The sequence below is a fragment of the Meriones unguiculatus genome, chromosome 6 (assembly GCF_030254825.1).
Source record: "Meriones unguiculatus strain TT.TT164.6M chromosome 6, Bangor_MerUng_6.1, whole genome shotgun sequence".
Lineage (NCBI taxonomy): Eukaryota > Metazoa > Chordata > Mammalia > Rodentia > Muridae > Meriones > Meriones unguiculatus.
The window spans coordinates 113,702,839-114,856,271 of record NC_083354.1 but is presented as its reverse complement, the minus strand read 5'-3'; the positions used below and the strand labels follow the sequence as shown (position 1 = coordinate 114,856,271).

The 1,153,433-nt window shown below is 39.5% G+C and overlaps 4 protein-coding genes and 2 pseudogenes across 11 annotated transcripts; 3 read left to right on the top strand and 3 right to left on the bottom strand.

Moving 5' to 3' along the window:
• Window positions 1-183,034: 183,034 nt before the first annotated feature.
• On the bottom strand, window positions 183,035-186,638 carry LOC110539831 (ATPase Get3-like; annotated as a pseudogene).
• Window positions 186,639-307,847: 121,209 nt separating this feature from the next.
• On the bottom strand, window positions 307,848-955,075 carry Sntg1 (syntrophin gamma 1). 3 transcript variants are annotated; one of them, XM_060385899.1, is made up of 20 exons: window positions 954,555-955,075; window positions 953,451-954,151; window positions 683,600-683,662; window positions 558,353-558,406; window positions 549,998-550,132; window positions 506,140-506,196; window positions 503,022-503,079; window positions 502,018-502,061; window positions 501,888-501,929; window positions 467,640-467,742; window positions 460,936-461,018; window positions 455,686-455,816; window positions 431,640-431,769; window positions 416,850-416,888; window positions 378,974-379,090; window positions 377,007-377,078; window positions 356,113-356,265; window positions 349,439-349,531; window positions 321,529-321,639; window positions 307,848-311,764 (listed from the first exon to the last, which is right to left on the bottom strand). In XM_060385899.1, the coding sequence occupies exons 4-20, from the start codon at window positions 558,377-558,379 to the stop codon at window positions 311,606-311,608; spliced, it is 1,554 nt and encodes a 517-aa protein (XP_060241882.1). In that variant the 5' UTR covers window positions 558,380-558,406; window positions 683,600-683,662; window positions 953,451-954,151; window positions 954,555-955,075; the 3' UTR covers window positions 307,848-311,605. The 3 variants fall into 3 exon arrangements, with proteins under 3 accessions (XP_060241882.1, XP_060241883.1, XP_060241884.1); XM_060385900.1 differs by lacking the exon at window positions 683,600-683,662 and having other exon boundaries at window positions 953,451-955,075; XM_060385901.1 differs by lacking the exons at window positions 683,600-683,662; window positions 953,451-954,151; window positions 954,555-955,075 and having other exon boundaries at window positions 550,018-550,132.
• Window positions 955,076-1,051,627: 96,552 nt separating this feature from the next.
• On the bottom strand, window positions 1,051,628-1,051,749 carry LOC132654992 (small nucleolar RNA SNORA17; annotated as a pseudogene).
• Window positions 1,051,750-1,072,042: 20,293 nt separating this feature from the next.
• On the top strand, window positions 1,072,043-1,074,158 carry Rrs1 (ribosome biogenesis regulator 1 homolog). The gene has a single exon (XM_021661383.2). It carries the CDS (start codon window positions 1,072,157-1,072,159, stop codon window positions 1,073,252-1,073,254), a length of 1,098 nt encoding a protein of 365 aa, XP_021517058.1. The 5' UTR covers window positions 1,072,043-1,072,156; the 3' UTR covers window positions 1,073,255-1,074,158.
• Window positions 1,074,159-1,074,723: 565 nt separating this feature from the next.
• Window positions 1,074,724-1,103,065, top strand: Adhfe1 (alcohol dehydrogenase iron containing 1). Of its 6 annotated transcripts, none has more exons than XM_060385894.1 (14): window positions 1,074,724-1,074,842; window positions 1,078,055-1,078,092; window positions 1,080,035-1,080,078; window positions 1,081,221-1,081,274; window positions 1,081,423-1,081,577; window positions 1,081,721-1,081,917; window positions 1,084,155-1,084,232; window positions 1,085,616-1,085,721; window positions 1,087,606-1,087,758; window positions 1,089,492-1,089,590; window positions 1,092,692-1,092,770; window positions 1,092,985-1,093,081; window positions 1,095,458-1,095,615; window positions 1,095,880-1,095,995. In XM_060385894.1, the coding sequence occupies exons 1-14, from the start codon at window positions 1,074,784-1,074,786 to the stop codon at window positions 1,095,991-1,095,993; spliced, it is 1,431 nt and encodes a 476-aa protein (XP_060241877.1). In that variant the 5' UTR covers window positions 1,074,724-1,074,783; the 3' UTR covers window positions 1,095,994-1,095,995. The 6 variants fall into 6 exon arrangements, with proteins under 6 accessions (XP_060241877.1, XP_021517064.1, XP_060241878.1 ...); XM_021661389.2 differs by lacking the exon at window positions 1,095,880-1,095,995 and adding an exon at window positions 1,102,570-1,103,065 and having other exon boundaries at window positions 1,074,731-1,074,842; XM_060385895.1 differs by lacking the exon at window positions 1,078,055-1,078,092 and having other exon boundaries at window positions 1,074,746-1,074,842.
• Window positions 1,103,066-1,127,379: 24,314 nt separating this feature from the next.
• On the top strand, window positions 1,127,380-1,152,294 carry Vxn (vexin). The gene is made up of 6 exons (XM_021661387.2): window positions 1,127,380-1,127,898; window positions 1,132,168-1,132,223; window positions 1,137,970-1,138,144; window positions 1,143,804-1,143,865; window positions 1,146,883-1,146,974; window positions 1,149,931-1,152,294. Exons 1-6 carry the CDS (start codon window positions 1,127,832-1,127,834, stop codon window positions 1,150,112-1,150,114), a joined length of 636 nt encoding a protein of 211 aa, XP_021517062.1. The 5' UTR covers window positions 1,127,380-1,127,831; the 3' UTR covers window positions 1,150,115-1,152,294.
• The last annotated feature ends 1,139 nt before the right edge of the window (window positions 1,152,295-1,153,433 follow it).

Below are 1,153,433 nucleotides of genomic sequence, written 5' to 3'. Positions count from 1 at the left end.
TTCCCATGACTTAAAATAAATCTTTAATTAAATATTTAACTAAATATTATATTAAGACAAACATATTAAGACAAATTGAATTTCCATACTGTGGGGATTATATTATAGTTTCATAATGCATCTGCTTCAAGATGTGTTTTAGACATTCAGACAAATGAATTGGAATCAAAGTTGGTATAACTGTTAAAAAGTTTTCATTTTAGACTGAAGAAAAACAGAATGTGGAACAGTGTTTTCACTATATTATTATTTGAAACTAAAACTAAACATTAACTTTAAAACTAATTCTATAAATATTTACAGTACAAAGTGTTGGAATATATAGATAAAGCTATTGTAAAATCAACCACAGAAGAAATGAACTGATAATGTGGATGGGAAGAAATACAAATAAAATTTATGCCAAAAATAAAAAAATAATCCAAATTGCTCTGAAAAGATTTCATCAGACTACAATAATTAATGTAAAAGTCTGATTATGCAAGTATATATATATATATATATATATATATATGTATTAGGAAATTTGATGCTTAAAGGCAGGCTTTTCAGGCCTGAAGTTGGGGTTTTTGTAAGCTGCTTTTTGGCTCCTTGTAGAGGAATTTTAATCCAGCGACATGGCTGCTCTGGCACACGATCACATATCACATCCAAAGAGCTTCTAGGTATATATGACCTGGCTGGAATGTAACACACCCTAGATTACAGAATGTAATACAGACATTCTCTTAGTGCACACTTCTAACACCAAATAATGAAGATAAAGTTAGTTTGTAGAAGGAAGCACCATGTTTGAGAGTGACAGCTAATTGAGGGGCAGACAAAGTGAAATAAGTCAGAGAAAGATTTGATGGAATAAGATACACTCAACTCTCCTGAGAACAGCACAGCGAAGAGGATTTTTAAGGGAGTTCAGGAGACTTGACAAGCTATGGGTAGTTGGTAGAGGAGGAGAACTCCCCCTTTCAGTGGAGTAGGGGAAAGGAATTGGGAGGAAGATCAAGGGAGGGTTGGACTGGGGGAGTTGAGGGAGGAGGTTTCAATTGGGATATATAATGAATAAATTGTAAAAAAAAAATAAAATAAAATAAAAAAGAGAGAGTACAGAGTTAGTTTGAGGCCAAGCAGAATAATTCAATTAGAAGTTAGAGAAGCCAGTCTGAATCAGTCAGCTTGGAGAGGAGTTTGAGCCAGAACAGCTAAGTTGAACCATACAGACAGAATTCAGAACAAGCCAGAAAGGGTGATTTGAACTGGATATGAACCAGTCATATACTTACCTGTTTTCACTGATTTTTAAAGTATATTTTTTAGCTTTGAAAATTAAGATATAATTATGTCATCTTCCCCTCCATTTCCTGTATTCATCCTCTTGCAAGTCCCCTTCTCTTGCTCCATTTAAAATTCATAGCTTATTTTTCTTTGTTATGGATGTACATTTAGATGCATATATTTGTGCATTAGTATATAAATATGATATGCTCATCCCATTTAGTGTTATTTGTATGTATATCATTATATATAAATGATTTTAGGGCTGGTAATTTGGTATTACATAATCAATTAGGAAGCTGATCCCTAGGGGCACATTATTTCTCTGTGTTCAGCACTACTTAGACTTCTACAGTTCTTTGAGTAGGGGTAGGAACCCATGAGATTTCCTCCTTCAACTTCAACATGTCTGTTGGTGTTGTCTTTGTTCAGCTATTGTTTAGGCAGCCATCTTGTTTTGGAATCATAGGTAAAGCTGTCATCTCTAGGAAACATAATTCCATTGTAGACTTCCTGTCCTATGGCTCTGAAAATTTTCTGCCCCCCTCTTTCTGGATGTTCCTTGCACCTTAGGTTCAGGAATTGTGTTGTAGGTGCATCCTTTGAGGCTGAGTACACAAATATAAGTTTTTAACCTGCATTTTGACTAGTTGTGTTTTTTTTTTTTTCTGTAAAGGTTCACATCTGTTGCAAAATAAATTTCTTTAATGAGGGTTTAAAGATACACTTATCTGAGGGAGTATGAACAAATACTTAGAATGTACTTAGGAATTATGTTGGTTTGGTAGTGGCAGCAGTAGATTCTCCTCTAAGTTACATGACCTCACTAGCCCCGTGGGTTCTAGTAGCAGGCATGACTTCCTCCTATTAATCAGCCTTAATTCTGGTTAAACAGCTCTGTGTTGCCACCAAGAGATGAGTACCACCACTGCACCCTTATGGGATATCTTCCCATGCTAGTCATTGTCATGGTTCATAGGTATCACAGCTAGGTAGGAATATTGGCTCCATTTCTCCTGTGAAATCTTGCATGTAGTCTCCCAGTACTGTGAAATCTACTCCTTATCAAGGAGTTTCAATTCACAACCAGCTCAGATCTTCTAAGTTTTGTGTCTTCCATAGTAAGGATTTATCTTCAACTTCTGGAGGCAACCAAAGGCAATGGCAATACTTTATATTATATTGGGAATCTCTTAGGCTTCTCTAACAAACAGGTTGAAGGAGGTTTTCTCTTGCCTGGTATTGGGGTTTTAGTTAGGTAGCCTGTGGTTATTGAGGGAAACATTGTTGCTCATAGGGGATAACTTCCTTTAAACTACATATGTATTTTCTTAACAGCTTTTTCAGACACCCTTAGTGCTATTTTCCCCTCTTTCCTTCACCCTCTGCTTTGACCTTTCTCCCTTTTTCCATAGTACCTGGAATGCATCCCGTCTCCTCTGATTTGGGAAGCTAAGCAGGATTGTGCTTGGTTAATACTTGGAAGGGAGAAACTTTTCCGACCTAAACTGCATAGTAGAATTCGCCAGAGAATCTATCTGTAGTTTGTTACAGAGAATTATTAGTTATTGTTTTGATTCTTAATCAGAATAGGCTTATTTAGATCTTCATTTTTTTAATTAATTACACTTTATTCATTTTGTATCCCCCCTATGGTTCTCTCCCTCCTTCTGTCCCAATCCATCCCTTCCTCCACCCTCTGCATGCATGTCCCTCCCCAAGTCCACTGATAGGGGAGGACTCCTTTTCCTTCTTTCTGATCCTAGTCAATTAGGTCTCATCAGGAGTGGCTTCATTGTCTACTTCTGTGGCCTGGTAATGCTGCTTCCCCCTCAGGGGGAGGTAATTAAAGAGCAGGCCAATCAGTTCATGTCAGAGAAAGTCCCTGTTCCTATTACAATGGAACCCACTTGGATACTGAACTGCCATGGGCTACATCTGTGCAGGGGTCTTAGGTTATCTCCATGCATAGTCCTTAGTTGGAGTATCAGTCTCAGGAAAGACCCTGCTAGATCTTCATTTTTAGAGATTATGTTCATCACAGAATTAGTACAATTCATCTGTTTCCGAATTTGTAATGATAGAGTTACCCATAGCATTCCTCATTGACACACTCAGTTTCCACTAAGGTCTGTTCAATATAGCAATGTGCCTTTGATACCTGAAGCTGGGAATCAGTGCTCAGAAATGTCCATTAAATGCACCCTTTCTCATAACTGAAATCAGTAGATAGTATTTTATTTCTGGCTTTTTTCTTCTTATTTTTCTAAGAAAGTGGCTTTATAAAGAATAAATTTCATCAGGAGTGGCTGCATTATCATTTTCTGTGTCCTGGTAAGGCTGCTCCCCTCTCAGGGGGAGGTGATCAAAGAGCAGGCTAATCAGTTCATGTCAGAGGCAGTCCCTGTTCCCATTTCTATGGAACCGATTTAGACACTGAACTGCCATGGGCTACATCTGTGCAGGGGTTCTAGGTTATCTCCATGCATGGTACTTGGTTGGAATATGAGTCTCTGGAAAGACCCCTGTTTTCAATTTTTTGGTTCTGTAGCTCTCCTTGTGGAGCTCCTGCAGCCACTCCTGATGAGACCTGATAGACTAGGATCAGAAGGAAAGAGAGGAAGACCTCCCCTATCAGCAGACTTGGGAAGGAGCATGCGTGGAGAAAGGTGATGGAAGGTGAGATTAGGAGGGGAGGAGGGAGGGAATTATGGGGGGGATAAAAAGTGAATAAAGTGTAATTAATAAAAATTAAAATAAAAAATAAAACAAAAGAGAGAGTTCAGAGAATACCAACTGATGAAATGATGATAAATAAGTAAGGACTGCGTTCACAAAGAGTTTACAAATGCCGGAGGATGAGATGAACTGGGAAATGCAGTCTGGCACATTGGAAAGAGCATTGAAATGGAACTCAGATACCCAGATGTGCTGTTCAACTGCAGGCACGAGTGTTACTACAGACAAATGAATGTCTGGAATAAAGGAAACTTAATATTGTTTCCATAATCAGAATTATAGGCCTTGAACAGCTTATGAGAGAATTGTTCAGATGTTAGTAGTGTCAATTACCTTTATAAGAATAGGCATAAATATGTTAGAATTCAAATATTGACCTGGTCTTACAAGTACTGAATAATTTTATATAAAATAAAAAATGTCATACACACAAGTTAAAAAAAAGAATAAATTTATTATTTTTTTACAAAGTATTACTTTATTTAATTAAATTTTCTATATTTATTTTCTATATAAATTATACATTTTTAAATTTTTATTACACCACATATTTTGTTTCCCTCTACTAGTTCTTTGATTTCTATTCTTTTAATATTTCTTATTTTTCTGGCTGGTTCTGATAAAATTTGAGGGTTTTTTTTTGTTTTGTTTTGTTTTGTTTTTTCACAATTCTCTAGAGTAGAAATTAGGGGATTGATTGGTGATACAGAATTCTAGCTTGCTTTTTTATTCAGTATGTTAAATATTTCACTCCACTTTCTTGTTTGTATGAATTTTAAGTAGATGTGATTTTAAATTATTTCTTTTTTTTTTCCTGTAGTAAAGGTGTGTTTTTTCCTGATCTCTTCTATAACCTTAATGTCAGACTCAGTCGTGCATACCCATAATCCCAGCATTTAGGAGGATGGACCAGGAGGATGGAGACTTCAAGGTCATCCAGCATTACATAGTGGGGCCTTGTTACAACAGAATAAGCAAAAACAGCAAGAAAAACAATGACAAATGCAACAACAACAATAATAACAAATCTATTCTGTATATTTAATTGTCTGTAACTTGTAATACATCTAAGGATAGGAGCTTTTTGTAGGGCTGATTCTATTTTGTGTATTGGTCCGTTGTTTTGCATTCTGCTTGGTAGTCTCAGAGTTTGTAAATTCTTGAATGTCTGAAGCTAGTTTCAATAACCTCCCAGTTATCAGTGTTTCAACTATTTTTCTTTTTTATATATTCTCTGTATCTTACATGGTTTATAGTTTCTACTGTTGACATTTCGTTTGGTTTTGATCCAATTTTCCCTTTGCTTTTTAGTTTTAGGGACTAAAACTATCTCTAAGCTCTATGCTCTATCTCTAGAGTCAGGAATCCTTCTCCCGGGCATGCCCAGTGGGGAAAACCAAACAAAGCCAAAAAGAAAATTCCCACAATAATTTGCTACAATGTTTTGACCTATAACACTGTTGCAGTTTATAGATTGCCAGTTATCTGCTCACCTGGCTAGCCTTGTATGCTGCCCATTTAACAACAGTGCCTTAACATTTACAAACTATATCTTATGATAAATAACATTCAATCCCTTATCTAGCCATAGCATACCTGCCATGTCAGTTCTCATACTTGATTTTTTTCAGTCTTTGTCTTTTTATTTATTTATTTTTTTAATTTTTTAATTAATTTATTCATTTTGTATCCCCCCATAAGCCCCTCTCTCCTCCCCTCCTGATCCCACCCTCCCTCCCCTTTCTGCATGCATGCCACTCTCCAAGTCCACTGATAGGGGAGGTTCTCTCCTTTCTGATCTTAGTCTATCAGTTCACATCAAAAGTGGCTGCATTGTCCTCTACTGTGGCCTGGAAAGGCTGCTCCCCCTAAGCAAGAGAGAGGACCCTAGCTAAAATGGTCAATCACCATCCTGAAAGGCAAAGAGGATGGACATCAGAAGAAGAAGAAAACAGGAAACAACCTAGGAACCTTCTACAGAGGGCTTCTGAAAGCCTCTGCCCTACAGACTGTCAAAGCAGATGCTGAACCTGATGGGCAACTCTTGGGCAGAGTGCATGGAATTTTATGTAAGAAGTGGGAAATATTAAGAGCTGGAGAGGATAGGGTCTCCACAAGGAGAGCAACAGAACAAGAAAATTTGAACACAGGGAACTTCCCAGAGACTCATACTCCAACCAAGGACTATTCATGGAGATAACCTAGAACCCCTGCACAGATGTAGCCAATGGCAGTTCAGTGTCCAAGTGGGTTACATAGTAATGGGAAGAGGGACTGCCTCTGACATAATCAGTCTTTGTCTTTTATTTCTTGGTGTCTTCATCTTTTCTCTCTTGGTATTCACATGCATTGTGATGAATAGAAGGTATGTCTGTAAACTGGCTTCAGTAGTGGGCAGCAAGGAGTCTAGGGAGCTGAGAAATACCATAGTCTTTGGCCTCTGCTCCTGTACAGTAGATCTCAGGTTAATCTTTCTCCTTCCTTCCTTCCTTCCTTCCTTCCTTCCTTCCTTCCTTCCTTCCTTCCTTCTTTCTTTTTTTCTTTCTTTTCCTACTGAGGAGGCAAGCATGGCTCGAGTTGGGTGTCTCTATTCTCTTTGGTTAGTGCTGATCTAGGAAAAGCCTCTCAGGTTAAACTCCAGTTAACTAGTTTCTGCTGAGAATGGAGCTTACTAAGAACATGATATCCAGCATATTTCAAATACTGGCTTCCCACTATTCCAGAGCTTGCTGAAATCACTCAGGTTTCTCTTCAGTTACTATAAAATGCAGGCACCTGTGACGGAACAACTTGCAGTTTCACTCTGTCAACAACCAGCCCAAGCAGTCTCTCTGTGGTTGCACCTTTTTGCTTCTGTTTTGCTGTCTTATCCTGTTACATGCTGAGGAAGCAGTTCCTTCCCTTGTGAAATATTTTTCTTAATAAATATGAACCTCACTTCCTATATTTTTTTCAGTTTTTTCTTGTTGTTAGAACAGATGGTAATTTTTAACTTCTTACATAGAACCTAACTGAATGAATTTTTATATGAATTAAAATTTTAATGTATCCAACCAGATTATTTCTGTTTAACCAAAACTGAACCTGATGGGCAACTCTTGGGCAGAGTGCATGGAATTTTATGTAAGAAGTGGGAAATATTAAGAGCTGGAGAGGATAGGGTCTCCACAAGGAGAGCAACAGAACAAGAAAATTTGAACACAGGGAACTTCCCAGAGACTCATACTCCAACCAAGAACTATTCATGGAGATAACCTAGAACCCCTGCACAGATGTAGCCAATGGCAGTTCAGTGTCCAAGTGGGGAGGCAAGCATGGCTCGAGTTGGGTGTCTCTATTCTCTTTGGTTAGTGCTGATCTAGGAAAAGCCTCTCAGGTTAAACTCCAGTTAACTAGTTTCTGCTGAGAATGGAGCTTACTAAGAACATGATATCCAGCATATTTCAAATACTGGCTTCCCACTATTCCAGAGCTTGCTGAAATCACTCAGGTTTCTCTGTGTACTATCCATGACAATAACAAAAAAATACTTGTTAAAATGATTCAATAATATCAGTATTCAGTGACTTTCTTATTCTTATATATATAATATTCAGGTATCACGAGCCACTCCCACAGATAAAATCTACTTAAGAAAAAGTGGTTTGGTACATTGAAAATGGAAGTTTTGTACATTAAATGTATAACACACCATATGTTTCTTTGAGATAGTATCTTGCCATAACCTTGATTAGCCTTGAACTTGCTGTCTTCCTGCTACAGTTGTCCAAGTAGTTGTCCAATAGGCACAAGGCATCATTCCAGCACCATTTTAAACTTAATTTAGCTAATTTCTATCTCAGACCACATGGTTATATGAAGTGCCTATAAAGGAAATATTCAATGTGTTGGAATGGATAAAGATAAAAGGCTGATTTATTATCATTTATCCAGTCATTTATAGAAGATAAATGAAGAGAAAAAGTAATTATAGGAGAATAAGTTTTTCATATTTGTTATAAAGTAAAATGGGTATTTCAATTGAGTATCTCAACACAAATGAAGCAAGAAAAATGTCTGGGTGACCAGAGCAGACTAACACTGATGCTTAGATTTTATAAAGTGTAATTAATAAAGCTTTCACCATAAAAGGTGAAAGCAAAGCTCTATCGATTGATAGGCATTCACATCTTCATTTCCCATTCCCTTGCGCTTTTTATTTTAGTAGTTATAATGGTAAAAGATAAAATGTTATTGCAACTAATAAAATACAGTTATAATCTTTCTGGCATTCATACGACACACTTTGTATTTGGAGCCAAATAAACATACAGTGTGGCAGAGCACTCTGCTGGGTAATGGGACTGCAATGGAGATGAAAGAGCAGAGGCAATCTCCAAATGGAGGCCAGAGAGGAAAACATCAGGACCAGCCAGAGTACAAATGGCATTAACACAACTCAGCAGCTGACATAAGCTAAAATTGAACCGGAACTCCTCTAGAGTAAAGATTTATATGCTCTTCGGGGTTAAATTTCTATCTGTTAGCTATTTCAGTGCTACTCTTATAGTAGATTTTAAGATTCAACATTTGAGTAAATACTATACTTACAAACAAAGTCTCTTGAAAGTACTGGATAAACATTGGCTATATTTCTCTCATGCAAATGTCTCTTTTATTGAATTCAGAATAAAATACTCATAATTCTGAATTCTATTCCTTTATTGGATTTCTCCAGAATAGTTTTGGCTTTATTCCCTGGCTCCAGTTAAGGTATCTGTTGTCATTGACCTTTTTTCTTTGTTTGTTTTTCACAATATCTAAATAGTCTTTAGTTTGTTTGGCATTACTATAATGAAATACATTGTATTTCATACTTTTCGTTGTTGTGATAAAATACCATGATCAAAAGCAAGCTGTGGACGAAGACATTTGTTTTAGCTTAAAGTCCCAGAGGCCTAGAGTCCTTGCTGATGAGGGAGACATGGCAGCAGGTTCCTGGATCAGGAACCTGAGAGCTACCATTGTCAACCACAAGCAGGAAGTAGAGAAATAACTGGAAGTGGGGTGAAACCATAAGCTCTCAAAGCTTGCTTATGATGATGGTGATGGCATACATTCTCCACCAAGGATGTCACCTACCCAAGCAGCACCACCAGCTGGGAACTAAGTGTTTAAATACCTGCATCTATAGGGGTTGTTTCTCATTCAAACCAGCATATGTACAAAGTTGAGCACTTTCATAAAGGAAAGGGCTTTATTTTTTTCAAATTTCTGGAGGTTTAAGGATCCAGATGTGGGAATGAAGGTTTAAATTTTCAGGTATTCAACACGGAGCATCATAGGGCAGGTGATACATAGAGCTCATGTGGAGGTTCTGTCCCCACATTTAATCAGGTCACTTCACTCTGATGACCTTGTCTAATCTTAATCAACTTCTCAAAGCCCCACCTTCTAAGCACCGGAGTTGGATTCATTTTTCTTCCTCAAGTACCTCATAATGGTGATTGCATTTTAGTACATTAACTTTTGGGAGATACATTCAAGCCACATCTCAGGCATATCATTCCCAAGTGAAAAGAATAATGGTAATTACCTGATTTGGATAAGAACTGAATAAATGGCAGGCATAAAAAATGTATATTGGCAATTACACTTCTGGATTAAACTAACAGTAAGTTTAGTCCTACTTTTACCAAGCAGCCGATTACTTGGTGAAAACTACTTGATTTTTTTTTACTTTTCTCTCTTTCTTTTCTTTCTGTTTTTCTTTCTTTCCCTTTTTTATTATTATCATTTATTACAATTTATTCAATTTATATCCTGGCTGTGGCCCCCTCCCTCATCTCCTTCCAAACCCATCCTCCCTTGCTCTTCTCCCCCCATGCCCCTCCCCTAGTCGACTGATAGGGGAGGTCCTCTTCCCCTTCTATTTGACCCTAGCCTATCAGGTCTCATCAGAACTGGTTGCACTGTCTTCCTCTAGCTTGGCAAGGCTGCATCACCCAGGGGGAGGTGATCAGAAAGCCTGCCACTGAGTTCATGCCAGAGAAAGTCCCTGCTCTCCTTACTAGGGACCCCACTTGGAGACTGAGTTTATGAGCTACATCTGAACTGGGATTTTAGGTCCTCTCCATGCATTGTCCTTGGTTGGGGTATCACTCTCTTCAGGGCTCCCAGGGTTCAGTTTTCCTGGCCCTGTTGGTCTCCTTGTGGAGCTTCTGTCCCCTCCAGGTCTTTCTATCACTCCCTTCTTTCATAAGATTCCCTGCACTTTGCCCAAAATTTGACTATGAGCTTCAGCCTCTGCTTTGATACCTTAACCAGTACGATCATTCAGAGGAAGTCTATGGTAGGCTCCTGTCTTATTCCCTGTCTTCTCCTGGTTCGGGTGTCTATTGCATTTGCCCTTCTGAATGAGGATTGAGCATCTTCCCTTGGGTCTTTCTTGTTGTTTAGCTTCTTTAGGAATATAGATTTTAGTATGTTTATCCTACATTATGTGGCTAATATCCACTTACGAGTGAGTATATACCATGTATGTCTTCTGCTTCAGGGTTACCTCACTCAAGATGATCTTTGGCTGACTATGAACACCTGACACTTCTGCCACACTCAGAGATGTGTGCCAACATACCTGGTTTCTAATTATTTTTTGGGTACATCAGAATCATAAGTCACATATAGCTAATTATTAGTTATTTACTACATATTTATGACATTCTTAATTCATTTCTTGCACCACTCAAGATATAATTTATGGCAATTATAGAACTATGTCCTAGCAAGTTTATTATATGTCAAAGCAATACAACTCATCAGGAAGTTAGAATTTAAACATGAATCTATCAAGTCTATGCTACTCTGTATAAGATTTTTATGCCTAAGAACAGTACGTTCTGAGCAGAAAAAAAAATAGAAGAATCTAATAATTCAATTTCAGGTAAAAATTAGTCAAATTCTAAGCAGAAATAGGAAAATAAAATTTTAAAATTAGGTACGTAGTTGAGAAAGCTAAATGCTTTTAGATTGTACAAAGCAGATGAAGACGTTGTTGAACTCTATATACCATTGCATTCACTGTCCAAAGTTATTGGTACATAAATTGTCGGAAATGATTGTATTAAACAAGAAAGTGAAGAAGCTAAACAAGTGTTAAGAACTAATTCCAAAAGACTAGGCTGGCTGTCTTCTGAGTGTGCTTGGTTGTAAGCAGGAGATCCACAGGCTATCATGGAAACAAGTTACTGTGGAATTTGGAACTTTAAACCAGTATTAAGCTGCTCTCACTTTGGAAGGTTCAAATCATGGTTTATTGTAAATGTGATTAAAAAGAAAAGCTAAGAGAGCAAAAGCGAAGATGACTATGTCAGGGTCTATGTCAATCACACAGGTAATGTTCCACAGGACTATACCCACATTACAAAGAAGCTCAAAAAGGGGATGAAGAGGGAAATTAACCTGCCCAGCATCCTCCAATGACCCTCTTCTGATTGACTGACTGATTGATTGTCATGTCCCATTGACAATGTCATACATGAAACTTATCCTATACTCAGATGTATATCTTATTCTGCCCAAAGAACGGAAAGAATACTTAGGGGCCACAAGGAACTTTAAACCCTCAGTGTATATTGTGTCCCCTTGGCAGGAAAAATAACAAAGTCACAAACACCTCTCTAGAGGTACTATCATATACACAATATCATAAGCCAGAATTAAAATGCCTGCCAATAAGTTGAGCATTAAATTAGTCTTTATGCTCTGAAGCTTCCCCAATCTGTTTCCTCTGCAACACAATGTGGGTGGCTTAAATTGTAGATTTATTCTCCTCAGCATTGGAGAGCAGAGAGCTATACTCCCTCTAAAGATCCTAGGGACGAATCTTTTCCTCTCTTATGTAACCCCAGCTATACTTGCCTTTTGACTATACAGCTCCAACTACTTACTACCTGTAAATTTTCATCTTCTTTCTTGTGCCTTTGCCTATCATTTCTATCTCCAAATACACCATTTTCTATGGGTGTATGTTCAGTCAATAATCTTGGGTCAACCCACTGTGAAATGAAAATATGGCTGATATTTTCATTTCCATTTGAATACACACTCAATATAACTAATCTATGAAGGCTGCTTATTTATATTCAGAATCTTTTGGCTAATAGAGATGTGGTTTGCTGCCATAGCCCACAAACAAGAAAAAGGGTTTAACACACATTGCTAACCTAGGACATAAAAATTCAAAACTCTAGGGATGACTCCAGTGGAGTCATCATCACAGCTACATTGGATAAATGAAATACCCAAAGAGATGGCACCAGTAGCTCTACAATGGTAGGGAGATTCATGGTATGCACTGCAAGCTTGTGATTAGTTAGTCTGTGCAAACCATTCACTCTCTCTGGAGCTCATGAAAAGAAGACGTTCTGCCCTGCAGACTATCCATGCAGATGCTGAGACTTATGAGCAACCTTTGGGCAGAGGACAGGGAATCTTAGGAAAAAGTGGGAAACAGTAAGATCTGGAGAGGACAGGAACTCCATAAGGAGAGCAACAAAACCAAAAAATCTGAGCACAGAGGTCTTTCCTGAGACTGCTATTCCAACCAAGGACTATGCATGGAGATAACCTAAGACCCCTGCACAGATGTAGCCCATGGCAGTTCAATATCCAAGTGGGTTCTATTGTAATAAGAACAGGGACTGCCTCTGACATGAACTGATTGGCCTGCTCTTTAATTACCTCCCCCTGAGGGGGAAGCAGCATTACCAGGCCACAGAAGAAGACAATGCAGCCAGTCCTGATGAGACCTAATTGACTAGGATCAGAAGAAAAGAAAAGAAGTCCTCCCTTATCAGTGGATTTGGGGAGGGGCTGGCATGCAGAGGGTGGAGGAAGGGAAGGATTGGGATGGAAGGAGGGAGGGAACCATGGGGGGGGGGGGAGAATACAAAGTGAATAAAGTGTAATTAATAAAGAAAAAAATTTAAAAAAAGAAGACACCTCTGACAATGAATTTGCATGTTAAAGAGGAATCCCAGCACTATACATAGCCCTACAGACAGAAGTTGATCAGTACCTGAAGAAAACACCTGGCAAGATCTGTGTGTGCCCACACACACTTAGGATGGATGGAAGAAGGGAATTAGAGGGATAGTTGAGGAAAAGAAAATGAGCAGTAGTGGAAACGGAGTAAAAGGAGGATCTCAGGACATTATATTGAGCTACAAAAAATATTGAAAGAACACAAAATAAATAAGAAAAACAAACAAAAACTTCAATAAAAAGGTGCTGAAGAGAACACTGCAGAAAATGCTGCCATATCCAATAGCAGTGGAATTTTTTGTTTGTTTGTTTGTTTTGCTTTTAAAGTGGAAACAGAAATCATTAAGTATTGTTGTTTTTAATATTAGATGAGCCAAGAGTTGCTGATTGTTAAAGTAGTTGTCATATGGCCAATTGGCATTGAAATTATTGTTTGTAGGTTTACTGTCATTGTATTTCGATTTGGGATCCAGGAGTTTTGCAGTTCATGATCACATTTCAAGCCAGGTTTGCTAGAAAGAAAAGCTCACAAGGATAGAAATATCTAGCTAGAAATATCACTGGTTTTTAACCTGTGGGTCATGACCCCTTTGGGGGTTGCATGTAAGATATCCTGCATATCAGGTATTTGCATTACAATTCATAACAATAACAGAACTACAGCTATGAAGTAGCAATTACATAATTTTATAGTTGGAAATCACCACAACATGAAGAACTGTATTAAAGGCTCACAGCACTGGGAAAGCTGAAAACCACCTATCTAGAACTATCCAGAAACAGAACAGTGGAATTTCTCTGTCACGTGACACACACACTGCAGGGAGACACACTCAGCCTTCTCCAGTGCTGCCCTAAGGGCTTATACATCCTGGGTATCAGGCCCGCTGTACCTGGGATGCAAGGCAGAGGGCTCCAAGTCGAGGAACTCATAAGCGTTTTGGGACAGACTGAAATTCAGAGAAACTGGAAAAGTGGTGACCCAGTTAGGATGCTATTTTCATAACTACTGAAAAGTCTGCTATTAAGTCAGAGCCACAGCTGTGAGGAAGAAAATGAAGGGTTTGGAAGCAACAGAATTTATAGAACTCCATAACTGATTATACATCAGAACTGAAGGTGAAGAGAGAAAGAGAAACAAGAAACTAGATAAGTGAGTGACTTAGAGAGGGAGGTATAAGAATACCAAATGTGAGTGAATTTAAAGGACATTAGTTTGCACACTACTGATGAACTTTGTTCTGGAGTTTGAGAGAGTTTTCTGCGTGCGATTTGACATTGCAGGAGTGGGTGGAGGCAAGATTTTCATGTTACCGTGGAAGTTTTCAGTGTGAACTTTGGTATTGGGATATGACTTCCTCTTTTTGGAGACCTCTTAAGCAAAGGATAGGTCCTGGTCTTAAGACTGTAGCACATGGAATTCCTTACTATTTAAAAGTGCCTTTCAAAGGAATGCAGGAATGCCTATCAAAAAAAAAAAAAAAAAAAAGCTATTTGGGCTTACATTGCCTCTCCTCTGCTGTGTTGAGCTTGTTTAGACCACGGGTCACTGTGCATGTGTATCTAAGAGTTAATGCCACTGCTATATCATGTCCATGAGACTGAGAGTATATATGAATTCCCTTAGAAGAATGCAAATTGTTAGCTTGATGCCCTGTTTGTCATATATATATGATTGAAAACTTGTCAGTAAAACCTTAATTGTTAAAACTGAAAAAAAATTATTCTTGAATAAATTAGAACAATATAGCAGTCTGTGGAAAGTACACAGACCCACATTCCTGGAATTTCTTCTCTTCCCCATGTTGGAGATAGACCTGTCAGATGAGGAAGTTGAACTCCAATTAGAGGAATGAGACACAGTTGCCACATATGTCAGGGACAGAAGCTTTCTTGGCCATATGTGCTCACTATCCCAGTTTGGATTTTGGAAAGCACAAATATTTTTGCAAAAAGAGGCTGCCTTGAGGAGGCACTTTCCCTTTGTGTGTGTGTGTGTGTGTGTTTTTTTGCAACACTGATAATTTTTTTCTAACAGTTATGGGTCCATCCTGTATTTCAAATTGATCCAGGAGAAAGTTCAAATCCCATGCTTTGTTAGAAACCTATTCTCTTGGTCTTTCAGTCCCTGGCTCTTTTCTTGTACCCCTTCTCTTGTCTTCTCTTGCTTTTCACAACTTCTCTCATGGCCCGGTTCAGTCTTTCCGCCCAGTCGGGTCTGTAGCCCAGTTCAGTCTGGATTCTTCCAGATGCTACTGGCTGAATTCTTCCTCATATCTACAAGAAACCTCCTCAACCAAAACTGCGAGCAGTCATGTCCTCAATTTTTCCTTCAGTTATACTAATGATTTTCTTCTTGATAAGAAAAATGATTGCCCTCGGGATTTTTCAAACAACTTTATCATCTTTTGTCCTGCTATCATCATTTAACCCTATTGTTCTTCCTCTACCTTTCACAGTTGCCCCCCCCATCCTCCATTTTTCTTATTCTCCTTTTGATGGTTTGAATTAAATGTTCCCCATAAATGTAGAACAATTTAATACTTGGTGCCCAGTTGGGGAGGATTAGGTGTGGCCTGGATGGAGAAAGTATGTCACTGGAGGAGGGCTTTGATGTACCGAAGGACTCATGCCTCCACAAGGAGAGCAACAGAACCATAAATCTGAACCCAAGGGTCTTTTCTCAGACTGACACTCCAACCAAGAACCATGCATGGATAAAACCTAAACCCCTGCATAGATGTAGCCCATGGCAGCTCAGTGTCCAAGTGGGTACCCTAGTAATGGGAACAAGGACTGTCTCTGACATGAACTCAGTGGCTGGCTCTCTGATCACCTCCCTCTGAGGGGGCAAGCAACCTTACCAGGCCACAGAAGAAACAGTGCATCCAGTCCTGGTGAGACCTGATAGTGTAGGGTCAGATGGAAGGGGAGTAAGACCTCCCCTATCAGTGAATAGGGGAAGGGGCATGGGAGGAGAAGAGGGAAGGAGGGTAGGATTGGGAGGGGCTAAGGGAGGGGGCTACAGCTGAGATAAAAAGGGAGTAAATTGTAATAAAAGATAAATAGGTTAAACACACACACACAATGACCCATGCCACTTTGAATTAGTGCTCTCCTTTCACAGGTTGAGATTCGAATTCTTAGCTATTGCTCCAGTTACCCGTCACCTGCTACCCCTGCAATCATGGATTCTAACACTCTGGAAGCATAATAAACAGTAAACAAACTCTTCCTTCTACAATGTTGTGTTGGTTATGGTGTTTCTCACAGCAGTAGAAAAGTGTAGTTACAACCCCTTCATAGCACCTGTGTTCTACTCTGATAATCACTAGAGCACCTTCCCTTTCCCACTTCACATTAATACATTGTTTTAAAAACCCAGTATTAGTATGACTTTTAAATGTGGATCATTTTGAAATCAATGTGAATAATCCTTGCCCTTGATCAGCAAATTTTATGTGCCTCTGTTATTTTTTCTAGTAAAATAAGATATACACTGTCTTTTGTCTTTAATTCTTTTGTAGTGGTGTTGCTGATACATTATGCTCTCTACTCTTGCTGTGGCTTGTTTCAAATTTAAAGACCATCCCCATTAAGGTAAACTAACTATCCCAGTTGGAAGAAAATAAGTGCTTTTGTAGTAGAAAAACTTGTTAAAAATGTAAGTAGGTACAGGATGTTCTTAGTTAGATTCAGTATTATCAAATAAAGTGTTTTTGACATGTTGTCTTAGTGTCTATTGAAGTTATTTAAAAAATAATCAGAAGCAGCTTGGGGAGTAAAGTGTAATCTCATCTTATGCTTCTTGGTAGAAGTCTATAAATGAGGGAATTCAGGGCAGGCACTCAATCAGGGCAGGAAACTGGAGGCGGGAGCTGATGCAGAAACCACGCAGAAACATGGCTTGTCACCCATGGATTTTTCAACCTGCTTTCTCATAGCACCTAGGTACTCCTTCCTGTCTAGTAGTGGCACATCCCACATGAGCTAGACGCTTCCATTCCATCAAATCATCAATCAAGAAAATGGTCCCAGGCATGTCTTTAGGCTAATATGTTGGGGGCATTTTCTCAATTGAGGGTTTTTTGGTTTTTTTCTCCGAAATAACTCTATTTTGTGTCAAGTTGACATAAAAGTAGCCATCATACACATAGGTAATAAAATTCTAAATATATCAAGGTTATTAAATATTTACTAGATAACCTAATATTTTCTGCCTTTGAAACTTTGATACTTTAGCTAGTATCATTCCTGATTATTTAGAAATCACTTTTTACATTGTTAGTGAACACTTTCAAGTATTGGTAGAGTGCTCGTGCTAATTGAAGTAGAGTTCTCCTTGTCTGGTTTGTTTTAAAACATACAATCCATGACTTAAGTCACACTTTGGTATCCAGGCAAAATTGATTCCCAGACTCCCGGAAGACCCAACTCTGTGGCTGCTCAGCTTTCCCCTTTATCATGCGGTGCAGTGTCTGTGCGGGACATATGCACATCCTCTAGTATGGTTCAAATCCCCTGTAGGTTGAGAACAGCACCCGAATGCAGCGTGATTCTCATCGGACAGTTCTTTTATTGTGTTTAGAAAACAGGGACAGGAAAGGTAGATTTATTCACCTCAGATGATGTTTTTAAATATTTTCTATTAGTGGTTGGTTGAACTGAAGTTTGTTAGTCCACTTTCTGTTATTTTGTAAAATACATGAAAGCAAAAAAAACATGAAAGCAAAATGTTTGTTTCATAGTTTCAGTCCATGGTTGCTTGTCCCTTCTTCTTTGTTCTATGTTCTACACTGGGGAAGGTAGTGGGTATTTTGATTGTCTCATCAAAACATATCTGTTTTCCTCTCTGCAGCAGATGTCAGCCTTGAAAAGTCAATCTTTACTCCCATGTTAGGAGGAACAATGTTTATCTTCTCTAACTCAGATTATTCCTCTTTCATTGTGCACACTTTTTGACGCTATGGAAAATGTTCTAATTTTCTTATTCAAAAGAATTAATTAGTTCAGGAGCAAGCCTAGCCATCCAAAAGGCAGTGAGACCCAGACCTGCAGGCTACTGGGGATTCATGTTGCTGACTTTTCACAGGGAGCTGAGCAGGGTGAATGTTGTGTACTCTGGGCATTGAACAAGTTAAAACCCTGAATAAAGCCAGCATCCAGAAAAGGGGAGAAGGAGAGACACTCCCATTCAAACTGGATCTGATTCCCCCGTATTTCTTCTACCTCTGTGGGGTTTGTATGCTTTTATTTCTTACTTTTTTTGTTTTGACACAGAATTTCACTAGGTAGTAAAGGCTGGCTCAGAACACCTGACCATCCTGTTCAGCTTCTAAAATGCAACTCTCTGAAGTGTGCATGTCCATTCTTGACTTTTGAAACCCTTTGAATTAAATTTTATAACTACTAGCTTAAGAAATTGTAAAGGTGAGAGAAATTTTATAGTTGAAGTGAGATTATATTAATGATTTATTACTGGTTCTGTGTAGAAAAGATACTACAAAGTGCAAATTTATATAGATGGAAAGAATGGATGTTTTAAATTTACCTCAATGGAAACAGTTTATATATCTTATATGATGTATTATTAATGCTGTGATAAGATATGCAATGTGTATTTTAATGTCCAGAGCAACACCTTAGAAGACTATGAAAAGCAAAAGTTTCAAGAACAACAAAAATAAATTAAAACACAATTCTAAAAAAAGTCAAATAATTCAATGAAGGACACCGCAAAAAAAAGAAAAATAAGACATGAAATATAAGCAAAAATCAAATACCATTAAAAAACAAATTCCTTCCATGTCAATAATTATAATTCATGGATATAATACAAACAACTAAATTAAGATATTGACAGCAAATAAAGCAAAGATGAATTTAATAAATATACTGTTCAAGAAATTTTTTCATATAGTAATTACACAGCAATGCTCATAGAAAATGAATTTTAAAACTAACTAGAAAAATACTGATTAAAATAAATAGATGGCTATGTTAATATCAGATAAAATGAACTTTAGATACAATTACCAGAGATAAAATGAGTATTTCTGTGTTAATGAAACTGTTAACCAGCAAAGCAGACATCCTTCTCTTAACATGTATGTCAGAGTTTTAAAAGAAACTGTTAAAGTGTGTGAACAAAATTTTTATGTAACTGAAAGGAAAAGTTGTCAAATTGGTAATTGCAACTTAGAACATCATTATCCCACTCAATGACTGAAGAAATGCATCACAGAGTATCAGGAAGAATATGAATGAGCTACATACTTCTACCAACAGGACCCCACAGGACCTATTTACATATAACTTCCTGCTTCCAGAATGAGAACACATGCTTTCAGCCAAGTACCATGGGACATTTATACAAACTGATACCATATTCTTATTCATAAGACCACTTCACAAACTTAAAATTGTCATTTAATCACATAGCATGTTGTTCACAGGCACTAATGGACTCATTATTCAGACAAACTAACTGCAGAAAGATGAAAGAGAGTCTCTAGTAATAGAAAATAAGCTATACTCTTATTAAATCATAGGCTAATGGGAATTTACAAGGATAGAAAGTAGTGCATAGAAATGAATGGAATTAATATAGACATCTGAGGAGGTAAGATTTGGCTGAAGCAAGGTGAAAGACAATCTACAGCCCTGAATGCTTACATTACTTTTTTTTTTTAATAAAAAAAACCCAGGGGGTTGGAGTAGGCTATCTACTTCTGTAAACTAGAAAGGAAAAAAAGAAAAGTAAATTCAAAGTAGACAAAATGAAATGTTAATGGTGAAAAAGGAGCCACTCTTTGAAGGAACACCAACGTAATTGACTAACTTCTAACAATAGCCATATGGACAGGTGAAAAAGAAAGAAAGAAGACAAATGTCACCAGTATGGAGACAAAAACATGAATGTCATGATGACGTCCAGTGACAAGAGAGATGGCAAAGAAACATAACAAAGAATATTGCCATGAATTTGCCAACTTATGACAAATTTTGGTCAGTTTATTAAAACCTACAAACTAGCAACACTCAAAAACAAACAAACAAACACATTATTTGAATTATAAAAGAAATTGGATTAGTAATTTAAGAATTCCAGAACTATTTATAGATAATATTTAATAGGGAGAATTGTAGCAAAATCTTATAGAATAATCCAAAGTTAACAAAAATGTCTTTCTCAAAATGGAAATAAAAAACTTACCAGCTCCATCTACAAGACTTGTATTATAATTAGCCATAACTGAAGACAGAACAATCTTTCTCAAGAATGTCGACACAAATGTCCTCAACAAATTTTTAGCAAATTAAATCAAGGAATTTGTTACTTCATTGTTTTATGTAGTCCTCAAAGCATCAATCATGTTGAAAGGGCTTGCCATCATCCTCAAACTGATGAAAAAATGGCCTAGAATGCAAAGGTAACTGTCTGTGTTCATATGGTTTCAATTTCAGAGCTTAGACTTCACCCTAGATTGTCTACTCCCCAAATCTGTGTTGTTAGCAATTGTAATAACACAGCTTTAATTTCCTTTCTTTTTTGGCTGGGACCTAAAAACAAACAAGCAAAAACCAACAAAACAAAACCGAAAACCACCACCAAAAAAAAAAAAAAAAAAAAAAAAAAAAAAAAAAAAAACCCTCTCTTTTGCTTCCTTGTCTTTCTTATTTTCTTTCTTTATTCTTTATTTTTTACAGTTCATTCATTTTATATACCAGTTGTAGCCCCTCCACCTAGTCCCATCCTCCTTCCCTCTTTATTCCTATCCCCTTCCCCTATTCCACTGAAAGGAGAAATTCTCCTCCCCTGCCATCTGATCCTAGATTGTCAAGTCTCATCAGGACTGCCTGGATTCTCTTCCTCTGTGACTTGGCAAGGCTGCACTGCCAGGAGGAAGTGATCAAAGAGCAGGAAACAGAGTTCATGTCAGAGTTCATGTCCACTTACTCAGGCACCTACATGGAGACTGAGCGACCTATGAGCTACATCTAAGCAGGGGGTCTATGTCCTCTCTATGCATGGTCCTTATTCAGTCTCTGCAGGCCCCCTGGGCCCAGATTTTCTGACTTTGTTGGTCTCCTTGAGAAGGTATTTTTCCCTCCAAGTCCTTCTATCCAATGCCCTGCCCCCCTCTGCTTCTTCCATAAGACTCTCTGTGCTCTGTCCAAAGTTTGGCTGTGAATCTCTGCAGCTGATTCAATCCCCTGAGGGTAAAGCCTTTCAGAGGACATCTGTGGTAGGCTCCCATCCTATTGCCTCTCTTATTCTGCTTCTGGTGTGTATCTGTTTGCCTTCTGAATGAGATTTAAGCATCTTCCTTAGGTTCCTCCTTGTTGTTTAGCTTCTTTAGGTCTGTAGACTTTAGTACGGTCATCCTATATTATATGGCTTATATCCACTTATAAGTGAGTATATACTATGCATGTCTTTCTGTTTCTGGGTTATTTCACTTAGGATGATCTTTTCTAGTTCCATCAATTTTCTTGAAATTTTATAACTCCCCTTGTTTATAACATTTCATTGTGTAAATGTGCCACAATTTCTGTATCCATTCATCGGTTGAGGGACATCTAGGTTGTTTCCAGATTCTGGCTATTATGAATAAAGCTGCTATAAACATAGCTGAGCAAATGTCCTTGTTGAAAGGCAGAGCATCCTTCCGGTATATGCCCAGTAGTGGCATAGCCAGATCTTGAGGTAGTACTATCCCCAATTTTCTGAGAAAGATCCAGATTGATTTCCAAAGTGTTTGTACAAGTTTGCACTCCCCCAGCAATTGAGGAGGGTTCCCCTTTCTCCACATCCTCTCCAGCATGTGTTGTCACTTGAGTTTTTGATCTTAGCCATTCTGATCAATGAAAGATGCATTTCTTTAAGTGTTTCTCTGCCATTCGATATTCCTCTGTTGAGAATTCAACAGAAGACATATCAACATGTGGACATATAGTTAGCCTAGCACCATTTGTTGAAGATGCTATCTTTCTTCCATTGTATGGTTTTGGCATCTTTGTCAAAAATCAGGTGTCCGTAGTTGTGTGGGTTTATTTCTGGGTCTTTGATTCCATTGTTCCACCAGTCAGTTCCTATGCCAGTACCATTCAGTTTTTTGGTTGTTATAGATCGTAACATTCCTGTATTACTATCCCACTGTCAGGCTTCACTGTTGCTTTAGAATGTGGCCCTTTACTTGCTGTTATTAAATGGCGTTTAAACAAAGCTAATCTGTGCAAGGTCAGCATGGGTGTTTAGTCTTGTTCTTTTTCTTCCTTTCTTTTTTTTCATTCCTGCAACACAGTGGGGTAACCCATGGGCTATGAAGTAAAGAGAGACAGGTTGCTGCATACTAAGAAGGGAAGAAGACAAATTTGGAGCCTGCTTCAAGGATGCAGCTGTGGAGTTTCTATATATGTTCCAAAATGGCATACATTTAAAATTTTTGTAGAAGAATGAAGAAGTAACTATTCTATGTAAGCCATGGTTACTGTGGGTTTTTATATAAGCAGTGTCTAAGTTAACATTAACCTTCTGATTAACTCCCATATGAACAATATAGCCAGTGTTATCTGATTAATATTCAGTTCTGTGAGGAGAAATGCAGACATGATCTTTTTGCAACCCATTAATGTCCAATTGGATATTTTTTACCTGTTTTATAAAGAATCATAAACTTGATTTCAGAAGTCTATTATTATTTCACACTATAATTTTTAAGGTTTGACATTAACAGATATTTTTAATTAAATTCTCTGGAATTGACTTGGAATAAATGCTTGACAGTCTTTAGACAAAAATGCTTCTTTCTTGAGGCGTCTCACAACTTATAGACTTCACCCATCAAGTGCCTCTGCTTGCAACCTGCTCCTGAAGACTGATTTGTGGCTGTCAGGACTTGGCACATAGAAAGAAAAACTGAACTCAGTGAAATATGTCTTGAGCTGATATGACTCTAGAGAAATAACAAAAGCCTTCACAACATGTTACACTGAATCTCTGCTACTTCATTAGCTTATTATTTTTGCAAAAGACTGGATTTTCATTGTTCTTTCTTTTAAAATATTATTTTTGTAAGGGAAAAAAGTACACGGTGTTTGTCTTAACATATTTTTCTGAAGTCCAGTGTTAAGAGTAGTTGGGTTAGGATAATTTAATGGATGTATTCTGTTAAAACCGAGTGAAACTTTCTAAGATGAATTGCATAGTGTAGTCAGAGGATTTGTTTTTTAATACAAAAAAAGTGACAGTAGTTTGTAAAGCAAGCAAATGAAAATAGAAAAACAGGAAAATGAGCCAAATGGATATATTTAGGACACAGTTATGTTTTGAAATGGTGACCTCAGACTAGCAAATTCTTTGATAATGCAGAGATTGAATACTGTAAATGTTCTGAAATGAAAGAGTGAGCACAACTGGGTTTCTTGGGTAATTTTATATACATTCTCTTACAATACATCCAATTCTTGTTGCCTATCTTCATTCCCTAAAAGACTAAGAAATCTTGATCCCAGTTCCTGGCTTGGAAGGACACTGGGCTTTGATCAGCCTGCTTTGTGCAGTTAGTGTGAGGCAGCCATTGCACAGGTCACCAGGGACAATGGGCAGAGATGACATATTCTTCTCACAACAGAAAAAGACATTGAGGTGATGAGAAATGACACTTGCCTCAGAAGGGAAGACAGCTTGAATTCAGCTGTGGGTAAAACTCCCAGGGGAAAACAATACAATGCTACCCTTTGAACTGGAGGGTGATAAATTGATATTGGCAGGGGTAAATATGTATCCTTTTTTATATCTTATAGCACAGAAAATACCAGAAAATAAAACTGAAAATTTTAAATAGTTAGTTTTCTATTTAACCTGAAACTCTTTCTTTTGTAGCACACTAAGAATCAAATCGACCAGCTAGCCAGGAGAAAAATCAAGACATTATCACATGAACTTACCATACACAAGTCACCTCACAGCCACCATCTTCTTGAACACTAGGAAGAGCAACTGACACAGGTGTTACACCGAAGAAATCAGAGAAGGGTCAAAGGGTGTCCTCAAGGTGCCAGGAGATGTATTATGTAGAAGTAGAAAAAAGTTTCTGTCTGGGGCAGAAGAGGTGAGAATAAAGGAGTGAGGAAAAGTGAGATTATGCAAATGCAGATTTCCTTCTTACAAAACGTTTCCTTCATTAAACTTACATATGACTACAGAAGTCATTGCAGCATTTGTGCTGCTGCACTTTCTAAGGGTACAGCTTCAGCCAATGTCACAATTTACGAATGATTGGGAGAGAAACTCCAGGAATAAGTGAAAAGATGGTGATGGCACTACCAGGCCAAATGCTGTGGCACTACTCAGGCCTAGAGCCAAGGAGAAATGATATCTCCTGCGGGTTATATGACAAAGGACTGTCCTCTAAATGAAGAGCCAACCAAGAGAGAAGATTGGTCATACAGACAAAGAAGAGCGATGGGGATCCAAGGGGACATCTTTCTCCCACAATCCCAAGTGATAGAACAACACATGAGTACATGAACTTAACCGTATTCAACTAATAGGTGGAAACATGAGTGTTCTAATCACAGTCCAATCTGTTGCCTTTAAATATTAGCACTCTCACATGGCTGTGTGCAGACTAAGAGGTTGTGTTTATGAGAGAAGTATGCAAGATCTATGCATTTCAGAACAGTGCGATGTCATTTCTATGTGACATGTGTCATGTCTAAATGATGTGGATTGTCGTTTGTTTATATGCTACCCACAGTTGGGGTTTATTATTATTTCTTCTTAATCTTCCATATATTTTCAAGCCTCCTGTTGCTGTTGTTTTTCTAATCTCTCTTTTACTGTTTGTATGTATGTGTGCGTTCAGGCCATAGATCAAAGTCATTTGTCTTCTTTGGTTGTCCTACCTTATGTTTGGAGACATGGCCTCTTTCTGAACTTGGAACTCTCAGGCTAGAATGCTGGCCAGTGTGATCCAGAAATTCTGTTTTCTGTTCTATTCTATTTTATTCTCTATCCTTCTCCAACTCTAAGATTTGAGGCACATACATCTTGCAAGACATATTGTTTTTTACATGGTGTTAGTGATTTCAACTCAGGTCCTCTTATATATCAGTACTTTACTGATGGAACCATTTCTACACTCTACTCTTTTTAATTAGTATTTTATATGATTCAAAATTTTCTTACTAGTTTTTCAATGAGGTTTCCCTTTTTGTTAATCTTTTTAGCAGATGCCCTAAGGTTTGCACTATTTATTTACACTAGAATCAAATACTCTTTCAAATATAATTACATCATTTAAGGTTGGTGTCAGAGTTTTCAAATCTTCCTTGTCACCTTTTAACAATCCTGTTAGTTACTTAATGTTCCCATAAGAATGAACTTTAGGGCTGGAGAGATGACTCAGAGGTTAAGAACACTGGCTGTTCTTCCAGAGGTCCTAAATTCAATTCCCAGCAACCACATGGTGGCTCACCACCATCTATAATGAGATCTGGTGCCCTCTTCTGGCCTGCTTGCACAGATGCAGGCAGAATACTGTATAAATAATAAAAGAATGAACTTTATGGCTTCTTTTAGAATATTATATATTATCTATTATAATTTGTCACTATTATTTTGTAGAAATTGTTATTTATTAGCTTAGTTGAAAATATAAAAACAAGTAGGTTTCACTCAACCTACTTTAATCCTTTCTCTTTCTTCTTTCATCCTGTGCATGAAGTGTTCATACCCATCAAAACTCTGTGTTGACATTTAATATTTCAGAGAATAGAATCCAGGTGGGACTTTGAGGAAAACGACTAAGACATAATGGTTGATCTTATGCATGAGATGCATGACCATATTAAAAACTCTGCCGTGTATGCATATAGGTTTTTCCCCATGGCCAGTCACTGCCAGAAGACATCATCAGTGATAAGATTTAATGTATACCCTGTCTCTTCCTTCTGAGTGCTGCATTGCAGGTGACAGTACCAAGCCAGGGTGGGCCTCTAATTTTTGTAGAGTTTCTTAATTGTCAAGTTGTATCAATTACTTTTCTGTTGTGATAAAACACAATGCCAAAAAGTGACTTATGTGAGAAAGAATTACTTGGGTTTATGGAATATAAAAGTCTGTCATGGAGGAAAGGCATAGAGGCAAGCAGCAGGAGTAGTAGCAAGAGCAGGAAGCTGAGAAGTCACACAGAGAAGGAGAACAGGAACTGAAAGAAAGCAAGGCTTTAAGCTCTTATATTTGAGCAACACTTCATCAAACAGTTCCACCAACTGAGGTCCACGGGTTCAAATACCTATGGAGGACATGTCTCATTCAAACCACCATGGCCGTTCTGCTGGGCATTGCCTGTCAATTTCTGCTTACTTTAAGAAATCCCATTTCCCCTCTGCTTTTTTATAAAAAAAGTATTCATTCATTTTACATCCTGATTTTGCTCCCCCTCCCCACCTCTCCTCCTAGGTTCCTTACCTCCTCATACCCACCCTTTCCTCCATTCTCCTCTCATCTCCTCAGAAAAGCTTCCCCAATGGATAACAACCCATCCTGGCACATTCGGTTGCTGTAGACTAAGTGCATCCCCTTCCACTGAGGCCTGACAAGGCAGCCCACTTAGGGGGAATGGGATTCAAAGGGTGGCATCAGAGTCAGGGAGGGCCCCTGCTCCAGATGTTGCGAGATCTACATGAATGCCATGCTGCATATCTGCCTACATATGTGCAGGGGCTCTAGGACCAGTGCATGGATGCTCTTTGGTTGGTGGTTCATTCTCTCTGAGCCTCCATGAGCCCAGGTTAGTTGACTCTGTGGGTCTTCTTATGGAGGCCTTGACCTCTCTGCCTTTCTCAATTGTTCCTCCAATGCTTTAATTGCTCTCTGAGGTCTAATGTTTGGCTGTGGCTCTCTGCATCTGTTTGCATCAGCTGCTGGGTGAAGCCTCTCAGAGGAGTTATGCTAGGCTCCTGTATGCAATCATAGCAGAGAAACATTAGTAGTGTCAAGGCTGGTTCTCTCCCGTAGGATGGGTCTCAAGTAGGGTCTCTTTGGCTGGGCATTGGTCTCAGTCTTTGCTCCATCTTTGTCCTTGCACAGCTTGTAGGCAGGGTGTTGTGGGTTATAAATATTTATTATTGGTTTATCTTTTAGTTAACTGGCAGTTATTCCTAAACCAGCTGTATACACAAATCACCACACAGAGACTAGGATTATTTTTAATTAACCTAGAGTACAATGCTGGGCAATAGTTAATCCAAGCCCGCATAGTTTTCTACCATTCAGATTTTACCCATTATACTTGCTTTTAGTCATATTGTAGGTCTGGTTCACCCCTCCTCATGGCTACAGAAGGTGGCCACCTCAGGCTTCATATCTCCCAATGCTAGGATCTCCTTTAGTTTTTTTTTTTTGTTAGATTATTTCAAAATATTTTTATCCTTTTCCTTTTTTTAATTAATTACAATTTATTCACTTTGTATCCCAGCTGTAGCCCCCTCCTTCATCCCTTCCCAATCCCACCCTACCTCTCTCTTGCCCTTTTCACAGTCAAATGATAGGGGCAGTCCTCCTCCCCTTCCATCCAACCCTAGCCCATTAGGTCTCATCAAGACTGGCTGCATTGTCTTCCTTTGTGGCCTCGTAAGGCTGTCCACCTTTGATCTCCTTTAGCTTTGACAACTACTTTTTGCAGGGCACCATCTTGGTGCTTTTCTTCTTTCTACAATTTAGTACTTCCTCTACTTGCTTCTTGCTTTCATGGTTTTGAAGACAAGTCAAGTGAAGCTTCATTCTTGCTCCACTGCAAGTAAAGTATCTTTATTTTCCCTGTTCTTTCGAAAGTCATTCTATGACTAATTTTTCAGCAGTCTGAATCTGCTGTTTCTAGATATAAGCTTTACTGTCTATAGGAAACCCCCAGCAATTTGTTGATTACAGTCAGGTTTTCCTATCTCTTCACTAGTCCCAGTAGCAGGTTTTCTCCTGGACTTCTGCGCTGACATGTTATTTTCTGTGTATACCTTTAAAATATTTTCTAAATTAAAACATAATTACATAATTTCCTCCATTTTCTCTCTTCCCTCTAAAGCCTCACCTCATGCTCATTAACTTTATTTTTTCTCAAGTATTAAATGGTTCTTTTTTCCTTAAATAAATACACACACAAATACATACGTATATCCTGCTGGGCTTTTACATTTTTATTAATTATTATTATTTGTTACAATTTATTCACTTTGTATCCTGGCTATGACCCCTCTCAACCACACCCTCCCTCCCTCTCTGATGGGCTTTTTTAATGCTGCTTGTATATATGTGATTTCAGGGTTGATGTGTTGGTATTGGATATCCAATCAGAGAGCTCATCCTTGGGGGAAAAACTACTTCTCCAGCTCTCATCATTCTTTACTTGCTCATAGCTATTTGTCTACGTGTAAAACTCTCTGAGATTTCCTCCTTCCAGGTTAGCATGTCTGGTAGTGTACTTATGTCCTATATAAGCAACTATATTATGAAAGCTAATCCTCAGAGCGGAGGCTTATAAGTCATTTCCAGCTGGATTTTCTGTGTCCTTATATCCAAAATAAATGGTGACTTTAAGCAATAGGGATTTACTTTTAATTTCTGGAAGGTAACCAAGGCCAAAAGCATAGATTGTATTGTTTTGATAATCTGGTTATCCCCCTTTACCAATAACGTGAAAGGAATTTTCTCATGTCTGTTATTGGGGATTTATTACATATTCTATAGCTCCTTTAGGGAACATTGTCAGCCAAAGTGATGTGTGTGTGTGTGTGTGTATGTGGGTTTGTGGTTTACACACACACACATATATATATATATACATACCCAATTCTCACTTATGTGTACTATATACAATTGTAGGTGATAATGAAGTAGGATGATTCCTTACACTTTTTTATCATTCCCAATAGACAGAAAAAGAGTTTTAAGTTTCAGCTTGATAACATTTATTTTCTCTCTGTCAGTAAAATTAGTGATTTTAAACATCTTTATGTGTCAGAAACCACTGCAAATCTCTGGTTCTATTTCACTTTGTGAGTCATAATTAGTTGCTTCAGAGTTGTGTATAAGGAAATTATTTTGAAGACTCAATTATACACAGGCTCGATAATACATTTCCCCAAATATTTCTTTGTGTTTTTTATATGTTTGTGTGTTTTATGTGAATGCACATAGGCAAATAAATTTATATGAACATGTATACATGTAAAGAATGCAGAAAAAAATGTATTGTGTTTTTCTCCTGTCTTTGTTGCTTTTCTTGCTGTTGTTTGTTGTTTTCATTTTTTGACTTTTTTTTGAGACAGGGTTTTTCTGTTTAAGCTTGGGTGCCCCAGCTCTCACACTGTAGACCAGGCTGATCTCAAACCCACAGAGGTCTGCCTCCTTCTGCCTCCCAAGTGCTGGTATTAAAAGGCATGCACCACCACTGCATGGCTTGCTTTATTTTTTTTCTAGACAAGATTCCTCACTGAATGTAGAGCCAGGCTGAGAGCCAGCAAGTGTCAGAAATCCTCTGCTACAACATTTTACCCCAAAGAGCTAGCATAGCAGGTGTATTCTTTAGTACTGATATCCAAATTTAAAAATCATCATATTGAAGTAGGTCACAGCAACCCAATATGATGAAGAGAGTCTCAAGAGCAGGCAAAGAGTCAGGGATACATAAGTTCTCATACTCAGGAGTCCCATAAAAACACTAAGCTAATAGCTGTAACATATACACAGAGAACCTGGTATAGACGAATGTAGGCCCTGTACTTCCTGCTTAATTCTCTGCAAGGTCATATATGCCTTGCTTAGCTGATTCTGAGAACTTTGTTCCCCTGGTGTCCTCCATGTTTTTGAATCTTACAGTCTTTCTATATCATCTTCAATCTGAGATCAATCTGAGATCAATCTGAGATCTGAGTAGAAGATTATGATGGAGCCCTGCAATGTGGCTTCCGTAAGTTCTATGGAATCATTGCTCTAGTGTATTTTAGAGGCAGGGCAGTTTGTAGGTTAACAGTTTTGTGACTGGGCTGATATCCACATTTCTATTTCTGTAGTTGGCAGAGTAACTTCCTGCACCAATGAGGCTAGAACATAGGAGTTAAGGCTCAATGTCCGTGTCAGCTCAATGAGTTTTGTGTGGATGTTGTCCTCAGCAATGAGGCCACATTGTTAGTTTGCAGAGAGCAACATTGTTTATTTGTCTTTTTATTAGCCTAGGTTATTTGGGAATTTCTATGGTACGGCAATGGCCAGCAACTCCATTGAATGCAACCAAGATCTACAACTGGTGCCTTTCTACAAGAGACGGCCAGTTGCAACTTTGTATCCCCCATTACTGAGTCCCCCTAAGGATGCAGAAAGTTTCCAGTGCTAGGTTTCCACACCACCCAGCAGATGCCCCTATTTCCGGCCATTTCTTCTGTATACTCTTTCTCCCTCCCATCTCCCCCTACACCTGATTCCTCCTGAGCCCATTCCGGCCCTGTAAAATATATTCCATTTTTCCTTGCAGGGAGATTCATGTTTTTCCCTACATCCCTCCTCTATATCTAACCTCTTTGGGTCTGCAGATTGTAGCTATGTTGTTATTTACTTAAAGGCTAAAATCCACTTATAAGTGAATACGTACCGTATTTGTCTTTCTGAGTCTAGGTTACCTAATCCAGGATGATTTTTTTTTCTAGTTCTATCCATTGTTTGCAAGTTTCATGACACATTTTTTAACAGCTGAGTAGTACTCCGTTGCGTAAGTGTACCACATTTTGTTTATTTTCATTGCCTTATACAAGGGTTTCAGTTTCATAAGGTTCCCTTTATTAATTGCTGATCTCAGTGCCTGGAGGTTTAGTATATCTACTTGAGGTCTTTGATTCACTTGAACTTGAGTTTTTTGCATGGAAATAGATATGTATCTATTTGTATTCTTCTACATGCAGACATCTATTTGATCAGAAACATTTGTTAAAGATACTGCATTTTTTCCAGTGTGTATTTCTTGTTTCAAAAATAAGATGTCTCTACATGTTTGGGTTTATGTCTGGGTCTTCAGTTTGATTCCATTGGTCAACATATCTGTTTTTATGCCAATACACGTGTTTTTTATTACTATAGCTCTGTAGTAAAACTTGAAATCAGGAATGGTGATAACTCCAGCTTTTTTTTTTTTTTTGTTCAGGGTTGTTTTAAATATTTATAGTTTTTTTTCCATATGAAGTTGAGAATTGTCCTTTCATGATCTGTAAAGAATAGTGTTGGAATTTTAGTGGGGATTGCACTGAATATGTAGATTGCTTTCAGTAGAAAGGGGACATGAAGGAGAGAGAAAGGCAAATAGGGAACTGGAGAGGGAGAGAGAGGGAGAAAGAGAGAGATGCAAAGGAGAGGGGACAAGCAGAGAGGGCAGAGAGGAAAGGGTGGTGGCTGGGGCCATTTTAATGCAGCATACATCTGGTGCTGGCAAATGATTACATAAACTGCTGCTTGGCCATTTAGGGCTGGCCAGTGGGATTGCTTGGTTACTAATAGTGGCTTGTGATGGAGGACTGGAGGATGACGTACCTGCTTTTGTGCTGGGATACAGTGATGGGGGCATAGAGGGGTTTAGAGTTGGGTGGTCTATAGGATACAGGAGATGTGGGCAGCAGGAAGAGAGGCTGCAGCTGGTGATCTGGAGACCTGCCTCTGGTTTTGTAATCCAGCCTATTAGTCTGGCTTATTTTATAGGTGAGTTGAGTCATTTGCATTTAAATGATAATTCAAAAAACTGTTATAATTTAAAAGGCTTACTATTTCTTAAGAATCATCATATGGTGTCCTCTTTTGTTGGAGTAGTGATGTTTATTTTCTTTCTCTTGTGTTTGTTTTAGGAAGTTGAGGGTTTGCTGTGTTAGACAGTTGTTTCTTTCCTCCCTCTGCTTTGTTCATCAGTTCCCTTCATGGAATGCATATTTTGATGTGTTCTTGTGAAATAAGCTTTTTTCTTTCTTCCAGCCACTTATTTGACCAGTGTGGCTTTCCAAATTAACCACCATCTACTGTGCAAAAAAGCTTATCTGATGAAGTCTGAGATCTTTAATAATCTATGGTTAGAGAATTATAAAAATTGGGACTGATAGGCACTGAGGTTTAGGAGGTCTAGTTCTAGTAATTTGCATTCTATAGGTACTCCAAATTAAACACAAAAATATAATGCTTTCATGCTAATATCAACATATGAGTGTGAACAGTTGATGTCTGCCATTTCCGGGTCAAGGTAGCCTCTTTTGGTTTATTTATTTATTTATTTATTTATTTATTTATTGGTGTTTAGTTTTTTGAGTTCCTTATGTATTATAGACAGTGGTTCTCTCTGGAATGAATATCTGGCATAATTTGTTTCCATTTTGTGGGTCACCTCTTAAGTTCATGAAGTTTCCTTTGCAATGCAAGGCTTTTTAGTTGAATGAAGTCACACTAGTTGATTGTTAATATTATTTACTGGGCAACTAGACTCTTATTTAAAAAGTAGTTACCTGAGCCCGTACCCTGAAGTGTATTCCCTGCTTTTTCTTCTAAATTTTCAATGTTTCAGTTCTAATATTGAGATTTTTTTGGATCCATTTTTGAATTGGTTTATATTCACGTGGGAAAGGACATCATGATCATTCTTTTAAATGTTGTCATCTAGTTTTTTCCTAACACTAATTGTTAAAGAGTCTATCTCTTTTTCAACACATATTTTTGTTATTTTCATAAACACTCAGGTGCCTGTAGGGATGCCGGATTATAAATGTGTCCTCAATTCTATTTCGGCGTTGTGCACATGTCTGTATTTGTGCCAATGCCATTTTGTTTTTACTACTGTGACTCTGACATATAACTTGAAATCAGGGATGGCGCTTTGCCTTTTCTGTTTTTAAATATATATTTTGGGACTTGTGAGCTGTCCAGTCTCCTTTGTGTTTTCATATGAATTTGAAGATTGTTTTTTCCTATTTCTGTGAAGAATTTCTTTAGAATTTTGATAGGGATTGTATTAGAACTGTAGGTTTTATTATTTTTTTTTCATATCATGGCCATCTTTACTTTTAGTTTTTAACTGCTTTTTTAAAAGTTAATTTCTTCTTGTTTTTGCAAAACTTTTTCAATAAGCCTTTAAATTAGAAAATACATTTTCATGTGGATTTCCTTAGCTTTCTGTGCACCGTTAGCGGAAGTTACTGCTTTTGTTGTAATTATTTTATTTACTTGTTTATTATTTTTATCTATTTTATAGACTTATCACATAAGGTTCTATTTTTTGAAAATTATAGGCTCAATGTCTTTTTTTTGATGTTTTATAAATACTTTATTATTTCAAATTTTCCACAACTCATAGTTTACAAGAATATTAGTCAAACACAAACGTAAATGCTCTTTCAAACATAAATGGGTATATTGGTTGCATAAATGCAATTATTTTTATTTTCTACAGAGTAATAAAAACAGTATGAACTGGAGTCTCTGTCAACATTACCTCATATTTTTCATGTATGAAATACATGATAATTTTACAGAATAATAATTTCCAAAATTAGATTCTAAAGAGAGCAATAATTAGTGCTTAAAACTCAGGTTATGATTAATTTGAGTTTATAAACATAATTTTCCATTTTCATAAAATTAAGAAAAACAGCATTGAAGCCCGATTAAAAACCTAGTATAATTATATTCATATTTTGCCTCATTATATGTATCTTATTTAGCTAAATCCTATTTTATGTACCTGTATGTTATTAATTAATATTTTAATAATACTGGAATTTTTTTTTCAATGCAGTTTATTCAGGAACCTTGAACAATCATCTGACCCTGGGGAAAGCCAGCCCACAGCTTAAATAGCCTCTGGGTAGCCAACCCAGGCATGCCACGGGGGCAATGCAGATAGGTCCACATACATGGAAGCAAGCCAGATCCTCAGCCTTAGCCAAATGTGGAATTGTTCGTGACAGAGAGCACTCACCATCGGAAGGTGGAAGGCGGAAACCAGCTCCATCTTTAAGGCACAGCATTCCGCAGCTCTCTACAGTTCCCCCTTTTTGTTTTAGATGCATCAGGCAAGAGTAGAGGTCTGATCTCTGATATTAGAAATAAATTGGGACTTTGTACTGATGTTCATTTAGGTGTCATCCACCCAAAGAGCATCAGACCCGTCTGATACCTTTTTCTCAGAGGCGGGACCTGGGGTATCAACCCGCATGCAATCAGACATGCTCTTCTCTGGGTCCAAAGCGGCTGACCCTGAGTGCAGTGCTTAGCCTCGCATCCTGAGCATAACATTTTAGCTTTTTATGGTATCCAACCATGCTTGGGGCGAATGTCCTGCTTCAATGGCTGTAAAGGCCTGAATGATCATGGCTGCATCACACTGTTGTGAGACTCTAATCTTGCATATATACCACAGGCAAACCAAGGAGACCAACACCAGAAGGTCTGCTAACGCTCCCATGCCCGCCCATTCCTTCAGATGATTCATGGCTGCAGCAATCCATGATGATAATCCTGTGGCTAGTCCTGTGTCCACTCTGGTAGAATTTACTGTGACAATGGCCACTCTCGATACTCCATCGTAGTATCGAATTCTCCAGTCCTCAATGTCTTATTCTTATTTTGAGCATATCGTGGGCACTGGAGAAACACTGCCTTCATATGAAACTTGTGTTTAATCTTGGAGTTAAAGCACAAAATGGTTACCATTAATAGACTCTGCTTTTTTTTTAAATTTATTTTTTCCCCTCAAATCAACACATACTTTAAAAAGTTCTTGGATTTTGTGCTAGTCTGAATTATTGCTACTTTTGCTGATAGTACTCAGGGATTTTGGTAATTCTCGAAACTATTTATAAATAAAAAATTGGAGAAATATTTCAAGATACATATCTCTGGAAAAAATATAACATGGTCAAATGTATACAATAAAAAAGAAATCAAATCAGATAGTTCTCACATTATCTGTAATTGAAATGAAAAAACTGAGATTAAATTTATTGTATTAAATGAAAGGGTAAATAAATTAAACTTCTCAAATAATTTATTAAGTTGAAGGAAAAATATCAATTTTATGGCTTTAGAGGTTATTTTGTCTTAGAAGATGAAAAGATTTAATTATTTTTATTCACAATGCTAATAATATTTGCAGCAAAAAGAGTAAACAAGAATTGAAGGCAACAGTCACATTGTGCTTGATGTGATGCTGCTCTATATCTTTGCTTACATATATTTTACTGAAAATATTTTTATACAGTATATTATCCTTGTCCAACTCCTCAAAAATCCTTTACATCTCCCCAATCATGCACCTTCACACCGTCTTTTTCTCTTCCTCTTTATCTTTTGAAAACAAACAAAACAAAAACAAACCAGAATACAAAAGCACAAGAACCACACAAGCATGAAGACAAATGCGCACAAACACACACACACACACACACATATACACACGCACACACACACACAAACACACACGCACACAGACACAAAATTATAAATCATAATATACAAGCGAAAGTCTAGTAGGACAAAAAAATCCCTTTCTCCTCCCAGCCTCCCAAATCTACAAGAATATTATTTAATTAGTGCTGTGTTGTCCATTTGCTCTAGACATGCGGGCCTGCTCTTGAGTCTGCTTAATATATCTAGTGAGACTCCATTGGAGAAAATTAGTGTTTCTTTGCAAGAGGTTTTCCACTGAAGACAGATTTTGATTACGGTTGGCAGCTTATGCCCACTTTCCCCTCTCAGTGCTGAGACTCCATGTGGCTTAAACCTGTGCAGGACTTGCATGTACGGCCTTAGACTCTGAGTCATATGTACAGCAGTCAGGTTGTTTCTGATGACAGTTTCTTTGGAGTCATCCATTACCTCTGGATGTAAGTGCTCTGGCATTTAGGAGCATTCTGTTTTCTCTTCCTCATGTATCTCTGGTCCTTGCGGAGAGGCCTTTGATCACTAACTGGATGGAAGGTCTTCATCAGTATGGGTCTCTGTGTTAGTTTTCTTTTACTGCGAAGAGAAGCCTCTCTTATAATGCTTCAGCAGGGCACTCACCTATAAGAATAGCAGAATGTTTTTAGGCGTCATTTTATTGCTAGATTCCTTGAGCAGAACAATAGAACTAAGTATAGAGTAAGGAACTAAGAGGAGGAGAAGTTCTGCCAATAAAGGGAAAATAGAGTATGTAGTGATGGAGAGCCAGAGGAGAGATTGTAGCAGCAGGATTAAATTGGGAGGGAATAAATAGACTGGTATTCAACATGGACCATGGCCTATCCAGTGGCAGATTCTTGGGCCCTCAAGCAGTGCCAGACATGGGTTTCATCTTGTTGACTGGGTCCTAAGTCCAGCAAGAGAATAGTTGTTTATTCTCATAACGTTTGTGACACTATTGCACCACCATATCTTGCTGATAAGCCATTATTTAGATCACAGGGAATGTAGATGGATTGATGTTTACCTTTCCCCGCTGATAGAATGCAGGGTACCCTCTAGAACCATGAACACTAGCCACTATGGTTGAAGGCTCTACTTAGGAACCAGCTGGACTTCCTCCCATTCAGTGGGGTATGTAGATGTTGTCTTCACAAACAGGGATTTACCATAAGTTTTTGGAGAGCCGCCAATAACATTGACAAGAGCCTGAATTTATTGGGGGTTTCCATGGAAACTGTTTGCTCCATAATTCAACCATATATAATTAATTCTTGGCACTGGAGGTTTAATTTGATGGCAAAAGATAGCTAATTGGGCATTCCCTTCACCATTATTTGGTGAGTCCATTTAGATTTCTTTCATATAGAAACATATATGTATGTACCTGTTAAAATGTTTCTACAGTAGTAGACCCTTGATGATACTGTTCCTTTCCTTTTTGCCACCGTTACCCCTCTATTCTATTCCTTCCCAGTTTAATCCTGCCGCTACAGTGTCTCCTCTATGTCTTTATAACTATACATTCTATTTGTCCTTCCTTGGGTGAGTCTACCCTCCTCCTAGTCCTTTATTCTCTACCTAACCTCTGTGGCTATTCAGATTGTAGCACATCTATCGAAGGCTTAAAAAGTGCCATCCATATGTAAGAGAATACATTCCATATTCGTATTTTTGAGTTGAGTTACTTTACTCAATATCCCTTTTTTTTTCTTTTTAGGCCGATTAATTTTAAAATTTATTTTTTAAACAGCTGAATAATACTTTTTGTATAAATGTACCACATTTTTAGTGTCCATTCATCAATTGTTGATGAACCTGTAGGCTAATTTCTGGCTATTCTGTATAGAACAGCCATGAATATGGATGACCAAATATCTCTGTAGTAGGATACAGAATCATTTAGGTATATGACCAAGAGTGGTAAAGCTAGATCCTGTGGTATATCTATTCCTAACTTCCTAGACTGCTTGGCAAAGAGTCTGAACCAGTTTGCATTCTCACTAGCAGTGAATAATCTGCACACCTTTATCAGCATAAACTGTCATTGATCTTGAACATTCTAACTGGTGTAAAATGAAATCTCAGTGTTGTTTTAATTTGCATTTTCCTGATGACAAATATGTTAAATATTGCTTGAAGTATTTCTCATCTATTTGTGTTTCATATTTTGAAATTTTTTTGGCTTAGTTCGGTGCCACAATTTTTAACTGGGACATTTGTTTCTTGATGTCCATGATTTTTAATTCTTTACATATTTTAGATATTAACCGTGCATTGGATATGTAATTGATAAAGATCTTTTTTCCATTTGGTAGCCTGCCACTTTGCCTGAAAGATGGTATTCCTTGTCATGCAGAAATGCAATACATTTTAGTTTCATGGGATATTTTTTATTAATTTTTGTTCTTACTGTCTGTGCTGTTGAGCTTCTGTTCAAAAATGTATTCCTTTGATCTCATATCTTAAAATAACTCATTTTTTATGTTTGATCTATGGGCATTCAGGTTTTTCATTAGCTTTACAAGTGTTTTCTGAATTTACTGGTTAATATATTCCCACAAGGAGCATTCATCTATGTCAGAGAAAAATATTAAGAGACAAGTTAGCTTGTAGCTAAGGCAATATGTAGTTTCAGAACATTCTAAATAGTTTAGGAATGCAATCACTCACATTTTATAATAAATGATGTTGCCATTCTCTCTTCATTTCTAAACTCACACTTTAGAAAAGATAAGGTGTCGTTAAGATGATTGGAGAATATTGCTAGTAGTTTAGAATATTTAGAAATAACTAAGATTCAACTTGAGTCAGAGTACCAGACTAAATATTAACCAAATAAACCTAGAAAACTTGTAATAAAAAAAGGAACAAACTTTTATCTCTGGTGTATTGCCATACTTTTCAACGTTACATCGTAAAAGTCTTTTACAATGGTAGGATTAAAATAAATGTGGCAATCTTATTAACATATATTTATTTATATATTTTGCCATAAAGAATTGCTAATGTGGGTCTATGTCACACATGTTTAATATTTCTTTTTGGTCCACTACTTCAAAGTCAAATATATTTACAATGAGAGGGTCTTAGACATAATGTCTGTCAATCATACTTTTGTTCAAGCAGAACAAAAATAACTAACAAAAGAACCCAACAACCATCCATAAAGGTTTGTAGCACCTCTTGGTCACATTTCTACTTGCTGACCTGAATCAGATATGTCCATCTTCTTTGTTTTTTAATGCCAGCATAGCAAATGTGGATAGATTATATTCTCATGCTGATGTATCTTTCCCTCATCAAGGAAACTCTCTGGGATGATTAGGAATTCCTGTGGCTCTTGTCTACAAATTTGTTTATATTTAGGGCATCTTAATCACATCGAAAGGCCATGTTAATTGCTCAGAGGAGCATTTCAGAAGCACAAATACCTTGTGTCAGAGGAGGGCTTTGCAGCCAGTCCTGAAGATACCTGATAAAACAGGATCAGATGAATGGGGAGGAGGTCCCCCCTATCAGTGGACTTGGAAAGGGGCACGTGGAGATGAGGGAGGGAGGGAGGGACTGGGAGGGAATGAGGGATCGGGACATGGCTGGGATACAGAGTTAATAAAATGTAACTGATAAAAAAAAAATACCTTGTGTCTTTCTAACTTGCTCCCAGGTGTTTTCCCTGTCAGCTTTACCCCTCCTCAGAGATGGGGAACAGACATGGATTGTAAGGATGGGGCTGCATCCTATTATCACAATGAACAACTGAGAAATCTTTATATTGTTCTTTCTTTCTTTGTAAAAGGAAGAAAGCTGATTGGTTCATTTTTTTGACACTAATTGCTTATGACTATATAATTATAAAAAGTGAATAAAAATAATTATTAATGAAAATGGCTAACATAAATTTTTTACTTAAAATATATACATAAGCTTTAAAATTTTAAATTATACTCAATTGTCATATAGAAAGAATGTAAGTGTCTTACTCAGGATTTTGTTCCACTTCCTGGTGCCCTTTAATACTTGAACCACACATTTTGTGTTTTTTCTTTCTCAGCTTGTTCCATTTCATCAAAATGTTCTTCATAAGAGTGAACTATAGGACAAGGTCTATGCTAGGCTGTTTTGAGCATCTTACTCTTTAGACAAGGGTACAAAGCAGCCACATAATATCACAAGAATGTTCTCTAAGCAAGATACTAAAATTCTTATCCTCTGAAATCTATTGAGTTAGGCCCCAACTGTTCAAGTCACCCTCAGCCCCACTGTCTTCCATGTTTCTCCTAGGATGGCCCATTAAGCTCTACTTAAAGCATTCCATTGCTCTCTGAATCCAAAGTTCCCCAAATCCACATTTCCTCAAGCAAAAGCATAGTCAGGCCTATCACAGCAATAACCCAGTTCATGGAACCAACTTCTGTCTTAGTTAGGATTTTATTGCTGTGGAGAAATATCATGACCCTGAGAAGCAACTCTTAAAAAGGAGAGCATTCAATTGGGGCTGGGTTACAGGTTCAGAGGTTTAGTCCGTTATCTTCATGGTGGGAAACAGTGTTGTGCAGGCAGACAAGGTGCTGGAGGAGGAGCCCAGAGTTCTACATCTTGATCCAAAGGCAGAAAGAGACTGCTCCTCACTGGGCGTAGCTTGAGCAGAGAAGACCACATAGCCTGCCCCCACAGTGACACACTTACTCAATTAATGCAGATTTGCTGGGTACAAACAAGTTTCTTAGAGGAAATGGGAATGTGTTTAAACTAGTTTTTAAAAAAAGGGCAGCCATATTTTATAAAAGAAAGCAATTGTCAATACCGTGAAGACTAGCTAATGTTAGTATAACATTAGTTATACTAACTAAAGTTTGCAATATAGAACATCACAGATAAATACTAAAAGTAAGCATTCTTAACTGTAGCTGCACATGTTTGCAATCTCAGCCCTCAGGGAGTCAGAAGCAGGGTGGATCTCTGAGTTTGAAACCAGCCTGATCTACAAAGGAAATCCAGGACAGCCCATCCTACATAGAGAAACCATGTCTTGAAACAAACAAACAAACAAACAAACAAACAGAAAAGTAATCATTCTTCAGATAATATAGGTGTAGTGGTATAGTTTTTTTCATGAAAAGATAGTATATCAGCAATATAATCTTCATAAGATTAACTCATGTACAATTTTAGCTTATGAATTGCTTACTATCCATAGTCATAGATTCTGAGAAGTATAATCAGACAGTAACAAGTTAAAGAAACTTTCATTATAATACTTAGTTTAGTTTGATTTCTGTTGCTATGATAAATACAAACAACAACAATAAAAAAAAACCTGACTAAAACCAACTTAGAGATGAAAGCATTTGTGGTAATATATATTCCATCAATATATATTACCACATATATTCCAGGTGTGACTGGAGCCCTGCTACTTGAAGTTGTAGTTCTCCTACTCTGGACAGCCATTCTGAGCTTGGCTTTAAAGTGAGGCCTCTCTCTCCCCAGGAGGGCCTCCTGCTCTTGGCCTCTGACACAGCTCCCTGCTAGCACTCCTCTCTAGGTGCCTATATGACAATTAGGTACTGTGTTTCCATTCCTAAAGTAGAAGTGTGCTGTTTAATGCAAATCAAGAATCCTTAAAGTGCCTAGTTCCAACCAATTATGTGCACCTACCCTTGGAGCCTTCGGTCTTTTCTTCCTATGCCCTTTCCCTAGTCCGCTGAGAGGGGAGGTCCTCCTTCCTTTCTATCTGACCCTAGCCTATCAGGTCTCATCAAGGCTGGCCTCATCATCTTCCTCTGTGGCCTGGCAAGGCTGCAGCATCCAGAAGGAGGTAATCAAAGAATCAGACTCTGAGTTCATGTCAGGGACAGCCCCTGCTCCCTTTTCTAGGGAACCCAGTTGGATACTGAGCAGCTTATGGGCTTCCTCCTAGCAGGGGGTCTAGGTCTTCTCCATGCATGGTCCATGGTTGGAGTATAAGTCTCTGTGGGTACCAAGGTTTATTTTGGCTCTATTGTTCTCCTTGTGAAGTGCCTGTCCCCTCCAAGTCTTTCTATCTCCCTCTTCTTCCATAAGGTTTCTGCACTCTGCCCAAAGTTTGGCAATCATGAAATTTGAGGCAAATGGTGGGGACTAGTAAAGATCATCCTGATGGAGGTAACCCAGAAGCAGAAAGACACACATGGTATCTACTCACTTATAAGTGGATATTAGCCATATAATGTAGGATAACCATACTAAAATCTATAGTCCTAAAAAAGCTAAACAACAAGGAGGACCCTAAAGAAGATGCAATAGATGGTACCATCCAAACTGGGCTAGGCCCTCCTACATCAATCATTAAGCAAAAGTTACTTCACAGATATGCCTATAGACTAATTTAATTAAGGCAATGTCTTAACTGAGGTTTCTTCTTCCCAGGTGACTGAAGCTGAAAATCAAATTTAGCCATCACAATGGAAATTATAATTTTTCTTCTCAGTCTTTATGAACTGGCTAACAAACTAGGTACTTCAAGAATAACTGCTTTGGAGCAAACACAAAAACTCCTGATGAAGTTTAAATTTTGTCACATCCTATTGTGCTCATCTTGGACAAGTGCCTTGATACTCTGGAGTCTTGGCTTTCACAACAACAAGAGAGCTGGAAACAGCAAGAATTATCCAGAAAGCAAATTCAGAAAATTACAAAACATCTCACCCAATTGAAACTACGTATTTTTCTAGGTGTATAAGCCTAGATGTAAACCAAGATCTAGGTATGCATATTGTCTTACATTGCCGAAAGACACCATTTCCAAGGAAAATTATAGAATAAATTGTTTAATTTGGGGGACTTCAAGTTATAGCAAGTCAGAATCAATGACCATCATGGTGGGAAGCATGGCAGCAGGCAAGCAGGCAGTCTCAAAACCGGAGCAGAAGCTGAGAACAAGCATCCTGATTCACAAGCAGAGGACAGAAAAAGAGATGCTGGAAATGGTGTAGGCTTTTGAAACCTCAAACCCATCATAGTGACACACCTCCTACACAAAGGCTACACCTCCCAACCCTTTCCAAACAGTTTAACAACAGGGAAACAAGTATTCAAACATATGGGCTTATGGGCCATTCTCATTTAAATCATAACATATACAGTTAAGAAGGGTTGATGCCTGGGTTGGCTACCCAGAGGCTATTTAAGCTGTGGGCTGGCTTTCCCCAGGGTCCCGAAGATTGTTCAAGGTTCCTGAATAAACTGCATTGAAAAAAAAAAAAAAAAAAGAAGAAGGTTTGATGCTCGAGTTTATGTGTTTGCATAGTATGCATTGAATACCTGAAGTATTATTAATGTTAATGATTAAAATCAAAGTAAGGGAGGTGCTGTTCTCATTCTCGTAGTGTTTACTATCAGAAAATGAAACAGACAATCAAAGACCATGAAACAAATTCAGTGTGAGACTTTGTAAGTTTTATAAATAAATTCATTAGCTAAATTATCAGTATAATCATACTCTTCATGATTATATCCATTACATACAAACATATATACATTCCGACAAACAAGAATATATTTTAAAAAGTCAAACTCATTTTATTTTATTTTATTAAATTTGTTATTTTGGCAATTTCCTATGTCTACCTTGTATATTCTGATTTTTGTCATTTCCATTCTCTGATTTCCCTTCACTCACATTTCCTCTTTGCCTCCCTATGAATTGTAAATACCATTTTGTTTTGTTTTGTTTTGTTATCCATTAGTCTGACCATTGGTCTCTGTGACAATGTTTCATATTATTCAGTGAAGAATTACAAACTCATCAGAATGTAAAAAACTGAAGATCATATTTGATATCTTCCAGAATCTCTCAGTAGCTACTAGTTTATTAGAAAAAGCAGAGCCACATGAATCTCTAGCTATGTACATTCAATACAAAGACACAAACATTTTATATATACATATATACATGTTTATAAACAATGAAAAAAAGGAAGAGAGGAAGACGCTAAAGTAATTAAGCTTTTTAATACAGAAAATTTTGAGGAGTCCCTTTGTCTTTTTGTCAAGGACTAGCCTAAGATACAAGAGATGCCAAACATAGCTAAATGTGCCAATAAATAGATGCTATATGTATATCTGCCTTATAAACACAGAAGCCAAACTTTGCAATCAGGACAAAGATAGTACGTGGCAGCAATTCTGTGAGCAGGCAGTGTCCCAAGACTATGGGGATTTATTTTTGCTCATTACTGTTCTAAGATTTCCAAATCTAGCCACGACCTTGAAGCCTGTACATGGAAAATCCCGCTGCTTCTATCACACATTTGATCAAATTCTGCAGTTAATACCCTAATCGCTGACACTGTGACTCCTCCCCAGGGGCTGCATGTTCTGCCTTTTGTTAGTTTGGTACATCAAAATAATTGATTTATTTTGTGATGAAGAGAAAGATATTTAAGAGAGAAGGAAAATAAATTTATAAAAATGTAATAAATGGGAAGGTGGAGGTAAAGCAAACCTTAAGAATATAAATCAGGTTAATGATTTTCAAGTGGTATAGAGAGAAGAAAAGCTCAACGCAAACACTATATCTTGTATCCTCTGTGCCACAGAAACACATTTAAGCTGTAGTGTTGCTCAGAAACATAAATAAGGCCAGGCAGTGGAAGGGAAAGAAACAACATTATTAATGGTTTTCTGAAAGCACATTCATGAAGTGGCTATCATATCCACTCTCTGATTAAGAGATAAACACATTGAATGGGTATCAAATAATGGTAACACATTCACACATAATTTCAACACCATGAGTGTCAAAGTAATTTAAGTAATTCTCTTCAGGCACTTATAAGTTGGTACCATTTTGGTCACAGTGCTTAGAATAAAAACATATATAATCCACTTATTTGATCATTTAAAGCACACTTTTGTAACATGTAAGCACAAATATAAAATAAAGCAAATGACTAAAATGTGCAGTAAAGTAAAGAAAGATAGTTGTTTATTTAGGACTGCTTGAAATGGGTCAAATTCACATTTATTGTTTTTAATCCCTCTGTGTGTGTGTGTGTGTGTGTGTGTGTGTGTGTGTGTGTACTCATGGGAGCTCTAAGAGGCCAGATATATTGAATCTTTTGGTACTGGAGTTATAGAAAGTTATGAACCCTGCATGTTGGTTGTTGAATAAAACATGGGTCCTCTGCAAGAGCTGTGCTTTCTTAATCAGTGAGTCATCTCTTACTGCTGTAAAATTTAGTTTTACATTACCACTTATCAACATATCTATATCAATCATCTGTTTATTCTATCTATCTATCTATCTACCTACCTACCTATGTATAATTATAGAAATCACTAAAGTATAAAGTTATTATGGTGGAAAAATACCAGAATTTCTGTTTGTAAGAAGCAGTTTGGTTGGTTGGCTTGAAATGATTTGTCTTCTTCATTTATTTTCTTAACAATCATTGATTAGTTAATCCACATTGCTGGTGAGGTAGTGAGAATTTAATGATAACAATAAAGGGGGGGAGGGTGGGACCAGGAGGGAAGGAGGGAAGGGCTTATGGGGGGATACAAAATGAATAAAGTGTAATTAATAAAAGTTAAATAAAAAATTTTAAAAAAAGAAACCTACAGGGCTGGAAAGATGGCTCAGAGGTTAAGAGCACTGGCTGTTCTTCCAAAGGTCCTGAATTCAATTCCCAACAACCACATGGTGGCTCACAACCGTCTATACTGTGATCTGGTGCCCTCTTTCTGGCTTACAGGCACACATGCAGGCAGAATACTATATACTATATAAATAATAAATAAATAAATATAAAAAAAGAAATCTACAGTTTTATGGCTTCAGCTTCTAAATGGGAACAAAAGTAAAATTATAATAATCACCACTGAATATCTATATTAAGTTATATATGAAGAAAGTCTGGGGATGAGATAAAAAAAAATAGGGGAAGGCAGAACACGTACACTATATATTATTTGGTGCACAATGTAGACCCATAAACCATACCAAATAAATTTAGGTTATGTATCAATAAGGACATTAATCAGAATAATTCAATGTTCTAGTTTTCAAATCAATAGATAGTCAAATAATGTTAATATAATGTTCTTGACCGCAAGGTGTAGTGTGAGGCTTTTCTTCTGGAGACACAGTGCAAATGTCTGTTTACCTCAGGAAGAGAACTCAAAGACAACAAAAGTAACAATTATAACGAAGTCCATTTTGCCAAACCAATGCCTTTATTGGGCTACTTAATTGAATGTGGGTGAGGTTTTACATAAAGGAGCAGGGACAATCAAAGATATCGCTGTCACTGAAAAGCTCTCCCTAAATGAATGATGAATCATGAAAGCTTCATTCCTAGAGCTCTATGCATAAATTACAGGCATCCAGACAGGTTGGAGTCTCTTCGAGATAACACTGCTAGTTCAGCTAGCCTACTCGCTCAGTTATTGTTTTCTGTTTCTATATTCCTGGAAGAAGACTTGTGAACCTTGCAAGTTTCAGTTCCATATAGCTTGTGAGTTTGTCAGTTCCCGAGTGTCAAGAGCTTCTCTCTAGTATGGAAGGGTTCAGCTGAGAGGAAATTGCTAGACAGACAGCACGTGGAGGTTTGAATGAAAATGGCTCCCTTAGTCTCATAGATGGTGGCACTATTAGAAGGTGTGGCCTTGTTGGAGAAATTGTGTGATTTATTGGGGGTTGGGCTGTGAGAATTCAGATGTCAAGCCAGATCCAGTCTCTCACTCTCTCTCCCTCACTCCCTTCCTCCCTCTCTCCCTCCCCCCTCTTTTTCTTTCTTTCCTTCCCTGCTGCCTGCAGATCCAGATGAAGAACTCTCAGCTGCTTCTCCAGATTCATGTCTGTGCACACATCACCACGCTTCCTGCCATGATGACAATGGACTAAACCTCTGAACTGTAAGCCAGCCCCAAATTAAATGTTTGCCTTCCAAAAGTTGCATTGGCCATGGTGTCTCGTTACAGCAATAGAAATCTTAAGACACAGCACAAAGCAAAAACACTTCAGGAGTTAATTAAGCTTGTTGAAGGCAGAGGCAGTATCCTTATCACACTGACTCAGCAAAAGGAAAGTTGCATTTGGGAGCAGGTTTCCACATTACTATTTGTCTTAGCTACAGTCTCTATTGCTGTGATAAATACCACGACCAACAACAACTTAAAGAAGAAAGTGTGTTTTTTTGCTTCTACAGTTCCTACTCCATCTCTTAGGGAAGTTAGGGCAAGGACTCAAGGCCAAAACCTGGAAGCAAGAACTAAAGAGGAGGCCATGGAGGAATGTTATTATTGGCTTATCCCTCATAGTGTGTTCAGCCTGCACTTATTCCATCCAGGACTGTGGCTTCCTGGGTGGCACTCCTTGCAATGTGCCAAACCAGTCATCAATTAAGAGAATGCAATGAAAGGCTTTTTCTTTTTTCTATAGGCTAATCTGATTAGGGCATTTTATCCACAGGAATTTCCTTTTCAAGTAAACAAAACTATAGTCCTGATAACACACATGATTTTAGCTGGGCAGAACCCGTGTTTCAATTAAACATGTTGGGTGAATGAAACATAAGATCATTGAGAAAAACAAACTTTGAAATATTTAAAATGTTAAAACCTGTCATGTTTCTACCGTAAAAGAGCCTTAAGGCAAACCAACGACAGAATTGAAACATAAACTATACCTAGAACTTTTAAATTCAGGTTTATAAATTTGATGATGCTCTCCTTTATTATATTTTGTATATCGATGGATTGGTTTCTTTGAATGAATTATTTTAATCATGCAACAATAATTTAAGGCAGTTTTGGGATTTGGCAATCTGAAGACAAATTGTGCCCATGTATGTGAGTCACTGAGAACTTTCTTCCTTAGTTTGAAGACCTGGTATTTCAAGCCTCTGATAGTTTGGGTTAAGTATTTCAAAGAACCTTGCCATAATTTTTTATGATTCACTACTTTATATATAGGTTTCCCTAGTTTTTGTTATAAATCAATCCCCTATACTTGTTTCTTGCCTCCACCATTACAGGAAACAACCAAGAGCTGAGACACCAAAGCTGAAAAGCAGTAAGTAGTGTTTCATTCCCACAACAGGCTTAGGGGTCATCAGCCTGAATACTAAGCCCCTGACTTCAGCTAAACGTTAGCTTTTTTAAAAATATTAATTACAGCTTATTCACTTTGTATCCCAGCTGTAGCCCCCTCCTTCATCCCCTCCCAACCCCACCCTCCTTCCCTTATCTCCTCCCATGCCCCTCTCCAAGTCTACTGATAGGGTAGGTCCTCCTCCCCTTCCATCTGACCATAGCCTATCAGTTCTTAGCAGGAATGGCTGCATTGTCTTCCTCTGTAGCCTGGTTAGGCTGTTCTCCCTTAGGGGTTGGTGATCAAAAAGCCCACCATCGAGTTCCTGTCAGAGAGAACCCCTGTTTCCCTTAATAGGGAACCTACTTGGATACTGAGCTGCCATGGGCTACATCTATGAAGGGGTTCTAGGTGATCTCCACACATCGTCCTTGGTTGGGGTATCAGTCTCAGAAACGATCCCTGTGCCCAAATTTCTTGGTTCTGTTGCTTTCCTTGTGGAGCTCCTGTCCCCTCCAGGTCTTTTATCTCTCCCTTCTTTCATAAGATTCCCTGCAGTCTGCCCAAAGTTTGGCTATGAGTCTCAGCATCTGCTTTGATATCCTGCTTGGTAGAATCTTTCATTATCCCTCTATGGTAGACTCCTGTCCTGTTCCCTGTTTTTTCCTCTTCCAATATCAATCCTATTTGCCTTTCTAAGTGAAGATTGATCATCTTACCCAGTCTTCCTTCTTGATTAGCTTCTTTAGGTATACAGATTTTAGTATGTTTATCCTATATTATATGTCTAATATCCACTCATAAGTCAGTATATACCGTGTGTGTATTTCTGCTTCTGGGATACCTCACTCAGGATGATCTTTTCTAGTTCCCACCTCTGTCTGCAAATTTCTCCATTGTGTAAATGTACCACAGTCTCTGTATCCATTCAACTTATACTTGATTTTTGACAAAGAAGCCAAAAACATACAATGGAAAAAAGATAGCATATTCAACAAATGGTGCTGGTCTAACTGGATGTCCACATGTAGAAAAACGCAAATACATCCATATTTATCACCCTGTACAAAACTAAAGTCCAAGTGGATCAAAGATCTCAACATAAAACCAGACACACGAAATCTGTTAGGAGAAAAAGTGGGGAAGAGCCTTGAACTCATTGACACAGGAGACAACTTCCTGAACAGAACACTAACAGCACAGGCTCTAAGATCAACAATCAATAAATGGGACCTCATGACACTGAAAATCTACTGTAAACAGCTTTTTATACCTCCCTTTGTCCACTTGTCAGGATGCATAGCAATATAAAGTGACAGATACTTTGATTTTCTATGTTAAGCTCACTTAATAGTTTTCTAAATTGCTCCATGAATAGATTTTTTTTCTAAGCAGCAAAATTAACACAATCCATTTATAGCACAGAAAAAAAGGGAGAAGGAAGGTTGAGTTTCACAAAAGACATGGTAGTGGGGAATTTTAAACCTCAAGGGGCTGACAATCCTATTGTCATAGATTGCTGCCACACCTCTCGCATTTCTTTAGAACATTGTTTTGCAAAACTGTCCCTGTTTCAGTTTCTCCTTTATCCCTGATTTTCTTTTGTTTTCAAAACATTTTATTATTTATACATGCATCAGCATTTTGCTTGCATGGGTATCTGTGCAGCATGTGTGTCCCTGGTGCCCATGGAGACCAGAAAAGGCACATGTGCTGGTACTTGAGCTACAGATGATTATGAGACATGGTGTTGATAATAGGAATCTAACCCAAGTCCTTTAGAAGAGCAGCTAGCATTCCTAAACCATAAGCTATTTCTCTAGCCCCCATCCCTGATTTTTATTTCTCCTTCACAAATAGAAAAATGTTAACCAGATCATAATCTTAGCAGTTAAAATACTGATGAATCATTCAAGCTTGATAGACTTAATTGTACAAGAGAAGTCCTTGAGTATCAAATTCCTGTTTCTTGTTTGTGTAGCTTGGCTCTCTATTGTGAAATCTAGCCCATGTTCTCATACTAAAGTTTCAATATCCAAGAGAAGAGTGCCTTAACTCGGGGTAACAAACTGTCATAACCAATGGACAACGATGAGAACTGCAGCTTTATCTTGGTAACTGTTTCTTGATAGTCAGATTATCTCTTCATGGTTAAAAATCCTGTAGTCACAAATAAATTGTTCATGCTATATAAAAATAATGTGGCTCAGAACTGGAGAGATAGTTCAGTGGATGAAATACTTCATGTGAAAACATGAAAATCCAAATGATCTTATACATGCACACATATAGACACACACACACAAAAACAAACAAACAAACAACAACAACAACAACAACAACAAAAGAACCTAAGGTACCACAGCAATTTTTTTTTCACACATTTGTGCTGACAAAAAGACTGCATTCTTAAAGGTCGTTGGCTTTCTAGACAGTATAGACATTTTTGTTTGGGTCCCCTATCCCCCTTCTTTGTGGAGTTTTCTAGAAGAACACAGAAAGAAGTACCTAAAAAAGAGATCTGCTCCATAATGATTTTGGAGGGTAAAAAGATTGCCTTCATTAAGAACATGCCATCTATCTCATAAAAACTCTCATAAAAACTCTGTAATATATATAACCCCCCCCCGTGCTTCTGTCTCTCTTTATTGGGCACAGCCCACTGCAGTCTATGTCTGAAGTGCTTACTTTCCTTCTCTTGACAAACTTCTGATTAACTGTCTGTTCTCTTGAAAATTTGTTCCCCCAGAAGACAGGAACTGAGAGATTCCTATAGTAGTTATGTGACCTCATTTACCTTGAAATGCACTAAACATTTTCTTTTTAGTGCAGAGTATAAAATATTTTTTAATAGGTAAAGCTTAGTTGGACATTTTTAACTCGGACTTCTATACATTTAGTGTGATAGCTGGTTTCATGTCAGCTTGACACAAACTAGAGTCATTTGGGAAAAGAGAACATCAGTTGAGAAATTTCCTGTATCAGATTGGCTCCTGAGGAAAGTCTAGGGTGCATTTTCATGATTGATGATTGATGTGGGAGGGTCCTTCTCACTTGGGTGATACCACTCCTGGGCATCTGGCCCTAAATATTTTATAAAAGCAGGTGGAGCAAGCCATGAGGCACAGGCCAGAAAGCAATACTCCTCTAAGGCCTGCCTTCAGCCTCCTGTTAACTGCTCTCCTTTAGTTTGTGGTCTGACTCCTGTCAGTGATGAACTGTTACCATGATATGTAAGAGGAATTAACCCTTTCACCAAATTGCCTTTTGTCATGATACATTATTGCAGCAATAGATAACTAACCAAGATAACAGGTTAGCAATAGATAACTAACCTGGAATTTGGTACCAGGTAATGGGTATTGCTGTGACAGACCTAACAGACCTACCCATGTGTCTTTGGGAAGATTGTGCTGATAGTGGAACTCTGGGGTGGAAAGCAGTTGAGTGTGTAGAGCTTGGGGTGCTTTTCTGTGCGAGCTCAGAAGACAAGAGTGCTGAGAGAAATGAACATAATGAAAGCCCTATTCCTGACATTTCAGAATGAAGTTATGAGAGTCCCATAAAGATTCTATTGGGGCCATTTGATATTCTGAATAATGAATATGTGCTTCTGGTGAGCTGGAACCAAATAACTGACTGTGATTAACAAGAGACCAGAAACACTAATGTCAAATCTTTGCTTTTGTGACAATTTATGTTGCCTCAATGAGAAATCACCAATTAAGAACTGACCATCATCAATGAGACAAAATCTGAGAAGTGTTTCCATGATCCAGAGGGACTTTGAACCAAACTTGGAAATGTGTGGTCCCTATGTGGTACTTGTCTTGGAGGTACAAAGGGGTCATGGAAAACAGCTGAGGTTTAGCACTGTGAAAGGTCAGGAATGTCCATTGGTGAAAGTGCAAGCTCAGTTGCTCTAGAAGCTCCAGGATGGAAAAAGTAATGGAGAGAGGTTGATACCTGGCACCATGCAACAGGGTCAGTCCCAGAAGAGAGCCCAGGAGAGGCTATGGGTGGAAGTGCAGCCCAATTGCAGTGGGAAACCCAACACTTTGAAGATATCAGTTTCATAGGACAACCATGAAGAACAGCAGCAGCTATGGCCTGTAGCCTGAGATGCATTATGTTGCTGTGGCAAGCTGTTTGGACTCTAGAAGATTGTATCAGAAGTTTGGCATTGAGCCTTACATTGTTGATCTTTGGCTTTTATTTGACGTGATTCCTCTCAAATTCCTTACTCTTAGAGAAGAAAGTGGGTATCTTATTTTTTTATTTTATAACAGCTCATAATTGACAATTTGAACTTTTAAAGACTCGTTAGATTTTTAGAGAAACTTTGAACACTAGAAAAGACATTGGATATTTGGAAGAAATTGACTCCAAATTATTCTTGTTCTGCTTGAGTTCCTGCTCCGACTTTCCTCAGTGATGGTATGTTACCTGGAAGTTTAAGTAAAATAAGCCTTCTTTCCCAACCTGCTTTTTGAAATGATGCTTTATCACAGCAATAGAAACTCACCTCAAACATCCAGTTGATATACTATTGAGTCATTCATTTATTTCTTTGAATCTGTTGAATCTACTCTATATAAGAGGTTTTCCAAGTCAAACACAATTTTTACTCATATATTTAAAATAGCAGTGTTCACATATTGACTCTCAAGTTCATTAACTCTTCCCCTTGGGAACTTTTCTTGAACCGTATCCTCCCTTTACTCAAATGTGCACGGTGAAGAAATAGAGGATGAAGTTCATCACTTGAGAATAAAGCTTTAAAATCTGAAAGACCCAAGTATGTCACGAACATGAAATACTACTAAGCATGTAAGCGATTATTTAAGACCAGTGCATTTTGTTTCAATGAGTAGAAGGAAGGTGGCGAAGGGCATAAAATCACTTGCATGTGGCACGTCAATTAAAAACTGTCTCTGGCTCAAAACTGCAGTGAGTTAGGGCTCTCCAGTTGTCGTTGTTTTCTGTTTTTGTTTGTTTGTTTTGTTTTGTTTTTCCTGTTGCAACAGGAAAAAGGCTCTTTGCTTCTTGGTTAAAAGTTTGGTGGATCCTGTATGGAGGCACACATTTGGAAGCCTTTTCACGGGGAATTAAATCGAATGTTCTTCTGACTGTCATAAGAGACAAACATAGTGTAAATGGCTTGAAAGGTTGCCCACAGTTGTCCCTGAGCCCAGATTTTATTTCCATTTCTAGCATCAAAAGCAAAACACATACTTAAAAAAATAAGTGAAAATGTAAAAAATAGAATCTTGCAAAAAACATCAGTTAAAACTGTCCTTGTGACTTTGCATAACATTGCTAGAGCTGTGGAGTCTTTTTCAGTCCAGGCTTAGAGCTTTTTACTTTTCATATTTCTCAATTGATTTTGTCTATTCTCTTCTTTATAAAAATAAAAATTTCTTGAAAACACATAGGTTTAGATTCTTTTCTGTGTAAACAATGATTCTAAAGGCCAAAAGTAAGGTGAGCATTTTAATTTTAGGATACGGTTTGCCAAGAATCAACTTCAAATAAAAAAAAATCCATTTGTGCTTAATTTCTTCAGAAACATGCCCTTTGGATTTTCACTTGCTTGTTTTATGACAGGTTCTTGCTACATTGTACAGGATGGCATCAAACCCAAGGTGACCTCACCTTAGGATTCTGACTCATCTGTAATCACAGCATCTCTGATCTCTGTTTTTAAGACATGTTTTTAGGTACCCAGATACCTACAAAATGAGGGAGATTATGAATATATCTTAAAAAATATTAGCAATACTGTGTGTGGTAGTCTCATGCCTTAGTCACTGTCCAAGCTTGCTTTTCTGTTGCTGTGACAAAGCATTGACCAAAAGCAACTTTGGGAGGAAAGGGGTTTTTGAGTTTACATGTCCTGATTCCAGTCCATCACTGGGAGGAGTCATTTTGGGAATTTAAGGATGAGCAGAGACAGAGAGGAAAGTTTAGGAACTTACTTTAATGGCCTTCTCACACTGTTTTCTTATAGAACCCAGAACCAGTTCTCTAGTGGTGAAGCTGCTCATAATAAGCTGGGCCTCCCCACACATTCATCATTCAAGAAAATATATCCCAGGCATGTTTATTTGTCAAACTGAGGGAGAAAATTCTTCAATTGAGGTTTCCTTTGGCAAGATGACTCTAGTTCTGGTTAGGTTGAATAACAACAACAACAAAAACAAACCTTCCCAAGTGGACTTCTTGTCAACCTGACACACAAACACATCACTAGTAAACCATAATGTTTTTTTCTTGTTAATTTTTAAGAACTAATGCTAATATTACAATATAAAACATAGTATTTATCTACTGTATACAGTATTTAAATATTAAAATATGTTTAAAAGTTTGAAGTCTTTTTTAAACATCTGAAGTGTCTACTTGTGGGTTCTTATTAAAACAAAACAAACAAACAAAAACAATCCAATATTGTTCTACTCTAAAAAGGAACTAGGGCATAGCTACAATCAAAGAGAAGCAAAACCAACATCCAAAGACACTGGGCAGTATCACTGTGTTAGCTCTGCCAACTGCAGCATACACATCTTTTTTCATAGGTTTAGGCATACTCTATTCCATACCTGCTTCTACCTTTGGTGGCTGTTTCATGATCCTGGTATGTCAAGTATGTTGGGGTAACCATGGCAACTGAGGATGAACCTTCACCAATGGTCTCTCCTATCCTCGTGCAGTGACAAGTTTCAGCTGATTCCCATGACTCTTTCATGTCATCACAAACAGAATCATGTGGGATATTCTTACTCATCATCAAGTTTGGCTCCCTTCTACTTCCTGACACATAGCTTCCATGTACTGACCCTCAGAAAATATTGCCCAAACAATTTCATTTCAATGAAAAAAAGAATCACAGCTGATTTTTTTCAGTCCTACATAACCAACACTGATTGTCCTAGGAGAGCAAAAATTTTATTTCAGTGGTTTCAGTCTCTTCTTAATCATAACTGATTTTTCAGCCCCAGATGACCAGAAAACAATGATTCTTAAAATATCGTACAAATAGATTCTATAGAGTCTTTTGAAGATTCTGAAACTTCCTTTTGGCCAGACCTCCATCATCTATATTTCTCAGCATTATCTGGTGACCTTTCTAGAATATGAGTCGGGGAAACCTTCTTACTTAGCTGGACAAGAATAGGCATTTTCACTACTTATGGTTTTTCACCAAAGTCTCCCTGATGAGTGGTTTGGGAATGCTTCATTACTCTTCTTCACTTATTCCTACTGACTTAAAAAATGTGGTAGGCTCATTATTACTGAGTAATGGTGAATGTTGCTTGTCTCTTCTGATACTATCCTAGCTCGGAGGAGAAGGAAGTCTACAGCTCTACTATGTGAAGAAGTCTGTTAACCCAGCCTTCCTCTATACCCCGTGGTGAGAAGGGGCATGATTAGTATCTTCTAAAGTCTCTTCGTTTTCTTCTTTTTATATTTCATTATTTTGCTACTGTTAATATCTATTTCAAGATCAGTGTGTTAAACCATTATACAGGCTTTTTTTTTCTAATAATTTACAAGATCAAAGGTATACAATCAAATTAGCAAGGCTGCTTTTCTTGCACAGGTTCAGGAAGATTATATTCTTGTTTCTTTTAAACTTTAGAGGCTCCTTGACTTCCCAATGATTCATGCCTCTAGTTACTTCAACCACATTTCTTTAACCATATCTCTTATAATTTGTTTTTACTTTTCCCCTTCTAATAATGTTTCTTGTTATAAAATTGCCCAGTGTGAGTAATTTAGGGTGAATTATTCAGCTCAAAGTTGTTTAATTGTACCTGAAAATTATTTTTAACATAAAAAGTAGTATTTCCAAGTTGCTAGGATAAAGGCATAGATGTTTTGCGCATTTGTTTTTAGCAACTAAATGCTTATATAACCATCATCAATTCTTACATTTTTCATGTATCCATGATTTCTATTACTCACTGTATTTCATGTTTTGTATTTTAACCTTCCAATAGTAATACATGTTATTTACTTTTACTATACTTTTATATATTTTTCATTTTTAATTCTCTAAAACTTTGTGTATGTATATAATGTATCTTGATAATAACTGCCAACGTTCTAGCTGCCCAGTACAAGCCCCAACACATCTCCTTCTCAAATTCTTGACTTTTTGAAATAAAAATCTCGTAAAGTTTAATTAGTTTTATTCACATATACATGAATGTGAGACCATCCATTGGGGCATGGGCAACCTCTCAGCGTTCGAAACTCCAAAGTCATATGGCTCTTCCATTATTAGCAGCCATCAGCTGAAAAAAATTTTGGTTAACCCACTTTCCTACCTCCTTCCTTCTCCCAACCTCTTGTCTCCATTCCCACATAAACTTTCAATCAATAGTATTCCTCTCCCTTACGTTATTCCATGTACTATGTTGTTAGTCATGCCAGCGTCGACTGCTTTGACTACGATATGAAGGGATTTTAAAGCAACAAGGGTTCTAAGTCACAGTGTAGGAGTCTACTTAACAAAAATGGGAGAACAGTAAACATTTAAAAGAATTATAGCAGTCTCTTGTTTCTGCATTGGGAGGGTACAAAGTGCACTTCCTCCCTAGATAATTGTGTATGAACTAGTTCATACTCACTGAGTGAAAACTTTTGCAGTGACACATTAAGAGGCAAAACTGGGAGGGAGTAGACATGATAAAACACCTAAGAAACTTGAATGAATCTTTGATAAGATGTTGAAATGAGGTGAGTGTAGAGAGATTAATTGACATTGAATTGCAACTACTAATAAGAACTAAGAATGATATACTTTTAAACCCAACTGGCCTTGATTGAGTTGTACCGACTAGGATGTAGTGATTTGAAAAATAATGGCTCTCAGAGGTTGCTATATTTAAATACTTAGACTTTAAAATAGTGTGGCACTTTTTGAAAGGATTAAGAGATGTGGACTTGTGGGAGTGTGACCTCATTGGAGGGAATGTGTCACTGAGAGTGGGTGTTGGTGGTTATTTTAGAAATGTGCTAATGTTTTCTCTCTTTAACAGGCTAACACCCAAATAATTGAGACTGGACTATGATATTTATTTGACAAGCATTACAGCACAAGAGCTGAACAATATTAATCTATTTTAACTCCTCAAGCTAATCTGGCTTCCTCCCAGAGTAAATCCCTGAGATACTTGCTTTTATGACTTTCTCTGCTCCAACTGTTCTCTCTGACATCTCCTGGACCTCTCCTCATGGCTGAATCCTCCCTCACCCTCTCTTTTTCTTTCTCCTCTTCCCCTGGATGGCAGGAAGTCCAGCCCTATTTTCTGCCTTGCTTAGTTATTGGCTGTCAAGAAACAATTTGGGAGCAAAGTTTAGTCAGGAGACGCTCAGAACAAGGATTGCAACCAAATACGGAGGGCACAGAAATCAGCATTTGAATCTTTACACAGTTCACAATAATATTGTGCCTACAAGTGGTCCTTGAGTTTCTAAGGACCCTGTCCAAGGCCAGCTGCTTTAACCCCTTTCCTGATGTCTGTGGATCCAGATACAGGACGTCTGCCATGCTCCCTACCATGATGAGAATGAGCCAAACCTGTGAAACTGTTAGCAATTAAATGGTTTCTTTTATAAGAGTTGCTGTGGCCATGGTGTCTCTTCACGGCAATAGAGCTGTAACTAAGACATAAAAAGTAACTGAAAGCGAGCAAAGGGGCACAAAGTATCTACTTAAATTATCGTACAGTCAATGAATGCAATAAAGCATGTAAAATATGCTAAAAACATGAGTTGTTTCTACAAGATTTTTGTACAAATCATAGTTATTAATAGCTTAGGGATGCCTATGTAGAGATGGTAGATCAATTAAATGCAATAAACAGGAAGAACTAAGAGTTACAAACTCATTATGGAATCTCATTCCATCCATCTGTCCAGGAATGTGAGAAACTTAAAAAGTCAGTGAAAAAAAAATAAATCATAGTAACATAGGACATGAAGATGAAAAGTGAGAAATGAGAGGAGTTGGACATAATTCATCCATTTAAAAATATTTTTTTAATTTGTATTATTATACTTTATTCACTTTGTATCCCTTCCGTAAACCCCTCCCTCCCTTTACCAATCCCAATTCATGCATTTTTTACAATGTTCTGTTTTAATTGCTACAAGTATTGTTTTCTTTAACAAGAAATAGTTTATATTACGTCTAGACAGTTTTCTGTGACCAGAATGGCCTTGGTTTTCATGACTTTTATCTTGAGATGAATCGCCACTTTTCTTACAAGATGACATGTTTTGAAATCAAAATATGAACTCTCGTGTCACAGAATGTTTGGAAATTGAAGTTCAAATCATTTTTCTAGCTGTACTACTAATAGTTCAAATATTATCATCATTCAGCTCATGTTGTTTAGAGCCCTGAGGTAAAACTTTGAGTTGCCCAAGAGAGAGAATTTCTTTTCATGTGTGCTTCTTATAAAATCCTAGTAACCTTCTAAGCCATTGAGAAGCATGTATGACAATCAATAAGGGCCTATAATCTGAATATTTGAAAAGTCTACTTTTGGATAAGTACCTATACAAAAATGTTATCAGACCTCTTCAATATTCAAAGTCATTTGCGAACAATGCTCTTCTGATTTACACATGCTTAACTGATCACCAGCATTAGCAGTGAGTCGTTTTGCCCTGCCAGAGACTTGCCTGATAGATTGTGACTAAAGTGTACACACCTAGGAACTTCCTAAATCCGTTTTTGCTGCAGGTCTTTTTACACAGAGAAAATAATTTGACTGTAGCTGGAGAAATATATTATTGTATTTAAAATAACATACATTTCCTGGACTGGAGGTACAGATGATTTTTTTGAGCCACTATGTAGATTCTGAGAAAGAAACCTGTGTCCGGTGAAAAAGCAATCAAAGCTCTTAGTCAGTTAAACTCCTCTACAGCCTCAAAAAAAAAAAAAAAAAAAAACAAAAAAACAACAAAAAAAAACCTTTTGACTTTAATGTTTTTTTTTAAATTTTTTATTTAACTTTTATTAATTACACTTTATTCCTTTTGTATCCCCCCATAAGCCCCTCCCTCCTCCCCTCCCTGTCCCACCCTCCCCCCCCTTTCTGCATGCATGCCTCTCCCCAAGTCTACTGATAGGGGAGGTCCTCCTCTCCTTCTTTCTGATCTTTTTTTTTTTTTTTTTTGTTCTTCTCAATGCAGTTTATTCAGGAACCTTGAACAATCTTCTGACCCTGGGAAAAGCCAGCCCACAGCTTAAATAGCCTCTGGGTAGCCAACCTCAGCGTGCCTCGTGGGCAATGCAGATAGGTCCACATACAAGGAAGCAAGCCAGATCCTCAGCCTTAGCCAAATGTGGAGTTGTTCGTGACAGAGAGCACTCACCATCGGGAAGGTGGAAGGCGGAAACCAGCTCCATCTTTAAGGCGCGGCATTATGCAGCTCTCTACAGTTCCCCCTTTTTGTTTTAGACGCATCAGGCAAGAATAGAGGTCTGATCTCTGATATTAGAAATAAATTGGGACTTTGTACTGATGTTCATTTAAGTGTCATCCACCCAAAGAGCATCAGACCCATCTGATACCTTTTTCTCAGAGGCGGGACCTGGGGTATCAACCCGCATGCAATCAGACATTAAAAAGAAAAAAAAAGCACAATTAATTACTCACAGAAAACCATATTGATTCACTCTAATATTCAGTCTTTTATAGTTTGATGTATAAATGTCATATATTATAGTTTACTTATAAGATGATTCATGTTATCTGATTGAAGAACATGTTTAATAACCACTTAAGTCTATTGAAATATTTTGTTCATAATAAGAATAAATTGCACAGCATGGTTTTTAATGAAGGTATATATTTAAAAGTAATAGTTATTACTATGAAAATAAGAGATAATTAAAAGCATAGGGCAGAAAGACTACACTGCCATACAATTGCTCACATCTCTATAGGTAAAGAGCAGAAAGGGAACCCATGCCAGGCCACAGAGGAAGACAGTGCAGCCAGTCCTGAGGAGACCTGATAGGCTAGGGTCAGAGGGAAGGGGAGGAGGACTTTCCCTATCAGTGGACTGGGGAAGGGGCATGGGAGGAGAAGAGGGAGGGAGGGCAGGTTTGGGAGGGGTTGATGGAGGAAGCTATAGCTGGAATACAAAGTGAATAAATTGTAATAAATAAAAAGTAAAAAAGAAGATATGAATAAAAAAAAGATGAAGGCTTCTGCTGATATGCTCTCTCTATACTCAGTCCAGGACTCCAGGCATGGAATGATGCAACTCACATACAGGACGGTTTTTCCAAAACAACCCAATCTAGAATTCTTCCTGAGGCACATCCCAGTGGTTTTTGTCCTAGGTGATCTAGTTCCTGTTGTGTTGACAGTTTAAATTAGCCATCACAACTTTATGTTGACAACTTGACAGTCAGATCCAGAAGTTTAAATCACAACATTCTACTCTTGGCCCACCAAATCTAATTTTCACCTCATCTTAAAATTCATTTAATCTCTAAAAGTACTGATAGTTTTTGACAGTCCCCACAATGTTCAAAATTAAAACTCTTTCTGAGACAATCTCTTACGCTCACACCTACAAAGCAAAATCTAATAATATACTTCCAACACATACTGCTACAGAATACAAATACTAGCATGGTTAAGATTCTGACACCCACAATATCACGTATCTGTTGTGTGTGCAGAGCAATAGGAGCTCATTTTCATTGACAATGCAATGCAAAATGCTACCAGTATTTTAGAAGGATGCTTATCAAGTTCTTACAAAGCTCAATGAAAACTTCCCAGAAGTCATTCCTAGATATTTGCTCAGTTCACATACAAGGATGCATTTAAACAAAAATCCTTCTACCTGTGTTCTAAGGAAATACATTCATAATTGCTTAAAACCCAAAGCAATCTAGACCACATTAAAGAAATGAGTGGATAGCCAAGCTCTGCCTCTCTCTCTCTCTCTCTCTCACACACACACACATACACACACAAACACACACATACAAGCATATGTGTGTGTGTGTATATATATATATATATATACATTCATATAAATTTATTCCATGGTAAAAATAGAAACCAGCCACAAAGCATTACAAAACAGTAATCTTAACACTGTCTTTCTAACTTCCTGGTGTTTTATTGTCAGTGTTCTGTTACTGTGAATAGACTATTGCTGTGAATAGACACCATGACCAAGGCAACTGTTACAAAGAACAGCATTTAATCGGGGCTGGCTACCACTTCAGATGTTTAGTATGTTCTCATTTTGTCAGGGAGCATGGTGGTATCCAGGCAGACATGGTTCTGGAGAAGCTGCAACTTCTACAACCTGATCCTCAGGCAACTGGAAGAGAGAAAGCCACTGGGCCTGGTTTAGGCTTCTGAAACCTCAAGGCCCACCCTTAGTGACACACCTCCACTAACAAAGCCACACCTCCAACAAAGCCATATGTTCTAATCTCTCTTACATGGTGCTACTCCCTCATGACTAAGCATGCAAATATATGAAACTACAGGAACCTTTCCTATTCAAACCCCCGAATTGTACTCGCTGACCCCCTTAGGCTTGTAGCCATATCATAATGCAAAAATGCATCCACTCTAACTTCAAAAGTCCCTATAGTCTATAACAGTCTCTACATTAAAGATCCAAAGTCTCTTCTGAGTCTCATGGCAATCTCTTAACTGTAATAATCCCCTAAAAACTCAAAATAAAAAGAGCAGATCCCATGCTTTTAACATACAGTGGCACAGTGGTTCAAACAGGAGAGAAGGGAGTATAGTGAGGAAATATTGAGCCAAAGCAAAACAAAAAACCAGCATGGTGAACCCTGAATTCTGCATCTTCATGTCTGATGGCAAAGTGCTCTTCAGATCTCCAATTTCTTTCATCCTTATTGATTGATACACACTTCTTTTTCTTGGGCTGGTTCATATCCCTTCTGCAGCTTTTCTCTATCATATGATTTTGGCATCTCCAAAATCTTGGGATCTCTAACACAATCTAGGCTTCACCTTCCTAATGGGCTCTTTGGGCCTCCATTCAGGGACACCCCTGATATAGGACTGGTCTCAGCAGCTTTCCTTAGTCATGGGGGAAATTGCATGACTCCTTGCTTGTATCCTGATTGTAAAGCCTGAACCACATAGCAGAAAGGCCAAGTTCTGTTGCTTGCTAGGGCTGGAATATGGCCTGCTCATTCAGTTATATCTGGGTTAGCTTTCTGTTTTCAATTCTTTCCTTCACTGCTTAAGTTTATCTTACTTTAGTTTCATGAGTTAGAAGCTTAGCTGGGTGGGATCTTTCCCTGAGGTCACCACTCTTCTTTTTTCCATTTAGCATCAGGCTTTAAAAAAAAAATCTGTTTATTTCCTTGAGCACAGGATATATAGCTCAATTACACTACCTAATACCCCTTTTTTCTTCCAACGGTATATTTTGTATTTTCCTTTGCTCAGCTTGTTCCTTTTCATTATAAATCTTCCTGAGACCGGCCACTAATAACTATATCACACAGTCAATAGTGAGCCATTTTGAAATCTCCTCTGCCAATGCCATTAATCCAAAACCCTTCAATTTAGTTTCAGGCAGAAGTTTTGGACAAGGGCAAATAGCAGCCACATTCTTCCTCCAAATATGATTTGGAATGATTTCTAAGCCATTTATTAATATTCTCCTTTGAGATCTCTGGAACCGAGCTCTCATAATCTACATTACTCTCAGTACCGCTATCGTCCATGCTCCTGTTGGTATGGTCCATTAAGCTCTGCTTAAAGGGTTCAACTGTTTTCCTAATCCACAGTCCCAACCTCTACCTTCTGCAAACAAGCAGCATGGTCAGGCCTGTCAATATACCTAATATCAACTAATATCACTCCCTAATATCAGCTTCCTATTCCAAACACCACACCCAGAAATTATTAGTTTCCACTATCTGGGGGTTACACCACACAAAATTTGCTCCATTCTAGTTCTACCTTAATACAGTCATTGACACCACCATTGCTCCAGTCTTGGTCATGCAATCACTTCTAGGACAGATTTTTCAAAGAAGACTTTGTGGTATTCTGGCTCTTGTAGTGTATTTTATCCATCTTCTGCGGGATTGATCCATAGATACAGGAGCTATGGTGTAGATGTACAAGTTTGTGCTCCCACCAGCAGTGGAGGAGGGTTCCTCTTTCTCCACACCCTCCACAGCATGTGCTGTCATTTGAGCTTTTGATCTTAGCCATTCTGGCAGGTGTGAGATGGGATTTTGATCTGCATTTCCCTAATGACTAAGGAAGTTGATCATTACTTTTTAAAAATTAATTTATTTTTTATTGATTACAGATTATTCACTTTATATCCCAGCTGTAACCTCCTCCTTCATTCCCTCCCTAGTCCACCCTTCCTCCCTCCTCTCCTAACATGCCTCTCCCCAAGTCCACTGGTAGGGTGGTTCTCCTCCCCTTCCCTCTGATCCTAGCCTATCAGATCTCATCAGGACTGGCTGCATTGCCTTCCTCTGTGGCCTGGTAAGGCTGCTTCCCCTCAGGAGAAGGTGATCAAAGAACCAGCCACTGAGTTCATGTCAGAGACAATCCCTGTTCCCATTACTAGGGAACCCACTTGGACACTGAACTACTGTGGGCTATATCTGAGTAGGGCTTCTGGGTTATCTTCATGCATGGTTGTTGGTTGGAGTATCAGTCTCAGAAAAGACCCCTGTGTCCAGATTTTTTGGTTCTGTTGCTCTCCTTGTGGAGATCCTGACCCTTCCAGGTCTTTCTGTCTCCCCCTTCTTCCATAACATTCCTTGCACTCTGCCCAAAGTTTGGCTATGAGTCTCAGCCTCTGCTTTGATATCTTGCTGGGTACAGTCTTTCAGAAGCCCTCTGTGGTAGGCTCCTGTCCTGTTCCTTGTTTTTTTCTCTCTTCCTATGGCCTTCCTGTTTGCCTTTCTGAGTGATCATTTCTCTAAGTGCTTCTCAGGCATTTGAGATTTCTTTGTCGAGAATTCTCTGTTTAGTTTTGTGCTCCATTTTTAAATTGGGTTATTTTGTTTATTGGTGGTTGATTTCTTGAGTTCATTCTATATTTTGGATATTAGCCTTTTGTGGGATGTGAAATTGGTGAAGAACTTTTCCCAATGTGTAAACTGTTGCTTCATTCTATTGACAGTATCCTTTGCCTTACAGGAGCTTTTCAGTTTCAAAAGGTCCCATTTATTTAACTGTTCTTAGAATCTGAGCTGTTGGTGTTGTATTCAGGAAGTTGTCTCCTGTGCAAATGAGTTTGAGGCTCTTCCCAACTTTCTCTTTTAATAGATTTAGTGTATCTGGTGTTATATTGAGGTCTTTGATCCACTTGGATTTGAGTTTTGTGCAGTGAGATAAATATGGATCTTTTTGCATTTTCTGCATGTAGACATCCAGTTAGAACAGTACCATTTGTCGAAGTTGCTGTCTTTTTCCATTGCATGGTTTTGGCTCCTTTGTCAAAAATCAAGTAACCATAGGTATGTGGGTTAATTTCTGGATCTTCAATTCAATTCCATTGATCAACCACTTTATTTCTATGCCAGTACCATGTCGTTTTTATTACTATCGCTACATGTTATAGCTTAAGATCAAGTGTGGAGATTCTGCTACAAGTTCTATTATTGTATAAGATTGTTTTAGCTATTCTGAGCTTTTTGTTTTTCTATATGAACTTTAGAAATGTTCTTTCAAGGTCTGTGAAAAAGTGTTGGTATTTTGATGGAGAGTGCATTAAATCTATGGATTGCTTTTGGTAAAATGATCATTTTTACTGTTAATCCTAACAATCCAAGAGCATAGGAGATCGTTCCATCTTCTGGTATCTTCTTCAGTTTCTTTCTTCAGAGACTTGAAGTTCTTGTCATACAGGTCTTTCACTTGCTTGGTAAGAGCTATGCCAAGATACTTTAAATTATTTGTGGCTATTGTGAAGAATGTACTTTCCCTAATTTATTTCTCAGCCTTTTGTTGTTTGTGTACAGCAGGGCTACTGAATTTTTTTTCTAATTAATCTTATATCCTGTTACTTTGCTAAAGCTGTTTATCAGCTGTAGTAGTTCTCTTGTGGAATTTTGGGTCACTTATGTACAGAATAATATAATCGCCAGTGATACTTTGACTTCTTCCTTACCAATTTGTATCCCTTTGATCTCCTTTGGTTGTCTGGTTGCTCTACCTAGAAATTCAAGTACTATATTGAAAAAGGAAGGAGTGGGCAGACTTTCCTTGTCCCTTATTTATGCAGAATTGTTTTGCTTTTCCATCTATTTAATTTGATATTGACAATTGGCTTGCTGAGGTATGAGCCTTGTATTCCTGATTGCTTCAAGATATTTATCATAAAGGAGTGTTGGATGTTGTGAAAGCTGTTTTCTGCAAGTAATGAGATGATCATGTGTTTATTTTGAGCTTGTTTATAATGAAGATTATATTGATGGATATTTGCATGTTGAACCATTCCTGCATTCCTGGGATGAAGCCGATTTGATCCTGGTGATGTATTTGGTGTATTCTTGGATTCAGTTTGCGAGTATTTTATTGAGTACTTTTGCATCAATGTTCATGAATGAAATTGATCTAAAATTCTCTCTTTGTTGAGTCTTTGTGTGGGTGACTGTGGCTTCATAGAATGAGTATGAGAATATTCTTCCAGTTTTAATTTCATGGAATACTTTGAGGCGTAATTGTATTAGCTCTTCTTTTAATGTCTGGTAGAATTCTGTGTCAAAACCATCTAGACCTGGGATATTTTTTTTTTTTTTAGTTTTGCAACTTTTGATGATGGCTTATATTTCTTTAGTGGACACAAGCCTGTTTAAACTATTTACCTGATCTTGATTTAGCTTTGGTAGGTGAATTCTTTCAAGAAAAATGAACCATTTCCTTTAGATTTTTCCAATTTTGTGGAATACAGGCTTTTGAAATAAAACCTATTGATTTTCTTTATTTCCTCAGTGTCTGTTGTTATGTCTCTCTCTTTTTTTTTTGTTTCTGATGCTGTTAATTTGGTTACTCTGCCTTTTAGTTAGTTTGGCTAAGGGTTTGTCTGTCTTGTTGATTTTATGTTGCTCTCTTTGTTTCCAATTTATTGATTCCAGCCCTGAGTTTGATTATTTCCTGTCCTCTACTCCTATTTGTTGTGTTTGCTTCCTTCTGCCCTAAAGCTCTCACTTGTTTTGCTAAGTTACTAGTGTGGGATCTCTCCAATTTCATTATGAAGGTACTGAGTGCTGTGAACTTTCCTCTTAACAGTGTTTTCATTATGTCTTGTAAGTTTGGATATGCTATGCCTTCCTTTTCACTGAATACTAGGAAGTCTTTAATTTCTTTATTTCTTCCCTAACCCAGAGGTTGTTGAATGAGGAGCTGTTCAGTTTTAATGGGTTTGTAGGCTTTCTGTTGTTTCTGTTGTTGTGTAGTTCCAGTTTATTCCATGGTGGTCTGATAATATGCAGGGGATTATTTCAAACTTCTTATAATTCTTAAGGCTTGCATTGTGCCCAAGTATACAGTCAATTTTGGAGAAGGTTCTAAGAGGTGCTGAGAAGAAGATATTTTCTCTTGTGTTTTGTTGAAATGTTCTGTAGATATATTAGGGCCATTTGATTTATGACATCTGTTAGTTTATTTCCCTATTTAGTCTCTTTTGATTAATTTTGGTTGAAAGTCTATTTCATTAGATACTAGAATGCTTACTCCAGATTGCTTCTTGGGGCTGTTTGCTTGGAAAACCTTTACCCTGAGGTAATATCTATCTTTGTTGCTGAGGTGTGTTTCTTGTATGCAGCAGAAAGATGGGTCCCATTTTTGTATTCATTCTGTTAATCTGTGTTTTTTTTTTTTTTTTTAATTGGGGAGTTGATTCCATTTATGTTGAGAGATATAAATTACCAGTTTTTTTTACTTCCTGTTATTGTGATTGGTGGTGGTGGGAAAGAGAGAGAGAGATTATGTATGAGAGAGAGAGAGAGAGAGAGAGGGAGAGAGAAAGAGAGAGAGAGAGAGAGAGAGAGAGAGAGAGAGAGAGAGAGAGAGAGAGATTTTCTTCTTTTGAACTTGCTGATGTGGGGTTATTTATTACCTGTATTTTTCTGGGTAGAGTTGCCCTCATTGGTTTGGAGTTTTTCTTCTAGTAACTTCTGTAGGGTTGGATTTGTGGGTAGTTACTGTTTAAAATTGTTTTTGTTGTGGAAGACCTTTTTTCTCCCTCTATGGTGATTACAAGTTTTGTTGGATATACTATTGGGGGCATCTGTGGTCTCTCCTGTCTGTAAGATAGTATTCAAGCCCTTTTGGCTTTTATTGTTTTTGATGAGAGGTCAGGTATAATTCTGATAGGTTTGCCTCTTTATGTGACTTGACCTTTTTTTCCTTGCAGCTTTTAATATTCTCTCTTTGTTCTGTTCATTTAGAATTCAGATTATTTATGTGGCTGGGTGATTTTCTTTTCTGGTCCAATTTGGTGTTCTGTAAGCTTCTTGTATGTTTATAGGCCTCTCTTTCTTTTTAGGTTGTGAACATTTTCTTCTATGATTTTGTTGAAAGTATTTTTTTGGATCTTGGAGCTGGGGGTCTTCTCCTTCTTATATTCCTATTATTCTTAGGTTTGGTCTTTTCATAGCATCCTATATTTATTGGTTGTTCTGTGTCAGGAGCTTTTAGTTTTAACATTTTCTTTTGACTAATTCATAGATTGCTTCAATCATGTTCTACCCTTGAGATTCTCTCTTCCATCTCTTATATTCTGTTGGTGATGCTTCTGTCCTCTTTTTCTTGTCCTCTTCCCAAGGTTTCCCATCTCTGGGACTGCCTCAAATTGTGTTTTCTTTATTGCTTCTAGTTCCATTTTTAGCTCTTAGACAGTTTCATTCATTTCCTTCTCCTTTTGAGTGCACTTTCCTGTATTTCTTTAATTTATTCAAGAGATTTTTTTCTTTCACCTGTTTGATTGTACTTTTCTGTGCTACTTCAAGAGCTTTATTTTCCTCCTTTAAGGACTCTATAGTTTTCATAGCCTCAGATTTAAAATCTTTTTCTTGTATTTTGGGTGTGATCATCTCTTCAAGGCTTTCTGTTGTAAGATCACTGGGTTCCAATAGTGTCATACGGTTCTGAGTTTTGTTTCTTGTGTTTTTACATTGGCCTCTATGCACAGGTTATCTCTAGTGTTAGCCACCTTGATGGGCCCTCCACTGGGCACTGTCTGTGATCCAGGTAGGCCAGGCAGATGGAGAGCAGGCAGAAAGTTCACCAAGCAGAAATCTGATGCTGTGCCAGCATCCCACAAAATTCCCTGGAATGGGGGACAACAGGGTTTGAGGCCCATGCCCAGTTTACTTCTATTGGGCTCTGACTCTGTGACTGAAGTGGGCCAGGCAGATGCAGAGCAGGCAGAAAGACCCATGATGGATTCTTCTTTTTTATGATTTTACTGTTCCTAAAATTTCTTCTTTAATTGTGTTGTTATATTAGTAAACAATCTGTTGTTGTTATGCTTAGGAAAAGATTCTGTGCTCTCTATTTTCTTCCCTAAAAAGTTCCATATTCAAATACCATTACAGTATATCCCTATATAACAACATGAAACAAAAGCAATCTCTTTCACTTAGATAAACTCAAGACAAAAGGTGATTTTAATGGTTAATGGACTAGTCCTTTTAACTTTGAAGTACCATGTTAAATATCCTGGGCTTAGAATATAATTTTGCTCAAAATATTTTCTGGCATGTTTAAAAATGTAAAATGGGGATGTGGCTTAATGCATAAAGTACTTGCTATGCAAGCAAGGGGGCTTGAATTTGGATCTCTAGAACCCGTATAAAAGCTAAGCATGGTGGCATTGGCTTATAACCACAATGCTACAAGGTATCAGGAGGGAAGTAGAGATAGGCATATCCTGGAAGTTTGCTTGTCCAACTAGCCCAGCCATAAGGGCCTGTGAATTTCAGGTTCAGGAGAGACTGTTCTTACAAAACAAGTTAAAGAAGCAAATTAGAAAAAGCATCCTGACTCTAACTCTGGCATCATATGCCCCAGCATGGTTAAGTATAGCTGGGAATATGTGTGAAAAAAATCTATTACACCCTTCTCTGTCTTGTTCTCTCTTTCTCTGACACACACTCCTTGTGAAGCAACTAATCATAAGTTCTAAATTTATGTTCTGACTTTCTTATACTAATGTCAAATTTTCTTGCAACAACCTAAGATGTTTATGACTTACAAGGAAATGAAATTGGTTAATATATTACATATGACATGTCTAGCATGAAGAAAAAGATAATGAAAAATTCAACATGACACAAAATACTATATTGCAAGTCTGGAGTGTTGTGGTCATTCTGTTCATTTCAGTAAATATTCAGAGCCATTCTGTTAAAGGAGATCATTAGGCATGCGACCTTTTTAGGAGGTATTATGGTGTTTTGCAAGGTCTGTACCATGATCCATCCCCAGAATTGCTTCCAGCCTCCAACACAATGTCAAGAGCCATTGATTTGTGGAAGTTCAATAGGTACGAGCTTTCCAAAAGGCAATCCAGTATTTTGCAAGGTCTGTACCATGATGCACCCTAGACAACCCCTGACAACCTGTCATTTGTGTACTGTTACATCTATCTAAAACATGGAATCTTGAGGCTGGGCAAGGTAATTCAATAGAAGGAAAGGAATCCCAAGAGCAGGAAAAAGAGTCAGAGACACAACGACTCCCACTATTAATAGTCCCACAAAACCATCAAGCTAACAGCCATAACATGTGTGCAGAGGACACATGTAGCTGCAGATCCATGTAGGCCCTGTGATTGCTGCTTCAGTCCCTGTGAGCCCATATGAGCCCTGCTTAGTTGATTCAGTGGGCCATGTTCCGGTGTCCTCCGTCTGCTCTGACAGACCACGGTTTTTGAGACACAGTGTCTTATAAGCCTGCTGTATTTTCTCCTCAGCGTGCTGTGTGGTTCTGCAGAAGTCACTTGGCCATCTTATACTTTTCCGTGTATAAGAGGAGGGTGTGAAGGCATCATTCTCATGGTGGGCTACCTGGTGCTAGTCATGGCTTCAGCCAGGCATGCTGTGCTGTCCCCATTCTAAGCCTCAGCAATCTGACAAGGGTAGCCTTTGGCCATTCACATGGGTGTGTGGCCCTAAAACATTGTTACTCATTGTCGTGGTAAATAAAACATATTACAAGTGTTGAGCTATAAAATGTTTATTATTAGCCCTAAGATTATCACACTGGTATTATTTAACTCACTATCACACCTGTTAGATTTATAATTGCCTTATTTACCTTGGGCCAGGCAGATATTTTCCTTACACTGTTTCAATATCCATTCAATGCCATCTACCTTAATCCTCCTCATCTGGTCTATGTGCCACCCACAATCCCATAGTGCTTGCTTCCTTTCTTCTGAGTCCTGTTTGACTCTCATCTCTTAGAGGCCTGCGCCTTCCTGAGGAGGAAACAAAGTGTGAGTGGATCTAGAGGAGGTGGGGAGAAGGATCTGGGAGGAGTGGAGGGAGAGAAAACTATGGTCACATTCAAGAGACGAATCTACTTTCAAGAAAAATAAAAAAGAATGTGGATTGTGAAAAAAAATATGGCAAAGAATGAACTGCTACTTCCTGGGTATTTACCCACTTTGATTTAAGAAACTTTCTATGGAGTCTTGTTGAAGTGAACTGCTTTTAAGATTAATTAAATCCTGATTAAGGAATTTCTGATTTGATTCAAACAATTTTTAAAGTTAAATTTCTTTAGAACTTCTGAAACAATTTTAGAAGTTATATGGCTGCAATAAATGCTTTGTGGACTTCTAGATGCCTCACTAGGAGACAGGCTGAGGCAGATTTGTGACTTCAGGTAAGCTCTCACTTTAGAAATGGCACCATGAATCCTGGTATACACCACAAATATAGGCAAGTTGGTTTACATTTCCCATGTAAATATAATGGGACTACCAAAAAATATCAAAATTAAGTTCAAATCTTGATGTCATTACATACAAACTCCTTTGTTGTAATTCCATATACCTTGTCAACTAATGGTATAAAATATTATCATTCTAAATTTACTTTGTTTCTTGGAATGAAAGACAAATAAAATTATTGTCCTGAAGTCATTATAAACTAAGGGGTAGCTAGAAAATGTGTACCCAGGTCAGTACTAATTGAAAAGACATACATTCTTGTAACTTTTGGACCCTGTTAACCTTTAGGCCTTGTCAATCTTTGTCACTCTGAAATCACTATGAACTTACATAATGGATACATAGACAAGAAATCTTTAGTTTTAAAACATATAACCTGTTCTATTTTAGAATTTATTTGTTTTGTGATTAATTGCCTTTTTGATTATGAGGTAATTGCTTTTCTGAGAGCTTTGTCTCTAAAGAATGAGACTGTGACCAGACAATAAATGTGAGCAGGAACCCTTGGGGTTGAAGCCCACTGAAATTCGCTTTATCCATGAGTTGTATATATGTAAATATGAATACACACACACACACACACACACACACACACATATATATATATTTGGATGTAAATATGCCCATCTGTCTGTTTTTGTACGTATGTTGTATGAGTATATGTCAGTTGTTTGCCTGTATGTAAGGAGTTCTTTTTGAATCATTCATTGAATATATGTATGAATATGTACAGGTCTATCTGTCTGATTGTTTGTCTATGTGTAAGTATGTGCTGATACTATGAAACTGGCAGCCTGAACTTGCTGCAATTTCTACAGAGGAGACACTAGCTGAATTCAACATCATCATCATATGTAAGCTTGTGGGTATTTGTTGAAGTTAAACTTTTTAACTTCGTCCACCCTTTTCCCTTGATCCTGTGTGCATGAATAGTCTTTGTTTATTTTCTCTTCTCTTTTCTTTTTCCTTTTTTATTGATTCACAAATATTTTAGTAGACTCAGGACATAACTATCAACCTTATAAAATAAGTAGGCCTAAGTTTAATTTAGCCTGTATAAGCCTCTGCAGAGGCCTGCTCCTGCACAGGAGCTAATCTCAGATCAAAGAGCCACCTTTTACAACTCTTTGCAGTTTTGGCTAGAAGCTGCTTTTTCTTTCTTTCCTTCTTTTTTTAATAAATTAATTCAATTTACATATCGGTCATCGACCTCTCTTTTACAGCCCTGGCTGCAGAGAAAAATAGGTGGTCAGTTTAAATTTTCCTCCTTAGCAACAGTGTAGCCAGTCCCTAGTCCTAGAGAAAGAATTTGGGGCTTCCTTCTCTACTTCTTTCAACCATCCATCCTAACTAGTTGTCAGAGCCATCAGCTTGGCAACCCAAGGGATAAAGCAAACGGGGATTCTACATCCTGTCCCAGAGCCTACTCTGAACCTTGCTTAAGCAAAGACAGGCTTTGTCAGGCTTGCTGGCTTGCCTCAGTGCGGTGCAATGATAAAGATCTGTTGGCCACACTCTATTTCTGAATTCTTCTGGCAGGGGCCAGGTGCACTTTAAATACAGCATCAATATCTCTCTGTCAGCATAGTTTGCGAAATGTGCATATGCAGTTAAAGACTGATTCTCAGAATCCTAGCAGCAAAGTAGCATTTTGAACAAGGGCATATTGGGGCAGTCTTCTCACCAGCAACTCACTTTTCTGAGGAAAAGGTGGATTTCTGTGTAGATTTAGTTTAAGCCAGTGAAATGTTTTGGATGCTGAAACAGTTCAACATAAGATGCCGGCAGAATTTGGCATGGTCTTCTTGCTTCCAATTGGCTCATATTTTTGAAGGTACTTCTGTTCAATATTTAACTCAAAAAGCAGTCATTTGGCCATCTAGAAAACAACTACCTCAAGCCAAGAGACAAAAACAATGTCAACTGAAGGAAAATACGAAGACATGTTCTGTGTTTTGACATTTGGGAAAGAATGTGTCTTTAAATATGTGATGTTAGCAGCAGGTGCAAAGGAAACTCCATTTCCCAAAATTCTAGGAAGAAGATGGGTCACATGGATCCTTGTGGTTCTGTGAGTGTACCAAAGCACATGTTGGCCTCCAAGCTTCCTCAGAATCACAAGAACCCCCTGGGTTCTTTCAAACTCCATCCTGGCTCTTCTCACCTTCTGCTCTACCACAAACTCCCTCCATCTCGGGAGCCTCCCTCCTGGGCAGCTATTTCTTGTAATCTTGGTATTCTACCTTTGTGTTCTTGGCCTCCCTCACACCTTTGTTGTTCTTCCTCTCTCCAATCCTTTTTGTCTTTCTCTCTTTCTCTCTTCTCTCTATATATCTCCTCTCTCCCTCTGCCTCCCATCTGCTTTGCTCCTCTACCTCTCTGCTCTGCTCTGCTCCTCTCATATCCAGATCCAGTCTACTGGCCATGTTCAGTCTACTCCTTTCTCTCTTTCCTAGATGCATAAGCAAATTCAGGAGATAATGTAGTTATTTCGTTTACTCATGTTGCCTTTTCAGAAACATTGTATTTTTATTTGCCATATTTGCTATTTTATTTTCTTCATATTCCCACTATCATACAAACATTCTGTGAGGAATATTGCGGTCTTTATGCCAAAAAGGGGATTGGATCTAAGCTGGGTTTTAAGTAAAGAAATTTTCAGCGCTGGGATGTGACCTGCAAACGCCATGTTGTTATTGGTTTTACTTTATTCTCTCATTAAACGATTTGGGCATTGAATTAAACAGACTGAGATTAAAAGAATACCCTTAGCTTTTATGAAGCATCTGATTTGTGACAGATCTGAGTTCCTCAAAACTCAGTTTCTTCAGAACTAAATCTAGTCAGTTTTTAATGTGGGACTCTTACCACACTTATTATAGTGCAATACATATAATATGTGTAATTTATATTCTTTTCATATCTGCAATAAAAACCTTCCACTGATCCATGCTGTGGAGCAGTCATGTTGTCACTTTATACAGTGAGTAAAGATTTCCAGAGCTCTTTGAAAAGAGGCATATCCTGCAGGCCGGAATTGGATGTGGGAAAAAGGATTGATTTAAGGAAAAGAAAGAACCCTAAACAATCAGCGAGAAAGTCTGAGTTGAGAGGATCCAGCTTTCCCTTTCCTGATTTAATTTCAAAACTCTTCTTTTGTTGTAAACAATGGCTTTGCTACAAGAACTTTCCCTCACATCCATCCAGCAGAAAGGAAGTGAAACAGGCAGGGTCAAATTTGGGCTGTTTCTGGAAAAGAAGACTTATTTATGAGTGAACATAGATCTCAAAGAAGACTGTGCAGTCAGCACTTTTGGGAGATTTTGAAAGGGACATAAAAAAAGGGTCCCTATTTAGCAATAGTTTTATGACAGGCATAAATCGTTTAAAGATGTATGGCAACTGAAGTTAGTCGTGTCTCCTTGGAAGATACAGTACTTGGTACAGTATAAGTGAGAATCTGCTCTGCTGCAAAGGCTGATACCCATTAAAACAAAACTGAGGGGATCAAAAACTCATGAACTGTCACAATCCTCAGGGTCATTTGCCGACAGATATTTCTTTCTGGTTATTTTTATCCATAGGATTTATTATGTATCACCAAGTTTTGTATTTGAAAAGCACTTTGTTATACCTTTCACATTCAGATACACACTCTGGGTGGGGTTGACTGCGTCTTCCATACAGAGTGGTTCTAAGAGTTTGTGTAGATATTTTTCTAAGTAAAAGAAAATGAGTGAATTAGTATAAATTGATACATAAATAAAGAATTATAGAGAATTTTTGGAAAGAAACACTAAGGATAAGAGCTATTAAAAGTGATTGTTTTAGAAACTAAGACTAATTATCAGGTGTGAAAAGGCAATGTTATATGCTTAATGTTGTATAGATAAGTAGACTAGAGGATGTTAAAATATCTCTCAACAAATCTCAAAAATCATTTTGTGTGGTGTCAGTGAAGACTGAGTTTGAAAATGAAAGAGTGTCTCAGAAAGCAAAGTTTGTCCTTGATCTTTTCCATTGTAGCTTAAAATATTAAAATTATAAATTATTTATTCTTGTGGAGAGTCATTATATCTCTCTACAATGCCACTTGGATTACCCTGAATAAAACCAGCATGATTCCAAGTAGTTAACCCCTCCCCCCCATAACCTGATACATAAAATACATGCTGTGCTCAGCCTGGGTAATAAAGCCTGGAGGAAGGCAGAGGATCCTTATAAGCCTCCCATGATTTCCAATAGACAAAACTAATTAAATCAAGTCCAGTTCAGGTTCGATTTGCTTACTTTATGTTTTAGTCTGCAACTGAGGGACTCTTCAGAACAAAGCTATAAACGCATGCTGGACCTGATAGGTTTTCAAAGCCAATAATTTAATGGTTCAAAGCATACCAGATTTTGTTCTTTACAATATTATTGGAAAATATAAAAGCATTTGGTGCAAAACAGATTAACACTTCTTTTTTTTTTTTTTATTCTATCAAGTAGGAAAGAGCAGAAGGGTTGAGTGACCTACCAATGACAGTTACATCATTGAGTACAGTATAATTAAAATATGTCTTATAAGGGAGGTTTGCAGCAAACTCAAGAATGGAAAATAGATACAAGTTAATGATTTCACAGCATTGAACAGACAGGTGTTCTGTCCTGCTTTTGAAATGGTGGAGCAGGTTAATATTGACTTTAAAATGAGTATTGTCATGCCACAAAGTGTGTCTTACTACTACCATTCAGTCAAAATCTACTATTTGTTTGATGGCATAAGGTCTCTTATTTCATGTAATGACAGTGAATTTTCAGTTGTGAATGTACATTTTCAATGATTGCGATGTAAATAAACAGAAATGTTCTCGGCTCCTATTTCTAGAAAGGGAGGATGGCTTCACTGATTTTACAAGAAGTGGCACAGTGATACCTAGTGGGGATAGAGGTCAGTTTTATGAGCAAGATCTTAGTGTGTGAGATGGTATCCAGCAATAAATGGAAAAATAAATAAAACACACATTAACACAGAAAAAAAAAATCTTATTCAAAATCTCCTTATCGCTAACTAGTGATTTAGGAAAGAATTCCTTTCTCTATAGGAGATTTCAGTGGGATTATCAGTTTGCTTTCTTTGGGAATGATTTCAACAAGCTATTGCCGTCAGAAGAAGCTGGCACCAGTACGTGCAATGCTTGTATTTCTCTGTGGTAGATAAATATCAGAAAAACATTTCATGCCTAAGTGATGAATAATCCTAATTCTGAGGATTAGGACTGCAGCTCAATGGTAGAACCTAGCATTTAAATGCCAGGCATTCCATCTCCAAAACAATAAAACATAGAGTGCTTTAATAAAACCCCAAGCTAGGCCAGACTCTGTGGCCTTTCTCCCTGTCATCTGCCTTTGAACATTAGTCAAAGGAGACTGGGACAGGAAGGTGGATAAATGGGTGAAGTCCTTCTCCCGCAAGCGTGCGAACTCAAGACCCATGCAAATCTATCTGATGAAGTAGTTCTGATTACTGATTCTAGTGATCATATGGCAAGACAGGAAGCAGAGTGAGAGAGTATTTAGAAGCTCACAGGGCACTACCCTGGAAAAGGTGACAATGAACATCAAGACATACTATGCTCATACAAGATACAAGGTGAAGACTGGCACCCAGGATTGCCATCTAACCTCCACAAACCCGCTCTGGCACCTGTATACCTGAACTTACACACATTACACAGATAACAGATACAGCCACAGGTGCAGATACAGACAGACAGACAGACAGACAGACACACACACACACACGCACACACACACACACACACACACACACACACACAGGCACACACACATTCAAGAAAGATGTGCCTTAGAAAACTACTCGGTCATTGCCTTAGTTAGGTTACTATAGTTAGGATAAAACACCATGACCAAAGCAACTGCGATGGAAAATGATTTATTTGGCTTATACTTCCACATCACTCTTTATCATCCAGTGAGGTAAAGAGAGAAACTCAAACAGGTCTGCACCCTAGAGCATGAACTGATGCAGCGGCCATTGAAGGGTGCTCACTGGTTGTTCATATAGCCTTCTCAGTCTGCTTTCTAATAGAACTCAAAACCACCAGCCCAGAGGTGGCCCCACCCGTAATGGATTGGACCCTGCCACATCAATCACTAATTTACAAAAGTCCCACAGGCTTGCCACAACCCATCTTATGGAAGCATTTTGTTTTTATTTTTGCTGTTACAAATCTACTACTTTTATTTATTGTTCCATTACTTTATTTATTTGCTTTACATCCTGCTCACAGCCGCCTCCCTACTCTCTTTCTAGTCTCAACTATGTACCCTCTTCCCCCATTTTCTCCTCCCCCCCATTTTCTCTGCAGAAGAGGGGAGGGCCCCATAGGTACCAAACTACCATGACTCATCAAATCACAGCAGAATTAAGTACATCCTCTCCCACTGAGGCCAGATAAGGCAGCCTAGCTAGGGAGAAACGATCCAAAGGCACACAACAGAAACAAAGATAGCCCCTGCTCCATTTTTTAAGGGACCCATTTGACGACCAAGCTGCAGATCTGGTACACATGGGTAGGGAGCCTAGGTCCAGCCCATGCATGCTCTTTGGTTGGTGATTCAATCACTGGCACTCTAAGGGCCCAGGTCAGTTTACTCTATAGTTCTTTTTATTACCAGTCATTGGTTGGCCACTTCCTCAATCTCTGCTCCATCTTTATCCCTACGTACTTTTTAGGTAGGACAAATTCAGGGTTGAAGGTTTTGTGGATGGGTTGGTGTCCCCTCCTTCTGTTGGGAGTCCCATCTGGCTACAGGAGGTGGCCACTTTGGGGTTCCATCTCTCTTGCTGCTAGGAGTTTCAGTAGGTTCATCCCTATAGACTCCGGGAGCCTCTCCCATCCCAGGCCTCTGGCTAGTCCCAGAAATGTTCCCTATCCCACTGGTGTCTGTTGTCTCTTTCAGCCCCCTCCCACCTGCTCTCCCCACATCTGATCCCCAGCACTGATCTCCTCCCTGCCCCCTCTCCCACTGGGCTACCTCCTTCCATCCACTTCAATTGTTCATTTTATTTGGAGCTTTCTTCTCTCTGATGACTCTAGCAGTCAAGATGCCATAAATCTGGCAGTTATTATACATTTCAAAATTTCAAGTGGGTTAGTAAAGAAGGTTCCTGGTAACCTTTTGGTCAGAATACTTTTCCTGAAAAACAAAGCTGATTCCAGGATAAGACATTGCCAGGAAGAGAATGTAATGCACATAAATTGATCTTACTGCAAACCCTTAGGGAATCCAAAGTGTCTGTCATTTGTAGTTTTTTTTTTTTTCTTTAAGTTGACAGTAGAGAAAATATAGTTATATTTTATGATATAAGAGAAATTTAAAAATATAACTATGATACACAAAGAAAAGAGTACAAGCATAATTATAATACAGAGAAAGGAATGTTCTTGTACTGCAAGTTCTGCAGTAGATAATTATTAGATTGTAATCTGAGGCTATCATATCACCATCCATGGAAGAGAAGTTAAGGATGCTGGTGGCAGAATTTTTAGACCAAAGGAAATGGTCTTGCATATCAGGAATATGAACTGGAAAATTAGTGGGGAATATGCTACAATGAGAACAGAAATGATAGCTGTAAGAGTAAAAAAACTGAAAAAAGATAATGTTAAACCATTCTTATTTGTAGACATATTCTGACTAATTTACCTGCATTTGGGTCCCTTTCCCCCCGATTAGGCTGCCTTGTCTGGCCTCAGTGGGAAAGGATGCATTTTGTCCTGCTGGAAATTGAGGTGCCATGGTGGGTTGGTACCCACTGGGTGCCTTTCCTACTCTGGAATGGGGAAGGAGTGTGAGGGTGGTATAGGAGGAGAAGAGGGTGGGAGCTCCCTCCCTTTGAGGGATCTGTAAAGTGGTTAATTAATTAAATTAATTAATAAAAACTTAATTAATTAATAAATGAAAAATCAGACTCAACAATCATTATCAGTGATGTTGAAGGATAAGAATCAATCAGACATTGTGTGTGTGTGTATCAATAAACACATGTTGAAATAGATATAAGGAAAAATGTACCACTCACTACAGCTTAAAAATATAAGAGGCATAGTAATATCAAAACCAACGAGGTGAAATACTAGTGCCAAGAAAACTATATGACACTGAAAGACACAAATGGAAAATGACAGTAGATGATGGAAAGGCTTTCCATTCTCCAAAATTCTAAGAATTAATACTTTAAAACTGAATGACCTATTGAAAGTAATAGTTAGATTCAATGAAACCCCCATTAAATTCTAATATTTTTATGGCAATAAAAATTTACCCTAAAAACAGAACAAAACAAAACCTTAACATTCATATGGGAACACTATAGGCTACACATACCTAAAGCAGATATAAGCAGAAAGAAAAAAATCCGCTGGAGATATTACAGCTTCTAAGTTCAAACCATACTGCAAAATCATAGTGATAAATAATATGGTACTGACAAAAAAAAAACAAAACAAAACAAAACAAAAAAAAAACAACAAACATATAGACCAACATATAACAGAGGACTAAGGAATAGCTCCACACAAACCATGGTTAACTCATTTTATTTATTTATTTATTTTTTTTCAATGCTGTTTATTCAGGAACATTGAACAATCCTCGGACCCCGGGGAAAGCCAGCCCACAGCTTAAATAGCCTCTGGGTAGCCAACCCAGGCATGCCACGGGGGCAATGCAGATAGGTCCACATACATGGAAGCAAGCCAGATCCTCGGCCTTAGCCAAATGTGGAGTTGTTCGTGACAGAGAGCACTCACCATCAGGAAGGTGGAAGGCAGAAACCAGCTCCATCTTTAAGGCATAGCATTCCGCAGCTCTCTACAGTTCCCCCTTTTTGTTTTAGACACATCAGGCAAGAGTAGAGGTCTGATCTCTGATATTAGAAATAAATTGGGACTTTGTACAGATGTTCATTTAGGTGTCATCCACCCAAAGAGCATCAGACCCGTCTGATACCTTTTTCTCAGAGGCGGGACCTGGGGCATCAACCCGCATGCAATCAGACATGCTCTTCTCTGGGTCCAAAGCGGCTGACCCTGAGTGCAGTGCTTAGCCTCGCATCCTGAGCGTAACATTTTAGCTTTTTATGGTAGCCAACCATGCTTGGGGAGAATGTCCTGCTTCAATGGCTGTAAAGGCCTGAATGATCATGGCTGTATCACACTGTTGTGAGACTCTAATCTTGCATATATACCACAGGCAAACCAAGGAGACCAACACCAGAAGGCCTGCTAACGCTCCCATGCCCACCCATTCCTTCAGATGATTCCTGGCTGCAGCAATCCATGATGATAATCCTGTGGCTAGTCCTGCGTCCACTCTGGTAGAATTTACTGTGACAATGGCCACTCTCAGCTGCTCCATCGTAGTATCGAATTCTCCAGTCCAATTACCTAAAATATAGCTCGACAATTGTTTAGACAGATTTGCAGCACAGGAAAAATTCTCATGTTGTATGCTAGTGACACAAAGTCCAGCATACTTTCATTGACAGCCAGGTTGAGCGATTTGCCATAGGGTATCTATTTGCTCCTGCAAGAGGTCAATCCTCTGATTGAACACCATCAAGCTTCCTTTTAGTTGAGCATTAATTCCTTTATGTACAACTAAGGCATGAGCTACATTGGCTAAATGATTATTCAGGGTCTGAGCAGTCTGCCCAGTATGACTCATGGCTAATGCCCTGGTGGTAGCTCCAACAGCCGTCAATGAGATGGTAGTAACAATGGTGGCTGTAGTTCCAAGATCCCTTTTCTGTCTGAAGAGAGTCATAGCGTGAGGGGCATCAATGGGCACAGGCACCCAGTGAGGCATGCGAGTAACCAGGGCATACCTAAATTTACTAGCATTCCAGCATTGGGCAAAAAAGCAAGTATCATTACCAATATTACTTGGCTCTATCTGGCTAATAATGAATAAAAATGGGGGATATAGACAAACAGGTGTGGGCTTATAGGAAATATTATGAGAAGCCTTAACCCCTCGTTGGAACATCCTGCATCAGTTCTAGAACTAGCAGTGGTGGTGTCCGAGGTCTGAGTAGGTTCAGGAGACCATTGCCCCCAGGGGTGAGACGTGCTCCATGCCAATTGACTAACTCCATGTTTTCCTCCAATTTTGAAAGTCATTTAAGGTTCTTAAATTATTTTTTTTCCCTTTTTTCTTAAATTTTTCATCAATGACACTTTATTCATTCTGCATCCCCCCATAAGCCCCTCCCTCCTCTCCTCCCAATCCCACCCTCCCTCCTCCCTCTGCTTGCATGCCACTCCCCAAGTCCACTAATAGGGGAGGTTCTCCTCTCCTTTCTGATCTCAGTCTGTCAGTTCACATCAAAAGTGGCTGTATTGTCCTCTACTGTGGCCTGGTAAGGCTGCTCCCCCCCCCCCCAGAGGGAGGTGATCAAAGAGCAGGCCAATCAGATTATGTCAGAGGCAGTCCCTCTTCACATTACTATGTAACCCAATTGGACTCTGAACTGCCCTGGGCTACATCTGTGCAGGGGTTCTAGGTTATCTCCATGAATAGTCCTTGGTTGGAGTATGAGTCTCTGGGAAGTTCCCTATGGAACCGAACAGAGGACCCAGAAATAAACCCACACACTTATGGACACCTGATCTTTGACAAAGACGCCAAAACCATACAATGGAAAAAAGATAGCATCTTCAACAAATGGTGCTGGTCTAACTGGATGTCTACATGTAGAAAAATGAAAATAGATCCATACTTGTCACCCTGCACAAAACTGAAGTCCAAGTGGATCAAAGACCTCAACATAAAACCAGACACATTAAATCGGCTTGAAAAAAAGTGGGAAATACCCTAGAACTCATTGGTACAGGGGAAAACTTCCTGAACAGAACACCAACAGCACAGGCTCTAAGAGCAACAACCAATAAATGGGACCTCATGAAACTGAAAAGCTTCTGTAAAGCAAAGGACACCGTCATCAAAACAAAGCGACCACCTACAGATTGGGAAAGAATCTTCACCAACCCTTTATCTGACAGAGGACTCATATCCAGTATATATAAAGAACTAAAGAAGCTGAAAAGCAGCAAACCAAGTAATCCACTTAAAAAATGGGGAACAGAGCTAAACAGAGAATTCTCTGTAGAGGAATACCGAATGGCAGAGAAGCACTTAAAGAAATGCTCAACCTCACTAGCCATTAGGGAAATGCAAATCAAAACAACCCTGATATTTCACCTTACACCCATGAGAATGGCCAAGATCAAAAACTCAAGTGACAACACATGCTGGAGAGGTTGTGGAGAAAGGGGAACCCTTCTCCACTGCTGGTGGGAATGTAAAGTTGTACAACCACTCTGGAAATCAATCTGGCGCTTTCTCAGACAACTAGGAATAGCACTTCCTCAAGATCCAGCCATACCACTACTGGGCATATATCCAAAAGAGGCTCAAGTACACAAAAAGGACATTTGCTCAACCATGTTTGTAGCAGCTTTATTTGTAATAGCCAGAAGCTGGAAACAACCCAGATGCCCCTCAACTGAAGAATGGATGCAGAAATTGTGGTACATCTACACAATGGAATATTACTCAGCAATGAAAAATAAGGAAATCATGAAATTTGCAAGTAAATGGTGGGATCTGGAAAGGATCATCCTGAGTGAGTTGTCCCAGAAGCAAAAAGACACACATGGTATATACTCACTCATATAGACATACAACATAGGTAACAAACCCACTAAAACCTGTGCATCTAAGGAAACTAAGCAAGAGAGAGGACCCTAACTAAAACGTCCAATCCCCATCCAGAAAGGCAAAGAGGATGGACATCAGAAGAAGAAGAAAACAGGAAACAACCTAGGAACCTACCACAGAGGGCCTCTGAAAGCCGCTGCCCTTCAGACTATCAAAGCAGATGCTGAGCCGGATGGGCAACTGTTTTTCAGGTGAACGGAATTTTAGGTAAGAACTGGGAAATAGTAAGAGCTGGAGAGGACAGGGTCTCCACAAGGAGAGCAACAGAACAAGAAAATTTGAACATAGGGTTAACTCATTTTAGACAGAAATATTAAAAAAAATTTGTGTGCTTGGAAAAACTACACCCTATACAACCAAAGGTGATGGCAAAACAGCATATTCACCTGCTGGAAATGAAAGTAAATCAACATCCCTCATTCTGCACAAAACAAACAAATCAAGGGGGATCAAAGATGATAACTGAAAACATGAAACACAAGACTTCTAGAGAAGAACATAGACAAACATATTAAAATAAAATAAGCAAGAACTTTATGAGTAAGAATCCCAGGATCGCAAGAAACAAATCTAAAACCTGACAAATGAGAGAAGTTAAATAATCTTTTTCATATAGCCACAGAAACTATCACTAGATTGGACAGACAGCCTAAAAAAATGGGAAAAAAACCTTTGCCAGATGCATTCTATACCAGAGTTAACACTTAGACATAAAGAAACACGCTCAGAAACATAGGCCTGTGCAGACAAACCATAAATAAATTGGTCAATAAACTGAACAGAGATATAAATGACCAATAAATATTTTTAAAGTATTTCATATATTTAGTCATACTGAAATGCAAATTCAAATCACTTTAACCATTTTGAGATTCCATCAAACCTCAACCAGAATGGTCCCCCAATGAGAAAATAAATGACAATGAATGATGGTGAAGATTTTAGGAAGTACAATTATACTCAGCTGTTAGGGTTCTGAACTGGCCCAGCCACTGAGGAAACCAGCATGTGGGATCCTCCAAAAGCTGCAATCTAAAATTAGATCCATCATTACAATTATGACTCTCACACTGGATTGTATAACCGTGTAGAGAGCTATGTGTACATTTATGTTTATTGATGCCCTTTTCACACTAACCAGAGATCAGAATCAGCCTGGGTATCTTATCATTGGATTTGAAAAACATAAACAATAGGATTTTATTCATCTGTGAAGAAAAATCAAATTTTCAGAAAAATAGAACTAAAAAATACCATTTTAAGCTCATACAAACCTTCTCCCTTATACGAGCATCCTACTTTGTAATTTTCAGTGTGTATCTTTGTGTGAGAGAGGGACAGATGGGAAGAGAAAAACCTTTTTGGGATGGGAGAAATGAAAAAAACAGGCTAAAAGAATACATGTGACATTAAAGTGCAAAGGTGAATAGTTGGAGCAGAAGGCCCTGATAGGTAGATTGCTGGAGAAACGGGGAGAGAACCAGCAATCAAAACATTTATAAAAGTTCTCTACGGAAACATGTCATTTGTAAGCTCATTAAAAAGTAAAACAACTTTTGGGGATCTAAAGCTGTATCTCAAAGGAGCATATATGACTCTTACAAACAGGCATTCATTTCCCTAGAAATCAATTTTCTTTATAAAGAAATAGCTCCAAGAAAATTTTACTCTTGCTAATAATCACAGCCAATAGGCAAATGTAGTCTTAGATGTGACTATACACAATGCTAGCTGGTTTGGCCATGCCAGTCTGACTACCCATGCCTCTACCGCTTTGGACCCAGAGAAGAGCATGTCTGATTGCATGCGGGTTGATGCCCCAGGTCCCGCCTCTGAGAAAAAGGTATCAGACGGGTCTGATGCTCTTTGGGTGGATGACACCTAAATGAACATCGGTACAAAGTCCCAATTTATTTCTAATATCAGAGATCAGACCTCTACTCTTGCCTGATGCGTCTAAAACAAAAAGGGGGAACTGTAGAGAGCTGCGGAATGCTGTGCCTTAAAGATGGAGCTGGTTTCCGCCTTCCACCTTCCTGATGGTGAGTGCTCTCTGTCACGAACAACTCCACATTTGGCTAAGGCCGAGGATCTGGCTTGCTTCCATGTATGTGGACCTATCTGCATTGCCCACGTGGCACGCCTGGGTTGGCTACCCAGAGGCTATTTAAGCTGTGGGCTGGCTTTCCCCAGGGTCAGATGATTGTTCAAGGTTCCTGAATAAACTGCATTGAAAAAAAAAAAAAAGAAAACTTCATTGTGGTTTTTCGGTCTATGTAATATCTCCTCTTGATGTTATTAGAAATTTTGGGGAATCCCAGTGAGGTTACCATATTACCTGGGAAATCAGAGTTCCTATGTGGAGATCTTTTTTAAATAAAACAACTTTTATTAATTACACTTTATTCACTTTGTATCCTCCCATAAACCCCTCTCCCCTCCCCTCCTAATCCCACCTTCTTTCCCCCTTCTTCACACATGCCCCTCCTCAAGTCCACTGATAGGGGAGGTCCTCCTCTCCTTCCTTCTGATCTTAGTCTATCAGATCTCATCAGGAGTGGCTGCACTGACATCTTCTGTGGCCTGGTTAAGGCTGCTCCCCCCTCAGGAAGAGGTGATCAAAGAGCAGGCCAATCAGTTTATGTCAGAGGCAGTCCCTCTTCCCATTACTATGTAACCCACTTGGACACTAAACTGCCATGGGCTACATCTGTGCAGGGGTTCTAGGTTATCTCCATGCATGGTACTTGGTTGGAGTATGAGTCCCTGTGTTCAAATTTCTGGTTCTGTTGCTCTCCTTGTGGAGTTCCTGTCCTCTCCAGATCTTACTATTTCCCGTTTCTTTCATAAGATTCCATGCATTCTGCCCAACAGTTGGCCATAAGTCTCAGCATCTGCTTTGATAGTCTGCAGGGCAGAGCCTTTCAGAGGCCCTCTGTGGCAGGTTCCTAACTTGTTTCCTGTTTTCTTCTTCTGATGTCCATCCTCTTTAATCCCAATATTTTCTGGATTTAAATATTTGCTCCTTAGAGCTATGCTTAAGTTTGCATCTTCCTGCTGGCCTGTGAATGTGATTGATGTGAAACACAATTTTATTTGTTATACTTACTTAGAATTGAGTGAGATTGAAAGATACCATCTCTTTGATTTGGGATAGTTTGTGTGTCTTTCTGGGTGTGGGTCTTGGCATTTCCACTTTTCATTTGAGAGAATGAATTGGCAATCCAGATGCCATCCAACAATGAGATCAGCAAACTCCAGGAAGTGCTGATGAGTTTCTAGGTGTGGTACTTCTTTACCAGGTCTTTCCTATCATATTTAACTTTCATGTCTTGTACCTCATATCTTTTAAACTTGTTCATTTCAGCAAAGCTGACAGGTGAACCAGGCAAAGAAAGACTCAGTCAATGTACTTCCTCAGTGGTAACTGTGGGTTCTTTGTTGTGTTGTATGAGAGATCCAAAGGATCGTCTTGGTGGCACATGGACCAGAGAGCATGAAAAACTGTCTTCTACCAGCATCATGGGATCTTAAAGTAGGACTTCAAGTCACAGGGGATCACAGCATGGCTGGAAGCCTGATGTAACCCAGGGATATCCTTGTTCAATAAACAGCTGAGCCATACCTAGGTTTATGACCTGCAAAAACTGTGATTAAATAAGTATGTGTGATTTGAAGCCTCAAAAAAAAAGTAAAACAAACAAAAAACCCAAGAAAATAGAGTTTCAACTAGGTGTCTTGCTAGAGATGTGAAATAAGAAGAAGATCCCAGCTGGGCCACCATAGAAATTCCCATTGTTATTGCAGAGCACATGTGACCAAAAATCTCAATGTGTCTGGAGTCCAAGAAGTGACTAGAAGCAGGTGGATCCAGGGTCTTTGAGGCTTGTGAGGTCATGGAACAATGATAGCCAGTGAACTGTAGACTACAATAAAGAAAATATCGTGTTTCTAAGCCTGTTGATGGACTTCAGAAAGGTTTGTGTCATATTCAGTTGGTTATTCGAATAACATTGTGCTCTAAAACTATTTTAAATAAGTCTTAATCATTTGCTTTGTAATTGACATAAGTGTTTAACACACATATCGAGCAAAAACACTTTATACGTACTCTTTTTTGTTGATGAAATGTCTGCATATTCATACAGTAGTCTAGCACAGAAATTCTATTTACTCCTTTAAGAGTTATATTATATCATTTCTGTATCTCTCATCTCTCTCTCTATCTATCTATCATCTGTCTGTCTTTCTGTCTGGCTATCTATGCATCATCTATCCTATTAACTCATTGTTTTATATGTAGATCTTAAAAGAAACATCATTTTAATTTCTCATTATACTATATAGAAAAAAAAAACAAAATACATAGGGAGATCTCTGGGAAAAGGGAAGAACTGAGAAAAAATTTCATAAAATTTTGCTTTGTAGTCCTGAAAATGATATGAGTTGGAGGATAAAGTAAAAAAAAAAAATCTAAGGAAGTTGTCATACATCACATTTCTATGTTTAAAACCATGCAAATATTTTGTTATATGTAGCTGTTTGAAGACTGCTTGGCTATTGTAAAGTATTCCTAATACCAACAGAATTTTTTTGCTTTTTGGGTTGATTCTTCACACAGAGAGTAGGACAATGGCTCTGACAGAATATTCCTCTTGTGACTTACGACAAAAATGGCTTAAATTTTTTTACAAGATAAATCAATATTACAACAGTATAAAGAAATATGTTAAAACATGCTACATTTGGGATTATTTATTTATTAATTAGAACTGTAGTTTTTCTTTTCCTTTAATTACTTGTTCCCACATAACACATAGTTTTAGCAGACATTTTTAAGTTAAGACAAGTAAATAAATAATTGTTCCTTCCAAGCACGTGTTAATTACTTTCTGGGAATTGCTTTCCTCAGGTGTGTGTGTGTGTTTGTGTGTGTATGTGTGTGTGTGTGTGTGTGTGTGTGTGTACTTTCATAGAACAAAAAAAACAAAGGAAGAGACAGTGAGGGAAGGATGCTATCACATGATATCCTTCAAGCTTAACTTTCCTGTACAAATGATGAGGAATGATAATCTAAAAAAGGAATTACTCTTTTAAGGCTTCTGATTGAGACTTATTTCTAGAAATTTAGCTAGTAACAATGAATTATGAATCAGTCTCAAAGAATCAGCAGTTGGCTGCAGTTTTCCACAAGTTGCTCTTCTCTCTTACACTTCTCCTGTCTGAGACTTAACCAGACAAATTTGGAAAAAAAAGAGTCTGACACACAGCACACACTGACAAAATCTCAGTTCCTTTTACTTTGATATTTTTATTATAACAGACATTTGCTTCTGCTTCAGAAGCTGCAAACACTAACAATGGCAGCTTATTTGAGATCCCTTCTAAGATCATGTCTTCTCTCTCAAAGAAACCTGAAAACTTTTCATTTTTCTCGTTTCAATTCATGTGTGTCAAAGGATAAAGTATTTTCTTTAGAAAAGTTAATTTGGCCTACAAAATAAGCCAAAGATGTTCTATTGACAAGAGAAAACTCTCCTTCATATATTGTAATCATATTACGTTTTTTTTTCTGTGCTGGTATCTGATAATATTAACCAAAGCATAATTTGGTTCTTGTTTGATTATTATTATTATTATTTTTACTTTTCCGCTCTGTATGTTGTTTATCTTCTTCTTGGTAACTAGTTAGGAACTGGAAGCAGATTCTCTGGATTCACATTGTTCTGTGAAACCTGGATATTAGTTATTACATGGGCCAGAAGTTTACCATGTGAATGTAGTGATAACAAACGATGTACAGTTTTTCTAAAATGTGAATGTTATTTTTCCACCTTTTATTAATTTCCCATACAATATATTCTGATAATATTTTCCCTCTTTTCAACTTCTCTTATATTCTCTCCACCTTCCTACTCATCAACCTCACATTCTTTATCTCTCTCTTTCATGTCTCTGACATGAACTCAGTGGCTGGCTCTTTGATCACCTCTCCCTGAGGGAGGTGCAGCCTTATGGGACCACAAAGAAAGAGAATGCAGCCAGTCCTGATGATACCTGATAGGCTAGGGTCAGAGGGAAGGGAAGGAAGACCTCCCCTTTCCTTGGACTAGGGGAGGGTCATGGGAGAGATGAGGGGGGAGAGGGGTTTGGGAAGGGAGGGAGAAGGGGGCTACAGCTGGGATACAAAGTAAATAAACTGTAATTAATAAAAAATACATTTTTAAAAAGAATAAAATATTTTAGAATAATATTTGATTCAAATATTGAATCATTTGCATGCTCAGTATAACTGATTGAGCTAACTAGGTGCTTAATAGATGCATTTTGTTTTATGTAATTGGACAGAGAACACTTTAAATCTCTCATAAAGAACTCCCTACATTGTTCACAAACCTTTTTTTAAAAAATTTCTTCTAACTTTGTAGAAAAAAATAAATAACTTAGTATTGTACAAAGAGATAGGATCATCATGTTTACCACTGTGGTGATGTAAAATAGAATTTATCTGTGCAAAGTGCAAGTAAACCATGAGGATGACAGAGGCACCCTGGGAGCATTCACTGCTGCAGACATCACAGAGCATCAGTAACATAGTCACTTGAAATTCACTTAGATGAGAGCAGCTTCCATTAGATAGAAGTAGATTTAAGTGACCAGACAAGACACTGTTAAGAAATATGGCTAAGTGACTAGGAACATGGTTCAGCTGATAAAGAGTTTGCTATGCAAGTAGGAGGACAGGAGTTTCAATCCTCAGCACCCACAGAACAAACCTAATGCTGCTGCAATGATCATTGCCCTATTTTCTCTTTGCTGTTGAGCTCTTTATGGTCATTATGAATCCCAATCATTAACTTATGATCAGATGTATGATTGAAAACATTTCTCCTGTACTATGGGTTGTCTCATAGTGTTAATTACTTTATTTACTTTATTTGCTATGTTAACAACTATATAATAGCTTTTTAGATTAATAATATTTTTGCTTTTCCTTCTGTGCTTTGAGAATCATACCCTAAAGTTATTCAATAATCCCAATGTCCTGAAATATTTTATGTTTTCCTCTAATGGCTTTTTGGTCTTATCTTCAAGTCTTTTATTCATTTTAATTGAACTGATTTTTGCGTATGTTGTGCAGTGGGGCTCTGGTTTCATTCTTCTGTAAATGGACAAATGTTTTTCTTATTACCATTTACTGACAGAATCCCTTTATCCACCTTTGTGTATGATATGTGGGTGTGCTCCCTACCATCAATTTCATTCCACTTGTTTATTATTTTTCTTCATGCAGCGTCATGCCTCATGAACTACTGCATCCTTGTAACATGCACTGAAGTCATACTTGCTCCTTCTGTTTGTTTGTTTGTTTGTATTTTTGTATAAAATTGCCTAGGGTAATTGACTTTTAATTTCTGCCACTTTGGTTTCTACAAGAACAGACAAACTTTATGACAGAATTTTCTAGATTTTGGTGAAGTGTGATTGCACGAACTTTGGAGAATATTTGCAGGAGCATGTACCTGCGAACAATATTGATTTTTCTAGTTTATTAGCACAGGGTCCCCCCCATTTCTTTGTAATTTTTGTATTATTTTTTTCCATATTCTATAAACTTCATTGTAGAGATTTGCCACATTTCTGATTATTTTGTTTTAAATTTTATAACTCTTAAAATGAGATTAGAGTTTTCACTTATTTTTAAAATACTCTGTTATGGTTGAATAATAGTCATTCTCCTTTGTGTGTTGAGTTTTGTGTGCACAGATTACAACATGTATTAATTCCAATGACTCTTTGGTGGTAACTTTGAGAGTTCATGCATGCAGTAGCACACCATTTCACAATGCTGGGGTGTGCTTTATTTTCTGTAATCAGTGCACATTTGGTCTTTATCTCACCTAACTGCTCAGGTTGTGTTGACCTCTGTGCTAATCGTGAACATCTTGGTCTTGTTCCAGACCTTAGAATGTCTTCCTTTACTGTGCTCTCCACCGTCGGGGATAGACTTTGTCATCATGGCCTTTATTGTGTCGTTAGGTTTTCAAATTTCCACCTCAGACTAATTCTCAGAGTGTCATCATGCTGGTGCGGCTGGCATAGTCCAATCTATGGCCCTCAGCAGTAGATTTTTATAAAACACATTTGACAGTCATTGTAAATTAAACATGTTTTCAATTATTTCCTGAGACAAAAATTCACAGGAAATATTCTCTGGTTATAAATGGTTTTTCTTTTAATGCAGAAAGAAGAGAAATTCTCAGTTATGTTCAGATGTCAAGGAGTCAATACTTTTGGCCAGACAAATATATTGAGAAGCTTGGTATGCATTAAACATACTTTTCTAACATTCTCATTATTTTATGTTCTTACGTAAGTTTCTAACATCTGATTATACGCTTACTCATCATTTTGATTGTTCTTAAGCAGATGAAAACCTAAATTTTACAGCGTATTATAGACCTGTTTTAAATAAAGTACATCAGTGATTAGCTCGCTCTTTGAGAAAATTGTCATATGCTTAAACATTAATTATGAAAATACAAATGATGTTTGTCAACAGCTTTGAAACTTTGATGATTACAGTGAAAATCATTTTTACATTTTTAAATTTACTTGTGGTGAGGCACAAATAGTATGAAGCTTTCTACAATGCTTCTCTATTACTAAGAATCTAGTAAACTGAAATGATAAATCGTTTTAAGCTGACCCACTTATTGGTTAAGTAATTTTGGGCAAGCCATTTAATTGCATGAGACTACACTCTCGCGATATTCGGAGACCATCAGACATGCCAAACAAGCTCATTTATTGTTTGGAGGCACATGCGAAAGCTGCAGAAAAGCCTCTGAAAGGTAGTTCATGAGTGACAATTTCATTTCTGACTGAGGTGGTTTCTGTTCGTTCTCTCAGCTACAACACTGGTGGTATATTGCATGACTGGGAGATAAGATAGGTGAGTTCTTTGTCATTCTAACGCCGTCTGGGATCTGCTACACAGAGGACTACCGAAATTCCAACTCCAAACTCTGAAACAGACATAGAATTTCCAAGAATATGCAAATAACTGACTAAAACTTCAGAAATTTGTCAAGACACAACAAAAGGCATAAAGTTAAATAATTCCATGTCAAAACAGCTCAAACTTCTGAAATGGCAGACAAAAAAACTTGAAATTAGCTGTGATTAAATATTAAGTTATTTATGTGGCAAAATAAGTGAAAGGTAATTATTCACATTAGCTCATGGAAGTCAGAGAAAGAATATATGTTTGCATACTAAAGTGAACCATATATCCTACACTTAATCAATTTTGTATTCAGTAAGTTATTGATATTTACAGACTAGAATTTTCACCTAGGAGACAGGGCAGTTAGGTGTCTGGCAAATCAGAACCTCACTTTTTCAGAGCCTTTTCTCCTTTGACCAGGTAGCACCAAATTTTTTAAAAACACAACTAAAGAAAAAAAAAAACAACACTATCTTGTGTATAATCCAGACACACAAGTGGATATTAGCCTTTCCCACCCTACAATAACATGTTCTATATATAATTCAAGGAAACCTAACCAGTTCCACATTCTGGCATTGCCTCTGGCCATCTTATAGGAGACATGCAGCCCATCCCAGGTCCTGATGCTTCAGTCAAAGCAACCTGCTAGCATGTTCACAGTCATAAGAGCATACATCATAATTTTCTGCTTATCCTTCCTAGACCATACATGAGTTGAATGTTACTAACCAAAATGTCCAAAATCTAAAATTATTCAAATTCCTAAACCTTACTAGCTGGGATATTGCTATAAGTAAAAAATTCCACATCTGACTGAATATGGCAAGCTGCAGTCCCAACATAACCTCACTAAAAGCTGAGTAAAGTTACCTTGAGGTGAGGGGTTTATGATATAAACCTATTTCCCTATCTGCATTCATACCATACTTACTTTTATACAGTTTATACTATACAAAGTGTTTATATTAATCCACAAAAGGTCTCACTTTTAATTTGAATATTGTTGAGCCTTGCAAAACAACAACAACAACAACAACAAAACAAAAACACGAAAGGACAACAGCAAACTCTGAAGTGTCTCTGCACAGATGTGTTTTGGCTAAATACTACCAAAATGTCACATGTCCAGATGTCCATTAACCGAGGAATAGATACAAAAACTGTGGTACTTTTACAACAATGGACTACTACTCAGCAATTAAAAACAAGGAAATCATGAAATTTGCAGGCAAATGGTGGGAACTAGAAAAGATCATCCTGAGTGAGGTATCCCAGAAGCAGAAAGACACACACGGTATACACTCACTTATAAGTGGGTAGTAGACCTATAAGATAGGATAAACATACTAAAATCTGTACACCTAAAGAAGATAAACAAGAAAGAGAACCCAGGGTAAGGCTGCCCCCGCCCCTTTGAGGGAAGTGTTCAAAGAGCCAGCCACTGAGTTCATGTCAGAGACAGCTTCTGTTCACCTTACTAGGGAACCTATTTGGACACTGAGCTGCCATGGGCTACATCTGTGTAGGGGTTCTAGGTTTTCTCCATGCATGGTCCTTGGTTGGAGTATCAGTCTCAGAAAAGATTCCTAGGCCCAGATTGTTTTGTTCTGTTGCTCTCCTTGTGGAGCTTCTGTTCCCTCCAGGTCTTTTATCTCTCCTGCTCTCATAAAATTCCCTGTACTCTGCCCAAAGTTTGGCTATGAGTCTCTGTATCTGCTTTGATACTCTGCTGGATAGAGTCTTTCAGAGACGACCTGTGGTAGGCTCCTGTCCTATTCTCTGTCTTCTCCCAGAAATTATGATACATTTACACAACAGAATACTTCTCAACAGCTAAAAACAAGGAAATCATGAAATTTACAGGCAAATGGTGAGAATTAGAAAAGATCATCCTGAGTGAGGTATCCCAAATGCAGAAAGACAAACATGGTATATACTCACTTATAAGTGGATATTAGACATATAATATAGGATAAACATACTAAAATCTGTATACCTAAGGAAGCTAATCCATAAGGAGAAGCCTGGGTAAGATGCTCAGTCCTTATTCAGAAAGACAAATGGGATAAATATCGGAAGTGGGAGAAGAAAGAATCAACTCTTTGTTTCATTAATTCATTGTATCGTTCTTCTGTTTCTTTTTTTATTAATTTCAGCCCTCAATTTGGTTATTTCCTGCCATCTGCTTCTCTTGGATGTGTTTGCTTTTTTTTTCTTCTAGAGCTTTCAGGTGTATTTTGTACTGTTAAATTACTAGTATAAGATATCTCCAATTTCTTTATGACGACACTTAGTACTATGAACTTTCCTCTTAACACTGTTTGCGTTGGGTCTCATAAATTTGGGTATTAATTTCTTTCTTTATTTCTACCTTGACCCAGCAGTCTTAAATATAGAGCTGTTCAGATTCCATGATGTTGTAGGATTTCTGTTTTTGTTTATCAAGCTTTAAGTCATGGAAGTCTGGTAAGATTTTTTGAGTTTTCTTTTTTATATTAGTCACAGTTTATTCAATTTCTATCTCAGCTGTAGCCCAGTTCCTCATTCCCTCCCAATTCCACCCTCCCTTCTTCATCTCCTTCCATGCCTCTCTCCAAATCCACTGATAGGAGAGGTCCTCCTCCCCTTCCCTCTGACCTTAGCCTATCAGATCTCATCAGGACTGGCTGCATGGTCTTCCTCTGTGGCCTGCTAAGGCTGCTTTTGAATTTTCTTATATCTGTTGATATTTGCTTTGTGACTGGGTATTTACTTTAATTTTAAAGGATGTTTTATGAGGTGCTTAGAATAAGGTGTATTTTTTTTGTCTTTGCCCGAAATGTTCCGTAGATATTTGTTAGGTTCACTTGGTTCATAACATCTGTTAGCTCCATTATTTCTCTGTTTAGTTTTTGTCCAAATGACCTGTTCATTGGAAACAATCTAGATGCTCCTTAACTGAAGAATGGATTTTAAAAAGGTGGTATATTTACATAATGAAGTATTACTCAACTGTTAGAAAAATGGCATCATGAGCTTTGTTGGCAAATGGATGGAACTAGAAAAAGTCACCACCACCCCCTCACCCCCAAAAAACATGGTATGTACTCACTATAAGTATACATTAGTTATAAAGTAAAGGATAACAATACTATAATCTGCAGACCCAGAGAGGCTAAGTAACAAGGAGAACCACACGGATCTCTCTGGGAAAAGGAAATAGAATTGATTTTATGGGTGAACTGAGAGTGGGTTGGCATGGGGACTGAAGGTATTGTGTGTGGGGAGAGAGAGAGGGAGAAAAAAACAAGAGAGACAACTGGAATTGGGGAGTATTTTGGGGGGGAAGTATTGTGTGAGTCGGTTCATGCTCATATATGTGTGAGTTAGTTTAGTTGATTCCACTCAGCACTGCACATTTAGGGAGAATATCAGTGTCCCCAGAGCACACTGTTTTGGCCAGTCTGGTTAGCCATCATGCTCTGGGGTGGTTCTGTCTCTGCCTTGTCTGTGCAGGGATTACAGGCAGTTCCTTACAGGCGCGTGGAGCTTATTCAGGCTGAGGGCATAGGAACTCCCCTCCTGGTGCTGCACTGCAAGTACTTTCCACACTGAGCCATCTGTTCAAATTCTCAAAAGACCATTTTTTTTATTTGTCAAAGATTTACTTATTTCATGTATGTGAATGCTTTTTCTGTACAATTGTATTTATACTGTGCTCTTAAACACTGAGCCTTTTCTCCAGGGCCTTCGAGGATACTTTCTGATACCATGCTCACTCTACTGAAATGACTGATGAATTCCAGCAGTAGACAAAACAACGGCATTTCTAATGTACCAAACCTGTACATTGTGATCGTCTCCTTGTCACCTATGCTTATAGGTTGTCATAGAGGAACAGAAAATCTATGAAAAAGGTAATTGGTGGCATGTTTTGATGTTGGTATTAAGGAGCGGATATTCTTGTTAAAAAGTCATGCTAGCTAATGTGCATTCCCCATATTAGGAGAAGTGCTGATAGTTTTAAAATTTTCTCCTATCTTTTTAAACCTCCAACACTGTGAAGAACAATAGTGGCACTTTAAAGCATTTAAAGGAAAATGCCCATGTGGCACACAGGCCACTGCAGGTGTCATCATCAAACAGCATTACTGTATAACTAAATAAAAGCTTGGTTTGAAAAACATGTAGCCTTGTAAAGGAAGAATCATCAACCCTCCTCTCTTTCTAGCTGAATAATGCCAGAAACCCAATAAGCTGAGTAGGTTGAGGGGAAAAAAACTGACAAACATCTGCAAAAGCTCAAGGTTCCACAGTGGGCTCTTACTCTAAGGAGCTCAGATGGTAATGTGGGTTTGCATGGCATTGCTTCATGTTGGTGAAAAAGAAAGATCTTCTGTCTTCCATTCTTGAAAATAGCCTCACAGAAATGTTGCAGGAATGCAATACATTGTTAAACCTCGCAATAAGAAGGTAACGACTCCAGCTCAGCATCACCAAGACAGAATAGAAATATTCTAGTCACTGACATGGGCCACAAATATTTTGACCAAATAACTGGGTCCCTGTGGATAAGTAACAATTACACAGATGACAGTTCAGAACTTTAAATCAATGCAGAGATGCCAGTTGGGAGTTAAGATACTGTGGCAATGCAGCAGGGCTTCTGGAAGTGTGCTGTCTAGATTTATGTCAGTGTTACACAAGCTAGAACAATTTTGGAAGCGGGAACTACAATTGAGAAAATGCGACCAATAGATTAGCATGTGGGGCTTCTTTGTTGTTGTTGTTGTTGTTTTGTCTTTTTTTATTCTTTTTTTTAATTTTTCATCAATTACACTTTATTCATTCTGCATCCCCCCATAAGCCCCTCCCTCCTCCCCTCCCAACCCCACCCTCCCTCCTCCCTCTGCATGCATGGCACTCCCCAAGTCCATTGATAGGGGAGGTTCTCCTCTCCTTTCTGAACTTAGTCTATCAGTTCACATCAAAAGTGGCTGCATTGTCCTCTACTATGGCCTGGTAAGGCTGCTCCCCCCCAGGAGGAGGTGATCAAAGAGCAGGCCAGTCAGATTATGTCAGAGGCAGTCCCTCTTCACATTACTATGTAACCCAATTAGACTCTGAACTGCCCTGGGCTACATCTGTGCAGGGGTTCTGGGTTATCTCTATGAATAGTCCTTGGTTGGAATATGAGTCTCTGGGAAGTTCCCTGTGTTCAAATTTTCTTGTTCTGTTGCCCTCCTTGTGGAGACCCTGTCCTCTCCAGCTCTTGCTATTTCCCACTTCTTACATAAAATTTCCTTCACTCTGCCCAACAGTTGCCCATCAGGCTCAGCATCTGCTTTGATAGTCTGTAGGGCAGAGGCTTTCAGAGGCCCTCTGTGGTAGGTTCCTAGGTTGTTTCCTGTTTTCTTCTTCTTCTGATGTCCATCCTTTTTGCCTTTCCGGATGGGGATTGGACATTTTAGTTAGGGTCCTCTCTCTTGCTTAGTTTCTTTAGATGCACAGGTTTTAGTGGGTTTGTCCTATGTTGTATGTCTATATGAGTGAGTATATACCATGTGTGTCTTTTTGCTTCTGGGACAACTCACTCAGGATGATCCTTTCCAGATCCCACCATTTACCTGCAAATTTCATGATTTCCTTATTTTTCATTGCTGAGTAATATTCCATTATGTAGATGTACCACAATTTCTGCATCCATTCTTAAGTTGAGGGGCATCTGGGTTGTTTCCAGCTTCTGGCTATTACAAATAAAGCTGCTAAAAACATGGTTGAGAAAATGTCCTTTTTGAGTACTTGAGCCTCTTTTGAATATATGCCCAGGAGTGGTATGGCTGGATCTTGAGGAAGTGCTATTCCTAGTTGTCTGAGAAAGCCCCAGATTGATTTCCAGAGTGGTTGTACAAGTTTACATTCCCACCAGCAGTCTCCACAACCTCTCCAGCATGTGTTGTCGCTTGAGTTTTTGATCTTGGCCATTCTCATGGGTGTAAGGTGAAATCTCAGGGTTGTTTTGATTTGCATTTCCCTAATGGCTAGTGAGGCTGAGCATTTCTTTAAGTGCTTCTCTGCCATTCGGTATTCCTCTACAGAGAATTCTCTGTTTAGCTCTGTTCCCCATTTTTTAAGTGGATTACTTAGTTTGCTGCTTTTCAGCTTCTTTAGTTCTTTATATATACTGGATATGAGTCCTCTGTCAGATAAAGGGCTGGTGAAGATTCTTTCCCAATCTGTAGGTGGTCGCTTTGTTTTGATGACGGTGTCCTTTGCTTTGCAGAAGCTTTTCAGTTTCATGAGGTCCCATTTATTGATTGTTGCTATTAGAGCCTGTGCTGTTGGTTTTCTGTTCAGGAGGTTTTCTCCTGTACCAATGAGTTCTAGGGTATTTCCCAGTTTTTTTTCAAGCTGATTTAATGTGTCTGGTTTTATGTTGAGGTCTTTGATCCACTTGGACTTCAGTTTTGTGCAGGGTGATAAGTATGGATCTATTTTCATTTTTCTACATGTAGACATCCAGTTGGACCAGCACCATTTGTTGAAGATGCGATCTTTTTATCTTTTTTTTCCATTGAATGGTTTTGGCGTCTTTGTCAAAGAAAACCGGATGTCCCTTAAGTGTGTGGGTTTATTTCTGGGTCCTCTGTTCGGTTTCATTGATCCACCATTCTGTTTCTATGCCAGTACCATGCAGTTTTTAAAACTGTTGCTCTATAGTACAACTTAAGATCAGGGATGGAGATACTTCAAGAAGATCTTTTATTGTAGAGGATTGTTTTAGCAATTCTGGGTTTCTTGTTATTCCATATGAAGTTGAGAATTTTTCTTTCCAGGTCTGTAAAGAATTGTGTTGGTAATTTGATGGGCATTGCATTGAATCTGTAGATTGCTTTTGGTAAGATGGCCATTTTTACTATGTTAATCTTGCCAAGCCATGAGCATGGGAGATCTTTCCATCTTCTCATATCTTCTTCTAATTCTTTCTTCAGAGATTTGAAATTTTTTTCATACAAGTCTTTGACTTCCTTGGTTAGGGTTACTCCGAGGTACCTTATGTCATTTGTGGCTATTGTGAAGGGTGTTGTTTCCCTAATTTCTTTCTCAGCCCTTTTGTCTTTTGTATACAGGAGGGACACTGATTTTTTTGAGTTAATTTTGTATCAGGCCACTTTGCTGAAGGTGTTTATCATCTGTAGGAGTTCCCTGGTAGAGTTTTTGGGGTCACTCACATATACTCTCATATCATCTGCAAATACTGATAATTTGACTTCTTCCTTTCCAATTTTTATCCCCTTGATCTCCTTCAACTGTCTTATTGCTCTAGCAAGGACTTCCAGCACTATGTTGAAGAGATATGGAGAGAGTGGGCAGCCTTGTCTTGTCCCTGATTTTAGTGGGATTGCTTTAAGTTTCTCTCTGTTCAGTTTGATGTTGGCTATAGGCTTGCTGTATATCTTTACTATGTTTAGATATGTGCCTTGTATCCCTGATCTCTCCAATACTTTAAACATGAATGGATGTTGGATTTTGTCAGATGCTTTTTCAGCATCTAGGGAGATTATCATGTGTTTTTTTTCTTTCAGTTTGTTAATATGGTGGATCACATTGATGGATTTCTGTATATTGAACCACCCCTGCATACCTGGGATGAAGCCTACTTGGTCATAGTGGATAATATCTTTGATGTGTTCTTGGATTCGGTTTGCAAGTATTTTATTAAGTATTTTTGCATCAATGTTCATAAGGGAGATTGGCCTGAAATTCTCTTTCTTTGTTGAGTCTTTGTGAGGTTTATGTACCAAGGTGACTGTGGCTTCATAGAATGAGTTTGGTAATGTTCCTTCTGTTTCTATTTTGTGGAATTGTTTGAAGAGAATTGGTGTTAGTTCTTCTTTGAAGGTCTGGTAGAATTCTGCGCTGAAGCCATCTGGTCCTGGGCTTTTTTTGGATGGGAGACTTTTTTTTTTTCAATGCAGTTTATTCAGGAACCTTGAACAATCCTCGTACCCTGGGGAAAGCCAGCCCACAGCTTAAATAGCCTCTGGGTAGCCAACCCCAGCATGCCACGTGGGCAATGCAGATAGGTCCACATACATGAATGCAAGCCAGATCCTCAGGCTTAGCCAAATGTGGAGTCGTTCGTGACAGAGAGCACTCACCATCGGGAAGGTGGAAGGCGGAAACCAGCTCCATCTTTAAGGCGCGGCATTACACAGCTCTCTACAGTTCCCCCTTTTTGTTTTAGACGCATCAGGCAAGAGTAGAGGTCTGATCTCTGATATTAGAAATAAATTGGGACTTTGTACCGATGTTCATTTAGGTGTCATCCACCCAAAGAGCATCAGACCGTCCGATACCTTTTTCTCAGAGGCGGGACCTGGGGCATCAACCCGCATGCAATCAGACATGCTCTTCTCTGGGCTGCAAATCTGTCTAAACAATTGTCTAGCTATATTTTAGGTAATTGGACTGGAGAATTCGATACTACGATGGAGCAGCTGAGAGTGGCCATTGTCACGGTAAATTCTACCAGAGTGGACGCAGGACTAGCCACAGGATTATCATCATGGATTGCTGCAGCCATGAATCATCTGAAGTAATGGGTGGGCATGGGAGCGTTAGCAGGCCTTCTGGTGTTGGTCTCCTTGGTTTGCCTGTGGTATATATGCAAGATTAGAGTCTCACAACAGCGTAATGCAGCCATGACCATTCAGGCCTTTACAGCCATTGAAGCAGGACAGTCTCCCCAAGCATGTTTGGCTACCATAAAAAGCTAAACTGTTACGCTCAGGATGCGAGGCTAAGCACTGCACTCAGGGTCAGCCGCTTTGGACCCAGAGAAGAGCATGTCTGGATGGGAGACTTTTGATGACCGCTTCTATTTCTTTGGGGGATATAGGACTATTTAGTTGATTTACCTGGTCCTGATTCAGCTTTCGTAAGTCAAATCGATCAAGAAAATTGTCCATTTCATTTAGATTTTCAAATTTTGTGGCATATAGACTTTTGAAGTAAGTCCTAATGATTGTTTGGATTTCCTCAGTGTCTGTAGTTATATCCCCCTTTTCATTTCTGATTTTGTTGATTTGGGTGGTGTCTCTCTGCCTTTTAGTTAGCTTGGCTAAGGGTTTGTCGATCTTGTTGATTTTCTCAAAAAACCAGCTCTTGGTTTCATTAATTCTTTGAGTTGTTGTTGTTTTATTGTTGATTGATCAAAAGGGCTTATACTGTAGGCAATGTCACTATTGGCTGGTGGTTTGTGTTGTACAAAAAAAGCATGTTGTTGAAAAGCTACAGTCAACAGACTAGTCTGTGATTGATGATTGATCAAAAAGGCCCGACTAACTGAAGGCAATGCCACTGTTTAGCTTGTGTTTCTAGACTGTGTAGAAAAAAGCACAGTGAGTAAGCCATGAGGAACAAGCTAATAAGAAGCAGTCCTCCATGGCATCTACACTTGTTCCTAGGGTTCCTGCTTTGAGTTTCATCTCTCAATTATGGAATACAAAATATAAGATGAAATAAAGTCTTTTTCCCCAACTAGTTTTGATCATTTTTGATCATAGTGTTGGATGATATATATCAATAGAAACCCTAACTAAGTCAGTAACCATGGGTTTCCAATAATGGACTCAAACAATTAGAAAATATTTTATTGAGTGAGGGAACACAGATACAAAAGGACAAAAAAATACATATTTTGTCTCATCTGTGGTTCCTACCTCCAAATCTTCAAATGTGTAACTTGGAGTACCCATAGAATCTACAAAAGTAAGAAGATATTAAGTGTTTTGTGGGACTGGAGAGAGGAATAGCAGTATATAAATGATATGATGAAGTAAACGAGAAAATAGTTGAAGAATCGTTAGTTAGGAGAGAGAAACAGAAGAGGAAAAACAGAGCACTAACGATATTAGGAACCCCCCATTAGATTATTCTTCGTTTCTTCAAATTACATATAAACATATGTTTATAAATGCATATATAGATTAAATTAAGTTATCCCTTTGGGGTTGGTAATTCTTCTTTGAAACCAGACTATCTAACAAAAATACCAATACCAGACAGAAGATACCATCTTTTAAGTTTTTGGTCAAAAGAAGCCAAGTATATTACTGTAGCCTTAATTTGCATTCCAGATGTTGAAGGTAAATCACATCCCAATGAAAGCTAAAAATAGCCATATAGCTTCTGGTTATACATCCAAAGATTCTAGATCATATCACAAAGATCAATAGTTGTACATATTTTTTCTGGTACTGTTCACATTATCAATGGCATGGAACCAACCTAAGGGTCCACCAATATATTAAATGAATAAACAAATATAAAACAAACAAACAAACAAACAGAAATGTGGTTCTGGGGCTGGGGAGAAAGGTCAGTCAATAAAGTAATGTGGTTGGCACAAAGGCATGAAGGCCTGAGTTCAATCCCCAGCACCTCTGTCGAAGTGAAGTGGGATATCCTGTGATTGCAATCCAGGGCTGAGGAGATAGTGACAGGAGAATTTCTAGGATTTTCTGACCAGACTTTCTAGCTATTTAGGCGAGCTCCAGGTTTAGTGAAATACAGTGCCTCAGAAAGGAAAATGGAGAATACTTGAAGAAAGCACCAGACATTGACCTCTGACCTTTACACACAGAAACATTCATTCATGTGCAGAGAAACACGTACACAATTGAACACACACTTATATACAATAAGAACGGAGAAAACCTGACACACATACACAGTAGAATTTTATTCAGACATAAAAATGAAATTTGACATTCTTAAAAATGTGGACACAACTGCAGATCAATATGCTAAACAAAATAATGTGTTGTCGCATTAGGCAAATACTAACATGTTGTTCCCTCAGATCTGGGACCTAGATTTTAATATGTGCACAAGCATGTATAGGTCATGAACTGGAAAGATTACCCTGACAAGGGAAGAGGTCTTAAGGGGAAGAACAACAAAAGAGCAATAGAGTACATGTAATACAAGAGACAAAGATGGCTATAATGGGATAGGAGGAGACCAGCAAGACGGGACAGTAGAAATAAAGAAGGAAAAGAGAAGATAAATATGAGTCAAGTGCATAGTCAAACACCACAATGGAATCTATGACCTTGTAATATATAATGGATTTGAAAGCATTACTGATTTTCAGTGACATTAGATTGGGAACTATTGGTGACAGATCAACTATTAGCAATGAAAAGCTGCATTAGACAGAGGCATGGATGACATCAGAAAAAAACCCAAAACCAAAAATAAAAATAAAAGTCTTTGAAAAGCATAAACTCAGGCAGAGTTCCATTATCTGATGACACAGACAGCAGAGTTGTAAGGAAGATAAAAGAAAAACAAGGAAAATTATTTATTTGCAGAAAAAAATCCCTAGAAGAACAAATATTTAATATAAACAAACTAAGCATCAATATAAGCACATGTCCTTTAAAAGTAAAGATAAATAATGTGGTTCTGTGCTGTAGTGAAAACATCTTGTGCCAAGAAAGCAAAGGCTCATTCTTTGTCAAAGTACTTTTCTATTTGAAAATCTATTTGCATTTTATTTTTATCCCCTTTTAAGATAGTGTCTTATTATGTAGCCGCCACTACTCTAGAGCCTGTGATCCTCCTGTTTCACTATTTTGAGGATCTGGGTTCTCAGGTGTGTGCTACTCTACCTGGTTTACCGCAGTCTTTATAAATTATTATAAATGAATATGAACTTTAGGTTGCTTGAGTATCATTTACTTTATGGCCAGTGAAAAACACTGGAACCTCACTCACCAATGCCACATGCCCTTGAAGTCAGTGTGCCGGCTAACCAGAGTGCTTCTCAGTGGAGATGGGCAGGTTGCCATTTTGTCTGCTTTGATGCCACAGGCAAGCATGGTGGCTCTAGTTGCTACAAAGAAACACACACACTCACATGGAGAGAGAGAGCAGAGTCCAGACACACATGAGAAGGTGAGAAAGAAAAGCTATCTATCCTTCCTCTTCTGAGAGCACCCTCTCTCTAAACCCTGTCCATATTATCTGAGTCAACAAAGCATTTATTTTAAACAAAAACAACAAAATTCATAGTGTGCTCTTAAGAATCCATAAATGAGTGAATAATGTCATATCATCAGTGCCAAAATTTTAAGAGTACTTGAAAGATGATATGAGGCTTTAAACAACCGGGGTGGAAGGAGAAAGGCATCCTTAAATATGGTGCAGCCACAACACTGAACATGAACAGCATGTTTCTAGGCTCATCAGCTTGATATTTCTTCATACAGTAGCCCAAATCACCAATAGTTCACCAATTTTCTAAGTCTGTGACTCTGGATAAGGTAAGACTCTAGTATTCGTAGGATTTGTGTTCATTGCTTTTTATGGAATTCATAGCTTTTCGAGGGCATAGTCCTTTTAGGGGCTCATGAATGTTCTCCCATCTCTTCCGACTCCTAGCTGAGTATAATCTTCTTCCCCATCTCCCCTTTCTTCCTCTGATAAAGCTTGAACCCATGGTGGCAAAAGTCTGAAGCAAGTGCTATGCAGGATGTTCCCAAGAAAAGTGCCTCCCTTGGTGGCAGTCCACTCGAGAAGGAGCTTAGCAGCTTTCCCAGAATCTCAGCACCATGAGTAGAACAAAACTGATATTTCCTGATTTGCTTACTTTCCTCAGTGTTGTGGTGAGTCCTGGGTAGGAAATGAACAGAAATGAAAGCTGTACTGACAACTTTCTCTTTCCAGAACACTTGGAGTCAACCTGCTCAGCCAATGGGACTTAGAGGGGTTCTTTGAAATGAGTTTAAAGAGAAACCTCCCATATGCTGCAAAAAACAGGGTTTAGATTGAGTTTCTGTTTTCAAGTCAGAGTCTTTGATATTTTGGAAAAACAAACAAACAAAAACTAGGAAGAAGAAAAACCACACTAAAAAGCTATTTCTTGAATTATCTTCACTTTCACTTGAATTATTTTCAATGAAAATTGAACAGTTTCCATAATAACCACCCTCTGTTCAGAACAGTCCAGTGTTGCTGAGGCAGCATGCTTCCAGACAGCATGTGCTGGAAACAGAACCTGCTTTTTTTGTTACTGCTGAGCTCATCTGAGTAACAGCTCCAAGTCTCATTTTATTTTATTTTTTTAGTTTCTGTGTCATTCCTGTGAGTTATCAAAGGATAGATGAAGAAAAACCATCATCATAATTATGTAAAAAATAATAAAGTTTGTTTGATTTCTCTTTAGCTGTAACTCACATCACTGTAGGCTTTATTCATCTTGAGCTGCACATTGTCACTCTGCAAAGACTGCGTGAATGAGAGGCTTAAGTCTGCCCAGACACGCTGCTTAATGTGATATGAGAGACAGGCTTATTTTTTAGCAGTTAATTTGCAGTCTTTGTAGTGATGTGAAAAATAGGCTTTTTTTCCCTAAATACTTTCTTCAGTTATAGCAGCATCATTTACTGCTTCAGATCACAAAAGCAATCCTCCTCACGAGCCTTCACATGAGATTTTACTCACATCCCAAGTCCATTTTTCCCCTAGAATCTCCATTACTAGTGTAATTTAGTCCACAATCTGATTATTTACATGACTAATATGCTTTGCTACGTTCTGAGTACGGAGCATCTAGTTATTCTGATTTTGGAAGTTATGGATTTCTATTTATGAGGTTGTTAAAATAATATGCTTGCTCAGGTTACAGCTAGGCACTAACATGAAATCATTTAATGGGCATCTTTAATGCCCATTTTAATACCAGTAAACTGATATTAAAAGCATGGGTTTCGTCATTTTTTAGGCATTTGTACACCATAATTGTAAAACAAAGACAGTTCTATGAGCAGGGTTGTGCTGTTATGAATTTAGTGATGCTGGTGAAAGACTGACTTTGGTAGAAGCAGTCAGTGAGGGAGGCCTACAACTTGGATCTGTCTCCTAATTGAGAATCTTCATCTCCTTGAGATCTGAGGATGCAGAGGAATCTCCCTTCTCTACTGCACACACACACACAGTTCAAGTGAACTGGCTCACAAGACAAATGAGTAGGAGGCTGTGCATGGGAGGCTCAGCCCACACGCCAGTGAACCTGGTTGGAGGTTAGTAAGCCCTGACTAAACATACTAAGTAGGTAGCAGAGGAATGTTTGTTGGGGACTGGTGAGGTTAAAACTAAGAAATAGCACACTGCTTTATTTTCTTCTGTTCAAGTTTCTGTCTCATTAAATAGATCAATGTCTTCTTCCCACCTGGGGCTAAAGCACCCTACAGGACTGGTGTCAAATTATGAGGCTTATGAGAACTGAAAGAAGGTAGTAAAACCTCAGAATTACCTTGTAATTCAAAATTTCCAGGTGTAGTGTACCATCGGAGTCAATGAACTCAAAGTCAGGGCTTGCTCTTCCTTGTGTTGTGTAATTCTGATCTACAGCTTCATGGTGTTACAGGTATGACCCCATACAACAAAGCTGGGATTTATACAATGTGTACAATAAAGTGAGAACATTTATAAAGCTGTCTTCATTTTGTGAGCTTTCTGATAACTAAGATCATGATCTGCTTGAACAAACGCTTATGAGAGCAACACTGTTATGCAGACAGAAGCAACAGCCAATAGAGGTAGAGTGTTTCAAAAGTTTCAGTTTTCACTTTTGTACACATATAGATCTTTTAGGAAGCGATTCAAAAGAAATAGTGAACCACTGAGAGTTAGCTGCTCTTATTTTGCTTTTCAGTTATAGATTTGATAAACTTGCACTTATATTAAAAATGCACATACACAAGCAAAACCAAACCAAACAAAACAGACCATTCTTTCGCTTTCATAATGGATGAAACAAGTTAAGTAGGCCTAGTGGCACAGACCTCTAACTCTCAGTTGCATGGTAAGCTGAGGTAAATAAAAAAGTCTTGAGATCAAGTCCTGCATGTACTACAGCTTGAGTTCAAATCCAACCTGAAGTTACAAAAGACCGTGTCTCAATTTAAACATAACCAGCTATAAAAAAAAGAGTGTATAACTTCTCAGCAGTAAGGCGACAGGAGAAAGGCTTAAACAAAAACTTGGCGCCTGCATGACAGAGACAATAGCTTTCGGTTCATCCAGATTGAAACAGAGTCATGGCTGGTTCCCATTCTCTGTTCTCTTGACGCAAGGAGGGGCTCAGAGTAACTTAATTAGCAACCTCATTAAATTCCGGATACCACTGGCTTCTTCTAGCTTACTGATGTGCTTTCTTCTCTTTTATATGACTGACCTTATTTAAGACCTTTCATATTGTCATGTTTTCTATTTGTCTTGATGCTCTCATATTTTCCTATTTCTTGAAAAGAAAAAAGTGGTAATTTCTCTTACATTACATTAGAAGGTTCACTTTGTGCTGATGTGCTCTTTTGATTATAAAATATGCAATGTGCATTGTTAGTAGCTTATGTAATTTCCACCTGTAGCTCAGTAATATTCTATAAGGAAATAGAATTTCAGACTTAATTACGTTGGTCAAAATGGGTAGTGTGTAAGAAATTAGATTCTTTTATGCAAGTTCTCCCTTGGTAAACCTAGACCATATTAACCCAATCAAACACATATTAAAGGCTTTGGGCTGTGTTTTGTTCCAGAACAACTAATATTACAGAGTTATTGGCGCTACTTTTTAAACTATCTTAGTTTGGATTTCTTATGCCTCTTTTTCTCCCTGCTCTACTCCCTATCCTTTCTACCACCCCAACACCAAATAGGAGAGAAAGGAGATTAATGGGGAGATGGGGCATAGTTTTCCTTAGCTTCTTCCTGCTGGTTAGGATTGTTGGGGTCCTTGGGGAAAGTCTAATTTTTGTTTCAGGATATCTCCATCTTCTCCTCCAACTGTATCAACAACAACCAGGAGCAGAAGGGAGAAGCACGAGCAGGCTTCTTCCTTCTCTGAGTTCCTCCAACCCTCTCTGGGCTCTGGCCTTTACTCCCTTTCAGAATCCTAAGAATTAAAATAACTGCAACTGGCAAAGGGCCCCCCTCAGATCCAGTGCCAGGCAAATAGCTTGCTGCTGTGGACAACCTGTATCAGTCCCATACCCTACACCTGGGATCAAAACAAAAACACGTTTACATCCACAATGAAGAGGCAAGAAGAAAGGGGAGTGAAATCACCATTTCGTGACAACAATATATGTGCTCCACTTCCTGAGCACTCGTCTTTGACTGATGGTAATGAAGCATGATGGGAGGTACTCCTAGTTTTGGTTTAGAACCTGAACTCAGACAGATATACATAAGTAAGTAAATGAGGGATGTCTCCCACATATTGGGAGATGGTGAATTCTTCCAACAGTGGGTCCCAGAGGAAAGAATCAGGGAATCGGAATTGGCCTTGAGAAGTGCAGGGACCACAGCTTCTTCATGCCAGTCTTTGCCTCCTGGCCTCATGGCACAGGAACACCCTGTCTGTCACAGGTTCCTGCCTCAAAACACTATAGAGGCACATATCCACAGCCGTAGGGACAGAGTGAACAACCCAAGGCTGAATCCTCTGCAACATGGTCAGAGACAAGCCTTTCTCCTTCTGAGTTTCTCAAATATGTTCCTTCTCACAGTGATGGAATCTGAGGGACAAATACTTACTACATATTTCAAAGTTATGTGGCACTAAAGTAAGGCACTTGGTTCTATGTCTGATTTTTAAAGCATATTTCTTTTTTCACAATGATAGGTTAGTGAATTAAGAAGCAGCTTTTTCTTTTTGGAAATGGGGTCATTTTAGCTCCACCCCATCATGGACAAGATGTGGAAAACATGATTCCACAGCTTACTTGCCCTTCTGAATTCTGAAGTGTTAACTCTTCCTGCTTACTGAGAATTAGAGGCAATAACAGAAAACCACCTAGACAAAGTCTAGGCCCAGCAAACTGAGCGGTCCAGTGCATAATGTAACACATGCTATTCTTCTGCAGTGAAGTGATATTTACATTATGGTGTTCCTGGTGTCACGGAAAAGACACTCAGAGCCTGAGGTTCCAACAACCTTTCCTGGATAGGGCAGCAGGCAAATAAGTCACATTATCATACTCTCCACATTCAAGCTTTTTTTTCACTTGGAGCATTCTCTATTCCTGTCTACTAGATAACTGTTACAATATCAGCTTAATTGACAAAGCCCTGCATATATGATTCTTGGGTCCCAGTGCTGGGTATAGAGCATTGTTTTCAAGAAGTTTGGTGACAGATGCACACACTATACTTGTCAGAACACATCCAAGAAAGGAGTCCTTCTAAAATTCAGAGTGCTTTTAAGAATACTCCAAGAAACGAGACAAGGGATTTGAGACCTCAGTTTCTAGAAAACACAGAAGAGCTCTTGGAATGTCTTGTGCTTCTCCCAGGCATAGCAGATAGGAATGGGTTTACTTCAGCTGTTGTTATTCATGTGTCTCCATGGCAAAACATGTTTTTTTTTTTTTTCTACAGAGAGCTTGTCCTTGTGAATCTACACTTTACTCAGGTGACTCTTGTTAACCCTCAGAGTATGAACTGTCTGACGCTCTGAATAAAGTCAGCTATTGAACAAGACTGTAGTCTGCCTTATTTTTAGGTTCTGCTCCCCCAGGTTCACGGTGCCAACTGGAGTGGTAACCACACACCTACGAGAAAGAGTGTTAAGCCTGTTCTCGGACTATCCTTTCCACTGAGATCTGGGGTGGAAAGACAGGTTATGGATCAGACAAGGGTGTGGAACATTCTCAGCTCTGACATGGGACTCCCACTGTGGGACTCCAGTTCCTGCTGACATAACTTCACCTGCCAAGAAACGATCTAGACAGGCAAGAGGAGTGAAATGCAGTGGGCTGTGTGTGGGTTTCTGGAAATACTTCGCAGCGTGCATTTTCAGAATAAGAATTTTGAAAATCTAGGAATGAACCATCAACCACACTCTTAGGTACTCAAATAAGTCCCAGGATTGAGGATTGAAGAGTATGTGTGAGATTTACAATCCATAAAAATGCCACCTTTAACTTTGTTACATGCAGAACTCTTGAGAACCAGATCTATCAAGGCTTTTCTTTGATGACCTGACATATAAAGAAGGAATACAGCTTCTTCTCAAAACTGAGAACATGTTTGGCAGAGCCAGTCACGGCCTGAAGCCAAATCTGTGGTTTCAGATCCAACTCTGTCCGCCCTAATGAGACATGCTATCTTTGTGCTGAATCTGTAATGTTAATGAAACACTCTGTATTTCCTTCATGAGACATTCCTTGGCTAGCTTCTTGCTGACTTTATCCTATTGTATGATTGTATTTTGCTGACCTTGTCTCATTTTTCTGTTCATGAAAAACTAAATGTAAGATACTGTACTTCTTAATAAACTTCCTTGGCATAAAAAATTAGCTTGTGTAAGATTTCCTGACCCCCAACTTTCCTATCTTCTTCATCTTCTATTTTCTTTTTCTTTCTCATCACCTTGCTACTCCTAGCCCAAACTGTCAATGAAGAATGGCCTGCAGTACAAGCCAAGTAAGTTAACGCTGCTAGATTCAAGTTATGCTCGCATACTATGCATATAGATAGGGTGCCTGAAATTTCATTCTTTTCTACAAAAAGGCACTCAACTTCCCATTAGAGACAGTGGATCAGCATGTGGGGGAGGGGACCTAACAGGAAAAGAACAGCTTGCAGTCCTTTATTGCAGTGCCCCTGATGGAGGCACAGACAAGCAGGGCATATAATATCTCCCCATGATGGACAGCAATGAAAGACTTATTAATGTATAAGGATGCAAGAAACGGTAGAACATGTCAGCAACCAGGAGGCTGAAAACTGTAGGATTATTGCTAGAGTTCAGAAGGCTGGTTCTGAGACATAAGCATCAGCTAGGGTCTTTTTGAAATGGTAGAAAGGAGCCTGCAAAACCTTTGACAGCTTCTTGCAGCCAGAACAGATTTTGGCTTGTGGCAGTGTAACTCATTTTCATGAATTCTCTCTCTTTCTCTCTGTGTCATTTCTCTTTCTCCCTTCCTCCCCTGCTCTCTATGTGTGTGTGTGCTTGTGTGTGTGTGGGGGGGCGAGTAGCTGTGTCTGCTCCTCAACAAGGATACTAGTCATACAGCATTAGGGGGAAGGACTTGAATAGATCTTTTCCTCCAAGGACAACCTAGCATTTCAGGGCAGGCTATAGCTAGAGCCTTCTTAGTTTCCTAAGGGCTGACCTTTTCTTTCCCTCTGAGAAAAAGTGCTTTCAGCTACCATGTGAATGTCCTCATATAACATCAATGATGCCTTCTTTTCAAATGGTGGAGCCTAAGAGCAACAGGAACAAGAGAGACAGGCACATTGCTCAAGGCTGCAGTGGGAATTGAAAGTCCTCCTCGGCACCCTTGGAACCTGGAAGGCACTGTGCACATGTGATGAGAATTGGAAGCCTGGGCCATGAAGAAATACTGCTAAATATTTATTACGCCAGGGGAAATGGAAGCTTGAGTCTTGGTTCATTTGGTCATTTTTCATATGTGTTGTTTGTGCCCAGTTCTATCTGTGTAATTTTATATTCTTTGTTTGAAAGCAGATTATCCACCTTATAGAAACTTAGGTCATGGAGAAAGACCATCAGCTCTGGAGCTGATGAGCCTCCGTCTGCCTGTGAGCAACAGAGACAGTTCTTGTGGAGCAGCTGACTTCAGTGAGCACCTCAGTTTCGCCCTTTCCCATTGTGTGATGTCCCAGAATCCTCAGGCCAGTAGTACCTGGTATGTCAAGCACACGCTTGAAGTGGCAGTGTTCGAAGCCATCCACCACTTATGACCTGCCACCTAGGGGCTCCTCTTCCATATGACTGCAGCCAGAATAAAACTGGGGTCCAGAATATCACTCATGAGAAATATTTTCTGGATGTCATAGCATGGTATGGTCAGTCCTAAAATGTCCTATCTTGGTTCCCTATATGACTGAATCCCCAACTCATCTACTAACGATCCTAAGATCTTATAGCACATAAGACTTGCAAGAGAAGTTTTCTATGAAGAGGTTACATTTTGACCAACCTACACCTTCTAAGGAGTACATCGGCATGATGACACTATCATCAAATTCTGTGTGGCTGTGGGCATGTGTTTGTAGCGGGTGGGAGGCCCGAGGTCCACATTGGGTGTTTTTCTTATTCATTTTCTACCTCAATTATTGAGATAGAGTATCTCACTAGGCCCAATAATTATGCTAGACTGACTAGCCAGGAAGCTACAGGGATATTCCTGTCTTCACTCCCTTAGCACTGCGATTACAAATACATTCTACCATGTAGTGCTTTTTAAGTAGGTCCTTAGCTGGCATGGCAAGAGTTACTGAACCAACTTACCAACTCTTGCTCCTCCACATACTGTCTTTCTTTTGCTCGAGATTCATATAGGCCATTTCAGAAAAATTTCTAAGAGGGTACTCATTTTTCTTTCCCTTATCAAAGGTGTTTTTCTATAACAAAAATCATGGACTGCATTAAAAAGCCTTCTGCTCTAAAGTAAGTCCTTGAATTTATTCTTATTTCTTGTTGTGTGTGTGTGTATGTGTGTGTGTGTGTGTGTAGAGCTGCTTGTGCCGCGCCCTAAAGATGGCGCTGGTTTCTGCCTTCCGCCATCCTGACAGCGAGTGCTCTCGCGACAAACAACTCCTTATTGGCTGTGGTGTGTCTGATGATCTGCCGTCTACCTATCCGCACTTCCCACGTGGCTTTCTGGGATTGGTTGGCTCCAGGGTACTTATTACTGGGGAGGGATCTCCTGGGGGAAGAAGATTGCTCGAACTTCCTGAATAAACTACTTGGAGAAGAGTTCAAGTGCCGCCTTCCTTGCTGGTCGAGGTGGTCGCGACATGTGTGTGTGTGTGTGTGTGTGTGTGTGTATGTGTGTGTGTGTTGTGTATGAGTGTACATGTGCCATGGCATGCATGTGAAGGTCAAACTACAACCTGAGGGGCTTTGGTTCTTTCCTACCATGTGGGTTCTGGGGATGGAACTTCCACCATCAGGCTTGGTGGCAAGAGTCCATACCCACTGGTCATCTCAAGTTGTTCAAGTTCTTGCAGTTTATATTGAAGTTAGTTTCTTTGGTTTCTTTTCTCTGTATATGTCTGTACTACTCTTATGTATTTGGTGTTGTTATCAATTTGTCATCTCTGTCTGGGATTAATTCATCCATTTAAATATCACCTTGACTTCTTTCTAAAGGAGAATATGGCCACAAATCCAGCCATTTTTAAAGTCAAGTCTATGTTTTGATTGACGATGAAACATTATCTTATCACATATATTTTTGTGATTGACTTAAAACATTATCTGTATCATTATTTTAATGATACAGTAAAATATGTTTTTATTTTTTACTATAAATAGTACCTACTTAATTCAGATAACCAAGTATATATATAATGATAGAGAAAAATTATATTTCATATATCACATACTATATTATTTCATTAGATGATTATCAACTTGCCTTTAATCATACTATTTGAATAACTGGTGGCATAATTTCTATTGAAATATATTATAAATAATCTCTTTGTTTAGTGAGATTTGATTTTTGCTTTGTTTTGTTTTCTTTAGGAAAATAGATCCAGAAAATATTTACACACTATTTCAGAAACATTTAGAACATGATTATATTATCATTCTCCATGATGATGTTTAAGAAAAAATGCATATTAGAACTACTTTTCAGTAAATGGGTTAGTAAGGACCAAATACAAACCAAAAGGTATTCTGTGACAGTTATTATACATTAGTGGGACTGTGTCAAAAGAATAGAAAAAGGACCTCATCCAAAAAGAAAAGTCATGTGAAATGCTAATTTACCTACACTTTGCCCTGCTTGATACCTTGCTTTCCCTCCCCCACCAGGGTGCTTTCCTGAAAATGAAAGTGGGAGAGGGGAGGTTCATGGTTGTATAGGGGATTCTAGACAGTGTTGCACTGTTTGTATTGATCAGCCCAATGGCAGATCTTAAGTAACTCTTTGTCCCATCTCACTTTCCTTCCTGTCCTTCATCATCAGGTTTTATATATTATTTTTAATTAGATTTTTATTTTTTACTAATTATGGTTTATTTACTTTGTATCCCAGATGTAGCCCCCTCCCTCATTCCCAACCAATCCCACCCTCCTTCCCTCATTTCCTCCCTGCCCCTTTCCAAGTCCACTGATAAGGGAGGCCCTCCTCCCCTTCCATCTAACCCTAGCTTATCAGGTCTCATTGGGACTGGCTGCAATGTCCTCCTCTGGGGCCTAGAAAGGCTGCTCCTACCTCAGGGGCAGGGGGGAAGGTCAATGAGCCAGCCCCTGAGTTCATTTCAGAAATTGTCCCTGTTTCCCTTACTAGGGTACCCACTTGACTACTGGTTCTACGTTATATCCATGCATGGTCCTTGGTTGGAGAATCAGTCTCAAAAAAGACCCCTGTGCCCAGATATATTTGATTCTTGTGGAGCTCCTGTCTTCTCCAGGTCATACTAACTCCCTCTTCTTTCATATGATTCCCTGCACTCTGCCCAAGGTTTGGTTCTGAGTCTCAGAATCTGCTTTGATACACTGCTAGGTAGAGTCTTTCAGAGGCCCTCTATGGTAGGCTCCTGTTCTGTTTCTTGTTTTTTCTTACTTCCAGTGTCCATCCTGCTTTCTTTCTAAGTGAGGATTTGTCATCTTTCCCCTGGTCCTACTTCTGTTTAGCTTCTTTAGGTGTACAGATTTTAGTATGTTTATCCTATCTTATAGGTCTAGTATCCACTTATAAGTGAGTATATACCATGTATGTTTTTCTGCTTCTGGAATACCTCACTCAGGATGATTTTTTCTAGATCCTACCACTTGCCTGCAAATTTCATGATTTCCTCATTTTTAATTGCTGAGTAGTATTCCATTGTGTAAATGTACCATAATTTCTGTATCCATTCCTCCATTGATGGACAACCTGGGTTGTTTCCAAGTTCTAGCTATTACAAATAAAGCTGCTACGAACATGGTTGAACAAACATCCTTATCATCAGGTTTTAGATTCCCATTTCCCTCTGTGGCTCCTATGCCTAGTGTTCACTTCTGAGTGGTACATATTAGCTTTCAGAATTAGGTAACTGTAACTGCTTTGTAAGTATCAGTTACTGTAGCCTTTGATTTCTAGTGACCTCTTGCAACCCAGTATTGCTATTTAAATAGAAAATGTATTGGACTGAGAATTCATTTTTGTTTTTGTTAGAATTCACTAAACTCTTTTTAGACATTTATGATTAAAATATATGAGTGTAATAATATAAAATATCTTGGGGGTAACTCTAATCAAGGAAGTATATGATAAACTCTTCACGTCTTTAAGAAAGTATGCGAAGATAGAAAAATCTTCTATGTTCATGGATCAGTAAGATCAGCACAGTAAAAATGGCCTCCTACTAAAAAGAAATCTTCAGATTCAGTGCAATTCCCATCACAATTTAACACAATTATTTAAAGGTCTTGAGGAGACAGTTTTCAGATACAGATGGAAAACACACAAAAAACAAACAAAACCAGAGTAACTAAAATAATCCTGAACAAAAAGTACTCATGGAGGTCTCATCATTCAAGGTATAGCATGATATTGGTATAAACAGCATGTATAAAAACATACACATTAATCATCAGAATCTAATTAAAGAGTTACACATAAATCCACAGAGACACTTGATTTTTTTATTAAAAAAAAAAAAAGCTGGAACTAGGCACTGGAAACACGACAGCATCTTCACTAAATGTTTGAATGGAGAATAATGTAATATAAATAAGTTCAGACCTTTTGAATAGAACACAGACACCAAGAAATTTTATGGGTGGATTTGGGGGCAGGGTAAATTGGAATGGGAGCATCAGGTGGAAAGTTAGGGATAGGTTTGAAGGAGGGAATTATAGAAAGACAGCTTGAATTGAGGGGCCTTAGACATGTAGTATGGAACCCTAGCTGAGAAAACTTCCTGAAAGATAGGAGGTCAATCCTATTGAAGCCTCCAAATAATGAGGGAGACAGAGTCCCAACTGGCCATCTCTTATCACCAAACAAAGATTCCAGTAGTGGGACTGGGTTAAGTCAATTCAATTGTTGAGCAAAGGACTCCCATCAAAATCTCAAACAACCCTGGCTGTTGCTAACACAATGAATTATTCACTGCAACCTGACAGAAAGGCTCAATTGTAGAAGACAAGACCCACTCATCATCGAACATGGAGCCAACATGCTGGTGCCTACAGAGAACCATAACAACTATGCTCTAGTGTCCTTTAGTAGGGGAATATACTCTGCAGGTTACCAAGTGAGAAATATAAATACTAAACCAGGCACAAAACCTCTGATACCTGTCCTTCTTGCAAAATATGCTAGGTCAATGATGGTGGAAAGCTTGAGGGAATAACCAACCAATGTCTGATTTGACTTAAGGCTTACTCTAGGAGATGGAACCCATACCCAACACTGCTTGAATGACCAAGACTAGAGACCTAGTGTAAAACCAACTAGTACTGGTCTTACAAAAAAAGGAGTGACAACATTACTCTTGATGAATTTTCTTATACTAATAGGTCAGTGCCTTATCATCAGAAAAGCATTCTCCTGCAGAAGATGGAAACAAAATGAGAGACCCACAGCCAGGTACTATGCAGAGAGAGACCCCTTGAAATTGCCAGGAATAAATGAGATGTCTCTATGAAATCCCTCCCCTCATTGCTCAGAGAACCCTGCAAAAGAACACCAGGAAAGAGTTTAAGAGTCTGGGTGAATAGAGGATACTAAGAGAAAAAGGCTTGCTAAAATCAACTGAGCAAAGGTCATATGGATTCACAGAGACTAAAGCAGTCAGCACAGGGTTTACACAGGCCTGTACTTGGTCCTCTGTGTACATATTATGACTTCCAGTTCAGTACTTTTATGAAACTCATGAGTGTGTACATGATTCTGATTCTTCTGCCTTCTCTTGGGTCTCTTTACTTTCTGTTGTCTTTACTAACTTTGATGGTTTTATTTTATTATATTTTACATTGTTATGTTTTGTTGTTATGCCTTAGAAACCTTTTTTGTTGTTTATTTGTTTGTTTTTTTGTTTTGTTTTGTTTTGTTTTGTTTTCCTAATGAGAGACAGAAAGGAATTGGATCTGGATGAGAAAGGAGGTGGGGAGAAATTGGGAGGAGTACAGGAGGAGGAGCTCTAATCAGCATATAATATATGAGAAAAGAATATTTTTCTTTTTCTTTCTTTCTTTTTTCAAGACAGGGTTTCTCTGTGTAGCCTTGGCTGTTCTGGACTTACTTTGTGACCAGGTTTACCTCAAACTCATAGAGATCTGCCTGCCTCTGACTCCTTGAGTGCTGGGATTAAAGGAGTGCATCACCATGCCTGGCAAGAATCTATTCTTAAACCAGGGGAAAAAAGAGAAGAGAAAGAATGTCTCGCAACTTACTAGATAGACTTGCTGTTGGGTCTAGTGTTGGCATAGTAGACATAAGTTATTGCTAATTCACTAAAAACATACATAAATAAGTAATATGTGCTGTTTAGTGTTTTGTAAACTTCTCATAATTCAGAGTCATCTGGGAAAAGAGAATGTCAGTTGTGAAAATCCCCACAACAGACTAAACTGTGGTCAAATCTGAGGGTTTATTTTCTTGATTAATGATTGATGTGGGAGGTGCAAGCCCTGGGCAGCTCGTCTTGAGTTCTGTAATAAATCAGGCTGAGCAAGCTCTAAGGAGCAAACCAGGAGCAACAGCCATCTTTCATGGCCTCTTCACTTCTGAGCAGATGCCTTCAGTTTTCCCTTGAAACATGACCATTGCTGCTATCTGCTTGTATAGCATGTTCTGTTTGCTAAAGAAGAAATGGTTCTTTTTTTTTTTTTCAATGCAGTTTATTCAGGAACATTGAACAATCCTCAGACCCCGGGGAAAGCCAGCCCACAGCTTAAATAGCCTCTGGGTAGCCAACCCAGGCTGAGAAATGGTTCTTTTAAGAAACATGTAATTTCAAATTCTGTAAAATTTGTTTAATTCCAGAGAGAAGCTTTTCTGGTACAAGCATGAAAGTGTCACTCTAGGATGGACTTGGAGCAAAAGATTCTGACAATGCTGTCTGCTCTGTAAAAGCTATGGAATGTTTTTGGTCACTTCCAGGTAACCTTCAGAGACCACAACAGGTTTTGGTAGCACCTCTGCTATTTTTTTTCCCAATCTGTGGATGCTTGTAATCTTTTTGGCCTTCTTAAGTTCCTGCCTTGAGTTCCTGCCCTGACTTCATTCCATCATGGACTATACATTATAACCTGAAACAAACACTGTTTGAGTGCTATGCACATTTATTCTTCATTTTTTTTGTTTTGATTTTATTTGCTTATTGTGCCAATCCAAACTGGATTCAAATCTTCCATCTTGCTGTGTCCACCTGTCTATTGCTAGAATTTCAGGACTATACCAATATGGTCAGTGTATTCTTATTGTATAATGGCATTCATTGTTATCATTCAGTGTTATCATTTATGCATCATGGTCAAAATTCCAGTTCGGTAATGAGCGTGAAACTTTGCTGAATGTTTGCAGATTAACACATGAATGCTAGCTGTTTTATTTAGTTTTTGAGGGGCAGTATTTCTCTGTGTAGCCTTGGCTGTCCTGAACTCACTTTGTAGACCAGGATAGCCTCAAACTCACAGCAATCTGCCTGTCTGCCTCCCTGATTGCCGGGAGTAAAGGCATGTACCACCACACCTGGCTGGCCATTGATTTCATAAGTCCATATATGAATGAATTAGCCATCATCTTCAAGGTCTATAAAATGTTAAATACAGGATGGATTCAATGAAAACCTTTAGCATTAAATGCAACAGTTGGTCTTTTACTTCTGTTCTCACCCCAATACTATATCTGCCTTTGTATTTTGAAATTTTTACTTCTCAAAGGGCATTACATATTAATATGCAATGCTTTATTAAGATGCAAAAAAGCTTGGAAAGCTGATAAAAACTTTAAAACATCTATTATTTGATATTGTAAGGGTTAAGAGAGTGTGCAAGAATATTACCCTAGTCAACTGTGTGGAACATTTTGAAGCAGACATCATCATGCTAATTTGACAGATAGCCACTTATCACTTCTGTGAGTCTGTGCCACAATCAATGAAGCTGAAAAAAAAAAACTGAGCTCATCTTTCCTTAAATAGAAATAGAAATTTGCAGTATTGATTGCAAACCTCTGGGTTCCCTCTTTAACACTCTGAGTATATTCTATTCCTGTGGAAGAAGTATAACATTAAAATATAAACTCTTAATGAAACCAATGGGACATGAAAACACTGAAGAGGTCGTATAATCACCATTTCCTATTGCTGTGTCAAATGTTTACCAATGCAGCAAGGAAATCATGATGACAGAAGCTTGAGGTGGCTGCGCATACTGTATCAAGCAAGAAGCAGGAAGAAGGGAAGATCTGTGCTCAGCTCTTGATCTACGTTTTATTCAGTTTTGGACCCAAGTCCACAGAACACCATTCCTAATTTTTATGTTGAGTGCTTCCACCTTTAGTTGACCTAATCAAGATAATTCTGGGTTCCAAGATGGCAGCCACCAGTGCGTACCAAATCTAAGGGGCAGAAGATCAGAGACTGCGAAACCTGTGAGGAAACAGGCAGCTGAATCCAAAACACTGAATCTGGTCTTTCCCAGACTGGAAGGTACATTCAGGAGCTGGGGATGATCAGATCCAGGGCTTCCCGATAGCTCCTGGATCCAGGAGCCACTAACTCTGTGTGCTGAACTTTCTGCATAATTGAGTGAGTGCAGGCATCCAGTTCCAGGGATCCTCTGCTCCAGCAGCCAGAAATCAGACCTCCCCCTCCAAGGCCCTCCCTCTAAGAGCAGCTTCATGTCAGCCTACTAGTTAGGGGAGTGGGGGATATCTATGGATTATGTTGTCTGCTTTTTGATCACTTCCCCCTTGATGGGGCTTTCTTACCAGGCCACAGGGGATAAAGACAAACTCAGACATCATGTGACTAGATGAGCTGGTGTGTTCCGGTATGGAGGGCTCCTCTATTCTGAAGAATAAAGGAGAGGGGAAGTGGGAGAGAGGGTGGGACTATGAGGAGAAGAGGGACAAGCTTATGACCAAGAAGTGAATTGAATTAATTAATTAAAAAGTCAAGATAATTCCTCAGAGGTCTGGGCAGAAACTATCCTAATCAAAATAACTCTTCACAGGCATGCCTGGGAGACAGATTTGTCTCTGAGGTGATTCTTGATCCTACCAAACTGATAATCAATGTTAAGTATCACAGTGTAGTTCTTTTCCAATTGACACCCAAACATATCATTTTAAAACTATAACACCTGTTAAATACCTAGTTCCAAAGGCATGCTATCATGCAGGATGCTTTCAATCCAGTGATGACAGTCCCAATGGACATTAACAGTTACAGTACTGCTTTCAAGTTCACAGTTTCTCCTGAGATTCAGAGCAGTCTCTTACAAGGTATTAACCTTGAACTTTCAGAAAAACGGCTACACCCTTCTGACATTTGATGGCAAAACCGAAGCATCTACAATCCAAAGGTAAAGAAATAGCAGAGAATAACTGAACAATGTAAGGTAAAAATCCAGCGAAGAAAACATAAATCCTGAATTTCCATATCTGGATATGGGCCTGTGATGAAATATTTGGGCCTTCAAAATGCTTGGGTGTACCAACACTTTCATTTCTGCTGCCTGTAGCACACATAACCTCCCTCTTTAGTTCGCTCTGTTCCATGTATGTAGCCTTCCTTGGTGAATGTCTCACAATCCGGGCATCTCCATTATGCTGGTGACTCTTTGAATCTTAAACTTCACTTTCACAATTTATAACGGGCCTCCACTTAGGGCCTTCGTGTAGGGATAGTGACCCTGTGGCACATTGCCTGTCCTCAGTGCTCTTTGATGCTGTGAAACGAGTCATCAGGAGTCCATTTTTGCAACTTTAAGTACAGTAGATGACACTGACACGTTCTGCAACCCCCTGAAGCATAAAACCTACTTCCCAATGCCTACAGCTTTATCAGCTTCTGTGTGTGGACTTTGGAGAATAACTTTCCTAGGCAGATGTTCCGAGGAGTAAAAAACTCCTTCAATGGCATTCTTAGTTCAGGATCTCTCCTTTTAAATAAGTTTGTCATTTTCACAATTCAAAAGCTTTGAATGGATGGCGTCTTATCCCTAGTATCACTGACAAACGTTCCTAAAAACTCATGTGTGTATCATGATCTGACAGCCCTCAGACACAGCACTGGGAGATGATGATGTTCTATGCTGTGTCTAATCCTGAAGGAAATGTTCTCACCCACCAGGCTCCTGCTGATTGGTTGTTTTGTTCTTTACGTATTATTATTATTAATATAATATCTTAACTTTTCTAATATTTAATGGAAGTTATAGAAGCCCTTGTCAAATAATAATGAATCCGCATAACTCCCATGTGGGCAGCAGAGAAAAGCACAATAAAAACATTCCATAATGTAATGAAAATCAGAGGAACTGTGGGCCATGTAAAAGTGACCTTCAAAGAAATTAATTTTCTTTACTTTCAAACAAATGTCACTGATAATCTTTTTACAGGTATCCATTGTCATCCTGAAACTGTTAAGCCAAAATCTTACCTTTCTTGTTCATCCCCCAAATCATACATGAATAGCAACATTAGAATATAAACATTCCAAAATTTAGAGTCCCACAGTCTAAATATTCAATCTCAGTCTCTTAAATATTAATTCTCTTTTAAAATCCAAAGTCTTTGAAAAGTTCCAAATTTTCCCAGTCTGCAGGCTGTCAATTTGTTCTGATGACAGAGTCCTTTGCCCTACTGAAGCTTTTCAGTTTCATGAGGTCCCATTTATTGATTGTTGCTCTTAGAGCCTATGCTGTTGGTGTTTTGTTCAGGAAGTTGTCTCCTATTCCAATGAGTTCTAGGTTCTTCTCCACTCTTTCTTCTAACCTATTTAGTGTGTCTGGTTTTATGTTGAGGTCTTTGATCCACATGGATTTTAGTTTTGTGCAGGGTGAGAAATATGGATCTATTTGCATTTTCTGAATATAGCCATCCAGTTGGACCAGCACCATTTGTTGATGATGCTGTCTTTTTTCTATTCAATGGTTTTGGCTTCTTTGTCAAAAATCAAGTACCCATACTGTGTGGGTTCATTTCTGGGTCTTCTATTCGGTTCCATTGATCCACCATTCTGTTTCTATGTCAATACCATGCAGTTTTTATTACTGTTGCTCTGTAGTATAGCTTGAGATCATGGATGGAGATACCTCCAGATGATCTGTTGTTGTAAGGATCGTTTTGGAAATTCTGGGTTTTTTGTTTTTCCATATGAAGTTGAGAATTTTTCTTTCGTGGTCTGAAAGGAATTGTGTTGGTATTTTGGCAGCAATTGTATTGAATAGGAATTGTATTGAATCTGTAGATTGCTTTTGTCAGGATGGTCATTTTCACTATGTTAATCCTACCGATCCATGAGCATGGGAGATCTTTCCATCTTCTGATATCTTCTTCAATTTCTTTCTTCAGAGACTTCAAGTTTTTTTCAAACAGGTCTTTCACTTGCTTGGTTAGAGTCACCCCAACCTACTTCAAGTTGTTAGTGGCTATTGTGAAGGGTGTTATTTCCCTAATTTCTTTCTTGGCCCCTTTGTTTTTGGTAAATAGGGCTTCTGATTTTTTTTCTTTTTAGAGTTAATTTTGTATTTAGCTGCTTAAAATTTCAAAGTCCCTGTACAGTGGGTTCCTGGTGAAATGAGGTATAATACTTTAGATCAAGAGGGAAGAACTAGGGCACAGTCACAATCCAAACAAAGCAAAACCAGACTCAAAACGTGTACATAACTCAATTTCTGGGATATACTCAAGATATTCTGGGCTCCTCTATAGTGTTTGGTTCACTTTTCTGGCTTTGCTGACCTGTAGATTTTTATGCACTAGTTTACTGTTTGTATTCTGGGGTTGAACTTAGAGATCTTTCACTTTCTGCAACATCTCTATTTTCTGATGCATTATTCAAGAGGCATATACCTTCCGGGCACACTTCCACTGATTAACTTGGGTTTCTTACTTAAATCATATTTTAGCTCATGTCTGTGTTGAAGTCAAATATTTAGAATTAAAACTTTAAGTGCCTTAGGCAAGAACAGGTCGATTTATGCACAATAAAATGTCTCTCCTAAAAGTAAGATGTATGTTTGACAAAATACGAGGATGGGATGTGGGAGGGACAAACATTTTTGGAAGAACAAACATGTAGGATTCACACGCTTTTACATCATCATTTTTATTAAATACACTGGCTGTCACCATGAACATCTACTTACTCTTACAAAGGTTTATTTTTCCCCCACTCTGTGTGACAAGAGATTTATCAAAGCTGCTTGTAAAGATCCAAATAACATGAGTAGCATTACTGAATCTGTCATGTTATTGTGGACCTGCCCTGAGCATTTTGGAGATGACAGCTTACAGATAAAAATTTGAGATGTCATCTTTTAATACTATTTTGAATAAATAGATGCATCATGTTGATTTAAGATGATGTTTTCTAATCACTTTCATTAATTACATATAATACTAATAAAATATTGATTATATATAACGTTTGTATATATGTATGTGTGTATGTATATATGGTATGTATATGTATACATATGTATGTATTTTATTTATAAAATATGTATACATATGTATGTATGTACGTATATGTTATATTATAAATAAAATTTGTTTTAAACTCTTGTTCATTTGGGGGATTTGGCAATGAATCTCATTGCTTTTCACATGCTAGGCAAGTGCTGGGCTATTAATCCCAGCCTATATTTACTATAATTATAACTTTACTCAGTATATATGACAGAATTTTTGTTTTTTTAAAAATTAGATTTATTTATTTATTACAATTTATTCACTTTGTATCCCCTCTTCGGCCCCCTCCCTTGTCTCCTCGAAGTCCCATCAACACCCCCCTCTTCTCTCCATATGCTCTTTCCCTAGTCACCTGATAGGAGAGAACTCCTCACCTTCTAACTGAACCTAGCCTATCAGGCCTCACCAAGGCTGGCTGCATCATCTTCCTCTGTGGCCTTGCAAGGCTGCACCCACCAGGGGGTTGTGATCAAAGTGCCAGCCACTGAGTTCATGTCAGAGACAGCTCCTGTTTCCCTTATTAGGGAGCCCACTTGGAAACTGAGCAGCCTATGGGCTTCCTCTGAGCAGGGGTCTAGATCCTGTCCATGCATGGTTTTTGGTTGGAGTATTGGTCTCTGCAGGGCACCCTGGGTCCAGGTTTTTTTGGCTCTGTTGTTCTCTTTGTGGAGTTCCTGTCACCTCCAGGTCTTTCTATCTCCCTCTTCTTCCATAAGTTTTCCAGCACTCTGACCAAACAACCACTTTGGATATCTATCTGGCATTTCCTCATATAATCAGGAATAGTGCTACCTCAAGATCCAGCTATGTCACTCATAGGCATATACCCAAAAGTTGACCCACCATTCAATAAGGACATTTTCCCAACTATGTTCATAGCAGCTTTATTCATAATAGTCAGAATCTGGAAATAACCTTGATGTTACTCAACAGAGGAATGGATGCAGAAATCGTGGTACATTTACACAATGGAATACTACTCAGGAAGTAAAAACAAGGAAATCATGACATTTTCAGGTAAATGATAGGAACTAGAAAAGATCATCCTGAGAGAGATAACCCAGAAGGAGAAACACACACATGGTATATAATCACTTATAAGTGGATATTAGACATATATCATAGGATAAACATACTAAAATCTATTTGACACAGTTTTAAAGGAAATTATAAAAACACAAGATCTGTGTGTTTCTCCACAAGGAGAGCAACAGAACCAGAAAATTTGAACATAGGAGTCTTTCCAGAGACTCATGCCCCAACCAAGTGCCATGCATGGAGATAAAAAGAACCCCTGCACAGATGTAGCCCATGGCAGTTCAGTATCCAACTGGGTTCCATAGTAATGGGAAGAGGGACTGCCTCTGATATAATCTGATTGGCCTGCTCTTTGATCACCTCTCTCTAAGGGGGGAGAAGCCGTACCAGGCCACAAGAGATGACAATGCAGCCACTCCTGATGAGAGCTGATAGACTAAGATCAGAAGGAAGGAGAGGGGGACCTCCCTTATCAGTGGACTTGGGGAGGGGAATTTGTGAAGAAGGGGGAGAAAAGGGGAGATTAGGAGGGGAGGAGGGAAGGGTTTATGGGGGGATACAAAGTGAATAAATTGTAATTAATAAAAGTTAAAATAGATATAAAAATTAAAAGGTGAGATATCTTGGGCTTAACATGGATGAGAAGTTGTTATAGAAAAATAAATCTATATATTTATCTACAAAACACAACAAGATCTGTGTGTTTCAGTGGAAAATTCACGTGTATTTCTGATGAGGACTTGTTTCTAACACTGTGAAGAATTCTTAGGAATATTATTTTGTTCCATTAGAAAACACACACACACACATACAACACACACAGAGACAGAGAAAGACTGGGGACTGAGGTTTGATTTAAGCTGTTAAGAGATGATGCTCTTTGGGTGGATGACACCTAAATGAACATCTGTACAAAGTCCCAATTTATTTCTAATATCAGAGATCAGACCTCTACTCTTGCCTGATGCGTCTAAAACAAAAAGGGGGAACTGTAGAGAGCTGCGGAATGCTATGCCTTAAAGATGGAGCTGGTTTCCACCTTCCACCTTCCCGATGGTGAGTGCTCTCTGTCAGGAACAACTCCACATTTGGCTAAGGCCGAGGATCTGGCTTGCTTCCATGTATGTGGACCTATCTGCATTGCCCCCGTGACACGCCTGGGTTGGCTACCCAGAGGCTATTTAAGCTGTGGGCTGGCTTTCCCCGGGGTCCGAGGATTGTTCAAGGTTCCTGAATAAACTGCATTGAAAAAAAAAAAAAAAGAGATTCGTTGTTTTTGCAGAGAACATGAGTCACAGCACACATGCCTGATGGTTGACGGTTGGCAGTAACTCCAGTTTCAGGGGAACCATCACCCTCTTCTGGCCTCCATTGGTGCAAGACATGCATGTGGTGCACATATGTACATTCGAGTAAAATACTCACATATGTAAAAGAAAATGAATACATCTTAAAAACATAAACCTCACATGGCCTTTGCATATGTGTTAGGGATTCCTGTTTAGTGTCTTTTTCCTAATATTCCCGAGTTTGTGAATGAGTGGATCTCTGATTTTTGTCCTAATCTTGGGCTCTTTTCTTTTCTTTTTTTTTTTTTTTGTCTAATTTACATGTGTTGGTTTTGTTGGTTTTTTGTTTTATCTTATTTTGTATTTATTGTATTATATTCCCATAGAGGTATGTTTATTTTTTTAATGAGAGATTGAAAGGAGCTGGACCCAGGTGAGTGAGGATGTGGATAAAAGCTGGGCAGAGCAGATATAGAGCAAACAGTAATCAAAATGTATTATGTTATAAAAACATCTATTTTCAATAAAAAGACACTCAAAAGGGCTTTAAGTCTTTAATAATCCAACTTCAGCAATAGTGACAAAAGCATTCATTTTGTAATTATTTCTTTTTTAATTTATAACTTATAGTTTTTTTTTTGTTTTTTTTTTTTTGTTTTTTTTTTTTGTTTTTTGTTTTTTTTTTTTTTTAATTCTGTCTGTTCAGGAACCTAAAAATGATTGGTTTGTTTGTGCTTGTTTGTTTTTGAGCTTCTGCAGGGGAAACAGTTTTGTAACAGCTTGGGCATTTTAAACTTCAAAATGATGTTACAGAGTACAGGGCACATTCATTTGCTTTGTTGAAATCTGTATTTTTCCAAATATCCTCACTATGATTTTCTTGTTCACATGGATTCCTTTCACCAGAAGGAATTCCTTTCACACATGTACATCCTCTCCCTTCCCCACAGAGACAGACAGACAGACAGACAGACAGACAGACAGACAGACACACACACACACACAGACACACACACACACACACAAAGAGAGAGAGAGAGAGAGGTGAGGGAGAGAGAGAGAGGTGTGGGAGAGAGGTGGGGGAGAGAGAGATGTGGGAGAGAGAGGGAGAGAGAGATACTGTTCTGCAGAGCTGGTCACTGTGTGAACATGAACACTGTGGAGATTGTGTACAAGGAACACACACCCTAATTCTGATGACTGTCATCTAGCACTTATATTATGCTGGGAATTGAACTGTGTCTTCCATAGTGTTCATTTAATAAAAAAATAACCGAGTGCTGTTGTTGACTGTTTTATCAATGAGTATCACGAGGCTAACGCATGATGAAACTCTTGCTCAAGGGTATAGAAACTATTACTGGCGATCTTAGAATTGGAACACAAATATTGGTTTTTGTTTGCTGTGGTACAGTGAGTGCTGTGTTCCTGTTCCATTAATTCCATGGTGGTAACTAGTCCTCCCCCAATACAAGGGGAATTTCTGCCTCAACCGCAGGACACTGTTGGCTGTTGGGTAAAATTATTCCGAGCCAATGAGAAAATCAGCTTCTCTTGTACTCAATAATATCTTTTTCTCTTTTATCAAGTTTTAGAAATTAGTGCGCAAATTAATTTCTTTCATTTTGATACACACACACACACACATACACATACACACCAATACTTGGGTCATATTTGTTGGCTACTCTTTCTTGCCCCTTCTACCAATTCTTGCCCTTAAGTATTTCTTCTAAGGTTTTGTGCAGTGTGTGTGTGTGTATGTGTGTTGTGTTTGTGTGTCTGTGTATATCAAAATAGATATTTTCCTGAAAGAACCACTGTAGAGAAAAAATGGTTTATGTGTGTTGTTATGTCATCAGAAGTCTAGTCTTCAGTTCTAGCTGAGTATATAGACACTGAAGGCTGTCTACAACATAAACAAAGCAAAATTCAGCTTGGGTGCTTTCTAAGTACTGACGTGTCCTAAGAAAGTAATTCTACCTCATCATTAATGTTTGTGCCAATTGCCAAAGTACAATGACTGATACTGACTGTCACCTTCCTAACAGAAAGCACCGTGTTTCTCAAGGAGACATAGCTGGAGTTTGAAATATTTGTCTTTTTTCACAAGTCTGATTTAACAGCATAACACAAATCACTACACAGCATGCAATTATTTGGTAATGAGTTGTAATCATAAGTAATTTCCCAGAGAGTCAATTAAGTGTTCATTAAAGAATGTAATTACTATTGATTCTATTAATTACTTCAATTGAAACACAGGAAGAACATCCTTACATGGATCAGTATTATTTCCATCTTTGAAAATTTTCTCATTTTCTGACAAGTTTAAAAATAAAAATGAATGGGATACAATAGGTACGTATCTACACCTTGTATCTATAGTGTGATAAATCACTTTTTAGTATCTCCTTTTAAGTCAGTACTCGGGTGAAGTTGTACATAGAGCACATAAAATTGATCAGTATTTCTAGAATCAATTCACAGTACTTTTCTGCAGTGCTCAATATGAAAGATTTTGATATCTTAGAATCCAGTTCCTATATGGCAGTCAGCATTTTAATTTCCTCACTACCATGTCATGGCAAGGACTTTTATAATTTTATTCCAGTTACTTCATCATAGTTATTTTCATTGCTTATCTTGTGTTCTAGGAAATGGGGTTCTACAGAGGTAATAAATGCTTTTCTTCCTCCATCCTACTTCCTTCTTTTCCTATTGATTCACTAACCCATTCAATTACACTGAATTTTTCATATTATATTTTTGATTAATTTGAAATTCATATAATATTAAACTGACCACTAAACAAGAAACAATGAGACATGTAAGCAGGACAATGTTCAGCAACATCTGCATCTGTCTAATGTAAAAATGTTTACATCAGTACCAAAGGAATAAGCAATGGCTCTCCATGTGTTCCTCTTCTCACCCACGCTCTCCCTATGTGAATTTTCACTCTGCAGATTTACCTAAGCAGTATCAGCAACCACCGATGTCCTGTGTTTGTCATCTTTCACTTAGCAAAGCTTTTGGAAGTTTTTCAATTTATAGCCCTGAAGGTACTTGTCAGCATTATATTTGTATACCTGATTTCTTAAGTACTCATCCATTGATGGGCACTGAATGATTTCAGTTTTTTTTTTTTTTTTTTTTTTTTTTTTAGTTTTGCAAATCATGCTGTTAGCAGAGTGGATCTTAGGCTTCTCAGTAAGGTAACAGTCAGATATTTGTGACTGTTTCAAACAGAAAGTAGAACAAGACATAGAGTATTAGTAGTAGATAAAATGTGGGATTATGAATACTGAGAGTGAAAGCAGCAAATGCGCTCTGCAGTGTTGGCATAGAGTCCAGAAAGATTTGCAGTTCAAAAGTAGAGTAATTTCTCACTGCCTCCTCTTCTGAGTTCCAGAGGAGGAGGAGGTTGAAAGAAGTGAGGTGCTCAGGTTCATTCATTTTTGCTTGAAAAGCTTGGGATATTTAAGCTCTTTTCCATCAGATGACTCCTATCCCATGATGTATCTAATTTTAATATTATACATATTCAATCATTCATAGGCTTAATATGGTAAGTAGCTTTTTCTGGACCTTACAGCAAGGGTTAGTAATATAACCTTGAAATCACTTAAGACTTAAGACTGTTATTCTGCTTTGTACTCAGCCTGTTATCTGAACAGGCTTTTAAGATACATAACAATCAATCTTACTTTACTTAGATGTTTCATGTGATCAACTTTTTTCTTTCTTTCTTTCTTTTGTTTTTTTTACAGCATATGTTAACATATAGCTATGGTCTTAAGCTATGTACTCTTCCAAGCTTTTGACAGAGAACAATATTTGTGTATCATTTATTGAAAAAGCAAATATGGAGGTTGAAAACAATCTTCTAAAGTTGAGTTGGGAAGAGACAGGGGAGTAGAGCTCTGTGCTCTGTTGGGGATGGGGTCAGAGGAGAGGAAAACCGCAACAGTTATTCTATACACTGCCAGGGAGGAGACTCAGCAATTTTTCTCATTTTTGGATGAAGGTATTTTTCTTGTGATTACATTATAATTCTGTAATTTTGAATTACAGAATGTTGAGCACATGAAGAAGTCACTCCCCTTCTCTTACATTAGGTCAAAGAGAGAACACATAAAGGTGGTAGCTATTTGATTGGACTGTTACTTCCTGAGACAAGACAGGCAAACAAGCCACAAATCATCCTGTTTCCAAAGACAGAGCCTCCTTCGGTAGCCATAGCTGATATCACCTAATATGACAATGGGAGCCATCTTGTTGTAAAAGCCAAAGAAAAGTGTGGGTCAAATCATGGTGGCATAGAAACAGACTCAAATTGCAGTGTCTTGAAAGCTGTAACTATCCCCTCCAGTTTCTGTTGTGATATCCCCACCTCGGCGTGAAAACATGACCTCCCCAGCCACAGTGGCCACTTTCTCTTAGAGTCCACACTTGCATCCGTTCATGAAATATGCACTGATTTATAGTGTCTCCTCTTGATTGACTCTCTGGAAGCAATACAAAGCAAAATCATCTTTGGTCCTCTCCCCATTCCTAGCACTCTGATTCACTGAGTGTTTGAAGGAGCACCTGATGACTGATAACATTTTCATTGAAGGCCTTTTACTCCTTGTATATAAGAGAGTTGAAGTGATTGAAATATGATTTCTCCTGCCATTTGTTTGCTGCTACACACAGAGGTTTAAGCTTCAATCTGAGAGAAAAATCACGAAGTTTGTGATGGATCTAGACTGGCAGTTTTGCCTCTGCTTATTCTTGGCATCCCTTTCCAAAATAGCAGACTGTGTTTGGAATCATGCTAAAGTGACATAGCTCAAACTTTTTCTAGATTATTGAATATGAGATTTTTATTATGGATGACATCTTATTTTTTTCTGCTAAATTCATATATTTTGTAAATATATAGTCTACCTCAACACAGTGGGACACTATACACTGACCTGGTAAAGCAACATTAGTTAAAATTCCTTTACTTACTCATCTAAAGAGAAATAGAGTAAAGGATGGTCCATAGACAATTAAAAAAAATAAAGGTGTCATCATGAAATTGCTCTTTATCATTGAGAGTATCTGAGTCATCTATATATAATGTTTTTTTTTTCTCTCTACGGATGTCTTTACTCTTTGTACATTATCATTCTCCGTCACATTGAAGGAGATTTTACTTTCTTATTTTAATTGCTGAAAGATACAGACAAGCGTTACACAATTACACTTCACCTTACAACTGGTGTCACAATGTAGTGACAGCTGATATTCTGCTTCTAGTCTAAGGGAAGTTCCCTGGCAAGCCTTTCATGTAAGAATACGAAAATTAGATATGACATTTCCAGGAAAAGACAATTCATTAACTGTCAAGAATAAATTTAAACAAACTGGAAGATGGTCATGACATCACCTGATGACTTTTTGAACATTCATTTATTTGTGAATTACTAAACTCAGATTTTAAAATTCTGTACCAATACTGCAACAAAAATATCTGTCTCTACAAAATCGGAAGTTTTGTGAATGAAGGTTTATAGAGTTTGAAGACATTTTAAAGACAACGCTAAGAGGAAGTCAAAATTGCCATGTGATATTATATGCATTCATTAAAATGTAGAACCAACTGACAAACCTGATACTTGGAATTGTATATTTGTCAGCAAAACACACGCTTGTGAAATATTTTAAGAATGTTTTTACTTTCATAAATTTTCAGCACTTCAATGTAAAAAGCAAGTCTTGACAGTTTTATATTCAGACAGAATATGGGCTTTATTGGCTTCACTTATCACCGGAGTGTAAGATCCGTAGAAAGGGACAGTTCTGCATCCATGAGTTTGTGGCTGACACAGTGTGAATGGGAGCGGCTCACTGAGAGGAGTGGAGGCTGTAGTCCGTCACGTATTTGAAGAGAAGAAGAGCAGGAAGAAATAGAGTGGATGTGAAAGATAAAGGACAGATGGGGAAATAAGTATGAACTGACATGTGTACAGAAAAATATTTCAATTAAATAACATTGTTTCATTCTGACGGAAATGAGTTCTGTACACAACGGGCTTGTACATTAGCCGTTTCTAAGAGGTAGAGTTTCACCTTAGCATTGTGGACAAGCAGTTCTGGAGGAAGGGAAAATACCACAGATGTTTAATATGATGGCTGCCACTTAGTAAGGAGATGGCTACAGTCAGTAAGTGCCTGCAGAGATCAAATGAGGAGATATGGATGTCTGTTCGCAGTTCACTGGTGAGGGCATAATGATCTTTCTGATTTTCTTGGGAGACACAGAATGAATCAGGATTCTAGCTTTATGTTACCCTTCCAATTCTATTAAACATTAAACAGGAAAACCATCGTTTGAATTCCAGCAAGGAGAATATGCATTGTGATGTTTGTTGATTACAGACTTTATGTTTTATTTCAGAGCTTTAAGCTGTGCAAGCACCTCTCTGTAGGCAGAGAGTACAGTGCTAGAGCATACAGGGGCAATTTTGCAATATACACTTTTAAGAGTGTCCTTTCCTTTCATCTGGAATGCAATCAAACAAGATGATCATAGCTAAAGGTTTGCTTGTTAACCATTTTAGTTTTGTTTAAACAACAACAACAACAGTGGACTTGAGATCGGGATGTCTAAAATGTGTCTGTTTTCCCTTTTTAAATGATAAACTTAAGTTGAACAATGCTAAGGAATGCATTCACTCACAGCATATTCCCAGGAGTGTGCTCATTTCCGTCATGCTCTTCTACCTCAATAAGTTTCAATGACTTTTTGTTCGGGGAGATATGACTCCCATATTCTCCATGCCGGCTGCTGCTGCCTGCTGCTCTCTTTCTCCCTTCTTTCATGTATTGGCTGTGCTTGCTGGGCTTTGAACTCAGCATGACGCAAACCCATTACCTTCAGTTACACGTAGATTCTGCACAACAGAGTACAGCGGAGACACACATAGCTAGTGGCGGAGAACACCTAAGAATCAATGGGAAGTATGTTGCAGATGTGACTGTTGGTTATGCCTATGAACCTGGCAGTGAGTGAAGAGAATGTCACCTCTCTACAGAAAGAATGCTATGCCTGAGAAAACCATAATTGAAAATGCAGATGGCCCAGATCTCACAGAATGAATAGAATGGAGTCAAAATTGAATGAGAGATTAACCTCAAGACATTTTGACAAGTGAAACTAAAGAGCAGAACATGTTATTATAGAAAGAATTTCTTCCTTTAAAGGGGAACTTTATAGTCTCAAAAAAAAAATCGTATGCTTCACATGTGAAGGAAACCCATCAAAAGGCCTGAGACAGTTCTAAGTGAGTGGGGAGGAACTGCGGACTCCATTTTAAGAAGTTCACGTATAATAGCTGAAATCTGCAGGAAAACAGCCTGCTGGAGTTTATGGAACGTCTAAGGAAGGGATATGAGAATGCCAGTAACACTAAGAGTCTGGAACATAGGGAAAGCCATGAGCGCCATGCTCCTGAAAGTAGGCTGGTCCCTCTAACCACAATCGTCAGTTCCAACTTAGAGTCCACTCTCTTCCTCACCTTTGGGTAATCCTAGGTTTCTAAGCTGTCAATTTCAGAGAAACTGAGCATCCAGAGTGTGAGAGAAAGAGGATGAGCCAGCAGGAGATGCATGGCAGCCTTTTGCCTCCTTGAGGCTTGACCACTTTTAGTAGGCAAAGCTTTTTCCTCAAAGCTGCTGATTTGTATGTTTCTGGAACCCCAAATGTGTGCACACCCTTTCTCATATATACACAGAGCAATTGGGAAAGCAAGATAGAACTACCACTAAGGCATACCTGAATTTGACTGGGGACATATGTCCATATTAATTCATATTGAAACCCACTCTCTTTAAGGCAGCTCTAAGCCAATAATGCACTTAGCTGCAGAACAGAAAACATTAGCAAGTCAAAGCCTTTGCTTTCTTAGTAGGATACTTCTCTGGCTACTCAAAAGAAATATGCCTCCATGATGGAGCCTGTCAGCAGAGTCGAACAGTTCCTGAGTGGGGAGTGAGGATTGAAAGAAAATTTTTAAAAAGAAATAAATAGCACGCTACACACAAGATCTGTTCGAGAGGGCTGCCACTAAAAACTGTCTTTTGGTTTATTCCACAATTCCTTTTTATAGTCAGAGCGAAGCACCTCGATACAATGAAGGGGGGGTTCATCGAGAAGTCAGTCTTGTTTACCTCGATCACCTGTCTGTGTGATCTTCACACAAACAAAAGGGAAGAAACTTGGGAAAACATCCTGTCTCCAGGTGGAGGCCAGGATGAAAACATGCTTTTTCGGCTGAGAACTCAATAACAAAGCAGCTTTACAAGCAAGAAGCTCCTCACACTTCCACATGCTCAGAGACAAAGAACCATTTTCTGTGTATATATGTGAGATTTATCTTCAATTGCCTTTTTCTTATAAAACAAATGCAACACAAAATAGGGTGTGAAACATATTATAAGTAGAAATGTTAGTGTAGTAGTAGAATGTTCATTTGGGCCACACAGTGATGTTTTGGTCCATGTTACATGGCGTATACAATGGTACGCTTTAGTAATGCAACAGCCTTAAACATTCCATGGTCTCAAGTCCATGACTATGCATGGCTGATACTGGCACTGCCTGGCCAGTCCTGGGAAAGTTTAACAGCTATAATTTTGTATATTTGATAATACTTAATAATTATAAATTATCTGTTACTATTTTATATAGTTGCTATCTCTTTGTTATTAGTTTGGATTTTTTACCAATCCATTGTATCATTCATCATCATCATCCTCATTATTATTATTATTTTGCTTTTGTTCAGCATGATTCTAGAAATAGTAGGCTCCAGACATCTCTAGTTTCTTGTATTATGCCACAAGAATAATATTTGTGCAAGGCAAAATTTTAGGTGCAAGAAATATATTTGGGCCTGTCTGTGGCTAGCTGTTGGGGAAGCTTGACTGCAAAGACAGTGCGGTAATGGATTCTAGAGTTTCTGATTTTCTCTGTGTTGTGGTGAAGCTTAAATGACTATTGAGGTTCATGCGGATACAGAGCTAAAGTAGGTTAACTTTACTGCATAAAAAAATAATAAACCAAGAGAAGAGAAATAAGTGTCATATAGATAATGGCCAAATGAGAATTCTGTTTATATAAAAGTGAATAGATGACAGTGAATGCTGAACCACAAACCTGAGTATTAAAATTCCATAATGCCAATAACATTCTAAAGGGTCACTCAATGATTAGTAACACTTCTGACCTTCACACTTTTAATTCTGTGATTAGACACTATTCATACAACTATTCCCTGTGCATCTACAACACAGAGCTACAATCAGAGCAAACTCTGAACTAGCTAGGGGCACATTAATGACCTCAACAAATCAACATTTAAAAATGCTTTCAGAAAATTATTTTCAATACTTTTGTTGTTCAAATATGAAATGCCTCCCATGTTCTCAACCTGTTGGACTTACTCTCTTGCTGAGGGTGTGATTTTGGGAAATTATGGACCAACCTGGTTATTTTTTTTTTGTTAACTTGTTTTTTTGTTTGTTTGTTTTTTTTATTTTTTATTTTTGCTAACTTGACATACCAGGAGTTGTCTGGTAAAGAAACATTAATTGGGGGAAATAAAAGGCTTCCACAAGATTGGATTTAAAACTCTGGAGCATTTTCTTCATTAATGATTAATGTGTAGTGCCTTACCCCCTGAGGAAGTGGAATCACTATGCTGGTAGTCCCAGGAAGTATACAAAAAGAAGGAAAGTGAGCCTGAGGAGCAAAACAGTAAGCAGCTGTTGCTGATGGAATCTGTCTTACTGACTCCAGGTTTCTGCTTGAGTTCCTGACCTGACTTTCCTTTAGGACAAACTGGTTGGTCAAGGGAGCCTTTCCTCCCTGACTCGCTTTGGATCCTGGGGTTTTATCAGAGCAATAGAAAGCAAGCAAAGGTGTGGACTGAGCTGGAGAATGCAAGACATGGGGGTGTGTGTCTTGAAGTTTATACTCAATCCCTGGCCCTTCCTTCCTTTCTTCGTGTTCTCCATGACATGAGTTTTCTGTGCACCATGCTCCCACCATGATTTTCTACGTCACTGTGAGGCTAGAATCAATGAAACCAAGATCTATGAGTTGTTTTTTGTTTTTTTTTTTTCAATGCAGTTTATTCAGGAACCTTGAACAATCATCTGACTCTGGGTAAAGCCAGCCCACTTTAAATAGCCTCTGGGTAGCCAACCTCAGCATTCCACGGGGGCAATGCAGATAGGTCCACATACATGGAAGCAAGCCAGATCCTCGGCCTTAGCCAAATGTGGAGTTGTTCGTGACAGAGAGCACTCACCATCGGGAAGGTGGAAGGCGGAAACCAGCTCCATCTTTCAGGCGCGGCATTACGCAGCTCTCTACAGTTCCCCCTTTTTGTTTTAGACGCATCAGGCAAGAGTAGAGGTCTGATCTCTGATATTAGAAATAAATCGGGACTTTGTACTGATGTTCATTTAGGTGTCATCCACCCAAAGAGCATCAGACCCTTCCGATACCATTTTCTCAGAGGCGGGACCTGGGGCATCAACCTGCATGCAATCAGACATGCTCTTCTCTGGGTCCAAAGCGGCTGACCCTGAGTGCAGTGCTTAGCCTCGCATCCTGAGCGTAACATTTTGGCTTTTTATGGTAGCCAACCATGCTTGGGGAGACTGTCTTGCTTCAATGGCTGTAAAGGCCTGAATGGTCATGGCTGCATTACGCTGTTGTGAGATCTATGAGTTTTAATGTCTGAAAGTGAACCAGTATAAAACCTTTCTCCTTTTAATTTGCTATTTCAAATGTTTTGGTCACAGGTACACAAAAATAACTAATGCATTAAACAATAGTATTCACACAACCTCTTGTTTCTATCTATCCATCTATGGCAAGGCCAATAACTTTTTTGTGTGCATCAAATTCCAAATTATATTTGAAATGATTATCTTCTGATCAATCCTCACTTAGAAAGACAAATGGGATGTGCATTGAACGTATGACAGGACTCTACCGCAGAAGGCATCTGAAAGACTCTACCTAGCAGTGTTTCAAAGCAGATACTAAGACTCATAACTAAACCTTCGGCAGAGTACAGGGAATTATATGAAAGAAGGGGTCAGTATGACGTGGAAAGAATAGGAGCTCCATAAGGACCAAATATATCTGGGCACAGGATCTTTTCTGACTGACACTCAACCAAGGACCATGTATGGATATAACTTAGAGCCTCTGCTCAGATGTAGCCCGTGGTAGCTCAGTAACCAATTGGTTTCTCATAGTAAGGGGAACAAGGACTATTTCTAACAGGAGCTCAATGGCAGGCTCTTTGACCTCCCCACCCGCCAAGGGAAGAGCAGTCCTGTTAGGCCACAGAGGAGGACTTTGCAGCCAGTCCTAATGATATCTGATAAAACAGGGTCAGATGAAAGGGGAGGAGGTCCTCCCCAATCAGTGGACTTAGAAAAGGGCTGGGAGGAGATAAGGGAGGGAGGGTAGGATTGGGAGGGAATGAGGGAGCAGGATACAACTGGGATACAAAGTTAACAAAATGTAACTAATAATTAAAAAAAAGTAAAATTAAAAAAAGAAATTATTATCTTCTCAAAAGTTAATTTTATATACTTTTTATTTTATATATTTAGTTGGACACATAAATTCAGATCTTCATTAAGATAGCAAGTATATTTTAACTAACATTTATTGATTACACAAAGTAAGAAGTTTTGTTGTGATATTTTTGTAGATATATGTAAACTAACTTTCACCAGATTGACAGCTTATGTCAGTCTGTGCCTTCCTGACTTCTCCCTTTGGAACTCTTCCTCTCTCTTCTCTCCACCCTTTCTAGTTCATGCCTTTTACAAAGACAATCTCAGTTGTGTCTGTGAGGGAGGAAACATGCTATCTCTCTTTCTAAGTTCTGCTTACTCTAACAAGTTGAACTTTGCTTCCTTTTAGTTTCTTTTCTAAAATTTATTACAGTTTATCACTTTGTATCCCAGCTGTAGCCCCTCCCTCTTCTACTCCCAATCCCACCCTCCCTCCCTCACCTCTTCTCCTCCCATGTCCCTCCCCCAGTCCACTTATAGGGGAGGTCATCCTCCCCTTCCATCTGACCCTGGCTTATCAGGTCTCATCAGGACTGGCTGCATTGTCTTTCTCTATGGCTTGGTAAGGCTGCCCTGCCCCTCGGGTGGAAGTGATCAAAGAGCCAGCCACTGAGTTCATGTCAGGGACAGTCACTTGGACACTGAGCTGCCATGGGCTACATCTGTGCAGGGGTTCTAAGTTATCTTATGCATGGTCCTTGTTTGGAGTATCAGTATCAGAAAAGACCCTTGTGCCCAGAATTTTTTGTTCTGTTGCTCTCCTTATGGAGCTCCTGTCCCTGATTTAGTTCACTATGGCTGAATGGGAGCTTAATCCTACTGTGTGTATAAAGATTGCCCTTAATCACTTATTATTGGTAAGGACCTAAACTGATTCCAGAATCTGATTTTGGTGAATAGTGCTGAGGTAAATGGTTCTGTTGTGGAGTATCCACCAGAATAGGAGACTACTAAGACATGGGTGTAAACTGAAACAAAGTCATTATTAGCTGGCCAGCGCTTCACTGTGTGTTCAGGATTCCAGCGTAGCCCAAATTTTTTCTCAGGGTGGGCTTTTAAGAAACAAACAAACAAACAACCCCCCCCCAAATTAAAAAAAACAAACAAACAAGAAGTGAAAAACAGAAAACACAGCCTATGTTGACATAAGTGAGTTAATAACAACAATTAGGCAGAAGTATATAGAAGCCAAAAATCAAGGTTAGTACAGTTAGAGATTTTCCCAGAACTATGTGCTTGATAGATTATGTCTTTGCTCATTTTGGCAGGTGGTGAGGTCTGTGTGCTGAGTTTTATGACCTGACTGGTATTTCCATCATGGTCAGCTGTGCTAAAGTCTAGAGGGGACAGAGGTCTGGTATACTGTTACAATTTGACTTTTTAATGCTGTTAATCACTGAAGGTTTTTTTTTTTTCTGCTTGTTTTTTTCCCCACTTCTGATTAGTTTCACTTTAAGGCAATTGTGTAGAGAATTACTTATTGCTCTTAGTAATAGGTTTTGAATATGAATATGAGGTAAGTTTGTCCTCTATTATCATAAAGAAAAAATAAATTTATTATTTTATCCTTATTTACTTCCTCTAATTTACTTTAAAATTTAAATCCTGATTTTTTTACAAGTCACTATTTTATGTAATTTAGCTATTATCATAATCTCTATTAGCTTTACTCTCTGGATAATATTTAATTTAAGAGAAAATTTAGTAATTTATTTTTTTTTTGTTTTTATTTTTTAAATAGCATAAATGTGTTTGTGACCCTGGCAGCATGCATAATACATTAATGGAGTATCTGCCTTCATGACCTTGGGTTGATTTTGTACAAATGATGGATTCCCGCCTTTGAACTGAATACTCTGACTGGAGTTGGTGGTTAATCTGGTCATGTTGATAAGATTTCTAATCATCATGAAAATCTATCTGGTCACATTTATGAAGGGTTATCCACATTACATTAGGCAAGTTTGAAAGACCCACCCTAAACGCAGCCATTACCATTCTATAAACTAGGGTTCCAGACTGAATAAAAAGGAGAAAGTGAGCTGAGTCCCAGCATTATCGCTGTCTGCTTTACCTCTGGATTAAATGTGACCAGCTGCCTCAGATTCCCACTGTAGTGACTTTGTGCCTCACTGGACTGCACACTGGAAGTGTGAGGTGAAATAAACCTGAGGCTGCTTTTATCTCACACAACATCATGGCAATGAGCACTGTGTACAGTCTACACTAAGTACAGTTCACAGTGGAATCTGATGTGAATTGTAGGCTGCTCCTTGGAAAGCACACTGACTCTCCTATGATGGGATACTGAGATATTTCTTTTTTATCTTTTTTTCCTTTTTATATCTTTATTAATTACAGTTTACTCACTTTGTTTCCCAGCTGTAGCATCTTCCTTTTTCCCCCCTCCCAATCCCACTGTCCCTCCCTCATCTCCTCCCATGCACCCATCCAAGTCCAATGATAGGGGAGGTCCTCCTCCCCTTCCATCTGACCCTAGTCTATCAGGTCTCAATGACTGGTTGCATTGTCTTGCTTTGTGGCCTGGTAAGGTTGCTCTCCTCTCACGGGGAGGTGATCAAAGACCCAACCACTGAGTTCATGTCAGAGACAGCCCCTATTCCCCTTGCTCAGGAACCTACTTGGAGACTGAGCTGCCATGGGCTACATCTGTGCAGGGGTTCTAGGTTATCTCCTGAGTGAGGTATCCCTGAAGCAGAAAGATACACATGGTATACTTATAAGTGGATATTAGACATATACTATAGCATAAACATACTAAAATCTGTACACCTAAAGAAGCTAAGCAAGGAGAAGGACTCTGGGTAAGATGATCAATCCTCACTCAGAAAGACAAACAGTATAGACAACAGAAGGGAGAAAACAGAGAACAGGACAGGAGCCTGCCATAGAGGGCCTCTGAAAGACTCTACCAAGCAGGGTATCGAAGCAGATGCTGAGACTCAGCCAAACTTTGGGCAGGGTGCAGGGAATCTTATGACAGAAGGGGGAGATGAAAGACATGGATGAGATAGGAGCTCCACAAGGAGATCAACAGAACCAAGAAATCTGGGCTCAGGGGTCTTTCCTGAGACTGTTGCTCCAACCAAAGAACATGCATGGAAAGACAGAGACTTCAAAGGTTCATATAATCCTGGGGTCTGCCGTAATGTCCAGTAGCTGTTAGTCCACTTGCTGAACTAGTGCACTGCTTTACCAGTACTTTATCTTGTTCCATAATCTTCTGCAACTTTCTTTCTTAATCTTTCCAGACTTTGGGTATTTTCTTTTCCACCTAGGAGTTATGAGATGTCTATGAGGAAAACTGGTTCCACTGACTCCATCCTGTATCATAATGGATTGTGGTTCACAGGAGAAAGGCTGGAAAACATTCTACTATTCGGGTTTCCAGACTGCTGAGGTGTACTTCTTCTACCCCTGACAGTGTTCTTGATAACTGAGAACCTGACATCTAGGACCTGAACCAATATTTACACCCAGCAAGTCCGTGCTTGAGATGCAGACAGTTGAGGGAGAAGCATGTGGAGAGTACTCAATGCACATAGCAGCTTCCCTTTGAGTTTTCAAGCTGCTGGTCATGGATGACCCTCAACAGGATGGCTGTAATCTCTTTTGTGTGAGTGACCTTTTTTTTCCCCCAGAAATGAGACACGTCAGAGAGGGTAATGGAAAATACTTTCTGATGTTTTGCGCTTTGATTTCTTTCCCTCCTAAAGAACTGAAGCTTTCCTAAGAACCAAGTAGCATTGGATAAAAATAACGAAAGTAATGCCATTTCTCCTTGTAAATAAAATAGGGAAGTAAACAAAAAAGAATTTTTTTGTACTCCTTCACCATCTTTTTTTGACATATTTCTTTCCATCTTCTCAAACTATCTCAAAGTAAGAGAAAGGTTATAACCCCAAATTTAAACCTTCCACTCCTTCCCATTAATCCCTGCTGTGAGAAGCACCAGCATTTCCTTCCTCTGCTTCTTCTATGCAGCCTCCCCTACATTTGCCTCTCTGTAATGGCGTGTTTTTCCTTTCTCCTCTTCTTGGATCACTATGGCACATGCGATGAAAGAGAAACTACAGCTTGGGCACATGCATACCGACTGCAGCATCCCATAGCATGGCATTACTTTTGGAGATAGGTGCACCTAACTTGATTTTTTTTCAAACTGCTTTGTGCAATTGATGATGGCTTTCAATGGATTTTTCTCTCATGAGTGATGGTGATGGATCCTTGAAGGCTTTATTTGATTCCAGTCTACTTTTTGCTTTATTATGTGATTGTTTTATTAAGAATAAATGCACGATTATTCCAAATGCCATTTCAAGAATAAAAGTTAATAATGCATCCATTGCCTTTGCCATTTTTTTAATGAACTGCCTTAATAAATCGTGTCATTACAAATGACATGCTTTTTTGAAAGCGGCTCCATTGTGGGATACATTGCACTAATAAGGTGTCATTCTTGCTGGCATCATTTTCCCCATTGCTTTCATATTGGCACAAGTTAGCAGTTATGATTTCTCTCTTCTTCCTGTTAGTCTAGCAGTACAGTTGGTTATTCAATACATCATACAAGGCAGAATTTTGTTGACTAGAAGATAGTTAAAGACCCTGAGTAGAGCTCAGATGTCAAAAAAAAAAAAAAAAAACCAACATGTGAGTAAAGTTACAGCAAATGGAGGACTTTCAACTTATTTATACTTACAAGATAATAGGAAGGAAAACAGAGAATCTCAGTATTTATAGATCATCAAGGAAACCTGGGCTGTATCAGATGAAATACTTTTTAAATAAAAAACTATTAACTTAATTGAAGCCAAAGTTGCTGTTGCATATGTATGCATATATGGTCTGAATACATAGTTGTAACATGACATATATGTGAGCACCAGAATATCTATACCTCTCTCTCTCTCTCTCCCTCTCTCTCTCTCTCTCTGTGTGTGTGTGTGTGTACATGCATGTATATGTATAGACTGAAGCTGATGTCAAGAGTCTTCCTTGATGACTCTCAATCACATATAGCAAGACTGTATCTCTTATTTGAAGTCAGAGCTGGCCAATTCTATTATTCTAGGTAGTTTAACTTTCTATGGAGACTACCTGCTCCAGCTTCCTTTGAACTAAGATTACAGCCAGGCCTCTATGTATTTCTGGCATTTCCCTGAACTTCCCTGTCCTCACATTTACCTTCCAGGTGCTTGAAACACTGAATCATCTCTCCAGTCTCAAATCAAAGTTTTGTTTAACATTTACATGTAGGCAACAAAGTATTATGAGAATTGACAACAGTGTCATAGCTCAATAGGTAATGGAACTTGCTTCCAAGCCTGAAAATCTGAGGTCATGTGTCAGAATTTCCTAAGGTGGAAAGATAAATCCATCTACACAAGCTGTCCTCTATCCTTCATGTGCATGCACTTCTAAACACACATGCTCACACACCTACATACACACACAAACACAGAATCTCTATTATACATGTGTACAGAAAAAAGAAAATAAAATGGATGTAACTTTAAAAATATCATGAAGTCGTGTTTTACTACTTTTCTCCTTTATCTGATCCTTTTCTTTTTCCATGGGTATTAATTTTTTGACTTAATATAATTTTTTCTTATCATTTATTACAATTTATTCAATTTGTATCCTGGCTGTGGCCCCCTCCTTCATCTCCCAATCCTACCCTCTCTCCCTCTTCTCCCCCTATGCCACTCCCCTAGTCCACTGATATGGGAAGTCCTCCATCCCTTCCATCTGACCCTAGCCTATCAGGTCTCATCAGGACTGGCTGCATTGTCTTCCTCTGTGGACTGGCACAGCTGCACCCCACAGGGGAAGAGACTGCCACTGAGACCATGTCAGAGACAGTCCCTGTTCCTCTTACTAGAGAACCCACTTGGAGACTGAGTCTATGGGCTACATCTCATCAGGGATCTGGTACTTTTTTAAAAGATAAAATCCAAGATGTATTTCTATAGATTTTTGTCTTATCTTGAAAGAGAAAGATAACATAAAAACACCAGTGGGAAGTCAGAGAACTAGGATTGAATCTACACATATACATCATCAAAAGTGACTCACTGAGTATGTGTTTATTATGGACAAAGTTCTCTATTTGTTCAATTAGCAAGTTGTGTTCCTTATGTTTCCTAGAAAATCTTTGGTTATCTAATATTAGTTCAGTGACCCACAATTCAATGTAACATGATTATCTACAACCAGGATTAAACAAGTTTAATGCAACAGACTCATAAAATTGCCTGTATTTCAGGTGCCAAATGAACCAGACAACTACCACCAACTACAAACTTAGTTTCTACTAAAACCCTCTCAATACTTAGTGACATGTTAATATGATTTTCTGATCTGAGAAGAAATCTCTCTACTGCCATGGACTCATTATGCAGAATGCAGCTCAGTCCCCAGCCACATAAGAGGCACAGGGTGACTATGGAAGAAAGACTGAAGAGCTTCTGTGCCCCTGGATACTCCACTTTCTCAGGTTAGACTTGTTCTCACCAAATCAAAGGCTCTCCTACTCTATGTTCTAGACCCAAGACTCTAGCTTTACCCACAGAACTCTGCACCACAGTCTCCTCCCTCCCCCTTCAGAAGATAAAGGTAGAATCGTGCTCTTTGAACCATTCTCAGTCCTGAAACTAGAAAGAAGCCCTAAGCTCAGTTATCTTACTAGGATAGCAAAGATAATTATTTGTTTGTTTGTTTGTTTGCTTGCTTGTTTAGATGGTTTGATTCTCCTGGTGTCCTTTATCTCCTCTGTCTCTTACACTCTTTTCTTTTTTTTTATTTTATTTTATTTTTTTTCAATGCAGTTTATTCAGGAACCTTGAACAATCCTCGGACCCTGGGGAAAGCCAGCCCACAGCTTAAATAGCCTCTGGGTAGCCAACCCAGGCATGCCACGGGGGCAATGCAGATAGGTCCACATACATGGAAGCAAGCCAGATCCTCAGCCTTAGCCAAATGTGGAATTGTTCGTGACAGAGAGCACTCACCATCGGGAAGGTGGAAGGCAGAAACCAGCTCCATCTTTAAGGCATAGCATTCCGCAGCTCTCTACAGTTCCCCCTCTTTGTTTTAGACGCATCAGGCAAGAGTAGAGGTCTGATCTCTGATATTAGAAATAAATTGGGACTTTGTACTGATGTTCATTTAGGTGTCATCCACCCAAAGAACATCAGACCTGTCCGATACTTTTTTCTCAGAGGCGGGACCTGGGGCATCAACCATCTACACAATGGAATATTACTCAGCAATGAAAAATAAGGAAATCATGAAATTTGCAGGTAAATGGTGGGATCTGGAAAGGATCATCCTGAGTGAGTTGTCCCAGAAGCAAAAAGACACACATGGTATATACTCACTCATATAGACATACAACATAGGACAAACCCACTAAAACCTGTGCATCTAAAGAAACTAAGCAAGAGAGAGGACCCTAACTAAAATGTCCAATCCCCATCCGGAAAGGCAAAGAGGATGGACATTAGAAGAAGAAGAAAACAGGAAACAACCTAGGAACCTACCACAGAGGGCCTCTGAAAGCCTCTGCCCTTCTTACACTCTTTTCACCTCCATTTTCTTGAGGCTTCCTTGAAATCTGGGAGGAGAGATTTGATGGGAATATTCCATTTAGAGATATGTGTTCCAATGTCTCATTCTCTACATTCTGGCTCTAGTTCTTATTTGTTCCGACCTGCTGAGGAGAAAGATTCTCTAATGATGGCTAAACAAGGCCATCTATGAATAGAATAGAGTATTATCAGTAGGAGTCATTTGGTCTCTACTTTAAAAAAATACCTGTAGTATTTGGTTTTACCCTAGGTGTCTAGGCCATCTAGTCTCTAGTTCCGGGTTCCTCAAGAAGTGTCAGGTGTGGGTTTCATCTAATGGAGAGGCCCTTAAATTAAATCAGACAATGTTTGGTTATTACTACAAGCTTTTTGTTGTAGTTCTTGTTGTTGTGAATTTTTTTGAGACAGGGTTTCTCTGTGTAACTTTGGCTTTCTTGGTACTCCCGTTGTAGACCAGGCTGGCCTCAAACTCAAAGAGTTTGCCACTTGAGCACTGGGATTAAAGGCATGCATCATCACTGTCCAGCGTTCTACAAGCTTTGTGCCACTATTGCTCCAGCATACTTTTAGGCAAAACAGAGTGTAAATCAAAGGTTTTGTGTGGCTTGGTATTTTACTTTTTCTTTTGGTAGCCTCCAGTGTACCTTCCCATATAAAAGACACTAGAAGATGAAGGTTCGATCTGAGTGCCAGCTCAAACTCTCCATGTTCAGTCAGTTGGGTGTGTGTTGTCTTCATCGGTGGAGCTTTTCTGTCCATTTGTGGAGAGCAATGTACTATCTCAGTAACCAGCTAAGTTATCTGTGATTTCTATGGGACCATTTTAGCCAACAATTCTATTGGATGTAATACTCCTGAATGCTACATTTGGTGACAAGAGATAGTCAGTTAGGACTCTGTCTCCTTCATTATTTGGAGACTTCATTGGGATTGCCTTTATGTAATTTGAGAAGATTACACTGCATTAGGTTTACATACCTCATCAGTGCTTTTTAATTCTAAGTGTCTCTCCCTGCATACACTATTACAATCCCTTCTCCTCTTCTGGTACCCAGTAAACCCCTAAAACCCTATTCTATTTCCCCTTTCTAGGAAGATACAAGTGTCCTCCCTATTCCTTTTCTCTGTACCCGACTGATCTGTGACTATGGATTGAAGTTTGATTACCATTTATTTAAGGGTTAAAATTCACATACAAGCAAATTCACACTATAAATTTATCTTTCTGCATGTTTCTAATCTCATCCATTTGCCTGCAAATTTCATGATGCCATGGTTTGTTTGTTTGTTTGTTTTTCCATTCAAACAGAAACTGGAGGGCAATTTTAATAGAGTTTAAAAGAACAACCCCCCAAGATGGGCAAACTGTAAATCTCAGCAGCTGAAGAGAATACCAAGAGAAGGGAGGGAAAAGCTATTCTATTTATGTTAAGCTGGCTCGCATGGAAGTCAGCCACAGGATGGCAGGCAGCCATTCTGGTGAGGAGGATCAGAGTTTCAGACAAAGTAAGGAAGCCCAAAGTATCAGGAAAAAGAAAGAAAGAAAAGAAAGGAAGGAAGGAAGGAAGGAAGGAAGGAAGGAAGGAAGGAAGGAAGGAAGGAAGGAAAGAAGGAAAGAAATCATGTAAGCTCTGGCCAGCATCTAGGGGAAAAAAAGTTTTTTATCTTTGTCAGTTACAGAAGCCGACCCAGCTGAACACTGTTGCAGCCCTTAGGGACCTCGCTGGGGGTGGGAATTCTGGAAATGTACAGCATCTCATTAAAGGGATGATCATTTCACTTGTGTTCTGGCATCAGGCTGTAAAGTGGTTAAATAAATAAATGAAAAAATCATTTTATTGATACTTTTTTGTTTTTGACCAGAACTGTTTGATTTAACCCTAGCTCTCTGGGCTATCACTAGTCTCTGGTTCATGGTTATCTTAGCAGTGCCAGGTCTGTTTGACCAGAAGTGTTTGGTTTTATCCTAGGTCTCTGGATGGTCTAGGTTCCCGTTCTTGGTTACCCTAGCAGTGCTGGGATTGAGTTCCTTCTCCTGGAGTTGGCCTTAGGTCAAATCAGACATTTGTTGACTGCTGGCACAAGTTCTGTGCCACCACTGCCCTCACATATTTTGGAGGCAGGACAGATGGTATGTCAAAGATTTTGTGACTGGGTTGTTGTTCACATTTCTCTTTTGGAAGATTCCTCCACACTAGAAGTAGGAATAAAGGCTCCATGTAGGCCCTGGTTTGACTTTGCCATGCCCAATGAGTTTTATGGCTGTTGTCCTCAACAATAAGGCCCTAATGTCAGTTTGCAGAGAACAACCTATTGTCTTAGCAACAGCCTGGGTTGTTTGGGGAATTTCTATGGCATTCCCTTGGCCAAGAAGTCAATTGAATGCAATCTAGTCCTACCAGTGGTTACGTTTTCCTGGATTTCATTGAAGGATTTATTCATTTCCTTCCACTGTTTGCCCGTGTTCTTCTGGATTGCTTTAAGGGATTTATTCATTTCCTCTTTAAACAACTCTATCATCTTTATACAGAGTATTTTAAAGTGTTATTCCTAAGTTTCAGCTATGTTGTAATATTGAGGGTCTGCTGTACAGGTCTCTAAGTCAAAACATACTACTTTTGCTGATATTGTGGTTTTATGCTGGCTTCTACACATGTGTGATTGGAATAATTAAGGATCTAGGTACTGATTTTGGGTTTTGTCTTTGTTGGGTGAGTGTTCCTCTCTAGATTTTAGGAGGGTATCATACTATGTTTTACCTGTTAGGAAATTTTCTGTGATGTATGTAGTCATGGGTGTTCCAGGTAAAATGTATTTCTGGGTTTTGGGAGATGGCACTTAGAAATGAAGATAAGCTAGGTGTCTGAAGGGGCTCACAGGAGGATGGAGAGAAGAGCGTTCAACCAGAATCTATCTATTTACTCTCCATGCAATGGGAGTAGATAGTGATGGTAGGTCACCCCAGAAGATCTTCTGTTCTTATGGGGATGGGGAAGGATCTGTTTTTTGAGAGCTGTTCAACTTATATGTTTGTATAAAATGCTTGCTAGTGTTGGAGGCTGTGATAATGGGATGGATTGGGAGGAAGAAAGGTTTGAGAAAAAGATCTTTAAGATCCACAGGGGATGGCATCAGAGGGGAAGTGGAGACCACAGCAGTTGTTCTACTACATAGCTGGGCATGAGTGAGGTGACATTAGGACTGAAGGACCAGAAGGAGAAGTGAAGCTCTGCAGTCATTCTGGTTCTCTTGTAGGATTGGCGTTTGGATTGGCAGGAGGTACCTGCTTGAGTTAGGGCTAGTACTGCTTCTTAAACACAAGACATACAGCAACCACATTTATGAAATATTAACATTTAGAATAGAAATAAAAACAATGTTGTGTTGGTGGTGCAAGCCTTTATTCCCAGAGGTCAGTAGGCAGAAGCAGAAGCAGGTGAATTTCTGAGTTCAAGGCCAGCTGCTACAGAGAGAGTTCCAGGACAGCCAGGGCTACAAGGAGAAATCCTCTTACCTGTGACATATAGAGTCAGAAGTGTTATTTTCCTTCCTTCATCACTGCCGCTGATCCTAAGATCCCCCACACATGAAAGTACAAGCCAAACATTTTCAAACCCAGAGACTATGGGAGAGTTCTAATTACAGGTAGATGATGTCAAGCAGTCTTAGTTTCTACCATATCCATGAGCAGTTGTGGGTACTCAGGTCAGACTCACCTGTGGTAGTTTGTTTTTGTAAACTATTATCTCACCCACAGGCCAGCTATGTGTATGAGAAGCCAGTTCAGACAGCCCTTGAATCAGTCCCATCACTACAGCTTATGAAGAAAATTTACAGCTTGTTTGTTTTTCACTGAAAAGGAAACAGTTATATGAGGGAATTTCTTTTATAAGGGTGGAATTTTAATGCAGTTTTATGTAAGCAGAAAAAGAACACTGCAGGTACATGATGGGGCATAATGGATTCTAACATTAAGAGCACAGGGAAGCAAATGTCAGCAAGCTAGGCATAGGTACTGACTTTGCAAGAGCAAAAAATATGGATTATATGTCTCCTCAACATGAGAAACAGAGGTTGAGCTTGTGACAGTTTACAGATGATAATAATAAGATTTTCTAGGAGTCTGAAAGGAACTGTAAGATTTACTCAGTTGAAGTTAAGATTTCCATAGAAACAGGCACAAAAGAAACATTCTTTGATATAAAAAGCTAACTGTATTTTAGAAGACTACTTTTAAAATACACTAAAATGTTAGATTATAGTTGGTGGTAAAAGGCTAAACTATCTTAGTGTTTATTTCAATGAGTTGTAAGTAAGAGGGACATCTTAAGTCCTTTTTAATATTTTTAAATAATTAATTTTTAAATTTTTTACAATTTATTTATTATATATCCCTAATGTAGCCCCCTCCCTCATCTCCTCTCAGTCCCTCTCCCTCCCTCTTCCCTCCTATCCCCTTCCCCTAGTCCACTGAAAGGGGGAGTTCTCCTCCTCTGCCCTCTGACCCTAGTTTATCAGGTCTCATCAGGACTGCCTGGATCCTATTCGCCTGTGACCTGGCAAGGACATGTCACCAAGGACAACTGATCAAAGGGAAGATAACTGTGTTCATGACAGAGGTGGGCCTGCTCCCCTTACTCGGTGACCCACATGGAGACTGAGCTGCCTATCAGTTACATCTGAGCAGGGATCTAGGTCCTCTCCATGCCTGGTCTTTGGTTGGTGATTTCCTGGGCTCAGATTTTTTTTTTTTTGCTTTGTTTGTCTTCTTGTGGCGCTCCTATCCCATCTGTGTTCTTCTAAGACTCTCTGTGCTCTGCCCAAAGTTTGCTGGTGAGTCTCAACATCTGCTTTGATCTCCTGTTGGGTGGAGCCTTTTGTAGGCAAATGGACGGAACTGGAAAAGATCATTCTGAGTGAGATAATCCAGAAACAGAAAGACACATATACTCACTTGTATATACTCACTTGTAAGTATATACTCACTTGTAAGCAGATATTAGCTGTGTAATATAGGATAACCATACTAAAATCTGCAGACCTTAAGTTTTGTTCTTAAACACACAGAAATATAATGGTCACATTTAACACACATTTTAAAACATTTCCTGTGATTTGCAGTTTGAAATGTGTGAAACACATACTGAACTGAATATTAGATATTAGCAAACTCAAGACTTTCAGCAATAACAGTTATGAAACAAACATGTAAAGATGTACAGAAGTAGGAATGTTAAGTACACAATTTGCATGTAAAGCAAGCACAAATGGGCACTCCAAAGTATAGTTTCTTTTTTTTTTAAATAATAAAAATACAGTTATATTTTATTTTTAGGTGATTTTAAATATGAAGTTATTCTTACTTTATTTATGAAAAAAATGCCAAGGCTTAGAAAAATATAATAATTTTCTTAGGAGGACATCTAAGAGATAGTTGTATCTTAAATTGATATGACTTCCAATTAGCATGGCTGGAATTGCTACATATATAATAACATAACTGGAAAAATCACAGATTTATTGATATATATATATATGTTTTTTTATATAATTAAATTTCATGCTTTCATTAATTTTTAAGTTTTTGACACAGTCACTAAGCCTTTTATTTTCTCATTTGTCATAACAGCTGTAATTTTAAATATGTTTGACCTTAAATAGGACCATTAAACAATAATAGAATTAACCATTTCAGAAAATATGTTGGAGCTAGGCATGGCGGTGTATACCTTTAATCCCAGCACTCTGGGGAGCAGAGGCCCTTGGATTGCTGTGAGTTCAAGGCCAGCCTGTTCTACAAAGTGAGTCCTGGACATACAATGCTACACCATTGGGTGTAGCCATGTCTCAAAGACAAAAACAAAACCTAAAACAAACAAACAAACAAGACGAACTGTGTTGGTATAAAAATAAGCTCTCCTTGAATGAACTGAGAATTGCAGCAAATGCATAGTAAGTAACACTAAAACTTACATTTGCTTTCACACGTACAAATCCACTGTTAAGCTATGGAGACTGGACTTTCCACTAAAACAAACAAACAAATAGCTCTTGTGATACTGAAGGAAGATCACTTTCAAATTCCTTAAAAATGTATGTTGCGGGTTTGCAGTTTCCAGGATACTAGGTCTGCTTGGCCCACTTGTGACAAATTTCTTGCCAGAGCTGCAGAACTCTTGTTTCTACCATTAGGGGGTTAAAGAAGCAATTTTCTCCCTGTGCTGTTGAGAGACATTTTTTTCCCTAGGAGATCAGGAAAACACACCAGAAGAAGAGATTGTTCACACTTGGCCTACTGTTTGTTCCTCCTCTTGCTCCATTTAGCTGCTTCTGCTATTTTCTGATTATCAGAGAAGTGAGAGGAGTTTGCCTACCTACTGCCGTCCCGCCAGCACTTGGCTCATTCCCCCTCATTTTATTGAAAATAGACTTTATTTCTCAGAGAGTATATCCTCAATATGGGTTCCCCTTTGTCTACTCCTGCCAGTTCCTCCCTGCTTTCCTTCCTTTCCAGATCCTTTTTCTGTGTCTTACTAGAATAAAATAAAAGGCTTCTACAGGATAATAAAATACAATATGGTAAAACAAAAACGATCACATTGGAAATGGATAAGAAAAACGGAAGAGAAAGAGCCCCCAAAGGCACAAGGATCAGACATCCACTTGTTCACACATCCAAGGGCCTGATAAAATATTAAAATGAAAGCTGTAACATATGTGCAGAGCAATGTCAGCCCTGTGCATGCTGCCTTACTCTCAGTGAGCTCATATGAGCTGTGCTCATGTTGATATAGAGGGCCATGTTTAATTGCTGTTCCCCACCCACTCTGACCCTTACACTCTTTCCTCCTCAAAGGAAAGTGATTTGATGGAGACATCCCATTTAAGGCTGAGTGTTCCATGTACTTTTTACTCTGCATAATGTCCGGCTGTGGGTTGTCGTATTTGTTTCCATTTGCTACAGGAGGAAGCTCTGATAGTAGGTGAGTAAAGCACAGATATGTAAATACAACAGATTGTTATTGTTGGTCATTTTTATTGCTATTTTTGTTAATTTGTTTGTTTTTTTTTTGATTTTTCAGAACAATAAGTAATATTTGGTTTTACATGAGGTCCTTGGGTTATCTACTCTTAAATTCTTGGTCAACAAAGCTATGGTGGGTTTGGATATGAGTCTCCAGGGTTTTGGGGTTTTGCTATTTGTTTGTTTTGGTGTGAGTGTGTGTGTATGTGTTGTGTGTGTGTGTGTGTGGTGTGTGATTTTAGTTGAAAATTTCCTTTCAAGATGTGTAAATAACTGTGTTGGAACTTGGATGATATATTGCATTGAATCTGTAGATTGCTTTTGATAGGATGGCCATTTTTTAATAATTTTTATTTTTTTATATTAATCACAGGTTATTTACTTTGTATCCCAGCGGTAGCCCCTTCCTTCCTCCTGTCCTCCCTATCTCTTTCCAAGTCCACTCATAGAGGAGGTCCTCCTCCCCTTCCATCTAACCTTAGCTTATCAGGTATCTTCACGACTGGCTACAATGTCCTCCTCTGTGGCCTAGCAAGGCTGCTCCTCCCTTGGTGGGGGGAGGTCAAAGAGCCAGCCATTGAGTTCATGTTAGAAATAGTCCCTGTTCCCCTTACTAGGGAACCCATTTGGATACTGAGCTACCATGGGGATAGTCATTATTTTTTTTTTTTAACTAGGTTAATTTTACCAACCCATGAACACAGGAAATCTTCCCATCTTCTGATATCTTCTTAAATTTCCTTCTTTAATGACTTGAATATTTTATAATATAAGCCATTCATTTGCTTGGTTAGAGTTATCTATGATATTTCATGTTATTTGACACTATGGTGAAAATGTTATTTTTCTCTGATATCTTTCTGATATCATATTCAATCTGTTTATTATTGTAATATAGAAGGACTACTGATTTTTGTGAGTCAATTTTGTATCTAGCTACTTTGCTGAAAGTACTTATCAGTGGTAGGAGTTCCCCAGTAAAATATTTTAGGGTCCCCTAATGGATATTATCATATTATCATTTTGACTTCTTTCTTTCCATTTTGTAATCCCCTTGACATTCTTTAGTTTCTAACTAAGACTTCAAGTAATATTAAATACATATGAAGAGAGGGGAAAACCTGGTCTGTTCCTAATTTTAGTGGAAATTCTTTGCATATAGATTGATATTGACTGTGGGTCTGCTATAAATTGCCTTTATTAGTGTAAGGTATATCTCTTGTATCCTTAATCTCTCCAGGATTTTTATCATGATGGCATGTTGGATTTTGTCAAAGACTTTTACTGCATTTAATGTATCATGTGTTCTTTTGTTTTTCATTTGGCTTATATGGTTTATGTTTAACAATTTACATATGTTGAACTATTCCTGCATCTCTTGGATTACGCCTACTTCATCATAGTTTATGATCTTTTGGAAGTGCTCTTGATTTTGGTTTGCAAGCATTTCACTGAAAAATTTTGTGGAGGGAGATTTTACTAGGGAAACAGGTATGTTTAAATTGCTTCTCTTGATTTGATTTAACTTTGGTTGGTGGTCTGTCTTGAGAAAATTTTTCTTTTTTTTGTTGTTGTTGTTGTTGTTTCAAGTTTTCCAATTTGGTTGAGTGCAGGTTTTTAAAGTAGTGTCCTTGTGATTTTCTGGATTTCCTTGCTGTCTGTTGTTATGCTCCCCTTTGCTAACTTTGTTAATTTGGATATCAGCTATCAACCTTTTAGTTAATATGAATAAGGGTTTGTCAGTCTTATTAAAAACAATCAACTCATTGTTTCATTCATTGTATGTTTTTGTTTGTTTGTACTTTATTGTATTTTTCCTGGGTTTGACTTTTTTATTTATTATTCTAAAGCCTTTCAGGTAATTGTTAAATTGTCAGTGTTAATTCTCTCAGTTTTTTTTCCCATGTAGGCACTTAATGCAATAAATTGCCTCTTACAACATCATTCATTGTATTTCAAGGATTTGGGTATGTTGTGTATTAATTTTTATTCAATTCTAGAAAGTTTTAAATTCATCTCCAATTTTCTGTGTGGATTTCTTTTTTATTCAGTAAAGATTTTTTTTCAGGTTCTATGAATTTGTAAGCTTTCTGTGTTTCCTGTTGTTGTTGATACCTAGCTTTAATTGGTGATGGTCAGATAAGCTGCGGAGAGTTCGTTTTCATCTGTAGTCTATATGTTGAGACTTGCATGTTCTGTTCAGGAAGTTGTCTCCTGTGCCAATGAGATCTAGGCTGTTCCCCACATTTTCTTCTAACCGATTTAGAGTATCTGGTTTTATGTTGAGGTCTTTGATCCACTTGGACTTTACTTTTGTGCAGGGTGATAAATATGGATCTATTTTCATTTTTCTGCATGTAGAGATCCAGTTGGACCAGCACCATTTGTTGAAGATGCTATCTTTTTTCCATTGATGCTATCTTTTTTTTGGCTTCTTTGTCAAAAATCAAGTATTCATAGGTGTGTGGGTTTATTTCTGGGTCTTCTATTCGGTTCCCTTGATCCTCCTTTCTGTTTTTATGCCAATACTATGCAGTTTTTATTATTATTGCTCTGTAGTACAGCTTGAGATCAGGGATGGAGATACCTCCAGATGATCTGTTGTTGTACAGGATTGTTTTGGAGATTCTGGGTTTTTTGTTTCAGCAGCAAACCAAGTAATCCAATTAAAAAATGGGGAACAGAGCTAAACAGAGAATTCTCTGCAGAGGAACATCGAATGGCAGAGAAACACTTAAAGAAATGCTCAACCTTATTAGTCATCAGGGAAATGCAAATCAAAACGACCCTGAGATTTCACCTCACATCCATCAGAATGGCCAAGATAAAAAACTCAAGTGACAACACATGCTGGAAAGGTTGTGAAGAAAGGAGAACCCTCCTCCATTGCTGGTGGGAATGTAAACTGGTACAACCACTTTGGAAATCTATCTGGCACTTTCTCAGACAATTGGGAATAGTGCTTCCTCAAGACCCAGCTATACCACTGCTAGGTATATACCCAAAATTTGCTCAAGTACACAACAAGGACATTTGCTCAATCATGTTTGTAGCAGCTTTATTTGTAATAGCCAGAACCTGGAAACAACCCAGATGTCCTTCAACGGAGGAATGGATACAGAAATTGTGGTATTTTTGCACAATGGAATACTACTCAGCAATCAAAAAGGAGGAAATCATGAAATTTGCAGGCAAATGGTGGGATCCAGAAAAGATCATTCTGAGTGAAATATCCCAGAAGGAGAAAGAAAAACACAGTATATACTCGCTTATATAGACCTATGAGATATGATAAACATAATGAAATCTATACACCTAAAGAAGATAATCAAGAGAGCAGACATGGGGTAAGATGATCAATCCTCATTTAGAAAGACAGATGAGATGTGCATTGAACGTATGACAGGAGTCTACTGAAGGCATCTGAAAGACTCTAACTAGCAGTGTTTTCAAAGCAGATACAAAGACTCATAACCAAACCTTCGGCAGAGTACAGGGAATCATATGAAAGAAGGGGAGTTAGTCTGATGGGGAAAGGATAGGAGCTCCACAAGGACCAAATATATCTGGGCACAGGGTCTTTTCTGAGACTGACATTCAACCAAGGACCATGTATGGATATAACCTAGAACCTCCGCTCAGATGTAGCCTGTGGTAGCTCAGTAACCAATTGGTTTCCCATAGTAAGGGGATCAAGCACTATTTCTACCAGGAACTCAATGGCCGGCTCTTTGACCTCCCCATTCCCCAAGGGAGGAGCAGTCCTGTTAGGCCACAGATGAGGACTTTGCAGCCAGTCCTGAAGATACCTGATAAAACAGGATCAGATGAATGGGGAGGAGGTCCCCCCCTATCAGTGGACTTGGAAAGGGGCAAGGTGGAGATGAGAAAGGGAGGGTGGGATTGGGAAGGAATGAGGGAGTGGGACACGGCTGGGATACAGAGTTAATAAAATGTAACTGATATGAAAAAAATAAAATTAAAAAAACAAATTAAGATGCGCTCAGTAGACTCCTGTCATACGTTCGATGCACATCCCATCTGTCTTTCTAAATGAGGATTGATCATCTTACCCCATGTCCGCTCAATTGATTATCTTTTTTAGGTGTATAGATTTCATTATGTTTATCATATCTTATAGGTCTATATAAGTGAGTATATCCCATGTTTGTCTTTCTCCTTTTGGGATATTTCACTCAGAATGATCTTTTCTAGATCCCACCATTTGCCTGCAAATTTCATGATTTCCTCCTTTTTGATTGCTGAGTAGTATTCCATTGTATAAAAATACCACAATTTCTGTACCCATTCCACCGTTGATGGACATAACCTAGAACCTCCACTCAGATGTAGCCTGTGGTAGCTCAGTAACCAATTGGTTTCCCAAAGTGAGGGGAACAGGGACTATTTCTAACAGGAACTCGATGACTGGCTCTTTGGTCTCCCCACCCCCGAAGGGAGGAGCAGTCCTGTTAGGCCACAGAGGAGGGCTTTGCAGCCAGTCCTGAAGATACCTGATAAAACAGGATCAGATGAATGGGGAGGAGGTCCCCCCCATCAGTGGACTTGGAAAGGGGCACGGTGGAGATGAGGGAGGGAGGGAGGGAGGGACTGGGAGGGAATGAGGGATCGGGACACGGCTGGGATACAGAGTTAATAAAATGTAACTGATAAAAAAAAATAAAAAAAAAATAACATAAAAAAAAATAAAAAAACAAATTAAAAAAATTATTTGTTATGTCCATTTGTTTTATGTCGTCATGTAATTCCACCATTTCTCTGGTTAGATTAATTTGGATGGCTTGTCTACTTGTAAGAGTGGGATTTTAAGTCTACCACAGTCAGCATGTGAGGATAAACCTGTGACATAAGTTGTGGAAGTGTTTTCTTCATTAATTTGGGTGTCCTTGTGTTTTGTGCATAGATGTTAAGAATTGCAATGTCCTCTTTTTGGTTTTTCCTTTTAATGAGTGAGTATTCCATGTCCTTTCCTATCTCTTTTGATTAGTTTTGGCTTGAAGTCTACTTTGTTAGATATTAAAATGGCTGTACCATCTTATTTGTTAGATCCATTTGCTTGGAATGTTTTCCCCCATCCCTTTATCCCTGCGGTAATGTTTATTTTTGATGTTAAGATGTGTTCTTAGATGCATCAATAAAATGGACCCTGTTTTCCCATTCTTTGCCTCTTTTTGTTGAGGATTTGAGACCATTGGTGTTGAGAGATATTATTAAGGATTAATTGCTCATTCTTTTTATTTTGTTGCTTCTGAGGATGGTTGTGTGTGTGTTTTGGTGTATGTGTTTCACCTTTTATGTTGCTGGTCTGTGATTATTTATTTTCTTTGTTTTCTGGGTGTGTTTGCCTTTTTAGCTTGGAGTTTGTTTGCTTTTTTTCTAATACCTTCTGTAGGGCTCAATTCATAGATAGATTTTGCTTAAATTTGGCTTTATTGTGAAATAACTTATTGTTTTCACCTATAGAGATTGAACATTTTGGTGGATACAGGAGTCTTGATTGTCATCAATGGTCTCTTAGTCTTCAGCATATCTGGCCAGGCACTTCTGGCTGTTAGAGTCTCCATTGGGAAGTCAGTTGTAATCCTAATAGGTCTGCCTTTATATATGTGTTCCTTGAACTTTCCCTTTGCATCTTTTAATGGTTTTGCTTGTTGTTCTGTATATTTAATGTTGTGATTATTATGTAATGAGGAGACTTTTGTTTCTGGTCCAATATATTTGGTTTTCTTTATGTTTCTTATACTTTGCTAGACATCTCCTTCTTTAGGTTAGGCAAATTTTCTTTTATGTCTTTGTTGAAAATATATTCTAGGCCTTTGAGCTGAGAGTCTTCACTTTCCTATATTCCTTTATTATTCTTAGATTTGCCCTTTTCCTAGTGTCCCAAATTTCTTGAATTTATTTTGCCAGGAATATTTTAGATTTAATATTTTCTTCGATTGACATATCCATTTCTTCTGTCATGTCTGAGATTCTCTCTTGAATCTTTATTATTCTTTTGGGAAATCTTGCTTTTGTGGCTCCCTCCTGCTTGAGTTACTACATTTTTTATCTCCAGATTTCCTTCAGTATGGATTTTCTTAATGGAGTCTATTTTTACTTGCAGTCCTGAATGGTTTTATTCACTTCTTACCACGGCTTGCCTTTGTGTTCAGGCATTTCTTTAAAAGACTTACTTGTGTCTTCTTTAAGGACTTCTGTCAATATTCATAAAACCCATTTTAAGGTTTTTATTTTATGTTACTTTTTAAAATTGAAGACTCAACTATGGAGTAATACATAGGGCCTGCTTTGGAAAGGTTGCTGAGCTCTAGTGGACACATAATGCATTTTTATGCTGTCATCCAGACATCTGGGATCGGAAAGATGGTAATTCCAGCTACCTGTATCTGGTCTTATCTTTGTTGAATGGGTGTTTTGTTCCTTGGTTTCTGTTTCCTCTGGAATTCCAACACCAGGGGACATAACATCCTCTTCTGAATTCCTGGAGCACGTACTTCCCATATGTACATGCACGCTGAACACTCATCCGCACAATTAAAAAATACAAAAAGAAATTTTAAAGGAGAATATTATAAACACTTTTATGCGAAGATATTGAATATCCTAAAGGAAAGAATCAAATGTCTAGAAAAGCACTTCACAGAGAGGTAGAATCATAGAGTACAATATGATAAGAATTATAGTTAGTAAAGAGATAGAATAAGTATTCAAAATCCTGCCAAGAATCAGACACACGGGAGCTGTTAGCCTCACTGCAATTTCAACCATTGAAGTGAAATTAATTACAATGCTTCTAAAGTTCTTTCAGAACAGTGAAGAAAATAAATACTTCCAGTTCTCTCTATAAGGCCAGCATTATCTCAACATCAAGTTTAAATAAGGACAATACAAAAAAAAATGCAGGCCATTATTACCAAAAATTTATAGAGTTGAGAACTGTAAAACAATAAATAAAATTAATTCCTAAACAAATGGTTCCCTAGAAATGTTATTGCAACTGAGAAACCCCAGCAAACTTGACAATGACAAAGAGTGGCACAAGTGACAAATAATCAGGGTTACAGATACTGTAAGTACACCACACATGCATGCGCCCACAGATACAATATATATACATGTATATATATATATATATATATATATATATATATATATATATATTTCACAAATAAAATGAAAGGGATAATTCTGAAATGCAGTAACTACCCTAAGTCCCCTACATACAATGAATCATTTGACCAACTCTGTAGTAAAAAAAAAATGGAACTCACCAGATGAAACTTCAGTATCTGATGAACTTGTTAACGAGTTCTTTTAATGTTTCTTTAAAAACTAGAAAGAAAGGTAGCACTTCAATTCCATTCATTTCATTATGAAGTTTGTGCATGACTTTGATTTAAAAAAGAAAAAGGAATAAAAAGGACAGGAGCAAAAAGAACCAAACAGTTACACATCAATATGGATACACAGAGATTAAAACTGTTAAAGAGACACTTCCCTGGAAATAGCTGAGAATTAAACCAACAGAGCACACATATGCAATATCATGTTTATTAACGTTTGCTTCTGAGAATATGCGTCACGAATCTTTTGTGATAGTTAATAAAAAAAAAACAAAAAAACCTTTTAGAAGCTATTTAACTAAGTGGAACACTAGCTTCCACCAACCAGTGGGCTAAGAATGTCAAAACGTTAACCTATGAGGATAAACATAAAATGTAGAAAGCATTCCATGACATGTCCATTTAGAAAAATGACAATTTTAGTCCCCCCCCCCGAGAACCTCCCAAGCCTTGAGGTTTTAACCAGTTTTGCAGAACTAGACACGGATTTCCTCCCGTGCGGTAGATACCAGACCCAACCAGAAGCAGTTGATTAATCCTGCAAACATCTATTCCACTAAGGCCCAGTGAGCACATCTTGCCTGGTAGGTAAATATTGTAGCATTCAAGTTCTAGAAGTGATACAAGGTTTAGTTAATTGATGTGTTTTTTTGTTTGTTTGTTTGTTTGTTTCTGCCAGTGGCCTAAAAGGCAAATGTAGGATCTTTTGATCAAAACGGAGAAGGCCAACAGCCGTTTTATAGCTTTTCCTTTGATGAGACAGCCTGTTCAGCAAACCAGAAGAAATTACTGAGGTACAAATCTTATCTGCGCTGAGTTTGGAAAGCTAGCGCAGTAGACATAGTCCTGTGATTTCAGCCTTTTAAAATGGCATCTTAACCATGCAGCACATGACATGGCAGCCCTGTCCAAAGCAGCTCCCAGGAGGATTGGAAGGACTGATGGCTTCTGATACCCACTGACTTGAAAAGAAATTGCCTGAGGGCCCTTTGACATTCAAGGGAGACATGCTACAGAGTGTCCTTTCCCCTGAGAGTTTTGACCTGGGGATTTTTATCCCTTTGCATGCAATCTCTGCTCATGTTTGGCAGACATTTCACTGTGAACATGGGTTAGGCATTAGAAAGAACTGCTTTAGATGGAATACATGATGTTAAAGCAAGTGGAACTTATCCAGAGTCAATGCTAAAATTTAGGAAGGAATAAAAATACTTCTAATGGGAACATTGTGAGGCATATGCTATGTGTTGCACATTTTTCTATGCTAATTGTTAAATTAATAAGATACAATGTCCACAATATTACTTGCTTTTTGTTAACTGCCTTAAATGATGGTTTTTATTAGCTTTGATTATGAGCTGTTGTAAATATGAGCTAAAAGGTTGTCCTAGTCAATCATAGTCTCTTCAGTTTATTGTATTCAGACTGCAAATGCTGGCTGCCAACCTCCATTGGAAAAAGACACAACTTTCAGTTGACTGCGGTTCTTGAACTTCTGACCTGACTGACAACACTACCCACTAGATAAACAGTTTTTTATTACATATTTCCTATTATCATAACTATGACCTTCCACTCATGTAAACAAACCTGAATGTTGAATAAATCTTCACTCTCTCAGCACACTATCTTGTTCTTACAGAAAAATAAAATGTATCATGCTAAGCCCAAGGTATTATCCAGTGACAATTTTGAATTTGTGTCATCGTGTCTCTATCAATCACTCAATGTCTTATCGTGTGTTTGTTTTTGGAAAGCAGCAGGGTGTATGCAGAATTGACACTCAGTAGCCTTATTTCTTCTATTTTACTGTAAAGCAGGTAGAAAATGAAATAATGTCTTTATTTCAGACAGAATAACAATAAAGCAGCTCATCAGATATGATAACCATTTCTCCCTAAGACACACACACACACATACACTCACACACACAACCACACACTCACCCACTCATAGATGTGCACACAGGAACACACATATATGCGCGCGCACACACACACACACACACACACACAGGTAGAGAGAGAAAGAGCCCCTGCAATAAGCAAGGCTAATACAGATGCAAAGGTCCTTCTTGCATGTGTGTATCTCTGACCAGCTTCAGCTTAAGTGATGATAGCTCATAACCTCAATGACTTCCGGTCCTTCACTCACTGCAAATGCTGGCTTGGAGGGTGACCAGCAATGGGTCAACTGCATGTATTTGCATTTCTGAGTCTGCCTCATAGACAACCTAACTATAGAACTCTAGAAAGACCTTAAATAATAATTTAAAATGCTGTTGCATCTTAAAATATTTTTGTTATCCTTTTATTAAGTTAAATACAACTCTGTATAGAAACACAAGGATAAGCCACAAAAAAATTCTCTTCATTTGTTGAGTGAGGACAGTCTTTTTTCTGTAGCAATGTAAAATCAGTTTTTCATGGAAAATTGACAATGTCAAGTATTGAATATAAAACCATGTAATTTCCCATCGAGCATTCCAAAACTTCACATCATGGTTCATCTTTGACTTATGTGGTATGTCTTCTGGAAAATATTATCAGCTGACACTAGAAAAATCATGGAGAGGACATAATTTGAAAGAAAATTTAAATTTTTTTCACAAAACATCGTCTTTAGATAGAAAATCTCATTCAAAACTATCTGATCTATTAAAATGACAGAATTTATCATTTTTATTTTTATTCAAGACAATACATTTTGTGTTCTGTAACTGTCCACTAGCATGGCAGAAAAGTACAAGCCTGTAGGATCAATGAGGGATCCTGACTCACAGGCTAGAGATAAAATGCGTCTGTAAAAACCATCTGACGTCCTCCTCTCGTCTTTGCAGGTGTGTGCAATGGAAAACCACATGTGGATGTGTACACACATGTACACAACGCTCACACATTCTCTCTCTCTCCCTCAAATTCACACATGCACCCATACATACAGAGAGAGATGAAAAGTGAAACAGTTGAAAGGTAAAAGTAACAAGAACAAAACTATGACATTCTAAGAGAAGAAATTGAAGGTCCCAGCAATGTTTTTCAAGTTGGAATCACCAGAGGAGCTTTTCGAGATGAATGCAACAGTTAGAATTATCACTTCCATGCCACATGGGTGTAAAGTAATAAATATGATGCCACTTTGCTGCATAAAGAACTGAGCAATTAACCAAATTTATTACAGATGATGTGAACCAGTTTTTCACTGTTGGAATACAAATTTACTCATTAGCCAGGAGGAGAAGGTCGGGCCATTTGTAGTATAATGACCTAGACTTTGAGCTGTCAGAATGATTTCCTCTTTGATGTGATGCAGATTCTAATGTTTACCTGTAGAAATGCACATACACACTGTGAGTGCAGGCTTGTGTGTTCAAGTGTATTATTTTGCTCTGTTAGCTCTGAGAGCCCTTGAGGCCCAGTTGCCCGTATAGCAATCAGCATGTCTGCTCTACATGTCTTAGTTTCTTAGCAGCATAAACAAAATCATATAAAATAAAATCAGAATTTGAGGTTCTACAGAGAAAAGACAAAATTAACAAAAACTTATTTTCTCTAAGAAGAAGGTATGTTATAGAAGAAATATGCAAATAAACTAACATTTGAATGATTCATAGATCAAATATGTACTATTTTAATACATTCTAAAGTCAATATTACTCATACAGGAAAGCAATAGCCAAGATATTAAGATAATGGAGAGAAGGTGGCATTGAATAAGATACACAAGATGAAAATGAAGCACTCTGTGACTCTGGATATTAACAAAGTCTTGAAAAACAAACAAACACAGAATGATAGTGTAGCAAAGGGGCCCCAAAGATGATTAAAAAGAAAGTTTGTCAGAGACTGAAATGGAAGTAATTTGAAAATTAAACACATAAATTACAAATACATACACATCTACACAGATGTGAGTTAATGATTAAATAGATATGGTTTGAGAACAGACAAATATCCTTTGCTGAAAAAAATCCCAGTGGTGTAAGTAAATTTTCTACATCCAGGAGGAGGGGTATGTGTGGAGTAAGTACAGCAAGTTTCTTGTAAAATTCAACACAGAGAGAGTATAATTCTAAAGGAAAAAATAAGATGGCCTCTCCTTGCTAGTGGTCCGGCTCAACACTGGCTGTCAATTGTGCTGGCTGTACTGATCACTGTGATGTGTTGAAAATGACGTTAACCTGTGGTTTTCTTCAACAAAACTCATAAAATTAAGCTTCTGTGATTAATACCAGAAAAAATTCCCAGAGTAAAGACATTTTGTACATAATTGATTAGCGTATAATCTTCAAGCCAACAGTGCAATCTGAAACAGACTTGGGAAGCCATCACAGCTACGGTGCCAAAGACCAGCTTCAGAATGCAATGTTCTTGCAGGACACTGAAGGGTACAAGCATAAATGAATGAAGTATGGGCTATAGATAACAAAACATCTTTACTCAAACTTTGTGCAAACAAGTGTATAAGACTGATAAAAATGCTGAACTAAAAGGATATAGCACTCCAGATACATGGAAATTTCTGTGCTAGCTTTAACATTTACTGTAAATTTAAAAAGCACTATCTCTATTTTTTTTAAATACCTTTAAAGTGGAATCCACAAAACTTCCATAGCTTCTTATAAATTACTCACAAAATGAACACTCTATTTCCACCTGGCAAGCACAAACATATAATCTTCACAGCTCTAATAAAGAAATGAGAAGATAGATTGGTATAACTACCCCAGTGCAGTCAAAAAACCTCAGGAATGATATGTGTGGAGTTTCACAATCTCTATGTCTACCTAGAATGACTGAGTGAGATTAGGTATTATTATATTATATGGGTTTTAATAAACATATAACAATAAAGAGTTATCATTAGAATCCACACAAAATGTACAAAGACCCTTCTGTTGAGCACAGCTTTTCTATACGTCTGAAAATATGACTGTGTTAAAAAAATAAATTGCATACTGTGAAAATTTAACCACCCATGTAAAGCACTGAGTGTTTTGCATAATTCAAAAATAAATATGGTAAACCATGAAATAGAAACAGTAACAGAATTTTCTACTGGCTTTGATATTCATAGTTCATAATATCATTTGATGTTCATCAACTTAATTTCTGGAGAATAGTAGGACAGGAATAAAAATTAACTGTAATTAAGATGCAATGAGATGCTGAGACAAGCAGATATGTATGTAGGCTGCTTCTGGGAAAGATCATTTTGCACATGAGCATGTGGAGAATCTCATTTCATTCAATGTTTATTTTTATAATTATATTTTGCCATTTAAAGTACAAAATTCTGTGTGCTTACTTAGAAATTTCATGGCTGACAGACTCCTAAAGAATAGGTAGATGGATGACAGAGACAGGCATAGATGATAAAAAGAAGTCAAAGACAGAGAAATAGATAACAGAAAGAGATAGATGATAGACTGATATGTAGATGATAGATATTTCTCTCATACTATTCTTAGATGTTAATATAAATAAGAAATATTAGTAATAAATTTGGCAGGTTTCACATAAAAGAAAAAAACTGGGCAAGGTTGTATACCTCTAATCAGAGGACTCAAAAGCCTAAGGCAGAAGTTTGAGCTCAACTTGGGTAACAAAGAAACCTTTTGTCAAAAAAATAAATAAACATAAATTGATAAACAGATATGTTTATCAAATATGTTCATATTTGAACATAAAATTCTTTTTTTTCTGTAAATACTAAATCTAAGCATGCTTCGATTCTTTTCAAACTTCTGATCGTGGACAGTAAATTTCCACAAATACATATATTTGTATAGTGTATGCTTGCATCGATATTGTATGTACCTTTTGAATGTTTCTTAGAACCTGTTCTCCTCCTTTCCCAGGTGACAACTGTTATTTTTAGCTTTAGTATATGAGCTGCACGTCAGGTTTATTTTTTTCTTAATGATGGGTGAGAAGGGCATTTGCATCATAAATAAAATTGAAAGAGACTACAGGGAAATTCAGCTTTACCCTGTCGCCTGCCATCCTGTGCAGCCAGTTTGAACCATCATAAATAGGTTCTTCTGTGACTGTGAGGCAGCAGCTTTAACCTGGGACATACCCTTCAGGAGCTGGTCACACTGCATTCCACAGGGCTGGAAATTTATTCTTTTAGCTCTCCATGGGACCCAGTGGCAATAGCCTGTTTTATTTTCCGCTCATCTTTAAGGTTCAAATGATAACTGCTTCATTGTCTTCACAGGGATCTAGGAACACAACTGACTTTAAAGCATCTTTTTTAGAGAACAGATATCTTTTCATTCTATTCACACACGTCCTGTACAGCACCACAGGCAGCTTACAGTTAGTTGACCTTCTATGCCTGTCCACAGCAATATCCATCTTAACCACACAGATGCCAAATACTGGGACGTGGGGGAGCTGGAATCAGGCAGGTTGTACTCAAAATACATTTCTTTTATTGAAACAAGCAGATTTGTATTTTAATTATCTCTTCATTCACAAATACTTGTCAATGAAAACAGATGAGAAGGAGGAGGATTAGGAGCAAGGAGAGAAAGAAATAAAGGGAAAGAAGAGATCTGACAAACGGTAGCAAAGTTAGTCCTTTCTCTTCTCTAGTGAACAACAAAAAAATCTATTTCAAAGACAGTCTGGTTATCTGTAGTTGAGCACCTCATGTTATTAACATCAATTTCTTTGACTCACTTAAAAATGATAAATCATCACCATTTTAGCTGTATAAAAATTCACAAAACCATTTATCAGCACCTACTAGTCACTAAATTAACATACACAAGACCATCGCAATAGAAAACCAAACAAAAAGTCAGTGGGTACGGAAATGTATATTCCAGTTTGGTAACTTTAGAAACTCAGTGAAATGAAGCAATCTTTCATGCCTGTAATAAAATTTATTTTATCATATAAATAATTATTAGAGGAAGTAGATATTTACAGTTGATTGCTAGGGAGGCAATTAAGGCCCTTGCTTTTGCTGAAAGTTATATATATATAACTTTCATTATATATATATAATGAAACATATTCTATATAATATCTTATAAATAACATAATGTTATATATTATATAATACATTATATCAATATTATAATGTTATTATGTATTTATAGTATATAAATCATATATAAATACATATAAATTTATATAATACATAAATTGATATATATATCATTTTAAAGGATAAGTCTTTCGTATCATAAAGAAAAGCTTTTTGAAAGCATATTGTCCTTGATAGAGAGTATGTAATAACTGAAATATAGAACGCTATGTTTTTAGAAACTTCTACTTAGATTTTAATGAATTGCTGGGCCATCTAAATTTTTTGACTTGTCAGTTGTTGTCTAATGTGTTGAAATGTGTATGTGGGGGTAACAAATGCTAACAACAGGGAATTTGAAGAGGCCCCAAACAGATCTACAAAATACTGTACTATCATGCCGTGTCAATGTCAATGTCCCGGGCACAGCGTTTAAGTCAACAGCCTCTTTGAAAGCCTCTTTGACTTTTGTGTGGCACAGTGTTACAAGCTTTCTAATCCCACACCTTGGAAGGATAAAGCAGGGGGGTGAAAGGTTAAGGCCTGACATATATTATCGTCCTGTCTCAAATAAATGAATTAGTGAATAACAAACAAACATGGCCTTTTTGATGCATAAAAATATAATTTCATAAGTTTTAATCAAAGTTTTCTATCAAATTATGTATCCTATATACGGCATTTGTATTTTTCAGTGAGAAATTAATTATTGGATTTGTTCAAAGTAATTGTGATGTCGAATGAGGAGAGACAAGGGAGTATTGGTACTGATTTGAGTTATTTCCTAGCAAAATAGAAAACAAAACCTACTTGGATTACCAATATCCACCTCTTCATTACCACAGTCCATTTGAGGAAAGGCCATTGTCCATGGAAAAGCAGGCATCCGCTGCGTTCATTTGAGAACACGACTTTGTTCACAGACGGGCAGACCTTTCATGTGTTGCACGCTAGTCCTTCTGTCCTATTCAGGGATTCTAATAATGAGCCCAGATCTGTGTGGACAAAGGTGAAGAGAGTCAGGTCTTGCCAAAGAACCTCTCCTGAATGGGCATAAGCTGCTACCAGGGTCAGTGATGTGAAGTATGTGACGATGCACACAGTATCTGAACAGGTTAAACAGACAAACCTCAGCATGCAGAAGGCCAAGAGGATCATTTGTGAACATTTAGAACCTGGGCCCAAGAGAAGGTAGCTCTGAGGTGATCAGCTTTCTCTTTCATGCAGTGACACAGATGCTCCTTAACTGACACCCGTGAAAGAGCAGACAGAGCAGTTTCTCTTCATTGCTGTTTTTTGGCATGTCTGCAAGGGGCGTAGTACCACTGCAGCAGCTCTGATTTCATGTGCTGAGAAGAGGGGTCCAAAGGGCAAACCCACCATCACCAGGCTCAGGGAGCTGATATTAGCCGTAGCCTGTTTCCATAAATATGGACATTTTTTTTATCCTATTTTGGATTCCCACAACCCCATCTGCACCTTCAAGGACACTTTTCTTTATAATTAGAAGATTTATAAATAGAAGCTTGGTCATAATTAGTTCTTTTATTATTGTCATTCTCTCTCTCCAATCATCCTAACTTCTTTTGCAGGAGAAAAATAATTAATCTACCTGTTTTTCTATAAATTTAGCTAGAAATTTTTTTTAATTCAAATTTCTAATCTTTGCAGAGTCAATATAAAATTTACTGGCAATCTTTTTTTTTTACAAATGACTCACCAAGGTCTTCTGAAGGAACAACAATGGATTATTTTCTCTCATTAAATTGTCTGTATTCTAGCCTCTGACCTCGCCCACCAAACAACTCTTGAGAAATTGACCCTATCTTATGTATTCTTTTCTCATACATTCATTTCAACTGCAGCCTCCCCACCGCTCCCTCTTCTCAGTGACTCCCCTCCCCAAACCTACTACCTTCTTACCCAAACCCTTTGAAAAGTGCAGGCATCCCAGTGATAGCAATTAAGTGCAGCATAACAGGATGTAATAAGAATAGGCACAACCCTCATGACAAGGCTGGACAAGGCAACCCAGTAGGAGGAAAAAGGTCCCATGAGCAGGCAAAAGAGTCAGAAACAGCCCCGCTCCCATTGTTAGGAGTCTAACAAAAGTCCCAAGCTAAAGAACATCAGCACATAAGCAGAGGGCCTGGGATAGACCCATGCAGGCTCTGTGGTTATTGCTTCAGTCTCTGTAAGCCTCTGTGATCCCTCCTTAGTTGATTCTGTGGGCCATGTTCTCCTGGGGTTTTTGACTACTCTAGCTCCTACAATCCTTTGTCCCTTTCTTCTGTGAAGATCTCTGAGCTATCTCCGCTTAATGTCTGTCTGTGGGTATCTGCATCTTCTCCCATCAGCTGCTGGGGGAAGCCTATCTGATGGTGACTGGATAAAACACTGGTCCTATGAGTACAGCAGAATATCATTAGAAATCATTACATTGGCTTCCTTTTCTTCAGTCATGTTTGGCTCTACCTTAGGCCTCTAAGCCATCCAGCCTTTGGAACCTGGCCATCTAGGCAGTGTCAGGCATGTATCTCCTCTTTCACAGTGTGGGCCTCAGGTTAGACCAGTCATTGGTTGGCCATTCCTACAAGGTCTGAACCATCATTGCCCCAGTGAATTTGCAGGCAGAGCAGGTCATAGATTTTTTGGTGGGTTGGTGTTCCAGTCCCACCACTGGGAGCCTAGCCTGGTTACAGAAGATGGCTGGTGTGATATGGTTTAGGCTGCATATCCTCCATTGCTAGGATTCCAAGCAAACAGCTATTCACCTGGCAGAGGGGGAGATGGGAAGCTAGTATTAAAACACAAATCAGAATGAAAACTGTCAGTTGCCTCAATTTGTCCTCTAGTGGCAAAATTAAAGGAGAAAATGAGTTATGTGACAAGTTTTTGTAAAAACCATCAAAGGCAGTTTAGAAACTAGCCATGCTGAAATCAGCACCAGGAGCTGTACAGTTAGCTATATTCTCTAAGATGAACTTAGACAATCCTACAGTTAAAGACAAGCCTTGACACAGATGCAGGCAGAAAAAGCCCTCCATGCGTCAACTCTGGCCTACCTGGTTTTAAGTGAGGATATCCCACGGCTATCCCATGCCACACCAGAACAGAATTTCTCAGATGCACCTCCGATCTACATTGTGGCAACACTGTAGTTCATCAGTGGCTGCACTATGTTTGTCTTCTCTTCTTTTTGTGCCAGGATGCTCATGAATTACATGGAACCAGTCACAACAAAACCATCAGTATCCAGATATTCTGAGGCAGGTCACATAGTTGCCGATAACTTACTTTTCACATATCAAATTCAAGTCTCTCAAAAGGGAAGAGAGAATTTGGCTTATAGCCCATTGTTGGGATAAGTAATGTAGTAGACACAATATCATGCCTTCTTATTATTTTTTAGGAATAAATGACTAAAAAAGAAACTTTCTAGAAGGCCTTGCAAACAGTACCTGAGAACAGTGGCAAATCTCCATTATGCCCTTCTGTATAACCGTATGTTAAGGAAACAGGAAAAGAAATATCTTCATGGAAATGAGACAATTATCAAATAGCTCAGACCCATGTAGGTACTACTTCCCTTCTTCTTTCCCTATCTTGTATCCAGCTTTATTTATTTGATGACTATTTTCTTAATCACACACAGCTGTTATAAGGACATTTCCCTGGATTTGGGGAAAAGTATTAGTCAGTCTCTTTTTATTTATTTTTATCTATATATAAGAAAACAATTAAGCCTTTTCCTTACTTGATGGACATATTGACATCGATGGCCGGGATATCATTTCTCAGACATGTGATGTAAGATCAAATGCAGGCCAAGAAGCACTTATGAAAGGAGAGGCATAGGTAGGTAATGATGACTTCCTTCCATTTGTTTTAGAGATATTTTATGTGTGCCAATGAAATCAGCAAGTACAAAACATGGACATGGTTGAAATGCATCTTGTTGGGAAATTCTCCAATGGTAATGTGTATAAAGTAATAGAGGAAACAGCTAAAGCGGGGTGGGGGTGCCACTTCTACTCATTGTGTGGGACATTAGTGAGACTTGCCTTATGGGAACAAAAATTCTGATGATCTAATATTATCTGACAAGGTAAAGCTGGCAAAAATAGAATTGTCAAAGGGGCAATTTAAAATATGAAGCCATTTTCTTTGGAGGTGCTGATGAACCAGCAAGGAATCAATGTGCGGCCTTGCCTACACTTACTCTTTACCAGTATTCTGCAATCAAATATGTATTAACAGCATGCTTAAAATGAATTCACTGTAGTACCAGGCAATCAGAAAACTTAGCAATAGGGAATGTCATTTTTTTAGGTCACCTACTGTTTTGTTTTTCACCTGTCTGGGAGAAGCTACATTCAAGCCACCTAGTTTCTATTCAGCAGCAAAAAACAAGTTCATTGCACCAATGACAGAATATTCTCCTTGACAAGAGTTCCAAGATTGACACATCACTGTTTTCTGGAAATTATTGAAAAGTTCCGCTCAATCAAAGAGAACTTTATAGTAGGTAATCACACTAGAGCCAACAACTAGATTATGGCTTCCTGCTTCCAGCTGGGTCCTCTGTTTCAGCATCCTTAGACAAATTAATTAGATTTACACACTGGTCTGCTTCTATAGCCTTAGCTTTTATGTGAGGAATTTTATAGTAAATCCCATTTTTCTGTGCTTCAGATATAAAATTGTAAAGGAAATATGTAAATCTTTAGCCCCTACCTCCTAGTAAAGGGAGACAGCCACATAAAACACGTAAGTTTCAATAGTGAGCAATAGATTCTAAGACAGAAACAGCTATTACATTCAAGAAGCAAACAACTGAGTTAATATTAAAATGCGGGTTCCCTTATATAAAAACTATACATGGGTTTATTTAAGAAAAATATGGGATATTTCAAAACAAAAAACTCTTACGTAACAGCCAGTTGTCACTGGAATATTCGTTACTGTGGAGATGTTTGCAGAGGTGGTGATTTTAAAATGACTTCAGGTGAGCAGGTGCAGCTCAATAGAAAAACGTTTGTTTGCTTAGCAAGCAGCGGTCTTGGCTTTATCCCCAGCACCATAGAAAATAAAAAATAATTAAAAATACAAATTCCTTCTAGTTTAGCTGGAAAAGGTTCCCGAGAGATAATCTTGCTTGCTATCCGAGCTTCTGCTTTTTCAGGCTTTTTGTTTAACTTTAACTTCTGCACTAAATTCCCGGCTGCCCTTGAGATGCTTTCGTACATCACCTCATTACAACAAGCATTCCCTAGATCTTGGTATAAGCACCTTTCAGGTGAAGAACGTTCCATTCACAAACTCTTACCTCAGGGACATAAATCAGGGTGAGGTTATCTGTCTGTGTCTCTCTCTGTGTGTCTTTGTGTCTCTGTCTCTCTGTCTCTGTTGTCACCTCTCTCTCTTGCTCTCTCTTTCTGTTTCTCACCAGTACAAATAGGTGAAGAAAATATATCAGGAGCCTTCATAGCTACATACAGAAAAATTTAAAAGAATGACAGGAAGACCTCATCTCAAGACAGCATAAGAAGAAAACACACATAGGAAACTGGAGTAAAGCAGACAGACATGAAAGCTAAAACATGGTGAATTATGCATTCATTGAGGATGCAGGTCACAGGATTTGCAGTCAGGAAAGTTTGTTTTCTAATTTGTAGTTGTCTCAAAACTAACCGGGCCTCTGAGAAGTTTAACTAACTTCCTGGAATATCCCTTGTACTCATATCTGAAACAGTATTTTTATATGAAAATTAAGTCACAGGGAAATAATACCATCTTATTTTTCACATAGTTATTTTAGAGGAGTGACTGATGTTCAACAAGAAAGCTTACCGTGAATCAAACCTCCAGAGATTTTATTTTATTATATTTTATTTTCAATACAGTTTATTCAGGAACCTTGAACAATCCTCGGACCCTGGGGAAAGCCAGCCCACAGCTTAAATAACCTCTGGGTAGCCAACCCAGGCGCGCCACGTGGGCAATGCAGATAGGTCCACATACATGGAAGCAAGCCAGATCCTCAGCCTTAGCCAAATGTGGAATTGTTCGTGACAGAGAGCACTCACCATCGGAAGGTGGAAGGCGGAAACCAGCTCCATCTTTAAGGCATAGCATTCCGCAGCTCTCTACAGTTCCCCCTTTTTGTTTTAGATGCATCAGGCAAGAGTAGAGGTCTGATCTCTGATATTAGAAATAAATTGGGACTTTGTACCGATGTTCATTTAGGTGTCATCCACCCAAAGAGCATCAGACCCGTCTGATACCTTTTTCTCAGAGGCGGGACCTGGGGCATCAACCCTCATGCAATCAGACATGCTCTTCTCTGGGTCCAAAGCGGCTGACCCTGAGTGCAGTGCTTAGCCTCGCATCCTGAGCGTAACATTTTAGCTTTTTATGGTAGCCAACCATGCTTGGGGAGAATGTCCTGCTTCAATGGCTGTAAAGGCCTGAATGATCATGGCTGCATCACACTGTTGTGAGACTCTAATCTTGCATATATACCACAGGCAAACCAAGGAGACCAACACCAGAAGGCCTGCTAACGCTCCCATGCCCGCCCATTCCTTCAGATGATTCATGGCTGCAGCAATCCATGTTGATAATCCTGTGGCTAGTCCTGCGTCCACTCTGGTAGAATTTACTGTGACCATGGCCACTCTCAGCTGCTCCATCGTAGTATCGAATTCTCCAGTCCAATTACCTAAAATATAGCTCGACAATTGTTTAGACAGATTTGCAGCACAGGAAAAATTCTCATGTTATATGCTAGTGACTCAAAGTCCAGCATATTTTCATTGACAGCCAAGTTGAGCGATTTGCCATAGGGTATCAATTTGCTCCTGCACGAGGTCAATCCTCTGATTGAACGAGATTTTCTTAAAAGACACGTAGTATGTGTGGGGTCACACTTAAAAAATGATGGAAGGCATATAAAAAGCAAAGTTATCAAATGGCTTCAATAAGTAAATTATTACAGAAGAAATTGAAAATTCTCAAGTTTAGTATAAACCAATGTAAAATGAACACTTGAGCATAATGGGTAATGTTTCAGAGAAAACTTAAAGTAGATAAAGTTAAAATAAAAACTCTAACAGGAACTCGATGACTGGCTCTTTGGTCTCCCCACCCCCGAAGGGAGGAGCAGTCCTGTTAGGCCACAGAGGAGGGCTTTGCAGCCAGTCCTGAAGATACCTGATAAAACAGGATCAGATGAATGGGGAGGAGGTCCCCCCATCAGTGGACTTGGAAAGGGGCACGGTGGAGATGAGGGAGGGAGGGAGGGAGGGACTAGGAGGGAATGAGGGATCGGGACACGGCTGGGATACAGAGGTAATAAAATGTAACTGATAAAAAAAAAGGTAAATAAAAAATTAAAAAAAAAACTCTAAAGTAGTTGCTAAGTATGTTTCTGCATGTACGTGGTTCTCACGATTTTTCTGTTTTATTATTATTCCATTTTTTTCTTTTTCTTTTTTAATTTGCATGTTTGATTTCAAAAGAGAGAAAGAAAGAAGCATGATATGGGATAGATGAGAAGATAGGGAGGACATGGGAAGAGATGAGGGAGGGAAACTATCATCAGAATTATTAAAATATTAAAAATCAAAGCAAATAAGGAAGCAAAAAAAATGAGAAGCTCTTCTTTGCTTCCGTAGCAAGGTGAGTATAAATAAGAATAACATTATTTAAAAATGGAAGGGCAGGGCGGAAGCTACGACTGGGGAAGGATAAATGACACTAAAGTGCATATTGAAAAGGTCGTATGGAAACTTATTCTACATCCAAGCAGAGGTTCTAGGTTATATTCCTACATGGTCCTTGGTGGAGTGTCAGTCTCAGAAAAGATTCCTGTGCCCAGATATATTTGGTCCTGTAGAGCTCCTATCCTTTCCATGTCATAATAACTCCCCTTCTTTCATATGATTCCCTGTACTCTGCCGAAGGTTTGGTTATGAGTCTTAGGATCTGCTTTGATACACTGCTAGGTAGAGTCTTTCAGATGCCTTCTGTGATAGACTCCTGTCATACGTCCAATGCACATCCCATTTGTCTTTCTAAGTGAGGACTGATCATCTTATCCGTGTCTGCTTTCTTGTTTATCTTCTTTAAGTGTATAGATTTCATTATGTTTATCATATCTTGTAAGTCTATATAAGTGAGTATATACCATGTTTGTCTTTCTCCTTCTGGGATATTTCACTCAGAATGATCTTTTCTAGATTCCATTATTTGCCTGCAAATTTCATGATTTCCTCCTTTTTGATTGCTGAGTAGTATTCCATTGTGTAAAAATACCACAATTTCTGTATCCATTCCTCCGTTGAAGGACATCTGGGTTGTTTCCAGGTTCTGGCTATTACAAATAAAGCTGCTACAAACATGATTGAGCAAATGTCCTTGTTGTGTACTTGAGCAAATTTTGGGTATATACCTAGCAGTGGTATAGCTGGGTCTTGAGGAAGCACTATTCCCAATTGTCTGAGAAAACACCAGATTGACTTCCAAAGTGGTTGTACCAGTTTACATTCCCACCAGCAATAAAGGAGGGTTCTCCTTTCTCCACAACCTTTCCAGCATGTGTTGTCACTTGAGTTTTTTATCTTGGCCAGTCTTATGGGTGTGAGGTGAAAGCTCAGTGTCTTTTTGATTTGCATTTCCCTAATGGCTAATGAGGTTGAGTATTTCTTTAAGTGTTTCTCTGCAATTCAATATTCCTCTATCAAGAATTCTCTGTTTAGCTCTGTACCCCATTTTTTAATTGGATTACTCAGAGCAATAGTAATAAAAACTGAATGGTATTTGCATAGAAACAGAAAGGAGGATCAATGGAACTGCATAGAAGACCTAGAAATAAACCCACACAACTATGAATATTTGATTTTTGACAAAGAAGCCAAAACCATTTAATGGAAAAAAGAAGCATCTTCAGCAAATGGTGCTGGTCCAACTGGATGTCTACATGCAGGAAAATGAAAATAGATCCATATTTATCACCCTGCACAAAACTAAAGTCCAAGTGGATCAAAGACCTCAACATAAAACCAGATCCTCTAAATTGGTTAGAAGAAATAGTGGGGAAGAGGCTAGAACTCATTGGCACAGGAGACAACTTCCTGAACAGAACACCAACAGCACAGGCTCTAATAGCAACAATCAATAAATGGGACATCATGAAACTGAAAAGTCTCTGTAAAGTAAAGGACATGGTCATCAAAACAAAACGAATGCCTACAGATAGGGAAAGAATCTTCACCAACTCTTTATCTGACAGAGGGCTAATATCCAGAATATATAAAGAACTAAAGAAGCTGAAAAATAGTTATTGTACTTTTAATCAGCAACATGGTATGACTTGGCTAACTTTTATAGTGCTGGAAAATGCTATGCATTCTACTGAAAGGAAAAAAATCCATCATCAGTTTCTTTCACTCATGAATCCTGCAAACTACTATAATGACTGGGTTCATAAGGTATGCCCAATTGTACAATAGTGGAATGAATCTTATGGAAGTAACCAAACACCTTTTGATTAGATTGAGGGACTATTAGATTGAGGTATAAGATAGAATCTATACCTGTCACGAGTAAAAAGTTCAAGAACCCGTGGCCGTATAGGTCATAGGCCCTTATTATTGTTATTATTATTATTATTATTATTGTTGTTGTTGTTGTTGTCGTTGATGATCACCATATTACAATAACTCTATTGCTATACATCACAAAAATAAATAAGCTAAGGAGCTTCTAATTTTCAACAATATAAAATAAGCATCTGGGAATGAAGTACCGCTTTTCAGACATTAGACAAAAGATACAGCAGGAATGTGATCTCTTATAAGACCAGTCCGGCTGTAATTGCTGGCTCATCAGATTTTGGACTGAGCCTTTTGTGTGCAGTGCAGACACAGGAAGATTTCACAGAGGCTGGTGGAGACTGGAGTCCATGGGTAGAGAATGGGAGGAAAGGGTTACGGAGATGAGATTCCTAATTTCTAAACTCAGTGTAAAAGAGAGAAAAAAATATTTAAGGGTGGAGAAGGAGCCATCATGAATTGTTTTAATGCTGTATTTGTTTAGCAGAATAATAACATGAACTTTTCTGTACAGTCTATAACCTGTCTAGACATACATTGTTCTCAATACAAGTTCCAGGTATGAGTTTCATCTTGTGGAGTGGGTCTTAAATCCCATCAAAAATAGTTGGTTACTCTCTCTTAACATTTTTGCTGTTATTTCTCCAGCAGACATGTCTTTCCAGGTCAGGTATTACTGTAGCTATCAGAGTTCACGGCTGTCTAAGACTGATGATTACTTTTCTTTTTTCTTTTCTTTCTTTCTCTCTTTCTTTTTGGTTTCTGTCTTTGTTTCTTCATTTCTTTGTTTGCTTGTTTCTTTCTTTCTTTTTGCTGTGAATTGCACCTTCTAGCACTATGAAAGTTAGCCTGTAAAGATGAATTTCCAGCTTAATTTTTTATGTTCTCTGACTCAAGTATGCAGTGTCTTCAGCAATAGGATCTTAATATCAAGTTCTGGGATGTAACCAAAAGAGTTAACAATAGTCTACAGCTTTTGCAATTCTATGAGATTTTACTGACCAGTAAATCCTAAAGAAGTAACCCATTGATGGCACTGGCTTTTCATTGTTCGCCTATGGTGTCTAGAAGGGGAATTGTTATATATGTAATTTTAAATCTACTTGTTACCAAAATATTTCAAGAGTAACACCAAATTTAGTATAGTGAATATTTTATTTGTCCCCAATATATAATTTTGCTATTTTACAAATTAAAAAAACCCACAAAGCTTTATTTATAGCATTTTATAACCTTTGTTTTGCTTTGAATATTAAATTATTTCAATCATTCTCTATTTAGATCAGACACAATTCAAGTGCTCAGTAGGTATAATCACTAAATGGCTACCTAAGATTACACATCTTGTTTAATGTTAGGTATTACTTTATCCATGGCATAAACTGTTATTTCCTAAGATTATTTATGGTTAAATATATGAAGAATACTGTTAGATTGTCTTCAAGTTTGGTTGGTATATTTTGCTAAGCTTCTTGGTGCAAATTTTCTGCCCCAGGCACACAGCCTACGTTCCTTCTCATATCCTTTTCTCTCAGGGTAAATCTTGCCTGTAGTTTGCAATGAATGCTGAACAGAATGTATTAAAATCTGGTATTTGGGGAATGTGCAGAGACACCAGATACAGTGTGAGAATGAAAAACAATAGAGCGCTGACTTCTAAAATGCAATATGTATTTAGACAGAATGTATACCCTTACGATAAATGGCACAATTAAAAAAATGAGACTATGCTTTTTCTGATTAGAACTTGTGAGGTCTTTACTATTCACTACTTAAAGCATTTCAATCTCATAGTGACAAGAAGACAGAAGCAGCCATCATAGAAAACATTTTATAAAACAAGACAGATGAAGTGGGGGGAAATGCAGATAAATTAAATTATATTCAAGGACATTGTTTTTGCAAGGATATTATTCTTATTTTTAGGAAGAATGAAGATATTTAACTTCAACTGTACTAGAAGCAAAGCACTTTATTCTAGTTAAAAGAAACTGTCTTACAGTATGAAAGTTACAAATAAAAGCATTGCCCTGAGAGTTTGCAATTTATTTTCCCATATATGTGTATTCCCAAGGAAAGAGTAAATAGGTAATAATTTGAGTGCATCATTGGAAGGTGGCTTTTCTAAAGCATAAGGGATATTTAACTCCATTATCCTTCCCTTTGATTCAGGATTTAAGCCTCAGTCTAAGTGAGTAGATCGTGAAGTTGAATAGAATGGAAGGACTATGTGCCAGGGTATGTGGGCTCATGCCTGGTCAAGAGCGGATGTGTCAGAGTCACTCTTAAAGCTCTTAGGAACTCAGCATGACAGACATAGAGCAGTGGGGAACAAACTCACAGAGCCATTAAATTGAATATGTTATCATGATCCTTAAAACATGCATTCCTGATAGAAAATGGATAAAATGTGTATTTTTATATTTCTCTTTAAAGGACACGTTGCCTTGAATTTTCTATTTTCTTTTTAATAGGTGAAGGTTTACATCTTTTATGGTTTTTTTTGATCATCACAAATAGCAAGGATCACTCTAAAGTGCTGAATTTTTTTTTCATAATTCTTACCTCAATAATATATTCTTTTCTTTTTAAATAGTTCTACATTTATTGCCATTATCATTATTATTATTAGTTCACCTTTTATTAAAATAAATTATTGTTATTTCCCTTTTTATTAAAACAGGTACTTGTATAATACAATATATTCTGATTACAGTTTCCCCTTAACTCTACTTGTCCTATTTACTCCTCACATTTGAATCTACTCCCTTTCTGTCTCTTATTAGAACAGAGCAAGCTTCTAAGAGATAACAACTAAATATAACAAAATAAAATATAATAAGATAAAATAAAAACCATAACATCAAAGTTGGGCAAGGAAAACTAATGGAAGGAAAAGTTCCTCAAGAGAAGACACAAGAATCAGAGACTCACTTGTTCATAGAGTCCCACAAAATATTAAATTAAAAGCTATATAAAGAAGAGGACCCATGCTGTTTTTGTGCTTGCTGCTTCAGTCTCTGTAAGTACATATGAGCTTTTGCTGATGTTAATTTAGAGGGCTTTTCAATCCTGGTATCTTCTCTCTCCTGTGGATCTTATACTTTTTCTACCTACTGGTCTCCAGATACACTGTCCTCTGAGTGGGAGGGATTTGAAGCTCCTATCTTATTTAGAGCTGTGTAATCCAAGGTTTTACTCTCTGCCTATTGTCTGGTTGTGAATCTCTGTATTTGTTCCCATCTGTTGCAAACGGAAGTTTCTTTGATCTAAGGATATAGCATAATATCACCAGACATCATCTTATTTGTTATTTTCTTTTTCAAAGACAAGTAGTATTTGGTTTTGCCCTAGGTATCTATCTGGTCTATTCAGTCTCTGGTTCTGGTGTTGGGTATGGGTTCCATCTGGAGGAAAGGCACTGAAGCCGAATCAGATGTTGACTGGTTACTCCAGGAAAGTTTAGTATCACTTTTGTCCTAGCATATATTGCAAGCAACAGGGTATAGCTAAATTCGTGTTTATGTTCTGCTTTTGGTACCCTTCAGAGTACCTTCCCTACCAAAGGCACTAGTACACAGGAGAGAAGACTCTATGGAAGCACCAGACCTCCCTCTCTGTGTTCAATGAGTTGTGTGGGAGTTGTCTTCAGAAATCAGACTTTGCTTTCTGTGAAGCAACATATTATTTTGGCAACAGCCTGGGTTGTTTGAGGGATTTGCATAAAATCCCTTTGGCCAACAACTCAATTAGAAGTAACTCACCACCCGCAAATGTTCCTCAATTGTATCTGTTTCTTCCTGCATACCCTCCCTCACCCCTATCTCCCTTCTCTCTCCCCTGCCTGAGCCTCCTGTTTCTATTCTCTCCCCATGACCCTGATCACCCATAAAATCTGTTCTACTTACTCCTCTCAGGTTGTTCCATGTGCCTCCCCTACTTCACCAGTTAGGCCCTAACCTGTCTTTGTAGGTTGCTTAGCATTTATTTAATGACTAATATTTACATATTAGCAAATGCATCTCATATTTACCTTTCTGGGTTTGTGTGACCTTACTCAGGATGAATTTTTTTTCTAGTGCAATCCATTTGCCTGCAAATTCATGATGTCATTCTATTACAGATGAGTAATACTCCATTGCATAAACATACCAAATTTTCTCTATCCATTTTTCTGTTGAGAGACATCTAGATTGTTTCCAGTTTCTAGCTATTACAAATAGAGCAGCAGTGAATGTGGTTAAACAATTAATTGATCCTGTAGTAGGATAAACTGTTTCTTTGGTTATATTCCCAAGAGTGGTATATCTGGACCTTGAGGTAGATTGATTCCCAACTTTATGAAAAACCATCATACTGATTTCTATAGTAGCTGTACAAAATTTGCACTCCCACCAGCAATGGATGAACATTTCCCCTTTTCTACATTTTGCCATCATGAGATGTCACATTCTTATTTTTCTTAGACATTTAGACAGGTATAATATGGAATCTTAAAGTAGTTTTTATTTGCATATCCCTGATGGTTAAGGTTATTGAACATTTCCTTAACTGTTTCTCAGACAATTTGAGTTTCCTCTATTGAGAATTCTCTTTTTAGATATGTACCCAATTTGTAAATTGACTAATTTGGTTCTTTTAATATCTACTTTCTTGAAGTCTGTATATATTTTGGGTATTAGCCCTCTGTCAGATGTGGACTTGGTTAAAAACCTCTTCCCATTTTGTAGGTTGCCACTGTCTGAATGACAATGTCCTCTGCCTTATAGAAACTTTTCCTTGTCATGAGCTCTTATTTATTAATTGTTGATCTTCGTGTTTGCGATAATGGTGTTCTGTTCAGAAAGTCTTCACCTGTGCCAATGATTCAAGCATATTTCTTACTTTCTCTTCTACCAGGTTCAATGTATGGTTATTTCTTTCTTTCTTTTTTTTTAAACCCTTTGTTGATTCTTTGTGAGTTGACTTTATGCATCCCAGTGCCACTCCTCTCTGTGTCCCCTTGTTAGCCACCCTTTGCCCTTGCAACCTACCCCCCAAAAGAAAATAAAAATAATAAAAAAAAATAGACAAAACAAAACAAAGCATAGAAAATCTTGCCTTGGAGCTCTAATGTGTCACAGTGTGTCCCACAATATGTCGTCTGCCCACACTTGTTTCCTTCAAAAGTTCATTGGTATGAACCATTGATATGAATCATTGGTCTGCCTTGAGATCTCTGGCTTTTGTCACACTATCAGTATTAGACTCTTCCTGGTTATCCAGTACTTGCCTCATGTCATGGATATTCTTCAGCATTGGACGAGCAAGACTGGCCCTTTCATGTGTTCCACCAGTTTACAGATCTGGGTCTGAGTGTTAGCTGAGTTCATCAGCCTGCTGGCTCTCCTGGGCACAACCACACCACCAGGACAGGCTCTCCAGCACTGCTCTGGATGGGCCACCCAATACCACCATCAGCAGGAGGTGAGGTCAGTTCTCCTGTTCTCATGCCCTCGGGGCTGGCTAACCTGCACGAATACCTCCAGAGATTGTGCTGCCCACTCAAGGCTCAGGCCTCAATCTATCATGTGCTCCAGTTGGCTCGCCTGTGGCTTTTCACCAGGGACAGCTCCACTCTGTTGCCCCAGCAAGGTACAAGGCCTGCACTCCTGTGACAGATGGGGATGGGGCAACTCTCCTGCACTGCTCTCATGACTCCAGGGCCAGTTCCCCAACACACACCACCGGCTGCCTCAGATAGTAAGGGGTGAAGGGGAGGCAGAGGGCAACACCCCCATTCCAGGCCACCTCGTGGCAGAGGGGTGGGAGAGGCAATACTCCTAGGGTCATGCTCTCAGGGCTGGCAATCCTGTGACCTCCCCACCAGAGCCAGCTCTGCTGTGTTGTCCAGATGCAGGGCCTGCTATCACAATTCTGTCGCTTGTGAGAGATGGGGTCAGCTTTCCACAGTGCTGCAGCCAGTGAGGGGCAGGTTCAGTTCTGCACAGTCCCCAGGTGACTGTCAAGCCCAAGACAACCCCACGGTCTCTAGGGGCAATGTGAGCCATGGCCATCAACACCAATCCCTGAACATGGACCCAGACATAGCCATTCACTGCAGCATGGGCAGGGATTCCACCATGGCCTTAGGTGGTGGGACTGAGTCCTCATCATTCTCACTTCATCAATGTCATGTCTTTTCATAATGCTCAAATTATTTCACTTCTCAATTTCTCCCCTCTGTCCACCACACGCTTGCACATTAAAGTGGCTCTTGCTGCAGACAGGCCACAAGCTGGCAAGCCTCTCAGTGGCCTCTTCTGCTGACCAGCACTGTGTAGCACGTTAGCAGGCAGGTCTCTGTGTATCTGATTTATTGTTTATTTATTGTTTTTTGTTTTTGTATCTTTGAGCCATTTGGAGTTGAGCTTTGTATGGGTTGATAATTATGTGTCTATTTACATTTTTCTAGATGTAGACATCCACTTTGAACATCACAGTTTGTATAATATGCTATCTTTTATAGAGTGGGTATTTTGGGCTTCTTCTTTTAAAACCAAGTGTCCATATGTTTGCTAATTAATGGCTGGGTCTTCAATTTGATGCCATTGATCAACATGTCTGTTTTATGCCAATGCCATGCTGTTTTATTACTATGGATTTGTAGTAAACCTGCAATTGGGAATGGTGAGACCTCAAGAAGTTCTTTTATTGTTCCGGAATTTTTTGTTTGTTTTTCAGGTTTGTTATGTTTTGTTTTCCACATGAATCTGAGAATTCTCCTTTGGAGTTCTGTGAAGAATTGCATTGTCATTTTTATGGAGACTGCACTAAATGTGTAAATTGCTTTTGGGGTAATGCCCATTTTAACCATGTTAATTTTGCCAATCCATGAGTTTGGGGATATTTCCACCTTTTGATATCTTCTTCAATTTCTTTCTTTAAAGACTTGAAGTTTTCATCACACAAGTCTTCTCTAGTTTGGTTAGTGTTCTCCCAAGGTATTTTATATAGTTTGAGGCTAAAAGACACTGTTTCCCTGATTTCTTTCTCAGTCCATTTATTATTTTTATATGGGAGGGCTACTGTGTTTTGTGAGTAAACTTTGCATCCAGCTACATTGCTTAAGGTGTTTATCAACTGAAGGTGTTCCCTGGTGACATTCTTAGGGTTACTTTTTGTTGTTATTGTTTAAGATTGTTTTATTGAGTGAGAGGCAGGAAGGGGTGGGGGCATTGCAGCCTCCCCAGGCCCCACCAAGGGTAACAGACCCCCTTCCCACCCAAATGGCTCCCCTGTACTATGGGTGTCTTTGTGCAAACTCTGCCCCATGGGAAAGAGGAGAATGTGAAGTGGCAGCAGAAAGGATTGGGGTGCTACTGGGTGCTGGGGAGCTTGTAGGGCTCCCAGAGGAGGGCAGAGAAGGTGTTGACTTTTTCAACATCCCAAAACTCGTGGGGTAACAATGGCAGCTTCACAATGTGAAAGTCTTCATACAGGTCTTCCGTCTGGTCCAGGTATTGTGTCGAGACTCACACACCTTGCAGGGTTTTTCAGGGTCAGGGAAGACAAGCTGGTTGGCAATGATGTTGTGGGTGTCCATTTTGCACTTGGTCAGCTCCTGGATAAGTTGCACTGTCTCATAAAAGAACAAGAATTCAGCGATGCACACACAGATGTAGGTCGTCTGTTCAGGGTTCTTGAATTTTTCATGAACAGATCGGATGACAGGCAATGTCTCTTCCAGTTTGGTCAGCATTCATGTCGCCCAGGCCGGGCATGTTTCACATCTGGGAGACAGATGAAGGAGCTGATCCGGTTGTTGATCCGCATGAGGCAGCCCAGGCCCCGCTTCACGATGGTAGGGAAATGCAGGAGCCTGAGTGTGTGGCTGGTGGGTGATATGTCAAGCATGGCCACTGAGAAGCTCATGCGTTTCACCAGCCTCATGACCTCGGCATAGCTCCTGACCTCATCGATGCCGAGGAAGGCGCTCATGGCCTCCTGCATCATCTCCTTGCCTAGGCTCAGCATGTTGTCTTCTTCGAAGAAGCCATCAGGGAGTTCTGCCATGCCCAGGCTCGGGTCTATCTCCATAGCAAAGACGTTGTCATAGCCTTTGACTTGCCTCTCCAAGGCACCTTGGAGAGCTTCTGATCAAATGCATCTGAGATGCTGTGAATTGGGTCTGTGGAAATGATTAGAATACTCTCACGTTCCGTAGACAGCTGGACTGCCGGGCCGCAGCTGCATGTGGTCTTACCAAGGCCACCTTTGTCCCGCATGAAGACCCGCTTAAGGCTGCGCTGCTCAATGATATTGCTAAGCATAGGTTCCAGCGGTTCGCATCAGGCACATCCTCGAACTCCTCTGCTTCAACCAGGGTTACTTTTTTACTCCAGCATAACACCCTGCAACAAAGATACTTCGCCTTCTTTTGTTCTAATTTTTATCTCATTGATCTCCCTCAGTTATCTTAAGTCTCTAGCAAAGAGGAAAATGCTTGAGCATCTTTCTTTCATCTGTTGTATTTTGTTGGTAATGCTTGACTCTGTAGCTTATGTTCAAATTTCTCAATCTTTTTTTTTTTATAAATTTTTTTTCATTTTGAGTTTTCACTATTATTTCTATTTCCTTTTTTGGGTCTTAAACAGTTTTACTTATTTTCCTCCATTATTTCTTTGTATTTTATTGGATTTCTTTAAGGGATGGATTTTTTTTTTATTCTTACTTTGTGTTTGTGTTTTCCCGGATTTCTTCAGGAGACTTACTGATTTACACTTTAAGAACCTTCTATCATCTTCATACATGGTGCTTTAAGAAGAGCTGTATCTTCATACAGAGTGTTTTAAGGTCTTTTCCTTAGGGTTCAGTCATGTTATAATATTCCAGGCCTGCTGTACTAGGGTTGCTGGTCTCTAGTGGAGTCATATTGCCCTGCGTGATATTGATTGTATTTCCATGCTGGCCTCTAGCCATCTGGAATTGGGATGATTATATGTCTAGATGATGATTTCTGGTTTTGTCTTTATTGAGTGGGTTTTTTGTTTCTTGGTTTGTTTCTTCTCTTGATTTTTAAAAGAGTGTTATGGTTCTGTGTTATCTGCTAAAATTTCTATAGATCTGATAGCATGCTCTGGGGATTCCAGTTAAAATATGTTTCTGGGTCTTGGTAACTGACACTTTGAAATGGACATAGACTAGGTTCTTGAAAAGATGGAGAGCAGAGTGTTCAACAAAGTTCTTCTCACTTAGTCTTCTTGGACCAAGAGTAGGGAGTAAAGAGAGGTCACTCCAGAAAGTCTGCAGTAGCAATGGGGATGAGAATGGGAGATTGGATCTGTTTCCCTGGCCTGCTTATCTGCTGTGTTTGTAAAGCTAGTGCTTTAGGTTGAACAATGGGATGAATTGGGGGAAGGGAGGTTGGAGATATTTATGATTCCTTGGGAATGAGGTCAAAGGTTAAAGGAAGGCTACAGCAGTTGTTCTGATACACAGCTTGGGACCAGACTGGGAGGATTTGTACTGAAGAAACAGAAGGACCTTTGAAGCTCTGCAGTCAGACTAGCAGTTTCCCCGGCAGGACTGGCCTTTGGCTTAGCAAAGGGTGCCTGCTAGAGAGCGCTAGGGGCTGGAAAAAGCAACAAGCAGGGAGATGAAGGTTGGAAGGGGGAGAACTGTGGAATCCACAGGAGATGAGAATAGCGTTGGGAAAAAAAGCTGCATCAGCGTTGCATTTGCAGAGGTAGGGATGAGCTTGGGAGGTTGGATTTGGAGAAGAAGGTGGCCTGATCAGAGGGCATGTTCACAAAGAATGCCTGCTGGTGTTAGAGGCTGGGATAATGGGATGAGTTGGGGGAAGAAAAGTTGTCGTAGGTCTCTGTAATGTGTTGGATATAGCATGAGAAAGAAGAGAGAGGCTGCAGCAGTTGGTCTGCTAGAGAGCTGAGGGTGAGACTGGGGAATTGGGACCAATGGAACAAAAGGAGAGGTGAAAACCTAGAGGCTCTGTTTATCTGCTTCCCTGGAAGGAGTGCTTTGTTTTGTTTTGTTTTGTTTTGTTTTGTTTTTATTAGCAGCTGGTGTTGAGGGCTGGAAAAAAGCAACAAGTAGGGAAAAGGAGCTTACAAGGGTAAGATCTGTGGCATCCAAAGGAGATGGGAGCCTGTGGGCAGACAAGGCTGCACCAGGTGTTCTGTTGTTCTGTTGCAGAGCTCGGGTGAGACTGAGTCATTGGATCTAGAGGAAAAGAGAAAAATGATGTAGATATGCAGTCAGTCTATCTTATTCCCTGACAGAAACAATATGTTCTCTTTTCAGCACTCAAGAGGACTCCATTTTATAATCTAGTGATCAGCACCTAAAGTTTATTCACAGGTTAATGAACACATCCATTGGTTAATCCTTCAGTCTTCCTTCACATAACTTTACAGTTTTACAAGTACAAAAGTACCTGTTTTAGTCTTCACTTGCCATAATAGAATACCTGAGGGTGAGAAATTGCAAATACAAGTTTAATTTGGCACACAGTTTTGGAACCCCAAAAGCATAGCATAGCACAGAAAGCATTAACTGCAGCTTCTTGTTCCCTGATGTTTACGTCCTGATCCTGGTCCCTTTTAGAGACCTCCAAAAAAAAAAAAAAAAAAAAAAGAAAAAAAAAAGAAAGAAAAAAATTTCTAACCTCAGTATCTGTTTCAAGCCATTGCTTGGTGGAGCCTCTAAGAAGACAACTCTGGTAGCTCCTATCTGCGAGCATATCAGAGTATCCTTAATAGTAATACAGTCTGACTCTCTTCCATGGAGTGGGTCTCATGGTTGGCCCTGGCATTGGTTGGACCTTCCCTCAGTCTCTTCTCTACCTGTTTTATCTTTGTCCTCAAAGGTCTTGTAGATAGCATAAGTTTTGGATTGAGGTTTTTGCGGGTAGGCTGGTGATCTCCATCCACGAAGGGTCTTGTCTAAATAAAGGGTCTCCATGGCCCCGATACTAGGAGCCTCACCTAGAATCTCCTCACATACTCCCAGAGGCCCATGCTGACTTAGGTCTGCAGCTGTTGCAGTGAGGCCTCCCCTCCCCCCATCGTACTGAGACTCACAGTCAAACATTGAGGGAAGCACAAGGAGTCTACTGGGAAAGAGGGGGGATGGATAAATGGACCTAGAGGTGACAAAAGCTCCACAAGAAGACCATCAGAGCCAGTCACCCAGGGCCCAGAGGAGCCTATGGAGTCTGTCCTCTACTAATAAGTAGCGGATGGGAATCTCAGGCTTCATGTCAGCCTACTACTTAGGAGAATGGGGATATCTCTGACATGGACTATATTGCCTGCTTTTTGATGACTTCCTCCTGATGGGACTGCCCTACCAAGACACAGGGAAGGAAAATGACCTCAGTCATCATGTGAATTGATGAGCTGAGGTGTTTGTGTAGTGGGGGGGTCTCCCCTATTTTGAGGAATAGGGGAGGGAAATGAGGAAGGAAAGGTGGGACTGAGAGGAGAGGAAAGATATAAATTGATTAATTAATAAAAAAAGAGAAAAAGGACTCCTTAACCCCTCCTCCTGTGCTGTAAACAGTAAATGCGCAGAGATTCTGAGCTGTTGCAAAGGTAGCACATTGCCATCAGTTCATAAAAATTATTCAACACCATATTTTCTTTACATGTGTTTATCCTTTCTTCATTCTCTCTTTAGGTCATTTCAGGACCAAGCCATGGTAAAGGAGGCACAATGTCGCCTATCTCCTCTATCATCAGCATTGCTACAAAACCTGAAAAACTCAAACACATAGAAACTACAAAAAAAAAGCCTTCATACTCTTCATACTATTACTTCTAATTGCATGCTCTCCACAAGCACCTCTAACTCAAGAAATAGTTTCTATGTGAATTAGACATGCTGACTCTTTCCCAGACTGTCATCCTTTCACTGTTTAAAGGAAAACCTCCTGTGAGGTATTTGTTGTATGTTTGTTTCATGCACTGTGTGTGGTTTGGTTTTGCCATGTTCCAAGGCTTCCTTAGGCTCAGAATATCTTCAGTACAGAAACTTTCTGGGTCACCATTTCAAGAAAACTCCGGTTTTGTCTATCTAAAGAATCATTGCTTTTCCTACACACGAAGGAAACAATGCCCTGTACAATGATTAGTAACGTGGATATAAATATATAAGATTGGTATGAAGGCAGTTTATCTTTAGCCAGCTAGTTACCCAAATGACAACACAGGGAGGCCATGATTTATTTATACTTTAAGAGCACAGTAACTGGGGATTATAAATCTGTTCTATCCCTCCATTGCTTATTTAGCTTCCTCCCAGGCAAAATGCTCATAATAATTGCTTGCTGGAGGTATTTTATGAATCTCTAGCTTCAGATATGCCATTCTCATCCAAATTAAGCAAAAGTGGATTTCACCATAGATGAATAATCACAGAGTCAACTGCAGATACTGCCACTGTCCACACTAATATTTTTTTGGTAAGACAGTCAAAAAAGATATCTGAAGATAAATCTCTTGTTTATTATTTTTGTTTTTGTTTTGTTGTTGTTATCATTGTGAGATGCAAAGTCACAAGGAATTTCCCTGTGATATCTGAGTGTTGGGAAACCAGCATCTGCATGCATACTACTTTTATACTAAATGTGCATAGAGCCTAGCTTCACCCTTTTCTGTGATGACACACAGGCTTCTTAACACCATTTGTTTGAAAGGCTATTTTTCCACATTACATGCTCTTGGTAGAAAAAAAAATACAAGGAAAACAGTGATTGATTCACTGAGAGACCAGAAATATTTATCTTGATGGCCAGTTGAGTTTTATGAATACCAAGACCATTAACTACTTCCTATACAGAACCTCAACATTTGAGTATTTTTTAAAAACATGTGACAGTGTTCATCTTTCCTTTATCTTCAATAAAGCTGCTAACTAAATAGTTCACACCTCATCTGCTGTTTTCATCAAAACTCCAAAGCATAGAATTTCTATGGTAGTATGCCAGGAAATGTGTAACTATTTAGAAAAAATATTCTGTTTACGTTTCAAATTTGAGGATATAGCTGACCAAAACCACATGTTTTGGAAGTGAGAAACCTGATTCCAACTAACAAATTTTTAATGTCATCACTAAAAGTGAATTAAAATAGGTATGAATTATTTTAAAAAAATGTGACAAGCAAAGTAATTTGAATAGAGAATTTGGCCAGACACTTTTAATAGAAATGACCCCATGTAAACTAGAATTTAATTATCTTAATAGTGCTGATATTTCAAATTATGTAACATGTCAACAAAATGTGTTTGCAAATAGTGATGCACAAATATTCTTCCAGTTACTAGAGTCTTCTCCTTCACACTTGGATTAGTTTCCAGAAGCTACTACCATGTTTTTACCTCTGTTCAGTGAGCAATCAATGTTGTTGGAGTTTTCAGAATACCAATCATCCTACTGTTCCAGTCATGGCCAAGGAGGTATACTCACAGACTCAACGGTCTGTTTAAATGAGGCTAAAGACACAGAGGGATATTAATGGCAATAGGTTGTGTTGACGACAGGTTGGTATCTGAAAGTGATCCGATATGTGGGAGAGAGCTCTTGGAAGGAACATGTTTTAATGTGCCCTATTTTCCTTCACCCTATCAAGTTCAGCCTGCGAAGAACTTCTTTTGAGCCAAAGCAACCACAACAGATTGGATTAAGAATTTTCTCTGGTCTGGAGATATGGCTTAGGAGTTAAGAGGACTGTCTGTTCTTCCAGAGGTCCTGCTTTCTATTGCCAGCAACTACATGGTGGCTCACAACCATCTATACCAGCATCTGATGCCCTCTTTTGGCCTGCAGCTGTACATGCAGCTAGAGCGCTCAAACAAATAAATCTTAAAAAAAATAATTTTCTCTGTGACAAAGGCCACTATCCAGTTGGAAACAATGTTGGCAGACAATACAGATGCTTTATCTTTCGTTAGAGAAGTAAAGCCATGCCTTCCCTCTCTAGCCTCATTTATTATTTGGAAAGAAAAGGAGACAAATCTCCACCAATTAATAATCCAAGGAAATGCCTTGGACATTCTCCAGTGAAGAGGAAGGATATTGGTGTGAAGACGAAAGAAACATCTCAATTGGAGAAAACTAATAAATATCAAAGCCCCAAGATACAGGGGAGATGAAGCAGGGGGATTTGAGGAAAGTTAAAGAAAAGCTATTTCTAGGAATCTTACCATCACACCAACAGGTTTCCAGTGTAGTCATAACTGGAAGGATGCTGCCCGTAGACACATGTTTGTCCTGCTGGCTATTTTTCCTTCTCGTCACTTACATCTGCCAATTGGTTATTTTCTTGATGTTTTTCTATCTTGTTTATTCTCTCTGTCAATCTGTTGTTTATTCTCTGGTTTTCTGTCTATATTATCTGTATTGGCCATTTGCTGTGTTCCTGACTGTTGTCTATTCTGTGTCCATCTTGTGGTCTATTCTTTGTATGCCTATCTGTTAGCTATTTTGAGTGTTCCTGTTGCCTATTCTCTGTATATCTATCTTGATATCTATTCTCTGTATGTGTCTGTTCTATTGTCTTTCTGTTGACTCTTCTGTGTGTGCCTGTCTTTGGCTAATCTCTGCATGTCTAGCTTGTTGGCTATTCTGTGTGTGCCTGTCTGTTGGCTGTTCTCTGTAGGTATGTCCATCCACTTGCCTATTCTCTGTCCTCTTTCTATATGCTTCTCTGTTGACAGTTTTTTTGGTAAAGTTTGAGAAATTTATCTATTGAGGTCCACATTTGAGAGGGAAGACAAAAATAAGAGCATTAGAAATAGTTAATGCCTCTGGGATCTATGTCCCATACAGAAAACATCCAGCTCCTAGTTCAACTAACTTGAATACTGACAATCTTTTACTTACTTCAATTTCTATTACTTTACAATTTACATTAAAATGCATACAAAATTTTTCTCAGTACTCAGGATACTATACCAAAATCCCACAGGCTTGGTGATTCAGAAAAACAAAATTTTATTTTTCACAGTTCTTTTAGCTTGAAGAGCAAAACTGAAGTTCCAGCGGTCCCTATATATTAATAGGGCTTGATTTTATATGCATGGGATCTGCTTGCAGCTGTGTGCTCACATAAGAGAACAAATCAGAGCAGAAAACGTGACAGCTTTTGAAGCCCCTCTGATAGAAACATTAATTTACCCTTAAAGGTTTGGTCCAGGGGCCCCTCTTTTTTAAAACATCGCATTTAAAAACTGAATTTGGAGGAATAAACGCATTCAAACCATAGTAGCATCTAAGATTTAAGCAAAACTATAAATAGTGAGAGAAATTATTAAACCAGCCATATATTCTTATATACATTTATATGTGATTGTACATATATACATATATATTTATATATCTTCACAAATTGTTAGTGAGAAAGATTATGATGTAAAATATATTAGCTTCTGAAAAAAGTATTTGCTAATATAACAAAATGTCTATATCATATATGTCATAAAGCAGTCATCTCTCTCTCTCTCTATACAACTGTAGTAGAGGAAACGCTTCCAACAGACTGGACTGTAGGCAAGTCTGTGAGAACGTTGCCTTGTCTAATCACTGATGTGGAAAGTTGCAGTGGGCTGTAGGCAGTGCTACCCAAGAGAATGTGCTTCTCAATTGTATCAACTGTGAGTTGAGCAAGCCACAAGGAGACGGGCAGGAAGCAGCAATCTTTCGTGACCTCTGCTTCAGTTTCTTCTTCTAGGTCCTCACATCCCTCCACGATGAACTACTGTAAGCTAAATAAAACGGTTACCACCGAAATTGCTTGTTGTCCGGTGTTTATAACAGAAACAGAAAGCAAGCTAGGACAGTTACAACCTCCTCTGTGACTCTGGAAACATGTGACCTTCCTTATTTACATGAGTGAATGGCAAATTAACTTATTCACATAGCTTAATAGTCCTAGAAAATAGTTCGAAATTAAAAAAAATCAATAAAATATGATCAAGCAATCTTTTTAAAATAAATATTACAAAATAACATTTGCTATTCTAAGAGAAAAACTATTTTTAAAATCCATGAATAGCTCTTCTAGTGTACAATTTTTATATTTGTAGTTTAGGTGGCTAACGTGCACAGAAACGATTGTTAGTGTCATCAAACCTCAGTGAGATGCAAGCCAAACCACAGGTTTCTAGTTTATACCTCTTGGACAACTAGAGAAAAATATGCTGAATGCTGTAAATTAAGGCAAAACTGGAATTTTCACCAGTTGCTGGTGAGGAAAATTTTGGTATATAATATATTAGCCTATGAAAAATAGACTTGGCTAATACTAAAATATTTAAACAGTATTACCACATTATTTTATAATTTCATATTCACAATCATGGAAGGATTACTGATAACAGTAAGAATGTAGAAAGGGCCAAAATGCCCATAAACATATGAATGGGTTAACAAAATATTACCTAGAGTTGCAATGGCATAGAGTTAGAAAGAAACAAAACACATGCAAAAATTATTAAGAATATTGATTAAAAATCCTCAACTATTTTGTGATTCCATTTCCAAGGAAAAACCAGAGTACAGAAAACCACAAGAAATAAAAGCTGACAATTGGTTGCCAGGAGTCAGTGGAATAGAGCAGATGGAAGAGGTCATTACTTTTGAGTGCAGAAATATAACATTAGATGGAAATGATAATCACACACATGCAAATTTATGGTTGTCACTGGATTTTTAAAATTAAAAATGCAAATTATTTTGAAATAAAGAACAACTTGGAATTGTGCTGCTTGTGAGAGCAAAACTAGGAGAAACAGGAATGTAAAGGAGACAGATCTGTACCTAGAAATCCTTTATTCCAGGCAGTCTCCTGAGTGCCTCAGACATACTCAGTTGCTGTACTCCTGACGTTCTGACAGCGTCTGACACCTCCACATGGTAATGCCACCTGAGCCAGAAATGGGGAACAACTGCTGTGCATCAGCCTCTAGGCTTCCTTTGAAACAAATTCTTCTGTAAGATTTAGACTCTAAAACATGAAGTCAGATAAAGCCAATGAAGAAAATGTCTTTAAGCTTTAAAAGATAAATAGTAGTAAGAGGGTATGGTCATATCACTTAATGGAAATGGAACTATTTTAAAACGATAACTCTGTTAGCATAAATTCACAGGTCGCCTATTTTAAAACTATCATTAAAATCATCTAATGTGGTGTAATACTTAAAGCTGTTTTTAAGGCACCTACAAGCAGATAAAAATGAAAAATCAAGTTGAGTCACTGGTTGAACATTTTTTCCCCCACAGATAAAGTAATAAGCCCAGTTTTATCTCGCAACCCAGATATTGTCTCCTGACTCCTGCTGGTGAGGGAAAGCAGAGATCATTACTTCGGGACATAAAACTATTTTTTTCTGTTTCATAGCTTGAAATCAAAACACTATTTGACACTGTAGAACAGACTGTCTGAATGGAAACAGGAGAGGTGTTATCCATGGTCACAGAGATGGTGATGATATGTATCAGTCTCCTAACTAAGGAGTACACCATGAAGAAGGAACATGCCACAGCCACAAATCAAACAGCTCAGGCAAGTGTCATGTTACCACAGTGGTTTGACAGTAGAGTCCCTGCCTTTCTACGCTGATGTGACTTTCTTCCCCTCACCTGTATTCTTTGCTTTGGCAGTTCCTGTGACATCGGTGAACTCCCACGACTTTCCTCCTGTTCTTTTGCCTGGCGTAGTTAATAGGTTCAGTAGAGTAAATAGTAGCCTTGATTAATCTTTCCTTCATTGCCACCTTGTCCTCTGAATGTTCTTTCTAAAGGTATTTACTTAGATTAACATTCCCTGCCTGGAGTGGGTCTCTATCATTTGAGAAGATTAGTCTCTGTACTTATGGTTTTAATGCTATCTAGAAACTACAAAGATGGCTCACCTCTGAGGAACATTTGTTGTTCTTGCAGAAGACTGGAGTTTGATCCCCAGTACCCACAGGGAACCGCACAACTGCCTATTATTCCAGCTTAAAGGGACCTAACACCCTCTTTTATCCTTCACAGGAATCCTCACTCACAGATGGACAGAAACACACACACACACACGCACACAGACCTATAAGAAAGAATGAAAAGATACATTCTAATGCTCTAGTATGGAGTGTTGGTCCAGAATGGGAATTATAATGAGAGAAAACAGGTGGAAGAGTTTTGCGGGGAGAAACTCTCACTTTGGAATATTGTCCTTTGACACCAATAGGTGAAAGTTGTCCCAAGCTTCACAATGTTCTCCATTATGGCTTTGATGATAAAAAGAAACTCTTATTCAGGTAATCTACAAAATGTTCAAAACTGGGTCATATTTGATTACATGTGGAGAGAGATGAGAAAGAGTAGAACGATGTCTTGAAATCCCAAATATCAACTAGAGCAAATGCTTCAAGCTATCCTTTAGAGAGAGCTGAGTAGGATGAAATAAAAAAAAATGAAATCAGGGTAGAAGAGAGAGAGAAGGAGGGTGAGATTGGGAGGAGACAATGGAGGGACCACAAGCCGGGATACAAAGTAAATAAAGTGTAATAAATAATAATAATAATAACAACAATAATGAAATCAGTTGTCAATTTTCTGTTACTGTAACAAAATACTGGAAATATACAATTTACAAAGTGGACAGATTATCAGTTTGTTTTCAAATGTTTCAGACCCTGACCTGTTGGCTCCATTGTTTTGCATCTATTACAGGTCACAGAATCAGTGCAAAGCTGCTCACCTTAAGGTGTTCAGGAAGTTTGTGAGCATGCAAAACATATGCACATGTTTAAAAAGTGGGACAGGGAGGACAGGATTGACCAGTGTCCAAATATCACCTCAATGGCATGCCACTTCCCAATAGGGCCACAGACTGAGGTCTAAACACATCAGCCTCTGGGGAAACAAACTACAGCACTATTTTTTTTTTTTTTTTTTGTCATTGATGAGATTAGCATCATAAATAAAATCAATGCAAATTTCATTTCCTGGGAAAATAAAACATCTAGCAAAACAAAAGCTGCGGGGAAGATGTATTTTAGTTTCTTTTCGAACACACTTATGGACCAATAAGGTAAAGGAGCTCTGTTGCTTACAGGTAAATGGTCACTTCCCTGATTGATGCAATGGTGCATGAGTGCAGAGAGTGTGAGCGTGGGGTGGACAGAAACACGTGCAAACCCGAGAGCAGAGGAAGTTTTAGCATGTAAGTTAGCTGAATACAGTTCCTGGTGCTGACCAACCACAGAGCCACAACAAATACCTCCTTCTTACCTGTTTTATATCTCATGTACAGACATGCTTCCCTATTCCCAGTAGAGATGAACTCGGCTACTTAAATGCTATATACACATTTCCTTTTCTTATTTGAAAGTTTACTCTGTGGGAAGCTTCTCTGTTTGGCAAGAAGGTCCTACCTTGGTTGCCGCGGACCCACTCTAAGCAGGAAGCCTGATGAGGCAGGCTGTTCCAAGGCAGGTACATCTGTGATGTGCGTGGTGATCACAAGGGATTCCAGGAAGCTGGAGTCTCACGGTGGTTTGAAATGATCCCCAGAACACGTTTTCACTGCTGTTCTCTGTGCATCTGTTTTACCAGAAAGGACACATTTACTTGAAAGACAAAAACAATCAACAACTATCCAGCAGGACTGTACAAGTATCAGACTCATTAAGTCCCTCTTTAATTTCAATTTAACAAATCTACCTGAAAGGCCATTTCTAATTATTTTATGTTATCAAAGGAGAAAAATGTGTACTGAGAGGATTCTGCCATAAAGAAATTGCTTTGTTTAACATTTTTGCAGCAACATTTACAATGTGTAAAATACAAACAGAGAAATAAAAGCATTGTTATAGATTTTGAGGTAGTTTTAAACTTTTTCCCCGAGACAGTGCTTCTCTGTCTAGCCTTGGCTGTCTTGGGCTCGCTTTGTAGACCAGGCTAGCCACAAACTCACAAATATCTTCCTGCACCTTCTTCCCTGAGTGCTGGGATTACAGCGGTGTGTAAGCAAGCCATGCTGATTATAGTGCAGTTTTAAAAGTAAACGTCCCAGTAAGTTTAAGCACTACTGACCCAGAAGCAGCAAAGATTGGAGTCACTCTTGCTGTGCCTAGACACAGAAATGCAGTCACTAAGACTTTTTACACTGTATATGATTTTGATTTACTTATAACTTACTAGTTTTTCTACGACTTGCTTTTATTTTTATTTTACAAATTTATTTGTTTTTAATCATTTGTATGTGTGTTATGGGAGAGGCAGTTAGGTACACTTGAGCAGAGTGCCTAAAGCAGCCAGAAGAGGACAAGATATTCTTTTTTATTGTTTATTTATTTTTTTTTTACTTATAAAAGAAAGTATTTAATAGGGGCTTGCATACAGTTTCAGAGGTAGTCCATTACAATCATGCCAGGGAGCTTTGGAAGCATGTAGCCATGCATGGTTCTGTAGAAGTTGCTGAGTATTCAGGAAGCAGGTATCAGGAAGAGAGAGTCACTGGATTTGGCCTGAGCTTTGGAAAATCCAAGTTTTATGCTCAGTGTCATATATCCTTCATCAAGACCACACCTAATCCTACAAGACCAAACCAACTCCAAAAATAATGCATCTCCTAATCTTTACAAGTCACTCTACCCCTAGGGACCAAGCATTCAAACTTATGAGCATATAGGGAAATTTCTCACTTAAACCACTATGCTTGCATAACCCAAAGATCTGTGTCTAACAATCTTAAAGCTTGAAGTGTTAACCAATCTGAGCTGTTAAAAATTACCATTTGTAATGTACCGAGAAATTAAAGTATTTTTCCTATTTTAAAAACTTTTATAAATATAAAATTTAATGAGTAAGAATACCTTTTTCTTTTCATTTTTTTATGAAGTTGGTATGCTTCATCATTAGGGATTGTTACAAAACAGCATGATCTCATTCCTTCCTAGAGCAATAAGTACTAAAATTGTTAATGAATAATAAAATGTTTATTGTGCTATTCTCTGATTAATATAGATACTAAATTATTAAGTATACAGTGATGAAATTTTATTAGAGTTTGTTTGTGTGTTCTGTAGCAGATATGGAGCAGTGTGTGAGCTGTCCAGATGACCAGTATGCCAATGCAGAGCATACATACTGCTTGCAGAGGCAGGTCTCCTTTCTGGCTTATGAAGACCCATTGGGCATGGCTCTGGCTTGCATGTCCTTGTGTTTCTCTGTACTCACAGCTCTCATATTTGGTGCTTTTGTGAAGTACAAGGACACTCCCATTGTGAAAGTATAGTTTATTTTTTATTTATTACAGTTTATTCAGTTTGTATCCAATCTGTATCCTCCTCCCTCTTCCTCTCCCAAACCCACCCTCCCTCTGTCTTCTCCTCCCATGCCCCTCTCCAAGTCGACAGATCTGGGAGGTCCTCCTCCTCTTCCCTCTGACCCTAGCCTGTCAGGTCTCATCAGGACTGGCTGCATTGCCATCTTCTGTGACCTGGCAAGGCTGCTCCCCCCTCAGGGGGAAGTGATCAGAGAGCCACTTCACATCCTCTCTAAGATCAGCAGATGTCATTAACCACCGAGATACCTATCTGCCTCGATTTATTTTGTTTTGTTTTTTCAATTAGTATAAGTCATGCATTTTCACTGTGGTACTCTCAGGATACTTCACAAGAGACACTCTGAAGCATTTTACTCCTGCCATTTTAGTGACTCTCTGTCCCACGCACCAGGAACACTCATCTTGCTCCTGCTTCATAATATTCTTGCACATCTTTTCATCCCCTTGATGGAAACTTTCCCAACTTTTTATTCCCAAAATGTAAGCCTCTTCCTACATCCATATTCTGCTTCTCTGCAGTAACCCTACTTCCCATTACAACGGGTTTAGTCAAGACAACCAGTAATAGACAGTAACACCACTTACTCAAAAACTTGTCTTCCATATCGTCTGCACCTTCCCTTACTAGGAGGCCATGTGCTTGGTGGGACTTGGAATAGAGAGCCCATTCCCCATATTGTTTGCTGCATTGAGTGCACCTGTGCCATGGGGGCTGGGGTTGTGGAGCTAGAGTTGCTTACTAAGGGCATTTGAGCTAATCATCACACTTTCTGCAGGACAAATATTTTCATATCTCTTCCATTTTTTTTAAACTCTCTTACCTTTTTCAGTCTTTGCAAGATTATAGGTGTTTTTGGGACCATTGTGTTAGCTGAACACTATACAACTGTATTCAGCATTTTCTTTGGAAAAGCCTCCTTTCTCATTATACCTTATTCTAATCATGTTCCCAACAATCACAATTATGACATGTCACCTCTGTCCTTGTGATGACTCATAGGCCTTGTGATGACAAATGTTTTAGCTTGTCTGTTGGGCAGAGTAAAAAAATATTTGATTATTCCCCACAGCAAGGTCACCAGGCTCCTTGTCTCTACTTTTAGGATTTGGTACTGATTTTACATTTCACAGATGTTTGTAATACCTGTAATTCTGAAGAAGTCTGTCTTTTGTCTTTTAATCTGTAAGTGGCCTTGTTATTAATTTTACAAATTTTATAGAAAATGTCTTTTCATAGATATTAGATAAGTTATATAATATCTGCATTTGTTTAAAATTTGTTTGACGAAAATAATGATAGCACCTGAAGTGAGCATTGTCGATGCAAGAAACACAGTTCTAATTTCAACTGACATCATTTATAGAATACCTAAATATGTCATGCACTATGATAAATCTATCATATATTTATATTTATTTCAAAATATTTGAGTGTTTTATTCAACAGTCTTTGCCCACTTAAAGTCAAAACACACACACAAAAGAGTCTCAGGAGTTCATCCAGCTTGGAAGTACTAAGTCAACATAAAAATCTATGCTAAAGATAACAATGTATGCTAAACACTTAAAATTGGGTGTTTCCATAGGTCTGGGATTTGGCATCTGTTTTTATTTTGATCACTGAGAGAATAGGCTTTAGTCCTGTGTGTGCGTGTGTGTGTATACCACAGACATCAAATACACAGCCTTGTCTATCCTGGGCTTCTACTGTATTACTTAGCTCTTCACACCACATTTCTGATTTTCTAATGACTACCAAGGGATCCAAACACAATATTTTGGTGCCAAAACTAGGCTTTAGATTTCCCTAAGTGAGTATTTAAATAGGTAGCTATATTTTTGAGACCAGATGAATAGTGCACTTTGAATGGGTTCTCACTAAGTAGCAACAGTGGCCTCTAAGCTGAGATCCTGCTATCTACAATGTACTGGAATTACAGGCATCCATCACCAAGCTCATATTACCAACAGGGTACCAAAAACAGTTCACTGCTGTTCCTAAAATAGTGTTAACAAAAGAAAAAGGAAAAAATATGTGCTAACTATTCAAGAGAAAATTAGTTTGTATTCTTTTATACTTACAGTTCATATTTTCTTGGAACATACTTTATATATGTCTTTTCTTTATTTTTTAAAACTCCTTTATCTTTCTACAGCCATTGCAAGTTTGTATACATCCACAGGATGGTTGTATAAACTGGGTAATGAACTGTGTTCAGCATTCTCTGAGGGTTTTATTTTTTTTTTGGGGGGGGGGATTTGAGGATACCCTCATCTTTCCTGGTTCTAGTCTTGCTTCAAATAATCATTCACTGGCTTGTAGGCACTAGTGATTTATGGAACTTTTTCAATTCACCCAGATAATAAAATCACTTTAATGTAAGATCACTAAACTGTAATGAGTTTATTTGAGTGTAATCTGTAAGACACTTCTTTCTTCCATATCTCCTATTCTGTGGGATCAAGTATTTAGAGAGTAGGAAAAAATAAGACAAAATATAAGAGAGAAGACATCTGAACTGAGATCACCCCTTGTCAGAGGCAGGAGGGATTGTGAAAAACAAGTGATATTTTCAGATCAAGGAACTAGTAAATTTCATCATTGACTTGATTGTAAAGTATCTTGTGCTCTGTCATACATCCTGAAACTGTCCTGAGATCCAGTGTTTGGCCACAATTTTTTTTTCATCGGTCTTTCATTTTTTTCTGGGGGAGTGGGGGTTCAAGACAGGGTTTCTCTGTGTAGACTTGTCTGTCCTGGACTCACTTTGTAGACCAAGCTAGCTGCAAACTCACAGCGACCTGCCTGTCTCTGCCTCCCTTAGCGCTAGGATTAAAGGCATGCGCCACCATGCCCAGCTGAGCTTCTACAATTTTTAAATTGCAATTTATTAGTAACTTGTTTCTTCCTTACCTTTTCTCCCTCAAAAAACTCTCATATACCCATTTCTTCATTTGCGTGCCCTCTTTTCTCCCCTTAATTTTTATTGCATGGATATATGTATTGATATATATGTATATATTTCTAAAAATTCTGTTGAATCCACTGTTACTTATGTGTATGTTTTCAGGACCGACCACTTGACACTGGACAACCAGTAGGTGTGATTTTCTCTGGGGAAACTACTTCTCTGAGCTTTAGTCTGTTGCCTACAGTACTTCATGTGGGGCTGAGGCCTCATTGTCTTTTCCCCATGCCGTTTGGTGTCATTTTTGTCCTGCTTGTATTTGGGTAGTCATGGTGTTGAAACTATGGGTGTAGCTTCTAATGTTACTAGAAGACATAATCCCAGAACAAACTCATTGATTCCCTTGCTCTTATGATCCTTCTGCTCCTTCTTCCACAATGTTCCCTGAGCCTTAGTATTCTTTTAGATGTATCACCTGGGACTTGACGCTACAAGTCTTCATTTTGATTATTTGTGGTTTTCTGAAATGGTCTCCATCTGTTGGAAAGAGAAGCTTCCTTGATGAATGGTGAATAGTGCATTTACACATAGGTATAAAGACAAATGTGCATACATTATTGTTTTGTATTTTTCTGGTTTAGTAAATTGGTGGCTGCAGATTGTTCTCCAGTACCAGGCATGGCACTCCTCTTGTTGAGCAGGCCTCAGGTTCACTTAGAGACCTAAAAATTACTGCTGAGATATGTGTCTACTGTACCTATAGAATTTCCATGCAGTGTTAGATTTTGATGTGGTTCACAGGCTTCAAAGAATGGTAGGACTAATGGTTGCCTACTTCCTTTGGAAGTTTGCATGGTACCTTCTATATTATGAAAGCTAGTTTTCAGAGGGAGAGGGCATTCAGGTAATTTAAAGTTCCAGGGGCCTCTGGGTCTTGTATCTAGAGTGCATGGTGTCTTCAGAAATAGTGACTTATGTTCAATTTCTGGGTAATAAACAATGGCAACTACAATAGGCTTGTATGCATTTTTGGAGTCTCTTAGACAATACAGGCCAATTAATCAGAAAACAGGTTTCTCATGTCTGGTACTATTTTTGTTTTATTTTGGTTTGTTTTTGTATTTTTGCTGGTCCCATTTCTTGGATGGAGCACTGGTAGCCCAGATGAGAAAAGTGTATTCATACACTGAGTTACAGGCATTATAATTTTTAACAGTATAGTTCATTTCACCCATCCATATATTATTCTATTGACCTCATTCCTTCTCCTGTATGTGTTTTCCTCTTGCCTCCCCAAAGGCACCCCATTTTCCAAACTCCTTTATCAGATCACTTATGTCTACTTTCCTTTCCCATACTCCTACTTTATTCTATATTTCTGTCCCTCCATCTCCCTGAGAAGCCCCTCTTTTCAATGTCCTTGATCAGATTTCTTGTACCCTGCTATTTCCTTCCCTTTTGCTCCCAATCTCCTTATGTGATTGAAGTTCCTGTTTTATTTTCCTGGTTTCTATAGTTACCTGTAGGCTATTTGCTCACTCACATCAGAAGATTTGAAGCTAGGAACCTCGAGAAAACAATAGGCAACATTTTTCTTTCTGGGTATAAGTTATCTTGTTCAATATGACCTTTTCTAGATCTATACGTTTATCAGCAAAGATTATAATTTTATTTTTCATTTGTGAAAAGTAATGTTTATTATAAAGAAAAACATTTAATTGATGCTGGTTTATAGTTTCAGAGTCTCAGCCCATTATTTTCATGGCAAGAAGCACTACATCAAAGCAGGAAAACATGGTGTTGGAGGAGCTAAAAGATCTACATCTTGATCAGCAGGCATCAGGAGAATCCATGTCACACTCTATAGAGCTTGAGCTTAGGAGACCTCAAAGCATGCCTCCACAGTGACACACTTCCTGTAACAAAGCCACTCCTCCAATAATGACACACCTCTTAATACTGCTGCTGCCTATGACCAAGCATTCAAACACACGAGTCTATCGAAACCACACCTATTCAAACCACCACAGCAAACATCTTGCTTCTATTTTTCTTTCTCTAAGTGGAATTTCACCATTCAGTCATTGTGATTAAGTAAAAAGAAAACTAGTGACAGGATTCTTAAATCCATGACTGACCTGGCATTCAATCATTCCTGACACATTATGCTGAGGAAGTCATCCACAGATAGAAAAGAGAATGCGGCCTCTGTGCAATGCAGCTGCTCTTTGTCTGTATATTGGTGCCTCATTCTTGAGTAGCCCTGCTCATATTCATTTTCTGTCATGTGCTATTCTGTGTGAACGGGCAACAATGTTCACAAGGAGCTTGAAGAAGATTATAATCTGTAAAAGCGGATCTCAGAGAAAACAAAGCTATTAGAGTACAAAACAAGAAAAATAAGATTAGTGTCTTTAGATTTTAATGCTTTAAATATGTAAAGTTCTATAAAACAATTGCATAAAAATAATTAATTAGCAGAGACTCAAAAATTAAAGTCAAGAACATTAAAGATATGTATGTGTGTGTGTGTGTGTGTGTGTACAGATTAGGATATACATCAAAGGAACATTTAAATATGTAGTATTTAAAAGCAAGGGAAGTTTCATATGTTGAATTCTATGAAAAACAGAATATAAAAAATATTAGATTGTAATTATTAAAAATAAAAGACTTACATATATGTGGTTTTACTAAGCAGCTCTGGCAGGACAGGCTTACATGAATGTGTGCCCCTGATCCGTAAGTAATCATTTGCCTCAAGCAAGAAGACTGGATAAAGAAATTCATTTATAGAAAGAACGTGAGGGAAACTATGAAATAAGAGGTGGTTTTCCACTTATAGTAAAAGTGTGTCTTATACAAGAAAATAGCTATCCAAACAAAATCAACAAATCATTTCAGAGACACAAAACACCAAATTATGGAAACAGTCTAAGTTCTGTCAACAGGTGGATGGCTGTAGACATTTGGGCATATAAGCACAATGAAATTTATTAATTTGTAAAAAAGACTGAAATGGTTTCCTTCACAGGACATTAATGGATAGAACTGGAGATCCAAATAAGCCAGAGTACTTCAGACTCGGAAAGATGAACGTCACTTGTTTCTTCGCCACTTGGAAATCACATGTTCATATGCCATGTCATGAAAATAGAAGTTAAGTTGTCTGAGAAGATGGTGGGGCTATTGGAAGGGAGGTGGGGAGAGAAATCAGAGGCTAGAAAGCTGATCATAGTCAAAATAAATTTATAAGCAAATAGCTATGAAAGCCAATATTATGTACAATGAACACATAAAAGTAAAAGTTTACAAAATGTCACACACACACACACATGTCTGTGGTAGTTTGAATGGAAATGCCCCTCAGGTCCTCATAAGCTTATATATGTAAATACTTGTTCTGCAGTTGGTAGAAGTTCTTAGGAAGAATGAAGACATGTGTCCTTCTTAGAGGAGATATTTTGTGGAGTCTGGCTTTGAGGCTTTACAAGCCTTCCACTATGCTCAGTATGCTTCCTCTACTTCCTGTTTTTGGGTCAGGATGTCATCTATTAGCTGAAGCTCAAGAACCATGCCTGCCTACCAGCTGTCATGCTTCCCACCATGGCAGTAATAGACTCCTATTTTCTATTTCCGTCCCACATAAACCCTTCCATCTATAAGTTGCTTTGATTACCGAGTTTTATCACACCAACAGAGAGCCGCTAACCCACAACCTAAGCAGGATCCAAACTTATCCTCCCAATATATAGTGATATTTGTTTTGTATTTTAAAAGATAAATGATTATGTTCATCCTGCCAGGTCAGAATAAGGCTTCTACCACAATTTTAATCCAAAATTGAAGTGATCTTTAATTAAATATTGTCCAGGTTGGTGGACTGGCTACGTCCATTCCAAGGTTCCCAATAACTGGTGACATTTTGTAGGAGCATAAAAAGGAAAAAATGCAGGACCACCATATTTCTTATCAGGTCCAATCAGGGTCAGACATACACCCTGACATATGTCCTGCCCATCTACCTCCTCACCTACATGTAAATGAAAGCACATATGGTATAGTTGAGTCAAACAAAGTTACTTAGGGGAATGAAAACATGCAGCTTATTGTTTCCCATAAATAATATATTCTAAAATTTTAGGAAGCATCTGTACTTGGGCACAGAGCTTACAGGATAGAGGGATTTTTGTTTCATAAATCTCTTGGGCATGGTAATGAAAACCTAAAATGTAACTTTGGCTCTCACAATGCCATTCCTACCTTTTCTTAAACATACGGTCTTACCATTTATGACCAGGCTGACCTGAACGCACATGTGCACTGAGCTGTAACTTACTAAATAGACTAAGTTGGTCTAGAATTAACATATCTGCCTACATCTACCTTCCAAATGCTGCTATTAAATATATGTTCAATATGTACAAATATTTACAATAATAAAATAGAGGCTATAAAGCAGTAATTCTCAAACTTTCTAATGCTGTAACCTTTTAATACAACTTCTCATCTTGTACTGACTTCAGCCATACACTTTTTTAAAAGACAGGGTTTCTCTGTGTAGCCTTAATTGTCCTGGACTCGCTTTGTAGATTAGGCTGGCCATGAACTCATAGAGTTTGACCTGCCTCTGCCTGCAAGGTGCTGTGATAACAGTCATGTGCCACCATACAGTTATTTTTGTTGCTGCTTCATGATTGTAACTTTGCTAGTTATAAATTCTAATGTAAATAGTTTTGAAGGCATGCATTTGCCAAAGGGTTGTGACTCACAGATTAAGAACCAGTGCTATAAAGGATTTACTCATGAACTTGTTTAGGGAATATTGTTACACAAATAATTTAGCTAAAGAAGTACTGCCTCCAATTTGGCTGGCAGATAACATACTAATCAGCCTTGTTAGAAAAAAATAGGAAAAACAATTTTGTGCCATAATTGGATTTTAGGGTTGCTGAGAAAGTTCTACTAACATTTGTTCACCAAGATTGACCTCCAATTAGCCACCAATTCCACAAGAAAAGAACATAACCCTGTTTAAAAACCACCCATTTTTTACTCCTATCCCATATCAAATAACATGCCTCTAAGGGGCAGCTCACTGGGGCAGAGCAGGGTCATAGCCACCATTAAGTCCTGGTCTGCCGTTAAGTGCCTTGTCCACTTATCAAGAAAGACATAATTCTGCAAGATGAACCTGGTTAAAAACTATTAACAATGCTGATGTACTTAAAAATAATTCTGATAATACTTTTGCTCTGTAAATCTCACATCTGGCTAAGAGGCCAGACTTTTTGTTCTCCCATCTCTGATTAAAGTATTCAAAATATAACTTAGGGCTGGAAATTGAAAGGGATATAAGTATGATAGCATATTTAGAATATATACACCTAAAGATAATATAAACTCATTAAATATTCTATTTGAGGATCATTTTCTTTTTCCATTACATGACCCCAATCATACTCTATTACTCAGGAGTTTTTTTTTTTCTTTATTAATATTAATGTAGGAAGGCATTCTGCAGTGGGAAAGCACTTATTTAATAACATCGATACTACTGACTTTTTAATGTTAAATAAGATTTCCATTGGTGAAACAAATTTCAGGCAATCATAATGCATTGTTCTTTCAATACATCATATTTTGAGTGGTGTTAAAGATGGAGAAAATTTTTCCTCCATGTTCATAAGGAATATTTTAATTGGGAGGATGAATCTGTTCTTATTATTATGTATTTAGCTATAACATTCCCTTAGTTGTTTATTATTGAAATTTCTTCATAATCTAGAATCATGCATTTCTGATTCCTTATGTTATAAACATTGTCTTTAATATATGTGTGTTTTGGTAAATTTTTATGTATTCATAACAATTTTATGTATTCATAAAAAATACTTTTTCATTTCTATTTTAAGATTCTTGTTGTGATGTGTTTTGAGGTTGAGAACAACAACACTAACTTTTGATTTCTTCTTTGGTCATTTAGGAACCTATTGAACCTATTTAGGAACCTATTTAGGAAACTATTGAACTTTCTATGTACAAATTCTTTTATTGTATCACAGAAAAAATTATACACATATACCTACATATATATACATATATGTGTATGAATTTGCTTCTTCATTTATGTTAAAACATCAAACCATATCTCATTAAAAAATTTCATATGTATGAGTATTTTGTTTGCATGTATGTGAACAGGGCCAGAGGTCCTTTTGCTCTCTAGGGAAACCGGGAATGTTGACATGCAGGGAAAAGTCTCTTTAACGGAAGAGATGTGTAACTCGTTTTCCACACAAAAGGCTGAGAATAGAGGTTGTTACTAGCCTGGTGATTTCTGTGGTAGTTGTATGGTCAAGCCACTTCTAGATCCCCCAGACTCTTGTGTTTATCCCAATCATCCTCCCTAAACCCTTATTTTAAGCATTGCTTTTCAGTCAATACAACCCACTTTTTTTTTTTTTTTAATGGAAGAAGTCACATATACTTTGAACAGTTTCAATGGAATCATGTCTTAAGCTTTCTGGTACACAAGGGATTAAGTCAATTGTCACTAGGAAACATTTTTCCAAAATTGTGCTGTCCTTAATATGCCCAAAATAAACTCCTCTGTGTCAGACTCCCAAGGGTTGAACCAATACGAGCACTAAGTTGTGCTGAACATGACTCCATTCCTGTCTCACGCAGATTGTTCTTCTGCTGACCATCATGTTTCCATTATTTAGACCACAGTTATCCATTGCTGCACAGAATATCAGGTATCAATAAGTATTTTCAAGGGATAGCGATTGTGAGTGGTCTGCAAGGGCCTGCGGCAGAAATTTAGAAAAATATCTAAACATCTTACTTTCCTCTGGAATACTAATTTTACATACCAGTTAACACTGGTTTCTGTAAACTGTCATCATTCTCTAAATCAAAATGGCATAGTCCTGGCTAACTTTCTTGATTTTTTTATTTTTATTTTGAGAAAGAAGGGCTTGGTTATTATCAATTTTACAGTACTTTCATGCAGGACAATAATGGCCTTCTCATCAGAGGGACAGTCTGTGGTATCCAAAATTATGAACTAGAAGGCCATGAGATACGGTTTGTTTCTCTTGGACTCCCAAAACTGCTAATATCTATGTAGGTACCTAACATTCTCCCATCAAATTCTAAATTTCTATAATAAATTAGGATACAAACAATGAACCAACCTGACTGCTTCCAGCTGACACTGGATATAGTGGAACATAAGGTCTACACCCAGAGTGATTTTAGAGCAATGGAGGATGATCTCAGAGCTCAGATAACCAAAATTAGGTTGTGACAGGATTATGTGAGTCTATACTAAATGTAAATTAGAGTAGTGAGTAGATAAAATTAAAACAGCAATTGGTTATATTGGGTCCAAATGTCAACACTATTAAGATTGTATTTGACTGATTCTACTTTATTATGAAGATCAGAGATTGAGTTTCAAGTTGTCAGTTAATGAGATGACACTGTTTGATATGGTCTTGGTCCAATTTTATAAAGTTTGTGAAGCAAATGAGAAACAAGCAAATTATTAAAAAATATGCAAACAACAGTCTGCTTGTGGTTAGGAAATGCATGAGTATCTTTTAATTTCAGTACTGCTGTGATGGCTGGGAACACCCCACCACATGTATGTAAATCATACAGAGATCTGTAAGACCTGTCCATTGTTTGCTTTGTATAATACTATCACTTATTTGAATTGTTATACAGCCACATTGCAATGATAATTCCCATGGGTAAGATTCCGGATAGGTTATCTAATGCCAAGTGTTCAGCCTTAAATCACACTTACAAGCAATACAAAATGGTCCCAGCAGGTTATATTCATACATACAGATGTACGTATGTATGTGTATAAATGTATATGCGTAACAATATTAAAGATGTTATTGAGTAGGGTTTGGGGGCACAATAGTAGTTGGAAGAAGAAAGGGAGGTATAGAGATAATGTGAATACAAGTGCTCATGAGTGAAATTTTCAAAAACTTAAAATAGCATTTGATAGGCAGGGAGAAGCTAAGGGAGGGAGGGTGGGATTGGGAGGGAATAAGGGAGCGGGATACAGCTGGAATACAGAGTTAATAAAATGTAACTAATAATAATAAACAATAATAAAAGAATAGCAAAACAAAAAAGAAATATAAAAGAAAATGTTTATTAAATTATTTCACACATTGGCACATTGAGAATTAATTGGATGATCTTACAAATATAGTGATGAATCAAAAAAATACAAGATGCATTATCATAACTTAGGAGAGAAATGCAATGATTAGCTTTTATTAACCATCACAATTTTGTCATTTGCATTTGGCAAAGTTAGCATTTTCTGTCAAAGAAATGCAGTTGAAATAATTTCCTCATACTCTCCTAAGAAAAGGACCAAATGAGCATCTTCTTGAAACTTGGATAGGTCAGGTTGTAGTAAAGATGACCATCAAAAGGTGCTAAGAATAGGGACTTGTTTCAGTCCTTAAACAAATGACAATGTACGGAATAAAAATGTAAACTCTTTTCAAACTTCGCAAGGATATCTATATCTATTTTTGTATCTGTATCTGTATCTTTATCAGCCCTTTATCAATAGTTTTTCATCATTTCTGCGTGTGTGTGCGCTTGCTTGTTATGGAGGCAAGAAGAAAATATCAAAACTCCCAGAGATGACCTATAGGTGGCTGTGTGCCATCCAGTGCAAGTGCTGGAAACTGAACTTAGGTCTTCTACAAGAGCAGTGTCGAAATCGGACATTTTTATATGCCTTAATGCATAGCTCAAAATAAATACTATTTTTGAAAAAAAATGTGTAATTCTGAGGGACAGAGGTAAGGGAAGTCCCCAGTGTATTCACCATAGCTGTAGGGTAGGTGAAAATAGAGCTGCCTTATAGAAGGGAAGAGATTTATTGTCTGCCTTGATCTACAAGTCAAACCTCCCGGGGGAGGCATGGTGTGTTTATCTTTGGGGTATCCCTAAAAATAGGATGAGGGTAGTATTCCATTGTGTAAATGTACTACAGTTTCTGTAATCATTCCTCAGGTAACGGAAATCTGGTTGTTTCCATATTCTGGCTATTATGAATAGAGCTGCCACAAACATGGTTGAGCAAATGTCCTTGTTGTATACATGACCATCTTTTGGATATACACCTAGGAGTGGTATAGCTGGATCTTGAGAAAGCCCTATTCCTAATTGTCTGAGAAAGCAAGGTGCTAGGTTGATTTCCAAAGTGGTTGTGCAAGTTTACATTCCCACTGGCAATGGAGGAGGGTTCCCCTTTCTCTGCATCCTCTCCAACATGTATTGTCATTTGCGTTTTTCTTTTTTTTCCTAATATTTTTATATTAATCACATGTTATTTACTTTGTATCCCTCCTGTAGCCTCACTCCCTCCTAAGTTCACCCTCCCTCCCTCATCTCCTCCCTGCCCCTTTCCAAATCCACTGCTATAGGAGGTCCCTCTCCCCTTCCATCTGACTCTAGCTTATCAGGTATCTTCAGGACTGGCTACCATGTCCTCCTCTGCACCCTACAAAGACTGTTCCTCCCTTGGGGGAAGGAGGTGGGAAGTAAAGGAGCCAGTCTTTGAGTTCATGTCAGAAATAGTTCCTGTTCCCCTTACTAGGGTCCCTACTTAGTTGCCACGGACCAGCCCAGTCGGGTTCCCTGCATCGAGGGAGAATCAAGGTTTGGATATCAGGAAGGCACAGTTTCAGGTAAATTGACAAACAGAGACCACACCGAGATCACTTTGACTCTGCTGTAATTTTACTGAAGTCAGGCTAACAATTTTATAGTGATTTCATAAGGAAGCACTTTAAAGTTGGCATGCTTTCCAGAACATTCAAACTTTTACCAAGGATACGAAGTTTATGTTTTAACTCGAAAGTGTAGCCAAGAGTAAAGCAGTGCCCACAAGAAATCTCAGCCTAGAAACTTTCTGATCAACGCAAACAAAAAACAAAAACCTCCAGCTGTGGTTTCATTATCACTGACTAGTGAAGGGGAAAGTCAGAAGCTGCAATAGTCCTCCAAGCCAAGTCAAATACCTGCCAAAGTCTTTTTTCTACATTAAAGTCTAAATACACCTTGGTCAACCATCCTCCCATATGCCTTGCTAAAGATTTATAATCTTCCTTAGAAACAAGATGCTAAAAGGAGACATGCTCAAGCCTGCTGTACTTGCTTATGCTATTTTTTCCTAAGAAGGAGCCCATTATTTCTTTTTCTATTCTTATAATGCTTTCTGATACTAAATCTGAGTCATTACTTATTTTTCTTTTACTCTATTCTTGCTAAAGCTTTTAATAATCTATCAAAAATATATTTCCTTGAATAGTTAGTTGTGCTGTACCAGGAACCACAGAGAAAAATCAAAAGGCTCATTCAATCCTTCATCTGAAAAAGCAGGATTTTCAGAGTACATCTTTTTGGCGTAGATGGCCAGGGGGAACATCCAGGGATGTCCAGGAAGTGGATTCCTGTAGGAAACATGTCTCCTCGTCTTAGCAGCATAATTTAATGCTTATATAGCACATTTTTATGCTCACAAAGACGACTCTGGAGTTAGTGTGGCACTTAGTTACTGAGCTACCATGGGCTACATCTGAGCAGGGGTTCTAGGTTATATCCATACATGGTCCTTGGTTGGAGAAAGTCTCATAGAGGATCCCTGTGCCCTGATATAATTTGTCCTTGTGGAGCTCCTGTCCTCTCTAGGTCATACTAACTCCCCCTTCTTTCATATGATTCCCTGCACTCTGCCGAAGGTTTGGTCATGAGTTTCAGCACCTGCTTTGATACACTGCTATGTAGAGTCTTTCCGAGGCCCTCTGTGGCAGGCTCCTGTCCTGTTACTTGTTTTCTCCTACTTCCCCTCTCCATCCCATTTCTCTTTCTAAGTGAGGATTGATCATCTTACCCAGGGTCCTCTTTCTTCTTTATTTTCTTTAGGTGCACATATTTTAGTATGTCTAGCCTATCTTATACGTCTATATAATTGAGTATATACCATGATTGTCTTTCTGTTCTTGGGATACCTCACTCAGCATGCTCTTTTCTAGATCCCACCATTTGCCTACAAATTTTATGAATTCCTTGTTTTTAATTGCTGAGTAGTATTCCATTGTGAAAAAGTACCACAATTTCTGTATCCATTCCTCCATTGATGGACATCTGGTTTGTGTCCAGGTTCTGGGTATTACGAATAAAGCTGTTACAAACATGGTTGAGCAAATGTCCTTGTGCACTTGAGCATCTTTTGGATATATGCATAGAAGTAGTATAGCTGGATCTCGAGGAAGTGCTATTCCTAATTGTCTGAGAAAGTGCCAGATTGATTTCCAAAGTGGTTGTACAAGGTTGCATTCCCACCAGCAATGGAGGAGGGCTCCCCTTCTTCACATCCTCTCTAGCATGTATTGTCACTTGATTCAATACAATTCACATCAAAATACCAACACAATTCTTTACAGACCTTCAAAGAAAAATTCTCAATTTCATATGGAAGTTTCAGTTTCATGCGGTCCCATTTATTGATGTTCTTAGAGCCTGTGCTGTTGGTCTTCTGTTCAGGAAGTTGTCTCCTGTGCCAATGAGTTCTAGCCTCTTCCCCACTTTTTCTCCTAACAGATTTAGTGTGTGTGGTTTTATGTTGAGGTCTTTGATCCACTTGGACTTTAGTTTTGTGTGGGGTGAAAAATATTGATCTAATTGCATTTTTCTGCATGTAGACATTCAGTTAGACAAGTACCATTGTTGAAGATGCTGGTTTTTTGTTTGTTTGTTTGTTTGTTTTTCCATTGTATGGTTTTGTCTTCTTTTTCAAAAATCAAGTATCCATAGGTGTGTGGGTTTTTTCTGAATCCTCTATTCAATTGCATTGATCCATCATTCTGTTTCTATGTCAGTACCATGTGATTTTTATTGCGATTGCTCTTTACTACCGATTGAGATCAGGGATAGAGATACTTCCAGAAGATCTGTTTTTGTACAGGATTGGTGTTTATTTGTTTGTTTGTTTGTTTGTTTGTTTGTTTTGTGATTCTGGGGTTTTAGTGGGAACTAGAAAAGATCATCCTGAGTGAGGTATCCCAGAAACAAAAAGACACACATGGTATATACTCACTCATAAGTGGATACTAGACCTATAATATAGGATAAACATACTAAAATCTGTGCACTTAAACAAGGTAAGCAAGAAGGATCCTGAGTAAGAGGATAAATCCTCACTCAGAAAGACAAACAGGATGGACATTGGAAGAAGGAGAAAACATGAAACAGGACAGGAGCCTACCGCAGAGGGCCTCTAAAGACTCTCCCCAGTAGGGTATCAAAGCAGATGCTGAGGCTCATAGCCAAACCTTGGGCAGAGTGCAGGGAATCTCATGAAAGAAGGAGGAGAAGAGGTCTGGAGCCACCAAGTATGTCACCAAGTCTATGAGAATAAGAGAAGCAGTCAAAATACCAAGAGAGTATCTGACACAGCTATGCCTGGAGCAAGGCGTTTTCTCTGGGAGCAGAGTTTTGATAAGAAGAAAGTGGTTGCTCCGCAGACAGCTAGAGGAAGGAGGTTTTTCTGAGCTTTTTGGTAACAAGTTTTGAGAAAGAGTGTATCATTCATTGGGGAGTGAGGGAGAAGAACATGAACAGTCTAACTTAGAGGGAGAGAAGGTCTAGGATAGTAGTGGGAGGACTTTTGTGGTGAAGGAAAAGCTGAAAGGCTGAGGAGAATGGAGACCAGGGTAGAAGCTGAGTGAGACAGTGACTTGAGTGCAAGAAACCTCAGACCACATTTCAGTACCTAACTTTCACCCTCTGGCCAATGGTACTGTGGCGAGGTTATACTACAAGAGATAGGGTTTTGAAAAGACATGCCCCAAAGTCTCTAGACGGTTGATTACTGGCCCATGGGCTCTCTTTAGTAAGGAGAACTCAGCATGAAGACAGAGACATTTCTAATGTTCCTCTTGAGGGAAGCTCTCAGTTCTGTCTGGGAAGAAACTCCCCACCTAGTGGCCTCTAATTGTCTAATTATAGATTTTTAGTGTGTGATTTTCCCCCTTAACTGGCTACCTCTAAGATTTGTTTCTCTTTATTAGACTGAGCAGTTTGTTTATGGCCTGCCTATATTTTAATTTGATTTTATTTACTTCTTCTTGATAATGTGGGTCTTGATTTTCACAGATGCAGATGACTGTTAGGCACTTTCTCAAAATCTGGAATAGATTTTCCCCTCTGAGTTTGTGTTAATTCCTGAGAGAGCAATTATGCACATGTCAGAATGTTGTACCTGTCTACAGTACAATGAAGCATTGCTAATTCTTTTCTCCAGTAGTTTTTTTTTTTTTTCTGTTAAAATTCAGGTCAGCTTGTTTCTGTTGTAACTTCTTTTTATTCTGAAAACTTCTGTTTTATTTATGTCTACTTCATTAGCATTTGCTCATTTGTTTAAGCTTTGGTATTGCTTTTAGGCTCCAAAAGTACATTTTGGCATTGTTGTGTCATCAATCTTTTCTTCATGATGTTCCTAATTTTTCTGAAAATTTCAGTCCAAGAATAATAGTTACAAATGTATAAAATATATTCTCTACCAGATGCATCTTTGCACTTTTTTGAAATAATATTTTATTCTTTTAAAATTATATCTATATGTAGATGTACAGTATAGTTTGATCATGTCAACTTCCCATTCCCTCTACCAACACCACGAAGTGTCCCAATACATCACTCTAAAAGCTTCATTTTTTTTTCATAATTCACTGTTCACATTTAATGCTGTTCGTATGCAGAAAGGTCTGTGGCCATCCACTGAAGCTTGGGCAAACTGTGGGCAAACTGTGGCCATCCTTACAAAGAAGAATTTCACCATTTCCTAGGAGCCACCAATTTCCAGTAGCTACTCAGCTAGGAGTTGTACCTCACGAATCTATCCCCAACACATACTAGAATTCTAACTGTCTTGATCTTTTGCAAATAGCCAAAGCTGCTGAGGGTTCATGAGTACAACAGCCTCGTGATGTCCTGTCCACAAAAGCATTTTACAAAAATTTTCTCTGCCTTCTGAGTCTTTGTGGCCCTGCTTCTGCAGTGTTCCATGACCCGTGGAGAGAGAATAAGGTAGGTGTCCTGTTTAGGGCTGAGCACTTGCAGTCACTTATTCTTAGTGCTTTGACCAGTTTTGAGTCACTACCTTAATTCTCCCCACTACAAAAAGGAAAAAGAAAAAAAAAAAAACTCAGATCAAGGTTGAAAGCAGTAAAGATCTATAAGTATAAAGTTAAATATTTGAAAAGTGTTTTGACGATGTGGCCAAAGAACAGTAGTAAACATTGCTTAATGGGCACAGGACCACTAAAACCCCAGTTACTGTTACTGACCAGGTTTACAGTACCAGACGTGAATACTAACGTTTATTGCCTTAAATATAATCAGAAAATTGTTTGCTATGTTCATAATTTTCATGACACCATTGAACATTTTGGTATATCTGCTCAGACTGGTCTTGCAGCACTTGGGGTTCAAACTATGCAAGACTATTATTGATGATTTTTCTCCTCATGCTGTGCAGAGCACCTTCCGGCACCATGGAAACCAGCCAGGAGAGAAAAGGCTTCCTTGTCAGTTATAGGCTGATTTCTCTGTCTTGCAACCAAACTGTATGCTGTCTTGAGCAATAGGGTCTTACCACATAATTATGGTGGAGAATAAGCATCAATGGCAGTATCCTGCGTTGTTTGGGGAGCATGCAGAGCCTCCCGGACAAATACCTATAAATAGATATCTAAGGCCTTACTAGGATGCACATTAAACTCTGCTTACCTCACTCTACAGCTTTTCTAATTCAAAGTTCCATAGTCTTTCACAGACCTCCAAAATCAACGCAGTCGGGTTCTTTGGAGTCAGAGTTCACTCTCTGCTACAGTCTTCTCTATTAATTAATTTTCTATTGCAGTGATCAAAAATCATAATTAAGACAACTTACAGAATATATTATTTTGACTTAAATAATACACTATATCACTTACATTTCAATACATTAATATTAATGCATTAATATTAATATTACATATACTATATTACTTACATAAGTGTCTTATTCTGCTGAAACAAAACACTATATAAAATAGGTCACATGAAAAAATGGACACTCTGTAGATCTGGTAGATGGAAAGCCCAAGGTCAGTGTGGCTGCTCATTTTATTTGATATTTGTTACATTTTTAAAATGTTTCCAGATGGTATTGTTAACAAAGAGTGTATGCCAACCCCCAAATACAGAAAGAAAATGGCTTTTCTGATCCTTTTCTCTTACCTCCACTGATGCTGTTTCCATCTTCAGAACCTCTAGCAAACTTTTCTAAGACTAATGACCTCTCAGAACCCCTTGTTATTATGAAATTAAGGCCTCAGCTTAATATTTTTGTGTATTATAATTGACAACACAACAACATAGTATGTATGTTATACTCTTCAAAGAGTGAATTAACTTAGTAGACAAGTTTAATTTTATTCTATGGTCTCTCTCTTTGTTCTTTCTGCTCCAGACACCTTAGTTTTCTGTTTTTCTTAGAATGAATCAAGTACATGCTAGTTCCAGAGAAATATAGTAATTATTGCTTTTATTCCAAGTAGGATTTTTTCAGATAATTTTGTGGCATGCACCACTGCTTTTTCCAGTTTTCTGCCACTTGGCAATCACTATTTTGGACCTCTCTGGTTGTGATTAGCAACAATTTCTTTTTCTATTTTTAATTTATTTTTTTATTAATTACAATTTATTCACTTTGTATCCTCATTCCCTCCCAATCCTGCCCTCCCTCCCTCTTCTTCTCCCTTGCCCCTCTCCAAGATCACTGATAGGGGAGGTCATCCTCTCCTTCCATCTGATCCTAGCCCATCAGGTCTCATCAGGACTGGCTGCATTGTCTTCCTCTGTGACCTAATAAGGTTGCCCACCCACCTCAGGGGGAGGTGATCAAAGGGCCAGCCACTGTAATTAGCAGCATTTGCTTCTAGTTAATAAGTAAACACTATTTTTTTTCTTCAAAAATTTTATCGTGTCCTGGTATACATCTTTTTTTAATTTCCATTTGAGTAATTTTATTTTTTGCCTGCTTTTTAAAATTCTTTATTAATTATACTTTATTCACTTTCTATCCCCCCTGTAGTTCCCTCCCTCCTCCCCTCCCAACCCCTCCCTTCCTTCCCTTTCTGCACACATGCACCTCCCCAAGTCCACTGATGGGGGGGTCTTCTTTTCCTTCCTTCTGATCCTAGTCAATTAGGTCTCATCAGGAGTGGCTGCATTGTCTTCTTCTGTGGCCTGGTAAGGCTGCTCCCTACCTCAGGAGGAGGTGATTAAAGAGCAGGCCAATTAGTTCATGTCAGAGACAGTCCTTGTTCCCATTACTATGGAACCCACTTGGACACTGAACTGCCATGAGCTACACCTGTGCAGGAGTCCTAGGTTAAATTGATGAATGGCCCTTGGTTGGAGTATCAATCTCAGGAAAGAACTATGTGCTTAGATTTTTTGGTTCTGTTGCTCTCCTTGTGGAGTTCCTGTCCTCTTCAGATCCTACTATTTCCCACTTCTTTCATAAGATTCCATGCACTCTGCCCAAAGGTTGGACATAAGTCTCAGCATCTGCTTTGATAGTCTGCAGGGCAGAGCCTTTCAGAGGCCCTCTGTGTCCTGACTTGTTCCCTCTTTTCTCTTTCTTCTGATTAACATCCTCTTTGCCTTTCTGGATTTTGTTTTCTAGCTTACATATAAACAACAGCGTGTGGGAACCTTCACATTTCTGGTTAATTCACAAATGACTAGTCGTAGAAAAAAATATTATCAACACAACAGTAATGACAAAGATTCCAAACAGAGAGATATTAGATACAGACAGCAAAAATTCCAGAAATGTATTTATTCTTTAGCATTGTTGGTAAAGGAAGGATCATAAATAGGACAATTGTTCAAAGTTTAGGAATCTTGGTCCAAGATAAAGCTTGATATATGAATTTCAGAATGAGAATGTTTGTATCATTGGTTTCTCTATGTTTTTTTTTTTAATTTCATAATTTTAAAATTAGTTTCTTTTTTAAAAACTTAGGTTTTATTAACAGAAAGTTAAGATCCTTTCAGGTCAGCTTGATATTTCCAAGGCTGGTTTTCAAATTTGTTAGTGCTTGTGATTAATGCTATTATCCATTAGAATTTCTCAAAAATGTAAGAGGGAAGAAAACATCAAAGTTGCAACAACCAGTAATTCTCTCAAACATACAAATTTGTTTCTACTCTTACTCATATAATCTTAAATAATTTTCAATATCTCAAGTCTCATTTTTATAGTTAAAGAAATATATATTAATAAGATTTATTTTTTAACTCTTTTTTTTTCAATGCAGTTTATTCAGGAACCTTGAACAATCTTCTGACCCTGGGGAAAGCCAGCCCATAGCTTAAATAGCCTCTGGGTAGCCAACCCCAGCGTGCCACGTGGGCAATGCAGATAGGTCCACATACATGGAAGCAAGCCAGATCCTCGGCCTTAGCCAAATGTGGAGTTGTTTGTGACAGAGAGCACTCACCATCGGGAAGGTGGAAGGCGAAACCAGCTCCATCTTTAAGGCGCGGCATTACGCAGCTCTCTACAGTTCCCCCTTTTTGTTTTGGATGCATCAGGCAAGAGTAGAGGTCTGATCTCTGATATTAGAAATAAATTGGGACTTTGTACCAATGTTCATTTAGGTGTCATCCACCCAAAGAGCATCAGACCCGTCCAATACCTTTTTCTCAGAGGCGGGACCTGGGGCATCAACCCACATGCAATCAGACATGCTCTTCTCTGGGTCCAAAGTGGCTGACCCTGAGTGCAGTGCTTAGCCTCGCATCCTGAGCGTAACATTTTAGCTTTTTATGGTAGCCAACCATGCTTGGGGAGAATGTCCTGCTTCAATGGCTGTAAAGGCCTGAAGTCATGGCTGCATTACACTGTTGTGAGACTCTAATCTTGCATATATACCACAGGCAAACCAAGGAGACCAACACCAGAAGGCCTGCTAACGCTCCCATGCCCGCCCATTACTTCAGATGATTCATGGCTGCAGCAATCCATGATGATAATCCTGTGGCTAGTCCTGCATCCACTCTGGTAGAATTTACTGTGACAATGGCCACTCTCAGCTGCTCCATCGTAGTATCGAATTCTCCAGTCCAATTACCTAAAATATGGCTAGACAATTGTTTAGACAGATTTGCAGCACAGGGAAAATTCTCATGTTGTATGCTAGTGACTCAAAGTCCAGCATACTTTCATTGACAGCCAAGTTGAGTGATTTGCCATAGGGTATCAATTTGCTCCTGCACGAGGTCAATCTTTTGATTGAACACCATCAAGCCTCCTTTTAGTTGAGCATTAATTCCTTTTTGTACATCTAAGGCATGAGCTACATTGGCTAAAAGATTATTCAGGGTCTGAGCAGTCTGCACAGTATGACTCATGGCTAATGCCGTGGTGGTAGCTCCAACAGCCACCAATGAGATGGCAGTAACAATGGCGGCTGTAGTTTTTAATTGCTGAGTAGTATTCCATTGTGTAAGTGTACCACGATTTCTCTGTTTAGGGACATCTGGGTTGTTTCCATCTTCTTTCTCCCCAAAGTCATAGTTTTGTTTTCTAGATTTTTTTCCTGAAATTTGAATTTGAATTTTCTTACTTTACTTGTTGGTCTCAATTGGATAAGCTATTGGATTAATGTTGAGAGTTATAGGGCAGTCAAATGTTTCTGAATGGTCTTTTACATTGCTTACTTTTCAGCTTATGATTTTTGTTGCATTTCCTGTGTGTTATAATCAATTGCTCAGGTTTGGAGAACAGTTAAGTCTAATTTGTTAGAACGCTAAGCTGATGGAAGAGCCATGTTAAACTGAAAGACACTGTGCTACACTGGCTTCTGAATTCTGTTTCTGAACCATTTCATCATTTGCTAGAATGCTGACAGTGCAACCTTGACCTCAGAACTGTATTTAAATTTGTTTTATCATTATTACCAAAATGCAGTAGTTAGAAATTACACAGATGACTCCAGTCATTAAATAAGATACAGCATGTGTGCTATGAGTCACTTCCATATTCCACAGTAAGGCTGATATTAACATTTCAAAACTCGTTATGACCAGCGATGCCAAGTTAAAAAAAAAAAGATGCATAAAACTAGTAACTAATATAAAATGCCATGATTACTGAGGTGGGAGAGATTCTCACCAGTATGGAACCTAGGCTGCTCCTCTAAGTGACCCGAGTTTGATTCCCCTGCAGCCAAACGACAGTTCGCATCTGCTGTAACGCCAGTTCTCAGAGATCCAATGCCCTGTCTTAATTTTTAATGCCACTGGGAATGCACGTGGTATACATATATACACGTAGGGAAAACATGCACGTGCCTAAAATAAAACTAAATGAAGGGTTGTGTAAAATATAAAGCTTGTATAATAACATTATAAATAATGGCAAAACACTGGGTAGAGTAGATTAGAGAAAGAACACACGTACAAAGGTAAATATACAAGATAGTTGTCCAAAATAATTGATGATGTCATGAAATTATTCCGAAAGACTAAAAAAAAAAATTCATGCCCACATTACTTTATGGACAAATTAGTCAAAATTCTGGAAGAAATTAAAAGATTGAAAGCCACCGGATCAAACTCCAAGTGCTGGGAAGACTACATATGGTCTCACTGAGCACAGGAAATGGCTCCACCTTTTCTGGTGCTATTATTTTCCTCACACTATCCATTTTGTATTTGTCTTCCCTACTTGCTGCTTTGTCATTTCATTGTAGATCTGCACAAGAGTGACTACTAGTAAACCTTCAATAAGGTCTTAAAATAAGGTCATCTTAAAATCTCCTCTGCCAGTGCAACGAACCCAAAAAAAGTCTTCAGTGTGGAAGTGGGCCTAATTTTAGAACAAGAACAAAAATCTCTTCTGTCGAAAAGACAACCTAGTGTTTAACATTCCTGGTTTTCCTGGTGCGTATATGTGAGTGCAAAGACTTTCGTGCTCCTAACACTCTTTGAGTTGTTTCTTCACCTAAAAGATAAATCATATAGATTGAAATGTTTTATGGAAGGCTGGAGATACAGTTCAATATAAGCACTAATGTGAGGAATTGGGTTGTTTTCAACTTCCTTATAATAGACATGCACAATTAGAAAAATAAAGTAAAAATAAATGTATGTGTCCTAGTTTTCTTTTTTTATTTTTTATTTTTATTTTTATAAATTACAATTTATTCACTCTGTATCACCCCTGTTGCTCCCTCCCCCCTCCCCTCACAATTCCATCCTCCCTCCCCCTTCTCCACCCATGCCCCTCCCCCAGTCCACTTATAGGGGAGGTCTTCCTCGCCTTCCTTCTGATCCTAGTCTATCAGGTCTCATCAGGACTGGCTGCATTTTCTTCCTCTGTGTTCTGGTAAGGCTGCTTCCCCCCCTACCCCCGGCGGAAGTAATCCAAGAGTAGGCCAATCAATTCATGTCAGAGACAGTCCCTGTTCCCATTACTATGGAACCCACTTGGACACTGAACTGCAATGGGCTACATCTGTGCAGGGGTTCTAGGTTATCTCCATGAATGGTCCTTGGTTGGAGTATCAGTCTCAGAAAAGACCCCTGGGCCCAGATGTTTTGGTTCTGTTACTCCTGTCCTCTCCAGGTCTTATTATTTCCCACTTCTTTCATAAGATTCCCTGCACTCTGCCCAAAGGTTGGCCTTAAGTCTCCGCATCTGCCTCAATACCCTGCAAGGTAGAGCCTTTCAGAGGCCCTCTGTCGTAGGCTCCTGTCCTGTTCCCTGTTTTCTCCCTCTTCTGATGTCAATCCCCTTTGCCTTTCTGATGGGGATTGAACATCATAGCCAGAGTCCTCCTTCTTGATTAGTTTCTTTAGATGTACAGATTTTAGTATGTTTATCCTATATTATTTGTCTAATATCCACTTATGAGTGAGTATATACCCTGTGTGTCTTTCTGTTTCTGGGATACCTCACTCCTAGTTTTCAATTGCTATGATACAAAACTATGACTGTTGAAAGAATATTTATTTGGGGATTAGAGTTACAGAGGGTTAGAGTTCATGATCAATATTAAAAAGAGCATGACAGAATACATGCAGGAAGGTTGCAGGAGTGGTAGCGCAGAGTGTACATCTTGAGATACAACCATGAGGCAGGGAAAGAGCCCTGGGAACCTCAGATAGCAAAGACCTCCCCAGTGGCTCACCTACTCCAGCAAGGCTACACCAAGTTCTACAAACTTTCTATGAGCTAAGATCTAAATATTCAAGTACATGAGGTCAATATCATTTAAACCACCACACCTACAAGGAGTACTGTGTATCAAAACTGAAGAGGCACTTATGAAGGAATGAATTACAAAGAGTCGAGGCAATTCCAGTTGTAATACTGGGTAATATCCAGTATCTGTTTTCCTAGGGTTTCTGTTGCTGTGTTAAACCTCATGACCAAAAACAACTTGGGAAAGAAAGGGTTTATTTCACCTTACAAATCAAAGTAACAGTCCATCACTGAAGGAAGTCAGGACAGTGACTCAAGGAAGGTAGGAACCTGGCATCAGGACCTGAAGCAGAGGCCATGGACAAATGTTTCTTACCAGCTTGTTCTCCGTGGCTTCAGTCTGCTTTCTTATATATCCAGGGACATCCAACCCAAGAGTTATAATACCCAGAACTGGCTGTGCCATCCCACATCAATTAATAATTAAGAAAGTGTCCTACAGGGTGCCTTCAGGTCAATCATATGGACACTTTTCCTTAATTGAGGTTCCTTTCCCCAGATACCTCTAGCTTGTACCAAGTTGATAAAAATCCCAACTGAGACAATGACCCCTTTTTAATTTGACATAACAATATAACCCTATTAAACCAGCATCTTCCCTTTCTTTCTCATCCTCAAGTTTGATCTATGGAATCCTATGAAATAAAATTATATATATATATATATATATATGTGTGTGTATATATATATAATTATATATGTGTATATATAATATATACATATATAATATAATATATATTATTATATATACATAATATAAATATATATAATATAATTATTATAATATATATGTGTATATATATGTTTTTACTTCATATGTGTATATATACACATATGAAGTAAAAATTAAAAAAAAAAAGCAAGTTAAATACTTTCTTCATTAAAGAAGAACCAGGACAGAGTTCAAAGCAACAGAAAAAAAAAATGAGTCTCCTGATCTTGTGACCTCCAAAGGTTTTGAGCAGGTTTAGCATTCAACCTTTCACACAGTTGGCTTAGTCTGGTTCCACTCTCCAGTAGCTGCACTCTCTAGTGGTCATCACATGATGTTGACATCTCCAAATGCTGAGATTTCCACTGCAACTGATTTCCACCATTATCAATAGCCTCCCCTGACAGTGGCATTTCTCGCCTAAAGTTCCAGTGTCCTTCCAGAATTCTCCCCCAAACATAGGGCTTCTCACAGTAATATGGCATAAACCTGGTATCAATTTCTGTTAGTTTCTATTGTTGTGATAAAAGAACATGGCCAAAAGCAACATGGGAATAAAAGGGTTTATTTCAACTTAAAACTCACAGGTTCCATACAATCACTGTAGAAATTTAGGGCAGGGAAAATCAAGGCAAGAATCTATAGGCAGGATTGGAAGCAAGGATTTTTGCATTTATAACTGTCTTAATAATTTTTTCTAGCTGTATTGTGTTGAAGATAGAGTTGAGTTTTTATTCAGGAAAAAAAATATTCTCATAACCATTAAGGTGATCGTGAAGCATTGCTTCCCAAAGTTCTTGTCATTGTTTGAATGAAAATGAGCTTGAATGTTTGGACCAAGTTAGCGGAACTGTTTTGGAAGGATTAGGAGATGAGGCATTGTTGGAGGAAGTGCATTATGGAGGTGGGATTTAAGGTTTCAAACATCTCATACACTTTGCCTTCTGCTTGTAAATCAAATGCAAGCTCTCATCTACTGCTCCAGGAATATGCGTTCCTTCCTTTGGCACATTCCCCATCATGGTGATCACTCTTTGTAACCATAAGCAAGCCTCTAATTACTTGCTTCCTTTTATCAGTCACCTTGGTGATGACGTTTCTTCACAGCAATAGAAGAGTGAGAATGACAGCTCTCATGTTGTTAATATTAAAAAGATACCCAAAGAGTTTTTAGTGCCTGTATGCAAATATGGTCAACATGTCAATAGCTGTATGTGTATGTGTATGTGCATCTCTTGCATGTTTTCACACAAGTATTATGGGTAAAACTTCAGTTCAGAATAGCCTCTGAGGTCCAGTCGATTCATCTTTCTGTAACGTTCGCATCTTGTTTAAGACTATCATGTCCTGGAAGCATTTCCTCCTTGTGGTTTGTGTCTTTGAAAAAGGAATATGAGGAACAAATTAGAGACTAAGACCAGCTAAGCTCGGCAGGACTCAGCAAAGGTTAACTGATTCTAGTCTATAGAACTATATGAGAAATACACACATCCTAAAACATTGATTTCCCGAGATTGCTGTTGCTATGGTCATAGATGACAAACATAGTAAAAAGTGGCAAATATGGAATAGTCACCTATTTAAAGTGCTCAGTTGTAGGATGTATGATTGAGCATTTTATTTATTTTTGGTACAGTGGTTGTCATACGGAAATACTGGTTTTTCCCCTTATGTGAATATTGGTACCACAGGCTTGTAATAAAACACAACAAACAGGATATTTTAACACAACAAAAACGTAATATTACCTTAAGGTATTAGTTAATGCATGGGTAGGATGATGTCCTTGTTTTGCAACTCCCATGGTAATCTTTCACTGTAAATATCTGGGATCGCTAGTGGTTTTGGACCACTTATTCTGTTGGTGAATAACTATCTCTCTCTGCTCAAATCCTATGTTCTTTCCTGAGCATCTCTACAGAGTATTCCTTCAGTTCTACTCCAAACTGTGCCTAAACTTCTTCACCTTAATAAGGTCACCTGTTGTATTGTACTGGTGAAAACCGTGATGGCTTCATTTCATATTAATGAGGTCTGTTTTGCTCGTACCTTTATATAAGATACATTTTGAGAAAATACAATTTCACTTACGCAGTCTACTTTGAGGATTGACATTATTCAAAGTTTTTAGTTATTCTTTAAAGTAGTAGCAGCTGTTAATATTCTTTGCACTATATATCTCCAAATGTATAGGATATTAAAAATGCATGTCACATAATCATTCTGATCAAGGTTCCCATTCATTTTTTAAAGAGGCTATTAACTAGAGTTGGGACTCCACAAACTTTTCTGTTGGAATGAGCAGGCTGTATTTAGTTACATATCAATTAAAGAAAAAGGTAATAAATTTGAAAGAGAGCAAAGTGGGATGGATTGGAAAAAAGGAAATGAAAGAGGAGGCATAACAGCTATATATAATTTCAAAAGTATGAAAATATTATTTAAAGGGCAATTGATATAGTTCATCACAGATAAGTGGCCCTGTAAGACCCACTTATGCTAGAGGGATGCTTAACAATTAAGAGCAGTTGGGGGAGGGGTGACATTTTCTTCAATGGAGAAGCCACACTAGTACCATATTAAAACCAGTGTTCTACATACAAAAGTAAGAAACTACATTATGGGAGGATTTGTTGAAATGAGTTTCAGTGGGATGAGGAATGAAAGAGGAGGACAGAGGAATGACTAAAGTTCCATATATAAAAATGATTCAAATACAGGAAGTTACATCAAATACATGAAAATGGAGGGGCAAGATGGCGGCTCCGGGAGGACTCTCATTCTGAGCAGCAGCACAGCAGGATCAGCACAGTGACCAGCAATCAGAACTCTCGGGCATAAAACACAGTCATTGTGTTTCCCAGGTGAGAGGAAACCCCACGGTGGGGGATTCAATCAGCTTTTAACTCACCCGGCTAAACTGCGGAAGAGATCCTGGTTCCACCAGACGCTTGGCTGCCGGCCGCCAGCCCCAGCCCCAGCCCCAGCCCAGAGCCACAAGCCAGTGTCTCTGGTCACGGTCCCAGACTGAACCTTGGGCACCACACTATCAGAGACTGGAATTTTCAGTCGAGAGATAACCCCAGTGTACAGGAAACGATTGGGACCGGCCTTAGGTCACCCAGACATCCCCCGAAAAGACTCAGGCGGGTTCCACGGGCACCCCAGGAGCCAGCCCGGAGCCAGAGCCTGGGACTCAGGTTCCGGCACAGAGTCCTGCCTGCCTGCGCGCCTGATTCGCTGCCGGACATAGAAACGGCGGGTCGGATCTCAGAGCACTCAGCTCACCCCCAACTTGAAAAGGTCCCCGGAAAATTACCCAGCTTAGGGAGGCACTCAGGCTCCCAAAAGCCGCAAAGGCAGACACAGGCAGTTTCTGCGCACCAGACAGCTGGCAGAGACTGAGCCGCCATCACACAGCTGTGCTCCAGGCACAGGCAGTTTCTGCGGCCAGCCAGCTGGAGGACACTGAGCAGTGTGTACCAGGGCAAAAAAAGACACTGGGAGTCCGTGTCTCCAGAGAATCCACGGGAAAGGAAGGAAACTGTACTGACCTAAATCACCCAATCCTTCCCTAGAAAAAGTCTAGCTAGCAGTCTAGTGGGGCCGAGGCGCCAGCACTCAGCTGTGCTCCAGACACAGGCACAAACAGTTGAGGCGCACCTGATGTCCAACTGGGTCACAGCAGCTGATCATTAAATTTGAAACAAGAAACCCAGAAACAGGGCAGCTGCCCTCAGGACTTCCCTGGGTGAGAGGAGAACCCTCTCGACTAACAAAGACCACAGTTACCACTCAGGTCTATATCCCTGAGGTGAGCAACTCCTGAAAAAACACCAGCCATCCAGAGACTATACCCAAAAAGCAGAGAAGACATCCTTCAGGAAAAACCAGCTTTCTGCAAAGGGGATTCTCTCCACCAGAGGATCCCCAGGAACCACCAGAAAATAACCCCAAACACCTAAGATAACACAATGGGTAGAGGCCAGTGTAAAAGCTCAGGCAACAAAAGACAGAGCAATATGGCATCTCCAGAACCCACTTTCCCAGGGGCAAGTAGCCCTGGACACCCCACCATAACTGAAATCCAAGAAGATGACCTAACAAGTATGCTCATGAAGATGATAACAGAGGAAACAAATAAGATTTGTAAAGACATAGAGGAAGATAAACTCAAACAGAATATTGTCATCCGTAAAGAAATAGAGGAAGCTGCAGCCAAACAGTTTATGGCCTTTAGAAAGGAAATGCTTAAAACACTGAATGAAATGATAGAAACAGAGTTGAAGGAACTAAAAGAAAAAAAAGTACAATCAGTACAGGAAAGTACAATCAGACAGGTGAAGGAAGTAAACAAAACAACTCAAGACCTAAAGATAGAATTGGAAAAATTAAAGAAAACACAAATGGAAGAAATAATGGAAAGGAAGAATCTAGGGAAGAAAACAGGAACTACACAGATAAGCATAACCAACAGACTACAAGAGATGGAAGAAAGAATCTCAGGTGTAGAAGATACAATGGAAGAAATTGATGTATCTGTCAAAGAAAATGTTAAATCCGAAAAATTCCTGACACAGACCGTCCAAGAAATGCAAGACAATATGAAAAGACAAAACCTAAGAATAATAGGTATAGAGGAAAAAGAAGACTCCCTTCTCCAAGGCCCAGAAAATATTTTCAACAAAATCATTGAAGAAAATTTCCCCAAGCTAAAGGAGAGGCCAATTAGAATACATTAGGCCTACAGAACACCCAACAAATTTGACCAGAAAAGAAAATCCTCCTGTCACATAATAATCAAAACAGTAAGTATACAGAACAAAGAAAAAATACTAAAAGCTGCAAGGGAAAAAGGCCAAGTAACATATAATGGCAAACCCATTAGAATCACACCTGACTTTTCAACAGAGACTATGAAAGCCAGAAGGGCCTGGACGGATATCATGCAGACCCTAAGAGAACACAGATGTCAGCCAAGGCTACTATACCCCACAAAACTCTCAGTCCTCATAGATGGAGAAAACAAGATATTCAATGACAAAAACAAATTTCAACAATACCTACAAACAAATCCAGCATTACAGAAGACACTGGAAGGGAAAATACAACCCAAGAAAGCTAGCTACATTCAAGAAAACACAGGAAATAAATAACCTCACTTCAGTAAAACAAAAAGCAACCAAGCACACAACCGTATGACCACAGCCAACATCAAAATCAAGAGCTCTAACAGCCACTGGTTATTAATCTCTCTCAACATCAATGGACTCAACTCTCCAATAAAAAGACACAGATTAACAGAATGGATACGTAAACAAAACCCAGCAATCTGTTGCATACAAGAAACACACCTAAGACACAAAGATAGACATTACCTGAGGGTAAAGGGTTGGAAGACGACTTTCCAAGCAAACGGACCCAAGAAGCAAGCAGGAATAGCCATTCTAATATCTGATAAAATAGACTTTCAACCAAAATTAATCAAGAGAGATGGGGAAGGACACTTCATACTCATCAAGGGAAAATTCCACCAGGAAGACATCACAATCCTGAACATGTATGCCCCAAATACAAGGGCATCCACATTTGTGAAAGAAACATTGATAAAATTTAAAGCACATAGAGATCCCCACACATTAATAGTGGGAGACTTCAACACCCCACTCTCAACAAAGGACAGGTCAACAAAACAGAAATTAAACAAAGAAACAATGTCTCTGACAGAGGTCATGAATCAAATGGACCTAACAGACATTTACAGAACTTTACACCCAAACACAAAAGAATTTACCTTCTTCTCAGCACCTCATGGAACCTTCTCCAAAATAGACCACACAGTGGGTCACAAAGCAAGCCTCAACAGATACAAGAAGATTGAAATAATCCCATGTATCTTGTCTGATCACCATGGAATAAAGCTGGACCTCAACAATAACAGAAATAACGAAAAGCTTACACACACATGGAAACTGAACAACTTGTTACTAAATGACAGCTGGGTCAGGGAAGAAATAAAGAAAGAAATTAAAGTCTTTCTAGAAATCAATGAAAATGAAGACACAACATACCCGAACTTGTGGGAGACAATGAAAGCAGTGATAAGAGGAAAGTTCATAGCACTAAGTGCCTTCAAGAAGAAATTCGAGACAGCTCATTCAAGCACCCTAATGGCTGACTTAAAACCCTAGAAAAAGAAGAAGCAGACACACCAAGAAGGAGTAGACGGCTGGAAATAATCAAACTCAGGGCTGAAATCAATCAATTGGAAACAAATAAAACAATTCAAAGAATCAATGAAACCAAGAGCTGGTTCTTTGAGAAAATCAACAAGATCGACAAACCCTTAGCCAGGCTAACTAAAAGGCAGAGAGACACCACCCAAATCAACAAAATCAGAAACGAAAAGGGGGATATAACTACAGACACTGAGGAAATTCAAACAATCATTAGGACTTACTTCAAAAGTCTATATGCCACAAAATTTGAAAATCTAAATGAAATGGACAATTTTCTTGATTGATTTGACTTACCAAAGCTGAATCAGGACCAGGTAAATCAACTAAATAGTCCTATATCCCCCAAAGAAATAGAAGCGGTCATCAAAAGTCTCCCATCCAAAAAAAGCCCAGGACCAGATGGCTTCAGTGCAGAATTCTACCAGACCTTCAAAGAAGAGCTAACACCAATTCTCTTCAAACAATTCCACAAAATAGAAACAGAAGGAACATTACCAAACTCATTCTATGAAGCCACAGTCACCTTGGTACCTAAACCTCACAAAGACTCAACAAAGAAAGAGAATTTCCGGCCAATCTCCCTTATGAACATTGATGCAAAAATACTTAATAAAATAACTTGCAAACCGAATCCAAGAACACATCAAAGATATTATCCACTATGACCAAGTAGGCTTCATCCCAGGTATGCAGGGGTGGTTCAATATACGGAAATCCATCAATGTGATCCACCATATTAACAAACTGAAAGAAAAAAAACACATGATAATCTCCCTAGATGCTGAAAAAGCATTTGACAAAATCCAACATCCATTCAAGTTTAAAGTATTGGGGAGATCAGGGATACAAGGCACATATCTAAACATAGTAAAGGCGATATACAGCAAGCCTATAGCCAACATCAAACTGAACGGAGAGAAATTTAAATCAATCACACTGAAATCAGGGACAAGACAAGGCTGCCCACTCTCTCCATATCTCTTCAACATAGTGCTGGAAGTCCTTGCTAGAGCAATAAGACAGTTGAAGGAGATCAAGGGGATACAAATTGGAAAGGAAGAAGTCAAATTATCACTATTTGCAGATGATATGATAGTATATGTGAGTGACCCCAAAAACTCTACCAGGGAACTCCTACAGATGATAATCACCTTCAGCAAAGTGGCCTGATACAAAATTAACTCAAAAAAATCAGTGTCCCTCCTGTATACAAAAGACAAAAGGGCTGAGAAAGAAATTAGGGAAACAACACCCTTCACAATAGCCACAAATGACATAAGGTACCTCGGAGTAACCCTAACCAAGGAAGTCAAAGACTTGTATGAAAAAAATTTCAAAACCCTGAAGAAAGAATTAGAAGAAGATATGAGAAGATGGAAAGATCTCCCATGCTCATGGCTTGGCAAGATTAACATAGTAAAAATGGCCATCTTACCAAAAGCAATCTACAGATTCAATGCAATGCCCATCAAATTACCAATACAATTCTTTACAGACCTGGAAAGAAAAATTCTCAACTTCATCTGGAATAACAAGAAACCCAGAATTGCTAAAACAATCCTCTACAATAAAAGATCTTCCGGAGGTATCTCCATCCCTGATCTTAAGTTGTATTATAGAGCAACAGTTTTAAAAACTGCATGGTACTGGCATAGAAACAGAATGGTGGATCAATGGAACCGAACAGAGGACCCAGAAATAAACCCACACACTTATGGACACCTGATCTTTGACAAAGACGCCAAAACCATACAATGGAAAAAAGATAGCATCTTCAACAAATGGTGCTCGTCTAACTGGATGTCTACATGTAGAAAAATGAAAATAGATCCATACTTGTCACCCTGCACAAAACTGAAGTCCAAGTGGATCAAAGACCTCAAAATAAAACCAGACACATTAAATCGGCTTGAAAAAAAAGTGGGAAATACCCTAGAACTCATTGGTACAGGGGAAAACTTCCTGAACAGAACACCAACAGCACAGGCTCTAAGAGCAACAGTCAATAAATGGGACCTCATGAAACTGAAAAGCTTCTGCAAAGCAAAGGACACCGTCATCAAAACAAAGCGACCACCTACAGATTGGGAAAGAATCTTCACCAGCCCTTTATCTGACAGAGGACTCATATCCAGTATATATAAAGAACTAAAGAAGCTGAAAAGCAGCAAACCAAGTAATCCACTTAAAAAATGGGGAACAGAGCTAAACAGAGAATTCTCTGTAGAGGAATACCGAATGGCAGAGAAGCACTTAAAGAAATGCTCAACCTCACTAGCCATTAGGGAAATGCAAATCAAAACAACCCTGAGATTTCACCTTACACCCATGAGAATGGCCAAGATAAAAAACTCAAGTGACAACACATGCTGGAGAGGTTGTGGAGAAACGGGAACCCTTCTCCACTGCTGGTGGGAATGAAAACTTGTACAACCACTCTGGAAATCAATCTGGCGCTTTCTCAGACAACTAGGAATAGCGCTTCCTCAAGATCCAGCCATACCACTACTGGGCATATATCCAAAAGAGGCTCAAGTACACAAAAAGGACATTTGCTCAACCATGTTTGTAGCAGCTTTATTTGTAATAGCCAGAAGCTGGAAACAACCCAGATGCCCCTCAACTGAAGAATGGATGCAGAAACTGTGGTACATCTACACAATGGAAAATTACTCAGCAATGAAAAATAAGGAAATCATGAAATTTGCAGGTAAATGGTGGGATCTGGAAAAGATCATCCTGAGTGAGTTGTCCCAGAAGCAAAAAGACACACATGGTATATACTCACTCATATAGACATACAACATAGGACAAACCCACTAAAACCTGTGCATCTAAAGAAACTAAGCAAGAGAGAGGACCCTAACTAAAATGTCCAATCCCCATCCGGAAAGGCAAAGAGGATGGACATCAGAAGAAGAAGAAAACAGGAAACAACCTAGGAACCTACCACAGAGGGCCTCTGAAAGCCTCTGCCCTACAGACTATCAAAGCAGATGCTGAGCCTGATGGGCAACTGTTGGGCAGAGTGAATGGAATTTTAGGTAAGAACTGGGAAATAGTAAGAGCTGGAGAGGACAGGGTCTCCACAAGGAGAGCAACAGAACAAGAAAATTTGAACACAGGGAACTTCCCAGAGACTCATACTCCAACCAAGGACTATTCATGGAGATAACCCAGAACCCCTGCACAGATGTAGCCCAGGGCAGTTCAGAGTCCAATTGGGTTACATAGTAATGTGAAGAGGGACTGCCTCTGACATAATCTGATTGGCCTGCTCTTTGATCACCTCCCTCTGGGGGGGAGCAGCCTTACCAGGCCATAGTAGAGGACAGTGCAGCCACTTTTGATGTGAACTGACAGACTAAGATCAGAAAGGAGAGGAGAACCTCCCCTATTAGTGGACTTGGGGAGTGGCCTGCAAGCAGAGGGAGGAGGGAGGGTAGAATTGGGAGGGGAGGAGGGAGGAGCTTATGGGGGGATGCAGAATGAATAAAGTGTAATTGATGAAAAAATTTAAAAAAAAGGGAAAAAATAATTTAAGATCCTTAAATGACTTTCAAAAGTGGAGGAAAACATGGAGTTAGTCAATTGGCATGGAGCACGTCTCGCCCCTGGGGGCAATGGTCTCCTGAACTTACTCAGACCTCGGATACCACCACTGCTAGTTCTAGAACTGACGCAGGATGTTCCAACGAGGGGGTTAAGGCTTCTCATAATATTTCCTATAAGCCCACACCTGTTTGTCTATATCCCCCATTTTTATTCATTATTAGCCAGATAGAGCCAAGTAATTGTGGTAATGATACTTGCTTTTTTTGCCCAATGCTAGAATGCTAGTAAATTTAGGTATGCCCTGGTTACTCGCATGCCTCACTGGGTGCCTGTGCCCGTTGATGCCCCTCACGCTATGACTCTCTTCAGACAGAAAAGGGATCTTGGAACTACAGCCACCATTGTTACTACCATCTCATTGGTGGCTGTTGGAGCTACCACCGGGGCATTAGCCATGAGTCATACTGGGCAGACTGCTCAGACCCTGAACAATCATTTAGCCAATGTAGCTCATGCCTTAGTTGTACATAAAGGAATTAATGCTCAACTAAAAGGAAGCTTGATGGTGTTCAATCAGAGGATTGACCTCGTGCAGGAGCAAATTGATACCCTATGGCAAATCATTCAACTTGGCTGTCAATGAAAATATGCTGGACTTTGAGTCACTAGCAAATAACATGAGAATTTTTCCTGTGCTGCAAATCTGTCTAAACAATTGTCGAGCTATATTTTAGGTAATTGGACTGGAGAATTCGATACTACGATGGAGCAGCTGAGAGTGGCCATGGTCACAGTAAATTCTACCGGAGTGGACGCACGACTAGCCACAGGATTATCATCATGGATTGCTGCAGCCATGAATCATCTGAAGGAATGGGCGGGCATGGGAGCGTTAGCAGGCCTTCTGGTGTTGGTCTCCTTGGTTTGCCTGTGGTATATATGCAAGATTAGAGTCTCACAACAGTGTGATGCAGCCATGATCATTCAGGCCTTTACAGCCATTGAAGCAGGACATTCTCCCCAAGCATGGTTGGCTACCTTAAAAAGCTAAAATGTTATGCTCAGGATGCGAGGCTAAGCACTGCACTCAGGGTCAGCCGCTTTGGACCCAGAGAAGAGCATGTCTGGTTGCATACGGGTTGATGCCCCAGGTCCCGCCTCTGAGAAAAAGGTATCGGACGGGTCTGATGCTCTTTGGGTGTATGACACCTAAATGAACATCTGTACAAAGTTCCAATTTATTTCTAATATCAGAGATCAGACCTCTACTCTTGCCTGATGCGTCTAAAACAAAAAGGGGGAACTGTAGAGAGCTGCGTAATGCCGTGCCTTAAAGATGGAGCTGGTTTCGCCTTCCACCTTCCCGATGGTGAGTGCTCTCTGTCACGAACAATTCCACATTTGGGTAAGGCTGAGGATCTGGCTTGCTTCCATGTATGTGGACCTATCTGCATTGCCCACGTGGCACGCTGGGGTTGGCTACCCAGAGGCTATTTAAGCTGTGGGCTGGCTTTCCCCAGGGTCCGTGGATTGTTCAAGGTTCCTGAATAAACTGCATTGAAAAAAGAAAAGAATGTGGACTCATAAAAAAAATAGTTCCCTCATGTTGGCAATAGTTCCCTCATATCTTCAATGGGAACCACCTATTTCTATTTGGAAGTGACTTGCTGTGAGTTCCCATCACCCCTCTCTTCACCTTAATGGGATCATGAAAATGATGCAGCAGGAGAATGCAAAGAAGTGAGAATTTTCATGGAATTTGGTGATACAGAGACATGTTCCTAGCAACAACCCCTGTCAGTCTTCAGTGATGCCTTCTGGCAGATGGGCATGGATGATTTTTAAACATGAGGGATGCAGACATGGACAAATGCTGCGTGGCTTTTCTGTACCCTGTGTGCATGCTTCCTACAGTGCTGAGGTATGCACGAAAATCTTCAGAACTGAATATCTGGGAAATCCCTCTACCAGTCTTTTACTTGCAACTTTGATACACAGATCTCTATCAGCTTGCTCAGGTGACACACTGATGTTAAGATAACATTTTGATGGAGCAGCTGAGAGTGGCCATTGTTATGGCAAATTCTACCAGAGTGGTCGCAGGACTAGCCACAGGATTATCATCATGGATTGCTGCAGCCATGAATCATGTGAAGGAACGGGCGGGGATGGGAGCGTTAGCAGGCCTTCTGGTGTTGGTCTCCTTGGTTTGCCTGTGATGTATATGCAAGATTAGAGTCTCACAACAGCGTGATGCAGCCATGATCATTCAGGCCTTTACAGCCATTGAAGCAGGACATTCTCCCCAAACATGGTTGGCTACCATAAAAAGCTGAAATGTTACGCTCAGGATGCGAGGCTAAGCACTGCACTCAGGGTCAGCTGCATGCGGGTTGATGCCCCAGGTCCCGCCTCTGAGAAAAAGGTATCGGTCGGGTCTGATGCTCTTTGGGTGGATGACACCTAAATGAACATTGGTACAAAGTCCCAATTTATTTCTAATATCAGAGATCAGACCTCTACTCTTGCCTGATGCATCCAAAACAAAAAGGGGGAACTGTAGAGAGCTGCGTAATGCCGCGCCTTAAAGATGGAGCTGGTTTCCCGCCTTCCACCTTCCCGATGGTGAGTGCTCTATGTCACGAACAATTCCACATTTGGCTAAGGCTGAGGATCTGGCTTGCATTCATGTATGTGGACCTAACTGCATTGCCCACGAGGCATGCTGGGGTTGTCTACCTAGAGGCTATTTTTAGCTGTGGGCTGGCTTTCCCCAGGGTCAGAAGATTGTTCAAGGTTCCTGAATAAACTGCATTGAGAAGAACAACAACAACAAAAGAAAAGAAAGATCAGAAAGAAGGAGAGGAGGACCTCCCCTATCAGTGGACTTGGGGAGAGGCATGCATGCAGAAAGGGGGGGAGGGTGGGACTGGGAGGGGAGGAGGGAGGGGCTTATGGGGGGATACAAAAGGAATAAAGTGTAATTAATAAAAGTTAAATAAAAAATTTTAAAAAAAGATAAAAAAATACATGAAAATGTCAAGGAACTTAAATGCTGTTAATGTGCTTATACATTTCCATATTCTGATATATTATATATATATATATGTAGATAATAATAATTCTTCTCTAATTGTTACTAACATACATATAAGCAGTCTTCCACCATGCTAAACCTGCTATGTGGTGCTGCATTTGATGATCAATAGCTTATGTGGCCACTCATACACTGATATATTTATGTTTAAAGCATAGTATTATAAATGTGAGAAGAAAATTACAAATTTTAGTAGGTTTTATCAGGAGAACCATCTTGGCCATCGGTGAAATTGTATTAAATTTTTTCTTTGACTCATTTGCTTTGAGCCTTTCCTATCATTTGGCTTAAAATAAACCAGGTGATAGCATATCAGAATATATCAAGCAATTTTTGTTTTATTTCCCACTGTCTTACATGTACATCATTCATCAAACTGAGGCTACAGTTTGGTAATACCTGGAGTAAAGAGAGAATATGTTCCCTCCTCTGTTTCTTGTACCCATATTTTTACTCTCACATCCTCTCTCAACACATTTTGTGACAACACGATTACAGAGTTTACTCCTTCAGGGTAACAGCCATGAGGATGTCAAATAGACCTGGGAAGTGCATGCAACAAATAGGAAAGTGAGACTGCATGCCTTTAAGACTCTTCTGAATGTTGTTTGACTCCTGGGAAAAGTGCACTTAGAATGGAAGAAGATGATATTTCCTTGATGGCTGCAGGACGCAAAGATCCATGTAGCTTGCTGCCCATTAGTTGTCAATATAGTGATTGGCTTTACAGTGATGCATGTAATTCTTTGAAATGCCCAAATATCCACCCTATCAACCTAACCACTTTCAAGAGTTTCTCAAGAGAAATGCCCGATTGGTGCTGTGAGAGACAGAGATTTGGTAACTCTTCTTTGAGTGTCATTTTGTTGGTGGGATCTTTGAAAGGCATTTGGGCCACAATTAGCCCTTTTACCTAAAATATCTGAGTTTCAACTGAAACACAGACAAAGTCTTTAGAATTCATTCTCACAGAATTTTTCTGTACTTTCTGCTCTGAGATTTTAAAATCAAGGGAAATGATAACACTCCTCTTTTTAAAGTCCTCACAGCCCCCCTTGACCTATGAAATGTTTCTTGTGTTTCCACACAGCATTCAATAACCCTATAAACTATGAATTGAGCTCTGCATTACAGCTATATTTCTATACATTTTCTCTTCTTGTGTGCAATTATTACTAAACACCAGAATAGGGATGCTCCATCAATATGGTTCTAGACAGTCATATCCTGCCTCCAGTCACACTCTACATGCTGTGTGAAACCTTCCTCATTTTAACCAATTCTACCCAGATATTAAATTAATGTATAATCTTGACTTTTCTTATAAAATCTTAATTTTTCATTATAAGAATTAATTTACCTTAATTTTATTGAGTTTAAGATAAGCATCTCCCATGCCCGCCCATTCCTTCAGATGATTCATGGCTGCAGCAATCCATGTTGATAATCCTGTGGCTAGTCCTGCGTCCACTCCGGTAGAATTTACTGTGACAATGGCCACTCTCAGCTGCTCCATCGTAGTATCGAATTCTCCAGTCCAATTACCTAAAATATAGCTCGACAATTGTTTAGACAGATTTGCAGCGCAGGAAAAATTCTCATGTTGTATGCTAGTGACACAAAGTCCAGCATACTTTCATTGACAGCCAGGTTGAGCGATTTGCCATAGGGTATCAATTTGCTCCTGCAAGAGGTCAATCCTCTGATTGAACACCTTCAAGCTTCCTTTTAGTTGAGCATTAATTCCTTTATGTACAACTAAGGCATGAGCTACATTGGCTAAATGATTATTCAGGGTCTGAGCAGTCTGCCCAGTATGACTCATGGCTAATGGCCTCCTTGGTTTGCCTGTGGTATATATGCAAGATTAGAGTCTCACAACACTGTGATGCAGCCATGATCATTCAGGCCTTTACAGTCATTGAAGCAGGACATTCTCCCCAAGCATGGTTGGATACCATAAAAAGCTAAAATGATACGCTCAGGATGTGAGGCTAAGCACTGCACTCAGGGTCAGCCGCTTTGGACCCAGAGAAGAGCATGTCTGATTGCATGCGGGTTGATGCCCCAGGTCCCGCCTCTGAGAAAAAGGTATCGGACGGGTCCGATGCTCTTTGGGTGGATGACACCTAAATGAACATTTGTACAAAGTCCCAATTTATTTCTAATATCAGAGATCAGACCTCTACTCTTGCCTGATGCGTCTAAAACAAAAAGGGGGAACTGTAGAGAGCTGCGGAATGCTATGCCTTAAAGATGGAGCTGGTTTCCGCCTTCCACCTTCCCGATGGTGAGTGCTCTCTGTCACGAACAACTCCACATTTGGCTAAGGCCGAGGATCTGGCTTGCTTCCATGTATGTGGACCTATCTGCATTGCCCCCGTGGCACGCCTGGGTTGGCTACCCAGAGGCTATTTAAGCTGTGGGCTGGCTTTACCCGGGGTCCAAGGATTGTTCAATGTTCCTGAATAAACTGCATTGAAAAAAAAAAAAAAAAAAAAGATAAGCATCTCATTCCTATAGTTGTATTTTGCTTTGCTTAGCACTTCATATATATATATATATATATATATATATATATATATACTTTAAGAAACAGAATACTATAAGAATATAAGAAATCTTGGTCTCTTGTGCCAACTCCTTAACCTACCTAGAGAAAGTTTTATTTAGATCCTTAGTTCATTTCAGTTCAAGCAGAAGTTGAATTAATTACATCTGTTCTTTTTCTAGCTGTACCAGCCAGTGTTCCAGACACTGAGATTTCAAAGGAGCTTAAAACAAAGCAAAGATGTGTTAGCCAAAAAACCTGGAAAGTCCAGCTGGAAGGCTTCAAAGAAGTAAGGACTAATTGTTCTATCTGCGTTTCAATGACAGTTCTGATGGCCCTAACTATCTCTAAATACAGCTTTATTCTTAGGTTGTAGCAAGTCTGAAATGGTGCATAGATGTAGAATGTGCAGAGAAATAGAAAATATCTGTATGACAAAGCATCTAAGACATCACCATAAAATGAGGAAAGGTTTCTTTTGGCTCGAGGTTCAGAGGTATTGGTCTATGACCATTTTCTTCTGTTGATTGTTTAACCACTGGAGAGGTAGAACATCATGAATGGGAGAGAAGTTGGTGATTAAGAATCAATGAGATCAGACATGCTCTTCTCTGGGTCCAAAGCGGCTGACCCTGAGTGCAGTGCTTAGCCTCGCATCCTGAGCGTATCATTTTAGCTTTTTATGGTATCCAACCATGCTTGGGGAGAATGTCTTGCTTCAATGGCTGTAAAGGCCTGAATGATCATGGCTGCATCACACTGTTGTGAGACTCTAATCTTGCATATATACCACAGGCAAACCAAGGAGACCAACACCAGAAGGCCTGCTAACACTCCCATGCCCGCCCATTCCTTCAGATGATTCATGGCTGCAGCAATCCATATTGATAATCCTGTGGCTAGTCCTGCGTCCACTCCGGTAGAATTTACTGTGACAATGGCCACTCTCAGCTGCTCCATCGTAGTATCGAATTCTCCAGTCCAATTACCTAAAATATAGCTCGACAGTTGTTTAGACAGATTTGCAGCGCAGGAAAAATTCTCATGTTGTATGCTAGTGACACAAAATCCAGCATACTTTCATTGACAGCCAGGTTGAGCGATTTGCCATAGGGTATCAATTTGCTCCTGCAAGAGGTCAATCCTCTGATTGAACACCATCAAGCTTCCTTTTAGTTGAGCATTAATTCCTTTATGTACAACTAAGGCATGAGCTACATTGGCTAAATGATTATTCAGGGTCTGAGCAGTCTGCCCAGTATGACTCATGGCTAATGCCCTGGTGGTAGATCCAACAGCCGTCAATGAGATGGTAGTAACAATGGTGGCTGTAGTTCCAAGATCCCTTTTCTGTCTGAAGAGAGTCATAGCGTGAGGGGCATCAATGGGCATAGGCACCCAGTGAGGCATGCGAGTAACCAGGGCATACCTAACTTTACTAGCATTGGGGTTTAAAAAAAAGCGAGTATCATTACCACAATTACTTGTCCCGCCTCTGAGAAAAAGGTATCGGACGGGTCCGATGCTCTTTGGGTGGATGACACCTAAATGAACATCTCTACAAAGTCCCAATTTATTTCTAATATCAGAGATCAGACCTCTACTCTTGCCTGATGCGTCTAAAACAAAAAGGGGGAACTGTAGAGAGCTGCAGAATGCTATGCCTTAAAGATGGAGCTGGTTTCCGCCTTCCACCTTCCCGATGGTGAGTGCTCTCTGTCAGGAACAACTCCACATTTGGCTAAGGCTGAGGATCTGGCTTGCTTCCATGTATGTGGACCTATCTGCATTGCCCCCGTGGCACGCCTGGGTTGGCTACCCAGAGGCTATTTAAGCTGTGGTCTGGCTTTCCCCGGGGTCCGAGGATTGTTCAATGTTCCTGAATAAACTGCATTGAAAAAAAAAATAAAAATAAAAATAAAAAATACACACACACACACACACAAAAAGAAACAATGAGATCACCTCATTGTTACTGGGAAGCAAACAGGAAATGGACCAAACATCCCCTTCTGAAACATGTTCTCAACGATCTAACTTCTTTCTGGCTTAACCTCTTAAAAGTTTGATGAACTCACATTAGTGTTGGGAACCAAGACTTACCATGTAGACTTTTAGAAGATAAACCCTAACTGATATTTTTAGTAAGATTGACCCCCACAATTTTATTCCTAGAAGATTTTTTAATTTTTATTATTATCATTTATTACAATTTATTCAATTTGTATTCCTGCTGGGGCCCCACCCTCATCTCCTCCCAAACTCACCCTTTCTCCCTCATCTCTTCTGATGCCCCGATGCCCCCCCCCCCCAGTCCACGGATAAGGGAGGACCTCCTCCCCTTCAATTTGACCCTAGCCTATCAGGTCTCATCAGGACTGGCTGCATTGTTTTCCTCTGTGGCCTGGGAAAGCTGCACCCCCCAGGGGGAGGTGATCAGAGAGCGTGCCACCAAGTTCATGCCAGAGAAAGCCCTGTACCCCTTCCTAGGGACCCCACTTGGAGACTGAGTCTATGGACTACATCTGAGCTAGGGTTTTAGGTCCTCTCCATGTATTGTCCGTGGTTGGGGTATCATTCTCTTCAGAGCCCCCAGGGCTCAATTTTTTGGCTCTCTTGGTCTCCTTTTGGACTCCTGTCCCCTCCACATCTTTCTACCTCCCCCTTCTTTCATAAGATGCCCTGAACTCTGCCCAAAGTTTGATTATGAATCTCAGCATATGTTCTGATAACTTGCTGGGTAGAGTCTTTCAGAGGTCCTTTGTGATAGGCTTGCTTCTTATTCATTTTCTTTTATGCAATAGTGTGTTTTGACTCCATGTATATATGAACCACTTGCATGACTGGTACCTGCAGTGGTCAGAAGAGGTTGTCAGATCCAATGAAACTGGAGTTACAAATGACTCTGAGCCACTCAGTGGGTTCTGGAAACCAATCCTGAGTATTCTTGCAAAAGCAGCAAGTACTTTTTTTTTTTTTTCTGAGTCATCTTCAGCTTTTGTATAGTCACACTCTTGTATTTGGGTATTCTCTCTCTCCCTTTCTCTCTTTCTCTTATCTATATATCCATATATCTTGTATGCATGCCTATCTATCTATCTATCTATCTATCTATCTATCTATCTATCTATATCTCCTTCCCGTTATGAACTATTTGGCTTAGCTAACTTCTGTATTTTCTAACCATGATATTTGTCTTTGCTGTAAGATCTCAGACATGAGGAGAATTGGCTATGGATTAAAATCCCTAAAACTGGGATGCAAAATTAACCCTTCATTCTGTCAAATTGTTTTTCTGGAATTCAACCTGAGTGACATACATCAGATGCGGTGGTTGGCAACTGATTGCTAAATAAGAGGATGATGCTTGTACTTTGATTCATACTGTACAGATACAGGCTACCTCCAGCCTTACCACAATCTACAGCTAGAAGATCAAATGCTTATGCCCAGGTAAAGGTTTAGACTCTAATATTGTTTTCTTCCTGTATTGCTCAACTGATTCTCATTTGTACACTTCTCATGATGCCCACAAGTAGCCAGAATCATTTGCCAAAAGGTAAACGCAGCAAAACAGAGCAAGTTCACAATGGCACTGTTAAGATTCTGAAACAACTTTAAGGAGTATCATTATTTGGAATACTCTGTTTAATTCAGTGCATTTGTTTTTTTAATACCTATAGAATTATAATTAAATGGTATGGTAGGAAAGCAACGATTTTCACCTTGGCAGAGAGAAAGATATGTGAAGTTTACACATTAAGGAAACTAATTGGTTTGGAGATTGACAAGCTATAAAATGTCCAATTAAGAAGGTCACTAAGAATGCAAATCACATCAAAAAAACAACACAACTCTTTACAGAACATGAAAGAACAAGTCTCAATTTCATATGGAAAAACAAAAAAATTGCTAAAAACTATCCTGTACAACAGATTGCCTGGAGTTATCTCCATCCCTGATCTCAAGTTGTACTACAGAGCAATAGTAATAAAAACAGCATGGTACTGGCATAGAAAAAGAATGGTGGATGAATGGAATCGAACAGAAGACCTAGAAATAAACCCACACACCTACGGATACTTGACTTTTGAAAAAGAAGCCAAAACCATACAATGGAAAAAAGACAGCATCTTCAACAAATATTGCAGGTCTAACTGGATGTTTACATGTAGAAAAAAGCAAATAGATACTTATTTATCATACTGCATAAAACTAAAGTCCAAGCAGATCAAAGACCTCAACATAAAACCAAACACACTAACCCTGTTAGAAGAAAAAGTGGAGAAGAGCCAAGAACTCATTGGCACAGGAGACAACTCCCTGAACAGAACACCAACAGCACAGGCTCTAAGAGCAACAATCAATTAATGTGACTTCACGAAACTGAAAAGCTTCTGTAAATCAAAGGACACTGTTGTCAGAACAAAACAAGAACCTAATGACAGGGAAAGGATCATGACGAACCCTATATATATATGACAGAGGGCTAATTTCCAGAATATAGAAAGAAGAAAAAACTTTAAACACCAAAAAACAAGAATTCCAATTAAAAAATGGGCTACAGAGCTAAACAGAGAATTCTCAATAGAGGAATATCAAATGGCAGAAAAACACTTAAGGAAATGCTCAAGGTCCTTAGTCATCAGGGAAATGCAAATCAAAATGACCCTGAGATTACACCTCAAACCCACCAGAATGGCTAATATAAAAAACTCAAGTGACAATACATGCTGGAGAGGATGTGGAGAAAGGGGAACTCATGTCCATTGCTGGTGGGAATGTCAATTTATACGACCACTTTGGAAATCAATCTGGCACTTTCTCAGGCAATTAGGAATAGTGCCACCTCAAGATCCAGCTATCCCATTCCTAGGTATATATCCAAAATATGCTCAAGTATCCAACAAGGAACTTTGCTCAACCATGTTTGTAACAGCTCTATTTGTAATAGCCAGAAGCTGGAAATTAATAACCCAGATGTCCCTCAACAGAGGAATGGATGCAGAAACTGTGGTACATTTACACAATGGAATAGTATTCAGCAATTAAAAACAAGGAAATCGTGAAATTTGCAGGAAAATGGTAGGAACTAGAAAAGATCATCCTGAGTGAGGTATCCCAGAAGCAGGAAGCCACTCATGGCATATGCTCACTTAAAAGTGGATATTAGAAATATGATATAGGATAACATACTAAAATCTGTACACCTATAGAAGCTAAGCAACAAGGAGGACCCTGGGTAAGATGATCAGTCCTCACCCAGAAAGGCAAAAGGGACACACATGGGAAGATGTAGAAAACAGGGATCAGGACAGGAACCTGTCACAGAGGGCCTCTGAAAGACTCTAACCAGCAGGGTATTAAAGCAGATGCCGAGACTCATAGCCAAACTTTGGGCAGAGTGCCAAAGTTATGAAAGAAGGAGGCAATAAAAAGACCCAGAGAGTACAGGAGCTCCACAAGGAGAGCAAGATAAATAAAAAAATTCTGGGACCAGGCGTCTTTTCTAAGACTGATAATTCAACTAAAGACCATGCATGGAGATAACCTAGAACCACTGCACAGATGTATCCCATGGCAGCTCAGTCTCCAAGTGGTTACCAAAGTAAGGGGAATGGTGGCTGTCTCTGACATGAACTCAGTGGCTGGCTCTCTGATCACCTCCCACTGAGGGGCGAGCAGCCTTACCAGGCCACAGAGGAAGACAATGCAGACAGTCCTGATGAGACCTGATTGGCTAGGTTCAGAGACAAGGGGAGGAGAACTTCCCCATCAGTGGACTTGGGGAGGGGCATGGGAGGAAGAGGCAGAGGGCTATAGCTGTAATGCAAAATGAATAAATTGTAATCAATAAATATTAATTAATTTTTAAAAAGGTCACTGAGTTGTATAATAGAATTATTTAGGTATTTAGCATCTAAAGCCTTTTCTTACCTGAAAATTCCAGGAAATCATAACATTTCTGTGAAAGATTTAGGTGCTCACACTTTTTAAAAGTTTTTTTTTTCTATTCTAAAAATATTTCTATTCTAAAAGTATTTTTTTCTTTCTACTACTTCAAGAAAATAATTGCTTCTTAAGAATATATCAGCACTTTCTGCTTTCTTTGGATGGAACATAATCGACCCAGGGTCATTGGATCTTATCAAATATGGACAAGGGGGCAGGATTCCCCTCTACCCTAACATACACAGGCTATGATTTTGGGGGATAGAGCTGCATCCAGAGTCTAATGCAAGCCAGGGAAGCACTCTACAACTGAGTTAAGTATCTAGTTCTTCCATGCTAATTTGGGAACACTTTTATATAAAATCACTCCTCCGTTTTCAGCTTATTTTTCTCATGTGGTAATGGAATATGCTGTTCTTTTTCTTAGATGAACAAAGGAAAATCCATATTTAACCAGTTATATAGAGAATTCTGTGTCAGCTGCTGACTGCATCAAAAGAGGACCAGCTGTACCAAGGGCACTGAGGGACGTTGAAGGTGGAAGAACCAGGATCTTTATTCTCATTGAACCTCTATAAAGGAGAAGTCTCCCAGTTGCTCTGAGACAATATCAAGGTGGGTACAATGAACTTCCCCAGGGACCAGAGGGAGGGCCTAGTTTTTACAATAATATCTCCTTGTTCAGGGAGTCCTTCTGAAACACGTACTCTAACACCAATGAGAGTGAAAGACAGGAACTATTACTGGTGGACTGAGAGCAGGATAGCTCCTGAAAGGCCTTGGTCCAGGTGCAGTTTATATCCTCATTTTACACTCTAGAACCACAAGAAGGGGTGAGCAAGTAAACAAGATTTTCCAGAAGATTATATAGCACTCAACAGGTTGTTAATGGCTATGATTCATTATTTCAGCTGTGGCTCTGGGTCATCCTGTTTCAGGTATTGAGTAAAGTCATTCTTGGCAAATAAGCAATGTAAGCACTGCTTTAACTATATCAGTAAATAAAATCAATGAGTCGGTACCTAGTGATTGGTCTTTTTTATGTATACCTTATTCTATTTCACTTCTTGGGTATGGATGATACTATAATACATGATCTAGTTACATAGAGTATGTCCCTTCATGGTATTGGGAGTTTTACTATAATTCATTTTATCTTCTTCTGTCATCCTGGGTATATACAAGGAAATGTGAACTTTAGGGGTGTGTAGTTGTGTGTCCTTTATGATGGTATGCCTCTGTTTTCTCTTGTCATCCCTGCTGTCTTTAGGGGAATCTGGACTCAGTGTGCACATGTGTTTTTTGTATTGAAAGTTCCTTTCTTGCCCTGCTGAAAGACATTGCCAAGTGCCCTTTAGGGGAGATCTTGGAATGTTTTATAGGTGATACACTCCAAGCTTAAAGGAACTGACAGCCCCATGTCTTAACATAAAAAAATACACACACACACACATATATATATATACATACATATATACATATGTATACATATATATACATACATATATACATATGTATACATATATATATATATATATATATATATATATATATATATATATATATTCAAAGTCCCTCTTCCATTTAGGATTCATCTAAAATCAAAATGTGTGCTCCTGGTTGAACTCTATCCTAAAATAATTACACATTGCTTACCAACCACAATACTTTCAAGTTAGACAATCTGTAAGAATTTGAGGCACAACTCTTTCCACTCAGAGAATTGGGACTCCTTTGCTCTAGGAATAAAAACCCAGTGGAACCCACTAGGTGTGCTTGCCTGATTAATTTTTGGCTACACACCATTCCGCAGAAATAGCATTTTCCCCCCTGGAGTGCTTTGAATTGTACAGCATTTTTCCCCTTTATCCCAGAATAACCTCACACTTTCTATTTGAAAATTCTATTCACTCCATTTTCTTCAGAGAATAGGCCTCAAAATAGAGTTCAGAGACCCCAAAGGCTCCCTAAGACTTCCCAAAGACCCTTTAAAAAGATCCTATTGTCATTGTAAGGAAACATTAAAAATTAATTTTTTCAACCAAACAATGTAAAACTTTTGGTCTGAGTAAAATCTCTTTATGTCTCCTGTTTTGAAAGACTTTTATGCAAATGTCTCAGTCCTCTACACCAGGTTAAAATCTTTGTTTACACAATTTCCTGCTTATTCCTCAGAAACTAAGTAAATTACTTTACTGATCCTTTTTCCACTTTCCTATATTATCTTCATTTAATTTATTTGCTTGATTAGATTTTGTTTGTGGAAATTTAAATTTTTTGTGGCAAAATGTATCATATCATTTAGACTTAATTTACCAAAAATCACGTATGCTAATGAGAGCTACGCAATCTATTCATATGGAAGATTTCTTGACAAGGTTGGTAATGATTCTATGAAAATTACTTTTAAACATCTATTATCTGATTAATAAGAGCTACAGAAAATTGATGATCTCTGAAGGAAAAATATCAGTTTTCTCAGGGTTGAGCCCTTAATGTTATACAATCCCAAAATTCTAATTCAGTTCTAATATGAGCAACATTCATGAGCTCAACAGATTTTTCACTTTCTCACGCACAGAGATACACACACACATGGGGAGAGAGAGAGACTATAAATTTGAGAAGTGAGGGGGACACTAATGGACCTGAAGGGAGAAAGGGGAGAATAACACAAATACAGCATTCATGTGAAATTCTCATATAGGAAGGAGGGAGATATTACAGCACAGCACTTGGAGGCTATAAATGCCAAAGCACTCCTGCTCTTCATAGAGCTGTCTCCTGTGTGAGTTTTAAGGTGGGTACTCTAAATATGTCATATCAAAAAGGCAGTTACATAGTCCACATGTTTGAAAATGCAAGATACCTCATAAATTTGAATAATTCTTCGATTTAGCAACAAAATAGCTGCAAATGGGGGTATAAGTCCATAGTACAGTATTGCCTAGCTAGCTGTGGTCCTTGGATTTTATCATTAGTATAATAAATCAATACACACACACAAACACAAACACACCCACATACAAACACACACACACATGCATGCACAAAATAAACTTTCATTCTCCAGAAACAAAACATTGTTAGAGTAATTTGTTTTGGTATATACTTAGGCTAGAATAATAGGTTTTTGTTGTTGTTGTTTGGTTTTTTTAATTAAATTTTTATTTTTTACATTAATTACATTTTATTCACTTTGTATCCCAGCTGTAGCCCCCTCCCTCATTCCCTCCTAATCTCTCCCTCCCTCCCTCATCTCCTTCCATGGCCCTCTCCAATTCCACTGATGGGGGGGTCCTCCTCCCCTTCCATCTGAGGGTCTTTTCTGAAACTGATACTCCAACCAAAGTCCATTCATGGATATAGCTTAGAACTCCTGCTCAGCTGTAGTCCGTGGCAGCTCAATATCCAAGTGGGTCTCTAGTAAGGGGAAAAGGGATTGTCTCTGACATGAACTAAGTGGCAGACTCTTTGACCAATCCCCTACCCCTGAAGGAGGAGCAGCCTTGCCAGGCCACAGAAGAGGTCATTGCAGCCAGTCCTGATGAGACCTGATAAGAAAAGATTTTGTTACTACCCGCTATACCCGTTAGCATCTTTGAAAATCCATCGCTGCCGCTTTTCTCACTGTTGTTATGAAAATAGATTTAGTTCTTTAAAAATAATCCATATGTTTTCCCAGCACATACTAATCATATAAAGTATCAGGCCTTTTTAAAGTGCATTATTGTATTTACAAGATGTATTTTGATCACCTTCATTCATGATGCCCTCCTGTTCTCCTTCTACTCTTGCACTTCCCATCTGTTTCTCAATTTAGCTCATCTTCCACGTCTTCTTTGACCTTTGAGGAGAGGGTGGTTAGAATAATGCTAAAAGAACCACGATACGTGATTTCTTGTTACAGCACAGGGCAATAATATGTACAATTTTTAATTCTTAAAATATTTAACAGTAAATTATAAGATTATATTATTTTAAGAATTTAAACTTTTGCATTAGGTAATAGCTACAATACTCATCTTTAAAGTAAATTAACATAGTTTTGAATTCATTAGCTTGTATAAGAAATGTTGATATACAAATAGCTCAGATGTACACAACTGTTTTGGTGATGCAATAATTGTTACTTTGTGAGGTCCGTTTGAGTGAAAATGTTTCTCATAGACCCATATATGTGACTATTTGTTCCCGTGTTGCTAGAACTTTTGAGGAAAGATCAAGAGCCGTGGACTCAGTGGAAGAGGTGTGTCACTGAGAATTGACTTAAAGGTTTCAAGAGCTCCTCCCAGACGCAGGTAACTCTACCTAGTGCTTGTGGAACAAATGTGAACTGCTCCAGAGCCATGTCTCCTTGTCTGCCGCTGTGCTCCCACTCCAATGATCGCAGACTAACCCCTGCAGCTCCGAGCTCCAAACTAATCTTTCTCTTCTAAATTTACCTTGATCAGGGTGTTTTATTATAGCATATGAAAGAACCGAGACATATTATATTAGAATCTCTATGGAGCATCCACACAGAAGAAACATGATCTATTCTGTTCCTGAGCTTCTTATGCAATCAAATATTAATTAAAGTTGCTATGGATTAAATGTTGTCTCTAATATATATTATTATTTATATAATAATTACCCAAACTGAAATTTATTATGCAAATTTTAATGTTATATACTTTGTATATTTATATATAAAATATATTTCAAGTATGTATTTATAAAATAATATATATTAAATTTGTTTACATATTTATTTATTTACATATCATTTTTTATTATATATGTGATATATATCACATATCTTTGTGTGTATATGTATGTATATATGTGTGTGTTTGTGAGACATTTCCTGGAAAGACATGATACATATGCAAATTAACTCCAGATAGGAAATAGTGAAAGATGAAGTAATGATTCTTTCAAACTTCAACTTGTTGAACCAATGAGTTTATTGGGGTTAATTACTGGAGTGTATATGTGAAGGACTGTTCGCAAAAGTATGGATAACTAAAAACAATTGTATGTCCAAACACATACCCAAGTGCAGGTGATGACTTGAAAAAGCTGCAACCTTAGAGCTTTCTGTAAGGTTTTTAGACAGTTAAGCAGGTTGGGAGTCTCCTCTCTTCTACTGTCCTTACATCTTACATCAAATTGTTAAAAAAAAAAAAGATACTGTGAATCTGGTCAGTGTCAGGGACTTCCTGAGGCCTGTGACTTGCTTACTCCCTCATTTCACCAAGCCTCATTTCAGGATGGAATGTTTCAATTTAGAACTTCTTGAGCTTTAATGAGTCACATGCAACATAAGATGCTTTACGTCAAAGAAAATTGCTTCAGGACAATTTTGGTGAAAAAAAAAAAAAAAAAGCCAAGTGTCTCTTTCAATTCCTTTCTACTTTACTAGTGTCTCAGTGAATCTTTCCAGATTTAGCTAAACTTTCTGGCCACTCAGCATAAGTTTTATGCAGCTCTACCTCCCAGCACTTAAAGATGGTATCTGTTTTTTTATATGGGTGTTAGAAATCAGAACTTAGGCCTAGATGCTTGAGTATCATGTGCTTTACTAAGTGAGCCATCTCTCTTGTGCCTTGAATTTAATTGAGTGTATATACTGAAGTTCATCATACTGAATTTAATGCTTAAAAATACATTTTTTACTTGAACATAATACATTCATGTTTTCACATACACTTATTACTTTAATATATATCAGTTATATGTATTTACAGGCATTTGATTCATATGCATTTATTTATGAGTGAACTGTATTGAGAAAATTTGAAGGATAAAGATAAGAGTAAAATAAACAGGCATCCATTAAACCGTTCATTCACATTAATGATGAAAATACTGTTTAATTCACGTAAAACTATGTAAGGTACCAAAATGATAAAAATTGAAAATGATAAAAAGCACTTGCAATATTTTGCTCAATTAAGTAGCACGCCATTCAAGTAGTGTGATTAACTTTAAAGACAGTGAGAAATGTTTCAGCTGCATACAGCTTTAAAGCCATGTAATTACAATTTCCCATTGAATTGATGGCTGCTGAGCAAAGGAGAGTGACTTTTCTTTTGTGGTCTGACCCTTGCTGGATCGACCGTGCTCCATTGGATGCCAATACCCAGGAACAAATGGGTCACACTAATCATACTCAGTGAGTTATCAAAAGAGAAGAATCGGGGAGGATATGAAGTTGGGAGGGATACGTGTTGGAGGTTGGTCTAATGCTAATTAACGGCACTCAAGATCTGGTTACTGCCCACCGGAAACACCCATCCTTGTGTAAACCTGCCTGAAACATTATACCTGATTGGTTCATTAAATGGCCTATGCATGGGCAGGGCAGAACTGGGTAGGTGTGGCTCTATTCCCAGACTTTTGAGGATGGAAGAGAATCATGGGACAGACAGACAGGAAGACAGGAAGACGATGCCGTGATGGGTTAGCCTGTAGAAGAAACCATGTGGGGCCGGGAAGAACTCCAGTAATGATGAGAAAAAGGCCCAGAGAAGAATAAAAGCAATTATTTATAAGATTATGGATGGAAGATAGGGGGATTAAGGAAGATGGCATTGGGTGGGGGCTGGAAAATCAATGGTGAAGTGATTCATACAGTGTAGGTTGGTGTTTCTTCCCAACCCAACATAAATAAGACAATTATAAATCTAACAGGTGTCTGTGTCTTATTATTTGTGATAGCAAGTTAAATAATCCCACCGTGATAATCTTAGGGCTAATAATAAGTATTATATAGCCCAACATCCATTTTTTTATTTACTACAACAGCTATTGAGAGACCAAAGAATTAAAAATTAGTTTTTTGGGTTATTGAATTAAAGTTTAAAGCACAAGCCTGAACAAAGGCCAGACAGGTGGAGACATGTCCAGCCACCTGAGGGGAGGAACCAACCTTCTTGCATTCTTTTCCTGTCCACTAGAGATACAGTTGCTAGGAAACTGGCCCAGATTGCCCCTCTCCCCTAGGACAGCCAAACAAGGGAAGCCAGACCATTAACGGTTTTGGGACCTTCCTACAGCCAATCAGTTTAAAATTCAACATCCCCTTTTGTGTTCCAATCAGTAGACACTTGCCAGGCTGGAATTCCCTGGCTTTGGGTGAGCTGGAAGGGGCTGGGACCTTTAAATCACCCACCTACACTAAGCACCTGGCTCTACTCTCAACCTCTGCGTCGGTGAGGGTGTGAGCCCAAGCTCTAGCTTGTAATCAAAAGATCCTCAAGTGTTTTGTAATGCACTCAACCCCTGGTGCTCTTTTGGGGTCTTGTAAATTGGGCACAACAATATGTAAGGGAACCTGGGGGCCGGGGGTGAATAATATGAGTGCACATTATATCTACATATGAAATTCTCAAAAACCAAAACAACTGCACTTTAAAAGTGGGATACATGCTCATCAGTATCTCGAGAACCTGGTGCCTAAAATAAAATAAAATAAAATAAAATAAAATAAAATACACAGAAAGGTAGTAGGAGGACATTAGGAAAGCTCACACCTGAAGATCATAAAGCAACCTTCCCCTATCTAGTAGAAGGTATGTTGTCCCAGAAATTCTTACTTTGCTTCTTCTCTTTAAAGATGTCCAACAAAGGTCAATATGTCCATCTATTTTTCCAATTGCTTAGCCAGGATAACTTGGCTAAGCAATTGGCACAAAGGAACTAGCTTCCCCTATTTAACTGGATATAATGTGTTGATATTGATCAACACAGCATATAACTAATGGCTGACTTACTATTTTACATAAAAGAACAGACAACCTGCCTACTGAGATGGTGACCCCCAAATGTCCAGCTCCATTGCCAGTACCCCAGTCAGCTACACTCAAGATTAAAATCACCTCTTAAGAGACAGAGGTACGCTTGTTGTGATTTAGCAACTGTGGAGATAAGGGTGCAAAGGCAGCTCATTATGAGAGGAAATTCACTGAAGCCAAGTCTGTAGAGTTCTGGGAATCACACTGTGAAAAGAAAATTTCAAACAGAAAATCTCTTAAGTCCGTGGTGTCAAATCCATTTCTCTGCTATGGGATTTGTGAGGTTTCAACAGTTATTGCTTGAGAAGTGTGTGTGTGGGTACATAGTGCATAGCGTGTGTTTTGATGAAATCCATTTCCCAGTGCCCCCCTCCTACTCCTCCTATACACTCACAATATTTCTCACTCCCAACTTCAAGTACTCTTCTCCTAAACCCACTGAGTCTACTGGGTGATGGCAATATGCTTGTACATTTTTTTCTTTTCCTTCTGAAACTTTCTGAGATGATCATGCCCTCTTTAGCTGTTTTTCCAAATGAAGGAGAAATTCAGAAAAGACCTGAAGCCAACCTCAATCAGATCAGCAGACTGAAGCCCAGAGCCTGAAGACTTGGATCCAGCCCAGCTCAAATCATTTGCAACATGCCACAGATTACAAGGGAAAAATGCATACATATTAGCTTCAATACATACATATATGTAATGAAAAATGTAGTAGATTTACATCTTACATAATTATGCCAAACTTACAGTAACCATATTAATCTACATTGTCTTGCATTTTAATAAGAATTACTTTGCATTTATTATAAAACTTGTATCATTTTATGGGATGGATCCCTCTAAAACATTTGAAAAAGAATAATTGCACAGTGACACTAATAGAAATTTGGATGGCAGAGAAATTGTTCTTCTGTGAAGTGTAGCATTTCATGACATAGATTCTGTGACTCCTTTCCTTCTCATTTCTAATTCAGCTTCTCATTCTAATGTGGTTATTTTGACTGCATATTTACACCTTTAAAAATAGAATTGGAATGAATAATATAAAACAGAAAAGGGAAGTGATTTACAAATTGGAAAAATGAGGAGTTCATGATTGTGTGAAATTAGAAGAGATGGTGAAATTACTATAGCGAGGCTAAGAAATAATGCTGCCCATTAGCCTGTTCCAGTCACAAGGCATAACATGAGGTAGAGAGCTCCTGTGTTCCTATTCACAGTACAGAACAAGGACAAGTTTGTCATACATAGATAGATAGGTAGGTAGATAGGTAGATAGATAGATAGATAGATAGATAGATAGATAGATAATCAGGGACTTTTATATTTGAGCTATAAAGATGTTGAAAACTTGAACGAAATTATCAGAAGTTTTTGGCATATCCGCCAAATAATTCCATTGTATTAACTTCATCAAGAATAAACACAGTCAAGTAGGGCAAAGATGCCCAGAGCATTCAGAAGAGCACGCTTGCTCTATTCACCATGGCATTTAAACCCATTTTACTCAACATGTGCTCAGTGGAGAGAATATTCTAATCTGAAATATGAACTCTGGAAATAGCTTTCTGTGTAAATCTGGATTAACTAGACTGATATTTGGTCTAAAATGTTGCATAACTCTGAGTTTGGCTGGTTTTGTACGTAAAATACTGTTATCTTCAAAGAATGGTAGTTATTGGACATGTGCACACTAGAGCACAAAACTTGTGCACTGTGTGTGAGAAAGACTATGAAATCTACAAAGAAGTAAACTGATTTTAGAACTAATTTAATATTTGATTGAGTGGTGAATTCAATTAGAAAGACTCTACTATGTTGAAGAGATATGGAGAGAATGGGAAGCCTTGCCCTGTCCCTGATTTCAGTGGAATTGATTTAAGTTTCTCTCCATCAAGTTTGATGTTGGCTATAGGCTTGCTGTATATTGCCTTTACTATGTTTAGGTATATGCCTTGTATCCCTGATCTCTCCAGGACGTTAAACATGAATGGGGGTTGGATTTTGTCAAATGCTTTTTCAGAATCTAAAGAGATGATCATATGGTTTTTCTCCTTCAGTTTGTTTATATGGTAGAATACAGTGATTGATTTCCAGATATTGAACCACCCTTGCTTGCCTGGGATGAAGCCTACTTGGTCGTGGTAGATGATATCTTTTATGTGTTCTTGGATTCAGTTTGCAAGTATTTTATTCAGTATTTTTTGCATCAATGTTCATAAGAGAGATAGGTCTGAAGTTCTCTTTTTTTGTTGTTTGGTCTTTCTGTGTTTTACATATCAAGGTGACTGCGACCTCATATAATGAGTTTGGTAGTGTTCCTTCTGTTTCTATTTTGTGGAATAGTTAGAAGAGATTTGGAGTTAGCTCTTCTTTGAAGATGTGGTAAGACATTTGCTCAGCCATGTTCGTAGCAACTTTATTCATAATAGCCATAATCAGGAAACAAACCAGATGTCCCTCAACGGAGAAATAGATGCAAAAAATGTGGTACATTTACACAGTGGAATACTACTCAGCAATTAAAAACAAGGAAATCATGGGATTTTCAGAAAAATGGTGGGAACTAGAAAAGATCATCCTGAGTGAAGTATCGCAGAAGTAGAAAGTCACAAATGGTATATACTCACTTATGTGTGTATATTAGAAATATAATATAGGATAAACAGACTAAAATCTGTACACTTAAAGAAGCTAAGCAGGAAGGAGGGCCCTGGGTAAGATGATCAATCCTCATTTAAAAAGGCAAATTGGATGGACTTTGGAAGACAGAGAAAACAGGGAATAGGACAGGAGCCTACCAGAGAGGGTCCCTGAAAAACTCTACCCAGCGTGGTATCAAAGCAGATGCTGAGACTCATAGCCAAACTTTGGGCAGAGTGCAGGGAATCTTCTGAAAGAAGAGGGAGATGAAAGACCTGGAGGGTAAAGGAGTTCCACAAGGAGAGCAACAGAACCAAAAAATCTTGGCACAGGGGTCTTCTCTGAGACTGATACTCCAACCAAGGACCGTATATGGAGATAACCTAGAACCCCTGCACAGATGTTGCCCACAGTAGCTCAGTGTCCAAGTGGTCTCCCTAGTGAGGGAACAGGGATTGTCTCTGACATGAACTCAGTGGCAGGATCTTTGATCACCTCCCCCTGAAAGGGGAGCAGCCTTACCAGGCCACAGAGGAAGACAATGCAGCCACTCCTGATGAGACCTGATAGACTAGGGTCAGATAGAACAGGAGGAAGACCTGTTCAGGAGACTAGAGGATGATCATAGAGGGAGAAGAGGGAGGGAGGGCGGGCCCGAGAGAAGAAGAGTGAGGGGACTACAGCCAGGATACAAAGGGAATAAATTGTAATAAATAATAAATAAAAATTTAAAATATCAATTATTTACATTTGATGTATATTAAGCTATTATGGTAAATGTATGTTAACATGTTAGAGTGAGGTTTATGGTGTTTCTCTAATTTTGCAAAAACAGATTTAAGGGATTATTTTAACAGAAATTATATGATCCCTTTTGATTATAATAACTTTTCTCTCAGATATTTTGTACTTCTAAAATAAAATTCTATGCTTATTTGAATAAATTTTGGTTGAATGTACTGTTTTTATTCATACTAGTACTAAAAATATAGAAAGAGTAAAATAGTTAAGGGTAGAATTACCCTTGAAGGATAAATACAACTTTCATATAACTATGAGTCCTGCTTTAAATAATAAAAGAAATACAATTTTGAGTAAATAAAAGAACACACAGTTTCACACTTAAAGTATATATGCAATTGAGAAGTATGTCATTAACTATCATTTATTAAAATATTTGAGTAAAATCTTACTTTGTAATTTGAAATGCAGATATAAAAATGAGAAGACATATCTCAATGAAATGAATTTGGCAAATAGTTGTTTTTCCCATGATTTACTTTATTGTTTCTTCTGGCCAGTTGAAGCAGCAGGAGTAAAGTAGCCAGGATCTCAGTAAGAACATCATTACAATCAAGAAGAATGAGCGATGATACTTCATATCAGAATCACTCCATGATCTTCACAAGGATGACAAACAGGATTTGGCTGATGTTTGAAGTTACGATCTTGCTTTGGTTGTTAAAATACCTTACTGCAATTCTTGGGTTCAGAGGTTCAGAGGTTCATCTGACAGGGTTACAATTGACAAGGTCAAACTAATGCTCACAGTCTCACGCAGAAAGGTAATATCTTCACTGTTCTTGTTTGAGATTCTTAGAAAGTATCCTGGAAAGCAGTAAGGCCACACTGAAGGTCACACAAGCTTCGGCCATACTGCTTTATGATAAAATATGGAGATATTAAATGAACATCGCTTCTGTATAAGCAGTCCTCATGCAAATATAAATTGTCCTTGACTTTCAGCTGGTAAGAGGCTTCAACTAGACTGCAGAGAGAGTGTTCCCTCTTTCTTCCCATGTTCCCATGATCTTCTCTGTCTTTTTCTATTCTGCCTCAAAATCATGAGGCCATTCATACACCATTGGGAAAGTATCATCAGCTTCACAATGAATTTCCAGTCTAAAAGGGCAATAAGAGTGGTCCAAATTATATGTTATCCCTGGAAATGTCGTAAAAATAAGTTAAATGTACAAAGACTCAACCTGTGATTTTCATTCATCATTGTCACGTATTTTATTATGAGTGGATATTAACTCTTCATCTGAATTTCTGAATTCAAATGTAAATATTCTCAAAGCCTCCCACACTTAATTATCTCACCACTTGTTATCACATACAATCTTCAGTGGATAGCATATGTAACAGGAGTGAGTAATAAGTAATATCCATGCTTGGGCAACAAAATTAAGAAATTCCCTTTGACTTCCTCTTTGGAATCATGACTAGTAATCTCTTTAAAATCAAACTATTTTATTTATGTTTACTGGTGAACTAATTGAATATCGTAAACCTTTTTTTTTCCTCAGAATTTTAACTTGTTGACTCATCCTTCCAGTTTAAACAGTCTCAGTGAAGTATCTAGGATCTCAAAAGGGCATGGTTACATGAAATACACACACACATATAAAACATATGTGTATATATTTTATGTATTGCAAAACAGGTCGTATATACAAGTATACATAATAATATATATTATACATATGACATGCTTTGCAATTCTGTTTAATACCATCCTATTTAAAATGTGAACCTCATAAAACAACTCTAAATTTTATAGATTAATTTTTCTTTATATGATTCGTTTCTTAGTTAATGTCTAAACTAAAATGCATAAAAATTTCAAATCTGTTCATACTTCACTTTTAAATGCTTAAAGCAACCTGAAAACATAAGCATGGAGCTCCACTTAGCAAACCTTTCTCACAAAGCATTAAGCATAGCTGAAAATAAGATCACATATACTGGATTCTGACCTAGGATGTCCTCAGTATTGTTATATTGAGACCCAGAAGATCTATTTCATTGTATCTTGTTACTTATTTCAGTGAAAATTATTTAGCCCTTCTCATCTATAAAATTCTCTGTTTTATCTGTGAGTTTTAGTGACAGCGTCACACAACTACACACTCCATGGTTACATAACTGTACAAGAATGCTATCTATGATTTATATATGTATCTCTCTCACACATACTCACATAGTTAGAAAAGAATGCTATCTATCATTTATACATGTATCTCATGCACACACATATAGGATGCTGGCTTTGATAAATATAAATACAATGTCCTTATTATTCATGAACATGCAGGCATATCAGTATATTCTTAAGTAAAATTATATATATATATATGTATATATATTGAAAAAAAATATATTCAATAAATATATTGAAAAATAACAGGGCAGTGGATATGGATGCTACAATTATGTGCTTTAATATTTAAAGCCTTTGGCAGATTACTTGCTGTTTTCTGGATTATGTCTCTTAAGCCGTGGCAATGCTTCCCCTGTGGAAGAAACTAATGCTTGAGTTCTAGCTTTATGACTGGCATGATATTTTAATAAATGTGAAAAACATCAAACAAAAAAGAAACCATAAACATGAATTACATTTCAATCATGAGCTTCAGCACTGGTGTAATTTGAGAGAAGAAATTACACAGATTTTTATGTCAGGATCATCTGTGGATTCGTCATCTTGCTAGCTTTAAAAAACAGTGTTGTGGTGTGTGAGATTACTTTGAATTACTGCCAGTATAACTTTTTAGCGTTCATCAAAATTGCTGGGAATTGAGAAGCACTTTCTTTTACCCAAGTTCACCTGACTCCTTTTTTTAAAGTGAGGGAAGGATGTGAAGCTGTAGCTGAGATACTACAGTGCTTACTTTCCAAATATGGAGGATGTTTATTTGTAACTCTAACACACTGTAAACCATTGTGCCTGAGCTTGCTGTCCAGTTGACTGGCTTACTTGGCAAGTTCCAAGGCAGTGAGATATCATGCTTTTAAAAAAAACCCAGATAGATAGATAGATAGATAGATAACTGGATAGGTAAATGTGGATGACTGAAGTTACTGCTTATCCCGGAAAGCATAGATTGACAAACAAAATTTTTTAATACCAGAAGTGGGGTAACCTCTTCTCAAAATGTTAGTTGTGAAGCTCCAGAAATTGCCCAAACAATACTGCATATTATCATTTCCCTTAGCTTTCTACCAGAACTTGATGATAAGAGCCTGTGTCTGAAGACACACTTTCTTCGCTGGATATAGAGAAAACAAATAGGTACTGATGGGTCTCTTGCTCTCTCGTGGTTAGTTTTCACATCACCAGAAGTTTCCAGTCAAACTGTTGCAAGAGTAAAGTAATCAACAGTCTCATCTATCTGTCAACATTGTGAGTTATAATAATTTCCTGACAAGGAATGTCCTTTAGTGAAATAGTGGACTGAATATTATGAGTTTACTAATAAATTCTGACTGGGTTCAAGCCTGTACCACAGAAGGACACTCATGCCTCATATTGCAAAGCTGAGCTGGAAATTGTGCATGAGTCATCCACATACTCTAGATGAAAACCTTAACTAGGGTTTTGCTGAAGTTATAAAGTCATAGTAACAATAATTCAAAGCAATGATCTCATACACCCTTACTTTTTTTTTAGAGCAAAAGAGAATCCATGAGTGATCCTGATAGAGAAGGTAATTTCAGACTGCCTTCTCAGTGTTTACCTTTTTAGCCATCCATTAAGCCAGTTCTCAGTCCTCTCAGAGAAACTACTTTCTGAACTGGATGACAATACAGATTACTAACTTGTCAAAGTGCTGAGAATAAGCATTTGTCCAGAGTTCAGCACTAAGTAGGTCATCTACACCACACTCTGTACCCCCAAACCTCAGGGAACATTGAATAAGAGAAGCTGGAAAGATAATGAGAGCCAGAGCTTGGGGAGAATGGCTTTCAAGCGGTATCTTCTAGATATGGCTGTTGCACTCAGGAACTTACAGCAGTAGCAGTCACCTGCACAAAATCAGATCTAGATCAATATTGTAGTCTAGGGAGGGAGGGCTGCTGAGGTTCTACCCCTGGCACAACAGCTTTTGGCATTTGATAGCTTCTCGATAAAGAAGAATACCAGAAGATAGTTTCCAACCCATGAAAAATTATGTAGTACTAAGTTTGTACTTAATTATTAAAAATAAACAAAAACAAAAATAACAAACATCATTAAGTTGGAAAGAAAACATAGATGGGGTGTAGTAATTTCAGGAGGATTTGGACAGGGCTTATAGGGAGTAGATATGGTTAAAATATAAATTACACCTATATGAAAGTCCTAGAGGATAATAACATAAAAAGAACATGTTGTCTTAGGAATGACACCCAAAGATAGGATGGAATTTCCAGGGAACAAAAGTAATTTTCCTGTGGTTTGAAGCCTAGACATGCCTTCCATGAAGGCAGGAAGTGAGAAAGATCCTGAGACACATGTTCAAAGGTTGCAGCCTTATCCAGATGTTCACTTAAGATAAGAGCCTTAACAGATGCACCTTTTTAACATTTTTTATTAAATACACTTTATTCACTTTGTATCCCCCCTCTGGTTCCCTCCCTCCTCCCATCTCAATTCCTCCCTTCCTCCACCCTCTGCATGCATGCCCCTCCCCAAGTCCACTGATAGGGGAGGACTTCTTTTCCTTCCTTCTGATCCTAGTCAATTAAGTCTCATCAGGAGTGGCTGCATTGTCTTCTGTGGCCTGGTAATGCTGCTTCCCCCTCAGGGGGAGGTAATTAAAGAGCAGGCTAATCAGTTCATGTCAGAGACAGTCCCTGTTCCTATTACAATGGAACCCACTTGGATACTGAACTGCCATGGGCTACATCTGTGCAGGGGTCTTAGGTTATTTCCATGCATGGTCCTTGATTGGAGTATCAGTCTCAGGAAAGACCCCTGTGCTCAGATTTTTTGGTTCTGTTGCTCTCCTTGTGGAGTTCCTGCTTCTCCAGATCTTACTGTTTCCCACTTCTTTCATAAGATTTCCTGCACTCTGCCCAAAGGTTGCCCATAAGTCTCAGCATCTGCATTGATAGTCTGCAGGGCAGAGCTTTTCAGAGGTCCTCTGTGTCAGGCTCCTGACTTGTTCCCTCTTTTCTCCTTCTTCTCAAGGCTCTTCACCAACTCTATATCTGACAGAGGACTAATATCCGGTATATATAAAGAGCACAAGAATAAACAGCAACAAATCAAGTAATCCAATTAAAAAATGGAGAACGCTGAGACTATGGCCAACTGTTGGGCAGAGTGCATGGAATCTTATGTAAGAAGTGGGAAATAGTAAGATCTGGAGAAGACAGGAACTGCACAAGGAGAGCAACAGAACCAGAAATTCTGAACACAGGGGTCTTCCCAGAGACTCATACTCCAACCAAGTACCATGCATAGAGACAACCTAGAAACCCTGCACAGATGTAGCCCATGGCAATTTAGTGTTCAAGTGGGTTCCATAGTAAAGGGAAGAGGGACTGCCTCTGACATAATCTGATTGGCCTGTTCTTTGATCACCTCCTCCTGAGGGGGGAGCAGCCTTACCAGGCCACAGAAGATGACAGCCACTCCTGATGAGATATGATAGATTAAGATCAGAAGGAGAGGGGGACCTCCCCTAGCAGTAGACTTGGGGAGGGGCATGCATGAGGAAGGGGGAGGGAGGGTGGGATTGGGAGGGGAGGAGGGAGAAGCTTATGGGGGATACAAAGTGAATAAAGTGTAATTAATAAAAGCTAAAAAATGGAGTACAGAGCTAAACAGAGAATTCTCAATAGTGGAATATCGAATGACAGAGAAAAACTTAAAGAAATGTTCAACGTCCTTAGTCATAAGGGAAATGCAAATCAAAACAATCCCTAAGATTTCACCTTACACCCATCAGAATGGCTAAGATCAAAAACTCAAATGACAACACATGCTGGAGAGGTTGTGGAAAAAGGGGAACCCTCCTCCACTGCTGGTAGGAATGTAAACTTGACCACTCTGGAAATCAATCTGATGCTTCCTCGGACAACTAGGAACAGTGCTTCCTCAAGATCTAGCTATACCACTCCTAGGCATATACCCAAAGAGTCTCAAGTACATAATACAGACATTTGTTCAACCATGCTTGCAGCAGCCTTATTTTTAATAGCCAGAAGCTGGAAATGGCCCAGATGCCCTTCTGTGGAGGAATGGATACAGAAATTGTGGTACATCTACACAATGGAATATTACTCAGCAATGAAAAACAAGGAAATCATGAAATTCGCAGGTAAATGGTGGGATCTGGAAAAGATCATCCTGAGTGAGCTATCCCAGAAGCAGAAAGACGTACAGGGTATATACTCACTCATATAGACATAGAACATAGGATAAACCTACTAAAATCTGTATACCTAAAGAAACTAATCAAGAGGAAGGACTCTTGCTAAAATGCTCAATTCTTTCCAGAAAGACAAACAGATGCAACTTTCATCATGATTTTTGAATTTATATAATTACTCTTTATAATTCAGGGGAGTGATAATTTATTCATCATACAAATCGATTTTGGTATTTTATATATCACCAAGTTGGTGAATTAGTCAGTGTTCTCTGGAGTTGTGCCACAACTAAGTGCTAGCACCACTTAACTCATGCAGAGTCTGAGAAATGTGGATAATAAAAAGCAGAGATCGAAACACCCATTAAACAAAGATGAAACAAGGTATACATACCAAGAAACACTAGAAATAACCACACTCCGGGCTACATCACAAAACCACAAATAACATAGGATAAACCTACTAAAATCTGTACATCTAAAGAAACTAATCAAGAGGTATTGGTTGTTTGAATAAGAAATGTCCCTCATCATGTCAGGCACTTAAAAGTTGCTAGAAATATTTGCTTATTTGCTTCTTTACGCTCATTGCTGCTCTATTTACAATAGCCAGGAAATGGAAATAGATATCCATCAATTTATAAACATAATAACAGTGTGGTACATTTACCCAATGAAATAATATTCATTTGTTAAAAGTTGAAATTTTGATACCCCCTCCCTCCCTCTTTCTCCCTATACTCTTCCACTAGTCCACTGAAAGCGGACTCTTCTTCTGCCATCTGCCCGTAGCTTGTCAAGTCTTATCAGGACTGCATGGATCCTCTTTCTCTGTGGCCTGGCAAGACCACATCGCCAGGGACAAGTGATCAAAGAGCAGGCAACTGAGTTCATGATAGAGGCAGTCTCTGCTCCTCTTACTCAGAGATCCACATGGAGACTGAGCTGCCAAATGGCCATATCTGAGCAGAAGGTCTAGGTCCTCTCTGAGCTTGGTCCTTGGTTGGTACATCAATCTCTGCAGGACCCCCTGGGCTCAGATCCTTTAGCTTTGCTAGTCTCAGATGACTGAGGACTCACACATGGAAGCTTATGTCCTAAAAATGATTCAAAACTTGCACTTTATTTTATTTCATAATTTTTACCCTCCTAGTTGTTTATACTAATGAATGTCACAAACCCTCCATTGCATGATATTTCCTGGGAAGACACTAATAAAGGAGTATTAACCATGGATTGTATACCAGTAATAGACCAAAGCAATGATTCCATCCAAACCCAGATTTGTGAGCTAGTGAGTTGACTGGGTTTATTTAAAGGATCGTGACTGTTTAAAGAAGCATGATGACTCAAAAAATATCTGTATCAGTGTAAAGCGCACATCATGACAGCTGATTTAACCTTGTGAAAGCATAGCAAAGGCTTACATTCTAGGCAGAACAACGTAATCATCATTAAAAAACATAAGGAGACATACAATCATAAACAAAAATAATTCTGCAGAGACATAGGGCAAAAAGGTAAAAACAAAATTCCCCTATGAAATCAATCAGATATGTTCATAAGTTTCCTTAGGTAAACTTACAGCCTTTATATAATATCACAGAATCCCATGCAAGAATTGTATGACCTTCCCTCTTTCTTATAGAATGAAATATTAACAGTGCCATCATCATTGCTATATACTATGTGCTTTTGATTATTTAATTTTATGACTACTTGGCCAAGAACTGTGCAGGTCCTCACACCAACCTCTGTTCTGTGGTAGTTTATGGTTATGCCATACTCTTGGAAACTGCTTTTACCACAGGAGGCCTCTCCTGGCTGTGGTGGTCACACCATTTTAGAACACGTTTTTTGTTTTTTTTTTAATTTCAGTCTCTACTGTAAAGCATACAGTGGGTGAGAACACTATTCTTTATAGTTGCCTGGGCAGAGATACTTTATTTCTTTGCCATGATGTCAACAAATCTTTTAAAGATATATCTATTTGTATATTTAATTTTTTTATGTGTATTGCCTATATGTATGTTTGTGCATTGCATATATGCTTGAAGCCCTTAGGATCCAGAAGAGGGTGTTGAACCCTCTGGAACTGGAGTTACAGACTCTTGTGAGATATTGTGTGAGTACTGGGAACCAAACTTGGATCTTCTACAACACAAGAAAATGGTCTTAGCTGCTGGGCCGTACCTCTCCCCAACCTCACAACAGTTTTTATTGCTGGTGTGTTTATTGTAGTTTCACTATTTAAAACTATCTCAGTACCAAGTTATCTCAGTTTCATCTGGACACACAATTTTGTTCACAGTACACCATGCAATGGCTAGAATTGAATATGAAGATATTTTGATGCATCTCTGCATGAATATTTACATGGGTGTAATATGTTACATAATAAATAAAATATTGTAAAGGAAAAAATACTAAAAGGAATTTTCACCAAGGATGGAATTCTCAGAATTCGTTTCCTTTGTTCCCTTAGCTGTCTTTAGAGTATGGAAGGTACAGTGTACCCGAAGGGAAGAAGGGCAGGACTGAAGGTCATAGCTTTCTAGATAAAATTGTGATAATTTTACTCATTATGTCTAGATCTCTCTGAGAATTTGCTAATAGAGTGAGTAAAATCATTCAATCTAAACCCCCTTTCTGAGTTTTTTCCATTTCTTTTTCTCTCTCAATCTCATTCTTGTTTTATATTTCCTAATGTCCCATACAGTCCTTATCACTGTTTCCTATGTTCTCAGTGTAACAGCCATGATCAAGAACATATGCATTAGTGGCGTTCAGAAGGCCAATTGTCACAGTCAATAAAATACTTTTTTCAGATACACAAAGGATAAATAATTCTTTGAAATACGCTTCAAGGAGGTAGCATTAAAGTTTATACCTAGCAAGGCCATCATATTGATGAGAAGGCAAGTAAGTTTTCCTGCATTTGAAGGATAAGATGGTTGGCTTTATCTTTGTGGTATTTTTGTGTAAAGTTGAAAATGTAACAGCATATGATTTTGTTGTCTTAATACTGAACATTTATGTCCAAATTGCTGTGGACCATTAGGCTCTAACAATCTGTGAAAGAGGTTTAGGTAACTAGGTGTTCGGCTGTAAATGAACATATCTGATTGATTTCATAGGGGAATTTTGTTTTTACCTTTTTGCCCTTTGTCTCTGCAGAATTATTTTTGTTTATGATTATATGTCTCCTTATGTTTTTTAATGATGATTACTTTGTTCTGCCTAGAAATGTCATAGAAACTAGCACTGACAGCCAAACAGCCGCACAGCCACAGAGGATAAAAGCTGCCAAGTTGGGAGCTAACAAGCTAATGCTCTATTCACACCATTCGCACAGTTCCGGGGAGACCTACTTGATGCTATTTTGTAATTAATTCTTTTCAAGTACAGAATGAGTTTTAAATTATCCACTCTATCATTTTCCATGTTTTGATTAGGCAGCATTACTTAAGAGCTGCAGATCAACTCTAGTAAGCCTAGACCTAATGAAATCAGAAATGAATCATTTTGCCTGTTTTTCACCAAACATTTATGTCAGGAAATGAGCAACTGATGAAGTCTGTGACACTGTGATTTACTCCTAGATGTCTTTGCCAATACTTAGGACTTTCTCTGTTTGATTATTACATCACAAAACCCACAGGAATTCTTTCACTGCTTTATGTCGGTAATGCATAATTGAACAAAAGACTCTTCTGAACTTTGTATCATGAACAAATCTTTCTCTGAGCTTCAGAAATCCTGCTTTAAACTGAATTTCAGTTTCCCAAAAATGAGTAATTACAAATTTCTGAACTAACGATGAGGTAGGAATGTCTAAGGCGTGAGATGGAAAAGAGGCGGATTGAAGCTTTAAGGCAGATCACTATATCAGAAAGCTGCACAGAGAGTAGAGATTATAACAAATTCTTTAAAAAGTCACCCCAAAACAATAATTTATACACAGTGTTATCTAAATTATAGCTATTTATGCTATCATTTCACAGAGTACTTATATGGACATTATCACAGTTTACACTTTCTGTAAGTTCATACAGGTATGCAAAACTGAACCACCGTGATTAAAAATTTGTGAACTATGCCATTCTCCTTCCGATATTGTCCTGGGTAGCTGGGAATACTATTAATGACTACAATATTATTAATCACTACAAAGTTTGTTTCCTGGTTTACAACCTTCCTCTTGCCTCATTCAAGCTCATGTAGAAATCACATCTATTTATTACTATTTCCCTTCTACGTAGCAGAAAGCTAGGTCAGTCAACTTCAACTGTATGTAATCTTGCAGAATGCAGTATCGTTTGTGAAATTAAGCCTAAGGGAAGACAAATGAATTTGAGAAGGAAAGGTAACAGGGAGAAAGGATGACTATTGAAAATGAAAATATACTCAGATTGAAGCATTTTTGTTGTTGTTGTTAATGAATAGCACAGTATTGAGTAAAATAGTGCTCATCTTCCCTAAGTGGCTGCAGATTTCAGGGGAATTCTCCTTAATCTTCTCCTCAGAAGAACATGACTAAATATGAGAAGAGAGGCCATCAAGTAAGGTATCATGTTTGCCTCTCAACTCAGCCATTTATTTAACAGTAGCAGTGTACAGTAAAAGGAATCTCATTAACTTCAAAGTTGGCTGCAAGCTATTTCAAGGCTGCTCCTCCACATAATCAAATTCTTGTTTTTAATTTTCTCCCACCTAACTATGATCTCAGAAGACATTCTTTCACCTATGATAAAGATGCAGCAAATTTTAGATTTCTCTTGTGAGAGACTAATTTTCAGAGGCACTCAATAAAAGATACAGACACCTGTGTGCCAGGTATTGGATTGTAATTACTCCAGGAAAAGTCAAGCAAACTGGATCTCCAGGGATTACTGAAAAGTGGACCAAAGATATAAACATTGAAACTAAAGTTTGTGAGATTCTTATAGGAAATATTATTTAAGTATTTATGACATTGGATTTAACAACAAAACTGTAAGTTACAAAGCAAATATTCTCAAAACTGTAAGTTACAAAGCAAACATTTTTATTTCATTAAAATTAAAAGTAACTTTTTATTGTGTGAGTGTGTGCATGTGTTTGAGTGTGTGCATAGGTGTGCATAAATGTTTGCATATGTCAGTGTATGTGTATTTGTGTTTGTGTGTATCTGTGTGTCTACTAAAGAAACAAGACAAAAAAAGGAGAGCAATGGATTTGGAGAAAGTTATTGCAAATTTAAATATGAGTGTTAGGACACTGGCTTCCTCCTTTAGGTCAGACCTTACAGACTGAATCAGGCCACGCCTCCCTGCATAGCTCTCTCTTTGGAATCGGAGTCAATAAGTGGTCTATACTTTGAGTTGACTGTTGAAATCAGGCTGCAATGTACTCTAAGCTACTCTATATTGCATAAAACAGTGGCTTTTCAGGCTGTGCTTGGGCCTAGAGGACTTCATTTTAAGAAATCTCCTGACATTTCCTGCAGTCTTTTTAACCTGTGTTTATACTGAAACCAAATAAACATAGTATCTGAATGAATTATGTATCAGATTTCTTTCTGGAGAAATCATTGCTATTCTTCTTTCTTCATTCTTAATAAGTAAGGTCTCATATCCACAATATACTTGTATCTCAACACTATGCTGTGAGTTTGGCAAAAACATTGAAATCTCTTTACATTGAGACACAAGCAGTTGTGAAGCAGTTCAAAGATGCCCAGTGCTGTTATTTATTTATTTATCTCTATTGTCATTTCTATTAAAGATTTGTCAAGTTTTTATTATTTTATTGTTTATTATAAGATGAAATGATGTTTATCTTATATTATATATCAATACCCGATAATAAGTGAGTAGATACCATGTCTGTCTTTCTGCTTATGGGTTACCTCACTCAGTATGATCTTTTCCAGTTCCCACCATTTGCCTGCAAATTTCATGATTTCCTTGTTCTTAATTACAGAGTAGTATTCCATTGTGTAAATGTACCACAATTTCTGTATGCATTCCAGGCTTGAGGGACATCTGGGTTGTTATTTACCTTAACTAAGATTCTCCAATCACAGGCTGGAGAGATGGCAGGGGTTAAGAGCACTGGCTGCTCTTCCAGAGGTCCTGAATTCAAATCCCAGCAACCACATGGTGGATCACAGGCACCTATAATGGGATCTGGTGTCCTCTTCTGGCCTCAGGTGTACATGCAGGCAGAATATTATATAAATAATAAATAATAAAGATTCTCCAATCACAAATACATGACATCACAGAGGGGTTTGTTGGGTTGGCTTATGTGAAAAACCAACAAAGCCACTGCCATCAAAGAAGCAGAAATCTTGGTATTTGCACAGTTCAAGCACCCAGAAACCTCAAAAAAGGGGAAAGTTAGGCAGTTCAAATCTGGAAAGAAGATCCCTGGAGAGTGTCTCTGCAAAACGAGGCTGAACACAGAGATCTGTTCTGATAGTCAGGAGAGATGCTGAAGCAAAAGATGTATCTTTCTCCCTCCTCCCACATTATCGCTGGGGTCCCATCTGACCTAATCACTGCTTAAGGAGCACGAAGTTTCTTTGGGGGAGTGATGAACAACTTGTAGAAGTAGGTAATGGTGATTGATTTCCCAACTTTGGTTTTACTGAATATCACTAAGATTTGCAATGTAATATTTATAATGGTAAAGTTTATGATGCAAGGTAAAATTTCGTTAAAATTTAATTTTGTATAGATTTGAATATTTTTAGTGTATGTATCTAGAATTTTATTATTTTTAAAGATTTATTCATAGCTACATCTGCATATGCACATGGTTACACCTCGAGATGCAAACTTACTTTGATACTCAAAGAACTGAACATCTTAGGACAGTTTATGTGAGCTAATCAGCTTTATTCATTCTTTAATACAATTAACATGACTGAAAGCTAGACATGCATTCCATTTGCTAGAGAGCCTATCTGTCACACACCTGGCCTTGGGTTCTCAGCATTACATAAATTGAATACAATATTATATTCTTGCAGTCCTAGATTGAGGATATTAACTTCTCAATCTTTCTTAGTTCTATAAAGAGTTCAAGGCCTAATAGTTATGAGACACTGTTCTAAAACAAATGGTATTGTTGATGGAATACTATAAATATGCTTACTTTATGTTGAATGAGGAAGCAAATATTTCACACTGACAATGATATGAGATGTGGTTCTTTGATGTAAATCAGGTGCATATACATCTAGAATTCTTATATGCACCAAATAAATGGGCTGTGCTGTTTACAGTTCTGATGCTTTCGTGGTCAGTAATTAACTGTTATTATTAGTTCTTTGTAATAAGTTAGTTATTATTTCACCACTGCACTATGATGGAATCTTCACAAGTCTATATCATTTGTGTGATATAGAATAATAGCATTGAAACTACCAAGTTATACTCAACAAGGTGTGTGTATATATTTCTTTACTTGTTGCCATTAGTTATTTTCCACTCTTAAAGAAATTTTTCAATCTAAAGACAAAAAAAAATGTATATGTCCTTTTACAAATTGGGATTGTTTTATTTCTTTAACTATTACTAGAATTAAGCATGCCATTCTGACTTATAATAAGTCTTACTTTATTTTTTTTTGTTTTTTTTCATTTTTTTATTTTATTATTATTTTTTTTATCAGTTACATTTTATTAACTCTGTATCCCAGCCGTGTCCCGATCCCTCATTCCCTCCCTGTCCCTCCCTTCCTCCCTCATCTCCACCATGCCCCTTTCCAAGTCCACTGATAGGGGGGACCTCCTCCCCATTCATCTGATCCTGTTTTATCAGGTATCTTCAGGACTGGCTGCAAAGCCCTCCTCTGTGGCCTAGCAGGACTGCTCCTCCCTTCAGGGGTGGGGAGACCAAAGAGCCAGTCATTGAGTTCCTGTTAGAAATAGTCCTTGTTCCCCTCACTTTGGGAAACCAATTGGTTACTGAGCTACCACAGGCTACATCTGAGTGGAGGTTCTAGGTTATATCCATACATGGTCCTTGGTTGAATGTCAGTCTCAGAAAAGACCCTGTGCTCAGATATATTTGGTCCTTGTGGAGCTCCTATCCTTTCCCCATCAGACTAACTCCCCTTCTTTCTTATGATTCCCTGTACTCTGCCAAAGGTTTGGTCATGAGTCTTTGCTTTGAAAACACTGCTAGTTAGAGTCTTTCAGATGCCTTTAGTAGACTCCTGTCATACGTTCAATGCACATCCCATCTGTCTTTCTAAACGAGGATTGATCATCTTACCCCATGTCCGCTCAATTGATTATCATTTTTAGGTGTATAGATTTCATTATGTTTATCATATTTTATATGTCTATATAAGTGAGTATATCTCATGTTTGTCTTTCTCCTTCTGGGATATTTCACTCAGAATGATCTTTTCTAGATCCCACCATTTGCCTGCAAATTTCATGATTTCCTCCTTTTTGATTGCTGAGTAGTATTCCATTGTGTAAAAAAAACCACAATTTCTGTACCCATTCCTCCGTTGATGGACATCTGGGTTGTTTCCAGGTTCTGGCTATTACAAATAAAGCTGCTATAAACATGGTTGAGCAAGTATCTATTTTGTGTACTTGAACAAACTTTGGATATATACCTAGCAGTGATATAGCTGGGTCTTGAGGAAGCACTATTCCTAATTGTCTTAGAAAGCGCCAGATAGCTTTCCAGAGTGGTTGTACCAGTTTACATTCCCACCAGCAGTGGAGGAGGGTTCCCCTTTCTCCACAACCTCTCCAGCATGTGTTATCACTTGAGTTTTTCATCTTGGCCATTCTGATGGGTGTAAGGTGATATCTCAGGGTCATTTTGATTTGCATTTCTCTGATGGCTAATGAGGATGAGCATTTCTTTAAGTGTTTTTCTGCCATTCGATATTCCTCTGTCGAGAATTCTCTGTTTAGCTCTGTTCCCCATTTTTTAATTGGATTACTTGGTTTGCTGTTTTTCAGCTTCTTTAGTTCTTTGTATATACTGGATATTAGTCCTCTGTCAGATAAAGGGTTAGTGAAGATTCTTTCCCAATCTGTAGGCAGTCGTTTTATATTACCTTACACTGTGGTATCATCCCTTGAATATAATAATGGAGGAACCTTTTTATGAGAAAAGGGTCCTTGAGTAGATTCCCTAGGATTTCAGGGGCAATTTACATCTCATTATAAAACATGAGCAAAAATGAGTATGACTTCTCAGGGGTGAGAAAAATGGCTCAGACCAACACTTTATAGATATGAGTCACATAACATGCGGAAGTTAGGTAAAGTGTGACTGAAGAGATTGCTCGGTAGCTAAGAGCACTGGCTGCTCTCCCAGGGGCCTGAGGTTCCATTCCTAGCATCTAGACACATGTCAAAATTGACTGCAACTCCAGGTCTAGGAGATCTGATGTCCTCTGCTGACACCGATATGCACGTACTGCATAGACAACCCTACAGGCACCACCACCATATAGAATAAGTAAGATTAATAAATTAATTAATATTTTAAAACAAAATTAGGCAAAGCGTCTCCACACCTTATGAGAGGGTGCATAAATTGTAATGTCATTTTGTATCACCTCCTATTTATCTTGTGTCTCCAAGTTTCAGGACATCTCTAAGTTGCTTGCCAGAATACGCCTTTGCAGATGAAGCAAGGCCCGATGTCTTACAATTTTCTTCTCTTACTCCTTTTTCTGGCTGTCCTTTATCTAGTTTCTTTATGACGATCAATAGTTGTGAATAATCTGTCTTACTTTTCATTTATGATTGACACACTTTCTAGGAAAGACCACTAAAGCACTAACATTATAAACAAAATTTTCCTTTCATTTAAAGTATATTGCCTGCTTTGAAGAAGCCATTTTAGTTTATGGTCCAGCATTTATTATCTCTGGAGAAAAATAAGTTTTTGCCTGCCCTGATTAGCATCACTAAGGAACTAACCACACAGATGCTCTTCACTCTGCCTCTCAAAAACATGAGCACAGGGAAAATGACCTCTGAAAGACACTGTTCAGGGCCAGGATTCCAGCGAGAGTTATGGACATATATTTTCCATAAACTGAATAAATTTGTCCCACAGGGTAGTCCTTGAGGTCCTTGTGATAAGCTCGTCAATGCCACAGCAGGTTTAGCTGCTGGTTCTGTCAGAAACCTGGGGTTTCTCTAGATGAGGATCAATCATCTAACCCTTGGACCTCTTTCTTGTTTATCTTTTTTAGTTGTACATATTTTAGTATGTTTATCCTATCTTATAGGGTTATATAAGTGAGTATATGCCATGTGTGTCTTTCTGCTTTTGGGATACCTTACTCGGGATGTTTGTTTCTAGATCCCACCATTTGCCTGCAAAATTCATGATTTCCTTGTTTTTAATTGCTGAGTTGTATTCCATTGTGTAAAAGTACCACAATTTCTGTATCCATTCCTCCGTTGATGGACATCTGGGTTGTTGCCAGCTTCTGGCTATTACAAATAAAGCTGCTACAAACATGGTTGAGCAAATGTCCTTGTTGCATACTTGAGCATCTTTTGGATATATGCCTAGGAGTGGTGTAGCTGGATCTTGAAGTAGCACTATTCCTAATTGTCTGAGAAAGCACCAGATTGATTTCCATAGTGGTTGTACCAGACAAAGGGGATGGACATTGGAAATAGAAGAAAGTCCCTCTTCCCATTACTATGTAACCCACCCTCATATTAAGGCTGGATGAGGCAATCATGTAAAAGGAAAACAGTCTGAAAAGAGGCAAAAGAATTGGAGAAAGCACGGACCCGCACTGTTAGGAATACCATAAGAAGACCAAGCTATACAACCAAAACACACGTGGAGAGGACCTAAGTCAAAACCATGCAGTCTCCCTGATTGTCATCTCAGTCTCCGTGAAGCCCTATGAGTGCAGGTTTCTTTATTCTTTGGGGTTTCTGGTTGACCCTTCCAGCTCCTACAGTCATTCTGCCCCATCCTCCACAGGATTCCCCATGCTCTGTCTAATATTTGGCTGTGGGTCTCTGAATTTGTTCCCATCGGTTGCTGAATGACTGCTCCTGCACTTTGATACATCAGTCATTTTCTTCTATTCTCACTGCACATTATCTGCTTTGATCAGTCGGGGCTCATACATTTTACAAGGCAAAAGTGTTAACAGCATTCGATCACATCCCCACATGCTGTGCTTCTCACGTACTGATCAAACTTCTCTCCTGTACAGGTTTTTAGTTAAAATTTTTGTCAAGAAGAAGAATGTTTTTGGAAAACTGTTAATAAAATCAAATATATTTTAGCTAATGAGAAAAAAAAATCCATTTTAAGTTAGCATACTACCTACTACCACCGGAGTTTTTAAGGAGAGACCAGAGTCTTGGTAGTATCAACAAGCCAGACTAAGACACTGCTCAATTCAGAAAGAAGAAGAAGAAGAAGAAGAAGAAGAAGAAGAAGAAGAAGAAGAAGAACAACGAGAAGAAGAAAGAAAGAAAGAATGAAAGAAGGAAGGAAGGAAGGAAGGAAGGAAGAAAGAAAGAAAGAAAGAAAGAAAGAAAGAAAGAAAGAGAAAAAGAGAATTTTAGTGAGAAGTAGAAATGGGGAGTACATTCAATGTGTCCTCACTGAAATAGAAAACAACCAAAAAGGTCCAGTGGCATCCCAAGTCAATCTATTGTATCTTGGCTCCAAATAAGGACCAGGCATGGTGATAACCTAAGACCCCTGCACAGATGTAGCCCATGGCAGTTCAGTGTCCAAGTGGGTTCCATAGTAATGGGAACAAGGACTGTCTCTGACATGAACTGATTGGCCTGCTCTTTGATCATCTCCCCCTGAGGGGGGAACAGCCTTACCAGGCCACAGAGGGAGACAATGCAGCCACTCCTGATGAGACCTGATAGACTAGGATCAGAAGAAAGGGGAGGAGTACTTCCCCTATCAGTGGACTTGGGGAGGGACATGGATGGAGAGGGTGGGATTGGGACAGAAGGAGGGAAGGAGATACAGGGGGGATACAAAGTGAATAAAGTGTAATTAATAAAAATTAAAATAAAAATGGGAAAAATGAAGAACAAAGGAACAAAACTTGGATTTAAATAAAGGGCAAGAGATATGAATAATGAAGCAATTCTGGTCAAAATATGGTCCCACCTGACAGTGATCCACCACTGCTCTGCTCTGTGTGCAAAGAGATCTAAAAAGTTGCCAGAATTTTTTTTCAGTCTCTTTCCAGGAGATAAGCACCTTTTGTCTGTCATCAAAGGTTAAGTCTTTCCCATTTCCTAGCATGAAATTCCTGGAAAGGTTTTAATTCTTTGAGATCTGTCAGTTTAAATATGAGGTAGCTAACTGTAGGAACACGGTGACTGTTTTGTAATACCTTCTTTTAGACATTTCTGTACTCTGGAATGGAAGAAATAAAAATCGTATAAGAAAATTCTGTCTCAGAATAATATTCTCTCTTTTCATTTTATTTTTTATCTACTTGTATTTTGTGTGCTTTGCAAACATGGCCTAATTTGAGACTTGAAAATTTTGTCATACTATAAACAGACCAAAGAATAATTTAAAATGGTAAAACAGATAATACCTAGCAAAGGTCATATTTAAGCAAGTGATGGTGCTAGACCAGTCATTCCTTTTAATGTTATCAAACAGCTAACTTAATAAGTGGGTGATGAGATGCCTATTTAATAAACATTTGCTGAACTGAAATCAATCAGTTAGCTTGCCTTGAATATTTACTTTGTGAAATCCAATTATTTTCTTTGCAGTCGTTATATGTACTTAGTTCCATGGGTAAAAAAAGTAACATGTTGGGCCATGTAAATAGGGAAGGAATTATCTTCATCATTCCATTGAATTCTCTAAAGCTTGTGAGCATCAATTATCTCCTTCTGAGGATTAACTAAGCCAGAAATAGCTCAATAAGAATGGGGGCATTTCATAACCACTATGGTGTGTAAGACCAAGGACAAATAATTAAGCGATAACCTAGCTCATTCTGTACCACTTAATTTCACATCTAGTTGCTGACACCAGGACATTTGAGATTTATTTGTTCTCTGCAGTATAGAGTATAGTAATGACAAGGGCATTTTGGATATGTGAAATTAAAAAAAAAAAACATAAGGCAAACATTACAGTGTCTTTCAAGAAACTTTATTGCCTCGTTTGTGTCTAGAACAAAGAGAAATTATTAGGACAATGCCACATTTACAAAGGCAGTTATTACAGAGACTCACCAAGTACCCTGAAAACTGCTTATAAAAAAAACCCTTACTGTAAAGGCTGTGCTGGGAAATGGAAGTGAAAATGCATGGATATCACGAGTGACAGCATGAGATAGGATGGACTGAATTTTACATCACGTAGTTTCAAAAGCAAGTTCTATTCATTTTAGCAAGGGCAAGATCATTTGAAAAAGTAAAATTCATAATAATACGTCATTAAGAAAAATAATATGCTTTAGGACTATGTCTATAAAATCGTGTCATTTGTCACAGAATTCATAACATATGACATCATGCTTATATTAAGAGCTATGACACCTATTTGTGCACTATTAAAAATGAGGGTCGATATCAGACCTAGGCAGAGTAGAGACAGGAAGACAGGGGGCTTGCAGCGAGAAGAGAAACCTTGGGAAGGGACTTCTCTGTGACAAGCTGGAGACCTAGGTCAGGGTAGGCTGCTGGGAGGATCTGAGGGTGACTCTAGCTGAGACACCTAGTAACTGGGGTTGTGGAGACTGACGAGGCCACCCTCTAATAGACCGGACTCCTAATGAAGGAAGGGGAACAACAACCCATCCACAAAAACTTTGACCCAAAATCTACCCCGCCTACAAGATGCAGCGACAAAAATAAACCAGACATTGAGGGAATGACCAACCATTGACTGACCCAACCTGAGACTCACTCCGTGGGAGACAGCCAACCCCTGACATGATTAATGAAACTCTGCTATGCTTTCAAATGGGTGCTAAGTATAGCTGCCTTCTGAGTGGCTCCACCCAGCACCTGATGGAAACAGATGCAGAAAGCCACAAACAAACATTGGGTGGAGCACAGGAAGTCTTATGGAAGAGTAGCGGGAAGGATAGAATGACCCAGAGGTAACAGGAGCTCCACAAGAAGACCAATAGAGCTAACTAACAAGGGCCCAGGGGAACCTGTGGAGACTAAAGCACCATCCAAAAACCATGCATGGACTGGACCTAGGTCCCCTACATAGATGTAGCTGAAGGGCAGCTCGGTCCCCATAAGGGTTCCCTAGGAAGGAGAATGGGGCTGAATCTGACATAGACTCTTTTGCCTGTTTTTTGATCACTTTCTCCTTCCAGGCCATAGTGGAAGAGATTGCACTTGGTCCTGATGCAACTTGATAGGCTGGGGATGGGTGGGTAGGGGGGGGGCTCTCATTTTCTGCGGATTAGGGGGATAATAGGAATAGGGGAAATGGGGAAGGAAGGTGGGACTGGGGAGAGAGGAGGGAGGACACTGTGACCAGGATATAAAATGAGTTAAAATAATTTCTAATGTGAATACGTACTACTTTTTCCTCTCTGTTAATCTCCTGATGGATTTCTAGGTGGGTTCTCTTTCCTGGCTGTTGTGAACAGTGCAACATTAACACAGCTGTGCTAGTATCTCTATGCTGTATTGACTTGCCATTCTTGCACATACACTGGAGAGGTACAGCTGGGTCACACTGCAGCTCCGTATTCCACTTTATGGCACCACCACATTGATTTCCTCAGTGACTCTTGAGGTTTGCATTCACTCCTATCAGCTTTGAAGAAGCATTTTTTTTTCTTTTTGCCAGTCCTCAATAGAACTTGTCATTTGTTTTCTTGATACTGATTCTGATTATGGTGAGATAGTCTCAAAGCTGTTTTAATTTGCAAGTCTCTGATGGCTAGTGGTGAAAAATACTTGTCAATTATTTATTGGATACTAAAATGTCTCAGTTATTTAGTTTTTATTGTTTGACATTTTCATACATTTACAGGAATTTTATTATTTCCATGCCCTTATTTTCCCTGTCTTATCTTCTTCCCTCTACCACTGGAAACTTCCTTTTTGACAAGCATGCCTTTTACTTTCTCTCTCTCTCTCTCTCTCTCTCTCTCTCTCTCTCTCTCTCTCTCTCTGTGTGTGTGTGTGTGTGTGTGTGTGTACCCCAATGAGTTCACTGCAGGAGCAGAGGTGGAGCAAAGGGTCAGTGGCTACAGCAATGAAGAAAATGACAACCCTTTTCCAATAACTGTTAGTATTAGTCGACAATAGTCTCTAGAGGGAGGTGTAGCCTCACTGTACCTTCTTCTGTCCATGATAAAATGTCAACAGGCCCCATGTGGTACAAATACTATATATATAATGATATCTGAGAGGAATAACCTTGTCGCATCAAGAGGCATTTTCTGTGTGTCTCCCCATTCTGAGGCCCTTATATTATTTCTACACAATCTTCCCAAGTGTTTCTTATACTTTGGAGGGAGTGCTATAACTGCCTCATTAAATAAGGGTGTGACTGGGAGGAGAGGAGGGAGGGACCTAAGATGGGATGTAAAATAAATAAATTAAAATTATAAAAAAATTCCTAAACCATATTGTATATGACTGGGATTTTAATTTTGGCATAATAAAAAATCTTTCTCAGTATCTTAATGAAAAACTTTTTTTTTTTCCTGCTAGGCTTGCTGACTTATTATAGTCTTAACTTTGGAACAAATACTGGCAGACTTTTACAAGACAAAATAAAGGGGGTGGGGGAGCAAATCTTCCCTGCATCATTGAGGCATTGTACACTGGCTAAACCACAGCATATTCAATATCTCACAGCCCAGGAGTTCAAGTTCAAGTCTTTTTGTGGAAGGAGAGAGAGGGGGAAAGGGAGTGGCAGAGGGAGAGAAGGGGACAAAAAGAGAGAGACAGAGACAGAGAGACAGAGGGAGAAGAGGAACAAGGATGGGTAGGAGAGAAAGAGGACAGAAAGGACAGGTGGCATAGAAGAAGGATTGTAGGGAAGAAAAGAGGAGAGAAGTGACAGACACAGATACTCACCTGTAGTGAAAGTCTGGTTTCTTTTATGTGTTTGTTTGTTTTGGTCCCAAAAGTTTCCAGTGGTAGTTTTTAGTTCGTTTTAAGTTTAAAGAAAACTCAAGAGAGGACATAGGATCCTGGTCAGCTGAAAACAGACACATGAGAGGGCACATGGTGTTTTGCTGGAGGCTGTTTTATGCAAGGGGCATGACTTTCAAGCAGCCTTGTGTGGACTCTGGATAAATAGAAGGCCATGGACAAGAAGAAATTGCTTTTGCATTGATTCTTTCTGTGAGGTGCACATTGCTTCCCTGTTCTTCAATATTTTTTTTTAAATTTCTTTTTTCTTTTTAAAATATTTTTATTATTATCATTTATTACAATTTATTTCATTTGTATCCAGTCTGTGGCCCTCTCCCTCATCTCCTCCCAATCTCACTCTCCTTCCCTCTTCTCCCCCTATGCCCCTCCCCTAGTCCACTGATAGGGAAGATCCTCCTCTCCTTCCATCCCAGACCCTAGCCTCTCAGGTATCATCAGGACTGGCTGCATTGTCTTCCTCTGTGGTCTGGGGGAGGTGATCAAAGAGCCAGCCACTGAGTTCATGCCAGAGAAAGCCCCTGTGCCCCTTACTAAGGATCCCACTTGGATACTGAGTCTATGGGCTATATCTGAGCAGGGGGTTTTAGGTCCTCTCCATGCATCATTCTTGGTTGGGTATCATTCTCCTCAGGACACCCAGGGCTCACTGTTTTTGTTTTGTTTTGTTTGTTTGTTTGTTGTTTTTTGTTTGTTTGTTTGTTTGTTTTGGCCCTGTTAGTCTCCTTTCGGAGCTCCAGTTCCTTCCAGGTCTTCTCAGAGAGAAACACTACTGAGCAAAGAACTTCTTGCCACCCTCTAGCTGAGTCTTGCTGCTTCAGCTGACTCATTCCAGTTTGGTGGAGTTTACTGTTTGTGCTGAGTTGTGCCGCTGTTCTTGATTCATATTGCTGTTTGGTGTTGGCTATTTAACTGGACTGCTGGTATTCTGATAACAAAGAGTGGACTTGCCCCAAGGAGCTACGTGTGAAAAAGTCGACAACCTCTTTTTCCTAATAAACTTATTTCTACCTTACCTCTGGTCAGGGGGCTGGAAGGGAGGCAGAATGTTTAAGAACCCTGAATAAAGTTGGTTAATTAAGCTTACATTCACCAAATACAGCACAGTATTTTATAACATTTTTTTTCCTGTATGCATTTGTAAGCACAGTTGTCCCTTGAACTCAGGGCTTTGCATAAATTGAATGCTGAAGCAAGCAATTTACAGCTGAGCTATATACACTCTTTAGGCAGAAACTAATAATAATATCATAGACTGATAGTTTTACAAACAACTCTTATGGGATTGTAACTTACAAGTATAGCCTTACAATCAAATGTTATGTAATGCCGAATGCAAAGCTGAGTCAATATTTGAAAAATAAATTAGGTGCAATCACTGTATTGACAGACTAAACAAGGAAAATTAATTGCATACTCCAAAACGGAGAGAACATGTTAAAAATAGAACATTCATTTTTGACAGAAATGATGAGTAAATAAGTAAATCAAAACAATCGTGTGAATGTTTTCTTAATTTGCAAATGTGATGCCCAAACGGATTTAGAGTGAAAGGAAGGTATTTGTTTTTGAAGGGCTACCCAGCTATCCCTTAAGTTTAGAAATAAGCATGACTTTTCAAATCCTGTTCTCTTTTCACATATAATTTTGTCGCTCAAGGCTAGTCTCAAAAGGGCTGTACCTAAGGGCTGCTTTTAGAAACATGAATAGCTTTTGGAGTGACTAGAATCACAGGGAGATGTCCCTCCCAGACAGCTCAAGAGAGAAAATTGTAAGGTTGTGGATGACTGGCAGTGAACAATCATAATCAAGAAAGACCAAGCCAACAGAAATAAGAAAGACCCTCTTTTTGTTTTCATTAGGCTCTACTAAAAGAAGGCTCTGCTGACATAAGTGACTCCAAATTTCCCAACCATCCCCTACAAGAAAGATATCCCAGGCAATTTGGGACCATGCTTTTTGAGAAAAGAAAGTCAAAATTTTATTAGCTGTTGAGTGTCTGAGGATCTGTTTTAATCAGTGTTTGAGAAGGCAGCTGAGGGGCAACTCGGGAGGAATCTTGGAACCAATGTGTAAAATCTGCAACAGGATGGAGGAGGAACAAGAAAGAAGCCTCCAGTTAATGTGATGTCCATTCTTGGTTATCAACTTGACTATGTATGTAATTAACTAAAGCCTAACAATGGTTGGGCACACCTCTGGGGATTTTGGCTTATATCTTTTGAAGAGAGAAGATCTACTTCTAATATTGACATTTAAGGTGGGAAGACACACCTTTAATCCTATGTTTTGAGGTAAAAACACCCATCTCTACTCATTTGCCTCTTATGTCAGGGAGCCCCCTTTGACTTAGCATCTCATCCTCTTAGGTGGGACAATAGACAATATCCAGGTGTTCCCTTTGCCCATATTTCAGGGCAAGCACGAACAGAGAGCGAGGTATTTGTCAGTCCATCCCAGTGGTTAGCATAGCACAACCCATGTGGAGTCCTTATCATTGTGTCCATATCTTCTTGGAGATGTTAGGGTCACTGCTAGGAGCTGGGTTCTTTGTCATAGTAAGCGTTTTAGAGTTAAAAATTTAAATGCTATGTTCTACAGACTCTCTAACAGGTGGGAGGATCAAAGTCTATTAGTATAGCTGAACTAAATAAACTGTGTTTGTTTTTAGTTATGCACCCTAGGCTTAATTGTGAAATATAAAACAGGAGACTAGATAAAGCTTAATCTTGCAATTAACTGCATCAGTTCTTAGAATGAAATTATTATAAATATATTCCCGAACATATTAAAGAATCATCCATAAAATGACTCAACATCAACTTGCATTTCCTAATTATCCTCAACAGTTTGCAATAATTTAGTTACTTATTTTTGTTTAACATTGAAAACAAACATAGAGGTCAAATAAAGCCCATCGTGGCAATTAAATATGATGACATATTCACAGTCATGAATATGCCAAATAATACGATCATTCCTGGAGTATTGACAACTCATGTGCATGTCTCAATCATCTTTAACAGTCCACCATAAAATGACAATCATTGAGCTGAATTCCAGCTGAGAACCCCCATCCAAATGGACATTGTTTGCAACAAAGCTTTTACTTTTTACTTTCCCTGTGGCTGGTCTTCTGTCTTTTCCAGGCATTTACTTACTTGTCCACCTCACTGAACAAGCTATCACAATTGAATGAAATTATCATGAAATGGCTAATCTAATGAGGTGAATTCTAACCACATCATCAATGGAGAAATAGGACATGCTGTGGCTGCTGTACAGAGAAGACTGCGTTGGGTCAGCAAAGTGTCCCGAGAGGTGAGCTGCTTAATGACTCAAGAAAGTAGAAAGCCGCCAAAGACATGCGAGTGAACCCACAAATGTGTTGGGCAAGCTAATTACAACAAATCATTGCAATTATCACATAAAAAAAATCCACTGGATAGTAGGCTGAGCGGCGTGGGTCGCGGGGTAAAGAATTTTTTAGAATGCTATCTTGTGAACTCACTGAGCAGCTATTCCACTGTCCATTCTCTAGCAGTAAACCCCAAAGAAATCGTATTCATCACCAGGAAGTGTATAGTATAACAAGAATTAGACTTAGACTTTTGACTATTAAAGAGTGAGGGTGTTATGCATCTGCCCTAACTTCGCCATCAGCAGTTAGCCAGAGATTCGCAAATGGAAGTATTTTACTAGCAAGGAGCTTGAAGACCCAATCTGCATTGCCTGCTTCTATCACACACAGGCAGACTGTTCTTCTGAATCTATTTTTATGTCTGTAAAAATGAGGACTGATGCTACCAGCGTTGGTAGCATAAGGTTGCATGGGAAGAGAGTTCCCAGATGGGATTCTTACAGAATGGAAGATATATGGAGCACCTGTTCTAAGATCAATAGTTTTATTTAAATATTTAATAAGACAATAATGATGTCTCAAACCATTACTGATGGATCTATCAATTTAAATACAAAGGAGAGCAGCAGTTGCTGGTGAATTTAATACATCCCATGTTTGTGACACAACAGGACATTAGGCTGGATTAGCATATAATTTCTCAGAATACACAAGGAGAGATAAGGGAGTACTTCCAGAAGTCACCTGGCAATTCACAGTAGACTAGAAATGCAGCTGACTGACGATGATTCAGAAGCAAATGATTTTCTGTTTCCTTATATTTTCTGTGCGACTATAAAAACCATTTATTTGTTGTCTCTTGAGTTTTTGATCTTAGCTATTCCGATGGGTGTAAGGTGAAATCTTAAGGTCGTTTTGATTTTCATTTCCCTGATGGCTAATGAGATTGAGCATTTCTTTAAGTGTTTCTCTGCCATTCGATATTCTTCTATTGAGAATTCTCTGTTTAGCTCTGTACTCCAAAAGGCTCTGCCCTGCAGACTATCCATGCAGATGCTGAGACTTACGGGCAAACTTTGGGCAGAGTGCAGGGAATCTTAGGAAAGAAGTGGGAAACAGTAGGATCTGGAGAGAACAGGAAGTCCACAAGGAGAGCAACAGAACCAAAAAATCTGAACACAGGGGTCTTTCCTGAGACTGATACTCCAACCAAGGACTATGCATGGAGATAACCTAAGACCCTTGTACAGATGTAGCCCATGGCAGTTCAATATCCAAGGGGGTTCCATTGAAATAGGAACAGGGACTGTCTCTGACATGAACTGATTAGCCTGCTCTTTAATTACCTCCCCCTGAGGGGGAAGCAGCATTACCAGGCCACAGAAGAAGACAATGCAGCCACTCCTGATGAGACCTTAATGACTAGGGTCAGAAGGAAAGAAAAGAACACCTCCCCTATCAGTGGACTTGGGGAGGGGCATACATGCAAAGGGTGGAGGAAAGAAGAGATTGGGATGGGAGGAGGGAGGGAACCGCAGGGGGGATACAAAGTGAATAAGGTGTAATTAATAAATAATTTTTAAAAAACCATTTATTTGCATTTTGGTAAATGTTCGGGTTTTATGTTTTTAAGGGGGAAATGCCCAAGTATTAAGTAAATAGTATAACCTCATCTTAATACTATTTGAAGGATTGAAGGAAATAAATTTAGACTATGAGAATCCTACTTTGGAGTTTTGGTTTTTCTTTTGCTTATTTATTTAAAATAAAAATCAGTCACCATATAACAAAACTGTAGTGCGTGAAATTCCATTTTTAGTTACTTCTTAGGGACTGGTCTTCAGGGTATTATTTCTCATGTTATTGTGATTACTTTGGAGAGAAAGCTATTTCTTGGTTCTCTTTAATGATTAATAGACATTTCCTTAGTGTTACTCCAGGGGAACCTGCAGAACTGCAGAATATGATGAATATGATTAAACAAAATGGTAACAGTGCAGGGGAGTTGTTCAAATTAATTCCACTTAGAAAAATAAATATATTTGAAGGGAAAATATTCTTTTGCCCACAAGAAAATGGAAACTGCTTATTTTATTTTTATTTGAATATTAAACTTATGAAAGAATGTGACCACCTTATGAATAAAAATACAGTTATAATATATACTTGAAATTGTGATGTTGGATCTATTCTGATCACTTAAAATGGGATGTTATGAAGACTACAGGTACACTAGCTAACTTCTTGCTTTCATTTATATGTGTGCATTGGCCTGCAAGGAGGCATGTCTTGAAGTGGTAAGCACCACTCTCTGAAGAGTGATTGTTTCTTCATGGCTTTCAGGCAGACTCAGAGCTGCCACTGCATAATATCAGAGGAAGATGAGGCTACACAGTGATAGCCTTCCAGCAGAACAACAGTCAACCTTGGCACCACAGTTTTTACTGAACATATATCACTTTTGCACCACAGTAAACTTGACAAGCCATTACTCAAATGATTACATGTTGGGTATCATTGCATTGGGACGTGAGCTTAACAGGTTATTCATTTAAACTTTCTGTTGTTGAAAGGAGACTTTGTGACAAGAGTTACTGATGAAAACATTTCTACATAATGTCTACAGACAGAAATCAACATAAATTATAAGTGTCAGTAGTCTTACTGTCCAATACCATCCTTACACATAATTTTGTATTTGTTTGTTTCTCTCTCTCTCTCTCTGTGTGTGTGTGTGTGTGTGTGTGTGTGTGTACAAGTGAATGCAGATTCTCAAAGAGGCCCGAAAAGAATAAAGGATCTCCTGGAAATGGACTTCCAGGAAGTTGTGAGCTGTCTGATGTAGGTTTTGGGAGTTGAGCACAAGTTCTTTGTGAGGGCAGGTGTTGCTCTGAGTTAACTCTCTAGTTCTAACACCATCCTACTTAAATATAAATAAACAGATGCAAAAGAATTTCAATAATTACCCTTACACCTTGCATTATGATTGTTTTTTAAATATTTATTATATTATTATCATTTATTGCAATTCATTCAATTTGTAACCCACTGTGGCCTCTCCTCATCTTCCTTCCAAACCCATGCTCCCTCCCTCTTCTCCCTATACCCTTCCCCTAGTCCGCTGATAGGAAAGGACCTCCTCCCCTTCTAGCTGACCTAGCCTACCAGGTCTCATCAGCACTGACTGCATTGTCTTCCTCTGTGGCCTCGAGAGGCTGTGCCCTCCAGGGGAAGGTGATCAGAGAGCCAACCACTGAGTTCATCAGAGAACATGATTGTTAAGAACCGAACAAATGCAAAGTTTCTCGATATTAAAAGCAGTTGTAGCAAAGCAACAGCTTAGCAGTGGGACAGATTCACAAACCGTCACAGACCCATAACTGAATCACACTTACAGTTCCTGCAAAGTTATTTCATTGGCTTTTATTTGTTTATTTGTGCTTCATTACTTCTATCAATTATACCTATCATCAGAGGTTAAAGTTCCTACACAAGATAATGAAAAACAGAAAAGTTGGTTCACTTATTTTTATACAGAGCCCTAGCTAGATAGCCAAATGGTTTGTGGAGAGACTGGAGATTATAGAGTGATAAGATACTTAATGATCTGGATACTCAAGAACATGTAGCCATCATGTTTTCTTAAGAAAGACAAGCCTAAGAATCACAGAGGTTCATATTTGCTTACATAAAACTGGTGTGTAAGTTCGATCATAAAGTTTAATCAGACACAGCAAGTAGAAAATGAGATCAGAGTGCTGTGTTTCTTCATTTAAGCTTCATCAATTCTGAACACTAAAAATTGATAATATTTCTTTTTAGAATAAAACAGATCACTCAGTTTAAATACATTTTATAACAGTAAACACTAAGTGCATAGCAGCTTTGACTTAAGGAATTATTCAATTTTTGTGATTGATCAATTTCTTGCTATCATTCATGGTTAGTCACAGATTACTGTACGGTCTTGCCATGTATGTCTTGTACCAGTTAGATGTCTGTCTACTAACCATGTACTGGCCTCACTGCACTGTGCAGTGAGAGAAGAGAGGAATATTCTTGACCTTACACTGGGAAGCTCTGCATTTTCATAATATCTCTATTGGCTTTTATCTATTATCAGTTCAAACTCTATGATGATTTCACCACAGCTTCATTTCACAACGTGGTGATGAACTATCCAATGCATTGTTGTTTCCACTTGGATTTACCTATCCTGTTTCTTTAAAACTCAGTCACAAGATAAATCTCAGTTATAGTAGAAATTTTGAAATAGGAAATTCAAGAATAAATTTTAAGATCATAGACCTAATATTCATTAATAATTTTCAAAAAATTATATGAAGAATACATGAAGTACATTTTTAAATGTTTCAATAAGGAATATAATTGAAATTGAAAATATTTGTGACAGGGTCTCACAATAGAGAGTGGGAAGACATGGAACTTTTTATGTAGAACAGGCCAGCCTTGAATTCAAAGGGATCCACCTGACTCTGTCCCCAAGTACCAGAATTAAATATATTGTCACCATATCCAGCTAAGAAAATGCTCTTAAGAATAAAATTAAATATATTTTATGAAAACCTATATAAATATTTTACCAACTTCTCTTAGTTTTAAATTGATGAAGTAAATGAGAATATATTCCCATAAAGTCAATTTATATTAAGTATTTCAAACATTAAATTAGCTTTCTAATTAGGAATTTATTTTCATTTTACTTTTGCTGTTGTTTTAAAATATTCATATATTAGTCTACAGTACAATGTAAAGAAAATGAAAAATAGTAGAAATGAATCTGGCAACCAACATTGCATGTATTGTGATAACTTAGAAATGGATAGCAAGATATAAAGATACCAATTCTCACATAATAACTAGCTATATAATAATCAATAATTATTCTAAATGCCAATTTAATGACCTAGAGGGGATAATATCAAACCAATAAAAGTGAGAAAATTTTGTTAGCCATAATAACTAGAATAAACTTTATAGGAAACTTTAAAGCAAAATATTGTTCCCTGAATTGTTTTATAACAAATTGTTTGATTATTAAATGTATCACAACATGTATAAATAATATAAGTAATACAATTTTAAAACTAAAATAAAATTAATGAAGATTATAAACATAAAATAAGAATGATGAAAATGGATGACATATCTGATTCCTTATTCCTTAAAATTAATTTCATAATGTAGATAGAAACAATTGATTATAAATCTATAACGTTTCATAACACATGCAAAATCGTAACAAAGTATCAAATTTTTAATTGACAGGAAACAAATGTAAATGGATGACTACAATCATTATTTTAGTTTTCAAATGGCTATCACCAAACATTCTCACCTGTGGATCAATCAATCTCTCTCTCCTTCCCATCTCTCTCGCTCACTCTCTGTTTGAGACAGGATATGTTTAAGTAGCCCAGACTGACTTGGAACTCACTATGTAGTCCAAGCTCATCTTGGCCTCAAAGGAACCACCTGCCTTCACTGGAGTTAAAGGTGTGTACCTTCCACCTCTGGCTCCCACACTGTGAAATTTATACTTCAGACAAATGAGATAAAATTTCAAATAACTATCAAATGCAGTTGTGAGTTATTAGTGTCAAGCATGATGGGATTTTTTTCTTCTAAACAAATTCTATCCCTCTCGCAAAGATTGCAGAAATGTCTAAACACTTTCAGTATTTGAGATCACTCACAAATTTCCTGAGTAGGTATAGAAATGGCGTCCTGTGGGAACAGATCAACCCGGGCTAGTGTTTCCTCATCTGTTACTCTCCAGGATGAGAGTGCATTTCTCAGCCCTTTCACTCAGAATTGAGGTCTGAAAATTCCTTGCCTATTGACTTCCTGCGAGGCTCAGGGCACAGGAAGCTTCATATATGCAGATGTCTACCCTTCTGTAATCGGCTGTGACTCAGCTGTTTGTAATTATGTTTTGTTTTGAAAAGTACTTTTTTAGTCCACTTAAAAATTGAACTATTAAAAGAAAAGAAATTGAACTATTGTTTAAGGTCTTATAATTGACCAGAAGAAAATCACATGTACACACACACACACACACACACACACACCCCACACACACACCAGCTCAATCTCATAGTTATTGTCTATAAAGTCACTGAAAATAATGTAAATGTAGAACAATGGCTGGTACAGTTCTTTCAAGTCTCTGGCTATGTTTTGGTCAATCAACATACACAGCTTTATGTGTGCCTATTTTTAAATATCTCATTTAACTATTTCATGAACATTGACTGCATGACAACAGCACTGTCACTCATTCCTGAATAAAGCTCATTCCATGGACACATTTTCAACAGAAGGCATGTTACAGCCTTCTCTCATTTAGGAGTATTAACTCAGCCATAGACTTAGGGAGGTATAGAGAAAAGTAAATCCCAGGCCAAGAAGGATGTCCATGCTGGCAGCTCAGCTTTTAACTCCAGTTAAAAGAGGTCTTACACTAACCTCTTGTGACCTCTGTGATCCAAACTCTCTCTCTCACTCATACACACACACACAGTTAACTAATTCTGTTTTTGTTTAAGAACCAAGTATTTCCTGAGAACAGTAAGTTAGTATTAAATGAAATGAAATTGAGACCCTCAACTTAACACATTGATGTAGTGTGACTGCATCATGCCAGGTACTTCACAGGAACCATCTCATTTAACTATTATAAGAAGTCTGTAAATAAGTATAACCATCTAGTATTTTGTAGGAATTACATGGAAGCCAAGAGGTCATGTTGCTGCATTTCATGTAACATTTAAGTGTCAGAGGAAACTTGAACCTGAGAAGTCAGGTCTGGTTGCACCAGCTATGCCTTTTTTATTTCTTTTTGTGGTTACTTCAGATATCTACCATGGAAATGCTTGCACGAATTAAAATTTCAAAATAAGATTCATTAAATTATGTAGTATGGTATTCTCAGTATTCATGTTTTTAAAATGTTATCAGAAATTTCCTAAATGGGGCTGTGTATCTAATCTAGCTCAATGACAGAGAGCTTTGCTTAATATGAATAAGGCCTACCTTTCTGAATTATGAAGAACAGTACCACGCTTTGTGTCTCTGTTCTAAACATTTTTTCTCCATTAATTTGGCTTTCCACAGTGTTGTCTCTAAATCCCTTTCTCAACGATGTGGCTGCCTATCTGTCCTATGGCCAGCTGAATCCACACCAGCTTATTTCAACGGGCATCATCTTCCATAACCTCTTCTGGTCTACTTTTCAAGGAAACTTGAGATTTGGAAGGGTAGCTTGCCTACTCTTAGAATTACTCTTTTTAACTTGAGCTTGAAAAGCAAACAGTCTCAGCATTAAGAAAACATTTTGCATTAGAAACCTTCAACAGAAATGGGATCCATCTCTAAGTCAATTAGAGACATTGCTTGAAGAATAACCTGCATGTCAAATATATAAAACTATCAGATTTCACAATTTTTAGAATATGTAATGAATTGATAAGAATATTAATATTAATACCTATTTTATATTTAAAAGACAGTATGAAATAGACAAATAACAAATTACAAAAATTGTTGTAAGTACAATATTTTGATAATACTTTAATAATATATATTGGAAAAGAAACTTGTATTAATCAGTAATATTATATATATATAAGTTCTTTCCAATAAAATTTTCATGCTTTTGTATTTTGCTAAAATTTACATAAATTGATAAACTGTTATATCTACTAATTACTCTATGTTTATGTCTGTAATTTGGGATTGTAATAAACTCATCCATTTACCTGAAGAAAAGATTTTTGTTTTTTCTTGGGATCTGAGTCACTTCCATTTACATAGGATATTATAACCCTCATATTCTTATAAAAGGCAAAATACCAGAACTAGTTACCTTATGAGTTTCTCTGCAAGCTATTCTTTAGACTTTTCTGACCAATATAACAATCAATATAAGAATATAACAATGTAATTAATAGTACTGGACATAGTTTGGATCCTTGTTCTAGGTGGCAGAATATTACACCCAATACTTTCGCTGTTCTAGTATTGTTCATTATGCTTCAATTTTTCTTGCTTATAGAATTACACATACATTAGATGACGATTAGATTTACTACAACATCTCAAATCAAAACCACTCTGGATATCCTGCATTAAAAAAAGATGATACAAGTGGGAGATTTTGGAACACGGCCTAAAAATGGAATCATAAGAGGAAAATTCTGAGTGCTTATGAGAATACCCCCCAAAAAACTAAGACAAGTGTCTTGTGATCTCAGCTTCTTCAAAACATGGAATGGTTCTTGGAATTTGTTGTCATGCTTCTTCCACGTACAGCAGAAAGGAGTGAGTTTACTTCAGATGACTCATTGTTTCTTGCTGTTAGTTGATGTTTAAACTGTTTTATATGCTTGCATGAAAAAAATAAAACACGTTTTGCTGTTTTCAGCTTGGCCTTGTGATTGCACTCATGAGATACTTACTCATATGACCTTCCTTCCTTCCTTTTTTCTTCTTCTTCTTTCTCTTTCTTTCTTTCTTTCTTTTTTTCAATTTGTATCCCAGCTGTAGCCCCTTCCATCATCTATCTCATTCCCAACCACCCTCTCTCTTCTCCCTCTATTCCCCTTATCTAGTCCATTGTTAGGGGAGGACCTCTTACTCCCCTATCTGACCCTAGCCTACCAGTTCTCATCAGGACTGGCTGAATCACCTTCCTTGGTGCCCTGGCATGACTGCACGCCCCAGAGAGAAGTGATCAAAGAGCTGGCCACTGAATTCATGTCAGATAGAGTCTCTGATTTCCTTAGTAGGGAACCCACTTGAAAACTGAGCAGCCTATGGGCTTCTTCTGAGCAGGATGTCTAGGTCTTCTCCAGACATGGTCCTTAGTTGGAGTCTTGTTCTCTGCAAGCCCACTGGGCTCAGATTTTTTGGCTCTGTTGGTATCCAAGTGGAGCTCCTGTTCCCTCCAGGTCTTTCTACCTCTTTCTTCTTTCCATGAGGTTTCCTGCACTCTGCACAAAGTTTGGCTATGAGTCTCTCCTTCCATACCCTGATGGGTAGAGTCTTTCTAGGCTCCCTGTGGAAGGCTCCTGTCTGGTTCCTTGTCTTCTCCTACTTCTGATGTCTATCCTGTTTGCCCTCTGAGTGAGGTTTCACCCTCTCCCTGGGGTCCTCCTTGTTGTTTATCTTCTTTAGGACTATAGATTTTAGTATGTTTATCCTATATTATACAGCCATTATCCATTTATAAGTGGGTTTCTTTCTGCCTCTAGGTTACCTCACTCAAGATGATCTTTTCTACTTCCATCATTTTGGTTGCAAATTTCATGATTTCCTTGTTTTTAATTGCTGAGTAGTATTCCATTGTGTAAGTGCACCACAGGTTTGTATCCATTCCTTGTTGAGGGACATCTACGTTGTTTCCGGATTCTGGATATTACAAATAAATCTGCTATGAACATAGTTGAGCAAATATCCTATTTGTATGGTTTATCATTTTTTGGATATATTCCCAGGAGTGGTATAGCTGTATCTTGAGGTAGCACTATCTCTAATTTTCTGAGAAAGTGACAGATTGATTTCCAAAGTCATTGTACAATTTTACATTCCCACCAGCAATGGAAGAAGGTTCCTCTTCCTCCACAACCTCTCCAGCATGTGTCATCCCTTGAGTTTTTTTTTTTTTTTATCTTAGCCATTCTGATGAGTGTGCAGTAGAATCTCAGGGTTGTTTTGATTTGCATTTCTTGATAAATAAGGATGATGAGCATTTCTTTATGTGTTTCTTTGCAATTAGATATTCCTCTGTTGAGAATTTTCTGTTTAGCACTGTACCCCTTTTTTAAATTGGGTTACTTAGTTTATTGGTGTTTAACTTCTTGAGTTCTTTATATATTATGAATATTAGCCCTCTGTCAGTTGTAGGATTGGTGATTTTTTCCCAGTCTGTACGCTGTGATTTTTGTAAGACCCAACAAAGAAAGATAACTTCACACCAATCTCACTTATGAACATTGATGCAAAAATAATAAAATACTGACAAACTTAATCCAAGAACATATCAAAGATATCATCCACCACAACCAAGTAGGCTTCATTCCAGATATGCAGGAGTAGTTCCACATATGAAAATCATTCAATGTAATTTATCATATAAACAAACTGAAGGAAAAATACCATACGATCATCTCTTTAGATGAAAAAAGCATTTGACAAAATTCAACACCCATTCATGTTTAAAGTATTGGAGAGATCAGGGATACAAGGCACACACCTAACCATAGTAAAAGCAATACACAGTAAGCCTATAGCCAACTTCAAACTAAATGGAGAGAAACTTAAATCAATCCCACTGAAATCAGGGACAAAGCAAGGCTGCCCAGTCTCTCCTTATCTCTTCAAAATAAATAGTTCTTGAAGTCCTAGCTAGAGCAGTAAGATAACTAAAGGAGATCAAGGGGATGCAAATTGGAAAAGAAATCAAAGTATCACTATTCACAGTTGATATGCTAATATACATGAGTGACCATAAAAAAACGAATTCTACCAGGGAACTCCTACAGCTGGTAACCACATTCTGCAAAGTGGCTTGATACAAAATTAACTCAAAAAAAATCTTAAGCCCCTCTGTATAGAAGGCAAAAAGCATGAGAATGAAATTAGGAAAACAATACCCTTCACAATAGCCGCTAATAACATAAAGAACCTTGGTGTGACTCTAACCAAGCAAGTGAAAGACCTTTATGAAAAAACAAACAAACAAACAAAAAAAAAACACAAAACAAAACAAACAAAATACTTCAAGTGTCTGATGAAATTGAAGAAGATATTAGAAAATGGAAAGATCTGCCATGCCTATGGATTGGTAAGATTAACATAGTAAAAATGGCTATCTTACCAAAAGCAAACCACAGATTCAATGCAATTCTTCATAGAACTTGAAAGAACAGCTCTCAGTTTCATATTGAAAAACAAAACAAACAAAAAACCAGAATAGCTAAAACAATCCTGTACAATAAAAGGTCTTCTGGAGGTATCTTCATCCTTGATCACAAGCTGTGCTATAGAGCAAAAGTACAAAAAAAAAAATACTTGCATAGTATTGGCAGAGAAACAGACTGATAGCTCATTGGAATCAAACTGAAGACCCAGAAATAAACCCATTCACCTACAGATACATGATTTTTGACAAAGATGCCAAAACTATTCAATGAAAAAAGATAACATCTTCAACAAATTATGCTGGTCTAACTGGATGCCTACATGTAGAAAAATGCAAATAGACCCATATTTATCACCCTGCACAAAACTAAAATTCAAGTAGATCCAAGACCTCAACATAAAACCAGACACACTAAACCATTTAGAAGAAAAAGTGCAGTAGAGCCTTGAACTCGTTGGTAAAGGAGACAACTTCCTGAACAGAACACCAACAGCACAGGCTCTAAGATCAATAATCAATAAACAGGACCTCATGAAACTGAAAAGCTTCTGCAAATCAATGTGACCTTTCTTTTTTTTTTTTTTTTTTTTTTTCAATGCAGTTTATTCAGGAACATTGAACAATCCTCGGACCCCGGGGAAAGCCAGCCCACAGCTTAAATAGCCTCTGGGTAGCCAACCCAGGCGTGCCACGGGGGCAATGCAGATAGGTCCACATACATGGAAGCAAGCCAGATCCTCGGCCTTAGCCAAATGTGGAGTTGTTCCTGACAGAGAGCACTCACCATCGGGAAGGTGGAAGGCGGAAACCAGCTCTATCTTTAAGGCATAGCATTCTGCAGCTCTCTACAGTTCCCCCTTTTTGTTTTAGACGCATCAGGCAAGAGTAGAGGTCTGATCTCTGATATTAGAAATAAATTGGGACTTTGTACAGATGTTCATTTAGGTGTCATCCACCCAAAGAGCATCGGACCCGTCCGATACCTTTTTCTCAGAGGCGGGACCTGGGGCATCAACCCGCATGCAATCAGACATGCTCTTCTCTGGGTCCAAAGCGGCTGACCCTGAGTGCAGTGCTTAGCCTCGCATCCTGAGCGTATCATTTTAGCTTTTTATGGTATCCAACCATGCTTGGGGAGAATGTCTTGCTTCAATGGCTGTAAAGGCCTGAATGATCATGGCTGCATCACACTGTTGTGAGACTCTAATCTTGCATATATACCACAGGCAAACCAAGGAGACCAACACCAGAAGGCCTGCTAACACTCCCATGCCCGCCCATTCCTTCAGATGATTCATGGCTGCAGCAATCCATGTTGATAATCCTGTGGCTAGTCCTGCGTCCACTCCGGTAGAATTTACTGTGACAATGGCCACTCTCAGCTGCTCCATCGTAGTATCGAATTCTCCAGTCCAATTACCTAAAATATAGCTCGACAATTGTTTAGACAGATTTGCAGCGCAGGAAAAATTCTCATGTTGTATGCTAGTGACACAAAGTCCAGCATACTTTCATTGACAGCCAGGTTGAGCGATTTGCCATAGGGTATCAATTTGCTCCTGCAAGAGGTCAATCCTCTGATTGAACACCATCAAGCTTCCTTTTAGTTGAGCATTAATTCCTTTATGTACAACTAAGGCATGAGCTACATTGGCTAAATGATTATTCAGGGTCTGAGCAGTCTGCCCAGTATGATTCATGGCTAATGCCCTGGTGGTAGCTCCAACAGCCGTCAATGAGATGGTAGTAACAATGGTGGCTGTAGTTCCAAGATCCCTTTTCTGTCTGAAGAGAGTCATAGCGTGAGGGGCATCAATGGGCATAGGCACCCAGTGAGGCATGCGAGTAACCAGGGCATACCTAACGTTACTAGCATTGGGGTTTAAAAAAAAAGCGAGTATCATTACCACAATTACTTGGCTCTATCTGGCTAATAATGAATAAAAATGGGGGATATAGACAAACAGGTGTGGGCTTATAGGAAATATTATGAGAAGCCTTAACCCCTCGTTGGAACATCCTGCGTCAGTTCTAGAACTAGCAGTGGTAGTGTCCGAGGTCTGAGTAGGTTCAGGAGACCATTGCCCCCAGGGGCGAGACGTGCTCCATGCCAATTGACTAACTCCATGTTTTCCTCCACTTTTGAAAGTCATTTAAGGTTCTTAAATTATTTTTTCCCTTTTTTTTTAAATTTTTCATCAATTACACTTTATTCATTCTGCATCCCCCTATAAGCCCCTCCCTCCTCCCATCCCAATCCCACCCTCCCTCCTCCCTCTACTTGCATGCCACTCCCCAAGTCCACTAATAGGGGAGGTTCTCCTCTCCTTTCTGATCTTAGTCTGTCAGTTCACATCAAAAGTGGCTGTATTGTCCTCTACTGTGGCCTGGTAAGGCTGCACCCCCCCCCCCCAGAGGGAGGTGATCAAAGAGCAGGCCAATCAGATTATGTCAGAGGCAGTCCCTCTTCACATTACTATGTAACCCAATTGGACTCTGAACTGCCCTGGGCTACATCTGTGCAGGGGTTCTAGGTTATCTCCATGAATAGTCCTTGGTTGGAGTATGAGTCACTGGGAAGTTCCCTATGTTCAAATTTTCTTGTTCTGTTGCTCTCCTTGTGGAGACCCTGTCCTCTCCAGCTCTTACTATTTCCCAGTTCTTACCTAAAATTCCGTTCACTCTGCCCAACAGTTGCCCATCAGGCTCAGCATCTGCTTTGATAGTCTGAAGGGCAGAGGCTTTCAGAGGCCCTCTGTGGTAGGTTCCTAGGTTGTTTCCTTTCTTAATCGTTAGAATATAAATTATCCTAGGCTCAAAATACCTACTTTAAGGTTAACGATTGGATCCATCTCATTTATCTGCGTCATTCTCTCATGCCCCATGGCTCTAGAGCAGTGACGCTGACCAACATGCAGAACTATTTCAACCATCCCCCAAAGCTTTCACAAGGAGCCGGCTTCATAGGCTCTCTCACCTGCTGCTCTCTATCAGCCATCGCTATTGAAAAGAAGCAACTGCCTTGAGGAGTCCACGTAAATCTAAATGGAGCCACACAGAACATGACCCGTGAAGGTTAGCTTTCTTAAATTAGACCACGATGGCTGGTTCAATGTAAAGTACCGATTTTCCTTGCTTTTAAAACTAGTACAGAATAGCATGCTATGCTGTGCCTTAATGGTCTAAATGTACATTTTGTATTGGCTAGTGACACTGAATGCACCTCCATGAATTTATTTCCCATCTGGTTATTTCCGTCACTGAAAAATCTTCTGTCCAATTTTCTTCTAGAAAATTTTATATTGAGTTTTTAATTCTGTACACAACTTCAATGTTATGTTCTTTACTAGATGGGTTATTTGCAAAGGTCTTTGCCAGTTCACTGCTTGCTTTCATCTTGTCAATCATAGTTTTCATACAAGAAAAGACTTTCTGATGGGTATTTTGCAAGAGTCCAAAATCTTGCTATTCTTTCCACACATTAAGCTCTGGGAGTCATTTAAATCTCTACTGAGCCATATCTCCTAGATATTTCCCTAATGTTTTCATCTAAAAATTATAGGTTTTATTTTACATTGCAGTACTTGATACATTTGAGACTTATAAATTATCATTATTATTATATTTTAATTAATTGAATGCATGTTTTAAGAACTTTAGTTGGTTTGGGAATTATTATTTTTTACTAATATCATTTATTACAATTGGTTTGATTTGTATCCCTGCTGTGGCCCCCTCCCTTGTCTCTTCCTAACCTCACCCTTCCTCTTTCTTTTCCCCTTGATCCACTGATAGGAGATGTCCTCCTCTCCTTCTATCTGACCCTTGCCTGTCAGGTCTCATCAGGCCTGGTGACACTGTCTTCTTCTGTGGCCTGGCAAGGCTACAGCACCCATGGAGGAGGTGATCAGAGAGCCTGCCACTGAATTCATGCCAGAGAAAGTTCCTGCTCCCCTAACTAGGGAACCCACTTGGAGACTGAGTCTATGAGCTACATCTGAGCTGGGGTTTTAGGTCTTCTCCATGTATTGTCCTTGGTTGGGGTATCATTCTCTTCAGGGCCCTAGGGCTCAGTTTTGTTGTTGTTTGTTTGTTTTTGTTTTTTGTTTTGTTTTGTTTTGTTTGGCTCTGTTGGTCTTCTTGTGGACCTCCTGTCCTCTCCAGGTCTTTCTATCTCCCCTTTCTTTCATAAAATTCCATGTATTCTGCCCAAATTTTGGCTCTATGTCTCAGTCTCTGCTTTAATATCTCAATCATTACAGTCTTTCAGAAGCCCTCTGTGGTAGGCTCCTGTTCTGTTCCCTGTCTTCACCTGCTTTTGATGTCTATTGTGATTGTCCCTCTGAATGAGGATTGAGCATCTTCCCTAGGGTCTTCCTTGTTGTTTAGCTTCTTTATGAGTATACAGTTTAGTATGTCTATCTTATATGTCTAATAACCACTTATGAATGAGTATATACCATCTGTGTCTTTCTGTTTCTAGTTTACCTCACTCAGAATAATCTTTTCTTGTTCCTACTATATCCCTGCAAATTTCATGATTTCCTTGTTTTTAATTGCTGAGTAGTATTCCATTGTGTAAATGTACTACAATTTCTTTATCCATTTCTCTGTTGAAGGACATCTAGGTTGTTTCCAGATTCTGGTTATTATGATTAGGAACATAGCTGTGCAAATGTCCTTGTTGTATGGTTAAAAAAAAATGTTTTTTAGTAATTTTGTTCCAACCTCAGGCAGACTACAGTAAAGTCCTTCTCCAAATCTACCTGTGGATATTCACTGATTCTCACTGCTACAATACTGATGCTATAGCTATCCATTCCTGTTTTTCTGAGAATTCACATTTTGTGGGCATAGAATGTCCTGAGAACAAACTTTGAATCAGACCTGTTCACTATGTACAAGTTCCTCTGTTTATAGGGTTGCCAAAGATAAAATATTTAGAAACAGTTAAATTGTGTCATGTTCGTAGCAGAAGAGTGCAGACACAAAAATTAGTGGAACAAAGGACCAAAAGTATTTCCTGTCCAGAACAGTCAAATGATTTTTCACAAAGCTGAAAATACAATCCAATGAAAAATGACCAGCTTAAAACAAGTGTGTGTGGGATAATTGAATATCTTACACCTGGAGAAATGTTCCTTCCAGAAGCTGTAAGTTACCAAAGAAAAAACCTGGAGCCAGATGTGGTAAACCTCTCCTTGAGTCCTTGGTCATGCATGTCTTAGGGACTTCCAAAACAATGCAGGGTTTTCTCTGACTATTGGTTAGTTGGTTTAGCCTAGTAGTATTTGTTGGTCATATTTATGTTTTCAGAGAATCAACTCTTTGAATCTCTATAAATTTGGGGGGTTTGTTTCATTAATTTCTTCCCTGTTTTAATTATTTCTATATAGCCACTGATTTAGAATTTATGTTTCTACTGATATTACAAGGTCCTGCAGTGTATTATTAGGTTATTTATTTAGTATCTCTCTAATTGTTTAATGTAAGTACTTTTAGCTATAACCATGTCTCTTAGGACTGCATTTTATTTTATCTCATAGGTTTGGGTGTATTATGTTTTCATCTCCATAGAAATAATTTTATTTGCTTCTTGATTTACTCAATGACCTATCCATTATGAATGGTCTACTGTTTAATTCTCATGAGTTTGTATGTGTTCTTTAGTTTCATTTTGTATTGATTTTCATCTCAGTCCATTGTGGTCAGATAGAATACAGTAAATTATTTTAAATCTCCTGTATGTGTGAAGACTTGCTTTTTGTAGTATTATATCAGTTATTTTAGAGAAAACATGATCTACAGTTAAGTAGTATTATATTCTGTAGCATTTGAATGAATTGTTCTGTAAAATTCATTCAAATTCATTTACTCTATAATTCTATTAACTCAAATTTTGTTTGTTTTTTTTGTTTGTTTGTTTGTTTACTGAGATAATCTGACTACTGATGAGAGTGGAATTTTGAAGTTGCCCAGTATTATTTGGTTCAGTTTTTCTGTATTTTCATTCTAGTAACATTAGTTGTAAACAGGAGCCTAGCATAATTGTCTTCTGAGAGGCTTCATGTAGCAGCTGATGGAAACAGATGCAGACACCCATAGTCACACAATAGGTGAGCTTGGGGAGTTTTGTGAAAGAGTTTAAAGAGTTTAAAGAGTTTTGTGAAAGGGATTAAAGATACTACAAGAAAACCTACAGAGCAAACTAAGCTCAGCCTATGGGGGCATACAGAGATTGAGCTACCAACCAAACATTATTCATGGTTTGGACCTGAAGCCCCTACACATATGTAGCAGACAAGTAGCTTGGTCAACATATGGGTTCCTTTACAATAGGAGTAGGTGCTTCTTCTGATTCTCTTACCTGCCTCTGGATCCCTCTTCCCTAGTTGGGCTGCTTTGTCTGGTCTCAGTTTAAGAGGATGAACTTAGTCCTGCTGTGACTTGAGGTGCCAGGGAGGGTTGTTAACCCTTGGGGGATTTTCCTCTGTAAGAAGGAAAGAGGGCTGAGGGAGGAGGACATGAGGATAGGACTCTGAGGCTAAGAGAAAGAAGAACATAGGTCCAGCCCATGCACGGTACTTGGTTGATGCTCAGACTCCACAGGTCACTCTGGATCCTGGTTAGTTGGCTCCATTGGTCTTCTTGTGGAGCTCTTGTCACCTCTAGGTCTATTTATCTTTCCCATTTTTTTCCACTAGACTCCCTATGCTCTGCAAATGTTTGGCTATGAGCCTTAGTATCTTTTTGAACCATTGCAGGGTGGAGCTATTCAGAGAACTCTGAGAGGCTCCTGTCTGCAAGCATAGTAGAGTATCCTTAATAGTAATAGGCTTGGCTTTCTTCCATGGGGTTAGTCCAACCTTAAGGGAAGCCAAGGCAGCAACCTGGAAGCAGAAACTGAAGGAGAGACCATGAAGAAATGCAGTTTACTGGCTTGCTGAACCATTTTGCAGACCCATGAAACATAACCAAGAAATTCAAAGTCTGAGACAATTAGCCAACAGAACATCATTGCTTAGTTTTTGTCAACTTGACACAACTATTTCTGAAGATGGAACCTCAACAAGAGAATTGCCTCCATGACACTGGCTTCTGAGTATATCTGGGTGACATTTTCTTGACTGATGGTCGATGTAAGAAGGCCCATCTATTCACTGTGGATGGTAGAACCCCAGAGCAGGTGGTAGAAGAAAACAAGTGAAGAAAGCCATAGAGAGCACATGGACTAATTTTGATATGAAAGCTATCAACCTGAATCACTGTAGCAGCTGTCTAAGTTAAGGCTTTTTAATCATTAAGAATGTAAAGGACTTTATATTTTCCCCTGAACAGAAATTTAGAAATTAAAAAAAAATTACTTAAAGTGAAAATATGAATCCTAAATGTAGAGAGTTTATTATTTCATATTGCTAGAAATTTAGAAGAAATGAAATGGCATCTGCTCCAGAATATAGGAGTTGAATCTAAACCACAGAGATAAAGCTGAAATAGTAATATTTTTTCCAGACAAAACCGAATAACGACTGTCCACATAGTTACATAATAATTCTTTTTTAATTTTAATTTCTTTTTATTTATTTACTTTCTATTAAAATTTATTCATTTAAACTTTTCCCCTAATTGCTTTCATAATAGATTTTACATACTAAACTTTAGATTTGTATACAATGCTCAGTTAAATCATTAATTCACAGTAACGACAATTGTATGCTCAATTCTTGAAATAAGTCATGCATGAAAGATTCACTTTGAAATAGAGCTAGAGTGCTTCGTTCATAATATTGCTCTCTCTGGCATATACCACTTTTTAAAGAAGAAGAGTTTTCTGTATCCTCTTCTCACAGAATGTGGGTATCATGCTTTTTTTTTTCTGTTTTCCAAGAATCCTTGATCCCATAGCACTATTCATATGTGTTACAGAGATGTACCTCAGCAGAGTATCAGTCACCATGGAAATGAATGAATATCACCAAAATTAATACACTGATGAAACTTGTGACTGAAATAAACATTAAAGGTTTTTTCTTGTTTCTAAACTTTACATTATAATTGTCTAGTATAGTCTATTGCCAGTTACAATCAGCTTTGCTATCTCGCAGCATTGAGAAATTTGAGTACAGGAGTGTAAAATCTAATTAGAATATTGCTCAATCAAAGATTTCTCAAAGCTGGTTCACACTTGCTTGAGGTGCTCCTGTCTCATTAAATAGTTGCTTTCCTTGACAAGATTTAATGAATTGCCTGAAGCAAACATTTATCAAGCATCATGTATTGTATTTAAATGTTGCCGAAGATTTCTTCTTTGTAGTTTTTACATTTAGAATTGAATTGCAGTTGGTTGGTATTTAAAATGAAGAAATTATTTTCCACATTTTATTAAATTTTATGAAACAGAATTTACCATACTAAACAAAGGTAGTGGAGAACAGAGAGAGAGAACTGGGAGAGACAACTAGAATCAGGGGGAATCCTTGGAATGAACTAGAAACGTAGAACAATGGAAACGCCTGAGTCTATGGGGGTCACCTAGCTAAGAATCCCAGCAATGGAGTATATAGAGACTGAGCCAGCCTTCTACTGTAATCAGGAAAGACTCCTAATGGAGGGAGAGGGACACTAACCCAGCCATAAAAGAGGTGAGATATAATTTGTCTTGCCTACAAAATGTGTTATGGTAAAAGTGGCACAGAAATTGTAAGATTGGTCAACCAATGGCTGGTCCAGCTTGAGACCTATATGAGAGAGAACCCATCCTTGACACTGCTTAGAGGTCCAGGAGCCAGAGACTGAGTTGTCCAGAGAACTAGAATAGAACCAAATACAAATGGGGGGGGGAGGCAATGAAATGATTCCTAGTGATATTCTTCAATACTCAAAGATTGGTGCCTACCTAACTGTCAATGAGGATTCACCCAGCAAATAAATGCAGAAATGCCAAACATCAGGAAGAGATTGTGGAATCCTGCAGAAGAGAAGGTGGAATAATTATAGGAGCAACTATTAGATTTCACTCAAAGAGCAGAATCCATTGAACAGGTGAGAAAGGAAGTGCAGAGAGAATAGGGAGATTTGAGGAGGAGGGACAAAAAGCTTGAAGAGGGAAGAGAAACCATGGGCTGGAGCATCTCTGTGACAAGCTGCAGACCTACAACAGAGCAGGCTTCTGGAAGATATGGAGGTGATTCTAACACCCCCATATCTAGGGGTGAGTCCTAGCAGCAGGGACCATCAAAACTGAAGAGCCCACCCTCCAACTAGACAGGACTCTTAATGAAGGGAGGGGGGCCATTAAACCCACCCAGTAAAACTTTGACCCAAAATTTCCCCTGCCTACAAGATGTGCAGGAAATAAAATAGTGTAGAGATTGAGGAACTGTCCAACCAATTCCTGGACTAACCAGAGACCTTCTCCATGTGAGAGAGCCAACCCCTGACACTATTAACAATACTCTGCTATGCTTGCAGATGGGAGCGTAGCACAGCTGTTCTTTGAGCGACTCCAGGCAGCAGCAGATTGAAACATGCTAAGACTCACAGCCAAACATTAGGTTAAGCAAAGGGAGTATTATGGAAGAGTAGTTGGAAGGACAGAAGGACCCACAGGGAATAGGAGCTCCATAAGAAAACCAATAGAGCCTACTAACCAGGGCCCAGGGGTGCTTGCAGAGAAATCTGCCATCAGTTCTCTCTCTTTGGTAGCAAGGATGGAGTCAGTCTTTTAATCTCATCAAGACTCCAAATGATACAATGAAACAGTCACAGTTCAGTCACTACTGGTAGTTCACTAAATTCATCTAGAATATTTGTCTGAGCCAACCTGGAACTTTGACTATCACAGTGGTCTAGACAAGTTTATAAATATTTTGCCATCACAACAAAATTAAAAAAAAACATGATTTTTGTTGATGATTCCTATCTACTGATATGTTAAACATATAAAATATTTTATTTGTTCATTTAGTATGCTCATTATAAAGTTTATTTTTTTTAATGTTCTTAAATTATTTTTCCCTTTATTTCTTAATTTTTTCATCAATTACACTTTATTCATTCTGCATCCCCCCATAAGCCCCTCCCTCCCCCCCTCCCAATCCCACCCTCCCTCCTACCTCTGCATGCATGCCACTCCCCAAGTCAACTGATAGGGGAGGTTCTCCTCTCCTTTCTGATCTTAGTCCATCAGTTCACATCAAAAGTGGCTGCATTGTCCTCTACTATGGCCTGGTAAGGCTGCTCCCCACCAGAGGGAGGTGGTCAAAGAGCAGGCCAATCAGATTATGTCAGAGGCAGTCCCTCTTCACATTACTATGTAACCCAATTGGACTCTGAACTGCCCTGGGCTACATCTGTGCAGGGGTTCTGGGTTATCTCCATGAATAGTCCTTGGTTGGAGTATGAGTCTCTGGGAAGTTCCCTGTGTTCAAATTTTCTTGTTCTGTTGCTCTCCTAAGATCACACAATCATCTAAGATCCACTGGTTTTCTTGAGGAGAAGTATGTGGGAGCTTCTAAAATAATTACATTCAACAGAATCTTTATCTGGTATGTATGCAAGATAACATTTACTTTACATGACTCTGAACTGGACCTGGGCTGCATTCTCCTTTGGGTGTTTGTTAAAAAAGAACCACTTCGATTATTCTGCATTGCAGCTCTGTGAAGAAGAAAGAGCAAGTAATGCAAAAAAAAAAAAAAAAAAAAGAGAGAGAGAGAGAGAGAGAAGCAATCAGCTTCTCTTCTTCTTTTCAAAGACTTTGAAAAGTTGAGATGTATTGTCAGGTGCATGAGATGACCTGAAAATCCAGGTCCTCGTGTACATGGCTTGTGTTACCCACATGCCCCAGAGAAACATCAGCATAGGCAAATCTCTCAGCTTTAAGAAAGGCTTAGTGTCTGAGAAAGTCTGAAAGGACTGCTGAAGGCGGCATTGTCACATGCCTACTAAACTGTGAAATAAGTGTCTGTGCCTCCTCATACACAGTCCCTCGAAACAAAATGTCTAAAACCATCTGGCAAGGTGGTAGGAAAGCACTAGGGAATCACGGTCAGTGCAGACATTGCCTACCTGGGCTTGTGATCAATGGAGGAAAGTCAACAGACTGTAAAGTGCACAGGAGCAGCAAGAAAACATCCTAGAGAGCGTGTGTGTGGGAATGTATCCTGATGCCAAAACTATATGCATGTAGCAACAGAAAATGAAGCTTTAACAAACATCCTTTTCCCCATAAGCATTAATGTAATAGTCATTCACAAAATGCTAACAAGTTGAATCAGCAGCATGCTCTTGAAAGCAACCTTTCGTCAACCAATTACCCTTATTGGAGTTTATTTGAGAAAAGCAAGCAAAGCAAATGCATTTTCAAGAACAAACAGAAAAGAAAAGGTCAAACAACTCCCAAAGAAGATGGCTGCTCACCCACACAATAACAGCATTTATAAGACAGAAGTGCCGACATGAGCTATGGGAAAAGATTGGTGACAGCGTACTTGTCAATGAGTTGCATAGCCTCCTACAATAAACAATGTTCAGCTTTGCCTACTAACTCTACAGTTTTTGGTGTGTTAAGCACAGTGCAGGAACATCATCCATATTAATGACTTCCCAAAAAAATGTGTCTAAGTAATGGAAGAGTGATTCAGGATACTATGACTGCCTTGTCTCTCTGAGGCTCTGGTCACTCTAAGCAGCCAGAATCCATAGAATGAAGAAATCATGCCAGGTTGTCATGAACCTGTCTCTCTCAGGAACAGAAATAGGAAGCTGTGCTGTAGCTTCACCACCCTTACTTTCTGGCTTCTCCATGTCCCTTTGTCACATTGGTTATCCCAGATAGTATGGCACTCACTTAGACCTTCTACATGAAAATTAAAGCCAGATGTTTCTCTTTGTTCAGGCAAATTCTCTGAAGGCTCTACTTTGAGCCTCAAGTTGTGATCAAGTCTGTATGTCTATTTCTCGTTTATTTTAAGCCATCACAGTCTATGAAGCTCCTGTCCGGATTGTGTGTTGTCTTTTCTTAATATTATCCCACCTGAAGGCCCAGCTGTGGCTGCCGTGGTTGTAAGGCATTCTCTCCTCTTCTCTCCTAATAAAACTTGTTTCTGAAGAATGATTTTGTATCATCTTCTTACTGCACTAACCACAACCCATTATCAACAATTAATAAAGCATAAGTTCTACAATATCATCATAGAAACTCATTAATTTTGACAAGCCTGTAGACTTACAGAATTAAACATATTCACCTCATGAAAAATCAAGTAGAAGTTTCTCATTCCAATAAAATTCATCTATCAAAACTACATAAGATTGGCCCAGGCCGTTGGGAAGTGCACCTTTAATTACACAATTAAAACTGCAGAGAAAGACAGATAGATATCTGTGAGTTTGAGGCCGGCCTGATTTACAGAGTGAGTTCCAGTACAGCCAAGGCTACACTGAGAAACCCTGTCTTGAAAAAAACAAAACAAAATCAAAATTAAAAAGACAAACAAAACATAAGATATAGAACAGTGGAAATTTGAGTATATGCACATACACAGATATACACATGTATGATCATAGTGTAAGATCACATGAGAAATCCTGAAAAGTGGGATCAGCAAGATTTACATATACTTAATCACATTTAGTATAAATATGAATTATGATTTTATATCTAGAAATATTCTTGAAAAACGTTTAGAGATGTTATATATATATATATATATATCCTTTACATATATATATTTATATATGTAAAGGAGTTTAGTGATCCGCTTGAGAAGCTTAAGAGGGAAATATAAGTTCAAGGTTAGCCTAGGCTACATACTGAATTCCACCGCATCTGGGTTACATACTGAGACCCATTAGTCACAAACAGGCACTCCCTCTAAAACACAGCTCTTATCTTAAAGGGAATATGTTTCTTAGTTTATTCTGGAATCTAATATGAGTGACAATGGCCTGGCAATGCACATTTAGGTTACCTCAAGTTCCATGATCCATATGGTAAATTTCATGACAATTTTATAGGAATATAACATAGACATTCATAAATTAATACACATTTCAAGTTTTTTGGTGAAAGTATCAGGTATGTAGCTTTTTTCAAAGTGAGGAAATCTCAGATGCAAATCTCATATGACGTTTTTTAGTTGGTGGAATCTAGAGGTCTGTTTATACACTATAAAAGGTTTTACCAAAAGTTACAAGAAGGTTAGGTCACACAAATGTCCGGGGAATTGATAACTATTTGGGAGAATAAGACAGTCAGAAATAATTTGGCTCTCAACCTGCAATAAGGCATCTTCCACAAACTGTCAAATTTATAATTAGCCTAATTGGCTTGTAGAACATGGGTATGATTTTTTTGAGACCTGTGTCAATAATGTACATGCACACACATTCATTATGCAGACTCAACATGGAAAAAATGTTATGGACGTGTATCTGAAACCAAAGGGTAACTGTTGGGTTATCTGAGGGACACTTGAGGTAAACAGGTTCTTGAATCCCATAGCACGTGATATGTACTTATTTATAAGTGAATATTAGACATATAATATAGGATAAACATACTAAAATCTGTACACCTAAAGAAGCTAAACAAGAAGGAGGACCCTGGGTAAGAGGATCAAACCTCATTCAGAAAGGCAAATGGGAAGAATATTGGAAAAGGGAGAAAACAGGGAACAGGACAGGAGCCTACCACAAAGGGCCTCTAAAAGATAGCAGCACGTTATTACGGCAGATGCTGAGACTCATACCCAAACTTTGGGAAGAGTGCAAGGAATCTTATGAAAGAAAGGGGAGATGAAAGACCTGGAGGGGACAGGGGCTCCACAAGAAGAGCAACAGAATCAAAAAAAATCTGGGCCCAGGGTTTTTTTCTGAGACTGATACTCTAACCAAGGACCATGAATGGGGATAACCTAAAACCTCTGCACAGATGTAGCCTGTGGCAGTTCATTGTCCAAGTGTGTTCCCTAGTAATGAGAATAGGGACTGTCTCTGACATGAACTCAGTGGCTGGTTCTTTGATCACCTCCCGCTGAGGGGGCAGCAGCCTTACCAGGCCACACAGGAAGACAATGCAGCTAGTCCTGATGAGAACTGATAAGCTAGGGTCAGAGGGAATGGGAGGAGGACCTCCCCTATTAGTGGACTGGTGGAGGGGCAAGGTGGGGAAGAGGGAGAAAGGGTAGGATTGGGAGGAGAAGAGGGAGGGGGCTGCAGCTGTGGTACAAAAATGAATAAATTTTAATTAATAAAAAATAATTTTAAAAGATATAAATTGAGTTTTATATAAAAATGAAACAAGAAAGGGAAAATTATGAAAGATACTTCAGTAGCATAAGAATACATATTTAAGAGAATGGAAACCAAGGGGTACAGACTTGATTATTTATATAGTAGAGGACTTCCATCATGATTATAAGTTTTTGCATTCTCAAGAAGAAACCAATAGGTATTAGTCAATTGCTTATATGGAGTCAGCAGAAACTCTCTCCTGTTCTGAGCCTGGAACTTCCATCACTGTTTTACTTACCATAAGCTGTTTAATGTCCTGTGATCCACGGAGAATGTTTAATTTTATTTCTCATCAACTGTAACCCCTTTAGAAAGTCTGAGTCCATGGCCTTACAGTAGAAAGGGTCTGCTACCACCAAACAACAGGCAGACCACGGTCTGGGCTACTGCCTGGGGACATCCTGATGTCTATGGGCTGTGAAGAATTGGTCCCATGCCTCATCTGAGCATCTTGAGAAACATAGCTCTGGTGGCATGAGAGCAGGAGAGCTGATCCTACTCCTTGCCAGCCGCAGTACTCAGAGCAAACCCCATACATTGCAGGAGTCATGAGTGAGTGGCCCTGAGGATAACAGCATGGGAGAGCTGGCACCACAATGTGACTGACATGAAGCAGTGTGGGTGAAAGACAGAGAGAAACCTCCATAACCCTCACCCTTGCCACCTACAGCAAAGGGAAGAGCTACCATTGGGGTCATGAGAGCAGGAGTGCTGGCCCTGCCCTTCAACTCCTGAAGCACTCTGTAGATTGGGCCCTGCACCTCTCCTGGGCAGCACAGTAGAGCTGGCCCTGGATGGAGGGTTGTAGGTGAGCTGGTCCTGAGGGTACAAGTGCAGGAGAGATAGTACTACCTTTTGTGTTTTGGAGATGGGAGACCTGCCCACAGGGTCATGAACATGGGTGAACTGGCTTTGTCCCTCACCAGCTGCAACACTCTGGAGAGCCTGCCATGCACCTCGACCAGGGTATCAGGGTAGAGTCGACCCTGTTTGTAAGAGTTGCTGGTGAGCTAGTGGAGGGCATTAGAATGGGAGAGCCTGTGGGATGACTAGCCCAGATGCCTTTCAGGCCCAGATCCAGGGCTTTGAATTGGCCCACCCCATCTACCCCTTCCATGATCTGGGATCTCCAGATGGGGTACTTGCCCTGTGCCATAGAAATACCATAGTGGGGAAACTACAGGCTATCTAGAACAGTTCCAGTGAGGCTCAAATATTGACAAGTATCCCATAGTGGGTAGTTATGGCAGTTACAGGTTAGAGAAGCTGAAGCCAGAAGCCTCCTGCCAAACCAACAAGTCACTGCAGTGAACATTTGCAAGCAAAGGAGTGTGGACAAAGGGGTGCACTGTGACACTACAGCGTCCACAATGAGGTTTCTTTATTTTTTTGTTTTTTTTCTTTGTTGGTGGGGAAGGAGCTACAAGGGTGGAGGGTGAGATGAGTGTGATAAGGATGCACGGTGTGAAATTCAAAGAAGAATCAATAAAAAGTTAAAAAAAAAAAAAAAGACTTGTATCTTTTTTGCCCTTAGTATTCACTTCAGTGATGGGTAGTCACTATTTTTATCAAAGAAGGCCTAATTTTCTTTCTGTTTTCAATCTGATAAACAACAAGTCGGAGAAGTTTTAAAAGCCCATTTAGTACCAAGGACAACATGAATATCAGAAATGTGCTCTTATGACACTGACGTCACTCGAAAGACAATTGTAGTGTTGCGGATGGTGCATGATATACAGTAATGCCTCCTCGGTTGTTAGCGGCAAGACAATGTCCTTGACCTAGCTTCTTAATATAGATCCCATCCCTAATGGACCATTATATAGATACCAAAGTTACAGTGCTTTCAAAAGTTGTCACTCCTTCGTTGTTTAACTAATTTGACAAATAGTGCCTTTCTAAGGTCTGTCAGTCTTTCAGAGGTCAGAAATCAAACGTTCGTGAATATTAACGAGCCAGAGAAGACTGTGTTCCAGTTTATACTCCTTTGGGTATAGAAGTTAGATTTTCCCTTTTACGTTGGAGTTCATTCTGTCAGGATTGTAGTGTAAATTTGTATTAAGCTTACAAATCAAAACCGGACAAAGAAATAAAATAAACAAGTGTAGTAAAAGCTTTAATATTTATTTTCTAGTATGCTTCATTAAAAAAGTATTTATTTTAGTAATAGTACATTAATGAACTCAAAGACAGACTGGTTGTCACAGATCTCAATTTGTATTTTACAAATATCCACTAAAACATTTAAATATGAAATAAATATATTTACATTTTTATCTTTCTGTTTCACTACATCGTAGTATGTATAAAATATATAACATTTATATTTTATTCATCTTTAAAGGTAAGCTATTATGAAAAGTGATATGATTTTAATGCATTAAAGACTCAGAACAAAACACAAACAGCAATTTTTGAGATATGGATCAAGAGAGTCCTTCCGCCTATGAGCACATTCAGTATCAACAGGAGCAAAACGTTTTTCCTTAGGTTGGAACAGAGACACTTACCTTACAAAGTTAAGCACCATCTTGTCCTTGCACAGTAAAGCTTCTCCACACTGCAACTTTGAAACAGTGAAATGAAGTGATTGGTCGCATTTACTTTTCCTCATTGATAAGTCAAGCTTCACTTTAAGTTCAGCATTCGACTTGGGCTATACTATGAATAACCTCTGTCACCGTAAATAAGGGATATGTTGTCATTAACTAATTGCCTAGAGGTCAGCCATACTTCCTACATTGGAACTGATTTCTCTGCTTGTCAATACTGACCTGGCACTAATTTCTTTCCTCCTTGTTGAATGATAGTTGTATGAGCAAAGGCTTTAAAGGAGCAAGTCAGCTCATGCCTGAAACAGGAGTGAGAAATTACTACCTCATCCTGCTCTTTAAAAATAAGATCGGATGGGAAGCATTGGGTATTTATTATTTTAAATATTATATTAAGGTAATTTTGAATTGTACAATAGCAAATTCAAATGTCCCTGTTTTGGTATACTTCATTTCAGGTGATTTGTACTTTTCATCACAGAAAAGACATTCTCATCCTAGCATTGTAAAAGTCATTTTAAACTCCTGTCTCTAACTCACATAACTACATTTTCCATTAAGCTTGTACTCTGTGTACACCGTAATAACCCCTTTAATGGTCTATGCACACACACATGTATGTACATACACATCCATCAAGGCACTGGAGGGGTTAAAATATCATTAAGCATTCACATGTGCGTTTAATGCTCAAACTTGGAATTGTTGAAAAAAAAATCCCCTATATCTGAACCTAAGCTACTGAGAAATTAAAATCTGTGTTTTGATTAATTTCTAAATTTTCTCATTCATGTAGCCCAAGTCACAGAAAATGACTGGTTAATCTCACTATATAGAAAGCATTAAACATTAACTATTGAACTGATCAAAATCAGAACAGTACTTTCCTAATTGGTGCCTATGCCACTAATCATGTTAAATAGCAATTTCTGCATGGTGCTATTTTAACCAATTTATAAAAATTAAGAATAATAAGGTTGTTTTAATAGATTTTAATTCAAGGAACACGTTATAGCTGAATTCAAATTATGCTATACATGTCAGTGAAACATTTTCTTTCGGTATAATGAAGCTCAATATTTTATACCTGTCTTCCTCTCTATATATTCGTGTGTCTGTAAGTACACACAGTACCCAGGCTCCATACTGGAGAGCTTATCTCATACCCTTACTGTCTGCATGGAGCGAGCACTGGTAGAATATTTGATATAACAACAATAAAAAAGACTTGATTCATTTTTGTATATTTAGGTGGAATGTTGTAAATTCTACCTTTTAGACTTATTTTATGTGGTGTTTCTCCTGCATGTGCGTGCGTGCATCCCATGTGTGCCTGGTGCTGCTGAGTTCAGAAGAAGACATCACAGCTCCTGGAATGGTAAACCCGGATGGTTGTGAGTCACTCCAGATGGGTGCTGGGATCAAATTCAGGTCCCTCACAGGAGCAGTAATAACCCTTAACCGCTAAGCCATCTCTCCAGCCCCACAAGATTGTTTTTAACTGGTTAAAGAAAACCTTCTTTTAGTTTTAAATTCCAAGTTATCGCTAACTTATTTCACTTTTAGATACCATTCCCATTTCCCATGGCCCGCAGACAAGGTCCCCCACCATGGGGCTCCAGCACCGCTTGGTCACAGAGCTTTCAGAAGAGATAGTAAGCGCTGCCCCTCTCTACTCTCTCTCCTTTTCCTTAAAGAGACAGAACTCAGATTTTAGGGTTATTCAGAGTTTACCTTAGCCTTTGTGTTTGGTTGATATAATAAGCAGTAATCCCAAAATGACTCTTGTAGGTGTAGACTGATATTTTAAATATACGCCTTTACTTTCAAAATTTTCTGTTCTTTTGTCAAGGAATCTTAGACCCAAGTTAGCATTTTTTATATCTCATAACATTTCACTTAATCCACTGCAGAAATGAATTAACTTTTTTAATGGTTGTGAAATCTCTCACTATTTTCTGACTTTACTTTCATTGATAAGTGTTCCTTTGAGCAAATAATGTTATTTTTCTTATGAGTATTATGTGGGATTGTCTTTAATTTAAGGACGGAATATTGACCTGCATATTAAAAAAACTTGGTCATTTTAAAAGAGATCAAACAATGTCTAGCAAATGTGTACCAATAAAAAATGGGTTTTATTTTTACTTTTATTTTAAAGTAAACAGAAACAGAGCCTTAGGAAAGGATGAAAGATGCATCCTGCTTTGCATGACTAGTTAGCACTAGCTCTCGGCCGTGTGTACACACCACCACCCTGCCCACTTCTGTCTTTTTACCTTTCTAATCAGATATAAGTTGGCTACAGCAGCACAGATTATTTGACACTACTTAATCTCTCTCCATGGAGCTCTATGACATGCACTTTCATTGTGACTTTTGTTTTCAAATCTCACTTAATTTACTCATAAATATGCTCAAGTGAAAACATCACCAGCTCTCATAGGTTCTGCGGCTACTTCTCAGGGTCTTTTTAGTTCCTGACTAAACAGAAAACTTACGAAGACTTGTTTCTTTCACGTAATTTATTGATATCATTTTCTTTTCAAGATTTTTGGTTCATTTAACTTTATGAAGGTTTAGTTTGTTCATAAACCTTATAATAAAAGAAGAAGTGTTTTTAAATGAAGAACAGGAGAGTCCTGAGTGTTTTGACATTCATATCTAATACCATTTTCTAATAGAACCACATTTTAGTAACGGTCTCTGAAAAGGTAATGTTTAAGTTCTTACTGTGTTATCACAGGCCAATGTAATTGTCTTTATTTATGCTGAAGAATAATTTACAATCAGATAAACACAACTGGAGTTCTCATGTGGAATGGTGGGATGGGAATACAGGGAGTAACATGAGAAAAGTAAGATCCTTCTGTCTTTGAAGCCATTTGTTTGTTTTTTGTTGTTGTTGTTTGTTTGCTTTTTGCATGCTACTTGCCTTGCTCATATTTTTTTTAACTTCTTTACACTCATAATACAATGATAGGGTTCATGATGTGGCTCAATATACAAAATAATCTAAAATAGAGAAATAGCCATGTAATTAATATTTTTATTTATAGGTAGCTTACAATTTTTATACTATTTACATACTTTACACCAATCATTTCTTTGTCACCATGCATGGTGACAACCATGTCCTAATAGAGATATGTGGAGAAAGAATAGGCTGTTCTGCCCGTCCAGGGTCAGTCCCAGATGCGTGCCAGGGTAAAACCAGTGGCAGATGCCTCCTGACTTTTCTCCTGCTTCATTTGCAGTCTGACTCCACTGTTGACCTTGTGGTAGCATAGTCTATCCAAGTGACCCTGAGGACTGTCAGGCAGAGATCAGCACATCAAGCCATGTGTTTTGCTTTGCTTGTAGGAGCAGAGCTTGAAGCAGCGGAAGCAGCAGCCTGATTACCTAAAAACAGAGGGTCCAAACAGGCTACTTTGGCAGCAAAAAATGAATGAATACAGTGAAGAACAGCAAATAAATTTGAAAATTCCAACTCCTGAAAGGAAAGAGAAATAGATCAGGGGAGAAAATCAATTTTTCACAAAACTGTCAACAAGTGGTCATTTTTGTGTGTAATGAACATCTAGAATGAGGAATATGTAATTTATAAAAACATAATGCTCTCATGGATACACTATAATGAAAAGAAGATTGATGGCAGATTAATAGAATTACATGCTTAATGAGACTGATATGCAGCTTACTTTTTCATCGCTATGAGGGTAATTGATATGTAGTGAACCACTGAATTTAATGACACAATTTTTGTTATTTAATTATATGTTTGTGATGAACGATAATAACTACCACTGGCAGACCCTTTTTGATGTTTGCAATTTATACAATGATATCCAGCCTGCTAGAAGAGCTTATAAAACATCAGAGAGCTGCTTAAGAAAATGAATAGACTTCAGTGTATTTTCTTGGGCTTTGCTATAGGAACACGACAGCGTTCATCTGGTGTCTCAACAGTTGCCTTTCACCTTTTAATAGTCTACAGTCAGGCTACTATAGTGACATTTCTGAAAGTAGTAAAAAAATCATTCACTTGATTATTACGGTTCCCAAAAATGTTTCCACCAGAGAAGTCTTTTTAAAAATTCTGTTAGGTTATCTAAGGCTTTTTAAAATTCTAAATAAAAAATTAATTAAAGTGCAATCATATCATTTCCCCTTCTCTATTTTTTCCCTGTCTAATCCTCACCATGTCCTTTCCCTCTATTCCCTCCTTCCACTCAGCCCCATACCTCTTAAATTTATGACCTCATCTTCTCTGGTTTTACATATTTGTTTATATAGATAGATAGATAGATAGATAGATAGATGTACACATAATATATTTATTTATACACACACGTATGTGTGTGTGTGTGTGCGTGCACACACACGCGTACATTTATATGTTTCCTGATGAGTTTTGGAGAAGAATATTTGAGAGAATAATAATTTCAAATATCATTGACCACAAATATTAAAATATTTTTTCTCAAAAATGATCTTATTAAGTTGTTTATAACTTGCTTTTTAAGCTCTCCAAACACCTGAATATTTATGCATTTTAAGTAAGATTAAGCTTTATAATTATCCAACCCATTTTCTGCAGTATTTTACAAAAAAAAATTGATGTTGAGGGGACAGGAGCTCCAAAAGGAGACCAACAGAGCCAAAAATACTGAGCCCTGGGGGCCCTGAAGAGACTGATACCCCAATCAAGGACAATGTATGGAGAGGATCTAAACCCCTGGCTCAGATGTAGCCCATAGACTCAGTGTCCAAATGGAGTCCCTATTAAGGGGAACAGGGGCTTTCTCTGGCATGAACTCAGTGACAGGCTCTTTGATCACCTCCCCGTGAGGAAGGGGGGCAGCCTTGCCAGGCCAAAGAGGAAGACAAATGCAGCCAGTCCTGATCAGACCTGATAGGCTATGGTCAGAGGGAAGAGGAGGAGGACCTCCCTTATCAGTGGACTAAGGTAGGGGCACAGGGTGGAATGAGGGAGGGAGAGTGGGATTTGAAGAAGATGAAGGAGGGGCCTACAGCTGGGATACAAATTGAATAAATTGTAATATATGATAATAATAGGAAAACAAAAATTGATGTTGATTAAGACTTTAACATTTTTATATCTTTACAACTTTGATGTTTGTGCTGGTTTGCAGGAAAAAGCAGATAAGAAGTGATCACCTCCCCAGGTCTCTGTCTTAGCTCTTTCAGTCTCAGCCACCCTCAGGGATTCCTCGGTCACAACTGTATGAACTCACGAAGGATAGTCTCTTTTTTCACCTATTTCTTGTGTTTCTCAGTCTTTTATTTCCACACATACTTGGGCTTTGCATGCTGTTTTTTTTGCAACAGAACTTTTCTGACTTTTCCCCATGAATCTTATGAAATAAAATCTAATTTCAAATTTTAAGTATTTGGTCATTCAATAAATATATATCATGATCCTTCTTTGTTTTTGTTGTGTTAAAAACATGTATCAAAAAGCAAGATAAACAAGAAGGGGCTGATGTTCCTTCAGGAAATCTTTCTTCTGGTTATTATTTGAAAGGTATGTTTTTGTATCCTTCATCTTTTATACTAAAAGGAGGAGATGAGGGAGGGAGGGTGGGATTGGGAGGGAAAGAAGGAGCAGGTTACAGCAGGGATACAAAGTTAACAAACTGTAACTAATATTAAAAAAAATTTAAAAAATGGAGAAAGAAAAGAAAAGAAAGGACTTCATAAAGAAAAGTAGAAATATACTAAATTGTAGATCTAACATTAATGTATTTACTTTCAAAGTCTCCTACATACTCTGAGAACTTGGATGTAATTAGAATGTTATACATAGATAGTCACATTATTATTCACATGTTAATTGCTTACTAAGAACACTGTCAGCCAAAGTCTGGACACTGGTGTAAGTGCTATAGCTCTGAGGGGAGAGGCTTCCACAAGGGAAGTACAAGTGTTAGAGCTCTGAAGAAGAAGGTTTCCCCAGTGCAAGTGTTAAAGATCTTCTCCAGGGCGAAGGGAACCATTTCACCAATACAAGTGTTGCACAGCTCTGCTGGGGCTGTTTACAGTGTTACAGTTTTTAAAGGAATTGTATTCTGGCCATTGAGGGCCAAAGAATACCATAAAGTCACAGCACAGCACAAACCTCACCTAAGAGATTTATTGAAAGAGAAAAATCAAGGAGGGTGGCTCCTTCTGCTGGGGGGTGGAGGAGTTCCAGAGAACCGAGCAGAAGACAGGGTTTATATAGAGTTTCTTTGAGGAGGGGGAGCTTTCCACAGTGGAGATTTTCAGGGTGGGCACTGGTGGGATTTCAAGTACCAAGGTTGGGATTTTACTCTGTAGGGTGGAGCTTGGCTGCCTGAGTCTGTAGGGGCTGGATAAGGCCTTACAGCTGTTAGAGTGGTCTATGGGGGGGAGCCTGGCAGTTGGAGGCCTGTTCAGGAGTGGAGGCAGGCTACTCTAACAATTGAGGATCTTAAAACTGGAGAAGTAGGCATCACTGAAGAAGTTAAGGAAAGGATTTCAAGCATTTCAAGGCTTAAACTAAAAGAGCCAATGCTCTTGTATCATACAATTACTCTAAACCAAAATATGCACAATTTCTGTGTACTGCCATAGTACTGATCTAATTCACCATTTTTCTCAGGTTTATGTTCTTCTTACTTTCTCCATTTTGAAAATGCTTTCTTTGGTATTATATATACATTAATACCTTCTTTTTATTCTTTTTAATTTATTCATTTTACATCATGATTGTAGCTCCTCCCTTGTCTCCACAAGGTCCTACCCTCTCTCCCTTTTCCTCCCTATCCCCCTCTCTCAGAAAGAGGAGCTTTCTGCCTTTACCAAATGGCCAGAGACTATCAAGTCTCTTTGGGACTACCTGCATCTTCATTATAAGATTATCATACAGCACTCAAAACAACTACTTCTTTAAACACAAATCCTGATTTTTAAAGAAGTATTTATGCTGTTGTTGTTTGTTTTCAATTTTTAGAGACGGGGTCTTACTTTGTAGTCCTGGCTGACCTGGAACTTTCTACGTAGACCATGCTGGTCTAGAACTCACAGAAGTCTACTTGCCTCTGTTGAGAGAGTTCTGTGATTAAAGGCATGTGTCACCACATCTGGTACACAGCCCTTCTTAATGCAGCTTGTAGCTATCAGTGAATTAAAAAAAACAGCAACACTGACAACAACACAGAAATGATGTATAAATTTTATATAAAATAAGATCAATATCAAATTTTGGGTTCTAGTTTCTTTGTTTGTTTACTGTTCTATTAGTTTCCAGTAGGAAACAAATTACCAAGCACAGATGTAAGCTGTGCCTGCTGGTGAGTAATCAATGTATGCCTGAGTTTCAGAAACCTTTAGTTCTAGAAAGAGTCAGGCATTGAAAACAGCAGGCTAGAGAAGGAACTGTCCCTTAGAGATTCTGATCGCTAGATATTTGTCCAGCCTTTGAATATTATACAGACTTATTTATCAGCTATGAACTACTAGACAAGTTTCACATTGATTACTTCAGCACAACATGAATTCTGAGAGCCTGTCGTCTAGATCACAAACTCAGGACTTGTTTGCAGCACAGAAGAATTGTATGTACCACAAGTCATTAAGGTATGTACTTCTCTCCACAGTTTATAATAAGAAAATACAAATTGGTAGCAGTGAACTATCTTTAATTTCTGTTTTGAGTCTTACTTAATATATTTGAAAAATTCCTAAGAAAGATAATTATCTTAGAAGTACAGCATAACACTATTATTTTAGTGACTTGTTCTGCACTAATTGTAATAAAATCTATTTCTCACTGTGATGGGCAGGAACCTATAAAAAGTGATTAGGTTATGAGGCCTCAATATTATCTTGAGTTATTTTGTTAATAAAGAACAAATTTCCTGTATTGATGTCTGACCTTCACTATTTCTCTATTTCTAACACTTTCTCTTTTACCCTCCTCCATCCTTCCAAATCATACTTAATGTCCATGCCAGGATCTTGAACTTCCCAGACTTCAGAAGCAAACATCAAACATCAATATATTTTTGTTTATTATAAATAACTCAATCTCATATTCCCATGAAAACAGGATCTCCTATTCCTATATTATTATATTTATGTTCCAATTTTATTATATATGATGTATGTGTGTATGAGAGATCTATCTCTGCCTCTCTATGATTATCTCTATCTCTATTATCTCTATTTCTGTATTATCCAGTGGTTTGTAAATTATTTCTTGAAATAGTAGCATGGGGGATCTAGAGTTTTCATCATTAACTGCAACAATTTATCTCCTTGTTAAGGAAAATGCTTCCTGCTGTCTTGGTAACTGGGTTTTAAGTATGCAGAGATTTATTTTATGATGTATTCTGATGAAGATTTTGGTTAAATGATAACAAAAAGCTTAGCAAAAAAATATGCAAGTAAAAATTAATGGTATTGAAACAGAGGCTGAGACCTGGAAGGGACAGGAGCTCCAAAAGAAGACCAACAGCCCAAAAAAACTGGCCCTGGGAACCCTGCAGAGAATGATACCTCAACCAAGGACCATGCATGGAAAGGACCTGAAACCTTGGCTCAGATGTAAACCATAGACTCAGGCTCCAAATGGGTTTCCTAATAAGGGGAACAGGGGTGTCTCTGACATGGACTCAGTGACTGGCCCTCTGATCACCTTCCCCTAGGGAGGGTGCAGCTTTGCCAGGCCACAGAGGAAGAAAATGCAACCAGTCCTGATGAGACCTGATAGACTCATGTCACACAGAAGGGGAGGAGGACCTCTCCTATCAGTGGACTAGGGGAGAGGCATAGGGAGAGAGGAAGGAGGGTGGATGGGACTGGGAGGAGACAAGGGGTGGCTACAGCCAGGATACAAAGTGACTTATAGTAATAAATAAATAAATAAATAACTTTAAAAGGCTACTTCAAAGATCGGTGTGATGGCACATGTCTATAATCACAGCACTCACACAGAGGGTTCAGAAGCAGGCACATCACTATGAGTTTGAGGCCAGCTTGGTCTATAAACTCCAGGACAGCCAAAGCTACACAGAAAAACCTTGTCTCAAAAATCAAAACAAAACTAATAATAAATGAAATAAAAATAAGGAATTGGTCTGAAGCTGCTGGTCTAACTGGATGTCTACATGTGGAAAGATGCAAATACATCCATATTTATCACCCTGTACAAAACGAAAGTCCAAGTGGATCAAAGACCTCAACATAAAACCAGACACACCAAACCTGTTAGAAGAAAAAGTAGGGAAGAATCTTGACCTCATTGGCAAAGAAAACAACTTACTGAACAGAATACAAACAGCAGAGGCTCTAAGATCAACAATCAATAAATAGTACCTCATGAAATGAAAAAGCTTCTGTAAAGCAAAGGACACTGTCAACAGAAAAAAAAAAAAAAGACAGCCTGCAGACTGGGAAGAGATCCTCACCTACCCTACATTTGACAGAGGGGTAATATCCAGAATATATAAAGAATTCAAGAAGTTAGACACCAACAAACCCAAGTAATCCAGGTAAATGGTGGGACCTGGAAAGGATCATCCTGAGTGAGTTGTCCCAGAAGCAAAAAGACACACACGGTATATACTCACTCATATAAACATACAACATAGGATAAACCCACTAAAATCAGTACATCTAAACAAACTAAGCAAAAGAGAGGACCCTAACTAAAATGCTCAATCCCCATCCTGAAAGGCAAAGAGGATGGACATCAGAAGAAGAAGAAAACAGGAAACAACCTGGGAACCTGCTACAGAGGGCCTCTGAAAGTCAGAAGAAGAAAACAGGAAACAACCTAGGAACCTGCCACATAGGGCCTCTGAAAGCCTCTGCCCTGCAGACTATCAAAGCAGATGCTGAGCCTGATGGCCAACTGGCGGGCAGAGTGAATGGAATCTTACATAAAAAGTGGGAAATAGCAAGAACTGGAGAGGACAGGAACTCTACAAGGAGAGCAACAGAACAAGAAAATTTGAACACAGGGAACTTCCCAGAGACTCATACTCCAACCAAGGACTATTCATGGAGATAACCCAGAACCCCTGCACAGATGTAGCCCAGGGCAGTTCAGAGTCCAATTGGGTTACATAGTAATGGGAAGAGGGACTGCCTCTGACATAATCTGATTGGCCTGCTCTTTGATCACCTCCCCCTGAGGGGGGGAGCAGCCTTACCAGGCCACAGAAGATGACAATGCAGCCACTTCTGATGAGAACTGATAGTCTAAGATCAGAAAGAAGGAGAGGAAGACCTCCCCTATCAGTGGACTTGGGGAGGGGCATGCATGCAGAAAGAGGAGGAAGGGTGGGATTGGGAGGGGAGGTGGGAGAGGCTTATGGGGGGATACAAAATGAATAAAGTGTAATTAATAATAATAATAATAATAATAAAGAAGTAACCAAAAAAGAACCATACGCATTGCACAGAGGGGAAAAAATGGGGTAGAGAACTAAACAGAAAATTCTCAACAGAGGAATATTGAGTGGCAGAGAAACACTTAAAGAAATGCTCAATGCAATGCAGCCACTTTTGATGTGAACTGATAGACTAAGATCAGAAAGGAGAGGAGAACCTCCCCTATCAGTGGACTTGGGGAGTGGCATGCATGCAGAGGGAGGAGGGAGGGTGGGATTGGGAGGGGAGGAGGGAGGGGCTTATGGGGGGATGCATAATGAATAAAGTGTAATTGATGAAAAATTTAAAAAAAAGGGAAAAAATAATTTAAGAACCTTAAATGACTTTCAAAAGTGGAGGAAAACATGGAGTTAGTCAATTTACATGGAGCACGTCTCGCCCCTGGGGGCAATGGTCTCCTGAACCTACTCAGACCTCGGACACCACCACTGCTAGTTCTAGAACTGATGCAGGATGTTCCAACGAGGGGGTTAAGGCTTCTCATAATATTTCCTATAAGCCCACACCTGTTTGTTTATATCCCCCATTTCTATTCATTATTAGCCAGATAGAGCCAAGTAATAGTGGTAATGATACTTGCTTTTTTGCCCAATGCTGGAATGCTAGTAAATTTAGGTATGCCCTGGTTACTCGCATGCCTCGCTGGGTGCCTGTGCCCGTTGATGCCCGTCATGCTATGACTCTCTTCAGACAGAAAAGGGATCTTGGAATTACAGCCGCCATTGTTACTGCCATCTCATTGGCGGCTGTTGGAGCTACCACCGCAGCATTAGCCAGGCGTTATACTGTGCAGACTGCTCAGACCCTGAATAAGCTTTTAGCCAATGTAGCTCATGCCTTAGATGTACAAAAAGGAATTAATGCTCAACTAAAAGGAGGCTTAATGGTGTTCAATCAGAGGATTGACCTCGTGCAGGAGCAAATTGATACCCTATGGCAAATCGCTCAACTTGGCTGTCAATGAAAGTATGCTGGACTTTTAGTCACTAGCATACAACATGAGAATTTTCCCTGTGCTGCAAATCTGTCTAAACAATTGTCTAGCTATATTTTAGGTAATTGGACTGGAGAAGTCGATACTACGATGGAGCAGCTGAGAGTGGCCATTGTCATGGTAAATTCTACCAGAGTGGATGCAGGACTAGCCACAGGATTATTATCATGGATTGCTGCAGCCATGAATCATCTGAAGGAATGGGCGGGCATGGGAGCGTTAGCAGGCCTTCTGGTGTTGGTCTCCTTGGTTTGCCTGTGGTATATATGCAAGATTAGAGTCTCACAACAGCGTAATGGAGCCATGACCATTCAGGCCTTTACAGCCATTGAAGCAGGACAGTCTCCTCAAGCATGGTTGGCTACCATAAAAAGCTAAAATGTTACGCTCAGGATGCGAAGCTAAGCACTGCACTCAGGGTCAGCCGCTTTGGACCCAGAGAAGAGCATGTCTGGTTGCATTCAGGTTGATGGCCCAGGTCCTGCCTCTGAGAAAAAGGTATCGGACAGACAGGTCTGATGCTCTTTGGGTGGATGACACCTAAATGAACATCAGTACAAAGTCCCAATTTATTTCTAATATCAGAGATCAGACCTCTACTCTTGCCTGATGCGTCCAAAACAAAAAAGGGGAACTGTAGAGAGCTGCGTAATGCCACGCCTTAAAGATGGAGCTGGTTTCCGCCTTCCACCTTCCCAATGGTGAGTGCTCTCTGTCACGAACAACTCCACATTTGGCTAAGGCTGAGGATCTGGCTTGCTTCCATGTATGTGGACCTATCTGCATTGCCCACGTGGCATGCTGGGGTTGGCTACCCAGAGGCTATTTAAGCTGTGGGCTGGCTTTCCCCAGGGTCAGATGATTGTTCAAGGTTCCTGAATAAACTGCATTGAAAAAACAAAAACAAAAAAAAAGGTAATGCTCAATGTTCTTAGTCATCAGGGAAATGCAGAGAAACCCTGAGAGAAACCCTGAGATTTCACCTTCTACCCATCAGAATGGCTAAGATCAAGAACTCAGGTGCCAATAGGTGCTGGAGAGGATGTAGAGAAAGGGGAACCCTCCTCCACTCTTGGTGGGAATGTAAACTTGTACAACCACTTTGGAAATCAATCTGTCACTTTCTCAGACAATTAGGAATAGTGCTTCCTCAAGATCCAGCTATACCACTCCTGAGGAAAAGTAGCCTGATGATTTATTTAAACTCACAGTTTTACTGTAGATTTTATAATAGGGTAATAGAAATAAGTTAGAGTTTAAATTTTTGTAAGGACAAATACTTATAAGTGTTTAAATTTCCTATTGAATTAACAACATAGCTAATATATTCCAGAATACCAAAAATTAAATAAAACAATGTGAAAAAGCATTGACTAATTCATCTTCTTTCCCTCATAATTACATATCAATTACTCAAGATTTATTTAAAAACATTTTCTTTAGAAATTTGCAATAATATTTAAGGATTAAGGGATTACTATGAAGCAACTAGCTTTTTAAAAATAATAATTTTATGACTCTCTCAACTCTTAGCATGTTGTTTTAGTCCCATACAAATGTAGTTCATACAAGATTAAGAAAAAGAAGTTGAAGAAGTATCAGTAGATGGAATCAGTTCAATGTGTAATTTATCTGCAATGATGCTTTTCAGTGAAAATCTGTTGCTATAGCCTTAAAGTAAAAGTATTTGATAATCATTGGGCTATTTCAAAGTAAAAAGAGAACATTTGTGTTAATTGGTCCTAAACTTTCTCCTCATTGTGTCTTAGTGTCACTGATGAACTTGGAGATGTATTATGTGATGGGTTTCTTGTTTTTACCTTTGCTTCAATCTGCTTAGTATCTGGATTCTGAAACAAAAATTTGATTTTGCTTTTGCCGTCATCTGATGAGCCTTTAAGTTGAGAAAACTTATACCTCCAAAGTACAGCCTACAAGGAAAGAAAAACATGTAAGTCAAAAAAATTTAACCTTTGCATTCAAGTGAATAAATTATGTATTTTAAATATAAAAGTTAATCTTATTTAGTAATATGTCCCAATATCAACATATAAATTAAAATGTATTCATCACAGGCTATCTTTTATTATTCAGTGTATCCTTTAATATTTGTATTGGTGCCTCCAATATTTCCTAGTGATATAACTTGTTTAAGCAGATTCTTCTTCAGTGAGATAGTACTGTTCTCTCCTCAGCAAAGTATACTTGTACAGCCGCTAGGGAAATAAGTACGGCACTTGCTCAGAATGACAAAAATCAATCTCTCTCAATACACACCTATACCACTCTTGAGCATATACCAAAAGGTTGCTTCATTCCACCACAAGGACACTTGATAAAACATGGTCACTGTTACTCTATTCATAATAGCCAGAAAATGGAAGTAACCAAAATTCCTTAACAAAAGAATAGATAAGTGTCTAAGTGAGTTCCCTAGTAATGGAAACAGGGACTATCTCTGACATGAACTCAGTGGCTGGTTCTTTGATCACCTCCTCCTGAAAAGGTAGCAGCCACACCAGGCCACAGAGGAGACCTGATAGGCTAGGGTCAAATGGAAGGGGAGGAGGACTTCCCCTATCAGTGGTCTTGGGGAGGGGCATGGAAGGAGAACAGGGAGGGACGGTGGGATTGGGAGGGGATGGTGGAGGGGCTTTAGCTGGAATACAAAGTGAACACACTGTAATCAATAAAAAATAAATTAAATTTAAAGAAATGTAAATTTATATAACGGAGTATTACTAAGCTCTTCAAACAAATGACACTAAATTTTCAGGTAAATGGATGGAACTAGGGAAAATCATCTTTATTAAGGTAAACCAAACCCAGAATAACAAATGTGCTATGTATTCACTTATATGAATATTAGCTATTAAATCAATGATAACAAAGTTACAATCTGTAGACTCAGAAAAGTTAAAATAGAAGAAAGGAATAGGGAAGTGAGCACATAGATAGCCCTGGGAGGAGAAAGTACAATAGATTTTATGGGTGGACTGGAGCCAAGCATGGCATAGGAATGGAAGAATCACTTGTCGTTTTGGAGGGGAATTGTGGCTAGGTGAGGAAATCTGGGTAGAGGCAGCTAGAATTGAGGAGTATTTAAGGGGCAGTAGGAAATGTAGTGCAGTGAAAATATCCTGAAGTGCATGAAAGCAATCCTAATGAAATCTCCACATCATGAAGAAGAGAGAGTTTCAGTTGGCCATCTCTTGTCACCAGGTGAAGCTTCCAGCACTGTCACTAGGTTAAATCCAATTGAGTTGTTGGCCGAAGGACATTCGGCCAACATGAAGGGCATTCATGGCATTACTCAAACAACACAGGCTGTGGCTGAGTCAATAGATTGCTCTCCACAAACTGTCAGGAAGGCATCACTGTTGAAGACAACACCTACACAACTCATTGAATATTGAGAAATAGAGCTGGTGTCTAAGTAGAACTTTTTTTTTTTACATTTTTTTAAAATTCTTTATTAATTGCACTTTATTCATTTTATACCCCCCGTGGTTCCCTCCCTCCTCCCATCCCAATCCCTTCCTTTCTCCACGTTCTGCATGCTTGCCCCTCCCCAAGTCCACTGATAGGGGAGGTCTTCTTTTCCTTCCTTCTGATCCTAGTCAATTAGGTCTCATCAGGAGTGGCTACATTGTCTTCTGTGGCCTGGTAATACTGCTTCCCCCTCAGGGGGAGGTAATTAATAAGTAGGCCAATCAGTTCATGTCAGAGACTCCCTCTTCCTATTACAATGGAACCCACTTGAATACTGAGCTGCTATGGGCTACATCTGTGCAGGGGTCTTAGGTTATCTCCATGCATAGTCCTTGGTTGGAGTATCAGTCTCAGGAAAGATCCCTGTGCTCAGATTTTTTGGTTCTGTTGCTCTCCTTGTGGAGTTCCTGTCCTCTCTGGAACTTATTTTTTTTAAGTTATTACAATTTAGTCACTTTGTTTCCCAGCTCTAGCCCCTCCCTCATCCCCTCTTTTAATCCTATGTCCTTTTATCTTTTGGTATGGAGGTGGAAGAAATGTGGGAGCTAGAGTGTATGCAGGAGTACAGAACAAGACCCTCCAAATCAAACAAGAAAAGCTCCTATGAACTCACAGAGACTGAAACAGCAGGCATGGATCTTACATGGGTCTGCACCATATCCTCTGTGTGTATTTTATAACTTTAAGTTTAGTTATGGGAATCCTAAATTCATGAACGAGTGGGTCTGAATTTCTTGTCTGCCTTCTCTTGGAGCTTTTTTCCTTCTGTTGGTTTTTCTTTCCAACTTAAATGTGATTTTTTTTTAAAAAATCTCATTAAAATCTATTTTGTTTTTTAAAAAATAACATTACTGAGACAATAATAGGTAAAATCCTAGCTATTTATTTACAAAGAAAAGGGGCAATCATCTAAAATCAAGTTGCATTTGATTATTTACTGCTAAAAAGATAACTTCCTGACATGTACTCCTTTAATATCTCAGATTTCACTTAAAACACACAAGATCAATTGGGTCTTGTATGCATGCATAAAATTTTTATGACTCATATGTATTGGCCATGATGGCTCACATGGATAATGCCTTTTGTGGATCCTGTCCTCTTAGTATTATTAATAAGTATGTGGCTACCAATAATTGTTCATTGCATGCAAAATTTAGTGCTAAATCTAATTACACCTGTTTATACATATGGTTAGTTCTCTAACCTTCTGCAAAATAAAAAGGGGAACTCTAGGAGCCTGTGTAGGAAAGCTTTGAACTTATTTTGAACAGTGAATGGGTTAGCCTGCAGAATGCTCTTCCCGCAAGGTATCCTTCTGGAAATAATTGCGTAAACTATGACAAGCAAATGCACTTGAAAGGAATGTGCTGCCATAGCTACATGAACTCAGTGAGATGACAAGGGCCTGGGAAGAATACTCTTAGCTCTTTTCTCTTGATCAAATATTATGATAAGATATAACTTGAGCAGTTTCCAAGATGGTGCAGCCAGTGTATACCGTATCTAAGGGGCAGAAGATCAGACATGGGAAAATCAGTGAGTAAACAGGCAGCTGGATCCAAAACACCAACTTTGGTGCTCCCAGGACTGGAGAGGATATCCCAGGAATTGGGGATGATCAGATCCAGGAGCCCTTTCTGCAAGCCCGCATGGCCATCTCCTGGGCCCAGGGGTCACAAACTGTGAGCCCTGCCATTTTTGCATACTCAAGAGAGTGCAGGCAACAGGTTCAGGGACCATCCACTACAACAGCCAGACATTGGATTCCTCCCACACTTCTGAGGGCACCATCAGGATTCCTGAGACGGCATCCCAACCTCCAAATCATGGTTCTGCTGGTCTCACTGTGGAGACCAGGTGGACAATAAAATCATACAGATCCTAGATCTAAGAATGCAGAGCCCAGACAAATCTGAGTCCCAGGAGATCAAAGGAATCAAAACTGGAGACAGAGATGTTAAAGTATCACTATTTGCAGATGATATGATAGTATACATAAGCAACCCGGAAAATAACACCGGAGAACTCCTTTAGCTGATAAACTTCTTCAGCAAGATTAATTTAAAAAACATCAGGAACCCTCTTATATACAAATGATAAACAAGTTGAGAAAGAAATTAGGGAAACCACACCCTTCACAGCAGCCACAAAAAGTATAAAGTATCTAGGGGTAACTAACCAAGGAAGTGAAAGATGCATTACAAGAACTTCAAGTCTCTGAAGAAAGAACCTGAAGATGATACCAGAAGATGGAAAGAACTTCCATGCTCATGGATTGGTGGGATTAACATATTAAAAATGGGACAGGAACTCCACAAGGAGAGCAACAGAACAAGAAAATTTGAACACAGGGAACTTCCCAGAGACTCATACTCCAACCAAGGACTGTTCATGGAGATAACCCAGAACCCCTGCACAGATGTAGCCCATGACAGTTCAGTGTCCAAGTGGGTTACATAGTAATGGGAAGAGGGACTGCCTCTAACATAATCTGATTGGCCTGCTCTTTGATCACCTCCCCCTGAGGGGAGAGCAGCCTTACCAGGCCACAGAAGATGACAATGCAGGCACTTCTAATGAGAACTGATAGACTAAGATCAGAAAGAAGGAGAGGAAGACCTCCCCTATCAGTGGACTTGGGAAGGGGCATGCATGCAGAAAGGGGAGGGAGGGTGTGATTTGAAGGGGAGGAGGGAGGGGCTTATGGGAGGATACAAAATAAATAAAGTGTAATTAATAAATATTAAATAAAAAATTAAAAAAATGGGACTCTTACTAAAGGAAATCTACAGGTTCAAGGCAATGTCCATCAAAATACCAACACAATTTTTCACAGACCTTGCAATAGCAATTCTAAACTTCATATGGAAACAACAGAAAACAGAATAGTGAAAACCATCATATATAATGACAGAAATTTTGGAGATATCTCCATACCTGACCTCAAGCTAAACTACAGAGCAATAGTAATTAAAACTGCATGGAGCAGACATAGAAATAGGTTGGTGGATCAATGAAATCAAGTTGAAGACCAAGAAACAAACACACACACCAATGAACACCTGATTTTTGACAAAGGATCCAGAATCATAGAATGGAAAAAAGACAGCATCTTCAACAAATGGTACTGGTATAACTAGATGTCTACAAGTGAAAATGAAAATAGATCCATATTTATTGCCCTGCATAAAACTCAAGTCCAAGTAGATCAAAGATCACAACATAAAACCAGACACACTAAATCTGCTAGAGGAGAAAGTCTGTAAGAGCCATGAACTCATCAGCACAGGAGACATTTTCCTGAACAGCACAACAACTGCTCAGGCTCTAAGATCTACAATTAATAAATGGGACCTTTTGAAACTGAAAAGCTCTGTAAAGCAAAGTACAATATCAATAGAATGAAAGGGCAGTCTACTGATTAGGAAAAGATCTTCACCAATCCTACATCTGACAAAGGGCAAACATGTAGAATCTATAAAGAACTCAAGAAATTAAACAGCAGCAAAGCAAATTATCCAATTAAAAATGGTATCCAGGCAGACTGATGAGACTTAACAAGCTAAGGGCAGAGAACAGTGGTAGAGGACTCTCACTTTTAGTGAACTAGGGGAAGGGGATAGGGGAAAGAGGGACAGAGGGTGGCATGGGGGGGGGAATTGAAGGAGGGAGCTTCAATCAGGATATGCAATGAATAAATTGTGAAAAAAATAATAAAAATTAACATTAATAAAAAAGGAGAAAGCAAGCTGAGAACAACAACAACAACAAAAGGAATACAGAGCTAAACAGGGAATTCTCAACAGAGGAAATCCCTAATCACAGAGAAGTACTTAAAGAAATGCTCAAAGTCCATAGTCATCAGAGAAATGCAAATCAAAACTACTCTGAGATTCCATCTTACACCTGTCAGAGTGGCTGAGATCAAAAACTCAAATGACAACACATGCTGGAGAGGATGTGGAGAGAGAGGACCCTTCATCCACTGCTGGTGGGAGTACACACATGGACAATCATTTGGAATTCAATCTGGCACTTCTCAGAAAATTGGAAATAGTTCTACTTCAAGACCCAGCTATATCACTCCTGGCCATATATCGTAAAGATGCTCAGCTATACAACAAGGACATTTGCTCAACCGTGTTCATTGCAGCTTTATTCATAATAGCCAGAAACTGGCAACAACCCAGATGTCCCTCAACCAAAGAATTGGTAAAGAAACTGTGGTACGTTTACACAATAGAATACTACTCAGCCATTAAAAACAAGGACATCATGAAATTTTCAAGGAATTGGACTGAACATTAAAAGATCATCCTGAATGAGGTACCACAGACCCTCGAAGACACACATGGCATATACTCACTTATAAACTTATAGTCACATAGTTCAAGATAGACATACTACAATGCACAGCTACCAATAAGATAAGCCCTATGGGCATCTTAGGCCTCATGCAGGCCCTCTAGTTAGGGGAGTTGCAGACATCTCTGACACAGACTACGTTGTCTGCTGTTTTGATCACTTCCCCTGATGGAACTTTCCTACCATCTGAGCTGGAACATGAAAGTACATGTTAAGGATCCTACCAGGCCCCTGGGGAGGAAGATGAACTCAGTCCTCAAAAAATAGATGATCTGGGATGTCTGGGTAGGGGCTCCACTATTCTGAGGAATAGGGACAAGGGGATATGGGTAAGAGGGTGGGAATAGGAGAAGAGAAGGGAGGGGCCTATGACTGAGATGGGAAATGAATTAATTTATAAAAAATATAATGGGGGCTATATTTCCTTAATATAGTTATATTTGTTATGCCAACTGTATGTGTCGCATCATGCTGTGCCGTTTTTTAGTAATAAAAATGAAAAGTGTTTTGTTTGCACTCCTCTTGAGCTAAAAGGAGAAGAAAATCAAATCCAAAAGATCAGCTTACGATGAAACAGAATCTTAACTCCCAGTCAACTTCTACCTGCTTTAAACATGTGTTATAATAATATTTTTAAAATAAAAACACTAAAAAGATTTGTCAGGAAGTATCCCCTCCACTTCACCTCTCACAAACAAGATGTTCTGTTTTCATAATTCTCTCACAAGACCCTTAACCTTACAGCTGCTAGTTCTGAAACTGATTTTTGTGAGCATACAGTGTTCCAAATCATCAAACATTAACCCTAGGCCAGGGTCTGATCCAAAGCAGTATTTTCAGACATTAACAGCACCAAAGTAATCTGGAGAGCTTAATGAATTAATTTGCCGGACTCCAGTGTAAATTTGATGTAATTGTCCTAAAGGTGAACCTGAGATTGGGGGGGCCTGCAGGGACTGAAACTGCAACTAGGGACCATGCATGGAAAGGATCTAGACCCCCTGTTCAAAGGAAGCCCATTGATAGTTCAGTTTCTAAGTGGGTTCTCTAGTAAGAGTTACAGGGGCTGTCTCTGACATGAACTCAGTGGCCAGCTCTTTGATCATCTCCCCTCGTGGGTGCAGCCTTGCTACAACACAGAGGAAAATGATGCAGCCAGTCTTGATGAGACCTGGTAAGCTAGGGTCAGATAGGAGGAGAGGAGCTCCTCCCCTATCAGGGAACTAGGGAAAGGGTATAGTGGGAGAAAAGGGAGGGTGAGCAGCAGAGCTGGGAGGGGACAAGGGAGCAGGCTGCAGAGGGGATACAAAGTAAATAAATTGTAATAAATACATATATATAATTAAATAAAAAAGATATCTAACAAATGCAAAAATATTTCTGATGGTGCTGGCTAAAATTTACACCATACACCAGCTATTTAAAGTAAAAACTACCACACACAAGATTACCTGTAACTGTTCAATTTATAGTGTATAGGAAAATGAGCTTACATTGGAATGCATGTGTGAAAACACAGTCATAGACATGAGCATGAACATGAAAGAATGGGTGTAGCATGGTCCTAGAGGTTCCTAGACTTGAACATGAAATCAATTGGAAAAAAAAGTGGGGAAGAGCCTAGAACTCATTGGCACAGGAGACAACTTCCTGAACAGAACACCAACAGCACAGGCTCTAAGAGCAACAATCAATAAATGGGACCTCATGAAACTGAAAAGTTTCTGTAAAGCAAAGGATACCGTCATCAAAACAAAACGAATGCCTACAGATTGGGAAAGAATCTTCACTAACCTTCTATCTGACAGAGGACTAATATCCAGTATATACAAAGAACTAAAGAAGCTGAAAAGCAGCAAACCAAGTAATCCAATTAAAAAATGGGGAACAGAGCTAAACAAAATTCTCAACAGAGGAATATCGAATGGCAGAAAAACACTTAAAGAAATGCTCATCCTCATTAGCCATCAGGGAAATGCAAATCAAAACAACCCTGAGATATCACCTTACACCCATCAGAATGGCCAAGATGAAAAACTCAAGCGATAACACATGCTGGAGAGGTTGTGGAGAAAGGGGAACCCTCCTCCACTGCTGGTGGGAATGTAAACTGGTACAACCACTCTGGAAAGCTATCTGGCACTTTCTAAGACAATTAGGAATAGTGCTTCCTCAAGACCCAGCTATACCATTGCTAGGTATATACCCAAAGTTCGTTCAAGTACACAAAAGGGATACTTGCTCAACCATGTTTATAGCAGCTTTATTTGTAATAGCCAGAACCTGGAAACAACCCAGATGTCCATCAATGGAAGAATGGGTACAGATACTGTGGTATTTTTACACAATGGAATACTACTCAGCAATCAAAAAGAAGGAAATCATGAAATTTGCAGGCAAATGGTGGGATCTAGAAAAGATCATTCTGAATGAAATATCCCAGAAGGAGAAAGACAAACATGGGATATACTCACTTATATAGACCTATAAGATATGATAAACATAATGAAATCTATACACCTAAAAACGATAATCAATTGAGCGGACATGGGGTAAGATGATCAATCCTCGTTTAGAAAGACAGATGGGATGTGCATTGAACGCATGACAGGAGTCTACTGAGTGCATCTGAAGGACTCTAACTAGCAGTGTTTTCAAAGCAAAGACTCATGACCAAACCTTTGGCAGAGTACAGGGAATCATAAGAAAGAAGGGGAGTCAGTCTGATGGGGAAAGGATAGGAGCTCCACAAGGACCAAATATATTTGGGTACAGGGTCTTTTCTGAGACTGACATTCAATCAAGGACCATGTATGGATATAACCTAGAACCTCCACTCAGATGTAGCCTGTGGTAGCTCAGTAACCAATTGGTTTCCCAAAGTGAGGGGAACAGGGATTATTTCTAACAGGAACTCAATGACTGGCTCTTTGGTCTCCCCACCCCCGAAGGGAGGAACAGTCCTGTTAGGCCACAGAGGAGGGCTTTGCAGCCAGTCCTGAAGATACCTGATAAAACAGGATCAGATGAATGGGGAGGAGGTCGCCCCTATCAGTGGACTTGGAAAGGGGCATGGTGGAGATGAGGGAGGGAGGGAGGGACTGGGAGGGAATGAGGGATCAGGACACGGCTGGGATACAGAGTTAATAAAATGTAACTGATAAAAAAAATAAAAATAAATGGAAAAAAAAGAAAAAAAATTAATTTAAAAAATTGGTAGAATTCACCACTACAGTCATGTGATTTCAGAGATTTCTTTCTTTAGAGACTTATGACTAGAGTGTCAACATTCTTAATACTTACATTTATTTTTTCTTTTGTAGGTTATGTATTTTCTTCAACTTTCTTGAGGTCATTAAATTTTCTGAAAATCTATCATTATTTATATGAATTTTTTATATTCCATTTATTTTAGAAATATTGTGGAACTGCCCCTGAGGAGTAAAACCTAGCTTTCATAGTCGTGGAAGTTACCGTGTAAGTTGCCAGGGCAGAAAAGCAATCAGTAATCCTGCCAAGCTGTGAAGCCTACAAACTCCGATAATGATCAATATGACAAGACATCCCCAAGAATGCTCTAGTGGCTTGTACGCTGGGAGTAATCACAACCATCTTATTGGACCTAAGGGCTGCTCAATAGGAGGGAATTCATTTTTGGTTTCGTAAACATAGCGAAGCGTTCTTGGCTAGTGAGGTCATGATCTAGGGGAGATTGTGCAACTTCCACTTCCCTAAATCAGTATATTCCCCAAGCGCATCCTACAGACCTATAGCTGTATCCACAGATAAGTGCAGCTCTCACACCTCATCAAAGGACAGAAGTGGGCTTGAGTTGGCTTTTGTAAGTGCACATTTCGTAATGCAGGCCGCACTATGATGCTCCAGTGCAAGTACTCAGTCCAACACGACCGCTCTGCTCATTGAGGCTTGAGCGATCCACGGAAATCCCATGCAGTCTCCTTTCTGCGCCCAGTGTACATTTACAGTTTATAGATAACGTTATCAATTTTTTTTTCAAAAAACTTTTGACAGAATGCCGCTACGTGGTCCAGATTGCCTTGCGATTCTGATGCCCTGCCTCATCTCTCTGAGTGCTGAAATTACAGAAATTTTCACTGTATCTGGTGATCAAAATAAATCAAAAGTGAAGTATTGTTCAGCTCAAACAATGCTGAGAGCCATTTGATGAACTGCTAAATAATCATTTATTGTCGCATTTGAGACGGTAAATGTGACAACCAGCTTCCTATCTAAGTGGAGAGCCAATACTCCAGCAGAAGTTCAGGGAATCCGAAGGAGAGTGGCATGTTGAGAGAGAGGTGCCTGCTCCCTGCACTCCTCCCAAGCCCTCCTGGCACTTTGGTGCACACAGAAACTCAGTAATTTTGTTTTTTAACTTGGTGCATCTCTTGGTATTTTTTCCTAGTAAATCTGTGACATTTTTTTTTAAAAAAAGAGTGGCTTACTTTCTCAAGACAAGAAATATTAAAACAACTCTTCACAATGGAGGGAAAGGATAGAAATAGTGTGATTACCATGGGCCTGTGAAGGAAATTAGCTCAGTGTGCATAAAGCCTTTTAGATAAAAACACAGTAACATCATAGTGAGATTTTTAAAAGATTGCTTATAAATAAAAAGATCTGGAGAAAACTTGCTTGTGTACAAGGAATGGGCTTTGAGAGTGAACAGCTCAATGAGATTGTACTGTAGGCTGACCATACCCTAGTGTGTTTTTCACAATTATCATCCTCTTTTTACTTTGTACAATCACAGTGAGGTGCAGCTTTCATATTTCAGGTCTCATCAGGACTTTCTGGATCCTCTTTCTCTGTGGCCTACTTAGGCCACCTCACCAATGGGAGGAGATCAAAGAGCCAGCCACTGAATCTGTGCCAGAGACAGCCCTTGCTAGGGAACTCACAAGGAGATTGAGCTGCCCATGGGCTACATCTGAGCAGGGGGTCTAGGTCTTCTTCTTCTTCATACATGGTCCTTGGTTGATTCATAAGTATTTGCAGGCCCCCTGGCACCATATTTTTTGGCTCTGTTGGTCTTTTTGTGGAGCTCCTATACCCTCAGGTCTTTCTCTCTCCCTGTTCTTCCACAAGATTCCCTGCACTCTGCCCAAAGTTTGCCTATGAGTCTCAGCATCTGCTTCAATACCATGATATGTAGAGTCATTCAGAGGTTCCATGTGGAAGGGTCCTGTCCTGTTCCCTGTATTCTCCTATTTCCAATGTCTATCCTGTTTGTCCATCTGATTGAAGATGTAGCATCTTCCTGAGAGTCTTCCTTGTTGTTTAGCTTCTTTGAGAGTATAGATTTTAGTATTTTATCCTATATCGTATGGCTAATTTCCACTTATAAGTGAGTATATACCATGTGTGTCTTTCTTCTTCTGGATTACCTCACTTAGGATGATCTTGCCTAGTTCCCACCATTTTCCTGCCAATATCATGATTTCCTTGTTTTTACATGCTGAGCAGTATTCCATTGTGTGAATACAGAATGAATTTCTGTATTCATTCTTCAGTTGAAGGACATCTGGGTTGACACCAGATTATGGCTATTATGAATAAAGCTGCTATGAACATAGTTGAGGCAAATGCCCTTATTTTATGGTTGAGCATCTTTCAAATATATGCCCAGAAGTGGTAAAGCTGGATGTTGAGGTAGCACTCACTATTTCTAATTTTCTGAGAAAATACCAGATTGATTTCCAAAGTGGTTGTACAAGTTTACATTTCCACCAGCAATGGAGGTGTGTCCTTTCTCCACAACCTCTCCAGCATGTATTGTCCCTTGAGTTTTGGATCATAGCGATTCTGATGGATGTAAGGTGAAATCTCAGGGTCGTTTTGATTTTCACTTCCCAAATGTCTGAGGACGTTGAGAATTTCTTTAAGTGTTTCTCTGCCATTCGATATTCCTCTGATGAAAATTCTGTGTTTAGCTCTGTACCCCATTTTTCAATTAGATTACTTGGTTTGCTGTTTTTCAGCTTCTTTAGTTCTTTATATATACTGGATATTAGCTTCTGTCAGATGTAGAGTAGGTGAAGATATTTTCCCAGTCTGTAGCATGTCATTTTGCTCTGATGACAGTGTCCTTTGTTTTACAGAAGTTTTTCAGTTTCATGAGGTGCATTTACTGATTGTTGATCTTAGAGCTTGTGCTGTTGGTGTTCTGTTCAGGAAGTTGTCTCTTGTACCATGAGTTCAAGGCTCTTCCCCACTTTTGCTTCTAACTGATTTAGTGTGTCTGGTTTTATGTTGAGGTCTTTGATCCACTTAGAATTTATTTTTGTGCAGGGTGCTAAATATGAATCTAATTGCATTTTTCTACATGTAGACATACAGTTAGACCAGCATCATTTGTTAAAGATGTATCTTTTTTTTTCCATTTTATCGTACTGGCTTCTTTGTCAAAAGTCAAGTATCTGCAAGTTTATAGGTTTATTTCTGGATCTTTGATTCGATTACATTGATCCACCAGTCTGCTTCTATACCAGGACTGTGCTATTTGTATCACTGTTGCTCTATAGAACAGCTCAAGATCAGAGACGGAGATACCTGCAGAAGATCTGTTATTATACAGGATTGTTTTAGAAATTCTGGGTTTTTTTGTTTTACCATATGAAATTGAGAGTTGTTCTTTCAAGTTCTGTAAAGAATTGTGTTGGTGTTTTGATGGGAATTGCATTGAGTTTGTAGATTATTTTTGGTAGGATGACCATTTTCAATGTGTTGATTCTACTGATCCATGAGCATGGGAGATCTTTCAGTCTTCTGGTTTCTTCTTCAAATTCTTTCTTCAGAAAATTGAAGGTTTTGTTTTGTTTTGTTTCACACAGGTCTTTCACTTGCTTGGTTAGAGTCATCCCAAGTAATTTATATTATTTGTGGCTATTGTGAAGGGTGTCATTTCCCTAATTGCTTTCTCAGCTTTTTTTATGCACAGGATGGCTTCAATTCTTTGAGTTAATTTTGTATTCAGCCACTTTGCTGAAGGTGTTTATCAGCTGAAGGTGTTCTCTTTTGAGGTCACTTATGTACGCTATCATATTGTCTGTGATTAGTATACTTTGACTTCTTCCTTTCTGATTTGTATCTCCTTGATCTCCTTTTGTCCTTTTGCTCTAGCTAGGACTTCAGGACTATGTTGAAGAGATAAGGAGAGAGTGGGCAGCCTTGCCTTAATGGGCAATTCTTAAAAGAGGAAACTCATATGACTGAGAACTACTTAAACAAATGTTCAACAATCTTAGGCATTGGGGAAACATAAGTCAAAATTGTTTTGAGATTCCATCTGACAACTTCAGAATGGCTAATAATCAAAAACACGGGTGACATTGAGGTTGGTGAAGATGTAGAATAAGGCACATCCACTGGTGTGAGTAGAAACCTGCACAGCCACTATGGGAGTCAGTGTACTATTTCTTCAGGAGGATGCAAATTGATTTACCTCAAGACATAGCTATATCACTCCCAGCCATATACCCGAAGGTCAACTCATCCTACCACAGTGACAGTTGAACAAGCATGTTCATTGCTGTTCTCTTCATAAGAGCAAGTGTCTTTAAATAGCCCAGTTGTTTCTCAATATATAAATGAATAAAGAAAATGTGGTACATTAACAAAATTTATCATTACTCAGCCATTAAAAATAATAAAATCATGAAATTTGCAGATAAATAGATAGAACTAGAAAAAAATGATCCTGAATGAGGTATCCCAGGCCCCAAAATAGATAGATGGTGTGTTTTCACTTATATATTGATATTAGACATTATACCAATGATAACCAAAATACAGTCTTGGTTGGAACCAAGCTATAACTACAGAGGTTAGGTATTAAGTAAGGTACTTAAGGAAACATATAAACCTTGTTGAGAAATGGCAATAGAATAGATAATTGTGAGTGGTTGAAATGGTATGATATGATCAGTTAAGGAAGGGAAAGAGATAGTTAGACATGGGAGGAAATAAAGCAAGAGACAGCTTAAGTAAGACCATTTTTAGGGGTAGCATAGAAATTTAGTACATTAGAAGGTACCTAAAATAGAGACATATAGGAAAGCAATTTAAGTAAAATTGCCAAATAATGAGGAGACAGAGACACAACTGGACATCTCTTGTCATCAAATGAAGTTTTCAGTATCAGTACTGGGTTGTTGGTCAAGGGGTCCCACGGGAATTCCCAAATAACCAAGGCTGTTTCCAAGACTATTGGGTACTCCCTACAAACTGATCCAAGGATCCATTACTTATGACAACACCTACACTGAGCATGGACAAATTGAGCTGGTACCTATATAGAGCCTTCATCACTTCACTATGTTCAGTGCCTTTGATACAGGAAGATACTCTACATGATACCAAAAAAGGAAAATAAACATAAACCCAGCCACAAATATTTTGGTCTACAATGCTGTCTTGTCTGCAAAAATGCTAGGATTATCATGGCACAAAGCTTGTGGAAGTTATCAACCAACATTTGATTTTATTCAAGGCCTTCTCCATGAGACACAATCCATACCTAACACTATGTTTTTGACTAAGATTCTGAGACTAGATAGCACAAAGCTATAGAGTAAAATAAAATACTCTAATACTATTTTAAAAATAAAATGAATCAGTAAAATGACTCCTAATGGCATATACTATATTCTTAGATCAGTGCCTTGCTCAGCCACAATCAGAAGCTTACTTCTTGCAGCAAATGGGAATAGAGAAACACATAGACATTTGCAGAGATGGAGAGAGAGAGAGAGAAAGAGAGAGAGACTCTGGAACACTCAATCCTAAATGGGATGTCTACATCCATTCCCTCTCTTTAGGGGACAGGGAATCCTGCAGAAGAGGAGGCTGAAAAAGTGTAAGAGCAAGAAGATACAGAAGACACCAAAAAAAAACCCAAGGCTTTCTAAATCAACATGATCAAAGTTCATATGGACTCACAGAGACAGGCAGCATGCACAGGACCTGGACAGGTTGGTACCTGGTCCTCTGCGTATAGAATATGGCTTCCAGTTTAGTGTTCTCATGAGATTCCTGCATGTATGAACAAGTGGGCCTTTGATTCTTGTTCTTTTTCTTGGAATCTTTTCCTTATGTTTCCTTTTTCCAATTCAGATATATATGTTAGTTGTTGTTTTTTTTTTTTTTTTCAGTTATGGTCAGTGTTTTTTTTTTTTAATTTTTCATCAATTACACTTTATTCATTCTGCATCCCCCCATAAGCCCCTCCCTCCTCCCCTCCCAATCCCACCCTCCCTCCTCCCTCTGCTTTCATGCCACTCCCCAAGTCCACTAATAGGGGAGGTTCTCCTCTCCTTTCTGATCTTAGTCTGTCAGTTCACATCAAAAGTGGCTGCATTGTCCTCTACTATGGCCTGGTAAGGCTGCTCCCCCTCAGGGGGAGGTGATCAAAGAGCAGGCCAATCAGATTATGTCAGAGGCAGTCCCTCTTCACATTACTATGTAACCCAATTGGACTCTGAACTGCCCTGGGCTACATCTGTGCAGGGGTTCTGGGTTATCTCCATGAATAGTCCTTGGTTGGAGTATGAGTCTCTGGGAAGTTCCCTGTGTTCAAATTTTCTTGTTCTGTTGCTCTCCTTGTGGAGACCCTGTCCTCTCCAGCTCTTACTATTTCCCAGTTCTTACCTAAAATTCCATTCACTCTGCCCAACAGTTGCCCATCAGGCTCAGCATCTGCTTTGATAGTCTGAAGGGCAGAGGCTTTCAGAGGCCCTCTGTGGTAGGTTCCTAGATTGTTTCCTGTTAGTTTTTATTTTATCTTAATACATTATTGTTTTTTTTATTAACCCTTAAAAGCCCTTTTTTTTCTACTGAAAGACAAAATGGAAGTGGACCCAGATTTGAAGCAGGTGAGGGAACTAGCAGGTGTACAGAAGAAAAACTGTAATCGGGATATATCATGTGAGAAAAACATCTCTTCCGAATAAAATTTAAAAAAATAAAGAACTGGGCCAAAATATATAAAAATGAAACACTGTAAAATCTGTCTTTATAGTGTGTGTGATACACAATTGTGCCTCCAGGACTGTGGAAGACTGGCTGGCACTTTCTGTTTCCTCACAATAATGTAAAATTGAAACCCTGCTTATTCATTAAATATTTCTTGCTAAACATGGTAATCTTAATTTGTTGAATTTGGTGATTTTGAATTTGATTCTAAATTTCATCAGATTCTATATTTGATAAATTTGATGATGATTAAATCTAAAAACAAGAAAAATATAAACAAAAATAACATCAACGTGTGCAGAGCTTTCTGTGAGAAAAAATAAGTAATTAAAAATAAAAGGGTAAAAACAGACTGAATTTAGAAGTAGGATTAAATGTTTTATGTGATGTGAATACATAAGTAAGCAAGAATCCAAGGAGAACCAGGGAACACAGGGGCACACTTTTAGTATAGTAAAGGTTAATCCATGATGGTCAGTGGGAAAGTAGCAGACAGAATTGCACATACATTGACCAAACTCTGCTCATACTTGAAGATGCAGTAAAATAGGCATGAAAAACAATAGTCTCCTTAAGAATACTAGATGTTTTTAGTTTACATGTGCAAATAGATGAGCATTCTAAGAAACATGGCAACTGATGCTGTCAGAAGGATTTTAAATAAATTTTAGGAACTCTATACATAAGCCCATTCAGTAAATGACATGTTCCGTCTCTCCCACAGACATCTTCCATATCTCCATACCTCTCCAATTCGTGACTTTTTATTTCTTAATTATAAGTATGTCACACTACAAAGTGCATGTACATACATGTGTTTGTATGTATTATGTATATATTTATGCACACATGTATGTACATAAAACCTGTTAAGTCATGTTAGGCTTACTTGCATATGCATTGTTTTTGGATTGGATAATCTCAGCAGGAGCTTGTTCCTGTAAGCAAATGTTTCTTTCTCCCAGCAGTCATTATATCTCCATTGTCTAGGATTGTGGTCTTGTGGGATTTCCCTTACCTACATACATCAACTGCTTTTACTATTATACTGACCTTCTTCAATCAACCTTATTGTGGAGATTTCATAGCTGTATTTTCCTCGTCATGTCTAGGGGATGCTAACTAGCAGCAGGCGTTTTGGTCCTCTAGCTTTTAATAATCTTTCTGTCCACGCTTTTCAATTTTCCTCAAACCTTAGTAGTTACATTGTAGATGTATAAATTGGGGTTGGGCCCTCAGTGGTCAATTATTCTTTGCATTTTGACTAGTTGAGGTTTTCTTCAACTTCAGTTGAGTGCCAGTCTGCAGGAAAAAAAAGTGCTAACAGGTCAATTTCTGTTGTATTTTTCTAAGTCCTGTGTCTAAAATGTGCAGTGTCTTCAGGAGTAGGTCTTACCTTCAAGTTCTGGCAGTTCAAATTCAAAAGCCATGTATACAGCCTATATTGTTTCGCGAGTCTCCTCTGATCAACAGGTTTGGGGGAGGCTATTCATACCATAACTTTGTTGTTGTTGTTTGAGAGTATGTGGCTCATGAAGGAAAGACCATCACACGTGTATCATAATTTATATACTTGTTCACACATGCACACACATACATAATTGGCCCTTTAAATAAGTGTATAAAATAAATTTTTCATTACAAATTTTTAAAATTCCCTTATTATTTTTCTCTCACTCCCTATTTTCCTTCTTTCCCTTTCACCAATTAATATCTCCCCATTTTTTCCATTACCACCTTAGTAGCACTTGCCTCAGACCGTCTCCCTGTCTAAAATCCCTTCTGCCTCCTCCCACTATGGTCTCTTTCTACTTTTTGTCTTCATTGGCTACTTCAGGTCATATACATAAATCTACAGATACAGAGATAGGTTCCACAAACAGGGGGGAAGATGTAGTCATCATCTGTCTCTGAACAGGTTACCACACTCAGTATATTTTCCAGTTTCATCCATTTACCTACGAGTGACATGATTTCTTCCCTCTTTGTTTCTTAGCAGAATTTCATTGTGTAGATGTATCATATTTTCACTACCCCTTCATCATATGAATGCTATTTAGGTGTTTTTTATTTCTTTTTTATCTTTTTTATTGTTTATTATTATTAGTTACATTTTATTAACTCTGTATCCTGCTCCCGTATTCCCTCCCAATCCTACCCTCCCTCCCTCAGCTTCTCCCTGCCCCTTTCCAAGTCCACGGATTGGAGAGGACCTCCTCCCCTTTCGTCTAGCCCTGTTTTATCAGGTATCTTCAGGGCTGGCTGCAAAGTCCTCCTCTATGGCCTAACAGGACTGCTTCTTCCTTGGGGGGTGGGGAGGTCAAAGAGCCTGCCATTGAGTTCCTGTCAGAGATAGTCCCCGTTCCCCTTACTATGGGAATCCAATTGGTTACTGAGCTACCACAAGCTTCGTCCAAGTAAAGGTTCTAGGTGATATCCATACATGGTCCTTCGTTGGAGAAAGAGTTTCAGAAAAAAACCCTGTGCCCAGATATATTTGGTACTTGTGGGGCTCCTATCCTTTCCCTGTCATACTAACTCCCCTTCTGCTGAGGGTTTGGTTATGAGTCTTAGTATCTGTTTTGAAACGCTGCTTGGTAGGGTCTTTCAGATGCATTTTGTGGTAGACTCGTGTCAAACTATTGTGAATATGGCATCTTGGCATATAGCTGAATATGTATCTTTCTAGTAAATTATACATTCCAGTGCATATATATGTGTGTGTGTGTGTGTGTGTGTGTGTGTGTATGTGTGTGTATGTGTGTATGTGTGTATGTGTATATGTAGATATGTTCAGGAGTGGTACTGCTGAGTCATATAGAAGATTTGCTTTCAGCTCCTTGAGAATTTTACTCAATGATGTATTTTCTAAATTGCACCAGCTTGGAGTTTCAGCAACACTAAATGAGCACTTGTTGTCAGCTGTTTTCTTGATCCCAGCCCTTTAGTCTGGGATAAGACGAAAGGTTAGAGTAATTTTACTTCACACTTAATCTTATTCCTTCAGTGTGTAATTTTGACATCTTTATCAAATATTAAATGGCTATAATTTCATTTCCTCGTGCTTGAATACTTGATTTTGTTCTAGATGTTTGTTTTTGTGCCAGTATGATTCTCTTTTATTACTATAGCTCTGCAGTATAGCTTGAAATCTGGTATGGTAACCTCTTCTTTTATTTTTTTTAATCAGGATTTTGTTCATTACCCAGTATCTTTTGTGCTTCCATATGGATTTTTGGATGTTTTTCTATTTCTGTGATGATAGTCATGAGAATTTTGGTTAAGGCTGGTAGGACTGTCATTTTAGCAATGTTAATTCTATCATTCCATGAATATAAAGTCTTTTTATCTTCTAGCGTCTTACTCATGTCTTTATTCGGAGTTTTAAAGAAGCTAGTTTTAATCTAATATCAAAACTAATAAAGACAGAAATGAGTAAAATATTATAGCCCCAATGAATACGGGTACAAAACTTCTCAATAAAATACTAATATTTACAAACCAAATATAAGCATATAGGAAAAAATCATCATTGTCTAGTTGATTTTATCTCAGAGATGCATGGTTTCTTCAGTATAGATTAAGCCAATAAACTTTAAAAAAATTAAATGAACTTAAATACAAAAAGCATATAATCATCTTAGCAGATGCAGGAGAAATACATTTTTTTCAAGTTTTCCTAGACAGAACAGGACTGGAGGGGTTATTCCTCAACCTAGTAAAGGCTATATATGACAAACCTACATCAAACATCATCCTATATGGAGAGAAAATATATGCTACCAACTATAACATGGAATGAAATTGTGCTTTCCACTACCCCTACTCCTTTTTTATATAATGCCCAAAGTCTTAGCCAGAGCAATAAGAGGAAATTTAAGAAATACAAATAAGAAAAGAACTCACACTATACTTATTTGCAGATGATATACTATTATAGATAAAATATACTAAAAATTCCACCAGAAAACTTTTAGAATCAATACTTTAAACAATGACAAGATAAATAATAAATTACCAAATTTAGTTTCTTTCCTACATTCCAATCATAAGTATGCTGAGAAAGAGATCATTGAAACACTCTTATTCACAGTATTATATCTAGGATTAAACCTAAAAATTACAACTAAAAAAAATTAAATCCAAAATCATCTAGGATTAAGCCTAAAAAAAAGAGGTTAAAGACCTTCAGAATGAAAAGTGTTTAGAGTTTTAAGATTTTCTTCCTTAGGCCAGTATTCCAGTTTCAACGTTATCGCAAACAACAAAAAATGCATGTGTGAACAGAGATGAAATATCAGTTTGTGTGAAGAAATCGAGGAAAATGATACTGTATGCTTTCCTGGTGAAGACAAATTGCTTAACATGTGAGATTAAGATAGATCATAATTACTCATTAAACACTTCAATGAGCATACAGGAAGCATCCTGAAGTCCATCCTTGAACTTCTGTAGCACTGCCGTGGTGATTGATGGGAATGGGAATGATGTGCTGAGAGTTTGCAAACTGCAACTCCAATTCTTGCAAGAGAAATGTAATAGCTATAATTATTTCCATGGTGTACATGATATATTTAGAAACATCATTCTTCATATTTTACAGCTAAGAAGTAGGAATAAATCCTACTTCCCATTCTCTATGGCTATTATCTATGGCTATTATTTCTTTATATCTTCACTTGCTTTTTTACTGTAATTATTTCCTTAATAAAATATGAGCTGCCCACTAATTGGCTATTATCACAACTGAGTTTCCATTGTGAATAATTTCCTTCTCAGAGTCAGGATCGTCTTAGACTAAGACACCACAGCAGAAATCAATGTTCTCAGACACAGTGTCCTGAATCATTATTTCTTCGCAAGAATGCTGATGTTATTCTAAGCTTTGTTTCCTTTATTAGAAAATTAATAAAACCAGTTTCCATATAATTTTTCTTTGGATAATAAGCTCTATCATTAGAATTGGCTTGAATTTTTAAGTATCCTGTAATCTATAATACTGTAATAGAAAGGAGAATGAAAAAAACAAAGCCTAGAAAACTAGTTTTTCTTACATTTTAAAACAGATTTTTCTTGAAATCACATAAAACTTTGAATCGACAAAGAAGACTGTATGCATATATATACATGTGTGTATATATTCCTAATAATATAATATTATCATATTATTTGCTATTAAAAACAATAAATATTAATATTATACTAAAGAGTAGAGACCATAAATTTGAGAGAGAGCAACATGTGGATAAGAAGGGGAAGTGGGAGGAAAAGGAAGGAAAAAATGATTCAATTACCCTTAAATTTTTCTACAGATTCAGTAACCACAAATTGAGAATATTTTTTGGGGTTTTTGCCTGTGCTGAATAAACAGGGCATTTCGTGTCATTGTTTCTTGCATGGCATAGCATGATTACTCACATAGCATCCATAGTGTATCAGATATTGTACAAGATGAAGCAATTATTTAAAGGATGATGTCTCATGTTATATGCAGATGTGACGTGAATTTATAGAAGGGCTGTAAAATATGAAGTTCCTTCAAGAAGTTCCTAAGACAATTCCCTATAGGTATCGGGAAAAATGTTTAAGTCTTCCTATGCATTTTTTATATTGTTACTAATATTAGAGCATTAAGTATATGCAATGTGCTAACAAATACATTCATCTTATATTTAAACTTATTATTTAAACAAAGAAAAAGAATAAAAGTAGAAACTACAAATATCCTAGATTTAGATGAATGTATAATTCTTTCACTCCTTACCTTACTTGAAAGTATATTCACCCTCCTATTTTTTTAATTGAAGTAATTCTGCACTTGAACTATGCTCTAGTCTACAGGAAGTAATTTAAGTTTATAAATCTCCCAGGCTTTACTGTATACTAGTGTTATAGAAGTTGAAGGGACTCTAGCCAACCTGAGCAGGGCAACCGTGATTCCAACAGGCTTTGCCCTTCTCTCCCATTCATTCTGCCTTGATAAACAATATGTCAGATGCCCCTGTTTCCCTTTTCTCTTCAAGCCTTCTCACCTCCCTTCCCTTCTCTCCTCAATCTGGTTCTCCCCTCTAATACCTCTCATACCCTATCCTACCCAGTTACCTCTCCGCATCCATTTCTCCTGTCTATTCTATTTGCCCCTCTGAATGAGACTCAAGAATGGCCTCCCGTGGGCCCTCTTTGTTACTTAGCTTCTTTGGGTCTGTGAATTGTAATATGGTTATCCTGTACTATATGACTAACATCTGCTCATAAGTGAGTGATTCCATATGTGTCTTTGTGGGTCTGGGTTACCTCAGGATGATCCTTTCTAGTTCCATCCATTTGCCTGCATATTTTGTGATTTTCTTGTTTACTGAGATAAGCTGGAGACCTGCAACAGGGTAAGCTACAGGGAGGATATGGGAATGTCTCTAAGCTGAGCCTCCTAGCAGCGGGGAACATGGAAACTGAGGAGGCCACCTTCTAGCCAGGTAGGATATATAACGGCAGGAGGGGAACACCAATCCATCTATAACCTTCGATCTAAAATTTACCTTACATACAAGATGTACAGAGAAGAGTGGAGACTGGGGAAATGTCCTACCAACGCCTGGCCCAACCTGAGACCCACTTCACGCAAGAGAGCCAACCCCTGACACTATTAGTAATTCTCTGCTATGTTACAGACAAAGCCTTGCATAACTGTTCTCTGAGAGGTTCCACCCAGCTGTTGGTCGAAATCAGATGCCGAGACCCACAGCCAAGCATTAGGTGGAGCTCTGGGAGTCCTGCAGAAGAGTGAAGGGGAAAAATAAGAGGATTCTGAGGGGATAATAATGCCACAAGAATACCAAGAGAGTCAACTAACCCAGACACATGGAGGCATACAGGCATGGAAGCACTAACCAAAGAGCATGCAGGGACTGGAACTAGGCCCCTACACATATATGGGTAGTTTGATCTTCATGTGTGCTGTCTATGACATGGACTCTGTTTCTTGCTTTTGATCACTTCCCTCTGGTTGGGAGCCACAGAGAAAGAGGCTGCAGGCAGTCCTAATGAGACTTGAAAGGCTGGGGTCAGATGGTAGGGGAGGAGGCTCCTCCTTCCTGAGGACTAGGAGAGGGGACTATGATGTTATGATGGAAGAGAGAGGGTGGGACTGAGTGGAGAGGAGGGAGGGGGCATAATCAGGATGTGAATTGAATAAATTATTTTAAAAGTAAATTAAAAAAAAGACATGGAAAAGTAACCTTTACTCTTTGCTTGCTTACCCTTGCATGGCTAGCAAGTTCATTCCTTCATTGGCAGTAAAGCCTGCTTCTTTGGGATTCCATTGTATATGAAGACAAATTGAGACATCCAGCCTTATGTACTGAGCAAAGATGGGATTTTTGAACTTTCTCTTCACAGCTAGCTAGTGTTGGATTAGCTAAGCCTCAGCCTGTGAGTCATTCTAATGAATCTCTCTCTCTCTCTCTTTCTCTGTGTGTGAAGAAAGAAAGAAAGAAAGAAAGAAAGAAAGAAAGAAAGAAAGAAAGAAAGAAAGAAAGAAAGGGAGGTAGGGAGGGAGGAAGGGAGGGAGAAAGAGAGGAAGAAAGAAAGAGAGAAAGAGGGAGATTCATCCTATAAATTGTTATTTTAGAAAATCCTGTCTAATACAGACTTATAAATAATTTTGCCAACCCCTGTGTTGGACTTAGCATACCATGACTAAGAAAACAAAAAGAAAAAACAAGTAAACAATGGCTATTTTCCACCAATAAAGGGCTCAGGATTCTATCATAAAGCATCTGAGGCCTCCAGTTGAGTTATGTCTGCTTAGGGTAACTGATTTTCTAATGTTTACACCAATGTATTTCAAAAGTGTCTCGATAACTTATTTTGTTCTGTTACTATAATGACTATAACGACAAAGTCCGGACTAGATTTTAAGTTGTGCTTATTCAAATAAATTGGGACAATTTCCCATTTCAGCTACTTTACTGAAGAATCCCGCCTACTAAGAGTTGTGTTGGAAGCAGAAGCAAAGGCAATTGGTTACATGTGATTCCAGCTGGGGCAACACCCATGTTTGTTATCATAGCACTCACTACTATTCATGATAGCTAAGCCATATCATTATCAATATTAAGCTGGATGTACTTTAAAAAAAAAAACTAGTAGTTTATTTTAAGTCATTTAAGCTGGATGTACTTTAAAAAATAGTAGTTCATTTTAAGTAATGTATATTATAATTTTTATATTAGAAGAAAATTGATAAGGCCTGCCCCTTATATTCACATTAAACTAGGCAACTGTTCAGTAACTTCTACACAGGGAACTCTCATGAAACAGTTGAATAGATAGAATGTGAATCCAGCCCTCCAGTGTGGAACCTTTCCCTGCAAAGTCGTTGAGCTCAGAAATCTGAAGTTACACTTGATCCCATTTGGTTTGTCTGAGCTCTGTTGACCCCATGTCCCTAGGACTGTTCACCTCCTCACTGCCAGGCAAACCCCCAAGTCCCTCCATGAGCCATAAAATGCTAACAAGCTCCCCACAACATTGCAAGAGTGTCTGTAGAATGGACCTGTTATTTTGCGTTAAAACCATTAATACTTTTCAACGGTGAATCACTCCTAGTTGTCTTTTTCTGTCCTCGGACTTTCTGGGTGACACTTTGGAAGTGCAAATCTTCAGTTTTTCCCAAGGCCAGGAATAAAGTATGATTCCCTTTATGGCATTCTCTCTCCCGTCTTTACCGTCTATGAAAAGGAATATACCTAGGTTTTCTCCTACCTCCCATGAGGGCTTAAGGAAAGAGCCAGATAGACCTACCTCCTACATGCTTCAACAACTACATCAAACTGATGACTGAAAAGCAGCCCTGTTTAGAATCAACCATGAAGCCCTACAGGAGTGCTACATAATACCTTTCACTAGTAGAAAAAAGCGGGTATGTTGGTAACCAACGTAATGGCAGTACCGTGACCACAGCAAATTTATTCACAAGTCACATTGTAGTAAGTCTCCAGCTGCTGCCTACCACTTCCCCTTCTCGTTCTGCACCTAATGATGCCTCTTCCCATTACCCACACATACCAGGAATAGGAACTTCATACAATATCCCTCTCCGAGGTCCCTAATGAGCTGATTTGGGCCAAAGCCTCCGGTGAAAAGTAATTTTCTCCTTAAAATCTCTCGGGACCCTCCAGCCTATCTCATGCCCTTCCATGCTATCCTGAAATTGCATCAAGCTCTTAAACTGTGCACTGTAATTATTCTCTGTTGATTAACAAAACGACAAACACACACATTAAAGTGATACCCAAGAACTGTAATTTGGGAGTGGATGCGTCAATCTCATGAATCCTATAAATGACAGGACCTCTATGACATCTTGAGACTGGTGTGGCTCGTTCTCAAGCCCTGCTGTGATGAGAACTGCCAAGCTCTGTGGAGACCATGTAAGAAAAGCATCCAACTACTCAGAAAGGCTTGTTCTCTGCACTCACTATTCCACATTCCACACTCACTGTCAAAACTTCCAGCAACCCTGTGGGAATGAGACAGCTCACAAGTGCCTCTCAGAAGTGAAGATGAATGTGGTTCATTATGGCATTTGCACAAGCAGAAGCCCGGCCAGAACCATGTTTCAGAGGTAGGAGCAGCACAGTGCTGTCAGGGTAAATCCAAACGGGAAATGAACACAATGGACTCAGCTACAGTTTGGACAAGGGTCTTCCAAAGGCCAGGATGTTAAAGGTCCAACCCCCAAACCACACTACAAACATTGGCTGCGATGGTAAGAGGTGGGACATACTGGGGAAAAAGCGAGGTCATTAAGGCCATGATTACAAATGAGACAGCTGGACTCCATTTTTTTCTCTTCCTGGCCATGATATGCTGCCCCAGCACAGGCCCACAATAAAAGAACCACTGATTTGTTGAGTAGAACCTCTGAAACTGTGAGCCAGAAATCTCCTTTTCTCCCTTTAAGTTGATTATCTCAAGCAATTCACAGGAACAAAATGTCTTCTAACACAGATTCCTTGTCTAGTAGATATGAGCTAATTATGATCTTAAGATATAATCTTAACATAGTATCAGTTATGACTGGCTAATGCATATCTCATACAAAAGAAAATGGTTTAAGTAGCACATATTAGCATTATTCCATACCACAACTCAGCATGAAGCAGGTAGCAGCAAGAACAGTAGTGAAAGCCTAGCAGACGAAAGCAATGTTTGACATGGGAAGGATGCAAAGTGTAATCACTGATACATAGAAAGGTTCTTCCAGGAATGAGGAAAGAGGTCCAAAGTAGATTTGATGATAACATCATCATGCTGTGACTGTGTTTAAAACCACCAGCCTGGAAAAAAAAAAAAAAAAAAAAAAAAAAAACAAAAACAAAAAAAAAAAAAACCACTAGCCTGCACCAAAGGAATGGAGGGCTGTGTGTTGTATGTTTAAAAGGCTGTTACTTCTCACAACAGAAGCAATGTGTAAATTATCAACTTTGTCAAACATTTCTTTGAGACTAAGACATGCCTGTTGCGTATATGCATCACTTCACTTCAGATTAAATAAACATAAAAACTCCATTTTAGTCCACTGATGGGGGCTGGGGTCCTCCTCTCCTTCTATCTGGCCCTAGCATAGAAGGTCTCATCAGAACTGTCTGGATTCTCTTTCTTGTGGCCACCTTGCCAGGGGGAGGTGAACAAAGAGCAGGCCACTGAATCCATGTCAGAGACTGTCCCTACTCCCCTTACTAGGGAACGCACTTGGAGACTGAGCTGTCCATGGGCTATATCGGAGCAGAGGGTCTAGGTCCTCTCCATGCATGGTCTATGGTTGATTCATCAGTCTCTGCAGACTCCCCTGAGCCCAGATTTTTTTGGCTCTGTTGGTCTCCTTGTGGAGATCCTGTCCCCTCCATGTCTTTTTATTTCCCCCTATGTCCATAAGATTCCCTGCAAAGGGACATAGTGGGGAAAGAGGGAGGAAGAGGACTGGGAAGGACTGGGAAGAAATGGGGAAGGTAGCTACAGCCAGTAGTAGTATTTATTACAAAGTAAATAAATTGTAATAAATTATCTATCTTTTAAAAATACAGAAGCCATAATGTAAAGTTAAACACACATACACGCACACACACACACACATTTCTGGAAAAAAAAATGCCATTGAGTTTGTTTTCTGTTGGCCATCTACAGCTGAGCATGGAGCCTGCCCTTAAGAGTGGTTTGAACCCCCAGTGAAACTCTATTAAAGAAAATAACATAAACAGCACAGGCTATAAGATCAAAAGTAAATAAATGGAACTTCATGAAACTGAAAAGCTTCAGTAAAGCAAAGGACACTGTCTTCAAAGAACTAAACAACAGCCTACAGATTGAGAAAGGACATTCATCATCTAGATTTGAGTCAGAAAAATCACACTTTTAAAAATTACATGTAAAGGAAAAATATATATGAAGCTATATTTCTTAGAAATGAGACTAACTAAATCAGTATCTACCATTTTCATCTATCATCCATTTCTCTATTTTTTACCTGTGTTATCTTTCATCTATCTGTCATTTATTCATGTATTATCAATCATCTGTCTATACAGATATAATCTATCCTTCACCAATAATCTTTGTATTTGTATGCATATAGGGCTAGAGTGGCATGTATTTGCTTCAGAATATTAACTATTTGCATTAACAATGTTTTATTAAAGATTGAAACTCTGTTTGGGAAAACAAGACTAAATGTGACTTATTTCACATAAATGAAAATGAAGATCTTAAACCTAACACACAATTATTTTAAACATTTTAAGGAGTTCAAAGGCTTTTCTCTCATTCTTGATTTATAGTTTCGGCACGCTATCTCTCTGGCCACTTGGGACATATTACCTTTGTTGCTGCATCAAAGCAGATGAAGCCTGTGCTGAAGTCAATAGTGAGTCCCATTAGGTGACTCTCCAGCACACATGCATAAGTCTTGCACTGTAGGAAACAGAGAATAGCGTTAGTTTTCACATGGTTGATTGAACCTAAACATCAAGGCAGATACGACATGTCCTGTCTATTGATGGAACACTTAGTAGTTGACTGTGGTTTGCCTCAATAGTAGAATACATTCCTAACATGAATAAAACCCTGGATTTGATCACTAACATTATAATTTTACTTTTATATATTTTGGGAAGATGGATAAATACCGAAGTAGAAAAATAACATAAATCAGATATGAAATAAGGTGGGCCTTACATACAACACCACATACTGTTATATCTGCTTGTTTAGTTTTATTTGACTTTGTTCTAAACCACGTTGCTATATTGTAGCAATCAATGATATAAACTATATGACTCACACATGAGAGAGCTATTTTCTTCAGCAATTTTCAAATACAAGTGCTTATATTGCATCTGTCTTATTACATTTATATAAACTATATTGTTTATCAAAATAGTTATGAATGAGCATATCAAATTGCTTTTATTAGAATGTTATATTCATATGATTACAGCCTAATCTGCATTAAAAATTTATAACCATGACAAAATGTTTATTTGCAGTTAAAATAGTAGAGTAGAAGGCATACTTAATGGACCTTAAAACTCCATGTTTCTGGAGAATTGTATTAGCTTAATACATAGATATCTTAGATAGCTGTATTCGGCCACTAGTAATTTACGAAAATTACAATCAACTTTAAGGAGTGTTCAAGGTTACGTTGGTTGCATTTAGGCTTAATTGTTTGCTATTTCTGTGTACAACCATTAAAAAGAAGATTCCAGGTGAAAATGCATTTGTAATAGCGCATTCAAATTTTCTCATTAGGTTCAACATTACAAATTAAATTACATTGCCTCAATAATCATTAAATGGAAGCAAATAAATGGAATAAGTTGAAAGCCACTAAATTTTTATCCTTTAACTTACAATGTCAATAAATGTAATGAGTGTATTTAATATGTTTAAGTAATTAAATGTTTATTTTAATCACAATATTTGTGAAATAAAAAGTGAATTTTAGTGTGAAAAAAGTAATAGGCAAAATTATTGTTTCAAGAAAGCTCTAAAATGAGTCACTTGGCAACATTTTTGTATAATTATATATTATATAACATCCATAGGTAAATATATATAGGATAAATTTGTACCACCAGAAAAAAACAAGTATAGAATTAATTCAAAAATTTTTATTTAAGTGTAATAACATTTTGAAGTTAATACAGTCTCTAAAACATAATATTAAAAGAGATACTTGTTTATATATTTTTTAACAATTTATTCACTTTGTATCCCCACTGCTTTTCCTATTAAAAAAAAGAATCAACTGTTTGTAAAGTGAACATGAATAAATTTCAAAGGCATCATGCTTCATGAAAGAACTCAGTCTTAAAGGTTTATAAACATCCAACATCTGGAAGACACAAAACAATAGCCACCAGCATCGCTGTCCCAGGGGTGAGGAATGTATGACTAAATGGGACAGCGCAAGACAGTTTGGGAAAGAAGGAAGGCTCCCATATCCTGGTGCTTGTTCTTTGAATCCATATCGATCTTACCATTTAAGGAAGTGGACACCACAAAGGAAAAGTAAGTCATTTTACTTTACTTATGCTAATTTCAAAAGGAAAAAAAAGGAAGAAACTAAAAGTATCAGAGTGCAATGGAAACAAGACATGGAATGGCTATTCTGCAAGAACCCTATAACACTTCTTAAGAATGGACAGTCCATGCAGTTTTTATTACTATTGCTGTATAGTACAGCTTGAGATCAGGGATGGATTTACCTCCAGATCTTTTATTGTAGAGAATTGTTTTAGCAATTCTGGGTTTCTTGTTATTCCATATGAAGGTGAGAATTTTTATTTCAAGGTCTGTAAAGAATTGTGTTGGTAATTTGATGGGAATGGCATTGAATCTGTAGATTGCTTTTGGTAAGATGGCCATTTTTACTATGTTAATCCTGCCAAGCTATGAGAATGGGAGATCTTTCCATCTTCTGATATGTTATTCTAATTCTTTCTTCAGAGACTTGATTTTTTTTTCATACAAGTCTTTGACTTGCTTGGTTAGGGTTACACCAAGGTACTTTATGTCTTTTGTGGCTATTGTGAAGGGTGTTGTTTCCCTAATTTCTTTCTCAGCCCTTTTGTCTTTTGTATACAGGAGGGCTACTGTTTTTTGTTTTTTTAATTAATTTTGTATCCTGCCACTTTGCTGAAAGTGTTTATCAGCTGTAGGAGTTCCCTGGTAGAGTTTTTGGGGTCACTCATGTATACTATCATATCATCTGCAAATAGTGATAATTTGACTTCTTCCTTTCCAATTTGTATGCCCTTGATCTCCTTCAATTGTCTTATTGCTCTAGCAAGGACTTCCAGAACTATGTTGAAGAGATATGGAGAGAGTGGACAGCCTTGCCTTGTCCTGATTTCAGTGAGATTGCTTTAAGTTTCTTTCCATTTAGTGTGATGTTGGTTACAGGCTTGCTGTATAATGCCTTTACTATGTTTAGATATGTGCCTTGTATCGCTGATCTCTCCAATACTTTAAACATGAATGGATGTTGGATTTTGTCAAATGCTTTTTCAGCATCTAGGAGATTATCATGTGTTTTTTTTTTCTTTCAGTTTGTTAATATGGTGGATCACATGGATGGATTTCTGTTTATTGAACCATCCCTGCATACATGGATGAAGCCTATTTGGTCATAGTGGACGATATCTTTTATGTGTTCTTGTATTCAGTTTGCAAGTATTTTGTTGAGTATTTTGCATCAATGTTCATAAGGGGGATTGGCTTGAAATTCTCTTTCTTTGTTGGGTCTTTGTGAGGTTTAGGTACCAAGGTGACTGTGGCTTCATAGAATGAGTTTGGGACTGTTCCTTCCATTTCTATTTTGTGGAATAGTTTGAAGAGAATACTGGCATAGAAACAGAATGATGAATCAATGGAACTGAATAGAAAACCCAGAAATAAACCCACACACTTATGAACACCTGATCTTTGACAAAGATGCCAAAATCATACAATGGAAAAAAGATAGCATCTTCAACAAATTGTGGTGGTCTAACTAGATGTCTACATATAGAAAAATGTAAATAGATCCATACTTAATACCCTGCATAAAACTAAAGTCTAAGTGGATCAAAGACCTCAACATAAAACCAGTCACATTAAATCAGTTAGAAGAAAAAGTGGGGAAGGTCCTAGAACTCATTCGTACAGGAGACAATTTCCTGAACAGAACACCAACAGCACAGGCTCTAAGAGCAACAATCAATAAATGGTATTTCATGAAACTGAAAAGCAAAGGAAACTGTCAACAAAACAAAACGAATGCCTACAGATTGGGAAAGAATGTTCACCAACCCTTTATCTGACAGAGGGCTAATATCCAGTATATATAAAGAACTAAAGAAGTTGAAAAGCAGCAAATCAAGTAATCCAATTAAAAAATGGAGAACAGAGCTAAACAGAGAATTCTCGATAGAGGAATATAGAATGGCAGAGAAACACTTAAAGAAATGCTCAACGTCATTAGCCATCAGGGAAATACAAATCAAAACGACCCTGAGATTTCAATTACACCCATCAGAATGGCCAAGATGAAAAACTCAAGAAACAACACATGCTGGAGAGGCTGTGGAGAAAGGGGAACCCTCCTCCACTGCTGGTGGGAATGTAAACTTGTACAACCACTCTGGAAATCAATCTGGTGCTTTCTCAGACAACTAGGAATAGCGCTTCCTCAAGATACAGCTATACCACTTCTAGGCATATATCCAAAAGAGGCTCAAGTACACAATAAGGGCATTTGCTCAACCATGTTTGTAGCAGCTTTATTTATAATAGACAGAAGATGCCCCTCAACTGAAGAATGGATACAGAAATTGTAGTACATCTACACAATGGAATATTACTCAGCAATGAAAAACAAGGAAATCATAAAATTTTCAGGTAAATGGTGGGCTCTGGAAAGGATCATCCTGAGTGAGCTATTCCAGAAGCAGAAAGACACACATGGTATATACTCACTCATATAGACATATAATATAGGGTGGGCCTACTACAATCTGTACACCTAAAGAAACTAATCTAGAGGGAGGACTCTGGCTAAAATGCTCAATCCCTATTGCAAAAGGCAAAGAGGATGGAGACCAGAAGAAGAAGAAAACAGGAAACAAGTTAGGAGCCTCCCACAGAGGGCCTCTGAAAGGCTCTGCCCTGCAGACTATCAAAGCAGATGTTGAGATTTATGGCAAAACTTTGGGCAAAATGCAGGGAATCTTCTGAAAGAAGTGGGAAACAGTAAGATCTAGAGAAGAGAGGAGGTCTACAAGGGGAGCAACAGAACCAAAAAATTTGAACACAGGGGTCTTTCCTGAGACTCATACTCCAACCAAGTACCATGCATGGAGATAAGCTAGAATCCCTGCACAGATGTAGCCCATGGCAGTTCAGTATCCAAGTGGGTTCCATAATAATGAGAATAGGGACTGCTTCTGACATGAACTGATTGGCCTGCTCTTTGCTCACCTCCCCCTGAGGGGGGAGCAGCCTTACCAAACCTCAGAGGAAGGCAATGCAGCCACTCCTGATGAGACCTAAAGACTAGAATCAGATGGAAGAAAAAGAAACCCTCCCCTACCAGTGGACTTGGGGAGGGGCATTGTGGAGAAGGGGGAGGAAGGGAAGTATTGGGAGAGGAGGAGGGAGGGAACTAGAGGAGGGATACAAAATAAATAAAGTGTAATTAAAAGTAAAATGAAATTAAAAAGAATGGACAGCCCTACAAAGTACTACATAATCTTAAATTTGAAATTCTAAAATAAAAAAAAAACTTTATAAGAAACAACTATAAAAAAAGATAATTGTTGACCAGGATTAGTATACAGTTATGAAGCAAATGTGTCCTTTACTACTAAAATTCACTGACCTGGGAAAATTATAAAGTCAGTAAAGTTAGCTTAAGTAATTACACCTTGTATTATTTCCTTCAACTTTGGAAGTGTAACATTTTATTTACAGAAGTTGTGACTTCATGTTTCAATATTCACTAGACTTCTTAAAGTTTCATTGTAAATTAAATGACAATATGAAATGTCCTCAAGTATGTGTTTTTATGGATATGTCTTTCAAATAAATATACTAGTATTTATACTGCTTACCATAGGTTCAAAACAAAATATAAAATAGTAAATATATTTGAAAGCAGAAAACATCACTTTGTAGTCCTTATACTAAAAATCTATCTCAAAATAAAAAACAGTTGTATTTATGATTTCTTCAATAGTATTAATCAAGTTATAACTTTTCTTCTTTTTTGCTTATTTTTCATTAGGTCATGTTTTTCTATTTATTTCATTTTGTTATGTTGAGAGACGATCTCCTGTGGTACAGTCTGGACCAAAATTGCCTTATACTGCTTAGAATGACACTCAATTTCTTTCCCGGTCTTTATCTCCCAATTCCTGGGATGTAGGCATGCAATGCCAGGCCCATTTCTTTAATTTTAACCAATTTTAATGGAACCGATGTTTGTTATGTAAAATTTAAACAATATTATCCCTGTTAATATGCTCACATTTTCAAATATGAAAATGGAAATCCGAACATCTCAATAAATTTTAGCCCTTTCTAATGCAGTTAACAGGAAAAAAAAATTATGAAGTGTGAGACAAACCAAAAGTTGAAAAGAAACAAATGTTTTCCTTTCATATCATTCATCACATATTTTTTAACAAATGAGCACCCATGCATGTTGGTCCTTGATTTATGGATTTATTTCAAGGGACAAGAATTTAATTAACATCAAATTTTGCATTATCTTGCTCTGGGTCAACTACAGAACCAACTCTGTGAGGTGTTTCATTTCAAGTTCCCACATGTTCAAGAGGTGGAAAGCTCTATGAAGTCTGTTCAAGATATGGATTTCTACTTGTACAGTTCAATAAATACCCATCGGACACTTGTGATTTGCAAAATGTATTAGACTTCAACCCATACAGGAATAAAATAAGCACACTTCTAGCAACAAGTTTGTCCCATATTATTCTGTCAGCCATCCAAAGAAAATGATGAAGAAAAGTGATATTGTGTGCTACAGTGGGAAGAGACAAGTGTGAGCACAGTTGCTGTGGAAGGCATCTGGTAGGCGGCGTTTGAAATCAAGAGGATGCCCACGGATGAAGTGGCCATTGAGAGCCTCACATACTAGGCATGGTTTTGAAAGGCACAAATGAAGGGTAGATTTCTAGAACTTAGGTAGTCAAGTCTGCAGGATAGTTCACTGGTAAGTAACAAACTATGGCCACAGCATTTTCTACATAAGACTCAAATTATGCTAATATGTAATAGGAAGTAGTCTACATAAGGCAAAAGTATGAAAAGAACTTCAATGCTTATTCAGATATGCCTGGTTATTATTCCTCTCAATAATGGTTAAACACTGGCTGCATCTGAGATGGAGGGCACCCTCAGGAAACTGTGCTCCTAACCTCAGACACGTCCAATGAGTGGTTACATCTCCGCGGGTGTCACACATACTGTGCTCCACAGCCTCTCACCTGTATCCGCTCCACTTCCAGGAAGGTGGCTGTTTGGAAGGCTCGTTCCCATTGGGCAAGGTCACTCTCCAACTCCACAGAAAAGTAGAGGTCCTCCCCACACTCAGACTGCATAGTGAAGCAATGTTTCCGTCGATCCAGCAGATCACTGTCCTGATGAAAACCTGGAGTTACACAGGCTGGCATACATCAATTCATACTCAGCACAGCAAGTCTACCAACGCTGCTCGAAACAATGTGTAGATGCCACAATACAGATACAATGTATGACTGTCAGTAAGTCTCAGTTCAGAATTGTCACTGCAGCCAAGTTGCAGAGTCCACACCTAACATACCAGTTCCTTTTGTAACTACTGATGCCCATTCACCAAAAGGGACTCAACTTTCAGTTCTCAGCTCAGCACTGATCACACAAAATCTCTCTCTGATTGCAAAACGGCCTGATGCACAGCCCCCTGACTTCCTTACAAGACTGTATTAACATGGAAATGAGGATATTGCTATCATTCATAGGCAACAGAGATCTCTACTGAGATGATTTTAAAATTACTTAAAAATTATGAATCTATGGAAAATTTCAAAAACTCGAGTCTAATTTGCACCAATTACACTGTACTGTATTCTCCCCAAGGCAAATATTTTATTTATGTGTATAGTTTTATTTCATTATGTCAAAAGATTTTGCTCCTAAACATTTTTTGGCTTTGCTTCAAGTTTTTTTTTAATTAATTTTTTAAATTTTTTTAATATTAGTTACAGTTTATTAAATTTGTATCCTAGCTGTATCCCATTCCCTCATTCTCTCCTAATCCTATCCTTTCTCCCTCTTCTTCTCCCTGCCCCTTTCCAAGTCTACTGATAGGGGAGAAGAACCTCCTTCCCTTCCATCTCACCCTAGCTTATCAGGCATAATCAGGTCTGGCTGCAAAGTTCTCCTCTGTGGCCTAGCAGGGCTGCTCCTCCCTCAGGTGTTGGGGGGTAGAGGGAGGTCAAAGAGCCCACCATTGAATTCATGTCAGAAATAGTCCCTGTTCCCCTTACTAGGGTACCCACGTGGAAAGTGAGCTACCATGGGTTACTTCTGAGCAGGGGTTCTAGCTTATATCCATACATGGTCCTTGATTGGAGATACAATCTCACAAAAGACCCCTGTGCCCGGATATATTTGGTCCTTGTGGAGCTCCTGTCCTCTCCAGGTCATACTAACTCCCCCTTCTTTCATATGATTCCCTGTACTCTGCTGAAGGTTTGGTTATGAGTCTCAGTATCTGCTTTGATACACTGCTTGATAGAGACTTTCAAAGGCCCTCTGTGGTAGGTGTCTTTCCTGTTACTTGTTTTCTCCTATATCCAATATCCATCCCATTTGTCTTTCTAAGTGAGGGTTGATCATCTTACCCAGGGTCCTCTTTCTTGTTTATTTTCTTTAGGTGTACAGATTTCAGTATGTTTATCCTATCTTATAGGTCTAGTTCCCACTTATAAGTGAGTATATACCATGTGTGTCTTTCTCCTTCTGGGAAACCTCACTTAAGTTTTTCACTAAGGTTTTTACCTACCCCAACACATTTATATTCCAATGCACTTTCCAAATTCAGAGATGTAATATGTGAAAAAAGTACACTGACAAGGTTAAGTAACAGGACTACGGGCAGTACAGCTTTCTAAGAAACACAATTTGCAATATTTATTTAGTGTAGTGAAAATTGACAAAAGGCTAATCACTGGTATCATATTCTTTGATGATAGAATGTGTACAAATGTACCATCACTAAACAGTGAAAACAGATCAAATACTTGGCTTTGGCAATGGATTTCAAAGGAATATCTAACTTTCTTTCATCCCAATTTGATTCTTATAAGTATGTGCTGGAAGAGTAAAGGCAGTTACTTCGAGTTTTATTGTATCAGCTCTGATATGAACTGCCAGTAAATTCTCAGAGAGATGAAGAATCTTCTGAGAGAGTCTCAGAAGATGAAGAATGCTTTGTGAAGAGGGAAAACACTAAAGACACAATGTAAGTACAACACAAAGACAAATAGGTGGTAGAGAGTTTTTGGTTTTGGAGTAAATATTTCATCTAGGCAGTGTCTCATTTGAGAGATACTAAATAAGCAGCCAATATACTGCTTATTGTTATTATGAGTGCAAATATAAAACTGTAGGATATATTTGATCTTTATAGATTGGTAAATAATAAACATGAGTGGAATAGTGGCTGAAAATGAAATTAACATTGTTTTATTTATTTTTACTAATTACAGTTTATTCACTTGGTATCCCAGTTGTAGCCCCCTTCTCCCTCCCCTCCCAATTCCACCATCCCTCCCCCTTCTTCTCCATGCCCCTCCTTAAGTCCACTGATAGGGAAGTTCCTCCTCCGCTTCCATCTGACCCTAGTCTATCAGGTATCATCAGGACTGGCTGCATTGTCTTCCTCTGTGGCCTAGTAAGATGGCTCCCCACTTAGGGGCTGTCTCTGACAAGAACTCAGTGGCTGGCTCTTTGATCGCCTCCCTCTGAATGAGGAACAGCCTTACCAGGACACAGAGGAAGACAACAGCAGCTAGTCCTGATGAGACCTGATAAGCTAGGGTCAGATGGAAGGGGAGGAGGACCTCCCCTATCAGTGGACTTGGAGAGGGGCATGGGAGAAGATGAGAGAGGGGGGTGGGTTGGGAGGGAATGAGGGAGGGCTACAGTTGGGATACAAAACAAATAAAGTGTAATTAATATAAAAAATAATAGTAAGAGCTGGAGAGGACAGGAACTCCACAAAAAGAGCAACAGAACAAGAAAATTTGAACACAGGGAACTTCCCAGAGACTCATACTCCAACCAAGGACTATTCATGGAGATAACCTAGAACCCTGACAATGCAGCCACTTCTGATGAGAACTAATAGACTAAGATCAGAAAGAAGGAGAGGAGGACCTCCCCAATCAGTGGACATGGGGAGGGGCATGCATGCAGAAAGGGGGTGAGGGGGGACCAGGAGGGGAGGAGGGAGGGGCTTATGGGGGGATACAAAATGAATAAAGTGTAATTAATAAAAGTTAAAAAAATAAATAAAAATTTGATTAAAAAAACTCAAATGACAAAAAATGCTGGAGCAGATGTGGAGAAAGGGGAACCCACCTCCATTGTTGGTGGTAATGTAACCTTGTACAACCACTTTGGAAATCAATCTGGTGCTTTCACAGAAAATTAGGAATAGTGCTGTTCAAGATCCAGCTATACCACTCCTAGGCAAAATATGCTCAAGTATACAAGGACATTTGCTCTACCATGTTTGTAGCAGCTTTATTCATAATGACTAGGATTTGGAGATTAATATTTAATATAGTGTGTTCAGAAAGGGGAGAGTGGTAACAGAGAGCTGAAGCAGGTGAGGACTGGAACATCCAGAAACCAACAGGAAAGGCAGAGAAATAGTAAAAGCTCTCCAGTTAGGAGATGAAGTCACTGGTCGGATACTGATTTTGACCTTGAACCTAAATGAAACTTTAAGACACTCTATCAACAATGTCCTTTCTCAGTGCTGCATTGGACAGAGTGACAAAATCCTTAGGGAAGAAGAGAGAGATAGAAAGACATGGAGGGGACAGGATCTCCACAAGGAGAACAACAGAGCCAAAGTACCTGTGCCCAGCGGTCCTGCAGAGTCTGATACTCCTACCAAGGACCATGCATGGAAAGGACCTAGACCCCCTGTTCAAAGGAAGCCCATTGACAGCTCAGTTTCTGAGTTCTCTAGGAAGGGGTGCAGGGGCTGTCTCTGACATGAACTCAGTGGCTGGCGGCTCTTTGATCACCTCCCCTTGTGGGGTGCAGCCTTGCCAGGCCACAGAGGAAGATGATGCAGCCAGCCTTGATGAAACCTGATAGGCTAGGGTCAGATAGAAGGGGAGGAGATCCTCAGCTATCAGAGCACTAGGGAAAGGGCATAGAGAGAAAAGAGTGAGAGTGGGTGGGACCGGGAGGAGATGAAGGAGGGAGTTTCAGCAGGAATACAAAATGAATAAATTGTAATATATAAATATATAAATAACATTTAATTTAAAAATTAAAAAAAAAACTTTTTAAAAATAATAACCTTGGCACAAAATTGTAACTAAATATTTCAGTTTTCAGAATTTGTTGATTTTATTATTTATTACTTTGATCTTTAGCTCATTTTGGTTTGTGTGGGGGAGGGGTTGCTGGTGCATATGTGAGCATGGGTAGATGTAAACATTTAAATACATAAGGAGGCCAGATGGAAATCTTGGGCATTGTGACTTAAGAACTGCTAACCTCAATTTTTCTATTTTGTTTTAGTTTTTGAGACAAGGTCTACTATTGGCCTGAAACTCACACATTAGCTTAGACTGGAGGGCCAGCCAGCCTAGTGATCCTCCTGTATTTGTCTCTTCACTGCTGGAAAAACACATCTTTTTCCTGGATGCTAACATCCTTGCTTACACATTGTTTTCATGTTTGTGCAATAGGCATTTCACTGTCTCAGTTATCTTCCCAGATCCCACACTTCCTTTGTCCTCTACAACGCTCTCCGGGGGCGTTGCTATCCCGGCAATCTTTTCATTCTCATAATGAGAACACAATCTTAGCATGACTTTCATGGGCATATTTTATAGTCTCTTGATAAAACTTAACTATCTAACTTTTTCCAAACCACATAAAACAACATTTATTGCTGAGTATTGAGCTCTGTAGAAACTAGTCTTCTCTCATAAAGCCAGCAAACATCATTTCAGTGTTTCTGAGTAACTGCTGCTGTCATTTGTAAAACATCCCACACTTTGCACTTCCGTGGGCATGTAAGCATTAAGTACACAGGTGAAAATAGCAAAAACTTTGTAAGAGTGCTGTGAATGAAGAGTCAAGGGACGATGAGAAGGAATGCAAGAAAAGAGAGGGTTTTATCCTAAGAGGAACCTGTGGAACCACCAAGACCTACTGCATCACAGGCCTGGGAGTAGCTAGAATCATGCCAATAACCCTGTGCTGTGGCTGGAAAGCTACAGGGGCGACATGAAGAATGAGCAGAATGGCTGTTACAGGGAGCAGTGCACAGGACAGCAAGAAAGGAAGACATCTAGAAAGGCAGAAAACTGGGAATACCGTCAAACCACTGTCATGGAAGTGTCTGTAGTCCCCAAAGCATAGCTTTGTTCCAACAGCGATGACCTTCAGTACAGTACCTGCCCCTGCTCATTGCATTTCCATTTTTGCTCTCTATACCATTTCTTCTTCTCTTTGCAAACCTGCACTCGTTATCTAGGTGATGCAAACAATGATGCATCACTAATTATTTAAAGTTATTTATAATTTAACTTAATATTAGGTAGCCCTACTATCAATAAAACCTGTCTGTGGATTTAAACTTCTATAATTGGCCCTAAAGACACATTGCTCTGTGTATTGTCAGAATGTGACTTTTTATTCATTGTCAGTACAATTTAATCATGGTGACTGTAATAAAAGTACTAACCATATCATGAACACTAACATTCTGTCTCATGTGTGACTTCTCTTGCCGTAAGATACACTTCCAGTTCTTAAATTTTAATTGATTTAGTGGTACTCGCCTTGTGGCTAAATTCCTGATGCATAGTTGTTATTTGGAAACATGACTTATGCATACTAAGTCTTGTCTAATGTCTATAATACCATTGATGATTGCAATATTAACATCACAATTGACTTTTGTTAAGAACTAGATCAAATCTTAGACCTAAGCAGGCTCAGGACCAGCACTAACAGCACATGTAACCACCTACTTTTCTCCCTCTCTCTCTCTCTCTCTTTCTTTGTGTGTGTGTGTCCCTTTCTCTTCGTCTCTCCCTCTCTCTTTCTCACTGTCTTCTAATCTCATTTCTCTGTATGTATGAATGCTCTCATAGAGGACAAACTCAAACTCAAAATAGTTATATAAGTGCCAAAGCCTACTCCATATGGATATGTACCATTTCTCAGTAATATGCTTTCCTCTTTGAAGAATACCACTTATAATATGAAATGCTACAATGGGTATTTTCTATGTTATACCAATGTAAGTTAAGGTTTTGGAAGGCCATAATTATTATGTTAAAATGAGCAAGTCAGACACTAAATACAAGCTAAACATGGCCTCACCCATTCATGGAATATAAAGTCAATGATCTCTTAGAAATTGTCAGAAACATATTGATCCCAGATACATATTGATGCAAGATACAAACAAAAGTAGGGAGACACCTGAAAGTGCTAAGTGAGCACTGAGAGAGCATAAAAATGCTTGTGTGCTTTATATCAAAGGGGGAGAATGAGGACAGTGGTTATGTACTACATATTTCAGAAGTTTAAAAAAGGATTTTAAACATGCTCACACAAATGAGTATTTAGAAATTTCCTAAAAGCCCTTCAACTGATGAACAGATAATGAAAATGACCTTCACATACAAAACAACTGCCAAAAAAATCCCTCAAGTTGTGAAATTTGCACATAAATAGATAAAACTGAAAATATTATATTGAGTGATGAGAGATCCTGAAAGACAAATGCCCTAGTTTCTCTCTTATGGATCTTAGCCCTGAATCCTTAGATTTGAGCACTCAACCAAAGTAATCACAAAAGTCAGGCAAATAGGATGATCCCATGGTAGCTGGGGAAGAAGGACTTCTAAAGAGGGGACAGTAGGACACAGGGGAAAAAAAGGAAACAAGGAAAGGAAAAATGAAAGGAAGAAATGTTATCATACAGAGAGGGAGGCAAAAGAGACAAGTAACATTAAATATATTTGGGAAAGCCACAGGTAATCATTATTTTGTAATATATATTACATAAATTACAATATGTACATGGTACTATAGATATAGTATTTTATTTATATGAGGGGGAAGGTTATACTATACAAACTAAGAGTGTCTCCTTAAAAGAGCCATAGAATCCCTAACAGAAGCCCCTACCAGACACAAGAACCCTTCTTTTGAGGTGGTTGGAGGTTAGGGTCCAAATATCTCCCAAAGTAATATAGAGTTTTGTCACTGCACTTGGGTGACTTTGAGTACTTGAAGGTAAAACCTTAATGCAGAAGACATCACAGAGTTTGGACAAAGGACTGTGAGGAATCCAGCTGGAACTGGTCTTGAAGCCTCTTCCCTGGGGATAAATTTTCATACTATATAAAGGTATGCCAGCTTCCAGAAGAAAAACAAACAAATTGTAAAGCTACCAAGCTGTAAAACCTCTGAAGCACAATGACTGGCCCTGCAGAATATCCCAAAAATGTAGTAGTTGCGTCTTTATCCTTGTCTTAAACAACACTTGCCCAGTGGTCCTGAATACCTGCTCAACAGAAGGAATTCATTTCTTGTATTTTAAACCTAGCCAACTACTCATATATACATACTATATGTATATATACTGTATATATATATATATATATTATGAGTGAAACAATAAGTGTCAAAAAAAAGTCATGAAATTGAGAGACAGTAGGAGAAAACACACCAGGAGTTAGATGGGAATAAGAAGTGGTTAAAAAAATACGGAAACACAGTACTCATGTGTGACATTCTCAAAAAATAAAAAGAAAGAATTAAGGAGCTTACATTTTAAAAAATAAAGAGGTAGATGTTTACCCTGACTTAAATACAACCTAGAGTGTAGGTTTACTGAAGCATCTGCCAATGTGTTCATTTTTTTTTTTTTTTAGTATTTAGAGATCACTTGAAGCAATAAATAAGAAAATAAGCAACAAGTAAGGAAAGCATAACAAAGGAATGAAAGTTTTAGAGACTTGAATCTGTTATATGAAATAGTCAAGTACTTAAAAATATACAAGTACAATATATTTTTTATTTTTTAATTAATTTATTACAATTTATTCACTTTGTATCCCAGCTTCCACGTCCCCTCCCAATCACACCTCCTTTCTTCTTCTCCTCCCATGTCCCTCCCCGAGTCCATTGATAGGGGAGGTCCTCCTACCCTTCCATCTGACCCTAGCCTATCAAGTCACATCAGGACTGGCTGCATTGTCTTCCTCTGTGTCCTGATAAGGTAGCTCCCTCTCAGGGGGAGGTAATCAGAGAGCCAGCCACTGAGTTCATGTGAGAGACAGCCCCTGTTCACATTACTAGGAAACCAACCTGGAGACTGAGTGGCCATGGGCTACATCTGTGCAGGGATTCTAGGTTATCTTCAAGCATGGTCCTTGTTTGGAGTATGTCTCAGAAAAGACCCCTGGGCTCAGAATTTTTGGTTCTATTGCTCTCCTTGTGGAGCTCCTGTTCCCTCCAGGTCTTTCTATCTCCTTCTTCTTTCATAAGATTCCCTACACTCTGCCCAAAGTTTGCCCATGAGTTTTATAAGCTGCTTCGATATGCTGCTGGGTAGAGTCTTTCAGAGGCCTTCTGTGGTAGGCTCCTGTCCTGTTTCCTGTTTTCTTCTCTTCTTTTTTTTTTTTTAAATTTTTTTTTTATTTTTTATTTTTATTTTTTTTTATCAGTTACATTTTATTAACTCTGTATCCCAGCCATGTCCCGATCCCTCATTCCCTCCCAGTCCCTCCCTCCCTCCCTCATCTCCACCATGCCCCTTTCCAAGTCCACTGATATGGGGGACCTCCTCCCCATTCATCTGATCCTGTTTTATCAGGTATCTTCAGGACTGGCTGCAAAGCCCTCCTCTGTGGCCTAACAGGACTGCTCCTCCCTTCGGGGGTGGGGAGACCAAAGAGCCAGTCATTGAGTTCCTGTTAGAAATAGTCCCTGTTCCCCTCACTTTGGGAAACCAATTGGTTACTGAGCTACCACAGGCTACATCTGAGTGGAGGTTCTAGGTTATATCCATACATGGTCCTTGGTTGAATGTCAGTCTCAGAAAAGACCCTGTGCCCAGATCTATTTGGTCCTTGTGGAGCTCCTATCCTTTCCCCATCAGACTAACTCCCCTTCTTTCTTATGATTCCCTGTACTCTGCAAAAGGTTTGGTCATGAGTCTTTGCTTTGAAAACACTGCTAGTTAGTTGGTGGGATCTAGAAAAGATCATTCTGAGTGAAATATCCCAGAAGGAGAAAGACAAACATGGGATATACTCACTTATATAGACATATAAGATATGATAAACATAATGAAATCTATACACCTAAAAAAGATAATCAATTGAGTGGACATGGTGTAAGATGATCAATCCTCATTTAGAAAGACAGATGGGATGTGCATTGAACGTATGACAGGAGTCTACTGAGTGCATCTTCTCTTCTAATGTCTATCCCTTTAGCTTTTCTGAAGGAGGATTGATCATCTTCTCCAAGATCCTCCTTGCGTAGCTTCGGTAGGTATACATATTTTAGTGTGTTTATCCTATATTATATCTCTCTAATCCATTTATAAGTGAGTATATACCATGTGTGTCTTTCTGCTTTTGGGATTCCTCACTCAGGATGATCTTTTCTAGTTCCCACCGTTTGCCTGCAAATTTCATGATCTATTTTTAAAATGTAGTTAGCAGGAGCAGATTTTTCTCCTCATCAGAGTTGGAATTAATTGTCTAACTCCCCCAAGACTTCTCATTCAGAGGGCTCTAAATGTCATCATGACAGGTTACTAGAGGTTAGTGTATTAAATTATTATTTAAAGTAGGATGAAGGTTATTTTTCATTGCTACCATGTAAAATGACCCCACCAAATGCCTGTTTTTTCCTTGATGACTTTGTCTTTATGACATTGATAATTATGCCTTTGATAAGTGTCCCAGCACATAATACTTAAGCTCCTTTACTGAAAGAATGTCCTTGGCTGTACAGAAAATTGAAGCAAAGAAAATGAGAGTTTGTTAAAAATATCTACCTGATCAATGTGAGAATGTGCACTTCATATTCAGATGTAAAATATTTTACATGATATTTTCTTTAAGTAGAAACATAATGGAGAGAATTTTAAATGAAATATCATGTTGTTATAATTGAATTGTATTCTTGATTTTTTAAATTTAAGATGCTTTAGTCAGTTTTGTTATTTTTTGATTAATATAAAAAGGAATTTTCTGTAAGACTTTGCTAGAGGGAAACAGAAATGTTGCTGTCAAAATTATCATTGTTATAACTGAAAAAGCAAACAAATAAGGATAATGAAACAGTATGACTGATCGATGGCAGAATTATTAAACGAGATGACTTTCATATTTGCCTAATGAGGTATATCATTTTAAATTAGATCAAAGGCTCAACTATATATTTCAATTCTAATATTTTCCTTAAAGAACAATGGTATCTTAATAGGAAATAGCTAAAAAGGATATAGTTTTATATATTAACAAACGTGCAGAAATTCTGTATTACTTGAAAATGTGAATGGGGACACCACAGGGTAAAAGCAACAAAATTTCTATGTAGAAATTTGATCTTGTTCTGAAAACAATCTCACATTTTTAGAACATGTAAGACTAAAGAACAGAATTTCAGTTCTTAGTGTTTAATGCCTGGAGTGTGAGTTTTATTCTCCAATATTCTTATGTTCGTACCGTCGTGATAACTGTTTCTTACAAAGAAGCTTGTTTGAGTTTTCTTTTAATTACTTTTTACAAGTGTTTTGACTGAAGATGTCAGAAGATTACACGGATCACCTGGAACTGGAGTTACAGGTGGATGCGGACCACATTGCAGTGTTGGGAATCCAACCTGGGAAGAACAGTCAGTGCTCTTAACTGCTGAGATATCTTTTAAAAATATCAGGAAGCAGTCATATTCTTTGCCAAAATATCACAAGAACAGTCTATGCCATAAATGGGTTCTCAACCATTTACTAATAATCTTGCCCTCTGAAGCCTCTTGAGTCAGGCCTCTATACTACACACTGTCCTCAGCCCTTCTACCCTACATGTTCCTAACAGAAAACCCAGTAAACCCCACTAAAAGTATCCAACTGCTTTTCTAGCTCAGACTCTCAAAATCTGCCATATCCCTCCAGACAGCAGTATGGTCAGGCCTGTCACAGCAGTACCACACTGCTGAGACCTACTCTGTGAAGAAACATCGTGACCAAGTCAACTTTTATAACAGAAATCACTTAATTGGGTGCTTGCTTACAATTTTAGAGGGTTAATCTGTGATCATCATGGTGGAAAACAGACAGGCATAGTACTGGAGCAATACCTGAAAGGTTTACTTCCTGTTGCTCAGGAAGAAAGAGAGAGCGAGAGACTGGGCCTGGCCTGGGCTCTTGAAATGTCAAAGCCCACCGTAGGTACACGCCTCCCACCACAAGAACACAACTCCTAATCCTTAGCAACAATCCACCAGCTGGGAACCAAGCACTCAAATCTAAGAAGCTGTTTTCATTCCCACCACTATAAAAGCCCAGGTAGTCCTCTGTCCAAAATAAACTAATTTCTTCACAAAAGGTTGGTAAATTCCTTTCAAGTCCATAACTTGTATTATATAGCACTTTAAAAAAAATCACTAGATTTATTGATTTTACTTTTCTGTATCGTTTGTCTTTTAGTAAGATGGTTTTGTCCTCCACTTATTTGCAAGCATTCTTCCCAAAACAGAAATATGGGAGGAAAAGGAAAGAAAATGGAGTTTAATTTTGTATTTTTATTGCATTTTTCATTTGCAAATTACTGCCCTTTAGCGAATGACACTCCCACACACCATATTGGGGCTGTCTGGGAGTGTCAGTAGAGAGAAGAAACTGTCATCAGAGGACTTTTAGATGTATGAGTTAATGAGTCTCCTTGCTGGGTTCCGGGCTTGAGCTCAGGCCTCCTCAGTCTCTTTATTCTCATCTCTGTGCTGTAGTTCTGAGTTTTCTGTCACCAGGACACTGTACTTGTGGACCATTGTTTAACATGGGCTGATTAACAAAGGAAGATTAAAAGGGATAGGGCTTTAAGAGACTTTGACAAATGTGGCAGATAGAGGAACTGTCACCAGCAATTACCTATTAGCTTGAAGTATGTGGTCCTCATACATTCCTGTGAATTCCACTCTAAAGTCTCCCTCAGCAAAACAGAATCTTATAATAATGCCTAGAAACCACACTTCACAGCTCAATATGAAAAACAGAACAGCATAGTACTCCTAACTGATCTAATTCTGTGACATAATATAAAGAGCGGTGAATGTTTCTTGAATTATTGCTTTAATGGTTCAGTGTTTCCACTGATGTTACTCACCACATTCAGTGCCTGGGGGAAGAAGGTATCAACACTCGATGCCTGGCTTCCACCTCTGAATGGTGTTCAAGTTAGCAGATGCACAATCAAGTTAATGGGATTGCAAAGGACAGGGTCACCACTGTCTTAAGAAACCCTGACAAGAGCAAGCAACAAAGGAGATGTAGGTGGGGTTCTTTTCCCCACTTTGCTGTTGTCTCTGTGTCACAAAAAGATATCACCTGAGCTTCCCTATGCCCAAAACGAGGCATTTGCATGTGACCTCAAAACAGAATCCGATACTTACAAGGTCTGAGTAACAATGGGGCTTGTGGCACTAGGACCCTTTTATTTCTTTTTTCTTTTTTATTTTTTTTTTTATCAGTTACATTTTATTAACTCTGTATCCCAGCCGTGTCCCGATTCCTCATCCCCTCCCAGTCCCTCCCTCCCTCCCTCCCTCATCTCCACCGTGCCCCTTTCCAAGTCCACTGATAGGGGGGACCTCCTCCCCATTCATCTGAACCTGCGTTGGTGGTATAGTGGTGAGCATAGCTGCCTCCCCTTTTATTTCTTTTCTCTAACAAAGAGGCTGTAAAGGATTTGTCAGTCAGGAAAAAAAAAAAAGTCAAGAATTACAAAGACGGTTAATGTCACCCCCCAGGAAGAAATGGAAATCCAGTTGGATGGTAGTGTGCATGTCTTTAATCCCAGCACTCAGAAGACAGAGGCGGGCTGATCTTCAAGTCTGGAGCCACCCTGTTCTACACAGGAAATTCCAGGACAACCAGGGCTTCACAGAAAAATCCTGTCTCAGAATAAAAGGAAGAAAGACAGAGAGAAACTAAAAGAAATCCGTTCCCCTAACTTTAGCACTTTCTCAATAATCTGTTCTCTGAGTCAAAGGACAAAAGGACCAGCTAGTACAAATGCCTATCCATATCATAAAGGCACATCCAGATGTTTAAGCATAAACTGTTTCCTTAAGAAAATATGAATGGGGTTATGCTGGAGGAAGTGCATTTACAGAATACTTCGGCAATGCTTACAGCTTAACATTACCAGCATGAATATTGGGTACTGTAAGCACTCTGAGGAGGATTTTGAAGTGATGATAGTAAATATGCCAGTAAAATGATGTGGATGCCAGAATTCTAGCCCCTGTCACCTGACATTTTTACACGGCATTGCTGGGTCGCCAAGTTTTCTGTCCAATAGTTTTTGTCAAATCTGTACTAATCAAACATTAAGACTCAAAATAATATTTAGTATAAGATGAAAATGTGATGTCAATACACTAACAGAATAAAAATAAAGATCTTCTAGAAATACAAGGTCACCATAAATAGGTTGCTAAGAGTTATCAGCTTATATAAAGTCCATGGCTATTGTTGCGATTTGAGTAGGAGGAGTCCACACAGGGTCATATGTTTGAAGAATTGGTGGGATTATTTGGGAAGAATTAGGAAATACGACTTTATTGGAGAAGGTGTGTCACTGGTGTTGGACTTTGAAGTTTCAAAGCACCCAAGCCATTCCTTATGTGCTCTGTGCCTCCTGCTTGTGGATCAAGATTTAACCTCTCAGCTGTATCTGCTCCCATGCCTTTGCTCTGCCATCATGAACTCTAAAGCCATAAAACAAATTAAATTCTTCCCTTTACACATTGCCATGGTCATGTTGTTTTACCATAGCAATAGAAAAGTAACTAAGACAGCTGCTATTTAACAAACATAATGGCTTTCTAAATTTGTAAAGACTGTAAACTTAACATTATTCAATGGTTTGCTAAAATGTTTTTCTAAAATATTGTATTCAGTATCACAGAACAATTCCCCACATTTTTACACAACACACAAAGGGACACACAACACACATACAGAGTAAATTTTAGTCTGAAGGCTGGAAAACAGGATTGCTCATCAGCTGCATATTATCTTCCTAATGAGGCAAGAAGACTGAGTCCTGTGGTTACCATACTCCATTCCTGAGAAATGACTACAGCTGGGATACAAAGTGAATAAACTGTAATTAATTTAAATAAGGACTTTCTTTTGCTTTAGTAGATAAAGTTTTGGTAAACTTTCACTAGATATGAGATGAAGAATCAAGTATCAAAGGGGCTTGCAAGGCAGTACAAGTCAGTGAAACACAGTTTTTTTAAACAGTTTAATTAAGATCTTGGGGCTTCAGGGATGTCTTGGAAAAACAGAATGAAGTGTTCCACATAACAGATGGCAGATGTATGAAAGTCACTGTCCCAAGACACTGCATGCTATGAATGTTTATAAATCCAAACATGTAATACATTACACAAATAAAAATAAAACCTTGTTTCATTTTTCTATTATGAGCAATGATTAGGTTACTGTGTTGTATACTGATGTAAGCTGCATCTAAAGTTGCCTTGGTTGTCATTGTCTATGGAAAAGCTTTCCCAGTGATTAGTTCTCTTTTTCTTGCTTTGAGACAGGGTCAATCTATGTCGTTCAGGCTCTCCTGGAACTTCCTATAAAGCCCTGACTAATCCTCTATTCTGGACCTTTTTGCTTCAGGTTCTAGGTGCTGAGATGGCTGGTGCAATGCATCATACCCCTGCTTGATGTATTCCTTTAGGCTGTCAATCCTCAGGATAAATGAGCACCTAGCGCAGCCATGGTACCACTAAAATGTTGTGGCCTGAACAAGCTAATTACCAGGGAAACAGATGGGTATGGTCAGAGGGAAACAATTCTGAACCTTAGTATTTTAGGGACAGTTAAATATATTATGGCAATTTAATTACAAGGTTACATTTATAACTGAAAGCTGTTGTTAAGTATCTCAAGTGATTTAAACTGAAAAACAATTCACAAGCAATTCTTTCTTAGAAGACTGCTGTTTTATAAATAGCCGCTGATACAGATTTAGAATACTCAGAAGCATTTTTTCAAGGAGATGCTATAGTAATAAGAAAGACATTTCCACAAAGCAATACTTTGAGAATTATTGTGCAATCCTTCCAACTAGTAGTATCTATTTTGTCTTCCAAATGCCGGTACTGGTGATTAAAAAAATAGTAGATTTGGCTTTTCAAACATGGGACCCAGAAATATATTTTATCTCCTCTTTCTCTGTGTCTTTAAGATATGAGTCTTGCATTGTTTATTTTAATTTTAAATACAAAATGTTTTTCTCTGCTCATCTCTTTTCTTATTCTTCACCTTTCTTTATTTTTCTCTCCCTCGGTTTTCGAAATAGATCTCAGGGTCTCTAGCATCATTTGCAAATACTTGTATACACAACACACACGTACACACTTCCCTACATATACCTTCTATTGAAAGAGAGAAGAGGGAAGAGAGAGATACATAGGGATAGACATGGAGTATGAGACAGAGATAAACAGAAAAAATAAAGACAGAAATGAAAATAGATATAGAGAAAAAGATAGAAATATGGAAAGGAATACACTTCAAGATGAGATATATGTCTCTTCTTCAGCCTCCATCACCACCTACCCCTTCAGAATAACCATCTGCATATGCTTCTACTGTCTTTGGTTCTTACGAAAAAGACCCTATAGCCTGCCTCTGATTACTAACTCTATAGAAACTTGACAAGACACAGAGAGCACCTCAATCATAAAGACTCTGAAAAGAACAAATGTATAGATTACAAGCACGAGAAACATTTTAAAAGAATTATAACAGAAAATTTCCAACAATGAAGCAAAGAGATGTAAGTCCAGATACAGAGGGCATTTAGAAAATAAAACAGATAAGGCCAGGAAAGAAATCACTAAATACCCAAGACAAAGAAATTATATTCAAACTCACATTAAAGAATAACAAGAAAGAAACACACAGTCACATAAACACAAGCCCAATAGAATTACATCAGATAACTCAACTGGCACTTTTTAAATTAAATTTTTATTTTTATATTAATTACAGTTTATTCTCTTCATATCCCAGCTGTAGCTCCCCAGCTCATCCCCTCCCAATCCCACCCTCCCTCCTTCATCTCCTCCTATGCCCTTCTCCAAGTCCACGGATAGGGAAGGTCCTCCTCCCCTTCCATCTGACCCTAACTTATCCTGTTTCATCAGAACTGAGTCATTGTCTTCTTCTGTGGCCTGGCAAGGCTGCTCTCCCTTCAGGGGGAGGCAGTCAAAGAGCTAGCCACTGAGTTCATGTCATAGACAGTCCCTGTTTCCATTTAAAAATCAAAAGGGACTATGAAACTGAAGGGTTCCCTAATAAGGGGAACAAGGACTATTTCTGACATGAACTCAATGGCTGGATCTATGACTCCCCCACCCCCCAAGGGAGGAGCAGCCTTGCTAGGACAAAGAGGAGGACACTGCAGCCAGTCCTGAAGATATCTAGTAAGCTAAGAAGGGGAGGAGGACCTCCCCTATCAGTGGACTTGGAAAGGAGCAGGGAGGAGATGAGGGAGAGAGGGTGGGATTGAGAGGGAATGAGGGAGGGGGCTACAGCTGGGATACAAAGTAAATAACCTGTGATTAATATAAAAAAATAAAAATTATAAAAAATTTTAAAAAGTAAATAAAATTAAGGAAAAAAGTGAAAATACATAACCAAGCAAAGCCGATAAATGAAATCAACCTCTTTAATGAAAAAAAAAAGGAAAGAAAAGAAATTGAACAGAGAGTTCTCAAAAGAAGAACTATAAATAGCTAGTGAATATTTTTAAAATATTCAAGATCATTAGCCACCAAAGAAATACAAATGAAAACTATCTTGAGATTTTATCTCATACCAGATGGAACGGATATCTCTGAGAGATCAAATCTGGAAAAAGTTTTGGCAGGATATGTGAAAAGGGAAACTTGTATCTACCACTGATGGGTGTGTAAACTGGTATGGCTCCTATTGAAACTGGCGTTGAAGTTTCTCCAAATCTAGAAGAAAGTTCTACGCTGCCTAGCTATTCCACTGCTAGGGTCACACCCACACATAGGTTTTCATATCCCACCACAAAGCCATTTGAACACCCTTGTTCTTTACTAAATTATTTAAGATGACCATGTACTAAAAATAGCTTAGATGCCCACCAGTTGATGAAGGAATACTAAATGCATATATACACTGAGGTTTTCTTAAACTGTAGGGAAATGTTAAATAAAAATTTGCAAAGGATGGATGGAAATGAGAAATTATGTGAAACAGGCTCACTGGTCAAATGCTGCAAATTCTCTATCCTACATAAATCTAGTGGAAACTCAGACCTGAATAGCTGTTAATAGAGACGGAGAAGCACAAGAAGGAAGGGAACAGAAATGTAAGCAACACCAGAGTTCAGAGAAGAGGTTGGGAAATCTTTTAAGCTTTGCTATAGCACAGCAGGATGAGTCCTGCATAAAAGAGTCTACATAGTATTTCAAGAATCCTGATTTTTTTTTAATAGAGTCTCACTATATGACCCTGGATGATCTAGAGCTTGCTATGTAGACAAAACTGGCTTCAAATCCACAAAGATTCACCTGCCTCTCTCTCCTGTGTGCTGGGACTAGAGATGTGTGTGTGTGAGCACATCTAATATAGAATTTGAAAAAGAATTTAAACTCAACTCATATATTACTGTTGGATATACACAAAATACTCATAAATTAAAGATGGGAATACTTGTCTTTATTTGATAACTACACACATTTCACATGCATTTTGACAATGTACCCCAAAAAGATGTTTCTAAAAACCAAAATGAAAAAAAAGGTGTATCCTAATTCTGGCTATTATGAATATAGCTGCTATGAATATGGTTGAACAAATGTCCTTGTTGCATACTTGAGCATATTGAATGTATGCCTAGGAATGGTAGAGCTGGATCTTGAGATAGCTCTATTCCTAATTGTCTGAGAAAGAGCCAGATTGATTTCCAAAGTGGTTGTACAAGCTTACATTCCCACCAGCAATGGAGTAGGGTTCCCTTTTCTCCACATCCTCTCCAGCATGTGATATCATCTGAGTTTTGGTTTTAGCTTTCTGAAAGGTGTAAGGTGAAATCTCAGGGTAGTTTTGATTTGCATTTCTCTCATGACTAGGATGTTGAGCATTTCTTTAAGTGTTTCTCTGCCATTCAGTGTTCCTCTGTTGAGAATTCTCTGTTTAGCTCTGTACTCCATTTTTTAATTGAATTACTTGATTTGTGCTGTTTAACTTCTTGAGTTCTTTATACATTTTGGATATTAGCCCTCTGTCAGATATAGGGTTGGTGAAGATTCATTCCCACTCTGTAGGCTGTCACTTTGTTCTGACGATACTGTCCTTTGCTTCACAGAAATGTTTCAGTTTCATGAGGTCCCAATTACTGATTGTTGATGTTAGACCCTGTGCTGTTGGTGTTCTCTTCAGGAAGTTGTCTCCTGTGACATTGAGCTCAAGGCACTTCCCTATTTTTTCTTCTAACAGGTTTAGTGTGTCTGGTGTTATGTTGAGGTTTTTGATCCACATGGACTTTAGATTTATGCATGGTGATTAGTATGATTAGTATTTACATTTTTCTACATGTAGATGAAACAATCCAGATGTCCCTCAACTGAGGAATGGATACAGAAATTGTGGTACATTTACACAATGGAATATTACTCAGCAATTAAAAACAAGGAAATCATGAAATTTGCAGACAAATGGTGAAAACCAGAAAAGATCATCCTGAGTGAGGTATCCCAGAAGCAGAAAGACACATATGATATATACTCACTTATAAATGGATATTAGACATATAATATAGGATAATGATATTAAAAATCTGTACAGCTAAAGAAGTTATGAAAGAAGGAGGACCCTGGGTAAGATGCTTATTCTTCATTCAGAAAGAAAAATGGGTCAGACATCAGAAGAAGGTAAAAACAAGGAACAAGACAAGAGTCTACCAGAGAGGGCCTCTGAAAGACTCTACCCAGCAGGGTATTAACGCAAATGCTGAGACTCATAGCCAAACTTTGGGCAGAGTGTGGGGAATCTTATGAATTAAGAGGGAGAAAGAAAAACCTGGAAGGATCTCAAGCTCCACAAGAAAAGCAACAGAACCAAAAATTCTGAGCCCAGAGGTTGTTTCTGAGACTGATACTCCAAAGAAGGGCCATCCATGCAGATATCCTAGAACCGCTGCACAGAGGTATCCCGTGGCAGCTCAGTCTCCAAATGGGCTCCCTAGCAAGGGGAACAGGGCCTGTCTGTGACATGAACTCAGTGGCTGGCTCTCTGATCGCCTCCCCCTGAATGGGGAGCATCCTTACCAGGCCACAGAGGAAGACTGTGAAAGACAACCCTGATGAGACCTGATAGTCTAAGTCAGATAGAAGGGGAGGAGGTCCTTTACTATCAGTGGACTGGGGAAGGGACATGGGAGATGAGGGAAAAAGAAGGGGTGAGATTGGGAGGGAGAGAGGGTAGGGCTACAGCTGGGCTACAAAATGAATAAATTGTAATAAATAAAAATTTATATTAAAAATGTAAAATTCTCAATGAAATTTAAAATATAAGACAAAAGACATGAATAATCATTTCTCTAAAGAAGACAAAAACCTGGCCAACAGACACATAGCGTAATGATCAACATCACTAATCAGGGAAATTGACATCTAAACCACTTGGAGGTTATTACCTCCTACCAGGTAGCATGGCTGTTTTCAAAAGGGGGAAAGACAATAGCTGTTACTAAGGGTTGGGAAAAACAAACACTTAATTCAGCTGTGTAGAGAATTAGACCAGAATACCCATTGCAAGCTACAGTATGCAAATTGCTATGAGATTTAGAAATGAAACAGTAATACGACCCAGCCAGCATTTCTACTCTGGGCTTATACCAGAGGAAATCTAATCATTACTGGATGAAGACATTGGTAGCCAGGGTATGGAAGCTATGGTAGAGAGTGCTAAAAGACAAAATGATAAAGAAACTGCAGGACGTCAACAAAGTGGAATATTATTCAGCCCTAGCAGCCATCTATCATAACATGGATGAATAAAATGAGTTAGATCGAAGAATATACAAACGTCTTTAATTTTGGGACCTAACAAAAAATAAAAATCAAAAGTTCAACTTAAGTATACAGGAATGAAGAGCAGGGGAACAGGTGTGGTGGGGGAGGGAGGGAGAACCAGTCAGATGTAGATCAGTGGCTACAAAGTGTCAGATACGAAGGATGAGAAAATCTAGAAGAACAATATGGAATCTCACCTGTTCTTGACTCAAAGGGGAAAACAACTAACATGTGAAAGGAAGACTATGCAGGCTTACTTCTCGTTAGTGTCCTTTCATTCTGTATAACATATTAATATGATTCCCCACAGTGTCATGTTGTGGACATTAAATCTGTACAGTAATTTTTTTCAAAGAAAACATGCACTGATGTTTCTTTCAAATAACCCACTTTAGTTCTTACTATACTCTGTGTAAGCCATGCCAGTTTTTCAGAATTCCTGATGGCTTGGTGCTGTGAGAGTTCTGTGTCACACAGAAATTAACTCAACTGTGATACACAGTGATTGTCAGGTTCCCACGCAAAGCAAACAAGTTCTTTCTATATTTGATTTCATTTTTCTTATTTCAAAGACTTACTTTCTAAATATCTGTGCATATTTTTTTACTCCCAGTACCTCTCCCTTATTTTTTTATTTTACTGTTTTTCTTCATCTTCTATTCATGAGTTAGTTGTTTTCATGAGCTGTTCATGAGCTCAGATCCCCACTCTTTAGAAGACATTCCCTAGAAATGATCGTCTTTGCTGCACATACCTTGAGAACCTTGCACATGATCTCACACACGGAGAAGGTTCTCTCTGCTCGCGTCCAGTCCCAAGTGGTCACCTTTAAAAGACAGAAACTAACATATCATTTGTTCTAGTAAGGCTTTTGGCTTCGATCTGTTTCATCTGGAAAATGAGACTTTCACATAAGTGCTTCTTTAGTCTCTCCATCAATGAGGTAGTTCATAGAAAGTTCCTTCCATACCATTTGGGTTTATTAAAAAATTATCTGCATTTGCCTTCCTCTTTTCAGGAAAATTTTGTGTTGTCTGTAACAATTTCCATTTGTTAAAAATACTTTATGTGTTTCAAATGATTTTGTGCGTTCTCTAAACACAGATATTAAGTATGCATGTACTAAATACATGTTTTTCTTAGTAAGATCCAGAGAGGAACATAAGGCATTAACTTTGGTTTCTATTATAAAAAAATAAGTTATTGATATTTAAAAACCATTCTAAGATTGTTAAGATATTGTGAAGATGTCTACTCCACTGTGGAGAAGAAATTATTCAGTGTAGAAATATAACAAGATATACACACATTGTATTTTTTTCTTATTGGTTCTATGAATTTCGTGTAGGCATAAACATTAAAAATAGTAATGACACAGAGAACTCCCAGATCCTTTATATTATTAAACTTGGCAGTGATCAGCATGGCATTTTGTATTCATAGTCAATAAATATTTATTGGGTGTTCCTTCTCTGTAGGTTACATGTTTCCAAAGCAAGGCTTTCAAGAAAATAGTTGTGCAGTCATATTTAGTGTACATAGGTACACAATAGAATATATTACAAAGTAATTAATTCCAGAAGAACTGCAGAGTATGGAAATCCTTATTGGTGTAGAAGAGCTCAAATATTCTCACAGACCAGTGTACTGAATGATTGTCGCTGGTCTGCTCTCTTTTTTGACATGGCAGAACATTTAGAAGGTGGGCTATAATGCAAGGACGTTTAGGTCAGCAGGGGCATGAGCTTCCATGCAGTATTAATGTCCCAATTCCTTTGCTTTTCTCTACCTTCTCACTGCCATAAGCAGCATCCTCTCCTGGTATGTACTCTGACCATGCTGCATATGCTGCTCTAAGCCTGGACAACAGGGCCACATAGTCATGTGACACTGTTAGACAAGATAAATATATATATTTTTTTATCTAATGGAATATCTATCTATATACTTTTTATTGCAAGAAAAGCTAATGTAGCCTCCAGGAATATATTTCTCCTTTCTCCAAGAATAATATAAAAATAATTGTGGGATTTGTACACTTCCTGTTGTTTTGTTGTGTTATAGTAGTTTGTTTTGAGACATGGACTCACTTTTTACACATGGCTAGCCTTGGACACCTGGTTTTCTTGCCTCAATCTCCCAAACTCAGAGACTGCAGGCTTGTGCCATCACAACTGCTCTTCATTTTAAAGTTTTACCATCATAGAATTTGACTTAACATACCTACTCAATATCAACGGATTATTTTGAGTCAAAGTAGATTTAAATACAAGTTGAAAACTTAATGCTGATAATGAAATACTCCAAATACAGACTAAGAACTCTCAAAGGCTCCACAAATACAAAAGGAATGGGATGTCCATAAACAAAGAATAAAAATTTAAATCTCTTAGCCTATCTATCATCATTTCTTTACTTTTTCATCCAATTTACTAGATATATATTTGGGAACATTTAGTAAATCCTTTCCCACATCTTCATGGAATTTTTAACATTCTTATGATTTGCTCCATTTTCCAGGTTCTTAAGGAAAAACAGGATCTAATTTCTTCAAAGCTTTACATTTGGCAAAATATGTTAGATATGTTAGACCGATATTAACTATTTCCTAAATGTCCTGTGCCTTATTTTCAAGATGCATTGATAATCAGGTGTCGTTCAGGGGTTGTCGCTCTGCTATCAGCAGATCAGTGAGCTCAAACACTGGATACAAATACTTACTGGAGGTGACAGGAACCTGTAAAGACAGGAGCCCCTCAGGGCAAGAAACACGGGTGTATAAACTCTGTCTTGGAGGGATTCCTGCTCCCGGGCTTCACACCATCCCATGTAGATGATCTGTAAGGAAAGGCAGCGCTGTTAAATGCCAAACTACACTTTACATATTGTAGTCTGTTTGTGTGTCTTGTGCCGACAAAATTTCATGCAAAATGATCTAATTGGCTTATGCTAAAGTCCACTAAACTAGATTTCCAATCAGGAGTGGTTATGAATTACTCAGAGGAATTTGTCTCCATAACATTGTCAAGTGTTGCCTTATTTTAGTACGCATTGGCTACTTTCCCACTCACTCCCTTTTTCATTTTCTGCTCTTAAAAATATTTAAATATAACAGACTACTAACTCAACTGTTGTTTTCCCAATTAGTTATGCTTATTATGCCTGAATATGCTCATAATACAAAACATGCAAGCGAGCAATGAAAACATTTTCCTGCTAGTCTATCCACTAGAATGAATCCCCTCATCATCACAAGACTGGATGGTGAAGGTCCTCATTTTGAGCACTGACCTCAGGTGGTAAAGATATGCTATAGCATTTTTAAACTTTTTTAAAAATTGAGATTAATATTTTATACATCAAGTTGCAGTGACTGATAATAGTGTTGGGTCTTGTTGACCAAGAGAGACCAGTTTCTTTAGGAAAATCATATTCTGTGGCAAGTTCGACATGTTCCACCATTTAACTGTTATGAGACTCAAACCTACAAAAACATGTTAAATGATACTGTTTTGAAATATGATTCAAAAGACGTTTTGTTGATTCCATATGGAAAGACACTTCTTATCTTATCTCATGTGTTTTACTTTCTGTTTTCTGATTTTTCAGATACTGATTTCTCAGCCTTATTGTTTGCTATAATATTAATAAAATATAACACACATGACAAGGGTCAACTGGACTTAGCATCCTTTACACCCTCCATGTAATGATGAGAGTAGCAGAGGCCTTGGCACAGCCATCATGACATCCAGTTGCTAGTACCACACTCCTAGCTCATTGCAGGAGATGAGGTCCCTCTCATGTCCACCCTGGGTTTCAGCTTGTTTGTGTAGAGCATACCACAATAACAGCTGAAAAGTAACTACATCAGAATCTCCACAAATATTTCCCATTTACACACAGGTGACATTTCTTCCTATTTCATTATTTCTGCTGTACAATATAAATTGTGTTGTCCATTATCTTAATTTATATTATAATCCACTCCTTATATTTATAAAGTCTCTGATTTAACAACTTTAAAAATTGTGATTTATATATTCCCTCTGAACTATTGATGTATGTTTGGAAATTTAAACTGTAATAGAACTCTACATAAACTTTCCAGTGTTTAATGAAGTCATAAGAAGATCTAGGCACAATAAGTTACTTGGCTTTATTTTTGTATTATCAATGGTAATTAATAAAATTATATCAAACATTGAAAATGGTAAAGTCACTCTCCTAATAAATATATTTAATTATGTATAAATTTATACACACAAATATATAATATATACATATACACTATATATATAATTAACCAGGAACATATATATTAATATATAGTCATATACATATCCATGTATGTATTTATGTACATATATGAATATGAATATGCATATATGAAAAGCTTCTGTAAAGCAAAGTACACTGTCAACAAGACAAAATGACAGCCTACAAACTAGAGAAAATCTTCACCAACCTTATATCCAACAGAGGGCTAATATCCAAAATATATAAAGAACTCAAGAAATTATACCCCAACAAACCAAATAACCCAGTTTGAAAATGGGGTACAGAGCTAAACAGAGAATTCTCAGCGGAGGAATGCAGAATGGTAGAGAAACACTTAAAGAAATGCTCAACATCAAGAAAATGCAAATCAAAATGAATCTGAGATTCCTTCACCCCTCAGAATGGCTTAGATCAAAACAGACATTTCAATAAATGGAATCTAACTGAAGGCCAGAAATAAGTCCACACACCTACTGACACCTGATTTTTGAGAAAGAAGCCAAAATCATACATTGGAGAAAAAAAGCATGTTCAACAAATGGTGCTGGTCTAACTCCTGGTCTACAGATAGAAGAATACAAACAGGTCCATATTTATCACCCTGCACAAAACTCAAGCTCAAGTGGATCAAAGACCTCAACATTAAACCATATACACTAAATCAATTAGAAAAGAAAGTGGGGAAGAGCCTTGAACTCATTGGCAGAGGAGACAACTTCCTGAACAGAACACCAACAGCACAGGCACTAAGATCAACAATGAATAAATGGTACCTCTTGAAACTGAAAAGCTTCTGTAAGGCAAAAGACACTGTTAATTGAACAAAACAATAACCTACACACTGGGAAAAGATCTTCACCAACCCTACATCCAACAGAGGACTAATATATAAAATATATAAAGAACTTAAGAACTTCAATACCAAAAAGATAAATAAACAAAACAAATAATCCTTAAGTTTTAAAATGGGTTGCAGAGCTAAACACTGGTATCACTAGCTGAGAAACACTTAAAAAAATGCTCAATGACTTTCCGACATGAACTCAGTGGCCTACTCCTTGATCAACTCTCCCTGAGGGGGGAGCAGCCTTACCAGGCCACAGAGAAAGACAATGCAGACAGTCCTGATGAGATTTGATAGGCTAGGATAAGAAGGAAGAGGAGGAGGACCTTCCCTATCAGTGGACTTGGAGAGGGGCATGGGAGTAGATGAGGGAGGAAGGGTAGGGTTGAGAGGGAATGAGGGAGGGGGCTACAGCTGGGATATAAAGTGAATAAATTGTAAATAATATAAAAATAAATTTTAATAAAAAAGAAATGTTCAGTGTCCTTAGCCATCAGGGAAATGACTGAGATTCCATCTTAGATGTGTCACAATGGCTAAGATAAAAACCTCAAGTGACAGCACATGCTGTTGAAGATGTGGAGAAAGGGGAACATCTCTCCATTTCTGGTGGGAGTACAAACTTGTAAAACCACTTTGGAAATCAATCCTAGCACTTTTTCAGAAAACTGGAAACAGCTCTAACTCAAGACCCAGCAATACCTCTCCTAGGCATATACCCAAAAGATATGCCACCATAACACAAGGTCACCTCTTCAATTGTGTCCATAGCAGCTTTATTCATTATAGGCAGAAACTGGAAACAACCTAGATGTTCTACAACCGAAGAATGAATAGAAAAAATGCGGTACATTTACACAATGGAATACTACTCAGTTATTAGAAACAAAGACATCATGCAATTTGCCAGCAAATGGAAGGAACTAACTGGAAAATATCGTCTGGAGTGAGGTAACCCAGATCCAGAAAGACACACATGGTAGGTCCTCACTTAAAGTGTGTTGCCATTTTTTTATATTAATCTTGTCTATTTGACTTAGGTAAGATGATATCTCAAAGTAATTTAAAATATGCATTTCCCTGATGGCTAAGTATGTTGACATTTCTATGAGGATGTCTCAAACGTCTGTGTTGTATTTAAGAACTGTTTAGTTCTGTGCTTTATTTTTAATTGAGTTAATTATTTCTTGACATTTTAAAAATTCTTTATATATTCTAGATAATAACTATTATTAGATGTATAAGTGGTAATTTTTTTCCAATCTATAGGGTGCCACTTTGTCTGAATGATGGTTTTTATGGCCATGCAGAATCTTTTCAGCTTCTTGAAGTCTCATTTATTAGTTGCTACTCTTAGCTCCTGTGGTATTGGTGTCCTATTCAGAAAGCCTTTACTTATGCCAATGAGTCCAAGCCTATATGCTCCCTTTCTTTTCTACCATGTTAAAGGTCATATTGAGGTCCTTAATTCATTTGCAGTTGAATATGGATAAGGGTGACAAATATGGATCTAATTTCATTCTTCTGCAAGCTGCCAACTAGTTTGACCATTTTCTGACGATGTTGTCTTTTCTTCAGTGTGTACATTAAGCTTCTTCTTCTTGTTGTCTTTAAAATCAGGTGTGTGGAAGTATGTCTAAGTCTTTAATTCTGTATCTGTTTTTATTCCAATACTATGCTGTTTTAATTACTATAGGTCTGGAATAAAACTTGAAATCTAGGATGGTGAAATTCAGGATTGTTTTAGCTATCCTCCTTTGGTGTGTATCTGTGTGTTTGTGTGTGTATGTGTCTTCTGTGAAAAATTTTGTTGGAATTCTCATAGAGTCTACATTGATTCTTGATATTATTTTTGGTAGGATAGGTGTTTTCACAATAATGACAGTTATAATGAGAAAATTAATAGCACCACATGCCTACATTAAAAATAAAACTGGAGCTATCAAATATTTGTACCTTAATTAAGACACTTGAGAGCACTAAAAGAAGAAAAATTAATAGCAAAAAAAGAATAGATGAGTAGAAATAATCTAACTCAGGACTGAAATTAATGAAGTAGAAACAAACTAAAAACTAATACAAATAGTCAACCAAACCAAGAGTTGTTTCCTTGAAAAAAATAAATCAAAAACAGTGATAAATGCTTAACCAAATTAACCATAAGTTTGAAAGAAAATATTTAAATTTATAAAGCTAGAGATTAAAAAGGGAGACCTTACAACAGAGACTGGAGAAATTGAGAGTCAGAACACTGTTATCTCCGTGAATGGTCCTTGGTTGGAGTATCAGTCTCAGAAAAGGCCAAAGTGCCCAGATTTTTTTTTATTGCTGTTGCTCTTTTTGTGGAGCTCCTGTCCCCTCCAGGTCTTTCTATCACCACCTTCTTTCATATGATTCCCTGCACTCTGCCCAAAGTTTGGCTCTGAGTCTCAGCATCTGCTTTGATACCCTGCTGGGTAGAGTCTTTCAGAGTCCCTCTGTGGTAGGCTCCTGTCCTGTTCCATTTTCTCCCTCTTCCAGTGTCTATCCTGTTTGTCTTTCTGAATGAAGGCTAAGCATCTTACCCAGGGTCCTCCTTTTTTGCTTAGATTCTTTTGGGTATACAGATTTTAGTATGATTATCCTATATATTCCATGCATGTCTTTCTGCTTCTGAAATAACTCCTGCACAGATGTAGCCCATGGCAGCTCAGTCTCCAAGTGGGTTCCCTAGTAATGGGAGCAGGGACTGTCTATGACATGAACTCAATGGCTGGCTCTTTGATCACCTCCCCCTCAGGGAGGGGGAGCCTTACCAGGCCAAAGAGGTAGCCAATACAGCCAGTCCTGATGAGATCTGATAGGTTAGGGTCAGATGGAAAGGAAGGAGGACCTCCCCTATTGGTGAACTGGGGAAGGGGCATGGGAGGAGAAGAGGAAGGTTGGGTGGGATTGAGAGAGAAGGAGGGAGGGAGCTACAGCTGGGATACAAAGTGAATAAATTGTAATAAATTTAAAATTTTAAATAATTGAATACTTTTTTAAAAGGGGAAACTGTAAAAAATCTGAATTTCATGAAAACTGTAATAAACTGATTAATTTATTGGCGTATATAACCAGTCAATATTATATCAAAATAAAATAATTTAAAAACTCATAACATCTATCAAAATAAAAGCAGCATATAAAAGTCTCACAACAGTAAAATTACCAGAGCCAAATGTTTTAGTGTAGAATTTACCAGAACTTAAAAAAAAAAAAACTAATGTCAGTGCACCTCAAATTAATCGTCAGAACTAGAAACTGAAGAAAACTTTTGTAATTTTTTTAACAAAGTCATGCTTACCCTGACACCAAAACCAGATACATAACCAATAAAAAAGAAATTATGGACCAATATTTTTATGAAGATAGGTGCAAAAATCTTTAATAAAATACTTCTACACCAAATTCATTAAACATATCAACGAGGTTATTCATCACGACCAGGTTGGTTTAATTCAGAAATGCAGACATGCTTCAACCTATGTAAATCAATAAACATAATCCTCCCCACGTAGAGACAAGGGAGGGGGCTGCAGTGGGGAGACAGTGTGAATAGAATTGTAATAAATAAATATATAAATAAAATTAAATTTGAAAAAAAACAAAAAATTTAAAGTTAACAAATCATTCAGTCTAGAAGAAAAATCCAATTGGAAGGCTGTGGGTCTTATACAGCATAGCTGAGCCACTGCTGCACAGGGAGGCACTTACGCCTGGAGCTCTAAGCAGCATGCCTGGCCCAGTAGCCCACTATGGCACTATGAAAACTAACCAACGGGTCGGGGATTTCCAGTTCAGTCACAGCTTAATTTCTCAGTGCGCTGCAATCAAGGACTATAGTGTCTTCAGCAATAGTGTCTTGCCATTTATTTCTGGTACACAACCAATAGGAGTCGCAATAGACTTTATAGCTTTGGGGGTCTCAGAGCCTTCATTGCCCATAAGTCATAGGGAGATAACTCATCTCTGGCACTGGGCTTTTCACTCAATAACCTTAATTTCTGTGGGAATTTTCTTTCTACCTTTGTAGAAAACCAACCAACTTTTGGGTTTAGACTCTTTGGTTTTTGTTTTAGCTTTTTTTTTTTTTTTTTTTTTAATTAGCACAGGCCAGTATGGTTACAAATACCATTGGAGGCACTTGCTTTCAGCCCAGTTGTGTAAATCAATGTTGGTGAAATGGCTACCTCTGTCTATACTGATTCTTCATAGACACCCATGCATAACACTTAGTTGGATAAGATCCATCAGGGTAGTTTCTCCTGCTGCTTCCTTGCACAGAAATTCTTGTAAGAAGCCCGCAGCAGCGCACACACAGGTGAGGGATTATTTGCATCCCTCGGTGACAGGCATAGGCCCTATGTAGTCTACCTGCCAATTTCTCACAAGACAGGTTGATCTGTGTCCCATCAGAACATTCGTTTGTCAAGGTTGTAATCAGAAAAAGACTTTACATGTTTTAATAGCATCCAAATATGAGAATATGCTCAAGTACACAAGGACATTTGTTCAACCATGTTCATAGCAGCTTTATTCGTAATAGTCAGAACCTGGAAATAACCCAGATGTCCTTCAATGGAGGAATGGATAGAGAAACCATGGTACATTCACACAATGGAATACTACTCAGCAATTAAAAACAAGGAAATCATGAAATTTGCAGGCAAATGGTGGGATCTAGAAAAGATCATCCTGAGTGAGGTATCCCAAAAGCAGAAAGACACACACAGTATATACTCACTTATAAGTGGATACTAGACCTATAAGTTAGGATAAACATACTGAAATCTGTACACCTAAAGAAGATAAACAAGATGTCCCCAGGTAAGATGATCAATCCTCACTTAGAAAGACAAATGGGATGGACATTGGAAGTAGGAGAAAACAAGAAACAGGATAGGAGCCTACCATAGAGAGCCTCTGAAAGACTCAACCTAGCAGTGTATCAAAGCAGATACTAAGACTCATAACCAAACCTTGGGCAGAGTGCAGGGAATCATACAAAAGAAGGGGGATTTAGTAAGACCTAGAGAGGACAGGAGCTCCACAAGGACCAAATATATCTGGACACAGGGTTCTTTTCTGATACTGATTCTCCAACCAAGTACCATGCATGGATATAACCTAGAACCCCTGCTCAGACGTAGTCCAAGGCAGCTCAGTATCCAAGTGGGTACCCTAGTAAGGGGAACAGGGAGTGTCTCTGACATGAACTCAGTGGCCTACTCTTTGATCACCTCCCTTTGAGGGGGGTACAGCCTTACCAGACCACAGAGGAAGACAATGCAGCCAGTCCGGATGAAAACTGATAGACTAGGATCAGATGGAAGGGGAGGTGATCCTCTCCTATCACTAGACTGAGGGAGGGGCAGGGTAGGATTGGGAGATTTCTAGGGAGGGGGCTACAGCTGGGATACAAAGTGAATAAATTGTAATTAATATAAAAAAATAAAAATTTGGAAAAAATATGAGAATATTTCATAGGACTATTTTTCAATGTGTGTTGGTTCCCCAGTGGTAGTTTCAACAAAAATGGCACTCATTGGCTCATAGGGTGTGGCACTATTTGAAAGTATTAGGACATGTGTGTAGTGAGTATTGGATTTAAAAAAAAAAACAATTATGCTATCTAAACATGTTTTTGTTTAATCCTAAGTGTGGGATATGGGACTGCTTCAGACTCTGCAACAGAAAAATATTTGCCTACTGTGTTTGGTCTGGCAAGGGCATGATTCTACCAGCTGAAAACAGTTTAATTCTGAAGACTCTAGAGAGGGTATAAAAAGAACAGAAAACAAAGACAGGAAGTGGGGCTGTTTCTACTACTGGTTACTGCCCATGCTGCTGCTCTTGCTGGTGTGTCAAGTAGTTGAAAGAAAGAAACAAGAAGTTGGAGAGATCCTGACAAGAAAAAGATCGGACTTGCCCAAAGGAACTCAATGCTCCTAATCAGGAGGAAGTAGTATAAAATGAACTCAATGCCCCCTATCCCCACTGACCTTTGTCTCTCCTACCTGGTGTTGGGGTATTGGAAGGGATTGGAGTACAGAAAGGTAATTGATATAAGAACCCCTAAAATAGTTTTTTTTTAATTTTTTATTTTATTTTTATTAATTACACTTTACTCACTTTGTATCCCAGCTATAGCCCCCTCTCCTACCTCCTCTCAATCCTACCCTCCCTCCCTCTTCTTCTCCTATGCCCCTCCCCAAGTCCAATAAAAGGGGAGGACCTCCCCTTCCATCTGACCCTAGTCTATGAGGGCTTACCAGGACTGGCTGCATTGTCTTCCTCTGTGGCCTGGTAAGGCTGCCCTCCACTCAGGTGGAGCCAACCCATGAGTTCATGTCAGAGACGGTCCCTGTTCCTATTATTGGGAATCCTCTAGGACACTGAGCTGCCATGGGATACTTCTGTGCAGGGGTTCTAGGTTATCTCCATGCATAGTCCTTGTTTGGAATATCAGATATGCCTATACAAGTGGCCTTTTTGGAGTAGGTGTGACCTTGTTGGGTGAAGTGTGACTGCTGGTGGACTTTGGAGTTTCCAGTGCTCAAGCCAGGCCCAGTATCTTTCTCTCTCTTAAAGCTGCCTGCTAATCTGGGTGTAGAATCCACAGCTACTTATCCAGTACCATATTTCCCTGCATGCAACATGCCACCACCATGATGATAATGGACTAAACTCTGAAACAGTAAGCCAACCCAAATTAAATGTTTTTCTTTTCAAGTGTCTCTTCAAAGCAATTTTTTGACTAAGACACTTCCCTATGACCATGCTTTACTTGGATTCTGTGGGGAAACGGCCCATAGTTTATTAACAGCATCTTCTTTCTGATTTTCAGGAGGTACTTAGCATGGAAAACTATTAGAGATTCTGATGGCTATTGAACTCCCTATATATTTCTTTTTACATTTATTGACCCCACAGAGTCTATCCCTGTACTTGTCAGTGCTTTTTTTTCCCCACTGGACCATATGTAAACTGAGACCTCTAAATATAGCTCCAATCTGTCTCTAACTACAGATTATCATGGGCCAAGTCTCATGAGTTACCACATAACTCCTCTTAACTCATTCCGTTGGCTTGTTTTTCCTTGTCTCTTTTCCAGCTACATGGCCTCTGTTATTTTGAGTGCTGCAGCTAACCATTGTTGTTTGATATGTTTATAGAACTGAGCGGTATCCCTTCCAGTATTTTATCTAGATTAGCTGTTGGTCCAATTTCTGGGAGATGCTCAGTGGCTTTAGAAACTACTGGCCATAGGACAGCCAGTGTGGCATGAGTGATAGGGCTTGCAGACACCATGCCACCTTTGTAGAGCTTGATTCTCTGCCACACCAGAAAAAGATTTGGCCAGAAGGCCTTCAACATAGCCCTTTATTGGATAAGGCATTCTTTTAGTCACTGAAGTGGAAGAAGTTAGTGATTCCAGCTGTTGAACACTTTATTTGTCTCTAAGAATTGCTGTTCAAGTTATGTGAATAAAGCTTGTGATCCTTTCCATGAATGAGACCAAAACCTTTTTGGAAATGTTTCCTCAGGTTGCTTTTTCTACCGAATTCCTTCATCCTCTTGGGTTGTGCAGCCTTTGCCTTAAGGAAGGGATCGGGAATTACATTACTCTGTTTTCCTGATGCCACAGCAGTCAGAGTGACCACATCCACTCCCCCCTGCAAGTCCCACAGCCTCAAAGGCCAGGCTGAGACATGCTCTTTCATTACTTGTTTAAAACTCTTTCCCAATTCCAAAATCTTGGATACTGACTATTCTCTGATTGTTGTAGTTTCTTGTCCTGAACTAGTGTCCCCATCTGCATGCTTGATTCCAGGTTTTTCCTATTTTTTTCCTACTAAAGGTCACACTCTTTGGTAATCTATGGGTAATCAATGGTAATCAATCACACTCTATGGTAATCAATATTCTATGGGTATTTTTATTACTTCTCCCATATATCTTCCTCAGTCTCTAAATTCTCGCATGGGTACCAAATTCTAGGATCCCAGGAAGTGCTTCTTATCTTGAGTCTAACTTGTACTCATTTTTTTTCTATCCCTCAAGCCAATATCTCTATCTCATCCTCTTGTTTATCCAATTTACTTGAAAAATCATGGGCTAACAAAGAAAATGCTTGCCATATCTCCCTTTCTTGTTGCAATCCCTGATTTACACAAACAAGTTGTTGCTAAACAACTCAGGCTCAGATACATCTCTAACTATACACAATAAAGGCCAGGTGACCTCTGCTGGAATTTGCCAACAAGCCAGCCCTTGTGTACTAATCTCAAAGTCTGTAATATTTCCTCTAAACCTTTAACTGTTTTCAAGTCTTCACTCTCTTTCTGTGATGTCCCCATCATCAAACAGGCATGCCACCCCATACCACAGAGACTAAGACCGCCATAATAAGATTCCTCCCATAGATACTGCTAATCCAGGTGTCTCAAACTTAGATGCAAGCTTCACTAGCAACTAAGGAATAGAAGGAACTGCACAAGTGCTGTCAAAACCAATAAAGCACACTCAGATACACCACACAGGAATGTTGGCTATATCAGAGTTTCCGTCATTAATGCTTGCCCATCAGGTTGCTCAGCCTTACTTGCATGCCTTGCTACCCATAGCTAGGGCAATGCATTCATTCCTCCTCAGTTACCTTTGGCTCCATTGTGTCCCTGTTCAGATGCCAATTGTATTGTGTGACATGACATTTTCTGGGGAAACACAATGCATGTCTATTTATCCCAGATAGAGAAACCATGATAAACTAGGGAACCTATATCATCAAAATTCAGTTTGGTGAACTATGAATATTATTGGGATTATTTATAGGATTCTATGGTGAGGGGTTACTTAAAGGAACAAAAGGTGCTCAAAGACTGCAGCATCACTAAAAATCCCAACCCCAGCAGAGACGAAAGCTCTGGGAACCTAGAGCATACTGCACCAGCTTCAATCAGTTCAAAGGGTTTAAAATGTCTTTTTCAGGTGAGGAAGTTGGTTTGCACCTATTCCAAGCAGCTTGGATAGTCTCTGCTTCTTTACAGGTGGCTTGGCTGGTATTTGCTTCTCATTTGCAGCTTTATTTTTCTGAGAGTGACTATCAGCAGTCTTTATTGATTACTGATAGGAAGTAGGGTCCTAGTGAATCTGATTAGTTTCAGATACTTCCTGGAGCTATTTTGAATTGTTTATCTTCTGTCTTAAAGGGCTTCTCTGCAGGGTGGAATATCTTAATCACAGAGGACAACACTTCAAATCAGAGTAATCCTGCATTCTGAGCCAAATAATCACTTTTCACTTAAACTTTCCATGTTTCACTTTCACTAAAAACAAAAGAAATGAACTATTTTTGCCTCAGTAAACATCTGGAAAAGAATAAGATCTATTTTATTTTTCATAATTGCTCACACCTATGTGAAATAATTACATGGTTGAAGCAACAAGACATTCTCAGAAAATTCCTCCTATTGGTCACAGTAAAAAACAAATTAAAAGAGAAGCTGTTCCACTTAATCTTTAATGCTGTTTTATAAAACTTGAAAATATAGACAGACTATAAATGGGGTACACTGAAACAAGAATAATGAGAAGAAAGAGTTTTCCATATGCGGAAGCGAAAAGAGCTCGTAAGCATTACTTTTATTCAGGTGGTTTGGTCAGTTGCTATTGTGTTAGTTTCCTCAGGGATTGAAACATTCCATTCTGCAGCCAAAGGTCTTTAAATGAGAAGGTAAACTCAAGATAACTTCAGGAAGTCCCGGAAACTGACCAGATTCACCAGGCCAGAGTAAGCAATGAAAGCCAAGAATCCCCCTCAAAAGAGGAAGCTGAGCTTGCAAGAAGATTGAAACACTCTGAGCTACAAAGAAGACTCTGAGAGGAGAAAGGCTACAAAAACTAACACTGAGAACAAATCAACTGCCTGGAAGAAACAGAAACCGGATGAGCCGACTGTATGTAATACCACTAGAGTCCTTTGGAAATGACATCCTCAAACCTGTTAATCTACTTGTAGGCTGTGCAGCGTCCTCCAGATTTTTCAGCTTTTGTGAGTTGTCACCCATGCTGGGGTGGGCCTTAGTGATACAGCTGTCTTTGAGTCATTTCTGGTCCTGTAAGTAACCCCTCACCCATACTCCTGTAAATAAAACCAATAAAACTCATTGTCTCACTAAGTTGGAGTTTATTGGTGTCTTAGTTAGTATTCTATTTGAAAGGAACAGAATTAGCTCAGGACTCCCAAGGCCAAATTTTAGCACAAAGGAGATCAACTTGCTGCAGACTGACAGAAGGCAGGGAATAACAGACACAAATGGGAGATAGAGAATGAGGGAGAAGGGAAAGATAAGAAGGTAAAAGGAGGAAGGGTATTTGTCCTAGAGTACACAGGACTGCATCTGGACAAAGAGGAGACAGACATGGCACACTTGAAAATGGTTGTTTATAGAGATACAATGAGAAACCTCATGTTAGGATGAGGTGTTTAATTTTAATTTGGGCATGTTAATTATGTGAGCCAAAGGGACCTTTTGATTGCTAGACTTCAATACTTGGCTACCTGGACCTTGGTAGTCAGCCCCAGGAAGAGGAAGTGACCAAATAAGGAAAGAGACCTTGGTAGTTAGCTTTAAGAATATAATCTAAATGGTTTTAGCTAGGCAGAGGGAATGGAAGAGAAGAGCGTGGCCTGTGAGGGCCATGCTTGCCAAGCTTGAGCTGGCCAGAATCTCTTCAATATTGCTCTGAAGAGACAACATGGTCACAGTAACTGTTATAAAATAAAGCATTTAATTGGGGCTTTATTACAATTTCAGAGATTGTGTCCATTATCATTATGGTGGGGAGTGTGTGGCATGCAGGCAGACATGGTACTGGAGAAACAGCTGAGAGTTCTACATTGTCATCTGGAGGTAGCAGGAAGAGTAAGAAATACTGGACCTAGCCTGAGCTTTTGAAATCTCAAAGTTCACTCCTACTGCTGAATTTCTTCCAGTGAGATCACACCTACCCTAACAGGGCCATACCTCCTATTTTTTCTCAAGTAGTGCCACTGCCTGATGACTCAAAATTCAAAGGATCCTATGGGGCCATTCTTATTCAAACAACCAGAGTTGTTATCCATATTTTGGTCTGCCATGCATTCCCTACTTAAAATAAGTAGACATGTGTGCTGTATATCCACAAAGAAAGTTTTATCACACAACAGTTGCCAAATGTGTGGCACTTATACTGTACAAAACTATCGAGTTATTTCTTAATAGCTTTTTAAATTATTTGTCACATCTTTCTGTTTGAGTTTACATTATTATATTCCTTCTTTCCTCCCTCAATGCTTTCATCTCACTCTTTCACTCTTCCTCCTGCCTCAATAATTTTCTTTCTTTCCTTTCTTTATCCTATAGTTCTGGGAGTGAGCCAAGGCTATCACACAAACACTCTTCCATTCTGCTACACTCCCAGGTTTAATGTTCCATGCTTGAAGCTGTTATTCAGCAACACAACACTATAGGTTCACAGCAAAATTAAGAGTTCTCTCATAAAAGTGTGTTCTACCCCACTATGAACCTCTGCCAGAGAGAAGCTTGCTGTTCTCATTGCTGTGGCCAAAACCAAATTAATAGAATGATTTATTTTTGCTTGTGGCTTGAGAGTACAAAGCGTTTGGAAGTCCTATGGAAGCCTGTGGAGCTGGCTGCTTACAGCACAGTGGGACAAGAGTCAAAGGTAGGACAGAAAGGAGAGCGTGAACATACAGGTTATGTCTCCCTCTCTTCGGTGACCTACTTCCTTCATTTAAAGTTTCCACAGCCTCCCAGAATAGAACCTTGAACTGGTAACCAAATTTGCCAATATATGATCTGGGTGAGAGGTGGTACACATTCAAACTGTAACATTTGTTGCCTGCATTCGTTAAGTTCATGGCCATCGCACTACAAGATCTATTCAATACAAACTTCAAGTTTCCCCACAGATTTAATTGTATCAGTACTTTCTAAAGCTCAAATGCAAAATCTATTCTGATACTCAAGACAGCCTCTAAATTCTGAGCCTCTGTAAAATCAAAAACAACATGCATAATTTCAATATACAATTACAGAATAAAAATTTCCATTGCAAAAATAGTAGAATGTGAATATAGCAAAACAAAAGCCTTGCTGAATTCCATGTGAAGGATCTTGTACTATTTTGGAATTAGCTGATGCCCATGCCATTTCAGTCAGTCATCTCTCCATCTATGTTGCCTGCAACAATTGTTGGTCTATTTTGAGACTGTCTATATTGGCTAGTTATGACTTTCCTCGGGAGACAGTCAACATCTCTGGCATCTCCAATATCATGGATTCTCTCCTGCAACTTGGGCTTTAATATTAACAAATTTAGGCACAGTCTTCTCAAAAAGCTCATCACAGAGAATATGACCCTGGGTTACATTGCTTGCTTCTGCAGCTCAAACGTGGTTCAAGGTCCCATAATGTAATAACTTGCATTTTGAACATAGTTTGAAGGGATGGACTTTATAGTAATAGACAAGTCTCAGCTGTGGCTGCAGAAATTTGAGGCTGTTTGCTGACCCATGAGCAGATTAAGACACAAAGAGAAAGCCTTTCCCTTTTCCTGTTTTTGTTCAGTCTAGGCCTCCAGCCCATGAAAATGAGACACTCACTTTATGGTGTATGTTTCATCCTGGTCAATCTTTTCTCAAAGGTACTGATTCAGCCCAAGGCAAAGTAAGCTGATTATGAAAACTGGCAATCCCTGTTGCCATTTGTATTCTTTCCTGGAAGCTTCATTCTCTTAGTCTTTATCTTTATGTCTGTCTTTCTCTTTCTTTCTTTCTTTCTTTCTTTCTTTCTTTCTTTCTTTCTTTCTTTCTTTCTTTCTTTCTAGCAGGGTTTCTCTGTGTAGACCTGGCTATCCTGGAACTCACTCTGTAGACCAGACTGGCCTCAAACTAAGAGATCTGTCTGTCTCTGTGTCCCAAGTGCCGGGACTAAAGGCATATGCCACCACTGCATGGCTAGGAAGTTTCTTTCTTACTTTATGCTAATTTTTGGTTTCAAGGGTTCATGGCTTTTTTTTATGATAGTGATTCATTGGCTTTGTTTCAGAAATGCTTTCTCTAAGCTCATTGCTTATTATATCATTTTCCATAACGCCTTTCATTGTGGAGAACGTTACTCTCATTAAAGCCCTGTCTATCAACTATTGTACAGGTTATTCTTTTGCTGTTTTTTTTTTGTTGTTGTTGTTGTTGTTGCTTATCACCTCTTTTTCCTCCCCCTCCTCCTCCTGTGTTAGCCCTAATAAACCTGCATGTATATAATATAGTTTCATCTTGCCATTAGTTCATTCTGTTTTAGTCAATCATCAGGTGCTGTGACTTGTGGGAAGTTTGAGTCCCACCCAGCCTGGCAGGTCAGACATTTGGGGCCACTCCCTATACCTCATTGTTCTCTGTCAGCTCTAATCTGATCACTTTTTAAACCCCAGCAAATATGAGTACCAAGCCTGGTGACTTGGGACCATGTGGGGAACACATCTCTCATCCCACTTCCCTTTCCGCTTGATGCAACTTTACACTTGATGAGTGTGACCTGTCTGCCGGGTCATGAAGTCCCAGGTGCCTCTTCTGGGACCCCTTGAATTAGGCTCTGTAAAGCCATGGTCACTGGAGAGTGAGTCCTTCCGGAACAAGAAACTAGGCTTTTGTTCCGGGGGCTCCTGCAACTCAGAGACATCTGACCCGTAGGCTGCCTGCCTCCCAACACTGTCAGACTTTAGATTATTGAATTGGGATGTCACTTCCGTAATCTCGGGATTCTGATAAAGGTTGGAAAGAGAGTACACGCTGGATGTCTGTGAGAATGTTTCCAGACTTCATCTGCTCAGGTTTTGGGGATGAGCATGCTCGCTCAGACCCCTCCTGCTCCTCCACTTCCTGCAGCTGCTTTCTACACAGGAGGCTCCAAGTTCCCAACTACCCCTCCCTACTCTGTTACACCTCCTTATATCCATGCATGCTGTCCTCAACAGTGGCAGTGACTCCAGCACCTACATCTGTGGCACTTTTAAAATCGCCTGCTGCTAGTGGCTCAAAACGCATGGCCGATTACAGTGTTGATTTGGGGATAAAAGGAGTAGAACCATAGCTTCTTGACCTTCTTGACTCAGGGCAGTCACATGACTGGAGCCATCTTGGTTGTGGGAGAGCTCTGGCTTCACCACCATCTTTACTGAGGGCTGCCAACTGCAGTCAGTACCTTGCTGGTCACCAAGAACCACTTCTGCCTTTTAAGCTTTTGCTGTAATGAAGAAATCTGGTCGATTCTCTGGTCCGAGTCTCTCTATGAACTGTGTCTAATGACTGAAAGTTTTGCTTTGACACCAGTTCAGATATATATTTAAAGTCATGCTAAAAAGCAATTAAGCTTTACTGAGTCCCTTGTTTTATGTTTTCAAGGTTAAGCCTAGCATGGGTAACTGAAAGCAAGTTTGTTTGGCTTGGCTATACTTAATAGATCCTGGACCTCAAACCTGTCAGAGAAGCTGCAGAATAGTTCCTTTAGATACTTAATAATAATAATAAGCTTGACATGATAGAAACCCCAGCTTCTAGCGGTTACCCCAAAGCCTCCAAAAAGATTTGGGCACAAAGACAGATGACTCCACATAACTGCGCTACTGGGCAACCTTACCCCAAGTAGCCTGCCGCTACAGCCATGCCTAAATTGTGGACAAACATGAGACCTGGAGAGTTGACTGCCCTGTTTTGACTAAACAAAATAATGTCAGTCATTCTTCCAAATTCTTTCTCCTCAAAACATGCCTCTCAGATTTGCTGGGCCCAGAACCTGAAGACTGATTGTGTGATGCTGCCTGAGGACTTAAGCCCACAAAAGACCTTGACAGCATAGGAACCCGGTGGGAAGACCATCTGGATAATGGGTAAGCCTCTGTCATATTAATCAATACATAGACCATTTAGATTATGCTTCCTGCAGTAATTTATCTTTCCCAGGCCTCTGATGGTTTGAAGATAAGTTTAACAGCAGAAACCAAGGCTTCGGCTGGTTTCTCAGAAAGAAAAATGTAAAGTTTATGTAAGGTCTGAGGATCTAAGAAAATGTTTGAGGGTCTGAGAAAGTCTTTTAAGGTTGGTAAATGCAAATTATAAAGGTTGCAGGTGATGCTAACATAGCTAAAATGTTGGAGGTGATGCTAACATGTGTATGTATGTTCCAGGATCCTAGCAGGTGGGTCCTCAAGAGGTGCACCCAGAACTCAGATGGTCCAGCCTAAACTTCACAGACTGTTCTGGCTGGACCTGCAGTTTCCCAGCCACAGATGGCATTACAGATCCTGGACAGCAAATAGAAAGGCCAGCTAGTCCCACACTTAGCCAACTTTCTCACATTTTTGCCCCCCCCCCCCTTCAAATCAATGCCTTCAGTGTTTGCGGGAAGTAGCCAAAAAGGGTAGATTTCTTTGCCCATTATCCATTTATTATTAACAAAAGGCTGGGATGTTAGGTTCTCCCTGCCCCAGGATGTGACTGTCTTCTCCCTTTCAGAAATCCTACTCCAGACAATACGGTTCCTCTGGGCCTTTTTGCCCTTGCCCTTTCCTTTCTCTCCCTTCCCTTCCCTCTGCCTTTCTCCCTCTCTCTTCTGCTCTGCTCTCTCTCCTTCTGTGTCCCTCATCCTCTTCTCCCCTCTTTCTCTCCGTGTGTTTCTCCCTCCTTTCCCTCCCCCTTCTGCTGTGCCTAATAAAACTGTATTTATATAATATCACTTCTTTGCCCTTAGTTCATTCCATTTTAATTACTCAGTTTTATCATCTAAAGTCATCACTAATAACAATGGAGGTTATCTCTACTTTCTTTTTTGTTGTGTATTAGGAGTTTCACAGATCCACATTTTACACTTAGGTCATAGACCCATGTTGCAATTTCTGAATTTGTGTGTAGATTATTAAATATGAATATTCAGTATTTTTAACTCTATTTGTTAGAAGAACAATCTATTTTTTCTTGAAGTACCTTTATCTTTGTCAAAAGTTAGCTTTCTATCTTTTTGTGGCTCTCGATGAGTCTTTTAACATTCTCTATTTAGATGTCTGAATCCTCTTTGATGCCACTTTCTTTTTTTTCTAAGTTTGTTCTTATTCAGTATGTTACAGGGTAGTTTGAATCTTTTTGCCTTTTCATACAATCTTTAGAAGCAGTTCACAAAATTTGTAACATTATTTGCTAAAATTTTGATTAGCACTGACAAAATTTTATAAGGATCACATTTGTATATTTATTCCTAGATTTTGGTAAGCAAAGAGAGAAACAAACAAACATCTAATATCTTTGACAAAGCAGAATAACTACAGCCTGTAAAGCCATACTCAGATTAAAAAAACAATTAGGGTAAAAGCAAGAAAAGGTGAATTCTAGCAGAAAAACTAATTCAGTTCTTTAGCTGAAATAGTCCCATCAATCCGTCTTCTTAGCTAAAGTGAAGACAGAGCCATGGCACATCTTTTTGGCTTTCATCTTCCTTTTTGTGTGTGTGACCCTGGTCCTATATCATCTGGAAACTATGATGTAGAAATTACAGTCTGCCCCAAAGCTACTGAACTATGAAGAAATTGTTGCAGGTCATATCTCATTATTTTAACAAGACAATAGTGATGGTGTCTACTGCTCAATATGATATCTATACCTAAATCACAGAAAAGCTGTTATAATCATGTTATAATTCTAACAGTTGGTAGCTGGCTATTAACAAGACCATATTTGTATTTAAGCAAAAGAAACCATAGTGAGAGTGTTCTGGGACATGAAAGAGAACAACAAAAGCATGGTTTTGATGTCCAGAACATTTCCAAACAGAAAAGTGGAATACTCATTTATTGCAGACTAATTCTACACGAAGGAACTGAGAACAAAATGAACAGGTCAACATTTTAAACAGATGGTAAAATGTTTTAGAGAACATAATAATGTCACTAAGACAACAAAGACTTAAACATCTGAGAAAGCTCAAAAGTGAATCACTTCACTACCCATCTTCTTTTCCCATAATGCAGTTGGTTGTTTCTGGAATGTAAATCCCTACAGTCTCAAGATCCTAAAATTCAAATATTGGATGACAGGGGCCATAAAGGAAGGAAAAAACAAAAAACAAAACAAAACAGAACCAAGAGAGTCTGTAGAAAAGAAAATATAAATGACTAACAAGCTATGCCTCACACAGATGGTGCCAATGTGAAGTTGCTCAGACTTGATTGGGGTCAAATTGACATTGTCCACGACTTTATGTGGTTGGGTATAAGACCAATTATTTTTTTCAAAATAACACCATTTAACATCAAATTATTTTTACACATTTTATGGAAGGCCTATTCTTTAATTGATGTTTATGGAGCGCCAAAGTATAATTTAGAAAAATAAGAGCTGACAGTGGCAAACAGCGAAGCTCAGCCACAGGAGAGGAATACTGGGAGGATTCTGAAACAGGGCTTAAAATTACTATAGTCATATACCTAAAGGAAGCTAATCAAGGAGGAGGGTTCTGGCGAAGATGCTCAGTCCCCATTCAGAGAAGCGAAGAGGATGGACATCGGAAGAAGGAGAAAATAGGGAATAGGACAGGAGCCTGCCACAGAGGGCCTCTGAAAGGCTCTACCCTGCAGGGTATCAAGGTAGATGCTGAGACTCATAGCCAAACTTTTGGCAGAGTGCAGGGAATCTTATGAAAGAAGTGGGAGATAATAGACATGGAGAGGACAGAAGCTCCACAAGGGGAGCAACAGAACCAAAAAGTTTGGGCACAGGGGTCTTTTCTGAGACTGATACTCCAGCCAAGGACCACTCATGGAGATAACCTAGAACCCCTGCACAGATGTAGCCCATGGCAGTTCAGTGTCCAAGTGGGTTCCATAGTAATGGGGACAGGGACTGTCTCTGACATGAACTGATTGGCCTGCTCTTTGATCACCTCCCCCTGAGGGGGGAGCAGCCTTACCAGGCCACAAAGGAAGACAATGCAGCCACTCTTGATGAGACCTAATAGACTAGAATCAGAGGGAAGAGGAGGAGGACCTCCCTTATGTGGATTAGGAAAGGGGGCACGGGTGGAGAAAAGGGAAGAAGGGTTGGATTGGGAAAAGAGGAGGCAGGGAGCTAAAGGGGAACTACAAAGTGAATAACCTGTAATTAATAAAAATCAAAATAAATTTAAAAAATTACTACAGTCAAAAAATGAATAAGTAATTAAGTAACTATAGATATTTAAAAAGTATGCTTGATATATCAAGACTCTTAAAGCTGGTCATACAAAATCATAAAATAATAAAATAGACATCAAGTAATAAATTTATAAAAATTATAAACTTAACAGATCAATGGTTTTTTTTTGGATTATGTTACATATGTAGCCAAGAGTAAGACACAGAATTAAGCAATTGTAACAGTCCTTATGCATGAAATCAACCAAGAATTTTAAAACATTTATATTAATATTCTAGTATTTATTTATTGTTCCTTGGTATAGGTTAGCACAGCCTCTCACTGAAACTTAAATCTTATGGGCAGAAGCTATTCTCAATAAAAGCTGTTTTTTAGGCTGAGGTTATTGAAGATATATCTAGACTGCATTGGAGAACAGTTCTCTCACTATATGCTGGCTTGGTTATACTTTTTCTCCAAGATGCTGTTCCCTGCTAGAACTCCACATCTTTTCTTCAGTCTGACTCGGGGAAAGTCGGACATGGTTCCTCAAGATTGGTGTTCTCTTTACATCTCTGGTTGCTTATAATTGTGCAGCAAATGGAGTATCTCTCACAAATCCAGATGCCTGCTTTTGATAGTGTGTCTAGGGTGCTGGCAGAGCAGAGCCCATGCTGGTGACCTGGTGTGGCTTTACAGTCACCATTCATTCCCTTGATGCCTTTTCTTTATGTTCACTGTAACTTCCCCTTTCTAGGAAAGGCTGTGGAAGCACTGAAGGCTTACTAAGAGTTTGTAAATATTTTTATTTATATTTTGTTTATTAATATTGATGTGGATTTTTGTCCTCTGCCCACTGTGTCATGCAGTGGTAGCGTGTCTGGTGACTATTCAGCTCCAGGTCAGAGCCCAGCTCACATATAACCCAGGCTTTGATAGCATCTGATATTCAAGTTCTCCCTGCACTTCTGAAGCCTGCTCTCCCTTCTCATTATAAAAAATCAGACATCTCTCCCACACACACAAACACACACACACAGTCCCTTCCAGGAAACTTCTCCTTTCATTATACCCATTATCAGTTGACCATGATTAGAGTAATTTTTTTCTTGAGCAATTTTATTTTTCTGGGGTATTTCTAAGACCTTTCCTGTGTTAGTATTTCTATAAAAGCCATCTTAACAAAATGAACTTCACAGAGAACTGTCAATGGGAAAAATGTGTCAAGATGAGCTGAGCACACCATCAGTGCCTGGACTCTGAAAGACTATCTTCACGTTAGGAAAAAGAGCATAAGGTTGATTGTGAATTTGCAAATGAGCCTATTGTCATTTTTCTATCAGCTGTGGAAACCTTCTTTCCCTCCTACCAGCTGCTCCCTGAAAATCACTGCTGAGCAGCAATTACTACTTCCACACAAATCCCCTGAAATGGGGGCAAGAGCAATTACCCTGATCTGTCACTGTAAATGCTTAACTACAAAGGCTTCTTTTAAGGTACTGAAATTAGGTAGCTTGGAATAAGCCAGGGCAATTTGGACAGTAGCAACTGAGATAGAAAAGTCACACCAGTGTCCAAACAAAAAAATAAGGTAGACTAGTTAGTAGGCCAGAACACACTGACAGGAAATTAGAGACATATTTTCTGGGCATATACATTAGTGTTACCTTAAAAAACTGTTGTACATAGAATGTTTTTAACAACCAAAACATTTCAGGCCATCTAGTTCCATAATTGATTATTAAAGTCCAGGTTAGTTTTATCTTTTGGCCAAGAGAAATATCAGATATCATGAAATCCATTGCTTCAGCATATATGAATAACATTTTCAGGTGAACAAAAAATACAGTAATTTCACAAGCCTCTGTCATAAACACCAACTGGGTTATAGCAGTAAAAATGTGTTGGTGTGCATCCAATTCTGTTTTGGAAGAGTAAGAATGAAAATAAATACATATGTATTATGTTGAGCAAAGTATTAAAACAGTAACAAGAAAGTAAATGAATTATGGAAGGGAAAAGTATTGGGAATGGGTGGTAATTTTAGTTTTGATTGTCATTGGGGTCTCAGAAAAAAAAGCTGTTTATTACAAATTTGAAAAACTGAAAGATTTAGCCATATGAATACTTGGAAAGACAGTGTCAAAGCAACAAGAAAAATATGAGAGAAAGCCACAATGCAAATACTGTTTGGTGAGGTCATTTTCACTAACCAAAAAAAAAAAAAAAAAAAAAAAGATTTTCACATTTTCACTGAAGAATGGTTAGTAATTAGATAAAAATGGAATGTGCAATGTGCAATAAGAGTTTCTGAAAAGGAGAGAACTTGATTTGTATTTGGGCAGGATCCCTCTGCTGAGAAGGAAGACAAAAAGAGAATCAAAAAGATCCATTAAAAATGTTCTTCCAGAATCAGACACAGCCCCTGCTCCTGCTGTTAGAGTTCCCACATCAGGACCAAGCTGTGCATCTGTTATACTGTGGGATGGTGACTAGATCCATCCTGTCTGGTGGATATTGGTGGTTCAGAGGAAGTGGGGCAAAGGAGGAGGAGAAGAGAGGGAGGGACTGAGTGCAGAGGATGGAGGAGTCCCCATCAGAATGTAAAGTAAATAAATAAGTTGTTGAAAAAACAGCCTCATATTTCAACAAACGAAGGGATATTAGTCTTTCTTGTCTAGTTAACAATTCTGATTTTAACAGTGAAACAAAATAGAGGAAACCAAGAGAAACTGACCAAGTACTGCCAACCTATTATTCAAGGAGTCCGCATGGCAAAGCCTGACATGCACCCATATAAGAATGAAACTAGATTCATGTCTTTCATCCTGCACCAACTCAACTCCAAGTTAACCAAACATTTTGATTTAAAAACCTGTAACACTAAAACTGCTCTAGGAAAACACAGAGAATGCTTTCCCAGATACCGGTGTTAGAAAGAGCTCCCTGAGCAAAACTTAATAGTGCAGGAGCTAGCAAACATAATCAACAGATGGAATATATGAACTTAAATTATTTTCTGTTTAGAAAAATCAAACATAACTCACACAATGAGAAAAAAAAACCTTCACCAACAGTTATTTCAGAAATGGACCTAATATCCAAATTTAACAAAGAAATAAAAAAATCAGACACACACACACACACATACACACACACGAGGGGGGAAAAAACCTGCCAAATAACAAGTTGGCAAACGTAATGAATAGAGAGTTCTCAAAAGAAAAAAAATGCAAATGGCTAAAAACTCTTTTAAAAATATTCAGTCTCCTTAGTCAACAGGAAAATGCAAATTAAAACTTAATTGAGAATCCACCTCATCCAGGTCACAATGGCTACTAATGTGGTTTGAATGAGAACAGTCCCCACAGGCTCATATATTTGAACTCTTGGTCCCCAGCTGGTGGTGCTGTTTGAAAAGGACTGGGAAATGTGGCCTCGTTGGAGGTGGTGTGGCAAAAAGCTCACACAATTCCAAATTAGTGCTGCCTGTCTGCCTCATGCTTTTGGACTATAAGGTAAGCTCTCAGGTACTGCCATGACTGCCAGCCACCATGATGGCGATGGATTCACTCTCTGAAACTCTCATCCGTGGTGCATTATCACAGGAATAGAAAAGTAACTAATGCAACTATCATCAGGAAATCTAACAAGAAATGTTGGAGAGGATTTTAAGGAAAGCAGAACCCCTATTCATTGCTGGTGGGAGTAAAATTTAATACAGTCATTCTGCAAATCAGTGTGGTAGTTCCTAAAAATTAAAAGTACAACTTCATCATGACCTCCCCATATCATCACTGAGCATATATTCAAAGAACAGCATATATTCAAAGAACGAAGAGACCTACGTTTCCATGTTTATTGCTGCTGTATACAGGATATAAAAGAAACAGAAGCAGATTAGATCGCCCATCAAAAGAAGAATCGTTAATGAAAATGTAGTACAGCTATATGTAATATTATTGAACTATAAACAAACAAACAAACAAAAAAAAACCCGAAGCCATGGGATTTACAGGAATACAGATGCATCTGGAAAGTTTAATATTAAGTAAGATGGCCCAAACTCAGAAAGAAACAAAACCCACATTTTCCTCATAACCAGCGCCTTTTCTATGATAGATGCATGCATCTGTGTACCCAGGTGTAACTATGAATAAAGTGTAAGTATTTAGAAAATAGATGAAAAGAGTGACATAGCTGGTGATGAGGAAGACTCATTAATTTTTAACTCCATAGGTTTTATTTGTTGTTGTGTCTTTTTTGTTGTTTGTTTGTTTTTGTTTTGTTTTTTGCTTTCCCCTGGAGTGTGTGTGACTTCAACTTTCTATGTATTGAAGTACCAAGACCCATTTTTGTTATTTCATTGACAATCAGGCTTTCTCTTTAAGTCCAATGCCCATTGTGTAACAGCAGTCAGACATGATTAGTTACGGGGTATATTTATATGTTGACTCAATAAGAAAAAGGTTACATTAAATGAAGTTATTTTGTGAAAGTGATTTTTTTATCCTAAATTTTTACTCTTTTTTCTTCTATTTACAGTTATATCAAATAATGCTACTATAATGTTATTTAATATGTAAATTACATTGTTAAGCATAAAATAAAGCAATTTGAAAAATAAAAAAATGTTTCTTATAGTGAATCTAAATAAGAATATAGAGGCTTGAGGAGATTCACATCAAATGAGTAGCTAGGAAGTAGTTAGAATCTAGATATATTTTGAAAGTAACATTTTAACATGTGGCATGAAATAAAAAATTGAAATTAAAATGACATGTATATTTTGTTTCTTATCAACAGAAGAATGAAATGTACTACTGTGAAATTATACACATTATGTTGGAGGGAAAGCCAGAAATTTTATTTCATACATTCTAGTACTATGATAAAAATATAACCATGTAGGCATAGGAGGTACATTAAATGGGTATGTATATTAAACTAATAAAGAAGAAATCATGAATTTGAGAAGGAGTTGTATAGACACAGGAGGAGCTAGAGAGGGATATGGATGGGTAGAATTGTTGTAAATGCAGTACTCACATATAAAATTCAAAAAATCAAGCTAATTAGAAGAAATATAAAAATTAAATGTTTTCAACTATTCTGAGCTACTTTTTACTTTTTTGTGTGTAGTTTTAGCGAGAATGAATTACAATGTTTCTTTTTTCCCCCTTCAAAAACCTACCCATTCCTGTTCTCTTTCAAAGTCATGGACTGTCTTTTCATCAATTGTTATTGAAGGCATATAGGTTTTGTATATACATATATATTTCTGAATATAACCCCTTGGTTTCATTTAATGTTACTTGTATGTACATTTTTAGTAGTGGCCATTTGGCACAACCAGTTAGTTCTTTGTACTTTTCACTGGGAAGGACTAACTCTGCTGGTCCCAACTTTACTCAATTGACTATAGTTTTCTGAATAGGATTGAGGCCTAGTGGGAAATTCTCTATCGGGTTTGGCATGTTAATTGGAGTCATCCTTGTTCAGCTCATATTTGGGCAGTCATGTTGGTAAGGCTTTACAGTTAGAGTTTCTAATGTTACTAGGAGATAGAATCTCACAGCAAACTCCCTGAGCCTCTGGCTCTTACATGTTTCTCTCCGCTTCTGCCACAGAGTTCCCTAAGCCTTAGGTGCTGTGGTGGTCTGTAGATATTTCTGTTGGGACTAGTCTCCACAGTTCAGCGTCATGACTGGTTGTTGTTGTCTGTTGTAGTCTCAGTCTGTTACAAAGGGATATTTCTGTGATGCGCGGTGAAGACTACTGGATTTTAAGAGAACAGTCAACTCTTGTCATGTAGATTCTTGAGTCATCATTTCCAAACCATGAAACTAGAAACAAATGAACAAGGAAAATGTTCAAGGTCCTGGAAAGGCTGGTATGTGGAACAGGGGAGAAGACAGAGTACAGATAAGGAAGGAATGTACCAAAAGAGTGGCAGGGCTTCCTCCCCCATCAGTGGACTTAGAAAGGGGCATGGTAGGAGATGAGGGATGAAGGGTGCGATTGGAAGGGGACAAGGGAGGGAACTATAGCTGGGATACAAAGTGAGTAAACTGTAATTGATATTAAAAAATTATATTAAAAAAGAAAACAAAATAAATAAAAATGGTAACATGTAATAACCTTTAAGCAGATAATGATACCTTTTAAACCAACTTTAATCAGTACAGTCCACATCTACAGTGATATGCCTTCACAACAATATGGTATTAGCTATTGGTGGGGCAAAAAACACACATAAAACAAGGGCAGAAAACTTGCCACTGTTTTAGCATGTTTCACTGTAAACTTTATATTTAATTTTCAAACAAATACTCAATGAGATAAAAAGGGTCAAGATGACAAATCCTGTTTTCCTCTGCTGGAGACACATGGTGGACTCCTCTGAGTTTTTATTCATAGAACCCTGGGAAGTCTTATAAACAGCAAAGTTCGCAGGAGTAACTGTTGTTTGTCCTCATCAGAACATATGAGTATTTTGAAAGGCATTTTCCAATAAGACAATCACTAAGTGATCTTTTATTTTGCTCTTTGAATAGTCAGTACTATGGGGAAAATTATTGGTACTCCACTGCTCAAAAAGTACAGTAGAAAGGAATCAACAGTATTCTGTAATACTTTGAATATACACTAATTTATAGAGTTGCAAATCTCATTAACTTATAGTAGTATTGCCATTTTCCTAAACAAAACAATTTACCCTTCTTTTTCTTGAAGGCTTATAATCACTACAGTGATATACTTCAATGTCTAGTATGTACTATCTGTTACTATGTTTTATATATATATATGTACATATATACATATATATGTATTTATATGTGCATATATATTTATATTTAAATGAGCACAAAGTCTATAATGAGCTTGCTTTATATACTTCAGTGCCTGTATCCCTCAAACCCATATTTTAAATCCTGTTTTCAAAAGTGAGAACATTTTCAAGGACCTTTGGAAGGTAATAATGTCATAAAGCTAGAGTCTTCATGGAAGAGATTAAATACATTGGAGAACTCTCACAGACCTTCCACCGTTAAAGCAATAAGATGGTCATATGCCCACCAATATTCAGATCATTATGAAATACAGAATCTGTTAGTGTCTTGGACATTTTTTATTCCTGGGAAGTATAGAAATGAGGCCAGGAAGGGTGGGACATGCCTTTAATCCCAGCACTAATGAGGCAAAAGCACGTGGATATCTGTGAGTTCAAGGCCAGTCTGGTCTAAATAGAGTTCCAGGACAGCCAGGGTTCTTAGAGAGACCCGTTTTTCCTCTCTCTCTCTCTTTCTCTCTTTCTGGTTCTCTTTCTTTATTTATATAGATAGATAGATATAGATATAAAAATAGATACAGATAATTTTACTTTCCACCTGATATATTGTAGTTTGATATATCACCCCAAATGAACTGAGCTAAAAATCATGAACTTTTAGCAGATTTCTTTGGAACAACTCTTTGAAGAAAAAAAAATTGAACTTAAACCCTAACATAGTATCCAGTAGCTCACACCCTTGTATATTCAGTCACCATGAACATGAGAGGTAATGACTAGTTGGTAGATTCTTGTCCACGATTGTGTAAATTTCTACCAACATTCCAAAGACGGCAATGATGAAGAGATACTGAATACGCAGTCTTCAATGAACTGACTTTAATTTAATTAAAAGGAGCATTAGACTAGAGAAGACTATTCAGGAAAAGCATTTTAAGGAAATTAAATAGTAAGTACACAGGCTTATGGCCACAAAGAAGCAAACTGTCCGTTCTGGAAGCAAACTGTCTGTTCTATATTAGCAATTGGCAACAGCCTCAGAAATCCCAGTCTCTGTTCCTCTGTCTGGAGTGAGTCCTGGAAGAGGACTCCATGCTGTATATGAGAGATTCATCTAGCTCAAGCCTTATGTTATGAGACCCTGAGCCTTGGCTTCTCAGGGAGAATGATTTTGGTATAAGAAATGCATCTTCTTTAAAGTTGTTGTACTGAGAAAATGTGCTGCAGAAAACACAGGTTTAGAAGGCTATTTCTGCTGAAACAGATAAGATGTGGCAGCAGCTGGGAACTGGTCAGAGAGTGGAAACTAAAAAACATTTTGAAGACCATTGTGTTTGCACATGGAGAAAAGGTCATCTGGACATGATTTTTGTAACTTAAGTGATGATATTCTGGACTTTGAAATGATAAGGTTTAGAACTATATTTTCAGAGTCCTGAGAATTAGATCTGTAATTAAGGGTTCAGCGCACTACAGCATGCTCCAATAACAACCTTGGTGTCAATCTTCTCTCTCTAGCTTGTTTGAAAATGGTCTCGCATTTGATGCTGTGCATGCAAGAGTAGCTGGCCTGTGGGATCCTGGGAGTTAACTTTTCTTCTCGCAGTAGAAATGATGAAATGAGAGGAGCATGGTACTGTTTCCAGCTTTACAGGGATCTCTGGTTCCAAACTCAAATCTCCATAGTCTTTGGCAACCATGTCACCTGCTGAGATATTTCATAAGCTTGGGACTCAAATCTATAATGGTTAGAAGTATGCCTTTCTCTTGGTTCAGAAATCACTTCTCTATTCCCTTACTTGGAAAAAAAGGTAAAATACAAGAGACAGCCTCACTCTCCAACAACTTCTCTTAGTAACCAGACAGGGCCTGTTCACAGAATTAGAGCCGAATACTTCTTAAATGCCTAGTTACTTCATACAGCATGGGGTTTTCTTGGGATTAAGACTAGACTTTGTGGGGATAGTTTGAGAAGAGTGAAACCAACAGGGGAGAAAAAAAGGTCAAACTACTGAACATCTTATTTTAACAGCAGAAATACGTGAATAGTTAAGCAGAAGCACAGAGAGGTATAGGCAGGTATGCTGGAATAAGCCAAGAATGCAGAGCTCTCTGGCTGTGAACTGGTGCTCAACCTCACCATAAAGAATGAGAGTCATAAAATCTACATCCAGAGTAACCTGTGACACGGGTGTGGGCTTTCCGTACTCTACAGTACATTTACACATGCACTCCAAAGTCACGTATAAATGTATAAAGGACACACAAAGTCATGTGTCCCTTCATAGACAACATGCTACTTCTTGCACAGAAACATGAACCTCACACTCTTCCCTGTACAATGATGGGTGTGTGTTTCCATGGGTGAGCCTGTTTGTCTCTCTTTTATGTACAAAAAAATATCACTTGCTTTCTCTTTAGAACTAGTATGTCTGGCTTCTACTCTACTTGTGTCAAAGACCCACCAAACCCAGGGTGAAGAAGTGTCACAGTTCTACTCACGCTGAGTCATAAACTCTTACTTTCTTTCCCCTTTCTTCATTTTCAGCATAATTTCTTTTCTCCCATAGTTGGGGAAACTCGGGTCAGGGTTGATCTGGCTTGGGTATGCTCTGCTGCTCCTCTTGTGTGCCATTGTGGGTGGTTATGTACCACAGGTTCATTCTGCATCTATGGAACTAACAATCTCAGCCTTCCCTGGTCACATATCCATATATCCTCTTTTAGCCTGACAGCATTTTTCAGATTTCAAAATCCGAATTTATTTATGTTTTTATAGTATTTGGCTCACCACACTGCTTGATTTAGTGTTCTTACCTTTTTTCCCTGCAAGGAAATAGTTCACGAGATATATTTTAAGTTGATAAAAGGTGATAATAATAAAGCACATGGCATGATTAATATTGCATTATGTATTCATTCAATTCCCAACTCTCCATTCACCTCTACAGCTCAAGTATAACCATACGTATAAATATAGTTTAAGAGACACTTGTGAGTTTTTACCTGCTTTGTCCTTCAGTTAATAGCCTATGCCATGCTTCTGAAAATTTAACTGCTGTTGAAAACTGCAATTCCTAAACAGCAATGTGTTTCTGCTTCCCAAGAATTAATTTGAAAGTATTTCCTGGGACAGGTCTCTTAACGTATTAGTTATAAATTCTGAGTTATATTTTCATGCTTCAGGTACTGCTAAAACTAGATTAGAAAACACAAGCATTGTGTTAGTTCCTACGTGATGAAGAACTGGAAAAAACCTCCTGTCTCTCAGTCACATTTATAGCAGAAGCACTATGGAGTTTACAGTCACCCCATTAAACCACAAATGAATAAACGTGTCCTTGCAACCAAACATTGTTACTATGTGTGTCTTTAGTATTAATCACTTATGTTCCCCTATGTGTATCAAGGGAGATGGGTCATACAATTTGGACAACTAAATCATACTTAAAGAAATAAAAATGTAGACAGCAGCATGTGGCATGGGCTCACCTTACTTAAAATAAAAAATACATTCCTGTGTAGATCTTGTTGTGTTCTTTTCAAATTTGTCTATTTAACTGTAACTATTCCTTGGAAATCATTCTGTTATGGCATTTAGATTTGCTAGGATTAATTTCATGAACCCAGTGAAACGTTATAAGCTGTCCCAAAAAATATTGTTCAGGCAAGCACAGAATGGTGATACAACCAGGACCACTGGTCGTACTTACGAAGAGTGAATATTAATAATATAATGACCAGAATAATCATGCTGGCACCCGATTATAATCCAAGCATTCATGAGGCAGAGGCAAGAGGGAAAAAATAGTTCAAGGTCATCCTGCTATAAAAGGAGTTCCAGGTTGCCTTGGAGTATGTGAGGACTGGTCTCTAAATAAATGAACAAGAAAATAAACACATAGATAAATAAAATAACACAACAGTATGAAAACATTACCCACACATTTAAACTCTTTGTATCCATTTGTAGTCTGCAGAGAAGAAAAACACACTCTCTAGGCTTTCTCACACAAAGCTTCATTGTCCTGGATGCAGAAGATAAAAATGCTGTCACTTATTTCAACTAGAAATGTTTATATTTTCATAGTCCCTGAGAATTAGATCTGTAAGTATTTTTCTTATTAAATAATTTTATTTTCCATGCTAAAATCTATAGTCATAAAGAAGCTAAACAACAAGGAGGACCCTAGGGAAGAGGCTGAAACCTCACTCAGAAGGGCAAACAGGATAGACATCAGAAGTAGGAGAAGACAAGGAATAGGGCAGGAGCCTTCCACAGAGGACCTCTGAAAGACTCTACCCATCAGGGTATTGAAGGAGATATTGAGACTCATAGCCAAACTTTAGGCAGAGTGCTGGAAACCTTATGGAAGAAAAGGGAGATAGAAAGACCTGAAGGGGACAGGAGCACCACAAGGAGAACCAAAGACTAAAAAACCTGGGCCCAGGAAGTCCTACAGACACTGATACTCCAATTAAGGACCATGCATGGAGTGGACCTAGACCCTTGCTCAGAGGAAGCCAGTTTCCAAGAGGATTTTCTAGTAAGGGGAGCAAGGGCTATCTCTGACATGAACTCAATGTCTGGGTCTTTGATCACTCTCCTTCTGAGGGGTGCAACCTTGCCAGGCCACAGAGGAAAATGATGCAGCCAGCCATGATGAGACCTGATAGGCTAGGGGCAGATAGAAGGAGAGGAGGACCTCCTCTATCAGTGGACTGGGGGAGGGGTATAAAGGAAGAAGAGGGAGGGAAGGTAGGTCAGAGGAGACGAGGGGGGGCGATAGCTGGGATACAAAGTGAGTAAACTGTAATATAACAACAATGATAGTAATAATAGTAATAATAATAATAATAATAATAATAATTTGCTTTCAATAGAAAGGGTTCTAAAACTTCCCTTACCTGTAAAAGAAAAAACACCAACTCACTTACAAGGGCAAAAACACTACAATGCTATTTGATCTTCTAATTGGATCTACATTTTTATTCCAAATGCTGTTATTATTAGAAAATTTAGTTCATGGATCCTTCTCTTCTCTGTAGGTGGCTTGGCTTAGTTTATTTCCTACATGGTTTATGAGTTTGGCTGCAAAGCTCTGGGTGAGAATGGGATCCTGAAAACCTAGTTACTCTTGGCAATGGGAGAGCCCAGCAGGAAACAGCTGCTTTTCAACCTCCTGGGGGCTTTGATTTTTTCCTCTGTTTTTGTCTTTCTCTTTGAACTTCTCTGTTAAGTGGAAAGACATCTGAAAATCTCACAGGAAGCAGAGCGTTTCCAATTGTGGGTAACTTGAGTTACTTACTTTTCCTCATTTTATTCATATTATTAGTAGGGAGAAATTTAGGAATATGAGGAGGAATTTTAATCACATTTCTTGTGATAAGATTTTATGAACACACATGCATATATGTTGTGTTACAGTGAACCTATGCTTGAAAATTCACCAGAAATAACAAACATGGTCAAAGCTAATGATGAAATTCTGTGGAATGACATACATTTATTTCAGTTCCTCAAGTCACTCACATATTTATTTATTTATTATTTATTTATTTTACATCTTGATCACAGCCCCCTCCTCTCTTACAAGTCCCCCTCCCTTCACATGGACACACACATTTTCCCCTCTCCTTCTTTTCATTGAACAGGGAGGTCCCCCATGGTTACCAACCCACCTTGCACAAGACATCACTTCAGGATTGAGACCGGAAAAGGCAGCCCACATAGAGAAACAGGATCTAAAGGCAGGCAGGATCAGAGTCAGGGAGGCCCTCACTCCATTTGCTGGAGTACCCACATGAAGACCAAGTTGTACATCTGCAACATACGTGCAAGAGACCCAGGACCAATCCTTGAATGCTCTTTGTTTGGTGGTTCAGTCTCTTTGAGCCCCCAAGAACCCAAATTAGTTTATTCTGTAGGTCCTCTTGTAGAGTCTTTGATCCCTCTGACTCCCTCAGTCATCCCCCCAACTCTTCCATATGACTTCCTGAGCTCTGTCTAATGTTTGGCTGTGGGTCCCTGCATCTGTTTCCATCAGCTGCTGGGAGTTATGCTAGGGCTCCTGTCTACAAGCATAGCACAGTAACATTAACAGTGTCAGGGACTGATTCTCTCCCACGGGATGGGTCTCAAGTAGGACCAGCCTTTGATTGTGTATTCCATTAATCTTTGTTCCATCTTTGTCCCTGCACACCTTGTAGGCAGGAATAATTTTGGCTCTCATTTTATTAATCAGGAATTTCTTCTTTTCTCCTTAGTCTTTATTATTGGGAACTGCAACTTGCTGAAAATCCCAAATCTGTGGTAAAGATTCTGAAGGCTGACAGATTAGAGTTTCAGGGTTGTAGAGAGAGAGTTGTAATGTTGCTCGTACATAGGCAAATTACCTTCAGCAACCTTTAATTCTCTTCCTAGATATTTATCACACAGATCCGTATCTGATATAAGATCTAGCTGGAAGGTGAAGGGTGTGAAATGAATGAAATTATTGGACCAAGAGTTTCCATCACGGCAGAAGTTAAGAATTTCATCAGTAGTACCCGAGAACTTTGCCAGAGGCTTCCCTTATTTGCTGTAGCCTGCATTTGCCAGGGAACAATGGATCTGGCAATGTATGTATTGATGTATGTATTGATCTGGCAATGAATGTATTTATTTATTTATTTATATACATTTAGGACCCCTGGATCCATGTTTCTTTGAGTCCCAGTTTTCCCTCCCTGTTGTCACACTTCACAGGTGGAATTCCTATGAGCCTACAGAAAAGCAAGACTGCCCATTCCCTTCCTGATGTAAAAGCATCTGTCACCATATCAGGTAATCACAGAAACCCTCAACAGAGGCTGAGTCAATGGGATGTCAGGACTTAAAGCTGTGATCTACGTAAATCTCTTTTTATGCACTCCCTGACACATGGGTTTCTACTGAAAAGTAAACCAATACACACATTCACCCAAATCTGCAGCTGCCATCGAGGAATGCATGTGTGTAGCCTCCAACAGTCCTGATGTTTATCCTGTAAGGGACTGTATGTATGTGCATGTGCGCACCTGAATATAGGCCAGCAGTCAGACCTGGGGGTTGTTCCAACGGAGCTGCTTGTCTTGATTTTCCACCCAAGGTCTGCATTGCACAAGACAGTGTGCCCCAGGGAACTTCCATCTCCCCAGAGTTGAGATTAGAAGCCTGCACCATGATGCTCCAGTATTTTGTTTATTTTATATAAATTTTGTCCTTTTTCTTTAATTATCATCACATGTATGCATATATATATTCCTAGGTATGACCTTCTCTATTCCTATAATGCTGCCTGTATGCATTATGTATATGACCTCAGGTCTGACTAGTTGATATTGGACAACTAGTTGCAGGGAATCTTTCTAGGAAAACAAAAACAAAACAAAAAAATAAAAAACAAATACCCAATTCTTCCTCTATTAGAATTCCCCATTTGACATCACTTCGCTATCCTTTTCCTGTTAGCATGACCATTGGTGTTCTTCTGGCTAGTAAACTCATATATCTTGAAGGAGAATTTTCAACTGTCACTTCATTGAACCATAATAATTACTAGCTACACTCTAAATAGTTATACTTGTATCCACACATTAGTGTAATTTTTAGTCCTCTTTAAAGAGACATCTCTTTGCAACAGGCAAAGAACCTATTGACCACAACCTGTCAAAGTTCAGAGAACAAGAGATCCTGTGTTGTTCAGTCACAACCCAAGACCTCTACAACATGGTTTCTGGGTGTCAAGCTCAAAGACCATTGAGGAAGGAGTGGGCAGAAAGACTGTAAGAGCCAGAAAAGCAGATAGTTTGCTGTGAAATTATGTCTCCTATGAATGTCAGAGAAACTATACTCATGAAGCCTCACCAATATGGCTACCTATATAGACCTCAATAATGATACCAGTGGACATGCTAATACATGTTTTGTATTTAAATTTTAATGTGGGCTCTGGGGATTGAACCCAGGTCCTCATATTTGTGGCAACTACTTTATAGTCTGACTTATATCTCAAGTCCCTTGTATGTGATTCTTATTTAATTCACTCAGTATTACAGTAACTTGGATAGACACAGTGGCTACATGATGTTAATGTCTGGCTTTACAAGTGACCAAAAACCTTATTTGATTTAAATCCATGTGCATGAACCAATATGATCTACTCCCTATACATGCTTGTGTTAAAGAAAAACAAAACTTAACCAGTGTACTGGCTGGTTTTGTGGGTCAATTTGACACAAGTTAGAGTCATTAGATAGAAAGGAGCATTAATTGAGAAAATCCTTCCATGAGTTACAGCTGTAAGGCATTTTCTCAACTAGTCATCACTGGAGAAAGCCAAGCACACAGTGGGTAGCACTGTCCCTGGGCTGGAGGTCTTTGATTCTGAGCAAGCTGGGCAAGCCGTGGGAGCAAGTCAGCAAGTAACACCTGTCCATGGGTTCTACATCAGCACGTGCTTCCAGGTTCTAGCCCTACTTGACTTCCTGTCCTGACTTCACCCAATGATGGACTATGATCTGGAAGGGTCAGCCAAAGAAACCCCTTTTCTCTCCAACTTGCTTTTTGATGATGGTGTTTCATTACAGCAATAGAAATCCTAAGAAAACCAGTCAAATTGACCCAGAATGTCGTTATGTAAGTAGGGACTTACAATGAGATAGACCAAATAAAGCAACTTCAGTACTGTATGTAATCAAGCATTTCTCTCCATTTATCATTTTACCATATATAATTGTCCTCAACAATGTTTAAAAAAAAAACGCCAAATTCCTTTAGGATTTCCTCATTTATGAAATTTCTCATTCAGATGAATTGTTAAAAATTTCTCTTTTTCCTCATACTTTACCCTTAGCAGTAGTGTAAAACTGCATTTATGATTCTAAGTAAAAAAAATTGTGAGACTATTTGGTTTATAAAATGCAGTAAATCATCTTTCTAGATTCAGACTTACATGCTGATTCTAGAAAGAGGAAATCTGGGAGACCTCTAAAAGCCCTTCATGCATCAAAGAAATAGTATTGTTTTCATTTTTGTAAGTTACACAAAACCTTCAGATTTCCATTTTTATCTGTCTTACAACAAAAGAGATCCACCTATTGATGACTGTCTTGATTTTCTCCCATATCTGTTTCATTGTATTCAAATACTTTCTTATCAATGTCCGTTCTGCCTCCACAGTCCTATGGAATCATTGCTATGCCTTCTGAAGTTGTTCCTTGTGACCACCAGAACAAATTTCTGAAGATGATGGAGCCACACAGCATAACCTGAGCTATCCTTGAAAACTCAGGGATCAGAAACTTCCTGTTCTGGTATCTTCACTGAAATCAAGTGCTTCAAATATGTTAGAAAATGTGCTGACGTTTGCACCTTTTCACCCTCTGAATCTGCCCATTATCAAAAAGGCTCCCAAGTGTATGTCTGTGTAGGTAGACGAGTGAAATATGTAGATCCCAGAGCTTTGCTCCCATCTTTGTGCTCCAGAGCTCTGCTGTTTTCATACTGTCTCCTTTATAAACAGCTTTGTGAGCTAACCTTGGCCAGTACCATCACTGGTCTGAACTTTAAAAAATGCTGTTATTCATAGAACAATGTATGGCTACGATTTTAGCAATTCTAATGATAATAATGATAAAAACCGAAGATACATATTTATTATTAAATGTTCAAAATATACTTTAAGAAACTGTCTTTTTATACAAATGTTTCAGAGCAGAAGTTGAATATTTTCAAGTTTCACAAGTAAAAATATAGTTCAAACCTTTTAACATATTAAGAGGGGTGTGTGCTTAGACTGTGAGTGATGGCTGTAAGTCAAAGTTGATATTAAGAGAAAAGTTTGTTAACCTGTGGGATCAACCAGACATTCTTTTCATTCTAGGCAATAAGTTAAACTCACCTGGAATTCTGTTGATACATTAGGCACTGAGGTAAATTTAAAAGATAACACTAAAAAGTAGAACATACTAGCCACTGGAGAGAGGACTTAGTAGTTCCAGAGGACCAGGGATCAGTTCCCAGCACCTCACACCCATCTAAACTTCGAGGGTCCTGACATCCTCTTGTAGTCCTAAAGGTACAGCATGCACAAGCATATATGCAGGCAAAATACGCAAAATATTTTAATATAAGATATACCAATGCTATTTTATAGAAATACTATGCCGAGATCCTCAGCACTGTACACAAATCAATATAATCATTTTGGCCAAAGTGGTTTTGTTTCAGAATACATATCTTGAAAGTGTACTTTTCATATATTCAGTGAAGCTGATAGACTATTGTTCCCTGAAGATAGACTATAGTATCAATTATTTCTATATAAGAATCAGATGGCACCAAGACTCCCTTCTATAAAAGACATATTGAAAAAGAGTATGAATCAGTGTTTCAAGTATTACTTGATCTTACCTGCTGGTTTACAGGGAAATTTCTGTTGATTTTTTTGATCTGCAATGATAAATTAATCAATCAATCAGTGAGAATAAAAAGGATAATTAAAAAATGTCCCTGAATATTCTTGATGCTCTAGTTTTAAGAGTTATTTCATATGAGCCAGATGTGGTGATGGATGCCTTTAATCCCAGCAATTGATAGGCAGAGGAGGTTAATATCTGTTAGTTAAATGCCAGCCTTCTTTGCACAAGTTCCAGGGAAGCCAAAGCTACATAGTCTTTTAAAAATGGCTAGGAGTGGCTTATCCTATAGTAAAAAGGTACCTCATACTAAACTCATTGCATATAAACCAATTTAATTAGATGTCATGCACAGTTTCAAAGATAAAGATTTTGAAAAATTATTAATTTGTCATTAATAAGAAGTGAAAATTCTTCTATGTGATGTAAATGAACATCTGTCAAGAATTTTTTAAAAAGTAGGCTTTTGATTTAACTTCACACTATGACATCATAGAATAGCAAATGTAACAATATTCAAAACAACAAGAGAGATTGGAAAGCCAAACATTAAAGTATAACATATATATATATATATATATATATCAGACTCCAAACAGAATAATTTTTACTTTAAGAACATTTAAGGAATTACATTGCATAAGGATCTAAAATTCCCAGAAGCATGGTTTCTGAAGCAACTTAAGGAAATAAACTTGGAAAACCAAATGGAAGCAGATGACACAGATGAGCAGCTGTGCACTAGTAATGAAATCCATTATTCTCCATCAGATCCATAAATAAATATCAACACCAGGTTCATATGGTGTAAGTTTCGGGTCAAACTAAAAATACACATTCTTTATGTGAGAAATTATGTGATTGACGTGTGTTTTGCCTTTTTAAACTCCCCTTAACTATCCATTAAGTATGAAATGTGCAGTTAGCCGCCTATAAGCACAAAGTTAGATAATCAATAAACTCCTCTAACAGCACAAACTGACTTTCTAGGCATTTGCCCTATAAAACGTAAAACTGAAAGAAAATTTGCAGATGAGTATATTTTGAGCAAGTGTTGAGAAGTTTTATACAGAAACCCTGTTCTCCCTTCATTGTTACCATAATAGTAACCTAGTCCTGTTACCCTTTACCCCACACACTACGGTGTGTGTTTGCTACAGATCCCTAAGCTTCCTATTTCTTTCCCTACAATGATTACACTCTGTAACTGCAGACACAGCTGACTGCAAAACATCACATACTAATCAACCAGAAATCACATTTAGCAGCCAATAAAACCATACCTTTAATTGTTTGATTTTTAGAAATAATTATAGAAATGGTCTAATATTTTATGTGGGTTTGTTATCCTTAAGAGTGTACTATCGAGATCCATAACTTGACCTTTTAAATCTGGAAAATAGTTTGGGAGACCTTATTTGGAAACTTGAGTATTGACTATGTAGCCAGACTGTGCAGGGCAGGAAGCTGGGATTGTGTAGCATAGGCTGAATATAGGCAGGTTGCTGCAGCCCCTGACTCAGTTACACAATAGAGAATGTCTCTTCGAGATGCATCGTATTACAGGCTCCTGTAAACCTAGCCCCAAACACATACACACAGATAGATATCGAGAGAGCATATTTTCAACTTAACTGAAGGATTAAAAACTCATTTGATCAGATTCAACACCTATTTATGATAGAAGCACTCACAAGAGTAGTAATAAAAAGAAACTTCATAACCAATAAAGTGATAGATGAGAAAGTCATAATAAAACTTGATACAGAGTAGTGAAAGACTGAAGCTTTCTCCACAATGGGGAGTAAAACACTCTGGAAAGGTTAGTTAAAATGATTCTATTATAGTATCATAAAGACAAAGTACTTACAGAGTATCAGCAGAAAAAGAAAGGAAACATAAAATACAACTATTAAATGTCACCAAAGAAATTAAAGAAAATGTAAAGAAATATGACAACATTCTATAGTAGCATCTATGATTTTTTATAACTGCCTATTTCAGTATAATATTTTCCCAAAAGTTTCGCAGGTTCAATGAAACTCTTGATATATGTTTTTTCTACTTTTTGAGGAAATAGAGAAACCCTTTCTTAAGCTGGCTTTAGCTCAGAGATGTAGCAAATCCTACAGTGAAACCGAGCTTTGATCCTCTACACTGGAAAGAAAGACAGAAGATAAATGTTTTTTAATTAAGGGGATCTAAAAGAGCCACAATTACACAGGTGATTTGAAAGATTTATTAACGTTTTCTCTAAGTTCTTTCAGTGACGTTTGACAGCTTAACTTGCATTGTCTTTTTTTTTTTTTTTGATAAAGTACCCTCTAGTCATTGATGATGTAGGTGACATTGCTCTCCGTCTCACCTTTCCTGAACAATTCCACATACTGATTTCAAATTTTCTACACATCATCACCAAACTACTGGATATGGACCTACGATTGAGCCTGTGGATGCATGTCTAGCACACCCTCTGAAATCTGTGACGCAAGTGTTCTCAGCAAGGTGCCGAGTTCATTCATGCACATCGAAAACTGGATATCCATACTCCGAGGAATGAATCTGAATCATCCCTTTTATATGCAAAAATCAGCTCAAAGTGAATTCAAACTTTAAATATATCCCCCCAAGCAAGCAAATTCTTTTAGAACATATATATGTCTGAGATCCAACAGGAAAATGAAAAAATAATGGGAAACATGATGTTGCTGATAACTTCCCAAGTAGATAAACCTATTAATCCACAGAGGAAAGAGTAACTACACTGCAATTTCTATAGTGAAAGTATTGCTAACAACAGCGACATGGAGGACTTCGTGAACACAGAAGCTCCAAAGAAAGAAAACGGTGAGTGGTTTCTAATTCACTCATCTTTGAATTCCCATACTTTGTACAGAAGTCAAGTTGATGAATGGAGCTCCATGGTGTTTAGGTGGATAAAAAACGGCCCTTAGCAACAAGGGGTATTTACTCACAAACATTACCAACATGATCATTGAGGAGAAACATTACTCCAAATCTCATAAGCAGGTATGGACGATATTTCTTTAATTGAAATACAGTTACATCTCTTCCCCTTCCTTCTCATTTCATCTCTCCTCAGAATCGTGATCACCTATTCTTTATTATTGTCACGCACATCCACAAACACCCAACAACAACAAACCTGCTGAGTGTCTCTAGTGTCGCTTGTATGTGTACGCTTTTAGGAGGCTCATTTCTGGGGAAGACTAATTTTCTCTCTCTCTCAACAGTCAGTTTTCTGCCGGCTTCACTTCAATTGGTGCCATTATTTCAATGTTGATTAAGAAGCCATGTTGTCAAATTTTTATGGATGTGGCTTCTCTGTCATACTTAGGAGAAACAATCTCTTAGAACACTTCCTGTCCCTCCGGCTCTTACAGATCTTTCTACCTTCTTTTCCACAATATCGCCTGAGCCTTACAAGTAGGTGCTGTACTCTAAATGTAACAATTGGAGTTGGGGCCATGGTCAATTGTGGCTCCTTGTAGTGGTTTTCTGGTGTAGAAAACAGCTTCCAGGGTGTGGAGTCAGTCTTGTGAGGACGTGAAATAACATTGCTCCAGAGATAAACTGATCTGAAAATGAATTACATTAGTCTGTGGGCTCTTTCTGGTGTGTATCCATGCCACTGCTGCTGCTAATCCTCTGCTATTCACAAGCGAAGAGAAGAACAAACATCATCATCATCATCATCATCATCATTATTATTATTATTTATTTTGCTTTACAAGCCCACAGTTGAGCTTATTCATTTTCCAGTGATTTCTTAGGCAAAAAAATGAACAACAACAACAACAAAAAAAAAAAAACCCATAAAACTGCTCAGGACTGCATGAAGTGCAAGGGCCTGGCAAACATAAGAACTAACAGTAAACATATCTACATATATAGTGGTTTTCTTGTTGACCATTCATACATCTTATTTTTCTTAGTTCAGGAAATTTTTCAGTAGTATTTGTCTCACTTATCACATTCATGATTACTGCACACACAAACTGATAATGTGTGTGTGTAAGATCATACCTCACACCTATGCACACTCATATATATTCACAAACACTCCTGCATATACTCCCACATACACAAACACACACTCATACTGATGCACAGCACTGTGATTAATAGCCTAGAAGAAGGCTGCAACTATCCAAATAAGCCTTGTTCAAAAGTTCGCTTTTAAAGCAACTCGTCTTTGTTTGCTTCCACAACAGCAAGAATGCAGACATGCAGGATAATTGGGACTTATGCCGAAGATTTATTTTGCATAGTTTCCAAAATGCAATAAAAAAGTCCTAAATCTTAGGATAAAAGATTTTATACCAAGAACATATAAAAGAACTGAAGCAGAGACATGGCCCTTGTTATATGGTACACATGTATACTGCTGTCATAACGGGCACTAGATAATGCCATAAAAAGTTACCTGTTTGGTGATAATGAAATGGGAAACAGAATAACAGTTAGGAGGTTCCAACTAGAGAAAAGAGAGGAACATAAGGAGAAGGGACAAATAATATCAGTGATGTTTAATAAAGCCCCCATGGAATCATATTATTTTGTACTTACCTAAAATTATATACCACACACACACACACACACACACACACACACACACACACACATAGCTTAAAGAAAATTTAGCCTCTTGGGATGACAAAGTTTTCCATAGGCACCATGGACTAACAAAAACCTTAGCTATGCCTGTCACTGTATAGAATTCATATGGAGGTCACCTGTCCACATCCTGTTGACTATGTTTTGCTGAAGTCCATTCCTGCCATGTGGCCACACTATGAGGCATGTTAAGTGGGGCCCCAGGAATTAGGAGATTGCTATTGCCAGTGTAATATGGGAGGTCCCTGTATAGTGTTTATAACTTTGAGATGGATGAGCTGTGTGCAACTGGACAGACTCTGACCAGAAAGAGGCAAAGAGAGAAGTTAGGCCAACTGATCAAGGGTGCAATCTTCAGCAGACCTGTCAATTTCCCCTATTAAATATGCTTAAAAATAACAAAATTTTCTATGATCACCTCTCCCTGAGGGGGGAGCAGCCTTGCCAGGCCACAGAGGAAGACATTGCAGCCAGTCCTGATGAGGCCTGATAGGCTAGGGTCAGATGGAAAGGGTGTTTCTATTGGTGTTGGCTTTACTTGAGATAAGCTGGTCTGTCTTAATCAAACACCTCCTGACAAAGTTACCAAAATAAAGAATAAAAATATGATTGCCACCCTTTGCATACAATGTGCTACCTAACACACTCTTGCTTTTGCTCTGACTTAAGTGACTGTGTATAGTTATTTGATTTCACTTGACATAACCCAGATTTTTTAGCTGAAACCTACATATCTGACAATTGCATTTTTGTGTAGAGGGAAAATGATGCAGAGAACAACACATTATCTAGAAAGGCACATCTGAAGATTCCCAGTGACTTGATACCCTCTCCATGGGAGAGAGTGATCCCATCCCTATTAATGACATTCTGCTATGCTTGCAGAAAGGAGCCTATCATAACTGCCTTCTGAGAGGCGTTCATCCAGCCGCTGAGGGAAACAGACACAGAGACCCACAGCCAAAGAATAAGCCAAACTTGGCAAGTTTTGTGCAAGAGTGGTAGGATGGATAGAGTGAGCCAGAGGGCTCAAGGAAAAGACACGAAAACCTACAGAGTAAACTAACCTGGGCCCATGGGGGCTCACAGAGACTCAATCACCACCAAAGAGCATACATGGGCTGGACCTGGACCCCCTACACATATGTAGCAGGTGTGCAGCTTGCTCAACATGCAGATCCTCTAAGAATGGGAGTAGGTGCTGTCTCTAACTCTGCTGCCTGCCTTTGGATCCCTTTACTCTTGCTGGGCTACCTTGTCTGGCCTTAGTGAGAGAAGTTGTACTTAGTCCTGCTGCAACTTGAGGTTCCAAGGCGGGTTGTTACTCCTTGAGGGCCTCCCCTTCTCTGAGAAGAAAGAGAGAGGAAAGAGAGGCATGAGAGTAGGACTGGGGGGAGAGATGAGAGGGGACCGGGATCAGGCTGTGGATAGATAGAGAGATAGATAGATAGATAGACAGATAGATAGATAGATATAAGAAAAATATTTGAAATAAGTTTTATACAAAAAGAAGATTCAACATGTTTGTGGCTATGAAAAGGAAGAACTTAGACAACAGTCATGCCTGTTGGAATCTCATGCCGTAGACTCTGATCACGTAGTTAATCTTTAAGAAAACCTACTTTCTAAAAGACTTTATTCTACCATGACTTTCAATTCACCTACAAGGTTGTGACAAAAGACCTTCTATTTACTTATATGTTACCTTTTTACAACCAATATCTTTATGGAGAATAATGTTTTATTTTTCAAGCTTGTCCTTTTGTCCTAATATAGTAAACCCACTCAAAGGGGAGAAAAGGATACTTAACTCATTAAGCATAAAGACTATAGAAAGAAGCTGAAATTCCTACCAAATAAATCCAAATGTCTGATTAATACCCTCTACCTCTTTAGTGAATGGTAAAGGATCTGCCCATTCTTCTGAGGCATTATATTATCCATGGCTCCCTTAGCAGTGGCATGTTTTATGTACTAAACAAGGCGGTGGTTATTGACTCATTTTCAGCCACTATTCGGAAACTTTCCTCAGCTTACTTATCCCATCTTAAGTGCTAGTAGATTGGATACTAGCCCTTTTCCTGAACATCCAAGGATTTCCACTGAATTATATTCTAAGTAATGTGAAGTGAGTTTACGGAAATTTTCTTTTCCATTGATGAAATGGAGACAAATATGTTTGTCCTCACTTATCCATTTTTCTTTTGCCCTGACCACTGAAGTTCTGGTTTGACCTATTGGAGGCCAGCTGTGACATAACTATGAGGTAGCAAAGATGAGGCAGGGCAATAGTATAAAGATAGTGTAGAAAAACACTACCGACTCAAGACAAGCTTCTGAAGGCATCCCAGAACCAGGGACAATCAGGAACTATTATCATGTAGGAGCTTTGTCACACAGAAAGGAAAATGATAGCAAATCTCATGCTTTTCTACAACACAAGAATGCTTCTGAAAAGTCAGTAGCTGTATACTCTGGTGGGTAATGGGTGTTTTAAAGCTATACTGCTGCCAGATCTGACATTCTTGTAAGTATATGGCAGTAAGGGTTGTTACATCGCTTCCAAGTTCAATCAACAAATTATAGGCTCCCACTACCATACCATGCTGCAAACACTTGTTTTTCTATTAAAGTTCATGGATGTGCATGTGTAGCTACACTGAGCACACGCTAATGTTCACACTGTAAAGACACTATAAAACACTAGTTGTTAAATAGTTTCTACAGAAAACACTTATTTTCCTGAGATATGACCTCTTCCTAATGTTTAATATTCTATTAACAACAGTATCCTTTCCTCACATTCATTGGATTGAATGAATTAGTAATAATCCCAGAGTACCAAAATCCATCAGTGTTGTATTAAGGAAAATAAATTATAAGCAAATCCCCCTTGGAATTTTTTACCCAGAACAGACCCAGATTTAAATTCTGCACTTCTCTCTCCCTGAATCTCCCATTTCCCCTTCTCTCTATAATCTGAGTTATGAGTCTGAATAACACTTGAACGATGTCTATCCCTGTCCCTGTGTCTGTTCTTAACACAGTTCTTTCACTCTCTGTATAGAACAGCACCGAAAGCATTATATGGTGAAGGAAACTTCTTTACAGAAATCTTTAACAGAGTTTTACAAGGGATCATGTAAGTGGGTGCCTCCAACTGACCCAGATACCAAACAAGCAAATATTATCAAGTAATAGCAAAATGCTGCTTCCATAATTTATGGTGCATATTTACTACATAAAGTTGTTTTTCAACCTGTTTGTTGCTATCAGGGAATGACTACATTATTGTGAGCACATACACACATACATTGTTCTCTGGGTTTCAACATGAAAAAGTACATTACTTAATACTAAAGCATAGGTTGTAAAAGCTGATTACATGCGACATGGCGGGCAATTCGGTTTGATTGCTATGTTGTTCTCTTAAAGGCAAGTGAAACAAACAGGCTGAGTACACAGTAGGATAGCCGTCTAATGTCTTATGTGACCTGACGGTGTATTATTGACACTGGGTGTGAGGTTTAGCAAAAGTTCTACTGTCTTAGAATATAAACAACATTTTCAGAATATTGTACTCCCACACTCAAAGAACAGCATTCAGTGACTTGGTGCTAATACCATCAAGTATATTATTTACTCTGAGTAGAATCCAGACCTGCTAGGTTCTTGCCCAGAAGGTTTTAGTTTAATTAAATTTGCCTCTTTTGAGCATTAAAACCTTTAAAATCTATGCTACAGTTCATGTGTTGCCTTCTTTTACTAAACAAGAATACCAGCTAAATGAAAACTATGATGCTATTATTTCAAGAGGAAATATTTAATGCCACAAATCTAATAACATAATTTAAATAATATTCCTGCTGCTCTGTCCTTGCTCACTGACTACCTGTCACACACACTCACAGTTCACCTACCAGCGTATATTTCCTAACATCCTGAAGCTGCGACTCTCAGCCTCTCATAATCTGTCACTCCCATGACATGAAAATTTCAACCTCATTCGTGTACTTGACTCTTGTCTTCCTTCTTCATTTGGCTTCTTACACCATGAGAGCAGACTGACCTATTTTTTTTCTCAGTATTACATCCTAGTAATTAACATATTAATGTAGTGATCCCTTAAAAATAAAAATTAAAAAATACCATGAATGCATAAATGGGTAAAAATCTCATAAATCCATCAATGGTGTCAAAACATGTTAATGTCTTAATTAATGCACATATATACTTAAACAAAAATTTATCTTAAACATTATTAGTTTTATAGAAAAAAATTGCAATATGACAGAAAGAGTACTCACATACCACACAGTTTTCTTTATGACTGGAATGTCAGACATTTCTTTACTACAGACTGTTGAGTACAACAGTGAATCAATAGTAACATACTATTGTTGACTGAAATTTATATGCTAATTTCATTTATGTGAATTTTCCAAATACCTGTTTATTTTCCAGATCACTCCCAGGGAACACACATTGCCATGTCTCTCCCAGTTCTAGTTATTTAGCAAAACTCGAAATGGCTTTGTTACGGAAGAAATCTTAACTTTCTACTGGTTGTGGTTCTAGTAATTTCAGAATATTCATTAGTTAGGATCTATACAATGCTTTCTCATACAGAAACTGGGATCACAGATTTTGAGAGACATCCGTATAGGTAAAGTGTCACTGTTATCAGATCTTACGTGAACACAGTCACAACTCTTGCTGCTGCTTTCCTTGCTCACTTTCTTGACTACTGTCTGTGAAATTCCCAACTAGACACTGCTAGAGTTTCTTCTTTCCAACTTGTACATTGCAAAAGATCTCAGTATGTTCTAAGGAACTAAATAATGACAGAAAACACTCTTTTATTATCATAGAATGTTTATTATATATGCTAAGAACTATAACTGAATTATCTGCTGAATAACATTATCCTCAAGATGTGAGACAAATATTAGCTTCTTATAAATCTTAACAAATCACTGACTTTTACAAGCAATGCCTTCTGAACTGTGATGTTTGTCATTTACATAAAGCATCTTATTTAAATATCATCATGTCCTAGAAAGGAAGGCAAGAACAAAGCTGTTTCAGTCTTAAACAATCTGGACTTCTGGTGAATTGTTTAATGGTTGGCTTGCCTCACTGAGTGTTGCAACTGGTGTAACCAATAGTATAACCAGAATTTTTTAATTGAAAAGTTGGTGTGAATATGAGATACATAGTTAAACTTTAAAACATAACCCTCATTTAATCATTATGAAAAGGGAATGTCTTTGGAAGCGTTTCCTGTTTAATACTACAGGGGAATCATATACTCAGAAAATATAACAGAACCTGGAGAAGTCTCATAAGGTCTCACACCTAGATGAAGAGCTACCCGCAATTAACAGCTGTGCACACACAGAGAATCAGTCTTCTCCAAGGATGGGTTCCCTGACAAGCTATCCAGTCTGAAGTGGTCAGCCTTAAGTGCATATACATATGAAAACACTAAATGGATTCAACAGCTTGTATTTATGTAGTTATGTGTATATATGAAAAAATGTTGAACAAATAAGTGGCAATACATTTGGAAGTATGTGGGAGGGTATCAGAGTAGTAGAAAAGAGAAGGGGGGTGATGAAAACGCAGGACTCATATATGAAATTCTCAATAAATAAAATAAAAATCATAGAATATTTGAGCTGATGGGAATAACAAAACTTAAGTATATGACTCATACACTATTCATTCTAAGAAACTTCTATGTTCAGAGACAGGGAGCAGAACAAAGAAGCACAGAATGGCTTGGCAATAGGGGTAGGAAGCAGTCCATGATGGTTTATTGGAAGGAATCATATTTTAAGAAATTTAGTATTTGCCTCTACATTTCTGAGCAACTGCCAAATTGCTACCAAGTCAAAGAAAAAATAACATGTCTTTCCCAAGGCAGAATGAATATAAATGTATGAAAGTTACAAGGCTAGGATTTCTGTTGAGTGTGTAGAAGTATATCCTAATGTGGAGCTGCTGAAGGCTCCATTGCTGCTTGTGAAGTAGTGTGTTGGTCACTTAAGCCTCCCAGCTGAGAGCTATCTGAAGGTGTACAAATGATGCTAGAAACAGAGTACAAACGTCACACTTTATTAAATCCACAAACAGAAAACAGATCTGTCATTTTACAGTTCTGTAGGTTTTCAGTCCCAAGTAGGTCACACAGGGCCAAAACACTGGTGTCGGTAGAAGAGCATTTGTCAGTGGCAGCCCATAGCAAAGGCTGTCACTTCTCCACAGTCACCTTCTGTAAATGGAAGGCCTAGTGGTTACATTTCAATCCCTTGAATGATCTAGGTCAATCTCCAGATATTAAAGTCAGCTGCATGACTATGGGAATCAAAATTGTAACCTTCGTCTCATTTGCCACGGGAAGGAGTATAAGCACAAGATTTGGGACTAGCACAAAGATGGCTTCAGGAGGTCATTACTCTACCTGGCCTTCTGTTAGGCTCAGTGTTAAACTCTTGAAATCAAAGTCAATTGTTTCATTTGTGGTTGGTGAACAAAATAATGTGTTTAATCATGAGGTTTCCATATGTATACCATATAGCACTTTGCCTTTCACTTTCCCCATTACCTGCCACTCCTTCCTGGTCCCCTGCTTCCTCCTTTCTTCCTCTCTCTCTTCCCCCTCTCTTACACACACACACACACACACACACACACACACACACACGGGGGGAGGGAGGAGAGAGAGAGAATAACACTTTTCTGCCTATAAATAAAATATCTAAATCTATTTATCTGCCGGTGGGTATATTTTACTTGGTAAATCAGGCTGGTTCTACCTATCAGCTGCTACATAGCCATTACCCTGGTGTACAAGTTCCTATGTGGTGTGCAGCTACACATTCTTATGTGTATGTAATATACAGGTATATTTCTGGGAGTGGTATGTACCCAAATTACAGGGTAGTTATATTTTAGGCTTTTGGGGAAAATAAATTCTGAGATTTTCATTCATATTCATTTCTATAGTGATGGTATCAGTTTGCATCTTAGCAGTTAGTGTTTAAAAACTGATTTTTCTCCATATTTTCATCAAACATTCGTTCTCATTTTCTATTTTCTTCTTTCCTTCCTTCCCTCCCTTCTTCCCTCCCCCAGCCTTCCTTCTTTCTTTCCTTCCTTTGCTCCTTCCTTTCCTCCCTCCTTTTCTTTCTTTCTTATCTTTTCTTTCTTTCTTCTTTTCTTCCTTCCTTTCTTTTTTTGTCTCTTTATTTCTCTCTTTCCTCTTTGTTTCTTCCTGATCGACAGGGCCTTATTTTGTAGTCCTAACTGGCCACAATTTGCTTTGTAGACCAAGCTGTCTTGAATTTACAGAGTCTGTCTGCCCCTAGCTGTTGAGTTTTAGGATTAATGACATATGCCATCATACAATGCCCAATGTTTAGCAGACTTGAACTTATGATCCTTCTGCCTCTGCCTCTTCAGCCTATCCTATGGGTATGTGCACCAAAACCATCTCATTTGTTTTCTTTCTTTTTTATTTATTTATTTCAATTTCTTCACTTTGTATCCTCACTACAGCTCAGTCCCACCCACCCATCCTTTTCTGCCCCAATGCCCTTTCCCTAGTCCCCTGATAGGGGAGGACTTTCTCCTCTTCTATCTGACCTTAGTCTATCAGGTGGCTAGCTATATCATCTTCCTCTGTTGCCTGGCAAGGCTGCAGCCCCCAGTTGGAGGTGCTCAAAAGAGGCAGCCACTGAGTTCATGTCAGAGACAGGCCCTGTACCCCTTACTAGGGAACCCATTTGAAAACTGAGCAATGTATGGGCTTCCTCTGATCAGGAGTCTAGGGCTTCTCCATGCATGACCCCTAGTTGGAATATCTGTCTCTGCAGGCCCCACTGGGCCCGTGTATTTGGCTCTGTTTTTATCCCTGTGGAGTTCCTGTCCCCTCCAGGTCTTTCTATGTCCCTCTTCTCCCATAAGGTTTCCAGTACTCTGACCAAAGTTTGACTATGGGTCTTAATATCTCCTTTGATACCCTGGTGGGTAGTCTTTCAGAGGTCCTCTGTGGAAGGACCTCCTGTCCTATTCCTTGTCTATCCTACTCCTATGTCTATCCTGTTTGCCCTTCTGAGTGAGGTTTCATCCTCTTCCCGAGGGTCCTCCTTGTGTTTTTAGCTTCTTTAGGACTATAGATTTTAGTATGTTTATCCTATAATATATGGTTAATATCTACTTATAAGTGAGTATATCCATATGTGTCTTTCTGCTCCATTTGTTTTCTTGACACTAACCATTCTGATTGGAGTAACTTGGAATCTCAGAATAGTTTAAATTATAATTGTCTAAGTATGTAAAACACTTTGCAAAGTATTTATAGGCCATTTTTATTTTTCTTGTAAAAAGCTTTCTGTTCAATGCTTTTATCCACTTATTGATTGGATGATCAGTGGGGTTTTTTTTTGTATGTTTTGAAGTCATTATACATTTTAGTATTAATCCTTTGATATACATGAGTGGCATGTCTGTTGCTCATCCTGCAAGCTATTCATTCCGGTTATTGTGTCCTTAATTCACATGATTCCATTTGTCAGTTCTTTCAATTATTTCTCATGTTATTGGAGTGCATTTCAGAAAGCTAGTTCATGTTTATTTCTCCAAGGTTTTCTCCTTGTGTTTTCCTCCAGCTTGAGAAAGTTTCAGGTCTTATATTATAGGTTTTTGTTCACAATGATTTCATTTTTGTGTGTGTGTGTGTGAAGAATAAGAGGTCAAGGTCTAAATGTATTTTTCTGCATGTGGATCTGTATTTCCCAAAAGCATCTGTTAAAGATGTTAAAGAGATCTGTGAAAGATCCCTGCTCTTTCCCACTGTACGTTTTGGTACTATTGTCAGCCTTTAGCTGGTCATATCTGTGTGCATTTATTTCTGGATCCTCTAATATAATCACAGTGATCTTTCTGTCTGTTTGAACAACCTGCTGATTTTGTTATTATTTATTGTTCTTAGTGTAAAATGAGTTTAGATATGACACCTCATAACTTTACTTAGGTTCTGCTGACAGTTATGGGTGCTTTGTGCTTCCATATGCAAAAGGAATATGATTCTGTAATGAATACCATGGAGTTTTGCTGGGGGTTGTGTTCACCAAATTAACAAAGCTTGGCAGAAAGACAGAGCATCATTTTTGCTCAAGTTATGTGCCTTGATCAGGCTTATGGGTACTCAGGTTATTTGTATTTGTTCAGGCACAGCTTAAACCTTTCAAATGTCTGTAATGGCATCACAGTGTAACTCAGCTTCATGCATAATTTCACCCCCAAGATATTTAAAAAATAATGCAAATACTATATTGTTTGTTATAGCAGCCCTGTTGTATTTTGAATAAAGAGATGATAATATGTTCTAAGGTCTTTCCTCTTGCTTGGCTAGAAAACAGTCTAGTGCCCAATTTCTTTTTCCTGGTTTATTATTTTCAAACTTCATTAGAATAGTGGGAAATAGTACCGAGAATATAGAAATCATTTCGATGTAATGATGACGAGGACATGATGACCACAAAGACACACAGAAATTGAGGGAGAAGAAAGGCAGTGGGAAACTATTAGGTGAGAAGTGAATAGAAGTAAATAGGTGAGAAGCTATTTCTATTGACAGAGGCTGTACTGCACAGCTTTTTGCATTCCATAAGGATATCCACTCTTTAGCCTTGTGCCCACAGAGTCCCCTGGGAAAGCTTCATTGTCCATGTTGACACTTGCCTCAGAACCTTCTCACTCACACATTCTCAGCTTCAGTCCTAAGGTTGCTGAAGACAAATCAATACCATTTCCTTAAAATTCAGCAGCCTGTTTGCCTAGCATGCTCTTAAACATGCCATTTCCAAGCAATATTCTGTGTCATGTTTATTTAAGGCAGTTCCTTTTTGCCACCAGGCAAAGGAAACCTGTGAGTGTTTTCTTGCAGATCAGTTGTGCCTGTGCTTTCTCGGTGAGGCAATTTTTCTCTTTTGTTTCAGAGAAATCTCTGAGGAAGTAGAAGGAGGCTTATTCTTGGAATGGCACTAAGCAGATGAAGCAAAGTTAAATGCCACTGAATAGACCTACAACTACTGAAAGACTTTCTGACTAGATATGTATTCCTTGAATCTGTACTTACATTGTGCTTTGTGAGGTTTGAAATGTTGGCTGCTATTGCTTGGAGCCAATCCATGCAGTCTTCAGCAGAGAGGCACTGAAGAATTCCACTGCAGACTCCATCCACAGCAACAACCTGGAAAGCGTTCTGCCTAAGGGTGCATGAGAAGGGAACAGACCAAACACCATGTTAGTTAGCCATTTCTGGCTCAACACAGTAACTGTAGAAGAGTTCCACCTTCATACAACAGGGCAACGAGCTTCCAGATTCAAACTTGATTACCTCCTGTATAAACATAATTTTAAAACGAAGCAACAAAAAGGCCAAGTTATTATGTATTTGCATACGATTAGATGACATTCTTAAATTCAGGTAAATGAGGACAACCATTGATATACAATACAAAGTTTAGGCTGATATTGAACAGCCTCAACTGGGTGAGACTGGCCGGGGGGGAGGGGACTTCTTTTCCCCTTGGCCTAACATGCCCAGTCTTTGATTCTGTCTCTATCCTCTTGATATTAGTTCATCCATTTTCTGAGATATAGAGTAAAAATTGCAAGCACAAACAAATACTAAGCATTGCATGGCCTGAGAATTATTGTGTTGTGTGTTGTGGGGTGCTTAAGAAAATTCACAAGTCAGATTAAAATCTACCAATGATGAAGTGGTAGACAATTTCCATAGCTGAATATCCAAAACACAGCGCAAACTACAACTATTCACATATTCTTTCTAAATACTTACCTTTACCGGCTCTATTAGTCTCACAACTGGGCATTTGAGGATATTAGATATAATGCATTTCCTGAAACAAGGGGAAACCCAGAGAGCGCAGGTCTGGCTCAGGGTTATGGGTAGGCTTCTGTCCATTTCAGATTCAGTCTCTAACAGGAATACCTGATGATAGTTTTGGCAGCCAAAGCACTCTGCATTCAAATTGTTAACTATTTTTAGAGAAACCAGTTTTTACACCTGATACTTCATACTGAAGGCAGAAGAATGCTCAAACATATATCATTTATTTTCTGTTTAAAATGTTTGTTTGAAATGAAGTGACTTTAAACTTCTTATGAGAAAACTGTGCTTCATGCAAAATGTATATTCAAAATTCACCTGTACACTGAGCTTAATTCTTACTTGAGGTTGGAGAATGGCTCAGCAGTTAAAATCAATGAATCTCTTTTCAGACAGCCCAGGTTCTATTTCCGACACTCATATGGAATCTCACAACCATTTGTAAGCTACAGTTCCTTTTGGGGCTTCCAAGGGAACCAAGTACCCATGTGTTGCACAGAGATCCATGCATGCCAGACATTCTTACACATAAATAAATATTTCAAGTCCAGGCAGAAGCACAACCGTCTATGAAGAATGAGGACATTTTGACCATACCAATTTATATTTTTCCACTCTTCTTAAGCTACAATAAAAGCACGACAGCTGGATATTTTCAGCTGAGTAAAGTCAGTACATTAAGATCAATTCTGAAATCTACTTAATATATCTTGTATAATCTCAGATAGAATAAACCCGGAAGATTGATCTTCTGTAACCCAGACCTACATATTAATACAAAACAGTTTTTATACTCTGCATAATGAATTAAAATACATATATATCTTAAATTATCAAAGTTAATTGTTCTAGTTCAATTCATAATTGCTTCTATGTCATAAGTATTTTTTTACTTTTGAGGATTAGATAGAAGCGAGATAGAGAGTGATTTCTTTTAGAAACAAGGGTTTCAGAAGCTGAAATATACAGGGTTATTGTGACGTGGCTGCCTCTTCTATGAGCAAGAACCTGAGTATAGAATAGGCAGGCAAAATTAAGGAAGGCTCTGTGGGCTTTGCAAGCAATGAAAAGCTGGCATAGATTCATAATATGTATTTGTGTGGTTATCATGGATAGATAAGCAGTGAGGGTAGGCCTATTATGACATTAGGAAAAAAATCATGGAACTAGTGAAATTTTCTAAGGTGCATAAATGAATTAAGATACTTGAACAGATACAATTTAATAACTGTGGTTAAAAATAGAGAGTGGGAGACAACAAAACCAAAATTGTTCTAGAGTTTTGAACCTAAACAGCAGAACAGTTATGTTTTCTATGGTGGGGAAGACAAGGAAAAACATAAATCTTACCCAAAAATAAAGAAATCTAAAAATAAAAACTAGGGGCCTGAAAAACATGGTGTGTTTTGAGAGAGACAGGTTTCTGAATCCATTACAGTAGGCATCATCAGTGAGATGTTGATGTTAAGCTGGTGACTAACTTTATGTTTAAAAGTTTAATATTACTGTGCTTAATAGAACTATCAAGCAAAAATGGACTTCCAAATATTAAAGGCCATTAAGGATTAATTTCTGTAATTGCCTGGTCTTGTAAATTTTAACAAAACTGTTGTTTACTCCAGGTAATAGGACATAAGGTCACCTGCTGGTAGACCACTGGTTTTGGTCTTGGTTTTCTGTAAGCAAAAGCTTGTTGTGAATGAGAAGACCTTCTGTTTGCGGAAGAACAGAACGTAACTTTGTGTTCTTTGCCTTTATAAATCCCTAACTTTGGTGGCTGGGTGCTACATTCAAGAATCCTGAGACCCATAACATTTGAGAGCTTATTCAGGATTTGGACAGTCAGCTCCATCCATTGTTTTTTTAGCCAGCCTTAGGAGGCTGGGGGGCTCCAGGCATATTGGAAGCTGAGAGATAGGATAGGCCAGTGTTAGGAGGGAGCCAGGGGTCTTTAATGACAAAAAGACTTTACAAAAGAGCTGTAGTCCCTGAGTGTTTCCAGCATGCTGGGAACCAAGAAACTGGATCCGCCCAGCTCTTGGAAAGAGCTACTGGCGGATTCTCAACACTTCGATTGTGAAAAAAGAGGCACCAGAAAACCTCCAGAGGTTAGATAAGGATCCTGTTTGCCTGTAGCACAAAGCAAACTTTTGCAAAATTTTGCGGCACTCATGGAAAAGCTGGACACAGGAGTTTGCTGGCCTTGTTGAAAAAGCCAAGATGGAAATTGGCTACTGGGTATATGATAAAATGTCACTGCCAAATGTTTTTATCTAGATCCCCTCCCCCATCCCCGACTGTGTGAATATTCTGTCTTTTTAAGTCAGTGTTTGATGGATCTGTATTTTCTGGTGTGTTCATAACTTTGTTGCAGATGAGGGAGCCAGGAGACAGGTAGGAGGGAAAAGAGTAGGCACAGCTGAGGTGCATACAGGATGTTTAATAGCTGGGGCGTGTCTCAGCCCTTTCCTGCACTGTCCTCTGTCTAGATCCAGCAGGTTTTTTGTTGTTGTTGTTTTGTTTTTCCATATCTCTTAGCCTTCTTTGTTTTCAGCTTATTCTGGTTCCTCTGTCTAGGCACAGATTCCGTTTTACAGGGATTCAGGTGTCTTTTGGGTATGGATAATATTACAATGTTGTTTTATACTGTTCGACATGAGTGAGAAGCTAGCTCTAGAATTTGGCTATGTCTTCCACTCCTCTAGACTCAAACATGTTTGTTGAAATGTTTCCTACAAAATCTCTCTCTTGTATCAATCAGGCAGGCCACCTGACTATATGATGGAGAAAGGAGAGAAAAAATAAAAAAATAGACTATTCCTAATGGGAATTATTTCCACTCAGCTCGTACTTTCTTTTTTGTTTGTTTGTTTCATTTAACCCTCTAAAACTTTTGCTGAAATATGAAACTTATCTCAAAATTTGAAAGACTATTATATAAACTTTCTGTACCTGAAGATTTGTAAGTCTGTTGAGTATGGTTAAAGATGTAATAATTTTTAATCTTCATTCAAGGTAACATATTTGAAGTTTGTTTGCAGTGTTCAATAACTCTTTGCTCTTTTAAAAAATGATTAGATACCAGTTCTTCTAGATGTCAGCTTTATCTCAGAATGCTGGCATGGGATAAACCAAAATGTTTGTCTTTGAATGTTCTCAAATTTTATTGGGTCTGCAAGTATCAGTGGTGTGATATATGCAGAGATTCTTCTAGTAAATTTTCAAATACTAGTTTTCACTTTAAACAGAAGGATATGGAGATGTACATAACTGAGCTAACAGAATACACCATTTCAGGACCCAGGAGAGTAGGTCTGAGAAATCCATTTTAAAGTGTCAACACAGAAAATGCTGCCAGGACCTGAACAAAGTAAAAAAGCTTCAGAAAGGAAACTGTCTCAAAAAAGAAATTAGCCCAGGTCACTTCCTGTCTTTGGTTGCTTGTCTATCTGACCAGAATTTGATGCCAACGTGACAGTCACTATCAGGAGCTGGCATCCTTAGTTGGGTCTTTAAAATATTACTTAAAAGCAACAAACAGAGGTTTAATGTCATGAGATAGGATCTGGATATGGCTTTGAATAGACTAATTTAATAAAGATCTGTGTTATTCTAGATTAGGAATAACAGAGGCCCAAGAAACAGAGTGAATTAGGGGGCAAAGAGATAAAAGAAAAATTAAAATATGGGGAAAGAGATAAGCAGTTAAAGTGCTAGGACCACAGATATGAGCACCAAAACCTGAGCTATTGCTATCATTTTTTATTAAGTTATTTTTATTAATGAAAATTTATTCATTTTTGTATCCCAGCTGTAGCCCTTTCCCTTGTCCCCTCCTAATCCTACCCTTCCTCCCTCTTCTGCTCCCTCTTCCCTCCCCCAGTCCACTGATAGGGGATGTCCTCTTCCCCTTTCCTCTGACCTTGCCTTTCAGGTCTCATCAGGACTGGCTGCATTGTCTTCCTCTGTGGACTGGTAAGGCTGCACTCCCATCAGGGGAAGGTGATCAAAGAGCCAGCCACTGAGTTCATGTCTGAGACAGTCCCTGTTCTCCTTGCGAGGGAACCCACTTGGATACTGAGTCGCCATGGGCTACATCTGAGCAGGGGTTCTAGGTTATCTCCATGCATGGTCCTTAGTTGGAGTATCAGTCTCAGGAAAGACCCCTGGGTCCAGATTTCTTGGTTCTATTGCTCTCCTTGTGGAGCTCCTGTCACCTCCAGATCTTTCCATCTCCCCCCTCTTTCGTAGGATTGCCTGAACTCTGTCCAAAGTTTGGCTATGAGTCTCAGCATCTGCTTTAATACCCTGCTGGGTAGAGTCTTTCAGGGACCCTCTGTGGTAAGCTACTGTCCTGTTTCTTGTTTTCTCCCTCTTCCAACGTCCATCCTGTTTGTCTTTCTGAATGAGAATTAATCATCTTACCCTGGGTCCTCCTTCTTGCTTAGCTTCTGTAGGTGTGCAGATTTTAGGACGTTTATTCTATATTATATGTCTAATATCTGCTTATAAGTGAGTATATGCCATGTGTGTCTTTCTGATTCTGGGATACCTCACTCAGGATGATCTTTTCTAGTTTCCACCACTTGCCTGCAATTTTCATGATTTTCTTGTTTATGATGTAGGAAGACAATGACCTAAGCAGTTTTCCACAAGCCTATGGAATAGCTCTTCTTATCTAAGGTTTATTCAGAACAAAAGAAACTGACTTAAAAATGTGTATCTGGCCTCTTTTTTTTGAATAGTTTTGTAAACATTAGCTATTTGGATAAACAATCATATAAGAAACTGATATTCTATAATGATGCATCATGAAAAAAAATTTAAAAAGGAGATTCTCAGTTGCTCTATGGGCTTCATTTATGATTTGAAATTTTATTTCAGTATAAAAAGAGCTTCAATTTACAAATTATATTTTTAAAGCTATGAATAAATACAGATTAATATAAATAATTAATACAAATAAATGTAAATTAATAGTCACCTTATAGAAGGTCAAAATCTTTGAAATTCTCAGCACTATGTTTGTAGTCATGATAAAGAACAAATATAATTCATTGACAGGTATGAACTTTATTTAACCTTCTGTATATGTTTTCAAGGTTAATCCTATAACAAGTAACTAAAAACAAGTAAAGCTTATTTAAATTCAGATATGCTTAATAGATTGCCTTCAAAAACTTTTCCAAGATCTGCTGAATATGACATTTAAAGTATTTAATGAAAATATCTTTCTGTGATTGCCTAAACTGTCAGCTCCTAGCTGTAGTTTAAGGTACCCTCCAAAGAAGATGACTCCACCAAGACTGTGGTAAAACTAACCAATGGGCACAACTGCCACATACCTCACCCATATCAGGACCCCTATGAGCCTGTGGACAAGCAGGAGACTGGAGAATTGACTGCCTCTCTTAGCCTAATCAAGGTAGATCAGTCTCTCAATTTCTTCACACATGACATAAGAGTGTCTCTTGGATCTTTTGGATCTGGCAGCCAAAGGCTGATACTGCTCTGAGTAGCCATCAGAGAGACAATGCTAGACTGAAGCCATTGTGCCTCCATGGAGATTACTGTGGGTGCTGAGGAAAAGCCTGGGGTAACCAATCCAGGCAGCAGGTGAGCCCCTGTCATTTTGCTGATACAGAGGATGCTCAGTTTATACATCCTGGTCATATGTATCCTTCTCAGATGTCTTATGGTGTTGATGGAAAACTGTAGTTTTATCATAATACAGGTAGCTGAATCATCAATGCATTTCATATATAAAAAAGCAGAACTTGCTTTTGCTGGGGCTATTGGGTTTTCTGGTAAGAGAGTTAAAATTACAAAACAGGTTTTTCATGTAACATTTTACTTTCCCTCTATTTAAAAGAACTTTGTTTTGCAAAGACTGCTCTCAGTTTGTTACTTCAAACCACTTTAATCATGGTAAATGATTAAATGGAGAGAGGAAAAGGATTGAGATTTGTACAAGTTATTATGGCATAAGAAAATAATTTTAAAGAAATAATAAAACATAAGGACAATTATGGAGTTAAGACTTTAAATGTCCAAAGCTTTAATGTGTTAATCAATGGAGCCCTGATAAGCTATTAATCTGGCTACAATAAAGCACTGACAACTACTATAATAGTCATAAGCTCAAACTTTTAAATTTCTTCTTTTCATAGTAACAAAAAATTCGTCTCATCAGTGTGTGTGTGTGTGTGTGTGTGTGTGTGTATCCAAATTCTGGACAGAGGAAAGAATGTTAATGCTTTTAACCTTTTGGTTATATCATTATATCATTATCATCATTTGGGTCCTAAATCTTTTACTATGACTCAAAAGTATGAGTCAATTCCTTTTTCTACAATTTGAATTTTTGCACAGATTATAATGTCAATGAGAAAAACTATTTCTTCCTTTTGTAAGCTTTAAATTCATGTAAGCTTTAGGGAATCGTAACTTGGATTCACCTGTCTCTGGCCAAGTGGACTCCAGATAAGTACAACTAAAGGTTTTCTACCTACTACTTATTCCTGAGGGAGAAGTTCTAAATGTAAGATTTTGCTTTAAGTTCCCAACTTTAACCTCTTTCCCTAGTGTAAATCTGTCTCAGCAGATATTCACTGGAGTGACAGACATCATACAGGAATAAGCTGCAGACTATAAATTTCTCCAAAAGGCCCAGACTTCTGGACTTGCTGAAAAATGATGTAAACAAGTGCAGCCAACGTGATTGCCCTTGTATCTTCAGCAAGGTTAGGCAACCAGATAATCCTGATGAATGACTCCATGGCCTGAATCTCCTCCTAGCCTGACTAGCATTCCAGCCTCTCTAGGACCTGATAATGACATCCTAATTCCAGCTATGAAGCAGTTACAGAAGATAGTATGTCACCCTCATCCTCACAAACAGAATTTTTAGGTCTAAAGCAAACACATCTCATAAGCCTGATCATACTTCCTCCACCATTGCCAAAGAAGATACCCTCCATTCTGAGATACATAACACCCAGGTCAAACGTATCACAGGACAGCAACCAGGCTTCAAAGGAATGGAACATTCCAGAGACTTGTGAAGGTCCATTAAAAATAAGACTGATGTGGATTGTAGACTGATAATGTTGTTTTGTCCTAGCACATAGCCTTCTGCTCTTTCATGGGATATAAGTCTGGATCTTCCTTTAAAAGAAAATGCAAACTTGTCATAAAAATCTTACTGCTCCCCTATACCACTTTGTCAGGTGGAGATTCCTTATTTCACTTCCTAGTTACAACTGATTTGTTAGTAAGCTTTGATGGGTTGTGTTCTTATTTGCCTTTTTTGGCAGGTGCAGCAATCCTTGAAATTCTGTATCTTGATATCACTGGTTCCCTGGATGTTTGTTTATGATTGTCCAGTAGGGAGAAAACATATATGCAGGAATATAAGCCTTTCCAGCTTCCATGTTCATCAAAAAATGTGCAATACCCCTCCCCATAACACTCATGCTTAAGCATAGGTTGAGGAATAGCATGACCCTGTAGATACAATTTGGTTTTTAAAAAAAAAGAAAAGAAAAGAAACCACAGAAATATAAGAACATGTTTTTGTTTTAATCCCAGGTGCAAGAATAAGGGGCTGCTTCACTGTAGGTGACTGTGATTTGCCTCATGCTCCAGCAGAGGTATGATTTTGCCAGCTGAGAATAGTTTCTGCGATGGTATGATGTTTGGAATTCTGGGCATTTTTCAGAATACAGAGAAATGCTAGAACCCCAATAGGTAGAATGCTTGTCGATAGTTGGATGTTGTTGGCTATGGTTTGCTAGATATCCTGATGGCAAAGATCAAACTTGGCCCAAGAGGCTTGATGTCCCTAATCAGCAGGAGGTAGTCTAAGAATAAGGATGCCTCCCTTCTTATCCTTCTTTTTTCTCCATTCTAGTGTCAGCCATGGAAAAGGGTGGAAGAAAGAAGAACACACAAATTAGATAATAGTGGCTACAAGTGGTGCCCAGGTGAAGGGCTAGGCAGGATGAGAAACTTGATTTCAAATGCTATAAAAGAAATGGCAGAAGACAAAAGAATAGAATAAAAAAAAAACTGTTGTGGCTACTTCTGCTGGGAAATTGGGAAATGCCCCTACTTCCCCCTCCCACTTTGCTCCAAGAGAGAATTTTCTTCTCTCTCTCTCCTCTCTCTCTGCCTCTCTGTCTCTCTCTCTGTCTGTCTTTCTTTCTCTTTGTCCTTCCTATATCCTGCTTCATAAAAGATTGACAGAATGGCAACAGGAAAAGTTGCATGTGGAGGTGGAAGCAATTGAGAGGCAAGAAATGCTGGAAATGGGAGAAATGAAAGGCTCAAACCAAATGACTGAGCAAGAAAGTAGGAGTTTTCCTCAGGAGGACTTCAGAAAACTGCACACAGGCAGAACAAGACCCTACCTGGTGCCATGAACTTTTGGCTTACAGTTCCTTCAGCCCCTGGCTGCACAAGGAGCCAGGTGGGTAGCAGGAGGGTTTGGGGTGGGAGAGGAGAGGTCTCGAAAGGTGGTAAGGTCAGAAAGAAAAAGTCGAAAAAAACATGTTTTGAAAGAAATGGCTATTCTGGAACCCACTAGAGGAGGGTATTACCCAAGACTGGAAGGGACTGGTAACAGCTGACCAGATGCCAGTCCACACCTGCAATGGTTAGCAGAGTGGAGGAAAGAAGCCACGAATATTGAATAGTGAAACAGAGCGAGGGGGATGAACATAGTAGAAGATCATGGTACTTCTGATACACAAGAACAAATTCAATATGATGATGCTATTATAAAACACTGTTGCTTAGCTGCACCCATCAGAATGGCTAAGATCAAAAACCCAAGCAACAGCACATGATGGTAAGGAAGTGGAGCAAGGGGAACACACTCAATTGCTGGTGGGAGTGCAAACTTGTACAACCACTTTGGAAATCAGTCTGTTACTATTTTAGAAAATTGATAATAGTTCTACCTCAAGACCCAGCTATACATAAGAGGTGGTCCACCATTCAACAAGGACATTTGCTCAAGTATGTTCATAGCAGCTTTATTCGTAATAGCCAGAAACTGGAAACTCAAATGTCCCTTCACTGAAGAATTGATAAAGAAAATGTGGTACATTTACAAAATAATAAAACTCAGTTACTAAAAACAGGAAATCATGAAATTTGTAGGTAAATAGATGGAACTAGAAGAGATCATTCTGAGTGAGGTAACATAGACCCAGAAATACAAACACGGTATATGCTCACTTATGAGTGGATATTAGCCATATAATACAGGGTAACCATACTACAAGCCACAGACCCAAAGAAGCTAAGTAACAAGGAGGGCCGAAGGGAGAATTCTTGATTCCCACTCAGAAGGAGAAACAAAATAAACATCGGAAGTGGACTAAGTGTGGGAACTGGGTGGGAGAGGGTATGGAGAGGAGAATGAGGGTCGGGATCAGATGTGGGGAGAGCAGGAGTGAGAGATGAGAAGGATCAGAGAGAAAAAGGAAACCAAAGAGGGGACATATCTGAGACAAGATAGGTCCCTGAGAGGATATGGGGGTACTCTAGCTGAGACTCCTCACAGTGTCAGTAGCCAGGCAGCATTTCCAGTGGAGGGAGGGGGACACCAACCCATCAAGAAAACCTTTGACCCAAAATTTATCTTGCCTACAAGATGTGCAGGGATAAAGATGGAGCAGAAATTGAGGGAATGGCCAATTAATGTCTGGTCCAACCTAAGACCCACCCCATAGGAAAAGCCAACCCCTGACGCTATTAATAATACTCTCTTATGCTTTCAGACAGAGCCTAGCAAAACTGTCCTGAGAGGCCCCACCAAGCAGCAGATCAAAACAGATGCGGATTCATCTCTGGGTCTCTTATGTTTTTCAGCTCTTCTACTTAAAAAAAAAAAAAAGTTTGTTGAAACTCTTCCAAGTATTTATCTTCCCATGTCCTCCCCTAAGTCTAGCCTGATGTGTATGCAGACCTCTTCTTCCACACCTTTTCCTTAAGCTACAAGATTTAGCCTGGGTCACACAGCAGTGTAGCCTCAGCTGGCCTTTCCTACTTTTACTTGAGGCTTGAATCCATATCCTTCCTACTTATACACCACACAACAGGGCTCTCTCATGTAATATCCAAGCGTTACACTCAGAATTCTCTTCTCCCCCACTCCCACCTTGGAACAGGAAACATTCTGTAGTAAAAACCCAATTATACCCACCTGACTGTGTTCCACCCAAGCTACTTCTCATCTTTAGACCCAGTCTGCCCCACTTCCTTTCTTTTCCTCATCATTGTTCCATTTATAACAAACTTCATAGATAAAGAAAGTCAGCATTCCACATGTTAAGATTTCATCTCAGGAATGTTTATCAACAGTTTATCAAGCCAGTATTTTCTCTCCAAAATGTACCAGTCTTGTAAAGATGTTTGCCAATGAGAATTATCTACATGAACTCTAGGACACACAGAAATTAAATCATCATGACATCCTCAAAGACTTTAAGGAGTTTAAAGAAGACAAAAAGAAACATCTTAGTTAAATCAAAAAGAATACAGACATCTAAAGGTAACAATAAAAGAAATATTATAAAATAAAAGATCAGGCCAGAATAGTACAAAACAAACAACAAAACAAAAAGAACAAAAATAAGCATCAGAAACACATATATGCAAAGGTCCCATAATGTTTAAAAAAAAAAAAAGTCTGACAAAACTTTATAAGAAAAAGTACCTTCAACACTCCATTATCCAGTTAGTGCATTTTCTGTTGGCCACGTGCTACTAGCATGGGACCTGGCCATAAAAGGTGTTTGTATACCCAGTGAGACTCCACTGGTGAAACTAGCTTTTCACTTGTAAGTATTATCAATTGGATATAGATTCTGGGTTACAGATTGGAGCTTGTGTGTTCTTCCCCTTTCAGTGATGGCTCCTCATCCGGCCTAGACTTGTACAAGTCTTGTGTATGCTGCCAAGTCCCTAAGTTGATATGTGAGTCAGTCCAACTGTGTTTCTGAGAACTTGTTTCTTTGTTGTACACCATTCTCTTTGGCCTTCAGATATTTCTGCCTCCACTTCCATACCATTCCCTGCACCCTAAGGAGGGGGTTAAATGGAAAAGTCCCATTTAGTACTGACTGTTTTAAAGTCTCTCTTTCTCTGCACATTACCCAGCTGTGGGCCTTCGTATTTGTTCCCATCAGTGTCAAGAATAAGTTTTTCTGATTATGGCTGCCATGTCACTGATGTATGAGCACAGCAGAATACAGTGAGCAAAACACAAGTATTTGTTTGCCTGAAGCCTCTGGCCTTCCTAGTCTCTGTTTCATGGTCACCAAACCAGTGTTAGAGAGAGATTTCATCTCGTGGAATGGGCCTTAAATCCAATCATATGTTTCTTGCTTGCTCCCACATGCTTTGTGAACCTAGTGCACCAGTACATCTTGGAGGAAGGTCACCATTATAGATAAAATGTTTTATAACTGGGTTATGTTCACTTTTTTTTTCTTTTGGTAGCCTGCAGATTACCTGCCACTACCATGAATGCTATTCAGCAGGGCTGAAGTCTAGTCTTTTCCATGTTCAGTGAGTTGTGTTGGTGCAGGGGCCTTACCATCAGTTTGTGGAGAACAACCAATAATAGTCTTGGCAAAAATCTGAGTGATTTGGAACTTCCCAAGAGAACCTTTGGCCAAGAACTCAATGAGATGTAACCATTTCCTGAACTGGAGGCTTCATTTGTTGACTGGAGATGTTCAGTTAAGTCTTCAGCGCCCTCATTATTTGGTGACTTCATTTATTTATCTCCTTCATGTATATGTTTTAGGAAGTTTATACTGTATTAGGTTTTCATATAACCAGTCAAATCATCCTTAGTTTTAGGTGATTTTTGTTTGTTTGTTTTTCTGTTTGTTTTTGCTCCCCTTATTTCTCCTCTAATCCCATTTCATTCCCTCTCCCCACTTGATCCCATTCTATTTCCCTTTCTCCATCCATAACTAGCTGTTCTATTTCTTTTCCTACGAATATCCACCCTTCATCACTAGTCACTTACACCATACATAATCCCTGCAGATCTACGGATTATAGCTTTCTTATCAAAGGCTTAATAGCTAACATCCTCACATAAGCAAATGCAAATGAGGTCTGGATTACCTCATTCAAAGGGTTGGGGTTTTTTTGTTGTTTTTTGTTTGTTTGTTTGTTTGTCTCCACCTATTTACAAGCAAATTTCATGCTTTAATTTTTTAAACAACTAAATACTCTTCTGTGGTGTAAATGTCCACATTTTCTTCATCCATAGGTCGGTATCTAGTCTGTTCCGGTTTCTAGCTATTTTAATATTGCTGCTCTATTGCAACAATGAACTTGGTTGAGCAAATGACTCTCTGGTAGGATTAAGCAACCATGGGTAACTTCACATTGCATTTCTTAGTTAATATATACTAGTTGGCATTACCACAAGCAATGGGTAAGTAGTCCCCTTACTCCACATCCTCATAAACTGTCACTTCCTTTGTTGATCTTGGCCATTCTGATAGGTATAAGATGAAATAATAGTTTTGACTTGCATTTCCATGATGAGTAGGTATATTGAACATGTCTTTAGGAGCTCCTCCACCATTTGTGTTTACTCTTTTGATCTTTCTCTGTTTAGACCCGTACTTCCTTTTATATTGGGTTATTTGATCATTTTTTGATGCCCAGTTTTTGAGTTTCCCATGTATTTGAGATATTAGTCCTCTATTGAATGTATAGATGATAAAAATATATTTCCCAGTCTGTAGCTTGCTGCTTTGCTCAAATGATAGTGTTTTTTTTTCCCCGTGCAGAAGCTTTGCAGTTTCACGAGGTCCCACTTACTGATTGTTGTTCTTAGTGTCTGTGCTATTGGTGTTCTGTTCATAAAGTTTTTATCCTGTGCCAATGAGTTCAATGCATTCCCCGCTTTCTCTTCTATCAGAATCAGAGTTTCTGGCCTTACATTGAGATCTTTGACCTGTTCGAAGTTGGGTTTTCTGCAGGGTGATACATATATATCTATTTGCACTCTCCCATGTTTGGCCACCCAGTTTGAGAAGTAGCACTTTTCTGAGGGTGATGGCTTTGTAACACTGCGTGTTGCTGGTTTCCTTACCAAAAACATTAGGAGTCCACAGGTGTGTGGACTTTAATTCTTTAATCATGTCTGAGTCTTTCATTCGATCGTAATGATCAGCTTGTCTGGATTTCTGACACATCCACGCTACTCCCATTGCTTTAGTTATGCTTTAAAACTTTAAACTGGAGGTGGTAATACCTCCATTATTATTATTATTATTATTATTATTATTATTATTATTATTATTCAAGATTGCTTTAGCCATTTTGTTTTATTTAGGGGACTTTCCACATGAAGCTGAAAAATGTCCTTTCAATTTACGTGAAAAACTGTGTTGGAATTTTGATGCAGATTACATTGAATCTGTAGTTGATAAGCTTTGGTGGAATGGCTGTTTTCACTGTATTAACTCTGATTCTTGAGCATATTGTCTTTTAAAATTTCCTGATATCTTCTTCAATTTATTTTTCTTCAGTGTCTTAAACTTTGTGTTATACAAGTCTTTTACTTGTTTATCTGGTTTATTTTTTTGTTTTTGTTTTTGAGTCTATTTTGAAAGATATTATTTCCTGGAATTCTTTCTCAGTCTATTTGTCATTTTTATTTAGAAGGCTGATGGTTTATTTTTTGTGTGTGCTAATTTTGCATCCAGAACTATGCTAAATGTGTTCATTAGCCGTAGAAGTTTCCTGGTAGAATTTTTCGGGTGACTTATTGTGCTATCATATAATGTACAAATAGATACTTTGACGTCTTTCTTTCCAATTTGTCTCCCTTTGATCTCCAGTTGTTTTATTTCTCTAGCTTAGACTTGAAGCTCTATCTGTTTTGTAGAGAGTGGGCTGCCTTATATTGTTCTTTAAATAGTGAAATACTTAAGTTTATCTCCATTTAAATTATTGTTGGCTATGGTCTTCCATTAAATCATCTTTATTACATGGAGGCATATGTCCCTGTACCATTAGTCTCTCCAGGATTTTTAATATAAATGGATGTTGGAACTTGCCAAAGGCCTTTTCTGCATCTAATGAGATGATCATGTGGTTTGGTCTTTCAGCCTCTTTACATGATGTATTACATTTACTAATTTCTGTATCCCAGTATCCTTGGGATAAGGCCTATTTGATCACGGTTAATAATCCTTTGGATATGTTCTTCTGTTCAATCTGCCACTACTTTATTGAGAACTTCTGCATCTATGTTCATAATGGAAACTGCTATGTAATTCTCTTTTTTGTTGTTGTGTATTTAAGTGGATTAGATGCCAGGATTGAACCTGGGTTGAATGATCTGGTCCTGGGTAATTTTTGAAAGGAAGATTTAATTATTGTTTCTGTTTCACTATGGAATATAGGTCTGTTTAAATTGCTAATCTGATCTTGATTTAACTTTGGGAAGTGGTACCTATCAGAGTATGTGAGGATGAGAGAGTCCACAGGAGGGAGGATTGCAGGTCTGCCAAGAGAATCTGTGGACTCCCCGTGGAATGGAGGAAGAAAAGAAAGGGAGGCCCTAGCAGGTCACAAGTCATCTGCATCTGCAAGAGGGCAGGGTAGGAGACTGGAGAACTGCAATTGGTGAAAGAAAAGGAGAATGCAGACGGCCTATCTGTTTCCCTTGCTGGAGTGGCCAATGGATTTTCAAGGAGAGAATCCCTCAGGTGTTAATGACTGAGACAAAGGGATGGGGTCAGAGAAGAAGGCTATAGGAGAACACATACACAAACACTCTCCTGGGAATGGGGGCAAACAAGAAGGAGAGGCAGCATTAGTTGTCTGTGTCAAAGCTCTGAATAATGCAGGAAATTGGAATTTGAGGATGAGGAGGGTGAAGTCCACGTACCTGATTCTCTGGCATGCATGGCTGGCAATTTCCAAGGAGAGACAGTGCTCAAGAGTTTGTGGCTGAGACAAAGGGATGGGGTGAGTGAGGAGTGTATTTATGCACGAAACCATATTTTTTGTATTTTGTAATAGGATTATTGGTGAATCTCATTCAATATTCTTAACTTCCAGAGTTTAAATACAATAGAACAAATGATGTTCCTGCCAAATAATAAAGTAATCGATGGATTTCTGCTTGATTAAAACTCATCAAAATATGCTAATAACTAAGAGTACAGAGAAAAACACAGCCTGGAGACAGATATCAGTTGCCTGGCAGTTGTGAAACTCTGAGTGTGATTCTACATATGCTCCCAAAGAAATGGATGCTACAGTTTCAAATGCACATGATTTTGCATGTCTGAATTTTACATATAATGACAATAAGGATTAAACAGGGTAAAATACCATGGAACAACCCCATAACCTCTGCTTCTTACTGGAACACCCTCTGCATGTGATATTCTGACATGCTTCAGAGTTTTAAGATGGTACATCTTAATCAGGATCTTCAGAAGATAAGAAATAATAATAATCTCTGACAAAAATTAGACTGTGATGTGTTAGTCAACATAACAACAAATGACAGAGAAACACTTGATTTGCAATTAAATATGACAAGTATTACATCACTGATATGTGTGTGTGCGTGTGTGTGTGTGTGTGTGTGTGTGTGTGTGTGTGTGTTTAGGATGTCTTAGCTTTGTAGGCAGAACACCAAACATTTGTGTGTCACTGTGTGCAGCTATTTGTTTTCCTCCTCACAGAGGAGATGGACTTATGATTTCAGCAGCATAGTCTGTGAACTCCATGGAAGGAGGCTTTCAATTCGACTTCACTGGGAGAATAAGCAAACGGTAAATTAGCTCTTGGATCTGAATTGCTGTAAAAATCTATTATGAACAATGTTTTGTTTGTCATTGCTTGTAACTACTGTGTAAACAAGTCTAATTAATTCAGTAGCTAAAACTCATTGTGATGAGGAATCATGAAAATAAAATTATAGAGTCATTTGGACTCATATAATTCTTTTTGATAGAAATTATGTAATAGAAGTGATACAAACATTTATATAATATAACTGCCTATTTTTAAAAGAAAAGAACTAAATGAAGTAAATGTCCACTTAAAAAAAGCAGGTCTTAATGCAAATATTAGAAGAATACTGATAGCAGAAATTTCAGAGTCTAGTGAAGAATGAATAAAAATCAGATAGATTACTAGCAGGGCATATTTAAATAAACAGACTTATGAAAGCAGTAGTATATCTTTAGCAAACTGAAATATATATCACTAAAGTTTTACAAAATATTGAAAAGGCAAGAAAAGTTCAGACTTCAGTGTGCTAAAAATCTGCAATTTCTAAAAAAAGTAAAATTAATGTATTATATTACAATAAAAGCCATGCTAGTATGAAGTTCAGGACAAATAAAAATAAAACAAATAAAATCCCAAGATAGAAAAAAATAAGTATTATAAATAATTACTTATAAAATTAAGGGAAAATGAAATAGATTGTTACAGTTAATTTGTAGAGAGAAATAACTTTTCTTTAACCATATAAAGGCCTCACAGTTGTAAACAGTAAAAACAAACAACTTAGCAAATATAGGAATGGAGCAAAGACAAAAATCAGACATTTAATCAAAGTGGAATTTTCTGTTGACAAAGATGATCAAAAGGTGTTTAAGATCATTAGGATGTGCATATTGTGAGGCCTGTCATCACATCCACTGGAATGAAAAGGCATGAAAAAAGTCAAGTCTGGCAATGATGTTGAGAACCAGTGAATTCACTAACCTGACATGTGCACAGTGATGCTAGAAGGACTCACCAAAACCAGAGCTATTTTTTCCAAAGAAATTATCATTTATAAAATCTCACGTCACGATTCATACCATTTGCGTGTTTTACCATTAAGTTCATCAGAAAACGCAAGGTCTTAAAATTAATCATTACTGACAATAGAAACTCCAAGCAAACTATGAGGGTGACCCTAGCTAAGCCTCCTAGCAATGAGGGATATAGAACCTGAAATAGTTCTTTCCTGTAAACAGAACAGACTTCCAATGGAGGTGTTGGGACACCAATCCAACCACAAAACCTTCAGCCTATATTTTTCCTGACTACAAGATGTGCAGAAAAAAGGTAAAACAGAAATTGATGGGATGGCCAACCAATGACTGACCCATCTTGAGACCCATGCCATGAGCGAAAGCCCACCCGTGACACTATTAATGAGATTCTGCTATACTTGCAGACAGGTGCCTAGCATAACTGTCATCTGAGAGACCTCACCCAGCAACTGATGGAAACAAATGCAAAGAACCACAGCCAAACATTAGGCAGAGTTTGGGGGATCCTGTGGAAGAGGGGAATGAAGTATTAAAGAGTATGAGGGATTCAGGATACCACAAGGAAAACTACAGGTCAAATAACCGAGGCCCATTGGTGCCCATAGAGACTGAATCACCAACTAGGGAGAAACTATGGGACAGACCTAGGCACTCTGCCCATATGTAACAGTTGTGCAGCTTGGTCTTCATGTGGAACCCCTAACAACGGAAGCAGGACTGTCTATGACTCTGTTGCCTACCTTTGAATCCCTTTACCCTAACTGAACTGCCTTGTTCAGTCACAATAGGAATAGAGGCCCTAGTCCTACTACAACTTGATAGACCAAGACTGGTTGGTATCCATGGGAGGCCTTCCCTTTTCTGAGGAGGAAGGGAGGACTGGAGGATAGAGGAAGGGGAGAAGAGCTGGAGGGACTAGGAGGAGAGAAAGGAAGGGAAGCTGGGAGTGGGATGTTAAATAAATAAATAAATTAATTAATTAATTAGTAAAAGAGAGCTAAAATGAATAAGGTCATTATTTCAAAAACATAAAACTACTTTGAAAAGATAAAAAAAAATAAAGTATGCTGGACTTTGTGTCACTAGCATACAACATGAGAATTTTTCCTGTGCTACAAATCTGTCTAAACAATTGTCGAGCTATATTTTAGGTAATTGGACTGGAGAATTCGATACTACGATGGAGCAGCTGAGAGTGGCCATTGTCACAGTAAATTCTACCGGAGTGGACGCAGGACTAGCCACAGGATTATCAACATGGATTGCTGCAGCCATGAATCATCTGAAGGAATGGGCGGGCATGGGAGTGTTAGCAGGCCTTCTGGTGTTGGTCTCCTTGGTTTGCCTGTGGTATATATGCAAGATTAGAGTCTCACAACAGTGTGATGCAGCCATGATCATTCAGGCCTTTACAGCCATTGAAGCAGGACATTCTCCCCAAGCATGGTTGGATACCATAAAAAGCTAAAATGATACGCTCAGGATGCGAGGCTAAGCACTGCACTCAGGGTCAGCCGCTTTGGACCCAGCGAAGAGCATGTCTGATTGCATGCGGGTTGATGCCCCAGGTCCCGCCTCTGAGAAAAAGGTATTGGACGGGTCTGATGCTCTTTGGGTGGATGACACCTAAATGAACATCTGTACAAAGTCCCAATTTATTTCTAATATCAGAGATCAGACCTCTACTCTTGCCTGATGCGTCTAAAACAAAAAGGGGGAACTGTAGAGAGCTGCGGAATGCTATGCCTTAAAGATGGAGCTGGTTTCCGCCTTCCACCTTCCCGATGGTGAGTGCTCTCTGTCATGAACAATTCCACATTTGGCTAAGGCTGAGGATCTGGCTTGCTTCCATGTATGTGGACCTATCTGCATTGCCCCCGTGGCACGCCTGGGTTGGCTACCCAGAGGCTATTTAAGCTGTGGGCTGGCTTTCCCCGGGGTCCGAGGATTGTTCAATGTTCCTGAATAAACTGCATTGAAAAAAAAAAAAATAGAGGGAGTATTGAACAGTTGAAAAAGAAAGCTACCTTAACAAATCTCCTGTAAATTACATGAAGCAGCAGGTGATCCAATAAGGCTACATGGTAAATGAGTCTATTAACAGAATGTCATCCAAATGATGAAGTAATGGAGACAAAGAACAGATTTGCAGTTCTGGGACTTAGAAACAGCAAAGGTCGTAGGGCAAAGAACTGCAACAATGTTATGTAAGAAAACAGTGGTTTCATAGGGTAAAGATGTTTAATGTCTTGACTGTACATGTACATACAGAAATATGTACAGGAAACATTAAAACATATGCAACTATGGACAGACATTTTAGAAAACTAAGAATTATTGAAAGAAAGGAGAAATATATGGACATTTACCAGTGAATAGCAATCTGGTTATTAACATGAGTGAGATATAGATAAACTACATTTGAAGGAAAGAAAATAGACATAGAAGCTTTCCCAAAACTAAACAAGCAATTTTAAATTTTAATGTGTCCTATAACCTAACACTAAATATATAGAGCCAATTCATACAAACTAAAGATAGAAATACATAGATGAATCATCAAAATGAGGGGCTGTAACTCAGCCACTCCATATCTTACAATCCATAGTGCGAAATCGTCACAATGCAGAGGATCAGAATACTCATAAATGAATATGCTCAAGTTAAAATATGTAGAGCTTTGCAACAAAATGATAAAAGCCTCTGCTTTTATAAAAACATGTGGCTGGCTTCAGTGGCACACGCCTTTAGTCCCAGCACTGGAGGCAGAGGCAGGCAGCTCTTTGTCAGTTCAAGGCCAGCTTACTCTACAGAGAGTTCCAGGACAGCGAGGTCTACAAGGAAAAATCCCTGTTTCAAACAAACAACAAAAAATAAAAATAAAACAAAGCACTGCCAACAACAAAAATAGGTGGAGTATTTCTTCAAATAATGTACCTTCTGAGAAAACTTGCCTTCAACAAATATCACAGGATTAAAATTATTCAGCATGAAATCATACTAGAAAGCCAAATAAAAAAAATGCTTAAAATTTCTAAGTCCTTTGAAATCTTGAAGTACACCACTCTCTACCTACCTAACCTATGGTTTAAAAGTATCTAGCAGATGAAATGATTATCTATCCAAGTTAATTTTAAATACTGACAAGGAAAAAGTGGCTGCATTCTTCTAAGATTTCCTAAGTCAACTACAGATGCTTGGCATATGGCAATCACTACAAGGTGGACAGGAAAGCCCAATAAATCAAGGGATGTTGGCATTAAGCAATCACAAGATGGAAGTTCCCCTGGGTTTCCATATTGTACCCATCCTGCGGCAGGCCTAGAAAATGCCTCACACACTGGAATGCCACAAACTACATAAATAACATTTCTGAGCTTAATGACAGAAGGAGATATCAACCAACCATATGTCCATCTTTGGAGCCTGACTGACCCAGAGAGCAGCTACAAGCTGTGTGTGTCTGAGCTGATTATAGGCTTCAGCGGAAATAGATAGAAAGCCTTCTTTCCAGAGATGCTCCTCAGACCCTGAGTCATCTCTCTCTCTCTCTCTCTCTCTCTCTCACACACACACACACACACACACACACACAGGCACACAAAGCATAAGGCAAGATATCGAACCAAGAAACAAGTAAAATAAATCAAGGATAAAAAAGCAGAAACTTTTGATTTAAAATCTATGGAAAGAAGGCTTTTGACAAAGCCCCACTTGAGGATTTGATCTTAGCCATTCTGATGGGTGAAAGGAGAAATCTCAGGGTCCTCGTTTTGATTTGCATTTCCCAGATGACTAAGGATGTTAAGCATTTCTTTAAGTGTTTCTCTGCCATTCGATATTCCTCTGTTGGGAATTCTCTGTTTACCTCTGTACCCCATTTTCTTTAATTGGATTACTTGTTTGTTGATGTTTAACTTCTTGAGTTCTTTATATATTCTGGATATTAGCCCTCTGTCAGATATAGGTTTGATGAAGATTCTTTCCCAATCTGTAGGCTGTTTTTTAGTTATGAAGACACTGTCCTTTGCTTTACAGTTTCATGAGGTCCCATTTATTGATTGTTGATCTTAGAGCTTATGCTGTTGGTGTTCTGTTCAGGAAGCTGTCTCCTGTGCTAATGAGTTCAAGGCCCTTTGGCACTTTTTCTTCTAACCGATTTAGTGTGTCTGGTTTTTATGTTGAGGTCTTTGATCCACTTGGACTTTAGTTTCGTGCAGGTTGATAAGTATGGATCTATTTGCATTTTTCTACATGTAAACATCCAGTTAGACCAGCACCATTTGTTGAAGATGCTGTCTTTTTTCCATTGAATGGGAAAAAAATGGAAAAATGGCTTCTTTGTAAAAAATCAAGTATCTATAATTGTGGGGGTTTATTTCTGGGTCTTCTATTTGATTCCATTGATCCACTATTCTATTTCTATGCCAATACCATGCACGCTTTATTATTATTGCTCTGTAGTACAGCTTGGGATATGGGATGGAGTTACCTCAAGATGATCTGTTGTTATACAGGATTGTTTTAGCAATTATGGGTTTTTTGTTTTTCCATATGAAGTTGAGAATTGTTCTTTCAAGGTTTGTAAAGAATTGTGTTGGTATGTTGATGGGAATTGCACTGAATCGAGTGACAATACTTGCTAGAGAGGATGTGAAGAAAGAGGAACCCTCCTCCATTGTTGGTGGGAATGTAAACTTGTACAATCACTTTGGAAATCAATCTGTCACTTTCTCAGACAATTAGGAATAATGCTTCCTCAAGATCCAGCTATACCACTACTAGGAATATGTTCAAAAGATGCTCAAGTACACAACCAGGACATTTGCTCAACCATGTTCATAGGAGCTTTATTCATAATAGCCAGAACTGGAAACAACCTAGATGTCCCTCAAATGAGGAATGGATACAGAAATTGTGATACATTTGTACAATGGAATACTATTCAGCAATTAAAAACAAGAAAATCATGAAATTTGTAGGCAAACAGTGGGACCTAGAAAAGATCATCCTGAGTCAGGTGACCCAGAAGCAGAAAGACACATGTATATACTCACTTATAAGTGGATATTAGACATATAATATGGATAAATATACTAAAATCTGTACACCTAAAGAAGCTAAGCAACAAGAAGGACCGTGGGTAAGATGGGTCAGAAAGGCAAATGGGATGGACATCGGAAGAGGGAGAAAACTGGAAACAGGACAGGAGCCTACAACATAGGACCTCTGAAAGACTCTACCCAGCAGGGAGGGTATCAAAGCAGATGCTGTGACTCATAGCTGAACATTGGACAGAATGCAGGGAATCTTATGAAAGAAATGGGAGATTGAAAGACCTGGAAGGGACAGGAGCTCCACAAGGACAGCAACAGAATCAAAACTTCTGGGCACAGTAGTCTTTTCTGAGACTGATACTCCAACCAAGGACCATGCATGAAAATAACCTAGAACCACTGCACAGATGTAGCCCATGGCAGCTCTTTGTCCAAGTGGGTTCCCTAGTAAGGGGACCATAGGGGCTGTCTCTGACATGAACTCAGTGGCTGGCTCTTTGATCACCTCCCCCTGATGGGGGAGCAGCCTTACCAGGCCACAGAGGAAAACAATGTAGCCACTCCTGATGAGACCTGATAGGCTACGGTCAGATGGAAGGGGAGGAGGACCTCCCCTATCAATGAACTTGGAGAGGGGCATGGGAGGATATAAGTGAGGGAGGGTGGGATTGGGAGGGAGGGAGGGGGCTATAACTGGAATATAAAATGAATAATATGTCATTAATAAAAAAAAGTAAATTTAAAAGGACTTGGAAGGGGGCAGGGAGGAGCTGAGGGAGGGAGGGTGGGATTGGAAGGGAAAGAGGGAGGGAGTACAGCTGGGATACAAGTAAATGACCTGTGATTAAAATAAAAAAATAAAATAAAATAAAGCTAAAAAAGAAAGCCCTCAATCTGCTATTGAATTACAATTCATTCCACATCCCTATCAATACTGAGCATCATGAAAAGAGGCAAAGTAAACCCATTAGTCATTTAAGAAAATAATAATGTGAGCGTGGTAGATGAGGCTACAGACGTCTGCGGCGTTACTCAACGTCTTGTGTTAGATTCTTAACACCACCCAAAAGGATAAATGTGTATCCTGCACAACTACTTTGAAAATGCAACAAGTCATTAACATTAACTCAAGAAAAATATAGATTCCAATACAGTATTACACACACCAGATCCATTGCAATTGCTTATCAGGATTTCCACTGGTTTCGGTCCCCATATTTATCACATTCTACAGGTTCTACAGTGGGAGAGCGTTCCTTTTAAACTATCTTTCGTACTTTCAAAAACTTGCTAGGATAAGAACGGCACGGTTCATTATGACGAAAATTTGCACATTGGCCTCCCTTTTCCATCAGAGTTTAAAAGCTACAGACTCACCGGCTCAGGTCCGTCCCGGGCACGTACTGGGAGAAGCGGGCGTGCAGTAGGGGAAGGAGCCTGAGATCACACCACCGCTTCTCCCATCGCAGGCCTGGAGATGTGGGCCACGAGGAGCAGGAAAGCGTGTCCTGAAAAGAGCAACACGTTCAGGTTTGTGCTTCTCTGTATACGCAGACCTATCACTGGGGGGCGGGGGAGGGCTAATTTTTTTTCTGAATGTTTTGAATAGTATTGTAGGCCTAAGCAAAGCCCACTCTCCAGCCCAGGTCTCTACTTCAAAATTATTATTAGCAGAGCTCTGTGAAAAGGCTACAACAAACTCACCAAGCGAGCACGTGAAATTTATGGAGGAAGGGGAAGAAAAGCATGAGAGAGTAGAATCTGTCCATGAATGGAAGAAATGAGCAAAATTACCATAGCGGAGAAGCAACAAAAATCTCATGGAAATGAAGTGACTCGTCTAATAGACTAAGAGTTTTGCGTGCCTTCAGGGCTCCAATCACAATCATATTCGCAAATACATTTTAAAGGCCACACGTACATGTAGACGGAGCACGTTCCTTTTGAATCTTGTAAGTACTTCTCAATTAGCTAACGCTCCTGTAAGAATCTATAATGTCCTTCTGTGAGAAATCTTGATCACTGTTTTCATTTCAGTTTCAAAAAGTTTAGATTCCTTTATGTTGCTTTCATGTCATATCAAGGACATGAGTGCTGCTTTATAATTATAGGTGCTTCTGGATTAGTTAGAGATTAAAATACTTTCTGCTAATTTTTGAGATTATAATATAATTATAAAATTCTCCTCTTCCCTTCAAACTCTTCTGTGCACCCCATCCTTCACTTTCATAGTCTGATTAAATGCACAAAACTTTCCAATTAATCGTGTCAGTTCATCTACTGCCCTTCTGTAAGGAGTCATGGGTACATTGCCAAAGAATGGGTATGATTCTTTATTTTCTGTGCCATGGGTAATCAAGTACAGGATTCTGTGCACATGGACATTCCTAAGAAGTTCATTTGCTGAGTCATCCATTCCATGCAAACCAGTGACCACTGATTCATTCTGACTAATACATCCTTGATTCCACAGTAAACGTGTCTTTCACGGGACATTCAACACTTCAAAGCAGATGTAAAACAATGAAAATTGTTTCAGATTTTTTTTCATTGGTTATTTCATATTTTGCTCATATATTTTGGCAGGTTTTTTAACACTGATTTTCCATATTTTATGAATAGTAATCATTTCCTTTGGTTATCGTTTTCTATGAATAAACAAGATAGAAATCTGAAAGAATATTAAATAATTAACATACTGTGATATTGAGGATGATGATAGCCTGTAAGTGGGTATTAATTTATGTGACACTGTTAGGAGTCATAGATCTGAAAATATGTTAAATTTGCAATTTAATAATTCATAAATTAATATAGAAAAGGTAATTTTCTCATTATATACCTGTTTGTAAAAACTATGAAACACACCCAACATCAAGTTTTAAAATTATCAGACCTCTACTATAAATCATACTTACAGTTAAGTGTTTAATACCCTTTAAAATTAAGTTTTACTTATTTTAATTGTGAAAATACACATTTCATGTCTTCTTTTGCTAACAATTATCAATTATTTATGGTAATATATATAGTAGCCTAGAAAACAATAGTTATATGATTTTGAAAAGTACATTTCTTAGAAACTTACTCTATAAAAATAGTTTCCTAAAATATTAACTAAGTACATGTAACAGGCAGAGTTTATATACCGCATGCTTTACAAGAGATTTTTCTCCAACACTTAATATATGTCACATGATGGCTTTAAAAACAACCAAATTACCAAAATAGAACTGCATGTGTAGCAAAATGCTACTCCAGATATTTTTTTTTAAAGAAGTTGGCACAGAAAGTTGACTGAGGTTTAAGGTCGAGGAAAATGTTTTCAAATTTGTGTTCTATGACTATCTGAGTAAGCATATTTCCTTGGACTTGGAAGGAATTTCTTCACTTCACCTCCAAGGAAAGAAATTCAGCATCAGGGGCTTGGCTCAAGGAGACCCAGTCTCAGAAAATCAAGGGATATTTGTGTCCTTGAAATCAGTGACACTTTGTTCTTGAAGAAGTAGACGTTAAAGGGCAGTAAACTAAATTTCATATGTGAAGCTTGATTTCTCTGGGTTTTTAAGTGCCTTCAGAAAATACAGAAAGAATTTTTCAATAAAAATAATAATCAGTTATTCAAAAATTGCTTTAAAATAATACATAGCTATTTAAAATGCAGTTTGGTACCATCTCTGTTTTTAAACACTAGTTAACTATAAGTCTGTGAGTAGGGAGAGTTTCTGGTCTCTTCCTCCTATGTTGACGCTTAGTTACAAGCATGGATGGAAAATTGGATTGGGCCAGTGGCGCTCATGTCTGGTGGCAGAATCAGCATATGCCCCCAAGAGGAAGAGAGCCACATTTGTTTTGTAGCCGCCTGACTTTCAGACTTAGCTATCCCTGTGTTCAGAGAATCCACAGTCCTTTAGCTCTTTTTCTTTTTACACAAAAGGTGATTTTATGTATTAGCTTATAGCTCTGATTTTAAAATTCTGGGGGTCAGAAACCATAATTGGCATCTTTCCTGGAATACCCCAGAAAGTGCCTCTATAGAGGTCAGCAAAACTTTATTTAGTGGAAATACTCAGAAACTTTCTTATTATAAATGTGCTTTACTTGAATTTGAATGCTGATTCTTCTTTAGATCACCACTCTAAGCTTTCATTACTCTACAACGTATCCAGAAATATAGCAGTATTAATGCTAAAAATAGTAACACAATGTGAGTGAACAGTATGGAATGAGTGAGCAGTATGGAATGTTTTTGGCACGTGGTATTCAGAATTCTATACAACTGTCTATGCTGGAAACAGTCAGGCTGCAGAAAAAGAGAAGTGATTACTATGCTCTAATCATAGCTTTCCAAAGAATTACTTATTGTTATTTTCATATAAAGCAATGGAATGAGTTGAAAGCAAACTATCATGATTCCTTTCCTTCAACCTTTCATTCTGACTTCTCGACTTGCCATTAGAAGACATCAAGGACTTTAGACAAACTCTAGATTAAAAACAAACTTTAGATTAAGAACATGACCAAGCAGCTTTCTTCGGCTCTGAAATAGAGGTACTTCTTATAAACATAACTAACACAGAAATTCTACTGTAATTACAAGCAGCAAGGGACCTCTCAGAGGAAACCTGAAAGAGCAGAGAAAGCATATGACAGCTATGTGTTCCATTTCCTCTGTTGGCCATCCAGAGGAAGCCCATCTTAATCCTTCCCCTACCAAATCACACAGCATGCTTGGAGAGAAACTCAGGGACATGTGAATCTCAGACAAACACTTGAAAGGAGCTGTCAGCTATGAAAAGACACAGCTGGTCACATCACTAGCATCATAAAGGAAGAGAATGGGCATTAAGGAAAAAAGGAATTGAGGAAGCATTTATAAAATGGGGAGTGTGGATTAAACAAATGAGGACAGCGAAGCTCAGTGGAACATCACTTGCCTAAGGCCCTAGATCTATCCAAGCAAAACATGCACACACACACACACACACACACCAGACAGAGAAAGAGAGGAGTTGATGATTGGGCAAAGTAAGACACTTTTATAAAACAAAGAGTTGATTAGATCACTGCTCTCTGTGTGTGTGTGTGTGTGTGTGTGCGCCTGTGTGTGTGTGTTTCTCACTTGAAAACTAGGTTTTTAAATCACTCATATCTTTGTGACATCAGGAGATCAGTGTTTTGAGTTTTAATGATTACATAAGTTATTTTTTCTGGTAAATAAAATTAAAAAGAATACTTAATAAACTATACCCAGACACTGTTGATTTGATAAGAGCATTACATTTCCAGCAATAGCCAGAGCTCTTAAAAATGTTCTTCAAAATAGATGGATAGATAGAAAGACAGACAGATAGAGAGGGAGAGGGAGAGAGAGTGGGAGAGATATAGATAGATAGATAGATAGATAGATAGATAGATAGATAGATAAACAGACAGATGTAACCCACCTGAACATCTATGTTATCCAGCTGTGGAATAATATCAATATAATAAGGAGAAACAAATGTTGTTTGGACTTGCCAATGTTCAAAGGCAGTCTTTTGAAATAAACTTCCAAAATTAGGTCAGTAATTTCTTGTAGAGAAATTTATTGGAGATCAGAAAAATAAATTGTGCTACAGGTCAGCTCTGGTAATTTATACATAAATCTACATGTAATCAGAAAGAATAGTTTTCTTTTATTTAGAATGTTTTAAATGTTAAAATAAGAAATTTCAAAAATATTTAATAAAGATGACTAATTTACTCAACATCAATGGACTCAACTCACCAATAAAAAGACACAGACTAACAGAATGGGTGAGGAAACAAGATCCAACATTCTGCTGCATCCAAGAAACGCACCTCTGCAACAAAGATAAATACTACCTCACAGTAAAAGGCTGGAAAAATGTCTTTCAAGCAAACGGACCCAGAAAACAAGCTGGGGTAGTTATCCTAATATCTAATAAAATAGACTTTCAACCAAAATTAATCAAAAAAGATAAGGAGGGACACTACATTCTCATCAAAGGGAAAATCCACCAAGAGGACATCACAATTCAAAAATGATGTGCAAAATAAACACTAAAATGCAATTAAATTCACTAAAACTAATGTGTTAAATATGTTTTATTGAATATATATAATAGTTAACATTCTTTGTTATATCATATGCATATATGATATCATAATGTATAAATTAAATTGGCTCCCCCCTTGCACTAATTTCATGGTATACATAAAGATTGCAAAACATAACAAATGATGGTTATATTTAGCTAACTGGTATCAAAATAAAAGTGATAAAAATCATGTAGTTCATGAAACTCTGTATGGCATGAAATGCTCTGAAAGGATGCTTGATGCTATCACTCTGAGTATTCGCTCCTATTCCAAAGTCTCTGGCACTTACAGAGGATTTACTAAAGCGTGCCTGAGGGAAAGACTGTCATATGAAGCAACTGTCTGGTTGATTTTCCTTCTGGCTTGTCCTGTTACTTAAGTGGTAGTGAAGTAACCAAGACATCTGGCTTCATCAGTTAAATTAGACTCAGGAATTGTGCTAGCAAAACCACAACCACAGATACATTCTGCTCTTGGGCCATCCTCATTAGTCCCAACTGTGTCCCGACACAGCTGTCTTACTGTGTTGTTTGGATGGTAGTTGAGGTGCAAGCCACTGTCACAAAGAGGAGAGGAGGTACCACTGCTCTGGTCACTGGGAGCACCTGCAGGGGACAAAAGCATAACATCTTACAGGTTAAATCGTCACACTGTTACAGAAGGACTCTCTCCAGCTATATATTCTCTCCAATTAACTTGAGTTATACTACAGCTAGAGCTTGGCAAGTAAGTGATCATAGACCTTGGTACACTAAAGGAGACGATTTTGAATTTCCATGCCCCATGCCCAGAAAAGCCAGGGAGGTAGAAAAGATCCCCTAGAACTGCAGTTACACGCGGTTTTGAGCCACCCTGGGTTCTAGGATAGAACCTCTATTCTCTGGAGGAACAGCCGGCGTTCTTAACATCTAAGCTGCTTCTCTAATTGTTCTCTCCAGACTGTTAATAGTGAAATCTTCTCCCAGTCTGCAAAGTTCTATTTTATCTTTTGTTTAAAGAACTGACAAATGCTTTAAGTAGAAACTGCAGTTTTAAGTGTGTCCTCAGTATGTATTTATATATTCAAAAATCCTCATCAAACCTACTTAATTTTGTGACATTGCAAGGCACAAAATGTATTCAAGCCTTATGAGAAAGCTTGCCAAGTATATAGTTTTAAAATTGAAGAATCACAACTAAAGATTCACAGTTTTCAAAGATGACAGAGCATAAAAACTGTTAGAGTCATGGATTGATCACATGTTCCTTCACTTATGATTGTTCCCTGTGGCCAGACATTATTACTTCGGAGTTTCTAATGTAGCTGACCAACCATTATTTATTGAAAGGTCACAGTTGTGTATAAGCATCAGATTTCCTAGAAAGGCTTTAGTTGCAAACATGACATTCAGTACTTGTACTCTTCTTTATTACTAAAATTTCTACGTTTTATTTATTTATTTATTTATTTTTTTCAGCTAAGAAATCATTTGCCTGGGCTACATTTTTCTACTCTCCAAACGCAGTTTTGTAATCAGGGGACTAGAGTGATGGCTCAGTGGTGAAAAGCACATGTTCTTCTTGCGGAAGACCTGGGTTCAGTTCTCAGCACCCCCGTGGCCGCTCACGCCAGCTGTCCTTCCAGTTCCAGAGAAAATGACGACCTCTTACATACCCCAGCGTCAAGCTCATGGTGCACTTACATACATGTTCACAAATACACACACCCATAAAACAAAAATAAATAACAGAACTTTTTAAATATTCACACATTATTCTGTTACTTTATTTGAAGTTGAAATACATTTTTATTTTAGGACATAATTTAAAACACATATCCATTTTAATGTGAATATACTTACATATTTATATATGATGGTATCAAGTGATACTTGTTTTGTGAAAACATAAATGATCAAATTCTGTGCATGTATTTTAAATTATCATAGAGAAAAATATAAATGAATACGCAAAAAGAATATGGTGATAAATTCAATAAACTACACTTGTATCATAAAAATGTACCAGGAGCAGAATTTAAACAAGCAAATAATAAAACATAAAACAAAAGTAATAAAATTAATGTATAGCAAGAATTGCTTAGAAAAAAAGGAGAAAGTACAAATTAGCAGTATCAGAAGTAACAGAGAGGCCACTACAAAAGGCTAATAGATACTAAAGCAAATATTGAAAGAATATGATGAGTAAGTTATCATAAGGAAATCATTAACTTCATTGAAGTGGGGAGTAGCCGAAAATAATCTAGTCAATGTTTACAAAACAATGACTACAACTAATATTGTATTCATTCTAGAGACTAAGAAATGTAAAAGAATATTACAATTCCATTCTACAATTAATTTCTATTAAAGAATTAATAAAAATGTGGTGTATCATAGTGAATTTTCAGCACATAAAAATTAATATAATATCTGTGTTCACAATAGATAATTGGAAAATGATACTTAAAAATATATAAAATAAATTTTTAAAAACATACATAAAATGACACACAAATTTGTGACGCATTCCATATTATTGTTTGTTAGTAAATTAAAGATTTTAATCTAATAAAAGAAAAAAATGTATACATGAAATAGAATATAGATAAAACATCATCACTGAATTAAATCAAAATGCTGTTGAAATAAATAAAAAAATATAAGCAAAAGGAAAAGTAGAGCAGGTTAACTGAATACAAGAGTTATGTCTGTTATAGTGTAAAGTTCTCTAGTTGCCTATATATGTAATCTTCCATTGTTAAAAATTCCAATAAGCTTTTCCAACTAATTGATTAGGCATTACCAACTTATATTTTTGTGGTAGAAATGATTGAAGAATGCCAAATGATTTTTAAAAATTATAGTTGAGCAAGCTAATCAGAGTGAATTAAAGATACTCTAATGGCATAATAATCAGCACTGTGAGTTGGTGAAAACATACACATACAACAATGGTAGAAAAAAGCAAGGAACTGTTCAAAAAATAGGTCCAAACAACAGGGTTAAACAATGCACACACATGCACAAACACACACACACGTACATGCACACTGTGATAACTTGATCAGAAATTATTTAAGATATATTCTAAAATGAAACAGAAAAATAAAAACAATTAATTTTCACTGACCAAAGTAGGTAACTAACCTTAAAATCTCTAGGTTGCCAAATACTACTTATAGGATACTTTAATCAATGATCATACTTGACAAAAAAGCAGCAACAATGTATGTTAATAAAGTTATTTAAAAACAAAAAACAATACAATAACAAAACAACAAAACTTTACTCAAAAAGATATCCCCCCCAAAAAAAATACTGTCTTGTGAAGAGTAAGAATTGAGTAGGGTACAGTGGCAGACACCTATAATCCCAGCACTTGGCCAGAGATCTCCTGAGATCAGCCTGGTCTACAAAGCAAATTCAGGACAGCCAAAGATACACAGAGAAACCCATCCCACCTCCCCCCCACCCGCAAAAAAACAAAAGAATGGGAAGTTGTTACACATGACTCAATGAAAGGATCATGTACTGTTTTCAATGTAACAGTAAAAGAACATGTCAATAAAATATGGGAAAGGGACTTGAGCAGACATTTTATAAAATAAAATATAAAGATTGTCAACATGCATATTACTATTATAGCATATTATAATTATTATTGGTCACAACTCATAGTGAAATTAACATATTAAACAAATGCCTGGAAAACAATCTTCAGCCATTGTCTTAGTTAAGGTTATTTTTTATATGATGAAACACCATAAGCAAATGCAAGTTGAGAAGGAACGAGTTTATGTAACTTTCTCTTCTACATCACTGTTCATCATTGAAGGGCATCAGTACGGGAGCTCAAACAGTGGCAGAACTTGGAAGGAGGAGCTAACGTAAACACCCTGGATATGCTGCTTACTGGCCTGCTCATTATGGCTTGCTCATTCTGCTTTCTTATGGAATCCCAGAACCACAAGCTCAGGGATGATACCACCCAAAATGGGCTTGGCCACTTCCCACTGATTACTAATTAAGAAAAATTGTGTGCTTACAACTTGGATCTTCTGTAAACATTTGCTCATTCAAGCTCCGTTGTCTATGATGAATATATCTCTGTCAAACTGACATAAAACTGCCAGCATAAGCATTAAACACAAGGAAGATTATGTAGGACAGACAGTCTGCATCTTTCCCTAGAGTGTACAGGGGAAGGATCGCACAAATATACCATCTTTAAGATAGGTCAATAAGGTAGAAAGGAAGATATTGCTAACAAAGGAACAAAGTTGGTAACAATAGAAAGTCCAAATGCATTTATGAACATTTCAGAAATCAGTCAACTCCTGGTACCTCAAGCAAGCTTAAAGACAAGAATAGTCACAATGGAGTATGGAGAAAGCCATGACATTTCATGGGCAAGAGCTCACTCCTCAAGCTGACAGCTTGAAATGAAGTAATGGCCAAACTTTTATTTCTCTCTGAAAGGAAAAGAAAGAAAAGAGCATGTATCCAGCACTCCAGTTCAGGAGAAAGTTTCCATCTCATCTGACAATGTGTAGGTAATATCAGCGCTTAGAAACTTGGAGTGGCTGGGCAAAAAGAAAAGCTCAAATCCTTGTTATAGGAAGAGAAAGCACATTCCCAGAATGCAATGGAGATCTCTTCACCCAAGCTGATTGGTGCAAATCTTGCCTAGTATGCAACTGGTTTGAAAATGGGTAGAAATGACCTTTTCCAACAAACAAAATACACAGTGTGAACCATGATATAACAAAGAGTACAGATGAAAACATAAGCCATCGAAAAGAACAAAATGCATCAGCAGAATAAAAACTAAGTAATGGAAATCATCTAGCAAGGAATTCGAAATAATAATTTTGAAGGAGCTTGCTGTATTACAAGATAACAGGCAACTAAATGAAACCAGGAAAGAGAAATATCTTTCCCCTGATAGGGGAGGAGCCTTACCAGGCCACAGAGGAAGACAATGCAGCCAGTCCTGTTGAGACTTGATAGGCTAGGGTCAGATGGAAGGGGAAGAGGACCTCTCCTATCATTAGGGTACTTACTTAAACATAGAAACACAGACACCACATTTTTCCCCAAGTATTTAGATACATGGGTTTCAGTTGAATATCTACAGAAGTTAGGTATCTACTAAAAGAGCCTGGAAGGAAAAGGAGATCTCTCAAGAAAGTTTGGATAAAATAGAGTATTGTAAAGAGGTAAACGGAAAAAATTAGAACAGGAAGAAATAAATTGGTTGAAGGATGGGAAGAAATGGTAGAGAAGGGAATGGGAGATGGATAGCTAAACCTTCTGAGAAAGCCAACTAGAGGCCTAATTAAAAACATAGATACACACACATAAATAATAAATAGAGTTAAATAAAGTCACTCTACGATAGAAAACCAATGCGCAAGTTGGACACCATATGCTACCAAATAAAATGCCTGGTATAAAGAATGGGTTATATCTTTTTAGAATGTTAGCCAACGACATCTCAGAGACCCTCTCCCAAACATTTTAGGATGTTTCCAATGATACTGGTTACCACCCAGAACTTGATGATAAGGCGATTGCTGAAGACACCACTTTCTTATGTTATAGAACATGAAGAAATCTAGCTGATACTTTACTGGAAGCTTCATCCCTACTGGTTAGTCTTAATAGTACTTCAAGATAGTGTATATACTTTCAGAACATAAAAAAAAATCTCATGCAGCTATGAAACCTATGATAAAACTATGCACCCTTCAATAAGACTGCCCTGGCAATATATGTTGACTTGTGCAGTAATGGAATGGATGTTATGAGTGACCAACTACTTTCTTTTATTGTTAATAAGTCCTGCTCTATGAGATGAAACCCATCCCTGAGACTTCCAGTGAGTTCAGGAACCTATGGCTAGATATATCACATTCTCTTCGGTAAAACCTACTAAGATTCTGGTAAGTGGAGATAGCAGTAAAATGACTCGTAATTAATTATGGTTATACCCATAAACTAGTACGTTGCTCAGTCCTCATCATGGAAACTTTTCTCTGTGATAGATAAAAACTTACACAGAAGCCCACAACCGATCAGAGTACAGAGACTGTATAAAACAGCAGAATGCTCACTCATAAATGTGATGTCTATAGCAAATCATTCCCTTCAAGGTTCAGGAATATATGCAGAAAACAGGACAGAAAAATCATAAGGGCCAGATGTGGTAGATAACTTCAAAAAAGTTATGCTTTTTAGATACAACATGATAGAAACATATATGACTCACAGAAATTATCATAGTATTCACAAGACTTGAACAAGGTCAAGCCAGAAAATATCTTAGCAGGAAGAGTGACATCTAAGTAAAAATGAATACAAAGGAAAAACAAACAAATGTGTGCACAGATGCTGACCATCACTAGTGACTAGAGGAATTCAAGCCCAAGTCATAATATCACTGTATAATCATTCAGATAGCCAAGAGAAACAAAAAACAGCAAAAGAATAATAATAATTTCAGATGATTCAAAAAGTTCTGAGATGTTGACAATGCTGGCGAGAATGTGTAATGATGCTGTCCCATCAAAAGTACCACAGCTTGTATTCAAAACATAACACAGAGAAAACATGACCAGAAATCCAACTTCTGGGTGCACATAACAAACAATAGAAAGCATGATCTCTAAGTGATACACAAATACAAACTTATGACAATTGCAAAGCCTTGAAACCAACAAAATGTCTATTAACTGATAAAAGTTCAAATATGATTAAAGCCTTTGTAATAAAGGATTTATTATCCTAAGACAAAAGCTTAAATTCCACCATGCATTAAACACACACACCCACACACACGCACGCACCAAAAAAGAAAAGAAACTCAATAGAAACAAAACTTTTGAATAATTGAAAAATGAGCTGAATTTATCCCAAGATCAGTAAGAATAGTTAAGAAGCATATGAAGTATGGTAAAAAGTTGGGCAGAATAAAACTGCATGGGGAGAGAAGAGCTAGTGAAAATTAGGAGGCTGATTCCATAACCACTAGAAAGGAAGTATTTGAATGTTTTCAATATATATTATAAATTTTGACTTTCAGGAGAAGTGATTTCCGTGATTTGGTGACTGCATTCAGAATGCATGCATTAATATATCACACTGTATTCTATGAAGAAAATACCAACTACTGGTCGGAAAGAAATGGGGGACAGGGAGCAAATGCAATGTTCTGAGTATTGTTTTCACTCTACGAATGCTTACATGCACAGTCTTCATTCAGTGGGAGTTTGAGGAAAGCAGGTGCTCTTTTTAAAAATGACACTGTGAGCGTCACTTCCTCCCCAGCATTCCGAAGAACCTGAACCTGGAAACAGAAAAGATTAAGATAATGTAGCCATTGTTTGTAATACAGTTTCTAATAATTATAAATCTCAGGCACTATTGCATATTTTCTACTTTTTGGTTTTCTCTTGTGGCCAGAAACACTTTGTGAAAGATATAAGGATAACCTCCTTAACAGTTCCCAGCACTCTTCATACTTGTGCCCCTTTGCTGCAGTCTGATAGCATATACTGCAAACCTCTCAGTCATATCCACAGAACACCTCCTGAGCAATGGGGGTGACTCTAGGTGAGAATCCTGGTAGCAGGGGTTCTAGAGACTGAAGAGGACACCCTCTAACTAGACAGGATTCCTAGCTGATGAAGGGAATCACCGAACTACCGACAAAAGCTTTGATCCAAAATTTACCCTTGCCTACAAGATTTGCAGAGATAAAGATAGAACAGAGATTGAAGAAATGTCCAACCAATACTTGGCCAAACCTGAGAACCACCGCATGAGAGAAAGCCAGCCTCTGACACTATCAATGATATTCTGCTATTCTCACAGACATGAGCCTAGCATTGCTGTCTTCTGCGAGGCTCCACCCAGCAATGGATCGAAATAGATGCTGAGACCCATACCCAAAGTGTAGGGAGTTTTGTGAAGTGGGAGGAAGTATAGAAGGACCTGGAGTACCAGGAACTCCAGAAAAAGACCAACAGAGCCAACTAACCATGGCCCAAAGGGCTTTTCAGAGACTGAAGCACCAACCAAAGACCATGCATGGACTGAACCTAGTTCTCCTACACATATGTAGCAGATGAGCAGCTCAGGCTTCATAAGGGTTCCCAAGTAAGTGGAGCAGGGCCTGCCTCTGAGATGGACACTGTTGCCTGCTTTCTGATCACTCCGCCCTGGTGTGGCTGCCTTGCCAGACCACAGGGGAAAAGGATGCATTCAGTCCTGACTTAAAGAGCTGAGTTGGGTGGGTAGGGGCAACACCCCTTATCTGAGAGGAAAGGAAAGGGGGGAGAGGGAGGGATGGTTGGACCTAGAGGAGAGGAGAGAGGTGGCTAAGATTGGAATGTAAAGTGAATAAACACATTAATTAAAATAATAATTATTTATTAATAATAATTAATGGATACATTAACTAAAATAAAAAGAAGAGAAATAAAAAAGAAAGAAAAAGAAAAGAAAAATTATCTTGCAGGTACAGACCAAAGAAATAACTTCTTATAAAGAAAGGTGCATCAATTTATTCAAACCCTTCTTCAAAACACTACTAAATGTTTGCTTTCCCTGAGGAGCTGAGAAAATAAAGAAATTTGGTAGCAGCTATAATTCCCAGCAATTGAAATTATAGAATAGATACATCTAGTTTTACCTGCTAGAATAAACAGTTCTGATTTTCTTAAAAATCAAAGCAATAAAAAGCAACCAATGGAAAAAATCTATTTAAGAAAGAAACTAAAGGAAGGCTAAGAAACCAAGTGTGTATGTTATAATGTAGTTGTAGCAATCACACAAATATGGGCATGGTAATAAACTTTGATATAAACCATAGATAAACTTAAGAATCTTTAAGAAGTAGTTAAAGCCCTTCTGAATGATGATTAAGCATCTTCCCTACATACAGTCTCCAACTCAGCTCTGCCACAGAACACCTATGACAAATCATTCCATATACCCCTTCTTGCTCTCATTCAAATTCTTTCCCTCATCTTTCATTTATTGTTCTTATATGAACACACACATCTATCTATCTACCATCTATTTCTATCTATCTACTTATCTATTATCATTCTGCCTAATCTACTTATCTAATTATACAATAAGAAATATGTATATTCCTAAATACAAGATGTGCATTCTGTATAATAACTTAATAGGCCTCAACCCTACACAAAGGATTACAAGCAACTAAGGAATGCTGAGAGTAGGAGAAATAGTATCCCTTGAGGAAGAGCACACCATCTGCTTATCCAATACAAATAGGCAACCCTGAAAACCTACATGAAAGTAACATTACATAAATAATGTTTTATATGCATAGTATTTACAATACAGCAAATGGAGAATGAAAATGTGCTATAATTAAATGGGTTGGATTACAAAATAATCCCTAAATGTCAGAAATTCATTTTAACATGGTTTTATCAAGAAGTGAAATACAAAGAGAGAGGCACACAGAGACAGACACTGACACAGAAACAGACACACTTCTGTTAAAGTTTCAACAAGAACATTTCATCAGACTGAACACTTCCTAAAAGAACCCCAACTAGTATGCTGCCCTAATGTATGCCTAGAGAGCATCCGTCTCCTCCCAACCTTTTCTCAGCAATCATATTGTGGCCATAACCAACCTACTTCAAGCAGATCTTCCCATATCTTTGCCTTTGTTTAACTTGTCTGCATAACATGTGTCATCACCATTAGCAGCTTCTACCCCATTCTTGTTTTTATTAAATCCATTTCTTAAAATTTCCTCGCTTTATATCCCAATTGTAGCTCCCCTCCCTTGTTTCCTGCCAGTCCCACCTTCTCTCCCTCTTCCCTTCTGTCTTCTTCCCTTAGTCCTGGAAAGGGGGAGCCCTCCTCCCCTACCAACTGACTCCAGCCTAACAAGTCTCCTCAAAACTGCCTGCATCCTCTTTCTCTGTGGCCTGGAAAAGCCTCCCTACCAAGAGGAAGTGAACAAAGAGCGGGCAACAGAGTCCATGTCAGAGACAGTCTCTGCTCTCTTACTAGGGAGCCACATGGAGACTGAGCTGCCTATTGGCTACATATGAGCAGGTGGTCTAGGTCCTCTCCATGCATAGTTCTTAGTTGCTGCACCAGTTTCTGCAGGGCCCCATGGGCCCCAGTTTGTTGGCTTTGTTGTTCTCCTTGTGTAGCCTCTGTCCCCTCCGAGTCTGTCTATCCCCATCTTTTCCATAAACTCCCTAAACAGACCTGGTGACTCATACCTTTAATCCCAGCATTAGGGGAAGCAGAGGCAGGTAGATTGGATCATTGTAAGTTCATGGCAAGCCTGGTCTACAAAGGGAGTGCAAGACAGCCAAGGCTACACAGAGAAAGCCTGTCTCAAAAAACTAAGAAAAACTAAAGTTCCTTCTACCGCATCTTAACCTGTGCTTTTACTGCCATTTCCATACTTTCTGTGTGTGATTTTTCTATGTCATTCAACAAGATGTGTTGCATAGAAGCAGCCAGTTTCTTCTTGGCCACAGATAGATCTCAAAGCCAGTGTAGCATCTTCTCCTTAGAGAGGGCTCATCAAATATTTTAACATCAGTAAGTTTACCAAATGAATTTCAAATAGAATGTGGCAGTCTGTGTCCAGGTGGCTGTAGGACAATCGGATCTCACCCCACATTGCTTTCATCTATAACTCACTGAGATATGAGGTTCTTCAGTGGTGTACAATCAGAGAATACAATGACAGAGGTACAATATATATTTGAAATTTCTTGTGAAATTTCTAATGAAAATGTACTAAGTAAATCAATAAAGTAACATTTTCTACAGACAATTGGACTACATTTTCTGGCTGACAAGTTTTTTTTTATTTGGTTTGTTTCATTAAAAAGTCTTTCATTCAGTGCAATGTTTTATTACTCACATTTATTTAAAGGAATATCATTTCAAAATGCTGATTGTCATTAATGTTAAGGAATAAAAGTCATAAAAATTCAAATACAGTACTTAGAAATGTAAAATAATATCATCAATCAAAATTATTAGCTATAACTTACACATGAGAATTTGAAAACATTGAAAAGCAAAGTGATTTTCTAAGTTATAACATGTCCAGACTGATCCAAACCACAGTCAAAGTGATTCCTCACTTTCTACTGTGTTAATGAAAACAAAACATAATAAAAGTCAGTCATCTGAGCATTCTTCTCCTGTCCAACAAATCGGTTAGCTACTGATCAACACTTCTCTCTCTTCCTCCTTGGCCTCATTTAACCACCACCTTCCTCTCAGTTTCTATGAGGTAAACATTTGTGCATTTCATGTATGAACATGAAACAGCATTCTTGGAAAAATATCCCATCATACATAGAATCTTCACTAAGGCTGATTAACTGATGAAAATGTCAGTGATTATGAAGTGGTTGGGAAGTTGAGGGTCCACAGCTTACTTATAGTTCATCTTGAGCTATTGCTTTTCCCTTGGATAGACATTCCTTGCCCACCTCTATGTGTCATATAAACTGTACTTGCTGTCTATTTGGAATGCATTAACAAGCTACTAGTTTCTGCCAAGCAAAAAGCTGAGTCTCCTCAAATACCATCTGAGGCCTGTAGCTGAGGTTTATTTGTTTTGCTGTAACTCATCTACCTACATCTTCAAATATATTTGTAGAGTACTTTGATTTATTTATTCCCTTTATTGTTCTGCTACTAAAAAAAGTGTCATTAAACTCTTGCCATGTTGAAACAAAGAATTAGGAGTAACCTGAATCTGTGTTTCCAGTCCAGGATCATTTATATTTGGCTCCAGAATTAACTGTTTATCATGCATGTTGAGGATGGAGTTGTATTTTTGTGTTGAAAGTAGAATCATGTTCTACTTGTACTATTAGATACGCTTGTTTAAGATCACATAGCAATATAGGAATGAGCCACTCTACGATTGCAGGGTGGCACTTACAAGCAAGCAGTCCAGAAGAAAGGATAGTGAATGAAAACAGGTTTTACTGTAGTTAAACATTCCACAACACACACATGTACATCAGTACCCAGCTCAAATTTGTTTGTATCATAGTTAATAGACTACACAAAATTTGTTTTAAACTTCAATGAAATTTGCAGGCAGGTGAGAACTAGAAAAGATCATCCTGAGTGAGGTGACCCAGAAGCAGAAAGACACACATGGTATATGCTCACTTATAAGTGGATATTAGTCATATAATATAGAATAAACATACTAAAATCTATACTCCTAAAAAAAAGCAAAACTAGAAAGAGGACCCTAGGGAAGTTGCTGAATCCTCACTCAGAAAGCAAATAGGATAGAATTCAGAAACAGGAGAAAACAGGGAAAGGGCAGGAGCCTATCACAAAGGGCCTCTGAAAGACTCTACCCAACAGAGTATCAAAGCAGATGCTGAGACTCATAGACAAACTTTGGGCAGAGTGCAGAGGATCTTATGAAAGAAGGGGAAGATAAAAAGACCTGGACGGGTCAGGAGCTCCATGAGGAGAGCAACATAACCAAAAATTCTGGGCCCAAGGGTCTTTGCAAAGACTGAGGACCATGCATGGAGATAACTTAGACCTTTTGCTCAGATATAGCCCATGGCAACTCAGCCTCCAAGTGGGTATCCTGGTAAGGAGAGCAGGGGCTGTCTCTGACATGAGCTCAGTGGCTGGCTCTTTGATCACCTGCTCCTGAGATGCTTGCAGCTGTACCAGGCTGCAAGACAATGCAGAGGAAGGCAATGAAACCAGTCCTGATGAGACCTGATAGGCTAGGGTCAGATGGAAGGAGAATAGGATCTCCCCTATTAGTGGACTGAGGGAGGGGCATAGGAGTAGAAGAGGGAGGGAGGGTGGGATTGGTAGGGGTCTAGGAAGGGGGCTACAGCTGAGATACAAAGTAAATAAATTTTAATAATCAAAAATAAAAAATTAAATAATTAAAAAGTCAATGAAAGAATTTACGGAAATAACTTTTGATGTTACTAAGAGACACAATCTCACAGCAAACCCCATGACCCTCTTGCTTTCATAATCTTTATTCTCTTCTTCTGCAATATTTCCTGAGCATTAGTTGTGGCAAATGTTTATAGACTCATTAGGGTTTATGCTGGTAATGGTTGTAGCTTTTCCTCCAATAACCAAGATTTCATTAGCACTAACTAATTAACTAGGATTTCAGTGCCCCAAACATGACAGTCTGAATAAATGTGCGATGAACAGGGATGATGACACCCATAAACATGCCACATTGGGTGTGGAAAAGACCAGGAGACTTTAACCCATACAATGTTCTAGAGACAGCTGAGTAAAGCTGAGAGCACGTGAGGTATTTTATTCAGGGAAGAGCACACCAATCGGTTGCCCAGTGTCAGTAAGCTCTAAACATATGCATAAAAATAACATTTTATGAGCCCAATAGGTTATATTTAGGAACATATATATATATGATATACATGCATGAAATGACAACAAATGTAAAAAGAGACTGTTAATTTGAAAGACAATAGGGAAGGATCAGGGTTTGAAGGGAGGAAAGGGAAGAGACAAAGATTATGTAAAATATGATTTCAAAAATAAGTCCATGAGAAATCTTGAGAACTTTGCTTTAGAGGCATATTTTATTTTAACCCCTATTTCAAGATGATAATTTTCTCCTATTCGCCTCCATATAGCTCCTTATCTACAGAGTTCATCTCTACAACATCCCTTCACTACCCTGTTTCCGAGAAGGAGGTAAAATAGTCCTTTAGATACAAATCCTTTTAGATATAGAAAACAAAGCAAAGGGGTATTTCTTTCTGTATAGTTAATGCTGCCTTTGTATAACCCCAGGTATATTTTCTCTGAGGATCAATGAGTATAGACTTTGAAATATTCACATTCTTGCAGGGTGCTTCAATTCAAACGCTGTGTGCAGTAGCAGAAAGACCAGTGCTGGAAGAAGGATGGGACAAGCTTTCTGTTTTAACATCTCTTACACTCCTTTAAACTTCCTTTTCATATACTAAATAAGGAAGACATAAGTAAGAAAGGTCTTTGAGGAGTAAATTTCACTTGTTGAGCACTCAGACCAAAGTCTCTCAGCCTGGAAGTCATGCCCTCCTGTAGCCACCTGTGGCGAACATAGTTTAGTGTGCAGAACATGACACAAGCATGCAACAGCCTGTGGTATCCTGCTATTCCAAAGTGAATTTCCGGGAAACTTTTCTGTCAACTTCTACACTCCCTACAGGTCACACATCGGAAAACAAAGAGCTGGAAACGGGAAACAAATATGACTTTTTATGATCTAAAAAGACTGTAGATTATTTTTAATCATTTTTTTTTAAAAAGAGAATCAGTGTATTGTTATGTTGCATAGGCAGATCTAGAAATTCAAGATCTTCCTAACTCAGTCTCCCAGACTGATGGATTTCAGGCTTATGCCACCATGTTCAGCATTGTAACATATTTTTTTAATTCTTTCTTAATTACACTTTATTCACTTTGTATCCCCCCTGTGGTTCCCTCCCTCCTCCTATCCCAATCCCTCCCTTCCTCCACCCTCTGCATGCATGCCCCTCCCCAAGTCCACTGATAGGGGAGAATTTCTTTTCCTTCCTTCTAATCCTAGTCAATTAGGTCTCATCAGGAGTGGCTGCCTTGTCTTCTTCTGTGGCCTGGTAATGCTGCTTCCCCCTCAGGGGGAGGTAATTAAAGAGCAGGCCAATCAGTTCATGTCAGAGACAGTCCCTGTTACTATTACAATGGAACCCACTTGGATACTGAATTGCCATGGGCTACATCTGTGCAGGGGTCTTAGGTTATCTCCATGCATGGTACTTGATTGGAGTAGCAGTCTCAGGAAAGACCCCTGTGCTCAGATTTTTTGGTTCTGTTGCTCTCCTCCTGGAATTCCTGTCCTCTCCAGGTCTTACTGTTTCCAACTTCTTTCATAAGATTCCCTGCACTCTGCTCAAAGGTTGCCCATAAGTCTCAGCATCTGCATTGATAGTCTGCAGGGCAGAGCCTTTCAGAGGACCTCTGTGTCAGGCTCCTGACTTGTTCCCTCTTTTCTCCTTCTTCTGATGTCCAGCCTCTTTGCCTTTCTGGATAGGGATTGAGCATTTTAGCAAGAGTCCTCCCTCTTGATTAGTTTCTTTAGGTGTACAGATTTTAGTAGGTTTATCCTATGTTATTTGTCTATATGAGTGAGTATATACCGTGTGTGTCTTTCTGTTTCTGGGATAGCTCACTCAGGATGATCTTTTCCAGATCCCACCATTTACCTGCTAATTTCATGATTTCCTTGTTTTTTTATTGCTGAGTAATATTCCATTGTGTAGATGAACCACAATTTCTGTATCCATTCTTCCACTGAGGGGCATCTGGGCTGTTTCCAGCTTCTTGCTATTACAAATAAGGCTACTACAAACATGGTTGAGCGAATGTCCTTACCGTGTACTTGAGCCTCTTTTGGGTATATGCCTATGAGTGGTATAGCTGGATCTTGAGGAAGCACTATTCCTAGTTGTCTGAGGAAGTGCCAAAGAGATAGCCTCATGGCAGGTAAATAACTTATGTCTTTGTTATTTTCATGTTATTAAAATCTGTAACATGAAGGTCTTATACACATGATAACATATGATTCAGTCACATGGTGGCTATACATGTATTTACCTGCAAGTCACTATGCTAGCACTATGACTTAATAAATGCATCATTTTGTGATTTGCATAGTGGTTTTAAGTAAGTTCTTAGGAAAGAAAGAAACCAATATTTTCCTTATTTATGTGAATTCTGTATAAGATTATCTCAAGCCTATTGAACTGTCAGAACCCGAAAAACAAGAGCAAACACTATCATGCCCACGTCACATCTGCAATGGCAGAATATGGCTTCTCGATATTTGTTTATGTATGTTATCACAAAAGTGTTTGCACAACGTAGAACTGGGAAGTAAACATCTCAGAACTGTTCAGTCTGTTTTCACCTTCTGTATACCGTGTGAGTCGTCTGGATGGTATTTGGAACTCTGCTATTCTAAGCGCAGGCTGAAGACTGTGGTACCATGATACCATGGGTTGGTATGGGCCCCGCGAAGTGGCACTGTGCCCGCATTGGCTGCAGCTCCAGTCTGCACAAAGACCCTCATCATCAACTGTAGGATATAGTAGTGTCTGTGAAAGCACACAAATGTGTGGGGCTCAAATACAATGCTTTTTAACAGGATGGGCAAACTAGTCAGATTTGTCCTGTCAAGCACGTGAAGTTGTATTAATTCTCTCGCTCAGTAATTATTCTAGCCTTGACAAATACTTTATGATGCACATGAAATGTCAGACATATGGTCATTGTAAACAGTTAAGATGATTATTAAATTGTACACAGTACATAGATCTTATCAGATTCTCCAACAATTAATAAGTATTTAGAAGTCGTTTTGTGGCATACTAATAAAAATTACAGAGCAGGTTTATGTTCTGGCAGTATCACTTGTCTTGTCTTTCCCTTTATCTAGTCTACTCTTCTACTGCAAATCCACTACTTTATCAGGAGCATCTTGAAGGGCTCTTCATTTCACCTGGTTACTCGTTGTCCAAGGGCAGGAATTCCTCATGACCTTTAACATGTTCATGCTGTGGGCTTCAGGCTCATTGCTCAGGCCCATTCCAAATCTCTCCAAACCAAATGCATCATTATCTAACTCCCCTCCCCCCTCAAATATCTAAATAAGCCGCAAACACATCAGTGGTGCTGTGTTAAGCATAGGCACATATGTATGAAGAGTTGTAGTTAGACGTAAACAAAAATGAAATTATGACAGTCTCAGCATAGTAGATTGAACTAGAAATAAGCCAGATTTAGGTAATAAATACCAAATATTTTCTCTCATTTCTCAGATTCTAGATTTTTGTAGGATGGAAATTGGGAGTTCCATATATGTTTGTGTGTAATTGTGTGAGTGTGTGTGTAAATGTGTTTGGTTATGAGTCTCAGTATCTGCTTTGATACACTGCTAGGTAGAGTCTTTCAGAGGCCCTCTGAGGTAGGCTCCTGTCCTGTTACTTGTTTTCTTCTATGTCCAATGCCCATCCCATTTGTCTTTGTAAGTGAGGATTGATCATCTTGTTTATCTTCTTTAGGTGTACAGATTTCATTATGTTCATCCTATCTTATTGGTCTATATAAGAGAGTATATACTGTGTGTGTCTTTCTCCTTCTGGGATACCTCACTCAGAATCTCTTCAACATAGTACTTGAAGTCCTAGTGAAAGCAATGAAGTTTCACCAACGTGACAGCCAAAACATAAGCTGAATATGTATGACACCAATGACAGGCTGCTATGAGTCTTCAACTCCACACATGCTACAGATAACTGAGTAAAGCTAGGTATCAGGGAGGTTGTCCTTCCTGGGGAAGAGCACTAATTGTTAGCCATAAAAACATGTAAAATTAACATTCTATATTTCTAAATATACATATATATCATGCAATAACAATGGATAAAAATAGAGGTCATGAATTTGAATTTTGAGAGCAGGGAGAGATATTTAGAAGTGTTCAGAGGAAGACAAGGAGAAACAATTTCATTAAAACATAATTAAAAAAACCAAAAGGAAATAGTGAGACAAAGATATGGTGGAAGAACAAATGTTCAATAGGAGTATGTGAGCTTGGTGTTAACAATTTCAAAGGAAACCACTTTACCAGAATGTACTGAATCTAAAAAGTGACCTCAAGAACGCGGAAAACAAATGTCTCCGGACAGGGGAGGCTGTGTTCTTTGTCCATGACTAGCATAAAAGATAGAGGGCCTAGGTCTTTGGGATCCTTTTATTCTCCATCCATCTGATTTCTTCTTTTTTGAAGGTTTGGATGGGATGAGCTTTGCTTGTTTGTAATAGTAGGAGGAAAAAGGGACCATTTTTCATTCCTCATCAATTTTAAGTCTGGGTCTCTATGGCAACCTAGAGCAGCAACACCCACGCAAACGTCTACTGTACAAGGACAAGCTGATGTGAGGGAAGAGGAAGGCAGAGAAAGACAAACTGACCTCTTGCTTGGGACAACAATTAGTTAGATCACTGGACTGAGAAATCTGTGTAACTTTGCAGAGGCAATATTGACTCAACATCCCAAACCCGGGACTGAATAAATACTTCCAGAACCTGCTACATGCAGGGCTGAAAAATCTGGAGCCAGTGTGCTCTGTTCTCTGGTGTAACTGACAGTTTTAGCTCCATTACTGCGAAGAAATCACAACAAACACCACATTTAAAGAAAAACCATTAAGAGCAACAAAATGTGCCTCCTCTTTAACACCACTTTCTGTTAAAAAGAGAGAGAGAGAGAGAGAAAGAAAAGCAGTCCTGAATTTCTCACACAGCATACTAATTTTGGTGTGTGAATTTTGTGCATGAACACTTTGTAAAAGTGTTTATGAGATCTAAGAGTGTTGTGGTAACATTTTTAGAGTTTTCTACATCTATAGGATCTTATCCTCCACAGCAAGGGCTCTTCTTTATTTCTAACTTACATCCCTTTATTCATTTCCTTGTCCTCTTGAACTAGCAAATACTTCAAATTATATTGTTTTAGTAGAAATAATTTTCTATTTCCCACATTCAATAAATGCTGGCAACAGGTCTGCCCATATAGCATTTATTATAATGATATGTGTGCCTTTGTTTGTCCAAGGCTTCTATGTTAGATTGATCAAATGAATGCTAGATTTGATCAAAAAGCCTTTGCTGCCTCTATTGAGATGATCCTGTGATTTACAGCCATGTGTACATGTATGTGCTGAATTGTTTGGTTTTATCTGACATGTTGAAACATCCTTGGAACTCTGGAATGAAGCCAATTTCATCATAATTTTTGATTTTGGCATCCTAATTCATCAGAGACATTAATCCATAGTTTTCTTTTACTACAGTATCTTTACCTGGTTTTATATAATACTACCTTTATAAAAATAGTTTTGTGGTATCTCTTCCTTTTATATTTTATGGAATATGCTAAAAAAATTTGATATCAGTTCTCTGAAAGATGGTTATACTTCAAAGGTGATCAGGTCTAGCTGGGCCTTTGGGAATGTTTTTAAGTGTCAGTCTCATTGCTTATTTTATATGTGTGTTATACCTGATTCATGAGACCCTAAAAGTCTGCCAGGAGTCAAGTCTGTTGCAAAACACAGGAGGATCTTTTTATTAGAAGCTAGAGCTTGGTCTCACACTCTCAAGGAGGTAGCAGTTGAGAGTAGAGTCCTGTGCTGAGGGTAGGTGGGTGATTTAAAGGTCCCAATCCCTTGCAGGTGCCCAAAACAGGGGAATTCTTGCCTGACAAGTGTCTATTGGTTGAAGCACAAAAGGGGATGTTGCATTTTAAACTGATTGGCTGTAGGAAGGCTCTAAAACTTTTAATGGTCTGGTTTCCCTTGTTTGGTTGTCCTAGGGGAGGGGCCAATCTGGGCTGGTTTCCTAGCAACTGTGCCTCTAGTGGGCAGAAAAGAATGCAATAAGGCTGGTTCCTTCCCACAGGTGGCTGGACATGTCTCCACCTGTCTGGCCTTTGTTCAGGCTTGTGCTTTAAACTTTAATTCAATTATTTTTTCTCATATATATATATATATATATAATGTTTAAATATATATTAAACATATATATAATATGTTTAAATCATGTACATCATGCTGACTTAAGCTAGACAAGTCATATACATCTATACATTTATCTACATAGTCAGGCTTTCTAATTTACTATAATGTTTTTAAGGTATGCTATTTTTTTTTATTTTATTGACACGTATTTATCATTTTCATCTTTAATTCTTTGAAAAATTGGGTCTACTCTCTCTTCTTCTTGCTAAGGATTTGTCAGTCTTGCTTATGTTTATTATGAACTAAACTTGTTTAATTGATTATTTTTGTTACTTTTAATTTATTTCTACTAACTAATATCTTCCTATATCAATTATTGCTTTTTAATCTAATTATTCTAGATTTGGCTTTTTCTTGCCAACTTTTTTCTTGGCCTTAAACTACCTGGAGTTAGAGTGTTGTGATCAGCTTAAACTTTTACATAACCACAGTCCTTCCTTAAAGTCTGCTTTGGTTCTTGGCATTAGTGTAGCACTTCTGTTAAGGCCTAATGCTGCTTTTAGCATAACAGAGGCTTAGCATTTCGGAAGCCTTCCTGTTGTCCTCAGACAACAGAAGAGGGCATCAGGTCCCTTTGTACTAGAGTTATAGAAAGCTATGAACCACCATGTGGGTTTTAAAATTGAACCAGGGTTCTCCAGACCTTAGCCTATGCATTTATCTGCTGAGCTCTGTTGAATATATTTGAGGTGTAGCCAATCGGTGAACTGAAGGTGGAGCCATCTGTTCCAAAGGAAACTGTTCACCTCTAATCATGGGCCAGGTCCCAGACTACATTCCTATCTGTTAAAAAAAAAAAAAAATTCACAATAGGCAAATATGATGGAATTTTTTTAAATTAAGTTGAAGGTCCAAAATCAAAATGCTTTGTCTGTGTTGACCTGGTTGAATGTATGATAATTTCCTGAGTTATGCTTCATTGAAAGGTTTGAAATGCAAATTTAAAAAATCAGATACTACCTGTATCATATTCAATATATTTAATAATTATTAGCTTAGCTTAGCTAGGGTTGTTCTATCCTCATTTTGTTATTATTTTACTGTGATATAAATATCACAATAACGATGTCTTTCATGTTTCATCTTTCCTCATCTAAATTGTTGTCCTAATCAACATAAACTAGACTGTTAAAATAAAAAATAGAGCAGCAATCATTAGGAGCACAGGAAAATTTGTAATATAGAAAAACAACAGTAATTGTCAGAGTCTAATCAGAAGGTATCGGTTTGGGGACTACAAATGAGAAAATTTTATCAGCTGTCTTAGAAAAGTCTCAGGGGTATTGTGAGTCAGCAAACAGACTGGAAACAATAAGAGTGATCACAACTGGTAAGGGCTATATGAGGAGAATGTGCTAGTGAACCCAGGATCTCTAAATCTGACAGGCACTCAGGAGTCAGTAAGAGAGAGAGTTATCACAAAAACAAAACAAACTCAGTGAACTGTAACCAAATTCTATGCGGTACGTGGGTGCTAGGAATCCTGAGTAACGTGAAAATGAGAAAACAAATGAAGCCAGAAATTTCCACTCAGATGGGAAACAGGCAGAAACTAAGCAATGTGAATGCTCAGTGCATTAAATAAAAAGCGTTCTTTTTCTGAGTCCAGCAGAGTCCAAGCAGTTCACAACAACTCTTGACATTTGTACTGAAGGAGACTCATTCCAAGAAGAAAGCTGAACACTAACAAGGGTCCTTCACCGCAGAACAACCAGAAAGCAAGGAACCTTTATTCTCACTTCATTATCCAAACAGAGATTATATTTTAAAAACCATCCCCAATTTTGTTGCTCCAAATGGCAAGTCCTTCTAAAGCATGTACTTTGCATCCAATTCTACAACTTTCAATTGTGTTTCCATAATTTACCAGCTGCATTGCCCTAAGCAACTGATTGCATCTTCTCATCTTTGAGATGGTGGTAATAATCATTATCAACTTAACAGACTTGTGAAAATTACGTATTTGCTACCAGCAAGATACTTGTGAAGAGGTTAGTACTTCATGTTTACTGAAGAAATGTCTGCTTTCATTACGAGAAAGACCGCTCTGTTAATTGAGATGGGCAAGCAAGTAGTGTCGACCTTTCTGTCGGATCCTTGGGTATACACCCATCACTGATAAACGGAACAAGGCTACGTTTGGTATTTTCGCTTGTTTGACTGTTTTACTGTGAGGGACTCCACAGTTGTTTAACAGAGATGTACCCTCTTCCTTTCCCATGGTAGTGAATAAGGTTTAAGTTGTTTTAGCTATATAAAGTTTCTTGAGAAATCACACATGTCTTTATAGGATTTCCCCCATGTTTCATAAGCCACTGTTAGGATTTTTGCTAATTTTATATCATATCTGCATATAGCTTTGAGCAGCATTGACATCTTAACAAAGTTATGACTCTCAATCTATGGATATGAAATGAATTTTCATCTAGCTGTACGTTTTTTTATTTCTTTGAGCAATGTTTTGGGATTTTCTATGCGTAGATATTTTTCTATTCCTTTATGAAGTTTATTTATAAATGTTTTATTATTGACAGTACTATGAATTGATTCATTTTCTAGTATCTTTTCAGTGTTTTTATTGTTACTACATAAACTAGATTTGACTGTTTTTTCTGTCTCACTATTTTGTAGAATTCGTCTTATTTTTAAAACACTTTATGGAATCTGGGCTTATAATCCTTACAAGGATTAGTATGTTGTGAGGCTTTTTACATGCAAGTCTGTATAATCTGTGAAGTCAGTTAATTTTCTTTATTTCTTTCTCTTTCTCTTTCTTTACTTTTCTCTCTTTCTTTCTCTCTTTTCTGTTTGATTGTTCTTGCCACACCGTCTTTATTGTGTTCAATGTAAGCTGTAAAATCAGGGCTTAAAAAAAAAAAAAACTTATTCATAATCTAAGAAGACATTATTGTCTTTACAATTATCATGTAGTTTTGAATCTTTTGTAGATAACCATTTTTACAATGTAGTTTATTCTATGACTAAGTAAGTGTTTTATTTTGTAGATATTGAACAAACATGGTGATATGGAGCCCCAGAGCAAGCTGGTTAGTGCGCGCGCGCACACACACACACACACACACACACACACACACACACACACTCAAGCATATGCCCATCCTCACAAGTTTCCTGGATACATGAAAATATACAAAACACAGGAAAATATCTAAAAATGAGAGAAAAAAATTAAAAAACTCAGCTTTCTCTTAAACAGATTTTCTTATTTCTTGTTCAAAATTTGTTTTTTTCAAAGATACTTTATGGTTGTATCTGAAAAAAGAAATAGTATTGTATATAAAAAAGTATAAATCAGCAAATTCGTACATTATTTGGTTCCTGATTTATCCCATTTCTCAGCACCTCCTGAAAAGGTGATTAAACAAAAGAACAATTGTCTCAAATTCTGCTGGGTCTTCTCCAGGTACTTAAAATAACATAAATGGAAAAAATTTAAATGTTAATATTTTTATCTCCAGCTATGAAACTGATATACAAGCTTACCACATGATGCTTTGGGACAAATATAATGTATAGCCCAAAATTATAAGTTATACATATTTACACATAGATACTCCAGATTTCTGAACACGTGTTAATTTATTTTCATTATATAAGCTTTCCTTATTATACAACTGCTCACAGATGATTTACCACTCAAAGGTTACTGAGTAATTATGGAATACAAAAAATGAGAACTTGCTTGCTCAAAAATGATAACTGAGTTCAAGATCCCTGGGTTTTACATTTTGAATTTTCAGGAAATCTCCAAAAACAGTGCTGGTAAAATTGTAATGAGTGGTGCACCTGTTTGCTTTTGTCAGCTTGAAACAAGGTAGAGTCACCTGGGATTAGGGAACCTCAATGAGGAATTCTCCCCTTGGCCTGTGCACACACGTGTGTGTGTGTGTGTGTGTGTGTGTGTGTGTGTGTTGTTGTTGTTGTTGTATTAATGTGGGTTGTACCATGCTTTGGCAGCTGGTCTTTGGAGGTATGAGAAAGGAGGCTAAAAGGATACCGAGAGCAAGTTATCAAGCAGGCTTAGTCAATGGCCTCTGCTTCAGTGTTTGCCCTCAGGTTTCTTCCTAACATCCCCATGAGATGCAATGTGCAAGGTGAAATAAATCTTTTCCTCCCTAACTTGCTTTTGGTCAATGTTTTATCAAAGCAACAAAAAAGACATACTACAACAATGATTTCCAAATTAACAGTCAAACTTTAACACATTTTTTTGAGTTAAGAAAACTTACTATGTTTTGTTTCGTTTCAAAAGTCAATGAAAGAATAATAAAGCTTTCCACTGCTACCCACTAAGTTATGTGTCCACACTACACTAATTTTAAAACTCTCTAGAGTCCATGAATAAAAGCTGGTTTTATCACTATTGCTCTGTAGTACAGCTTGAGGTCAGGGATGGAGATACCTCCAGATGATCTGTTGTTGTACAGGATCATTTTGGAAATTCTGGGTTTTTTGCTTCTCCATATGAAGCTGAGAATCTTTCTTTCAAGGTCTGTAAAGAATTGTGTTGGTATTTTGATGGGAATTGCATTGAATCTGTAGATTGCTTTTGGCAGGATGGCCATTTTCACTATGTTAATCCTGCCAAACCATGAGCAAAGGAGATCTTTTCATCTTCTAATATCTTCTTCAATTTCTTTCTTCAGAGACTTGAAGTTTTTCTTAAACAGGTCTTCCACTTGTTTGGTTAGTGTCACCCCAAGGTACTTTATGTTATTAGTGGCTATTGTGAAGGGTGTTGTTTCCCTGATTTCTTTCTCAGCCCTTTTGTCTTTTGTGTACAGGAGGGCTTCTGATTTTTTTTGAGTTGATTTTGTATCCTGCCACTTTGCTGAAGGTGTTTATCAGCTGAAGGAGTTCTTTGGTTGAATTTTTGGGGTCACTCATGTATACTATCATATCATCTGAGAATAGTGAAACTTTGACCTCTTCCTTTCCAATTTGTATCCCCTTGATGTCTTTTAGTTGTCTTATTGCTCTGGCTAGTACTTCAAGTACTATGTTGAAGAGATATGGAGAGAGTGGGCAGCCTTGCCTTGTCCCTGATTTCAATGGGATTGATTTAAGTTTCTCTCCATTGAGTTTGATGTTGGCTATAGGCATGCTGTATATTGCCCTTACTATGTTTAGGTAAGTGCCTTGTATCCCTGATCTCTCCAAGACTTTAAACATGAATGGGTGGTGGATTTTGTCAAATGCTTTTTCCACATCTAAGGAGATGATTATGTGGTTTTTCTCCTTCAGTTTGTTTATGTGGTGGATTACGTTGATGGATTTCCATATGTTGAACCATCCTTGCATGCCTGGGATGAAGCCTACTTGGTCATGGTGGATGATATCTTTGATTTTGATGTGTTCTTAGATTCAGTTTGCAAGTATTTTATTTAGTATTTTTGCATCAATGTTCATAAGAGAGATAGGTCTGAAGTTCTTTTTTTTGTTGGGTCTTTGTGTTAGGTATCAAGGTGACTGTGGCTTCATAGAATGAGTTTGGTAATATTCCTTGTGTTTCTATATTGTGGAATAGTTTGAAGAGAATTGGAGTTAGCACTTCTTTGAAGGTCTGATAGAATTCTGCATTGAATCCATTTGGCCCCAGGGCTTTTTTTGGAAGGGAGACTGTTGATGACTGCTTCTATTTCCTTGGGGAATATAGGACTATTCAGTCTTTGTACCTGATCTTGACTTAATTTTGGTTGCTGGAATCTATCAAGAAAATTATCCATTTCTTTTAGATTTTCAAATTTTGTGGCATATAGGCATTTGTAGTATGACCTAATGATTGTTTGGATTCCTTGGTGTCTGTAGTTATGTCCCCCTTTTCATTTCTGATTTTGCTCATTTGGATAGTTTCTCTCTGCCTTTTAGTTAGTTTGGCTAAAGGTTTGTCTATCTTGCTGATTTTTCTCAAAGAACCAGCTCTTGGTTTCATTGACTCTTTGAATAGTTTTGTTTCTTATTGATTGATTTCAGCCCTGAGTTTGATTATTTCCAGCCATCTGCTCTTCTTGGGTGTATTTGCTTCTTTTGTTTTTTCCTAGGGCTTTCAGTTGGGCCATTAAGTTGCTTGTATGAGATGTCACAAATTTCTTCTTGAAGGCACTTAGTGCTATGAATTTTCCTCTGAGCACTGCTTTCATTGTGTCCCATAAATTAGGGTTTGTTGTACATTCATTTTCATTGAATTCTAGGAAGTCTTTAATTTCTTTCTTTATTTCTTCCTTAACCCAGCTGTCATTGAGCAGCAAGTTGTTCAGTTTCCATGTGGGTGTAGGATTTTGCTAATTCCATTGCTGAGGTCCAGCTTTAGTCCATGGTGGTCAGATAGAATACAGGAGATTATTTCAATCTTTTTGTATCTGTTGAGGCTTGCTTTGTGACCAACTATATGGTCTATTTTGGAGAAGGTTCCATGAGGTGCTAAAAAGAAGGTATACTATTTTGAGTTTGGGTGAAAAGTCCTGTAGACATCTATTAGGTCCATTTGAATTAGGACGCTTGTAAGTGCCTTTATTTCCCTATTTGGCTTCTGTCTACATGATCTGTCCCTTGGTGAAAGTGGGGTGTTGAAGTCTCCCACTATTAAAGTTGTTGGGATCGATGTGTGATTTAAGTTTTAATAATGTTTCATTTATGAATGTAGGTGCTCTTGTGTTTGGGGTATAGATGTTCAGAATTGTGATGTCCTCTTGGTGGATTTTTCCTTTGATGAGAATGTAGTGCCCCTCCTCATCTTTTTTGATTAGTTTTGGTTGAAAGTCTATTTTATTAATCATTAGGATAGCTACCCCAGCTTGTTTTCTGGGTCCATTTGCTTGAAAAACATTTTTTCCAGCCCTTTACTCTGAGGTAGTGTTTATCTTTGTTGCAGATGTGCGTTTTGTGGATGCATCAGAATGTTGGATCCTATTTCCGCACCCATTCTGTTAGTCTGTGTCTTTTTAATGGAGAGTTGAGTCCATTGATGTTGATAGATAATAGTGACCAATGAACATTAGTTACTTTTATTGTGGAGTTGGTGATTCATTGCTTGTTTTCTTTTAATTTTTGTTGGGATATTAAAAAAAAGTTGGTTTATCATATAATCATCTGGACTATGTCAACAAGTCACCTGTTTTACATTTTTAGCAATCTCTCATAGTATTAATGTTTACTTAATCACTGAATAATTTTTGTTGTAATTCAAAATGTTAAGCTATTATGGATAAAGCTGCTAAGCACATTTATGTGCAGTTTTTTTATGACCACGAAATTCCATTCCCTTGTTACATAACAAAATTTATGATTCCTCTCACATATATATATTTATAATATATATGTATATAAATATATTTTATATATTTATATATAAATATATAATATATTTTATATATTATATATATATATTTCTGAGAAAATTTGATAAATGTAAAGAACATTAGTTGTTGCCTAAAGGAGAGTGGGGGCACTTGGGAGGTAAGGCTACTTCCACAAAAGGGTTAAAATGGGGCACCCGTGCTGATCAGAGTATTCTCTGATATGCTATATTAACATCAATTAATATCCTGAATTTGATAGCTAATATTGCTGCCTAAGTAATATCCTTTGGAAGTCAAATAAAAGTGCATCTATCCTATAGTTAGGACAATCAGGTCAAATAATATCTGTAAATATCTGTAAATTTCCTATTCTTTTGTCAAAGAATAATGACACACAGTATTTTAGATGATTTATTCCAGGGAATTCTGAAGCTTAGGGAACTCATCTGGGCCTGGGGAAGGAAGCTAAAGCAAAGAACCTTTGCTTGCATTGGAGAAGACTCTGGGTTCCATGCCAGTGTGTGTGTGTGGTGTGTAAAATTATGTACATTACAGTAAAATCACCCACGTGATGAGTGTAAGATTCCAGATAGTGTTGTTTTTTTGGAAAGCTGTAATTAATGTTGAATACTTAGTAGAGCTTCATGTGGTGAGCTAAATTCTATTCCCTGGCATGTTAATGTTTGAAAGTCTGTTGCCTTTAAATAATTTATTAAAGTAAATAGTTAGAAGTAAAATATAATTTTTATATTTACCTTTTATTTTACTAGGGAAACTTAAATAAAAATCAATGGAAAATTAAAATGGTCTTTAAATAATATTCTAAAATCAAAAAGAAAAGCCAGTGAAAATAAATGCTGTTTTGAAAGATCAATAAACGGGTAATATTACTGAAGAACGACCAAGACATTGGGCATATTATTCTAATTGGTGTCCTGGACACTGAAATATTGATGAAGGCTCACCATGAACAACTCTGTGCCCAGAGTCTTGAAAATGTGCATAATGAAAGCCATTTACAATACTCACATCAGGAGAAATAGAGGGCCCGAAATGATCTTCCCCGCAAAATAACTGAACCAATAGTTAGAAAAACTAAGGTAAGAAAATTATAAATGCTGTACATTTCTCTAGTGAATTGGCCAGAATGTGTATGGTACTTATGCAAATACTCTACAGCATTTTGTTTCTGGAAAACAAAAAAAGAGGGAATGAGTTTTTACTTACTTTATGGTGCATTTACTATCCATCCAAAATAACTTAAATATTATAAAAGATATCAGGAAAAACATTTCCAAAGAATGTAGCTACCATACTATTACATAAAAATACTGCAAGTCACACTCAACAATTAATAAAAGAAATCCTACACCCCACCCCTCACGGCCCATGGAACTCTGTGGAAGAGGAGGCAGAATGATGGTAAGAGCTAGAGGAGATGGGTGGATATAAGGAAGCAATGCCTTCCAGGCACAAGAGTACAAACATACATGACCCCAGAGAGTGTGCCAGCCTTCACAGGGCCTACGTAGGTTCAAACCAGATGTAGAGACTGTCACTGAGATGGGGAGTAAGACATAAGCCCTAATCTTTAACCCAGAAGCTATCTCCAAAGGAAAAAAAAAAGTTTTTGCAAGGGAGGCTCACAGGGTAAAACAAACAACTTAAGGGCAGGCCCCAAGCCCAGCTATATATGACCAACACTGATGAACCCAAAGGCATTTTTGAATATTTTGTTTGTTTGTTTCATATTGCTTTGTTTTGGGCATTCTTTTTACCCTATTTGTCTTTTGCTTGTCTATTATGGTTCCTGATTTTGTGTGGGTTTGTGGTGTGTGTGTGTGTGTGTGTGTGTGTGTGTATGTGTTGCTCTTTCTTTGTTTCCATTTTTGTTTGTTCATTGTTTTAATCTTTATTTTTTTATATTTGTATTTGCTTTTTTTGTCTTCTTAGAAATAAAGAAAGAAGACCTGGAGTTCAAAGGGTTGGAAGGCAGGTAGGATCTGGGAGGAGATGAGAGAGGGGAAACTTTAATCAGAATATATTATATGGAAACAACTTTATTTTCAATAAAAATTAAAAAAAATCCAGTATACAAATGAATTTAAAAATCACCAAATAAGTAAAATATAAATTGGGAAAATAAATATATGAAGAAATACTAAAAATCATTTGTAATTAAGAGCTTATAAATAAAAAAATGAGGTTATCAGGTTGTAATTACAATTTGAACTATGAAAAACAACAACATTTTTTTTGGGTGGGGAGAAAAACAACAATAATAAACTTGATAACTCCAGAAGCTGGTGAGAAATGGCTACAACAATCTAACTAACCACTGGTAGGTACCAAAAATTGTACAGATAATCTGAAAAGCAATAAGCATGTTAAAATAAAGCTAAAAATAATCTATCCATTATTTAGCAACTATTCTAGATTATATTGATTTCAAACCACATATCTACATAAAAATCTATATGGGAATATCTATCCCAGCTTGATAAAAAATTAACAAATACTGCCAAGAACAATGTGAATCATTGAACAAGTTAAATAAGAGAATGGTCATAAAGGACAAAATTCACCTCTATCACAGAACATTATTCAGAAATCTTTTTATATAAACTTTCATGGAAGAATATTTCTAAAAGAGGATCAAGCATAAATGAGCATTGTTGAGTGGAAGAAGCCATTAATTGGTCAAAGATTCACAGAGAGTCACTGAGGATAATGTAGTAGAGATGAGATAAAACTTTTTTAGAACAATGAAATTAAATTTGTACCATTGTACCACATAATATGGTAATGATTAGTACATCCATTTTAAACTGCACTGAATCCATACAATGTGAATTGATGTATGAAAATCTTAAAAGAACATTTAAAAACATACATGCATGAGTTTGAGAGATACTACAACACGCAGACTGTAACAGGAGAGTCTATTTATACTACTTTTTATTGATAGTCTCATCCTAGGGAAGGTTAGAATATGAACAAAGTTTGTAAGTCTAAAGGATGAAAAGACTGTACAGAAACCTTCTACTGCATTTAACACTATTGTTTATCTTGATCAATGTTTCCACTGGTGAACAGGTTAATATGTGAATCTTTGATTAGAACAATTAAGAGAAATGGCAGTGGATGTTGTCATCTGATGGCAAATTTATAGATAAGCAAAGGGAAGAGGCCATAGTGGTACATAAAGTAATGAGTAGATGAAGAGATAGAGCATACTTGGATGAACTGTGTGCACACACAGCCAGGTTTGTCCATTCTTTGTCCTCACACAGCTTAAACTAGTTCAAATATACAATAGTCGATAAAAATACTTGCATATGCATACTGATAAATGAAAGAAAATAAAGACCAAAGAAAGGAGCTCCTATTAGGACATTTGCTATCAACAAAATTCCAAAATTCTCAAGGGAATTTAATGGGAAATAATCAAACTTCAACTGTTGGCCTTAGGATACTGGCTATCCATCCTCCTGTACCTCATACCATATACCAACTCTGACTTAACATTGACAACAAATGATAGAGTAAATTAAAACTATTAAATACCTTTGCATAAGTCGTAGTAACCAACGTACATGGCCAAACAAATAAATAGTCAAAATATACGATGTAACAACCAAAATCATTAAGCTTTAGAGGATGCCATGAGGAAAACGGAGATATAAGCCACAGGCTGGGGTAATTAATTTACAAATTTTAAGTCTGAATTGTAGACAAAATACAGAAGCTCTTAAAAATAAATGGGAAGTCAGCACAACTAGCACAACAGATGCAGGAACACCTGAAAACCACAAAAGATGCTTGGTCCCCCCAGGGAAGAGAAAGGGGAAGCAAAGCCTCGTCATGATGTGTCTCTCAAGCAGCCGTAGAGAAGCATTGTTTTAGTTTTCTTGTAGCTGGAATTGCTTATGTTTGAAAGGACGCGCTCCAAGCCCATGTACTTTTCTTGAATTAGTCCTTGATAATGACTTATTCTTTTACTTCATATTTTTCTTCTTTAAGTTTACTTATCTCGTATGAACGTTGCTTAATTTTACTCACGTTCAACTTCTTTCAGGCTGCCTGCTTATCGTGGCTCTTTTAATCATTTGGGAAATATTGAATTGTTTTATATTGCTGTCTTCTCTCTTATTTTCAATATTGCTGTCAAATTTAAGATCCACATACTCTTCCGGTTTCTCCCTTATATTCATTTTATACATAAAACTCTGGTGCCATTTTATTCATAAAATTATGTTGACATTCAGCTGTTTCTCCTATTTTTCTCTATATGCTTCCAACTCTGCCTTTGATGTGGACGATTTTCTTCACATGCGAATTTTCTTTGGTGTATTTAAGAGTGAAGCACCGAAGCAAAGATTGACAGCTAGGTGCAGGATATGGAGTTTATGTACAGCTGAGCGCCAGGGTCGTGTTCTTAGTGGGGAATCAATATGTGTTGGAAAGCCCAATGGACTGTTTGTGGGTTATTTCTCTGAGATTAGTTTTGCTCAAAAAAACTCTTCTGATGTCGACTCCTAATGAAAAGAGAAAGGTAAAGGCAATCTCGACTACTCTTCTGGAGGATAGAGCGAGCAGAGGCAGGGCAAAATGTGTGTTCTGGATGCACAACACACAACTCACTCATGCCCTTCACTGTGCCTCAGGGACCAAATTCTACTCCGTACTCTGCCATCTACCATCCCTCCTCAACTCTGGCTTTTAACACCCTGTCATCTCAAGCTCTGTGAAATCACCCCTGGGAGAGATTGCTGGAAGCTGGCTTTCCCCAGCTTTTACAGGCTCCGTGATAATCCCCACACATCTAACACTGTTTTCATATAAAATTGTCAGCAACTTTTACTCAACACCATCTCACATTTTTTCTTTAACTTTTAATTTAAAAATCATATATAGTATTAATTAATCTCTTTTAGGGAAAAGGTATATTAAAACATCTTACTAGTTTAAAGTATGCATTGATTTCTAAAAATGGTGCATTTACAGCAAGGCTGTAATTAGTTTGATAATTAATTTGTAAATGAGGATCACAAGGTGTGCTCATGGATGGGCCCGCTGAGAAGCTCAGTGGACATATCTCTAGCCCATTTCCCTAGAAATAGAATCACAGATGTCATAAAAAAAAAAGACAAAGAGAAAAATATAGGTGATACCACAGAAACTACTGTGTATTGAAGCTATCAGTGTTCCAATCTTTATATGGGTGATCACAGACACATGGAGTTCTAAAAGACCCTGAGGGTTTGGCTTCCCTTTATATTCCCACAGCTTTGATTCTGAAAATTGTGGCCAAAATTCTTCCTAAATTGCCTTTAACTCTAACTCACAACACCCTGAGGTATCTCAGAATGCTTCCAGAGGCCTTATAGCAAAACTTCCAGTAGAGCCCAGGGTTGGATGGTAGTTCTAGAGGGCTCTGTACTTGTTGAAGTCCATGTTGAAGTTCTTATAGTTTCAAGAATTTATGTTTTTTTTTTCTCATGAGTTACATTTTAGAGTGAAAGATAAGCATATGACCCTCCTCCAAGTTACCTTCCATTTTAAAATATACATATTTTTATATTTTCAATTACATGTATATACTTATATCTGTGAGTAGTTACGTGCATTTGAATAAAGGTTTCTTCAAAGTCTACAAGCATTGGATTCTCTGGAGTTGGAGTTACAGGAAGTTGTAATGTGGGAGTTGGCAATCAGCCTTCATGAAAGTGAGTTAAAGGGACACAGGCATGCTGGTGGATGGGAAATCAAAAGCAAGAACTCTAAGAGGTGAATATAACTACAAGGAAAAAGTGTTTGGTGGACACATCAGGGTACATGTGAACTCGTGGTGATTATAACAGCTAAGACAAGACAAGCTCAGGTCAAAGATAATCTCGCCATATGGGGGGGAAGAAGGCACAGACCCCATGGAGCTATTAGAATTAGCATGTTCTGAAGGAGAATCAGCTTTCTTTAAGGGTGTGTCTCTTGGTAGAACTAATATGTTTCCTTTCAAAGCACCATATTCAAACTTATATGGATAATATGTATTGTACTTGATGGGTTTTAAGAACACAAAAGAATAACACAAAATATGGTGGTCAGAGAAGGATTGTATCTTGGACAAGTTGGGGTGAAAATAAATATGATGAAAATATATTGAAGGAACTAATAAAAGTGAGAAAAAATACATTTAGTCCTCAGTGTTTCTGAACTAGTGCAAGTGCTTGTCACTTCTCTCCAGCGCCTTCTACTAAATTTTCTTACTCACTGATGACTTTGACCCACATTGCTGCTTATCCCGATACTGTGGCTAAGTTTGCACCACACCAATATCTCAGTGCACTACAGAAGGGAAATCAAAGAGGACCGAAAGACACTGTTTATAGAATGTCCATTAAATGCCGAGGTCTTAAACACGTTTTTCCTAAAGCATTGTCATTCGATTTTGTTTTGGTTCCTTTCATCCTCTCATATTCAGACATTTAAACATTGGTTTACATTAGACTATGAATGCCTGAAAGAGAGAAAAAAAAAAAAAAAAAACAGGAGAAAACGAAGATGAAGTCACAGAAGGAGGAAGAAGAGAGACAGATAGAAATCAAAGGATAATCATGATCAACATCCTCTGTGTTATTTCTTCCTTTTCATGAGTTTTGCATATTATTCTTTTCCTCCAAAGCATCATCATTGAGAACACAGGAGCTTCTCCAGTAAAAATCTTGATTTACTATGGTAAATTTAGTACAATTGATGAGCACATATAGATAAATAGTGGAACTCTTATATATGTTGGTGTGGGTTTAAACTGTGCAGCTACTGGAAAAAAAACTGTGAAGGTTCCTCAAAAGGCTAGAAATAGAACTATGATATAAGACACTGCATATACATATTCATTGCTGTTCTTTTCATAATATCAAAGAAATGAAGTCACCCTAGATATCCATCAACAAATGGGTAAATATTAAAAGTATTATATGTGTATAAAATAGCCTGTTCAAGTTGTAAGAAAAAAAAGGAATTATAAATATTCCAGGAAAACACATGGAGTTAGAGAAATTATATTGTGCGAGGTAACCTAGGTCTGGAAATTCAAATATGGCATAATGTTTCTCATAAGTGTGCCATAGATTTGAATGTTCAGATTGTTTATTTAAACCAGAGTGTCTGTAGAGACCTAGAAGCAAGACAAAACTAACAAAAAAAACAGGCCAGGAAGGATGACAGGGACTTTAAAGTGAGAAGAGATGGTAGAACACATATCCTATGAAAATAGAGAAAGAGAAAACTTGGGATGGCCAATTTTAAACAGGTCAGTATGGAGGTTGGAAGAGAAGTTGGAGTTCAAAAGCACGAATGAGCAAAGCTAAAGATATATGAACAAGTCATATGGGAATCTAATAATTTATAAGTCACTTAAACTGACTTTATACAGAGTTAGTATATATCAGGAACGGATAATGCTGATCCTGAAAGCTATGGATTATTAAATAAAAATTACAGTGCAAAGTATGAGACACCTCTGTAGGAGGTTCAATAGGTTCAATAAGGTTCACACCCTTTAAAAAACCCTATATAAGTTATGGCCATTTTTATTGGTTGTTACTTAGGACTGTGTGGTAAGAATCTATTACTGAAGCCACTATAAATCATGGTTGCAGAATTCAGAAATTATTCCAGAACTGATCTGGAAGCCTTTCTGCTGGCTAGACTTCATAGTGCCTTATAGGAAGCTAAGGAGAAAAGTCAGTAATCATCTTTCCAAGCTTTTATTTTTCATGCTATGATATCAGCTTGCAGAGCAAGGAGTTTTGGGCTGAATAATGGCACAACTGTCATAGAAGTAACCACATTATTTTTGTGGTTTCTAAACCATGCTTTGTAGTTCACACCAATTACTGAGTACCTGGTCAAAGGCATATGTCAAGAGGTTATAGACACTAGGAGAGACTCTACCTAGAAATTTATTTTGCTAAATGAACATATTGCCAACATCACTTAAATGTTTAGGTTTACAACCATAGACTAACAACTTTTTTTTTTTTATCAAAGAAGTATCTCTATGCAACACATGGTGGTTAATATAAAAACTCCTACCTGTAGTGAAAATTTCTTTAAAAACCCAGTTATACTATGTAAATATGTTTTTGTTTTAATCCCAAGTATGTGATATGGGGCTGCTTCAGAATGCCCATTATTGAACTATGATATTGAACTATGATTTGTCTCATGGTTTAGAAGAGGCCTGACTTTTGTCAGCTGCAAATAGTTTGTTTGGCATTCTGGGGACTCTTGATAGGGTCTATATGTGAAAGCCCTGAAAGGGCCTGTGGTGACTGCTGCTCCTTCTGCTGCTGCCCCTGCTGCTTTTAGTCCTTGTTGCTGCTAGTTTCTACTGCTGCTCTTCGTAATGCTTGATTGCTGGATTGCTGTTTGCTGGACTGCTGTTTACTAATTGGAGATATCCTAAAGAGAAAGAGGAAGACTGAACTTTCCCCAAGGAACTGGACACTCCTAAACAGTAGTAAGTAGTTTAAAGAGGTCTATGCCCCCTTTCCTCTTTAGCCATTTTTACCCACCTAATGTTGGTGGGTTGGAAGGGACTGAGGTGGGGAAGGGTGGTAGAAATAAGAACCAATAAGTAGCCAAAAAGCCCAGCTATACATATCTAGTTAAGGTGCTGAAAACAAGTGAATTTTCAGTGCTCAGCAGTAAGTGGATATCCATATCAGCATTCTGACAGCTAAGGAAACATTGTAGAAGAGGATGTGGAATGAATGTCAGAGCTGAATAATTGTAAAGATAGCCTTGAAATTCTGTCTTATGCCCTGAGGCCCTTACACCCAACATCTGCAGTAATCTATAAGGCCTGCATGAGACTGAGATAGTAAACATTCAGTCATAGGTGAGGGGATGTGTCAGGAGTCAGCTGGTGAAGGAGGAAAAGTCATTGTCTCCAGTGATGTAGCCACTTGCTGAATTACTCATACTCCAGTGGATAGCTTCACACCCATGCCTACACTGGTGGCTCTGGTTAAACCCAGTAGAACACAAAGTAAGAAAATATTTTTAGCATATGTTCTGGTTTGTACTGTCAACTTCACACAAACCAGAGTCATCTGGGAAGATAGAAAACCAATCAAGAAGATGCCTCATCAGACTGTCCTGGAAGCATGATGGTGGTGGCATTTTCTTGATTGATGACTGATGTTGAAGGACTCACCCAACTGTGGGCAGGTGGTTCTGATTTGTATAAGAAATTAATCTGAAAAAACTATGAGAAATACTCCAGGAAGTTTTTCTCCATGATCTCTGCTTCAGTTGTACCTTGAATTCCTTGAATTTCCACTTAGCCCTGTAAGTTTAATGAAATAAAACTTTCCTCCTCAAGTTAATTTTGTTGCTGTGTTTATTCATGCTAACATAGAAACAAACTAATACCGTGTAGTTGTTAACATGCGGAAGGAAGGGAAGGGGGAAGTCTTCGATGGAGTATGAGAAGGAAAAGGGAGGATGTGAGTATATACAAAATTGTCAAAGAACAAATTATCATAATACAAGAAATCGACAGTGTACATGATAATTTGTCAGGCTTGGATTTGCCCAAAATTTTAAAAAGTTGTAGTTTGAGACTTGTGGCTTATTGTTCATCTTTGCTCAAAAGACTAAGACTACAAATTAGAATTTAATGAAAATCATCAGCCAAGAGAACATTCACCCTTTAACATACAGTTGTGAGCTGCCATGTTAGAGCTAGGAATATGCCACTCTCCTTGGCTTCCACCAGCACCAGGCACATAAGTCATATAAGGAAACATATGCAGCTAAAACATCCATATCCATACAAACTAAAATAAAATTTACACATAAAATTAGATCCTTTCTAACAAACTAGCTCTTTTCTGATATTGATTCCTAGCTCATATTTGGTAATTAATTATTAATTATTCTGGAGCATTCTTGTTCATAATGAATAGTCCCCAATGCTTACACTATACAGATCACTATAAATCAACACTATTTTCACATTGCCTCTTCTGAACAATTTTACTCCAATATTTTGCATGCTTTCTTAGTTATTAAATTCTATGAAACAAAACAGAAACTGCTCACATATTTGTAAGGCTTTAGCCAGAGTTGTTCTCAGAATGGAAACACAGAGAACTCAGTGACAATAGTACCCACACACTGCCTCATAATGAAGTTTTGCTATGTGATCTTATCAAGAAAAGCTACATGTGAAAAGCTAGGTGTAAAGGTGGCAATGAGTTAATGTGGTCAGGGTTAATTGGCAAATAGCTAGGGGCAACTTTGGTTTTTATTCTTTGTTATTCCCCCTATTTTTATAAAAAAAAAAAGTGCTGTTTGAGGCAATTTTGTTATGTAGTCCAAGGCGGTCTGGAACTTGCTACATAGATCAAGCTGGCCTTGAACTTACAGAGATCCACCTGCCTCTAACTCCTAAGTACTTGGATTAAATGTATATACCACCATGCCTGGTTGGCAGCATAGTTTTAACATAGCTAGCAAGACAATAGATGCAGGTCTCTTTGAAAAAAACCTGTGATATTAGGAACTTTTGGTATTATGGGTCAAGACTTAAAGGAATAAATCATGTTTGCACCAGTGTGTGGAGAGAGTGAATGGGTGCTGTTGACATGGGCACAGATATCAGGAACCCCAGTTCTGCAGCCTCACCAGAGTGTCAAAGCCTCCACAGATTTGGACAAACCTGTTGAAAAGGCTTTTTCTGTCCTGAGTGTGAATCTTGACGGTGTGTGCAGAAAATGTCTACCATAGCTTTCTTTCTCTGGATATTTTCAACCTGAAGATCAGCTAAACCTGCCTCTCTGCTCATCTATGTATCAACAAATCCCCCTTCTTTGTTCAACTGTATATAATAAATGTACAAGGCTTCCAGGGTTCTGCAGCTTCTCTGCCAGAGAGCCCCATTCACCCAAACCCAGTTTTTCTGTCTTGTTAGTCTTTTCTTTATTCTCTTACTGCCTCAGTCAGGTGAACTCCTGCAGACATGAAGGAAGTGGCTCGTCAGACACAAAAAGGAAGAGGTGCCAAAATGAAAAAGAGAGCCTCCTTCTTCAAAAGGCCATGTCCTTCTTCTCATAAATGCTCGCATTGATTTCTGACTGGAATCAGTTGAAAGAGCAGGCATGTGCATGCATACATATGTGTGCATGCATGTGAGCATATGTGCGTTCATGTGTGGATGCACCAGTGTGAACATGCGTGCATGAATGTATGTGTGCATGTATGTGTTCATATATGTGTGCATGTGTGCATTCATACAAGTGTATATCTGTGTGTGCATATAAGTGTGCATATGTGAGTATGTGTGTGTGTGTAGCCAGAATTTGGGAAACATTATTTTCTGTGTGCAAATTTGGGTTAGGAGAGTCACATGTTGTAGCATTTAGGCCTCGTGGCAATAATCACGCACTCACTCTTGCTGGTGAGTGACAGCGGCACAGATGTGGTAAATTCCCTCAGCTGAATCTGCATCTCCAGCAAGCAGTCTGGCTGGATCTGGATAGAGATACTTCTGGGAGTTAGGGCCCAGTTTCCACACCATGTCACACTGGCCAAGTGGCACCACAAACTAGCTCTACCTTTCTAAATGAAAAAAAAAAAAAACTACTTCTTCAGCAGTCTCTCCACATCCCCACCCCAGGAGTCAAGTACAAAAGCAGGCCCTGGGCAACGGGAGATTCTCAGATCTGGCTTATTTAGGTATCATAAGAAACACAGAGGCTGGTGCTTCAGTGAGTTTACTCAGCTAGAAAATCCCTACTGGGTGACAGTGTAAGGCCCCTTTACACAGGCTCTGACCTGCAAGTCAAACACAGAAGCAGATCTGCCACCACAGCCTCCACAGGATGAAACTGATCCTCGTCAGCAGCGAAGTCAGTGAGTTCTAAGGGTGCCAGGGGTTAGCTGAAAAAGGCTTCTTCAAAGAAGCATGTTGCCACACCTGTTCAGTTCATTTTAGAAACTGGAATTCCAGAAAGAGTGTCTATATGAGCATGCTAATGCATAATTACTTATATCCTTTAAGCTTTTGTGCATTTTGGCCCATATACATTTGATTTTCAATATGAATTTAACACCTCCATTCCTCTGAGGTAGTGTATAACAAAGGCATTAAAACAGAGGGAAAACAATCTAATTGCTTTTGTAGAGTCAAAGATTAGAATTGAATAAAAACCTCAGTGCAGCTGGATGTGATGGGGCACAACTTTATTCCCAGCACTCAGGAGGCAGAGGTGGGTGGATCTCTGCGAGTTTGAAGCCACCTAGTCTACAAAATGAGTCAAGACAGCTGGGGCTGTGCAGAGAAACTCTGCCTCAAAAACAAAATAAACAAACAAACAAAACTGTAAAGGAATTTTAATCCAGCAATATGGCTGCTCTAATCACACCCAAATACCTTCTAGGTCTGAGATCTGTTTAGAGTACACACCTTTAACTCCTCTTTCTGGAATATAGACATTACCTAGTACACACCTTTAATCTCAAACAGTTCCCTTTAATTGAGGGATAGACAAAGTGCTGAATCAGAGAAAGATTTGACTGAATAGGACTTGCCCAACTCTCCGGAGAACAGCAAAGGAAAGAGAAACTATTTAAGAGAGCTTTGGGAGAGGCAGTAGTTCAGAGAGTGGGTTCATCCAGTCAGTTGGAAGTCAGCATAGAGTCAGTTCAGTAGAGCTGAGTTCAATCAAGTTCAATTGAATTCATTTGAGAGTTTGTGCAGCTCAGTGCAGGTCAGAGGAGGCAGTTTGTGAGACCTTTTTACAGAGACAGGTTGTAGAGAGAACAAGCTAGACACAGGTAAAAGCAGATGGGATAGAGAAGGAGAAGGAGGAAGAAAATTAGAACAGATTGCTAGAGTTAGTTTGAGGCCAAGCAGAGCAATTCAGTCAGAAGTGAAAGAAGCCAGTTTGAATCAGTCACTTTGGAGAGGCATTTGAGCCAGAACAGCCGAGTTGAACCAGCCATACAGAGTTTAGAAAGAGCTGGAAAGGGTGAGCTTATTCCTCCAGTAAGCCTCCAAGATGACAAATACATCAGGCTAATAAAAGTTACTTTTATAACAATTAAAAAGAAAAAAGTGGTAACTGTAATTCAAAGGTAATAGAATTAAGCTTCTCCAAGAGTGTGTTTATGGTGAATAACTATGTATAATTAGTAATACAATGTTTAGCAACTATCCTTAGGATCAGAATATATACCATCCTAAGTCAAGCTATTAATATTATTCTTCCTTGCCATGCTTATCTGTTTAATCAAAGCTCTAGCACAGTTGACTTAAGCAAGCTGCCTGCCTCTGAAGAGCAAACTGTAAGTATGATTCCAATTAACAGCATGTGGTTTGAAAAGAGAACATACTTTGGGTTTGCTTGTTTGCTTGCTTGGGTTTGTTTGTTGGATAATGACTTGTAGGACTGACCATCAGGTTTCCTTGCTTATGTGGGATCTACAGAACAGGCATTGTGCTTGTCTCTCATCTCGGCAAGTTGCCCTTTGAAATATTGCTTTGCTTCGCACAGAATCATAGGAAATCCAAGGCTTGCACAGGATTTTCAGCACACAGTGTCAAGAGGATAACCTGAGGATGCTGCTCAGACTACAAAGTCATTGGTAAACACCAGCAGACATAATTCCCAGCGCTCTGCAACAGTACTTGTGAAATGGAAGTTTTACACAGACGCTTGCAGCTTCCCATCTGAGAGTTTAAATGTATAAGTGCATCAAAATAAGTTCTTTTTGATCCTTGGGCACATTTTAAATGCATTTTTTAAAATCTCTTCCAGGAGGAGCTAGTACACGATTCAGTTAGCTCTCTATGATATTTAGTCAATGATGACCAATATGTCCCAAAATGTCTAACACTGTCCTTCAGTTTCATAATGCCACTTCATTATCTGCAATAGAGACTCTTGAACCCCTCCATTAAAGTATGGACTAGAAGAGAGCTACAGTTTAACCACTTATAGCGATCACTGAAAATCAGGTTCTATGTCTGAGCTGTCTAGAATACCTGCATCTGCCTCACACATCTAGAAACATTCAAGAAAACACCACAATAAAAATTTTAGTAAATCCTTCTTCTCTCCTTGTCAGTCTCTTGTTTTTACACCCTTCTGTTCACACAAGTACACACACTCACACACATGCATGCACATGCATGCTTACACACACATGCAGACATTTCCATTTGCTGTTAAAATTTACGAAATCATTTTTTTCCATAAACTTTTCAGCATTTGAGAACTTTAGATACATAAATCACCTCGAGATATACTTCATTGTGACAGTATTAACTGTATTTCTAAGAGCCAATCATGATTGGAAGACCTTTGACAGAGTAGTAGGATGCTATGTAATTTTGTACCTTCATAACTAACAAGATTATGGTTTTAGCAATTCATCAAGCCTGTACTTGCATTGGAAAAAATGATAGCATTAGAAATAAGTAAACTCACCACTTCTTCATGTCTGCATTTCCTCACATTAATTCCATTTATCTGCAATGACAGGAAATACTCAGTTTCCCATAGTATATTGTGAAGTGGTCTTTGTTTGCAACCACATAGATGACAATGAAATGTATACCTGGAGAATTGCATCGCCAATGAAAAGCAGTCCTGACAGCTCCGCTGTGAATGAGAACAGTAGAACACACCTTGGCATTTGTCAAACATAAAGATTTTTGTTTAATTAATGATGAAACTATAAACAACTTATAAATATTTTATATGGGTAGTATTTACAGGAGTATAAACTCAAATCAATTATATGATTCAGCTCTTTTCAATTACTGATATAGGCAGACATTTCCTTTGGGTTCTAGCACTTCTGATCTTACAGTCCTTAAAACACAGTCACCCCTTGCAACTTTCTGTCCTTTTTTCTTTTTTTTTTTTCTACAAGGTCAATTTATGCTGCCCAAATATTCTTGGATGTATGGCTTTCCCCTGTTATGGGGTCAGTTTCTCATTGTGAAGAATGATTGGATCTGGGAAAAGTTGGAGGAAGGAGTATGAATATGGTCAAAACATGTTGTACTCGATTCTCAAAGACACACACCCACATATATATAAGTGCATACATATGTATATGTGTGTGTGTATATCTATGCACATTTCTTAAAATTGATGATTCTTCTTAATGGCGACCAGTTCTCTTTAGGCATTTATAATATCTCTGTGCAAATACTTGAGCTGTAGATTTTCAATCTGTCATTTCCACACTTATTGGAAATACCGTGTGGCTTCGCTGATAATTGTCAATGAAAACGTGATTTGCATATTCATCATGTTTTGTAGATGGCCTCACAGGAAGTGACTAAAATTGAGAACGATTGTACCTGGATTGATCTGTGAAATGTGACTTGATTTTTGTGTCTTTATTGAACAGTTCAGAAGTTGCACTGTCCTCAATTCATCATCTATGCTCATTTGGACTATTAGAGTCCATCACTTTTCCCTTTCTGTTCTGTAGGGAGATCTGGAGAATCAGATTTAGCCTCTCCCTGCCTGAGCGGGAAATCCAGGGAAGCCATTCACATATCAATCAGTGAATCTCCTCTCATCTATAGAGTTAGATAAGCACATTACCTCTTTGCTCCTTGGAGATTTTGGAAATGACAACTGGAATGTTATGCTCTGCACCTCCCTAGAAAAAGAACATCATGTATCATACTTCTTAACCCTTCAATTGTCACCTTTTAGCCAAAAAATTAAAAAAAAAAAACGTAAGCTATAAATAGTGCATTAAGTGGACAACAAGCGGATTTTAAATGAATTTGTAGAATGTCTTTTAAGTAGGTAGCATTTCCATGAAGCATGACTATTTAGAAGTTTTGTGATGACATTTACTGATTAATACCAGTTGACTATAAAAATTTTATTTCTCAAATAAGATTGATAACATCAGTAGTGGTGTTCTCTTCAAAGTCCATTATGGGAATGCAAGACATCTTGACAGTTGTTACTTAGGATTCCAAGCATCTGATATTTATACATTTCAGTTCTCTGACTAATTTATTCCATTCTGCCAAGCAGGCACTCTTTCAGGCATACGTTCTGAATGCTAAATAGGCAGGAAGACTCGTTACCAGCACAAGTGGATAAACAAATTCTAAGCACGACTGGAACAGAACCATCTGTATTTCCTAGTTAGTATTAGACTCCCCCGAGTGAAAGCCCAGGATAACCAATTCTCGGCATAAAACACAACACCAAGAATCCTCCAGCAGCACTTGGTTACAGGCTCAGATATGGAAGTAAGAAAGTACAGTAAGGAATCACAGTTCTGATAAAGGAAACTAAAAGAAATTGTTAGGATAACTGCTAGAAAGTCCTGTTTCACCATTGCATTGTAAGAAGTTTGATTGGGGTAGTTAAAAACCAAGTCCACCTATGAATGAGTGAAGTATTGTGTGAAGAAGTACACATTCAGCGAGGAGGTTGAGGAGGCCATCCAAAGGCATGGGCACTGCTTGATTTAGAATAAATAACTCCCTAAGCTGCCATCAGCTTAAATACAGCATTTTAGGACATGTTCACGAATGAACATTCATTTCTATACTGAGTAGAATTAGATATGAGACAGAATATCACTTTACAAAAAAGCATTAATATTCAACTTAATTTTAAAACTTTTATATATTTTGTTTTTACTACTGAGAAAATAAAAATAAGACAACAGGACTATAATCTTATTTAAGTTGATCTTCAAAGCCACTGATTAGCTCATTCTTTTAAAATCTAACTGTTGGGCAGAGTGAATGGAATTTTATGTAAGAAGTGGGAAATAGTAAGAGCTGGAGAGGACAGGGTCTCCACAAGGAGAGCAACAGAACCAGAAAATTTGAACACAGGGAACTTCCCAGAGACTCATACTCCAACCAAGGACTATTCATAGAGATAACCCATAACCCCGGCACAGATGTAGCCCAGGGCAGTTCAGAGTCCAATTGGGTTACATAGTAATGGGAAGAGGGACTGCCTCTGACATAATCTGATTGGCCTGCTCTTTGATCACCTCCCCCGAGGGGGGAGCAGCCTTACCAGGCCACAGTAGAGGACAATGCAGCCACTTTTGATGAGAACTGATAGACTAAGATCAGAAAGGAGAGGAGAACCTCCCCTATCAGTGGACTTGGGGAGTGGCATGCATGCAGAAAGGGGAGGGAGGGTGGGATCGGGAGGGGAGGAGGGAAGGGCTTATGGGGGGATACAAAATGAATAAAGTGTAATTAATAAAATAAAAAAGAAAAGAAAAAAATCTAACATTTCCTACCAACCAGCCCTATGTGCATCTACCCCAGCCTCTACCAAATAGAGAAAGAGACGGTGTTATAAACTGACAGGGTGCTAGCCCAGGACCCGCTACTTAATGTGCATATGTAAACTGTCAATCCTGTCTAAGGTGCATCGGTGACTAAGTGTAGGAGGAGATACTGACAGTGGAGTGTTCTTGGCATCGTTGCTATTGAACTTTAAACACGGACTGCAAACGGTTGGCTGAAGAGATACCTGTGCATGCCATGCACGGTGGGGACCACCGCAGCAAGGTCTGAGGATTCATCCAGCCTTGCACCGTGGGCTCCACAGCAGGGAGGACTGAGAGTCCTCTGCACACAGCATGCTCTGGGGACTATGGCACGGAGGTCTGATGGGTAATTTGTACACGCACTACACTGTGGCCTCCATGGCAGCTTTCTGCCTCTCTTAGTTAAGACATTAAGTTTCCTTTGACAGGTCTCGCTATGCGTCCAGTGTTTGCCAATGTCAATTATAACTGGTGTAAGCAAGGAAAAGTGTTCCCATGTCCTAATTTACATAACATGTAGTTTATTCTGCACGTGTCCCTTGCCTGAGTTGATGATGAGTAAATACAAAGAGTATTTTATTACTGGTATTTTGAATATTGAGATTCTTATCACTACACACTGTCATTGGATTAAGTTATTTTGACGGTTCTCTAGAAATGAGAGTCACAAATTCAAAATATCCCATCCCGACACAAATAACAGGAGCTGTGTAAAATATCTTTAAATATGCACCACAGATAACATAATAAGTGAGTAAATGTGAACTGAAGAATTGTGATTAACGATTTTCATTTAGGTGTTTATATATAGTTAGGTTGATAAAAAAAATTAAGTCTTAAGTATTTACATGCAGTCCAATTTTCTCAATCATTTGAATAATGATAAATTACATGGGTGACACACCTTTACCATGCAACACTTTAAAGATTAAAAATCTCTTAAATATTCAAAACTTGAAATTAATAAGTGAAATTATCAGTCTCTTCAGCAAAGTGAAAATCAAGCAAAAGGATAGACTTGAGCCCATGCTTCACTTATTTTCAGTTCCCTCCATGTGAGACTTGATCTCACTCTATCCAGCAATTTCTAGGCTGCCAGAGGAGAAGGAAGAGCTCCTTGCCACCAGCATATTTTACATTTTATGGGAAGCCACATTAAAGCAAACTATCAAGTTTTACTTAACACTAGGTATGGTCCCACGTCCTTTCTTGTAATGTCTAAACCAGAAGATAATGGATACTCAGGTTTTGTAAGAATAAGAATCCTGGTATTACAACCCACTCTAAACATCACAAAAGCCATTTTGTCTAGTCATAAGTCACTAACATCGAAGTACACAAAAGTTAGCTTTTACAGGTCAGCCTTTGCAAAGACAGACAGACGGGAAAGGTGACTACCTTTATGCTTAATCCAAATCCTCCTACTGTCTGTCTTCTGATGGTCACCGTTCTTTCCTGAAAAACATGATATTTAGGAGTGGTCAGTGTTTCTTCACACTAATACCATTTAGTTGTTTTTTCCTATAGTTTTTGAAATTGCTGTTAAACATTTGGAGAAAAATATCTCAGCAAAGGATACGTTAATGATTGCTATTAGTGGCAAAATTTACAGTTTTAAATCAAAGGTCAATAATTTATTTGCCAACATAAATGTTATTTAATTAACAATCTCTGAAATATCTAAATCTTCTCAATGATATTTTGGGAACAATTTTAGAAAGTTATACTCTCGTTTACATATTGTACATTCTTAGGTAGACTAACTGTATCTCACTATCAGCAATATGCCTCCCTCATCTGCAGCCTTTTTGGCAATACCAAGTCATAGATTTGTGGTTTAAGAACTAAGCTGTGGGGCCTTCATAGCCCAGCCCTTGAGAATGTCATGTGATATCTGCGGACTACATTATTCAAATCCTTTACTTGTCTGGAAAAAGAACTTACTCAATAATCACAACAGTGTGATAGCTAAAGTCCACTGCTATCTTCCCACAGTAGAAGCAAGAACTCAGCTATAGAACTAGCGGTCCAGAGACCGTGGCATGAGCACACAGAACATGTTTGGATATATCCTAAAATTGTTTCCTGTTTGAAGGAAAATAGATCCTGCATTACACATATTTGTGAAGAAAGTCAAAGGGTGAGAAGTTGTATCTATATCCTCTGTCACTTACACAACCCATTTCCTAGCTGTCTGTGTTGTCCCCTATATGTAGAAGAGAATGCCTATGACATTGTGCCTGTATCACTCCAGTTTCCAGTTTATTTAGCTGTCATCTCATTTTCCAAATGAGAATATGGCTCTGTTAAGTCTACCGGAATCTTTTTCCTCCTTCCTATAAGAAGTCTAAAAATAAGAAAAAAATTATTTTACAAGTAACAGAATATTTAAGAATATGTATTTTCAGTCACTTTTACTATTCTTTAAAGGTCAGGATAATTGATGAGTAGTATTCCATTGTGTAAATTAAAAAAAGAAAATCATGAAATGGTGGGAACTAGAAAAGATCATCCTGTATGAGGTATCCCAGAAGCAGAAAGATACACATTGTATATACCCACTTATAAGTGGATATTAGACACATAATATAGGATAAATATACTAAAATCTGATTTCTACACTTAAAGCAGCTAAGCAAGGAGGAGGACCCTGGGTAAGATGCTCAAACCTCATTCAGAAAGACAAATGGGATAGATATCAGAAGAGAGCAAAAAGAGGGAACAGGACAAGAGCCTACCACAGAGGCCCTCTGGAAGACTATACCCAGCAGGGTACTGAAGCTCATAACCAGACTTTGGGCAGGGAATCTTATGAAATAGGGGAAAGAGAAAGACCTGGAGGGGACAGGAGCTCCACAAGGAGAGCAACAGAACCAAACAATCTAGGCCCATGGGTCTTTTCTGAGACTGATACTCCAACCAAGGACCTGGCAAGGAGATAACCTAGAGCCCCTGCTCAGATGTAACCCATGGAAGCTCAGTGTCCAAGTGGGTTCCCTAGTAATGGAACAGGGCTGTCTCTGACGTGAACTCAGTGGCTGGCTCTTTGATCACTTACCCTGGTGGGGCAGCCTTGACAGGCCATATAGGAAGACTATGAAAAACAGTCCTGATGAGACCTGATAGACTAGGGTCAGATGGAAGGGGAGGAGGACCTCCATTATCAATGGTCTGGGGAAGGGGCATGGGAGGAGATGAGGAAGGGAGGGTGGGATTGGGAGGGAATGAGGGAGGGGGCTACAGCTGGGATACAAAGTGAATAAATTGTAATAAATAAACAATGTTTTTAAAAGGTCAGGATAAAAACTCATCACTTTAGCCAAATTCTCAAATTCTTTTCACTTTTTACTCAAACACAGCTTTTCACAAATAAAAAATAATGGCTTAAGAACAAAATCATTACACTATAAATGAAAAATTATTAACTTTTATTTTGTTAATTTTGAAATACAAATCTTTTAATGAAGATTACTACGTATTAATTAAAATAATAAGAGCAAATAAATAGGATTGTGTAATATAAATTTTTTCTATGTTAAGCAATTTCATCCACTTAAAAATATTCATTTTTGCTAGGTGCAATGGCACACATCTATATTCCAAGCACTCTTGGAGGCAGAGGTAGGCAGATCTCTGTGAATTCAAGGCTACCTAGTCTACAAAGTGAGTCGAGGACAGCCCAGGCTACACAGAAAAACCCTCTTTCAAAAAAACCACACACCCCAACCCCCTCCCTCCCCAGCAAAACAAAACAAATGTATTTCAGTCTCATAACTTGTCTTTAGGTCATGTTTTCAAATATTTAAATATAATTATGTAAACATATGTATGTGTATCATGAGTATATGAACTAGAAATATAAAACATACTATACTATTTATTTTAATAACATTATAAACGCTATTATATAAATAAGCTTACTGCTATAGTCTTTGTCATCACAATAATTAGAGCATGAAGTGTCATATAATATACCTTGGAAATTCCTATAACATGACAATACAAACCAATAAAATTGAGTTGAACACATCATTATATATTCAAAATGTAATTAAAATAAACTAAATATTTATTAAAATTCCTCTTGAATAATTCAATATCAGTCTGTTAAAATCAATTAATATTTCATTATTTCTAATTAAAGTCTTCATTAGAGAGGAAGAACATTGAAAACAAGGTTGATAATGAATTTAGAGACTGTGTTCATGGTTCCAGTAGCCATGATTCCATGTTTAGCAAATTATTTAAGCCTATGAGTCACCATTTTCAAATGTGCACATAGGTCATTAGTTGGTAATACACAAGAACAATTTTGTTTTGACTCCTCCCCTAGTAAGGGGAACAGGGACTATCTCTGATATGAACTCAGTGCCTGCCTCTTTGATCACCCCCCCCCCCGAGGGGGTATGCAGCCTTGCCAGGCCACAGAGGAAGATGATGCAGCCAGTCCTGAAGAGACCTGATAGGCTAGGGTCAGATAGTAGGAGAGGAGGACCTCCGCTATCAGTGGACACTAAGGAGGAGTATAGGGGAAGTAGAGGATGGGTAGGTAGGACTGGGAGGAGATGAGGGAGGGGGCTGCAACAGGAATACAAAGTTAATAAATTGTAAAAATAAAAGAATAAATAAATAAAATAAAATTTAGAAAAAAGAATTAAAATTTAGAAATGATGTGGTAGAGATAGAAACTTGATGATTATTAAAACATACACATAACTCTGCAAAGGAAATCTATTTTTAATTTTTTTTATTTTATTAATTACACTTTATTCATTTTGTATCCCCCATAAGCCCCTCCCTCCTCCCCTCCCGATCCCACCCTCCCTCCCCTTTCTGCATGCATGCCACTCCCCAAGTCCACTGATAGGGGAGGTTCTCCTCTCCTTTCTGATCTTAGTCTATCAGTTCACATCAAAAGTGGCTGCATTGTCCTCTACTGTGGCCTGGTAAGGCTGCTCCCCCCTCAAGGGGAGGTGATCAAAGAGCAGGCCAATCTGCTGGGGGGAATGTAATTTTTATTTTTTAATATTAATTACAATTTATCCACTTTGTATCCCAGCTGTGTCCCACTCCCTCATTCTCTCCCAATCCTATGCACCCTCCCTTATTTCCTCCCTGTCCTTCTCTAAGTCCACTCATAGGGTGGTCTTCCTCCCCTTCCATCTGACCCTAGTTTATCAGGTCTCATCAGGGCTGGCTGCATTGTCTTCCTCTGTGGCCTAGCAAGGCTGTTCCTGCCTCAGGGGTGGGGGGAGGTCAAAGAGCCAGCCACTGAGTTCATGTCAGAGACAGTCCCTGTTCCCCTTACTAGGGAAACCCACTCAGATACTGAGCTGCCATGGGCTACATCTGAGCAGGGGTTCTATGTTATATCCATTCATGGTCCTTGGTTGGAGAGTAAACTTGTACAAACACTTTGGAAACCAATCTGGCACTTTCTCAGAAAATTAGGAATAGTGCTCCCTCAAGATCCAGCTATACCACTCCTAGGCATATATCTGAAAGATGCTCAAGTACACAAGGACATTTTTTCAACCATGTTCATAGCAGCTCTATTTGTAATAGCCAGAACCTGGAAACAATCCAGATGTCCCACAGTTGAGGAATAAATACAAAAATTGTGGTACATTTACACATTGGAATACTACTCAGCAATTAAAAACAAGGAAATGATGAAATTTGCAGGCAAATGGTGTGAAATAGAAAAGATCATCCTGAGTGAGGTATCTCAGAAGCACAAATGCACACATGGTATATACTTACTTATAAGTAGACACTAGACCTAAAAGATGGGATAAACATACTAAAATTTGTATATCTAAAGAAACTAAACAAGGAGGACCCTGGGTAAGATAATCAATCCTCACTTAGAAAGACAAATGGGATGGACATTGGAAGTAGGAGAAAACAAGAAACAGGGCAGGAGCCTACCATAGAGGGCCCCTGAAAGACTCTACCTAGCAGTGTATCAAAGCAGATGCTGAGACTCATAACCAAACCTTGGGCAGAGTTCAGAGAATCATGAAAGAATGGGGAGTTAGTAAGAGCTGGAGAGGACAGGAGCTCCACAAGGAGCAAATATATCTGGGCACAGGAAATCTTATAATTGACAGTAAATATTAAACTAATAATTATAAATTTTTACATTTAACTTCACACATAAAGAGTTCAACCATTACAGACCTGAGATAGTGATCAGTAATTTATAATATTTGTTCATCCAAGGCAGGTAGACAAATTGCTATTGAAAAACCAGCCATGAAACAAACTGAAGATCTTGAAGTTAGGAATAACTTGCTTAACTCATTTCAGAAAAAATTAAGTACGTGATTTCTCCCAAGTTACTGAAAAAAATCAGTAGTTCAGACAATGGTTATTAGCTATCTTAAAATTAAAATTCCCACCAGCGAAAATGTGTTTAAATAATTAAACGAATCACCTAATTTTCACAGACTTGATCTATAGCACAGGGTCATTTATGCAGTGACCTTTGCTCCTTTCATAGGAACATGAAGCAAATTGGGGTTTTTCTAATGCTGACCTTCAAGATCTAGTCACACCTACTCTCATTTGGTAAACATGCCTAAGTCATTACATCTGATTGGTTCATTAAACAGCCGATACCTGGCAGGGCATAATGGGGTAGATATGGTTAAGGTTTTAGGACTTCAGAGGGAATCATGGGAAACAGACAAAAGGGGAAGAGAGGAGGAAGGAGGACACCATGATGTGTTAGTGTGGAGAAAAACAACACATGGGCTGAGAGGAATGACTGCAATATGATAAAATGGTGTGAAGAGGCCCAGATGAAGAATACAAACAAGTACTATGGGTTTATGGATGAAAGGTAGACCAGATGAGGAGGACTAAGGTGGATGGCATTGTTGGGGGCTGGGAGATGGATGATGAGGATATTGAGATAGCATACGTGAAATATTGGACTGGCTCCAGGTAAATAAGGTAATTATAAAATCCAACAGTGTCTGTGTCACATTATTTGTGATCAGGGGTTAAATAATACCGCCATGATAACCTTAGGGCTAGTAACAAATATTACACAGCCCAACACCATTTTTAATTACATCTAGAAGTTCACCAGGCCAATTAAAAGTTTCTTGAGTGACACATGGTTTGTTCTCCAAGTCTGACTTCCTTTCTGTTTTGGTGAATATTTAGGATAAACTCAAATCATATGCAAACTTCTGACAAGAAGGGTAGTTTTGAGGGCACCATAAAGTGGTAGCAAGCGCTCCAACAACAGCACTTATTCGGATGCTTTTTAAAACATCAGCATCTATGCATACACACATACACACAGCCCACACCCATACACACACACACACACACACAGACACACACACACATACTCCAGCTGTTACTCCTCTATTGTGTCTCTTCAGTTACTGTTAAGAAAGGCAGGAGTTAGGAGAGCTAGGACAAGTAAATTACCTGCATTCTAAAGAGCACATTTAATTTGCTTACTTTAGGCATCAGGTAGGAAGCACAAAAGAGAAATATCTTCTTGCTTGGGTACACTGTAGATATTCATATTCCAAATTGCTCTCCCTGTAATTATGTCCCCCCCCCTTGCTCAGACCACAGGGCAGAGAACACACAGAATGTAGTTGAAAGCATGTTTATTCACATCATGCGTGTCACAGGTGCTGTGGCAAAGCTCTGTCACTGATCAACCAGGCAGTGTTGATTTCTCTATTTCTGCAACACAGAAGATATTCTTGTACTCCTGAACACACACACACTTATGTACCATATATATGTACGTAAATGTGTGTATAACATGTGAGTGGGTTTGAATTTTCTTTTTTTTAATTTAATTTTATTTTTTACTTATCAGTTACATTTTATTAACTCTGTATCCCAGCCGTGTCCTGATCCCTCATTCCCTCCCAGTCCCTCTCTCCCTCCCTCATCTCCATTGTGTCCCTTTGCAAGTCCACTGATGGGGGGGACCTCCTCCCCATTCATCTGATCCTGTTTTATCAGGTATCTTCAGGACTGGCTGCAAAGCCCTCCTCTGTGACCTAACAGGACTGCTCCTCCCTTGGGGGTGGGGAGGCCAAAGAGCCAGTCATTGAGTTCCTGTTAGAAATAGTCCTTGTTCCCCTCACTTTGAGAAACCAATTGGTTACTGAGCTACCACAGGCTACATCTGAGTGGAGGTTCTAGGTTATATCCATACATGGTCCTTGGTTGAATGTCAGTCTCAGAAAAGACCCTGTGCCCAGATATATTTCGTCCTTGTGGAGCTCCTATCCTTTCCCCATCAGACTAACTCCCCTTCTTTCTTATGATTCCCTGTACTCTGCCAAAGGTTTGGTCATGAGTCTTTGCTTTGAAAACACTGCTAGTTAGAGTCTTTCAGATGCGCTCAGTAGACTCCTGTCATACGTTCAATGCACATCCCATCTGTCTTTCTAAACGAGGATTGATCATCTTACCCCATGTCTGCTCTCTTGATTATCTTTTTTAGGTGTATAGATTTCATTATGTTTATCATATCTTATAGGTCTATATAAGTGAGTATATACCGTATTTTTCTTTTTCCTTCTGGGATATTTCACTCAGAATGATCTTTTCTAGATCCCACCATTTGCCTGCAAATTTCATGATTTCCTCCTTTTTGATTACTGAGTAGTATTCCATTGTGTAAAAATACCACAATTTCTGTACCCATTCCTCCACTGATGGACATCTGGGTTGTTTCCAGGTTCTGGCTATTACAAATAAAGCTGCTATAAACATGGTTGAACAAGTATCCCTTTTGTGTACTTGAGCAAACTTTGGGTATATACCTAGCAGTGGGATAGCTGGGTCTTGAGGAAACACTATTCCTAATTGTCTTAGAAAGCACCAGATAGATTTCCAGAGTGGTTGTACCAGTTTACATTCCCACCAGCAGTGGAGGAGGGTTCCCCTTCCTCCACAACCTCTTCAGCATGTGTTATCACTGAGTTTTTCATCTTGGCCATTCTGATTGGGTGTAAGGTGATATCTCAGGGTTGTTTCGATTTGCATTTCCCTGATGGCTAATGAGGATGAGCATTTCTTTAAGTGTTTTTCTGCCATTCGATATTCCTCTGTCGAGAATTCTCTGTTTAGCTCTGTTCCCCATTTTTTAGTTGGATTACTTGGATTGCTGCTTTTCAGCTTCTTTAGTTCTTTGTATATACTGGATATTAGTCCTCTGTCAGATAAAGGGTTAGTGAAGATTCTTTCCCAATCTGTAGGCAGTCATTTTGTTTTGATGACGGTATCCTTTGCTTTACAGAAACTTTTCAGTTTCATGAGGTCCCATTTATTGATTGTTGCTCTTAGAGCCTGTGCTGTTGGTGTTCTGTTCAGGAAGTTGTCTCCTGTGCCAATGAGTTCTAGGCTGTTCCCCACTTTTTTTTTCCAATTGATTTAGGGTATCTGGTTTTATGTTGAGGTCCTTGATCTACTTTGACTTTAGTTTTGTGCAGGGTGATAAATATGGATCTATTTCCATTTTTCTACATGTAGACATCCAGTTAGACCAGCATCATTTGTTGAAGATGCTGTCTTTTTTGAAGGAGAAAAAACACATGATCATGTCCTCAGATGCCAAAAACCATTTCACATAATCCAGCATCCATTTATGTTTAATGTCTTGGAGAGGTCAGGGATACAAGGCACATACCTCAATATAGTAAAGACGAGATACAGTAAGCCTGTAGCCATCATCAAACTAAACGTAGAAAAATTTAAATCAATCCCATTGAAATGAGGGACAAGGCAAGGCTGCCCACTTTCTCTGTTATTCTTCAACATAGAACTTGAAATCCTAGCTAGAGCAATAAGACAACTAAAGGAGATCAAGGGGATACAAATTGGACAGAAAGGAAGAAGTCAAAGTATCACAATTTGCAGATGATATGGTAGTATACATGAGCGACCCCAAATATTCTACCAGAGAACTCCTTCAGCTGATAAACACCTTCAGCAAAGTGGCTGGATACAAAATGAACTCAAAAAATTAAAATAAAAATAACTCAGAAGCCCTCCTATATACCAAAGACAAAAGGGCCAAGAAAGAAATTAGGGAAACAACAGTCTTCACAACAGCCACTAATAAAATAAAGTACCTCGGTGTGACTCTAACCAAGCAAGTGAAAGACCTGTTTGAGAAAAACTTCAAGTCTCTGATGAAAAAAATTGAAGAAGATATCAGAAGATGGAAAGATTTCCCGTGTTCATGGATCAGCAGGATTAACATATTAAAAATGGTTATTCTGCCAAAAGCAATCTACAGATTTAATGCAATTCCCACCAAAATACCAACACAATTCTTTACAAACCTTGAAAGAACAATTCTCTATATCACATGAAAAACAAATAACCCAGAATTGCCAAAACCATCCTGTGCAACAACAGATTGTCTGGAGGTATCTCCATCCCTGATCTCAAGCTGTCTACAGAACAATAGTAATAAATACTGCATGGTACTGGCATAGAAACAGAATGGTGGATCAATGGAACCAAGTAGAAGACCCAGAAATAAACCCACACACCTACGGATACTTGATTTTTGACAAAGATGCCAAAACCATAAAAATATTTTAATGAATGGAGGTCATTATGAGATGCAGAAAGGCTGCAAGGGAATTACCCATACGGGGCATTCAATCCATCCCAACCAGAGAGAGAAAGGTCTTCTGTAGGGCTAAGGGTCTGATAATTGTTCACTAGTCAAGAGGTTTAAGGAACCTCTTAGGGTTTAGGGAGGATTGCTCATGTAAGACTCAGATGAATGGTCTTCTCTGTTTGGAGATACGTTGTCACCCTGAACCTGGCTGGAAAAATGAAGTCGTTGTAGTAAGGGTAGAAAAATGAGATTCAGGCACAGTCCATACAGAATATTGTCAGAATGAATTAGGCATATGTTTACTGAAGAACAGCTAATATTGATAAACTACGTGTATTGGTCCGTAAGAAAGTCCGTGTCTACTGCAGGTTTTCCATTGTTTATGTATCCATTTTTTCTAAAGACCTGTGCTTAAGTTGTTTCTCCTCTTCAGTTTAATGAATGTTATGCTATGAGTGTGTGTATGAAATTTTGAATGTACATGTGCAATCATTTCTCTTTGCTACATACCAAAGTGCATGTTTGATAAATCAAACTGCTTCCCAAGGCAGTGAGGGACCAGCTTTCCCTTTAGAGTGTCAAAGACTGCATCTTCAGCACAGCCTTGTCCTTGCCATTGTCTAAAGTTCTCGTGGGAGCCACTGCAATAGAGCAAGGCAGCATCTGCCTTGGCTTCAGTTAATGTTTCCTGGATCACATCTTCTTACCTATATAACTTCTACTGAAAAAAGGTCATTACTATTATTTTTACCAATATCTGGTTGCCAGTTTTATTAGTTGGTTACAATAAGTCCTTATGTCTTCTGGACACAAGTCACATAGCAGGGCTAGTGACTGTATACTCACTGTGTGTATCATCTTTTCATTTGTTTTCAGTGTCCTTTGAAGCAAAACTCTTTTTCGATTTTGATGATGGACAATTTAACTATTTTTTCTCTGTTATGGCTAAGATTTAGTCTGAGAGTCATATAGACATTGTTGTTACATTTACAACTTAATTCAGTTTGAATAAAGTTTTCTAGATAGTGTGGAAGTAGGTGTTCAAGCTTTTTAATTTTACATGTCTGCCCAATTGTCCCAACACCGTTTGAGGAGGAAATGATTATTTCCCTATTTATCTCAGTGTTTTTGGTGAAAAGCAAATGATTGCCAGAGGGAGCTTATTGCATGACTCTTCATGTGCTTTATATGTATACTTGTCAGAAAGCCAGACTGTTGGGGCTAGCATGTAGCCATAGCAAGTTTTCAAGCAGGACACTGTAAATCTTCCCACTCCTTCTATTCATTTTATGCTAATTTTGGTTATTGTAAGTCTCATACATTTTATTATTTTTTTCTGAAAAACAGGATTTTAACATAAGTCGAAATGCACATAACCTAAAGAACACTGCTATTAAACAATATTTATATTTTTAACTTATAGAAGGAGCATATCCTTTAGTATTTTAGATCTCTGATCCAGTTTTTTAACTTTTAACTTGATTATTTTTAATTTTAGTTTTCAGAGTATAAATTTGAAGTTTTGTTAAATTATAATGGTCTTCGTGTGATTTTTGAGTGAACAATCTTATTTAGAACTGAGCCCTGGTTAAAAAAAAAAATAACATTCCTTCTAATAAAAGTAAGGCATTTAACTCAACTTCCCAGATAATTTAACAAAAATTCAGTCAGTAACAAGAATGTAATATAAAGATATGTCTTCACAGACAGGCTGCATTATTCCTTTTGGGTTCTTTCCTCAGAAAACTAGTAATCTATCATTTCATGCTAAAGCATAGCCTATTACATGAATCCCACAAATTCCCATATGCTGTAAGTTTTATTTTCATTCAACTTAATGAATTTTTTATAGCTGGAATTTTAGTGCCAGCCAATCTGTTTAAAGTTGTCTAGACCTTAAAAAACAAACCACATTGTCTTCAACCTCATCAATTATGCAGCAAAAGCAATACCATGTACATACTTCCAAATAATGATGTGAATAAATCTAAAATAATATCTCTTGACTCTCCTGTGAATTATACAATATTAAGCAAACTCAAGACATCATGGCATTTGAAATTCAAAATAATTAGATAAACCGAAAAATCATACATTAGGAAAAATATTAAAAGATGTAATCATATAAATCAGCCTGTCCCTTTGACCATGCCTCATGAGTCATGTTCTTTTAAATGCCTGAAATTCATATTTCTATTTCCACCTGCTACCCAGGGGACATAGTGGTTTTCTCTTCTATCCTGAAAGACCACATTAAACATATCTGGAAAAAAAGAAAATGTGTCTATCTGCAATACAAAATCTAATGCTGAAGTTTTCTATACGTGGTAGCCACAAACACGTTCTTAATAGAAATGAACATTCTTACTAAATGTTTCAATATTTGATGTATGAGGTCATCACGCTAGGAACATTTACATGAATCACATTGACCTTATTTTCACATTCTTCCCCTCTTGCAGTGGGACCTGTTCATCTCCAGAACAATACGGACTATAGGACATCATTCTTTATTTGTGTCATATAAACTTTTCATAATAAGACCTATGTCCTCCTTCCCCTACTCTATTTTTGGTCTCACTAGGATATCTCTGGTTCTTCCACCTCTGGCCTCAGCTCTCCTTCTCAGTCAGTCCCGTTTCACTGAAACTTCTGTATCATAAAGGATTGCTTTCTACCAGATGCCTCCCCTACAGCTTCCATTCACAGCACAGGCTCAGAAAGGCTACCAGCTCTTTCACTCCCTCATCCATTCTAATCTTCCTGTGCTGAGAGCCCTTCCATGCCACAGGCTTCACATATCTTTCTCAACACTTCTCCATTCCTTTGGGACTCACTGCTGATTTCAGCCATGTTTCCTGTCTGGGTTAATAGCCAACACATGTCACAGGAACACAGATAGGATACCTGCACTCTGACTTCTTTCTATACAACTTCAGCTGCCTGAGTCACATATGCAGGCCATGATGAAACATGGTACTCTGGGCTGAGATCTAGTCCAATCAATTCGCAGAAAATTTCTTGAACCCTGTTCTGCCTATACCCCTTCAAAACTTCAGACCTCCCTCAAAACAAAAAAATATGATTTTACAACATAAATCTCTGTTGCGCATTAAAAGCAGTCTTATAAAGAAAATTTAAAGCTCTAAGCTACTACATTAAAAAAAATACAAATAAGATAATGTTGCAAATTAAGGATGTGAGAAAAAAAGAACAAAACAGGTTGAAATCCAATTGACAACAACAAATAAAATCCAGAGCATAAGTTATAGAACTACAAACAAACAAACAAAAAAAAAAACAGTAGAAAAATAATCAAGTCTAAGTAGTTGTCCTTGCAATGACAGATAAACAAGGTGGACAGACGGACCCCTGGCACAACTAAACAAAAGAAGGAGAGGACCTAAAGTAACAGAATCAAAAGAGAATGAGAAAATATTATAACAAGCAGCACAGATATTTAGAATGTTATGTAGAAATAATTTTAAAATATTTACATTAAACTAGAAAATCTAAACTCATTGAATAAAACTTAAATTCATCCAAACCATCAATATTAAATGAAGAAAATGTCTACATAATTGGAAGTCAATCTGGCGCTTTCTCAGACAATTAGGAATAGCGCTTCCTCAAGACCCAGCTATACCACTGCTAGGCATATACCCAAAATTTGCTCAAGTACACAATAAGGACATTTGCTCAACCATGTTTGTAGCAGCTTTATTTGTAATAGCCAGAACCTGGAAACAACCCAGATGTCCATCAACGGAGGAATGGATACAGAAATTGTGGTATTTTTACACAATGGAATACTACTCAGCAATCAAAAAGGAGGAAATCATGAAATTTGCAGGCAAATGGTGGGATCTAGAAAAGATCATTCTGAGTGAAGTATCCCAGAAGGAGAAAGACAAACATGGAATATACTCGCTTATATAGACCTAAAAGATAGGATAAACATAATGAAATCTATACACCTAAAGAAGATAATCAAGAAAGCAGACATGGGGTATGATGATCTATCCTCATTTAGAAAGACAAATGGGATGTGCATTGAACGTATGACAGGAGTCTACCGCAGAAAGCATCTGAAAGAGTCTACCTAGCAGTGCTCCAAAATACATACTAAGACTCACAACCAAACCTTCGGCAGAGTGCAGGGAATCATATGAAAGAAGGGGAGTTTGATGTGGAAAGGATAGGAGCTCCACAAGGACCAAACGTATCTGGGCACAGGGTCTTGTCTGAGATGGACACTCAACCAAAGTCCATGAGAGGATAAAACCTAGAACCTCTGCTCGGATGTGACCGTGATAGCTCAGTAAGCAATTGGTTTCCCATAGTAAGGGGAACAAGGACTATTTCTAACATGAACTCAATGACTGGCTCTTTGACCTCCCCACCTCCCAAGGGAGGAGCAGTACTGTTAGGCCACAGAGGAGGACTTTGCAGCCAGTCCGGAAAATACCTAACAAAAGCGAGTCATATGAAAGGGGAGGAGGTCCTCCCCTATTAGTAGACTTGGAAAGGGGCAGGGAGGAGATGAGGGAGGGAGGGTGGGATTGGGGAGGGAATGAGGGATACATCTGGGATACAGAATTAACAAAATGTAACTAATGAGAAAAATAAAATTATGGAAAAAAATGAAATTAAAACAATATAAAAAATTTTCTCCCTAAAAAATTAAAGACATTGGAAAAAATGTATTCACAGGAGATTCTATCAGATTTTCAAAGAACTATAGCCAACAATTCTTAAATTATTTAAAATATAGAAACTGACACACTCCTTCTATGAAGACAATATTACTTTAATACTAAGGCCAGATAATCTCTGTGTGTATCTGTCTCTCTCATAATCACACACACACACACACACACAGAGAGAGAGAGAGAGAGAGAGACAGAGACAGAGAGACAGAGAGACAGAGAGACAGAGAGAAACTGACTATTGGTCAGTATTCCTACTGAATGTAAATAGATACAAAACCCCTCAATAAAACACTTGCAAACCAAGTATAGGTACATATAAAAAAAAATTCCTCCACCATAATCAAGTTGGATTTATCCAAGAGATACATGAATAATTCAACATACAAACATTAAGAAATATAATAAAGCATATAAACGAGCCTAAAGACAACAACCACATGACCATCTGAATATGCTGTTGTTGTTTTAATTTTATGTTTTGACAAACTTTAGCATACTTTCACAAAGAAGGTCTTAGGAAACACACCTCATCAGAATAAAGCCTATATGTGACCCTGTATTATCAACATTATAATAAATGGAGAAAATCTCAGAATAACCCTACTGAACTCAAGAATAAGACAGCTTGTCCATTATTTTCTCTATTTTTTAAATAAAATGCCTGAAACACAACCGGTTGCAAAAAAGACAGGAGAAAAAAAATTAAAGGAACAGGAAAAGAAAGTCACATAATCCGTATTTGCAAATTATATGATACCATATCTAAGAGATCCCCAAATTTTCACCAGAAAGAAAACATAAACAAATTGTCAAAGAATTAGGTAGAATATGCAATCAATTAAAAAAATGAGTGTTCACTCTATATCCCACAACAAACCTGCTGAGAAAAAGACCATGGTGATATTCCCACTCACAATGACCTCAAAATTTCATTCAGGAATAAGCCTAACAAAGGAGGTAAAAAGACCTCTATATCGCTGCTACATTCACAATAGCTAGGAATGGAAAAAACCTAAATAGTCTTCAACTGATGAATAGATAATGAAACTGTAATAGATATACACAATTGAATTCTATTCAGCTGGAAAGAACTAGGAACTATTTTATTGAGTGAGATACCAGAAACACAAGAATTCCATGTTGTCTGTTATAGGTGATTCTTTGCTCCAGTTCTAGAGACCATAAGCTTATAACTAAGAAACCAGAAAAGCTTCTTAGTAAGGGGGACAAAATTTAATACAGGGCAATGACAGAGGAGGAGTAAGTAACAATAAAGATGCATGAAAGGAATAAGGAATCAGTGTTATTTACCTAAAATTTCATGTACTACATAGAAGTTCATATATATTGCATAGTCCTAACAGACATGAGAAAAATCTCACAGGGCTCCTCCTCTGATGAAAAGATACAGGTAATTAACAATTCTAAGAGAGGAAGACATTGTCTTCCCAGGAGATATGTTCCTTGATTGATTATCAAATACCAAGTGGTCAGCCCTAAAAACATACACATGCAGTCTATTCTGAATGGACTCATCAACTGGCATATATATATATACATATATATATGTATATGTATATATATATTATTGTGTGTGTAACAACAATGGCAAAAAGAAAGGAGAACATCTGAACGTGGAGGTAGGCAGTACATAGGAGTGACTGGAGGTAACAGAAGGAAGGGAACAATTACGTGATTAAATTTTAAGTAAATAGATATTACAGATTAAAATTAATTTGTACACAAACAATGTGAAATATTTTAAGTGTGATCTGGGCAACATCCCTAGGCTTCTCCATGTTTTTTAGTGCCACATGTAGTTTGATTGCTGCACAATAATGATAAATCTTAATTGCATCTGAATGCACACTTATTCATTAACATTTCTCCAAGGTGATGTTTTTTGTGACTTCATTCAGTAAGACTAGTTATTCAGCTTAAAGAGTTCATCCAAGAGAAGCATTGAACAACTTAAGAGGTGAACCAAATCTACAGATCAATATTTAATTTGTTATGTTACAAAATATTTATAACCTCAAATGAGGTTGTAGAACTTAGAAGAGCAGAAGGATAGTTAAAACAATGGGATAGGGCAAAAAGAAGTCTCCTGTGGGAGTCATAAACGCAATGCAGTAGCATACTTTTGTCACAATCAACCAAGAATTTAGATGTGCTATCACCTTTTACTCGTTACAACCAAATTTAGAGGGCAATAATTCAGAGAAGGTCATAAATCTACCCTCTTCAGAGGCTGAAATTAGAGGGCAGTCTGCATCATTTCAAGGCTAATCGTTTGTTCTTTAAGAGTAGGTAGAATTAAAACTAAAGAGATGCCCCACTCAGTAAGGCACCTCCCACACATGCATAGTGATCTGAATTTGGATCCCAGACAGACACATAAGAAGTTGGGCTATTTCGGTAATCCGAACATTGAAGGAGTGATGAGAGGTGGGTTCCTAGATCTAGTAAATGACATGATCATCCATGTACAAAAGGCATACAGATGTCCAAATATATGGAGCAGACAGACACTTCTCCCAGTAAATTAGAGTTGAAAGATTAAAAACACCAATTATGAGCTCATGTCAGAGACAGTCCCTGTTCCCGTTTTTAGGAACCCTCTTGGACACTGATCTGCCATGGGCTACATCTGTGCAGGGGTTCTAGGTTATCTTCATCATGATCCTTGGTTGGAGTATCAGTCTCTCAAAAGATCCCTATGCCCAGATTTTTTGATTCTGTTGCTCTCCTGTGGAGCTCTTGTCCCCTCCAGGTCTTTCTATCTCCCCTTCTTTCATAAGATTCCCTGCATTCTGCCCAAAGTTTGGCTATGAGCCACAGCATATGTTTTGATACACTGCTGGGTAGAGTCTATCAGAGACCCTCTGTGGTAGGTTCCTGTCCTGTCCCGTTTTCTTCCTCTTCCGATGTCCGCCCCTTTTGCCTTTCTGAATGAAGATTGAGCATCTTACCCAGGGTCCTCCTTCTTGATTAGCTTCCTTAGGTGTACAGATTTTAGTATGTTTATCCTATATTATATGTCTAATATTCACTTACAAGTGAGTATATACCATGTGTGTCTTTCTGCTTCTGGGACACCTCACTCAGGATGATCTTTTCTAGTTCCCACCATTTGCCTGCAAATTTCATGATTTCCTTGTTTTTAATTGCTGAGTAGTATTCCATTGTGTAAATGTACCACAATTTCTATATCCATTCCTCAACTGAGGGACAGACTGACTCTTTGATCACCTCCACCTGACAAGGGACCCTTAACAGTTCACAGAGGAAGACAATGAAGCCAGTCCTGATGAAACCTGATAGACTAGGATCATATGGAAAGGGAGACATACCTCCCCTATCACTGGACTGGGAGAGAAACATAAGAGAAGAGGGAGGGAGGGTAGGATTGGGAGGGGATGGGAGAGGGGACTATAGCTGGGATACAAAGTAAATAAATTGTAATTAATAAAAATAAAATTAAATTAAAAAAACACAAACTAAAGAGGCTTGTTAAAAACATCAAAGGAAAAATACCAAAGTGTTTATAAAGTTAAGTCCATAAGAATAACAATGGTTATGGGTTAGAGATATTTTAAGCCAGAAAGATTTACTTCAAGTTTTTTTAACTAAATTTTTACTTTTTATAGATTTAATTACAGTTTATTCATTTTGTATCCCAGCTGCAGACCCCTCTCTAATTTCCTCCCCATCCCACTCTCTCTCATCTTTTCCCATGCCCCTCTCCAAGTCCACTAATAGGGGAGGTCTTCCTCCCCTTCCATCTGACCCTAGCTTATCAGGTCTCATCAGGATTGGCTGAATTGTCCTCTTCTATGGCCTGGAAAGGCTGCTCCCCACTCAGGGGGAGGTGATCAAAGAGCCATCCACTGAGTTCATGTCAGAGACAGTCCATGTTCTCCTTACTAGGGAACCCACTCAGATACTGAGTAGCCATGGGCTACATCTGAGCATGGGTTCTAGGTAATATCCATGAATGGTCCTTGGTTGGAGCACCAGTCTCAGAACAGACCCCTGTGTCCAGATATTTTTGGTTCTGTTGTTCTTCTTCTGGAGCTCCTGTCCTCTCCAGGTCTTACTAACTCCCCCTTCTTTCCTAAGATTCACAGTACTATGCCCAAAGTTTGGTCTTTGAGTCTCAGCATTTTTGAGTCTCAGCATTTTCTTTGATACACTGCTGGGTAGAGTCTTTCAGAGGTCCTCTGTGGTAGGCTCCTGTCCTGCTTCCTGTTTTCTCCTTCCTCCAATGTCCATCCTATTTGTCTTTCTGAGTGAGGATTGATCCTCCTACCCAGGGTCCTCCTACTTGCTCAGCTTCTTTAGGCGTACAGATTTTAGTATGTTTATCCTATATTGTATGTCTAATATCCACTTATAAGTGAGTATATACCATGTGTGTCTTTCTGCCTCTGGGATACTTTACTCAGGATGATCTTTTCTAGATCCCACCATTTGCCATTAAATTTTGATTTCCTTGTTTTTAATTAAAGTAGTATTCCATTGTGTAAATGTTCCACAATTTCTGTATCCATTCCTCAGTTGAGGGACCAAATGTTGTGTACTTGAGCATCTTTTAGATATATGCCTAGGAGTGGTATAGTTGGATCTTGAGGAAGCGCTGTTCCTAATTGTCTGAGAAAGAGCCAGATTGATTTCCAAAGTGGTTGTACAAGTTTACATTCCCACCAGCAATGGAGGAGGGTTCCCCTTTCTCTACAACCTCTCCAGCATGTGTTGTCACTTGAGGTTTTGATCTTAGCCATTCTGATGGGTGTAAGGTGAAATCTCAGGGTCATTTTGATTTGCATTTCCCTTATGACTAAGGAAGTTTAGCATTAAGTGTTTCTCTACCATTCTATATTCTTCTTTTGAGAATTCTCTGTTTAGCTCTGTACTCCATTTTTTTAATTGGAATAATTGATTTGTTGTTTTTTAACTTCTTGAGTTCTTTATATATTCTGGATATTAGCCCTCTGTTTGATATAGGGTTTATTTCAAGTTTTAAAAGACAAAAATCGATGATTTGTGTTGGCAGCAAGATTATTATAAACAACAAAACTATCCATTAAAATTTGTGGAGATACAAAAACTTCAAATAATAAAGTCCTTATTATATTATAAAATAGTAACAAAACAGGTTAAAGCAATTTATGACTACCATGCTAGCTCCACAGAAGATAATCAAAGAAATACTTTGTCAGGAGACATTATTTTAAAAAGAGCTCATTTATGAGGTGGGCTTTATGGAAGCTGATAAGGTATTTTGCTAGGTGTCTATTGTGATGTACCCCCAGAAATGCTTCCAGCCTCTGACATGATTTCAAGAGCCATTGTTTTCGGGGAATTCAGTAGGTATGAGAGCTCTCTGAAAGATAATCTGGTATATTACAATATTTGCACTGTGATTCACCCCAGGATTGCTTCCAACCTCTGACAACTCCATTATGTGTGCATGGCTGCATCTCTCTAAAATCTAACATGATGTGAAACTTCACTTTCTGAGCATTTACCCACTCCATTTGAACAAATTTCCTATGAGATCTTATTGAAGATGTACAGCTGTTCAGACGAATTAGTGTCTGTGTATCTAAATCCTGATTTGATTCAAACAATTTTAAAGTTAAATTGTTTTAGAACTTCTAAAACAATTTTAGAAAGTTTATGGCAATCAATACCTTTGTGGACCACCAGATGCCTCATAAAGGAGCCAGGCTCAAGGCAGATTTGTAACCTCAGATAGCCTTTACTCCAGATGATACCACAAATCCTGGTATATAACATAAATATAGGCACAGGAGCTAATCTCAGATTAAGAGCTCCCTTTACAACCTCCTGCAGTTTTGGCTGGAAGCCACCTTATCGAAGGAAAAAAGTGACCAATTTAAGTTTCCATCCTTAGCAACAGTGTAGCCAGTCCCTAGTCCTAGAGAAGGCTCCCCTCTCCTCTTCTTTCAGTCCTGATTAATTGCTGGATCCACCATTACACAACCCAAGAGATAAAGCGAACAAGGATTCCACATTCTGATCCTGAACCCCCAAATCCTGCCAAAGCAGAGAAATACATTGGCAGCGGACTTTAACAGACTTTGACAATATTTGGTCTGAAAACAAGGATAAAAACACTTAAATGGGCCAGGTGGTGGAGGTGCATGCCTTTAATTTCAGTACTCCAGGAGGCAGACGCAGATGGAACTCTGGGATTTTAAGACCAGCCTGGTATACATACTAAACTGTAGAAGAGCCAGGGCTGTTACCCAGAGAAATGGTGCCTCAAATAAACAAAAACAAAAACAAACAAAACAAAGACAAAGACAAAAACAAGACAAAACAAACAAACAAACAAAAAGCCTAAATGGTCAGAGAATAAATAAATTATTTTACAATGCTGAAACATATAATAGACAGAAGTCTGAGAAACCATCAACATCACAGAAACAAATGATTCAAATTAATATAAATTGTGTACTAATACCTCTTACTATCAAGTCAGAATTGCCCAATTTAAAAAAAAAAAAAAAAAAAAAAAAAAAAAAACAACTAAAGACCAAAAGATGGGGCCATCTTTTAGATGCCTCCAAAAGTAATACCACATCAAAAACTTCCACAACCTTAAGGTAAAAGTATGAAAAAAATTCAGAGAAAAGGAAACTAAGTAAGAAGAAGATATTATAGAAATATTTCAAAACCTAAAAAACAAATAAAACAAAATAAAAAAAAAAAACTGGTTGGAAGGGGTAAAAAGGGTCACTTTATACACACTGGATCAGTGGGTCTCGGGCTGTGGGTTGCCATGCCTTTGGATCCAATGACCCTTTCACATGAGTCACATACTGGATATCCTGCATATCGGGTAGGTTCATAATAGTAGCAAATTTTCAGCTACAAAGTAGTAATGAAAATAATTTTGTGGCTGGGGTCACCACGGTGAGGAACCGTATTAAAAGGTTGGAGCATTAGGAATCTTGAGGACCACCACATTAGGGGAAAAATCCACCAAGAGAATATTAAAGTTTTAAATATATACACAGCAAACACAGCACACTTGACTTTGTAAAAAACGTTAGATCTAAAACCACAAATTGGCTATAATACAGTAATACTGTTGTCTTCAATGACACTCTCATGAAAACAAATCATCTTAGTGAAATAACATCAATTAACTGAATATAACATATACAGCACATTATATACAGGCACTAAAACATTTATTTAATATCCCCTGAACTTCAAAATGGGTCACAAATTAGGACCAAAGCATGCCTCAACAGAAACATAAAAACTGAAATAATATTCTGCATTCTCTCAGAACACAACTGACTAAAACTGCATACTAACAATAGCAGGGACTACAGAGTGCACAAGCTTAACAATATCGCCTCATGACAAATTTGCACAATCTACAGATACATGAAACATATCTCAACATAATAAAGGCAATGGACAACAAGCCCACAGACATCCTAAACAGAGAAAAACTTGAAACATCTCCACCAAAATCAGCAACAAAAGAAGAATATCTACTCTCTTAACTTTTGTTCAATGTCATGCTTGAAGTCTTAGAGCGGTACTCAAGGAAAGGAAATAAGGGGAATACAAATAGGAAAAGAAAAAACCCAAAGTTTTATATATCTAAAACACCATAGAGATCACCAGGAATCTTCTAAAGTTGATAAACACATTTACCAATGTAGAAGGATAAAATATTAACATACAATAATCAGTAGCCTTCTTATATGCCAACATCAAACATACTAAGAAAGAAATCAAGAAAATATTTTTACTCACAATAACCCAAGGGAGAAAAATACTTGGATTTAATACGACCAAGGAAGTGAAAAACTTCTGCAGTAAAAATAGTAAAAGGAGAAAAATTCAAAAAGATACCAGAAGATGGAAAGACACATGCCTACTATGCGCATGGATTGGTAGTACTGATATCAGGGAGGTTGTCATCCAGTTAAGGTCAACCTACTGATTCAATGCAGCTCCAAGTGTCCAAGTGGGTTACATAGTAATGGGAAGAGGGACTTCCTCTGACATAATCTGATTGGCCTGCTCTTTGATCACCTCCCCCTGAGGGGGAAGCAGGCCACAGAAGAGGACAATGCAGCCACTCCTGATGTGATCTGAGGGAATAAGATCAGAAGGAAGGAGAGGAGGACCTCCCTTAGCAGTGGACTTGGGGAGGGGCATGCGTGAAGAAGGGGGAGGGAAGGTGGGACACGAGGGGAGGAAGGAGGGGCTTATGGGGGATACAAAATGAATAACGTGTAATTAATAAAATAAAATTAAATTAAAAAATTTACAACGAAATTCTTTATAATTAAAAAAAACCTTAAAACTTATGTTGAGAAACAAGATTCAGAAGAAACAAAATTACTCTGAACAATGGAATCACTGGACACCCTACTCCACAGGTACTTGCTCAGCCCTGTTTAATGTCACTTATAACCATGATGGCTAGGAAATTAAACCTGAACGTTCTTAAACTGACAAAGAGTTAAAGTATGTGTGTGTACTATATAATTTTATTCAACTGTGAAGAAAAGATAAATGTTTATAACTAGAAATTATTTTTAGTTGAGGTAACCAAACACAGAAAGACTACATGTTTCATTCTCATTTGAGATTCCTAGCTCCAAATCTGCAGATGTGAGTATCTAACTTGGAGTAACTACAGAAACGATGATGCTCAGGGGCAGGGTGGGAGATGGCAGCTCTCCAGAAAGGAATAACAGGTAGGTAAAGTGGAAAAGTGAGTGTTTGTATTTGAGAATAAGGAAGGAGATAGTAATACCGAAGAAGAAAAGGTTGAAAAGAATGTTAAGGATGTCTGAGAAAGTCATAATCATATTGTAGCTTTTTATCTATAATTGTACATAATGCTTATAAATAAATGTATGCACATATGTATATATGGTATAAAATATGCCACTTGAGCTGAGATTGCTACCCCAAAAGTCACAAGCTATCCAACAAATTCCCCAACAGCAGCCAGAGGTTGAAGGCAAGTTCTCATTGCTAATGACATCATGTGCTTCGGACATCATGTATGTTGGACTCAGAATAACTGAGCTAGATTTGACCTGGAAGCTGAGATTTCATAGTATTGAAAGAAGCTATGCAAGATTCCAAGGGAGAGAAGCAAATAATATGATCCTACTGGATGTGACACCTGTGAGACATAATGATAATTGGTATGGCAAGTCATCCCTAAAGGGTCAATAGTTATAATCAGACCTTGGTGGTAACACCAGCTCTCTAGTTAGAGTTATAGCCTTCTCAACAGGAGGGAGATCATAGGGCTAGTGAAGTCATGGATCTTAGAGATATTATCAGCACACCCCGTTTCAAGCTACGCTAGTGAAATCACATGGTGTTCACATGTGTTCTACCTGTTCATATATAAACAGGTAGAGTGATCAATGAAATAGAATCAAGGACGCAGAAAGAAGTTCAGTTGCCTACAACTAGCACAATGTTAACAAAGAAATGAAAACATACATTAGAGAAAAATCAACATCTTTAAAAAATACTGTTGGGAATACAGGATATCAAAATGTAGAATGAAACTTGATTCTGTGCACAATTAGGACTAGGTAAGTATTTTCTGAATAGGACTGGTTGCCACAGAAAGAATTAGCAAGTGAAAATTCATGAAATTAAAATGCTCTGTACTGTGAGAAAAAACTTTTAATCAATTGAAAAAGCAGGTAATAGAAGAGAAACAAAATATTTTCCAGGTGTACATCTGATGTCTGAAATACACAAAGAACTAAAAAATAAAGCCTACTGCCAAGAAATCAAGTGACCTTTTAAAAAATGGACTATGAGCAGAACAACATGTTCTCAAAAAAAAAAAATACAAATGGATAAGTAATAGTCTTAAAGTGTTCATTGTCTTAGTCATCAGGGAGCTTAGGATTTCCTTCCGTCAGACATAATGCACAAGATTAAGAAAACAAAAGACAACAGATGCTCGGGGAGGATGCAGAGAATGGGGAACACTTATGTACTGTTGGTGGGAATGCAAACTGGCACAGTTACTGTGGAAAACAGTGTATTGGCACCTCAGAAAAGTAAAAATATACTTCGAGTGGCGATGCACACCTGTAATTCCAGGACTCGAAGAGGCAGAAGCAGGTGGAGATCTGTGAGTTCGAGGCTAGCCTGGTCTACAAACTGAGTCCAGGACAGCCAAGACTACACGAAGAAACTCTGTCTAGAAAAACCAAGAAAAAGAAAGAAATGGGGGGGGGAGTAGAAATACCTCTACTATAATACATCAACTATACCACTTTTAAGCACATACCCAAAGAGTTCATATCCATGTTCATAGCTGTCCTATTCACAATAGCTAGTGCATGCAAACAGCTCAGATGTCTATTAATTTATAAATGGATAATGAAGTGGTGCAAATACAAAAATGGAATTTGTTCAAAAAAACTGAAAATTTAAAAATTTTAGGTAAATAGATGTAGCTAAAAATGGTATGGTAAGTAGGGTAATCCAGACCCAGAAAGAGAAACATAAAGTTTTCTCACTCATAGATGGATCTTAGCATCGAATCCTTAGAGTTGTGTGTTTGTTTTGTAATGCCTGTGGAATCAAGGAAACTAGAATGGGACAATTGGAGTAGAAAGTTTTGTTTTGTTTTGCTTTGTTTTAAAGACCTTAAAGGAGAACAGACAGATAATATATAGGGGTAAAAAGGAATAATTAGTAGGATCATTTAAGGAGGAAGCAGAATTGAAGAAGCAGAAAGACACTCATGGTACATACACACTTATAAGTGGATATTAGACATATAATATAGCATAAACATACTAAAATATGCACACCTAAAGAAGCTAAGCAAGGGGAACCCTAGAGAAGTTGCTCAAATCTCATTCGAAGAGGCAAATGGGATGGATATCTGAAGCAGGAGAAAACAGGGAACAGGACAGGAGCCTACCACATAGGACCTCTGAAAGACTCTACCCAGCAGGGTATTGAACCAGATGCTGAAACTCATAGCCAAATTTGGTCAGAGTGCAGGGAATCTTATGAAAGAAGGGAGAGATAGAAAGACCTGGAAGGGACAGGAGCTCCACAAGGAGAGTAACAGAACCAAAAAATCTGAGCCCAGGGGTTTTTGCAAAGACCAATACTCCAACCAAGGACCATGCATGGAATAACCTAGAACCCTGCTCAGATGTAGCCCATGGCAGGTCAGTGTCCAAGTGGGTCACCTAGTAATGGGAACAGGGGTTGTCTCTGACATGAACTCAGTGGATGGCTCTTTGATCACCTCCTCCTGGGGGAGAGGGATAGGTGGCCTTACCAGGCCACAGAGGAAGACAATGCAGCCAGTCCTGATGAGATCTGATAGACCAGGATCAGATAGAAGGGGAGGAGGACTGCCCCTACCAGTGGACAGGTGGGGGTGGGGAGGAGGGATAGGAAGAAAAGAGGGAGGGAGTGTGGGACTGGCAGGAGACAAGGGAGAGGGCTACAGCTGGGATATAAAGTGAATAAATGTTAATAAATAAATATACACACACACACACAAAGATTGGCCTGGGGAGGAATAACTAACTTTAAATATTTTTGAAATGGCCATATGGAATCTTACTATTTTGTAATCTTTCTGTGATGTTTTGAAGGAAAATGGTCCCCATAGTTCCATAAGGAGTAGAACTGTTAGTTTGTATGGCCTTGTTGGAGTAGGTGTGGCCTTGTTGGAGGAAGTATGTCACTGGGAGACAGAAGAAGGGTTTTGACATTTCAGAAGCTTAACCTGCTGAAAGATGCTATGTAGGCTGCTGCAGGGGGGGTGTCAACACTTTCACCCAAACACGAACTTCAGTCATGACCAGGATGGAAAGATATTATACCCATGTGTGCAATAAGGGAAAAATGTTGCTAGAGAAAAACCCGCTCCACAGGAATAAGCTTACCTGGTACTATAAAACCAGTGAAAATCACATGGTCAGTGAGCTCATAGGCTTATTATGGGGAGCATGAAGTTGTGGCTTAGGGAGGTAAGGGTGAAGCAGAGAGTAGTTAGTGGGGAATAATGGGAAGATGATCATAATCAAAATACATTGCCTGAAATTCTCAAAGGATAAAATATTTTTAAAAAGAAACAGTTCCCATGAGACTTTATCTCCTAGTTACATACATATATACGTGGATCAACAATCAATGAAAAGGCCATGAATTTGAAAGAGAACAAGAGGAGGTATATGGGAGGATTTGGAAAGAGAAAGAGAAGGGAAAATGATGTGATTATGTTATAATATCAAAGATAAAATGAAACAAAAATAAAGGAAAACTTCACCAAATATTCAAGCTAGATTAAAACAGTTTTGAACATTATAACTATAATTAAATATATTAAGATGATACATTTAAATATACAATTATACTTTAAGCTTTTAAGATATTTTTCAGTTTTGTTGGAGAGTTGCGGTGGATCGTCCTAAACTGGTATATCTGCAAACCAACTCTTGCATGTAAGCTCAGAGACTTTTGTGGGGAAAGCGTTGGAAGAACTGTAAGAGCCCGAGGATTGGGGAGTGTGCTGTCTGACTGTGCCTCCTGGAAATGTCAAAAGCTACACACATGAGTTTCACCAACATGGTTGTTTAAGTATGATCTGAACAAGCATGAAACAGGGAGACATGGTAATGTGAGTAGGAGAGTGCTCATGATGCCTCAACACTACATAAATAACTACAGATAACTAAGGAATGTTGATGGTAGAAGTAGTGTTCCCAGGAGCACACCAACTGATTACTTAATAACAAATGGTAAGCCATGAAAGCATATACAGAAGATTGAGTAGGCTGTAATTATATATTCAGGAATACAGACAGATGGACAGACAGATAGACACATACACACACACACACACACACACACAATTCAGATTCTGATTTCTGTGCCCTCAGATCTGGTTGCAATTCAGACATGGGCATTGTCATTTCTATGAAGAATCTCCAGTCTCAATGTCTAAAACTTGTTCTCCATCATCTCTGATTGTTAATAAAGAGCTGTTCAGCCTATAGCTGGGCAGAGAGGAAAAAAGGTAGGACTTCTGATCCTAGTCAGGGATCTCTGGTATGGACCAGAGAAGAAATAGAGAGAGGAGGTCTCCATGAGGAATCCACCATGAGGACAGACAGAGAGAAGCAGCCAAGGTGAGACTAGGATGGGAAAATTAACACAAGGTGGATGGCTGAGAAGTAGTCAGGCTAGTATAGACAGGTTAGAATAAAATAATATCTGCATAGCTATAGTGCAGATTAAAGCTTATTAATAAATGTAATAGGGCTCTGTGTCATTATGTGGGAGCTAAGGTGTAAAAAACATACTCTATATTTTTACATACACACAAACACACACACATGTGTAACAAAAATATAGTAAAAGAAGTCATGCATTTGAAAGAGAGAAGTGTTGAGGGTACATGGAGAGAGTACAGGGAGGAAAAGGAGGAAGAATGATAGCATTTTGTGGTAATCTAATACACGCACACATACACGCACATATGTGTATTAAAAAGGAAAATAATAAAAAGAATGCATCTGGTTTACTAGCATCTGTAGTCTCCTGGGAAAAGCAAAACCAGATTTTCTTGAAACACATTTGAGGGGTCCATGGAAATGAAGCCCTCCCTGAATGAGAGCCAAGTAAGCTGAACACAGTAACCAATATTAGGAAGACATAGAACCCAATGAAAAAGAAAAAGCAAGGCATCTATAGGGCAAAGGACACTGTCAATAGAACAAAATAGGAGCCTCCAGATTGGAAAAAGCTCTTAACCAAGTCTACATCAGAAGGCTAGTACCCAAAAAATAAAGAACTCAAGAAATTCAACACCAACAAACAAAATAATCCAATTAAAAATTTGAACTCAGTGGCTGGCTCTTTGATCACTTCCCCTGTGGTGTGTGGGGAGGGGGAGTGCAGCCTTGCCAGGGCACAGAGGAAGATGATGCAGCCAGCCTTGATGAGAAGTGATAGGCTAAGGTCAGATAGAAGGAGAGGAGGTCCTCCCCTATCAGGGGACTAGGAAAAGGGCATAGGGGGAGAAGAAAGAGTGTGGGTGGGACTGGGAGGACATGAAGGAAGGGGCTGTAGTGGTAATACAAAGTGAGTGAATTATAATAAATAAGTATATAAATAAAATTAAATTAAAAAATGGGGTAGAAAGCTAAGCAGCAAATTCTCAACAAAGGAATCTCTAATAGCCAAGAAGAGCTTAAAGAAATGGTTATATATTTTGGATATCAGCCCTCTGTCAAATATAGGGTTGGTGAAGATCCTTTCCCAGTCTGTAGGCTGTCATTTTGTTCTGACGACAGTGTCTTTTGCTTTACAGAGCTTTTCAGTTTCATGAGGTTCCATTTACTGATTGTTGCTCTTAGAGCCTGTGCTATTGGTGTTCTGTTCAGGAAGTTGTCTCCTGTGCCAATGAGTTCTAGGCTTTTCCCCACTTTTTCTTCTAACCGACTTAGTGTATCTGGTTTTATGTTGAGGTCTACCTAGCAGTGTATCAAAGCAGATACTGAGACTCATAACCAAACCTTAGGCAGAGTGCAGGGAACCATATGAAAGAAGGGGAAGTTAATATGACCTGGAGAGGACAGGAGCTCCACAAGCACCAAATATATCTGAGCACAGGGGTCTTTTATGAGACTGTTTCTCCAACCAAGGACCATTTATGGATATAACCTAGAGCCCCTGCTCAGATGTAGCCTATGGTAGCTCATTATCCAAGTGGGTATCCAAGTAAGGGGAACAGGAACTATTTCTGATATGAACTCAATGGCTGGTTCTTTGACCTCCCTACTCCTCCAAGGGAGGAACAGCCTTGCTAGGCCACAAAGTAGGACTTTTCAGCCAGTCCTGAAGATATGTGATAAGCTAGGGTCAGATGGAAGGGGAGGAGGACCTCCCCTATCAGTGGACTTGGAAAGGGGCTGGAAGGAGATGAGGGAGGGTGAGATTAGGAGGGAATGAGGGAGCAGGCTACAGCTGGGATACAAAGTTAACAAATTTAACTAATATTAAAAAAATAAAAATTTAATTAAAAAATGGTTAAAGTCCTTAATCATCAGGGAAATGCAAATCAAAATGACTCTGAAATTCCATCTTACACTCCTCAGAATGGCTAAGATCAAAATTTCAAGTGACAACACAAACTGGTAAGGATGTGGAGAAAGGTGAACCCTCTTCCATTGCTGTTGGGAGTGCAAACTTCCAATTTGATAATTAGTATGGTGCTTTCTCAGAAAATTGGGAATAGCTCTAATTCAAAACCTAGCTATACCATTCCTTGGCATATAACCAAAAGATGCTCTATCATACAACAAGGACACTTGTTCAACTATGTTCATAGAAGCCTTGTTCATAATAGCCAAAACCTGGAAACAACTTATATGCCCTTCAACTGAAGAATGGATACAGAAAATGTGGTACATTTACACAATGGAATACTACTCAGCTATTAAAAACAAGGACATCATAAATTTTACACGCAATGGATGGAACTAGAAAACATCACCGTGGTTAAATTTACAAAGACCCAGGAAGACAAACATGGTTGGAACTCACTCATAAATAGATATTACCCTTTTAATGCAGGACAACCATACTATAATCCACAGACCCAAAGAAGCTAAATTGCAAGGATAGCCCAGGGGAGGATGCTTGAATCTTACTCAAAAGGGGAGATAGAATAGAATGGACAGCAAAAGTGGCTGAAGAGAGAGAACAGAGTAGGAGAGGGATTGGGGAGGGAAATAGGGGTGAGGATCAGATGTGGGGAGAGCAGGGGAAGGAGGACAGAATGCTTGCAGAGTGAAGAGAAACCATGGGTGGGGCATCTCCATGACCAGCTGGAAGCCTATGACAGAGTTGGCTCCTGGGAGGATATGGGATGAGTCTAGCTGAAACTCCAGGTAGTAGAGGTCACAGAGACTAAAGAGGGCACCCTCTAACTAGATAGGACTCCTAGTGGAAGGAGGGAAAAACACCAAACCACCCACAAAATCTTTGATCCAAAATTCATTCTGCCTACGAGATGTACAGAAATAATAATAGAGCAGAGATTAAGGGAAGGTCCAACCAATGCCTAGCCCAACCTGAGACTCACTGCATAGGAGAAAGCCAACCCCTGACATTATTAAGGATACTTTGCTATGCTTACAGACAAGAGCCTAGCATAGATGTCCTCTGAAAGGCTCCACCAAGCAGCAGATCAAAACAGAAAATGAGATTTACAGACAAACATTAGGCAGAGCATGGGGAGCATTATGGAAGAGTGAAGGGAAGGATAAAGGACCCAGAAGGGCCAAGAACTCTACAAGATCAACAGAGTCAACTATCTTGGGTCCAGGAAGGCTTATGGAGACTGAAGCACCAACCAAGGACTTTTGCATGGGCTGGACCTAGGCTCCTACAAATTTGAAGCTGATAGGCAGATTAGGCTTCATGTGGTGGCCTACTAAGGAGAGCAGGATCTGTCTATGACATGGACTCTGTTGCTTGCTTTTCTCACTTCCCCCTGGTAGGGCTTCCCTGCTTGGACATCAATGGAAGAGGATGCACTCAGTCCTGATGACATTTGATGTGCTGGGGTGGGTTGGTAGAGAGCAAGGGGCTCCCTTTTTTCTGAGAAAAAGGGAAGTTTGGATAGGGGGAAGAGAGTGGAAGGGTAGGGCTAAGAGGAGAGGAGTGAAGGGGTTACAATCGGAAAGTAAAGTGAATAAATAAATAAACTTACAAAAATAGATCAAGGAAAATAGCAGATCCCAGGATCCAGATAAATCTAATAAATAGAAGTCGCTGTTTAATAGAAAGGAAAATATGTGAAGTACATGGTAGTAATGCAAAGAATTACAAGGTAAATATGAAAGAAGATGAAATGCAATGGGTATTAGAAATAGGCTGATGCAACTTCAGAGATATATTACATGAGGGGAACATGAAGACACAGACCACCACTAGCCCACTGGTGTCAATATGACCAACCGGAGGGCCGAGACTCTCCATTACTCTATCACAGTAGCATCTCCATTATATGAGCCATGCAAAACAGTCTGCTCACATCATGGAGGGTTGCAGGTCACATCAGGACACACCCAGATACCCCATTCAAGAACAAATGGGAAGAAACACTGATGGGAGAATCTGGACTGATTCCTGGAATTCAGTGTTCTCTATCTTAACTCTGAGTACACCTCCCACACTGAAGATTTCCTTTTAAAGAAGCTAGTCTACGTCCTATTCTGTGTCTATCAAGATGTAAAGCCTACACTCAATCCGTGAGTATGGTCTCACCTATATTTTTACTTTTTCTCGTCTCCAAACTCATTCTCCAGAGGTCATGAGGACCTGAAGACACTGCTGCCTGGACCTTTAAGGCTTCCCAAGCCTTAAGCCATCAATCAGTAGCATTATACAAGCATAAATCTCAAATAAATACCTGAAAATTCCATAAAACTTTATAAATCTGTATTCTTTTTTAAAAATCATCAGCTCAAGTCCTATCATTTCTGGTCAAAGACTATGAGAGGACATCTTTGGTTGCCATAGAATAAATGTGCACACTATAGGCGTTTGTTCTTTAATAAACAGATGTCTCAGAAAGATGTAGATTTCCTACAAAGAAAAACGGGAGGGAAGGATTAAGAATATAATAAAGCGAGGCACACATTCACAGTTTGTTTAAGAAAAAGGACAAAATAGCATATATAGACATGTACCTCTCTCTCTCCCTCTCTCCCTCTCTCCCTCTCTCTCTCTCCTTTCTCTTTCTATGTGTGCATATGTGTGTGTATCCACTAGAGATGATCTGATTGTATTTAATAAGCAGATAAGACAAGAGGATCATAAACATCCACACTCATTTCTCTCTGGAAGGTTGATTAACTTTAACAGATATCTATGGGTTATGGAGTTAAGCTAGTGACAGAAACATCGTTGTCTGTAATCTTTAAATTCAAATTTCATGTTACAAAGTTTCATTTCTACAAATATATCATTCGGTAGGAATATTATAGCTATAAATTACAAATATGAACAAATATAACAAATAAATAGATGTAACGAAGAGTTGTTTGAAAACAACAAAATCCACAGATAGGTTGTAAGAAAGATTCATAGGCACTGTAATAATCCTAATTCAAAATTAACAAGGTAGTTCTTACAGGCTGTTTGTTTTCTTTCTCATTGTAGAACTCGACAGAAATATTACTTCTGCCCAGCCATTTCTGAGGTGCATACATCATTTCAGTCCCCCTGAATATTTGAAGACGTTTATTTTACAAACTGAATATCCATGTGTATGCTCTACATCTCCATTGTCATTCTTATATTCTCTGCCATTCTTATTCACCAATATTGTCTAATGTATATATATATATTTTTTATTTCTAACTGAGATTCCAAAATATTCTGTGTATGTACTGTTTTGAATATGGGGTCTAGTTCAGTATACAGTCATCCTCCCATGGTTACATAATGAACAGCCATAGATAAAGACTACTTGAAAAATCATTTACACATGTACTGAAAACACTGCCTTTTTAATTCACTACACAGAAAGGCATATAAAATATTTAAGTATTTTTGCATTGTGCTTGATTTTCTTAGGTCACTAATGATGATTTGTAGCACATAGAAGGATATGTATGAGTCTCAGAGAAATATGGAAGTCCCTCAACTTTAGAAGGGACTACAGCCTGATGAAGCAATCCATTTGAAAGCATTTGTCAAAAGCATGTTTAATACACAGCCTGATAGCGAGGAAGACTGGAGAGGACAGGCTGTTTATCCTCATGCATTGTTCAACTGAAAGAGCTATGGCCCCTACTGGTGTGGCCCATCACTGGGAAAACATCAACCCACAGCGTGTGACAGTCCTGAGAAACAGTCAAAGTTGAAGTTTTCAGTTAATACTTGTTATATTCTGAAATTTTGTACAAGGGATGTCAGCGTTCTCAAGTCTCCAGAAAAATATCCATGGTGAATCTACAGCCCATTCTGATTCACGCATTGCACAATAGCTGTACTCTTCCTGCGTCTTATAGTCTCCTTCACCTTATCCCTTATTCACTTCAAATCCCAAAATTAGATTTACGTTCTATTATGGGCATACAGAATGCAAAAGAGCCGTGTCCTCCTCCCTTTTATTTTAACCCACTTTCGCTAGTTGGCTACTCTTAATCCACTCATGTCTGTGGTAGCATGGTGAAGACTATTGTTCTCTCTATAAACACCTGTGAGCTCTCCCTGTGGATGAGCACATGCGTGTTTCTCACCGCAGCCAGGTCTCAGATCTATTTCAGGCTAAACCCAAACAGAGCTCTACAATCAGACTGGCTCCTCACCAGTTCAAACCTTTCAAATGAACAAACATTTTCTCTGTCCAATCTAAACTCTTTCTTTGAGAGAATTCATTCCCTACAGTAAATCCCATCAAACACTTGTCACGGCTCCAGGCTGGAGAACTGAGAGCCTCTTGGATGACTCACACCATGACTCCTGCTCCCTAGGGTTTTCTGTTCTTTTGGTGAAAGGAAAACATATCAACAGTGAATATCACTAAATGCCATCAGAGGCATGAAAAGAAAATATGAAGGAGTTCACTGAAGAATCTGGCTGCTGTGATGGGTGAGGCCAGTGTTGGTTTCCTGCTTTGTTTTAAGTTCCAGAGCCATCTATCATCTCCTTGGGGTTATTTTGGAGGTGTTTTTATCAGTAGTTTTTGTTAAATATATCTCAGGTTAGCTTTCATCTGAAAATTCTCTGGTCCCATCCATTTTCCTGCAAATTTTATGATTTCCTTGTTTTTAATAGCTAAGTAGTATTCCATTGTGTAAATGTACAACTTCTGTATCCATTCATCAGTTGAGAGATACTAGGGTGTTTCCAGATTCTGGCTATTATCAATAAAACTGCTATGAACACAAATGTCCTTGTTGTATGGTTGAGCATATTTCAGATATATGCCCAGGAGTGGTGTAGCTGGACCTTGAGGTAGCACTATTCCTAATTGTCTGCGAAAGCGCCAGATTGATTTCCAAAGTGGTTGTTCATTGCCACCAGGAATGGAGGAGGGTTCATCTTTCTCCACAACCTCTCCAGCATGTGTCATCCTTTGAGTTTTTTATCTTAGCCATTCTGATTGGTGTGATGTAGAATCTCAGAGTCATTTGATTTGCATTTCCCTGATGACTAAGGACACCGAACATTTTTTTTTTTCGGCAGGTAGAGTCTTTTTATTTTTTTAGTGCATCCCTTCACAGTTTATCGCTATTAGAGATGAAATTAGAAGGTCTATAACTGATTTTTTTTGTTTCTTTTCTTTTTTATTTTTAATTTTTCATCAATTACACTTTATTCATTCTGCATCCCCCCATAAGCCCCTCCCTCCTCCCCTCCCAATCCCACCCTCCCTCCTCCCTCTGCATGCATGCCACTCCCCAAGTCCACTGATAGGGGAGGTTCTCCTCTCCTTTCTGATCTTAGTCTATCAGTTCTCATCAAAAGTGGCTGCATTGTCCTCTACTATGGCCTGGTAAGGCTGCTCCCCCCCAGGGGGAGGTGATCAAAGAGCAGGCCAATCAGATTATGTCAGAGGCAGTCCCTCTTCACATTACTATGTAACCCAATTGGACTCTGAACTGCCCTGGGCTACATCTGTGCAGAGGTTCTGGGTTATCTCCATGAATAGTCCTTGGTTGGAGTATGAGTCTCTGGGAAGTTCCCTGTGTTCAAATTTTCTGGTTCTGTTGCTCTCCTTGTGGAGACCCTGTCCTCTCCAGCTCTTACTATTTCCCAGTTCTTACCTAAAATTCCATTCACTCTGCCCAACTGTTGCCCATCAGGCTCAGCATCTGCATTGATAGTCTGTAGGGCAGAAGCTTTCAGAGGCCCTCTGTGGTAGGTTCCTAGGTTGTTTCCTGTTTTCTTCTTCTTCTGATGTCCATCCTTTTTGCCTTTCCAGATGGGGATTGGACATTTTAGTTAGGGTCCTCTCTCTTGCTTAGTTTCTTTAGATGCACAGGTTTTAGTGGGTTTGTCCTATGTTGTATGTCTATATGAGTGAGTATATTCTTCGGTTGAGAATTTTCTGTTTATCTCTGTTCCCCATTTTTTAAATTGGATTACTTTGTTTGTTGGTGTTTAACTTCTTGATTTCTTTACATATTCTGGGTATTAGCCCTCTGTCAGATTTAGGATTGGTGAAGTTCCTTTCCCAGTCTATAGGCTGTTGTTTTGTTCCAATGACAGTGTACTTTGCTTTACAGAAGCTTTTCACTTTCATGAGGTCCCATTTATTGATTGTGGAGAGCACCTAGACCCCCTGTTCAGATGATGCCACTAGACTTCTGTTTCCAAGTGGGTTCCATAGTAATGGGATCAGGGGCTGTCTCTGACATGAACTGGGTGGCCTGCTCTTTGATCATCTCACCCTGTGGAGTGCAACCTTGCCAGGCCACAAGGGAGATGATGCAGCCAGTCCTGATGAGACTGAATAGGCTAAGGTCTAATAGAAAAGGAGGAGGATTAGGTGTGGGACATAAGGGAAGAACAGGGAGGGTCTGTGGGACTGGGAGGAGACCAGGGAGGGGGCTACAGCCAGGATACAAAGTAAATAAATTGTAATAAATAATAAATAAATAAAAAGAGAAAATTCTCTGAAATTCATTTTCCTTATGTCTCCCTTCTATTTCCCTTCTACTGCCTACCCTTCCTAACAACCAGCCTTACTGTGTCCTATGAAAATTGAATACACTAGATTCACTAGATGATAATAGTTTTACATACACTTTTCTTTTTTTAATTCTTTTTTTACATTTTTAAGTTTTTTATATTAACTACAGTTTATTTACTTTGTATCCCAGCTGTAGCCCCCCTCCTTCATTCCCTCCCAATCCCACCCTCCCTCCCTCATCCCCTCCCTGCCCCTCTCTAAGTCCACTGATAGAGGAGGTCCTTCTCCCCTTCTGTCTGATCCTAGATTATCAGATCTCATCAGGACTGGCTGCAATGTCCTCCTCTGTGGCCTAGCAAGGTTGCTCCTTCCTTGGGGTTGGGGGAGGTCAAAGAGCCAGCCAATGAGTTCATGTCAGAGACAGTCCCTGTTACCCATACTTGGGAACCCACTTGGATACTGAGCTGCCATGGGCTACGTCTGAGCAGGAGTTCTAGGTTATATTCATGCATGATCCTTAGTTGGAGAATCAGTCTCAGAGAAGACCCCTGTGCCCAGATATATATAGTCTTTGTGGAGCTCCTGTCTACTCCAGGTCTTACTAACTCCCCATTCTTTCATAAGACTCCCTGCTCTCTGCCGAAGGTTTGGTTATGAGTCTCGGCATCTGCTTTGATACATTGCTAGATAGAGTCTCTCACTTATAAGTGGATACTAGACTTATAAGATAGGATAAACATACTAAAATCTGTACACCTAAAGAAGCTAAACAACAAGGAGGACCCCAGGGTAAGATGATCAATTCTCACTTAGAAAGACAAACGGGATGGACCTTGAAAGTAGGAGAAAACAAGAAACAGGACAGGAGGGCATACACTTTTCACCTGCTTGAAATGTCTTCCTAACACTTCAGTCATATAGTGTCTGGATTTTGTATTTGGGGAAGCAGTGTCCAATTTCAGCTAAAATTCCACTTGAGATCTTCCTGCCACAGCCTCTCAAATACTGAGATTACAGATGGTTCCCCCATCACTTCTAGCTGTTGCATATCTTTTATTTGTCACAGTTCAAAATGGTAACACACTTTTTTTGGTTTTGATATTTTTGTTTTTAAGAATTTCATACACATATACAATGTAACAAGTGATGAGATAATAGCTACAATTCTCATTATAACCGAAATCACCTCCCACTCCTGCCAAACTCTTCCTGCCAATCCCCTCCATCCAACTACTTACCTCCTAATATCATGGGTTTTTTTTATTTGTTTTTTGTTTTTGTTTTTTTTTAATGTAGGTCTTATGTAGGAGGCACAACTTTGTTAGTGGTTGCAGTGGCGACATCAGAACCAGAAGGCAGCAATTCATAATGTTCATTCCCTTCCCTGTGCTCTTACAAACTTCTTGTTCCTCTTCCAAAATATTCTCAGAGCTTCGGAATGGGCAATATTGCTGTCCTGCTTATACACAAACACTCCATTGTCACTTAGACCCAGATGTTGCTCTGTGATGGATCTCTGCATTGACTGTCACCCAGCAAAGAGAAGATTCTGTACCCTGTTTAGGTCAGTGGTTCTCAACTTTTCTAATGCTCTGACTCTTTAATACAGTTTCCCATGTTGTGGTGATCATAAAATTATAAAATTATTGCCATTGCTACTTCATAACTGTTACTGTTATGAATCACAGTGTAAACATCTGTGTTTACCGATGGTCTTAGGTGACCCCTGTGACAGGATTGACACTATAAGGGGTTTGTGACCCTGGTTGAGAACCACAGGGTGAGGACATTATAATCAATGAATATAAAATGTAAATATTTAGAAAGTAGTCTTACTACAGAATCATTCAGCAAAGTATCAGTAGCAGGTCCATCAAAACGTCTGGCACCTCCCTAGCAAATGAGCTTTGATTAGGTTTACAGTAACCAGCCATATATCTTCTCAGCCAAATATCTTATCTTATCACATATCTTACCCTTTTATCTTATCAGAAAAGTCTTTCCAGTAGACATATCTGGCCTGACCAGCTGGCATTATACCATTCAGGGTCCACATCTGGGTAAAACATAGAAAATTTTTCTCCCCCAGTAACCTGCCACAATGAATGCTAGTCAGGAAAGAGGGACATCCACTCACTTTCAATGTGATTTCTCTGAACCCAAAATGTGTGGTGTTTTCAGCAACAGAGACTTAGTCCTTTCTGGGGAGTAAGGAAGCTCTAGCAAATGTCTGAGAAACAGATGAGATCAGATCTTGTGTGAATATGATTCCTTAAACACAGGCATGTCTAGGACCCCAGGGCCACAACCTCATGGGAATGGAAAAGTCTTCCTTTTGCCTCTGCACAGATATTAACAATGTGGGCAGAAAGAAATGACAGAGATTTCTCCTCCTGGACATTTACAGTCTGGAGACTGTTCCCTTACAGAGACCTCTAATATAGACTATTTAAACCTGCCTCTTTGTTCAGCTGTATATAAGAACCCTTCCATCCAAGTGGGTTCCATTGTAATAGGAACAGGGACTGTCTCTGACATGAACTGATTGGCCTGCTCTTTAATTACCTCCCGCTGAGGGGAGAGCAGTCTTACCAGGCCACCGAGGAAGACAATGCAGCCACTCCTGATGAGATCCAACAGACTAGGATCAGAAGGAAGGAAAAGAAGACCTCCCCTATCAGTGGACTTGGAGAGGGGCATGCATGCAGAGGGTGTAGGAAGGGAGGGACTGGGACAAGAGGAGGGAGGGAACCACAGGAGGGATACAAAGTGAATAAAGTGTAATTAATAAAGAATAAAAAATCAAAACTCTATGTGTTAGCATATCACACAACCATTATAAGAAGAGTATAAAAATTGAATCAATAAGAAAAATTGTTCATAACTATGTAAAGCTTAAGTGTAAAATATGACTGCAGAACTGCATATAGAATTCAATATGTTTATTTGGAAGGTTAAATTTTCTTCACTTAAAAAAAAAGAACTTCCACTTCATTACACTGTACACAATAAGCCTGCCTCCTTGATTGAGATGTGTAAAATAAACATGATAAGGTCTCAGGATGCTACTTGCACATCTCCAATAGAGCACATGACATGAATTCCAGATTTTCTGTATTTGTGTCAGTCCTTTCTTCTTACCCTCACTACTCTACCTACATCAAAACCAAAGCCATGCAGCTCATGGCACCTCTAATTCTGTTGGGCAACCAAGAGGACCAGAAATATCTTAAACAACTCAGAGAAAGGTGTGCTGCACCTGATATTACTATTTCTGTTTGCAGACGTTTGGATTTTGAGAGCAGTGTTATCCACTGATAAAGTGTAGCTCTATTCAACTTAGAGATTACAAAGTAGTAGGTTTCCGTGTTTTTCATAAGCCCTTCATTTTGGTTGCCCCTTCCAATAACCCTCACCTTTTCCATATTCTTTTTCCCAATCTCTCCTAAGGCTTTCTATATTTTGTATATCCCTATCAATTTCATATCATATGTGTTTTACCATCTCCTACTAAATTCAGCTACACTCACCTCAAAACACACACACGCACACACACACACACACACACACACACACATCTCAAATGGTTCTTGGCTTGTTTCCTGTAGTTTATGGATACTCACTGTATCTTAAAAATACTTCTCTAAAGTTTTCAAAGTGATGGTCTACAAATGTGATAGAGGACATATGTTGTTGTTTCCCAAAATATTTCAGTCTTTTCAAAATTTATTTTTTATTAATTACAGTTTTATTCAGTTTCTATGCCAGATGTAACCCTCTCCCTAGAAACCTCCCAATCCTTCGCTCCCTCCCTCTTCTCTCATGCCCCTCCCTCAGTCCACTGATAGGGGAGGTTCACCTCCTCTTCTACCTGATCCTAGTCTATCAGTTCTCATCAGGACTGGCTGCATTGTCTTCCTATGTGGCCTGGTAAGGCTGCACCACCCCCCCCACCCACCCACCCCCGCTCAGAGGGAGGTGATCAGAGAGCCAGCCACTGAGTTCATGTCAGAGACAGTCCCTGCTCTCCTTACTAGGAAACCCACTTGGATAACTGAGCTGCCACAGGCTACATCTGTGCAGGGGTTCTAGGTTATCTCAATGAATGGTTATTGGTTGGAGTACCAGTCTCAAAAAAGACACCCGTGCTCAGATTTTTTTTTTCTCCTTGTGGAGCCCCTGTCCCCTCCAGATCTTTCTATCACTCCCTTCTTTCATAAGATTCCCTGCATTCTGCCCAAAGTTTGGCTATGAGTCTGAGCCTCTGCGTTGATACCTGCAGGGTAGAGTCTTTCAGAGGCCCTCTGTGGTAGGCTTCTGTCCTATTGCCTGTTTTCTCCCTATTCTTATGTCCATTCCTTTGGCCTTTCTGGATGAGGATTGAGCATCTTACCCAGAGTCCTCCTTCTTCCTTAGCTTTTTTAGATGTAGAGATTTTAGTATAATTATCCTATATTATATGTCTAGTATCCACTTATAAGTGAGTATATACCATATGTGTCTTTCTGCTTCTAGGATGCCTCACTCAGAATGATCTTTTCTAGTTCCTACCATTTGCCTGCAAATTTCATGATTTCTTTGTTGTTGTTGTTTTTTTTTCTTTTTTTTTTTAATTTTATTTTAGTTACATTTTGTTAACTCTGTGTCCCAGCTGTATCCCACTCCCTCATTCCCTCCCCAACCCCACACTCCCTCCCTGGTATCCTCCCTGCCCCTTTCCAAGTCCACTGATAGGGGAGGACCTCCTCCCCTTTCATTTGACCCTGTTTTATCAGGTATCTTCAGGGCTGGCTGCAAAGTCCTCCTCTGTGGCCTGACAGGATTGCTCCTCCCCTGGGGGGATGGGAAGGTCAAAGAGCCTGCCCTTGACAGGGTCTTTTCTGAGACTGACACTCTATCAAGGACCATCTATGGCTATAACCTAGAACTTCTGCTCAGATGTGGCCCATGGTAGCTCAGTAACCAAGTAGTTTTCCAAAGTAAGGTGAACAAGTATTTCCTTGTTTTTAAGTGCTGAGTGGTATTCCATTGTGTAAATGTACCACAATTTCTGCATTCATTCTTCAGTTGAGGGGCATCTGGGTTGTTTTCAGCTTCTGGCTATTACAAATAAACCTGCTACAAACATGGTTGAGCAAATGTCCTAGTTGTACTTGCATCTTTTGGATATATGCCTAGGAGTGGTATAGCTGGATAGAAGACCCAGAAATATACCCACACATTTATGGACACCTGATTTTTTTTTTAAAAAAGATGCCTAAACCATACAGTGGAAAAAAGATAGCATCTTCAATAAACGGTGCTGGTCTAACTGGATGTCTATATGTAGAAAAATGAAAATAGATCCATATTTATCACCCTGCAGAAAACTAAAGTCCAAGTGGATCAATGACCTCAACATAACACCAGACACACCAAACCAGTTAGAAGAAAAATTGGGGAAGAGCTTTGAACTCATTGGCATAAGAGACAACTTCCTGAACAGAATGCCAACAGCACAGGCTCTAAGATCAACAATCAATAAATGGGACCTCATGAAACTGAAAAGCTTCTATAAGACCAAGGCTACTGTTGTCAGAAAAAATAAACCAACCAAAAAAAAAAAAATGACAGCCTACAGATTGGGAAAGGATGTTCACCAAACCTATATCTGACAGAGGGCTAATATGCAGAATATATAAAGAACTCAAGAAGTTAAAAAGCAACAAATCAAGTAATCTAATTAAAAAATGGGGTACAGAGCTAAACAGAGAATTCTCTGTAGAGGAATATTGAATGGCAGAGAAACAAAAATGTTCAACATCCTTAGGTATGAGGGAAATGCAAGTCAAAACAACCCTGAGATTTCACCTTACACACATAAGAATGGCCAAGATCAAAAACCCAAGTGACAACACATGCTGGAGAGGCTGTAGAGAAAGGGAACCCTCCTCCACTGCTGGTGGGAATGTAACCTTGTACAACCACTTTGGAAATCAATCTGGCGCTTTCTCAGACAGTTAGGAATAGCGCATAGTTTAGTCTTAAATAGATATTTGTTGTGGTTAGTGGGCCATGTTCTTCACAACCTTGTATCAAAACATTGTTCTTCTTTTGCTGAAAGTGTTTCTAGCAGATGGTTGATGAATTTTGTCAAACATTTTGTTTTGCCTTTATTGGCAATGCTGTGAAAATTTTTCTCCTTCACTCTGAATTTTTTTTTTGTATTCTGTGCTTTCTATTGAAATTTACATGCAAAAGAGAGTGGATCTATGAGTGTTAGCTGTTTTAACTGCCAAATTTCAAATCAATCCTATCATTTCAGCATTAAAGTATTGAATTTTAGTAATTCAATAAAATTTTGCTAATTAAAAGAAATCATCTATGACCTCTAAGATATTTTTATCCCAGAGTTAAGAGAATCATGCTTCTTGTCTCAAAAAGAAAAGGAAAGAATGGGAATTAAGTACAGCTCTCTTAATAAGCAAGAGTGGAAAAGACCAAGCTCACAGGAACAGTTTAATCATCCTGGACATCGACCATGATTTAGAACGATTTAAATGGCCTGTGAAAAAAAGGATGGTTAACAGTTTGCAATATATCTCTTATCTGAAGTTAGCAAAAAACTACTGATTTCAGAATCTGTATGAGTCCTAAAAGGTATTGGTAAGAAAAGATATGAAGACTCCAAGTCATCAATGTTCACCACCCTCAGTACTCTGCAAAGGAAGTCAGTCCGCAAAACATAATTTTGATCTCCATGCCGAGTTGCTGCATGCTTTCTAAAAATCTCCCACTCCAATGAGTGGACATGTCAGTGCTATTGTCATAGTGTTCTTAGAGAATGATAGACTGTAAAACTTCTACTGTTTTATGATTAATATTTTACCTAATAAAATAAAATCTCACCTAAGGATGTCTTTCACAGTGTGATATGGTACTAAGAGGTATTCCAGTTAGTTTTATTAAACAATTTTTTCCCTGAGGCCAGAGTCAGAAGAGCACCACACATCTGCACATCTGTTAGAACAGTGAGTGTTCACTGTTCACTGCCCTTGTCGAATACTATCCTGATGGTCTGTGGACCCAGTTAGATACAGTCCCGGGGAAAATATTTCACCTTGGATTCAGTGAGCCTTACCTTTGAGTCTCTTTGTTCAAGGACGTTGGAAGATGATTTCTACCACCATACTCAACATCACTCCAGAAAGTGGTGTTATATGTACAAGACCAGGGCAGAGGGCATTGGTAAACATTGTTCTAAACCAGACTTGAACTCTCACATGGTAAGAAAATGCAGAAATCACTCACTGTCATATGGCAGCAAGAACTCGGTAGATAAAGTCTTTATAGTGTGTTGGGGCATAATCGGTGTTCTTAAAATGGGGACATGGAAATATTATGAGAAGCCTTAACCCCCTTGTTGGAACATCCTGCATCAGTTCTAGAACTAGCAGTGGTGGAGTCCAAGGTCTGAGTAGGTTCAGGAGACCATTGCCCCCAGGGGCGAGACGTGCTCCATGTAAATTGACTAACTCCATGTTTTCCTCCACTTTTGAAAGTCCTTTAAGGTTCTTAAATTATTTTTTTCCCTTTTTTTAAAAAATTTTCATCAATTACACTTTATTCATTCTGCATCCCCCCATAAGCCCCTCCCTCCTCCCCTCCCAATCCCACCCTCCCTCCTCCTTCTGCTTGCATGCCACTCCCCAAGTCCACTGATAGGGGAGGTTCTCCTCTCCTTTCTGATCTTAGTCTATCAGTTCACATCAAAAGTGGCTGCATTGTCCTCTACTATGGCCTGGTAAGGCTGCTCCCCTCCAGGGGGAGGTGATCAAAGAGCAGGCCAATCAGATTATGTCAGAGGCAGTCCCTCTTCACATTACTATGTAACCCAATCTGAGGATCTGGCTTGCTTCCATGTATGTGGACCTATCTGCATTGCCCACATGGCACGCTGGGGTTGGCTACCCAGAGGCTATTTAAGCTGTGGGCTGGCTTTCCCCAGGGTCAGATGATTGTTCAAGGTTCCTGAATAAACTGCATTGAAAAAAAAAAAAAATGGGGACATGGCTTACTGTGCAGTGTGAACAAAAATTACCTACAGGGCAGTTGACTAGAGAAAATGTGTTCTGAGTTTTTTGTGAACAAGTATGTTCATTACCAAAAAAGCAGAATAAAAAAAATGCCAATGGAAGAGCTACTTACACCAGAATAGAAAGGCTCACCAGACACACATAGCACATCCTGTTCCTGTAGCATCAGCAGATCTCTGGCGAGGTGAAGCCGAACTTTGAAAGGTTCCTGGTTACCATCTTGTAGCAAGCAAACCCCTGTCTTTGTCTTCAGATAAAAAGAGCAAGAAAGAGAAAAAAATTGTTCAATACACAGGTTATAATTCTCACAACTATTTACAGCAAAATGTGATGGGCAACACTTGAGACCTGAGAGCAATGCACTCATCATTTACACAAGAGTTCACAGAGACACTAAAGAATCAATAACCACTTCAAGGAAAGTGGAGGTTCAGGTAATGGAGACCATGCCAGAGAAACCACACTGAGACATGGGGGGAGACCGCATTACACTGAGAAATGATGAAACCATTGTTTAATATGTTAAATGTAAAGGTTATAGATACATCAAGATACATTTTACATTTCATAAAATTTAACCATTTAAGGTTTGTAACTTACAGTTTGGGGTATATATATTCAGGATACATATACTATGCACCACGTGTATAATCACTTTCAAATAACTGATTACTCCAAAAGGAACATAAGAAAAAGAACCATCCTGTACATCTGGTCTCCATTTCTCATCCTTGTCTCGGTAAGCATTAAGCCACTTTCTGTCTTTGACATAAAATTCAAAACTGAAACTATATGCTTAGGATTTATTTAGGTTTCCACTATCTTATCACTTCTAGTTGTGAGCACATATACATGAATGCATCTATATGCACACACACACACACACACACACACACACACAAACAGACTTTGTACCTATAAATGGATGAAGATGAGGGTTTTGATAACTACCTAAATGAAAAAATTAAAAACAGATTTTATTATAAGATAGAAAGGTGTTATTGTAAGCTCATGTTTTTGCTTATACATTTTTGGAAATTATGCAAACAGACTAAGGACTTCTGAATTTTTTTTTCCTGAATCTTAGTGTGAATCACAAAGTCAATAAAAACGATCACTACTTCAACGATGCTACTTCTCTTTAATAATCATTGAGCCATACTTGGCCTGATGGGTAAATGCACAGGATGTGTATCCAACTTATTTAAGGACAGTGTGTACTTAAATAAATAGTGCCAGGCTTGATTTGGCAATAACTATTCAAAGGCATCAGCTGAATTCTGTTTCCTTAGAATGTGCTATATTTAATGTTTACTATTAGTGCTTACAAGATCATTCTTTTGTGAGGAGGCAGAGTAATCAGATGAATGTGTTTATTTTTACACAAAAATTAAATCTCAGCTGAATATTTGGTAGTAAAGACACAGAGCAGCTTCAGGATTTTTTGTTTTGTTTGTTTTCACTATTCAAACAACCAACCCTAAGAACACCACAGGAAAACAAAATGACAAAACATTTATAAATATTTCAAAACAGTTAGAAATTTCGTTTTAATCTCAAGCTGACATTCATTCAATGTGTTCTGAAACTGAAGTCAGCAACCCAAATAGTAGGGTTTTAAAACCCATCATCCTGACACACAATCCAAAGAGGTATTAATTGTATCCATATATACTAAAGAATGGTAGTATAAAATATTAAAAAAGCTTCATTTCCTAAAATTAAGTCTTTATGTATCTATAGGATCAGATAGCTTTGTATGTACAATAAAAAGACTGCCTTCCATAGCATGATAGTCTGGAATGTGAGCTAAACTTTTCTCACTCGATGTGCACTGGTCTTGTGTGATGAGACAGCAAAGTATTCCTGCTATATGTTAGAGCCGATCTTCAGTAAAGTCTCACAAAGCAACCCCAAAACAGTCTACCAGAAACGCCTCGGATTGAGTATGCATTTGATGTGGAATTGATTTGTTTGTTTGTCAATTGTTCCCAAACCTCTTTTGTTTTCCTTTGAGTCGGGATCAGTATTTTGGATAATTAAACCATACTATTTTTATTGAAAATAATTTTTTTATCACACAGTATGTTCTGATTACAGCTTCCCCCTACCTCGTCTCCTCCCAGATCCTTCCCTCCTCCCCAGATGTCCAACTCTACACCTCCATACCTTCTTTCTCTCTCTCTTTAGAAAACAAACCAGAAAAAGTAATTTAAAAAGACAGAAACATACACATACAGACATAGACACACTTACACACACACACACCACATAAAAACACAGAATTATAAAACATAATGCACAACTAAAAGACCAATGAGATTTTGAAAAACCTCAAAGCAATATAAGATAAAAGAAAAGAAAGATATACAAAAGTGACATTGAGTTTGTTTGGTGTTGACCATTACTATTGGGCATGGGGCCAACCCTAGAGTGTGGTTTATATGCCCACTGAGACTCTATGGGTGACAACTAAATTTTATTTTGCAAGCAGTTGTCCATTGGAAATACCTTCTTAGGCATAGGAGCTCATGTCCATATCCCTCTCTCAGTTTCTGGGACACTATTAGGACACCTTGTGCAGAACCTATACATACTGTCAAGTTTTCTGTGAAGACTTATTTACATTAGTCATCTTATGTCTGGAAGTCCCTTTTTCCTTGCAGTCATCCATCTGACTTTTATAATCTTTCTTCATCCCTTTTCACATAGATCCATGATCCGTGAGAGGGAAGACTTGATGAAGACATCCCATTGAGGACTGTTTTATAGTTTCTCACTCTGTGCATTGTCCAGTTGTGGGTCTCTTTATTAGTTCTCATTTACTTTCAAGAGGAAGCTTCTCCAGTGATGGCTGGGTGAGGCACTGATCTATGGGTATAGCAGATATTTTAAGAGTTATTTTATTGATATTTTCCCTTAGCAGAACAACAGTATTTGGTTTCATCTAACACCGTGGGCTATCTTGTCTCTAGCAACTATCTAACCATTCAAGCATTGTTTGCCATGGGTTTCATCTTGTGGAGTGGACTGCAAATCCAATCAGAGAGTGGTTGTTTGCACCCACAACTTTTGTGGCACTATCACACCAGCTTATTGTGCAGGCAAGTCGACATTGTAGATTAAGAAGTTGTCAGTTAGTGCTTGGCTTTTTCCTCTGGTAGTGTGCAAAGTACCTTCCAGTTCCATGAACAATAGTCAGTAGTGGTGAAGGCTCTAGTTAAGCACCACCTGAACTTCTCTGAGTTCAATAAGATATATAAGGATTCTCTTCAGCAATAGGGCCGTACAATCAATTAATAGAAAACAACAAATAGCCTAGGCAATAGCCCTAGTTGTCATCTTTTGGGGTCTGGTCAACTTAATACATTTTTTTTGTTTATTTGATTGTTTTAATTTCATCAGTTTATCTACTATTTTATTTAAAATCCTGTTAAAATCAATTTATCATGATTTTATTTTTTAAATAGCCGAATAATATTCCATTGTGTAAATATACCACGTATTTATTGTCTGTTCATCTGTTGAAGTGCATCTAGGCTGTTACCAATACCTGGCTATTATGAGTAGAACAGGAATTATCATAGATGAGCAAGTAAGATTTATAGTCTTTTGGGCATATGCTCAAGTGGTAAATCTGGATCTTGAGGGAAATTATTCCTTGCTTCCTGAGGCACAGCCATAGTGATTTCCATAATAGCTGTACAAATTTTCACTCCCAGAAATAGAGAATAAATGTTTCCCTTTCGCCACATTCTTTTCAGCATGAATGTCATTTTTTTTATTGATCTTGGCCATTTTGACTAATGTATGACAAAAATTTACAGTAGTTTTGAGTTGCATTTCCTGAAAACCAAGGATATTGATGATTTTTTTTCATTTCTAAGTCATTTCATTTTCATCTATTCAGAATTCTGTTTAGTTCTGTATCCCATTGTTTAATTGGGTTATTTGTTTCTTGATGTCTAGTCTTCTTGGTTGCTTTTTGTTGCTGTTGTTGTTTATATATTTTAGCTGCTTACCGCCTGTCATCGATGAAATTGGTAAAGATCCTTTCACCTTTCATAGCTTCCTGCTTTGTCCAAATGATAATGTCCTCTGCCATACAGAAGCTTTTCAGTTTCAGGAGCTCCCATTCATGGCTTGTCCTGAGTGCCTTTCATATCCGTGTCTTGTTCAGAGAGTCATTTCCTGTGCCAATGAGTTCAAGACTATTCCCCACTTTCTCTTTTATTGTATTCAGTTTATCTGGCCTTATTTTGAAGTCCTTGGCCCATTGGAGTTGTATGCAGTCAAGTTTGACCAACGTCATTTGTTAAAGATGCCATCTGTTTTTCACTGTGTAGTTTTTGCTTCTTTTTGAACAACTAGGTATCCCGATGCACGCAGGCTTCTCTTTGTGTCTTTAGTTCAATTTCATTGATGAACATGCATGTTTTTGTTCTAATACCATGCTTCTTTCATTACTGTGGCTCTGTAGCGAATTGGGCATGATACCTCTAACAGTTCTCTTACTATTTGGGACTGTTTTCTCTGTTCCTGCTTTTTCTGGTTTCATATGAATTTTAAGACTGACCTTGCAATTTTTGTGAAGATTGTGCTGATATGTTGATGTGGATTGCATTGAATCTGTAGATTTCTTTTGGTATGGTGGTCATTTTTATTGTTCTATATGCTAAGAAGCACTTAAAAAAAACCTGTCACAAAGGATTGCTCTGATGTTGTAAAATAATTCTGCCATTTTTATGAAGAAACTTACTTAATTTCATTCCTTCTTCCTGTCTGGTAGCAATACTCCTAGCCTCTGCTTGCCAAATCTGCACTAATCTGTTCTACAATGTTATTGAAGTAGGAAGATCTACAGGGTACAACTGTTTCCACATTAGAATATTATTGTTTTTCTTAATATAAAGTAATTTTTCTAAAATTTCATATGAAAAAAAATCTCTCATGTTTACAGTTTAATCTTGGCCAGTTAATGCAAGGATAGTCTAAGGAAGGTGAGAGGACTTTGGATATAGAAGTATCAAAGCCAAGTGATCAAAATTGACCATATTTGATGATTTTTCCATGTATGTTTATTTTGTACCAAAATTCCCAGTTGTTTAAGAATACAGTTGGTAATCACAAATATTTGCATTTCAATTGGAGAAGGGCTTTTCCCAAAACACCCAGAAGTACACCATTATTTCACATATAAAGTTAAAGAAAGAGTCAGATAAAGTATGGGCAGCTCAGACCTGACAGGAGGGTTTCCAATCTTATTTCCAGTAAAGAATAGTAAGCATTGTAAGCATTATTTCAAGCCATGTTCAAAAAAATTATCTTAATTATTACATAGTTGACTGTTACAGAACACAGATATTGGGCACACTTTAACTTCAAAACATGTGAGGTTCAAAAATAAGTAAGTTGGGAAGCTATTTTATTAGATCAAAACACACACACCAATAAATAGCTGCTTGGGGAAACACACAAATATAAAGTGAGGATAAATTGACATTACAACACAGTCACAAAGGGTTATAGTGTCCTAACATTGAACCATGAGAATTCAGTTAGAAATGACAGCGCATTTGAGGTGGGTGTATACTTTATTCTTTGAAAACTATTTGCCTATGGCTTAATATGTGCTGAGAAAATAGTAGTCCACTTTACTCTCCACTCTAAGAGGTGGAGAACTCACACTGAGGTTGGACTGGGGGACAGATAGTTCTGTTTCCTAGTGCTTGCCTCTGTTTCCTTCAGGCAAAAATTATATAGGGATGACTCTTGACTCTCCATATATCTTACAGATAAGATCAGGTTATTGAAATCTCATTAGCCTGTACAAATCTCATAAACTATTATGAACTATTATTAAAATGACACCATCGTCTTAACCCAGATGTCCATCAAGTGTAAACACATTAGCCAATGAAGGAGAAACTCAGTAACAGATTTCTCTTTAAGTAGTGAATTATTTTCCCCTAAAGCTACACAACTGGAGGATTAAGATTCTCTATTACATGGAAAGGTTTGCTCCCCTTTTCTCCACGATTGCTTTGTTCAGCAGCCTCCAGAGACCCAAGATCCTAATTTCTTATGAATTAAAAATCCCAAAATATATTGATGGCTCACAATTTTAGTATATCCTTATGACATAAGTTTATCCTTGTTTTTCCTTATTGATATAAAATTGTTGGCAACCATGTATCTCCAAACAGTGAAGAAATTTCTTTTTTTTTCTTTTTTTCTTTTTTGTTAGTTAGTTAGTTAGTTAGTTAGTTAGTTAGTTAGTTAGGCTGGCTAGTTTTTCAAGACAGGATTTCTCTGTGTAGCATTGGTTGTCCTGGACTTGCTTTGTAGACCAGGCTGGCCTCAAACTCAATGATCCAACTGCCTCTGCCCACTGAGTGCTGGAATTAACGGCATGCACCACTATAACTAGCTAAAATTTATGTGACATGTACAGAAAAATTATTATAAATCTGGCTATTAAAGGAACATTTTATGGGGGTATTTCACAAATACATACATCAAACTTTTTCTATAGGGATAATTTTAATTGAAAATTTTTGTTTTCATATAATATATTCTAATTAAAATTTCCCATCTCCCAGCATCTCCTGATCCATCCCACCACCCTTACTCATGCAATCCTACACCCTTTTCTTCCCTCTTTCTTTAATAAAGAAATAAAAACTCTGCAAATGAACAGAAAAAGAAACTCAAACATATACAAGAATGCAAACTCAGAAACCAAACTATACTATAAAAGATCAATAAGAAAAATAAGTGCCCAAAGATATATGTGACAAAATTCTACTAGGTTGTTTCTGTTGTTTTTGTTTGTTTGTTTGTTGTATTGGCCCTCTGTGAGCTGCTACAATCTCTGTGAGTTCAGATGTGCATCAGTCCTGTTGTGTCTGAAGGGTACTTTTTCCTTGGAGACATCTATTCCCTCTGGGTCTAGCAATCTTTCCACTCTGTCTTCTTCATAGAACCATGAGCCCTGAGTGGAGGAGTATAATGAAGATGTACCATTTAATACCGAGTGGTCCAATACCTCTAACTCTGTTCACTGACCAGTGATAGGTCTCTGTTTTAGTTCCCATGTACTTCAAAAAGATAATGGCTGAGGGAGGCACTGCTCTATGGCTATAGATGTATGTACATAGTGATATATCACTAAAAATCAATTGATTGTTATGTTCCGTGGCAGAAAATAGTAACTTGTTTTCCCCTATGCCCATGACTTATCCATCTCAGGTTTTGGACCGCTGGATCAGCGTCACTCATGGATTCCATCCCATGGATTCTGTTTGTTAACCCAATCTGTTAGTCTCTGCCTCTTGATTGGGTAATTGAGACCATTAATATTGATGGTTATCAATGAGATGTGTTTGCTGATGCCTATTATTTGTCCTTATGGTGTGGGGCTTTCTCCTCCATGTGACTAATTGTACTAAGATTACTTCCCCTGGTGTTCTCTTAGGTATAGTTAACATCTTCAGGCTAGTGTCTTCTATATTGCTGGATTGGTAGATAGAACTTGATCAAATTGATTTTATTTTGGAATGTATCTCTTTAAAAGTAAATAAGAAATGAAGATTTTTTTTTTTACTTATTTTTTGTTTGATTTAAACACTAACACAGATACTAAGTTATAATTGTTCTGTTTTCCCTTGGGGTTGGGGTGAGCTCTTTTTGTAGAATAAAATACTTAAAATTCTTAGAAAAATGCAAAATATTTCCATTTTGCATGAAATTTTTTAAATAATGATTTGAATGAATCACAAAGGATGAAAAGAAAGGACAGTGTTTTTCTTTGCTAACACATAATGCTATATTTTTCAAGGCCCGAGTCCATGCATTATGGAAGCACACACTTGAATAGATTGCCACACCCTAGAAGGAGTATACATCACTTAATTTTGAGCTTTTGCTTTTAAACTTTTTATTCATTGGTTCTTTGTGAATTTCATATCACGCTTCCCAATTCTGCTAATCCCCCTCTCCCCTAATATCCACCCTTCACATCTGCAACCTCTCCCAACAGAGAAAAACAAAACAAAACAAAGCTCTTGCTGTTGAAGCTTTAGAGTGTCCCCGTGTGTCCCACTGTATACATCATGTCCCCGCATACCAAGTTTGAGAGCAGTGCTGCACAGAGTTCTAATTGTTAGAAATACTTACATAGGATTAGGATCACGAAACAGCACCTTTCAATATCTTCCATCTGCACCATCATGCCATGCACCACTTATGGAGAAGAGCAATTCAGTTATGCTCACATGCTCCAGAAAGAGTTAAGATGCATGGTTTCCCAAGTGAACTTGGGCTTCTACCTTTAAGGAATAAAATATATTTGGTGGTAAGGAGCCCTTCACTCATTTTCTCAGAAAAGCAGTGTTTCATATCTACAGAGTCTGGCCAGGTGTTTCATAGTTACAAACTATAACAAGTAGAAAATCTGTTGACTTACCTCCTCACAGGTAGTTCTGAAATCCATGTGCTGTGGCACTGTGAAGGATGTGGTCTGTAAATATAGAAAGAATAGGTTGTTACAAGCAGCATGGGGATTGACACTGAACTTAAGCATAGCATAATAAAACAAAATACTGCTGAGGGAAAACAGTATAGACAGCCCATGGAAAGAAACAAAATAATAGTGAAAGGCAGACATCAAAAATAATGTTCATTTCAAGGTTTGGGAAAGTATCTAGGGTAATGGAGAATATCCCAGGTCTCTGCATTTGCCTTTGTATAGGCTGATTGGCCTTGTGACTGGCCTCTTTCCTCAAGTTCTTCCTCAATTGTACCATTTGTCTTGAAACCTGACTTTGTGAAAAGGAGAACTCAAAGTTTAATTAAATGTTGCCATTCATCTTGTTATCTCTTGAATGAGAAGTTAAATAATCTTACACATTTTAATTGAAAACCTACATGCATGAATAATTCTCTCTGTAATCTAAATTTTTATTCACAAACATTATGATACAATAAAGCAAGTTACTCATCGGTTTGCATAAAAATAAGACAGTTGAAAATAGACATAATCAACAAACATTTTTACTTAGAGGTCACCATATAACAAAACAATGAATATAGACTTAAATGCATATAATGTTTCAAAATTTTTATTGTAGCATGTTGTTCATAATATATCTTAAACATAGAAAGCCAAACATTATAAAAAATGTATAAAAAATGTAAAAAAAAAAGCAGTGTCCAGCTGCGCATAGTGTTTACATAAGGAAAACTTCAGAGAATAAAATAGTCTTCAAAACAGGAGAATATGCTGCTCAATAATTACTCTGCCTTTGAAAGAGTAAAGCTCTGCCTCCTATGTCAGTTTGTTGTATGAGATCAAGGAATGCTTGGTCAATTAAGTGTAGAAAAACAGCATGGGAAATGCCTTAACTGTCACTGATTGTTGGGACACACAGAATTGAAATTGGCCCCTTTCAGTAGAAACTGAATATTTCATGTAACACATAAAGAATGCAGAATAAGTTTTTGGGATGGTCGACCTGATTTTATTTTACTAAAGTGCAGAAGATAATTAGTTGCCATTCACTTACACAACAAATCATTAGCAGGGTTACGGAAAAAAGATAGAAAATTTGTATTAATTTTAAAAACAGAAAGAGAATCATATAGATCCGACTTCAACCTATTACATACGTGTAAATGAAGAGAAGAAGAAAAGGAAGAGGTTTAAAGGAGACAGAAAAGAGGAGGAGAAGAAGGAATAAGAGGAGGAGGAGAAGAACAAGGACAAGGACAAGGACAAGACAATGAAATCGACAACAACAGCATTTCTTTCTAGCATTGGGAAGGGAGATGAGCAAGGCAAATCCCTGCCATGCATTAGCAAGTCATTCTAGCCAAATCAGTAAGATTTAATTTCAGACTGAGACCATGTCTCAAAAAAAAAATAAGCTAAAGAACAATGGAAAACATGGCTTGACCTCTAGTCTATATGCAAACATATACAGAAGTGCACCTGTGTAAACACACATATAAACACCCAATAAATAAATTAATTAATTAATTAATAGACACATCAAAATAAATGTCTTGCTGCTAGCAATTGACTTATGAAAATACACATGAAGATACTAAGCGATAAGGTAAACTAAACTTTGTATTTGGATTCACATACTGAATGTAACTTTAGCATATGCATTTTAATGTGTTATTTTAAAACAATATTACATTTAAACAAAGGATCTACCAATTTGCCTTACTATTTTATTACATCTTGCTTTTTATAGTACATGTTACTGTGTAAAACAAGTTTTAAAATTAAATATATATTGATTATATTCTCCCCCTTCCCCAAGTCCTGATGGATCCTCTCCCACTGACTACCTGTCCAAATTTAAGTTCATTCTCAAAAAACAAGCAAAAGCCAAATTTAAAAAAAAACACTCAAAAAAAAAAACAAGAAAACCAAATAAATCCTTACCCCCAAAAGAAAAAGAAAAAACAAATAAACAAGACACCTAACTCTCACTCAATAAACACACACACACAAAGAAACAGAGGAGTCTGTTACAGATTGATTAACTACTCCTGAACACTAGGACTGTCCTGGAGTAGTTGGCATTCTTATGTCACTATACTGGAGAAAATTGCTTTACCCTTTCGAAGAAAGTACAAGTTGAAGTTCAGTCATTAAATTTTGCTCTAGTGGCTAGGTATTCATTCATAGACAGATGATAGATTAGATAGACAGATAGTAGGATAGATAGATAAATGATAGATAGATGCATACATACATACATACATACATACATACATAAAAGATAGCAAAAACAAAAATATAAAAGTCTGGTAAGGCAAACCAACAGATGAAAAAGAGACAAAGAGAAGACAGAAATCAGAGGCCCACGTGTTTTCACACTCAGGAATCTCATAAAAACACTAAACTGGAATCCATAATATATATTCAAAGGACCTGGTACACCATTGTAGATAAAAATTTCGAAGCTAGCTTGGTGTTGACATTTCTCTTTTGGCAGCGGAAAGAATACCTTCTCATACTGAAGGTGCTGAGACAGGTGTGAATGCTCTGTTGAGTCACCACCACCTTGACAACCCCATGTTCCATACAGGAGCTGTCTTCAGCAATGGAGCTTTGCTGTAAGTTTCTAGAGAGTAATCTATAGCCTTGACAATAGCCTGGGTTGCTATTGTCCATTGGGGATTCCAATGGAGATCCACTGGTAAACATTTCAACGGTGTGTAACCAAATCCTGGAACTGGAAGCCTTTATTGGTGACAAAAGATGGCTAGTTGGGACTCCAGTATTTGGCAGTTTCACTTAGATTACCTTCATATGTATATATTAAAGTTTTTACTGTATTAGATTCCCAAATCACCCCTCAAATGGGCATTAATTTTAGCTGTTTTTCCCCTTATTCCATCCCAAACCATGACCTCTCCTTCTACTTGATCCTCTCATTTTAGCTCGCCATTCTATCCATGTATATAATTTTTATTTTCCTCTCCTATGAGATCTACCTATACTCCTTAGGACCTCATTCTAAACCTACCCTCTGTGTTCCATGAATTATGGCTTGGTTGCCATAGGCTTAATAGCTAATACCCACACATAAGTGAATGCATAACCGTATTTGGTTTGGGGTCTGAAATACTTAATTTAAAATGATGTTTTCTAGTTCCATCCATTTGCCTGAAAATTTCAGGTCATTTTAAAATAACTGAACAATCTTCCATTGAATAAATGTAGCACATTTTCTTTATCCATTCTTCTCTTGAGGGACATTTAGATTTCTTTATGAACAGAGCAGCAATGAACATGGTTGAGCAAGTTTCTCTGAGATAGGATGAAGCATCCTTTGTGTAAATTCTTAAAATTAATATAGCTGAACATTGAGATAGATTAAGTCCCATCTTCTTGAGAAACTACCACAAAGATTTCCATAAAACTTCACTAGCAATGTATCAGTGTTCCTCTTAGACTACATTCTATTCTGCATGAGATGGGTTTTGTTTGGTTTTGTTGTTGCGGTTTGTTGTTGACTGTAAGCTTTCTGACAGGCATTATAAATCTATACAAGTAGTTTCCATCTGTATTTCCCTAATAGCTAGGGATTTTATATACCTTTAAGTATTTAATAGCCTTTGGTAATTTATTTAAATCTGTACTCCATTTTTAAATTGGGTTATTTTTTCTTTTTTATATAGATTCTTGAGTACTTTATATATATATTGGGTATTAGTCCTCTATCTGATTTGGAGTTGGTAAAAATCTTTGCTCATTCTGTAAGCTACTGCACTGTCCTAATGACAGTATACTTTGCTTTACAGAAACTTTTCAGTTTCATGAAGTACCATTAATTAATTGTTCATCTTAGTGCCTGAGCTTATGGAGTTCTGTTCAGAAAGTTTTCTCTTACTCCAATGAGGTCAAATTTATTCTTCACATTCTGTTTATCAGGTTCAGTGTACATGTTTTTATGCTGATGCTTTTGATCCATTTGCACTGGAGTTTTGTTTAGGGCACTAGGTTTGCATCTATTTGTATTCTTCTACATGCAGACATGCAATTTGAACAGCACCATTTGTTGAAGATGCTGTCTTTATTCCATTGTATATTTATGGCTTCTTTATAAAAAAAAACAGATGTCCATAGGTGCCTGGACTTATGTCTAGGTTTTAATTCAATTCCACTGGACAGCATGTGTCAATGCTGTGTGTTTTTATCAACATAGCTTTCTAGTACAACATTAAATGGAATATTGATAACTCAAGTAGGTATTTTGTTGTTCGGGATTCTTTTAGCTATCTTTGGGTATCTTTTTGTTGTTGTTGTTTGTTTGTTTTATGATTCCTTATAAAACTAGATAATTGTCTTCACCATGTGGGTGAAAAATTGCGTTGGAATTTGAATGGAGATTACAGTGAATCTCTAGATACCTGTTGGTAAAATATCATGTTTACTATGACACTGTCACTGATCCAAGAACGTGAGATATCCTTCAGCTTTCTGATTTATTCTTCAGTTCTTTTTCTTCAGTCTCCTGAAGTTTTTATCATATTTCTTTTACTTGCTTGGTTAGAGTAATCTCAAGATAGTTCATATAATTTGAGGCTATTGTGAATGGTGTTGTTTCTATGATTTTTCTTAGACCATTCTTTGTTTGTTTATAGGACTGTTAATTTCTGTGAGTTAATTTTGTATCCAGCTACTTTTCTGAATTTATTCCTCAGCTGAAGGAGTTTCTCAGTGTAATTTTTAGGGTCATTTATGTTTACTATTATATCATTTGCAAATAAGAATACTTTGGTTTCTTCCCTTTCCAGTTTGTATCTTTTTATCTCCTTCAGCTGTATTATTGCTTTAACTAAGACTTCAAGTACTATAGTGAATACAGACTGAGAAAACGCACTGCCTTGTCCTGTTACTGATTTTAGTAGAACAGCTTTTAGTTTCTCTCCATTTAAGTTGATGCTGCCTATATGCTTTCTGTAAACTGCCTTTATTTTGTTTAGGTATGTCCCTTGTATTTCTTATCTCTATAGGACTTTTATGATGAAGTGTGTCGGATTTTGTCAAAAGCATTTTCTGCATATAATAAACTTTTCATGTTTTTTTCTTTCAGTTTTTTTTATATGGTGGATTACAATTTTTGACTTATGTGTGTTGAACTGATGAAGCCTATTATTGCAGGATATGTGATCACACTGGGAACCCCAAGATCATTATTTATTAGAAAAACCTGTTTTAGTTGTGCTTCGGCTGAGCCTTATTACAAACCTTTATTCCAAGAGCTTTCTGCTTGTATATTGTAAACAGGATTAGATAAAGTCAGCCATAGGTCAAGAGGTGGAGCAAGCAACAAGTTGACAAGAAGTGAACATTATTTTTTAAAACATTATTAAGAAAAAAAAAGTAGAGAGGAAGAGGAAGACAAGAGAATAGATAGAGAGATGCACAGGAAATAGAAGAGAAGAACATTAAGTTTGAAAAAGGTGGTTTGAGATGATGTGTGAGAAGTGAGATTCCTTCTGCTGAGGAAGAAGATCATTTGGGTGCTTTCTCTGCCTCTCTGAGAGAGTAGGTTTTCACCCTTGCACCTGACTCCAGAGTCTTTATTGGTAAAATCAAACAATTGAGGTTTTGTTAAAAACAACCTCCTACTCTCCCATGGTGCTGGTATTTTTTTATGTGTTCTTAGATTTGGTTTGCAAGTGTGTTTTGAGTGTTTTTACAACTGTGTTCATAAGAAAACTGGTACGATTCTGTGTTAAAGCCATCTGCTCCTGAGGTTTTGTTTTTTATTTGTTTTAAATTCAGAGGTTCTGATTACTGCTTCTATTTTACTATGGAAAACAGGTCTGCTTAAATTGCTTATCTAATGATTATTTAACTTTGGTAAGTGGCACCTGTCAAGAATATTATCTAGGGGACTGGAGAGATAGTTCAGCAGTTAAGAGCACTGACTGATCCAGAGGACCCAGGTTTAATTTGCAGGACCACATGGCAGCTCACAACTGTCTATAAATTCAGGATCAGACGCCCTCACACATACATGCAGGCAAAACACCAATACTCATCAAATAAAAAAAATAAATAATTTTAAAACGAACATTATCCAATTCTTTCAGATATTCGTATTTGGTATAGTACCATTTTTTGAAACTGGTTTTAATTTTTATTTTTTATATTAATTACAGTTTATTCATTTGCATCCCAGCTGTAGCCCCCTCCCTTATTTCCTCCCAACCTCAGCCTCCCTCCCTCATCTGCTCCCTGCTGCTCTCTAAGTCCATTGATAGGGGAGGTCCTCCTCCCCTTCCATCTGACCTTATCAGGTCTCATCAGGACTGACTGCAATGTCATCCTCTGTGGCCTAGCAAGGCTGCTCCTCCCTTGGAGGGCGGCCAGGGCAGGAGGAGGTCAAAAAGCCAGCCACTGAGTTCATATCAGAGACAGCTCCTGTTCCCTTTACTAAGATACCCACGTGGATACTGAGCTGCCATGGGCTAAGTCTGAGCAGGGGTTCTAGGTTATATCCATGCATGGTCCTTGGTTAAAAAACAATCTTGGAGAAGACCCCTGTGACCAGATATATTTGGTCCTTGTGAGGCCCCTGTCCTCTCTACATCTTACTAACTCCCTCTTCTTTCATATGGTTCTCTGCCCAAGGTTTGATTATGAGTCTCAGCATCTGCTTTGATGCACTGCTAGATAGAGTCTTTCAGAGGCCCTCTGTGGTAGGCTCCTGTCCTGTTTCTTGTTTTCTTCTACTTCCAATGTCCACAACAAGGATATTTGCTCAACCATGTTTGAAGCAGCTTTATTCATAATAACCAGAACCTTGAAACAACCCAGAAATCCATCAACAGAGGAATGGACACAGAATTATGGTACATTTACACAATGGAATATTACTCAGCAATTACAAACAAGGAAATCATGAAATTTTCAGGCAAGTGGTGGGATCATAGAAAAGATCATTCTGAGTGAGGTATCCCAGAAGTAGAAAGACAAAACATAGTATATATTCACTCATAAAAGGATACTAGACATAAAATATAGGATAAACATACTAAACCGTATACACCTAAAGAAGATAAAGAAGAAAGAGGACCCAGGGTTCTTAAGATGATCAATCCTCACTTACTACCATTTTCCTCAGTCTCTGTTATTAGCTCTACCTTTTCTTTTCTAAGTTTGTTAATCTTCTTCCTTCGTGTTTTAGTTAATTTGGATAAAAGTTTTAGATTTTTCTCAGAGAACCAACTATTTCTTTCATTGTTTCTTTGTATTGATCTGATAGATTTCAGCCTTGAGTTTGACTATTTCTTGCCATCTATTCCCTTTGTATGTGATCTCTCCTTTTTGTTCTAGAGCTTTCAGGTGTGCTGTTAACCTGCTTTTATGGGATCTCTCCAATATTTCTTTTTAATGTAGGGACTTAGTGCTATGAATATCCTCTAACAGCAGCTTTCATTGCACGTCATAACTTTGGGTATGTTGTGTATTAATTTTCATTCAATACTAGAAAAATTTTAATTCCTGCTTTGATTCATATTTTATTAGGTTTTTCCATTTTTTTCTGAGTCTGAAAAGTTTCTGTTGTTGATATCCAGCTTTAGTCTGTGGTGGTCAGAAAGAATGCATAATGATATTGAAGTTGAGAAATGCTTTGTGTCTGAGTAAGAGTTCAACTTGGAGAAAGTTCCATGAGGTACTGAGAATGCATATTCTTTTCTGTGTGCACAAACTGTAAATATCTCTTAGAACCACTTTATTTCTAACATCAGACAATTGCATTATTTCTCTGTTTAGAGAAATGAGCCAAAAGAGATGGGTCATTGAAGACCAGGGTATTGAAGTCTCCTACTATCCAGGTGTGAGTGTCAGTATGTGGTTTAAATGTTGAAGTGTTTCTTTTACATACTTGGCTTGTATGTAGAGCATAGACCTTACAATGCCCTTCTTATTGTTTTTTTTTCCCCTTTGGTGAGTATGCAATATTATTCCCTATATCACTTATTATGTTTTGGGCTAAAGGCTATTTTGTCAGACACTAAAATGACTACACCAGCTTGTTTCTCAGACCCATTTGCTTGGAATGGCTCTTTCCAAATCTTGACTCTGAGGTGATGCATAAAGGCTATTTTAAGTTCTTTTATTTGTGCTTCAATTATGTTGGGATATTCAGCGTCTCATGAAATGGGGTCCCTGGGCTCCAGTGGAGGCATAACATCCTGGCTGTAATTGATTGTGTTTTACCTTGATGTTTAGGTACTCTTGTTTGTGAAGTTTGTAATTCTGGCTGGTAATATCTGGTCTTCTCTTTGTTGGTTGGGTGTTTTTATTTATTTATTTATTTGGTTGGTTTTCTTAGTGTCTGTTTTCTCTCTAGTTATAAAAAAAAAAGAAAATGTTAAATTGAGAACTCTTAACATTTTATGGATTGGCACATTGTATTACTGCAAGAAACATTTGATTTTCAGCACAGTGCAAAAGTTCTTTAAAATGCATGTCTTTTTTTTCTAATTCCATTTGTTTAAAGCACATTTTAAATGTAGTTTTCTCATTTAGTAAAAGTTGTCTAATTGAAAAAAAAAAGATGTCTGGGTTTCAGGTTGAGGGATGGCAATCACATTTAAGATGTAGTTTATGGGTTCATTGTTCTTTTTTTAATTAAATTTTTAATTTTCATATTAAAAAAGAAAAAAGAAAAGTGTGGCAGTGTTTGCTGCCTGTAGGAACATCTTCTTTGTCATAATATGTTTGGGCACTGTGGGTTCCAGTTAAAAGGTGTTTCTGGGTATTGGGTCTTAAAACATAAGAACAGGCATGGGCTTTTGGAAGTTGAAGTGCTTCACAAGAGTGAGAATAACAGGGCATTGCACAAGCTTCTTCTTAGTTAATCCACTGGGAATGGCAGCAGGGACTGTGGAGAGATCATAACAGAAGGTCTGCTACAGAGCTGGCAGTGAGGCTGGAGGCTTGGACTTGGACAAACAAAGGAAGGCGTGAGCCTCTAAGCTAGCCCACTTGCTTTAATGGTCAGAGTGGCCTGTGGGTTACCAGGGAGGGCCTGCTGGGGGTGGAGGATGGGACAATGCAGTGAACTGGAAGAAGGAATTTTGGAGGGGAAGACTTGTGTGTTCTGCTGGAGATGGGTGCAGAACAGAAAGGAAGGCTGTAGCAGCTGTTCTGCTGCAGAGCTGGAATGAGACCGGGTGATTAACTCAGAGGAGAACAGGGAGAAGTGAAGATCTGCAGCTAACCTACCTGCTTCTCTGACAGAACTACACATCTTGCTTTTTAAAATTCAAGTCTCCCACCATATTTCATCAAAACACTAAATAATAATTTCAGTTGTTTGCTCGGAAAAGACGATTAGTGTGGGTTCCCAAACATTTAATTACTATGTAATCATATTATATTTGTAATAAAGCTATTTTTAGTGTTTATAGGTTTTAAAATGACTAAAATGCATTGAATCTTTTAAAAATTTTTCAATTTTATTACATAAACTTTAATGGTATGGCAAAAAAATTATAGGTTTTTAGAGAATATTTGAAATAAGCAGATTTCCTACTTAGGCAAATTGATTTTATATATATTATTAACAGCTTCCATAAGCACGACATATTTATATATTTTCTGAAACGGCTGATGTACTGATACCTAATTAAAATGTTATTAATACTTCCTTGGTTTCCCTTTGTGGTCTCCCTTAGTATCTGATTTTCATCCACGGCATTACACTGCATTCATTCCTCCTATCATCTTGCCTCCTCTTGGTTGAACCCTTTCTCACACTTTCCTTGGGCCTAAAGAAACTGACAATGCTAAGAATTACCCAGACACTTACCAGTGCAATTCCACTGAGAGGATTACTGAATGTTTTCATAATTAAATTACAGTTTTTGACTTCTGGGGATAAAGGCACAAAGTGGCACATCATTATTATCCCTTCCAATCAGAAACATCACTAATCACCTGCCAAGTGGCAAAGGTAATGTGCATAAATTTCTCCAATGTAAAGTTTTTCTTTCTCTAATTCTATGCCTTCTGCTCCTTGGAGAAACATCACAATGAGCAGGCCCATCTTTGAGGGGTGGGTGAGCTGTTTGTGTCATTAGAGTTATTCTCTAGAGCATGTATATCTGATCTTTCCTATATATTGACCACATTTTGCCTTAAGCCTATGCATCTGATAGTGTAAGATAATGTGTGTGTATATACATCTTTTTGTTCATAACCATCTGTAGCTCCATGTGACAAGCTAGTATTAGAGCCATTTCCTCTTCAATGCTAATACCCTTGTCTTTTTATCTGAGTTCTGATTCAACAATGAGAAACTGTAATTCATGTAGTCAGTTGCGTAATTCCATTTTTGGTAGCCAAATCCATATTGATGTCATGTCACAATATATAATGCAATTTTAGTAACTATAATACAGTTAATTTTGCCTTTAATCTTACAGGATAAAGAGCTCAAAAGTCCATGGCCTTCATTTGTGCTACAATACCTCAATGCCTTCTCCATGTGAGCATACCTGCAGTCTCATGAAGAATCCAATATAATGACATAAATGTAGGCCATATATATATATATATATATATATATATATATATATATATACTTGTTCCATAGACAGCCATCACATAAAAGTAGACAGCTGCAGCACTACCACCTATACCCAAGATATGCTTGTCAACAGTAAGGAGGGATTTTTATTCTAGTGAGAACTTCAAGGATGACCCTTAGCTTTCTCATTTATTTAGAGAAAGAAATTCTCAGCGATGTGAAGGGAAATCAGTAACAAGGAAACTTAGAAAATGTATGGAAGAAGAAGGAACAGAAGAAGAGAGAAGATGAGGAGAAGGGGGAGGAGAAGGAGAGTGAGAACTGAGTAGAGTTAGAGGAGGACAAGGAAGGTGATGTAAGCAGGTGAGATGAAGAGAGGAATGGAAAGAGGGAGAGAATTGTCTGTCCCCAAAGGATGAGCTGGAAACAGAAGAAACATTACTAAACTCTTTCTATGAGGCCACAGTCACCTTGATACCTAAACCACACAAAGACCCAATAAAGAAAGAGAATTTTAGACTTATTTTCCTATGAACATCGATGCAATAATATTCAATGAAATACTTGCAAACTGAATCCAAGAACACATCAAAGATATCATCTACCATGACCAAGTAGGATTCATCCCAGGCATACAGGGTTGTTCAGTATACAGAAATCCATCAATGTAATCCACCATATAAACAAACTGAAGGAGAAAACCCATATGATCATCTCCTTAGATGCCCGAAAAACATTTGACAAAATCCAACACACATTCATGTTTGAAGTCTTAGAGAGATCAGGGATACAAGGCACAAATCTAAATATAGTAAAGACAATATACAGCAAGCCTATAGCCAACATCAAACCCAATGGAGAAAAAATTAAATCAATCCTACTGAACTTAGGGACAAGGCAAGGCTGCCTACTCTCTCTGTAGCTCTTCAACATAGTACTTGAAGTACTAGCTAGATCAATAAGACAACTAAAGGAGATCAAGAGGATAAAAATCAAAAAGGAAGAAGTCAAAGTATCACTATTCATAGATGATATGATAGTATACATGAATGACTCCAATAATTCAACCAGAGAACTCCCACAGCTGATAAACAACTTCAGCAATGTGGTTGGATACAAAATTAACTCAAAAGAGTCAGTAGCCCTCCTGTATATTTGCTCAACCATGTTTGTAGCAGCTTTATTTGTAATAGCCAGAACCTGGAAACAACCCAGATGTCCATCAACGGAGGAATGGATACAGAAGTTGTGGTATTTTCACACAATGGAATACTATTCAGCAATCAAAAAGGAGGAAATCATGAAATTTGCAGGCAAATGGAGGAATCTAGAAAAGATCATTCTGAACGAGGTATCCCAGACGGGGAAAGACACACATGGTATATACTCACTCATATAGTCCTATAAGATATGATAAACATAATGAGATCTATACACCTAAAGAAGATAAACAAGAAAGAGGACCCAGGGTAAGATGATCAATCCTCACTTAGAAAGACAAATGGGAGGTCCATTGGACGTAGGAGAAAACAAGTAACTAGACAGGAGCCTACCGTAGAGGGCCTCTGAAAGACTCTACCTAGCAGTGTATCAAAGGAGCTACTAAGACTCATAACCAAAACTTCGGCAGAGTGCAGGGAACCATATGAGAGAAGGGGAAGTTAGTATGATGTGGAAAGGATAGTTGCTCCACAAGAACCAAATATATCTGGGCACAAGGTCTTTTCTGACACTGACACTCAACCAAGGACCATGTAGAGATATAACCTAGAACCTCTGCTCAGATATAGCCCGTGGTAGCTCAATAACCAATTGGTTTCCCATAGTAAGGGGAACAGGAACTATTTCTGTCAGGAACTCAATGGCTGGCTCTTTGACCTCCCCACCCCCCAAGGGAGGAGCAGTCCTGCTAGGCCACAGAGGAGGACTTTGCAGCCAGTCCTGAAGATACCTAATAAAACAGGGTCAGATGAAAGGGGAGGAGGTCCTCCCCAATCAGTGGATTTGGAAAGGGGCAGGGAGGAGATGAGGGAGGGAGAGAGGGTTTGGGAGGGAAGGAGAGAGCGGGATACAGCTGGGATACAGTTAATAAAATTTAACTAATAATAAATATATATATTAATATATATTAGTATATATTTGTATAATATATATTTTATAAATAAATATAAATATAAATATATATAAAAGTTAAACAGACTGAGAAAGAAATTAGGAAAACAAAACACCTTCACAATAGCTACAAATAACATAAAGTACCTTGGTGTAACTCAAACCAAGCAAGTGAAAGGCCTGTTTGAAACAAACTTCAAGTCTCTGAAAAATAAATTGAAAAAGATATCAGAAGATGGAAAGATCTCCTGTGCTCATGAATCAGTAGGATTAACAGTGAAAATGGCTATCTGCCAAAAGCACTCAACAGATTCAATGCAATTCCCATCAAAATACCATCACAACTCTTACAATCCTTGAAAGAACAATTCTCAACTTCATATGGAAAAACAAAAAACTCAGAATCACTAAAAAAAAATCCTGTGCAATAAAAGAGCTTCTGGAGGTATCTTCACCCCTGATCTCAAGCTGTACTATAAAGAAAAAAATAAAATAAAAACTGCATAGTACTGGCATAGAAACAGAATAGTAGAGCAATAGAATCAAATAGAAGACCCAGAAATAAACCTACACACCTATGGATACATAATTTTTGATGAAGAAGCCAAAACCATACAATGGAAAAAAGACAGCATCTTCAACAAATGGTCTAGTCTAACTGTATGTCTACATGTAGACAAATACAAATAGATCCATATCTGCCACCCTGTAAAAAACTAAAGTTCAAGTGGATCAAAAACCTTGACATAAAATCAAACATAATAAATCTGTTAGAAAAAAAAATGGGGAAGAGCTTTAAACACATTGGCACAGGAGACAACTTTCTGAACAGAATACCAAAAGCACAGGCTCTAAGATCAACAATTAATAAATGGGACCCCATGAAACTGAAAAGCTTCTGTAAAGCAATGGACACTGTCAATGAAATGAAACAGAGTACAGAGCTAAACAGAGAATTCTCAGAGGAACAATATCAAATGGAGGAGAAACGCCTAAAGAAATATTCAATGCCCTTAGTCATCTGGGAAATGCAAATGAAAACAAAGCTGAGATTCCATCTTACACTCATAAGAATGGCTAAGACTAAAATCTTCAGTAAAAACACATGCTGGAGATGTGGAAAAAGGGGAATCCTCCTCCATTGCTGGATGGAGTGCAAACTTGCACAACCTCTTTGGAAATCAATCTGGCACTTTGTCTGACAATTGGGAATAGTGCTACCTCAAGACCCAGCTATACAACTCCCTGGGTATATACCCAAATCTCAACCATTCAACAAGGACATGGCAGATTTATTCATAATAGCCAGAATATGGAAACAACCTATATGTCCCTCAACAGAAGAAGGGATACAGAAATTGCAGAACATTTGAGCAATGGAATACTACTCAGCTATTAAAAACAAATTAAATTTGCAGGCAAATTGGTCAAATCAGAAAAGATCATCCTGAGTGAAGTAACAAAGAACCAGAAAGACAAGCATGGTACATACTCACTTATAAGCAGATATTAGCCATATAATATAGGATAAACACACTACAAGCTACAAACCAAAAGAAGCTAAACAACAAGAAGGACCCCAGGGAGGATATTTAATTCTCATTCACAATGCCAAACAGGATAAACACAGAAGTGTTGAAAGAGAGGGAAGAGGACAGCAGCCTACCATAAATATCCTCTGAAAGGCTCCACCGTATTGAAGTAGCTGCAGAGACTCACAGCTAAACTTTGGGCAGAGGGCAGGAAGTCTTGAGGGAGAGTGGGGTGGATAGAAGGACCTGGACAGGACAAGAGCTCCAGAAGGAGACCAACAAAGCCAAAAAATCTGGGTCCAGGAGGGGCTTCAGAGACTAATGCACCAACCAATGCATTGGACAGGACCTAGACCCTACATACTCAGATGTATCCCATAGGCAGCTAGTCTCCATGTGGGTTCCTGAGTAAGGGGAGCAGGTCTGTCTCTGACATGAATTCAGTTGCCTACTCTTTGATCATTTCTCCCTGGCAGTGCAGCCTTGCCTGGCCACAGAGGAAAAGTATCTAGGCAGTCTTGATGAGACTTCATAGTCTACAGTCAGATAGCAAGGGAAGAGGCCTACCCCTTTCTCTGGACTATGGAAGGGGGATTGAGGGAACAGAGAGGAAGCAAGGAACTGGGAGGATATAAGGGAGGAGGTTACAATAGGGTTATAAAGAGAATAATTGCAAAAAAAAATAGAAACAAATTTAAAAATACTGAAAATCTGAAATTTATACTTAGTCCTATAAATCAAACATGGTTTTCAGGCTTTTCTCAAGCACTCTCTTCTTTGTGTATTTTTGTTCTTATTTACATCTGAAATTATTATGACTTTCTATATTTGACTGGATTTTTTTTGTTGGTGGTGGTGCTGTTGACTTTAGTTTGATCAGATTTTATTGATTTTTTTTCTATTACATTCACAGAGAGTCTCTGGCCACTTTCCCAGACAAAGTAAGCCTTGGGAAGCCTAAGAGGGACCTTTCCACTGCTTCTCTCTCTATGAGGAAGGAACTGGGGTGGGAGTTTGACAGTTAAGACAAGAGCATTTGACACGAGGCTGCTCAGAACAGCAACCCAATGATCATATTTTCAGAAGCTTGTCCTGGCTACTCTGGAATCTACATTTGCTGTTTAGAAAAATAATAATTTTTGGTGGGTTTTATATAAAAATAGACTTTTAGCAAAAAGACATTTTCATATAGTTACTATTTATTTTATTTTTATACAAGTTAGATAACATAGTGTAAAATGATACCATTTTCTTTTAAATGTTTGGTCATTCTCTAGTACAGGTTAGCAACCCTCCATTTTTAACCTAGGATTACAAACATAAACTGTCACACTGAGGTAAAAGTCTTGTTCAGAAACAGGTATTCAGTGGAAGGAAAAACGTGAACTCTGCAAATTCATGGTTATGTTGACTAATACTGCAACCTGTGAACTAGACAGGAAACAGATGTTATGCAGGTGTATGGGCAGAATGTGCCAGTGTGTAATGGCTTTGCTTTGCAAAATTTTCTCCTTCATGTGTACAAAAAGGATGAAACACTAGAAGTTAAATGCAAAACTTTATTTTTCTCATGTGCAGAGAACACGTATTAACATTCTTTCATCCCCTACAAGCTAGTTTTATTCATGAAGTTTTGGCTTCTCCGATCCCTAGATTTTGTAGCTTCAAAATGTCAGCCAAGCTTTTGTGTGTCCCATTCCCAATGCAATTCTCCTTCTGTCTTTCCATATGCACACTTCCAAAGGCATCAAGATGTTCCTTCTTTGAATGTGCTCTTTGTGCTTAGAGGACTCAGGAGCAGGACTTTGGGCTGTTATCTTGGTGTGGCCCTCTATTCAAGATCATGAGAGATCAGGAGCTTCAACCCAGTCCTGTTTCTCTAGCCACGTATTTCCATCTCTAGAAAACAGTTGTCTCATGTCTATGCTAGATGTCTCATGGTAGGACACTTAGGTCTTGTGTCTAGGCACAAAAAGATGCCATCTGCGATAATGAGAGGTTCAGGGAATAACACTAATTCTTTTAAAGTCAAATGTTTGTTTACTAAATTGGAGTCTCTCCTTCCACCCACATGCCTGGGCCATGAATTTTGGCCAGCTACATGACCTCTTCAGAAGTTTTGAGCAGAGCTTTGGGCTTTGAGCCCAGGGAAGTACAGAAAAAAGGCTCAGGCGAATCCATTAATGTAATTACAGGAGAAGAGGGAGATTAAGAGAATGGTAAGATAAGGCAAATTTCATTCCCAACACTTGGGGAAACACTATTTTCATTAAACATTTGTGAAATTGATAATAAGTTCTATGATTGGTGGAGGCAGACAGAATGTGCCCAATATATGAGAAGACATATAACATGGAGAGTGCTGGCTGAAAATGGAGAAGCCAGGTCCGTGTTAGTTGAATTATTCAGTAGCTGAATTGTGTATTTAAATGGGTCTTCATTTTGTCTCTTTAAAATATGTTTATTTTATGAGTTTCAGCATCTGCTTTGATACACTGCTGGGTAGAGTCTTTCAGAGGCCCACTGTGGTAATTTAAGTGTGTGTGTGAGTGTGTGTGTGTGTGTGTGTGTGTGTGTGTGTGTGTATAAACTATGCTTGTGCATGTTCATGACTGTGGGGCCAGAAGAATGCATCAGATCTTATGGAGCTGGAGGAACAGCAAGTTCTAAGCCACAGGATGAACTCTCTGCAAGAGAAGTACCCACTCCTGGCCGCTGAGCCATTTTTCTAGCCTTTATGACTTCGTTCTATCTAATGTTAGGAAAAAAAACTTTCACTGACATTTTTCAGAAGGATAATTTAAAACTAAGATACAATGAGTATTTTGAAAGAATGTATAAATTACTATAAATATTGTTAAAAGCCTACTAGCAATGTTCTGAATAATCGGAGAGGACTAGAAGCATGTTTTACCCATTCTAGGTGAAATAGCACTAATGCTCAATGACAATAAGTCTCAGTTTCAGGAATTGCTGGCTTGGTTACCACTATGAGTGCGGGAAATACATGGGAAAACAGTAAGTCTCTATAGACTTTGTAGGTAGCTGAACTGAACAAAAGTAAGCGCAATCACATGTAAAAAGCTCTCCGCTTTCTTCCATCTGCCAAATGCAACATTAACTTAATTTATAAAGCCAAAATGCATCCATCCCGCCTCTCTTTTCCTCAGAGACCTGCATTAAACCAGTTTGTTCTCTCTCTTTCTCTCTTTCTCTCTCTCTTCTCTCTCTCTCTCTCCTTCCCTCCCTCCCTCCTTCCTTGCTTATCTTTCTATCTCTCATCCTTTCTTTTTTTCTTAATATCCTATATAAGCTGGAACCTAAAACAACCCTGCAGCATGGTTCATTCTCTGTGTAGTTCTCTTATGCATCTGCATGTAAATACAGCACTTTATTTTCTGTTATTAATTCATCTCTTATCCCAAAGCATAGTACTACAAGAATCTGTGTGAGTGGCTTTGTTTACCAGAGCCTTATATTAATTTCTGATTGTCTGTCAAACTGTAAGATTGTTCAGAAAATAAGCTGTACATGGGAATAATGGCCTAAAACTCACTGGCCATAATTATGCCGTTGATTATCCTCTATTTATTACATGATTAAAGCAAAATGTTTTCTTTTCTTTGATTATTTGCCCTTAATGTTTCCCATGCTCAAGACCGGTTACTCTGCACTGCTCCTTCCCACCCAAGCTGCCTCCTGTGTGGCTGTCTGCATTAGTCTCTATCAGTCATTGATTCTGCACACTACTGTGGTGGGGATTAACACCACCAATCTTAAATAGGTGTGTACCGCACAAGCTACAGTAATGACCTGCCTGGCAAGACAAGCCTACTAGTTAAATACGGGTATGAACATCATTGGAGTAACTAACCACCTTCTGGTTAGATTTCAGTCATAGGTCCAGAAGCTACAATCCAAACCTGATACCAATATCACAACAGCCTATGACTAGTCGTGTCATATATCTTATTATTTTGCTAAATGAACATAGGATTAAACCAACTTCTAGTGAATTTATATTCACACCCAAATATTCGTATGTTTTTCAAACATTTCACAGACATTGCAGTCCCCCCTCTCAAGGGTCAGGGATCTTTGAGGAAAAGCATACAGAAAGAGTATAAAAGCCAGAGGAGGTGGATGGTTAAAAGGAAGCAGCTTTTGCCCCTAAACACAGCAAGGCAGTTCTGCTTTAAAACCAGCAGTGTTGCAATCGCACGCACAAGACCTGTACAAACCCTAGGCAGACCAAGTCTTAGCATGAAGACACCGAGTACCATGGAGCTGTTGGCAATTGATAGCTACTGGGAAGAGCATTAGCTTTCTCTAAGAGTATGGCCTCTGAGAGTCGACCGTGTTCCAACAGAAGCGCCTCTATCCAGAAATGCTTGGCAGCACAAATCAATATTGTTTTTAAGGACACAAGACTGGATGGGGCTAACGGCCTGGGACGAGTTAGTGGACAGTAGGCAAACATAATCAAAACAAGTATGAAAATTTCAACAAACTAATAAAATCATCTACTAAATATGCATAAAAGTGCTTGAATTATAAAATGTCTAGAATAGAAATCAACTCATCTTTTAGGGAAATGCAACTTAAACTTTATTATGAAAATAAATCTCCATGGAGTTATGTTAGGAGGCAGATTTTTAATTAGCTGTCCCTTCATAGGAAAGCAAGCTTCTGAGAAATTAAGGAAACACTACTCATTCTTTTATCACACTTATTACCCAGGCCTCAGATTATCCATTTTCTCATAAAAATTTATGTCAGTGGTGAAGACACACTGTGGCCTCTGCCCTGTGCTTGTGAAGCCTTTGTAGTTCAGTTACAGCCTGTGAGTTTGCAGTCTTTATCATATTACACATTTACATACGATTTTGAACTATTTCAATCACTTTGAATACATCACAGTGGGAACTGACTTTCAGTACAGAAACTCTTGAGGAACTGTCTCATTAATTAAAACCTAAAAGATATGAGAAAAGACACCAAAGCATAATTTCATGGTGACAGTGATTAAATCATGTTTGTACACATATTTATTACCACTAATTCCCTTAAGATAATTTTTATCTTAAGACTCCTTTAAAAAATGTCCTTGTTGTGTACTTGAGCAAATTTTTGATATATAACGATCAGTGATAGAGCTGGGTCTTGAAGAAGCACTATTCCTAATTGTCTAAGAAAGCACCAGATTGACTTCCAAAGTGGTTGTACCAGTTTACATTCCCACCAGCAATGGAGGAGGGTTCCCCTTTCTCCACAACCTCTCCAGCATGTGTTGTCAGTTGAGCTTTTCATCTTGGCCATTCTGATGAGTGTAAGGTGAAATCTCAGGGTCGTTTTGATTTGCATTTCCCTAATGGCTAATGACATTAAGCATTTCTTTAAGTGTTTCTCTGCCATTTAATATTCCTCTATCGAGAATTCTCTGTTTAGCTCTGTTCCCTATTTTTTTGATAGGATTACTTGGTTTGTTGCTTTTCAGCTTCTTTAGTTCTTAATATATACTGGATATTAGCCCTCTGTCAGATAAAGGGTTGGTGAAGATTTTTTCCAATCTGTAGGCAGTCATTTTGTTTTGATGACGGTGTCCTTTGCTTTACAGAAGATTTTCAGTTTCATGAGGTCCCATTTATTGATTGTTGCTCTTAGAGCCTGTGCTGTTGGTGTTCTGTTCAGGAAGTTGTCTCCTGTGCCAATGAGTTCTAGGCTGTTCCCCACTTTTTCTTCTAACCAATTTAGAGTATCTGGTTTTATGTTGAGGTTTTTGATCCACTTGGACTTTAGTTTTGTGCAAGGTGATAAATATGGATCTATTTTCATTTTTCTGTATGTAGACATCTAGTTGGCCCAGCACCATTTGTTGAAGATGCTGTCTTTTTTCCAATGAATGGTTTTGGCTCCTTTGTCAAAAATCAAGTATTCAGCTTTATTTATAATAGCCAGAACCTGGAAACAACCCAGATGTCCATCAACGGAGGAATGGATACAGAAATTGTGGTATTTTTACACAATGGAATACTACTCAGCAATCAAAAACGAGGAAATCATGAAATTTGCAGGCAAATGGTGGGATCTACAACAGATAATTCTGAGTGAAGTATCCCAGAAGGAGAAAGACAAACATGGTATATACTGGCTTATATAGACCTACAAGATATGATAAACATAATGAAATCTATACACCTAAAGAAGATAAATAAGAAAGCGGACATGGGAAGATGATCAATCCTCACTTAGAAAGACAAATGGGATGTGCATTGGACGTATGACAGGAGTCTGCTGCAGAAGGCATCTGAAAGACTCTACCTAACAGTGTTTCAAAACAGATACTAAGACTCATAACCAAACCTTCGGCAGAAGGGGAGTTAGTATGACTGGGAAAGGATAGGAGCTCCACAAGGACCAAATATATCTGAGCACAGGGGTCTTTTCTGAGACTGACACTCCATCAAGGACCATGTATGGATATTACCTAGAACCTTTGCTCATATGAAGCTCGTGATAGCTCAGTAACCAATTGGTTTCCCATAGTAAGGGGAACAGGGACTATTTCTGACAGGAACTCAATGGCAGGTTTTTGACCTCCCCACCCCCCAAGGGAGGAGCAGTCCTGCTAGGCCACGGAGGAGGACTTTGCAGCCAGTCCTGAAGATACCTGATAAAACAGGATCAGATGAAAGGGGAGGAGGTCCTCCTAAATCAGTGGAATTGGAAAGAGGCAGGGAGGAGATGAGGGAGGGAGGGTGGAATTGGGAGGGAAGGAGAGAGCTGGATACAGCTGGGATACAGAGTTAATAAAATGTAACTAATAATAAAAAATAAATAAAATTAAATTTAAAAAAGACTCCTTTAAGCACCCAATCAATAGATGATAAAAATGGTAAGATAAGCAGAGCTTCCAAAGTTATTTCGATTCAACCTTCTCTTACTAACAAAACTGAGAGATGTTGTTCATTTTCTAAATATGCCAAGGAATCTGCCTAAATTTAGAATATAACTATTTTTCAAACCTATGTAAATTATTGCTTTCATGGTCACGCAGATGTTTATTGAAAGGTTATTATGTTAAAGACTCAGGATAAGGTATAATGTGAAGTATACAAAAGAGACTTGTCATTGTCTCCAGTGGTTTTAAAAAAAAGTTTAAACTTGATATTAGAATGAAAGTACTATTGAGGGTGGATTTAGAGCACTTACTTTCTGTCTTTAAGGGACTGGAATCCTATTCATATAGTAGTCATTGTACCTATATCTTGAAGTGTGTACTCCATGTTTTCATCTAGGAGTTTCATTATTTCAGGTTAACAGTGAGGGCTTTGATCTGGAGTTTATTTTCATACTGAGTAAGAGTTCTACAGTGGAGCATGTTGCCAAGATGACTATGGCAAGCAAGACTCCTGAGGCAGCTAGACGCCATACCCTGCAACTCCAGGTGTCCCACATCAGGCCACAGTTGACAGTATGCTCTGGTGATATAGGACTTGGTGCATGGATGAGAGATGCTGCAGCCAAGCTGGTACCCCTCTGACATGGGCTATTTGTGTTCCCCACATTTTGGTAAATAGCATCATTAGCAACATTAAATCAAATCATTGCCAAGGGCCTACACAAGAAACAATTCACAAAACCAGTCTCTACAGTTTTTCATGAGAATGAATACTGGCGTTGTAATTCATATCAGTTCACATGAAACACCTTAATAAATCCCTATGACTGAGAATCAAACTACAGAAATAATTTATGCATCACGGTTTTGGAGCCCGGAAGCTAAGACGAGGAAAATAGCTTTGACTTTCATGAGATGTCTCTTTCTGGCTTACAGATGGCCTCCATCTCCCTCTCCCCACACAGGCTGAAGAGGAAACACTAAGTGATACTTTCCTCTCTCTTAAAGGTTACTACCATTGCCAAACTATGATTTCCCCCTTGCCACACCTAAGTAACTTTCAAAGTTTATAACTCATCCAGCATCAACTTTGATATCCAAAATTTCATCTATATTTCTGAAATTCAATATGTATGAGGCTTTCATACTTGTGCATAATGCAAATATATTTTCCAAATGTGAACCTGGGGCACCAGAAATATTACATGCTTCCAGACATCATACAGACCTTTTCACTGCAAAAGAAAAATACTGATGGATCGTTAACAAAAAAACAACAAAACAACTAGGAAGAAAGTTTTCATTATATGTTAAGGTTCATTGATAATGCTCTTTGTCTTCTTGTGCTGCTAGACAAAATGACCCCACTTTTGCCTAGTTAAAATACTTTATATTTTGGAACTAAAAGACAAATAATGCACCTTGCTTCTGTGGCAGCAAGTAGAAGCCCCCGGAACTTCTAAATCACATTGGATGTCATTCTTCCCTTTTCTTGAAAAATACTATAGATACTACATCTATTATCTGTCCCTGTATTTCTGAAGATACTAAGTCCAGAGACTTTCACTGAGATGTAGAGACTTTGGATCTATCTTTATTATTATCATCATCATTATCATTATTATTTATAAGTTCTTTACAACAGAGTTTTATATATAAACATGTATATGTGTATACATATGTATACATGATTTCTACTTTGATTAGAAGATGCAAACAAGGCCACGTGCAATATAAAGTGAAAATAAGGAACATCTGATTGGGAGTCTAGAAAAATACTTATCCTTGTGCAGCTCCTGGGTTAATAGAGGAACAAATTGCTAGTGACAAAATTATCAACGAGGCCATCAAAGATCTGTGATGTATGAAAGTCTTCCTTTTTTATTCATGTTTTCTCCACACCCTTTACTTTACCTGGCAGTGCATTTTTTCCCACTATAAAGCACTTCTTTATTGCTGGGCTCTACTGAGATTACTCCATGAAACCAAATATCACACTCTTTATGCCTAACCAAAGTCTGGATAGCTACAGTCTAGCAAACATTTCAGAACAATCTTCTCAAAACATAGCATTAGTAGAATAAGAACTTCTCAAATCTCTAAGTACTACATCCTTTTTGTTGAGCATATTTTTCTTTGAATTATCTTTTCTTGCAGGTTAATACAAACAGCAATGAAGAGTGAAGTCATTCTTTGAAGACTTAGTTTAGAAATGGCCTGTGCCATTTCTAACAAGTTCTCAACATGCTTTGCTTCTCTATTTTCAATAGCTGGAAAACAGAAACAGCCTAAATGTTCATCAACTGATGCACAGAAAATGAAAAAGCAATACATTTACACAACTAAATATTATTTAGCTATTAATAAAAAACATGGGATAAAATTTGTAGGTAAATGAGTTGGGATGGACACAACCAGAATGAGTGAGGTATCCCAGCCTTATAAGGACAAATATTGCATTTTTCTCAAAATACTCTTTCTCTCCATATATATTAGACATAAATAATTTAAATAATCTGTTTAATAATTAAAATAATTAATTTGAAATGAATGTACTTCGTATGTGCATATATATGAAAAGATAGCTATGTAGAGATATAGGTTAAGAGCGATTGCTTGATCCCTGCTCAACAGGAGGCCACTCCAGGCATGAGAACTCAGGTTGGCTGCCTGTCTGCAGATTTCTCCCACTCTCTTCTTGCTCTACTGCCCTCACCCTACACCCAGTGTCTCCCCAGCTTTCATCATTGTAACCCAGCCCCCAACTTGGGCAGAAATTCCTTGCTTGAAAAGAGGCTACAATAGCAACCAAGTCCAGGTAGCCCACCTACCTGTGAATTCCCCCAGTTTCTCAGTACCAGCTGTCCTATCTCTAATCCTCCCATGCCTTCTTGTCACTATGTCCCAGCACCCCACTAAGAGGGTAACGCTGGCCACCTGAAGCCCAGTTCCTAACTCATGTGGAGACCCTACTCAACCACAGGCCAAAACAGCCAGAGGACAAGAGAGAAAAACAGAAATCGAGAAACAAAACATCCTTCCAACAAAGACAAACTCAGAAATTGGCACCCACACCTAAACCCAGTACATAAATGCCAGCATAAGAACCCAATAAGAGCCAAACCAGTATGTCACCACTAGACCCTAGCTATCCTACTACAGCAAGCCACGAATACTACCACAGCTGAAGTACAAGAGAAATACCTTAAAAACAACTTAACAAAGCTCACAGAGGCCCTTAACAAAGACATGAATAAACCCAATAAAGAAATTCAGGAAAATACCGACAATTGGAGGAAATTAGTAAATCTTTTTTTTTAATTAGGATTATTTATTTAAATAAATATAATGGCCAGCCTTCTAATCAAAGTAAATAAAATCCACTATAAATTAGAGGACAATTTCTGACCCAGAATTTATTTTTTCACATCATATTTACATCACATGCCACTGGTTGGTTTGCTCACTCCAACATGATAATGGCCCTTTTCACTTTCACTCTGGCACATGACTGCACAGGCTCTTTCACTTCCTTCTAGAAAACTTTATGGCAAAACAATGCAGAAAGAAGCATGGCTATAACTTTCGCTTTATAACTAGTCACACAACATGGTTGGTATCCACACATTCTAATTCTGAAGTTTTAAACCTTCAGCAAGTGTTTTAGTTGCACAACTCTTTATATGGTTGGGTTACCAAAAGTCTCGGTTGTAGAATTTTTTTCCTTTTAGCTTTCTTGCTCTGATTTAGTTGTTGTAGTCCTTCTATTAGTTTAAATTGCACATACACTAAGTCGACAACATGTAGACTTTGCACATATGCCAAATATACCATCTTTTTTCATGCGTATGAAACACTAAACTTCCTCTTAATAGCCACTAGCCACTAGTCACCCCAGAGAACATCGTAAGTTTTGTCCTTCGATACCCATATCTGCAGATGTCAGGATGAGGAGTTGTCACTCTTAACTTCAATCTTAATGCCATCATTGTTTCCTGTTGAATTATGTTTTTCTCTGAGATTAAGACTTCCAGATCAGTGGGATAAATTCCAAGCAGAAGGAATCAAATGTTTTAGAGTATGTAGTGCTGAGTATCAGTGAATGGTGGTCTTCTCATGTTCACGCCATGGATGCAGAGCCTGCCAATGACATCCAAGAGGTAACATTGCACACTGAATATGCCTCCAAGGAAAATCGTCATAGCCCTGAAAACGTTTTCACATGCCTCATACTGTAGCTGTCTTTAAGAAGCTATTTCCCTCTTCTGTCAGGCCCGGGGCTACAGGACGTCAAAAAATGTTTAAAGATGAATGAATATGATCAATCTCTGTTGAATTCAAATGAACGAATCAAGTCCTTTGAGTAACTTCTTTTTCTACAAAGTGATATTCTTGTTTAAATGAAAGATTTTGTAGGACATCAACATGGTAGATCAGACAAATTTTAAGTCCATTGATGGTCCTTTTGATAGAAAATTATATGCAAAGAGACCAGATCACATCTCACATTTCCAGGAGAGCACTAGCCCACTGCATACGAACTGTCACTGAGAAAGTCTTGGAGAGCCCAAATTATTGGTGCCATATTGAGTATTCACTATCAATCTCTGTTTTGGTGAGAGTGCACATTCAGTGGTAAATAGAACAACACATCCTTGGTTGCTGGTGGTATAAGTATGGCCAAATCAGTGAGCAGCCTCCTTCTATGGCATGAAGTAACTTTTTTAATGGGTATTGTCATAGAACCAGGGAAAAAGAGGTATGTAGCCACAGACTGGATCATTCCTATCCATTCAAAGAGGATCATCTTGAGTGAGTTAACCCAGAAGTAGAAAGACACACGTGGTATATAGTCATTCATAAGTCGATGTTAACCATATAATATAGGATAAACATATTAAAATCTATATTCCTAAAGATCCTAAACAACAAGGAAGACCCTAGGGAAGATGCTCAATCCTCATTCAGAAGGACAATTGGGATAGACATTGGAAGCATGAAAATGCATGGAGAGGACTTAAATCCCCAGCTCAGATGTAGCGCATAGACTCAGTCTCCATGTGCAGTGCCTAGTAAGGGGAGCAGGAGCTTTCTCTTACATAAACTCAGTGACAGGCTCTCTGATAACCTTCCCCTGGTGGGTGCAGCCTTGCCAGGCCACAGAGGAAAACAATGTAACCAGTCTTGATGACATCTGATAGGCTAGGGTGAAATTGAAGGGAAGAAAGAACCCACCTATCAGTGGACTAGGGGAGGGGCATAGGGTAGAAGAGGGAGGGAGGGTGGGATTCGGGGGAGACTAGGGAGTGGTCCACAGCTGGGATACAATTGAATAAATCATAATAAATGATAATAAATGAATTAAAAAATAAAAAAATGTCCAAAAAAATTCACAATCTTTGTCGAGTCACTTAGCCAGTTGGTCAATTCACAGAAAGGAGCATCACTGAAAAAACAGTGACAAGTCACTATTTGGGTAATATGATTAAATCCTTTCTGATAGGCAAAAGATGTGAAGATGCTATGTAACTAGTAAGAATACTCATTAGAGGTGTCTGTCAAATCAACCTTTTTTTAAAAGCCAAGAAAAAACAAATAGTTGAAGAAAACAAATAAAACTCTTCAAAAAGATGTAAAAATGGACAGAGAAACAAAAAAGAAAACACGAACAGAAAATTCTGGAAATGAAAGACCTAGGTAAGCATACAAAAACTACAGAGTCAAGTTTCACCAAGAGAATGCAAGACATGGAAGAGAGAATCTCAGGCACTGAAGATATGATAGAAGAAATGGATACATTTGATACAAAGAAATGGATACAAAGAAAATGTTAAATATGAAAATTCTTGAAATAAAACATCCAGAACGTCAGGGACACTATGAAAAGAGCAAGCCTAAGAATAAGAGGAATAAAAAAGGGAAAGATTCCCTTTGAGCTGGGACAGCTCAAATGTTTTTAAGAATGTTTTTAACAATATCATAGAAGAAATACTAGAACCTTGCAGAACACCAAATAGATTGCACCAGAAAAGAAAGTTACTCTAATACCCAAACCACACAAAGACTCTACAAAAAAGAGAATTTCAGATCAATTATCTTCATTAGCATTGATGCAAAAAATACTCAATAAAATACTCTCAAACTGAGCTACCATGGGCTACATCCAAGCAGAGGTTCTAGGTTATATCTATACATGGTCCTTGGTTGGCAAAACAGTCTCATAAAAGACCCCTGTGCCCAGATATATTTGGTCCTTGTGGAGTTCCTGTCCTCTCCAGGTCATATTAACTACCCCTTCTTTCATATGATTCCCTGCACTCTGCCGAAGGTTTGGTTATGAGTTTCAGTATCTGCTTTGATACACTGCTGGGTAGAGTCTTTCAGAGGCCCTTGGCAGGCTCTTTGACCTCCCCACCCCACCCCAAAGGGAGGAGCAGCCCTGCGAGGCCACAGAGGAGGACTTTGCAGCCAGTCCTAAAGATACCTGATAAACCAGGGTCAGATGAAAGGGGAGGAGGTCCTCCCCTATCAGTAGACTTAAAAAGGGACAGGAAGGAGATGGGGGGGGGGCAGGTGGGATTGGGAGGGAATGAGGGAGCAGGATACAGCTGGGATATGAAGTTAATAAAATGTAACTAATATTTAAAAATAATAATAATAAAATTTTAAAAATACTCGCAAACTGAATCCAAGAACACATTAAATATATAATCCACCACAATCAAGTTGCCTTCATCCCAGGGATGCATGGATGGTTCAATATATGAAAATCCATCAATATAATCTATCAACTAAATAAACTCAAAGAATAAATTCCCATGTTCATCTCATTAGATGCAGAAAAAGCCTTCAACAAATTCCAATACCCCTTCATGATAAAAGTTTTGGGGAAATCAGGTAGACAAAGCTATTGAAGGCAGAGGACTGGAATCACCATTATAGGTATCTTAGAAGATACACAGTTAGCCAACTGGTCTTTGCATTAGATCAAACATCTGAATATCTTGTAGTAATGATGATTCTGTCTTGTGTGATTATGGATACATTTCTGAGTGGTTATACTACTTAAGGTTAATCACCATGTACTTTGAAACTCAAATTGTGTCAAACATTTGTTCCTTTATGAAAAGGCAGAGATTTCTAGGAAAATTGTCTTTTTATTTCATACAGAGATTTAAATGAACCATTTTAGTATCAGTGTAATCAGAAAAAAATCTGTAATAGTTCAGATGGAAAATGGAGGGAATTTAATCTTAAAAATGAAGTAAGTGAAAAAAGAGGAGAAACTGGTAGTTTAAATTTGGAATAAAGATTTAAAGAATCAGAGAAAGAAAGAAGAAACTGGAAATATACTGCAAACAGTAATTTTTAATTGGCCTTATGCTTTAAAATTACTTCTGTCACGTTGAAATGTGCTGAAGATGTGGCAGAACTTCGTAGGTCTCTTCAAATTTCTTCCACACATTTAATTTAGCATCCATTTTGTTATCACTGGCAAGACTAAAGCATGTTTTAGACATATTCATACAAACATTTTAAGGCTGAAGAAGATTATTCGTATGATTGATGCAAGACTCAGAACAGCGAGTTTTGAAGTAATTTTCACACTGGAAAGAAAAGAACACCATTGTGCAAAATCTGGAGGTAAACTATGATTGTGTTCCCTTTTATAAAGGATAAATACATTTACTAGTGATCATTTCCATTCCAGTAGTTTACAATGTTCCGACTCAGGTTGATTCTGTAGACTAATACATTATCCAGACTCAGCCCAGGTATCAAACACATGCTAGTGAGGGCATCTGAGTGTAAATTGAAATTTTACTTTGGGAGTATACAGAGCATGCATGCTGGGGGTGTATCAAATGGACACAGGTTTAATGATTGAAGGCAGTAGACTCAGAAACAGAATCAAAGGCATGACGATGTGGGGAAATTCGATGCTCATGGTCCCAAGAAAGCCTTGGTTATAAAAGCAAAGTAAAAGAATATCCTGCAAATGGAAGGCATGGAAATTCTGATTTCTTCAGACCTGGGGTGTATTTTGACAATGTGTTTATAGACCTTGGCAGGGTCCTTTGTTTATTTATTTATTTATTTATTTATTTATTTATTTGGAGATTACATAATATCTGTATTATTAGTTCTTAAAATATTAAGGCACAGAAACAAATGTGCTGTGACATTGTGTTTCCTAGGAATGAAGACTTTACAGAAGATCCCTCTGTAAAGTCTGACCAACATAGCTCCATAAACATGACTTGAACAAGACAGTAATAGATAACTAGTGTGGACAAGGGAAATGCCAGGAGGTCTCACCTCAACCCCACACAAAGTCCTACGGTCAATTAAAGAATACTGAGAGTGGGAGAAATTATCTTTCTTGGAGATAAGCGCATCAATTAGTCATCCAATTTCTAATTGCCAGCCCTGAAAACATATGTAACACAAGCTGACAAAGCTGTATTCTTGTATTTAGTGGGCATGCAACAGTGTGTGTGAGGTGGGGATGTAAGAAACATAAATTTGAAAGAGAACAAGGTGATACAAAGGAAAGTATCAAGCAGGAACATGTCAGTCTCGATGGTTTCAATGTGAATAATCTAAGCTTTGAAACATCACGAAACTAGGAGTTGTCCTTAGTATATGATTCTAGTTTATTGACAGAATTTGAAGCATGTTAACAATAACAGCATCAACCCCAGTACTAACAAAAGTAATTCTGCCTTCACCAATCATTTGTTAACTTAAAATTCTTGTAAATATAAAAATAATTAAGAATTTTAGAAGAATAAATTATTGTGAGAATTGACCATACAGAGTTATTGAATCAACTTTTCAATGGTATAAATAATTTCTAGTCCTTATCTTGAAATGAGAACTGGGTACCCAACTTTCTCTATTCCTCTTTATTTGATCCACACTTTCAGTGTAAATGTGCCAGTGTTTGTTTTGTAGTCCTTGAAACTCTTGAAGAAGTGTGCAGCTAAATGATGCGGCTTTTCCTTTTGTCCTCCACTCATTAATATTTACAAAATAACAACACAAACCTTACCCTGAACCAAGAGAGTGAGCATTCTTCAAAACAAAGAGTGATGGCCTGGAAAGAGCCTGTATGGCAAAACTATTTGACTTCACACTGACATTCAACTCTTCTCTAAAGTCCAATGTGTGTCTGAAAATAGCCCATGGACTCCCTTGAGTTTTGCTCCAGCTGCTCATCACATTATCTGTAACACTCCATCTGCAGCCAACCATACAATGTTGCACAGGAAATATTTGGAAGAGATCTTCTGTTATATCAAGGTAGCTGGAAACACTTTCATAGATAAGATGGGGCTTAGACTTTGAGAGTGAAATGGATGAAATGGAAAACACTGTCAGTTGCATGCACCCGCTGGTGTCTGCCAAGACATGGAAGGGAAATGAGGCCGTGCACCGCATCATTTATTTATGCTGGGCTCTGGAATTCATCACACATGTTCTCACTTGCTCACTAGGACCATTTCTTCATTTGTAAGCTACCTAAGTTAAAATTACTTTCTATTCACTAGAAACTAATCTATGTGACAAGGCGAAACTGCTCTGGCATACAGACAGATGTAAATGTCTGGACAAAGATAATGAATAGGTGGCAGCATAAAACCAGTTTCAGGATCATGGGGAGTCAATTTCCATTTCAGGCCATTTAGAAAATGATGTTAATACATTATATAATCTATCCATCTTGGTCATGAAAGGAGAAGTGATGATTGCCAAATGCCAACAGAACTTGTACTGATTTCAGAATGTAATTTTGAACTTACTTTGGAAAATGGCTGTGCTTGATGCTCTGAGAATTAGTATTACTTCCATGCCATAATGAAAGAATTCTCAAAAATCTGTCCAAATTTGCTTCTGTGGCTCTCCTTGTGGAGCTCCTGTCCCCTCCAGGTCCTTCTATTTCCTGCTTCTTTCTTAATATTCCCTGCACTCTGCCCAAACTTTGGCTATGAGTCTCATCCTCAGCCTTAATACCCTGATGGGCGGAGTCTTTCAGAGGCCCTCCGTGGTAGGCTTCTGTCCTGTTCTCTATTTTCTACCTCTTCTGATGTCCATTATATTTGTCTTTGTGAATGAGGATTGAGCATCTTACCCAGGGTCCTTCTTGCTTAGCTTCTTTAGGTGTACAGATTTTAGTATGTCTATGTTATATTATATGCTTAATATCCACTTATAAGACTATGTGTGTCTTTCTGCTTCTGGGATACCCCTCACTCAGGATGATCTTTTCTAGTTCCCACCATTTCCCTTCAAATTTCATGATTTCCTTGTTTTTAATTGCTAACAAGTATTACATTGTGTAAATGTACCACAGTTTCTGTATCCATTCCTTGGTTGAGAGATATCTGGGTTGTTTCCAGCTTCTGGCTATTACAAATAAAGCTGCTATGAACATGGTTGAGCAAATGTCCTTGTTATATACTTAAGCATCTTTTGGATATATGCCTTGGAGTGGTATAGCTGGATCTTGAGGTAGCACTATTCGAGGTAGCACTATTCCTAATTGTCTGAGAAAGTTCCAGATTGCTTTCCAAAGTAGTTTTACAAGTTTACATTTCCACCAGCACTAGAGGAGGGTTCCCCTTTCTCCACATCCTCTCCAGCTTGTATTGTCACTTGAGTTTTTGATCCTAGCCATTTGGATGGGTGTAAGGTAAAATTTTACAGGGTCATTTTGATTTGCATTTCCCTATGACCAAAAGGTCTGGGCATGGGGGTCTGTTCTGCGACTGATACTCCAACCAGGGACCATGAATATAGATAATTAAGAACCCCTGCACAGATGTAGTTCATGGCAGTTCAGTGTCCAAGTCAGTTCCCTAGTAATGTGAACAGGGACTGTCTCTTACATGAACTCAGTACCTGGCTCTTTGATCACCTAGCCCTTAGGGGAGTGTAGCCTTATCAGGCCACAGAGGAAGACAATGCAGCCAGTCCTGAGATCTGATAGGCTAGGTCAGAGGGAAAGGGAGGAGGACCTTCCCTATCAGTGGACTTGGAGATGAGGGAGGGAGGGTGGGATTGGGAGGAGCCAAGGGAGGGGGCTACAGCTGGGATACAAAGTAAATACACTGTAATTAATAAAAAAATAATTAATTTTTAAAAATCTGTCTAAGAATAATGCAAACTCAATAATTTCAATCCCACCTAGAGATGGATTACAGATATTAGGAGGCTGAGACTGTGCCCTATGGACACATTTGGACTGAGGTTACTGAGAGGAGCACATGTACAAGGCTGGGACACTCTGTCAGGGGACAGCAGCAAGAGGGTATCTCTTTGAGCTGATGTCAAATTGTGACGCACAGCCCACTTTTGTGGCCCTAGCAGCAATTTCAAATACAGTGCAGTGAGCAGGTCCTCACTTGTGCTTGCTCTGACCCAAGAAGCAGACCCAGCAACAACTCACAGAGTCGCTCGTTAACCTCACTATATTTAGCAGAGCAGACCTGAATCCAGCTTTGAGGACAGACTGTCTTGGTGATTTTCATTGAGAAGCATTATGATTAAGCAACAGACTTGGAAGCTTTTTGGTCTTGAAACTTGTTGCCCTATGTGATGGCATGCAAGAAGAGATTTATAGATGTCGCCTCGCTCAAAAATGAGATTGGGTACTTTGTAAAAACAGTGCTGGGCACAAAAAGTCCATCCCCTTTTCTCTTTCACTTTCTATGCAGCAAATAGGCCCTCTCCAATCCCCAGAAGACCTTGTGTTACACTTCTCAGCAGCAAGAACTCTGGGATCAAATGGCTCCTCTTGAGTTACCTAGTCTCTGAAATGAAAAAGACATCATTCCAGCATAATGCCACCTTCCATTGTCTCTGTGAAACTGAACGTTTCCTGTGGGTTGTAAATCATGGGTCCAGTCTACATGAACATTCCTATGCTTCTTAGACTCCTTCTCCACCAGGACACCCTTGTAGTGATGCTCAGGCCTGGGTTCCTGTGTGCTTCCTGAACAATACTTTCCCTTGAAAGCACAATGAAGTAGTCGGGCTCCAGATGACTTGAAGCAGTCCCGTCAAAATGGCAAATGAGCAACTGGGTTCGGTGGTGTACACCTTTAGTGGCAACATTTGAGAGGCTGAAACTGGAGAATGATGTACTTGAGGCCAGCACACCATTATATAAAGAAGACTGTGTCTTAAGAAATGAAAGAACCAGTCATTGAGTTCCTGTTAGAAATAGTCCCTGTTCCCCTCACTTTGGGAAACCAATTGGTTACTGAGCTACCACAGGCTACATCTGAGCGGAGGTTCTAGGTTATATCCATACATGGTCCTTGGTTGAATGTCAGTCTCAGAAAAGACCCTGTGCCTAGATATATTTGGTCCTTGTGGAGCTCCTATCCTTTCCCCAACAGACTAACTCCCCTTCTTTCTTATGATTCCCTGTACTCTGCCAAAGGTTTGTTCATGAGTCTTTGCTTTGAAAACACTGCTAGTTAGAGTCTTTCAGATGCGCTCAGTAGACTCCTGTCATACGTTCAATGCACATCCCATCTGTCTTTCTAAACGAGGATTGATCATCTTACCCCATGTCAGCTCAATTGATTATCTTTTTTAGGTGTATAGATTTCATTATGTTTATCCTATCTTATAGGTCTATATAAGTGAGTATATCCCATGTTTGTCTTTCTCCTTCTGGGATATTTCACTCAGAATGATCTTTTCTAGGAGCAGTCCTGTTAGGCCACAGAGGAGGGCTTTGCAGCCAGTTCTGAAGATACCTGATCAAACAGGATCAGATGAATGGGAAGGAGGTCCCCCCTATCAGTGGACTTGGAAAGGGGCACGGTGGAGATGAGGGAGGGAGGGAGGGACTGGGAGGGAATGAGGGATCGGGACACAGCTGGGATACAGAGTTAATAAAATGTAACTGATAAAAAAAATAAAAAATAATAAAAAAAAAGAAATGAAAGAACAAACCGCGCAAGGACTAGATTAAAATCCTGTGGATTTTACATGCAGACTAGAGGTGGCTGAGGAACTGGTTACAGCCACAATATTCCAAATTCTCCAGAAGATAAAAAGGCTTAAGGAGCTGGAAGACATTTGGCAAAAGTCCAACTGTGGCAAAATTGCATGGGCTCAGCCCTCTGACAAATTCATCATCTAAGTAGGTTTAGAAGTCAGACTAAACTCTGGGCAAATAATCAGAAGTTTCCTCAGCAGAAAAAATTAAATTATCCCTGTGACAATGAAGGCCAAAGATGAACCTATTATTATCTTACACCTCACAGCATAGGAATCTCACAGGCCTATTTCACTCCTCCCAGTTGATTCTTATGCCAATGTGAGCTGCTGAACATATGAAATGTATTTTCTGCAGTAGTTGGTGTAAGAGATTATGGAGCTTATCAGAGTACTGGGATAAATGGTTCTCATTCCAGAATGTCTGGAAGATGAACATCTTCCAGAGATGCTGTGGATGTTTTCCATAGTAAATCAAGTGAGGACACGATAAGGCCATAACCTAAAACCTACAGGTTAACCTAAAAATAATATAATTTTAAATTTTGGCAGGTAATGAGGAGATAATGTAAGGGAGCTAAATTTTTTATAGATAATGTATCATCATGCTTTATCATGAATTTGAAATGTGAACATATGTAGACTGAAGTCACAATCTTATTTATGTGAAAATCAATAAATGACCATGGGAAAACACCCACTTTTCAGTTTTCAAAATTGTGTCTCTTTAGGAATAAAATGTATCATTTGAATTATGCCCTTTGTGAGGCATGATTTTAATGAAAATAATGCAGGAGAGGAAAACAAACAGACATGCATTTAAATTCTACGACTTCCAGGCCTCAGGTGTCCTAGACTGAAATATGCCTCCATAATGCCATGTTTTTGTTGTTGTTGAGGATGATAAAAGGTACTTGCTTCTCATATCTCACTGTGTTCTCCTAGTCATTTAGCCTTCAGAAAACCAAAATCATGTTCCAGTTATTATCTATTTAAAAAATATTGGGTTTTGCTATTGAAGTTTCATATATGGATATATATATATATATATAACATATCTGTATAATACACATTATATATGAAGTATTATTTATCATATAAATGATATATACACAAAAAGCACTCATTTCTTAATTGTCTCTACATAGTTATAGTATCCTCTAGAAGGTAGGGCTTGCCATGGTAAAGAAATAATTATCTTTTTGGAAGTTTTCAAAGTGCTCATTCATAATGATATAAAATGAGCAGAAGAAAAAATGCCTTTTATAACTGCCTGCAAATTCTGTGCAGTAAAACAAGATATATGTTTTTGTGTCCTTCATGTAACAACAAAATTGTGACCACACAGATAGCAATTATGCTAATCTGGTATCTCTCCAGTCTGAGTGACTTGGATAAAGTGAGATTTGAAATCACTATGTTTGGGAAAGTAAATGCAATCTGAGACAAAATAGGCTGTCATGAAAAAACAATGTGTTCTGGAAAATGATAATGTATATGACAATTTTCTAGTGTAAAATACTGCATTTAACCTGGTAGTGAGTTCGAATATTGCAATGTCATGTATTGAGCTTCGTTACTTCATTTTCCTTGGGTAGGCAAAGACCAACCATGCACTCTTGTGTTTACTTAAACTCATTAACTCTCCTCCATTGATGGTGGGAATGTAAATTTGTACAACTACCTTGGAAATCAATCTGGTGCTTTCTCAGACAATTAGGAATAGCGCTTCCTCAAGATCCAGCCTATATACCACTCCTAGGCATATATCCAAAAGATGCTCAAGTATACAACAAGGACATTTGCTCAACCATGTTTGTAGCAGCTTTATTTGTAATAGCCAGATCCTGGAAACCACCCAGATGTCCAGAAATTGTGGCACATTTACACAATGGAATACTACTCAGCAAATAAAAACAAGGAAATCATGAAATTTTCAGGCAAATGGTGGGATCTAGAAAAGATCATCCTGAGTGAGGTATCCTAGGAGAAGAAAGACACACATGGTATATGCTCACTTATAAGTGGGTACTAGACCTATAAGATAGGATAAACATACTAAAATCTGTTCACCTAAAGAAAGAGGACACAGGGTAAGATGGTCAATCCTCACTTAGAAAGACAAATGAGATGGACACTGGAAGTAGGAGAAAACAAGTAACAGGACAGGAGCCTACCATAGAGGACCTCTGAAAGACTCTACCTAGCAGTGTATCAAAGCAGAAGCTGAGACTCATAACTAAACCTTTGGCAGAATGCAAAGAATCATATGAAAGAAGTGGGTGTTAGTATGACCTGGAGTGGACAGGGACTCCACAAGGACCAAATACAGCAGGGCACAGGTGTCTTTTATGAGACTGTTTTCCAACCAAGGACCATGTATGGATATAATGTAGAACCCTTGCTCAGATGTAGCCCATGGTAGCTCAGTATCCAAGTGGGTTTCCTAGTAAGGGGAACAGGGACTATTTCTCACATGAACTCAATGTCTGGCTCTATAACCTCCTCCTCTCCACCCCGCCCCCGAGGGAGGAGCAGCCTTGCTAGGCGACAGAGGAAGACATTGCAGCCAGTCCTGAAGATACCTGAGAAGCTAGGGTCAGATGGAAGGGGAGGAGGTCCTCCCCTATCAGTGGACTTGGAAAGGGGGCAGGGAGGAGATGAGGGAGGAAGGGTGGGATTGGGAGGGAATGAGGAAGGGGGCTATGGCTGGGATTGGAAAGGGGCACGGTGGAGATGAGGGAGGGAGGGACTGGGAGGGAATGAGGGATCGGGACACGGCTGGGATACAGAGTTAATAAAATGTAACTGATAAAAAAAATAATAATAAAATAAAAAAAACAAAGTAAATAACCTGTGATTAATATAAAAAATAAAAATTAATAAAAAAATTGTAAAAGTAAATACAGCGCTCTTCTTTTATGCAGAACATCTTCTTGAGAGAGGAAGGAATTTGAGGATAGAATTAAACAAGCTATTACATTACTTCTCAGATTCCATTAAACTCTCTCCCTCTTCCTTCTCCTCTCCCTCCTCCCCCTCTGCTGTCCCTCTCCTTCCTTCCTTTTTCTTCTCCCTCTCTCTCTTTGTGTGTGTGGGGGGGGGAGGCACTGAAGAACTACAAACCTGCATGAGGGGTAAGAGAACCCTAAGGTTAAGTCACAGCAGGATGCAACTCCTTAGTGTGGCCTCAGAGTCCAGATTTTGAGGTTTATCTCTGTCATTCACTTTCAGAAGATTCTCTGTTCAGATGTTTTCCTAACCTGCTGTTAGAAAATTCTAATTCTACTGTTCTAGCCCTCTTCAGTTCCTGTATCTGCCATATGATTTTTTAAAATAAACTGAGAAGTATTACTACAGTTTAGAATCGAGGCTTCTACTGCTCTCAATTTAATACTGGTTCATGAGAGAGCCCCATTTTGACTCCCTCAGTCAAAATCAGCTTGTCTTTCTCACAGACTTTTGCTACTGTGGGACTATGGGGAATCATCTCTATCCACTCCAGGAGGCTTATATCCAAAGCCACGGGGTGACTGAATCTGCCACAGAACACTGACATTTTAAAATGGTGTATGGGCAAAAGGGAAACTTTAAACTCTCTAGTCAGCCTGTAAACCTGTCCAACCACCGCACATACCAGTATGGAATTTTCTCAAAAAACTTACAGATCTGCCTGACGATTCAGCTCTGTGTATTGACCCAAACTTCCAAATTTACACATCAAACATATGACTGTGCATCCATGCTTACTGTAGCACCGTGTGTAAAAGTATACAAAAGCAGAGGGATGGATAAGAAAAGTGTGGTATGGATAGAGGATAAATGTTTTCAGCCATAGAAAGGACAAAGTCAGATCATTTGCAAGAACAAAGGATACAGGTGGAGATAATCACACCAAGAAAATTAAGGCAAACAGAGAAAGATAAAAAGTTGTTTCTTTTGTGATTTCTAGGGAGTTTTTGTTGTTGTTGTTGTTTTTGTTTTTTGGTTTTTGGGTTTTTTTTGGTATTTTTTTAGCTTCTTTAGGGCTATAGAAGTATGTTTACCCTGGATTACATGGCTAATATCCACTTATAAGTGAGTATATATCATATGTGTCTTTCTGTTTCTGGGTTCTCTCACTCAGGATGATCTTTTCTATATCCCACCAATTGACTGCAAATTTCATGATTTCCTTGTTTTTAATAGCTGAATAGTATTCCATTGTGTGAATGTACCACACTTTCTGTATCTATTTCTCCATTGAGGGATATCTAGGTTATATCCAGATTTTGGCTATTATGAATAGAGCTGCTTTGAACACAGTTGAGCAAATATCCTTATTGAATGTTGGAGCATCTTTTGGGTATATGCCTAAGAACTGGATCTTGAGATAGCACTATTCCTAAATTTCTGAAGAAGCACCAGATTGATTTCCAAGGTGGTTGTACAAGGTTACATTCCAACCAGCAATGGAGGAGGGTTCCCCTTTGTCCACATCCTTAAGCTTTACTATAGAGAAACAGTAATAAATACGGCATGGTACTGGCGTAGAAACAGACTGGTGGATCAATGGAATCAAATCAAAGACCCAGAAGAAAACATACACATCTATGGAAACTTAATTTTTGACAATGAAGTTACGATCATACAGTGGAAAAACACAGCATCTTCAACAAATGCTGCTGGTCTAACTGGTCTACGTACAGAAAAATTCAAATAGACCCACATTTATCACCCTGCACAAAGTTCAAGTCCAAGTGGATTAAAGACCTCAACATAAAACTAGACACACTAAATTTATTAGAAAAACTTTGGAAGAGTCTTGACCTCATTGGCACAGGAGACAACTTCCTGAACAGAACACCGACAGCACAGGCTCTAAGAACACCACCAAATAAATGGACTTCATGAAACTGAAAAGCTTCTGTAAAGCAAAGGACACTGTTGTCTGAGAACAAAACAACAGTCTACAGATTGGGAAAGGATCTTCACTAACCGTATATCTGACAGAGGGCTAATATCTAGAATATATAAAGAACTCAAGAAGTTAAACAACAACAACAACAAAAATCAAGTAATCCAATTAAAAAATAGAGAATTCTCAGTAGAGGAATATCGAATGGCAGAGAAATACTAAAGAAATGCTGAACATCCTCAGTCATTCCGGAAATGCAAATCAAAATGACCCAGAGATTTCACCTCACACCCATCAGAATGCTGGAAAGGGGCAGGGAGGAGATGAGGGAGGGAGGGTGGGAATTGGGGAGGGAATGAGGAAGCAGGATACAGCTGGGATACAGAGTTAACAAAATGTAACTAGTAAGAAAAATAAAATAAAATAAATCTAAAAAACTCAATGATATAGATTTTATTGATTTGGAGTAAGACACTTATATTTTATTACACAAATTCTAAAGTTCTTACAGTTTTTATATATTTTGTAAAAACCTTATAGAAGAAATTGTACCTGTTGGATTTTTTGTCTTTTATTTTTTTTTTGCTTGTTTTTTTTTTACAAAAAAAAATTTAGAATATACTATTAAGAATGAAGAACTTTATGTCCTGTTCCCTGTTTTCTCCTTCTTCCTATGTCTGTTCCATTTGCCTTTCTGAGTGAGGATTGACCATCTTACCCATAGTCCTCCAAGGACCATGCATGGAGATAACCTAGAAACTCTGCGTAGATATAGCCCATGGAGGCTCAGTCTCCAAGTGGGTTCTCTAGTAAGGAGAAGAGACACTATGTCTGACATGAACTCAGTGGCCTGCTCTTTGATCACCTCTTGCTGATGGGGGAAAAAGCTTTACCAGGCCACAGAGGAAGATGATCCTTATGAGACCTGATAGGTTAGGGTCAGATGGAAGTGGAGGAGGACCTCCCCTATTAGTGGACTTTGAGAGGGGCATGGGAGGAGATGAGGGAGTGAGGTTGGGATTGGGAGGGGCTCATGGAGGGGGCTACAGCTGGGATGCAAAGTGAAAAAAATATAATTAATATAAAAATAAAAATGAACAAAAGAATGAAGAAGTTCATACAATGAAAATGTTTTTCTTTAGTTGAATGACAAGGTGTGGTAATAAGTTAAACTATCCTCTATTTTCATATATAATTGAGATGAAAATCACAGTGCTTCTTAACTCAGATTTTTGGGAAGCAAATAGAAGACCTTATCTGGTTCTAAAGTGGTAACCGAGGCCAGCTTCTAGTTCCAGCTTTTTTTTCTATGTTGCATATTCACCTTACTAGTGAAATACAAAAATAACATTATAGTATTGAAAATTTTTAAATAAGCTAGATAAAATTCCATATTTTAGAACCACAAATTTAATATACACTACTCCATCTTCTAGAAAACAATAAAAATAATTTAGCAAAGATTATTGAAAAAAATGTTAAAATCTGTTAAGCTTTTTAGAAAAAAAAAACTGTTAAGCCACCTTACAAACCATTTTGAAACAATCATTAAATAAACTCTCTTTTGGAGAGAGAACTGGGTTTCACTTAAGTTTTTCACAGGAACACTGAGATCACAGATTGTACACATCGTCATAACTTAGTAATTTATATTGAATTAAATGTGCACATTTTCAAGATGTGAACACTGAAGCCAGATCGAGACTCTACATGGATTCGGTACCATGTGCATGACCATCCAGTTAGGATGGGGTCATTTTAAGATATGTTCTAGAAACACTGTTTTTATTTCCAGCTCTTGTTATCAGTGGGGATGACATATACTCCTCAGTGAGCTCAAGAGTACAAATGATGCACAGCAGCAAGAAATCAAGTTCAAAGTGTGGACTTGGTTGCCCTGGCAACCTACTTAATTGAACACATTACAATTCGGTAATTCAAAAGGCATAAGTGTATTTCAATGCATCTTCTATGGCATGTTTTTAAGCAATAACCTTAAGATGAAAAATTTCAATTCTTATCTACTTTTAAAGATGTTTTCCTTATAAATTCCATTAAGAGTTCTGTAAGGGGAATGGACTCAACTGCATGAACAGCAGTTTCAGACGATGAAGTGTGCTTTTAGGCTACCAAGGGCACCTGGACAAAATCATTAGTATTTTCCACTCTCAGTGTGCATATAAAAAGATACATTTTTTAAAGCATGACATTTAAAGAGGAAAGGTTATTTGTAATTCTAGGCAAGGGGCCTACACAGTGCTACTACTTGAAGGCCCCCTGTTAATAAAAAATTAAATTCACTTTCCTTCAAAAACCACATGCAAGCACACAGTGCACCTCAGTGTAATCATTAAAGCACTTGTCTCTCCATTAAAAATGAGGTTGGCAAGCCACTCAACAGCACGCTGCTGTCCACAATGGACCATAACCTTTGCTAAAGTGGCTTACCTCTTGAACTCCTGCCGTCCCTGATAATGAAGGTTCGCTTCTGGTACTTATTAACTTAGGTAAGGCTGCAGCCTAAGTCAGTGTCAGGGGAGTCAGGAAGTGACTCGGGGGTGGGGGACAGAGCATAAACCGTAGCTCTCCACTTCCAAAGCCAGAGAAGTCTATTGGCATTCACACAGTTTAGATGTGGCGAATACGAGTCCATGAACACTTCCTTTAGAAACGAAGCATTCTTTAAGAGAGTGTTGAATCACAGGTTACAGCAGTCTTAGCTCTGAGCCTTCAGTAAATATGATCTTGGAAAAGAATTTTTGGACGTGTTTTCGCTCTTGTGGAAAGGTAGAAGTTAACAATTAAGAGCGGAAATTGATTATTTGTAAGATTTTTCAGCTATTATGATCCACAATTAAATGGTGCGTATGTGTGAGAAAGTGCTGGGAGCCAAAGCTATTTACTGAAGCCAAAGCCAAATAGTGAGACAAGCTATTTACTGGAGACAAAGCTATCTACTGAAGCCAAAGCCTAATAGTGAGCAAAGGTCATTTGGTGGAAACCTAAAGCCAATTAGTGAAAGAGTTATCTAGGACCCTAAGTCATGGGTGATAGATTTGTGAGGACATCCGACTGTTAGTTTTAGAGCATCCATGAGACTTACGGTATCTTGCAGGTGCAATATTCAAGCCATGAAAGCACTCTTGCTATCTCCTGCAGCAGTAAATTAGCCTTCCCCCTTTCCTGCCTTCTCCCTATATCAGTTGGGTAAAATTTTCTAATAAACAAGGCTTTGAATGGACAAACAGACTTGGCCTCCTTCTTCACGTCTCTCTGTCCCACCATTCTCTTCACACACACACCCCTTTTAGGACCCCGTTGAACTCTCGAGGGCGGGGCATTCATACATACCACACACACCACAAAACAAGTACACATGCCACGTACAAACATAACGCGCACACATACACATACATCATATATACCACACACACACACATCACACTCAAATAGACATTACGCACCACACATATCTACATATCTATATCACATATGCAACACACACTCATTTTTACATGTATTTTACATTATATCACTAAGAAAACATTATCTAAATTATGCATTCTAGTTTATTAAATGAATTTCAAACATGTCACAATCCTGGATTATGAACAAAAATAACAGTTTGTGGGCAACCAATTTAAAATGCAAGGTATTGAATATTTAAAAGTTTTGCTACACATGGTATAAAATATTAAATTCCCTTGCCTCTGATCATCTAAAGATTCTGAGAAGATATTTGCTTAAGTGAGTTAGGTTCATAATTGCTTTAAATTCCCAGATCCTCTTTTATGAGCCTTCTTGATAATAGATTCTCAGTTACATGAGTAATGGGAAATGCTTGTTCCATATCTAATTGTCCCCCGCTAACTGAGTAGCTTGTTAAAATCTTATATCCCCTAAATTCTCAAAAATAAATTATTTTTTGAAATAAATGAATGTCGGAATTCTCCTTGAAATGCAAGTACCATGCTACACAGCTGACTTTGATTTCCTCTGCTACCCAACGGTACCTCTGCCCTGTCTGTCCCACATGAGCAAAAGAAGTGAAGAAAAAAAAAAAACCATATAGAGTTTCTCTTGTTGCAATCATAAATATAGTTGTACAGAACAGTTTCTTTTTCCACAAAAGAAAAAGAAAGCATAGACCATTCAACTTTTATAAGCTTTAAGAAATTAGTTAAGCTGTCCGTGGGCTACATCTGTGCAGGGGGTCTAGTTCCTCTCTATGCATGGTATTTGGTTGATTCATCAGCCTCTGCAGTCCACCCTGGGCCCAGCTTTTTTGGCTGTTAGTCTCCTTGTGGGGTTCCTGTTTCAGAGCTCTAAGTCCTTCTATCTCCCCCTTCTTCCATAAGACTACCTGAGCTCTGTCCAAAGTTTGGCTGTGAGTCTCTGCATCTACTTTGATCCCCTGCTGGGTGGAGTTTTTTAGAGTACCATAGTAATGAGAGCAGAGGCAGTTCTCTCCTGCTCCTTCATCATTTCTCCTTGGTTGGTGACTAATACAGCCCACAGAGGAAGAGGATCCAGGCAGTCCTGATGGGACCTGGCAGGCTAGGATCAGACAGTAGGAGAGGAGGAGTAGTGGACTAAAGGAGGGGAATAGGGAAGAAAGAGGGAGGGAGGAAGGCATCTGGAGGAGACGAGGGAAGGGGCTACATCTGGCATACAAAGTGAATAAATTGTAAAAAAATAATAATGATAAAAAATAGTAAAGAATGAACATGTTCTCCCTCCCACTATGGTGTACTGCTTGCTACAGTGTAGAGAGGCACACAGAAGGGCAAAAGCAGTTTAAATCTAAGGAACTTCCAAGCACATAACAATAACCAAAAGTATTTGTTTTTCTTCATCTCCTGAACTTGAATTTGATCAAACTCAGTAAAGGGCCGAAAATGTCACCCAGCAGTTTTAGAAAAAAAAAAAAAAAGAAGAAGAAGAAGAAGATATTTCTATTACTCTTTAGTACTAACTCTTTACAGATAACTATAACTGCAAAGGGTGGATAAATACACATTTGCTTCTTTCCATTCACCGTATACAAATTCTTTGATGCATATATTAAAACAATTGTTTTCTATTTATAAAGGACAAAAGTTTGGCTTATGAATAGATGCGCACATTAAAAAAATATCTACAAGGAGAGCAACAGAACCAAAAAATCTGAGCACAGGGGTCTTCCATGAGACTTATACTCCAACCAAGTACCATGCATGGAGATAACCCAGAAACCCTGCACAGATGTAGCCCATTACAGTTCAGTCTCCTAGTGGGTTCTATAGTAGTAGAAACAGGGACTGTCTCTGATATGACCTGATTTGGCCTACTCTTTGGTCACCTCCCCCTGAGGGGGAAGCAGCCTTACCAGGCCACCGGGGAAGATAATACAGCCACTCCTGATGAGACCTAACAGACTAGGATCAGAAGGAAGGAAAAGAAACCCTCCCCTACCAGTGGACATGGGGAGGGGCATGCATGGAGGAGGAGGAGTAAGGAAAAGATTGAGAGGGGAGGAAGGAGGCAACTACAGGGGAGATACAAAGTAAATAAAGTGTAATTAATAAAAAATAAAAATATCTAATTTAAATAAAAATTATCTAGTTTTGAAAACACATTTGCCCAGAACATGAGGGTAGAAATTCAGCAATAACAAAATAATTCATGTAAACTCCAACTCTAAGAGTGCAACAGTATCTATGGATGTTTAAGAAAGGATGGAAGTTTCTGCATTATGAGGCACTCCACAATGCATAAAAATGAGGCAGCATAAAATAATGAGAAAATTACCATTACATTTAAGAAATGGGTTCTAGAACAAGACAGAATGGCAGAGAAACACTTTAAGAAATGCTCAACATCCTTAGTTGTCAGGGAAACGCAAATCAAAACAACTCTGAGATTCCATCATACCTATCAGAATGGCTAAGATCAAAACCTCGAGTGACAACACATGTTGAAGAGGATGTGGAGACAAGGGAACCCTCCTCCATTGCTGGTGAGAATGCAAACTTATACAACCACTTTGGAAATTAATCTGAAACTTTCTCAGAAAATTGGGAATAATGCTACCTCAAGATTCAGCTATATCACTCCTAGGCATATATCCAAAAGATGCTCAAGTATACAACAAGGACATTTGCTCAACTATATTCAAAGCAGCTTCATTTGTAATAGCCAGAATCTGGAAACAACCTAGATGTCCCTCAATAGAGGAATGAATACAGAAATTGTGGTACATATACAGGATGGAATACTATTCAGCTATTTAAAACAAGGAAATTATAAAATTTGAAGGCAAACACATGGAACTAGAAGAGATCATCCTGAGTGAGGTAATCCAGAAACAGAAAGACAAGGCATGGTATACACTCACTTATAAGTGGATATTAGCCATATAATACAGGATAGCCACCTACAGACCTAAAGAAGCTAAACACTAAGGAGGACCCTAGGGAGGATGCTTAAATCTCATTCAGAATGGCAAACAGGATAGACACCAGAAGCGATGGAAGAGAGGAAACAGGATGGGAGCCTACAATAGAAGGTCCTCTGAAAGGATCCACCCAACAGGGAATCTAAGCAGATGCCAAACTTTGGGCAGAGCACAGGGAGTCTTATGGACGTAGAGAGGGGTGAGATAGAGGGACAGGGAGGGGACAGGAGACCCACAAGGAGAACAACAAAACTAAAAGATCTGAGCCCAGGGTATCTGCAGGGACAAATGCACCAATGGAGGAACATGCATGGAGAGGACCTAGAGCCCCTGCTCAAATGTGGCAGATTGGCAGCTCAGTCTCCATGTGGATTCCTGAGTGAGGAGAGCAGGGGCTGCCTCTATCATTAATTCAGTTGACTGCTCTTGGATCCTTGTCCCTGGTGATGCAGCCTTGCCAGGCCACAGAGGAAGAGGATCCAGGCAGTCCTGATGAGACTTAACAAGCTATGGGCAGACGGCAATAGCAGAGAACTCTCCCTTTCAGTGGACTAGGGGAAGGAGATGGGGAAAATGGAGGGAGGCCGGGACTGGGGGCAGATGAGGGAAAGGACTGGTCCTTCGGATGATACTGCCCACATGCGAGGTCGGTCTTCCTTTCTCTGTGAAACCTTCCAGCAACGCTCAGATATGTCCAGATGTGTGACCGCCAGGTAATTCCCAACACAGTTAAACTGTCAGTGACGATGAGAACCCTCGTGGCAGTAGCGCCAAAGCAGGATTTGTGACCTTAAAACCCCTCCCCGAGACTAAACTGAAAGGGATCTTCAACAAACATAGCATACGTTTATATTTATATTGTATTCGTATAAAATATATTATGTGTAATATAACATAAATGTATTATGATATCTAATATATATATGTATATATTGCATATACGTATAAGTGGGGAGCAGCCACCACCATGACAGCACGAAGGGGCATGAGACAGCCAGTCACAAATGTAAGAGAAAAGATATTAATGGAAGGAACAGAGAAGCAGACAAAGCTCCAGCAACAGTAAAAATAAGTTTGAAAAAATTTAAAAAGTAAGTAAGTAAATGAATAAATAAATTATAAAAGAGAAAGGCTAATGGCTAATGGGAGTTTTAGGAAATCAGAGTGAATAATTTGAGGTCAATAATGGAAAATTGAAGAAGTGAAAGTAAGTACAAGGGTTGATATTATGTCTGTACTGCTGGAACCACCTCAGTCCTGGACTACTACTCACAGGCCAGTCCACTACTACTCTCGGGAACCTCAGCAATGGTATTAAGACAGTAAGGACAAAGGAGAAGGACAGGACATCTCACTGGGCATCACCTCTGTGGCAGAAGTTTCTCTTTATCCAAGAAAATGAAAGAATAAAGTCACAAACTCTTTTTCCTGAAATGCATGAAAAGCTAAATCTCATCCAATATATGAGTAACAAAAACAAATTATATTTATATACAATAAAATGAAAACCTGTTACAAGAAAATGACAAGCAAACAATTAATGTTCAAGGGTGTGCCACAAGAATATAAAAATGATGGGTTAATATCTCAAAATTAACTAAAATAGCTTTACATTAGAAATCAAATCATATGGTAATTTATAAAACAAAAGAATTATAAATAAAATACATTGTGCTTTCAAAGTAGTGTCTAAGAAAACACTCAAATATAAATAAAAATTAATGGTTCTTTGAGACGAAAGAGAAGCTTGAAGGGTTGAAATATTTTTAACAAAAAATAAATGAAGAAAATACAAATTACAACAATAATTCAGTACTCTGTATAGTCAATAACAGTGACACAATCACAACATCATGAATAGACTTAATAACAGCTGAATGTGTATACTGGTTTATACAATGCTTTGGAAAATTATCAGTAACTTAACCTAGATGTACCCATACTCTTAGATACATTAATCCCATCTATACTTAGAGAAGCAAGACAGCACATTCATACAGCAACCAAGAGACAGGCAGGCATGTTAGTGGTTCAGGAAGATCCTATTCAAAAATCTTAAAAAGCCTAATTCTCAATTATGAGCACAGTAAACAGATAAATAAAGGCATCTTCACTCAAGAAGACACTACAGTGAAGGGAAAAAATTGGATAAGTACAATAAGGTGGTTTTAAGAAGATGGTATTATCTAAATAAAGAAAAACATGCTGTGAATACTGCTGTGTAATATTTAGAAGAAGTTATAATTTTAAAGTGGCTACTTTTCAGTAACATTAGTAATCAGACTGCAATAGATGGTTTCTCCAGGCACTGCACACTTCCTCGTAGGGATTAATTAGTGGGTAAAGCCATGTAGCATACAATCCTGATCCCACAGTAGGAGAGACTATACAGAGAAATCCTATCTTGGTGAACAGAAGAGTGAACCTAAAATTAACGGAAAATTAACAAATATCAAACTTGGGAAAAATTCCAAGTGACCAACATCATGACATATTCTTGTAAAAACTAGACTTTAGACAAAGAAAGTTTAAAAACCTATTTATTACATGAGGAAGAATTGAGGTCAATTATATGACAAAGAAAATTGAAATGCCCTTAGGTATTTCTTTCCAATTTCTGTTCTTTGTGTCAAAAGAAAATGGAGTATAGCATTTATGATCCTTTGAAAAATGTGATCTATGCAATTGCCTTTGAAGTACAAAGTCCAAAACACCTGAAATGAGCTTGTAAGAGCTGAGTGACATGTTCTGATGATGACTTCTTAGAAATGCTGGAAACAACACTTGAACTATGGAGGACCAGGGGTTAGAGGATATGGTGAGTGTCAACTGGGTCTTCTATACATTGCTATCAAATACTGCTAAAAGGGCTGCTTACATTAGAAAAGAACTGGACTCTGGCAAATACCCTCCTGAATGAAAACAACAGATACCTGAGAGCAGGACAAATGTTTCACTCATTTTAAGTACGAGTTCACTCTTAAATCTCATCAGGTACCATCAGGATTGAGTGTCTGGTCCCTCCTCCTCCTCCTCTTTTTATTTGCCTAGAATATTTTCCCTATATTTTTATTTCATATGTTTGACAGTCAATATTTTGCACAGCAAGTCAGCTTTACTACATAAAAATAGTTTTTGTTAATCCAAAGATTACCTCATTCATTGAAAAACATTATAATGTTATTAGAGAGATAGGCAAAGGGCAACTTTCAGGGTAAAAACACAACATATCTGTTTGGCAAAATTATATTGTCACTCAGTATCTCCCTTCATGTAGTAGTATAAAAACATTTGGACATTTTAAAAATGCCTCCTTTGTAAAATAAAACTGTGGGAGAAAATAGCTTAAGTATCAAAAATAAGAGTGCTGCTTTTGAAATTATAAATCTGAACTCTGAAATTGCTCCATTTCCTATGTATTCAAAGCGCATAGGAACATGAAGAAGGAAGTTACAGAATCTTTGCATTTGTTACAAAAGACAAATATATTTTAGAAAAAATAAAAAAAACTACATTTTAGATTTGGAAATTCTTTGAAAATACTTACAGCCATATATTTTGCAGATATAAGAAACATAATATTCCACAAAATTTATATTCTGTCTATAATTTATAATTCTATAAGTCTCACCACAGAATAATTTTGCCCTATCCTTAAATTTCATATTATTTTTGAACATTTGTCATTGATAAGTATAGCTTGCAAATTATAGTTATTTGCTTTGTAAGTGTGTCAAAACATTTTAAAGAGTTATTTTTATTTTATTTGCAGTTGTTTGCTTGTATGAATGTCTGTGCACTAGCTGTGTGCAGTGTTCACAGTGGGAAAGCAAGAATTTCCTGGAAATGGAGTTACAGAAAGTTGTGAATTAGCCACGTAGTTGCTAGAAATTGAACCTGTGTTTTCTGGAGAGCAGAAGGTGCTCTTAAACCCCAAGCTTTCCTTCAGGCCCCCCTGTCAAATTATCTTCTTTAGTTTTTGCTTAATTAATGTCTAACACTGAAAAAAAAACTAAATAAGTTGGGACATTTTAATTGCAAAGTTGAAAGACACCATTCTCAGAAAGTAATTTAATTTTGTACTTAACATTCAAAACTTGGAAAGTTGCTAACTTATAAACTGTTTTTGAAAGAACCTATAAAATACATGAGAGAACATTGTGGTGATAATAATATAAAGGCCATTTAAATACCTCTAATATATTAAACTTTCCATTTTAAAACGTGGTTTGTGCAAAGTGGTTTATAAGTAAATATATTATTTATGTTATTCAAATGTATTCACTATTCTGAAAATGTTAAGGGTCTCTGTGGACAGCTTTCAACTGAGAGAACATGGTGATTAGATTACCAAATGTGCTTATTTCAGGACACTATAGACCACAAAAAAAAAATCAAGAAAATTTATTTTATTCCAGAAAATGTCATGACACTTGTTGAGAACAGAGCAGCTCTCTCCTGTGTTCGTACTTTTAGCTTCACACTCTAGTGTGTGTTTTAAGGACTGAGCTTTCCAACTCAGTGGGGGTCGAAGATGCAGTAATTTTGTGCAATCAGGAAAGGAAAAAAAAATCAGTGAGTCTGAAGCAGAGCACTCAGGAATTCCCAGGGAGAGCCATGGATAAAACCACCACAGCACTCTCTGACTCAGTCAGATAGCTCCATCAAGACTGGACTTTCCTTCCTCTCAGCTTAAGGCTAGAGTGCACACTTCTGCAAGTGTGGGCCAGAGCTGGTTGTCTTTGCTGCAGAGACTAAAATCAAGCCAAACGTGCAGATGTTTCTCAATGGAATATACTCTCAACTCACTCATGAACTCAATGGCAAAGTCCCACAAAATAGCCAGGTAAACACACCCTCTGTGAAATTAAAGGCTGTTCACTAAGCAAGACTGATCCACAAGTAACCGATACACAGCCAGGACAAAAACAGGAAAAAAAAAAAGAAAAGAAAAATAGAATAACATTGACAAAAACAGCAGAAGAACTGTGCTTACAGAAAAGCTAACTGTATGTAATTAGTATATGTGATTCAGTAAAAAATTAAATGCTCAGAGTAAAAGAACAAAATCAGCAAATTGAAGGAACAGTATAAAAATCAAGGTTTACTGTATTCTATGAAGAATATATAGAAGTACACATGTACCTGAAAAGCAGCCAAGGAGAGGGAGATTAGAGCCCACAGAATTCCCGACTAGTACATGCTATACAGTAATGGTCAATCTCAAAAAAAAAAAAAAAAAAATAGGAAGCCAAAATTTCTAGAAATAAAAAATAAAATAGGCATGAGAATAAAAACAATGTTCCCCAAAGGGGGGGGGCACAATAAGCTATTAGACATTATCCCTGATAGTTAATGACTTTGGAACTTCCTATCTCAGACTGCAAATCACCTATGGTTACTTAAGTTTGAAACAATCTTCAAATGATTGAAGAAAGAATTGTAAGTTATACCAACTTCCAAATACAAAACAAGATACAGGCATCACTTAAAAAATAACCAAGTCACAGTCCCGCAGCCTCTTTGATAATGCTTGCGTAGCGAAATTATACATTGAATCTCCCGAGTAAAATAAAGCACTATGAAAATCAATTTTACCTACTCTTTAATTTTTAAATGTGATTCAGAAGCTTTTGGATGGTTCACATATTTCTCTCTGACACTGACCTGGGACTAGGCTAGCTTCTTCGTCTCTTCACCAAATTATCTGAGAGCTTCCTAAGGTTCTATAATGCCTGCCAAGTCCTACTTTGCACCATGTGCTCAATATAAGGATCATTTCCTTTCTTTTCCTCTCAAAAAAGGATAACAAGAACTGCAATGAGGAGGAAAAGTTAACATGAAGAAAAGAAAGCAGAGAAATAGTGAAAGCTGACGAAGAGGTGACAAGGAAATGCTAAGAACAAACTAGACCCCCCCTAACAAGCAGTCAGAGAAATGAACATGTTGCCTCTGTGCAAAGAAAATTCTTAATTTCTGTTGTTGGTTTTATTGTTTCAACCTTATGTTCAAAGTGCAGAGTAACCAATATCTAATGTTAGTGGGGCCACAATAAAGAAATTTTTAAGTTGTTATATTCATGTGAAAAGAATGCAGTTACTTGCCAAATAATGTTTGAGGTTTTTATTTACAAATTTAAAACAAAAACAGTGCCCTTACCCTATATGGTACCACATACAATGAATATACACAGGAAATTTTTTGAATAATTACAAGAGTATAGAAGACATTGGGATTTCTCTGAGTTACAGTACCTTTTATCTACTCACTGGATCTTAAAACTGACAGAATGAGAACTAGTTTTGGAGGAGAGAACAACTTAATTTTCATAATACTTAATATTAACAACTCTTTTGGAATTATACAATTTCATTTATCATTTACCATAAGAATTTTGAATGTCCCTACAAGAAGACCTACAGAATAAAGTAACATAGGTCCATAGGGGCTCACAGAGACTGAACCACCAACCAGAGAGCACACATGGACTAGAACTGGGGTCTCTGCACATGTGTAGCACATGTGCAGCTTGATCTTCCTGTGGACCCCGACAATTGGAGTAGGGGCTGTCCCTGACTCTGTTTCCTGCCTTTTGATCCCTTTCTAGCTGGGCTGCCTTGTCTGGCCTCAGTGGGAGAGAATGTGCTGAGTCCTGCTGTGACTTCATGTATCAGGGCAGGCTGGTATTCATGGGGGGGGGGGGACTCCCCTGAATGGGGAGAGGGGATTGTGAGGGTGGGACTGAGAGGATAAGAATGGGGACTGTAATTTGGATGTAAAATAAACAAACAAACAAATAAAATTAAGACCATAAAAACAATAAGAATTTTGAGTGTTTAAGTTCAAGGTATGTGACATTTCACTTTGAAAGATGCGTATTTAAATCCAGCTGGAAATCTTGACTTTCTGAAACATAAAATTCTATCAGTTCTTTGGATTAGGACTGTTGCTATGACTACAATGAAATTCCTCTTCCAGGCAAAGCAGAGCAACTGCACATATGAACTCATAGTAGTTGTAACAGCATGCAGAAGACCTGTGCAAACAAAACACAAAAATGGAGGGGGAAGGGGGCACTTGTAATACCTGAGATTAATGTCTCGGTCCCACCTGCAGGACCAGGCAACTTCCTGTAATGCTAGAAGTTGTAGTTCTTGAAAAATAACAAATATTCATTGGAATGTATGGTGGCCTATTGGGTTTTGTCCATAAAATTCTATGCAACACTTGTCTAGTTCAACTAGAACTTTCAGGAGTGGTCCTGACCAAAGTCCATCTTGGTCAGCATTTTACAACGCTTGCTCCAATTTTGGCTCAAAATTATAGAGTCTGTTTTCCTTTTGTGAATCTCAGGATGAACACACTAAGTCCCACCATTAACCAAGGAGCTATTCCCAGCTGATAGCTACTATGAGAGGGAGTCAGATTTCTCTAACAGTGTAGCTCCTGGTTATTTGACCACACTCCAGAGGAAGGCCACACATCCAGCAAGATATGGACACCACTAGTTTAACATGGTAAATATAAACTTTTAAAAAGGATACAATGTTGGGTGGTAGGGAGTGAAATGGCTTGAAAAGAACAGAAGAGGTGTGAATATGAAAAAACATATTTGAAATTCTCATATAACTAATACTTTTTTCACCTAATTTTAAAGGTTCTAAAGGTATCAACTAAACAGTGACGTTTTGTGGGGGCAGAGGGAGGGGAAACAGAGGTAGGGAAAGTGTCCCTGGATTCTTCAGAGATTTTGGAGAAATTCCTTACTTCTGGCACATAAATTTATCTCTATCTCTATCTCTATATGAAACCAGAAATCCTGCAGGTTAGGAGAGGTATCTGGTGATTAAGAGTACAAAACCCCTGAGTTTGTCTCCAGCCACCATGTTGCAGGACTCATACTTGCCTGTCACTCTAGCTCCAAGAAATCTGACCCTGTTTCTGGCTTATGCGGGCATCAACAGACAGCAAACACTCACATAGGCTCATAGGAACAAAAAAATAAAGAAAATCTAAATGAAAGAAAGAAAGAAAAAAACAAACAAACAAACAAACAAACAAAGAAACAAACAAAGAAAGAAAGACTTTGACATCATTCTCTCCAACACATCTCTTTCACATGCGGACAGCATGTGCAGCCATTTGTCCAGGTTACTTCTCTGACCAAAGAGAGTAATTAAAACTCATCTCCAGGGGTAGACAACTGGTTAAACAGTCAAAGCTCATCAAGTTATGCCCCCAAATATCACAGAACTAAAGCAGATGCTCCTTTAGGTGTTTATAATTTAAACAGGAAGGATGCGGAGAAATTTGGGAATATCTGTAAGTGGGAAGCATCCAAATAAATGCAGCTAAGTTGAGCCAAGTGTCAGAGTTAGGACTGAGGTTCAGTGTAACTCCAAAGAGTCCTTTAAGGGGGAGAAACTTTGTGAACACCACTGATTATTAGTTAGAAAAATGCTATGTGTCTGTGCTGCATGGGGCTCCCCTCCTCCACATCCCTTGTACTCATCGCCTAAGGGAAGGACTAAGCTGTGGCTGGCTGCCATCCTCATTTATGCTGTGGTTCATTCATCTTCCCTTATCCATGATTTTCTTTCGGGAATTTCAGCTACTCGTAGACAGTTCCAATTCAACATATTAAGTGACAATGTTCAGAAATCAAATAAAGACCCTATTTTATTAGCAATTGTTATTTATCTTAATATAACTAACTAGTAAATAAAGTTTAATTATGTATGTATGCATGTATGTATGTAAGTAAGTAAGTATGAATGTATGTATGTATGTATGTATGTGTGTATGTATGTATGTATAGAAAATGTATAGTCTTTGAGAGGGACTGCCGGAACATGTCTTCTGTGGATGAGAGTGATAAGGTTTCATGTAAGCAACCAAGACAAATTTAGTAAAACTGGACATTCCTCACCCTGTCAGTCTATTTTTTTTCAGCAAGTCACTTTCAATTACCACCATCTATTTCACAAATCTGTTCACTTTTACTCTGCAGTCTTGTAAATCTCTATATTTTTTGACAACTTAAGAGTCTACTGTTGCTCAACTCTGAAGTGGAAGTTTCTGGTTTCTTTGAAGATTCAGCTGAGTCATGTGATGTTTTGCTAGAAGCTGTCTTGTGAGGGTGATATGATGTTTTCCTAGAAGCTAGCTGTGAGAGGGCACTCAGTGTTTTGCTGGGAGCTCTCTTCTGTGAAGGGAGTGACTTTGGCCATCTGAGAATATCCATGGGTGGACATTAAAAAGAGGAGATCTATAGCAGACCACAGACAGAGAGACATTGCTTTTTGGATTGACATTGCTATGCCTATCTTCATGCTTCCACACTTGACTTGTCAGAGAGAAACATTCCAGAGACCTTCTCCAGGCAATCCAACTGAGTCTTGCAGCTTTGGCTGACTTGTCACCATCTTCGGAATCATGCTGACTACTGCTGCTCCTTGGTGTTGACATTTGGACTGCTGGTATCCGGACAACAAAGAGGGGAATCATAACAAAGAACTACTTTTAAAAATGGTCTATAACCCCCCTTATCTAATAACCTTCTTTCTCCCCTACCTCTGGTCAGTGGGCAGAAGGGAGGTAGAAGTACTTAGGAACCCAAACTAAAGTAGGTTTGGTGAAAAATCTAAGCATATTCAACTCTATGAACAAATATTGAAGGTGAACAAAAGCACAAAGAAAAACTAGAACACGTTCCTGTGAACACCTGCAACAATGATCTTTCCCAACAAAAGAGTCTGGGGTCTTTTTTCTTCACATTGAATCACTAGAGCTATCCCAGGTCACTTGGCTCTGAAATAACTTTATTATCCATGCTTTTGTGTTTTGTTTATGATAATCATTTTGTCTGGGCCACACTTCCTTGCTTATTTTTTAAAAAATTTCCACAACTCTAGTAAGTTTATTAATTTCAATCATATATGAGTATATAGTGGAGAGCAACTCAATGCAATTGATGCAAGGAAAACAAAATTTTCTTTTCTGTTTGTTTTGTTTTTGTTAATTTCACACAAGCTAAAATTGTCTGTGAATAGGGACCTCAATTGAGGAAGTGTCTTCATCATATTGCCTGTAAGAAAATCCGTAGGTCTCAGAATCTGCTTTAATACCCTGCTGGGTAGAGTCTTTCAGAGGCCCTCTGTGGCAAGCTCCTGTTCCCTGTTTCTCCTTCTTCTGATGTCTATCCCATTTACCTTTCTGAATGAAGATTGAGCTTCTTACCCAGGGTCCTCCTTCTTCTGAGCTTCTGAGCTTTAAGCGTACAGATTTTAGTATGTATATCCTATATTATATGTCTAATATTCAATTATAAGTGACTACATACCATGTGTGTCTTTCTGCTTCTGGGATACCTCACTCAGGATGATCTCTTCTAGATACGACCATTTGCCTGCAGAGACTCATAGCTAAACTTTGGACAGAGTGCAGAGTTCTTTCTTATGAAAGAAAGGGGAGATAGAAAGACCTGGAAGGGACTAGAGCTCCACAAGGAGAGCATCAGAACCAAAAAATCCTGGCCCAGGGGTCTTTTCTGAGACTGATACTCCAACCGATGATGCATGGAGAGAACCTAGAACCCCTGCACAGATGTAGCCAATGGCATCTCAGTTTCTAAGTGGGTTCCCTAGTAAGGGGAACAGGGGCTGTCTCTAACATGGACTCAGTGGCTGGCTCTTTGATCAGCTTCCCCCAAGGGGGAGGCAGCCTTACCAGGCCACAGATGAAGACAATGTAGCCAGATGATCATCAGTCCTGATGATACCTGATAGGCTAGGTTCAGGTGGAAGGGGAGGAGGTCCTCCCCTATTCGTGGACTGGGGAAGGGGAATGGGAAGAGAAGAGGAAGGGAGGGCATGCATAAGGGATGGGGCTACAACCAGGATACAAAGTGAATAAATTGTAATAAATATTTTTTAAAAGAAAAAAAAATGAAAACTAATAAAGTCTCAAAACAGCAGTGTAAAAAAAAAGGAAAATCATAGGGCGTTTTTTGATTAACAATTAATATGGGAAGGCTCAGACTACTATGAGTGATATTTATCCTGGGAGTGTCATCCTGAGTTGTATAAGAAAGCAGGCTAAGCAAACTATGAGGAGCAAGCCTACTATACTGCCTACATGACCTCTGCTTCATATCCTGCCTCCAGATTCCTGCCTTGAGTTCCTGAGTTAGCTTCCCTCAGTGCTCTATAACCAATGATATATAAGCCAAATGAACACTTTCCTCCCCATATTTCATTTGTCATAGTCTTTGTCACATAAATAGAAACCAAACTAAGACAGAAATTGAATCAGGATCATGGAGGATTTCTATGACAGACCTGGCAAGTGGGAGAGGACTATGGTGGCATTAGAACTTGGGCTAGAAAGTCCATTGGGTACTCAGCTCAGTAGGCTTTTCTGTAAAACCATACAATACAAAACTATTGAGAGCAGTGCACAAAATGGATTGCAGGCTTGTTAAATTTCCAAGGTATGCAAATACTGCACTGTGCCATTTGTGTGATATTTTGTATTAATATTCAGTGGTGACTGGTCAGCAGAATCTAAAGATTCAGTAACAAGAGATCAACATCACTAAAATAAAACGTTTGCTCTTCTGGAATGATTGATACTGGTTAACTGGAGTTGAGAATTTGGCAGTGATTAGAAAGAGACCAGCATCATTGAGGGGAATGATTTCTGGGAGTATTTTCTCAGGGTCAGCATGCCAAAACTGTGCTCCAATGGCCAAAGCTGTTTCTCATGGTGAACTTGGTAATATGTAGGAGTCACCCAGGTAGTACTGGTTTTGAAGACACAAAGGGATCATGGAAAATAAGTGAGGCTGGAAACTATATGACAGGGTTGTAGTCTGTGAGGAGAGGAAGAGGAAGACCATTGGTTGCATTGCAGACCCCCAGCGGAGACCACCAAGGACAGCTACAACAGCTGTGGAGTAGAACGGGCTTGAGCACGCCTGTGCTGTGGATGACATAACGGTGGAGCAGTCCAAGCCCTTTGAAGCCCACAAGATGATGAATCACCAACATCAAGCACTGACCTTTTTATATTGTTACATTGTCATTTGATTTGATTGTCACTGTGTCCTGGTTCTTTGCTTCTGCAGTAACAAAAAAATATTTAACTTATTTTATCCAGAGGAGTTCACAGTTAAAAGATTTGAATATTTAGGGACACTTTTAACTTTTAAAGTGTTGAAAATTTTAAGGGTTGTGGAATTATTAGAGTAACTTATATTTGATATTGTGATATTATTAATATGAGACCTGAAGGACAAACAAGAAAGGAAAGGTTACAGTTGAATAGTGATGTGTTTGTCTGGCACATTGATAAGGGGTCAATTGTCCTGGTTGATGATAACCTTCTGCCCTTTCTGTGGAATTTTTTAGAACCTTCTGTACAGGACTTCTGTCTTCTTGCTTCGTAATTGTTTTTCTAAGTCAATTGGATACCTTGTGTTTGTTTTCACTTTGCCTAGCTGAACGTCTCACATACTTGCTAACAGACACAACTAGCTATTTAAGTGATTGCTGCCAACATATACTATATATCATCCAGATCTCCTCTGAACAGCAGGCCACTTACCAATATACTAGTCTCATTCATGCAATGACTTGTTGGCTAAAAGTTTCCCCTTCTCAGCGCATCTGTCCTCATCTTAACAATGTTAATCTATGAAGTTAAAGACCCCCGTGGAGGACAAATAAATTCATGATGGCTAGAAGGACTCTGTTCTCGGGAAGCTGGAATCAATCTAATGAGCAGTCAGCGTGATGAAATAAGAGGGCACAGGAGAATGGGGACCCTTCTGCGGTTACTACTGTAGATGTGTGTTGCCGGATACTTGATCTTATTGTGGACCTCGATATTGTGAACTGTAAAAACCTGTTTCTTTTTTGGTGTGGTGCAGCCCTCACCCACATCATTAATCCAAGAACTTTCTATTCATTGTAAACAGGAAATTGAGCTGTGTATCTGCCCCAGCATACATTTTTAATCCAAGAGATTCGGGTACACGGGATTTAGTAGGTAAGCCTAGGTCAGGGGGGAAGCAAAAGACCAGCTGACAGGGATTAAATAGAGAAAAGGGGCACTGAGCTAAAGAGTATTTAAGACAGATGAAGAAGAGGGAGCCCTTTGGCCCTAACTTTTTGGGGTGGGTGCTTTCTTTGCCTCTGTGAGCTAGTTAAGTTTCACCACAGCATCTGGCTATTGAGTCTACATTGGTAAAGTCAAATATTGTTTTTGTGACAACAGAGGTGTAATGCCTTATTTCCAGAAACACAACATAAAGTCCTCAGAAGAAATGTTGTGGGCTTCTGTTTCTTTTTTTTTTAATATTTTTTTTATTAATTACACTTTATTTACTTTGTATCTCCCCTCTAGTTTCCTCCCTCCTTCCCTCCCAATCCTTCCTTTCCTCTCCTTCTCCATGCATGCCCCTCCCCAAGTCCACTGGTAGGGGAGGTCTTCTTTTCCTTCCTTCTGATCCTGGTCTGTTAGATCTCATCAGGAGTAGCTGCATTGTCTTCCTCTGTGGCCTGGTAATGCTGCTCCCCCCTCAGGGGGAGGTGATCAAAGAGCCGGACAATCAGTTTATGTCAGAGACAGGCCCTGTTCCTATTACTATGGAACCCACTTGGAGACTACACTGTCATGGGCTACATCTATGCTGGTGTTCTAGGTTATCTCCATGTATTATCTTTTCATTGTAACTGGCAGCTTCTACTTTCCATCCCTAGTCCTTTGTCCCTCAAGCAAGTTGCAGAATACAAGCTGAGTTGCATCAGACTACAAAACAAGTTGAGCTTTAAGTGTGCTGAGGTGTGACTTTCCCAGACTAGGACCTGAGATGAGCTCATGCACCACAGCTGCAGGATAGCTATGTTTCCACTCCAGATTTGTCAGTATTAAGAATCAAAGTCCTTGGAACGAAATTAGGTTCTCACTGGAGAACCTTGACCCAAACATATCTTTGAATTTTGATTTTATTTTCTACATGGGGACTCTCGTTTTTAAATCTCCCTTAAATTGCCATTTGAGCAGTTATGCAAATGCTAGCAATGATAATTAAAGAATTCTACAGCAATGAGAATAATTAACCTTCAGAAATGTTATTTGTCTACATCAGTACTCATTGGCAATCATGATTCCTCCTTTTAAACTCCCACAGAAAGCAGTAAACTGTGATTTGGAAAGACTGGTGACTCCAATCATGTCTATAACACCAGACAGGAAATGACTTCTTGTTCAAACAGCAGCAAGGACAGTCAGAAGCACACTGTTCAATTTAGATCAAATTATTCTTTTGAAAGAAAACATTTTTGTATTTTATAAAAGCATCAGAATAGGAGCTCCACAAGGAAAACAAAAGAACCAAAAAATCTGGGTACAGGGGTCTTTTCTGAGACTGATACTCCAACCAAGGACCATGCATGAAGAAAATCAAGATAACTTATCACTTATAAGTGGATATTAACCATGTAGTTTAGGAAGAACATACTAAAATCTATAGTCCTAAAGAAGCTAAGCAAGAAGGAGGACCTCCCCTATCAGTGGACTTGAGGAGGGGCATGAGAGGAGATGAGGGAGGGAGGGAGGGTGGGATTGGTAGGGGATGAGGAAGGGGGCTACAGCTAGAATACAAAGTGAATAAACTATAATTAATAAAATAAATTAATTAAAAAACACCTCCTTAACTCAAACAGTAAAATTAATCACTGATAGATATCTGTTTGTGGTAAGGAGGGGTGATGAGATCTTTGGAAATTTGAGATACAAAAATCACGTCCTTCGCCTCACTGTTTATTAAGGCTGCAGTTGCACAACCACCTACAGATGTACATGCCTAGAAAACACAATTATTACTTTTTATAATTATCATATTAAGAATTGAATCTAGATGTCTATCCTGTTTGCCCTTCTGAATGAAGTTTAAACATCTTCTAGGTCTAGGGTCCTCCTTCCTGCTTAGCTTCTTTAGGGCTATAGATTATAGTATGTTCATCCTATATTACATGGTTAATATTCCCTTATAAGTGAATATATACCATGTGTGTTTTTCTGCTTCTGGGTTACCTTCAATCAGTATGATCTTTTCTAGTTCCATCCATTTGCCTACAAATTTCACAATTTTTAATTGCTGGGTACTATTCCATTGTGTAAATATATCACAATTTCTGTATCCATTCCTTGGTTGAGGAACATCTAAGTTATTTCTAGATTCTGGTATAATAAATAAAGCAGCTATGAACATAGTTGAGCAAATGTCCTTGTATGGTTGAGCATCTTCCACATTGATGCCCAGGCTGATGACTTTAGGTCAGGCCACAGCTTGCAGTTCGCAAAGCTAAATAGTGTCTTCAGCATTGTTGGGCTCCACCAGAGTAGCAGATAAGCAGCCAGACCTATGTCACCAAGGGGCTGGGCTGCAGCCAATGTTTGGGTAGAGGAATGAGGCATCAGGATCACCCACAGATTGCACACAACTACAGAACACGTAGAGAAGTATTCCAATAAAACATCTTAGAAGCAGGAGAAGACAGGGAACAGGACAGGAGCCTACCACAGAGGGCCTTTGAAAGACTCTACCCAGCAGGGTATTGAAGCAGATGCTGAGACTCATAGCCAAACTTTGGGTAGAGTGTAGGAAATCTTATGGAAGAAGGGGGAGATAGAAAGACCTGGAGAGGACAGGAGCTCCACAAGGAGACCAACAGACTCAAAAAACTCTGGGCCCAGGAGAGCCTGCAGAGACTGATGAATCAACCAAGAACCATGCATGGAGAGTACCTAGAACCCCTGCTCAGATGTAGCCCATGCCGCAGCTCAGGCTCCAAGTGGGTTCCCTAGTTAGGGGAGCAGGGGCAGTCTTTGGCATGAACTCGGATGCCTGCTTTTTGATCACCCCTCCCTTGAGGGGTGACCTTTTACTAGGCCACAGAGAAAGAGGATCCAGACAGTCCTAATGAGACCTGATAGGTTAGAGTCAGATAGCAAGGGAGGAGGACCTCCCCTATTGGTGGACTAGGAGAGGAGGATGGGGGCGACAGAGAGGGAGGGTGGGACTAGGAGGAGATGAGGGAAAGGGCTTCAGCCAGGATACAAAGTGAATAAAAAGAATTGAAGTTAGAGTATGTCATATGCTCAACAGGGGTCCTATCACTGATACACATCTTCTCCCCAACTAATATAAGTTTTAATTGGTAGTCTTCAAAATTAGTTGCAAATATTTTTAATTTGAAAAATAATTTGGAGGTAGAGATTGCCTTAGCTATTCCTCTATCAGACAGTCCTACGTGTTTGTGAATGTATTTTGAGTCCGTGGTGCTCTGCTCTGGTGACTGGCTACATCTCCCTGCTGGTAACTCAGAACCAAGGAACCTAGCAGTCCTTAAGTAGTTCTCAGAACTCTCCTCAGGACTGTGGCTACATTGCCCTGCTCAGCATGTTAGCTACCTGACATTAAGACTGATTCGTGCAGAGAAGGTAAGGGAGAAACAGATTGCAATAATGGCTCAATTGATCCAGTTGGCTGGACCATGATGTTCAGATTTAGAGTAATGTATAAACTTGATTATGTTCTAGGAGGATGTTTTTAATGGAAATTAACATCGAACATGTGTATTTTAGCAAAGTTTGACTGCTTTCACAATGTGGTGATTCTCATTTAATCAGTTGAAGGCAAAAATGGGGATAAAGACTGACTTTTTTTATTCCTACATTTGTTAGTTAGCAGCCCTTGAACTTACAAAGCAGGGTTGCTCTTTTTTCAGTTCTCTGGACTGGTGACTTTAAGACAGAGTAGATGTGAGGCTTAGCTGCCTTTATTAGTACTTGATCCAAATCCTCCATCTCTTTCTACAGACATGAATCCTGTTTGTTTTGCACCTCTGCCAAACATTGTTTTCCTGAAGCATCCAGAGGAATCCTAGGCACTTTGTTTTATGTTATCTGTTGAGCCTAGACTAACACCACACATTCCTAAGTAAGCTCAGAATTAAAAGGTTCATGTTGGTCTCTGTGACATTCTTACATTTATGACACTTATGAAATAATCTTTAGTGTAATATATTTTTTCTTTAATGTAATATTAGTTAACAGTTTTTAAATAATCTTAAATGTAATGTTACATTAACATTTATTAAGATTTATTCTTAAATGTAATGTTACATTTTTCTTAGCTCTTATATTTTAAAGATTTACACTATTATCTTTTATTAATTGTTTCATGTGTTTGAGAGTGAAAGCATATGTTCACCTACCTACACAAACTCATCCAGTCTTCCATATTCTCAATAAAGTTCACATTGTTATATCATTATTGTTGAGGTCATAAGACTTAAATAGCATTTTCTGTAGTAACTTGGTAGCCATTAAAGGATATTTGTACTTCCTATAAACATAGGATCTATCAGCCTCGTGTGGTGGTACACTGCGCTAATCCCAACTCTGGCAAATGGACCTCTGTGAATTTGAAGTCAGTCTGGTCTACACCATACATTCCAGTCTCAGGAAACTGAACAAATCAACAAAAAACAAAACAACCAAAAACAAAACACAGACTATATGTAATGTGTGATCTCATGATTACAAGCTCAGTTCTTTTCCTCCAAATCTCACGGGTTTGAAATGTTCACCCTGTGTATCAAGGGAATATGACCACACCTTGAGGTCACAGAAATTAAGTTGAAACAAGGACATGTCAATGTGATGTAAAATAGAAGAGCAGGAAACTGACAGGTGCAATAGGAAGAGAATGTGAAGACAGGAACAAGCAATCTGTCCGCTTTAAGGCACCATGACGCAGAACCTCTTAGTCAACCTCCAAAATCAAAAAAAATATATAAATATTTTTATTGAAACCAGACTATAAAGCTTTATTAGCTTAAATTTTATTGAGTTGCCATTTACAAAAATTTTATTTTGGTGTTTTTCTTTTTGGTTTCTTAACAAGAAGCATAATAGACACATAAAACATTTAAAGGGCTTCGGTCCACATCTTCAGTGATTTCATTTTGTACTTTGGTTAGGTCTACTACTTTATAAAAAGTCAGTATTTCATAAGTAAAATCATCATCTTTTTTCACTCCCATTTTAATTTATCCAGGTGTTGATGCTTATTACCCTATGAAACCAGTGAAGTTTTAGGAAACACATACTGATTGGCTGTTTAGGAACATCTGAACTCTAGCTTTAATTAAATTATGCAGGTGCCTGAGGTCTCCATTTTGATTTTGTTTCAGTGATAGTACTGATCTTTAGAATGGCTTCCATAATGCCACACACATTTCTGGGACCTAGTACAACAGAAAATGGCAGTGAATAATGTTATATAATGTCCTCTTTAATCATAAAGTTTTTTTTAAAGTCAGCTTTAGATGATAAACATGAAAGACATGGTGGATAATGAAAAGAACTAGCAGCTATTTATTTCCCTAGAAACATAACTTTATTTGATTTAGTTTACAGTTCGAAAAATTCTACTTTTTTCTCATCTAGCTTTTTTCTTCATTTTATTTTCCACACAGAGGCCTTTTCACTTCATGCATGAGACTTTTTGATTTAGGGGTTATTACTTATTTCCCAGAACACTCAAATAATTGATAGAAAACTAAAATGGGACCCAGTGTTTGACAAATAAGTAGCTTATAACAGACTGAACATTTAAGCATGAGTCAATATGCATATATTTGTTTTTCTATATAAAACAAATATATAAAAGCCCTTGTTAATGGTTCACAATAAATTCACTCTCCGGAGGTCAGAAGATATTTCCATTTCAATTAAGCACAGCTCCTTGTAATATTGTTAGTGAAGGATAAAATATACTGCAAAGTCAAAGCCAAAAGAAAGAAGAAAATACAAAATGAGGAAAACAAAAGTTTTTTCATCTTCAAGGAGCTAAACACTAGAAATAACCCAGTGACATTTTGAGCTTCAGAATTGTTATCGTGAGCAATATCCTGAGAAAAGAGTATTTATTGGGTGGATTGGAATAATGCAAATCCTGAATGAGTGACTTCCACAATCATCAGTAAGACTGAAATATGCTAATTAAATCAATTAGTGGATATAAACAAACTTATTAAAATATTTTTGATATTTGTTTCAGTATCACCAATAAATACCAGTGAGATTCAGAGCAGGATGACATGTGAATAATGATATGCATACTCTTATGTTTAGTATACAACATAAAAACAGAACATTGCAAAATCTGTAAAATACTCAGTCCCCAGGCAAACATCTGTTTATAAAATAATTTGAATTGGACCAGCATCATTTGTTGAAGATGCTGTCTTTTTCCATTGAATGGTTTTGGCTTCTTTGTCAAAACTCAAGTATTCATAGGTGTGTGGGTTTATTTCGGGGTCTTCCATTTGGTAGCATTGATCCATCATTTTGTTTCTATGCCAATACCATGGGGTTTTTATTACTATTGCTCTATAGTACAGCTTGAGGTCAGGGATGAAGATAACTCCAGATGATCTGTTGTCATACAGGATCGTTTTGGAAGTTCTGGGGGTTTCTATATGAAGCTGAGAATTTTTCTTGCAAGGTCTGTAAAAAATTGTGTTGGTATTTTGATGGGAATTGTGTTGAATCTGTAGATTGCTTTTGGCAGGATGGCCATTTTCACTATGTTAATCCTGCTGATCCATGAGCACGGGAGGTCTTTTCATCTTCTGTTATGTTCTTCAGTTTCTTTCTTCAGGGACCAACTATATCTGGGCACAGGGGTCTTTTCTGAGACTGATTCTCCAACCAAGGACCATGTATGGATATAACCTAGAACCTCTCCTTGGATGTAGCCCATGGCAGCTCAGTATCCAAGTGTGTTTTCCTAGTAAGGGGAACAGGGACTATTTCTGATATGAACTCAATGGATGGCTCTTTGACCTTCTTCCCCCTCCCCGAGGGAGGAGCAGCCCTGCTGGGCCACAGAGGAGGACTTTGCAGCCAGTCCTGAAGAAACCTGATAAATGAAGGTCAGATGAAAGGGAGGAGGTCCTCCCCTATCAGTGGACCTGGAAAGGGGCAGGGAGGAGATGAGGGAGGGAGGGTGGAATTGGGAAGGAATGAGGGAGCAGATACAGCTGGATACAAAGTTAATGAACTGTAACTAATATTAAAAAAATAATAATAAATTTGAAAAAAAAATGAATTGAAGTGAGAAAAACATATTTGCTAAATCCTGACCCTTCCATGAGCTAAGACTGAGGTCAGCCTGCCCTTCAGTCATGTATGGTACTTATAGGAACATTTTCTTGCTAACCTGCAGGGCACTCTGCTTCCCAGCAAACATAGACACCACATCTGTCCCCATCAAATGTAAACACCGCGGTGACACAACTGTGCCCCCTTCTTATTAAGTTTTAATATCCTACCATTACAGCAGATAGCCACACCAACTACACCAATCAGAAGTGCTGAATGTGTGGGGTTTGTCTTTGTAAGACCCCGGCTTATTCAGCTTGGGGAACCTCTGCACTTGCAGTCACAGGGCAGGAGTGCCTAACTCCTTTGGGTCTGTGTGGCTCAATAAAAACTTCAGATTCACAAAGAGCTCATCCTAACCTCCTTCACTTGGGTGAGAGTCACATATAAAACAAGACCACATCTGTTCAAATCATTCTGTATACTATCGTCAAAGGGGGTTTGGATCCCATTCTGCAGCACCTATCAGCGATGTAGCTTCATTTTCAACAGTTAGGAAGACACTGTAATCTAGTAGGCCTGTTTCAATTTATATAATATATATACTGGTTGTGGTGGTTCATGCCGTTAGCTCCAGCAGTGGGAGGCAGAGGCAGAATTCTGATTTACAGAATTCCAGGACAACCAGTGAGGGAGAAAACCTGTCTCAGAAAAACAAAAACAAAAACAAACAAACAAAAATCTTCATCTAATCATTTACTGAAGGTTGCAAGATTATGCACAATTCTTCCATTTATCACAACATTTCTGTGTTCTAATAGAATCATAGCAAACTATGAAGTATAACATACTATTAGAATAAAACTGTAACTGGATTTACTAGTTAAGATATTTCTGGTTTAGACATTCCATGAAAACTCAAGGACAAATATTTTCAAATTTAAAGCAAATAATATACTATACAACTTTGTATATAAAATATTCTTGATGTTGACCACCTACTTCATATAGCCAGCTAAATGTACAAAAGAAACCTGTGTATTTTGTATTCTACAACACAGAAAGTAAAGCTCCACAGTGGAATTAAAAGGTAAGGACTGGTGAGTACATGGAGCTGAGGATAGTACCAATCTACAGACCGCAGAGATAACTGGTGTCTGAATACCGTCTTACGGCTTCCACACATACATTGTGGAATGCACATTCCTGTGCAACTGCATGTTGCAGTATCTTTTCCAATTATTCCTTGAAACTATAATTAATGGAAAATGAAAACAATTGCTGACTTTCTCCCATAAGGTTGGAATACTTTCCTTCTTGGTGAACTATGTAAAATAGTGTTAAAGCCTACTTTTATTAAGGATATAAGGGCCATGAACATATAAATGTGTTAAGAACTGTGACACACCTCACTGAACTCTTTTCTTTACTGAACCAGAGAGGTAGCTTTGCAACCTGGACCCTCTGAACCCTCACAGCTTTCTCTCTCATCCTCATTTTGTAAAGAGAATTCTCTCCAAAATGTCATTGGTACATAGGTATTACTATAATAAAAGAAAGATAATGGAAGAAGGGAAGGAATGAAGAAAAGAAGGAAGGAAGAGAAGGGGGAAATGTAAAAAGTAATTTACCAGGAAAAAATAAATAAAGAAGTCAAGTTACCGATGGCTCAGCACTTAAGGGAACACACTGTTCTTGGGAAGGATCAGAGTTCCATCCCTGCAACCCACATTCATCACCTTATAATGGCATGTAAATGCTGCTCCATGGGAATCCCAAATCCTGGATATTCTCTGCAGCCCTCCTTGGGCACCCGCAGTCACATGAACAGAACGAACACACACACACACACACACACACACACACACACAGTGAAAAACAAAAACATAACAAGTTCTTAGAGGCACTTCTGACCTCAGCACTAACATTTAGGACCTGTAAGACTGACAACTTCATTCTACCAAGGTCGTGCCTTAAAATGGGAAAATCAAATGGACAATTTTAAAGTCACATAAGAATGTCAAGCACGGGACATTATATGGCATCCCTATATAAGAAGAGATAACCAAACAAAAGGAATATTAGCCAAGATCAGTTCACGTGGCAAGGAACATGGTAGCCAATAGCTTGTAGGAATAAGTTGTAGCTTGTGTTGAAGCTTGCTTGTCAAAACAACTGTGTTCCCAGTAAGGGGCTACCCCGGAGATGTAGGTATGGCTGCTTAGGACTTCTGCAGGGCTTCTGGATATCCTCTTTCTCATATGAATTAATAAAAACCTTCCTCCCAAGCATGAAATGCTCAGTTCTGTGGCTTCTCTGCACCCTTGGTTTCACAAACCACTTAAAAAAGACCTTTTAGGGAAACCCTAAAACAAGAGAAAACAACAAGGACAACAACATTAGAAACATGAGAACTAGAAAACAAGGGACTCCTGGCTTCAGAAACTATTAAGCGTTTGACCACAACAAGCAAGAAAAGCAAACTCTCCAATTGTAAGCTGAAGTGCCTGCCCTCTTTCTTTCTGTCTTCTAAAAAAAATGTAGTCAGAAGTAGTCCCTCTTCCCATTACCATGGAACCCACTTGGACACTGAACTGCCATGGGCTACATCTGTTCAGGGGTTCTAGGTTATCTCCATGCATGGTCCTTGGTTGGAGTATGAGTCTCTGGAAAGTCCCCTGTGTTCAAATTTTCTGGTTCTGTTGTTCTCCTTATGGAGTTCCTGTCCTCTCCAGATCTTACTAGTTCCCACTTCTTTCATAAGATTCCATGCACTCTGCCCAACAGTTGGCCATAAGTCTCAGTGTCTGCTTTGATAGTCTTCAGGGCAGAGCCTTTCAGAGGCCCTCTGTGGCAAGTTCCTAACTTGCCTCTGACATAATCTGATTTGCCTACTCTCTGATCACGCCTTCTGTGGGGGGAGCAGCCTTACCAGGCCACAGAAGATGACAATGCAGCCACTCCTGATGAGATCTGATAGACTAAGATCAGAAGGAAGGAGGGGGGCTCCCCTATCAGTGGACTTGGGAGGGATATGCATGAAGAAGGGGGAGGGAGGGGAGGATTTAGGGGGGAGGAGGGAGGGGCTTGTGGGAGATACAAAGTGAATAAAGTGTAACTAATAAAAGTTAAAAAAAAAAAATGTGGTCTTTAAGTCTCAGACCCTGAAGCAAATAGGCTAAGGTACCTATTTAACATATCAAAGCAGTCCTGGCCACTAAGTTCTCCCAGCATCCCTTAGTCCCTACCTGTTATAGGGTCCTCTTAACTTGCATACTCTGCTCCTACCCTGAATTCTCCAGACCCCTTCCCTGTATAATTCAGCCATTTTTATCATTTGCCCTTTTTGTACCTTTGTCCTCTTGGCTGCTGCACCTGGTTGCCCTCTCTCCTCTCTCCTGTCCTGTCTTCCCTTTTATTCACATGGCTCAGGGTCATGACCACTCTGGATTTTCCCAAATATGTCTACTTCTAGCAATGCTTCCTTTTTATCTACAATAAATTTTCTCCTCCACTATACTGAGGAACAGTCTGTTCTTTTACTTTTTATTTCTTTTTTCTATCAGTGGTCATTTACAAATGTGTGTATAATAATCTCATAAATTTGGCAACCAAATTTATGCATCACAAGCGGTTACTTTAAATTTTATAAAGAATTTCTTGGTTATGTAACTTAGACTCTTCTTATTCAGCAAAATTAAAAATACTTTCATCTGAGAGTTTTTGGTGCACTTGGATCCTCCAAGGAGTGTAAAGTAGCATATTTTAAGAACTATTCATATATTTAAAGATCTTCTATTCTATTTTGGAAATTAATTCAAATCTAAACAATGTTCCACTGAACCTAAGAACTATTCATATATTTAAAGATCTATTCTATTTTGGAAATTAATTCAGATCTAAACAATGTTCCACTGAACCTACTGAAAAATAATCACTCTACTTAGAGAAGGGACCAGCAGCACACAAGTTATATGATCAGGGAAACGGGAAGGGGGGGTTCTTTAAGGAGTGTGAGGATTATAAGTACAGACATACCATATGAGAGAGGCGGTTAAAATAAGAGCACCGATGTCTGAAAAAACCACAAGGAATCATACTATTAAATATTTATCTAAAATAAACTTACTATACAAGCAATTTTGTGTGTAAGCAAGCATGCACAGTTTCAATGAAATATTCTCATTTCAGCTGGCAAAACTTGGAAGCTTTGACTCCTTGCAAGGGCCAGAGATCACTTAACAAAATCACCAATATATGCATGAGGAGTCCTCTCTTGAGTTTTTGGTCAGGGTTATCCAAGAGATTCCCAAAACATACAGCTTATTGCTATTGCTCTTGGGTGTTCCCCAGAGACAGCAATTAAGTCTCCATCAATGAAAAACAACTCATACACCAGGCAGAGGTCGCAGCTGTCCTTGAGCTGAATTGACCAGAATGCCTCTTCCTCGAAGCCCAGTTTTCATAATACAAGAAGAGACTTTGTAAGATTCCAAAGGACAGAATCAATGAACACTCCTATCCAGCTACAATGCCTGTGAACCACACAACTGCTATGGCAATAAACCCTAAGCATGCACTAGTGGCACACATGCCTCAACAGTAACCAACAGCTCTCTAATTGGATTTAAGACCAATTCAATAAGAGAAATACTGTGCTTGGTACTAGAAACCTAGCCAACTACTCAGGGCTGGTGAAATCAGGGATCTTGGAGAAAAACCTACCAACTCCTATGTTATTAAACTAGCATAATTTCTAACTACATTTCAAATATTTGTCCTTGTACTCACAGATGAGAAAACATTTCTCTGTAGGATAGAAAACTACAACCAAAGAAATGAAAGTCATAGAACCCAGTCCAAATAGATACTTCTACAGCACAATGCTGCCCCAAATGTTCAGGAAACATTGTGGAAGACAGGGGACAGAAAGATTGTAATAGCAAGAGGATCAAAGAGTTTGCTATGAAATTTTGTTTCCTATTAATGTCAAAAGCTACACCATTAAATTCTCATTAACATGATTACTAAATATGTGCTGAACAGGATGGCACCAACAGACATGCAAAGTAGACAGAAAAAGACCTAGGAGGTCTCAACCCTAGACAAAGAACTAACTACAGGCAACTAAGGAATGCTGAGAATGGAATGAGAGAAATAGTATAGTCTTCCCCAGAAATTGGTTACAAATTACCAAATATCCTTGAAAACACATATGAGTAATATTATACAGCATGAGCAGAGTATATAGAGATACCTTATCTATATGTATATATATACATATATATACATATACATATATAGAGAGGGGGGAGCATGGATTTGAAACAGCAAGGAGAAGTATATGGAAGGGTTCAGAGAGAGAAAACTGAAGGGAGAAATGATTTAATTATATTATAATCTAAAAAGAAAAAGAAAAGAAAAATGGAAAAATTCTATTCTACTCTTTTGGAAATTCACTGGGATCTAATCAGTGTTTTACTGAACCTAATTAAAAAATGAGCACTTAATTTATCCTAATGCCTGAATTTCTGCCTAATAACATTGTTCTCTATATCAGAAAGAAGCTATCCTCCCTAATTAGGGCCAAAGCTTTGGAGTCATAAACAGTAGATAGGCAAGGAGGGGCCTGCGTATGACCAGTCTAGGCCTGGGGCTCTGCATCCTGCACACAAGTCTCCAAATTTTTGCACACAATTACTATACAACAATGCTGTCAACACAAACAGTGGCTGGTTGCCTACAGTCATTCAGTGGGCACAGTGAAGATGGGGGTAAAACAGGCTGAGTGGAGCAATGAATTGGGAGCTGGGAAGATTGGGGACTGGCTATCCAGAACACCGAGTCTACTTTCAGAACCTCACAATGGTTGCAAATTAGGGCCCAGAAATCACAAGATAGCAAGGACACTGTCCACCAAGACAGCAAGAAATGTCGGAGGAATCTTCACCTGAGACAGTGGATATTATAACTGTTCACATTCCTCATGATTTCAGGAAGAGGAGGCACCATTGCTGGCAACTCCTGGACACAGACACTGACCACATTGGGCTGTGTGGGTCTCAGGGTTGCTACTGTTGTTTACAACTGTGAGTTTTATCGGGAAGGGCCTCAGACTACAGTAGCATTCAGTCTTGTGGAATTAAAATTTGGTATGATGTCTCTCAAGTGTAGCGTTTTAGATTAGCCTGCATCCGGGCTGGATGTTTTATACTTCAGAATGGAAATTTGAAACCCATGAATGGACTCAAAACAAAGGTAAAAACACAGGGGTCAATGTCCAGATGCTTAGACTATCCTCCAAGTATCCAAATGACTAAACATGCCTGAAAAGAAAAGAGGTGTCCAAATCTATATAATTCCAAGGTTAAGGAGCTGTGGAACTAAGATTAAAAAAAGATAATAATAACAAGTTCAGGTGTGGAGAAAGTGGAGCACTTATACATAGTTAATGGGAGCGCAAACTGGGACAGTCACTATGAAAATTCATGCGGAGGTTCTTCAAAAATCTAGAAATAGATTTGCCATATGATTCATCTATACTACACCTGGACATATGACCAATGAACTTTATATCATTCTGCACAGATTCTTGCTTATCTACAGTCTTTGCTGTTCCTTCAGAGTAGTCAGGAAATGAAAATGGCCTAAGCTTGCATCAATTTGTAACTGGGTAGTAACACATGACACATTTAGAGAATAAAATATTCACCTATTTAAAAATGAAATTTGGAGGTAAATGGATAGATCTGGAAATAATCATTCTGATTGAGGTAACCCACATTCAGAGAGACACATGCCATATCTCATGCTCTCTATCCTTGTGTGTGCTAGCATTGAATATTTAGATATATTGGCTTAAACTGGAGTACTGATAGGAGATGGGCTATCAGAGTAGCTTTCGACAAAAGGAAGCTAGAACTTAGGTGATATGGAAAGTAATATAGTAAGAAACATTAAATTAGGTGGAAAATGTGAGAGCAGGGTATTAGAAAGAGTTTACTGAGAGACGAGTACTAGGTAAGCTATGAAAAAGCTATATGAAAACCTGATACCATTAACACATTTTAAATTACATTCATACACATATATTACAGGAGTTTAAGGGTTTTTTTCTATAATGAGAATACAACACTTCTATACCATTGGCTATAAAATGGAGGTCTAGGTATCAGGAATGGGTTACCTCTTTTGGAGTTTTATAACTGGAGTCCTACAGACTTATCATCTAGAACTTGATGGCATGATCCTATAACTGAAGATAATTTATGCTCAAGTCATGGAATATTGAAAACAAATCTGGTAATCACTTCTAGATAGCTTTCATAGTTTTAAAAGATACCATGAATACTACCAGAAGAGAAAAGCAATCATCAGTTACTCTAATTGATGTAATCCTGGTACAAATGTCATGGGAATGGCCACCCACTTTCTGATTGGATTTAAGGCCTACTCCACAAGATGCAGCTCTTGTTTGGCTCTGTTATTGCAACCAAGAGTGCCTAGCTAAGTAGGTTATGGGACATAGTGAAGATACTGTTGCCATTATTTTCCTAATGGGACATAGTATTATACTTACCCCTAATGATGTCTCATAATACACATAGATTTGCATTTAATGAGTGCATCTCTCAAACATTACTAAATAGTATCTTCTTGCAATAGTTGGTGATAACACAGATACACACAACCAGTTAACACAAAGAAAAATAAAGACTGTGGAGTGATCATCCCAAAAAGAGGCAATATATATGCCTTCCTGAGTCTGAAGATCAGCACAGAAGAGTAAACAAAAAGTCAGTAAGTGCCATCTTTTGCATGGATAACTACAGGGAAATTGTGTTTCCCTGGCTCAACAGCATAGTTGAGTTGCAGATATGAACTCACAGTGTTTCTGACAGCATGCATAAGGCCCAACAATATTAAGCTGGACAAAAAAAACCAGTTTGGAGGAGGACAGCTATCATGCAGCACCAATCCTAGCTGTGGGTCTGTAGGAAACTGATTGCTGCTGGAAGAGTCAACATTTTTTCAAGGATGCAAGCCCTGAGAGGCTACATATGATCCAGTATATGCTCCTGCACCCATGAACATGTAGACATCACTATGTCACCACAGTGGACTGCAAAAATTAGGACGAAATAGTGGTGAGGGAGATAGAAGAAGAATTTGAGGGGAAGAACAGCAATAGGCAATGAACAAAACACATTGTATTAACATATTAAGTTATTGATAAAAGGATTGATAATCCAATTCCCAAAAGAATTGGGAACATAGGGAAAACAGAAAACAAAGAACAATTATAAAATAAATCCAAAATAAAGAAAAATAAATTACTTAGGACTTTCTAGACTCCAACCGAAATCTTGAAGATGAAGCCTCATAGCTATTTCTAGTAATCTTTGGATTTTGGAAAAAGTCTGATATTAATGTGAATTCTAAAAAATAAGCTGTGTGAGTATTGTTATTTATTTTTATCTGCTATTTTATTTGACAGTTTTTGTACACACTTATAACATGATCCCTGCTGCATGCACTACCGTCTCTCTGGAACTGTTGTTCTTCCCAACAAGACCCTTTCTCGACTTCATGTTTTCTTTTTGTGTGCGGCACGCAAGTTTAATTAAGTAGAGGTTTTGTCTCAGTTTGGATGAGAGGTTGTATCAGTGTCACATCACTGAGAAAAATTATACCATCTCTTCCAGCAGCCATCAAACACCAATAGTCTCTTAGGGACCCATGGGACCTCATCAGACATTCTCCCAACTGAAATGCTGACAGAACCAATCTTGAGCAGGTCTCACACAATAATCAAAACTTCAGTGAGTTTATGGGTGCTGTAGCTAAGCTGTGTCCATAAGATAGCTTGTTACTACACAGCTCTATTCTCTAGCTCATACAGCCTTTGCAATTTCTTTTTCAATGTACCCTGAGAAAGTGATATAGCCATCTCACTTAAGGCAGAGCACTGAACCATCTCTTACTTTTGTCAGCCGGGTTTCTGAACTAAACACAGCTTGCTGTAATAAAATGCCTCCCTTATAAAGGCTGAACACAGCACTAGTCATTGAATAGAAGCGTGAATATTAGAAAGCAGCTTGGCAACATAGCCAATTAAGATTGTAAATTAGTTGAAGTACACTTAGGAGCTTATATGCTTCAACCTCAGATCCAGTCTTAATCACGGGGCAAAATGAGGCAGGTTATTTATCCACATTATACTCTATTTTATTTGTACAATCAGAATAGACGTAGTAATTCAATTCATATGTGCATAGTCTATGGTAAGTTCCCAACAAACAGGAGGCATTACTAGCAACATGTAAAATCCATCAGCATCTTATTGTCATCTTCTTAACTTATTTTTTTCTCTCATGTGTGCCTGTTAATTGATTGCTTTGTGTCTATCACTGAAAGAAAAAAATGGGAAACAAATTCAGATATACACAGAGGAAAGATGATATGATGAGATGGGGAAATATAGAAATGATCAAGGCATAGAGGCTCCCTGAACAGTCTTTGGAAAGATGATATGATGAAATAGAGAAATGTAGAAATGATCAAGGCATAGAGGCTCCCTGAACAGTCTTTCCTCACAGAGCTCATAAAGTACCAGGCATGTCAGAGCTCAGACTTAACCATAGAACCATGAAGGTGTAAACGTCTGCTTTGTAAGCCAGTTTAGGATGTAGTCTTGCTTCATTCCTGATGAGTGAACACAGAGTTTGAAGTGTCCTGATATCATATTTCTTTCTGTTCTAGTAGTGGTACAATCAGTACAGTCAGCTTTATATTGCATATGTACATTAATTATTCAAATCAATTTTAATAAGCAGTATTTAATAATTTTTACTACTTTCATTTAATTGGTATGGGCCTTAGCAAGTTATTGTATCTGTCTGAGATAGTTGTTGCTAGCATGTTCCCTGACTGAGGACAAGTGACTAGTTTGTACACCTTTTAGAGTATACACAGCCTGTGCATGCACATTTATTATATGATGACAACCGGAAGAAGGGATTATGGGATTACTACCTTGGACCTTTAGCTTATAGGGATCTTGAAATGGTGCTAGGTCACACTGAGGACCTGGGAGTTTGTATCTAGTGTTCTGGTCTTCATGGTCTTCCTACCAATTAGTCTTAACATAAGTCTTAAGATTAAAGAAGCAGCAGCATGGCTGGGGTGCAGATCATGGAGAGTGTTTAGCCAGCCTGTAGGAGGCTCTCAGCTTGTTCCCTGACAAGAAGTGAGTGTGGCCCTGTGTTATAAATGAGGCAGTAGTAAGTCCATATGTCTGAGATCTCTAAAAAATGAGAAATTCTAGTTTGGATGTTCAAGTCACATAAATGAACATACTGGATTAGAGAACTGTCTCCATTTTTCTTGTTACTGCAAGACTAGAATTATCTTTTGTTTATGAAACTGGCAGGACTGTATGAAGTGATGCTCTTTCTGAGGGGAGGTATAAATTTTCCGTATATTTCAAGTCTGCAGATTATTCTGCAGATTAATAAAACAAGGTTATTCATTTTTCCTCGATATGTAGGTCCAGGCTGTCGTTGTCACCCCAGAGGTATTCACACTCTTTAGTCATCACTCTGCACTCCCCCAACATCTTTTAATTGTCAAATATTGTGCTTTAAGCAATTTCTTAAATGATGTAGGATTTTTTTTTAGTTTTATGAAATGTTAAAATAAAATGGGTGTTGATTTTTTTAGCATCTGTCATGGTTAATACTGTCCATTTGAGAAGATCTAGAATTACCAACGATACAGGCTTCAGTGCATGTCTGTGAGGAACTGTCTAGATAGGTCAGTTGAGGAGAGGTCCACGCTACCACGCTACACTAAGTGAACCTTTTTTATAGGCCAGGGCACCAGGCTACTTAAGAAGAGGACAAGATGCTCCTGATTGTAAGCACTCATTACTCTTGGGATGACTTGAAATTTGCCCAGCTGCTTCATCTTTCTGTTACAATGCTTTCACTTCCATGATGGACTAAATCCACTCAAACTGGAAGCTGAGGAAAACCATTCCTCTAGGTTGCCTTTGTCAACTATTTGGTTGCAATCATAAGTAAAGTAATTAATATAAGAATTGGCAGTGAGATGGAGGTTGTTGTTGTGATAAAACTTGCCCTGCCTAAGTCTTTGGAATCAATTGAAGAGAAGACTGTGAAAGTGTATAGAAGCTTGGACTGGATAAGCCCTTCAACTGAATGGGCCTATTCTGGTGGGAGTTTTTAAGACTAGAAGGCCAGAAGAAATGTAAATATGAAAGCCCTGATTCATGGGATTTCTGAGCAGAACAGGGATTCTATAGAGAAAAGGAAGGAAGGGTACTTGGGCTACATTCAGGCTGTATTCTATGTACTTAGTGAGAACTTACATTGAAGACTTTTAAAGTAATGAACTAATTTCATCATTAGAAGAAAGTTCAGGAGAAGATGCCTTTCAGGTCATGAAATGCTAATGATTGGTGTTTTTATTTTAAGCTATAGTGGGAGAGCAAAATAATGACCAAAACTGTGACATTTAGTTAGGGATGGAATATGAGTAAGCTTAAAGTTAGGGAGAGCTCAGATAACAAAGCTATTACAAAAAAAAAAAAAAAAAAGATCAGATATCAAAGAGATTAGCACCATTAAAAACACATCATTTTCTTCATATACATTAATGCACAGTGCCCTGAATACAAGATTTCATTTATTGAAACCTCTAGCTTATGAAAATGGAAACACATTCTAAAAGAGAGTTGCTGAAATGAGAAAGGCACTCAGAGGGCCTACCAAAACAACTGCCTCTGCAGAAGAAGCCATTCTGGCCTGAGGGAACCAAGGTGCATCTCATCTGGTAGTAGAACATGGCAAGATTGCCATGTGGTTCTGGTTTTACAGGCATAAAAAAAAAAAAAAAGTAAGAACGTGGATTATAATGGAGGCTTATGCCAAGGTTCCAGAATACGCTGAAACCAGAATACAGATGGCAATATTAGAAATTCTGGAAGGAAGTTTGAAGGAGTCATTACATAAAGCTGTAAAAGTGAACTCTAAGTTGAAATGCGCACTCTACACCATAAGGGGTCCAAGAAGAAAAGCTGCTAGTGTGACGTGGAGCCATCACAACGGAGGGATCGAGTGTGCTGCAGGCAGCGGAGTTGGAGGTGACTTTGGAGCACAGCTGAATCCATCACAAGCCCCAGACACATGCAGGAAGCTGCAGCTTCTCCTCATAGCCTTGCTGTTGTTTCTGCCTTGGTTCAACCAAGCTTGTGGATACATCATGTCTCTCCTTTTGGAAATGCTATTGTTTGTTGGAACTATGCAGCTTGATTTTTGTTTTATACTAGCTCATAGTTTAAGAGATTGTCATGACTTTCAAAAGAAACTTAGATTTAGGACAATCTTGGACCTGTTATAGACTCTGGAGACCTTTAAATTTAGACCAAATATATTTTGCATCATAAAATTTCCATAAGCCTATGTAGGCAAGAAGTGAGATGTCATGAGATGTCATGTGTTTAAAATGTTATGTCTGGGTGTCAAGTTGACAAAAAGTCATCTTTCATGGTTAAGGTTGCCATTCTTTTCGGGCTCTAGAATTACTAGAGTCAAGGCTCTTGCCATGTCTTCGAAGTATTTTCAAAATTAGACCAATTGGGATGAGGAGACCCCACCCTGAAAGTGAGGTCACCATTCAGTGGTCTGAATCCCAGACTGCATAATAAGGAGAAAGCAAGTTGAGCATTAATTTGTATCAAGATTCTTGACTAGAGCTGCACTGTGAACTGTTGTCTCATCTTCCTGTTGCTATTCCTTCCCTGCCATGATGGACCATGCCCTCTCAAAGTACGAGCCAAAATTAACTCCCCCTGTCTTAAGGTGCTTCTTTTCACACAAAAGGGAAAAGTGCTTAATACCTGATCGTCCTGAATATTACAGTTGTTAAGGTTTGTTGTTGATTTTCTAGTCTATAAACATTTCATTGTTTTACTTATTTTTAAATTGATCTTTCCTTGCCCTCATTTTATTGGGAGTGATGGTTACAGTGGAAAAGAATATAACAGACTTAGTTTATAGCCTGATCTAATGCTATTGACCTCTAGAGATGATTCCTGTGTGCTTTTGTTTACACATCTGTGGCCATGAACATGTTGGAACATTTTAACTAATTTTGACATTCAAGACCATTTTGGTGCTGAGCATTATTCCCTTGGGGACCTGTCCATACCAACTTACTGTTAACTGATATGTGACCTTTCAATATCCCAGTGCTTGGCAAGCCTTACCTGAAAGTGACTGTTCTCTAAAGTCTAACAATGATGTTGAATTCCTTCAAAGTTAGAAAATACAGAGAAAAATGCAGGCACAGATTCTCCTTGGCAGTGCTGAACCACGGAGATATGATTTGGGATGTACTAGTTCTCTCTTGATGCTAGGAAGTAAATGCATAATTGGTCATCTATCTGCCATGTGTGTGTGTGTGTGTGTATGTGTGTGTTTGGCTGTGCATATGACTGTAAAGCAGAAATGAAACCCTTTCACTAAATAACATTCATGATTTTTTTAAATCAAGTTGGCTTTCTTGATCTTTTCCTTAATGCCTCTGCCTTCGTAGAAACCCCATTATACACTCGCTTGCAATTTTAATTCATATTTTCATTGTTCTCTACTCTGCTACACGTTACAATTTATTCACTTTGTGTGCCAGCTGTAGCCCCCTCTCTCGTTCCCTCCCAATCCCACCCTCCGGCTGTCATCTCCTCCCATTCCCCTCCCCAAGTCCACTGATAGGGGAGGTTCTCCTCCCCTTCCATTTGACCCCAGCCTATGCATGGAAATAACCTAGAACCCCTGTACAGATGTAGCCCTTGGCAGCTCAGTATCCAAGTGAGTTCCTTAGTAAAGGGATCAGGGACTGTCTCTGACATAAACTCAGTGGCTGGCTCTTTGACCCCCTCCCTCTGAGGGAGGAACAGCCTTACCAGGCCACAGAGGAAGACAATACAGCCAATCCTGATGAGACCTGGTCTCCTTCTTTGCTTCCACGTGATGTCAATACCCACAAATGTTTTCGTATCTTGCTCATCAGAAACTCGCTTCATTTTATAAATTCATATTTTTGTTTAAAAAAATAACTTTTAGAGTTTGTTTTGTAAGGTTCTTATAATAACTTATGACCCAGTTAGAATGCAGAGGTTTGTTTTGTTTTGTTTTTCATATTGTTTACCTGGAGAAAACTTTGAAAATGACAATCTTATAGCAAACTCTTCCTTAACGCTTGAAGTCACTGTTTCTCCCTCTGGGGACTATCTCTTGCTCTTGGCAAATCTGCTCTCTACACAGGAGGTTGTTTGTGTCTCTGTAGCATGTGCCATGTCATAGCCATTGTCCAACTACTTTCTGCATGCAGGAGGTTGTTTTCATCTGCTTATCATGTCCCTTATGAAAGACATTACTCTGCTACCTGTGGCTGTTGGTTACCTTTCTCTCTGCATTCTGTATTATTCTTTTTAATTTGCAGAACTGGGACATTCTGTTATTCATGAGAAAATATTATTTCAAATATCTTAACGCTAATTTAATAAAAACCACAACTCAACCCTTTATTAGAATAAGCTGGTAGTGTCAAGAATTCTGTGAGTCCTAACATCTCTAGGAAGCTGCTCTTATACCTCTACAAACGCATAATGCCCATAATTATGGATGTTCGAGAAATGTGAATAACTTTCACAATGTGGTTATTCTTCTCTACTGAGCTGTAATGACAAATGGAAATGGCCCGATTGAAGCAGGAATAGTTGAAGGCTGTTCACGGGCAAAATAAAAATCTCAACCCTACCTGTGTTTACAGATCTATACCAGTCCTCCACAACTGTCCTTATACTGTTTACATTTCTTTTTTTTCTTTTTTTTATTTTTATTTTATTTTTTTATCAGTTACATTTTATTAACTCTGTATCCCAGCCATGTCCCGATCCCTCATTCCCTCCCAGTCCCTCCCTCCCTCCCTCATCTCCACCCTGCCCCTTTCCAAGTCCACTGATGGGGGGACCTCCTCCCCATTCATCTGATCCTGTTTTATCAGGTATCTTCAGGACTGGCTGCAAAGCCCTCCTCTGTGGCCTAACAGGACTGCTCCTCTCTTCGGGGGTGGGGAGGCCAAAGAGCCAGTCATCGAGTTCCTGTTAGAAATAGTCCTTGTTCCCCTCACTTTGGGAAACCAATTGGTTACTGAGCTACCACAGGCTACATCTGAGTGGAGGTTCTAGGTTATATCCATACATGGTCCTTGGTTGAATGTCAGTCTCAGAAAAGACCCTGTGCCCAGATATTTTTGGTCCTTGTGGAGCTCCTATCCTTTCCCCATCAGACTAACTCCCCTTCTTTCTTATGATTCCCTGTACTCTGCCAAAGGTTTGGTCATGAGTCTTTGCTTTGAAAACACTGCTAGTTAGAGTCTTTCAGATGCGCTCAGTAGACTCCTGTCATACGTTCAATGCACATCCCATCTGTCTTTCTAAACGAGGATTGATCATCTTACCCCATGTCCGCTCAATTGCTTATCTTTTTTAGGTGTATAGATTTCATTATGTTTATCATATCTTATAGGTCTATATAAGTGAGTATATCCCATGTTTGTCTTTCTCCTTCTGGGATATTTCACTCAGAATGATCTTTTCTAGATCCCACCATTTGCCTGCAAATTTCATGATTTCCTCCTTTTTGATTGCTGAGTAGTATTCCATTGTATAAAAATACCACAATTTCTGTACCCATTCCACCGTTGATGGACATCTGGGTTGTTTCCAGGTTCTGGCTATTACAAATAGAGCTGCTATAAACATGGTTGAGCAAGTGTCCTTTTTGTGTACTTGAACAAACTTTGGGTATATACCTAGCAGTGGTATAGCTGGGTCTGGAGGAAGCACTATTCCTATTTGTCTTAGAAAGCGCCAGATAGCTTTCCAGAGTGGTTGTACCAGTTTACATTCCCACCAGCAGTGGAGGAGGGTTCCCCTTTCTCCACAACCTCTCCAGCATGTGTTATTGCTTGAGTTTTTCATCTTGGCCATTCTGATGGGTGTAAGGTGATATCTCAGGGTCGTTTTGATTTGCATTTCCCTGATGGCTAATGAGGATGAGCATTTCTTTAAGTGTTTCTCTGCCATTCGATATTCCTCTGTCGAGAATTCTCTGTTTAGCTCTGTTCCCCATTTTTTAATTGGATTACTTGGATTGCTGCTTTTCAGCTTCTTTAGTTCTTTGTATATACTGGATATTAGTCCTCTGTCAGATAAAGGGTTAGTGAAGATTCTTTCCCAATCTGTAGGCAGACGTTTTGTTTTGATGACGGTATCCTTTGCTTTACAGAAACTTTTCAGTTTCATGAGGTCCCATTTATTGATTGTTGCTCTTAGAGCCTGTGCTGTTGGTGTTCTGTTCAGGAAGTTGTCTCCTGTGCCAATGAGTTCTAGGCTGTTCCCCACTTTTTTTTTCCAATTGATTTAGGGTATCTGGTTTTATGTTGAGGTCCTTGATCCACTTTGACTTTAGTTTTGTGCAGGGTGATAAATATGGATCTATTTTCATTTTTCTGCATGTAGACATCCAGGGGCTGTCCATTGTCCCCATACCTCTTCAACATAGTACTTGAAGTCCTAGCCAGAGCAATAAGACAACTAAAGGAGATCAAGGGGATACAAATCGGAAAGGAAGAGGTCAAAGTGTCACTATTTGCAGATGATATGATAGTATACATGAGCGACCCCAAAAATTCAACCAGAGAACTCCTTCAGCTGATAAACACCTTCAGCAAAGTGGCAGGATACAAAATCAACTCAAAAAAATCAGAAGCCCTCCTATATACCAAAGACAAAAAGGCTGAGAAATTAGGGAAACAACACCCTTCACAATAGCCACTAATAACATAAAGTACCTTAGTGTGACTCTAACCAAGCAAGTGAAAGACCTGTTTGAGAAAAACTTCAAGTCTCTGAAGAAAGGAATCGAAGAAGATATCAGAAGATGGAAAGATTTCCCGTGCTCATGGATTGGTAGGATTAACATTGTGAAAATGGCCATACTGCCAAAAGCAATCTACAGATTCAATGCAATTCCCATCAAAATACCAACTCAATTCTTTACAGACCTTGAAAAAAAGATTCTCAGCTTCATATGGAGAAACAAAAAACCCAGAATCTCCAAAACGATCCTGTACAACAACAGATCATCTGGAGGTATCTCCATTCCTGATCTCAAGCTGTACTACAGGGCAACAGTAATAAAAACTGCATGGTATTGGCATAGAAACAGAAAGGAGGATCAATGGAACCGCATAGAAGACCCAGAAATAAATCCACACACCTATGAATACTCGATATTTGACAAAGAAGCCAAATCCATTCAATAGAAAAAAGACAGCATCTTCAACAAATGGTGCTGGACCAACTGGATGTCTACTGTTTACATTTCTAAAAAAATGTTATTAAGTATGTATGCATGATAATCCGTGGAAAACACTGTTCTCATTTAATGCAGTGATATTCATGTAAAAAGAGCATTTTAAAATAAGATTAGGAAAATCTACAAAAGCCATATGTCCAGACTTTATGAAGAATTATCTCCTGCTGAAATAATGTTCCTAAGTTTGAGCACAGAAAAACTCCCATTTCGTGGTGTGAGGTACTCTGGAGTTTGTTATAGTTGATGTCACTCACAGAGTGGCAGTCAACAGCAGAGTCAGCACAGAGAATCTGAGTGCGCAAACTGGGCTCGCACATTCTTTTTGAAAAGCTCAGAAGGAAATCCTCTGCATTCTATTTTCTTTCCTTATCCTCACACCCGCTGGTTCTTTTTTTGGTTCAGTTATATAGTCACTGCTCAGAGATGGAGATCAGAGCGACCTCGGAGCCTCCCCCTCTCTTCTCATCCAAGGACTAGAAGTCAGTTGTCTTAGCCTCTGGATTGCTAGACCTGTCAGGGTGAGTATGTTTCACTGGAGGCAAGCAGGGAGTTGCTTAGGTTAAACTTAGGTTATCATGTGTCTATACTAGATCCTAGAGTTAAACCATAAACAGCATCAGCCCTGTGTGTTTCTACTGTTTTCTATTAAATCCATAATTAGCTCATATTCCTTATACGGACCAGACAAATGCTTCCCCCCATAGATCTGTGTGAGGCTGGAGATGAGAGCAAACTAGACAAACTGCTGGGTTTACAACAAATGTCAGGAAGCGATGATTTCAAAGTTAACTCTGACATATAACAAATATAATAACTTACCCTTTGGGCCTCTGTAGTGATTGGAAAACTGCTATCCCTTTGAACACTGCTGCTCAGGCTGATGTGGTTTTATTAGAACTTTGCTGCATATTGTTTTTCTCAGTGATGATGAAATGTTACAGAATATAGAAACGCACTGGCCATACTATAATTTATAACAAATATATCAATATGTGGTTTTATTTATATGATATTAATACATCTGCTAAATTGAATTATATATCAAAGATACAATTTATCTTTGGCACTAGTATAGTTATTGCTGTTTTATATCAGTACATTTAAAACATATATTTTCCTGCACTTGTCCTTGAGGTGACTTTCTTAACACTCAGTACTAAATTCTCTCCTCAGTGTGAGGAGGGACTCTGGGATTCTGATAAACCTGTGATGCCTGGCATCTTTGATGATAACTGGTCAATTGCTATACTGACATGCATTTGTGGATGGAAACCTATAACAGAAATTAAAGTTATCTATCCAGTAGTTTTCATTTTTGGGTCAGTTTTCATATACTCTTCTTTCATAAATTCTCCATGGCATGTTAAACTAAATTTTAGGACACTAAAATTTAGTGTTGTATAATCTATACATTCTAATATTATGGTTCCATCATTCCCATAAGTGTATGTGTTTGTATGTCTGTACATATGTGTGTTTAAACACTCATACATTTTCTAAATTTTCAAAAATAACATGAAATTATTAAATATTTGACCTAAAACATAGTTTTTAATCACCAGTTCTAATAACCACCACCCGAGTAAATATCTGTGAAACAGTCTTGGCTTAGTAATTTAAAGAGAACATACATGATAAATTATACGCCAGCATCTTTACCCGCTAGTCTTTTGCAACTCTTAAAAGTCGTAAGTCATTGACTTCATTTTTTCCTCAAAAAAAAAAAAAATTCTTTGGAAAAACAAAAGCCTAATAGGTAAGCTGTTGCACGTTTTCTAGAGCTGGGTGCATGCCTATGATCCATGCATTCTGCAGGTGGAGGCAGGGGCATCAGAAGCCCGAGATCATCCTCTAGCTCCACAGTTTAAGGCTATCCTGCATTGCATAAGATGTCTTAAAATCAGTTGGTCAAGCAAACAAGCAAAAGTGTAACCATCCAGAAGATGATTGTTGACAAAATGTGCAGTCTTCCTAGAAAGACACTAGGTCAATAAGGGGAAAGAAATGGTATATATAACAAAGACTTAAAAAAAATGAAAAGTATACCAAATATATCACCTTGGAGTATCTGAAGCTGTGTCTGTCTCTTGACAGCTATTTTCAATGCTTCACACGGAAAGGAAAGAAAGCGACCATCATTCCAGGAAGCTGAACCGCAAGCCCGTCTAAGCATCTACGGAAGCACCAGATGTCAGGTGTCTACGCATTGCTCAGCCAAAACCTAGACACTGATCTCAAGGTAAAATACTCACAAATCATGCTCTTGAAGGAGCACGGAAGTCTCAATAGCCCACAAAACTACATTCTTGATATTTCTATTACTAATATTAGTCAAGGGATGTTATCAGCCTGTTTTTCATTATAAATAACTGTAGCATACTTGAAATCAATCTGGCAAGCAGCTTTGAAGTTAAACTGGAATCTCACAGCAATTTTTACAACAATTCCTATTCCCTACACGGTATAAGTCTCATCTCCTTGGAATAATAAAATCCCTGTAAGATTTCTCTAGAGGGTTTTGCCAGTGTTGGTCCCTAAGTCTCAGAAGAGGCGGCAATGTCTGTCATTGTTTTCAAATCATGAGACCTTGGGTTCAACTAATGACTGATTTTTCAATAGTTAGTCTGAGTTGGTAATAATTTTTTACAGTGTTTTATAAATAAGCTTCATTTTTCATCTATGTTAGGACCCTCACTGATTCTTCTTATCTTGCATGTAATTTTTCTAAGCATTCCAAGATATTATAAACTAGTGTCAACCCTTAATGTATGCCTAATCACAGAATATACATTCATTAGGGAATATATTATAAGAATGTTACAACATATTGAATTGCTGCTCTTTCATAAAATCATTTCTTTTGGAGGGAGGTGTGGATCTAATATAATTACATCATTTTCCCCTTTCCTTTCTTCCTACCAAACCTTCCCAAATACCTAGTTTTGTTCTTTTAAATTCATGGCCTCTTTTTCATTAATTGTGTGTGCATGTGTATTTGTTGATATATAATAAGTAAATAAATATAATTGTTAATATAAATCCCAATATATGCTTATATATTTAGAAATATGTGTGTATATATACACACAACCTGTTCAGTCTAATGTTACATGTAAGTTTTTAGAGCTAACTATTTGGTATTGAATAACCAATTGGTTATGTTCTTCCCTAAGGAAGACTATTCCTTCCACTCTCAGCATTCCTCAGTTGAGTATAGTTCTTTGTGTAGGGCTCAGGCTCCTGGGCTTCCTCCAGCAACTCTAAAATTAGATTTAAGATCTCCACAAGAGAGAAGTCATGCCTGATGCTGGCAGCTTAAGCAATGACTCAGTGTTAGTAATGTCACAGAAACTGGAAGAGAACTCACAACTGCCGCTACTAAACCAGCACAATCCCTAACTACCTTCTGAAAAAATTGTCCCTGTAGCCACAGGTAAATTCAGTCCTCATGCCTCGTCATGAAAGTTTCTCTTCATAGCAAATAGAAAGCCCTACTACAGAAAACTACAACCAACAGTAATGGGGCAACAGAAGAGTTTCTATGTGTATAGATTGGGACCTAGAGAAAAATCCAAACAACTACATTCTGCTTTTCAGAAATAAAAATGGACCCAGAGACCTTTTCTTTCACCTATGAATCCAGAGGAAATGACACAAACAAGATAAACAGAGTTTGTTCTGGTTACAGCTTAAAGATTTGAGTGCATGGTTGGTTGTTCCTGCTGCTGTCAGTCCTGTGAGGAGGGGCTGACTGGGGCAGAAATATACAGTAGAGGAAGCCCTTCATATCATGGATGCATTAAGAAAGCAAAAAAAAAAAAAAAAAAAAAAAAAAAAAAAAGGAAAGGAAAAAGCAGAGGGTCCAGCAGAACCCTGGGTCTGGAATAACGTAACTTCCTCTAACCGTGCCTCCACCTCTTAACATTTCTACTATCTTGAAGGGCTTGGGACCAAGCATTAGAGGTCATTTAAAGTCTAAGCCATAGGAATTCTTCACCTTTGTCAGGTTTTAATAATAAGCCTACACCACCAGCAAAATGTTTATTATTTGCTATTCAAGTGTCAAATCCTACTGTAAACATCCTAAAGAGGTCCCCAAATCAAAATATAATTAGAGATAGAGTCATACTATTAAACTAGAACGGGAAAATCTTACTGTAAATATAATTCTGATGGAAATTTTAGAGACAGGAAACAGGAAGCAATAGAAGGATATATTCAAGGTCATCTCCAGACACCTAAAAAGAAAAAGACTCCTGCCCCTGTGTTCACAAACTGGTTATCATCCAGCCCAAGGTACAGGCCTAACTTCCTCATTCTTTCATATGAAGAGATAGTTCCTAATATCTGAAACAGTATACCAACACTACCGATATTCTCACTGAATTTGCTTTTTCTTGCTTGACAACTAATCTAAGAACATCACTCAGCAAGAAAAAATGTATTTGAAAAAAAATTACTACTTAGTTGTCAAGCTGTTAGAGCTTGTCTGTATGGCTAGTAGCTGTTTTCATACATGATATAGCTTCTGTGCAGAAGTAAGAATGTGAGGTATTGTTGACATCCTGTGACACAGACACTTTGATTGTGCAGGTGTTGCCTGTGCAAACCTCAAATGTAGGGCTGGACCATATAATCGCTGCAGCACAAAAATGAAAGGCACACCTATTTCTGATTAGAGCATGCTGAGGCATCACTGGAATGTTCTTTGCTGCCTGTCAGCGGTCTAAACTCCTGGGTGCTGCTGCCCACACACCCTTTGACAGAAATATTTGAGAATATTTCAGAGAAAGCCTCTATTCGATTTGGTCAGTCTGATTTTACCACACAGCTGTTGACAACAAGTGAATGTGCTTTTGAATCCTGACCAACTGAGCTGCCTCATTGACAAACTATCATCTGTTCCACCCAACATACTTTCAGAATTTGAAATTTTCTTGCCACAGAACACAGACAGACAGATGCAAGCACATATTCACGAGCACATATTCATATGCAGATTTTGGCAAATGCACTGTACACTAGACATATGAATGAACTATCTCACATCACTGTGGCTCACTGCAAAAGGAAAACAGAATATCTTTTGCTTTTATTATGGGGAATTATTATCTGCCTGTGTTTGGCTTGCTCTTCTTTTCCTCCTACTAGACCATGAATCTGTGGAAATCCTGAGTTGTGGGTCTTTCTGTTCGTATCACACATCATCTAAATGTTCGGTTCAGGAATGTTCGGTGTTCTAGGAGTGACAATTTCCCTGGATTCCTGCAATCCCATTTCACTCCCTGCCCTATGTTGTTCTACAGAGAGATTTCTTCTACAAATGCTCTTCATTCTTCAAATATGATAGGCTCCAGAGCATCCATTAGGGAACACAATCCACATGACTCTGTCTGGCTAAATGGACCCCTATCTGTAATGGGATGAACAGCGGGAGGAACTGTGTTACCGAGGCAACAAAGCTGCCTGGTTTGAGTGACTTTCCTGATTATTACAACAAAAGCTGACAAAGAAAACGTGCTAGGAAGTGTTTCGTTCATATTAAATTTGACAATTAAAGAATAATGGAAAATCCAATACTTTTGAATGAAAGTAGAATTTCTGACTGCTTTTAATATTGTCAAATTATAACCATCATACATTTACATTCATTGAAGTTATTGGAATTTCTAGAGAAACCAAGTAGTTATTACAGAGCACAGCCTGTCATTTTTTTACCTAGTTCATTATCTACTTCAGAAGCACACATATATGGAAAAAGCCTGTTGATTTTGTCCATAGATTTAAGTACTAATGTTGATCTTTCCCAGGGCTATATTTACTAAACTTCCAGGAAACAAAACAAAAATAGAACCATAAGACTGAATTTTTAAAGTTTATTTTGGAATAGGTCTTAATTAATATATAGCAACAGTTCTGAATTCTGTTCTGGCTTTGGGTATCTGCTGTGACTCAAATAGTTCAGTCAGCCTCACTGGTGACGTGCTGTAACCAGAACCCTGACCACACAGCATTGCTGTAGGAGTTAATGTGGTAGAAATCAGCCTAGTACAATGCCTGCTTCCAAGCCTTAAATATCAGATGAATATATGTTTTTATGTATATATGTAAATTCATATGTATATATATATATATGAATTTATGAAGAGAAAATGGAACTTACTCTGGCAACAGCAGTCTTATGAGAATGAATTCAAATGCCAATCAACACCTGTATAATAATAATAATAACAACAACAATAAAAGAAATGCGCAGGTTTTTATGCAAAGGCATCAGAATGGTTGGTTATGATTGGATTGGGATTAGTGGAGTGTGGTGTGTCTAGGTGTGGTGTGTCTTCCCCAGACAGGCTTCACTAAATAAATGAAGAACTGCCTTCAGTGTAGGTTGTCCGATAGAATGAGGTTTTAGTCTAAAATAATGAATAGAAGAGAGAAAGAAAGAAAGAGAGAAAGAAAGAAAGAAAGAAAGGAAGGAAGGAAGGAAGGAAGGAAGGAAAAGATGGAAAGAAAGGATGAACCAAGCCAGCCGAGAACCAACATTGCCCTTTCTCCCTGACTGCTATGACTTTTATTCTGTCATCCCACTCCCTGATGATATACAGAATCAGTCTAAAACGTTAGCTAATTTTTTTCCTCCTCTAAGTTGTCTATGGTATTTTTTTAATAAGGCAAGGAAAAGTAACTATTGTAGAACTTTATCTGAATTTTATTATAATTAACCATTTTGAAAACAAACTCTGATACACATGCCAGTAAATAGCACCATTGAAAATCAGTGAGTCACAAACAAACAAACAAACAAAGACATGAATGCAGAAAGAGGACTAGTCAGAAAGAGAGACCAAATGAAAATAATGAGGAGACAGGTATTATTAAAACACATTATGTATCATAATGAAACTTTTATTATTTGAAATTAACAAATGCTAATAAAACCTTAAAATCATATATAAAGGCTTTTATAATTTTTCATTAGGTCATTTTATGTGTTTTTAAAATAAATTTTATTACCATATCCTCTCACTTGACATTACAAATAATAGATTTTACAATATTAGGCTCATAAAATATGGACATAAACTGTCAGTGAGAAGCAACTTTTTTGTAGGAATGTTTCACAATGCCAGTCACATCTAGAAAAACTAATTTTGAACATGAGCAAATTCAACACTACATATGTACAACTTGGTTGCTAATCTGGTTTGATTTTTTACTCTGTCACTTATATTAATCAAAGCACCACAAAATTAATTTTGTTTTTAAACTGTGTTTGTAAAACCATATTACTCTCTGAGCTATTTGATAAAACTTTGGATTTTTACATATTTAGCTATGGAAATCTATCATTTACACATACTTTAGCTATATTTTAAAACTAACAATATCCTTAAAATTTTCTTCTTGATTTTACAAGTAGAAATAGTTTCCAACACTTGTTTTTATATTCATGCAATTTCTGTGTTAAAACTTTACAAAAAATATACTAGACATATAGGCCATTCATATCTACATGCTTAGAGAAACAAGGAAAAATAAATGCTACCAGAGTAATCCAGCACAGCAATGTGGAATTCAAACAATATAGTGTTCATTTGAGTTTATTTCAGAATTTTATTCATTAATAACAAAAGGCTATCTGTTACATGCCTACTGGAGAATATAACAGAATATAAAAATTACCATGTTCTCATTGAAAGAATAAGATCTTATCTGTAGACATTTACAGAGGATTTGGAAGGTTTATTGCTACTCCATCAGGTAACCTTAATTTAGGAAATCTAGACATCTGTGGCTTTTGCTTTAATGTATTAAAATATTGTTGGATTTAGCTTCAATGTTACATCTGTACATAAAATACAGCAGCTATGTTTTTCCAACACACTATCACTATAGTTTTCAAAGTTTTTTTTTAAACTGAAAGGTCACTAAAACAGGATTGACCTTTCTAGAGATCATCAATAACAACAAGCTTATTAGGTTGTAAAGTTATAAATTTGCTGCAAAATTGTATTGACATCATGTAGATATTTCCAGTCATCTTACTCCCTTTATAATTAATTTTAAAACTCAAAATGTTATGCCATTAATCACTAAAACTATTGTAAGATTTAATTATAAATATGAATTATACATATGCATACATTATAGAGATATGCCTATAGCAAATAAATATACAAATATATACCAGATAGCACGGCCAGGATAGTGCAAAGAATGAAACTTTTTTTTCTTTTGTTTAATTTTAATTTTATTTTTAATTACACTTTATTTACTTTGTATCTGCCCTCTACTTCCCTCCCTCCTCCCCTCCCAATCCCTCCCTTCCTCCCCTTTCTCCACACATGCCCCTTCCCATGTCCACTGGTAGGGGAGGGTTTCTTTTTCTTCCTTCTGATCTTAGACTGTTAGGTCTCATCAAGAGTGGCTGTATTGTGGGTTCCATTGTAATAGGAACAGGGACTGTCTCTGACATAAACTGATTGGCCTGCTCTATAATTACCTCCCCCTGAGGGGGAAGCAGGATTACCAGGCCACAGAAGAAGACAATGCAGCCACTCCTGATGACCTAATTGACTAGGATCAGAAGGAAGGAAAAGAAGACCTCCCCTATCAGTGGACTTGGGGAGGGGCATGCATGCAGAGTGTGGAGGAAGGGAGGGATTGGGATGGGAGGAGGGAGGGAACCACAGGGGAGATACAAAGGGAATAAAGTGTAATTAATAAAGAAAAAAATGTAAAAAATAAATAAATAATTTTAAAAAAAAGAGTGGCTGTATTGTCTTCCTGGTAAGGCTGCTCCTACCTCAGGGGGAGGTGATCAAAGAGCAGGCCAATCAGTTCATGTCAGAAGCAGTGTCTTTTCCCATTACTGTGGAACCCACTTGGACACTGAACTGTCATTTGCTACATCTGTGCAGGGGTTCTAAGTTATCTCCATGCAGGGTACATGGTTGGAATATGAGTCTCAGGAAAGATCCCTGTGTTCAAATTTTTTGGTTCTGTTGCTCTGCTTGTGGACTTCCTGTCCTCTCCAGATCTTACTATTTCCCACTTCTTTCATAAGATTCCCTCTTTTCTGCCCAAAGTTTGGCCATAAGTCTCAACATCTGCTTTGATAGTCTGCAGGGTAGAGCCTTTCAGAGGCCCTCTGTGGGAGGCTCCAAACTTGTTTCCTGCTTTCTTCTTCTTCTGATGTCCATCCTCTTTGCCTTTTCGGATGGGAATTGAGCAAAACACTTGAAGAAATGCTTAACGTCATTAGCCATCAGGGAAATGAAAATCAAAACGACTCTGAGATTTCACCTTATACCCATCAGAATGGCCAAGATCAAAAACTCAAGTGACAACACATGCTGTAGAAGTTGTGGAGAAAGGGGAACCCTCCTCCACTGCTGGTGGGAATGTAAACTTGTACAACCACTCTGGAAATCAATCTGGCGCTTTCTCAGACAACTAGGAATAGCACTTCCTCAAGATCCAGCCATACCACTCCTAGGCATATATCCAAAAGTGGCTTAAGTACACAATAAGACATTTGCTCAACCATATTTGTAGCAGCTTTATTTGTAATAGCCAGAAGCTGGAAACAACCCATATGCCCCTCAACTGAAGAAGGGATACAGAAATTGTGGTATATCTACACAATGGAATATTACTCAGCAATGAAAAACAAGGAAATCATGAAATTTGCAGGTAAATGGTGGAAACTGGAAAGGACCATTCTGAGTGAGCTATCCCAGAAGCAGAAAGACACACATGGTATATACTCACTCATATAGACATGTAATATAGGATAAACCTACTAAAATATGTACACCTAAAGAATGAAACCTTTAATTAACCCTAGGTGAATCCTTGGTTTCTGGTTCTAAGAACTAATAGAATATTGGCTGATATGTATGTATTTTGAATTTATAATGTTTATATGTTATAATGTTTACAGATAGCATGCATTCAGAAAAAGAAAAGTCTAAATGTTGCTATTAAAAATCATAGCCATGCCAGAAATAGTTCCTGTTCCCCTTACTAGGGAAAACCAATTGGTTACTGAGCTACCACGGGCTACATCTGAGCAGAGGTTCTAGGTTATATCCATACATGGTCCTTGGTGAAGTATCAGTCTCAGAAAAGACCCCTGTGCCCGGATATATTTGGTCCTTGTGGAGCTCCTAGCCTCTCCACATCATATAAACTTCCCCTTTTTTCATATGATTCCCTGCACTCTGCCGAAGGTTTGGTTATGAGTCTTAGTATCTGCTTTGATACACTGCTAGGTAGAGTCTTTCAGGGGCCCTCTGTGGTAGGCTCCTATCCTGCTACTTGTTTTCTTCTACATCCAATGCCCATCCCATTTGTCTTTCTAAGTGAGGATTGATCATCTTACCCAGGGTCTTCTTTTGTGTTTATCTTCTTTAGGTGTATAGGTTTCCTTACATTTATCATATCTTATAAGTCTAAATAACTGAGTATATACCATGTGTGTCTTTTTCCTTCTGGGATACCTCACTCAGGATGATCTTTCACACACACCCCCAAGGGAGGAGCAGTCCTGCTAGGTGACAGAGGAGGACTTTGGAGCCAGTCCTAAAGATACCTGATAAAACAGGGTCAGATGAAAGGGGAGGAAGTCCTCCCCAATCAGTGGACTTGGAAAGGGACAGGGAGGAGATAAGGGAGGGAAGGTGGGAATGGGAGGGAATGAGGAAACAGGATACAGTTGGGATACAGAGTTAATAAAATGTAACTAATAATAAAAAATTAATAATTTAAAAAAATCACAGCCATACTACTTCTTGGCATATACCCAAAGGACTCAACAGCCTATTCCACAGATACTGACACAGCAGTGTTCATTTTCGATCTATTCATAATAGCTAGGGGGAACAACCTAAGTTTCCTTAAACAGTTCAATGGATAATGAAAATGCGGCGCATGCACTCCACAGAATACTATTCAGCTGCAAAGAAAAGATTTATAAGTTTTGTGGGTAAATGGATAAAACTATGAAAGGTTATAGTGAGTGAGGTAATCCAGCTCCAGAAAGACAGATGTAGTTTGTCTCATAAGAGCCTACTAGATCCAAATTTCAGATGTATACACACAGTGAATGTACAAAGGGATTATTGCCAGGTACAGGTAGTGGGGAGCAATGGAGAGGGAAATGACAGGGTATAGGTGATCTAATCTGGGAACTATGAAAAGAAGGGGCCTTAATTAGGAAACAGAGTGGAAGGGAAATTCAGAAGAACAAAAGATCACTGAAGGAATCATACTATTGGGTATTTACCTAAAAACAACAACAGAAAAAAAAAAAAACTTTACAATATACCTAAGTCTGCATACATGAATAGCTTAAATGAACTTTTCTCATCTGGGCAGACAGTGCTTCCTCCCAAAGCTAAGGATCATGTAACAAAAACTCCAAACCAAGCATAAGAACCCCTCTTTTGTGTTGTTGATCATGGTTGTCAGAAAGACTTCAAAATCGTACATCCTATTGCTGTTGCCTGTGACTGACCCCAAGATGAGGAATATAATTTTCAGTGCAGCAGACACCATGCACATGACACGAGTCCCAGAGGACCTGAGCTAAAACCAACTGAATGCCTCCTTCCTGAGTGTTAGCTTCAAAAAGCACCGCACAAGTTTTCAAAAGAGGAAGACAATGAACAGTCCTACCTAGCTGTGATGTCTGTGAACCACACAAGAACCAACATGGGACCACTTGTTGGTCCTTAGGGGGCACTACTTGCATAAATACTACCTGGGTAGTAACCAGCAACTCTCTGGTTAAACTTAAGACCCATTCAACAAGATAGAAATCATATCTGGGCCCAAAAATCTAGCCAAATACATAGTTTAGTCAAAGGTCTTTGTGGAGAACCTACAGCTACCATTTTACTTAGCCAGCATAATCCCTGAGTACATTCTAAATATTTGTACTTATGCCCACAGATCAATGTAATCCTCATGCCTCATCAAGGAAACTTCTTTTTAAAGAGAATGGGGAACAGTATAGGAAACCACAACTAATCAAAATGCAGAGTTGAGCTCGGTCCCAATGAATATATCCACAAAGGACACCATTACCTTAGGCAGAGGGAACATTGCAGGAAGAGGGAAGAAAGATTTTAAAAGCCAAAAGAGCAGGGAATTTGCTGAGAGATTGTGTCTCCTAGTAATGTCAGAAACTACACTCATAAAGCCTCACCAACATGACTGTCTCAACATGAGCATAGTGAGAATGATGCCAATCGGCACACTGATGTCAACAGGAAAAGCTCAGGAGGCCTCCACCCTATGCAAGAAACCAAAGGCAACTATGAAATACTGAGAGCAAGAGAAGAGTCTTCCTAAGGGACAAACGTACCAATTAGTTATCCAATTCTAAATGGTCAACCCTGAAGATAAACATACAAGTAATGCAATTCAGACCGAGCAGGTTACATTTAGGAATGTGTATTTATATAAGGATACATATATGCATGTAACATTTTTGAAAGAATGAAGAGTATATAAGATGGGCTGGATGAAAACAGCTACCAAAAATGATATAATTATACTTTCAAAAATAAAATAAAAAATTAAAAAGTAACTAAATAACTAAAAAAACAAACAATTTTTAAAGGAGAGGAGAACCTCCCCTATCAGTGGACTTGGGGAGGGGCATGCATGCAGAAAGGGGAGGGAGGGTGGGATCAGGAGGGGAGGAGGGAGAGGCTTATGGGGGTATACAAAATGAATAAAGTGTAATTAATAAAAAATAAAAAAAGCCTTGTAAAGATCAGGGATACAAGGCACTACATAAACATAATAAAGGTAATATACAACAATCCAAATAATAATAATAATTATTATTATTATAATATTAAATAAAATAGACTCATCACTCAGAAAGTTGGCTCTGAACTCTTAAGCACCAATTGTGTCCCAATCTACTGAGCTGCTAGGATTATAGGCATGTGCCACCACACCTGGCCAACACCACTCCTGGCCATATACCCAAAAGATGCTCCACCATACCATGAGGACACTTGCTCAACTATGTTAAGAGCATTTTAATTTGTAATAGCCAGGAACTAGAAACAACCTAGATGTCCCTCAACTGAGGAAAGGGTAAAGAAACTGTAGTGTATTTATAAAATGAAATTCTACTTAGCAATTAAAAACAAGGACATCTTGAAATTTGTAGGAACATGTAAGGAACTAGAAAAGATCATCCTGACTGAGGTAACCAGAGCCTGAAAAGACATTCAGGGTATGTAGCCACTTATAAGTGGATATTAGCCTTAAAGTACAGGATAACCATGCTACAATCCACAGACCTGAAGAAGCTAAGTTACAGGGAGGGCACAAGGAGAGAGGGATGTTTGAAAGGGAAATAAAATAGGCATTGGAGATGGATGGTGGGAGGGAACTGGGTAGGAGAGGGGATGAGGAGGGGAACAGAGGTGGAAATTGAAAGTAGAAAGGGCCAAGTAAGAGAATGGAAATTAGATGTGCAGGGCATCTCTTGGATTTGCCAGAGACCTGGAATAGGGGAGGCCTCAGAAAGTCTATGGTGTCACCCAGCTGAGACTCCTAGCAGTGGGGAATATGGGACCTTAAGTGGCCACCTCTGTAGCCAGACAGGACTTCCAGTAGAAGAATAAGGCACCAACCCACCCAAAAAAGCTTCAACTCAAAATTCGTTTTGCCTACAAGATGTACAGGGACAAAATTTATTTCTAATATCAGAGATCAGACCTCTACTCTTGCCTGATGCGTCTAAAACAAAAAGGGGGAACTGTAGAGAGCTGCGTAATGCCGCGCCTTAAAGATGGAGCTGGTTTCTGCCTTCCACCTTCCCGATGGTGAGTGCTCTCTGTCACGAACAATTCCACATTTGGCTAAGGCTGAGGATCTGGCTTGCTTCCATGTATGTGGACCTATCTGCATTGCCCACGTGGCATGCCTGGGTTGGCTACCCAGAGGCTATTTAAGCTGTGGGCTGGCTTTCCCCAGGGTCCGAGGATTGTTCAAGGTTCCTGAATAAACTGCATTGAAAAAAAAAAAAAAAAAAAAAAAAATGGAACAAAGATTGAGGGAATGGCCAATCAAAGACTGGCACTAGTTGAAACCCATTCTCTGGGAGAGAACCAATGCTAACAATATTAATGTTACTCTTTTATGCTTGTAGACAGGAGCCTAGCATAACTGTTCTCTGAGAGGCTTCACCCAGCAGCTGATGGAAACATATGCAGAGACCCACTGACATTAGACAGCCAGGGAGTCCTATGGAAGAGGTGGGAGAATGATTGAGGGAGCTGAAACAGTCAAGGACATTACAAGAAGACCTACACAGTCAACTAACCTGGACCCATGGGGGCTCACAGAGACTGAAATACCAACAAAAGGGCATGTATGGACTGGTCCTAGGTCTCCTGCACATGTGTACCAGACACACAGCTTGGCCTTCATGTGGATCCTCCAACAACTGAAGCAGGACCCTCTCTGACTCTGATATCTCCCTTTGGATCCCATACCCCAAACTGGGCTGCCTTGTCTGGCCTCAGTGGAAGAGGATGCACCTAGTTCTGCAGGAACTCAATGTGCCAAGGTGGGTTGCTACCCATGGGGACCTCCCCCTTCACTGAGGGAAAGAAGAGAGGAGAATGGAGGGAGGGGTGTGCTAAGGGAGGATGGGGAGGAGGGGTAGCTGCAATCAGAATGTAGAGTGAATAAGTAAATTTTAAAAAAGTAAAAATACTGTTTCCCACTTCTTTCCTAAGATTCCCTGCACTCTGCCCAAAAGTTGCCCATAAGTCTCAGCATCTGCATTGATAGTCTGCAGGGCAGAGCTTTTCAGAGGTTCTCTGTGTCAGGCTCCTGACTTGTTCTCTCTTTTCTCCTTCTTCTGATGTCTAACCTTTTTGCCTTTCTGGATAGGAATTCAGCATTTTAGCAAGAGTCCTCCCTCTTGATTAGTTTCTTTAGTTGTACAGATTTTAGTAGGGTTATCTTATATTATATGTCTATATGAGTAAGTATATACCATGTGCATCTTTCTGCTTCTGGGATAGCTCACTCAGGATGATTTTTTTAAGATCTGGAGAGGACAGGAACTCCACAAGGAAAGGAACAGAACCAAAAAAACTGAGCACAGGTGTCTTTCCTGAGACTGCTATTCCAACCAAGGACTATGCATGGAGATAACCTAAGACCCCTGCACAGATGTAGCCCATGGCAGCTCAGTATCCAAGTGGGTTCCACTGTAATAGGAACAGGGACTTTCTCTGACATGAAATGATTGGCCTGCTCTTTAATTACCTCCCCCTGAGGGGGAAGCAGCATTACCAAGCCACAGAAGAAGACAATGCAGCCACTCCTGATGAGACCTAATTGACTAGGATCAGAAGGAAGGAAAAGAAGTCCTCCCCTATCAGTGGACTTGGGGAAGGGCATGCATGCAGAGTGTGGAGGAAGGGAGGGATTGGGACAGGAGAAGGGAGGAAACCATGGGGGAGGATACAAAGTGAGTAAAGTGTAATTAATAAAGAAAAAAAAGAAAAGAAGTAACTATTTTTAAAAAGTAAAAAAATAAGAATAATAATAATAATAATAAACTAATCACACTAGCAGTTGGATGTTTTGTCAGGTAGACTTTCACTTTAAATATCCCTAAATAAATAATTAATTAGAAATTCACAGCATTTTCCTAGCTCTGACAAGCATAATGTGTAGAGACCATTTAAAATTGAAGAACACTGGAATCAACGGCCCATTGAACAATCTCAGAAATGCCTTTCTAAGTCTGGAAAGACGAGCTGATGCAAAGAACAAGTAAGGTCAACCCAACTGGACTCAAGGCTGGGGACTCCTCTGAAGAAGCTGGACAGTATGGGAACACAGGGGGGCACTTGATGCACAGAACCAAACTTTAAGAAAGAATCAAAGGACATGACAGATCTTAAATCTGCAACACAAATTTGCCTGTGAGCACTTATCAGAAGCTTGTAGCTGAGAGAATGAGTGATTTTAAATAGGTAAAATGACCTGAAGCCAAATGTCTGTGAGTTGTTCAGTTAGTGGTGCACAGAACTACAATAGCACACACAACCAACATGGATTAAGACAAAAAAGAGAGAGAGAGACCAAATTTAGGCAGTATTTAAAATCTTACACAAAAGCTAAACAAAGGGAGGCTTGGAAAAAAAGCTGTGGGTGGGAAGGAGAGGAGGACCCTCATCATCAGGAACGAAGGTAAGATTTATGTTTTGTTTTTCACAAAAAAACTGTGCATGAATACTGACATCTGGCATATTTAGTTTTTTATCCAAAAAAAAAAGTGTAAAATGTGTGTCTTCATGGCATGGAAATTTTTCTGTCAAATGTGAGTGGAAGATGGACATATTGGTAGAAAGAGAAGGGGCAAAAAATCAAATCAGTAAAAGAAGAGACTGAACTGAGCGCTGCACCCCTGACTTGTGAAGTGTGTTATAAGAGGGTTATGTGTGAAAGAAACAAGACAAGGAAACAATGAGCCAAGTCAACATGGAGATGAACCACATTCCCTCTTACCCTTTCACCTACCCCAGTGCAATCCCAAGCAATGCCTTTAGAGATAACAGGCTATCAAGGAGTCAAATGAAGAAGAAGGATCTTGAGGGATGTGTGTGAGGAAGAGACATGTTTACCGCACAAGACATGAAAGTCAGTTGGTATTTCAACCTGTGAAATTGTTGCAAATGTAAATTAGAAACTCTAGCACATCAATTAAACTTTTGTGAACAATGAAAATCACTGACAAGCTAGGAAAGAGAGAAAAGTATAATCATTTTAAAAAACGTGTGTCAGAAAAATTTTAAAAAGGACATTAAGCAATGAATGACAAATCGCCATAAGAACAGTAGACATGACTAAAGGCATTCAATAATAATTTTATGTTTGAATGGTATAAATTTTTCAAGTAAAAAGCAGGCATGGAGAAAACGACATTCAGATAGCCAAACAAAAACTCAACTATAAATTATTTAAACTATCTCTTTACATAAATTAATATGATAGGCTGTCATTAGAAGTATAAATAAGAAACACAAAGGAAAGCTGACATAGAAGTTTAAATACTCATTAAAAGGAAAAATTATGAGAAAAAATAAAACAGGGTTTTTCCTAAGGTCATTTATTGGAGAACACCGTTGTTCTTCAAGATTAAATACTTGATATGAACATTTATGAAGTTTCAAAAAAAAAAAAAAACCTAACAGACAAATGAATTGCTTTCACAATCGCACCCTCTTTCCAGAACTAGAAATTTACAAGTTTGGCACAGAAAGGATGCCACTGACATTGATGGTCCTAGCATGAAATGCACCCACTCTATTTTAGTTTTTGTGGAACATTCCCAAAGGCAGACCATATCATGGAACAAAACAATTAACTTGGTACATTTTAAAAACACTAAAAGAATGCCTTCAGATCATATTGAAATCATAATAACATCTCTATAATAGAAAGATGGATGAATTTTCCTCAGTTAAAGAATACTCTTTGTCCTCCCTATTCAGATGATACAAGATGGAGCAAATAAAGGAAAGAAAATTATATGTGTGTCTGATCTAAAGATAATGAGATGCAGTTGTTAGAGGAAAATCATATGATTAAAATGCATTGATTAAAAAAGAGTGACATAAAATGGCGCCCAAATGTGCACCTGAGAAAATTACAGAAAGATAAGCCACATAAGTTTAAAGCAATTTCTAAAAAGTGGTTATAAAAGTTACAGCCAAAAGCAATGGGGCAGAAAACAGGAAAGCGGTAGACAGAATAAAATCAGCATCTTGTTCTTTGAAACATAAACAAATTGATAATCGTCTTACGGCTTCTCCTGCTGTAATAAACCACTACGATCAAAAGCGCCTTCGGAGCAAATGTTTTCAGCTTATCACTATCTATCACTGAGGGAAGTTACGGTAGGAACTCAAAGAGGGCAGGAAGCCTAACAGAGGCAGGATTGATGTGGATGCTGTGGAGGAGAGCTGCTTACTGGCTTTCTGGGCTTGTGTTTTTATTGTACTCTGCAGGACCACCTGCCCAGGGGCAGCACCATCCACAGTGGGCTAGGACCTTCCTCATCACTAAACGAGAAGTTGCACCACAGGCCTCTGCACAGTGGGAGCATTTTCTCAACTGAAGTTTCTTCTTTAAAAATGACTCTAAAACTAACCAGCATCATGATCCTGTAGGGAAGGTTACTCAAGGACAAAGACAAGAAGGAAATGTCTAATGTTAGATAGAAAGGCAGGCTTATCACTCCATTAGATCAAAGAATAACCAGTGAGTATGTGTTGAGTATATACTGATAAGCTTGATGATGTGGGGGAAAAATCAATTTTTAAAATATACCATCCAATACAATTAATAGAGAATACATATTTATTTATTTTTGAATAAGACATTTTATTTCAAAATTTAAAAAGCAACTTATATCAACATTCTTTTTAATCTCCTCTTAAGTAATCTTTTTTGTTATCGTTTATTACAATTTAATCAGTCTGTATTCCAGGTGTGGCCCCCTCCCTCATCTCCTCCCAATCCTACCCTCCCTCCTTCTTCTCTCCCTATGCTCCTCCCCTAGTCCACTGATCAGGGAGGTCCTCCCCCCCCCTTCTATTTGACCCTAGCCCATCTGGTCTCATCAGGAATGGTTGCATTGTCTTCCTCTGTGGCCTGTCAAGGCTGCACCCCACAGGGGGTAGGAGCCTACCACAGAGGGCCTCTGAAAGACTCTAACTAGCAGTGTATCAAAGCAGATACTAAGACTCATAACCAAACCTATGGTAGAGTGCAGGGAATCATATGAAAGAAGGGGTAGTTAGTATGATGTGGAGAGGATAGGAGCTCCACAAGGAACAAATATATCTAGGCATAGGGTCTTTTCTGAGACTGATACTCCACCAAGGACCATGTATGGATATAACCTAGAACCTCTGCTCATATGTAGCCTGTGGTAGCTCAGTAACCAATTGGTTTTCCCTAGTAAGGGGAACAGAGACCAGTTCTGACAGGAACTCAATAGCAGGCTCTTTGACCTCCCTATCCCCAAAGGGTAGTAGGCCTGTAGGGTAGTAGCAGTCCTGGTAGGCCACAGAGAAGGACTTTGCAGTCCTAAAGATACCTGATAAAACAGGGTCAAATGAAAGGGGAGGAGGTCCTCCTCAACCAGTAGACTTGGAAAGGGGCAGGGAGGAGATGAGGGAGGGAAGGATTGGGAGGGAATGAGGAAGCAGGATACAGCTGGGATACAGAGTTAATAAAATGTAACTAATAATAAAAATAAAAAATAAAAATATTTGAAATTAAAAAAAAAAACTCAAGTGACAGCACATGCTAGAGAGGATGTGGAAAAATGCAAACTTGTACAACCACTTTGAAAACTACTCTGGCACTTTCTCAGAAAATTGGTAATAGCTCTACCTCAGACCCAGCTGTACCACTCCTTGGGCATAAACCCAAAAGATTTTCTACAAGATACATACAACAAGGACATTTGCTCAACTATGTTCATAGTAGCTTTATTCATAATAGCTTGAATCTGGAAACAACCTAGATGTCCCTCAACCAAAGAACAGATAAAGTAATTATGGTACATTTACACAGTAGAATACTACTGTGCATTAAAAACAAAGAAACCATGAAATCTGCAAGCAAGTGGATGGAACTAGAAAAGATCATCCTGAATGAGGTAATCAAGATCCAGAAAGACACACATGATATGTACTCACTTATAAGCAGATTTTAGCCATATAATACAGGATAAACACATTACAATTCACAAACCCAAACAAGATAAGTAACAAGAAGGACCCAAGGGTGGATGCTTAAATCTCACTGAGAAAAATAAATAGAATAGATAGCACAAGTGGTTGAAGAAAGGGAATAAGGTAGGAGAGGGAGTGCAGAAAGAAATGAGGGTGAAGAGCAAACCTGAAGAGAGTGGGGAGGCACAGATAGTAGGTCTACAGAAAGAAGAGAAACCCCATGGGCAAGGGCCTTTCTGTGACAACTTGGAGACCTAAGACAAGATAGGCTTCTTGGAAGACACGGAGGTGATTCCAGCTGAGACTTCTAGTAGCAGGGGTCATTAAGACTAAAGAGAACACCCTCTAACTAGACAGGACTCCTAGTGGAGAGAGGGGATCACCAATGCACCCACAAAAACTTCAACCCAAAATTTACCCTGCCCACAAGATGTATAGGGATAAAGATAGAGCTGAGATTGAGGGAATGTCCAACCAATGCTTGGCCAAACCTGAGACCCACCCCACAGAAGAGCGCCAACCCCTAACACTATTAACAATATTCTGCTATGCTCACAGACAGGAGCCTAGCATAACTGTCCTCTAAGAGACTCCACCCAGCAGCAAATCAAAACAGGTGCTGAGATGCACAACCAAATATTGGGTGAAGTGTAAGGAGTCTTGTGGAAAAGTGGAGGGAAGGATAGCAGGATACAGAAGTGACAGGAGCTCCACGAGAAGACCATCAGAACCAACAAACCAAGGCCCAGAGGGGCTTGCAGAGACTGAAGCACCAACCAAGGACCATGCATAAGTGGGCCCAGCCCCCTACACAGATGTGTCTCATGGGAAGCTCAAGATTCATGTGAGTTCCCTAATAAGGGGAGCAGGGCACTGTCTCTGACATGGGCTTTTTCCTGCTTTTTCAGCACTCCCTCCTGGCGAAGGTTCCCTTGCCAGGCCACAGAGAAAGAGGATGAGCTCAGTCCTGATACAACTTGATGAGCTGGGGTGGCTGGGTAGGGGCTGGCTCTTCTTTTCTGAGGATTAGGAGAGGGAAGAGAGGACAACAGGGAGGGAGGTTAGGACCGGGAGAAGAGAAGGGAAGGGGCTACAATCAGAATAGAAAGTGAATAAATAAATAAATAAATAAATAAATAAATAAATAAATAAATAGATGAATAAATAAATATTTAAAAAATTATCAAAAAGAAAATTATCAATCTACCAAATGCCTAATAAACAAAGTCAAATCTCTGCACTCTTCAGAAAATTGAGGCAGAAGCATCATTTCTTCATTCCTTTCTTGAAGCTAGCACTACTTTAGTAGCAAAATCATTTGGATAGAAAATGTAGCCTGTGGTAGCTCAGTAACCAATTGGTTTCCCAAAGTGAGGGGAACAGGGACTATTTCTAACAGGAACTCGATGACTGGCTCTTTGGTCTCCCCACCCCCGAAGGGAGGAGCAGTCCTGTTAGGCCACAGAGGAGGGCTTTGCAGCCAGTCCTGAAGATACCTGATAAAACAGGATCAGATGAATGGGGAGGAGGTCCCCCCCATCAGTGGACTTGGAAAGGGGCACGGTGGAGATGAGGGAGGGAGGGAGGGAGGGACTGGGAGGGAATGAGGGATCGGGACACGGCTGGGATACAGAGTTAATAAAATGTAACTGATAAAAAAAAAATAAAATAAAAGAAAATAAAAAAAAAAAGAAAATGAAGCACAGGGTCAGTCTCTCTTGGAGTATAGATGGTTAACTTTATACAAAATGTCAACAATAAAATCCAATAACGAAAAGAACCATGTGCCACAATTGTGGAATGAAAGGCTTATTTGACATTCAAAGGTAAGTAATAAAATCTACCACCTCATTACACTTGACATTGCAAAATCCAATGACATGGCAGAATATGCATATAAAGCAATAAAAACTTAGCACTTGTTCGTGACAATAAAGACTGCATGTAAGAAATGGCAGGTCCTGGGTGAAATTTTGAATTTTCTGCACTAATATAAGGAACAAATGAATAGTTTTATCTTTTATTACTAAGATTTGGCACCCTGATGTGTATTAGGACAATAAGACAATGAGTTAATAATAAGATTGTAATCTTTTTAATTGTTTTTGTTTTCCAATGACACAATTTTTAGCCAGTTCCAAGAAATCGACCCCTTCTTTCCCCCGTAAAATATTCTGGAACCAAAACCTGCATAAGGCAAAGTCACAGGATACAAATTTAGTTTTATGGTTTAAACAAAGTGTTCTCCACAGATGGAGGTATGGGCTGTGTGATCCCAGCTGTTAGGGCTTGTTGAAGGCAGTAGGTAGCAGGCCGGAAGGTAGTAAGTAGGCCTTGCTGAATATTGGGTGTGCCTTAAGCAATATAACTGCGCCCCGGTCCCTCTTTTTTCTGTTTCTAGTCATCCCTATATTTTACTTCTCACTGAAGCTCTGTACTGCATCAACATGGATCCAAAATCAAGGAAGGCACAAAACTATGGTTGAAATTTTGACATTATGAGTCACAATAAATCTTCCCTTTCTTAACTACATTTTGAGATTAAGCAGCAAAAATAGGTGAAATATCAAGTTGTAATTTTGACAAAACATATGCATATCACTGGATAGGAAAGTAAAACACTATGGTGAAGAAATTGAAAATTCCCACTCTGTCTTCCTGGGCTAGAAGTCCCAATGCTGCTGAGATGCTAGTTCAGCTGAAGCTCTCTGCAGACTCAACCAAAACACTGCTGTTCACACTCCCAGTGAGCGCTTTAATAAGTAGGTATGAAGTGTCTTTGGTTTATGCAAAAGGATCAAAGAGGTAGACAAAATAATGTAGGAGGAGGAGGGGGAAAAGGAGGAGAAAGAGAAATATTTACATTAGGTAATATAAATTTTCTATAAAAGCTATATCAGAAAGGCTGGGTATTGGCAAAAAAAAAATCAATACAGCAGATTAAAACACAATAATTGACTCATCAGTGAGAGACCTAAGTCATAGTAGCCTACTAGCAAAAATTCCATGAAGAGTCTCTTCAACAGCGCTGTCAATATGTAATGTCCACATGACAAAGACGCAAATGACAAAACCCCTGACCTAGAAAGAAACCATACATGCCAGACAAAAACTCACAACAGGGTACACACCTGTAGATAAAAGGCAGTCGCAGTGTCACTACAGGAAAACACAGGAGGAAACACAGTGAGTTTGAATTTCATGAAGTCTCACATATAACTCCAAAAGTTAAAATGAACTATTATAAAATTGTGGTTTTCTTTTAAAATTGAAACTTTTGCCTTTCAAAAGATAAAACTTAAAAATTTAGAATTTAAGTATAGCTTAGTTAAAAAAAATTTAATGCCCCTGGGTGATAATAGACTGGTTGTAAACCCCTAAAATGAGTCTGGAAAATGCTAGAAGAACTAAGCGATCTAAATTAAAATGGGTCCAGGAACTGGGGGACACTTTACAGAGGATACTATACTAAATAAATGTACATATTAAAATTCACTCAATGTAACTGTTATTCAGTAAAGTGTCAAATTTAAACAAGGAGATAGCATCGCACAACTGTTAAAGAGTGTGGATTCTAGAGGCCTACTGGTTCCAGCTGCTGGTGGAATTCAGAGAGAATCCCATCATTCTATCCAGTCTCAAAAGCAAACAAATGCCCTGGTGCTGGTATGGACACAAGGGATGGAGCCACTTCTGAAGACGGTTTGGCAGAGTTTACTCTGCTTGATAATAGCCTTTCCCCATGATCTATGCATTGTATTCTGCATGTTTACCGGTTCATTTTGAAAACTTGTTTGCAACGATCACGCTCCATCAAAATTTTCACCGCTGACAAAAAAGTAGAAGGGATAGAGACAACCTTCAGGAAGTGAGGTAACAGCTGGCTTCATCACCTGCACTGTAAACGGGACTGAGCACTAACGGGAATGGACTGCCAAACTGTGAAGACGCTGAGTAGATCACACATTGATGAGTGAAAGGAAACCAGTCTGAGAAAAACTACAAAGTACTCATGTCTCGTTACATCTCGTTCTGGAAAAACAAGGATGAGGTAATAAAAAAAAAAAACCAAAAGCTCAGTAATTCCAAGAATATTATTTACATCATTAAAGCCATACTGTGTGCTGGTGCAATTGTGAATACATGGTGTCATTTATGGATCAAAGAACATAAAGTGAAGCAATGCACATGCTGGCCCAGGAACCCCAGAACCTGGAAGCTAGGAACAGTGAGCTGACAACAGTCAGTAATTCGTGCAGATTAAATAGGAATCTCAAGAGCAAGGAGACCTCGTGTAGGACTCAGACTGAGAGACTGAAAAAAATTGTTATAAATGATAATAATTTAAAAAGGAAAAAAAAAAAGTCATTAGTATCAATTCCCAAACAGGGAAGTATTTGCAGATGTCAGGTGTGAAAAGGTGGAATACACATAGACATCCTACGCTGCCGAGGACAAACCTCCCGTTGTCAGTCACGGAAGTCAGCCACTTCATGTGCTGGTCAGGTGGAAGGACGCACTTGATGGGTCCTGACCCCCTATTAACGGCAGGGAGGGAATTCCTTTGTATCTTTCCACAGGGCCAGCCTGGCCCAGTCTGGGTACCAGCCGACAATGTCCAACAAGACCCCTTCGGTCAAAAAGATGGCACACCTGGCGATCGTGGAGAAGGCTAAAAGAAAGTGATGAAGACACCCGAGGATGTGCAACCCGGTCACCTGGACAGACATCCATTCCCTCCTTGACACAGCCGGACACAGCTGTCCCCGCCAACCCTCCTTCTCTGCCATTCTAAAGGCCGGTTTTATCATGCTTTAATAGTGATGCCTTGGCTAGCCAACCCGCCCTGCCCCCCAACACTATGCTCTGGTGGTTTTATGTCAGAGAAACATATCAGGGGAGGGATCGGATAATCAGGACAGAACAGATGGCTCACTAGTGGGTTGTCAAAAACACATAAAGCTCGCAATTTACCCAAATTCCAGCCATGCCCCAGATGACTTCCTTTGCTTTCCTTTCTGATAAACAGACCATCACCCTTAAGGATGTTGACACTTATGGGGGAATGCCTCTACTACTCCTGAAGGTTATAGCAGGGCTTCCTAAGAGGCCGTCATAATAGGGGAGATCTATCCACCTAGCAGGCAACGATGCTGACTTTTTCTGAATATTTATTGAGGACCCTTGGCATAAATGCTGGTGTACAGGAGTGATGAGTGAGGGTTATCAAAGCTTTGCTAAATATCTCACTGCTAACCTCCGTATCTTTTGACAGCTTGTATGCACAGCTAAGCCTGGATAGCTCAGTTGGTAGAGCATGACTTTTAATCTGAGGGTCCAGGGTTCATGTCCCTGTTCAAGTGTCAGCTGTGCTCTTCCCATCCCCCGGGGGTCGCCAGCCCATGAGGACAAATATAGTGGCAGCTTCAGAGAAGCAGCTCATTTTATTGTTTCAGGAGTAAGGTATACAAGGGTTTTAGAGAAGGACTGATTGGACATAACATAATACCTAATTATCATGCAGGCAGAGGGAAGGAACAGGACTCATATGCTGAGTCAGGACAGGAGGCTCTGTGCAGGGTCATCCTCCAAGCAAGGTCAGGCATCTGTGCCTGGAAATGCTCTCCAGATAAGGCAGACAAGAGGAAGCTCTGCTGAGGAAGGTAGTCCTCCATTTGGTACCCAGTGTGGAAAGCTATCCAGACATGGTGGACTGCGACCTTAATAGCAGGGTCTCCGCTGCTACTGAGGCTGTGCCTTCACCAGTGGCCTCCCTTGGCCTCTTTCCGGGGATTCTGATTCTGCTGCACAGTTCCAAGACTCAGCTGATCCCCATGACCCCTTCAGGACTTCAAAATCAGTACAAGGTAAGAGATACTTACACATTATCTGCCACCATTCCCCACTGGACTTTAGCTTCTGAGTACTGATCCTAAAGAAATACTTCCAAGAAGAGTTTAACCTGTTGATGCTGGTCCCTTCTTATTATAGCAGATGTTTAGCCCCAGATGACTACTAAAGCAAAGGTTTTCTTATTGTTTGCTTTTGTTGTTATTGTTCTCTTCAGCTAGTTGAGAATTTAACACAATGTGTTTTTTTTTTAATTTTATTTTTTTTTATCAGTTACATTTTATTAACTCTGTATCCCAGCCGTGTCCCGATCCCTCATTCTGTTTTGATCATATTTGCCCTCACCTTAATCATGCCTAGATCCACTTCCACTTTTCTCCTTGCCCAGATTTGTGTCCTTTTTTATAATCCCAGAAGTCAAGTGTGTACTCTTACACCAGTGCTTCTCAACCTTCCTAATGCTGTGCCCCTTGTTCCTCATGTTGTGATGACCCCCCAATCACAAAATGGAGATCCTGCAGCTTTGGCTCAGCAGGACTGGCCTCTTGCAGGTGTTGGGGTGGGCCAGCTCAAAGCCCTGGATCTGGGCCTGGGCAGTAGAGGAGGTGGTCATCCCACAAGTTCTCTTGTACCCATGTCACTGGGGCCAAATCTCCTACCATGCCCTGGAAAGAGGCAGGGCTAGCTCTCCCACACCTAAGCCACTAAGGCCAGCTAAAGCTAAAGCTGGCCATGGTCACAGGTGTGGAAGAGCTGGCACCAATGATGTGGAAGCTGGGCCGTGTGTGAGAGCTGAACCCACCCCTCACCTGGGCCTATTATGAAGCACCACTTTGTGGATGTGATGTGACACGATGGCCAGGGATTGACACAAGGAGACCATGAGTCTAATTTCCCCTTCAAGTACATAATCCCTATGACCTGAGATCTCTGTAAGTCCCCAGCTCCTAAACGCTTCACTATCTCTCAGCAGCTAAGGACCAAATTTTTATACCACAGGGGCACTTCAGACACAATTAATAATTGATTATTATTAATTATTAATTATATATACAAGATATATGCAAATATATATTAATATTTTGTATGTGTTATATAGTCATGCCGAACTGAAATGCATGATCAAGTAGACTTTTCGAAATGATTTTCTCATAGACCAACATGAATTTAATATTTTGCAACTGAAAACCATAATGAACATAAATGGAGAGATAAATAGACATCCTTTTGTTGTGCTGTACTCTCACAAAGCTTAGAATTCAAGAAAATAACTTCCAAATACCTTGCTTAGAACCATTTCGATTTCATTTCTATAGAATCAAATTTTTAAAAGATTATTCCATACATCTTCCCGCAAATAATTTATCACTGGTATGCAATAGATTCTTCAACCTGCCTAGTCTGCAGCACGCAAAAAGAAAAAAGAAAAAGAAAAGTAAGACCAGTTTGAAGGCCATCTTCAGACATGTTCTAAATCTTAAAAAGTTATGATGAATAATTGGTTAACAAAGCACTTCAGTTGTCAAAAATATATCCTTGAGTGTTGATGAGACTCCATGCCCTAGTTAATTAGGGAGCTATGACTTACTAAACTTGATTTGCCTTCAAATGATTACCAAAGTCAGACTACTGTGTCAGCTCATGACATTTGGTACAAAGCTCTTATAGATACTGAGCCTCTCAAGCGCAGTCCATTACAATCTTCTAGAACAATTCCAGCAAATTCCACAGTGTTAATTGCTAAAAAGCCAGAGCTTTTCAGATAGCGACTCTATACCCAGTTGAACTCCTACAGTCAGCTCAACTTAAACATTCATATACTCAGATAGATTAAGATCTACATAAAACTTATTTATATTAAAATATTGCCTTTAAAATTAATGTTTTAACAAAATGCTTGTGTAGGTAGATCCATAAAACATGCTGAATGAAATGGTACAATAAAGAAACAAAAATAGTTGTTTCATGGGTTAAAAAAAGAAAAGTTTATTCTAAACAGCCTCTTTCTTGGGGAAAGGAGGGGTGGGATTTCCAGGTTTTTTTTAAGTAATAGGAGGCACCACAGATATATGTTAATAAACAAACCAGAGGTCTCTTTTGCCAAAGATAAATAGAAATACTTCCTTTCAGTGGGTAGGGACTGTTTTCTCAAGTCCCTGAGAGGATGCTGGCTTCGGTCTAAATGACAGATTTGGGAGATCTAGCAGTAGAAGGGGCAAACCATGGGTTCTACCAGTGAAATTACAAAAAAGCAAATGAACATGTGAATTTCTTATGTTCATGAGGAGGTGAGTGTCTGGGCCTCTTCCAGTCTAGGTCATTAGAAATCAATCTGGCATTTTCTCAGACAAATAGGAATAGTGCTACCTCAAGACCCAGCTGTACCACTCCTAGGCATATATCCAAAAGATGCTCAAGTACACAACAAGGACATTTGATCAACCATGTTCATAGCAGCTTTATTTGTAATAGCCAGGATCTGAAAAAAACCCAGATGTCCCTCAGTTGAGGAATGGATACAGAAATTGTGGTACATTTACATTGGAATACTGCTCAGCAATTAAAAACAAAGAAAACATCATATTTGCAGGCAAATGGTAGGATCTAGAAAAGTTAATCCTGAATGAGGTATCCCAGAAGCAGAAAGGCACACATGGTATATACTCCCTTATAAAAGGATATTATACATATAATATAGGATAATCATGCTAAAATCTGTACACCTAAGGAAGCTAATCAAGAAGGAGGACCATGGGTAAGATGTTCAATCTTCATTCAGAAAGGCAAATGAGATGGACATCGGAAGAAGAAGAAAACAAGGAACAGGACAGGAGCCTGTCTCTGAAAGGCCTCTTTTACCCAGTAGGGTGAAAGATATGCTGAGACTCATAGCCAAACTTTGGGCAGAGTTCAGGGAACCTTATGAAAGAAGGGGGAGACAGAAAGGCCTGGAGGAAACAGGAGCTCCACAAAGGGAGCAACAGAACCAAAAAATATGGGCACAGATGTCTTTTCTGAGACTGATACTGCAAACAAGGACAATGCATGGAGATAACTCAGAACCCCTTCACAGAAGTAGCCCAAGGCAGCTCAGTATCCAAGAAGGTTCCCACTAATAGGAACAAGGACTGTCTCTGACATGAACTCATGGGCTGACTCTTGCATCACCTCCACGTGAGTGGGGAGCAGCCTTGCCAGGACACAGAGGAAGACAAAGAAGCCAGTCCTGATAGACCTGATAGACTATGATCAGATGGAATGGGAGGAAAATCTCCCCTATCATTGGACTGGGGGAGGGGCATAGGAAAAGAAGAGGGAGGGAGGCTGGGTTTGGGAAGGGATGGGGGAGGGGACTACAGCCGGGACACAAAATGAATAAACTGTAATTAATACAATAAAAGTAAAAAAAAAAAAAAAAAAGAATGTCTTAACACCAAACTTTTAAATAAAAAACAAAATTAATAATAATAGTAACAATAGAAACAAAGGTAAAATTCTTATCCTGCAGCGCCTTTCTTTATACCTCTAACAGTCCAGGAACTCTCTGCCTTCCATGGCTAGACCTCTGGCTGGCTGTCTCAATGTCATTTAGCTTCTCTAAAGTTTTCTGACTCCATGCCTCTCTCTCTCAATGAAGCTTGAAGAATGAAAACAGCATAAAGGAAATTTGGACATTTCTTTCTGTCCCAATATTCTAATGCACTGAGAGAGGCTAGACAATGAGCAGTAACTGGTTTCTGAAGCCTCATAAGTGGAGGCTGTCTTTCACAACTGCATGCAAGCCTGAGCTTCTAAGTAATTTTACAGCTTAAGACATCAAGGTTTGCTCAGCTAACAGAAATTATCCTCTCATCAAAATGTAATGATACTGATACAGATTCATTTGGCAGTTTGGATCAAGCTGTGCCAAGTACTTAATGTTTCAGATTTAATATCATTTACCAAATGCTGTTATGTTTCTACTCATCACGTTGCTTCTAGATATCCAAAATGAGAATAAAAATTCTTTAGAATAAAATCTTAGTTGTCTAACCATGATCTAAATGGTATAGGTTATCCATACAGAGTTAGGGAAAAGGGCTTTGCTTTTATCCTTAAAAAAAAAAATAGGCTCATACATAGAGCACAAATATATATAAACAAACCCTTAAGATACTGTCTTCAACAAAAAGAAAAGGTTAAAACCAAATACCTTCCTTTGTAATGAACATTCTGGAGTTATTCAAGAAAAATAATGACAGGGAATATTGAAACAGTTAGATAGAAGAAAAGGGAAGAACATCATAGTGAGAGAAAATAATAATGAAGTGCTTATCAACAAACACTGCCAGCCAGAAGCCTCACCACACTAACCAGCCATCGGTTGGTATTGGCACCATTTTCTCCAGGTCCTATCTACCCTTATGATCTTGCCAGGCCACTTCTTCCCTTCACATCCTCAAGCTTCTTTTCTCCCTGTGTATAAAGAAGGGGCATGTGGCTGCCCTGTTGCTTGAGTGAGTTGGACTGCTTGTCCCTCAATGACCAAGCACGCAGCCCCCGCGCTGGGCACAGCACCTTGCTGTTTGTCAAAGGGATACAGTAAAGTGGTTTGCAAGGCTTCTGCAAGAGTGTGCAAGATGCTTTATTGAAACAATTTACCTTTGAAAGCCACTAGCAATGTTTTTTGTTTTAATAAAACTTTCTGTCACTTTTCTCTCTTGGTTTATAGTGAAGAGTGTTATTAATAACATGACAGGTCAATTACTGATGATTAATTCTTAATTTTTTTTCCTCAGGAGAAACAATTTAAACAAGTTGTTGCTATGCATTTAAAATTGATTTCCAGAAGTCACATTATTATTGATGTCACCACTATCAGACTATTTAACAAGAGTCTATTTAATAACTCTGAGTTGTGAGCACATACTGTGTCACACATGTCTCACTGTCTTCACTGTGGCTGAACTCCTTCATCATGGAGATAAATCATGAAATATGATTGACTTGCATTTTGAACTACATATGAACTACATATCTGCTTGATAAAATGTGAAGTTCTTCCAGAAAGAATTAGAAGCAGACGGATGGTCTTCCTCTATGAAGGCTCAATTGTAGAACAATTAGACTGTGCACATTTGAAGACAGTGAGTTATACAGCATTTGCCTTTAAATTTCAACTGTTGGAATAGAATACAAGTTCTGCAGGATTTATTTAGTAGATCAATGAATGAAGTGAAGCAATGATAAACTTGTTATGGAATGATTCAATTTTAAAATATAAAATAAGGAAAACCTGTAATGTAAGCAAAGGTTTTCTCATTGTTCACAAAATAGTCTTCCTTCAATCATTTCCAGGAGGAGAATTAACCAAACAGAGTTTAACTGAGATTTACATCAAAATTTAAAAGCCCCTTAATCCTTAGAACTTCTATGGAAATCGAATTTAAGTCCTATCTCCGTTTCATAAATTTTTTTAGAATGATCCTATGTTTGTGTTAAAATATTACGTTTTCCCACTTGCTGACATCTCTCTTCTGGAATAAGACAAATAACTGGCTCTGAGGCATCCACGCATCAGTGGGATCGACACAGGCTTACTGAGTGTCACTGTGTCCCTCTCCCTTGGAATCTGAATACTATGAACTTCTCTTCCACGTGGGTTAGCAATCTCTTACCCACACAGATGAGAAAAAGTTGTCAATCACAAGGCACACCAATGCAGAGCTCGCCTCTGATAACAAAGTCTCCCTGTGACCTTTCCAAGTGGCTCTCACAGAGTAGCCCCTGTGACAGCAGCACCTTCAGCTTAAGAGAACTTTGAACTCGGCAGCTCCATCCTGTCTATTAACCCAGAATCTTGAGGTTCAGAGATAAGACACCTGAAGGCCCGTAAGCCCTCTAGGTGCCTGTTTCGTGTTGAATTTAAGTTCCGCTGCTCTAGACAACCCCTCAACCACGATAAAGACATAGGTTAAGGGTGAACATGTATACCCAATCTAAGAATTTTATCTTCATAGAATTTCTTTTGAGTTTTTTTAATACCAAATACATTTTTTAATTTATTTTTTTAACTTTAGAAAACCACTCAGGATCTTGAAATAAAAACCCAAAAAAGTTTTAGATCTCAGTGATTGGCACAAATGTTGTTCATTAACAAATTTTGCAAGAGAATGCTTACATTAACAATGAAACACCTTTTTGTATGGCTATTCCTTTGTTAGGAGAGAATTCAGATTGAAAATGGGACTCTTATCATCACCATACTGAATGTGTCAGATTCTGGGATCTACCAATGTGCTGCAGAAAACAAATATCAGACAAATTATGCAAATGCAGATTTGAGCATTTTACGTGAGTCATTTATTTATAATAAAAAATTTGAAATAACACTTTCACAAGCTGTGATTTTTATATCATCTGAACCTGATTTTTTTATAGTGAACTAGAAATTACTTTCCTTAGAAACAATGAGAAATATCTCATTTAGCGTTTTACAACATAAAACGTTTTCATTATTACTCTGTTTTGGCAAGGGTGTTTGCTATAGAAACCTAAGGAATTATTATTTTTTTAATCAAAGAGACAGATATGGTAGAATATGTCATCTCGCATTACTCCTGCCTTAAACACGGACTTGATGCCTGCAGCTACCAGAGGCCATTTTGATACCACACATTCACACATCTTCAAGAAAGGTTTTTCAATATAACTACCCCGCTAGATTTTCCTGCTTGACAGCCCGCGCACATCTGAGAGGAGATAAAGTAGGTCACCATGTCTTAAGTCTCTGTAAATTTTCATTTGCCTTTCATATGCCCGTGAGGTTGAAATTACTTCTCATGCTTATATTTGTAGCCAAGAAGATTCCTTTTGGGTCCCGTTGTTTTGTGCTCAAGACCACCTGCTAAAATATAGCTAGTTGGTTGAATCTCTTCTGAATTGGGCTTATCTAATGAATAGATTATTTTCTTTCTTTCTTTCTTTCTTTCTTTCTTTCTTTCTTTCTTTCTTTCTTTCTTTCTTTCTTTCTTTTTAAGCCACACATTTCCAGTTTGGTCTGAGGATTGTCCAAACATCTCCTTCAAAATAAAAGGCAAGTATTTGCTTCTGACTTTCTATACCTCATTCACTGGGTCTCTTTGGATTCTGAAGGAAGAATACACCTCACTTGGGTGTGCTAGTCTGGCTCATTTTATGAGTTACCCCCAAAGGTATTAATCGTATGCCATTTCCAGAACATTCCAAGGCTGCTGTGCAAACTACTCTCCCTCATGAGCTACATAACTCAGCAGAACTAATGTGGTTGACGTGTGGATTTCTGGGAAACTTGTGGAGGTTCCACGTAGCCACACAGGTGACTCAGAGCCTTGAGATTTTGGAGCAAAGTCCTTCTCTTGTCAGCAGATACTCAGTTTTCTTTTGAGACACATGTTTTAGCCAGCTATACAAATTTAATAGAGAAGAAAGAGTTGACTATAGGCTGCTAAACATCTCTGTAATTTGATCATCTGTTATGAATCCTGTCTCGTTTGGTCCTCCAATCCCTAAAGTGGCTGGCCCAGCAGCATCCATTATCATAGCATAGAAATGGAACATAAAAGGCAGTATCCAAGCAGGCCACGCAGGCACAAGTCACATGAAGGGTCCCGCTCCTCTGCACTGCCTTTTCTCTCCCAGGCAGGGCTTAAGCCTCTTAGAGAATACGAAGTAACACCTGAGACTTAGTTCAATGGTGAACTGTAAGATGTGCTTGCACATGTGTTACCTCTGTTTATTTGATAGAATGAGCAGCAGAGAGGTTAAGAAACTGTCTGTAGAGCAAGGAAGTTAGCTCATGGTGAAACCTTGCCTGGCATGCATAAGGTCTTAGGTTTGAGTCTTAGTTCTGAAAAATAAAAGCAACAAAAAAATTATCACAATTCACAACTAATTAATAATAGCATTAAGCTTTAATTCAAATGTTAAGTATTAACTCTCCATAAATATCCCCCTCCCAAGGGAGGAGCAGTCCTGCTAGGCCACAGAGGAGGACTTTGCAGCCAGTTCTGAAGATACCTGATAAAACAGTGTCAGATGAAAAGGGAGGAGGTCCTCTCCTATCAGGGGACTTGGAAAGGGGCAGGGAGGAGTTGAGGGAGGGAGGGTGGGATTGGGAGGGAATGAGGAAGGGGGCTATGGCTGGGATGCAAAGTAAATAACCTGTGATTAATATAAAAAAAAATAAAACAAAGCTGAGGTGCACAGTAAAAGCCAGAGAATGAAGTTTCTCAGGGTTCTACTGAATAAACGAAGTTCACAAACATCAGGATCCTAAAGAGTTAAACATAGTCACTGAGGTTATAATTTGAGTTTTCTTGATTAGTGATTTTGATTTTTAAAAATCTTGCTTATTTTTAAAATATATTTCTTTTTATAATTTCTCATACACATTTTCATCACTTTTCATAATCCCATCCTCTACTATCTCACATTCACTAAGCCTTTCTGCCTCCTGAACAGTCATTCTCTCACTATTGTTTTGCTTTCCTTTCAGAGGCTGTGATAAACATCATAACCAAATTTGTCTTAGAGGAGGAAATGATTTATTTCTGTTTATACTCCCAGGTTATAGTCCATCACTGAGGAAAATCAAGAACAGGAACTCAAGTACAAACTGAAGCAGAAACCATAAGATGAATTCAGTCTCCCATGTTCAGATAGTTTTCTCATAAAGCCCAAACCCGGCTGGCTAGTGATGGTATTACTGGTAGTATGCTGAGCTTTCCCACACCAATCATCAACAAGGACAATCTCCTACACACATGGCCCCAAACCAGTCTGTCTGAAACAATTCTTCAAGTGAAGTTCCCTCTTCTCAGGTGATTCTGATTTGTTCTGACAAAAAGTAACCAGGACAACCATCATGTCATTTTGCTTTTTTGTTTGTGGTTTTGTTCTGTGACACACTGAATTCTACCAGTGCTACCTTGTGTAAGGAACAGGTATTGAGGCATCCTCGGGAGCATTGGTAATTCACCAGTGGCAACATCACCAAAGATAATGACTACCCTCCTCCAGCACCTACCAACTCTGAGAAGCCAGACCAATGAACTGTCCCATTATCTAAGACCGGATGTTAGTGAATCCAGTATTATGCAGTCTCTAAGAATTATGGGTGCAACACCTAGAATACAGGAGTTCACAGCTGTATTTGCCATCACCTGGTGTTTGTGTTCTTTAAGCCATCCCATTTTTTTCAAGATGTTTCTGGGCCTTGAAGGGATACTATGCATGTTCAGTTGAGGGTTAAGCACTCTGTTGGGTGCTAATTTCAGCAACTTGACAAACCATGAGTTTCTTCATAAACCACCGTTTACTATTATAAGAAGCTTGGTTGGATAATTCTATAGGCAGAATTATTCTATGGACATATTTAGCAAGTACTTTAACAAAACGTCCATTAAGCACAACAAGAGTAAAGGTTCACCCCAACAATGGGCTTTCTTTTTGACAATACTAGCCATGAACTTGATCTTAAGAAGTAGGCCTTAATTCCAAACAGAAAACAGTTACTTAACCCTACAACAGTCATGCCACTATTACAGCAGTGAACATATCTGGATTGGCAGGTCCACAGATGGGGAAGAACAGTCATCACTTTTTTCTCTGGATTTCCTGCCTAGCAACTTCCAACACAAAGAAAGATAGCCAGCAGGGAAAATATGTTTAGCATGATTCCATTATACCCTATATACAAAGTGAATAGTGGTTTTTGTTTTGTTTTGTTCTGTTTGTCTGTTTGTTTTGTGTGTAGGAGTTTTTGTTTTGTTTTGTTTTTGCAACAATATCTTAGCTTCTAGTCTGGCAAATAAATAATGAAATATTGTTTACAGCACTTGGAACTCTCGTTGTCAACAACCGACGGAGGCTTCTGCGATTGGTATTATCTTAGATTAGTTTGTAAAGCAGTTTTCATGTAGCTTCTTTATATATCTTCAGCTTGAATTAACTCTCCCTCTCTCCCAACTCAGCTCCTTCATCTCCCTTTGCCATTCCCATCTAAAATTTACTACCTGCAATATTCCTTGCTTTGACTTTAATATCACAAATAAAATCACATAATCCTCTCTCATCTTAAGATCTCTCCCACCCCAGACTATGGCCCTCCATCGAGCTTCCAGCTAACCACAAACATTCTATATTAAACACAAACTTAGAAGGTTAAAGCTCTGGTTATGATATGAAGGAAAGCATTCACTATTTGACTTTCTGTCAAGAGTTAGCTTACTTGGAATAATATTTTTTCAATTCTATCAGTTTTCTAAGAGATTCATAATTCATTTTTCTTTACACTAAAATAGAAAATTGAAATGATTCTGTGCAGCAAAAGGAATGAACTGAGTGGAAAGGCAGAGTAGAGAATAGGAGAAAACCTGAAACAGAGACAAGTGGGATAGAGAACACACTAGAGAAATGCGCCTAAGATCGCACAGTCAGGTCAGTTTTGATGTGGGTACCAACAAGTAAATAAATACCGTCTACAGAATTTGAAATTTATATGTGAAAAAAAAATGGCACTATAATCTCATTTTATAAATATCAAATCATTTCAAAACATGTTTAAGATGTAAATGTGAGGCTTGCAAAATGATAATTGCTTAAAACGTAACCAGGAGAGTCTTTACAAAAGAAAAAAACAAAAAGGCAAATATGATTAACTTACTCTAGGAAAGCGTTTAGCCAAAGAGAGAGAACCACAAAAATAGTTTCAGCACTGAGGGGAGATTGAAACGTAAGTTGAAGAAAGCATTTATTGTGCTGGGGAGATGTCTCAATGGATAAATCACCCATAGCAAAAGTTTGAAAAAAGACTGGCATTCAGACTCCCTCCATCTGCATACACTCGGGGTAGATATGCTGACCTAGCTGTTTTCCTAAAACAGAGAAGGAACATAGAGGAACGCCTCCCAGGACAGCCTGGCTACCTTGACTGGCTTACTACATTGATTCTAGGTTCAGCAAGAGACTCTGCCTCAGCAAATAAAGTGGACATTGACTAAGAAAGACATCCAATGTCAACCTACAACCTCCACTCACACAATCAACTACATTCACATGTGCCTTCATACAACATGTTTACGACTAAATGGGAATATCACACGTGAGCATGCAAACTCACCCCACCACAAAACACTTCTAGATAGGATGACAAATACAGATAACAATCTAAAAATAGACAAGAAGGGTTATAGTTGTACACGACTAATTGGAACTTTAAGAATAAAGAAAACAGGCTGAATGATATGGTTGAACATTTTACAAGATTCGATGAAGAGCACACTATGGCAGATTGCTCTAGGCTCATGTCGTCTCAACTGGCTTAATTGTAGGCACTGGATCTTAGGCTGTCATATAGGACAGCATTTAATCTTGAGCTGCCAGATCCAGCTCTGAGGAATTTTCCTGCAGAGGAAGAACTTGAGGGTCAGCCTTGCTTTGACCAGGCAGAACATGTCAATCAATCCAAAACTGTCCCTTTTGTACAGAGCCCTTCCAACAGGTAAGGCATTGGGCAGTTTCTCCCAGTAGTAAACATTAACACAATTCAGGTTGAGTTGTCATGCCTCATCTTCTTTGGAGACACTGCTAGGATCTGGGGTTTCTGTCTGTCCTAATAAGCTCTTCCATTAAACACTGTAAATGCCAAATTCAACAGATCTCTGAAAAGTTTTGAGGACCATTATCTATTATAACCTTGTTTGTAACAGCTTTAGGCTACACTTCAAAAACATATACAGGAGGCTAAATTAATAAAAAAAGCTTATTCCTGTGATTTATTACATAAGTATTTAGCATGACCACAAGTATAGTTCTGAACACATTAAATAATTTAATCATATACGAGCTTACTGAGTGTTAACTTGCATGTCTTAATTATCTTTAACAGTTTATAATAAATTAGTAGTTTTTAATAAGATTAGGACTTTATATTTTATCCCTGATAGGTTTAACTTTTAAAAAATTAACAATTTTAAATTGGAGCTTTTTGAGGATCAAAATAAAACTTTTAATCATAAATAGTCTACAGCAAAACTGGGAACTTTTCTGATCCTTTTATAGTATACCATTATAAAATATCAAAATTTTTGTATGACTTAGTTTCTCCAAATGCCTAAATCTTAACAAAATAAGCAAAGACAAAGAAGCTACTGTGAGCTTGAATATACCTTAGAAATTTATGAACCTTATTTATTAAATACACCTTATTTATTGAACATATGTTGTTACCCAAATTTTCTAGAACCCTGGGTTTGAAGAGTTCACAAAGACATAAGTAGTTAGGTGTAAATCTCTGAGTGAGTTTCTGTTAATCTAAGTAGACCTTTATAACCTTGAAATTTTTATCATCATACAAAATACATATCAATGTAAAATATCTTAGAGACCTGTTGTTGTTTTCTTCTTATAAAAAGGAGATAAAATGATGAGCAGAAAGCTTAGTAGGGTTAAGAAGTTTGATAAGTGTTTTTTTTTTTTTTTGAGTTCTGGATGCTTTATTTCCTCATTAAACTGTCATAACACTGCTGTGATTTTATAAATGAGATTGTGTAGATGAACTCATTGCTGGCTGTTGTCAAGCTACAATTAGCCAGCTTTGCTTTAACTACCTTTGTTCCTCTGCAGATTTTTTTTTTCAATGCAGTTTATTCAGGAACCTTGAACAATCCTCGGACCCTGGGGAAAGCCAGCCCACAGCTTAAAAAGGGGGAACTGTAGAGAGCTGCGGAATGCTATGCCTTAAAGATGGAGCTGGTTTCCGCCTTCCACCTTCCCGATGGTGAGTGCTCTCTGTCACAAACAATTCCACATTTGGCTAAGGCTGAGGATCTGGCTTGCTTCCATGTATGTGGACCTATCTGCATTGCCCACGTGGCACGCCTGGGTTGGCTACCCAGATAAGTGTTTTTTTATATTATGTGTTTATCTTAAGTTGGTGAAGTCACATGGTATATACTCCTTTCTAACCTTAGTAAAAATGGCTGAGAGTCATGAAGTCATCAGCCAAAATGGAGGACAGCCATATGGTTGCTATTCTTTTAAAATCTATTTTCCTAACCAAGAGTTGAATATAACTTACATATGCAGTAATTCTAGATATTAGTTACTCTACCACATGATGGCTTATATAGAAGAGATATACTGTAGTTACGTAGTAGCCTATTTGGCAAATAAATGCGGTCTATAGATGAGATCTATTGAGAAACAATACTTCCTAACAATTACTCATGGGAGTTTGGAAGAAGTTCTGCTAATATCTATCCTTGCTTAAACTGAGCAATATTCAGTCTACAGCCATGAAAAGAATTACATCATTTCTTCCTAAAATTAGTTTGCCACAAGTAGATGCTATAACAAAAGCCATACTATACAACATGTAATATCATACATATTGTCAAGACCTATAATCTTTCCTACATAATCAAATGTTATATTTTAGGTTGTAAAATTTAATAAAATAATAAAAATAATAAAATTATCTCATTAGAAGTAGCCACATTGCACAGAAGGAGTATGCTAAGTCCATAAAATTATCTCATTAAAATTGTTTTCTAATATTTGTAACAGCAATAATGGTGTTAAGATTAAAGTATTTTGGAAATGGTTTTTTAAAAAAGTAAATATTGTTGCAATAATATAAAGGTTATAAAATTTTTATAGATTAATTCAATACATTGAGATATAATGCTTGAATTTCTACAACAATATTTCATTAGTGGTGTTGATTTGTTTTTTTCTTTTACTAAATGAACATTTAAAACCCATAATTAAATATTTGCCCATCATACAAAGCTTTTGCTTTTTAAATACTCAGTCACTACCTTATTATAATTTAGAATTCCATTTACAGAGTAAAGCTTACTTAGAATATTCCTACTAGTTTATGTAGTAATTGTAACCTCGTTAATAAAAATATATTTAAATCTGTTTATAAACTTTGGTCTCTTAGATAAACAAATAATGCACAATATTGTAAAAGTATGATAACTAAAGTTCAAACTTAGTTACAGAGCTTTCTCCAAAGGATAAAAAGCCAGATTTTCAACAACTAAAAGAAAGAAAATTACAGCAAAGGCTGCATCATGATTTAAAAACCAAGATTACATGCAGGTAACCGAATTGTAGTGCTTATTGCCCAGGATGCTTTCGGCTCCCGGAGGTGAGTTACTGAGGTTGAACAATGAAGACCACCTGAGAGAAAACTCATGCTTGGAGATAGCAATAATGTTGATGTCTTAACAAATACAGCACTAGGGCCAGATGATTCTCGCGTGTTCCTGTTACCTAATTGGTAATCTTTAAATAAATTCACAAGAATGGCATGTGTTAACAAGAAGAAGGAAAAGGGCTTGGCTATCTGTTAAAAAAATCATCAAGAAATTCTCCAGAAATAGGAAATCACTGCCTCTATTTTTATATATAATATAAATATTATAAAGATGGGTTCATATATTTTTGAATACTTAATTTTCCCTTTATGAGAAAAATAATGTTCCTTTATAGCCATTAAAAGGAAAAAGATTACATGCAGGTACGTCTACCACACTTTGAGGAGACAGTGAACTTTCTCAAATCATCTGAAAGAACATTAATGTGGACTTCAAAAATTCTTGATGATACTCATCTGGAAATCAAGTAACTTGAGTAACTAAATGCTTCTCTTTTTGTTTTTTAATACTTTTATAATTAGGTCTTTAAAATTGTTTATGTTATCAAATATTTAGCCTCCATTCTTTCTACATGATAAAATGACACTAATCTTAGATATAACGAAATTACAAATAAAGATATCATATCCTTTCATTTGATCACACCATTTTGTTATGTATGGTTGCCTACCTTAAACACATAACATATTCAAAACCAATGTTTGAAATGTTCAATGTAATTCAATATAATTTGGATAAAACAAATAAAATAGCTAGCTTTTAAATTAAACTTTAATTTTATTTACTCCACATAGAGATACCCAAAGATTTTGGTTAATTCTTTGTATTCAAGTTATACAAAAGACACCAATGTCTAATAACAACATTCATAATGACTCATATCTTAAGCACTGATGTTTCTTGATTTGATTAGTGTCTAAAATGTTCTATAATACAATTAGCTATTGTAAAAATGAATTAAACAATATTTGTATTTTAGTAATAAAAAGAGAGAATAATCTATGTCCCATGTAAATGCTGTGACAAATACAAGAGTATAAAGAAAAAAAATCAGAGAAAAATCATGATGTCTAATAGTTTTTATATGATCCAGGACTTTCTTTCTTAATTGTCTTTGCTAGCTTTTTTTCTCTCCTGAAGACTTCTGCTCTGCCCAGTACTCAACCTCATCTACATCACATACTAAAAACTGCATTCCTGGCTACAAGTGACATTTATCACATTTTGTGCCTGTGTTTGCCGCATATTATTTGTTAAATATTAAATACTACAAGGTTTCTGAATGCACCAAATATGGTGGTTGGCTAAATAAGCATGAGAAGAAAAACTCCTGAAAAGAAGCTCTGTGCAGTTATGGATTGAAAACTTCTGAAAAGAAACTGCCTTCATGTTATTGGCTGGTTAGTGTTTCAGTACTATGGGGAAATTGGAATGTTGCAGGTTCAAAGGCTAATTATCTTACCTTCAGAGGGCTAGTTCTTACCCTCTGAAACAGTCATTCCTTGCACAACTCTGTTGCAACTAATGTCTTTTGAATAATAGACGAAAACTTTGAGAATCTCTTGACTTAGCAGACAGCTAGTGTTCACCACTACAAAAGCTAAGAATGTCACCCAGCAGCGTCATGGACCTATAGAAAAGCTTCCCCTATCTTGTTGTGCATGCCTTTATGGTGTATCTACTAATGTGTTTTAAACTTGCCTTGATTTATGACTTTCTTTGTTCTGGAAAAATGATAAAACCTTGATGAAACTGCTTCCATGTTGGAACATGGGATTTGGGATAACCTAAACCTGTGTTCCTGGATCGTGGTCGCTCAAATGGCCCCAAAATCTTTTAAACTATGCTTTATTCCTTCTAAAAATGCTGTAAAATAAGTGATCAGAATTACGTATTTTACAAAAATAATACTAGTTGTATTTACACTAACATTGCTATACCTTCAAATGAAGGGTTTGGCAGGGCTGTTTCTTTAGACATATTTATAAGAAATAACAGTTTAGTTCTACTCCAATGTTATTTCCTTATTTATACACAGATTCAAAAGGGTTTATTTCAGGGGCCACATTACACCTCTTTGATTTAAAAAGAAAATATCTAAATGTAATTAATATTAAAATAAAAATATATTAAAAAAATAAAATATCTGTGCCCCATCTTCGGATCTGAGGTATGGCTTGAGTGCTCTTTCCCCAGAGCCCCATTCCCTGCCACTGCGTGGTTCCTACCGGCACAGGGGGAAACCGCCCTTACCTTGGCTGCAGGGACCCAGGATGACCGCTGGTTCTTACAGCCGCAGATGCATTCACGTCAGACCTGAAGTCCAAAGCAAGGAAGGAAACTCAATGACATGACAGAATGCTTTAGCTCTTGTCTCTTACTCACATATTTGTCAGCCCCAATTCAGCATTTCCCCATATCTTACACATTAAGCCCCAGTTTCATGATTTCTACTTATTTTCTGTTTTAAGCAGTTGTCGGGAGCTGTTCAAAACCTTGCATGTAATATGGTACAGTCCATGGAAAAACAAACAAACCCCAATAATCCATGATTAAAAAAAAAAAAAACAGACAAAGCAAAAAATCCTCACTACCACCAAGAAAGCAAATAAAATCTGGGTCTGAAGATTTGATTCAGTGATTAAGAGAATTGGCTGTTTTTCTAGAACCTTTATACAGACTGATCAGGGAACTGGCTATATTTAAGTATTTTTTTTTTTGAGTCTAGAAATTGAAATAATATATTCTTCATGCTTTGATCATTGATTTTTGTAGAAATCTACTATACACCCCAATTATGTAATATCTGTTCACATAAATCTATTCCTGAGGTGTTTGTTTTTTATTACCATAATACCTATTTTGGCTATTGATACCTTTCACCTCCATTTCTCCTTCTTTTTTTATGACAGTGTTTCTGCCTGAAATTATATTTTTTTTTTTTCCAATGCAGTTTATTCAGGAACATTGAACAATCCTCGGACCCCGGGGAAAGCCAGCCCACAGCTTAAATAGCCTCTGAGTAGCCAACCCAGGCATGCCACGGGGGCAATGCAGATAGGTCCACATACATGGAAGCAAGCCAGATCCTCGGCCTTAGCCAGATGTGGAGTTGTTCGTGACAGAGAGCACTCACCATCGGGAAGGTGGAAGGCGGAAACCAGCTCAAGAATTTATATTAAGCGTGTGCGTATGTGTGTGTGTGTTTTGTGAGTATATCAAGAAATAATAAAAAATATATATATAGACCATGAATTTGAAAGAGAACAAGGACAATGAGGGATTTGTACATAGAAAAGCCAAGGGGGAAATGATGTAACTATATTATAATCTCAAAAAATAAAATAAAATAAAATATTTTTAAAAAAAATGCTTTTCTGTAGGATGACTGCTTTTCTGTAGGATGCAGGTTCTATTCCCAGCACCCACAAGACAACACACAGCTATCTATATCTACAGACCAGGGGATCCAGTATCTCTTCTGATTTTTGCATACACTGCACAGACATGGTACACAAAACACACATGCAGGTAAAACATCCATACACATAAGATTAAAATGTGTAAGTCTTTTCTTGAGAGGAGAGCAAATAGATTAACCAATCCATTAGTAAAGAGTAACTAGAAGTCACAGTTCCCTCCAATCAGGCTATGGTTTTTATAAAAATACCATGAAGAAGCCCAGATCCTTCATAGTGCTGAGTCTCCCGAATCCCACCCTCCCTGAGTCTTCATGTGCTCTTCTTGATATAACCTTATGTGAGATGAAGATAGAATTTCCATTTATTCAGAGTCAGAAATTTATCCCTGTATAGGGACTGCTTCAAAAATCTAAATGTGCAGTTTAAGAGTATGTGTATGACATTTTCTTTGAGAGAGAATATGCTTGTGTAACCTAGGTTGACCTCAAACTCATGGAAGCACTCCTATCTGAACCTCCCACATCATGGAAGCACTCCTATCTTAACCTCCCACATCATGGAAGCACTCCTATCTGAACCTCCCACATCATGGAAGCACTCCTATCCTAACCTCCCACATCATGGAAGCACTCCTATCCTAACCTCCCACATCATGGAAGCACTCCTATCTTAACCTCCCACATCATGGAAGCACTCCTATCTGAACCTCCCACATCATGGAAACACTCCTATCTTAACCTCCCAAATCATGGAAGCACTCCTATCTGAACCTCCCACATCATGGAAGCACTCCTATCTTAACCTCCCACATCATGGAAGCACTCCTATCCTAACCTCCCACATCATGGAAGCACTCCTATCCTAACCTCCCACATCATGGAAGCACTCCTATCTTAACCTCCCACATCATGGAAGCACTCCTATCCTAACCTCCCACATCACGGAAGCACTCCTATCCTAACCTCCCACATCATGGAAGCACTCCTATCTGAACCTCCCACATCATGGAAGCACTCCTATCCTAACCTCCCACATCATGGAAGCACTCCAATCTTAACCTCCCACATCATGGAAGCACTCCTATCCTAACCTCCCACATCATGGAAGCACTCCTATCTGAACCTCCCACATCATGGAAGCACTCCTATCTGAACCTCCCACATCATGGAAGCACTCCTATCCGAACCTCCCACATCATGGAAGCACTCCTATCCTAACCTCCCACATCATGGAAGCACTCCTATCTTAACCTCCCACATCATGGAAGCACTCCTATCCTAACCTCCCACATCATGGAAGCACTCCTATCTGAACCTCCCACATCATGGAAGCACTCCTATCTGAACCTCCCACATCATGGAAGCACTCCTATCTGAACCTCCCACATCATGGAAGCACTCCTATCCTAACCTCCCACATCATGGAAGCACTCCTATCCTAACCTCCCACATCATGGAAGCACTCCTATCCTAACCTCCCACATCATGGAAGCACTCCTATCCTAACCTCCCACATCATGGAAGCACTCCTATCCTAACCTCCCACATCATGGAAGCACTCCTATCTGAACCTCCCACATCATGGAAGCACTCCTATCCTAACCTCCCACATCATGGAAGCACTCCTATCCTAACCTCCCACATCATGGAAGCACTCCTATCCTAACCTCCCACATCATGGAAGCACTCCTATCCTAACCTCCCACATCATGGAAGCACTCCTATCCTAACCTCCCACATCATGGAAGCACTCCTATCCTAACCTCCCACATCATGGAAGCACTCCTATCTGAACCTCCCACATCACAGAAGCACTCCTATCCTAACCTCCCACATCATGGAAGCACTCCTATCCTAACCTCCCACATCATGGAAGCACTCCTATCCTAACCTCCCACATCACGGAAGCACTCCTATCCTAACCTCCCACATCATGGAAGCACTCCTATCCTAACCTCCCACATCATGGAAGCACTCCTATCTGAACCTCCCACATCATGGAAGCACTCCTATCTTAACCTCCCACATCATGGAAGCACTCCTATCCTAACCTCCCACATCATGGAAGCACTCCTATCCTAACCTCCCACATCATGGAAGCACTCCTATCTGAACCTCCCACATCATGGAAGCACTCCTATCCTAACCTCCCACATCATGGAAGCACTCCTATCTTAACCTCCCACATCATGGAAGCACTCCTATCCTAACCTCCCACATCATGGAAGCACTCCTATCCTAACCTCCCACATCATGGAAGCACTCCTATCCTAACCTCCCACATCATGGAAGCACTCCTATCTGAACCTCCCACATCATGGAAGCACTCCTATCCTAACCTCCCACATCATGGAAGCACTCCTATCCTAACCTCCCACATCATGGAAGCACTCCTATCCTAACCTCCCACATCATGGAAGCACTCCTATCTGAACCTCCCACATCATGGAAGCACTCCTATCCTAACCTCCCACATCATGGAAGCACTCCTATCCTAACCTCCCACATCATGGAAGCACTCCTATCCTAACCTCCCACATCATGGAAGCACTCCTATCCTAACCTCCCACATCATGGAAGCACTCCTATCCTAACCTCCCACATCATGGAAGCACTCCTATCTGAACCTCCCACATCATGGAAGCACTCCTATCCTAACCTCCCACATCATGGAAGCACTCCTATCCTAACCTCCCACATCATGGAAGCACTCCTATCCTAACCTCCCACATCATGGAAGCACTCCTATCTGAACCTCCCACATCATGGAAGCACTCCTATCCTAACCTCCCACATCATGGAAGCACTCCTATCCTAACCTCCCACATCATGGAAGCACTCCTATCTGAACCTCCCACATCACGGAAGCACTCCTATCCTAACCTCCCACATCATGGAAGCACTCCTATCCTAACCTCCCACATCATGGAAGCACTCCTATCCTAACCTCCCACATCACGGAAGCACTCCTATCCTAACCTCCCACATCATGGAAGCACTCCTATCCTAACCTCCCACATCATGGAAGCACTCCTATCTGAACCTCCCACATCATGGAAGCACTCCTATCTTAACCTCCCACATCATGGAAGCACTCCTATCCTAACCTCCCACATCATGGAAGCACTCCTATCCTAACCTCCCACATCATGGAAGCACTCCTATCTTAACCTCCCACATCATGGAAGCACTCCTATCCTAACCTCCCACATCATGGAAGCACTCCTATCTGAACCTCCCACATCATGGAAGCACTCCTATCCTAACCTCCCACATCATGGAAGCACTCCTATCCTAACCTCCCACATCATGGAAGCACTCCTATCCTAACCTCCCACATCATGGAAGCACTCCTATCCTAACATCCCACATCATGGAAGCACTCCTATCTGAACCTCCCACATCATGGAAGCACTCCTATCCTAACCTCCCACATCATGGAAGCACTCCTATCCTAACCTCCCACATCATGGAAGCACTCCTATCCTAACCTCCCACATCATGGAAGCACTCCTATCTGAACCTCCCACATCATGGAAGCACTCCTATCCTAACCTCCCACATCATGGAAGCACTCCTATCCTAACCTCCCACATCATGGAAGCACTCCTATCCTAACCTCCCACATCATGGAAGCACTCCTATCCTAACCTCCCACATCATGGAAGCACTCCTATCCTAACCTCCCACATCATGGAAGCACTCCTATCTGAACCTCCCACATCATGGAAGCACTCCTATCCTAACCTCCCACATCATGGAAGCACTCCTATCCTAACCTCCCACATCATGGAAGCACTCCTATCCTAACCTCCCACATCATGGAAGCACTCCTATCCTAACCTCCCACATCATGGAAGCACTCCTATCCTAACCTCCCACATCATGGAAGCACTCCTATCCTAACCTCCCACATCATGGAAGCACTCCTATCTGAACCTCCCACATCACGGAAGCACTCCTATCCTAACCTCCCACATCACGGAAGCACTCCTATCCTAACCTCCCACATCATGGAAGCACTCCTATCCTAACCTCCCACATCACGGAAGCACTCCTATCCTAACCTCCCACATCATGGAAGCACTCCTATCCTAACCTCCCACATCATGGAAGCACTCCTATCTGAACCTCCCACATCATGGAAGCACTCCTATCTTAACCTCCCACATCATGGAAGCACTCCTATCCTAACCTCCCACATCATGGAAGCACTCCTATCCTAACCTCCCACATCATGGAAGCACTCCTATCTTAACCTCCCACATCATGGAAGCACTCCTATCCTAACCTCCCACATCATGGAAGCACTCCTATCTGAACCTCCCACATCATGGAAGCACTCCTATCCTAACCTCCCACATCATGGAAGCACTCCTATCCTAACCTCCCACATCATGGAAGCACTCCTATCCTAACCTCCCACATCATGGAAGCACTCCTATCCTAACCTCCCACATCATGGAAGCACTCCTATCTGAACCTCCCACATCATGGAAGCACTCCTATCCTAACCTCCCACATCATGGAAGCACTCCTATCTTAACCTCCCACATCATGGAAGCACTCCTATCCTAACCTCCCACATCATGGAAGCACTCCTATCCTAACCTCCCACATCATGGAAGCACTCCTATCCTAACCTCCCACATCATGGAAGCACTCCTATCTGAACCTCCCACATCATGGAAGCACTCCTATCCTAACCTCCCACATCATGGAAGCACTCCTATCCTAACCTCCCACATCATGGAAGCACTCCTATCCTAACCTCCCACATCATGGAAGCACTCCTATCTGAACCTCCCACATCATGGAAGCACTCCTATCCTAACCTCCCACATCATGGAAGCACTCCTATCCTAACCTCCCACATCATGGAAGCACTCCTATCCTAACCTCCCACATCATGGAAGCACTCCTATCCTAACCTCCCACATCATGGAAGCACTCCTATCCTAACCTCCCACATCATGGAAGCACTCCTATCTGAACCTCCCACATCATGGAAGCACTCCTATCCTAACCTCCCACATCATGGAAGCACTCCTATCCTAACCTCCCACATCATGGAAGCACTCCTATCCTAACCTCCCACATCATGGAAGCACTCCTATCTGAACCTCCCACATCATGGAAGCACTCCTATCCTAACCTCCCACATCATGGAAGCACTCCTATCCTAACCTCCCACATCATGGAAGCACTCCTATCTGAACCTCCCACATCACGGAAGCACTCCTATCCTAACCTCCCACATCATGGAAGCACTCCTATCCTAACCTCCCACATCATGGAAGCACTCCTATCCTAACCTCCCACATCACGGAAGCACTCCTATCCTAACCTCCCACATCATGGAAGCACTCCTATCCTAACCTCCCACATCATGGAAGCACTCCTATCTGAACCTCCCACATCATGGAAGCACTCCTATCTTAACCTCCCACATCATGGAAGCACTCCTATCCTAACCTCCCACATCATGGAAGCACTCCTATCCTAACCTCCCACATCATGGAAGCACTCCTATCTTAACCTCCCACATCATGGAAGCACTCCTATCCTAACCTCCCACATCATGGAAGCACTCCTATCTGAACCTCCCACATCATGGAAGCACTCCTATCCTAACCTCCCACATCATGGAAGCACTCCTATCCTAACCTCCCACATCATGGAAGCACTCCTATCCTAACCTCCCACATCATGGAAGCACTCCTATCCTAACATCCCACATCATGGAAGCACTCCTATCTGAACCTCCCACATCATGGAAGCACTCCTATCCTAACCTCCCACATCATGGAAGCACTCCTATCCTAACCTCCCACATCATGGAAGCACTCCTATCCTAACCTCCCACATCATGGAAGCACTCCTATCTGAACCTCCCACATCATGGAAGCACTCCTATCCTAACCTCCCACATCATGGAAGCACTCCTATCCTAACCTCCCACATCATGGAAGCACTCCTATCCTAACCTCCCACATCATGGAAGCACTCCTATCCTAACCTCCCACATCATGGAAGCACTCCTATCCTAACCTCCCACATCATGGAAGCACTCCTATCTGAACCTCCCACATCATGGAAGCACTCCTATCCTAACCTCCCACATCATGGAAGCACTCCTATCCTAACCTCCCACATCATGGAAGCACTCCTATCCTAACCTCCCACATCATGGAAGCACTCCTATCCTAACCTCCCACATCATGGAAGCACTCCTATCCTAACCTCCCACATCATGGAAGCACTCCTATCCTAACCTCCCACATCATGGAAGCACTCCTATCTGAACCTCCCACATCACGGAAGCACTCCTATCCTAACCTCCCACATCACGGAAGCACTCCTATCCTAACCTCCCACATCATGGAAGCACTCCTATCCTAACCTCCCACATCACGGAAGCACTCCTATCCTAACCTCCCACATCATGGAAGCACTCCTATCCTAACCTCCCACATCATGGAAGCACTCCTATCTGAACCTCCCACATCATGGAAGCACTCCTATCTTAACCTCCCACATCATGGAAGCACTCCTATCCTAACCTCCCACATCATGGAAGCACTCCTATCCTAACCTCCCACATCATGGAAGCACTCCTATCTTAACCTCCCACATCATGGAAGCACTCCTATCCTAACCTCCCACATCATGGAAGCACTCCTATCTGAACCTCCCACATCATGGAAGCACTCCTATCCTAACCTCCCACATCATGGAAGCACTCCTATCCTAACCTCCCACATCATGGAAGCACTCCTATCCTAACCTCCCACATCATGGAAGCACTCCTATCCTAACCTCCCACATCATGGAAGCACTCCTATCTGAACCTCCCACATCATGGAAGCACTCCTATCCTAACCTCCCACATCATGGAAGCACTCCTATCCTAACCTCCCACATCATGGAAGCACTCCTATCCTAACCTCCCACATCATGGAAGCACTCCTATCCTAACCTCCCACATCATGGAAGCACTCCTATCTGAACCTCCCACATCATGGAAGCACTCCTATCCTAACCTCCCACATCATGGAAGCACTCCTATCCTAACCTCCCACATCATGGAAGCACTCCTATCCTAACCTCCCACATCATGGAAGCACTCCTATCCTAACCTCCCACATCATGGAAGCACTCCTATCCTAACCTCCCACATCATGGAAGCACTCCTATCCTAACCTCCCACATCATGGAAGCACTCCTATCCTAACCTCCCACATCATGGAAGCACTCCTATCTTAACCTCCCACATCATGGAAGCACTCCTATCCTAACCTCCCACATCATGGAAGCACTCCTATCTGAACCTCCCACATCATGGAAGCACTCCTATCCTAACCTCCCACATCATGGAAGCACTCCTATCCTAACCTCCCACATCATGGAAGCACTCCTATCCTAACCTCCCACATCATGGAAGCACTCCTATCCTAACCTCCCACATCATGGAAGCACTCCTATCCTAACCTCCCACATCATGGAAGCACTCCTATCCTAACCTCCCACATCATGGAAGCACTCCTATCCTAACCTCCCACATCATGGAAGCACTCCTATCCTAACCTCCCACATCATGGAAGCACTCCTATCCTAACCTCCCACATCATGGAAGCACTCCTATCTGAACCTCCCACATCATGGAAGCACTCCTATCCTAACCTCCCACATCATGGAAGCACTCCTATCTGAACCTCCCACATCATGGAAGCACTCCTATCCTAACCTCCCACATCATGGAAGCACTCCTATCCTAACCTCCCACATCATGGAAGCACTCCTATCCTAACCTCCCACATCATGGAAGCACTCCTATCTTAACCTCCCACATCATGGAAGCACTCCTATCCTAACCTCCCACATCATGGAAGCACTCCTATCCTAACCTCCCACATCATGGAAGCACTCCTATCCTAACCTCCCACATCATGGAAGCACTCCTATCCTAACCTCCCACATCATGGAAGCACTCCTATCTGAACCTCCCACATCATGGAAGCACTCCTATCCTAACCTCCCACATCATGGAAGCACTCCTATCTTAACCTCCCACATCATGGAAGCACTCCTATCCTAACCTCCCACATCATGGAAGCACTCCTATCCTAACCTCCCACATCATGGAAGCACTCCTATCCTAACCTCCCACATCATGGAAGCACTCCTATCTGAACCTCCCACATCATGGAAGCACTCCTATCCTAACCTCCCACATCATGGAAGCACTCCTATCCTAACCTCCCACATCATGGAAGCACTCCTATCCTAACCTCCCACATCATGGAAGCACTCCTATCTGAACCTCCCACATCATGGAAGCACTCCTATCCTAACCTCCCACATCATGGAAGCACTCCTATCCTAACCTCCCACATCATGGAAGCACTCCTATCCTAACCTCCCACATCATGGAAGCACTCCTATCCTAACCTCCCACATCATGGAAGCACTCCTATCCTAACCTCCCACATCATGGAAGCACTCCTATCTGAACCTCCCACATCATGGAAGCACTCCTATCCTAACCTCCCACATCATGGAAGCACTCCTATCCTAACCTCCCACATCATGGAAGCACTCCTATCCTAACCTCCCACATCATGGAAGCACTCCTATCTGAACCTCCCACATCATGGAAGCACTCCTATCCTAACCTCCCACATCATGGAAGCACTCCTATCCTAACCTCCCACATCATGGAAGCACTCCTATCTGAACCTCCCACATCACGGAAGCACTCCTATCCTAACCTCCCACATCATGGAAGCACTCCTATCCTAACCTCCCACATCATGGAAGCACTCCTATCCTAACCTCCCACATCACGGAAGCACTCCTATCCTAACCTCCCACATCATGGAAGCACTCCTATCCTAACCTCCCACATCATGGAAGCACTCCTATCTGAACCTCCCACATCATGGAAGCACTCCTATCTTAACCTCCCACATCATGGAAGCACTCCTATCCTAACCTCCCACATCATGGAAGCACTCCTATCCTAACCTCCCACATCATGGAAGCACTCCTATCTTAACCTCCCACATCATGGAAGCACTCCTATCCTAACCTCCCACATCATGGAAGCACTCCTATCTGAACCTCCCACATCATGGAAGCACTCCTATCCTAACCTCCCACATCATGGAAGCACTCCTATCCTAACCTCCCACATCATGGAAGCACTCCTATCCTAACCTCCCACATCATGGAAGCACTCCTATCCTAACATCCCACATCATGGAAGCACTCCTATCTGAACCTCCCACATCATGGAAGCACTCCTATCCTAACCTCCCACATCATGGAAGCACTCCTATCCTAACCTCCCACATCATGGAAGCACTCCTATCCTAACCTCCCACATCATGGAAGCACTCCTATCTGAACCTCCCACATCATGGAAGCACTCCTATCCTAACCTCCCACATCATGGAAGCACTCCTATCCTAACCTCCCACATCATGGAAGCACTCCTATCCTAACCTCCCACATCATGGAAGCACTCCTATCCTAACCTCCCACATCATGGAAGCACTCCTATCCTAACCTCCCACATCATGGAAGCACTCCTATCTGAACCTCCCACATCATGGAAGCACTCCTATCCTAACCTCCCACATCATGGAAGCACTCCTATCCTAACCTCCCACATCATGGAAGCACTCCTATCCTAACCTCCCACATCATGGAAGCACTCCTATCCTAACCTCCCACATCATGGAAGCACTCCTATCCTAACCTCCCACATCATGGAAGCACTCCTATCCTAACCTCCCACATCATGGAAGCACTCCTATCTGAACCTCCCACATCACGGAAGCACTCCTATCCTAACCTCCCACATCACGGAAGCACTCCTATCCTAACCTCCCACATCATGGAAGCACTCCTATCCTAACCTCCCACATCACGGAAGCACTCCTATCCTAACCTCCCACATCATGGAAGCACTCCTATCCTAACCTCCCACATCATGGAAGCACTCCTATCTGAACCTCCCACATCATGGAAGCACTCCTATCTTAACCTCCCACATCATGGAAGCACTCCTATCCTAACCTCCCACATCATGGAAGCACTCCTATCCTAACCTCCCACATCATGGAAGCACTCCTATCTTAACCTCCCACATCATGGAAGCACTCCTATCCTAACCTCCCACATCATGGAAGCACTCCTATCTGAACCTCCCACATCATGGAAGCACTCCTATCCTAACCTCCCACATCATGGAAGCACTCCTATCCTAACCTCCCACATCATGGAAGCACTCCTATCCTAACCTCCCACATCATGGAAGCACTCCTATCCTAACCTCCCACATCATGGAAGCACTCCTATCTGAACCTCCCACATCATGGAAGCACTCCTATCCTAACCTCCCACATCATGGAAGCACTCCTATCCTAACCTCCCACATCATGGAAGCACTCCTATCCTAACCTCCCACATCATGGAAGCACTCCTATCCTAACCTCCCACATCATGGAAGCACTCCTATCTGAACCTCCCACATCATGGAAGCACTCCTATCCTAACCTCCCACATCATGGAAGCACTCCTATCCTAACCTCCCACATCATGGAAGCACTCCTATCCTAACCTCCCACATCATGGAAGCACTCCTATCCTAACCTCCCACATCATGGAAGCACTCCTATCCTAACCTCCCACATCATGGAAGCACTCCTATCCTAACCTCCCACATCATGGAAGCACTCCTATCCTAACCTCCCACATCATGGAAGCACTCCTATCTTAACCTCCCACATCATGGAAGCACTCCTATCCTAACCTCCCACATCATGGAAGCACTCCTATCTGAACCTCCCACATCATGGAAGCACTCCTATCCTAACCTCCCACATCATGGAAGCACTCCTATCCTAACCTCCCACATCATGGAAGCACTCCTATCCTAACCTCCCACATCATGGAAGCACTCCTATCCTAACCTCCCACATCATGGAAGCACTCCTATCCTAACCTCCCACATCATGGAAGCACTCCTATCCTAACCTCCCACATCATGGAAGCACTCCTATCCTAACCTCCCACATCATGGAAGCACTCCTATCCTAACCTCCCACATCATGGAAGCACTCCTATCCTAACCTCCCACATCATGGAAGCACTCCTATCTGAACCTCCCACATCATGGAAGCACTCCTATCCTAACCTCCCACATCATGGAAGCACTCCTATCTGAACCTCCCACATCATGGAAGCACTCCTATCCTAACCTCCCACATCATGGAAGCACTCCTATCCTAACCTCCCACATCATGGAAGCACTCCTATCCTAACCTCCCACATCATGGAAGCACTCCTATCCTAACCTCCCACATCATGGAAGCACTCCTATCCTAACCTCCCACATCATGGAAGCACTCCTATCTGAACCTCCCACATCATGGAAGCACTCCTATCCTAACCTCCCACATCATGGAAGCACTCCTATCCTAACCTCCCACATCATGGAAGCACTCCTATCCTAACCTCCCACATCATGGAAGCACTCCTATCCTAACCTCCCACATCATGGAAGCACTCCTATCCTAACCTCCCACATCATGGAAGCACTCCTATCCTAACCTCCCACATCATGGAAGCACTCCTATCCTAACCTCCCACATCATGGAAGCACTCCTATCTGAACCTCCCACATCATGGAAGCACTCCTATCCTAACCTCCCACATCATGGAAGCACTCCTATCCTAACCTCCCACATCATGGAAGCACTCCTATCCTAACCTCCCACATCATGGAAGCACTCCTATCCTAACCTCCCACATCATGGAAGCACTCCTATCCTAACCTCCCACATCATGGAAGCACTCCTATCCTAACCTCCCACATCATGGAAGCACTCCTATCCTAACCTCCCACATCATGGAAGCACTCCTATCCTAACCTCCCACATCATGGAAGCACTCCTATCCTAACCTCCCACATCATGGAAGCACTCCTATCTTAACCTCCCACATCATGGAAGCACTCCTATCCTAACCTCCCACATCATGGAAGCACTCCTATCCTAACCTCCCACATCATGGAAGCACTCCTATCCTAACCTCCCACATCATGGAAGCACTCCTATCCTAACCTCCCACATCATGGAAGCACTCCTATCCTAACCTCCCACATCATGGAAGCACTCCTATCCTAACCTCCCACATCATGGAAGCACTCCTATCTGAACCTCCCACATCATGGAAGCACTCCTATCTTAACCTCCCACATCATGGAAGCACTCCTATCCTAACCTCCCACATCATGGAAGCACTCCTATCCTAACCTCCCACATCATGGAAGCACTCCTATCCTAACCTCCCACATCATGGAAGCACTCCTATCCTAACCTCCCACATCATGGAAGCACTCCTATCCGAACCTCCCACATCATGGAAGCACTCCTATCCGAACCTCCCACATCATGGAAGCACTCCTATCTTAACCTCCCACATCATGGAAGCACTCCTATCCTAACCTCCCACATCATGGAAGCACTCCTATCCTAACCTCCCACATCATGGAAGCACTCCTATCCTAACCTCCCACATCATGGAAGCACTCCTATCCTAACCTCCCACATCATGGAAGCACTCCTATCCTAACCTCCCACATCATGGAAGCACTCCTATCCTAACCTCCCACATCATGGAAGCACTCCTATCCTAACCTCCCACATCATGGAAGCACTCCTATCTGAACCTCCCACATCATGGAAGCACTCCTATCTTAACCTCCCACATCATGGAAGCACTCCTATCCTAACCTCCCACATCATGGAAGCATTCCTATCTTAACCTCCCACATCATGGAAGCACTCCTATCCTAACCTCCCACATCATGGAAGCACTCCTATCTTAACCTCCCACATCATGGAAGCACTCCTATCTGAACCTCCCACATCATGGAAGCACTCCTATCTGAACCTCCCACATCATGGAAGCACTCCTATCCTAACCTCCCACATCATGGAAGCACTCCTATCCTAACCTCCCACATCATGGAAGCACTCCTATCCTAACCTCCCACATCATGGAAGCACTCCTATCCTAACCTCCCACATCATGGAAGCACTCCTATCCTAACCTCCCACATCATGGAAGCACTCCTATCCTAACCTCCCACATCATGGAAGCACTCCTATCTTAACCTCCCACATCATGGAAGCACTCCTATCCTAACCTCCCACATCATGGAAGCACTCCTATCCTAACCTCCCACATCATGGAAGCACTCCTATCTGAACCTCCCACATCATGGAAGCACTCCTATCTGAACCTCCCACATCATGGAAGCACTCCTATCCGAACCTCCCACATCATGGAAGCACTCCTATCCTAACCTCCCACATCATGGAAGCACTCCTATCCGAACCTCCCACATCATGGAAGCACTCCTATCCTAACCTCCCACATCATGGAAGCACTCCTATCCTAACCTCCCACATCATGGAAGCACTCCTATCCTAACCTCCCACATCATGGAAGCACTCCTATCCTAACCTCCCACATCATGGAAGCACTCCTATCTGAACCTCCCACATCATGGAAGCACTCCTATCTGAACCTCCCACATCATGGAAGCACTCCTATCCGAACCTCCCACATCATGGAAGCACTCCTATCCTAACCTCCCACATCATGGAAGCACTCCTATCCGAACCTCCCACATCATGGAAGCACTCCTATCCTAACCTCCCACATCATGGAAGCACTCCTATCCGAACCTCCCACATCATGGAAGCACTCCTATCCTAACCTCCCACATCATGGAAGCACTCCTATCCTAACCTCCCACATCATGGAAGCACTCCTATCCGAACCTCCCACATCATGGAAGCACTCCTATCCTAACCTCCCACATCATGGAAGCACTCCTATCCTAACCTCCCACATCATGGAAGCACTCCTATCCTAACCTCCCACATCATGGAAGCACTCCTATCCTAACCTCCCACATCATGGAAGCACTCCTATCCTAACCTCCCACATCATGGAAGCACTCCTATCCTAACCTCCCACATCATGGAAGCACTCCTATCTGAACCTCCCACATCACGGAAGCACTCCTATCCTAACCTCCCACATCATGGAAGCACTCCTATCTTAACCTCCCACATCATGGAAGCACTCCTATCCTAACCTCCCACATCATGGAAGCACTCCTATCCTAACCTCCCACATCCTGGATTAGAGGTGTATTATATTCATAGCTCACATGTGCCTTAATCTGCATTTCTTTTTTAATTTTATTTTTCTCTTATCAGTTACATTTTATCAACTCTGTATCCCAGCCGTGTCCCACTCCCTCATTCCCTCCCAGTCCCTCCCTCCCTCCCTCCCTCCCTCATCTCCACCGTGCCCCTTTCCAAGTCCACTGATAGGGGGGACCTCCTCCCCATTCATCTGATCCTGTTTTATCAGGTATCTTCAGGACTGGCTGCAAAGCCCTCCTCTGTGGCCTAACAGGACTGCTCCTCCCTTCCAGAGTGGGGAGACCAAAGAGCCAGTCATTGAGTTCCTGTTAGAAATAGTCCCTGTTCCCCTCACTTTGGGAAACCAATTGGTTACTGAGCTACCACAGGCTACATCTGAGCGGAGGTTCTAGGTTATATCCATACATGGTCCTTGGCTGAATGTTAGTCTCAGAAAAGACCCTGTGCCTAGATATATTTGGTCCTTGTGGAGCTCCTATCCTTTCCCCATCAGACTAACTCCCCTTCTTTCTTATGATTCCTTAGCTTCTGTCATACAGGGTGTCTTTCAGTATGGTATATCTGTGCTATCTACCTTAGGGGTCTCCCTTTCTTTTTATTTTCACTTTCATTCACTGAAACAAAGAAAATTGGTGGAAATTTCAACCAGAAGTTACAAACATGAAAAAGATAAAGAATGAAGTTAATGAGATGGAAGGCAGCTTGGACTCATAGTCACCTATAAAAGTATTTAAAAAGTATTACTGCTCATGCTGTGTTTGTAACTAGCACAAACCTCAATCAAAATGCTCCTCTATTAACACATTGTCTCCTTATAGGCTTTGGAAATAAAATTAGTATAATGCCACGAGTGAGTGTTATAACTTATCTTGGTTGTTTGGTTGTTGTTTGGTTGTTTGGTTTGGTTTGGTTTCTGATTTTGTTTAGGTCATTTGAGGTGGGAAAGCACATCCTCAATTTGTGTCACATCTTACAGTGACCACTCATCTAAAAGGGCTTGAAAGAAGAAAGATTCTGTTCTTTGCCTGCTTTCCTCGCTCTCACTTGCAAGATCATCTATCCTGTTGTTGAGGCATTCCTTCTCTACTTCATTGGGATTTTAATATAGGTCCAATATCAGAAGCTCACTAAGAGTTCTCAGGAATTCCTACACCAGATTGGGGCTGCTGGGACATCTCGTCTTATGGGCTGAACAACTACTGGATTCTTTTCCTTTCTGTCAAGATATAGCCATTGGGACTAAGGGCATAACGTCCTGTGGTTTAATGAAGAATCTAAAAAAAAAAAAAATAGCCTTTTCATATATATCAATGCATTCTATCAGTTCTGTTCTTCTAGAAAACCTGAACTAATACAGCAAGTAAATCTTAGTACTTTTTAAACCTAACTTTTCCCTAATCTTATGAACAATAAGAGCTTCCTAAGTCAGAGCTCTCTTTGAACAGACTGACACTATTTTAAAAACAATCTGGACTTCAGCATTACAAACAGAAGAAACAAGCTCTTATGCAATGGATATCAGGAAGACTACAGAAAGCTTTTCTTTTGCCCAAGATTATTACAGCACCCTGTTACAGATGACAAAAGCAACAAATAAATAAATAAATAAATAAATAATAGGACAGACAGATAGATAGATAGATAGATAGATAGATAGATAGATAGATAGATAGATAGATGTCTATAAATATGTCCCCTAAGCTAAGACATAATATCTTGGAACTCATTTAAGTATGCATACTGCACTGGGTTAAAAACACAGTGTCAGGACCAGGCTGTTGAAGGCTGGACTGATCAACTAAGGGTTTCCTTGAGGTCCTGATATATGCAAAAAGAACATAGATCCTCAAAACCAGGAAAATGATTCAGCAGAGTCAATAATGACTTGTGTCTAGGGCCTGGAGGAAATATGGCTTTAGATCCAGAGAACCCAACTCTTCCCACGATATGGGGCAATGGTTACCAGTTTTGATGTTACTGTGTAGTTGGTATGTAATGCTCTTGATATATGTTGTGTTCTCTTTATGTAACATTGTTTATCTGTGTAGCATAGGACTAAGTCTGCTGACTTAGTGCCATTGTATGACAGTTTCTGATAACTCAATCCCATTTCTCCCCTGGATATACTACGTAAAATGCTGACTTCTTAACAATCTTACTTAGCATAGGACATAGCTTGTGCAAGACATTCCAATCCCAAACTTTCCTGGTCCTTTCTCTCGGGACCCTTTCACTAAGGATGACCTGCTGGTCCAGGTCACCAAGAGACAAGGACACCAGGGGACCAGGGGAGCTATATGCTAGAAGACATTACACACTAGAACATTATAGGAATGATATTCATGGTTTTTAAAAGTTTCTTCTCTTAGAACAGCAAATGTTATTCTGTAATATTTATTTTTAAAAAGGTTGCTTGATTATATTTTGTTGATTTTTTAATGTCAGACAGTGTTTTGTGGGATTATTATGCCAGGTGAATAAGTTGATCTGTCATTCACTCATATAAATAAGGAATATCATATGTTTCCAGAGTCACAGAGGAGGCTCTAAGTGTCCTAGATTGCTTTCTATTTCTGTTATAAACACCATGACAGAATGAAACTTGGGGAAAAGGTGTTTAATTTAGCTTACAGTACTCTATCATGGAGGAAAGTGAGGAACCTGAAGGAAGGAAATAAAACAGGCCACAAAGGAATGCTGTTTAAGGCCTGCCTAGACTCTCTTCTCAGATGACTCTCACTTGTGTCAAGCTGAAAAAAAAATAGCCAGCACAAAAATAATAGTCGCATAGTTATTTTATTTTGTTTCTCTCTGCAGACTTCAATGCAATAAGGCTCTGTGGACCTGCACAGAGCACTGGCCAGCTGCAAATTGTGTAAATCCACAAGAGTAAACATAGGATTTCTCAACTAATACACACAATCATAAGAAATAACTATTATTTACAGTCAGTGAATTTTGGGGTGGTTTGTTGTATACCAATCATGAAATGACAAAGAATTATTATACGCTGGGCACTTTCTCAGACAACTAGGAATATTGCTTCCTCAAGATCCAGCCATACCACTCCTAGGCATATATCCAAAAGAGGCTCAAGTACACAATAAGGACATTTGCTCAACCATGTTTGTAACAACTCTTTTTTGTAATAGCCAGAAGCTGGAAACAGCCCAGATCCCCCTCAACTGAAGAATAGATGCAGAAAATGTGGTACATCTACACAATGGAGTATTACTCTGCAATGAAAAATAAGGAAATCATGAAATTTGCAGGTAAATGGTGGGACCTAGAAAGGATCATCCTGAGTGAGCTGTCCCAGAAACAGAAAGACACACATGGTATATACTCACTCATATAGACATACAACATAGGACAAACCCACTAAAACCTGTGCATCTAAAGAAACTGAGCAAGAGAAAGGACCCTACCTAAAATGGTCAATCCCCATCCTGAAAGGCAAAGAGGATGGACATCAGAAGAAGAAGAAAACAGGAAACAACCTAGGAACCTGCCACAGAGGGCCTGTGAAAGGCTCTGCCCTGCATACTATCAAAGCAGACACTGAGACTTATGGCCAACTGTTGGGCAGAGTGCAGGGAATCTTATGTAAGAAGTGGGAAATAGTAAGATCTGGAGAGGACAGGAACCCCACAAGGAGAGCCAGAAATTTTGAACACAGGGGTCTTCCCAGAGACTCATACTCCAACCAAGTACCATGCATGGAGATAACCTAGAATGCCTGCACAGATGTAGTCCATGGCAGTTTAGTGTCCAAGTGCGTTACATAGTAATGGAAAGAGGGACTGACTCTGACATAATCTGATAGGCCTGTTCTTTGATCACCTCCTCCTGAGGGGAGAGCAGCCTTACCAGGCCACAGAAGATGATAATGCAGCCATTCCTGATGTGATCTGATAGACTAAGATCAGAAGGAAAGAGAGGAGGACCTCCCCTATCAGTGGACTTGGGGAGGGGCATGCACAAAGACGGGGGAGGGAGGGTGGAACCGGGAGGGGAGGAGGGAGGGGCTTATAGGGAGATACAAAGTGAATAAACTGTAATTAATAAAAAAAATTAAAAATGGAGTACAGAGCTAAGCAGAGAGTTCTCAATGAAGAAACATTGAATGGCAGAGAAACAAAGAAATTCTCAACATCCTTAGTCATCAGGGAAATGCAAATAAAAACAACTCTGATATTCCATCTTACACCTATCAGAAGGGCTATTATAAAAAACTCAAGTGACAACACATGCTGGAGAGGATTTGGAGAAAAGGGAACCCTCCTCCATTGCTGGTAGGAGTGCAAACTTGTACAATCACTTTGGAAATCAATCTGGCACTTTTTCAGAAAATTGGGAATAGCACTACCTCAAGATCCAGCTATACCACTCTTGGGCATATACCCAAAAGATGCCCCATCATACAGAAAGGACATTTGCTCAACTATGTTCATAGTAGCTTTATTTGTAATAGCCAGAATCTGGAAACAACCTAGATGTCCCTCAATGGAGAAATGGATACAAAAATTGTGTTACATCTACATAATGGAACACTACTCAGCTATTAAAAACAAGGAAATCATGAAATTTGCAGGCAAATGCATGGAACTAGATAATATCATCCTGAGTGAGGGAACCCAGAAACAGAAAGACACATATGATATAGTCTCACTTATAAGCAACTCCTCTTTCTAATTGTAATCAAATCTATCTTTCACTTGTCCCATTCCTGCCTCCCAAATTTATGTCGTTTTTAAAAATAACCCACCAAATCCAATTTTTGCTGCCCATAAATTTCAAATATTGGGGCATCTACTGCAGTGTAGTTAATATTCCAGGGACCACACCCCTAAATGAACCTGACTCTTGCTCCCTAACAATCATCAGCTGTCCACAGTTCCTAAGGTGGGGAAGGGCCTTGTAAAGCCTCTCTTGCTGCCATGCTAGAATGTTGACTGGTTTGGAGTTGTGTTGCTATAGCACAGGAAACTTCACAAGTGCAGTGTTCGTGGTCAGAAGACACCATTCCCTTCCGATCATCACTGACCTCTGGTCCTTACAACATTTTATGCTGTTCTTCAATGGTCTCTGAGCCTTGAGGGGAAAAGGAGTTATGCAGGTGTCTGGGTTGGTTTTTTTCAGTTGGTTGGTTGGTTGGTTGGTTGGTTGGTTGGGGGTTTTGTGGGGGGGGGTTGCCTTAGAATTCCAAAACCACTTACTCTGTGCACTTTGATCAGCCTATGTCAACCACTATTCATTTCCCAAAGAAAGTACTAAGATGAGGAGGGCTCAGTGCTGCACAAGTCTGCACAATAATATTGACAGAGAAAATTTGACAGTACGTACATTTATCAAAAGTATAACATATGAGCTCCTCAACTATGGGATCTTGAATCTATTTACAGCAGCAGGCATGGGTTTCTTGCTATGGAGCAAGTTTAAAACCAATCAGAAAGCAGTTATCTACCCTGATAACATTTATGCCACTATTTCATTCATGTGTCTATCTAGCCAGGCAGGTCATTGTTGTAGCTCTCAGAACTCACAGCTGGGAGAAATTATTGGTGGGCAATGATTATATGTATGTGCATGTAATATATTTATTTGTTTGTTTGTTTATTCTTCTCTCATACAATGTACCTCAACTGCATCCTCCTCTCCCTCTACTCCTTCCAGCTCCCCCCACTACCACCTCCCCTCGGCTCTAAATCTATCGCTCTTCTGTTTCCCTTCAGATAAGAGCAGTACATAAAAGTACATTCTCTATTTTGTCTATGTATACATTACAAGCTATGAGAGTTGTATATTCTTCAGTTTCAGGTTTTTATCAATACCATGACAAAATAAATTTGCATATAATTATACCAAAAGCCAGAAGATAGTTTCCTGCATTATAATCGGATAAATTTTTTTTAGGTAGTTGAGTTAGTGCAACAATTTTGTAAAACACTATGAGACACATAAACAAAGAATCTGCAGTGTTTCACAAACAGATAAGTTGCACAAAGGGACACTGTTTAGTTCTTCAAAATAAAGTTAAAGAAATATCAACTCTATAGAAATTATGAAAAAAAGAAATTATGTCTTTTTCTAATAACCTCATATGGATAAAACAAAAGGAAATTAAGCATTTAAAACAGAGATACTTTCTGAAAGGAAGGCTTGCAACTCTAAACTCAATAGAGTTGACTCATTTTTCCCTGATGATGATCCTTTCATAGGCAACTAGTAATTCAGCCTGCAATCCTAATATTGAGGCAGAAAATAGGAAAGAGCAAAATTTCTAGGGATCTATACTTTAGGAACGCTAAAGTGTTTCATACGTTCTAAATGGGGTGCAAGACATCTTTGCAACCCCTAACCACCAATTAGTCTAAGACAATAAGATAAACAATACAAATCAAGCAAACAATTTGAACAGAAAGTAATTAAACACAGTAAGATGCGTGTGCGCACAGGCACACACAAAGCAGTATCTGTCACAGGTACAAAATCCTGAGCAAATTGCAAACCAAGTCTAACAAAATCGAAAAAGATAAAGAGAATTATATGACACACTGATCATAAGCACAGTGGTAGGCAAGGCTAGCCATATTTAAAAGTCAATTGAGTGGTTGACCAAAGAGGTCCCACAGAAATCCTCCAAATAATTCAGTTGCCAATACAATAGGTTGTTCTCCATTACTGACAGCTAGATCCCAGTGCTGAAAATAACAGCCACACAACTCACTGAATATACAGAGGTACAGCTGGTGCCTACATAGAAGCTTCACCCTTACGTTCTAGGTGCTTTGCAGGCTATAGGAGAGAAATATAAAAACCAAGCCAGCCATAAAATCTTTGATCTAGAATTTGTGCAGTCTGCAAAATATGCTAGCGAAATTGTGGCACAAAACTTGTGGAAGTACCCAATCAATAAATGATATGACTTAAGGTCCACTCCAAGAGATGACACCCACACAAAACATTGATTTGGTGCCCAAGAACCAAACAGCACATAGTCCAGAGACCTATGATAAAACCAAATACTACTAGTCTAAAAATATTAATAAACTAATCCTTAATGGTATTTTACTATACTTAATAGATCAGTGCCTTATTCAGCCATCATCAGAGAGCCTTCTCCTTTCAGCATAAGGGAACAAATACAGAGACCCACAGCCAGACATTATGCAGAGAGAGAGAGAGAGAGAAAAAGAGAGAGAGAGAGAGAGAGAGAGAGATATCTGGGAACATACAGTTCTAAATGAGATGTTTGCATCAAATCCTACCTCATCAGATCTCAGGAAACCATGCAGAAGACGAGACAGAAAAAATGTGAAAGCTAGAGATGGAAGACACCAGGAAAACAAGACCCTCTAAACCAGCTGAGTAGGTTCATATGAATTCACAGAGACTGAAGCAGCGAGCTCAGGACCCACATGCATCTCCATCAAGTCCTCTATGTATACATCATATTACAGCTTTCAGGTTAGTATTTTTATGGGATTCCTGAGTGTGTGAACAGGGTCTCTGATTCTTGTCCCTTCTCTTTGCTCTATTCCCTCTGATAGTTTATCCTGTCCAACATCAATGTGGTGGTTTTTGTTTTAATTTATATTTTGCTTTGTGTTTTGCTGTTACTTCTTAGAAAGCTGTTCTCTTCCAATGAGACACAGAAAGGGAGTGTATCTGTATGAGGTTGGGACTTCAAGAGCAACTGGGAATAGAACAAGGGGAAACTGTGATCAGGATATGTTGTATGAGAAAACATCTGTTTTTAATAAAAAAAGAATTTTTAAAAAATTAATCCAACCTAACATGTTTCTAACACACATATTTAAACAACAAAGACTTTGAGATAAAAATTTTATTTCTGTCATGGTCATGATAGCTACAATAAAAGAAGATGAAGAGGAAAAGAAAATCAATCAATATTACACAGCTATTAACAAGTCAGGAGTGATCGTATCAGTAGACATGGAAAAGTAATTTGACAAAATTCACCACCTAGTAATGGTAAAAATTCATCCACAAACTCGAAATAAAGTTATAACAAACTGGAAATAATATATAATATACAAAAATAATAAACTAAAATAGAAATAATTTATAAAAGACAATCTGTTGGGAGACATAGCTCATGTAGAAGAGTGCCTATTCCCCATGTAGGAAATCCTGGATGCAAAGCTTAGTAGCCCATTATTCGGGTATGCTAGAACATACCTCTAATCCTAACACTTGGAGGTAGAGGCAGGAGAATCAGTAGTTGGGGGTGATCCTCGACTGTGTAAAAGTAAAAGCAAACCTGAACTAATATACACATACATGTCACACACAGAATAAATTAAAGTCTTTAAAAAAAAAGCTTACAGTAGACAAATATTTTTATAAAGAGTAAAAAAGGGAAGGATTGTTCAATTTACTATAGAACTTAATATTTATTTATATTGGTGTATTCTACTTATATAATGTATGCTATATACTGTAAGTGGTAATCAAGGCAGTACTTTGTAGACAGAAAAACAGATACGTGGATGGAAGAAACAGCCTTTGCTACAAGTTTCCACAATGTTGGAGCACTTCACTGCAACCCCCAAAGCACTGGAGCCAACCAGCCACACTCTAAAGCCTTCAGAACTGTGAGCCAAGGTGAACCTTTTCTTCGCCTTATTACTTCAGGTCGTTGTCACTGTAATAGAAATCTATCACAACACAGGGTAGCACTAAGGAGCTGTATGCTTTGTAGGTTGTTCTTTCACTGGGTACTAAATCCACACATATTTTAATGCTAATATATTTTAAGACAAAAAAATGTATAATAGCATGTACGTGAAGCTACATTAATTAAATTTTTGCCATATCAACTATTGCCTGGAAATAATTAAAACAAACCTCAAAAAATATGAGTGCCCCATATGATGATGTATGATGCCCATCATACAGGGAGATAGACTTTCTGTCCTTTACTGTTAAGGACTAAATTGGCAGAAACACAACAGCGGGGTGGCCTGATATTAATAGTAACTACAGTTGGCTGTTTTTGTTCACACATAACTGTGGAAAGCAGTTATTTCTGAAGCATTTGTCAGAAATAAATAGATAATGATTGTGTGCTTCAGAACAACCACTTCCTGGAGATGTATTGAATTGGGAGAACGTTGGGGATGTTTTATGAAACACATTTGTAAATTATTTAACTTACCTAAATTTATGATGAGGTTTGGGGAAAAAATAAGATCTATATGCTTTAAAATGAAAAATGAAATGTAAGAAATAGACACATAATATAAAATTATTACTTTAAGTCTTTGTTATTTTAAAACGCTATTTATCTAAAGTAATTTTAGGTACTTAGTAAATCATGACTGATGAGTTCATTAACAGTTTCCTTCAATTTTTTAAAGTTAAAATAACACCTGCAACAGTCAGACTTCTACAGATGAATGCTGTGTGACTTAATGCACATGACAAGAAAGGTTTTATTCGTAAAATTTCGCTTTATAAATACACACAAAAAATAGAACTTTGGGGGTTTTGAAAAACAGCTCTTTCTGCACAACTATTTGACAGTGAATTAAAACTTGGTTTTAATTTGAACTTGCAAAGCCCTATTAGTTAAAAAAAATAACAACAAAAGCATACTCTCATACATTTTGTTATTTTCAGAAAGTGCTAAGATTTTCCAATTCTGAGCACCATGTACATTCTGAAACCCATAAATGTTAAGAGACCAAAGAAAGAAGGGAAAAATAGTACAGGCACAATGGCAGCATTTCCAAACTGAGTCTGTACAGAGCTGAGCCTCTATCTGGAAAAGAAATCCATTCCTGAGCTAAGGGTTACTTTGGGAAATCAGCCAATGCCAAAGCAAGGGCACTCCTCTGTTCTTAAAAGAACATCCTGACCTGGCCCTTGTTTAAGATATCTCCCCTGGCAGAGCTGTCCTCTTGCCAGCCATTCATCAATCACTGTGGCCTCATTCTTGTCATTGTGAGATTTGTATAGTTTTTTGTTAGCACCTCTTGAATGAGAGTTCCTCTCTGAGCACCATATAGATGAGTGCCATCTATAAGTGAGACTGACTTCCATTAATTCAATCAGCAATATTAAGCCAATTGCCTCCATTTCAGTAAGCATGACCTTGCCTATAAAGCTCATTTAAAGCAACACTTAAGAGGTTTTTATTTTCTTATGTGCTGAGTATTATAAATTGAACACAGAGTTCAATAGATATTTAAGAATGAGGAACGATAATTTTCTCATGGTTAAGAAAAAAAAAGAGTGTAGGTTCTCTACGTTTCAATAACCATTTTCTTAATTCATGGTACACGTGAATGAGATCAAGGCAGATTAAAAACCTATAAGGGGGGGTATCTCATTGTTTTGTTAGAATACTAAAACAAAAGCTCAGAAGATTGAACTATATACCCTCATGTCATATGGCCATTCTTTTAAAACAGATAAAGAAAAAATGATGAAAAAGTTTTTACACTTTGAATGGATTTCATACTTTTATATTAGCAAACCTGAGTGGCTACTGGGATACTTGGAGTCCTTGATGGATCAGAAAAAGAAAATAGAAAAAGAAGAAAATAAATATGAGGTTTGTGCTATCACATGTACTATGCGATATACCATAAAGAAAACTGAAACCAAGTATCACCTATTGACTAAAGTATGATCATTGTGATTCAGTTAAAATATACAATACAGTTTTAAGTGTCTTCATGTCTGAAGCATCCTTACACTTAAAGTTACCTGCCAGTGTGGCTTGCTACTCATGATGTATGCTTGTGAGTTGAGAACTGAGAACTTTCTATAGGCAGGCATCCCTTTTACATCTTGACACTGAATCAGAGTAGCTTCGTGTGTAATGTTCTTTTTTATTTAAACTTTTCATTTAAAATTTAAGCTTTTCTTGAGAATTTGAAGTTATATGTATTTATATAACTTCTGTATTTATATAATCTTTACTGTTTCCTCTCCCACCTCTAAATCCTCCTGTGTCCTTCCCATGCCCATTTCTTCTTTAATTACACAGGCAATCTACTGAGTAAATGTACTGTTTTGTGCATGTACTTGCGTTTAGTGCTTATCACTAGAGTTTTTCCCTGGAGAAAACTAATTCTCCCTCCCTCCCTCAGCAACCACTGGTTCCCTGTAACTATTCACTTAGGGATAGAATCTTGTGCAATTTCCACAATCCGTGCTGTCATGTTATTATGCAGATCTTGCTTAGGCAACAAAATTACTGAGCATCAAGAAAACACTACCTAGCAGCAGACATGCTGGTCCTGTGGCTCTCACAGTCTCTCCGCTCTTTATCCCTTTTCTTTCATCCTAAGGTGCAGAGGTTGCATTATAGATCTCTCAGTTTGGGGATCCGAACGTCATAATCACATTATCCCTGCATTTTGACCAGGTGTGGGTCTCTGACCAACTTCCATCTCTCATAGAGAGATGGTTTTTTGATGAGAGCTACACTTATTTGAAGGTATAAAAATACGTGTATAGAATAAAGTTAGAAATCATGTTTTAAAACTGGGAGCAGCGGGATCTTCCCTAGGGTCTCTGACCTACTTACTCATGAATACTTAGGTAGGTTTTTTTAACACCAGACATGAAACCCCTCCTATTTAGAGGATGAACCTTAAATGCAGTAAGATAACTCTTGGTTACTCCCAAGATAAAACTGCCTATTGCATCACAGGGAATTCTTACCAGCTCAATACTTACTGTAACTCATAGGTTTTTCAAATAAGTAGAACTATTGATGGATTTTCTCCAATGGAACCTTGCATATCACATTTAGCTATTATTGCTAGCTCCCAACATTTCCCAAAGATCCACAGACCAATCAAACCTTTATGTCAGACTTGGAAAACCTACATTTGATTTATTGATCAGGGTGAGTCTAAGAAAATCTCAAAAGAGTGTAGGGTGTTGTTGTTGCCCTTGGTTACCTTCAAGAACTTGAACCTCAGCATATTTCTGAAGACAACATTCATTTTAGAAAAAGGACTTAGATGAATAGAGCTGTGATTGAGATATGACACTCCTTTCAAAGGCACATTTTCTTGACTTATAAAATATCTGAATGAGAAACATTTCAGGCTGGTATTCACAAAAACAACTGTATAGAATTTTAATTCAAAACATGGCTGCTCTGGAAAGGGATCACATCTGAAGACCTCCTAGGTCTTGTGATCCAACTGGAATGCAGACATGCATTTATTTCCAAAAGACAGAGGCAAGCAGGTCTGTGAGTTCAAGGCCAGCCTGGTATAGAGCAAGTTTCAGGTAAAGAAAAGCTTAGGTACAGGCAAGGTGGTACATACCTTTAATCCCAGTACTCAGAGGCATACAGATCTCTGAGTGTTGTGCAGGCAGTTCTGTTGGGAGTGAGTAGAGAGGCAAAGTAAAGGAGTTGAGTTCATGGAAGTTTTTACCAGAAAGATGTTGAAGAGGGAACAGGCTAAACACAGGTCAAGACAGAGCAATCTAGAGAATGAGAAGGGGCCTGAAGATGAGAACAGACTGCTAGAGTTAGTCAGAGGCCAAGTAGATCAATTCAGTGAGAAACCGAGAGAAGCCATATTGAATCAGTCAGCTTGGTGAGGAGTTTGAGCCAGAACAGCTGAATTGAACCACAGCCAGAGTTCAGAAAGAGCTAGAAAGGGTGTGCTTATTCTCTGAGGTGAAAACATTCTAGGCCTAGATTAGATTTTATGTAGGTTAGAAGCTTCCGGGATTAAGCCTAGGTTAGCAGACAGAAGCTGTAAGCCTCAATGATAACAATTACATTAGGCAAATAAAAGTTACTTTACAAACAACATTCTGTTATGTTTTTTCTTAGGCTGTCATTTAAGCATAGTCAGCAAGCCAGTGATAACATACAGCACAAAACGCAATCTGTGTGATTCCACTAACGCCTCTGAAATCAACAGAAATGTAAAATAGAAAAAGAAGAAAAAGCAAAAAACACTAGGGGACCTAAAAACAGATTTGTAATACTTGATCATCTCTGAGAAACATCTCTGAGAGACGTGTTTCAGAAAAATTCTGTTAGGAACCCTGCTAACATACAGAAGAAACACCAAGAAAATGCCCTGCAGTCTGATCTGTAATTTATAACTAGGTATACACCTATTAAGGGGGAGATAATGAGACCCGGAGAAGACAGGAGCTCCACAAGAAGAGCAACAGAACCAAAATATCTGGGCACAGGGGTCTTTTCTGAGACTGATACTCCAACCAAGATCCATTCATGGATATAACCTATAACCCTGCTCAGATGTAGCCCATGGCAGCTGAGTGTCCAAGAGGGTTTCCTAGTAAGGGGATCAGGGACTGCCTCTGACATGAACTCAGTGGCAGGCTCTTTGGTCACCTCCCCGTGACTGGGGAGCAGCCTTAGCAGGCCACAGAGGAAGACAATGCAACCAGTCCTGATGAGACCTGATAAGCTAGGGTCATATGGAGGGGGAGAAGGACCTCCCCTATCAGTGGACTGGGGGAGGGGATTGGGAGGAGATGAAGGAGGGAAGATGGGATTGGGAGGGAATGAAGGAGGGGGATTACAGCTGAGCTACAAAGTGAATAAACTGTAATTAATATAAAAATATAAAATTTTAATTTTTAAAAAGGCAAAACTAGAAAATATGGGTCTACTGTCCAAAATGAGTCAGTGATGCAAAGCAGAGGGGCCATAATAGGTTGCACTGAGAAGAACTGTTTATTCTTTATTGGCAGGATCCGACCTATGAAGAATGGAGAGACAAAGAAGGACTTTGCAGAACACTGAGGAGAAAGACTGGGCCACAGCAAATCTTACAGTTGAATCTGGAAGCCCCTTGTTCCTAACTTAACATGGAGACTGAGTTGACAAAACCGAAAATAACCTGGTCACACCCCCTCTACTCATCCCTTTGACTCAGTCATCCTAAATTTTCAAGGAACTTGTCTTGTCTGTTCCTGGCAGTGAAGTATGTGAGAAAACTACATCTATGATGTAATCATCTAGCAAAAAAAAAAAAAAATGGGGTATGAGTTATGGCTTCCCATGGAGAAGTAAAGCAGGTGACAGAAACTACTGCAACATTATGGAATGGCCAAATTTATCTGATCATATTAGATATGAAATGTCAACACTCCTTTGTATCCTGGCTTTCTAGACACAGCAGAGACTTGGAGAGAAAGTGAGTGGGCTGTGGAGAAAGTCAGCAACAGAGGTAAATTTCCACTTGTGAACTGGTAGCTTCGAATAATCAGCTGAGGACAGGCGCCACTCTAGGGGAGCCTCATTCTTACCCCAACCGGTTCTTCACTGAGGTGCCCTGACAAAAACTACAGTTACTGATTTTCAGACCTAAAATATCCTAAATATCGTAGTAGTTCTCAACCTTTTCTGTCGGTTGCTTCCACAACTCAGCCCAACCACACAGCAATTTTTCTTCTTCCAGTTCTTCCTCTGCCCTTCCTTCTGCCCTTACTTTCACTTCTCTCTCATTTATGTTGGCCAAGACTGTTCTTCCCAGGCAGGCGAGAATTTGAAATATCTAGCTTGTATGATGCATTCTATATATTCACGATGGAGGCTGAATTGGGCTCTGGAAAAGAGAAGTCCCCGTTGTTCTTATTTGCATTTTTGTTCTGCCCCTTAAATATTGTTACTACTGAGGGATTTGAGTCATTTTACCCTGATTGCTCTATACCTATTTTCTGGGAATTCATCTCTCATCTCCCACTCTACCAGTCTTCAGATCAATAGCCTGCATTGCCTCATCACTCAGCAATCCATCACTGACTAATACCTCTCGCTAGAATATTCTCTCAATTCCAGAGAGTCATGTAACCCATGTCCTGGCAGCATCTTTGAGAAAGCTTTCAGAATCAAGATGAGAAAATCGGATGCTTGCTCCCCAACCCAGACCTATACCCTTCCACATACACATCCTCTATCAGTAATACTATCATATGCCCATCTTCCATGCTATGAAAATATTTCTTTTTTTCTTCCCATCAGCTGCCACACTGAGTCATTAAGTCCCATTAAAAGCTCTTCCTTGGGCTAAGAGTACAAAATGTTTGCCTAATATGGTTTAAACCCCATAACTGTAAAAGAAAAACCTTTCTGTCCATACCTTCCAAAATTTACATATTTCTTAAATCTTCCTGTTATCTTTGGAGACAATTGAATCCATTTTCTTATATGTTGCTTAGATTCCCATCATTATAAAACTGTGGACTATGCGGTGCAGAATACAGAAGAAACCCTGATTCTGTCTATACTCTGCTCATGAAGTTGTTTTTTTTGTTTTGTTTTGTTTTGTTTTGTTTTGTTTGACTAACAAATTTTACAAACTCATGGATGTAGCCGAATGTTTTTTTTCCTGGATGTCCATATACCCATCTTCATTTAAGAATGTGTTTTGAGCACACAATCACTATCACATTATCCATAATGTCCCAATCATTGTAAGTCTCCCCAGTGTGTTGGCCAGTCAAGTCCTACTGCCTAATCTCATAAGTGCTGCAGCCTGCACTAGGAGAGGAGCTGGGCAAGATTCCTTGCTCTTTCACTTTTAGGGCTTTCTCATCCATGCCAGCTCAACACTATAATTTCAGGGACCATTTCTATAGTCCGTTACCCATGCCAGCTCCACTGTGTTGCCCAGGCAAGGCACAAGGCATATTTTCCCAAGTGCTACAGCCAGTGAAGGGTCAGGGCTAGCCTTCCTGCTCTCATGCCCATTGGACTAGCTCTCCCAACAGCTACAAGTGGGGACAAGCAGGCATCACCCTCTGCACCCATGCCACCTCATGGAAGAGGAATGGTAGGGCAGTTCTCTCACACTGTAGCTTCTGCTGGGTCCACTGCACTTTATCCACTAGGGCCAGCTCTACTATATTGCTCAGGTGAGGTGCAGGACCTGATCTCTAGTGTGACAGCTGGTGAGAGGCTGGGTTAGCTCTCCCACACTCATGACCCTGTGGACACAGGCAACTACCAGAGGTTGGGTGAGGGGAGGGTATCATCTCGGCACCTACATCATTCCATGAAAGACAAGCAGTGTGCTCAGCTCTTCCAAACTCATGCTCTCAAGGCTGGCTCACCTCGAGACTAAGTCACCTATGACTAAGACCAGCTTCACTGTGCTACCTGAGCAAGGCACATAGCCTGCTCCCCCAAGTACTGCTGCCAGTGAGAAATGGGACCGAATCTTCGGAGGGCCCCCACCAGTGAGGGGTAGGGCCAGTTCTGCACAGCCCCTGGACATTCATGTGGTTCCTTCGGCTGTGCACACCAGGGACTTCCCCATTTTCTCTAGTGGTAATGGACCATGGACATCAACACAGACCCTTGCATAGTCACAGGCCCCAGCATGGCCCTCAGTGGCAGGTCAGGCTGGAACCTCACTGGGGCTCCAGGTGGCTGGGCTGGTCATTCACAGCAGGCTTGCTATCTCTACCCTCAAGTCTCCAAATTCACCTCTCTTCATATGTTCAAGTTACACCACTTCTCCTTCTCTCCCATCTGACCACCACATAGTCACACATTGTGGTGGCTCTGGTGCAGGCTGGCCACCCAGCTGGTGGGCTGCTGGGTGACATCCTCCATCCACACTAAGTGGCGTTGATGGCAAGTGGGTGTGTACAGCCCACCTGTGCCACTGTGCACCGGAGGACAGTCTTTGGATTCCAGGGTGGTCCGCAGATCTCTTTCTGTCTTCTTCCTCTCCAGCTCCATGTGGTGATAGGCAAGGGTCTGTGTGTCTATGGCCCTCCTGTGCTGTGAGGCAGAGGACTGGTCCCTGAGAGTCTTTCCCCTACTGCACTCCATGGCATGGTACAACAGGTCTCTATCTTCCTCCTCCTGTGCTGTGCTGCATGGGCTTGATATAATTTGATTTTTTTAAATGTCCTAGGCATAAAACAGCTTTGAACACTAAGCCAGGTATCAAGCTAGGATGAATGAAGGAGTGCCATCTTCTTTGCTCCTGACTGATATAAGAACACCATCAAGATCTTTCTTTACCCACTGCAATGGGGGAGAGGGGTTCTCTTCACAGATCTTGAAAGGACAATCTTCAACTTCATTTAGACACATACACACACAAGAAAAACAGGATATCTTTAACAATCTTCAATAATAAAAGATCTGCTGCAAGTAGCACCTCCTACATTTCACATTGTACTACAAAATTTTATTAATAAAAACAGCATGGTGTTGGCACAAAAACAGACATATTTACCAATGAAATCTAACTGAAGACCCAGACATAAATCTTCACACCTGTACATGCCTGCTTTTTGATAAAAAGTTCATAAATACACAGTAGAAACAAAAACAGAATCTTCAACCAATGTTGGTGGTCAAATTAGGTGGCTACATGTAGAAGAATCCGAATGGATTCGTACTTATCTTCATGAATGAAACTTACGCATCAGATAAAGACCTCAAGCTAAAACCAGATACACTGAACTTGATAGAAGAGTAAGTGGAGTATAGCCTTGAACTCATTGGCACAGGAAAAGACATTCTGAACAGAATACCAATAGCGCAGGCACTAAGATCAACAGTTAATAAATGGAACCTCATGAACCAGAAAAGATTTGCACAGCAGAGAACAAATCTTTTGGACAATGGTAGCTTACAGAATGGGGAAAGATTTTTACCAACTAAGCATCCAGTAGACTGTTTATATCCAAAATAAAGAAACTAGATATCGAGAAAACAAAAAACCTAGTTTATAAATGAGGTACAGATCTAAACAGAAATTTTCAGAAGAGGAAACTCTAATGGCTGAGAAACACTTCCTAACCCATCAATGAACTACAAATAAAAACTATTTTAATATTTCATCTTACACCTGTGAAATCACAAGTCATACCTCATTCTGGAAAGGATATGAAGTAGGAGGAATGCTCACCCATTGCTGGTAGAAATACAAAAGAATAAATGTACAGTGAGGCCGTTCCTCAGGAAGATTAGAAGATTAGAATCAATCTATCTCAAGATCCAGCTATTCCACTCTTGGGCATACACCCAAAGGATATTTCATCCTACCACAGAGACACTTGCTCAACCATGTCCATTGTTGCCTTATTCATAACATGCAGTAACTGAAAATAAACTAGATGTCCCACAACAGAAGAATGGATAAAGAAAATGTGATACATTTACATACTTAGCTTTTTAAAAAAAAATCACATCATGAAACCTTCAGGTAAATGGACAGAAATAGAAAAAAAAATCATTCTGAGTGAGTAAGCCAGACACAGAAAGACAAATATGGAACGCATTCACTCATTACGGATATTAAGTTAATGATAGTGTTAAGTCAATGATAGCCAAGGTATAATCCATAAAATCATTAACTTGTACATATAGATTAAGGACCTTGGTAGGAATGGAAAATAGAATTGATAGATACAGGTTGAGGAGGGGCTAAAACTAAAGGATCAAGGCTGGAAGTGAGCAGAGAAGATTTGAGGTAGGGAATACCAGGAAAGACAACTAAAATTAAACTTAATTTAAGGGCAAGTATGGAAACATACAATAGAAGCTTTCAAATATAGACATACATACATATATTTATATTTATATGTATACTTACATGTATTTGTATATGAAGGTGATCTGGTGATCTAAATGAGATGGCCAAACAATGAGGAACCTAGAGTCCTAAATGGTCATCTCTTGTCACCAAATGAAGCTAACATGACCAGGCTCTGGTTACATCTAATTGAGTTGTTGGCCCTAAAAGCCTCATGGAAATCCGCAAACAAGCCAGGCTGCTGCCAAGAAAACCAATTGCTCTCCATAAACTTACAGCAAGGCTTCATTGCTGAAGACAACATCTAAACAACCCATTGAACATGAAGAAGCTGACCCGGTGACTCCATTGCAACTTCCGTCCCATGTTCTAGAGTCTTTGGTATAGGAAGATACTCTGTACGCTGTTAAAAGAGAAATAAGCACCAACCCAGCCATAAGCCTTTGATCTACAATGTCATCCTGCCTGTAGGATGTGCCAGAGAAATGGCGGCACAAAGCTCAAAGGAGCAACCAACTAATAACTTATTTGACTTGAAGACCTATAACGGACACAGCTTTGATGACAAAACAGAGAGTAGTTAACCCAGAGACCCTGGGGGAAATTAAAAAAAAAAAAAATACTGGTCTAAGAAAAGAAAAAAAAAATGTGTATTGATAAAATGACTTGTAATCATTTTCTCCCATCCCCATGAAACAATGCCTTGTTCAACCATCATCAGAGAAGCTTCCTCCTGCGACAAATAAGAACAAATACAGATTCACAGTCAGACAGTTCACTAAGAGAGAGGGAAGGGGGCATTGAAATACTTAGCCTTAAGTGGGCTATCTCTATCAAATCCCTCCCCTCACAGCTCAGGGAACCCTGAGGAAAAGGCAGAGAAAGAGAGTAAGAACCAGAGGGGATGGAGGACACCAAGAAAACATGGCCCTCTAAATCAACATGACTGAGCTCACAGGGACTGAAGTAACATGCATGGGACTTTGAGTTTCTGTTTTCATAGGATCCTATATGTGAAAACATGTGGATCTCTGACTCTTCTCCCTTTTCTTGGGCTCCTTCTGATGATTTGCCCTGTCTAACTTTGATGTGATAGTTTTGGTTTTATATTATGATAATTTGTTGTAATACAATCAAGCATGTGATCTTGCAGAGTAAAGTGACTATTGTGTACTAAAAGGAAGGAGGAGGGCTGAAGAAGGGGGAGAAAGGTAATTTCTTACTATTTTAAAATGTAATCACTGGTATATAATATATTTTTGTACATGCAATGTATGCATAGTCTGTGCCTAAGGGGTAATAGGTTTCAGTGAAGAGGCCTGGGATGAGTTTAAAAATAAAGCAAACAAAGTATCCTGTCATATTCATGTGGGAGTAAGCTAGGACTCCAAGTTAAAGATTGTGCATTTAATGTGTCCTTCAGAAAATTGTGATTCCATTAAATCATTACTACATGCAGGCTTTTCCCACAAGAAAATCCACTGCTGGTGGGAATGTAAACTGGTACAACCACTCTGGAAATCTATCTGGCGCTTTTTAGACAATTAGGAATAGTGCTTCCTCAAGACCCAGCTATACCACTGCTAGGTATATACCCAAAGTTTGTTCAAGTACACAAAAGGGATACTTGCTCAACTATGTTTATAGCAGCTTTATTTGTAATAGCCAGAACCTGGAAACAACCCAGATGCCCTTCAACGGAGGAATGGGTACAGAAATTGTGGTATTTTTACACAATGGAATACTACTCAGCAATCAAAAAGGAGGAAATCATGAAATTTGCAGGCAAATGGTGGGATCTAGAAAAGATCATTCTGAGTGAAATATCCCAGGAGGAGAAAGACAAACACGGTATATACTCACTTATTTAGACCTATAAGATATGATAAACATAATGAAATCTATACACCTAAAAAAGATAATCAAGAGAGCAGACATGGGGTAAGATGATCAATCCTCGTTTAGAAAGACAGATGGGATGTGCATTGAACGTATGACAGGAGTCTACTGAGCGCATCTGAAAGACTCTAACTAGCAGTGTTTTCAAAGCAAAGACTCATAACCAAACCTTTGGCAGAGTACAGGGAATCATAAAAAAGAAGGGGAGTTAGTCTGATGGGGAAAGGATAGGAGCTCCACAAGGACCAAATATATCTGGGCACAGGGTCTTTTCTGAGACTGACATTCAACCAAGGACCATGTATGGATATAACCTAGAACCTCCACTCAGATGTAGCCTGTGGTAGCTCAGTAACCAATTGGTTTCCCAAAGTGAGGGGAGCAAGGACTATTTCTAACAGGAACTCAATGACTGGCTCTTTGGCCTCCCCACCTCCAAGGGAGGAGCAGTCCTGTTAGGCCACAGAGGAGGGCTTTGCAGCCAGTCCTGAAGATACCTGATAAAACAGGATCAGATGAATGGGGAGGAGGTCCCCCCCTTTAGTGGACTTGGAAAGGGGCACAGTGGAGATGAGGGAGGGAGGGAGGGACTGGGAAGGAATGAGGGATCGGGACACGGCTGGGATACAGAGTTAATAAAATGTAACTGATAAGAAAAAAATAAAATTAAATAAAAAATAAATAAAAATTAAAAAAAAAGAAAAACCTTACAGTGTTCTTATGGTTTTTGTTTTAAGTCCCATCATGCCCTGATAATGGGTAGAACATCACCAATGGGTGAATTCCCCGTCTATCCCTTCAGAGTCTATTTATTTCCAGGTGACACCCAGCTTCCTTAATCTTTGGGTGCTGCAGTTGTATATCTTCACTGCTGTTGACCTTGGAAAACCTCTTGCCCTGATGAACCCAGATCAAGCTGAAGGGGAAGTTGAGCCACAGTGTATTCTTTTGTGGCTGTCACTTAAAAGGTACCATACACAGAGCAAATAAATGGTTCTACCCAAGTCCGAATGGTAAACCAACTATTTTATTGGGTTTACTTACAGGAACATGGCTCATGGCTTTCATATATAAACACGAATGACTCAGAGGCAGCTACATCATAAAAAAAAAAAAAGAAAAAAATCACCCCAGCAAGACTGACAACTTACAAAATTTGCATCTCTGGAGCTCCATGGCCAACTTACAGACAGGTCCACTAAGAACCTCCTATCTTTAACAGTTATTTAATGTTTATGGAACTTTGAGCACCCTCTGGCATTCTCAGGCTCTTTATCCTCATAAGTTTCCTTAGCTCCTGACTCTTAGGTGTGTCTCACTTCTCTCCCCAAATGGACATATCAAGTTGAATGAAACAGTCATGCAGCAATTCTTGTGTATTGAATTATTCTACCATTCTTGAAATTTAATCTCCAAGGTCTTCCTATAGTTTATGAGTAATATCTTTGAAAGAGATGTGTACTTTGTAAAATATATAATCATTCTCTTGATTTTTCTCTCAACTGGCCTACCAAAAATTTCTTTTTCTTTCTTTCTTTCTTTCTTTCTTTCTTTCTTTCTTTCTTTCCTTTCTTTTCTTTTCTTTTCCAAGACAGGGTTTCTCTGTGTAGTCCTAGCTGTCCTGGAACTCACTCTGTAGACCACCCTGGTCTAGAACTCAGAGATCCTCCTGCCTCTGCCTCCCAAGTGCTGTGATTAAAGATATGCACCACCACAGAATAGCTACAGGTACCGATCTTAAGCATAACCATTTCCCAGGGCACACTGAAGTGGGCAATAATACCAGGGCAATCATAGACACCTATGACCTAGAGTGGCAAATCATTCCAAAGAACATCAACAAAAGAATGTTTCATTTCTTAGCATCAAAGGATGACAACAGTCTTTTATGTAAACCAATACTTTAACATGTTCACCTAACATTTGCCACAAATCATTCCTATCACAGACAATTTCTGTTCCGCAAAATCCTGAATTGTCTATTGTACTTTTTGTTGTTATTTTCAAGCTAACATAAATTGAACAGGATCTATCAGACATGAACTCCATAATAAAACTTCAATCTTATAATACCTGAATAAATTTTTAAATAGTTGTTTGAATTACCTAACATAATTCATTAGAAAAAAAAAAAACAGTTCAGCCTCTTACTTTTTTTACTTGCCAAAGTGGAATAAAAAGTGAGGTATAGTACAGTTCTATCTCTCTAGCTATCTCTGGTGGGAAAGTTTGCATGCTTTTCTCCATGATAGGTACTTTAGTTTTTCGTTGTAAAAAAAAGTGTAAGGTGTGTTAAATATGCAGAATGTCTCCCTCATACTCCATTCTGTGTGCCTGTCAGGGTCTTCCAAACTGAGAAATAGATGACTCCCAGATACCCAGGCAAAAAGTGCTGAGCAGAGCAAAGCGTGTCTGTCTGATGATAGGTTAATGTGAAGCCACTTCCATTATGAATTCACGCTAATGGATTCCCCAAATTTGATTAACTATAGTATGATAAAATGTTCAGAAAGCCACAGTGTTTCTGAACTCAGTGCTGGACTCCCATGTTGCTGCCAGGATACCATCACCCTTCCGGCATTGAAATCTGTTTACATCAGGACTCGTTTGTAGTTTTGGCTTTTTTACCTGACTTCTGTCTCTGTACCTCCAGCTTTCTTTATTTTGGCTTCTACCTACTTGTTCTTTAAAATCCCACTAGAAAAAGAATACGTCCCTTACTCAGTCTACATTTCTGAAGCTCTACATCTAGTCTGTACTTCCACAAGGGCCCGGGAAGTATCAAGAAAGTAAACTCATGTATATGGGTAACGCTTCTTCAGCACACAAGACACCTTAGAGGTAGTGCTGAGCTACACACATTTCTCAGGATGAGATGATGGTCATCCTGATATTAAAGAAATCACCAACCACACCTTTCATTTTTCTGGAAAAAAAATGCAATTTAATTTACATTCTGCATACCAGGGAATGCAAAATCTAAATAGGACTCTAGTCTGCAATGTAAAACTCAAGTGTCACAAGAAAAAAACAGATCAGAGTCTCTAATTGTTCAAGTAGAGCTAATCATGAGTAATCTTTATGACTCTTAAGGAAAGCAGATAGATTTTCATCTGAAAAGGAGGTAATTTTTTTCATAGCAAGAGACTTTTCTCTTTGAAAATGTGTAAAATGTGTTTCAGAAGTCAACAAAAGGTTAGTGGTTCCCATTAGAATGGATATTGCTTCTATCACTTCTTACACACACAAAATTTCCCCTATTATTAAGAGTCAATTTGCTGAAACTAAGTTTACGTGTCAGACCATGGACTCAATCCCATAAGGCTTCAGCAAAGTATTATCTAGAAACATCCCTCACAAGCTTAAAGATTAATGAATGTTCTGAAATTACCTAGAGCAAACTGCAGGAGCATGCCTTATATATATAAAGAAGCCAGCAAACGTGTCGATCAATACACTGTGCTACATTAATGTCAAACACATAATTTTTCTGGTTTGTTTTTGTTGTGCATTAATAATTGCTCCCAGCTAATTTTTACTGATTTTAAGTCATTGAGCACATTTTTTTTTTCAGAAGCTGAAAGGTGCTTTTATTGCTTGGCCTACACGACTAGCAATATATCAGGTCAGACAATTGGGGTGTTAGGCTATAGTTTCTTCTCATATGCCTTAGAACCAATGGGTAAGGCCAGTGAGAAGGCTTATAGGGGGGTAGATTGGGCAAATGTCTGAGAAGAAGTCATAGAAGTGCAACACAGATGGACAGGTGTGGACACATGGCCTGCAGTTTCTTCAAAATTCAAATATAAGTGTGATAGACTAAAGTTACACAACTTCTTTTTACCATCATCCAAAATGCCACTGAGATGCACTAAGAAATTTCAAAGAACAGGAAATAGTAGAACAGAATTTAGGAACTCGAAAATCAGATGAATCATGAAAAACTTCTCTAGAAAGCTGAAGAATGCTGAAATCTGCCCTAGGCCAACAGCTGGCTAAGAGCGGAAATAAAATGACTACAGCATATAATTCCTGTAAAGCTAGGAAATGCAGAAACCGATGTCTCTGGAAACACTGAACAAGCAAAACTGAATGTGAGAGAGCAATAAAGTCACAGAAAAGTATTGCAATAAAGTACAACTTAATGAGAGGAGTATTTAAATAGACAGTCTTCTGAAAATAAGAAAAAGTTAAATAATCTCATATATTAATGGACTCAAAAGAAGAAGAGCAGAGAAAGGAGACCCATTAATCACGTCAAAAACTTGTATGTTGGTCACTAGTCTTCTAGCAACAGTGCCATTGGCCACCATCAAGCTGGAAAACTCTAGACATTCTTTGTGAATAAGAAGAACAGCTGACTTTTAAACTCTAATACAGTGGTTCTTAACCTGTGGGTCACGACCCCTCTGACAAACCACTATCTCCAAATATACTTATATTCAGTTCACAGTGGTAGCAAAATTACAGTCCTGAAGTAGCATAAAAGATAATTTTGTGGTCAAAGATCACCACAGCATGAAGAATTGCATTGAAAGCTCACAGCATTAGGAAGGTGGAGCCCCCCTGCTCTAATAGGAATATAAATTGTCAGATCCAAATGATGGTGAAACAATAAAGCAAAACCAATGATTTAAAGAACAGAAAAAGCGTATCACAGAGTGTCGCTGCAATGCAAATTCTATCACTGTGTGAAAAGGAAGGGGCCAGGTATACATGCAGGGAGGTGGGAACACTCACAACTGTTCAAGTTCAGTGTTGAAAAAAATTAGCAAAGCTCTGACTAACATTTTAAAAATCCTCTACACTGAAAGGAAAACCCTGTAATATGAGCACTCGCTTGTCATAGCAGTGAGGGCTGCTAACACTATAATCCCTCATGCTCTGTAGACACTTTCAGCTCAGTTAGCAGGGCCTCTGCGCTCACTTGAAATTATCAAGAACTTGGCCAAGAGGCTACCATGGATGTGAGTGAAATGTGGAGGATTTTTGAGGCAGGGTTTGTCTGTGCAGTCCTGGCTGTGTGAAACTCACCAAGCACAGCAGGCTAAAACTCAGAAATCTGCCAGCCTCTGCCTCCCGAGTGCCGGGATCAAAGGCATGTGCCACCACAGCTGGATTGTCTTTCTCTTCCTGTAATGAATAAATTTTATGTAAAGCTCATGATTTCAATGTGCTCTAAAAATTAATTCATATGACACTGAAATATGAAATTAACCTGGATTATAATGATTTCATAATGACCTCACCTTGGGGGTGAGAAGAGCCATTGCTGATGAAGATACACAGTTATCAACAGGGTCCACTTTGGTGTCTGCTGGTTCCCCAATCCAAATAAGGCCACTAATGATGAGAGGCCTGCTCCTCTGTCAGGAAAACAGATGCAAAGCAGGGACATTCCAGGGAAAAGGAGCATATTTTTAATTTACACAATAAATAATATTTTTTCAGATGTTTGAATTTGTTTGTTTTTTTTTTTACTTTTCTTATCTAAAGCATGAGCACTCAAGGAAAAAACAATGTACCAGTGCCATGCACCACAAAAATGTGCAAATCTCCCTGCCTGCTTTCCTGCATTTTAAAATTTTGTTTTGTTTGTTTTATGGATTATAATGAAAACTCCTAAATAGCATTTTTGTTTGGATTCCGACAATGCTGTGTGGGTGAGTGTGGAGAAAGTGTGTGATTCTGAGTTTTCTGAAGAGCCATACTACCATCCCCAAAACTACCGGGATTGTCCCATCATAACACCGCCGTCACCTTCATACCTTAGTCTATCTTGAAAGTGAAGAACTGATGCCTCAACCGTCATTTACCTGCCTTTGTCATTCTATATGACATCTGTACCTCACAAATTTGCTTTTGAGATTGAGATACATTTTTCCATATCACTAGTTCGCTTTGTTTCTAAAAGTACCTCATTATATAGTATAATCCATTTATCCATTCATTGGTCCATGTGGGGCTTTTAATGTGATTTTATTTAATTTATAGCATAAAAACCTGGGGTGGATCTTATACAAGTCATGAACCTTTGTTCTTATTTCTTCTGGAAAAAGGTTAGGCTCATGCTCCAGACAACACTTGAAAGCTCAGTAGATCCATAGCCTTGACCACACTTTATAATATCCTTTTTTCATTTTATCATTCTCATGTATGAGATGGGATACTTCAGGATGGCACAATTTGCACTCATCTCTATGAAGACGATCTTCAGCATCTTTTCATGTTTACTCATACTGAGTAAATCTTTATTTCCTAAATCCTTGTCCTTGTCTGTTTTTAATTCAGTTGTTTGATTTTTTTATTAATGACTCTCCTTATGTTGAAAACTCACTCAAAACATGTTAATAAAAATGATGAAATAAATGCATATGGGGGGAGCGACACATGAGGTTTCAAGGGGGAAAAAGACTGTCTATCACAGCAGTCTTCAATATGTGAGTCATGACTCCTTTAGTCAACCTCCATTTCCAACAGTATTTACATGACAATTCAGAACAGTAGCAAAATGACAGTTATTAAGTAACAACAAAAATAATTTTGTGGTTGGGGGTCACCACACCACGAGGAACGGTATTAAAGGGTTGCAGCATTAGGAAGGTTAAGAACCATTGCTTGATCAGTAACTGAGCAAAGGATCAACAGTGTGTGTGATATTTTAGCAAAGAATCTTGCTTTATTCTATATTATGAGAACCCAAGTGAAATTTCACTTATAGATAATGGATTAATTTATTTTGAGGAGTAAAGGCATGTGAAAAGTTTAAATTTTGGACAAAGTGCAGACAAGAAAGCAATTTTTAGTCTTGTAGTAATTGGTGCTGTTAAAGAGAAATCGGATGCTCTTCTGTGAAGAACATTTTCTCTGAAGAAAATGTTTCCTGAGGATCCCCCACAACTGCTAATAAAGCCTTGTGGCTGGCTTCCACAGAGGAACTTTGAAAGACCCTACCCACCAGGATATCGAAGGAGATACTGAGACTCTTAGCCAAACTTTGGGCAGAGTGCCAGAAACCCTATGGAAGAAGAGGGAGATAGAAAGACCTGGAGGGGACAAGAACACCCATAAGCTGAACAACAGACATTTCCTGAGGGAGAAAAAAAAAAAAAAAACAATGTTTACAATTACCTAGGATGTTCCAACGAGGGGTTAAGGCTTCTCATAATATTTCCTATAAGCCCACACCTGTTTGTCTATATCCCCCATTTTTATTCATTATTAGCCAGATAGAGCCAAGTAATTGTGGTAATGATACTCGCTTTTTTTTAAACCCCAATGCTAGTAAAGTTAGGTATGCCCTGGTTACTCGCATGCCTCACTGGGTGCCTATGCCCATTGATGCCCCTCACGCTATGACTCTCTTCAGACAGAAAAGGGATCTTGGAACTACAGCCACCATTGTTACTACCATCTCATTGACGGCTGTTGGAGCTACCACCAGGGCATTAGCCATGAGTCATACTGGGCAGACTGCTCAGACCCTGAATAATCATTTAGCCAATGTAGCTCATGCCTTAGTTGTACATAAAGGAATTAATGCTCAACTAAAAGGAAGCTTGATGGTGTTCAATCAGAGGATTGACCTCTTGCAGGAGCAAATTGATACCCTATGGCAAATCGCTCAACCTGGCTGTCAATGAAAGTATGCTGGACTTTGTGTCACTAGCATACAACATGAGAATTTTTCCTGTGCTGCAAATCTGTCTAAACAATTGTCGAGCTATATTTTAGGTAATTGGACTGGAGAATTCGATACTACGATGGAGCAGCTGAGAGTGGCCATTGTCACAGTAAATTCTACCGGAGTGGACGCAGGACTAGCCACAGGATTATCAACATGGATTGCTGCAGCCATGAATCATCTGAAGGAATGGGCGGGCATGGGAGTGTTAGCAGGCCTTCTGGTGTTGGTCTCCTTGGTTTGCCTGTGGTATATATGCAAGATTAGAGTCTCACAACAGTGTGATGCAGCCATGATCATTCAGGCCTTTACAGCCATTGAAGCAAGACATTCTCCCCAAGCATGGTTGGATACCATAAAAAGCTAAAATGATACGCTCAGGATGCGAGGCTAAGCACTGCACTCAGGGTCAGCCGCTTTGGACCCAGAGAAGAGCATGTCTGATTGCATGCGGGTTGATGCCCCAGGTCCCGCCTCTGAGAAAAAGGTATCGGACGGGTCCGATGCTCTTTGGGTGGATGACACCTAAATGAACATCTGTACAAAGTCCCAATTTATTTCTAATATCAGAGATCAGACCTCTACTCTTGCCTGATGCGTCTAAAACAAAAAGGGGGAACTGTAGAGAGCTGCAGAATGCTATGCCTTAAAGATGGAGCTGGTTTCCGCCTTCCACCTTCCCGATGGTGAGTGCTCTCTGTCAGGAACAACTCCACATTTGGCTAAGGCCGAGGATCTGGCTTGCTTCCATGTATGTGGACCTATCTGCATTGCCCCCGTGGCATGCCTGGGTTGGCTACCCAGAGGCTATTTAAGCTGTGGGCTGGCTTTCCCCGGGGTCCGAGGATTGTTCAATGTTCCTGAATAAACTGCATTGAAAAAAAAAAAAAAAACAATTACCTAAAAATGCTCTATAAAACTCTGCTCAGAAGTTAGATTTTAAAAATAAAGAAGACATGAATGTAGAAGGAAAACTATGGGAAAGGGACCAGGAGAGCAGAGGGGAGAAGAGAGGATGATGGGGGATAGTGGAGCACAGAAAAGTCAAACTGCATAGACATTTATGAAAACGTAGTGAGGCATTTTTTTTTACAATTAATATATGCTAATTTAGGCAACACACAGTTGAAAAACTTGTTGGGACCTACTATGGGTATGAAAGGGGAACAAGAGCAGAAGAGTGGTGATAAGACAGATAAGTCAGTGTAATAGATGGAGAATGGGATCAAAATATATTTTAAAAGTATAAAGACATATAATGAAAACCTTTGTTCTGTATAATTAATATACACTAAAATAAAACATTTTCTTCAAAAGTAAAACAAAACAAAAATTTTAAAGAAAAAAGCTTTGCAGCTGGGATGCCTCTCAGACAGTGGTCAAATTTGTCAATGTCTACATGACTCTGGAGGTAAAGCATGAAAGGAGCAAGACTGAAGGAGTCCTGGACAGGAGCTGAGGCATGGTACTTTGTGACAGAGATGGAGTCCCTGAAGAGAGAGTCCTGAGAAGTCAATGCAGGAAGTTGTGAAGGTGAAGGCTAAATTGCAGTGGACATACCAGAGAACTGGAAATGCAAACACCATGGCATATGAGCTGAGGGTGTGAAGCAGAGCCAGCCTAAGTCTGCATGTCACGTACATTGCAGGCCTGGAGAGACAGGGACAGGTCACCCTTTAGAGTCCAGCAGATTTCTTCATCGTAAGCTCCAGGCAGGGAGACAAAGCTGCTGGAACTGTTTTGGCTGTTTGAGCCTGGTGCTTCATTTGATCCTTTGTCATACCCAAACAGTTCCATGTTGAAACAGGAATGTTTAATTTATACTGCTATACATCACATGTATACAACTTTTTATTTTATAGGACCTCACAGTTAAGCCACTTTGGAAGCATTGGAATCTTCACAGACTATGGGGACTTTAAAAGTTACACTGTGTTTTAGACTGTGAGCAAAGCATGAAACTTCATGGAAATGTGGTGGGAAGACTGTCTTAAAAGTGACGTGTTTGTGTTTGTCTGTGTGTCAAGCTGACAAGGAGTGGACATGCTACTCTAGAGCCTGGAAAGGGAGTCTCAGTGAAGGACTGTCTAGATTGCACTGGCCTGTAACACTGTCTGTGGGGTGTTGTCTCGATCACTTCGGACTGAGATAGGAAGACCTACCTTCCGTAGGTGGGGCTTTTATCTAAGAAGGGGATCCAGAGGAAGGAGGCTGAGTGCTAGTAAGCACGCTTCCATTAATTTATTGTTCTCTACTCTTGACTGGGGATACGATTGTCCACCTGCTTTTAAGTTCCTGCCACACTAAGTCCCACACAGCGATGAAATACAACCTTGCATTTTCTTTTGTCAGGGCGTTTTGTCACAGAAACAGGAAGAGATGCTAAAGCAATCATGAGGTATTAGCCTTTTAGGTATTGTGAGGTGTGGTTTGACAATATTTAATAAAATCTTCAGAACAGTTGATTATTTCCTGTTATATCTGTTATTTATTTTCTTCAAATTTTATTAAATCTTTGACACCTAATGAATCGAAAGCTGAGATCTTATCATAAACCTTTTCCTCATGTTAAAAAACCCGAGAATATGGCATCCCTTTAATTATTACTTCAGCTGCATCGCAAAGGTTTTATGAATTTAAAATTGTCTTTTAGATGTTTTACTAGGTAAATTTTGTCAGTTATAATTTACAGAATTTTCTAAATATCTATTATTTCTTATTTAATTCTGAAATTATATGTATATGTATGTATATGTATATATTACACCAAAAGTCACAAGCATTTTCTCAACTTTCATCTGATAAGGGTATGTGCATTGGTCTCTGTTAGAGCTGAGTTACTATTTAAACATGGTTATTTGTGTAAATTGAGCATCATCTTGCTGGCTTACAGATAGCTAAGTACTCCATTAGCACTAGTTGAAAACATAATTGTTTCCTCAGTGAATTGTGTTTGTGGCTTTGTCTTAAGTATGAGGTTCTAATGGGTCTTTCTAATCTGTTCCTGTAATCTTAGCATCACATTATGCCTATATGGAAGCAGAGAAGAAGGAATATAAAAATGTCTAAGGGCGATCTGACTTTAACAATTTTTAAAACATACTAGCCTTGGTGTTAATTTATTTGCATGATAAACAATCATGAATAAATTATTATACATATACAAACTTTTAACATATTAAAAATGCTGTAAGTTTTTTCTCCAAGATAAAAGAGCAAATAGAAGTCAATAATTTCCTCTAGTGAGATGTGTGTCTCTATTCCATATTTATTAGTTGTAAACATTCCTATGAGATTATCCTATGGTTATTATATTCATGCACTGATTAATTTTATGTCAACTTAACACAAGCTACAGGTACCTGGGAGGAGGAAATTTTAAAAAGCTTCCGTGTGATTGCCTTTTAGTTAAGTCTGCCAGCCATTTTCCTGATTAGTGACTGATGTGGAAGGGCTGAACTCAGTGTGGGTGATGCTAACCCTGGGTGGAAGTTTCCGGCTTGTATAAGCAAGCTGAGAAGGCCATGAGGAGCAAATGAGTAAGGAGCCTTCCTCCATGGCCTCTGCTTCAGATCCTGCCTCAAGGTTTCTGCCTTGATTTCTTGCGCTGGCTTCCCTTCATGATGAGTGTGGGCCTTACTTTACAGTGGCTGAGATATCTCTTTTTTTGTTGATTTATTATTTATTACAATTTATTCACTTTGTATCCCAGCTGTAGCCCCCTCCCTCATCTCCTCTAAGTCCCACTATCCCTCCCTCTTCTCTTCCTATGTCCCTCCCCTAGGACCTGATAAGGAAGGTCCTCTTCCCCAACTCTCTAACCCTAGCCTATAAGGTCTCATCAGGACTGGCTGCATTGTCTTCCTCTGTGGCCTGGCAAGGCTGTCCCCCCCATTAGGGGGAGGTGATCAAAGAGCCAGCCACTGAGTTCATGTCAAAGACAGCACCTGCTCCCCTGACTAGGTAACCCACCTGAAGACTGAGCTGCCTATGGTCTACATCTGAGAAGGTCCTCCCCATTCATGGTCCTTGATTGGCATCGGTACCTGCAGCCCCGCCCCCCAGGCCCAGATTTTTTGGCTCTATTAGTCTCCTTGTGCACCTCCCGTTCCCTCCAGGTCTTTCTATCTCCCCCTTCTTCCATAAGATTTGCTACACTTTGCCCAAAGTTTGACTATGAGTCTCAGCATGTGCTTTGATACCCTGCAGGGTAGATTCTTTCAGAGGTCCTCTGTCATGGGATCCTATCCTGTTCCCTGTCTTCTCCCATTTCCAACGTCTATACTGTTTGCCCTTCTGAATGATGACTAAGCATCTTCCCTAGGGTCCTAAAAACAAGGCTGAGCTATCTCTAAAGTCGCTTTCATGAAAGAATGTTAACCATAAATGAAACAAATCTGCTTCTTCCCAAATCGCTTTGGGTAACAGTGTTTACCACAGTAAAAGAAACCATGACAAGGACAATTAACTAGCTTTTCTTGAAGACTTTCCTCGGTTCAATCTAATGAGGTTCCTAGGGCCTTTTGGGGTTTTTTGGCACTCACATGTTACATGTCATTTCTGCCTTGTTTAGTGCCTCTCATTGCCTCTCTAATCCTAACCCTTACCCTGAGTCTGAATTCTGACAAGCATCAGGGATGGGCCCAAATAGTGCTGTCTAGCTCTTTAAGAATTCCCTCAGGCCTGTAAATTAATGAATCATAAATGACAGGTGTTTCTAAGTTCTCTGTCACATCTGAGATGTCTTCAAGATTATTAGGGCTGCAAACCTCATAACACCATTCAAACACCATGTGGGAACCTTTCCTTTTATAATAAACTCTATTCTGCTCCTCATATGGTTGCTAGCCAGGTAAAAGGGATATACATACAAAGTAAGAGAATGTGTATGTGTGTGTGTGTGTGTGTGTGTGTGTGTTTAAATAGAACTGCAACCTACCCACTAACCACAATTCCCCAAAACACACCTTTGTGGTAGTTTGAATAGAAATGACCCCATAGACTCATGTGTTTGAATGCCTGGCCATTAGAAAATGTGGCCTTGTTGGAGAAAATGTGTAACTGTGGAGGTAGCCTTTGAGGTAGTTTTTTCTTCTCATTTATTTACTTTATTCACTTTACATCCTTGTAGCCCCTTCCCTCTTCCCCTCCAAGTGCCACCCTCTTCCTCCTTTCCCTCTTCCTCCTCCCTCTTTCCTCAGAAAAGGGGACCCCCCTTTCCTGTTCACCCCAGCTCTTCAAGTTGCATCCAGACTGAATGTGTCCTCTTCCCCTGTACTCATCAAGACAGTTCCCCCCAGGGGGAAGTGATCTCTAAAAGCTAGCGAGTTTTTGTCCCATGCAGTCCCAACTTCCCTTACTAGAGTACCCACTTGAAGCCTAGGCTGCCCATCGGTTACGTCTTTGTAGGAGCTTAGGTCTAGTTCATGTATGGTCCTGGGTTGATGTGTCAGTCTCAACAAACCCCTCTGAGCCCTGGTTAGTTGGTTCTGTTATTTTTCTTGTGGGGCTCCTGTCACTTCAGGGTCCTTTTCTCTTTCCTCCCACTATTTCCCCAAATTCCTGACAGATCCACCAGTGTTTGGCTGTGAATCTCAGCATCTGTTTTGAGGCAGTGTAGGTAGAGCCTCTCAGAGAGCAACTCTAACAGGCTCCTGTCTGCAGGCTTAGCAGACTATAGTTCATAGTGCCCACGGTTAGCACTATCCAATAGGGTGGGTCTTTGGTTGGGCCAGGTTATCAGTTGAGCATTCCCCCAGTCTCTGCTCTATCTTTATCCCTGCATGTCCCATAGGCAGAGTAAATTTGGGGTTGAAGTTTTTGTGGGTAGATTCATGTTTCCCATCCTTTACTGGAAGAATAAATGTCCCTCAACTGGAGAATGGATAAAGGAAAAATTCTAGGCACAGGGGTTTTTTCTGAGACTGATACTCTAGCCAAGGACCATGCATGGAGAAAACCTAGAACCCTACTCAGATGTAGCCCATGGCAGCTCAGTCTCCAAGTGGGTTCCCTGGTAAGGGGAACAGAGACTGTCTCTGACATGAGCTCAGTGGCTGGCTCTTTGATCACCTCCCCTGGAGAGGGGGAGCAGCCAGTCCCGATGAGATCTGATAGGCTAGGGTCTAGGGAGGGGAAGGAAGACCCCTCCTATCAGTGGACTTGGGAAGGGGCATGGGAGGAGATGAGGGAGGAAGGATGAGATTGGGAGGTGATGAGTGAGGAGTGAGGGGGCCACAGTGAGGATACAAAGTGAATAAACTGTAATTTATAAAAAAAGAAACTTTAAAAATTAAAAAAAGAAAGAAACTGGCACATTTACACAATGAAATGCTACTCAGCAATTAAAAACAAAGAAATCATGAAATTTTCAACACATGGATAGTATTAGAAAAGATCATCCTGATTGGAGGTAACCCAGATCCAGAAAGATGCATGTGGTATTCACTTATAAGAATATTTTAGCCATATAGTACAAGCATATTACAAGGCACAGGCTCAAAGAAGATAAGTAACGTAGAGGATGCAAAAATCCCACTGGGAAGGGGAGATAGAATAGACAGATTTAATGGCTGAAGAGAGGGAACAAGGTAGGAGATTGGGCACAAAAAGTTAAGAGGGTGGAGGTCAGACCCAAGGAGAGCAAGGAAGAGAGGACTAAAGGCCTGTAGAGAAAAGAGGAAATGAGAGTGGGAACGCCTGAAAAACTGGAGACCTAAGTCAGGGTAGGCTCCTGGGAGGATATGAGGAGGATTCAAGCAGACACTCCTAGTAGCAGAGGCCGTAGAGATGGAAGAGGACATCCTCTCACTGGGTTTTGAGGTCTTCTATGCTCAAGCTGTGTCTGCTATTACAGCCTCCCAAGTGTCAGTGTTGGTTGTAGTGTTTGTTACTTCTGAACAGCAACAGAGAACAAGGGTTCCCACTTTAAGAGGTCAGCTCTCAAGATTATGTCTTTTCATTAAAAAAGCAATGTATATTTTAATGGAATTTTTATTTAAGAATGTGCTTCCCTTATTTCAGCTACACTAAAACAGACCCTGAAAAATCCACTGGATAAAGAATTATGCACCCAAACTTATGGCATGTCTGTTTTCCAAAATCACTTTCACATATTCTCTGATAAGTCATTTGCATCTATAGTTGCATTTACACAAATGCATTTGAAAGGGGAACTTTTGAAAGGCTGTCTCCTGTATAATACATAAGTGCTGAATAGAATCACTTCATGACACACAGCTGACCACTGGCCCCTGTACTAGGAAGGACCTCACAATCAAATGTTACATTGCTAAAATACAACTGCATAAGTTGTATTATATTTTATTCAATTCATCATTCTGATTTCAAGGAAGGAAGCTCAATAATCACAACACTTTCCATTAAAATAATTAAGTAACACAGGAAGGTGAACCTTAAAATCCAGATGGGAGAGGTTTGCCCCAGACGGAAGTGATGCTAATAGCAGTCGCAAAGACAGATAAGGGCTGTGGAATTTCCTTCCCCTGCCGTGCTCCTCCTCACTGTTCACTTAGAGGAAGCACAAAGCTTCATTTTTAACATGCTATACGTTTTCAAAATTTCACTGAGAACATTAAAAAAGATGAATTAAATCTATCAAACTACTTTATGTAATAAAATAGGAATATCAGAAAATTGTTTTCCTGTACCAACATCTTCATTTGCAAAGTACAGCTCTTCCTAAGGAAACATGGATAATAATGCTTACTGATATTGTTATTGAATTTTCTTAAAAATAAACATTTGTTTGCTATGAGTATGCACTAAGAATTTTTTAAAATCTCATATGCTATTCTCACAGCTTTCTTTGTTCACGGTTGCTATGAAATTTATGTTACTATACTGCACACCCTACTGTATCTTCTCTACTGTCAGCATTTTTTTATTTTAATTTTTATAGAATATTTTTCATCATATTTTTTTTCCTGCCCAACAACTAATCTCATATTATCTTCACATTCCCAGTAAGGAAGAGAAAAGAATGGAATTTATTCTTGTGTGTCTGGAATATTTTTAAGCCTATATTATGGTAAGTATTTATTTAATATTTTCTTCTGCCTAAATAGCTTTTAAAATGCTTACACACCAATATTTCAGGTATTCTATGACAGAAAATCGTAAAAAGCAACAAAGAAAGTATATAAACAGAAAATTAAGGTGACTCCTAAAAGTGCTATGTATAAAATAAGCAGTTTACAGAATAGTCATGAAGGTGGAAAGAGATGTTCTAATACTCGATGTCAAGTGAGGTAATTGTGTGGTGACATTTGTATGACACTGTAAAACATGGGCAGTATAGAAATACTATGACTATGTGACCATATTCCTTTTACACATCACCAAATCTTAAAGCATGTAGTTCCCCATTGTTAAATCTCCATATCTTACTCAAATAAGGCACTGGCTCCTTGTAGTTCCTTCTCTATTTTTGTTAAGTGTATCTTACCTAAATTTAATGCAACAGATTGTAATTTATTGGTTTGTAAGTCTATTTCACCATCCATTAAACAATTCTTTAAGATGGATTTCACATTCTTTATTTTTGGCATTGCTATATACCATAATATTCTACCTCCATTTTTGTTTTGTGTACTTCAAAGACTTAATTTTAACTTTATATACAATCATGTTAAATTCATTAACATTCTTAACATATAGTCATTGTATGCAAATTCTTAATAAATGCTGCAAACATACTGTCAGATTTGATTTATTATTAAATACAATTCTTGTTCATTAATTAATAGAAAAAATTCTAATTGAAAACAACAAAAAATGAGATCACTAAATAGCGATTCGAATTTCTAAAGTTGAAAACAAAACACAATAAGAACAACTGTAGAATATGGGTTAGAACCTCGGGTGTTTATAAGCAGTGTCTTATAAAGTTAAACACACTGTGATAGCTAAGCTGGATTGCCAACTAAACCACATGTGGAATCAACTAAAACCCAAACTACACAGCACTTCTGTTTGGGATATATTCATTGTTAGATTTTTTTTTTGAAGCAAGAATTCCACCCTAAATCTGGACCATATTTTCTGATGACAATCCAGATAAAAGGGTGCACTTGCCCTAATTCTTACAGGGAAACTTGTCTATCCTGTTGCCACCTGAATCAATCCCGACTTCTTCAGAATTCCAATATAGACTGAAGATCAGCAACTCTCCAGGAATCCAGAACTCCAGGCTGAAATATCCAGCCTTGTGGACTTAACAAGTATACATATATATATGTGTGTGTGTGTGTGTGTGTGTGTGTGTGTGTGTGTGTGTGTATGTATATATATATATGTATACATACTAAGTAAAAGCAAAGCATGAGACATCTAAACAGTGATTAGAATTCCTAAGTTTAAAACCAAACCAAAACAAGGACAAAAATTATAGAGTATGGGTGAGAACAAAAACTCAGGTGTTACTAAAGATATAGATAGATAGATAGATAGATAGATAGATAGATAGATAGATAGATAGATATAGATAGATGATAGATATGTATACATTTATGTTCATTCCCTCAGTTCTACTCCTTTAGAAAATCCATACCAATACATTCTCTTATCACAAAGTTCAACTTCATATTCATAGACATTTAAATGAGAGAGAGAGACACAAACCCACTGGAAGATCTGCATGGGATGTTCGCTGAAGGCTAATTCCCAGTCATCCACTAAACTCAGTTCTGCATAGACATGCAGAGAAGTTTACTGTTTATGTCAGTATAGGTGCAGTGGCTATGCACAATAACTAGAATTTCTAACAAGCTCCCAGGATGTGTTAAAATAGCTGCTTACCAATCAGCACCATTGTTTTAAAATATCCCTGATCCACTCTCTAACCGCTCTGTTACAAATAACACCTGGACAGTGATACCTGACAAGAAAAACGTCTCCTTAATCCCCCAAATGACCATGCTTTGGTAAAGGTTCATGCATAAGACTCAAATCAATGTGAACATGTGAACTTGATGTTTCACTATTTAAACTCAGAGACAAGTAGATGTCACATTGGGTCTTTTCATGTTAGGGTGATGTTTTTATTACATTTGTCTAAATAGAATCACAGACGTCGAGACATACCATAGTGTTCATACACACTCAAGTTCACACTCTGCATATAGGCACAAGTTCACACAAACCAGAGCTCACACATACATATTATACCTCATATACACATAACCGCATTCTGCTTATGTACCAAACAGAACAACCATGCACTCATGCATGCCATACAGACAGTACATATGCACACATATTCATATCTACTTCTAAATATTACACCTGCAATGTCTGGAAGAAAGACAGCCTTTCAGGATACAGGCTCAGAAACGAATTTTCTGAGTACGAATCCAGTCACCTGGGAAATAAAACCAACAATCGATAAACGAGACTTCATGAGATTAAAAAGCTTTTGTGCTGTGAGAAAAACTGTTAACCAAATGAAAAAGTGGCCTGGAGAATTGGAATTTATTTTCTGGCTACGCAAGGAGGAAACACATGCCTTACACAGCAAATCTGTCTAAGAACTTATAATTAGGGAGCTCAGAAAACCCAGGAGTAAGCCAAATACTATTATTTTGCTAAATGGTAATAGTATGACACCGACATCCAAATTCATATTTCTCTACACAGAGGTAAATGTAGCCCTCACGCCTCATTAGAGCACCATTTTTATCCAGTGCATGGTGGTTAACACAAAACTTCACAATGGGTCAAGGTGCAGAGAATAAGTGGCAGCAGAGCTCTTGGACACAAATGGAACATTTATATCACCTGTACTCCTCTCCCAAGGTTTCAGGTGCATCACAGAAAAGGGAAAAAGAAGGCTATACAAGCCAGAGGTCAGGGGAGAGCCAAGCAAAGCCTCCTCCTGCCATGACAGGATCACAGCACTCACAGAGCAGTCAGAGAAGCCTTGGTTGCTTGCACAGGACCGGGTCAGTTGACATTATAGCACAGACCGGGAAAGGGTTCAGGAGCACCCTGCCTCTAACTGCCTCTGTTGTAAAGAGTTTTATTTAAGAATGTAGTTCAGTGTCCAAGTGGGTCACATAGTAATGGGAAGAGGGACTGCCTCTGACATAATCTCATTGGCCTGCTCTTTGATCACCTCCCCCTGAGGGGGGAGCAGCCTTACCAGGCCACAGAAGATGACAATGCAGCCATTCCTGATGTGATCTGATAGACTAAGTTCAGAAGGAAGGAGAGGAAGACCTCCCCCATCAGTGGACTTGGGGAGGGGCATGCCTGAAGAAGAGGGAGGAAAGGTGGGATTGGAAGGGGAGGAGGGAGGGGATTATGGGGGGAATAACAAAATGAATAAAGTGCAATTGATAAAAGTTAAATAAAAAAAAATGTTATAGCAAAAAAAAAAAAAAAAGAATGTAGTTATGTAGTTACTGCTAAATCAACCCACTCCTGCAGCTGGTCCCACACCCACAAGCACATGGACAACATAAACAGGAGTTAATACGTTATTAAATTTTAAAAAGAAGAGCATTGTTGCAGGGGAGTAGGGTGTTTGGTGATCCACTGTTGCCGAGGTTAGGATGTGGACAGGAAGACCACTTGTAAATATGAGATGTGAATACAATGAGAAAGAGGAACTCAGACTTAGTCCTGTGCAAGAAACTGAAGACAAACAGACTAAAAGATTTTTATGTTAAGTTCCTCTTGTCATTTCTTCATAGCTTTTATTCTTTATATTAAGATAAGATAATTGTACTTATTCATGTAATATAACATGATGTTTCCTTCTCACTAATCCTAATCCAGTCCATCCTCCACACTGCTTGGGGGAAAAAAGTTCTAGGTATAGCACATTAACACTGGGCTTGAGACAATAGTCCTAGGTCTCCAAGCACAATGTAGGAAATTCATGGCTAGCGCTTTGCTGAAACTGGCTTCTGTGCTAATCAGGTTCTGGTAATTAAAGCACAAAATCTGAAATCATAACTTTAAAAATAGAAGATCTGTGTTTAACATGCTGCTTCACAGGTTTCACTCCATGGGTGATTGCTTCGGCCCGTGAAAAGGCATCCCTTTGTGATATATATACATGTATATATGTATATATATGTGTGTGTGTACATTTATACATGTCATGATGATAAAGACAACATGCTACTCTCACAAAAAAAAAAAAAAAGACAGACAGACTGGTGAAACTTAGAGGAAGACCCAGAAATTAACTTACAGAAATATGGACACCTAATTTTGACAAATATTGTAAAAAATCGTGCTCTAAATATAGCCTTTTAAATGAATGGTGCTGGCAAAACACTCAAAAGGATGATTCATATCTTTCACCATGCACAAAAATCAACTCAAATAGATAAAAGCAAACAGAAAAAACACTTTTGTGTTAGATATAGGAAATACATTTCTGAATGAAACCCCAATAGCTCCAGAATAGCCCTAGCAATTGAAGAATAAAATGTATATAAAGTTTAAATGTCTACATAGTAAAAGGAACTATCAATAGAGTAAACACAGAACCTACACAAATAGAAAGTATAATGTTGCTAGCTATATTTCAAACACGTGGTCAATATAAAAAAGCTATAAATAACTGCAAGGTTAATATTAAAAGATACAAAGAACTGCAAGAAGTATATAACAATAAGACAGAGCTGCCAGTCAATTAGTAGGCCAATGAACAGACAATTCATAAAAGAGAATATATGAAGAGACAATACTCATTGTAAAAAAGATTTGACAGCTCTAGTCATCAAAGACATACAAATTAAAATTATTTGGAGAGCTCATCTCACCCCAGGAACAATTGCTACACCAATAGTCACTATGAAAATCCTCCTCAATGTGGAGGATTCTTCAAAAACCTAAAAAAGAACCACAGTATAACCCACAATTTAACACCATTTTGGTTGGACTCACAGAGGACTCTATGGGCTACTACAGAGACACTTGCACAGCTGTGTTTCTCACTCCTGCTTCCCAAGCAAGGAATCAGCCTAGATGGCTATCAAGAAATAAGTAACTAATAAAAACATGATTCAAATACAGAATAGGATTATCTTCAGCTATAAATAATATGAATATGCAGGTAAATAGATAGAACTGGGGAAGGTAATGGGCCCAGAAGGACAAATACCACATGTTCATTGTATATGTGAATTCTAGCTGCTAATTATTAAATATGTTTACTTAAGAGGGTACAATATTAGTAAGTTCTAAAGAAACTAGAAATGGACCCATGTGGCTCAGAATAAGATATAGTAAGGGTGGAGTTGAGAAGACAGGGAACACATGAAATATTACAGTGTAAGGATGAAGGAGCAAAAGCTGATGGTGGGGAAAATGGTGTAGGAAGGTTGGATAAGGATGAGAAAGGTGAAATAGGATATAGAACTAACCATATTCATGAGTATGCCATAAGCAAATGTGTTACTTTCTAAACAAAAAATGTTTTTAATGCAATAAACTAAAAGATTAGATAGTTTTAGTTTCAGTTACGCTTAAGTTGTTTAGGATTTAAGAAACTGTTTTAAGGTCTAGAAAGGTGTTTCCAAGTTGATAAATATAAGATATGACAGAGAATGATTCAGAAACAAACCTTTAGACTTAGGTAGAATAGATAGTATTTTCTTCAAGTTTCCTAAATACAAACGAGATAAACATTTTTAATGTAACTTTTGTATACGGCTTTACTGATTGTTTAATAAATGTTCTTACTGTGTGTAGTTTATTATAAATAAGGAAAGTACAAATGCAAAAAACAATCTTAATGTAATGAACATTTTTGGTGAAACATATTATTTCTTACACACCTAAAAGTCATTCATTTAGCACATGTAGTTACAAATTCTTACTGTTACATTAGCCTGAATTTCTGAGTGTTTAGCAAACTCCAAGGATGTTGAAAACCCAATACAGAAATACCACAGAAGCTTATATTTACTTATACACACACATCTATGCATTGAATGTGTAACAGATTTACCATGCAGGAGGGGCTGATAGTTCTCACTTATGCCAAAGGATATCATACATGAGTCCAAGTGATAGCTGTGAAATACCTTCTTTCACGTTGTTGTTGGTCCGAGGGGTCTCATAAACCCCTAAAACCATATAGGCTATTGACGGCAATCTTGGTGGTCCACCAGAAATGGATGGTAAGTGTTGTGGATGTTTTGCTTATAACTCCAAGTTGGGGATTTTAGACACCTGTTAAGTGTCTTGTGCAGAGCGTGATCTTTGCCAGCTGGAATTAGTTGAAGTCTGAGAACTTTGAGGAGTATAAATATAAATAGCTCAAAGGAAGAAGGCCTGGCTAGCTCAGCTAGTACAGCATGAGACTCTTAGTATTAGTAACAGACTCTTAGGTTTGTGGGTTCAAGCTCCACATTGGGCAGCATTTGTTGGCATACTTTTTAAAAACTCTTCTATTTACATTTCTTTTATCCCTTTCTCCCTACTCCACCTCAATCCCTTCCAAATTTCCAACACCAGGTAGGAGAGAGAAAGAGTTAGCAGGAGAGGGGGTGCAGGTCTCTTAGCTACTTCCTGCTGGTTAGGGTCCTCAAGTTCCTTGGATCCAGTCCAATTCTTGGCTCAGGAGGTCTCCAACTCCTGTCTCATTGTATCAACAGCAACCAGGAGCCTCAGGGGGAAGCAGCAGCAGCCTTGTTCTTTCTTGGAGCTGCCCCAACTCTCTCTGAGCCCTGGCATTTATTCCCTCTCCAGAGTCCTCAGGTTTAAACTATCTGCAGCTGGCAAAGAACTCCTCTCAGAGCAGGCATGAAGCAAATAGTCTGCTGCTGTGGACCATCTGAATCAGTCCTAGATCCCACACCTGGGACCAAAACAAAAACATGTTCATGTGCACAACCGGTAAGACCTTATTCAAAAGATGAAACATAAGAAAAATCAAACTGGTATTGACCTAAAACCTTCCCATTTACCAGTACGCTTTTATAGTGATGGAAGGTATAAGGTATGAGGTAGGCTTCCGGTTGAGAAGAGCCATCAATAGCCTTACCTAGTTGTAAATCACAATAATGCGCACCTGGAAAAATATGCCCAGTAGTGCAATAGTAAAAGTAAATTAGTGCAATAGTAAATAGTGAAAGTTTTAGAGGAAACTAGCTGTTTTTTGATCAGATTTAAGGCCTATTGAAGCTCAACCTTAATCCCAGCGTGGAGCTCATACTTGGTCTTGCAGATTTGGCTAAGAACCTTCGGCAACAGAAGTCAGAGGCCCTAACAGAGAACTTACTACTACCATTTTGCTAAAAATAAATAACATCGAACTACCTTCTAAACACCTGTATGCCCAGCATCTGGGAAGTTTCTTTTTCAGTGGACAGAAATGTATACAATGCCTGAGTGACTCACAGTCACTAGGCGACTAGCGCACACCGTTTCTGAAGGGCTGAGGATCCGAAACTCCAAATCTGGTGAAGGGATGGGTGGCTGAAGCCAGAACATGGACTTTAGGATTCTTGGGCTACAGGGGACAACCCATGAGCCGGAACAGATTGGATCCAGCCTCTCGCCCCCCATGGATGTCTCCCGGGATTGTTGAACTCCCAACTTTCAGCTGCACTTTTGCGGTGGCAGCTGCGGCAGTGGTGGGGAGTGCATAACCCCAGGGATGAGGCCTCCTTACTCTAAGGGCCAAACAGGGAACCCAAATCTGAGAGTAGAACACTGTGGGCCCTCTGAGTTTATCATACAAGTCTGCAAGTGACTGGGTCTGCAAGAGAGCGTGTACAGAGCCCCAGAGCCAGGGTCCCTCTGGGTTATCCACCAAACATCAGATCCCTCCCACCCACACCCCCACTGTGGGCAACATAGGGATCCTATGTTGGATAGGGCTGTCTCTGACATTAACTCAGTGGCTGGCTCCTTGATCACCTTCCCAAGAGGGGCGGGCAGCCTTACCAGGCCACAGAGGAAGATGATGCAGGAAGTCCTGATGAGACCTGATTGGCTAGGGTCAGAGGGAAGAGGAGGAGGACTTTCCCTATTAGTGGACTTGGGGAGGGACATAGGAGGCGAAGCTGGAGGGAGGGTGGGTTTGGGAGGAGAGGAGGGAGTGCATCGCAGCTGTTGTACAAAGTGAATAAATTCCAGTAAATAATAAAAAGAACACTGCATGGAAATATCAAGAGACCTCAGGGGGGAAAAAAAAATGACAAGACAACTAGGAGTTGATGAAGATTGCTGTGAAACAGTGTCTAATAGACCTGACAGGTCCATAGGCACTCAGGGACCCTGGAAGCTGTGTCTGCATACACAGATTTTCACAAGATTGAATCAGCCATAATTCCAACAAAGACAGAGAACGGGATCACAGAGCCCACGTTTAATTAAAGCGCTTTGACAGACAAAGGCTGCTGGGGTAGGGAGAGCCAGTGTCCCTAGGGAAGTGACCCCCCGGTAAATTGTTCATACTCCAGCTAATGCTGCTACACTTAGTGCATTCAGCTGACTCAGAATGGACTCATTTGGGACAGAGACATAAAAAAAGAAAGAAAGAAGAGTTTGAGGGAGAGTGGGAATTAGACATTATCAAAAACAATGTAGACAATCATGATTATAAAAGACTAAATGCAGCATTAAACAAAAATCCCCTTTAATCCATGAAATCACACATAACCTAGGACATTAAGCTCTTATTTGTGTAACTAATATTTATCAATGATTATGAAGTATGAAATACCATACAGATACTAGGAACTAGATAAATGAAGAAGAGGGAGATAGAAAGACCTGGAGGAGTCAGGATCTCCACAAGGAGAACAACAGAGCCAAAATACCTCAGTCTAGGGGGGCCTGCAAGGACTGATACTCCAACCAAGAAATATGCACGGAGAGGACCTAGACCCCCTGTTCAAAGGAAACGCATTCGCTGCTCAGTTTCCAAGTGGGTTCCCTAGTAAGGGGTACAGGGGCTTTCTCTGACAGGAACTAGGTGGCCGGCTCTTTGATCACCTGGTGGGTGCAGCCTTGCCAGGCAGGCCACAAAGGAAGATGATGGCAGCCAGCCTTGATGAGACCTGATGAGCTAGGGTCAGAGAGAAGGGAAGGAGGTCCTCCCCTCTCAGGGGACTAGGAAAAGGGCATGGGGCAGGAGGGAGAAGAGGGAGTGTAGGTAGGACTAGGAGGAGGGGGGAGGGAGCTGCAGTGGTGAGACAAATGGAATAAATTGTAATAAATAAACATATAAATAAAATTAATTTCAAAAAGTCCCACAAATTGTGTTATTATATGAATATTCAGCTCATCTGTTGTAAGACTTTTGTTTGTTTGTTTTTGGTTTGTTTCTTCAAGACAGGGTTTCACTGTGTAGCTTTGGCTGTCCTGGACTTGCTTTGTAGACCAGGCTGGCCTCAAACTCACAGAGATCTGCCTGCCTTTGCCTCCCTGAGTGCTGAGATTGCAGCCATGTGCTATTGTGCCCAGCAAGACTTTTAAAAGTTACAACCAAATGTAATTCTGCAACATTTGCATACAACATAACAAGAAACAAACAGAAGGTTTGTTTAGTGAAGATCAGAATAAAAGCCAAATACAAATTCTAAAATATACAAATAACTTCCAATCAGATGCTTGAATGATCACATGCAAAATACAGGCAATACATTTAAGGAAATAAAATTGGGAGTAAAAAATATGATAACCATGTTTATTAATACAGATTAAAAATAACTGCCACTAATAGTCGGTCATGATGCCAGGAGATAGCGATACTAGCTTAACAGACAGATATGTATTTTGCATGACAGATGGGCTTTCTTGACTTATGAAGAACTGTTTAATGGATTTAAGGGCATGCCGACATCAACGTGAGCCATCTCTGTTCTGCAGAGAAGATAGACACCTGACTGATTAAGTCATTCCTTTTTCTGTTTCCTGTATTTTCAAAGTAAGAAACACTGAGGTAAGGTTGAGACATAGCTGAGGAGCTGAAGAAAACAAATGAGGGGCATGAGTGAATGATGAATGCAAAACCCGCCTCACACGCAGAGTACAGACACGGAAGATGGCTGACACAGGAGACTATCATGATTCAAAGTTACTGTGAAAAATTATCTGGCTTTGATAACACTCTTTCAATAGTTGTGAGAAATATTTTTTGTGAACTCTTTAATGTTTCTAGCTGAATATTTACATGAATTAGTTTTTAATTTCATTGAAATACTTGAGATATAAAATAATTTTTTGACTTTTTTATTATTGTTTATTATTATTAGTTACATTTTATTAACTCTGTATCCCAGCTGTATCCTGCTCCCTTATTCCTTCCCAATCCCACCCTCCCTCCTTCAGCTTTTCCCTGCCCCTTTTCAAGTCCACGGATTGGGGAGGACCTCCTCCCCTTTCGTCTGGCCCTGTTTTGTTCACTATCATAATATTTACAAACAGAAGAAAAAAGATGAGGTCCGGTCTGAAACTGGATGTTCTCCATAAGCTTGGTGAGAAACGAGCCCCACAGTTTTAATTCTGTCTTCCCATTGTCATACTAAAAATTAACATTTTGTGAGAGTCAGTTTTCTCCTTCACTGACTACAGGCTACAGGCTAGAAGGATGTTGAGACAAGGCAGCTCAGCTGTTCACAGCTTCACCTCTTTCAACAAAATAAGGCAAAGGAGACTTGAAGGTCTCTTTGGCCTTCTCTTATTGAGGCTGTTTTTCAGGTCATGGCTATTCATTCCCATACCAAGGCTATTCTCAAAGTTTTCTTAAACTTTATGCTGTTTGCATTAAAAGTGAACACAGGGAACTTCCCAGAGACTCATACTCCAACCAAGGACTATTCATGGGGATAACCTAGAACCCTGACAATGCAGCCACTTCTGATGAGAACTGATAGACTAAGATCAGAAAGAAGGAGAGAAGGACTTCCCCTATCAGTGGACTTGGGGAGGGGCATGCATGCAGAAAAGGGGGGAGGGTGGGACTGGGAAGGGAGGAGGGAGGGGCTTATGGGGGGATACAAGATGAATAAAGTGTAATTAATAAAATTTAAATAAAAAATTTTAAAGAAAGTTTCTTAAAAAGAAGGAAATCATGAAATTTGCAGGCAAATGGTGGGAACTAGAAAAGATCATCCTGAGGGAGGTATCCCAGAAGCAGAAAGATGCACATGGTATATACTTACTTATAAGTGGATTTTAGACCTATAATATAGGATAAACATACTAAATCTGAACACCTAAAGAAGCTAAGCAAGGAGGAGGACCCTGGGTAAGATGATCAATCCTCACTCAGAAAGGGCAAACAGGACAGATATCAAAAGAGAGAAAAAAAACAGAGAATAGGACAGGAGCCTGTCACAGAGGGCCTCTGAAAGACTCTACCCAGTAGGGTATCGAAGCAGATGCTGAGACTCATAGCTAAACTTTGGACAGAGTGCAGGAAATCTTAAGAAAGAAGGGAGAAATGAAAGACCTGGAGGGGACTGGAGCTCCACAAAGAGAGCAACATAACCAAAAACTCTGGGCACAGTGGTCTTTTCTGAGACTGATACTCCAACCAAGAACCATTCATGGAGATAACCTAGAACCCCTGCACAGATGTAGGCCATGGCAGCTCAGTGTCCAAGTGGGTTCCATTGAAATAGGAACAGGGACTGTCTCTGACAGTGGCTGGCTCTTTGATCACCTCCCCCTAATGGGGAAGCAGCCTTACCAGTCCAGAGGAAGACAATGAAGCCAGCCATGAGACCTGATAGGCTAGGGTCAGATGGAAGAGGAGGAGGACCTCCTCTATCAGTGGACTGCGGGGTGGGCATGGGAGGAGCTGGTAGAGGAAGGATGGGATTGGGAGGGGATGAGAGAGGGGTCAACAGCTGGGATACAAAGTGAATAAATTGTAATAAACAAATAAAAATAAAATATGAAAAAGTTTATTTTATGCCATTTGCATTAAAAGTTTAATCTTATTTTCAGCAAAAGCTATCAACACTTTTTCCATAGCATTACCTCTTGTGCCAATAAATTACCAGATTCTTCAGGCCCTAAAATATACCACAAAAGCATGAAACTGAAGAACTAGTATGCTCTCTTTTAGATAGGTGCTTGTGATCCTGTAAGTAACTGTTGATTTGGGTATATAACCACAAAACTTGTTAAGAGCTTCCCTTAGGTTGCAGCAGACATTTAAAACAGCCACTTGGAAACACAAATAATTCTCTTATCTACTTCAGGGCAAATGATTTATTATTGTTTAAACTAAACATGGTTTTTAAAGTCTTTCCAGAATTTTTTGAAAATGACTTTGTTGGTATTGTTCTTACTCAGTCAAGAGAAAAACAAAAATCATGACACTCTATATTCTGCGAAGTCTCTATATTCTGTGAAAATTATATCTGGAACCAATAAAATATAATAACTCATTTCCGGATCATTTGATTATTCATAAAGATTATCATATTGAACACTTTAAAAAATAATGTTGACCATAGGGATTCTACCTCCTGGTAAGTCCTTTTTTTTTCAAGCTTCCTGGCTCATCTTTTGCACCGCCTACAGATGGTACCTCCTGTTTTGTCTACTCTGTCATGGTTAGAATGCATATTTGGGGTAATTTGATATCTCTTGTTTATAATCTCCATCTTCTGCAAGAATTATGCTATAATGCTACAGCATTTCCACAGCCACTCTTCCTTCCCTCTTGTTTCCTTTATCTTCTACCCCTTGCTCTCCTTTCTCTGCCTTCTGTTGCCCTTCATTTTAATCTTTGTATTTACATTTCCATTCTTACTCTGAAGCACTGTTATTTTTAGGTCTGAAATATAATCATCCCCTAGGAAAAAAACATGTCTTACTCTCAAGTTCAAGGACTTCATGTTGAACAAGCTATATATCTTATAGCAAAGACAAGGAACACAGAAGAATTTCTACCTTGAGCATGATGAGTGCAGTTGGGAGATATTTCCGATAGACACTACTCAACTTTACTAACTTTACCAAGTAGATGTCAGGTCTGACAAAAGAAGCATGTAAAAACAGCTTAGATACTGCAACACACTGGAGAACAATAACTTCTTTACAGTGGGCTATGTTTGAATCTGAAATGGTTCCAGTGTGGTAGGCATGGTCCCCAGTGTGGCTGCTGTTAGAACACTTCCAGAAAACACAGGATTTCTTTTACCCCTCCTTAGGCTATAGATAAAAGAATACAAAAACAGACCAGACAGAAACTCAAGGAAATTATAGAACTTATCAGAAAGAAAACACTACAGGTCAGACAAGCTGGAGATGTTGGCAACTGCCTCAAGGTAAGAGATGCATAAGATGAGGAGACGGGGAGATGCTCTCTAATTTAGAGGTCATGAAAGAAGAAAGGCTCAACAGTGGTAGTCTGTGAGCAGCTATAAGGAGGATGAGGTGTTCAGAGAGAAAGAAAGCTTGAAATGCCGTAGAGGCAGGTTTAGACATAGTAGAATAAAGAAATATAGGAATAGGGGGATGCTATGATTTCTGAGTGGAAGATAGAGGGTTCTGGGTTAAAAAAGATATCAAGCTGAGCAGGCCATGAGGAGCAAGCCAGTAAGCAGCAACCCTCTATGGCTTCTTCATCAGCCTTGCCCCCAGGTCCCTGTCCTATTCAAACAGGTGCCTGCCCTGACCTCCTTCAATAATGTACTACAGTGTGGAAGAGTAAGGCAAATATACCCTTTCCTTTCCAAGTTGCTTTGATGGTAGTGTTTAACACAGCAACAGAGGCCTTAACTAAGACAAATAATAAACTACATCTCAGCTCATTTTTCATTTTGTTTATTTTGAGACAATTTTTTAAAAAATTTTATAGTTGGCCTTGAATTCCCTGAATTTCAAGTCAGCATTAAAATTATGATCCTCCTGCTATGACTTCACAAGTGACTACAATACAGACTTTCTCCACTAGGCTTGGTTATGAAGTGTTATTAAATACTAACCAAAATAATATTAGTGATAAGTTAGGTTTTTTTTTTAAGTCTCATTAAATGTGTTAGATGTTGCTATGTGGTAAACATGGGTACAGCCACGGGATGCTTCTCTGAAGGTACCGTAAGACAATCATCAGGCTTGAAGAAATTGAGCTCTAAAACCATTCCACTGCTGAGAAAAGATCAGAGAAATGCTCTGTTGCTTACTCTGTGCCTCCTTATCTTGCAAACACAGAGCTGTTTTGTTTTGGTTTTTGTTTTGACTTTTTGAGATAAGGTTTCCCTGTGTTAACAGTAGCTGTGCTGGAACTCACTCTGTAGACCAGGCTGCCCTCAAACTCAGAGATCTGCCTGCTCCTGCCTCCCATATGCTGGGATTAAGGGTGTGTGCCACCACCACCTGGCCACAAGGACTGTTTTATGAAAACCCTACACAGACCATCTGATATAAAAGGATCTTTCATCTAAATTCAATAAGTTTTTGATTCTTAATTAATTTATGCATTCATGACCTCAAATACTCTCTAGTATTAAAAATTATGTAAATGTAATATTTACTATTGCACAATACTTCATCCCCTAATATTTCATACCATGACTCAGTAGCACCATATCTTTGGACAAGTTAAGATTTTTTTTTCTTCTTCTTCTTCTATTGGTTCTGCCTCATGAGGTGTTGAAGAATAAGTGAGACAATGAACACAGGTTCTCTCTGCAATACTTAGGTTGAGGTTAGCAGAATATAAGTTAGTTCATTACATTATTATCCATTATTACTGGTGCCATCTTATTACCATTAAGAATAACAGTAAGGCCAAGCACAGTGACACACACTTAAAGCCCAAGCTCTACAGCAGTCTGAAAAGGGGGAATCCACTGCTATGAGGAGTTCATGGACTGCCTCTACCCTGTACTGTGAGAAGAAACAATAAGAGCTACAAGGAGCTCCCATTGATTAGATAGAGAGCCTTACAATCTGAGAGGTGAGACTGAGCCTCAGTTCACAATTTTTATCCAAAAATTGTTCCTCCTCTCCTAATTTTCAGGATCCTTCTCATGCTTTTTTTTTTTTTGCAGTTGTCATGTGATGAATCAAGGCATATTACAGCTCTCTGATGTTTTTATGTTAACATCTTGTAACTTCATCATTCTGTTATTATATTTAAGCTGTCTCTCCTTAAAGCATAGGTTCTAACACACATTCATGATGCAAAATGTAGTTATTAATCCAAAACCACATGGTCCTCAGGAGCACCTCTGCCTTACATTGTTGAGCCTGGCTTTTAAATTTATCATACATTTGTATATTGTTCTGGTCCAGCTAGTTCATGAATATTTTAGCTTTCACTGACCTTGATATCTATATAACATGAAATTCTGTTATTTATTCTGAAACCATAATAATGATAATAATATATCATTTTCCACAATAGCACCTTGACTTCCATCAACATTGTTATCTATTGGAGAGATATAAGTATAACATAGGTAGGAAAGGATAGAAATAAATTTAAAAAGAGAATTAAAGAGGGAGGGAGGGAAGCTGGAGGGGGAGAAGAGGGGTAGGTACATAGGTAACAGACAGATACTATAACAGAGGCTATGACTATCTGTCCTCTCAAATTGATCCCCATCTTTTTCCTTTATATCAATTCCAAACTTTTAAAATAATAGCCTAACACTATTACTATTATTTCATTAGTTGCTACGATTTTTAAAAACAAATTTATGTACATTTCAATTGTGAAAACAGTTTCAATTGTGAAAACAGTTTTTCAATTGTGAAAACAGAATTCTCATTTTCCATTCATTCTTGTATTCTGATACCTGTGGTAAACCATCTCTGTAAAAAATTATAATTTGCTGAAGCTAATCAATGTAGATCTAAAAATCCTTGCTTCGTAGTCATCAATATTTATTCATCTGGCCCTTCCAAACCTTAAAATAATTTACCTTACTAAGTAACATAGGCACATAAACTATCTTAGACATTCCTCCCTCTATAATTTCCTTCATCTACAGTGTGTTTCCACTTCTCCCCTGGTGTTTTAACCAAAGCCAACTGCCATAGAACCCATTATGGTGAGTTCACAGGAGAATTCTTAAATCATGGCAGCAAAGGGTTATGTGACCAGACAGAGTGAACCCTTGTCATGATTCTTTTTCTTCTTTGTCAATGTCATGTTGGTCAGAATAGGACACAGACATATCTTTTTCTGACCAATCACATTCACGGAGAATTGTGCCATGTTTTGAACGTACTGTTCTTAATTTTCTGGACCTAAGAACAGTAATACCTGAACAAAACAAGACGTCAGATAATAAGAAAGTAGCTTTGAACTATAACATGCGGTGTTGGGTATCTGCAGTCCTCTGAATGACCGTGTGTTCATGATCAAATGTGTATGTTGCAATCCTACCCAAAGGCAATGGCACTAGAAGCTAGGTCACTTGAAAGTTAGTTGAGTTGAGCACACTGCTCTTTTCAGGTGGAGCTCATGTCCTTAACATTGTCCCTTCCATCACACAGAGAAGCAATAAGAAACACCACTAATGGATTATTGGCACTTTCAATGTGATAGCACCTTTTGAGTTGGTTCTTGTGTTTTGCACAGTCCAAAACCATGAAAATTAACATGTATTGTTTGTTAGCCATCTAATTACATGATCCCACTACTGCAGCCTGATGGAAGGCCAACTAAGCTGTAACTGGAATATATACTTCTCATGTCTCTTAATGATACAGTAAAATGCTGGGGCTAGAGTGATGGATGGCTCAATGTGTAAAGTGCAGCATAGGCACTAGGATGTGAGTTCAGATCCCCAGATCTCATGTGAAAAGTATGAATGCAGTAGCATTCATCTGTAATTCCAGCCTTTGGTGGTTGAGACAGGTAACTGAAACCACATTGGGGCAGGAAATGATCTACTTGGCAGACCAGGTGGAAATTTGGTCAGGAACCTAGAGGCAGGAACTGAAGCCATGGTTACAGAGCAAACAGAGACTTGCTCAGCTACTTTTCTTATACAGTCCAGACTTACAAGCAATGGCATTGCTTACGTATAATGGCAATTCCCACAGGAGGCTGGGCTATTCCACAATCCACTATCAATTAAGAAAATGTCCCACAGATCAATCTGATGGAGACAGTTGTTCAATTGAGGTTCCCTCTTCCTTGGTGACTACTGTTTGTATGACAAAACTTAATCACTAGAGGCAGCAATAGAAATTTCATAAAAGAAACCACAATGAAATTTACTCTGTTAAATTTCCTTATAGAAATTATTTCTCAGTGGTATGTTTTGGTAACATTTTACCCACAGAACAACATCTTTCCAAACTGGAATTAATTATCTCAAAACTAGGCACTGTTTTTTCTTAAATGAGTTTATGTAATATTCTTGATCTGTTACTGGCAGTTTACCAATGTTCACAGCATATCCAACTATGAGACAGCACCTTAGAGACCACTTCTTCTGCTCAACCATGAGAATCAGTTCCACACGGTTTGAAGTTTTATCATAAGATTTCAGTAATTCAGTCGAATCTCCATGCTTCAGTCTTACTTAATTCTGTTTTGTTGTTGTTGTTATTGAAACCATATGTGCAGTTGTTTTCTTTATTGAAATTCTAGAATGAAAGTCACCCGTGTGTGTTGGAATCAATTTCTACAGTCCTGTGGCTATTTTAACTTCATCCATTAGTCATGGAAGTTCTCAATGATGTCTAAAATGGTGAGCCCTTTCTTAATCATTTCAACAATACTTTACAAAATGTTTCTTCAATAAAATGAGTGTAAAAAGAATTCACTGACCCAGGGGATAAAGAAATGGATGTGGTGTTTAAAGGCGTACAGGTAGAATTCATCTTATTATACATCTCCATCAGGATTCTTGGGTAGCTAGATACATTGCCAATGAGCAGTAATATTTTAAAATCATTCTCTGAGCAATATAGATACAAATGAGAGTTTCAATATTCAGTAAACCATGGTATAAACTGACATGCTGCCATTTGGACTTTGTTGTTATATTTATAAAATGCAATCATTAATAGGATACCCAGAAGGGTATTAAAGCAGATGCTGAAACTCATAGCCAAACTTGGGACAGAGTGCAGGGAATCTTATGAAAGAAAGGGGAGAAAGACCTGGAGAAAACAGGAGCTCCACAAGGAGAGCAACAGAACCAAGATATCTGGGCCCAGAGGTCTTTTCTGAGACTGATGCTCCAACCAAGAACCATTCATGGGGATAACCTAGAACCTCTGCACAGCTGTAGCCCATAGCAGCTCAGTGTCCAGGTTGGTTCCCTAGTAATGGAAACAGCGATTGTCTCTGACATGAACTCAGTGGCTGGCTCTTTGATCACCTTCCCCTGAGGCAGGGGGTGGAGGTAGCAGCCTTACCAGGCCACAGAGAAAGACCATGCAGCCAGTCCTGATGAGACCTGATAGGCTTGGGTCAGATGGAAGAGGAGGAGGATCTCCCTTATTGGTGGACTCAGGGATGGGCATGGGAGAAGAAGAGAGAAGAAGGGTGGGTTTGGGAGGGAATGAAGGAGGGGGCTACAGCTGGGATAGAAAGTGAATAAATTGAAATAAATTAAAAAATAGATTTCTCAATTCTTAAAAACTATAGGATTTCCTCCACATTGAGGAAAAGGCTATTGGATTCTCTCAACATTGACTATGGGATTCAACTCAAAGCCATGAGCTGTATTAGCCCCAATGAGAGTCAGCATGTCTTTGATGCTTTGAAGTCATTTGTTATCTCACCCCCAGAGATGAAAGTCCTTCTCTCAATTTAAGCCTATTTCATAATCAAAGAAAGTGTGTTATTTAGTGCAGCTGCACATCAGTGCACATCAGTTCTCTCACCTAGACCTTCTGGGTAACTCAGCTGTACCTTCTACATTATCCTCCTCTAACTCACTTGCACATTTAATCTGTGGGAATGCCTTCTCTAAATCTCACAGAGTCAGCCTTTGCTGGCTTCACCTTTTTTTTTTCACAGTAGCATCAAAGATTACTGATTCTAGATAACTATAAGAGATATAATAATAATGACAACCCCTGCAGTATTCTGAGACTTATCGAAATGTGACACCAGACAGAGAGGGAGGGCACGTTCGGAAAAGTTGTGCCAATGGAATCACTTGAAAAATATACATATCAAGTTGTAGAGTTGCTACAAACTTCAAGTTTTTTTTTTTTAGTGCAAAATTTGCAAAATGCAACAGAGCAAAGAATAGCTTTAAAAATCTGTATATATTTCCAAATATTCTTGAATAAAAGTTTAAGGGGTAATGACTTCTAATTATTGAGCAGTGAGTGCATTAGCATTTATTCATTATACAAAAAGATATCAGTAGGCCTCTGCTATAGTTTGAACCTGAAATAAACCACTGCATCCCCCTCCCTCTTCTCCACCCAGTCCCACCCACCCTTCCTCTTCTCCCCCTATGCCCTTTTCCTAGTCCCCTGATAGAGGGGGACCTGCTCTCCTTCTATCTGACCCTAGCCTATCAGGTCTTATCAAGACTGGCTACAACATCCTCCTCTGTGGCCTGGCAAGGCTGTACAACCAAGGGGGAGGTGATCAAAGAGCCAGACACTTAGTTCATGTCAGAGACAGTCCTTGTACTCCTTACTAGGAAATCCACTTGGAGACTGAGCTGCCTATGAGCTTCCTCTGAGGTTCTAGGTCTTCTCTATGCATGATCCTTGGTTGGAGTATTGGTCTCTGCAGGCCCCCCTGACCCCAGGTTTTTTGGCTCTGTTGTTCTCCTTGTGGATTTCCTGTCCCCTCTAGGTCTTTCTATCTTCCTTTTCTTCCATAAGGTTTCTGGCACTCTGCCCAAAGTTTGGCTATGAATCTCAGTATCTCCTTCAATACCCTGGTAGGTAGAGTCTTTCAGAGGTCCTCTGTGGAAGTCTCCTGTCCTGCTCCTTGTTTTCTCCTACTTCAGATGTCTATAAGAAATGCAAATCAAAATGACCCTGAGATTTCACCTCACACCCATCAGAATGGCTAACTCCAGGGATGATGCATACTGGAGAGGTGGTGGAGAAAGTGGAACCCTCTTCCATTGCTGGTGGGAATGTAACCTTGTACAACCACTTTGGAAATCAATCTGGAGCTTTCTCGGATAATTAGGAATAGCACTACCTCAAGATCCAGCTATACCACTCTTAGGCATATACCCAAAAGCTGCCCCACTCAATAAGGACATTTGTTCAACTATGTTCATAGCAGTTAATAGCCAGAATCTGTTAACAACTCAGATTTCCCTCAATAGAGGAATAGATACAGAAAGTATGGTACATTTACACAATAGAATTCCTCAGCAATTAAAAACAAGGAAATCATGAAATATACAGTCAAATGGTGGGATCTAGAAAATATCATCCTGAGTGAGGTAACCCAGAAGCAGAAAGACACATATGGCTTATACTCATTTTAAAGTAGATATTAGCCATGTAATATAGGATAAACATACTAAAATCTATAGTCCAAAGGAAGTTAAACAACAAAGAGGACCCTATTGAAGATGCTTAAGATGCCTTTTTTTTCTTTTTTTTTTATTTTTTTTTTCAGTTACATTTTATTAACTCTGTATCCCAGCCGTGTCCCGATCCCTCATTCTCTCCCAGTCCCTCCCTCCCTCCCTCATCTCCACTGTGCCCATTTCCAAGTCCACTGATGGGGGCACCTCCTCGCCATTCATCTGATCCTGTTTTATCAGGTATCTTCAGGACTGGCTGCAAAGCCCTCCTCTGTGGCCTAACAGGACTGCTCCTCCCTTCGGGGCTGGGGAGACCAAAGAGCCAGTCATTGAGTTCCTGTTAGAAATAGTCCCTGTTCCCCTCACTTTGGGAAACCAATTGGTTACTGAGCTACCACAGGCTACATCTGAGTGGAGGTTCTAGGTTATATCCATACATGGTCCTTGGTTGAATGTCAGTCTCAGAAAAGACCCTGTGCCCAGATATATTTGGTCCTTGTGGAGCTCCTAAACTGTAATTTTTTGAATAACCCACAGCCAAGTGCTATTTTGTTCTTTAATTTTTCTCTTGAGTATCTTTCTCTTTTTTAATAAAATCCATACTTGTTTTTTTTTTTAATTATTTAACATGTGAATGCCATGCATCCTAGTTTGGTTGGAGTTGAGGTCTTTAACGGATGAAGGGAATGAGCAAGGCTGCTGAGGGTGACAGTACATAACTATGTCTCTATCCATTTACTGCCGAACACATTGATGTCAGTGGAAGTGATGGGAGCACTGTTGGGAGGCACTGATGTTCACCCCCCTAATTTACTAAGACAATTTGCTAAGAACCAGACAGGTATTTAATATTTAACCCTTACAAGTATCCATTGATTGTTATTTAGAGTAACCCAGAAGAATGGCTTCAAGTGCCTGAGTTTAGGTTCTCTCTTTCTCAAGATAGATATTCCATGACCAAAGCGCAAGACAGATGGCTAGTGAGTGTCTTTTTATAGTTCCGGTATGTTTACATCCTTCTCCCAGAAGCATGCAATGTATAATCCCTCTGAGCACTGTGCTCTCAAGGTTACTCAAGCTCATGTTTTTCAAGGACTAATGTATTTGAACATGTGCCATTTTAACTGATGAATTATCAAATACAAAGCTTCAGGAAAGTTGTGAAATTCTGTTCCTCAGGCTGCACGTCTGTCATGAGCCTGTATAAAACCTAAGTCACCTCCAGGCTTTAGTCACTGCTTGTTTCTTGGTTGCCTTGTTTGTTGCAACAGTTTATGGATGGTTGAATCAGTTGTTCCAAAGCAGGGCGCGTTGAGGATCTTGACCAATGCCACTGAGCATTCAGCTGGTAGGAATTTTCAATTATTGTTTCAATAGCTCATTAATCCAGGCTGTTGGCTGAATTATCTTAGCTCTGCTAGGTTACGGAACAGCCTTCCCTGGCTCCTCGCTGTGCATTTCCACCAACTCCTGGACAGGGCTCCTGGGAGCCAGCCTCATCTCTGAGGCTTCTTTATTTATAATGTGACCTTGGAGAGACCTTCGCCTCTCAGTCCGAGATCCTTTGAAAACGTTTCTAAATAGTTGCTTGAAAGAGAGTGTCCTTCCTAAGCTGGTGGTAGAAACAGCAGCATCTAAGTTTATGGTAGCAGTGGTGGTTTCACAGAGCTGAGAGGCATTGCTCAGTAAGGACGCTATGCTTCTTATCAACGGGTTCTTTAGGCTGTTTTAAAAAATCATAACGTGATGGTTGGTATTGCTCGTACTTTTTTATATATAAATGATGTCTAAAACGGAGTTAGTGGATTCTAGCACACATTAAGCATTATTTTATTAAAACCCTACTAAATGTTTTCTAGAATTTCATTTGTCTTGCTAGAGTAATTAATCCTATGCAATTAAAATATTACTTGAGCTACAAAAAAAAGAAAAGAACGAGAGAGAAAATAGTGCCTTTCCTGCTTCTGAGCTGGCAGTGCAGCACGGGTCAGGCTGTGTACCTTCACCGGCTGTATGTTTCTACCGCAGGAAGAAGGTGGTGACAGATAAAAAAGGACTATACGAGAAAGAAAAAAACAATCCAAGAACAATGAATGCAAAAGGACATCTAGTATGTTTTACTTTCCGTTGTCATTGTTTCTGAGGCCTGCAGTGTGCCTCCATTCACTGCCGGCAGTCTGAGGAGTTCTCATGCATTCGTTTTCCTGAGCCATTTTATCCAGACTCTTTCTGAGCCAGCAGGAGGTATAACTCAGCTCTCGGGCAGAACCCAGGAGCCTCTGTACGAACTGGAGACTGAGGGGTTCTAGAACACACGCCTCTGTATTCTTCTCTGTTTTTTCCTAAATGAGTATAGTTGCAGTATTAAGCCATATATTATTCTTTAGTATAAAAATACTGGCTTAGTTTGTCATTTGAAAACTAGCTTTTTTCTCTATTTTTTTTCATCAATTACACTTTATTCATTCTGCATCCCCCCCATAAGCCCCTCCCTCCTCCCCTCCCGATCCCACCCTCCCTCCTCCCTCTGCATGCATGCCACTCCCCAAGTCCACTGATAGGGGAGGTTCTCCTCTCCTTTCTGATCTTAGTCTATCAGTTCACATCAAAAGTGGCTGCATTGTCCTCTACTATGGCCTGGTAAGGCTGCTCCCCCCCAGGGGGAGGTGATCAAAGAGCAGGCCAATCAGGTTATGTCAGAGGCAGTCCCTCTCCACATTACTATGTAACCCAATTGGACTCTGAACTGCCCTGGGCTACATCTGTGCAGGGGTTCTGTTATCTCTATGAATAGTCCTTGGTTGGAGTCTGAGTCTCTGGGAAGTTCCCTATGTTCAAATTTTCTTGTTCTAAAACCTGTGCATCTAAAGAAAGTAATCAAGAGAGAGGACCCTAACTAAAATGTCCAATCCCCATCCGGAAAGGCAAAGAGGATGGACATCAGAAGAAGAAGAAAACAGGAAACAACCTAGGAACCTACCACAGAGGACCTCTGAAAGCTTCTGCCCTACAGACTACCAAAGCAGATGCTGAGCCTGATGGGCAACTGTTGGGCAGAGTGAATAGAATTTTAGGTAAGAAGTGGGAAATAGTAAGAGCTGGAGAGGACAGGGTCTCCACAAGGAGAGCAACAGAACAAGAAAATTTGAACACAGGGAACTTCTCTATTTTTTTAAATTCTTTATCAATTACACTTCGTTCACTTTGTATCCCCCCTGTGGTTCCCTCCCTCCTCCCCTCCCAACTCCCTCCCTTCTTCCCCCTTCTGCATGCATGCCCCTTCCCAAATCCACTGATAGGGGAGGTCTTCTTTTCCCTCCTTCTGATCCATGTCTATTAGGTCTCATCAGGAGCGGCTTTTTTATTGACTTTGCGTTTGCTTTCAAACCTTAGCTGTTGTTCATGCATCCCAATTGTCTATGCAGCTGTGCGGAAGCAGGGAAGACTGGAACCCTTAAGTCAGCTCATGCCATGCACATTCCCTGCACGGCCCCATGTAAACAGATGGACTTTTTTATACACAACATAGACATTCCAAAGTGATAGGCCTCCATGTGCCTCTATAATGTGGAGTGTTTTGTTTTGGGTTTTTTTTTTTTTCTTTTTCAAAATTTTGCAAGTGACTCCACTAGTGCATGCTCAGATAGAGTCTGGTGTAACTTTCTGAAGTGAGCTCAGGATATATTAAGATTGAATTCTGCATCTGTGTAGGCACAGGAGCAGCAGTTGCATTAGCCTCTGGCTAAATGCTCAGAGGAATTGAGGTTAAAATAGAGCCTGGAATGCTACCAACCTAACATCACAAAAAGAGGAAAACTCAGACTCAGATTTAAAAATAGAAAGTATTGACTAGGCATACACTCCAGAGTCGTCCTCTCTTCCCACAAGGATGGCAAATTCAAAATTCTTATATGCTTTGAAACTTAGAAGTGGCTACAGACTAGAGATGAAGAGATGGGTAAGGATCTCATCCTGTGGGAGTTAACGAAGCTTTAAAACCACAAACAGAGTAGAGTGAAGGGCAAGAAAAATGTCACAGACCCCAGAGCTAAGAGGGAAGATGGAAAAATCCATGTCAGTGGGGATCAGGTAGAAAGGTTGATCTTGTGCTAAAAATTACTTCTGAGTAAAATCCTGTTTTCTGACATCATGGGGAGTTATTTGGTTACACTTGCCACTTCTAAAGTGTAAAACAATTGCGAGTGTCAGACTGATTTTGAGCACGGGGTCTAGAAAGTGGTGCGATCATTTTGAGCAATCTAGGCTGAGCTGGAGAAGCAGCTCAGTGGTTAAGAGTACTTGGTGTTCTTTCCAAGGACCCAAGTTCAGCTCTCAGCATCCAAGTAAGGTTGCTCACAAATGCCTGTAACTCCAGCTCCAAGGGAACTGACCCCTACCTCTGGCCTCCGTGAGCATTGGTACACATGCGCTGTATACTCACACAGATACAAAAAAAAATTAACAAGATTTAATTGGAAATTGCTGCTGCCTGCTCATACGGTACTTCCTTTGTCATAAAATATGGATTAAAATGGTGCCTTTCTAATTTGATTCACAATCGGCTATAATGGAAACAAAAGGCGCATGATAGTTAAAAATGCTATGGACAGAATAAAAACTAAATTTACTTATGTTTTTATTACACTTCACTCTAGCTTTCTTTTCATTGAACACAGATTCTTCCCTGACCATATACATCCTGACCATAGTTTCTCCTCCCTCCACTCTTCCTAGCTTCTCCCCTACCTCCCTTCTACCCCAGATTCACTCCCCTCTGTTTCCTGGAGGACAGCCCAACACGACAAAACAAGATACAATAAGACAAAGCAAAAGTCCTCCTACTGAGGCTAGACAAGGCAACCTAATAAGAGAGAAAGAGCCCCAAGAGCCTGCAAAATCGTCAAAGGAACGAGCACCAAACTAACACCTGTGGCATATATGCAGATGAACTGATGCAGACCTGTGCAGGCTTCATGATTGTTGCTTCATTCTCTGTGAGCCCAAGCGAGCCCTGCTTAATTGGCTTAGTGGGCCATGCTCTCCTGGTTTCCTTCATCTCCTCTGACTGATTCCTACAATCTTTTCTCTCCCTCCTCCACAAGGTTCCCCAATCTCTAAGGGTAGGGACCAGATGGATGTCTCCAATTTAGACTTTCTCTTTGAGTAATGTCTAGCCAACTGGCATCTGCTGCCAGAGGAAGCCTCTTTCATGATGACTGGGAAAGTCACCACTCTATGCATATAGCAAAATATAATTAGGAATCAATTCTTTGTTTTGTTTTGGGTGGGATTGTTTTGATTATGGTTTAGACTTTTGCCAGTCATGTTTCATTCTATCCTAAGTATCTGAGCTAGCCAGTCTCCAGTTCCTGGGTGGGGCATGAGCTCCCTCTCTTTTTTTTTTTTTTTTTTTTGAATTTTATTTTTTTCTTGTCAGTTACATTTTATTAACTCTGTATCCCAGCCGTGTCCCGATCCCTCATTCCCTCCCAGTCCCTCCCTCCCTCCCTCATCTTCACTGTGCCCCTTTCCAAGTCCACTGATGGGGGGGACCTCCTCCCCATTCATCTGATCCTGTTTTATCAGGTATCTTCAGGACTGGCTGCAAAGCCCTCCTCTGTGGCCTAACAGGACTGCTCCTCCCTTCGGGGCTGGGGATGCCAAAGAGCCAGTCATTGAGTTCCTGTTAGAAATAGTCCTTGTTCCCCTCACTTTGGGAAACCAATTGGTTACTGAGCTACCACAGGCTACATCTGAGCGGAGGTTCTAGGTTATATCCATACATGGTCCTTGGTTGAATGTCAGTCTCAGAAAAGACCCTGTGCCCAGATATATTTGGTCCTTGTGGAGCTCCTATCCTTTCCCCATCAGACTAACTCCCCTTCTTTCTTATGATTCCCTGTACTCTGCCAAAGGTTTGGTCATGAGTCTTTGCTTTGAAAACACTGCTAGTTAGAGTCTTTCAGATGCGCTCAGTAGACTCCTGTCATACGTTCAATGCACATCCCATCTGTATTTCTAAACGAGGATTGATCATCTTACCCCATGTCCGCTCAATTGATTATCTTTTTTAGGTGTATAGATTTCATTATGTTTATCATATCTTATAGGTCTATATAAGTGAGTATATACCGTGTTTGTCTTTCTCCTTCTGGGATATTTCACTCAGAATGATCTTTTCTAGATCCCACCATTTGCCTACAAATTTCATGATTTCCTCCTTTTTGATTGCTGAGTAGTATTCCATTGTGTGAAAATACCACAATTTCTGTACCCATTCCTCCGTTGATGGATATCTGGGTTGTTTCCAGGTTCTGGCTATTACAAATAAAGCTGCTATAAACATGGTTGGAGCTCCCTCTCTTGGTGTAGGCCTGAAGTTAACATTGCTTGGCACTCCCACAAGTTCTGGGCCTCTATTGACCCAGCAATCTTGCAGGCAAGACAAATTATAGATGTAACGTTTTGTGGCTGGGTTGGTGTCCAAGTTTTTCTTTCCATAGCTTCAAAGTACCTTCTCATGCCAGAGACTAAAATATAGGGATGAAGGCTCCATGCCCACAACAACCTCTCTACACTTGTGGGTTGTGGGTTGTCCCCTAAAAACTCCACCATAGCTTTTTTTATTGAAACAAGGTTTAGAATAATTTCCCTTCATTATGAGAAGACAAAATTCTTTCCAACAGAGGAAGAGACTCCTGCACAAATAGTATTCACCAATTGAATACCTATAGGCAACAAATTGATCTAACTTCATACATATAAGGCAGTATTTCTAAATATTTCACAAATTTAGATATAAAAACTCAGCTGCCTTAAAAATTAGAGAAAACATTAGAGATGTAGGGCACACCAGAAATCTCAGATTTAATACCAAAATAATAATCCATGTATATTATATATAATGCATTATAATATTTATAATGAGATTTTAAACTGTCAGAAGTAACTACTGCTATGCAGAGGCTGAAAAGTCAGCACCTCTCCAATGCTTCTATTTCTTATCCCTCAGCTCTCATTTGTCCTCAGTTCTTTCTTCATAATTGTGGGTCATCATGATATAGAAACAACAAATGGAGGGCTCTCCTCTAAAGTTCTTCTCAAAACACACACACACACATCTTCCCCCAGAGCATCACCCAGCTTTTCCTCTCCTGTAAGTAATTTAGTGTTCAATTGCACCTTGGTAGAAACAAGGCTTGCATTCAAGGCTAGTCTACCCTTGAAGAAGCCCGTCAGAAAAAGCCTTGATTTACTATATCATTTTATGCATGATAATGGATAAACACGCTTAAGAGTATTGGCTATATGGCCCACAACTGTACATATCATCCAAAGTTCTCTAACAGCTGATATGTCTGTCCTTCTAGGTAAGAAGTAGGCTCCACCCAGTCCTGATCCTGGAACAGTTTCCTCCTTCTGTGTAGATCCATAAAAAAAAAAAAAAAAAAAAAGAATTGGAAAAGAAGTCAGGGCTGTAGGTCCACGTGATTTCTGGTCTTTACATTCTGTAGGCCTCTGTTATGTCACTTTTAATAAATCTACACATTCATTACTGTTCTTTGATTTTTTTCTCCAGTCATTAGTCCAAGATTCAAAGAATCTGGACACTGCATCAAAGAAGAACTCCAGACACCTCAGTAACAAAGCCACATACTCATTGCAGTTTTCTAGCACACAATCACATCTCCTAGTAGTTCTTCAATTTAGCTGACTACCTCAATTATGTAGGAAAAAATAGACTATAATATAACTGATTTCACTTTAAACACAATATCTCAAACATAGATTTCCAATATAACCAGTGTGTATTTCCATTAAAATTATTTTTTGTTGTTTGTTTATATTTGTTGACATGTTTGATTTTGAAATATTAAATTTGTAAAGACTTTATATATTCAACCTATGAATTATACACCTTCTTAATATATTCACAAAAGCAACTCATCTGTCTCTGGTCAGAAATTAACTCCAACATCTCACATCCTTACACCCCAGATCCTGACACCTACTGCTTTTACAAAGCTTCTTAAAATTCTTTTTTTATAACTTTTATTTTTATATTAAACACAGGTTATTTACTTTGTATCCCAGCCATAGATTCCTCCCTCATTCCCTCCCAATCCCACCCTCCCTCCCTCATCTCCTCCCTGCCCCTTTCTTTTTTTTTTACCTGGATTTCTTTATTGTATTTTTGTATTATTGTATATCATTGTATTTTGTGCAATATGATTATCAAATAATCATGTTGTACCTCATAGATACATTAGCTAAAGTCCATGTATAACCAAAATATTTCTGTTATTTTCTTATTTTAAAATTATCATCATATACAGTATTTTCTTTTTAATATTTATAAGCATTTAAAAAATATTGATTCTCCTTTTTCCTTGTACTCTTCAACTCTCCATAGCCTCTTTTCCAGTTTCATGTCATTTGTGTCCTCTTGCCCACCCCTTCTTTAACATTTTTTTCTGGCTCTCTTAGTCTTCTTTCCAGTTCTATAACTTACACACACTCATCTTACTTATATCCAAGCATACAAATTTTAAAAACAAGAACCTGCTTATGAAAGAGAACAGCAATCTCTGCCTTTGTGAGTCTTGACACTTCCCCTTACTTCCCAGTTCCACACACTTTCTTTTTTTTTTTTTTTTTTTTTTTTTCAATGCAGTTTATTCAGGAACATTGAACAATCCTCGGACCCCGGGGAAAGCCAGCCCACAGCTTAAATAGCCTCTGGGTAGCCAACCCAGGCGTGCCACGGGGGCAATACAGATAGGTCCACATACATGGAAGCAAGCCAGATCCTCGGCCTTAGCCAAATGTGGAGTTGTTCGTGACAGAGAGCGCTCACCATCGGGAAGGTGGAAGGCAGAAACCAGCATAGCATTCCGCAGCTCTCTACAGTTCCCCCTTTTTGTTTTAGACGCATCAGGCAAGAGTAGAGGTCTGATCTCTGATATTAGAAATAAATTGGGACTTTGTACAGATGTTCATTTAGGTGTCATCCACCCAAAGAGCATCAGACCCGTCCAATACCTTTTTCTCAGAGGCGGGACCTGGGGCATCAACCCGCATGCAATCAGACATGCTCTTCTCTGGGTCCAAAGCGGCTGACCCTGAGTGCAGTGCTTAGCCTCGCATCCTGAGCGTATCATTTTAGCTTTTAATGGTATCCAACCATGCTTGGGGAGAATGTCCTGCTTCAATGGCTGTAAAGGCCTGAATGATCATGGCTGCATCACACTGTTGTGAGACTCTAATCTTGCATATATACCACAGGCAAACCAAGGAGACCAACACCAGAAGGCCTGCTAACACTCCCATGCCCGCCCATTCCTTCAGGTGATTCATGGCTGCAGCAATCCATGTTGATAATCCTATGGCTAGTCCTGCGTCCACTTCGGTAGAATTTACTGTGACAATGGCCACTCTCAGCTGCTCCATCGTAGTATCGAATTCTCCAGTCCAATTACCTAAAATATACCTCGACAATTGTTTAGACAGATTTGCAGCGCAGGAAAAATTCTCATGTTGTATGCTAGTGACACAAAGTCCAGCATACTTTCATTGACAGCCAGGTTGAGCGATTTGCCATAGGGTATCAATTTGCTCCTGCAAGAGGTCAATCCTCTGATTGAACACCATCAAGCTTCCTTTTAGTTGAGCATTAATTCTTTTATGTACAACTAAGGCATGAGCTACATTGGCTAAATGATTATTCAGGGTCTGAGCAGTCTGCCCAGTATGACTCATGGCTAATGCCCTGGTGGTAGCTCCAACAGCCGTCAATGAGATGGTAGTAACAATGGTGGCTGTAGTTCCAAGATCCCTTTTCTGTCTGAAGAGAGTCATAGCGTGAGGGGCATCAATGGGCATAGGCACCCAGTGAGGGATGCGAGTAACCAGGGCATACCTAACTTTACTAGCATTCCAGCATTGGGCAAAAAAGCAAGTATCATTACCACAATTACTTGGCTCTTTCTGGCTAATAATGAATAAAAATGGGAGATATAGACAAACAGGTGTGGGCTTATAGGAAATATTATGAGAAGCCTTAACCCCTCGTTGGAACATCCTGCGTCAGTTCTAGAACTAGCAGTGGTGGTGTCCGAGGTCTGAGTAGGTTCAGGAGACCATTGCCCCCAGGGGCGAGATGTGCTCCATGCCAATTGACTAACTCCATGTTTTCCTCCAATTTTGAAAGTCATTTAAGGTTCTTAAATTATTTTTTTCCCTTTTTTCTTAAATTTTTCATCAATTACACTATTCATTCTGCATCCCCCCATAAGCCCCTCCCTCCTCCCATCCCAATCCCACCCTCCCTCCTCCCTCTGCTTGCATGCCACTCCCCAAGTCCACTAATAGGGGAGGTTCTCCTCTCCTTTCTGATCTTAGTCTGTCAGTTCACATCAAAAGTGGCTGTATTGTCCTCTACTGTGGCCTGGTAAGGCTGCTCCCCCCCCAGAGGGAGGTGATCAAAGAGCAGGCCAATCAGAGTATGTCAGAGGCAGTCCCTCTTCACATTACTATGTAACCCAATTGGACTCTGAACTGCCCTGGGCTACATCTGTGCAGGGGTTCTAGGTTATCTCCATGAATAGTCCTTGGTTGGAGTATGAGTCTCTGGGAAGTTCCCTATGTTCAAATTTTCTTGTTCTGTTGCTCTCCTTGTGGAGACCCTGTCCTCTCCAGCTCTTACTATTTCCCAGTTCTTACCTAAAATTCCATTCACTCTGCCCAACAGTTGCCCATCAGGCTCAGCATCTGCTTTGATAGTCTGAAGGGCAGAGGCTTTCAGAGGCCCTCTGTGGTAGGTTCCTAGGTTGTTTCCTGTTTTCTTCTTCTTCTGATGTCCATCCTCTTTGCCTTTCTGGATGGGGATTGGACGTTTTAGTTAGGGTCCTCTTTCTTGCTTAGTTTCTTTAGATGCACAGGTTTTAGTGGGTTTGTCCTATGTTGTATGTCTATATGAGTGAGTATATACCATGTGTGTCTTTTTGCTTCTGAGACAACTCACTCAGGATGATCCTTTCCAGATCCCACCATTTACCTGCAAATTTCATGATTTCCTTATTTTTCATTGCTGAGTAATATTCCATTGTGTAGATGTACCACAATTTCTGCATCCATTCTTCAATTGAGGGGCATCTCGGTTGTTTCCAGCTTCTGGCTATTACAAATAAAGCTGCTACAAACATGGTTGAGCAAATGTCCTTTTTGTGTACTTGAGCCTCTTTTGGATATATGCCCAGTAGTGGTATGGCTGGATCTTGAGGAAGCGCTATTCCTAGTTGTCTGAGAAAGCGCCACATTGATTTCCAGAGTGGTTGTACAAGTTTACATTCCCACCAGCAGTGGAGAAGGGTTCCCCTTTCTCCACAACCTCTCCAGCATGTGTTGTCACTTGAGTTTTTGATCTTGGCCATTCTCATGGGTGTAAGGTGAAATCTCAGGGTTGTTTTGATTTGCATTTCCCTAATGGCTAATGAGGTTGAGCATTTCTTTAAGTGCTTCTCTGCCATTCGGTATTCCTCTACAGAGAATTCTCTGTTTAGCTCTGTTCCCCATTTTTTAAGTGGATTACTTGGTTTGCTGCTTTTCAGCTTCTTTAGTTCTTTATATATACTGGATATGAGTCCTCTGTCAGATAAAGGGTTGGTGAAGATTCTTTCCCAATCTGTAGGTGGTCGCTTTGTTTTGATGACGGTGTCCTTTGCTTTACAGAAGCTTTTCAGTTTCATGAGGTCCCATTTATTGGTTGTTGCTCTTAGAGCCTGTGCTGTTGGTGTTCTGTTCAGGAAGTTTCCCCCTGTACCAATGAGTTCTAGGGTATTTCCCACTTTTTTTTCAAGCCGATTTAATGTGTCTGGTTTTATGTTGAGGTCTTTGATCCACTTGGACTTCAGTTTTGTGCAGGGTGACAAGTATGGATCTATTTTCATTTTTCTACATGTAGCTATCCAGTTAGACCAGCACCATTTGTTGCAGATGCTATCTTTTTTCCATTGTATGGTTTTGGCGTCTTTGTCAAAGATCAGGTGTCCATAAGTGTGTGGGTTTATTTCTGGGTCCTCTGTTCGGTTCCATTGATCCACCATTCTGTTTCTATGCCAGTACCATGCAGTTTTTAAAACTGTTGCTCTATAGTACAACTTAAGATCAGGGATGGAGATACCTCCAGAAGATCTTTTATTGTAGAGGATTGTTTTAGCAATTCTGGGTTTCTTGTTATTCCATATGAAGTTGAGAATTTTCCTTTCCAGGTCTGTAAAGAATTGTGTTGGTAATTTGATGGGCATTGCATTGAATCTGTAGATTGCTTTTGGTAAGATGGCCATTTTTACTATGTTAATCCTACCAAGCCATGAGCATGGGAGATCTTTCCATCTTCTCATATCTTCTTCTAATTCTTTCTTCAGATATTTGAAATTTTTTTCATACAAGTCTTTGACTTCCTTGGTTAGGGTTACTCCAAGGTACCTTATGTCATTTGTGGCTATTGTGAAGGGTGTTGTTTCCTTAATTTCTTTCTCCGCCCTTTTGTCTTTTGTATACAGGAGGGCTACTGATTTTTTTGAGTTAATTTTGTATCCTGCCACTTTGCTGAAGGTGTTTATCAGCTGTAGGAGTTCCCTGGTAGAGTTTTTGGGGTCACTCACGTATACTATCATATCATCTGCAAATAGTGATAACTTGACTTCTTCCTTTCCAATTTGTATCCCCTTGATCTCCTTCAACTGTCTTATTGCTCTAGCAAGGACTTCCAACACTATGTTGAAGAGATATGGAGAGAGTGGGCAGCCTTGTCTTGTCCCTGATTTCAGTGGGATTGCTTTAAGTTTCTCTCCATTCAGTTTGATGTTGGCTATAGGCTTGCTGTATATCGCCTTTACTATGTTTAGATATGTGCCTTGTATCCCTGATCTCTCCAATACTTTGAACATGAATGGATGTTGGATTTTGTCAAAGGCTTTTTCAGCATCTAGGGAGATTATCATGTGATTTTTTTCTTTCAGTTTGTTAATATGGTGGATCACATTGATGGATTTCCGTATATTGAACCACCCCTGCATACCTGGGATGAAGCCTACTTGGTCATAGTGGATAATATCTTTGATGTGTTCTTGGATTCGGTTTGCAAGTATTTTATTAAGTATTTTTGCATCAATGTTCATAAGGGAGATTGGCCGGAAATTCTCTTTCTTTGTTGAGTCTTTGTGAGGTTTAGGTACCAAGGTGACTGTGGCTTCATAGAATGAATTTGGTAATATTCCTTCTGTTTCTATTTTGTGGAATAGTTTGAAGAGAATTGGTGTTAGCTCTTCTTTGAAGGTCTGGTAGAATTCTGCGCTGAAGCCATCTGGTCCTGGGCTTTTTTTGGATGGGAGACTTTTGATGACCGCTTCTATTTCTTTGGGGGATATAGGTCTATTTAGTTGATTTACCTGGTCCTGGTTCAGCTTTGGTAAGTCAAATCGATCAAGAAAATTGTCCATTTCATTTAGATTTTCAAATTTTGTGGCATATAGACTTTTGAAGTAAGTCCTAATGATTGTTTGGATTTCCTCAGTGTCTGTAGTTATATCCCCCTTTTCATTTCTGATTTTGTTGATTTGGGTGGTGTCTCTCTGCCTTTTAGTTAGCCTGGCTAAGGGTTTGTCGATCTTGTTGATTTTCTCAAAGAACCAGCTCTTGGTTTCATTGATTCTTTGAATTGTTTTATTTGTTTCCAATTGATTGATTTCAGCCCTGAGTTTGATTATTTCCAGCCGTCTACTCCTTCTTGGTGTGTCTGCTTCTTCTTTTTCTAGGGTTTTTAAGTGAGCCATTAGGGTGCTTGAATGAGCTGTCTCGAATTTCTTCTTGAAGGCACTTAGTGCTATGAACTTTCCTCTTAGCACTGCTTTCATTGTGTCCCACAAGTTCGGGTATGTTGTGTCTTCATTTTCATTGATTTCTAGAAAGACTTTAATTTCTTTCTTTATTTCTTCCCTGACCCAGCTGTCATTTAGTAACAAGTTGTTCAGTTTCCATGTGTGTGTAGGCTTTTTGTTATTTCTGTTATTGTTGAGGTCCAGCTTTATTCCATGGTGATCAGACAAGATACATGGGATTATTTCAATCTTCTTGTATCTGTTGAGGCGCGCTTTGTGACCCACTATGTGGTCTATTTTGGAGAAGGTTCCATGAGGTGCTGAGAAGAAGGTAAATTCTTTTGTGTTTGGGTGTAAAGTTCTGTAAATGTCTGTTAGGTCCATTTGATTCATGACCTCTGTCAGAGACATTGTTTCTTTGTTTAATTTCTGTTTGGTTGACCTGTCCTTTGTTGAGAGTGGGGTGTTGAAGTCTCCCACTATTAATGTGTGTGGATCTATATGTGCTTTAAATTTTATCAATGTTTCTTTCACAAATGTGGGTGCCCTTGTATTTGGGGCATAGATGTTCAGGATTGTGATGTCTTCCTGGTGGAATTTTCCCTTGATGAGTATGAAGTGTCCTTCCCCATCTCTTTTGATTAATTTTGGTTGAAAGTCTATTTTATCAGATATTAGAATGGCTACTCCTGCTTGCTTCTTGGGTCCGTTTGCTTGGAAAGTCGTCTTCCAACCCTTTACCCTCAGGTAATGTCTATCTTTGTGTCTTAGGTGTGTTTCTTGTATGCAACAGATTGCTGGGTTTTGTTTACGTATCCATTCTGTTAATCTGTGTCTTTTTATTGGAGAGTTGAGTCCATTGATGTTGAGAGAGATTAATGACCAGTGGCTGTTAGATCTCTTGATTTTGATGTTGGCTGTGGTCATCAGGTTGTGTGCTTGGTTGCTTTTTGTTTTACTGAAGTGAGGTTATTTATTTCCTGTGTTTTCTTGAATGTAGCTAGCTTTCTTGGGTTGTATTTTCCCTTCCAGTGTCTTCTGTAATGCTGGATTTGTTTGTAGGTATTGTTGAAATTTGTTTTTGTCATTGAATATCTTGTTTTCTCCATCTATGAGGACTGAGAGTTTTGCTGGGTATAGTAGCCTGGGCTGACATCTGTGTTCTCTTAGGGACTGCATGATATCTGTCCAGGCCCTTCTGGCTTTCATAGTCTCTGTTGAAAAGTCAGGTGTGATTCTAATGGGTTTGCCATTATATGTTACTTGGCCTTTTTCCCTTGCAGCTTTTAGTATTTTTTCTTTGTTCTGTATACTTACTGTTTTGATTATTATGTGGCGGGAGGATTTTCTTTTCTGGTCAAATTTGCTGGGTGTTCTGTAGGCCTCATGTATTCTAATTGGCCTCTCCTTTAGCTTGGGGAAATTTTCTTCAATGATTTTGTTGAAAATATTTTCTGGGCCTTGGAGAAGGGAGTCTTCTTTTTCCTCTATACCTATTATTCTTAGGTTTTGTCTTTTCATATTGTCGTGCATTTCTTGGATGGTCTGTGTCAGGAATTTTTCAGATTTAACATTTTCTTTGACAGATACATCGATTTCTTCCATTGTATCTTCTACACCTGAGATTCTTTCTTCCATCTCTTGTAGTCTGTTGGTTATGCTTACCTCTGTAGTTCCTGTTTTCTTCCCTAGATTCTTCCTTTCCATTATTTCTTCCATTTGTGTTTTCTTTAATTTTTCCAATTCTATCTTCAGGTCTTGAGTTGTTTTGTTTACTTCCTTCACCTGTCTGATTGTACTTTCCTGTTTTTCTTTTAGTTCCTTCAACTCTGTTTCTTTCATTTCATTCAGTGTTTTAAGCATTTCCTTTCTAAAGGCCATAAACTGTTTGGCTGCAGCTTCCTCTATTTCTTTACGGATGGCAATATTCTGTTTGAGTTTATCTTCCTCTATGTCTTTACGAATCTTATTTGTTTCCTCTGTTATCATCTTCATGAGCATACTTGTTAGGTCATCTTCTTGGATTTCAGTTATGGTGGGGTGTCCAGGGCTACTTGCCCCTGGGTAACTGGGTTCTGGAGATGCCATATTGCTCTGTCTTTTGTTGCTTGAGCTTTTACGCTGGCCTCTACCCATTGTGTTACCTTAGGAGTTTGGGGTTATTTTCTGGTGGTTCCTGGGGATCCTGTGGTGGAGAGAATCCCCTTTGCAGAAAGCTGGATTTTCCTGAAGGATGTCTTCTCAGCTTTTTGGGTATAGTCCCTGGATGGCTGGTGTTTTTTCAGGAGTTGCTCACCTCAGGGATATAGACCTGAGTGGTAACTGTGGTCTTTGTTAGTCGAGAGGGTTCTCCTCTCACCCAGGGAAGTCCTGAGGGCAGCTGCCCTGTTTCTGGGTTTCTTGTTGCAAATTTAATGATCAGCTGCTGTGACCCAGTTGGACATCAGGCGCGCCTCAACTGTTTGTGCTTGTGTCTGGAGCACAGCTGAGTGCTGGCGCCTCGGCCCCACTAGACTGCTAGACTTTTTCTAGGGAAGGATTGGGTGATTTAGATCAGTACAGTTTCCTTCCTTCCCCGTGGATTCTCTGGAGACACGGACTCCTAGTGTTTTTTTTTGCCCTGGTGCACACTGCTCAGTGTCCGCCAGCTGGCTGGCCACAGAAATTTGCCTGTGCCTGGAGCACAGCTATGTGATAGCGGCTCAGTCTCTGCCAGCTGTCTGGTGCGCAGAAACTGCCTGTGTCTGCCTTTGTGGCTTTTGGGAGTCTGAGTGGCTCCCTAAGCTGGGTAATTTTCCGGGGACCTTTTCAGGTTGGGGGTGAGCTGAGTGCTCTGAGATCAGACCCGCCTTTTCTATCTCTGGCGGCGAATCAGGCGCGCAGGCAGGCAGGGCTCTGTGCCGGAACCTGGGTCCCGGCTCTGGCTCCGGGCTGGCTCCTGGGGTGCCCGTGGAACCCGCCCGAGTCTTTTCCAGGGGATGTCTGGGTGACCTAAGGCCGGTCCCAATCGTTTCCTGTACCCTGGGGTTATCTCTCGACTGATAATTCCAGTCTCTGATAGTGTGGTGCCCAAGGTTCAGTCTGGGACCGTGACCAGAGACACTGGCTTGTGGCTCTGGGCTGGGGCTGGGGCTGGCGGCAGGCAGCCAAGCGTCTGGCGGAACTGGGATCTCTTCCACGGTTTAGCCGGGTGAGTTAAAAGCTGATTGAATCCCCCACTGTGGGGTATCCTCTCACCTGGGAAACACAATGACTGTGTTTTATGGCCGAGAGTTCTGATTGCTGTTCACTGTGCTGATCCTGCTGTGCTGCTGCTCAGAATGAGAGTCCTCCCGGCGCCGCCATCTTGCCCCTCCCCCCTCCCTGCCCCTTTCTAAGTCCACTGACAGGGGAGACCTCCCCTTCCATCTGACCCCAGCTTATCAGGTATCTTCAGGACTGGCTGCAAAGTCCTCCTCTGTGGCCTAGCAAGGCTGCTCTTCCCTTGGGTGGGGGGGGGGGGTCAAAGAGCCAGCCATTGAGTTCATGTCAGAAATAGTCCCTGTTCCCATTACTAAGAAAAACACTTGGATACTGAGCTACGATGGGCTACATTCTAGGTTATATCCATACATGGTCCTTGGTTGGAGAAACAGTCTCATAAAAGACTCATGTGCCCAGATATATTTGGTCTTTGTGGAGCTCCTGTCCTCTCCAGGTCATACTAACTCTCCCTTCTTTCATATGATTCCCTGTACTCTGCGCAAGATTTGGTTATGAGTCTCAGCATCTGCTTTGATACACTGCTAAGAAAATATTATAAAATATTTTCTTTCTACGTCTGACTTATTTCACTTATCACAATGTCCTTCAGGCTATGTATAGTTCTAAATATTAAAATTCCCTTGCTTTTTAAATAGCTTCTATATGATTGCTAACTTGAAGAATAAAATATATATACCATATATCCTCATTGTTTTTATAATGAAAGCCTAGCACAGTCTTTTCAATTTAATTTTCTTTATTATTACTATGTGTTTATGTGTGCAAGTGTAGAGTTTGTAGAGTTAATTTTCCCCTTCTACCCTAGGTTCTAAGAATACAATTCAAGTAGTCGGGCTTGCAAGGAAAAGCACTTTTACCTGATGAGCCATCACCTTAGCCCCGGAAACTGAGAGTAAAAAGGATCTTCCAAGGAAGTGTAAATATAGCACAGTTTTGTTTTTTTTTTTTCAATGTAGTTTATTCAGGAACGTTGAACAATCCTCGGACCCTGGGGAAAGCCAGCCCACAGCTTAAATAGCCTCTGGGTAGCCAACCCCAGCATGCCACGTGGGCAATGCAGATAGGTCCACATACATGGAAGCAAGCCCGATCCTCAGCCTTAGCCAAATGTGGAATTGTTCGTGACAGAGAGCACTCACCATCGGGAAGGTGGAAGGCGGAAACCAGCTCCATCTTTAAGGCATAGCATTCTGCAGCTCTCTACAGTTCCCCCTTTTTGTTTTAGACGCATCAGGCAAGAGTAGAGGTCTGATCTCTGATATTAGAAATAAATTGGGACTTTGTACAGATGTTCATTTAGGTGTCATCCACCCAAAGAGCATCAGACCCGTCCAATACCTTTTTCTCAGAGGCGGGACCTGGGGCATCAACCCGCATGCAGTCAGACATGCTCTTCTCTGGGTCCAAAGCGGCTGACCCTGAGTGCAGTGCTTAGCCTCACATCCTGAGCGTATCATTTTAGCTTTTTATGGTATCCAACCATGCTTGGGGAGAATGTCCTGTTTCAATGGCTGTAAAGGCCTGAATGATCATGGCTGCATCACACTGTTGTGAGACTCTAATCTTGCATATATACCACAGGCAAACCAAGGAGACCAACACCAGAAGGCCTGCTAACACTCCCATGCCCGCCCATTGTCTTTGTGGAGCTATATTATAGACTATAATATAACTGATTTCACTTTAAACACAATAACCCCCTCGTTGGAACATCCTGCATCAGTTCTAGAACTAGCAGTGGTGATGTCCGAGGTCTGAGTAAGTTCAGGAGACCATTGCCCCCAGGGGCGAGATGTGCTCCATGCCAATTGACTAACTCCATGTTTTCCTCCACTTTTGAAAGTCATTTAAGGTTCTTAAATTATTTTTTCCCTTTTTTTTTAAATTTTTCATCAATTACACTTTATTCATTCTGCATCCCCCCATAAGCCCCTCCCTCCTTCCCTCCCAATTCCACCCTCCCTCCTCCCTCTGCTTGCAATATAGCACAGTTTTAAAAAAAGAAAAAAAGAGAAAAAGACTGGACAAGGAGGATTAAATGGGGAAGGAAATAGAAGGTCAGGAAAATGAGAGATGCAACCAACAGTAAAGGACTATGGGAAATCCACATGGAAACATACTACTGTAGAGGCTTCCCAAAATATGTACATATTATACATATATGAAAGAAATTTAAATGGAATCACTTTATAATTGAAAACACAACACCCTAACAAGATATCTTATGCCACTAATTAAAATCTTCAGTGTCAGAAATGAGTTATATCTCATTGAGTCATTGACCAAAATGAGTCACAAAAGAAATAAATGACACATTTGTTACTCCAAACAGCATAGGCTATCACAAAGCCTATTAGTTACTGTCAACCTCCTTATACTTATCATTACCCTATTGCTAAAGACAACACTTACTTATATTGTCAAACATGGAGAGATTGAACTGGAGTGTAACTGAAAAAAATATATTGGCACAATAGTGGCACAAATGTTACAAGACTAGCCACTTACTTTCTGATTCGATTCAAGGCCCATTTCATAAAATGTGAGAAACCTAGATAGAGCATAGGACTAGGGGAAAACCTACTTCCATTATTCTTCTAAGGGAAAATAGTAATAAAATGACTCTTAGTGATATATTGCTACATTCATATATCAATGTATCACTCAACACTCATCAAAAAAGATTCTTCTTGCAATAGCTGGGAACTAACACTGACAACAGAATGATTTGTAAAGAGTGAGATACATTGGGGAAGCAGGTTCTAAGTAAGACGTCTTCATAAAGCTTTTCCTTCAAGGCTTAGGGTCTATGCCGGGAAAGACGTGAGAGGACTATAAGAGCCAGTTATGATAGATTACTCCACAGAAACAGCATCTTTTAAACATAGTAAAACACATATAAACTCACAAAGACAGTGCAAGGCCTGAATAGCATCAAACTAAACAAAAACCCCAGCACTGAGAATGGGAAATGAACACAAAATCCCATTCACAATCAAGAAATTATTTGTAATTGATATCTGTTGGAAAAGGGAAAATCAGTTATCACCAATGGAGCATCAATGAGTATATCAACTACAATCCAGATTGTGCACAATCAAACTACATTGTATTAAAAAAGTAAGAAATATTTTAAATGTAAAAAGGAAAGGAGGAAGAGAAGGAGTAAAGAATTGAATAGTTAGCGTATCTATTGATTGTGCTGTTCGTGTCTTATTTGGTCAGTCATGTTGATAAGGCTTCATGGGTTGTTCTCTGCCCCTTCTAGGATACTCAATATCACATCAATGGGAGGCGCCCCGTGATCCTTGTTCTCTGCATTTTCATCAGCAGTGGTTTTCTGTCATGTATGTTATAGCTGTCATGTATGATGAGTTCTGTGAAACTGAGACAGCTGTGAATACTGAAAATAAAATACTTGATAACTCTGTAAAGATATTTTGATAACATTTTATTCTATGAATTAGTGTTTTAATTAAGACTTTTATACTTCCAGCTCAGGCACAACTGATCTCTATTTAGTTTTTGACGTGATATTAGCTTTATGGCTTGGGAAATTAGATTAACTTTGCACTTCTCTTTCAATAGGTTTACTACTAAATCATTCATATAAACTTTCTAGGGTTACTATAATATCCTTTTAACTTATTGGTATTACAAATAGAATCATTATACATACATTACTAAATAATGTGCAGTTTTTAGTAATATCTTAATAACATGAGAGCATGAAACACATGGCAGTTATCTTCAGTGACATCAAAATAATTGGAAAATGTGTGTTATTTGATAGATAGTGTTTATCTTTTCTATCTGATCATTTTTCAGTATTATTTTATTTTAAAAGTTTTCTTCTCAAATCAGTATAATTTCTTGATCTAACTCATGTTTCTTTTCAAATTTATTGCTATAGTCCCCGTTATAACTGATTTCCCTTTTAAAAACTTTATCCTCTATGGACATTGTCTTTTCTCCATAGCTTTATTTTTTTCCCTTATTTTTCTGTAGCTTTCCATTTTAACTGCTGTTATCTAGCCATAGTGTTCCTTCTCTGTCCAGTCTTTCTTTCAATTGTGTTTTCTATTTTCTGAAGCTTTTTGTTTGGAATGGTACAATATGTCCTTCATTGTGTTTATCAAAAAATAACATACTCTTTAAAAACTGATTTTATTAATTATTAGTGTGTGGGTGTGTGTAGGTGAAAAGATGAGAGGACTTAATATAGTTGGTTTTCTCCCTCTACCACCAGTTCTGGGGATGCAACTATGGTAGTCATATTTGCATGGTAAGCATTTTTACCTAACGAGCCATTTCTAACCTGCCAGATTTCATAAGTAGGAGTATTATACTTGTATTCATCTATTCTTTATTAAAAATTTTAATGGAGTGAATACATTAGTCTACTTGAGTACTAGTAACAGAATATCAGAAGGCTCTATGCAAGCTGCCAAGTGAGAAAAGTTCTCAATATCCCTATCCAACTGTAAAACCTGAAACCTGCAACAAGGATGAAAAGAACAACAGTGTAAAAGCATCATTTATATCTGTTTATATCTAGGGAGCAATTAACAGCTGTCTAATTGGAACTTAAGCCCAGTCAGTAGGTGAGAACTCATGCCTGGCACTACAAACATATCTAAGGCCTAGGGATCGCTGTGAAAGAGGGGCCAGCAAAGTTGTAGTAACCTGAGGAACAGAATGACTGCTGCAATACAGTATCTTCTGGAGAGGACAGGGATGTTGCTCCCTTGAACTCTCAGCAACATGACTGCCCGTGTAAACCTGCAACCACCACACCAGCTGGACATGCCAACATGGATGAAAGGAAATTTCACCAAGGCTTTACTCCTAGATGAAGAGCTACACAGACAGTCATTGGCTGCTGAGAAAGTAAAAACCAGTTTTTGCTTGTTGATTTGATTACTTTTGTTTTTCAGAAATGAAAGCCCAGTCCTCAGTGGTCATCACTAAACATATGCAAATAAGGGCAACAATAACTGGACCCAATATGCCAGATAGATGGATGGATGGACAGATGCTATAGATAAATAGAGAGATGATTAATAGATACATACATACATACATACATACATACATACACATATACATGATAGACAGATGAAGATAGATGGATGATAAATAGATAGATAATAGATTAAATGACAAGTTATGTTTGATTTATATAAACAAAATATATATTTGATACATTCTTGTCTTTTAAAAGCTTGCCTTTAAAGTTTAAAAGTTTACCTAAAATTCCAAATAAAAGACCTTCATTTTTACATGCTAAACGACTCTGGACAGTGGCCAAACTTAATACTGTGCACACTTTATTGTTGAACAATGTAAGCAAGGCTTAATGGGCATCATGGTTCAAATATTTATTGAATATGATTACTTAATGAATAAAAATGAGGGCTTGACTGCACGTAGGTATGACAAGAGGGTCCAGACTGAAGCAGAACATGAGAGAAGGCACAAGGTGGGAGAATAAAAGAGGAAGAGATGAGAGAACAGGAAAGTTACATAAAATCGAGGTTGGGGAAAAGGAATAGAAACCCAGCCCCTGAGCTGGAGAGGTTTAGGCTGTCAGGTGAGAAGTGTAGGGAGGAGCCACACGTCCTGAGTGAGACTTGATCTGAGTTTCTTTAGAACTACATATTCCAGCCTTATTGTTGATGATAAAGGGTAACGTGGTATCTTCTGTAACTATTTCCTGCTGGAACTGGGGTATCCTTCTCCAGGAAAGCTTGAACGTTGTTCCATCCTGAGAAGTGGGGAAGATTGCAGGCTAGGGAACACCTGTTTCACTCACTGTCCCTGCTGTATAAGACCACCTGGGACTAGATCTTTGAAGCAGTCTGGGATTCAGAGGCTCTGGCCACCCAGAAAGTCCATCAGAACAGCTAGGACAGGCACATTTGGAGCCTTTACAGTCTTCAGTAAATTGGAATCTGCTGGAACAGAGTCCAAGGACATAAGTGTAGGGGAAATTTTTGTTTTGTGTGTACACTTGAAACTTTTAAGCCTATGGTCCTAGAAGTTAGGGGAGGGGAAGAGCCCTAAAACCGGGGAAAGGGGGAACCCACCCTCAGTGGTAAGCAGTAAGGGGGGAAGCTTAGGCTGTTGATTGACAGAAGTACATATCTGGAGTCCTTTTGGCCTGTAACAGGGGTCTCACATCTCCCTGAAGCTCAGAAAAATATTTTAAGTTTACAAAAAGAGATGAAAGTTTTAGAAATATTGAAATTATCACTGTTTGAAATCTACATTGCAGAAAAAGCAGTAGACACATGCCTTTGAGTCTAATGCAAAAGTAAAAGCTTGGGTGTTAGTTCAAAAGCCTTGATGCTCTAGTCCCCTCCTAGGTTGCTTAGCCACCTGTGATGTCATCATTGGTCACTGACATGGGCCTGGTTAAAAGAATCCTTGCCTCTTACTTCCCCCTTTCTCTCTTCTCTTGCCCTTCTCTCTGCCTCTGTTTCTCTCCTGAGAATCCCCAACTGTGTCACTCTATCGCTCTCTTTCCCCCTCTCTCTCCACCCCATCCAATAAATCTCTTTCATATTAGATCTGTTGTATGTGGTATTTTTAAATATATTATTACATTGGGGACACCCTAAAAATGATCCTGGGTCAAAATCATTTTTGCTCTGTCTAGAGGGCTGGATATATAAATTGGACAGAGATGCTTTTAGGATGATAAGCACTGTTAAGTCTACACTTAGAAGACAACCAAAGGAAACTCAAATATTTAGCTTCTTGACTATAATAATAGAGTCAATGTTTTACCAGGGCTAGCATACCAGAAGTATAGCTTATAAGAACTCAGATTAATGTGAAAACTCTGTAGATTTTAGTATATTTATATTATTCAGATAATACAGGATACTCATTATTATCCTCTTTTAATTTGGTGTATACCATGAGTGTCTTTCTGCTTCTGGGTTACCTCACTCAGGATGATATTTTCTAGTTCCATCCATTTTCCTGAAAATTGCATTATTTCCTTGTTTGTAATTGTGAGTAGTACTCAATTGTGTAAATGTATCACAATTTCGGTATCTATTCTTCAGTTGAGGGACATCTAAGTTGTTTCCAGATTCTGGCTATTACAAAGAATGCTGCTGTAAATAGAGTTGAGCAAGTGCCCTTGATATATGGTTGACATCTCTCTGATATATGCACAGGAGTGTTATAGCTGGTTCTTGAGGTAGCACTATTCCCAGTTTTCTGAGAATGTGCCAGATTGATTTTCAAAGTGGTTGTATAAGTTTGCATTCCAACATGCATTGGAGGAGGATTCCCCTTTCTCCACAACCTCTCCAGCATGTGTTGTCACTTGTATTTTTGATCATAGCCATTCTGATAGGTGTGAGATGGAATCTCAGAGTCATTTTCATTTGCATTTCCCTGATGACTAAGGACATTGAGCATTTATTTAAGTGTTTCTCTGCCATTCAGTATTCCTCTATTGAGAATTCTCTGTTTAGCTCTGTATCCCATTTTTTAATTGATTACTTGGTTTGTTGGTGTTTAATTTCTTAAGTTCTTTATATACTTTTGGTTATTAGACCTCTGTCAGATGTATAGTTGGTTAAGATCTTTTCCCAGTCTGCAGGTTGTTGTTTTGCTGTGATGACAGTGTCCTTTGCTTTACAGAAGCTTTTCAGTTTCATGAGGTTCTATTTATTGCTTAGTGATCTTAGAGCCTGAGCCGTTGGTGCTCTGTTCAGGAAGTTGTCTCCTGTAACAGTGAGTTCCAGTCCCTTAGCCAATGTTTCTTCCAACAGATGTAGTGTGTCTATTTTTATGTTCAGGTCTTTAATCCACTTGGATTTTACTTTTGTGCAGGGTGACAGATATTGATCTATTTGCATTTTTCTGCATGTAGACATCCAATTAGACCAGCACCATTTGTTGAAGATGCTATTTTTTTCCATTGTATAGTTTTGGCTTCTTTTTCAAAACTCAGATGTCCAAAGGTTTGTGGGTTTATTTCTGGGTCTTCAGTTCAATTCCATTGATCCACCAGTCCACATTTATTCCAGTACTGTGCCATTTTTATTACTGTTGCTCTATATAGTACAGCTTGAGATCAGGGATGTTGATATCACCAGAAGTTCTTTTATTGTACAGTATTGTTTAAGCAATTCTGGGTTTTGTTTTTTGTTTTGGTTTTCTCATATGAAGCTGAGAATTGTTCTTTCAAGGTCTGTAAAAAAAATGTGTTGGTATTTTGATGGGAATTGCATTGAATCTGTAGATTGCTTTCGGTAGGATGGCCATTTTCACTGTTAATGCTACCGATCCATGAGCATGGGAGATCTTTCCATCTTCTGATATCTCCTTCAAATTCTTTCTTCAGAGACTTGAAGTTTTTTTCATACAAGTCTTTCACTTCCTTGGTTAGAGTTACACCAAGATATTTTATGTTATTTGTGGTTATTGTAAAGGGTGTTGTTTCCCCAATTTCTTTCTCAGACTGTGTCTTTTGTATACAGGAGGATTACTGTTTTGTTTTGTTTTGTTTTGTTTGCTTTGTTTTGTTTTTTTCATTTTTTTTTGAGTTGTATCCAGCCACTTTGCTGAAGGTATTTATCAGCTGTAGTAGTTCTCTGGTAGAATTTTGGGGTCAGTCATCTATACTATCATATCATCTGCCAATAGTGTTACTTTCACTTCTTACTTTTCAAATTGTCTCACCTTGATCTCCTTTAGTTGTCTTATTGCTCTAGCTAGGACTTCAAGTACTATGCTGAAGAGATACAGAGAGTGGGCAGCCTTGCCTTGTCCCTGATTTCAGTGGGATGGATTAAAGTGTCTCTCCGTTTAGTTTGATGTTGGCTATAGTCTTGCTGTACAGGGCCTTTAATATGTTTATATGTGTGTCTTGTGTCCCTGGTCTCTCCAAGACTTTAAACATGAACGGGTGTCAGATTTTGTTAAATGCTTTTTCAGCATCTAAGAAGATGATCGTGTGGTTTTTTTTTTGTTGTTGTTGTTGTTTTCTTTCTGTTTGTTTATGTGGTGGATTACACAGAGGTTATGACATGGAGAAGCTGTGAAACTGTTGCTCCTAGATGAGGGAAAGAAGCTACAGGAAGTAGCTGAAAGCAAAGGAAGCAGGAGGGAGACAAGTGTCTTAGTAGAGAGTTGACCATGTGGTGGGCCCTGGAGGGTTTAGAGAGGGGAACTTACCAAGTAAACAAGGAAGAAAGGAGACAAATGGTTAGAGCAGGTGGAAGGAAGAGTTGGCTAAAGAGATGAATTCTACAATTTAGAGTCAAATTTGGTGGGTGGCAGAAGCAGAAGAAACACACTTTAGGAATCCATACACACTTTAGGAAAGTCAAGTCAGCAATTTGGTTCAGAGATAACGAGTCCCTTGGAAGTGAACTTATATGACAATCTCATGGTTTTGGCACCAGATGAATGAAAATGAGGACATAACCACTCCTAGGTATGGTTCAAGATGCTTTCATTGTGGATATGAGACAGATAACAGCCAAAGACATTCTGAAAAGTCCAGACTGAATAAGGCCAGCAGACTGAATTGGGCCATGAGAAGAAAGGGGGAGAAAAAGTGAGAGGGGAAGAGAAAAGAGAGAGGACAGAGGACAAATGAACAAAGAGAGGCCTAGGAATGGCCAAGAGAAGAACAAAGAAAGCATGTGGACAAAATGGCTGAGTATATAGGATCACAATCTGGGGGAAAGGAAGCAAAGGCCAGCCCTGGGTTGGAGAGGCTTAGAGTAGGGGGTGAGTTAAGAAGTGCAGAGAGGAGCTATGGTACCTAGTGAGAATTAACCAAGGTTTCTTTGGACCTATCACAACTAAAATTTGTTTGTAGATCTTGGGTTTCAATGACAGGAAGTCTCATCACTCATTAGTGAGGAAGGTTTCATGAGCCTAACTGCCACTCATCCAGGTTGGTGTGCCTGCAGGAAAGCTCAAAGATCTCAAAGAACAAGGGGCTAAAAGTTGAAAAAGAAAATGTTTTCTGCAATCACCTGGCTATTCTTCCCTGCTTCACCCTCCCTTGGACAATGTGCATTTGCAGAAGTTATCCTAAAGGATCATTTTAAGACTGGTAAATTCTAGGGTATTTACTTAGATCTGACTAAGTCTCTTTCAGACTTCAGGTAAGAGTTTTCTGAGCAACGTACTCTGTAGAGCAACACTGAAGAGAAGTCGTTTCTTCAACTCTATCACCAGACTTTGCCTCATAAATAAATGACTAAGGTGTAGTCACACGTTTCCAACATACTCTACAAATAAAATGAGGGCATATAACACACCCCATTTTGTGAGAAGAAATGAACTACCAAATTATTGCGGTGATGAGTTTATTTGGTAGCAAATCTTAGCTTGAGTTTCATCATTTTTTTTATTTTTTAATTAATTTTTTATTTTTACATTAATTACAGTTTATTCACTTTATATCCCATTTGTAGCCCCCTCTTTCATTCCCTCCCTATACCACCTCCCTCATCATCATTTTTATTAAAAATCTTGCCTTTTGTAGATTGTCATTTGATATCATTGATAATTATTATACATTCTTCTCACACTGTTTTTCTTTACACAACATGAAATCCAATCCTAAATTCCATGTGAACTTATTTCCAGTATTGTCAAATACATATTATTTGACCTGCCCTTTGACCTGCCTTCTGAAATGCCAGGCTACCTGAGATCCATTTTATGAAATCTCCTGAATTTCATTTCATTTCATTCTGCTGAAGGAAACCTGATTTTTGCTCAGCATGTCAAATTGAATAAATGACAGTGACCTATATGTTTGTTTAATCTTGTTGTTTTCAATTTTTAATGCTCTATTTTGCTTCAGTGCATTTTGAAAAGAGTTGCACTCAGTGAAGAAATGGTTGCTCTGGTTAGTTTTATGTTGACTTGCCACACACCAGAGTCATTGGGGGAAAAGGGAAACTTCAACTGACTAAAACCTTCTACCAGATTGCTTTCTGGGTTAAACTAGGTTGCATTTTCTTGTTAATTGATGGGGGAAGTCCAGGTCACTTTGGCAGTGTGGTGCTTAAGCTAGTGGGCCTGGGTGCTATGAGAAGGTAGAAAGGAAAAGCCATGAAGAATAAGCCAGAGAACAGCACTCTTCGTGGCCTCTGCCTCAGTTTCTACCTCCAGGCTCCAGCCTTGAATTCCTGACCTGACTTCCCTGGATGATTACAAGGTAAAAGTCAATCCTTTTCCCACAAGTTGCTTTGGTCATGGTGTTTGATCACAGCAATAGAAAAACTAAGACAGTGGTGCTACCTAGATATTTGAAGACAGAAAACCATGTAGGTTGACATTTGTGTGAGACATGGACTAGCCTGTCCTGCTCAAATTTGGAAGCTCACCTTTGGCAAAGACGAAATGTCAATATCTTAGTTCTGATGTGATTGCAATCATGAACAGTGATGCGTTGTTTGTGCTCTGACTTCGGGAAATACTCATAGAAAAATGCAAAGAAACCAGTGTTTGTGAGGGAATATACTTGTGTGATGCTGACATTTATGTACATTCTTATTCAACTATGTAACTTCTAGTGAAATTTTCTTGTAAAAATATGGACCTTAGTCTATGTTTCTTTAAGCTTTAAAATAACTTTCAAAGTAACTTAAGCATTAGTGATAAAATTGAAAAGAAAACTAAAAAAATCTTATAAGATTTTACCTTATAATAACTCATATACACATGTCTCTGTTAGAAATATATCAATTGTTATCTGTCTATCTAATTCTGCATGCTTCTAATATCCTATCTACATAATAGGATATTATATGGGAGAAGGACTCTGTATATTTTAGTCAAGTTATACTTTATTTTGGAACCCTACAATACTCTTAAGTGTTTCTTAGAAGGGAAAGATAACTAGAAACTGAAAATATAATTTAAAATTTTTACAGACACCCTCTATAATTATTTATTCTTTCACATTTAATATACTGTCAAGAAGCATTGCTGATGGAGCTGGATAGTGACACGAATGGAAATTTGAATGCCTAAATTTGGTTCTGGAGATTTCTTGCCATCTGACCTTGGGACGGCAACATAATGAAACTACTTCAGCACAAAAATTAAAATGATAAAATGCATTACAATGAAATTCCTGCATTTAACAACTGAGCTGATTAAGGCTCTATTGTATGTAGTGCATGAAATTACTTCTTGTATTTTGAGTAATGATAATTAGGGTAGCAATTTACAGGCTTGTATTAATTTTCACCTTGCAAATCAACAAATGCATATATTTTTATAACCACTGCAGATGTTTGTGATATGCTCATATTCTTTAGAAAAAAAATTGAAAACTAGTCCAGTTAAAAACATTAACACAGCGAGACATGATCCTGAAAAACAAAATATGTGACCTAAGTCTTTACTAGGGGACTCTTCTTTTTTTTCATTTTTCTTTTTATTTAATGGTAATCAACCAGCACAAACCAAACCAATGAAAAGAACAGCTCCTGGTATACTGACGAGTTACATACTTTTCTACTTGAAGAATCTATACACCTGTAAACAAAAGGTCCCTGCATGTTGTATATGAGTATTTGTTGGTTTTGTACATATTACTTTCATTGTGGATAAAAAAAAAAACTATCCTATTGCTGTAGAAAAAAAAAAGCCTATATCCCTTTTCTTAATATGCTGATGACTTCATTCTGTCTTCACAGGACTAGGTGCATTGAAAAGACCACAGTTCTGTGTCTCAGACCTACTCAGATGCAAACATGTAGGCAAGCCTCGGACAAATACATATTCAAGCCATGTAGTATCCTTTGCAATAACCCCCCTAAAATATATTACTTAAATAAAAAGTAATACTTGCTTTCGAGTCTTACTGAGATTCCTGTTATTCCTACACCTGTCAGTTAAACACTCAGAACATTATATACTTTTTTGTATATCTAATATTCCTTTATTAACTGAAATATAGACTATCAATTATAGTCTCACAATTATAGTCTGAATGCTGCAAAATATATCTGATTGATCTTCCTGCAGTAATCCCATTTTTAAAATTTAAAATTTTAAAATTTTAGATTTAAAATTTAAAATTCTAGCCTTCTGGCCTTTCTACAGTTTTATAATAGATAAGCATATACAGCTTTCCCCATTCTCAGATAAAAGCCAAAATGCCTACAAAACACAAGCAGCCCAAGATTTCATTAACGTCAATTCCTCCTTAGGATTCTGTAGCAATGACATGTTTCCCAGCAGTAAACATTTTACAGCTCTTTCGCACATACACTTTGATGCCAAAATATCTCCAGACCTAATTCCTCAAAACTAAGAGGAAATTTCCTTTCTCCCCACTCAATTCATTTCATACCAAACAAATCTCCTTTTGTGGGTTTACCCTACTCTCACTGAAGGACCAGAACAAAAGACAGTCCAGGCTGTAAGTCAACTGTTGAGAACTCCAGAAAACCTCTCCAGCATGGAGTCCTTTGCCTTGGTGGTGACTGCTAAGCCAAACACTCTCGCCCTTGGTAGTAAGGGTGTAACTCGTTGATGGATACCCTTTCATGTTGCACAAGAATAATGTTGTGGAACTTTGAATACACGAAAAACTATGCATTTCACCCGTTAATTCAAGAAGAATCAATTATATCTTAGCAAAATGTTTTCCCCCTTAGGTCTTATTGAAGCTCAGCTAAGTTTTTATAAGAATTCGTGTTATTTATTTCATATTGAAGTTTCATAATCACTATAAAGAGTAGTTTTACAATCTCTTATTTTTAGATTTTCTTCCGACTGTGGTCCTAAAGTTAGGCACATTGCTCCATAGGTGTGTACTGGTGTATGCATAAGCATTAGTAGATTCTATTATTCAAACTTCTCTTCCAGCAGGATAAACCGCACATTTCCTTTTTTTTTTCTTTTTTTTTTATAATCTATGCAATGTGAAGGATCAAATTTTCATTTAATTGAGTAACTCTCTTTTCCAGTACGGAAAGACTCCATTTGGTGTGGGGTTTTTTTTTTTCCTCATTTTTACATTTCTGTAATCACACTGTATTGATCTGTTTTCCCAGGTCTTCTAAGAGTAAATGCTGAGCTATGGATCAGCTTACAGACATTTACTCATGAAACAGCGCAGGTAGGGGGCACCCAGAAAGCCTAGAACAGAGTTTCTCAACCTGTGGGCCACAACCCCTTTGGATAGACTGACCCTATTACAGAGGTTGCCCAAAACCATCCCGCATATTAGGTGTTTACAGTAAGATTCATAACATCAGCAACATTACAGTTAGGAAATAGCAACAAAAATAATCTTAGTGTTGGGGGTCGGTCACCGGAACATGTAGAACTGTGTTAAAGGGATACAACTTAGGAAAGCTGAGAACCACTGACCTAGCGGATCTCCAGTCTATACTGGAGGGAAGAACAAAGACAGTGGGCGGAGTCTCCTAAACCGCGGTTGAGGCAGAGAAGAGTGAAAAACAAAAGATCAACCGAAGGCATGAAGGAGTTTAGGCCAATGCTGGCATATACCAGTCTCACAACAATGGGTCGGTAGCTTAAAGTAGCCCACAGGGAACCCTGTTCTAAACCAAATGCATCGTTTTTCTCCCATTGCCTTCCCTTCATTCAGTACACTTGGCTTACACTCTCAGCATCACTGTGCAGCACATTAAGTACCATGGGAGATGGCCCTTCTGAAAAAGTCTGGGAGCCCACTACTTCTCAGCTCTCACTCAGTATAATTAGAATGAAAATTACAGTACAGGATACAATTGTTGTCCTCAACTGACCCTGCTAATAATTTAAAGATCTACCTACACCCAGTCTGAAATTTTCAGAGTAAACAGCAAGACTTCTCCCACTTGGACAGAACCAGTTTCCTTGACGTTCTACCCTTTAAGGCCACTAACATGAACAAGTAGAGACAGAACTAATGTGGGTAAGTTACCACTGAGTGTAGATTACTTACCTGGCACTCATGAAACCCTGAACGCTATCCTAGAACTATTGCCGCTGCACTCTGAGCCCCTCCACCTGCTGTCCTTACATTTGTCGGGCTATATCAAAGCCATCTGATCTCCATGAGGACCTGCCTCAAATTTCACTTAATCCAGAAGAGATGGGAAGAGAGATTTGGATCCAGTGGATCCAGAAATGCTTTTATTCAGCCCCATGTGAAATAAGCACATGAAGATTTGAAACTAAACTCTCAGCCAAGTATTTCAAGGCAGTTAGTTTGGCTTAAGACAATTTACTTTGTTTGTTATTTCTTTGTGATCTTCTTTATTTATTGCTGAGATGAGGGTCTCATATGACCCTTGAACTTGCGATGCAGCAGAAGTTGATCTCAAACCCCTGGTCATTCTGCTCTTCCCTTTCAAGTGACAGGATTACAGGCACATGCCACCAGGCTCAACTCTATTTTTGTTTATTAGTAAGTTATTATCATTTGTTGTTACTTCTATACTTTCTATACTATTTTTTGTTTATAATTTGTGGTCAGTGTACAGAACATAGGATCTACTGTGGTATTTCGGCACGTTTACACAATATACAATGATCATTCGCCATACACATCCCCCAAACCCAAATAGTTTGGGTTGAATTATTCTGAATCTCCTCAAACAACTTATTTAGAATATCCAATTAATTTTAGCAATTGTTGATCTTGATTGTCTTCTTGGTGGGATCTAGAATCACCATGGAAACAAATCTTTGTGTGTATTTGTGAGGGATTATCTAGATTAAGTAAACTGGGTTGAAAGTCCTCCCTACTTAACGTGGGGAACACTATCACACCCACTGGCATGACAGATAAATAAAAAGAAAAAAGGCGAACACCAGCTTCCTTTGCTCTCGCTTCCTAATTTTAAATGCAGAGTGGCTGGCTTCCCCATCTTCCTGTCCTCATGCCCCCTCTGCCATGTTGGGCTGTTTCCCTAGAACTATAAAACCAAACAAACCATTTCTGAAGTTGATTTTATCACCTGTTTGATCACAGCAACAAGAAAAGTAACTAATGCAGCCCTCATCCCCCACAGCTGGGTGGTCGTTACTGTTCTCCACTGTACCTTGTACTTCTCTCTCTCTTACCTCCTGTGTGTGTGTGTGTGTGTGTGTGGCTTTACTGAGCATGAATAAGTCAAAGTGTTCTAGATAAATTGTAGTAGTTTTCAGAGGGACTAGAATCCTTGCTGGGCTTTTGTTGTTGTTGTTGTTTTGTATTGTTTTGTTTTGTTTTGTTTTGTTTTGTTTTGTTTTTAAGATACAAGCTATGGGAAGTCCTACTAAACACAGAGTAAAAGTAACAGTTTCTTTCATTCCAAAGATTCAATGAAGACATTGTGCTGGGGTGAATTCTATGATTTCATGATGGATTTGCTAATATTAAACTTACTATAAATTATTCATATATAAATGATTCATCAATTACTCAGAGGAAGCACAAGAATGCAAATAATTGGACAATTATTTATATAACTGATTTGTTTCTAAAATACTATGCTTAGCTACTATTTGTCACATAAAAAAAGAAGTATCATGGGCCTAGAAAGTACACACTCTCTCTTTCTGAGGAGACCTTCTCGTTTATTTGAAAGTATATTATAACTTTCCATAGTTGTGTATCTGATTTTATTCATAGATTAATAATTAATGCTATATATACATATATAGTAGGAAAAGAATTACAAGGAATCTAATGTTTATTTTTCTTCACACGTTTTCATAAATATAAAGAGACTATATCCACTATATTTATAAGAATGAAGAGTTTAGGCCAATGCTGGCATATACCAGTCTCACAACAATGGGTCGGTAGCTTAAAGTAGCCCACAGGGAACCCTGTTCTAAACCAAATGCATCATTTTTCTCCCATTGCCTTCCCTTCATTCAGTACACTTGGCTTACACTCTCAGCATCACTGTGCAGCACATTAAGTACCATGGGAGATGGCCCTTCTGAAAAAGTCTGGGAGCCCACTACTTCTCAGCTCTCACTCAGTATAATTAGAATGAAAATTACAGTACAGGATAAATTCATTCTTATAAACACATACAAAATACAAAATAAACAAAAGAAGATAGTTTGTAGAAATTTTCTTTTTCAAAGAGGATATAGTGAGCCTGACTATTTGATGACAGATGCGTCAGACAAAATCATCAGTATGCTATAGGAGAAACTCAAATGAAGCTAAGACTTCCAAATCCCTGAGGACTAGAAAGTAATCTACCTGGGATGCTGGAGTGAGGGCGGGGGTGGATGGATAGTCCAACAGCAGGTTTGCTATCAAATAAAAGTTGTTCATTTCAAGGGAAGTTCTAATCGCCAGAAAAATTACAATAGAGGGAAGCATTTGAGACTAGAACTCTGAATCTTTCTAAAACATTTTTTCACAATAGTTCAGCCACAGAGAAAAGTTATAAAAGAAAGAAAGAAGGAAGGAAGGAAGGAAGGAAGGAAGGAAGGAAGGAAGGAAGGAAGGAAGGGAAAGAAGGAAGGAAGGAAGGAAGGAAGGAAGGAAGGAAGGAAGGAAGGAAGAAGGAAGGAAGGAAGGATGGGAAAGAAGGAAGGAAGGAAGGAAGGAAGGAAGGAAGGAAGGAAGGAAGGAAGGAAGGAAGGAAGGGAAAGAAAGAAGGAAGGAAGGAAGGAAGGAAGGAAGGAAGGAAGGAGGAAAAGAGACATGACAATCTCATTTATTTTACAAAAGCTACCCAGTAAATAATGCTGTGTTGCTACAAAGTACTCTTAATCTGAACAAGATCTGGAAGGGTTTACTGTGTGAGATTTTTAAGAATACAACAACAGCAGATGTTAACAGGTATGATAGAACTGTGTTCGGTGTGGCCATTCTCTTAGGAAGATAAGAATTGATCTACCTCAAGATACAGCTAATATCACTCTTGGGCATATTGGGCATGTACCAAAATAATGCTTCCTCCTACCACAGAGGCCCTTGTTGAGCCATGTTCATTGCTGCTCTGTTCATATATTATAGCCAGAAATTGTAAATTGTAGATGTCACTCGATGGAAGAACAGATAAAGAAAAAGTACATTTACACATTAGAGTATTACTTAGGAGATTAACAAAAAGGTGACATCATGACATTTACAGGGAAATGTATGAAAATAGGGAAAAAATGCATCATGAGTGAGGTGCCCCAGACCAAGAAAGAGAAATATGGTATATATTATTTATATGTGGATGTTAGTTGTTAAGTCAATGATAACTAAGCTACAGTCCACAGAACCACAGAGGGAATGCATAGAGTAAGGTACTAGGGGAAAATTGAATAGATAGATATGGATGGAAGGAGGGGAACTGGAATGGGAGGATCAGGTAGAGAAGAATTGCAGAGAGGGGGTTTGGGGAGTGACTACGGAGATAAACAGCTAAAAAAGGGGCCATTTGAAGGATAATATAGAAACTTAATGCAGTAGAAACTTCTTAAAATATATACATGTGTGAAAGTAATCTAAATGAAATCACCAGACAGAGCCCCAGCTGGCCATTTGTCGTCAAAAAAGAAGCTTCCAATAGCTATTACATTGAGTTATATATCTAATCAGGTTTTTGTCTAAAGGGTACTAAAGGCCCCAAGGCAATCTTTAAATAACCCAGGCTATTGCCAAGACTACAGGTCAAATCACTCTCCACAAACTGAGAGCAAGGCCACATTGCTGAATAAAATACCTACACAACGCATTGGATAAAGAGAAGTTAAGCCAGTTCCTACATAGAGCCTTCATGCCTATGCTCAAGAATTTTTGGTACTCAGTACTGTTCTCAAAGAGAAAGATAAATACCAAGCCAGCCACAAAAACTTTTATCTACAATGGTGTACTGCCTTCAAGATATGTTTAGGCCAATGTTGGCACAAAGCTTAAAGAAGTAACCAATCAATAAGTGATTTGAATTCATGCCCATTCAATGAGGTAAAAACTTTCCCCAACATCACTTAGGTGACCAAGAACCAGGGACTAGATAGTCCAAGGACCTAGGATAAAACCTAACAATACTTGTCTAAAAACAGACCAAAAAAAATGAAGTAAAGTGACAAAATGACTCCTAATGACATCTGCTATCAGCAGAGAAGATTCTTCCTGCAGCAGATGGGAAGAAACATAGAAACCAACAATCATTTTGCAGAAAGTAAAAAAAAAAAACAAAAACAAAAACTTGAAACCCTCAACCCTAAATGGAATATCTCAGTCAAATCCTTCCCTCAGAGCTCAGGGAAACCTGCATAAGAGAAGGCTTAAAGAGAATAAGAGCCAGAGGGATAGAAGACACAAAGAAAACAAGAGCCACTAAAAAACATGAGCAGAGCTCATATGAACCCACAGAGACCAAAGCAGCAAGCACAGGACCTGCACGGGTGTGCGCCACATCCTCTGCACACATATTATGGCTTCCAGTTTAGTAATTTTATGGGATTCCTGAATGTGCAAATGAGCGGGTCTCTGATTCTTGTGACTTCTCTTATACTGCCTTTTGTCCACCGGCAATGTAAGAATTTTTGTTTTATCTTAGTCTTTTCTTCCATTATATTTAAGAAGATAAATAATTAATGAATGAATGGAAACCTAGGGTAAAGTTAAATGGCTGAACTATCACTTTTACCTGCTAGCAGAGAGAATAATCCGTTTTCTCCAATGGAGTGACACTGGTATATCAACCAATCCAGAGCAAGCCTCATGTTCAAGGGTAGTTAAACAACTAGTAGTTGTTTATAGTTTGGCATTTTGTTTCTTTTTGCTCATTTTACTTTGTTTTCTTGATTTGGGGGGTTGCTGTTGTGTTGGGGTTTTGAGAAGAATTTAAAGTTAAATGGGTAGGGAGAAGAGGATCTGAAAAGACTTGTGGTTGGGAAAGAATTTGATCCAAATATCTTTAAATTTAAAAATTGTTTTAAATAATAAATACAATAGAAAAATAAAAATATCCCACATCAAAGACCCCACTGTGAACTTCCTAGCACACTTAGAACACAAAAGTTCTCAATACACTGCCCATTTCCAGTCTCAGAATTCCATCAAGCCCCAGCAGCAGCCACATTAAAACCTGCCATTGCTGGCTTTTCTAATGTTTTCCCTACACACTCGTACTTCTTAGGATGTACAATAAGCCTACATGCTCTTTTAAACAAAGTAGATAAGTTGCTGTTCTTCTACCGTTGGCTATTATGCCTACATTTTCATCTATTTCTGGACACAACGCAGATATCTTTATAATGCAACTGTGCTCAGTTCCTTCCCATTATTCTACTTGTCCTCTGGACCTGGACCCATAGTGTGACTCGGGAACTTCAAACACTACCTTTGATTTTGTCCTCCATGCTCATCTTTAACCTGGTACTTTCTATCTCCACAAATGACACAGACACTTTACTTTCTATTTAAATACAAAACTAGCTTCCTCCTTTTGAACTTTGTTTTTCATATCAATCTCAGTAACACTAACCAATGACTACATCTTTTATTAATTTACTTATTTATTCACTTTACATCCCAGTTGTAGCTTCCTCCCTTCTCTCCTCCCTCCCCACTTCTCCTCCACTATTCCTCAGAAAAGAAAAGGCCCCTTACCCACCCACCCTAGCTCATCAAATTGGATGAGTTCTCTTCCCCTGTGGCCTGGGGAGGCCAACCCTATCGGGGGAAGTGATAAAAAAGCAGGCAACAAAGTCCATGTAATAGACAGCTCCAACTCCCCTTACTAGTGAACCCACGTGAAGCCTGTGCTGCCCATCAGCTACATATATGTAAAGGACATAGGTCCAGTCCATGTGTGGTCCTTGGTTGGAGCTTTAGACTTCACAGGCCCCTCTGGGGCTTGGTTGTGGAGCTATTGTCACATCCAGGTGCTTTTATCCTTCCCCTCACTTTTCCACTAGACTTCCTAAGCTCTGCCCAGTGTTTGGCTGTGAGTCTCATGTCTGTTTCGAACTGTTGCTGGTTCTTCAAGCACAGTAGAGTATCATTAATAGTGTCAGGGGTTGGCTCTCTTTCATGGAATGGGTCATGGGTTGGACCAGGCATTGATTGGAACATTCCCTCAATCTGTGTTCAATTTGTTCTATCTTAGTCATTGCATGTCTTGTAGGCAAGGTGATTGAAGTTTGGGGGGAGGGTTGGCATTCTCCTCCCTCCGTTACGAGTCTTATCTAGTTAGAAGGTGTCCTCTTCAGTCTCCATGGCCTCTGTTACTAGGAGTAGCAACTAGGGTCCCCCTCATATCTTCCCAGAGGCCTACTCTGACTTAGGTCACCAGCTTGTCTCTCCAAGATGGCAGCCAGTGTGTAAAATGTCTGAGTGGTAGAAGATCAGAGACTGCGAATCCAATAAGTAACCTGGCAATTAACTCCAAAACAACTATGTCTGGTTGGTGTTTCCCGGGAGGGATGCACAGTTCCAGCCCCCAGCCTCCCCACCCCCGTGGCTGTCTCCCAAGTGCAGGTGTCATGCACAGTGAGCAACCTATGCTTTCCACCTACTTGAGCGCAGTTTCCTCAGTTCCAGGGACGCCCTGTTCCAGCAACCAAACCTCGGATTCCTCCTGCCTCCCCGAGTGGAATACCTGGATAACTGGGACAGCATCCCAAGCTCCAATCCATGGTTCTCCTGGTCCCCCTGTGGAGATCGGCTGGACAATAGGAGCATACGGGGTCCGGGTTCCAAAATGGCAGAGGCAAGCTGAATTTGAGTGCTGAGAGCAGCATCGCGGCCGATGCTGAACAACCAGCACCAGTTTGTGTTCCTCCAGACCTCTCCTGCCATCCTAAAGATGACTCCGGACCTCAGAGACGTGTGGATCCAGCCTTCGGGTCAGCTCTACTAGTTATCTTGGGGAGACTGTCAGGACCTCACTGGATCAGAAAGGTTCCGAGAACAAACAGCCAGTGTCATGGACTCCCAGATGGCTAAAGGCCAGTGTAAGAACACAATCAACAAAATCCAGGATAACATTGCTCCACCAGGATCCCCCAAAAACATTAGCAATGATTGCATCTTATTGGTCATTTTCCTACGCATCTCTCCTGTCTACGGCCCTGCCTCTTACTTCTCCCCAATGTATGAGTTGAGCGCATTGTCCTTCTTAATGAACTCTGCACCCACAGCCTTCCAATGGTCCCCACTCTGATGACTATTTCCACACTGACACTAGAGTGGAGGACAGACATTGAAGTTCTGGTTTTGCCAAACTGCCTGAAATTTTGTCATTAACACTTAAAGACTTATCTCAAACCAAGCGTAGCTGCTAACAGTCCACATCAATTGCCTTGTGATGTTTGTCTAAACCATGAACAAAATTAAAGGAATTATTCGCTCTTGATAAATTGAGATCCACATCACTTCTTTACCTCAGAAAATTCCCATTTTTATTTTTATGTGTATGGGTATTTTCTCCACATGTGTGTCAGTGCACCACCTGTTTATAGTATGTGAATAGTACACAAGAGAGCATAGAGTCCCCTGGGACTGAAGTTACAGAAGGCTGTGAGCTGTCAGGCAGGTGCTATGATTCAAACCTGGGTTCTCTGGAAGAGCAGCTAGTGATCTGAACCCCTAAACCCTTTCTCAAATCCCTGTTATATTGATGTCTTTAGTGATTACCAAACAAGAGATCTGTGTGATAACTACCATAGGTGAAGATTCACATCTTGGAATAATCTGATATTATGCAGCTGTTGACTTGGTAATAAGAAAAAAGGAGAACCAAAAGAGCTCCATCTTCTTGGTGACTGATGTATCTCAAGGAACAGAAAAATTACTATATCCGACACAAATATGCACAGGCTGAAACTTAATGTTGTTATATCAATAATAGGATTGCTTAAGTGGCTCCATACATAATGTTATAGCTAGCATATATATTTACATATATAATATTTCTGATAAACATAATATTACTAAAATAGCATGTTTTGTTGATTTATATAAAATTCACAAACTTAAGATCTGACTGTAAACAATGACAGTGCACAAATTTCCAGTTATCTTCTTTCCTCTTCACCAGAACACCACTGTTTGTTTGTTTGTTTGTTTGTTTGTTTGTTTGTTTTTTGTTATGTGTCTTATAGCTTATAGAGAAGAGGACAGGAGGGGAGGAGAGAGGAGGGGAGAGAGAGAAGGGGAGGGGAGGCAAAGGGAGGAGAGAGAAGGGAAGAAGGGAGGAGGGGAGGAAAGAAGAGGAAGAGAGGAGAGGTGGAGAGGAGAAATGGAGAGGAGAGGAGAGGTTTGTGGATTCAAATTGACTTCTATTACTGAGCAGTAAATTTGAAAGAAAAAGGTGTCTAAACATACTTGGCTTCCTATATGTATTCATATTAAAATGTTATAACATTGGGCAGGAGGAGTTTAGCAAATCTTTCCCTCAGAACTATGTCAAAACTGGACAATCAGTCAGCAGAGTCTAGAGTTGGTCTAGCATCACATGGTGAATCTAGTCTGGGCTCTGTCCTAGTTGTATATGCACGCTCACAGAAGCCACAAAAACCAAAGTTCCTCACCCAAGGAGAGCTGGCCACCCTAGGTTCTGAATACTGCCACAGAAGTCTTTATCTGGGCAGATTTGGCTGACTGCAGAAGCAACATCAATTTAATAGAAGCAAGGTTGAGAGAGCTAGCAGACTGCAGGGCGCTAGATATTCTGTCTACACATTCTTGACTAATATTCTCAGTGGAAACTAGCAGGACCTGCACACCCAAAGATCCCTGTTAATGGGAAACAGTGTGAATGTGCAGAGAAGGTATGAAGGCGCAGACTATAAGAGGAGCTGACATTTTAAAACTCTCACATAAACAAATAGAAATAATTCAAGAGAGGAGAGAAATAATCAGACTCCCGTTGCAGCAAAGAAAGGCTTTGAGGAGCTAAAGCAATACCTTAGTTGTAAGAGCACTGGCTGCTATTTTAGAGGGCCTGGGTTCGAATCCCAGCAACCACTTGGTGACTCACAACCATCTGTTACTCTAATACCAAGGGATCTGAGTCCCTGTTATGACCTGTGAGAGTACTGCACATATGTGCTACTCAGACATACATGAAAATCAAACACCTGTACACATAAAATAATAAAAAATAATCCATAAAAGATAAAGGCTTCATAATATTTTAGACAAGTCAATAAACAAGATAAGCTAAGGAAGGTTATCTTCTTACAGCAAGGAAGTCAAAATTCAGAATTTATGCATTGAAATGTTTGTTACCCCAAGTGATAGAAGCAGATAAGAAAGGATAACTGGCAGTAACAGTGGCAGCTGTAGTTCCAAGATCCCTTTTCTGTCTGAAGAGAGTCATAGCGTGAGGGGCATCAATGGGCACAGGCACCCAGCGAGGCATGCGAGTAACCAGGGCATACCTAAATTCACTAGCATTCCAGCATTGGGCAAAAAAGCAAGTATCATCACCACAATTACTTGGCTCTATCTGGCTAATAATGAATAAAAATGGGGGATATAAACAAACAGGTGTGGGCTTATAGGAAATATTATGAGAAGCCTTGACCCCCTCGTTGGAACATCTTGCATCAGTTCTAGAACTAGCAGTGGTGGTGTCCGAGGTCTGAGTAGGTTCAGGAGACCATTGCCCCCAGGGGCGAGACATGCTCCATTTAAATTGACTAACTCCATGTTTTGCTCCACTTTTAAAAGTCATTTAAGGTTCTTAAATTATTTTCCCCCCTTTTTTTTAAATTTTCCTCAATTACACTTTATTCATTCTGCATCCCCCCATAAGCCCCTCCCTCCTCTCCTCCCAATCCCACCCTCCCTCCTCCCTCTGCTTGCATGCCACTCCCCAAGTCCACTGATAGGAGAGGTTCTCCTCTCCTTTCTGATCTCAGTCCATCAGTTCACATCAAAAGTGGCTGCATTGTCCTCTACTATGGCCTGGTAAGGCTGCTCCCCCCCCCCCAGGGGGAGGTGATCAAAGAGCAGGCCAATCAGATTATGTCAGAGGCAGTCCCTCTTCACATTACTATGTAACCCAATTGGACTCTGAACTGCCCTGGGCTACATCTGTGCAGGGGTTCTGGGTTATCTCCAAGAATAGACCTTGGTTGGAGTATGAGTCTCTGGGAAGTTCCCTGTGTTCAAATTTTCTGGTTCTGTTGCTCTCCTTGTGGAGACCCTGTCCTCTCCAGCTCTTACTATTTCCCAGTTCTTACATAAAATTCCATTCGCTCTGCCCAACACTTGCCTATCAGGCTCAGCATCTGCTTTGATAGTCTGTAGGGCAGAGGCTTTCAGAGGCCCTCTGTGGTAGGTTCCTAGGTTGTTTCCTGTTTTCTTCTTCTTCTGATGTCCATCCTCTTTGCCTTTCCAGATGGGGATTGGACATTTTAGTTAGGGTCCTCTCTCTTGCTTAGTTTGTTTAGATGCACAGGTTATAGTGGGTTTGTCCTATGTTGTATGTCTATAAGAGTGAGTATATACCATGTGTGTCTTTTTGCTTCTGGGACAACTCACTCAGGATGATCCTTTCCAGATCCCACCATTTACCTGCAAATTTCATGATTTCCTTATTTTTCATTGCTGAGTAATATTCCATTGTGTAGATGTACCACAATTTCTGCATCCATTCTTCAGTTGAGGGGCATCTGGGTTGTTTCCAGCTTCTGGCTATTACAAATAAAGTTGCTACAAACATGGTTGAGCAAGTGTCCTTTTTGTGTACTTGAGCCTCTTTTGGATATATGCCTAGGAGTGGTATGGCCGGATCATGGGGAAGCACTATTCCTAGTTGTCTGAGAAAGTGCCAGATTGATTTCCAGAGTGGTTGTACAAGTTTATATTCCCTCCAGCAGTGGAGAAGGGTTCCCCTTTCTCCACAACCTCTCCAGCATGTGTTGTCACTTGAGTTTTTCATCTTGGCCATTCTCATGGGTGTAAGGTGAAATCTCAGGGTTGTTTTGATTTGCATTTCCCTAATGGCTAGTGAGGTTGAGCATTTCTTTAAGTGCTTCTCTGCCATTCGGTATTCCTCTACAGAGAATTCTCTGTTTAGCTCTGTTCCCCAATTTTTAAGTGGATTGCTTGGTTTGCTGCTTTCCAGCTTCTTTAGTTCTTTATATATACTGGATATGAGTCCTCTGTCAGATAAAGGGTTGGTGAAGATTCTTTCCCAATCTGTAGGCAGTCGCTTTGTTTTGGTGATGGTCTCCTTTGCTTTGCAGAAGCTTTTCAGTTTCATGAGGTCCCATTTATTGATTGTTGCTCTTAGAGCCTGTGCTGTTGGTGTTCTGTTCAGGAAGTTTTCTCCTGTACCAATGAGTTCTAGGGTATTCCCCACTTTTTTTTCTAGCCGATTTAATGTGTCAGGTTTTATGTTGAGGTCTTTGATCCACTTGGACTTCAGTTTTGTGCAGGGTGATAAGTATGGATCTATTTTCATTTTTCTATATGTAGATATCCAGTTGGACCAGCACCATTTGTTGAAGATGCTATCTTTTTTCCATTGTATGGTTTTGGCGCCTTTGTCAAAGATCAGGCGCCCATAAGTGTGTGGGTTTATTTCTGTTTCCTCTGTTCAGTTCCATTGATCCACTATTCTGTTATTATGCCAGTACCATGCAGTTTTTAAAACTGTTGCTCTATAGTACAACTTAAGATCAGGGATGGAGATACCTCCAGAAGATCTTTTATTGTAGAGGATTGTTAGACCCTGAATAATCTTTTAGCCAATGTAGCTCATGCCTTAGATGTACAAAAAGGAATTAATGCTCAACTAAAAGGAGGCTTGATGGTGTTCAATCAGAGGATTGACCTCGTGCAGGAGCAAATTGATACCCTATGGCAAATGGCTCAACCGGGCTGTCAATGAAAGTATGCTGGACTTTGTGTCACTAGCATACAACATGAGAAATTTTCCTGTGCTGCAAATCTGTCTAAACAATTGTCGAGCTATATTTTAGGTAATTGGAGTGGAGAATTCGATACTACGATGGAGCAGCTGAGAGTGGCCATTATCACAGTAAATTCTACCAGAGTGGACGCAGGACTAGCCACAGGATTATCACCATGGATTGCTGCAGCCATGAATCATCTGAAGGAATGGGCGGGCATGGGAGCGTTAGCAGGCCTTCTGGTGTTGGTCTCCTTGGTTTGCCTGTGGTGTATATGCAAGATTAGAGTCTCACAACAGCGTAATGCAGCCATGATCATTCAGGCCTTTACAGCCATTGAAGCAGGACAGTCTCCCCAAGCATGGTTGGCTACCATAAAAAGCTAAAATGTTACGCTCAGGATGCGAGGCTAAGCACTGCACTAAGCTAAGCACTGTCAGCCGCTTTCGACCCAGAGAAGAGCATGTCTGATTGCATGCCGGTTGATGCCCCAGGTCCTGCCTCTGAGAAAAAGGTATCAGACGGGTCTGATGCTCTTTGGGTGGATGACACCTAAATGAACATCAGTACAAAGTCCCAATTTATTTCTAATATCAGAGATCAGACTTCTACTCTTGCCTGATGCGTCTAAAACAAAAAGGGGGAACTGTAGAGAGCTGCGTAATGCCGCGCCTGAAAGATGGAGCTGGTTTCTGCCTTCCACCTTCCCGATGGTGAGTGCTCTCTATCACAAACAACTCCACATTTGGCTAAGGCTGAAGATCTGGCTTGCTTCCATGTATGTGGACCTATCTGCATTGCCCACATGGCACGCTGCGGTTGGCTACCCAGAGGCTATTTAAGCTGTGGGCTGGCTTTCCCCAGGGTCCAATGATTGTTCAAGGTTCCTGAATAAATTGCATTGAAAAAAAAAGAAAAGATAACTGATGTTTACAAAAATAATGTTCACAAATATTTTCTCTCTCAGTGGACATGAAATTCAAAAAGGAAGGAAAGGCAGCTCTATTTCAAAGAGGGGGAAACAAATCTAAAGAATTAAAGAGCAGTGAATCACAGTGACTCATTAAGCAATCTTAAAAGGTATACACTTTGTTAAAAAGAATCAGATGAAAATAATGGAAAATAAATTAAATTATAGAGGAGTTTAGCATGAATTTGAATCACTAAACTTCAAAGATAACACTAAGTAATTATCCAATTTCAGACACAGGAAAAAGTTGAAGTAAAATCCAACAGAGCTTTCACAACCTGTGAGAAAATGTAAAATACAATAACATAAAAAAAAAAAAAAGAACAGCCAAAAAGATAAAGAGAATGCAGAGGGGAGGAAATGGTGAAAAGATAAAATCTGTAAATGTCACCACAATGTTTTAACTGCAATAGGTCCAAATAAAATTAAAATGAAGAAATTACACATCCACACACAATAGTAAAGTTTCTGAAAGCTGAGACAGAGAAAGATCTTAACAGAAATAGATCAGCAATCATATACAACATGATTGATGCCTGACATGTCTAAAATAAGACAGAAAATAATGTGATACTAAACTGGCAGCAGAGAAAACTCACACCTGAGGAATTTTATAACCAAGAGAACCAACATAAAGTCCAAGAAAGACAAAAGGATTTTTTTAATTTTATTTATTTCTATATTCATTTATTACAATGTATTCACTTTGTATCTCCGCTGCAGCCCCTCCCTCATATCCTCCCAGTCCCACCCACCCTCCCTCTTCTCCCCCTATGCCCTTTCCCTAGTCCCCTGTTAGGGGAGGACCTTCTCCCCTTCTATCTGACCCTAGCTTCTCAGGTCTCATCAAGGCTGGCTGCATCATCTTCCTCTGTGGCAAAGCAAGGCTGCACCCACCAGGGGGAGGTGATCAAAGAGCTGGCCACTGAGGTCTTGTCAGAGACAGCCCCTGTACCCCTTACTAGGGCACCCACTTGGAAACTGAGCAGCCAATGGGCTTCCTTTGAGCAGGGGGTCTAGATCCTCTCCATGTCTGATCCTTAGTTGGAGTATTGGTCTCTGCAGACTCCCTGGACTCACGTTGTTGGCTCTGTTGTTCTTGTGGAGTTCCTGTCCCCTTTTTATCTCCTTCTTCTTCCATAAGGATTCCAGCACTCTGCCCAAAGTTTGGCTATGAGTCTTAGTATCTCCTTCAATACCATGGTGGGCAGAGTCTTTCAGAGGTCTTCTGCAGAAGGCTCCTGTCCTGTTCCTTGTCTTCTACTTCTGATGTCCATCCTGTTTGCCATTCTGAATGAGGATTAAGCATCTTTCCTCAGATCCTCCTTGCTTTTTAGGTTCCAAAAGGAATTTTTTAGTAGGCAATATACAAAAATACAACCTTTTAGAGTAAAAATTGATGATTAGGGGACACTTCCTCTTTAATGGAAATTAAGGGTAGTGTCATAGTTTTGTCATATCCTTGTTAACGTCTTTAAAAAACATAAGATGTTATAAGCCAATATTTATAACATGATATTTTGGAGTTTACATTATAAAGATATAACAATATTAGCCTAAATAATGTGGGAGAAAAAGCAGCCATATTGAAGAATAATATAATTTGCATATTTAACCCAAATTAAGCCATTATGATTCAGCAGTAGATTGTAACAGTTAGAGGAAGTCATGGTTCTTAGAACAAACTGGTCTGCAATCTGAACTTTTTTTTCTGGGAAGTGGTAGGAGAGTTTGCTCTTATCTTGTCTTTTCGTAACTCAGCCAGAGAGTTAGTGCACCACAGAATCAGTGCAGTTTCTACTCCAAGCCCAATAGATACCACAGACACTGACATGGAAGACTGAAAGTTCCATGTGAATGCAAAGGAGGAGCACTTAAAAGAAATCCTGAGGAAAATAAATGTAGAATACACATCTCCAGGCTTCACGCTTCCTGTCATTGAAGCCATGGAGACTGTGGCCTCTTCTAAATCTGAAAATTGGGAAATAGAATTGAATTCAGCAACACTCTATGCTATTTCTAAAATGAGTTTTGCCAAACATGTCATGACAATTTCATGAAAAAAAAGGAAAATCCTTTCAGTAATTGTATATATTTACAAATACATGAAATGTTCAGAATCAACACAACAGGATGTGGTATTAACCAGGAAAAGAGTCTCAGATATGTACCAGGTATTGTGAGTACAGAATCTTTTTCTGAGGAGGCATAAGTAAAAAATTTAAGGTGATCAAGTTAACTCAAATGCAGTCCAAACAGATCTGTTCCCCTAAAAATCCTTTTTAAGTGATTAGCAAATCCAAGAACAGAATCTAAATGTTTATACATGCGATACAGGGTAAAGACAGAATATTAAAATCTTAGATTATCTTAATGGTTTCAGATTAATGGAAGGTGGTGGGGTTGGAGGATTCTTTCGTTTGTGCCATGTTCTTAGAGGCTGAGGTACCATGATGTGGAGATGCACATCAGGCGTGGTGACAGTAGTCACCCAGAGGATATTACCCTTGAAGATAAGGTTAGTTAATGATGGAGAAAGACCAGGGGAGGGGTTCTCTCTGGGCACTTGTTCTCTCCTAATAAGCCTCAACCATTTTTACCAGGCCAGGGTGTTCATCCCACATATAGATGTGATGTTTATAAGGAAGTCCATAAAAAGATATGTTGAAATCCAACCCATAGTATTTAAAAATTTTTCTTTATTTGGAAATAGGATATTGAACATGTAACCAAGTTAATATTAGTCTGTTAGCTTGAGTTTTAATCTAATATGGTTAGCTTCTTTGTCATTAAGGGAGAAAAGTCCATGTGAAGGAAGAGACACAGAGAGGTACCATGGAGTGGTGGACATGGAGAGTGGATTGGAGTGAAGTCCCTGTTTTATTTCTCTCAATTCTACAAGCTAAATACAGCAGGTTTGGGACTTTAATATTCTTTTTAGGGGATGTCCACCCCTAGCTTCTCAAGATGCATGCTGTCCTAGATAAAAACTATCTTCAGCCAGTCTGAGCATCCCTCTAATTCAATATTAAATTTAAATAAGAATACTCACATAAATGTACTCAACTCATAAAATATAAAATCAAATTTGGTCAAGCATATTTTAATCAGGCTATGCTTTATTTTAGACAAATACATGACCCTGTAGGGCTAGACAAGGATTTCGCTTCTGAAATAGAATGCGAAACTGGCACAGAGTTTATATTCCAATTGAGAATTGACAAAATTAAAACAGATCATGTGTCCCTTAAAGTCTAACATCTAGTATCAAAAATTCTTCTAGATCTCAAGGCCTGACAACAATCATCTGTTTCATTTCACTCACCAATTCTTGATCCATTAGGATGGTGGTCCTGTCTTCCTAAACTATGGAAGTTTTATTAATCTAGATTTCCACATCTGTGGCTTGGCCCAAAAATTATTTTCCTCTATTTAACCTCCAATTTGTATCTCTCTCAGCTAAGCCAAAAACATTTTTGTTTGAATAAAGGTTTCAGAACCCTTTTTGTCCCCCTTGTAATTCACTGGAGTTCACCAGACAAAAAAACAGTCTTCTACAGATAATTGTGTCTCCCTCCATTCCTGACTTATCACAAAACTATTGATTAGACCCTAGACTCACATAACCATTATAAAGGCACAGTCCAACCACACATTTGGAACAGTTCCTAAGTACATGGAGAATTTCTGGCTAAGCTAAGAACTCCTGGACTCATCTTTCTGATTACTCTTTAGAGCTTTCAGCCTCAAATCATCACGTTTCTTCTTCTTTCCTATAAGGGACAAGAAACAAAGCTCACTTGCTTGGGCATCTACTGAGCTCAAGATACAAGTACATCCCGTAGAAGCTCTGCTTTCCACAAAAGAGCAGAATATTTTGTCTTTCCCCTAGTGTCCAGTATCAGGTTCTTAGTGTCATTTGAGACCTCTCCAAGAAAAATTTAATAGTCATGATATCATCAGAGTTCCGTTCACTATTGCTATGGTTTGTATGTGAAATATTCTCCAAAAGTGGTGTGCTTCAGGGTTAGCCCTTGGTCTATGAATGTTATTGGAGTCTTTTGGACATATTGGGTCACCAGAGCCTTCTTCTTCCTGCATCCTGAATAGCATGTCATGAGCAGCTGTCTCCAGGATGATGTTCCACCGGGTAAATACAATGTGTCAGTTCTAACATTAATGTAACCAGTCAATCATGAGTGAGAAACATGACTCCACACGTCTTTTCCACATGCAATCTCTCTCAAGGGATACCCCATTATAGTTATGATGTTCTACATAAAAAGACACTGAGAAGAGACAAAGACAGACACACAGAGATAAAGAGACCGAGAAACGAATTAACACTGAGACACGAGAAAGATGGTGAGACAAGAGACTCCAGCTTCTCCAGTAGACCCACATACGTGAAAGCGAAGCTGTAGTGCTCTGTCTAGTTGTAATGCCCAAAATTAACCTCTAAGCCCCATCTGCCCAGAAAGCAAGTAACTTCTTGAAATGCTGGGAATTGTAGTTCTTGGGAAACAACAAAGCCTCATTGCAAAGTGTGGTGGCCTATAGGTTTGTCTTTACAAACCCGGTAACACGTGGCTAGAGGACATTCTCAGGTGGGAAATTCCAGGAAATGGTCCTGATCAAAGTCCATCTCCTGGTCAGTATTTAATATTTAATACAGCTTCTTTTAAATTTGGCCCAAAATGATGGATGGAGTTCACTTTTTCTGGCAAATCTCACCAACTTGTCAGATTTTGATTGTAATTGACAAAATGAAGGATGGGAGAAGCAGACATCCAATGTCCTGTCTGAATTCATGGCCAACAACTTTACCAGATGAAGTAAAATAGAGGTTTTAATCGGCAACCAGGAAATATAACTTGTTACACAAAAACACACAGCCTGCTTTGGATATTGAGCGGTAATTTGAGTCATATAATTGAAGGCATGGTGCTGTTGGCTCTGTGTTTGTTGCTTCTGTCTGGGAAGCCCTATCCTGACTGCTTTCCTGGGCTCAAGGTGAGGAGATTGATCATTTGACAACACCGGACATTTGTGCCTGCATAAATGTGAAGTCTTCTGATTTAGTGGTAATAGTAATAGGAAAAAAAATAGACTGAACTTATAGTTGCACCTGATTATAAATACATTTAGGTCATAGTGCATGATAAGTTTTTAGTGAACATAAAAGATAGAGCAATAAAAAGCTGTATTTTTGTTGTTGTTGCTTACTGGTGATGAGAACAAGAAAAACAAAAATGATTTTGTTTTCTCATGTCAATTCCTGATCTGATGGGGAAAAAAAAATCAATCCACGAATCTCTAAAAGTGGCTTTTAACTATTTTATCCTAATTAGATAGCCCTTTATTGATGCAAAATATAGTTCTTGCTTTAAGCAGGTAAAGAATGATTTATTACTAACAAAACATGAGTGACCGTAGCCAGAGAAACATAAAGTCAGGGTACCCTGAATTACATGTTCCATTGTTGGAAAAAAAAATCACAAGAGCTTTTAGGGTCATAAATCAATACATTTTATTAAGTAAACTGTTGGGGATGTTAGAAGGGTAGATTAGATCAAAGCAATTTTCAGATGCTGCCAGGTGACATTCTTAGCTTTTGGGTTTGTAGAAGCTATTAGCCTGTTGTGTAAACTCATCACAAGGGTTTTATCTGATACTACAAAAGACTTTGAACCTACAAAGGAGAAGGCAATAAAGGCTGCTAAATGGACTAAAGTTTGTGAGGTGGAAGAGAGTAGAAAAGGAGATTCTGGGGATATTAAGACATCAAAACAACAATGGCAGAGGAAACCCAGAACCCTCTGACCCCCTCATTATAGACTAAATGTAACAAAACAAAGCATGAACACACACACACACACACACACACACACACACACACGAGAAAAAAAAGAAAGAAAGAAAGAAAAAACTCTCCATAATATGTAAATAGCCCAACCAGGAAAAAGCTTCTGGAAGTTTTGGGGTTGATTTTCCTCCAGCTCTGGCCCTTTCCAAGGTTGGAAGCATTTCTCTTCCTTAATAAACTCCCTCCTTGTCCATTTCCATCCACATGTCTGCGTCCAAACAGTGGTTCAAAGACATAGAACCCAGCAATCACACCGGGGGCCTTCTGTGAAGTACTTGTGTAATATCATTTTGGTTCTCATAAGTTATCTTTAATCACTATAGTCATTAACTTTCTAGTCAATCTAGGTGCGGAAACATCGGCACAGATGTGGCTTCAAGTCATCAATATCTGTTTTTATATTCCCATTAATGTTTTATTGAAAGATAGACCTGGAGTAAGCATTAACTACTATAACATTCTTTTAGAAATGTGTCTATTAATTTTCATGATTTTTGCCAAGCATTATCAGTTTTTCTTTGCATTTTGGATCATTTACCAGGATTCAGCCTCATGCCTGTCAATCACACAGGAAAAAAATGACAAGTTGAACAAAAGACACCTGCTTTCCAGCTTCATGTGCTGTCAGGAAAGCAGATGCTGAAACAGTTACTCCTCTCTCTCTCATTCTCTCTGTGTGTGTGTGTGTGTGTGTGTGTGTGTGTGTGTGTGTGTGTGTGTTCCCTAGTAAGGACTTATAGAAGGAAGTAGGTGTTCTTACCCCGGCTTTGCATGGACAAAAGCACATCAACAGGAAGTCTAGAGAATGGTGCACTAATCTGGATATGGAGTAAAGAGCAGGGCAGGGGTGAAGGGCAGGCAGAGCCATGCCAGGTGTTCACGGCAGTACCATGGGGAAAAAAAAGGAAGGAAGAGAAGGTGCACACAGTGGGCTTAGCAAATGAAAGAATGGCTTTTTAAATTAAACGATACTATGCATTTTTGTATAAGAAGGAAAAACAAAACAACACAAACGAACTAAATATTGTGTCTAATTGCACAGCGTGAAGAGACCCACGAGTGCACCTGCCTTGGTAGACATGAAGATAGTCTGAAGAGATGCTGGTGCCCTTCTTGGTTGTATATCCAACCAACCACTAGAACAATGGGACACAAGAAGTTGGGAATTTCCCTCAGGAATTTCATGTTGGGAAGGGGAAAAGGCTAAAACTTAGTGATGGTTGGATGGGAACTTTATCTCTTGCAAAGAGATTTCTTGGATCTGACAATTTATCAGATTATCTTTCAGGAGAGAGTAGAGCCTCCACAATAATAGATCAGTGATAAGCCACATCTCACTGAGGAGAACTGCTTAATTATGCACACCTCTCGTCTTCTATTTAACCATAAAGTTCATGCCAGCACCACAAAGAGGTAAAAGTTGAAGGGAGACACTTGACCTCTACATTCCTTCACTCAATATGGCAAAAATCTCAACCAAATGTCCTTGTCCAGCTTTCACTATTAGCTTTTATTTAATTGGCCTGATGAGGGCAGATAATTGAGCTTGACTTGTCAGGGAAGCCAGGGGACAGATTTTTACTCTCGCGAATCCTGCACCACCAGTACCATATTAAAACACTTGTTTTTGATTTGCAAATTTAGCAGTTTATTTTTATACAGTATTTTTTTATAGTAAACATTGTCTCACAAGAAGTGGTATTATGTGGAAAATAACTGAAAAGACAGAATTAATTTCATTAGTATCCTAGAAAGTCTTGTGGTAAATGTCTCACAATTTACCATGCACCCCATCCTGTCTTGCCTTTGGTCACAACCACATACTCCAGTCATATCTGACCACTCGTCTTCAGTAAATCAATTTTAAAAAGAGCCAAATTAATAGTGGAAAGTAGAAGGGGAGATTTGTATCTTTGGGGTGAAAACTTGATCTGCAGCATTTGTGGTGTTTGTGATTAAAATAGTACCACAGTATTTGTAACTGTTCTGACAAAACTGAAGATATTTTAAATATATACTCTCATGTAGGTTATCATACTTCCTATTTATCTGTAAGGCTAAGTTCCAAGATATATATAACTAATGTCTAATAATAAGTAATTTGTATTTTAGCACCATGATCTTACTCATGTAAACTTTCCAACAGAAGATCCAAAGATGCAGACATAGCAGGGTATAATTAAAAAAAAAAAAGCCTCATGTAAGCAAGGAGGATAAGAGTCCGGTAATTTTAGATTATTATGTAAAATATTCTTTGTTAGATAATATGAAGAAACCTAATGGATGTTCACCCCTTCGCTTCTAAAATGTAACAAAATTTTAAAATGTGTTTTTAATAAAATACTGGTGTGTGTGTGTGTGTGTGTGTGTCTGTTTGTGTCTCCCAATCTGACTATCAGACTATTGAAACTATGGATGCCAAAGAAGGGGTAATTTCTCCAGCAATCTCACACAGGAAGAAGAAAAGGGCACCAGCCAGAGGATGAACTTGTCTTCCAGAAAGAAATTCCCAACAGTTCTAATAACTTGTCCTACTACCTTAGAGAGGAGAGTTAATCCCAGATAACAATGGGTCAGTGATGGGTGTGGCTGAGCTTTGGCAAGGTCAGCTTAGATGTGTAAATCCTGGCCCTATATTCAAAATATCTCACTTTAGAACCCCAAAATGAACCTGAAGAACATTTGTTGGATCTTTTTGCTCCTTGGCCCTGTGTGGCCACATTGTATAAATCTTTTTCTACTTTCCACTATTAATTTGGCTCTTTTTTTAATTGGCTTACTGAGACCAGTGGCCAGATATGATTTGAGGCATGGGTTGTGATCCTCAAGTTTAATAACGAGGTTGCGTTAGCCGAGCGGTGAAACAACTCAGTGAGGATGCTGTGTCAGGGTTGGCTCTTCTGAGTCGGTGTACGTCACCCCACAGTACTGAGGTTATTTTCAGCTCTAAAAGTAGGCCTACCTTTGTTTATGCTACTAAAACCTGATTTCCAAACCTTCCCTATATGCTCTGCACAGCATTTTTCTCTCATAAAACTTGATAAGAAGTGGTGACACTTGGAAGAAAAAAGTAAATTGTACCTCATAGGTAAATAAAATGTACGCTCTATTTTCTATTTTATCAATAACTACCTACTGCAATGATTTTGTAGAATGAAAAAGTTTAAATGCCATTTATTAGTTAACACAGTATTATGAGTACATTCAGGAAAGGCACATGAGCGAGGGAAAGAGACAGTGACCATTAGCAAGAGCCAGCCTTTCAGGAGCAGAGCACGCCATGATTTATCAGGCAGTTTCAGTTGCTAGAGACTTCGCAGAGAACCTGCTAAAAATGATCTGACATTTCAGGGAGAGAAGGTAGACATCAAAAATGACGAATTAGCACAGAATAAGTTAAGAAGTTTCTGTGTTTCTGGAACAACAGAACTCAGAAGCAGGAGACCAGAAACTGTGCTAGTCGACAGAGGTAGGTTCTAAGCATCTGGACATTTGGATAATGGCCATAGCCAGTACCTCAGGATTGCTTTGTGCAAGATTCTAAGAAATCTTCTGCTAAGGACTGTGTTCTGCTGAGTGCTGTGGTCTGGGCTTTACATCCCTGTTACAAAGAAGAAGCTGCAAGTCAAAGTGTCAGGAGAAGCTGTGCCCAAAGTTTGGCTGTGAGTCTCTGCATCTGCTCCAATCCCCTGTTGGGTGGAGCTTTTCAGAGGACCTCTATGGTAAACTCCCATCCTATTCCCTCTCTTCCTGTTTGCCATTCTTAGTGAGAATTAAACATCCTCCTTAGGGTCCTCCTTGTTGTTTAGCTTCTTTAGGTCTGTAGATTTTAGTATGGTAATCTTATATTATCCTAATATCCGCTTCTAAGTGAGTATAAGCCATGGGTGTTTTTTCAGGTTCTGGGTTATCTCACTCAGGATGATCTTTTCCAGTTTCATCCATGACCAGCTCCACAATGAAACCAACAAAGCTAAAAAATATCTGAGTCCAGGGAGCCCTCAGAGACTGCTGTACCAACCAAGGACCATGCATGGAGAGGACCTAGACCTCCTGCTCAGATATGGCCATTTGGCAGCTCAGTCCCCATGTGGGTTTTCTGAGTAAGGGGAGCAGGGGCTGCCTCTGTCATGAACTCAGTTGCCTTCTTTTTGATCACTTCCCCCCGCCCCCGGTGATGGGGTCTTCCCAGGGCCCAGAGGAAGAGGATGCAGGCAGTCCTGATGAGACATGGTAGGCTAGGGTCAGATGGCAGGGGAGGAGGACTTCCTCTATCAGTGGACTAAAGGAAGGGGATAGGAGGGGAGAGGGAGGAAGGATAGGACCAGGAGGAGATGAAGGACAGACTACAATCAGGATATAAAATGAATAAATTGAAAATTAATTAATTAATTATAAATTAAATAAGGAAAATAAAAATTTTTTGAAAAAGAGAAGCCGTGATGGGAGGTGATGTAGCAGGCATGCTGCCGCTAGGCTGTGCCAAAGACTGGAGGGAAGGCCTGTCTGTGCCACTCACTGGCCCCATGGAGACCACCGTGCAAACTGTATCAAAACTGTGACTTGCATGACAGAATAGGCTCATGTGGACAATGTACATGGAGACATGGCTGTGCGCTTTACATCTCGTTGCATCCTTTCATTTCCTTCATCAAAGCTTTGAAATGTTTTCACACGTGAAACCTCGAGATTTATTTGCACACATCTTCTGTGTGGTTTGGCTCACGTTGTGGCAGGAATATTTAGATATGCTTAGCCATACTACGTGAGGGAAAGGACCACATCCTCTGGAGGGGTCCCTGCTAACCTTCAAGCAGTAACTGCTGATTCAGAGACTGCCTAGAGCATCCACACGTTCTGGCATGACCAAGTGTCAAAGCTACGTGGGCTCTCCCATATTGTACAGTTTAAGGCCGTCAGTGATTAGACTTATATTAAACTAGAACCCCTGCACAGATGTAGCTCATGGCAGTTCAGTGTCCAAGTGGGTTCCATAGTGAGGGGAACAGTGACTGTCTCTGACTTGAACTCAGTGGCTGGCTCTTTGATCACCTCCCCCTGAGGGGGGAGCAGCCTTACCAGGCCACAGAAGATGACAGTGCAGCCACTCCTGATGAGACCTGATAGACTAAGATCAGAAGGAAGGAGAGGGAGAACACCCCAATCAGTGGACTTGGGGAGGGGCATTCATAAAGAAGGGGGAGGGAAGGTGGGATTAGGAGGGGAGGAGGGAGGGGTTAATGGGGGGATACAAAGTGAATAAAGTGTAACTATTAAAAGATCAAAACATAAAAATAAAAATAAAGATCGTATGCTGACACATGTAATAAAACTCAAGGTACAAATTCTTGAGCCCTGACAGAAACAGTCGGTCAGTACACACTACCACTAAGGAAAACTAGCATATGAGTGGAGATTAAAGAAATGGCCTTTTTAAAAGAGTTAAATGAAAACAAATTACAAATTGTTAAAGAGAAGATTAAAAAGGCTTAATAAAACATAAGGGCTGGAAGGGTACTTTGGGAAAATGACTCTATCCTCACTAAGCTAAGTAAACAAGCCCATTTGAAATCAGATTCAGCATCAAAGCAGAGAGACCTGGAACAACCAGATGGGATTCAATTCTCTTCCCTCTGATCTTATTTTCTTAATGGCTTAAAGGTAAATTTAAAGTTAAATTAGGTTCAGAACGCAATTGGAAGTTAAATGGTGTGTAAAATAATAGTTTCATTTTTAAAGCAATGGCATTAGTTTGGGTTTTGAAATAAACTGGTGAAAACCGTGTGTCCGCACGGTAAGAATGCTTTCTGCTCTGAAGAAATGACTAGCCCTGATACACAACAGTAAAATGAAAGGAAGTGGGCAAGGCGGACACACCTGGCCACAGGGACACTGTCTTTAAAAAGAAGACATTCAGGCAACTGGCCCAAGCACTGCCGCTGCCCGGTGTCACTCATCGCACGCACGTGCAGCTACAAACACATTTCAGTTTTCTGTCTTCCCCGTCAAGCTTTCTACATGGATTCGTAATCTTCTTTCTCCTTCTTACTTCTGTCTGAGGGGTGTTCTAATAGAGTGGCAAGTGCTAGGATTTAGGATTACATAGGTGGTTAGGTAGGTCCAACCACAGGAAATCACCCAGTGAGATACATGAGCTCATCCAATCAGAAAGCCTCTCCTAGCTGAGCAAGGTGGGGCAGGCCTTTAACTCCATCACTCAGGGAGGCAGACGCAGGTGGATCTCTGTGAGTTTAAGGCCAGCCTGGTCTACAAAGTGAGTCCAGGATAGCCAAGGCTACACAGAGAAACCCTGTCCCAAAACAAAACAAAAAGAAAAGAAAACTTCTACTAAAATTTAAAATCTTTTTAAAAATGGAAGATAATACAGCTATATAACCTTCACTACATGCTTACTGCAGAGTGAGCTAGAACTATAAATACACAGCTACTTGCTTGATAATCTTCAATCGTTTGTAAACTTCACAATTGTTAACTGCTATAATCAAGTTGATAAACTCAAATAGGAGAGAGAGATGTAAAGAAAGAAACTACTTATTGTTACAATTCTCATTGTATTTTCATCACAAATATTATTATTGTTAACTTTCAAAATAATTGTTTAAGTTTTACTCAAGTCATGAAGTAAGCTTACTGAATTTTTTCACCTTCCTAATTTTTTTTCAAATACTAAATGACTGCTGGATGGTCCACATCCATGCTGTGTTTTTTGACAACTTCAAAGAGACTCAGGTTTAATAATTGTTCTAAAGTGGTCATTGTCAAATTTAAATGCCCAGCCAGGCTTTTATCTCCTAGCAGAACATCTTTAACCACTACAATAGCAATTTTTGAGTCAAACATGTTGCTGATTTATCCATATTGAACTTGAATAAGAAAATAACTTATATTTTCTTTCTAAGATCATTCTCATAGTATAAAATAAAAAATAGCAAATAAAATATCAGTAGTACAAAACAGAAGGAAATGTGCATTATTACAATATGCATAATAACATTTATTTAAGAATGTCATTTCAACAATACCAAGAATACAATTAGGTTTACACCAACTTAATAAAAAAAGCATGACAGTTTCACCAATGAAATCCACAGCCAATCCTTTACCTTCCCCTCCCCCCCCCGAGGGAGGAGCAGCCTTGCTAGGCCACAGAGGAGGACATTGCAGCCAGTCCTGAAGATATCTGATAATCTAGGGTCAGATAGAAGGGGAGAAGGTTCTCCCCTATCAGTGGACTTGGAAAGAGACAGGGATGAGATAAGGGAGGGAGGGTGGGATTGGGAGGGAATGAGGGAAAGGGCTATGGCTGGGATACAAAGGAAATAACCTGTGATTAATATTAAAAAAATAAAAATTAAAAAAAAGAAATCCACAGCCAAGGCCATAAAATATAAAATATTTTAAAAGCCATAAGTTATATCACAAAAATATCTGACAGAAATGTCTCCGAAATTTTATAAGAAAGAGCAAAACAATACATGTAATATACATCATTTAAAAGCAAAGAGAATTATGTAAAACTGAATGAAAATATATTTATATAAAATGTAAAGGAAAAGGAGCTTACGAGGGATACAAAGTGAACAAAGTATAATTAATGAAAAAAATAAATTTAAAAAATTAAGTTTATATATATATATATATATATATATATATATATATAAAGGAAAATTGTATCAGAAAATGTTTAAGTAAAAATGCAGGAAAAAAACTCAAATTAATAGTTTCAGTTCCAAACTTCATAAAATATGAAATAACAAGAACAAGATGGGAAATAAATGGAATAATTGAAACCATGAAAACAAGAAAAAGAACCAAGAGAATAAATAACAAAATGAAAAAATAACTGCCAAGAAAGCTGGGAAGAACAAAGAAGTGTCACAAATTACCAAAATCAGAAACAAAGCAGAGTTGATTACAATGAATATGAGACTTATAAATGGAGTAATAATGGAACAACATAAACAAATTCACGCTCATAAACTGGACAAATAAAACAGATGAACAATTCTTTGAAGTGTAAACTGTAAAAACTGAACCAAAGTTTTAGTGCATTGATAGTTTTACTATCATCAATAAACTGAAATAAAAACTGTATTTATTTTTGACAAAATCTCTAAAGCCAACTTTTTCACCTATGAATTCAGTAAAATATTAGAAAATAGTAACAATAATTTTTCAAATCTGTCCGCAAAATATAAAAGAACATTCTTTGACTCATTTTAAAAATCTTTTTCTATCTTGTTTTTCCTTCTGAATGAGAATTAAGCACCTTCCCTAGAATTCTCCTTGTTGTTTAGCTTTTACAGGTCTGTAGATTTTTGTATGTTTTTCCTGTGTTATATGGCGAATATCTACTTATAAGTGAGAATATACCATGTATGTCTTCCTGCTTCTGGGTTACTTCACCCAGGATGATCTTTTCTAGTTCCAGCCATTTGCCTGCAAAGTTCATGATTTCCTTGTTTATAATAGTTGAGTAGTATTCCATTGTGTAAATGTACCACAATTTCTGTTTCCATAATTCAATTGAGGGACGTCTAGGTTGTTTCCAGATTCTGGCTATTACGGATGAAGTTGATATGAACACGGTTGAGCAAACGTCCTAGTAGATGAGAGGGAACAGGATGGGAGCCTACCACAGACACCCTCTGAAAGACTCTACCCAGCAGGGGATCGATCGAAACAGACAAACGCAAAGACTCACCTCCAACTTTGGACAGAGCACTAGGAGTCTTGTGGAAGAAGGGTGATATAGAAGGACCCAGAGGGAACAGAAGCCGCACAAGGAGACCAACAAAGGTTAAAAAGCTGGGCCCAGTGGGGACTGCAGAGACAGATGCATCAACCAAAGACCATGCATAGAGAGGACCTAGATCCCCTGCTCAGATGTAGCCAATAGACAGCTCAGTCTCCACGTGGATTCCCTAGTAAGGGGAGAAGAGATAGTCTCTGACTTGCCTGATTCTTAATCATTTCTTCCTGGTGGGGCGACCTAGCCAGGCCACAGAGGAAGAGGATCCAGCCAGTCCTGATGGGACCTGATAGGTTAGGGTCAGACAGTAAGGGAGGAGGACTTTCCCCTATCAGTGGACTGGGGGAGAAAGATAGGGGAGGAAGGGAAAGGGAGGGTGGGACCAGGAGAAAATGAGAGAGGGGACTACAAGTGTGATGCAATGTAAATAAGTTGTAAACAATATTAATAGGAGGAAGAAGATGAAGAAAAAAAGGAAGAAAAAATAAGTTCAAATAGTTGGATCAATAAAAAAGCAGTGTCAACTCAGATGATTTTATGTAATTATTTGAATGTGATGTAGTTTTTTTAATTATGAAATTTTAATTAATTCCACAATTAAAATTTGTGACATTTTTAATATTTTATATTGAAATCTATGCATACAGGTAACAAATATATGTAACAAATATTTTCTCCAAAAATATTTTTTCTAATTCTTTGAGAAATTAATACAATGTATTTTGATCATATTCATCCCCTAATTTCTCTTCTTATGCATTCCCTTTAATCTGCCATGGCCTCCCTAACCCTCCAACTTTATGTGCATTTTTTTTAATTCATTGACTCCAAATCATACTATTTTTATACCTTTGAGTGTGACATTATCCTATGGAGTTTGGTCAATGTATCCGAAGTCACCCTTAAAGAAAACTGACTCTCCTCAGTTAGGGGTAGGAGCATATGAAAGCCTTCCCTCTCTACGCCAGAATGTTGACTAGCTTGATCCTTTGCAAATCTTATAAAGCAACCAGCTGCAGTGAGTTCACTGAGTGCCAACATCTTGTTTATTTTAGAAGATACTGTTTCACTCTAGTCATTCCTGCCGTCTGGCTTTGACAGCCTTTCCACTTCCTCTTTCACAGTGGTCCTTGTTGAGGGAATGTGATGTAGATATCCTATTTGTGTCTTAGCATGCCTTAGTCGTTTATTCTCTGCCGTTTGGCCAGTTTCGAGTTTTCGTGTAATCTACTATCCACTACACACACACACACAAATATATATAAAAATTTAGAGACCTGTTTATTATTGTATCCATTTAGCAAAACAGTAGCAGTAGAGTGATCACGGGGGTCTCTGAGCTTCTCAACCACAGGTCCTCAGCCATGTTTATAGTGACAGGCATGTGGGGCAGGTCCTAAATCTCATTAGAAGGCACTTTGTTGCCCCTCAGTATCCATGTCACTGTTGCTACCCAAAGCACTGTTGCAGTTCACGGGCTTCCTAGCTTGTTAAGAATGTTGCTAACTTTCCAGCAGTAGCCTACAGAGCAACCTCTAGTTCCATACCAGCTACCTGGCAGGAAGAAATCTTCCTGGTCAGTACTGACTTGCGTTATTCTACAGTCAAAGGACATGGCGACCCCAGCAACAAGGTTTTGCCATCAAGTTCTGGTGGATAACAAAGGGAAATGGCAATAGGCTGTATTTTTTGTGAGTCTCTAAGACATATCTGACCAATAACTGGAGGGGTGATATCCCACACCTGACACATTTGTCATGAATTTCCTCGGATAAGTTTAAACTGAGTATAATGGAATTGACTCTAACAACATGTAAGTAGAACCTTCAACTGAAGCTTATTGGTACTTTTTACAGTTATGCCAGATGGCTTCTGAATGTAAAACAGCTACTATGTCTACAGCCTGAGAAATAAAAAATAATAATCATTTCAACTGATTGAAGATGCCATTAGAGAAATCCTTAAACACATCCTTAGTGGGAAAATTCTTAGTCAACTAAAATAAGAAAGGAATGTATATACTTATTCATGTTTTCTTTATGTAAGTATATGTAAACAATACAAAAACCAACAGCTAACACTTCACTTGGTGGCAAAAGATTCAGACCTACTGGGTATAAATAAAGAGCAGGCAAGTGCCTTTGCGCTTATCAGGATCATTTAAAAGAATGTCTTTTATGTTCCATCTTCTCTGATAACAATAAGAAAACACAAGCAAAATACCCCTTACCCTTTCAGCGCCTAAATGCAAAGTGGATCAAGGATCTAAGAGTAACACTGAGAATGAGGAGAATAAAGAGTGTGATTGTACATGATGACAGTGAAGGCAGCAATTCCTCAGGCAGAGTACAAAAGGCAGCAAGGGCAGACAGAATCAACCAGAAACAAAAAAAAAAAAAAAAAAAAATGAGGCCGTTTTACCTCAAAACGTTTCAGAGTTCACATTCTAGGAAGTCAAAAGGCAGCTCACAGATGAGAAAGGATTGAAATCATTTCTCCAATAAAGCATTTTTTATCTATAATATAAATACTCGTATGCATACAATAACTTATATACCAATGTTGAGAGCAATTGTCATTGCTATTTCTTTAAACCACACCTATATTTAAAAGCTCTGATAATTCTGTGTGTGTATACAATGTGTTTTGATTAGATTCACTCCTCCTCTCTCCCCACTTACTTTACAAAGCTTTCCAACATGTCTCCTCTCAACTGCTTAGCCTTAGCCATTGAGTCCAATTAGTGATACTTATGTGTACAGAATGGTACCATTCACCAGAAAACAATCTACCAGTGACCACATCCTCAAAGAAAATTACTCTCCTTCCCCTAGCAGCCTCAACTGTCAATAGCTCCTCAGAGAGGCTTAACCTCTTCCATATATTTATTGGAATATTGGCTGTCTTGATCTGTGCTAGTATCATTGTTCTTGATAACCAAAAATTATAAACAACTAAAATATTCACAAACTAGTAAATTAACTGGATTGTAGTCAAGCAACAGGGTTCCATTAGGCAACTAAAATACTTTAACACGATATACAACCTGGATAGAACCATAAAGTATGATAAATGAAAGAAACAATACACACCCCACAACTCCTACAATTGGATTTTATGAAGTGCATGGTTCAGCTTGGTCCTGTAAATGGATCAGTGCCAACCAAAGGCTTGGGCACTGTAGCACGGCATGTAGGGGTGGAAGGAGGGGCAAACGGAAAGGTACAATGTTTACAAAACTGATTGTATCAATAATGCAACATGATGGATGCATGAAAAGTCATTTAACTATCTTTCACATGAGTGAGTTCAAACAAGTATAGTATATGAGGTACATTGTACTGAGTTCCTTAAGATAAAAGCAAAACTGAGCTAAAGTAAACATAAGTCATCAGGTAATCTAGTTAGTTAATGACCCAACAATCATAAATTATCAGGTAATGAAATAATCACAAATTATAGAGCAATCTATAATTTATAATCTCAAGCACTTATATCTCCAGATAGAAATTCCATATAAATAAACAAAAACTTGAACAAATGCTGATAACAGCTTAATTTATAAAATCTCTTAAGCAGAAACAAACCAAACTCCTCCATGAATAAAAAAATTAAATAAACCGTGGTCCACACATGCTGGGTCACCACTCAGAAACAAAGAGTAACGAACTATCTATAGGCACAACAACTTGTGTGCCACCCGAGGGAATGACAGGCTGAAAATTCCTCTGTAGCAGGCTTGTATGCTACATGACTGCATTTATGGCATCAAAAAGAAAGGTGTAGTCATGGGGAATAATGCTCTACGAAAGGTCAGAATCTAGTGTGGGAATGGAGGGGGAATGAAGTGGTTGTAAAGCGCAGTGGAGAGCCAAGATGCAAATGGGCCTTCTCAACAGCCAGATACAGGGAATTGCTGTGGCTCGGACCTAATTTCTCCCCATAAGCATCGTGTTAAAACCTTGGTCCTCAGGCTGGTATTATTGGGAGGTATGAGCTCTAGTGGGATGCTCATAAGTCATATGGAGGCTGCCCTCAAAGGGGATTGTTGGATCTGGTCTTTTTCTTTCAATTGGCCATGAGGTAAGAGAGCATTTGGCTCTGGCATACCTTCAGCAGCTTCAACACAGAAACACTCATCAACTCAAATAATGATGAACTGAAAACTCCAAAACCATGTGCCAGAGTCCACTTTTCTTTTATATAAGTTAGTTATTTCAGGCATTTGCTTTAATGATAGAGAGCTGATGGCACAGTGAGAGACAGGAAGACCATTAAGCCTGTGACAAAATTGTACAGTGACAAACTCTCTCCCCTCTCAATCATCTATCATCTTCTCTCTCTCATATGCCCAATTATACTCTTTCTCACATACACTCATATACAGATAACCTCAAACACATGCACTCACACATACACACACACACACTCATATACAGATACACTCAAATACATTTTAACCCACAACACTCACACATTCACACACACTCTCACACAAACTCATACACTTATACTCCCACGTACTCAGTCACACAAATGCAGTCACATCCAGGCACTCCCATAGACATGAGCAAGTAAAGCTGTGAATCAGGAAGAGGTCAGGGGGCTGCACCCATGACACTGTTCTGTTTTTATACTCTAGAAGCAAGATGAACACATAGGGTCTTAGATAAAGGACATGAACACAAGATCCCTACCAGAGCAACAGTGGGCTGTGTGAGAAGGCATGGTTTATAAATTCCATGCTGCATCCATTTATCTATACTGTTCTCAAAATCAGCTTTTCTGGGCTTCATCATCCTCTCAGAAAATGAAGTGAATTAGATAGAATGTGTGATGAGTGTTTATTGGGTAGTGAATAATTACATCACACAGAAATTTTATAGCTGCTTCCACCGCTAGCACAAACACCCAAGCTTATTTATTTGTTCATGATTTATTAATGATGACTTTCACATTTAAAGTGAACTGGTCCGTGAATTTCTATGTTCTTGCAGCCTGTATAGCCAAGATCTCCCTTGCTGTAATCCCTCAACCCCTTAGGCCACACAGTGTACAGTTTGCAAATTCAATAAGATAGGCTGAAATAGGTTCTTTTCAGAGCTAGAATTCTCAGGAGTGGGACCGTAGATCATCAACTCTAAAACTGCATAAAAATTCTATGGAAAAAAAAAAAAAAACAATTCTATGGACAGAGTTTGTCCGTGGCACACATTCTGCCACAACTTCAAGTGACTACTAAATTCTAAGCTTCCTTTATCCTACAGGATAGAAAGCACAAACAGATGCTGCTACCATCTTAATGACACGTCATCAGTCAGAAGTGTTTTGTACACATTTTTCCTAAGCTGGAGTGGTTAGGGGTATTGGAATAGGATCATAGGATCCTCATCCCCTAAAAGGCAGAAAGGCACAACCATTGCTACTGAGCAAGGCAGAAGGACTGGTTCCTGTCTCACCTCAAAATAACCTGAGTCTGAAACAGAAGAGCAGGGAGTTCACGTTTCTGTCACGTGGGATACACACACTGCCATGCACATATGTTAGGATACATGTCATCACTTAATCTTTAAAGCAGTTCTCATCATCCAAGAGCATCTCCATTTCATAAATGCTAACTGACACTGGAGAGGTCATATAATTTTCCTAGGGAAGTACTGTATTGGGGATCTTACTTGCTTTTCCTCTCAATGTGATCACCACATGTTTAATGCTACATAGTGAAATTTCAGCCAAAGTGAGAAAATAATACTGTATTAGTGAGCAAACCCAGACACAGAAAGACAAATGTCACATGTTCTCTCTTGTCTGTGACTCCTAGCTTTAAATAGTCAGCTATGGGGGTGTAACCTCAAAAGCCAGGAAAGTAGAATGGGACCATGAGAGGGGGCAGGGAATAGCAGGGTACAGGTGATATAAAGAAGGGAATGGGGAAAATACAGGTGCTCTAACTGGGAAGGAGGGCCAATATAAAAGGAAAGGAATGAAGAAAAGAGGGAGAAATAACAAAAGGATGTTTGAAAACGCCATAAGGAATCATAGTTTATTGACTTAAAATGATGTACTAATTATATAATAAAATGAATGTATATTTAAACAAGGTTATGCTACCTGGGCTCACAATGCTACCCTTAACAGTCATAGACTCTCTAGCAAAATCCTCAGTACCATGCATGAGACTGGATGAATCTGGTATGGCTGCAGCTCCACTAGGGGTGATCTAACAAATACTATAGAAAACTAATGTGTGCATGAACTGGCCTGGAAAGCATCACATTCTAAGCAAACCAGTCCCTCCCAGCATACATGCGCGCACACACACACACACACACACACACACACACACAAGAAAGGAAGAGAGAGCGAGATGGAGATAGAGACAAAGAGAGTTCTTCCAGTAATCACAGTAATCTGTTTCTTAGTAGGCACCAAAATCCTACATGTTTTCTCAAAATAATGTGTGCTGAATCACCACAGAAGTAAAAAGCACGTGGTAGAATATGACCTATTGCATTATCTCTTATGACAAGCTATTTAGGTTAACTTAGAAGATAAGTTTAAAGTGCAGTGGAAATAACATGCTTTCTATGTGCAAACTGTTTTCTGAGATGAATATATATTTTTTCATTATTATTATTCACAATTTATTCACTTTGTACCACAGTTGTAGCCTCCCTACATAATCTCCTCCTGGTCCCAATCTCCTTTACTCTTTTTCCCCCATACTTCTTCCCTAGTCCATTGATGGCAGAAGCCCTCCTCCTCTACTGTCTGACTCTAGCCTATCAGGTCCCATCAGGACTGCCAGGATCCTCTGCGGGCTGGCTAGGTCACCCCACCAGGGAAAAGTGATCAAGGAGCCGGCAACTGAGTTCTCGCCAGAGACTGTCTCTTTCCCCCTTACTAGGGAACCCACCTGGAGACTGAACTGTCTATTGGCTACATCTGAGCAGAGGGCCCAGGTCCTCTCTATGCGTGGTCTTTGGTTGGTGCATCAGTCTCTGAATTCTCCACTGGGCTCTGCATTTTTTGGCTTTGTTGGTCTCCTTGTGTGGCTCCTGTCCCCTCCAGGTCCTTTTACAGTCCCTGTCTTCCATTAGACTCCCTGAGCTATGTCCAAAGTTTGGCTGTGAGTCTCTGCATCTGCTTTGATCCCCTGCTGGGTGGAGTTTTTTAGACTATATCTGTGATAGGGTTTCATCCTGTTCCCTCTCTTCTACTGCTTCTGGTGTCTATCCTGTTTTCCCTAATGAATGAGAATAAAACATTTTCCCTAGGGTCATCCTTGTTTGTTGTTCAGCTTCTTTAGTAGTATAGATTTAGTATGTTTATCCTATATTATATGGCTAATATTCACTTATAAGTTAGTTTATACCATGCGTGTCTTTCTGCTTCTGGGATACCTCACTGAGGATGATCTTTCCTAGTTTCATCCATTTGCCTGAAAATTTCATGATTTCCTTTTTTTTTTAATATCTGAGTAGTATTCTATTGTCTAAATGTACCACAATTTCTGCATTCATTTTTTGGTTGAGGGACAAAAAGTAAAGTTCAAATGGATCAAAGACCTCAACATAAAACCAGACACACTAAATCTGTTGGAAGAAAAAATAGGGAAGGACCTTGATTGCATTGGCACAGGAGACAACTTTCTGAACAGAACACCAACGGCACAGGCTCTAAGATCAACAATCAATAAATGGGACCTCCTGAAACTGAAAAGGTTCTATAAAGCAAAGGACACAGGCAACAGAACGAAACAACAGCCTACAGGCTGGGAAAAGATCTTCACCAAACCAAGGTCTGACAGAGGGCTAATACCCAGAATATATAAAGAACTTAAGAAGTTAAACACCAACAAACAAAATAATCCAATTAAAGATGAGGTACAGAGCTAAGTAGAGAATTCTAAACAGAGGAATGTCGAATGGCAGAGAAACACTTAAAGACGTTTTCCATGTTCTTAGTCATCAGGGAAATGCAAATCAAACTCAAGTGACAACACGTGCTGGAAAAGTTGTGGAGAAATGGGAACCCTCCTCCATTGCTGGTGGGAATGTAGATTTCCATAACCACTTAGGAAATCAATCTGTGCTTTCTCAGGTGCCTGGAACTAGTGCTACACCAAGACCCAGCTATACCACTCCTGGGCATATATCCAAAAGATGCTCAACCATTCAACAAGGACATTTGTTCAACTATGTTCAAAACAGTTTTGTTCATAATAGCCAGAATCTGGAAACAAAGTCTCTGCAAACTTAAGCCTGGAGGCTCAGTTGGGAATATGTTTGGGTGCTCATTGCTCTGTCATAAACTGCAACGACTCTTAGTTATCACACAGACTGCCCAGTGCACTGTTGTGTGGCAATCTCAGACTCCTCCTCGAGGCAAACACATTCAATTGTCTCGCTTGGCTTCGCTGAGGGGGAAGCTGATAATAAACTGAAATTGATTTTTCCAGCCAATGTCTTTCAGACAGCTTTCTGTACCACCGCATACTTCGAAGAAGGTCCTTTCATTTTTGTCCTCCTCCCTGTAGGATGTGATGAGTACACAAACCTTGTATGCTTGGTACATAGATTGTTTTGTATTTGAAAAATGGTGTGGTTCCCAACTGCTGCCATCACCATTCACCTCGGCTCTCCTATTGTGTTGTTTGACTAGCTAGTGTATTTGAAAAATAAGCAGGAACAGCTCCACAGTAACAGAAGGAGGCAGCTTATGTAGCCTCAAGAAAGGTACACTCTTTTTAAAAATAAAGCGTGTAAGGCTAGTTCTAGGTTCAGTGTCACCATTCCTGTGTGGATCTAACTTTCACACCAGAACTGATACCTTCTCTGAAGAGCATTGTAAGATGTTCAGTCTTTTATAATCTCTCTCTAACTATATGAAGATTTGAGCCAAGGACAAATAATCCTTACACTCAGGCAGGTGTTCTGAGAGAATGAATAAAGTCACAAGGATGGTCGAAATACATGGTTAGCTATTGTGGGATAAAACAATGTAGGGCTATTTTCAAAACCCCTTTGACAATCTGAGACGCACATAAGGGAAGCTGATGATTCATTTCCCCGCCCTTGGAAGGGATTCCAAGCTATTGAGAACATAAAGGACAAGATAAGGTCAAAGAAAATTGCATGGCATAGTGCATTATTCATTGTTCTTGATAAATGATGGTCAAGAATATTTTCTAAGGAAAATAAAAAAATCTAATCCAATATATAAAGTGAAACTTTTTTAAATGATGCAATATATAATTATTTCTTTATACCTTTTCTTACAAATAATACAAATGACTCATTTCCCTATGAGAAATTCAACAGAATGAGTTAGGAGTCAAGGCACACTAGAAATACCATTTCTTAAGACTAACTTGGGGGAAAAGAGTCATTGAACAGAGGCAGGAGAGAAGAGCTGCCCACTAAATTAATATGTTTTATCCAACGTTTCTTTTATTTTTCTGTATTACCATGCCTCTACAGACAGGAAAGTAGCGATTCAGACATACTTCTGAAATTGTTAACAAGGTTTTATTCTCCCTGCTCTCACTCTCTCCTCTGCTGTGGAGCCTTGTGCCATGGGCTTCTTCACTGTAAGATGGTAAGGGACAAAAACAATAACATATTTCTCAGTTTACTGAAACCTAGAAAACATCTTTCAGATAAGCTTCTGTTGGATAAGTCTGAGTTGTCACTGTGTGCCATTTCACAAGGAGTCATTCCTGCTTCACAGATCTTACCAACTGGAGGAACTAAAAGAAAAAAAAATAGAACACATGATGACTAAAAATTTCATGAAAAATTCACAGCAAAAAAATACTTCACCAAGCTTGGGATACCAGGAATGGTCCTGAGGAGCAGTTTAAGCACAGAAGCTATTTACACATATTCAGCTGAATTATCCCATGGCATGTAAAAGCAGATGATGTCAATGTGAGAAAGAGGAAATTGACTGTAGGTGAGTTGGGTTGTTGGGAGGATTGCATCCCTCTTTTAGAATGTGAAGACCGTGGAGTGTTTCAGCCATGTCCAGTGAAACAAGGGTAAAGGCTGAGGCCAAATTTTAGACAAGGAGCAGGTTATTCATGCTGTGAAGTCTGAATCTGAATGTTGGAAGCCACTGAACAAATACATTGATGTGTATGAATGTTTGTGTAATAGGATGAAAAAGTTTTAATGGAGTTAGGCCACCATGGCAGTTACAGGTAAGGAGGTGAAAAAAATCCAAAACCTTCTTCAGAAGACAAAGGGCCCAGGACATGGTAACTGAGTACGGAACATAAATAACAAGAGGAAGCAGTCAAGTTTTTCCTGTGGTTGTCGCTTGGGAACCACCTGGTAGGAAGTAATAAATCGCATTGCCTCCAAGTAGAGTTATGATCATAACTCAAGAGAGAGGCCAAAGAAGAAAATTGACATTTGAAAATACCTCCCATAATGGTGACAAAACCTTTGTTTTCCTTATAAAGAGCCAAGATACTAGGAAGTGGAACATATCAAAGCAAGAATAGAAACTATCTTTCCAATAGCACCTTGGCAATGCATCCAGACTTTCCTAAATTGGTTTTAAGATGCCAGGTACAAATGCTATACCTCACAGAGGTTCCTGAAGCCTGTTTTTGTTCATCTAACACAATGTAACAGTTTTAGTGTTTTACAGATTGCTTTGAGGAGTCACTATTGACTGTAGTGTCTATATCAGGGTACTCATGAAAAAGTTCTGATTACTTCACTCCACTCTGGTTGGGTGATGGTGTCATAAAGAATGTAATGACTTGAGTTTATTTTAAAACATAACAAAGGTGTCATAGACCTGTCTTCAGTGTTATGAGTTGGAAAACCTTGAAAGCCAACAATCTCACAAAGGAAATACAGAAACATGGAACAAACTACACATACATGCACTGCACATGCGCACACACACGTGCACACAAACACACACGTAATTTTAAATACTGCTTTGTTGGGATAGAATTCCCACGAAAGTGAATTAAGTTTATTTCTTGAAGCCTGCAATTTTGATGGTGCATAATACATCCACAAGGGTGATGAGTTTTGAACTCATGAAGTTGGAACTATTAGCAGCCCCTGTCTTGTCATTTCTTTTGTCTTTGAAGATCTTAATCTACTTATTTCTTCCTGGAACAGCGGTTTCTGAATATTTCAGATATGTGCATCATGGGTTCTGCACACTTCATAGAGAAGAACCTTAATTCCTTCATTTAACCAAATGTTGTCAAGGTTCATCTTTTAGAATTGTCTTCATTCCGACGTGGAATGGACACACTGGACATACTGTAATTTTTATTCTGTTCCCCACTGAATAGCCAGTTGAATCATTTACACATTGTGACTCTTACAGATAGCGTTCCTATAAAGCTTTCTGTAGTAGCAGTTTTTGCAGATGCCATTTGTTCTGTCTCACCAGGAGATACATTTACTTTTACCATAATAGTATGATTCCTGAGTCCCAAGGGAACTTGACACTGATCACTGAAGAACTGACAACAGTTTTCCAAAGTGACTACAGCATTTTGCACACTTCTCCCAGGAAAACAAGAAGCCTCCAACGCATCCATTTCAGGCTGACTTCCATTAATGTCTGACTACTTTGTTGTTGTTCTGGTTATTATGGTGAATAGCAAGCAGTGTCTTAATGTAGCTTCTATTTTCATTGCAGAGATGACTAGTGATTTTAAGCACCTATTTGTGGTTCATTGTTATATAAATTTTGGAGAATTATATGTTCAAACCTCTTTGTTTCCAAAGTTGGATTATCTTTTGATTGTTGATTTGAAAGACTTCGGAGAGCAACAGAACAAGAAAATTTGAACATAGGGAACTTCCCAGAGACTCATACTCCAACCAAGGACTATTCATGGAGATAACCTAGAACCCCTGCACAGATGTAGCGCAGGGCAGTTCAGAGTCCAATTGGGTTACATAGTAATGTGAAGAGGGACTGCCTCTGACATACTCTGATTGGCCTGCTCTTTGATCACCTCCCTCTGGGGGGGGGGGGGGGGAGCAGCCTTACCAGGCCACAGTAGAGGACAATACAGCCACTTTTGATGTGAACTGACAGACTAAGATCAGAAAGGAGAGGAGAACCTCCCCTATTAGTGGACTTGGGGAGTGGCATGCAAGCAGAGGGAGGAGGGAGGGTGGGATTGGGATGGGAGGAGGGAGGGGCTTATGGGGGGATGCAGAATGAATAAAGTGTAATTGATGAAAAATTTAAGAAAAAAGGGAAAAAAATAATTTAAGAACCTTAAATGACTTTCAAAATTGGAGGAAAACATGGAGTTAGTCAATTGGCATGGAGCACGTCTCGCCCCTGGGGGCAATGGTCTCCTGAACCTACTCAGACCTCGGACACCACCACTGCTAGTTCTAGAACTGACGCAGGATGTTCCAACGAGGGGTTAAGGCTCCTCATAATATTTCCTATAAGCCCACACCTGTTTGTCTATATCCCCCATTTTTATTCATTATTAGCCAGATAGAGCCAAGTAATTGTGGTAATGATACTTGCTTTTTTGCCCAATGCTGGAATGCTAGTAAAGTTAGGTATGCCCTGGTTACTCGCATGCCTCACTGGGTGCCTATGCCCATTGATGCCCCTCACGCTATGACTCTCTTCAGACAGAAAAGGGATCTTGGAACTACAGCCACCATTGTTACTACCATCTCATTGACGGCTGTTGGAGCTACCACCAGGGCATTAGCCATGAGTCATACTGGGCAGACGGCTCAGACCCTGAATAATCATTTAGCCAATGTAGCTCATGCCTTAGTTGTACATAAAGGAATTAATGCTCAACTAAAAGGAAGCATGATGGTGTTCAATCAGATTTGACCTCTTGCAGGAGCAAATTGATACCCTATGGCAAATTGCTCAACCTGGCTGTCAATGAAAGTATGCTGGACTTTGTGTCACTAGCATACAACATGAGAATTTCTCCTGCGCTGCAAATCTGACTAAACAATTGTTGAGCTATATTTTAGGTAATTGGACTGGAGAATTCGATACTACGATGGAGCAGCTGAGAGTGGCCATTGTCACAGTAAATTCTACCAGAGTGGACGCAGGACTAAGCCACAGGATTATCAACATGGATTGCTGCAGCCATGAATCATCTGAAGGAATGGGTGGGCATGGGAGTGTTAGCAGGCCTTCTGGTGTTGGTCTCCTTGGTTTGCCTGTGGTATATATGCAAGATTAGAGTCTCACAACAGTGTGATGCAGCCATGATCATTCAGGCCTTTACAGCCATTGAAGCAGGACATTCTCCCCAAGCATGGTTGGATACCATAAAAAGCTAAAATGATACGCTCAGGATGCGAGGCTAAGCACTGCACTCAGGGTCAGCCGCTTTGGACCCAGAGAAGAGCATGTCTGATTGCATGCGGGTTGATGCCCCAGGTCCCGCCTCTGAGAAAAAGGTATCGGACGGGTCTGATGCTCTTTGGGTGGATGACACCTAAATGAACATCTGTACAAAGTCCCAATTTATTTCTAATATCAGAGATCAGACCTCTACTCTTGCCTGATGCGTCTAAAACAAAAAGGGGGAACTGTAGAGAGCTGCGGAATGCTATGCCTTAAAGATGGAGCTGGTTTCCGCCTTCCACCTTCCCGATGGTGAGTGCTCTCTGTCACGAACAACTCCACATTTGGCTAAGGCCGAGGATCTGGCTTGCTTCTATGTATGTGGACCTATCTGCATTGCCCCCGTGGCACGCCTTGGTTGGCTACCCAGAGGCTATTTAAGCTGTGGGCTGGCTTTCCCCGGGGTCCGAGGATTGTTCAATGTTCCTGAATAAACTGCATTGAAAAAAAAAACAAAAAAAAAAAAAAAGAAAGACTTCCATTACACACTTGACATCTCTAACTGGCAGAGATTTTAATTTTATAGATTCATTTTTCTATTTTTTTTCCTATAACAACTATAGTTAATTAATAATAGATCTTTTCAAATAACTGTTTGCTAATTTATTGAGGGCTTTTTGCTATTGATTTATGGTTTTCAGTTTAACTGATTTCTGATATAATTTTATTATTTCTTTACCTATCTTTATTTTGGATTTAGTTGAGTCTTCTTCTTCTCATTTCTTTTTTCTTTTCTTTATTAATTACACTTTACTCACTTTGTATCCCCCCTGTGGTTCCCTCCCTCCTCCCCTCCCAACCTCTCCCTTCTTCCACCCTCTGCATGCATGGCCCTCCCCAAGTCCACTGATAGGGGAGGACTTCTTTTCCTTCCTTCTGATCCTAGTCAATTAGGTCTCATCAGGAGTGGCTGCCTTGTCCTCTTCTGTGGCCTGGTAATGCTGCTTCCCCCTCAGGGGGAGGTAATTAAAGAGCAGGCCAATCAGTTCATGTCAGAGATAGTCCCTGTTCCTATCACAATGGAGCCCACTTGGATACTGAACTCCCATGGGCTACATCTGTTCAGGGGTCTTAGGTTATCTCCATGCATAGTCCTTGGTGGGGTGGGAGTTTAGATACTGAATTTATATATTTCTTTTTCTTTACTATGTAAATTGATTGGTTTAATTTTCCTTGTAAGCACTATTAGCTTAATCTCAATGATTTTTACAAGTAGTCTTTTCATTTTCATTTAATTCAAAATGTCTTAAAATTTCTCCAAGACATCTTATTTTGGCCCCTTTTTATGTAAAGTTTACAAGCCTCCGAATTTTTTGAGTGCTCTGGCTATCTTTCTGTTGCTGATTTTTATTTAACTTTCTTGTGGCCTGAAAGTATTCTTTGCACAGATTGACTACCTCATATTTCTTAAGATGTGTCTGTGGCCCAGAATGTAATTAGTTAGAGACCATTGCATGCGAGCTCAAGCTTTATTGGCTGACTCCTTTATGGAAGCCAGTCAGCCTCGTGTGAGCAATACTGTGGCTGAGTTCCAATCTTTCTTCATTCTCTGCGTTGTACATTCTGATGTCACAAGGATGAGCTGCCAAAGACAACAGGGAATCTATCAAACTCTCCTTATTGTTCTGTCAAGATTTCTCTCGTGGATTTTTCTGATCTACTTTTAAGTACATGTACATTAAAAATCACTGCACATTCTAAGTAATCAACCCCTTTATCGTATAATAACATCCCTTCAACAAGTCTTTGATTGGGGTTAGCACAGTATAGCTTCCTGAACCCATTTAGGGGTGTTCATCAGTAACATCAAGTTGGGATTATTTTTAAATCTGTTCTGATTGTCTGCACCTCGTTTTTTATTCCTCTGAGATACAGGGGATGAGGGTGCTGTTTCGGATGCCTCTGTGGTTGGTTGGGAGTTAGCAGGTGTGTGTTCATGTGATGCACACGCCTGTGGAGACTAGAGGTCCCTTTTCTCAAGACTTGTCCATCTTGAAATCATTACATTTATTTTTATCTGGAATTGTGTGGTGTGTGTCAGGGGAGAAGGGCAGATGGATGTAAGCGCAGATGACCACATAGTCCAGAAAGGGGCACTGGATCCCCTGGAGCTGGCCTTATGGGTGGTTACAAGCCTCTCAAATGCATGCTCTGAACTGCACTTTGGTCTTGATGAAAGTAATACACCCCTTTTTTCTCACTAAGCCATCTCTGCAACCCCTTATCCTGTTTTGTTTTGCTTTGCTTTTCTGGGTAGCCCTGGCTGTCCTGAAACTCACTCTGTACACCAGGCTGGCCTTGAAGTCAGAGCTCCAACTGCCTCTGCTTCTCAAGTGTGGAGATTAAAGGTGTGCCACTGCAGCCTTCATCCAGTTTTTGAGGCAGGGTCTTTAATTGCTCTAAGGCTTGTTGAATCAAAACCATGCCTTTATGCTTACACAGCAAGCATAGCATTGACTGAGATGTCTCAACTCTGACTTTTAATTGAGGGTTCTAGTACACTGACAAAAGAATTATTGATAATAGTTAGCTGAGTAGATTTTATATTTGTTATTCTTTACTATTTGATGCTTGGTTTTGGTTTTTGATTTTTTTGTTTTGGGTGGGAATTGTCTGTGTTTTAAATCTGGTGTCTTGGTTTAAATTGAGCAATTTGCCAAGTTTATCTTACAAACTATCACAGGTGAAAGTGAGGAAAAGGATGTAGGTATATAAAGCCATTAAGCTTATCATGAGGCCACCTTCTCATGACCTTATCATATCTTCCCACATGCCCCCTTCAAATTTCATTGATTTATGAATGTGAAGGATTGGCTTTTGAACATATGTCTGTTTGGGAGATATATTCACATCAATGGGACCTTTAAAAAAGAAGTAATTCATAGTGTGAGTGAATCAACCAGCTACAGAGTAAAGAATATTCAAAGCTAATCATTCAACAAAAATTAAAGAAAAAGGAAGTTGGTGGTTCTCGTTTATAACAATACAAAATTAATTTCGAATCAGAGTCAAAATATAAAAGTAAAGCACAAAATGCTGGACATGCTATCCTGTCCATGCATATTTAATTTTATGTTGACAAGTATAAACACAGGAAAAATTTTCAATGCTGATGTTTAAACTAAACAAAATTTCATTATTCCCATTTTGTAGTGATTGCTAGGTTTATTAGCAGCCAGTATCTTTTCTGATTTTTGAAAATATAGATCTGAAAAATAAGGTCTTTTGGAGATTTCTAATGAGCTATCTAATGAGCATTGTTTTATTATTTGTTTACGTCTTTGTTTTATTGGGGTTTTTTGAGAGTTTTGTACAATGTGTTTTAATCAGATTCACCCTTCCCTCGACTCCTCCCAGCACAGCACCCTTTTGTACCTCCCCAGCTTGGTTCCTCCTTTTCTCCTTAAAGTAACTGAGATCAATATGTGCTGTCTGAATACTCTCGGGTGCTTGGCCTTTGCCTGGAGTGTGATCAACTTACCAAAGGCTGCTACACTCTTAAATAAAACTGCTTCTCCTTTTCCGGCACCTAACAATCACCAAAGCTCCACGTATAGGGGTTAGATTGCACGGCAACTCCCATCTTTAGGCTGGGATTTTCTCTGGCTTACGCCCCAACAGGCTTTGTTCATGTGGTCACAGCCATTTTGAGTTTATATGTGCAGTTGCCCTGCTATTTCCAGAAAATAATGCTTTCTTGTAGTCATCTACCACTTTTAGCTCTTATATTACTTGGTACATTTTTCTCCAATAATCCCAGAGCCTTAGAAGGAGAGACAAAATATACATGTTCCTTTTACAGCTAAACATTGTCTAGTGTCTTCCTCTGTACACTTAGTTTGGTTATGAGTCACCATGCAATCACCATCTCCTGAAAATAGAAGCTCCCCAGATAAGAGAGATTCATTGTCTATGGGTATGATAATAACTCCTTAGAAGTCAGTTTAACATCATGTCCATTCAGAAACATACCTAACAGTAGTCCTCCCTACGACTCATGATATGTCTAGCCACAGGTTCTTAGGCAGGTCTGGGTAAGAAAATGGCTGGTCACTCCAATATTTGTACGACTATTGTACAAACGGGCATGTGTGGCCAGGCAGTTAGCTTCATAGCTAGGTATAATTGATGGTTCTTTTGCTCTTCCAGTAGCATACATAGGTATCTTCCAGCAGTTTGAAGGCTAGCCAGTAGGGATAAAGCTTCCATGTCAGTACCAGCTTTAATTCGCTATGTCCTATGACTCAACTACGTGGTGTCTTTAGCAATAGGGTCTTACGCTAGAGTTCTGGAGGGTAGTTAGATGTAGCCCGTGGCAGCTCAGTCTCCAAATGGGCTCCCTAGTAAGGGGAAGAGGGACTGTCTCTGACATGAACTCAGTGGCTGGCTCTTTTATCACCTCTCCTTGGGGTGGAATGGGGGAGGATGCAGCCTTACCAGGCCACAGAGGAAGACAATGCAAACACTCCTGATAGTCCTGATGAGACCTGATAAGCTAGGGTCAGATGGAAGAGGAGGAGGACCTCCCCTATCAGTGGACTTAGGGAAGGGGATGTGTTTGGTTTTATAGTTTGATATTAGTGATCAAATTCAAGTATAAATGTCAGCGTCTGTTTGTCTTTGAACCCCAGAATACTGGTTTGCTCACTTCTGGAATGGTAAATTAAAGTTACTACAACAAATTTTCTGTCATCCAAAGCATGGATAGTTTGGTCTTTGGCTGAAGTGTTTTGCTAATTTCTTATATTTCAGAGATGTGCCGAGCTGTCCTATATCCTGCAAACAACTGGTACCTGGGCTGCAGTCAGGATCTTGGCAACCTGTCTGTCTGTGGGGACTCTCTATCATACTGTGATCACCCTTTCATCTCATCATTCCTGATGAAATTACATAGCGGTGAAACTTAATGACAGAAGGAATTTTGCTCAGCATTCATACTTCTACTTGGGCCATTGTCTGAAGTATGATTCGATCATTTGATCAAATTTTGATCATTACAACATGTATTGCGGTCATTTTCATTTTCTGTGCCTTAGTACTAATAATAATAATAAAAAAACAGCTTCAAAATGAAAGGCAGTTTCATGCTAGATAAGGGGTTTGTCTTAATGACAGTCAATTCCTTCTCATGTCCAACACTTCTACAGTTTTGGTCTCTATCTGTGGGGACCATTTCAGGCAATCTGGCCCAGAAAATGGTACATATTACATCTAGATTTTATCCTTAGACTGTGTGTAATTACCTTTTTCTATTATCTGCCTTATCTGACTATCAACTATCATTATGCTTTTCTCTAACCTTTTCATGTAGCTAGCACAACACTATGTTTTGACAATATTCTGTTTCACACGCATACTATTTTTTAATCCACTGATCAATTATGAATGTTCTTTGTGGTCATAAAGCCAGTTATTAAGTTTTAATATCCACATAGTCGTGAAAATTCAACAATTTTTTCTGTCCTCATAAGGTCAATGGTTTTTTAATGGCTAATTTGATGAAACAATTTGTTAATTGTATTTTTAAACCATGTACATCAATATATAGATATGGTTATTGTGATAATAGAAGAGAATATCAAAAATCTAATTCTAGACCTTTATATAAATCTTTTTCTCAGCTAAGAGTGTATTTGCTTTATTTCAGAGCTATTAAGAAGTACAGGTTCTGGGCTGCTTGCCACAGTCCCTGAATCATGGGTGATTCTGGGTGAGGTCATAGAAGGTTGCATTAAAGCAACAGCAAAAAAAAGTCATAGGTTCTGGTAGCAAATTATCAGTCTAAATCCTATTTGTTAGCTCACTTGATCATTAGAGAACAACAATATAATTTTGTTATATACCTTCCTAACAGGTAAAGGTAAAGACTGTTCGTTTGTTTGTTTGTTTGTTTGTTTTTGAGACAAAAACTTGATAGCCCTGGCTGGCTTAAAATTCACTGTGTAGATCTGGTGACTGTGAAACACTTAAGAGATCTTTTCATCTCTACCTCATGAGTGCTGGGATGAAAATTATGCTCTACAATACCCAACTATGATTGGAGATGTTTTATATAGAAAATATAGCAGTCAGTGAGTATAATTATCCCTCAGATGTAGCTGGATAAATTCTTGCATTGCTATTAGATAAACATGTTGACAGTCTCTTGAATTCTCAGATTTCTGGATTTAAAATTCTACGGGTTTTTTAACTTAGAGACTCATTTCCAACTTAATGAATTGAATGAATTACCACTGAACTTGATTTAATCTTGCAGCCACTTCTTCCCCGAGTAGAGGAGAGAGGCAGGCTTTTCCTCCTGCGAGTTGTCTCAAGTTTTCAAAGTTACTTTTTAAAAAGCCTATTTGTTGTTATAGATAGTGGTGGTGGTGCCCAGGGAAGCACCCAGAGGAATTAAAAATTAACCGTGGCTGGAAGAAACTAGGTGGTTTCTCTTCCATAGGCTGAGGAGGTATGGAGAGCCTCTACCTGGGAGGAATCTTCATGAATTCTCACTGAGCAGGTTTGCCTGAACTTACATTACCATGGAAATCTGGCTTTCTGTCCTCTCAGCCTGGTCTCTGGGTGTCTGCACATATGGGTGCTGTGAACACTCAGGTGCTCGTTGCTGAGGAGTGTGGTCTTATTCTACAAACACACTACAGTGTGATCCACAGCAGCCTCGAGTCTGCCATTGACAAGTTATCCAGATGGTCAGTTTGGGGATTGTCTTGTGTCTTAGTTGCAGACACATGGAATAGATTTTGGAAATTTTGTCCAGGTCACTTGAAATAGCTAAGACAAAAAAAAAAAAAAAATTACACTTCACTCAAGCCACTATGCAATACAACACAATGTTAGAAAATCAGTTAAGACAATTACTTTTATCAACTTCACATGAGTAAGTACCCAAAGCAGTGTAAAAGGTTTTTGGTTATTCTCTTTTTTAATATTTTTGTCTTTACCATGGTGGTATTCTCTAGTTTAAAATGTATATTTAAATATTTTTTCAAAAGAAGTTAAATAAAAGTTTCTAATACTCAATGAATGTCTGTAGAAGGCTTTCAGATAGTGGTCTCTGGATAAGAACATGAACTATCATAACTTCCTGTGCTCAAAAGAATACCAGATCCATGGCTTTATTTCAGGCTAACTAAAATAGACTTTACTTATAAAACAAAATTCTTATTTTAACAGGCTGTTTACAAATTGTTATTTTGCAAGTTAAAATTGGATAAAGTGTATGTAATTGAGCTATTTTTATTTTTTTAGAGTAGAATAGAAGTATATTGTATTTAACTGTTGTACATTGGAGGTTAAGAGAGTTGAATATCAAAAATCTATGCCATATATAAAGATTAATAAAAAAAACTAAAAGCCAGAAATATAGAACAATCCTAGAAAATATAACAAGCAGCGTTTAGGTACAGCTAAGAATTTGACAGACACTTCTCCAAGGAACAAAGTTACCGTTCCCAGGAGGGTCAGATCATTTCATCAGGCATGAAGACAAACTCATGATGAGGATCAGTGTACTTTATCTGGCTTCAGAAAGTCATCAAATGCTAAATCCAGAAATTATTCTCAGTAGACAAATGGGAATGAACGTGGGAATAGTTTCTCTTCAACTAAGGCAGACAGGCAGCACCACAGCTTCTTAAGGGACCGGAAATCATGAGGTTTCCCAGAGATGCGAAAAGAAGAATTCATAAACTGTGAAAGATGCATGCACATTAAGGAGTGATAGTCCCTTTTAACCAGAAGTGACTGGTTTTATAAAATTCAATATTTAAAGCTATTAATAATATCCCCATTAATCTATTATATGTATTTTTTTTTCAAAAATATTAGATTAAAATGAACTAGTGTCCCTGCTTGTTCTAATTATTTCTTTTTTAATTTATTTATTTTTTATTAATCACAGTATATTCACTTTGTAGCTCCCTTCCCCATCCCCTCCCAATTCCACCCTTCTCCCTTATCTCCTTCCATGACCCTCCCCAAGTCCACTGATAGGGGAGGTCCTCCTCCCCTTCCATCTGACCCAAGTCTATCAGGTCTCATCAGGACTGGCTACATTGTCTTCCTCTGTGGCCTGATACGGTTGCTCCCCCCTCAGGTGGAGGTGATCAAAGAACCAGCCACTGAGTTCATGTCAGAGTCAGTCCCTGTTCCCATTACTAGGAAACTCACTTGAAGGCTGAGCTGCCATGGGCTGCATCTGTGCAGGGGTTCTAGGTTATCTCCATGCATGGTCCTTGTTTGGAGTATCAATCTCAGAAAAGACACCTGGGCCCAGATTTCTTGGTTCTGTTACTCTCCTTGTGGAGCTCCTGTTCTCTCCAGGTCTTTATATCTCCCCATTCTTTCATATGATTCTCTGCACTTTTCCCAAAGTTTGGCTATGAGCTTCAGTATCTCCTTTGATACCCTGCAGGGTAGAGTCTTTCAGAGGCCCTCTGCGATAGGCTCCTGTCCTATTTCCTGTTTTCTCCCTCTTTCAATGTCCATCACATTTGCCTTTCTAGGTGAGGATTGATCATCTTACCCAGGGTCCTCCTTCTTGCTTAGCTTCTTTAGGTGTACAGATTTTAGAATGATTATCCTATATTATATGTCTAATATCCACTTATAAGTGAGTATATGCCATGTGTGTCTTTCTGCCTCTGGGATACCTCACTCAGGATGATTTTTTTTCTAGTTCCTACCATTTGCCTGCAAATTTCATGATTTCCTTGTTTTTAATTGCTGAGTAGTATTCCATTGTGTAAATGTACCACAATTTCTGTATGCATTCCTCAAAACATCTGGGTTATTTCCAGGTTCTGGCTATTATGAATAAAGCTGCTATGAACATGGTTGAGCCAATGTCCTTGTTGTGTACTTGAGTATATTTTGGATATATGCCTAGGAGTGGTATAACTGGATCTTAAGGAAGCACGTTATTCCTGATTATTTCTTTATATGTCTATCATTTGCCTTCTTTCTCCAACAACGTTTATTAAATTTTAAAGTAATGCAGTAATGCCACTGTATTTAGAATAGAAAACTCCCGTTTGTTTCTAGGTGAAAACAAACAAAACAGTGTGGTAAAATGCAGAATAAAATCAGTAACAGCTGTTTAATACCATCAAATACCCAGTTCATCTGTAAACTTTTCCTAAACTCCTATATCTCTTTTTTCTAATTACTGCTTAAATTGAGACCAAATTAATGTCTATGTGTTGTGTTGCTTTACATTTTCACTTAAGAACCATTTGATAATCATCACCTTCCCTTTTCTTATTAATAGTTTTAACATTTTACTTACTTGTTTGTATAGTGTATATGAGAGAGCAGAAGGGGAGGAAGGAAGAGATACAGAGATAGAGGGGGTATGATATATATGCATATATATATATCATATATATATGATGAGGTCAGAGGACAACCTGCAGGAGACAGTTCTCACCTTCCAGAGCTACTGGGTTCTGAAGATCTGACTCAGCTCATCGGGGTTAGTGGCAAATGAGCTGTCTCACGGGCCAACCTTTCCCTTTCAGCTTGTGTTGCATATTATTTGAAAAAGTCATGTTGTCTGTCCTTTAGCATAATTCACAATCCATGTTTCCTGGAAGGAGCACTTGGCAAACTCTGTGACATCTGTGTGGGCTCCACACCACACCTCTAACACTACAATTTCAATTTTGTAAGTTTAAACCATTTTAACTTATGATTACCAAATCACAATTTGTACTGTAATATTAATTTTATGCTAAGTAATAAAGATAATGACCAATAACATATATTAGTTACTGGTTTTATATATATATATATACACTTTATTTATCTACATGTAGTTATATACGTATATTTAGTTATATATATATTTACATATATATACTTTAGCAAGTTTCATAACAAAAAAGGAAGGGTTTTTTTTTTTTCTTTTTTGTAAAGCAAATTTGATTCCATAAAAAAACAAACACATGGAGTAATATACACTGGGCTTCAATGTTTGTTCATAGCTTAAGGAAAGGTAAGAAGCAGTGCTTTTCCAAGGCAAGAATGAGTGTCAATGCAGACAGCCAGTGGCCCTGTGAGCAACACAGAAGTGCTCTTCCGGAGGTTTTGCACAGACCCCTGTTCTCCGTGAGGCTCCTACCAGTCACAGTAGGAGTCACTTGACTCCATCCTCACGGGCATGCCAAAGTCTCACTCTGAAATCTGTCAGCAATCCAAAGGCCACATCCACTCTATATTCACCTCTCATTTGTAAAGAAAAGTAAGACTGATGCCTTTTTAACTATGGATTATGGACCGGTAATTTACACAGGGTCCGTTGTTTCAATGGTCTGATAGGTTGCGAGACACAAGTGTCATTTTAGAAGATCTTCATTTCTGCCAAACTAGTTACACTTACACTGTCCATGTGAGTAGAAAAGATATATCATCATCTTAGAGATAGATCATCAGTTGATAGCAAGTACTGATCTTGCACAGTACCTGAGTTTGGTTTTCATTAGTTTCCTGGTACCCATGTTGGGTGCCCAACAACCACTTGATTCTTGACCTCTATCACTCTTGTCTTTCTTCCCTATGTTGGTAGCTACACACACATGTACATGACCCTACACAAACAACACATGCATAAACATCATTAAAAATAAAAATAGAAAGAAAAGGTCATGGAACATAGCCAATTAAGCTAAAACACAAGCAAAGACACTAGACAAGTTTTGTCTGTTGAAGTATAACAGGATCATCCAATCACAGAATTGTCATGGTTAACAGGGAACATATTGATTACTTTATTAATTAAAAAGAATTAAAAATCACCAAAAAAAACAAGGAAGATGAGCTGTGTTATGACTTAAATATGTTATCAGAATTATGTTTGTTGTATAGTTAATCCTCATAAATTGCATAACTTGATGCTATGCAGAGGTGGGTCACCTGATTGTGTGATGAGGCTGTATTACCTTGAAATGATTCATAACTGATTTGACCTTGAGGGAGCACCTGCCTACGCTGATGGCCACTGCCTGGAGATTGCAAACACCCCTCACCAGTGAGAAGACTCTTGCTTGCTGTGTCCTCTGAACCATCTACTACCCCATCCCTGAAATGGAAACTATAATTTTTTTCCTAATAAACAGCCCATTATTTTAGTGTTCTAACAACAGAGAGCTAAGGCGATGCGATCGTTTGATTAAACATGAATAAAATGGTCAGTTAAAATGTCCCAATTATAGGGCCCCACGTGTGCTGGGTCTCACTTTAGACAAGGAAAAGGGCTGCTAATTGTGCTAAATTTTTATTCCAAGAATAGTTAATTAAATACAATAATCATATCCAGCTGGAGACTAAGACAGAGACTAAGATAAATACACAGAGCAGCTGTGTCCATTTTAAGCTCGTGACACAGATATTCATTAAGTTTAACACCATAGTCAGATCCCAGAATCCATGGGACTCAAGCTGCTAAGTGAACATGTATTCTTCTCTCCCAGAGCCTTTGGATGCTTGTAACATGACTTCTATGAAACCTGAAAAATGATAATCAGGCTAGGTAGGAGAATAGCACTTTGAGTAATCCCAATCAACTGCTTGGGGAACAGCCTTCTGGAGTGTACTTCAGTTAAGCATAAAGTACTACTGTAACATTTATTATGTTAAGATGGCATCCAGTGAGCTGTGAATTGAGAATTCATTGTCAGGTGGTAAAGGCACTCTCATACAGCATCTACTTTCTCCCAGTAGGCTTCACCCTCCCACTCACTGTTTCCTCCTGGGGCCTTATTTAGCTATACCTTTGTGACAGTCAACAAGGTTTCAATCAACTTCTGTGATCTCCTGATGCAAAACTGTAGTCCTAGTTGTCAGAACATTGCACAGAGGAAGCATTCAGTCTCTGACCACACGCAAAGTGTTGCCCAGGATACGAGGTCAATATATATATTTTAGGCTCTCCTCATAGTTGTTTGCAGGGGATTGCGGGGGAAATAGTGTCACTCACATGATTTCAAAGGCGGAAGTTATTCAGTCCTTCGGTACAGCTCTTCCAGATTCTTAAACTAATTTTACTAAGACGGTCTTAAATTTAGTGCTCACTTTTCTTCCTAACTAAAAGTAGCTTTAGAGGCTGAGATTGCATCTCAGTCACAAAACAGTTGCCTCATTTGTGCAAGGCTCTCTATTTGATTGTAACATTGTGGAGATTAGGAGTGGTTACCAAGGCCTTTGGGTACACGCCTTAAATCTTACGGGTTGGGATGGCAAGGCAGAGGACTGATGAATTTGAGGAAAGCCTGATCTACATAGAAAAACACTTCTAGAGAAAAAGAAAGGAGAGGAAAGGAGGAGGAAGAAGGGGTGGGAATAAAAGAAAGAGAAAGATGGAGAAAGTCAAAGATGAGAAAAAGGGTCAGCAAGAGGACCCTTGATTATACACTCAGAAAGTACTTCAAAATTACCCTACAGTAAAACCATATATTTGAGAAGGTACATTTTTTTTTCATATAAAAAGTTTTAATATCTTTTTTTTTTTCAATGCAGTTTATTCAGGAACCTTGAACACTCATCTGACCCTGGGGAAAGCCAGCCCACAGCTTAAATAGCCTCTGGGTAGCCAACCCAGGCATGCCACGTGGGCAATGCAGATAGGTCCACATACATGGAAGCAAGCCAGATCCTCAGCCTTAGCCAAATGTGGAATTGTTCGTGACAGAGAGCACTCACCATCGGGAAGGTGGAAGGCGGAAACCAGCTCCATCTTTGAGGCACAGCATTCCGCAGCTCTCTACAGTTCCCCCTTTTTGTTTTAGACACATCAGGCAAGAGTAGAGGTCTGATCTCTGATATTAGAAATAAATTGGGACTTTGTACTGATGTTCATTTAGGTGTCATCCACCCAAAGAGCATCAGACCCGTCTGATACCTTTTTCTCAGAGGCGGGACCTGGGGCATCAACCCGCATGCAATCAGACTTGCTCTTCTCTGGGTCGAAAGCGGCTGACCCTGAGTGCAGTGCTTAGCCTTGCATCCTGAGCGTAACATTTTAGCTAAATAAGGCCATATTTGGAGATTTTGGAAGACAGAATTTTTTTTTCAATGCAGAATTTTGAAGGGCACTATTGGAACCAGGACAGTTACATAAAAAATGTATAGAACTGGCATAGAAACAGAATACCGGATGAATGGAATCAAACAGAAGACCCAGAAATAAACCCACATAGCTACGGACACTTAATTTTTGACAAAGAAGCCAAAATCACACAATGGAAAAAAAAAAAAAAAAGACAGCATCTTCAACAAACAGGGCAGGTCTAACTTATCTACTTGCAGAAAAATACAAGTAGATTCATATTTATCACCCTGCACAAAACTAAAATCCAAGTGGATAAAAGACCCCAACACAAAACCAGACACATTAAATCGATTAGAGGAAAAAGTGAGGAAGACCCTTGAATTCATTGGAACAGGAAACAATTTCCTGAACAGAACACCAACAGCACAGGCTCTAAGAGCAACAATCAATAAATTGGAACTCATGAAACTGAAAAGGTTCTGTAAAGCAAAGAACACTGTCGTCAGAACAAAATGAAGCATACAGATTGAGAAAAGGCATTCACCAACCCTATATCTGACAGAGGGCTAATATCCAAAATATATAAAGAACTCAAGAAGTTAAACAACAAATCAAGTAATCCAATTTTAAAAATGGGTTACAGAGCTAAACAGAGAATTCTCTGTAGAGGAATATCAAATGACAGAGAAACACTTAAAGAAATGTTCCAACATCCTTAGTCATCAGGGAAATGCAAATCAAAACAACCCTGAGATTTCACCTTATACCCATCAGAATGGCTAATATCAAAAACTCAAGTGACAATACATGCTGGAGAGGATGTGGAGAAAGGAGAACCCTCCTCCATTGCTGGTGGGAATGTAAACTTGTACAACCACTTCGGAAATCAAGCTGGCATTTTCTCAGACAATTAGAAATAGTGCTACCTCAAGATCCAGCTATACCACTTCTGGGTATATATCCAATATATGCTCAAGTATACAACAAGGACATTTGCTCAACCATGTTCGTAGCTTTTTATTTGTAACAGTCAGAACATGGAAACAACCCAGATGCCCCTCAACTGAGGAACTGATACAGAAATTATGATACATTTACACAATGGAATACTACTCAGCAATTAAAAACAAGGAAATCATGAAATTTGCAGGCAAATTGTGAGCTCTAGAAAAGATCATCCTGAGTGAGGTATCCCAGAAGCAGAAAGACACACATGGGATATACTCACTTATAAGTGGATATTAGACATTTAATATAAGATAAGCATACTAAAATCTGCACACCTAAACAAGCTAAGCAAGAAGGACATCCCAGGGTAAGAGGATCAATCCTCACTCAGAAAGGCAAACAGGACAGACATCAGAAGAGGGAGAAAACAGGAAACAGGACAGGAGCCTATCACAGAGAGCCTTTGAAAGACTCTACCCAGCAGTGTATCAAAGCAGATACTGAGGCTCATAGCCAAACTTTGGGAAAAGTGCAGGGAATCTTATGAAAGAAGCGGGAGATAGAAAGACATGGAGAAAACAGGAGCTCCACAAGGAGAGCAACAGAACCAAGAAATCTGGGCCCAGGTGTCTTTTCTGAGATTGATACTCCAAACAAGGACCATGCATGGAGATAACCTAAAACCCCTGCACAGATGTAGCCCATGGCAGCTCAGTATCCAAGTGAGAACCCTAGTAAGGGGAATAGGGACTGACTCTGACATGAACTCAGTGGCTGGTTCTTTGACCTCCCCTCCCCCTGAGGGAGGAGCAGCCTTACCAGACCACAGAGGAAGACAATGCAGCCACTCTTGATGAGTCCTGATAGGTTAGTATCAGATGGAGGGGAGGATCTCCCCTATCAATGGACTTGGACAGGGGCATGGGAGGAGATGAGAGAAGGAAGGTGGGATTGGGAGGGAATGAGGGAAGGGTGACAGCTGGGAAACAAAGTGAATAAATGGAAATTAATATTAAAATTTCCATTAAAAATGTATAGGATATATCAGGATATGCCCACACTTAGTTACCAACTGAAGAGAAAATGGGGAAATCGTGGCTGGTAAACAAAACCTTGGGCCCAGAACCATGGTCTGGACATATAGACATGCATGTTCCCATAACATGAGCTTACGCTTTGCTATGAAAATGACATTTCATTGGTTCCTTCTAATACAAAAACACACTCTTCCCATTTTGTGTGTTTTAAACACACAATATAAACAATATGATCAGTTTTCCAATGTTTGTTGCGACTGTTTTCAGTCTGGAGCCTACCTATAGCATAAAGCATATATCAACAATAGAAACATCAGCAAGTATACAAAATCATGGCTATAAAACAATATATTACTGAACTAAAACTGAGTGAAGTAAAACATTAAGAAGGCAATAAAAACTTACTAAAACTGAATTAGAATGAAAATGAAATATGCCCGAATCTCCAAGATATTATGAAGGCAGTCCTAAGAAAACTGTCCGTAGCTCTAAGCGCCTACATCAGAGTGCCTACATATTAATAACTTAATGATATACTTGAAAACCTTAGAAAAACAAAAACAAGAAATGCCCAAAAAGAAATAGATAGAATGAAATAATTAAATTCTGAAAAGGTCTGCAATTAATGAAATAGAAACATCAACAATAACAAAAAGACAAAAAGTCAATGACATTTAGCGTTTGTTCTTTTAAAAGGTCAAAATGATTCATAAACCTTTAGCCAAACTAACCAGAGAGAAGAGAGGACTCAGACTCATGAACATGGAGTTGGAGAGGAAGACATGTCAATACACTGAGGAAATTCAGAAATCATGATGTCGTACTTTTAAAATCTCTATTCTTGGGGCAGGGAAAGATCACTAGAGCAAGGAATAGCAGTACACAAGTGACATGAAGAGAGAAGTGGAAACATTAGGTGAGCTTCCATTGTTGAGAGGAGAGGAAGGGAGCTAGAAAGACGGATTAACTTAAGAGCAACACTCACTGCCCTTCTGAGGACCTGGGTTCAGTTCCTGATACGCATATTACACTTTCAACCATCTCCAGTTTGGGGGCCCAATGTCATCTCTGATCTATGTTGTGTGATTCTCAGGACAAAAATGCATATTACAATTAGAAAAGGGAAATACATCATGTTCTTTTGCACACACACAAACCAAGCGCTCTAAGACGCTGCAGAACTAAAATGGAAAATTGCTCCCCGGAGAAAAGAGACAGAAAAACAGTACCACAATCCTCTGCACATACTGTTTTTAAAAATCCTACACTTAAGGCAAAATCATCTTCATAAAATATACATGTATGAAAAGATAAAAGAAATCAGACTTGGAGAATGTATTGGAGCTTTTATATTAGCCCATAATAAAATTCAAGCTGACAGAAAAAGATGCAAAGGGATCAAATAAAACATGAGAATAAATATATGAACTTTGGTACAGTTCAACTTTAGGCAATTTATATTCTGAAGCTCATTTGTATTCCACTCTAAATATATAGCAGCCTAAACTTTAAGAAAATCTGGGCCACAAACCTAAATAGAGAATTCCGGGGAAGAATCCAGGCTGCCTTCAAGCTTACTTACATAAGCACTATTCCGTCATTTTATCAATGTTTGACACAGAGTTAGTGGTTTCAGTGTAGCCACTAACATGCCTTTTGCCCAGCACAACATGGAGTCTATGAATAGAAAGAGGGCCACAATATCACTGAGAGAAGGGGATACTGCTTTTACCACATTTTTTAAACATAGTTTTTTACAGCGCTACAGTGTTTCCCAAACTAACAGAAAACTTCAGTTGCTGTGGAGGGCTTCAAAACTGTCCAGATAGGTTTATCCTGAGGTAGGACTTTTGTGGGCATTACTTTGCTCACATGCTTTTTATTTTTTCCCAGACCCTCATTTCATAGTTCTCTGCTTTAACACATTATATGTGTCTGAGTGTAATTATTAAAGGTAAAACACACTTCTTGCAAGAACTAAAAATTTCACAGAACAAAATATTTTACTTTCTAACAAAACATACTTAAGATTTGAGTTAATTAGTAGCTTGACAGACACAGACAAATACACAGTAAAATGAGGACTGGAAAAATATACCTAGGAATCAGAAGTTTACATGAACAAGAGTAAGAGAAATGATACACATGATAAACTGAATTATAAAATAAATTCATGAATTTGCCCTCTTTGATGTGAAATTGGTTTCTATTTTGTGTTAGGGAAGGTCAGGAAAGAATGTACTTTTATATTTTAAAGTGCTCACTAAAATGTTTCCATTTGGCTTTTTGCATCTTTTGGACTGTTTGCTGCAAAGTAACATTATCAAGAAAAACTAATGAAGTGTTACACTTCAATGCCAGCAACTTGACTTGGTAGTAGCTTTGATGTCTTTTTTGTTTCTCCTCGCAGCACCTTCAGCACTGTGAAAGCCAAACAGCAAGAAAGAAGTTTCCCCTAAGATTCCCTGCACTCTGCCCAAAGTTGGCTATGAGCATCTGTTTCAATACCCTGCTGGGTAGAGTCTTTCAGAGGTCTTCTTTGGTAGGTTCCTGTCCTGTTCCCTGTCTTCTCCCACTTCCAATGTCTATCTTGTTTGCCTTTCTGAATGAGGATTAAGGCTCTTCCCTAGGGTTCTCCTTGTTGTTTAGCTTCTTTAGGTCTGTAGATTTTAGTATGTTCATCCTACGTTATATGTCTAATATCCACTTATAAGTGATTATATACCGTGTGTGTCTTTCTGCTTCTGGGTTACCTCACTCAGGATGATTCTTTCTAGTTCCATCCATTTGCCTGCAAAGTTCATGCTTTCCTGAAGGGGACAGGAGTTCCACAAGGAGACCAACAGAGAAAGAGAAAAAAAAAATCTGGGCCCAGGGGCACCTGCAGAGACAGATGCTCCAACGAAGGACCATTCATGGAGAGGACCTAGAACCCCTGTTCAGATGTAGCTCATAGGCAGCTCAATTTCCAAATGGGTTCCCTAGTAACAGGAGCAGGGAATGTCTCTGACATGGGCTCAGTGGCTGGCTCTTTGATCACCTCTCCCTGGGGAGAGCAGCTTTACCAGGCCACAGAGGAAGACAATGCAATCAGTCCTGATGAGACCTGATAGGCTAGGGTCAGATAGAAGGAGAGAAGGACCTCCCCTATCAGTGGACTAGGGGAGGGGCATATGGGGAGAAGAGGGAGGGAGGGTGGGACTGGGAGGAGATGAGGGTGGGGGCTATAGTCAAGATACAAAGTGAATAATTGTAATAAATAATAAATAAATAAAAATTTAAAAAGAATTTTCCCAGTGGGCTTGAGATCCATTTTTTGATGACATAAAGTCAGAATGTGTGCTACCTTCAGCAATGTCTCTGTGTTGTGGTTACATTGCCAATGGAAATGGCAATAGTTTAGGTCATTTTGGAGACTCTGCAGGAGCCTCCCCGACCAGTAACGTATAGGGAGGTAACTCATGACTTGCACTGTAATTTTTAATTAGTAGCCCATGGCTTCTGGAAGAGTCATTGTTCACTTACACAAAGTAATTCTGCTCAGACTCTTTTGGGGTGAGGTGTGTGCAGAGATGGTAGGTGCACTTTGAAGTTACTTTAGTAACTGGTGGGCTTCCTCAAAGCTTTTTCAGATACAAAGGTGACCTAACCGTGACATACCCCATTGATTTGCCTGTTCTGGCTGGCAAGAGAGGTACACCCTTCCTCCCTCACCATTCCAGGTGACATTTTTAGACCCCAAGTAAGTCCTCGTCAGCAGGCCTATCTATAAAATCACTGACCTCATGATTACATCCGTTTTTTCTCTTTATAATTGACTTGGGAAAATATATCAAATACATGAAAATGTTTATAGAATTCAATACAAGCACCACTAAAAAACATTACCTGATTTGTCCTGAGAATTATTTTGACAAAATTTATAATGATGCATATATTTAGTCTATTCTAAAGGTTGTACATTTATTTAAAAAAATATATACAAACTAAAAAAGAAATCAAAAAAGTTCAAAGAAGTCAGTCAAATATTCTCAAAGAATTTGTCCTGAGAAACCAATCTGAAATTGACTTTTTGATGTTTTCCTGGTGGGAAGGAAAACCTTTTCCTAAGAGTTGTGATTTGTACACTTAATGTTCTGTTCAAAAATAGCACTGTTCGGTGGGGGGCGGAGCCAAGATGGCGACTAGCACACACAGTTCCTGAGCAGTGGGATACCTGAACTTCTGAGTTGGTGAATGGAAGGACCCCTAACCCAGGAAAACCACGGCGAGGCTTTCTGAACAACAGGGAACATCGCAGGAGGTGAAAACGTTGGTCTCCAGTCACCCGGGGACTTGTTTGGGGAAGAAGAGAAACAATCCTTTGTTCTTGCGGCACTCCCTTCCCCCAGACCTCCTTCCTCCTCAGCACAGCGGCACAGCACAATCATCTTTCTCAGAGCAGACCTAACTGCCTGGGGTATACAGCCGCTGAGACGGAGCCCCAAGCACTTTAGCGGCAGACAAAAGCCAGCAGTACGCATCCCGGAGTCCCAGATTCGCACAGTGGCTGCACCATCCTCCCAGGGTGCGAATCTGCTAGACGCCATACTAGCTCCGCAGGATCGCCATCACTGACGGTACGGCCCGCCCAATCCCACAGTGACAGAGAATACGCTATATACTCACTGAAACCAGGCAGAAACGTCATACAACCTGGACACACCAGGTGCTGGGCCTCCCAAGCTTGGAAAACACAGTGAAGAGACCCCAGGACTTCCCAGAAAGCATCCGGACTAGCGACCCAGTCTCCAGTTACAGAGGGACGTGGCGGTGGAGCAGCACTGAACTGGCGGGGCACCACAGCCCTCCAGTTTAAGACTAACCAGGGCCAAACCAGAGAACAGAGAGCCTGGTTACCCCATTCCTGCTGAAGTGACCACCCTGAAATCTCCAGCTGCAGCAAGACCTCAGAACCTGGCAGTGACAACAGCACAGAACTGGCGGAGCACATCAAAGAAGCAGGGCCAAACCAGAGAGCAGAGAGCCCCGGATACCACGATCTCTGCCAAGAGACCTGCCTGTAAGTGAGTGCACCCTTGGAATCTGCAGTTCCCCAGATCCTGGGTCTTTCTAAATCAGAAGCCAGGCATCGAACCCCCCCTCCCACCCACATACCCACTTTGGGAAACAGAGGGGCACTAGGGACTTTGAAGTTCCTGCCCTGTGGGCCTAATTGAGGAGTTAAGGCAGTTAATGCCAGCAATTGCGCTGCGATCATCATTAGCGCCTGCGACATATACAGTGCAGAGCCCCTCCCACACACTCAAGGGTTCAACATTAGCCATCACTCTGTCCCTCGAGACACACATCCACGCACACTTACACACACAGACACAGACACACACACACGCGCGCGCACACACGCTTACATTTGCCCCGTTCGCGCCTGCGTACTTTCCTCCCACAGGTACAGCTAGTCCTCAGCACACGCTGAGAGTGCTCAGCTTCCTGAAGAACTCTCCAGACACCAGAGAGAGACAGCACCAGTCTGATTTGCAGAATCCAAAAACGAACAGGGAAGGTTTCAGATAAGCCAATGGCCAAGGGTAGGCGAAAGAACACTTCCAACATAAATCAGGACATCATGACTTCACCAGCAAACCCCAAAATCGATGGATACTCCAATTCAGCAGAAGCACAGGAAAATGATTTTAAAGCCATGCTTGCCCAATTATTTGAGGCTCATAAGGAGGAAATGAACAAGTCTTTCAAAGAGATGGCCAGTCAATTGGAGGCAAAGAAAGAAGAAATGGACAACATCCTTAAAGAAACACAGACAAACATAGCCAAACAAATAGATACATAAGTAGAGGAAAAATTAGTGGCATATAAAAAGGAAATGAAAAAAGAAATAGAGGCCATCGTAGAGAGACAGGAATCCAAATTCAAACACATGAAAGAAATGGTGCAAGGCATGAAAACAGAATTAGAATCAATAAAGAAAACACAAAATGAGAAAACCCTTGAGCTGGAGGACTTGGAGAAAAGATCAGGAACCACAAAAGTAAGCATCACCAACAGAATACAAGAGATGGAAGAGAGAATCTCTGGAGCTGAAGACACACTTGCAGAAATGGATACTTCTCTCAAAGAAAAAGTAAAATCAGAAAAGTTCCAATCACAAAATATCCAAGAAATCAAGGATGCTATGAAAAGACAAAATCTAAGAATAATAGGAATTCATGAAAAAGAAGACTCCAGACTCCAAGGTCCAGGAAATATTTTCAAGAAAATCATAGAAGAAAATTTTCCCAACTTAAAGAAAGAGATGTCAATAAATATACAAGAGGCCTACAGAACTCCAAATAGACTAGACCAGAAAAGAAACACACCATGTCACATCATAGTCAAAACACTAAATCTACAGAACAAAGAAAAGATATTAAAAGCAGCAAGGGAAAAAGGCCAAGTAACATATGAAGGTAGACCTATCAGAATCACACCGGACTTCTCATCAGAAACTATGAAAGCCAGAAGGGCCTGGGCAAGTATCATGGAGACTCTAAGAGATCACAAATGTCAACCCAGACTACTATACCCTGCAAAGCTTTCAATCAACATAGATGGAGAAAACAAAATATTCCATGACAAAACTAAATTTACACAATATCTACACAGCAAACCATCCCTACAGAAGATACTAGAAGGGAAAACTCCAATCCAATGAAAACAAATTCACCCAAGAAAACAGGGCATACAGATAATATCCCAACAAAAATGAAAAGAAAACAAGCAATGAAACAGGGTTAGATCACCGACTCCATTACAAAAGGAACTAACATGCATTGGTCACTACTATCTATCAATATCAATGGACTCAACTCACCAATTAAAAGACACAGGCTAACAGAATGGTTAAGGAAACAGGATCCAACATTCTGTTGCATCCAAGAAACACACCTATGCAACAAAGATAAACACTACCTCAGAGTAAAGGGTGGGAAAACTGTTTTTCAAGCAAATGGTTCGAGAAAACAAGCTGGAGTAGCCACCCTAATATCTAATAAAATAGACTTTCAACCCAAGTTAATCAAAAAAGATAAGGAAGGCCACTATATTCTCATCAAAGGAAAAATCCACCAAGAGGACATCACAATCTTGAATATCTATGCCCCAAATACAAGAGCACCGACATTCGTAAATGAAACATTATTAAAGCTTAAATCATACATTGATCCTAATACCTTAATAGTGGGAGACTTCAACACTCCACTCTCACCAAGGGACAGATCAACTAGACAGACACCAAATAGGGAAATAAAAGTACTCACAGAATCCCTAAATCAAATGGACCTAATAGACGTCTACAGATCATTTCACCCAAACTCAAAAGAATACACCTTCTTTTCAGCACCGCATGGAACCTTTTCCAAAATAGACCATATAGTGGGTCACAAAGCAAGCCTCAACAGATACAAAAGGATTGAAATAATCCCTTGTATACTATCTGACCACCATGGACTAAAGCTAGACATCATCAACAACAGAAACAACAAAAAGCCGACACGCACATGGAAACTGAACAACTTACTACTCAATGACAGCTGGGTTAAGGAAGAAATAAAGAAAGAAATCAAAGACTTCCTAGAATTCAATGAAAAGGAAGGCACAACATACCCAAATTTATGGGACACATTGAAATCAGTGCTCAGAGGAAAATTTATAGCACTAAGTGCCTGCAAGAAGAAATTCGTAACATCACATACAAACAACTTAATAGCCCAACTGAAAAGCCTAGAAAAAAAAAAGAAGCAGATACACCCAAGAGGAGCAGACGGCTGGAAATAATCAAACTAAGGGCTGAAATCAATCAACTAGAAACAAATAAAGCTATCCAAAGAATCAATGAAACAAAAAGCTGGTTCTTTGATAAAATCAACAAGATAGACAAACCCTTAGCCAAACTAACTAAAAAGCAGAGAGAAACTATCCAGATGAGCAAAATCAGAAATGAAAATGCGGACATAACCACAGACACTGAGGAAATCCAAAAAATTATTAGGTCATACTACAAAAGCCTATATGCCACAAAATTTGAAAATCTAAATGAAATGGATAATTTTCTTGAAAGATTCCATCTACCAAAACTAAGTCAAGATCAGGTAGAAAGACTGAATAGCCCTATATCTCCCAAGGAAATCAAAGCAGTCATTAACAGTCTCCCCTCCAAAAAAAGCCCTGGACCAGATGGCTTCAGCGCAGAATTCTACAAGACCTTCCAAGAAGTGCTAACTCCAATTCTCCTCAAGCTATTCCACAAAATAGAAACAGAAGGAACACTACCAAACTCATTCTATGAAGCCACAGTAACCTTAATACCTAAACCACACAAAGACCCAACAAAAAAAAGAGAACTTCAGGCCTATCTCTCTTATGAACATTGACGCAAAAATACTCAATAAAATACTTGCAAACCGAATCCAAGAACATATCAAAGATATCATCCACCATGACCAAGTAGGCTTCATCCCAGGCATGCAAGGGTGGTTCAACATACGGAAATCCATCAATGTAATCCACTACATAAACAAACTGAAGGAGAAAAACCACATGATCATCTCCTTAGATGCCGAAAAAGCATTTGACAAAGTCCAACACCCATTCATGTTGAAAGTCTTGGAGAGATCAGGGATACAAGGCACATACCTAAACATAGTAAAGGCAATATATAGCAAGCCTATAGCTAACATCAAACTCAATGGAGAGAAACTTAAATCAATCCCACTGAAATCAGGGACAAGACAAGGCTGTCCATTGTCCCCATATCTCTTCAACATAGTACTTGAAGTCCTAGCCAGAGCAATAAGACAACTAAAGGAGATCAAGGGGATACAAATCGGAAAGGAAGAGGTCAAAGTGTCACTAGCTATTTGCAGATGATATGATAGTATACATGAGCGACCCCAAAAATTCAACCAGAGAACTCCTTCAGCTGATAAACACCTTCAGCAAAGTGGCAGGATACAAAATCAACTCAAAAAAATCAGAAGCCCTCCTATATACCAAAGACGAAAAGGCTGAGAAAGAAATTGGGGAAACAACACCCTTCACAATAGCCACTAATAACATAAAGTACCTTGGTGTGACTCTAACCAAGCAAGTGAAAGACCTGTTTGAGAAAAACTTCAAGTCTCTGAAGAAAGAAATCGAAGAAGATATCAGAAGATGGAAAGATCTCCCGTGCTCATGGATTGGTAGGATTAACATTGTGAAAATGGCCATACTGCCAAAAGCAATCTACAGATTCAATGCAATTCCCATCAAAATACCAACTCAATTCTTTACAGACCTTGAAAAAAAGATTCTCAGCTTCATATGGAGAAACAAGAAACCCAGAATCTCCAAAACGATCCTGTACGACAACAGATCATCTGGAGGTATCTCCATCCCTGATCTCAAGCTGTACTACAGGGCAACAGCAATAAAAACTGCATGGTACTGGCATAGAAACAGAAAGGAGGATCAATGGAACCGCATAGAAGACCCAGAAATAAATCCACACACCTATGAATACTCGATATTTGACAAAGAAGCCAAATCCATTGAATGGAAAAAAGACAGCATCTTCAACAAATGGTGCTGGACCAACTGGATGTCTACATGCAGAAAATGAAAATAGATCCATATTTATCACCCTGCACAAAACTAAAGTCAAAGTGGATCAAGGACCTCAACATAAAACCAGATACCCTAAATCAATTGGAAAAAAAAGTAGGGAACAGCCTAGAACTCATTGGCACAGGAGACAACTTCCTGAACAGAACACCAACAGCACAGGCTCTAAGAGCAACAATCAATAAATGGGACCTCATGAAACTGAAAAGTTTCTGTAAAGCAAAGGATACCGTCATCAAAACAAAACGACTGCCTACAGATTGGGAAAGAATCTTCACTAACCCTTTATCTGACAGAGGACTAATATCCAGTATATACAAAGAACTAAAGAAGCTGAAAAGCAGCAATCCAAGTAATCCAATTAAAAAATGGGGAACAGAGCTAAACAGAGAATTCTCGACAGAGGAATATCGAATGGCAGAAAAACACTTAAAGAAATGCTCATCCTCATTAGCCATCAGGGAAATGCAAATCAAAACGACCCTGAGATATCACCTTACACCCATCAGAATGGCCAAGATGAAAAACTCAAGCGATAACACATGCTGAAGAGGTTGTGGAGAAAGGGGAACCCTCCTCCACTGCTGGTGGGAATGTAAACTGGTACAACCACTCTGGAAAGCTATCTGGTGCTTTCTAAGACAATTAGGAATAGCGCTTCCTCCAGACCCAGCTATACCACTGCTAGGTATATACCCAAAGTTTGCTCGAGTACACAAAAGGGATACTTGCTCAACCATGTTTATAGCAGCTTTATTTGTAATAGCCAGAACCTGGAAACAACCCAGATGTCCATCAATGGAGGAATGGGTACAGAAATTGTGGTATTTTTACATAATGGAATACTACTCAGCAATCAAAAAGGAGGAAATCATGAAATTCGCAGGCAAATGGTGGGATCTAGAAAAGATCATTGTGAGTGAAATATCCCAGAAGGAGAAAGACAAACATGGGATATACTCACTTATATAGACCTAGAAGATATGATAAACACAATGAAATCTATACACCTAAAAAAGATAATCAATTGAGCGGACATGGGGTAAAATGATCAATCCTCGTTTAGAAAGACAGATGGGATGTGCATTGAACGTATGACAGGAGTCTACTGAGCGCATCTGAAAGACTCTAACTAGCAGTGTTTTCAAAGCAAAGACTCATGACCAAACCTTTGGCAGAGTACAGGGAATCATAAGAAAGAAGGGGAGTTAGTCTGATGGGGAAAGGATAGGAGCTCCACAAGGACCAAATATATCTGGGCACAGGGTCTTTTCTGAGACTGACATTCAACCAAGGACCATGTATGGATATAACCTAGAACCTCCGCTCAGATGTAGCCTGTGGTAGCTCAGTAACCAATTGGTTTCCCAAAGTGAGGGGAACAAGGACTATTTCTAACAGGAACTCAATGACTGACTCTTTGGCCTCCCCACCCCCGAAGGGAGGAGCAGTCCTGTTAGGCCACAGAGGAGGGCTTTGCAGCCAGTCCTGAAGATACCTGATAAAACAGGATCAGATGAATGGGGAGGAGGTCCCCCCATCAGTGGACTTGGAAAGGGGCACGGTGGAGATGAGGGAGGGAGGGAGGGACTGGGAGGGAATGAGGGATCGGGACACAGCTGGGATACAGAGTTAATAAAATGTAACTGATAAAAATAATAATAATAAAATAAAAAAAATAGCACTGTTCCTCTCCTCCGGGATTAAACATTTAAAAAGTTGCAGTATGGTGACTTATGAATCAAATCCATTCATGCAGTCCACGGCCATCTACTGAGCAAAGTTCTTGGGCCCACATGGTCTACAGCCACCTATTAAATACTGTAACCCACTGGCTGTGCTCCAATACTGTGAGAGCTGTCCCCTAGGGTTCACTTCTGATAACAAACTCGTTCATAAGACACCACTTCTCATCTCTGAGTGCCACTCCTATAATCTGGCAATTTTATGTAGGTGGCCTTCATATATGTATGTATTTTAGAATGCATTCGCTGTGTTAGGTTTCCATACTACCCCTCGAATTAATTTTAGCAGTGTCTCCTGTATTTCCTCATTCACCTGTTTTCTGCTTCCCATTTGATTCCTCATACATCCATAACTCTTTATTCTATTTCCCTTTCCTAACGAGATCTGTTCTCCCCAGTTCCTTACTCAATACCTAACGTCTATAGTTCTAGACTGTAGCTTTGTTATCATTAACTTAATATTTAATGTATACATATAATTGAATATATACCATATTTGTCTTCCTGGGTCTGAGATACCTAACTCAGGATGATTTTCTTTCTTTTCCTATTAATTCACCTGAATATTTCTTCTTTTTTTTTTTATTTGACTTTTTTTTTCTTTCTTTTTTTTTTTTTTTCAATGCAGTTTATTCAGGAACATTGAACAATCCTCGGACCCCGGGGAAAGCCAGCCCACAGCTTAAATAGCCTCTGGGTAGCCAACCCAGGCATGCCACGGGGGCAATGCAGATAGGTCCACATACATGGAAGCAAGCCAGATCCTCGGCCTTAGCCAAATGTGGAGTTGTTCGTGACAGAGAGCACTCACCATCGGGAAGGTGGAAGGCGGAAACCAGCTCCATCTTTAAGGCATAGCATTCCGCAGCTCTCTACAGTTCCCCCTTTTTGTTTTAGACGCATCAGGCAAGAGTAGAGGTCTGATCTCTGATATTAGAAATAAATTGGGACTTTGTACAGATGTTCATTTAGGTGTCATCCACCCAAAGAGCATCAGACCCGTCCGATACCTTTTTCTCAGAGGCGGGACCTGGGGCATCCCAGGGGCAACCCGCATGCAATCAGACATGCTCTTCTCTGGGTCCAAAGCGGCTGACCCTGAGTGCAGTGCTTAGCCTCGCATCCTGAGCGTAACATTTTAGCTTTTTATGGTATCCAACCATGCTTGGGGAGACTGTCCTGCTTCAATGGCTGTAAAGGCCTGAATGCTCATAGCTGCATTACGCTGTTGTGAGACTCTAATCTTGCATATATACCACAGGCAAACCAAGGAGACCAACACCTCACCTGAATATTTCATGATATCATTTTTTAAGTGGCCGAGTAATACTCCATTGTATAAAAGTACCACATTTTAAAAAATCCATTCTCTGTTTAGGGGCACTTATGCTTCCTGCTTTTGGTTATTATGAATAGAGCAGCAATGAACATGCTTTAGCAAATGTTCTGTGGTAGGGTAAAGCCTCTTTGGGGTGTGTGTCCTACATTAGTATAGCTGGGTCTTAAGGTAATGTTTCTGAGGAACTGCCACACTGATTTCCCTAGCGGCTGCACAGGTTTGCTCTCCCACCAGCAATATATGAATATTTCTCCTACTCCACATCCTCGCCAGCACGAGCTGTCACTTGTTTTGTGGATCTTAATCATGCTGACAGTTATAAGAGAAGATTGCAAAGTAATTTTGATTTTCATTTCCCTGATAGCTGAGGATGTTGAACACATCTTTAAGTGTTTCTCAGCCATTTGCATCTCCTCTTTGGGGAATTAGTTCTATACCCCATTTTTAAATTGTCTTACTCATTTTCTTGATTTTTGAGTTCTTATTATATTTTGGGTATTAGTTCTTTCTCAGATGTGGAGTTGGTTGAAATCTTTTCCGATTCTGTTAGCTGCCACTTTGAGCAACAGTGCCCATTGCCATGCAGAAGTGCTTACATTTCATGAGCTCTCATTTATTAACTGTTGGCCTCAACGCCTGCACTAATGAAGTTCTGTTCAGGCAGTCTTTTGTGCCACTGAATTCAAGGCTATTTCCCCACTCTTTCTTCTATTAGGTCAGTATATCCAGTTTTATGTTGAGGTCTTTGATCCATTTGAAGTAGAGTTTTTGCAGGTAATAAGTAAGGATCGATTTGAATACTTGTGCATGCAACCATCTAGTCCCAACAGCACCATTTGTAGAAGATATTGTCTTTTGTTTGGTGTTTATTGCTTCCAATATTTTTTAATTTATTTTTCATTTCTTTTTTATTTATTTTACATCCCAAGGGTGCCTCCACCCCCTTCCCCTCCCAGTCCCGCCCTATCTTCCTTTCTTCTTCCCCTCTGCCTTTCCCCCATGAAAAGGAGACCCTTCCCCCATGTCAACTTTCCCCAGCACCCCAAGTCACATCAGGACTGAGCATATCTTCATCTCCTCAGGCCAGGCCAGGCAGCCCTGCCAGAGGGAAGTTATCCAAAAGCAGGCGATCGTGTCCATGTTAGAAACAACCCACACACACACCCAACTTGCCAGGCCCCCCATTATGAAGACCAAGAAGCCCTGTCAGCTACATGTGTGAAGAGGGCCTAATTCTAGATCATGCCTGCTTCTTGGCTGATGTCTCTGTCTCTGAAAGCCCCCATGGTACTGGGTCAGTTGTCTCTGTTGGTCTTCTTTTGAGGTTCCTGTCCCCTCCACACTCTTCCGTCTTTCCCCCAACACTTCCACAGGATTCCCGAAGGTTCGCCCCATGCTTGGCTGCAAGTCCCAGCATCTGTCTCCATCCACTGCTGTCTGGAGCCTCCCTGACTACAGTCAAGTTAGGCTCCTGTCAGCAAGTATAGCAGAGCATCATTAGTAATGTAAAGAGCTGGCTCTCTACTGTGTTCTGGGTCTCAGGTTGGGCCAATTATTGGTTGAACTTTCCTTCAATCTCTGTTCCCTCATTATCCCTGCAGTTCTTGTAGGCAGGGTAATTTTTGAATCATGGGTTTCGTTGGTGGGTTGTTGTTTGGCTAGGAGGTGGTCACTTTAGTCTTCACACATACACACCCTATTGAGAGTCTCAGCTAGAGTCACATCCATGTCCTCCCAGGAGCCTGCCCTGTCACAGGCCTCCAGCTTGACAACAAGATGTCTCCTAGGAACAAGAAGGGAAACTGAGTAGGGACATCTCTTTGTCAAGCTTCCAATTTTTAAGAATGAAGCCAGCATTACCCTAATACCAAAACCAAAGATAAAACATAACAAATAAACAAGGAAAACAAAAACAGAAAAAATAAAAGAAAGAAAAAGCATGTATTGGCCTATCTCTCTAATGAACATAAATGTAAAAATTCTCAGTAAAATAATTGCAAACTGAATCCAAAAACACAACCAAAAGATGATGCAGTTTGATCAAGTTGACTTCCTCACAGAGATACAAGGATTGTTCAAATCAATTAAATCAACAAATATAACCCACCACATAAGTAAATGACAAAAACCACATGCTTATCTAATTGAATGCAAAAAGTGCAGTTCACAAAATTCAACATCTCAGGATAGAGCAAATATATCATAACATAATCAGATACTATATACAACAAGTTTATAGACTGCATTCTTATCAGAGAAAAACTCAAAGAATTTATACTAAAATTAAGACTAAGCCAAGAATGTCTATTATCACCATTTCTGTTCAATTCAGTATTTGGACTCTAAGACAAAGAAAGAAGAGAAAATAAGAAAACAAAAAAAATAATAATAATAAAAAGGATGCATGATCATGGTATCTCCCCTGCCAGGTGGAGATGAGGGAGGGAGGGAGGGACTGGGAGGGAATGAGGGACCGGGACACGGCTGGGATACAGAGTTAATAAAATGTAACTGATAAAAAAAATAAAAAAGAAAAAAAGAAAATAATAATAACTGATTAATTTAACGAATATACTCAAAAAAATAATAAAAATAAAAATAAAAAGGATGCATGGAGAAGACCTAAAAACCCAGTTCAGATGTAGCCCAGAGACTGAATATCCAGGTAGGATCCCTAGTAAGGGGAACAGGGACTGTCTCTGATGTGAACTCAGTAACAGGGTCTCTGATCACCTCCCCTTGGAGGGTGCAGCTTTGCCAGGCCACAGAGGAAGACAATGCAACCACTCCTGTTTAGACCTAATAGGCTAGGGTCAAATAGAAGGGGAGGAGGACCTCCCCTATCAGTAGACTAGGAGAGGAGCATAGGGGGAGAAGAGGGAAAAGCGGGGGGGAGGGAGGGAAGGTAGGCTTAAAAAAGGAGGGGGCACAGCCTGGATACAAATTAAATAAATTGTAACAAATGATAATAAAAAATAAAGAAACAAAAAGGGAGCAACATTATCCGTATTTAAAGACAATATAATTCCATACTTAAAATAACTGAAGACTTCTCCAGAAAAATCCAAGAGCTAATAAACACACTCAGCAAAGTAGCATGATAGAAAAACACAAAAATTAGTAGCCCTCCCATTTACAAAAACAAAACAACAACAACAAAAAACAATCACATTAAAAAAGAAGTCAGGGAAATAATCTCATTCATAAAATCTTAAAATAAAATAAATAAAAATCTTGGAATAAATCTAAGTAAGAAAGTTGAAAGACTTTAAGGCATGGAAGAAATAAAGGATATCAAAGATGGAAAGACCTCCCACACTCAAGGGTTGTTAAAATTGATATGTGAAAATGGCTGTCTTTTCAAAGCAATTTGAAGATTTGATGCAATCATTATCAAAATTCCCACTCCTTCACAGAAATTAAGACAAATGATTTTGTGTACTTGAGCATCTTTTGGATATATGCCTAGGAGTGGTATAGCTGGATTTTGAAGAAGCACTATTCCTAAGTGTCTGAGAAAGCACCATATTGATTTCCAGAGTACAAGTTTACATTCCCACCAGCAGTGGAGGAGGGTTCCCCTTTCTCCACAACCTCTCCAACATGTGTTGTCACTTGAGATTTTAATCTTAGCTATTCTGATGGGTGTAAGGTGAAATCTCAAGGTTATTTTGATTTGCATCTACCTGATGACTCAGGACATTGAGCATTTCTTTAATGTTTTTCTGCCATTCTGTATTCCTCTACAGAGAATTCTCTGTTTAGCTCTGTACCCCATTTTCAAATTGAATTGCTTTATTTGTTGCTTTTTAACTTCTTGAGTTGTTTATATATTCTGGATATCAGCCCTCTGTCAGATATAGGGTTGGTGAAGACCCTTTCCCAGTCTGTAGGCTGTCGTTTTGTTCTGACGACAGTGTCCTTTGCTTCACAGAAGCTTTTCCGTTTCATGAAGTCCCTACCTGTTTCTTTTAACTATTTAAGTGTACATATTACAGTGTTTATTCATAATAGTCAGAACCTGGAAACAACCCAGATGCCCCTCAGTTGATGAATGGATACAGAAATTGTGGTACATCTACACAATGGACTATTACTCAGCAATAAAAAACAAGGAAATCATGAAATTTGCAGGTAAATGGTGGGAGCTAGAAAATATCATCCTGAGTGAGCTATCCCAGAAGCAGAAAGACACACACGGTATATACTCACTCTTATAGACATATAATATAGGATAAAGTTACTAAAATCTGTACAGCTAAAGAAACTAATCAAGAAGGAAGACTCTGGCTAAAATACTCAATCCCCATTCAGAAAGGCAAAGAGGATGGACATCAGAAGAAGGAAAAAACAGAGAACAAGTCAGGAGCCTGCCAAAGAGGGCCTCTGAAAGACTCTACCCTGCAGGGTATCAAAGCAGAGGCTGAGACTTATGGCCAACCTTTGGGCAGAGTGCAGGGAATCTTATGAAAGAAGTGGAAAATAGTAATATCTGGAGAGGAAAGGAGCTCCACAAGCAGAGCAACAGAAAATCTGGGCACAGGAGTCTTTTCTGAGACTGATACTCTAACCAAGTACCATTCATGGAGATAACCTAGAACCCCTGCTCAGATGTAGCCCATGGCAGTTCAGTGTCCAAGTGGCTTTCATAGTAATGGGAACAGGGAGTCTCTGACATGAACTGATTGGCCTGCTCTTTCATCCCTTCCCCTTTTGGGGGAGCAGGCTTACCAGGCCACAGAAGAAGACAATGCAACCACTCCTGATGAGACTTAATTGACTAGGATCAGAAGGAAGGAAAAGAAGACCTCCCCTATCAGTGGACTTGGAGAGGAACATGTGTGGGGAAGGGGGAGGGAGGGAGGGTTTGGGAAGGGAGAAGGGAGGGCGCTACAGAGGGGATACAAAGTGAATAAAGTGTAATTAATAAAAAATTTAAAAAAAAGAAATAATTTTTAATTTCATCGAAAACACAAGCAATCCATAATAACCAAGATAACACTGAACGACAAAAGCAATGCAAGAATTATCACCAACTCCAATATTGAATTCTATAGTAATACAGAGCTATAGTAGTAAAAACAGCATGGTGCTGACAGAAAAACAGAGACACTGAGCAATAGAATATATTAGGAGAACAACAACTAAATATACATTGACGTGATTTTTGACAAAGAGACTAATTTTACACAGTGGAGCAATAACAATGTAGTCAACAAATGGTGCTGGTTAAACTGAAGAGCGACACAGAAAAGCTTATCTATAATCCTGCACATGAATCATCTCAAAATGATCAAGAGCCTTGAAATAAGACCTTGTATTCTGAATCTGAAGAAGAGACCACAGAGAGACATAAGAGAAGAGAAATAGTTTCAATACTCTAAAGAAGAGAAATATATTAAAATTAATTGCCACTAGGAAAGATTTTCTGAACTGGACCATAAGTAGGCAGGAATTAAGACCATCAATTCATGGCCCAAGATAAAAAACTCAAGTGATAATACATGCTGGAGAAGATGTAGGGAAAGGGGAACCACTTCCATTGCTGGTGGCAATGTAAACTTGTACAACCACTTTGGAAATCAATCTGGCACTTTCTCAGACAATTAGGAATAGTGCTTCCTCAAGATCCAACTGTACCACTCCTAGCTATATATCCAAAATATGCTCAAGTATACAACAAGGACATTTGCTCAACCATGTTTGTATTTGTAACCATGCTTTATTTGTAACAGCCAGAAGCTGGAAACAACCCAGATGTCCCTCAAAGGAGGAATGGATACAAGAATTGCAGTACATTTACAAAATGGAACACTAATCAGCAATTAAAAGTAAGGAAATCATGAAATTTGCAGGCAAATGGTAGGGACTAGAAAAGATCATCCTGAGTGAGACATCCCAGAAGCAGAAAGACACACATGGGATATATTCACTTACAAGTGGATATTAGACATATAATATATGAATAACATACTAAAATCTGTACACCTAAAGAAGCTAAGCAAGAAGGAGGTAAAATGATCAATCCTCACTTACAAAGGCAAACGGGATGGACATTGGAAGAAGGAGAAAACAAGGAACAGAGAACAGGACAGGTGCCTACAACAGAGGGCCTCTGAAAGACTCTACCCAGCAGTCTATCAAAGCAGATACTGAGACTTTTAGCCAAACTTTGAGCAGAGTGCAGGGAATCTTATTAAAGAAGTGGAAAATAGTAAGACCTGGAGGGGACAGAAGCTCCACAGGGAGAGCAACAGTACCAAGAAATCTGGGGCCAGGGGTCTTTTCTGAGACTGATACTCCAACCAAAGACTATGCATGGAGATAACCTAGAACCCCTACTCAGATGTAGCCCATGGCAGCTCAGTCTCCAAGTGGGTGTCCTAGAAATGGGAACAGGGACTGTCTCTGACATGAACTCAGTGGCTGGTTCTTTGATCACCTCCCCCTGTAGGGGGAGCAGCCTTGCCAGGCCACAGAGGAGGACCATGGAACCAGTCCTGATGAGACCTGATAAGCTAGGGTCAGATGGAAGGGGAAGAGGGCCTCCCATATCAGTGGACTTGGAGACGGTCATGGAAGGAGATGAGGGAGGGAGTGTGGGATTGGGAGGGAGTGGGCTGCAGCTGGGATACAATGTGAATAAACTGTAATTAATATAAAAAAATTAAAATTTTTAAAAGACCATCAATTAATAACTGGGACCTTTTATCCTTAAAAAGCTTCAATACAGCAAAAGATACCATCAAAGACACCCTTCAGAATGAAAAGTTCTCTACCAGCTATATATCCAACAGAGGGCCAGTACCTAGAATAAACAAAAAATTCAAAAAAACAAAATCATCAAGGAAAAAAACAATGAAATTAATTCATGGGGTATGGATTACACAGAGCACTCTCCAACAATGAAATATAAATGACTAAAAAACAATAGAGGTAGCCGATGGCAGCTCAGTCTCCAAATGGGCTCCCTAGTAAGGGGAATAGGGACTATCTCTGACATGAACTCTGTGGCTGCCTCTTTAATCACCTCTCCCTGAGATGGGAGCAGCCTTACCAGGCCACAGAAGAAGACTGTGAAAGACAGTCCTGATGAGACCTGATAGGCTAGGGTCAGATGGGAGAGGAGAAGGTGCTCCACTATCAGTGGACTGGGCAAGGGGCATGGGAGGAGATGAGAGAGGAAGGAAGGGCAGGATTGGGAGTGGATGAAGGTGGAGCTACAGCTGGGATACAATGTGAATAAATTGTAATAAATAAAAAAAGTTATATTAAAGTTGTATTAAATTGTATTAAAAAACAATTTTAAATACATTAATCACCTTTCCACATAAGGGAAATCCTAGGAAATGTTTTGTAGATGGTGTTAGTTACTTTGTGCATTCCTTTTCATATGTTATTCTCCACCCCTTTTTTTCCATCATTTCAACCTCCTAAAACTAGATAAGAGAGAAGAAAAGACAGAAAAGAAAGAGATCCCGAATAAAGTCAGGGTTTGGAAAGGAGGCAATGGTGTTATGAGACTACTTTCTGCTGATGAGAAGCATAGAAGCTCTTAAGGCATGTTTGACCTTCATTCTTTTTTTTTTAATAGTTTATTCCATTTATTTAATCATTCATCTGTTGGTTGGCTTTTGGGTTTTTTTTTCTTTATTAATTACACTTTATTCACTTTGTATCGCCCCTGTGGTTCTCTCCCTCCTCCCGTCCCAATCCCTCCCTTCCTCCACCGTCTGCATGCATGCCCCTCCCCAAGTCCACTGATAGGGGAGGTCTTCTTTTCCTTCCTTCTGATCCTCGTCAATTAGGTCTCATCAGGAGTGGCTGCATTGTCTTCTTCTGTGGCCTGGAAATGCTGCTTCCCCCTCAGGGGGGAGGTAATTAAAGATCAGGCCAATCAGTTCATGTCAGAGACAGTCCTTGTTCCAATTATAATGGAACCCACTTGGATACTGAACTGCCATGGGCTACATCTGTGCAGGGGTCTTAGGTTATCCCCATGCATGGTCCTTGGTTGGAGTGTCAATCTCAGAAAAGACACCTGGGCCCAGACTGGTGGATCAATGGAATCAAATAGAAGACCCTGACATAAATCCACACACTTATGGACACCTGATTTGTGACAAAGATGCCAAATCCATTCAATGGAAAAATGATAGCATCTTCAACAAATGGTGCTGGTCTAACTGGAAGTCTACATGTAGAAAAATGCAAATAGATCCATACTTATCACCCTGCACAAAACTAAAGTCCAAGTGGATCAAAGACCTCAACATAAACCAGACACACTAAACCACTTAGAAGAAAAAGTGGAGAATACCCTTGAACTCATTGGCACAGGAGACAACTTCCTGAACAGAACATCAACAGCACAGGCTCTAAGAGCAACAATCAATAAATGGGACCTCATGAAACTGAAAAGCTTCTTAGAGCAAAGGACACTGTCCTCAGAACAAAACGACAGCCTGCAGATTGGGAAAGGATCTTGACCTTCATTCTTAAGATATCTAATTTCTTCTTGCTGTTTTTTCTTCTTTGTCCATGACTACTTAACAAACCATGACCAACAGCAACCAACAACCCACCTATCAGAGCTCTAACATTTATATACCTTTTGAAAAGTCCCCAGAATACTTTTTACTTGTTATCCTGCCTTCCTGTCATGACATACTCATCCCTCTGTGACCATGAACCCATGTAAACTCTTTACTCTATAAATTGGCTTGGCCATAATGTTTGCTCACAACAGAAGAGTAACTAAGAGCATAATTGGTACTAGGATCACAGGATATTCCTATGACTGACTTGATCCTGTTGTTTTGAAGAAGACTATGAAAGGAACTTGGGAATTTGTACTAGAAGTCATTGAGTGCCCTGAACTTAATGAGCTGTGGGAACTTTGAAGATAAGAATGCTGAGAAAAGCATACATGATGGAAGCTTGCCTTGTGATATTTCAAAAGTTTGAGAGTCCTACAAAGACTGTATTTGGATCATTTGATTTGATACTTTGAAAAAAAAAAAAAGCTGACTTCTGATTATCTGGCCCTAAAGAATCAACCTTGATTAACACAAGACCATTACTACTGACATGAAATCTTGACCTTACTGGGACAGTAAGTGCTGACTAGATGGGGCTGAAAAATCAGCCGTGATTAAGAGCTGACCAGCATCATTGAGGCAAAAATCTTCAGGAAATGATTACTCGGGGTCAGCTTCCAACAGCTGTGGTCAAGAGGTCTACCAAGGCTGCATCTCATGCTGGTAGCCAAACTTGGTAATGTGTAAAAGTTGCCCATGTAATAGTTATTTTGAAGGCATAAAAGGGGCATGAAGGACAGCTAAACATTGGTGCTACGAAACACTAGGAGAAACCATGGATAGAGGTTTAGCTTCCTCTGTAATGTAAACGTTAGAATTGATGGGGTCGTGAAGACATGCTGAGGCTTGACACTAGGAAGCAGGTTTGTAGTCCCTGAAGGAAAGCTAGGAGGAGCCATGCTGGCTCACTTTCAGTGGACTCCAGAAATTGCAGAAGTTAAGGACCATGGGCTGTCCATCAAGAGCACGGAAACTGCTTCTTGGTATGAGCTGGAACCTACCTGATGAACGTGGGGTGATACAGATGGCAGAGTGAGAAAAGGGGTGCTGTCCATTCCATTTGCAGACCAGAAGATTGTGCATTAATTGAGATGTTAGACACTGGTTTACTTGGCTGTTGGAGCTTGGTTTTCCCTTGATTTGATTGTAATTGTGCCCTGGTTCTTCCCTTCTTCATTTAGTGGGATGAATTTCAGTGGGCAATAAAGAAGCATCTTCAGAAAGCTAGGAAAGGGATCCGGCATTACATGATGGTGAGAGACATTGTGACAGAGAGACCATATGCTTTCCAGTTCTACCACAGCTGATCCAAAGAAATGCATTGTAGCGAAAACTGGTTTGAGAATATGGCAAAGCTCCAATCTAGAGAATACTTGAGCAACAACTATATTCTATAGGCATGGGTGGGGGAGAAGAAAACTAGTACCTCAAAGCTACTAGCAAAATGTGGACAACATTCAGATTATAGAATTTCCTATAAGACTGTGTTTATGGGGAAGAAAACAGATTGGCCAATTTATATGCCCATGCACTTTGACCCAGAGAAATGGTTAGTATGGTTTTATGCAGGATTCATTTTTCCTTTTTAAAATTTTGCATGTGTATGAGTTTTGCCTACATGCATGCCTGTGTCACAAATGAATGCAGTGCCCACAGCTGCCAGAAATGGGTGCCAGAGAACTAAATTGAGGATTAGATGGTTGTGATCTGCCATGTTGGTGTTGAGAATTAAACCCAAGTCCTCTGGCAGATCAGCCAGTGCTCTTAACCCTGGCACTGTCTCTCTTATTCCGTGGAAAATGCAAAACTCTATGGAGTCTCGCTGCTAAATAAGAAAGCATGGCAAATAAATCAAATGGGAGCTGTAAAGGGACACTAATGGGAGCTATGGGCCATGTCAGTCCCAGCCCTTGTTAATTCACATGCAAGCCAAACAAACTCATGGTGCAGAGGAGTCAAAGGGGGACACCTGGGTAGCCTAACTTATCAAATTATTACTTGACTTAAATTGTGATAATTAACAATTAGTTGAAGCACAAACTGAAAATTGATTGTAAGTTGTGGAGGAGAAAAAAAAAGAACACTAAAGATACTTGAAAACTATCCAAAATAAGGATGTACATGTGAGAGAAGACCATAATGTCTATTTAGTTCACTGATTTAATTTTCTACCTATGGATATGTACTTAATTAGCAACTGGAACTACATACAGTATGCATCTAAGTAATGCATACATGTAAACCTTAGCACAATCATCTTTGAATCCTGTAAGAAATCCAATGTATTGTTCTGACTAGTCAGCTATATGGCAAAACAGTCGGTTTAAATGTGCTTTCATTCTCTGTGCCCCCTCTCCTACCTTGTTCGCTCTCTGCAGTCATTACCTATGTCTATTCTGTCTCTCCTTCTGAGTGAGATTTTTGCATTCTCACTTGGATTCTCCTTATTATCATCTTTGGGTCTGTGCCTCGTAGCATGCTTATCTTGCATTATATGACTAAAATTCACTTATAAGTGAGTACATACCATGTGTGTCTTTCTGGGTCTCACTCAGTTCTCTCCATTTGCCTGTTCATGATTTCTTTGACTTTAATAGCTGAGTAGTATTCCATCATGAAAATGTGCCAGTTTCTTTATCCATCCTTCAGTTGAGGAACATCTAGGTTGTTTCCAGATTCTGGCTATTACAGATAAAGCTGAAGGGAGAGGTCAGCAGGTGCACAGAGCGTTAAGATGGAGATTGGTCCTGAGGAGAGCAAGGGAGAGAGGACAGAAGGCCTGTAGAGAAAAGAGAAACTGAGGGTGGGGATATCTCTGTGACAAGCGGGAGACCTAGGTCAGGGTAGGCTCCTGGAAGGAAATGAGGGGGACTCAAGCAGAGATTCCTAGTAGCAGAGGCCATAGAGACTGAAGAAGACATCATCTAACTAGACGTCTAGCAAAGGGAGAGGAACACCAACCAATCCACAAAAATCTTTGACCCAAATTTTACACTGCCAACAAGATGTGCAGAGATAAAGAGAGAGCAGAGACAGCAGAGATTGAAGGAATGTCCAACTGATGCCTGGCCCAGTCAAGACCCACCCTATCAAAGTGCCAACCTCTGACACTATGAATGATGCTCTGCTAAGTCTTCAGACAGGAGCCTGTCAGAGTTGTGCTCTGAGAGGCTCAACCCAGCAGTACCTCAAAACAGATGCTGAGACTCACAGCCAGACATTGGTCGATGCATTTGGGAGTCTTGGGGAATAGTTGGAGGAAAGAAGAGGACCCAGAAGTAACAGAAGCTCCACAAGAAAAACACCAAGAGCCAAGTAACCAGGGCCCAGGGGGGGTTGCTGAGACTGGAGCATCAATGAAGGACCACGCATGAACTGGACCTAAGCTCCCTGCAAAGATGTAGCAGGTGGGCAGCCTAGGCTTTGAGTGGGCACTCTAGTAAGGAAAGTTGAGATTGCATCAGATAAAAACTCACTTGCTAGCTTTTAGATCACTTTCCCCAGGGGGGAACTGCTCAATGGCCAGAGGGGAAGAGAACATGCTCATTCCTGATGCAACTTGATGAGCTGGGGTGGATGGGAAAGGGAGCTCCCCTTTTCTGAGGAAAGGGGGAGTGAAGAGGAAGAGAAGTGAGATTGGGAGGGGAGGAGGGAAAGGGCTACAAGGATGTAAAGTGAATAAAATAAATGAGAAAAAATATCATAGGAAAAAAAAAGAAATGTGCTTTCATTTACTAAAATAAGCTTAGGTAGAACTGAAGAAGCAAAGCATTTTCTGGAATTATCCACTGTAAAGCTGATAGAATGTTTCAGTATCCATCCATCCAACCATTCAGTCATCATCCATCTACCTTGTCACCCAATCCAGAAGCCACTAGCCATGAACTTTAGATTAAAAATAATAATAATAAAGCACTTTCTCCTACAGGATATGTCAAATAGCCATATATCAATCATCAGATTTTACCCAGGATCTTCCATTAAAGGCTTTGAACACAGGCATTCTAAAAGTCTGTTAGACCCTCTGGAATAAACTGGGTAACAGCTATCACAAGCGGTAGATGATGGACAAAAAAACCACTAGCCTGTTAGTTCAGCAAGGGTACTTTATAAATTAAAACATGAAAGGAATTCAGAGTTGACCCATAGGGAGTGGCAAATCTAAGGCACTCCACCTTCCAAGCCTTGCTTAAGGGAGAGCCTTGGTGAACTGGCACAGTACTCTCACTACAAGATAGGAAAGAGAGATAAAGATTGGCTTAGTGGCTGAGGAAAGAAAAGAAGCCAGAGAATTTTTTTTTTAGTACTAGGTAGGAGCAATGGTGAGAAGCCATGTCAGAATGATCCCTGTTGAGGCAGTAACTTGGTGGCCCAAACATTATATAAATAGCATCCTTGAGAAACTCAAAGCAGGTGTCGTAGGCCTAAAGCAAAAGCCTAGCCAGGGGACTGTCTTCAGACTGCAGGGAAAGAAACTTTGCAACAGAATATTTCAGTACTCAGAGGGTGGAAACCTGGTCAGAGAGTCTGAATAATATGAATACAGCTTCCAAGCGAAGCACATAGAATTGGAAACCACTACTCAATGTCCTGGACATTCTTTGCATCATGCCCATGAAGGACTACCCAGAGATGTGAACAGCATCCATAACCTGACCCATGAAGGACAATCTACAGATACAACCCATACAAAAAAAAATTATTAATGGGAGGTTGCTGCGATTATCCTTTTTTATTAATTACAATTTATTCACTTTGTATCCCAGCTATAGCCCCCTCCTTTATTCCCTCCCAATCCTACCCTCCCTCCATTCTTTCCTCCCATGCCCCTCTCCAAGTCCACTGATAGGGGAGGTCCTCCTCCCCTTCCATCTGACCCTAGCCTATCAGGTCTCATCAGGAGTGGCTGCATTGTCTTCCTCTGTGGCCTGGTAAGGCTGCTCCCCCTTCAGGAGGAGGTGATCAAAGAGCCAGCCACTGAGTTCATGTCAGAGTCAGTCCCTGTTCCCATTACTAGGAAACCCTCTTGGAGACTGAGCTGCCATGAGCTACATCTGTGCAGTGATTCTAGGCTATTTGGAGTATCAGTCTCAGAAAAGACATCTGGGCCCAGATATTTTCTGTTGCTCTCCTTGTGGAGCTCCTGTCCCTTCCAGGTCTTTCTATCTCCCCCTTCTTTCACAAGATTTCCTACCCTCTGCCCAAAGTTTGGCTATGAGTCTCAGCATCTGCTTTGATACTCTGCTGGGTAGAGTCTTTCAGAGACCCTCTGTGGTAGGCTCCTGTCCTGTTCCCTGTTTTCTCCCTTTTCAGATGTCTATCCTGATTGCCTTTCTGAATGAGGACTGATCATCTTACCAGGGCCCTCCTTCTTGCTTAGCTTCTTGAAGTGTACAGATTTTAGTATGTTTACAAAATATACTGGTATAAAAACAACCTTCTTTAACACAGTATTACACCAAATACACATAAATAAGAATTTTAAACTGTAATAAAAGAAATGTGAACACATCAGCTCATTTAATCACATAAGCAGCTCTTGAGGCTGATGTGCATATGAGCTCATTTTCATCCAAAGGAGCTGAATAGAGAGGGCTTAGTAAAATTCTTCATGTCACCAGGTACTGGGTGAATGTGCATTGTTGTAATCCAGAAAAAAAATCACTCTTCTTCTCTTGCTTTTAATAACAAATTTACTGCTTTCTACATTAAAGAAAATGCTGTTGCTATTTCATACAACCTATGATATTCTTTTTTGTTCCTCTGCTTGTCTTCTAGTGGAAATGGATCTCTTCAATAAAATCATTCTGCCTCTTCTAGCCCACTGTACTCTTTCTCCTGTCCACAGTTTTGCACAAAATATCCCTGTGGTCACTGGGGACTGTCCCAGCTGCTGCTCAGCACAGTGGAACCTGAATCTACCCCAGAGCCATGTATGAGTATTGCACAATATTTGCCCTGCTTTCCTTTTAAATTTTCTCTAATGGGGTTTCAGAATGTTGGGGCCCCAGATCTTATCATTTATTTTATTTTCCCTCTAGGGAGCACAGTGCTGCTAAAGTATAGGAAGAACAGCAATGCTGAGAAATCAGTAAGAAATTCCACTCCGGGCAATATAGTAATAACTAGCACTACCTGGTCCCACCTACATGCTCAACTGTAGACCTTGCAGAAGCAGAGAGGGGAAAGGAGGCAATATTTGCAGGAGGATTTGTTTCCCACTACTCCACAGAGGAAGGATGTCCAGGGCTAACATCCCACTACCCCCAACCAAAAACCAGAGAGCAGATAAGCCAGGCTCACATCACTACCGGATGGAACAGAGCCAAACTGCACCAGAAAAGCTATGAGCAAATAGTAAATGGTACTAAACAGAAAAGTCATGACATTAAGAGCCTCTGGGAGTTAAATTCTCTTTTTTTAGAATCCCTCCCCTGGGGGGGAAAAAAAGCACCATTAGATGCCCCACCATTCAGTAAGGACATTTGCTCAACTATGTTCATAGCAGCTTTATTTGTAGGGACATAGATGTCCCTCGATGGAGGAATGGATACAGAAATTGTGGTACATCTACACAATGGAATAACTCAGCTATTAAAAGAAGGAAATCATGAAAATTGCAGGCAAATGGATGGAACTGAAGGGATCATGCTGAGTGAGGTAACCCAGAAACAGAAAGACAGGCCTGTATACACTCACTAAGCTTAGGAAGCACTTTTAACTTCTTAAATGCATTCTTACGTCTCATCACCACTGTGATCAAGAAATAAAGCTTAGCCCTTTACTAAGCAACATGGCCATATCACAGACAATATTAAACCATGTATCACTCTTAGCACTATCTCAATATATTTGTAGTCACAGAAACAAAATAAAGTCACCATCAAGCTTGCCTAGGCAATGAAGGGATTATGTTGCAAGTCACCTGCAGGAAGAGGGCTTGCACAGCTTAATGTGGGGTACCACGAGGCATGACTACTTGACTCTTTGATCATCTCCCCCTGAGGGGGGAGCAGCCTTACCAGGCCACAGAAGATGACAATGCAGCCACTCCTGATGTGATCTGATAGACTAAGATCAGAAGGAAGGAGAGGGGGACCTCCCCTATCAGTGGACTTGGGGAGGGGCATGTGTGAAGAAGGGGGAAGGAAGGTGGGATTAGGAGGGGAGGAAAGAGGGGTTTATGGAGGGATACAAAGTGAATAAAGTGTACTTAATAAAAATTATTTTAAAAAAATCCCCTGTAGAAAAACGGATAGAATCTACGCCCAATACTAAAAGTGCTAAGGGTTCTGGTATATTTTGGCTTTTAGACCTTAAAAATATTTATGGGTGTCTTCATTTTCTATCCACCAACTGAGCACCATCGCATGATGACAGCAGAGCATCGTCCCCACCCCGGTATACTCACCCAACAGCCTCTGCAGCGTTTTGCAAATCTCCAAAATCAAAATAAAAAGAACAAAAGCCCACATTTTTATTTTGGTTCCTTGGCAAAATGTCTGAGCTAGAGCAATGACTGGAGGCTAATCATAATAAAATCCACCCCTACACACACACACACACACACACACACACACACTCCCTGAGTTCTGGCCAGGTTCCAGCAAAAAGCAGGCTCAGACACCTGAAAGCATGACTTAATTCTTATTGCCAGGGCCAAGCGAGCAAGCAGCTCTCATCTGGGTGCTTTTCAGAAAGAAAATGACCAAATCATCTTTATTCCCTCTAAACGCATTAGCACGATGTTTAAATACATACACAGACAGCACCTCTTGAAAAAAAAATCATCAATTACAGTCATAAAATAGAGTTTTTCTCCTCAGAGATTCTTTAGGCAGAATGTCAATTTCATGCTATAATCCTGCCTTTTAATTAAAGGCAACCAACAAAACCTGATTAAAGTTAAGTGAAATATTTTAATTACATCAGTGTTTGAGATATGGTAATCAATCCTTGAATTTAAAATGTGTGCTTTAACTAAAATGTGCATGTTTGCTTTGAACAATTGATTAAAAATCAACACTGTATAGGCCCTGTGAGGTTTTCCTAAACTTTCTCTATTTCCCAAAAAAATAAATTGTGACATCTGCTTGGAAAAAGGCACTAGTGTTTATCTTTCTTTTATATTTTAAATAACAACAAAGAGTAATTTTCTTGCCCTTTAAGCAAATACATAGCATAACTATCTTTTTAAATGTCAGAGTTGTAACTAAAATACCATTAAATTAACAACGTTGTGTAGCCACCGCTACAACTTAATCCCGGAAAGTTTTCATCATCTTCAAAAAGCAATAATGGTCCACAAACAACAAACAGCCACATCCCATACTCCCATCCTTTCAGCACAGGGCAAATGTAAAGCCACACCTAGTCTCCCTGGATTTGTCTGGTTTTAGTACCAAATACAAATGGACTTTACAGTATGTGGTCCTTGGTAACTTGCTTCTTTCACTCAACATACTGCTGTTAGGGTTTGCAGGTACTTTAGCATGTATCAACTACTTGTATTCTCATGGCTTTATAATATATATTATAGATATTATAGATATACTACATCTGCTTATGCAGCATATATTGATGGACATTGGTTTGTTGCAATGGCTACTGCGAATTATTCTATTTTACTATTATTGTATAAGGGTTTTACTAGTTTTCGTGTGTATATGAGCTCTTTATATGCTTATTGTGTAAAAGCTGTGCACAGTTCTACCTTGTTATTGGCAATATTGTAATTCTAAACCTAAAGAATTTTAGGTTTAGAATTTCACATTACTGGTAGTTAAATAACCCCTGAAGAGAAGTTACTACTCCTAAAATTTTAAGTAAAATATAAATAAATCCATAGCAATAACATACAAAGAAACATAACCTATATATTCCAGTTCCCAGAACAGGACAGCAACAGAGGCAAAAAGGAGGGGGAAGAATGACTGTTGAGGATTAACATAACTGACGCTGTAGTTATGAATTTTGAGGAGGAAGGAAAGACCTGAAATTGGACTTTTAAATACACCTTTTGTTATATATCACTTTGCTACAACTGTGTAGCCTCATGCAACTCGCCAGAACCTTTCCCGTAGCTTCCAGACATCCTTCAGTAACAGAAACTTTAACGACTGGAGAAGCTAAGCACAGAATGAGCCTGATGGGAAATGATGCCAAGTTGGGAACAGCTATGGCCCATAAAACCCAGATTTTTATCCCCACAGCTGTTCCCACTTTACAGACTTTGTCACCTTTGCCAAAGCATTTGCTTTGCCAAGCACTTACTTTGAACTCAGCGAGCATTCTTTTCTATAAAGCATAGTCCTGTCCCCTACCGTTGTCTCAGAAAGCTTACTTAAATCACATACACTGATACTTGCAAAATTACTGTATAAACCATAAATTTGGCTGCAAAGTCACTTTCCAACTTGGGGAATGGGTGTGCCGTGCAGTGGAGAGGGGGGCAAAGACTGTATTTTCATAAGAAGTAAAGAATTTTCAGAAGTCCAGTACACCAAGCAGACTTGGCAGAGTCTTGCAGCCTGCTAGCTCTTAGATCCAGGGGACCTGTCTTTTGTTCAAAGGACTTGCCAGAATTTGCAGAAAACCCAGGCTAACTAGTTCCTTAGTGGAAGTAGAGAGCAGGAAGTGTCAAAAATACTTGTGTATGTGACACCAATTGCCCTCTGACCAATGAGCAGCCACGCCCTGCTAGCTGTGAAGAATTTCTCCATGGCAGGAGCATGTGGCACAGTCTCCTCTTCTGACAGATCCAGAAGCAGACAAAGCAGGCCAAAAATATAAACTCAGATACCCTTCAAAGGCCTGCTCCTAGTATGAACCACTGTCACCACCCAGGCCCCATCTCAGAAAGCCTCCACAGCCTTCATGAAAGAGACACTAGCTCAAATCAAACATTCACAGCATGTCCATGGGACATACACCAGATCCAACCCATGACCAAGTCCTTCCTACTGCTGTGTTTGGGCAATGTGTCATTCCCCTTATTCCGTAGCTTGGATCTGCTTGGAATGTAAGACTTGGTCCTCAGTCTGTGGTACTGTTAGGAGGTGATGGACTTTTTAAGAAGTGGCAGACTAAGTCATGGGAGGAATGCCCTAGAAGAGTTTTATGGGATACTCAACCCAACCCCCTTACAGTTTCTTGGTCACCATAAGGCCAGATGATTCTCTGGGATGACATGTGTTCTCACTGTGAGTCAATGTGATGCTCAGTTCAACAGGGAAAATGACAGTGGACTGAACCTTGTGAAACTGAATCAAAATAAACCTTTCCTTCCCCCTAAGTTGATTTGTCTCAACATTTTTTTTTACATCAGTTGGGAGCTGACACACACACTTGACTCTCCTGGATTCCTTCTGGTTGCATTCTTAATCCTGCACCATCCCTGCACAATTTGAGATTGAGTTCAGTAGTGCAGTGATAGGCTGCTCATTAAGATTTGTGATTCCACTTCATCCAGAACTCTGTCCTTACTGATGCTATAGGTTCCCCAGAAAAAACACTAGCATGGTTCAGCAAGGAGCTCTGATGCTTTCAAAGTGCCTGAACAGTATCCCTCAGTCACCTGAAATAAATCCGCCCGCCATTGGTAGGAGGGATAATCTTGAGTCCACATCTATGGGGCTCTCACAAAACAGAGTGGAGGGCATTTCATAAGCAGCAGGGCCAGATGCTGAGGGATATTTGCGGAGTGTGTGCTCTGTTCTCTCATGTGATATTCAGGGGCAAAAAAATCAAAGTTCAGTTCACTGACACCAAGGACAATATTTGAGGCTGCTCATGAGAAGCATTACATTGTGTTAGGTGCATTGTGAGCTGGCTTCTCTCTGATCAGGCTCAACATTCAAGTGTTTTGTTTTATTTTATTTTTGCTAAAGGGGGAGAGTCTTTGCCTCATGCTTTCACAGTAGCTGAAAGAGGGGTATCTGGAAATAAGGCCTGCAGAGGGAAATCCTAATGTAATAAGACCGGAAAGCACTGTGGATTAACAGGGAAGAACAGGGATTAGCAGTACATAAAGGGGCTCCTGGCATTTCATTGATTTAAAAGCTGGAGAAAACTGAAACTGAAAACATTTTAAATACAGATATGATAACACTTGAGCTTAAAACCTATACTAGACATATGCCCTAGAAAAGGAATAACATGCTTTCCTCCAAACACTAAATCTGGGAGTCAGGCAACTGATCATTTCGGCACAAATGGCAGAGAAGAAGGTATACTCTTTTGTGTTTGGGTGAAAGGTTCTTTAGACATCTATTAGGTTCATTTGATATAAGACATCTGTACATGCTATTATTTCTCTGTGTAGCTTTTGTCTTAATATCTGTCCCTTGGCGAGAGTCGGGAGTTAAAGTCTCCCACTATTAAGGTGTTGGGATCAATGTGTGATTTAAGCTTTAATAATGTTTCTTTGATAAATGCAGGAACCCTTGTGTTTGGTGCATAGATGTTCAGGATTGTGATGTCCTCTTGGTGGATTTTTCCTTTGATGAGAATGAAGTGTCCCTCTCCATCTCTTTGATTAATTTGGGTTGAAAGTCTATTTTATTAGGTATTAGGGTGGCTACTCCAGCTTACTTCTTGGGTCTGTTTGCTTGGGAAACCTTTTCCAGCCCTTTATTATGAGGTAGTGTCTATCTTTGTTGCAGAAGTGTGTTTCTTGAATGCAGCAGTATATTAGATCCTGTTTCTGCAACCAATCTGTTAGTCTGTGTCTTTTTATTGGAGAGTTGAGACCATTGCTGTTAATAGATATTAGTAACCAATGATTGTTAGTTCCTTTTGTTGTAGAGTTGATGGTGATTGTGTTTGTGTGCTTGTTTTCTTTTGCTTGTGGATCATTAGGATTAACATAGTGAAAATGGCCATCCTGCCAAAAGCCATCTATAGATTCCATGCAATTCCCATCAAGATTCCAACACAATTCCTTACAGACCTAGAAAAGAGCAACCATTAACTTCATATGGGAAAATAGAAGACTTAGGATAGCCAAAACAATGCTGTGCAATAAAAGAACTTCTGGTGGTATCAACATCCCTGACCTCAAGCTGTACTGCAGAGCAATAGTAATAAAAACTGCATTGTATTGGCATAGAAACAGACAAATTGATCAATGGAACCAAATTGAAGACCCAGAAATAAACCCACAGTCCTTTTATTTTTTTACAAAGAAGCCAATACAATACAATGGAAAAAAAGAAAGCATCTTCAACAAATTGTGCTGGTCTAACTGGGTGTCTACATGTAGAAATATACAAGTAGACCCATATTTATCAACCTCCATAAAACTCAAGTCTAACTATATCAAAGACCTTGACATAAAACCAGAGACTCTGAACTTATTACAAGACAAAGTGTGGAAAAGTCTGGAACTCATTGGCATAGGAGACAAATTCCTGAACAGAACACCAACAGCACAGGCTCTGAGATCAACAATTAATAAATGGGACCTCATGAAGCTGAGAAGCTTTTGTAAGTCAAAGGACACTGTCAATAGAACAAAATGGCAGCCTACAGACTAGAAAAATATCTTCACCAACCCTACATCAGACAGAGCCTGATGTCAAAAATATAAAAACAACTTAAGAAATTAAACACTGACAAATCAAATAATCCCATTTAAAAATGGGGTACAGAGCCAAACTGAGAATTCACGACAGAAGAATATTGAATAGCTGAGAAGCACTTAAAGAAATGCTTAATGCTCTTAGTCATTGGAGAAATGCAAATCAAAACAACTCTAAGATTCATCTTACACCAGTCAGAATGGCTAAGATAAAAAACTCAAGTGACAACACATGCTGGAGAGGATGTGGTGAAAGGGGAACATTGCTCCATTACTGGTTGAAGTACAAACTTGTACAACCTCTCTGGAAATCGATCTGGTGCTTTCTCAGAAAATTGGGAATAATTCTACCAGAAGACCCAGCTATACCACTCCTCAGCAAATATCCAAATCATGCACCATACAACAAGGACATTTGCTCAACTACATTCACAGAGGCTTTATTCATAAAAGCCAGAAACTGGAAACAACCTAAATGTCCATGGATACAGAAATTGTGGTACATTTACACAATGAAATACTACTATGCTATTAAAGAAATCATGAAATTTTCAGACAAATAGATGGAACTAGAAAAGATCATCCTAAGAGAGGTAACCCAGACCCAGAAAGACGCACATGGTATGTACTCACTTATAGGTGGATATTAGACCTATAGTACAGGATAATCAACCACAATCCACATACCTAAAGAAGCTAAGTAACAAGGAGGGCCCAAGGGAGGGTGCCAGAATATCACTCAGAAGGGGACATAGAATAGACAGCAGAACTGGATGAAGAGAGGGAACTAGGCAGGAGATGAGATGGGGAGGGACACAGGGTGGGAATCGGAAGTGGGAAGAATGAAGTTGGGAAGTGAGGGGGCTGTGAACAAGAAAGGAAAATGGGGAGGTGATGGGGGACGACTATATCTCTTTGTCAGTCTGCAGGCCTGAGACAGGGTAGGCTTCTGGGAAGATATGGGTGTGACTCTAGCTGAGACTCCTAACTGGGGGGGGGGGACGACATAAAGACTGAAGTGACCGCCTCCTAGCCAGGCAGGACTAGTAGAAGGAGGGTAACAACAACCCACCAACAAAACCCCGTGATCCGAAAATTGCCCTGCCTACAAGAAGTGCAGAGAACAAAGACTGAAGGAATATCTAAACAATAATTGGCCCGACCTGAGAGCCAGACCACGGAAGAGAGCCAGCCCCTGACGCTAATAACGATGCTCTGCTGTGCTTGCAGACAGGAGCCTAACTTGACTGTCCTCTGGGAGGCTCCAGCCAGCATCGGATGGAGACAGATGCTGGGACTTGCAGTCAGGCATGGGGCAGAACTCCGGGAGTTCTGTGGAAGTCTCTGGGGAAAGATGAAAGGACCTGGAAGGGGCAGGAACCCCACAAGTGGACCAACAGAAATAACTAACCCAATCCAAGGGGGGCTTTCAGAGACTGAGACATCAACTAAGTAATATACATGATCTGGACCTAGGTCCCTGCACACAGGTAGCTGATGGGCTGCTTGGTATTCACGTGGGTTGCCTGGCGAGTGGAGTGGGGTGCTGTTTTTAACATGGACTCTATTGCCTGTTTTTGTATCCCTTCCTCCTGGCAGCGCTACCTTGCCTGGCCTCAGGGGTGAAGATATGCTCAATCCTGATGTGACTTGATTTCTGGGGGGAGGGGGGCTTCCTTTTCTGGGGAGGAAATGGAGAAGGAGGGGGGAAGGACTGGGAAGAAGGGAGGGAAGGGGCACGATGTAAAGTAAATAAACTAATTTACAAAAAAAAAAAAACTTTTCTTCCACGTCTTCATTTTGGACTCGGTCATGGTGTTTTATCACAGTAATAGAAACCCTAACTAGGTCAGACATATTGTCACTATGTGAGATGTAAGGGGATCTTGGATTGACGTCAAGTATTCTGGAAGGTAGCATGTACCTTCTGTATGCAGACACAACACTTTGCATAAGAGATGGCCATCAGTGGTATCAGTATCTGAGGGTGCCCTGCTGCACAGCTCTGCTGCAGCCCTGTGTATCCGGCACAGTGACTACAGAGCAGAAGTCCAGATCTTGGGGAACGTGCATTCTACTGGAGGAGTTACAGATAAAATTAAGCAAAATGTTTAGTGCTGCTACTGTACAAAGTAATAGTAAGTGCTAAGAAGAAAATACTATGCACCCCAACATACTAGCTTCCCATTCCTCCCAGGTCCACCCTCCTACCCCTTCACCCTCCCCCAAAACAAAACAAAACATGGTCAAACTTCCAGTAGCAAGCCTCTTAAAGAAAACTGAGTCCTGCCCCATTCCTCCACCGCATATGGGAGGCCTTTGTCATGGAGTGGCAGGGCAGTGAAGCTCGGTTTCAGCAATGATGCTGAGTAGTCATGTATAAGTGCCACTGAAGTCTGCCTGAGAAGAAGGGGGTGACAGCCATGGAGATGTCAGAGCCAAGTGTCAAGTGTGACGTGATAGGAGGTTCCAAGTGCCACGTAGAGAGACCAGAATGTTCCACAGGAAGAACATAGGTTTCTGGGCAAAAGTAGGACCAGAAAGCAAGGGATGAGCAGCCAGACACATTAGAGGCCATGGCAGAAGCTGTCTTCTCTGAGAGGTGCAAAGATACCAAATGGTAGGAAGCGATGGGTCAGGACCTAGACAAGCACAGCACTGGGCCTCAGGCCCCGAGGATCTAGTAATGACCAGGTCCAGGCTGATTTGGATAGTGAGTGATAAGAGCAGTGAGCTACATTTGCATTCTGCTAGAGCTAAGAATGAGCTGGTCTCTCAGAAGCTCAAAAGAGAAGGAGGAAACATAGAAAAGAAAGATTTCACTCCACAAAAGCAAAATGAAAAATAAATGAAAGTAAAATCTTTCAAAGGGAAACATTTAAAATTCAGGTTTGGAGCGGACATGGGGTAAGATGATCAATCCTCGTTTAGAAAGACAGATAGGATGTGCATGGAACGTATGACAGGAGTCTACTGAGCGCATCTGAAAGACTCTAACTAGCAGAGTTTTCAAAGCAAAGACTCATGACCAAACCTTTGGCAGAGTACAGGGAATCATAAGAAAGAAGGGGAGTTAGTCTGTTGGGGAAAGGATAGGAGCTCCACAAGGACCAAATATATCTGGGCACAGGGTCTTTTCTGAGACTGACATTCAACCAAGGACCATATATGGTTATAACCTAGAACCTCCACTCAGATGTAGCCTGTGGTATCTCAGTAACCAATTGGTTTCCCAAAGTGAGGGGAACAAGGACTATTTCTAACAGGAACTCAATGACTGGCTCTTTGGGCTCCCCACCCCCGAAGGGAGGAGCAGTCCTGTTAGGCCACAGAGGAGGGCTTTGCAGCCAGTCCTGAAGATACCTGATAAAACAGGATCAGATGAATGGGGAGGAGGTCCCCCCATCAGTGGACTTGGAAAGGGGCACGGTGGAGATGAGGGAGGGAGGGAGGGACTGGGAGGGAATGAGGGAGCGGGACACGGCTGGGACACAGAGTTAATAAAATGTAACTGATAAAATTCAGGTTTGGAGGTTTTGAGTTATCTCATGGAACAGCTGAAAAGTTGCAAAGAACTACTGGTATATGTCTACACCTCATGTGAGGTGACAACAAAAATTCCATGACCACAAAAGTGGATGAAATTCCTTCTCTTTAAAGATTAAGTCCTGGGACTCCAGAAGACTTCAGGATCAAGGTGCTCCCCAGAAAATCAACTACCATTAGAATTGGAGAGTAACTGGAGAGATTTTAGGAAAACAAAAATACCCCTGTTGATTTTTTATTGTTTATCTTTCTCTTTTAATTCTTTTTTTTTACATTTTCCTGACACATACTTTTTGTTCCCAACATAATATTTTTATTAATTATTTGGAATTTCATACTATGCACCTCAATCATACTTGCTTCCCCTTCCTCCCAGGTACACCCTCCTATCATTTTGCCCTCTCCCAAAATAAAACACAGTCAAACACCCAGTGGCCAGCTCTTTAAAGAAAACTGAGTCCCGCCCCATTTCCCCCACTCCATACCACCATCAGAAACCATGAATTTTGAAGAGCTACACTTCCACATCTTTATTTTAATTTTTAAAGACTCTCTTCAACAGCTTCCTGTCTGTACTTTTTTCCCCTTTTTTTTCTTCAGCAGGGGAAGCAGGTGGACCTCTTTTAAGTTTTGTTTGGTTTTGTTTTTTTAATAAGATTTATTTATTATGTATACAATGTTCTGCCTGCATGTACACCTGCACGCCAGAAGAGGGCACCATATCTTATTGTAAATGGTTGTGAGCCACTCTGTGTTTGCTGGGAATTGAACTCACGAACTCTGGAAGAGCAGACAATGCTCTTAACCTCTGAGCCATCTCACATATGTGTGTGCATGAATACACATCATATCTCATGCAGGGAGGTCAGAGGACAATATTGTGGAGAAGAAAGAAAGAGAGAAAGAGAGAAAGAGAGAGGGAGGAAGGAAGGAAGGAAGGAAGGAAGGAAGGAAGGAAGGAAGGAAGGAAGGAAGGAAGGAAGGAAGGAAGGAAGGAAGGAAGGAAAAGAAGAAAGAAAGAAAGAAAGACAGAAAGAAAGAAAGAAAGAAAGAAAGAAAGAAAGAAAGAAAGAAAGAGAGAGAGAGAGAGAGGAAGGAAGGAAGAAAGGAAGGAAAGAAGGAAGGAAGGAAGGAAGGAAGGAAGGAAGGAAGGAAGGAAGGAAGGAGGGAGGGAGGGAGGGAGGGAGGGAGGGAGGAAGGAAGGAAGGAGGAAGGAGGGAGGGAGGGAGGAAGGAAGGAAGGAAGGAGGAAGGAAGGAAGGAAGGAAGGAAGGAAGGAAGGAAGGAAGGAAGGAAGGAAGGAAGGAAAAAAGAAGGAAAGAAAGAAAGAAAAAAAATTATTTTTTTATTAGTGAATATTTTAACACTTAATTCCAGAAAGGTGATTCTTTATTTTAAGCAGTTTTAATTTTCAACCTTTGGAGTGATAGAATAAGCCTCTGTAGCATATGATATGAGTGTGTTAGTGATAAAAATTACAAGAAGGAAATGGAGAATGGCCCACAGAGGCCAAAGTGTTTGCGCTTTACAAGTGTGCTTCAACAATATTACAGAGGAAAAGAAGCAGTTATGTTGCCGCTTCTCCAGACTCTCAGCAAGATGCAGTACGCACCGATGCTCAGCGCCGCAGAGACCTTGGCCGCTGTCTTCTGCGTGCCCTGAGATGCTGGGGGGATTAAAGCAGGTGCAGTAAAATATTAACTACGCCCTTCTGCTTTATCCATCTTTATTAGTAAAACTGGAAGAATCAAGAATCAAAACTGAAGAAACTGAAAATAAGTCACAGGCTGAATTTTCTTAATGGAAACCCCCCTACACACAAACACTCACACATACACAGAGACAGAGACAGAAATAGAGAGAAAGGGACAGAGACAGACAGAGACAGAGAGAGTGAAATCCTAACTTACAGTAAATGAGTTAGCATGTATCTCCCCGTTTATAACAGTCCTGGAGTCTCTGGGGTACCCACATTGAGACTAAGCTGCCTGTGATCTACATCTGAGGAAGAGGTCTAGGTCCTCTCCATACATGGTCCTTTATCTGCGTTGGTAGTATAATGGTGAGCATAGGTGGCTTCCAATTTTTCTTTTTAAAAAGCCATCTAAGTGGGAAATAGTAAGAGCTGGAGAGGACAGGAACTCCACAAGAAGAGCAACAGAACAAGAAAATCTGAACACAGGGAACTTCCCAGAGACTCATACTCCAACCAAGGACTATTCATGGAGATAACCTAGAACCCTGACAATGCAGCCACTTCTGATGAGAACTGATAGACTAAGATCAGAAAGAAGGAGAGGAAGACCTCCCCTTATCAGTGCACTTGGGGAGGGGCATGCATGCAGAAGGGAGGGGAGGGTGGAACCGGGAGGGGAGGAGGGAGGGGCGTATGGGGGATACAAAATGAATAAAGTGTAATTAATAAAAGTTAAAAAAAAGCCATCTAAATATGACACCAACTTCAGACACCTCAAATGTAACAAACAGCTCACAGGTACCCCTTTAATCCTCCACACTTTTTTCTTCGCACTATTTTAAAGGCAAATTCATGAGCATTATAGAACTTTTCCACTAAAGAACCTTTGAAATTTCTATTCATTTTTTCTTCTTTCATTATGTCCATTTCTCTCCTTGCATTGACCTTTTTTCAATCTCTGGGATATTATCTTAAAACAAAGAATCAGATTCTAATTATCTTAGCACAAAACCTGAATATTCTTATTTGAATTATGACGTGATTTGTATAGCCAATCATAGTACTTTGTACCACTTAACATTCTATTCATTATAGAAATCATAATATCACTGAGGCAATAATATGTCTTATTTCATTTTAATATTTCTGATAGTCTTAATAAAAATATAGCCACCATTTTAAACACAGAACTTTTGAGGTCCCTGATTCCCCATCCATTGTTTTATATTTTTGCCTTTTTATCATAAAACATTGTCATTTTTATCTCATTAGATTTTCCAGCTTCCCTAGCTTCAGAGAAAAATGAGTCATAATATCCACAGCAGATAAGATTAAACAGTTCTTTCAACTGTGAATGTAGCTTACCTCACCAACTTGTCACAATTCAATACATAGCTCTTTTCAATATTCCTTAGTAAAAAAAAAAAAAAAAAAAAATCACTGTTTAGATTTGTACCCCCATTTTTGACTGGATTATTTGGCTTGTTGGTGTCCACTTTCTTGAGTTCTTTTAATATTTTAGATATCAGTCTACTGTGCGATGTGGGGTTGGTGAAGAACTTTTCCCATTCTGTAGGCTACTGTTTTGTCCTATTTGCAGTGTCCTTTGCCTTAAAGAAGCTTTTCAGTTTTATGAGGTTCCATTTATTAATTGTTGATCTTAGTGCCCAAAATACTGGTGTTCTGTTTAGAAAGTTTTCTTCTGTGCCAAAGAGTTCAAGGTTATTTCCCCACTTTTTTGTCTATCATGTTTAGTGTATCTGGTTTTACATTGAGGTCTTTCATCTACTTTGTGCAGGGTGATAGATATAGATCTATTTGCAATCTTCTACACATAGACATCTAATTACACCAGCACCATTTGTTGAAGATGCTTTCTTTTTTCCATTGTATATTCCTGGCTTTTTTTTTAATCAAAAACCACTTGTCCATAGAAGCATGAATTTACTTCTAGGTCTTTGATTTAATTCCATTGATCAACCTGTCTGTTTTTATATTGAAGAGTTTAAGTTAGCCAGAATACAACTCCATTTTGAAATAAAGATTTTGACTGGGAACTGAAGTCAGGTACCAGGAAATATCACAGAATGTACACCTGGCAAAAAACAAAGTTAACTCTCCTAGCAACAGCCCCCAGGAAATATAACAGAATAAATGCTTCATAGAAAATAGAGACAAACTCACTGGCAATAATCAATGGGAATCGGTTGAGAATCGGGTGGGAAAATTCTCCCCAATGTTTCAGATGTGGTTTAGAAAAATAGCCATTGTGATTATATGCCTTAGCCATTGTGATTGTGTGCCTCAGAAAAGGTCACCCTGTCCTGCTAAACTTCACCCAATTCTGTAACACCAAGGCTTGTGCCCCTCTGCTTGCTGCCATGGAAACCCCCTGCTCACAGACTTTCCCTTTAAAAATCCTGTTCATTCAGAGCTCGAGGTCCCACTTCTCTACTGCTGTGCCAGTGATACTTGGGTCCTGAGTTCGATCACACTCGTAATAAAGCTCTCTTGCAATTGCATCAAGTCGTCTCCTGGTGGTCTCTGAGGGTACCATGAACCTGGCATAACAATATTAATTTCAGGCGGTTTAAAATCTGGGAGAGTGATACCTCCAGAGGTTTTTTCATTGTACAGGATTGTTTTAGCTATCCTGGTCTTACTGTTTTTCCATATGAAGCTGAATGTTGTTCTTTCAAGTTCTGTAAAGAATTGTGTTGAAATTTTTATGGGAATTGCATTGAATATTGCTTTTCATAAGATGGTCATTTTTACTATGTTAATCCTACTGATCCATGAGCATGGAATATCTTTCTATCTTCTGATATCTTCTTCAGTTTCTTTTCTTTCTTCAGAGGCTTGAAGTTCTTGTCATACAATCTTTCACTTGTTTGGTCAGAGTTACACCAAGATTTTTTTTTACTATTTGTGGCTATTGTGAAGGGTGTTAGCTTTCTGGTTTCTTTCTCAGCCTATTCATTGTTTATATATAGGAGGGCTACTGATTGTTTTGTTTTTTGTTTTTGTTTTATATAATTTTGTATCCAGCCACTTTTCTGAAAGTATTTATCATGAGGTTATCATGTTTATTTTTTTAATCTGTTTATATGGTGGAATACAGTGACAGATTTTGCTATGTTGAACCATCCCTGCATCCCTGGAATGAAGCCAACTTGATCATAGTGGAAGACTTTTTTTTTTATATGTTCTTGGATTTGGTTTGCAAGTATTTTTATTGAGTATTTTTACATCAATGTTCATGAAAGGAACTGGTCTGAAATTCTCTTTCTTGGTTGAGTCTTTGTGTGGTTAAGGTATGAGGGTAACTTGTGGGCATTCCCAGCAAAGAGCCAGTAGGGTTCACTGCCTGGAGCAGCTTCTCCTGATGTGACTATGGAGGTAGTCACAGCTGGAAAATATGTTGGGGAGTCTGCCCAGAGACAAACAACCAAGGCAGGCTTGGAGATGGTGTGGAGGAACTTGATTGGTCATCCAAAGCTATATAACACACTCTCTCTTCTGGAATAAAGAATCTGCAGCTGCTTGCCCTCAGTTTGCATTCACCAGAATCTCTGTGTCTGTGTGTGACTCCATGCGTCACCCCTTCAGCCTGAACCCCCTGTCCGTACCCACATACTGGACCCTTAGGAGGAGGACCAATAGCAACTGTAACCTCAAAAAATAAATTTGGCAGTATTCTTTCTGTTTCTATTTTGTGGAATAGTTGGAGGAGTTTTGCTATTAGCTCTTCCTTGAGAGTCCGGTAGAATTCTGTGCTAAAATCATCTGGCCCTGGGCTTGTTGTTGTTGTTGTTGGGAGATTTTTAATCACTACTTCTATTTCCTTATGTGTTATAGACCTATTTAAATTATTTATCTGATCTTGATTTAACTTTAGTAAGTGACATCTAATGATCAAATCATCCATTTCCTTTAGGTTTTCCAGTTTTGTCAAGTAAAGGTTTTTGAAGTAAGACCGATGATTGTTTGGATTTCCTCAGTGTCTGTTGTATTGTCCCCCTTTTCTGATTTTGTTAGTTTGGATCTTCTGTCTCTGCCTTTAGTTAATTTGAATAAGGGTTTGTCTATCTTGTTGATTTTCTCCAAGAACCACCTCTTGGTTTCATTGATTCTTTGTATTGTTCTCTTTGTTTCTATTTTACTGATTGCACTCCTGAGTTTGATTATTTCCTGCCATCTACTTCTCTTGGGTGTGTTTGCTTCTTTTTGTTTTAGAGCTTTCAGGTGTACTGTTAAATTGCTAGAATGAGATCTTACTAATTTCTTTATGAAGGCTCTTAGTGCTATAAGCTTTCCTCTGAGCATCTAAATAGAGAATTACCAACAGAGGAATCTTTAATGGCCAAGAAGCACTTAAATAAATGTCTAACATCCTCAGTCATTAGAGAAATGCAAATAAAAATGACTCTGAAATTCCATCTTACACCTATCAGAATAGCTAAGATCAAAAAACAAAAGTGACAGCTCATGTTGGTGAAGATATAAAGCAAAAGAAATACTCCTCCATTGCTGATGGGAGTGCAAACTTGAACAGCCATTTTAAATACTATCACAGTCCAGATTCAAGGTACAATTAGGCCATGCACTGGGTGACAATGTTTTCAGTATGTTACTAGAAGAAAGGAGAACTGGATATAAGTAAATTTCCTCACATTTTCTCATGTCTGAAAGTTCACAGGTTCTCACTAAGACTAGGTGCCCACCTATAGTCACCCTAGAGTCTTCTTCACTCTCCTTAACAAAAGCTCAGAGAAATCAGCACCCTTACCTTCAAGGTGGCAAAGGCTCCTCACCTCATGTTCCTTTGTTTTCTTAAAAGCTACAGCTGTGACCCAGAGAAGAGCATGTCTGATTGCATGCGGGTTGATGCCCCAGGTCCCGCCTCTGAGAAAAAGGTATCAGACGGGTCTGATGCTCTTTGGGTGGATGACACCTAAATGAACATCGGTACAAAGTCCCAATTTATTTCTAATATCAGAGATCAGACCTCTACTCTTGCCTGATGCGTCTAAAACAAAAAGGGGGAACTGTAGAGAGCTGCGGAATACTATGCCTTAAAGATGGAGCTGGTTTCCGCCTTCCACCTTCCCGATGGTGAGTGTTCTCTGTCACGAACAATTCCACATTTGGCTAAGGCTGAGGATCTGGCTTGCTTCCATGTATGTGGACCTATCTGCATTGCCCACGTGGCACGCCTGGGTTGGCTACCCAGAGGCTATTTAAGCTGTGGGCTGGCTTTCCCCAGGGTCCGAGGATTGTTCAAGGTTCCTGAATAAACTGCATTAAAAAAAAAAAGCTACAGCTGTGAAGTTTAAGTGAATGTAAGCACATTCACGCATACACATAAACACACACACACACACACTCATACACACAGTAACCAATGGGTTTGTCCCCCTCAGGAATACAGAGATTTCCAACATGAAAATATTACACATGGACATTTTTGCAGAAATATCACTTCATTTTCAACTCCCCAGTGTGTAGTAGAGCGCTGGCCCGGGAAGTGAGTAAACGCAAAACAACAAGGTAAACATCCCTACCTGCATTTATATCAGGCTGACCTATTTCTAGGGGACTTTTATTCACTAAGAATATATTTTTGCAGTTATACCTCGGATTCCGTACGAAAATTTATGGCTAAAGAAGTAAACAAAACTTAACTTTTCTTAAGGGGCTTATGACTAGATAAAGCCCTCTTTTACCCAACCAGGGATGAAAAACTGTTTCGATCAGGAGAAATCTCTACTTAGAGTTCCAATTTTCTGGTGATGGTGCTTCCATGAAACCAATTCAAGCTTCTTCTGACATTGCAGTGCAGGCCTGTGGAATTAGCTTCCCATTGGCAAGCTCGCTGAGACTGAGTGCCTGTGTTTTCTTCATCAAGAGTTATTTAAGTGTGAAAGACCTCAAATAATCGCCAGGGTCATGCAGTTCTGCAGAGTAAGAGCCTCACTCTTGCCAGCCAAGTGCTCTACAATAAGGTCTTTACTCTGCCTTTACTTTTTATTTTGAGATAAGTCTTGCAAAGTTTCCCAGGCTGGCCTTGAGCTTGCTCTGCCCACCTAAGTAGATCTTGAATTTGTGATCCTCCTGCTCAAATATCCTTTTTTTCGAAAGAGGCCAAGAATCTAAAAGTTAACGAGCTTCCAGTTAAGGATTCTGTGAACCCGTGTAGACAATCCTATGTAATAGCATAGTAGTTTTCAATCTCTATGTGAATCAAGAAAATTTCCTTCATCAAAAACACAGCAAAGGGCCGAAGAGATGGTATGGTAGGTAAGAAGGCTGGATGCTCTTCCACAGGACCTCGGATCAATCCCAGAGCCCATACAGTGGCTGACAACCATCTGTAACTCCAGTTCCAGGAAATCTGACACCCTCGTCTGTCCTCCATGTGCACTCACGTGGTGCGCAGATATAAAGTAAATTTGTTTAAAAAGTACATCAAATCCTAAAATGTAAACTAAGCTCTCATATGTAAAATCACTAAAAGGTCATTGTAATAGGCTAGTTCAGTGCTGGGTCACTCTTACGCTTCCTCATTTTTTACTCTCTGTTTCACAATAGAGTATCATTTCTAAAATACCTTTGTTTTCCTAGATGCTTAGAGTGAGGACTATGGGATGTTCAAAGCCTGTTCCTGTAGAGAAATCACGCTACACATAAGGCAGAGGGATATTGTACAAGAGTATGGGAAGAGAGGAAAAGGAAACATGCAGGAATTCTCCTTTTATATTCCTTGATTCTTTGCAGCTGTAATCCAATAGAATTCACATAATGTTCCAGGTACTATATATATAGTATCAGGACTCAAGAAGCTAAGGCAGGAGAGCTGAGAACTGAGCACTTGAGGCCAGCCTGGAGTATAAAGTAAGACACTGTCTTCATAAAAGAAAACAAATGGGGAAATTAAAACATATACTAATGACCACTAATTAAAATGCAATTTATTTATTATAGAGTGGCCAAAAATGACCTTCTCTGATCTAAGTGCATGCATTGATTCAGAAAGAATCTCAGCTCAGTACCCACTGGGAGCTGACTTTTGCCCTTTCTCTAAATATCGTCCACCTCTGATTCTTCAATGTCTGTGTGTGATGAAGTCCTCGGTAAATATCAATTGTTGACATGAGTGTGGCCACATCAAGGATACCAGTGCATTAGACCCATGAGAACATCAAGACTTTCCCCTGGTCTGAATACAGATGCTGAAGGCTAATGCTTACCTAAAACCAGTACAGTACATTCAGAAAGCACAAACTGCAGCCTGAGAGTGCTCTCCAACACGGACTGAATACTGAAAATGCTCTGAATTTTTCAGATTACTGCTGCTTATCTCAATCTGAGCACATGATCCACCCAACCCCAGCTTTGTGCAAAAGTCTGTCATATTCATCGTCCATCACTCAAGTCAGGTAAACTCCTGTGCTAGTGGGGCAGCAAGGGGTGCAGAACAAGGACCATGACTATGCAGAACTTGCATTGGTAAAGCATGGGCAGCCCAGTGAAAAGCATCAGATAAAAGTAAAGGAGAACATTTTTAAGCATTGGATTATGTTCACTTTTTGGAGGACATTTTGTGGAATTATAGCTATATATATATATATACACATATATATATATATACACACACACACACATATATATATATATACACATATATATAATACATTATAGCTTCCTCAGTTCTTAGACTGTTCAGGAGACAAAGACAGTGACAATTGGTTTGGTACTTGGGCAAGGGAACACACCTATGAGAAGTGCCAAGATAAAGGCAAGAGGGTGTGTGTTGCATTTCTATTCTTGAGGTGAAAACCATGGGTGGGCCAGGCAGAATCTGGAGATAGTTAGCTATACGATAGTCCTTTGAAGGAGAGGTTGAAGAAACATGGAAGTAAAGGAGAAAATTACGCTTCTTCAGTTCTTAGACTATGCCCAAAAGTCAAGCCATTAGCTTCAAGAAGGTCAGGAAGTTTGGCTGCTTGGGAGGAAACGGAAGGAAAATTGAGGGAAGATACATGGCTGAAGGACCTGACATATTCTGATTTTTATTTTTGGTTTATGGAGTCTTATACGTTATTCTATAGATTTTCAGCACCATTTACTCACAAAAGGGATCTGTCAGATTGGGTCCAGGTGGAGTCTGGCTCCATACTTCTTTCCCCTTGTGTATAAATGACTGACCTCTTGTCTCCAAGAGACAATCACTATAGTGATGAAAGAGGAAGGGACAGCTGCATCTCTGATAGTGCCCCTGTGACCTGCAGAGACAGAGATGCAGATTACACTTATGTGTCATGCTTAGTCTGACCTGCATTATACCTTGGACATGGATACTAAGGAAAGTGACAATGAAAATATTGTCACCCAATTCATGGCCAAATTACACCTTGAGTCTGGATTGCCATGGCATTTAAAGGGAATAAACTCACTTCGGTACAGCTAACCATATTTAGGGTGAGAGATTTGGGGGAAGACATTAATGGTTTTAACTGATTTTTCATGTTCAAGTGATCCGATCCACAGAATCCAAAACAAATGGCAGAGGAAAAATCATGAGGCTCAGGGTTCATGTATGTCTTAGTTGGGATTTTTTATGACTATAATAAAACACAATGACCATAAGCAGCTTGGAGAGTAAAGGGTTTATTTCAGCTTGTAACTCTCAGGAGGCAGTCCATCACTGAGGTAATTCAGTATAGAAACTCAGAGCAGGAACATGAAGGCAGGAATTGAAGCAGAGACCTACCATGGAGGAGTACTGTTTATTAACATGTTCCCAGTGGTTCTCCCAGCCTGCTTTCTTATACAGCCCAGGACCGCTACCCAAGGGATGGCATCACGCCTCTTTGGAATGGTCACACTGACATCAATCTTCGATCAAGAAAATGTACCAAGAATGACAACACACCTGGCAAAACTGATCATTTTTTATCCATGCAGAATGCATGCGACACAGTTAGCCAAAGCATAGCTGGTCTGACCGATGGTTGGGATCTTATTCAGATTCACAAAATTTTAATGTATTGTAAGTGACATGTGAAACCATAAACGTATGAGTTTGTTAGTATCTTGTGACCTTTTGAAAAATATACAGTGTGTAATGCGCACTCTCCAGGTAGACCCCACCGGCCTCAACCTCTTAGAATCTGCCTGTCTGCCTCTCTGCCTCCCTTTGCATTGTCCGTATTAAGGACCTGTACCACCACGCCCTGCTCAAAGAACTTCTGAAATGGTTGTGAATATGCTTCTCCCACTTTCTACCACATATTCGTGTTGTATGACACTGCTACATAGATGTTTATTTTTAAAAAACTCATTCAAATCTGCAAACTGTTAAAGATACCTTATACCCTAAAGCACCAAATGTTGTGCCAAAGCATAAGCTGTATAATGATTTAAAAACATACTTGTCCTGTTTGTATGTGTATTTTCTTTCATTTTAAAATGAACAGCAAACTTGTATGTACATAAAGAGTTATTTAAAATAAATTCTTACTGGTTTACAGAAAATGCTTAATTTGAATACATATTTCACACACACACACACAAAGATTTCTTGGCTGAAATGAAGTCACTAGTAAAAATGATTCAGAGAGCTGCATAACACTAAATCCAGAAAATTATTTCTAGACATCTAGCAGTACACCTGCTGCTTAGAAACTTCTTGATGTGTTTTAGAATATGAACTAACTGGCAGTTACCAGACTCCCAAATAAAGTTCACTGCAATAACTGTAAATGATTCTAGATCAATTTAAAAATCTCAATCAATTAATAATGTAATTTTTTTCTGCTTGAGTCCTTGTTATTAAAATGAATGATTTTAATAAATTTTGTAAGATTTTTATCACAAAATATATACTTTTATAACAGACTGCCTCAGATTTAGAGACACCAATATTATATTCAGAGGGAAAAAAATGCTAAACAAGGAGGTGGCTGTAAATTTGTTTAGCAAGCAATCTCACAATGATGTGACCCCTGGGGTGAGAGACAAGCCACTGAGAACTGAGTGCTGTGGCAATTGGAAATACTTGATTCACTTTGTCAAAAGTTGCTATTCCTGAGTGTGTCCTTTCATTACTTTATTCTGTTATATAACTTATATAAATTATTTTGAGACGTTAACTACTCAACTTTTTTTGATCTATCACTTTTTTCATTTTTTATTAGTTACAGTTTGTTCACTTTGTATCGCAGTTGTAGCCCCCTCTCCCACCCCCTCCCAATCCCACTCCCCTCCCTCTTCTTCTTCTTTGCCCCTCCCCAAGTCCACTGATAGGTAGGTCCTCTTCCCCTTCCATCTGACCATACTCTATCAGCTCTCATCAGGCCTGGCTTCTTTGTCTTCCTCTGTGGACTGGTGAGGCTGCTCACCCTTCAGGGGTAGGTGAATATATATATACATATATATATGCATATATATATGTGTGTGTATACATGTGTGTGTGTAAAATAGATTAAGTATGATATATATATATATTTTTTAGTATAATTACCATATATAATATATATGGTATATTATATTATGATTATATATGATTACCATATATATATTATACTAAAATTTGTACACCTAAGGAAGCTAATCAAGAAGGAGGACTCTGGGTAAGAGGCTCAATCTTCATTCAAAAAGGCAAATGAGACAGACATCAGAAGAGAGAGAAAACTGGGAACAGGACAAGAGCTTATCATGGAGGGCCTCTGAAAGACTCCACCCAGAAGGGTATCAAAACAGATGCTGAGAAGCATAGCCAAACTTTGGGCAGAGTGCAGGGAGTCTTATGAAAAAAGGGGGAGATAGAAAGACCTGGATGGAACAGGAGCTCCACAAGGAGAGCAACAGAACCAAAAAAATCAGGGCACAGGGGTCTTTTCTGAGACTGATACCCCATTCAAGGAGTATGCATGTAGATAACCTAGAATCCCTGCACAGATATAGCCCATGGCAGCTCGTTCTCCAAGTGGGTTCCCTAGTAAGGGGAACAAGGACTGTCTCTAACTACTCAAGTTTTAATTGTAAAGATAAAATTTTATTTTCCTCAGTTGCACCTTTGATGTTTGCATTAACAGAACAAAGCACTGATTGCTAACACTATCATACTGGGTTGAGTGTAGACAAGCTATCAGTCTGTGCTTCTGCAGCTTCCATCCTGAGGCTCATTATTCTGGTGTTTTACTTCCTTGAAAATCTAATCCTGAGCACCAGAAGAAAAGTTGACTAGTTACAATTCAATGAAAAATGCCTCTGAAAAATGCCATTTTGGAAATAGGAAAGGAGTGGTCAGGAAATAGTCAGGAATGGTACCAAAACAGATGCTAGATTTCTTGGAGCAATACATGCTAAAGAGGTTAAGTCTACAGAGACAGCTAAACTCTGGTGGCAAACCTCCAGCCAAATAATTTTAATGGTATCTTGTGCAAAGAGTGCCAGTTCATTAATGAAATCACTTGGGAATTTCTTCAAGGTGCATTCTATCTAGAATGAAGACCCTGTCCCTGTTACAAAGTATCAGTTCGTTAGCTTACTTCCATGGAATATCCTGATGGTTGTGGAAAGAAGAGAACCAGCAAAGGCATTACTGACACTGTTGGAAATGACTCATATCAGATCTCCCTCCCATCCAAGAGGAATATGCTGTGCAGAAACAATGAAACGAGGGTCGACACAGCATGAGTTTCACTTGTACATGTTTATACATTAGTTTGAGTCAGCTTTTCCATCTACTATCTAGAAGATAATATGTCCTCCCAAAGGACTCTGGCAACACAAAGATAAGAAGCAATCAGTGCAGAAGACACTGGGGAAGACTGGCAGAGTGGTAGGCTACACATGCTCCAAAGTCATACCCTACGAGGGCCGTGGGTCCCCAGTCCCACCACATCTAGCTGTGACAAACAGTTGGATGAAAAAGCTTAAAGGTGGAGAGAGACCTGCTGTTCCGTACAGCAGTGTGTGCTGTTTTCTTTAGAGGAGGACAGAGAAAGCGCTGTACATAAGTCCAGCTATTCTCTAGGCTGCTTCTCTGCAAACCTACGAACCTCTCAAACTAACCAGATGGGGGAGGGAGGACTGAAGCAGCCACCCCAGGCAGCTGTGGCTGAATTGTAGCTTTTCTTCTTTAGATCAAAGTTGGTGTTGTTCTCTTCTAGAAACTGCAAGAAGACGTCAAGTTCCTGGACATTCAGGCACTATACTCAATGCTCTACTATATGGTATTTCATTGGGTTACTTATGTTTGTCTGTCTCATGAATTTCCAGTACAAAGGGTGAATAAGGTTATGTTTAAAGTATTAGAAAACCCAAACAACATGTTAAAGAAATCTTTAAATACATAATATTCACACTCACTATATTAAAGACTGAATACAGTCCTTTCAATTAGCCAAAAAATACGTAGTATCGTCTATATGAAGTCACACTATGAATGTAATTTTGTAGGGTGGTTATTTCACTTTTAAAATATATTAAAATATTTTATTTTATTGAGGCCATCTGAAGTTTACTTGATGCGTAGACAACCCTCTCGTTATAAAGATTAATCAGAAGCCTCTCCTTTAAATGTTTCCCTTGTCAGTTAGAGTTAAGTTCCCATAAAGGAAAATTATCCATTACAGACAGTGGCCAAGCCTCAGAGTGATGGCAGAGCCATGGAGCTACTGAAGGCTTTATGGCCCATGAAACAGTATGGCATAAATCCTCCTTTTCTGGCACCATTCTCTGGCTAAGGAAAAGGATCTGTGTCTATGAAGTGCTTTTAGACAGGCTCTTCAGCCTTTAGGATGTCATCAAATGGTGCATATTGTTTAATGTTTTCTTTTTAATTAAAAAAATTTCCAACTCAGTTAGATTAAGCCACACCAATGACACTGTATTTTCCTCCCCTTGCTATTTAACAATGACTGAAGTATTCTAAAAGAATCTAAATAAATACAGGAAACTTGCAGGCACAGTATTTCCAGATGAATATCCATTTAATTGCCCTTATAAAATTTGCCATCTAATTTCTCAACAAAAAGAGGGGCTAGGGTAACATGCACACAGTTTTATATTTACAAACAGAAACAATATTTTGTGAATATGTGTTCATAATATTTTGCAATAGGAAATATTTGAATGTATACAGTTATAACATCAATGTTACAACCAGGGTTTAATTTGTATTTTCCTATTTATAAAACTTAGAACTGGCTTAGCAGTTAACAAATATGTAAAATATGCTAAAAATGAGCTCACTTTAATCTACAACATTTTGAACCCTCAAAATGAAATATTCAAATGCCAACTTCTGAGCAGCTGAAGACAACGAAGGACTGGGTGTTTTCATTTGCTCACACTTGTTAGAACTAAAAATATTTTTTTATTTTTTTTATTTTTTATTAAATATACTTTATTCACTTTGTATCCCCCCATATCTCCCTCCCTCCTCCCTTCCCAATCTTTCCCTTCCTCTCCCTTCTCCACGTATGCCCCTCCCCAAGTCCACTGATAGGGGAGGTCTTCTTCTCCTTCCTTCTGATCCTAGTCTATTAGATTTTATCAGGAGTAGCTGCATTGTTTTCCTCTGTGGCCTGGTAAGGCTGCTCTCCCCTCAGGGGGAGGTGATGAAAGAGCAGGCCAATCAGTTCATGTCAGAGACAGTCCCTGTTCCCATTACTATGGAACCCAGTTGGAGACTGAACTGTCATGGGCTACATCTGTGCAGGGGTTCTAGGTTATCTCCATGCATGCTACTTGGTTGGAGTATAAGTCTCAGAGAAGACCCCTGTGTTTAGAATTTTTGGTTCTGTTGCTCTCCTTGTGGAGCTTCTGTCTTCTCCAGATCTTATTATTTACCACTTCTTTCATAAGATTCCCTGTATTCTGCCCAAAGGTTGGCCATAAGTCTCAGCGTCTTCTTTGAAAGGCAGAGCCTTTCAGAGGCCTTCTGAGGCAGGCTCCTAACTTGTTCTCTGTTTTCTCCTTCTTTTGATGCCCGTCCTCTTTGCCTTTCTGGATGGGGATTGAGCATTTTAGCCAGAGTCCTCCCTCTTGATTAGATTCTTTAGGTGTACAGATTTTAGTAGGTTTATCCTATATTATATGTCTCTATGAGTGAGTATATACTGTGTGTGTCTTTCCGCTTCTGGGATAGCTCACACAGAGAACTAAAAATATTAAATGTTCATCACACAATTCTCTGAAGCACTGACTTAATTTTGCTGCTATAATTATTTCATACAGAACTGGACGGCTACTATAATTTTTATAAGAAATGTATGTTGAATGAACCAAGGTATTTGATCTGTAGTAAAAATGCAAACACTGTCTATATCCCAACAATTAAAACAACATTATAGCAACCATACAGATACCCCAAAGGTGGAATTTCACCTTTTTGGTACTATTATTACACTACAAAAAATACTTAGAAATTTTATGTGTTCTAAAAATCCTTAGGTAAGAGTATTAATTTTGGTTTATATTGTATGGCTTTGTTAGGGTTTCTATTGTTGCAATGAAATACCATGACCAAAAGCAACTCGGGAGGAAAGCGTTCATTAATATTCATCCCCAAATTATAAAACTATTGAACTTACTTTAAGATACAGCAATAAAAAAAATACAGCAATACATCAACCAAGGACTTAGCCCCCCTGCTCAGATGTAGCCATGGCAGTTCAGTCAACATGTGGGTTCCCTAGTAAGGGGAGCAGGGACTGTCTCTGACATATACTTGGTTGCCTGCTCTTTGATGACCTCCCCCTGGTGGGGCAACCTTGCCAGGCCACAGAGGAAGAAGATCCAGGCAGTCCTGATGAGGCTTGATAAGCTAGGGTCAGATAGTAGGGGAGGAGGACTCCCCCTTTCAGTGGACTAGGGTAGAGGAAGGGGGGAAGGGAGAGAGGGAGATTGGAACTGGGAGGAGATGAGGGAATATAAAGTGAATAAATTGTTAAAAAATAGAAAATTAAAATGAATTTTAAAAAAACAGCAATACTTTAGTCACATTATTTTTCTTGTGGTGCTGTTTAACACAGTTGGTAGCTATTTATGTAAACAAGTGGTGAAGGGCATATTTAACCAAATTAAATAATATTTGCTCAACTCTTTGTCCTTCTCTAATCCATAATGCCCTTAAAAACAACCCTTCAGCACTGTAAACCTATATGTCATAGCATTCTTGACTCTCCATGATCCTAGTCTAGCTGCCTCCAACACAAACAGAACAATCGCTCATAAGATACAACAAAGAAATGGTCAAAATTCTGGAGCTCAAAAATCTGTAGAGCCAAAATTTGAGCTTAGAGACAAGGATCTGTGCTTTCATTTGTGCCACTTGACATATGCACAGGGGTCTCTGAGGGGGATTGACTGTCTCTTAATTTTTAGAATTTTGCTAACTGTGCCTTTAGGGTTGTCATCTGCCTTGTTACAGGGACAAAGGAAATCAAATCAACGATTTTCAGAAATCCAGCTTATTTAAGTATTGGATAAGTAGCCGCAGCAGAATTGAGGTGGGTTTTTTGTTTGTTTGTTTGTTTTGTTTTTTTTAATCTAAAAGGTATAGAAACACATTATGCTAAAGAATTTTTTATTGACTCTTTGAGGTGTGAGCCACATAGTCATGTTATACTCAGAAATACCTGAAATTAATGTCATTTCAACCACACACAGGTATGAATAATAACTTCCAGGCACCAATATATCGATGCCAGTTTTATTTTTTTACTGAGAATGATCCAGTATACTTTCTGTGCTTCACGAATTCAGCTGCCCAGCAGAAGAGGCAACCCAGATATTATCCAAGAGCTTGCGTCAGCATGTGACAGCTGGGACAAGAGAAGCCAGGAGAAGAGGGCAAAGCATGAAACCTGAGCAGAAGCTTGGGAAAAGAAGGATTTATCAAAGGGGTAAGAACTTGGGTTGCTGAGGCTTAAGCAGCTAGGAGTTTTGTAGTGGTGCCTGGAGTACAGTTGTTTGTTAGAGAATGGTTGCTTGGCCAAAACAAATTGCACGCATTATAGTGTAAACATAAAGCACTACCAACAGGAATAAGTACGTAGAGAAAGAATGCAGAACAGACATTCCCAGGAATTTCTCAGGAAAAGGTTGAAGAGGATTTGATGGTTCATTGTGTATCGTTTCAGTTTTGTGAGATGACGGACTCTGCAAGTGTGTTGTCTGGTAATTTGAACGTAGTCACACCACTTAACTGGACAGCTTACATGCTGAAGATGGAAAAAAAATGGTGAAGATAGTAAATTTTATTCTGCACGGTTTTCTTCACATGTAACAAAATTCATTAAAAAATAAAACAAGGGACATGATTTAAGTCCTAACATAATGGTCTAGATCCAACAACAACAAAGAAGTTACAAATTTAAGGAGATTAGAAAATTTAATTGCAAATTACTTTTGTCTACGTTACCCCGTTCAGAGGAATTGTTTCCAGCTCCATCTACAAAGCAGCAAATTTCATATTTTGGTTTTTTTTTTATAGCTGAATAATATCCCATGGTGAAATCTACTGTATGTCCATGTTTCATTCATCACTTGATGGGCATCTATGCTGTTTCCCTTTCCTGGTTATTGTGACTAGAGCAGCAATAAACAGTGTGAGCAGGTATCTCCATAGGAAGATACAAGATTCTGTGGATGTAGGCCCAGGAACATCAGAGCTAAAGCCAGGTGATAGACTTAGTCTCAGCTTTTTGAGGAACCTCCACGGTGATCTCCACACTGGCTGCACCAGTTTGCCCTCCCACCAGCAATGAATAAGCCGTCCTCTTTTCCAGTTTCCATGGCAACCGTTGTCGTCATTTGTTGTGGCTTTTGTTGTTTTGTTTTGCTTATTTTAACCATTCTGATCGGTATAAGATGAAATCTCATAATGGTTCTCATTTCCAACTCATTGATGGCTAAGGATGCTAAACATTAAAAAAAAAAAAAGTTTCTTAGCAATTTGTTTTCATCTTCTGAGAACTCTCTGTTTACAGTTCCATACTGTATTTTTTTAGTTGAGTTATTTAATTTCCTGGCTATTATTTTTGAGTTATTTGTATATTTCATATCCCTCTGTCATGAGCCCTTTAGGCTAAAATAGTGACTAGTCTATTAAGACGCATCCACTGTGCAATGGTGGCATGAATGTCATATGGTCATTGTACCCACAGATTGATACATCTCCCAGTTCTCATCAGAGAAGTTTCTGTTTGTAGCAGATCAACTCAGAGGCTCACAACTGGCCAGATCCAGAGACTGTGGAATGCTCAGTACCTAGTGGGATGTTTACTCCTCATCGCCTCCTTCTAAGGCTCATAGATAACTGAGGAACAGAAGCTGGAAGGGTTGTAAGAGCCAGGGGTGGTAGATGACTCCAGGAAAACAGGATTCCCTGAGCAGAACAGGGATGCCTCCACTAGGAAGCATGCGGGTTTGCAGGGCAACTTACAACTCACAGTCGATGGGACAGCCTGTAGAAGACCTGTGTAAGTTCAAGCTAGACCAAATCTCAGTATGAAGAAGGGAGGTGGATATCCCACGATATCTCACCCTGGTCAAAGAGCTATTAGCAAGTGATAGGCGATGGAAGGAGGATGAGCGTTAAGAGTGTGTCCCCTGGTGTAGGACACACTGCAGCGGCAACCACACATCCAAGAACAGATAAACAGCACAAACCGATTTTGATGGGTTTATAAAAAGAGAACACAAAGTTGAGTAGATAGGGAAGGAGAAGATCGAGGGGAATTTGGGGGAGTGTGTGACTATGATCAAAACACAATATACGAAATCCTCAGAGAACTAATAGAAGGAAAAAGAAAAAGACATGTTTCTTTAAACAATAGATGAACAATATAAAAAGTTCCTGTTCTGCGTTTTTCCCTTTATTGGCTCTGTTCCCATCTGCATGTCAAAGTGGCTCTGGCCTCCTTTCGACCTGCCAGTAAGTCATATAATTATCCAACAAACTACCCTGTGACTTTTATGACTTCTAAATGGGCCCAGTGATTATTTTCAACAACTGGTTCCATTACCAGCAGAGAACTTACCCACAAAAGTAATGTGAAGTTATATAAAAATAACTATATGCTTTTGACCAGCTGTAGCTGTCTATAGCAACAAATATAAAAATATGTGTAAACATGCATGTACACAGAGAAAGAGAAAGAGAGAGAGGAAGAGAGAGAGAGACTCACAAATACAGGAGCTTATGCACAAACACAGAGCTCTAATAACTGAGTCCCACACTCCTTGCATGCTCTTCTAATCTGAGTGGACACTTGATGCTTCTCTGACTGAATGCATAGCATTCATATAGCTAACAAATACAGACCCTGTTTACAGATAGGACAAAATGGAAAACACGTCATTAAATAACCCACTACATAACATTTATGAAGTATCAAGCTACATGCTGGGTCCCCCAAAAACAAGAGGAACTATGGGGCAGCAGGTATGATGAGCAGAGGAGGAAGAGCCGGAAAGATCAAGGTGGAGGTCTGATCTCAGCATCAGCAGACAGTAGATGCTCACACAGGTGACAGGTGAAGACCCAACAGTGGAGACAATGTCAGGCCAAGAGCCGTGCGCCGGCAAAAAGAGCAAAGAATCCAAGGAGAAATACTGAACTTAAGGATGTCTCGTTATTTTCTTCCTTTGGTGAAAGAAAAGTCATGTCTGACCCCCGAAGACTCTTGCATCGATCTGTGCCCACATTAGCAGGCCAGCCTCTTAACTCCAGAGTCTTTTTGTGATGGTTTCCTATCTAATGCTTGTTTTTCAAAAACAAACAAAAAGCTCCTTCGCATTGAACCTATGTGCTATGCAGTCTGGGAAGATAAAATCTTACCATTAGCACACTGGCTTGGGTCTTACAAGCCTGCAGAGATGGCATCCATGTGTTGGGGAACCTCAGGCATGAAAATCTCCATGAACAAAAAGGAAAAACTCCTATGAGCCAGTTCCAGGTCCTCTTGTTTGCAAGTGTCTTCTTTCTTTCCCTCCTTCTCACTCTAATTACAAGGAGACTAGTTTTGCCACAAGCTCCTACCATGATGCCAATTTTGCATTTCCTTCATGGCTGTATTTGAATGTGCTTCTATTTCTAAAGAATATTTCCACTTCTAGAGATGTATTACAAGTCCACACAGGTGTTTTGTATTTGTATGCCCATGTTTATGCATTCTTTTAGTCTAACATGTGTTACTGAAGATGGTTTAAAGCTCATATTTACCTAAACTTTCCAAAACACAGGTCAATCAATTCTGTCTAGTTCTATTCTCCATTCTATTTCAGACTCTTGCAAACTGACAGCTCTGTCCTCTAGCCACAACCACAAGCTCCCACCACTATCAGCAGCTGTCTTGTCTCTACAAGATCCTTCTGCGTGTCGTAGTGAGAATGAGGTGCACACAATGGAATTGTTTTCAGCCATTAAGAAGAACTATGTCATGGCATTTGTTGGAAAATGGATGAACTAGAGATCATTGTGTCAAGCAAAACAAGCCAGATTCAGAAACAGAAATATTACACGTTCTTTCTCATATGTGACAGCCACATCTAAAGTTATGTATCCATGTGTATGTTGATTTTAGAAAGGAGAGTATGAGTGGTGATGAAGAGACAAAGGGAAGAGGAGGATAAGAGAGGTTAATGGAACACAGATGACATAAAAATAGAAAGGAAAAATGAATTGGGATGAGGAAAGTAACCAAGAAAGGAGATGAGGAGGGCAAAGGAACCAGAAAACAAATACAATATTTACATGTACGCACAGGTGTGTGAGATGCCATTATAAAAGCCATCACTTTGTATGATAGCTTCAAAAATCAATTTTTAGAAACCCAGTGGAAACACGTACAAGGAACAACTAACGTAGATGACAGAAGACCGCCTACCCTGAACACTCCGCAGTGGCTTTTTACACACACTTGAAGTCAACCTCCTTTTCTTGGCTTTCAGTTTTCTAAACGATCTGGACCCAGGTTGCCACTTCTGTACCTTTGACCCATAGGCTCTCTCACCGTGGCACTTCTGCTGTGCTTCCTCAGTTCTTCCCTTAATTCTTACATGGATGCTTTGTTTTGTAAATTAAAATATTTGTCACAGTTTTAACCTGTCTCCTCAAATATGGATTTCCTGGGAAAACTTTAGCAACTTTTTTTTAAATTTTATTTTTTTCTTATCAGTTACATTTTATTAACTCTGTATCCCAGCCGTGTCCCGATCCCTCATTCCCTCCCGGTCCCTCCCTCCCTCCCTCATCTCCACCGTGCCCCTTTCCAAGTCCACTGATAGGGGGGACCTCCTCCCCATTCATCTGATCCTGTTTTATCAGGTATCTTCAGGACTGGCTGCAAAGCCCTCCTCTGTGGCCTAACAGGACTGCTCCTCCCTTGGGGGATGAGGAGTCCAAAAAGCCAGTCATTGAGTTCCTGTTAGAAATAGTCCTTGTTCCCCTCACTTTGGGAAACCAGTTGGTTACTGAGCTACCACGGGTTACATCTGAGCGGAGGTTCTTTAGCAACTTTTTTTTTTGCCTGATATTTATAAATGTTCTGCATTATATTCATGAATGAGCTGCATGCTAATTCTTTGCTTATTTCTAGCTAATCTAATCCACCCAACTCTATACACTAAGATGTGTGTTTCATGGAAATAAAAACAGACTTATTCTTCCTCCTGAACTGCCACAAACTATGCTTTATGTACATTTGCGGAATACAAATAAAGGCAGAAGCACAGACAGCAAGCCTTGCCACCCAACCACGTATCTTTACAAAAGTGGTTCAGCCAGGAGAGGTTTATGCAAAAATCCTCTTCAAAAAGGAAAGGAAAAAAAAAGAGCCACTTCTCTCCTTTCTATTTTTTATATAAATATTTCCACATTATGCCTTCGAGAAAAGTTGTACTTGATTTAAAAAAGGATAGAAAATCTAGTTAAAAGGTGCCTCTGATTACAAACTACATCTATTTGAATAATTGTTCTACAGTAAATTAAACTGTTCATTTGAAAATCAATAACAGTTATCAAGAAGCCCAGTTGGTTTTCTTTCTAATCCTCCCTTCCTCCCATTTTCTGAAATAAAAATTAAAAAAAAAAAACTCATCGGGAAGAAATGGATTTATTAATTGAAAAAGAAGCAAAGCTCAATTCTATGAATCTAATAAACAGATTCAAATAGAGAAATGCAGAAATGCAGGCAAGATAACAAAATTCCCACCGAATTATTTTTCAGGAAAACAAAACGTATTCAAATTATATTCCAATAAATGGAGCATTTGCATGCTACATATGCCTTTGTAATCACTCAAACTACGATAATGGCCACCTTTTTTGAAAACTCCCTGAAAGGTATGTGCACAGAGGACACTTGAAAATAAAGATAAATGAAAAACTATCTTGAATATTGCTTAACATTCTGGACAGTTGAGTCGGGCTGAGGTGATGAAGATACTGTAACAGTTCCATTTAATCAAGTATATCATTACAGATATAGAACTTAGTTCAAAATCAGTTTGGGAAGAAAGTAAGTTTGTTAGGTGAAAACCACCAGTTGACTCTTCTGACATTGTGGGGTTTTCCCAATTCGCCTCTCCTGATCCATCATCCCTGAGGATAAATCACCAAGCATGCCTGCACACACTTGGTCCTCTGGCTCCTTTTCTAGGTTCACTCCATTCATGACATGCTAAATCAGGATCTTTCCAGAAGAAGTCGTACCTTAGGGAGAGATGGGTCTTACATTCATTACCCTGAATTTCCCAAAGTCACATGACCTAACGTCACATTCATGCCCATGATACATAGGAAGATACATTTGTCTTCAAAATACATTGTCTACAAAACACATGCTGAGCAACCCTGAGAAATACACTGATAATATTATATTTCCAATTTTATGAAATATTATTCTAGGTAGAATCCTTGCATACCATAGCTGCAAGTAATTAAAGATCTGGTTCAAAGTGTTCCTCCAACAAATGAGGGATAACCGTAAGGTCACACAACTGGGTAAAGTTATCTGTCACACAGAGTCTCTGCCCTGTAACTTCCCAGGCCATCAGTGTTGACATGTTTATAGAATTTGAGCTCAAAAGTCCTGAGGACAAGGATCTGGGCCTACAGATCCTTCAGATTAATAAATAGACATTAGTTGTGTTTTATCATCCATCTTGCATAATTCCTAAGGAGCCCAAAGCAGTGAAAAATATATCAGCCCTGTGTATTGTCATAAGGCCAGAAAGCATTACCCTCTCCTACCTAGAATTTGGAGCCTGCAGTATTTCACTGACTGACCTCCATTCCTCAGGAAATAATAATAAAAAAAATGTGGCTTAGTAATTAATATTTTCATCTCATAGTTATTTTTGCTTGGTAATGGGGTTGTGCTTTTGGATTGGAGGAGAAGGACAGTTTGGAACTTTGGAGCATGCATTGACTCAGTTTGGAGAGCAGCGTACACAATGGTGTCCGTGTACAACTGTGAACTGGAAGATAAAATTTGCGGCTCCAAACTGGAAGCAGCCAAGCAGGCTCATAGGAAATCAGGTTATGCTAATTGGTCCTGTGGATGACAGGATAAATATCAAGATTCTTCTCCTCTTTCAGATAGGAGCCGGAAGCCACGGTAGATGCTGGAGCAACTGCAACACAGAATGCTATGTAGGTTATCCAATGGGGTCGGAATTATTATGGTTGTTTGCATTACTATCTACAAGGATTCCTTTGTGACCTCTGCCTCACTAATTTTTAGATTCTTTTTTTTTTTTCAATGCAGTTTATTCAGGAACCTTGAACAATCCTCGGACCCTGGGGAAAGCCAGCCCACAGCTTAAATAGCTAATTTTTAGATTCTAAAGCGCTCAGTTCAAGCGATTTGATCTATGCTAAGTCATTTGAAAAAATATTGTTGCTAATGTGCTCTTTTATACATTTTGAGACCTTGCTTGAATTATCTGAGTTTTTATGATATATTGGTACATATTTTATGAAAGCTGAGACTCATCAAAATGAAGCAGAGCATTTCCTTTCCTCTGAAACACAGCCAGGCTTCTTCTGTCCACAGTGAGCTGAGAGCTGAATTCTCCATGCATTCCAAGCACTACTGGTTTCGCCAGATCTGCTGTACCTTTAAATCAACCTTGCTAATACCTGGGTTCACCCCCTAAGGACACTTGCCAACTGTTCAAGGTGGAAGAAAGGAGTCTTTAGCATTTATAAGTAAGCTCTTCTCAGGGCTTACTAGCTGCAGAATCTAGGGCAGCAGAATGTTCTCAAGAGACATGGAGGAACAGTGGAAGTTTGGAGCTTAAGGAAGTGAATGTTTATGTCTCTAATAACATTGGCAATTTGATAATGGTTATTTTGGATGCTTCAAGACAGAAACAAACATCTAATACAACCTTATGTGTCCTAAGAGAGGGTCAGTGCTCAGACCATACAAGGTCAATGAGATCTGTTGTGTTTTGTTTTTGTTTTTGTTTTTGTTTTAATGAAACAGAAACAAGAAAGTTCATCCTTCTGAAAAGATACCACATGCCAGGATTTACAACAGAACTCACTGATGTAAGCCGCAGTGCTCACAATTGCCTCATGTCCGTGCAGACTGTTACCCACCAAACAGTCACTGAAAACTTTTTCAAGAAAGTGAGAAGCAGAGCTGTTATTACTGGGATTGTTAAAAACTACTGACCCTTTTAGTAATCTGACATTATCTAGACTAGAAGCAGCATCATACCACCCACGTCCATCCTTTCATCGTCCATCCTTTAATCGTCCATCCTTTAATCTTCCCAGGATTGTTGCAGGCGGTCTCGTGAATCAGCAAATGTAATGCCAATTCCATTAAAATAAAGAGTAAAATCTGAGGTCAGTCTCGCCTTGTAAAGGTTCAGTCATCCGGAAGAACAGAACCAGACCAAAAAAAAAAAAAAAAAAAATCCCTTCTCATCACTAATTAACATGACTTAACAGAGAGCCCAGTGGCAGTTTGTGGAGGCTGAAGACAAGAGATGCAGAACGACAAACCTTCTCTCCAATTGCTGAAAGCCTGAACCACCACCACTATGTCTTTTCTGTCTTGATAACACAGTAATTTATTTTCTTTGAACAAGCCCCAGCATACCATATGCCACAAAAACAATTCTGAAAAACAAATGATTTAAAACAAACTTGCTCTTGAGAGTCTCTCTATGCTCTTCAAGTCCCCCAAAGCGTAATTGATAGGCTCTGTGGTTAAACAAATGCAGAGTTTCTCTGTATTAATGCTTCTCAAAAAGTTCGGTAGACTTAAAACTAATTAAAATGAGGAAATTGAAAAGTGGACTGAGCTTGTTAAAAAAAAGTTCACCAACTCATTACGGAGAAAAATAATCAAAACAAAAGACTTTAATTGAGTTAAGGAACTTCCGTCCAAGGTGCTACTCCATTCGTTACCTAGATGGACAAACTGTCACATACCTCATCTCTCATTCTGCTTCCACTTGTTTGAAGAACGGTGTTCAAACTCACATTTGGAATCTTGGAGATCTTCTCCCCCATCCCATTCCTGCACAGTTATTCAAACACATTCTCTCGGCAGCCAAGCCCCTCCAGTTTCACATGCAGCCTGAATTTGCCTTAACACTGTACCTTGCCTATAATAAATCTCAACTAAGAATGAAATTCTCCATCTTCTGATATCTTCTTCTATTTCTTTCTTCAGAGACTAGCAGTCTTTTTCATGCAGACTTTGACTTGCTTGGTTAGGGTCACTCCAAAATACTTTATGTCCTTTGTAGCTATTGTGAATGGTGTTGTTTCCCTGATTTCTTTCTCAGCCCATTTGTCTTTTGTATACGAGAGGGCTACTGACTTTTTTTTTAGTTGATTTTGTATCCAGCCACCTTGCTGAAGGTGTTTATCAGCTGTAAGAGTTTCTTAGTAGAATTTTTGGGGTCACTCATGTATACTATCATATCATCTGCAAATAGTGATACTTTCACTTCTTCCTTTCCAATCTGTATCCCCTTGATCTCCTTTAATTGTCTTATTGCTCTAGCCAGGACTTCCAGAACTATGTTGAAGAGATATGGAGAGAGTGGGTAGCCTTGTCTTGTCCCTGATTTCAGTGGGGTTGATTTAAGTTTCTCGCCATTTAGTTTGATGTTGGCTATAGGCATGCTGTATATTGCCCTTACTATGTTTAGGTATGTGCCTTGTATCCCTGATCTCTCCAAGACTTTAAACATGAATGGGTGTTAGATTTTGTCAAATGCTTTTTCAGCATCTAAGGAGATTATCATGTGCTCTTTTTTTTCTTTCAGTTTGTTTATATGGTGGATTACATTGATGGATTTCCGTATATTGAGCCATCCCTGAATACCTTGGATGATCAATCGTCATTCTGAGAGGCAAATGGGATGGACATTGGAAGAGGGAGAAAACAGGGAACAGGACACGAGCCTAGGACTCTGAAAGACTCTACCCTGCAGGGTATCAAAGCAGAGGCTGAGACTCATAGTCAAACTTTGGGCTGAGTGCAGGGAATCTTATGAAAGAAGGGGGAGATAAAAAGACCTGGAGGGGACAGGAGCTCCACAAGGAGGAAAAAAAAAAAACTCTGGGCACAGGGATCTTTTCTGGGACTGATACTCCAACCAAAGATCATTTGTGGAGATTACCTAGAACCTCTGCACAGCTCCCATGGCAGCTCAGTCTCCAAGTGGATGCCCTAGTAATGGGAACAGGAACTGTCTCTGACATGAACTCAGTGGCCTCATCTTTGATCAGTTCCTCCTGATGGGGGTGCAGCCTTACCAGGCCACAGAGGAAGACAATGCAACCACTCCTGATCAGACTAGGATCAGATGGAAAGGGAGGAGGACCTCCCTTATCAGTGGAATGGAGGGGGAAGAGCATGGGAGGAGATGAGGGAGGGAAGGTGGAATTTAGAGGGGATGAGGGCTACAGTTGGGTTAGAAAGTGAATAAACCAATGAGGGGAACAAGGACTATTTCTAACAGGAACTCAATGACTGGCTCTTTGGTCTCCCCACCCCCGAAGGGAGGAGCAGTCCTGTTAGGCCACAGAGGAGGGCTTTGCAGCCAGTCCTGAAGATACCTGATAAAACAGGATCAGATGAATGGGGAGGAGGTCCCCCCTATCAGTGGACTTGGAAAGGGGCACGGTGGAGATGAGGGAGGGAGGGAGGGACTGGGAGGGAATGAGGGATCCGGACACGGCTGGGATACAGTTAATAAAATGTAACTGATTAAAAAAAAAAAACTGAACTTTAAAAAAAAAAAGAAAGTGAATAAACTCTAATAAATAAATAAATTTTAAAAAGAATTAAATCCTCATTAATTATCCAAATAAAGGCATTCTTCCGTGATAAGAGGCTATCTCCAATGAGGATGCAGCCATTGTTCTCTCAGGTCTAGACTCAATGTTGTCTGTCCATCAAGCTGTGTCTGAGCTCTGCCCCCTCCCTCAAAAAAAAAAACAAACATATTTTGTCCTATGAAGAAGGCTTCTTCTGGGGGTAGACTACATACTTCACCTTATCATTCTTCACCAGGCAGCAGTAACTTAAAGCTTACTTTATATGTTTTATTATTTATCCATTAGTCTGCATTTTTTCTGAAATTTTTTCTGGTGATTAAAAATTTCAATATATTTTTATCCACTATGCTGGAAGTTTTGCTGTGTGTGTGTGTGTGTGTGTGTGTGTGTGTGTGTGTGTGTGTGGTATGTTATTGATATTGTCAAGTTACAAAATTATAAACAGGAGTTTAAATGGGGTTGAAATTATTCTGTGAGGATTAGATTCAATATAATGCTGACATTCTAGAAGTTAATGTATAGTATTATGTTAAATGCCACCAATATTAATAGTACATCTCAAATCCTTGTTTTCAGTAGAAAAAAGAAAAAGATATCTGTCATTTTTTTTTCTTCCAGGGATGCCTTTGCTCCCAAAGAAAATGGTACAGATAACAAAAGAAAAAAAACCATGGAACAACTGACATTCCATTTCTTTAACATATAATGTTCTTCGGGAGAGAGAGAATATCAAGAGAAGTGACCGTCAGTTGGGTGATTCTGACATGTGCTACAGGACACACGACACAAAGCCAAAGGCAAAGAAATGCCCTCCCACCCAATTACAGGGAAGAGGTATGAAAAACCAGTTACTTCTTAAACTACAGAGTATAAGAGTAAAATGTCATAAGAAGATCCTTGTAGCATTTGCTTTAAATGTTTCATCAAAATGCCAACACAGTGATTCATTCTGCCAAATGGAACATTAAGGAGATTTACTCTTGTTGTCAGTGATAATTAACACCTCTCTGTTTTCACAAGTGGAGGATATTCCAGAGAAAGGGATGGACTCAGAACACCTGCCCCTGACATGGCAAATACAGACAGCTAGAAATTGCACCTGATGAGACCGCATCCTGAAGCTCACCCTTGAACTTAAGCAAAAGTCCATACGTTACAATGAATTAACAAATATTGATAACAAGTAGGCAATGAGTGAATTTACATATCAGAATGAAAAACTAAACAAACAAAGGCAGCTTTTTGGACCCATGGCAAGAACTATAGATTTTTATAATGAAACAAATGACACAATAAATGACCGTGCTGTATAATAACAAATACCACAGCAGGAGAAGTCTGTAATCTTTCTGGAGATTTTGCCATGTGGCAGAAGTGAACAGTGATTATCAGAAACATGGACCCAAAGCAAGACTGTTGTTCTTCATGTCATTCTATGCTCTATGACATGGAAGTAGGTCATTTATTTACCCTCTCTATACATCTCCCTATTAATGGAGTACAAAAATAATCCTTGGCATCATTTGTAGAAATATTGAAAAGGATCTGTTGGCACAACCATATTGTGACACCAAATTTAAACAACCCATAATTCATCTATTTGCACTGAAGTTTCATCTTAATGCATTTATTCAACCATTTATTATATGCTAGGTGGACACAGGACAGCATGCAAAAAAACATGACTAAATAGTAATGAAAACTATTTTCCAAGTAATTATTCTCTTTGTTTAACCCAAAAATCTATCACAGGAATAAATGCAAATAAATTATTTGAAGGTGATAGTCTTTTCAACCAAAAAAAAAAAATGATTAGGGCAGCTAAATATTTAAAATGCTATTCTGCAATTTAAAGGGATTTAAGCTAGCCAATTTATAATTCTAACATATTTTAAGGGAAATGTAACAAGGTGAAGATGTTTGGGAAGGACACAAAAATGTACAGGAAGGACTGGAGAGATGGCTCAGTGGTTAAGAGCATTGCCTGCTCTTCCAAAAGACTAGGGTTCACTTTCCAGCACCCACACAGCAGCTCACAACTGTCTGTAACTCCAGTTCCAAGGTATCTGATATCCTTACACCAATCAATGCACATAAAATAAAATTAAATACATTATGGTTTTTTTTGGTTTTTTGTTTTTTTAATTCACAGGAGTTCAACTGCAGGAGTGAAGGGGAAGAAAACACAAGCTGAGAAACTCTACAAAAGCCAGTACAAAAATCTTAGTAATGTGAATCATGTTGGCTCCAATGTAAGAAAATTTTAAAAAATGAGTTACTAAAGGGGGAAACTTCAGTGATCAGCCACTGGCCCAGCCAAGCTGTTGTATCATACCTGCCGTGAGCAGGTCACCGGGGCACATGTAAAACACATGTTCCATTTAGCGTGTTAACGCTGGCATTTAATTGACTGAAGATTGTTCTAACAGTTTGATCTTCAGAAATAGGTTTCTGAAAATTCAGTATTTGGGGGAAGCCAAGGAGAAACTCTTTTTCTTTTTTTCATTGAGAAACTTCACAAATAATGTTTTGTTTCATCTGCCCTGGGGAACAAAGAAGAAAGCAGTGTTGCTGTGACGTCATACTTTAGAATCGGTGAGACAGGGCGTGCTCTGTTCCTATCACTAAGACATGCTTGTGAGCTCAAACAGGCACCGAAAGTAAAGCACCGCTGTTTCTGAAATGGAGCCTGCAGAAACCAGGACCTGTATAACCCACAGGACTAAGCTTCAGGCCAAGCAGGCTGGTCCCTGCTCCAATTATTCTATCTTGTCCGCGCTGGAGCCGCTCTGCTGTTACTGGGAAATGACCGTCCAGCTAAATAACAAAACAAAAGTTTTCCAGAGATGGAAAATCCCTCACTTATTTTTTTTTTTTCAGAAAGTGTTTACTTTTCTTCTACCTTTCCCTGTGAATCACATCTTCAGACTGCTCTGACGGCAGCAAAGGATATTAGCGTGGAGGAGATGATGCCCCTATGGGCAGTGCTCCCAGTGGCAACAATGGCTTGCGCTGGCACCAGCACCTTCTCCCAGGTCCTACTTAGAATTATGACATAGATGTCATCACTAATTCTATTTAGATGTGCTGTTCTGTCTAAAAGTCAAGGTTGCTGCCTCCTAAGTGGGTTTATGCAGCAGAGAATTTGAGGAGTTCTTTCCCTTCATTTGTAGCCCGTCAAGGTTCTGAACATGGTGAGAGCATTATACTGGGAACCAAAAGCAACACTACAGGAACCACTCCCTGGGTGGGTGAAAACTGTTCCTTCCTCCTCTGATAATGATATCTGTGATGGGTACTAGTCATGTTCAGAATGGTGACTCCTCCATACATGCCTTTTGATCAAAGTTCACTTGCACTGTGAGAGAAGGTGGAGGAGCCTTCTCCTAGCTGTACCTGATTTTTATGTGGGTTCTGGAGATTGTCCTTGCTGTATCCCAACAAAATGAGGTGCTGGAGGACACTGTTCTGAAGTTTTGAATAGCAAAACTGAAATGAGAGCCAGTTCCTGCTAGAAGTCTTCCTGCAGTTGACTCTGGGCCTACCAGTAAAAGGTGACATATACAGGACAGGAGCCTACACAGAGGGCCTCTGAAAGACTCTACCCAGCAGGATATTGAAGAAGATGCTGAGAGTAATAGCCAAACTTTGGGCAGAGTACAGGGAATCTTATGGAAGAAGGAGAGATAGAAAGACCTGGAGGGGACAGGAGCTCCACAAGAAGACCAACAGAGCAAAAAAAAATCCAGGCCCAGGGGGTCCTGCAGAAACCAATGCACCAACCAAGGATCATGCATGGAGAGGACCTAGACCCCTGCTCAGATGTACACCATAGGCATCTCAGTCTTCAGGCAGGTTCCCTACTAAGGGGATCAGGGGCTATCTCTGACATGAACTCAGTGGTTGGCTCTTTGATCACTTCCCTTTGGGGTGGTGCAGCCTTGCCAGGCCACAGAGGAAGAGGATGCAGCCAGGCCTGATGAGACCTGATAGGCTAAGGTCAGATAGTAGGGGGAGGAGGACCTTCCCTATTAGTGGACTAGGTGAGGGGCATAGGGGGAGAAGAGGGAGAGAGGGTAGAATAGGGAGAAGATGAGGGAAGGGCTACAGCCAGGATACAAAGTGAATAAATTGTAATAAATAATAACTCAATTAAAGAGAAAAGAAAAAAAGAAAAGACTACTTCAGCAAAAAATAAAAGTGACATGTGAACATCTGCCCCTGCTTATCATATCCACAAATAACTCAGAGAACCATTTGAAACAGACTTATTATGTGTAATAGGGACTTTGCAACATTTTTAGTCTTCTCAAAGATAATGTAACTTATGTTCAAAGTAGACTTTAAATCGGCTTTCTAGTTATTACAAAAGATAATACCATTAGGAATTTTATTAATCAAGTTTGTATAATGTACTATAATTTGCCCAAAAATATTCAATAAACCCCAAAAATGTACACATGACACATTTTTACTATTATGAACTGTATTGTATCCTGGATTTCTTTCTCAGTGTGAATGTTTATTTAATTTATGAAGGCTTCAAATTTTTCTGTTTTGTATCCTGATACTTTGCTGAATGTATTTATAAGCTCTAGGAGTTTTCTGATAAAGTCTTTGGTTTCTTTATGTAATAGAACCATATAATCTACCAATGAACATATTGGCTTCTTTCTTTTCTATCTAAATCTCCTCTTCAATAATTCTATTTGTTGTGTGGCCCTAGATACAATGTCCAGGTATCTGTTGAACCAGGATGGATAAAGTGACCATCCTTGTTTTGGTAAGCTGTGTTAAAGTCATAGGCCTTTGCAGTGTCTCTGGCAAGGACAACTATCACTGTATTTACTGAAGAAAATATAAAGAATACCAAGAACTTTACTTTTTTTCTTGTGAGTGAACATACAAAAGCAGAAAATTCATCATAGTCCAAGGAATACCCCAAATTTCTGGTAGGCAACATTAATTCATTTTCCACTGTGATGAAAGATACTCCCAGCATAGGCATGGCCCAAGCAAGAGGATCATGAGCTGGAAGCAAGCCAAGGCAATATGAGACATAGTCTCAAAATGCTAATAAAAAGTTAAATAAAAAATTAAAATGACAGCAAGGATAATTCTCCTTCAGTTGTTCATGAAACACTTCAAGTGCTTACATTTTGTAGTCATTGGTGACACTGACAAAGAGCGTGCTTGAATATTTCTTCCTAGTGGATTGCTGTGTATCTAAACCAGCACGGCCGAAAATAGTCTAGTTAACGAATTTCATTAGAGCAAGAGAGTGAAACCATATACTGCATAACATAATATTTCATATGAATAAAGTAAAAGGGTTTGCCTTTCATAAGCAAATAGAAACACGACTAGTAGAATGACTACCTCAGGATCATCCTGAAATTGGAATAGGAAAGTTAAGACTTTTCACATGCTCTGTTTTGGAAAAGTGTTGAACTATTTCACTGAGATCGAAACCATCCATGCCTTTAGCTCCAGTGGTAAATTCCATGTTGGTCTTAGTGTGGGCGTGATGACGCTAATGCAAGATGCCATGATGTGCATTGGTCTGAGTTGAACATAAAAGTACACTGGGTTCAATCACAGCCTTGTTCCAGGATAGGCACCTTTTCTCAAGGTATAAAGGCTGTTGATAAAATAACAGCAATGATAATAAAAGGTTTACTCTGCCCTATGTCTGCTAAACCTGTGGAACTATTGCCTATTTCTCAAATCAAATCTAAGGATAATTACTTCATTCCTAAATTCCCACCATCGCAAGTTCAAATTACTTATCACCAGTCCCTCTCCTACCCTACCTGTACTCTTCTTTGTGTAAGGCCTCTCCCAACACTTCATGCAGGGCTGATTCCTTCTTTGCCCTTCACATTCCCTCTCCATATCCTGCCCAGCCCATTTCATTACTTAATATAGGACTAGCCGCAGGATTATCATCATGGATTGCTGCAGCCATGAATCATCTGAAGGAATGGGCGGGCATGGGAGTGTTAGCAGGCCTTCTGGTGTTGGTCTCCTTGGTTTGCCTGTGGTATATATGCAAGATTAGAGTCTCACAACAGTGTGATGCAGCCTTGATCATTCAGGCCTTTACAGCCATTGAAGCAGGACATTCTCCCCAAGCATGGTTGGATCCCATAAAAAGCTAAAATGTTACGCTCAGGATGCGAGGCTAAGCACTGCACTCAGGGTCAGCTGCTTTGGACCCAGAGAAGAGCATGTCTGGTTGCATGCGGGTTGATGCCCCAGGTCCCGCCTCTGAGAAAAAGGTATCAGATGGGTCGGATGCTCTTTGGGTGGATGACACCCAAACGAACATCGGTACAAAGTCCCAATTTATTTCTAATATCAGATATCAGACCTCTATTCTTGCCTGATGCATCTAAAACAAAAAGGGGGAACTGTAGAGAGCTGCAGAATGCTATGCCTTAAAGATGGAGCTGGTTTCCGCCTTCCACCTTCCCGATGGTGAGTGCTCTCTGTCACAAACAATTCCACATTTGGCTAAGGCTGAGGATCTGGCTTGCTTCCACGTATGTGGACCTATCTGCATTGCCCACGTGGCACGCCTGGGTTGGCTACCCAGAGGCTATTTAAGCTGTGGGCTGGCTTTCCCCAGGGTCCGAGGATTGTTCAAGGTTTCTGAATAAACTGCATTGAAAAAAAAAAAAAAACTTTAGAGTACTTAAAATGTTTTTCTCAATCTGAGTACTCCATACAGAAGCTCTTTAGTGAGGACCAGGGCTGTCTCTCTACAGAAAAGGTGATATGAGATTTTTCTGAGATCCATCTAATTCCAACTAGTTTTATGGCAAAGCAGATACAAATTAACTCTAAGCAACTGATGAATCAACCAAGGACCATGCACAGAGAGGACCTAGACTCCTCAGATGTACCCCATAAGCAGCTCAGTCAACATGTGGGTTCTCTAGTAAGGGGAGCAGGGGCAGTCTCTGACATGAACTTAGTTGCCTGTTCTTCAACCACTTCCCCCTGGTGTGGTGGCCTTATTAGGCCATAGAGGAAGAGGATCTGGGCAGTCCTGATGAGACCTGATAAGCTAGGATCAGATTGTAGGGGAAGAGGACCTCCCCTGTCACTGGACTAGGGGCAGGTGATGGGGGAAGGGGGGCAGGGAAAGAAGCGTGAGACTGGGAGGAGATGAAGGAGGGGGCTATAACAGGGATGCAAAATGAATAAATTATAAATAATAATAATAATGAAAAATAAATTGTGTTAGTGGCAAAATAAAAGTAACTCTAAACCGTATTCACTTATAACTAACTGCCATTCCCTTCCCTTATATGTAGCAATTGTTTCAAGGGTTGAATGAATGCTACTGAAGATTTACATTTTCTAGTGACCTTGGGAAATGGACATCGAACTCTTGAAAAGCAGTCTGCGAATACAGAATGTGGGAAGGATTATTATTTATAAGCAAAAGTGACATAGCTAGGACATGTACTCTCTACACTCTGATGGTTTGGGCAATAAAACTGACTAATTCCGTGATACATGTCCTGATATAAGTTTGTGAAGGTGTCTTTAGATATTGTGTTTTAAGCTTGCTGTATTGGACATCAATTAATAACAACACTACATGTAATCACTATTTCTTAATTCAAGGATTATTTTTCTGCTCCTTGGTAAAATATCACTTCCTTCTCTTTTGAAGTAATTTTATGATGAATTAAACAAAAACAAACTGTAAACTTTAGCCTCATTTTGGCTGTAAACTTTCTACGTGGGATTCAAGTAAATACAGTCTTCCTTGGTCCCGTATTACTATCCCCAAAAGGGTAAGCGTGAGAAGTGAACTGCCCATTCCATTCAGACTCTACGATTATGATGGCTTCCCGATCAGTCAATGAAGAAAATAACATTCACGGTCTGCCAGTGGATTTCTAGCATTTAAAACTGAAAACAAAACAAAACAGTAAGAGCATGTTGTGAGCTCTTTGTAACTTAGGACATAATTTGAATGATTCCTGTATTTCTGGGATGAAGCTTATTTAATCATTGTGAGTAATCTTTCTGAAGTGTTCTTGAATTCCACTCTCAAGTATTTTAATTAAGAATTTTTATATCCATATTCAAAAAGATATTGGCTTATAATGGTCTCTTTCGTTCAGTCATTGTGTTTGTAGTGTTAAAGAAATTCTGGCTTCATGAAAATAATCTGGAAATGTTGCTTCCTTTTCTGTTTTTGTGTAATGGTTTCAGGAGTATTGGCATTAACTGTTCTTTGAAGTTCTGGTACAATTCAGGACTCTACCCATCTGGCCATGAGCTCCTTCTAGTTAGGAGATTTTTAAGTACTATTCCTTTCAATATTATGAATCTATTTAAATTATTTATGTAATCTTAATTTAGCTTTGATATGCCATATATAGCTACAAATTCATCCAGATTTTTTAGATTTTCCAGTTTAGTGGAATATGAATTTCTAATGTAAATTCTGTGTATTTCTTCAGTACTCATTGTAACAGCTTCTTTTTTCATCTCCAACTTTAAGAATTTGGATTCTTTCTCTCTTTCTTTTGGTAAATTTAACTAAATGTTTGTCATTTTTATTAGTATTTTTAAAGAACTAACTTTTTTCATGGATTCTTTGTATTTTTTTAATTTCTTTTTCATTCATGTCAGCCCTGATTTTGATTATCTCATATGCAAAGAAATGTTTGTTCTTCATTTACCAAGTCCTTTATGTACATCATTAAGGTATTCATTTGCAATATCTCAATGTTTTTGGCATAGACACTTAGCTGAGTAAGACTGATGATTACTTTCCTCTTCTAGCATGCTTAGCACCTCCAAGTACTATCAAAGTCAGGTCTGGCTTACCTGAGTCACATAGATTTTGGTATGTTTATATTCCTTTTCATTCATTTATTATTCAGTAGCATTTTTTTTTATTTCTATGAGTATATGTACTTTTTGTAGTTTCTACTGCTATTGATATCTAGCTTTATCTTATGGTGATCAGACACAATAAAAAATGATATTTCAACTTTTCTATATTTGTTGAAAGTAGCTTTGTGTTCTAATATGTGGTTGATTTTGGAAGGAAACTTCCAAATAGAATGTATTCTTTAGTATTTGGGTTGGGATGTTTTATAGATTCTTTGTTAGGTCTTTAATTTATGATGTCATTTTTTTCTGCCCAGTTCATGAACCCCAAAAGATCAGGAATAAACAGACTCCGCTGTAAATACATGAGGTTCTTTTTATTGTAAATTACAAGCTGCAGCTTGGGCCCACAACCCCCCCACCGCCAAAGCGGTGAGAGAGCCAGAGCACCCGTGCTCAGGTTAGTTGGGTGATTTAAAGATTCTGGTCCCTCCCAGCATGCCCAAGGCAGGGGCGATTCCTGCCTGGCAAGCCGTCTATTGGTCAAAATGCTCCATTTTGAATTGATTGGCTATAGGAACGTCCCCAGACCATTAATGACCTGGTGTCCCTCCCTAGGGGGATGGGCCAGTTTCCTAGCAACTGTATCTCTAGTGGGTGGGTAAAGAATGCAGTAAGGCGGTCCTTCCCCTCAGGGCATTACTAGACTTCTCCACCCAGCTAGTTCAGGCCTTAAATATTAATAATAGCTGGTTTTTAATCTTTTGGTCTCTCAATTTAACTCCAGAGTTTCTTCTTCTGAAATCATTCATTATTACTGTGTTCAGTTCCATCTTTGAGTTAAGATCTAATAATGTTTCTTTTTATAAAATAGGGTACTCTGTTCTTGGCGCATACATGTTAATGATATAATTTTATGTTCTTGGATGTTTCATTTATAAGTATTAAATGTCACTCCTTATTTGGCTTGAAATCTTTTTTTTTTTTCAGATATTTGAATGGCTATGCCCCTAATAGACAACCTAAGCTAACAATGAACATGGTTAAGCAAGTGTCCCTGTGGCAGGATAGTCATTTGGGTATATGTCCAAGAGCAAATTTTTTGGCCATTCACACTGACTCAAGCAGCAGGAAAACCTTCCCTGCCTCTGGATCGCTTTGTAAACTTTGTAAACCCTCAAGGCAGAAGAGTGGCCAGGCCCTATCATAACAACTCCAACAGCCAGGCCCCAATCCCAAGACTTCCCTAAAGGCCCAAATAATAATTTTCTAAGGGCTATCCCAGCCCAGACATACCCAGACCCCCGCCCTAAAAAATAAATCACACCAATCCCTGAACAGGAAAACTCACCAATCCCTGAGCTCCCTCAAGCTCAGGACTTGAAATCCCACCAGTCCTCTCCCTGGAAAGCTCTGCCCTGGAAAGCTCCATCGATCCCCTAAGAAATCCCATATAAACCCTGCCTACTGTCCAGTTCCCTGCTCCTGTATTTGTCCTTCCAAACCTTAGATTCATCCTTTCCAATAAATCTCTCTTATGAGATTTGCTGCCTGGTGTCACTCTCTCTTCAGAGGTAGCCAAGCAGGAAAGAAGCAGAGTGGGGCGGAGGCTCAGCTGGGGATACCATCCCTTGGGAGCTGCGATGCTAAACAAGAGGAGAATGCTGAATAAGCATCTAATTCTTATTCAATGCTGTTACACTGTCACTGGAGCTGTTACTCTGTAGCATTCCAGCTCAGCCAGGCAAATCCTCCCTCAAGGCTGCAACACCTCTGCTGAGGAGGCTTCCTCTCAGAGCTGTGTGGCTCCTGGGCTCCTGGGTCTCAGGATACCCTTTCACTGCGATGTTCTCCCACCTCAGATCTGTGTGGTTCCTGGGCTCTTGACTCCCAGGAGACCTTTCCATACAAGCAGGAATAGCGGCGGGTACAGCTGGATCTTGAGCTAGATTGATTTCCCTCTTTCTGAGGAACCATCATCCTCACTTCCATAGTGACTATACAAATTTTTATCCCCATCAACATCCACCTAGATGTCCCTCAACAGAAGACTACATTAAAAAAAATGTGAGACACTTACACAATGGAGCATTACTCGGCTACTTTTAAAATGACATCAACAAATGTTCAGGCAAATGGAGGCAACTAAGAAAAAAATCATCCTGAGTGAGGTAACCTAGACCCAGAAAAATAAATATGGTATGTATTTGCTTATATCTGGATATTAGCTGTTAAGTGAATGATAACCAGTAAATGTAGACCCAGAGAACTTGGGCATAGGGGAAAGGACTACAGGGTGCACATGGATATCCCTGGAAGGGGGAAGTAGAATAGATTTTATAGGTGGATTGGAGCCAGGAAGGGGAGGGTGAGAGGATCAGGTGGGAAGGGCTAGGAGAGATGGAACTGAAAGAGGGAATGGGTATAGAGACAGCTTGAATTGACAGGCATTTGAAAGATGGTATGAAACCCTAGAGTAGCTGAAACTTCCTACAATATATTAAGACAATCCTAATGAAGTCTCCAAATAATGAGGGAGACACAGGGGTTGTGTCTTTTTTCACCAAAGGAAGCTTCCAGTGCCAGGACGGGATTTCATCCAATTGAATTGTTGCATTTCCTATGGAAATCTCCAAACAACCAAGGCTGTTGCCAGCACCATTGTGGTTGCTCTCCACAAACTAACAGCAAGGCACCACTGTTTAAGACCCCTACACAACTCACTGAACATGGAGAAGTTGAAGTGCCTACAAAGAACCTTCACCTCCATGTGCTAGTGTCCATGACAGGAAAGGTACTCTGTACGCTCCCCAAAGACAAAAGTAAACGGTAACCCGACCACAAAATATCTACATTTTGTCCTGCCTGTAAAATATTCTAGGCCAATCATTGACAAATCTTATAGGAGTAGCCAACTGGTGTCTGGTTTGTCTTAAGGCTCACTCCATGAAATGGAGCCCATACTTGACATATCCTGGGTGATCAAGAACCAAAGTCTAGGTAGCCCTGAGACCAAGGGCAAAATCAAATACTACTGTTCTAAAAAGAAAAAAGAAAAAAGAATTCAATGATAATGTAGTCTCATAATGATATTCTGCTATACTCATAGATCAGTGCCTAATTCAGCCACCATCACAGAAGCCTCCTCCCGCAGCAGATGGGAACAAACACAGAGACCCACAGCCAGAGAGAGAAAGACCTTGGAACACGTATCTGTAAATGATGTGTCTCCATGAAATCTCTCCTCTCAGAGTCAAGGGAATCCTGCAGAGGAGTATAAAACTGGAAAATGTGTCAGAGCCAGAGAAACTGGAGGACACCTGATTTAGATCACATGAACTCTCAGAAACTGAAGCAGAAATCACAGGGCCTTCACCAGTCTGACAAGGTCTTCTGCATATATGATGGAGCTTTCAGTTTAGAGCTTTTATGGGACTCCTGAATGTGTGAGTAAGGGGGCCTCTGATTCTCATTTCTTCTCTTGGAGATCTTTTACTTTTTTTTTATTGGCTTAGCTTGTCCAGTTTTGATATGATGGTTGATATGGTTTTCATTTTGCCTTATATTTCATTTTGTTATCTTTTGTTCTTATCTCCTAGAAGCCTGTTCTTTTCCAATGACAGACAGAAAGGGAGTAGATCTTATTAGGTGGGAGTAACTTTGAGGAGTAGAGGCAGGAAAAACTGTATTCACATTAAACTGTACAAGAAAAAAATAAGTGTTTAATAAAGGGGGAGAAAAGAAATTGCTATTCAATTTTTTCCATATATTTCTATTATTACTATTAATTAGAATTTATTTACTTTGTATCCTGGCTGCAGCCCCCTCTCTCATCTCCTCCCAGTCCCACTCTACCTCCCTCTTCCCCCTCTGTGTCCCTCCCCTAATCCACTGATAAGGGAGAGCCTCTCCTCCACCATCTGACCCTAGCATATGAGGGATCACCAAGACTATCTGGATCCTCTTTCTCTGTGGCCTAGTAAGGCCAGCTCGCCAGGGGGAAGTGATCAAAGAGAAGGCAAACAAGTTCATGCCAGAGACTGCCCCTGCTCCCCTTACTAGGGAACCCACTTGGAGACTGAGCTGCACATGGGCTACATCTGAGCAGGAGGTCTAGGCCCTCTCCATGCACCATCATTGGTTGATTCATCAGTCTCTGCAGGCCCTCCTGGGCCCAGACGTTTTGGCTCTGTTGGTCTCCTTGTGGAGTTCCATTCATTTTCTAAACACAGGGATGGATGCACCATCATTTCCATTTTTTTTTCAGCATCCAGAGCACCAGGCATTTGCTGAAGAAGCTCTAGGTGATGCTCACAAATAAACACAGAGAAAGAGCAAATAAATAAATAAACTCTACCAAAATCACAGCTTCTAGAAAAATCTGAGGATATTCTGAACCAAGAAAGAATAACGAATATTTAAAAATTCAAATACTTCTGTCAAAAACCCAGAAACTATATCATTTAATCTATAACAGAAACTGTTCACTAGATTATTTGAAAATAGAATTATTGTTCGGTTCTTGAAAGTTTGAACTGCAAAAATACTATAGAGTTAAAAAAAAAAAGAAATTTTCAAAGGAGATCCATGAGTAAAAGTCAACAAATTTGGAAGAAACATTCAATTTTAATTTAAAAAGAAAACATCTGTATAAATTCAACTTTTTCACTACAGCAAAAAATCTACAGTCACTAATGAAAATAAAATCATATTCATATTGTGGTATTTGGAGATGGAACTCAGATTGCTATCTTACTAAAAGTTGTAAAAATAATTATCAAATCCCAGGCAAATTCAATTTACAGAATATTACTAAACTAAAAGACAATCATCAAGAGATACGAGACATCCACCTTGTAATTGCAGTAAAAGGGTTCACCGGTGTTGACTAGGGTTCATAATAATGGAAGGTATGCTGCCTCGTATAAAAGAAGAAAGGTGATCATCAATATCACCCAACCACAAAACCTCTGAACTACAACAGTCACTTGCCTTAAGAATATAATGGTGCAATGGTGGTGCAAATGATATGGGTAAAGCATCCACTTTGTTTAAATTGCGTTTAAAGTAAACTGTATGAGGTGGTACCCAAACCCAACGCAGCTAAAGTGGCCAAGGCTCTGGGATTACATGAATCACAGGCATGGAGAAAAGCCTCCAATTATTCTGCCAACAAAACACAGAAATAAAATGACTCCTTATAATGTACTGCTATACCCATAGTTCAGTGCCTCACTCAACCCTAATCAGAGAAGCTCCTTACAGTTGCTGGGAATTAGCACAGAGGCTCACAATTGAACAATTTGCAGAGAGAGTTTGGGGTTCATTCTAAATGAGATGTTTACCCTCAAAGCTCTCTCCTAAAGGCTTACTGATCTATGGGAAAAGGAGGCAGAAAGACCGCAAGAGCCAGAGGTGGTAGATAACTCAAGGGTAAAAGTACCTTCAAGACACAACAGGTCTGATGCCCATGAGTTAACAGAGGCAGAGGCGGCACGCACAGGGATGAATTCAAGCCAGTTGACATGACAGTGCTGAGATGTGAAGGCAGAAACAGGCTCTCACTCCTACCAAAAAACTATTTACAATGGATGCTTGTGATCAAAGGGAAAATCAGACTTCTTCAATGAGGTGTCACTGGGTATATCAACTACACTTCAAGGCAGGCCCCATGCCCAGGAGCTGTTGGCCAAGAGGAGGAAGAGGAGGAGGAGAAAGAGGAGGAGAAGGAGGAGGAGGAGGAGAAGAAGAAGAAAAGGAAGAAGAAGAAGAAGAAGAAGAAGAAGAAGAAGAAGAAGAAGAAGAAGAAGAAGAAGAAGAAGAAGAAGAAGAAGGAGAAGAAGAAGAAGGAGAAGAAGAAGAAGGAGAAGAAGAAGGAGAAGAAGAAAGAGGAAGAAGAACTTTGTGGATTTGTTTGTGGGGTTTGTGGTTTATTTTATTTGGTATTTCTTGTTTTTATTTTCATTTGGGTTTTTTTCTGTTTTATTTTTGAGAGATAGTGAAACATGATAAAATATATTTTATGAAAAAATGTAAGTATATATATATTTAATATATATATTAAAAAATTCTCTTGGGGGTAAGAGACATCATGTTGTTGTTGTTTTAACAGTCAGGGGCAGAGCAGATGGCAGTCCTTTGTTCATCTTAGCTTGACGCCTGGCTTGATAGCCAAAGCTGTTCTAAGCCTAGAACTCACGAAAATCAAATCCAGGCGGCGCAGGGCAGAAGGAGGGAAACAGAGCTGCGGGCCAGCGTGCTACCCACAGACCGGCCCTCCAGTGCACGGCACAGGTGGGCCACAGACTCCAGCCTGAAGCTGCAACCACGCAACGGGCAAGGACGTGGTGATCAGAGGGGAGAGAGAGAGAAGGGGAGCAACTTGAGCATTTCGAAGAGAGATGGAACTGGAGACTCGGGTAGAGAGGAGCAGCCTGTGGTGAAGGGCCAACCCTGCCACCTGGGGCCATGGGGAGGTTCAGGCCACTAAGGGCCATGTCTGAGTCTACGGCTACTCAGTGCAAGGGTCCGTGTCAATGTCCATGGCTCATATTACCACTAGACAACACGGTGAGGCAGCTGCAGAGGACCTGGATGTCCAGGAGCTGTGCAGAGCTAGCCCGGCCCTCACTGGGTGTGGCACTCTAGAGAATTGGTCCCATCTCTTACCGCTGGCAGCACTCAGGAGAATGAGCCCTGTGCCTCATCCGGGCAGCACAGTGGAGCTGGTCCTGATGGCAAGGGTGTGGGTAAGCCAGCCCCAGGGGTATGAGTTGGGAGAGGTAAGCCTGCCACTCACCTGCTGTGGGGTGGTCAGGGTGCGGAAGTGATGCCACCTTTGACAACTCCGCCAGTCAGGAAAGCTGCCCACAGGGTCATGAGCTTGGCAGACCCATCCCTGCCCCTCACCAGCCGCAGCACTTGGGAGAGTGAACCTCTCCTCAACAGCTCAACAGCACAGCAGAGCTGACCTTGGTGGTGGAGGCACAGGTGAACCAGTCCCAAGGGCGAGAACGAGCCTGCTACCACCCAGGCTCAGATCCAGGGCTCTAAATTCGCCCGCCCTGAAATCTGTATCATCTGTGAGTGGTCGGGATGTATGAAAGGGCCAGTCCTGCTGTTCCTAAGCTACAGAATCTCTTATGACACAGGGCAACACAGATAACTGCGAGGAATCCCAATGAGGATCTAATATTGACAGTATCGCTGAAGCCAGAGGTCTTGACCCCAACCAATGACTCGTTGCAAGGACTATTTTCAAGTGTAGATGTGTGGACAGAGGGATATACTCTAGGACACACTGGGACATACTACAGCTTCCAGGATAAAAAAAAGCATAGTTTTCTATGCTTTGTTTTCTTACTGTTATTGTTTGGTGTCTGTGTGTGTGTGTGTGTGTGTGTGTGTGTGTGTGTGTGTGTGTTTCATTTGGGAGGTGGGGGTTGCAATGGCAAAGGATGAATATGAGGGGATTGGAAAATGAGCCGGACTAGAGTGTATGGTATGAAAATCACAAATGAATAAAAAGTTTTTGACAAGTCTCTGAATTTTATTTTCAGTGTATAATATCATAATATTAAAAGAGAATTCCATTACACCCAAGCAGTTTCCTCTCAAGTTTTGATCTCTAACCTTTGGTTTAATATTATCCATACTCCTGAACCAATTCTTCACTCCATTGTTAGCATACACTGCTATTTACTTTTTGGCTAATGTACAGCTATATGACATAGCTTCTTTTGTAGTTGCTATGGGAGTACATGAGAAACTTGTTTTAAAGTCTAAAATTTTGAAGGGAAACACTGATATCCTGAGTACCTTTATCTAATGACTTCGTTAATGTGATCGAATTAAATGCCTCACTGATAGTTGTTTCTGAACTTCACATGTTCAAGGAAACACTCATTTTTTTCTTTTATTTTCCTAATTATGGTTTCCCTTCCTACTCTTCCCAGTTCATTCACACCTCCCCTTCATCCAGATCTACTTCCTTTCTGACTCTCATTAGAAAACAAACAAGCCTCTAAGGAATAATAATAAAATGAAAAAATAAAATAAAAATAATAAGATAAAACAAAAACTAACATTGGGGTTAGACAAGAAAAACAAACTGAAGAAAAAGAGCCCAAGAGGAGGCATGAGAGCCAAATCCACTCATTCCCCCACACAAGAGTCCTGTAAAAACACAGATATTAAAGGCTTAACATACATCCAGAGAACCTGACACAGACCCATGCAGGTCCTATGCATGCTGCTTCAACCTCTGAGAACATCTGAGTTTTAATCATGTTGATGTAGAAGGCCTTGTCCATTACAAACTCTTTCTATCTCATCCTCCATAGGATTTGATAGGGATATCTCATTGGGGGATGAGTGTCAAAGGATGCTAACTCTTATGTAATGTCTTACTGTGGGCCTCTATAACTGTTTCCATCTACTGCAGGAAGAAGTGGCTTTGATCTGATGATGGTTGAACAAGATAACAATCAGAGAGTATAACAAAATGCCATTGAAAGTCAATTTATTGCTATAATTAATTTTGTCATTGATACATGTGTGTGTGTGTTTGAAAAGTAATATTTGGCTTTTATCCTAGGCCCCTGACTATCTTGTCTCTAGTTCTTGGTCACCCAAGCAGTATCAGGTATAGGTTACTTCTCATGGAGTAGACCTTAGGTCAAATCAGATATTACTCCCCTAAGTTTAGTGGCACCACTGACCTAGCATATTGTGTAGGAAGTATAGCATTATAGATCGAAGGGTTTATAGGTGACTTGGTATTTATATTTCTCTTTTGGTAGCATGCAGGATACATGCCTGTACCAAAGATGCTAGAACATAGTGGTGAAGGCTCTGTGGAGGCACCAGTTGGACCTTCCCTTGTTCAATGAGTTGTGGGGGTATTGTCTTTAGCAATAGGACCTTGCCATCACTTGTAGAGAGCAACATATAGTATTGGCAAGGACCGTCAATGTTTGGAAATTCCCATGGACCCACTTTGGACAAAAACTTCAACTAGATGTAATTCAATATCAAAAACTCCATTTTGGGACAAGAGATGACCAATTGGGATTCTGTCTTCCTCATTATTTTGCAATTTCATTTAGATAACCTTCATATATGTACATAATTTTAAAAGCTTCTACTGTATTAGGTTTCCATACAAATCCTCAAATGGCCATTAATTTTAGCTGTGTCTCCCCCATATTCCCTCACTCATCCATCTCTCTCCTGCCCAAATGATCCTCTCATTCCAGCCCCACTATACATCCACAACTATCCATTCTATCTCCCTTTTCTGTTCCCCCTAGTCTCTTATTCTAACATCTGTAGTCCTAAAGGTTGTAGCTTGGTTATCATTGATTTAATATTTAATGTACACATTCAAGTGAATGCATACCATATTTGTCTTTGAGATATCTAACTCAGAATGTTTTTTCCCTTTCCATTCATTTACTTACTTGCAAATTTCATGATGCCATGCTGTTTCCAATTTCTGACTATTATGAACAGGGCAGTAATGAACATAGTTTAGAAAATGTCAAAAAAATAAAAATAAAAAAAAAAGAAAATGTCTCTGTGGTAGTATGAAGCCTCTTTTGGATCTTAAGGAAGATCTAACCCTATGTTCCTGAGGCTAGATTAGTGTTCCTGCCACGCTAACTTCTCTAATAGCTCTACAGGATTTCTCTCCCACCAGAAATGGATGACTGTTCTTCTTACTCCACGCCCTCACCAGCATGAGCTATCACCTGCTTTGTTGATCTTGGCCAATGTGACAGGTATAAAGGTAAAATTTCTTTTTTTTTTTAATCACAAAAGAGTTTTGATTTGGCTTTCCCTGATGGCCAAAGAATTTCAACATTTAAGAGTTTCTCAGCTGTTTGAGTTTCTTGTTTTGAGAATTCTCTAGTTCTGCACCCAATTTTTCAACTGTACCATTTGCTTTCTTGATATCGTGCTTTGTGAGTTCTTATTATATTTTAGACATTAGTCTTCTATCAGATGTAGAGTTGGTAAATATATATATATATAGTCTGGCACTTTTTCCAAATGATGGTGTCCTTTGCCATGCAAAAAAAAAAAATTTAGTTTCCTGATGTCCTATTTATTCATTGTTGATATAGTGTCTGTGCTAATGGAGTTCTGTTTAAAACAGAAAGTCTTTCACAGTGCCAATGAATTCAAAGCTATTCATCACTTTCTCTTCTATCAGGTTTAGTATATATGATTTTATGCTGAGGTCTTTGATCCATTTGGACTTGAGTTTTTGCAGGGTGATAAGTAAGGATCCATTTGAATGTGTGCACATGCTGCCGTCCAATTTAACCAATACCATTTGTGGGAGATAATGTCTTTTTCCAGTGTGTAGTTCTAGCTTCTCTTTTAAAATCAGTTATCCATAGGCGTAGAGATTTATGTTTGAATCTTCAAATCAATTACATTGACCAATGTGTCTGTTTTTATGCCAATACCATGCTGGTTTTAGTTCTAAAGCTGTAATACAACTTGAAATTTAGGGTGGGGGTACATTCTTCGGTTCTTTTATTATTCATGACAATTTTAGCAGTCCTGGGTTTTCTGTATTTCCATTTGAAGCTTTAGATTGTCCTTTAAAGATCTGTGAAGAGTTTCATTAGAGTTCTGATGGCGATTGCAATGAATCTGTAGATTTCTTTTGGTAGAATGGCCATTTTTCCTTTTTTTTTTTTATTCTTAGCAGTTCTTGAGCATGTGAGATCTTTCCATCTTCTATCTTCCTCAATTTCTTTCTTCTATGTCCTAAATTTTTTATTAGACAAGTTTTTCACTTGCTTGGTTAGAGTTATCCCAAAGTACTTTTCATTATCTGAGGCTATTGTGAAAGATGTTGTTTCCTTGATTTCTTTCTCAATCTATTTGGCATATATATAATATATATGTATATATATATATATATATATATATATATATATATGGGTGGGGATGGGGCTACTGATTTTTGTGAATTTATTTTGTGTTCAGCTACTTTGCTGAAACAGTTTATCAGCTGTAGAAGTTTCCCAGTATAATTTTCCAAGTCACATATAATGTTCAAATAAAGACATTTTGACTTCTTTTCCAAATTATATCCCCTTGATCTCCTTTAGTTGTCTTATTTCTCTAGCTAAAACTTCAAGTACTGTATTGAATATGTATGAGGTGGGAGTGAGCCACTGTCTTAGTTAGGGTTTCTATTGCCGTCATGAAACACAGTCAGCAAAAAGCAAGTTGTGAAGGAATGGGTATATTCGGCCTAGACTTCTATACTGCAGCCCCTCATGGAAGGAAGCCAGGGCAGGAACCCAAACAGGGCTGGACTCCTGAGACAAGAGCTGATCCACAGGCCACACTACTTACTGGCTTACTCATCATGGCTTGTTCAGCCTGCTTGCTTGATTTCTTAATTATCTATCTATCTATCTATCTATCTATCTATCTATCTATCTATCTATCTATCTATTTTTACATCCCAGCCTCAGCTTCCTTTCTCTCCTCTTCCTCCAGTCTTTCCTCCCACCTCCCCCTCCCCAAATCTATTCCACCTGTATCTTTTCAGAAGAGGGCAGGCCTCCCCTCTATATCAACCAGCCATGTCATAACAAGTTGCAGTAAAACTAGGTGGTCCCAAAAACAGGCATTCCCAGGACTTGTCTGCTGAAGCTGGGGCCTGAGATAAAACAACGAGTTGGGGGAGGGAGGTGTTAGAAGGAGAAGGTCTTTGTGATCCAATGCAGATGGGGGCAGGTGAGAAAGAAAGCTGCAGCAGGTGTTCTGCAGAACAGCTGGGGATGAGACTAGGGGATTAGATTGGAGCAGCAGAGGCTGAGCTGAAGATCTTCAGTTAGCCTAACTGCTTTCCTGGCCTGTGTGGGATTTGGGATAAAGCGATGAGTTGGGGGAGGGATTTTAGGAAGGGGCAATCTGTGTGATCCACTTGGAATAGGAGCAGAGGGATACAAGAGGCTGCAGCTGTGTTACCGAGCTGCAGAGCTGGAAATGAGACCAGGGAATTGGATTTGGAGGAGCAGAGGGAAAGATGAAGATCTGCCGTCAGCCTACCTGCTTCCCTGGCTGGACTGTTCTTCAAAATGCTTTCAAAGATAAAGTTATGCTTCAAAAATTTGAATACTTAGAAATATTAGTACTATAAACGTACCTAAATCCAAGTCTCTATAACATGAGTTCAGAAACCTATGCTTTGACTCGTGATTAGGATGACTGCGGTGACGAGATTTATATAAATATTAGTAATATATGGCTGCATTCTAGAAATCAAAGCCTTGCTGGTACTATGCATTATCATCTACATTTCTCAGCTTTGAACTTCAGGAAACACATGCATTATGGTGCTTACAGAAATTTAATATTTCTTGAGCACAGGATGTGAAAAGGGAGGTGAAAGCCAGAGTATTTTAAGACAGGATGTTTACAGGGAGGTGTAACAACCAGATGTTTCAAGGGAAGGTTACGTAATGTTTTTATCCTCAGGAAGTAAACAAGAAAAACTGCTTCAGAAAGTCACTGAAAATGATCAGATTCACTAAGCCCTTCGTCGCCAAGTATGTTTAAGAAGTTGGGGTTTCTGAGAGACACCTTCAGACAAGCTGAGCTGCCTAGAAGAGGCCTAAACCAGCCACCTGGCGGAGAGCCACCTGGAAAAAGACTAGCAAAGCAGTCTGAGAGAAACAGATCAGTCAAACTACCTAGAAGGAAGATCACCTGAGCTGCCGAAAAGATGCTGAGACCAGCTGAGCCACCTGCAGAGTCTGTAAGTTGAGCCTGTTCTCCAGGTTTCTAGCTTTCAAGAGCTGTCGCCAGTGCTGGTCTAAGCCTTGGTGACGCATGTGTATTTAAACAGCTTCCATCCCTGAAACTACAATATTCCAAGTTAGACTTGGGTAACATCTGTGCTTTGATCTGTCATCAGTCTGAAGTGGGTAGAATCTGGTTTTCCCAGGAATACTGTCATTAAATGGCTGTAAGAAGAAATTTTTCAGCTCAGATCCAGCTTGATTTCTCAATGTCTCATCACCAAAGTGTGCAGTGATTTCAGTAAGAAGGTCTTACCATAACATTTTGGTTGGCAAGCAGGGGTAATGGAAATAGCCTGCATTGATTTAGGAGCCCAGAATAGCTTTTTACTGAAGTGGGAGGCAGTTAAAGCAGAAACCTATAACTGGCCAAAGTTCTAAGAAAAAAGTGATTATGATGTGTTCCTTATTTAATGAGGAAGTTATACCATTCCCTCTAAGGTGTAAGGGGCATTGGGGAAGAAGATATAGGAATAACGTAAGAGCCACAGGACGGGGAGACACACAGTAAATAAATGTCTCTTGACGTGACAAGGCTATGGCTCTCACCTATTATTATATGTACAGTATTTGCACCACATAGGGCCTGTTGACATTTTACCATGGGCAGAAGAGAGTCCAGTGAGGCCACACAACCCTGTAGAGACCATTGGCAACTGACAGTTATTGTGGAAGGGTTGCCATTTTCTTCATTGCTGTAGCCACTGCTGCTTTGCCCCAGCTATGCTCCTTCAATAAACCCGTTGGGACACACACACAGAGAGACATAAAGTCAAAAGCATGCTTCTCAAAAAGGAAGTTTCCAGTGGTAGAAGGAGGGGCATAAAAGAGAGGAAAATGAGGGCATGAAAATAATAAAATTCCTGTAAATGGATGAAAATGTCAAACAAAATATTAAATAACTGAGACATTTTACTATCCAATAAATAGTTGACAAGCATTTTGCACCACTAGCCATCAGAGACATGCAAACTAAAGCAGCTCTGAGACTATCTCGTCGTACTAAGAATGAGTATCATTAAGAAAATAGATGACAAGTTCTGTTGAGGACTGACTGGTAAAAAGAAAAGTGCTTCTTCAAAGCTGATAGGAGTGAATGCAAACCTCAAGAGTCACTGAGGAAATCAATGTGGTGGTGCCATAAAGTGAAGTACGGAGCTACAGTGTGACCCAGCTGTCCCTCTCCAGTGTATGTGCAAGAATGGCAAGTCAATACAGCATAGAGATACCAGCACAGCCGTGTTTAATGTTGCACTGTTCACAACAGCCAGGAAAGAGAACCCACCTAGAAATCCATCAGGAGATTAACAGAGAAGAAAAAGTGGTACCTATTCACATTAGAATTCTTTCCACATTAGAATTTTTTAAACTCATTTTACGTCCCAGTCATAAAGCCCTCCCACCTCTCCTTCCAGACCCACCTTCCCTTTCTGTTTCTTCTATCTCTCCCCTCTTCAGAGAAGGGGAGCTCCTTTACCCATCCATCCCAGTTATCAAGTTGCATCAAGACTCATTGTATCCTCTTCTCCTGTCACCTGACAAGGTGGCCACACCAGGGGAAAGTGATCAAAAAACAAGCAACAGAGTCCACGTCAGAGTCAGCCCCTATACTCTTTACTAAGGAACCTATACGAGGACAGAGTTGCACTAGGGTACATCTGTGTAGGGGGCCTACGTTCAGCCCACGCATGGTTGTTGGTTGGTGCTTCACTCTCCACAGCACCCCCCTCAGCCCTGGTTAGTTGGCTCTGTGGGACTTCTTGTGGAGCTCCTGCCCTCTCTGGGTCCTTCTATCCTTCTCTCCCACTCTTCCACAAGACTCCCTGTACTCCACTCATGTTCGGTTATGGGTCTCTGCATCAGTTTCTGTCAGGGGCATGGGGGAGCCACTTAGAGGGCAGCTATGCTTGGTTCCAATCTGCAAGCACAGCGAGTGTTGTAATCATGTCAGGGCTTGGACACTCGAGGTGTCCATGAGGTTATTCTCAGGTTGAGCCAGTCATTGGTTGGACATTCCCTCAATCTCTGCTTTATTTTCGTCCCTGCACATCTTATAGGCAGGGTAGATTTGGGGTCAAAGTTTTTATGGGTGGGTTGGTGTTCCCTTTCCTCCATTAGGAGTCCTGTCTAGTAAGAGGATGGCTCCTTCAGTCTCCATTACCCCTGTTACTAGGTGCCTCAGATAGAATCACCCCCATATTCTCCTAGGAGCCTACCCCTTGGCAAGTCTCCAGCTAGTCACAGAGAAGTCTCTGCCCAAGGTTTTCCTTCCCTCTACAAGCCCTTTGTCTTCCAGCCCTCACTCTCCCCAGGTCTGATACCGACCCTGTCTGTGCTACCTCTCTTAGCCTGTCCCCTCTCTTCAACAAATTCTGCTGTCTATTCTATGTCCACTTCTGAGTGGGGAGTAAGCATCCTTCCTTGAGTCCTCTGTGTTACCTATCTTCTTTTGGATCTGTGAGTTGCAGTATGGTTATCTTGTACTGTATGGCTAAAATTAGCTTGTAAGTGAATATATACCATGTGTGTATTTCTGCTTCTGGGTTAACGCATTCAGGATGATCTCTTTTAGTTCCACCCATTTGCCTTCAAATTTCATGATTTCCTTGTTTTTAATAGCTGAGTAGTGTTCCACTGTGTAAATGTACTACAATTTCTTTTTCCATTCTTCAGTTGAGGGACATCTAGGTTGTTTCCAGATTCTGGCTATTATGAATAAAACTGCTATGAACATAGTTGAGCAAGTGTATGAAAAGAACTTCAAATCTCTGACGAAAGAATTTGAAGAAGATATCAGAAGATGGAAAGATCTCCCATGCTCATGGATCAGTAGGATTAACATAGTAAAAATGGCCATGTTAACAAAATCAATCCACAAATTCAATGCAATTCCCATCAAAATCTCAACACAATTCTTTGTATACCTTCTAAGAACAATTCTCAGTTTTGGAAAAACAAAAAACCCAGAATAGCTAAAATAATCCTATACAATAAAAGATCTTCTGTAGGTACTCCATCCCTGATTTCAAGCTGTACTACATAGCAATAGTAATAAAAATTGCATGATACTGGCATATAAACAGACTGGTGGATCAATGGAATCTAATCGAAGATCCATATAACTACAGACACTGATTTTTTTTACAAAGAAGCCAAAACCATACAATGGGCAAAAGAAAACATCTTCAACAAATATTATGGTCTAACTGGATATCTACATGTAGAAAAATGCAAATAGAGCTATATATATCACCCTGCACAAAACTCAAATCCAAGGGGATCAGAGACCTCAACATAAAACCAGAAACACTAGATCTATTAGAAAAGAAACTGGGGAAGAGCTTTGAACTCATTGGCATAGAAGACAACTTCCTGAACAGAACACCAACAGCTCAGACTCTAAAAATCAACAATTAATAAATGGGATTCCATGAAATTGAAAAGCTTCTATAAGGCAAAAGAACAAAACAGTAGAACAAAACAGCAGCCTATAGATTGGGAAAAGATCTTCACCAACCTTATCTGAGCTAATATCAAGATAACATCTAAAATATATATCTAAAATATATGAAATAAAAATGTAACTCAAAAGAATTAAACACCAACAAACCAAATAATCCAATTAAAAATGAGGTTCAGAGCTAAACTGAGAATTCTCAACAAAGGAATATCAAATGGCATTAAAGAAATGTTCAATGTCCTTAGTCATCAGGGAAATGCAAGTTGAAATGAAACCATCAGAATGGCAAAGATCAAAAATGCAAGTGAAAGCACATGCTAGCAAGGATGTGGAGAAAGGGCAACACTCCTCCATTGTTGGTGGAAGTGCAAACTTGGACACCCACTCTGAAAATCAACCTGGCATTAACACAGAAAATTAGAAATAGCTCTACCTCAAGACCCAGCTATTCCACTCCTGGGCATATGCCCAAAAGATGCTCTATCACATTAGAATTTTATTCAGCTATAAATAAAATGAAATTATGACATTTGCACAAAATAGATGAAATGAAAAGTACTGTGTTAAGTAAAATATGCCAGACTCAGAAAGCCAAATGCCATGTTTGCTTTTATATGATTAAAAAATTAAAAGTTGTGTGTCACTTACATATCTCATTGAAAACAGAGAGATAAATTTGGTGCCTAACTGGAGGTTTCAACCTTACTAGCCAACATTTATGGTTCTGGAAGTAACTCAGCATGCTGCCAGGGGAGAAAGGGAACCATCAAGCCAGCTACAAACTCTGTGACCCGCAGCAGTGACCCGACTATAGTGGAACAAACATTGTGGGAGTGACCAAACACTCTCTTGCTGGTTTAAGGGCCCATTCCATAAGAGGGAACCCATGCTTGACACTGCTACGGTGGCCAAGAACCTGAGACTAGATAGGCATGGGTCTAGGAAAAACCAAGTGCTATTGTTCTGATAAGAAAACATGCATGGAGATAACCTAGAACCCCTGCACAGATGTAGCCCATGGCAGCTCAGTCTCCAAATAGGCTCCCTAGTAAGAAGAACAGGGGCTGTCTCTGACATGAACTCAGTGGCTGGCTCTTTGGTCACCTCCCCCTGTCAGGGATCCAGGAGAGCAGCCTTACCAGGCCACAGAGGAAGACAAAGAAGCCAGTCCTGATGAGAGCTGATAGGCTAGGGTCAGATGGAAGGGAAGGAGGACCTCCCCTATCAGTGGACTTGGAGAGGGGCATGAGAGGAGATGAGAGAGGGGGTGGAATTGGGAAAGGATGATGGAGGGGCCACAGCTTGGATACAAACTGAATAAACTGTAATTAATAAAATAAATAAATAAATTTTAAAAAAGAAAAGATTTTATTGCTACAAAATTACTCCTAATGAAATTCTGCTATACCCATAAATCAGTGCTCAGCCATCCTCAGGGAAGCTTCTTCTTGCAGTATCGGGGAATGAACAAAGACAGCCACAACTGGAAAATGTGCATGGTTAGACAGACTCTGGAGCACTCAACCCTAAATGGGATATCTCCACCAAATTCCTCCCCTCAGGGTTCAGGGATCTATGAAGAAGAGGCGTCAGGAAGGTCTTAGAGACAGGGGCAATGAATGACTCCAGGGAAAGAGTGTCTTCCAGAAACAACAGGACTGATACACAGAAGAACTCACAGAGACTGTGACTGCACAAGTTCTAGTCAGACTGGGTCCCAGCACTGGGAAGGGCACGTGGACGTGGGCTCTCATTCCTAACCAACCGAGACCTGCTTGCAAAGGAAAAAATAGTGATGCAGTCTCACTGTGCACATTAACCACAGTTCAAGATAGGCCTCATGCCCACCGTTACATAACCAACACAATTAAATGAACCCAATGGTATTTGTGTAGATTCTTTGTCTCATTTTTGTTTGGTCTTTGTGTGTGTGTGTGTGTGTGTGCGTGTGTGTGTGTGTGTGTGTGTGTGTGTGTGTGTGTTTTCTTTGTGGGTTTCATTTGAGGTTTTTGGTTGTTTTTAAAGTGACGAAGAAAGGACATGGAGTTGGCTGTGGGAGAGGTGGAGAGGAGTTGGGGAGAGAAAAATTGCATGCGTGTGTTCATATGAGTGAATAAAACTAAAGAGAATTTTGTAGGTTGGGAGGAAGAAGCTTAACAACAAAGGGAAATGAGGGTAACGGGACACAGATGATAATGAAGCAGGAAATGGTTCTATCTGAAGAAAGAGAAACAGCCAGAAAGGGGTGGAAAGCACCAGGAAGACAATGAGGAAGGAAACTTCATGGGAACAAAATGTGATGATACATATGAACTGAAATACCACAATAACAGCCATTACTTCCTATGGTAGCCTGAAAAACGAATAAAATGTGCCAATTTCTGGAGTATTTATGAATATATTAACTATGTATAACATACTACTGAATAACTCAGATATATGTGTATACATGAATACGCATGTATCTGTGTATACTTCATCAGATTAAGAAAGCACATTTATTCCTTTGTGTGCGTGCACGCACACTTGTTGGCATATGCTTGCCAGCGTACACGTGGAGGTCAAGGAGCACTTGTTTGAGCCAGTTTTCCCCTTGCACCATGTGATCAAACTCAGATCACCAGATTTGGACGCAAGTGTTCCAACCCACTCGTTGGCCCTCTCAGAGTTATTAAGAGCTGGGAGTTTATAAATAATTATGATGGTTTTGCCTCGCTGATAGAGATGTAATTCAGTCATGAGGATCACACTTACCTTTCTTGGATGTGGTTTGCTAATACTTTTTTTGTACCGGGTACCGCGTTTGATTCTTTTCAGGAACAAGCAGACAAATTTCAAATCTCAAGTGTTTATCGGTGTTATGCTTCTATGACTGAAGTACCTGGAGAACACCCTCAAAGGAGGAAAGATTTGTTTCACTAATGGCTTCTAGATTCAGGCTGTAGTCCTTTGCTCTAGTGATGCCGGGCTTGGAGCAACTCAGCATGGAAAAGCAATATGTGTCAGATACAAATTCCATGAAGGACAGGAAGCCACTAGAAGGAAAGGGACTAGGGACCACAGATAATCTTCAAGGCACAGTCCAGTGACATACTTGCTCAGACAAGTCCTCACTTCTCAATGTTTCCACCAGCTAGGAGAGCAGCCCCTCTGGCTGGGAAGATTGTAACGCTCAAACCTGCTGGACACATTTCATAGTCAACCGTAATATTATTCACGACAGCCTTTCTTTTTATATTCTCTTGAATATTTTCTTTAACTACTCAGTGCAACTTGATTTTTAAAGCTATATGGAATGGGAGTTTTGATTTCCCTTTCCGTAACAATTCAATTCCTTGCTTGCCCACAGAGATTTCTGGTTGTCTGCTCTGGGTTTTGTTCCCTTTTGGTCAGGTCTTCAATGTCCTGCCTCTTCAGGCAACACTCCATTAGATGAGCTAAAATGAAGGGGAGGTGCTTAATAAGATACCTATGGCCTAGGCATCTCAGCCAGATTCAAGCTCTAATAACTACAGCCATGACAGCTGCAGTCAGGAGGCTCCTGCATGAGATGGCTTTACTCCTGCCTGGACCGCTTGCTTCTTTTTATTACAGCTACTCACCAGACCACTGTAGGGGAGATCTTGAAGCACAGGGGATCTCAGTGAATGCCATAATGCCAGACATTTGGGCAATGGTACTCCCTAAAGCTATGAACACCATGCTTGTCTGCTCCAGCCAGTCCTAGCCCAGGGCAGTTCACAAGTCCAGCATTTGGCCACCAAGAGCAATGCAGAGGCTGGTCTCCTGCCTGTTCATGAGGTGATCAGAATGAGTCGATGTGCACTCAGAGAGGAGTGAATCGCGTGTTCATTGTTCTTCACTGAGTTGTGCTTTCTTACAATCCGTAAGCTACAAATGGAAGATGCGTCATGTTGTAAACTGTTTCATATGCCACTGTTATCTACAGAATGCATTTTATCCTCAGTGTACTCCTCTTTCTCACTACCCCTATTACTTATTTACATGCTCCTTTTCCTTAATGGCAAATCATAGACTGGTCTTAAATTGTTAAAGAACCAACCTTTCCTCTGCTAACTTTTCTATGTTTTGTTTTTTCTTTTTTTACATTAATTGCATTATTATATTAATTAATGTAATTCTGCCTTTCTTCGATTTTGCATTGTGATTTTTTTATTTATTTAGAATATATATATTGCTGTCCTTAGCCATTTTTAACCTTTTTAACTTTCTAAAAAATATTTAAGACTTTACCTTTAAATTATCTGTGCTCTACAAGTTTTTGTGTGTGGTATTATTGTTTTGTTTAAAAGATTCTGTTGTGTTACAGGTAAAATACTAATTTCTAAACATATGCGTACTTTCTAGTTTTGAAAAAAATTAAAGACTTTTTGAGATAGAATCTCATGTATCCCAGGCTGCCCTTGAATGCCCGATCCTCCTGCTTCTGCTTCCTAAGCGATAGGATTGGAGGTGTGCAGAATTATAGCAGTGTTCAGTGCTAGCAGTGATTTCGGGGCTTTGTCATGCTAGGCAGGCATTCTACCAACTGAGAAGTTTTGCATTCACACACACACAAAAAAAAGCAGAAAATACAAAATTCTCCTAAGTGCTCTGCTCCCATCAAAGCCCTCCTGTGATTGATGTCTCCCACCCAAAGCCTCATCTGTTTGTTCCGGTTGATGCAGCTTTCTAGGGTTTGTTCTCAGTGTTGCATATTTTGTTGGCTTAAACAACGTGTGAACACGTGTGTCTACAGTCACTGTCCCATAGATTTGTGTCACTTCCCTCAAAACTCCCTGTGCTCTGTATGATCATTCCCCCTCTTCCCAAACCATTGGGCATGTGGCCATCCACTGGAGCATGGACAACCTTCCAGCGACTATGCCCTTGAATAAAAATTACTCTCCTTCATCCAGCACTCAACTGCCAACAGCTCCTCAGCCAGGGGCATGGCCCTGGGATGCCCTCCCTTCTCCATGCTTGGAATTTTTTGCTGGCTGGATCTGATTGGAGGTCTTACGTGGATGACCTCTGCTGCTGTGGGTTCATGTGTAAGACACACGTGTGGTTTGAGGATGATAGCATTGCACAGCACGCCTCTAGCTCTTAGCATTCCTTCTGCACCTTTTACTCGATGTTCCCTAAGCTGTGAAGGTGGGGGGATTGGAATGGACATCCCATCTAAGGCTTGGCCTTCACAGTTGCTTATTTTCCCCAGTGAATAGAATGCTGCTCTACAATGACCACTACAGCGAGAAGCTTTGCTGACAAAGGTTAAAAGCTGCACCAATCTGTGGATATAGACCCACGTGAGTACTCTTAGTTTCACGTGGTATATTTTTGTGTGTCTGTGCTACAGTTTCTGGAGCCATTCACCTCATTGGGGGTATGTTGGTTGCCCAATGCTTGCTATTTATGAATAAACCTGCTATCTAGAGTCCTGTGAAACTTTTGTGTGTAGATAAGTTTTTCAATTTATTAGGATGATTTCTGCATCTTCAGCAAACATATGGTTAAACTTAGAAGAAACTGCCAACCTGTCTACTGCTGGGCCATTCCTACCAGCACTGAGAGCTCCTGTTTTTGTATGGCCTCTTCAGTATTGTCAGTGCTTTGGAATTCGTCCATTTTAATTTTCTAGTTTATTCGTCCATTTTAATTTTCTAGTTTACTTGTTTATTTCAGTAAATATTTTAGTTGTACTAGTATTTATTATTTTAGTGTTCGATTCTAATTATATTTCTGATTACATATGGTGTGGAAAACATTTTCACATGCTTAGCTGCCACTTGTGATATCGTCTTTATTTTTTTTAATTCTTTTACATAATTTTGATTGGGCTGATTTTTATTTTTATATTTTAAGAGTTCTTTATGCGTGTTGGATAATACTCCCTTATCAGGTGGAGTGCTGTAAATTTCCTTTCCCACGTAGTAGCTTGCCTTCCTGTGCTCTTCAAATTGGTTCCCCAGAGAAGCTTTTAATTTTGGTGAGTGCAGACTATCTAATAGTTCTTGCTCGGATAGTGTCTTTAGTGCTATATCACAAAAAGTCACTGATATATCCAAGGTTGTACAGATTTTCATCTACATTAATTTAAGGAGATTGTTAGTTTTGTGTTTTACATTTATGCTGAAGACTCATTGTAAGCTAATTTAGGAGGGAAGGATAAAGTTCAGAATATTTTTTGTTGTTGTTAATGCATGTGGATATTCAGGTGTTCCAAAACCATTTGTTAAAAATACTAGTAATTTTTATTTTATTTTTAGTTGAATCCTATTTTAATATAAATCTGTAATCCCAGCTGAGGTAGAGGGAACATGAGTTTCATGCCACGTTGGCATGCATGATCTCTACATAAACAAATCTCTTGGTGAGAGCTAAGGGGAGGTCAAAGGTGGAGTCTTTCCTGGGCATGTGTGAGGCTCTGGGTCAATGCCCAGAAGAGAAATAACACAACTCTTGATGAAAATATGTGCCTTAGTACTGCAGTAATTTTAAGTTTGAGATAGTTTATTTTATAGCACAATATGCAGTACAACTTTATAAGTGTATTTGTGACATTCCTAAGAATAAACATTCTAAATAACACTTATTTGGACACAGTATGTACAGATTTTTAATTTTTTTTTCAAACTCATTCTCTTTTGTGGATGTGATATGTGTAGGAGACTATAAAATTGAGGAAATATGGCACTGAGACTCCTAACACATCAATATGCCAATATTTGTATCGGGCTTTTATTTTAAAAATTCTGTTTTATACCTGCTATATATCAGAAATCGGTGCTTACAGACCTCAAGAAACTAGTATTGCATGAGATTACTGTTCAGTAGTGGAAAGTCAGCATTTGAATGCGGCGGAGCATGATTGGGTAAAGGATCTAAGTACATCGCCAACCTGCTCGACATCTATTGCTAACATCCTTGAAATGATGGACAGCAGTTAGACAGAGAGAGAAAGGAAGACTTTCATTTATGTTACTGTATGACAAACCAGCTTAGGTGCATGTGTGTAATAGCTTTTTAGGTATTCATCTCAACTAAAAGCCACACAAATGTCCTTCAACTAGTCAACAGGCAAACAAACTAGCAAATCCATATATTGGAAGGTTTTCAGTTACTAAAGCACAAGCTACTTATATGTGCAAAGTCCTGTGTCTCAAGACAATGGCTTAGTAGATATGGAATGCTAGATACTAAATGATCCCGTTAATATAGTCATCTCAAAGCAGAAGTACAGAGACACAAAACAGAGAAGTGTGGACTGAGCCACACGAGAAAGAGAAAATCCCTGTGTTGATAAAGCACTATGTATCTACATAATTAACATGATCCTAGAGAATCCCATGTGGAGTAATTATGCAGAAATACATACTCATAGATGCAGATGACGCCAGGTAAACAATGGTGAAACCCAAAGAAGGGATACATTCTATTTTTACAGTGTTACACAAATATCAATTCCTGAGTCTAACTCCAAACTCTGATTATATAAGACAGTACATCAAGGCATGATTGATGAGATCCCACAAGAAACTGTCTCTATAATTTCCTTAAAGTTTATAATGATCTCAAACTCGAACTTAAAAGAAAATATGAAATTCAGCGATTGTCTAAATCCAACATTATTGTGCCTCACTTGGGAGAATTTGCCCCCTGCCCTGCTTGTCTCTGGATCCTTCACTCATTTCCCTTTTCTCTGCTACAGTATAAAAAGCACGTGTCCATTCCCACTAATTCAGCTTTCGCCATTCTTTGAATATAATCATTAAGTGAATGGTTCTCTTTAAACTCAGGCATGAACTAATCATTGAGCTTACCGAATAGCAAATATTTTCTGAGGGTCCACTGGATAGAACAATAATTTCCAGCCCTGTCTGGTGACGACATCTTGACTGGACAAGGACTTTGCTATGCTTTGTTGCACTCTAATCTTTTTTAACTTGGTGATCAACCTTAGTCTTTTAAAATGAATCTTTACTGTATAAACAAATAACTACCAAAAAGAAGTCTCTGAGTGATGAGCTGCGCTTGCCCTCCTTTGAGTAGTCTGGCAACTTGATATTGAAGAAAAGAATTGTAGTAAATGAAGCATGAAAAAGGGGAAACAAAGATTTTTTAGTAAGTTATTTTCTCCTATGCAGTATATCTTTTTTTCTTAATGAAACACTAATTAATCAAAAACTGCTGAAATATCATATTTTAGTTTACTACATGTGATAATTCTTTTACAATTCTACATATTATTGAAATTTGAGTGCTCCAATCCTTTATAAGATGTATATCTGAAACTTTGTTGCTTTTAGCAGATTTCATCTCTATACTAATCTTAATCATTAAAATCTATTTGCCTTGAAATTTTCTTCAAAATACCCTAGAAAGCTACAAACCCACCAGTATTACAGAAGCACATTACTTTAACCAACCAACATATACATCTAATGATGCTTTAATGTCTTGGTTCTCATCTGTTAGACATTTATTGCTAATGCATTTTATAACATATCTTATTAAAAGCCATTAAATCCTGCAGCTGCATCCCATAATCATTTCCTAAATACAAGGACAGCATTTATAAAAGATCTCCTTGTTCAAAATACTGCCATACAGATCACAAATCCTTCATTGCCAGCCAGAAAGCTTTTATTCTTTACAAAAAGAAATGCTAAGTAATTCATTACATGCCAACCTTTTTTTTTTAATTTCCACGTAGTTGCCTTAGTCTAAATGTTCAAAGTCCACATTCATTAGGAATAATTATGAGATAGTCTCAAATTGACACTTAAATTTTTTTATGAGTGCCATGTTGCTCCTAAGCTTCAGGCTCTTAAAATTCAGCCTTGCTCTGCATGTAGAGGAACAGTGATTGGCTTATCTGAGCACACTGCACCGAGGCTCCTATGCAAACACTTTGCGGCTTCATATCAAAGAAGAAAACTGTGTGGTTTGCAATTTTGTTGATTTTGTAGCATGAAAAAAAAAATCCCCTGTTCAAAGCTTTATATGATCGTAAAAGTAATGTGTCTTGTTTCTAGAATTTGATTAATTATTATTCTGTGTACATAGCTTATTTACCCCTATCGTCTCCCAAAAAGAGTTTCAGATTAAAATGAAAGTAGGACAAGATTCCAAAGAAATTTCATTGTTGAGAAAAAGGCTGCTGAGAATAATGGAAATTGTGTTACAGCACAGTCGCTTCTCTTTATGCATAATTACATTTTTCAGCATTCCTTCGTAATTCTGCCAATGTTCTAAAATTTGTCAGATATCTGATATTGATTTATGTTCATGTTTTTTAAGAACAGCCATAGTTTAAAGGAAAAAGAACAGAAAATCATTTTCTAGTTGGAGCTCAAGATTCTTCCAGCAGAACAGCAACAGCAACAGAAAATAATAGTAACTAATAACAGGTAAGCCTGAGTCATTACATTTCTCATCTCATAACCTTCATGGGAAAGGTTGTATCCAAAAGGATTACAGTTAGGACATTCATCTACATGTAATTCTTTTTAATTCAGAGGCAATAAATTATTCCATTTCGCACACATGGTCAAGACATAGATAGCCAATTTTCACTGCCTAGAAAATAAGGGTGCTGGTTATTTCAAAAGGAATACTTGAATATAAACCTTTGAGACCACAGGTTGCTCACTTATCTATGTTTCCCTGTGCACAGGTAGTGTGCACACATGACCTGTAGGACTGCCTCTGAGACCTCTCTGGCTGCTGATTGGAAGAATACAGGTAAGAGTACCTCATGCCACCTCCCGTACCCCCTCCACAGCGGTCAGGACCACCCCAGCCTACATGATGTAGGCTGTGGCTTTGTGCTCCACTGTGATTACTCTGTTTCCATTAATGCTTTCAGCTGTCTGGTCTCTCAGCAAGGATGGAATAAATTGCCCACCGTTTGGTGGTACATTAACTCCTTAGGGTTCTTGGGGAGTCTTTTATTGTACTGAAAGGTTATTTGCTAAATGGTACATTGTTGATTTAGAAAACTTAATTGGCCCCTAGAAAAGTAGATAATTTACTCCTGCAGGATTCATGATAAAGCTAGACTGTTACACAGGGAATTTAAGTGGTTCGAGAAAAAAACCTGAGCATCAGACCAATAAAAATTTACATTTTTTTGCCTGAACAACCTGGGGATTGCTAACTGTTCCTATGGAATTAGCCTCTCTTGGCCTTCTGGGTCACAGGGCAAACATGCTTTACCTGATGATCAGTTCAATCCCTAGGCCACAAATGACGGGAGAGAATCCATTGCTATACTTTTGAGTTGTTCTCTAACTTCCAATGAGGCATGTGTCGTGTTTACATTAATGCATGGACACACATTCATAGATGTGCATATGTCCTCTCACCCACACAGATAATAAAGAAAAGAAAAGAAATAAAAACTTTAATGTGAGCAAAAATGCAGGGAATGAGATTTGAGCTCATTCTGTCTATTGAGAATTTTTCTAAGTTTTCCGCATTGAAAACAAAGAAAAATAATAGCATATTTGTTTCTATAATGGATTCAAATGGAAAATAAGAAAAGGAGACACATTACTTTTCCACATTGCTTTTAATGTTTCAAGTCAATAACATGTTACTAGTAAAATCAGTACTGACTAAGGAAACTTGTTACTTGTCTTTCATGTGAATTTTACATGATTACCTAGAAATGAGCAAATAACTCTGAGAAAACAAAATATATTTAAATTCCCTCCTGTGTGTGTTTAAATATATATATATATATACATATATATGCATATGTGTGTGTATATATATATATATATATATATATCCTGTCATTAGATCATTAGATCCCCATTACTAGCAAATGCTTGCATTTCCCAAAATGCAATGTGACCATTGCCAAGGTCACCTTAAAATGGAAAAACAAGAGGACAGCACAGAGAACATGGCCTAGCTCTGTGCACTCATTCTCATAAAAATTCCTTTCCTCCTTCTCTTGGAGGATTGCTCTTGTCTTTCTTCTGTGTACTTTCCTAGGTGCTCTCTTCTCATAATCTTTCCTCCTATCTCTTCTTCCTTCTGAAAAGTGGGTTATTCTGCTCATCCACGTTTTTTTCTTCCATTTTCTCAAATAGCTTATGGAGTTCCACAGCTTCAGCAGTATCTCCATTCAGATAACTGCATTGGACTTGTCAGTTTTACCATTCTGAGGAAAAGCAACCATACATCACTGGCAAGTTTTTAAAGCCTTCTGAATAATACTTTACAAGGACAGAATATAACCACTGACCTAACAGGTACAAAGCATACACATAGTCAGTTGGCTCTCACACTTGGTTCTCTTTTGTGACCTGATGGCATCTATTCATCCAGTTTTGATTGACAGTTTCTGCATTTCATTCCATGGAGTACAGCTGTTCTTATCATAGATCTGGACTCTGCAACAGCACTAAGCCTGGCCCACTACGACTGAGTCATGCTCCCAAATGATGGCTTTCAACACTTGATCGTGCTGTTGAAGTCAAGATAGTGCATGTCCTTTTCAAGATCCTTGCACATCTCAATATCTCCAGTAACTCAGTCACCCAAATAGAAACTCAATAAAATACAGTTTCAGTAGCATTTGCTTCTGTGTTCATTCCTTTTGCTATTTAAAAAAAAAAATCACCACAATCTGAAAAGAGGAAGCATATGAGCAGGAGAGATGGCTCAGCAGTCAAGAACATGCTCTTTAAAAGGATCTAAATTTGTTTCCCATCAGCCACAAAGTGTGGCTAACAATTACCTGTAACTCCAGTTCCAAAAGGATCTAATTCCTCTGAATAAGCATTTGCACTCATGTGAACACACAACTCCCCCAACAAATATATATACACACAATTAAAATAATATAAATAATTTTAAAGGGACTAAAGTAATAAGCAAAATGAAGGAAGAAAGAGTTCTTCTTAAACCACAAGTAAAAACAGGAAAAGCATAAAAAGTCATCCTTAAATTGTAGAGTTGAGTCATGGTTTGTGACCCAGGTAGGCCAGGCAGCTGTCCCAGAAGGGATGGGAGCCCCACAAAGAGACCAACAAAGCCAAAAAAGAAGCTGGCCCAGAGACAGGAGGGCTGCAGAGACTGATGCACCAACCAAAGAACATGCATGGAGAGGACCTAGACCCCCTGTGCGGATATAGCCCATAGGCAGCTCAGTCTCCACGTGGGTTGCCTAGTAAAGGGAGAAGAGATAGTCTCTGACATGAACTCAGTTGTCTGCTCCTTGGTCACTTTCCCTGGTTGGGCGACCTAGCCAGCCCACAGAGGAAGAGGATCTAGGCAGTCCGGATGGGACCTGATAGGCTAGGTTCAGACAGTAGGGGAGGAAGACCGCCTTTACCAGTGGACTAGGGGAGAGGGATAGGGGAGGAAAAGGGAGGGTGGGATGAGGAAGAGATGAGGGAGGAGGCTATAACCAGCATACAAAGTGAATAATCGCAAAATAATAATAATTATAATAATAATAATAAAAGGAAAAATTGTAAGGTTGACTTGTATGTTAAAACAATTTACCTGTACTCAATTTCAGTCATAACATATGACACTAGTAATGAGAGTCAGCTTCACAGTCCTGCTGTCAAAACTACATAAGGTGCCCTAAAATTGTACTCTAGAAGTCATAACATTGTGTCAAATACCACAGAATAATTTGATGGATAGAAGAAAAGACAGTGTTAAGTTTCCTGGTTTATGTTTATTATGTTCAATGATGTGTTCGCACAGCAATGAAACGCACTCTCTCTAAGACACTGCCCAGAAATTCACTCTCATAGAATGAAAGTACAATATATAAATTAAAAATAAACTGACTAGGTAGACAGGAGAATTTTGTTTTATAGTTAATGAGAATCATCCTTAATTGTGCTAAGAAAGAAAAAGAACAACCTATACCCTTAATGTAATAAGCGAATTACTAAATTAGACTACCACGAGAAAACTTACACTGACTGCAGAGTCAACCTATATATTACACTTTGGTGTTAAGTGCAAGCAATGAGATCAGTGTGTTTTTAGGGTTTAACTTCAAAATTTAAAAGATGTCAGGAAGTCAAAGGATTAATAGCTAATCTGCAGCAGGCCTCACATATAACAAATCTGGTTATTGTCTGAATAACAATGTGTGGGTTCATGTAGTGGAAGTCCACTGAGAATTTCACCTTAACTCTTCACTAAGATCAGTGAACTTTCAGGAGAAATGCAAACAATGAGGTTGCTTTTGCTGATCATCACAAGTGAATATAAGTAACGTGGAAATCTTTGTTAGAGTAATCAACCGGATCTCAGGGTGTGATTCTTTTCCATCTTATACTGTGCTGCACTTCTCCCTGACAACCACAGGGAGTTAAAGGTCACGTAGTCCCCTTGGTCAGTGGGGTTTTACTAAGACTCACTCAAGTCTTAGTAGTCAAGTCCCCTGGTTTGGACAGTTAAAAAGGAAAAAAAGAAAAAAAAGGAAAGAAACGGATTTGAAACAGGAATTATGCTAACCTAGAATAAGCCAAAGAGATGTAAAAGAAGACAAAACTAGGAAGGACAGAGGGGGGTTAGAAGTGAACGAGATGCATTTGCCATGAAAATTTGCTCTGCTATAGGCTTGCTGTATATTGCTTTTACTATGTTTAGATATATACCTTCTTTCCCTGATCCCTCCAAAACTTTAAACATGAACTGGTGTAGAATTTTGTCAAATGCTTTTTTGGCATCTAACGAGATGATCATGTGGGGTTTTTTTTCCTTTCAATTTGTTTATGTGGTGGATCACATTGATGGATTTTCATATGTTGAACCACCCCTGCACACGGGGATGAAGCCTGCTTGGTCGTGGTGGATGATATCTTTAATGTGTTCTTAGATTCGGTTTGCGAGTATTTTATTGAGTGTTTTTGTGTCAATGTTCATAGCGAGATTGGTCTGAAGGTCTCTTTCTTTGTTGGGTCTTTGTATGGTTTAGGTATTAAGGTGACTGTGATATCAAAGAATAAGGTTGGTAATGTTCCTTCTGTTTCTATTTTGCGGAATAGTTTGAAGAGTATTGGTGTTAGTTCTTCTTTGAAGATCTGACATGAACTCAGTGGCCGGCTCTTTTATCACCTTCCCCTGGGGGTTGCAGCCCTGCCAGGCCACAGAAGAAGATGATGCAGCCAGCCTTAGGAGAAGAGGATTGCCCCTATCAGGGGACTAGGGAAAGGGCATAGGGAGAGAAGAGGGAGTGTAGGTGGGACTGGGAGGAGACAAGGGAGGGAGCTGCAACAGGGATACAAAGTGAATAAATTGGAATAAATAAATAAATAATTTTTAAAAAGAAAAAAATGTCCTATGTTAAGAAAGAAAGAAAGAAAGAAAGAAAGAAAGAAAGAAAGAAAGAAAGAAAGAAAGAAAGAACTTGCTCTGCTTTAAAATGAAGATGAGCTGCGGGGTACAGTCTTTACAACTGAATCCAGTTGTCTGCAGTGTAATCTAGCAAGGAATGGGACAATGGGTCCTAAGTTTGTATTCTGCCCATCATGAGGGTACTAGAGCATGAGGAAGAATTATGAGTTCACATAAACCTTCCATTGCTCTCCCTATACTTTCCTGATGGGCACAACAGTTCAAGAATTCCCATAAGCTAGTAAACAGATAGATTTGCCCAAGACTGTGTAACCACGAATGGAATAAAAGCATATGGGAACCCGGATGTGGTATGTGCTTAATGCAGTTTCCACCAGACAACACTCTTTGCTCACCAGTCTCATTGAACGTACTCCATAGTTGATATTTATTCTATGCATTACCCTCTTTTACTTGCTTAAGCCTTTACAACATGTTTTACAGCTTTTTAACACAATACTGTTAAATTCCGGTACAATTTCTACAAGATTGCTTGCTTACTCATTTATGATGAATAACTCCCAAATATTCATTCCTTTAAAAAAAAAAAAGGAAATCCTTAGCTAAAATTCTGAATGAATGGTAATATATTTGCTAAATAAAATAATTATATGATAATAAATCTGTAATTATATTATATTTTTATACTGTGTAAACTAAACTTGATAAATAACTGTCAATTACTTAATGAATTGTTTAATGCAGATTTTACTGTTTAATAAACTTCAGTACTCTGCCTGTGATGGGAAGTTAAAGATCAAGTTACTGAAAACGAGAATGATCTCTAATTCTTTGAGTATTTGGGTACTTACAATTCTGAGCAAGCTTCACAATGATAAAAGACAAAATTCTCAGGCAATAGAAAAGAGTTTCTTTCACTTTCTATTTGTATCTACTCCTTTTTTATATAAGAAACAAGTCGATTCTCACAATTTAAAATTCTATATCCAAACAATTACAAAATTTTTATTTTCTGAACCAATCATAATTTGACCACAAAACATATTAGAAATTAGTATAGCACCAAACGATAATTTATATTTCTTAAATATGAGTATATTTAAATGATAGTCTAGAAATCTGTACAAATGACAGTTACAGCATAGCAAATGCCACCCCACAAAAACAAATCGTGACGTGTGATGAAACCTGAGAGTTCCTGAGGAGACATGTGAACATACTGTAGTCTTCAGACCACATGAAGACTGCACCCTCACAGCATGCGCGCTTTAGTCCCAGTAATCAGCCCCACGGAATCTGCATTTCACTCCATCCCCACGGACCAGAAACAAAGCAGATGCATTCTTCTTGAATTTTCAGAGAGTTTCAAAGCCTACCGAGTCCTGTGGGTTTCTGTGTCCATACAATTAGTGATAGATACTAATCCTTCACAGAGAAGAAAATCTCTTCTCTGACACAAGGACAGTAATAATGTTCTCAAAAGTCAAAATGAAAGTTGTTCGGGTGAAGTGGAATCATGTTAACCTAAATTTGACCAACTGATAGAAAATATGGGCACAGATGTTGAATAACAAATATTTTAAAGCAAATTCTGACTGACTTAAGATATTTATACCCAAAACAGATGTTTTAAAAAACTATAGCATTATCAGGAAATCTTAATATTTTCAGCAAGAGTCTTTACCTACGTATTCTTGATGTGTGGCAATTTTCAGGGAACTTTTCCTTGAGTGGATGAATGCTGTTAGAAATCTTACAATAACACTCAGATCAACACTGAAGTTCCCCCAGAGACTCTCAGAGTATCATATTTACACTTCCTAATTGTCCATAAAATACATATCACTCAACCAGTTGGTTAATATTTAAGAAATTTTTTGTGTGTCTATACATAAAGTTCTGCTTCTTCTTGGCTGATAAAGTCTCCCCACGTGAGGGAAGAAAATGAAGCATTGGTGGACTGGGTGACTTGTCCTGCACCCCACAGCAGCATTTCCGGAAACCTGGTCATTTTACTGCCAAACAGCATGTGTTTGTCTCCGTCAGACTACATAGCATGTTTGATACTGCAGCATATGCCATGTTTAGCGCCTTCAGCTGCAGAGGAGGAAAATGCTAAGTGTGCTTTCCATCCGAGTTCCTTGCTATTGCTCACTGTACGGGTTTTGAAAAAGATATGATGGCCAATTTCTAGCTAACAACATTCTTTTCTTCCTTAGTAGATTTTGCTTCATGTACCGGACCGCAATGAATAGATTCATTGTCTATAACTCATAGACTTTAAATGGTAAAACAATGCCAACTATTAAAGGACCTTCTTAAATCTGAAAAATAATAACCTCATATTCTAAATGTTTTTGAATGTATTAAAACTCAAACAAATGACCAACATTAAAGTCCAACTATAAAAACTCAAATGTAAAATGATCTAGAATTAATTATAATTACATTGGGATAGTCAATTAACATTTAGGTAGTCTACAGAAAAGTTTAGTCAAATAGTTTTGTTTTTATGGTTTAGTTCCTACTTAGGTTTGGGTTTCAGATTTTTGGTACAGAATCTTAATATTCAGCCCAAACTAACCTGCAGCTCACTGTGCATCCCATATGGGCCTCAAACGTCCCAAAATTGTCCTGTTGCAACCTCCTCAATGCTTAAATTAGAGGTATGATTTACCATTCCTAGCGTCTATGTCCTGCTTTTATAATTATTTGTAATTTAAAGATGATTTCTTTCCAACCTGCAGTCCACGCTATCTCTAGGCAAAAAGAGGAAAAGACTAGAACAGGTTCCACAACTGAAATCACTTCTAGTGTTGAGATACTAATTGAGCTGATACCGTAAAACCTAGACATCCTTTTTACGATATAAAACAAAATCTCCACTATGCAGGGACTGCTTCCATGCATGGGAGACACTTTTTCAAATGAAGTGTTGATATCTTTTCAGAGATGAGTGGAATCAAAATGAAAGCCGATTTCCAGTAACCCTGTTACTCCTTTATTGGTTCACTTATTTGTTTATCCACTTATTTATTCACTTAGCTGTGATGAGAGATTAGCCTTTAGACAGCTACTACGCAGGCTTACAAAAATTCTACCCCAGTGTTACATTTCTCCAGAGACAGCAGCTTCAATATGCTTTCTTGGATTTGGAGTGGTGAATTAGAGTTATTTACTTCAGGAACCACATCTGCAAAGGGATTAGGCAAAGGTAACTTTTACTTTATTTGGTTTCTGTTCCACATGGAGAAAGCCTGCCCTCTCCACCCCTGTGAAGGGAACTGCGGTCGTAAGACACACAGGCTTCATTCCGGAGCACATTTTCCCACATCTCATTTTATGCCCCACTGACTGGGGGAGTCGGTCTACATTAACTAATTAATAACCAAAATCACAGTCTAGTCGCATGCTGTGACTCTCTGAATACATCTTCCATGTGGCAATTTGCTTCCACATTTCTTGGACTAGAAAAAGAAAAGGATTCTATAAGAAGCACATTGGAGAAATTCACATCAATTAATGCAGCCTCCTAGTCCTCTCATGATCATTTCTGACCTATCTAGGGCAAACATGCCCCCGGGGAGCGTCTCGCTCTATCTGTGATGCAAGCAGCTTCTTGGTGAGTGGTGAGTAGCAGTTTAAAATGACAGTTCCTTGGAGTAGAATCATTACTTTCAGTCAATATAAAACAAGCAGCTATTGGTTCACCAACAAGTACCACCCTGGCTCAGAGGATTGGGTGTTCAAATCAAGAACATGAGTGTTAGTGTGACCATGACATAGAGGTATTTTACTTTCAGTTATACATGGTTTATAATTTTTAAAAAAATCTTCTGAACTCCTGCAGTTTTTCAAGAGACAAACTGTTTCCACAGACTTGGTTAAGCATGCCATCATGACTAGGAGAATCCTTCCTGTGAGTCAAAGCTCTCCGATGAGCAGAATGTGCTCACGGGAATTGAGTGAGTTCTTTCTGAAATGCCAGCTACGGACTATACATTTGTATAACTGCTTCTACACAGAAAACCTCTTTCATTAATGCACAATGCTTATCAAGGTCACTGTGGAAGCTGTAATTTTAAAGCTCTAGAGGAAGAGTCTAGGAAGAGGTATCAAGCAAAAAATCAATTACCATGTTAAGATTCATGGTTTGTTAGGAATTGACTAGTCTCTATCAATTGATCTCAGAAACAAGTATGTTTTACATGAACGTTGAGGGAACCCCCACTCTCTTAAAGATGGACAAGAAAGCTGCTCACTTCCTGCTTTCTAGAGGGTCAAGGCTGACAGAACAGCCTAGAGATATCTGTTGATTAGCCTACAGATTAGCTTGTTGATTAGCTACACTTGTGGGCTCTGATTACAAAAGGGATCAGATATTGGTATCTTAGCAAATTATAACTATCTAAAATATTAGAAGAGTTGACATCCATTTCCAACTTTTTGAGTTTCAAATGCGATAAAACACAACCAGAATCATTTTTAACTGAATGCATATGATCACCAAACACCAGTGCACATTAGTCTTAAAGAAAATAAAAAGACACACAGAGATTCACAAAGGTTAAGCAGTGAGAAAATGTCCAGGCAAAAGTTTACTAGGCTAATTTAAGTCAAGTGCATATCGTTGTCATCTCTGTCACGTAAGACACTCCAGAAAAGTAAAACTCCAGACCAATTTATCAAGGAAAAGACGTTCTAAGATACTAATCTAGGAATAATTATTTTTAACAACCAGAGAAATACTCATTTTCCTTAATCCTCAACATGTAATGTTTGCATCTCTCCTGTTAAACCTTGCAAAGTCATTAGTGTGAGTGTTGAAACACGAACACAATAGTGTTATCACATACCTGCTGAGCAGAGGATCTGAGGTCTTCCCTGCTTCTCTTAACGTTGGGGTTTAGGATCTCCAACCTCTCCCAAAGCTATCTCCACAACAGCCGCAATCCACTCAGGGACGTTCTTATTTAAAAAACTGTTGGCCTTTGAGTATGTCAACTCCTGCTGCAGCGCCCATGGTTCCTTGGTGCTTCTAAGAACTTCGACTCCACTCTTCTGCCTGCATTTCGCCCCCAGCCCCCTTTAGAAACGTATTCTTGAAGTTGCTGCCTAGACTTTAACTCCGCGGAGCCGGGTTGCTATGAGTGTCAGAGGATGAGGAGGGCTGGTTTTCGTCCATCAAGGAAGGGAACCGGCGGCACCGCCTTTTAGCAGCTAAGAGCTCTTGGGGAGGACAGTGGCTTGGCCGCGAGGACAGCAGCCGGGTCCGGGAGGCTGCGGCCCAGCTGGGAGGCGCTGTCCATTCCTTCCGGTGCTGAAGCGAGGGGACTGGGACCCCTTAACAGATGCCAGCTCCAACACCCCTGCTAAGGCTGCTTCCAGACTTCCAGCTTTGCCTTTTCTCCTGCGTGTCTCATTTCTTAGGGATTAATGGTCTCTCCAGCTTGACACTCTCATATGTATACGCTGGCAGCGTTTCCGGAGAGGCAGAAATCCGTGAGAAATAAGAGCTGAGCCTCTTCTGAGTTCACAGTGACTCTGAGTGGGTTTCCTAATGGTAGAAATGAAAAAGAACGCACGAACATGGGCGCGCGCACAGGCGCGCACGGGGTTGGGGGCAGAGAGAAAGAGGCAGGGCAGAGAGGGGAGGAAGAGAGAGAGGAGAGGGGAGAAGCTGAGCACTGTGCAAACTGTAGAGGTGCTTCGGAAAGCTCGTGGGTCCTTAATTACATAAGACGAGAAGGACTATTTTGGAGCCCTCCCCTTTCTCCTCCCCCCCCCAACCCCCCGCAATCTTGCTTCCCAGCCAGGGCAGAAAGACACGTTCACATTTCGAAGCCCTGTGTGGAATTCCGAGATGACAGAGTAGGGATGCTCAGTTCCCAGACACACAGACAGATTGTCGCCAGATGATGCGGAAACCGGAGGAAGGGGCAGGAAAAGGCTAGGGATACCTTTGTTTCCTAGAGGCTGGAGCGCGGAAGTCGGCGCAGGCGGCTGGGCCGAGGAGACTGCGTTCCAGCCCGGGCCCTCCCACCGCCCACTGCCCCGGTTCCCGCAGGGGCGGGGGCGTCTCTCCGCACAAAAGCTGGGGTGAGGGTAAAGCATCAGGTAAGCGGAGCCATCCCTACAACACTCCGGCAAGGCCCGGGCGCAGGAGCCGAGACTCCCGGGCTCCCGGCGGCGCTGTGCGGACCCCTCTCCACCGGAGAAGCTTGCTGTGGAGCTGGACGCGGGGTCGCGTTTGGTGGCCCTACAGGAGGCCGCTGAGGGCTCCGCCACCCACACATGGCAACTGGTGCAGCACCAATGGGGCGAGACGGGGTTGGGGCTGGTTAGAACACCCAGCGTGGAAAACGGGCAGGCTGCTTAAAACTGCGCCCCCGAGGCGCTCCCAGGGACCGTGTCGAAGCTGGAGAGCGCCGGGGGAGGCGAGCCTGGGTAGCGCCCCAGCTCCAACAGGAGAACTCGTGCAGCGCAGACTTCTGCACCCCGAGTTTGTTCCGACCTAGAGGGCGTGCGGGCTCGGCGTAGGGGCACCGAGTGGGCACCGGGGCTCAACCGCTGCGGCCGGATGCCCGTTTCCGGCTCGCTTCTCTCTCCTCCTGCCACCGTGCTGGCAAAGTCGTGGAAGGATTCCACGCGCGTCTCCAGCTGTGGCTCTGCGCCCCCTCGGCCCGAGCCTCTGCGCCTGCAGAGCCCGCGTCGCCAGGGGGCGTTCTGCGGAGTTCACCCGGCTGCGGGACGAGCGCCGGAGGCGGCTGCATTGCGAGCGGCCAAGGCTACTGCCAGGGAACAGCTAGGGAGTCCCAGAGAAGAGCTCTGGAGCGTCCTCCCTCAATCGCGGGACCTCCTCTCCCTGGCCTGGGGCCATTCTTTGCAGCTGCTGCTCCTCCTGTCTGTCACTGGGAGAGGCCCGGGCAAGCCCTGAGCTCAGGGACGCTGCTTGGAGCTACCCTCGCAAGAACAGTGCAAGGGACCAGGCCCCCAGCCACTTTCTCAAAGTCTGAACCTGACTCTAGGGTGTGATATAACTTGGGAGTTCAAAGGACATGGCTGGTGACGCCCCCCCCCCCCCCGGGCACACTGATATATGCACGACATAAAGATACAGTTTGGGACTAGGGGCTGATTTTAAAAGAGCTGTTTTGTTTTCCAGTTCCTGGGGAAATATCAATTCTCCAGGATTGTGGAAAACTGCGTTTCCCACTTCCTTCCACCAATGCAAACACGTGTTTCTTGTATCCACACAAACAAATACATGTTTGTCTAAACAAGTTTCAGAAGGTGTCCTGGTTTTGTCAGAGGATAAAAATAGCTTGCTCAAAGGCTGTGTTTGTCTCTTGTAGCCAATCCCTGCAAATAAACAGGTTTCCTTTGCTGTGTTACATGCTTATTTCAATTGATTCGAGTAATTGTTTAAATTATTTTTTTTGTACATGCAGAAACATGAATCATCGTAGGAAATTAGCACAGGAAATAAAAACCTTCAAGTGAAGCACAGGGATGTCGCTAATTGAAAGCGTATGCACTTCATGATCCAACCACGGGGACAGATTTCCCTTTGTAGAGCACAGATTCATGCTAACACAGAGCCTCCCTCTCAATCCTCCCTCCCTTCCTCCCTCTCTCCTGCCACCAAGGAAAAAGAAAGGGTTGATTAATTTGAGCTGTCAGAACTAACAGATTATGGTAGTTTGATGTCTTTTCTTGAAGAAGCAGATCTGTTGCACGTTCCTCTTCATCAACCTGGACAGAGCAATGCGGAGCAAAGATGATGAAGAGCAAATGCAGTGGATCATCAGACGCTATAAATGGATGCGGAGTATAATAAAACAGAGACAGATAGGCTGAGGAGGATTGGAAAGCTATTTTAAGAAAATTTTCTTGTGCATAAGATTTGTCAAAGAAATCATTTAAATCACTTTTAAAAGTTGCGTTTCTTTTCTAAAATGTCCTTATATAGAAGTGTATCTATAAAGTACGGACAGTAAGTCAGAAGAGCAACCGGTGAAGACCAGGCAGTGACCAGAGTCCTCAACTGGCCTAGTCAATCTTCAGTTTACAAAACTTAAGCGCAGCCTCGCTCAGCACAGGTATCACACAGACAGGATCTTAGAGTAGTTGAGCACCTTTTGGGAACAATGAATGTGAAGTCATGTCCGGGAAGGGTTGGCAATGCCAAGTGACAGCTCAATAGGACGCAATGCCACAGCCCTTAACGCCATCCACATAGCTTCTAGCCCTGCTAACCGTTTGGTCATCTTGGTCTCATGGATGAACTGCTGACTGGCTGGCCAGTGAGTGTGCTACAGGGCTTCCCCTATCTCTGCCTCCCTGCTGGTGGGATTAAAGGAACACACTGCTGTTTTGATTTCATTATCATGTGGGATCACCAATGTTTGCAAAAATACAAAATAAAATAAATGTTCATATGCTTTGTATACTCCTGCAAAACACAGGCTATCATCATCTCTTGCATGGCCCTTACATGCTGCTTCTCACACTAGATTACAAGTACAGGCAATTTAAGGGCTTTGTTTTTGTAAACAAATATCTACAACCATTTTCACTTCATGTTTTGAGTTCAAACTACAGAAACTACATCTATACTGGCACCATGTTCCATTAAAAGTTTCAATCTTTTTAGTAATTCGAGTCTCTCTGTTTCTATTGTTTCAAATACAACTAGAGATGCCTCAAGACAATTGTTTCTGGAATGAAACAACTATTTTAAAGTGTCCTTCTGCAGTTTGTCTACCAAAGCGTTGCTGAGTGGCACATTCTTTGCTCCTTTTCTGTGTAGGAACTGGCGGAGCTTTTCTTCCTTTAATCGGCTCAGATGTTGCTGACCCGTCATCACCAGGTAAGCCTCTAGGAGTTCTCGCATGCTGTTGCTTGGAGCAATGAGCACAGTCAGTTTCAGATAAAGGCAAAGGGCTCGCATTGACTGAGGTACAAAACTCAGTCCAATTTGCTTGATGTCATTTGTGGGTAGAATGAGGTAAGTGACAAGGAGCAGACAGAGAATATAAGAAAATTAGTCACCCAACCATGGCCTCCAGCAAACTCCAAGAGATTCTATTCTCTTGGAGTTTTATGTTTTCTCTTAAGCAATTCTGACTTGAGTGCTGACTCACTTGAAAAAGAATGCTATTTCTGCTACTTGGATAAATTACTTAAACTCCTTTAGTCTGTTTATTCATTTTGCTTTCTTATTGTTGGTGCGTGATGAGTTAATTACTTAAAAGCCTCATGTGAACTGAGAAACTCGAGACAGGAAAGTTGACTTGACTGATACCAACCATGGAAGCTTCTGGTAAGGAAATCCACACACCAAACCTGGTGCTACCCATCACTTCCATACTGCAGGGGAACTGCCCCCCACATGGACTCTTCCATCCCCAAAGTTCCTCTTATTTCATCTGTAAAACCCCAAGACCCCCACTCCACAAGCTCACAGTCTCTACTCCAAGGAGAGCCTCCATCTCTTTAGTTATGCTGATGAAAAGAACAGTCATGCTTCTGGAGGTGACTGTCTGCCCTCTTTGTCACCTCTGTCATTCTTGATCTAATAAGATATATTCGTGTGTGTGAGTGTGTGTGTGTGCATGTGCAAGTGTGTGTAGTGTGTGTACAGGTACATATTTACATGTGTGTGTATATGTATGTGTAAAGAAGCCAGACGTAGACAGGCAGGCCTTCTTTATCTTTGTCAGCATAAGCTTTTGAGATACTCTTACTGAACCTGGACTTGACCCATTTAGACAGATTGGCTGGCCAGTGCGCTACAGGGATTTTCCTGTCTCTTCCTCCCTAGTGGTGGGATTAAAGGTACACATTGAAATGCCTATCTTTTTATATAAATAAATTTTGGGTCTTTAGGCTTGTATGATGGGCACCTTACTGAATGAACAGTTTTACCAGCTGTGTTTTTTTTTTTCCTTCTAAAGTGAAAATGATGCAACCTACTCTGTAGAATCAACACACAAAACATGGACCCAGGTCATGAACTAGCTCCCAATAGGACATTCTGCATCTTTAGCATGTGGTATTCTTCTTGGGCAGACAGGAGCAAATGTCTGCTCACCCCAGATAAGGAACTGAGGACAATCCAAAGTGTGAATAGCACCCAAGTCCAAATTAATGATTAGTTTTATTACAGTTAATTACAGGCATACGGATGAGGAGTTACAATAGCAGAAATGATGGGGGGGACTATCATCAGAAGCCAAATCCAACACAGGTGAGAGCTCACGAAAGCTGGAAACAGTGCATGCAAAACGTGTAGGCATCTCAACAGGGTCAGAGTGCTTTTCTCCAGGCACATCAGTTGGCTTGAGTCTCTTCCAGGCCGCTCATCCGATCCCAGCAGCTTCTAGGCAGATTAGGTGATCTGCCTCTTCCAGGCAGCTTGTCTTTCCCAAGAATCTTCTGGACAGATAAATTTGTCTGAGAGTGTCTCTCAGTAGTCCCTTTGGCTTACATAAGCTTGGAGACTGTGAGGCCTAGTATATTTTGTCAGTTCCGGGGCTTCTTAAAGCCATTGAGTCGTTTACGACCTGAGCTTCCCCAAAGGAAAGGATATCACCTCCTTTTAGAACATCCCAAATCATAAAGCTCTTTCATGAAGGGTAGGATGTGTTCTCCACCCTAGAGAATGCTGTGTCTTGAGAAGGTTCCCTCTAAGATGAAAGGTTTTATGTTGGAGGGAGTTGGTGTGCAGCAGCATTTCTCTACAGCTCTCTTTGGCAGAAACTATGCCTCCATGAACATCTTGGGTTTCCTTAGCACCAAGCACAAACGGATAAAAATGTCATACACATGACTGATTTTAGAACTATGGAAATGCCTTTACACCTTATAAACAATGAATTGCCAACAACTGATGAAAAGAAAACCCTACTTAAAGGATATACTACCAATTTTACCAAGCTTCGTTCAATATTTATTGAATGGTTTATAGCTTTTATTTCTCCTAATAAACAATCAGTTTGTTTATTTGTTATTTATTGTTTATTTGTTATCAGTTCTTTTCTTAAGAAAAAAGTTTCTACATTTCTGCATATGTGCATATGTACTTGTATGTGTGTCTATGCATAGATTTTGTGAATGCGCATGCAGATATATATAAACAAAAATGAACTAATATCACATGGATATTTAGGGGTATGCTTCCAGGTAATTCCCAGTGATTTATTCCAAAGAGGAAAAAACACCTTGGAAAAAAGTTTCAGAAATGTGCCTGGTATTATTTTACTTTTTCTTAACTCTTATAGCACCGTTTCCTCCCTAGACTCTTTTAATCTGGCCTCTCTGTCAACGATCCTAATGAGTTCACTGTTTCCAAGACACTATCTCTTATTCTGTCCTTCCTGTACACTTGATTGCAATCTGCTTTTAACATATCTGTCAATCACTCCCTCATCACTGAAGCACTCTTCTCATCTCTGAGGTGATTCTTTACACACACAAGGATGTTTCCCTCAGTCTTCCATGCTTCTAACCACTCTTTTATTTATTTATTTATTTTTTGGTCTGTATTTTTGCAAAAATTATCTCATCTGCCCCCATTCCATTGCTTTTGTGTTGGTGCAGTTTTTGAGGAGGAGCATCGTGTATAGGAGCCTAGCTTTCAAATCATAAACCACTATGTAGCCAAGGATAACCCTGAACGTTTCATCCTCCTATGTCCATCTCATGAATGTTGCAATAACAGATGTACACCATCATGCCCCATTAACCCGTTATTTTTTCACTTTTTAAAATTTATTTACATTTTACAAATTACAGTTTGTTCACTTTGTATCCCTCCTGTAGCCCCCTCCCTTTGCCCTTTCACCCTTTTCTCCTCCTATGCCCTTCCCCCAGTCCACTGATAGGGAGGTCCTCCTCCCCTTTCATCTGACCCTAGCCTATCAGGTCTCATCAGGACTGGCCACATTGTCTTCCTCTATGGCCTGATAAGGCTGCACCCCTTGGCGGGGGGGGGGGGGTGATCAAAGAACCAGCCACTGAGTTCATGTTAGAGACAGTCCCTGTTCCCCTTACTAGGGAGCTCACTTGGAGACTGGGCTGCCATAGGCTACATCTGTGCAGGGGTCCTAGATTATCCCATGCATGGTCCTTGGTTGGAGTATCAGTCTCAGAAAAGACTTGTGGGCCCAGATTTTTTATTCTTTTGGCCTCCTTTTGGAGTTCCTGTCCCTTCTAGGTCTTTCTATCTCCCCCTTCTTCCATAAGCTTCCCTGCAGTCTGCCCAAAGTTTGGTTATGAAACTCAGATGCTGAGTTATGGAATGGAATACTACTCAGCTATTAAAAACAAGGAAATCATGAAATTTGCAGGCAAATCGTGGGAACTAGAAAAGATCATCCTGAGTGAGCTATCCCAGAAGCAGAAAGACACAGATGGTATATACTCACTTATAATTGGGTATTAGACATACAATATAGGATTAACACACTAAAATCTGTACACCTAAAGAAGCTAAGCAAGAAGGAGGACCCTGGGTAAGACGGTCAGTCCTCATTCAGAAAGTCAAATGGGGTAGACATCGGAAGAGAGAGAAAACAGGGAACTGGACAAGAGCCTCTGAAAGATCATACTCTTTTAATACTGATTCCTGCCTTTTCTGCCTCCACACAAGGAAAGCAGCAACTCTCTGAAGGGACCCAGCTGTCTGTTCTGTTGTGACTGCCTTTGTGCCACATCATGCAAATTATGCTAGTCTGATACACAGATGTGTAAAACATATCTACTTATCAGTTTCCATCTCTGTGTACCTTCTGGTGGAGTGATTAAAATAGTAAATTTAATTAATGATAGACACTGTGTGCATTCCTTAGGGACTCTGAAGTTTCCACAGAGAGGTAATCTATTTCTTCACCTCTTGACTCAGTGTAGCTTTGAGATTTGCTTTAACTAATACAGTGTAGGAGGAGTGATGGTGTGGTCCAAGCAATGGAGCTCTCCCACAGAACTCTTCCCACAAAACCTGCTAGAGGATGAGGCATGAGAAAGAGCAGTGTTCTGTCTTCCCTACTGATTATCCAAGAAAGCCATTATCAGCCAGTTCTCCAATTTAATATATATACATATACCTATCTGAGATTATATGAGTGAGACTCATATTTTTAGGATTTTTACACTTTGAATACGTGTTCCCCATTAAGCCTTCAAAGCATTTTTGTTACATCTTGTCAGTTTACTCTACATGTCATGGAATATGTGTGGAGATCAGAGGACCCTTTGTGGGACTCAGTTCTCTCCTCTCACGTGGATCCCAGGGATTGAACTCAAATTACCAGTATCGGTGACAGGCACCTTTATCTGCTGAGCCATCTCTACAACCTGCCACAGATTCTTTCTTTAGCAACAGCCTGAACATTCCTCTCTCCCCCCTCTTTTCTCTGTACAGAAATTGAATAAAATATATGGATGGAATGAACCCAAATACATGATTATGTAACGTGTTTTGCAGTTACCATTCGTTTACTTATGTTGGCATTAAAAAATAATAATAAAATAGAGGAATATATTAAAATTTCGATCTGAGAATTCCAAAGAAGGAGGTTCAGGCATTTTGATGTGCTGGGGGTGGGGGGCTGAAATCTGGTACAGATATTGACATTCTGTGTTTTCCATGCTTTCTCTGATTTGGCTAGCTGCTCCAAACATTTAATGAGATTAGCAAAGATAGCTCTACATCCCCATTCATGAAGCCTACCTGGAAAATATTTATTGTGTGTCTATTGTACCCACTAAGGAAAAATGGAAGGACAGCTGGAATCGAAGGGTCTTTGAATCTGAGGTAGAGATACAGACTCATGAATTACTCGTAACAGATGCTCGCCAAAGGTTCCTGCAGGCTGTGCATGTGTGTTTTGTCTCTCTGTAGCAAGGTGGATGGAAACAGTCCCTTTTGTCTTCCTTAACACATAATTCTAAACTTTATCCTGGGACTTCTTTGTACTTTGTTCTTTTGCCTCAGCTCATATGAATTGACATTTAGAAATAATTAACTTTTCTGAAAATACAATGCGTATGCTCTCCCAGAAGGTCAAAGTCCTAGATTCTCCTTGACTTTCCAATAGAAGTAAAGGAGGCAACACTCTGGAGAAAATGGCTCTGCTCAAGGTGGAGATCTTAAATCCATTGTTTCTTGTAATCTGCTGTGTCCCACAGAAGCCCTTCCACACACACACACACACACACACACACACCACTTCAAATCACTAGCACTATCTACAATGGAAACTTGAAACAGAAAGTCTCTATTTTCTTCAGGCCCAACTTTTACTAAATCTATTTTCTTTCACCAATTTATCTACCTGTCTCCTTGCTTGTTTTAAAGCAACAGTCTGTTAAACTCTTTATATTCAGTAATAATTCCTGTGATCTATTACCACCGCTGAGAACATTTCACTCCCTCAATTAAATCACAAATGTGACTGCCTACAGGCCCACAGACCCCATGCTGCCCCAAATAAATTTCAGAAATCCCTCCCCTCTTTAGCACCTAACAAGTTTTCACTGCAGAATCCAAAGAAATGCTTCATAACAGAAATAGTTTCATCCCTCCAAAAGCAGTTTCTTACATGTCAGAATCTCACACTTGATGACCAAATATCTGCCTCAACAATAGAACAACACTCTTTTATGGTATGTTGGGCTTAGTTTTATAAATCAACAAATATAAAATGTTCATACATTTATGGAGAAATATTTTTAGTGCAGAGCATTTATAGCTCTTTGAGTAAATGTTAGTGTTTCTGTACTCCCAAATTCCTAAAGCTGCAGTAAGCAGGCTGTACAAATATTGGCTATGTTTGTTTGTCATGGAATCTTTTGGTTTTCTTTGCTGCGTTTTTGCTTAGACTTCTATTTTTTTTTTTTTTTTTTGCTCATCCCCCTTTTTTTCTCATCTTGTTTTCTTCCTTCTGCCCTCCTTTTCAGTTTATCTTCCATAAGGCAAAGTATAGAAATATATGATGAAAGCAAACTCTCCATGTCTAAAATGTGGGACTGTGGGTGGAGCTCAGTACAGGAGTACTTGCCTGGTATGTGCAAGGCCCTGGGTTCTGTCCTCAGCACAACAAAAATAAATTATAAATAAAGCAATTAAGCACTGTTGAATAAAAAGATAAAGTACAGAAGAGCTTTCTTCCTTTAGGTTTGCCTTATTACAGAACAGAGGTGCATAGAGACAAAAGGCCTTTCAAACCTGTTCAGATTCCTTTCTACAGAAGAGATTCAACAACCCTCTCCCCATGAAAACAGCTATGTATCTGCTTAGAGGTTAGGCCACAATAGCCAGTAGAACCCACCATGGCGTCTAGCACATTCTTTTTGAGGCCAGCTTCTTTTGGTCCTTTGTCATTCTAAGATACATGGCTCTTTGTTGGAACTCTACTTAAGACAGAGTCCCAAGCCACTGTTTTGAGAGAAAGTTAATTTTCAGAGGAAAACAATTCTGCCCCAGTATTCCCGTGCATCTGTTACTAAAAATGTCCTGCTCTTCTCTGCTAATCCACCTTTTGTTAACAGGAATTTTTCTGAGTAAAAGCCTATGAGAGTTGGGAAAATAAATTATGTGCACTTTATATCCAACAAAGACTTTATTACCAATGGAGATTTAAACTTTCTGAGCAAAACATTTCTGTAACTCTTTGTATTGTCGGGAGTCATGGTGACTTTGGCAGAGCCAAACATATGGTGAAGAGTGAACCTTCTGCTAGGCAGAAAGAGAGGCCATGTCTCTGGAAATCCTGCTTGTCTGGAGCAGCAACATTCGTTGAGTATTTATGTGATTCTTTCCTGATTTCATTCAACACTCATTTGGTGACTCTTTTTGGACCGACTGGTCAAGGAAAAACATCAACATGGAATAGAGTGATCAGAGGTGGGTCAAAGCTTGAACCATAGGTGACCCCACAACTAGGTTCAGTCGCCTGTCCTCAATATTCCTACTAAAGAGAAAAGTGAAAACAGAGAAAGGAGATGTGTTTAATGTGGTCACATTGGGAAGAAGATAAAAAGAGGTCTAGTGAATATCCACTCTATACACACACACACACACACACACACACACACACACACATACACAAACACAGAGATTTAAGTATGAATAGAAAGAAAAAAATTATATAAAACTAAGTAAGCTGTCCTGGTCAAATTAAATAACTGTGCCACAGTTCCTTTATCCATTCTCCAGTTGACAGACATCTAAGTTGTTTCCAGTTTCTGGCTCTTATGAATAAAGCTGCTAAGAACATAGTTGAGCAAATGTTCTTGTTGCATGGTGGTACATCTTTTGAGTGTATGCCCAGGAGTAGTAAAGCTGGGTCATGAGGTATGGCTATTTCCAGTTTTTTTGAAAAAACGCCAGACTGATTTTTCAAAGTGGTGTCACAAGTTTGCACCAAAGACTCAAAACAAATACTGAGACTCGCAGCCAAATATTGGGTGAGGCATAGGGAGTCTACTGGGAAAGAGGGGGGAATAATAAATGTACCTAAAGGTGACAAAAGACTCTGAGGCCTTATGCTGGGGTGAAAGCCTGCTAGCTCAGGGAGGCAGAGAAAGCACCTAGCTGACCTTCCTCCTTGGCTGCTGTCCCAGAAAGAATGCTCCCTCCCCCATGTCATCTCAAACAACTTCCTTCAGACTGAATGTCCCTCCCTTCTACTTCCTGTGCGTCTGTCTATCCATCCTCCTGAATCCCTCATTGCCATTTATAATATTCAGTCTGAAAGCTCACGGATTAAAGGTATATCCTAGAACTGAGCCACACCACACCTAGAAATGGGTTCTTACAGTAAATAACACAACCTCAGGGTTCACAGTATGATCAAATATTCTCCAATACATATTTTTTGCCAAAATATTATATTAATTGTCTCTATGTTGGATACTAATAGTCATCCTTTATGAAACCTCTCTAACCATACCTCTATAGTCGAAATGACTCAGCACTATGGTCTTCCATGTTCCTACTGGGATGGTAGAATCCTTCCTCGAAGGATTCAACTGCTTTTCTAGTCTAAAGTCCCAAAGTCTTCCATATACCTTCAAACAACAGCATGGTCAGGCCTGTCACAGTAATGTTTCAGTCCCTGGCACCAACTTCTGCCTTAGCTATTGCTCTATGGCTGTTAAGAAACCCTATGGTCAGAGCAACTTACGGAAGAAAACATTCAATTAGGGTCTTACTTACTGTTTACAATTTCAGGGGGTGATCCTGTACATTACCATCGAGGCGAGGAACGTGGTGACAGGTAAGCAAACATGGTCCTAGATAATAAGTAAGTGAGCAATCACATCTCATCTACAATTTGCAGGCAGAGACAGAGAGAGCAGGCATGACATAGGCTTCTGCAACCTCAAAGCCCACAACCATTGACACACCTCTGTGAACAGTCCACACCTACTCCAAAAAGTTACACGTATTTCAACAAGAACACACCTCCTACTCCTTTCAAAACAGCTGCACCAACTGGAGACCAAGCATTTAAATATATGAATTGTGGGAACGATTCTCATTCAAACTGTCGCAAGAAGTAACAGGAATGGAACCTTATACGGAAAGGCTGCCTCTGGGACTTATCACTTTAAAAATTTAGATATTCGGACTTAAGATTACATTTTAAAATAAAGCCAATACACAATGGATTACTACTCAGCAATTAAAAACAAGGAAATCATGAATTTTGCAGGCAAATGGTGGGATCTAGAAAAAAAAAAATCATCCTGAGTGAGGTATCCCAAGAGCAGAAAGACACACATGGTATATCCTCACTTATATAGACCTATAAGATAGGATAAACATACTAAAATATGTACACCTAAAGAAGATAAACAAGAAAGAGGTCCAGGGGTAAGATAATCAATCCTCATCTAGAAAGACAAAAGGGATGGACATTGGAAATAGTAGAAAACAAGTAACAGGACAGTAGCCTACCACAGAAGGCACCTGAAAGACTCTACCTAGCAGTGTATCAAAGCAGATGCTGAGACCCATAACCAAACCTTTGGCAGAGTGTAGGGAACCATATGAAGGAAGGAAGAATTAGTATATCCTAGAGGGGACAGGGAGCCCCACAAGGTCCAAATATATCTGAGCACAGGGGTCTTCTATGAGACTGTTTATCCAACCAAGGACCATGCATGGATATAACCTACAACCCCTGCTCAGACATATAGCCCACTGTAGCTCAGTATCCAAGTGGGTTCCCTAGTAAGGGGGACAGGAATTGTTTCTGACATGAACTCATGAGCTTCCCCTCCCCCCTCCTGCTTTGAGGAGCAGCCTTGCTAGACCACAGATAAGGACATTACAACCATCCTGAAGATACCTGATAAGCTAGGACCAGATGGAAGAAAAGGAGGACACCCCCTCTCAGTGGACTCAGAAGGGGGCAGGGAGGAAACAAGGGAGGGAGGGGAGGATTGGGAGGGAAAGAGGGAGAGGGCTAGAGCTAGAATGTATAAAATTATTTAAAATTAAAAAAATATTAAAAATAAAAATAAAATAAAGCCAAAAAAGTAAGTTTTCAAAACAGATGCTGAGACTCATAGCCAAACTTTGGGCAGAAAGAAGGGGGAGATGAAAGACCTGGGGGAGACTGGAGCTCCACAAGGAGAGCAACAAAACCCAAAACTCTGGGCACAGAGTCTTTTCTGAGAATGATACTCCAACCAAAGACTATTCATGGAGATAACCTAGAACCCCTGAACAGACGTATCCCATGGCAGTTCAGGGTCCAAGTGGGTTCCCTAATAATGGGAACAGGGCCTGTCTCTGACTTGAACTCAGTGGCTGGCTCTCTGATCACCTTCCCCTGATGGGGGAGCAGCCTTGCCAGGCCACAGAGGAAGACAATGCAGCCAGTCCTGATGAGACCTGATAGGCGAGGGTCAGATGGAAGAGGAGGAGGACCTCCCCTATCTCTCTGCTGGGGAAGGGGCATGGGAGGAGAAGAGGGAGGATGGGCAGGATGGGGGGGGGGGGACAAGGAAGAGGGCTACAGCTGGGATACAAAGGGAATAAACTGTAATAAATTCAAAAATAAAAAAATCAAAAAGGTAAGTTTTCAATATATGGCTATGTTTTGATGTCTGAAAAAAAAATTAAAAATGAGAAATAGCCTCATGAAATCTGTGAAACCACCACCAGCAGCACAGCTCTCTTTCTCTAGTCACCTGCATGTCAACTTAATAGTGAATATTCTGAAATTACTTAAGAGTAATAAAGTGGAATGTTACTAGATACTTTAAATTTTTAATTTTAATATTCATGTCATAGGTCACTAATATAATCTATAGAGGAATTTTGTGCAAATATATATAATATATACGTATCAAATTTGGAAACATTTTATACATCATAAAGGTTAACAGACATTTTCTTTAGTATATTAAATATTTAGCATTTAGCCTATATATTTTATATCTAGAGAAAATGTGTCTTTTTTAACCATAAAAAAATTATAATTCCTAAATGACAAGTTATCAGGAATACATATTTCATAAGATGCTTTCATTCTTCAGTGGAAAACTTTATTTTATCAGAGTCATAGTTTAAATGTCAATTAATTTAACTGAAATAACATATGGTCTGAATATAACCATCTGTGGGGAATGCAAAACAGAGTCATTAAAGTTATCTTCTATCATCTCTTCTATCTCCAGCATGGAGCAAGAGTTTGCCAGATTTCCAAGCCCTTATAGATTCCCGGCCTCCAACAATTGGGGGTGGGATATATGAATTTGATTTAAGAATGCACCAGGCTGCAAATAACACCGAACTGAAGCATGAAGCCTGGAACAGAACCCCACCCCAGTTCTGATATGGGGCCATCTGTTTAGAAAACAAAAAGGATTTGCTTAGTCCAGTGTTATCTCACACTTCCACTTATCCTGTGCATTTTCTGAAGCATCCAAAGACATTATCTACTGATGGTTGATTTGTCAGCAGCAGAAATGAAACTGAAGTTGGGTCTGAATGGTTTGCCCAGGACCAAGATATGAAGTAGTAATCCAATCTTGTGGTGCTCTCACACCTCCTCTTTTTCCTTCTCCTCCTCTTTCTCCTCTTCTAAATGAAGCATGACAAAATAAAAAATTGATTTAAAATTTTAAAGTATTATTTTAACCTTTTCTTACCCTTCCTTACTTTGATTTTAAGAATTCTATCAAAAGGAAAATATCTGAGGCCCTATCCTATTGATAGCACAGGTAATGCTTTGTGTGATGGCTCTCTGCATCACCCCAAACCAAAGTAAAACACAGACTTGGTATCAGACAGACTTTGTATTTCCAGATCTGGGTGCTTGGTTGTTCCCTCCCTTTGTCATGTAAGGTATGACATGTGAATGACACTTATTCTCTACCTTTGCTCAAGGTGGATCATCACAACTGGAACCTGCCAAGTGTAGGTAGGCCCTCCATCACACACACACACACACACACACACACACACACACACACACACACCACTCATTCTTATTAATTATAACAAGATATTATAACAATTATAGCAATTATAACAATTATAGCAAGATTCTTTACAGAGTTCCTAATTGTCAGGCAACAGTCTTTGTCTAATTCAGTGTTTCCAGGAGTGCCTTGGAAGACTGAAGTCATGAAGCAACATGGAATATTTTTCTATCAAAATAATGAAGTTGATTTTCTTACAAAGCAAAAGCTGACTACATTTGCAGTACACTCTACATAAAACTGAGTGTTTCTTAAACTTAGTACTTCTCAATAGTGATCTGTAACTGGAGATGTTAGTGGTACAGGCTGGACCTTGACAGCCCTAACAAGAATAGGCCAATTACAGTCACAATCAATAGCTAAAACAGAGAAAAGGTATTTATCCATTGTGACCATCATGGGAAGAGAGAGAAAATGGTCCCTGGACCCAGTCTTCTGAGCTACCTCTTCCAATAGAGCGACATAAGGTTTAGATTAAATAGAAGGAAACAGTTATGGGTTACTAACTGCCCTTGTCAGGCTCTTCTCTCCTGCAACATGGTCTCAAAAGTTGTCAGAACGGTAAGAAAATTTCCAAAAGATAAGTTTCCAATTTGACTTGCAGCAAGGCCCCATTTTTTTTTATTCACTGTGTAAGAGACTGCTAGGGACATTTCAATTTCTTTAATAACTTTCTTTCAATAGTCTGATAATCAAAGGGAAGACATAAGTATCTCTAGACTATCTTTATTCTTCTTGGAGTAGTTACATTTCCTTAATTTTTGCTTTTACATCTCAATCCTGAGGTGAAAATATATCTATGTCTGAAAACAAATATCACAAAGATGTAAGTAGGAAACACAGCTTTCAGTTACTGCCAAGTATCCATGTGCAATAATCAAGAATCATCACCTCATAACCCTCAAACTTATAATCCACTTGCATTGTTGTCCATCTCCAGTCAGACTTGTTTCCAAGTATAAAACCTTCTTCTTTCGTCTCAGAACAATATTTTCGGAAGACATTAATGATTAACAATCTTCTACTTCGATTTTACCTGTCTCTTATGGATGGGATAAGATAAGATCTTTCCTAGTTGGTCCAATCGTAGTTCACTTTAGGCCTGAGGTAGGAATATCAGATCTAAAGAAGTTACTGCCACTTTATAACCTATTTTATTAACGTGAAAGTGGTGGCTCTTAGGTCTCCTCTACCTAGAATCTGTTCTTGATTTTTAACTGTATCTGCTCTTGGAATGATATTCTAGCAGCTCAAAAATCTCACTCAGGTTCTCTTGATAGAAGCTTTACTTCTGCAGAATTGTAATAGATGAAATTATAAAGCTTTACACAAACACAGTAACCAAAAGAAAATTCTTCAAGACAATTACTCTGACAACTGAATTCTTGTTTACTGATGTATTCCTTAGGTGAGCAATGTCCAATGTATTGCTATTATTATTAATCACTGGAGTGCAAGCTTATCTCTTGATCTTTGCCTAAGTGAGACAACTATAATTCAATCCAGTTTCATTTTTGTTATTGTGAAAACACCCTGAGGAAAAGGAACTTAGGAGAGCAAATGTTTTTGGCCTAAATTCTGGTTACAGTACATCATCGAAGTCCTGGAAATTTAGGCATAAACTCAAGCAGCTATTCATGTTACATCAATAGCCAAGAGGAGAAGGAAATAAGCATATACTTGTAGCAATCTTGCTTCAGCTAGCTTTTTTCTCTCTTATACAGGTTCAGAACACTGTGCCTACAGAATGATATCAGTCACAATGGACTGACTCTTTATATATCAATTAACAATCGAAATAAACCCCCACAGACATGCCTGATGGCTAATATTATCTAGAAAATTCTATTAATAATCTCTTCCCAGGTGATTACAGGTTGTGACAATCTGGCAGTTAAAATCAACCAGAACTAAAATTATTTATAAATGGTTTCTTATAAGGTAGACGTTTAAAGAAACTTAACAAAAATAAATATTTAAAGGAATCTTGATTTTGTTAAGACACTTTTCTAAGTAGTAACAAGTCTGACAATATCAGCAGGAAACATAAGCATTTATTTTAAAGAAGTGTACAATTGTGATAATGATAGGATGCATAAACACCCTAGATTATATAGTAAAATATGAAATTTATAGCATTATTTACAATAAAATTTATTACCTATTAGCACTATTGTCAAAACTATATGTGTACTTCATCTGGACCAAAGATGACAACTCAAATACAACTACCTGTACATATAAGCCAATCATAATATGAATATCTAAATTCATATTTTAAGTTTGCCTAGTTGATACTCTGAATGAGAATTTCTCCCCACCTCAGGCTCACTATATTTGAATACTTAGTCCTCAGTTGGTGAAATTTTGGGGGATATTAGCCATCTGTCAGATATAGGGTTGGTGAAGATCCTTTCCCAGTCTGTAGGCTATCATTTTGTTCTGATGACAGTGTCCTTTGCTTTACAGAAGCTTTTCAGTTTCATGAGGTCCCATTTATTGATTGTTGCTCTTAGAGCCTGTGCTGTTGGTGTTCTGTTTAGGAAGTTATGCCAATGAGTTCAAGACTCTTCCCCACTTTTTCTTCTGACAGGTTTAGTGTGTCTGTTTTTATATTGAAGTCTTTGATCCACTTGGATTTTAGTTTTGTGCAGGGTGATAAATATGGATGTATTTGTGGTTTTCTACATATAGACTTCCAGTTAGACCAGCACCATGTGTTGAAGATGCTACCTTTTTTCCATTGTATGGTATTAGCATCTTTGTAAAAAATCAGTTGTCCATAAGTATGTGGGTTTATTTCTGGGTCTTCTGTTCAATTCCATTGATCCACCATTCTGCTTCTATGCCAGTACCATGCAGTTTTTATTACTGTTGCTTGATAGTACAGCTTGAGATCAGGGATGGAGATACCTCCAGGAGATCTTTTATTGTAGAGGATTGTTTTAGAGATTCTGGGTTTCTTGTTAACCCATATCTAGGTCTGTAAAGAATTGTGTTAATATCTTGATGGGAATTGCATTGAATCTGTAGATTGCTTTTGGCAGGATGGCCATTTTCACTATGTAAATCCTAGTGATCTATGGGCATGGGAGATCTTTCCATCTTCTGATATCTTCTTCCATGGTGATGGCAGAAAAATAAATGAGACACAAGTTGATTCCAGGTAGTGACTTATTTATTGATGTGATAGGCCTGACCATTCTGGGTTTGGGAGGACAGAGAAATGTGGGACTTAGGACCAGAAGAGTGGTTCGACTCTATAAGTGGGGCTTAACAGTCCATCCTAGTACAATGCAAAAAAACAAATAAATAAAAAATAGACAGTTTGAAGTAAAAATGACACCAAAAAGTTTACCATTGAAGCCAAGGCTTGTGCTGAAAAAATAAGGAGAGGAGAAAGAGGTCTGATCCAAAACGGAATAAAGAAGAAAAGACCCACCCAAGGTGAACTTCAAACCTGTAAAATGGAGAAGACTGAGGAATTTCCTGCTCTAAAAGGCAAGATCCTGCAAATGTAGGGAGCCAGCTTTCACGAAGAGCAGGCATCGGGACTTAGCAGTGTTACCCACACGGTTCTGGCTTTAGAACCATGAATGTTGGAGTGAATGGGTTAGGAATCTTGCTTCGCACTATGGCAAGGCCTGTGGCAGGAAAAAATCCCTGCATGGAGTCCCTGAGAGGCCATTTGTAAAGCTGTGAAAGTGAAGCCGAATTGTGTTGGAATCCCCAAGATGTCGGAGATGCTGGCTAGCGGCATGGGATACCTTTGAGCCACAGAACAAAGTGTGCAACTGCCCTAAAAGAAAGAAGTGTGTTGCCGTCAGCAAAGCTGCAAGGGAAGAACTACCTCATACGTGCTTTAACATCAGGCATAGAGTTGTGGAATTTGGAGTTTGCCCTTCTGGTTTTCAGTCTTTCATTGGTCTACTGTTTTTCCACTATGGCCCAATTCCCCTCTTTTGAAATGATAAAGAATATTCTATGCCAAGCTGTGTGGGAAGCGTGTGATTTGTTCTTTAGATTTTTCGGGGTTACAATTAAGATGTTACCTTAGGTCTCAGAAAGGACTTCAAACTTTTAAACTTTCATTTTGCATTATAATACGACCCTAAGCCTATGGGGCAGTGGAATGTGTGAGAAAGGTCCCTACCCCTGAAGGCTAGGTTAGTAGTTAATAGACCTATTTGGTAATGTTTAGGAGATGTGGCACTGTTGGAGGATGTGTGTCAAGAGAGTGGACTTTCAGGTTATAAAAGATGTGTGGCATTCTCAGTGACTCTCACTCTCTCTCTCCTTTTTATCTGTAGAAGCAGATGTTAGCTCTCAACTGTTCGCTCACTCTACCACTTCACTAAGTCTCTGAAACTGCAAGCCAATTAAATGTTCTCTATTAGTGTTCAGCGTCCTTAATCACCAGGGAGATGCAAATCAAAACAACCCTGAGATTTCATCTTTTACCCATCAGAAGGGCTAAGATCAAAAACTCAAGTGACAATACATGCTGGAGAGGATGTGGAGAAAGGGGAACCCTCCTCCACTGGTGGTGGGAAAGTAAACTTGTACAACCACTCTGGAAATCAATCTGGCACTTTCTCAGATGTTAGGAATAGTGATACCTCAAGACCCAGCTATACCACTCCTAGGCATATACCCAAAATATGCTCAAGTACACAACAAGGACATTTGCTCAACCATGTTTGTAGCAGCTCTCTTCATAATAGCCAGAACCTGGAAACAACCCAGATGTCCCTCAGTGGAGGAAGGGATACAGAAATTGTGGTACATTTACACAATGGAATACTACTCAGCAATTAAAAACAAGGGAATTATGAAATTTGCAGGCAAATTCTGGGAACTAGAAAAGATCATCTTGAGTGAGGTAATCCAGAAACAGAAAGACACATATGGTATATACTCACTCATAAGTGGTTATTAGACATATAATATAAGATAAACATACTAAAATCTATACTTCTAAATAAGCTAAACAACAAGGAGGACTCTAAGGAAGATGGTAAATCCTCATTCAGAAAGACAAATGCGGTAGACAACAGAAGCAGGAGAAGACAGGGATCAGGACAGGAGCCCACCACAGAGCACCTCTGAAAGACTCTAGTGATCAAGGTATGGAAGCAGAGGCAAGATACATAGCCAAATTTGGGCAGGATGCATGGAATTTTAGGAAAGAGAGGGGAGATAGAAAGACCTGGAGGGGACAGGAGCTCCAAAAGGAGACCAAAACCAAAAGACAACTGAGCCCTGGGGCACCTGAAGGGAATGATAGCCCAACCAAGGACCATGCATGGAGAGGACCTGAAACCCCGGCTCAGATGGAGCCCATAGACTCGGTCTCCAAGTGGATTCCCTAGTTAGGGGAGCAAGGATTTTGTCTGGCATGAACTCAGTGGCAGGCTCTCTGATCACCTCCACCTGGGTGGTGCAGCCTTGCCAGGCTACAGAGGAAGACAATGCAGCCAGTTCCGATGAGACCTGATAGGCTAGGGGCAGATAGAAGTGGAGGAGGACCTCCCCTATCAGTGGAGAGGGACAAAGTATGAGAAGAGGGAAGGAGGGTGGGGTTGGGAGGAGATGGGGGAGGGGGACCAGAGCCGGGATACAAACTGAATAAACTGTAATAAATGATAATAATAAAAAAACTCATAAACAACGTTTTCTTCTGCACGTTTTCTTGGTCATAGTGTTCATCATATTAAGAGAAAAATAACAAAAAAAAAGAGAGAAAAGTAATTAAGACATCAAGCAAAAAGATTATTAATTTTTTATGAATTTAATAAAAATATTGTTTTTTTTTAAAGTTAAATTCACTCTAACATTTCCATACATATATATAGTTACACTATTACCCCATCCTCCGCCTCCTTGTTTCCCTCTGGGCCTTATCAACCACCATTTTTTTTTTTTTCAAAAGTTCCCTAACCACCTTTATGTTGTCTTGTTTTGAGATCTGCATTTGTGACCATGCATTTGGAACTCCACTTTTGAACCTGGTAGGCTCACCAGAGGATACACAACTCACGTCCACAACTCCCCAAGTCCAGGAAGCTATCAATAGCCACTAGTTTAAGAGGTGGGCGCTCTGTCCTTTGGGGCCCCACCCCATCCATGATTGGGCCTGGACAGGCCTGTTCTTGAGTAGGCTTGTTGTAGGTAACCTGAGTTGCACTGAACTCGTGTTTGAAATGACTACCTAATGCCCAGAAAGAGGCATTTTTAGCCCGTCTTCCTATCTCCTGACTCTGAAATTATTTGGTCCTCCTTTACTGCAGTGTTTCCTGACCTTTAAAGCGTGTGGAAGAAATGTTTCTTTTATGACTGACCATGAAACTTTCACTTATTCTCAGCATCCTGAGCAGGGTTTATCCCCAATCACTGCCTTTTATTGCCAAAAGTTTTCTCTTGCCAAGGCTGAGCGTAAGATTTATACATAAATAATTAGAAGATAGTTTTAGGCCAGGAATGATGGCATACATCTTCAGTCCCAGCACTCAGGAAGTGGAGGCAGGAAAATCTCTGAGTTCAAGGTCAGCCTGGTCTACATGGTGATCTCCTGCCCTGCCAAGGCTATATAGCAAGACCCTACATAGCAAACAAAAACAAATGAGGTAGTTTTAGGCTATGTCAGTTTAGCTAAACAACCCTAGTGGGTTGTGCCTCAAGAAAATCACTTCCATGAACAAGGAATTTTTGACAAAAATTTACAACACCAAGCTTAGATGCAGGCTTGGTACTATAAGGGCTTAGATTCCCTCTTGTAGGCCTCAAGTCCTGTCGGAGCGCAGTTTGTTATCCCCATAATAGCTGTGCTACTATCAGATAGATAGCTAACTACATCTTTCCTGGCATGTTGGTAGCATAGATTGCAGAGTTTATAGCTTTTAGACTATTTGTGGCCTTTTATAACCAAACATCCTACAATAACATCTTTCTGATACTATGGATACTTTTTATATCTATTTCCTATTACCATTGATTGTTAAAATAAATAATTAGTTAATTTTCCTTCTAAAATCTGTTCCTAAAGAAAATTCTAAGCAAAATCTGTGTATGATGTAGAATTTTTAAAGTTAGCAAGAGTTCCATGTCTCCAAAAAATGTTAACACAAACTTTATTTTAGTTGCTTTCTATTTCTCTAAAATACTTAGTTTATAAGACTAGTCACCTCTTGTACATTCTACAAGGAGACTTTTACTCAGCCTCAGTTTACAGAATTAGCATTTGAAAGTGCTAGATCCCCTACACTCTGCCTAAAGTTTGGCTATGAGTCTCACTCAGCACCTGCTTCAATACCCTGCTGGGTAGAGTCTTTCAGAGGCCCTCTGTGGTAGGCTCCTGTCCTGTTCCCTGTTTTCTTCCTCTTCCAATGTCTATCCCATTTGCTTTTCTGAATGAAGATTGAGCATCTTACCCAGGGTCCTCCTTCTTGCTTAGCTTTTTTAGGTGTGCAGATTTTAGAATGATTTTCCTATATTATATGTCTAATATCCACTTATAAGTGGGTATATACCATGTGTGTCTTTCTGCTTATGGGATACCTCACTCAGGATGATCTTTTCTAGCAGGGAATCTTATGAAAGAATGAGGAGATAGAAAGATCTGGAGGGGACAGGAGCTCCACAAGGAGGCTAACAAAACCAAAAAATCTGGGCCCAGGATCTTTTCTCCAACCAAGGACCATGCATGGAGATAACCTAGAACTCCTACACAGATGGAGCCCATGGCAGCCCAGTCTCCAAATGGGTTCCCTAGTAAGAGAAGAGGGACTGTCTCTGACATGAACTCAGTGGCTGGCTCTTTGACCACCTCCCCCTCAGTGGGGTACAGCCTTGCTAGGCCACAAAAGAAGACAATGCAGCCAGTCCCGATGAGACCTTATAGGCCAGGGTCCAGATGGAAGGGGAAGAGGACCTCTTCTATCAGTGGATTGGGGAAGGGGCATGGGAGGAGAAGAGGGCAGGTGGGTGGGATTGGTAGAGCATGGGGGAGGAGGCTACAGCTGGGATACAAATCGAATAAATTGTAATAAATAAATAAATAATTTTTAAAAACTTAATTAGCTCAAAGGTCCTCAAAAACAATGTGAAGGAAAAGGCTCAGGACACAGATGTGATGAAAACTAACCAAGGGCGGGACTTTTGCACAAGTCAAAAATGAACAGCCACAGAAGTCTACATTGTCATTCTCCACTTCTCCAACAACGGTAAAAAGCAGCTATTGTCAACTGCAGCTGGAAGATAAGAGAAGCCTCTTGAAAGTAGGACTTTTAAAAATCTCTGTGGCAGCTGTGTGGGACTGTTTGAACTTCCTTGACCATCTCAGCTCAACTTGCTGCCATTAACTGCCGCATGAAAACTGATATTTTTCTCCTGGCCATGATTCACAGCTGTTGTTAGTATCAGAGCCCAGGGTCTGGTAGCCTGTGACAAGTCTGAAACAGTGTAAGTAAAGATAGAGTTAACGGTGAAAAACAGAGAACTGAGAGAGCCACATTGTGGGTACATTGGGCAGAACAGCCGAGACTTCCAGTGAGATGCCATAAGTCAGTCTTAGGAGTCCTGATAGGAGAATTAGGGTCAACCAGCAGGTACAGTATGTGCATAAATAAACAATCCTTCACAGACTGACTCTCATTTTCTAAGCTCCACTCTCCTCTACACGGTTGTCTACACATTGCTTTAATGGTGTGAGATGCTTTCTAAAGAGGCAAGTTGTTCCCAGGCTGGCACAAGACTTCAGTCTTTTCCTTCTCCCATCATGAGGTTCAATAAAGGATTCATTGGTTCAATAATTTGATATCTAAAGGGAGGGGCACAAGTATATCTTTAAAATTTCTTCATTATACGAGGACAGTTAGAAAACAAATCTATTATGTGGAACCATCTTTTCGTCTAATCCCTCATCACCACTGGAATTGACATAATTATATTATGCTCTCTATAAAAAGAACTTAATATGAAGATGAAATTTAGTCAGGTTGCTATGTACTGAGCCAGGTAAGTAAAAAGAGGTCTGAGCTAGGGATCTGGAGCGCCACAGTCTTCTCTTGGCATCTTCTTTGCTCCCTGGTGTCAATTAGAAAAGGAATGACAGACTTTTGTAAAGTATTTTAATCCATTTTTGTGTATGTTGGACAGTGTGAATGCCACTGAAGTGTAAACTTTAAAATTATCTAGAAGAGAAATTTCATATCATATATAGTTTTCTAAAGTTTTAATCAAAACAAAGTATTCAAATTCTTAAAAAGTTATTTGCTTTTGCCTTGTCTTGCTATTGAATCACTTTTGTAAACTCATTTTTATCTCTAAATAAAGAGATGCAGGGGAATTTTAATCCAGGTACACGGCTACCCTGGAAAGGGATCCAAAGACCAAGGACTATGTGATCCGGCTGGAATGCAGATATGCCACACACCTTTAATCCCCTGATTGAAATACACACCTTTAAACCCTCTGGCTAGAATGTAGACATGTCTTTGGTACACACCTTCATCCCAAACAATGATGTCTAATTGAGAGACAAACAAAGTGATGAATCAAAGAAAGATTTTCCAGACTAGGTTACACCCAACTATCGTGAGAACAGTCAGGAAAGAGTCTCCTTAAGAGTACAGTAGAGAGAAGGTAGAGAGGCCAGTACAGTACAGGAATATAGTAGAGTCCGTGGAGACAGTATAGGAGAGCTGGGAATCAGTTCACGGTGGGGTTCAGTTGTGTTGATTTCAGTCAGCCAGCCGGTCAGTGAGGGGTGAGTTGAGAGGCAGAGGAGTAGAACTGAGTTTGTGGCAGTTCAGTTCCTGAAGTTTGGAGGCAGTTTTACCAGGACAGTGATACAGAAACAAGTTGCAGAGGAAGAACAACTTAGAGACATGTGAAGTCAGAGTAAGCCAGACAGTAAGAATGAGCCAGAAGAGAATATATTGCCAAAGTTAGTATGAAGTTAAGCAGAGCAATTCAGTCAGAAGCCAAGAGAAGTCAGTTTGAATGGGTCAGCTTGGGGAGGAGTTTTGAGCCAGAACACCTGAGTTGAACCAGCCAGACAGAGTTCAGAAGGAACGCAGTGAATGTATTTAGAGGTAAATCTTGGAGGCAGAAACATCTATCACTAGGCCTGGGGATAGTCAGATAGAAACATGAAGGCTCAGCCTAAGCCATTATTTGTAAAGCCTGGATACAACTCTCATCTCATACTTTCATCTGAGAAAAAAAAAGTCATATTTGCAAAAAGCCATCTGTTCTGTTGTGCTATTGTGTATGGTTGTGAGACAAAAAAAAAATCTTTTTTGAGATAAGCAAGGCCTTCTTTTTCAAACTAGTGATGTGACTTAAACTGGACTTGAGCTCCAGATCCTCCTGCTTCCACTTCTCAAATGCTGGGATTACATTCATGCACCACCACTCCAAGCAAAAAGTCATTTTCAATATGTTCTAGCCCAAGTTATCATACCTCAAAATATATAACCATATCACTGTGTGAATAAGGTTTCTTTTTTATACTTCTTTTTTTTTTTTTTTCAATGCAGTTTATTCAGGAACCTTGAACAATCCTCGGACCCTGGGGAAAGCCAGCCCACAGCTTAAATAGCCTCTGGGTAGCCAACCCAGGCGTGCCACGTGTGCAATGCAGATAGGTCCACATACATGGAAGCAAGCCAGATCCTCAGCCTTAGCCAAATGTGGAATTGTTCGTGACAAAGAGCACTCACCATCGGGAAGGTGGAAGGCGGGAAACCAGCTCCATCTTTAAGGCGCGGCATTACGCAGCTCTCTACAGTTCCCCCTTTTTTTAAGATTAATTTACAATGGCAACCCCGGCTAGAATTTCATTTTTAAGCTGAGTGTTTAGGTAAATAAATATCAAGAAAAAAAAAGAAAGAAAATATAGTCAAATGGGAATATCACACAAGTGATGGTTTCTGAGATGTTCAAGAAAACTGTGTGGCTGCTAAAATGTCCTGTGAGTCTGATTGATTTCTGTTTTGTTTTGTGACAGGGAATCAGGCTGGCCAGGAGTTCATCACCTTTTCTTTCTTTCTTTCTTTCTTTCTTTCTTTCTTTCTTTTTTTTTTTTTTTTTTTTTTTGCTTTAGTTACACACGTGCATCACCATGCCTGGCCTCAAACTACTCTTGGTGAAGGCTCAGAAGGTGTTTGCCCTCCTTAGTAGCAAAGTGGCCACCAGTAATTACACAATTTCAACTGTAAAACAAACAGTCAAGGGCTGATGAGCACTTAAATTCACAGTTCTACATGCTCTACCTACTCTGGTCAGTAATTGCTTTACGGACAGCCTGCCATGCAGGTTTTACCACTATTCCAAATGTATATATTACATACATATATGTTACATACAGATACAAATTCCAGCTAAATTTCTCAGTTGGGAATTTTATGAACACCTTGAATTGAAAAATGAATTTCCGGATAAAATTTGCACATTTTTCTAAGTAAAAATGGACACAGTAATGGGTCTCTAAAATAGCCATAATAAAACCATGAAAAAAATTCATTATTCAGCTTTAAATATGCCATCCAAACACCCATATTTCAAGAATTATCATTGACTTACAGGAATGCCTCAATTGCTGTAAATTTTCCTGATGGAAGACTTCATGTGTTCTTGCTGTTTACACGTAAGAATGACACCTACAGTAGTGACAATCACTGTAATGGTGACACTAGCCCCTTTACACTGGAGTTTTCTAAGCGCCAAGCAACCTCCTCTACATTCAATTATCTTCAGAGAAGCAGAGTGAAATTTCTTGTCATATCAAAGTTCATACAGCCACTAAACAGTCATTGTTCACACATAAGACTTTGAACTTTAGAGCTCAGACTCTCAACAGGGGTAAAAGTGAAGGATGTTCATTTACTTTATCATAATCCCCCACTATTTAGTACCTCAAATAAAGCAACTTTCCCTCAAAGATTTGCAATCTTTTGATGACATCTCAAACTACAAAGATTGCCATACACGACATTTCATTCTGAAGGTTACTAGTTTACTATTTGGGTACTACCTAATATGCTATCAAGTCAAAATGCCATAAGCTTACATCAATAACACAAATACAAAACATGAAAAATAACTTTGAGCAAACTAATAAGTTTTTAACGGTGACAATCATATGCAATTTGTGTATATTATTTTAATATTTACAAATATGAAAATAATTAAACGAAGAGATTAGGAAGATACAATAAAATTTGTTGTCACAATGAAAATAAAAGTAACCTGGTTCAAAGAAAATACAAACTTAGTTATAATTGCCTCAGGGTAGACAGACACACCTGTTATGACAGTTATATCCCTGATGTTGGTAAAATGTTCTTTCGGAATGTATACACCTTACCCCTGTTCATTCAAATGCTGATTTCTCTCCCCCACTCTCTGGTTTCAATCTGGACACTGCATTGTGATACTTATTCTAAGCATCACCTGTCTCAACTTTGTGCAAACATGCCAAAATAAAACAACTAGCCACAATGTTGAGCAATGAAGAGGAAGGAGTAGGAGGGAGAGGGGAGGATCCAGAGGACAGGAAGGAGTGGGAGGCAGAGGAGGACAGAGAAGAGAAGCTGAGAGAGAGAGGCAGGAGGAGAGGTCTTGAAACAATGTGGAAACTATAATGTAGGAAATCTAAATGTTAGGAAACTGTGAGGGCTTGGAAGTTTAGGATGGAGTAACTATTGCCCAGCATTGTGTTCTAGGTTCACTAAATAAATCCTAGTCTCTGTGTGGTGACTTTGCTATTCAGCTGTTTAGGATTAACCACAGCTTTACTAAAAGATATATCAATAGTAAGTATTAATTACCAAATACAACACTCCAAGTCTTCATTCTTAATCTCATGCAGATCATTTCCCTGCCTGCCATGATGCTTGAAGGAACCACAGAAAACTTCTGAAAAGAAGCTAGGTCTGCCAGCTGACTGACTAGAATTTCAGCACTGTGGAAATATTAGAATGTTGCAGATCCAAATACTATCTTGGGCTACTACCTTAACTTGGGCTAGTTCTAACCCTCTAGAATAGCCATTCCTTGTCCACCTCTTTGTCAAAATTAACATCGTGTAACTAATAGACATTTTAGAAATTATTAAGGTAGCAGACCACTGACCATTACCAAACCCAAAGCTAAGAATATTACCAGATAGCATCTTAGGCCTATAGAAAGCAACTGCCTCTCTGAGTTATCCACCAATGTATTTTAAACACGCCTTAATTAATGACATTCTTGTAGTTGTTCTACAAAACTAAGAAATTGCTTCCGTGTTGGAACAAAGAATTTGAGGGAACCTAAATCTGTGGTCCCAGCTCATGGTCCCTCAAATCTCTCTCTTTTTTGTCCCCCTTTGAGATTAGAGCTGTGATTTCCTTGTTTTTTATTGCTGAGTAATATTCCATCGTGTAAATGTACCAGAATTTCTGTATCCATTCCTCAGCTGAGGGGCATCTGGGTTGTTTCCAGCTTCTGGCTTTTACAAATAAAGCTGCTACAAACATGGTTGAGCAAATGTCCTTGTTGTATACTTGAGCATCTTATGGATATATGCCTAGGAGTAGTATAGCTGGAGCTTGAGGAAGCACTCTTCCTAATTGGCTGAGAAAGCACTGGATTGCAGGCAAATGGTGGGAAATGGAAAATATCATCCTGAGTGAGGTATCCCAGAATCAGAAAGACACACAGGGTATATATTCACGCATAAGTGGATATTAGACATATAATATAGGATAAACATACTAAAATCTGTACACCTAAAGAAACTAATCAAGAAGGAGAACTCTGGTTAAGATGCTCAATCTCCATTCAGAAAGGCAAAGAGGATGGACATCAGAAGAGGAAGAACACAGGGAACAGGACAGGAGCCTGCCACAAAGAGCCTCTGAAAGGCTCTGCCCTGCAGACTATCAAAGCAGATGCTGAGACTCATAGCCAAACATTAGGGAGAGTGAAAGGGATCTTATGAAAGAAATGGGAGATGGAAAGACCTGGAGAGGACAAGAGCTCCACAAGGAGAGCAACAGAACCAAGAAATATGGACACAGGGGTCTTTTCTGAGACTGATACTCCAACCAAGGACTATGCATGGAGATAACCTAGAACCCCTGCTCAGATGTAGCCCATGGCAGTTCAGTCTCCAAGTGTGTTCCATAATAATGGGAACAGGGACTGTCTCTGACATAAACTGATTGGCTTGCTCTTTGATTACCTCCCCCTCATGGGGGAGCAGCCTTACCAGGCCACAGAGGAAGACAATGCACCCATTCCTGATTAGACCTGATAGACTAGGATCAGAAGGAAGGGGAAGAAGACCTCCCTTATCAGTGGACTGGGGGAGGGGCATGGGTGGAGAAGGGGGAGGGAAGGATTGGGAGGGGATGAAGGAGGGAGCTATGGGGGTGATACAAAGTGAATAAATTATAATTAATAAAAAACTTTCAAAAAGATTAGAGCTGTGATTTCATTTCAACAATTATGGAACCATAATATGAGTCTCCAAGAATGATCAACTTTCACCACAGAGGCAACTGAATGGAAGCCAAGTACCGCCAACTCTCAATGGAGCCCAAGCCATGAGGGCTATTCCTCTAGGGGGATTGTTGGTGAATTCTCTCTGTAGCTGGGCCCTCCTTTGGCTTGTAGATGATCCTATGATTTATTCTGAGCTAAAATTTAGGGATCCTATTTGTTTGGATACTTTGTTTACTTACAAATTGTTGGCTTTAAAGTATACACTGTTATTTGCTTTGAAAACAATTTGGTCTAGGCACTTGGTTCAGTTTGTTTATTCATTTTCTTGCTTTCAAATCTCTAAAGGTATTTTGGATTTTGTTTGATTTTGTAACTTTGAAGCCATTTTGGGTTTGGTTTGGTTTTTCTTCTTTTTCTTTGTCCTTGAAATATTTTGATTTATTTTTAATTTTTACCCCTAACATTCCTCTAACAACATTCTGCATTTTTTTTTTTGCAGCTTCTCCTGTGACCTTGCTAAACCTTTAGCTTAGGAATTCTATGAGTGACTGATTATAAAGACATTAAAAAGCATTTGTTTCCTCCTACCTCAAGGTATGGATATGTCAGGGAGAATAGCCCACAATGTACAATGGGCTCATAGAGAAACCCAACCAGAAAAGTCATTCTTGGGTGAGAAGGAACTGTACTGGCTCTCTTTGGTGCATGTGAGAGACTGGTCCCCCAGTATCTTGAGTCCCCTCATATTTGAATAAATGTGCAAGATAACCCTGAGACCCAGTGGGAGACGATGGTGTCAGGGTAAAAACTGAGAAAGTTGATCCCAAAATCAGCACATGAAACTGACCCAAAATGTATTTCCAGTGTTTGCAGAAAGGAGAAACATTTGGAGATAACAGCCATCTGGTATAAACCTGGCTTTATGTGTGATAATTACTAACTTGGAAGCACTTGGGGAAATCAGAGGAACATTATTACCTTCAACGTGCTTTAACTTACACACTTAACAAAAGTTCTAGACAATAAAACTTTTAAACTCAAATACATAGCCTACTGTAACTAAAATATAAAATTATCTGTAAAAGTATAAAATTGAAAATTTATAATGAAAAAAGCTCTTCAAAAGTGCTACACATGAGTTAAACTTAGTATTAAAATAAAAAATTAATTAAAAACTTTTCAGAGCTTATATCAAAACTAATGATAAATTCTAAAATAACTCCCTCCACTTCTCTTCTGACCTTGCTTCTTTATCCTTACCTATCATACAATTTTCCTTGAGTAGCTTTTTTTTTTCTTTTACCTTTCAGGCCTACAGAAAGTGTCTTTATAACACAAAGCAATCCTTTTAGCAAACGGACATTTATAAACCTATAATTAAATCTTAGGTTTTTATGTATTTTTTTACTGGACAAAAAAAAAAGCTTTGCTGTTGGGGTATTCAGCATAACATTAACTAAAAAAAAAAATCTGTTTTTTATGATGCCTGCTTAAAATATACTTACTAAAATAAATAATTATTATTAAATTTGTTTAATGAAACAATATATAAATCTGTTTATAAAATTGTTCTACTAGATAAACAAATAATACATAGTGTTGTAAAGGACTGAACTATGATAACCAAAATTCAAACTTAGTTATACAGTCTTCGCCAAAAAGGTGAAAAACCCAAAGATTCTATCAACTAAAACAAAGAAAAGCAAGACATTACATCAAAGACTATTGTTATTAATGGGTCAGGACTATATCCAGGTACTTCTAACTCACACCTCAGAGGGAGTGAACTTTCTCACATCATCTCTGAGCACATTTATATGAATTTTGAACATGCTTTCTAAAATAGTCATCTTCAATGCCACTGGCATTCAAGTTTTCACATTAAAAAACATTGCTCTCACTATTTATGCTTCTTAACTATTTTTATAATTCAACTTTTAAATTTTTCCACATCACATTATACCTGGCATATTTCTAAATGATAAAATAATAATAATCTTTATTTTAATGAAGTTACAGATGGAACTATTATGTCCTTCCATTTGACCAGGCCTTTATGTTATGTTAGCTTAGCCTAAACTCCTACCTTATTTAAAACTAATGTTTGAAAGATTCAAGTTCATGTATATATTTCTCAATATTCAATAGAATTTGTTTAAAACCAAAACTTTAGTTTTTTATTTTAATTTTTTATATTAATTACAGTTTATTCACTTTGTATCCCAGCTGTAGCACCCTCCCTCATTCCCTCCCAAACTCACCCTCCCTCCCTCATCTCCTCCCATGCCCCTCTCCAATTCCACTGATAGGGGAGGTCCTCCTCCCCTTCCATCTGACCCTAGCCTATTAGGTCTCATCAGAACTGGCTGCATTGTCTTCCTCTGTGGCCTGGTAAGGCTACTCCACCCTCAGGGGGAGGTGATAAAAGAGCCATCCACTGAGTTCATGTCAGGGACAGCCCCTGTTCCCATTTCTAGGGAACCCATTTGGACACTGAGCTGCCATAGGCTACATCTGTGCAGGGGTTTAGGTTATCTCCATGCATGGTCCTTGGTTGGAGTATCAGTCTCAGAAAAGACCCCTGGGCCTGGATATTTTGGTTCTGTTGTTCTCCTTGTGGAGCTCCTGTCCCCTCCAGGTCTTTCTATCTCCCCTGTTTTTCCTAAAATTCCCTGCACTCTGCCCATAGTTTGGCTGTGAGTCTCAGCATCTGCTTTGATACTCTGCTGTGTAGAGTGGCTCAGAGGCCCTCTGTGGTAGGCTCCTGTCCTGTTCTGTTTTCTCCCTCTTCTGATGTCTGCCCCATTTGCCTTTCTGAGTGAGGATTGATCCTCCTACCCAGGGTCCTCCTTCTTGCTTAGCTTATTTAGGTATACAGATTTTAGTATTTTTATCCTATATTATATTTCTAATATCCACCTATAGGTGAGTATATACCATGTATATATATCTGCTTCTGAGATACCTCACTCAGGACAATCTTTTCCACCATTTGCCTGCAAATTTCATGATTGCCTTGTTTTTAATTGCTGAATAGTATTCCATTGTATAAATGTACCACAGTTTCTGTATCCATTCCTCCGTTGAAGGACACCTGGGTATTTCCAGATTCTGGTTATTATGAATAAAGCTGATATGAACATGGTTGAGCAACTGTCCTTGTTGTGTACCTGAGCATATTTTGGATATATGCCTAGGAGTGGTATGGCTAGATCTTGAGGAAGCGCTATTCCTAATTGTCTGAGAAAGCACCAGATTGATTTCCAAAGTGGTTGTACAAGTTTACATTCCCACCAGCAGTAGAGGAGGGTTCCCCTTTCTCCACATCCTCTCCAGCATGTGTTGTCACTTGAGTTTTTGATCTTGGCCATTATGATGGGTGTCAGGTGAAATCTCAGGGTTGTTTTGATTTGCATCTCCCTGCTGGCTAAGGATGTTGAGCATTTCTTTTTTTTTTTTTAATTTTTTATTTAATTTTTATTAATTACACTTTATTCATTTTGTATCCCCCCATAAGCCTCTCCCTCCTCCCCTCCAAGTCCCACCCTCCCCCCCCCTTTCTGCATGTGTGCCCCTCCCCAAGTCCACTGATAGGGGAGGTCCTCCTCTCCTTCTTTCTGATCTTAGTCTATCAGTTCTCATCAGAAGTGGCTCATCATTGTCAGGGTTCTAGGTTATCTCCATGAATAGTCCTTGGTTGGAGTATGAGTCTCTGGGAAGTTCCCTGTGTTCAAATTTTCTTGTTCTGTTGCTCTCCTTGTGGAGTTCCTGTCCTCTCCAGCTCTTACTATTTCCTACTTCTTACATAAAATTCCATTCACTCTGCCCGCCAGTTGGCCATCAGGCTCAGCATCTGCTTTGACAGTCTGCACGGCAGAGGCTTTCAGAGGCCCTCTGTGGCAGGTTCCAAGGTTGTTTCCTGTTTTCTTCTTCTGGCTTTCAGAGGCCCTCTGTAGCAGGTTCCTAGGTTGTTTCCTGTTTTCTTTTTCTTCTGATGTCCATCCTCTTTGCCTTTCAGGATGGGGATTGAACATTTTAGTTAGGGTCCTCTCTTTTGCTTAGTTTGTTTAGATGTACAGATTTTAGTGGGTTTATTCTATGTTGTATGTTTATATGAGTGAGTATATACCGTGTGTGTCTTTTTGCTTCTGGGACAACTCACTCAGGATGATCCTTTCCAGGTCCCACCATTTACCTGCAAATTTCATGATTTCCTTATTTTTCATTGTTGTTGAGCATTTCTTTAAGTGTTTCTCTGCCACTTGATATTCCTCTACAGAGAATTCTCTGTTTAGCTCTGTACCCCATTTTTTAATTGGATTCCTTGATTTGTTACTGTTTAACTTCTCCAGTTCCAGTTCTTTATATATTCTGGATATCTGTCAGATACAGGGTTGTTGAAGATCCTTTCCCAGTCTGTAGGCTGTTGTTTTGTTCTGACAACAGCGTCCTTTGCTTTACAGAAGGTTTTCAGATTCATGAGGTCCCATTTATTGATTGTTGATCTTAGAGCCTGTGGTGTTGGTGTTCTGTCCAGGAAGTTTTCTCCTGTGCCAATTAGTTCTAGGCTCTTCCCCACTTTTTCTTCTAACAGGTTTAGTGTGTCTGGTTTTATGTTGAGGTCTCTGATCCACTTGGACTTTAGTTTTGTGCAGGGTGATAAATATGGATCTATTTGCATTTTCTTACATGTAGTCATCCAGTTAGACCAGTTGAAGATTCTGTCTTTTTTCCATTGTATGGTTTTGGCTTTTTTGTCAAAAATCAAGGATCTGTAGGTGTGTGGGTAAAATTTTTGTTTTTAAGTTAAATTTTAAATCCATTTGCTCTAGCTAGAGATACTCAAAGATTTGAGTTAACTCTTCTTATCCTAATTATAGAAAAGACACCAATCTTTAATTGATGCAGGAGAAACTTGACATACTAAAATTGATGCTATAAAGGATTTTCTAATAAACTTGCTTAGGAAATATTAAGCTCTATGAAGTACAAATTAGCTAAGGAATGCTGCATCCAGTGACTGAAAGATAAATTGTATACTAACCAGGCTTGTTAGGAACTGTGAGAAAGAAAATTCTGTGCCATACTTGAAGTTTACAGCTGCTGAGAAATTTTGTGCTGTTTATTTACCAAGATTGACCTCCAACTAGGCTATATTCCCATAACAAAAGGAGACAACCCAGACTCATAACTAGACATTAGTGACAGCTCTTTATCAAAGAACATCCCTCAAGCTGGCAACTCCAGGGGTCACTGCAAGATCACAACAATCATCAAGTCCTGAATTGCCATTAAGTCCCTTCTGGCCTTATCAAGAGAAGCATAATTCTGCCAGGTGGGCAAGATGAACCTGGGAAACAACTATTATGAAAGAATAACATTAGTGTACTTGAAAAATAATTCTGGCAACTTCTTTTCCTATGTGAATCTCCCATCTGCCCAAGTGACCAGACTTGCAGTCTCCCACCTCTTTTTAAATTTTTCAAAGTATAACGAAGCCAGAACCTGCAAGAAATTTAAGGATGATAGCATATGTGGAACACATAAGCCCAAGGTGTATATATATATATACCTATATATATATATATATACACATATATATATATATACACATATATATATATATAGAGAGAGAGATGTACATATATATAAATATATATATAGTTTATAGAATAACTTATAGTTATAGAATGACATATATGAGATAACTATAAATATATATATGCTAATAGAATCTTCTGTATGGGACTGGTTTCTCTTAGAACATTAATCAGAACCAGACATGTGCTATTAAAGATGTTTTTCTTTATTAATTTCTAAATATGAGAAGTGATTTCTCATTAAAAAGTATATTATTCATATATCATAATAACAACAATACTCATGAAGTTTTTATATTTTTTTATTTATAAAAATTTGTTCACATTGTATCGAAGATGTAGTACCCTCCCTCTTGCCCTCCAAAGCCCACCCTTCCTCCTTCTTCTCCTCCCATGTCCTTTCCCCAGTTCACTGATAGGGGAGGTCTTCCTCTCCTTCCATCTGACCCTAGCCTATCAGGTCTCATCAGGACTGGCTGCATTGTCTTCCTCTGTGGCCCGGTAAGGCTGCTCCCCCCTCAGAGGGAGATGATCTTAGAGCCAGTCACTGAGTTCATGTCAGAGACAGCCCCTGGTCCACTTACTGGGGAACCCACTTGGAGACTGAGCTGCCATGGGCTACATCTGTGCAGGTGTTCTAGGTTATCTTAATGCATGGTCCTTGGTTGGAGTGTCAGTATCAGAAAAGACCCCTGGGCCTAGATTTCTTGGTTCTGAGAGAAACTTAAACCAACCTCACTAAAGTTAGGGACAAGGTAAGGCTGCCCACTCTTTCTGTATCTCTTCAACATAGTACTTGAAGTCCTAGCCAGAGCAATAAGACAACTAAAGGAGATAAAGGGGATACAAATAGAAAAAGAAGAAGACAAAGTATCACTATTTGCAGATGATATGATAGTATACATGAGTGACCCCAAAAATTCAACCAGAAAACTCCTTCAGCTGATAAACACCTTCAGCAAAGTGAGTCGATACAAAATTAATTAAAAAAAAATCAGTAGCCCTCTTGTATACGAAAGACAAACGGTCTGAAAAAGAAATTAGGGAAACTACACCCTTCACAATATCCACTAATAACATAAGGTACTTCGGTGTGACTCTAACCAAGCAAGTGAAAGAGCAATTTGAAAAAAACTAAGTCTCTGAAGAAAGAAATAGTAGAAGATATCAGAAGATGGAAAGATCTTCCATGCTCATGGAACGGTAGGATTAACATAGTGAAAATGACCAAAGCAACAAATCAGGCAATCCAATTTAAAAATGGAGTATGGAACAAAACAGAGAATTCTCTGCAGAGGAATATAGAATGGCAGAGAAACATTTAAAGAGATGTTCAACATCCTTAGCCATCAGAGAAATGCAAATCAAAACGACCCTGAGATTTCACCTTACACCCATCAGAATGGCTAAAATCAAAAACTCAAGAGACAACACATGCTAGAGAGGTTCTGGAGAAAGGAGAACCCTCCTCCTTCATTGCTGGTGGGAATGTAAACTTGTACAACCACTTTGGAACTCAATCTGGCACTCTCTCAGACAATTAGGAATAGTGCTTCCCCAAGATCCAGCTATACCACTCCTAGGCATATACCCAAAATATGCTCAAGTATACAACAAGGACATTTGCTCAACCATGATTGTAGCAGTTTTATTCGTAGTAGCCAGAACCTGGAAATAACCCAGGTGTCCTTCAACGGAGGAATGGATACAGAAACTGTGGTACATTTACACAATGGAATTCTACTCAGCAATTAAAAATAATGAAATCATGAAATTTGCAGGCAAATGGTGTGATCTAGAAAAGATCATCCTGAGTGAGGTATCCCAGAAACAGAAAGACACACACAGTATATACTCACTTATAAGTGGATATTAGACACTTCAGTATAAACATACTAAAATCTATACACCTAAAGAAGCTAATCAAGAAGGACGACCCTAGGTAAGATGCTCAGTCTTCATTCAGAAAGGCAAACAGGATAGACATCGGAAGAGGGAGAAAACAGGAAGCATGAGAGGAGCCTTCCACAGAGGGCCTCTGAAAGACTCTACCCTGCAGAGTATCGAAGCAAATGCTGACATTTTATATCTTAAGTCCTGATTTTTCTTGATGTAATTAGCATAAAACTGTCTTATAGAACAATTGTCTGGAAAAGCCCCACCTACAACAGATGCTAGGAATGAGCCTTCCTTGCTTCAAGGGATTTTACAATATTTAATAACCAATACTTGGCCCCTGCATGCACAAAATGTGATGCTTGTCCAGTAGAAATAGCTATGAATAAAACTGCTGAAAAGAAGCTGTGTCTGCGGAGATGGGTTGGCTGATTAGAACCGATGTACTGTGCAGATTGTAGTGTTGCAAGTCTAGAGGCCAGGTTCCTCACCTAGGTTAATTCCAGGCCTCCAGAACAGCCATTTCCTGCCCGCTTCCTTTGCTGGAACTAACATCTTGTGGTTAATAAATAGAAAACTTTGGGAATCTATTAACTTAGAACACCGCTAGCTTCCACACCAGATGGCACCTGGAGTCTACAGAGAAGCTTCTTATATCTTTCTGTAACTGTGTCTCTGGTGTACCCACCAATATATTTTAAACTTGCCTTGATTCATACCTCTTTTGTTTTATAAAAATATAAAACTGCTTCCACATTGGAATATGGAATTTGGGGTAACTTAAATTTGTGTTCCAGGCCATGGTCATTCAAAATGGCTCCACATAAGCTATCTTTTATTCCATTTAAGATGAGAGCTGTGACCTTTGCACAGACAGTATCTTGCCATATGAGTGAGCACCCTTCCTGCATGTCTGCAAAATACTCTAAACTTCCCTGAGCACCCTTTCCCTCTAGGGAATGAATATGAATGAGAAGAGCTTTCTTTTTCCCCCTTTTGTGAATGACTGTTTTTACTATAACATGGTAGATTAAAATTTATAAGTGACAAAAAAATAGCATTTTAATGAAGACGGTATCTTATCAGACAGCAAATACGTTTCCTTTGCTAACCATTGGCAACAAAAAGAAACAAACTCTGGCCAAGCTTACCCATTGACTCACCTGTCACCATTATTGATATGATAACTATTTGTTTTCTACCCAGTGTTCTATCTTTCTGAAATATCCTCCCTTTGCCTGTAAAAACCCAAGAGAGTCCAAGCAAATTTTGACTCCTAAAGAACTTCAACTGAAGCATGAGGATCTTGTATAAACATGAGATTTTTTTTTTAAATCCTTTTTCCTCATGAAAACTCCTGGGATCACTTTCCATTTTGAAAGTGGGTGCTTGCTGCATACAGCCTCTAATCCATTTTCTCAAGCCAGGAAACTATCTTATCAATGTCTCTCTAAAAGGCTTCATGGGATAGGACATTCAAGCACCAATAACATGTCTCCATTGGTCTCCTAACCCCCTTTTTTTCCCCAAAATAAATGGACTTCAAGATATGCTCCCCCATCTCAAATTTCAAATGTTTACATCAAAGCAACTAAGAACCAGTCAATACTGAAGCTAATCTTTTTAACTTTACATTTTAAGTTTAGCCAGAAACCTGCTGAGCACTTGGAAGATGTTTAGACCAAGTAAGGTACTTGGAAAGGACACTCTCCAACCTGTTGAGCAAGCTGTGACATGTGCTCTGGGTTCTCAGATCCCGTGAGATGATCCTTGTGCTAGGGTTGGCTTTGGTGATGCAGCTGTCTTTGAGTCATTTCTGCTCCTGTAAGTGACCCCTTCAGCTGTATTCCTGTAAGTAACCTCAATAAGCCTGTGATTGACAAACTTGGACTTTGGTGGTATCTGTACTTTGGTTCTTTGGGCCTCCCATCTGTGGTCAGTTGACATGTGTGTTGTGTCTCCCTGGGGAAAGTCTTGCCATACAGCAATGTCTTCACTCCTAAATTCTGTTACCGGGTTTTTCTTTCAACCAAAGATATAAAATTTTGGCTACTGCCCTAGCACCATGCTTGCTACCATGCCCCCTTCTCCCAACCATCATGACGATTGTTGGCTGACTCTCTGAAAATGTAAGCAACTCCCCTTGTTTAAGCTGCCTTGGGTGTAGTGTCTCTTCACAGCACTAGATCAGTAACTAAGGGAATATCCAAACTCATTTTTCTGTTTCATCAGTAGAAGCAAAAAGGGTGTGATGTTAGCTGAAGTGACAAGATTATCTTGGTTGGATTTGTTTTGTTTTGTTTTTCTTCCACTTAAAGAATAAAAATGCAGAAAAAAATCTTGATCGCAAGCAGTGCCTGGAAATTTTTGAACACAGCAGACAGACTCAACCAGTAAGCAAAGGCTTTCATTAAGGTTGAAGAAACACTTGTAGGCCACCAGCACAGAGAAAAAGACCCTCTGCAAAGGTGAGGGAAAGGGAGTGGGTACTCAGCAAGCCAAAGCCCTGTTTATCCTTGAGGGTGGTCATCGTTAGGGTCTTTGATAATGTTTCCTCTCTGAATTTAGGGTTGGTTGGTTTAGAGAAAGATGCAATGGCTGCTTGGTCCACAGCTCATATTCTGATCTCAAAGTTGGACTTGTTGATCCAGCCCCTCAGGAGGCCTTGACTGACCAAAGGAAAATCCACGGAGCCCTTGATTTAAACAGCCAGAATTTGGTCTCAGGTTAAGAGGATAAAGGACTGTCATCTATTCTACTTTCTTTCTAAGTGAAATTTAAACATCCTCCTTTGGGCCTTTGTTGTTACTTAACTTCTTCGGGTTTATGAATTGTAGTATGTATATCCTGTACTTTATGTCTAAAATCAGCTTATAAGTGAGTACATACAGGTGAAGGGGGGTCCACTTTTCTGAGGAATAGGGGAGGAGAGATGGGAAAGAGGGAGAGAGGGTAGGATTGGGAGAAGAGAGAGGGGAATGAGATCTGGATGTAAAGTGAATAAATAAATTAATTAATTAATTTAATTAAAAACAAAGGAGAGGGCTGGAGAGATGGCTCAGAGGTTAAGAGCACTGGCTATTCTTCCAAAGGTCCTGAGTTCAATTCCCAGCAATCACAAGGTGATTCATATCCATCTGTAATGAGAGCTCGTGCCCTCCTCTGGCACGTAGGCACACATGCAGGCAGAATAATGTATAAGTAATAAATAAATAAATATTTTTTCTTAATTTTTTTATTAATTACACTTTATTCACTTTGTATTCCCCCATAAGCCCCTCCCTCCTCCCCTCCCGATTCCACCCTCCCTCTCCCTTCTTCACGCATGTCCCTCCCCAAGTCCACTGATAGGGGAGGTTCTCTTCTCCTTCCTTCTGATCTTAGTCTATCAGATCACATCAGGAGTGGCTGCATTGTCATCTTCTGTGACCTGGTAAGGCTGCTCTCCCCTCAGGGGGAGGTGATCAAAGAGCAGGCCAATCAGTTCATGTCAGAGACAGTCCCTGTTCCCATTACTATGTAATCCACTCCGACACTGAACTGTCATGGGCTACATCTGTGCAGGGGTTCTAGGTTATCTCCATGAATAGTCCTTGGTTGGAGTATGAGTCTCTGGGAAGTTCCCTGTGTTCAAATTTTCTGGTTCTGTTGTTCTCCTTATGTGGTTCCATCCTCTCCAGATCTTACTATTTCCCACTTCTTACATAAGATTCCATGCACTCTGCCCAACAGTTGGCCATAAGTCTCAGCATCTGCATGGATAGTCTGCAAGGCAGAGCCTTTCAGAGGCCCTCTGTGGCAGGTTTCTAGGTTGTTTCCTGTTTTCTTTTTCTTCTGATGTCCATCCTCTTTGCCTTTCAGGATGGGGATTGAGCGTTTTAGTCAGGGTCCTCTCTCTTGATTAGTTTCTTTAGATGTACAGATTTTAATAGGTTTATCCTATGTTATATGTCTATATGAGTGAGTATATACTGTGTGTGTCTTTCTGCTTCTGGGACAGCTCACTAAGGATGATCCTTTCCAGGTCCCACCATTTACCTGCAAATTTCATGATTTCCTTATTTTTCATTGCTGAGTAATACTCCATTGTGTAGATGTACCACAATTTCTGCATCCATTCTTCAGTTGAGGATGAAAGAAAATTCAGCCACCTAATCATGGCCCCTTTCATTGTCTGTCTTCCTACCAGGGTATAACTCCTAGTTCTTCAATAGAAAAATGTCTCTAATGTAAAATGGCTTCTGAAGATGCTGGAAATTTCAATCTTTCCTCTCCACATGGAGACACCTTCTTTGAGTGGCATATCCCACAAACTGTGTCTTTCTGCTTTGTGATCTCTATTTTGTTATCAAACTTTGAGTCAACCTGTGCCCCAGGTCAATTCCAGCCACCAAACAAGCTTTACTTCAAAACACTAATTTTAAAAGGCCAGGAGCTCCACAAGGAGAACAACAGAACCAAACAATCTGGGCAAACTGGGCTTTTCTAAGCCCGATACTCCAATAAAGGACCATTCATGGAGATAACCTAGAACCCCTGCACAGATATAGCCCATGGCAGTTCATTATTCAAGTGGATTCCCTAGCAATGGAAGAGGGACTGTCTCTGACATGAACTCAGTGACTGGCTCTTTGATCACCTCCTTCTGCTGGGGTAACAGCCTTACCAGGCCACAAAGGAAGACAGTCCTGATGAGACCTGATAGGCTAGGTTCAGAGGGAAGGGGAGGAGGACCTTCCCTATCAGTGGAAGGGAGGGACATGGGAGGAGATGAGGTAGGGAAGGTGGGATGTGGAGAGGATAAAGGAAGGGGCTATAGCTGGGATGCAAAGTGAATAAACTGTAATTAATAAAAACAAACAAATTTTTAAAGGCCAGATTAAATTAGAAAGCAGAAAAGGGAGATGTGTTCAATGTGGACATACTGAAAAGAGGGGCAAAGATGTACAGTCTGTCTTCCAGATAAGCTTTCTAACTAAAGAAATTTTAATGTGTTATTTATTTTATTTATCATATGTGTTATATATTGTATATTATAATACATTACTATAATAATCTATCATTATAAACAGATTGTTTATCAGGTCTGTTTTCCTGCTAGTCATGTGACTTCTAGTGGCAAAGTATAACTGCAGTAGGGTTGGTAGCAGTTGCTTTAGTTTTCAATATCTTACCTGAGGATAAAATAGAAAAAAATATGAAATTATTCTGAAGGTATATTTAACACCCAGCATCCATACCAGGTCACCTTAGCCGTCTGTTGCTTTCTAGTCTCCCTATCATAACAAAGTCTAGAAGGAACAGACTCCAGAGCTATTTGTGAGAAAATGCACATCATTCTTTGTGATATTTTAAATACATGAACTAGGAATACCACAGAACAAACCTCATACAATTGCCACTGAAATGTGTACTATTATAACTACTGGATGTAAAAAAGTTTAGTGATAATTCTAAGAACTGAGAGCTCAAGTATATTGGCCTTGACATTGATGGTTTGCTGTCTGGCTGACTGACCCATGTTCCTATAAAAATTCCTCTGAAGAGAAGTAATATTCTCTAAAAACTGTGCTTGCTTAGTTTCTGACAGTTTATATGTTGGCATCCCTCCTGTATGTGGCTGCTAGTGTTAGTGCTTGCATCAATTTCTTTTTTCCATCAGCTCTAAATTAAGCACAGATGAAAAAATATGTCTTGTGTAAATGGAAGAGAAAATATGCTGTTCTTTTCACTCTCTGGACTTGTGAGAAAGCAGAAATATACACTTTTTTCAGTCAACTCTCTTTGCTCTGTCAACTTTTGAAAACACTCTTTTCCCTTCTGGGGAGCTGCTTTCCAGTACCAGCAAGCCTTGCCAACCTCATAAATGAGAAAATAATTGCATTCTGAAATAATTTTTATGCTATCATTAATTTCCCCCACCCCATTTTATAAGGCTTTAAATGTGACATGCTTAGGTCTTGCTTAAAAAGGGTTTAACCCAAGGCTGAGTGGTGGCTACTATTTAGACTCCCATCAAATAACATTATAGTGAATTCTTAGCATAATGTAAGATAAAAATAATTTTTTTGAAAAACTGAGCAAAATGTGCAGTTTGGAAGTGAAAACAAGCACCGTAAAGTTAATGTTAGAGACAAGGCTTGTGCTGAGAAAGATAAGGAGAGTCTTGATCTAAAATGGAATGAAGGGAGGGCACTTTCAGGGCAACACCTCACCCAGCTAAATTTTTACCTTGCAAAAAGGAAAGGCCTGGGAAATTTGCTGCTACTGAAAAGTAAAAATTAAAGAAATGCTAAGGCCTAGGCAACAACCCACGTTGGCAGTCAAACCTAACAGTGTTGCCCATATGGTTCTAGTTTTAGAGTCATGAAGGACACAGGAATAAGGGGTTGTAAAGTCTTCCTTCGTGGCTAAGGAGAACTGCGGAGTCCAGGCATGTGGCAGGAGGTTTTCCCAGATGGAAGCCCTGAGAGGCTGTGTGTGAAGCTATGATGGTGAAGCCCAGATTTCATTAGAGACCCCGGGATGTTAGATGTTCCAGAGCCACGGCATATCTGCCAAAGATAACTGCCTACAAAGAGCGAAACTCAGAGTGAAAGAGACAAGTATTACAGGGAACCATGGAGTTGGTCTGACCTTGCTGCCTTAAAAACTATGTGTCCTAAGTTTTACAGGTTAGAGTCCATGGCTCCTGGGGCACAGTGTGCCTTCCAGTTCCTGAGAAATCAATGCACTCCCACAGGCAGTGAAGCATTAGGGGCACTTTGCATTTCTCTGTATGCTTCCTTAGTCAAGGGAACATGGAAGCTTGACGGGAGAACTGGTCTTAGACATTCATTTTGTGTACCCTGCGTAGCTTGTAAAAAGTCATTGGATCCTGGCAACTGAAAATGTATTAATTCTGTCAATTGTCATTCTATTCTACTTCTGATAAAGGCATACAAAGTCTGATTGCTCCAATAAAACTGTCACAGCCTCAGTAGTGCTGTGGCCCCTAAAACCAGCCTGAATTAATTCCTTGTGACCATAACAGGTGACCTTGGCCTGATGTTGTAGACAGCAAAACTAAAAGGACAAGGCCATCTAAACCCTTCGAAAGTATATATGAATTTACATGATTCATTATTTGCCCTGTTGGGTTTTGGTCTTACTTTGGTTCATAATGTCCTCACTATGCCCCCAATTCCTCATTTTTTTTGGAATGGTAATGCATATTCTGTGCCATGGTATTTTGGAAGTATGTGATTTGCTTTTTGATTTCATGAAGGGTTACAATTAAGAGATTTCCTTAAGTCTCAGAAGAGACTTTGAACTTTGGAATTTTAAACTGTGTTGAGACTGTGAAATACTACAGAAATTCTTTGAAGTTGAAGAAAGTGCACTTTGGATTTATATAGCCACAAGCCTGCTAAGGCTAGGCAGGGGCTAAAGGATACGTTGACTGAGAATAGCTTCATTAAGCTGAGGTATTTAGATGCATGGTCCCCAGATTATGAAACTCTTTGGAAAGGGTTAGAAGGTGTGGCCTTATGGAAAGATGTACATTATTGGGGGTAGGCTTGAATTTTAAAGTACTTGTGCAAGTCCCAGGGTTTTCCCTCTGCTTTAAGGTTATATAGAGCAAGAGGTAAGCTCTTAGCTGTTCCCTCACTAAATCATGGACTCTGACCCTCTTAAACTGTAAACCCAATTAAATATTTTTTTATAATTTGTGTTGGTTGTGGTATTTGATCACAGCAACAGAAAAGTAGTAAGTTGACTGAAAAATGCAACTATAAGATGTAATGAATATAGAAACACCACTCAAATTCCATTTAGAGCAAGACACATCGTGATTACAAGGTAATCAACACAGGAGGGTTCTTGTTAGGGGTTGGTCTGATGCTTGTATTTTGATAGAAATTGTTGGCCCTCAAGATCTGGCCTATCCTCATTGTATAAACCTGCCTAAAACATTATTCCTGATTGGTTAATTTAAAAAAAGGACTTTACCACATTATTATCTCCTTAGATGCTGAAGAGGCCTTTGACAAAATCCAACACCTCTTCATGTTTAAAGTCTTTTTTGGAGAGATTGGGGATACAAGGCACATACCTAAACACAATAAAGGCGATATACAGCAAGCCAATAGCCAACATCAAGTTTAATGATGAGAAACTGAAAGTGAACCCACTAAAATCAGGGACAAGACAAGGCTGCCCACTCTCACCACATCTCTTCAATATACTGCATGAAGTTCTAGCTAAAGCAAGAAGACAAGTAAAGGAGATCAATGGAATACAAACTGGAAGGGAGGAAGTCAAAGTATCTCTAGTTGAAGATTATATGATAGTCTACATGAGTTACCCCCAAGATTCTATCAATAAAAGGGCTGAGAAAGAAATTAGGGAAACAGCACCCTTTACAATAGCAGCAAATAACATAAAATACCTTGATGTAACTCTAACCATACAAGTAAGAGACCTGTATGACAAGAACTTCAAGTCTTTGAAGAAACTGAAGAAGATTTTAGAAGATGGAAAGAGCTCACATGCTCGTGGATCAGTAGGAGTAACATAATAAAAATGGCTATCCTGCCAAAAGCCATCTACAGTTTTAATGCAATCCCCGTCAAAATTCTAACACAATTCTTTACAAACCTGGAAAGAGAAACCATTAACTTCATATGGAAAAAACATGAAAGATCCAGAATGGCAAAAAAAAACAATTCTGTATAATAATAAAAGAACTTCTGGCAGTATCAACACCCCTGATTTCAAGCTATACTAAAGAGCAATAGTAATAAAAATTGTGTGTATTGGCATAGAAACAGACAAGTTGATCAACGAAGCTTAAATGAAGACCCAGAAATAAACTCACACTCCTACAGGCACTTGATTTTGACAAAGAAGCCAAAACCATACAATGGAATAATGAAAGCATCTTCAACAAATGATGCTGGTCTACCTGGATGTCTGCATGTAGAAAAATGTGAATAGATCCATATTTATCATCCTGCACATCCACTTGGATTTGAGTTTTGTGCAGGATTTTATGGCAAAGACTTTGACATAAAAATGGAGATTCTAAACCTATTAAAAGACAAAGTGGGGGAAATTCTGGGGAAAATATCATCCTGAGTGAGGTAACCCAGAACCAGAACCAGAACCAGAAAGACACACATGGAATATACTCACTTATGAGTGTATATAGCCATATAATATAGGGTAAACATACTACTCCACAGACCTAAAGAAGCTAAGTAACAAGGAGGACCCTAGGGAAGATGCTTAATCCTCATTCAGAAGGAGGAAGGAGGGTGATGGGGGGCTGGGAGGAGAAGAAGTAGTGGGCACTTAAATGTAAGTAAAAGGGATGTAAAGCAACTTAAATGAAATAAAAATTCAAAAAATAGAAAACAAGGGAGAAACAGGAAAAAAGGATAGACACCAGAAGTGGTTGAAGAGAGGGAACAGAACTGAATCCTACTATAGATGCCCTCTGGAAGACTGCACACACCAGGGGATTGAAGCATATGCGGAGATTCACAGCCAAACTTTGGGCAGAGTGCAGGGAGTCTTATGGAAGAGTGGGAGCATAGAATGACCTGGAAGGAAAGGAGCTCCACAAAAAGACCAACAAGGCCCACAAATCTGGGCCCAGGTTACCCTGCAAAGACTGAAACCATTCGTGGAGAGAACCTAGGCCCCCTGCTCAGATGTAGCCAATAGGCAATTCAGTCTCCAAGTGGGTTCCTTAGTAAGGGGAGCAGGGGCTGTCTCTGACATGGACTGTGTTGCCTTACTCCTCGAACACTTCCCCAGGGTGGGCAGCCTTGCCAGGCTACAGAGAAAGAGGATGCAGACAGCCCTAATGAGACTTGATAGGCTGTGGTCGGTTGGTAGGGGAGGACGGCTCTCCTTTCTGAGGACTAGGGGAAGGGGATAGAGGGAAGAAAGAAAAGGGTGGACCAGGAGGAGACTAGGGGAGGGGCTATGATCAGGAGGTAATCAATTAAAATGAATCGATTTAATAAATAAATATATAAATATTTGAAGCCAAGGAAGTCCTTTAAAGAAGTTGTTTCTTCCAAGAACCAAGAGAGAGCCAGGTTAATGATGTAATTCTCTAGGGTACATGTACTGGCGTTGTGCCTTTTTACCATACAAGATTAAATAAATTTGTCAGAAGTGTGCCTTTAAAAAAAAATGATACAGCAATATTTAAATCAAATGGTCAAATGGGATGGTTGTCTTTAATTGTGAACTTGACATGATCTAGAATCACCAGAATAGAGGGTTTCAATGAGGAATTATCAATCAGGTTTATATGTGGGCCTGCCTGGTAAGACAAGCATGTATATGGGGGTCTTGATGATGCTAACTGATATGCAGAGGCCCAGTCCTGTGTGGGTGGCATCACTCGCTTCATTTGGGTCCTGTGCTATGAAAGAGTGGCCAATGCAAGCTGAGTACAAGCATGCACATTCATTCTGTCTCCCCTTTGACTAATGTGAATGCAATTCTATGCTGCATGTTCCTGCCCTGCCTTTCTGCAGTGATGAACTGTATCCTGAAATTGTAGCCAGTAAACCATTTCTCTCTTTCAAAAAGAAAAACAAAGAGAGAGAGAGAAAGAAAGAAAAAGACAAAAAAAGCAAACTGGTGAAACCATTCTAATATCTAACAAAGTAGACTTCAAACCAACATTAAGCAAAAGAGATATGGAAGGATATTCATCAAGGAAAAATCCACCAAGATGATCTTTTAATTCTTTTTTTATTATTATTAATTACACTTTATTCATTTTGTATCCCCCCATAAGCCCCTCCCTCCTCCCCTCCTGATCCCACCCTTCCTCCCCTTTCTGCATGCATGCCCCTCACCAAGTCCACTGATAGGGGAGGTCTTCCTCTCCTTTCTGATCTTAGACGATCAGCTCTCATCAGAAGTGGCTGCATTGTCATCTTCTGTGGCCTGGTAAGGCTGCTCCCCCCTCAGGGGGAGATGATCAAAGAGCAGGCCAATCAGATTATGTCAGAGGCAGTCCCTCTTCCCATTACTATGTAACCCACTTGGACACTGAACTGCCATGGGCTACATCTGTGCAGGGGTTCTAGGATATCTCCATGAATAGTCCTTGGTTGGAGTATGAGTCTCTAGGAAGTTCCCTGTGTTCAAATTTTCTTGTTCTGTTGCTCTCCTTGTGGAGTTCCTGTCCTCTCCAGCTCTTGCACATATACTAAAATTGGAACGATACAGAGAAGATCTTTTAATTCTTAATGTATTACTAAAACTTAAATCACGGGTTTATCATCATACGTTATTAGTTAGTGGGAGACTTCAATACCCAACTCTCACCAATGGGCAGGTCAACCAGCCAAAAATTAAATAGAGAATTACTGGAGCTAACAGACATAATAAATCAAATGGACCTAAAAGAAAGCTACACAACATTTCACACAAACACAAAATAATATACCTTCTCCTCAACACCTTATGGAACCTTCTCTAAAACTGACCACATACTTGGTCACAAACCAAGTCTCAACAGATGCAAAAAAAAAAAAAAAAAAAAAAAGAAAGAAAGAAAGAAAGAAAGAAATTACTCCCTACATCCTATCAGACCACTACAGATTAAAGCTGGATTTCAAAAATGACGGAAAGCCTACAAATTCACAGAAACTGAACAACTCTTTACTGAACTAAATCTGGGTCAAGAAAGAAATTTTTAAAAAAAGAGAGAGATTAAACACTTTCTAGAATTTAACGAAAATGAGTGCATGATGTACCAAGACTTGTGGAGCAAAATGAGAGTGGTGCTAAGAAGAAACTTCATGGGGCTGGAAATGGCTCAGAGGTTAGGAATCATGAGTTCAAGTCCCAGCACCCACATGGTGGCTCACAACAATCTATAATGAGATCTGGTGCCCTCTTCTGGCCTGCAGCTGTACTTGCAGACAGAATGTTGTATACATAAGAAATAAACAAATCTTTAAAAAAAAATGAAGAACTTCATAGCAGTAAGTGTCCACATTAAATATATATATATATTATATATTTAAATATGTATATATATATTTGAAGCTGGTGAGATGGCACAGCCGTTATATAGTTCAACTCCCAGTAACCACATGTTGGCTCACTACCATCTATAAAGGGATCTGATGCCCTCTTCTGGCATGTAGGTGTACATGTGGATAAAGAATTGTTACAGAAAACACAAACACACTTTTAAAAAATTGGAGAGATCTCATACTAGCAACTTAACAGCACACCAGAAAACTCTGGAACAAAGAGAAGCAAGCACACACAAAAAGCAGTCGACTGCCGGGAGTAATCAAACTGCGGGCTAAAATCAACAAATACAAACAAAAATAATAATACAAAGAATCAATGAAACAGAGTTGGTTCTTTGAGAAAATCAACAAATTAGATAAACCCTCATTCAAACTAACCGAAAAACACAGAAAGAATACCCAAATTAACAATATAAGAAACAAAAAGGGGGAAATTACAACTGACACTGAGAAAATTCAAAGAATCATAGGACATAATTTAAAAACTTATACTTCACAAAAATCTAAAAATCTATAATAAATGAATAAATTTTCAATAAATACCACGTACCAAAGATAAATCAAGATCAAATAAACAATTTAAATAGACCCATAACCCCTAAAAAATAAAATAAAAGTCTAAAAAGAGGGGCCAGCACAGTCTTTCAAAGAAGAGCTAACGTGAATATTCCTCAAATTATTCCACTAAATAGAAACAGAAAGAATATTACCAAATTCATTTTATGAGACTACATTTGCCCAGAAACTCAAACCACACAAAGGTTCTACTAAAAAGAACTATGAACTGATTTCCCTTATTGACACACCTACAAAATATTCAATAAAATAATTACAAACCAAACAAGAATTCTCAGTAGAGAGAGATCTGTACAGCATAGTGCTTGGGAGATGGTGAAGGCCTTCTATTTGTGGTGAACTCCTGGCCTTCCTGCTTGTCTATGTTCCTTTTTATTATGTATTTTTTTCTTTTTTACTTTTATTTTATTTTTATTAATTACAGTTTATTCACTTTGTATCCCAGCTGTAGACCCTGCCCCTTCCCCTCCGATTCCACCCTCCCTCCCTTTTCTTCTCCTATGCCACTCTCCCAGTCCAATGATAGGGAGGTCCTCCTCTTCTTCCATCTGACCCTAGACTATCAGGTCTCATCAGGACTGGCTGCATCATTGTCTTCCTCTGTGGCCTATTAAGGCTGCTCCCTCCTCAGATGGAGGTGATCAAAGAGCCAGACTATGAGTTCATGTCAGAGACAGGGTCTGTTCCCATTACTAGGGAACCCTCTTGGACACTGAACTGCCATGGGCTACTTCTATGCAGGGGTTCTAAGTTATCTCCATGCATGGTCCTTGGTTGGAGTATCAGTCTCAGAAGAGACCCCTGTGCCCTGATTTTTTTTTTTTTTTGGTTTTGTTGCTCTCCTTGTGGAGCTCCTGTCCCCTCCAGGTCTTTCTATCTCCCTCTTCTTTCATAAGATTTCCTATACTCTGCCCAGAATACTAGCTCCGCTGGCCCACTATGGTGGTACTTCCCTGTAAGTCCAAGAATTAGGAGGCCAAAACAGGAGAATCATGAGTTCCAGACCAGCCTAAACTTCATATGCAAATGCAAGCTCAAAATTCAAACAAATAATAACAATAAAAACATAAACAAAAAAAAACATCTAACAGAATGCTGTTCCAATCCTGTTATTGTTCTCCTTGCAACTTTGGGCCCCAATTCTTTTTACAAATGGTGTGTGGGTAAGTATTGTCAGTGTTAGCCTCGTCATCCTGGTAGATGAGACGCATCAATCGAAGGGAGTTGTCATTACCTCTGATGTGTTCATAAGGATATTTCTAGAGAGGATTAAGGGCAGTGGTCCCTGAATATGAAAACCAGCATTCCAATATGTTGGAGATATTGGTGAAATGAAAGGGGGAGGAAGAAGAACCCAGTGCAAGAATCCCCCATCTTGCCAAAGGAAGTCACACTTTGCTTAAATAGTTCCCTAAAATATTTTGCCACAAGCTACAACAGCAACAAAGTCTCCATCGCAGGATTCGCATTAACGGGACGATAAAAAACTTGTACTTAACACAGATTGAGCAGTGCTAAGACAATGTAAGATATCAAAAAGCATCTGCCAATTCTACTATTGTTTGCGTTTTCATCTCCTAAAGGCAGGGAACTTGAGAACTACTCTGACTGTCTCAGTCTGCAGATAAATACGTAAGATTTCTCCTTATCATGGTCAACCAAAGGTATCCAGTAATATTTTCTATTAAAATATGTTCCTGCAAATCAGATTCTGAACACAGCTACTGTGAGTGATAATGAAAGGCAAACCTTAACTCTTAGCCTGGACTGCAGCGCCTGAGAACAAACACACCCCTAACTTTCAGTACATAAACACAGGAGACATGGGAGGCACCAACTAGGGTGTGCAGACAATAAGCAAGGCTCGTAAGCAGCTTCCGCCAATCTTTGCATCCAGAAAGATTATTAATACCACAAGCCTCCCACCAGCTATGGGAAACTCGAGACATTGTGTGATATTGATCCCGCTTCAAATAAAGTCACCCCTCCACTCTTAGAGCGAGGACACAGTGCCCCTATGGAATGTCTTGTGATTCACCACATTCCTCTTCGGTTTCTATACGAGGGCTTTAGGAGATGTTGGTCGTGGTGCACAGAAATACTTCTTCATATGTTGGCACCATATGATTACTCTTCTTAGCACATGAAGCTAAAATAGAAAATTGTTACAAATTTATGTGATATGAAATGGCAAGACAGAATCGACTTAAGGGGAAGGGAGATGTTGGCTCATAGTTTCAGTCCAATGGCAATGACCATGGAGCTCTGAGCTCATTATGAGGCAGAAGAATGACAGGATTGTATGATGTTTACTTCCTGGTAGCCAGGATGCTACATAAATAAATAAATGAATAAAAAAAAAAAAAAAAAAGGAGCTAGGCACGGTGGCACATGCTTGTAATCCCAGCACTCAAGAAGACAGGTGGATCTCTGTGAGTTCAGGGCCAGCCTGGTCTACAAAGAGATTCCAGGACAGCCATAACTACAAAGAGAAAACCTGTCTCAAATAAATTAAAATTTAATTAATTAATTGATTAATTAATTAATATAAATTAAATTAATAAAGGAACAAACTCAGGCCCTAATATTATCTTGAAGGAAGGACACATGTGAAGTAATTTCTTTCCTATTGGCTCCATCTCTTCAAGACTTTATAAAGTGTCCTCTCATTTGGGGACCAAGCCTCCAATATGGCCTTTAGAAGACATTTTAGATCTAAACTACAATGGTACTGCTCCTCATACAATCAATTATACCTCCAGGGTAGTTGGATTTGTAGTGGAAAGGGGACCAGAGTGGCAGTCATTCTAGAGCCGTAGGCATCAGTGTGCAAACTGAGGGTGTCTATGATGAGGAGACACGGAGGAAGTTATTTAGTTGGCAAAGAATGAGAAACACTTTCTACAAACCGAAAGATCTGAGTCTTAGTCTAAGATACACCTATTTATTATGGTTTCCATAGAAAAGATCTCCATTCATCCACCCCAAAAATTGCATTATTGTGGAAGTTGTGAAATGATTGACTATCAATTGCCCATGTTTGCTTCATTTACCTACATATATGCTCATTACCTTTTTAGTGTACCTTCAGTATGAGGTTGGTGGTAATATGTAAACTATTTCCTATTAAGATCATGTCTTAAGATTTTTCTCTTTTTTATGATTTTTTCTTTATTTTTTAATTTATTTTTTTATTAATTACAATATATTCACTTTGGATCCCAGCTTTAGCCCCCTCTCTCGTCCCCTTCCAATCCCACCCTCACTCCCTCATCTCCTCCTTTGCCCCTACCCCAGTCCACTGAGGCCTCCTCCCCTCCCATTTGACCTTAGCCTATCAAGTCTCATCAGGACTGGCTACATTGTCTTCCTCTGTGGCCTGGTAAGGCTGCTCCTCCTCAGGGGGAGGTGATCAAAGAGACAGCCCCTGTTCCCCTTACTAGGGAACCCACTTGGAGACTGAGCTGCCATGGGCTACATCTGTGCAGGTATTCTAAGTTATCTCCATGCATGGTCCTTGGTTGGAGTATCAGTCTCAGAAAAGACCCCTGTGCCCAGATTTTTTGGTTCTGCTGGTCTCCTTGTGGATCTCCTGTCCCCTCCATGTCTTTAAGACAACCAAGTTCATATCAAAGACTGCCCCTGCTCCCCTTACTAGGGAACCCCGTGGAGACTGAGCTGCCCATGGGCTATGTCTGAGCAGGGGGTCTATGTCCTCTCCATGAGTGATCTTTGGTTGATTAACCAGTCTCTGCAGTTCCCCCTGGACCCTGCTTTTTTTGGCTTTGTGGTCTCCTCTGACTGCTCCTTGATCACTTCTCCCTGGTAGGGCGACCTAGCCAGCCCACAGAGGAAGAAGATCCAGGCAGTTCTGATGGGACCTGATAGGCCAGGATCAGACAGTAGGGGAGGAGAACTTTCCCTAGCAGTTGAGAGGGGCATAGGGGAAGAAGAGGGAGGGTGGGTGGGACCAGGAGGGGCTGAGAGAGGGGACTGCAACTGGTATAAAATCGATTAAATTGTAAATAATAATAAATTAATAAATAAAAAGATTTTTCAAGACTACTTCTTATACCAACATTACAACCAACAAGAAGTCAGGTTCTGATTTTCCTCACTCATACAGTTTTAACAATGTGGAGTATGCCACCTCTTTTCTAACGCTGCAGGAATAAATCTCTTCTCCCAAGATTCTAGGTAACCATGTAAGAAAAGGTCTAGGTGAGGGAGAATATTCAGCAGGACATAAAGACATAAAGATCACAAACAGAAAGCAACTGTGGTATCTACTCAGTGGAGTGAAATTGAGAAACAGAGAAGCTGCTGATGGTGGGGGTGAAAGCCATGATGAAGTCCAAAGCACTGAGTGACTGAAAGCATCATCCTACAAGCTTTCCTGTTGTTTATAAATGCTTTAGGGAAACTAATTTTTATCAGGTTTTAGCTATACAAAACAAATAAATACAGGTAAATACAGGAGACTATTATACAGGTAAATACAGGAGATTATTCAGTATAAAGTGGTCCTGGGAGTTGTTTGGGTTTTGGTTTTTTTGTTTGTTTGTTTGTTTTTTAATGATGATACAAGTCTATTAGAGACATGGCAGGAGTCATAGAGATAGGAAATAGACTTGAAAGGAGTTACGGGACAAAGCGCGGCTTTTGAGATACGAGTTGACGTTCATCTAAGGGGAGTTGATCTATTTTTCACGAATGGAGTGATTGCCTGCTTAGTTTTATGGCCATGTCATAAAGCACTTCATTATGCTTACATAATTGCATTATGTAAATGTTGTTGCGACTAACCCCTATAAACACAGCTTAATAATACATTGTTATTTGGGGAAGACTTATTTTACTCTATTAAAATTTATGGTTCTAATGCTTTATAACCTACTGGATACATTAGTTTTGATGTTATCATGCTAATTATTATTTTTCTCTGCTAAAGTGAACTTTTTAACAAATTAGTCAAATTGTACTTCTGTACCAATCTCTCACAAATATTGAAAAATAAAATTACTTCTCACATTGTGGTCTGTAATTGTTTACTTTTTCCATGTGCACACATTGCTGTATGTTAGCGGTGATTAATTAATTAATTAATTAACATTAATTGCATGGCAATTTAATGTTCAAAGACAGCATGGAAGGTCAAAACTCACACGTAGACACTTTCAAATACAGTAATTAAGATTCTTATTTCTAAGGGCTGGGGCTGCAGCTCAGCGGTGGCCCTAGAATACATGAGCGCCTAAGTTTTATATTCCAAATTTAATGAAAAAGAATCAGTTAGCAATGTTACTTTTTTAAGGAATATTAAGAAACCATCGCTACTAGACAGTACATGTCATCCACACTGAATTTATGTCCTCAGCTTATAGTGAAGTATAATTATTCAGAATTGCTTTTTATTGAACGTATTTTTCAACTATATATTTACCTCCTAAAGAGTAGATATTAGTGAAATTCTAAACACTAGTGCTAATTTTGATAGTGTCCAGATATCACTGGAGTTCCTTAGAAAAAAAGGAAAATATCAAATTTAGTCACGGTACATATTTCTCATTCCAATATTGAATGACAAGCTAGATAATATGTAAACAAGTTTACAAAAAAGTAATGTAAATGCAATATATTTTCAGATATTTAATTTTAATCTCTTTCTCAACATTCCTTAAGAAGTAACATTGCTCGTACATTTATGGTTGTGAGCCTAGCCTTTAACGGCTGAGCCGTCAGAACAAAACAACTGCCTACAGATTGGGAAAGGATCTTTACCAACCCTATATCTGACAGAGGACTAATATCCAGTATATATAAAGAACTCAAAAAGTTAAACAGCAAAAAATCAAGTAATCCAATTTAAAAAATGGAGTACAGAGCTAAACAGAGAATTCTCAATAGAGGAATACTGAATGGCAGAGAAACACTTAAAGAAATGTTCAACGTCCTTAGTCATAAGGGAAATGCAAATCAAAACGACCCTAACATTTCACCTTACACCCATCAGAATGTCTAAGTCACAAACTCAAGTGATAACACATGCTGGAGAGGTTGTGGAGAAAGGGGAACCCTCCTCCACTGCTGGTGGGAATGTAAACTTGTACAACCACTTTGGAAATCAATCTGGAGCTTTCTCAGACAACTGGGAATAGCTCTTCCTCGAGATCCAGCTATACCACTCCGAGGCATATACCCAAAAGAGGCTCAAGTACACAATAAGGACATTTGCTCAACCATGTCTGTAGCAGCTATATAATAGCCAGAAGCTGGAAACAGCCCAGATGCCCCTCAGCGGAGGAATGGATACAGAAATTGTGGTACATCTACACAGTGGAATATTACTCAGCAATGAAAAACAAGGAGATCACAAAATTTGCAGGTAAATGGTGGGATCTGGAAAAGATCATCCTGAGTGAGCTATCCCAGAAGCAGAAAGACGAACAAGGTATATACTCACTCATATAGACATATAATATAGGATACACCTACTAAAATCTGTACACCTAAAGAAACTAATCAAAAGGGAGGACTCTTGCTAAAATGCTCAATTCCTATCCAAAAAGGCAGAGGATGGACATTAGAAGAAGGAGAACACAGGGAAAAAGTCAGGAGCCTGACACAGAGGACCCCTGCAGACTATCCATGCAGATGCTGAGACTTATGGGCAACCTTTGGGCAGAGTTCAGGGAATCTTAGGAAAGAAGTGGGAAATAGTAAGATCTGGAGAGGACAGGAACTCCACAAGGAGAGCAACAGAACCAAAAAATCTGAGCACAGGGGTCTTTCCTGAGACTGATACTCCAACCAAGGACTATGCCTAGAGATAACCTAAGACCCCTGCATAGATGTAGCCCATGGCAGTTCAGTATCCAAGTGGGTTCCATTGTAATTGGAACAGGGACTGTCTCTGACATGAACTGATTGGCCTGCTCTTTAATTACCTCCCCTTGAGGAAGAAGCAGCATTACCAGGCCACAGAAGAAGACAATGCAGCCACCCCTGATGAAACCTAATTGACTAGGATCAGAAGGAAGGAAAAGAAGTCCTCCCCTATCAGTGGACTTGGGGAGGGGCAGGCATGCAGAGGGTGAAGGAAGGGAGGGATTGGGATGGGAGGAGGGAAGGAACCACAGGGGGGATACAAAGTGAATACAGTGTAATTAATAAAGGAAAAAAAAAGAAGTAACATTGCTACTGGATTTTTTTTCCAACAAATTTGGGATTAAAACTGTAAAGCTTGGTCAAGCTATTTTAGAAAGTGAATGAGAAAAGTCCAAGTAGAGCAGGAATACATGCTGTCGGCAGTGAATTCTAAACCCAGCCCTATAGCGGGCACCATAACAGAGTGTGCTCATACTTCTGTCTCTCCAGCAGGATTTCCAGAAGGGAATGTTTAGCTTCTCCCCAAAGCACAGGTGTATTTAATTAACACACACCACATATTTAATAAAGTCCCAAAACTCTAGTTCTTTCTCCTTAAATCTAGGATAAAAAGAGACCTGATTTATACCTTTCATCCTGGTTTAATAATAATTGCCTCGTTTTAGTCTAAAAGTGTCATGGCTTGGGAAGTAAATTACACTCATACCCTCATATATCCTAAAATCTTTTTTTTTCCTCGGCAAGCCCTAAAGAAATGACCTAAAAACAGCATTTCAGTGCTATTCAGTTTGTCAATAATATGACTCAAGCCTGTCATCTCGACTCTAGACCTGTGGGAACTAGGCATGCAACCTGCACATCCATCAGAAGGACTTCACCTTCCTTTAAAGCATCCCACAGCCACTCAGCAGACAAAACAACTAAGAGGGGGGGAAAATGACTGAAATTTGTTATATGCGTGTGTAAAATTGCCTAAGAACAAAAACGAATTTTAAAGGGTGCCATGGACTCCTTGCTCTCTACTCACTTTATGCATATCTGGTAAGTTCAGAATTTTACTTCTTACTGTCCCTATCAGGTCAGCTAATTCCCGAGGGTGTCCGGCGTCTCTCTCAGCAATGTGATCAGTGTGATTAGAGTCTTCTTAATACTCCTCCCAGTTCTTCAGGACCTCTTCTCATGGTGTGCTTCCCCTTCTGAAGTACACAGAGGATACTGAAATTAATTTCAATTGTACTTCTTAACTTCATTAAACGAGATCTGACGGTGGATTAATAAAGAACACAATTTAATGAAGTCTACTTCAGTTGATAAATGTCATCACTGTGGTGAGGAGTGAGATGGTATTTTGAAATGCCTTTAATTAAAATTAAAATCTCTATGGGTTTTATTTCTATATCAAAAGCAGCAATGTATTTTTACATTAACGTTTATAAAAAGTGCTAAATTTTATAAGAAATTACTGCAAGTGAAACCATTTATTCCTCGTTCAAATTCACATTGTCCCCCATTTAATTGTGTGGTTTAGTGAATGCTAATAACTACATCTTTTGTGGTCAAAAAAAAATTGCCTCAGAGGAAGACAAGAAAAAAGAAGGAAGGTGGACAACACAGAAAGGGGGAGGTGAAGGATGAAGAAGGAGACAGGAAGAGAAAGTGAGGAGAAGGAGGAAGGGAAGAATGGAGATAAGGAAAAAGTATGGTTAAAAGAGTGGAAAGAAGAGAAGAATAATGAGGAGAGGAAGCAGAGAAAGAGGATGAGTGACTTTCTCAGTGAAGGATTCCATCTTTCCCTTTAATTGAAAATAATTTTTCCACATAATATATTGTGGTTATGGTTTCCTTTTCCTCTAATTCTCAAAGCTTTTCCCCATCCCCTCTTTCATTCAAATCCATTCCCTATCTCCCACTGAGGAACAAACAGGTTTTTGAGGGATAATAATGAAATAAAATGTAATAGAAGATAAAACAAAAATTAATGCATTGGACAAAACAAACAGAAGAAAGCAAGAGCCCAAGAAAAGGCACATGAAACAGATAGAGATGCAGAGACCCACTTGTTGATATACTCATTAACTGCATAAAAACACTAAACTGTCAGGAATCATAGAGTTGGCATGGTATGGCTGCCTTGAGAGGCATGTATCATGGGTTTTTCAGGTTAGAGTCCATGGCTCCTGGGGCACTGTGTGCCTTTCAGTTATTGAGAAACTGAGGCCCTTGTCCAGGCAGTGAAGCATTCATGCCACTTCTGTATCTCTGTGCTCCCTAGATGTCAATGACACATATAGAGGCTTGACAGGACAATTGGTCTTAGACATTAATCTTATGTAGCCTGTATAGCTTTCAAATGTCACTGTATACTAGCAACTACAATTGTATTCAGCCTGGCAACCACCATCATATTCTTTTTCTGATACAGACATAAAAAGAGTGATTGCTCACAATAACACTTGTCTCAGCCTCAGTTTTGCTGAGACCCCTCCACCTTACACAGTTTTCATTTCTCACTGATCATAATCAGGTGAATTTGGCAATTACAAGCCATAGTATGTACACAAAGGACCTGTGAGGTTAAAGGGGGGGGAGAAAAAAGTATCCCTCCCCAGTGAGACTCCCTGGAAGCAAACAAAATTTTCATTTGAAAATGGTTGTCATGTGAAGATAGCTTCTGGTTGGGAATGGGTATATGTGTCCATTTCAGCTTTCGGCTCTAGGAGCCCATCTGGTTCAAACCCATGCAGGCCCTGTGCATTCTGCCTCAGACTTTATGAATTCATAGGTTCTTCAGTCTTGTTGATATGGAAGACCCTATTTTCCTGATGTCCTCAATCCCACCTGGCTCTTCCGCTCTTTCTACCTCCCTGAACCCTGAGGGGAGGGATTTGAGAGAGATGCCCTACTTAGGGCTGAGTGTCTCACTCTCTACACAATGTCTGGCTGTGGGTCACCGAATTGTTCACATCTGCTACTACAGAGGACGTTTCTGTGATGATGGCTGAGCAAGGCACTGGTCTATGAGTGCAGCAGAATGTCAGTACAAGTCATTTTATTGCTACTTTTTTTTGTTATTTTAAAACAGTGGTGCTTAGTTTTACTCTAGGGCCCCGGACTATCTATTCTCAAGTTCTTGGTCACGCACAAAGTGTCAGTTTTGGGTTCCATCTTGTGGAGTGGATCTTACGACAAACCAGATGTTGGCTGGTCACTCTCACAAGCTTTGTGCCACCATTACATTGCAGACAGTACAGCATTGCAGACCAAAGGGTTTGTGGCTGGGTTGGTGTTTACATGTCTCGTTTGGTAGCATGCAGCATCCATCCTAGTTCCAAAGATGCTCACACATAGGGGTGAAGGCTCTACATAGGTACCAGCTTGATGTCTCTGTGTTCAATGAATTGTGTAGGTGTTATTCAGCCATGGTGCCTGTAATCAGTTTGTGGAGAGCAACCTACATTCTTGGCAAAGCCTGGATCATTTAAGGCCTCCAATGGGACCCCTCTAGCCAACATTTCAACTAGATGTAATACAGTACCAGTACTGGAAGCTTCACCTGGTGACATTAGATGGCCAGGAGGATCTGTGCTAATTTAATTTTTTAAACGCTTTCATGGCAAGCACCAGGCATGCACATAGTGCACAGACATACACGCAGGCAAAATACCCGAACACATAGAACCCTTTCACTTGATTTTTTACAAAGGCACCAAAACCATACAATGGAAAAAAAGACAGCATTTTCAAAACATGGTGCTGGTCTAACTGGATATCTACATGTAGAAAATGCAAATAGATTTATGTTTAGCACCCTGCACAAAACTCAAGTCCAAGTGGATCAGAGACCTCAACATAAAACCAAATACACTAAATCTACTAGAAGAGAAAGTAGGAAAGAGCATTGGACTCATTGCACAAAAGACAACTTCCTAAACAGAACACCAATAACTCAGGCTCTAAGATCAACATTTTTTTAATAATTTATTTTATTTTATGTGCATTAGTGTGAAGTTGTCAGATCCCTTAGAATTGGTGGTATAGACAGTTGTGAGTTGCCATATGGGTGCTGAGAATTGAACCCAGGTCCATTGGAAGAGCAGACAGTGCTCTTAACCACTGAGCCATCTCTCCAGCCCCCATAAGATCAACAATTAACAAATTGGATCTCTTGAAACTGAAACACTTCTGTAAGGAAGAGGACACTTAGCATATAAACTATAGCATTTTCTTTTTTTTTTTTTTTATCAGTTACATTTTATTTTTTTTATGAAGTTTATATGCTTTCTTTATTTTTTTCCTTTTTTTTTTCTTTTTTCCATTTATTTATTTATTTTCTTTTTTTTTTATTTTTTTTTATCAGTTACATTTTATTAACTCTGTATCCCAGCCATGTCCCGATCCCTCATTCCCTCCCAGTCCCTCCCTCCCTCCCTCCCTCATCTCCACCGTGCTCCTTTCCAAGTCCACTGATGGGGGGGACCTCCTCCCCATTCATCTGATCCTGATTTATCAGGTATCTTCAGGACTGGCTGCAAAGCCCTCCTCTGTGGCCTAACAGGACTGCTCCTCCCTTCGGGGGTGGGGAGACCAAAGAGCCAGTCATTGAGTTCCTGTTAGAAATAGTCCCTGTTCCCCTCACTTTGGGAAACCAATTGGTTACTGAGCTACCACAGGCTACATCTGAGTGGAGGTTCTAGGTTATATCCATACATGGTCCTTGGTTGAATGTCAGTCTCAGAAAAGACCCTGTGCCCAGATATATTTGGTCCTTGTGGAGCTCCTATCCTTTCCCCATCAGACTAACTCCCCTTCTTTCTTATGATTCCCTGTACTCTGCCAAAGGTTTGGTCATGAGTCTTTGCTTTGAAAACACTGCTAGTTAGAGTCTTTCAGATGCGCTCAGTAGACTCCTGTCATACGTTCAATGCACATCCCATCTGTCTTTCTAAATGAGGATTGATCATCTTACCCCATGTCCACTCAATTGATTATCTTTTTTAGGTGTATAGATTTCATTATGTTTATCATATCTTATAGGTCTATATAAGTGAGTATATCCCATGTTTGTCTTTCTCCTTCTGGGATATTTCACTCAGAATGATCTTTTCTAGATCCCACCATTTGCCTGCAAATTTCATGATTTCCTCCTTTTTGATTGCTGAGTAGTATTCCATTGTATAAAAATACCACAATTTCTGTACCCAAAACTATAGCATTTTCTAATTTTATCATTGTTGTTGTTTCCCCCAGTCTCCTACCCTAAATATTTCATTGAGTTCCATTACCTTTCCCATTTTCCTCAAACTTGTTTCTCCCTTCTTGATCTACTTCATGACCTACACTCATATTCAAATGTGTGAATGTGAATGTGAAGTAGTTGTCAGTGAGTCTGATTATTTCATTAATATAATAATTTACAGATAAGAACTTGGAGTTTTATTTTTTTCTTCACAGGTAAATAAATTTCCACTGTGTGTTTATACCACATTTTCATTATCTGTTTATATACTGGTAAGTATCTAGGCTGATTCTATTTCTTAACTATTTGAATAGAGCAGCAATAAACAAATGATTAAGTATTTTATATAAGTTTTGTTTCAAGATTATAAGAAACACTCATGCTGATCACCATTACTGATATACCAGTTTGCACAGCTCCAGCAATGAATTGGCTGTTTTGCTCTCTACATGGTCTTACCAGTATTTTTTGTTTCTTGATGCTAGCCCTTCTGACAAGGGTGAGATGTAATCATATAGTTGTTTTAATTTGCAATCCACTGACAGCTAATGATTTTGAACCCTTTTTTAAATTTTATCATTCATTTGAATTTCATGTTTTCATTAGTCCATTTTTCCTTATTTTTTGAGTTATTTGTATGTTCTAGATATCAATCATATAAATAGGTGACAAATACTTTCTGCTATTGCTTAGAATACCTTTTTGCCAGATTAATAATTCCCTTTGTTGTACAGAACTTTTTAATTTCATGAGGCTCCATTTATTTATTGTTTTACCTGAACACCAAAAATAGACATTGTATTTAGCAGCCTGTGGAAGCATCTATGAAATAGGACATTTCCAGTGACACACACATACACACTCATACACACCCTCACACACATTCATACATGCTCACACACATACACACACATAAATACACAGAGATGTACATACACACACTCACACACAGATATACACACATACATATACACACACACTCACACACATACACATACACACTCATACATATATACATTCCCACATACACACACTCACACACATACACACATGCACATACACATTCATACATACATATACATTCACACGTACACACACACCTTTAAAAATTCAGAACAAATTAAATAACTATATGTATCTTACTTGACTATAATGCAATAAAACTTAAAATCAACAACAAACAAATCTCTACTAAACACACAAACCCATAGACATCAAACAATTCCTAACCAAATGATGAATGAGCCAAAGGAGAAATCAAAACACAATAATAATTTCCTTAACTAAATGAAAATGAAAATACAACATACCAAACCCTAAGTGACACACCAAAATCACTCCTGTGAGAGACAATTACAGCTCTATGTTACTACACTAAAAATCAGAGCACAAATAAATCTTAATGATTCCACTCAAGAATTTGGAAAAGCATGAACAAAAAAATCTATCTAGTAAATGTCAAGAAAGAATAAAAAACATCACAGCAAAAGTTAGTGAAATAGAACCAAAGAAAAAAAGATAAAGAAATAATGAATCCAAAAGTTGGTTCTTTGAGAAGAAAATAAAATCAATGTACTTTTGGCCCAACTAACCAAAGAAAAGAAAGAGAGGACTCAAATTAAAAGTATCAACAATGAATAAGGAAAAATAAGGACACAGAAAAATCTGGCTAATGATGAACCCCGAAGAACTATAAACTATTTTCCCTCCAAGAGCCATAGGCTATCTTACAAAATCCCAAGCACCTTTCAAGTTTTTGTTTAGGGGAGTCCATACAACTCCCAAAACAATATAGGCTGTTCTGTTTTCCTTGGTTGCTTCCCAGTGTTTTAATATAATCCCATTTCTGAAGAAAAATCAAAATTTAGACATAAGTCATAAATCAAAAATTAGACATAAGGAGTTGATCTGTATCTAACCCAAAAGCCTCTTGTTTAGGACTTGCTTTCATGGCAGTGGAGAGTTCTGTGACTACTCTAAAACAATAGTCCTACCCAACTCTAATGCCTACCAACCACAGCAAACACCAGCATGGCAAGGAATACAGTAGAGTCACATACAACTTGGACATAACCAGCATTGGATAATTGGATTTAAGGAAGGCTCTCTCAATAAAAGAAAGTCATGACTCATACTGTAAACCTAACCAATTATTCAAAACTGGTGAGGCTCTGGAACTTAGTGAAAAACCTACCACTGCTACCTTCTGAAGCAGTCTAATTTCTTACTCCATCCTCAGTATTTCTTAGCTCCATAGATGACTGTTGTTCTCACACCTTATTAATAAAGTCTCGTTTTGCAGAAGAATGAGATCATTCCAGAAGATAAGAGTGGACAACATGCAGGGGGACACTGACCGTGATGTGTTTAACTCATGTTGACCCATCTACAACACGACTCTACACCTAAGGGTCAAGGAGCATTGTCAAGAAGAGCTAGAAGGATTATAAGAGCCAGAGGACTGGGGCATCTACTCTGAGACAGTATCTTCTATACATGACATGGACGATATACCCATGCCTAAACAAGACCTGAAAAATGATAGCAGTTGTCATGTCAATGTGGATGGAGGAAGTCTCACAAGGTCCCTAGGTGAAGAGCCACAGGCAGTTAATATCTACTAGAGAGGTAGAATCAAACTTTTCCAGGAATGAGCCTCCTAATTCATTATCCAAAACCAAGTGGTCAGTTCCCAAACCATACATACAAACAGACAAACACACACACATATATATTATATATATATACATATATATATAATATATGTTATATATATCATATATATGTAATATATATCATATAAATTACACTAAATAACTTCAGCATATATATATATCAGTTTGCATACAGGTAACACACATATATAATATATAATATTTAATGTGTGGTATAATATAAATAAAGGTGTCATTAATTGAAAGAGTGGGCAGGAGTTGACATGGGAGGGAAAGTGAGAATGATGCAAATCAGTGTAAATGTATGAAATTATAAAGTCAATTTATGGAAAGTTGTAAAGAATGGCTTTCATCACACTAGAGGCAGTGATATTATTTTAGTACTTTTATTTACAAATAAATAAGAATGCTATAAGTAGAGCTATATGAGTAAACATAATATTTCTAAATTTAATAATGTGTCTAAAAGATAAAATTTGAAGCAAAATTTAGCAATTGTATTATGGTATCAACAAAATATAATGATGGAAAATATACATAAAAATAATTGTTAGTCAGTGGGTCTCAACTTTCCTAATGCTGTGAACCTTTAATATTGTTTCTCATGTTGTGGTAACCCCAACCATAAAATTCATTGTTACTTTATAACTGTCATTTTGCTACTATCGTGAATCATAAGGTAAATATCTGATATGTAAGATATCTGACATCAAGCACTCAAAGGGGTTGTGACCCACAGATGTAGAAGCTCAGTTGTGAGGGAAGAGAAAAAAGATGATATGGTGAGGGCCTCATATGTGAGCTATCATCACATGATGTGACAGCTGTTATAAATTAGATACTCATATTGTAAACACCAAATCAACCAGATATAAATGAGAATTTTGGCAAATAATTTAAAGATCAAATGCAACAATAAATATATTTAATTATTCAAAACAGAAATAAAATAAAACAAAGACATGACAAGGATAATTGGGATTAAATAGAAAACAAAACACACAAATCAACTTAAACATGTTATCATAATTGCAATGTATAAAAATCTAAAATTTCCACTGAAATGCAGAGGTTATACTTAATTTTTTTAAAGGAAGATTTAAATGTGTAGCCAAAGGTACATACTCTTTTACCTTAATCACAAGTTGGTTAGCATTAGAAATACAAAACAGATATAATGCGAAAATAAAATAAGAACACTCAAGTAACTATTAATAGTCATATCATTGAACCTCTAGATGTTAACTATCAAAGAATAGAGAAATATTTTGTGATAATAAAAGAAAACTTGGAAAAAATATGTTAAAAATATACATTTGGTCCTTTCTAACTTTCCTATTAACAGAAATAAGGCAAAAGCTTAAAACAGTGAAAAAGACAATAGACATATCTGATACTTTACTTAGAGATTTCAAAACATGTTAAGAAATTGGTAGGAGGAGGCAAAAAATAACAAATATAAGAATTTAGATCAAGATTATGACAAACATGGAATAATTGACATTAATGGAGTACTTGACCAACCACAGTGATAGTCAGAATTGGTTTTCAGTTGAAAGAGATTTTTGGAAATTTTTTGTCATTCTGACCATAATATGTGACAAAATCAATTACATAGAAGGTTTATTTTGGCTCATATTGTCAAAAGCTCTTTGGTCCATCGTGTCAGTAAAGAAGACTTATGGAACTCTGGGCTGTGGGGATGTGGAACAAGGACTGTTCATGGTGTGTCATGTTGGAGTAAACAGCAGAGGACAAGCACATAACCAGTGCTTGGCTATAACCTTCGAAGATCAGTCCCCTCAAAGCTGAAGAGATGGCTGAGCGGCTAAGAGCACTTGCTGAGTGTGCAGAGGACCTTGGTTCTGTTCACAGCATGGTGGCTGACAACCATTTAGTTCCAGGGGATCTGCTGCCCTCTTCTGAACTCGATAGCACTAGGCACACATGTGGTACATAAACATATGTGCATGCAAAACCGTCATACACATAAAAGAACAGCACAATCTGAAACAGGAACACAGCTCCCAATAACCCACTTCTGTCAGGGCTATACTAGTTCTTAAACAATTTAAAATAATAGTGCTGGCAGTTCAGTGTCCAAGTGGCTTCCATAGTAATGGGGACAGGGACTGTCCCTGACATGAACTGATTGGCCTGCTCTTTGATCACCTCCCCCTGAGGGGGGAGCAGCCTTACCAGGCCACAGAGGAAGACAATGCAGCCACTCCTGATGAGACCTAACAGACTAGGATCAGAAGGAAGAAAAAGAAACCCTCCCCTACCAGTGGACTTGGGGAGGGGAGTGTGTGGAGAAAGGGGAGGAAGGAAAGGATTGGGAGGAATAGAGGGAGGGAACTAGAGGGGGATACAAAGTAAATAAAGTATAATTAAAAAAATAAAAATAAACAATGATGTTGTGAAAAAAACAAAACAAAAAAAAACAAAAAACAAGGAAATCATGAAATTTGCAGGCAAATGGTGGGAACTAGAAAAGATCATCCTGAGTGAGGTATCCCAGAAGCAGAAAGACACACATGATATATACACATTTATAGATGGATATTAGACATATTATGCAGGATAAACACACTAAAATCTGTACATCTAAAGAAGCTAAGCAAGAAGGAGGACCCTAGGTAAGATGCTCAATCCTCATTCAGAAAGGCAAATGGGATAGACATCAGAAGAGGGAGAAAACAGAGACCGGGACAGGAACCTACCACAGAGGGCCTCTGAAAGACTCTACCCAGCAGTGTATCAAAGCAGATGCTGAGACTCATAACCAAACTTTGGGCAGAGTTCAGGGAATCTTATAAAATAAGGGGATTTAGTAAGAACTGGAAGGATCTAGAGCTCCAAAAGGACCAAATATATCTGGGCACAGGGGTCTTTTCTGAGACTGGTTCTCCAATCAAGGACCATTCATAGAGACAACCTAGAACCCCTGTACAGATGTAGCCCATGGCAGCTCAGTGTCCAAGTGGGTTCCATAGTAAGGGGAACTGGGACTGTCTCTGACATGAACTCAGGGGCTGTCTCTTTGATTACCTCCCCCTGAGGGTGGAGCAGCCTTACCAGGCCACAGAGGAAGACAATGCAGACAGTCTTGAGATCTGCTAGGCTAGGATCAGATGGAAGGGGAGAAGGACCTCCCCTATCAGTGGACTGGGGGAGGGACATGGGAGAAGATGAGGCAGGGAGGAAAAAAAAGTAATAGTGCTACCATCTAGGAAATGAGCACTCAAAACTCTAAGCCTGTTGGGAACATTCAAGACTCAAACGATAAGCAGGGGTTGGTGGCACATGCCTGTAATCCCAGCACTTAGAGAGGCAGAGGCAGGTGGATCTCTGTGAGTTCGAGGTCAGTCTGGTCTACAGAGTGAGCCTAGGACTGCCAAAGCTACACAGAGAAACCCTGTCTCAAAAAATAAAAAAACCCTCAAACCATAACAGTTGCCAACACTAACTATATCTTGAGCTGTTTGGTCCTCAAGATATACTCATTATTTTTTATTTATTTATGTTTTTATTAATTACAGTTTATTCACTTTGTATCCCAGCTATAGCCTCCTTCCTCATCCCCTTCCAATATCACCCTTCCTCTCTCTTCTCCTCCCATGCCCCTCCACAAGTCCACTGATAGGGGAGGTCCTTCTCCCCTTCCATCTGACTCTAGCCTATCAGGCTCATCAGAACTGACTGAATTGTCTTCCTCTGTGGCCTGGTAAGGCTGCATCCTCTCTCAGGGGGATGTGATCAAAGAGCCAGCCACTGAGTTCATGTCAGAGACAGTCCCTGTTCCCCTTACTAGGGTACCCACTTGGACACTGAGCTGCCATGGACTACATCTGTGCAGGGTTCTAGGTTATCTCCATGCATGGTCCTTGGTTAAGGTATCAGTCTCCCAGATTTTTTGGCTCTTTTGCTCTCCCTGTTGGAGCTCCTGTCCCCTCCAGGTCTTTCTATCTCCCCCTTCTTTCATAAGATTTCCTGCACTCTGCCCAGAGTTTGGCTATGAGTCTAAGCATCTGCTTTGATACCCTGCTGGGTAGAGTCTTTCAGAGCCCCTCTGTGGTAGGCACCTGTCCTGTTCCCTGTTTTCTCCCTCTTCCAATGTCCATCCCATTTGCTTTCTGAATGATTGCTCATCAACTCAAGAAGTTAAAAAGCAACAAATCAAGTAATCCAATTAAAAATGGGGTACAGAGCCAAACAGAATTCTCAATAGAGGAATATCGAATGGCAGAGAAACACTTAAAGATATGCTCAACATCCTTAGTTATCAGGGAAATGCAAATCAAAACGACCCTGAGATTTCACCTTACACCCATCAGAATGGCTAAGATCAAAAAACTCAAGTGACAACACATGCTGGAGAGGATGTGGAGAAAAGGAAACCCTCCTCCACTGCTAGTGAGAATGAGAACTTGTACAACCACTTTGAAAATCAATCTGGAGCTTTCTCAATTAGGAATAGCACTTCCTCAAGATCCAGCTATACCACTCCTAGGCATATATCCAAAAGACGCTCAAGTATACAACAAGGACATCTGCTCAACCATGTTTATAGCAGCTTTATTTGTAATAGCCAGAAGCAAGAAATAGCCCAGATGCCCCTCAGGTGAGGAATGTATACAGAAATTGTGGTACATTTACACAATAGAATACGACCCAGCAATTAAAAACAAGGAAATCATGAAATTTGCAGGCAAATTGTGGGAACCAGAAAAGATCAATCCTGAGTGAGGTATTCCAGAAGCAGAAAGACACATATGGTATACACTCACTTATAAGTGGATATTAGACATACAATGTAGGATAAATATACCAAAATCTGTACACCTAAAGAAGCTAAGCAAGGAGGACTCTGGGTAAGATGATCAATCCTCATTCAGATATACTCGGTTTTAAATTGGCTTGGTTCTGCTCCCCACAGTATTAGCACCAGGAATCTAGAGAAAAGTCGCTTAGAGAAGCCCATGAATTCAGACCAGACTGAGTAACACAATTAAACTCTGTTTTAAAAATAAATCAAATAAAGCATAACCAAAAAGCAAATACAAGCAGTTAAAAGAAATATAATTATATAAAATGCAAACTGGAAACTGAGTTAAATTATAAGTAAATAATAGAAATGACTATAAAGTCTGAAATATTTGAAAATTATATAACTATTATTGAATGAAAAACACACATATACTTTATGTGTCACGTAAGAAATATCAGAGAATCAGAAAATATTGTGAATAAAATAAAAATTAACACACATACACAAAAAAGAAACCTTAAATGGCCATCTTCTGTGATCAGAAATGACTTCCAATGACTAGGGCACCAACCCAGCCACAGAGCCTTAGACCCATAATTTCTCTTGTCAACAAGATGAGAAGGGGTAAAGACAGAGCAGAAATTGAGGCAATGGCCAACCAATGACTGGCCCAGCCTGAGACTTATGCCTTGAGAGACACACACCCCACTAAGGATATTCTGTTATACTTCCAGACAGGCACCTTGCATGACTGTCATCTGAGAGGCTTAGACCATCAACTGATGGAAACAAATGGAGAGACGCATAGCCAACCATTAGGCAGAGTAGAGGAGGTTGGTCTGATGTGTGTCACTGGCCCTCAAGATCTGCTCACACCTATTCTTGTTTTGTAAACCTGTCTACAACATACCTGATTGGTAAATTAAAGGGCCTATACCTGTGCAGAGCAGAATAGGGTAGGCATGGCTAAGGTTCTAGGGCTTGGAGCGGACAGGAGAATCATGGGAAACAGACTGAAGGGAAGAGAGGAGGAAGAAGGATGCCACAATGGATTAGTATGGAGAAAAAAATCACATGGGCAGAGAGGAAGGACTCCAATAAGGGTGTGAATAGGCCCAGATAAAGAATACAAGCAAGTACCATGGAATTGTGTATGGAGAGTAGACCAGATGTGGAGGATTAAGGTGAACGGCATTAGATAGGGATTGGGAGATGGATGATGCGGTTATTGAGCCAGCATAGATGAAATATCTTCCCAGCCCAAGGAAAATAAGGCAATTATAAAATCTAACAGGTGTCTGTGTCTTATTTGTGATATTTGGTTAAATAATACTCCTGTGATAATCTTAGGGCTAATAATAAACATTATTTAACCCAACACTTACTTATTTACAACAGAGCCACTTGGGGATTTCTATTGAAGAGGGGTACAAAAAATTGCAGGAGTGAGAGAGGTCAAGGACACCACAAGAAAACACACAGAACCAGCTAACCTGGACCCATAGAAGCCCACAGAGACTGAAGTACCAGAAAGCATACTTTGGATGGTCCTAGACCCTCTGCACTTATTTAGTGGCGCAGCCCTGTCTTCATGTGGGACTCCTAAAGCTGGAGCAGGAGCTGTCTCTGACTCTAGTAAGTGGCTTAGAATCCCTTTCTTCTAACTGGGCTGCCTCATCTAGCCACAACAGGAGAAGATGTGCCTAGTCCTACTACAACTTAATATGCCAAGATTAGTTGGTAAACATGGAAGGCCTCCCATTTTTTGAGCCTTTCCTGAGGAGAAAGGGAGGGAGGACAAGACGATGGTAGGGAGGTAAGGTGAAAGGGAGAGACTGGAAGGAGAGGAGAGAGGATAAACTGCCATCCAGATGTATAACTAGTTAATGATTTTTTTCTCTGTGTACATTTCTTTTTTTATTTTTTATTTTTTTATTAATTACACTGTATTCATTTTGTATCCCCCCATAAGCCCCACCCTCCTCCCCTCCAGATCCCAACCTCCCTCCCCTTTCTGCATGCATGCCACTCCCCAAGTCCACTGATAGGGGAGGTCTTCCTCTCCTTTCTGATCTTAGTCTATCAGTTCACATCAAAAGGGGCTGCATTGTTTGTCCTCTACTATGGCCTGGTAAGGCTGCTCCCCCCCAGGGGGAGGTGATCAAAGAGCAGGCCAATCAGGTTATGTCAGAGGCAGTCCCTCTTCACATTACTATGTAACCCAATTGGACTCTGAACTGCCCTGGGCTACATCTGTGCACGGGTTCTAGGTTATCTCCATGAATAGTCCTTGGTTGGAGTATGAGTCTCTGGGAAGTTCCCTGTGTTCAAATTTCCTTGTTCTGTTGCTCTCCTTGTGGAGACCCTGTCCTCTCCAGCTCTTGCTATTTCCCACTTCTTACATAAAATTCCATTCACTCTGCCCAACAGTTGACCATCAGGCTCAGCATCTGCTTTGATAGTCTGTAGGGCAGAGGCTTTCAGAGGCCCTCTGTGGTAGGTTCCTAGTTTGTTTCCTGTCTTCTTAATGATTTAAAAAACAATGAGAACCCAGAAAACATTGTGAATAAAATAAAAATTAACACATACACAAAAAAGAAACACCAGCAAATGTGGATTGTGTCTAAATAAAATATTAACAAATGTTTAAATTCCAAGCACAATAATAAAGAAAATGTATAAGGCCAACAAAATCCACAACTATGCATCATAAAGCAATTATATGAGGAGAGAAAACAAATCCAAAGTAACAAGTTCATACGGCTAACAAAATGGAAGCAAATGAAATTGAAAATGCCAAATTTACAGCAATCAGCAAAATTAATGAGGTAAAACACTAAATTTTAAAAGATAAAATTAATTTAAAGTTTCTTAAAGAATAAATTTACTTATATCAGGAAAGAAACACAGAAAGTTAATACATCTGCACACATGAAAAAAATGTGACATGATCAATAATTTTATATTAAGTTTTATGACTTATAAAGTGGAGAGTTCCTTAAAGGATAATATTATGAAAAGAAAGCCATCAAGCTTAGGAATATACAGATAACCACATTTCACAAAAAACAAAAGCAGAAACGAAAACATCAGCCTGACATTGCAATCATCTCCTGCAGAAGGATAGGAACCCTCTTCCTCCAGTATCTGGCTGGTCCTGAGAATTCATTGGATATGTTTGAGACTATCATAAGTAAATTTTTACACAGACAAGAGAACCCTCACAGAAAATATGAAGAACAATGGCACTAAACCTCACTTCTCACAGACTGAAACAGAGAATTGTGGGAACGTAAATAGGATACACGGGAAAGCTGGAGAGCATGACGGGTCGAATGGGATGCCTCCTATCTTCTCAGGCACTTGCTCAGTAGGTCCTCAGTTGGTGGCACTATTTGGGTACATTTAGGAGATGTGTCTGGACTGCAGGAAGTAGGTCGCCGGGGGCAGATAGTTTAAAGACTGCTAACATTTGGAGGTCATCCTCTTGGATTCTTGCCTGTGGTTCACGATGCGAGTTCTCAGCTTGTTCCTCCAGACACTACGACTGCCCCCTGCCGCACTTCTATGCTGTGGTAGTGATGGACTCTTATCCTCCTGTAACTACAAGCTCCAATAAACCCTTCCTACTGAAAGTCGCCTTGGTCATGGTACTTTATCATAATAGAAAAGTAACTCATACAGAGGGTGCTGCTTTAAGGAAATTAGTTCTCTCACCCTCAGCTCCTTGTCCTAGTAATAAAAGTATGTCCTTTCCAAGGACCATGTATAGATATAACCTAGAACCTCAGCTCGGATGTAGCCCGTGGTAGCTCAGTAACCAATTGGTTTCCCATAGTAAGGGGAACAGGGACTATTTCTGATAGGAACTCAATGGCAGGCTCTTTGACCTCCCCACCCCCGAAGGGAGGAGCAGTCCTGCTAGGCTACAGAGGAGGACTTTGCAGCCAGTCCTGAAGATACCTAATAAAACAGGGTCAGATGAAAGGGGAGGAGGTCCTCCCCAATCAGTGGACTTGGAAAGGGGCAGGGAGAAAATGAGGGAGTGAGGGTGGGATTGGGAGGGAATAAGAGAGTGGGATACAGCTGGGATACAGAGTTAATAAAATGTAACTAATAATAAAAAATAAATAAAATTAAATTTTTAAAAAAAAGTATGTCCTTTCTCCTTATTTTCAAAACTAAAATAAGCCCTCATTTTGGAGTAACTTAAAAAAATTGTAGAAAGAGAAATAAAGAATTGTTTCTATTTTCTGGTGTTATGGTTATCTTTATAGAATATTCCCACAGATATGATTTTGAAAATACAAAGAAAATCTAGCATTATTATAGAACAAGAGATTAATGTGCAAATGTTAATTATATGTTAACATTAAAATCTTAAGACATTTAAAATCTGTCATTATAAAATAACAAAAATAGAAAAAAAATTGCAAAAAAAATTTAGATAGGAACATTTTTATACTGAAAACTACAAAACACTAAAAAGACCTCTTAAAATTGCAATGTTCACTCAAAATGTCAATTTCCCTCAACTTATAGGTAGAGATATTTTAAAGGAAATTTTAGTAGATGGTTTTTCAGAAAGTCAGCAACAGATCCATAATCAGCCACATTTTGTGACACTTTCACTTTAAATTCCTCGTGGCTTTTTACAAGGAGTTTCCAGCCATCACCTGCCAGTTGCCCTGTAGAAATACCCTAAATATTCACCTGTTACAGAAAGGTTTGTTTTCTCTCCGTTTTACAGGTTTCCATATGTGAATACCTGACTCTTTGCTTCTGGCACAAGTCAGGGTTACTCCCATGCCTGCAGGACATGCCAGAAAGAAGTTGCTCAAGAAAAGGAAGGAGAAGAAATACTGACCAACCAGTCCAAGGACATGATTCTGATAACCACTGAACTTTTCCCATTTTCCCCATTTCTTCAAGGTCATATCACTTTTCAATGGAGCTTCACTCAAGACTACCTCTTCCACAACATACGCCTTCAGGAGACATCTCACATGAAACTAGAATGGGTAGAAGTGGCTAATGAAACACTTGCAAAGACAACCCATTCAGTAAAATACAGTGAAAGAGTAAAAATATCCTATAGCTTATATCTTAGTTCCATTTTTTGTTGATGTGATAAAAGGCTCTAATCAAAGCAACTTCACAGAGAGTTTATTTTGGCTCAAAGTTCTTCACAGAGAGTTTATTTTAGCTCAAAGTTCAACGTAAAGTCCTGCACTAAGAAAATCGAGTCAGCAGAAACTGGAATCTGGTCATATGTCTAAAGTTAAAAGAGTGATGAATGTCAGGATCCCTTCTGTTAAAGGAGCTCATTAGACAGGGAGGCCTTCTGGAAGGGGATCTGGCATGTCACAAGGTCTGTACAGTGATGCACCCTAGAATTGCTTCCAACCTCTGACAACTCTGTCATTTGCACTGCATCTCTCTTAAATCTAGCATGGTGTGAATCTTCACTTTCTGTGTATTTACCCACTCTGATTGAACAAACTTCCTGTGGGATCTTATTGAAGATGCACTGCTGTTCAGATGAATTAATTCCTGATTATGGAATTCCTGATTTGACTCAAATAATTTTTATTATTTTATTTTTTACAATTTATTCATTTTATATCACAATTGTAGTCCACTCCCTCAACTCCTTCTGATTCCACCCTTCTTCCCTCTTTCCCCCTAGCCTCTTCCCCTAGTCCACTGAAAGGGGAAATTTTCCTCCCCTGCCATCTAACCCTAGCTTATCAAGTCTTATCAGGACTGCCTGAATCCTCTTGTTCTGTAGCCTGGCAAGGCTGCATCACCAGGGGGAAATGATCAAAAAGCAAGCAACCAAGTTCATAACAGAGGCAGCCCCTGCTCCCCTTACTCAGGGATACAAATGAAGACTGAGATGCCTATCTACATATCTATATATCAGCTATATCTGAGCAGGGGTCTAGGACTTCTCCATGCATGGTCCTTGGTTGGTGCATCTGTCTCTATAGGGCCCCTGGGCTCAGATATTTTACCTTTGTTGCTCTCCTTGTAAAGCTCTTGTCCCCTCCGTGTGCTTCTATTCCCCCTTCTTCCATAAGACTCCCTACATTCTGCCCAAAGTTTGGCTGTGAGTCTCAGCATCTGCTTTGATACCTGTTGGGTGGCACCTTTCAGAAGACCCTGACTCAAATAATTTTAAATTGTTTTAGAACTTCTTTAACAATTTTAGAAAGTTTATGGCTGCAATAAATACCTTTGTAGATCTCCAAATGCCTCACTAGAAGACAAGCTCAAGGCAGATTTGTAGCCTTCACTCCATATGGCACCACAAATGTTGGTATACACCATAAATATAGGCGAGTTGGTTTAAACTTCCCATGAACCCAAATTATAACAAGGCTACCTAGAAGTGTCCAAATTAAGTACAAATCTTGATGACATTAAATGCACACTGCTTTGTTGTAATTCCTTATACCTTGTCACCTTATGGCAGTATATACTGTCATTTTAAATTTACTTTGTTTCTTAGGATGAAATACAGATAAAATTACTGTCCTGACCTCACTATAAACTTAAATATAACCAAAAAATGTGTAGCCAGGTCAGTCCTAATTGAAGAGACATTGTAACTTTTAGACCCTGTTAACCTTTACCCCTTGTCAACCTTTGTTACTCTGAACTTGTCATGGATACATAGATAAAAAATATTCAGTATTAAAACACGAAACCTGTTCTATTTTAGAATTCATCTGTTTTGTGATTAATTGCCTTTTTTACTATGAAATAATTCCTTTTCTGGGAACTCTGTCTCAGAGGTATAAAACTATGATCATACAATAAACATTGAAAGAACACCATTGGCAGAAGTTCAGTGATGAAAGTCCGTTGAATAGAAGCCCACTAGAATATGCTTCATCCATGAGTTGTAAATATGTATGTAAACATGTGTTTACATGTTAATATACCCATCCATCTGCTTTTTGTACATGTCGCACAAGTCTATGTCAATTGTCTCTCTGGATGTATGGAGCTCCTTTTGTATCGTCCATTGAATGTGTCTATGAATATATATAGGTCCATATGTCTGACTGTCTATGTGTACATATGGGTACTATGGAACCAGCAACCTACACTTGCTGCAAGTTCTGCAGAAGGGATGCTAGCAGAAATCAACATCATCATCAGATGTAAGTTTGTGGGAATTTGTTGAAGTTAAAGTTAAACATTTTAACTTCACCCACCCTTTACCTTGAGCATCTGTGCATGAATGGTCTTTGCTTATTTTCTCTCCTCTTTCCTTTTTTCTTATTGATTCACAAATAAGTTAGTAGATTCAGAACCTAAACTATCAGCCTTATAAAATAAGCAAGCCTAAGTTTACATTAGACTGTGGAAGTGGGGGGAGGGGCGCTGTTCCTGTGCAGAAGCCACATACAAATCAAAGAGCCCCTTTTTACAACCCCTTGCAGTTTTTGGCTAGAGGCCACTATTTATAGTCCTGGCTGCAGGAAAAAAAAATCTTTCACACATTAATAGTGGGAGACTTCAACACCCCACTCTCAACAAAGGATAGGTCAACAAAACAAAAATTAAACAAAGAAACAATGACACTAACAGATGTCATGAATCAAATGAACCTAACAGAGTCCTACAGAACTTTTCATCCAAATACAAAAAAAAAAAAAAAAAAATTTACCTTTAAGTTCTTCTCAGCACCTCATGGGACCTTCTCTAAAACAGACCATATAGTTGGTCATAAACCAAGCCTCAAAGATACAAGAAGATTGAAATAATCCCTTGTATCCTGTCAGACCACCATGAACTAAAGTTGGACCTCAACAACAGAAATAGCAAAAAACCTACACACACATGGAAACTGAACAACTTTCTACTCAATGACAGCTGGGTCAGGGAAGAAATAAAGAAAGAAATTAAAGACTTCCTAGAATTCAATGAAAATGAAGGCACAACATACCCAAACTTATGGGACACAATGAAAGCAGTGCTAGGAGGAAAGTTCATAGCATTAAGTGCCTTTATGAAGAAATTTGAAACACCTCATACTAGCAACTTAACGGCTCACCTGAAAGCCCTAAGGAAAAAAAGAAAGAAGAAGCAGACACACCCAAGAGGAGTAGACAGCTGGAAATAAACTCAGGGCTGAAATCAATAAACTAAAAATCAAGAGAAAAATTCAAAGAATCAATGAAACCAAGATCTGTTCTTTGTGAAAATCAACAAAATAGACAAACCCTTAACCAAACTAACTAAAGGCAGAGAGACACTATCTAAATCAACAAAATTAGAAATGAAAAGGGGGACATAACAGCAGACACTGAGGAAATCCAAACAATCATTAGGTCTTATTTCAAAAGTCTACACGCCACAAAATTTGAAAATCTAAATGAAATGGAAAATTTTCTTGATTGATTCTACTTATCAAAGCTGAATCAAGACCAAGTAAATCAATTAAATAGTCCTATATCCCCTAAAAAAAAAATAGAAACAGTCATACAGTCATCAAAAGTTTCCCATTTAAAAAAAAAAAAAAAAAAAAAAAAAAAAACAGGGCCAGACAGTTTCAGGGCAGAATTCTACCAGACTTTCAAAGAAGAGCTAACACCAATACTCTTCAAACTATTCCACAAGATAGAAACAGAAGGAACACTACAAAGTTCATTCTATGAAGCCACAGTCACCTTGATACCTAAACCACACCAAGACCCAACAAAGAAAGAGAATTACAGACCAATCTCCCTTATGAACATTGATGCAAAAATACTCAACAAAATGCTCCCAAATCAAATCCAAGAACACATCAAAGATATTATTCACTATGACTAAGTAGGCCTCATCCCGAATATGTAGGGGTGGTTCAATATATAGAAATTCATCAATGCAATCCACCATATAAACAAACTGAAAGAAAATAAAACACATGATCAATTCTTTAGATGCTGAAAAAGCATTTGACAAAATCCAACACCCATTCATTTTTAAAGTCTTGGAGATATCAGGGATACAAGGCACATACCTAAACATAGTAAAGGCAATATACAGCAAGCCTATAGCCAACATCAAACTAAACGGAGAAAAACTTAAAGCAATCCCACTGAAATCAGGGACAAGGCAAGGCTGCCCACTCTATATCTCTTCAACATATTTCTTGAAGTCTTTGCTAGAGCAATAAGACAATTAAAGGAGATCAGGGGGATTCAAATCAGAAAGGAAGAAGTCAAAGTATCACTATTTGCAGATGATATGATAGTATACATGAATGACCCCAAAAATTCTACCAGGAAACTCTTACAGCTGATAAACACCTTCAGCAAAGTGGCTGGATACAAAATTAACTCAAAAAAATCAGTAGCCCTCCTTTATACAAAAGACAAATAGGTCTGAGAAATAAATTAGGGAAACATAATAGCCACAGAAGACAACGTATCTTGGTGTAACTCTAACCGAGCAAGTCAAAGACTTGTATGAAAAAAAACTTCAGGTCCCTGAAGAAAGAAATTGAAGAAGATATCAGAAGATGGAAAGATTACCGTGCTCACAGATTGGTAGGATTGACATATTGAAAATGGCCATCCTGCCAAAAGCAATCTACAGATTCAATGCAATTCCCATCAAAATACCAAGACAATTCTTTACAGACCCTGAAAGAATAATTCTCAAGTTCATATGGAAAAACAAAACCCCAGAATTGCCAAAACAATCCTGTACAACAACCAATCTTCTGGAGGTATCTTCATCCCTGATCCCAAGCTGTACTGCAGAGCAATAGTAATAACAACTGCATGGTATTGGCATAGAAACAGAATGGTGGATCAATGGAACCAAATAGAAGACCCAGAAATAAATCCAGACACCCATAGATACTTGATTTTTGACATAGAACACCCTTTCTATTGTCTCAGAAGTAACACACGTTTCTCTCTAGCATGTCAGCCTCTTTAGCAATTACAACTGCTTTCTCAATATCAGCCCAAATACTCTCTCCCCTTCAAATTCACTCTAACAAACAAATTAGTCCATTGTTTTTAAATTCGGTTCCATTCAGATTTTTCAGGATATAGGCAGAAAGAAGGAAGCCAGATTCTTGACCGAAAAAAAAAAAAAAAAAAGCATAAATGACAGTTATCCCACTTCCTGGTAAATTTATTTACCTCAGAAACTCCATTAGCTGCACTATCACTGTGCACATTTTTCTCAGTACTGTTGTTTTCCAAGCTCATTGCAGGGTGTCTCATTACCCTCTAATTCCACTATTCAGGGGCTTTTCTGCTACTAAACTCTTTTACATTTCACCCACAAAACAGTTCCTATTTCCAGTGAAGCTCAATGGCCATTTATTACAGCAGAGACTCCACTTTCCAGTATGAATCCATTTTAGTTGTTTCACTTGTTTCTGTGATAAATTAATCTAACAGAAGTAACTAAGCACAGAAAGGGTTTGTTTTTAGCTCATTATCTGTAAGGTCAGCGCGGCACAGAATTGAAGCAGCTACTCACATTGTATCTGTGAACAAAAGGAAAGGAAAGTGAACCCATGCCTGCTAACTAGCTCATTTCAGAGTCAGGGACCCTATTTGCTACCAACCGCAATGGGTGGATCATTCCACATCAACTCAACAAATCAAGACAATTCCCACAGACATGTCCAGAGACATAACTTCCAGACGATTCTACACTCTTCCAAGCTGACAAACAACAATATTATCCAAGGGTACCTCACACCCCAATTCAGATTTACCTTTAACCATATAACCTTTAAAAACAAAACAAAACTGTTTTACGACATTGAAGTAGGAAACCTTTTTGGATAGAAAATGACTAGTCTGAACTGTGAAAATTAACTATAAGATTAACTGTAATTACCTACCAAATTTAAAATACACCAAGATTCATATTAGATAAATAGAAAACAAATTATAAAATATATCTGTAAACTATCAATGGTACTAAAATGTTCTGTACAAAACACATTAAAATATCTTCCAACTTAACTTTAACACAGATTTAACCTATGTTCCAAGACATGTATACACACACTCATAAGCATATGTCAAGATACTATCATTTGGTGTTACAGAGCCACAATAATTTTTACAAGGAAGCATCATTGTCAATATCCATATGCTACAATGGTTAATGTAGAAAAAAATGGCTTATCAAGATATGTACCAAATAATTTTCAAATGCAATGCTTATTGGCATATAAAATTACATAGCCTTTGAAAAACAATTTTGGAGTCTTTTCTTATAGATCAAATTTATGTTATTACAACATCTAGCAAACCTCTTTTTATTTACATGGAAAGCAAATTACCAATCCATATAAATACATACATACATGTTCACACAGCTTCTTTTCTTTTGGGCTAATAGAATGAGCATAGACCTTTCAAAATGTATGTATTTATGCTAAATGTGGAATAGGCAAGGATCAATATTTACAAACTATTCTTAAACCAAAGTAATGAGTTATAATTATAATGCTTGCAGTGACTTGTAGTAAGTCAAAATGTTAGAAAAAAACGTGGTTTAATTTCATGTGAAATCCTATAAAGGTAGCATGTTCTGTACAAGTACATTCCATGTAATGGTGGGAAATTAGACCAGAGGCATGAGCATACTTTCTCTATAATCTATTTTCAAAACAAACTAATTTGAATTAACATTACGCAATTGTTCATACTCACGGCATCATGATTTGTCCAGGTAGCACAGAGAAGAGACTTTTTTTTTTTCGCCTTATTGCACTCTGAATTCCATTACATTTAACTCTCTAAAATGTGTATCCTACTAAAGATGTTTGCAAAACAGTCTGTTTATTTTTATTAAAACCATAATGGGGGGAGCCTGATGAGATGGCTCCCCACTTAAGAGAACTGGCTGCTCTTCCAGAGATCCTGAGTTCAATCCCCAGCACCCACATGGTGGTCACCATCTAGAGAGGCATCTGATGCCCAATTCTGGCATGCAGGTGTACATGCAGACAGAGAATTTGTACATTTTAAAAATACATAAATAATTTTTATAAATCATAGTGGAATGAAAAGCAAATCGGTGAATTTGGATTCATTTTTTTAAAACAGAAATTGGTAAAATAAAGCCTTTATCTCCTATAATTGCTTTCATCCAAAATTCCACTCAGTTGTACCACAAAGCTTCCACCGCATCTTCTCTGCATTGGCTTTGGTGGGTACCTGAATCCTGTAATGTATACTCTTTTCTAACTTCTTTTAGAATTTCATACAGTGTCTTTTGATCATATTCAGACCCTTTCCAAATACACTCAGAGCCACACCCTTCCCTCTCCCCAACATTGCTTCTTTTTTCCCCACTTACAAACTTCAGTTTGTGCTATCATGTTTCCTTGGATATGTGGCCTTTTCACTGGAGCATGGTTAACTTAACACACACACACACACACACACACACACAAAATTTACTCACAAAGAAAACTGACTCTCCCTCTCCTAGTAGTTATCAATTGGTGATAACTATTCATTCAGTGCAGGAATTTCATGCCGAACTCACTTCTCCATGCTGAGCTTGTCTGGCTTGAGTTTGCTTAGGTTTTACGCACATTGTCAAGACGGGTGTGACCTCACGTGAGTGTCTGTCCTGCAGTGTCCAGGGTACATTATTTTCTTGTACTTATCTACCACCTCTTCTGCAATAGTCCCTGAGCCACGGAAGGAGAGGGTATGATGCAGATGTTCCATGGGGGCTGAGTGCTCTGCCGTCTTTTATTCTTTGCACCGGACCAATTGTATGTCTTTGTGTTAATAGGCTACAAAAACTTTTCTGGTGAGGGTTGCAAGATTCGTTAATTCATGGGTTTGACGATAAATCATTAGGAGTCGGTTTAAATCCGTTTAGGAGATTTTTAAAATCTTGACTGAAGCGCCTCTCATTAATTCTCGTGCCGTCCTTACTATATTGCTTACAGGGAGATTTTTGTAGAATGTGGAATGGTTTGGTAGATGTCCCAGAAGCCACCCCGATCATCAACTCTTCCTTTCCTGGGGGTGAGAATGCAAAAGTCCCCTTATAAATTTTAGAGACTCTGTACTAAATAAATAAATAAATAAATAAAATGTCTAAGAAAGTTATTTGAAAAGTATCTATGCCTTCAAAGCTACAATTTAATGCTCCACAAGATTCTAAAATTTCATTCTACTGAAAGTAATGCAAGCAGCAAAAACAGACGCAATCAGTAAAAATAGCTCTAATTCTGGTCTATGACTTTATTTAGGGTAGAGAGTTTGCCTCTCTATTATGACTCTCAGTTTTAAGGAAAAGAAAAACTGAACAATAAATTCGTGCTTTAAAATAATAAATATAACAACAATAATACAACTAAGCAATATGTTTTATTTTTATTAATAGCTATGTATATGCAAAAAAACAAATGAAACTACACATTATATAACATCCTCCATTTTTCCCCTATCTTATCAAAATTCCATTTCTCTAGTGATGGTTTTCCTCTTGTCTTCTAGGGAAACTGAGTCACTGCACTTCATCAACTCTTTGTTTTCATCCAGATAGACTGAGTGCTCAACCCCTCCCAGCACTGTGCAGTCGGACAATTCCTTTCAGCCTGATTTTAAGCAGCTGTGCTGGCCTGAGAGTGAGGCCGACACATGAAATTCAACAGCTTTCCTGCCTCAGTGTAACTGTTCTTGTCAGTGTAGCTGAATGCAATGGTACAGATTTTAATTCTTTAATTTTCACTAAAATGTACTGGGACCTAGAGTACTGTTAGGTCACATCTCTTTGGAGAATACAATTCAAGGCTGCATATCCAGCCACTTTGCCCAAATCCTTTACATCATAAAGGAAGCAACATTTGCAAATGCTTGCAAAGGTAACTTTGCTGGCTAGGTTGTAGCTTAGCAGGCACATGTAGACATGTGGTAGGGGAAGCCTATTTACATACCCATAGGACTGCTTCAATTTGTGCCAAAGTATTTTTAATCATATCACTGAAGCATAAAAAAAAATCACTAGATCCTGTACTTGACTAAAGAGAAAGTGGGCCTCACCAAGGCCTTTGTGTCATGTTCCTGAAACATCTTAATTTTCTCGTGTATGAACTGTAACAAGAATGGTGCACGCTGGCGTGTAGACAACCCATGCCTAATATTTCCAAACAATGCAGCAGTATCTAAAACGGTTATACAAGGTAGTGCTACAAGGCCAAGGTAATAAACCATTCTCAAAGTTACATAGCATTCTTCATTATGAAATGTGATAAAAATCTGTAGCCAAAGGCTTGGTCTGATCAGATAATCAACTGTGGAAAAATTATGCAAGAAAAAGACAAAAATAGTTCCACAAAACATTTACTATAATCAACCACACCATTAAATACAGGTGCTTGCTGTGAAAATGGCTTCTTAAAATGCCAATTCAATCTAGCAAGATTATGAATTACTCTTAAAATAATATTTTCAAGAACATATTTAGAATTAATATTCCATCGTGCTGGTAAGATTATTTAAGCTACCACCAGGAGTAAAATAAAGTCATTCTGTGAGCCATAGCAGGAAAAACATTTGTCACACATACTATTTTTTCTAACAACTGAGAAAATTACAGTCTTTCAGAAAGAACATTTTTATGATATTCCAATAACTGTCTCCACAGGGAGCTACTTGAAGAATTTGGTAGAGTTTAATAAGTAGCCCAAAGGACAAAGTTGTCTTGGTTGCATGTTTTTCAAGTAGTTACAATAGCTGTGTTTAACACACACTGTAATTGCCAGGCACACTGAATAAAGCTATCACTGACCTTGCATTAGAATGTGAAGAGTCCAATGTTGATGATTTTCTTGAATAATCTCAAAGTTTTCACTAAGTACATAGTTAAAATCTGCAAAACTGTTGAAGTTTATTTTCAGTGCTTCTGCTCAAGTAACACTGAACATTGAGAGAATGAGGCGACCTTTTAAATGGGAACTGTAGTCCTTCCTTGGGATTATAGACTCAGTTCTTGCTGAGTGATCTGACTGAATCTTCAAGGCATAGAAGACTGAGTGACATCTTTGTTATGACCCCACAATCCACACTGTAAAGGTTACCCTGTAGAACAGATTCCGGGACTGCTGTACAGAATCTTACAGTAGGTTTGTCCATATCTCTAACCCTAGGGATGAATCTTAGGAAAGGCCTTTTACTCACACACACACACACACACACACACACACACACACACACATTGCTACTACTGTAACGGTAAGGCCTGATAATGTCTATTATTAGACCTATAGTTATTACGGCTGTATACCCAACCTGATCTCACAACCAACAAAAGACACAGACACCTGCTAGGTTTTATAATTGCCTTATATCACCTTGGGCTGGGCAGATAATTCCACCTCCCAGCCCCCATCCTATTCCATCTGCTTTAATCCTTGCTAGTTGGCCAGCTCTCCATCCATAATTCTTTAAATACTTGCTGATTCTTCATCTGGATACTCCTTTCCGTGCTGTTCTCGGAGTTCCCCCTCCCGGTTCACGCTAACCTATTGTGGGTTCCTCCTTCTTTCCTTCTCTTCCTCTTCCTTCTCCTTCTCAAGATCCTCTCTGGCCTCAAATCCCTCGAAGCTTAGCCATGCCTCCCCATTCACCCTGCCCAGGTGTGTGCCCTTTTTATTGATCAAAAGGAGTAAGTTTTAGGCAAGGTTACAAACCTCATTTGGAGGTACATGAGTATCTGCTCATTTGGGCAGCAACCGGATCTTGGGGGCCAATAATTAGCATCAGAGTATATAGTCCCAGCACTCAGGCATACACACACACACACACACACACACACACACACACACACGCACCCTGCTGGCTTGTCTTAAAACCTGTGTGTTCACTTTTAGTGCAGGTTCAATCCAGTTCCTTTGTTGAGCAATCCCAGCCTAAATTTTTTTTTTTTCAGAGAATTTTCATACAGAACTGGGTGCTTGTGGAACTCCTTTCTTGGTGAATTTTTAGCTTAGTTCTTAGACTGATCCTCGGAGTACATTCTCCACGTGCATAACTCTCTCGTAACTCAGAGTGGATCCTACTCAGTCAGGCCTTTCTGCATCGATTGCAAATGTTGCTGGGAAGTTTACCTTAATTCTAAATCTCTGCCTACCTTCGCCCTCCCCTCAACATTGTGGTCTTCCCCTTAAAATGGCTCTTTCAGTGTCGAGATGCCCTGTAGTCCTATAACCCCCCTACACACACACACACACACATTGCTCCATTTTACTAGAGGACCTCAAAGGCTTTCTTGTGCCTTCCTACTTGGGTTCCCTACTCCATTCCTGTCCTAATAGAGGATCCATAATCTGCCATGGCAGCAATCTTTTCCTCCCTTTCATAGAGCAGTATAATTATAAATCTGGTGTGTGTGTGTGTGTGTGTGTATGTGTGTGTGTGTGTGTGTAAATTCTATTTTGCAACAGAAAAGCAAGCATATGTGCATAATTACAGGCTTTTACTTTATCTTTTATATAAGTTATAACTATTGTGAGTATGGCAAAAACAGGCTGAGAATTTCTCTGTCTGTGTCTCAGTGTCTCTGTCTCTGTTTCTGTCTCTCTCTTTTTCTCTCTCTCTCCCTCCTTCTTGCTCTCTCTATTCCCAAATACAAATAATAAGTTCATTTTCCACTTCTGCATTTTGTTTTAGGTTTTATCTTAGTGCACCTGAGCATCGCTACACAAAGCCCTACATTTCTACAGGGCTCTGGAGACAAAAACACTTGTTTACATTTCTATATTTTCTTTTCTTGACACTGCTATTTCAGCTTAAGAACAAATAATGTTTTAACTTCTAAGTAATGAATAGGCCTTAGAATGGAATGTTTCAGACATTAAAGGACACAATGAAGGCACAGAAAGGTGTCTGTGAAACATATGATAAAGTGTACAAATTACAATTTTCAAGAATAAAGATGAATGCAGGGAATATTTTTAATTTCTCGTAGTAATGAAGCAGCGTTGAGCTGTTGCTCTCACTGTAGAATTCTATTTCTTTTTCCTACTGACTAAATCCAAATGCTAGTAATGGGAAACTTACTATAGGAAAGAATTCACATAATCCCCCTTAGCCTCCACAAATATCTTGCCTAATATCCACGTAAGGAAACAGGATTACAATAGAAACCCTTACAAACATGTTCAGTTTTTAGATGATGTGAGACACTTCAGAAATAAAGAGTTTGATAATACAATAAAATTATGTATTTTTGTGCTAAATCAAACAAATAAAGGGAATAATTACAGAGGACACAAAAGTGCCTGCTTAAATTATTTCTTCTGTGCGTAGCATAGCATTCCTTCTCCCCATATTTGTGGAAAAGGAGACTTCAAACAAGAAGATCTCCATCAGGAAGCAAAGCAAGTTCTGAGACCTTCCTAGGCATATGGCAGGCTCTGCAGAGTAGGACTTCTAGCTTCTTGGGCAGGATTGAAGTGGACATAGGAATGGAAAAAAGAAAAGTGGGAGTCTATCTGTCCTAGTTGGGGTTACTTTTGCTCTGATGAAACACTATGACCAAAACACAAGTTGGGAAGAAAAGGTTTATTCTGATTTCACTTCCACATCACTGTTCATCATCAACGGAAGATGGGAAAGAAACTCAAATAGGGCCAGAACCTGGAGGCAGGAGTTGATGTAGAGGTTTGGAGGGGTGCTACTTACTAGCTTGGCCCCATGGCTTGCTCAGCCTGCTTTCTTGTAGAACCCAGGACCATGCACATCAATCACTAATTAAGAAAAACGCCCCACAGGCTTGTGTACTGTGTGATCCTATGGAGGCCTTTTCTCAATGGTGCCTCCACTTCTCTGCATGACACCTTCAATCTCAAGCCTTTAACTACCACTGAGGCCGATTATAGTTTCCTCTCCCTCTACTTCTCCCACTTTCTCCCACCTCACCTCCTTGCCAGACCACCTCCCTTTCTGTCTCTCAATAGAAATGAATAGGCTTCTAAGAGATAAAAACCAAATATGACAAAATAAAATATGGTAAGATAAAGCAAAAACTATCAGCCATCTCTGACACTGCTTGGGTGATCAAGAACCAGAGACTAGATAGCCCAGAGACCAAGCATAAAAACAAACAAGACTGGTCTAAAAAAAAAAAAGTATTGAGAAAATTCCTCCTAATGATATTCTGCTAAATTCACATATCAGTGCCTTAGCCAGTCATCATCAGAGGCTTCCTCTAGAAGCAGATGGGAACACATACAGACACTCACTGACACTGACACACACACACACACACACACACACACACTCACACACAGAGAGAGTGAGAGAGAAAGTCTAAAATGGGAGGTTCCCATCAAATCCCTCCCCTCAGAACTCATAGAGATATTTTCTTAATTAAGTTTCTCTTCTCTCAGATGACTTTAACTTGTGTCAAGTTGTTATAAAACTATCCAGCACACAGTCAGAACAAGCTGACCTTTGAAACATCCCCAAAACCGTTGAATTTAAAATTCCATACTCTGAGCCCCAGCATTTCTAACAAGTGTTCAATAGATCATCTCTCCTTAATGCTGCTTGGTGCTTTGGAAGTTGATGCCTAGAACTAATAGGCTGTAATACACAGAATTCTAATGGCTGCAAGTCTGAGACAGAAACATGTAAAAATCTCAGTATTAGTATGTATGCCTTAAAAATGTAGATTGCATTGGTACTATATTTTGCTTCCTGGTATGACAATTAACAGCCAACTAAAAGGTCAAAGTCAGTGTGATGAGACAAGATATGAACTTATATTTGATAAACCAATAGGCTAAGTGGAATGTGGTTTAATTAAAATAAAAGTCATGCTATTGATTGTTGATTCCTCAACTATATTTCTATTAGCAGGCAAACAGCCACCCCAAAGTACTAGAAAAGGAATATTATGATAATGTAAACACATACCTGAAACATACAAGTCTTTATACATCAGGACTATATATTGCATAAGAAAATATTTCCCAAATATTATATAAATTTAAGATGTGTAACAGAGACAGGCATTTTTCAGAAAAAAGTAATCAACCACTCTCATAGAACATGAAATAAATACACCCTTAGAAACATTTGTTTGAAGCAGCTAAATCATTGCTTCAAGGTAAAAGCAAAAATAGCACAAATTCACATCAAAGAAAGAATTTTGTGATAAGTTGAAAATGTATTCAAATTGATTTTCCCCAGGTAGTAAAGAAATCAATTAAAATTTTATCCGGGAAGACAGAATTGGCATGCCTGTCAGTTATGTGCAACCTGAAAGCTTTGTAAAGTCTCCCAGGGCTGTGGATGGAGCTACATCTGAGCAACCCAAAGGACAGACTGAGCACTGTGCAGGTTTCTACTAACAGACAAAACCATTTAACAAGTACCATACAAAACGGGGTGAATATAGACCGATTTTCCTCAGTCCAAATCATGAATGAATGAATGATTTAGAGGATGCATTAAGAAACACTAAAGTATTGACAATGATTTTTGTTAGTATTTTTGTAACAATATAAAGTTTATTATGCAACTGATAAAGTATATGTAATTATAATTACATATTTTAATTATATTTTATATTTTATAATTTATATTATAAAATATATAATATTTTAATTATAATTACATATAATTACATAATTACAGTCAATGATGAAATTATTTTAATAACTTTTTCTATTTTCTGTGGAATAATTATGAAGGTTAAATGCAAATAATTGAAAGAAGACTTCTTTCTGGTTTCTATTAGTGTTATTATTTAGTTATGAAGAAGCAGTTGGTCATTAGTATTTGTGTGTGTGCAGACAAACAAATTAAAACAATTTTTCAAATTACGCAGACATTCTGGCTGAGAGCCGTGAACTTGTATCTGGATGTAGCTATTGTACAAACTGTGTAGGAAAAGGTCAGAAAAACTATTTTAGTGTGCCTTATTTGATTAGTATAAACAAACTAATAAAATCAAAATGACTATGTTTTCTCTTAGGTTTCCTCTAGTTTGATCATTACATTAGTATTTGGAAATAGGCTCCATTTTTATTAGAGGATAATTTTGCCAAAAGCGAAAATCAAATACTGTAATAGATTTAAAATAAGAGCAGATTTTTCCTTCCTTCCCCATGCTCCCAGAATAATGACTCATGAGACTCAATTATTGTTTCACAAATACCTAGGCTCTATCTCATAACTTAATATCCCATTTATTCTAATTTACATCCTGCCACATGGCTGGTTACCTGGGCCCAGATACCATACATCCATCCTCTTCACGTTTTGCCAGCTGAATCCATCTCTCATACCTGGCTCTATCCCAGAATCCCTTCTGACTGCCATATGTCCCACCTATTTCCTGCCTAAGCTACAGACCATCAGATTTATTATTGACAGGTGCTACATCCATACAATACACAAGATATTCCTTCTACAGGTTTAAACTTTTATTTAAAATATTAATGAAGAAATCTTGAAACCAGTTCAAAGGAGAAACTGAGAGGAGATATTCATAGAGAGTAAGAACTAAAATGAATATGCAACAATTTTTTTTAAACTGCCTTTTCCAGCTTTAGAGACTAGAGAGAAGAGTTGAGGTGCACAGTAGGAAGTGCTATTAGCATTTCTTTCACATTCATGCAGTTTTGCTGAGGAAGAAAATGCCTTCAAGGTAGTAAAAAGCACAGCTCCTGATAGTATCAAAATGAGAGAGAGAGAATCTGTTGATAGAGTGCTTTCCTAGCAGCCACATAAAATTGATTTTGCTTCCCAGCAACGCAACATCACATAAGCTGGGGTGGTGGTACATTTCTGCAATTATAACTTTCTTTTTTAAATAATTTATTTTTATTAATTACAATTTATTCACTTTGTATCCCAGCTGTAGCTCCCTCCCTTGTCCCCTCCCAACCTCACCTTTTCTCCCTCTTCTCCTCCCATGCCCCTCCCCCAGTCCACTGATAGGTAGGTCCTCCTCCCCTTCCATCTGATACTAGCCTATCAGGTCTCATCAGGACTGGCTGCATTGTCTTCCTCTGTGGCCTGGTAAGGCTGCTTCACCCTCAGGGGGAAGTGATCAAAGAGCCAGCCACTGAGTTCATGTCAGAGACAGTTGCTGTTCCTCTTACAAGGGTACCCACTTGGAGACTGAGCTGCGATGGGCTACATCTGTGCAGGGGTTCTAAGTTATCTCCATGCACTGTCCTTGTTTGGAGTATCAGTCTCAGAAAAGACCCTGTGCCCAGATTCAAGTTGTTGAAGAAAGAAATTGAAGAAGATATCAGAAGATGGAAAGATCTACCGTGCTCATGGATCGGAAGGATTAACATAGTGAAAATGGCCATCCTGACAAAAGCAATCTACAGATTCAGTGCAATTCCCATCAAAAGACCAACACAATTCTTTACAGACCTTTAAAGAAAAATTCTCCATTTCATATGGAAAAACAAAAACCCCAAAATTTCTAAAACAATCCTGTACAACAACAGATCATCTGGAGGTATCTCCATCCCTGATCTCAAGCTGTACTGCAGAGCAATAGTAATAAAAACTGCATGGTATTGACATAGAAACAGAATGGTGGATCAATGGAATCAAATAGAAGACCCAGAAATAAATCCACATACCTATGGACATTTGATTTTTGACAAAGAAGCCAAAACCATTCAAAGGAAAAAAGACAGCATCTTCAACAAATGGTCCAACTGGATGTCTACAAGCAGAAAAATGCAAATAGATCCATATGTATCATCCTGCACAAAACTAAAGTCCAAACGGATCAAAGACCCCACATAAAACCAGACACACTAAATCTGTTGACAATAACTTTCAAGAGGAACGGCACAAGGATCAGAAGCTTAGGCAGTCATTAGTGGCAAGAGCATCATATGTTTAAGGTCATGGTCAACCACAGAGGGAAGTCAAGGTCAGTTTGTATGTGAAGATCAGATGATCTGTAGGATACTTTCCAAACAATGAAGCAGTCATATTAATAAACTTTATGTTTAAGCTAGCTCTCTCTGTGTCTGAAAAGATAAGATTTTTAAATGATTTGTGTGTGTGTGTGTGTGTGTTAAAATATAGTCATGTGTTTACTATCAAAGCTTCAATTTATTTGAAATTTGTATTTAGTTGGTTTTTAACTCACTGATAGATACTAGTCAAGAGGTGTGGTGCGTCATTTTTGTATATTAGCATTGAACAGGCTTACTCAGGAGAACCTCTAGTTAGAAGCCAGCTGTGCAGAAAATTGTACATCAAGGCGGGAGGAAAGTAGGCTTTTGAACACAGAATGAGATGGTTTTATGAGAAATGAAACTGATGAACATTTTCAAAGATATCTTAAGGAAGCTTAGGTTCAGCTACAAATGAACACAAAAATGCTAGAATAGAACACTGCTAATCTAGCTAGCTCTCTTTTCCCTCCCCCACACAAATTCTACTGTTATTCTCACACAAACTGGTTTAGACTAGAACATTACCAACAGCCAATCTTGTTTAATGTCCCGCTAATGTGGCAATGCCACACACCAGATTCACCTTAAGATAAACAAGAGATAGAACTACGTATGGTTGTTTTGTTTTGCTTTTAAAAACAAACATAAGAGGCAGAAGGAAAAACATGGACGACATGTAAGATGATGACATGTAAGCTCTGAGAGTTGCTAAGTTAATGAGGGAAGGGAGGGACTGTCATGAGTTCAGGGTTTTACAACTTTTCTTTGTGCTGAATCAGCCCATCTGCCATTCTGGGGCTGACTAGGGTCAGAGAACGCACTGAATTGCTTTCACTACTTGGCATTTATTATAAAGTAAGGTTCTTTGTTTCCTATAGCATGGGCTGAAATGTTGATTCTGTGAGTGACTATCTGTAATCTTTTATAAGTTGTTACAGAGTTAAGGGCAGGTTTACACATAGGAAAATGAAACTGGTCAATTCTCTTTATGAGATTGTTTACTTGAATGATTAACATTTAGATATGCTGAGAAAGGAGAGGAGCAAAAAGGGACAGGGAAAGCAACATGGTTGAATATGGATGGACAGCCTTAATAACTAATAACTAAATATGTAATAACTAAAGATGAAACTGAATTGGATCCCATTTAATAAATGGAGATGAGTGTAAGTAACTGTAAGTAACAGTAATACCATAAATAACAGTAAAAGTGAATAGTTCAAACACTAACTAACATGATCTGTGCAGCCAGTAACAAAGAAGCATAAGGATTGTATAAGCCACCCTGGCGTGCTTTAAACTCACCCTGAAGGTAAGCTTACCCAGTTGCTTTCTGCTGTGGAAGATTCAAAGGCTGAAGGAAGAATGAATGCTAAGACCATAAAGCACTGTCAGCATTTAAGAGGGACAGGGACCTCCAGGGGAAGGCTCCTCCGTAAATGTTCCTTCAAACTGTCCTTCCCTTTATTTTCATCTAAAATTTTATGGTACACACTGAGCTTGTCCCAAGGCATTCCTGTCCATCACTTAAATCTTTTTTAACATGTGCTTTATAGCTTTGAGGTTAGAAATCTCAGAGTTTATCTACTATTTTCACTTTTTAAACCATAACCTTAAGCTAAACATATCCTTCACTGCACTCTTCAGTGGCCAGTGAGTTCTGAGGAATGGATTAACCCTGGGTGAGTGTGGGTAGGCTCTTTGAATGCAATCCCTATACTTCCTTTATTCAGAGATGGGATCTCTTTGTTAATAACATCTATGGCCTTCACACTTTCTGTGGGTAATAAATCTCCACTCTTTGATGTCTTCACTGATTATTTTGTTTCCGTCAGAAAGATGGAAGTCCACTTGTTCAGTTACAAATTGGCAACTGAAATTGGGAGTTCATCTTGAAGGCTTCCCAACGTTTGCTAGTTGACTCCCAATGCAAGAGACAACAGGGAGAGATGGCCTGTCCTAGGCTGGCCCTTTTGCTGTTGGGAATCTGTATTCCACTGTTGGAAATATCTTCTCAGGACCTGGCCCAGGTCTGCTCTGGTAATGTTTTTCTGAGCAAGATTGGAAACCATATTGTCACCTTGTTTTGGAAGTTTCCCTGTACGAATGGACGGTGCCAAACCCTTGACGTAGACACTGGAGTGCAGAAAGACAGAATAAAAAGAGTGGAGAAAAACTGAGTAAATTTTAAAAGTCCAATGGAAGATCAGCTATATTTGAGCTCCTAAATTGAACCAGATTACGCCCATTGACACCTAAGCTGGAGCTACACGGTCAAAGCAGGAAGGAAAGTCATGAGGAGGGTTAGGAATACCAGGTGCTAAGATATCTCAAAGGATACCTGGAAGGCTAGGAACACTATCTGTCCTAATACTTGAAAACTGGAGAGATTTAAAGCATTCTTCATCCTGCAGATACGAACAAGGCCAAAGGTGCTGCAGATACGAGACTCAGCATAATGAAATGAAATCAGGCAGCCGAGTGTGCAGCCGAATATGCAGCTTTGCCCAAAGAGAGTCTCTAGCTGTGATCCCCTCTCAGGCCTGTTACAACTCCAGCTCAGCTACTTATAAAAAGATGAGGAGACAGAAAGTATCCTGGACTCTGGGATGGGGAAGGTAGATGGCTGGAAAGCAAGCAAAAATCAGATTACTTTAAAAAAAAAAAAAGGCCAGGTCTTCTATTAAATTTGTCCAGTGTTTAAAACTCATTGAGTCTCTAAAACACAGAAGTTTAACAAGTTAATCCCCATTTTCTTTTACTCTTTTCTGGTTTATTTTTGAAATTGTATTCTAATTTCAATATTTTTCTTTTCCCTTTTCTCCCTCCAAGTCATCCTTTATACTCCTCTTTCTCTCCCTCAAACTCATGGTCTCTCTCTCTTTTTTTTTTTTTTTTAGTAGTTACATGTGCATATGTATCTGTACATACATATATATTTCCAAATGAAACCTGTTGGGTCCACATAACGTTACTTGTTGGCATGTCTTCAGGGCTTTATGGCATTTGACAACCAATTGGTTGGTCTTCCCCGGGGAGAGCTAAATCTCCTCCTCCCAGTTTCACTCAGTTGCCTGTAGTTCTTTGTGTAGGATTGAAGCCACTGGGTTCCTTCCTTTGCAGCTTGGCATGTTTGTTGGTATTCTCCCGTTGAGCTAACCTTTGGGCAGTCATGTTGCTGAGAATTTATGGTTATAGCTATATATGTCTCCTGATGTTACCAGGACACACAATTTCACAGCAAAATCCCTGATTCTCGGGCTCCTACAATCTTCTGACCCTCTCTTCCACATTGTTCAGTGAGCCTTAGATGGAGGAGCATTTTCTAGATGTATCCATTGGGCTCCACAACTCTGCATATTAATTGGTTGTGGTTTTCTTCGTGATCTCCATCTATTCCAAAGAGAAGTTTCCTTGATGAGGGCTGAAGACTATGCCCACCTGTGGGTCGAAGGATAAAATGTATGTAGATTGTTGTTAAGGAGTATGCTGGCTTGGTAAACTAGTAATTGTAGATTCTCCTCCAACAACCATGATTTCACTAGCACTGATTAATTGGCTAGGTTTCCAGTAACTGAAACCATGTCCCTCTTATTGAGCAAGTCTTAAGTCCAACTGAAGAGGACTTAGTTACTGCCAACTTATCTATTGTAGAGCTTAAAGTTATTTTGATTTGCATTTTCCTAATTTCTGGGGATGATGAACGTTTTATTTTTGGCTTGGTTTTTGTTTTGTTGTTGTTATTGTTGTTTGACATACTGCTTAGCCATTCGTTTTTCTTCCTTTAAGAACTCTGTGTTCATGCCCCAGGTACATTGGGGGGAGAGCGGTCATTTGGTTTTGTTGGCTCTTTGTATATTCTGGATATTAAGTTATCTGTCATATGTATGCTGGAAAATATTCTCTCCCACTCTGGGGGCTTCCTAATCACCCTCTTAATTGTTTCTCTTGCTGTGCAGAAGCTTTTTAATTTCATGAGATCCCATTTGTCAATTGTCCTTAATTCTTTGGCAAGTAGAGTCTTATTTGGGAATTTTGTTCCAACACCTCTAACGTGTATTATTCTTCCTATGGTTTTTCTCTAGCAGATTCAATGGTTTCATTTTCAGGGTTAGTACTTTGATCCATTTGGACTTGGTTTTTGAGAAGGGTAATAGGCATGGGTTTAATCTCATTCCTTCACATGGGGAAATCCAATTTTCCAAGCACCAATTATTGAAGACACTTTCTTTTTCCCAGAATGTTTTTGGCATCTTTGTCAAATATTAAGTGGCTGAAATTGTGTGTGTTCATATCTGTGTATTTGATTTTGTTCCATTATGTAGAGGTCTGTTTTGTGCAACTATCATATTATTTTGATTTTAATTTTAATACTACGGTTCTGTAATATTTCTTAAGATCAGGAATTGTTTGGGTTTTTGTTGTCATTGTTTATATTGGTTTGTTTTGTTCTATTCTGTTCTGTTTTGGGTTTTGTTGTTGTTTGCTGTTTTGTTTTTTTCCTCAGTATTGTTTGGGCTTTCCAGGGTCTTTGGTAATTCCATATGAATTTGAACATAGATTTATATATATATATATATGTGTGTGTGTGTGTGTGTGTATGTGTATGTATGTATGTGTATATATATATATATATTTATATTTATATTTCTGTGATTATGAGATGGTGATTGAACCTGTAAATAGCTTTTGGTAGAATGGTGATTTTCAAAATGTTAATTTTACCAATCCATGAAAATCGGACGTCTTTCTATTTTCTAGTACCTTTCTTAATCTCTTTCTGGAGAGGTTTAGTTTTCACTGCAGATATCCTCTTAGTGCACTCCAGCAGTTGGTGGACTGGGCAGATGTTGGGGTGGGACAATTCAAAGCCCTGGATCTGGACCTGATAGGTATTGGAGCTGGTCAACCCACCTGCTCTCCCACACCCCACACCACAGGGGTGAGCATTCCTGGCCTGCCGTGGATGACCTACCCAATGCTGAAGCCAGCAAGGAGTAGAACCAACTGCCCCGCTCTCATCCCCCAGCGCTGGCTCACCACAACCCTTGACTCCAGGACCGCCTCTACCGTGCTTTCCAGGTGCGTGCAGGACCCGCTCTCTGAGTGCTGCAGCGGGTGAGGGACAAGGCCAGCTCTCTTGCTCTCTTGACTCCAGGGTCAGCCGTAGATGGCACGATAGAAGGGTGGGGAAGGGCTCTCTACCATGCTGCCCAAGTGAGGTACAGGGCTGGCCTTGTCTCCTGCTCTCATGACCCCATCAGGGCCAGCTATCTCACCCAGAGCAGGTGGGAGGGGAAAGAGAGGGGATGGGATCTCTCCCTCACCGTGGCCACTGCATAGCAAACAAGAGACAGGGTCAGCTCACCCATGCCCTTGGAGCCAGCACACCCACAACCACACACCCAGAATCAGCTCTACTATGCTGCCCAGTAGAGGTGCAGGGCCTGCTCTCCATGTCACCACATAGCAGACAAGTGGCAGAGCCAGCTCTCCCACACTCAAGCCCCCCGGTCTGGCTTGCCCGTACCCCCTTCACCAGGGTTGGCTCTGCGGTACTGCCCAGGCGAGGTGCAGGGTCGGCTCCCCTGAATGCTACAGCTGTTAAGGGACAGGGACATCGCTCCTGCTCTCCTGCTCTCCTGCTCTCCTGCTCTCCTGCTCTCCTGCTCTCCTGCTCTCCTGCTCTCCTACCCACAGGGCCAGCTCTCCCACGATGCCTAGGCAAGTGATGGAGCCAGTTCTACAAACCCCTCATACATCAGCATGTCCCTGGACAGCAGCCCAGACCAGGGACATGAGCCTGGACTTTAGTGGTAACAAACCCCTGCTACAGCAGGGCCACAAACACAGGCGCCATTGGCCCCTGTGGCAGCCCAGGCCAGGACTCCACCAAGATCCAAGGTGTCATCACTAGCTACTCGTATCAGGATGTTCCTCACTACCCTTGAGTCTCCAGTTCTGCCTCTCTTCATTGTGCCCACATCCTTCTTTCTTCTTCTATTACATTTCCCCCGCCTCTTACATGCTCCAATTAGTGGTGCCCAGGGTCTCTGTGTCTCGGGTCATCTCATGAGTAGTCTCAGGACTGCTATGCCCTGCCCGTGTGTTATGACACTGGGCAGCGGTCATCTCGGACATGCCCCCTCCCCACGGCCTGCTCTTTCTCGGGGCCCTATGATGCCAGAATAGTGGTCATCTCATCTCGATCTTCACTTGGGCCCACCAGTGTGGCCCCAAGCGAGAGTGGTCTGTCTCCAGCCCACTCCCACCCAGGACTGCGGTCCCCCGTGGAGTTCTAGCCTCTGGCTGACTCCCTGCCTTGGGAGCTGGTCTAGGCCTGTGCAGGGCCACATTGGTGGTCATGTCAGACCCACCTTCTTCACGGAGTGATAGGCTACTAACCATTCAGTTGTTCCGAGGTCAGAACTCTGAGCATAAACATAGCCTCTCTCCTCTCTGATACCTGCTGATACACAGCAACCACACCTGTAACGCTTCTAGGGCAGGATATAGGTCTTCTTTTAACGTCTGGCAGAACTGTGCTGTGATTCCATCTGTCCTGAACTTTTCCTAAACGGAAGTCTTTTTTATGACTATTTCAATCTCCTCATCTGCTATGAGCCCACTTGGGCTGTTGATTTCGTAGTTTAATTTTGGTACTCTGGCTGACTCTAGAAAAACCACCCATTTCTTTCAGATATTCTAGCTTCATAGCAGACAGGTTTTAAAAATAGTTTCTCATAATATTCTAAATTACTTTGATGTCTGATGCAATGTTCCCTATTAACTTTTGACTCTGTTGATTTGGGTCTTCTCTTTCTTTCTTTTAGCTAGTTGGACCAAGAGTCTCTAAATTTTATCTTCTCAAAGAACCAGATCATAGGCTTGTTGATTCTTTGTATTTTCATCCTTTATATTTCATTGATTTCAGCTCTGATTTTTATTATTTCTTGCCATTGGCTGCGCTCGGGTTTCTTTTGTTCTAGTTTTTCCAACTTTTTCAGGTGCTTCGTTAACTCACTTATTTTGTTCTTTCTGATTTTTTAATGTAGAGACTTTGAGCTATAGCTCTCCTTCCCAGGACTGTTCTCCATGTGTCCCACGGGATTTGTTGTGCTGTGTTTTCCTTTTCTTTTATTTCCTGGATGTTTTAATTATTTATTTATTTCTAAATTTCTTATTTGACCTATTCATCATTCAGTGATGAGTTGTCTAATTTCCATGAGTTTGAATATTTACTTGCATGCTGGTCCCATTTGATTGGAGTACTTTTATCTATTCTTTTATTCTGAGGTTGTACCTCTCTTTAAAAAAAAAAAAAAAAAAAAACAAAGATCTATAGACTTTTGTTGATTTACCCATTTGGCCAGTCTGTGTCTTGTGTTAGGAAAATTGTGGTCATTAATGTTTAAAGTTATTAATGCAATGTATGCATTAGCTGTGGTCATTGTACTGTTGTTTTTTTGGTGTTGTGTTCTCAGTGGTGGTTTGTGTTTTAGTAATTATGGATTCATATTTCTTTCCACAGTCTCTTTGCTATGCTTACTCTTGCTTCAGTCTGAAATAAGGCTTCTTGTATTTTCTTTAGGCTTGGCTTATTGGATACAAGTACTTTAAGCTGTTTATGTCCTGGAAATTTTTTCTTTCTCCTTTAATTATGAAAGATAATTTTGCTGAATATATTAATTTAGGTTGGCTGTCGTAGTCCTTTAGGACTATGCTTCAGACTCTTCTTTCAAATTTTCCATTATGAAATCAGCTGTTGTTCAAATGGTTTTTCGTTTATATGTGACTTGTGGTATTTTTTTCTTGTAGCTTTCCATACACTCTCTTTGTTATGTATACGTAATAGTTTAACTACAATATGTTGTGTGGGTCTTCTAGTCTTTGTCTATTTGGGGTTTTCTGTGTTTCTTGTGTTTAAATGGGTGGGTCTTTCTTTAGTTTTAGAAAGTTTTCTTCTATGATCTTGTTGAAATATCTGCTCTATCCATTTGACTTGGGCTTATTCTACTCATCTTTGCCTGTAATTTGAAGGTTTGTTTTTATTTTCATTTTTGTTTTTTTATGGTGTGCCATGTGCAATGTGGTTTCCTTTCTTGGTATCTTTTGCTAATTTTTAATGCTCCTTCCTTATTGGGTCTAGGTTCATCACTTTATCTTCAAGACGTGATATTCTGTATTCTGCTTGATTCATGCTACTTGTAAGGTTTTCATTTGAGTTCTGTTGGTTTATTAGGTTTTTCAATTTTATCTTCATTTAAGCTTAAGTTCTTTTCCTTGTTTCTCTCTACTGAGTTGTTTTTCAAGTCCTGGATTGTCCTTGCCATTTTCATCACCTTTCTGTTTGTGTTTTCTTGGCCATTACTCAGGTAGTTATTCTCCTTAAGTTCTTTCTCCTTGATTTCATTGAGCTGTTTCCTTGTGTCCTATTTAAATTCCTTGAATTCTTTGCAGCAATTTATGATAGTTCTTTTAATTTTTGTGTCCAGTGTAATTCACATTATAAAGCATTCCTACAGGACTGGTAAATTTTGGAGAGAAAGTACTGGTTTGATCTTTTCTATTGTTGGTATTCCTACGATGAGATCTGGAATGTAGACTTTCATTGTTAGTTTTAAGGTTGTTATAGATGGATCTGGATGGGGAGAAGAGAAATGTGGGAATGGTTTGGATCTAGAGAACTTGGCTTAGGTGGAATACAGTCAGGTGGAAAGGGGGACTGGACCAGAGGGGGGGATTCTGTTTCAAGCTGAGAGTGTGGGGTAGCTATATCTAAAAGAAAAAGTTGGAGATGACGTGGAGAGTCCTGTGGTATGGGTGACAGATAGAGAGGACAAGCCTAAAGCTCCTCTGCAGTGAAGGTCGGGAAAGCCAGACTAGGCTGATGCACTGGTTGTAGGACCCAGACAAATTTGGTAGATAGTGGAAAAGGCTTAGAGGTCAGGCTGGAGGAGCATTAGGGAAGTGTGGCTATGGGGTGGGATGATGTCTAAGATGCAGGCAGTCAGATCCTCACAGAAGCCTACATGTAGGCTACGCCACATAATGTTACCTATGGGTCCAAATGGCACTTCCATTTCAAAGTAATGAATACAATTTCCCGGACCCTTGGAGAATAATATCACTTCGATGCAGCAAGAGATGCCCTTTCATTGAGCCAGTTACAGAGTTACGAGGTTACATAGGCCAGGCTGCATCAGAACTCATAAAAAAGGATAAGCCTGCCACATTGCCAGTGACCTCAAAGAGAAATGCAATTACAGCTCCTTTACAGTCATTTAGTATTCAATGAATAGCAAATAATGTTGAGCCTTCATAGATACACAAACCTGAAAATTCCTTCTATAGAGACAAGACTTCACCTCTATGAATCAGAAAATTTAAAATACTAAAGAGCCTGGAAATCATGGTCCCCTCAGACAGGCCTAACTTAATTTGAACAAGGTCTTTTTAAATATCAATAACTAATTGCAAATTACAAGCCTCTTTTTAATTGCATTGTTTAATTCCTTTAATTTAAATACACCAGAGTAAACAGGACAAAAGAATCAGGACTTGGGTGAGGTCTCTACCGCTCCTACCAGAAACAGGGTCCATGAAATCTCCTAAAGAAAACAAAGTCAAATAACGAGGACCTTTGAACAGTAAATGAGTCTTTCTGTCCTGCCATCCTAGACTGTCTGTTCATCTAGTGAAACTCTTCTGATGTTAAGCTTCGCATGTTTTAACTTTGATTAAGTTTGAAATCCTGATCAGTGCAATTGCAATGACAGACAACCCACCCTTCTTCTGAGAAGCCCGCCTGCCTGACTGACTTGGGGACTAAAGTCCATAGACAGTAAGTCTATATTTTCAGGGCTACATAGCTTACAAATATCAGTTTTTGTTCAGAGTTTATAGAATAGTTAAATATGCTTTAAAACTCTTTTACAAATAGAAGGAAATGACCTATATAGATTGATGTGGTTGATATATGAACTATCTGCTTTAATAACAAGAGTGTTTCAGTATTCAATCAAGTGTCTCCAGTTTTTCTCAGCTGTTGCCAAAGTGATCTGTCTTTCTGAGGAAGCTGAGGCCCTTGTTTCATCCAGTTCCTAGCACTGCACCAGGCAATTCACATAATGGCATTGGGTTTTAGCTTGCCTAAATCTACTCTTTTCTAATGCTTTAAAAGATGAGATGACCCACACTGAGATTAATATCAGCACTCTTATTAAAGCAGCTAGTTTCAATGTTGAACCTTCTAGGCCTGACTCTCTTGCAAGGTCCCTGGCCATCGTTAACACTGAGAATTTCATCTGCAATGTTGGGGCTGGTGACCTGCTCCATCTACTGGTTCCATGCCAGCAGTCAGTCCTGACCCCTCCACTGCCACTGTCACAGATGAGAAGAAGAAATAGATGAGTCTGATGACGGCACTGGCTGTTTTTTTTTTTTTTTTTGGTTTTTTTTTTTTTTTAACTGAAACTCTGTTAGCATACATAATAAAAAGCTAAAACCAGGAGAAAAAAAGAAGTGTCTCCATCCAGCCACGAATAGATTTAGAAAACAGACTTCATTCCAAACCCTCTAAAGAATGATGAACAAAATGTCTTGGGAGGAATTTTTAGCCACTAGGTGAGCGCAGCACCTACAGAGGCTACATCCTACAGTTAGTGCACCTTCCGTTCCTCCTTATTTTCAGCTAAAACCTCATGGCTCACATTGAGCAAGCCTTACCCAATCCTGTCTATCACAATATTTCAAATCAGCTTCTTGTAGTGAGAATTGGGGGGGGGGGGGGGGGTTTAACATAGAAATGTTATATGAATATGTTTATGTTTTAACTCCAGGTGTGGGAGGTGGGGCTGCTTCAGATTGTCCACAGCAGCTGACTATGATTTGTCTCATGCTCTGGCAGCGGCATGATTTTGCCAGCTGAAGACAGTTTACATTTAGAATCCAGGGGATGCTACAGAGAGTATATAAATGCCAGAGCCCCAGGAGAGGCAGCAGCTGGAGCTCCCTTGCTGCTGCTCTTCCTGCTTCTCCTGCGGCTGCTGCTCCCCGTTTTTCCTCCTCCTGCTGCTGCTGCTACTCTTGTTGCTAGTGCTGTCTGCTCCTGCTGCTGTTGCTGGCTGCTGGATTGCTAGAAGCTGGTTGGAGATACCCTGACGATGTAGCCCAAACTCACCACCAAGGAAGTTGTCACTCCTGATCAGAAAAAAAAGAAAAAAGTAGTCTAATGATATTGATGCCCCTCTTTCCTCCAACCTTCTTTCTCTCCAACCTTGTGTTGGGGACTGGAGGGGATATGAGTGGTGTAGGGAGGTAGGAAAAAGAACCCAATAAAGTATCCAAAAGTCCAACTACAGCTTCTTGAGCTATTAGTTCTTTTTTTTGAAGTTCTCTTAGAATTGTACTTATTGTACAATTCTAGTACAAATCTGACCTGAGCATTTAACTTGAATGATTTTTTAAATTGTTACTTCAATCTTGCCACCTCTTAGAGATTTGCTGAAATTACCTTTTTTCAATCTTGATTTAGTTATGGTGTGTATATATTTCATTTTGATTTCCCAATTTGGTAAACATCAATTCTTAAGGTATATTTCATGATTTATGAATTTTGTTGCTATCCATTGTAATGGGTCCCCTTTCAATACCTAATTTTATTAACTATGTCTTCTATCTTTGTGCTGCTTAATTTGGCAAATAGTTTGTCAATTTTATTTATGTTTTCAAAGAACTAATTATTCATTTCATTGACGCTTTGTAGTTTTTGTTTGTATTTCCTTAATTTCTGCCCTGATCTTAATTATCTTTTTCTATCTACTACTTAGGAATTTTGTTTGTTGTTTTCTCCAAGGTCCTCTGTGCATCATCAACATGCTTTTCTTACTCACTCAGAACTGTTGATATAGGAAATTGCATCTATGAGCTTTTCTCTTAGGACTGCCTTCAATATAGCCCATGAGTTTTAATATGTAAAATTTAATTTTTATTGAACTATAGAAAATTTCCCTTTATTTATTTAGTAGCCTATTAATCATTCAAATATGTATTATTTAATGTCTATGACTTTCTGAACTTCCTGTATTTTTGTGCTGTTAAAATCTTGCTTTAACAGTAATAAAAACTGCATGATACTGGCAGAGAGACAAAATGGTGTATCAATGGAATCGAATAGAACACCCAGAAATAAACCCACACACTTATGGATACCTGATTTTTGACAAAGATGTCAAAACCATACAATGGAAAAAAGATAGCATCTTCAACAAATGGTGCTGGTCTAATTGGATGTCTATATGTAGAAAAAATGCAAATAGATCCATACTTATCACCCTGCACAAAACTAAAATCCATGTGGATCAAAGACCTCAAATAAAAACAGACACACTAAACCTGTTAGAAGAAAAAGTGGGAAAGAACCTAGAACTCATTGGCACAAAAGACAAACTTCCTGAACAGAACACCAACAGCACAGGATCTAAGAGCAACAATCAATAAATGGGACCTCATGAAACTGCTTTGCTTTTGTAAAACAAAGAACACTGTCATCGGAACAAAACGACAGCCTACAGATTAGGAAAGGATCTTCACCAACCCTATATCTAACAGAGGGCTTAAATCCAGAATATATAAAGAACTCAAAAAGTTAAACAGCAACAAATCAAGTAATCCAATTAAAAAATGGGTACAAAGCTAAAGAGAGAATTCTCAATAGAGGAATATGGAATGGCAGAGAAACACTTAAAGAGATGTTCAGCGTCATTAGTCATCAGGAAAATGCAACCCTGAGATTTCACCTTACACCCATCAGAATGGCAAAGATCAAAAACTCAAGTGACAACACATGCTGGAGAGGATGTGGAGAAAGGGGAACCCTCCTCCACTGCTGGTGGGAAAGTAAACTTGTACAACCACTTTGGAAATCAATCTGGCACTTTCTCAGACAATTAAGAATAATGCTACCTCAAGATCCAGCTATACCACTCCCAGGCATATATCCATAAGATGCTCAAGTATACAACAAGGACATTTGCTCAACTATGTTCATAGCAGATTTATTTGTAATAGCCAGAAACTGGAAACAACCCAGATGTCCCTAAGTTGAGGAATGGATACAGAAATTGTGATACATTTATACAATGGAATACTACTCAGCAATTAAAAATAAGGAAATCATGAAATTTGCAGGCAAATGGTAGGATCTAGAAAAGATCATCCTGAGTGAAATATCCCAGAAGCAGAAAGACACACATATCCACTATCTGATATCTAATATCCACATATAATATAGGATAATCATACTAAAAATCTGTACACCTAAGGAAGCTAAGCAAGAAGGGGGATCCTGGGTAAGATGCTCAGTCTTCATTCAGAAAGACAAACGGGACGGACATCAGAAGAGGGAGAAAACAGGAAAGAGGACAGGAGCCCAACACAGAAGGCCTCTGAAAAACTCTACTCAGCAGGGTATCAAACATATGCTGAAACTCATAGACAAACTTTGGGCAGAGTGCAGGGAATCTTATGAAAGTAGGGGGAGATAAAAAGACCTGGAGGGGACAGGAGCTCCACAGGGAGACTGACAGAACCAAAAAATCAGGGCACAGGGGTCTTTTCTGAGACTGATACTCCAAACAAGGACCATGCATGGAGATAACCTAGAACCCCTGCACAGAAGTAGCCCATGGCAGCTCAGTGTCTAAAATGGTTCCCCAGTAATGGGAACACGAACCATCTCTGACATGAACTCATGGGCTAGCTCTTTGATCACCTCCCCCTGAGAGGGGATGCAGCCTTACCAGGCCACCGAAGAAGACAATGAAGCCACTCCTGATGAGCCCTGATAGACTAGAGTCAGATAGAAGGGGAGGAGGACCAATCCTATCATTGGACTGGGGGGGGAGGGGCATAGGAGAAGAAGAGGGAGGGTGGGATTGAGAAGGGATGGGGCAGGGGCTACATCTGGGATAAAAAGTGAATAAACTGTAATAAAAAAGAATAATTTTTTAAAAACATAAAGAAATATTAAAAAGAGGGGGGGAATCTTGCTTTAATTCATGGTAGCCGAATAGATTAGAAGATTTGCTTCCATTTTTCATTATGTTTTCTAAAGATTTATTTTGTTTTTATTGTGTAAGTTTGGGTTTCTGCGTGTGTATGTGTCCACATGTGTGCAGGTGCCAATGGAAGCCAAAAAAGGGCATCGAGTTCCCTGAAGCTGAACATACAGATGACTGTTGGTTACCTACACGGGTGTTGAGAACCGAACTTGGATTCTCTGGAAGAGCAGCAAACACTCTTAACTCCAGAGCCATCTCTCCAATCCCAGTGTTCTCATTCTTATTGAGATATAGCCTATTATGTGAACATGTTTTGAGAAAGAAAGATTCATGTGCTGCAGAAAATGTACATTCCTTAACATTTAGTTGGATGACTCTTATACGGCTGCTGGACCCTTTCGGTTAGTGACACCATTTAATTCTAGTGTTTTTTTTCTGATTATTTTCTGAGTAACCTATTGAAGTCACCCAATATTACTATGTTAATTACTATGTTATTTTATACAGCTTTCTAAATTTGGTGTGCCATTTTAGGTATATCTGTGTTCGGAATATTAATATTCTCTGGAGAGGTGGATCCACTAACCAAGAAAGAATTATCTTTATCTCTTCTGACTAGTTTTGGATTAAGGCCTAATTTGTCAGGTATCAGAATAGCTATGCCTGCTTATCCTTTTTTTACTGGAATGCCTTTTTCCCATTTTTTTTAAACCAATGCTAATATCTTTCTTTGATGACAGTGTGTTTTTTAGACACAAAAAAAAATTTATATTTATATATATATATATATATATATATATATATATATATATATATCCTGTATTCTAATACAATATGGTTTTTTTTCTGGAAAATTAAGATCATTACTCTGCAGATGTTTATTTTTCAGTGTTTTCTATCTCTTGCAACAGTATTATTTTCCCCCTGTGGCATCTTGCGTGCACTTATCCTCTTCAGATAAAGCATTCTTTCCAGCACTCCTTTTTTAAAGTGACAGCAATCCATGCTTTAAAGATTAGTAAGAACAAGCACCGACAGTTCCTGAGTAAATATAGCAGCAGAACATTTAACCTGTTTTGCACATAAGACATCTTACACCATACAAAATTGATCAAAATGATTGTTTACTTTATTCTGTTCTAAAATACAACTATTAATTGCGGATAATGATACAATTTCAGTAGTAAGAAAACACACAGTTTATAAGAAAGAATCTTGTATCTGCTGCCATGATTGACTTTCCAGATCACATATCAGTAGTAAAATAAGTCATGGTGCAAGATTAAACCAAGTTACCTGTGCATAAAAGGGGAAGCCTGGATTCTAGCCAACTTTTCATACATACCTCAAAAAAACAACAAAAACAAAAAAGATATTTTTCTCAAAAAACAAAAGAGAAAGAAAGAACACAACTTTTTAAAAATACAATAGGATATAAACTTAATATGTGATGCAAAATGAGATGTAATTTGCAAAGCCTTTGACTTGATGGTCATATATTCACAAGGTGTCTTCAGACATAAGACAAATGTGTGATTTGAAAGATAGTTAGAATTTTTCCATCACAGGCTCAGTCATGATATTAGAAATAAATTTTCTGTGTAGTGATCGTGTTTTAAAAGTTTTCATGCCATGTGGTTTCTGGCCGTAACCCGAAGGAAGCTGGGAGCTCAGCATTTGTAGACCCAGTGTTTATTGACTTAGACCTCTTGAATATTACTGAGAACAGAGTGAGTCAACATTTTAATGCTTGTGTTTTCACAGAACAAAGTACACAGATAAGTTAGACCCCGTACAATTTCAATTGCTGTGTGTGTTTGAATGCTGATAGACATTAAAGGTTTTGGTTAATTCATGAGAAAGCAAGAGGTCCAAACTTGTTCATCTTTTCTGTGTGGCATAACAGTCAGCACAAAATGATATAACATCAAACATGCCTTTCAACATAAGAGTGGGATTTTAGCATGGAGAAAATTACTGATTTTTATGAAAAAAAAATCCTATGGAGAAGCATTTTAGTTATAGAGTTTAGAGTAATTTCAGAAGTATGTGGTTTTGCAGCTACAAATGTTTTTTTTTTTTTTTTCAAAAAGTCCTTTATAAAATTGTAAAACTTATAAATGGAAATATAAATCTGGCAAAACTCTTCTAAATGAAGTACTACAAACAAACTAAACACATCTGTCACACATAAATGTGTAACTTGACCCACTTGTTTTCAAATACAACTATTTAACATCAGAAAAAAAGTTGCTGGGCAGTGGTGGCATTCACTTTTAACCCCAACACTGGGGAGGCAGAGGCAGGCGGACAGGTCTCTTGAGTCTGAGGCAGCATGGAGGACTGTGCTATCTTTACTCCCAAAACATACACAGAAGCCCTTAATCTCATTAAGCCAGCTAAAAATAAAATAAATAATAATAATAATAGGTCTGATGACAATAAGGCTAATGACACCCTCTGGTTTGAAGGCGTCTTTTGTGGTATGCAGCCAAGAGGAGCCTCCTATGCTCACTGATTGTGACCCAGGGATTAATTCCCCAAGCTGTGGGACCTCAGATCATTTTTAAATGGTCCTGTCTTCTCCAGTGTCAGTTAGGCATTTAAATGGTTTTCCCCCGATTGTTATATTGAGTTTGGGGTATAAGCCTTCCAAAATGTTAATGACCCATAAGATTTTGTGGGTTTCCCCTCCTATTGTCAGGGCTGAGTTTTGCCCTTTTTAGAATTTAAAGGCTCAAGGGGCTTACCATCTTTATTGTATGTAGAACAATGATCTTTTTCCAATGGAATCCCTTTATGGCACTGGGGACAGATGGTTTTAGCAGGGACAGCTTCCAAGCCCTTAGATGGGCCTGAGTTAGGGCATTTGCCTCCCAGTGCCCCTCCTTTCCACAATGCAAACATTTTCCTTTTAAGGGCCACTGTGAAGGCCTGGGCGAGGGACCATTGCATTATGGGAAGCCATCCCAATGTCTTTCGTGGCAACTATCCATTTATCATAATGTTCATTTTTCAAACCCTGACATGCCAGCCAGTATTCTGAGTCATACCTTCCCAAATTATGCTTTTAAGGAGGATTTCTTTAGCCATAGGATCAAAGATTCTAGGCTCATTTTTGTTCTAAGAACAAAGTCAGAGAGAGGTCCCTGGGGTTTTGGCCAGAGTTCCCTTGGCTGAAAAGCTCATCAAAGTCCCAAGGGATATTTTGTTGAATTTAGTTTTGATTTTTTTTTTTTTCTGATCTGTTAGAAGCATTCATCCCTATATAAAGCCTCCCATTGAAGGAAAAGGAGGCTAGGCAAGGAAGACCAAGAGATGTCACACCTGTCCTATGGAGTATTAAGAACAACACAAAGGCTTGGGTGAATGGATTTGGTCCAAAGGGCATGCATACTATCCTCTCATACCAACTGTAACAGTTCTCTGAATTTATTGGCCTGGTAGGGATACCACTTTAGGGGCAGAGACTGAGTGGGTTGAACATTACAGGGAAAGCCAAGGTGTTATTTCCATTGTGGCCAAGTGTGGGTCTCCTCTTCCTCCGGGGGTCTTTGGCGACTGGCCCATGAAGGCAAGGGGAGCAGAAGCGTCAAGCAGGGTTCAGGCAACCCTTGAGTATGACAGAATGACTTCAAGGAACAGCATCACTGAGACAGCTGAACTTTATTCAAGGGCAGTGAGCAGACAGTACCCTGGGCATCACCTAATAGGTGCTCATGATGTGCTTTATTTTCATTTGGCAGCACAGTCCTCTCATATGGATGGGAACACAATATCTAATTATTCCTATAGGGGGAGAGTGTCAAAGGCCATACTCCAGATAAGGTCAGGCAACTATGCCAGAGCCATCTTCCAAATAAATTCAAGCAAATTAGTTCAAGCAGAGAATAGAAGGCCTTGCTGGGAGAAGGGAGTTCTCCATTGTGTGGCAAACTCAGAAAACTATCCAGACATGGTAGACTGTGACCTTGAACAGCAGGGTCCTCCAACAGGCAAGTTTGCAGGTATTAATCACAAAAAACTGTTGGGTGGTAGTTTGTGGGGGTGCAGGACGTGTGGAGCTTTCAAGAGTTTTATGAATGCCCTTAGAGGAAGAAGCAGGAAGGACATAAGGTGACAGGGTGGGGGTTAGGAGTCATTGTCTGTCTAATGTGGTCGATGGCTTGTTCAAGGCCAGGGAGGCCTGCTATAGGGCAGTCTTCAGGGTTCTCCTCATCAGTAGATGCTGGGAGTAAGGGGTTTGGAATCATCCTTAATTTATTTCTGGGAGGAACCCATGCATTGCCAGATGGCCTCAATAATGAAGAAGGGGGAAGGGGTCCCTTCTTGGACTTCCCATCTTTGTGTGGGGGAAGCCACCAGGTCCAGATTTCAGCATCATAGAGGTCACTAGAGATCATAGAAGGGGATAGTTGAAGAACTTCCTCTCAGAAGGAAATTGCTTCTTTCTGGAAGAGTTTAACCCCTGCAGCTTGAGGAAGGCCTAAAAGCTTCTAATTTGGGACTCCTGATGACAAGTAGAATTTCCCATGACAGAAAATGATGGAAGCTCTCAGTCAGAGGGGAAACATTCCCAGAACTGCAGGAGTTTCAGAGGGTCCCACAGAGACCAGATGCCCAATGCCCTAACTCCTAATGCTTTAAGTGGTCATTGTGTTACCCGGTTCCTTCAGAGACAGCCCAAGGGGCTAGTCAGCTCAAACCTGAAGTCTAAGGACCTTCAGTCAATGCTAGGAGTAGCCAAAAGGCGTCATTTCCCCCTTCAACATAGCTAGTCCCTCATGATGGCTTAAATCGACGGTAAAGGGGGAAGGAAGAACCAGTTGTTCTTCAAGTCAGGATAGCAGGACAAAATGCCAGTGTCCCTTAGTGTCCCTTAGTATTTACCCTCTTCCGATCCCTGTTCAGGCGCTAGATGTGAATCCCCTGACCCCAATCTGCCATTGCACACCAGCACGCCAGCAGTCTCAGGGTTTGGAGGAGCTGGGGAGCAAGGTCTCAAGCGGCAGTGCATACGGTGGGTATGAATGACCCAGCAGACTGTTTCGGAGGACAGCACATCTATTGAAGTGACAGAACTGGCTTATATAGCTCAAGTCAAGGGGGAGGGGAGGAAAAAGGCCAAGCAAGGGAGTAAGTGTTGCAGTGGGGGAGGGAAATTCCAATCTTACAGTCATATTAGCAGACTGCCAGTCACATGATTACCCAGAAGCCAGTTCTCTGGAGGGAACAGCTTAACTGACTTCATCATGACATGGCTTTTGTCTCTATAGAGTTGAGTAGATCCAAGCCTGACTGGGGTAGGAAGTGGTCCCACTCCTGCTATGCTCTCTGAGAAATGACATAAAAGCTCAGCTCTGTCCTGTGAGCTGCTGACCATGCTCTAGCCTGCTTCTTTCCTTGAATGTGAATCTTGTTCTAATTTCATGTCCCTGCTTTTGCTACCACCCAGCCATCTATGTCCAATTTCTTACTCCAGAACACAAAAGCCTGGGACAAAAAATTGGGAATCTCTCGAGGAACCCAATGAGCCTGGGTATCAGTATTTAGAGACTTTAAAAGAAGAGAATTATAATTCAAGAATTCTGTGTCTGATCAAAATAGCATTTACATGGATATTAAGGATCCCTATCACTGGTACACCCCTCCCCTAGATTTTCCACTATTCTGTAGCTGTAGCCAGTGACAAATCTGAGCTTATGGCTCAGGCCACAAAAAAAAAAAAAAATCAAAGATAATTTTAAGATTAAAAATAAAATTACTGGGGCTGGAGAGCTCATGCGGCGGTTAAGAGTACTTGCTGTTCTTCCAAAGGACCCGAGTTCAATTCCCAGCATCCACCTGGCAGTTTCTAACTGTAACTGCAGTTCCAGAGGATCTGGCACTCTCACAGTCTTGTAGGTAGAAAACCAATACAAATAAAAATTTAAAAAATAATAAATAATAAATGTTAAAGAATATTTATGTATACGTGTGTGTCTGTGTGAGGGTGCGATACATCTGTGCAGGCACCTTCGATGGCCAGAAGAAGCAAAGAAAGGATGTTGGATCCCATGGAACTGGAGTTACAGAAAGTTGTGAACCATCCAACATGAATGCTTAAGACAGAACGTGAGACCTCTGTGAGAGCAGAACACACTCTTAACCACCAACCCATCTCTCCAGCCTCCAGAGAAGTTTCTAAACATAAATTAATTATAAGTTTTTACCATCCAAACATTCCCCATCCCACTCCCCAGAAATAATTTGAGACAGAAACACTTCAGTCAGAAGAAAATGTAATCTAAGTACTCATGGACAAGATGAAATATGTAAGAAATAATGGAGATCTACGACTCTAGTAAAACACTTGTAAGTAAGTTCATAGTGATATTATTTTATAGAATTAAAAGAAGAAAAAAGAAGCTCATTTCTCAAGAACAGGAATGAAAACAATGTTCAAGAAGCAAGAACTGTTACTATCTAATTAACCAAATGGTTTAAGTTCATTATCTATAAGGTAATAATGTCAAATTTGGATCACTTTACTTTGTTTTATTTTTGAAACAAATTCTTACATGTGACCCAGCCTGACCTTGAACTCACATTTGCCTCAGCCTCGAAAACTGGGATTATTGATTGTATCACCAGTTCAGCCTTAATTTGTAATTGTTTTAAAAGTTAAAAGTAAAATACTAGCTAGTAAAAAGCTTGATGCAGGGATGACCATTCTGTAGAGAATATTAAGGTATTAACCTCAGACTTCACTAGATTAAATAAAAACAAAAGAGAACTTGTAAAAGGTGTCTAATTTCAAACAATTAGAAGAATAATTCTCATTCAAAATAATGAAGAAATGGGAACCAAGCCGGATGTGGTGGCACACACTTGTAGTCCCAGCACTCAGGAAGACAGTGGCAGGCGGATCTCTGTGATTTCAAGGCCAGCCTGGTCTACAAAGCAAGTCCAGGGCAGCCAAAGCTATACATAAAAACCCTGTCTCACAAAACCAAAAAAGAAAAAGGAAAAAAAGAAAAAAGAAAAATGTTAAAGACAGTTAAATTCAGACACATCTTAAACTATCCACATAAAGACAGAGACTGTAAATAGGCTTTTCAAAACCTAGCCACTAGGTTTTGAAGTGCTACCTAGCAGCCCATTTATCTATGGAGCCTGCAAAGTCCTCTGTGGGTAGTCCTGAAGACACCGAAGACCTTTGCAAGAGTAAATGGTTAGAAAGACATAAATACTCTTTTTCTTTCTGTAAATTGATAAATAGAAGTTCTTGTAGGGAGTTTTACTTCTGCAGACTGTCTTAGTTAGGGTTTCTATTGCTATAAAGAGACACTGTGACCACAGCAACTCTTTATAAGGGAGCGAAATTAATTGAGCCTGGCTTATAGGTTCAGTGATTGCTTAAGAACATCAGGAAACACAAATATTTGCATTATGAGTTACAACAATAGCAAAATTAGTTATAACGTAGCAACAAAAACAATTTTATATTGGAGTCACCACAACATGTGGAAATATATAAAAGGATCACAGCATTAGGAAAGTTGAGGATCACTGCTTTAGTGCTGCTGAGATAATTTACACCTTGTTTAAAGTAAAAGTGCTGACAGCAAATGCGGTGATAAAAATTATCTCTAGTGCTGACTTGAAGGCAGGGAAAACTTTCCTTCTAATGAACATTTCCTTTAGCTGATGGTGTGTTCATTGTCGGACACTGATATCACTAGAAAGCTTTTAGTTGTCAGAAATTAACTGCAAACGTTAGGCAGTGCTCTCAGTTTTGACAAGGATGTCTTCAGATGAATGGCTCCCATTGGCGCTATGATTGATGTTCAGAGCAAAATGTTACAATAATAAACTAACGTGAGTTGAGACAAAATCTAGCTACCATAAGCAGACACAAAGACACAGAAACTTTAGTTTAAAAGGAGATTAATTCCAGGAAAATTCAGAAAAGTGCAAAAAGCAAAGTCTAAATGCAGGAAGCATGAACATAGTAGCAGAGAAGACATAGCTCTAAATACATACAAACAGGCATACACATGTACGTATGTATACACACATATTCAAAGTCTGAAAACTGGTGAAACTAAATTGAATATATAAAGTTTTATTTAGAAATAAGAACAGTTGAAAGAAAATTTATTTAAAAAGCATTAATTAGTTAATAGGATGGAAAATGATGCCCTAATGATGAGTAGTCTCCACTGAACCAAAAAATCTTTGAGGTAAAATAATAATGTAGAAAGTATTATGGTAAAACTGATTTAAGGAAAAGGCAAAATAACAAGGATGGGGAGGTGGCTCAGTCAATAGGTGTGTACTGTTGAAGACTGTGAACCTGAGCTCAGTCCCCAACAACACATGGTAACGTGAGCCTGTAATCCAAGCACTGGGGAGAGAGAGACAGGATTATCTTTGGGCCTTGTTGACCAGACATCCTAACTTAATGGATGAGCCCCAACTCTCAGTGAAAGATCCTGTTTCAAAAACAGGATGGCTACTCAGGAACAACACTTACTGCTGGCCTCTGGCCTCTACACATAAGGAGAGAGGGAGACAGAGACAGAGAGAAGACAGAGACTTGAGACAGCAGAAATGAGGCAGAGAAAGGGCACACAATACAGCCGAGAACTGTCGAGGGCAGAAGCAGGACTTGAAAGAGGTCTGTGACATCAGAGACTAGACTCATCCTCACTCTCCCCCCTTACAGTGGACAGCTCCTTACTCTTTTCCTGTCTGGATGTACTTACTTTGATTTCCTTACTGGACCATAAAGTCCTTGAAAAGGACAGCTGTATTTTACTCACTCGATAGACATTTATGGCATATTAGTCAGGAGATGCTTTTGGTGCTATTCTAGAATGTTCTGGGCACTGCAGCCACTGCGGCGATGATGACAAAGTCCCCATTCTTTAGGTTTACTTTAGGAAAATGAGAGAGGGCAAATCAAATAGGCCAGCACACAAACATGATAAAACAGTTCACACGGTGGAGGCCTGTGGCTTGTCTAGATGCTGAGCTAGCACGGGAGCCAATTTTCAAATCAGAGCCATGAGCCAGGATTTTATACAGCAGTGGGCTGAAGAAATGATTTCTGTTTTTTAACATCTGTGTGTTTGTGCACACATGTGGTAGTCAGAGAACAACTTTTAGAACTCAGTCCTCTCCTCCTTCTGTGCAGGTTTCAGGAATCAAACTCAGGTCAGCAGGTTTGATTGCCAGCACTTCAGCAGCTGAGCCACCATCCCCCCCAGACCCGTAATTTCAAGAATATAGGCGAAGAAGTAGCTCATTTTTAAAATGTCTGAGCTACCCACGGAAGTTCTTCAGACCCTTCCTTCCTCTCCATATCAGACATGCACCTTATCTCAGAAAAAAAAGATGAACTTTCTAAGAGTCAGAGGTCAGGTCCTCTCATATAGAAAAGTCCATTCATGACCCAGGAGGAAGACATCCAGAAGAGTGCTGAATAATAATAATAATAATAATAACATTGGTAAACCTAAGGAATACATTGTAACAAGAGGAAAAGATTAGAGAGATGAGTTGTAAACCTACCTAATTAAACCCTTCATTTTCCAAATGAATAAGCTAGAGCCTAAGACTTAGACTGTGCTCCCAGTGAAATCCCAAAGAAACCAGAGGCACCCCCAAATTCAACTTGCCCATCCCTAAACTCTTACATCCTAGATAATGAAGCAAGGGCAGTCAAGTCTGGGAAATGCCTGGGATAGTATATATAAATCCCAGGCCATTGCATCCTCCACGGCACCAGACGCTCCCGGGGCGAAGAGGCTGCGGTTTCCAAGATGCAGTGACACCTACTTGCCACAAGGAGGCTCTCTCCCTTGCTATCTCCCTTCGGCAAGAAATAACCGCCTAAGAAAGAAAAGTGTACCCTACAACAATTTTAGTTTCTATTGTTTTTACTTTTCATGGAATTTTACAAACCAATGGGTTAATCTATAGAAACAAACCATTGTTAGCAGGAGCCTACCAAGGCTTTTGAACTGATTATTACAGGAAAAATCAAAGATGAATTCGCCATCATCAGAGCAAGTTACTAGACTAGAATGATTATGACATACCTGGGGCTGTTGTCTCTATTGTATTCCCAATGGCATGGGAATACAAAGGCAACCTATCAACACTTGGTTTGGCGGAAGAAAAAGACGAGAAGTGGATGGTGGAAGGAGTGGCAACTTTGAGGGAAAAAAAAATGTGTCTTGAATTTGGAGTAAAATACACTGTCCTAGCACCAAGAGGACAGCATTTAAGCCAATACAGTGGGTCCTGCCTGTAATTCCAGAATCTGGGAACCAGAGGCAGGAGGATCAATTCCAAGACCATCCTTAGCCATACAGCAAATTTAAGGCACATTAAATAATAATAATTTGGATGATTTCCTATGCAACTAAGGCTGGCCTTGAACACATGATCCTCCTGCCTCCCTATACCTCCAGAGTGCTGGGATTATAGGCATTTGCCATAGTACCCAGTTATTCAGCCTTTTTGTCACAAGTGCTTAATTATGCCAGAGGACTTTAACCAAGATGCTATAGAGGGCGGCAAGGTACTGATAAAAGCCAACGCCAGAATGATTTTTGAATGCTGCTCTAATCACACAAATCACACAGATATCTAAGGATTGCATAGCACATTATAAATCTTATGGGGAATACAACCTGGCCACAGGTGCGGGCTCAGACACTTTGCCTCCAGCTTCGGGTGTCTTCTAGGCCCCAGAACTTCGCAGTTCCAGCCGAACCTCAGACACGTCTTCTGATGACTTGACGGGCTTCAGAGCTTCTCTGCTCAGCCAGGCCTCAGACATGGAGGAAGCTGCAGTTGCTCAGGAGCCGCCTTCCAGGGCTGGTCTGATAAGGTGGTCCTTTCAGGGCCGGTTTGTTAAGGTGGTCTGGGCTTTTCAAGCAGCCGTTGGGGAATTGGCTGGTTAGTGACCGTCTCTCGGCTTACTCACCAAAGACTCTGGCCTGCCGCACCTGTATAGGCTCAGGCTGCATTTTTATACATTTTTGGGGGCATGGCTTGGCTTACCGTTCTTTCACACGCACGCACACACGTCAGCTGCCTTAAGAGCATTAGTTAGTTACTATCACTATGAATATCTTCTTATCTATCTTTGACAGCTCTGCTGTCTTACAAGCTCTCAGTTGTCTTAGGGGCATTGCCCAGCCACTGTCACCAAAAATGCCTCTTAACTTTGCACCTGACAGCTCTGCTGTCTTACAGGCTCATTACACTTTTTAAGATGTCTATTTAAGAGGGAAAAGGGAAAGGCAGTGAAGGAGTAAGACAGCAATGAGACGTGTGAACACACCATACAGAAGACTATGACTTTGTACGCTAACTTAAAACTTAGTTTTAGGAATAAAGCTGGGTATGGTGTTGCATGCCTATAATGCCAGTGCTTGGGAGAGACAGGAGGATCAAGAATTCATGGGCTCATCAGCTACACAGGGAGTTTGAGCTGCTCAGCCTCAACTTTGTGTTCAAAGTTTGTCTGTTTAGATATACTTTAGCACCCGAGAGGCAAAGGCAGGCGTATCCCTGTGAGTTCGCGGTCAGCCTGCAGTCTGGTCTACAAAGTAAGTCCACGACAGCCAGGGCTCTTATACGTAGAAACCCTGTCTCAAAACAAAAAAAAAAAAAAAACAAGACAAAACAAAACAGAACAACAACAAAAAAGATATACTTTAGACAACCAGGACTTTTAAAAAATCAGTAAGATAAAAGTCTACTAATGTGATTCAAAAACAATGACATTATACTGAGTATGTGACCATTCTAACACCAGGGTCAAAATGCCTACTGCAAACACATTTCCTTAGTTGTCTAACCTTAGTAAGTCAATTCACCTCCTAAGGGTGCCTTTTCATTAGTGGAAACAATAGATTTATTGAATCCTTCCTTTCTACCAGTTACTAATTAAGGTTTCATACTTATCAAATGAAAAGGACTGAAGTAAAACACAGTAGATCAAAATAATAGTAAACTGAGACAGGTATAATACTGCCTTAGCTCCCCAGGCCACCATGACTGTTGAATAAAAACTGCTACTTGGTTTTCACTGAATCTTAGTCCTCCTTAAAGCATATTAACACATTTACCTTTAAAAGTCCTAGATACGGAGTACTGTTAGAGTCTCCATCTTACACGACTTTTCAGGCCTAAATAAATATCCCAGGATCAAACAGTGACACAGCCAGAATTGGAGCCCAGGCCATGCAACCACCCAGCAAAGCCGAACTGCCAGTCCTGCTCAGTGGCAAAACAATCTCCTTTAAGTGTATCCATGGGATCCACCTCTGCTCACGCGTACGGCACAGGGAACGGGCTGTGACTCAGGAAATAATTTGTCTCGTCCCAGGAAGAGCTGATTAGCTAAACACCTCTGTAACAGATTCACCTGTAGATTGTGCTACGCACACACTATCCGGAAGCTACAGCGCCTGCGACGCCAGGCGTTCGAACAGCCCGCTTGCTGCCGCGACCGCCCCGTGCCCAGCAGCATTCTGGGAAACGTAGTCCCAACCAGGCCCTGAGCTTGTCGGTGTTCAACCGCCCAACTCTCAGCGCCTGTCGGACCGACCTCCGGCTGCGAGCTCAGTCCCGCCTCTAAAACCTCCAGCTCTCCAATGCCGCCCTCTGCCGGCCTTTTTCCTAGCCGCCCTGTTGTACACCGGTTCCGGGTACCCCGGAAGTGAACTCTTCTCTTCCGGATCACGAGTCCGGACGTCCGCACGTGGTTTGCCGGTTACTCGGGTGCTGCCGCGGTGGAGCTGTGTTCTGCTGCTGCCCCGGAGTGAGCGAACCGAGCCGGAGCGGGAGCCATGGAGAGCCAGAGCGTGGAGGAGCTGCTGGCCAAGGCGGAACAGGAGGAGGCGGAGAAGCTGCAGCGCATCACGGTGCACAAGGAGCTGGAGCTGGAGTTCGACCTGGGCAACCTGCTGGCTTTAGACCGCAACCCCCCGACGGTGCTGCGCCAGGCCGGGCCCTCGCCGGAGGCCGAACTGCGAGCCCTGGCGCGAGACAACACGCAGCTGCTCATCAACCAGCTGTGGCAGCTGCCGACCGAGCGCGTGGAGGAGGCGGTGGTAGCGCGCTTGCCGGAACCCGCCACGCGCCTACCCCGCGAGAAGCCACTGCCCCGGCCCCGGCCGCTCACCCGCTGGCAGCAGTTCGCCCGCCTTAAGGGCATCCGTCCCAAGAAGAAGACCAACCTGGTGTGGGACGAGGTGAGCGGCCAGTGGCGGCGCCGTTGGGGCTACAAGCGCGCCCGGGACGACACCAAGGAATGGCTGATCGAGGTGCCTGGGAGCGCCGACCCCATGGAAGACCAGTTCGCCAAGCGGATTCAGGCCAAGAAGGAACGTGTGGCCAAGAACGAGCTGAACCGGCTGCGGAACCTAGCCCGCGCGCACAAGATGCAGATGCCCAGCTCAGGTGGCCTGCACCCGACGGGACACCAGAGTAAGGAGGAGCTGGGCCGCGCCATGCAAGTGGCCAAGGTGTCCACCGCTTCGGTGGGTCGCTTCCAGGAGCGCCTCCCCAAGGAGAAGGCACCCCGGGGCTCCGGCAAGAAAAGGAAGTTTCAGCCCCTCTTTGGAGACTTCGCAGCCGAGAAAAAGAACCAGTTGGAGCTACTTCGAATCATGAACAGCAAGAAACCTCAGATGGACGTGACGAGGGCCACCAACAAGCAGATGAGGGAGGAGGACCAAGAGGAGGCTGCCAAGAGGAGGAAAATGAGCCAGAAAGGCAAGAGAAAGGGAGGCCGGCAAGGACCTTCGGGCAAGAGAAAAGGTGGCCCGCCAGGCCAGGGAGAGAAAAGGAAAGGAGGCTTGGCTGGCAAGAAGCATTCCAGGCCACCTGCTTTAGGTGGCAAGAAGAAAGGAGTGCCACGCCAAGGGGGGAAGAGGCGGAAGTAGTGTTCTCCCCACTGGACCTGCAAAGCCAGGACTGTCTGTACTAAGGGTTAAGTTGTGCACACTCAAGCGGGTTCAGGAGGTGGCTGCTTCCCTCTCTGAGCTTGCCATTGAAGGGGTCGGGTTTGCCACCCTTCAAGTGTCAGTGCTGGACTACGAATTAATACTTTTCCCAAGTGAGTCTTTTGAGAACATGAGAATTACAGAAATGATATGATCAGAACCAGGAATAAGTGAACAGCCTGCTTTTTTATTTAATCTTGACTTTGGATACTGGGTAAGGGTTGATCAGATTTCTGAGTTACAATAGATTGCTTTCAACATTTTTGCCTTATTTTTGTAACAAAGCTTGTATATTTATCAAAGCAGGGAGAATGGGGAGAACTCTGCCTGTGGTTTACAAGTATTTAAAGGAACTCTTACTGTCGGTAGAAGTTGTAGGTGAAGCCATTGATCTGGCTACCAATATAGAGTGTGCTTGAAAAAACACAAAGTGGTTACAGGAGCCACTTGTACTGAGGAAACTCAAAAGTTCTTTTGGCACTAATTAAAAGTATAGTGCGACTGATGTTGGTACAGTAGGCCAAATGAACACATTGCTTTAAATGGAAAATTGGAACCACAGTAAATAATGCTATTTAACCTTGTTACTGCAGAAAATACTTGGCATTTTGTCTACAGCCAGTGGCCTTTGTTTGGCTCACTTGGGTTTTAGGTTTTAGCCAGTGCTGGCCTGGAGTTCACTGTGGAGCCAAGGCTGACCTGGAACTGTGGCTCTGTCTCTAGAGTGCTGAGATTAGAAATGAGCAGCCGCATTCAGCAAGAGATTTCATGTTTATTGCTGTCCTGGATGTTTTCCCCATCACTAATGTCTTCTTTTGATCTTAATAAACTTAACTTTCTATAACTGTCTCCTGAAAATTATTAATAGAAAATCCAAAATTGAGGGAGGAGCCCTCTCTGTAAAGCAAGCTGATATGCCAGTTGATAGCAGTGGGGAATTGGGCTGGAGGTTACCGTTTTAGTGTTTTGTTTTTAGAAAATGCAAGGCAAGCTCAACTCATTTCATAATTAATAAAAATGCTGGATTTGGGTAAAGTTCTAATTAAGTTTGTTGGACTGGGGCTTGACAGATGAGGCACTGCTGAACCCTACTAGTTTACAGTTGTAAGTATCCGTGAGGCTAAAGGCATCTCAAGTACTTCATCAAAACCAAAGCTGTTTGCCAAGGAGTTAACTTTCAAAGATTTGGTTTGGGGTTTTTGGTTGGTCGGGTTTAGCCCTTTTGTGTTTTTTTTTTTTCCTGAGACACACAACAGGCATTAAAGTGTACACATGACCCTATGGAGTTCTTGCCATTGAGGCTCTTTCTGAGTTGGCAGCTGGTTCTGACAACAGCTGAAAAATGGGCTAAGGTTGGGTCAGGTGACCTTACGGGAGTGAGTTGGAGGCAGATAGTTTCCTTCTGGAGTCCAGCCGCTAGGATTGGCTGGCAGTGGGGGCGGAGCAGCCAGAGGACAAGAAGGACTGCCATGGCCGCAGCTGCACGCACACGGGTCGCACACTTGCTGAGGCATCTGCAAAGCACAGCGTGAGTACAGGCTGCACCAGTGATGCCGCAGAATTTGGCAACCTCTGAACGCACCCCGCAGGCAATCAGAATCCAGATACTTGTAGAATTCAGGAAAGTGGATGCCACAGGATTTGCAGGGCCTGACACCATGGTGGGACAGGAAGGTGCAGTGTGGCATGGCTACCATTAAGGAAATACTCTGAGAGAAGCCGCCTGGTCCCAAAGTGTGATGGGGAGTGTGGAGCTTGGCACTGTTGCTAAGACAATAAACATTGAAGCTGCACTGTCCACTGTAGAACTGCTCTTTTCTGAGAATACAACAGTGGAAGGCTGAGGAGCACAGGCTACTTAGAGACCCAATAAGGGGATAGGCACAATTTGCAGATCTCAGCAGATGGGTTGTAGAAGGGAAAAGACCACACAGAGTTATCCTCCCTGGCCTGATTCCTTCCAGAAAGGCTGAGTGAATGTCCAGAGTCAGCATGGGAAATGGAAGCTTGAGCTGACATGAGGTAGGGAAAGGAGAGAGACTGGACAGGAATTCTGGCAGAGGGGAATTCTGGCAGAGAGGGCAAGTCGTAGAGTCGGGGCCTGCCCTTCTGGAGGCAGTAAGGACTGATACATGACTAGGAAAACAGTTAATGCACAAATACCAGGTAACATACAGTGCACGTGAACTATGGGTAGCAGGAAATAATCTTTATTACAACTCTGACATGCTGAGTATTTTCCTCTAGCATAAGAAAAATGTGAAAAATAATTTGTTCAATGTCACAATAGCTAAGCAGTGGAACAGCCATGGGCTGAACTTCGGCTTTGCAGTCCTTGTTCCCTGGCCTGTAATGAAATGGTAAGTTGTGTTCTGTCAACAACAGAAAGCTACTAAGGCCACATGTTTTGCCCTGAAGCATCTCCGGATGCAGTGTGGTAAAAGAAGAGTTCCATGGCCAGGGAAACCTGGGGAGCTACTTCTCACTGAGTTGTCTGTGTTAGTGTGTAAAGTAGTGCGTAAAGTGCTTTGAGACTCCTTCAAAGCACTGTATTCCTAGGAACCTGTGTCATCCGGAACATGATTGGAACAGCTGCTTGGGGAGGCAATAGGAGTGAGTGCAGTTACGTTAGCACACCAGTGCCAGTAGGAAGTGGAGGGAAGAATAGAAGGAGTGGATTCACTTATTTTACGTGTGTGGCCGCCTTGCCCGCCTGTACGTATGTCTGTGCATCCCTCGTGCGCCTGGAGAGGGCAGAAGTGGACGTTGATTTCCCGGAACTGAGGTTGCAGAGGGTTGTGGGTCACCTTGTGGGTTCTGGGAACCAAACCCAAGTCCTCTGAAAACAGCCACCTTCAGCGCGGAGCCATCATCTCTCCAGCCCTGGAAGCAGTTTCAGTAAGGAAGGGACACAGAAAGGGTTCCTCCCTGGGGCCTCGGAAGACTACCCAAAAACTGACAAGAACACACCTAGAAGGAAAGGGAAGGCAAGGAAAGTGGATTCCAAGGAAGGGAAAGTCTAGGGCTAAGTTCCTGAGAAGGCAGGGAGGGAGGTGGTGAAGTGAGGAGAAAGGAGAGACTTAAGTTTTGAGGAGCCGAAACCCAGAGTTGGAGCAAGATGAAGCAAGTGATTAGGGCTGGGTCTACACTTTATTTGCCATGGAAGTGAGATCATTGGGGAAATGCCCCTGACCACACTGGGGAACAGAGCTAACAAAGATGCAGCCCAGAAGCCAGTTTGGAAACTAGTAAACATCTGAATGAGAAATGATGGTGGAAGCAGATTGTGGCAAGACTGAGAGTCAAGTGGAGACATCTGGGTGTATGTGAGACTGTAAAGGTTAAGGGAGAAAGAAACATGGCGGAAGATAAGCCAGGAGCAAACCCAGTGACTAAGGCGTGGACAGAGTGGGAAAGGAGCAAGAAAAGGAAGACACAATCCAGGGCAGCAGGGAATTTTGGAACCTAAAGAAACTGTTACCTGCCCACAGGCCGCTGGTCCATTTAACCTATACCTTATGTCAGATTCCTGGAGGACAATGGATTTGGGAGGGGTCACTGGAGATTCCCTTCCCAGTGCAGCCACACTGAATAAATTTCTCCCTGCTTTTGACTTTTTTGACTCCTCAATTTGCCTCTTGAATGAGTGAGCCTAGCTATTAAGACTGCCAGAGCTCAGGCTCCGACCCTAAGAGCTTCTTAACAAAATAAATATCCAGCCTGATTTCAGGGGCCAACAAGTGTGCTGGACCTAAGGAAACAGCCCGCCATTATAGGCCAATGGGAGAACCAAAGGATGAGCAAGCCTGGGGGTTTCAGACATGAATCTCTTAATAGGATAGGAAGGATAGTGAGGAGGGAGCTGAGGAAATTCAACACAGAGAGGGCCAGGCAGGAACCTCAGCTAAGGGCTGGAAGTGTGTTAATAAGCCTTGGAACTTAAAATAACACGAATGGGTGGAAAGAGGCAGGCATGTCCCCGCCATATTTCGGATGTCTTTCTTCTCTTGCCTTGCTTAGAAGTTTGATGCAGGGCAGGGTCTAGAAAGAGAAAATCTAGCTGAGCCTGGGCCTGGCCTGCTTTCCTGTCCCCTGGAGGAAGTAGCAGGCCAGTAGATGGCAGCCTTGCTCTATGTCTTGACCTCGGAAAGCCCTGGGATCCCGGAGCCACAGAGTAAACCACCGTTTTCCTCCCTTCACCTTCTTCCCCCCCCCCCCCGCCCCCCGCCTGAATGTTTTAATTCCAGATTTGAATTTTGGCGGGGTGGGGAGGAGGCTGTGCAGTCAAGTGTTTGCCTACACACTGCTAAGGCAAGGTCCTCTGAGCCATAAAGAGAAACAATTCATGAGCAGGAGAAACTGAAGCTGTAAGCAGGGACTCTCCGAGAAGTCACCGATGTGGGAGGGAAGTTTCCAGAAAGGAGAATGTAGAAAGTGCACAGGTGAAGGGCTTCGGGGGGGGGGGGAAATGTGCTAGATGTGCGCGCGTGCTGTAGGGACAGGACCAGCTCACAGAGCCTGAGGCTGCGGCCCAGGAGAGAGTGGTGGGACCTGAGAGGCCAGTGGTCTGAGTTCCTGGAGGCTCAAGCGCAGAGTCAGTTCGCAGATAAAGCATACCTTGAAGATGTGGGAGAACTGCATAGAATGCTCCCAGGGTGGAGAGCTGTGTAAAGTCACATTAAGCCTTCTTCCTTTTGGTTTTTGTTTCTGTTTATATTTTCCTTTTTCCCTTTTCCCTAGATGCCAGTGCCCAACTCACTCTCATACTTACTCCCAAGGTAATGCGTTTCGAGTTTTTACATCAACTTCAGTTTTGCTTTCCACCGCTGACATTTGGGTAAAGTGTGGAAAAGGGAAATCAAGGCATGTGTGAGGCTGTCTCTCACTGCGAAGCTGGTAGCACATAGCTCCCACTGTGCCAGGTTAGTTGAGTGCATGATATTTAAAGCTGTTTGTGCATTCAATTTTAAATACAATATTTTCCAAAACTGAAAACACACTTATGATACTTTAAGAATGTTTAGGTTCTTCAAAAACATGATTTTATGTCAAAAGACAACTCTAAAAGGGGATTTCTAGAAGGAAAACTTCTCCCCATATCCATTTTTTAAATAATCTAATTCTTAATAATTAAAAATAATAACAAAGTCTTCAGCTCCCATCATCTTAATCCTTGCCGGACTCCGTGGCCCATAAAGTTCACTGTAGCTTCAGCAAGTCCTCACGTTGTCACATGATTGACACAGAAACCGATTATCTTCTTGGAAGGAGGTAAGCTGTTAACGGAGAGGCAGGAAAGGAGAGGCCAGCCAAGGCATGCTCCTGAGCAGAAAGCACAGCAGGCCTGATGAGGAGTCAAGCGAGGTCAGACATACCAAGGCCCTTCCTACAGAGCAGACGGGGTCTCTAACCACCAGCCACGAGGGGGAGCCAGCCTCTAGGGCTCTTGGGAAATCAGGCACCATTTTGTTTTGACCCATTTTCTCCAATCTTTTTTGGCTTTTTCTCTATTTGGCGAATGGCTTAGAGAAAGAAACTCCAACAAACTGTTTGAACTAAGCTTCAGTAGTAGAAGCAGCAGCAATAGTAGCAGCAAGAATGTCTATAAAGCCATAGAGGAATCAGAGAAATGTCATTTGGGTAAGATGCCTTTGCCCTCAGGGAACAATGTTGTGCTGTGTTGTTGTCTAGCTCTGGCCTCTTTTTCTTTAACAGCAAAAAATGGGTGGTACAAATTGTCATGTTGACTTTCCTTTACCTTGTGGCTGGCCAGAACTGGTTATAGATAAGGAGGATAGAAAGAAAGAGGGCGGGGTGAGGGGGGAGTGTGGAGAGATGGCTGGTGGTTAGAGCACTGGCTCTTCTTCCAAAGGACGCGAATTGAATTTCCACATGGCAGCTCAAAACTGTCTGTAATTCTAGTTTCAGGGGATCCAACACCTTCACACATACATACATTCAGGCAGAGCACCGAAAGAAAGAAAGAAAGAAAGAAAGAAAGAAAGAAAGAAAGAAAGAAAGAAAGAAAGGTAAAAGGAAGAAAGGAAGGAAGAAAAGGAAAGGAAAGGAAAGGAAAGGAAAGGAAAGGAAAGGAAAGGAAAGGAAAGGAAAGGAAAGGGAAAGAAGGGAAAGAAGGGAAAGAAGGGAAAGAAGGGAAAGAAGGGAAAGAAGGGAAAGAAGGGAAAGAAGGGAAAGAAGGGAAAGAAGGGAAAGAAGGGAAAGAAGGGAAAGAAGGGAAAGAGAAAGGGAAAGGGAAAGGGAAAGGGAAAGGGAAAGGAAAGGAAATGGCCCAGGGAGATGGCTCAGCAGAGAAGGACAATTAACCATGCAAGCCTGCTGACCTGAGTTGGGCCAGAACTTTCATGAAGGTGGAGCAATTCCACAGTTGTTCTCTGACCTCTATATGCATGTTGTGGCATACAGAGCCAACATGCACACATAGCAATAATAACCTTTTTAAATATAAAATTCATTGATGGCCTCTTAATTGCCCCATGTAAGAACCAGCTTTACAGAAGGGGGGAAAAATATTTTTTAGTACTTTTTGGTAGATATTGACCTATCATTGTTGTATAACCATAAAAATGCCCCAAAAAAGTGTACTTTTTGGTAAGATTTCAAAGAAGATGTTTATGTCCACTGCTGGGTTTTATTATCGAAAAACAATCAGTTGGGCTTGTTTTTTGACGCATGCTCTGATGCTCCTTTCTGTGCTTCTAGCTCCTGGAACCTCACCTTTGGGGAAAACAGATTACGCCTTTGAGGTAGATTTCATCAATTCAATCTGTCTTTTATGGATGACCTGCAGTGTTTGCTGAAGCGTTAGTGTCTCGTTTGAAATTTGTCAGCTGATACTCCACAGTCTCATTTTGACCAGGTGCTGTGCTTCAGTGTGCATTGTGAGGCTAGGGGAATATAGTCAGAAAACAGGGATAATGTTTAAAACGCCGTCTTTTATATCACTATTAAAATATGACAAACTCCCAGTTCTACCTCGAGACTCTGAAAATTTGCCTCAGACTTTATTTAACAAAGGAAGTCAAGGTAACCTTTTGAAGGGAGAGTAGAGAAGCAATAAATTCTGGTGCAATTTGCCATACTAATTACATAATTACTTATAACTGTTTGTTTAACTCCTTGGCCCTCCTCCGGTTAGGAATCATAAATTAGGTCACCAGGGGCCATCTGACAGCCCAAGCCCCATCTTATGGCCGACACTTGAAAATACAATCCTCGTGGTTGCTAGATCATTTGAGAATGATAGAGATCCAGGTGATGCCTCTGAACTGCTTAAGTCTTCATTTCAAAGAATTACTAATTTTTTTTAAAGAAAGAAACAAAGTCTGAACAAACCGTGATTGTTTCGTTCTTTAACTGAAAAGTGGCCTATGTGCATTCGTGTGAAAGCTCTGCCTTTGTATGTAAACACCAGAAGAACGTGCATCTGTGTTTTAGGTTTTTGAGGTACCAGAGTCCAGCGCAAGGCCTTCAGCAGGGCACCCCTCAATGGGGTTGGTGGTCGGGAGGTTAGATGGACGTGTGTAGCTGCACAAAAGATTGGGTGTGTATATATTCACACAAGGGTTGGGTAAACGAAGGGGCAAAACTACAGGAGAGACATATAAAATTGTAAAGTAAGAAAGTTGAGAGTTAGTTTTGATATGTGGGTTATTTGAAACTGAAGGAACAGGTGAGAATTTATTGTGTACTTGAGGAATGACAAAGGCAACATTTCACTGTGATTGGCGCCAAGGTTTGCTTAAAGAAGAGGGGAGGCCAGAAGGTGAGGGACCTAGAAGGCCATGCTAAAGAACGTGTTATTTATTCTCTAAACACGGAGGAGTCAGCTCAGGGCTTTAGAAATACACTGTCCGACTCTAAGACACAATGCTTTCCTTTTTTTCAGATGGCTGTTTCAAATCTTAGATACGGAGCAGGGGTTACAAAGGAAGTGGGCATGGCAAGTATTTAAGATGTCTGCAGCCTCTAGTCGGCTTGGGAGTGTTAACAGACCGATTAGGAAGTCCTTTGTTCCTAAAGATCACGTTTAGCTTCCCCAGAGGTGTTACTGTACCCATGCCTAACTTATGAGTCGGTTTGTATTATAGGATCTACAGAACATGGGAGCTAAGAATGTTTGCCTGATGACAGACAAAAACCTCTCCCAGCTCCCTCCTGTGCAAATAGTTATGGATTCCCTATCAAAGAACGGCATCAGCTTTCAGGTTTATGATGACGTGAGGGTGGAGCCTACAGATGGAAGGTAATGCTGGGTGCTGGTTACGTAAGCAGAAGCCCATGAAAATGGCTACCGTTGAAAATTTGTCCCGGGCCTTCTTCGACAGCACGTCCGTGCACTTCTTTTTAAAATATAGCATAACGCTCTTTTGCTTTCTGTTCTCTAAGTTTCATGGATGCGATTGAATTTGCCAAAAAGGGAGGCTTTGACGCCTATGTGGCCGTGGGCGGGGGCTCCACCATGGACACCTGCAAAGCTGCCAATCTGTACGCGTCCAGCCCTCACTCGGAGTTCCTTGATTATGTCAACGCCCCCATTGGGAAGGGGAAGCCGGTGACTGTGCCTCTTAAACCTCTGATCGCAGGTAAAGACTCTGTTCGTTCGCGTTATTTCACAACTGCCCCCCCCCCAAAAAAAAAGCCTTAGGTGCCATGCCAGCTTTTAATTTCAAAGTCTGCATTTCCAGAACCTCTGATTTGTCCATTTCAAATCATTGCCTATTTAGAGGACAACATAGACAGCAGTTACTTCATTTGAAAATTCTGACCTTCATCCATTGCAGATAGACAGTTTGGGTCAGCAGGAGGAAGCTTGGAGTTTCAGGCGTGGTGTCGCTGTGTCGGGGAGGGAAGGGCTCTCACTGACATTTGGTATCTGTTGGCAGCCTTGTCTCCAGACCTGTCTGCTTTGTCCCATTCCCCAGCCACTGTGGAGGTTCAGGAGAACATTTGCTGTGTTCTCCCAGTGACTCAACCCTTTCTTCCATATAACGGCTCTCAGCTCACCTGGAGTTTTGTATCTTCCCTGGGACATGTGGCCAGCATGGGCATGTTATTTTGGATGACGTCTGCTCCGTGGCTGCCCAGCGCACAAATCTATGTCAGAATAGCTTGGATGTTCCACAGGGGGACTTGGGATTTTCTACTCTTTTCCTCCCTCTCATTTCTACAGCTATTAGCACACTCTGTGTTGTTAAAATACACTGCCTGGGAGGAGGAAAACATTCTGTTTAAGTTTTGTCCCTGCACTCTCTCCCTTTTTCTGCCCCTGCTGTAAACGGACGTGGTGGGGACCTGGGGGAGCCGGTGGGACATGAACTGCTCTGACATGAATGGGGTATCATCAGGGAGCAGCATGACTGGAGTCTGGCAAATGGAACCCGCTGGTGAAACCATGTCGGTATCACACAGAGAGGTGATTAGTAAAGCTGAGAAACTTGACAGAAGTACAAAACCGCAGGGCCCAGCAGAAGCAGCTCCTTCCTATGCCTGCTGCCAAGGCAGAATAAAGATGTCTTTTAGAGGCAGGACGTGCAAGCGTTCCTGCCGGAGATGCTGAGCAACGTGATCTCTGGCTCTAGAGAGCAGAGCTTCCCAGAGCTCATCGCTGTTAATATGGCACAGACTTCCTGGAAGATTAACGTAGACGTGTTAAAACTGATACAGACAGCCGGGCGTGGTGGTGCACACCTTTAGTCCCAGCAGCCAGAGAGGCAGAGGCAGGCAAATCGCTGTGAGCTTGAGGCCAGCCTGGTCTACAAAGTGAGTTGAGGACAGCCAAGGCTACACAGAGAAACCCTGTCTTGAAAAAACAAAACAAAATAATAAAACAAAACACTGACACAGACATCATACATGTGTGTTACAATAGAGGTCTTACATTCAACACAGGTTCATGTCAGTGCAGACACAGACAGCATAAGTATAAAACCTGTTTGCACAGATACAGACAGCATGTGTGTTAAATATGCATGCATGTTGACCATACATGTATGTTAACTTATCATATATGCAATATAAATTCACAAAATGCATTTGTACATGTACAGATAGCATGCATATTAAACACTCATGCATGTTAACCATACATGCATGTTAATGCAGCCATGTATATGATAAGGGCATTTTTTTCTTCACAATTTATTCATTATATATTGAAGGCCCCTCCTTTAACTCCCCCAGTGCTACCTCCCTCTCTCTTCCCCTCATCCCTTCCCCTAGTCCACTGAAAAGGGGAGTTCTTCACTATTGCCATCTAGCCAAAGCTTAAGACCAACAAACCTAAAAGATCTGATAAGGGCATTTTAACCCAACTATAGAAGCCAGGTAAGTGTTATACAGACCTCATGTTCATATAGACAGATCCTAAGCCGGGCACGGTGGCTCACGCCTCTAATCCCAGCACTCAGGGAGGCAGAGCTCTGCGAGTTCAAAGACAGCCTGGTCTACAAAGTGAATCCAGGACAGCCAAGGCTACACAGAGAAACCCTGTCTCAAAAAAAAAAAGACAGATGTTGTATACATTAAACTTGACTACCATAATGTATGTTAAGAAGAAAATATATGCTAGCACTGATACAGATTACATACATGTATGCTAACGTTGCCACAGACAAAACATGATGATGAGAACACTCATAAGTGTATTAATGTAAATTATGGGCATCACACGCATCAACATATATGTTACACAGATACACATGTTAGACAAGCAGCAAGACCAGTGACACTTCCTTTTCTAACTTTGCTCCTTGTTTCTGAGGTGGAATCTCTGCTAACCTCTGTTCAGATTCCTTCTAACATCAGAATTGTTTGGTTCCAGTTCCAACTACCTCCGGAACCGGCAGTGAGACCACCGGGGTTGCCATTTTTGACTATGAACATATGAAAGTAAAAACTGGTAAGAATTTTATTCAGCATTATTTTGAAATTCTCTCTCTAAGCTCTCTTACTCACTCCTTTATCTTTGGTGCTATTACTTAGAAATCAAGGAGTTAACTGGACTCAAACACACATTTTCTCTTCTCAAGGATGTGTGAAAATGGGCTGGGAAGTTTCTCGTTGAGAATTACCTGAAAAGGCTATCAAAAAGCCGTACATCTCTTTTCACACATATTTTTATTTATGTGTGTGTGTGTAAATGTGTTCCGTAGCTGTGCGAATGCCTTTGGAGGCCACGAGAAGGTGTCAGATCCCCTGGAGCTGGAGTTCCAAGCAGCAATGAGCCACTTGACCTGTGTGCTGGGGGCCCAGCTTAGGTTCTTTGAACAAGCAATAATTGCTTTTAACCACTGAACTATCTCCTAGCCCCCGAGGGCCATGAGTATTAATGGGCCATGTTCCTGTCCATGCCAGTGGTTGGATCAGTGATGATGGATGTGCCCTCTCTCTGACATTTTTTAAATTTTAAATTGATTTTATCAAAACATGATTTTTTTTTTTTTACAACAAAGTACATACTTTTCAAGAGTCCGATTGATGGGTTTTAACAAATACATGTGGCAAGTCAAGATTCTAGACATTCCCATCTCCACAAAATTGCCTCATGCTCCATCCTAGCCCATCCTTCCTGGACCATCCCCAGGCCACTTCTGTTCTGTGTTCTGTCTTCTTAGTCATTTTGGGCCTACCTTTTCTTTGACTCTTGGCTGTGGTAGGAATAAGTTTGACTCCATATCCTGCTTCCAGCATCTGTAGCAAAATAAGTTGACCTCGAACTGTACACCCAGAGTAATCTCATTATTTTAAATTATATGATCCCGTGGTATGGATGACAACAGCAACATTTAAATTTATTTAGCCTTATGGTGTTTAAACGGCTTATATGCGCATTATCTCGTTTTATCCTTGTAGCTCCTGAGAAGGATATTGTGTGTGTGTGTGTGTGTGTGTGTGTGTGTGTAGGGTCTAATCAGAACTCCGAGTGATTAAGTGACCTGTCCAGTGTCACACAGCACAATGTAGAACCATGGCCAGTGGTATGCGAGGGAACATTTTGGGACTGATTAGGAACCAAGCCGTAGTTTGCAGTTCTTGTCAGTTTCTGTGTGGTAAACACTGCAGCTGGGCCAGCAGGCGGCTGATAGAGCTACATGAACTGGCTCCTGGGATCCGGGGAAGCCAGCCCCGCACACCACTGAAAGCGCCGGCTCTGGTGCTTCTTGCATCACTCCGTGAAAATGAGTCTTTCCTCACACTTCTGTTTTTAAACGTATTGCCCTGAGGTCATTAAGTCCTTGATGGTGCCCACACCTCGAACGTATTAAAATGTCTCCGGTTCTAGGCATTGCTTCCCGAGCCATCAAGCCCACCCTGGGCCTGGTTGATCCCCTGCACACGCTCCACATGCCTTGCCGGGTGGTTGCCAACAGCGGCTTCGACGTCCTTTGGTGAGTGCCGGTGCCTGCTGGAGGGGCTTTTCAAGACCGGTCTGTGGACCGTGCTTTGCCGCGAGATCGCCTGTATGTAGTCCGGATCACCCTTCCCTGATTAACACTGTCGAGCACACGCACGCTGGCTGTCCCCTCGCTAGGTGAAAAATGCCAAAGCGGGGAATCCTGCCTCTATGGCCGCACAACCTCGGGAAGGCTTAAGGCTGCCCCCGGGGGTTGGGGAGAGGTGATTAAAGGAATAGCGTTTCCAGGGTGTAGACCATCGTGGGTGCTCTCGGCAGCACCTTTATGGCCTTCCCTAATTCCATCCCATAGTCTCTCCATCCCTCTGACAAGCTTCCAGACCGCAGCACGACCAGCGCACTGCAAGAGCATGCGCACACACAACCCCTCGCGTGTCCAAGTGTTTGAACACGCGGTGCCTGGCTGGCGGTGCCGCTTCGGGATGCCATGCAACCTTGAGGAGGTGGAGCCTGACAGGTGGCGCTACGCCACCAGGGGCAGACGTTTGGAGGTTACAGCCTGGCTCTGCTTCCTGATCTGACTGACACACTAGAAGCTCTGCCCATCCCCCATCCCCCCATCCCCCCATCCCCGCACTGTGAGGCTGGGGAGGAAACGCCATTACTTCTCCCCGGACCATGTGACTGTCACACCATGAGGTTCACATGAGTGAGAAGTGACTGTTAATCTAGCTCGTCAGTCCGCCTCTGTGTTCCTCACTGTGTTCTATCGCCTAGAAAGCTGTCTATCTCCGCCCCATTCAACGTTATCAGAAAGGTGATGAGATATCTCCCAATTGCTCAGAAATAGGGGAAACGGAGTTGCTCTTCCTAGTCAGAAAGAACATAACAAGTCTACGATGACCCAAGCAATAACCTCTAAGGGGATGGCTCGGGCCTAGACCGAACCGTCTAAAGAGGAAGTGGGCTCGCCGGGAGAATCAGTGCTTGCTTTTGTTAGCCAGCTTCCCATCACTGTGAGAAAATACCTGAAACAACCTTAAAAAGAGGAAAGGTTGGGGGTAGAGAGATGGCCCAGCAGTTAAGGGCACCAGCTGATTTTCCAGAGGACGCAGGTTCAATTCCCAAAACACACATTGCAGGTCACAACTGTCTAAAACGTCAGTTCCCAAGGATCTGACACCCTCACACAGACACAACAACAATCCATAGGGGGAAAAAAGTAAATAAGTCGTTAAAAAAAAAAAATTAAGGAGAAAAGGTTTATTTTGGCTTGTGGTTTAGATATGTCTGTGGTCACTTGGTTTTATTGCTTTGAGTCTGTGGTGGGAACACTTGGCATCCACAAAGCAAAGAGAGAAGAAAGGAGTCTCCCATTATCCCTCTCAGGGCATCCCCAGTGGCCTAACTTCCACCTCCCCGCCTCGCCTACTGAACGTTCTACCGCTTCTGGAAAGGGGCCATCGGCTGGGGACCTCTCTTTTCTTTAACTCATGGGCTTTGTGGGATATTTTAGATCCAGCCACAAGTACTGCTCTGTCACCCGCTGTGAACAGCTGATTCTCGCACTTCTCCTCCGCCCCTATGGAGAAGTACAAAGCCATCCAGCAACTGCATTTCTCCTTACCTTCTAATGTTTTGTCCAAAAGGTGGCTTTTCTGCCTCTCGCATGAAGAAGAAAGCAGATTCTCCATCTAGCAGTGAGAACTATGGTCCGTGTCCTGCTGAGGCCATTGCCTGGCTGCGCCTGCTCTGAAATATTGAAACAGCCAACCTTAAGTTTAAGGCACATTAAAAATAGACTGCAATTTTTTTTTTTAATTCAGGTCAAGAATCTAAACTGTAGTTGTAAGAACAAGCTTTGCAAGGGATGGAGAGGGGCAAGGCTCATTCTGTGTGTTTAAACCTTTCTCTTCAGCCACGCTCTGGAGTCGTACACGGCCATTCCCTATAGCATGCGAAGCCCCTGCCCTTCCAATCCCATCCAACGGCCGGCATACCAGGGCAGCAACCCAATCAGCGACATCTGGGCAGTCCATGCCCTGCGGATCGTTGCCAAGTACCTGAAGAGGTATGTCACCGTGAGGAGAAAGGGATGGGACAGGAACTCACAAGCTGCTCTCAGGTGAAAACTGACATGCCTGGGGCCGAAAGGTCTGCCGACCTGTGACTTCTAGAGGGATCCCAGACAGGAAGAGAAAACTGGATCCCTCAGTCCAAAAAAGGCAACAGAAGCTCCTAATAATACAGACAGGATACAGATAAAAGAAAAAGAGGTTTGCTCACCAAAGAAAGCCCCCAAGTTAGCTAGACACGGCGGCACACCTCCGTAAATCCAGAACTTGGGGGTCTGATACAGGAGGATTGCCATGAGTTTGAAGCCAGCCTGTGCTGAAACCAGCCGGGGCTACAAAGCAAGACTTTTTTTTTTTTTTTAAAGAACAACGGTTCCAGTAGTGAAGTGGGCATGTGGGAGATGCCTATGAGAGTGGGCAGGGATGAGAACCACACAGACAGGTGTTGGCTGTGTCCTCTGCACACAGAAGCCACCCATTAAGAAAACCCACGTGAATTAAAGTCAAGGGGGAAAACATGCAGATACTCGGGAGACAGAAAAGGTAAAAGGGTCCCTGGAAGGTTTTGAAAGGTCTAAGAACACAAATACTAACTGGATGTGGTGTCACACCCCTGGAGTCCCCACCCCTGGGGAGGCAGAGGTAGGGCATAGGAATTTGAAACCAGCCTGGGCCATATAGCAAGAGCTCATATCTAAACACAAAAATTTAAATTAAATATTTTATTTGTTTGTGTTTTTTCAAGACAGGGTTTCTCTGTATTCTCCTGGCTGTCCTGAAACTTACTTTGTAGTCCAGGCTGGCCTCAAACTCACAGAGATCCACCGGCCTCTGCCTCCCAAGTTCTAGGATTAAAGGTGTGTACCACTGTCACCCAGCATAAATAAATTTCTTTTTCTTTTTCTTTTCTTTTTTTTTTTTTTTTTTGAGAAAGGGTCTTGTTTACTTATTCATTCATTCATTCATTATTATTTTATGTGCACTGTTGTTTTACCTCCATGTATATCTGTGTGAGGGTACCAAATCCCCTGAAACTGGAGTTACAGACAGTTGTGAGCTACCATGTGGGTGCCGATAATTGAACCCGGGTCCTCTGAAAGAGCAGCCAGTGTTCTTAACCACTCAGCCATCTCTCCAGCTAAATATTTTAAAAGTTGAATAATCTTTAAATGTTTTAAAGAATACAAATATGTAAGTGATCGTATTTACAGCTATTATTTATGAGAGAACAAATGGGAACAGACTCCTAAGACAGCAAAAACATACAGTTCAATTTGGATTAGTGTCACAAAGAGAAAGCTGGCTAGGCTGGCTGACTTGCCGTGCAGGTAGCCCGGGGTTACGGGGCTCTGTGTGCCTTTCTGAGAATGTGTTCTCTCTCAGTCTATTCATAACCATCAGAGTCACTGACAAATGAAGACGAGCAAGTCCCAGGTCACCTCCCTTGAGCATCACCCAGAAAGCAAGGTCAGGGCTTGGTTTCCCTGGCACCTTCCTATCAGTTGAGCAGCTGACAGAGTGTTTATTATGCCCTTGGTGAAACCGTTGATGAGAAAAATATGCTTGCCTTCAGTTTCCATTGAGAAGACAAGGAGTTGTTTGAGTAACCTGCCTAATTTTTCTTCCTACTGAATGACAGCCCCCCCTTCTCACCTTTCCCTCAGGCAGATCTTTATTCAGAAGGAAATGGCAATGTTGGTGTGCTGCTATGTATTTATATAATTCACAGGGCTGTCAAAAATCCCGATGATCTGGAAGCGAGGTCTAGTATGCACTTGGCAAGTGCTTTTGCTGGCATTGGCTTTGGAAATGCTGGTGTTCATTTGTGGTAAGTGAGCATGCAATTTATTTTCTTAACTCGAGCTACTGCCTCTACATTTTTATGCATATAATTCAGGACAAGTGGAAAATTTTAAATATGCTATACGAAGAAGAAAGGTAAGGTTCCCCAAATATTTTCTTAATTCAAATTCAGTTTATTAGGTCATAGATTCTTATAATAGCTTCTAAAATACAATTTATATACTATACAGTCTGCTCATTTAAAACACATATGATTAAATGTGTTTTTTTTAACTCTATGTACAAAGTTCTGCAGCCATTAGTTTTAGAACATTTTAAAATGTTCTAAATGTTGAAAGAAAGAAAGGAAGGTAGAGATAGATAGATAGACAGATAGATAGATAGATAGATAATAGAAAAGAAAGAAAACCCCTCATCTCTACTACTGTTCACCAATGCCTATACCACCCTAATGCTTAGAGACCACTGGACAACTTTCCATCTCTTTGGAATTCTCCACTTCGGGTGTGTCATAGATGTGAAAGCACATGGACCTCTGTCCTCACCATGTTTTACTTAGATACTGTTAGGACCTCAGTATTCACTCATGCATGAGCACTTCGCTTCTTTTCACTGCCAAATAATATCCCAGTGTGTGGAGATACCATATTTTATTTGACCTGTTACCAGGGAGTGGACACTTGTTGCTATAAATAACATTCCATACAAGTTATTGTGTGCACTTTTTTATTTCTTTTACTTCATACAAATGAATGGAATTTTTGGATCTATGGTAACTTTGTATTAGGTTTTTTTTTTTTTAAAGAAACTATCACTCTTCTATGGTGTTTATACCATTTTTAATTCACACCAGCATTAGATGAGGGTTCCCATTTCTCTGCATCTCACTATATATTGTCATTTGTAAAATCTCAAACGCAGGATCTTTCCTTGATCTCTCATATACGAAAGAGAAAGGAAGCAGTCAGAATCTCTGTTAGTAGTCCCAAGTTAATTTTTGGCTGAAACTTTATTGATATAGTGCCTTAAAGTAGAAAAACAGAGAATGTTGAGAATTAAGAGTCAGGCTTTGCTAGGGTACAAGGCCATGGTGAGTATCAAGCTCGGTGTCATAGGAGCATGAATTTATTACACCAAAAGCTATGAAACAAAGTGGTCTAGAGTCCAAAAGTGTTTATCCCCCTTGGCCCAATATTTCACTTTCATGTATCTAGCCTAAATAAATTCATGGTATGTGCAATAGGTTTCCTCATAAAGATATTCACTTGAGTGTAATTTATAACTGAAAATGTTAGATGCATGTTTGATTTCCAACGGGTAATGCTCAACCCATGAACAGTACTTAAGTGTTTGCAAAGGGTATTATATAACACCAGGCACAATGATTCACACTTGTAATCCCAGCACTTATGAAGTGGAGGCAGGACGGATCAGGAGTTTAGGGTCACCCTCAACTACATAGACAGGTTGAGATCAGCCTGGCCTGCATGAAAACAAGAAGAATGTTAGGCTGCAAAAGCTATGCAGGGAGAGATGACTCAGCTGTTTGGAGATCCACAGCTGCTCTTCCAAATGACCCAGGATCAAGTCTCAGCACCAATGGTCGGCTGCCCTCTGTAACTCCATTCCAAGTGATCAGATGCCCTCTTCTGGCCTCCATGGGCACTGCAGGCATGAAGTACACAGACGTACATGCAGACAAAACATACGAACACGTAAAATAAAAAAAGGAAGAAAACAATCTATAAATTATATGTTCAGTATGATCATAAATTAAATATATGCATAAAATGTCTAGAATGATAGAGAATGTGAATCGTTTTTATTTTGTATAAAGAACTTATATAACTATTAAAAAACAATTGAAATTTTTCAATTGAAATTTTAAGTATTGATATAAAGTTGCCTTTGAAAGCTACATGAACCCTAATACTTTTTGCAAACATACTAAGCTATAATTTTCTGCTTCCAAGACAGGTAGTGCATTCTAAAGTATCCAATAACTCAGAGAAGCAGTAGCTTTTCATTTATCTCATGCAAGATATCTGAGAACTTTTGGATAAATATTCATTTAATTTATCAAAAATACTTTTTCATGAAATCTTTTGCTGGCTAAGCATGCAATCCTCCAATAGACCATATTAAAAGAATGAGACCATTTTGCTCATATTAAGCATTTCATTTGTACAGTATTAATTGTGAATATTATATGTTAACTTGTTATAATATTTATATTCTGAACCATCTGTTAAACTACAATGTTTTCCTATTTGTTTACTAAAAGTTCAAAAGGATACAAAGTTTCTGTTTTCTGGTAAAAGCAAACCCCACTGTGGGCTGGAGAATGGTTCAATGGGCAGAATGTTTCTCTGTGAGCATGAGGACCTGGGTTTGGATTCCAGCAGGTACTTAAAAATCTGAAGCTGAGAATGGCCACACTAACTAACTCCAGCAGAGTCTCTGAGACTTGATGCTGCTAGCCCAGCAGCAAAAAGCCTGTCTCAAGGGAATAAGAAAGTAAGAGATGAAAGAAAGAAAGAAAGAAAGAAAGAAAGAAAGAAAGAAAGAAAGAAAGAAAGAAAGAAAGAAAGAAAGAAAGAAAGAAAGAAGGAAGGAAGGAAGGAAGGAAGGAAGGAAGGAAGGAAGGAAGGAAGGAAGGGAATAATAGAGCAGAACACCCAATGCCCCCCCCCCCGCCCGCCCTGTGCTTGTACACCGGTTTGAAAAGGTAAAAAGCAGGCAGATAAAAGTCAATTAAACAGAATTGATTAACCTAGCTTCTCAGGCTAGACTAGTCCTTCATAATTCAGCACCATTAACATGAAACATTTGAAACGCTCTGTCAGTTATTTGCAGAGGGGCTCACTAGTATGTCCTGCTTGCCTATTATCCAATGCGAACGACTCTTTGATCATTGCAGTCTGATCTTTTCAGGGGTTTTGTTAATGAATACAGTAAACTCGGAGAACATCACCGTACATCCCTACATCCAGGAAACAGACCAGGTAGACCTCTGTGAGGCGACACTGCAGTCCAGAGACGTGAGGCACACTCCTTTAACAACGTCCGTGTTTACTGAATTCCGGCATCTGTGTGTCCACAAAGATTTTTTTTTTTCTTTTCCAGCCACGGCATGTCTTACCCAATTTCAGGTTTAGTGAAGACATACAAAGCCAAGGAGTACAATGTGGATCACCCTTTGGTGGTAAAATACTTAATAATAAGTTACTCAGCTAAATCTTGAAATTGTCACAATCTCTGTAAGTATGTTTGTCAGTGGGGGCGGGGCGGGGCCGGGGACGAACTGGCAAGAACCCTGCCCCTGAGCGGCACCCCAGGCCATACTGCGAGTTCTTGACTTCTCAGAGCGCCCTCTAGAGGACTGAGGAAGAACAGCTGTTCTGTCCCTCTCTCCCCAGCCCCATGGCCTCTCCGTGGTGCTCACATCTCCAGCTGTGTTCACCTTCACAGCCCAGATGTTTCCAGAGCGGCACCTGGAGACGGCAGAAATATTAGGTATGAACCACTACTCACAAATCTGTGGCCCTCCGAGGGATAGAATGTCACTTTGGAGTAGCTCCGTGATAAAACGTCAGCGGCCTGCCTGAAAGCCTGGGCAGCCCTCAGGCTTGCTTCTAAAGATCTGTAATGAAATGAAACCTGATACCGATTCTGTTAAGTGTATCCTGATGCGATTTGCTCTGCTCCTACCTCTAAAGAAAGTATCGCTGGGCACACAATGTCCTCACTGAGTTTTGCTGTGCAAGAGTGTCTGATAAAATGAATCGGGACAGCAGCATTGACCTCCCAATCACAAAGCTAAACAAGAGACAGAAGCAATTCTAAATGAGCAACCTGTTTGCCGTCCTGTGATCTCACTAATACGATGCCTACTCTGCCTTTTGACTCTTACAGAAAATAAAATTATATTCTGCATACTAGCCATAGCCATAGTGTGAGGTAAAAAAAAAAAAAAACAAAAAACAAAAAACAAACAAACAAAAAAAACACCTTAGTGTTTTTCTGAAACAAGAACTCTTTTTTAGGTGAGTTGGAGAACTCGACTGACTTGTAAAATATCTTATTCCCCTGCTTGCATTTGGGGTGGGAAGAGAAAGGCTGTAAATGAAAACTCCGTTCTTCGTTATGCTCTCATAGCTTCAGCCGTTGGAAAGATTATCCCCAAGGAGGCAGGAGCGACCGCAGACATCCTCCCACAGGGCTATTGCCCTGGCCCTCCCTCACACACCAGCCCTTTGTGTGTCTCGAAGCTCCAGGTGCTGTGCTGGGAATGTTAATGTCAGAGGCACCAGACTTCAAGCCAAACCAGGCTTCCATTTGCAGTGTGTACTGTGTGAACCCATTGGCAGAGAGACCAGGGGCCTTATTCTCTCTCTTGTTAGGGAGGGGAATGGATGGCCATGCTGGGAAAGAGCTCTGGACTTCGTAAATAAGCAAATGGTAAAAATTAGAGGGGAGGGGCCCCAAACTGTAGGCTAGATCCACTGTAAATAGGGAAATCCTGCGGAATTTACAGGGCATGGTCCAGGCAGCACAGATGTTAAAAGAAGGCTGATCCTGGGAGACAGACCCCACAGTTTTCCTAATTGCTTAGGAATTTCGCTATTATCCCATCTTGCCAGATAACTATATTAATTCTCTATGAAACCTTCATGTTTTTCTTAGCTGTAGCAGTTCACTTTTTCATATCATCTCTCTCTCTCTCTTTTTCTAAAACTGCTCCATAGGAAAACCTAGAGATTTGTACAGTGTGTTCAGTGGCAGCCATCCCAGGATCATAAACCTGAAACCCCATATCCTGGGTCACGCCTCCCGCCTAATCCGCTCTTAGCTGCTGGCTATTGCAGACAGATCTTGCCAGGCCCGGTTTATCTCTCGTCCTGTTGCTCTCCTTGCTCTCCATCTGGCCTGTATCTGGCCTGTTTACCTGTGCCTGGAACCAAAGCTGCTCTGACCCTCAGAGAAGGAGGAGGCTTAGATCTGACTTACAGTGTGCCACACAGAGGAGGGGCCTCCTCTCCCCTGCAGGCATTTTGTTTATATATCGTCCAATGCTGCCTTCATTCGCAGAACGCTAGCCCTGCCCTGTAGGCAGCACAGGTGTTCCACTTAGATGGGCCTCTGGGCAGGTGCTAAGTGAGGGTTGGGAAACCTGCTCCCTTCCCTCGGGAATTTGCACACCACCCTGCCTAAGAGCAGAGCCTCGTGCCCCTTCCAGACTGGCATCTCTGTTATTGTTTGTGCTATGAATCATTAAACTTCTGTCCTTACAAATCTCCACGCCTTTTTTTTTCCCCTAAGGTTTAAAGAGGAAACCTTTCCTTCCCTGATCACATGTAACAGAGTTTTGTCATCTTATTTTCTTCCTTTTGGGTGGTCACTGTATGGTATTTGTAGTTGTATAGCCTTGCCTTAAGCTGTTTGCCAAAGCCTGGTGTTTTTCTATGTTGCTGTTAGAAAAGACATTGAACATGTACACCTGTAGATGTCAGTAAATGCCCAGCCCTGAAAGGAGTATAAACTCTGCCTCCTACAAGTGTGCTACCCCCACATTCTAGCACCTGCTCTGTTCAGCGCCTCCTTTCTTGGCTCCCTCACACTACTCCCCCACCACACAAAAGGTAGACAGGGAGGAACAAGTATCCCCAGCCAGCTTGTCTTAGAGAGCTGTTGGCTCCCCAGCCTGACCTTGCCAGTGTGTCATCTGTGGGCACGACCACTGACCTGCAGAGACGTCTCAGGAAATCCTAGCAGTGCCTTGGACCTCAGTGTTTGGAGGTGGCATTGTGTACAAAATATCAGTGATGTCGTGACTGAGTTACACCGGGAAGCTGCTTCCCTCTCTCCCCATGGTCTGACCTTTTCTTCCAGGAGCTGATATCCGAACTGCCAGGACCCAAGATGCGGGGCCTGTGTTGGCAGATACCCTCCGAAAATTCCTGTTTGACCTGAATGTTGATGACGGTCTCGCTGCCCTTGGCTACTCCAAGGACGACATCCCTTCACTGGTGAAAGGAACACTGCCCCAGGTAAGATTTCACACCACGGCCTTCATGCTGCCAAGCACAAGAGCCAGCGGGGACCACAATCAGGCCTGCCCGTGGCCTTGCAGCACCCCTCCCAGCTGCTAGAGAACCCACAGAACAGAAGCGGCCTGGCCCCTGTACCCTTATGTTTGTCCATGAAATTGTGGCAGAACTGAAAGAATCCTTTACGAAAAGTCGAGATGCAGACTGCCAAAACTGGCTTGAGCTAAGGAAGCCCTTCCCTTTCCCTCCTATCTGCTGTTTCAGAAGTTCCCTGTGAGATGGTACAAAACCATTCCAAAAGGACCGCTGATGTTATTTCCCGCTGCAAAACATCACAGGTTCCTACTGTTGTGTAGAATACAGCATATTTTAAGCTGAAACTATTTCGAGTTCGCATTTGAATCTTTTGGGGACGTGGTATATTTCACACACACCTGTGCCTCTGTGCCTCATTTGTTTAAATTTTGCTAAAGAATGCGAATTAAATTACCCCCATTTATAAAGTAGAATTATTAGGGATAAACACTCCCTCTCACAAGAACCACATGAAGATGTGATCTGTCTGGACCTCCCCGGAGCTAGTACACCAGACTGAAATGGACCAAGGACCTGATTCTTTTCAATGAACTCTAAAGTAGAGGGCTCAGATCCTCGAGTCAGTGGACCACACCATGCTTGTCACGCCCAGTGTATTCCCCAAGCCCTCCTAGTCGCTAGGAAAAGCTAGGAAAAGCGGGCTCACCATGGGGCTCTTTTGTCCAACATTAACCATTCACAGATCCCAGCCCCCAAACCTCCACCCCCGGCACTCAGACAGCAGAGAGCTAGAGTATCCACTCAAGAACCGCCCTGCTTACCGCAAACAGCGGTACCTTTTCCTTACCCCATTGAAGCAGCGGCTCAAACTAGTACCTTCTTCCCCACCCCATCACTGTTCAGACTGTGGGTGACCTGGCCATTCACAGACGTTGGTACGGTTTGAGCTCACAGGTCCGTGAGTTCACACAAGCAATGTAGGGAACAGCAGGGAACAAAGCAATTTGAGGGAACACATGGTAGGGAACCTCAGAAAACTGGGAGACAATGACCCACGTCATAATTTAGCGCAAATGTAGGTTCCTGTGTGGGTAGTTCAAAGGTGTCCAACTTTTAAGAAATCATCAACAGGGTGCTTAGTCTTGGCTTCTCAGTATACAAGCGAAGTATGGCCCATGGGCCACTGCTTTCCCCGACTCAGATCCAAGCCCGGTGGATCCGATTGCATCTCACAGGGTAAATGAGTGAGGAACACAGTGTCTTGGGACGCAGCCGTGGTGCTAAGGCAACCGGCAAATCCACAGTTCTAGCCTGCTGGGCCGAAGCGTAAGCGTTTATAAAGCCATTGTAGTGGTCTTATCCAAGGCTAGCACTGAGGAGAGCAGGGGCCTGCTCTGCTCCCCCTCCTCTGCGGCACCCCACACGGGCTGGTAGGCATGTCCAGTGAGTCACACCTGCAGCTCCCCCTGCCGAGCCCTCTGTCCGGGTGAGTGAGTGGCTGGGTGGCAATTGCAGATTTTGCCTAAGACTGAGTCAAACAAGGACAGCCATGAAAGCCCGTGCTCCGACCCCACAGACCCGGCGACCACCGTGATTTCAATGTGGCTGCTGGCTTCCCAGCATTATCTCAGGGATAACTTTGCCCCGGGGCCACGTTCAAGAAGATGAAGATGTGTTTAGGCCAGCAGGGACGATTCAGCAGGTAAAGGAGCTTGCTGCTAAAATGGAATGACCTGGGTTCGAGTCCTGAGACCCGAGAGGCAGAGAAAACTGACTCCCACGCGTTGTCCTCCGACCACCACACGTGTGCCGTGGGGCACACATCTACACACAATCAACAATAACTGAACTGTTGTAGCACGTTTTTGGATTAATGATGGGGGACATAAATAACCATATTGTTTTGGGAGTATTCCGAAAGGCTTTGGGAGCTTTGGGCTTGAAAAGGCCACTGAGTCCTGAAGGCTCACTAAACTTTTATGGGAGCAAAAAAAAGGACTGTTAAAGAGAGGTACCAATGATGGAGGCCTGGCTTGTGGAGGTTCACAGGAAAGACCGAGAGTCCGTCAGAGACAATTAGGCTATTTGGTTGATATTTTGAATTCAGAATCCGTGGTTTCTGGCCAGCTGTGACTGAATAATCAGCTTTGATTACCAATAGGCCAACACCACTGAAGTGAACCTTTGACTTACTGAGATAACGGATTCTGGTGAGCCGGGGCTGAAAACTCAGGTGTCATTAATCACAGACCAACGTCACTGAGAAATCTCCTGGGGAGTATTTCCTGAGGGCCAGCACACAGAAGCTGTGGTCCAGAGGGGGCCAAAGCTACAGCTCAGGCTGGTAGCCAGACTTGATGATGTGTAAGAGTCTCCCACGAGGTGCTGCTGTTGGCAACATGAAAGCAGGCCAGTAAACAGTGCGCTCCATAGTCACTGCTTCAGATCCGCCTCCAGGCTCCTGCCCTGAGCTCCTGCCCTGACTTCCCAGATCGAAGTGTCAGACTTCGATCTGTGGAGCTGTTTCAGTGAAATAAGCCTTCTCCCCCAAGGTGGTTTTGGTCAGTGTTTTTAATCACAGCAATGGAGATCCCTCGCTATAACAGAAATAACCAGCAGATGAGGAACTGCAGTCACCTCTTAGGGGAATGCCATGGCAACCCCAGAACTTTACCCACACAGGGGGCCCGATCTTTACTCATTAGTATCTACCAGATTTAATGTAGTAGGATATACTGGTCCCTGCAAAGAGCCTTGCCAGAAAGTTTGTCTTATACAGTTCGTGTTTGATAAAGGCTCTTTTGTGTTCAGCAGCCAGGGGCCGGTTTTCTCTAGAAGGAATGAGCAGGCTGGTCCTTTAACCAAACACCACAGCCTGCGCTAGTGGCAACAAATGGCAGCCCCGCACACAGAGGCGGCCAACTGCATGGCCCAGCTGCAGAGGGAGTGGGCAAGAACAAATCCATCTTCAGAGCTCGATGCCCGAAACCTCTGGAAAGAAACATTTACATTTCAAATCAAAACATTTCATTACTGGGGAGAGCTGTCTGCCCGAGGGAGCGTTCCCACGCTTGGTAGACGGACCAGCTGAAATGCTGTTATTTTACGAACGTGCTAAAAGTAGAAGTATTTATTTCAGTGCCCGTGTTAGTCAGTTGTTCTTTGGTCTTCCTGTCTGTAAATAATAGCCCGTTGCTCAACACGTCTTCATTCTGAAATCGTTTGGCTTTTATATGGCATCAGATCAGACACTTTGTCTCTGTCTATATTTGCACGGTCACTGGGGTTGGAAATGTGAAAGAGAAAATTAGCAAGGCCTTGGGCTCAGCTGCTCCTGAAAGTCCAGAACTGCCTCTCCAAAGATGAGCAGATCATGGTGGTAGACTCTGAGCTCATCAAAGGACTCTTCTTTGTTATAACAAAATGTGCACCATCAGCACCATAATCATTGGCCATAACACACACTGAAATTCAACCTTTATCTTGCCACAAACTAGATAGATAGATAGATAGACAATATAGATAATAAATAGATATAGATTGATTGATTATAAATAAATAGATGATTGATTTCAAATAGATTGATGATAAGCAGATAAGGTATGTAGGTGGGTAGGATAGGCAATAGAAACAGATTAATGACAAATTGCTACATAACTATTAACAAGATCTGCGAGAATATAAAAATTTTGCTTTTGTCTCGTTCATATTCCTCCCACTTCCTCCAAGATGCCATTCATCCTTCTCATTTTTATTTTTTAACTGTAGTAAAGTAACATTAGTTCATCATTTTAGTAACTTTCATGCATATAGTTCAATGCTATTTAACACATCCACAGTGCTACACAGTAACCATTATCCACTGTAGAACTTTTCCTAGCACTCCAAATAGCTCTCCGTACACCAAACAACAATTATCCTATTGCCTTTCTCACAGCCTGTAGTAAGGTCAGATCCTTTTCCTGTCTCTCAAAGTGCCTAAACCAGGCACCTCACATATGTGGAATCACGCACTGTCAATCCTTCTGTGGGTGCTTTATTTTACCTTAATGTGTTGGCCAGTGCTGTAGCATGTGTCAGATTCTGTTCCTGTTTACGGCTGAGTAATATTTCCTTGTGTGGCTATATACCACATTTTGTTTAGCCATTTCACACGTGTGTTAAGACACTTAGGTTGTTTCTGCCTCTGGCCGATTTGAGCTCTAGTGCACGAGTATATGCTTGCATCTCTGCTTTCAGTTTTTTCGGAGTGTCTGTGACTAGAACAGTTCGTTCCTATGGCAATCTTAATGTTTGTTTTGTTTTGTATGAGACAGGATGTCACTATGTAGGCCAGGCTTGCCTTGGTGATCCCCACTTTCGCTTGCCAAGGGCTGGGATTTCCAGAATGTGCCTCCAACCTTAGTCCAGTTTTTAACTTCCTGGTGAACTGGTAAACTTTTCCACCGTGCCTGCACCACTTACATTCCTATTAACACCAAGGGTTCCACGTCTCATCTTCAGAACTTGTTAGTTTCTTTCTTTCTTTTTTTTTGAGATAGGGTTTATCTGTGTAGCCTTGGACTACTTTTGTGTAATCTGTCCTGGACTTGCTTTGTAGACCAGGCTTGCCTCAAACTCACAGAGATCGGCCTGCCTCTGCCTCCCTGAGTGCTGGGATTACAGACATGTGCCATCCTGTCCTGTTAGTTTCCATTATTTTTATAGTAGCCATCCAAGTGGTGTGGAGTGGATTGGATTTGCACCCCACTACAGGCTAAAAATACTGACCATCTTCGCCTATGCTTATTGGCCATTTACATATTTTTTCTTTGGAGACATATTTATTCAAATCTTTTACTGGTTTCTGAATTGATCCAAAATTGGTCATTTTGCTGTTGTGCTCTGAGAATAATTTTTATATTCTGGACATGAATATGCCGCATGTACTGTTTATGTGTTCCTTCAGGGGTTTTAGGGCTCATGCCTGGAGCTTGCCTTTCTTCTCCCGAGGAGATACAAGCCATGAGCATCTGCCAGTGAGAAATAAGTTTCAGGTGATGATCACTGGTGGGACAGAGAGCCTGGGTAATGAGAGAGAGATCGAGAGAGAGAAATCCTGTGGGGACAGTGTGGAGGGAACTCTTGTGTGACACCCCCAACCCAGACATGGCAACTAGGAGAAGGACGAAGAGAAAGGCTACAATTTAAAGGGGATGGTGGATCTGGTATAGGGGCCGGAACCTGTAACCCCAGCACTTAAGAAGTGTGGGCGGAAGGATGGAGCAGTACAAGCCTGTGCTGGACACCGAGTTTGAAGCCGGTCAGGGAACATAGGACTCTGTCTCAAGCAAACCAAGGGAAGTGAGCCAGTGGGAGAGAGAAGGCTGAGAAACAGACAGACCAGGGAGGCATCAGACGCCATGGTTGTTGTTTGTCTGTTTTTGAGAATGAATCTCGTGTATCCCAAGATGGCCTTGAATTTCTTCTGACCCACCTGCCTCCAGGCTCCTGAGTGCTAAAATTAGCAGTGGGAGCCACCCACTTTGATTTTGCCGTACTGAAAATGGAATCCAGGGCTTCTTGCACGCTAGGCAAGTACTCCACCACCTGAGCTACAAGGCAGCTCCACGATTTTGCTATCGCAAAGGGAAGTTATCCAGAGCTCCTAAGCCCAGGTCTCTGCTTGGGCGTTAAAGGAGATCTGGCGACTGTCAAGAAAATAACCACTAGGGGGCGATAGCGGAGCAAAAATGGAGAGAGTCCATTGCAGGGCTGTTCAAGAGGACAGGGCAGGTGGTGGGTCTAACAGTCGCCGAGGGAACTTTCACGCAAAGAAACCCTAAAATTTTGTAGTTTGTTTTGTTTTGTTTGCTTATTTTGGTCTGAACTACTGAGTGTCATTTCCGAAATGAGGAAAATGGGAGGGCTGGGCAGCGTCTGCCGTCCGTCCTGCATGTGTGTGTGACCTGTCAGTTGCCAGTATCGCCTCTCCCCTCCCCCTTCTTCGTGTTGATGACAGATTTCCTGGGTGTGAAGCACTGTGGTGAGCACAACCAAAGCACTAAGCCGGCCCTCTGTCCTCCTGTGCCTGCCTGATAATAGGGTATACACCAAACGCCTGCTCAGCGCGAGAAAACGCCCACGGGATGCCATGTTTGTTCCTTTTCTCTGGGTGGCAGATTACCACGCTTTTTTAGTCCCATGCCCCGGAAGGTCCAAGGAGCCATTGAGAGAGCATTTATGCATAGGATGCTGACCTCACCAACTCCACCCAAAAAAAAACCACTGGAGAAATTAAGTAAACTTCTAAACTAGTTTGGAAAAATAAATAGAAAACACTGGTCAATGGATTCCTTGTTTGGCATAGCCTAAAGGGTCATGTCCTACAGAAAGACTTTCGGGATGTGTCTCAAGACCACGCCCTGAAGGAAGCGGCCTTGAGTCAGGGACAAGCAGCTACATTTTTCTTAGCAGCACCGCGCTGTCCTCACCCGGGATAGTGACAGCTGGCGGAGGCTGCTGACTGGCCCAGTTTGATCAGTGCATGGGCTCATTTGTTTCTCTACATTTGGGCAGAAGGCAAGGGCTGATGGCTTCCAAAGCCTCATGAGAAAGAAGTCATCCTTGATAAATCCGGGTTCAGAATTAGCCCAAACTGCTCAAGGAATATGGCTTAGGACCTGGGGGGTGGGGGGGAAGTTTCTTTGTTCGTCTGGTTTTTGAGCCCAGGCTGGCCTTGGATTCATGATTCCCCTGACCTGCCTCTCAAGTGCAGGATTATAGGAATGTACCAACACACCAAGCTATTTCTATAGGATATTTAAAGCATCCAGTCATTGTTTCTAATGACTAAGCTGATTTATATAACCACATAGCATTGGCAAACTGTCATTCCTAATACCAGGATAACTCCTCTTACCTTATCTACTGTTTCAGGAGAGGGTGACGAAGCTTGCCCCCCGTGCCCAGTCAGAAGAGGATCTGTCTGCCTTGTTTGAGGCATCAATGAAGCTGTACTAATGACCACATTGGTAAGAAGAATCGCTATTGGCCCCTGCAACAGAGAGCAGAAGCTGATCAAGCTCAACCGATGATGCCTTTTTATCGCCACACTTAATTCTCCTGTTGCTGATTCAAACGTGATATGATTTTATCCTTTGAGAGACTCCTTGGTGCTCACTAGGTAAAACCCACAGACCGCACCCCAGGGGTCAGTGTTCCTGCACCAAACCCACTCAACACTCGGCCTCTCAGTCCATGTGCCAAATGGGTGCAAACTGTCCATCAAACACAGAAATTTGTATAGCCTATATTCGGACACTGAATGTCTACAGATTTACCCTGAAGAAATACTACCATTAGTGTGTAAAAAATATGACAAGGATGTCTCTGACAGTACTGTTTGGGGTGATAAAAATTAAAACAATCTAAATATTCATTACTAAGTGAATACTTACAAATATTCATTTCTATATTCTGATATAGTAAATGGTACAATACTGCGGTATTATTAATAAAGGTGAAGTAAATCTCTTGGAAATACGTCTATTTCACAAAAGATGTGGCAGAAAAATTATACAATAGTATAGTCTGACTTAATAGATAATTTATAGATAATTTTCAATTATTTATAAATGTATCTATATAGAGAAAAGGTGCAGGTCAAAATATTAGAAGATAGTAGAGGAATGAAATTGGAGGTATAGAAAATTAAGTGTGCACTCAGTATTTTATGCTTTCGGCTTTGTTTCTTTTAAGGTGCTGAGGTTGGCACCCAGGGCCTTGTGCATGTCGGGCAGGAGATCTACCCCAGAATCTCGCTGCACAGCTGCAGTGTAAGGCCTTAAACTCTCCATAGAGCCGAAGCTGGTCCTGAATTCTGGGTCCTTCTGCCTCTATCTTCCCAGCGCTGTGATTAGGAATGTGCCACCACCCCTAGCCTGCTCTCTCACTTGGTATTTTATATGTACTTGTATGGTCTGTGTTTGTTCAAGAAAGCAAGTGTCTAATCTTATAAGGGGGAGGCGGGGCTGGGAAGATGGCTCAGCAGGTGCAGTGCTTGCCATCCAGACACTTGAGTCCAGACGCTTTCCCCACATACATGTGGCTGCCAGCCACGGCTTCCTGCATCTGTAAACTTGGCACAGGTGGAAACAAGCAGCTCCCCAGGGCTCCCCGGCCAGCCTGGCCAGATTCGCCAAGAGGCCCTGTCTCCAAAACTAAGGTGTAGAGTAAGAGGAAGACACCGATGTCTACCTCTGGCTCTCTCTCTCTCTCTCTCTCTCACACACACACACACACACGAACACACACACAGATGGCAGATGCTAGGGAAGTAGCACAGTTAGTGACATGTTCGCCACACAGACCTGAGGACCTGACGTGAAAGCTGGTACAGTGGTGTGCCCGTATTAGGGTGCAAGAAGAACAGGATGTCCCAGGATCCCTGGCCAGCCAGCTGGCCTATAGGTGAGCTCCAGATGGAAAGAGAGATCCTTTCTCAAAAAATTAAGGTGGAGAGCAAATCGAAGACACCCAGTGTGGACAAACTCATGTACCGTGTGCAGCGACACACATGTGCACACACACACACACACACAAAGAGAACAAGGGGCTTAGGATATAACTCAGAGGTAGAATGCATGCTCAGCACATGACACACACATGCACATACGAAAAGATAATTCCTATGAAACACTCAGTTCCTTACAGGCAGCACCCAGAGACAGGCGTAAGATGGTGCCAACAGAGTGCCAGCTAAAACTGGCTTTGTCTAGCTAAAATTACTTCTTGGCTTCTGTACATAATGGACTATGAATAGGAGCTATATGTGAACGACGAAGGTTAGCTAATTACTGCTAATTCGAGTAATCGTCAGGAAAACTTGTCAATTAATGAAAGGAAACTTGCTTATTGGAAAAGCTGGGGTTCGCCCATTGCGGCCCCCACCCCTTTTAAAAAGGTCCAAGTAGAACTCTTAAAATATGTTGTTCTTCTACATCCTGAGACGGTTCATTCCGGGACTCCAGGCAGACACTGGAATCTGTGAACACCCAATTCCTCCGTACACAAAGAATGGTAAAATGGTGTAATTCTTAGTACACTGTATGTGTATACACACACATACACACACACACACACACCTGTGAGCTGTATCTCTGTGTAACCTGTGACCATCCGTCTAGTGCTCTCTTGAATGGACTCTGGATCCCTCCTACCTAACACGCGGTAACGGCTGTGTAATTGCTTGCTGTGCTGTGCTGTGAGGGGATGATGGTGAACCCGTTCGTGCTATTGTAGCTGTAACTTCACAGGACTCCAGGCAAGCGATGCAAGCTAAGTGCGGGAGGCAGGAGAGCTGGGCGGGGCTGGGCGGCTCCAGTGGGGTGCAGCCTGCACGCTTCATTCCCGAACTCAGCACGGTGCTCAGTGCACCACAGAGTCAGGTTTGCTCTGTGCTAACCTGTGACATCTTTTTCTTCGGCTGTTTGCAGTTTGGGATTGGCTGCCTTGCACATGTGTAGCCCACAGGTCATGCCTGTTCTCTAATGCTCTATGGTATTTAGAGAGTCTGGGGTGCTGAAGTTTTGTCCTGTCGCCTGAATCTTACTTTATTTAGAGAATCTTACTTTATTTGAGAATGTTGTGAATACGTATCATGTATTGTCAACTCTTGGATGTGGGGTTTTGAATTTGAGAAATTTAATGAAAAACCATTTGAGGTATAAAAATGAATTCTTTATCTCTCGAGCATTTGGTGCTTTTTCCTAACCGTAGCCAGCTGTCTAAATGTGACTCACCAGACATTCTGTCTGGTGTTCACATTAACAATGACTCTGCAAAGGAAGACTTTAAAGGCTAGGCATTAAGAAACAGATTCGTTTTTTGTTGTTTCTTTTTTTTTTTTTATCTCGAAACACATCATTTTGCTCTTTACAGTTTGAAAACATGGGAAAAGAAGTGTTTTGTAAATTGTCCACTATTTTAAGGGTGAGAGAGAAGATAAGGTCAATGTCTGTAAATCAAGCACATTCATGCTCGAGAGAACAAGTGCATTTTTCTCATTCAAACCCAATTTTTTCTTTTTAAAAACATTTCTAAAGTTGCATTTCTAAAGTTCACTTACTTGGTTTTCCTGGCAAGGGAGGAAAAATTAAAAGAGCGACACCCAAGAGTTTATATAATGCTGTGTTTGTAGAGTCATCACACAATACAGCATTTTCACTTAACTCATCTCTTACTGACTTATGAGATAAGCACTAATTTGCCCTGGGTTAAGCCACTCTGCCATGACTTATTGTCACGCGCTACACTAAGCGGGTTTTTGCTCTCTCGTCCCTTCTCCATGAACAGGAAGGGCCATGTTGAGTTTGACATTGTTTGTTTAGCTCTGGACACAGCTGTAGGGTGTTTTCAAATGTTCAGTGAAGTAATTCTGCCCCGGTAAAACACAGATAAATACAGTATCAAGATAGAAAGCGTGTGCCTGAAAACTGCTTTTCCGGCCCTTTAACCCTGAAAAAAAGATTAATGGTTGTTTGGATTAGAAACTGTTCTCTAATGAGGCATGCTACCCCTCGGGAAGGGGGGTGGTGAGTAGGATAACTGTTCACCTCCAGGTCAACACTGCACAGCCTGTGATTTTCTGATGCCAGCAACCCCAACCTAGACAGCTGCCATTAAGTGCCTGGTCCTCGGGGAGCCATCGGCAGACAAGGCCATCCCCACTACAATAGCCTGGGGAAGCAGGTCTCCTGGGCATAACCGCAGTGAATGGGTGGAAATGAGTTCTTGAAGGCCCCAGTTGAATTGCTGGCAGCTGGTTTGGGAGGGCCTGGTTTCTTCTGCTGTTACTCCTCTGATTTTTCAGCTCCAATCACTCTCAGATTAAGTGCAATCGCCCTTCAAATTGCAACGACCGCTTGAGCTGTCCCATGAGGCTACGCCCAGGGCAGCTAACTCAACCCTCCATTCTTTGTGGCTTTAAACACTGGATTTTTAATTGGGTGCTTTTCATCACTTTCCAATCCATAGAATTTTTTTTTAATACCTTGGAAACTAATTAAAATACTCAAGAGAAAAGAAAAAAAATGGTACAAAATCGCATTACCCAAACACAACTGTTACCATGTCAGCTTCTCTTACCTTTTTTTTTTCCCACATGGAAGGTATGTGTAGTCTTCAGCTCTTTTCTCAGGAGATACGGCATTTTAAGTTTTCCAGTGTTTCCACGTAAGCTTCATGATCACTATCTTAAAGGCCATACAGAAGTTCACAAACCGAAACTGTTGTAACTCATCCGTAATCCAAGCAACTGAGATGACTTTCCGATTTTCACTCTAACCAGTACCATAGCAGGGGGCAGACGACGGAAGGGTATACGTGTTTTTGTGTATTCCGTCACTTTCATGAGTTTTCCCACATTGAAATTTTTACATTTTGAGCATGGACTTTTGGCTCATTTTCTAAACACACACAGTACCTCATCTTAGGGCTGCTTCCTCATCCCTTCCCTCATCCCTCTCTTCAGCATAACCCCTAGCACAATGACAAATGCAGCGGGGGTCATTCACACGGATGGGCCCACAAAAACCAACTGTCATTTTTTTCTTTTTTAATGTCGTGCTGCAGAACACCAATAACTCTAAAGCTCAAAGATTCAGTGTTAAAATCACATCTACTTTTCTTTCACACCAGGCAAAGTAAGGGTTCCATGGACTTCTGACCACATCTTTTTTTCGAGCAGGCCGGTTTATACTGAGGCACCCTCCCCTGTTGGAGGATATGCAGGCAGCCATCTTGGAAGAAGCCACAGCATAGTAAACAGCTCCCTTGCCACTCCGGTTGCCTCCAGCTGGCGTTCGGTCAGCTGGAGGCAGGCCCAAGCTGAGATGGCAGAAGGAGGTGTCTAGAAATGCAGGGTCTGGGGCTATGTCTGATGGTGGTCTTCATGCTGGCAGAGACCTGCCGGAGCACAAGACACTGTGCGTAGCAAGAATGGTAGCATGTGTGAGTGTCAGGTGCCATTGTCGCCTGAATGTTTCTGCTCTGTGCTCACTCATATCTGCGGAATGCACAGTGATGGAGAGATGACTAGATAGCCTGGCGGATTAACTCAAATCAACTTATAAAACACACTTGAGTGAAGTGAAAGTGGAACTATAAAATCGTCAGATCTTTTTTTCTCCTTTTTGCCTTTTTTTTAAATTTTGTTTATTATTTTTTGCCTTCTTGGATCTCTAGGGCTCGTTCCCTAGCCAACAGGCCTGCATTCTCACAGTCATGGGCCATGGTTTTGCCGGCTGAGAACAATCCCCGAATGCTCTTTTCTATAAGTCATCTAGGCTTGTTAGTGCAAGGACTGCTGCCCTGTGAGAGCTGAGAGAGACAAGGACCCGTCCCCAAGACCCCTCCCATGGGTCTCGGTCATCGGTAACTTCTGAAAGCTGTCAGAGGGGCACTTGCTCCCTCTGACAATTACAGGGCACCCACTGTGAGCTTTAGATCATGTGCTAAACATGAGGGAGAATATCCACAAGACAAACTACTATTCTATTTACTTACTTAGAAACAGAAGCCCATATACCCCAGGCTGGCCTCAAACCCGCTGCGTGACCAGCACACCTGGATTTCTGTGGTACTGGGGACTGAACCTAGACAAAATCTTTCTAGACAAAACCTCTACCAACTAAGCCATATCTAGGGGGCCTAACCTATTTTTTTCCTCCCCAATCATTCTAGTGAGGTTATAGGGAGCTATTGTCACAGCTTTGATTCGTGACATTTTGATGAACATCTTGTCACGCGCTGATTTGCCATCTCGGTGTCTTTTTGGGTTGAGGAGTCTTCTGAAATGTTCACCTGGCAAGCCACTCGTGCAGGGCCAGTGATCAAAGACAGCCTCAGGGACTAGCTATACCACCCTTAGAGACTAATCCCTCTTCCTGCCTTGATAAATAAAGGTGGTGATTAAAGAAAAAAAAAAAGAGGCCCCCAAGGGCAAAACGCCTTGCCAACGTTTACCTCCAATCAGCCTTGTCAGGCCAGGCTCCCCCCGGGACATGAGCTCAGCAATGTTAACTGTCAACCTAATAGTGGTGAGATGCTTGTGTCCTTACATGTTGGGCGCTAGACGTCTATTACATGCATTGTGTCATTTGCTGATTACGGCAGCTTAGTAAAGCTTACAGTGTGAGAAAATCAGGCCTCAGAGAAGTCACATTATTTGACCAAGGTCACTCCGCTGGCAAATGATTTCGCCCTACACACAGCCCTTGCTGTGGGTAACCTCCCAGTATAAACTGCTATGCCAGATCCTGGGACTGCAGAGATTAGTAAAACACAGTCCTACCCCTTAAAAGAGCTCATTATCCATCAGAGGAAACAAAGTATCATCATTTGAATCATACAAGTAACTGCTAAACTGCCTCAGAGACCTTTAGGAATGTGTGGATTGAACCGTGGGGCCCTGACAGGTCTAATGTTTTTTAATATCTTATAATGAAGGCAGCGTTCACTATTTTCCAGAAGTAGAGTTCCTTTAACAGAGCTATCCTCCTGCTTCATCATGCTCATCGGTTTTCATAAATTTGACCGCGTGACAGTGACTAAAAACTATGAAATGTAAAGAAAGGGGACGAGCAACCACTTTGCCCTAACCAGGCTGCCTTACTTGGCCTTAGTGGATGAGGGGGAGCTCCGTCCTGATGTGACTTAGTGTGCTGGATGGGTAGGGGGAAGGTCCCCTTTCCTGAAGACAAGGAGAGGGGGAATAGGGTAAAGAGGGTGGGGAGAGGGACCAGGCAGAGAGGAGGGAGGGGACTACAATCGTGATGTAAAGTAAATACATAAATTAAAAATAATTTTTTAAAAGAAAATTACTTTAAAAAAAATGGAAGGGCGCTGTACCATGCGCTATTATAGGCTATCATGGGCTATCAAGACAAAAGAGATGATGGAACCCTGTCACTCAAACAGAGGAGCAAACTTTTAGTTCCATAGAATACCTCAGCTTCATTCCAGGCACTAAACAGACAGGCTCTTTGTCCAGCGTCTGTGGTCTCTTTGTCCCCAAACTCCCACGGTCTCACTGGGCCTCCAACAGCAAGAAGGGTTTCCCTTTGGGCAGAGCCTCCTAGAGAACGAATGAAGAACGTTGTCCCCTCCCTACCACATCCTTCTTCCCTCCCAAACCATAGCCACCCCTCTCACTTTACTCCTCCTTAGTTTCCCGTTCTGCTGCGCGGTGTCCACCAGGACTTTCTTTGCACCTTTGTATCTTCCCCAGCTCCCAGTGCTAACGCTAGGACTCAAGTGTTTTGAGATCTTTGTGTGACAGTTAAGCTTCGTCGAAGTGTTAAGGGTGTGTCTGCTCAAACAAGCTCTTGCTCTTTACACGAACAGTCAGTCAGGCACCTTCCACTGAAGAAGACACGTCTCACCAGAAATGATTCTACACAGAACATGCGTGTTGGCTTGCCCAGCCATAAGAAACAGATGTGAGACCATCCTGGCCTATAGAGATTTGTTATAATAGTCCATGCTGGAAAAGACATCCCAAAGAGAAAAATAGGAGTTTACATTGAGGTTACATTATACAAGTACTATATTTTAAGCACGTTCTTGCTTCTGTCTGTAAACATCTTACAAGCCATTCCCTTCCCTGTGCCCAGAACGGCCTCTGTAAAACACACTTTGGTCAAAATCTCTCAGCCGAGAATGGGAACATAGCTCAGAGGCAGAGCATCTCAGTAGCAGAAATGAGTCCCTGGGTTTGATCCTCCACACTGCCAAGGGCAAAAAGAGGAGAAAAGAAAGGAAGGACGGGACAAAGAAACAAAGGAAAGCGAGAAGTCAAAATCTCTCGGTGGCTGTCTCTCTCTCTAGAGAGATCAAGGAGCTCTGATTTGAAGTGTCCCCTGAACATCCTCTACATGCCTGTCTGTGTGCTTGTCTGTCAGTGTGCCTGTCTGTCACTTATTATCTGCTCCATTTCTCCTAATATTTTAACTAAGAGTAAAGGACTTTGTCTTTTTTATTTAATTTGATTTATATATTTATTTATTACAATGTATTCACTTTATATCCCTGCTACAGCTCCCTCCCTCGTCTCCTCCCAGTCTCACCCACTCTGCCTCTTCTCCCCCTATGCCCTTTCCTAATCCCCTGATAGGGGAGGACCTTTTTCCCTTCTATCTGACCCTAGCCTATCAGGTCTCATAAAGGGTAGCTACATCATCTTCCTCTGTGGCCTGGCAAGCCTGCACCCTCCCCCCAGCAGGTAGTGATCAAAGAGCCTGCACTGAGTTCATGTCAGAGACAGCCCCTGTACCCCTTACTAGGGAACCCACTTGGAAACTGAGCAACCAATGGACTTCCTTTGCACAGGGTGTCTAGGTCCTCTTCATGCATGGTCCTTGGTTGGAGTATTGGTCTCTGCAGGCCCCTCTGGGCCCAGGTCTTTTAGCTCTGTTGTTATCCTTGTGGAGTTCCTGTCTCCTCCAGTTCTTTTTATCTCCCCTTCTTCCATAAAGATTCTGGCACTCTGCCCAAAGTTTGGCTATGAGTCTCAGCATCTCCTTCCATACCCTGGTGGGGAGAGTCTTTCAGAGGCCCTCTGTGGAAGGCTCCTTTCCTGTTCCTTGTCTTCTGCATCCAATGTCTATCCTGTCTGCCCTTCTGAATGAGGATTAAGCATGTTCCTTAGGGTCCTCCTTGTTGTTTAGCTTCTTTAGTTGTACAGATTTTAATATGTTTATCCTATATTATATGTCTAATATCCGCTTATAAGTGAGTATATACTGTGTGTGTCTTTCTGCTTCTGGATGCTTACTCTGGATGATCTTTTCTAGTTCTCACCATTTGCCTGCACTCAACTATGTTCATAGCAGCCCTATTTTATAATAGCCAGAATCTGGAAACAACCTAGATGTCCCTCAATGCATATAGAAATTGTGTTACATTTACACAATGGAACACTACTCAGCAATTAAAAACAAGGAAATCATGGAATTTGCACGCAAATGGTGGGAACTAGGAAAGGCCTTTGTCTTTATCCCAGAAGATCTTCATCCTTTCCCATTACAGCCAGCATCCACAAGAGTGAGTTGGCAATATGTACTTGAAGACTAGAAAGAGAGTAAGAATCAAGCAGACTATTTTCTCAGACTATTTTTTGTTAACCAAAGTCTCACATTCTGACTAAGAAAGGCTTCATGTCCAGATCCTCAGCCACTGTGCATGAATGCTGGAACCAACACCTCTTTCCCATAATACCGTATTAGAGCAAAAGGTAAGAAGTGTTCTAGAATTCACATCCTAAAAACAAGGTTCCATGGTCCATTTCAGATGCTAGGAGGTCAGTCTGGAGGAGCCAGAGAATTACCAGGTGGATGGACAGAGAACCTGCAAGCTGAGCCAGAGCGAGACCTTTCTAAAGAGCAGCGTTATACACATAAAGTCTCCCAAAGGTCCCGAGTGTCCATCTCAGTGGCCTTCCTGTTATGAAGCTGACATTTCCTCCTGCTTCAGAGCTCAGTTTGAGTGTTTGTTTGTTTAGTTGTTTTAGCATTTCTATGGCGTTTTGTTCTTGCAAATTGTTCTCTAATTCATTTCAGAATTAAGGGTCACAAGAGCATTGAAGGTTATAGCATATTTACAGATTTATACATTTATACATATACAGATGGATACATTTATATTGCTGGCACTTTTACAGAGGAAAAGTCATGGGTGGTTACTGAGACCCAGTAGCTAACATAATCCGTTTTTCCCCCTCATTGAACCTGACCAATAAAGCATGCTTACTTTCCTTGACAATCTTCAAAAACAGGACATTTTTTTCATTCTAACCACAGCCTTTGGTTTGGATGTTATCCGTATTTTTGTCTTTGCTCAACACCTTGTTCCACCACTAGCCATACAGACCCTTGAAAATATTCAGCTCTAAGTGGACAACAGCCTAAGTAAGGATCTCACGTTGTCTCTCCCTTGGGTTCTGCAAGAGCCTAAGGCCAGCTCCAATGGCTCTCTCTCATTCTCACCCAAGAGCAGACAGTTTGCTAACCTTGCAGTATTAGTCAGCAAAGGTCCTCACCCTGAAATTTTCCTGATGTGTGGAGACTGGTCTTTCGAACCTCATTTGCTGAAGCCATTTGCTGACAGCAAACACACCAAAGCAAAGCAAACTTTGCCTTTCCCAGGACACAGAACATCCAAGGCTACACAGAGAAACCCTGTGAAAAACCATACCAACCAACCAAAGAAACAACAACTACAAAAGAAAAACAAAAACAGTGTTTATGAATTTTTAAATGACATAATAAAGCCGTCAGCACACAGTGAAAGCAGTTTATAATTAAAGGGGGCTCTAGAGTACTTCTGTTAAAGAAAATAGAGACTTACTCTAAAATCCCTTAATCCTTTGAGTTTAGAATGAAAGACTCAAATTTTTCTCTGGGGTCTTATTTTTATGTGGCTTCTTATTGCATCGTTTATCTCTTCTGGAGCTCTAAATCCCTCCAACATAGCTTCGCTCCTTCCACAGCTGAACTGGCAGCAGGCTGATCTTTTTATTGGTGGGTAATGGATTTAGTCTGATTGCTGACATGGGAACAATGAGAGGATAAACAATTCCATTTGGGACCATGAAATTCCCCATCTGTTGAATGCATTCATGACTGAAGAGCTCTGGGCAGAGACAGATGAATGAACCTGCCACACTGATGTTCATGACATCCGTCATACGACTGAACATGTGGCCTCATAAATCAAGAGCTAATGGTAAAACCAGTTGCTCATGTCATGAACAAGCCATCCAATTAAATGCCCAAGCATTTACCTTGACATTGGGCCTGATGACCTGACTTATATTTCTGATCTCACCACAAAACTCTAGGAAACATGAAAAGACACAGCCGAATAGCACACTCAAATATTTGTAGAAGTTGCACATACTGGTGGGGAAGTTTCCTATAGGGCTGCCAGAGACAAAGAAACAAGTCAGCTTAAAACTGGCTTCAAAATAAAATTTTGGTGAGAGGGAAAGTAGCAGTATAAATGGCAAAACAAAGTTGATGATTGTTAAAACTGAGTGACAGGTCATTATACTATAATGTCCACTCTGCATACATTTTGAATTAGTATAAAGAATCAAATATGTATAAAATGGAGGTGACTGGAAAATGGGAGCATCCATTGTTTAGTATATGTATTTTTATAGGTTATTTTTTTGTTTTTATATTGTTGTTTGTTTTGTTTACTTTTTGTTTTTGTTTTTGTTTTTTTGTTGTTTGTTTGTTTTTCGAGACAGGGTTTCTCTGTGTAGCCTTGGCTGCCCTGGACTTGCTTTGTAGACCATGCTGGCCTCTAGCTCCCAGAGATCAGTTGTTTTATTTTGTTTTGCTTTTTAATAAAAAGAAAGACTTGCTCACATAACAGTTTAAACATTTGATGAGGCAAAAAAGCCAACATTAATGAACAGGAGTTTTGCAACACATTTCACAGGCAGAATGTCCGTTCCACTGACTGCCATTTTCTCAGGACCCACTCACCACCGCCACCCAGCACAGAGGCCACACACACAAGGTTCCCGGTGCAGAAAGACAAATAGGTTAGCCACGGTGCCAGCATGAGGGCTAGCGAGTAAAGCACCTCGTGCGATGACTAATCTTGGTTCCTGACTTTACAAATCTGAGAAAAGGGAAGCATCAGCTGAGGAGTGGTCTCCACCAGACTGGCCCATGGCCATGTCTGTGAGGCATTCTCTTGATTGCTATTGATGTTGGAGGGTCCAGCCCACTGGGAACGGTGTCATTTCTGGGTAGGCCTGGGCTATAGGAGAAAGGCAACTACAGAAACCAGGAAAGCAAAAAAGGGATTTGGGGAAGGAGCTCTAGAAAGGGAATCAATAGGCTGCAGGTGCTACGAAGGTGGGAATTGGAAAAATGGGGGTGGGGTGGGTTTAACTGAGGAGCAGGGAAGGACGGCAACACAGGGGGAGAGGTAGATAACAGTACTTAAAAGAAAGCCATAAGGAATTTTTGTTTACCTAAAATTACATGTAAAATATAAGTGTGTGTGTACCCACACATACACACATGTGGACATATAATTCAAATGAAGTTGAACCACAAAGGTCGATAATTTCCCCTCCCCAAAGCCATGGTCTATCCAACAAAAATCCCAGTACCAGACATGAGAAACTTTCTTCCAAGTTTAGGGGAGTCCGAGAGACTCCCCCCAAAATGCAAGCTACTGCCATTGCCTTGGTTACTTATGGAACTTGAAGGTAAGTCCTTATTGATGAAGACACCACACATTTCAGATGTAGGACTGGGAGGGATGTAGCTGGGACTGACTTGGAGGTCTTCTCCCTTAGGACTAGCTCTCATTTTACCAGAAGGTGCTGTACAAGCTTCCAAGGGAGAAACGTGATTAAGAGTCCTGTCCAGCTTGAATGCCTATGACATCCAGCAATGACCAGTACAGTAAGATAACCTCAAAAGTGCAAGAGTCAAACTTACATCTTGGGGATAACTAATAGCTGTCTAACTAGACTCAAGGCACACTCAATAGGAGGAAATCATGAGAGAACTGCAAACCTAGCCAACTACCCATGGCTGCTGAGGTCATGGAATCTAGAGGAGAACCCGTTACTGCCATTTTCCTAAACCATCTTATATTTTTAACTGTATTCTAAATATTATATGAAGAGATAAGGGTGGCTCTCCAACCGCATCAAAGAAAGCTTCTTTTTGTAGCAAATGGAGACCATCACAGAAATCCACAATTGGTCAAAATGAAGAGAACAACAGACCTTGGGGAGGGACCCCAACTCCAACTACAACACACCTCTTACATATAAGGGTCAGATAGTATCACAGAAGAGGAAGGAGAAAAATTGTAAGAGCCAGAGAACCAAGACATCTGCTAAGAGACTATGTCTTCCGTATTGAATAGAGAAACTGCATCTATGAAATCTCAGCAATATGGGAGCCTAAATGAAACCTGAACAATAACAATATCAGTTGATGTCCCAACATAGATGTGGGAGATATCACAAGGTCCCACCCCTAAAGGAAGAGCTGCAAGCAATTAATGACTGCTGAGAGAGAATTTGTTTTCCCCAAGGATGAGCACCCCCAATTGGTTATCCAATACCAAATAGTCAACCCTAATATATGTATTATAGCATTAGAAGCAATACTAAGTGAACTCAGCAGGTTGTATTTACATGTTTATATGTATGTATGTATGTATATATATGTAACAATAATAAAAAAGCAATGGAGTAATACATGAAAGTAATAGGAGAACATGGTGTAGACGAGGGGGAACAGTGGGAATCAGGAGCAGGATATGATAGTCATGTATTGAAGGTGATCAAAGTACATTGTATGCATACATGAGATGTTGTGATGAGACCCATCATTTTGTATAATTGACAGTTGCTCCCTCTAGGTTCCTGCCTAGAGTTTCTGCCTTTGCTTTCCTTAACGATGAACACGTCAACCTATAAGACCAGTAAAAAAGAAACCCTTTGCTTCCCAAGTTATTTTGGTTTTATCAGAGCAACAGAAACCAATGCAGAACACTTGAGGGTTGATGCTGGCTCTAAGAATGTCAAATACAAGGTCCAGAAGCCAGAGGGAATCAGCATTTCTCAATATGGTGGCCAACTGCTACATGAGCTATTGAGATGTGCAGGAAATACATACCAGATTCCAACGACAGCATGAGGACTATACAGTGAATCAAAAATAACCCTTTTAAAACTTAAAGGTAATTCAACTACCTCATTAATGGTTTATTTTATATTGGTTACATGGTTAAATGATGCTATTTTGGTATTTTCAACTACATACAAAATATTTTTACCTCTTTCTTCCTTCATATAAATCTGTGGCTTTTTTCTTTTCTTTGTAACTCTTTCTCATTTCTGGACATCTAATTAGTACTTTGCACACACTAGCCAAGCCTTCAGTCACTGAAGTACACCCTCGCCTCAAGAACCTGCAGTTTTCCAGTTTATATTCATGTAGATTGTCCTACCATTGAGTTCATGTATTATGTAGTCTCCATAACTTTTGACAATGCTAAACATAGCCTAATGCCTGTGTATGTAGGCAAGAATTCTACCACTGAACTATTTTGCAGCCCGCTTTGCACACTTTGAAAAGCATTATGCATGATATTTTTAGCTTTGAAGTCTATGTTCCACATATATTTCTATTTGCATCCTTTCCCTCTTTGGTTAAAATGTATACATTTGTGTTTTTTAATATATGGAGAACATTCATTCTTAATTCACCAAACTTCCTGTCCAAGAGGCAACTGCTTTTAACTTCCTAGTTAGAAACACATTTCTAGATATCATCCGAAAATCTCCAATTTGACGTCTAAGAATTTATCATACTGTTAGACCCGAATGTGTGTGTACGTTAGTACTAGAAATGAGTACAGGAAAATCTCAACTTCCATTAAGTGTTTTGTGATGCCATCAAACCAAGGCCCCTGAAGAGAATGAGATAGAAGCTAGGCATGACTGTGCGTTCACTATTCATCCCAGTTACTTGGGTCGTTTGAGACTGTGAGTTAAAAACCAACCTGGTGAAATAGTAAGACCTATTTATTAAAAAAAAAAAAAAAAAAAAAAAAAGATCAAAACAAGGTAAGGTAGACGTACTTGTGGTTCATCAATTTAAGAGCTCTAAGTTCCAACTCACAGAAAAGTCGACACAACTGGTTTAAATATAAAGGAGATACACACTAGATAACATATTATTGAAGTTATGTATATGTATACCCACACACACACTCACATGATATACCACATAAAAACATTAAAGTTCACTCTGCCTGTTTTTTATTAATTTTTATTTTTTATATTAATTACAGTTTATTCACTTTGTATACTAGCTGTAGCCCCCCCATTCCCTCCCAACTCCACCCTCCCTCATCTCCTCCTATGCCTTTCTCCCAATCCACTGATAAGGGTGGTCCTCCTCTCCTTCCATCTGACCCTAGCCTATCAGGTCTCATCAGGACTGGCTGCATTGTTCTCCTCTGTGGCCTGACAAGGTTGTTCCTCCCTCAGGGAGAGATGATCAAAGAGCCAGCCACTGAGTTCATGTCCAAATGGGCTGCCATGGGCTACATCTGAGCAGCGTTCTAGGTTATATCCATGAATAGTCCTTGGTTGGAGTATCAATCTCAGAAAAGACCCCTGTGCCCAGATTTGTTGGTTCTGTTGCTTTCCTTATGGAGCTCCTGTCCCCTGCAGCTCTTTCATCTTCCCCCTCTTTCATAAGATTCCCTGCACTCTGCCCAAAGTTTGGTTATGAGTCTCAGCATCTGCTTTGATACCCTGCTGGGTAGAGTCTTTCAGAGGCCCTCTGTGGTAGGTTCCTGTCCTGTTTCCTGTTTTCTCCTTCTTCTAATGTCCATCCCATTTGTCTTTCTGAGTGAGGATTGATCATCTTATCCAGGGTCCTCCTTCTTGCTTAGCTTTTTTAGGTGTACAGATTTTAGTATGTTTATCTTATATTATATGTCTAATATCCACTTATAAGTGAGTATATCTCATGTGTGCCTTTCTGCTTCTGGGATACCTCACTCAGGATGATCTTTTCTAGATCCCACCATTTGCCTGCAAATTTCATGATTTCCTTGTTTTTAATTGCTGAGTAGTATTCCATTCCACAGTTTCTCTATCCATTCCATTGTTGAGGGACATCTGATTTCCAGGTTCAGGCTTTTAGAATAAAACTGCTGTGAACATGGTTGAACATGACCTTGTTGTGTACTTGAGCATCTTTTAGATATATGCCTAGGAGTGGTATATCAGGATCTTGAGGAAACACTATTCCTAATTGTCTGAGAAAGCTCCAGATTGATTTCTAATGTGGTTGTACAAGTTTACATTCCCACCAGCAATGGAGGAGGGTTCCTCTTTCTCCACATCCTCTCCAGCATGTGTTCTCACTTGAGTTTTTTTTCTTAATTTATTTATTTATTTATTATTTATACAGTATTCTGCCTGCACAATAGAAGAGGGCACCAGATTTCATTATAGATGGGTGTGAGCTACCATGTGGTTGCTGGGAATTGAACTCAGGACCTTTGGAGGAACAGACAGTGCTCTTAATCTCTGAGCCATCTCTCCAGCCCCTCACTTGAATTTTTGATCTCAGCTACTCTGTTGAGTGTAAGGTGAAATCTCAGGTTGTTTTGATTTGCATTTCCCTGATGACTAAGGACATTGAGGATTTCTTTAAGTGTTTCTCTGCCATTCGATATTCCTCTATTGAGAATTCTCTGTTTAGCTCTGTATCCCATTTTTTAATTGGATTACTTGATTTATTGCTGTTTAACTTCTTGAGTTCTTTATATATTCTGGATATTAGACCTCTGTCAGATATAGGGTAAAGATCCTTTCCCAATCTGTAGGCAGTTGTTTTGTTCTGACGACAGAGTCCTTTGCTTTACAGAAGCTTTTCAGTTTCATGAGGTCCCTGTCTGTTTCTTTTAACTATGTAAGTGTGCAGATTACAGGGTTTTGGGTGTGCTTTGCATTGGATTTCCCCTCTCTGAGCAGATGCTCTTCCCCAGATGTTTTACAGTTTCCCTCTCTAACTTGAGCTATTTGTCAGGATCATTTTTTGCTTGTTTTATTTTGGGCTTTTATTTTTTAGATGGAAGCCATGCTACATTGCCCAGAGAGTCTTGAACTGGGCAATTAAGCAACCATCTTGTCTCAAGATCACTTGTTTTTAGTGCTGATAGAAGTGTGTGTGTGTGTGTGTGTGTGTGTGTGTGTGTGTGTGTGTGTGTGTGAAAGAGAGAGAGAGAGAGAGAGAGAAAGACAGAGAGAGAGAGAAAAATGTATGTAAGTTTTGGGTTTTTTTTTTTGTAAACTCAGTTACGTTATGTAGATATGTTTTTGTTTTCGTCCCACGTATAGGCTTGTCCACAGCTGTGAATTGTCTCGTACAGGGCATGGCTTTTGCCAGCTGGGAACGGCCTTCCATGTGCAGCACGGTGAGGGTGTGGCCTATGGCTCTGCGGATATAAATTTGAGAGCCCAGAAAAAGAAGGGGTGGCATGCGGTGTGGGCTGTGTCAAGTAGCAGTTTTAAGAGACCTGAAAGAGGACAATGCAGCTGTTTGGAGCAGACAGACAGAGAGAAACAGTTTGGGTCCAGCAACTTGGTGTGTGCTCCTGGCAGCGTTTGCTGTTGATGAAGATTGGTAGAGAGCCCGAAAAGAACCCCTCAACCCTAAACAGCCAGGAGAAGTAAAGGGGTCTGGGCCCCCTCCCCTCACTAACCTTCTCTCTCCTACCTAAGGTTGGAGGGTTAGAAGAGAGGTAGAGGCCTACATACCTCAAATAAAGTAGTTTTAAAAACAAGTACTACGTTTGTGTGTGTGTGTGTGTGTGTGTGTGTGTGTGTGTGTGTGTTCAGGTGTGTGTTTCCATTCACATGCAAGGCAAATGCACATCAGTGAAGGACATCCAGTATCGTCTTTTTTGCAGTCACCTTATTCCTTTGAGACAGGGGCTCCCACTGAACCTGAAGTCAATCAGTTCTGCTAACCAATGAGTTCCCAGGATCCACCTGTCTGCCTCCAGAGCTGAGGCTAGAGGTGCATGCTGTCGTGCCTGGCTTTTCTATGGGTGCTAGGGATTCAAACTCCATATTTCATGCTTCTATGGCATGCACTCTTAGCCACTGAGCCATCTCCCTAACCCAAGATCACTTTTTGAGACGGTTTTTCTTTCTGACCTCTGTTTAAAATTTTAATTTTCACTCCAACCCTTCATATCCTTTCTTTTCTGTTTTTCTTTCTCTCTTTTTTAACATATCACTATCTAATATGCTTCACATATTGCTTATCTCATCATTTGTCTCTCTCAATAGCACATAAAATCCATAGATTAACATTCTATTATTCTCAAGGCCTAGTGCATAGCACACATTCAATAAATATTTGCTGAAAAAGATGAATGAAAGGAACATGAATGAATTGCAAAATATCATGCTAGGTAAAAGAGGCTAGACACAAATAGTACCATCTGGATGAGCCCAGTTATCCCAGGAAGCAGAATACAGACAGAGACAGAATACAGACCCGTGCTTGCTAGAGGCCATGGTGAGGAAAGGGCAGGAACAGTATTTCCTTGTCAGGTGATATGTTAGTTACAGTTTCATGGTGCTAATAAAATAATCGACAAAAGCAGCCTAAGGGAGAGTTTATTTTGGCTCATGGTTTGAGAGGACACAGTCCTTCATACGGGGGGAAGGCATGCAGCAGAGGCCTGAGGTCACTGCTGGTAAAAGCAGAAGGAGATGAAAGCTGGGGCTCCGTTGGTGTCCTCCTTTCTCTTTGTACGTAGCCTGGGACCCTCGTCCGTGGGAGAGTGCTATCCACATTCAGGACAGGTCTTCCCTCCTGAGTTATGCTTTTCTGGAATCATCCTCACACACACCCCAGAAGTGTGTCTCCTAGGTGATTCCAAGACCAACCAAGCTGACAGTGAAAATTAATTATCACATGATACAGTGTTTTGGAATTAGGTAGTTGAGAGTAGCACAGTATTGTAATGTACTAATTTTCGTCAAAAACATACAAAAACAAAAATGAAAGAAACCGTTCTTACAGAGTGGTGAGGTGTGGCTGCGCATGATTCATTCTCTTTTTACCAGGTGTAGTAATGCATAGCTCTTGTCCCAGTTGCTTATGAGGTTGAAGCAGAAGGATCACCTGAATTCAGGAGTTCAAGAACAGCCTAGGCAACGCAGCGAAGGGCTATCTCAAAATAACAGTAAAATAACTCTAGTAATCTGCTCTCTTTAAAAGTCAGGGAGAATACAGCAAGCTGAACACCCACTTTAATAGGCTTACTTAATGCAGCAATTTTGAACACAGCCAGCTTCTCCACTAGAAAAATTTCATGCCTGGTACTGTAAACTCAGTCAGAAGCCCATGGCTGGAGAAGAAATGATACCACTGTCTGTTTTGCTAATGTTACCAAACTGTCTTCTAAATATTTGTCTTTGTTCTTATAGATTTGTGCTGGGCTCAGCCATGATCAGAGAAGCTCCTTTTTGCAGGGAGCAACAGATGTCAATATAGAGACTCACAAATGGTCAAAGTGCTGAGGATAAATGGCTATTGAGCGCTCAGCCCTAAACTGGATATCCATACCAACTGTTCTGCCTACCCCTCAAGAATGGGGAAACTACAGAAAACGGGGCAGAAAGAATCTAAGAACCAGGATTGGAGAGGAAGGCTGTGAGATGCTGTCCTTGGGACAGGACCTGAACTCACAGCAGCTCTGCTTCACAAGATCAAGCCAGCAAACACTCTGGAGTGGATGGGAGAGGAGCTTATGAAGATCCATCCCTGTCTAAGGAGGGGAGGGTTAGGGTTGGATATTCTCAAGACATATTGTATGCTTTTATGAACTTGTTCAAGAATAAATTTTAAAATATTCTTTTAAAATAACCAGCAAATTTTAAATTTCAGTCAACAGTAAATAGTTTTGAGTATAAATGTCCTCTGTAATGTTTAGGGGCACACTCATGCTTTTTAAAACCCTATTTGTTTGTTTTTTTAAGTGAAATTGACCTGCGTATTCTCTGTCTGACCCTGCTGCTCCCCAAGCGTGTGCCCTGTGATCGTATCTCCTTCACACCCCGAAGAGCATCATTTGCCTAAGTTAAAGACGGAAACCATCTGTCTCTCTCTCAGAGGAACTGACCGGAGACCACGGCTCCTGCTAACATTATAAATGCATTTTGAGTTTCACAAAGCTAGGCAGTAAAAGACTACATGCATAAGGGCCTCCGTAACACGGTCATAACTCACCCAAGTCAGGCTCTGTCTGTCTGTCTGTCTGTCTGTCTGTCTCTGTCTCTCTCTTTCTCTCTGTCTCTGTTTCTCTCTGCAATGGTGGGTACCCCTTGTCAGGTTGTTGGGCTCATGTCTAACGTGTCTGGTCAGCATGTCAACCGTGTCTGGCTATGTGATGATGGGATTCCGGTGCTACCCAGCACAAGCCAGGAAGTTGCACACGGACCACCTTTCAGCCATCTGGGCTCAGCCATGCAATCGGCACCCTCTGCTTCTAAAGCCACACCTCCACGGGAACAACTGCAGAACCCCGGAATCAGAAAGATGTCCGAGCGTCTGGAAAGGTACCAGAAGGTGCTTCCAGCAAGAGACTGTTGGACTACAGATCCAGATCTGGAGGAGGGCTGTCAGTGATGCCGCGCTTCCTTCTGCATACCAGAGGTCTTCAGACTGCGGGAGGAAGTGCGTCCCCTGAAGAGCTTGTTCAAGCAGACCACTGGTCTCCACCCAAATCAGAGTTTCCGCCGGACAGACAGGAGCGACCAGAGATATTTGCATGTCTAACAAGTTCCCCAGAGACATTGCTGGTTCCATGAGGGGAGGACCTGAAAACCACTGCGGTTTGCCCAGGGCTCTCAACCCTGGCGCATCTTAGTGTCCAGAATGTTTTCAAATATCTCCCTTGGTCATAGATAATTGGACTTATTTTTGCATCTGTATCTTTTTTTTTTTTAATAATTGGTTTTAAATAGTTATGAGGAACACCTGAGCTCCTCTCAATTTGAGTGCGCTCAGGTTACAAACTCTTGTGTGGTGGAATACACCTTCAGTCAGCATTCGAGAAGCAGAGGTCTCTGTAGCCAGAGGGCAACCTGGTCTACACAGACTCTACCACCCAGATTCTGCCTCAATAAACAAACAAGCAAACAATAATCTCTTTAGGTGATTCCTGGCATGATTCTAAAATGTGCCCAGAGACAGCCCCGCCCCACATTAGACCACTGGAACCAGCATCTGCATTTTAAGCAATGTACCAGGTGGTCCAGACACCTGCTGGAGCCTCAGCCCGGCCTCGGTTCATCCTAAATGCGATTTCATCAAGGAAGGTTTCTCGTAGCACTTTTGGTGCGTGAGCTAGATCTCTGGAGCTCTAAGAGAGAGAGAGAGAGGGAGACTACAGCATTCAGTGTCTCCCACTCCCCAGAAGGTGAAGGAAAGAAAACTTTCCCCTGATATGACTGCCCTTGACTACGGAGAACAAACGTTAAAAAAAAAAAAGTGAGCACCCTCTGTAACCAAGGAGGAAACCTCAGTGGTGACGGCCAAGCCTTAGGAAAAGAGAGCGTTACTCAGGCAAGAGTGGATCTAACTACGTGTAGTTTCGTCCGGGCAGCAGTTGATGCTAACACCCATAGGTGTGTATGCTTACTGTTCTGTATGAATTATACCCTTTGCATTTCTAGAGTGATTCAGCTGTTCACCCCTCCAAGGATTGTAGACTACCAGGCCCAAGAAGATTCCAACCGCCCACTATGATAAATATTTGGGGCCCTAAGCACGGAGGCCAAACAAGGACATCTTTAATAAGGATGCATGCGCAAGTGTGAACTGTGTAATAGTTACCTTGTTAATAGAAGTGTGTATGTGTCTATGGTAACCTGTGCAAGCCAGTGGGCAACCCCTGGCATTATCGTCTGCAATGCCACCTGCTTCCTTTGAGCGGGATCTCCCTCTTGTCCAGAGATAACCAATTAGGCTAAACTGCCTGGGCCAGGAATCTTTCTGTACATACCCCCACAGTGCTGGCATTGCAAGTCTTTGCCCCTGCTGGCTTTCTGTATGAACACTGGGGATCAAACTTGGATCTTCGTGGTTGTGCAGCAAGAACTTTAACAACTGAGCCATCTTCCCGACCCACTGCAGCATTGTTCTTAATTTTTTTAAAAAAGAAATAAGCCATGGAGAGGGAATACATAAATTCTTAGAATCCCTAGGTGTCTACTCAAAGAATGGGAATTGTCTATGTTGACATTTTTGCGTGTAGTATAACTCAATTTGGGTTTTTTTTAATCATAATATAGATTTATAAGCAAGCATTAAAAATATGCCAATATGTCCACCAATGTATACAGAGAACACTCTTAGGACGTGAAACTGTGTCACAGGAAGCAGGTTTTGACTTTTCAGTAGGCCCGTCTAAGCAGTTTGCCTTTAATATAGCAATCACGTGTTGCTTTTATTACTTAAAAATATTTCAAAGAAGTAAAACGTGGGTTTTTTTATAAAACATGTTTTTGGCTGCGCTTTCTGGGTGTGTTTTCCTGTACCAGCCCATTTAGTTATATACTTCAGGCTCATTAATTAGATGTAACATAATACACTGTAATTAATTAAGTTTTGGCCTTTTTTGATAAACCTTATTCAGTCTCTATGCCTTGGAATTAGATCTATTATGATTCTCCCCTCCCAAGAGTACTTTATTTCTTAAAGATTAATTTTATTTATGTGTGCATACATATGTATGTATGCATAGGTGAATGCAGACACCCGAAGATTTCCAGAGAAGGCCTCAGATCCCCTGGAGCTAGAGCTACAGGCAGCTGGGAAACACCTGACCTGATGTGCGCTGGGAGCTGAGCTTTACTCCTCTGCAAGAGCGTCACTCTGTCACTAACCACTGAGCAATCTCTCCAGCCTCAAGTTCTGAATTTTAATTACTGGTGCGTCCTCAGGTCTCCATCTCTATACTTTAGTGCCTGTGCTTTAATACTGCTGCTTATCCAGCTTACAGTTCATTTAGAACATCAGATCTCTTACTAACGCATTGCTACTAAATCAGAATCAACTCTTTTTACAAATACAGGGCCAGACGTTTGTTTCTTTTTGCCACATTTCATCTCCTAGATTCCAGCCAGCCATTCAGGTTTGTTAATAAAATTCTGCATCTTTTATTCTATCACAGTAGATGCCCCTCTAAGTCTGACAGAGCCTGAAAATCTAATCCCTGTAAAGGTCATAAAATACATACACAATTACACAACAGTTAAACTTCTCAATTGAAAATGACTGAAACACACACACAAGTGTGAGCCTTGATGTAAGCATTTGCCCTCCCCAACTAAAACTCTTTTCTCAGGGTTTATATGCAGGGCTCGGGCCTCTTCTGGTCCACCATTACTATTATTTTGTTGTTGTTGTTGTGTGTGAGAGAGTATGTGGCATACAGAGGTCAGAGGGCAACCTTAGGGAGTCAGTTCTTTCCTTTTATGCTGGGACCTGGGAAATGAACTCAGGTTCCAAGAGCAACAAGCATTTCCCCTCTGCATCATCCTGCTGGCCCCATTTTGCTTTGTCTTTGAGACAAGGTCTGCTTATGTAGTTCATTCTGGCCTTGAACTCTCTATATTATCTAGGTTGTAAATCCTCTTGCCCCAGTCTCTTGTGTTGAGATTGGGATTTACAGGCCTAGATCATATCTCTGGTATTGAGGTTCACACCTTTCCTCTGGCCCCAGATCAAAGCAACATTTCTGTATTCAGGAGGCAGCAGGTAGGATTAGCCATTCACCTTGGCTCAATCAAATGTGGCCACAGAGCTAAGCCCAGGCAGAGCCAGCACAGCTACCTGTAGGCACCTATGAGAGGTGCAATTCTCAGAGAAAGAGCTGAAGTGCTGAAAGCTACCTAGAAAGCAAAAATTTGTCTAGTATAGAAATATCAGTAGACACAACTCCACGTCTGAAACGTGAGGAACCAGGTTCACCTGAGGTCAAAGAACGGCTAACCAAAACTAAAGAGTAGAACGCAAAGGGGCTAGAGAGGCAGTTGGGTGGTTAAGAGCACCAAGCACTCTTAGAGGAGATCAGGGGTTGACTCCCGGCACCCGCACTGCAGCTCACAACCATCTGTAACTCCAGTTCGGGGATCTGCTTTCTTGTGCAGCCAAAACACTCAGACATATTAAATAAGTTTTTAAAAATTTTCATAGAACATGGTTGTGCATACCTGTATTCCCTACACTGGGAAGGCTGCGAGTTCAGGGCCAGGCTGGGCTATAACTTGAGATACACATACACACACACACACACACACACACACACACACACGAGAGAGACAGACAGACAGACAGAGACACAAAGAGACAGAGACACAGAGTCAGAGACAGAGATAGGCACAGAGAGGAAGAATTAGAAGAGTTAGTACATTAACTTTTCAGTCAATCTGGAGATTAAATTTTATTTTTGGTACAAATTACCTATTTTAATCTGCAGAAAAGCTAGAGTCTTTATACTTCAGTTTCTCATATATACAATGGTAAAGTAAAATTAGCTAGTGCCATTGTTTAGTTATAGATACTTACTCAATGATATCATATAGCTAGCTGCCTATAACTAATAGTTAATAGGACAGCTATCATTGCTAATATCATTACATACCATCAGTATTATGACTTAAAGCTATTGCAGAGTAAATAAAAGGTAGTGGGATTGGATAAAATTATATGCTTACATATGTTTATGAAATGTATATCAATGATGGCATTTGTTTGTGTATGTATGAGGAGGGAAAATATGGGGGAAATAGAGCATATCCACATGCTATACGACATAAAATGATAAGGTAATAAATACATTCAAATAGAGAGGTTAATAAAGCGTAACTATAAGTGGGTCCTTGAGTATGTGCTCCTCCTGTTGCATGGCTGTGCACACCTGTGGGGTTACACAAAGAAACGCTAAATGCTCACGTCCTGAAATGTAAGCTCTGTTGGCATAATGGATTGAAGCACATATGTGGCGGAAAAACAATCTTTTTGTTTAAAATAGAAACTTTGAAGAAAGCCTAGTTAACACGTGACAAATGAAGATCCAGTTCCCCTGGAGGGGGAAAAAAAAAGTCCTTCCTTTCTGGAATGAGATGGGGCTTGACTGATAGCAAAACTGACGTTTCCTCTTCAGTGAAAATCCTCCAGCCAAGCTGTGCGCTAACAGAGTAGGCGATTTCACTTCGTCACTTCACAAAAGACTTCCAAATTCACTGCAGCAGACACTGCAAAATAAAAATGTTAAGTACATCCTAGCTTGTGGCGGGGGAGACGGAAGGCTCCGTGTTCAATCAAAGGTTTGCAATAATAGGATTCATTTAAGAGGGGGAAAGAAAAAAGGACAGATGGGATTAGGAAATGTTGCAGTGAGGCTGTCATGAGAGGAACAGGCAGCCTGCCTTTTGTGGACCTGCACAATGATCGCAGAGCCAGACTGGCTTAGGAGACCCTGGGACTAAGGCTCCAGAGAGAAGCCACCCACCGGCTCCCGGACACCCTGCCGGGCAGGGGGCTGAAACCATGCATCAGATCTACAGCTGCAGTGATGAGAACATTGAAGTCTTCACCACGGTGATTCCTTCCAAGGGTGAGTAACAATCGCCCTTGAGGTCCCCTACTGTGGCATCTTATGCGGGAGGTGACGGGGAGCTGTTGGACCTTTAAGGTACACTGGTGAGCGTTACCCTCGGGTCCCAAGGTCTGTTGGCTTCTCCGTTTTGATGGCATTTGATTCCCCCCCCCCCTGCCTTTCTGAAGAGGGGGCACAAGGATGAACATCAATCATAGGGAAACAGTCTATTAAGGCGGGGACGAGGGCAGCACAGCTTTCCTGCTTCACTTAATTACAAAAAACAAAAAAAAAAAAACGGGCGACCCAACAGGCTCCACGGCGGGGGACCGCAAGTGACTGTGAAAGAGATAGAGATGGAAACAGAGTTTCCAGGGCAGCCAATAGGCATTTTCATTGTCTCCAGTGAGAAAGCAGGTTCTGAAAGGACAATCAGCTGTTCCAAAGCCAACTCCGTCGGACTTAGGAGGGGAGAGGCTCCCAGCTGGCCAGACACCCAGCAAGGCAACGAAACTGGGCCTTGCCCCCAGGCTGACTTCTCCGTAGAACCAGGGTCATCCCACCTGGTACCACCAAAGGGCACCACCTGAGAACCTCGACTTTCTAAACTCTGATTCCCGGGGATAGGCGCAGGGCCCCGGCAAGGGCTTTGGGAGGCCGCGATCCAGAGGAGCGCTAGCTATCCAGTATAAAGCCTTCTAACCTTGACATTGTTCTGGTCCTACGGCCCCTTATCTTGCTGTGGCACAGGCTTACTCCTGGCTTCACTGTGATATTTGGCTGAAATGGTTTGGATGTTTGCTGGTGCTGGGAGGCCACATTCAAACAGTTCTTTTCTTCTTCCCCTCGGATGTCAGCTGTAGAGGCGCCTTGCTCCGCAGGCAGGGCAAGACTTAGGCTGGACATGGGCAGACAGGGAAACATAAACTGAGTCTTCTACTACGGAGGGAGAGGGGAGGAAAGGAGAGGAGCTGAGAGAGGGCCCATGTGTAGGAGCTGAAATTCTCTCTGGAGACTGAGAGTCAACCCTTCTGAAGAGGAATGAACTAGATCCGTGTGCACAGAAACGACCCTTCCTTTCCATTCCCGTCCTTCTCTGCTTTTGTTTTTGTGGGGTTTTTTTGGGGGGGATTGCATTGCTAGTGAACCAGGAGCCCATGCAGGGGAAGTGCTGTACCACTGAGCTACCAACAAGACCTGTAGATGGCTGTTGAGTGAAAAAGAAAAAGCACGCTGAAAACCGATATATGCTTGGTAGCATGCTTGGAACCGTAAGATCATTCTGCATAGGGTTTATGAGCACATTTTTGGAGCAAAGTATGAAAACAAGACTGGAAAGGCCCATATGTTATAAAATCAGTGAGCTCAGTGGTCCTGGAGAAAGGTGGAGGAAAAATTAGAGAAGGCAAAGGGGGGAGGGGCTAAAACATCACTGTTAATCTTTGAGAAGCAAAAGTATTAGTATGTTCGTTTTCACTGACACGGGTGGCTCATGCCTGTAGTTTAAGAAAGCTGAGGCCAGAGGACCTCAGGTCCAAGGCCAGCTGGGGCATAGAGCAGCATGGAGTCCCAGAAAGAAAAGAAAAGAAAAAAAGCCCATTTCTTGTAATTGAAAAAGTAAGGGAGAAAAAGTCCTTGAGAAAGTGCTTATGAACTTCTGCCGCTTCCGTACTGTGTGACCTTTGGCCTCACCCTCTCCTGGCATGAGTTCCCACCTCCATAAAGGAGATAAACAGAATTTAGCTTCCAAGATTATCACGGGGAATAAATGGATTGATACGTAGAACAATTATAATGGAGCTGTCACAACCGCATACCATTAAACACATCACATTCACAGTGATTAAAGTGTTCAGCCTGCGTGTGTGACCGTGAATATGTTTAGCTGAAGATAAATATTTGGTCCTGTGTTCTTTTCTTACTGTCCTCATCCATCATTGCTCCTTAGGCTAAGTTTTCGCAGACATTCCCCTCCCGAGTATTCGCCCCTTGCCTGGTTCTGGGCAAGGGCTTCGTGAAGGCTGGTTCATTTCCTCCTTCACAGAGGCCTCCACCATAAGCGCCACTACTATCCCCGTCTGACACAGGAAGAAATGGAGGCCGTGAGGGAGTGAGAAAACTGTCTAACCCGTCAAGTTCAGATTCACCTCCTACTGGAGGAAGTTGGAGTCCCAGGCTTCACAGCTGCGAGGGCTTTGCAGAGAGTAGCAGGGACAGTGCTCTCACGGCACTCTTGATGAGCTAAGAAGTCAGGCAGGGTGGGGCACACCTTTAATCCCAGCACTGGGGAGGCAGAGGCAGGCGGATCTCTATGAGTTCAAGACCACTCTGGTCCACAGAGTGAGTTCCAGGACAGCCAGGGCTACATAGAGAAACCCTTTCTCAAATAAACAAAAGATGAATAAGAATAAGAAGAGGAGGAGGAGGAAGAGTAGGTGGAGGAAGAAGAGGAGGAGGAGGAGGAGGAAGAGGAAGAAGAAGTCAATTCAGAATTCAGTTCTAATCAGGATGGAGACATGGTAGGATATTTTGGTCCCATTAGATCATCGTAGCAATACGGAAGGTTGATGACTGGGTATAGGGTAACATGAAACATACAAGGCCAAACATTATGTGTGTGTTCTTCTGATGTGTGGAACCTCGAGTACTCAACATCACAGAAATGAAAAAGGAGGAATACTAATTACCAGAGCTGGAAACAGTGGCCATTACTACAGTAAGAGCCACATCTCAGCCCACAAAAAAAAAAAAAAAAAAAAAAAAAAAAAAAAACACTAACTTTTTAATAGCTAATTGATTTATTTACGGTTCCTCCACCCCCAAGATATGGTCTCTTCTGTTAGCCCAGGCTAGCTAGAACTAGCTAGCTGAGGATGACTTTGAACTTTCTGGTCCCTTCTCCTGTCTCCACTTCCCAAGTTCTGAATTACAGACGTGAACCAACATACCAGGGGTTATGTGGTACCGAGGGTCAAGCCCAGAACTGCCAGGAATGGCAGGCAGACACTGTTGCAACTAAGCTGTATCTTTCCCTACTAGCCTATTTTAATTTTTCATAAACACACACATTAAAAGTTTCCGTTTCATCACACACGTGTACAGCTCAGTGACACATGCATTTAGAGTGCTGTACACCAGTACCACCATCAATCTCCTGAACTTGTCATTAGCCTAAGCTGAAACTCCATGTCAACTAACAATAATGCTTTGCTCTCCCAGGCTCCCAGGCTCCCAGGCTCCCAGGCTCCCAGCCTCCCAGCCTCCCAGCCTCCAGACTCCCAGCACCCAGCCTCTAGCCTCCCAGCCTCCCAGCCTCCCAGCCTCCCAGCTTCCCAGGCTCCCAGCCTCCAGCCTCCCAGCCTCCACCTTCCCAGGCTCCCAGGCTCCCAGGCTCCCAGCCTCCCAGCCGCCAGCCTCCCAGCCTCCCAGCCTCCAAGCTTCCCAGGCTTCCAGCCTCCAGCCTCCCAGCCTCCAGCCTCCCAGCCTCCCAGCCTCCCAGCCTCCAGCTTCCCAGCCTCCCAGCTTCCCAGGCTCCCAGCCTCCAGCCTCCCAGCCTCCCAGCTTCCCAGGCTCCCAGCCTCCAGCCTCCCAGCCTCCAGCTTCCCAGGCTCCCAGCCTCCCAGCCTCCAGCTTCCCAGCCTCCCAGCCTCCAGCCTCCCAGCCTCCCAGCCTCTAGCCTCCCAGGGTCCCAGCCTCCCAGCCTCCCAGCCTCCAGCCTCCCAGCCTCCAGCTTCCCAGCCTCCCAGCCTCCAGCCTCCCAGCCTCCCAGCCTCTAGCCTCCCAGCACCCAGCCTCCCAGCCTCCCAGCCTCCAGCTTCCCAGGGTCCCAGCCTCCCAGCCTCCCAGCCTCCCAGGCTCCATCCTTCCAGGCCCTGGAAATGACCATTCTACTTGGCATCTCTGAAGTCGGCTGTTCTGGCTGCCTCACATAGGGAGATCTGAGAGCATGGAACAGTTCTCTCTTTTTTTGCGTCTCATTTCATTTTCTCTGTTCATTCATGTTCTCTCTACTTTTTAAGGCTGAGCAATGTTCCAACATGTGGGTATGCCAGGCTTGTGTAGCCAGTCATCTGCTGGTGGGCACTGGGTTCTTAGCAACCTTTAGCTAGTGGGAACGATGCTTTAGAGATTTTGTCGTATTCAAGCCAAGGGATGTCTAAAACTGCAGTGGTTCGCTGCCTCTTTCTCTCCTCCCTGCCCAGTAGCCCCACAACTGGAACAAATACTCTTAGGTCCATATTGTAACCTTACAGGGATTTTCTAAAACCGTTTCTTTATCTCTTTCAGTGTCCAGTCCATCCAGGAGAAGAGTCAAAAGCTCTCAACATCTCTTGACCAAGAATGTAAGGAAACGTATTTATCATCTTTGAATGACTTTTTTGAATGACTTTTGATCCTCTTTGAATGACTTTCCCTACAAAAATAACGGTGGCCTCTCGACTCCCTCCCTCTCCACTGATCTCAAGGATGAGAAGGGGAGGGGTGTTTTCGGTGTCTCCTGTGGCTGTTTGTCCACTTAGCCGAAATAACTGGCAAATATCAACCATACACCCAGTAATCCCTAAGCAATCCCCTTATTTTGCCATTTCCCCCAGGCACCATGGGGGACCTCAATCTGCACGCACACAGAGTTCATGATACGGACATAACATCCTGATCTAGGCAACTGTAACATCATATACATTATACATCTTCACTATTATAGGTAGCAGTGAAGTGCTCATACAATTCCTTGTCACATAGGCCGCCTAGCAGAATAAACAGGTAACAGAATAAGGACGGATCATCCCTCCACCCATCTGTCCATCCCTCAGGCATTTGCATAGCTAGTATGTTAGTCATGTTGTGATGGATGTACAGAGGGTAAGAGTAATCTTGTTGGCGTTTGACTGCTTGCTGGAGAAAATCCTTGGGTAGCTCAGGCTGTCCCCAAGCCCACTATGCAGCCCAAGCTGGCTTGAAGAACTCTCGCCTTAACCTCCAAAATGCTGGGAGTATAGGCATAACTTTTTTAAAAATGGCTTTTTCTTACGGGTTTGCCTGGTAATTCCAGAAAGTCTGAACAATTCAGAGGTCTCCAGCCTTTCATTGTCCTTTTCCTGTGTGGGCTTTCATTTCAAATTGTATTTTGGTATTTTAATGCAGTGCTTTGAAGTTGCTTACACACCCTTAGAGGCTAATGATGTGCACAACTCTCACCTGACATCCACATTTTCCCAAAGTCGGAACTACCAATACATCCACACTGTGTTTCAGGAGGAAGGCAGTGTGCAGCTGCTAGCACAGATTCTGGACAGTGCTATTAAAGATTTCAAGTACTATAATTTTTAAAAATCTTTTTTCTGTTTTAAAAAATATATGCTTTTTAGGTCAAAGGAGGCTTATTTGTTGTTTCTATAAACATTCTTTCTTTATTTATTTTTTTTTAAAGAACACAGGTACACCCTGAACAGGGCAGAGTGGCTAGGCAGTTTGGGAGTTGTTACACTTCAACTCCCAAACCAGCCTGTATCCATCACGAAATTGCAAACCCTGCAAGGATACTCAATTCAGTGTCAGAATTCTGAGAAGCTGTAGAACAGGATAGAAGATGCAGAGGATTTTTTACAGTCAAATTGCCTGTGTGTAAACCCCAGCTCCACCAACTCCTATTTATTTGAGTCAGTCGCCTAACCATCCTGGAGCTCTACTGCCTTAGCTTTAAGACAGTTAATTCAAACCCGTATCTCAAGAACAAACAAACGACTTAATAGCATAGCAAGGGTCTGGTTCAGAAACTGTCGAGTATTAAGCATTCAGCAAATGGAGGTTGTTTTTTTAATTTGGGTTTTATTGTGTTTTGTTTTGTTTTGTTTTGAGACAGGTTCTCACTATGTAGCTTTGGCTGGTCTGGAACTCTTTATGTAGACCAGGCTGGCCTTGAACTTGCAACCTTTATGCTAATGCACATAGAAGTAGCTCAAAAGACAGTGCTCACACAAAGGAGTGGATCAGCTAAGCATTTTAGGATAATGGAGTCCTTTGGTAATAAGCAGGAAATCCGGCAAAAGGAAAATCCACCTTGCCTTCCAAGTGCTGGGAAAGTATGTCACCATACCTAGCCATTCATGTGTTTTTCAGCGAGAAATTTCCATACACTGCAAGATAATTATGCTGATTGTCTGAAAAAATGGACTATTATTGTAAATTGATTTATTCGCTCAATAGATTTTGAACATCTTTCCATGCCAACAGATACTTGAATATCTTATGTGACATATATGTATATTCATATATACATATGCATAGTATCCCAGTGTATGAATTACCAGCTTTTATTTATCCAAATCGAAGCTGGAGTTTTTAGAGTCATTATCCAAAAGCCACCAATAAATGGAGTTTCTCCACTTTCTCTATTAATACAGTGCTCAAAAAAGATGCTCTTGAAAATATTGTGCCCTTACATATTGACTTGTGCACATCACATCACATTCATAGATGGGACAAGATTGGTCAGGAGGATTAAGACGCATTCGCAGACATTGCCAGAGTCCTGCAACCACCTCTTTTCCCAGAGGCCAAGCTAATACTGTAAGGTCTTCCTGTTGTTAAGCTTTCAAAGGCCGACAGGTGGAAATGCCTTATCGTTTTATTTTGTATTTTCTCCATTTTAATGCAGTTCTTCATTTCTTTCATAGATTTATTGGCCATTGACATTTTTTCCTGGCGGGTCTTTTTAAATTTAATTTTATTTATATATTTATTTACTACAATGTATTCACTTTGCATGCCCACTGAGCCCCCTCCCTTGTCTCCGTCAGTCCTACCCCACTCTCCTTCTCCCCCTATGCCCTTTCCCTAGTCCTGTGATAAGGGAGGTCTTCCTCCCCTTCCCTCTGACCCTGGTCTATCAGGTCTCATCAGGACTGGCTACATCCTCTTCTGCTGTAGCCTGGCAAGGCTGCATTCCCCAGGGGGAGGTGATCAAAGAGCCAGCCACTAAGTTCACGTCAGAGACAGTTCCTGTACCCCTTACTAGGAAGCCCACTTGGAAACTAAGCAGCCAATGGTCTTCCTTTGAACAGGGGGTCCTGGTGGGTTGTTTTTTGTTTTTTGTTTGTTTTTTTTTTTTCATCTCCTTCACCTGCTTTTATGTCAGTCATGTATCTTTTATAAGGACTTTGGGAGCACTGTTAGGAAAGAGAAGGCTGTGAGTCTTGAGATCCTGACCTCACTCGAACCCCTGAGGATTAAACACCTCATTCGTAAGGGAAACGGAAAGGAAAGGGCTGTTCACAGATAGTGCAGTTAGGAAACTTCGTTCCAGGTGTTTAGGCCTCACAGAACGCACATACAGGCAGGGCAACCCAACCTGAAATCCCCCCCTTAGTGAGACGGGGGTTCTGTCCTCTTCTCCAGCTTGGAAGCTTGAAAGTACTGCAGGAAAACCCATCTTACTTTGCACAGACACTAACATTTACAGTGTTCTTTGGCCCCAAACGTTCGTTTGCAATTCTTGTCACTCCTTGGGCCGCCATGTGGATGAAAATGCTTTTTCTTCCTCCATGAACACCGCTTTCCTCTCTGAGTCATCCCCAGTGCCCAATTCCCTTCCTCTTGGACCCTGCTTGAGTTGCATCTTCTTCCAGATCCTAAGGCCCATCCGCTTCTCTGGTGTGCTCTCTCTCTCTCTCTCTCTCTCTCTCTCTCTCTCTCTCTTCCTCCCTCCCTCTCTCCCCCCTTTTCCCTCCCTCCCTCCCTCCCTCTCTCCCTACCCCTTCCCTTCCTCCCTTCCTCACTATTTTCACTACTTTGACTCCTAGTTTGTTTTATTGCCATCCTAGTCATCCTAATGCCTGTGGATGACATAGAAATACCTCGAACAAATGCATCCACACAGGAGTAGGTCTGTCGAGCATCCCAGGAGAACGGAGCCCTTTGATAATAAGCAGAGAAGCTGGCAAGGGTGAAGACAGAGAACCAGGACTGTAAATAGCCCTTTGTCCCCAGATTTGATGTTTCTGTGGGGACACCTGTGTGGAATCTCCCGGCCTACGCAACAAGTATTCGGTTGCACTTGAAAAATCTCAGCCCAGTGCGGTCTTCCCTGAGGTCTTCCAAAGAGCCTTAACTTAGGAGGAGGCTGTGGTTCACGTTGGTTCTGTAAGCACAGCTCTGTGACCCTAAGAGAGACACGTAGCTCCCCAATACCTCAGTTTCCCTATGTGTAAAATTAGTGAGTCCACTTGAACATTTCTACAGATTCTTTCTGCCCTATCTAGAAAAATAAAAAATCTGGAGCTTGAACTCTGGCTTGACCCCAAATGGAGTATCTTTCTCTTCACTGATAGGAGAGGGGGATTTTATTGTTTTATTATGTAGTCACTAACATTCAGTGTATTTTATGGATTTTGCTCGTACTTTCCCTTCATTATTGCTTTTTCAATTTTATTGCTTGTTAAAGAGATTTATGAGCATAGGCATAATTCCTCATTATGTGTAATCCTATGTATTATATCAAGCTATATTCTACTTTAGTGTTTGTTGTTCAGCACAGAGCTTTGACCTGGCTCATCACCCAAACCAAATAGAGATGCTTTCCCCCAGTGGCCTGATATTTATTCCAACAACATCATTAAAGATACAGCTTCCTCTGCCGACCTGAAACACCACCCTCTTGTCATGTTTTTAAAAGCCCATTTATTTTTGCTCCAGCATCCCCCAAAACCAACACTATATTCTGTGTGGTCAGCTGAAGGGGGTCTGCCAAAAGCTAGACTATCAGGGATGAGCCTATCTGCCTTCCTCACAGACTCACAGAGGCCCAGGAGCTGACACAGAATGGGCCCTTGAAGGACAGCTGTACACAGAAGGAAGTGACCGGGGGTAGATCAAGCCTCGGGGAGAATGCCGGGTTATGGAACACTGGAGCTTCTAATGAATGAGCCTCATGGAGGAAGGACAACAGAATGAATGACCCTGTGTCCTGGAAATGGATAAAATAAGCAGAATCTGCTCCCTGGCTGCCAAGGTTCCCCTCATGACTCCCCATAGTAAGACAAAATGACTGCTATTATTTGTCTCCTGTTTTCACATTTAAATTATTTCAGTGATTTAAGTACAGCTGCCCCTCAGTGCCCTCAGGGCTTGGTTCCAGGGCGCCCACAGATACCCACATTCACATGCTCAAGTTCCTTGTGTAAATGGCATACCCTGTGCACAGCCCTCACACACACTCCCTACTTTAAATAGGCTCCAGCTCACAAATCACCCAAAGATAACACCGTTATGTAAACTACTGTGTGTCATCCACTAGGCGATAAGGAACAACCTCAGGGAGTGTTCAGTGCGGATCTGGGGTTCTTTAAAACAGCGTTTTAAAGAATTTCATACAATACTTGGATGTGATCTTTTCCTTCCCTCCAGCTCTTCCCAGATCCTACCAAACCCACCCAACGTAAACCTCCTTCCTTCTCTCTCTAAAACAAACAGACAACCACAAAGCAGGGAATCAGGTTCTCCTGGGCAGACCTACTCCTAGGCTCGGAGCTGCTGGAGTGTGGCTGATACGCTGATACTCTGTCACTCCATCGAAGAAAACTGATTTTTCCCCCTCTCCTAGTGGTTGTCAAATGTGAACAGCTCCCAGGCTGGGCCTGGGACTTCATGCCCACTGCCCTTTCTTTATGCCGAGTGCTGGTCTGGTGTGAGCTGGTGCGCTGCACTGTCTCTGTAAATTCCTGTGCGCGTCTTCTCTGCTGCTTCCTGAAAACGCTGTTTTCTTGAAGTCACCCAGCACTCTGGCTCCTACAGTCTTTCTGCCCCTCTCCCTCAATGCTCCCTGAGTCCTGAGGTCCCGTTAGTGTGTGCTATCTACTGTAGTTGAACACTAGCAGGCGATGGTAATGAACCCATCCCAGACTCTCTTCTGACTTTCTGCCCTCTCCACTGACAACCACTCAGTGAAAATTCACTTCCCGCCACCCCGGCCCAGGCTCACCTCACAGTAGCCTTTCACTTCTTACAGTTCTGTAGTGGACATGAGGGGGGTGCTGGCGCTGGGCTCGGCATCAGGGGAGGATGACTGACTGTGCCTCCCATGCCATGCAGGTGGTGATCGAGTCGGACCTGTACCCACCACCGAGGCCCCTGGAGCTGCTGCCTCAACGCTGCTGCGAGCGCCGGGACACAGCGGACCACCGCAGGCTTGGCAGGCTGCAGACTGGCAAGCCGCAGACCGCCCGGCCACCCGGGGTGCATTCCGCCAAAACCCCGGCCAGACCTGGTATGTGAGTCTTTCAGGTTCCCCAGACACAGGCCATTGGGTCTCTGCTGGGTCTCAGCTATAGCAACAAGACCATTCACCGTGAGTGCGTGCATGCGTGCGTGCGTGTGCGTGTGTGTATGCACAGGCTCCTTCCACACAGCGGCTTTTGTTTTAGTTTTGGGGCTGGTGGGGATATAACTCAGTGAAAAGCCCTGGATTCATCCCCAGTACCATAACCACAGCCATAACAATCAAACTGTACTTTTCTGTTGTTGTTGGTTTTGTTTTTTGTTTTTTCGAACAGGGTTTCTCTGTGTAGCCCTGCCTGTCCTGGAACTCACTCTGTAGAGCAGGCTGGCCTAGAACTCACAGAGATCTGCCTGCTTCCCAAGGGCACCACCACTGCCCATTGTATCATTTTAAAATTTGAATGGCTTAATAATCTATAAAAAGAACTTAGGGGCAAACCTCTTTGAAAACTGGAAACAGTAATGTTACCATGGATACTATTTTTTTATATGTCTTCCCCACTAAGCAGTAAAGCAGGATTCAGCTTTTAGCCTAGCCTACTGATGTTTCTAATAATACTTTCTCTTTAATTGATAGTTTGGGCTGTTTTTCCCCATTGTGCCAACAACGTAAAGTTACTCATGCTTTAATTCCGAAAATATAAACAGTTGAGAACGGTGGCTTTTACACTTTTAATCTCAGCGTTCGGGAGGCTGAGGCAAAAGGATCGTCATGAGTTCAAGGTCAGCCCGGGCTTCAGGAGGACATCCTACCTCAAAAACCAGCTCAGTTGATGAAGTATTTGTGACTCAAAGATTCATGCCTGGGTCCAATCCCCAGAGCCCACACAAAAAGCTGGGTGTGCTGGTGTGACTGTAAGCCAGTGCTGAAGCCAGAGACAGGGGAAGCTCAGGGCTCCCGGACCAACCTTCAGACCTCAGCGAAAGACTATCTCCAAAACAAAGTGGATGGCACCTAAGGAATGACACCTCAGGTTAACGTCTGGCTTCCACAAGCCCGGCTCCATATACTCAAAAGCGCTACCACGAACACACACCTGCACACAATCAAAGAAACAAACAGGGGGAGGGGAAGAAAGGAAAATCCAAGATGTTGTTAAGGCTTTGGGCATTAACAATTTTATGTTTTATAGGAATTGACATAAAGTCTCTATTGACTCTGCCCTTTGACAATCTTTTCTTATCCCATGCCTCTCCTTTGTCTTGTGCTGTCTTCCAAGTTTTGTCTTAGCTTACTAAACAATTAACAATTGTTTTAATTGTTGCTTTTCCTAGGTGTCAGCTAGGTTTCTTTGGTCTCTGCACTTATGATCGAAGGTACAAGAGCACATAAACCAGGCCACCTTCTCAGTTAAGATCGATTGCATGCATACATGTAAATAGGATGGAAGCACCAGGAAAGCCACCTTCTCACTTAAGATCGATTGCATGCATACATGTAAATAGGATGGACGCACCAGGAAAGCCACCCTCTCAGTTAAGATCGATTGCATGCATACATGTAAATAGGATGGAAGCACCAGGAAAGCCACAATCTGCCTTGCAAATTAAGAGGAGATAGATTTCTCTCTGTGTCTATGTATATATAGGTGAGTGGGTGGATGTGTGTGTGTGTGTGTGTGTCTGTGGAAAGAGAAAAATAGACAGAATATTCCTCTTTGCTCCAAAATCATAAAGTGAATTTATAAGCCATGCTTTTCAAATTACTGTGTACACAAGAATCAACTAGGGGGCTTTCCCTGATGCAGATTTTAATTCAGAAGAACCCTAGTCTTTCTCACCAGTGGATCCAAAGGTTTCCATTTCTGACATGCTCCCAGATGCTGCTGCTCTTACAGCTACAGGGTCAACAGGCTGAGGAGCAGGGGTTTAGAGAGAAGTTAGTGCAGCGATTTTCGAAGTGGGGTTCCAGGAGCAGCATCCGGAAATAGGTTGGAAAAGCACTAGAAATTCCAGGGCTAAGGCATATCAATCTGTGTTCTACACACACACACACACACACACACACACACACACACACACACCTTGAAATAATTCTCAACCATGCTATAAGGCAGACTGTGGCTTTTCTAAAGCTTTCATTTGACCCGCTGCAGTCACCTTCTGCCAGTGCTCAGAACAGAAAAGCCAACGCTGTAGACATTGTTTGACCTGTGTAAGACGGTATTTCCTGGCAGCCACAGAGCCAAGGTACAATATGCAGTCTCCTGGTGTTATCTTATGGCCAGCGCCTCTTGCCCCCAACTGTTTAGTTTTAGGGGTCACACCCATAGTTTTTGAAAGACAGTGTCTCATAGTGTAGTCCATGCTGACCTCAAACTCTTGATCCTCCTGCCTCAGCCTCCTGACAGCCAGGACTTTGAGTGCGTTACCACGCCTGGCTGCTTTCACAGCTTTGTAAGTGGTTGGTGTCATCTGGTGCTGCTGAAGTCAGTCTTTTACTCTGAAGGCACGAGCGTAGGTTATGAAATGGAGAGTCTGCCCGACATGTGACACTCAGCTCATGCAGAGATGTGCTAGTCAGGTCTGGGTGGGGTTAAAAATAGATTCAGCTGGGCATTGATTCAATATGCTCAGGGCCTCCAATGTGATAGATTCCAGGATGGGTAGGAGGAGTGTTGCTGAGCTGAAGCCAAATCCTGGTGTTCTCCAAGGAAAGGCTAGGCACCAGCCCACGGTGATCAATTCTTACTTCCTCCTCTCAGTACATTGCATGTCTCCAGGGACCTCAGATCTAGGGGCTTGCTCTTTCTCTGAGTTGTAGGTAGAACCAATGAAGGCGTTCTCACAGCAAGGTCTTAGATGCTGCGAAGGGGCAGTGCCCACCAAACAGGACTGGGAAAACAGCTGTTTGTTGAACTTTTACCCAAAGATGAACTAAAGTGCCTCAGAACCACCTCATCAAAACAAGCAAAAAGGTGTGACCTTTCACCAGGCATGATTGTCCAGTTTTCCAGAGAGTCACCAGTTTCCTAATACTTCTGTGTTCTCCCACTCACTTCATACAGTAGGCTGACAGTGTCAACCCAGAGAACTCTTGCCTAACCCCTTTTGTGCCTTACCACAAGGTTCCCAGGCTCGTATCCCCACATCTCACATATATGCAGACCATGTCAGCGAAGGACCTCTCCCTCTCCAAAGCGCTCCGCCACCCTCCTAAGACAGGAGGTGCTTCCTCTGTCATCTTTTGTTTTTACCCCTGTTGTCTCATCCCATTCACCTGCCCTCCAAGCCCTGATGACATCCCACGGCCACCTACTGGAGCACTCCTGTCCTTACATTCTGTCCTTCCCATCCTAACCCAGCAGCTCAGGGTTATTCTACCATAACATGGATGTCCCATTCCATTAAGTTTCCCTGAGTCTTCATTAATGTTCTCTCTGCAGCTTTCCTTCTCTGGTTTGGGATATGCTATCCTTTTTGACCAAGCTTCCCCGGGCCTTCCAGAGATAAAACACCATGACCAAGACAGCTTACACAAGGAAGGGTTTATTTTGGGTTTAGAATTCCAGAGGGCTAGTGACCATAGGACAAGGACAGCATGGCAGCAGACAACAAACATGGTGACTGGAACCACAGCTGGGAGCTCACATCTCAAACCGCAGTCAGGAAACAGAACAAACCTGAAATGTCTTTTAAACTCCCAAAGTCTGCTCCCGATGATAGACTTTTTCCAGCAAGGCCAACACCTAGTAAGCCTACGCAAACAGGGTACCAACTGGGAGCCAAGTAGTCAAATGCCTGAAAATATAGGTGACTTCTCATTCCAGCCACCACATCTGCCTTCAGATGAATGCTTATGGATCACCAAAGCCTTGGTTTCCCCAACTAGAATATGCAGACTGTCGTGACAGCTCCCCCTTAAGGTGACAGTAGGGATTAAGTGAGATGCAGCTGTCTCCAGATCAAGCATACTTAAGATGCCGGACTCCGTGACGCAAAATCCCTATGTAAGATGGCACAGTAGTAGTTGCATATAACCTGTACACACCTGTCTTTCTGCTTACTTTACACTATCTATGGATGGTTACTTAAATTCTTTGTATGCTATAAATATTGTGAAAGTCATAGTTATACTGTACTGTTTAGGCTAGGGCAACAAGGAAAATAAGTATGTACTTTTCACAGTACGTTTTTTTTTTAATAGGGTCTCATGATCTGAGGTGTGCCTTGGACTCACGTGCTTTGAGCTGTTGCTCCTCTCGCCTTCACTTTCCAATGTTGGGGTTACATGCATGTGCTACCATGTCACATGCATGTGTTACCAAACCTTGCTACACAAATGCAATTTCATCATTACCATTGTTGTTGTTGCAGAGCTTGGTGTTGAGCCCAGGGACTTTCCTATGCTGGGCACACGCCATCTACCAATTGGACCCCATTCCCAGCTCCACAAATGCAATATTTTGAAGTACTCTTTAGCTATGAATGGGGGGCCTTCAGGTACCAGGGCCAACTAGTTATCATGCAGTTTGCGCTCAGCCCAGTGCCTGGCCCACTTTGAAAATGAGCTGCTGTTACTCTTTATTCAAGGGCACCACTTGTGGTTTGGCCTTGATGTGAAAAGAGAATTATCCTAGACCAAGCGAATTGAGTAGGATGTGTCTTTGGGTAAAACCATAGGGGAAAAAAATGATTCATGAATTGGGTGACTCCCTGAGCAGCATGTACAGGGAGCAAAGCAGCATTCACAGCAAAGCCCAGAAAACAGCTCACTCGGCTACAGTCCAATCAGCCAGTCAACTGGTTCCCACTTAACCAGTTAGTCCACAAGCCATGGGGCCTATGTAACTATTTAAGCTCAGCTACTGTGATTAAAGGCTGGCTTGGTTTGAGTACAAACTTTACAGATCCGCCATGTTCCTGGCTTCCAAACTGAGGTCATCGGGTTTGCATTGCAGATGCTTTACCAGCTAAGCCATCTTCCAGCCCCTAAGATTTCTTACATAGGCACAAGTGTGATGATGTTAGAAAAGAGAATGTGAGGTAGGAAGGAGAGATCTAAGGGGTGGGGGAGGCGGTAGGAAGATACATGTGAGATGGAAGCAGGCAGGGCTGGAACGAGGGAGGAGAAGGAGACCAGCAGGAAGAGAGAGAGGACTAGAGAGGGAAGTGGAGTGGATAGGCCACTAGAGTGGATATAAACAAAGTATGCATAAAATGCCATAATGATGGAACTCATTCCTCTAACTGGGGTCTTAGGAAAGGAGGAAGTGATGAGGCCACATTCTATGAGCACCTGCTGCATGCAGACACAAAGCTAAATGCTTTTTTATTTTTTTTAAGTTGGCTTAAAAATTTTTTTTTCCAGCAGCTTGAGGGTCAAAGCAAAACAGCTGAAAGTACATGCATTTTCTCTCTCTGCCTCCTGCCTGCCCATGGGCAGCTTCCTCCACTCTGAACATTCCTACCGCAATGACGCGCTTGTCCCAGTTGTTGGACTATAGCTTCCTGGAACAGTGGCAGGAGTAAGGGCGACCCCACTTGGCAGGTAGCATTGCCTGGCCAGCACTGCAGCCCTTTGCTGCTTGAAGGCCCTGAGAAATTCTCTCTGTGACTGGGTGGCTAGCAAGATCATTGATTCAGAAGCTGGGGGAGGCGGAACTCGGAGAACCGCTGAGTAACATCTCTCCTGTTCAACTTCGCAGCAGGGATTTCTGAACCCAAAGCATCGAATCTGTGTGGGAGCCGAGCATATGGGAAATCACTGGTAAGTGAAATAAGCCAGCTTCATTGTATCTGCTATGCTTGTTATATGTCTCTCTGGTGCCAGAAAGAGATGGCTTTCTTTGCCCTGAGCCGAGGATTGTTAGGAAAGTAGCATCGTGGTTCTTTGGTCACGGAACTAGCCGCTGATCCTGCTCTGTGTGCTCAGGACACATCACTGGCTGCTTCTCTTTCTCAAGAGGAATTCAGTTCACAAGCAAACAGACACTGTGATTCGTCAGCATCCCATGCAGGGGAGAAGAAGCAGTAGGTCTGGCCGGGCAGCAATCCCTGACTAATTCCCAGATGCGGCTCTGGGGTAAAGGGGTGTAAGTTCTCCAGCACGAAGAGGGGATGTCACGCCATACAGGCCCCAAACACGAGCAACTAAGTCAGCCTGGCTGCTGTCACATGCCACAAACTAGGGCACTGAAACATTTTCTCACAGCAGATTCAGTGGCCAGAGAGGGCTCTCCTCGCGCCTCTGCGTTTGGATTTGCTCTTGCTAAGTGTTTTCTGTCCATACAAATCGAGGCATTGCTGAAATCTCTTTCCTCTTACGGGACAGTAGTCTCTTCATAGATGTACCGCCCTTGATGTCATCATCTAAACCTGGTCACTGCCCAGAGAACCCACCCCAGACACTAGGGGGTTAGTTAGGGCCCTAAGGGATGGGTTTGAGTCAGGCAAAAACAGTCAATCCCTAACAACCAGTTCTCTCAGGATAAGGTGCTTCTGGAGCACCGCTTACAGGTCAGGTTCGCTGGGATTTGAGGGCTGCCGTGCAAGATGTACCCTAGGCATCAATAACCTAGTGCCAGCCTTGAAAGTAGATCGGTAGCTTGTGTGGAGGGAACAACTGGACCATGGTCCAGGCTGAGCACCTTCAGGTGTAAGCCCTAGGGTACGAGTTGCCCACACAGATGGGTCTTAACTGGCCGAAAATAGCTCAACTTTTGCCTTCCTTCCTCACTCCGTTAGGGCGTGGGGGCTAGCATGTGACTCTGGGTAAGGTGGCCTGCCGCAGAGAGACGCTTGCCTACCCTCTGCCCACCCCAAAGTTGAACAGTTTGTCCTTTCCTAAAGGGGTTGGGGGGGCGTGTCCCCAGATTTATCTCCTCTTCTCCTTCATAGTCTTCTAGGGATGAGTGTGGGGTGAGAGTCAGTGGTAAATGGAGGTGAGGTCATCTCGGATCATCTCAGACATCCTAGGCTCTTGCAAGCGGCTGCTATTCAACATGAAAACTAGAAGAGATGCCAGAAGCTATCTGGGCCAGCCTCTCACCATCGTTTAACAAATTAGACAGATATAGGTATTTATGCTCTGGACAGGAGACCTAATCCAAGGATTTCAGTAAGATCCATGTATTGGAAAAACTACACAAAGGGTAGGGATAGAACAAATGATTGTCAAGGAGGTCTCCTTTCCAATCATGTTGAGGAAATAGGATGGCTAGGCAGCTGGCTGAAGAAAGGAAGAAAGTCTTGAGAGTTGCTGAGCTGAAAAAAAAAAAAAAAAGGTCAAGGTTGAGGAGAAAAGAGGCTAGCAGCCTGGGATTCCTGCTCCCATAGATGGTGCCCTTGGTAGATAAGCGGCTGTAACAGGGACCCAGAGAAAGCATGGGTACTGTGGGGTGGTGACGAAAAATGAAGAGGCAGAAGCAGCGTTTCCACGGTCCTGGGAAGGGTGAAGCTATGCCTTATCCCTCATCCTATGCTTATTGCCCAGGGGCATGAGAGAGACCCAGAGCCTGCCCGTCTAAACCTGATTCTGTGCCGACAGAGAGGGGGTGTGACTAAGGAAGACAGGGGAAGGGCTGGGAACCAGGCGCTCCTTCCAGAGCTAAGGAGCCTTGGGCTTATGTTAGCAGAGCCATCGGCAGGGTGGGGAGGAACAGCGAGGGAGAGGCCAGAAGGTGGCACAGTGACTCTGCCCTCAGCCTTTCCCACTCCAGGAGAGAGGTGGTAAATAACGGTGTCCTTGACCTGGAATTTCTCCAGAGACTTTGGGAAATGTGGTGACTTGACGCTTTGGGACAGGAGAATAAAGAACCTGTGCAGCAGCCTCTGGACTTAGCCCTGACTACCTGACTAGGCCACCAGTTAACTTCTCAGTGTCCTTGGAAGGGCTGAAGAGGGCTCGGGTCCCAGATTCTCCCACCTGTCATGCAGTCTTTCAAGGGACCAAGACAGGAGCTAGTAGAAAGAAAACAGTAGCTAGTAGAAAAAAGGTACAGCTTATCCTGTAATCTGTATAGTGCTCTGGGGACACTGGGACAGCAACCTCAGGGAAGACCTGGTCATTTTGGCCTTAAAAGGCTGATAGAAACGAGGCCGTGATCCAGAGAAGGATGAAGACATACAGAGCTGTGGGTCAGCCGTAGGAAAGGTGGGAAGCCTGCTGGAAGTGGGCCTGGGATCGGCAGACTCAAACAGGTCATAAAAGACAGAACTGCAAGCCAGCCTCGCAAGACCTCAAGGAGAGAGAGAGAGATGAAGAGTTGGCCCGAGTCTTCCGGGACTCCGGACAGTTCTAGAGTCCAAGAGGGACATAGAGAGGGTAGCGGGCCTGGGCACAAAAGAGGTCTGAATAGACCATGCTTTGAAAAGTGCAAGAAAGCAAATAGAGAGGCTGGTGCTGGTGTGGCGGGGCCGTTGAAAAAACTCCACAGAATTGACAGTGGAAGGCGAAGGGCGACGGCCTCTTGGAAGACTGAATGGCTCGCTCTCTCACGTGTCTCTCCGCCAGTGGTTCTTAGAGTTGAGTCCCAGGACCAGTGGTTTCACAGACCTTATTCATTTCAGCGACTCAGGCAACGTCGGGCCTGCTAAGCCAGATACTGGGTGGGGCCTGCACTACCCTCAGAAGGCCTCCAGCGTGCCTGATGCGGATTGGGAGAGGGCTATTGCCCAGGTGGAGCGGGGTACCTTCAGACAACCCTCTTACAAATGGCTGCAATGTGTGCCGGGGTGGGGTTGTGACACCATCCTCAATTCTTTCCCCGCTTCCTTGAAACGCAGATCCCTCCGGTGGCCAGGATCTCCATGAAAGCTCCGGCTGCGGTGGAGGTGGCAGCCAGGGGTTCAGAAAACGGATCTGTTCTGGGAAGGGGGTAAGTACCGTGCTTTCCAGCTGTGTTGCCTGCCTGGCTCTCCGCCCAGCCGCCATGCACAGAAGAGGGAGCCCCTGGCACAGGAGAGAGACCGGTGACCAGCTTTTCACACACCTGCTATGCCCAACAAAACCCATCCCGGCCGTGAACTATCTTGCAACAAAGCCTGTCACCCTGTGTCCAGTTATCAACACAGCCTAGGATTCAGCTGGAGTACTTTTCATGGTTTCTACCCCATTAACTCTGGTCTCGGGGCTTTGCTTAATTAGATGAATGTAATCAGGAGCCTTATCCAGAACACTGTAGATGGTGGCAGAAATGCCTCGTGGGTTCTTTTAGGGACCCTCACCCACAGATAAAGAAATGTATCAAATAATTTTCCGGCTGAGTATGTATGCAGCTCCGAAGGCCAGCACCTGCCTAGGCTGTGTGAGGTGCTGGCCTTCATCTCCTATGCTGCAAAACAAAGAAACAATAAAGCACAGGTTTAAAACAGACTGTAAACATGGCCACTGTTAACTCCATCTGCTAAAGAGTGAGCCTAGGGTGGCAAGAAGGTCATTTCCCCCAGTGTTCACAGGCCTTCAGTACAGTAAGACAGTCAGAGCCTGCAATTCAGCATGGGCTTATGCCTCACTAACTGCCTTCTACACGGCAGGAACTTCAGCTCCGAGGGGATCAGATGCCCCTGGCCTCTGAGGACATCTCCACTCGTGTATACACGGAGACACAAGCATTTTGCATATATATAATTAAAATAATAAAGTAAATCTCTAAAAAAAACATAGTTGAGACAAAGGCTAAGAGTTCAAGGTCAACCTGAGCTACTGGGTGAGACCTTGTCTACAAGCAAAAACATATGTATTCAAACAAAGTGTTGGGGGGGAGGAAGAAATATGAGAGAGAGAGAGAGAGAGAGAGAGAGAGAGAGAGAGAGAATGAGCCCTGCATGGTGGTGCATACCTATGATTCCAGCACTAGGAAGATAGAAGAAAGAGAATTGGAAATCCGAGGTCTACCATGGTGAGTTTAAGGCAAGCTTGGGTTACATGACACATTGTCTAAAAAGAAATAGGGAGGAAGGCAGGAATAGACCATGTATGGAGGGTGTCTTAGTTAGGGTTTCTATTGCTATGATGAAACGCTATGACTAAAGCAACCTGGGGAGGAAAGGCTTTATTCAGTTTACACTTCCAGCACTGAAGGAAGTCAGGACAGGAACTCAAAGCAGGGCAGGAACCTGGAGGCAGGAGATGATGCAGAGGACATGGAGGGGTGCTGCTTACTGGCTTGCTCGTTATTGCTTGCTCAGCCTGCTTTCTTATAGAACCCAGGGCCTCCATGGCATCACCCACAATAGGCTGGGCCCTCCCCCACCTATCACCAATTAAGAAAATACCCCCCAAAAAAAAATCCCAGAGCTAGGCTCTTGGAGTTTGAACTCAAGAGAAAAAGAAAGAAAGAAAGAAAGAAAGAAAGAAAGAAAGAAAGAAAGAAAGAAAGAAAATGCCCCACAGCCAGATCTTGTGGAAACATATTCTCAATTAAGGTTCCCTCCTTTCTGATGACTCTAGCTTGTGTCAAGTTGATGCAAAGCTGGGCAGCCCAGTGAGTTTAACTCAAACTGCTAACGTTTTTTAAGAAATTTCTAATTCAGCGATTGGGACACAATACACTTGGTGAGATGTTCAGTACATATGTGAAGGGACACAGGCTCATACACAACAAAATACTGGTACATTATGAAGAATAGAGGTTAATTTGGGTGATCCAATGCCAACGGACTGTACCCAAAGATGGCTTCAGAGTTTGTGCAGGACATTTACACAACAGAGATGGAGAAAAGAGATACATTCAAACTGGTTTTTATGGCAGACCCACTCTTGAGATAACCTATTAACCCAAGAATCAGTTAATCCCTTCGTGAGGCCAAACTCTAATTGAAAAGGTCCTACCCTAGTCTTAGGTCTTTCTATTTTGGGTGTTGGAACTAGAACCCAGGCTTGCATGTGTGACACTGTACCCTAGGGTTGTATCTGCAGCCCTTGTTTGATTTTTGAGGCTGAGTCATATGGCATCATCCAGGCTAGCTAGAACCTGAGATCTGCTGCTTCTGTCTCCCAAGCGCTGAGAATACAAGTATGGTCCCTGGTCTCTTATTACCTCAAAATGGAGATTAGGTTTCAAGGGGAGTTGTAGAAAAGCAGCCACAATAAAACCATAGCAAATACTAACCAAAGGAAGTAAAGTCACGGAGGTAACATGGGAACCCACAGGATGGAACACTTTGAATGTCAGAATTCCCCTGGAAAAAAGTGTGAAAACCAAGCTGTGTGCCATTTGATGTGTTGGGATTTAAGTGGGGGAAGTTAGTTGTTGGTTTTAACTCATTTGGCTTGGATTTCTTTCTGGTTAGCAAATTTTTCTGAAGGGCAGTAGCTGCTGCAGACTACTGAAGTCAACCGGGAGGCTATGCCTCACCTCCTCCATACAAGTCAAGCAAGCACTCTAGGCCACAGTGATGCACAGCTTCTCCAAACCCAGTCACCTCACCCCCAGCCCCACCCCACCTCGCCTGCCTCGTCCCTATGCCGGAGATTAAATCCAGGCCTTACACGAGCTGGGTGAGCCTCTACCACCACCAGGCTACCACCCAAGTCCTCCTCACCTACTCTCACTGCTTAGGCAAGCAAGACCCAAAACAAGAGGATAGGACACCAGATCCCATGAACCGCTATGCTCATGGTCACTCCGTCAGAGATCCACCCCCAGGGGACATTCCTGTGGGTGTTCTACAGTGAGCCTCCCCTCCCCAAGCTATGTAGAGTATGGTCATAGAATAGAGGAGGAGAAAACAACTCTGTCTGGACGCTCTCCTCCAAGAAACAACTGAAGTCTGTCTCAGTGCTGTAATCAGCTTCGCCAACCCATCCCCAACTCTCTGGTTTTTGTTTAGATCCAGATACCTCAAGAAGACAGCAGAAGAGTACCCGACTCTTCCCCAGGGAGCCGAAGCCTCCCTGCCGCTAACAGGCAGTGCTTCCTGTGGTGTTTCTGGCATCCTACGAAAGATGTGGACCAGGCACAAGAAGAAGTCTGAATACGTGGGAGCCACCAACAGCGCCTTTGAGGCCGACTAAAGGTGACCTTTCTTGGGCACCTTGCACTGGCCAAGGTTCACAGGAGAAGCGTTGAGGACTGGGACTGAGCCGCCCTCCCTCTGCTGGTTGTGGTCCAAACACATCATCCTCCCTTACGCTCTAGCATGGGGCATGCAGGGTAATATCCCCAGAAGGCAGGAAAGCAGAACTTCTAAAGCCACCGGACTTTAAAGTCTTGTTGGGAGATTATAAAGGTTATATCCCTGTCGTTAGCAAAAGCAAACACCAGAAGCACCAAAAGCAAACTTTTCCTGGCCCCGTCTGAAAACCCTCCAAGGAAAACAGAAGGCAGTTGCTCTGTCTTCTTGAGTTTTCCCAAAAATGTATGACTCCTGGGGTCAGTGTAAAAGCTTGATTCTGAGGTTCTCAGAACACAACAGTTCTTACTTTTCTCACTTTGTGTCTGTTTTGCCTTGATGAAACACTTTGTCTTAACTTTGTTCTAATATCTACTTAACAGCATCCACCATCAATCACTCTGCTCTGCTAGCCATGGGCATGACTGCATGAGTTCTTTTAGGAGCATTTTTAAAGCACTTAAAACTTCAGTGTTAATCTTAGTGTGTTATGTTTTGTGAAGTGGTGCAACTGGCTGGCCTTGCACAATGGCTTCGACCCAGAGGATGTTTTCTCCATTGTTGTCTCTTCTTATCATTACAAAGCCACTGCTAAGAACGCACTGTGGTCCCCAGCTTATAGATGGGGAAACTGGGGACGTTACGTGACCAGACAGCAGGTTGTGGGACTGTCACCAGATCTAAGCTTCTCTCTAATTACTGTCTGATGAAGTTGGAACAAAGAAGTGATTTGGAGGAAATGCATCATTATGTATTAGATAAGTAAGGTGGATATGGTAACAGGGACAGGAAAGCCACCTTCTCAAAAGGTTCAGGCAGGAGGATCGCATGTTTGATGCATGTCTGGGAGGCTGAGCAGACCCTGACTCAAAAACAAAACAAAACACACACACACAGGGAAAGAAAGAGAGGAAGAGAGGGAGGGAGGGAGGGAGAGAGAGATTATGCATTAGATGAAACCAAAAGATATTGCATTTTCTAAGTTGAAAACAGCTGGAAGAATCTATTTCCTGTGGCTCGAACTATTTACTATCACTTAAAATGATCATATAAGATCATATAAGAGATAATGGTAACCGTAGCTATCATTTGTTAAATGCCTACCTGCCCTGTGCCAGGCACAATGCTGAGCACTTGGCATGAATTACTCTATTCTTTCTAACAGCTAACTTGGGTGAATTTGTCCACTGTGTATGTAGATACTAATCCAAAAAGGCTAAGTGTGCAGGTTGAAGAAACCTGGCTCTAAGCGTCTGACTTCAATGTCCGTATTGTATCTTCCCCTTCACCCAAAATGGGAAGCAGGGAGGACTGAAATGAAGCAAAGAGTCTTCATCTCCAAAGGCCTGGAATTCAGTGTGTAGATAGAATCTCAGGTATTAGCGTGCAGAGATTGATGAGTGGTGTCTGTCTGTGGAGAGGTCGGGAGCACAGACTTTATCTATTTCTCATCTGTGGCTTCAATTCTGCCCTAGAAGTCTTGTTTCTTAATTAAGACATTTTAATTAATCCAATCTTCTTAATGAATACAGAAACACTGAAGTAAAATTTATCCTAATTGTGTCGAGACCCACCATGTCTTGGCACAGGAAAAAGTTTGAACAGTTTGGGTCTCAGACTCCCTTCTGCGTGCTGTTCTGTGAACACTTGTCTCCTGTTCCTCATACTCTAGGTCAAACCCAGATGTCCAGGCTTTGCTTATTGCTGCTCTTCAGCCTCTGCTTTAGACCCTGAGCATCTGACCCTCATGTCTGGATACTTGGGCATCAAGGGGTTTGGGACTCAGGGGCTAGTCTCAGTGAACCAGCCAATGTCACACACAGTACTAAGCTGAAATCCGGAACAAAGTTAGGGAAGAAACAGGTCACAGAATCCCCAGTGATTGAACTTATTTAACTTAAAATTTGATGTCTTAAACATGTGTGTGGCACCTGGAGATTTATGTATGGACTGGACCTCACTTATTTATCTTTAATTTAAATATTTTATGGTGAAATGTTTGTAGAACATTTCATTTGTCTAATTCAAATCAAAATAAAGTTCGCTTCATTTGTGACATTAATAAACCCCTTGAAGAGCGTGTCTGAGGCTCCCTCACTCAATGAGAGAAGATTTGCACAACAGGAGAGAATTATTCATCTGGGTCTCGCTACTCCTTGAAATGGGAGGGAAATACGAAACAAGCGCGTTCTTTCCATCGTGAGGCAATGTCTGTGTCTGATATTACAGGCTCTGCCCACAAGTCAGCACCAGGGTCTCAGCTGAAAGGACTGGCCAATGACCTACAATCCCAGGTCTTATCTTTTTCCCTGCTCCTGTGATCTTTCGGAACCCTCCATAAATTCCAGGGTCCCAGTGACCATCCCATGCCTGCTGGCTTCTCCCCTGGCTTGGGAAGAGGCAAACTCTCCCCTGTGCCCATCTCATGCCTCTTGTTGGAGACTGCCCCCATGACTCATGGCACAGCCACTCAGAAGGATGCCACAGCTGACTGCAGAGTGCTGTTTGGCAAGAACCACGACTGGGGTCCTTTCGAACGAGAGGCAAGGTTTCCAGGACATGTAGGGGAATGAAACTGCCTCTGTTAGGACAGAGGCCAGTCACATACTTCTAACTCTGGAGATACCCCACCCCACCCCTCCCCACCCAGCACCAAAGTTGCCTGGAGCTGGCAGATGGGCAGTGGGTAGGCAAAGCAAGACAGCCAAGCCCAATTTTAAAAAAGAATCATGTAGCAGGTCGTCTCTGACACAAAATTGGCAGGGACAGAGGGATAAACAAGGAAGAACACAAGCAAAGGGGAGCCTCTGGGGGGTTAGAATTTACACTCCATTTCTAATTGCTCATCAGAATGTCATCCTCCACCAAGAAGTCCCTGACAAGTATATTCCTGGTTCTCTCAAAGGACAAGGGAAACACTGTCCTCCGAGAGACCTTCCTTCTGAAGACCAGCCCACACACCTGGCCATTTGATTTGTTTTTGTTTTGATTATTGTTATGAGACTGGGACAAGATTCCTATCTATCCATACTCTCTGCTGGGAAGAAGCAGGAAGGTAGAGAAATATCACCATCATGGACAGCGTGGCTAAGCCTTTTCCGGCTACACTCCTGGACCTTGTGGGAGTCTGTAGAAGATCCAAGCTGAGGGGTTCTTACAGCTCTGTGTTGAAGGCCTTCCCACATCTCTCAGACTTCTCAGGCCCAAGGCAAGTGCCCTTT

Coding starts and splice junctions, on each gene's coding strand:
- Sntg1 (XM_060385900.1), bottom strand. CDS start 558,379: ATGGATTTCAGAACTACCTGTGAGGAG. Junction 377,079..378,973: donor ACAGGTTCCTGTCACCTCCA/GTAAGTATTTGT, acceptor TGTCTTTTAAAG/GTGACCACTTGGGACTGGAC. Junction 321,640..349,438: donor GCTTTGATGCAGCAACAAAG/GTAATATGTCCC, acceptor CTTTCCTTGTAG/GCTGTACTTTGGAGGTATAA.
- Rrs1 (XM_021661383.2), top strand. CDS start 1,072,157: ATGGAGAGCCAGAGCGTGGAGGAGCTGCTGGCCAAGGCGGAACAGGAG.
- Adhfe1 (XM_060385894.1), top strand. CDS start 1,074,784: ATGGCCGCAGCTGCACGCACACGGGTCGCACACTTGCTGAGGCATCTG. Junction 1,089,591..1,092,691: donor AATGCTGGTGTTCATTTGTG/GTAAGTGAGCAT, acceptor TTTCTTTTCCAG/CCACGGCATGTCTTACCCAA. Junction 1,093,082..1,095,457: donor GGAGACGGCAGAAATATTAG/GTATGAACCACT, acceptor CTTTTCTTCCAG/GAGCTGATATCCGAACTGCC.
- Vxn (XM_021661387.2), top strand. CDS start 1,127,832: ATGCATCAGATCTACAGCTGCAGTGATGAGAACATTGAAGTCTTCACC. Junction 1,127,899..1,132,167: donor CACGGTGATTCCTTCCAAGG/GTGAGTAACAAT, acceptor TATCTCTTTCAG/TGTCCAGTCCATCCAGGAGA. Junction 1,132,224..1,137,969: donor AACATCTCTTGACCAAGAAT/GTAAGGAAACGT, acceptor CATGCCATGCAG/GTGGTGATCGAGTCGGACCT.